Source organism: Taudactylus pleione, unplaced genomic scaffold (genome assembly GCF_031769625.1).
Source record: "Taudactylus pleione unplaced genomic scaffold, aTauple2 ptg000154l, whole genome shotgun sequence".
NCBI lineage: Eukaryota > Metazoa > Chordata > Amphibia > Anura > Myobatrachidae > Taudactylus > Taudactylus pleione.
The window spans coordinates 34367665-35521097 of NW_028284556.1; the positions used below are offsets into that span (position 1 = coordinate 34367665).

General features: G+C 42.6%; 3 protein-coding genes across 13 annotated transcripts; 2 read left to right on the forward strand and 1 right to left on the reverse strand.

Annotated features, from left to right (window-relative positions):
* The first annotated feature begins 229381 nt into the window (after positions 1–229381).
* On the forward strand, positions 229382–744047 carry LTBP1 (latent transforming growth factor beta binding protein 1). Of its 6 annotated transcripts, XM_088474432.1 has the most exons (35): positions 229382–230247; positions 284229–284299; positions 359856–360150; positions 438361–438539; positions 490313–490480; positions 533030–533077; positions 546053–546277; positions 548352–548620; positions 575055–575157; positions 583217–583288; positions 591883–592005; positions 620858–621025; positions 632892–633065; positions 633557–633579; positions 633877–633973; positions 639503–639601; positions 640802–640927; positions 643965–644090; positions 646012–646134; positions 649131–649250; positions 649963–650088; positions 651589–651711; positions 662450–662572; positions 668009–668131; positions 671210–671335; positions 678651–678773; positions 685677–685820; positions 708282–708449; positions 708728–708808; positions 709218–709346; positions 714354–714494; positions 726359–726529; positions 731018–731137; positions 739266–739418; positions 742575–744047. In XM_088474432.1, exons 1-35 carry the CDS (start codon positions 229838–229840, stop codon positions 742745–742747), a joined length of 5043 nt encoding a protein of 1680 aa, XP_088330558.1. In that variant the 5' UTR covers positions 229382–229837; the 3' UTR covers positions 742748–744047. The 6 variants fall into 6 exon arrangements, with proteins under 6 accessions (XP_088330558.1, XP_088330561.1, XP_088330560.1 ...); XM_088474435.1 differs by lacking the exon at positions 678651–678773; XM_088474434.1 differs by lacking the exon at positions 591883–592005.
* A 110035-nt stretch (positions 744048–854082) lies between these two features.
* RASGRP3 (RAS guanyl releasing protein 3) lies at positions 854083–953569 on the forward strand. Of its 6 annotated transcripts, none has more exons than XM_088474440.1 (17): positions 854083–854159; positions 897440–897614; positions 899866–899968; positions 902049–902111; positions 902939–903070; positions 910803–910950; positions 915038–915211; positions 917158–917274; positions 918354–918629; positions 931130–931207; positions 934569–934682; positions 939894–940009; positions 944403–944550; positions 947090–947126; positions 949557–949682; positions 949964–950331; positions 951313–953569. In XM_088474440.1, exons 2-17 carry the CDS (start codon positions 897545–897547, stop codon positions 951319–951321), a joined length of 2079 nt encoding a protein of 692 aa, XP_088330566.1. In that variant the 5' UTR covers positions 854083–854159; positions 897440–897544; the 3' UTR covers positions 951322–953569. The 6 variants fall into 6 exon arrangements, with proteins under 6 accessions (XP_088330566.1, XP_088330564.1, XP_088330569.1 ...); XM_088474438.1 differs by having other exon boundaries at positions 951318–953569; XM_088474439.1 differs by having other exon boundaries at positions 854108–854159; positions 897443–897614; positions 951318–953569.
* A 35319-nt stretch (positions 953570–988888) lies between these two features.
* TSLIG3A (tRNA splicing ligase complex subunit 3A) lies at positions 988889–1029770 on the reverse strand. The gene is made up of 8 exons (XM_088474444.1): positions 1029433–1029770; positions 1014286–1014434; positions 1012066–1012200; positions 1010739–1010923; positions 1002807–1002887; positions 995422–995538; positions 993146–993313; positions 988889–991448 (listed from the first exon to the last, which is right to left on the reverse strand). The coding sequence occupies exons 1-8, from the start codon at positions 1029483–1029485 to the stop codon at positions 990738–990740; spliced, it is 1599 nt and encodes a 532-aa protein (XP_088330570.1). The 5' UTR covers positions 1029486–1029770; the 3' UTR covers positions 988889–990737.
* Positions 1029771–1153433: the final 123663 nt, after the last annotated feature.

Here is a 1153433-nt window from a genome sequence, read left to right on the forward strand (position 1 = left end):
TGTTTTTTTTCATTTTTTTTAATGCGGTGCAGGGTTTTCAGCTCTGAAAACCCGCGACCACTTTCTTCTAATTGGATACCACGGGTATCGGGAGCGTGCATACCCGCGGTAATCCAAACTTGGCCACAAGGTTTTTTTCCACACTAAACCTTGCGCCAAATTGAATATGCCCCTATATGTTTGTAATGTGCTTAATATATCATATGCTGCTGGCATAAAACATTGCTCTATATATTATACTGCAGTACCACACTATAATGTCTGTCTATCTATCCAGACCATGCTAAAATAAGTTTCTTTCTGTTTTTAAGATGCCCTTTGTTAATGGTTTGTTAGGATAATACCTCACTAATTATACAGCTCCTAAAAAAGCAAATATCTTCTGAGAAAGCATTAGTAGACACTAAAATTATATTAATTCAGGGAATGGGTTTATTTAAATTCAAATAAAGGCCCTCATTCAGAGCCGCTCGTTAGCGGCAGTACGCTCGTTCCGAGCGATGTTTGCACATCTGCGCATGCGTACGGATTTTAGTACGCATGCGCGAACCAGTCAGTGCGGCCGAAAATCGTTGGTACGCAATATAGCGAGGGCCTGCTATTTTGAGTGACAGAATGAGGCGTATGTGGGTGGTAACAGGGGAAGGTGCTTGAAAACGGGGAGTGGAGATCCGAACGCAGGCGTGCTTAAAGGTCAAAACGGGCGTTTTAAGGGAGTGCATAATTAATACAGCAGCGTCATTGACCACGTCACTGGGTTATTTTATAGCCAGAACTGCTCGCAAATTTGTGGTAGCAAAAACCAACCACAAGAATAGCGAGCAGTTCATACGCTGGTCGATGTACTCGATTAATCTAATAAATAGCGGACATGACGTATGGTGCGAGCGGCCAGGGGGCGTTTTTAACAAATAAACGAGCGTATGTTTTGCTCGCTCGTTCAGACTTAGAGGTGTGAACAGACTGCAATGTGCGTACGGATCATTTGAATAGCCACCACTTGTTTTGGAACGAACGACCGCAAATAGCGAACGGCTCTGAATCAGGCCCAAAGTTCTCAATTCTATATAATAGATTATAATGTATCAAATAAAAATCTATCTGAATTACATAATATCAACTGAGCTCATTGCTTGTACTGATAATTGCACAAGCACAGGATTTCTCCTATCGAATGATACATATGTTAATAGTCGTTTGAATTGTATTCAAGATAAATGAAAATTTCACCAAAGTGTATAACACACATATCAATATAGTATTGCTCTCATGGTTAGTAATATATTAAACAATTCTTCATATAGTATCGATTGCAATGTATCAAATAAGGATCTATCTGAATTATATATTATCCACTGAGCTTAATGCTTGTAATGATAGTTGCACACTCACAGCATTTATTGAGTGATGCATTTGTATTTAATAGTTGGTTAAATTGTATCCAACATAAGTGAAAGTTTCACTAAGGTGTATAACAAAACACATCTCTCAGTTAGCTACAATGATTGAGCATGTTGATCCACATAAGCAGCATCTAACATTTGAAGTTCATGGGATAAATGTAATAGGGTGAGAGTTTACTGCTAATCTCTCACATTTTCTAAACTCTCACCCTATTACATTTGGCCCCAGGTCTCTTTTTTTCATGTTAAACTCTGCGTTTTAAAAACACACACTCATTGCATTTTTCATTTAAACACACATGTACAGTGTGAACAGCCAACACATGTTTCACAGATATGTTTTCCCAAGGCTAAAACTTTCTCTAATATTCACAGTAATAGGCATATTAATGTTATTAATAAAAGTTATATTTTATTGGTGTAAATGTACTCTCTGTGCATGTGCGCCACTGTAATGGCGGTTATCCACTAGACGATAAGTTGGACGATTTGAACGATAATGATATTGTTATCGTTCATCATCCGCAATATCGTTACGTGTGTATGCCGTCAATGACCAGTGATGCACGCTCCTGCTGGTCGTTGAAGACATCTTTCATTGCCCGTACTTGCAGGGCAACCTGACGATATTGTCAGAGTCTGCAAGTACGGGGATGAGGGAGGGTGACATCACTGAATGATATTGTTAATGATATCGTTCAGTGTGGATGCTCAATGTTGTTAACGACATTGAGCCCGGCACTGCAGGGCAAACACTAGATGATATTGCTCATGGAGCATATCGTCTAGTGGATACGCGCCTTAAAACTAATTCTTTCTTTTTGGAGTATATAGCAGTTGCAGTCCCCTGATGCTACTGGGTCATCGGTCAGCTCCTTGCAGTAATGTAATGATGTCACAATGCCTTAAGTGTTGGTAAGTGGAGACTGGAGAAGTCAATTTGAAGAAGCACACAGCACCACCGAATGTTAGGTAACTAGGGGTGACATTGCATGGAGGCGGGAGTGGACAATATTATGTCATGTTTAAAAAGATAGTGGGAGTCAGTGGCAGCTGCAGCACAGTACAAAATTCAAATAGGGGAGCTACACCAACTGTCCTTCCAAATGATGCCAAACATCGCCAGCCGCGCCTCACTGGCAGTTGGTGTGGCTCCACTTTTTGAATTTTGGACTGCGCAGCAACCCCACCTCTGGAGCTGCCACTGGTGGGAGTTGATTTTATTAGCGTGGGGGCCCTGTAGAAGCATTGTGCTGTTTTGTGGATTCTGGGCCTGATTCAGACCAGCTCGTGAGCGCTGAGCGCTCGCAAGCGGGTCGATGTTGGGCCAGTGCGCATGCGAACGACTGACCCAGCTCCATCGTGCGCATGCACGAGACCCGGATAGCGACGGGCCAGCCGTCGCTATGGGTCTCGCTACAAAGGGGGCGTGCTGTCGATGGTGAGTGACAGCACGCCCCCTTTGGTGGGCGTGCCAGGGGCGTGGCTGGCCAGACCGAGGCGTTCCCATGGGAACGCCTACCGTCTGGGGCCGGCCCCACTGACATCACAAGTGATGTCAGTGGGAGTGCTTTTGGCTCTGATAGAGCCAAAAGCACTCCAGGGCTTGCGGCAGACGAGACCCTACCACAAGGGTCTCGTCGCAAGCCCAATGGTCGTGATGGTCTTGACTATCGCGACCATCTTCCTGGGCCGCTCGCTATAGCTGTGGGTGGTCACCCACAGCTATACGAGTGGCCAGGAGGCCGCTCTAAAAATGAAGAGGGATGGCCCTGATTCAGAGCGAGCGCTCTGTCAGAGCGTCCGGCTCTGAATCAGGGCCTCTGCTCCGGAGATCAGAGAATAGTCATACACCTTCAAATAAATCAACCATTCAAGCAACACACCACAATCTCATAACCAAGATGTTTTGTTGTGTGCGTCAGAACATTCATAAAGGACTTCCAGTGTCAAGTAGTGATGATATAAACCAGACAGGCAACTGCACAGCTATGTAGCAAATGCAGTGCTCACATACACTAAGTGCACAGCAGTTTGAGCTACACGGTTACAGACAGCAGCCACAGATGATTTCTCCTAGTACAAGCCAGAAATAATAAGCATCTGAGACGCTGTAGCCTATTCTTATAATGTAGTAGACATGACATTTGTTAATGCTTCCTCCACTGTTATTGGCCGGACTCTCCAGTGGGCATGTCTGTATACCTATCTCTCACCACTTCTGGAAACAATCCTCCCAAATTATTTTATATTCATGTTGTGATTATTTGAATATAATGAATGCAATGTCAAGTAAAATATGTTAATGACCTGGATTTCTGTATAAATTGGTCATAAAATGTGATCTCAGGGCGTATCTATAATGGGTATTGGGTGTGCGGAGCACACGGGCCCCTGGGTCCAGGGGGGCCCACATTGCACACCCTGCACCCATATTTTTAATACTTACCTCTCCGGAGTCCCACATCGGTGGTATCAGCGCTGTAAAAATTGCCTAGAAAATGGTTGCCGACATTTTCCCAGCGTTTTGTGCATGCACAGTAGGAAAGTACGTGTCCTCCTATGAGCAACATTCTTGTTCAGTGTTTTGTGTATTGTACCCTTGTGAACAGATATGTTTGCATATTAGAGAGATTTCTGTAAATGTTTAGCTGACATTTTAGGATTATTTGTAACCTCTTTGAGCATTTTGCATTATGCTCTTGCAGTCATCTTTGCTGGATGGCAACTTATAGGGAGAGTGATAACAGTGCAGAACTTCCCCATTTACAGACAATTTGTCTAACTGTCTTAATAATGAATACCAAAGCTTTTATAGACACTTTTGTAACACTTTCCAGCTTTATGCAAGTCTGCAATTCTTGATCTTATGTCTTCTGAGATCTTATTTGAGACATGACTCACATCGGGCATGGCTTCCTGTGCATTGCAAACTCCAAATCTGTGTTATTTAATAGGGCAGGACAACCTTGTCTCATTAATTGGACTCCAGGTTAGCAAACTCCTGACGCCAATTAATTTTAGAGAAGCCATTAGGCTAGGAGTTCACACACTATTTCCCTTCTATACTTTGAAAAAGTTGTATTCAATTCGGCCAAAAAAAGTACTGTAATTTGTGTGTTGTTATTTTAAGCAGACTGGGTTTCCCTAAATAAGATCAGATCCCATTGCCAACATCTAACTTTACCCTAAATATTCTGTATTTTTGATGCTTAATCGTGTTAACAGCTGTGTAGTTAGATGTGTTTTATAAGGGTTGGGTACGGCATCCTGACAGTCATAATCTCGACATTCAAAAGTAAGTAAAATAACCCTAGCCCCTAACCGTCCCTCTAACACACATTTCCCACAGCCTAACCCTAACCCTCCCCCTAGTACCTAAACCTAATCCTTCCCCTAACTCTAACAGTTACTGTCGGGATGCTGGCGGTCGGGATTCTGACTGCTGTCGGGATTTTGGCACTGGTATTCTGTGCACTGGCATCTCGATTGCAGGGATGTCATCATCTCGTTTTATAATTTACACCAATTTCCTTTTGATGCATATTTGCGTCTCCATGAACACAAGAATAAGTGCACTTTGTCTATAATTTAGTCCATGTGGTGTGAAAGTCTGTAGGGTGAACACCCATTTCAGTTCCTCTTTGTTTAGTGTTTTTGCATGGTCTTATTCTTTATCAAGTTATTTTTGATTTTCTTGATTCCTATGAAAGATAAACATTTGGTACTGCTCTGGTGGTGTTCTGTAAAGTGTATGACAAAGTTGTGACTGTCTACTTTGTTTCTGATATTCCTCAGGTGCTCAGATATTCTTGTCTTCAGAGGTCTGATGGTCCTTCCTCCGTATTGATAATTGCATGGGCATTATAACAGGTAGACTACATAATTGGTATTGCAGGTGATGTGTTCTTTGATACAGATGTTTTGCCTGTTTGTGTCGATGTAAAAATGGCTGTAGGTTTTCTACTCCTCTTTTTCAGTGTGTGACAGTTGCTGCATGTTCCACAGTAGTGGAATCCATCACTGGGTGGGTGTGGTTCTAGGGTTGTCTGGGTAAGAGTAGGTGGTGGGATGTGGTTACAGACCAATTTGCTTCTGATGTTGGGGGCTTTCCTGTATATAATTTGCGGTTGTTGTGGTAGTATATCTGTCAATATGTCATCTTTATGGAGTAGGTTCTAGTGTTTATTTATGATTTTCTTAATTTGTGGTGCGCTTGCATTGTATTGTGTGATGAATGGTATTAGCTCTTTCTGGCGTTTGTCTTTATCTGTTTTGTATTCCAGTAATGGTTTTCTGTCTTCTTTTCCTATCTTGATAAATGTTTCATGTATTTTGGTACTTTTTCTCTATGAATAATTGTTCTAATTGTTTGCCTTGTTTGTTGTAATCTTCAAGTGTTGTGCAGTTTGCGTCTGTACAGTGTGAGTTGTCCTGTTGGGATGTTTTGAAGCCAGTTGGAGTGGCTGGCTTCAAAACAAAACAATGGGCTGGTAATATATTATCCAGCCCATTGCTGGATAATATATTACTGTTTACGTCGACTTGTTTATGAAAGGTTTTTGTGTTAATGTTCTGTTGATCAATGAAGATATGGAGGTCTAGGAAGTTGACGTTGGTCTGGCTGTGTTGTATGGTAAAGTGGAGGTTTCTGTCATTGCTGTTTATGTATTGGATGAAGTCAGTAAGTGTGTGTTCCAAATGCAGATGATGTCGTCAATGTATCTTTTCCAGAGGACCAGATTCACCTCCCAGTTATGCTTTGTCCATATGAGCTCATCCTCCCACCTGCTCATGAACAGGTTAGCATAACTGGGGGCAAATCTACTCCCCATCATGGTCCCTGTCTTCTGTCGGTAGTATTGTCCATCGAACCAGAAGTAGTTATGTTTGAGTATGTAGTCAATGCCGGTTAAAATGAAGGTCATCTGTAGTGGTCAAGCGTGGGGTTCTTGTCTAGGATGTATTTGATACTGTCAAGTCCTTGTATGTTATCCCTGATTGTGTACAATGATGTGACATCACTAGTCACCAGCTAGTAGTCATCACCCCAACTGACTCCTTTCACTACATTGAGTATGTGTGTGGTGTCTTATAAAATAGGAACATTGTTGTTTGACATATGGCTGTAGGAAGTGATCTATGTATTGTGAAAGGTTCATGGTCATGGAGTTAATGCCAGATATGATTGGCCTACCAGGCGGATTTGTGGTGCTTTTGTGTACTTTAGGGAGGTAGTAAAATACCAGAGTGACAGGGTGTGGGTTGTGAATAAAGTCATGTTCTTGTTTGTTTAGGATGCCGCTTTCTAGTCCATCTTTGAGTATTTTGCATAATGTTTGTTGGTATGTCTAAGTTGGGTCTTGTTTGAGTATTTCATATGTGTGGGGGTCCTGTAATAATCTTAATGATTCTGTGATGTACTAGGCCCCCACATTTGTCAGCCGGTTTGATTATAAGATTGTGATTGTGTTGTAGTCCTGAAATGGCTTTCCGTTCTTCATTTGTAAGGTTCTTGATGTGCTTGTCTTTTGGCATCTGTACTTTATTGATGTCTTCCATTATGAGTTGTTCGAATGTGTGAACTAGGTGGCCTTTCAGGTGACTGGGATAGATACTCGATGGTGGTCTGAGCGTGGAGTGTTTGTATTTGTTGCTATTGTAAACAATGGGTGTTGATGGAATCTTGTTTGTTATGAAGTATTTTTTAATGATGAGTTTCCTCTCAAACCTGTGGAGATCTAGATAGGTTTCAAATTTGTTGAGGATGTTGTGGGGGGCGAATTTCAGTCCCTTGTTGAGGACTGAAATGTCATGTTTTGACAGTTTGTGGTTGCTACCAATTTGAGTGGGTGTTCTGTCTGTTGTGGTAGTTCCTACTTTTATGCCTTGTCCACCTCTACATCCTTGTTTAGTTTCCTTTTTTGTCTGGGGTTCTTGTTTTGGGATTTTTCTTTTGACTTTTGGCAGGTGCGGTTGCCTGCCACCAAATCTAAAAAATGAAGTGCCCATTGGTCTTGTTAGTTTAGTGAGGTGTGGGTGTTGGTAGTGTTTGTGGGTCCACTGGGTTTCATCAGGATGGGTGTATCTTGTGTTGTGTTCACAGTGGTGTTGCCTCTTGCACTGTTGATCCAGCCTAGTTCAAGTGATTGCCTTGCCAGAGTTTCGTAGTGGTCAGTGAAAGGGTCTTCATCTATTTTGTGTATACTGAATGAAATGTCTAGGTCTGACTCCATATGAGTGGGTGAAGTTTGCATGTATCTGCCTGTTGGTGGATGTTCTGAAGTATTGCCAATCTTATGAATTTTTGACATATATTGTTGATATGTAAGCTGTAACTTTTTGTAGATGGGTATATTGTCGGTTGTGGCAGGTGATAGGATGGCTCTTGTTGCAGTTGTCTTAGAGTATTTGTCTCTGGATGTATGTTTGGGTACAATACTCTTCCTGTGGTGTGTCTTGTGAGTCCTATCTCGTATTATTTTGGCTTTTTTCTTTTCTATGATGGCTAGTTCTGCTTTATGTAATTTATTCCTAGTCAGTGAGACTATATTTTTAAATTCTGCCTCTCCTTTATAGGGTTCCAGTTATGTATCTAGTAGTGTGATGTTGGTCTCGAGTTTATGGAGTTCATCTTTGTGAGTGTCGATAATCAGTTCTATAAGGTGTTTGGAACATTCATGTAGGATGTTGTTCCACTTTGTCATAAAATCTGTGTTATCATTATTATGAGTTGATGTTTTCTGAATGGTGAGTCCCTTCGGTATTAAGTTGTTCTTATGATACCACTGTAGGATGTGTGTATCCCACCAGATTTTGGATTCTTTTGCTATCAGTTTCTCTAGTTTTAGGTATGTTTGGCAGAAGGTATTGTTGTTCTTTTCCCCGTGTACTTTATTGTCTAAGTCTCTAATTAGGTCCCGTGCCCTATCTAGTCTGGTTGTCCTGAAACTAGTAATATGTATAGGGTGGTGATCTGCGCTTACAGAAATGGTGAAGAATGGGGTTATGGGGTGTGTAGGACAAGAGGGGATAGGGGGGGGGGAGAGGGCAACTAATGCATTACTGTGAGGGTAGGGGTGTCCTGTCCCATGCAGGAGGCTATATATGAAAGGTATATCTCATGCGCTTAAGTCTGGTGTTTTGCAAGAAGGGGGAGGTTGGGGGGGTAAGAGGGAGAGGGGGTATTGCTAAGTATGTGTCATCATGGACAGATGTAACTATATAGTAATGGGTGGGCGTATTGCTGCAGAACAGATAAATCCTGTGTGTGTGAGATAGTAATGATTGGTATTGGTAGGCTGATTAAGGGTGCTAGGTTAAGACATTTGGATATAAAAGATGGAAAATTGTCTGTATATCTAAAAGAATCGGAATACAAATTTAGAATGTGTCAATGGGGGAGGTCTGACCACTCAGCGACCACCAGAAAGAGTGCACCAATACCGGGAAGAACAACCCTGTACACCGCACATCTGTACCCTGCAGCGTGACTGCGGGCCTGCCGGAGTGTCAGATCACCCTGCAACAGCCTAATCTACATGGCTACTATCACCCACTCCCCTCAAGCCTGTGGGTTGAGCCGACTACGGTAACACCACCAGTCACATAGCCTTGACCGTTATACCGCCTCACATCCAGCCCAAGAGTTACCACCACTTACAGAACCCACTGGATCACAGGGCACTGCTTCCTACAAGCCACTGCAAGTCCAGACCTGCCCAAGGTTCCACTACGGCACGGTGCATCAGCACGCAAAATTAAAACATCCAGGACCTAACCCACATGGGACTGTGTGGCCACCAACACCAAAAACTATACATCCAAAAAGAAAGCAAAGCCAACATGCTTCTACCAGTAGGTAAGCTATCCATCATCTAGTGCGGGACGCCGACTTAGGGGGGTGCCCCGGCACTATCGTGCAAAAACTCGGTATTCTCGACGGAGACACCCCAAAAAGAACTTTGAAAAAGTGGGTGAAAAATGTCAAAGTGGGGGTACAAATTCAAAACTAGTGAAATAGCCTTTGGGGGGGGGGAGGTTTATTTTTGATTGCAGGTGCTTGCTGAAGGTCCGTTTTTGGCGCTTTTTAATGCTTCACTTTAGCGATTTTTACATATGCTTGCACCCATTTTCATGTACCCCAAATTTGATGGGACTACTTATTTTGGTAAAAAAAAGTTGCTAAATGCTATTCTTCACCACTGTCCCAAAGACACTAAATAGCGCCTATTGAGACCATTTGAAAAACCCAAATACCTTTAGCAGGGTTATTCGGGGGTACCCATATTGAACCCCCATGTCAGAGCATCTTTAGGGGAGTGTCAGGACTTTTTGCCGATTTCATTTTCGCTGGGTCCCTTTTTTGCCAATTTGAAAAGGAATACGGGGATACGTGGGGACGCGCGCAATAAGTTTTCGCCACCAAAACCTCAGATGACGGCGAAAAGTCTGGCAATGGACTTTTCGCTCCAAATTGAATATGCCCCTAAATCGGAGAATGCTGGTTCTCGAGACTAGGTTAAGTCATGAGAACCAGCATTCTCTGACTTAACAGCACACTGAATGAAATAGCTCCCTGGGTTCCCCCTAGGGCTATTCAGCATCATGCTGGATTGAATCGCGCTATGGGGCATATTCAATTGGGTGCGAGAATAAAAAAACTCCTGCACCTGTGGGGTTTTCCTGCAGGTGCGGGATTTTTGCTATTCAATTAGGAGTGGGGTTTGATTTTTTGAGCGCCGTGAGTTTTTTTTTTGCGCACCTCCAGAGCACGACCAATTTTTCCTAAAATCCACAATTTTAGGAAAAAAGGTCAGGAAATGCTCGGGCCTCAACGGCACCCCTCCTAATGACTCATTAAGCAATTGGTAGTTTCCAATCAGCTTAATTAGCCTGTAATACTTGCCTTCCGAAGTGCTCTCTTCTGCATCCAGTGTTCGGGACCCAGTCTCCTGCAGCAGTGGTGAGTATGTCAGTGTGTGTGAGTGTTTATGAGTGAGTGAGTATGTGTGCATGAGTGTGTGTGTATGACCCCTGGTGTGTGTCCCTCCCCCAGTATGAGTATGCCCTCCATAATGGGTGCTGGGAGAACTACATCTCCCAGCAGCCCTTGTACCTCCCTGCCACCTCTGAAGCCTCCCAGCAGCCCCCGGGACTCCCAGCAGCCCCCTCCACAGTGAGAAGATGGAGGGGAGGCCACCGGGTGCCGCAGAGACCACCAGGTAAGTGTGTTTTTTTTCATTTTTTTTAATGCGGTGCAGGGTTTTCAGCTCTGAAAACCCGCGACCACTTTCTTCTAATTGGATACCACGGGTATCGGGAGCGTGCATACCCGCGGTAATCCAAACTTGGCCACAAGGTTTTTTTCCACACTAAACCTTGCGCCAAATTGAATATGCCCCTATATGTTTGTAATGTGCTTAATATATCATATGCTGCTGGCATAAAACATTGCTCTATATATTATACTGCAGTACCACACTATAATGTCTGTCTATCTATCCAGACCATGCTAAAATAAGTTTCTTTCTGTTTTTAAGATGCCCTTTGTTAATGGTTTGTTAGGATAATACCTCACTAATTATACAGCTCCTAAAAAAGCAAATATCTTCTGAGAAAGCATTAGTAGACACTAAAATTATATTAATTCAGGGAATGGGTTTATTTAAATTCAAATAAAGGCCCTCATTCAGAGCCGCTCGTTAGCGGCAGTACGCTCGTTCCGAGCGATGTTTGCACATCTGCGCATGCGTACGGATTTTAGTACGCATGCGCGAACCAGTCAGTGCGGCCGAAAATCGTTGGTACGCAATATAGCGAGGGCCTGCTATTTTGAGTGACAGAATGAGGCGTATGTGGGTGGTAACAGGGGAAGGTGCTTGAAAACGGGGAGTGGAGATCCGAACGCAGGCGTGCTTAAAGGTCAAAACGGGCGTTTTAAGGGAGTGCATAATTAATACAGCAGCGTCATTGACCACGTCACTGGGTTATTTTATAGCCAGAACTGCTCGCAAATTTGTGGTAGCAAAAACCAACCACAAGAATAGCGAGCAGTTCATACGCTGGTCGATGTACTCGATTAATCTAATAAATAGCGGACATGACGTATGGTGCGAGCGGCCAGGGGGCGTTTTTAACAAATAAACGAGCGTATGTTTTGCTCGCTCGTTCAGACTTAGAGGTGTGAACAGACTGCAATGTGCGTACGGATCATTTGAATAGCCACCACTTGTTTTGGAACGAACGACCGCAAATAGCGAACGGCTCTGAATCAGGCCCAAAGTTCTCAATTCTATATAATAGATTATAATGTATCAAATAAAAATCTATCTGAATTACATAATATCAACTGAGCTCATTGCTTGTACTGATAATTGCACAAGCACAGGATTTCTCCTATCGAATGATACATATGTTAATAGTCATTTGAATTGTATTCAAGATAAATGAAAATTTCACCAAAGTGTATAACACACATATCAATATAGTATTGCTCTCATGGTTAGTAATATATTAAACAATTCTTCATATAGTATCGATTGCAATGTATCAAATAAGGATCTATCTGAATTATATATTATCCACTGAGCTTAATGCTTGTAATGATAGTTGCACACTCACAGCATTTATTGAGTGATGCATTTGTATTTAATAGTTGGTTAAATTGTATCCAACATAAGTGAAAGTTTCACTAAGGTGTATAACAAAACACATCTCTCAGTTAGCTACAATGATTGAGCATGTTGATCCACATAAGCAGCATCTAACATTTGAAGTTCATGGGATAAATGTAATAGGGTGAGAGTTTACTGCTAATCTCTCACATTTTCTAAACTCTCACCCTATTACATTTGGCCCCAGGTCTCTTTTTTTCATGTTAAACTCTGCGTTTTAAAAACACACACTCATTGCATTTTTCATTTAAACACACATGTACAGTGTGAACAGCCAACACATGTTTCACAGATATGTTTTCCCAAGGCTAAAACTTTCTCTAATATTCACAGTAATAGGCATATTAATGTTATTAATAAAAGTTATATTTTATTGGTGTAAATGTACTCTCTGTGCATGTGCGCCACTGTAATGGCGGTTATCCACTAGACGATAAGTTGGACGATTTGAACGATAATGATATTGTTATCGTTCATCATCCGCAATATCGTTACGTGTGTATGCCGTCAATGACCAGTGATGCACGCTCCTGCTGGTCGTTGAAGACATCTTTCATTGCCCGTACTTGCAGGGCAACCTGACGATATTGTCAGAGTCTGCAAGTACGGGGATGAGGGAGGGTGACATCACTGAATGATATTGTTAATGATATCGTTCAGTGTGGATGCTCAATGTTGTTAACGACATTGAGCCCGGCACTGCAGGGCAAACACTAGATGATATTGCTCATGGAGCATATCGTCTAGTGGATACGCGCCTTAAAACTAATTCTTTCTTTTTGGAGTATATAGCAGTTGCAGTCCCCTGATGCTACTGGGTCATCGGTCAGCTCCTTGCAGTAATGTAATGATGTCACAATGCCTTAAGTGTTGGTAAGTGGAGACTGGAGAAGTCAATTTGAAGAAGCACACAGCACCACCGAATGTTAGGTAACTAGGGGTGACATTGCATGGAGGCGGGAGTGGACAATATTATGTCATGTTTAAAAAGATAGTGGGAGTCAGTGGCAGCTGCAGCACAGTACAAAATTCAAATAGGGGAGCTACACCAACTGTCCTTCCAAATGATGCCAAACATCGCCAGCCGCGCCTCACTGGCAGTTGGTGTGGCTCCACTTTTTGAATTTTGGACTGCGCAGCAACCCCACCTCTGGAGCTGCCACTGGTGGGAGTTGATTTTATTAGCGTGGGGGCCCTGTAGAAGCATTGTGCTGTTTTGTGGATTCTGGGCCTGATTCAGACCAGCTCGTGAGCGCTGAGCGCTCGCAAGCGGGTCGATGTTGGGCCAGTGCGCATGCGAACGACTGACCCGGCTCCGCCAGCCGTCGCTATGGGTCTTGCTACAAAGGGGGCGTGCTGTCGATGGTGAGTGACAGCACGCCCCCTTTGGTGGGCGTGCCAGGGGCGTGGCTGGCCAGACCGAGGCGTTCCCATGGGAACGCCTACCGTCTGGGGCCGGCCCCACTGACATCACAAGTGATGTCAGTGGGAGTGCTTTTGGCTCTGATAGAGCCAAAAGCACTCCAGGGCTTGCGGCAGACGAGACCCTACCACAAGGGTCTCGTCGCAAGCCCAATGGTCGTGATGGTCTTGACCATCGCGACCATCTTCCTGGGCCGCTCGCTATAGCTGTGGGTGGTCACCCACAGCTATACGAGTGGCCAGGAGGCCGCTCTAAAAATGAAGAGGGATGGCCCTGATTCAGAGCGAGCGCTCTGTCAGAGCGTCCGGCTCTGAATCAGGGCCTCTGCTCCGGAGATCAGAGAATAGTCATACACCTTCAAATAAATCAACCATTCAAGCAACACACCACAATCTCATAACCAAGATGTTTTGTTGTGTGCGTCAGAACATTCATAAAGGACTTCCAGTGTCAAGTAGTGATGATATAAACCAGACAGGCAACTGCACAGCTATGTAGCAAATGCAGTGCTCACATACACTAAGTGCACAGCAGTTTGAGCTACACGGTTACAGACAGCAGCCACAGATGATTTCTCCTAGTACAAGCCAGAAATAATAAGCATCTGAGACGCTGTAGCCTATTCTTATAATGTAGTAGACATGACATTTGTTAATGCTTCCTCCACTGTTATTGGCCGGACTCTCCAGTGGGCATGTCTGTATACCTATCTCTCACCACTTCTGGAAACAATCCTCCCAAATTATTTTATATTCATGTTGTGATTATTTGAATATAATGAATGCAATGTCAAGTAAAATATGTTAATGACCTGGATTTCTGTATAAATTGGTCATAAAATGTGATCTCAGGGCGTATCTATAATGGGTATTGGGTGTGCGGAGCACACGGGCCCCTGGGTCCAGGGGGGCCCACATTGCACACCCTGCACCCATATTTTTAATACTTACCTCTCCGGAGTCCCACATCGGTGGTATCAGCGCTGTAAAAATTGCCTAGAAAATGGTTGCCGACATTTTCCCAGCGTTTTGTGCATGCACAGTAGGAAAGTACGTGTCCTCCTATGAGCAACATTCTTGTTCAGTGTTTTGTGTATTGTACCCTTGTGAACAGATATGTTTGCATATTAGAGAGATTTCTGTAAATGTTTAGCTGACATTTTAGGATTATTTGTAACCTCTTTGAGCATTTTGCATTATGCTCTTGCAGTCATCTTTGCTGGATGGCAACTTATAGGGAGAGTGATAACAGTGCAGAACTTCCCCATTTACAGACAATTTGTCTAACTGTCTTAATAATGAATACCAAAGCTTTTATAGACACTTTTGTAACACTTTCCAGCTTTATGCAAGTCTGCAATTCTTGATCTTATGTCTTCTGAGATCTTATTTGAGACATGACTCACATCGGGCATGGCTTCCTGTGCATTGCAAACTCCAAATCTGTGTTATTTAATAGGGCAGGACAACCTTGTCTCATTAATTGGACTCCAGGTTAGCAAACTCCTGACGCCAATTAATTTTAGAGAAGCCATTAGGCTAGGAGTTCACACACTATTTCCCTTCTATACTTTGAAAAAGTTGTATTCAATTCGGCCAAAAAAAGTACTGTAATTTGTGTGTTGTTATTTTAAGCAGACTGGGTTTCCCTAAATAAGATCAGATCCCATTGCCAACATCTAACTTTACCCTAAATATTCTGTATTTTTGATGCTTAATCGTGTTAACAGCTGTGTAGTTAGATGTGTTTTATAAGGGTTGGGTACGGCATCCTGACAGTCATAATCTCGACATTCAAAAGTAAGTAAAATAACCCTAGCCCCTAACCGTCCCTCTAACACACATTTCCCACAGCCTAACCCTAACCCTCCCCCTAGTACCTAAACCTAATCCTTCCCCTAACTCTAACAGTTACTGTCGGGATGCTGGCGGTCGGGATTCTGACTGCTGTCGGGATTTTGGCACTGGTATTCTGTGCACTGGCATCTCGATTGCAGGGATGTCATCATCTCGTTTTATAATTTACACCAATTTCCTTTTGATGCATATTTGCGTCTCCATGAACACAAGAATAAGTGCACTTTGTCTATAATTTAGTCCATGTGGTGTGAACGTCTGTAGGGTGAACACCCATTTCAGTTCCTCTTTGTTTAGTGTTTTTGCATGGTCTTATTCTTTATCAAGTTATTTTTGATTTTCTTGATTCCTATGAAAGATAAACATTTGGTACTGCTCTGGTGGTGTTCTGTAAAGTGTATGACAAAGTTGTGACTGTCTACTTTGTTTCTGATATTCCTCAGGTGCTCAGATATTCTTGTCTTCAGAGGTCTGATGGTCCTTCCTCCGTATTGATAATTGCATGGGCATTATAACAGGTAGACTACATAATTGGTATTGCAGGTGATGTGTTCTTTGATACAGATGTTTTGCCTGTTTGTGTCGATGTAAAAATGGCTGTAGGTTTTCTACTCCTCTTTTTCAGTGTGTGACAGTTGCTGCATGTTCCACAGTAGTGGAATCCATCACTGGGTGGGTGTGGTTCTAGGGTTGTCTGGGTAAGAGTAGGTGGTGGGATGTGGTTACAGACCAATTTGCTTCTGATGTTGGGGGCTTTCCTGTATATAATTTGCGGTTGTTGTGGTAGTATATCTGTCAATATGTCATCTTTATGGAGTAGGTTCTAGTGTTTATTTATGATTTTCTTAATTTGTGGTGCGCTTGCATTGTATTGTGTGATGAATGGTATTAGCTCTTTCTGGCGTTTGTCTTTATCTGTTTTGTATTCCAGTAATGGTTTTCTGTCTTCTTTTCCTATCTTGATAAATGTTTCATGTATTTTGGTACTTTTTCTCTATGAATAATTGTTCTAATTGTTTGCCTTGTTTGTTGTAATCTTCAAGTGTTGTGCAGTTTGCGTCTGTACAGTGTGAGTTGTCCTGTTGGGATGTTTTGAAGCCAGTTGGAGTGGCTGGCTTCAAAACAAAACAATGGGCTGGTAATATATTATCCAGCCCATTGCTGGATAATATATTACTGTTTACGTCGACTTGTTTATGAAAGGTTTTTGTATTAATGTTCTGTTGGTCAATGAAGATATGGAGGTCTAGGAAGTTGACGTTGGTCTGGCTGTGTTGTATGGTAAAGTGGAGGTTTCTGTCATTGCTGTTTATGTATTGGATGAAGTCAGTAAGTGTGTGTTCCAAATGCAGATGATGTCGTCAATGTATCTTTTCCAGAGGACCAGATTCACCTCCCAGTTATGCTTTGTCCATATGAGCTCATCCTCCCACCTGCTCATGAACAGGTTAGCATAACTGGGGGCAAATCTACTCCCCATCATGGTCCCTGTCTTCTGTCGGTAGTATTGTCCATCGAACCAGAAGTAGTTATGTTTGAGTATGTAGTCAATGCCGGTTAAAATGAAGGTCATCTGTAGTGGTCAAGCGTGGGGTTCTTGTCTAGGATGTATTTGATACTGTCAAGTCCTTGTATGTTATCCCTGATTGTGTACAATGATGTGACATCACTAGTCACCAGCTAGTAGTCATCACCCCAACTGACTCCTTTCACTACATTGAGTATGTGTGTGGTGTCTTATAAAATAGGAACATTGTTGTTTGACATATGGCTGTAGGAAGTGATCTATGTATTGTGAAAGGTTCATGGTCATGGAGTTAATGCCAGATATGATTGGCCTACCAGGCGGATTTGTGGTGCTTTTGTGTACTTTAGGGAGGTAGTAAAATACCAGAGTGACAGGGTGTGGGTTGTGAATAAAGTCATGTTCTTGTTTGTTTAGGATGCCGCTTTCTAGTCCATCTTTGAGTATTTTGCATAATGTTTGTTGGTATGTCTAAGTTGGGTCTTGTTTGAGTATCTCATATGTGTGGGGGTCCTGTAATAATCTTAATGATTCTGTGATGTACTAGGCCCCCACATTTGTCAGCCGGTTTGATTATAAGATTGTGATTGTGTTGTAGTCCTGAAATGGCTTTCCGTTCTTCATTTGTAAGGTTCTTGATGTGCTTGTCTTTTGGCATCTGTACTTTATTGATGTCTTCCATTATGAGTTGTTCGAATGTGTGAACTAGGTGGCCTTTCAGGTGACTGGGATAGATACTCGATGGTGGTCTGAGCGTGGAGTGTTTGTATTTGTTGCTATTGTAAACAATGGGTGTTGATGGAATCTTGTTTGTTATGAAGTATTTTTTAATGATGAGTTTCCTCTCAAACCTGTGGAGATCTAGATAGGTTTCAAATTTGTTGAGGATGTTGTGGGGGGCGAATTTCAGTCCCTTGTTGAGGACTGAAATGTCATGTTTTGACAGTTTGTGGTTGCTACCAATTTGAGTGGGTGTTCTGTCTGTTGTGGTAGTTCCTACTTTTATGCCTTGTCCACCTCTACATCCTTGTTTAGTTTCCTTTTTTGTCTGGGGTTCTTGTTTTGGGATTTTTCTTTTGACTTTTGGCAGGTGCGGTTGCCTGCCACCAAATCTAAAAAATGAAGTGCCCATTGGTCTTGTTAGTTTAGTGAGGTGTGGGTGTTGGTAGTGTTTGTGGGTCCACTGGGTTTCATCAGGATGGGTGTATCTTGTGTTGTGTTCACAGTGGTGTTGCCTCTTGCACTGTTGATCCAGCCTAGTTCAAGTGATTGCCTTGCCAGAGTTTCGTAGTGGTCAGTGAAAGGGTCTTCATCTATTTTGTGTATACTGAATGAAATGTCTAGGTCTGACTCCATATGAGTGGGTGAAGTTTGCATGTATCTGCCTGTTGGTGGATGTTCTGAAGTATTGCCAATCTTATGAATTTTTGACATATATTGTTGATATGTAAGCTGTAACTTTTTGTAGATGGGTATATTGTCGGTTGTGGCAGGTGATAGGATGGCTCTTGTTGCAGTTGTCTTAGAGTATTTGTCTCTGGATGTATGTTTGGGTACAATACTCTTCCTGTGGTGTGTCTTGTGAGTCCTATCTCGTATTATTTTGGCTTTTTTCTTTTCTATGATGGCTAGTTCTGCTTTATGTAATTTATTCCTAGTCAGTGAGACTATATTTTTAAATTCTGCCTATCCTTTATAGGGTTCCAGTTATGTATCTAGTAGTGTGATGTTGGTCTCGAGTTTATGGAGTTCATCTTTGTGAGTGTCGATAATCAGTTCTATAAGGTGTTTGGAACATTCATGTAGGATGTTGTTCCACTTTGTCATAAAATCTGTGTTATCATTATTATGAGTTGATGTTTTCTGAATGGTGAGTCCCTTCGGTATTAAGTTGTTCTTATGATACCACTGTAGGATGTGTGTATCCCACCAGATTTTGGATTCTTTTGCTATCAGTTTCTCTAGTTTTAGGTATGTTTGGCAGAAGGTATTGTTGTTCTTTTCCCCGTGTACTTTATTGTCTAAGTCTCTAATTAGGTCCCGTGCCCTATCTAGTCTGGTTGTCCTGAAACTAGTAATATGTATAGGGTGGTGATCTGCGCTTACAGAAATGGTGAAGAATGGGGTTATGGGGTGTGTAGGACAAGAGGGGATAGGGGGGGGAGAGGGCAACTAATGCATTACTGTGAGGGTAGGGGTGTCCTGTCCCATGCAGGAGGCTATATATGAAAGGTATATCTCATGCGCTTAAGTCTGGTGTTTTGCAAGAAGGGGGAGGTTGGGGGGGTAAGAGGGAGAGGGGGTATTGCTAAGTATGTGTCATCATGGACAGATGTAACTATATAGTAATGGGTGGGCGTATTGCTGCAGAACAGATAAATCCTGTGTGTGTGAGATAGTAATGATTGGTATTGGTAGGCTGATTAAGGGTGCTAGGTTAAGACATTTGGATATAAAAGATGGAAAATTGTCTGTATATCTAAAAGAATCGGAATACAAATTTAGAATGTGTCAATGGGGGAGGTCTGACCACTCAGCGACCACCAGAAAGAGTGCACCAATACCGGGAAGAACAACCCTGTACACCGCACATCTGTACCCTGCAGCGTGACTGCGGGCCTGCCGGAGTGTCAGATCACCCTGCAACAGCCTAATCTACATGGCTACTATCACCCACTCCCCTCAAGCCTGTGGGTTGAGCCGACTACGGTAACACCACCAGTCACATAGCCTTGACCGTTATACCGCCTCACATCCAGCCCAAGAGTTACCACCACTTACAGAACCCACTGGATCACAGGGCACTGCTTCCTACAAGCCACTGCAAGTCCAGACCTGCCCAAGGTTCCACTACGGCACGGTGCATCAGCACGCAAAATTAAAACATCCAGGACCTAACCCACATGGGACTGTGTGGCCACCAACACCAAAAACTATACATCCAAAAAGAAAGCAAAGCCAACATGCTTCTACCAGTAGGTAAGCTATCCATCATCTAGTGCGGGACGCCGACTTAGGGGGGTGCCCCGGCACTATTGTGCAAAAACTCGGTATTCTCAAGTCTGTAGACCATAGGTCCAGCAGGAGATATGTGTGTATTGCATGGAAAGTAGCCCCCTAAAAGGGCTGACTTACTTCCCCACTGAGTCACAACACCATAAGACAGGACTTGAACTGTTTTTTAAGAACTTTTATCCCACATATATGGTCTATATATTTTTTAATAAACACATTGGACCCACATCCATTGTCTGTCCTCTGGCTCCGAATCAGGGACCGTCTTTTTTTTTTTTTTTTTAGAACGGCCTCCTGGCCGCTCGCATAGCTGTGGGTGAGACCATCGCGACCATCGGGCTTGCGACGAGACACTTGTGGTAGGGTCTCGTTGCCGCAAGCCCCAGAGAGATTTCAGCTCTAACAAAGCGTTAATCTCTCCACTGACATCACTTGTGATGTCAGTGGGGCCGGCCCCAAACGGTAGGCGTTCACATGGGAACGCCTCCGTTTGAGCAGCCACCCCCCCGGCCCGCCCACCAAAGGGGGTGTGCTGTCACTCAACATCGACAGCACGCTCCCTTTGTTGCGAGACCCGAAGCGACGGTTTGCCGTCGCTATACGGGTCTTGCACATGCGCACGACGGAGCCGGCTCCGTCATGCGCATGCGCTCTGGGCCACCATTGACACGGTTGCGAGCGCTCAGCTCTTGCGACCGGGTCTGAATCAGGCCCTCTGTCCCTACACTAATACCTGACCTAATACTTCCTGACACATTTGTATACACCCTTAAACACAGTGCTAGTACCAGATAGCATACTTAGCAATACACCCGAATCCCCTCTCCCCCTTTCCCCCCCCCAACCTCCCCCTTTTTGCAAAACACCAGACTTAAGTGCTTGTGATACACCCCCAGTAATAACATTTTTTTTAATTCACCTCATAGTGAATATACAGTAAACTTGTCTGCAAATAAATGATGCCAGTACTGTACACATCTGAATGTTCATATCCCGCCACACATATAATGTTGAAATATACTGCTTATTTGTTGTCTGTATTTAATAGACCAACTACTCATAACTTGAAGCCGTGCCAGAAGGTTTTTAGTTGGACAGGAACAAGGTGTGGACATACTGTAAAGATAAAAATGTGTATAGGAAGCTGACTATGACCATTATGCAATATGTAATTTCCGCATGTAGGGACTATTGTTATCCATCCATTTCAGCAAACCTGAATTTTTCTCTGTCGTGAATTTATATTTGATATATTCCAAACTATTGTGACAAATGATGTTGTTAAAATCTGTTACATGTACGGGTTAATGGAAAAGTTAACGCAATTATCTTCTCCTTAATTATCCCGAAAAATGCAAGGACAGAGGGAAATTTTCCCATCAGTCCCTCCAAGATCTTCAAACTCCGCCCCAGTCTCCTTCCCTGCAGTGTGGCCACTGGCGAGTGTAAGTCCAGCTCCAGCCTCCCAAAAGTGTCTAAAATGATTAAAATGTGTACATAGGCTTTATATTAGTCTGTATACATTTATATGTATGCGCTTTTATATATAAAATGTATATATAAAAGCACATAAATATAAATGTATACAATTACAGACTAATATAAAGCCTATGTACACATTTTAATCAATTTAGACACTTTTGGGAGGCTGGAGTTGGACTTACACTCGCCCATAGCCACACTGCAGGGCAGGAGACTATTCATATAGTTAAGTAAGTATATTACTGTGCATTCGCAGGGACAGTGTGTTACCGCAACCGCTGTCCCTACTAATTTTATTGCTGAACAGCAATAACAAAAATTATAAATTAAAAATGTAATTTAATGAAAAATTATCGTGTCGATGTTGCCCGAAAATATTCGGGACAACATCAGCATTAATTTTGAATAGAAAAAGGGCGCCCACTAAATAGCACTATTAGGAGGTATCGTCTACTTGCCTAGGGGTCCTCTAACACCATAAACCAAGATATGGACAAAGAATGATTGCGGATTGTAGTCTTTAGTTTACGTTTTATCGTTTAGGTAATTTGGCGCTGACTTTTTTCCTAAACAATAAAATATAAACTAAAAACTCCAATCCGCATTCATAAAACACCCAGTTTTATTAAACAATATATATATATATATATATATATATATATATATATAAAACTTGGGGCACAAACTATAAAACAACTATATTGTACAGTTAAATATTGCATCAAATAATAGCTGATTAACTGGAAAACTCTATATCAATCCAAAACAGTTTCATATAACACTGTATATACAAAAATGTACTTCCAGACACAATCAACAGTCCAATGGGAGTTACATTGCGCAGATATAACCAGCTGGAGGCAACCTTTTCTCTCGCCGGCTACATTTATCTACGTGCAGACACAGGGCCTGATTCAGCAAGGATCGCAAGTGCTAAGAACAGGGCTGGATTATAGGCAGGGCGACAGGGGCGGTCGTCCTGGGGCCCCCACACCTAGGAGGCCCCCACACCCTATCCCCTGCTACTACTACTAAGACTGGCGGAGTACAGCATTTAGCTGTCTCCTCTGCGGTCCTCCTCAGCAGGCAGGCAGCCGGGCAGCGCTGAGCACTTGGGCTCAGAGCGCAGGTCTGCTCCCGCCAGCAGGCAGGCTGTGCGGTGGGCTATACAGCAGTGCGGGCGTGACATCAGAGGTCATGCCGCGCAGTCCAATTCCAGCCCACCCCCTCAACAACAACCGCATCTGAATGAATCCTACCTTAAGCCTGCGGAGGTGAGCTGCTACTGTGTGATTGCCCTGACCCCCTGCAAACTGCAAGTTTTCAAGTAGGGTGAGTCAAATAATCTTGTTTTTTTTTTTTTAAGTGTGGTTCCGCTGGGCTGGTTGTGGGGGGCACACTATTGAATTCAATTATTTTTATATATATATATGTATATATATATATATATATATATACACATGCACACACAATATACCTGTGTGTGTATATATAATTGATCACTGATAGGGGCCCCCACAAGTTTGTTGCCCAGGGGCCCCCACAGACCTTAATCCGGCCCTGGCTAAGATGCATGCAGACAGCCGATTTTCGAGATCTGCGTATGCATATGCATCGCAGTGCACGCGCGCAAACTAGCCACTGCGATCGGGAATGAGATCGCAGTGTGTACACAGACCATCGCAGAGTGATTGACGGGAAGTACAGTTTGTGGGTGGTGACGGGGGTGGTTGAGCGAACACAGGCGTGTCAGTGCGTTTGAACGCAGTTACAGTGGCATGCATAATTAAGCCCCTGCAACAGCATATGCAGCCTGACCTCTAGATACCGACAGGAAGTTTAGCAGTTCCTGAGTGAGGTCTGACCTGCCTTAACTGTGTGTGAGGCTCCGATAGTACTCGATGGTACCGATGTTTTCACAGACTTGCATGGTATTACAGATGTGAGTTAAGGGAAGTGGGTGTCTTTATGTTGTGCTGCGGCAGCATTGCGATCGCAGTAATTTGCATAATTTTGCAGCAGAACTGCTGTACACACTTGCTGCCGCGATCCTTGCTGAATCAGGCCCACAGTGTACAGTACCTGGTGCCTGTTACATCGGTAAGCTACAAATGACGACTATTTCTAACCATCTCCTGCTTCATACTCACCAAAGTTTTATATCTATTGTTTATTATCGGTGTGTTCTATGAATGTGGATTGTTTTCTTATAGCTTATTGTTTAGGAGATTTGGCGCTGCCGATTAGCTAAATCTTGCCTAGGACACCAAATTGTTCTGTGCAGCCCTGCCTATGGGTAAGAGGGGAACATGTTGTAATGTGTATGCTGTACAATTCATTGGCACAATTATGCATATAATTCATTCTGGTTTTTTAATATCTCACTGTAAATGCATGAAGAAATAGTAATGATGGCAATAATTATAACAATATATGTATTGCTAACCAAGTAAAAGTAATAATGCTCTTTTCCTTGCTTCTGTACCAAAGGGTGTTTCCCATTGGCAAAATATCCATGGTGTGGCACAATATCCCAGTTTTATTATTGTAATAGCAGAACAACATGATTCAATGTATTCTTCTGCCAAACATCTTTATTTATATTTAAGAATATTATTAGATGTGTACAGTAATTTGTACTATGAATGCACTATTAATGAACGCATAAATCATATATGGATGCAACCATCCAATTGATTTCTATGACGATTGGTTAACTCTCTTATACTCAATTAGAAGTACAATTGGGCAGGGACGTAACTAGGTATTTGAAGGCCCCATAGCAGTAGTTGGTAAGGGCCCTTTGTACTATCCAATGGCGAAAAATGTTTGACACATGTATAGTAACTTTGACAAGGAAGATGGGCCCCCCATAAACTCTGGGCTCCATAGCAGCTGCACCCCTTGCACCTATGGTAGTTATGCCCATGCACTTGGGGGTATATTTACTAAATAGGGGTTTTTAGAAGTGGAGATGTTTCCCATAGCAACAAATCAGATTCTAGCTATTATCTTCTAGAACAGGGATGGGCAATAAGCGGCCCTCTAGCTGTTGTTGAACTACACATCCCAGCATACCTTGCAACAGTTTTAGCATGGCCAAATAGCAAAACTTTGGCAGCGCATGCTGGGATGTGTAGTTCTACAACATCAGGGAGACCGCTTATTGCCCACCCCTATTCTAGAAGGTGTTAAATAAATGATAAGTAGTATCTCATTGGTTGCTATGGGCAACGTCTCCACTTCTAAAAACCTGCAGTTTAGTAAAAAATATACAGTACCCCTTGGACATGTCCGGACTGCCCATCTGGCTCTTCGGGCAAATGCCAGAAGGGCCGATGGCAAGATGGGCTGGTCCGCTGCAAACCCCGTCTGCTCAGCCAGGACACTGACGGCAGCGAGGCCACGCCTGTGAGATGAGGCCACACACCCTTTGTGGAGAGGTTTACGCCTTTTTTGTGAATGCGTGCATTAGGTGGACTGCCAGGGCTTCTGAGCAGCCCCAGTCCGTCCCTGCCCTTGGAGGTCAGTTATGAGGGGCAAAATGGCTTTTTCTGTAGCATTGCATTGCTTTATGTACGATGTGAGACTAGATTTCAGATGCGGCACACAGGCTTCCCGAGCAAAATGTCAGGATTTGCAAAAGAGCAGTGGTTTGCAGAGGGGATGAGTTTGGCAGAGTGAAGGTTTTCCCACTGAAGTATCGATGATGTGCAGCGCCTAACTTTGCAGAGTGCAGAGATGAGATATAATTTTGGGAAAGGGATTATTATTATGAGATAAAGGGGTGTAGATGGTGAATTATCACAGGCTTTCCTTGTCATACATGGCAATTCCCACTCTGCAAATGCACCTGAATTCTGTACCGGCTCTGGGACAAGACATTTTCCCTATGCAGAGCACTGTGAAATACTAGTGTGCCAGTGTGCGGGGAGTTATAAATTACAGCATAAAGTAAGCAAGTAAATAGACTGGAACTCACATATAGAACTCACAGAAATCTCCAGCAGAGTTCTAATTAGCACTGTAGATCGCAGGACACCATTATCAATGGGGACTACAATCTGACCCCTATGTACTAAACTCCAAAAAACAAAGCTTTTCAGAGTTTGGTCCCGTTAGTTTACACTTTCTTCAGAAGGTCTAAACTGCTTTAAGCTTATGGAGGCTCACTTATGAGCAGGAGGGAGATATTCCGATCTCTTTCCTTCAGCCTCCGGTTGGCGGTGGAAGCTCACACTTTTGTAGAAGTTCTGAAAAAACAACATTAGCACAGGCTAATAAAGTTTCGTAGAAGTGAAAGACTTATACCAAATGCCATGGATATAACTCACAGGGACAGCAGTTACTGTACCTCCCCTGATGTCCCTGAAAGTTTCCCTTAGTACATAGTGAGAGTATTATCATTAAAAATGAAAATATCAGCCACGAAACGGATCCTTAATAATCATGGCAGTTCCGCAATTATACTACATAGGTTTTAACCACCTTAATAAATTCATAAGGATTGCTTGCATAATAAATGTATAAATGCATTGTGCCTTTTCATCTTCTGATAGGCCAGATAGGTTTCTTTAATTTTGTAGTAGTTTGACACTTTCTGAAACGCTGGATATCAACAGCGGTTCTACTTTTGAAGTCAAACAAACCTTTAGTGAATTTAGTAGTAGTGCACAAAATTAGCATTAGTGAATTGAGCCCTATGAGATTGCAGATTGCCTTAATATCTATTTTGCAATGTAATTCAAAGTGGTTCCCTTCACTACTGGAGAAAGATATACCCTCACAACACTATCATTATAGTCCAGATTTTAAGGATATCCATGGAGTCCAGGAGTCCAGATGGTTAAATCAAATTGACTGAGGTACTAATTAAGTCATCTATGCTCAAGCCTGGATATCCTTATAACGTGGTTTGTAATTTCAGAGTTTGGGAAACTCTGCCCTACTGTATTGTAAACACAAATTCTCTACAGAAGAGCTGTTGCTTGAACTCTCAAAAGTAGATAAATCATAGGTTCAGATGGTATATCTCATGATTAATAAAAGTAGTATTTGAAGCCTGACAAACAAAGTTTTTAAATAATTGCAGATATCAAACAATCTATTCAGTGGAGAAAAAAATATATATTTACAGTTTGTAATTAAAAGTGCCAAATGTAATAAATACACTAATGAGTTATTTAAGCCATAAAGACTGCTAAACTGAGCATTATGTTAAGATGATGAAAAAACTAGAAAAATGAAAAACAATTTATTTTAAGAGATATCATTAAAGGGATAAGAAGGTGGATTTTAATGTAACATATTCATACACACACTTTCAGTTAGCAGTGGTCGCTCCCAAGGAAGAAGAGGTGAAATGGAGGGGCGAAGATTACTGGCAGATTCTATGATGGTAACAGATGCCAATGGGGGCATTCTACAGAGACTCCTCCTGGGCAGCACGGGTAGAGCCGTTGCTAGACATTGTAGTACCCTAGGCGAAAGACAGTCCCGGCGCTCCTCCTCCATTTATACATATACTATATCTATGTATATAAAATATTTAATAGTTATATGTATACTCTATATATGCACACATATATACACAGGACTGATGGTAGCGCTCACCTTTCCTTCTCCGGACAAGTGTTTTTCCAGATGCCACAAACAATCTGAAATGGGATACATCAGAGAAAATATTTTTACCCCAGTCCTCAGCAGTCCAACCTCTGTACCTTTTGTAGAATATCAGTCTGTCCCTGATGTTTTTCCTGGAGAGAAGTGGCTTCTATGCTGTCCTTCTTGACACATGGCCATCCTCCAAAAGTATTTGTCCTGTGTCATGCCAACAGTAAAGCATCATTAATGTGTGGGGTTGCTTCTAAGCCAAGGGAGTGGGCTCACTCACAATTATCCCTAAGAACACAGCCATAAATAAAGATTGGTACCAAAACATCCTCCAAGAGCAACTTCTCCCAACCATCCAAGAACAGTTTGGTGATGAGCAATGTCTTTTCCAGCATGATGAAGCACCTTGCCATAAGGCAAAAGTGATAACTAAGTGGCTTGGTGAACAAAACATCGAAATTTTGAGTCCATGGCCAGCAAACTCCCCAGACCTTAATCCCATTGAAAACTTGTGATCAATCCTCAAGAGGTGGGTAGACAAACAAAAACCCACAAATTCTGACAAACTCCAAGCATTGATTAGGCAGGAATGGGCAGCCATCAGTCAATATGTGACCCAGAATTTGATTGACAGCATGCTAGGGCGAATTGCAGAGGTCTTGAAAAAGAACGGTCAACACTGCAAATGTTGACTTTTTGCATAAACTTAATGTGATTGTCAATAAAAGCCTTTGACACTTATGAAATGCTTGTAATTTTACTTTAGTATACCATAGTATCATCTGACAAAAAGGTCAAAAAACACTGAAGCAGCAAACTTTGTGAAAACCAATACTTGTGTCATTCTCAAAACCTTTGGCCATGGCTGTATATGAAACATAAATGAATTTAATTTATTTATACAAATTTTGTTTGAGCCTTAAAATATTGTATAAAAGTATATAAGGTTTATATAAAACATAAATACATTCTGTGTTTTAGATTGGGTCCCTTTCCCAAAATATTTTATAATGGTATTCAAATATTCCAAAATACGGAATATTCCAATATCCCAAATACCCCTGGTCCCAAGCATTTTGGATATGGGAGACTCAACCTGTACCAAATAAAATAATTTCAAGAGCTTATCTGAAATCCAGATATATATTGTCCTTATTAGATGATGTGGGATCTCGATTCCATCATCTGAAGAACCTTGGAGGGGCTCAGATAGGCTCATTAGAGGAGAAGGTATATATGGTATAGTACTTTTTGATAAAACTGTATGGATTTACTGTTTTGCCAGTGCCAGTGCTTGCATACAAAAGTTCCAATGGAACTTTGTTAGGGAACTTTCTTAATTTTCTCTATTTATGAGATATTCACACTTCAATTGGTGTGCTGTCTTATTTTTTCATCTATCATTCCAAATGTGTTGAGCATTACACATCAATGTACCTTTCAGAGCTGTAACTAGACTTTTTGGTGCCAGTATTAGCACCGGCACCTCCCCTCCCTATTTTCAAATAGGGCCATAAGATGTGCACCCGAAAAAGTGACGTGGCCTTATGGAGAAGGGCCACAACAAATCTGATTTGTCCTGTACGATGATGAAGGGGTACTGATCCCATTGTACCACTGTAATCCAGGGGTTGGGTACGTGATGCCGGCACTCAGGATTCCGGCGGTCAAAATCTCGACGCTGGCATCCCAACAGGGTTAGGATACCAACACCTATCGGTAGGTATCCTAACCCTTTCCCTACCCCTCTCTCCCTGCACCCTGAATCTAACCTCCCCCCTAAACCTCTCTGCCTAGTGTCTAACCCTATCCCTCCCCCCTAGTGCCTAACCCTAACCCCCCTAGTGTCAAACTGTAACCCTCCCTGTCCCCCCACTATTTACTTTTGGGATGCTGGAGATAGGGGCTGCCAGGTGATGCCAGGGATAAAAGAAGAGGAAACTATAAGAATGATTATAAACAGAAAATTGACAGGCCCAAGCAGCACCCCCTTTGCTGTGGTGCCCTGTGCCATGGCACATGTCACACCACCCTAGTTACAGCACCGGTACCCTTGTTGATATATAGTAACAGTCCCAGCACTCAGATTTTGTTTGATCATCAGACCCAGCCGTTGGTGCGTCCAGTGCATTGGCTATCTGGCTTTCTTGACCTGCAAGAAACAGATCATCTATATATACAACTATGATGAATAAACTTTTCTCTCTCCATTTGTAATATAAACAATGATAAGTCTTTGAACAAACAAAGTTCATTTCTAACAGTAAACTGTCTAGCTTGATGTACCAGCAGTGCCCACCCTGTGTTAGCCCATACTATGATTTCTTTAATAGACATACTTTGCTCACTGGGAATGTATCAACATTGTAATGGTCCAGTGGCTCCATGTAAATTTTTTCCGCTAGCTCACAGTTTAAGGGGTCAAACCAATTAGCCACAAAGGGTGCGAGTTGCCATTGTCATGGCATTAAAATATCGCATCGCACACCCCTCGCAGCCAGCTTTGAACCTGAATTCACACAACTTTGCTCAGAGCCCTATGGGGCTTCAAGCACTTTTGTACAAGTTTGGGCTGCCATAATGTGCGACTATTGGCGCGATGACTCGCACCAGCGAGATCATCGTGGCTAATTGGATCGAGCCGTAAGAAGGCTAAATCAAAGTCTAGCTAACATAGTAGCAAATCAGCAAGTCTAGCTAGTATAGTAGCAATGACCATACGTAACATACTGCACCTTGCAACAGATGAGAAGATCTTCCTACACTCAATGATGTATTTTTGAGTGTAACTCTTGGTAACAAGTTGGGCTTTGCCATAAGCTAGACTTTCGTCAGTGTTGCTGTGGCACATCGGGGTCTTAGCCCCACTTATCCTGTCTGGCACTGTCACATCATGGTTGCCCACACTTCTCCGGGCCATCCACATACCTCCTAAAGCACAGTCTCTTCATTGTACACTAACTGTCTGGCTGCATGGATGTGGCCAAATTGGATTCCTGTCATGTGAACTCTCCAGTCAAATCAGATCCAAAGTTCCAGTCACATGACCCACTAAGAGCACCCTACTTAAACCTGGTCTAGTGATCTATTAATTTCCAGAACAACTCACATCTATGGAAGAGGATTACTCCCTAGCTTCAGTTTCGAGTTACTCCTGCTCTGTAACTTTATCTCCTGCTCTGCTCTGTTACACTAAGTGCCTCATCTCCTGCAAATTCTCTGTTACTTAGTGCCTGTCTTCCAATGATTACTCTGCAAGTGCTTCACTCAGTGCCTGATGTCCAGCAAAAGTTTCTGCATTACCATCTGTGCCGGATCTCTGACAAGCTCTCTGCATCAGTATCTGATCTACAATAAATACTCTGCATTACTATCTGCACCTGTTCTCAGCCAGTATTCAGCTTTCTGTAAACACCTGCCTCTCTATCACAAGCCACAAGTATCGAGATCTCCTGCTAGCATACCAACAGATGCAGGTGTCTGGTCTCTAGTTCAGGGTATCTCGTAACTGGGGCAATTGCTGAGTTTGAGGTTCTAATTCCAGCTCTGCTGATCAGTGTGCAGGTTCCAGGTCTGTGCTCCTGTATTTAGTGTACAGCCCTGAGTTCCTTATTTCTGGTCCTGAGTCTTGAGTTCTTGACTTGTATGCTCCTGAGTTTACATTAGTGGGTTCCAGGTTCATGGGTTCAGATTCTGGGGTTGAGCTCTCCATGATTGTTTCCAGGCTTGTTCCAGGTTCACTTTGGATTCCGGTTTTGTACTACAGTCCAGTTCCTGGTCTAGTGACCAGTGCTACTCCAGTACTGCTGATTCTTAGATGAGGAAAAGTCTTATTAAAGCATCCAGTTACAGTTTCAAGCCAGCTTAAACTAGACTCAGCATTCCATTATGGATCAGCAAAAACATACATCCATGACAGACACGTCCTTGACTGACACTTGGCTTTTTCCTGGACCATGTCTCCAATGGTGTTTTAGTTTTGACAGCCACTGTAGGTGCTTGATTCTTGAGATATACTGCAGTTTGGACTACTTCTACCCAGAATCTCTTGTCCAGACCTGCATCATTTAGCACAGACCATGCTCTTTCAACAACTGTTCTATTTGCTCTTTCATTGATGCCGTTCTGTTCTGGTATGTAGGCAATTGTTGGTGTTGTATGCATTGCTCTTGAAGTAGACAGATAGATCTCTGTTTTCATATTCTCCACCATTATCAAACCTTAGCACTTTTATACTCATGCCCTTTTAAGTTTCTACTAGACTTTTGTACTTATAACTTTACTCTTGGTTTTCTGGAAATATATATGCCGCATCATTTATGAGCATTACAAATTAGCAGTTTTCACTTACTTCACCTCCATTGGTCCACACACACATATGTGTGCACTAGTTCTAATGAGGCTTTAGAACAGGCTTAGGAAAGGGGCATCATGTTTGCTTAACCTTCACATGTTTGTTTACCCTTCATCGTGTTTGATTATCCTTCACGTGTCTGTTCCTCCTTCTGGTCTTTCTAGATTGTTCATTAACATCCCTGTTGCCATTCCATCTAGAAGTTTCTGTACATTGTTGAACCCTAGGCGACCCAGCCTACTGGTGTGGCACTACTGGGTATATCCCATGAGATGCTGCTGTGGGGCCAGAGGAGCATGTGCTGATCTCTGATTGGGGGAGCCCATCACATGCTTCTCTGACCCATTGAGATCAGCAACAGCACAGCCTCAAGGGAGATTGACATTGAGAACAGAACAGCAACAGGTAAGTGGAGCTGGATGGGATGGGAAGAAGGGGGTATTTGGTATAATTGAGGAAAGTTTATAGTAAGTTGGGCATGGGTTTTATTATGAGAATGAGTTAAGATGAAGGGGTTAATGTTTTTTTTGAGGATTAATTAACATGAAGGGTTTTTTATTAGATAGATAGAGGGCGGTACAGTAATGAATACAGGACACAGAGTGAAGACAGCACAGAATGTTTCCAGTGCAGTGTGTCAGCACAGAAGCTAGTCAGTACACAAAAGCTGTATAAAACACAGAGTGAAAACAGCACAGAGTGTTTCTAGTGCATTTACAATGTGTCAGTATAGAGACTGATTAGTGTAAAGAAGCTGCATAGATACGATATGGCTGCAAGAAGCATGTACACAAGAGCTACCCCCCATGATGGTATTTATACAATTGAAAGATTCAGAAAATTATACAACCTGGAAGTTTCCTATGGAAGTGCAATTAAAGCATACAAATTTGTGGAAGGTCACAATAGACACAGGTGCAAATCCATCCCAAAAGATATAGAGAGAGTCATGGGAACCATAATTTGAATTGTACTGTAGAGCAACTCATGTACTCTATTATACATGGAAAGACATCAACAAATGGCATGTGGACAGCACTGCAGACAGTGTACAAAGATGGCAGTCTCATGATTAGATTTAACTTGAGACGAGTATTATACAGTACCAGGTTTTGTTAGTGCAGCAGTATGAGTGATTACATTGACAGAATGAGGTCTGTATCTCAGCAACTACAGTTGGAGTGAAAGTAGATGATGAAGAGTTTGCTACAGCAATGCTATAGAACTTAACTCCTGAGTTTGACTTACTACTGCAGTTTCGGGAAAAAAGACATGTACTGTAAGTCAAGTGCTGAGACTACTGCATTTCACAAAAAAAGCAAAACATGTTAAAAATTCAAGCAAAAGAGCGTGAATCCTATGCAAAGCAAGAAATTTTAATGGCAAAGATGAATCAGCCCTAAGTGTCACAGCTAGCCATGGGAATGATTGCTGGTATATCAATTCATGTGCAATAAGGCATTTCAGCTGCAATGAGGAGTGGTTCACCAAGTTAGTTACATCTGACCCTATCCTAATCATAGGGACTGGCAATCAGGTGCCTAGAACAGAGAGGTCACAGAGTTCACTTTGCTAAAGGAAAGTGCATTGTACAAAACAGAAAAGGGACAACAGAGTCATAGTTACTGAAACTTTGGCATAGAAGATTTGGTCACCTTGGATGTGATAGTGTTCAAAAGCTACAAGGGATGTTCACAAGAATGTCAGTGACTAACACAGAGAAACCCCAATGTGAGAGCTGAATAGCAGGAAAACATAAGTAAACTATAATATGAAAACTAAAAAATGAAGGTGTTGCGCTCAAATAGATATAAATAATAAATTTAATAACTAGACATGGCAAAAACCAGAATCAAGACACCAAATATAAATTGAGAAATAGTTCTTTATAAAATATCAATAGCAGCAATAAAATATAATACAATAATACACAAAATCAATAATAAGAACTAGTTCTTTGCTAGAAGTCTGTACAGAGTAATCTAACTGATAAAAAATACCTGGTACAATAAAAATAGGTTCCCTATTTAGGATCGATTTATATAGAACACTCTGTCCAAAGAACAGACGGTGTCATGGGTTTGATTCCCACCACAGCCCTAACTGTGTGGAGTTTGTATATGCTTGCGTGGGTTTCCTCCGGGTGTTCCGGTTTTGTCCCACACCATAAAAGTTTACTGGTAGGTTAATTGGCTACCATCAAAAATTAACCTTAGTGTGTGTGTGTATGTGTGTGAGCATGTGATCGGGAATATAGATTGTAAGCTCCACTGGGACAGGGATTGATGTGGATGACCAAATATTCTCTGTACAGCGCTGCGGAATATGTGTGCGCTATATAAATAACTGGTAATAAATAAATAAAGAACAGAATAATCTCACTGGACAATACAAATTCGTCTGATCCAACCTCTGGGTCTTAATGATATTAATATTTGTAATAGACTCTGAACTGTGAAATGGGGCCGTTAGATAAATTGTCCTCCAGATCTTGTGACAAACTTATACACTCGGGACTCCATAAAGAAGGCTGCTGGCACAAATGTCTCCCACTTGGAAGTATACGGCAGGTGACCTAGGAACAAGTAAGTCCAAGGCTATAATTAAGTCAACTTGTGACCAACCTCAACTCCTCCTGCAGCAGCCCAGGTGTAATGTATTCAAAAGGTGCGTGATGATAACCGCACTCCTGGATCAAAGGATCAGACTCCAATGGATAATAAAGTCCAGTAAATATGAAGCAAATAGTAGCAGTATTTACAAATCCCATGATTCCCTGACGCATTTTGCTTCCAATCAATAAAGCTTTATCAAAAGAAAACAAAAGTGTCAACCAAGTCAACAAACAGAGCTACACTACCACTTGAGATAGTACATTAAGATGTATGTGGTCCAGTGGAAGTAAAGTCAGTAAGTGGAAACAGATACATACTTCATGACATGCATAGATGATTTCACAAGAATGACACATGAATACTTTATCAGAGAGAAATCTAAAGTAGCAAAGAAAATTGCAGACTACAAAAGATTTAGAGAAAATCAAACCAGTCACAGACTGAAGACACTGAGCTGATAAAGGTGGAGAATACCTAAAGAAAGAAGTGGAATCTTTCCTAAGAAAATATTAAATAGAGCATCAGTTGCCCATTGCCTATACTATATAGCAAAATGGTGTGAATGAATGAGCAAACCATACACTAGTGGAGACAGCAAGAGAAACAGTTTTGGGTGAAAACCATGTCTACAGCAGGTTATCTCAAAAATTGTTCTCTCACAGTTGCCCTAAAGGACATAACATCTTTTGAGGCCTGAAAGAGAAAGCCAAGTATAGGACATCTCAGAACTTTTGGAATTACTACCTAGGTATATGTACCAAAAGAGAAGATGCAAGCTGGATTCAAAGCCAAAAAAGTGCATCATGCTTGACTATCACCATGAAAGCAAAGGCTACAGATTATGGAATCCAGCTACCAAAAAACTTGTCAAGTCCAGAGATTTTATATCAGAAGAAACAATACAATTTAGAGAAAAGCTGGAAGTTGATATGCAGAGCAAATATGTGTCATTGGAAATGCCAGAAGCTGGAGATGTACCTAAACCAGAGGCTACCAGTGTACCACAGAAAAGGTAGGTAAAAAAATATCGGCAGACCACCTAAGGAATAAGGAATTTGCAAATATTGCATTCAGTGAGTCTCTAGCTATTTGTGAAGCAAAGTGAAGATCCGATTGGTGTGAGTGGTAATCCAAGATAGGAACAGAGACTTTGCAAGATCTAATAGCCACAAATGTGAAAGACATAAAAAAATCGTGACAGTAGTCCTGAGTTTGTGAGTCAAGAGACTGTTATAGTCCATGCTGTCACTGAGGGGACTACTTGGTAATATATCTATCAAGAAGGCCAAACTAAAATTACATGATATGTTGATACCTTTGTATGTGTTTAACCCTGTTACCTTTTAAGGTTGCTACAGAAAAATTAAAATTCAATGTTTGTGTAACATGGAGAAGCTGGTAGGGAGGGAGGTTTTGATAAGGGAGTGGGGTACTGCACAGACTCCATTGTGTTCCTCTAGGATTCCCTGTTCCAAGGTGGCCACCAAGGTTAGTACTAGTAGTGATAAGGCATCCAATGGTGTGTACATAAATCTGTTATACCATCGCACCTGTACACACATATTTTCAACAGAGAGAAGATGTGTGGAGAAGTGCACATGCACAGTAGCGCACTTGGTTAGGTCAGAGATTGCACTGACAGTCCAGGGTCCTAGTGCCCGGCCAGTAAAGAGAAGAGGAAACAGCACGCAAAGTGTTCTTCTTCAACAAAGTTTGCTGAAGAGAAGAATTTGCCACATTTATTACATGCTTCCTTCCAGAGGCATCCTTCCACATCAGTGAGATGTATTTATGGCACGATCGATCTTTGTAATGTCTACATATCTTGGCTGCATATAGAGTAGTTAGATTGTGTTTAGGGTTTAGGGTCACCTCACAAAATACAGGGCCTGAGGCAAAATTTTAATCTGAAACTCTCCATAGTACTCGAAAACAACATGGTGCATAAATAAGTAAATACAAGAAATAGTGAAATGCATTTGTGAGCTTACACAGACTTTGTGATAATAATTGGCATTACAGGTACATATAGGTTTTTATACATTGAGAGCATATTCTTAAATTCATTTATTTGTTTAACTTAATTTTGGCAATCAATACACTGAAAATAGACCTAGTATCCAAGTTTTGTGACTTGATTTGCAAACAATGCATATATTTGCTCATCTCTATACAGATGTGTTCTGCTACATTTTTTCTCCATACGCCATGTAGCGAGCTGTGCTATTCGCACCCTGTCATGCCGCTGCTTGCCATTCTAAGTCACTTCATGCTGCAGTAAGTTGCAATGTAACGTACTGAGGTGCTAGAAAAGCTGGAGAGTGTAATACAACTTTCTGTCCACCAGATGTCGCTTTTCCTAAACTGCACTGCGCATGCATCAAATGGCCAATGAAGCTTCTGTAGTGTCACCTGCTGACAGAACCTGTCATTCTTTAGACTATACAGTAGTACTGAACTGCATTTTGTCATGAATCCAGAGATGCAGTTGACTGTGTAATAAAGGATTAAATTATTTGGTGTGTGAGTCCTGTGATTTATTCCAATACATATCTGCGTTGGTGTGAAGATGCATGCATAGCATTTCATAAAGCCGGATCAATTCTAGTTCAATATTCTTAAGGTACTCTGCCGTACTTAATACATTGCTCCGAACTTGCCACCAACTTTAATTTCTGTTATGCCACCTAGCTGCATTTTACTCTAAACTGCTATAAACATTGTATTGTACTCATTACGGACTGTCCGTACTGTATACTGTTGGTACATGGTGTAAAGATACCTGGACTAAAGATGCACGGCCAATTTTTCATCAAGAGAAATCATTTCTGGTTCAATACTCTTAAGGTACTCTGCTGAACTTTACATAATGCTTCTCACTTTCCTCATCCCTTCATCTCCATGTTATGCCACCCAGTTACATTGGACTCTAAACTGCTACTAACATTGTATTGTACATGTTACTTGGTGTAAAGATGCACGCATAACATAACATACACAATAGGTCTAACAGCTACTATGGCTGACTTGTGTGGGTGTGTGGGTAAGGTGAGCGCTTTCCATAAACGGCGTCTCGGGTTTGAGGGCAGGAAGAGATTTTTGTAAATCAGTATTTTTTATTTTTTTGTAATTTACAATACATGGTGTTAAGATGCCTGGACTAAAGACAGATGGGCAATTTTTTAGAGAGGGAGATTATTTCAGGTTCAATACTCTTAAAGTACTCTGCTCAACTTTATGTATTGCTCTGCACTTTCTTCATCCCTTCATCTCTATGTTATGCCACCCAGCTGCACACTTTCCTCATCCCTTCATCTCCATGTTATGCCACCCAGCTGCATTGGACTCTAAACCGCTACTGACATTGTATTGTACAAGTTACTTGGTGTAAGGATGCATAAAGTATTGTTACGGATTACTATGCATACTCAGTCCTGTCAATGGCGGTGAGGTATAGACCTTATTTAAAAGGGAAGCTGCTGATCCTCCTACGCTGGCAGAACAAGCCGCTCGCCTGCAATTTGGAAAAGCGGTGGGCATACATAAATGCCAGCCATAAAATTAGGGCCAAATATTGCTGGTCCTGGACAGTCCACTTCCTCCAAAGGTGAGCTGAGGGGGGCCCAACTTCCTTGTCAAAGATAGATGTTATATACATTTTTCATTGTTGGGTGGTACATAGGGGCCGTTACAAATTTTTTGCTATTATGACACTGTACCTACAGTATTGTATGTACACACCTGGCTAAAGGTTTCAAATATTTGCACTAATTTGGGAACTTGACAATGCTTGCTCTTCATACAGTGGGATGGTGCTGTAGAGGGTGTACTATAGATACTGTAGGCTTAATCATCCAGTGATGTAATAAGTGCAATTGAAATACACAGTGTCAGCTGAAACCTGTACTGTAGCTGTTAGTGTTGGGTGCAAATGACTGGTCTTCTGTAGTTTGTCTGAAAAAACAAGAACAGTTGATTGTAGTCCAGGGGCAGAGAGACCAAGGAGTATGTGTGGCAGGTATACAAGAGAAATACTGTACAGTAGATGATGAGAACAGGAGAAAGGAAGGCCCTGCTCATGGAGCTTACAGTCTAAAGCAGGGGTCTTCAACCTTGGCCCTCCAGCTGCTGGGAACCACTTGTGTATGTAGTAATCACATTACAGTACCCACCACAGTACAATATCTTTTTCTGTTGATGTGTAAAGTTAGACCATGAGCTCTGCATTATTCATCACATCACAGCAGTTTAAGGTCATGTGGATGCCACTGTTTGGTGTTTCACTGTTGGAAGCTGGCTGTCCTTTCACCACTGCCCATCTGATTACCATCCTCCATGGCTGTTTTCTGTCCATCCTTAGCAACCATTCAATGTGTCCTTTACTGTATCTTTGTTACTGAAATTCATCCTTTCCAATCCTGAATATTGCCCGGCATCTTGACAGGAAAGTTTTTTCAAATTGTTGGGGATCAGTGTTTTATGTCGGCTTACATCAAAATGGACACGCTTGGCCAAATTCTGGTACCTGGGATGCAATGTACAGACAGTACAGGGATATCAGGCAATGGTGTTCCAAATATGAAATATGAGTGGTGAAGGAGTGCTAAACATTGCAGGTTTTCCAGGTGAAATTATACTTGCATTGTTGTTGTATGTGTCTGAACCTTCAGCTGAAAGCTGGGATGAATCAAGTGGACAAAATGGCCAACAAGAGCTACGAGGCAGACGACCGCAATGGAGCATGGCAGCGACATGCATGTAAGATATAGTATGTGCCGCTGCTCTATATGTGGCTAGGGTAATGGCTATTGTAAAAAGATAATAATAATGCTACTGGTCATCACATTACATTTCTACAGTATGCGACTAAGTACATGGGCGTGCATTTAGGGACATGGCAGCTACAGTATAAGTGGAGCAATTTGCTATTTTTACATACAGTATTGTATGCAACTAAAGACATTGGCGTGCTTCTAACTAGCGATGGGACAAAAAGCCCACCGAGTGGTGAGACCTGCCTCGTGGGAGCCGACTGCCACAGTGCAAGCAGCGATGTGCATGTAAGATATGTACCACTGGCTCTATTTGTGTGACTAGGGACATGGCTGTTATAAAACTTACAATTGGTACTATGCTAGTAGCTGTTAGCTTACATATTCTATGGGATTCATTTCTATGTAATTGCATAGAAATCAAGGGTGTGGGAGATGCGGAGCCACAGTACTGTATGCAGTGAGCTCAGCAGCAGTGCCCTACCAAGATGAGACCTTGAGCTGACTGCTGCTTGGTTTATTTCATAGGCAGCCTCCATCCCCACCATCACCCAACACTCCCACTCTCACTCCTCTGGGAGACTTGTCATTTAGTTCACTGGTGACTGCACAGACTGGTGTACAGGTACTGCTTAAATGACTAACAAAACATGTCCTTTATTATGTTTATGGAAGGGTCATGCTTGCTTTGGGGAAGGGACCTAGAGGGCAAACCAATGTTTGTAATTTGACCATGCAGTCCGCTCCAGTGAATTCATACAGTAGCCAGCCCCTCAACCACCACAATTCATCTACTGTAAAAAGAATACTATTATATAATAAAAAATAATACGCACCATTAGAGTTGCCTCAAGTCATGTGATTTTCATGCTGAGACTTATAGTTCCACCTGGTTTTCAATTTAGGTGCAAAATAAAAATACAACAGTTCAATCACAGTATGTGTCTCCTTGCATCCATATGCACCATATGACATAGTAGCAAGCCACGTGCACGCATGCACACACACACACTGATAATTGACGCATTCCACTGGGTGTACTACGTGTCACATCTTTAAGATGCTGATCATTGACGCTATTCATCAGATGCCCTACATGTTGCATGGCACCATCAGTGTTGCCTCAAGTCATGTGCTTTTCTTGTTGAGACTTATAGTTCTACCTGGGTCTCACACACACACACACTGATCATTGACGCTATCCACTGGGTCAGTGATCTTAGTGGGATTGATTAGAAATGAGTGATGGTGGTTGGAGGTGCTAAAGCATGCAATGAGTTCCACACAGTACATGAACAATAGTGAACATAATTTGATATGCTTTAATTGAAAGCTTATAAGGTACACTAATATTGATTATTGGTTTAGTCTTGACAAAAAATGATAATTTCAAGCAGCGCCTCTGGAGGCCACTGAAATTGCAAGGACCATGATCATGGCACAAATTGAAGTGTGTGACACTATCATACTATAGACAGTTTCCCCGCCCCACTTCTCTGTGAGATTTGTAATGGATAACTCATGCTGGCTTAGGTTTGGGGAGAAGGGACCCATTCAGCAATACATTGTCTATAGCGGTTTAGAGTCTAATGAAGCTTGGTGCCATAACATAGAGATTAAGGGATGAGGAAAGTGCAGAGCAATACATAAAGTTGAGCAGAGTATTTTAAGAATATTGAACCTGAAATGATCTCTCTATGAAAAACGTCCCGTGCGTCTTTAGGCCAGGCGTCTTTACACCTTGTAGCGACAGTATATAGTATGGACGGCCTGTAATAAGTACAATATAAGGTCTGTAGACAGCCATTTAGTCTTGACACAAAGTGATCATTTAAAGCACCCTGAGGAGTGACTGTTTACACTGCCTGAAAGTGATTGGCCGGCCTCTCATGGATCACCATTCACTGCTACAGCATTGTATTCCGTACTGTAGTTTTTATTCGTGGAGCATTCACCACCCAGAGGTTAAACTGTGTATTGCATGGCGTGTGGTCTATCGTGGCATACAGTAAGCCATGCTATAATGCTTACTGACATGCCGTGGCAGGGAAGCCAGAATTCCACGCTGTGAGCAAAGATGTAGCAGGACACATCTGTATCTATAATATTCTAGTGACTTGGGCTGTTTTAGTGATGGTTGGGAGAAGAAAGGTAAGAAAACCCAGGATCAGATTTTGCTCTGGGGTGCAGGTACTTTAGCTACACCAATGGGCAGAAATTGGATAATTATGTATTGATTACATTTTGTTTTTACTTATCCACTATAAGGTTTCTGTGAATGGAATTACAAATGGCATTTAATATAGGATCTAAGTAATTCCATCTTACATATTATGCCACATTCTGCTGTGGTTTGCAGCCAACCAATCTATTTTCATAATTATACCACATGTTTTATTGAAGTATTGGAATTAACCACTGGATATATTACACACATGTAAATTGTACATAATGAGATGTAAAAATGTTCTGACATTGTTAACATACCATATGTTCAATGGGTTAGTTTAAAGTAGCACTAAAGACATTTTAGAACAAAAATCATGGCTAATTATGCAGATTTTAGTTGGAAATAGCATATAAAATATATTTATGTTAAAATCAATGTATTTAAAATGACAATGTTTTTCAATTATTTTAACAGAGTCTAATAAAACAATGTGACACAAACAAAAAAAGTAAAGAATAACATACATAACCATGTAGCTCTGACGCTAATTTGAGACCAAGAGACACATGATGCTGGCGGGACCTGCCATCTTTTCACCAGTGCTGCAAACACTAGCAAGTGACCCCCAGGCTCTACAATCAGTTTGCCAAAACAGAAACATGAATGTGACCAAAACTTTGCAGATATCATTTGCCTAATGTTGGTTTTATATAGCAAATGAAATATATGAAAAATTGTTATGTCACAGAGGTTTATGCAAATAAACGCAGACCAATCTGACAAGGGTGTGGTATGATATGCTGACAGTCATAATGTCAACAATTATCATGTGGACATGTACATTAAGGGTGAAAGACGTCAGAGGATTCCTGCTTTATATAAATTTTATATGCCCAGTTTCTCTACTCTACCCCTTGAGATTACGTCTGTGCCTCCGGCATTCACCAGCTATTGACTGCAGCGGGATTTCAGCCGACGTCATTCCCAGCAGCTTCAGGATTCCCTGCTGCCCTACATCTCGGGAACGGTAGAGGCTCAGTGACATCCACAGCTCCTGCAAGCATAGTAGTGCTCCACTGTGCATGTTGTCTATGCTCCTTGCTACTATTCATTCATTGGGGAGGGAGTTTAATTTGTTAGCGCGTGCATCGCTACTAACCTCCAAGCGGGAATTGCATTAAACTGTTGCTATTCAATTGTTTGCAATGTTTTAAAATTAGGTCGCCAAAACCGGCATTCTCGGGAATGAGTTAAGGTGGAGATTTCTCTTCCTGACCTAGCGACTGGGCAGAGAATTCTCTATCCGCCCTGAACGCGATATAGCAAAACAGGGATTTACTAAAGAAGCTTCCACAGCCATGGTCCTGTACAGGGCCATAGCTAGGGTAGTGCGGCCGGTGCCATCGCACAGGGCACCACAGGGCAGGGGGCGCTGTTTGGGCCTGTCAAATTTCTGTTTATTATCATTCTTGCTTGTAGCTTCCTCTTATTTCATCCCCAGCATCTCCTGGCCTCTCCTATCTCTTTCCTGGCCCTTCCCCATGAAGCCATGGCCCTTTTTTGGGTGCATTGTGATCCTTTGAAAAATTAGTGGGATGGCAATGCTCTTTATGGCACAGGGCACCAAAAAGTCTAGTTACGGCTCTGGTCCTTTACAGAGAAGTGCTTTGCCGAGTGTCTGGGGCAAATCCGAAGCATCAGACATATCCTTCTTCCTACTTTTGGTAAGTAATTGTTGTGTGGTGGGTTAATTTTTCCCCAAAATTTTTATAGGAGAAGGCTTGTTTCTTTAGCCATGTGTTTGCCTTTTATCACTGCTGCAATTGTCATGTACTTTAGTTATATGTAGACAACTGTTATGTTAGGCATTTTTGCCTTTTCCTGCTGCAATTGAAATGTATTTTAGTTAAATGTTATTTCATATCTATTTACAACTAGGTAATTTTTGTTTGTTTAGTTGACGTCAATAAAAACTGTCTAGTTTGTCACTTTTACCATGTTTTGTGCTGCTGCATTTAAATGTATACAGATGGCAAGCAAAACTCTTGCTTTTACAAATGTTGCACCTGCTTTTCTTGTGATGTGTGTGTGTGCTTTGAATGTGCTGCTGCATATATGTTGTCTGGTGGCAAGCGTAGTTACTTGGATCTTTTTTAGTGTCAATTTTGCACCTGGTTTAATGGAAGTGTGTGTGTGTGTGTGTGTGTGTGTGTGTGTGTTTATTTTTGTATGTGCTGCTGCAAGTACTGTACCTGTGCACAGATGACAAGCTTTTTTTTTTTGGTTACATGGAGCAATTCATTTATTTATTTATTTTTAAATACTTTTAAAGTTTTTTGATGGGTGAAATGTGTTATGCTTCTAACCTTTTTTTGTGGTTGGGGGGGGTTGGTATGTGCTTTGGTGTATTTTTGTTTGGTTTAATTCGATGAACAGAGAATTTGGCATTTTCTCCAAATTTAAGTTAGATTTGGATAAACCACTTGTTTGAGCTAACCAGGGGGTTACAGATACTTAGCATAGCAACTTTAAGTAATATGGGCCAATTTAGATTGGAATAAATATATATATTTTTTTAAATTCAATGGAGAGTTTCAACCTTCAAATGTTGGGAATTAGAATTGTCAGACAAACCGTCAAAGAATTTAATTGGTCTGGTCTGTTTAGAGTATAGGGAGAAAATTAAGTCGACAATAACCATAACTTCTCTGACTAATAATGAACATCACCGACTTAAAACACATATCGCCGAGAATTGAATTGTGGGAATATACATCTCCAATTACAAAAAACTGTAACATTACTATAATGGCAACATCGCTTTGAATTGAATTGCCCCCATTGTAGGAGTACCATATTATTATGCTGGAATACCACTGGTAAAAGGGACTCCATATACTGGTGCAGACTGCAGGTAAAATCATGTTGCAATACTGGATTTCCACAATATTTCTACATTTTTTCTTGGAACCATATCTAGCCTGGGTACTTCATGGCATATGAACAGAGTCTTGGGAGTATATTTACTAAAGTGCGGGTTTTTACAAGTGGAGATGTTGCCAATAGCAACCAATCAGATTCTGCATTCTTCAATCAACATCTCCACTTCTAAAAACCCACACTTTAGCAAATATACCCCTTAGCATCTATTGATCATTTTATATTTTTTAGTATTATATATGAGCGTTATCTTTGGTTGGTTTATTTTATTTTTTTTCATTGTGGGTTCTTAAATGTTTTACATTTACATAAGTGTCTTGATTGATATATTTCTGCCATATAGAAAACTGGGAAAAGGGGAAAAAGGGGGATGGTAATACACCGCACAGAGGAAACAATAATGGTCACACAAAAATAAACCCAGATTCCTGTAATAATACCTTAATGAGGGTGCACCCTGGGAGATGAAGCCTAAGGTAATAAACAAGAGAAAGAAAAGTACTCCTATAAATAGGGGCACACCTCTACAGATTGTCATAAAATATAACATTTAATATTATTTAATCTAAAATCAGGAATCTGAATGAAAGACATATGTGAAAACAACCATGAGCAAGCAAGGAAAATATTTAGCAAAATTATCTTAAAGTTTCATAAATAGGTATTTACAATATAACAACATAATTTACCAACATAAAAAGAGAAAAAACAATGAGCATGAAAACAGTAAAATTCATACAAAGTGCTAGTGAGTGGTAGAATTAACCACCAATGTGATTACCGGCAAAGATATATTGAGCATACATCAAAAAGGTGAACAACACACATAGATTAAAATTGCACCATGACGATCTAACATGCCCATATGTATCTCGGTATAAATAAAACTTAAATTGAAACATCCCTCAAATGACTGGGAATACCATAGAATGCTCAATATCTGGTATAGGTTCAACATGGACGGAGTTATTAATAAGAAATAAATGAAAAGAAAGGTACAGTGGACAACTGCGCACAAGGGGGCTGCAAAGAAGGATTGACCGTGGGGGGATCACCAACCCCCAAAAAGATTGGGCAACCCTAAAACTCTGCGCACTCCTTATAAAGTAGCACACACCATACAGCAAAGAAACCAGTACAATACTATGAATATAGTCTTACTGCCCAAAGGGAATGTTCAATGTGATGGATGCAGTTGTAGTTCTTCTTGTATGGAATCTTGCCGAAAATGAAAAAAGAGAATAAACAAGAAGAAAATAATATAGTGTTGTAATTCGTAAAAAGTCTCTCAAATAACACAAATAAGTGGTGATTTCTTCCTCTGAATATGAACAGAAAGGATGATCGTACCGCACTCACGTTCAAATACTATAACTTCCACATATAAAGGTATCTTTAATTCAGATGGCCTCGTCACCACTGTGCAGCATACCGATTGTGAAATTCACCCATGCAGATGGTGTGGTATAAAAAAGGCGGGCGTACCCCAACTCACACTGATCATAAATTCATAGGCCAATAAAGGTATCTTTGAGCTTCGACACTTCTATTCGTTGTGGTTGATAACTTATCCTCTTACTCCAAACGTATGAATATGGAATGGGATAAAGTGGAAACCAACCATCAAACGTCAGTTTAAAAAGTTTAATGGTTCATCATACAATACAAATTAAAAACGGGTAACCAAGTGGAAATAAAACAGATGGAAAATGAAAACAATGACCTGAGTGGATATAAGGTCCAGACTTTTTCACCACAGGTCACTGCTGCAGAAATCCACAGGGTCCCCTTGTATCCTGCTACCACCAACGCGTTTCAACAATAAGTCTTTCTCAAGGTGTGTAGTGCAGGATACACCAAACAGCTTTATATACCCCTGGGATGTCACTTCTCCCATAAAAAGGGGCAGGGTCTCAATTAATTATACTCCATGTTGCGCATAAATAGAAATAAAATAGACATATCCAACCATCACAAAAAAGGTTACCTTTCTAAGGAATCCCATACCTTATGATCAAAGTGGAACGGAGATGGTACAGGTTAACTTCTATATGGCGTTCCAATGCGTGGAACGCATGGTATACAGAGGTGAACAGCTGACAAACCCCGTGATCACCTGAACCAAACATCGCGGATCACGTGGGTAAGCGGCAGACCAAACCCTGCGTTCCAAATCAGTGGAGCGCATATTACCCAGAAATCCAGGAGGGGATGAACACGTGTTATACCACGTGATATGTACAACCCATTATCGCGAGTCACATTAATGACTTGGAATAGAAATACCACGCCTACCTGAGCGTGTTTCAGAGGTGGTATTATATAGCAAGAACTTTTAAGTCTCGTAGTGTGCGGATGGTCATAAATGTTACATCCCAAAAAATGCGTTCCAAACCTCTGTTTGAGGGATGCAATATAGCGTTCCAAATACCTGAAATTCAGAAGGTTTAAGATTCCTTATAAATATACATATACACAATATATTTAAAAATATGAAAATATTAAAAATATATTATATAACACCAACAAATGAATAACATATACCAATATGGATAAAAAAGTAGGAAAATAAATAATCTATAATTCCCTAAAAACAAGGTAAAAATCATCATAAAAATCATGATAAAAAGTCATTCTAAAAACCATTTGGTCTCAAAATCAAGGTTGAGACCTTTGGGAATTACAGTTCCCAAGGTAAAAATGTTTTTCATTTCTGTTTGTGCCAACTTTTCCTCTGCATTATTTTTTCTCCAATGATTAGGAATAAGTTGTATACCACAAAACAGAGTAAGTTCACTTGTGTTGCAGTTATGTTTCTCTTTAAAATGGAAAGACACCCCATGACTAATAAGACCTTTTCTAATATTGCGCAGATGTTCGACCATTCTCTCTTTTAGCTTCCGAGTAGTACGGCCCTCATTTTGTTTTTTACAACTACATTCCAACAAGTACACAATATTCCTACTGTGACAAGTAATAAAATCTTTGATTTCAAATGTTTTTAAATTACTTTGAGATTGATATGTTGTAATGACAGAGTCCTTACTCTTACAGTTTTTACACATAAGACAAGTGCCACAACGGTAGAATCCCTTCAACTTAATTGGTCTATCAACTTCTTTTGTTCTTATAGCACTTTTAACTATATGCTTCCTCAGATTGTCTGCCTTTCGATATATGAATTTGGGTTTTTTATCGAGATAGTTATTCAAGACCGGATCTTTCAGCAATATCCCCCAGTGCTTCTTCACAATTCCTTCAAATTTTCTATATTGGCTATTGTACTTTGTGATTAAGGAATTGTAGCGGTATTCCCATTTTCATTACATTGTTCTTGTTTCTTGACAAGAATCTCTTCTCTCTTACATGAGGCATAATTTTGGTAAGGTGCCTCGATACTATCCAGATTGTATCTTTTATTCACAAATTGTGTTCTCAATGACGAGCCTTGAGTTTGATAATCCTCCAATTTGGAGCAATTTTTTCTTATGCGATGGAACTGGATTCTGGGAACAGCATTTAACCAGTTCTTGTGGTGGTTGCTATCAGGTTGGATGAAGGAATTACAATCTGTAAGTTTTGTATAAGTTTTGGTATGTATTTTACCATCTTCAATAAAAATTGTTAAATCTAAGAAATTAACTGTAATAGCGCTACTGCAAAAAGAAAGTTGAATGTTTAAGGTTTAATGACGTACAAAATTCATCAAGTGATTGTTGGTCACCTTTCCAATAACTAAGATATCGTCGATATATCTTGTCCAGAACACCAGATTCGCAACCAAGTCATGGCCACTGAAAATATAAAAGGTCTCCCAATGGGCCATGAATAAATTAGCATAACTCGGTGCGAATCTGGTGCCCATGGCTGTCCCATGGAGTTGTATATAAAAAGAATCATCAAACCAAAAGAAATTGTTATTTAAAATAAATTCTATACTCTCCAAAACAAAATTTTTTAGATCCAAACTAAAATCTGTTTGGTCCAAAAAATACTTGGTAGCGGACAGACCATGTTTATGATCTATCGCTGTATATAGTGATGTCACATCAGCTGTGACTAAGATATATTCAGATTCCCACTCATACGTTTGGAGTAAGAGGATAAGTTATCAACCACAATGAATAGAAGTGTCGAAGCTCAAAGATACCTTTATTGGCCTATGAATTTATGATCAGTGTGAGTTGGGGTACACCCGCCTTTTTTATACCACACCATCTGCATGGGTGAATTTCACTATCGGTATGCTGCACAGTGGTGACGAGGCCATCTGAATTAAAGATACCTTTATATGTGGAAGTTATAGTATTTGAACATGAGTGTGGTACGATCATCCTTTCTGTTCATATTCAGAGGAAGAAATCACCACTTATTTGTGTTATTTGAGAGACTTTTTACGAATTACTACACTATATTATTTTATTCTTGTTTGTTCTCTTTTTTCATTTTTGGCAAGATTCCATACAAGAAGAACTACAACTGCATCCATCACATTGAACATTCCCTTTGGGCAGTAAGACTATATTCATAGTATTGTACTGGTTTCTTTGCTGTATGGTGTGTGCTACTTTATAAGGAGTGCACAGAGTTTTAGGGTTGCCCAATCTTTTTGGTTTGTGACTTATCTATTGGGGGTTGGTGATCCCCCCATGGTCAATCCTTCTTTGCAGCCCCCTTGTGCACAGTTGTCCACTGTACCATTCTTTTCATATAATCTCCTTGGTCATCTGTACGGAGGGACAACAGCTGCAATGTTTGCAGACAGAAGCATCAGAAAAGAAAAATTTGATGAATTATTTTCAGGGAGCCACGAGTCCACCATTATTATAGATGAAGATCTAGAAACTAGTATGATGAAATTAGAACAAACCCTCATTAAAGAAAACAAAGTATGGTGGGAACTCATTTCTTTAGAACGGTATCTGTCAGAGGACATTATACCAAGGGGATTAAGAATTAACAAATTGCCTTCATTTCCCAATAGATACCCAAGTTTGGAGAAGGAATGGCTCCATATTTTGGATACATGCTCATTAAATTTAATGAGACTTATTGTTAAGGAGAGACATATTGAATTAAAAAACTTAGAAACAGAACTAGAATATTTGAGGACTACGGTAGAAGCGTTCTCAGATTCACCTGAATTTAAAGAAATGGAACAAGAAGTAATTGAAAAAATAGCTCAGAATGAAAGAGAACTTATGCTTAAAAATAGAAAAAATATCTTAGGGATGTTGCTGACTTTAGAGAGGGGAAACAACACCTTATAACAAGAAAAGAACGGAATTTCTTTATTCCTAAAGAGAACGACTTTGTAGCAAACAAAGTACGGTTTAATAGAGAAAAGAAGATGAATAGTCCCCCAAGGTCCAATTGGGAGAATAAAAGGAAAAATAGAAGAATTTCTGTTCAAGATAGACCAATTTCACCTGATCATAGAAGATCTGATTATTACAGTTCTAGGCCCCGGGAAAGAAAAACCACATGGGAAGGGAGGAGATTTGACAATGGCTTTAGTAGATCACTACCATGGAGAAGACAGACAAGAAGAGAATCATATAGAAATAAATCACCTATACCGTCGAGATCCCACTTCCAATTTTGCAATAGGTTCAGTCCACTCGAGAATTGTGAAGATAGAGAGGAGGTTTTTTTAGGCCAGCGACGATACAGACAACTCACAAAATAAAAAATAGAAGAAGGGTAAGAGGGCATATCTCCACAAAAAAACATAGAAAGAAACAAAGAGATGAAAATATGTCTGCCAAAAATACTACCAAAATTTTAGAATTCACCAAAATCTATAACCTCAGTAGCCATGAATTAACCACAGAAGAGGAGAGTGTACTTAGAAAAGGTTTAAAATATGCCCCTTCCAGTAACTTGGATCGTTTTGAGACATATATCGATCTCCAACAATTCATAAGGAAACTTACCCTAAAAATTTTTTTTCATGATACCAGTCACGGAGAAGAATCAACTAACAATCCTATTAATCCTATTAATTCTCAGTTCCGACCTAAAAAGATATTCTTTCCGCTACACAAAAAAGGATGTTTTGTGGATACTTTTGAGACATTAGTAAAAGAAGAAATAGAGAATAAAGTGTTCAGAAAATCCAAGAATTTGAATCTTAATAAAAAAGAAAGAGAATCCCTAAAGAGTCTTAAGGATAACCAATCTATTATTATTAAGCCAGCCAATAAAGGGGGGGCGGTTGTCATTCAAAATATTGAAGATTATAAAAATGAAATAAAACGTCAACTTTAGGATAGCCTCACATACAAAAAATTAAGAGGGAATCCAATGGAGAACATCACAAAAAAATTGATAAATCATATAGAGAAATATGAAAAGAAAAAAGTGGTTACAGAATTGGAGAAAAAATACATTATAATATCAAAACCCTCCATTCCAGTTATTTACACCCTCCTGAAAATTCATAAAAATATGGAATGTCCCCCTGGTAGGCCCATTGTGGCTGGCACAGAATCCATCACCTTGAATTTGTCCCACTATATAGACCATGTGTTACAACCCTTGGTTATAACCACTAGATCTTATTTGAGAGATTCGACAGAGGTTATTAATAAATTAGATTGTATTCAGTGGGAATCTGAATATATCTTAGTCACAGCTGATGTGACATCACTATATACAGCGATAGATCATAAACATGGTCTGTCTGCTACCAAGTATTTTTTGGACCAAACAGATTTTAGTTTGGATCTAAAAAATTTTGTTTTGGAGAGTATAGAATTTATTTTAAATAACAATTTCTTTTGGTTTGATGATTCTTTTTTTCTACAACTCCATTGGACAGCCATGGGCACCAGATTCGCACGAGTTATGCTAATTTATTCATGGCCCATTGGGAGACCTTTTATATTTTTAGTGGCCATGACTTGGTTGCGAATCTGGTGCTCTGGATAAGATATATCGACGATATCTTATTTATTTGGAAAGGTGACCAACAATCACTTGATGAATTTTGTACGTCATTAAACCTTAACAACTTAAACATTCAACTTTCTTTTTGCAGTAGCCCTATTACAGTTAATTTCTTAGATTTAACAATTTTTATTGAAGACGGTAAGATACATACCAAAACTTATACAAAACTTACAGATTGTAATTCCTTCATCCAATTTGATAGCAACCACCACAAGAACTGGTTAAATTCTGTTCCCAGAAGCCAGTTCCATCGCATAAGAAAAAATTGCTCCAAATTGGAGGATTATCAAACTCAAGGCTCATCATTGAGAACACAATTTGTGAATAAAGGATACGATCTGGATAGTATCGAGGCACCTTACCAAAAATATGCCTCATGTAAGAGAGAAGAGATTCTTGTCAAGAAACAAGAACAACGTAATGAAAATGGGAATACCGCTACAATTCCCTTTATCACAAAGTACAATAGCCAATATAGAGAATTTGAAGAAATTGTGAAGAAGCACTGGGGGATATTGCTGAAAGATCCGGTCTTGAATAACTATCTCGATAAAAAACCCAAATTCATATATCGAAAGGCAGACAATCTGAGGAAGCATATAGTTAAAAGTGCTATAAGAATGAAAGAAGTTGATAGACCAATTAAGTCGAAGGGATTCTACCATTGTGGCACTTGTCTTATGTGTAAAAACTGTAAGAGTAAGGACTCTGTCATTACAACATATCAATCTCAGAGTAATTTAAAAACATTTGAAATCAAAGATTTTATTACTTGTCACAGTAAGAATATTGTGTACTTGTTGGAATGTAGTTGTAAAAAACAATATGAGGGCCGTACTACTCGGAAGCTAAAAGAGAGAATGGCCGAACATCTGCGCAATATTAGAAAAGGTCTTATTAGTCATGGGGTGTCTTCCAATTTTAAAGATAAACATAACTGCAACACAAGTGAACTTACTCTGTTTTGTGGTATACAACTTATTCCTAATCATTGGAGAAAAAATAATGCAGAGGAAAAGTTGGCACAAACAGAAATGAAAAACATTTTTACCTTGGGAACTGTAATTCCCAAAGGTCTCAACCTTGATTTTGAGACCAAATGGTTTTTAGAATGACTTTTTATCATGATTTTATGATGATTTTTACCATGTTTTTTAGGGAATTATAGACTATTTATTTTCCTACTTTTTTATCCATATTGGTATATGTTATTAATTTGTTGGTGTTATATAATATATTTTTAATATTTTCATATTTTTAAATATATTGTGTATATGTATATTTATAAGGAATCTTAAACCTTCTGAATTTCAGGTATTTGGAATGCTATATTGCGTCCCTCAAACAGAGGTTTGGAACGCATTTTTTGGGATGTAACATTTATGACCATCCGCACACTACAAGGCTTAAAAGTTCTTGCTATATAATACCACCTCTGAAACACGCTCAGGTAGGCGTGGTATTTCTATTCCAAGTCATTAATGTGACTCGCGATAATGGGTTGTACATATCACGTGGTATAACACATGTTCATCCCCTCCCGGATTTCCTGGTAATATGCGCTCCACTGATTTGGAATGCAAGGTTCGGTCTGCCGCTTACCCGCGTGATCCACGATGATTAGTTCGGGTGATCACGGGGTTTGTCAGCTGTTCACCTCTGTATACCATGCGTTCCACGCATTGGAACGCCATATAGAAGTTAACCTCTACCATCTCCGTTCCACTTTGATCATAAGGTATGGGATTCCTTAGAAAGGTAACCTTTTTTGTGATGGTTGGATATGTCTATTTTATTTCTATTTATGCGCAACATGGAGTATAATGAATTGAGACCCTGCCCCTTTTTATGGGAGGAGTGACATCCCAGGGGTATAAAGCTGTTTGGTGTATCCTGCACTACACACCTTGAGAAAGACTTATTGATGAAATGCGTTGGTGGTAGCAGGATACAAGGGGACCCTGTGGATTTCTGCAGCAGTGACCTGTGGTGAAAAAGTCCGGACCTTTTATCCACTCAGGTCATTGTTTTAATTTTCCATCTGTTTTATTTCCACTTGGTTACCCGTTTTTTAACTTGTATTGTATGATGAACCATTAAACTTTTTAAACTGACGTTTGATGGTTGGTTTCCACTTAATCCCATTCCATATTCATACGTTTGGAGTAAGAGAATAAGTTATCAACCACAACGAATAGAAGTGTCGAAGCTCAAAGATACCTTTATTGGCCTATGAATTTATGATCAGTGTGAGTTGGGGTACGCCCGCCTTTTTTATACCACACCATCTGCATGGGTGAATTTCACTATCGGTATGCTGCACAGTGGTGACGAGGCCATCTGAATTAAAGATACCTTTATATGTGGAAGTTATAGTATTTGAACGTGAGTGCGGTACGATCATCCTTTCTGTTCATATTCAGAGGAAGAAATCACCACTTATTTGTGTTATTTGAGAGACTTTTTACGAATTACTACACTATATTATTTTCTTCTTGTTTGTTCTCTTTTTTCATTTTTGGCAATATTCCATACAAGAAGAACTACAACTGCATCCATCACATTGAACATTCCCTTTGGGCAGTAAGACTATATTCATAGTATTGTACGGGTTTCTTTGCTGTATGGTGTGTGCTACTGTATAAGGAGTGCGCAGAGTTTTAGGGTTGCCGAATCTTTTTGGTTTGGGAGTTATTAATAAAGTAGATTAAAACAAAGTCTGTGTATTTACACGCACTGGGATCTGCCTTTCCCAGTCCTGCCAAGCATCAGACTGGGAATGAGAGTCCCGGGCAACAGCACAGTTGCACGGGACAATACTGTCTCTGCTGCCAGCACTTAGTCTCAAAGCTTAGCACTGTCGCTGCGCATTGCAGGGTGTCAGCCACAAACACGCCTGGTGAGAGAACAGTGGAAAAAGATAAAGAGAAATACCTGAAGGTAAAAAACAGTTAAATTCCCAGTGGGACAATGGTCTTCTGGTGCAGGGGTCCTCCGTACGCACAGGGGTACCCCTTGAGCGGTCCCGACTCGCGTTTCGGCGGGGGCTTTGTCAAGGAAGCTCAATTTCTGCCATGATACAGTTATTTTATATTCTATTAGTGTAGTATCATTGAGATACATAGAATTTCTGGTTGTGAGTGTCCACATACTCACATTGAGGCACTCCTGCTTTCAGATATATGGTAAATGTTTTAATTGGTTTAATTATATATTTTTCATTGTACCATCATTTTCACATGTTTAGGTACCTTTAATTATATTTGTGCCTGAAGGGTTTCTTGTATTTATTTGACAATGTCAACATTCATCATGTAGACTGTGATGAAATGTCACTATGTTAGAATATCAACATAATATCAACATATTGATATTTGTCACTTACCTTGCTCTCGATGGCTGCAGCGAGTCCAGGGTGGCTTCTGGGTTACTGCGGCTATGTGACTGTCACTTCCAGGTCAGACCTGTTATCCTCCGGCATTCCAGTGAGTATTTCTCCCTATCCTTAACCCGAATCCCTACCCATAACATTCCCTCTAGTGCCTAACCCTATCCTTCACAGCCTAAACCTAACCTACCTCCACAGTCTAACCCTCCTACCTACAGCTTAACCCTAATGACGACACTTCACCTGTCAACATTCTGAGAATTTCGACATGCCGCTTGTCGACACTTTAGCAATGTGGACGTAACTATTGACATTGTAGTGCATACAGACAGAAATCCGCACTTATTTCCGAGCACGGCGAGTGGACGTGAATGTGGCTGCTTTACATGCAACACTGAATCAGGACCTTTATGTTTGTAAATTAAACTGCATGTATGTAAATGAGCCACAATTATACTATTTTGCTTCAACAATATTTTGTATTCAGACTTTGAAAACAAAAATCAAAAACTTCAGTCTAACTTCTAAAACATTATTCACTTCACATACATTTACTTTTCTATATGCTTTAACTTAGGGACAGTATGGCTTTTTACTGCATCCATTACTATAATTTTTTCTGAAATACCAATGCATGCATGCAAAATATTTTACCTTAAAGGATTTTAATTTTTACAAACAGACTGTTGCTTCTGAATCAATACAAGATTGGGCTTGCAAGAGCTTTTCACTCATATTTATCAATATCAAATCAGCATTGTCAGTATGCATTTAATTTACTACAATAGGTTTCTTTATGGTATTGAATAATCACTTTCTAAATTATAATATATTATATTGCATTTTCTTTCGGGAGAACAATTATCAGAGGTGCATAGGGCCTGATTCAGAGCCGGATGCTCTTTAAGAGCGCTCGCTTTGAATCAGGGCATTTTTTTTTGTGGACTCCTGGCCGCTCGCTAAGCTGTGGGTGACCACCCACAGCTTTTGTGAGCGGTCAGGTGATGGTCGCTATGGTCGCGACCATCAGGGCTTGCGATGAGACCGTTGTGATAGGGTCTCGTCCGTCGCAAGCCCCAGAGAGCTTCCTGCTCTAACAGAGCAGGAAGCTCTCCACTGACATCACTGGTGATGTCAGTGGTGCCTCCCACAAATGGCAGGCGTTCCTTCGGGAATGCCTCCGTTTGTGTAGCCACCCCCCCTTCCCCGCCTACAAAACGGGGCGAGACATCGACAGCCTCCCCTTTTGTAGTGAGTCCCGGAGCGAGAGAATTTCTCTCTCGCTCCGGGGCTTGCTCGCCGTGTATGTGCAGTACCCCACCATCGACCCGCTTGCGAGCGCTATGCGCTCGCAAGCGGGTCTGAATCATGCCCTCAGTCTTTTTACCTTTTGTGTGGTGTGTCATTACACATCGAACAGGATTGTATGAGCCCTGTAAATATTGAGAGTATATACCAATACTAAGCTCAGTATCATTTATGTCTGTATTTTTTATATTTTCAAACTCTAATAGTATTATTATATATTTTTTGTACAGTGTTATTTTTTGATGTTTTATTAAACTGTGGAAACCTTATAGGTAGCGCTCTTTTCTTTGGTAGTTTGTGTTGAGGTATTGTTAGACAAGGCCCAGCCCCTTGTCCTTAAGTAGCTGCAACCCGTTTAGGTTTTCATTCCAATTTAAATTGATCTTATAATTATAGCTATATTCAACTGTGAGGATCTAGAGTTACACTAGCGCCACTGTGTGTGTTTTTTGTTTTTGTATCCATTACTGTATGGCTAATAATATTTGAGGGATATCCGTCACCTTAAATTATTCTTGTAACATCTTAAGCTGGTTACACACTATAAAATCTATTGTCCAATATATTTTCTCAACGGGGATCGGAATGATATATCATACACATTGTATAGAGTATATGCCCAATCCGTCATTCCAAACAGTCGTTCATCACATTGTCCCATCTGCTGTGCTGCACGCCAGATGTATCATGCGGTGCGGTTAGAAAAACGCAGGGGTGTTTGACCATATAAACGCCATTTCATGGGCATGTATAAATTAGCCATTATGATCTCCTTCACAGCATGTCAGGAGAGCTGCAGTGTTTGCAGCTGATCAGACTTGACTTACAAGCTGCGTGACTGCCCGATGTGCACTGATGTTACTGCTGCTTACGCTGTGTCACGTCGGGGCGGCTATAAGAAGGCAGCAGTGGGATTCTCTATGGTTGCTGTGCTTTGGAAGACATTAGGAAGTTTTAGCAGCTGCAATCCGTGAGAGAATGCAGTTGCTATTGCATTAGTGTACATCTTGGAATCAGGCCAATAGTGTACAAGAGAGATGATTAATTGGATACATTCCACTGACACGATATATTGTGCCGTTGTTAAGAAAGATTGCATAGTGTGTACGCTCTATGGGCCTGATTCAGGTCCCGACAGTGTTGCGAGTATTTTTGCGATCTCTCACACAGATCCCCTAAGCTGCAGCATTTTGACATATTGCGGTGTTTGAGGGGCAGAGCGTGTCGCCCATTTTCCTGGAGTGCTGAGGCCAGGGTCTGCATCTGTGGATGCAGATTTCATATGACACATTCAATACATAATCATACCTACAGTATCACTAAGTGTGATTATACACACTTGTATGCCTGACATACTTGTGGTGCAAAACCTGCTGATTTAGGGTTGGACATATTTTGAAATGTGTCCAGCTCAACATACACATATATGTTTTATTGTAACAGATTTGTTGCACCTATTGTTGCTGTGCAATGTGCCAGTGCCCTATAGTGTGGCATTGTGTATTGCCATCTGACACTCCACTGGACAGTTTATTTATTTGGTAGCATTTATTTATATAGCACTGGTGTATTCCATTACACTTTATAAATGGAAACACAATAATAATACAAGCCTGGGATTTAACAGCTTACAACAGTTCCAAAATCATTAATATTACTACAAGACTGATTTAGAAGGTCAGTTCAGTACACATTAAATTATTTGTGAAGAGATAACAAACAGGGGATGTGTGTGGTGTAATGAGTCAACATTCAGAAAGTTGGCAATCAGAATGTTGACACTGGCATAATGTCAACATTGACAAAATATCAACATTCACAATGTCGACAGTCAGCATGTCAACAATGCTCTTTTCATGTAACACAAACCCTAATTGCAGCCTAACTCTAACCCTAAAATCGTGTGTCAACATTCTAGTTGTCGACATTCACAATGTTGATATTTGGAATATCAATATTCTGACTGCATACCAACAGGGGGTTCTATAGGCTATTCATCTGTGCCAACTAGTAGAGATTGTATCTGGATTTAGTCAACAATCAATGACTCTTGTACCAAGTTAGCCCTTACTAGGCTATATTCCAGCCTGTTGCCTGTCCCCTGCACTATCCAGTGGCATTTCCCTCCTACTGCTGGCTAGACAGCAGTCCTTGTCCCGTTTTTGGCAGGCATACACTGCCACAAACTATCAATGAACATCGGCAAAGTTACTTTGGTGAATGTGCATGTCTCTTTTGCAGCACCTCAGAATTTGGAATTGCTTTATATTTGCCTAATGTGTAAGTCCTTAAATTTACATCTATATTTTAATAAAGTAAAGATTAATGCACCATCATCTGCATCCTGTCTTAGGGCCTGAATCAGACTTGGGAATAGAGTAAGACAGAGCAATGCAAGGGGTGCAAATACATAAAAAAAAATTGCATGCAGGGTAAATACTGGCTGCTTTTGCATGTACTGTAGCCCACACATTGCTGGACAGCTTTATTTTTACTCTGCAATTTAGATGCCAGTTTGGACACACCCCTCCCAAATCTAAATCTCTCTGCCAGGGGCGTAACTATACCTACAGGGGCCCCATAGCAAAAAATGTTATGGGCCCCCCTCTCAGCCCGCGGCCCCCAATCTCGTCCTGCTCTTGCCCCCCCGCACCCCGGCTTACCTGATCCATGGTCGCGCTGTGCAGGGCAGACCCACCTTCCCTCCCGGTCGGCTCCATCTCACTGACTGATGTTGGGAGGAGGTGGCCACACCTTCTCCCAGTATCAGCCAATGGGGAGAGCCGGAGGCGGAGCTGACTGGGAAGACGCGACCACGGAGCGGGGAGGCACGCAACCAAGGAGCAGGTAAGTGCAGTAGAGGGGAGTGACGAGACTGATAGGGGAGTGAGGAGGGTGCGGAGGGAAGGGCAGCGGACAGCGGCCTGGCACCGTAGGTGCAGGGGGAAGGCCGGCCCCGGGTTGGTCTGGGCCCCATAGCAGCCGCACCCCCTGCACCCACGGTAGTTACGCCACTGCTCTCTGCACATTTTACATCTGCCCCACCTGCAGTGCAGCATGGTTTTACCAAGATGATCAGTTACTTGCTCAATCTTACTCTATTCCCAAATCTGAATCAGGCCCTTAGTCCTTATATTCTTCTCTTGAACAACTGAAAGAATCCAGTGAACCAATACTCTGCCAAGCAGTATGGAAGGAGCTGAAAAGAAAAAATCTGAAGATCCGCTGCTTTTCCAAGCAGTTTCGCAAAGAGGAACTACAGGTAGCTCCAAGCAGAATCAACACAGAAAAAAACATCATTGAATCCATGCACTTCCTTCCCCATGAGTGCCTATGAACAGTATATGTAATATCCTATACCCCACATTTTCCTTTTTTCTCATGGGGGATCTGTTCACAAGTTATAAATTAAAAACCCATTTTAGGATTTTGGACATATTGGAATTTTAAATATATTCTCTTTGCAGACAGTGATTTATCGTTTTAAGGTTTTATGCTATACATAACACATAAATGTTAACAATGGCATTATTGGTAAGTATTTCTAATTGTGAGTGAAGCGATACCCACTTACTGTATATTTATAGGCTCCTTCAGTGTAAGGTGAAGCACTGTAGGGGAAAACCTGCTTTCTATAGGCACAGTCTTATAAGTTCTACAGGGCACAAGAAAGAAGGGACAATGTCAATGGCCCTAGCAGATAATATCTCTAGCTGTTGAGCTAGGAGCTGTCACCACTGGTTACATCTGTATTCAGATCTCCACAAAGTTCTTCCAACTGAGTCTATCTTCTGGTCTCTGGGCCTGATTCAGAGTAAGACGCTATTTGCGAACGGTCGTTCAGAAAAAGGGCCGGCTGTTTAAATTGAGCTCGCTCTTTGCGGTCTGTTGACGCCTCTATGTCTGAGCGAGCGAACGAAACATGCGCACGCTATTTTGTAAAGACGCCCCCTGGCCGTTTGCAACATATGTCATCTCCACTATTTATTAGATTAATCGACTACATCGAAAGGTGTCTGAACTGCTCGCAGTGCTTGTGGTAGATTTTACTTCCCGCAATCACTGCGAGCAGTTCAGGCTAAAAGACTACCAAGTGACGTGGTCGATGACGCTGCTTTGTTAATTATGCACACCCATTAAATGCCCGTTTTGACCGTTTGGCAAGCCTGTGTTCGGATCACCACTCCCCATTTTCAAGCACCTTCCCCTGTTACCACCCACAAATGCCTCATTCTGTCACTCATATTAGCAGGCACTCGCTGTTTTGCGAGCGCATGATTTCCGACCGCAATGACTGGTTGGCACATGTGCATTACGACCCATACGCATGCGCAGATGTGCGAACATCGCTCGGAGCGAGCAAGCGGCCGCTTACGAGCGGCTCTGAATCAGGCCCTCTGTTCACAACTTTTTATACTGACTTTGATTCCCATGCTTTTGGCTTCTGGGCACAGTGAGGAAGCTATGTCTGCTCAATACCAATAGAAAAGAAACAGGTGTTACAATCCACCAGTGCTAAAACATGTGCATCTTGTAGACTGAGAAAAAAAATCACATTCCTTATGAAGCAGTCAATGGTTAATCATAGTCCATCCTGTCCTCCAGAATTTAAATCCTTGTGTATTCTCCTTCTCACTGTATGTGTTTCAGCCTCCCAATGTTCTCACAATAGGTAATATGGGGGATAAAACACATGAAAAAGAATATCGTGTAATGCTGTTTAATGAAAGAATAAAACATACAAAAAACATTCCCTATATTTTATAAATGTGGCATATATTCCCCGGTTTCTTATGAATTAAAGGCTATTACCAGAAGAGCTTTCAGAACTGGATGGTATCAGTTCTGCAAAAGCATGAGATGAGAGTCCTTGGGAGTCCCGGGAACACTCCTCTGGATCAACAACATCTTTCTGCTGGAAGCAATCCTCCGAACCACCAGGGAACAAAACAACACTTGTTCCGACGCGTTTCCACCCTTACTAGTGTCTTTTCAAGGCAGAATGAATGAATGTTTGGAGATCTCTCTTCCTCCTTAAGTACCACTAATGGCCAATCAGCAATGTCCTTACTGCAACCTAACTATACAAAAACTACTACCTAATACTACACTCCCTCCTATCACAATGCAGAAGATGGGCCAATCGTGCACTACATAGATATAGATATAGACGTCATATTTCTCTCTTAGTACATCTGCTTGTCTGATCATGGGACACCCCGTGATCAACTGGTGCCATAGAAACTATTCAATATGGAAGTGTTCCTCCATGTAGCATATAGACAGGGTGATGAGCGTCTTCCAAGAACTCCGCTCACGTGTCCAGACCCTGTGATACCACATGATCCGCTGTTGCATGTCCAGATTTGGTTCCTGTCTCGATGAGGGTTTAAACATAAAAACATAGGATCCTCTCCATTTACCAAATGTATTATTAAGGGCTTTGGTGAGTGCAGGCAATCCTATATCTTCTTTATACAATGTGGTCAAAACCCTATTGAACTCCAGCTTTTTGTTCTTTACATTTGTGGTAGAGCACAGTACTTTATACTGTAATTGTTTTGGAGTCATTAAACAGGTAGTTGGAAACAGAGTGTACTTGGTATCTCTGGCTACTTAGTCTTTTTCTACTTTCAACATAATTCTTTAAGATGGCAGAGATTGGATCTCATGACTATACTTTCAATGGGACAAGCTTACTTCTAGACACACTGTGACTAATATAATGGCAACCTTGACTCATAACGATCAAGTGAACTAATAAGCAGTGACTTCTGGGTTAGCGTTGGATGACCCTGGACTTTAAAAAATGCATGGCCCAACTTGTCTGGAACTGAGGAGGAGAAAGTTTAGGGGGAATACTCACTCAAAGTTCAACAGAGAGTGACAGTTTATGAAAGAGAGGCAATTGAAGCACAGGACGAGTGGGAAAAGTTATGGTTTATGTGTCACGGCTTGGCGTGCGCTTGGACCCGGAGTGGAGTCGGATGAGGAATGAGGACTTGTTTGCTGGTACTTGAAGGCAGCCGGCCTTAGGGGAGTATGACTCATGAAGCAGTGGCACGCGACGGGATCAGAACTAGGCTGCGAGACACTGGCGGAACTTAGAGACCCGGGGTAGGCTGGGTATAGCAGGTAGACGGGATCAGGAGACAGGTAGTAACAGGAGCAAACTGCACTAAGGCTGAGAGGGGAGTCTGCAGAAACACACTGGTACTGACACTTTAAATGAGCAAAGGAGCACAGAGAACTAGCTCACAGCATACGCTGTGATAGACGTTGCACTGGCAACTAAAGAGCCTCTGGACAGCCCTTTAGTACCCTCAGGTAGTGCAGGATTGGTTGCTAGCCTCCCCAGCCCAGACTGAACCTGATTGGCCAGAAAAGACATGTGACCCAAATCCAAGATGGCCGCGCCCAGTGGTCACAGCATAGAAGCTCTGCCAGTCTCAGCCCCTCTCACCTGCCTCCAGATGGAAGCCCTTGGTCTGCGGAGACTCACAGCACCCAGCGCTATTCTCCAGGAACCTGCACCTCTGCTGGAAACACCATGCCACAGCGCCCGGAGCGGTAGGCGCCGCGATCTCAGCAGCCTGTCACCCCTGGTCGTGACGGTACCCCCTCCTTTAGGAGCGGCCTCTGGACACTTCTTTGGTTTACCAGGATTCTCAGAGTGAAACTTAAGCACTAGGCGAGGAGCGTAGACATCCTCAGCTTTCACCCAGCAACGTTCTTCGGGACCGTAACCTTTCCAACCCAGTAGATATTGGAGTTGCCCATAACGAAAACGAGAGTCCAGGACCTGTTTGATCTCGAACTCTACCCCCCGCTCAGTCAAGACTTTGGGGAAGCGTGGCAGAGTCTTGCGAAAGCGATTCAGGATGAGAGGTTTCAGCAGGGAAATATGAAAGGAATTTGGTATTTTGAGGTAGGATGGAAGTTTTAATTTATAGGCTACTGGATTGATCACTTCAACGATGGGAAAAGGACCGATGAAACGAGGAGCAAATTTCATAGATGGCACTTTAAGGCGAAGATTCCGAGTGGATAGCCATACTAAGTCACCTGTTTTTAGGTTGGGCACCGCTCTCCTTTTTTTGTCCGCTGTTAATTTATATCGAAGAGAGGCTTTTTGTAAGGAGGAATGGACCTGAGTCCAAATCTGAGACAATTTCTGTAGGGTGGAGGTCACTGCTGGTACATCGAAGACTGGCAATTCTTGAAACTCTGGTACTCTGGGATACAGTCCAAAAACTACAAAGAATGGGGTTTGCCCCATAGATGAATGATAGGAGCTGTTATGGGCAAATTCAGCCCAGGGTAAGGTGTCCGCCCAGTTGTCTTGTGATGAAGACATGTGAATTCTTAAGAAAGTCTCAAGGTCTTGATTGACCCTCTCTGTAGACCCGTTAGACTGAGGATGGTAAGCTGTTGAAAAATTCAGTTTGATTTGAAAGATAGAACATATAGCTCTCCAAAATCTGGCTACGAACTGTACCCCTCTATCAGAAACAATCTCAGTTGGAAGTCCATGGAGACGGAAGATGTTGTCGATGAATAACTGAGCCAACTCTGGAGCAGACGGCAACTTCTTGAGGGGAACAAAATGAACCATTTTGGAGAAACGATCCACTACTACCCAGATGGTGGTAAACCCATTAGAAACAGGTAGATCCGTTACAAAGTCCATGGAAAGGTGTGTCCAAGGATGGGTTGGTACTGACAGAGGTAGGAGTGTGCCGGCAGGAACCTGTCTGGATGTTTTATGTTGAGCACACTGTGGACAGGAGGCGATAAAAGCTTCAATTTCCGACTTCATAGCAGGCCACCAGTATGATCGTTGCAGGAATTCCAAGGTCTTGCGTATGCCCGGGTGTCCGGCAAAATGAGAGGTATGAGCCCACTTCAAAAGCTGCTTGCGCATATCTGAGGCCACAAATGTCTTCCCGGGAGGAGGTTGAATGCAAGTGGTAGTGAATACTCTGGAGTCTAGAACTGGAGTTTCCTTATGACTTTCGGAAGATGCGTCGGAGGAGAGTGATCGAGAGAGGGCATCTGCTTTTTGATTTAGTGAGCCTGGGCGAAAAGTTAAAGTAAAATTGAAACGAGAAAAAAATATTGACCATCGAGCCAGGCGGGAACTCAGGCACTGAATATTTTTTAGGTATAGGAGATTCCGATGATCTGTATAAATGGTGATGGGATACATCGCGCCCTCAAGAAGATAACACCACTCTTCAAAAACTAGTTTCACAGCCAATAATTCCTGCTCTCCAATGGGATAATTCTTTGAGAAGAAGCCACAGGGATGAAACTTGCTATCCTCGAGTTTCTGGGATAGTACTGCCCCTACCGCTTCAGAAGAGGCGTCTACCTCAAGAAAGAATGGGTAGTTAATGTTGGGTTGTCTCAGCATGGGGGCGGAAATGAAGGCTTGCTTTAAGAGTTGAAAGGCAGTTTCAGCCTCTGGAGGCCATCGGGATGGATTTGCCCCCTTGCAAGTTAGGGCGGAAATGGGTGCCATGAGAGTGGAAAATCCTTTGATAAACCTTCGATAATAATTTGCGAAGCCCAAAAATCTTTGTACTGCCTTCAAAGAATTCGGACGAGACCAATCCAATATTGCCTGAACTTTCTGGGGATCCATTTCAAGGCCGGCACCTGAAACGATGTAACCTAAAAAGGGAACTGAGGGAACTTCAAATACGCATTTTTCAGCTTTGCAGTACAGGTGGTTCTTTCGTAGGCGAGTTAACACCTCCTTGACTTGGGATCGATGTCTGACAATGTTGGAGGAGAATATCAGAATATCGTCAAGGTATACTACCACAGAGATATATAATAAGTCCCGAAAGATCTCATTCACAAAGTTTTGGAACACAGCAGGAGCGTTACAGAGACCAAAAGGCATTACCAGGTATTCAAAATGCCCGTCTCGAGTATTGAATGCTGTTTTCCATTCGTCCCCGGCTCGTATCCTAATGAGATTGTAGGCTCCTCTTAAATCCAGCTTGGTAAAAATAGTAGCACCTTTTACTCGATCGAAAAGTTCAGTAATGAGGGGTATCGGGTAGCGATTTTTGATGGTTATATCGTTTAAGCCCCTGTAATCGATGCAAGGACGCAGGCCTCCATCCTTCTTAGATACAAAAAAGAATCCTGCACCTGCTGGTGAGGAGGATGGTCGAATGAACCCCTTTTGCAGGTTCTCCTGGATGTATGCTGACATGGCTTCAGTCTCGGGTAGGGAGAGTGGGTAAGTACGACCTCGCGGAGGAGTTTTGCCAGGAATCAACTCAATAGGACAGTCCCACTCCCGATGAGGAGGCAGAATATCGGCTCTGGTCTTACAGAAGACATCAGAGAAGGAGCGATACTGGTAGGGAATTGGAGTAGTGGTTGCAATGTAACTACCTTTGACGGGTTTGATTTGAGGAAGGCAGGATACTTAACAAGTCTCTCCCCAGGACAAGATCTGCATGGTGCCCCAGTCAATATTGGGGGAGTGCTTGCGTAACCAGGGGTATCCAAGGATGACCTCATGGGAGGCTTTGGGAATTACTAGGAATCGGATAGTTTCAGTGTGGAGAGCTCCGATACGAATTGGCACAGGAAGGGTACGTTGAGAGACGATTCCGTTGGTAATCTGAGTGCCATCTACAGCAGATAGAGTGATGGTGTGGTCGAGAGAGGAGACAGGAAGCCGGAGCCTCTGGACAAGTTCAGCGGTGATAAAATTTTCAGCGGCCCCTGAATCGAGGAGAGAAAGAACAGTTTTAGAACCAGTGGAGATCTCAAAAGTAATGGAGAGGGTAGATTCATTTTTTGACGGAGACGGAGACATCACTCCTAACCTGGTGTCTCCGGCACAGATTAGGATCGGGAGTTTCCCGGATGACGTGGGCAGGCTGCAACCATATGACCGGTCTCCCCGCAGTACATGCATAGATTTTCTCGTCGGCGTCTTTGCCGTTCTTCTACCGTGAGGCGGGCCCGGTTAATCTGCATGGGTTCGTCACCCGCAGGTTCAGACGGAGGGAGGGTTGGAGTAGTGGTCGGCCGGAACCTAAAGCGATCTCCCCTAGTTTTTTCACTCTGGCGTTCTCTGTACCGCAAATCCACTTTATTGCAAAGGGAGATAAGCTCATTGAGGGTAGCCGGCGGATCACGAGTGGCGAGGTCATCTTTTATGCGATCTGTCAATCCATTCCAAAAGGTGGAAGTCAGGGCTTCTTCATTCCATTTTAGTTCCGAAGCCAGCGTTTGAAATTGAATGATATACTGACTGACTGGTCGGTTCCCTTGGCGAAGTCGCAGGATTTCCGTCGCCGCGGAGGTTGTTCTGCCGGGCTCGTCGAAAATCCTCCGGAAGGTATGAGGAATCCAGAGTAGTTGTCTAGTAACGGGTCGGACCTCTCCCAGAGAGGCGAAACCCAGTCCAGGGCAGAACCGGTCAGTAGAGACACTATATATGCCACTTTGGATTTTGGAGATGGAAAGTTCGCAGGCTGTAGTGTGAAGTGGACGTCACACTGGTTGAGAAACCCTCGGCACAACTTTGGGTTCCCGTCAAACTTATTGGGAGTCGGAAGGTGCAAATGAGATGGTGCAGGTGGAACAGGAACAGCTGGAGCTGCTGGCTGGTTGGTGGCGGCAGGCAAATTAACAGTAACCAGGGAAGCTTGCAGCGTATCCTGACGAAGAGACATTTCCTGCAGGAACTGAGCCATTTGGCGCTGAGACGCCTCTAGTCCCTCTAGGCGACTGGCGATACCCTGGAGCAAGTCGGCCCTCAGATCCTGTCCACTGGCCGAATCCATCGGGCCAGTGCAAACTGTCATGGCTTAGCGTGCGCTTGGACCCGGAGTGGAGTCGGATGAGGAATGAGGACTTGTTTGCTGGTACTTGAAGGCAGCCGGCCTTAGGGGAGTATGACTCATGAAGCAGTGGCACGCGACGGGATCAGAACCAGGCTGCGAGACACTGGCGGAACTTAGAGACCTGGGGTAGGCTGGGTATAGCAGGTAGACGGGATCAGGAGACAGGTAGTAACAGGAGCAAACTGCACCAAGGCTGAGAGGGGAGTCTGCAGAAACACACTGGTACTGACACTTTAAATGAGCAAAGGAGCACAGAGAACTAGCTCACAGCATACGCTGTGATAGACGTTGCACTGGCAACTAAAGAGCCTCTGGACAGCCCTTTAGTACCCTCAGGTAGTGCAGGATTGGTTGCTAGCCTCCCCAGCCCAGACTGAACCTGATTGGCCAGAAAAGACATGTGACCCAAATCCAAGATGGCCGCGCCCAGTGGTCACAGCATAGAAGCTCTGCCAGTCTCAGCCCCTCTCACCTGCCTCCAGATGGAAGCCCTTGGTCTGCGGAGACTCACAGCACCCAGCGCTATTCTCCAGGGACCTGCACCTCTGCTGGAAACACCATGCCACAGCGCCCGGGGGGGTAAGCGCCGCAATCTCAGCAGACTGTCACCCCTGGTCGTGACATTATGAGAACAGTTGCGTTGAGGTATAATTGAGTGCAGAGCCACTGGATACCTTTCAAAGGAGCACAGACTGAAGCCAGTCTAGAGTAGAGCAAGAGTCCAGCATAGAGGCAAATTCTATGTCATGTCAAACTCTGTAGATTCTTCAGTGTCCATATGTTTTGAGATCCGGAGTGTCCAGACGTTGTGTATCCAAGATCAGAAATGCCTCTGGTATCAGTAGCTGTCAGTGACTTGTGGAAATATAACAAACCTTCTAAGAGGACAGGTGAAGATGTTTCTCATAGCAACCAATGAGCTTCTATCTATCATTTTATAGAATGTTCTAGATAAATGACAGCTAGAAGCTCATTGATTCATATCGGCAATCTCTCATCTTGTCCTCTTTAGGCTTGTACAGTCTCTCTTTGTGGAGACTGTTGCTAATCAGCTGGAGGGTCAGAAAGAGAAGGGAGGCTAGCCTATTATACCCAGATACCTGGGAGTACTAGCCACCGTTGTACTTTTTAAAATCTAATAGGGAGTTACCCTCATGCCCACTTTACTGCACTCTTTTGACCATTACCTTTCATTGCTTGGTGTACTTCCCTCATCATTAGCCATGACAAATAAGATAGAAAATATAACTTATATTTTAAAGATGGCAAATCTAAATAACCCTCATGATGATCCTTCTGCATTAAATTATACTACATTAGCTGTGCATTTCTAAAGAAAGAGAATGGTAGACTTTTCAATTTATAAATAACAAAATTGAAACATGATCAGGAAACCATGTAAAACTCAAATGTAAAACAAAAGGTTAAAAAGCAGTCAGACTTAGGGCCATATTCAATTTGGTGCGAAAATTCCGTTATCGGCGATAATTTATCGCTGATGACGTCATTTTCAGCATTTTCGATTATCCCCATATTCAATTTCAAAGACTTTTCCCACTGCATAGGTGGCGAAAAACAGTGCAGAATTGGTGCAGGATTAAAAAAAATAGCCTGCAGCCTTTGGAATGTCCCCTTAATGTAATCTGTGTCAATTTTTTAAAAAAAATAAGCATAGGACACCCCAAAAAAAGTGGTTTCATTTTGGGGGTGAAAAAAAAATGTTGGGGGCAAACTTAAAAACTAGTGAAATTGACTCGGGGGGGGGGGTCCCCAAGTATGCAGCAGGTGTTTTCTAGAATGCAGGTGGTTGCGGCAGGTGGATTTTTGAAGAATTTTTAAAAATCACTTAAGGGGCTTAAAAATATGCTTGCACCCATTTTCATGTACCCCAAATTTGATGGGACTAGTTATTTTTTCCCCCAAAAAAACTGCTATTCTTCACTACTTCTTCAAAGCCGCATTAATGCACCTGGTGCGGCTGTTTAAAACCCCAGTTACCTTCAGCAGGCCAAATCGGGGGTACCCATAGTGATCCCCCATGTCAGACCATCTTTTGGGGGGGTGACAGGCTAATTTTTCCAAAAAGTGACAGGACTCTTAGATACTTACCTATCCGTCGGGTCCCGTTTTCGCCGATTCCTAATTGAATACGGGGATAAGTGGGCACGCACCCAACACTTTATCCCAGAAAAAAAATGGCGATGATGTCAGACTTGTCGCCTCAAATTGAATATGGCCCTTAGAGCATTTATCACCAGGCATGGAAGGTTTATGCAAATGCATGTTTTTTTTTTTTTTTACCAAGGTCACATTTGAGAATCTGCTTGGAACTATCTCTTTCAGGTCAAAACAAGCCAATATAATAGTTTCATTTGTATGTTGTTTTTCTTGTTTGCTCTTTTTTTTCATAACTTCCTATGCCAGCTTATCAATTTATGGGGAAAATGTATCAAGCCTTGGAGAGAGTCAAAGTGGAAAAAGATAACGTACCAACTAGTCAGCTTCTAACTGTCATTTTACAAGCTGTATTTAAAAAATGATAAAAGCTAATTGATTGGTTGGTACTTACTCAGAGCCGGCCCTAGGCAAAGACAAACTAGGCAAATGCCTAGAGCATTTGGAATGCCTAGAGACATGCATTCCAAGACTAGGGCTAGCTCAGCTTGACATCGGGCAATGGTGGGACCGGGACAGGCGGACGGCACCTCTGCTCTTACTGTCCTACCGCAATCGGAGCTCTCAGCTCAACTCTGATTGTACAACAGCTCATACAGCCGGCAGCAGGACCGGGAGCAGAGACAGTGGGGGCAGCAGGAATTAAATCGCTGCTTTGGGAGGGCTGCTTGGCATGCCCAGCCAGAGCAGCTCCTCCTCCCATGGACCTTTGTGGAGTCCAGCAGGCTGGGCCTGTCTGCAGGGAGGTGGGGGCCCCTGCTCTTGCTGGCACAGGGCACCAAAATGTCTAGTTACAGCTCTGTGGATGTATATTGCAATGGGTGAGGGGTGGTGGAAGTTGCTGCTGGTTGATTGGTGCTGTGCTGGAAGAAGGGTGCTGGGTCACAGGCGGAACTAGCGACGGTGCTAGGGGGCACCATCCAAAATCTTGCCTAGGGCATCAAACTGGTTAGGGCTGGTTCTGTACTTACTCTCTCCATTTTGTCTCTTTCCAAGGTTTGATACATCTCCTCCTTTTAAGAAATAAAACAAAGATGAAAAGTAATGCAGATAGGAAAAACGACATCTAGTTAGGCAAAATGGTAAGCCTGAGTGTCTGTCAACTCTATATGGTTGAAGCAGCCATATTGTGCCTTAATTATGTGAATTGGGGCTCTATTTATCACTATGCACTATTGCCTATTACTGATACAATAAAAAAAAAACCACGTCACTTCTTTTTATCAAGAAAATATCAGCTGCCTCTGCGATACTGGCCTACATCCATGGGCGTATTTATAATGGGGACCCACATCGTACACCCTGCACCCATACTTTTTAATACTTACCTCTCCGAAGTCCCACGTCAGCTGGAGCAGCGGTACACAAAACGCCTGTAAAATGGCCGCAGACTAGTGCCCGGAATCTACTGCTGCTGTCAATGCGGTGGCGGCCGCCGGGGATAGAGGAGGGGGACCCAGACAGGGAATGCACACGGGCTCCCATCTCTCTTAATACGCCCCTGCCCACAGCTGTAAGAGTGTGTTTGTGTGTTGGGGAGGTTGCAGACAAAAGGTCATCATATGTCGACAGTTATGATAAGAAGTGTCAACATTATCAGAATGTTGACATTAGGGTTAGGCTGCAGGTGGAGGTTAGGGTTAGGCTGCAGTGGGGAGGGAGGTTAGGTTGTGGTGGGAAGAATGGTTAGGGTTAGGCTGCAGTGAGGAGGGAGGTTAGGGTTAGGCTGCAGTGAGGAGGGAGGTTAGGCTGCAGGTGGAGGTTAGGGTTAGGCTGCAGTGGGGAGGGAGGTTAGGTTGTGGTGGGAAGAATGGTTAGGGTTAGGCTGCAGTGAGGAGGGAGGTTAGGGTTAGGCTGCAGTGAGGAGGGAGGTTAGGCTGCAGGTGGAGGTTAGGGTTAGGCTGCAGTGGGGAGGGAGGTTAGGTTGTGGTGGGAAGAATGGTTAGGGTTAGGCTGCAGTGAGGAGGGAGGTTAGGGTTAGGCTGCAGTGAGGAGGGAGGTTAGGGTTAGGCTGCAGTGAGGAGGGAGGTTAGGGTTAGGCTGCAGTGAGGAGGGAGGTTAGGGTTAGGCTGCAGTGGGGATTGAGGTTAGGGTTAGGTTGTGATGGGGAGAGAGGCTATAGTTAGGCAAAATGGATTGAAAGAGAATAGTTGGCGCTGCACAGGTAAAGGCTGCTGCCTGCCCTCGCTTAAAATGACCTTTCCCTTCTGGTCTGATATGATAACTATAAATGCAAAGAAAGAGAGGGTCTTGCTCTGTGGTATTGTAGGCAGCGCCAGACCCTCTCTATCTTTGCATTTTTAGCTAAAGGGAGAAATACTCACCGAAATGCTGCAGCATCAAATGTCTGACCCAGAAATGGTCACATGACTGCCTGGGCTTAAAAAGCCACACTGGACTACAACTGCCAGGAGCATGTAGGTAAACGCTGGGACACCAGTGTCGACATTTCATCACTATCTACATATTGAATGTTGTCATATCATACCACACCCAGGGGTTAGTTTACACAATTGCAGTTGAATTGAGCCCATATCTAGGATTTAAATAAAAATAATATTTGTTGAATATAAATAAATGTAAAGAAAAATTTTAAATATTTAAAAATGTTGCTCATTGAAATGTTTTTTCTTTTCAAAGAATAAAGCATTTCCTCATTGATTCTCTCCTGTTATCACGGTCCTGCGCTCAGCCTAGCCCTCCCCTTCCAGCCTCTCTCCTGTCCAGCTGCGTCCTCTCTTTGGTACCCCTGCCGGCTGCTGCTCCTATATGTAACAGTGATAGGCCGGGTGGGAGTGTGACTCCCAGCGCTAAGGAGTAACCTGAAGCGTGATGTGTGTGATTGTCACAGCACTGAGACAGCAGTACAAATCTAAACATACCAAGAGGAATATCAATAAAGAAAATTCACTGTAGGCTATTACTAATTTGAACAACCTGCAAATCATACTGTAGGGGGCTACTAATTATAGGCTGTAGACTGAAATTCCCTTTAAACGTAGATGGCTGTAAATTAATAAAAAGCGTGTTGTGTAAATCCTGCCAGACAAAGGAAAACCAGAAGGATTTTATGACTCATGAACACTGTGTTCCCAACAGGCTTCTTTGCTGTTCTCTTTGAGTCTTTTATTGTGATCCTTAAACATGTTAAGGTCATTTTATGTTACAATGTGAAGTCTTATTTTTTTCTATTACACCATTACATACAGCATACTGTGCAACTTAAAATTCTGGTCTTTAAATTGTTATTGTGCAAGTTACATTATTGTTGAATATCTGAACTGGTTGTGGACTATATGTAACTCTTTTTATACTGCTTCATTGTCAGCTCCTCATGATTGCCCCTTTCTCCAAGTCTTATCCCTCATGCTTTTGGGCTCCTGTGGTTTAATTCTCCGTCTGTAGCTCCAGGGTAGGAGACAAGGCTGTCAGGACACATTCACTGGAGAAGCTGCAGACGCCAGCTTAACATTGTGTATTAAATGAAGTGAAAAGAATATGTATGTAACACATTAATGGTCATTTTCAAAAGAGCACAAATGCTGACCTGCAGAGCATAGAGGTTTGAATGAGCTTCAAGAAACAGAGGAAGTACATTTGCAGGGGTGAGTGGGAGAACACAGAGCTTTTCTCCTAGTGAAAGAGCACATTATCTTTAAGGGAACTTGTAAGCTGCAGAAATTGGGCCTAGACTTTTATATCTTCCTGGCAGCCTTTATATGGAGAAACATACTTACAGACACAATACTATCAACTTAATAGAGACATTTAATAGTGACCCATGAAATAAAGAGCGGGTGGGAACCACAGCCATGTTGGGAATGTGGGGTGCGTGGCTCCGTCCGCAATAGTATCATTGCAGCACAAACCCCCATTGTTTAAACCCATGATTTGTAGCATTATTCAGTGGGGGGAGGACCATGGTAATGCAATTCGATGCGAACTGTGTATACTAACCGTGTACCACCCACTTCACTCAGAAAGTAGGCAGTATGTGGGAGTCTGGCCCACTGTCCCACTGTCTTGGGAGTCTTGGAGAGCCCTCTGAACTTTGTGACTCTAATGCATGTCTCAGGAGATTTGATAAGTATGAAACAATTCTTAAGGTGAATTCCACTTACAGATAGTGGAACGACAGTACGATTACAACATTGTAATCGTACAGTCGTTCCTCTTCCCCTGCAGTGCCTACACTGAATGATATGTCATTCAGGGCAGACACCCTCCCTCATCCCTGAACATGGTTAATCTGTCGTTATTGGCAGATGGACCAGCATGTTCAGGCGATGATTGATGTAAAAAACAAACAGCGGGAGCAGTATTGCTTGTTGTTTTTTAAATTTTCATGCCCGATTTGTGCACGATTAATGAACGATTGAACGATAACGATATCGTTATCATTCAATCACTCATTTTAATTGGCAAGTGGATACCCGCCTATACACCTGCTCAGAGGCTGATAACATTTTAGTAACTAGAAAATCTCTTTCTGAGCTTAGGCAACATTCTCAGTATAATGTGCAAACAAGACATTTTGGTCCTCAGTAGAAAGGTGTGTGGGGTGACAATACTGGGAATACTAGGCCCTCTATGTAGATGCTAAATGAGGCCTGGCTATACCTCTTTGGCAGACCTGGGCTCCATACTTTGTACACACGCTCATGCAGTGTCTGACTGGGGCATGAAGGGCCCACCAGAGAATGCAATGGTAGGGGCCCAAGCTTAAGGGGTGTGGCCATCCAAAACAGATGGACCTGGCAAACCATTAGAGAGGAAATGCAAGAACAGGGCCCCTTTATAAAAGAGGAGACTGGGGTGTGTCAGCACCACCCACTTTGATTGGCAGGAGGGCTAATCATAATGTAGTTTCCATAGAAACAAATCAAGCACCACAGTTCATCTATGACCCTGCTTCACCCCTAGAGGAGGGGGTGGGGACCTCAGGCAGTAGGGCCCACCGGGGATTTCCCCTGTACCCCTGTGGGCCAGTCCGACCCTGCACTCATGTCAATAATGCACCTGCTTAAACCACATGATAGAGCAGAGATATGTGTTAGTAAATGTTAAATTTGCATTATCATATATGTGAACAACATAATAAAGTAATGAAGAGTCATATACACATGGGAGAATAATGTCTTATAATAATACATGTGAAAATATTCCATGTAAAGTGTAATTACTATTTTTTGCTTATAAATGTTAAGCTTATTTTCTACAGTGGTCCAAATGGAAATGTCAACTACGTATTTCAAATACATGGCTGCAACTTGAATTGTATATTAAAAGAATAAAAATGATCAGAATACATTCTAAATGTGCACCAAAATATTTAATTCACATGACCAGTTTTCCTGTATAATTTAGATGTCTAGGAAGGTACTCTCCTGCCCGAAGTACTGCAATATCCTACTCTGTAGTCTTCCTTTAAGAAGCCTCTCTCTTAAATCTACAGTATCCTCAGTGCTGCTGCTTATCTCATCTTCCTATCTTGTTGCTCTGATTCAACCACTCCTGTCCATCAACTCCTAGACTGGCTCCACTCCCCCTACATACTCTCTACTAGCCTGCATTGAATGCGCCCAGAAAATGCCCCTCTCTATTAATGTATACTAGCTTTCCTTACACTTTTAACTCACACCCTCTGTCTTCCCTTTTCATTCTTCTTAGTTCACCCTTTTGATTCTCACCCTGCACTATCTCTAGTGCCAGGGAACTGGGCGACTGAGTGCTATTGGAAATAACTGTAACTCTCTTATGTGTCCTAATATCTCGCTGTTTGATTTTTCCTATGGTACTGTCTGTTTAATCATCTTTATATTGTACTGATTGTGTGTTTCATTGTAATTTTACCCTATACAGTGCTACATACACTTGGTGGCACCATATAAATAAAATATGATGATATAATAATAATTAATAATAATAATAATAATAATAATAATTAATAATAATAATATATGCGACCACTCCTGCTAGAATTTATATTAAGCTGTGCCAATAGGCCTTTAAGCTTGATCTTGATTCTGATGCCCAGATATTGTAATATAATTTGGCAGGAGGATTATTGGGAAATGCATCCATAGTATATGTGGCATTCATAGTGAAAACATGAATTCTGATTATAAAGAGGATGTGTATAAAAAATATTTAATCAAAAAGCAGAGTATATGCAGCCCCAGTGTACTGTCCAGGGTCACGAGTTGGAAGTAACAAAGTAGTTTACTTTAGAGATGAGCGGGAACATTGCAATTCCAAGTCGGATCCAAGACTGGCTCGGGTTTTCCCATCTGACTCAGATCTCAAAACGAGGCAAAACGTTATCCTCCCGCTGTCGGATTCTTGCGGGCTTTGGATTCTATAAAAGTCCCGGTGATCAACACCATTTTCACTCCGGGTGTGGATGGTGAACTGAACAGACATGTTGCTTGTCCTGTCGGGGTCTGGGGCTGAAGGCTGCTGCTGTGTTGTCCATAAAGGGGCAGGGGCTGCAGTATATAAAGGGGGGCTTCAGTGGGTGCTGCAGCTGCTGTGTCCCTTGTCCTATCAATCAAAGGGCTGCTGCTGTGTTGTTGTCCTGTCCATCAAGAGGCTAGGGGTGCAGTCCATAAAGGGGGTGCTGTGTGTCCAGGGTGGGGGGTGCTCTGTCAATCAGGAGTGCTCTTCCCCGTTGTAAAAAAAAATAGTGCCTTTTTTGTGTGTGTGTTAGCAACTTAGCTGCGTTATTATTGTTTAGTGACACTGCCGGCCAGACTGCAGTTTATCGTCCACGTATTTGTGACTCTGCACTGCAGGTGGTCTGTCCGCACTCGGCAGGGGTGCTTTGTTGTCCATAAAGAAGAGGTGCTGTCTATGTTGTTCATCAAGGGGCTGCTGCCTCATTCAGGGGTGCTCTTCCCCTGTGTAAAAAATATAAAAGTGCTTTTTTTGTGTGCGTGTGCATTAGCGAATTAATATTGTGCGAAAAAGAGGATGTACACACTGATGGGGATGATGATGACGATAACGACATCTGATCTTACCTATGTTGAAAAGCCAGTTTGTGTATGGGATCATTGCCTCCAATGTCCACTGCACATTGGCAGCGTGTTTTGTGGGGGCATAAACAAACCAATAATTTCAGCCACAAGTAGCAGTACCTGTCGCTGAACTGATTGGTTGATTAAACTGTGAATGTCCTGTTTCATATATACAACATAAGAGTGGGTGGGAAGGCCCAAGGACAATTCCATCTTGCACCTCTTTTCTTTGCATTATGCGCTGTTTGGGGCATTGCTGCCTGACATTTTTAATTTTATAGTTTCTGAATGTCCAGAAATTGTAATGGCCACAGACAACATCTCCTGCATGCCTCTTTCATTTAAAAAAATTCTGAAACACCAAGTTGATGGGGTGGGCAAATATGAGCAGCAGCACAGAGCATCTTCCTGCCAGGATGTGTGCAATAAAGTGCAAATACATATAATACAAAAATTAGTTGTGTATATTGGTCACATACATACATATTTACATGGTACATACAGTGCATAGTGCAGGCTGAGGTAACTCTGAAGCACGCCATCTGTTGTTGATAAATAACTTCCAGCAGGCCCAGCAAACATCACAGATGCTGGGAGTTCTAGTTCAGCTGGAGAACTACAGGCTGCTTTCCTCTTATGAAAATAGCAAGTCTTGGTACCATTATCCTTAACAACCTCCCTGAGTACAAAGTAAACGTCTGTTTACAGTATGTTCTAGCAGCACCTCCACAAGCAAGGCCACCTCATTTCTATTAGATGTATGAAAATAAAAAAAAATAAAAACCTCCTCCAGACCAAAGATGTCTTTTAGGAACTGAAGTTCCTAATTTGATCTTCCCTCATTATTTTTTTAAGAATCAAAACATTAAAATAAATAAATAAAAAATGAACCAATCCTTCCGTCCTTTCCCTGTCTTCAGTCTATAAACATATTCCAAATCCGTTGGGCCTCTGACCTAGTTAAGGATACATTCTTGGTTTTTAAACTGCCATCCTGTCTACCACTGCAGAGCCACTCTGTGCCATGTTGGAAGCTGAACTGCCATATGTTAGTGCCGCCCAATGCTGTTGCTTAGCTCAGTCAGCCAGCGAGCTGGATGCAACATTTTTGGCCTAAACTAGATTAAATCAATATTGTGAGCTGTGAGTAGAGATGTGCGCTGACCCTTGTGTTTTGGTTTTGGTTTTGGATCTGGATCTCCCCTGGTTTTGGATCTGAATTGGTTTTGCCAAAACCTCACCTCCGTGTTTTGTTTTTTGTTTTTGGTTTTGGATCTGGATTTTTTTCTTAAAATATCATAAAAACAGCTAAAATCACATAAAATGGGCCTGTTTTTCTTCCTACAATATTATTAACCTCAATAACATTTATTTACAGTAATTTCCAATCAATTTTGACCACCTCACAATATTATTTTTTTCATCTAGTTAAGGCCAAAAGGTTGCATCCAGCTAGCTGGCTGACTAAGCTAAGTGACACAGCGGCACTAACATGTGGCAGTTCAGCTTCCAAATTCCAACAAGGTTAAAGTGTGTTATACAGTGTGGATACACCAATAGTGCACTTACTGACAGCAGTGTTGGCAATCCAGGGTGCTGGCGATGTCCTCAATGCGAGAGTGTCCTTAGTGCAGGGTGCCGGTGGTGTCCTCAGTGCATGTGTGCTGACAGTGTCGGCAGTGCAGGGGTGCTGGTGGTGTCCTCAGTGTGGGGTCGCTGACGGTGTCCTCAGTACATGGGGCAGCAATGCAAGGGTGCCGGCAGTGTTCTCAGTGCAGGGTGCGGGCGTTGTCGGCAGAGCGGGGGTGCCAGTGGTGTCCTCAGTGTGGGTGTCCTGATGGTGTCAGCAGTGCATGGCTGCTGGTGGTGTCCTCAATGCAGGGTGCCAGTAGTGTCGGCAGCGGGGGTGTCGGCAGAGGAGGATTCTGCCAGTGGGGGTCAGCAGCAGGGGGTGCCGGCGATGTCAGGCAGCAGGGGGTGCCGGCGGTGTCAGGCAGCGAGGGATGGGCGGCATCTTCATGCTTCCTTTGCACATATTCAATGGGCTTAACATTGATTGGCTGAGAGCCGTGACAGACGGCTCTCTCAGCCAATCAGCGTTAAACCCGCTCAATACAAAACCTCAATACAAAAATCTGAGAGCGGGATCGCAAGGTTTTGCCTCGGGAGAGGAATCCGGGGCAGGCAGGGAGATCCGAGCTTGGCTGGGATCACCACGGATCCCCGAAATTCGAGTGGGTACGGTTTTCTGAGAACCGAATCCGCTCATCCCTAGCTGTGAGGTGGTCAAAATTGACTGTAAATGACTGTAAATAAATGTTATTGAGGTTAATAATACTGAAGGAACAAAAACAGGCCCAAATTATGTGATTTTAGCTGTTTTTATGATTTAAAAAAAAATACAGATCCATAAACCAAAACAAAACACGTAAGGGCGGTTTTGGCAAAACCAAATCCAGATCCAAAACACGAGGAGATACAGATCCAAAACCAAAACTAAAACACGGGAGTCGGCACACATCCCTAGTTTTCTTTTCCCTCTTCTCCTACAACAGCTAATTTCTCTTTCCTTTTTCTGAATCCAAGTAAAACGTACTGCTTTCTTACATAAAAAGTCCTGCATATATTTTAAATGTAATCCTTTAGTTAGAAAGAAAATGTAGGCAGCAAATCTATCCTTACAAGATATAATTTTTTATAAGCCCTTTATCTTGTCTAAGGAGCTTTGCAGTCAAACAGCAATCTGGGTTATTTACATAATCTAAAAACCTATTCATGCTTTTCGCTGTAATGAAATAAGAACATCAAAGATTGCTTTTCCGCTCCACGTTAGTGCATTTCATTTAAATTCTGTTTGCTCAGGGTATGGACAACTTTTTGAGACTCACAAAATAGCTTTGGGATTCTGCACATTCAAAACTTGGAAATAATTTAATAAACAATGTATCTATGTCTTTTATATATTATGTCATCCGAATTTATGACCAAATTCACATGCAACATCATCCTTCTATAGAAAATTACGCGGGGTTGTGTAAGATGCCAGACATATTGAGAGACATTTATTAAAACTGATGCACAGCAAAAACTGTCATAAATCAGCAACTGGCCATACCTTGTATTTCTCTTTCTAAACTGTGCTTGAGAAATGATAGTTTGGATATGATTGAGTACTATGGCTTCAAGTATCCTTTCTTGCACTGTTACCTGTGTATAATTTTTTATAAATATCCCTCATAAATATCAGTCATTGTGTGTTCAGTATACAGTACAGTAGCTCTGCATTGGCCAAAGTGGTATGTTAATTGTATTATTTCTTCAGTTATACATATTAGGCCTTATTCTGAGTTGGAAAATCTTTTAGCACAGATGCAAATAGAGAATTTTTGCATACGGGGTATGTGCAGATATGAATTTATGTATTTTTAGGCATAAATTCATATGCCCATCCTATTCTGAGTCGGACCATTTCTGTGCTCTGGTATTATAGTGCTGGATTTTATTTTTCTATGAATGACCCCATTATTTGCCAACTTTAGACCATTCACTTTCAGGCGCGCACGGAGGGGAGGTTTCTGAGTACACAGAACCCCCACCTGCCCGCCGATCACTAAGTGTAGTGTGGACCGCAGTGGATGTGGTCCGCACTACACACTAACAAACACACCGCCGCCGGCACTGGGTTGTATGCTCGTACTACCCGGCGGCAGTGTGTTTATTTTAGCAGTCAATGAGAGTCAGACAGACTCTCATTAGCTGCTGCGTCCACGGAGGGAGCTGGCTGGAGCTCACTCCTGAGCTCCGCCATCCCGCTCCCCCCTGCAGTGGGTGATGGGAGAGACGTCATTTTGTTTCTCCCACAGTGCAGAGTGGGCCAGGAGGAGCAGACAGTGGTGGTCGTGGCAGGAGCGGGGATTCAGGTTAGTATTTTTTTTTGTGTATATGTAAGGAGCACGGGAACTGACACTGGCACTGCATAGGGGGGCGCTACTGGGGGCACTGTATGGGGGGGCGCTATTGGGGGCACTGTATAGAGGGGGTGACTGCTACTGGGGGCACTGTATAGGGAGGTTGGGTGCTACTGGGGGCACTGCATAGGGGGGGTGGCCCGTTCTGGGGGCACTGAATAGGGGGACTACTACTTGGGACACTATATAAGGGGTACTACTGAGGGCACTGCATTGTGGGGACTACTACTGGGGGCACTATATCAGGGGCACTGCATAGGGGAGACTACTACTGGGGCATTGCAAAGTGGCGACCACTACTGGGAGTAGGGGGGTCTTTAATAAATCATGCTGGCTGTATTTATTTGCGTGCTGCATTCATGTTATTTTAGTGATAGAGGTGTGTGTGTGTGTGTTTGTCTGTATGTGTCTGTGTTAGTCAGTGTGTGTGTACCCCATTGTAGGCTGAGTGGTATATTTAACTGTAGTGGTCCTAAATCCTGTGTAAGCTGTTTCTAACTATCTATCTATCTATCTATCTATCTATCTATCTATCTATCTATCTATCTATCTATCTATCTATCTGTGGCTAGATGTTTTTTCATTGGTTCGGTAACCAAGGATTTGGAAACCCCCCTTTCAAAATCCTGCATTTGCTACTGACTTTTATTTAATATTTGAATGTGACTTTTAAGCTCATTTAGCACCCAAGGCAATCTTTGGATTGCATTTCTAGAGAGAGCCCTGTACCTACCCAGAAGAACATAGCAAGTCCTGTACCTGAAAAGAGGAGTAGCAGATTCTTACACCTACCCAGAAAAACAGAGGGAGTCCTGTACCTGCTCAGAAGAACAGAGGGAGTTTTGCACCTGCCTAGAGAAACAGAGGGAGTCCTGCATCGGCCCAGAGGAACAGAGGGAGTCTTGCATCTGCCCATGAGAACAGAAGGAATCCTATACCTGACCAGGGGAACAGGGAAAGACCTGCACCTGCCCAGAAGAAGAGATGAACAGGGAGTTCTGTACCTGAGAAGAGTAACTGAGGTAATCATGTAGCTGACCAGGGGAACAAAGGTAGCTCTATACCTGACAGAAGAACAGGGGTGAAGGGGTTTCAGGGTACAGCCCAGGGATCAGGGGACAGACTACATGTGTTCCAGTTGTATGCTGCCTGTCCTCTTTCTTTGCCATTGTTCCAGATTTCCAGTAATCCCAAGGGACTACTATAAGGATACTGGTTTTATGTCTATATATTTGACCACAAAACACTATTGAAGGAAGGCATATGTGCTGGCTGATAGTACCCAGTACCACTATACATTTGGAATAATTTAGACAAATGAATGGAAGAGTGCAAGTATAGTTTTTTTTACATTGTATGCAGTGGCGTAACTAGGGCAGGGCGAGCGGGGTTCGTGCCCTGGGCGCCGTTGGACCGGCTGGCTGGCGGCGATGCGTGTGTTAAACAGCAGCCAATGAGAGTCAGATAGACTCTCATTGACTGCTGCAGCACCCACTGCAAGAGCCGGACTTCCGTCCGGCTCCTGCAGTGGGTAATGGGACTGACGTCATGACGTCATGACGTCAGTCCCATAATGCTGAGCGCGCCAGCCCGGGCGGACTGGAGGGCGGGAGCGGCATCGGCATCGCGGACAGGAGCAGCGTGGAATCAGGTAAGTATATTTTTATATATATTTATTTATTTTTAAACCTTACCTATCTGCACAACGGGGGAGGGGTTGGCTACTACTGGGGGGGACATCTACTGGGGGGGGACATCTACTGGGGGTGCCATTGGGAGGACCTCTATTGGGGGGGGCTACTCTACTGGGGACTACTACTTGGGGGGGGACTACCACTGGGGGCATTCTAAAAGGGGCCTAGTATTACTAGAGGCACTGCACTCGGGGGACCACTAATGGGGGCAATAATAGGAAAGGCCACTACAGGGACCACTGGATAGGGGGGGGGTCACTACTGGGAGCCTGCATCAGGGGGACCACTACTGGGGGCACTGCATGGGAGGAGGGGACACTACTGCTGGGGGCACTATATAAGGGGCTTACTGCTAGGGGCACTGCGGGGACCACTACAGGGGGCACTAGATAGGGGGGATCACTATAGGGTGCCTGCATAAGGGGACCACTACTGGGAAAACTGCATGGGGGGGACTACTGCTGGGGGCACTAAATAAAAGGGCACTGCATAAGGGGATACCGCTACTGGGCGCACTGCATTGTGGGGACTGCTACTGGGGGCACTGCATAAGGGGGAACACTACATGGGGCACTGCATTTGGGGGGGCCACTACTGGGGGTACTGAGTAAGGGGAACTAATTGGGGGCTGTATAAGAGGGACCACTACTAGGGATACTGTATGAGGGGCACTACTATGGGCCTGCATGAGAGGGACCACAACTGCATACTGGGGGTACTACTGGGGTTAAGGTGCATATGGATAGGAATGTTCAGTTTGAAAATAAAGGGGTGTGTCATGTTGACACGCCCCATTTTTAAGTGAGCATGCCCATTTTTTGCCGCGCGCGCCTTAGGCACGCGCACATGGGGGGCTCCCTTTTCAAATTTGCCCTGGGCTCCAAATACCCTAGTTACGCCACTGATTGTATGTATTGTATATCTATATATAATATATGTAATATTAAAATACACAAGAAACAAGTAGCACAAATAACTAAAGCAAGGAGGCTTATCGCAGAGATTTCTAAACAACCCCCTACTCTGTAGAGTAGAGATGTGCGCCGATGCCCATGTTTTGATTTTGGATCTGGATCTCCCCTGGTTTTGGATCTGGATTGGTTTTGCCAAACCTCACCTCCGTGTTTTGTTTTTCGGTTTTGATTTTGGATCTGGATTTTATCTTAAAAAAATCATAAAAACAGCTAAAATCACATAAATGGGCCTGTTTTTGTTCCTATAGTATTATTAACCTCAATAACATTTGTTTCCACTCATTTCCAGTCAATTTTGACCAGCACACTATATTGTTTTCATCCAGTTTAGGCCCAAAATTTGCACCAAGTTAGCTGGCTGACTAAGCCATGCGGCAGCAGTGGGTGGCACAAAAACGTGGCAGTTCAACTGCCAACATGGCACATCAGGAAACAAATATTTTTATTATTCAAGAGAGGCCCGAGGGAGTTGGAGTATGTATGTAGTTGAAGGCAGGGACAGGAAGAGTTTGGTAGTAAATTTTATTTCATCTTTTTTTCGGAAGTAAATTTATGAGGGAGAAGGGGAGGGGAGGAGGCATTTACAAAAAAATATTTTACTAATTTACATCAGTCTTTGCCCAAGAAGAATCCTAGAGCACCATGCCTGCTGTGGGAGTGGATTTTCTAATCCCAGAAGGGGACCAGTAAGACTTCTAGTAGTGCATTCCACATGAAAAAGGATTTCCCAATCTGCACAGGGACATTAAAAAAACATGGTTAGTTAGTGGCCATTAGTGGACATTAAAAAAACATAGTTAGTTAGTGGCCTCCAAACTGCCACTTAACCAGCACAAAGATATTAAGGGGTAAATTTAATTTAATAACGTGAGAGTTTTTAGAAGTGAGTTTTAGAAGTGATGTTGCTTGCCCATAACAACCAATCAGATTCTATTTAACATCACTTTCTAGAAGATAATAGCTAGAATCTGATTATTTTCTATGGGCAAGCAACATCACTTCTAAAACTCACTTCTAAAAACTCTCAATTAAATTTACCCCTTAATATTTTTGTGCTGGTTAATTGGCTTAAGAGTGCTTTTCTAAAAACAATTGACTGTTAAATAATCCTTTGAAAACTTTCCAAATAATCATTTCCCAACCTGTACAGGGATATTAAAAAAAACATAGTTAGTTAGTGGCCTTCAGTTCAAACTGCCATTGTACCCACTGTCCACTTAACTGGGGTAGATATTGTGGACAAGCGGAACAGAGTAGCAAATGCAACATTTAAGATTTAAGGTTTAAGTCTTACGTTGTGTCTTGAGTGCCATGCCTGCTGCTGGGAGTGGATTTTCATCCCAGAAGGGATGAAGACAGTGTTTTTTCTTCCCAACGGATACAGGGCCTGATTCAGAGCCGGATGTAAATAACTACTGACAGGAAAAAGAGACAATTTGGAGGCCCTTACACAAAACTGCCTTTGCTTTACTTGAGTTGCCCAGATTCCAGTGTGTACTCAGAAGGAGTTTTCAGCACAGCGGGGAACCTTGTCAGTGATCGGCCTGAGACTACTTCCCCAAAATGTGGAAAAGATGATGCCCATCAAAATGAACTACAAATTCTACGAGAAAGACCTTTACCGTCAATTATGTGCAAAAATTACAGAGGCACCTGTAATGGTGGATTCCAGTGGGGACAATTTAATATTGTGTGATGATGTATACATCACCCCAGATTATACCATCACCCAAGCCTATATCGTCATCCCATCCTGTGTTGTGTATAAATTACAGCTGTGCTCCCTATTAGATTGGGGATTCATTGTCCACTTTAGTGGATGTGAGCTCCATTTTAGTCCATATCATCACCACACCCCCTACACATCTTCTGACCTGGGCTACAGGAGTAACAGCTGCACTCTGGAATACGGTTGCATGGAGTTGCCCCTCTGCCTCGCTGGAATTCAGGTAGAGGGGCCATAATCAGAGAACTCAGTTTTAGTTGCTTTATTCCATTTTTTAAACCATATCCTCTCATTTCACCTTTAAAAATGTTTATGCAAATCTCAGCAGAGGTGTTTTGTGATGCCATGGCTAATGCACACACAAACACACATACACAACAGATTGATTGATTGAATTAATGTTTGGGGGGCATTTCAGAGGGAGAGCACCTGAACGAGGCACCAGCCTTTTGATAAATGACACAAGCAGCACCCCTTACACACATACACAAAAAAGATTGATTGAATACATTTTTGGGGGGCACTTGGGAGAGAGAGCACCCAAATGAGGCAGCAGCCTCTTGATAAACAACACAGGCAGCACCCCCTGACACACACACACAAAAAAAGATTGATTGATTGAATTCATTTTTGGGGGGCACTTGGGAGGGAGAGCATGCGAATGAGGCAGCAGCCTCTTGATAAATGACACAGGCAGCACAGCACCCCTGCGCACCTATATTGCTGATAACTGTGGCTAACGTGCACATACAATTTTTTTTTTTTTTCACACTGGTGGTGTGGCAGGCTAACACGCACACAACAAAATATTGTTTTTATTTTCACACTGGTGGTATGGCTGATACGCACACACAAAAAAATGTTTTTATTTTTTCACTGGTGGTATGGCTAACATGCACACATAAAAAATTGTTTTTATTTTTTTTACACTGGGGGTGAAGAAGAGCACCCCTGATGGACAGAGCACCCCCTGGACAACACAGCAGAACAGCCAGCCCCTATGGACAACAGCCAGCCAGTCCCTATGGACTACAGCCAGCCAGCCCCTATGGACATGACAACAGTCAGCCAGCCCCTATATGGAGTAATATGGACAACATGTATACGCATGTGCAGTACGCAACAATTGGCCAATTTGGTGCGTATTAGCAACTGCGATCCTTGCTGAATCAGGCCCATAGTCATGTTTTCAGGACAGATCTAATGTAACTATTGCATAGACATATGTTCTTCTGTTTGTGTGGACTGATGTGGAGTGAGACATACACCAGTATAAAATGTGCAAACTTCCTCTCCTCATTCCCCAGAAAACCAGCCACAGACATGTGTGAATATGCAGAGTGATTGTTTCTCACACTTTTACCCACCTGCAACTTAAGAGGAGGTATGGGAGAAAGAATAGGTGCTGTATGCTGAGTATAATAATGGTGTCTGTTTGTGTAATTGCAGGCAGATGCATACTGGCCAGGCACATATATCACCTGTGATGGCTGATTGCAAATGCACCGATGACGGTTCGGTGCTTATAGTATGCCTAGAGTATGGTTTTTTGGTATGTGTTTTGGCAATTTTTGTTCTGTAGACCAGATGAATACTTTCTGTATTATAGAGGGCTTTTTAGGTTTTACTGATGCTTAATGAGATTCAAACGCATGGTCGACTGTTACATGTCAACATTCCTAATGTAGACACCGAACCATGTTGACAGGGAGAATGAAATGTCACCATGTGAAATGTTGACATTCTCAGAATGCTGATGTTAAGGCACCATCGGGAGGGTTAGGCTGGGGAAGGAGGTTACAGTTAGGCTGCTGGGGGGCGAAGTTAAGGTACTAGGGGGAGGGTTAGGGTAAGGGTTTGGGGTTAGAGATAGGGTTAAAATACTAACCTAAACCATCACTTCATCAGAAGTCTGCACTGGGGGATGTAGTGAGTGAGTATGCTGGCGGACGGGATGCTGGCCGAGAAAACCCCAATGTCAGAAGCCGGACCCGGGACCAAAGATAGGCGTTGAAATCCCGATGCCTATCTAAATACCGATGCCAGAATCTCGACAACAGATGCCATCCCTATCGATGGTACACCGGGGCATCTTAGCTGTTAGCAGCAAAGGGGGAGGGTTAGGTATAGGCACCATAGCGGGGTTAGGGTTGGGCTTTGGGGGGGGTTAGGATTATGCACTAAGGGGGGACAGTTAGGTTTAGGCACCAAGGGATACAGAGCATTGGGATCCCGCTGTCAGCAGTTTGAAAGTAGGAATCCCGACTGACGGTATTTCATACTAACCCTTGCACCTGAAGTGACGGTCACGTGACTGCCGGAACCCAGAAGCCACACTGGAGCAGCTGCAGCCATCAGGACCGGGTAAGTGACCACTGGTCACTAGGGACTTCAGGTTGACATTCAATTATGTCGACATGTTATCCGTATAGATGTGATGATTGTCGACATAGTCTCTGTCAATTTTCTGCATGCTGACATTTCGATCATGTCACATTCTCATGTCGACCTGATGCATGTTTATGTGACAACTGTCAACCTAACATACCATACGCATGCTCAATAACTAATCTGTATTTCTCAAGTAAAATAATTGGGTGTGCACATACACATCATGCATGCCTAACATAAAACGGTTGCACATCTGATTGGGGCAGGCATGTACACATCTTGCGAGAATTGCAACTTTGCAATTGCAACTTTTTTAATGAATACATTTTACGCCTGCGATTTGGGTCCATGGGCCTGATTCATTACTGATCACAACTGCCAGCCGATTATGGCGTTCTGTGCATGCATCGCAGTGCGTGTGCATGAACCGGCCACTGCAATTGGAATTGCGATTGCATAGACTACACAGACCCATCACAAAGTGATTGACAGGAAGTACCATTTGTGGGAGGTGATGGGGGGGGTTGGTCGGGGCATGAATAAATTATCCACTGCGATGCCGTACACTGCTTGAGTACTCATAGCGTGTTACAAAGTTAGCAATTCCTGAGTAAGGTCAGAGCTTGTGCAAGTCTGTGTGAGGCTGCAATGGTACTCAATAGTGCCAATGGTTTTGCAGTCTTGCTAAAGATTACAGATGTGAGTAATGTAAAGTGGGTTTCCTTATGGTATGCTACGACGACATAGCGGTCGCCAGAGCAGTAACTAGGCTTTCGGTGCCCTGTGCCAGAAAGAGCATTGGTGCCTCCCTCCCCCATTTTTCAAATTGGGACTTAAGATAGTGCACCCGAAAAAAGGCCAAGGCCCCATGGAGAAGGACCAGGGAAGAGATAGGGGAGGCCAAGAGATGCTGGGGATAAAAGAAGAGGCTACAAGTAAGAATGATAATAAACAGGAAAATTCACAGGCCCAAACAGCGCCGCCTGCTCCGCAGTGCCCTGTGCCATGGCACAGGTCGCATCACCCTGGTTACGGCCCTGGTGGTCGCAATGGATTAGCATACTACGCAGTGAAACTGCGTGCGTAATCGCTACTGCAATTGCAGCTGCGATCGGTAGTGAATCAGGCCCCAGCTCATCATTGGCTGCTGTACTGTATGTGCAGCTATTCCACGCCACCTGTCATTTGCTTTATTTCTACTTCTCTCTGTGAAGGCACTCCCAGTGACACTAGAATGATATTGCCAGATTTCCCTGGAAATAACATCTGTATTTGGAACCACAGTGTTTATTAGGAGTGCTATATTGTGAACATGTGCTTGGTAACAGAAACAAATGATTTCCAGACACAGTGCTAGAAAAACAGGTTACTACAAAGAGTGCCAGCAAAGGAAACTTACGTAGTGACCCTGCCATGTCCTCTCAGTGCATTGGCAATGCCCCCTCCAGAATGTGGGCCCAGGCACAGTGCTCTCTCACTTGCTGAGGGAACTTGTCTAAGTAGAGCTTTGGGACGTGCCTAGACATTTAAAAGTGAAGTGATGTTAAAAGTGTCCCTACAAATTGGCAAAGAAGAAATATAGGAATTCATGTATTCGTTTTTTTTTTGTTTTTTTTTAATTTATCAATGTGTATTGATTTTAAAATATGATTTCACCAGTGATGTTTTAATAATCACAGTGCATATGCTGGAAATCACATGGAATAAATGGAAAAATCTCCATGCATGAATACAAGGGTTTTCTTCTCCATCTGTCTCATCTCGCTGGTTATGAAGCTCTCCAGTGTCTCACATGAGTGAAAGCACAGATTCACTAAATAGATTCTTTATAGATTATTCTTTATAGATTATTTTGGAGCTTGTGGTACTACAAATGGCAGCATGCCCGGAAGCCACAGCCAATATATACAACAGCAAAAATACCAATTATTCATTTTGGATTATTATATTATTTAAATTGCAATAAAGACAACAATTGTATTAAGATCGACGCAAAAAAGGTCGACACAAAAATGGTCAACGTGATTTTTTTTTTACTTTTTAGACCTAATCTTCACCATAACCCTCCCTCCTGGTGCCTAACCCTAACCGTCGGGGTAAGTGCCTAACCCTAACTGTCGGTGTTAGTGCGTAACCCTAACCCTCTGGTAAGTGCCTAACCTTAACCCTAAACCTAACCCTTTCGACCATTTTTGTGTTGACCATTTTTGTGTTGACCTTTTGTACCTGTCGACCTTCTTACATGTCGACCTTTACTGTGTCGAACCTTTTTGCAAGCGGGTTGATGGTGGCCCGGTGTGCATGTGCACGACGGAGCCGGCTCCGTCGTGCGTATGCGCGAGACCCGGATAGCGACGGGCAAACCGTCGCTGTGGGTCTCGTACCAAAGGGGGTGTGCTGTTGATGTTGAGTTGTCAGTGGGGCCGGCCCCAGACGGTAGGCGTTCCCATGGGAACGACTCCGTTTGGGCAGCCACGCCCCCAGCCCGCCCACCAACGGGGGCGTGGCTGCCCAAACGGATGTCAGTGGGGCCGGCCCCAGACGGTAGGCGTTCCCATGGGAACGCCTCCGTTTGGGCAGCCACGCCCCCGGCCCGCCCACCAGGAGGCCGCTCTAAAAAAACAGAAGGCCGGCCCTGATTCAGAGCGAGCGCTCTGTCGCAGCGTCCGGCTCTGAATCAGGCCCTCTTTCTTTCTTTGTCTCTCTTTCTTTCTTTCTTTCCCCCTCTGTTCTTTATTGCCTTTCGCTTTACTTTCTTCCCTCCCTTTCCCTCCTCTCATTTTCTCATTATTAGTAATCTTTTCTTATAATGTGTACAATCCATGATAAGATCCTTACTTTTGTCTCTTATGCAACGTGATAATAAAACATCATAGAAGATTGGATGATGGCTATACCTACCCTTTTTCTTACATTTTTGCTGTTGAACAAACGTGGAATTTTTTTTTTTTAATTTGTCATGTCTTTTCCTGTCTCTATTGGAACATAACGTTATTAGACGTTTTGATGTGTTCATACTATGTTTCTCCAGAATAACCACAATATGAAGTGGTATCATTGTGTCATGATCCTGACTTATTTTTCCCATATTCTCCTATGTTTTACCACTGTGGTGTTTGTTCCAGCTAGCACTGAGGTCCGCTTGCGCTGTGACCGCACATCAATCCTGGATGATGCAGAGGTTCATCTTAGCTGCACATCACATCCAGCTGGCTATGAGGTCTGTCCACACTGTTCCTGCTTTCTACTCTCATTGTGTTTACTCAGCATGCTAGCACTCAGGCTGCACCCCAGAGTTCCCTCCAAAACTCAATCATGTTGGATTCAGTCACCTGACTCTCCTCTACCACTAAGAGTGCTGCTCCCAGACCAGCTGATTGCAGCATCCAATCCCTGGGGATCCACCCTTATAAATTCAATTTCCTGACTGGCCCACTTTGCCAGTAAAATGTTGCTTCTGCTGAGGTTACAACTCTGAGCTGAGCTCCCAGGTACTCTGGCCCTCATTCAGAGGCAATCACAAGAAGCGATCGCTCTCTCTGAATGAGGGTGGTCGCTTCATTTTTGAAGTGCGGCCTCCTGGTCGTTAGTTAAGCTGTGGGTTACCACCCACAGCTTAACGATCGACTAGGTTAATGGTTGCGATGGTGATCATCATCGCGACCATCGGGGCTTACGACGAGACCCTGAGGTTGGGTCTCGGCACTCGTAAGCCCCAGGGAGCTTCCTGCTCTGTTTGAGCGGGAAACTCCCCACTGACATCACTGATGATGTCAGTGCAGCCGCCCACAAAACGGTAGGCGTTCGTTAAGGAACGCCTCCGTTTTGCAAACCACCCCCCCCCCGGCCTGCCTACCAACATCGACAGCCGCCCCTTTGGTAACGAGATCCGGAGCGAGAGTTTCTCTCTCGCTCCGGGGCTTGCTCCGGGGCAGTGCTGCCGCTGCGCGTGCGCAGTAGTAACCATCGAGTTGGTAACGAGCGCATCGGCGCTTGCGACCGACTCTGAATGAGGTCCTCTGTATCTGAATGGTTCCAACCCGTATCATTTCAGTTCCAAGTCTGGTTATCAAGTCTCCAATTCTATCTAGTGCTCCAGTCTAGTTTTACCACAGATACTTGTGCATAACTACCTCCATCGGTCCCAGCCGATTTCTCCAGTCATCGGTCCCAGCCGATTTCTCCAGTCATCGGTCCCAGCCGATATCTCCAATCATTGGTCCCAGACGATATCTCAAATTATCAGTTCCAGCCTATATCTCCAAACGATCCAGTACTTCAATTCATCTTCATTGGTCTCAAACCGATCCAGTACTTCAATTCAACACCATCAGTCTCAAACCGATCCAGTACTTCAATTCATCATCAATGGTCTCAAACCGATCCAGTACTTCAATTCTTCATCATCGGTCTCAAACCAATCCAGTACTTCAATTCATCAACATCGGTCTCAAATAAATCCAGTTCTTCAATTCACTAACATCAGTTCCAACGTGATCAACTACTTGCTCCAAAACACTGGAAAACAGATTAAAATGGTCATTTAGACAAATTGGTTATATCAAATGCATTAACCAATTTGTCTAAATAACCGTTTTCATCCATTTTCCAGTGTCTGGGAACGAATGGACGATAGTTATTTGCTCCCATACAATGCCAGGTTTTTGTTCCAACCAGTCAACTGATTTAATGGTTGGAAACATAGGGCCTGATTCAGACCCACTCGCGAGCGGCTGTCCGCTCGCAAGTGGGTCGATGGTCTGCACTGAGCATGCGCACGACGGAGGGAGCTCCGTCGTGCGCATGCGCCAGACGCGACGAGCGAAGGAAAGTCCTTCGCTCGTTGTGTCTGATCAAAGGGGGCGTGCTGTCGATGTTGATTGACAGCACGCCCCCTTTGGTGGGCGTGCCTCCCTGACGGGGGCGTTCCCAAGGGAACGCCTACCGTCAGAAGCCGGCCCACTGACATCACTAGTGATGTCAGTGGGAGTGATTTTGGCTCTGATAGAGCCAAAATCACTCCGGGCCTTGCGGTTGAAAACCTCAACCGCAGGCTCTGGCTCGCAGTTTCGATGGTCGCGATGGTCACGACCATCGCAGCCATCAAACTGCACGCTCGTATAGGCTGTGGGTGGTGACCCACAGCTATACGAGCGTCTAGGAGGACGCTCCATTTTTATGGAAGGCGGCCCTCATTCAGAGCGTGCGCTCTGCTCAGAGCGTACGGCTCTGAATGAGGGCCATAATCTTTAGGTGTATGGCCATCTACATAGGAAATATAATACATTTTAGGTGGCACTTCCTAAATAAAGATGTTTCTAAAGTGCAAACAACTGACTCTGGGTCTCATTCAGACCCGCTCGCGAGCGCAGGACGCTCGCAAGCGGTTCGATGGTACCCAAATGCGCATGCGCATGACAGAGGGTGCTCCGTCGTGCGCATGTGCGAGACCCGGATAGCGACAGCCAAGCTGTCACTCCGGATCTCGAACCAAAGGGGGCGTGCTGTCGATGGTGATTGACAGCACGCCCCCTTTGGTGGGCGTGCTGGGGCGTGGCTGCCAGACGGAGGCGTTCCCATGGGAACGCCTACCGTCTGGGTCCGGCCCCACTGACATCACTAGTGATGTCAGTGGGAGTGATTTTGGCTCTGATAGAGCCAAAATCACTCCAGGGCTTGCGGCAGCGAGACCCTACCGCAGGGTCTCGTCGCAAGCCCAAGACCATCGCGACCATCATCATGGACGCTCGCATAAGCTGTGAGTGGTAACCCACAGCTATGCGAGCGTCCAAAAGGCCGCTCCAAATTTAAATAGGACGGCCCTGATTCAGAGCGAGCGCTCTGGTCAGAGCGTCCGGCTCTGAATCAGGGCCTCTGATCAGTGGCAGTAGCTAGCAATAAAAAGAAGTTCCCACTTTTCATTACAGTACATTGGGGGAAGGGGGTATATTCTTGACGGTTTATAACAATATTTAAAAAAAATTTAAAAATAAAGTATACAGTACATTTTGCTGGGCTGAATGGTTAATGACTTCCACTGTGAATAAAAAGCAGCCATGAGAAACTTATGTGCCTGCTATTTCTGCTCTCACTGGCAATGACAGTATCATACAGTATAGTGGACATTCTAAGGGTTAAGCTGGTAAATTCCGCAAAACTGTATAGAGATTAAACCTTTTCAGCCTCTCAGGCTCTGAGAGAGACCTTTACAATCCCAGATGCTATGTCTTTCTGTTAAGTACACTTGAGGCGCACTATGCGGGCAGTCTGGGATTATGTTGGAATGTGATGTGACTGATTGTGTATGTTATTGGGTATTCCTAAATAAGTATCTTATCTTAATAACACCCTTTTAAATAAACTTCCACATCAATGGATACCACGGGTGACCGAGTGGATTAACAATATAGTGCACTTAGATGCACTAAAGTAGGTGAGTATGTACAACATTTAATTAATTACAACTTGGTGTCTACTTGTAGTCAGAGATCACAAATAACTACTAAATGTGAGAGAAGTTTGTTAATATTACAGTCATTTTATGAGCGGAAAAATATCTTGCTCAGCTGGAGGAAACCAAGCTAATGGGGGGAATGTAATAGAGTGCGGGATTCCAGTGACGATAAAGTCACTGGAACACACAGTTCAAGGTAGTTCCCACACTCCAACCAAACAGCTCTGCCGTATTCATTCCTATGGAGAATGTCTGCGAGCGGGGTCCCGAAAGGGATAAGTTGCATCATCTTAAGTGAGGTTGCTTTTGCCACAACTCCATGGAATACCTACATGGAATGAAGAGGAGTATTCCATTTGGATTGATTAGTAAATGGGTAAATGAGAATGTGTAGGGGTGTGTTTTATTAATAAAATATGTTTTCTTCTTTATATGTGCACGGTCTTTCATTTCATATTTGTTTACAGATAGACTACAGCGGGTTCGTGATGCCTGGGAATGCTGGCACACTTGCTAGGGCCAGTAGTTTACCTTTTAAAAATCATTATATTATTTATTACATTCATTTTCTTACCCACTCACAGGGGTATGGAGAAGAGCCCTAGTACTATTGGGGCAAGAGTTAATTGTACCCAGGAGGTGGAATCATGGTGGGGTGACCCCCACGCTGTGGGTCTCCCCTCTATGGTTACACTAGACCTGGCTAGTCAAGCCTAGTGCTGGTAAAGGAAAAATCGGAGGAACTCCAGATTTGTTTTATTTAACTATTTCTCTTAACTGTATTTAATCATATGCAGCACATCAAGATTTCTACATTAGCAGCTATAGCTCGCTATCCTCTGTGCCGTCTGTTATTCAGCGAGTTTTACTTGCATGAATCTAGCTATTCTGCAACTCACACACTATTACATCCTGTGACTAGCATGTTTAACATCGGGAGGGTGGTTTATGATGCATTAAAAATGGTGGAGTCAAGATTCTGGCAAATTAGGCTGTACTAGCATTCCATTACATACGGCGACTGCAATCTCACCCGAAAATTGTGATTTTCTCAAAATCTGTTGTTTTATAAACATGCATATGCTTTGAGTCATGGCCCAAATGATTTAAATAATATTTTGGTTCCATAGAAGGACAATCAATTGTTTGAGAATATTTGTAAATTGTAAATTAGTTTTGTATTTTGTCTTCATTTCTCTTGTTTCCAATTACTGTATTTAATATTAAATATCTATTTTAATTATTATTTATTGCCAGTATGTACTATGACATTGACCAGACTGTGTCTGGTACCCACTATAATAAGAGAACCCTAAGTTGCAGATTGTATAGTGCAATATAGGCCAATTTGGTAGCGTTTCCCACTCTAGCAGGGATTTCCCATGCCTGGTTTTCCCCTGTTTTAGCACTGGTGCTGGTAAAGATCTTATCGGGAAGGAACTTGTTCTTTTTTTATATATACAGTATATATATATATATATATATATATTATTTTTTTTTTTCAGACAGCCCTTAGGAGATGTTGATGATGATGACTGCTGTATGTTTGCTCTAGACGGATCTATAAGCTACATTTTCACTAGGATGCATAAGAACACAAGTGCAACTCAAAATATAGATATAAAATGCAAATGTGTCTGGAGTATTATTGAGTTTAACTCTAAATGAGGCTCACAGTCATTTAGCCATTTTTTCCTATTGTATTCCTTGTGGATTGTCAAGAAACATGTTTCACCATTGGGCTATGGTAAGAAGGCTGTTGGTTTAGATTTTTTATATTTATAATAAAGTGGTTAATAAGGGCATAGGGGAAACTTTATTTTTTAAATCAGGTCCATTATACTGGGATCACTGAGGCGATAAAATTGCCACTGCAGGGTTCCTGACTTTCTACATTGCTTCTGGAACACAGAACCACAATATCTGCTCACATAATCAATTAGCCAACTACCTCTCATTGTTGGAGGGATGTGGTCTATGCAGACCCTCCAACTGAGAGTCTTCATTGATGTTAAATAAAGCATCCTTCTGATCAATTCTGATCTATTAAACAGCCCTTGTAATTGCAATAGTAAATGAAGTAGGAAGTTTTGTGCCTGGTGGTAGGAGGATCTACTTTGTAGTGTCAAATGTAACATATAGAACTATCTGCCAATCTGTCTTACCTGCTTGTTTTCCTGTGCTGACCTGTCTGGATTTCCCTGATTTTGACCCTGACTGTGACCTGGATTATGTTGAGCCTGACATCAGTTTATATCTTCACTACTCAATCTGTGTTGTTGACTTTGACATTTAATTCAAACAGAACCCAATTAATTATGCATCAGTGCAGATCCCTTTCTTAGCAACCCCCAGCCACTTCCCCAGACACTTCCATCTCCAAAAAAAACCATATGGGATTCTCGATTTATTTACATCTGTCCTTAATTATAGATTATTCATAAACAATTAGACATATCCTATGACCAGTGTAATTTCTGAAATTACATGTAGTAATATGCATACAGAACAAAGGGGTTCATAGGCCCTCATTCAGAGCCGTTCGCTATTTGCGTTCGTTCGTTCAAAAACAAGGGGTGGCAAATGATCCGTTCGCACATTGCAGTCTGTTCACACCTCTAAGTCTGAACGAGCGAGCAAAACATATGCTCTTTTATTTCTTAAAAACGCCCCCTGGCCGCTCGCACCATACGTCATGTCCGCTATTTATTAGATTAATCGAGTACATCGAACAGAATATGAACTGCTCGCTATTCTTGTGGTTGGTTTTTTCAACCGCTATTTTGCGAGCAGTTCTGAGTTTAAAAAAACCAAGTGACGTGGTCATTGACGCTGCTATATTAATTATGCACACCCATAAAACGCCCGTTTTGACCTTTAAGCACGCCTGCGATCGGATCTCCACTCCCCGTTTTCAAGCACCTTCCCCTGTTACCACCCACATACGCCTCATTCTGTCACTCAAAATAGCAGGCACTCGCTATATTGCGTACAAATGATTTTCGGCCGCACTGACTGGTTCGCGCATGCGTACTAAAAACCGTACGCATGCGCAGATGTGCGAACATCGCTCGGAACGAGCGTACTGCCGATAGCGAGTGGCTCTGAATGAGGGCCATAATCCTTAATTTACATTCCTAAATCATTGATATAGAATTTTACATAGATCTATAGTGGATGTTACGTTAAATTGAATGATGTGATCAATTTATACTTCATATTATTTTTTTTATAGATTTTAACAACTTCCCCCTTTAATCCCCTTTTGTAACGCCCTTGCGTTTAAGTAATGATTTACCTTTTATCCTGCATTGAGAACTTCATTATACTGTATCTTCCTAAATTTTTTTTTTTAGAATTTACCAGAATTATATTATTTTGTACGAGGGCTAAAGAATTTAGCAAAACAGAGTAAAACAAAGGTGGTTCTGTTAGACTATTCCATTCATCAAGAGGACCAGCTCTGGCTCTTATAAAGTTATGGTCTCTGGAAGCTGTTAATGGCTTAACTTGGAATAAGGAGCTTATTGTCACTTCTTTGTTACAGAGCCTAATAAAAAATCATTTTGTTACTGCCTTAGGCACTTGGAGCTGCATAGGCTAGGTGGCCTTCTTCCTAACCTATGTCATTAGTAGTTGCAGGTTTATTACTGTTATTGCATTTGCAGGAACAAAAAGCCAAACAGTAGTTCTGCTAGCAGTAATGGTAGCAGACTAATTACCTTTCACATTTATGGTTATATGACTGTGGTTGTAAACGTGTTATTAAATAGCAACGTGTTGTTAAATAGACTTTTTATTGCCGTAATGGTACACGAATTAGCCAAAATGACAAACTTAAAATCTGCATAGCATTTGAAAGACTACTTAAAATCTAAAGCATACTGGTTCGTATACAGGGCCTGACTCAGAGTTAGGAGCAAAGCAAAATAGGAGCAAAAAAGGAAAAAAAACAAGAGCAAAATGTGCAGAGAGATTTAAAGACTGGAAGTGGTGTGTACCATCTTAGGGTCTGATAGAGGTGAACAGATATGCAGTGTCGCAACTGCAAATTTATGCTAATTCCGCAGCTGATGGGCTGTCTACTGAGACGCCCACTGGCTGCAGCTCTAAAATATCTATGGTTGCTCAGAATGTCCAACAGAATTTGGCCGCTATTGTCAGTGGAACTGAGTCTTTCGACGCAGTCCTTGAAACCAACACGCCCGCCATCACAACCACTGACAGGCCCGCCAATGCCTCCAAATAGGCCCGTCGTCATGACAGGATGATGATAACCAACCACCCAGCTGGCCACATGGTAGGAAATAAATCATAAGTGTTAAAATTTTATTTTTATTCTCCCCACAAAATTATGCAATTTTTCAACTTCATCTTATTTTGTGAGACATTGGGGCTGAAAGTATAGGGGATAAACATGCCCACATGGCACTGGCCACACCCACACGGCACTAGTCACAACTCTCCTGCCTCTCACAATAGGCTGTAGATTATAGTTATGAAATATTTTTGGGGTTGGTCTGGGCACAAGTATTCACACGTTAAATCCCTGTGACAGTAGAAAATGTAATACCGGTGATTATTTGTCTACCTCGAAAAATATTTCTAGAGGCGATAAACAGTTTTATCTGTTGCCGGTGGTGCTCCCCTACAGTCAGTGAATTAATTTATATAGAAAAAAGAGAAAAGAAGACTCTTGTTTGGGGGCACACTATGTCATTTAAAACTTAACATTTATTGGATCTAATGTTGATTAAACATACTTACTCAACATAAACATATGGTACCTAGGTGTAACAGAACCTTTATTTCACACTGGCACCAGGACTGACACAATATTAAAAATATATTAAACTATATCTAGTGTCTGGTGATACCCAACTAGTTTTTTGACCATTCAAATAGCTGTATTAAATTATACAATAGATCTCTCTCCACATGCTTTCTGTATTGAGATAGCTACCCAGTCTTATATGTCAAGAAAGTAAACGTCTCTCTTAGGTTGCCGTTATTTAACCTTAAGGACGTCAAGATTAAGGCATTGTCACACCATATTGGCAGCAAAAATTACCAACAAAGTACCATATAAAATATTGATGACTGTGATACGACAAGATATCTTGTGATAGCTTATATACATGTAAAGTGACAGTTGTGCGGCGGCAGTGATGTATTAATAGACAGCAAGATTAACACAATAACAAATGAGAATTTTTAAAATACATGTGGTAACAGTTGCATGGCGGCAATATAATGGTATTTAACAGCAATATTGTTCAGAATTGTCCATATTGCAAAACATTTTTTTGAAAACTTAATTATTATAGTTCAGGATTATAACTTCTCTTGGAATAAATTAAACAAATATTTTCTTTGTGTCTATTGCTGATATAGGAACAGTCAATGAAAAGTGCCTGTATCTGATTGAGGGAGTGATCTGCTATTGACCATTTGCCCGTCGGCAGAGATGGTCAATGAGAGTCACTCACCTCAAAACATGCGTTCATAGATTCCCCTGCATATACTGTCAGCTCCCAGAGATGGAACTGATGAGATTACGGAAAGTAAATAGAAGTGGGAAAAAAAGAGAGAAGAGAGGTCGTAGTCAATTACACAACCATAAAATATCACCTATTGGTGTAGTATCACTCTTCTATAAAAATTTACAAAAATGATATCTGTGTCCAAAGCTGGTGAATTGATATTTAATATAATATGATGTTATTCACATGTATACTGCTAACATATAGGCAGTCTTAACAGTGTTAATACACTCATTATAAGCAGCTTCCATGAAATATTTAATCTGATGTATAATCAATTGTTTCTTAATATATATATTACATCAAAATTGAATAGTGTCATCATTCTGTTGTACTAAAAGAAAAAATAAAGGTAGAAATAGAAAGCCTCTGTTCTATTCAAATCTGGCAAAGCTGCATTGTGCATGTGCAAATTGCAGTGAATACTCAGCAGTCAGAGCCAGACGCACTACTTGGAGGCACAGAAGTACAAGACTTCAGATATGGGGGTATGATTCCCTTAGTGAGGATAACCTTCACTATCTGAAAGAATTGTACCTAAAGAAAATAGACAGAATGTCAGTGCCTTACGGACCTATGACGAAGCCTATAGGGCGCATCGGTCACATAAGGGGGTCATTCTGGAGTGTGCACACCAGGACCTCTCTCACCTTGCAGCAGATTCCCAGACTTCAGATATCGCTGTACTCACAGTAAGGTGCTGACATTCTGTACTGACCCTCATGTTCTTTTCTTAATAAGAAAAACATTATATTTCTTCATTCTGGCAGGTTTTCGGCCCCCCAAGGAACATAGGGCCTGATTCAGAGCCGGACGCTCTTTCAGAGCGCTCGCTCGGAATCAGTGCCCATCTATTGTATTTTTAGAGCGGCCTCCTGGCCGCTTGCATAGCTGTGGGTAACCAACCACAGCTAGTGCGAGTGGCCAGGATGATGGTCGCGATGGTCAAGACCATCGCGACCATCGGACTTGCGACGAGACCCTTGTGGTAGGGTCTCATTGCCACAAGTCCCAGTGGACTTCTTGCTCTTACAGAGCAAGAAGTCCACCCACTGAAATCACTTGTGATGTCAGTGGGGCCGGCCCTAGACGGTAGGCGTTCCCATGGGAATGCCTCCATCTGGGCAGCCACGCCCCCGGCACGCCCACCAAAGGGGGCATGCTGTCACTCAACATCAACAGCATGCCCCCTTTGTAGCGAGACCCAGAGCAAGGGCTTGCCCATCGCTATCCGGGTCTCGTGCATGCCCACGACGGAGCCACCTCCATCGTGCGCATGCGCACTGGGCCAACATCGACCCGCTTGCGAGCGCTCAGCTCTCGCGAGCGGGTCTGAATCAGGCCCGTAGGGTCTTAGGCAGCCATCTATGTTGCCTTGTGGAAAATCTGGCCCTGGGCTTCGCAGAATATATATCCATATCAAAAGCCCTGATTTGACACCAACTCAAAGGTGTCATAATTCTGTCATACACAATACATACTTTGATATGACCTTATTGACCAGTACATTGTGAGAAATTATATACATGTTGGCAGTGCTTTCATATAACACAGACCAGGGCGGCTCAAGGGCCGTTGAAGTGGAGAGGCCACACATGAGTACCACCCCAAAGTGAATGAAGTGCAGCAGCCACAGCTGAGACCGATGACTGGTGACAACCACCAGCCAATGTCAGTGCCAAATAAACTAACTTCCCTGCAGCACTGGGCTCATCTTCTGGGCAGGCTCAGACACGCCCAGGCCATGACGCAGTTGAGGTCATGCACAGTGCACTGCAGTGCAGAGTCTGCACACTTACTGACTCGCTTAGGGTACCGCTGAGGGTGAGGGAAAGAACCAGCCTCTACCGTAAGTTCTGTAACATCTTCCGTGGGTTGGGTATAGGATACAGATGGTCAGGATGCCGATGGCCAGAATACCAACAGTGGCATCCTGACAGATTTCTGTAAGTATTACCCTAACCCTCACCCTAACCCACCCCTCTCGCAGCCTAACCCTAACCCTTTTGTTCCACAGCCTAACCCTACCATCCTGCAGCCTACCCCTATCCCTCCTCTAGTGCCTAACCCTATCCCTCCCCCTAACCCTAATACCTACCTTCGTAAACTGACGGTATTCTGACAGTCAGAATGCTGCTGTCGGTATTGTGATCGTTGGCATTCTGATTTACACAGTTGGCTGATATGTTGTCTACTGTGCATGCCTCTGAATCGAACTGTGATGCGATGGTTTTGTGATGGTGGTTGTAGTGTGGATTATGCAGGGGCACGAAGAGTCAGGTAATGGATTACCTAGGCCCGGTGTTGCTGGAGAAGCCATGGTCTGCTGCTCCCCCCTCTTAGTCCTGTCAGCAGTAGCAGTGCCCAGCACACACTACTGCAGTGAGTACAGGGAGGCTGCTGCTGCTGTATGTAGGAGCAGCACTGGCATCACAAGGAGGGTGCGGGGGGTGCGGGCCGCACTCGGGTGTCACCAGCAGAGGGGTGACACCAAAGTGCTGGCTCCCCCTCAGTGACAGGAGCCGGGTGTTGCATTACGTGCAGCACTCAGCTCCTAGCACACTTCACACAGGCTGGTCCCCGAGGCCAGCTTGCACCTCCCGCACCCCCCGCACTCCCAGTGTGAATAAAAAAATGGATGTTTGGGGCAGACCACCAAGGTGAACACGCCCCCAACTGTGAGGCCACGCCCCCTAATTTGTCAGCGTGCGGACAAGCCTGCTGCAAAGGGTGCACAGACAGGTAGGGATGCCACTGAGGAGCAGTCTCCTCTGCCTGCACCTGATAGGAGGGGGGAGAGCGACCACACACTCCCCTTCCCTGGATCTTCCCAACGATGCCGCAGGTACAGTTTTTTATTTACTTTTTGTAAGGAGGCATGAACACACCTCTTTACATTAGGACACATCCCATTCCAGTACCCGGGCCCCACCAGCATCTCTACTGCCCAGAGATTAGGACGCAGAGTGAATGACAGACAGTGGGTGTTTGTGGGAGGTAATGAGGGGTGGGTGCAAAATGCAAGCATGTCGCAATTGTTTTGGGGGCGTGTTGCAGCCAGTGACCTTGGATCTCATATGCAGCTGTACTGTCCCTGATGGCTTAGTTGCGATGGACATTCTGACCAACCATTGGGTTGCACAGAGGTCCGATAGTGTGACTGATTTTCATCCAAGGCTGCGTCTTGGTACGCAAGCAGCGGATCTGAGAAGCTGATGGTGGGAGTCTCTGTATAAGAAATGGAAGCTGCCACATTTGTGTATTTTCTGAGATCCGCTGCGTACGGAGACACAGCAGCAATGCGATTAGTGTCCACCTCTGAATCAGGCCCAACGTGTGTTTTTCCTGTGGGTACAATGAGGGACTGATTCTAAGTCAGATGCAGCCTCGTCTGTATCTGCAGCTTTTGTCAGTCACCCATCTGCGACTTTATGCAAGTGCCACTACAAGGTGCTTCCCTGGTGTACATCCGTGTGTATAACTATGTAAGTACTGAGATGCCTGCTGTTAGCGACCGTAGACGATGAAATACCAACTGGTGTATCTTTAGATGCACCATTGGTTGTGCCTTAGAAACTTGCACCAGCCCTATGGCAAGTGCATTTTATTTATACTAAAAGGAAAAAACTGCGCTGGATAGAAACAGCCACCAATTGACACAGTATAATAATTTATTGTAACAATACAGATATTTTGCTACACAGTAAAAACAACTGACTTGTCACTGCAAAAATGTATCTGTGTTCAGTCTACAATATAGATATTCTAGATTGATATACTGTATATACAGTCTATATATATCATTGCTGCTGATCATACAATGAACTAGCTACTAGCATATAAAAATAATGACACATAAACCATACATACAACATAAAATATGAACCATATAAATAGACTGCTTAATGTCCATGTCTAACATATAAGAGTTACCTTTCTTGTATGTTGCACATGGACATTAAGCAGTCCATTGACATTTTACATGATCTTCCATTTTTCCTTATCCGGTCTATACTTATAGATTTAATCTGCCTCATTTATATATATCCAGCTGGACTTTTATTCACTACCATTTATATGGGTCATATGTTATGTTGTATGTATGGTTTATGTGTCATTATTTTTATATGTTAGTTCATTGTATGATCAGCAGCGCTGATTCTATGTATAGTCTAGACTGAACACAGATACATTTTTGCAGTGACTAGTCAGTTGTTTTTACTGTGTAGCTAAATATCTTTATTGTTGCAATAAATTATTATACTGGTGGCTGTTTCTATCCAGCACAGTTTTTTCTTTTTAATGTATATCTTTGTGGAGTTGGCAATTTTTCTCGTTCATTAACTGCAGCAGGTTGTTTCAGTACATTGGTAATTCAGGTACTGGAAAGATTTTTTTATTTACTATGTGCATTTTATCTGTCCGGGTATGGCCTCCTACTGTATGTGAGCGTTCCAGCGTCTGTGCACGCAACAGCTTTCAGCAACAACATGCCCCCGACACTCCCATAACACCATCTCCATGCATGCGCTAAGACAATTTCTTGCAAACACCCACGAATGTCCACTGCATTTAAAAACAGATCTCCCTACGTGCATCTGAAATCACAACTCTGTACAGACACAAGAATTGATTCAGAGAATTATTGTAAATCTTATTGTAAAATATTGAAAATCTTATTGTGAAATATATATGAATGTACGCTCCAAAATTTAGTACATAGGGTGCTAGTAGACCTGGGGCTGGCCCTGATGCCGTACTTTTCAGCTCTCCTCTGGGAGAAGCCTAGAAGAGTAATGCCAGATTACTGGAGGTGATGGCGGGCCCGGCACTACACATCATTAGTCCCCGCACCCTCACTGGGAATGCTGCTATACGCTGGTTGATTGTGAGGGGATGGGGCCAATGTGACATGATTTGCATAAAAACTCGTCATGTTGGCCCCTCCCCATTTACCCACAATTCGCAGCATTAACTCTCTATAGTGCCCACTTCGTTAGGAAGTAGGCACTGGATACGGGAGGACCATCTACTCTGCTGGGGTTGTGGGGGACTGCTCTCAAATTTGGGTGTCTCCCGGAGAGTAGGCAAGTATGTCTGACACAGACCCACAAGTGTAATGAGTGTGCAAAAACAACCAGCACAAATGGGAAAGTGGGTAACTGTGGATGAACTCATTGTGTAAAACTTAGAGGCATCTGGTGCAATAAAAGAAAGAAGCTTATTTTTCTTTACATTGGTGTTAAATTGCATTGTTGTTGCTAGCATTGGAAGACTTACCATAAATGTGCACTTTTCACCCTTTGAAATCCACTGTCTGTAAACAAAGTTAGAAATCTGTATTTGCAGGAGATTTGAGCGGGTTTGAAATTTTTGTTAAGTGTATTTGAAAAAATAGTTGACTGGGTTCCTATATTTTCCTCCATCCTCTATAAACTGGAGTATAATTGGAAAGCGTTTTTCTTTGAAGCAACTGTGCCAGAGCACTTTGCAAAATAGTTAACCCTTGGAGTTCCACTAAAGAATTTAAAATTATTATTATTATTACTATTATTATTGTTATTATTTTTATTATTATTATTTTGTTGTTTTGAGCTCTTTTTACAGAGGGGGTTAAAATGCTCATTTTAGATGAGTATAAATATATTTTTGGAGCTTTGTGTTCAGTGCCAACATATAATTTATTATTACATCCAGCAAGCTTGATACAGTGTCTGATTAATCCTCTCTCATGTCTGAAGACTGATATATAATTTCCATGATATCATTTTAACCCCTAAACCGTTGCTTCTCAAACTATTTCATTTACTGATTTTCTACATTAGTAAAAGCTGCCAGTTATTCATTTCAACACACATATTTAACCATAAAACAGTTTATATACATCTTTCAATATTTCACTCCATTAAACAAGAATATTTATACAGACAATTTTTTTACTTAAACATTCTCCCATTATTCTAACTCATAAAATGTACAGTACTCTTTCCCCCACCTGTGCATTCAACTATCCATTTTTTCCTATGATGCACTCAACTGTCCTATTGTCTTTTATCAACCACATTTAATAACCCATTCTTCCCCAAGCATCCATTGACTGTACTGTTTGTGTTGCGGCAAAGTTCTAACAATGATAAACAGATATGCAGCAAATAAGCAATGGAGCCACTCTGTCATCAGTGTAGTATTGTCACCTGCATATTGGGTAGACTATAGTGCTTTCCATCATGCCATGAGCCATCAACACCCATTGAAAAGCATTTTTCTAAAAAGCTTTGCACTACACTCAGGGTACTTATCAGTATCAGTACTTGTCAGTGTTACTGTAAGTATCTGCTCGATACTGATTCTCACAGCTGACATATATTAAAGAACATACACTAAATGATCATATTAGCCCGCAAATGGGCGTAAACTACTATTAAAAAAAATCCGATGTGCAGAGCTCAAGATGCTTTCCTGTGGGTAATGTTGCCATATGTGTCTGGCTTACACATCATAGACTCTTATGTCTCACTTGCATACATGTTGTAAATATGTGATACAAACAACTAATATAGCAGAAACAAATCCAAGTCTCACATAAGCACAATAAAAAAATGCTTAAATACACATTTGGGCAGCACAGACGGTGTAATGGTAGCATTACTCACAGCACTGAGGTCATGGGTTCAATTCCCACCACGGCCCTAACTGTGTGGAGTTTGTATATTCTCCCTGTGCTTGCGTGGGTTTCCTCCAGGTACTCCGGTTTCCTCCCACATTCCAAAAATATACTGGTAGGTTAATTTGCTCCCAACAAAAATTAACCCTAGTGTGTGTGTGTGCATGTGATAGGGAACATAGAGTGTAAGCTCCACTGGGGCAGGGACTGATGTGAATGGCCAACTATTCTCTGTAAAGCGCTGCGGAATATGTGTGCGCTATATAAATAACTGGTAATAAATAAATAAATAAATATAATCTGTACTCAAGTGACAAAGAAAATACTAATCAGTAGAGATAAATGGTACGGTTTTGCCGAAAACCGAACACCCATGAACTTGGGTGTTCCAAGTCAAACCGAGTCCCGACTTGGGCCTTCTCGCCAAGTTCGGAATATGGATCTAAAAACAAGCTCTGGTGTATTTTGAATTACACTTAAGTCCCTCCCTTGTGATTTCAGGTGTTGTGAGGTTGTCGAAATCGACTTTAAATGACTTGACATGAATGCTATTGATGTAAATAATACTATAGGAACAAGAACAGGTCCACATTACATGATTTTAGCTGTTTTTATAAATTTTTAAAGAAATCCACAAAGCAAAATAGAAACAAATCACTTGAGAGTGGTTTTGCCAAAATGAAAACATGACAATTATTTAGAATCTAAACCAAAATACGTGAGACTGAGCAAATCTCTACTAATCAGTGTCAGCGGAGATATCACAAACAGTGGTTCATTAATACTGGTGACTGTTATCATTATCATCTGTTGTTTGACCCTGCATCTGGCCTCAAATAATCAAGCTTACTCTAACATATACTGTATGCATCTTCACTGAGGTACTTGATGGCACAATTTGATTCAGCCTGGCCCACTGAAATTCCCTCCCACTTTAATTTAATCCTACTTGGCAACTATGGCATGATGAGATTCGGATGGTCCGTAGAGCCTACACTGCCGCAGTTCAGGGGACTACATTGCTGGAGCTAGGGCTACAATGGTGCAATCCTTAGAGTATAGTGTAATCACGCCTTAGCCCACTGCACCAGATAAGTAGCGACCTACAAATGGGTTGTACACTCTTGTACACTCCTGTGCAAACTGCGAGAATTCCCATCAAATTTTTGTTTCCTGGAAATTCCTGGGAATGTGGGCAAATATGATTTAATATCAGACATGTATTTGATGTAGCTATACATGGTTTCACAATTGTGACATTTAGGACTATAATTTAAAACAAGTCGAGATTAATTTAATTTACTATTGCTGTATAAATGTTTAAGTTTAAAATCTCTAATTAAAAACAAAACTCTTTGGATTCTATTTTTATGATTTCTTCATTACAAATCCTAAATAAAGTTATTAACCACTAGAAAAGATTCAGATGTTATTTTGAAACCTCTAATTTAAAAAAATAAAAGAGCATCATCCCTTGCATAACGTATTTTCTCCCACAGATTCCAGAGTTACTTAATTGCCACTTGCTAAAATCCAGATGCAAATAAAGAGTAAAACATCTTCAACCAAAATCACATTTTAATGTCTGCCTACTCATAACCTTTTACTTGTTCACCAATATCCAGACTATTTACCTCTTCCCCTCTGGATGTTCTCCACTCATGGTAAAAGCATTAAGCCATGATGGAGAAAGGCATGGGCAAACACACCTGTGTTAGGACATCTAAGCACAAAATCTATAGGCAAAGGCAGAATCAGGAGAAGCAAAGGTCAGGGCTGGCAGAGATCAATCAATGTGAGGGTTTAGGCAAGGTTTGTAAACTGATAAACAACATAATAGCACCCAGGCAAACACAACTTAAACCTATAGAAGGCAATGACTAGGAGCCAAATGTAATAACCTGCGAATTGCGACAAGTGCAGTTATTTCAGCAATTTACTTGCACAAATTAAAGCTGCAATTTTTTTTTACAGGGAAAACCAACCTGGCTTTGCTTTTAACAAATTGTGCTTTAAATCTCACTACAAAATCGCAATTCAACCCTCCAGCCCCCAATGAGGTGTAAACGTAATAGCCAAATAAGCATGCCTGGGTAGTTGTACAGATAGAAGCTTCACAAACATCTGTTGTATGCAATCACATTTTAAATTCACAGGTTAAAATAAATATTAACATTGAAACCAGCAGGTTTAACAAATGTTCTCATATAAAACCATTCTGAAGCAACCTTTTGTCACCATCACCAAATGTATATTCACAGGCTGTGCTACTATGCTATTCATATGCTATTCCTTTGGGAATTCACTTGAATTTCCTGTACTCTTATAATTTATGAAATCCAGTATTTAATAAGTTCGACCTATTGAGGAGCCTATAAATACCATAGTTGATATTTCTGCACACGTATATATACAGTCAGGTCCATAAATATTGGGACATTGACAGAATTTTCATATTTTATACTCTATTCACCACCACAATGACTTTTTAAGGGGCCAAAAGTAATGGGACAAACTAAGCAATCCTAAATCTAACTTTCACTTTTTAATACTTTGTTGCAAATCCTTTGCAGGCAATTACAGCCTGAAGTCTGGAACGCATAGACATCACCAGACGCTGGGTTTCATCCCTGGTGATGCTCTGCCAGGCCTCTACTGCAAATGTCTTCAGTTCCTGCTTGTTCTTGGGGCATTTTCCCTTCAGTTTTGTCTTCATCAAGTGAAATGCATGCTCAATCGGATTCAGGTCAGGGGATTGACTTGGCCATTGCATAACATTCCACTTTTTAGCCTTAAAAAACTCTTTGGTTGCTTTTGCAGTATGCTTCGGGTCATTGTCCATCTGCACTGTGAAGCGCCGTCCAATGAGTTCTGAAGCATTTGACTGAATATGAGCATATAATATTGCCCGAAACACTTCAGAATTCATTCTGCTGCTTTTGTCAGCAGTCACATCATCAATAAATACTAGGGAACCAGTTCCATTGGCAGCCATACATGCCCACGCCATGACAATACCACCACCATGCTTCACTGATGAGGTGGTATATTTTGGATCATGAGCAGTTCCTTTCCTTCTCTTCTCTTCCCATCACTCTGGTACAAGTTGATCTTTGTCTCATCTGTCAATAGGATGTTGTTCCAGAACTGTAATGGCTTTTTTAGATGTTGTTTGGCAAACTCTAATCTGGTCTTCCTGTTTTTGTGGCTTACCAATGGTTTGCATCTTGTGGTGAACCCTCTTGTGAAGTCTTCTCTTGATTGTTGACTTTGACACATATACATCTACCTCCTGGAGAGTGTTCTTGATTTGGCCAACTGTTGTGAAGGGGTTTTTCTTCACCAGGGAAATAATTCTTTTGTCATCCACCACAGTTGTTTTCCGTGGTCTTCCGGGTCTTTTGGTGTTGCTGAGCTCTCCGGTGCATTCTTTCTTTTTAAGAATGTTCGAAACAGTTGATTTGGCCACACCTAATGTTTTTTCTATCTCTCTGATGGGTTTGTTTTGATTTTTCAGCCTAATGATGGCTTGCTTCATTGATAGTGACAGCTCTTTGGATCTCATATTGAGAGTTTACAGCAACTGATTCCAAATGCAAATGTCACACCTAGAATCAACTCCAGACCTTTTACCTGCTTAATTGATAATGAAGTAATGAGGGAATAGCCCACACCTGTCCATGAAATAGCTTTTGAGTTGATAGTCCCATTACTTTTGGCCACTTAAAAAGTGGGAGGCACATATTGAAACTGTTGTAATTCCTACACTGTTCACCCGATTTGGATGTAATTACCCTCAAATTATATCTGAAAGTCTGCAGTTAAAGCACATCTAGTTTGTTTCATTTCAAAACCATTGTGGTGGTGAATAGAGGCGAAAATCTGAAAATTCTGTCAATGTCCCAATATTTATGGACCTGACTGTATATATATATATATATATATATATATATATATACTTCATATAAATATGAACCAAATAATTTTTAAAATCCCTTCCTCTGCTATAATTGTTCTGTGTAGTATTGGGCAAAATATGCTAGGTCAGTGTCTGTCTTGTGGCGAGTCCTTGTCTTGTGTGGTAGTGACATCAGTGGCTAAAACAAGACAGCTTACCCTGTAGATGACAAAGGTTGTAGGGTGGTACTGGTTAGTCATATGCCACTACTACTACAGTATGTCATCACAAGATTCTATGAACTTCAGAGTTATGGGTAAATCCAGTTAGGAGGTGCAATTTTACACCCTTTAGTGAATTTCCTCCTAAATGAATATTAATCAGTGGGAAGTGTTGAAGGAGCACAAAAATCAGTACAATGATAGTAACTAGACCAGTGTTGGCTAACCTTGACACTCCAGCTGTTATGGAACTACATAACCCAGCATGCACTGCTACAGTTTTGCTATTAGGGCATGATAAAACTGTGGCAGGGCATGCTGGGATATATAGTTCCACAACAGCTGGAGTGTCAAGGTTAGCCAACACTGAACTAGACTGTACTTCTAATAGTAGTTTATAACTGTGGACCTGATTCAGTGATGTACACTAATCCGATGGTTAATGTACATCTCCGATGTTTAGGGGTCTGTGCAGGCTCAGGACCCATTTTGTGCATGTGTAGAACATGTCCTGCAATCTCACTTGCAGTCCCCCCTAGCCGCAGCATGATTGACATGCTGCGATATTTGGGGGCAGATCGGGGAGGTGGCTGACCAACGTTCCCGGAAATAAGGACGTGCTGCTCCTGTTTTCCAGGAGGGACCAGGACAGGGTCTGGGTCGTGTACGCAGATTTCCTGGCCTCAAAAGTGTCAAAGTCAAATAATTGGATATGATCGATTGCAATTATTATCTGACGATCTAATCATCTATGGTCTGATGATGGGTTACCACGACGCTACTTTGTGTCGGTGCAATCTGATGCGCACAAATGCGAATCCACCACACACATACAGTATACACTGATGCACATAATGCACACACATAAACTTATATGCATACACAGAGACACTCGTATGTGTATCCACATGCGTACACATAGACACTCACATGCGTATTCACATACATATGAACACTTCCTATTTCAACACACAGACACACATATGCGGACGCATATGTGCAAAATGGTTCCCACACATTATAGTTAATAACCAGAGTTATTAGAGGTTTTATTTGTTAATAATTATGATGTAATATGTGCTTAAACGAGATCTAAGGTTTAGAATACAGTGGACATGTCATATTTGGTATCATACTTAATCCCTGTTTATTTGCAGACATCTGTTTCTATCGGCGAAGGATTCGCATCTTGCGTTCGCTATTTATGGATTATAGGGAGTTATTGGTTAGAATGCTATTCTCTGTATGCAGTGTTTTTAGCTAGTTTAAACTAGTTGTTCGGAGGGAAGTTACACAAAGAAGCTGTTGGAAAAATTAGACATACCTCTGATGACACCATATGAACTGATCAATGGCCAGATCATCCAGAAGCAAGAACCAATGGAAACTTGTCAACTAGTCCCTTTGTTAACTCTGAACTCTGTAAGGTGTATAGGCTGTGTCCCGAATCCCAGTGTTCAGTCATCCTCTTAGATGATCACAGGCTTCTGGATTGATGACTGTATGCTGGGACCAGTGCGCATGCGTATGTATCGGCTTGTACTTTATTATTGCTTTTTACCCTAATTGTTAAATCTTTCACTGTGTTACTTTTTCTTTACATAAATAACTTTTTGTGCTTTGGAACCACACGACTGGACTGGAAAGCAATTATTTCTTAAGCGACTTGCAGCGCTAAATAGCGACTAGCGACTATTAGGAATCAATAGATGGGGGCTCGGCCTTGAGGTCACGCTACTGTAAACTACTCAAAGCGACGAAGGATTTCGATTTCTCATCAAAGGGTGGATGCGTCACATATGGGTAAAAACGCAATGTGTTTTTAACCTGTTTTGTACTCAGTGTTGTGAAATCGAATATCCGTTCTTTGGGTGATCTAAGGAGTGCTGATTAGAATCCAGGAACAAGAGATAAAAAGTCTGTTTCTTTTATTGTCACATTTGCGTTGCAATATGCGATTTGCAAATAGCTTATGCGTCTTCCCTGTATTATAGCCGTATGTTTAAACAATCGTGTAATAGATAGTCTTGTATCACTTGTTAAAATCCTCTGAATAGGTATTGCCACTAGGGAAAGCATTTTTCTGCGCAGAAAACAAAGGTATATGAATGTGAACGTATGCTTGTGATGTGATAAAGGAAAAATGGAAAAGGTTTTTTGATTGGTGAACTGTTGGTAATAGACAGGGCCGGCTAAGGTGCCCAAGAGGCGGATAGGGCAAGCTGAAGCAATATACATAGCAGGTATAACTGAGCGAGAAAACAAAGGCATTTTTCTCGACCGAACCCCCAATAGTAATCGCAGAGTCCATTGATAAGTTGTAGTGTCTCTGGGCAATGTGATCGGACCACACGGTAGTGGAAACCGTGATTGTGACTTGGGGGTCATGGGAGGAAGTCACTGGCAAGGCTAAGTGGTGAAATACTACCAGTGGAAAGTAACTCAAAGTAGGAAGCGGTAGACGAAACTTGGTATAATTCGTCTGGAAAGCAGGAGTATAGTATAGGCTAGATTCTGTTTCCTCATTTGTGCAAAACTGACAAAACGCTTAGCGGTCGTTTGTGCACAGTGGGTAGAACTGCGTGGACGCAGCTTATTGTAATTCGTCCAACGATTGAAATCTCTAGCGAAAGTAGCCAAAGCATTGTCTCAGATGGGTGCTAAGCAGTCGCTAGGGATGGTCAATGAGATGCTGCTTATGAATGGGCCGACCGGTTCGGCAAGGTATATAATGAATGAGAAGTATGGCGAGTACGCTATTGCATACTGCGACATATGGGTCAAGATGACCAAAAGATGTGTGAAACCCTTTCCTAAAGTTGGCAGTTTCGATTCGGAGATACTAAGGGCCTGATTCAGAGCCGGACGCTATTTGCGCTCGCTCGTTCAGAAAAAGGGGCCGGCTATTTAAATTGAACGCTCGCTCTTTGCGGTCTGTTGACGCCTCTATGTCTGAGCGAGTGAACGAAACAAGCGCTCGCTATTTTGTAAAGACGCCCCCTGCCCGCTCGCATCCTACGTCATCTCCTCTATTTATTAGATTAATCGAATACATCGAAAGGCGTCTGAACTGCTCGCAGTGCTTGAGGTAGGATTTTCCTACCGCAATCATGCGAACAGTTCAGGCTAAGAGACAACCAAGTGACGTGGTCGATGACGCTGCTTTGTTAATTATGCACACCCTTAAAACGCCCGTTTTGACCGTTTGGCACGCCTGCATTCGGATCACCACTCCCCGTTTTCAAGCACCTTCCCCTATTACCACCCACAAACGCCTCATCCTGTCACTCAAATTAGCAGGCACTCGCTATTTTGCGAGCGCTCGATTTCCGTCCGCACTGACTGGTTGGCGCATGCGCATTATGACCCAAACGCATGCGCAGATGTGCGAACATCGCTCGGAGCGGCTCTGAATCAGGCCCTAAATACAGTTAGAGATAACATATGTTTAGTCAAATCTTTGAAGAAAAGAGAAAAGTATAATGATTGTTTAAAGTTATGACAGCACGAGGGGAACACTTGGCACGGTGGTGTATGTGAGTCGCAAAACAGCGTACTCACGCCGCAAAGCAAGACCAGCCCCGTAGCGTACCCATGCTGCAAGGTAGCATCACTGTGAATAAAGAAGATAGCGCATTGCGCACCTCTGCCGCCTTATGCGGTCACAGGTGGAAGTACAGCCAATGCCAAAAATAAAAAAAAATGTAACAAGTAACTTATATCCTGTTTTAAGGCATTTTTTTAAGGTAATGTTCCTGAAGAAAATAATGAACCCACTGTAAATTCAGCCATTGCCTGTGCTATTAACATGCAAGAAGTACCACGCAGGTAAGGAAGGGGAGTGGTCCTCCCAGCAGGGGCAGCAGCTGAAATTGGTGAGATGAGTGTAAAAAGTAATGGTTAACATTTTAGATATTTAAGTAATTTTAAGTGTGTGCAAGCCTTAGTCTTTGTACATTGTGGAAAGATCAGGTGTCCTTGTTTATAGTAAATATTGAGATTAGGATATGTTAATAACAACAGGCTTTTCTTTGGTCTACCTGGAGGGTTAGACAATAGATTAATTTGTTGTTGCAAGAGGTTCACTTTGATCAAGTCACACTTGGTAAAATAGATCTCTTAATAATGTCTTGGCTGCATTGCCATGAGGCCCCACCATCCCATTCAAAACAATACAAATCACCCAACACACACATGCACATACATGCACAAATAATTATTTTCTGTGATAGATTGCTCTCCACAATCTATCTCTAGACCAGTAGTTGGGCCGGAATTGCAGGTGAATAATTAATATTCCCTTAAAATATACATACAGTATATCATATATCCCCCCATACACACATGCGTGCACACTTTACACACATACAACCATGGTATATCATTTGTGAAACGTGTGAATTAAGGTCACATAATACCCATTGGCACATGAGAGAATTCGTAATTAATCGCAACAAACCCAAAAATTAATAATATTTTTTTTTCTTATAAATATTAATTATTTATATATATTTGAAGCAAATGAATGTAAAAATAGAAATTCATTTAGTGATGGTAAAATTATTTTTCCTATTGCAGGTGTTTTCCAATGTGTTGTGTTCTCAGAATGTCACAAACATTACAATTGGCAAATTTTATGATATTTGTTATGAATAATCATGATTCATACAGGAGCTAGACTTCAGCACAAATATGAATCATGATTTGCATTTATTACTCTCCGTTGTTCTCAAATGTCTGGTTGTGCACAAAGGGTGGGGTTTACACACAATCTCAGAAAACAGGGATCTGTGTACTGAACCCACACATGGTTGCAATACATAAGTTTTGAGGTATTTGTGCTGTAACATGATTTTGGTTTCCTGTGTAGAGTTTGTATGTACTTACCTGTGTGGAGTTTGTATGTATGTCTGAAAAATCCTTGCAATACAGCAGTTTATAGATTTACTTTGCGTTAAGAAATTCAATTCTTGTGACGAATATATATGTAATACTGGTGTGAAGCTTAGAATCAGATGATGTATTGCTAAGCAGGGTGTGATTAAATTGGATCATATAGCAGGTTTGCAATTAATCCTGTAATAATCATTATATATGTATTAGTAAGCAGAATGGTTGGAAATGACTGAATCGTAAGTTGGCGAATTCTGTAATAAAGGTAAACCGATAATGTGGTAAGTATATATAACTTCAGGAAATATGATTTTTAGGCAACAATATATACGTTACATTATAGATATTAAGAACAATGTGATATGCGTAACACTCAGAATGTTGGACATGGGATATTTCTTAGAAGTAAGGATATCATATGAAAAGCAGAAATAAGGAAATCTAGATTTATCATCACTGTAGTAAATAAAGAGACGTCCGTATGGTATTGTATACAGGTAAACTATAATTATTAGATATGTGTGCCGGAATAAAGGATTCAAAATCCCCTTGGTGGTAGAAAGTAAGTATCGCAACCTCTGACCTAGTGTTCATAAGAAATAGTTTTTATAGATCCCATGTGATTGTTAGTAACAGGCACAAACGTGATTTTTTTTTGTGTTTATAAATCCCTGTAAAATCTAGTTAAATTGTGATGTAGGTATTATGGATAACCAAATGGTGGAGGTTTCATTCACCAGAACAGGGGGATTGACATAGATCATAAAAATATGCATATGATTATACTGTTTGAAATTGTTGCAGTGACAATAACTCAGCAGAATGTACATTTTTCTCAAAAAGCACCTTGTAATTTTGCTGTTTTACCTCTTGTGGACAATAGGGGCACTCACAGGTTCTAGGAGGAGTAGTAGGTAAGGGAAATACATATCCATTTCCCAGCAGAGGTGGTAATGCCTGGAATTACTAAGGGTTTTCAATGAAAAATTACATTTAAGGTTGTTTTAAAATGGTCTTATATTTAAACAGGTTCCATAGGATGATTTTCTGTTATTACTAAATGAATTGGGTATATCTATTAACAGTTCTGTATGTTTAGAATATATAGGAATTAGTTACATATTGACATGCCTGTATTATGTATACTAACATTTCTTTCTATTCTCTCAGAACATCAGAATGTGGGTTAAAGTAGATCAAAGCGCCCAAGACTTCTCTGATTCTCCTCAACAATTAATACACAGATTATTGTCAGGAGAAAAGGGGGGGTGTTACATGGGTATTTGAAGGTTGGAAATTTTAGAATTTCCCAGTTTAGGGATATTTTCTTTTTTTGGAGATTCTCATCAAAAATGTTGTTTAACAGATCGTTGGGAAGGCCCTTGCCAGGGGTTGATGACCACTGCCACATCATTGAAGGTAGCGGAAAGAGATACCAGGGTCCATTCCACTGACTACAGAAATGTCAACCACCCGAAGGAGACACAAAGCGGAGTTGAGACAGATAACGTGGACCTGTCAATTGCGAGCCTGTTCTGGGAGAGCTAGAGACTGCAGTGAAACACCTGAGCCAGAGGCGTGTGCAGACCACTATTCCAGCAATAGAGTGGCAAGCTATTTTTGTGTCCTTACCTCCTTCCAGGGTTCTCCTCATCCTTATTTGTATCATGATTTCCTGTTTCTGTGATGGAGGACACATGACAGAGAGGGAGGTCGATAGTGATGTCGATAGAGTGTAGTTGGAGGAGAGAGCAATAAAACAATCAGGCCGGTATACGGTTAAGCTCAGTTTAGGAATTGTTAAGAGATCTGTTAGCCATGTAACTCGGAGACAGTGTGAGGGGTTATTGTCTGATGAATATTGTATTTGTGAGTACTGCGGGTCCCTAGTTGATGAGAAATGCATCCAACGATGCCAGTCCAAGAGTAATATGTATTTGGGTGAGCATCCTGTAGAGGATTACCATTCCTTAGTGGGTAAGGTCTTAAACCAGACTGAATGTTGGGTGCGTTTCCAAGTACCTCAATGACAGAGTAAATTGGGATTAGTGCCATACCCATTAAAGTTAGCAGAGGTACTTGAATTAAATGGGGGAAGACTGGTGGACTAGAAATTTAATATATCTAAACCCCCTAGTCTTAAGCTCCACCAGTACCAGGTAGATAGATCCCTGGTATGCTTAAATATCACAAATTTCAGACAACCAGGAAATTGGGAAGTGACCTGGAACAATCGGACAATGACTTATTCTCACTGAGCAGATAATGAGCCTATCGATTCTGAACTTGTACGCAGAATTGTTGCAACTGGGAGATACTTTCGGTATAGGTACACACATAGATATGATACAGTAATGGTTGGCAGAGTATCACTAGGGTACTGTGCAAATATTATACAAACAGAAACATGTACCAGTCAAATGGTGGAACTGGGGGCAGGATTTTTTGTAAGAATAATGTGTTCAATGATAATGATGCATTATGTTCCTTACATTCTCCTAGATAATGTGTATTTTATATGTGGAAGGAAAGCGTACAAGTGGCTCTCTCCGAGTTCTGAAGGTTTATGTTATCTTGGAAGGGTATTACCAGAAATCATGACCCTTACACATGATGAAATGATTGGTATACATAAAACCTCACCACCCCCATACATACACACACAGTATGAACATCGTGACAAAAGAAATATGATACCTGGTGAAGAACATATAGCCACACAGTTGATTAGTGAAAAAACTGGCTTCCAAATTTTGCAATTTAGCAGTAGATCCCACCAGGATCAATCGGGGAACTTTAAATTTTAGATACATCCAAGACCTGGCTAACTTAATAGACAACATCACTGAGATGTATGATGACACTTTCAAGTATGCGGGTAGAGAGCTACAGGCTTATAAAAAAAAGGAATTGGTACAATATAGGTTAATGTTAAACTACCTAACAGGTGTTACTGGTGGATATTGTGTGACTTTGGCCACCCAATTTGGTGTCAAGTGTTGCACGTACATCACCAATAATACTGATGACCCCAAAGAGGTGATAGATCGGAAAATGGATGAAATACTACAACTGAAGCGGGAATTTTGTAAGGACCATAATACTTCCTTGTATGAGACTGAGGTAAAGGTAGAGAAATGGTTCTCATGGTTAAACCCTGTGAAATGGTTCGCTGGTCTGGGAGAGTGGGTACAGGAGATGGTTGCTAGTGTAGGTAAGTTTCTTATTCTTATACTTTTTGTCATCTTAGTAATTGGTTTATGTGTCAGATGTGTTCTTACTGTGGTAAAATGTGGAAAATCTAACACTAAGGTAAATCGTGAAAATGAGATCATGATGGTGGTGAGTGGTGGTGGTATAGGTACTAAGGTTAATGAAGAACTGCATTACAATCCTGAAATTGAGTGTACCATCAGATAATAACATGTGAATAGGCTTGGTCATGTATAATAAAATGTATTGTAAAATGTTCTGTTAAACATCCTAGATAATGTAGTCTCAATCCCCCTCCAAACTTCCTTTGTAGGTTCGATGAGGTCACACATCCTACCAATGGTTCCCTATAGATCCGCAGATGGTGTAAAAGGGTTGTTTTACCCTTTTCCTGAAACGCATTATTAATGGATCAATTACCAAGTTGTGTCATACCATTTAGAACATTGAATACTCATTTATTATGTATGACTAAAAAGGTTCAATAGAATGTGATAGTTTTATGTTTTCTATCAAAGGGGAGACTGTAATAATAATTGTCAAATAATTGGATATGATCGCTTGCAATTATTATCTGACGATCTAATCATCCATGGTCTGAAGATGGGTTACCATGATGCTACTTTGTGTCGGCACAATATGATGCGCACAAATACAAATTCACCACACACATATACACTGATGCACATAATGCACACACATAAACTTATATGCATACACAGAGATGCTCGTATGTGTATCCACATGCATACACATAGACGCTCACATGCGTATTCACATACATACGAACACTTCCTATTTCAACACACAGACGCACATATGCAGACACATATGTGCAAGATGGTTCCCACACATTATAGTTAATAACCAGAGTTATTAGAGGTTTTATTTGTTAATAATTATGATGTAATATGTGCTTAAATGAGATCTAAGGTTTAGAATACAGTGGACATGTCATGCTTGGTATCATACTAAATCCCTGTTTATTTACAGACATCTGTTTCTATCGATGAAGGATTCGCATCTTGCGTTCGCTAGTTATGGATTATAGGGAGTTATTGGTTAGAATGCTATTCTCTGTATGCAGTGTTTTTAGCCAGTTTAAACTTGTTCTTTGGAGGGAAGTTACACAAAGAAGCTGTTGGAAAACTGAGACATACCTCTGATGACACCATATGAACTGACCAATGACCAGATCATCCAGAAGCAAAAACCAATGGAAAATTATCAACTAGTCCCTTTGTTAACTCTGAACTCTGTAAGGTATATAGGCTGTGTCCTGATCCCCATGTTCAGTCATCCTCTTTGATGATCACAGGCTTCTGGATTGATGACTGTATGCTGGGACCAGTGCGCATGCGTATGTATCGGCTTGTACTTTATTATTGCTTTTTACTCCAATTGTTATATCTTTCACTGTGTTACTTTTTCTTTAAATAAATAACTTTCTGTGCTTTGGTACCACACAATTGGACTGGAAAGCAATTCTTTCTTAAGCGACTTGCAGCGCTAAATAGCGACTATTAGGAATCAATACAAGTGACCAGGCAATGGCTAGGTTGAGGTAAGCTTCAGCTTACACAGCCTGGCCAATGGAGCAACCATTAAGACTATCGGTCGTGATGGTTGCGATGGTGAACCATGACCACGTCTACAGATGTAAATGCAGCAAGGAGGTGTCTATTTCATACAGACATCTGCTGCTGCATTTACCTTTTTTTTACAGTATTGCACAGCCGCAGCTATGCAATACCGCTCATCTCTGAATCAGGCCCTATTTGTGGAATAGAGTGCCAAGTTATAAATGTTGACATATATCCAAGTATTGCCAGCTGTTCAATTGCAGAAGAAATACAGAATTGAGTTAGCAGAGTCAGCTGTAAATTAAACCAAACTAGATTTTGTGCAGAACCCAAGAGAATAGGTATTAATCTATATTTAAACATATTAGAATATGGAAGCATAAGGTAGTGTGATCAACGTTTATTCTGTATGCCATTTAGTATATGTTCAGAATCAGCATCTAACCATACTTTGAATAGTACTTTAAATGTAGTGGAGTCCTTAGAGGACACCATAATGGGTATGCAAGGTTAAAACTACATTAATGAAATTATATATCAGACTTGATACAGCAGAAAGTATTTGATCGACATTTGGGCTGAATTGTTATCCAAAAGGGGCATGAATTACTGTAAAATAACAATAATAAAAAAGACCATGTAAAAATAGCATATTTACACCCATATGCAATGTCTTATACATCTTGAGATGTGCAAGCACATGCCCTATAGCAGGTTCAAAAGATGCACCTCAAGTTTGTATGTATTTGTTTCTTCAGGTCTTCATGAGCCACATTTGCATAAATATACTTTTACTCGATAATGGAAGCCTGCCACAGTAAGTGGAGCTAAAACACAAATATGCAAAGCATACATTTGGACTATAACTACTTGTAAACATTAGCATGAACAATTCAACATATGCTTTATTTGTTCAAATTAAGCAGAAATACTCCCCTGACTGCAAGTAAGACAAAACAGGTATTATATTATATAATATATATAATAATGACATCGTACAAGACAAAGAGCAACCTAGTGAGTGTCATACAATACACAGAGGAGTCTAGGTATTTATTTACAATGCAGAGAATAGCCTAGTGATCACCATGCAATGCAGGCTGCATCCTATTGCCATACAATACAGTGAGCATATTAGAGTACACTACATCCTAGTGACCACAATACATTAGACTACATCCACATGATAACCATACAATACAAAGAACATCCAAGGGCTTGTCATACATTACAAAGATTATCCTAATGATGTATTTAATACAAAGCATATCCTAGTGATTGTCATATAATACAGAGAGTTTCCAAGTGGCCAACACACAATACAGGGAGCACCCCAGTGACCAACATATCAAACAGGTTTGCATCCCAATTATTATCATACAATACATAGTGAATTCCAGTTATCACAATAAAATGTAGACAGAATCCCAGTGCCTACCATATAATACAGAGAGCAATAAAAGGATGCCCATACAATCAGAAGATCATGCAAATTATGGCCATATTATATGTCACTAAAGCAATCTAGTGATGGATATTCAACACAGAGAGCATCCCAGTTACCATCATACAATACAGTGGGCATCCTTTGTGTCCAACACATAATACATACATCAAAGCATCCTAGTTACCAACATACAATGCAGAGTATCCTATTAACCACCAAATATTACAGAAAACATCTAGTGAGTGCCATACAGATTTGTTCTCATACACTGTGTCTTCAATTGCACCAAACAGCCCTTCTCTGCATGTCAGGTCTCGGGCAACATGGCTACACCAAGCGTGTTTCTCACTCAAAATGTGCATCTAATTTACATAAATAAAACAAATGGAAGCAACAAAACTACTTTTCTTTTCAGCTGTGTGTGGGTTCTGCCATTGTGTTCTTATACTAATGACTGCATAATTGTATTAACAATTACATTGTTTGGAAATTATTGAACCTGAGAGGGCACTAATATGTACTCATTTAGAGGGAGCAAGTAAACAGTATACATGAGTATGTAATGATGTGACACAGTTCTACCACTACATATCAATTAAACGTTATGACCCTGCAATGCAATAAGGATTACACCTTGGATATATATTAACCCTAATAATGAGGTACTGGTTCACTAACTAATACCCTCATATCCAACAAACAGTGGATACATGTTGTTTGGTGCAAATGCATCTATTCATTTCAATATGTAGAATTTAATTGTGAATATCTGATACAATATTGTTTTTTTAAATTATTTATTTAGAAAGCTCACAGAAAAAAACCATAGAAAAACACAAATGTAATGAACAGTACAAATGAGACATTTTTATAGCGATAACTATATAAAGGTGGGGGGGTCGATAAAAGGGTTGGAAGGGCATTGGGGGGGGTGGGAACAGAACTACCAAAGGAAGCAGGAGATCATAGAGAGTACCAAATGCTAGATAAGGAGCATTATAAGGAAGAAAAATGTGTAATTTGGGGAACAGGAGAGTAGAGTATGCAGTTAGTTAATTAGGGGGGGTTGTCACAGAGGAGTCAGATTGGAAGGAGCAGATTCGGCCATCGCGCATGAGTCACATATGGGCAACGAGTGTAGGGAGCAGAGGTGGTGAAGTGTTATTGTAGGAGAGCCACGGGGCCCAAACCTGGGAAAACATATGCCCTCTACCGTGAAGATAGTAGGTAATGTTTTCCATTTCCGCTATATGTCGGATTTGTGATTTTAGGGCAGAGAGGGTTGGCGGAAGAGGGTTTTTCCAGTTATGAGCAATCAAACTTCTAGCAGCAACTAGAATGTGGGACAACAATTTAATGGAGAGTTTGCAGACACCTGGAGGGGGGTAACTTAAAAGGAAGATCCATGGGTCTTTCAGAATCGGGTCTCCAAGGACAGTGCTCAGAAGAGCATGAACCGAGGTCCAGAAGGGTTCAAGAGCTGGGCAGGTCCACCAGTTATGGGCTAGAGAACCTCAGAGGCCACAGTTCCTCCAACAAAGGGGTGAGGCAGAAGGGAACATATGGGAAAGCCGTACTGGGGTATAGTACCAGCGGTAATAAAGTTTATAGGAAGTTTCTTTAAGGCGGGTAGAGATAGAGGTTTCAGCAATTGCCAGTCTCATGCCGTCCCAAGCCTCTTCGTCAGGTGGAGGGCCAAGATCTATCTCCCAAGAAGATTCATGGGGGTTAGTAATAGGCAGAGCAGCATCAATAAGAATGCGATATATTTGAGAGATCATCCCTTTAGACATGGGGCAATATTTACAGAGTCATTCAAATGGGGTGAGGTCGCGGAGAAGTGGGGCCTGTGGTAGGGAACATAAAAATGTCGTATTTGGAAGTGTTCAAAGAGATTTAAGGATTGGGTTGGGCATTGCAGTTGTAGGTCTGGGAGGGAGAGCCAGAGCCCTTGTGAACAAAAATCAGCAGGAAATTTAAGGGATGCTGCTATCCATAATTTCGAGCAGACCACATTCAAACCTGGGGGGAAATTGGGGTTGCACCATATAGGGATAAGAGGAGAAATAGGGGTAGTAATATCAAATTTAAATGAATATAATACCCATATGTGTAGCAGAAATGTAAGTGTTGGAGGAAGGTTAGAGGGAGGAGGACGGTGTTTCTTTTGTTGATACAATCTTTAATTGTGAATATCTGATACAATCTTGGTTACAAAAAATATAAACCTTTTTTTTAATGTGTAACAGATTTACTACAGGTATACTTTATGTAATAACATTAAGACACCAGACACATTGTTGGTTATAGTGTTATTTAATGTTTATTGAACACACAGCAACAACAATCCTGCACACAGTGATGTTATTCACTATATCTGACTTTTGATACATTTGATCCATCTTTTACATTATCTCTCAGTTTTTAACATCCATATTTTAATAAGTGTAATAAAAGTTTTTTTTATTTATATTTTTTCTCTTTGTGCATCACACAATACAAATTATTTCCTATCCATTCTTTTTTGTACTTTTCTAAATTACATTGATCAATTTGATGTTCGAATGAGTCGGTATACCATATGCTTCAATGCAGCAGACTCTGCTTTTTCTTATGCTGTGCTTCTTGTACATGTTTAAAACTAATTCTTGTGTGGTTAAAGTCACAGCCCAGGATCTCTAGTACACTCTGAGTGTTGTTTCACAAAACTTAAAGAAATGGACGGTATGCTACACCTCAGTTGCACCGGTGTCTCACAACGTATGGCATATAGTTGGTAGGTGTTTGAGGACACATCTGTAGGTCACGTATGCAGTGAGTAAGTTGGAAGGAGAGTGATCCTTGCTGCATATATAGTAATTTGGATTATCATTCAGTAGGGGCCAGCTACCAGGAAACAGACTAATGTTGAAACTAGCCAGCCGAGGCTGCCACTAGTGAGCCAGTGCTGCACAGACTAGTGCACTCGCTCAATCAAAATATATGAATAAAACATAGTTTAAAAAAAAATGAATAAAGAGGCTCCATGACCCACCATCCTACTAGGAAAACTCCTAAATAAAAGCCTATAGCCAATTCGCCTCTGAATAGGTTGAACTTGATGGATTTTTGTATTTTCTTAATCTTGATAACTATGTTACTGTATATGTAACTTTTTATGGAGCAGAAAGATAACTTGTCCAAAAACATTTTAATTTTTTATCAAAAACTACAACTTTAAAAACTGTATTGTTCAGCTTCAACTTTGCATTGCGTTTTGCTGACTCCTTATCACTGAAATTCTGAGAATTATTATTATTATTATCATTTATTTATATGGCGCCATAAGTGTTCCGCATACAGTAGGTGCATATTTATCTTATGCATATATTTCTATTTCCTCAAATTTTGATACATTGTCATTGTATTTACTCAGGGCTCTGTCTTTGGCTGTGTCAGGTAGCAAGCATCAGGAGCCAAAATTAATTGAACAACAAAATAAAACTAATTTGATACAAAAGTTTAAATTAATGGTATTTACCTTGCTGGTAGATCTAATGTTAAAATAATAATGCTTGAATTGATTTGCATAATAAAGTATGTATCAGGTAAGCCAAGATATTAATGTGCAGGCCAAAGTATTAGGGGGCTTGATCACTCCTACATGATGTAAACACACATGCATTGGTGTGCGCAGTGGTGGTATGGTCGCGATATAGCATCAGGAGTGTGGTTATGACTTCACATCCCCTCTCCTCTCTTCACCCTTAAAGGGTAACATTTATATTATATCTCAGGCAGCAGAATGTTTAGATATCCCTCTGAATACACTATTAGTAGGCCCCTACAATAGATACGATTTTTCCACAGACCCAAGCATAATTGCAAACATTAACATTCTATAATATATAGAGGGGTATTCAATATGAAACGTTAACTTCACTGTCAAAGTTATCGTTTCATATTGGAGTTTTTACCTGCGTTAAAGTATCGGGCGCGCTCCCGCTTATCCCCGTATTCAATATAAAATTAATGAAAACGGGAAACTCCGAAGTTGGATTTGCGTAAAGTTACGAATTTTTCCTTTCAAAAGTTGTAAGACCCCCCTAAAGTTGTAAAAACATGGGGGAACACTATGGATATCCCCGTTTTAGCCTTTAAATGAAAGTCGGGGATTTAAATAGCCGCAACAGGTGTTTTTTTCCTGTGTTGCAGAAGAGCACTTAGGTTATTTTTTTTTCATTTTTTTAAGTGGTCCCATCAAATTTGGGGTACATGAAAATGGGTACTAGCATATTTTGATGTCCCTAAAGTAAGTTTTTAAAAATTCTGCATTTGTGCACCTGCCGCTATAAATCTATTCTAGAAAACACCTGCCGCATACTTGCAGAATAGCCCTGAACCTATTTCCCTATTGTTAATCATTTTTTTCCCATTTTTTTTTTTCACCCCAATTTTTAAATACATTTTTTGGAGTGTCCCTATTTTTTTTTTTTTTTTACTTTTTTTGACACAGTTCTTTTTTAAATGTCATTCCCAGGGGTGCAGGCTATTTTTTTTAAGCCAGCACCCCATAACCCCAATTCTGCACTTTTTTTCGATACCTATTCAATGGTGAAAAGTTATCACCGTTTTTTATCAAAGACTTTTCAAAACTGCGATAAGTCTTTGAAATTGAATATGGTGTAAAACTAAAACCTGCGATAATGAGGTCATAAGTGCGATATTAACGCAAAAACGATGTTATCGCTCCCATATTGAATACCCCTAATAGTATTAAAGAAAAAATATGGGCAGTTAAATGCTTATTTATATAAACAAAGTAATTTGGGGTCAAACATATGAGTGACCTCCACTTGTTCACCGAGATATTAAAGCTTCCATTCACTAGTTCTTTTACAAATGAATTTACCTACATAGTATGCTAAAAGGGTTAACTTAGTGCAACAGCATTAAAATTGCATCAAAGCCAGAATTCCCCAAAAACATCCAGTTTTCACAAATCCCCAGTGTTAAGTGATTATTTTTTTGTTGACTTTTACTCTCTGGTCATTCAGGTTAATGACTTACTAACCCTGTTCCCATCAGGGAGGCAAGGAGTGTCACAGAAGGTCAAGCATGTTGATATACTGGTTTAATTTTCGTTGAATTGTCAACTGGGTTTAAAATGTGGTTAACGCTTTTTTAGAGTCAAAGAATTATTTGGAAAGTTGGTAGTTGACAATAAAATACATAATATTTATTTTTAGCAAATCAATAACTTTATTTACAAAGCAGAAAAAAAAACACAGAGGCAGTATTATCACTGCAGGCTATCTTTGGAATAATAATTCTGGCATACAGTAGCATCTGAGTTGAAGACCAAAGCATTGTTTGCTGATTGTTAATTACATTCTTTGCCAGAACAATGCGGAACTAAAACAGCAGTTGTTTTCAGCCATTCTGCTACTTCTAGAGTCCTTTCCAGAGCAGCACGAAACTATCTGTATTACAATAGGTTCATTTGTAGTAATCAACAGAATAGTCACAGGGAAAAATGTCATGCAGATATATTATACAGTATGCATTTCATCAATATTTTTTCTTTATAAGGTGCTAGAAAATGCCACAATGGCAGTTGATAAAAAATAAACTAAAGCAAAAAACAAATGATAGAAACAGAACAAGGACAAATAAGGTTGATGGAAAAAGTAGAGAGGGCCCTGAATTTGAGAGTTTTTAATCTGAATGATGAACAATAGTATGCTATAATATATTGCAAAGAAGCAATATATCATGCCTGTTTATATAACTATGAATTTTGTGCCAAACATATGACTGTCATTTGTGTGCCTGGACCTTAATGCTGTCATCCACATTTTAATTAACAAATGGACTTACATATACTTAAATAATCTGCAAGCTGCTATGCCAGTGTCTTTTTCTTGATGACTGTGTCCTAAGTGCCGTCCAAATTTGTTGCATTATATATACGATTTTCTAGAGGGAAGGCACCGGGACATGTTGTATAGCTGACTGAGTGCCGAGCATTGGAGACTGTGAATCAGAGCCGGATTTACACCTCATGGGGCCCTAGGCAAGATACCAGTTTGGGGCCCCCCTACCTCAAACAATCCATAACACTTTATTTGCATCCCTGATTCATGCAAAGCATCCCTACCCTAATCCTGACCCTAACTCAACCTTAACCTCAAACCTGACCCTAACCATAACCTCTAACCCTAATACCCTAACTGCTAAACCCTACACCATCCCTAATACCCCAACTCAAACACCTAATCTGACCCTAATACCCTAACCCAAACTGATACACCAACCCTAATACCTTATCCCTAATGCCAAAATCCAAACTAAACCTAATACCCTAAGGTTATACTCCTCATTATCCATTGAATACATCACATAAGCCTGAGAAGTGCTAAGGATTAGAAGGTAGCTGCGAGGTGGCATCTGCAGCGGGGGTTGTGGTGTGGCTATGCCCCCGGTATTGTGTGTGACTGTGCTCAGCTGAGTACAATGATGGGGATGAGTCATCATTTTTTTTTAAAGTACACTATAGGATTTATTTTTGTAATGGTAGGTGGGGAGTGGACAGGACTGCAATATAGTATAGTATATTGCAAGTACCTAACATGAAAATAGCATCATCCTGGATTGATGTGCTAATAATACTAATAATGTCATGATCATCATAATGTATATTATTATATGCTTGTAATATAAGTCAGTCCTGTCCACTTTCCAGACCCCATCTACCATAAAAAATAAATCCTACATAATTCAATCTATATTAGAGTAGTTGAGAATAGCACAGTACTTGACCCTACCTGCCTGGCTGCTGTGATTCCCTGAGATCTGGATTCTCGGTCACTGTCTCACTCAGCCAGACTCTGCCTTGGCCTGTCCCTCTGCTCCTTGCTGGGTGCCACCGGTGCATGCTGCTGCAAGCCTGGCAGTCAGTGGCAGAGGCTACTGTGCTGGGGGTGGGCTGGAGCTGGATGGGGCTGGTTGGAGGACCCGGTGACCCTCGTCCTCCCTTTTATGCACAGTCACTCTGTGACAATGCAGACACTGGTGCTGCAGCGGGACCTTATAAGCGGGTCCTTGTGACATCTTGATCTCACGTGGTACTTGTACTGTACTCCTCTGGGAGCATTTTGACCGGACAGATTTCTTGGGGAAAAGGGACCCGTCTAGGGTCCCGCGAGTCAAAAGAGGCCCATCCACGGACCCCTTGGGATTCGTGGGGCCCTAGGCAAGCGCCTAGGTTGCCTTGTGGGAAATCCGGGCCTGCTGTGTATATATATATATATATATATATATATATATACAATCTCCCCCTAACCCTCCCTTCTTGTAGCCTAACCCTAACTCTCCCCGTTAGAGCCTAAACCTAAGTCTCCCCCCTTTGTGCCTAAACCTAACCCCTCCAGTGGTGCCTAATCCTCCCCGCTAGGGGTGCTTGACCCTAACTCCCCCCCACAAAACCTAACGTTAACCCTGCTATGTATCCTAACCCTCACCCCCCCACGGCTAACACTAAGGACGCCCCTGACTTACCTCGTTTGGGCAGCCGTCCTTCTGTGTTCCAGCGTCAGGATTAAGATAGGCGCCAGTATTTCTATGCCTATCTTAACTCCCTTGTCAGGATTCAGCCATCGTACACCCAGTCAAAATCCATATGACAATAGTCATGTTTCATTTAGTCATGTCTATACCTCCATTCTATTACAATGATAAAAATTAAGTGGTGTCCGAATACTACGCAAAAGCACTTATATGAGTCATCCTAACATATTTTCCCCCATTCTATTACGTGCATTCCACTTTCATAGTTAACTCATTCCAAACAAAATGTTCTAGATTTTAAACATTTGCACCCTATTTTTCAATATTGACCAAACACACAAGAAAAATTACTTATTTTCTCTATGTCAGATATCAGTTTTTATCATACTGTATGTCTTAAATATGTTACGCTATTATTGATGTTACTGGATTATTAAAAAGAGGTCTTTCAAAAATGCTAAACATATTTTATAATCAAATTCATTAAACTGAACTGACACAACCTGGGTATTGTTCAGATTAAGCCTACCAAGATAGTATTAATTTGTCACATGTTTAGATGCACTCAGGAGCAAAGTATCCTAGGCAACAATTATAATAACATGCCAGCATAGTATATATATATATATATATATATATATATATATATATATATATGTTATTTTGAGAAACAATGAGTTCATGAACGGTTTTTCAATTCCAATACACTGTAACTATGACAATGACATGAAAGCTGAGTTGATTTGTACTTTTATTATAACGCCCCAACTGAAGTTGGACTATAAAATTCCCATCACAATGGCTAAGATAAAAGGACTGTATTCAGCATTAACAGCTGCTGCATATATGTTGGACCATTGTGTGGTGTATAAACACGTGAAAGCACTTATTATTGCAGGGTCTTCACTACAACAGTAATGTTTGTTTTGTTATTTGAGAGTGGTGAGCTAAAGTGTCTTGGAGTTCATTTTAATCTTCTGTGGCTACTACTTCTGAAACAACACATGGCTGCCAATTTACGTTTTACTTTATGCTGTTCCAGCACAATCAGAAAGCCAAGAGCTTAGTAATGGAACGCCATCAAATCTTGTAGTTTATATATCTGTATTAAGGCTAATTATTCAGATGGTCTGATTCTGAGTTGATCAGGGAAGGTCTCTAAAAGATAATAGGAACAAATTTTATATCAAATGACTTTGACTGCTTGTTTAATAGCTTGATGGCTCGGGAAGAACCACTTCTTTATTTTCTTAAAAAATATATTCTGGAATGTAGCCACATCTTAATAGGACAATAATGGGTAAGACAAGTGACAAACATATTTTAGAAATTGCTTTGTACTGTAACTTACATTTGCCTTTTAAAATTAAATGAAACCATGTATTGTAATTGTAACACAATGCAAGAGACTAGTGTATCCTTCTCTATCCTAGAACAGTGATTCACAACTCCAGTCCTCAAGTATCCCAAACAGGTCATGTTTTGTGGATTTCTTTGATCATGTACAGGTGAGTTAATCTATTTTGCTGATCTCACCTGCTTCCAAAGACAGAAATCCTCAAAACATGACCCTCTTGGGTCAGGGGTATGGAGAGGGAACGAAAGCAAATACTAATTACCTGGGTCTGGCCCGGGCTTGTTAGAGAGGCCTGGAGGGGGATATTGTTCCCTGTGTGAATACCAGTGCTCACCTGTTTAGCGGTGAGAAAGAGGGGAAGTGAGAGCAGGGGGAGTGTGCTCTCCACATAGGTGCTGGCTGCTATGGGTGGGGCTATGTGATCTACAAGAGACACCTCCTGAGTGCACACTCTCCCCACTCTCATGTACCCTCCGCCCCGTCGTCCTTTTGATGCGACGTCACACATACTATTTGTTTGCTTTTTTAAGAGAGGCAGTGTCCATGCCTCCCCCGATTAGCCACACCCCCTCTCAGTACAAGGCTGCTATGTGTGGCTCTCATTGGAGGTTCTTGAGGACTGGAGTTGGGAACCACTGTCCTAAAACACATACATTTCTCTAAGCTCAAATCTTAAATTTAAGATTGACTATTTTGTTTTCCCTTCTGAAATGTTTTACAAAGTAAATACAGATGGAGTATGCTCCTTTTTAAAAGAACAATGCATTTTTTCGCCATGTCGTACAACGCATTGATCATTCGCAAGGTCATGTAGTGATGATGTAAACTTACACTTGCAGCTCCCTAAGGGCTCTATTTACTGAAATCTGCATTTAAAATGCGGTTGTAGTGGGGGATTTAAAGGGATTTATCAAAATTCCCTTTCAGGGAACGAGCTTGCGATAAACCCCTCCGCAGTCTTCTCCCTGTATTTTTCAGAAAAAATACAGGGAGACTGTATCTGCGCATGTGCCCACCACCGGATACCGCAACCCCCCCTCTCAGATTACACTTACTTCCGGTGACCGATGCTCCGGTGATGTCCTCTGGGGCTCTGGTCAGCTGGTCTCCCATCCTGCACTGTGACCCCGGTCAACTGTTCTATGCAGCAGCTGACAGGGGTCAGAGTGCAGGAGCCGGGAGACCAGCTGACTGGAGCCCCAGAGGACATCACCGGAGCACCGATCACCAGTCCCTGGATCGCGTGTATTCAGTGATCAGCTTGTGGTCTATTTAGACCAGATCACATTTCCCATTACAGTTATGGGAAATCTGATCTGCTTACTAAAAATATGTGGTAATTAGGATTTGGAGTAGAATTTTACAAATTCTACTCCAATTGTCCTTTATGTGAAACTAAAATAATGGGAAAAGGGTGTGTAAACTAAACACCCTTTTTCACTTTATTTTAGTAAATAGAGCCCTATGACTGGAAAGATGGTACAAAAGAGGAAAAGGCAAATTAGCATAGACGGAGCACAGTTATAGAGTGTTCATATGAATGTGATTGAAATGGTTTGGACGCAGGTGGAGGAATGTCTGTCAGGAGCCTTATCTCTTGCAGGAGCAATGAGACACAATGATGGTCAGCAGCACTAGCTAGACACTTCTGATTTTCTTCTTTCTAATTAATTCATCCAGCTAATAGTACTGAAATTGTTTGTGTGGGTGCTACATTATATAACAGCATATCCATTTATTACCATAATTTAATTAAGATTCCCATTGGATTAGAAAAAATAGATATATTTGTATATAATTCAATTAGTATTTTCTATTTCTATTTAATTAAATTTTATATAGTAAACTGTTCTATTGTATATGTTCTATTGCATATTTAATATTATTCATTACATTATTATACTGTGTACAAATAGGGTAATGCAATTATTGCACTTACTATTAACACTGTCAGGCAACATGGCTGTGTTTTCTCAAAGCTATTGTAAGTAGAAAGTATACACACTTCTTACTACTGACATTTAATTGGCGCAAATGTTAGTGATATTGGATATTTGTCTGGTTAAACATAAATGCGCTTTTTCATGTGCGCATATTTTTCTACATATTGTTGTGGTGAAAATGCGTTCACCTATACATAGGTCCCTTTGGTTGTCTTGTGATCCAAATATAGTGGCGGCTTTGTTCCTTGGGTGTATCTGCAATGGGTGCACAGGGCTCACACTGCACACCCTGCACCAGTGTCGTAACAGAGCTTTTTTGTGCCCTGTGCTGGCCATTTCCCCTGAGATCAGCATGTGCGCAGAAGATTACGGAACAATAGACATTGATACTGCACATTGGTCCCCTACTCTTTTAAACTGTCCCTGTCTTTCTCAACATTGCATAAGCAGTGCTTTCACTGAGACAGACACCAAAAAGGAAATAAGAAGCTGAGCAATGGCACAGTTTAAAGGTAGTAACTCACATCAAGATGATTGAACGATACTTAATTTAATAATACCCAAAAGAAACGCAAACCATGCTTTATCAACAGTTGGTAGATCTTGGTATGCACAGCTTAATGAAGCATGGATAGTCCAAGGAAAGTCCAGTTGATGACACTATACTCCAGCAAGTAACAGATCATGGCAGGGACTGGCTGGGGTAGTACATTTTTAGACATTCTGGCTGCCGGTCGTCACACAGACACACATCCGTCAGCCGGAGGCAGGAAGAGGAAGCTCTCTGGTTGTGTTATAGCATTCTCTGTTTGCCTCCCAGTCACCAGGCACGTCCTATCCATAATAATAATAATAATAATAATAATAATAATTTTATTTATATAGCGCTTTTCTCCTAAAGGACTCAAAGTGCCATGCAGCATGGCACACTGTATTTGTTACACATGACATGCTTCTGTCATACCTGGTAAATGGCTGCTAGCATGCCGATTAGAGGACAGCAATGACCATCACAGTCCTGGAAGTATCCAAACACTGACTGGTAGATGGCTAAAACTAGGATGCTGAGGAGACAGATGGGGTCTGCAGCAGGAGAAGCATTTGTTAAGGGATGTTCCCCATAGATCTGATGTCTGATTTTCAATGGATCTTTTATGGGGAAAGGGGCACTATTGTCAGATTTGGGCTATATTATTTATTGAGGGTGGAGTAGGGTTGTCAGTTTTGGAGTTGGGGTATGATTGTAACTGCGGGGGGAGAGGGGTCACCAGATCTTGGGTATTATTGTGATTGAGGGAGGAGTGGGGTTGTCAGATATTGGGTATGATTACATCTGAGGGAGGAGGGGTAGGGTGTCAGATCTGGGGTCTGAGTTTTAGCAAGGAAGGAGGGACAGTTGTCAGAGCTTGGCTTTTATTTTAATTGTGGGAAGAGGGGGATTGTCAGCTCTGGTGTGTGATTATAATTAAGAAAGGAGAAAGCTTATCAGAAGTGGGGTATGATTGTTATTAAGGGAGGGGATATGTCAGTAAAGGGTGCAGTGGCAGGACTCCCACCTGTCAGGGGGGCACAGATAAATCTTCCAATAACTTCTGCACTGCCTGCGCCCTGCTGATCACTGAAGCGGAGATCACTGAAGCGGCAAGTGGGTATAGCTGGATCTATCTGTGGGGTCTGGGCAGCCACTGTAGCCCAAAGGAGCAGTTGCCCAGAAAATATTTACCATATCTGTGTGTGGGCTGCAGGAAACTGGCTGGGGAGACAGAAGGCTGCTGGCTGGAGAGACAGAAGGGGGCTGGAGAGATAGAAGTGGGATTTAATTTTAATTAAGAGTGGAGGGATGAGGTGTTAGATCTACTTTTCATTTTTAACGAGGGAGGATTGTCAATGCTTTTATTTTTAAAGATGGAATTAACAACAGTTTACCTTTATAATTATTTATATAACAAACTTTGTAGAGTGTGGTTTATATTATTTAGGACAGTGGTTCCCAAACTTTCTTGAATCTCGGCACCACAGAATTTCCGCAATTTTTTCGCTGCACCCCAAGGTCAAAAATGTTTTATTGAGAAATTCAGCAAACATTAATAAGAGAAAGAGAAGGGTAGGGATAGGTACTCACCTTTCCTGTTGAGATCTTCTCCCTTCGGGCTGCCGACGGGACTTCATACCCATTTCCATCCTTAGGGTCAGTTATGTGATGGTCGACTGGGTTGAACTACTTTTTGTCCACCTATTTTATGATTGTCTGATTGGCTGCCATAAGCACTGGTTTTGCCTATTATATTGACCATAAATAATTGCACATGGCTCCCAGTTTGGGAACCACTAATTTAGGGTGTTATAACTGAATTCATTTATTTTACTTACTATTACTACAACATAACTACTGCAAATAGAACATTAGGGATAAAAATTATATTTTTAACTAGAATATTGAAAGTAATGAAACCAGTTGAACATCACATTTTATTTAAAATGACTAGCACTTTACTGGTCCATGTGTCTGTTTGTTTCTGTGATTATGATTAACAGGATTGAAGCAGTCTTATCTGGTGGGGTCTCTGCAGAGACAGCATATTAACGCAACCACTGTCCATGGTCAAATATTATGCAGCATAACAACATAAAATAAGTTAAAATTGAAAATAACTGCAACAATATTGGGCAACTATCGCATTTATTTGTAAATAACCCACATAGGGGTGACATTATATATATTGTTGCAAGATCAGACCATTTTCTGGGGTAAATGTCTGTACTCTGCAAGCAGCAGACAATAAGTATTACACCAAATCTCCAACACCCCTCGGTCTGGGGGTCACCATGGTGGTGGTGTTGGGTCTATCCCCTGGTTACTCAAACCAACTCATACCCTCAGAATCATCCCTTACATTCTCTACATTTGAAGTTCATGCTATATGCCTCTTCCAACTAGTACATCTACGAGTAGCTGTTATTTACCATTCCCCCGGCCCTCCCTTCAAGTTCCTTGACAACTTTACTTCCTGGCTCCCTCACTTTCTCTCCTCAGACTCTATTATCCTAGGTGTCTTCAATAATCCAATTGATATCCCCACAGAATCATCTGTCTCCAAACTCCTCACCCTCACATTTTAATTTGGCCTCTCCCAATGGACCTCCTTACCCTCCCATGTGAGTGGGCATTCGCTTGATCTGGTCTTCCCTCAATATTGTGATGTCTCTGATTTCTCCAATTCCCCATTCCCCCTCTCTGACCATCACCTTCTCTCTTTTAAACTATCCCTCTCTCCTTCCCCTCCACTACCTCCTAAGGCCACCATCAAAGCGTAACATTGAGGCTATCAACACCGCTTCCTTTTCTTCCCTGCTTGACTCACTTCTCTCTCCTGCCCTGTACAAACTGCTTACCTATGCAAAGCATCCCTTACTTCTGCTCTTGACTTTGTTGCTCTGGAGATCACTACTCACCCTCGCAGATCCACACCTCAACCCTGGCATTCCAAATGCACCAGATACCTGCAAACTTCTTGAGCATATTATTTACAACCACCTTTCTTTTCTCTCACTCCCTCCTTGACCCTTTTCAGTCTGGCTTCCGTTCTCTCCACTCCACTGAAACTACCCACACTAACCTCCTTGCTGTCATATCCAAGGGCCACTACTCTCTGCTCATTCTCCTTGACCTCTCTGCTGCTTTTGTGGACCACCTTCTCCTGCTGCAAATCCTTCTGTCCCTTGGTCTACATGACACTGCCCTCTCCTGGCTGTCTTCCTACCTCTCTGACCAATCCTTCTCTGTTTCCTCTCATGACTCCTCTTCTCTCTCACAGCCTTTTACAGTATGTGTCCCCCAAGGTTCTGTTTTTGGACCTCTCCTATTCTCCCTCTCTATGTCCTATCTAGGTGAACTCATCAGCTCTTTTCACCTCCATTATCATCTCTATGCTGATGATACTCAGTTCTACCTTTCCTCCCCTGATCTCTCCCCTCTCTACTCACTCGTGTCTCCAACTGTCTCTCTGCATCTCTTTCTGAATGTCCCAGCAATTTCTTAAACTTAACATGTCCAAAACTGAGCTGATCATCTTCCCACCCTCCCACATAACCTCACTTCCCACTATTTATTTATCAATTGATGGCCCAACTATCTCATCTAGCCCCATAGTGTGCTGTCTTGTAGTTATCCTGGACTCATCCCTCTCCTTCAAACCACATATCCAGAACCTCTTGCAGTCCTGTCATTTCCATCTCAAAAATATTTCCAAGATCAGACCCTATCTCACCCAGGATGCTACCAAAACCCTCATACACTCACACATCATCTCCAGATTGGACTACTGTAATCTCCTCCTGTCTGGCCTCCCCAAATCCCATCTCTCTCCTCTCCAGTCTCTCCTCAGTGCTGCTGCTCAGCTCATCTACCTCTCCATACACTATACATCTGTCTCTCCTCTCCTACAAGCCCACCACTGGCTCCCCTTCCCTTTCAGAACCCAATTCAAGGTTCTCACACTCGCTTACAAAGCCCTCACCCAATCTTCTCAGATTTACAATTGATCTCATCTTCCTTCAGTCTCCTTCACGCCACCTTTCATGCCAACTGATTACTTCCTCCCACTCCCGCCTCCAAGATTTTGGCCCGTGCTGCTCCCCTCCTTTGGAACTCTCTCCCTCTCCCCATCAGACTCTCCACCTCTCTACAATCATTCAAAAGGGCTCTCAAGACCCACTACTTCATTAAAGCCTTCCAGCTCTCATTCTAAATTGCTACTATATGTTCCTTCCTCCCTGTCTGCCCCATCTGTGTCACACCTGTTTGTCTGCCCCTCCCTTATAGAACGTAAGCTCTTATGAGCAGGGCCCTAAAAATAATAATATTGTATATATGTGTATATGTATTTGATGCTGGCAAGACTGCATGAGTGAAGGAGAGTTGGTGGAGGTGCAGGGACTGTTGGCAAAATATCTACCTGTATCCGCAGTAGTAGTGAGAATGAAGATTATTCTTTATATAACAACACTTTCAAATGGTTTGATTTAACGTAAGACTTTAAGTATTTAATTTACGTTTTTGTGGTTGCTGCAGAAAATGTTGAATGTACACAGCAGTGGTTTGCAGTGTACAATGCCACGTTCTAGCAGTCAGCCAATAACAGAGAAGATAATTGCTTTATATTTGCCGTGAACCCCATCCTACAAACAACTGTTTTATTTAAATAATTTTCAAACTTTCATTTCAACATGATTGAAGTTTTGCTTGCTAAATTGACCCTTATGTGTCATCCTTAATAAAGTGTACTTTGGTTTACTTTGCTATCCTAGTTTATCACCATCCTCATATGGGTATAAACACTTATGCATAAATAGTTGAAGTACCTGGCATTGCCTGAGTTTAAATCTTCAAGTTATTAAGTTTTAGTATGTGATGTCATCCAAATGCATCAAGTGGAAGCTCCAGAACAGGCTCCCTGGGTCAAAGTTCTGCCCGGCACTCTCTGCCGTAAGGTCTGACCTGTCCAACCACTCCATTAGGCATCCCAGGCCAATTACCACCCATTTGTGAAGTTTTCATTCAAATCTATCCACTGGAAGGCACAGAATAGGCTCCCCGGGTCAAAGTTCTGCCCAGCATACACCAATGGGAGGACCTCAACCCCCTAGTATGTCTTCTAGGACCCAGTGTTCCCACTCTGTGAAGCTTTCATCCGAATCCATCCTTTAGAAGGCTCTGAACAGGCTCCTCATGTCAAAGTTGTGCCCAGTGTACACCAACGGGAGGTCCAACCAGGACCCTAACCCCCTAAAACCTGGCCAGGATCCAACTGTACCAGTTCGCATTGGTTTCATCCCAATCGGCGCAGGGATGTATCTTCAAGTTATTATGTTTTCCACTTGTCTGGGCCAGGGGGTAGGCGGGCAAATAGCAGGTTGCTTAGGTTGTCAGCCAGACTTGACAACTTCCACTTCCCAGCAGCACATACCTTCTCTATAGTTAGAGCGGGATGTACTAAGCATCGCATCCGCGATTTGGTACATCCCTCTTCTCACCGGGTATATACCGCGGTTGATTACAGTGGTATGTACTTAGAAAATCACAAAGGACAGCTCTCCCAATAAGAGGTGTCCTTTACATTGCTCCCAGATAGAGGGACTTCCAGGTTTAACACCCAGAAGTCCCTCTACCATCCTTCTGCGCATGCGCAGATGGCTTTGGACAACGGGGGGAGATGGGATGGATCCGATTGGATCCCACTCAGGGAGAGCATCTCGATAAGGAGCCCATAGGCTTCTATTGGGTAACACCACCTGAAGATGCCATTACCCACTGGGACAATGCATTCCAGTGCTTTCTACATATGGGCAAATCAACCAACCCCCCAAAATGGCATTTTCAAGGGATTTACTGCATTTTGCACTTTAGTACATCCCTGATAGGGCATGGACTTGCTCACCCCGGCATTGGAGATGGCCATCCTGAAACCATGGTACTATACCACACTATGGGCCTGATTCTGAGTTGGATGCAGTGGCAATGTCAGATGCAGTGGAGAAATGATATTCGTTTGCACATGTAACCTGATTTTTCTCGTCTAGAGCAACAGTACGAATTTAGACGCACGGTAGCAGAAATGTATGGGGAATTCCTGGGAGGTAAGATGGAGGTGGCTAAATAGAAGAATGTAGTGTTTATGTTTTATGGGAGTGTCGCAGGTGGGTCACTGATAGTGGTTGCATTCATTGACACAGAATCGTTCACATAGTAGGCTAATATTCAGACGGATAATCAGCATCTGCCATAGTTCTGGTGCAAGTTTTGATGGTACATCTAAAGGCACAACAAGCGGTATTTAATCGTTTATGGATACTGAAAGTGTGCACCTCAGTCCTTGCACATCCACATGTATGTACACCAGGGAAGGTCTTTATAGTGCAATTTGCATACAGTACCAGAAACAACTGTTGCAAAAGACACAGACATGGATACGGCTGCCCCTGACTTGGACAGTTTAGACAGAATAGAAGTTTCCCTGCTAGGGCAATACTGTTACAGTTGAGGATGTGTGAGAAATTCATGTTCTTATCTGTGTATATTAATGTGGAGGTGTTTGATGGCATGATAGTGGTAGGCAGAGAAGTCTGACGGCATAATAGTTGCATGCGGAGGAGTCTGGTGGCAAAATACTGGCATGCAGAGAAGTCATTCCATGGTAACTCACGTTGCAGGGTGACATGGCGAGTGTGTGCATGGCTGTCAACAGCTAATTGGGAGTTTGTGTGAGGTTGGTTTTATTTGCTGAGAAAGTGAGACAGGTCATGCTTTGAAAGACTGCATACAGGAGTTGTTGATTGATTGTTATGTCAGTTTGTAACATGAGACCAATGAATGACCCCCAGGTGTCTGATGGCATAATAGTGGCTTGCGGATAAGAGTCTGATGGCATAATAGTGGCATGTGGAGGAGTCTATGTACTGTCTTTGCAGGGGTTCAGTCTACCGGGTGATTTTTGCAATTTATCACGGTGTCTGCGCCTACATTATTGTGGATTTCTTTTTGCCCTGTGTATTTGCCCTTTGTTGTTTCTGTTCATTCCTGTATGTAATTGCTTGAAAAAAAGTATCTTATGAAATATAGCTCTCATCAACTCCATGGTTAAACACATTTAAACTAAATATAATAATCCTAAAATATACGGATTCAAAACAGGATTAATACTCGTAGTTAGATTCTTTTCAGTAGTTCAATTAACATCATCCTCATAAAGTTAAAATCTGGATTGGCATATCTATAAACACATTTTTTTTATTAATGTCATTCTGTGGGGTCTATTTATTAATCAGGACAACCTTTTCTCTGGCTTATTGGAGGTCTAACGCTAGCTAACTCCTCCTTCATCTATTTGCACATATTAATGCCAAGCCTCTGTTCACTGGGTACACACACTTAGACAGATGGTTACACCCCTTTAGCGGGCCCTTACTATTGCAATCCCCTGTGGGCTCTTTATGCCCCTGTCCGACACTGCTCATATCATTTTAATCAGCGGAAGCTCCTAGTGTGTCCTATTCACATCTCTTTGCAAATAAGAAGTATTTAAAGGTAAAAGCACAAAAAGACACTCAGCGCTATCGAGTCACGTAACGGCATGGCGCGACTAGAAGGGCTGTTTAACGCTTGAGGAAGTAAGATGTATGTGGACATACCTGTATGTATCCCTCTATGGCAGGGATTCCCAACCATGGTCCTCAAGGCACACTAACAGTCCAGGTTTTAGGGATAGCCATACTTGAGCACAAGTGACTTAATTAGTACCTCAGTTATTTTGATTTAACCATCTGTGCACAAGCCTGGATATCACGAAAACCAGGACCGTTAGTGTGCCTTGAGGACTGAGGTTGGGAATCACTGCTCTATGGTCTTTTAAATATTTTTGCTCATGTAACCTTAACTATTAAATGGTTCTGGATTATTTCTGACAGTCTCTTGGCTGCATGCATGGGCTTGCCTTTAATCTTACTGCATACGTGGATATTAGCATTTGTCTTTGTCACTTTTAAGAAAACTTTGCCACCACCCTTCTGGTTTTGGAAATAATGAATTACATTGTATATATTTTATAGTAAAATTATTAGAATATTCCTATTTTGCTATCTGCAAAAGAGCCTAATTCTAATTTTCTTTAACAGGTACTATGATCTACTCACTGTCACTATTGGGCAGAATGTCCAGAAACCATCGATCACTATTGATGACTGTGATGACAGAGCTGGATGTTGTACTGATGCTGTGTCGACTGATGCCCTGGATGACCGTGATGATGAGTGCTATCATAGCATAGTACGTTCACATCCACTACATTGCCAACATGTGATAACAGAAACTTTATTGATCAGTAACATAATATATGGTATTAGATTTCATTGACACTATCGTTTTGCCATGGAACAGAACTTACACCATTAAAATAGGCCCAGTAATCTTCGCTGCTTTTTTAGCCTGGTCAGAGGGTGTTCTCAGCAGGCCAGGTGATGTCCATGTAGGGAGTTCTTCATCACACTTCAAGATATCATCAAAATGTGTTGCTCTTTCGTGTTGTGCAGACATACTTTTATGCCTTAAATAATGATACAACACACAGCAGGCCAGTGCCAACAAATCTATTTCATCAATGTGTAAATTGATGGCTCTATGGAAAATGCGAAACCTATTGTTCATGATCCCAAAAATAATTTTCAACCATACGTCTTGAGAGTCTGTAGATGTAAAGACGCTGCTCAGGATTTAGTGATCTTTGTGGATAGGGCTTCAAAAGGTATTGGTGCAAGGCAAAGGCCTCATCTGTAACAAAGACAAAATTTAAACTGTTTGGTTTCTCTGACAGATGACAGATTGAGAGAGCTACTGACCAATTTACTATGGAACTTTGGGCCTGATTCATTACGGATCGCAACTGCGAATGCAATAGCAATCGCTTATGCACACAGATTAACTACGATAGTATGCTAATCCACTGCGATCGCTATGCCGTCGCATCACTACACAAGGACGCCCACCTTACCTTACATACATCCATAATGTTTAGCAAGACTGCGAAACCTTAGGTACAATCGAGTACCATTGCAGCATCACACACACTTGCACAATCTCTGACCTTACTCAGAAATTGCTAACTTCATCGCACGCTATGATGCCTTAGGCTGCGTAGGGCATCGCAGTGGCTAAGTTTTGCACGCCCCTACAACGGCGTTCAAACGCACTGGAACGCCTGCGTTTCGCCAACCCCCCTGTCACCACCCACAAACGGCACTTCCTGTCAATCGCTCTGCGATAGGTGTGTGTAGTCTCTGCGATTGCAGTGCCGATCGCAGTGGCTGGCTCGCGCATGCGCACTGCGATGCATACGTATGCGCAGAACACAAGAATTGTCCCATTGCGTGCGTATTAGCAATTGTAACTCTTGCTGAATCAGGCCCTTTGTGTGTTCAAAAGAGCCTTCGCCAGACACTCTCCCAATTTTGCCAAAGTCCAGAAAAAGAAATTCATAGTTGCCATTTGCAACCACCATAAGCAGAGGTGTAACACTAACTAGGTTAGTTTGTAAGGGCCCCTATGTACCATTAAATGATAAAAAATGTATATCACATGTAACTTTGACAAGGAGGATGGGCTCCCCTCAGCTCTGGGGCCCATAGCAGCTGTACCCCTTGCACCTATGGTACCCATGTCCATAAGCACTATACTGAAAAAGCCTTTGTAATATGATCCGCTATTAGAGGGTGGCTTATGTTTCCCATGATTGCACCACCACAGTTTGGGAGATTCCACTGGTCCTGGGAGATTCCACTGGTCCCCAAATTTCTGGCCTATAGCTTGCCATTCTTTCTTAAAGGGAACTATAAAGGCAGGAATATGGTTATTTAGAATTGAATTTTAACACAGTTGAATACATAATTTGAATCATACATTTCTCATGTTTTCTTTAGGCCAAAACTTTTGGAATCTGTGCCTCAGTCACAGGCGGGTGACACTTGAGTCACCAGTGTCTAAACCCATGCTACACCAACACAGACAGCTGGGATGAGGAGATTTCTCCAAAGAAAGGTGCAAAAAAGAATATGGGATGCAGGAGAGGCCGATACACAATTGACCAAGAGATGAGGCGGATTGCTTTGGGGCCACTGTGACTTGGAAATTTAAAAATGTGCCAGAAGATGCACACACCCATGTTGAGAGACTCATATTTGAAACTGTCCATAAGGCATTAAGTGAGAGCAGCCACATTACAAACGGGGACAGGTCTATACATCCTGTGCCCAATATCAACAGCCATATGTTCATCAACGATTTATTCCAAACTATGGTCCTAGATCCTCTAGCCCACTTCCTGGTTGCAGTTATAGTAGCATGCTGAGCCACAGCTCACATACATCTACATCCCCAGACAACAGTAGCCTATATAGTTATGGTGTCACTTATTTGTAATGGTACATGTGTCGGTCTTAACTGTTTTAGTTTTTCAAATTTCTACTATTAAACATTTTTATTAAGGATATTTTAAAAGCCAAATGTGTCTACCTTTCTATATTCCTTCTGTGTACTTCTGGAATACTATTAAATAATTTAACACTAAAACAGTCTTTTATTGAGTTTTACTGCAATAAGAAAAAGGGGATAAGAGATCCAGAATGGGTGGACACATTGTACAAACACTGTTTTTTAAATGTACTTATGATTGTGTATATTACACGTTAGCTTTATAAAACAGTAATCAGTGATCCTGCTGAGCTAAATAATATGTGGGTCCTAAATGTCCATTTCTGGGTCATAATTTATGCTTTAGAGCTCCATAATCCTTCATGTAATATAACTTCGGCAGCAGCATCACTAACACCAGGCAAAGGAGAAGACACCAGGCCAGCAGCAGCAAGCGACAGGAGCAGATCACCCATAGATACACCTTCAGGTGTGTGCCCCACCACTGTTACACCCCAGGCATGTAGCACTGTAAAGTCATCGGTGTACACTGAATAGCCAGTGCCAGCAGCAACTCTTCACCCTGGCATAATAGTAACCAGTTGCCTGCGAGTCCTATTGTTCCACATACAGGGGGGAGCCCAGGCAATGTGCATGGAGCTGCCGGTAGTTTGCCCCTTTAATAATTGATACGGCGTGTTGTGAGAGCACAGTTGAAGGGTGGGGCGGTGGTAATCGGGGAAGCAGTCAGGAAGGCGATGGACGTAATCCAGACTGCCGGCTTCCTGGCTGTCTAATCCCGGTAAGGGTTAAATGACAGGCGTCGAAATTCCGGTGCCTGTCATTTTACCTATGCCGGGAGCCCGATACCCGGCTTACCAATCGAAGGTATGCCGGGCGCGGACAGCCGTGGGGGGGGGGATTAGGTTAGGGCATTCCTGGGGGGGACTTAGTGTTAGGCACCCCCCCATGGGAGGTTAAGGTTAGGCTAGGGGAAGGGGGGGGTTAGGGTTAGGCACCCTCCCCGGGAGACTTAGGTTTAGGCAGCGGGGAAGGGGGTGTTAGGTTTAGGCATTGGGGGGGTTAGGGTTAGGTACCCTTAAGGGAGGGTTAGGGTTAGGGGGGGTTAGGTTAGTTTATACTTATGCAGTCAGGATCTTCACCCATGTCGGGCTGTCGCTGTCAGGATTTGAAACGCCGGCCTTGCGGCCGGCGGTAAATCATACCTACCCCAGTAATCGTCCATCCAGTGATCCCAAGCTGCTGCTGCCGGGGAGGTTAACAGGCTGGGGGAGGAGGCTTAGGAGCTCAGCGCTGCAGCTGCTACTCATCTAAAGGGGATCACTGCATCAGAGGCCGCCCAGATGTGAAGTTCGCTGTCCAAACATGCTATGTCATGGGTTCTTTTAATCCCAATTATGAGCCTGTCACTGCGATGTGAGGGCGGGCAGGAAGGGAAGAAGCTGAAAAATCACTACTGGCTGCAGTGAGCACAGCCAAATCAAATTGGCAGGAACATTTTCCAAAACTGTGTCCCTTGTCACCTATAGCTCATAAAGGATGCTCTATAGTACGTAAGTGCAATCAATGATTAATACTAATACTGTACATTACACTTTTAAATGTCCTGTATTTACTTACCTTAAAATATTGTCCTTTAAGCACATGTATAATGGCTTTATACGTCTCCGGTATGATTTTACCTAGAGCTTGTGGCGATATTAGTGTGGTAAAGTGGCTACTAGCCTTTGAAGAATGGCTCTCTGTTGAAATGTGTCATCCCTCTCAATGTATGGGGTGACGTGATGAAGTAACTCCTGAAAAGTGAGGTCATATATACATAGAGAGTTTTGGAAATCAGCTGTGTGCTCTTTGGTAGGCCAGCCCATTATTTAATAGCAGAAATATTTGGCACAGTTCGACACGACGATCTGGCAATATGTGCAGAGTAATAATTGATTGGCCAATATCCTCTGAACAGACATATTATTCAGATAAGAACAATGGATATTTAGTGTGTATAAACAACATTGTTTGTGCTCAATTGTTAGTAAGACCAGTTGGTCAGTCGGTAGTTGCATTGGTCGAGGGTGTACCCAACATAAGGTGACAAGGAACAGTAAATACTGATTGAATTTGTCAATTAAATGATTTTGCATTTAACAAACACAAAAAAAAATACAAACATCAAATCAACAAAACAATAAAATGATCAGCTGTATAGCAAATCACATTTGACTCAGTTGATAGTGTTAGTGGTTTCTATATTTATAAATACAGATGGTGCACATATCAAACCAAATACATTTTGCTTTGATTGGGCTTTTTACAGTTAATTGTGCTTTACTACATTTAAGTATAGTGAAGTCGGCATGGTTTTTCAACATTATCCAGTGAAGCCTCCTTTGAAATGCATATGATGCTGAGTCACCCAATGAGACATTCTTTTACATGCTACTAGTGTCGTAGTGTCAACCTTTGAACTGCATAGTGCATACCCATGCTCATGCATTCAATCATTGACAATGAATGAAGTCCTGCTCAGTGCATGAAAAGGACATAAAAAGAGGGGAGAAAGGGAAAGGAAAGAGATTAACGTGAACCCAAAAATAGGCCAGAAAGCTGTAAATGTGCTGCCCTCCCAACATGTCATTTTTGCTCTGCCTCGTACAGCTAATCATGTTAAAAGCAAATCACTCACTCTACAACTATAGTAAATCCATTATTAAAATGTGACCCACTCTGAGAATAGACTTGTATACAATATATAGTATAGTATATAACAAGAACAAAATAATAGAACATTAATTACAAACCTCCAGGACAGTCTGCTGCCCGCACCACTCTGCCACCCACATCTCTATATGGTCATTCAACGATCTAGTCCTAAATATGTCCTTTGCAATGTATTTACCAATTATTATACATCTTTGTTGCTCTGTCTGTCTATAATACAATATAGGCCAGTGGTTCCCAAACTCAGTTCTCAAGGCACCCAACAGTCCATGTTTTCAGGATATCTATATTTAAGCAGAGGTGACTTAACTAGTACCTTAGTTAGTTTGATTATACTGTACCATCTGTGCACAAACATGGATATCCTTAAAATCTGGACTGATAGGGTGCCTTGAGGACCAATGGGTCTATTTACTAAGCCTTGGATGGAGATAAAGTCAACGGTGATAAGGTATCAGCCAATCAGCTCCTAGCTGTCATTTTTTAAACACAGCCTCTGACATGGCAGTTAGGAGCAGATTGGTTGGTACTTTATCTCCGTTCACTTTATCTCCACCCAAGGCTTAGTAAATAGACCCCCAAGTTTGGGAAACACTGGTACTGTATATGCATTTGTTGTTTTCTCTCAGTACTTGCCAAGTCTGTTTCCAGCATGAAAATAAATCACTATGTTGACAACATGAAGGGTCCTAATGACCAGACATTTTCCTCTTGGTATTGGGCCCCTATAATAATTGAATGGTCTGTTTGGTCTGTTATAACTATAATTATTGCTTTGCATACTACAGAATTGGAAAGGGAACACAGAACAAAACAAGTGATTTACCAGAAACTAGTTCATGTGATAAATCTTGCCATAATATGAAACATTCACACAATACAACTAACATCTTGATTATTATTATTAAGCTATTTTAAATTGTTATTATTCTAGTTTTGTGTATTTCACGGGGGTGGAGGTTTAAATTAATTAGCATAACAAAGCTCTGGGAGTACACATAAAATGTCCCCTATTTAAATGCAAACTTTGGAAATATAAAATTAGCAAAGTCAGTTTTAGTAGGTTTGTAACTCAGTGAGTCCATATTTCTACTTACCCAGTTTTATATTTTATAAAATGGAGAGATAAATATGAAAAGCCCAACTACTTTCTGTATTCATGTTATACTGATATTCAGACACATTTATCAAGCAGAGCCCGTCACTTATTCACATACTGTAGCTGTATTTGCTGAAACCACATGTGTTGGTGCATGCAAGCTTTCCTCCTCCAGATCCTATACTTTCTTAATGTATACACAGTACAATGCTTGTGTGGTCTGGAAGGAAATTAGCCAGCTCTGGAGAAACCTCCAGAAATACCTTCTAATATAATACAACTCTTCAATTGCATCAGCTGATGTCTGTGACCTCTTTTTGACTATATGGTGATGTTGTTTCAATTTTAGGAATGCCAAGCGAAAGCTCCTTTCATGAGGACAAACTGACAAAGAAATACCTTTAATGCTGTTAAAGCAAATCTTGTACTTTAAAAGGTTAACAACAAATGCAGAATGTACATTTTGAAGACCAGAACCGGATTAAAACGGCATGGGACCCTAGGCAAGATACCAGTCTGGTATGCCCCCCCCTTCCTCTGTTAGAATCATGGCAGCAACAGAAATCTTGGGGCCCAATACACTATTCCCCCCTCCCCCGGACTGGTATAGAAGGACAAAGCCCAGTACAAGTGTCTGTCTTGTACCCCTTGTCGCCATGCCTGGCGGCGGCAGGCAGGCACTTAGCTCTTAGGACCACCAGGCCTAGAGTCGGTAACCAAGACTGAAAAATGGCATAAAGGAATTTAATGCTGCAAACCATGAAATAGATGAAGGAAGAAACAAAAAATAATTACTAAAATACAAATGATAAAAAAACAACAACATGCAGCCCACATGTTTCCAACCCACACATCACATTCATCAACCTCCTGGTTTGAGCCTGTAAATTCATATGTACAAGAGGAATAAAGTTGATTACTGCACCAGTAATATTGTTGTCTTCACATTTTTTTGAGACATAAACCCCATGTAAATCCACAGTTGGTATATAGTATATACACTTATGATTTATTTAATAATGTAATCTTGGGGGTGCTGCCATTGACAACTTTACATGGGTAATATCAAAGCAGAGAGAGAAAGTGTTGTCTTAGATGGTACACTGATTAAAATATAGCTTTTATTATTCTACTATTAAAAATTGTTGATTATAAAAGTGAAATATAAGGACATACATATACACACATAAATTAGTGAAATGTATAAAAATAAAGACAATTGTGATTAAAAAACACAAGGAGTCTCACTGCGTATTTATTGATAAGTTAACAATCAAATTGGTCTGATATGTGTTTAGCAGGTGTATAAATACATTAAAGCATAATTTTATAGGTGAAATTTCCCATTTGGAGAGGCACTATAAGTATGATCCACTAATATGATTGGTTTATATTGTTAATAATAGTAATCCATACAAATCATGTATAGCTTAGTGGACACAGTATATATTGGTAAAGTACCTAAGGTTTGATTTATTCCAGATATTTCCATCTACATAAAGATATTGAATATATACCTGTATTAGCAGCTATAATGCATATTATTCATATAGCCTTTTGTACACCTAATAATAAATATCCAATATCATTTCCCTGTTATTGTTATTGTGTGTTTATTATTGTAACACTGTACAATTCTGTAAAGGCAGTACATGGATACTGTGTGAAATTGTCTACTCTTTAGATATATGCATTGAAATGCATTTAATATCGTACTTATATCAGAGTATAATTTTAAGAGTACGAATGAGTGTATAAATATAGTACTCTGATATTGTTCACTTGCACTCAGGTAAGGTTTGCTTAGATTTAATCACTATTTCCTTTTGTAGTGTTCACAAATCATCATCTGCCTATTATACTCCATAGTGATGTTATCTGCTTTAGTGAGCTGTTACATTAGTATCGATACCAGAATGCTTCACAATTGTATCCTGATGTAACTTGATGAGAAAGAATCATAAGTTGAAACTTTCCCTTGGTATAATAAGAGGTTCAACACACTACTAATATCCATTACGTATTGCATTCATGTCACAGTGTAACTCTGTGAATAAACAGTGTGGATCCTGTCAATAGAGTCTGTAATGAATGGCTATATATAGCTCTGCTATCTGCAGCTCTCCATTGAATGCAAGGCCGCTCTATCTACACACATAGACATACACATTTATAGGTCAATTATATTTTTCATGTCAGCAGTGAGACTGCTGCCGACGCGTGTTTCGCTGGTAAGTTGCTTTGTCAAGACTGACCAGATTGCCTCTTCCTGCCGCACTATATTCCATAAGCAAACCAATCCATGAAGCTGAACATTTCATATGGTTACTTTAGACAGTCGCAATTCAGGATCCGATTACCGGCCATCATTGCTATTCCCGGTTATTCTGCACCATATACGTGTTTTTTAAAATAGCCCTTGTATGCAAATAGCATGCAAATTGGTATACCACTATAGGTTGGTGTAATCGATTGACTAATATTACATTGTAAATGTACCGTTTCTTATTTTATATATAAATAACAATCGAAAATATAAATCACACCTTTAGTGTCATGTCTTATTATTATGTATTATTATTATAACTGGAGGGTCAATTCCGATTGAAATACATATGTGCATTTGGATGACCTGTCACATCGTATACACAAAACATATGTATAAAATACATATTAAGAGAGAGGTATGTATATGTACGAGTTCATACCCATGGTGGAAAAATCGATAAAAAATTATTTTAGTATAACTGTTGAATCCATAACCCAAACATAAATCAATTACTGTAATTCATTAAAAGTCAGTGTTTGTTAAAAATAATCTACAAATAATTTGATTGTTTGGTAAGAAATATATTATATCAAACAACCATAATATTAGAATCCATAAATATAAATTGATATATAATAATCTCCACAGGAGAATTAATTCTCAAGTGAGTTCTTCCGTGTGTCCTCATCCTCTGTTAATTAAATGTGATATGTGTGTTGTTTGGAAATATAACTACTACAATATGTGAGATATATATGTGTTATGAGAGACAAAAATGTGCTTAAATTGCGACTGAAAAAAGAAAACTTAAAAGGTGAAGAAAACTTGTGATAATCAATAGCAATAAAATGTGATAAAAAATAAGGGATTAGTTTATAGCTAAGATAAACATATACTATGCTAAATGGTGATCTGGGTAATACATGTGAGGTTTGAAGGTGAATAATTATTGTGTAATATAGGTTGGTGCATTATTTGTGCATTAATCTATTCTAACTCCTTATTCTAATTGAGGATTCCTTATAAATTTCCATAAAAAGAAAGTGGTGATGGTTGATATCTTCAGTAATTACCAAATAACACTGTATAGTGGTTGTTTAAAGGGTCAAAATTTAGAATAGTTTACCGGATAATTAACCTATCCCTTCATATAGAGGGTTCAGATTTGTTCAAATAAAGTCAATATGTTAAGAGTACATCCATTATTCAGAAAAATTATTAAACCACATCTGTGGTGGTAATATCCAAATTGTGTACCACGTCAGTAATGTTATTCAGGGATCATGATTTAAAATGCGTATGAGGGGTCAGGCTTATTCTTAGAGGAATGCAGTGTAATTATTACATTCATTCATTCCTCTGGGGGACATACAGTCCATAAGGAAGATCATTTTAGTTTCCCATTTAAGCAATTCTTGATCTAAATCTCCTCCTCTAATTCCAAGATTGATTTTTCTCATGCCAAATGCTTTCAAACCATGAGGATTGCCATTGTGGTGTTTGAGAAAATGTCTTGCCACAGTTGTTAATGGTTTAAATTTGATTATGTCTGATCTGGCATTTCTGATGGTACCTGCATGTTCCAAAATCCTGATCTTTATGGGTCTAATAGTTTTCCCTATATAACTTTTGCCACAAGGACATTCCAGATAGTAGATAACACCGGAGGTTTTGCAGTCGATATAATCGATTATTACCCATTTTTTACCATATTTATAAAAAAATACTCTTTTTGTATCATGTATTGACATGATTTACAATTACCACATTTGTGGGAACCTTTTTTGTTAAAGCGAGGATTCTTAGCTGTCGTTAGGTGACTTTGGACAAGTTGGTCCTTCAAGTTCCGTGATCTTCTCCAACTTGTTTGGACTTTTAGTGGTAATATTCTGGCCAAATCTTTATCTGTATGTAGGATCCCCCAGTGTTTTTGAAGAATCTGATTTATCTGTTTCCATTGACTATTGTATGTCCCAATAAACCTGACTGGTTCTAAACTTTGGTTCTTCACTTTGGGTATCAAGAGTGGGTATTTCTTAGTTTGTGTAACTGCTTGTTTGATTATTCTCCTACTGTAGCCTCTCCTTTCTAGTCTGTCACATATTTGTCTACTTCTTTGTTCATATGTGTCCTGTTGTGAACAATTCCGTTTGGCATGCAACAATTCCCCTTTTGGAATGGCTTTAACAGTTGCTGGTAAATGAGTGCTGCTACTATGTAGTATACTGTTTGTGGCAGTACTGTTTCTATAAATATCTGTAGATATCATTCCTTCTTCTACTACTTGTCAGGTCCAAGAAGTTGATTTCAGTCTGGCTCTTTTCCATGGTGAATTTTAAATTCAAATCATTCATATTCAAAAGATCAACGAGTTTCTCACAATGATGTTGTTCACCATCCTAGAGTATAAGGATATCTTCTATGTACCTTAGGTACAATAGAATATGTCAAGTAAATATATCATGGGACTCATTGAGCAATATCTCCCTCTCCCACCACCCCAGTAATAGGTTGGCGTATGTCGGGGCACAAGGTGTTCTCTTTCTGCTTTGATATTAGCCTGTAAATTCATACAGCATGCTCTGTATATAAATATATATGAACCAGCGCTTATTCACAAAAATATGAAATTACTAAAAACTGAGAAACAGATGTATCATTTCATAAAACAATAACTACATTTATTACATTAAAAATCATTATGTAAGAAGAAGCTTAATGTATGGACATTTGTTAACATCTCATAGAAACGATTTCTGATCCTCTGTGGGACAATCGTTATTATTATAAATTGCTCCCAAATGACTTAGTTCATGTGCAGCAAATATTTGCCAAGTGGCTCATTGCAGAAAAAACAGTCCTCTTAGTGTTAAGTCTGCAAGCTGTGGGGCTGAAGCAGGGATCCACATGTAGCTGTATAGCCTAAGTCCAAGCAGATCAACAAAGTCCAATGTCCACACATGCAGTTCACACAGCCAGGGGTCATATCCGAAATCCGATCAGAAATATTGTATGTACAGTTGCTTAACGTGTTTCGCTGGACAAGGAGCATCTAGCTTCATCAGAAGCATAAACTGAATACTCCATGGAAACCCCTTATATACCCCTCACATTAGGGGAATTAGAATCACCTGTGTGTCTCTTCAACAAAATAATCATCTGTTTCTCATATAAGTATAAATAAATTCTCTAAAGATAATCTTACCATATCATTTAGTTGGTTCAGGATTAAAAATAAAAATAGCAATATCACGTACCTGTGTAGTTAGCATTTTAGCCACAACCATAAATCCTCCTGATCACGTGACCTTCTGTCCAGGCACGTGACCATGAGTGATAAATCATAAGAAGTGTTTGCAGTGGTGCCCGGCAACCCGATCAAAGATTCTTCCGTGCACGTGATCATCCAGTCACGTGACCATGGATAACCAATCATAGACAATTACTAAGTTTTTGCGTATTTCGTTGCTCGGGTGACCTTTCCATTTAGAATTTTTTCTATATATGCATATGGGATTCATTCGGTCTCACTAGCAGATGTTTTATGTTTATATGATTGTCGCTACCCGGCAAAGCCACAAGCCCCAATATCATCAGCTTTTGTTTTATTAGATCCTCCATTAGTTATAGACAACATTGGCATATATTAAACAGACATTTACTTTGTGAAAATTGTTACAATAAAATTATAAGAATTATAAACTCTCCTAAATTAAATAATGCTAGTAATATTCAACCAAAGGGTTGAAATTGTGGGCATTTTTTATGCATAAATATTCCTTTAAAACATAGTAGGTTTCTCATGAAATATATAAGAATATGTATAAAGACAAATACATGGGTGTTACTCCTAATTCGTCTTCAGACAACTGAATATATATGCGAAATCCAATCAAAGATCCTTATTATGTAAAATGAACTCTTTCACTTATATAATCTTTCAAACTATGTAGCACACTTGGTAGAATCGAAATATATACAAATCTCTTAATACACAGTATATAATCTACGCTTGAATTCTTTAAAATTAATTATACAATGATGTTACACTAAATTCAGTATCGATTAGATTAGTATTAAATGTTTGATACAATGTGAGATAAATTATCAAATCATTAGTTTTATCATTGTAAAATCAAACCATATCATATCATATCCCTACAATCTGTGACCATAAGGAACCCATGATTTCAGATACATCACCACTATGATCAGGATAAATATATATATATATATATATATATATATATATAGAGAGAGAGAGAGAGAGAGAGAGAGAGAGAGAGAGAGAATATTGACTTAACCCTGACTATGTTGTACAAACCCAAAGGGCCAAAGGAAAAGTCTGGAAACCACAGTCTGTTCTATGTTTATCATAATATGGAATGTAATTCTATGGTCTCATTTAGACCTACTGAATGCATTGAATTAAATTGGAAAATCCAATATACTTCTGATGGCAAAGGATGTTATAACTGCCCCACCCTCAGTGTCCATGGTATGTTTCAATGCCTATAATAGAAAGACAGCTGGGATTTCCAATATGAACCTCATTATAACATTGTAGAATACTGTGATTAGAGTGAAAGTTTAATATATTTCTTCTATGTTCCATGAACTGTGTATGCAATGTTCTAGTTGTACAGCCTACATAATGTAAACCAAAACCACAAGTAAGTAAATATATGATAAACCGTGTGTCACAGTTCAGAAAACTTTTTAAGGAGTATTTCTCTTACTGTGTGGATAGAGGGATAATGGTAGTCCTTCTGTCCATGTGGGTATACATGTGACAACTGGACTTACCACATTTAAAAAAAAACAGGTGCTCTTTATATAAGCCAATCTGAGCTGTTTGCCTCCTTATTTGGTCCGCTTATTGTTTTTAAATGACTAGGTGCCAGCACTGTTTTCAAGGATCTATTTTTTCTATATATGATTTGTGGATTTGGGGGTAAGATGTCACTCAATCCATGATCTTGTTTAAGAATCTGATAGTTATGTTTTATGATATTCTTAATATCCATGGCTTGGTTATTATATTTACAAATAAAGGCTAGGTGTCTACTATCAGCACTTGTTGATTCATTGTTTGTAGATCTATTCATTTTAGGTTGGAGTAGTGTATCTCTCTCCATCATCAATACTTCAGAATAAGCCTGTGTTAAAATATTGTCAGGGTATCTGCATTTCCTGAAGGAGTCCAGCATATTCTTTGTTTGTAGCGAGAAAGTGTCAACATGAGTACAATTACATCTAAGATGCATTAGTTGGCCCTTTGAAATATTTTTCTTCCAAGAGCCATAATGTGCACTCTTAAAGTGTAAATATTGATATGTATGAGTAGATATACAACACATAATGGCCATAGACCAGAGACGCGTCCCATCTGCCCCCCCACATAGGCATCCTTGAACTCACCCACATATAGGTTAGCATAACTGGGCACAAATCTGGTCCCCATGGCCATCCCCATGACCTGTAAATAGTAAGGGCGGGATGCAGACTGATCTCGATCGTTTTTTTTAACTGGCTTTGCCTTGTATATGACTGCAACTTTAAAAAAACGATCGACATCAGTCTGCATCCCGCACCTTTGGCAGACTCGATCTCTGGGCCTGATTCAGAGCCGGACGCTATTTGCGCTCGCTCATTCAGAAAAAGGGGCCGGATATTTAAATAGAGCGCTCGCTCTTTGCGGTCTGTTGACGCCTCTATGTCTGAGCGAGCGAACTAAATATGCGCTCACTATTTTGTAAAGACGCCCCCTGGCCATTCACATCATACATCATCTCCTCTATTTATTAGATTAATCGAGTACATCGAAAGGCGTCTGACCTGCTCGCAGTGCTTGTGGTTGGATTTTCCTACCGCAATCATGCGAACAGTTCAGGCTAAGAGACAACCAAGTGACGTGGCCGATGACGCTGCTTTGTTAAATATGCACACCCTTAAAAACGCCCGTTTTGACCGTTTGGCATGCCTGCGTTCGGATCTCCACTCCCCGTTTTCAAGCACCTTCCCCTGTTACCACCCACAAATGCCTCATCCTGTCACTCAAATTAGCAGGCACTCGCTATTTTTCGAACACACGATTTCTGACCGCACTGACTGGTTGGCGCATGTGCATTATGACCCATATGCATGCGCAGATGTGCGAACATCGCTCAGAGCGAACGAGCGGCTGCTTACGAACGGCTCTGAATCAGGCCCTCTGTTACATCCCGCCTTAAGTGTCAGGGAAAAGGAAATAATTATGTGAAAGGATGAAGTAAATACAGTCAAGAAGAAAAAAATTATGTGCTTCACTGAGCTCTCTATCCTGAGTAAGCCGTCTAGAAATCACCTCACACCCCATGCGATGGGGAATGTGAGTGTATAGTGCAATCACGTCCAGAGTAAGGAAGGCATATGAATCCTTTCATACAATGGATTAGAAGTAAGGGAATTGATAACAGGAACAATAGGATGCCCCGAGGTTTAGGTAAATAATTTGTGAATCTTGGGTAGGCAGTAAAAAGTGGGAATAGTAGGAAAAGAAGGGAATAAAAACCTACGCTTCTCTCTGGATATGACCCCCTGGGAAATTGTTACATCCAAGATGTCCTTCAGAACTGACAGATACTCTGCAGTAGGTTTCCTGTCCAAAATTTTGTAATACCAGGTATCCTTTAATTGGCTATGCACCTCTGTTATATAATACTAGGGCACCCCACTTGTCAGCCTCATTAATGACAATGGAGGTGTTCTGGGTTAGTAATTTAAGGGCTCTTTTCTCCTCCCTAGATAGATTAGTATTATATTTTGTTTTACATTTTTGAACTCCTCTAATGTAATTCTATAGAAGGCCTCAATACAGGTACTCTTCGCACTTATCGGAAAAAATTCTGATTTCAATTTAAATTGGTCCAAATTTTTGTTTCTATTGAAAATGTTCTTATATTTATCATCCCTTTTAGGTGAGGAATATCAGGGAGTTATTCTCCTCCCACAATTCCTCCAAGGCACGCAACATAACATCATCTGCGCTGTCTAGAAGAATCATCACCTTGTTTTTTAGATATTTTATTTGCAAAGAATCATTTTCGGCATAATGTCCTGATGTATCTGTTTAACTCTACATAGAGATAAAAAATGTTAGGGTCACAAGTAGGTGAAAATTTGAGGCCCTTACTTAGAAGGGAGAGTTGGGCATCATCTAATTTTTTGGATGATAAACCCCTTACCAGCTGCTACGTGATAGCGCACTGGGTTTCCCTTTGCTTAAAATAGTCCTAGAGAAGTGGTGGAACTCACTGCCCCCTCAGTACTTTTTCAATAAAGGGACAGCGCGTGCCATAGGCGAGCATTGAAAAAGGGGTGTGGTCTCAAAAGAAAGGGGTGTAGTCGCACAATAGTATTTTCAATTTAAATAATGCCATGCAGTAGCACAATCTTGATTCACATTACACCACATAGTAGTGTCCCTTTTTCATGTATGACACACAGCAGTGCCCCTTTTACACAATGCCCACATTTGTGCACCTTATACACAATGCCCACATTAATAGATCCCCTTATGCAATGCCCACAGCAGTAGTGCCACTTACACATAATGCCCACTGTAGTGGTGCCCCTTATGCAATGCCCACTGTAGTGCTGCCTCTTATGCAGTGCAGCATAGTGGTAGTGCCTCTTATACAGTGCCCTCAATAGTGGTGCCCCCTATGCAGTGCCCCCAGTAGTGGTAGTGCTACTTATACAGTGCCCACAGTGGTAGTGCCCCTTATTCAGAGCCCACAGTAGTGGTGCCCCTTATGCAGTGCCCCCAGGAGTGGTGCCCCTTATACAGTGCCCCCTATGCAATGCCCCATTAGTAATCCCCCTGTGATATTTTGCCCCAATAGTAGTGCCCCTAGTTGTAATGCTCCTGTAGTAGTGCCCCCAGTAGTAGTGCTGCCTGAGTAATGCCCCCAATAGTAATGCCCCAGTAGTAGTGCCTCCTGAGTAATGCCCCCAATAGTAATGTCCCCTGAGTAATGCCCCCAGTAGTAGTGCCCCTGAGTAATGCTCCCAATAGTAATGTCCCCTGAGTAATGCCCCCAGTAGTAGTGCCCCCTGAGTAATGCCCCCTATAGTGAAGCTGCTAACACACAAAAAAACCCTAATACTTATTTTAAGCCCTGCTCCCGCATCCGCTGCCATCTGGTCCGCCCAGCTGCCCCTCTGAGCTATGGGACAGACGTCATGACGCCTCTCCCATAGTGCACTGCACACTGTGTGAGCCGGAAGCCGGAGCTCAGGAGTGAGCTCCAGCCGGATGCCCGCTGGTAACAAAATCTCAGTGGGCCCCCGGCAAATGGAGCCTCCCTGCGGTGCCGGGTTGAGGTGGGTCGGAGGAGGCGGAACTGGTTCTGTGTCCAAATAGAAGTGACAGAACATAGTTCCGCCCCATTCTGGCCCACCTTAACCCCTGTATATACCGCATGTTCTGTCTGGCAGTTTGAAATTGCCTATATTGGCCAAACGACATGCTAATAACAATGCAGAAATTTGTCTTTACCCTACATTGTGTAAGATCCTTGCATGCAGGCCCTTGTAGAACTCCATTCTTATATTAAATACTATGGCCTCAGTTTTTATAGTAAATATTACCCCCATTGTTATAATAATAAATAATAATATTACTATCTTAAAAAAAAGAATAATTTATCTCAAGTTTAAAATAAAACAATAAAGATTGCCTCTATAGCTAGCACATTTCTAAAATCTTACTTTTGTTTAATTCAACATACAGTACCTAGTAAGAATGGTGCTTACAGCAAGTGTGCTTTTTAACGTTTTCTGTTATATTAAATAATGACCAGATTTAAAAATATATAATAATGTTGCAAATTCTTAGTTTTGCAATGTCATGGTGGTCTCCCTTGATATATAGGGAGTTCGCACAATTAGTAACAGATGTTGCGGTGCTGTACAGTTTGGTAACACATTTCTAAGGTGGCATATCGATTACATCAGAGCCATCAGCTCACTCAGCGCTTATAAGCACAATTACAATAGGCTGATCTCTGCACACCCCCCCCATAAGCTGCAAACAGAAACAGCCTCTGATGACATATCATGCAGAGCCACCGTATAACTAAATTGGCCCCTGAGGAGATGGATCACATATTTAAGAGATAAAGAGGAGAAGTTGCCAATACCAACCATCAGCTTCTGTCATTTATCTAGCACAGTTTATAAATGACAGCTAGAAGCTAGTTGGTTGCTATGGGTAATTTCTCCACTTTATCTCTCTCCAAGGTTTGATACAGCTCTCCCTGAGAGACCTATTGTGATTTCTACATAAAAGTGCTGAAGTTAGTGTTTGACTTATATATAATATTTAGCTTGTTATTCTTGAGACATATGTTAAAATTAATCAGAATTTTATAAATAGCAAAGTCAATGATTGAGTTTACAAGGACAGAAGTATTTCAATTAATTAAATTTGCTAATACCAAACAATTAAATATGTACATATTGACAGGGCTCCGCTTTTTTTTGGTCCACATATTTTTTGATCGGCAGCAGCAAGCACTGGTTTTTGTGTATCACACTGACAAAAAATAATTTTATTTGTACTGGACCACCAACCCAAGGCACTACCCTGAGGCACCCAGTTTGGGAACCACTGCATTATGGGGTCAATATAAATAAATTCTCCAGGATTACATGAAACAGAAGGTAAGGATGGACTTGTCCAAATCTAAAAGGTGTGGAAAACAATTGGCACATGAGGTAGCGGAGTAAAACTTGGCACATGAGAGCAGAGTAACAATTGGCACATGAGGTAGCAGAGTAAAACTTGGCACATGAGAGCAGAGTAACAATTGGCACATGAGGTAGCAGAGTAAAATTGGAATATGAGGTAGCAGAGTAACAATTGGCACATGAAGTAGCAGAATAATAATTGGAACATGAGGTAGCAGAGTAACAATTGGCACATGAGGTAGCAAAGTAACAATTGGCATATGAGGTAGCAGAGTAAGAATTGGCACATGAAGTAGCAGAATAATAATTGGCACATGAGGTAGCAGAGTAATAATTGGCATATGAGGTAGCAGAGTAACACTTGGCACATGAGGTAGCAGAGTAATAATTGGCACATGAGGTAGCAGAGAAACAATTGGCACATGAGGTAGCAGAGTAACAATTGGAACATGAGGTAGCAGAGTAAGAATTGGCAGACGAGGTAGCAGAGTAATAATTGGCACATGAGGTAGGAGAGTAACAATTGGCACATGAGTTAGCAGAGTAAACATTGGCACATGAGGTAGCAGATTAACAATTGTAGCTGGTGTTGGTGATTATTAAAGAAGCCACTGGAGACTGGCATTACTGCATAGCTACTAGTGTACTGGTATGGATGGAATGAGAAGGGAAAGGAATGTGAAAGCATACAATTAAATACAGTATTGTACAAATCTTAAGACAATCAGTTCCTGGCAACCATGACTGTCCTTCACATTTACATTAAGCGCTTCTGGTTCTAGAGAAAGCTCTCACTTTTGTGCTCCATGGGCACTCTTGTATTATCCGCCAGCTTGGAGTATCCGTATACTCTGTAAATTTGTTTGGCACCATGTTCACTGCTATACACAGGACCAGCAGAATTGTTCTCCACATGTTTGCAGATGTTGCAATCAAGGAGATAGATAATGAAAGGAGATATACGGAAATGGTAACAACAACAGGATCAGCTTGTAAGAAATCTATTGTTATTTATAATAATGATGTCCTGTGACATTGTATACTTAATGCTATAATATATATATGTATGTATATTGGTTTAACTTTTTATATGCAAATTAGATTAATATGAGGTCAGTTATCCAGTTCTTGTCTTGGTTTTTGCAGAATCTAATAGACACTTTGCAACAAGCAGCTATTGTCAAGCACAACAAAATGTTAATAAATACACCTTGAATGCTTAGTTACCTCCTAATGTAATTCTTTATGACGCAGTTCTAGATATATTGCAATTTACAAACAACACGGCTTATCTTTGGCCCTGCAGAACAGTGCTGTTTCACACAGGGTAAAATATATGGAGATAGCATTCATCATAGAAGTAAATTATGAATCTTTCTGCAACTTTACAGTTGATTTTTTTAGTATTATATATCTGCATTTCTTTGTAAAACCCAAAAGTAGTATTGGTCAGAGGACCTCATATAATGATACAGTAGTTCAATTATCCCTGATTTAACTGTGTGCATTTAATTATGGCCTGAAATTACCCAGCCAGGTTATTTCACTGCCTTGTAAACAACATGTGAATGTGGCTTTATAATACTGTCCCTACATTCACCCTGATAGGCATAACTTTCTCTTACACTTCAAAAAAAGTGTTGGTAGTACATGAGGTGTTGGTGGTATATGAGGTGGTGGTGGTACAGTGGTCAGCACAGCAAACTTTAAACTAGTTATTTAACTTCATGTCCGGTCAACTTTATTTCAAATTACACAGCTGAGGGGATAGATGGGATCAAGTGCGACTTAATAAAGATCTCAGATATTGCAAACAATTCAATATAGCACAGGTCACAGGCTTTTCACTTTACTGAAAGGATTATACTGTTCATTAGTGGATTAGTCCCCAGCAGTAATTGAGAGACTAACAAGGCAAGGTATGGGAAATATAATACTGAGATTTACTAAAAACACATCTGGAGTTACTACCAATCAGGAAATCACAGCAGTGTGACGGTTCCCTAACGTACAGGTCTGGTTTGACACTACACGCTATGGAAGTGTGGAGTCTAATGTGATACATGTGTTCCCAAGAGACACTCACAAGAAGAGATGGACTAATGCCTTGCAGTTGTGGTTCCCTGTGTGACTACCAGACATGAAAGCTGGAAAGAACTGTTTTTATTGGGTCCAGACAGAATGAGGCAAGAAGAACAACCAGAGTAACAAGCACACCAGGCACCAGGATTAGGAGATGTAAAGCAGGGTTCTATGCACTAGCCACATGTTAAGGGTAAGCTGGATTCCAAACAAAGGGTTTTCCAATCATTAGAAACTACAGGAGCAATGCAAAGGTCCAAAAAGCAATGCAACTAAAGCTGGGTACACATTAAATGATATGGGTACCCAGCGAAGCAACTGGTGACCCCTCACCTGACAGGCCAACATTTTGGGTGGCTGGTACACATTAGACAGTCCGGTGCCCAATGGCCCGACATGTCGGCCCCTTTCTGCTTGCCCAGCTGATGGCAGTACCTGCCAGTACAAAGCGGTATCCCGTATATGAATGACGGTCATCCTCATCTGATCCCCAGTTGGCATCAGAGAAAGATTTCAATGCAGAATTTACACACTTTGAAAACTCTAACTTCAAGGAAGTTGAACTCTTTAAGTATTTTAGGATTCTTTTAACTTCAGTCCAGTGTTGTTTCCCAGGGTTAATGGCAAATTAGCTCACCTGGCTCACAGCATGTGTGATGTCTGTATGAGTCCCATACTTGCATACATTAAATTTATCAGCACTCTGATAATAAGGAACTTTCTTAATATCCTATACAGTATATCGCCATTTAAGAAAGCTGAGTCAAAGTCTAATTGGTACAGCAATAAATCATACATGGCATATATGGCAATGACTATACGTAATGTACTGTACCTTGCAACAGGCGAGAAGATTGTGGTCAATCCCAGAATTCTGTTTATATCCTTTAGCAACAAGACAGGCTTTGTAATGGGCAATAGTTCCATCTACATTTAGCTTTTTACAAAAGACCCACTTGTTCTTGACTATCCTGCGGTGACTCAGCCTGTTAACAACAGTCTATGTATGGTTGTCATCCAATATTGCCATTTCTTTTTCTAATCCAGACTTCCATTCCTTGCAGTCGCTACTTTTTGGATTTTCTGTGGTTCACAGAAAGCAATATTTGTGAACTCTTCATAATATCTCCAAGGGGCTTTCCATTATTATTTCTCACAGAACTCCTGCTCTGTGATTGGATGTGGACAATGGTAGTCTCTAACTCAGACACGCTTCCAGCTGTCGGCATATCCAGCAAAAAAAACTTGTGCTGCCACTCTTGTTCCTCCTTCACATTAGGTGGCGCTGTTTCTTTGAACACCATGTCCCTGGATTTTATAAGCTTTTTGTTTGTAATGTAGCCTTCATCCTTTACTTTCTTGGCAGTATCCAAGCCTAATACACTCCACTGATTTGGGATCCAGCTTACGTCTCTTCTCCTTAGAGTTATGTGCATATGTTCTGCACTGAAAGACTTGAAGATGATTGATGTTTAGCTTACTTCCAGATCACACCTCTAGCAGTATTTGCCTTTCACAGCTACTGTGGGTGCACAGTTCTTCAGATATACTGCGGTAGACTCTGCTTCTGCTCAAAAACTCTTTTATAGGCCCACGTCACTCAGCATAGTCTGTGCTCTCTCCACAATTGTTTGGTTGACCCACTCACTGCCACCATTCTGTTCTGGCATGTATGCAATGGTTCAGGGCCGTAGCTATGGTGGTGTGGCCAGAGTCACCACACAGAGTGCAACAGCCCTGAGGGCAGAACCGGGTACCCACCGCAATTTCTAACCGCCGGGCGCCCGCTGATGGTGTGGGGTGGAGCGCCTGGCTCTTCCACTCATGCACCCTAGTCTCCGCCTCCCTCCTGACACGGTCTCTTGGGAGCTGTTGGTGAGTTGCAGGAGTGCAGTATGATAGGTGTCGGCAGCAGCACGGTGTCCATCAGTATGCAGCAGGTCCTAAAGACAGTGACAGGTCCAGCGGCAGCAGCACCAGCAGGTGTGTGACAGGGTCAGTGGGGACAGTGTTTGATCTTCAGCAGTCAGAGTGACTCATCAGTGGCGCTGTTCTAGTGCTGCAGCTGTAGGCTAGTCACAGTGCATGCATATGATGGGGGATGAGGGGTGGATTATTAATCTCGAATTATGAATTAAATTTATGAGAATCCCCCTAGAGCACTACTACTGTGTGGCATAATGTGTATAAAGGGCTCTACTGTGTGGCGTAACTTGTATTAGACGTACTACTTTGTGGCGTAACGTGTATAAGGGGTTTGGAATGGATATACTACTTTGCGATGTAATGTGAATAACAAACTGTGCAGTGTAATGTGAATAATGGACACTACTGTCCAGTGTAATGAGAATTGGTACTTTTGTGTGGCCATGTCTCTTCCCTGTGAGACCATGCCCCTTTACTTTTGGCGCACGCCTTCGCCGTGCACTATACCTGTTTAAAATATGGGGCTGAGGCACCAATGCTCTTTCTGGCACAGGGCACCAAAATGCCTAGTTACGGCTCTGCAGTGGTTAACTGTTGCTCAATGCCATATTTCTTCAGGAAGATGGCTACATCTTTATTTTCATATTGCTCACCATAGTGAGATGTCCAGGTCTTCAATTTTCCAAGGCTAGCTGGGAACTCACTGATGTCTGCATCTTGCAGGCTTTTACATTTTCCCCGCTATATTTCCTTGTCTCTTGTGTAGTCAAATTTCAATAAGATGTAATATTTCACACTGGAATGTAGCACAGTAATTACTTTGATTAGTTTCAGTGAATAGAAATTATTAGTACTGTATGAGTAATATTGATTTTAGAATGAACTTAAAATTGTAAGTACTAATACAGTATGTTGACAACTTGACATTCATTAAATACAGTGCTTGAAGTGTGCCGGTATAGTATGAACTACTGATCTGGGTTTTTATTTCTGTAATACTCCACACAGGATGTCAATGAGTAAACCCACTTGTTTTGAGGAGCCCTTATAAATATGTTTTTTAATGTTACCATATAAGGCCGGTTACCCACGGTCATTGCATATTTATAAAGAAAACTGTGTACAAAAAGGATATGAAATTCCATATAAACTGTGTATTTGCACTGCTATTCAAAGTGTGACTCTCTAAAGAAGACAAGTGGAGAAGTTGCCCATAGCAGCTTCTAGCTATCATTTATCTAACACATTCTATTAAATGATTGCTAGTATCTGATTGGTTGAAACTTTTCACCATTCCTCTTTAGAATGTTTGATACATCTCCCCCTTGGTGAGCAGAACAAGTACAGTTCTGACTGTATTTTCTAATCAAAGCTTTCTCTATGCATGATGCATAGACAGCAGCAAATGTGTTGGGTATGTATAGCTGCTAGCAGATGGGTAACACTGATTTACATTTATGGTGGGGAGTTTCACCAAGAATTCAAGTCGATTCACAACTTAATATTTTTATTAATTTGAGTTCACTGTTAACATACTGTACTTGGGCATATGTACCAAAGCTTGATGTGATATAAAATTGTGAAATGTATATCACCAATCTTCTTCAAACTATCATTTCTTAAACACAGCCTGCAAAATGAAAGTTAGAAGCTGATTGGTTGGTGATATATATCTCACAATTTTATCTCACATCAAGCTTTGATAAATATGCCCCTAAGGGGCCTATTCATTAAACCTAAAAATTCTCTGGAGATAATTAGCTTTAGAACTCTCATGGAGTTCTAGCTAATTATAGGTGGAATTCATCATTCCACCTCTCCATAAGTATCTATTCCGAAAAGCTGTCATTTTTGCGATGACAGCTTTTCGGGAAATAGATACTTTTCCCTGCCTACACTACCTTATCGCATCTGGAAACAGTGCTGCGCATGCGCTGTTACATCTGTAAAACCAGCGCATGCGCAGCACTGCCTACAGATGCGTTAAGTTTGTGTACCCCCCCACCCCCTCCCGCTCACCTCCCCCCCCCGACTTACCTGTCCGCGCAGCAGCCTCCGGCTCCGTCCTCCTGGTCTGTCATGTGGTTTCCCAGCAGACCCCATGACAGATTAGAAAAAAAAAAAAACTTTTTTTTTTTTGGTCTAAACTTTCTTGTGCTCTGCTGGGGAGCACACATGTCCGACCAGCCTCCGGAGCCTGAGGACGGAGCAGAGCGCCGGAGGGACTCGGGGGACCTGCACACGCGGATACAGGTAAGTTTCACCTGCTATTCGCCACCTCACAGTGGCGAATAGTAACTGCATCAAATTCCGAAAATTGATAATTTTCGGAATTTGATGAATACCACAATTTCCACATCCCCATACTAATGTATGGGGAGTGTGGAAATTACCGCAGGAGAACTTAGCAAGGAGATATCTGTGATAGTGGCTACATGAATACCAAAATAACGTTATTTAAGGAAAATGTCCTTAAAAACGTTATTTTAGTGTTGATGAATAGGCCCCTAAGTCTGGTATTTTACTCATCTATGATTCGCCTCTCATACGATCCGCCAAGTTCTCAAAGCCTCCAACATTCAAGAGCTGCTCTTCCTTATTATAGTCTCACACGCCAGATTCATAAGTATTTCCCATTCTTCTACATTGAAGTCCTCGGGGGAGGTGAATGGGCAACACCACTGCTTCGCTGAATTGTACAGAAGAGAGAATGACGCATCAGCTGTAAATAAGAGACATTTGCTGATAGTATAATGAGCTTCATACACACTCATACAGTTCTTCTTTAAAGATAAATAGTATTTTTGAAGACGGTGTTGTCACTTTGCTAGGTGTCCCCCGTCGGCCCACCAGGAAGGCTCACAAGTACTTAAGTTGGGAGGATGCCCAGGATAGGAAGGAGTTCTGTACATTATTATATCTGGCAGCCTGCTAGCAAGATTTCCTTTCCGGAAGCAGCATGAACTGACATTCTTCTCATAAATGATTCCGTAAGCATTGTTCGTTTGTTTGGTACAAAACTGAAATTCTTTCCATTTTATTTCAGTTTAGCCAGCATGTAGAACCCCCAAGAGAAGCGTGGCCAGAGGAACAAATGCACAACAAGTATATTCTGACTAATGAGAAGCACAACATTATATTTTTGCAGTGTTCCAGACATCAGTCCAAATGTGATGGACTCATAACCTCAGGAAAGTTACAGAGGCTGCATTTGCACTTACACTATTCAGTAACGGGCCTGATTCAAAGCTTTATGGTAAAGGCACAGTCTTTGTACACAGCGACTGTGCTAAAATATGCAAAAGCTGCAGAAAGTGTCCACTGCTGGCTTCTGTGATCCAATGAATATTTGCCTATTCCCCTGGAATGGCTGGGAGGCTCCCCAAAATAGGATGGTGCTCCCGGCCACCCGGAAAAGTGGGCACACACCGCACAGCGAGGGGACAGATGACACAATTTGCGCTGAATCGTGTCATCATGACCTCGCCTCCTGCATCACAATGCCAGGAATCTCAGCATTGTGTAGCGGAGGCATGGCCATGATGACATGATCGTACGGTCACATCCCCCGATTCACCCCCAATGCTGAGTCAAGTCCCCGCCACACCATCCCACAACGCCACCCCACCATGCCGACCTGGTTGCCCCCTCCTAGAGGAGCAAGCTCTGAGTTTCTTTTGGAGCTAATTATGTATAAGCATCAATGTAATAAATACAATACAAATTTCTTGAAATACTGATTCTAATGTTACGGAAAGATGTTTTGAAGTACTGGATGAGTTATGTCCAGAAAGGCTGGCAAAGCTGTTAAAGGCATATCTTACAAAACTGTGGCTATTAATCATTAAAATAGTAATTTTCAGACTTAATGATCCAGATGCAATTCATAGCAAAAGAACCGTCAGGGATTTAGGGAGTCACTCTTAGTTCCCTATATCCCTGATTTCCAGTTCCCACTGAGAATTCAGGTACCTACACACTATAAGAATGTGCTCACAATGCGATATCTCCTGAACTCTCCCCGGCAGCCCCCCTGCACTCCAGGACACGATATGATGCTAAAAAGTGTCCAATCTGACCAACGATCTATTGTGTGTCCTTAACGTTTTCCAGTGCGTTGTGTACGTGATTGGCAGATCTTGCCTACTGTAGGCAAGATCTGAAGATACGACGTATGACCTGCAGGTACGAGCATCGGCATCATTATCGCGAGTGGACAATCATGACTCGGACATATTTTGCACAATTTGTCTTTCCAATTCATCGAAATCGGGTGAATCGTGCAAAATATCGTCTAGTGTGCACTCACTTTAAGATTAAATAAAACAATCTCATCCTCTGGGCTGCAAGGTTATCCAAATCACATAACATTTACTGCATGATGCAAGGCCTATAAATCGAGATCACAAGTGAACACACAAGCAGACAAATATGGTTAAACGTCAATTTATCATACAGTGAAAAATACTGGAATGTTACTTTTCTTAAAAGAGTTGTATAAATGTGTTGGCTAATACAAGTGGGGAAAAAACTTATAGTAACAGTTTTTGCCTAAAAGATTAGCATGAATAGTATAATTCACCAAAAGCTTACTAGAAAAATATCAACGAAACACAACACCTGGTAACGTTTGGTAATATTTGGGGATCCTGCTATTCTACAAACTCAACATCATCATCCTTCTGGGCAGTAAGCTCCAATTCCTCTACCAAACTCCTAAGATTAATTTATACAAAATAGCACAGATACCGATAATATCTCATTAGTGCATATATGATGACTCCTCCAAACCAGTCAAGGCATCTATACCTGGATGTTGGAGCACCAAAAGTGTGTGAACAATGACTATATTATATGCATGTTCTTGGTGGAAAGGATATCTACTGAAAAGTAAGGAATTAGAGCATGTCAGTGACATTGATAAGGATATTTAATTATTCCCTAAACCAGTGGTCTCCAACCTGTAGCTCGTGAGCTACCGGTAGCTTGCGGTCCTAATTTTGGTAGCTCACCTTGCTGCTGTACTGCCGAATCAACTAGGAGAAAGTGACCTCTGGTGTGTGCTCCCCGGTGGCATCGATGCCATGGGTGAAGCCATAGCGAAGCACATCAGGTGATTTCCGCAGCCTCTACAGCAGTCATCTGACATACTTCCCTGTGGTTTCACCCACGGCGTCTATGCTACGGCGGAGCAAGTAACTCCAGCCCTGCCAGAAAATCACACAATAGCCCTCCCTATATCTTTTGCTCCTCTACTGCACGTACCTCCTTGGAGCTGGTAATTAACAGTGAAATGTGCCTGTGCTTAAATGTTATTTACAAACTACAACAATATCACTGTAATAATGAAATGCATTTTTATTTTCTATGAAACATTTTTTTTTCTCATTTTCATTACCTTAAATTGTCTGGTTATTAGCCTGATTTAATTTTTTCTACAATTTTAGTAACTCTTCAGGAGGTTTCATTTCTCTAAAGTAGCTCACACCTCAATTAACATTGGAGACCACTGCCCTAAATAATTGACAAAAAAATAACCTTAGATGTATATGTGTGTACTGCAAATGTACTATAATAGTGAATATAGGGCCTGATTCAGAGCCGGACGCTATTTGCGCTCGCTCGTTCAGAAAAAGGGGCCGGCTATTTAAATTGAGCGCTCGCTCTTTGCGGTCTGTTGACGCCTCAATGTCTGAGCGAGCGAACGAAACATGCTCTCGCTATTTTGTAAAGATGCCCCCTGGCCGCTCGCATCCTACGTCATCTCCGCTATTTATTTGATTAATCGAGTACATCAAAAGGCATCTGAACTGCTCGCAGTGCTTGTGGTAAGATTTCCCTACCGCAATCATGCGAACAGTTCAGGCTAAGAAACAACCAAGTGACGTGGTCGATGACGCTGCTTTGTTAATTATGCACACCCTTAAAACGCCCGTTTTGACCGTTTGGCACGCCTGCGTTCGGATCACCACTCCCCGTTTTCAAGCACCTTTCCCTGTTACCACCCACAAACGCCTCATCCTGTCACTCAAATTAGCAGGCACTCGCTATTTTGCGAGCGCTCAATTTCCGACCGCAATGACTGGTTGGCGCATGCGCATTACGACCCATACGCATGCGCAGATGTGCGAACATCGCTCGGAGCGAACGAGCGGCCGCTTACGAGCAGCTCTGAATCAGGCCCATAGATTGTAAGCTTCACTTGTAACTAGGCCATTGGATTAGGAGGGATGCATGGCATATAGCTTGGGCATTGATGGAATGGATATGTTTTCTATACCGTCTGAAGCGACAAAAAGTCCTCATTTTGTTGTAATTGCTGCTTATCAGCACAGGAGATTTCTCAACCAATTACAGATGAATAAATTGGTTGAGACATGAGAGAAATGCCCACAGAACCCTCTTGAGTACTTGACTAAAAGTAGCCTGTGACATTGCTGCCATGAAATCCACTGTGGTCTGGAGAGACCCAGATTGACATATTTGTAATACAGACAACAATTTAGCCAGAAGTGATATTGCTGTGCAATACCGATCACTGGCTCTTGGTCAGTCTGCACAATCTGCATGATGACATGAGTGTCCATGATGACATGAGCAGGCAGGCGAAAATTATGTATTACCTCTGCATCTGGAATCCCAAAGAAGGTTACACATGACCTGTAGACAGGCTTCCTGGGTTAGCCATGTACTTTCTTATAGCTGCTGGCGTCAGAAGGAATGACTTCTTTGACCAGTAGTAATGGTTACATCAGCCATCAAGATCTGTATGTAAAATAAATATTAAATTAAACCTTATTGAAGTATATTTTAATTAGGTAAAATTCTATGTGTTGTGATAAACACATTACATGTTCAATAATAAGAACACTCCCCTGTGAAGTCTGATTATATGTGTTTGCAAATGGAGTAGGTGGAAAATGGTTGATGGTATGAGCTACAAAAAGTTAATCAGTAATATACATGAGACCAGGGGGTATATTTACTAAAGTGTGAGTTTTTAGAAGTGGAGATGTTGCCCATAGCAACCAATCAGATTCTAGCTATTATCTTCTAGAAGGTGTTACATAAATGTTAAGTAGAATCTAATTGGTTGCTATGGGCAACATTGCCACTTCTAAAAACCTGCACTTTAGTAAATATACCCCCAAGTGTAGCAAGACAAAATTAAATATATATTAAGTATTAATACAAATCAATCCTTACATCTATAGAATAAGTCTTTCTTTATTTCAGAATAGAGTTTTTCAGTTTCTTTCAAAATCCAATCTCTTATTACCGGGCTTCTGAGTAAGGACGTGAGGTCCAAAAAACTTTTAGCTGGTGACAAGTTGATGACCTTTGACCGGGGAACCGCTGCTGTAATTCAGAGAATCCCGAGACTCTGAAACCCAACACGATTTGATCTAGGAGGGTAACTCATTGATTATGGAGCGACTATACAGTATACCCCTGTCTATACCCTTGTGGTTATATGCTTTTAATTTTATATAACATGTGAGTGTGATGTCAAAATAAATGTTGTTTTATTGGCAATATTGCACTTTGTTCTCTCTTCTCTTTGCTTTTGAGTGATTAAGCATTACAATTGGAAATAAGAATTGGATTTTTCGTATTGTCTGAAGTACTCCTACCTAAACGGAGAAAGAACACGTGTAAAAGAAATTGAAAAACTCTATTCTGACATAAAGAAAGAATTAACCTTTAGATGTAAGGACTGATTTCTATTTATAAGTATTTGTGTGAAGGGGATACGTGGTGGGATCTTTTTTTGTTTATGTTTATTGTTGAAGATTTTGTGGAGAATCTTCTATTCTCTCATAGGCTGCATTACACTGGTTTGTGCATTCATTATTATATTGATTGTTACATTTTAAGTATTAATGTCTGTGGACAATCGATCGGCCTTAAACACATATTAACAAACCTAACCGAACATGCTGTCTACTCTAAATTGCCACACTGTGCTTAATGACAGACGTGTTGTCAGATGTACTGGTCATACGGCAATCACCCATGGCAGGGCCGGATTATAGGCGGGGCGTTAGGGGCGGTCGTCCAGGGGCCCCCACACATAGGGGGCCCCCACACTCAGTGATCGCAAATACGCGCTGTAGTGCGTATTTTAACCGAAAATGAGGACCAGGGACTCACTTTTGCGGAGTGAGTGGGTCCCTGGGGACGCTCTCTATCGCGGCCAATATCTTGGCTTCTGCTTAAATGATTGATGTCTCCCTGGCCAGCCAGGGAGGACTATACTTTAGCGCCTGTGCTGCATGCTACAGCGCCCGGCACTACAGAGAGGCCAGGCGGCCCCAGTACCCGGCGGGAGGACGGCCCGCCACTCTGCTTGAGGGTAGGTCTAGCTTCCAGACGGTAGGACTTCCCCGGCACCCGACGGGACAGCAGGTCCTGCCCCCAAGCGAGTGGACTTCCCCGGCATCTGGCAGGAGGGCAGGTCCGGCCTCCAGGTGGTAGAACTTACCCGGCACTCGGCGGGAGGGCAGGTCCAACACCCTCTTCTGTCACAAGGGCTTACAAGGCATTAACTACAGCTTCTGGAGGCACTGTCCACTGGAGCTGCATGACATCAGCTATCTGCAGTTGGGGCTACATTACAGAAAGGAATCAAGAGAATTCCATACCCGAGGTGCTTTGTGATCTGGGATGCTATGCAAAGAAACAGTGAGCATACAGACACATGGGGCTGTAAGTGGTAACATGGTGAGAGGGACTTGTAGTAATCATTAGTGTTTGGTTCAGTTGCTTGGGAGTGCTCTTCTTTTGCCCTGCCACAGCTTTAACATGCCCTAATAGCAAAACTGTGGCAGGGCATGCTGTGGGTTGTTTTGTCCATAGCAGCCGGAAGGCCGCATGTTGGATCCCCCTGCCATATAGGATAGGCTGATGATATTTAGTTGCAAACCAAGAGTACACATGGTGGGCAGACGCATTGCAAGATATGCGTAGCTCTGCATATTGGTGAATATAGGCATTATTTCCTGCCACTTGATGTGCCTTATGGGGCCCATGCATCTACTGACAGATTGCCCGTTCCCCCGATTGGATTGGAAACACTGATTCACCAATCGGAAATGCCAACTGGCGGTCATTGATGGTCACCGATTCATTGGGTGACCCTCACATCCTCCCTACCCCCAACACTGCCTACACCTTACCACCTCTTTGCCCCCCCCAGTACTGCCCCAGCTGCTATCTAGCCTTGCCCCCTGCCTACCCCCAGTACTGTCTACCCCTAACCCCCTCCTTGCCCCCCAGTACTGCACCAGATGCCATCATCTACCCTTACACCCTCCGTACCCCCAACACTGCCGGCTCCCATCCTCCTCCTTGCCCCAGCTGCTATCTACCCTTCCTACCTACCCCCAGCACTGCCTGTCCCTACCCACATCCTTGCCCCAATGCTGCGCCAGTTGATATCTACCCTTACCCCCTTCCTACCCCCAGCACTGCCTGCCCTTACTGCCGTCTACCCCCAGCTCTACCCCAACTTCTCCCTGCCTTACCCCCAGGGGCTGGCCGGCAACTTTTAGTCTGGGGGGCACATACAATCAAGTGGCCCGGGCGTTTCTACCCGCACATGGCAACTTACCACATCTTTTTACCATTCTATCCCATGGTAACATTCTGGATTACAAGTCTAAAGGCCCCCATACATGGCACGATATAGGTGCTATATCGTGCCATGTATGGGCACGATATCATACCTGATATCGTGCTGCGCGCTCCCGCGGGGTCGTACATTGCATCCCCAGGTCTTCCTACAGAACCATCTGATCTAAGATGCAATGTACGATCCCATTCAAATGGAGGAGGGGGGAGCCGGCATATCGTGCGGTCTGCGGGGACCGTACGATTGCCGGCAGTGACAGTACGATCCGTCTGCTGGCAGATCAGCAGTTGCACTACACGGTGCATCGCACCGTGTATGGCCACCTTAAAACTAGAGGCAGATTTACTCTATTGCACAGCCCAAAACAATCAGGATAAAATGAAGAAAAGTTTTTTAAAAAACAAATTACTTATGCTGGGCATACACTCTACAATTATCTGTCAGATATCTGTCAAATCTGTCTGGTGGGAAGGAAAATCTGGTCCGTTTTCTAGTGTTTGGGAGCAAATTTCTATTGTCATTTGCTCCCATACATTACCAGGTTTTCACTCCAACCAGCCAGATTGGACAGATATCTGACAGATAATTGTAGAGTGTATGCCCAGCATATGACTGCATCTTTATAATCACCCAGAGACATAAAAATGAAGTATGCACAGCACGGGATGTAGTCAGGAAGCCATCGGTCACATACATACAATTGCACACATACTGTACATACAGACACACTTATTCACAGTCACACACATTCATACAGTCACACACTAATACACACTTAGTCGCAAATTAATACACACACACACAGTCATAGATAGTCACATGCACACACATACACACAGATGGTGTAATGGTAGCATTACTGCCTCACAGCACTGAGGTCGTTGGTTCGATACCCACTACGGCCCTAACTGTGTGGAGTTTGTATATTCTCCCTGTGCTTGCGTGGGTTTCCTCCGGGTTCTCCGGTTTCCTCCCACACTCCAAAAATATACTGGTAGGTTAATTGGCTCCTAACAAAATTACCCCTATTGTGTGTATGTGCGTGTGCATGTGGTAGGGAATATAGATTGTAAGCTCCACTGGGGCAGGGACTGATGTGAATGGCCGAATATTCTCTGTAAAAGCGCTGCGGAATATGTGTGCGCTATATAAATAACTGGTAATAAATAAATACATAGTTACACACATACATACAGACACACTTATTCACAGTCACACACCAATACACACATACATAGTTACACAATAATACACACACATTCAGTCACACACTAATACACACATACATGGTTACAAATGAATATCACATACACACACATTCATAAATAGAGACAGACATACACACACTTATACAGACAGACATACACACACACATAAACACACATATATAAACACATACATACAGATACACATATATACACACAGATACATGCATACAGAGAGCATACATACACACATACACAAAAATACATACACAGTTACAGAACCCCCCTCCCCTTCCTCTCTATCACCTTACAGCCAAGCAGGGTACAGTATACTCACTTTACTGTCTCCTCCATCACCTCCTCTCTCCCTTCATGATGCTGGCCTGGCCTCTGACTGCCATGTAGCCCCGCCCCCTGCCCCGCCTCCCTGTTAGCCTTCTTCGAACTGCACTGCACTGTGACTGCAATTATCAATGGCCGGGGGATCCGCTGTGAGGGGGGGGCCCAGGGTGATGACGTGCACTCAGCACGGGGAACAGGAGGCGGAGCAAGAGGTAGGACATCCGATGGAGCAGAGGACCAGTCCCAACCGACGGCCTTCCACAGCCTGCTATGTATATGCAGAGCACGGCTGCGGGCGGCCCTGGACCACTCAAATTTTACCGGCCCGGGGGCACATGGCACCCTGCCCCCCAGCCCAGCCCGCCTCTGCTTACCCCCAGCTCTACCCCAACTGCTGCTTGCTCTTGAGCCCCTCTACCCCAACTGCTACCTGCCCCCAGCACTGTCTGAAATGATGCCTGTCCTCACCCCCCATAATATGTGATGGGACCCACAGTGTATATATATATATATATATATATATATATACACACACACACATGTACAGTATATATAGCTTGTGTGTATGTATATATATATATATATATATACATATATACATACTGTGTGCGTGTATGTATGTGTATAAATATATCTAACCATCCATCCACTTGGGGTTTGGACTATATATATATACATATATATATATATATATATATTAGGGGTGAGCGGGTTCGGATTTCTGAAATCCGAACCCCCCCGAACCACCCGATCCGAGGCCGATCTGAGTCAGGCTCGACTTTTCCCGCCTGACTCGGATCGAGGCAAAACGTCATCATCCCGCCTTCCGGGTCTCGCGGGTTTTGGATCCTATATAAGGTACCCGCGTCGGCGCCATTTTCTCACTCGGCTGTGGACAGTGAAGAGGGAGGGTGGGAGTTAGGGCTGGCTGGGCTGTGTAGTGTAGTGTAGTGTTGTAGTGTAGTGTAGTGCAGTGTAGTGTTGTGCTGTGCTGTGCTGTGCTGCTGTTGTCCATAGGGGCTGTGTCCACTACTTCAAAGTCCATAGGGGCTGGCTGGACTGTGTTGTGCAGTCAGTTGTCCATAGGGGCTGTGTCCACTCCAAAGTCCTGTGCAGTGTCCCAGTCCTAAAGGGGTGCTGTAGTGTTGTCCAGGGGGTGCTCTGTCCGTCAGGGGTGCTCCTCTCAAGTGCTAAAAAAAATAAATATTTTTTCTGTGTTTGTGAATTGTGTGCACTGTGGCTGCACGTGCATCAACAAAGGAGCAGTGCCAAGCGTGCGCCTGTGTCCCATAAGTAAAAGGCCGGCTGGCTTGTCCGTTAAAGGATGCTGTAACCCCCAAAGGGCACTCCAAACAAAATAAAAAAAAATATTTTTTTGTGTTTGTGAATTGTGTGCGCAGTAGCCGCACGTGCATCAACAAAGTAGTGCCAAGCGTGCGCCTGTGTCCCATAAATAAAGGGTCGGCTGGATTGACCGCTAAAGGGTGCTGTAACCCCCAAAGGGCACTCCAAACAAAATAAAAAAATATATTTTTTTGTGTTTGTGAATTGTGTGCGCAGTAGCCGCACGTGCATCAACAAAGTAGTGCCAAGCGTGCGCCTGTGTCCCATAAGTAAAAGGCCAGTTGGCTTGTCCGTTAAAGGGTGCTGTAACCCCCAAAGGGCACTCCAAACAAAATAAAAAAAAATGTTTTTTTGTTTGTGAATTGTGTGCGCAGTAGCCGCACGTGCATCAACAAAGTAGTGCCAAGCGTGCGCCTGTGTCATAAGTAAAGGGCCGGCTGGCTTTTCCGTTAAAGGGTGCTGTAACCCCCAAAGTACACTCCAAACAAAATAAAAAAATATATTTTTTTGTTTGTGAATTGTGTGCGCAGTAGCCGCACGTGCATCAACAAAGTAGTGCCAAGCGTGCGCCTGTGTCATAAGTAAAGGGCCGGCTGGCTTTTACGTTAAAGGGTGCTGTAACCCCCAAAGTACACTCCAAACAAAATAAAATAATATTTTCTGTGTTTGTGAATTGTGTGCGCAGTAGCCGCACGTGCATCAACAAAGTAGTGCCAAGCGTGCGCCTGTGTCCCATAAATAAAGGGCCGGCTGGATTGACCACTAAAGGGTGCTGTAACCCCCAAAGTACACTCCAAACAAAATAAAAAAATATTTTCTGTGTTTGTGAATTGTGTGCGCAGTAGCCGCACGTGCATCAACAAAGTAGTGCCAAGCGTGCGGCTGTGTCATAAGTAAAGGGCCGGCTGGCTTGTCCATTAAAGGGTGCTGTAACCCCCAAAGTACACTCCAAACAAAATAAAAAAATATTTTCTGTGTTTGTGAATTGTGTGCGCAGTAGCCGCACGTGCATCAACGAAGGAGCAGCGCCAAGCGTGCGCCTGTGTCCCATAAGTAAAAGGCCGGCTGGCTTGTCCGTTAAAGGGTGCTGTAACCCCCAAAGGGCACTCCAACCAAAATAAAAAAATATATTTTTCTGTGTTTGTGAATTGTGTGCACTGTGGCTGCACGTGCATCAATGAAGGAGTAGCGCCAAGCGTGCGCCTGTGTCCCTTAAGTAAAAGGCTGGCTGGCTTGTCCGTTAAAGGGTGCTGTAACCCCCAAAGTGCACTCCAAACAAAATAAAAAAATATATTTTTCTGTGTTTGTGAATTGTGTGCACTGTGGCTGCACGTGCATCAACGAAGGAGCAGCGCCAAGCGTGCGCCTGTGTCCCATAAGAAAAAGGCCGGCTGGCTTGTCCGTTAAAAGGTGCTGTAACCCCCAAAGGGCACTCCAAACAAAATAAAAAAATATATTTTTCTGTGTTTGTGAATTGTGTGCACTGTGGTTGCACATGCATCAACGAAGGAGCAGCGCCAAGCGTGCGCCTGTGTCCCATAAGTAAAAGGCCGGCTGGCTTGTCCGTTAAAGGGTGCTGTAACCCCCAAAGGGCACTCCAAACAAAATAAAAAAATATATTTTTCTGTGTTTGTGAATTGTGTGCACTGTGGCTGCACGTGCATCAACGAAGGAGCAGCGCCAAGCATGCGCCTGTGTCCCATAAGTAAAAGGCCGGCTGGCTTGTCCATTAAAGGGTGCTGTAACCCCCAAAGGGCACTCCAAACAAAATAAAAAAATATATTTTTCTGTGTTTGTGAATTATGTGCACTGTGGCTGCACGTGCATCAACGAAGGAGCAGCGCCAAGCGTGCGCCTGTGTCCCATAAGTAAAAGGCCGGCTGGCTTGTCCATTAAAGGGTGCTGTAACCCCCAAAGGGCACTCCAAACAAAATAAAAAATTTTTTTCTGTGTTTGTGAATTGTGTGCACTGTGGCTGCACATGCATCAACAAAGGAGCAGCGCCAAGCGTGCGCCTGTGTCCCATAAGTAAAGGGCCAGCTGGCTCATTTCTTAAAGGGTGGTGTAACCCACAAAGTGCACTAGTCTCCAACAAAAATAAAAAATTATTTTCTGTGTTTGTGTACGCCTTAGCCGCACGTATATATCAATATAACACAAATGGAGGACAAAACTTTCTCCGATAAAAATAAAATAGGGAAAGATCAAGAACCACTTCCTCCTAGTGCTGAAGCTGCTGCCACTAGTAATGACATAGACTATAACATGCCATCAACGTCGTCTGCCAAGGCCGATGCTCAATGTCATAGTAGAGGGCACATACAATCCCAAATGACAAAGTTCAGGAAAATGACCTTGAAAAAAACATTTAAATCATCTGAAGAGAAACGTAAACTTGCCAATATGCCATTTACGACACGGAGTGGCAAGGAATGGCTAAGGTCTTTCCCTATGTTCATTACTAGTGGTTCAGCTTCACATGACGATGGAAGCCCTCCTCCCACTAAAAAAATCAAATGAGTTAAGCTGGCAACAGCACAGCGAAGAACTGTGCTTTCTAAGAAGATGTCACAAATATCCAAGGAGAGTCCAAGTGTGGTGGTGGTTGCGATGCTTGACCTTCCCAGCACTGGACGGGAAGAGGTGGCTCTTTCCACCACTTGCATGCCCCCTGCAAGTGCTGCAAGGAGCACCCACAGTCCACTTGCTGATATGCAAATTGAAGATGTCACTGTTGAAGTACAACAGGATGAGGATACTGGTGTAGCTGGCGCTGAGGAGGAAGTTGGCGAGGAGGATTCTGATGGTGATGTGGTTTGTTTAAATCAGGCTCCGGGTGAGACAGTTGTTGTCCGTGGGATGAAAAAGCCCATCACGGTCATGCCTGGGCAGAAGACCAAACATTCCACCTCTTTGGTCTGGCAATATTTCTATCCAAATCCGGACAACAACTGTCTTGCCATATGTACCATATGTAAAGGTGGAATAAGTAGGGGTAGGGACGTTAACCACCTAGGAACATCCTCCCTTATACGGCACCTGCAGCGCGTTCATAAAAAGTTACTGTCAAGTTCAGAAACTTTGGCTAAGACCGTAAGCAGTCCAGGGACACCTAAATCCTGTTGTCCTGTTGTATCCAAGCGCCTGCAAACCACACCGTCAACTCCCTCCTCGTCAATTTCCTCCTTAGTCAGGATCGGAAGTAGTCCTGCAGGCCATGTCACTGGCATGACTGACTCTCCTATCCGGGATTCCTCCGGAGGATCCTGCATTGCTACGCCTCCTGCTGCCGCTGCTACTGTTGCTGCTGCTGGGAGTCGTTCATCATCCCAGAGAGGAAGTAGGAACACCACTACTTTTACTAAACAATTGACCCTCCAACAGTCCTTAGCGAGGAGGATGAAGTACGACAGCAGTCATCCTGAAGCAAAACGTATAACTGAGGCCTTGACTGCTATGTTGGTGTTAGACGTGCGTCCGGTATCCGCCATTAGTGCAGTGGGATTTAGACAATTGATGGAGGTAGTGTGTCCCCGGTTCCAAATCCCATCTAGATTCCACTTCACTAGGCAGGCGATACCGAGACTGTACAGAAACGTCAGAAAAAGTTCCTCAGTGTTCTGAAAAATGCCGTTGTACCCAATGTCCACTTAACCACGGACATGTGGACAAGTGGAACAGGGCAGACTAAGGACTATATGACTGTGACAGCCCACTGGCTAGATGTATCACCTTACACAGCAACAGCAGCAGCGTCACCAGTAGCAGCATCTCAGAAACGCCAGCTCGTTCCAAGGCAGGCTACGCTGTGTATCACTGGTTTCAGTAAGAGGCACACCGCCGACAACCTCTTAGATAAACTGAGGGAAATCATCGCCCAGTGGCTTACCCCACTTAGACTCTCCTGGGGATTTGTGATATCTGACAACGCCACCAATATTGTGCGGGCATTACATCTGGGCAAATTCCAGCACATCCCATGTTTTGCTCACACAATAAACTTGGTGGTGCAGAATTTTCTGAAAAGCGACAGGGGCGTGCAGGAGACGCTTTGGGTGGCCCGAAAAATTTCTGGCCACTTTCGCCATTCAGTGACTGCGTGCCGAAGACTGGAGAGCCAGCAAACACTCTTGAACCTGCCCCGCCATCACCTGAAGCAAGAGGTTGTGACGTGGTGGAACTCAACCCTCTACATGCTTCAGAGGATGGAGGAGCAGCAAAAGGCCATTCAAGCCTATATATCCACCTATGACATAGGCAAAGGAGGGGGTATGCACCTGACTCAAGTGCAGTGGAGAATGATTTCCGTGTTGTGCAAGGTTCTCCAGCACTTCGAACTTGCCACACGTGAAGTCAGTTCAGACACTGCCAGCTTGAGTCAGGTCATTCCCCTCATCAGGCTTTTGCAGAAGCAGCTGGAGAAAGTGAAGGAGGAGCTAAGACGGAGCGATTCCGCTCGGCATGTGGGACTTGTGGATGAAGCCCTTCATTTGCTTTGCCAGGATTCCAGGGTGGTCAATCTGTTGAAATCAGACCACTACATTTTGGCCACCGTGCTCGATCCTAGGTTTAAAGCCTATGTGGTGTCTCTCTTTCCAGCTGACACAAGCCTGCAGAGGTGCAAAGACCTGCTGGTGAACACACTGTCAGCTGAAGTGGAACGTGACACGTCAACAGCTCCTTCTTCATTTTCTCCCGCAACTGGGGCTGCCAGGAAAAAACTTAGGTATCCTAAGCAACCCGCTGGCGGTGATGCAGGGCAGGCAGGACCAAGTTTGGACATCTGGTCCGGACTGAAGGACCTGGCAACAATTTCTGACATGTCTACTGTCACTACATATGATACTGTCACCATTGACAGAATGGTGGAGGATTACATCGGTGACAGCATCCAAGTAGGCATGTCAGACAGTCCATACCTGTACTGGCAGGAAAAAGAGGCAATTTGGAGGCCCCTGTACAAACTGGCTCTATTTTACCTGAGTTGCCCCCCCTCCAGTGTGTACTCTGAAAGAGTGTTTAGTGCAGCCGGGAACCTTGTCAGGCGTAGGGCGTAGGAGGTTGCTTCCACAAAATGTGGAGAAGATGATGTTCATAAAAATAAATTATCAACTCTTCCAGGGAGACCAGCCTCCAGAACGTACAGAGGGACCTGTGGTGGTGGATTCCAGTGGGGACGAGTTAATACTCTGTGAGGATGAGGATGTACACAACACTGAAGAGGGTGAGGAATCGGTGGATGAGGAGGATGAGGACGACATCTTGCCTCCGTAGAGCCAGTTTGTGCAGGGACAGATTAATTGCCAGCTTGTTTTGTGGGGGCCCAAACGAACCAATAATTTCAGCCACAGTTGTGTGGCAGACCCTGGCGCTGAAATGATTGCTTTGTTAAAGTGTGCATGTCCTGTTTATACAACATAAGGGTGGGTGGGAGGGCCCAAGGACAATTCCATCTTGAACCTCTTTTTTTTCTTTGCATTATGTACAGTTTGGGGCCTAGTTTTTCAAACTGCCATCCTGTCTGCTACTGCAGTATCACTCCTAGATGGGTCACGTGTTTGTGCCGCCCACTCGTGTCGCTTAGCATAGTCATCCAGCTACCTCGGTGCAACCTTTTGGACATAAAAACACTATTGTGAGGTGTGAGGTGTTCAGAATAGACTGGAAATTAGTGGAAATTAAGGTTATTGAGGTTAATAATAGCATAGGAGCAGAAAAACCAACACATTCTGTGATTTTAGCTGTTTTTATGCTTTTAAAAAAAAAATACAGATCCAAAACACAAAACCCAGAACCCAAAACACGGAAGGGTGGTTTTGGCAAAACCAATCCAGATCCAAAACACGAAGAAAGATCCAGATCCAAAACCAAAACACAAAACACGAAAAGTGGCCGGTGCACACCCCTAATATATATATATATATATATAAATATATATATAAAATCAGTTTCATAGGGGCCGCACAAGCTTGTTGCCCAGGGCACCCACAGGCCTTAATCCGGCCCTGACCCATGGCATAAAGGAGGTCATGTTGTTATTCGTCATCAGCATTAGCTAGTGCATCTTGTACACCTCCTTTCGTGCATATATCCGCAACTGCTGGTTAGCAAAGGCTTCATGTATGTGCACACAACCCAACTGTACTTGGTCCCCATTAGAATGCCCCATCACAACCATGTTCTGGGCGTATGTTTCTAAAGACTGCTTATAATGGTTTTTGAGTGGATAGTAACACACTACAGGCACTTTTTTCACATAAAATCACAAATTGATTATTTCAATTGGTTCAAAACAACCAAAACTGAAAAGAAAAAAACAAAGCTAATGTTCTGTTTTAAATTAACATTTCTTGTTACATGTTAGCACAACATGTATTTCTGTTCCTATAGAAGGGTTTGCCTTTGTGCATTGTTATTTAATATATAGTTTATTTTTGTAAATCCCGTGTCAGTTTAACAAACGAGAAAGTGCAGTTGGCCGTGTAAAAAGGATTTTACATCTAACAACATTTACAGTATAAGGCAGTCTGATTTCATCAACCTCGTCATCATGGGTATATCACACTTGTCTATTATTCATGAGTATATCATACTTGTCTATTATTTTGAAGACTCCTGAATTGCGGGGAGTGCTCACTCATTACCAAGCAAAGAGAGAGTCAGGAGTCATTCACATTGAGATTAAAAAATAAATCAGCATTTTATTAATTAAAAGGAGGTACAACAATAAAATACTATGAAACTCTATCATCATTATATTAACCACAATAATCATTCCTAATCTACAGAAATAAGATGCTAAATGACTCCAGGAGGCTGGAATACAGAAGTGGGTGTGGCTACATCCCCTAATCACCAGGCAACCTGGCTGTAGAGTTCTGAGCTGGCAGAGTTAAGCACTGCACATGTTATTAAAAAATAAATGGCAGTGTCTGGCCATGGTGGGTCTCTTAGGCAGTCCAGGGCCCTTACTGCCACAATACAGAAACTAATCTCCAAAAGAAGCCAGTCTATACCATCAACACATGGGCTTACTTTGGAGATTAGGCCTAATGCATCAAATTACATTTGTGGCAAAGTGTGCACTTCCAAAAAGCACAGGAGAGCTAGGCACAACCTATGGACTTTAGTGGCTGAGGTTAGCCTCTAGGGTCTGCTTTTGTGACTAGTGGATATGCCAAAAGTACAAAGGGACAATACCTACTCCTTGCTGGGATAGGAAGCAATAGGGCTTTGAATGGTAACTATTTTAACTTAAACTATTGTCCTTACTGACAGGGTTTTTATTTTTCTGGTCCATCTTCTGCTGTCCTTTTCTGGCCAACAACATTTTCCTATCCTGTTGATCACATCGGTTCTTCTTTCTTAAGCCCGGCATCTATCTTCTTTCTGGCATCTTTCTTCTTCTGTTTGGCGCCATCGTTTTTCCTCTTTTCGGTGGTGCCTCTTTTCCTCTGAAGTGTAACCTCTACTGTCTTTTTCTTTGGGAAGTCAAACTTCCTCCCACTTTGCCTACAGACTGATTTCACAAGAGCTAATATAAGTTTGAGGGAGTGTGGCCATGTTACACAGTAAGCCTGCATTGGCTTGTTGTGGCACTAAAGTTCAAAAGTCTGTTTGACTCACGGTACTGCCTCTGATTGGGCAATGATAAATATTCAAAGTTCCACTATTTCCATTGGCAAAAGGCAGCAGCAACAGCTCATCAGCTAGCAATGCTGACATGGCAATTTTTTCCAGATAAAATTTTCTTCCCAGGGCAACTTCTTTGCGATGAAGGACTATGCTTCCAGGTGCAATACAATCCAGTAGTGACTCCCTCAAAAGGCTGAGAACACATTTGCACTTTAATAAATATGGATATTTACACGGTCATCAAGAGGGGATATATTCCCCAGGCACTGCCGGGAGGTGCGGTCACACCACTAAGGTGGCACTGCCAGCAGGATGTAAAGAGGGACCTGATATTCAGAATGGGGCAACCCCACAGACTTTGCATGTACCGCTAGTTCAGGGTCCTAAAAGATCTGGCACCTCAGGATATTTGCAATATAGTTTTTTGACGCTTATGTTAATCAATACATTATATATAACTAAGAAGTGGTTGTGTTAAATTAAGCAATTAATTTTCATCTTTCATATTAGATAATTGGGGATGTATTCATTTATTAAGTAATTGCAAAATTACATAAGTGGCAGATTGTGGATTGACATGGGACCTGATTCAGATGTGGAAACTAATGCAATCGCAGTTGTGATCTACCACGGATTGGAATTGAGAAATTACTAAACTCACCACCCAGGGCTTAGAGACGCCCACTAAAAGCATAGACATGCAGAGGGCTCTCCTGCTGCGAGCAAAAATGCAATAGCTAATATATGCACGCCCTGAAAACAGTGTTTAAACAGTCCGACACACCTTCATTTTTCTAATCACCCCCTCACCGTTACCTCCCTCACACACTGACTACCTGTCACTCACTTTGCAATTTAATCCTCTGTGCAAACGTAATTTCAATACAATCACTGCGCGCGTGAATTGCGGTGTACACACATGCGCAATGGCTAACAATCCCTCAATCTGATCTGAATCAGGCCCATAGAACTAAATAGCACATCCCCAATGCTGCTGCACTCATTCTTTAAAAACGGTACTTCTCATACTATCCACTTGACATTTTGCTTAAGATTCGATAAAGGCGTGTTTTATTCCACTAGCCGTGCCATTGTTCCTTTGGATGCAGCTGAAACATTTTAGTAGGAAAAAAAAAATTTAGAGAGTATTTAGGCTGTCGATAGAGCAATAAATTTCAATGGACCATGGACTATTTGGCAGTGTGAGCCATTTTCAATGTTTTGTTAATGTCTTATTAATGTTTGTAGAACTGAGGTAGAGATTGTTGCAGACATTTGCAGTAGGTGGTTAAGGCCCTTTGACAAAGATCCCTTTAGCAGTTCTCCTGTATATCCAGATGTCAAGATGAAAACATTTGAAATAAGTTTTATTGAAATGCAGCTGCTGTTTCACAGAATAATAGCACTAGGTGACATGCAGTTGCACTCTATATGTTGTCCAACTCCCAGCATGCTCTGTCTGGCATACTATGCTGCTAGCAGAGCATAATGGGAATTGTAATTCAAATTGACCAGACTTCATCATAGCATATGATAATGTCTCTTTTAATTGGTGGGTCTCACAGGATTTGTAATTGTTGCTGGTCCATTGTTATGAGGTAACCTACCTCTTTTTAAAATATCATTCAAATGTTCCTAACTTGGGCAGGGGTGAATTAAGGGCCACACGGGTCTGAAGCTAAAAATGTTAAAGAGCCAATAATGAGAAGTGGATGAAGTGTTAACAGTGCTGTGTGGGTGTGGCTAGATCGTATGGGTGTGTACACCCTTTACAATTTCAGCCCCAATGTCTCCCTAGATGCATAAAAAAATGCATAATTTTGTGAGAAAACTGGAAAAACAATTTTAGTACTTACTGTATTGATTTATGGCCGACTGTGTGGCCAGCTAGGCATGGCGATGGGCCTATTTTTATGTGGAGACATACAGCCAGGGGTGTATCTATAATGGGTGCAGGGTGTGTAGTGGGGTGTGTAGAGGGGCCCCGCACCCCCATATTATCTAAAACTCACCTGTCTGTGCTCCCGCGTCGTTTCAGTTCTGCACAGAACACCGAAAAAATGGCAGTTTTTCCGGCATTCTGCACATGCGCAGTAGACTCTAGGCACACTCTAGTGCCCAGAGTCTACGCCAGTCAGCTGCTGGCCGCCGGTGAGAGAGGAGGGGGCATGGCACGGGGAATGCACACGGGCCCCCTCCTCTCTTAAGATGCTCCTGCATACAGCTGTAGCTCCATCCAACCCATTGTTAATCTGGCCCTGGATTTAGGTCATTATTATTATATCCAGCTGAAACACTTTCTTATATCTACACCCAATGAAATTTGGAAATAGAATAGTGGGACTGCACTGGACACACTGTCCAGCAATTCCAGTGGAAGCTTTTCTACACTGCAATATATATGGTCAAGCCCTTGATCACCTTGCTTTTCATCAATGTGCAGTGGAAACTGGATATCTCATGTCTTATACAGCATGATGGCCCCTTGAAAACCATTAAAATCCTGGACATGCAAAAATAATATGGGACATTTAAGAACATATCCAAGCTACACCCAGAATTAACCCATAGATGGATCTCATCTTTCCACTCACATCTTCAATATGATTTGGCCACATCACTAGATCATGCCCCTTTTGCTATAGAAATCTGTATCTAATGAAGAGGTGGTACTGAAGCTCAGGGACTAAATTATGTGTGATTTGTTTAGATGTACCTGTACAGGAGCAAAGTGATCCTGGGTAGCATCTGCAGATGTGGGAAACTATGATGTAGGGGTGAGGAAAGAGCTACAAATTAACTCTTTAAAGTAGGGGACCTAAGCAAAAATAAATTACTTTTGTTTCTGCAAAATTATTATTATTATTACGTTTTATTTATAGGGCACCACAAGTGTTCTGCAGTGCCGTACAGAGCGCAAACAGTAAGACAATACAGGGTAAACAGTACAGTACAAATAGCACTACAAATCTCAAAGATGAATGTTTCAACAATGTGAAATAAAAGGAATGCAGTCATAAAGTTGACAATCACAATGTGCCGAGACAACCATTGAAGATGACATTTTGCCTTGTTCTGAGATCCAAACTTGGCGGGTAGATTAGAGCCAAAACCGGACCGCTCATCTCTAGTATAAATGGACGCACCAGGGAGTAATTGATAGATAAGAAGAAAAGGTAGTCGGCACCTTCTCCTTGACTAAGGAGGAGGCTGGCTTCGATCTCTCCCCACATACACACTCTGCACTCTCTCATCAATATTGTGGGGGTGACTGGTTACAAGACATCAGGGTTTAGCTCTCCATCCCATTTCTGAAAGTTGAAGTGCTCAACCTTGTTCATGCCAATTTCTATCCATCTGCCCTTTCTTCTACGTATAATGCATTGAAAAATGGCATGACAGCAGAAGCAAGGGGCATACTAAACAGTTTTAAAGGCCAGGTGTGCTCTGACAACAGGACTGACGATATGAGCAGCTTACTGGTGAGGTCACCACTAACCTCACAAATATTCTAATCAAAACAGCACATGAAGGTGTTAAACCAGCGAGTGCTCAATCATACGTGGTGCAATCCTCAGTGACTATATGGGTAATATAGCTAGACAACTATTGCATTTACCTGACTGTAAAAAAGTACTAATGCAACTGGTGGAACTGTTAGCCTAAAACACGTGACAGTGAACCATATAGTCTCAGAAGTGATTAAATATATGTTTATTAATTCACTGACAAAAGCAATTTGTATGGCACTACTGTGTGGTAGATACATAGGATTCAGGTCCACATAACGTGGCTGCCAAACTATCTTGGCACAGCTATTATAATATAATAAATAAAAAAGAGAATACTGACACAATAGGATAAGGGGTGGACATATGAAGGTAAAAACATAAATAAATACAGTGTCTTAAAATTGTAAAATTCCAAAAATAGAAAAATGAAACTAAAATGAAAGTAAAAAACTAAATAAAAATAAAAAATAATAATATAGAGCAATACAAATAAAAATAATTATAAAAATATATGTAAAAGGGTCTTCCAGTGTCCAAGTGTTAACTAATTGGTATTCGGTATGGATCTTGACACCGGTTTAAAATTGTCGATATTAATTGTAACTCAATTGTTCTGCTACTGCTACACAACACGGCTCTGCAGTAGCCGTGACTCGTACAGGGCCAGATTCACTGCTCACAGGAATGCCTCTACAGAGACCCCTGGGGTGGAGTGGGGGCCTTAACAGCCAGGAATGGGTAGCTGGGACTATGTGCTCCACCGATAGCGGCAGAATGGTGTGATCTCCAACTGCCTGCTTGCGGTCGCTGTACCAGAATCCACTCCCCTGTGCTGTACGTGGTGAGTCCAGTGGCTGGCTTCCACTACACTGTCGGGGCCGAGGGGACTCTTCCGCGATGGCAGTGTGTAGGAAGGGATCGCGGCACACGTTCACACAGGGAAGAGGTAAACTCACCGGCTGATGGGCTTGCTCAGACCGCCGCAAGGTGAGGTCTAATCAGATTCGTAGTGCGTCACAGGGTATAGGTGAGCTGGGCTTTCTGAATGTGTGTACTCGTGTCCCCAACGCGTTTCGGCCGGCACAAGCCGCCTTTTTCAAGGATGTTTGTTTGGTGATTTCCAGGTGCCTGTATATGTAGTGGATGAGGACCCTGATCCGATCTTCTATTGGATGTTAGTAAAGTTACGTGCCTCCTAGTGCTTGGCCATGATTGGTTCTTGGCAGATGTATACAAACAGATCAGTAGGTCTTGTCCCATGTTATTTGGTGAATACATGGGATGTATGAAGTGAAGTGAAATACAGTGAGGAATAAGGGGAGGACGGAGAAACGGTAAGGGTATTCTAAAAATAAAAAGAATAGCATGAAGTGAGTATACAGCACAAATTAAACTAGTGGTTAGGAATATTCTTGACCTTATATAAATATAAAGACTACTTATATTAATACTGACAGGGCAATCAATTGAAACATATGCATATGGTTGGATGGATTGCTATATGGTTGATAATCTAGCCTCTAATAGTCGGGCTTAGTTGCTATAGTAAACATGTGTATGATAGCAAATAATCATATCGTAAGTGGTATTACTAGGAATAGAGAACATGTTTTGCTTGATAATCATTAATATTCAGTTTCAATCAGAGCTATACCATTCCTAAATTAGGGCAGTCTATAGTCATGGGCCTATAAAATAGTCTGAATTTCCAAATTTATGTTCAGTCCATCTGGGGTTAATGTTTTTAAGTCAATAATCCACCTTATTTCCTCTCTACTAAGTATTTTATTATAGTCTCCACCTCTCCAGTTTGGTTTGACCAACTTTATACCTAGGAATGACAATTTGTTGGCGTCATGATTGTGTTCAGTTTTAAAGTGGTGTGAAATGCTATGTTCTTCAAATCCCTTTTTAATATTCCTCCTATGTTGATTAATTCTCTGTTTCAAGGGTCTAGTCATCTTCCCAATATACTGTTTGCCGCATGGATAGGCTAGACGGTAGATCACGCCTCTGGTGTCACAAGTAATCATTTCCTAGATTTTGTGGTTAGTACCCGTGATGTTTGATTTAAATGTTAAAGTGGGTGCAGTGGTTTGTCGGTTTGACGTTCTACAGTTCAAGCATCTACCGCAGAAGAAGCCCCTGTTCTTCCCCATTGTAATTGAGGCCTGTATAGTATTAAAAAAATGGTTACAGACAAGGGTAAATAGTTACAGACCAGTTTCTATTTGAAATCCGGTGCTTTCTTGTACACTACCCTGTGTTGTTTTGGTAGGACCGGTGCCAGGGTTTGGTCTTTAGTGAGAACATCCCAGTGTTTGCGTAGGACATGTTTAATAAATCTTGATGAAGAATTATACTCAGTAATGAAACATAAATTGAACTAGTCTTCAGAGTTTTTTTCTTTATTTTTGTAGGTCAATAGCTGTTATCTGTCCCCTTCTAGAATTGTCTGGAAAGTCTCATTCACAAGTTTCCCATTATAATTCTTTTGAAGGAATTGTTCCTTAAGTTAATTCCCTTGGGAGATGTAGCATTTTATATCGGTGCAGTTTCTTCGTAAATGGGTAAATTGGCCTTTTGGTATGTTGGCCAGCCATGCTGGGTAGTGCTCACTGTTGCAAATTATGAAGCTGTTGACAACAACTTTCTTCCTTTAGGTCTTTGTCTCCAGCTTCTTGTCCTTGGTAAATATTTCTAAATCTAGAAACACCACTTTTTCTTTGCTATATTCAGCAGTAAATTGAAGATTGAGTGGCTTTGTATTGATTTGTTTCAGGAACTTACTCAAGGACTCTTCTGGCCCCTCCCAGATGAAGAGTATGTAGTCTATGTAGCATTTCCATAGTACCAAGTTCGCTCCCACAGCTTTGTTGTTCCAAATTAAGTCTTCCTCCCAAATGTTCATGAAAAGATGCATAACTGGGAGCGAACTTGATACCCATCGCAGTCCCTTGTTGTTGAAGCAGAAACCACCCCCTGAACCAGAAATACAGTAATTATGATGTAGGATATATCTAATGCCTTCCAGAATGAAGCAGCTTTGAGGATATTATTCTTCCTAAGGACATTTTTTAGTCCCTGTGTATGGTTGATTGATATATCTAATGAGGTGACAACACAAGTAACCAGCCATCTGTCTTTGTTCCAGGTGATTTTCCTTAATTCTTATTCTGAATCACAATACCTCCTCCCTTGTCTGCTGGTTTAATGATGGTACTTTTGTTGTTTTGTTCCCTTTCCACTGGGTGATGTACAAAGTACTTCTTGAGGGTCAGTTTCCTTGTAAACTTGTGGACGTCTATATTTGCGCTAAATTCGTTGGGTGGTTAGTAGGTGCAGATTTTAATTCTTTGCTGAGTAATTTGACATGTTTAGTGGTTAACAGGAAGTTGCTTAGGTTGAAAATACCTGCTTCTTCTGGAGTTGTGTCCTTTTCTTTCTAATTTTGTTTGGGTTGTTGCCGTTGCTTCTTTCCCCCTCCTCTGCATCCTCTTCTCATTCTCTTGCCTTTCTTTTTTGCGGTTTCGGTGTCTACTGTTCTGGGGTGAAGATTGTCTGTTGGCACATTAGTAGTTGATTCTTCTCTTTCAGTGGGATGAGGCACGCTGTCAGGCCTGCTTCCAGTTCTTAAAAAATACTCTCCCCAGGTGTCCTGTTTTGTATTTGGGGTAGAGTGAGATGATCCTAGCATCAATTGGTTAATAGTACCTATCGTGGAACAGTTTCATGTCCTGGCTTTGACTGTTTTTGTATATTTCTTGTGTGAAAGCATCTAGCCAAGTGGTGTTGGATTCTGGATTCTGGATTGTTTTGTCCTGACCTTTCCACCAGATCTTGTTTATGTGTAGACGGAGATGTTCTTTTTGGATTATCTTGATTTTTTGGGGGCTTTTGGGGGTTGATTTCCCTCCCTTCTCCACTATGTTTTCATCTCCTCTCTCATGGGCATGATTGCCTTGTTTTCCCTCCTTCCAGGTTGACTTAACAATGTTATCCTTATTCACTAAGGTCATATATTGTTGATAGGTAATATCTAATTTCCTGTAAATTGGTGTGTATTTAATTGAATTCCCCTTTTTGGTTGCTTGGTCTAGTGCTCTTGTGGAGGGGGCAAGTAAGGTATGATTCCTCTTATGCATTCTTACTAGTTTGTTTGTGCTTGTGGGCTCTTGCATGCTGTACTTTGTATTACTTACTTCATCTTGATTGTCTGGTTTTTGATGCCTATGAATTTTTGTGATTTTGCATTTAATTATCTGGCTCAGAAGTGATTGAATATGTTTATTAATTCAGAAGTGATTAAATTTGGGCATACTAAAACTGGACTACATTTTCTTATTATCTATCAATTACAACCACACACACTTTTCAGAGTGCAAATATGGTCAACATTGTAGTGTAAATGTGTATATGAGAGAAGTACTACAAATCTGAACACTAAGCTCAGCAACATCTCTTTGTCATGAATGTGGCAAAGTTTGTGCTCCTGGACTGGAATCTGAGGTTGGAGTTACATTAGAAACTGGATGCTGGAAGCTGTATGGCCTGATGAAGTTTCTACTAATGTATGAGCATTGCAGAAACAATAGTAAGGGGGCAGTCTCTAGAAATAGGACAGGATATTGCTGGAATCCAGACTAGAACCAGAATTGATGTTAACCAGAATGGAACAGGAATTGCTGATAACCGGAATGGCACCAGAGTTGCTGGAATCTGGACTGGAACCAGAATTGCTGAAATCTGGGCTGGATCCAGAACTGCTGTATCTGGGCTGGATCTGGAATTACAGGATTCTGTCTGGGACCTAATTGGAATGGAACCAGAATTGCTGGAATCCGGGCTGTAACTGGAATTGCTGGATAGGCAGAATGCTAGAATTGCTGGATAGGCAGTAGAATGCTACCTATCCAAATAGACTCAGAGTATACATGCTGAAGAGCACAGAGTCTGTGGACACAACTTACACTGTGGACAACATTGCACTGGCAACTGCTGCTTCTCCAAGGAATCATTTTATAGCATAGGCCAGTTGAGGATTGGCTGTCAGCATCAGGTGAGTGAGTCCTGGCTTGCCATTAGTAGTGCAGCGGTCATCTAACTCAGAACAACATGGCTGCGCCCAGCCAATGGTGCTGGTGGGAGCTGTTGTACGTGGACGGGGAGAATGAGTGAATGACATGGCTGGGAACCCATGACAGGATGACGAGGAAACCCTCTATGCAGTCGGGACAATGTGCGGAGATGGAGAGGCAGGTAATGCAATCTGCAATTGTGAGGTTTGGTGCTTTTTGTGACACTCTTGACCAGGCTTAAAAATGAACTGCTATACAGTACTTGCCCTCTGAAAAAGCACTTAGAACCTTTTTTGATTTATGTACATAATCCCATCGATCATATACTATATGTCTTTCTTTTTTAACCTTTGAATAAGTGTTTTAGAAATTATCCCAAAAGTAAAACTTTATATAAATACCTTCTGGACAAATGGCGAAGAAAAGGTAGATAATAATAATGGTAAAAAATTTGGTAATACTATCACAAAATGTATTGTACTGCATATAGTAAAATTGCTTATAAATGATATGGTAAATTATATGTACCCAATAAAAACGTCTTTGGATATTTCTAAAAGTTTACAAATATACAGAAATATGTTAAGAAGCCTGCAATATTCATAGATATTTCAAACATAATACAAATTTATAGCATGTGTGTTTTTGGAAACTTGCCGAAATTAAACTCCCTCTATCGCTACAATAACCTCTGCCTAATTGCTCTCTGACAAAAACAGAACAAAGTTGATACAATTGCAAGGCATAGATTGAGACAAAGGAATGCAAAATGAAATTAATATGTTCATGTCCTTCGCTGACCCTTTATACAAACACATCCCTTTTTATCAGTTTATGGTATTCCACTTGTAGAAATATGTATAATACAAAATGTGCAGACTTGCTCTGTAGCAAAAGCAAAATAATCCTAAATCCTGAACACATGAGCAGAAAATATATAATATGTAATAAAATGTAACTGTCTACTAAGAAAGAGAAAATGTCTTGCATGTCAAGAAACATTGATTTGTATCTTACTAATATTACCATGAAATATAATAATAAAAAAGTCACAAAACTATCCACAGTTGATGAGTCATTAGATCTGGTCTTGACTATGCCTTCACTTATAGCAACTCTTGTTCCCATAGAAGATTATAGGGGAATTTATATATTTTATCACATAAATAACACCTAATATAAAAATCCTGATAGGGTTTAGAATTAGAAATGTGCCCACAATTGGCAGCTATAATCCAAATTTCTGCAGGAAATGGATGGCCATTTTAAATACAGTAATTGTGCAGTGGATTTAATGGTTTTAGTAGTGGAAGAAGCAGGCAGAGTTACAGATTACCCAGAATAAAATGACTGTATTTGAACAAGTGCACAAAAGAAAGCTGGAAAAGTTTGAATAAATTGGAGAATCAATGTGTTAATTACAAAAGAGAATTATTACATTTAAGAAAAAGAAATAACATATGGTGGGTGCAGATTATGAAGACAACAGGTGGTTACTTGGATGTGACAATTTTAGTTCTGGAAAGACCTCTGTGAAATATAGGAGACCTTGGCAACATAGAATAAATAAACACAAGGATGGGTAATTGACATCCAACAGTGATAGTGATTTCGTTGTTGGTGATTCTTATGATTCTTCCGGGAGTTCCTTGCTTCTCTTATGTGCCAACTAATAAACATGAAGATTTTGAATGGAAGCTGGATCTGCCCATGTTTTCAAGAAAATTAGGATTAAAAAAACATTACTAGTATGATTCGGCACAGGTTAAGAAATCTAGCTTAGATTAATTTTTGAAAACCTGTACTAACGCCACTGTTGACCCGATTTCCACTAACACCTCTATTAAGTTAATTACTTATCAGACTGAATAGTTATCAGGATGTTATTAGGCCTGCCAATAGAGGCTGTGCCATTGTTGTCCAGGACATCAGTGACTATCATGTGGAAATTGTCAGACAACTCTCAGATGGAGAATTTACATCAGGATCCAACTACTGTATAAAAGGCAGAATTATTAGACATCATAATGACAGCTAAGGACCAATGTAAAATCACTATAGAAATGTTTAAAACATTTCTGACTAAACACAATATCTTGTACACAATACCTAAACTGCAGAAGATAAGATCAAACCTCCAGGTAGACCTATCATATCTACCCGTTGTTCAATATACCAGCTGATCTCTCAATTATGGGATTGCATCTGACAACCATTGATTGGACAACAACATACGTATTTAAAGTTTGTTAAAATTGTTGGATTTAATTGAAGTTATACTGTCTAATACAGTACTGTGTTGTTTGGACGTGTCTAGCCTTTACACTTCTACAGTTCTCCATGATGTGTGAAAAAATCTATAAAAGAACTTGTCTCAGCACTTTTTGATCAGGACTTAATGATAAACCTTCTTGAACTTACCCTATGCAGAAATTATTATCTACATGATGGGGCATTTTATTTAAAAATCATGGGATGTGCAATGGGGTCAAATGTGGCCCCATCTTATGCAAATATCTACAAGTTTGAGCAGGAAAAGAACATGTTTTGAAATGATCCTGATATTAAGAAACACATCTTACTATACACACGTTACATTGACTATGTGTTTATGTTATGGGCTGGGGCATTGAGAAGTTTATTTTTCTGATCTATGACATTAATTACCTAAATACCTTGATCAAGTCAATGTTTGCATATAGCCATACTGGTTTTAACTCCTTGGACATTACTATCTAAGTACAAGACAAGAAATTGGTTACAGATGTGTCCCAAAGATGGAAATACATTGTTCATGACTTTGAATCATCACCCCATGGACCTAAAAAAAAAGAATTTCCACTATGACAAATGATGAGAATTGTAAGTATCATCAGTGATCAGATCTGACACACTTGGATGATTTGATTTTGAAATATTTGGACAGAGGATATGACAAAAAAATATTGATTCAACCAAAAAAGTAAGGTTCTGAATATGCCCAGAGAGGCATTATTGAATCCAAGAAAGAAGCAACAAAATTGTGTTATTCCTTGGAGTAGCAGACATACTTTAGGGAGTTTTATTATTCATAAAGCCACTCAAGCACTTTGGCCAATTGTCTCCTCTGGACAAGGAATTACCTGTGTTTAAACATTCTCACCCAGTTGCTGCCTTCAAAATAGGTAGAAATTTGTGGGACAGACTTATGCATACTGACATCACTGGTATTGGTACCCGACATGCACCTAACATATACAGAAAACCTGCTACAAATGTAACAGTTGTGTTACATATACTGTAGTTACACGGTGTCTTGTAAATAATTTGTACATGCACATAGTAGAAAGAGTTATGATATCAGAAATGTTCTGATCAGCAACACCATGCCTGTCTTTTATGTTAATGTAAGCCCGTGTGGGCTTCAGCATATGTCACAGACTACCTGCAAATTCAGAGAGCATATGGCATTACATTAGTCTGCGATTAAGATGGCTCATGAAGGCAGACACACCAATTAACCAACCAACCCATTAACCAACCATCCAACCGGTATCACATCATTTCAGAAAACCAGGCTACAGTTTGGCCACTTTAAGATATTATATGATTGACTATTGGTCTGAGTTTTTGCGTGGGGTAAGAGGGCCAGCAAATTACTGTTGAAGGAATCAAGGGCCTGATTCAGCACAGATCGCAACTGCAATCGCAGCTGCGTAATCGCACGCAATGAATTTGCAAAATGTTAATGTCTGCCACCGCTCAGCCAGCATAGAGATGCCCACTACTGCTTTCTCACATCCATAATACCTCACAGTCATGGGTATACATCGGTAAAATTGAAGCACCTCGGCCCTCAAGCACAATTACACAGCTCTGCAAGTCTCGTAGCACGCAGTGAGTACTCAAGCTGCGTAGGCAATCGCAGTGATTAATTTATGCACACCTATGCAATGGTGTTCCAACTGGCAGGCACTCCTGCATTTCTGCAACCACTCCCCCGTCACCACCCCCAAACGCTCACGGCCTATCACTCACTCTGTGATGGATTCCACAGTACGTCCATAATCAAAGTGCCATCACCGTGCACGCGCAGTGCGGTGCTTATGCATATGCAGTGCACAACAATCGGCCGATCTGCATACGATGTTGCAATTGTGATCCATCCTGAATCAGGCCCAAGAAATATTTTTAGATTAAACACCATTGCACTACGGGAATTAAATAACAAAACAGTCTAATCTGAATTGCCCTAGCCCTAGTGTTCAATATAATTAATTTTGTCTATTATAATGTATTTCTTTACTTGTCTTTCTCATATTGATGGTTTTTTAGGTGTTTCAATTAGTAATGTATATTTGGATATTCGTATACTGTTGTTCCGCTTATCACTCTGCTATTTTATCTAGAATACTTGCTCTACTATTGGGTTTTGTGGAACTCTGTATGTGTTTTTATGTGCACTAGGGTTTTGTTCTGTAGTTCCGCCAGTTCTTTGTATTAGATGTTATTATGCCTCGGTTTTTACTGTACTTAATGCAGACACACTCTGTATGATGAGCCGCATGTGAGGCCTCCCGTGGAACGCAAGGAACCCCACTACATTTGTAGTGGGGCTATTGCAATGAAATTTTTACCAAATGTCAGCAACAACCAATGAAATCCACACATGCAAAGAAATCAAACCATAGATGTCCATAAATTAAGGATGTCAACATGTGACATGTTAACATGTCAAATTCCGACGTTCTGCATGGACCGGCAGTGGAGGGTTAGGGTTAGGCTACTGGAGGGAAGGGTTATGGTTAGGCACTGGTGGGGAGTTAGGATAATCCATATGTACTGCCGGAAGTGCTGCAGGATCTACATGAGGACATCAGGATGCCACTGCCAGACCCAGAGCCGTAGTTTTGACTTTGGTGCATTATTAGGGACACTGGGATCAGGTTCATATACGCAAACCTTGTCACCATTTCATTTCAGAGGGGATGTAAATTACGTTTTAATGGCTGGCACATGTATGCTGCCCAGTCATGTCAGGATTCTCCTGTAGCTGTGGTCCGGTGCAGCAAACGTGCCACCATCTTGCTTGAAGTGAGTAGTTTCAGCCATTCACATCATCTCTACATTGCACATGACTTTCACATCCAATCCTGTGCTAAAGCTCCCTGCGGAAAATCTGTTATAAATGGCCCCTCACCCTGGGAGTGCAGTACAGCCATTGACTCATGCAATTGTCTGTCCTCTTTAACACTGCACCTGCTACTATCTGGGCTCGGAAGGGCTAGTAACTTTTACTTGAAGCTGTTTGTTACCGGTCTCTGAGGGCTACACTAGGAGACCTCTATTGTAGGATAACCAATAGAGGGTTTTCTGAAAGGGCTGGTCGCATCTCTGCTGTTCTGGCTGGAAGTGCTGGGTCTTGTACTGCTGTGATGCCTTCTGCCCTCCGATCCCCTTTACTGTGCAGAGAACAACTTGAGTGCAGGTTTTGACACTGCGGTACTCCACCTGCACCTCTATCTATCAGGGACTGCAAAGTGACAGCTTCCCCCTGCCTGGCCAGCACTTATGCCAACTGCATATGCTGTGAGATGCCATGGAGCGGCGGCCTTGTGATATTCTGTATCTCTGAGCAGCCACCTGCAATGACATCTTCGCTTTGAACAATAAGAAAAAGGACAGGTGCGCACAATGGTCTGTTTGAGAGCTAGATTTGTCAAATAAGCTGCTACACTGAGTGGGAACTGCAACCCACTAAAACAAAAGCTAATATAAATAAGGAAGGTAGCACTGATTGAAAAATAGAAACAATTTAATGTATCACAAGTTGGGGTGGGACAAATAAAACACAATATGTCAATTCAATAATATGACAATAAGGTATAAAAATATAAATGTACAAGCTGCAAATCTGATCAAGACAAATGTCTCCGTAATTGGTTATAGATGACCCTCTGAGGCAAGTCTTTCCAGGTAAAACGTAAACACAAATGAATAAACGGATCCCCTCAATTAGATGATTTTACCTAATTAGAGATGTTTAGGAAAGTCAAATCCAGTATCTGCAACAATACTTGGATGATTGTACCTCAATGGTGAGCTGCTCAAACAACAGACTGGAGCTGGTGCCGCTGGAGTTGAAGATAATTGAGGGGGCCGTGGAATAATATCTATCTGCTCCTACGGATCACCTCAGTCTTGGTCGGCTTCTAAATTACAACGTCTCCGCTGCAGACTCCCGGGCTGTATGAGCTGACGCCCGCGTCTGTGTCAGCGTGTAAATGATCAGCAGCCACTGTGCATCTGTGTCCAGGTAGATAGTGTGGAAAGCTCCCATCTAGCAGTTTAGCCGAGGCAATGTTGTGGGGATATAAATATTTTCCAGAGGGACAATGGTGATCATCAGGATAAGTCTGCCTGATAAAGCAGCAAAAAGCCCAAAAGGCTTAATGCGTTTCTCGGGGACTTGACCCCAGTTTCTTCAGAAGAGGGCATGAATCTTCGCTTTGAGCATACTATGGGGTCTATGTACTATGCCTTGGAGAGAGATAAAGTGGTCATAGATAAAGTACCAACCAATCAATGCCTAAATGCCATTTTTAAAACACAGCCTGTAAAGTGACAGGAGCTGATTGGTAGGTACTGTATCTCCATCCACTTTATCTCTCTCCAATGACTTAGTACATAGACCCTTTAGCACTTGAACCCTGTGCAGCAATCAGTACCAGTCCCTTGGACTGCTGTGGCTAGTCCTCCACTAATAATACTGACTAGTCCTCTTACTGAACTGACACATATCTTTTGACTGGAATGCTATCTGTGTTGCCCAGTAGTGGGCTTTTCATCCTTCCTGACTAGAGAGGGATATAGACAGCGTCCTGATAGTCACAATACTGACAACTGCACTCCAACTGTCAGAATACCAACAGATTGTGGAGGTAATTGTTAGGGTTATGGGGAGGCTTCAGGTTAGGGGGAGGGTTAGGCACTAGGGGGAAGGTTAAGGTTAGACTGCGGGAAAGGAGGGTTAGCGTTAGACTGCAGGATGGGAGGGTTAGGCTGCGGGAGGGGTGGATTAGGGTTAGGAGGAGGGTTAGAGTAAAGGTTACAATACTGGATCCTGACTGTCGGGATGCTGTTGTCAGTATTCTCACCATCTGCATCCTGTCGGAATTCCATAACCAACCCACCAGAGCAAGCGCATTCCACAGTACTAACGTGTGCCCCATGCCTCTCCTCATTCAGACATTCCCCACATGACAAACACACACAATGGGCACGATTCATTACGGATCACAACTGAAACCACATATGAAGATCAGTCGATGGTGTGTACAGCGCATGCATATGCATTGCAGTGTGCGTGCATGAGTTAGCATTGCGATCGCTCTGCGATCACTCACGAAGAAGGAAAGCCATCACAGAGTAAGTGACGGGAGGTCAGCGTTTGAGGGTGGTAATGAGGAAATGGTCGGAGAAATGCAGTCTTGCCTGTCCGTTTGAAAGCCGTTGCATGGGCATGCATAAATTATGTCAGACCTGCTGTAATTCTGCGTGAGGGGCCAATGTTAGTCGATGTTATCGATACGCAGGACTGCAAGGTATTACAGATGTGAGATAGTGGTAGTGGGCGTCTCTATGCTGATTGTGCGATGGCTTTGTTTGCGATTGCATTCATTAGCATATTTTCGCAGCAGACCTCTGTGCGTAATCGCAGTTGCGATCGCAATAGCAGTCCGTAGTGAATCAGGCTCAATATTTGCTAAATACAATAAAAATATTATTAAGAACTACACAGAAATTATTTATTCAAGGAATAAAGCTTTTTTTTTTCAAAATTGCCAGGTATGAATTCCTCTGAGACTTTCCCATACAAAGAATAACTGTCGGGGGTTATTGTTGCCAATAGCACTGTTATAGACGATGATAACCTTTTGAAAGTGAGAAACTGTCGAAAAGATTTGTTAAAAAAAAAATTAGGCTCCTTTGCCATATTTAGTTGAAGCATTGACAGAGCTTGCCACTGATTACAGCTGCACTGTGAGCAGGACTGCACTGTGAGGCTTCCAGATGTACAGTAGAAGAGGAGACTGAAAGGGAAGTGGAGTCGAAGCAGGAGTCTGGGGCTACACAATACTGTACAGTCAGTGCCAGCAGCATGGGAGAGAGGATGAACAGAGGAGGAGCTGCTACAGACAGTGTACCCTGTAGGGGGGGGCACTATATTGTCTGTCTGTATGTATGTGTGTCATGGTATGTATGTATATATGTGACTGTATGTATCTATGTGTATGTGTATAAGTGTGTGACTGTATATATGTGTGTCTGTATTTATCTGTCTGTGACTAGGTATGTATGTATGTGTATAAATGTGTGATGGTGTGTAAAAGGTTGTGATTGTATGTATGTGTATATTAGTGTGTGAATATGTGTTTATAAGTGTGCTATGTATGTATGTATGTGAATGTATATATGTGTGACTGTATGTATGTATGTGTATAAGTGTATCAACGTATTTGTGTCTGTGACTATATTTATGTATGTGTGCGACTATGGGCCTGATTCAGATCTGTATGCAAATGCTGATGTTTACACAGATTGAACCATTGCACATTTGCAAAAGCTGCACTGTGCATGCCCTGTGATTTATCTGCGATTACGCTCCCACAGAGGATTCACTCACAAAGTAAGTGACAGGTAATTAGAGTTTGGGGGAAGTAACTGAGGGTGGCTAGGCAAATGCAGGTGTAACAGGACAGTTTAAGCTCAGTTTCATGGGCATAAATTAGCCATTGTGATCTCCTTCACAGCATGAGAGCTATCAGTGTGTCAGGAGAGATGCAGTGTTAGAGACAGGTCAGACGTACTCAGACGCTTGCGTGGCTGCCCGATCTACATCGATGTTCCCGATGGTCGCTGTGTTGGACGTCGTCAGACGGATATGAGATGGCAGCAGTGTGCCAGTCTATGCTCGAGTACCGATGGAAATATTAGCATATTTTCACTATTGTGATCTGTGAGAGATCGCAACTGCCATGGCATTTGCGTACACATCTGAATCCGGCTCAATGTACTTATGTATGTACAGTATGTGTGCGTGTGTGTGTGTGTGAGACTGTATATTTGTATGAATGTATGTGTTTACTAACGGTGCAAACACACACAACGATTTTTTGAACGATTATCGGTAAACAATATCGTTTGAAAAAATCGTTCACATTCTGAGTCAAACAATGAACGATTATTGTTAATGCGCGTTCACGTTTGTAGTTCAGTCAGACTTGTCAACTCAACGATTTTCATTAAGTTAATATGCAAAAATCGTTTGTAGTTCATAAAAATCGTTCATTACATTTAAATGAACATAGTAAATGAACAACTTTAGTAAACGATTTTAGTTCATGTTTTCAAGGTAGAAAATTGTTTACTAAAATCGTTCATTAACTAAATCGTTGTGTGTGTATGCACCTTAAGACTCCACATATCGTGGAGTTAATTGCACTCCTGCTTCGCCTGCTACCGCTGCGACGCAGGAGCTGGCTAATGCAGCTGTTATTAAAAATAGACCAACCGAGGAGGGTGAGCGTTAAGTCACCCCCTTGGTGGTAACAGCTAAGACGCCTTTCCCCTAACAGCCCTGTATGACTCACCATCTCCGGCCAGCAGCAGCAGTGACTTTTTTTCCCAACAAACTTTATTTACAATCGGCCAACCTGACACAGCTCAGCTTCTCCAGTGAGGAGAAGTAGATATCGGTAGCTACAGGAGGTGGTATCAGCGATGGAGAAGACACCCGATGGTAAGTGACCTCTCACCTTGGTAATACCTGGGACATTTAGCACTGCCATAGCAAACCCTCCAACATGACTCATTCCATTAGGTGCAAAATGCTCTGCTCCTGGACTTCATTCTTAATTTATGATTGCAGCCACCTGTGCTGAAACACCCTTCTCATGAAATGACTAGCTCAACACAGGTGACTGCAATCATTGATTAGGTGGGAACTCCAGGAGCGGAGCATTTTGTACCCAATGGAACGGGTTATGTTGGAGGGTAGGCCATAGGCAAGGGCAGGGGCGCCGAGAGGGGGGGGGCAGGTACAGATTACCGGGGCCGGGGCTTCCTGAGGGGCCCGGCGGGAGCCTGGGTCCGGCGCCGCTCCCCCTCCCTCACAGCAGCCCAGCACACAGCGTGTGCTGAGCTGCAGTGGAAACTGCTCGTGGCTGCTGAGCAGCAGCCACAACAGTCTCCTATGCCTGTGGGGGGGAGAGATCACACTGATCACGCCCCCTCTGGCTTTGTGCATGGCTGAGGGGGCCCAGAGTGCCCCCCTCCCCAGCGCGCTCCGTGGCGCTGCAAATCTTTTTTTGGGGGGGGGAAGGGGGCGTGGCCACGCCTCCCACGATTAGGCCACCCCCCCTATTACCCGGGCCCGTCGCGCCTCTCAGCGGGCCTGGGCAAGGGCAGGCTGGGCAGGGTGCCATGTGCCAATTTTAGTGGTCCAGGGCCGCCCGCAGCCATGGTATGCATATACATAGCAGGCTGTGGAAAGCAGTCGTCTGGGGCTGGTCCTCTATGCTCCATCGGACATCCTACCTCTTGCTTTGTCTTCTGTTCTCCATGTTGAGTGAACGTCACCCACGGCCCCCCTCTCGCAGCGTGCTCCCCGTCCATTGAAAATTGCAGCTGCAGTCACAGTGCACTGCAGTGCAGTTCGAAGGAGGCTAACAGGTAGGCAGAGTCGGGACAGGGCCGGCTTGCAAATAATAAAAAAATCTTTATTGCTCAGCCGCAGTGGTAGAAGCGGGCCTACCTGTCACTGTATTGCATGGGGGTAGTAGCAGGCGGGCAGGTGGTAGGAGTGGACAGGGCCTCCTTCTATGTCTGAGTGTTCGGGACTCCAATCCCGGCAGGCCCCCCTGATGGCGGCCCTGCTTAAACAGTCTAGAACAAATGCATATTAGAGTACTTATGAGTACAAGATGGATCAGACCGTAACACATTAGGATGTGTGTGTCTGCAATGGCATTTAGAAGAACTTGTACAGTCAGCAGCAGCTCTGAACACATGTGGTGAATGAGATTGCATGCAGGAGGCTAGGAATGTCCTATGTGAAGTAAACTCCTGTGTCAGTTCAGTAAGAGGACGAGTCAGCATTACTAGTGGAGGACTAGCCACAGCAGTCCAAGGGACTGGCACAGATTGCTGCACAAGGCTCAAGTACCAAAGGGTCTTTGCACTAAGCCTTGGAGAGAGATAAAGTGGATGGAGATAAAGTACCAACCAATCAGCTCCTGTCACTTTACAGGCTGTAATTTAAAAATGGCAGTTTGGCGTTAATTGGTTGGTACTTAGACCCCATAGTATGCTCAAAGCGAAGGGACTGTCCAGATACAGAATACCACAAGGCTGTCGCTCCATGGCATTCACAGCATATGCAGTTGGCATAAGCGCTGGCCAAGCAGAGGGAAGCTGTCACTGGCAGTCCCCGATAGAAGTGCAGGTAGGGTACCGTAGTGTCAAAACCTGCACTCAGGTTGTTCTCTGCACAGTAAAGGGTAACGGAGGGCAGAAGGTAACACAGCAACACAAGACCCAACACATACAGAATCCCTGTATGGTTGTCCTACAATAGAGGTCTCCCAGTGTAGCCCTCAGAGATCAGTAACAAACAGCTTCAAGGAAAAGTTACTACCCGTTCCAAGCCCAGGTAGTAGCAGGTGCAGTCTAAAGAGATTTTAAAGAGGGCAGACAATTGCATGAGTCAATGGCTGTACTGCACTCCCAGGGTGAGGGGCCTTTTATAACAGATTTTCTGCAGTGGGAATAGTTGTACTATGTAAAATAGAAGAAGCTGCAAAGAGCTCGCCCCTTTTAAATGATCACACACCATATTCTAATCTGTTATTAGTATTTCATACATATACCCTACTTTGCACTTCAGGACTAGTCCTTTAAATTAATTCTTTACACCTTGCTTCTGCAAAAATCAACTGCTTGAGGCAGCTATTTCAGGTTCCCACATTAAAGTCAGACCTCTGTCATTGACTTTATGTTTTTATTTATAGAGTTGTCTCTGGCACATCTTTCTAGTGTAATTATTATGTGCATTGTCTACACTGATGAAGATATAAAATGTAAAGGTTCTACCAGATCTGCACTTGTCCTTTAGGTGTGCCTATGTTGTTGTGAATGAGTCACCAGAATTTACAAGCGTCCTGAGGGCACGGCTGGAATAATGAAATCCACACAATGTTTTCCTGATGTTGCTTTGCAATCATTATCCATGAAGCAGTGACTAAAGAAAAATTAATACATAGAAGCCAGTGACATCTGGATGATATTGTCATTCTCTTTGGATGATGGGACAATTGGCAAAACAAAGCCTAATTTGCTTTCATGTACTTGCAAGATAGATAGAGGAAATAGTCAATTTCATAACAAAATGTAAAACTTTATAGAGCACATGAGTTTAAACAAATCACAGACATCTTTACCATCTGTGATCATAGCACATCAAACGTGTGTTAAGTGAACTGTTCCCACTCCTGCATTAGATGCTGCAAATACTTATACCTTGGGGGGGGACAGTAGATAATTTAGATGCACTAACTTGATACTTACTTTGGGCTCTCTTGATTTGCTACAGTCTTATCCAATCCACTAGTTGAATATGAAAAACAGGAGTCCAAACTAAAACATATGTATTTTAGAGATAAAAACTAACTACAAGCCTTTAATTATAATCATCCTATCCTGAAGCAATTATACTATGCTCACAAAGCACATGGCCTGCATAGCAAGGCATTGAGGTCCATGGTGTAACAGTTGAATCCATAGAACCTCTCTCTACAGACTCTCTTTCATCATGGGGAGATTTATCAATCCTTCTGAAGAGGACAAGTGGAGATTTTTACCATAGCAACCAATCAAATTCTAGGGGGTATAATTACTAAAGTGAGAGTTTTTAGTAGTGGAGATGTTGCTCATAGTGACCAATCAGATTCTAGCTATTATCTTCTAGAAGGTGTTAGTTAAATGTTAAGTAGAATCTGATTGGTTGCTATGGGCAACATCTAAATTTCTAAAATCACTCATTATAGTAGATATACCCCCTAGCTATAATTTATCTAGTGCAGTGGTAGCCAACCCTGATCCTCAAGAGCTACCAACGGTGCATGTTTTGTAGGTCTCCTCACAGAATCACAAGTGATATAATTAGCTCCACCTGTGGATCTTTTCAAATGTGTTAGTTAGTAATGAATACACCTGTGCACCTGCTAGGTGGTCTGGAAAACGTGAACTGTTGGTAGCTCACGAGGACAGAGGTTGGCTACCCCTGATCTAGTGCATTCTATACGATAGCTAGAAGCTGATCCATTGGAACACCCAGTGCTTAAAGTGGTCCTAGAGAAATGGTGGAACCCCCCCCCCCAGCATTTGTTTAAAAAGATAAATAAAAAGGGACAGCACGCATACCGAAAATAGGTGCGTGCTCTTAAAAGAGAGGGCGTGGGACACACCATATTATTCCCATTTCAAATTACGCTACACAGTAGCACAATCTTGATTCACTCGATTTACGTTACACCGTAGTAGTGTCCCTTATTCATGTATGACACACAACAGTGCCCCTCTTACACAATGCTCACATGTGTGCCCCTTATACACAATGCCCACAGTAGTAGTGCCCCTAATACACATAAAGCCCACAGTAGCAGTGCCCCTTATACAATGCCCACAGCAGTAGTGCACCTTACACATAATGCCCACAGCAGTAGTGCCCCTTATGCACTGCCCATTGTAGTGGTGTCCCTTATGCAGTGCCCAGAGTAGTGGCAGTGCCCCTTATTTAGTGCCCACAGTATTGGTAGTGCCACTTATGCAGTTCCCCCAGTAGTGGTAGTACCCCTTATGCAGTGCCCACAGTGGTAATGTCCCTTATGCAGTGCCCCCAGTAGTAGTAGTGCCCCTTGTGCAGGGCCCACAGTAGTGGTAGCACCCCTTATGCAAGGACCCCAGTAGTGGTGCCCCTTATGCAGTGCCCCTAGTAGTGGTGCCCCTCATGCAGTTCCCCCAGTAATGATAGTGCCCCTTATGCAGCGTCATGACGTCTCTCTCATAGTGCCCATGGGGGCATCTGGAAGCCGGAGGTCAAGAATAAGCTCCTGTTTAAGGCTGGCACTGCGGGGAGGAAGCTGGGCACCCGCTGGTAACAAAATCTCAGTGGGCGCTCTGCAAATGGAGCCTCCCTGCAGCGCCGGGGTTAGGTGGGTCGGAGGATGCAAAACTGGTTCCGTCTCCAAATATAAGTGACTGATCTCAGTTCCGCCCCCTACTCTGTTCTACATTGCCTGGGCCATGTATTCAACCTGTCTTCTCTCCAGTGATATAATAGTTTTGAGTAATTTCCTACATTTTATTATTTTTTCATTTCTTCCAATAAAGTTAAAACTGTTATGGTAAGCTATTAACAATAATCATGGTCATTTAGATGCATCATGTGTCTTAATTAATAGGTTAATGAGTATCTCTGGTTAAATTAAAACATAAACAAAAACCTGTACACAGGTATGTGGACTTAGGTCCTGTGTGTAGACCCGAATTAGCACCATTCTAATCATCAAGGTAATTGAATCTTTTAGATCTTGTGCAGGGCCGGCAAGTTTGACAGGGCTACTGTACAGTCCTATGGTCAGCACATTTGTCCTAGGCACATAGTTAGGCTACAAGGCAGAGGGGGGCACTAATTCAGTGAGCATGGAGCAGCAGAGGGACACTGACTATCACAGCGACAATGACAGTCAGAGCACTTGTGAGACACTCCTCAAAGCACACCTCTGGGGCTGATACACCACTCAAACTTCATTCACTCTTTTGGAAGAACTGAGCTTCCATACCAAATATCTCCAAGCAACAGGAGTCACCTGGCACAGCATGACTAGACTGTTTAATTAGGAATACTACCCCCTGTCTTCCCTCCTGCTGAAATCCCCACCTCCATGGCCCCACACTGCAGAGGCAGCAGGTAGAGCACAATAACTAAAAGTGAGTAAGCTGATGATGATCCTATCCTAACCTAACCATTAACCCTGCACACAACACAAAATAACTAAATAACATGTAGGACAATTATAATCCATGTGACGCAGTAATCACTACTATCAATTTTGAATATCCTTTTTTTTAAAAATAGGTACTTCAATTCAATTAAATGTGATGTTGAATAGTGCTGGGAATAAGATCCCAGAGCTATTCAATTGGTCGCGCTGTTAACAAGGGACTAGAGGGTCTCTGCTCGCATCTTCCTTAGGAGCGAGCAGAAACCTGACTAAGCTAGTGCAGGGTGCAATGGGGTCAACTGAATAGCTCTGGGCACTCATTCCCATCATTAATCAACAGCGCATTTAATTGAATTGCTACCAAAGGGCCAACCTTTTATTGCTATATTATTGTATGATTTATATTTTTTATCACACTATTAACTATGTTTCAATTACATATTCCTAGCAAAACTGTAACATTTTGGTTTATAGTATTTAAATTTGAATTTAACCAAATACTAAGTAATGTTTAGTACTGTATATCCTTGAATTGATGGATTACATAAATGGTGACTTTAAAGAATCTTTCTCCCCGATTTTCATCTGCCACAGTAACTCGGCTAGGTAGGATTTGAGTCTTGCTGTACCTCTGTGCTTTTTGTTGAACCACTTGGCTGAGCCCCAACATCCTTTCTATGTACTATATGTGGGTGCCGCTGTTGGAGTCCACGAAAAAATGTACCTGTGATTTATCTGGAAGTGTTTGAAGCCTGATTCTTCTAGCTCCTTGGTCTAGTAACTGCACCAAAAATCTGAATAAATGATGGAGCTCTCCGCTATTTAGTCAGCGTTTATACTCTAGCAAACAGGGTTTCGGTGCTTCTGTCCGGCACCTCAACCAGGAAGATGTTACAGTTACACAGCTAAGGGGGGCAGAGCTAGCAACGGATCAAATGTCATTTTCTTGCCCCAGGAAAGCAACAGAGATCATAATCTGCGTTAACAAAAAGACTAATAACAGGTAGTCCCAAATAGTCCATTTAACAGCAAAGACAGTCCCTTTAACAGCTAAGTACCACAAAAATGCTGTATTTATATAATGTAATGTTTTAAAATTTTAATAGCAGATCATTTTTTTCTACATTACTATTGTTTTTGTTTTGTTTTTTACCAATAGAACCAAAAGTCTAAGCCAGAGCTTTCAGTGCCTCTGTGCAAAGTCGGGTCACAGACGTGCAGAACCATCAAAACTGGTCAGCTAAGCGGTAATGCTCCTCTTACTGCTGCAATTAATTTAATATTGGTCTGATTTGGGAGGGTGGATAAGTATATTAAATTTAGTTGTTATTAAGTTTCTGGCTGTTTGGAGAGGGAAGCATTGTGTTCATTTATTGCTCTGCTTTCAATAATACCTATTTCTTTCCCAAACAGGACCCCGACATTCCTGGATCAGTCTAAAAAGCAACTGAGCTTAAGACACCAGTGGCAGCACCAAAGAGTGAAGCAGTCTAATGATAGGAAACTCCCAAACCATAACATGTCCATGCTCCTACTGTGGCGGGGGGTGGAGGAGGGGTGAGAGGAGTCGCCTGGGTTTTTCTCACCCAGGGCACTAAAAAGGCCAGCAATGGCTCTGATGTTCTACAGCTCAGGTATGTCAATGCTCAAAGCAATTCAAGGTTTTTCTGCCTGGGTTTGAGGACGATCTTGTGTTTCCCAGAGGTGCTGGACACACCCTTGGGATGTGGCCACACCCATGGCGACGTGAATTTTTGGAGGATTTTGAATTGTTGGGAGGCATGCACTCTTGTTATTTCTTGTCTGTTATTCAGCTTAGTAATAGACAAACAAAAGATTCACTTGTTATTTAAGTAGATGATGTAATTAGAATAATTATATATTAGTTGGTACTGGTGATGCGATGAACTTTGGCAGACCTCGGGGTTTATGTACTAAGAGTCGGCTTTCTAAATCCGCCGCTTCCTGGGGTGTTTAAGCCCGACATTTAAAACACAATGCTTTTAAGAGCAAAACACGGCTATATTGCCCTTTTAAATTTCTGGCTCAAACGCGACAGGTTGCAAGCCCACTCTTATTATATGAACCCATTGGTATCAAAGGCCCTCATTCAGAGCCGTTCGCTATTTGCGGTCGTTCATTCAAAAACAAGGGGTGGCTATTCAAATGATCCGTACGCACATTGCAGTCTGTTCACACCTCTAAGTCTGAACGAGCGAGCAAAACATACACTCGTTTATTTGTTAAAAACGCCCCCTGGCCGCTCGCACCATACGTCATGTCCGCTATTTATTAGATTAATCGAGTACATCGACCAGCGTATGAACTGCTCGCTATTCTTGTGGTTGGTGTTTGCTACCACAAATTTGCGAGCAGTTCTGGCTATAAAATAACCCAGTGACGTGGTCAATGACGCTGCTGTATTAATTATGCACACCCATAATACGCCCGTTTTGACCTTTAAGCACGCCTGCGTTCGGATCTCCACTCCCCATTTTCAAGCACCTTCCCCTGTTACCACCCACATACGCCTCATTCTGTCACTCAAAATAGCAGGCACTCGCTATATAGCGTACAAACGATTTTTGGCCGCACTGACTGGTTCGCGCATGCGTACTAAAAACCGTACGCATGCGCAGATGTGCAAACATCGCTCGGAACGAGCGTACTGCCGCTAACGAGCGGCTCTGAATGAGGGCCAAATTCCCTTAGAACATTTCAACAAGAAAAGGAGAAAATTAGATTTTTTTGTGTTTTTATTTTTATCATCAAATGTGACACGAGTCCAAAATCTGTTATCAGGGAAGAGGGTACCTCAGATTGGCACAGCTGTTTTCCAGCTGTACTAGTGCAAGAATAAAAGAGAACTGACAATAATACATACATTTTATGCTAGGATGAAGTCCTCTCAAAAAGGGAATAATTATATTTGTACTAGTATGCTAAGTAGCAGAGCCTTAACTAGACTTTTTGGTGCCCTGTGCCAGAGAGAGCATTGGCGTCCCCCCCACCCCCATTTTTTAAATAGGGAGATTAAAATAGTGCACCTGAAAAAAGGCCATGGCCTCATGGGAAGGGCCAGGGAAGAGATAGGGGCAGTCAGGAGATGCTGGGGATAAAAGAAGAGAATGATAATAAACAGGAAAATTGACAGGCCCAAACAGCGCCCCTTGCCCTGTGGTGCCCTGTGCCATGGCTCTGGTCGTACCACCCTAGTTACCGCCCTGCTAAGTAGTATACAATACAGACATTAGTCAAACATTACCTACGATCTGTTATACATTTTAGATACTTGAAGTGTAAAAAAACACATAAATTACTCTGTAAATAAGTGTGTAAAAATAAATACACATGAGTCATTGAAACTTAGCAAGCACTACTCAGTAATCTATTCACTAAATCAAACAAGTTGTAGTACAAATTCCCACAGTGGAAATTGGTCCTCTGAGGCTTCTATAGTTAAGATATTACGCACTGCTTGCTAATGATATTCCAAAAGACGTAAGCACAATGCCAATAAGCTGGCTGTATTATACCAGCAATACAAATATCATGTTTTATTTTAATACAATTGGTTGGATAAAGGAACTTGATATTTTCCATTAAAATTAATAATTAAGCCATACAAGTATAAAAGACACAAAGTGAGGGCTGTTTATAAAAAAAAACATTTACAGTTAAAACTTTGGGAATGCAGGGCAAAATATTTTTTTTGACCAGGATTGTTAACGGTCAGCATTGTGTGCCATTACGAAAGTTATAATATGTTCAGTCAGTTTCAAAAGGTATAAGATAAATTAGAAATAAAAATCGGAAACCCCCCCCCTCCCCTGTTCTCACCACCATCTTGATATACATTAATACTCTGGGGGAGATATATCAGACCTTGGAGAGAGCTCAAGTGGAGAGAGATAAAGTACCAATCAATCAGCTTCTAACAGTCATTTTGCAGACTGTGCTTGAAAAATGACACATGCTGATCAGTTGGTACTTTGGACCTTATTCAGAGTCGGTCGCGAGCGCTGAGCGCTCGCAACCGACTCGATGTTGGTCCACAGGGCATGCGCACGACGGAGACTGCTCCGTCGTGCGCATGTGCGAGCCCCCGCTAACGATGGATCACCCGTCGTTAGCGGGCTCGAAGCAGACGGAGCGAGCTGTCGATGTTGATTGACAGCTCGCTCCGTTTGCTGGGCAGGCAGGGGGTGTGCCCGGCCAAACGGAGGCGTTCCTTTCGGAATGCTTGCCGTTTTGTGGGCGTTCCCACTGACATCATCAGTGATGTCAGTGGGGAGCTTCCTGCTCAAACAGAGCAGGAAGCTCCCTGGGGCTTAAGGTTGACGAGACCCTACCCTAGGGTCTCGTCGTAAGCCCCGATGGTCGCGATGGTCTTGACCATTGTGACCATCTCCCTTAGCAGTCATTAGAGCTGTGAGTGTTAGGCTGTGGGTTAACGACCAACATGGAGGCGGCCGTTCAGGATGCAAGTGGCCGCCCTGTTTCTGAGCGACCACTTGCATCCTACGACTGCCTCTGAATGAGGCCCTTTATCTCTTTTCACTTTAGCTCTCTCCACTGTTGATATTAAAATGATCCTCTATATACCCCTGCCTGTACCTTCTAAAATCCTTCCTATAAACCTCTAAGGATGACGCTAATTTGCGTATGCAGTCATATAATAAATAGAGACTCCAGACTCAGAACATGTGGTTCCGAAGCACAAAGTATTTTTCAAGTAAAAGTACAGTCAGTTACACGCTATGATCTGTGTACAATAAGCGCAAATAAATACAATGACAAATACAGAGAGAGAGACAGAGAGACAGAGAGAGACACAGAGAGAGAGAGAGAGGCACACAGAGAGAGAGAGAGAGGCACAGAGAGAGAGAGAGAGAGAGAGAGAGGCACACAGAGAGAGAGAGAGGCACACACAGAGAGAGAGAGAGGCACAACAGAGAGAGAGAGGCACACACAGAGAGAGAGAGGCACACACAGAGAGAGAGAGGCACACAGAGAGAGGGAGAGAGAGACACACACACAATTTAGGCGCAAAAGGAAATTATACAGACCCCAAGTACAGTATACATACGCAGGCGCTTCCGGACCCGGAGATAGGCATCGGCAAGAGACCCTTAGTCATACAGCGTTCAGCATGAAGACTGAAGACCAGCATTCGTGCACTCATATTTATACCCCCCCAGAATAAACAAGACAATAGGGAAGTCTGTTGCTGATATCATTGGTTCCCAGAGGAGAAGCATATGTTACAGCACATTTAACAGGCTGGTTCAAATAGACTCTCCCTGCCTCTAACAGCTGGGGATCTTTCTAATCACACCCTCTATAACATCCTAACAGTTGTTCATGAAATAAAACATTTTGTTGCTTGTAGGTTCTGTGATCCATAACTTGAGAATGCACGATGCGATCTCCACACCGATAGTACCGGAATTCTGTTGAAAGAGTACACATCTGTACGGACCCAAACACTGCTTTCTTATCATGTACAGAACCTAAGTTATCAAATATCTTTATTTTACAGCATTTAAACTAACTGAACCAACTTAAATCATATACTTTAAAGCTTATTAAACCTTATGTGTGAATATGTAATGTGTGAGTATTCGGGGTTTGATATAAAGACGTATTAATGTGTGTATGAAGATGGGTGCGCTTGACTCTAACATCTTAGCAGCGTGACATGCTGGGCCAGATAGTTCTACATGTCCTCTGCTTTCCTGTGTTCAAAGGAAAGAAAACTGTTTATTCTCCTGCTCTCTTGTGTGAAAATGCAAAATATCCCAGCTACAAGAGACAGACCTAAGGTGACACTCTAGCCTTTGAAATCATGTCATTGCAGGAAGCTTGCTAATGTATTCTAGCCAGACCACCCGCAGTGGGCAAACACTATGCAGGAAGCTTATCTACACAAGCCAGTTGTCACCTGGCCACTTGCGCTAATGCAATACTGGAAAGCCATTTCTGGAATATATCCTTTATAATACGTAAAGTAATGAAATAAGCTTTTAGTGAATCGCCGTAACCTATGGTGATGGTCACAGATGCATTCGCATGATGCTAATGGTATTATCGCCACATGTACTAAAATGTGAGTTTATCTAAAATGGCGCTTAGGCGGCCATTTCGCAAAATGGCGTCTTGCTGCCAGTTGCAAGATGGTGTCGCTGCGTTTCAATTTTAAACTGATCTTGTCTCAGCCAATAATCCAGCTTTGACACCACTTTGTCTCTCCAAGGTTTGCTAGATTTCCCTTATTCACAGCAGTGTGACATCGTCACGCCAATGATGTTGAGATACTGTAGATTGTACGTCCCTCCCTTGCTTACATTTCTAAACCCTGTTTTCCTCTAGTTGACACAGCTACTTTCAATTTTTTTGCAAAGTTCACTATAGCATAACAGTGTGTCAGTAAGTACCATAGGTGCCGGTAAATCTTTATAGAATTGCAGGTAAAAACATATTTTCAATGGAGTTCAGCAATATATGGGACTAAATTACTACTTTCAGATTAGAGAGAGCTGCAGGGATGTTACATTAGATAAGCAGTAGTCTTGATGTAACAGTGAGTCTAGTGATCAACAATGAAAAGCACATGTGCCTTATCTGGTCTTCATTAGAGGCAGGCGTGAGGAGCACAGAGGGGGGGGGGAGGAGCGGGTAGTAATTACCCGGACCTGGGCTTGCTGGAGGGGCCCTGTGAGGGCGCCGGACCAACACCGTTCCTACCTGTCTGCTTAGCAGCCTAGCACACACTGTTGTGTTCTGGGCTGCAAAAGGAGACTGCTTGCTGCTGCAGAGCAGTCTAATCTGCCTGTGAGGACGAGCGATCACCCTGATCGTGTCCCCCATGGATATGCGCTGGGCTGACGGGGCTCACAGCGCCCCCCCTCTCCAGTGCGTTTCTTTTTTTTCCTTAAGAGCTGCCCGCTATTAGGCCACACTCCTTGACAAGGGCCCGACACAGCTCTTGGCAGCCCTGGCAGGTGCAATTGTGTCATCAGTCTCTGTATAGAAGCCCTTGCTGGCCCCAGTGAGTTACAGGAGCCTAGCTATAATCATCTAATGCCGAGTTGTCTCTTTCAGTCTACATCTGATTTGGTGCCTCAGGTGGCCGAAGCATAAATGGATTTCCATAGTCACATGATTCAATTGAATTAAATTTATTTGTAATTATACATGAAGTTTCCTGTACAACAACGACATATCAAATATCAAAATATGTATAGTCACATATAATAAAAGAAACAATGGTACAGCTAGCATTTATCACGAGAATGGTGGCAGAAACTTTTTCTATATCTAGTTGACCATGTTTTAATACACCTATACCTCCTTTTTGATAGTAAACGATTGAATTGATCATGACAAGGGTGCTTACTAACTCCAAGAGGTATATTTACTAAAGTGCAGGTTTTTAGAAATGGAGATGTTGCCCATAGCAACCAATCAGATTATAATTAACATTTATCTAGCACCTTCTAGAAGATAATAGCTAGAATCTGACTGGTTGCTATGGGCAACATCTCACAAAACCCACACCTAAATAAAGTAAATTTACCCCTAATATTATCTACCTTGATTTTCAAATATTTCTTGTAAATCAAACCAGCCTGTAATACACTGGGCAAAACACTCTCTACCACCCACCTAGAAAAGTTCATCAAGGTATTGGTTGATAAATCTGCTTATCCAATTTGCAGAAAAAATACAGACACTAATGAAATATTAAAATTATGTGATAGGTCAGCCAAGATTTGCACAGGGATGTGCAGTCAGGGGAAGCAGAGCCTGAGATTTCATATAAAAATGATTAGAATAATACAAAGAAGATATTTATAAAGTATAAACATCTTCTTTGTTTACTGTAATCATATTTATAGTTAACACTCACCAGCTTTGTGGAGCTCCCTTGGACTGCAGGGAGATGAGAGATGAGGCAGCAACAGCTCAGCCTCACTTCAGTATAGTCAGACAATGCTTGCAGAGCTGGGGTCGGGGCCACACCACGGGCAGCTAATAGAGGCATGCCTCTGAATAGGGTGGGCCATGCATTTAGCACTGATGGACACCTTGGATGTGTCATGTGACCAGGAATTGCACTGCAGTGTTTAGAGATCAGAGCTCAGTCAGCAGAAGCAAGAGAAGACAGATTGATGCAGGTAGGCGGATCCATGGAAACTGAAGCTTAGTGTAGTGAGGGGAGAGTTACAGTGAGTAGGGGGTGAGACAGGCCCCCAGAGTCCCAGCACTCAGACCCATATCCATGTGTGCCTCCCCAGTCATTAACCTCACTGCACATGACTGGATTTGCACACCCTGTAATGTAAAATGGCTTACAATTTCTACCTGCATTTCATTTTTAATTAATTGCTTCAATTCAAACCTCCCACTTTTCCTAAAATCAGCACGACTTTTCCCATCTCCACTTGGTGAGATTGGTACCCAGACAATAATAAGAAGACTGTGAAGGGATAAGCCTAAAGAAGTTGTGCCAACTAATAATTTTCCCAGCTCAAAATGCATTTTGCATAAATGTGAATAGCGCCTCCACCAAGCTAAAAGCAAGCTTTTCCCAGGCTGGATTTTCTTTTCAAAAGGATGATAATATTTGTTTTTTTTGGGATATATATAACTTTTATATAATAGCTACTATTATATACCATCGACAGGCACCATAATAGGGAGCTGCTCCTGCCATCATTCCACAGCTAGTCCTAGGTGGCGCTGGCAGCCAAGTTAAGTTCAGGAGGGAGGAGTCAGACCATGCACTCCTCCCACTAGAACATTCCAGTGTGGAGTCTGTTATGAGTCCACAAGTGCCTGCCTTATCTCCTCCACTGGTTACTGGTCACAGCCTTTCAGGGGAAATTGGGGAAAAAATAGGGGCGGACATCGGTAGCCCGGCATCGATTGGTAGTTGGACTTCCAACGTCAAATCCAGCAATGCAATGGCCACTAGCCATCACAACGGAACCATTTGATGATATACAGTAACTATTGATGGTTTTAGTGTGCAAAACCTTTCAGAGCTTCACACATGCATGTGCACATTAGCTGAGCTGTGGTACTTTGATTGAATCAGTAACATCGATGGTTGCTAACCATCGTTTTCTGATGTCCATCCCTAGCAAAAGAATTGTCACCAAATTACAACTGACAGGAGAACACTAAGGAGTGGACATCAGGACAGGGGGTGTGGTATAAATGGATCGACAGTAATTAGATTGACAGTCAATAGGTCAATACAAAAAGGTTGACAAGCAATTGGTCTACAGGGATGAAAGGTCTACAGGGACAAAATGTTGACAGTGTTAAAAGGTTGATAGATTTAAATGATCAATACAAAAATGGTCGCCACATGTTTTTTATATTACCCTAAACCTCCCCCTAGTGCCTAACACAAACCCTACCCCTGATGCCTAACCCTAACTGTCCCCTCCAGCAGCCTAACCCTAACCCTCCCTCAAGTGCCTAACCCTAACCCTAATAATGTTGAAAAACCATAATAAAAAGTGTATCGACCATTGTTGTGTCGACCATTTGATCATATCGACCTTTTAAGCGTCCCTGTCGACCATCTGGTGTCGAGCTATTGACTGTCGCTATCTGGTGTTGAGCTATAGATTGTTGCTATCTGGTGTCGAGCAATTGACTGTCGATCTAATTACTGTTGATCTTCCATCTGGATACCAGGACAGGATAAGTGCATGTCACTGTCTGTCTTCAAACAAGTGCAAACCTCAAACTAAGGCTAGGGGCCATATTCAGAGGCGCTCGCTCTGAACCAGGGAGGCAGCTTTTTTTTTTTTGTCCGTCCTCCTGTCCGCTCGCTAAGCTGTGGGAAACCATCGCGACCATCGGGCTTGCGACGCGACCCTTGTGGTAGGGTCTCGTTCCCACAAGCCCCAGTGAGCTTCCGGCTCTAATAGATAAGAAGCCAGAAGCTCACTACTGACATCACGTGTGATGTCAGTAGAGCCGCCACCAAATGGCACGTGTTCCTTTGGGAACGCCTCCAATTGGCCAGCCACCCCCCCTCCCTGCCCACAAAAAGGGGCGAGCTGTCGATCAACACCAACAGCCGCCCCGTTTGTAGCGAGCCCAGGAGCGAGAGAATTTCTCTCTCGCTACGGGGCTTGCGCATGCGCAGTGCACCCAGCCTTCAACCCGCTTGCGACCGCAATGCACTCGCGAGCGTGTCTGAATCAGGCCCTAGGTACACACTTAGCGACCCGTCAATACAACGCCCGATGGTGTTGATGAACAATATATATCGAGTGGGCAGTACACACTGTATGATCTGGTGAATGACCACCGGATATATATTTCACAAGCACCATTGACCTTTTCGGCGTCAGCTGCTGGGTTGTTCCATCGGCTGTGCATGAAGGCCAACAGAACGTCCCTGACGAACGACCCTAGGCAGCGTGAATTATGGGTACACACAGGGCCAGTTCTAGACATTGTGGAGCTCAGGGCAAAAGTTCCCAGTTGCGCCCCCCCCCCCAAAAAAAAAACAACTTTTTTTAGATGGCGTTCCTCTGCGTGTGCTGAAAGTGCAAGCGCTTCCGGAAAGGGGGCATGTCCTTGCAGAACACCCCCAATTCATCAAACTGTGGGGCGTGCCCAGCACTTACGAAGGTGCTGGGCTTCCCCCAAACTCTCCCCTCGTGGCGAATAATTGCCATGTGCATTAATGCACCTTACACAGTAATGCCCTTTATAACACATTATGCCACATTAGTAATGCCCTGTATAACACATTATGCCACACGCAGTAATGCCCTTTGTAACACATTATGCTACACACAGTAATGCCATTTATAACACATTATGCCACACACAGTAATGGCCTTTATAACACATTACGCCACATGCAGTAATGCCCTGTATAACACATTATGCCACATTAGTAATGCCCTGTATAACACATTATGCCACACTCAGTAATGCCCTTTGTAACACATTATGCCACACACATTAATGCCCTTTATAACACATTATGCCACACACAGTAATGCCCTTTATAATACATTATACCACATTAGTAATGCCCTGTATAACACATTATGCCACACGCAGTAATGGCCTTTATAACACATTATACCACACACAGTAATGCCCTTTATAACACATGATGCCACACGCAGTAATGCCCTGTATAACACATTGGGCCTGATTCAGACCCACTCGCAAGCGGCTGTCCGCTCGCAAGTGGGTCGATGTTGTGCACTGCGCATGCGCACGACGGCGGAGCTCCGTCGTGCGCATGCGCCAGACGTGACGAGCGAAGGACTTTCCTTCGCTCGTTGTGTCTGATCAAAGGGGGCAGCATCGACATCGACAATCAACATCGACAGCACGCTCCCTTTGGTGGGCGTGCCGGGGGCGTGCCTCCCTGACGGGGGCGTTCCCAAGGGAACGCCTACCGTCAGAAGCCGGCCCACTGACATCACTAGTGATGTCAGTGGGAGTGATTTTGGCTCTGATAGAGCCAAAATCACTCCGGGCCTTGCAGTTGCAAAACTCAACCGCAGGCTCCGGCTCGCAGTGGCGATGGTCGCGATGGTCAAGACCATCGCGGCCATCAAACTGCACACTCGTATAGGCTGTGGGTGGTGACCCACAACTATACGAGCGTCCAGGAGGACGCTCCATAATTATGGAGGCCGGCCCTCATTCAGAGCGTGCGCTCTGCTCAGAGCGTACGGCTCTGAATGAGGGCCATTATGCCACACGCAGTAATAACCTGTATAACACATTATGCCACATGCAGTAATGTCCTGTATTATACATTGTGCCACACACAATAATTCCCTTTATAATACATTGTCCCCAATTCGAATTATGCCACACAGAAGTCCCTTATTCATGTTATGACACACAGTGGTGCCCCTTTTACACAATGCCCAAATTAGTGCCCCTTATACACAAGGCCCACAGTAGTAGTGCCCCTAATACAATGCCCACAGTAGTAGTGCCCCTTACACAATGACCCCAGTAGTGGTGCCCCCTTGCAGTGCCTTTATTAGTAGTGCCCGCAGTGGTAATGCCCCCATTGGTAATGTCCCCTATAGTAGTGCCCCCTTTATTATGTGCCTCCAGTAGTAATGCCCCCAGTAGTAATGTCCCCCTATAGCCATGCCCCCAGTAGTAATGCCCCCCTATAGCCATGCCCCCAGTAGTAATGCCCCCTTATAGCCAAGCCCCCAGTAGTAATGTCCCCTATAGCCATTTCTCTCAGTAATAATGCCCCCTATAGCCATGCCCCCAGTAGTAATGCCCCTTATAGCCATGCCCCAGTAGTAATGCCCCCCTATAGCATTGCCCCCAGTAGTAATGTCCCCCTATAGCATTGCCCCCAGTAGTAATGACTGTTATAGCCATGCCCCCCTATAGCCATGCCCCCAGTAGTAATGCCCCTTATAGCCATACCCCAGTAGTAATGCCCCTTATAGACATGCCCCCAGTAGTAATGCCCCTTATAGCCATGCCCCCCTATAGCCATGCCCCCAGTAGTAATGCCCCCCTATAGCCATGCCCCCAGTAGTAATGCCCCAATAGCAATGCGCCCAGCAGTAATGCCCGTAGTAGTAATGCCCCCTGTAGCCATGCCCCCAGTGCTGGTGCTTCTGAAAAAAAAAAAAAAAATTAAAATACAAACACAATACTTACCTTAAGCCCCGCTCCTGCGTCCGCTGCTGTCCGGTCCGACCGTGGCTCCACCACGTATCTATGGGAGAGACATCATTACGTCATGACGTCCCTCCCATAGTGCTCTCTGGCGGAAGCCGGAGCTCAGGAGTGAGCTCTGGCTTTCGGCTGCCACTGCAGGGAGGGAGCCGGGTGCCTGCTGATAACAAATATCAGCAGGCGCCCGGTAAATGCAGCCTCCCTGCGGCGGCTAGTGGGGGGGAAAGCGGCGCTGTTTATTTTTTTTTCAGAGCTTTTTTTTTTGCTCTTTCCTGGGGACTCTGTGGCGCCCTCTAGGGGACGGCGCTCCGGGCGACGGCCCTGTTAGCCCGCACCTAGAACTGCCACTGGGTACACACTAGACAATGTACACAATATGTTGGCCCTATCCTCGGGATCAGACAACATATCGTCTAGTGTGTACCCGGCAGGGCCGTAACTAGGGTAGTGCGACCAGTACCATGGCACAGGGCACCACAGGGCAGGGGGTGCTGTTTGGGTTTGTCAGTTTTCCTGTTTATTATCATTCTCAGTTATAGCTTCCTCTTCTTTTATCCCCAGCATCTCCTGGCCACGCCTATCTCTTCCCTGGCCCTTCCCCATGAAGGCGTCAATGCTCTCTCTGGCACAGGGCACCAAAAAAATCTAGTTACAGCTCTGGTACCCGGCTTAAGGGTTACAAAGCCCGGAGAGCTTATGTGCCCATTCCCAGATTCAAACATTTGCCCTTAACTTCATGAAATTCAATCTCATTTATAATAGGCTGAGCAAGTTGAAAACCCCCAAAATAATAATTTTTGGCAATAAAAAAGTGCTCTTTTCATTGCAATAAACAGGATTGTATTTTATAAATCCCTGAATCATACAGTTGAAAATGCTTCCACTGTATTCCACTGTGACTGTATCCCCTGTGTACTATATACAAAAGCATATATGACTGCTTTGTGTAAAGTGATTGCTGTGTCAACATTACAACCTCCAAAACGATGGTGTATATTTTTGTCACAGGACTGTTAAGTGTCTCAGCAGTATGAGTGTGCAAATCCCCCCACTGATTCCAATCAGATGTCCGGCAGGCAGTTTTAAATCGTATTATAGTTTACTGTATATAGTAATCTTATCTACACATACTAATGGTTTTATATTTGTTTCGACAGCATATAGTACAGTGTGCACTGTATAAAAAGAAGAATCTTTCAGCCATTAAAACTGTTTAAATGCATGTAATCTGTGAAATGCAAGTTACATTTAAGTGACATTTAAGTGACAGTCACTAATAATACTGGTTACAGTGTCAGTTGGACTGTGGTCAAAAAATATCCTCCGTCTAGAGATACACGTGTCATATCCTCAGCATTGCCAGTTGTTACAAATATAACATTATTTTTGATGCAGTTACAATATACTAATGTAGATGGCTTGACGCTATTTGTAGAGACATCCACTTTTATCATCCACACTGCTCATCACTCGTCGCCTATCAACACCAAGCGACATCTGATGACACAAATGGAATGGTAAAGTCAGTGTATGTTTTGCATATACAGTACACAGCAGAGACTGCACTTTCGTAGGCTGAATATGTTTCAGTCTGTCAATTCAAGAGACAAAAAAAAATGCCCCATGCCTTAGTGATGTCACTTGTACATTAAACGGCTGCATTATCACTAACATAATGATTGACCCTAAAAAATGGCTGCCTCTGTGCATAGGTTGTCATTGTGTATAGTCTATTCTCCTATTTGTAGAATTTATTTTGCTTTTAATAGTTTTTATTCTGTCATGCTTTCATTTTTACAGAAAATACTGGTCAGTAATGAAAATGGTCAGTGAAAACACATTGAACATTCACACTGAGGTGAAAATTGAAAATGAGTCTGAACCAGGCTGTTTGTAAAGTTCACACTAATTCTGAGGTGGTATTGATCATTCTGTTTTACTGTAGCTGATTATGTTACTGGTGTCGGCATTGTGTAATCCAGCCGAGAATGGTATGAGGTGAAAGGCATGTGTATAGTGGGAATGTCTCCTAGGAAATCCATTGCACAAACAAAGCTGTGATACAATGAAGGGTCTCATAAAACAGTTTTAAAGTGTACCATGGATTGCAGCTTGTGTAGAGAGAGTACTACACCTGAAAATATACACCATGCACATATCAAGCAGTACTCCCTCCCCTAAATGGCCCATGCACGTGGCACCCGACCACTGCTGCTCAGATGTGCGGAATGGTGGTGATCGGAATATACTTCCTAACATTCTGGCCAGGGGCATAACTAGAACTTTGTGGGCCCCATAGCAAAATTTTTAAGTGGCCCCCACCAACTCAGGTCTCAACCAGAGTGTATAAATATATAAATGTATATACGTGTATATATACAAATATATACAGTGATTGCGCAGAACAAAAATTTGTCAGTCCCCGGGGACCACTCACTTTAAAAAATTGGGGTCCTACTCCACTATTTCTGCGTACCATTGAATATTATGGGAGTTGAGGGCAGGCAGCAGTTCGATCAGTACTGGGGGCAGGTAGCAGTTGGGGTAGAGCTTGGGGGTAAAGGCAGGGAGAAGTTAGGGTAGAGCTGGGGTAGAGGGGAGTAAGACCAGGTAGAGCTAGGGATAGGGAGGGGGTAAGGGTACATACCAGCTGGTGCAGTACTGGGGACAAGAAGAGGGTTAGGGGCAGGCAGTGCTGGGGTTAGGGAGCAGGCAAGGGTAGATGGCAGCTGGGGCAGTACTGGGAGCAAGAAGTGGGTTAGGGCAGGCAGTGCTGGGTGTAGGGAAGGGGCATTGGTAAATAGCAGCTGGGGCAGTACTAGGGGGGCAAGGAGAAATTTAGGGGCAGGCAGTGCTGGGGCTATGAAGGAGGTAAGGGTAGATAGAAGGGCAGCTTAAAGTAGTAGTAGTAGGAGCTACCCACCCACACCCACCACAGCACCAAAAAGACAAATTTTCTTTTGTAATCCACCAGTGCCAGGGCCTACCTCCCGCCAGGTGCCGGGGCCATCCTTGTGCCGTGTGCTGTCTGGGTGCCGGGACCTACCTCCCGCCGGGGCCATCCTTGCGCCATGTTTCGGGGCCGTCCTGCAACAGCGATTCTAATGGGTGGTCCGGTGCACACTCGGACCACCCCGTAGTTTTGCCTATGGGTGCAGGGGGTTGCTTGCTGGACCGGCAGGCCCTCTAAGCCACCGGGCCCCTTAGCAAGCTCGCCCTTTGCACCCTCTATAGTTATGCCACTGAATTTGGCAATTGTAACAAAAGTTTTGTAAGGCACTACTGTGGGAGTACTGCTCATCATACAGTATGTATTCCAATCACACTTAAGGTGCGTACACATGGGATGATTTTTTGGACGACTGAACGATAACGACATCGTTATCGTTCAAAAAATCGTTCATTTTCAGGGCTAAAACGATGAACGGCAACTACCAATGTGCGCTCCCGTTTGTAGTTGGTAGTTGCCATTCATTGCCTGAACCTCCTGTCCAACCTGACGATAATGTCCGGTTGAACATGTTCGTGGATGAGGGAGGGAGCCCGGCATTGAATGAAATTGTTATTGATTTCGTTCTGTGTTGTGCTCAGTGTTGTTAACAACACTGAGCACACCCCTGCCAGAGACACACAGGATGATTTTCGTTCGGGGAGAAAATCGTCCCAGGTGTACGCACCTTTACCTACGTTTTTACTCCCCTGCAGCTGAAGATAGGGATGGGTGCTTCATTGTGATTCTTATAGAACTGTGTCATATATGCCCCGCCATTACCCATGGAATCGTGGTTCCTGCCCTTATGTCCCATGTCCTGCCCACATCACTAGGAAGCAGGCGGGATGTGGAGAGTCGGCTATTCTTCTGGAATGCCAAGTGGTAACTAGCCTTAACAAAACTTGTAATATTTAATATAATGCATCATTTCATAAGTGCAATAAGAGACTATAGAAAAACAGTGCACCATGTATGGAAATGTGGGGACTACTTATGAATCATTCTGCATTCTACACTGACCTCACCTCCGTTACTCTCTTCCTACATGGAGGGCAATTAAATAAAAGCAGTGCTTGGAAGTGGGCATAGGGCCTGATTCAGCACGGATTGCACGGCTGTATTCGCACGCACCCGCTAGCTGCGAAAATATGCTAATGAATGCAATCGCACGGCAACCACAGCACTATACCAAGACGCCCATCACTGTATAAAGCTGCCCACTAAGAGACTATAGAAAAACAGTGCACCATGTATGGAAATGTGGGGACTACTTATGATTCATTCTACATTCTACACTGACCTCACCTCCGTTACTCTCTTCCTACATGGAGGGCAATTAAATAAAAGCAGTGCTTGGAAGTGGGCATAGGGCCTGATTCAGCACGGATTGCACGGCTGTATTCGCACGCACCCGCTAGCTGCGAAAATATGCTAATGAATGCAATCGCACGGCAACCACAGCACTATACCAAGACGCCCATCACTGTATAAAGCTGCCCACTTCCCATGACATGCATCCGCAAGTCAGCGAAAATATCGGTAACATCGAGTAACATCGGAACCATTTGCACAGTTGTGGTTGACCTGACCCTACCTCACAAACTGCTAAACTTCCTGTTGCAATCTAGACCTCTGCCAGCGTATGCAATCGCAGGGGCTTAATTATGCATGCCCCTGTAACAGCGTTCAAATGCACAGGTATGCCTGCGTTCCGAAGACCACACCCCTCTCCACCCCCAGTCACTTCCTGTCAATCACTATGAGATGGGACTGTGTGCTTGCTGCGATTGCTTCCCGATCGCAGAGGCCAGTTCGTGCATGTGCACTGCGATACACACTCATGCGCAGAGCAGAAACATCGACCGTACTATCCAACCTGAATAAGGCCCATAGTGTGGATTGGGGGAAGAATCTTAGAGTAGAATCTTCACATTTCCATACACGACGTGCTGTTCTACTATAGTCTCTTCCAAATGAAGGAGTATAGAAAAACTTTTTTTTTCTTACCCAATGCACGAGGCTCTATATAGAAAATACATTTGTGACAGGTTCTCTTTAATATGTATACCAGTTACAGAAAAGATATGGCCAGCCATCCTCCCCCGGAAGTTCCAAATAGGTTTCTCACCTTTAAAAGCAAACATTTCCCACATTCCAAACAGCTGAAAACAGTCACTTGGAGATAATCTATAATAATATAATAAGAAAGTGGTGTCTCTGTCTGTTCCAAGTTGGTGCAAAAACTACTAAACTGATTTTCATGAAAACTGCATCATTTTGTAGTGGAAACTCCTAGAAATAACCTGCAGTTTGTTTCATCTCGATCCGTCATGGTAAAGCTGAGAAATAACAACAAAAGATGTATTGACATCATCAATGCAAGAGTGTGGCACCATGCGCGCGTGAGGTAAGGGGTGGGGGGGGAGGTGCTTTGGGCCTGCCTTCATTTTAGATAGGATAGGCTACACAGCAGTCTGCACAGGGCACACAGTGACATTGGTGTGAGTGGTGGGTGAATAGGATAGGTTACATAGCAGTCTGTGCACAGGGCACACAGTGACATTGGTGTGAGTGGTGGGTGAATAGGACAGGTTATATAGCAGTCTGTGCACAGGGCACACAGTGACATTGGTGTGAGTGGTGGTTGAATAGGATAGGTTACATAGCAATCTGTGCACAGGGCACACAGTGACATTGGTGTGAGTGGTGGGTGAATAGGATAGGTTACATAGCAATCTGTGCACAGGGCACACAGTGACACTGGTGTGAGTGGTGGGTGAATAGGATAGGTTATATAGCAGTCTGTGCACAGGGCACACAGTGACATTGGTGTGAATGGTGGGTGAATAGGATAGGTTACATAGCAGTCTGTGTACAGGGCACACGGTGACATTGGTGTGAGTGGTGGATGAATAGGATAGGTTACATATCAGTCTGTGCACAGGGCACACAGTGACATTGATGTGAGTGGTGGGTGAATAGGATAGGCTACATATCAGTCTGCACAGGGCACACAATGACATTGGTGTGAGTGGTGGGTGAATAGGACAGGTTATATAGCAGTCTGTGCACAGAGCACACAGTGACATTGGTGTGAGTGGTGGTTGAATAGGATAGGTTACATAGCAATCTGTGCACAGGGCACACAGTGACATTGGTGTGAGTGGTGGGTGAATAGGATAGGTTACATAGCAATCTGTGCACAGGGCACACAGTGACACTGGTGTGAGTGGTGGGTGAATAGGATAGGTTATATAGCAGTCTGTGCACAGGGCACACAGTGACATTGGTGTGAGTGGTGGGTGAATAGGATAGGTTACATAGCAGTCTGTGTACAGGGCACACGGTGACATTGGTGTGAGTGGTGGATGAATAGGATAGGTTACATATCAGTCTGTGCATAGGGCATACAGTGACATTGGTGTGAGTGGTGGGTGAATAGGATAGGTTACATAGCAATCTGTGCACAGGGCACACAGTGACACTGGTGTGAGTGGTGGGTTGGTGTGAGTGGTGGGTGAATAGGATAGGTTACATAGCAGTCTGTGCACAGGGCACACAGTGACATTGGTGTGAGTGGTGGGTGAATAGGATAGGCAACATAGCAGTCTGTGCACACGGTGACATTGGTGTTAGTGGTGGGTGTAAGTGCTGCTGCCACCAGTCATCATGTGGGACACTCTCACGATAGGGCCCCTATAAAAAGCAATATAACTGGAACACTTCAAATAAAACAATGTTGGCAAAAGTGATTTTATCGTGGGCGAAGCTGTTGGCAACAGCTAGTAAAGAATAAATTCAATGTACATGAATTAATTCATTATAATGTGGAACTGTGTAGACTGATATTTATAATGCATTAATTCTCTGAAAATGTACTACTAAAGCAGATTACATTTGTAGGGGTGGAAGGTAGTGGTACAAATTCAGGTAGGTATTTCTAAAGATTATCAGTGCATTCAACATTAAAGTTCAACAATGACTTTTATATCACACTTTTTTTATACCAATGCTAAATTTGTCATTTTTATTACTTTTTACTGCTCAGTTTTTGCAACTTTGTACAGGCGAAGCTGTAGTAGGAGCAGGTGGTGCGGCTGCTATGGGGAAATCGGTATGGGATTCCGGTAGTCGGGATCCCGGCTGTCAGAATCCCGACACCAGCATCCCGACAGGGCTAGTATATCGACACTTGTTGTTCGGTATGCTAACCCTTCCCCTTCCCCTCTCCCTACCCTAACCCTCCCTCTTTGGTGCCTAACACTAACCTCCAGGGCCGGATTAAGCCCTTGGGGGGCCCGGGGCATTTAATACAGAGGGGCCCTCCCCCTCTTCTCAGCACTGCCCCCTGGCTTTGCCTGCTGTGTGCCTCCTCCCCCAAACATTTTCATGAGGCAGCAGCGCAGGTGCTACCTGCACTGGGGGTAGACTTGGAAACCTCCTCCAGGCTCCATCACCAGCAGCGTGCCATTTTGTTGTGTTGCTGCTGGGAGAGCTGCTGCTGGCAGCTGAGGCTGGAAAGGAGTAGAATCGTCCGTGGACCTGTGGCAAACACAGGAAGGGGAGGGTTTATATATATATATATATATATATATATATATAGCGTATAAAGAAAGTGGTGCAGCACTCCAGGCGTCTTAGAAATGAAGAACTCTTATGCTGCATAAGAGTTCTTCATTTCTAAGACGCCTGGAGTGCTGCACCACTTTCTTTATACGCTGTGTATCTTACCTTGTGCGGGCACCCGACGCTGCTGTATGTCATAAGGGAGAGCCGGACCTTCCGCTGTATATATATATATATATATATAATATATATATACATACACACACACACATACATACACACTGTACATGAAAAGTCATGCGCACTGATTGCAGCTGAATACATTATCTTTTACCTTGTAGCCAATCAGGTCGGTTTCTATGATATTGGAGGTTCAGTAGCACATAATTCATTTAGCGACAGGAGAAGACTTATGGAACATATTGTAATTAGTGCATAATGCTACAGCCATTACCCTGGAGGGAAATCCGCCTCCCAGACAGACAGTGGAGCATGGTGCCCACACTACTCACCTCCTGAAGTCAAATGGCAATGGCAATGTGTAGTGTACTGTCTGCCACCGACACTAGCTGCTGACTTGCAGGGGCTCCTGCGTGCGAGTCACAGTCTCTGCAGGGTAGACACAGAGGAACTGGCATCCGCAGTGGGTTGATAGTAGAATCTATCCGACCTAACCATCAGCGGTGCTCAGGAGCTCGCTGTGATTGGGAGCTGAGCGGAAGGCAGAAAAGAAGCATCCGGCCTTGGATACATGATAAATTCAAGTCAGAGAGCTCTGCTCTGAGGAGCTGCCGTCTGCCACGCATGCGCAGCAGTGCCGATCAAGCACCGCAGGCAGCGCAGTGACAGTCCCCAACCAGTGTGAGAAGGAGTGTGTCCAGATCGGACAGCAGTGCAAGTACTCAGTCAAGGTGTCTCTGAGTATGGCTGGGAAGGGGGCCCCTTAAGAAAGGGGGGCCCGGGGGTACTAGCCTCCTATGCCCCCCCCTTAATCCGGCTCTGCTAACCTCCCCCTCTAGTGCCTGAACCTAACCTACCCCTCCCCGCACCCTTCATACATAACCCTCCCCTAGTGCCTAACCCTGCAAACTAACCCTCGCCCCCACCCCGATACTTGCCTTTGGTATTCCGGCGTTCGGGATGTTGGTGCCGGGATTGTGATAGACGCCGGGATACTGAATGTATCCCGCTATGGGGCCTGGGCTGCCTCTGAGGCCCGGACCTTCCCCTGCACCCTGTTACACTGCCAGTGAGCAGGCCTTCACCTTCGTGAACCCTGTGGGCAGCTTTTCATTTCTAACCAGTATGAAGCTTGCAAGGCAGCTCATCAGCTGATTCAACCTCCAAATGTACCAATGATTGGTAAGCAATATTTTTTTGATAAGACACTCTTGGGAGTGATCAGCAAAGAGCAGAAAACAGGAAATGTAAACAGGACAGTGCTCTCTCATCCTAAGGTATAAAAGGCTTAATAATGTATCTACATCATAGTATGTTTGTGCATCATAGTTATAGTAGGGATGTAATCAGCATCCCGGCAAACACAATGGCAGTGGTCATAATCCCAGCATCAGAACCCCCAACAGCAGTCAGAATCTTGGCTCCGGAATCCTGATGGCTTCGATCCCAATGGTGAGTATTAGGGTTAGGGGTTAGGGTTAGGCACTAGGGGAAGGGTTGGCTGGGGGAGGAGGGTTAGGTTGCAGGGGGGAGGCGTAGGGTTAGGTTGCCATAAAGGTGGGTTAGGGATAGGGTTGGGAGTAGGGTTACAATACTTACCTGCATGCGGCGGGATTTCTAACCTTTGGGATTACGCTGCTGTGATTCTAACCGCCGGCATTATCAGTTTACCCAGCCCTTATAGTACTTTATGTCGAGTTTAGTGCTCTGTGAAAACTTACTTACAATCAAACGAACACTCAGGTGGGTAAAGCAGAAATTACTACAAGAGTGAAGATGAACCTGTGTATTGTGTACAGGAGGGGCCCACATTTGAGCCCCCCTCATTTAAATTTAGACCTAAAGTGGATTTTGCAAAATAAGTCCCTGCAATGATGATTAGATACACTCTGTAGTACCATGTATCTAAAGGAACAGTTTGCCTATAGTGAATAAATCTAGTCCCCTGCATCTGACCTCCACTGCTGCTTCTCTGCTGATGTCTGTGGTTTTAAACATAAAAGGGTGAAATTTTTTTTAAAAATCCCAAGAATAGAAGTCCTGCAGAAAAAGGACGGCTTTTCATTGTCATTTCTCTCTTAGCTAATTGTTCCAGCCCAAAAAATATGGTGTAGCCCATTGTCACATAGTGTTTTCCTAAACCAGACTTTCAAAAACTAATGCATGGAATATATTTGTGGGGTAAATAAGGAGCAACAAGACTTACTATTTACCGCAAATGTTTGTATTTATTTTTAAGATTCATTCATCTCATTGTTGACAACCCATTAAAATATATTTTTTACTGACAATTTAAAAAAGAAAAGGTAATTCCTAACCATCAGTTTTACTGGCACATTATTTTAGTGTTATTAAGAGTAAAAATAGTAGGATTTAGAGAATATAGATCAGGAAACAGAAGTAGGAGACTCTCATCTCTATTCAGTCCATAACAAATAGTGTGGTGAATGCTATGTGCAATCCACTAATGCCAGAGGTTAGCGTTTGTTACTCCTGTAGAACACATGCCCATACCTTACATGGATTTCTTACAGTACATGCTCAGATATAGGGGTGATTTATAGTCGTACTCATTACGGCCTCATCTACACTTACTACTAGTCAGATAGAACTGTGGTGTTGTAATAGGGTGTTATCACATAGGTAATGTTCAGTGAGGATGTGTTCAAGAAAAGCGCAGGCTAATCAGACCTGTTTGGAGGCATATTCCTGGCACTTAGTACAGGGCAGATGGATGCCCATACTGATGGTGTGGTGCAGTGGTTATCTAACCATGAATGCAGATTTGGTCGCATCTCCAAAATATGCATTTTTTCCTGTGCAAGTTTCTTTTGAGTAAATCACACCCAACTACTGCAAACTCTAATCTGCAATTATTTTACAAAAACTCAATGTTTTCTTACAATTATTAAGCTTTTGAAGGTAAATTATTATATCAATGTCCCTAATGAGTTTTCCAAATCATTTCATTTTAAAAACAGTATTAACAGATGTTACTATCATTTTAAGATCATTAAGTCATCATTTGGACTTTGTTATTTTCAAAAGCCAAACAATCCTAAATATGTATTATACTATGCAGTCGCTTTGCCCATGATCTCCCAATTAGGATTTAATGTGTGACCTCATAATTCAAAGGGATTGGCTGCTGCACTCTGACAGGCAGCCCACACTCACAGTAAAGTTCTAAAGCCCATTTTAAGCTTAGCTTCCACTTTTTTTGTGTCTTCCTCACATACAGGCAGGCAGGCATAGAGCCCTACACCGGCAGCTCAGGCAACCTAAACATCTGCTCCTTATAGAAGCCACTTGAACTGGCCCCTCCACTCCTCCTACTCTCTCTCCCTTTCTCCTTTCTCTCTCTCACACACTTTTTTTTGGCTGCTGGTTTAAAACCAGCTCCTGTAGCACCAGATCCCTTTCCTATTCCCTATCCCAGGCATGTATGTTACTGTAGCTGGCTACAATTGAGCTGCTTCTGCTTCCATCGAGCCTGAACTTTCCCTGGGACAAGAGGAGTTTCTTTTCTTGGCTTAACAGCCTGAGAGAAGGAGGAGGAGGGGGCACAGAGTTTGAAAGAAGAAGAAGAGCCCGCAGAAGAAAGAAAGGCATACATACATTCTATCAGTGTGGGAGAACCAAGAGCCATTCTATCTATACATACAGCACCTATATATTGTATACTGAATACTTTCTCTATACATGGCTAATAACAGGTGGGGAGTATTACTATGCTCGTGTCTCTGCTTATGCACTGTCCTGGCTAATATAGAGAGAGTGAGGAAGATCACCTATGTAGTGCACCCAGGACCCCCGGGGATCTACCAGCAGCAGCAGCACTCTGTGGCTATGAGCAGGAGCAATGTGGTAGTCAGTGGCAGCCAGCAGCACAGCGGTGCCAGCCATGTGAGTACCCAGGAGCGAAGCCGCAGGATGAGCAGAGTCAGCTCCAACCCTTCCCTGGTGCAGAGACAGCAACCGGCCCAGGCTGCCAGCAGCACGCAGAGCCGCCACTTCTCCTTCTCCCGCAGCAGCAGCAGTATTCAGCAGGATACACAGAGAAGCCCCAGCAGCAGTACTATGCAGCAGCTGCAACAGCACAAGCTCCAGGGGTGAGAGACTGTCTGGGGCAGGGGGTGGGGAGTCAGCACTAGGGGCATGCTTAGACAGCGCTGCTTTGGTTATAGCCCAAAGATACAGTACATCGCAGCCACTAGTGGGGAGTAGCAGCAGCAGCAGTGCTGTATGCTGTGTGTACAGAGGGAGGCAGGTGGCTCAGCCTGTGGGAGATTTATGAATGGGGAAAAGTGACTGACAGATAGGATTATGTGAGTGAGAGAGAGAGAGAGAGGTGTGGTTGGTGTTATAAGAAGTGGTGAATAAAACTAGTGGGGAAGAGTGTGTACTTCTCTGTGAGTATACATGTCATGTGTGCTCTTCCTATGTGGGAATTATAATTATAATGACCACCCAACGTTAGATAATTAGATATAGGGTGGCATTAGGCATGTTGGCACTGAGCAGCCCCGACAAAATGTTAATATATAGGTTGAAAGCTGATGCTGAAGTTTTGTGCACTTACTGATTGGCTTTGCTGGTGTTTTATTAGACGTGTGCCTTTTAACAATGCACTAGATCGTAAGCTCTTTGGGACAGCTATGTCCAATCTGAAGTCATAATGCTAACAGCAGTGAAGGTCTCATATTCTAGATATTGAAATGTTATTCTTTCTTGTAACCCAGGATTACTACATTCCCATAAAGACAGAGATGCCTGGATGTCTATGACATCTTTGTATCATTCCCAGCATCCTGCAATCACAGATGTGGAGTCTTGACATATCTACAGTATCTATGTAGTTTAGGACTGGATGCTGTGTTGTATGCATTTTCCCTAAGGTCTCAGTACAGTTACTTTAATTTATGCCAAGGAGATGTCCCAATCTGGGAAAGTGCCATTTCTCACCTGAGGCACTGGCATCTGTAATTCCTTGACTCATAACACTTAATTTTCAGTAACATACAAGTAACATATCTTAAATGCTTACAATGCCCTCCTTATATTTGTTTTGATGTAAATCTGCCTAGGCATTCCAATGGTCAGGAAGAGACAATGCACATAAAACTGTTGATACAGTAATTTGAAATTGTATAACTCACTACCTAAAGTGTCATATAATCCTAAACAGTTTACACTGCCATGCTAGCAGAAATGAATGCATAATGCACATGTAAATGCCACATAACGCTGACATGATATTATTAGCAGAGTAATGTGTTTACTTTGAATTGCTGCAAAACATTTATCATTTTGACACTTTGCAAACTTGTTCCTGCAAGTTTTTGTTTCTAAGGATGTTATTTATTATTGTTTCATCACAAGATACCATACTTTTGTTTTGTAACTTCATCGTTATTATAAATTATTAGCAGTGGGTTCCTATTTTCTTGTAGTAAAATACAATAGCAATCAAGTCAGGTGATGATGCTTTATTTGTGAGTACAGTAGGGAATATTTTTGGTTGCTATGGGCAGCTTCTCCACTTTATCTCTCTCCAAGATTTGATAAATCTCCCCTAGTGTCCCATGCTGAATGCATGTGATTAGCAAAGAAACTAGTGCAGGGAAGAAATTAAGTAGTTTTTTTTGTTTTTTTGTTTAATTATTTTAAGTGATTTTCTTGCCTCTGTGACATTTATAGAAACATCTCTTATGTCTGTCACAATTTCCTGCCAAAAAGCCCCTAATATTTCCTCTGCTCCCGGCCTATTCTCAGGTTTATTAGGGATCTCAATAGCAAATGTTGGATAAATGTTGCATTTTTATACACCAATTGAAACAGCCACACCCATTTATTAATATGAATTGAATAATAGAGGCATGTATTAAAATAGAAATATATTGCATGCTTTATGTATGTTGTATATACCTAGTTTCTTATGCAATACCTTTAATGATTGACCCTCAAAATATTTCAGGAATTTTCATAGAGAATTTATTATGCACTATTTTTTTATTATTACAGAGTACAAACAAAATGCATCAACACAGCACTACACAGCATGTCTGTGAATGAGTGTAATAGTGTGTTTCTAGGAATTCTTGCATTTGACAATGTGAGTTGTTAGTTTATCTGCTAGTGCTGGTCTATTGGTTGTTAAGAATGATGGGATGGTGACACAGAAGGAGTTTATGGCACCAGTATTATTAGTCTCTCGGTGGGAGTGAATTGTTTTGCCTTTGCATATTTACTAAGGAATTGTGCAATGAATATGAATGAAAAAAAAGCTTAACGGGTCATGACCCAGATAATGAGTAGTGCATAAAATTCTTTATGATCTTGTGGTTTCCCACATTAAGTTTCACATTTCTCAAACAATGTGTACCAAATGTGATACGTACAAATAAATATAAATATATAGCTGCTAAGTTGAAATGAGACCCACCTTGCTTATAACACATAAGATTGATCTTTTTTTTTCTTTATTGCAGCCAAGAATAGGGCTGCCTAACTTTCGTTTTAACCTAATGTCCCTTCATTATATAGTCTCATTAGACAGAGCATGGTCAATTCTTGTAGCTGTCACAGATGCTATTGCTACTATAAAGTTTTTAGTTTACTGGTTATGAGATTTTTATAAGCATACATGTATCACCTACAGGCTACAGCAAGATATTACACGACTATAATATAAAACATTGAGCTAGGCATTGTGCATAATTGTTAAATGATTTATATCCATTGTCCTGTATTAAATAAGTGTCTAATATCCTTTTTAACTGGCCTTACAGCCATTGAACATCAAGTGACAATGACGTTTTGTCTTCATTATAGTACCTGTAAAGATAAGAAGGGTGAGACAAGTAGCTTTCCGTGGTACAGCCATCTTTTGCGGCATGCTTGTGTCAAGACAGGAATGCCAATCCAGTATACATTACATTTACTAATAGGATTTTAACACACTGATGCTTGTCAAATATTAGTTAGCGATTCATCAATCATCTAGACAGACATAAATGAAGAACTACAGCTTACTTTGCCCATTTAGGAAGAAGTACAGTATGTTCCAAAGTATTCAGTTACTGATGCCTTAAACATGCTGCAATAGTTTATTTATTATAATAATTAATTGTATAGTGCAATATATAATTTAAGGCGCGTACACACGGTACAATTTAAATGGACCATATGAACGATATCAATCATAACGTTATCGCTCATATCGTGCATTTTTCAGTGCCCAACGACCTGCTATGGGTGGGCACGTATGGACGATAGCGATATCGCCAATTGGCCGTGCATGCATGCATGCCAACCTGCTCGATATTGGGACCTGCGATCATTGATCGTGGGTTGCTATAGTCATCGGTAATTGGTGGTGTGCTAGATGATTGATATCGATCATCCAGCACTTACTATCTGTTTTTGAATGCCTTGGACACTGTGACAAGATGATCTGAAAGTGATATTTGAAACAAGTCTTTATGGTTTTATTTATAAAGTAGTTATAACTCCTTTCTATGACATTTTGTTATAAACGCTTCTCCCTATTTAATAAGCCCGAAACCATGGAGGAATCGGTATGTAGTTATGTGTGGCCGCAGGTCACAATCCAGACAGCAGAATGCAGGCTAGGGATATATGATAGGCATTGAGATATCGACACCTATCATAATCCCGACGTTGGAATCCAGGATGATGCGGGCCCGAATGAGGTGAGTCCGGGGCGCCCATCCTCTTAGCCGTGGGGGGGAGGGTTAGGTTTAGGGCACCCCGAGTGGACTTAGGGCTAGGCACCCCCCAGGGAGGGTTAGGGTTAGGCTAGGGGAAGGGGAGGTTAGGGTTAGATGCCACCGCGGTGAGGTTAGGGTTAGGCACCCCCCTGGGAGGGTTAAGTTTAGGGTACAGGGAGGGGGGTTAGGATTAGGCACCCCTGGGGGGAGGTTTCAGTTGGGCACTACGGGGATAGGTTAGAGTTAGGCACCCATAAGGGAGGGTTAGGCGGGGAGAGGGGAGAGTTAGGTTACTTACCTGCTGCTGTCGGGCAGGCGCCGCCGGGATTTGAACCATGTCGGAGGAATCACTGAATCACTCAATCCCATGCCGGAGGAATCACTGATTTCTCCGGCAGCCCTTCTATTTTTGCATGTTACTGCTGGTGGGCGTGTCAGGTCCCCCTCCCCTCGGCCTCTGCTCTAAGTGTATGGGCGGTTGTCTGACCGCCCGTATACACAGCATGATGCCCCAATATATCTGCAGATATATTGGGCATCGGCTGTGCAGCATAGCCGTCGCGATATGTCTGTGAACGTTGTCATTCACAGACGTATCGCTGGTACACACTGGCTGCTGCACACAAGATATATTGGCCGATCAATTGATCTGCCGAAATATATCTGTCAGTGTGTAACCAGCATTAGGCTGTTGGTAAGGAGGAGGAAAACACTGTTTAAGAGTGGGAGTTTTGACAGAGAGGCCCTGGATTGATAAATTTCTCAAAAACTACATTCTGTATCATTGCAATATACAGTCATACAGAGAGAAGCCCACTGGCCCAAAAGGGTACAGGGGAAATACCTGGTGGGCCCTACAGCTTGAGTGCCCACCCTCTTCTCTAAAGGTGCATACACACGGTACGATCTGTACCACCAACAACTTGAAAGATATCTGTCATGGATATCGTTCATAGATTGTTCAAAGATATCTTTCAGTGAGTCATCCTGCCACATCTCTGAACAGGCAAAGTTGATGATATCGTCCAGATTGGCCTGCATGTATGGACGATCATAGATATCGTTATCGTTAATGCGGGAACACGCATCATGGGTCACTCACTTAATAAAAAATGACAGATATGAACGATATATCATTGAATGATATCGTTATCATTCATACCGTAACGATATATCGTCCCGTGTGTATGCACCTTAAGAGTGTCAGTTACCTGGAGGAGCATTGATGCTTCGTTCACTTCGATATAAACTATACCAAGATTTGCTATCTTGCCCATCAAAGCGGGCATCATGACACACCCCTGTCCCCTCGTCTTGTTGGCTGTGGGCTTTAGCATAATGAACACACTTCCTGCAAGTGATTGGTGAGGCATTGTAGCTCTGCATTCAATCATTGACTTATAATGAAGTCATCCCAGTAGTAAGAGCTTAGATATTTTGTTTACAGTGGCATGTATTTTGCCTTTACTAATGCAATTCTTATTGTGAACTGACTGGTCAGTACCAGGGTTCCCCATCACATGTACAGTGCATTAATGTGGTATATATAGACAGGATTACCATCACGTGCTTAATTATTCTAAATATGTTACATTATACTGCTTTCTCGGTATTATTATGCATGCACTATCTGTATATATATATATATATAATCATATGGGTAACCCAATAATAACCAGAGATAACTCAACGGGTTGCGGAGATTAAGGCACTCTTCAGACTTGTTTATTCACAATAATACATAAGCTTTATTAGCATGCGTAGAAATAGTTGCCAATGTTTCGGTCCACATTAGAATCTTTATGAAGGCATAGTACAAAAAGAGATACATACTGTATAGTTGTAATATAAAAAGTTACAAACAAAAATCAGAAGACAAACAGGGTTACAGAAAAAACAGACATGCCTCCCAGGCCCTTAATCTGGTTGCTAATACTAAAAATCATCTCTACATGTTACAATATTAAAGATAGTAATATATATATATATATATATATATATATATATATATATATATATATGCAGGGGTGGACGTACAACTCATTAATCTCAAGAAGCAGGGTGTTGACAGTACTATGTTATCAATAATAGTACTATGTTATCAATAAAATTGCTAATCAACATAGAAATAAATAGGCTCATTATTGGTAAGAGGCTACATGTGCAAAGTGTACTGAATCATGGACATACACACTCTGCGTAGTAAATAAGCATTAGCAAATAAAGCAGCTACATGTGCAAAATGCACTAAAACATGGACTTGTACATGTTGAACAAACAGCATATAAAACAACTACATGTGCAGAGTATACTAAGGCATAAACCTATACTTTGTGCATAGTGGACAAACATTAGCATATAAAACAATTACATGTGCAGAGTGCACCAAGGAATAAGCAGTAAATAATGCAATAAATAATTAAAACAAAAGTACATCTTACCTAAAGACTCATAGTGGCTAGAGCAAACACATGCTGTTGTGTTTATGCTTAGGACATGTGCAGTATTTATGAGCAGTGACATGAAGTGACATAGGAAAATAAAGGAATCCAGACCATATACTCTAATGGCTAGCAAAGCCTCTGTGGTGGCTGATCACATCTCCTCTGGTGCCTGGCCTTACCCCTTAAGCATGGGCTCGTACCACTGCCTTTCCCCCAGTGGACCCTTTATGCCTCAGTCCGACACCGAACGCAGCCACTGTCCTACCAATGATAGTATGTTCCATTGCAATCAGTTAATTTAACCATGGGGCTGCTCCCTTGAAGTAGTCATTAGCCCAGGTTACCTTATCACTTACTGCTACTTAAAATGTTAAGCTGAGATCTCCACTATGGAAAGTATTAAGGTGAATCATTCAGTGGGAAGTCACTTGTAACTGGATTGCCAAATCAACGATGCCAAACAGCATTACACTTGATAAACTCTTATACATCCACAAGTTTCTGTTACAAGAACGGAAACTTGAATAGATTCTGTACATGTGTGTCTGTGCTTGATTATATTAGGTGTGCTAGAGAAGATGGTGGTGGGGTGATAGAGGCTCAGGGGTCTATTTACTAAGCAGTGTTAGGAGACAGAGTGAAAAGTGATAAGGTGCCAGCCAATCTAACACTGCTTAGCAAATAGACCCCTCAGTGTCTTACCCAGACATCAGACTACTACTATATCTCTGGCTAATCTTATTTGTAGTTAATGTTTCTTCTTTAACTTTACAGTAACATGATCTAAATAGTTTTCCAACAAAGTTAGGCAGAGTTAATTGTTCTTTTTAATGTTAAAGACCATGGATGGTACATATTCGGTATAAATAGAAAAGCTCACAATGAATCCATACATGACATTGGGGGAATATAAAAACGGTATGCAAGTAAACAGATGGACTTTGTAACACACACAAAACATACAGTACACAGCTACAGAAGCCAAATTGCATGAAAACTCACAGCAACATACCAGTCAAGCACTTTTGGAAGCCTATTGAAGAGTTTATATAATAAGACTTCAGTATTCATCCAGCCCATTGCTGCATCCACTGCAGTTGTCAGCATACCCAACAATAAATAATATTTATCAGTGACTTCCAATCTGTTGATGTTCGAGAGATGGTGGAGGGACAGATGTCTACATAGTTGCCAACATTTGAAAATAATTTCCATGCACACATTGCATGCATGCACATTACTTGTGGTACATAGTATGCAAAGTTTTGGGTTCTACAACCCCAATCACACATACTTTGGGAGACTACAAAGTGCTGGGGATGTCTCCCCGGGTCCTAAGCACTTCCTTAGCTATGAATGGCTCTATCATGGCACTACCCCTACTCCCCACCTGATGCCCTGGGGGTTATGATGACGTGAGTCACATTAATTTGCCACAACCAGTTAGGAGGTACCAAAAGTGGTCAAGTATGCCATCACGGCACGTTGGCAGATCTTAATTATAGTCTCATTTCTTTTAGATGGCATCTATAATAAACTTTAAATTGGGAGAAAATTGCTGGCCACATCATAATATTTATCAGCAGCATTGTGGCTTTACTGTACGAAAGTAGAATGTGAGACAATCAAGTAAGCTGACATGATCCTTTATATCTAGTAAACCTAGTAAAAAGAAAAAAAGGCGCTCTATACTGTTTTGTAAATACTCTATATGCTATACATGCCGCCATGTGCAATCAGTTGTAGTTGAGTTGATCTGTTGACTTAGCTGATTTTTCATGTCATTTGTAGAACAAGTTGTGCTGTATGAGGATGTTTTTGCAGGGTTGCATTATTACATTCATATTTTCTATTAATACGTTTCTTGTTGTTGCACACAGATCTGTCCATGCCTAACATTATATCTCTCAATTATGCCCAATGCTCACTTGTCTGGATAACGGACCTGTAAATACCAGCTACAGATGGCAGTTCCCTCCACTGTGCCCAGTTCTCTGACATGTTTCCAATGTTAAGGTCAAGTGGAGCGATGTGTTTATCATTTGCTGTCATACTTTCCTGTGATAATGTGTGGGCAAACCACACTTGTGGTACCATGTGTTGTTTTGTGACTGCTCACAGACAGCAGTTTGTCTCATTATACTGAACAAATTTAATTCTACCAACAATACAGGTTTTATACGTTTATTTGTGAAAGATGGAAATGTCCATTTTTTTCAATATTGTTTGCACAGTAAAATTTTTTGGTACATCCGTATCTTTGCGACCCCGCTACATAACTTACTTAGCCACTACGTAAGGTACTGTACTACTTATACTACTGACTCTTACTAATGTATTTTTCGGCGCCGACGCTGCACCCTACTGTATTTCAGCGCCGCCGACGTGCGCGATATATCTGTTTTGTCCCCCACTGTTTTGTTCTGTCCCCATTTCGTGCCAAACACTCGCCGCATATGACCAGCTGAACACACTCGCCACCCACATATGACGTATCTTCACTAGTCAGTGAAGATACGTAAGTAGCATAGCCAGCAGGGGGCCGCAAAGATACGAAAGTACCCATTTTTTTCCTGATGCAATTCTTACTATAATTTATGTGCTATACATGTTGCTATTTATTGAAGAGGAACATTTATTGCAAAAAAAAAATTGGATTAAATTAGTGCTCCATTGTCTATTGAGACAGTAGCAGCTAGGTATCCATAGGTTGTTTGCTCTGTGCTTGTACTCAGGGTTGGACTGGCCCACAGGGGAATAGGGGAAATCCCCGGTGGGCCCCACTGCCAGTGGGCCCACCCCTCCTTTAGGTGTCAGGTTCCAGACCTCAAATTATAGATTGTTACTCAATTAGATGGTCAGTTACCAGGAACACTGATCAGCATGGGGGCTTGGTTCTCTTCTATAGAAACTACACCAAGATTTGCCCATTGGTTAGCCAAGCATCTGTGGTGGCTGGCCACACCCCCTCTGGTGGATGACCGCACCCTTTTAAGCATGGGCCCCTACCACTGTATTCCCCCGATAGGCCCTTCATGTCCCAGTCCGACACTGCTTGTACTGTATGTCAGACATCCATAATAGAGAAACAATTGTCAACAACTACAACAAACTATGGCAGCAAAAAGCTGCACAGGGACAAACTAATTTGCAGCAAAACATAGAGACTGATTTATCAGTGGGTAAAATATCCAAGGCTCAATTATTGGCGAGATTCCAATGCGCGCTACCATATTGCAGCTTGTCTAGGTGGGATAACCTTGCTCATTTTTGCCAACACCCCATAGAGTTAAGGAAAAAGAAAAAAGAAAAATTGTAAATGTGAGATTCTTACAGAACCTAACTTTTATTTGACCTGCCCCTTAGTGACATTTTAACAGGCAATAGCAACTTTTTCATTTCACCCAATACTTAAAAGGAATACTGTTGTAGATATCATGCTATAACCAGCGCTATAGATCAACTCAACAAAATGCTTTATTTGGTGAATAAAACATTGTTAATGAATGAATGAATGAATGAAGGCTAACTATATTTTATTGTTTTTGCTAAAAACAATATTTACTAAAGTGCGAGTTTATAGATGTGGAGATGTTGCCCATAGCAACCAATCAGATTCTAGCTATTATCTTCTAAAAGGCCCTAGATAAATGATAAGTAGAATCTGATTGGTTGCTGTGGGCAACTTCTCCACTTCTATAAACCTGCACTTTAGTAAATATTCCCCTTATAGTTTAATGTTTTCTTTTAACCAAATTAGTGGACTTCCACTAACTCTGCGCTTGCACCTGCATAGATGGGCAAGGTGAACAGACCAGAATTGCATACATTCCAGTGATAAGTGACAGCAATAAAAATTACTGGAGTGTTGATAAATAGGCACAGTAGTGAACTACATTCAAATATTTTACATTGCCAAAGGTGGTCTTTTTTCGCCATGTATATAGTATATACTCAAGATGCAGATATGCCCAGCTACATCTTTGCCGTTTGCTTGGCAAATCGCACCACCCATGTCGCGAGTCGCACGCCCATGGACGGTTATGTGCACTGCGTTCGCACCCACGACCTCATAGAATTGCAAGGTGCGATCGCAGTGCGCGCCGTAGAGCGCCATAATGTATGCAGCCGTGGGTAATCGCATGGCGCGATGCGTGCTTATGTTTGTAGAGGCATCAGCAATGATGTAACTGAACGCACCTGTATGTATTGTGAGGAAACATCAAAATAATAATAATAATAATAATAATAATAAAAAAACATTTGATATCTTTGTAGCATATGTTGCCAGAGTAAATACTAAATAAATCTGTTTATTCATTACCCACATAAAGACAGCTGATTACATAGCCAAATCCTGGATCAAAGTTAGACCATTGAGATTTATTGGTAAAATCCCCTGACCTTACTAGAATTTGCAGTCTTTGCAATGACCTTACAAGGTGTTCTTTGAAGGTGTTGTGGAATGCTTATCTAATGCTTTAACAATATATGGTGTCAATGGTTATAGCTGAAGCTGCTCTCTAGAGATGGTTTGTTATTTTATGAAATTTGCCAGCCCCCTCTAGCTGTGAAAAGAGATTTATACAAAGAGTGCAGGTGTTAACATTGTAACTAATAGAGAGTACATTTACTAGTTAATCCCGGCCAATGAAACTTTATACTGCAGATATACTTAGCAGCAGCTGGAACGTAAACTTAAGTGTGATCCTGGATTTGAGATGACAACTAATGAATCAGTTTACAACTGTAATATAATGAGTTGTGTGTATTATTTACTATTCATTCCAAATAATTCAGTATGTTGGGTTGAAGATTTAAATTTTAATTAGTACAGTATAATACATTCAGGATCTTATTTAGAGTCGGACGTAAATGCAAGTTGAGGCTTTTTTCGGCCTCAACTTGATCTTTTGTTACTTGATGGTGTTTAAACCCTGATGTAGGTTGTGAACTGATGATGACTGTCGCAGGCTGCGTCTGATTGGCCGCAAACACAACCATTCATGAAGATTCAGTTAAACTACTGCACCTATAATTTAAAAACACAATCAAAGTGTATAGAATACTCGTTTTAAAGAAATAAAGTATGCTTCCTACTCTGGGAAGGGGAAGGCTGCCTATAGGTTTATGTTGTCTACAAAAAAGAATAAATGTTATATTTACTTCGTATTTTACATGCTCCAAGCGACTTGAGTACTTATTTACGGCACTATACAACCATTTACTGAAACTTATATGCATTGTGTGATCTTTTGTACTTACAATTAATTGGCTAATTGAAATGTGTGGAAACATGTTTTCTGAAACTATTTTATAAAGTGCACAAATATTAATCTAAACATTTACAGACTTCAGAATGTGAGCTATTTGGAAAAGGTGTGTTATTTATAGTGAGTAGTGTAAATGGAATTAATTTCCTTGAAACTCAGTGTTGACCTCTCAGAATAACGGTTTATGGGCCTGATTCAGAGCCGGACGCTCTGACAAGAGCGCTCGCTCTGAAGCAGGGCCCTCCTACCTAAAATTGGAGCAGCCACCTGGCTGCTCGCATAGCTGTGGGTGACCACCCACAGCTTATGCGAGCGGCCAAAAAGATGGTCACGATGGTCAAGACCATCGGGCTTGCGACGAGACCCTGCGGTAGGGTCTCGCTCCCGCAAGCCCAGGAGTGCTTTTGGCTCTATCAGAGCCAAAAGCACTCCCACTGACATCACTAGTGATGTCAGTGGGGCCGACCCCAGAAGTTAGGCGTTCCCATGGGAATGCCTCCGTCTGGGCAGCAACGCCCCCGGCACCATCGACAGCACGCCCCCTTTGGTGCGGGTCTCGCGCATGCGCACGACGGAGCTCACTCCGTCGTGTGCAAGCGCACTAGGGCACCATCGATCCGCTTGCGAGCGCTCAGTGCTCGTGAGCGGGTCTGAATCAGGCCCTATGTTTCTTATTGGAGGTAAAAAAACAAAGATTAAATCTAGTTAAATAGACAATTAGCGCATGGCAAGGTTTTCGCCTACATCGCATGTTTTGCATGTGGAAAAGTATCGGGTGTGCTCCCGCTATTCAATTAGAAAGAACGTGAAAACGGCACCTGGCAAAACTGAAACAGGCGAAAAGTCCTGTCAAAAATGGGGAATTCAGCCTGACACCCCCCAAAAGATGCACTAACATTGAGGATGACTATAGATGCCCCCGATTAGCCCTAATGAAGGTATTTGGGGCATTTAATTTGTGACAATACGTGCCAATTAGCACATTCACACAAGTGGTGAAGAATAGCATTAAGCAGTATTTTTTTGAGAAAATAACTACTCCGAGCAACTTTGGGGTACTTGAAAATGGGGGCTAGTATATTTTTAAGTTGCTAAAGTGAAGTTTTAAAACACTTAAAAAATACACCTGCCGCAAGTACCTGCAAACAAAAAAACACCTGCCCCATAGTTGGGGACCCCCAAGAAGTTTTTTTCGCTAGTTTTGAAGTTTGTCTCCCAACTTTGCACTTTTTCGCCCCCAAAATGAAAGTACTATTTTGGGGTGTTCCAAAGCCTTTTTTTTTTTTTGACACAGTTTATCTTTGGGGGACTGTCCCAAGGGTGCAGGGGTTTTTCCGAAGCTTGCACCCCAAAACCCCAATTCTCTCCTTTTTTCGGCCTGCTATTCATAGGCGAAACTTTTCCGCTGATTACATTGCATTGACTTTTCGCGTACACGAATACTTTTCCGCGGATTCGGACTTTTCGCTTCTAATTGAATACGGCCCTAGAATGGAAAATGGACTATTGTAGAATTCTAGCCTATCAGTTATCCATAACTACCTCTGTATCCTTGATGCATTTTCAAAGTAAATGATTCTACACTCGCTGTGGCTGGAGACGACATGCAGCGATGGCTCACAATCATGGTAGTGAGAAGAATAATTATTATATAGCTTGTTGTGCCACTCCCTCCTCTCCTCACTGTGTCTATATCCTCTGTTACCTGTATGGCCAGAAGAACACTGTAAGCCTAATATGTGCAGCAGGGGAATTCCATGCTCCTGGGTGCCCAATCAGCTCCACATTTTATTTTTTTATGGCTTCACGGCACATCCATGACTTCACACAGGTGGGGGCCAGAGAACCAGACCAGCTCTGGACAACTGCTTTAGTTGTGAGCAGAGGTCAATTATGTACATATGCATTATTACATATAGTGCAAAAACAGTACACTGGGGCTCTATGTACAGCTGGCAGGTGTGTTTGGTAGAAGTGAAGAAAAAGAGTAGGAGGTTTAAAGAAGTAGGTCACAGAGGCCGCCATACTGCATACTCGGAATTCAATTTGGATCTTTGGCTGAATTTAGAGTTGGTTGCATCTAGCAACTGCACCACCCCTATCTGTCTGCTTGTGAAAGCAGTTGTCATCACTGTACAAGAGATCCATCAGAAATGGACCAAGGGCGGATCCAAGGTGGGGAAGGGATCAGTGAGTTTATCCTGCCCAATTGACCATTCCATAACACTTCTCCTCTGCCCACTACTTCCAGCCGATCAGGGCTGGAGCTACCATTAGGCAGCTTTAGACAGCTGCCTATGGGCGCCGGCCACTAGAGGGCGCCACTGAATCAGCCTACCACTAGAATGAAGAATGTCTCTGATCGAGACATCCTCCATCTATCTAGAGTACATCATGCTGCTAGAAACTGCTCTCCCCTCCTCTCTGTCTCACTAGGCTAGGCTGGGGCTGGCTGCCAGGCTGCCAGGCTGCCTGTCACTCTTCACGCAGACAGCGGCCAGCGGCAGCCAGACATCATACAGCACAGCTCCTGTCCCCTGCAGTTTCCTCCCCTCCCCTTCCCTCACTACCAGGCAGAGTAGCTCTGCCCCCTAGAAGAGACAGAGGAGCCTGTGGTGGGATGAGAGCTGCAGTAGCTGAACAGTGACACCCTGGTGGTAAGTGTTCCTGTGTCAGAAATATAAACTGACACCTGCAATTTACTTTTATTTGCCATATTTTGCACTGTGCCATTCCCTCCCTGCAGCTGGCTATCTATCTATGTATCCCCTATCTGTCTGTCTGTCTCATGTCTCTCTCATGTGTATCTATTCCATGTTTGTCTGTCCCATCTCTGTCTGATGTCTGTCTGTCCTATGTCTCTCTCATGTCTATCTGTCTCATGTCTCTATCATGTCTGTTTGTCCCATGTCTCTCTCATGTCTGTCTGTCCCATGTCTCTCTCATTTCTGTCTGTCCCATGTCTGTCTCATGTCTGTCTGTCTGTCGTCTGTCTGTCATTTGTCCGTCCCACATCTGTCCATCCATCCATCCGTCTGATATCTTTCTATCTATCTATCTATCTATCTTTCTATCTCATATCTATCTATCTATCTATCTATCTATCTATCTATCTATCTATCTATTTCATATCTATCTATCTATCTATCTATCTATCTATCTATCTATCTATCTATCTATCTATCTATCTATCTCATATCTATCTTTCCCATATCTTTCTAGCAGGGGCGGCATAGTGAACCTTTGCCTAGGGCGCCTTAAACCCTTGCACTGTCCCTGCAGCGGATTGTATAGCAGTGCAGCATATATCATGCAGGGAGACAGAGGTGACTGTTGCAGCCTCCCTATAGTTTGTGCTGGGCTGGGGAGGGAAGCGTGCTTCCGCTGAGCAGCAACAGTCTCCTCTCTCCTTGCATTTTATGCTGCTGCACTGCTAAAAGGCAGCCAGTGATAGTGGGCAGGTGGGAAGTGCTAACCGAGGGGAGTGGGGGGGGGGGTAAAGTTTAAACTCTAAGGGCCATATTCAATTAGCGGCAAAAACTTATCTCCGTGTTCAATTGTTGTGACTTTTAGCCGGTGCGAAAACACAATGCAATGTTACTGGCAGAAAAGTTTCGCCTATGAATAGCTGGCGGAAACAAATGCAGAATTGCGGTTTTGGGGTGCCATGGTGAGGAAACCACCCTGCACTCTTAGGACAGGTCCCCAAAGGTGAACTGCTTCAAAAAAATCCAAAAAGAATTAAAGAACACCCCAAAAAATAACTTTGAAAAAGGGGGCGAAAAAAAAATCAACTTTGGGGTACAAACTTACAAACTAGTGAAATAGACTTTGTGGGGGGGGGGTCAGCAAGTATGGGAGAGGTTTTTTTCTATTGCAGCTGCCTGCTACAGGTGCATTTTTAATGCTTTTAAGACCTCACTTTAGCAATTTTTAACCATGCATGCACCCATTTTCATGTACCCCAAATTTGCTGGGACTAGTTATCTTTGCAACAAAACCCTGCAAAATGCTATTCTTCACCACTTGTGCAAAGACGCAAAATAGCACCAATTGAGAGCATTTAAGCACCCCAAATACCTCCAGCAGGGCTATTCGGGGGTATCCATAGTGATCCCCCATGTCAGTGCATATTTTGGGTGGTGTCAGGCTGATTTCCCCATATCTGCCAGCACTTTTTGCCTGGTTAAGTTTCGCCAGGACGCGTTTTCACGTCCTCTGGAATTGAATACGGCGATAAGCGGGGACGCACGCAATACTTTTTCGCATGCAAAACCAATGATGTCGGCGAAAAGTCCGGCATGCGAAAAGTACGGGACTTTTCGCTTCTAAATGAGTACGGCCCTAAAGCTGGAATGTGACATAAAAAACTATTTCACGTACACAGAAAAGTACATTTTATCTGATAAATATTAAGAATAGCTGTAGATTTGATAATATAGTGTAATATAGTACACAGATCAAGTAAAGTACAAATTGTTCAGACAATAACCGGTTCTGCCTTGCGGTAACAGTCATTATCCTTCATCATTTCAGACTGTTCACAACCATCTGGAACAGAACAGATTAAAATGTTACAATGTATTTTTAGGCATCTTCCAAAAACAAAATTGTTGCTACAGCTTGGTATGTGGGGATTAATAACATCATGCCAAAGCAGAATATTGTTTTTTAGGAGTTAAGCTCTTAGTACTAATAATAAAGCAAACGATATAGAGTTATCTGACTCCCTTCATTTATTTTAGTACAGCTGCAATTTATCTGTGTGTGCTGGAATGCACCTGTAATAGCACATAGCAAAGCTTCAAATAGTTAATAGAACCTTCTGAGAATTTGTTTACACATAACATAGGGATTGACAAGCTATCTTGTGAATGTAGATATTAGCAAGCACCAAGTCTGTATGTGCTGAAAAGTGTCCACTGGGGAATTGCATAAACTCTGTGTATATGTTCATGTTAAACACATACCAAAATTAAAGAGCCAACAAATGAAATCAGACGTTGGATTTGCTGCACCCTATCTTTATTGTCTCTATGTATATGAAAGATCTATTCTAAAAGTTGTAGGTGTCTTTTACTAACTCCTGGTTTTGGCCTCTGGAATTGTGTAACTTACAATAGTGATTTGCTCAGGTTCAGTTCCTAATGTCCATAGATTAGATCACAGAGATAAAGGGCCCCATTCAGAGTTAGGAGTAAATCCGGCTAGAAGGGGCACTTTAGCTGAGCAATGTTAAGGTGCAAATTTTAAATATGTTGACAGATTAAAGCTGGGAGGAGTTTGTTTCCTAGCTCAACTCTAAATCGCAGTGTTAAAACAAAGCTGCCACTATAAGCAGTATTTTCCCTGCATGCAGCAAATTAAATCAATTGCATTTGCACCCTTTGCATTGTAGCATGGCAAATGCAAGCCCTATGGCAAGATTTGGTCCAAAGGGATCTATGTATGCACTGCCGAGATTATAAATGTTGCAACTCACCAGGAATAATTACATTTTTAATAAAAATATCCCGGCTATGTACTACTGGGAACTCGTCTGGCATTTCGGAGATGTCTTTCCCTGAAGTGAAAGACTTCCCCGGGGGAAGCTGACGCTGCGCATGCACACAGCGTCAGCTTCCTGGACTGACCGGGGGCTGCAGTGGGAGAGATTGAAAGTTCTCTCTCCAGCCCCTGTAGCCCCCATAGACAAACAGTAGTTTCCACCAACTGACAATGGTGTAAACCACCGGGGCTAAACTCCGAAAAGCTTTGCTAATCACTGTACTTTTCTAGTTACAGTTATATATATTCCTGCAATGGCCTAACCAATATTATATTACTAACTGATTATTTCAGAAAGCCAGCGATGCTTATAGATTGGAGTGTCATACAAGAGCCTTCCCCTACATTAAAGGTACCTACACACTTACCAATATTTTATACGATATACCCGATTCCGACGCATTGTGATGACGAATCGATGTAAAATATGCCCAAATCATGAGTGTCCACTCACGATCACGATGCCGATGCGCGTCCCCGCAGGTCGTACATCGCATATTCACATCTGCCGTGCTGTAGGGCAGATCTGACAATCTCAATCATGATGCACTGGAATAGTTAGGAGGCACGAGATAGATCGTTTGTCACATTGGACAGTTTTTAACACCAAATCATGCCCACGACTGCCGGGGAGCTGCTGGGGAGAGTTCAAGGGGAAATCGGACACAATGTCGGATCGTGAACACATCGCCAAGTGTGTAGGCACCTTAAGGATGACTCCTACTTTCAGAACAAATAGTACCAGTGCCAGGATAGCCAAATCAACAGCATTGGATTGCAATAGCAGAGAGCTTTCAATCTAGAGTACTGGTTATCATGGACAGCAGCCAAGAGACCAGAAGCAGGCAGAAGCAATCTGACATGGAGAGATCAGATACTGGAACCAGGAGACCGTGCACTTCTGGTTCCAGCAGTGATTTACTGAAATAACTCATGGTAAATTCCCTCATCATCGCAGGGATTCTCCATCAGCTGAAAGGGGATTGAGTGAAGTTTCAGCACACTGAGCATACTCAGGGTGATTGACTGATTCTGTTCCAAAGGTCATTCTGAAAGTGATCATGCTCTTTCATGCATTTCCCCAGTATCTTTGAGCCAGTGTTTCCACTTTAAAATTTTCAGATTTCCTGGTCTCTACTTGTTTTATCCCTGATTTTCCTGGACAAATTACCTGTAAATTCTCTGTCAAAATTTGCACTTAAAATACTGTGGTAAATACATAACATGAAAACTAACAAAACACTAAGGTTAAAAAAAAAAAAAAAAGGTAAAAAGATAATGTTTTCAGATTTCAAGGCATTTCATTTTCATGAAACAAATGTGTCTGTAACCAGAAAATAACCCCAAACTGTAAATACAATTCCTTAAAATTATCACATGTTCCTGTAAACAAGAAACAAATCTGTGAGTGAAACACAGCTTTGAGGGCCAGTTTCACTACTTTTTAATTGGTGACTCCATAGTTTTGTTCAGCTTTCTGAAGATAATGTAAAAACAAAGCACAAGGGAACATCACCCTTTGGGGTCTATTCATCATAAATTTTTAAAAAAGCAGGTTAAGGTGGACATTTTCACCTGCAATTGTAAAAATGAAGTTATCGGGCCATTCATCAAGAAGGTAAAGCATAACTCCTGCTTACTTTCCTCTCGCGGAATAGCCCGTTGTCCCCATACACCAGTATGAGAATAGAATTCCTCAATCTCCGAAAATACAATATTTGTGCGGGAGCATTCGCAATCTTCAGATGGCAAGTGCTCTCGCTCCAGGCTCGCAACAAGCTCCTTCCCTATGGGAAGGAGTCCCAGGTTGCGAAGAGGGAGATGGACGTTGGGGCTCTTGTGCGCAGGCGTAACCTGTAGGTCATGCATGCGCACTAGTGTCCGAAAAGAGCAGTGAAACACTTTGAGGAGACAGATAATTTTCGGATCAGGTTGTAATGTCTGAGACATTTGCATAATTGCTGTAATATGAATCTTGTACTGCAGGTGTCAAACTATATCAGAATATTTAGTTTGGCTTGGAGAGGGAAGAAATATGTGCCGGGCATAGGGTATGTGAGGTGAGATGGTAATTTGTCAGCTTATCTTTAATGGATAGTCAGAAGAGCAGCTGAGAGATCAGTAGCTAGCTAACATTGGAGAATCAGAGGAGATGAGTCAATCGTTTTTTTAGGCGTGCTAATTATTGAGTGCCCAGTGCTGCAATTCAATTGTTCTGGGAGCTCACTAATAAACGCCCTCTTCGCCCCAGGTATAGCCATGTAAAACGGCTAAAGCTGTCTAAAGTTCTGGTTAGGGCGCGCTAACTGCAGGGTTTCTCACACATTTCTGCTCGCACCCTTCTGAGGGTGCAAGTAGAAAAGCCGGCATCGGCAGCTATTGCACCATGACAGAGCAAAGTCGCCGGCAAAACATTTGAATTGTCCCCACTGACTGGAACCAGGAAAGGAAGTACTTCTGGTTTAAATTCATGAAGCACAATAATATGGCAGCAATATCTACCAGGATTCATGTTAAACATCCTCTTGATTAGGGAATCACCAACAGCTGAGAGTGGGTACAGTAAAGGCCCCCATACATCAGCAATTGATTGCAGCAATTGTGCAATTTGCAATCGATTGTGTATAAAAACTTTCCCTTTTTCAATCGATTGTGGCAATTCTGCAATCTGCAATCGATTGAAAAAGGGAAAGATTTTTATACACAGTCGATTGCAAATTGCACGATTGCTGCAATCAATTGCTGATATATGGGGGCCTTTAGGTGCTCTAGCAATAGAAATGCTCAAGGTGAATGACTGATTTGCAGATCCTGACACATAATTTTAGCGACATTGTGATCACTACAGTACTTGCTCTAGGGTGCATTTACACTGTTTAAATTTGTAAGTGTTAGCTTTTTATTATATATTTAAATTTTAAAGTAGTACTTGTGTTCTAGTTTTGTGTGGTGGTGAATGTGACAATATAAAAAAACAACATAATATTGCTAAGTTCCTTAAGTTTGTTTCTGTGCACTGTGCGACTTGTTTTAGCTCCCAAATTCCTCTCCCCCAACCTTCACAGCAGAGACTGAGGTGTGCCACATGTCTACATAATGTCATGGGTTAACCCAGTGTGATTAATAATGAATGACAAATCTCCTGACTGCACATCACAAATATACTGTGCGCACCTCATTTCTTGCAGCACAGCACAACATGCCTTTCATAGGCAACCTATCAGATGTTAGAGACTCATCAATGCCTCTTCAAAAAATATAATATAACTACTGCAAACCTCTGTGAGGAGTAGCCAGGTTGGGGATGTGGTGCTGCAAAAGTTTACCTGACTGGGGGTGTAACGGTGCTCCTCTGCACTGATTACTGGTATTGTGAACGGAATCGGTATGAACCGGCGGTTCGATTCCTGGCAGCGCCTGGCCGACAACAGCAGAGTTCCCGGCAGCGGAAGCCCGACAGCGCTGGAAATCCCGTTCGTGGATAGGTAAGTACTAACTAACCTAACCTAACCCTCCTTAGGGGTGCCTAACCCTCCCCTCCCCCCCTGTGCCTAACCCTAAGTCCCCCCCGGGGGTGCCTAACCCTAACCCTCCCTCCCCCTAGCCTAACCCTCCCGGGGGGGTGCCTAACCCTAAGTCCCCCCAGGTTCCCTAAACCTAACCCTTCTCCCCCCCCCCCGCGGCTGTCCGCTCGCGGCGCCCGGCATCCCATCGATCGGGATGCTGGGCGCCGGTCTCCCGGCATCGGGGAAATGTCAGGAGTCTACATCTAGACGCCCGGCATTTCACCCTCGCCGGGATATGACAGTTGGGAAGCCGGCTGCCAGTATTAAGGCAGCCGGCTTCCCGATTATATACCTTGTGAACCAGGGCCACAAACATTCGATTCAGTGAGATTTGCGCCATCAGCCACCCACTTCAGTCGAGAAGTGGTCTATGACAGATGGCTGCAGGCAGCCTTTGGGAGTCTTGACTACTCTTCTGGGCGTCCGGGAGAGCCACCCAAGATTTGGTAGCCTCCCAGACGTTTAGGGAGAAAAGGCAAGTATGAATACTGTCATATATTCTTCAGCAACCGAGTTATCAATTACTTGTTGGCAGAAAAGGTCACTGTACACATTAACCTTTTATGATTCGGTTTGCAGTAAAAAAGAGGAGTCAGAGTTGAAGGTTTGCAACTCACAGAGGCACCGAGAGGGGAGGGGGAGCAGGTACAACCAGGGCCGCCAAGAGCCGCGCTGGGCCTGGGTGACAGGGGGCATAGCCTAATTGCGGGAGGCGTGGCCACGCACCCTTAGGGGAAAAAAACAGTAAAAAAAAAACATTTTAGCAGCACCGCTTTGCTGGGAATGCGGCGCTGTGAGCCCCTCAGCCCGGCGCACAGCCAATGGGGGTGCGATCAGCGTGATCGCTCCCCCCATAGGCATAGGAGACTGCTGGGCTGCTGTGATGTAGAAGGGGGGGTGGCAGTGCCGTACCCGGGCCCCCGCCAGGCCCCTTCAGCAAGCCGGGGCCCGGGTAATTTGTACCCGCTCCCCCCCCTCTCAGCGCCCCTGTGTACAACCTACCCAGACCCTGTGCTGAGCTACCACCAGCACCCGAGTCTGACAGCTCTTGATGCCCCTGCTGACTCCACAGCCCTGGAGCTTATACTAATGTTCTCCCCTGGAGTAAAGCAAGTACACATCCTACTACCACCTTTCTTTGGTGTGCATTTTACATTTGTTATTTAGATGCAAATTCCGTGGAAGTCAGCATGAGCTGTACAGTTTGAATTAATTTGTGCAAATTCCGTGGAAGTCAGCATGAGCTGTACAGTTTGAATTAATTTGTGCAAATTCCGTGGAAGTCAGCATGAGCTGTACAGTTTGAATTAATTTGTGCAAATTCCGTGGAAGTCAGCATGAGCTGTATAGTTTGAATTAATTTGTGCAAATTCCGTGGAAGTCAGCATGAGCTGTACAGTTTGAATTAATTTGTGCAAATTCCGTGGAAGTCAGCATGAGCTGTACAGTTTGAATTAATTTGTGCAAATTCCGTGGAATTCAGCATGAGCTGTACAGTTTGAATTAATTTGTGCAAATTCCGTGGAAGTCAGCATGAGCTGTATAGTTTGAATTAATTTATGCAAATTCCGTGGAAGTCAGCATGAGCTGTACAGTTTGAATTTTTTTTTTAATTTTCAAACTATTTTTCTTTATTGAAGCATAACAGATATATGACATAAAATCGAACATAAGCACATATATTTGTAAGTATGGTATTTTACAGAAAAATAACCATTGTCCGACATTCAAACATATTAAATTGCCAACACATTACACAATGGTAAACAAATAAAATGAAATAAAATAAACTAGTGTGAGCCCAGGTCCGCACCAGTTTCATATCCAAACCAGATAGCGTTAAGGGAGATCGGGGGGGTCTTGCTCACAAACACGTTTCTCATACCAAAGTGTATATCTGAAACATTTCCATATCTGGTCATTGAGTGGCTGAGACAATGTGTCTATGTAGCGTTACCAAGTTTTAAAAAACTTCTCTGTGAATTTTTCCTTCTGTAGCGAGGCTTCCAGCCATTCCATTCGGAAAATATTGAAAAGTTTTCCCAAAAATAAGGCGAGTGTAGGAGCCGTGGGTTGTAGCCATACATGCAACATACACTTTTTCGCTACTGCCAAAATAATGAGTAGTTTTTTAACCCCTTGTGCCATTCTCATACCTATAGGTGTAATACCAAATATTGCCCATTCCGGTATTAAGGGTAAACAATTCACAAAATGTCTGTTAACATAATTCCCTATCAATATCCAAAACCTCCGTTATATTGGGCATCCCCATAGACAATGCATTAATTGAGCCCCCTGTGCTCCACATCGAAGTAAGGATACTGGATTTCAACCTCTAAACGCACCTACCTATACCTTCTAAACCCTGCCTATAAACCTCTAAAATTGATGCTATATGCGTACGCAGTCATACAGTAAAATAAAGACTTTAGACCTTGAACATGTGTTCCAAAGCACTAAGTATTATTCAAGTAAAGTACAGTCAATTACACGCTGTGATCTAAGTACAATTTAGCGCAAAGAATTATACAGACCCAAGATACAGTCATACATACGCACGCGCTCTGGACCAGATACCGGAATCAGCAAGAAACCTCCCTCAATCAGCAATCAGCAAGAAGACTAGAAACCCAGGGTCAGAGCACACATATTTATACCCCCCCAGAAATAGACAACACAATAGAGGAGTTTGTTGCTGATCCCATTGGTTCCCAGTGCGGGTGCATTTGTTACAGGGCATTTAACAGGTTGATTCAAATGGCCACAGTCCAGCCTCCAACAGCTGGTTGCCTTCGTTTTCCCATCTCATGCAAATCTAGACTGTTGGTTTTACAAAGTACATTTTGGTTCTTTTATGTCTTTACGGTCCATAAGTTACGAACGCATGTTCCGATCTTCGCACCGATGACACCGGAAAGCTGTGGATAAAGTGCGGATCAGTATAATATCAAACACGGCTTACTTATCACGTATTAAACCTTAGATACCAAAATAGTCTTTATTTCACAGCGTTTGTAATAAATTAATAAAACTTGGATCTTTTACTTTATAGCTATGGAACCTTTTGTGTAAGTGTGCATTATGTAAGTATTAGGGATATGAGAAAAGACGCTAGTTAGGTTTATCTGATTTGGGGCAGATGTGCATGCATGTAGCTAATAAACAGCGTTTGCATGCAGGTTATTGTGCATTCTCTACTGAGCGTCATGTTAGCAGCGCAACTGTGCGTAATGTGCGGTGTTTATGCATGAGATTCTATCTATGATGGACTTAACATATATATATATATATATATATATACACATACACACACATATCTCATTCCTTACAGTTTCAAACTGCAATGCAAATGTGTTATGGGCAGTGAGCTTCACTTCTCAAACAAGGTAGAGACCCCCAGCTGTGAAGCTGGGGCCATTCTGTCTGGGAGTGAGGTGGCAATGCGCTCGCAACGCTAGTTTGTGTCGCTTGCACATTTTTAAGCCACGCATCCCTTTCATGCTGCCACAATTTTAAACATTCATAATATTTTACTTTTTTCTCTCTAGAACGCATCAGACTGATGTGATCCCGGACATTATCCAATACATCTTTATCAAAGCTACCAATCCTGGGAAACGGTCTAACACTCTTCATCGTTATTTTAAACCATACGTCACAATACCTTATTGCAAAAGCACCGTACTTAGGGCCTGATTCAGAGCCTCTCGCTCGTTCGTTCCGAGTGGAGATCAGAACGCAGGCGTGCTTAAAGGTCAAAACGGGCGTTTTATGGGTGTGCATAATTAATACAGGAGCTTCATTAACCACGTCACTGGGTTGATTTATAGTCAGAACTGCTCGCAAGATTGTGGTGGGAAAAACCAACCACAAGAATAGCGAGCAGTTCATACGCTGTTCAATGTACTCGATTAATCTATTAAGTAGCGGACATGACGTATGGTGTGAGTGGCCAGGGGGCGTCTTTTTCAAAATTACGAACGCAAGTTTTGTTTGCTCGGTCAGACATAGAGGCGTGAACAGACCGCAAAGTGCGAACGGTTCATATGAATAGCCACCCCTTTTTAATGAACAAGCGAGCGCAAATAGCGTCCGGCTCTGAATCAGGCCCTTAGTTTGCATAATACGACGGCCGATCCAAGCGGCGCCTCCATTAGCAGCACATCATTGTCTAACATCTCTATTGTTTGCGTGGCTTCCATCTTGGGACAACTCCTACGTTTTTCAATAAAAATTTAAACTGGTGAAAGACAATTAAGATACTTTCACTTACCTGCGAACGCCTTTGAAAAAGGGTGTATCCGCAAACCCTACGGAGGACTTCTAGACGCTTCCACTCACCTACGGAAGTAAAGGCCGCTTCCGCTCAGCAATCCCTTTTTGACTACCTTTCAACTGCTAGGGGGCAGCAAAGTACCCTTTGTGTTCCAGTTGATTTCGTCCACCCTCCCACCAGCTCACAAATAATCTAACCAAAATTATGCGGTTCAATTATAGTGTTCAAATAAGCCTAACAGATCACACACATTGATTACTGAATGCTATAATCACGCTGGGGGCCGAACCCTAACAAAAATAACAACCCATACACCTGCTTGGTGTAAAGTAAATGGTAAGCTGCTACCGAGTCACTAGGCCAACTCCTGCGCCTAGCACTTAAGGGTCCTACGATACCCTTAACATTTAGGTCCCGTGTTACACCCTAAACAAATACTCACTGATACACACTTTTTTCCTGTGCAGAAAAATACACATTAACCCAGATATTAGTAACAATTGATAATGTAAACTCAATGGCTTTGTTTAAACACGTGGCAGCACAACTGGAAATACGTATACGCTATTGTGCGACTAGTCGCATACACAATGATGTGACCACCACACAACCGTATGACGTACCCTTAGCTGCATACGCAAAAGTGCGTCCCTATTGCGTGCAAAAATGCGACTTAGCCGCATGCGCAATACTGCAACACCCCTTTTAAACACAAAATACTATCAACAAAGGAAAACAAACTTCTTCCTCTCTTGTGCCTGGATTCTAGTCAGAGTCTCTTGGTCACACGATAACAGGTAGCGATCTCACAGCATCGAATGGGTGCAGGTAAGACTGCTTGTGGCCACTATCCACCCTTTGCCGAGATATAGATATCCGTGTATATATCGTGTGATTAGGTATGTGACTTCACTATGAGCCCCCAACCAAGGATACTGGATTTCAACCTCTATACGCACCTACCTATACCTTCTAAACCCTGCCTATAAACCTCTAAAATTGACGCTATTTGCGTACGCAGTCATACAGTAAAATAAAGACTTTAGATCTTGAACATGTGTTCCAAAGCACAAAGTATTATTCAAGTAAAGTACAGTCAGTTACACGCTGTTATCTAAGTACAATTTAGCGCAAAGAATTATACAGACCCAAGATAGATTCAGGGGCTGGCTGGCAACTTTTAGCCTGGGGGGCAACTACAAGACAGTGGCCCTGGTTTACCGATAATCACTCCACTCCGTAAACATCGGTATTGGGCACAACTTTGAATCAGGCCAAGTGTATAGGAATACAAATGATGCAGAGCTGTGTGTGATTCAAGTCCATCTTCACGTATGGCTGAAGAGGTGTAACAGGGCTCTAACAGGGCACTCCCATATTGTCAAAGTTCAGGGAGGGTGGGTTGACGAGACTGAGGGTCACAGAATTGTTCGCAAGTGTAAATAGGCGCATCTTTTGTAACAAGTGTAGGCTGATGCACACTGAAGATTAGTAGCAAACTAAACATACAGATAGGGAACAGGCACGCCACATAGGCATGTGCAAAGCAAGTGTACAAGCTCCTGAATGCTGTCCAACTCAGCATCACCGGGAGGGAGGAACTGTCGTCTTACAAACATACAAAGGTGAGCGCTGGCATCGGTCGCAAACTAAGACAAATCATAAAAATGATGATCAATACATGCAGCTAGTAAAGTCACTCTCCATGTCTAAAAACAAATTTGAATATTATGGACTTCACATAAAAACATACATTTATGTAAACCTTAAACCGCTCACACTCTGAGCTGTTACTAGTGTATGACCTGTCCGGTGTCACTCAGTGCTGCTCTGTGAGTGTGGGAAAGGCCTCTAATGCTCAGTGCCGCTGTCTCTGACTCATGTAGGGCTGGATAACACCCAAACGCTATTACCTGGTGCGTAATGTTATTCGTGCTGCTGCTGTTCTGTTGTTTCCTAGTGATTGAGTTCAAATTTGGAATACTCCGGCCCTGCAGCCAGGTGCTGGTTCCTAAATTACGGGGGAACCCTACTTGTTTTTTCCGGAACCTGGACTAGCGGAGCAGCCCGGGGCTGGTTATGCTTTTGGGGGGCCCTACATCATTTTTTTTAAAAGATTTATCCCTTGTTTAAGAGGTAGACCACACAAGCAGCCTTCACATATCTCACTGATATGTGCAGGCTGCTAGCTCGGGAGAGTTTTGCAGAGAGAAAACACTGCAATCTCGGGTGAGTAATCTCATCTAAACTTGCTACTCGGGGGAGAAATCTCGATCTGCTTCAACATCGGCCAACTCACTTTCAGCTAAACTCACTTCTTAGTAAATTTGCAAGTTTAAGAAAAGAAAAATCACCCGAGTTTCGGCAATGCAAATCGAGTTTAAGAAAAGACAAACTCGATCGAACTCGATTCTTAGTAAATTTACCCCTTAGTGTGTACGATGCAAAACCGCTTGGTGTCTCTTTAGATGCCGCCATCATCTGCTAAGTGTAGATGATCCATCTAATGGTGCATACACACGATCAGATTTTTTCTTCAGATATGGACGATAACGATTTAAAAATCGTTCAGTCGTTCATATCTGAAGGAAAATCGTTCATATCTGACATGCCTGAACGATGGACGATCAACGATGCGCGTTCCCGTTTGTCAGATAACGATATCTAACATCTGATGGCTTTGCAGTCAGACTTGGACGATTCCATTCATTTTAATGCAGTCAAAAATCGTTCAATCGTTCAAATCGTTCAAAACTTTGGTCAAATCGTTCAAATCGTTTAGTCGTTCAGTCGTTCATCTGACAAATCTGACAAGTCTGACAAATCTGACCGTGTGTACGCTCCATAAGTGTGGCTTCCAATTAGGGGTGTGCACCGGCCACTTTTCGTGTTTTGTGTTTTGGTTTTGGATCTGGATCTTTCTTCGTGTTTTGGATCTGGATTGGTTTTGCCAAAACCACCCTTCCGTGTTTTGGGTTCTGGGTTTTGTGTTTTGGATCTGTATTTTTTTGAAAAAAAGCATAAAAACAGCTAAAATCACAGAATTTGTAGGTTTTTCTGCTCCTATGCTATTATTAACCTCAATAACCTTAATTTCCACTCATTTCCAGTCTATTCTGAACACCTCACACCTCACAATAGTGTTTTTATGTCCAAAAGGTTGCACCGAGGTAGCTGGATGACTATGCTAAGCGACACGAGTGGGCGGCACAAACACGTGACCCATCTAGGAGTGACACTGCAGTGGCAGACAGGATGGCAGTTAGAAAAACTAGGCCCCAAACTGTACATAATGCAAAGAAAAAAAGAGGTGCAAGATGGAATTGTCCTTGGGCCCTCCCACCCACCCTTATGTTGTATAAACAGGACATGCACACTTTAACAAATCAATCATTTCAGCGCCAGGGTCTGCCACACAACTGTGGCTGAAATGATTGGTTCGTTTGGGCCCCCACAAAACAAGCTGGCAATTAATGTGTCCCTGCACAAACTGGCTCTACGGAGGCAAGATGTCATCCTCATCCTCCTCATCCACCGATTCCTCACCCTCTTCAGTGTGTACATCCTCATCCTCACAAAGTATTAACTCGTCCCCACTTGAATCCACCACCACAGGTCCCTCTGTACGTTCTGGAGGCTGGTCTCCCTGGAAGAGCTGATAATTCATTTTGATGAACATCATCTTCTCCACATTCTGTGGAAGCAACCTCCTACGCCTTTCGCTGACAAGGTTCCCGGCTGCACTAAACACTCTTTCGGAGTACACACTGGAGGGGGGGCAACTCAGGTAAAATAGAGCCAGTTTGTACAGGGGCCTCCAAATTGCCTCTTTTTCCTGCCAGTACAGGTATGGACTGTCTGACATGCCTACTTGGATGCTGTCACCGATGTAATCCTCCACCATTCTGTCAATGGTGACAGTATCATATGCAGTGACAGTAGACATGTCAGAAATTGTTGCCAGGTCCTTCAGTCCGGACCAGATGTCCAAACTTGGTCCTGCCTGCCCTGCATCACCGCCAGCGGGTTGCTTAGGATACCTAAGTTTTTTCCTGGCAGCCCCAGTTGCGGGAGAAAATGAAGAAGGAGCCGTTGACGTGTCACGTTCCGCTTCAGCTGACAGTGTGTTCACCAGCAGGTCTTTGCACCTCTGCAGGCTTGTGTCGGCCGGAAAGAGAGACACCACATAGGCTTTAAACCTAGGATCGAGCACGGTGGCCAAAATGTAGTGGTCTGATTTCAACAGATTGACCACCCTGGAATCCTGGCAAAGCGAATGAAGGGCTTCATCCACAAGTCCCACATGCCGAGCGGAATCGCTCCGTCTTAGCTCCTCCTTCACTTTCTCCAGCTGCTTCTGCAAAAGCCTGATGAGGGGAATGACCTGACTCAAGCTGGCAGTGTCTGAACTGACTTCACGTGTGGCAAGTTCGAAGGGCTGAAGAACCTTGCACAACACGGAAATCATTCTCCACTGCGCTTGAGTCAGGTGCATACCCCCTCCTTTGCCTATGTCATAGGTGGATGTATAGGCTTGTATGGCCTTTTGCTGCTCCTCCATCCTCTGAAGCATATAGAGGGTTGAGTTCCACCGCGTCACAACCTCTTGCTTCAGGTGATGGCGGGGCAGGTTCAAGAGTGTTTGCTGGCGCTCCAGTCTTCGGCACGCAGTCGCTGAATGGCGAAAGTGGCCAGAAATTTTTCGGGCCACCCAAAGCGTCTCCTGCACGCCCCTGTCGCTTTTCAGAAAATTCTGCACCACCAAGTTTATTGTGTGAGCAAAACATGGGACGTGCTGGAATTTGCCCAGATGTAATGCCCGCACAATATTGGTGGCGTTGTCAGATATCACAAATCCCCAGGAGAGTCTAAGTGGGGTAAGCCACTGGGCGATGATTTCCCTCAGTTTCTCTAAGAGGTTGTCGGCGGTGTGCCTCTTACTGAAACCGGTGATACACAGCGTAGCCTGCCTTGTAACGAGCTGGCGTTTCTGAGATGCTGCTACTGGTGACGCTGCTGCTGTTGCTGCGTAAGGTGATACATCTACCCAGTGGGCTGTCACAGTCATATAGTCCTTAGTCTGCCCTGTTCCACTTGTCCACATGTCCGTGGTTAAGTGGACATTGTGTACAACGGCATTTTTCAGGACACTGAGGACACTTTTTCTGACGTTTCTGTACAGTCTCGGTATCGCCTGCCTAGTGAAGTGGAATCTAGACGGGATTTGGAACCGGGGACACACTACCTCCATCAATTGTCTAAATCCCACTGCACTAATGGCGGATACCGGACGCACGTCTAACACCAACATAGCAGTCAAGGCCTCAGTTATACGTTTTGCTTCAGGATGACTCGCTAAGGACTGTTGGAGGGTCAATTGTTTAGTAAAAGTAGTGGTGTTCCTACTTCCTCTCTGGGATGATGAACGACTCCCAGCAGCAGCAGCAACAGCAGCAGCGGCAGCAGTAGGCGTAGCAATGCAGGATCCTCCGGAGGAATCCCGGATAGGAGAGTCAGTCATGCCAGTGATATGGCCTGCAGGACTACTTCCGATCCTGACTAAGGAGGAAATTGACGAGGAGGGAGTTGACGGTGTGGTTTGCAGGCGCTTGGATACAACAGGACAACGGGATTTAGGTGTCCCTGGACTGCTTACGGTCTGAGCCAAAGTTTCTGAACTTGACAGTAACTTTTTATGAACGCGCTGCAGGTGCCGTATAAGGGAGGATGTTCCTAGGTGGTTGACGTCCCTACCCCTACTTATTTCACCTTTACATATGGTACATATGGCAAGACAGTTGTTGTCCGGATTTGGATAGAAATATTGCCAGACCAAAGAGGTGGAATGTTTGGTCTTCTGCCCAGGCATGACCGTGATGGGCTTTTTCATCCCACGGACAACAACTGTCTCCCCCGGAGCCTGATTTAAACAAACCACATCACCATCAGAATCCTCCTCGCCAACTTCCTCCTCAGCGCCAGCTACACCAGTATCCTCATCCTGTTGTACTTCAACAGTGACATCTTCAATTTGCATATCAGCAAGTGGACTGTGGGTGCTCCTTTCAGCACTTGCAGGGGGCGTGCAAATGGTGGAAAGAGCCACCTCTTCCCGTCCAGTGCTGGGAAGGTCAGGCATCGCAACCACCACCACACTTGGACTCTCCTTGGGGATTTGTGATATCTTCTTAGAAAGCACAGTTCTTCGCTGTGCTTTTGCCAGCTTAACTCTTTTGATTTTTTTAGTGGGAGGAGTGCTTCCATCGTCATGTGAAGCTGAACCACTAGTCATGAACATACTAGGGATCGACCTTAGCCGTTCCTTGCCACTCCGTGTCGTAAATGGCATATTGGCAAGTTTACGTTTCTCTTCAGCTGATTTAAATGTCTTTTTCAAGGTCATTTTCCTGAACTTTGCCATTTGGGATTGTATGTGCCCTCTACTATGACATTGGGCATCGGCCTTGGCAGACGACGTTGATGGCATGTTATCGTCTATGTCATGACTAGTGGCAGCAGCTTCAGCACTAGGAGGAAGTGGTTCTTGATCTTTCTCTATTTTATTTTTATCGGAGAAAGTTTGGTCCTCCATTTATGTTATATCGATTTGATATATACGTGCGGCTAAACACAGAAAATAATTTTTTTTTTGGTTTGGACTGGAGTGTACTTTGTGGGTTACAGCACCCTTTAACGGTCAAGCCAGCCGGCCCTTTACTTATGACACAGGCGCACTCTTGGCACTACTTTGTTGATGCACGTGCGGCTACTGCGCACACAATTCACAAACACAGAAAATAATTTTTTTTTGGTTTGGACTGGAGTGTACTTTGGGGGTTACAGCACCCTTTAACGGACAAGCCAGCCGGCCCTTTACTTATGACACAGGCGCACGCTTGGCACTACTTTGTTGATGCACGTGCGGCTACTGCGCACACAATTCACAAACACAGAAAATAATTTTTTTTTGGTTTGGACTGGAGTGTACTTTCGGGGGTTACAGCACCCTTAACGGTCAAGCCAGCCGGCCCTTTACTTATGACACAGGCGCACGCTTGGCACTACTTTGTTGATGCACGTGCGGCTACTGCGCACACAATTCACAAACACAGAAAATAATTTTTTTTTAGGTTTGGACTGGAGTGTACTTTCAGGGGTTACAGCACCCTTAACGGTCAAGCCAGCCGGCCCTTTACTTATGACACAGGCGCACGCTTGGCACTACTTTGTTGATGCACGTGCGGCTACTGCGCACACAATTCACAAACACAGAAAATAATTTTTTTTTGGTTTGGACTGGAGTGTACTTTCGGGGGTTACAGCACCCTTTAACGGTCAAGCCAGCTGGCCCTTTACTTATGACACAGGCGCACGCTTGGCACTACTTTGTTGATGCACGTGCGGCTACTGCGCACACAATTCACAAACACAGAAAATAATTTTTTTTTAGGTTTGGACTGGAGTGTACTTTCGGGGGTTACAGCACCCTTAACGGTCAAGCCAGCCGGCCCTTTACTTATGACACAGGCGCACGCTTGGCACTACTTTGTTGATGCACGTGCGGCTACTGCGCACACAATTCACAAACACAGAAAATATTTTTTTTTTTGGTTTGGACTGGAGTGTACTTTCGGGGGTTACAGCACCCTTAACGGTCAAGCCAGCCGGCCCTTTACTTATGACACAGGCGCACGCTTGGCACTACTTTGTTGATGCACGTGCGGCTACTGCGCACACAATTCACAAACACAGAAAATAATTTTTTTGGGGGTTTGGACTGGAGTGTACTTTCGGGGGTTACAGCACCCTTAACGGTCAAGCCAGCCGGCCCTTTACTTATGACACAGGCGCACGTTTGGCACTACTTTGTTGATGCACGTGCGGCTACTGCGCACACAATTCACAAACACAGAAAATAATTTTTTTTTTGGTTTGGACTGGAGTGTACTTTCGGGGGTTACAGCACCCTTAACGGTCAAGCCAGCCGGCCCTTTACTTATGACACAGGCGCACGTTTGGCATTACTTTGTTGATGCACGTGCGGCTACTGCGCACACAATTCACAAACACAGAAAATAATTTTTTTTTTGGTTTGGACTGGAGTGTACTTTCGGGGGTTACAGCACCCTTAACGATCAAGCCAGCCGGCCCTTTACTTATGACACAGGCGCACGCTTGGCACTACTTTGTTGATGCACGTGCGGCTACTGCGCACACAATTCACAAACACAGAAAATAATTTTTTTTTTGGTTTGGACTGGAGTGTACTTTCGGGGGTTACAGCACCCTTAACGGTCAAGCCAGCCGGCCCTTTACTTATGACACAGGCGCACGCTTGGCACTACTTTGTTGATGCACGTGCGGCTACTGCGCACACAATTCACAAACACAGAAAATAATTTTTTTTTGGTTTGGACTGGAGTGTACTTTCGGGGGTTACAGCACCTTTTAACGGTCAAGCCAGCCGGCCCTTTACTTATGACACAGGCGCACGCTTGGCACTACTTTGTTGATGCACGTGCGGCTACTGCGCACACAATTCACAAACACAGAAAATATATTATTTTTTTAGCACTTGGGGGGAGCACCCCTGATGGACAGAGCACCCCCTGGACAACACTACAGCACCCCTTTAGGACTGGGACACTGCACAGGACTTTGGAGTGGACACAGCCCCTATGGAGAACTGACTGCACAACACAGTCCAGCCAGCCCCTATGGACTTTGAAGTAGTGGACACAGCCCCTATTAACAACAGCAGCACAGCACAACACAGCCAGCCCCTATGGACTTTGAAGTAGTGGACAACAGCAGCACTACACTACACTACACTACACAGCACTAACTCCCACCCTCCCTCTTCACTGTCCACAGCCGAGTGAGAAAATGGCGCCGACGCGGGTACCTTATATAGGATCCAAAACCCGCGAGACTCGGAAGGCGGGATGATGACGTTTTGCCTCGATGTCAGATCCGAGTCAGGCGGGAAAAGTCGAGCCTGACTCGGATCGGACTCGGATCGGGGGGGCTCGGGGGGGTTCGGATTTCAGAAATCCGAACCCGCTCACCCCTACTTCCAATGTGAGCAATTCAGCGTCTCTGCATGCAACAACTTTCAGCAACAGTCCTGTGTCCCTCCAATGACAACCATACTACGCTACATCCGTGTCTGATTAGCCAATCCCCTGTAACCACACAGGAATTCCCAATGCATTTCTGCTGCATTTTTCCGTGTGTGTGTCTGATTCTCTACTGCACATACACCATTGTGATGTATGCACTGTGCAACTCAGACAAAAACAGGTCCAACATCACCCCTGCACCTGACTCACAATCAGGCCCTTAATGCTGGGGAATGCTGGTTACACTGCACTTTTCTTACTATGGCGGTGCCCTGGGACGGCTTAGCTGGGCCAGCTTGGGGGTGTCCTGCGCTCTAGATTTGAATCCTAGTATGTTAGGGACCTAACATAAGGTTACCTGGGTATGGTGGGTAGGCCCATAAACTTGGCCATGATTATGCTAAAAACCTCTATTGATTGCAAAATGTTATTGCATTTATATATTATTAATAATTTGGAGTTGTGCACCTGAGACCTGTCTGTTTTTGTGCCTGCAATTAGTCTCATCAGGTAGCACCTCCCATTATATATATTACAGGGTGTGCAGTCCAGAAAGCATTCCCATGCTGGTGAAGTCAAATGAGTGACTTTTCTGTGATAACTGTTTATTAATTGCTACATATATACACACACACAATGCACTAGTCCAGAAACCCAAATGATTAACAGCAGATGTGTCCATTGCCGCCACAATGAAAGATGCAGTTAGGGGCGCCACACCACTTTTAGATTCAGCGGGCCAAGACATAATTTAATTTTGGCACCCTAAATTACAGAATGTTGCCCCTTCAGGCGCAGCTGGAGTAACCTGCAGACGTAACACTGCGGTGCAGCTGCGGAAGTCACATCTCACTCTACATACACCAAATGCAGAAAGCTCTGCCTCGACATATGAATATTCACTTTAGTATGGGTGTACTGATGCTAATTTGCACTAATGCTGGATAAAATATTCGATTCTTTTTAAAAGGATGTGCTGGCTCATTTTTGCACATATAAAAAAAAATAAAATAAAATATATATATATATATATATATATATATATACATAGCAATCAGATGGGTAGCACTCCAGGCACGTGTATGTATGTGTATATATCTATTTATCCATCTATATACACACACACGCAGAATACATATAGTATATATATATATATATATACACTTGTCAGACAGACATTTTTTTTAAAATATAACAAAACAGTTTACTTACTTTCATAACATTCTGAACTTGCAGGCTGGTGCTGTTCCCAGCTGTCTGTGTGTGCACAGGGCGGCTGCTTGTTGAAGCAGCATGCACGTAGATTGTCCTCAGGCTGGCTGGAGGCGGAGCCGTCAGTAGTGACTGACAGGCTCCGCAAAGGCTTATGGGAGGAGCTGCTGCTGGGCATGCGTAGCAGTTCCCCTGGCGGCCATTTTTTTAATGTACAGTAAGCTGCTGCTGCAACGCTGCCCTCGCGGCAGCTGGGCCGACAGCAAAGCAGAGGGAGGGGTGAAGGAAGGGCGCGCCGGTCACTAAAGGCATCAAAGTGAACGGCTCAGCGGGAACCGTCCCGGCGGTCCAATCCGATTTACACTGATTCTGTCTCAGTCACTAAACCAGCTTCGACAGAAGACATGCAGAATCTTCTAATAGTCCCATAACTTGTCTGCGATGGGGAGATAGATATGTTCTATGTAGTATGTTCAGGAAAAGTTCTGTATATGATGTTGCTGGCACCAGTTTGATAGATAATTCAAATGATCGTAGTATTTTTTCTGTGGTTAGAGATGAAAAATAATCACTGCAGTGCGCCAGACCAACTTTCTGATTATCGTATTGTATAGGGGTGTGTAGAAATGAATAATGTATTAAAATTGCCTTATTGTGAGGATTTTCTCCCAGTAACAAATCGTCTAGTCGGTTATTATAGTCATCTGGAGAGAGTTTTCTAGAAAGATTGGCTACATAGTGTTGGGCCTGTAGGTACGCCAGAGGCGAAGAGCTAAGTATTGGATATTTTTCTACCGCGTGCACAAACGGTTTCTTTGAATTACAGTCTATCAATTGTCAGGCTGTAGTAAGTCACTGTCTGTGCCATACAGTAAAAGGTTGTTCTGCGGCCCCGTTTTGAAACTTTGGATTGCGCATGAGTGGGAGATGTAGGGATACATATGGGTTTAGTGAGTGTTTGTGGTGTAATATATGCCACGTTCTTCTAGTGGACATCAATAAGTGATTAGCTCGAATTGCCACAGGTATTTTATAATCATGTAAATGTAAAAAGGGAATAATACCAATGTTATCTAGGAAAGTTGTTTCCAACATAGTATTTGCGTATTGATATTTATTGTGTATCCAGTCTCTCAAGTAATGTAAGTGAGCAGCATGACTATATGCACTTATATTGGGTAGATTAATAAAACCGATGTTGCTGGAGTTTTACAAGTCCAATTCTTGCTCTCCTACCATTCCAAATAAATATGCGGATCATCCTCTCAATCTCCATTGTGCCTTTTTTAGTTAATAAAATGGGGAGTGATTGGAGAGGGTATAGAAGTCTTGGAAATAAGATCATTTTAACCAAGTTTTCTCGGCCTAGATATGAAAGATTAAAATGTCACCATTTTCAGTCAGGTGTATAAATATTGGGACATTGACAGAATTTTCATATTTTGGCCTCTATTTACCACCACAATGGCTTTGAAATGAAACAAACAAGATGTGTTTTAACTGCAGACTGTCAGATTTAATTTGAGGGTAATTACATCCAAATCAGGTGAACGGTGTAGGAATTACAATGGTTTCTATATGTGCCTCCCTCTTTTTAAGGGGCCAAAAGTAATGGGACTATCAACTCAAAAGCTATTTCATGGACAGGTGTGGGCTATTCCCTCGTTATTTCATTATCAATTAAGCAGGTAAAAGGTCTTGAGTTGATTCTAGATTTGACATTTGCATTTGGAATCAGTTGCTGTCGACTCTCAATATGAGATCCAAAGAGCTGTCACTATCAGTGAAGCTAGCCATCATTAGGCTGAAAAATCAAAAAACCCATCAGAGAGATAGCAAAACATTAGGTGTGGCCAAATCAACTGTTTAGAACATTCTTAAAAAGAAAGAACGCACCGGAGAGCTCAGCAACACCAAAAGACCCGGAAGACCACGGAAAACAACTGTGTTGGATGACAGAAGAATTATTTCCCTGGTGAAGAAAAACCCCTTCACAACAGTTGGCCACATCAAGAACACTCTCCAGGAGGTAGGTGTATATGTGTCAAAGTCAAAAATCAAGAGAAGACTTCACAAGAGTGAATATAGAGGGTTCACCACAAGATGTAAACCATTGGTGAGCCACAAAAACAGGAAGACCAGATTAGAGTTTGCCAAACAACATCTAAAAAAGCCATTACAGTTCTGGAACAACATCCTATGGACAGATGAGACAAAGATCAACTTGTACCAGAGTGATGGGAACAGTATGGAGAAGGAAAGGAACTGCTCATGATCCAGAACATACCACCTCATCAGTGAAGCATGGTGGTGGTAGTGTCATGGCATGGGCATGTATGGCTGCCAATGGAACTGGTTCCCTTGTATTTATTGATGATGTGACTGCTGACAAAAGCAGCAGAATGAATTTTGAAGTGTTTCGGACAATATTATATGCTCATATTCAGTCAAATGCTTCAGAACTCATTGGACGGCGCTTCACAGTGCAGATGGACAATAACCCGAAGCATACTGCAAAAGCATCCAAAGAGTTTTTTAAGGCTAAAAAGTAGAATGTTATGCAATGGCCAAGTCAATCCCCTGACCTGAATCCGATTGAGCATGCATTTCACTTGATGAAGACAAAACTGAAGGGAAAATGCCCCAAGAACAAGCAGGAACTGAAGACATTTGCAGTAGAGGCCTGGCAGAGCATCACCAGGGATGAAACCCAGCGTCTGGTGATGTCTATGCATTCCAGACTTCAGGCTGTAATTGCCTGCAAAGGATTTGCAACAAAGTATTAAAAAGTGAAAGTTAGATTTAGGATTGTTTAGTTTGTCCCATTACTTTTGGCCCCTTAAAAAGTGGGAGGCACATATAGAAACTGTTGTAATTCCTACACCGTTCACCTGATTTGGATATAATTACCCTCAAATTAAATCTGAAAGTCTGCAGTTAAAGCACATCTTGTTTGTTTCTTTTCAAAGCCATTGTGGTGGTGAATAGAGGCCAAAATATGAAAATTCTGTCAATGTCCCAATATTTATGCACCTGACTGTATCATTATCCTCCCTAATACTGCGTAAAATGCTTTTTATTTTAATAGTATATAGATTATCAATATATTTGGTTAATTGTATTCCTAAATATGAGATTGATTTAGTCGTCCACTCAATGGGGATTTCCCTAAACCAGGCCGGGCGTGTAAATCCTTTTTTCAAATACAGTGCTGTTGATTTCTCAAAATTGACTTCAAACCCTGATACTGATCCTATTTCTTTTATCCGCGTCATCATTGGCCCAAGAGTAATCCTCGGGTCCGATATGAATAAAAGAACATCTTATGCAAAGGCAGATATTTTTACAGTTTCTGCACCAATCCCAATTCCCTTAAACTGTGACCAATTTTGCAAGATCCTAAGCATGGGATCTAGTGTTAAGTTAAAGAGCAGAGGGGAGAGTGGACAACCCTGTCTTGTTCCCCTGGTTATTGTAAAACCCTCTCCTACAGTCCCATTGACCAATAATGAGGTAGTCAGGAGGGTATAAAAAAATTTGATTAGAGACTGGAAAGTTGATCCAAATCCCCATCTATCCAGTATCTCATAAAGATAGGGCCATAAAACCATGTCGAATGCCTTGGTGGCTTCTAGGCTTAAAAGCATGGTTGAGGAGTCAGGATGGAGATTAGCCGCCATTACAGCTGCAATGGCTGAGCAAATACCTTTTACTGAGTGTCTGCCTTTAGTGAAACCTAGCTGGTGGATTGTAAACAAGGAGGCAGAAAATGTCTGCAAGCGATCTGCTAATATTTTGGCCAATATTTTAAAATCAATATTCAGTAGAGTAATTGGGCGATACGATGAAGGAAGAGTCAAATCTTTATTTGGTTTGGAATTAGGGAGGTAAGTGCTTGATTAAAGCTAGGGTAGTGAGGAGTGTCTGTACGTATTTTACTGTAGAGAGCACAAAGTGTCGGTATTATGTCATGTTGTAGGATTTTATAGTATTCAATTGAATAGCCATCATGGCCTGGGGATTTATTAAGATGCATGGAGGTTATATCTTTGGAAATTTCTTCTTCGTTGATATTAACTTCCAGCATCTCCCGACGTAAATGAGTGTTGCCTTGTCCAATATTTTAGACCTTAAAGTGGGATCGCTTGGAGTGGCCGTATAGATTTGCATGAAATATTCCTGGAGTTTCTGAGCTATATCTGAAGTTCTGGTGAGCAAAATTTGTGTGTGAGAATCCTGCAGTGCAGTTATGTGGTGTCGTTTCTTGAAACTTTTTGTCATATTTGCAAGTAAGGTACCAGTTTTCTTGCCCCACCGAAAGTATTTTTGTTTAATGTAATCCAGCTTCAGCTGGGCCTGGGTTAATAAAAAACTGTTTAGCAGTTTCTCTGAGTCCATATGTATGACATGGTTCTCTACAGTAGTGTTTCTAATATACTTTACCAGGGCGGATTGCATAGTGTGTTGTAGGTCAGTATGTTGTGTCCTAATATGTTTATTTCTTTTAGCAATATATGAGAGAATGTGACCCTGCATAACTACTTTAGAAGTCTCCCAAAACAAGACAGGGTTGTCCCAATGTTCTAAATTGTCTTCCATAAATTCCGTCCATTTTAATGTAAGGAATTTTCTAAACTGTTCGGAATGGTAAAGATATGATGGGAAGCGTCAAAAAGAGGGGCGTGTATGAGTCGATTGGGATTGAAGGGTTACGGATACTGGAGCGTGGTCGTATACTAATATATCTCCTAGCGAGGTTGAGATAATTTCTGAGAGAAGTGTTGTGGAGAGAAGGATGTAATCTATACGAGAGAAGGACCCATGGACCACAGAATGGAACGTATAGTACCTGTCAGTGGTGTTAAGAAATCTCCAGGGGTCTGATAAAGAATGATCAGTCAATAATTGTGGAATATGGGTCCATTGGGAAGCTAAGGGGTTAGCTGGTATTGTACACTTATCTATATAAGGGTCTGCGACCGTGTTTAAATCACCACCTAGTATCAAATTGTAATTGATCCTACTATGGAAAAGCAGGGTTATAGACTGATAAAAAGCATGTAGATCAGTATTAGGTGCATATAAATTGAACAAGTTGGTCAAACTTATCTTCCATTAGTTTGAATTAATTTGTTAGTTCTAAGAGATCATAAAATGATTACTACGTGTCCAAATCCAAATTGGATGAAGTTGAATAATTGATAATAATGTTACCAGCCAGTGTGTGGGGATAGATTGAACACAGTTATAAATTTAGTGTTTAGGTGATTTGTGATGTAACACCACACATTAGTAATCCATGGGCATTTAAGCAATTTGAATCATAACCCATTGTACAATCTAATTAGAAAGTTCACCTGGCACATTTCCCAGGCTCTATCAAATTGAATCAAATTGATCCCACCATGTGTGTCAAACTACTCTCCAAACACTAGTGTCAAAGACTATATTTATATCTTATGTTTCAGAATGTTATATGGGGTTTTTGTGCTGGGAACTGACTGCCTTTATTTGTGTGTAGCATTATAGCAAGTATGATGAGAATTATTTTTGCAACATAGATATGTGTTTAACATTGTTTTATACATTACCTCCGGAAAAATGACCATAGTGGCTAATCATTGAGCATTGCTCTAAGTATTTCTTATGAATAATGAATATATATCGACGGTAGACTACTACTACTACTACTACTAAAGATTATCTGTCCAGCCACCCAAATTGATGGCTGGTTGGAACAAAAATCAGGTAATGCATGTGAGCAAATGACAATAGGCCGTTTGCTCCCAAACATAAGAAAATACATGAAAATGGTCATTCAGACAATTTGGTTAAATCCATTTGATTTACCCAACTTGTCTGAGTGATCGTTTTCTGCCATTTTCCAGTGTTCTGGAGCAAATGGCCAATTGGGGTTTGCTCTCGGACATTACCAGATTTTTATTCCAGCCAGCAAGCACTGGGTGCAGCATCAGGTCACAGAACCCGGCAGTGGGCGTCTTTTTACTTTTGCATATATTCAGAGATGCAGCGTGTGTGCTGCTACCTCCATCTCTGAATCAGGCCTATTGTGGCTAATTGAATCAGCCCTAGTTGAAGCAAATGCCATTTTATGACAGACGTTGTTTACATGTCTACTGCAGCTCAAAATGGCAGCATATATGGGGGAGGTTCCGGCTTCTGATGAAAGCATGAGGTGATCTGAGTATTTTTTGCTGTCTGCGACATAATGCAGGACAAAAAATATGCACAATCTAAGCACTAAGAACAAAACAATGATAAACTCTTCAATTAATATGGAGCCCATCCACCATATCAAGGTGAACCCCTTCAGATGGGCTCCTAACACTACTAACAGTGCAGATCCTAACACATACAAATGTCAGACCCTCCAACATAACCCCTTCCACCTGCTACAAAAAGCTCTGCTCCTAGATTTCTCTCTTAATTGATGATTGCAGCCACCTGTGCTGAAACACCTGTCTCTTTTAGCTAGCTCAATACAGGTGTCTGCAATCATTAATTAAGAGAGAAATCCAGGAGCAGAGCATTTTGTACCGAGTGGAAGGGGTCATGTTGGAGGGTAGACAAATGCAGAATTTGACTATTCAAATGAGATGCAGTGACTGTGATGAATGCATTTATAGGGGCCTTCCCTGTTTAGCAAGGGAATAGATACAGTACCTTTCTTTTATCGTGAAAAATACTTTTGTTCTCTATGCCCTTGGAGGTGGCAGACACCATGGGCCTGATTCAGAGATGCACGCAGTCAATGCCTTGGCTGCGTTTTTTTGTGGCAGTGACAATATGTAGTGCTAATGTCATCCTTCCCCGTGTGTACTAGTGTGTGGCAGAATGTGCGAGCCCTGAGATGTCCACTTTCAGCAGAGCCGTCCCTAGCCAAGTTGGTGCCCTAGGCAAAATTTTGGCTGGTGCCCCCTACTGCGTGTATATAGGGAGATTCCATGATGGTGGCACTCAGAATAAATACACAGGCAGGCTGGATTACCAGCGTTTCAATGCTTTATGTGTTGCATTTTCGTCCCTCCTATTGTTATATATATATGTATATATATATATAATATATATATTTATATATACACACACACATTTATTTATTGACATTATATATCATTATATATATATAATATATATATATATACACTTTTTTTTTTATATGCGCACACACACACAGCCCCACTGAGTCAGACTCAGCAGCACCTCTCTCTGCCCAGGACGTGCCCACCCCACCCCTCCTCCCCCCTCCTGTCTTCCAGCCTGAGCTGGATAAGTTACCTAGAGGCTGGACTCAGTGGGAGTCGCGGGGACCGACTGCAATCTGTGCGTGCTTGATGCTGCAGATGCTGGGTGGTCCGATGAAGGGCTCTGGGCGCGGCAGCAACTCACGGTGACTAATGTCAATATGTAGGCGGGGCGGAGCCGTGATCATCCCTCACAGTTCTACTCCGCAAAGGACCATGGGAGGAGTGGCCGTGGCTGGGCATGCGCAGTATTGCCCTCCCGCGGCCAGGGCCAGCAACAGAAATCTCGAGGGCCCGGCACACTTATGTTTTTGGGGCCCCCCTATCTCCTTCCAGTAGGTACACTACATGCAGGTTGGCCTCCCAGCCCCAAGCCCCTGTGCCTTACAGAGCCAGCCCCAGTGCCTCACAGCCCCAGTGTCTCACAGATCAAGCCCCAGCCTCTGTGTCTCATAGCTCCAGTGTTAGTGTATCACAACTCCAGCCCGTGTCTCACAGCCCCAGCACCTCTCCAGCTCTGTGCTTTCATCTCCATCCCACCTGCCAATTCATCTCCCGCTTCCCCTAACCACCGCCCGAACTGTGTCTCCACAACCACCACCAGTGGGCAGTGGTATGTGATGTGGGGGTTCTATACACACACGCCCGGACTTGTGTATCAATAGCTCCCACTGCGAGGGAGACGGTACGTAGAAGATTACCGCCGCCAGGAAAAAGGTAAGTATCGGTGGCGGGGTGGAGCAAAGGGGTGGGTGGCAAGACTGAGAAAAAAGTGGGGGGCACCTAGAAAGAGTGATGGGGGTCAGAACAGCAAAGAGGGGCAGGGCGTAGTAGATAATGAGGTGACCTGGCATATGCACATGAATATATATTTACATATGTAAATATATTAATGCAAACACATATATACACACACACACACACTACTATATATATATATATATATATATATTTGCAGCAATGCAGCACACACACATCTATCTTGATACTAGACCCGGAGTGCCATCCAGTTCTATTGGATATATATATATATATATATATATATACTTACACACACAGATTGCAATATATATATTACAAACCAATTATTAAAATCTTTCCTCAGTGGCAGTGCACTTACAGAGGGAGGCATTACACTGAGACTCCTGGACGTTGGGCTTGATGGTGAGGCCGGCGGCGCTTGTCTGACGTCAGCAGTGTGATGTCATGCGGCGCCAAGCAACTGTATGTGCATCGCATGCAGGCAGAGTTTGTGTGAAGCCTGAGAGAGCACCACTTTTACCTGCAGCATGCTGGCGGCTCGGACCCGGCTCCTCTGACCAAGCGGATGACGTCACGCGTGCTGCGCCGGGTCAAAGCAGACTGTATTGTTAGAGGCTGCCGGACTTCCTCTCCTCTGTCACTGTACCCTGCAAGGAGGACACATGAACTGCTATACTGAGATTCCTGTCGCTGGGCCTGCCCGCGGCCATCTTCCTGGTCTCCGACTCGAGTCCTCCTGTAGATGCAGAATGAGCTTCTATGCAGAAGCTCATTCTGAGTCTCTAACCTGCACTGTGTAGAGCCGTAGAATGCCCCTAGGCATTCCAGTCGCCCTAGGCATAAGCTTAGAATGCCTATGCCTAGGGCTAGCTTTGACTTTCAGTGCCCATGCACGCTGCAACACCACCGGTGGTTCTAGACACTCCACCATTGATGCACCATTACATGTACCATCGACACTTGACACTTGTATGGCAGGTGCAGCGTCTCCATCTGAACATTGTCTCTGTGGCTGCAGCTCTGAGAACACAGCAGCTTTCACTGACACGCGCACAACACTCCCATAACATGCCCATGTGACAGATCTATGTGCGTTCACTTCAGGCCATCTCCCAGTCACCACCAGTAACTCCCATGGTTTTTCCTCGCCATTTCTGATTCCAGCAGTCCTGTAGGCACCAGCACATTTGTACGTACACTTAGGGAAAGGCATGCGCCATTGGGGTTTTCAGAATATTTTGCACAGTAGCCAGTAATCCCTTAACTACATGAATCAGGCCCCATATCTCAGCCTAAACTTTTAACCTTCCAGTTGCTCTTTAAATGGGAAGCCATATTTCTAGACACGTTTTAAACAATGTAATTAATGTAGTCAAAAACATACAAAATTGACACGTAATTAAAGAGGGAATTCAATTCAACGGGAAATGCCACCAAGCACTGCCGTGATGCCCAGCTACACACACATTGGGCACTTACTTGCGATTCCCTATAAAGACAGTTGAATGTCACCTCACTGCATATTTGACTACTCTTTCATCATTTCTAGAAGACTTTCAAATTTTGGGGAGTTCTCCAGGATTGCTGGACAGTAGACAATCCACCCATATCCTGGCCTCTTCCTCAGTAAAGTGGCCAGTCCTAAGGGCATATGATTTATTTTGCGATGAATGACAACATCATGGTCCTCTCACTATGGTGTAATACAGTGAAGGGAGGGGCTGCAATTACTTGATTTTCTGTGCCACACCCCCTCCTACCTGGATTTCTCTCTCCTGGAGGACACCATTAAAAAGTAGGTAAGTATCCCTTACTGTCCTGCTTAATGTAACATTTAAATGAGGCTAAACTGTGGTGATTATTGGCTGTCTCTAAAACAGAACTCATAACATTGTAATGCAGCAAACAGATACTTTTACGCTAGTTCTCTCTCGCTATTTTTATTTTAGGTTCTGGTTACAAACAGAACAATACTTATTGTTCCCATGCAGGCTGCTTTTTGAAGTTTGATCTCTATCTCCTTTTATAGATAAAGGCCAGTGCTGAATACTTATTAAAGCAAAGCAAGCTTCATAATTCTAGAGCACATAATACAAAGGCATGTGGCAGTGACTTTATATGCTCATTTTTATTTTTGTTATTTAGCTTTCTATATTGAGAAAATCAGCATAAAAATTTTAGGCACACAGGACTCAGCAAGTATTATATTATAGGTTGTTTTAAGGCAGCAAAATCAAATGATCTAATTTCAAATATATGTTCAAATATTCTTTGGGGTAAATTTTGTAAGCGTTGGTTTTGTGTCGGTTTCAAAATCATCAGACACCGACGGGTATCGACAGCGTGTTTGTTTCTAACCATCTATTTTCAGTGTCAGTTGATAACTGACGGTGATGTAGGTCAGTTTTTGCTGGCGTCAAGTTTGTCGGGTTTGTTATTTCCAGTGGAATCCAACTGCACATAGAAATGAAAAACCAACTGAAAACCATTAAAAAACCGACAAACACTTCCTAGTGCTTTTCTATTGGCCAAAATATACCACATGCTGTTCTACATAACAAACCCCTTATTAAAACTCCCAAACTACCAAACTACCTAAGCACTTTGTGAGGGTCTATGTAGGGATAGGACATCAAAAGAAAACATTGGAAGTACCGATAATTTTTACATTGGTTACAAAAATTTCTTAGTCCTAAACATTGGTTCTGTAGGAGTGATGTTAACTGATGTTTAGATTTTTTTTTTAGTAAACTCTCAACTTAAACATATGATAAACTAATGAACTTTTAAAGTAATTCTTATACTATGTCTATCTACATGGAGGTTCACAGTATAATTGAATATCTTTTGTTGTCCACTCTCCCAGACTTTACTCTTTCATCCTAAGCCTTTTCTTTAATTAATTTTTTTCTCTCTCTTCTCCACTCTCAATAAGTTGCACTGCGCACACGCATCTATTGTTTTGCGATCACGCACGAACAGAGGATCCTTTTGCAAAGTGAGTGACAGGTAATCAGCATTTGGGGGAGGTAATGGGGGGTGGTTAAAAATAGCGTTTTAACATTGTTACATCAGCGTTCATAAATTAGGCTTTGTGATTTCCTACAAAGTGTGAAAGCTCTCTGCGTCTCAGGAGAGCCGCTGTATTGTAACAGGTCAGACCTCCCTTAAGGGCTCCCTGAGGAAGGCCTGAGGGGCTGATACATGTAGGAGCCACCAGTATATCGACACAGACACTGACATTTTAGACTATTGGAAACATCTAAGTTGAGTCCCTGGGTCCCATAGTCTCCAGGCCGCGAGATCTCGTGAGATTGTGGCACCGGAGTTCTCAGACAACTCGGAAGGCTCTGTGGAGACCACGGTGGTGTGCTTGCAGCCTGAGCACACTGGAATACAGTCCCTTCCTTGCAGGCTGTCTCTGGAGAAGAGAACATCAAGGAAGATATTGAGGATCATCAAGCGAGGCCTCACCGGGACTTTTATTATCTGACACTGAAAGCACTATCTACTTAGAGGTAGGCTGGTGGACGCTCTCCTCCCGATCACTGACTGCTGTTTTATTTTCCCTTCTGATCCTTATTCTCCCCATTTCTGCAAGCCTAATACACTAATTGAACATAACTTTGCAAACACTGTATGGAGAGTTCTCCAGGATTGCTGGAATTGAACCACATACAACATCCTAGTTTCTGGTTTTATTACTGTTTATTCCTCTCCTCAACACATAGTTTTCACATTACTGATCTATTTCGTTTCTCTCCATATCACCATTCAGTCATTTATCAGGCGCAGGCTTTCCCCCTTACCCTGCCACAAGGGCTGCATTGATGGTTGATGTTACTGATATTTATGCTACTACGCGATGTCAGATGCAGATGAGAAGGCAGCTGTGGGTGTCCCAAAGCCTGGGTAAACTTCGGAACTATTAACATATTTTCGCAGCTGCGATCGCATTAAAGTCCATCTCTGAATCTGGCCTTGTATCTCCACAAACAGGGCTTGTCACTTCATAGGCTGACACTCAGGCACCACTGAGTCTGTCATGCAGCGCATATGCAGTGAGTGCCTGACACTGTCATTCACTGCTTAATTACCAATAGCTGCAGCAGCCTGCCACCCCAGCAACCAGTGACTCAATGAGAGCAGCACCACTGGCAGTGAGCCAGTCCTATGTGTTGCTGCTGCTGATTGGCTGACCAGTTTCTCTTTCACTCTGTCAGCCGCCACCCCTAGCAGCAGCAGTAGCCTAGTCAGTGTGTTGTATTAGGGGTCTATTTACTAAGCAGTGTTAGGAGACACAGTGAAAAGTGATAAGAAAGTGATAAGGTGCCAGCCAATCAGCTCCCAACAGTCATTTTTCAAACACAGCCTGTGAGATGACAGTTGGGAGTTGATTGGTTGGCACCTTATCCCTTTCTTATCACTTTTAACTCTGTCTCCTAACACTGCTTAGTAAATAGACCCCACATGTCTCTTAAGTTGTGGTTGAATATAAAACAAGGAGAGAGCCACCTGGCAGCCCAAAGCAGTGAAAGCACCACACAGTTGGATCTATTCATTATCACTTAATTTCTATAAAAGCAGGTGAAAATGTTAATTTTCACCTGTTTTGTAGAAATTAAGTGTCCGGGCCATTCATCAAAAAGGTAAAACGGAGATATCACAGATATCTCCTGCTTACCTTTCACTTCCGATGTGGCCCGCTGTCCCCATACACTAGTCGACTCGGCAGTGCTAAGTTTCACTGCTCTGAAAGGAGCAGCGAAGCCGTTGTGGGGAGACAGCTGATTTTCGGATCAGACCCAGATGTGTGAAAAGGTTGTTAATAATGCTTTGTCTAAAAGAATGTGTTTTAGAACTTAAATGCGCCTATTATTTTGGCTGGTTGGCTGGCGGTTTTTGGTCGATTTGCAAACCAATGCTTAGTAAATCTGCGGTTTGTATACTTGTCTATGTACAATAATTGATAATTGGTCTGATGTCCTAAATTTGGTATTTTGGTCAGTTTACCAACGGTTTTGCCTTTAGTAAATGGTCAGACTACAAAACTGATGGAAAGGTAATAGAGAATGGCGGCAAAGAACGCAGGTGTGTCACGGCCATTTTGGGGGCGTGTCACACCCTGCAACTGCGATCCGTACACAACAAATATAGCTCTGGCCTCTCAATTCCCGTCAAATCTGCGGGACCATAGACTCACTCAGGACTGCAACAACTGAATGATCTACGACCTCTGCTGCCTCTTTGTAACCAGATGCTGTATTATTTCACACAGATGCGTGGATTTAAATAGCCGCAGGTGGGCATCTCAATACATCTTCCAGCGGCTGCGACATTTGCATAATATCACATAGCAGCTACGTACACAGACGCAGCGGTGGCGGCATTAGCATACAACTCTGATACTAAGTTCACTCATTTCATACACGCAGATACCAGAAGTTGTAGGTAGTGTTGCGTGTCCTGAAAAGCAAGAGAAGTAGTCCTTATTGATCAGTACCACAAAACGAGGAACATACAGTAAGGACAAAATATAAGACAACTTTTTAAAAAGAAAAAAAAAATAATGGACAGATATTTTCCTGGCTGTTAAAAAGAAAATGTTGAAATAAAAAAAAAAATACAAATTGTAATTTTATATTATTGTCAACATTATCCTACTTTCTATTAGAACTTTATGGTGAATCTAGTCTTTTGTGTTTGACCAAAAACAAGCCTGTTTCCTGATAATCATGCACTCAAAATCAGTATCTGTGTGTGTGGTTCTCTTCCACTTGCACTGACAGGCCTCCGTGATATCAGGCCATACCTTACGCACATGACTAATTGTATACTGACATCCAGAAAAGACAAGTGCCCCTAGGTTGCACACAAATTGCAGCCTAAAAACCTGACAATTTACAAGATATGCATACAGCCCTGAGCTCCCACACTCCCATGTCTCTGCCTCCCCCTTCTCCCCATAACAGTGTCATCAGCCCTCTGAACCCCCACTCCCCATATTGATCTGCCTCCCACTCCCCCATAGCAGTATCATAAGCTCCCTATGCCATTACTCCCCATATGTCTTTGTCTCCCCCTCCCATAGCATTGTCATCAGCCCCCTGAGCCCCCACTCCCCATATGTATCTGCCTCCCCCTCATCCAGTTCTTACCTTTATCCTAAATGGCTGGGTCAGGGTCCTACAGCTCCACGTGCATTGCCTGGCTTCCTTTGCAGCTGATCAGCATCAGGCAGAAAGTGAAAGTAAACACACTTTCTGCCTGTGTCAACTATCGAGATGGTTAGACTCGCGGGGCGAAAAGGAGGTGGGGACTATCTGAAATGGGACAGAGCCTCGTGACTCTATCCGTCCACGTCATTGAGGGGGCGTGCCCAGCATCCTCCGAGATGCTGGGCTGCCCCCAGGCCTACACCGAGAATAGGTGCTGTGGGCATGCACACAGCCTCTATTCTCCTGCTGCTCACCTGCTGCTCTATGCAGAGCAGCGGAGTGTGCTCCCCCCCACCACAACCAGCCATCGGATGGGCATCGGAATGCTGCATCCTGCATTCCTGGTATTCAATGGAAAAAGTACTTCCGTCGAATCAGAAACATCAATGTCCATCCCTACTGAGCATCGGCTCTGTGTTCTGCTGCTGCAGCCTCAGTCCTGATATCTCCTCCTGGCTGGCTCGGATCGCTGAGACAGTGATCAGTGCCAGAGCCAGCTGAAAGAAAAAAAAATCTACCACTTGGCCCCTAGGCATTCCAGTTGCTCCTAGGCATTTGCCTATTATGCCTATGCCTAGGGCTGGCTCTGTGATCACCAGTGCTATTATACTCATCCTCTGGATTCTTCACAGCACTACATAAATCTATTCCTGATGTTGAATCTAATCTTGAGATAGGGATGTGTTGCATAAACATAATATCATATAATCTGAGAATATCTACAGATCTATGGCTGCCTGTGATTTGAATGATTATACAGACAAATCCATGAAGCCAATTTAGCAATTTTCACAGTATTTGTTTGAATTTTAAGTACAATGTAAGGTGGTGATTATATAAAATGGATTGTTAGGGAGATCACCGTTTATTGCAACCACCTCATTTATTTCTAGATATTTTCTCTGCATAACATACATTTGTCACCATTTTTCTTACATATTACCCCCCCAAAAAGTAATATTTCCACATTTTCTTTTCTTTGTAAGACAGAAGTAGGGACGTGTGGTGAGGTCAATAGCTGGGGAGGCACAGGCCAGTATCAGAGCCAGATTTAACCACACATACAGTATATAGCGCAGATATTCACCACACACAGATCTCCTCGTTGCACAGATTCCCCCTCACACATGTCTCCCACTAGCACAGAAGATCCCCCCTAGCACAAAAGATGTCCCCCAGAAACACACACAGATCTCCCCCTAGTAGAAAAGATCCCCATCCCTTACACAGAAGGTGTCAGCCCCTGCATAGTGACAAGATGCCAGCAACTGGAGTCTGCAGGAAACCGTCTATCCTGTTACACATTTCCGGGGAATGCTGGGACAAAAGGTCGACACACTTAAGGTTGACATGTAAGACAGAACACCATGGCGGGAACCTACATCAAAATCTGGACACTGCTGCCAGCGCGGATGATACCAGTTGGAGAAACTACTTCTGATTCGGAATCAGTATGAAATCCCGGCACTTGGGATGGCAGCTGTCAATATACTGACAACGGCATGCTGAGTACTCAGGATGCCGACAAGGGTCCGGAAAGTATGTTCACCATCCCCCCTTGTCCCCCTAACCCTCCTTTTCTGTATCCTAACACTAACCCCCCCCAACCCCTTGGTGCCTAAACCTAACTCTCCTCCTTTAGTGCCTAACACTCCCAGTGGTGCCTAAACCTAACCATCCCCAGGGGCACCTAACCCTTACCTCCCTCTCCCCAAGCCTAACCCTCCCCGTGACACCTAAACCTAACCTTCCCCCCCGCGGCTAAGTCCTAACAAGCCCCGCTTTACTTACCATCAGCATCTCAGCTGTCGGGATTCCGGCATCGGGATGTCCACTACTGTCAGTATTCCGGCGCCGGTCTTCTGGCCGAGTAGCGGCATTCAGGCACCGGGATTACGTCAGCTGGGATGCCGGGTGTAGGTATGTTAACTACATATCTCTGATTCACCAAATTAGAAGCAGTTTGCAATCATGATCATTAGGGCCACTGGGTCACTCCTGTCTGCCTGGGCCCTATACAGGTGTACCACCTGTACTCCCCTGTTGTCAGCCGTGATTATCCAATTGCCTCCTCACCTTTCAGTGGGTTGAGCATGCGGTCAATCCACAAAGCATTTACAGTGTGCTTCATGTGCTATTATGTGAATGACCCATTAGTCTTACGGCTCCTACATACTAGATGATTTTATTAATGATTTGGCCAATTCCGACGCATCGGAACGACAAATCGTTAAAATTGTCCAGTGTGTATGCACTATATCGTGCATTGCGCGCTCCCACTTAGTCAGCTGCATCGCCTGATCTTTTGTACATGCAGTCAAATTAGGCGATACAGCTGATGATCCCATGCAGTGCTATGCGGTGGGGGTCGGCATATCGGGCAGCCAGGCACCGGATCGCCGCCCGGTGTGTACGGACCACTTGATATGTCGGCCCGTTGGCAAGGGGGTGGTGTGTCTTTTGTTCGATTGTTCATTTGTCTGTGGTTTCTCCCAACAGGTAGAGGTGCAGCCTGGCGGGAAGCAGTGCTCCTGGGTGGCCTATTATTAGCGCAGGAGTGCCTGGGTAGCATCTTGCCTTTGAGAGCGGGAAGTTGGTCACCGCCTAAAGGTCGGACCTGATCTCCATTCCAAGGGAGGGGCCAAGGCTGTGCCAATTAGGGGAGGTTGGTACTGTCCCAGGTCAGTCTGCGCAGGGCAGGGATCCGCCCCTATTATTTAGTATTAGTATCCATCGGGCTGTGGCCTTGGAGCACTGCTTTCTTCTTGCCACCTTTTCTAAAATTTCAATTTGATCAATAAATTCTGTCTGTGACCTCTTTTAATTCCATATACATGTGTCAGTGTGTTTATTTCTAGGTTTAGGCTTAAGTTAAGTTAACAAAAGGGAATAATAAAACAAATGGGTGACTTATCAGTACAGTACCACTAAATTTGGCAGGCAACTTTGTTTTTACTTTATTGCAACAATGTTGCAGAACTTTGCAAATCAGTCAACCCTAAAGGGGCCTATCCACTAGGCGACCTGAAAGACTGAACGACTAGCATTCAGACCTTCAGGTCGCCGAGGTGCGGTGCCCGCACTGAACGGCATTCACTGAACGTCATTCAGTGCAGGAGCCCAGCCTCCTATCTCTGAACATGCTGAACCTGACTATCGTAGTCAGGTTGGCCCGCATGTTCAGTAGATAGTCGGGGTCGGCAAGGACCCAGCGTGCATGCGCATTGCTGGTCCTTGCCGGCTATCCATTACACGACTTTCTGTACGATGCAAAAAGTCATGTAATGGATAGGCCCCTTTAGTGCTGCAGTCTTTTTGAAACTTGCATTTTTCTTTTTCAACTTTGAAATGATTGAAACTAAAAATGATGTTTGTTGATGGTCCTATTATAATTTTGGAAATTGGATTTAAATTAAAAAGAAAAAGAAGTAACTGGCAGTTTCTGTAAGGTTTTAGAATGACACAGAATGGAGAGTCTTGTTTTTCTTTCAGTGAATAGGCTTAATGAACATAAATGTCCTTTTATTATACAGAATAGGTCCCTTTGTACTTGCAGTCAGCTTAGCATATTTATATTACGTTTGTATAGTGTTACATACATAACAGTGACTTAACATTTTGTAGTATTGTTCTTTGTTATAGCTAAAAGTACATTATATAATAAAAGAGAATAAGCTGTCTGGTTTTATAAACCCACATTCTTTAGTCTGAGAGTCACATTGGGAAATTGTACTCATATTTAAGGGGTCGTCATAAAATGTCAACATGATTAGTACTACAAAATACATCTAGTATAGGAAAAAGGAACCTCTTTTGCAGTTATGCCGTACTTCCCAGTTCTATGGAAGTCACCATGAGGATAGAAGTGTTTGCCATGCCATGTAGGGTTCATCATGGCCATATCACAGCCAGAGGTTTAGGGTTCATCATGGCCAAGTCACAGCCAGAGGTGTAGGGTTCATCATGGCCACGTCACAGCCAAAGGTGTGCCATTCCCTTCTTCTGCAACACGTTTGGCTCCCTCACATCTGTAACACATTTTATACCATCACTGTAGTATTTCTATTCCACTGTATCTGCATCCTGCTGGCCGCAAAAACAGATCATATGATCTAAAGACTAGCAAAAATTGTACTACCTTATACTTGCCTGCTCAAAATTTCAGGATGCTCTCCTGCTCTTCCAGAAGTGTAGATCAGCCTCCCGATTTCTGTCCACTTCACCAGTAAAGTGGGCGTTTGGAGCTTGATGATGTGTTTCACTGCCTCCCCCCACCAGACTGAGGTAGTCAACCTGTGACACTCCAGCTGCTGTGGAACTACACATCCCAGCATAGCCATCCACAGTTTGACTGTTAGGGCATGCTAAAATTGTGTCAGAGCTTTCTGGGATATGTAGTTCAGCAGCTGGAGTGCCACAGGTTGCCTACCGGGCCAGCACTACACATTGCTAAAAATCGTGACATTGTACAGCAGGGATAAGGCATCAATTACGTGTTTGTCACCAATCCCCCTGCACGTCCCAACTGGACCTCTCCTTCTGGGATCTCCCAGATGGGACCACTGAAGAGTGGCAAGTGTGTACTAAATGGCAATACATTTATAATGCATTAGCAATAGTTGTAGTTGGATGTACACTATACATGATCATACTAAATGTTTATTTCTTTTTACAGGGTTAATGTCTGTGGAGGCAAGTGCTGTCATGGCTGGAGCAAATCATCTGGATCTGAAAGGTGTACAAAACGTAAGTGTGGAAAATCGACACATTTTTGTTATTTTTGGTATTTTACTAACTGCATAAAATGATGACATACAGCATCTAAACAGAAATAAATGCATGTCCTGGAAAAAGTGTAAAAGTCACTCTAAAGTTCTGGTTCGTAAAGTTCTGGTTCGTATCATTTTTGCAGCACCTCAAATGATTCCATGGTATTTTTTTTTATATTGTCTCTTAAAATACTCTGAGAATACTGAAATACTCCAGAAATACTCCTAATTTAAACCTCATTCATGTTTCAATTAAGTTATAGACGTAAAGAGAACTGTCTTCATTTAATGTGTCATGTTTAAATTTAGGAATGTTTTTGTTCAGGTACAGTTGTGCTCTTACATACATCCCTCATAAAACGCATCTGTATGGAGTTCCAGTCACTTCCTATTGAATGTTTAGGCTAACACAGAGGTTCCCAAACTCGGCCCTCAAGGATTTGGGATTCCCTGGGCCTAACAACAAGCAGGTCATTTTGTAACTGACAAGAAGCTCTGCAGGTATCAGCTAAGCAGGAAATACTGTAACCCCAACATTTTCATTTTCTTCCTGTTAAGTTCATGTAAATATCTTGTCTAACAACATAAAATCTTCTAATTTGCATATTTGTACATTAGGGTCCTGATCCTCTATTGGGCGCAGTTGCTTTCATATCTGCATCTTTTGCTGCAGTCACATCTGTGACTTTATGCTTCCTGGGGTACATCCATGCGTCCGAATGTGCAAGGACCGAGATGCCCATTTTGGGCATATTTAATGTGGCAAACATGCGCTATGCAACTTTAGTCGCACCATCGGATGCACATTGCAACTTGCACCAGTCCTATGGCAGGGGCAGATTATCCGTCTGAATATGATCTTCTATGTGAATGATCCTGCTTCTCTGTACATAACCATGTCCTCAACACCCCCATTAGGCGCTACATCTCAGCCCGTCTGATTAGCCAGCCTGTTACCTCCCAGTCACTGCCCAGGAACGCCCTGTACAAATCCAATACACTTCTGCTACCAGCGTCTAAATCTGTACTGGGACTCTGTATGAACAAAATCGTGACGCATGCACAGTGTGACTCAGACGCATGCATAGACAAAAAAATTGTTCCACTGCATCTGACATCGCGCTGCACTGACTTCTGACTCAGAATCAAGTCCCAGGTTCAATCCTGCACCTTACAACAGTTTAACTAGTGGCATCCTATTCATCCCACTCCTGATATATGAAGGAGATAATCTCTGCACACCCACAGCCGCTACCATTTAGACATATTGGGCTGGATGCATGACGCCGTCCTTCGCATGCATGCCGCCGTTGTCTTGGTAAGAGCGGCCCTTTGCGATGGAGGGATTTCCTTTCTCTCACAGCACTCTGTGGAGAGAAGCCCATAGGCTTCTATGGGTAACGCCATCAGGAAGATGGCATTACCCACCGCAACCAAGCACCGGAGTACATCGCATTGAGAGGCTTGGTGCATATGAGAAATGCGGTGAAATGCGCATTTTGGGGGATTGACCACATTTCTCAGGTTGCTGCATCCCACCCATTAATAGTTGGCGTTCAATTTTCACAAACAGGAAACAGGAACAGTTTTGTTGCGGACCTGCTTTCTTGCAACTTTACATAGGACTCTTAGTTCATTTTCCTCTTGTCTAGTACATGGCTCTAAAACTCCAGCTAAAGTTTGGGCACAGTCATACTTATACCTTAGGGTGCAAATCTTTTCATTCTGTATATAGAGCTTATATAATTAATGAAATTGTAAATTATGTAACATTGAACATCCAACCAAATGACTGATTTTAACAGTCTTGCGTAATCAAACAGATAAGAGTTCATATTTGATTAGTTGTTGTGGGATACAGCACTTGTGTTTTAAATTAGCTCCAAAACATGTACATAGATACAGTACCAACAAAAAATATTGTCAAATTAATCATTAGATCTACCAACAAGGCATAGACGCATAGGGAAGCCTACAAGCAGCTCTAAAAAAAATAAATAAAAAAAGCTGGTAAAGGTATATATCAAAAGCATTTGTACTTTAAATAATATTTTTACTAGTGTTCAGGACACTTAACGGACTGCACTTTCACAAATATTATTGCAACATACAAGCTTTGTGAGAGGCCAAAGAAGCCAGGCGGTTGGGTGGCAGCATGTTACAGGCAGGCATCTTTTTCATCTTGCAACATTTTTCTTTTTTCTTATATATATTTACCAACATAAAAAGTGTCAAAAAATATTTATTAATTCATTTTTGAATCCTTTTATTTAATTAATATAGATTGTTGGGTCTTGAGAGTAACAATGCAGCTCTGCTATGATAAAGAGATGAATAATTGAAAATAATAAATAGCTTATAGCCATAAGGTTAAAACCAGGTCTGGCAGCTGCTACAAGTTAACAGAAATTAAAAATACTAAGTATTTTCTATATTTGTTTTTTTTTTCTGCATATCATGCCAGATAATTTTAGTATTCCTGTTGCAATCTTAATTAGTAGGTAGAAAATACAATATTAATGTAAATTATATCAATCACAGTTCAAATGTGTACAGATAATAATAATAATAATAATAATAATATAATACTGAATTTGTTTTAATGCTTGTTTTTCCAGAAAGAAAATACAGTGACCTGTAGATGGCAGTGTTGTTTAGTTTTGTCTGCATAAATCAAATACAAAGTGCAGTTATTACTGTACACATAGAAGATCTGGCAGTGTGTTATATTATGAAGAATAGTTCCTGGGCTGTAAATATTACTCAATTAATAATTGTTTATCGCTACTTTCAATCTCCTTCAAGAAGTATTACAGAACACTCAAACACCACTTGAACATGGATTTTAACTCTGTAATAATAGAATACAGACCATAAGCGATTATGGAACCTGCTCTACAAAATAAATAACTTTCCTTTGTAGTGTGGAGATAAAGGCCCAGATTTATTGTCCTGAAGTTGCTGCTTGCAGTTTGAAAGCTTCCATTTTTTAATAGTCTTATGTTATAAAATAAAGCTTGGTACACTCTTGCAGATATATCGTTCACAGACATATCAGGTCGGCCCTGCAGCACAGCCAATACCGATATATCCATCTGCATGTGTGTATGAGTGATCCACTGACCACTGAGTGGCTGCACTTTGCTGGGCTAGAGCGGGTCCTACACAATACTAGTCATCTATCCCATGTTTTTTAGCACTTCAGTGTAGACAGACTAGTTTATTGTACAATAGTAATTTTGTAGGGTTTTATTCACCTTTACAGTCGCTGCTTGGAACAGTGCACTGCCTGCTTGCTAGCCAACTACTTTATCATTCTATGTCATTTTTCATATATCCGTTTTCCCAGTTCTCCAGTATTCCGTTTGATGTGAAAGCAGCAAAGTGATTGTCACGGCTAGATTCAGGAATAGCATTGCTGCATAGCCCTACATCCATTTATATTACATTTTATCTGCCATGTCTCTGCTACATTTTGTCTAAATATTTCTGTAGCAAGTTATTAATCTGATATCTGTTGTTACTCATAGCAATCTTAAAACCGTAACGTAATCAGTAAATACACAATGTATAGAACAGCTGAATACAATTAATAATGGTGAAGTTGGTCTGCAATGTGGGGTTGCACACATTTCCATATATATTGCGGTAGCCCAACATTAACAATTTTCTTGCAAACCTCTATGGGGACTAATGCAAATTGTTAATGTTTGTAGTCACAATATGCTGGAACGCACATCATGGCCATCAAGCAGAATTGAATCTCACCCTAGTAGTCTTCTAAATTAAAGAGAAGACCTAGAATTAATGATTATAAAGATAATTATTGTACAGTGGGTATAACTGAGATTTGATTGGGTGAAAGTCAGGGCAGGGCAGTGAATATGAATTGCTATAGCATGCTTAGGAAGCATTTTCCTCCATACATAACAATGTAACAATCTTCACAGGTATACTCCCACTGGGCAGGTCTTATACAGTCTTTCACATAAACACAATCCCTTATTACTTTTCATATCTCTGCTATCCTTCCTAAATATGTAATATTGGGCATGATTCAGCAAGGACTGGAGCCGCGAATTCGCACGCACCGGGTCGATGTTTTCGCACTACGCAAGCGTATGCATCGTACTGCGCAAGCTTATGCATCGCATTGCGCGTGCGCAAACTAGTCTGTGAGATCGGGTAGGGGTTCACAGGCCATACGCAGTGTGTACGCAGACCCTTCCGATATTGAGTGACAGGAAGTGCCATTTGTGGGTGGAGATGGGGGGGTGGTTGGACGACACAGGCGTGTCTGTGCATTTGGATGCCGTTACAGGGACGTGCATAATTAAGGTCGTGTGGTGGCATACGCAGCCAATGGTCTAGTTGCACACAGGAAGTTGGCCAAATCCTGCACTAGGTCTGGTCAACCAGTATTGTGCATATGGGTTCGATGGTTCTCGATGTTACCAATGCTTGCGCTATCTCCCTTACTATTTGAGCAGTGAGTCAAGGTAAGTGGGCGGCATTATATAGTGCTGGGCATCTGCATGTAGTGCTGCGGTTGCCGTGTGTATGGATTCATTAGCATATTTACGCAGTGGCCGGGAGCGTGCGTATGCAGACTTGCGTTTCTTGCTAAATTGGGCCCATTGTTCCAACCTCATGTCACCAGATGTACACAGAACAGGTAGTTTATAAAAATCATAAACCTGAAGATCCCTGCTTCATGTTTAGTTTATCTCTGGGAGTTTGTTTATTACCATAATCCTTGGTCCTCCACATTCCTCCCAACAATTGTCAACCCTATCCACCATATGCAGACCCTGAACACCAGGGAGACAGCAGAATGTATGGCATCCAGAGTTCCAGTATCAGATTACACCATACTTACGGGAGTTTTCCGAATGTCTTTAGAGTATATCAGCCTTACAGCCCCAATTCGATTTGTGTCACTGTGGCCCTTTCAACTACAAAGCCTTAATTGGCGAAATTGCACACTGAGGGACAGAGATGAAAGTTGTGTCACCAGACTCCTGGGACTTCCCACTTGGAAATAATGGAATGAAAGTAGAAGAAATCAAGAGGGCAAGGATTACCCTATTTGTGCTTTACTGCACTCCTATTCTCACTTTAACTGTTATTTGTTTGGGTGCTAGTTAAATAATGCTTCTCCTGAACTGTCATCTCCAATATCAACCAGTTTACCGTATTTCTGTAGTGCATCTCCACCTCCTATACAGTCCCAACCATGCTGATAAGGGACCACAGTATGGCTAGCTACTCATTTATGTCCGGAACCTTGTCTTCCAGATGTGCGGCTTGTTTATATCTTGTGCAATAGTATACACCCTTGGAATGATTGTTCATGCATACAGTATTTACAGGGCTGTATAGAGCCAGGCCGGGCATGGGGGAAGGGGGTGTGAACTAATCATTTGACGCATGGCCACGACTCCTTAGAAAAAAATTAAAAGAATAAGCCTATTCAGCAGCGAGCAGTCTCCCACTGCAGCCCAGCACACATAGACAGGTAAGAAGGAGAGAGGGGGTGGCGGCGTTGGACCCAGAACCGCATCGGGCCCCTCCAGCAATCCTCGGCCCAGGTCAATAGTACCCCCTCCCCCTTTCTTGGCACCCACTAGGCTATTTTAGCGGGGTGCCGCACCCTGTCTTATTTCTAAAGGGCAAAAAGCACCCCCCGCTGAAACAGCCTGCGTCACTGCAACCCGCGGGTGGGGAAAACTGCGTGGTAGCGGTCACCGCCGGTGAATGGATGCCGGGCGCATGCCCCCTTTTCCTTGGCCAATACCCCTGGCATACGCAGATGTGCCCATTCTCTAGGTCAGTAGAGTGAACACTATAACAATGTACATCAGGTGTAATTAATATTCATGGAATTTACTTAACCTATAGTATAGTACCGCAGAATATTAATATAGTAGTGTTAAAGTATGAAATACTGTACAACTACAAAGTAATATTGTAATACAGTATACAGATGTGTCCTTATATAGATATCCCTTTTGCACCATATAGTGTGGAGACGCTTTGTGCGATTCCTGTGCCAAGTATGTTTTCTTCAGATTTGCTACTTTTTCCTTCATTGTGCTACTTTTTTCTCAGTTTTATAGTGTACTAGGTGCTTAAGATTAGTATTTTTGTCACAAAATAGGTTTAAAGTTGCAGATGAAAGATAACAATGCATTATGCAGGTCACTCCTATCGAACTTGTCTTTTACCATCTTACTCAGAATACATACTTTTACCTAAAAATGTTGCTACTTTTTTTCCTCAATTTTGCATCTTTGCCTACAGTGGGTACACTGTAGTTTTTGTGGCAAAGGACAACAGAAGAAACATTGTTCAAGGAGGAACAAACAAGAACCTCTATGAGAGTTCACTCATGTAGAGTTTCTTGTTTGTTCCTCTTTGAACAATCTTTCTTCTATAGTACTTTGAATAACTCTGAGTAGCACCACCACCCATTCTAATTATGGTTATAACACATTAGATGGTACAGAGGCCCTGATTCAGAGCCGGACGCTCTTTCAGAGCACTCGCTCCGAATCAGGGCGGCATTTTTTTTTAACCGGCCTCCTGGCCACTCGCTAAGCTGTGGGTGACCACCCACAGCTTTTGTGAGCGGCCAGGTGATTGTCGCAATGGTCGCGACCATCGCGCCCATCGGGCTTGCGACGAGACCCTTATGGTAGGCTCTCGTCCATCGCAAGCCCCAGAGCCGGAAGCTCACCACTGTGGCCGCCCCTAAATGGCAGGCGTTCCTTCGGGAACTCCTCCGTTTGGCCAGCCACCCCCTCTGTCCGCCTCCAAAACGCTGTGCTCGCGAACAGGTCTGAATTAGGCCCAGAGGTAGCATCAGTAGTCGGTATCATATTCTCAATATATGAAGACAACGTACGTTGGACCTCATTCAGACCCACTCGCAAGGGCCTATGCGCTCACAAGCGGGTCAATGGTGGGGCACTGCAAATGCGCCGCGTGCGCACGGCACGTGCGCAAGCCCCGGAGCGAGAAAGAAACTCACTCGGGGGCTCACTGCAAAAGGGGCGGCTGTCGATGTTAATCGACAGCTTGCCCCGTTTTGCAGGCATGGTGGGGGGTGGCCAGACAAACGGAGGCGTTCCTGAAGGAACGCCTCCCATTTGTAGGCGGCCCTACTGATATCACCAGTGATGTCAGTAGGGTGCTTCCTGCTCTGTTAGAGCAGGAAACTGGCTGGGGCTTGCGGTAGACGAGACCCTACCGCAACGTTCTCGTTGCAAGCCCCGATGGTCGCGATGGTCTTGACCATCGCGACCATCACCTAGTCACTCGCTAAAGCTGTGGGTGGTAATCCACAGCTTAGCGAGTGGCCAGGAGGCCGACTTTCAAAAGAAAAGCGGCCGCCCTCATTCAGAGCGAGCGCTCGCATTTTGCGAGCAGCTCTGAATGAGGTCCATAGTCTTATTCAGTATAACCAGTGCGATGGATACTCCCTCTCCTTATTTTCCTGTTGTTGTCAATTTGTAGCAAAATAATTGGCATCAATTGTAGATTAAACAAAAGGATGCATGGTGCAGGTCACTCGTATCAGACATGTCTTTAACCTTGATTACCTGGATTGTGTACTTTTTCATTAACTGCGCTACTTTTATTCTCCGTTTTGTGTCTTAGTTCACTTAGAGTATACTAGGTTATTAGGATTAGTGGTTTGGCGATGCTAAGTTGCAAAGTCTGTAGCGTGCTAAATAGCGCTATTTGGTACCTTTTGAGAATAGGTGTATCTGGTAGGTTTCATAAAGTCAGCGGCATCACTTACTATGGTGACACTTAGTGCGGCTTGCACTGCCGAAGGTGCGCGCAAGGGGGTATGGCTTTGCGGAGCAAATCTTGGGGGCGTGACCACATGTCACACCCCCCATTCTCAGCACAACCACACAGGGCCGTCATCAGGGGGGGACTGCTGGAACTAGAGTCCCAGGCCCAGAACTTTAGCAGAGTTGGGCTGGCTTGTCAATCAGGTAGTAAGAGACTCAGAACGGCTTACTGGGTCAGAGCGGAACCCCCTTTCACTCAAGGGGGTAGCGGGTAGTAGGAGTGGGCATCTTCCGCTTAGCTCCAGGAGAGACCCTTAGATTGTCGCTGATCCATCCTGCCAGAGCCACTATTGCCGCTAGTACACTGCACCGCTACCCTGATACAGTCACCGGCTGGTGACCTGTATACTACGCTGAAGTTCCACTCCATGCATAAGAGTCTGTGTAAGCATAACTGTGAGTACAGCTGTACACCTCACATCACTGCTGAATAAACAACCCCACTGGTTAAGGACTGGGCTGTTAGTTGACTCAGAGCATCCGCTGGTGTGTACATACTCTCTGCCATACCACATCCACCTGTACACATATATTCCAACATGATGTCCTTGCATTAAACTAATCAGAAGAAAAGCACTTTTTAGACATTTGTCAGGAAAAAGAAAAACCTTGCACAGCTTTGGAACTTGCTTACTTAGGATGTAGCCTCAGTTATCTTGTTGTTAGAAAATGTATATATTAGTGTGCACTGCCACTGCTCCAATATAACTAATGCAGTGGATTAGTTTAGTTTGTGTGTGAATATATCAAGTATGCTGATAACAGATGGGAAAATTAAATATATAAAAGATGTCTAGGAGGCTATAAGTAGCTTTATGTAAATTAAAACATTGGACATATTTCTGTACTTTGTTTAGTGTCCCCACTAGTGGGGTTATGTTTGCACAATCACTAGAATAGCCGCTGCATGAATGCACCAGATGTCTGGAAGTGGACCAAAGAAGAATTCCAGGAATATCTAAATTGAGGTGTATTTAGGAAAACAAACTTTTCTTGGATATCAACTGATGCAGTATCACTTCAAAATGTCTTACTGTTCTTTCTGGGGCTGACAGAGTTGGGCACAAGCACATTTTTGGGGCAAATTGCATTTTTTATACTGCACATGCTCCCCAAAAATTCTTACTGATCTTTGCCCATGTACATTTGGATGCGCTTTCGCATATGCATCCTTACACTTAGGGCATTGTTGCCAAGTCTCCCTGATCGTCAAGGAGGCTCCCTGAGATAGTAGCAATCTCCCTAACTCTCTGAAGAGGGGGAGATGTTGTCCTTAGCAACCCAGTGTTCTCCTCAGGCTCTTTTCTGAAGGCGCATCGCCCGGCAGAAACAGCCTACTGCCTGGCACTTCCACCCACCCCAAAGGCCCCGAATTACCGGTCACCGTCAATGTGTCCTTGTTGCCATGTATACGAATGCCGGATGCAACGCCGAGCTGCGCCGACGTCACGTTCTTCACATTGGAGGCTACAAGCAATAAGGATATTAGTGAAGGTTCCAAGTGACGGGACACGGCGCATTGGGGCGGGGGGAGGTGCTGGGCAGGGGACGCGGCATTGGGGCAGGGGGAGGTGCCCTGCAGGAGACACGGCATTGGGTCAGAGGAGAGTGGCGAGCAGGGGATGTGGCATTGGGGTGGGGGGTAGTTGTCCATCACAGTGCAGGGGCAGTGTCAGGCTGAAGGGCAAAGATCCCTCATCCTGTATAAAACTTCAGGTGGGAACACCTGAACTGATTAAAGAGAGCCTGCAAGTGGGGCCAGTATCTGTAGAGCTGTATAAAAAATATATTCTGTGTAGCCTGCAAGTGGGGCCAGTATCTGTAGAGCTGTATAAAAAATATATTCTGTGTAGCCTGCAAGTGGGGACAGTATCTGGGCCTCTAAGATAATTAATATATAAATTGTAATTTGAAGATTAAATCATTATAAGGTCAGGATTTAAAACATTTTATTATTGCGAAGGCCCCCACCTGGCTACTTCTTGATGCCAACCGGCAGAAACATTTTCTGGGGAGAACACTGCAACCAATTAGATTCTACTTAACATTTAACATACACCTTCTAAAAGATAATAGCTAGAATCTGATTGGTTGCTATGGGCAACATCTCCACTTCTAAAAACTCTCACTTTAGTAAATATACCCCTCACAATCTCCCCGATTGCAACTTACTCCAATTATGAAGCTGTTATATAAAAGAAAAAACAGAGATATATACATTCCAATGGGATCATTAGTATTATTTCCCTGCATTTATTATAAGGCACAATGATCCCTATGGCTACATGCATTTTCTGAAAAGTATCAGTGTGTTTTCATCAACACATAGATCTTACTAACTGCTTTGGGGCTCATTTACATTTGGATGTAAGTCAGTTATATGACAGCCTCTCAGATGTAGCAGTACATGCCCACTTTACCGCTGCGCTCATAGATGCTGCTTTCACAAACTCCCTGAAATGCTTTTTCAAAAGTAGGCAAGTATGACTTAGGGCCTGATTCTGAGTTGGCAGTCAAGCAAAAAAAAAATCAAGTAACTTTGAACCTTGGTAAAACCATGCTGCACTGCAGGTAGGGCAGATGTAACATGTGCAGAGGGATTTACAAATAAAACATACTTGCCTACTCTCCCGGAATGGCCGGGAGGCTCCCAAAAATCATGTGGTGCTCCCAGACGCCTGGAAGAGTGGGCAAGTTTCCGTCAGCAACCCCACTGATGAGTGTTTTTTGCCACTTTGTAAATCACCAGTGGTTCTTAGCGGAATCGGTATGTATGACCGCCGGACGTGAGGCCGGCGGTTGAAATCCCGACGCCGGCAGCACGATGGGTGAAGATCCCGACAGCGGGGGTAAGTAGGCTCTACTTACCCCTTTCCCTCCCCTAAACCTAACCCTCCCTTAGGGGTGCCTAACCCTAACCTACCCACTCTAGTGCCTAACCCTAACCTCCCCCCAGGGGTGCCTAAACCTAACCCTCCCAGGGGGGGTGCCTAACTCTAACCTCCCCTGAGGGTGTCTAACCCTAACACCCCCTTCCCATAGCCTAACCCTCCTGGGGGGTGTCTGACCCTAAGTCCACCTGGGAGTCCCTAACCCCCCCTACCGCGCTAAGAGGTCCCGACGCCCGGCTTACCTTCATTCGGTATGCCGGGCGTCGGGATTTCGGCGGGTGGATAATGATAGGGATTTTGACGCCTATCATTAGTCCCATGCCGGGATTTGACATTCGGGAAGCCGACCGCCAGCTTCCTTACTACTGCTTCCTTACTACTGTAATACTGTTTTTAGCCCCAAATGACAGGATTTATGAGCTGGTGGTTTTAAGCCCCTAACCATAGGATTTACTATGCTACCATTTGGATTGTGGGAGCTGCCTCACCCCCAAATCATCTGCAGGTTAGAACATCATCACTGGCCAGTCGCCCACTGCAGAATGATGCCGCACCCCTTGCACTTTTGGACCTCCAAAAAGTAAACAAGTATGCTACAAACCCCTGAAAAAAATAATACTATACTAATAACAATGTCCAGGTGAAACATAAACGTAAATAACATAAAGCTATGTGCTGTGCTATTATTTTTCAATTTTGATCAATTTTTTTCTCTTTTTGCTCATGTCTATACCACAGAGACATTAATCATATGTCTGTAAGAATACAGCATTTCTGATAGTTTTAAGAACAACTGGGTCAGGGGTTCTGCAATGTGTGGGTGGTTTCTAAACAACGGAATGTTTCCTTTGCTGAGGCCAGAGATAAAGCTGTAGAAAAACCAAGCCAATTCCGCCATCCAGAAACACAAAAAGGTATCTTTCAACAAAAATTAAAGTATTTTATCTCTAAACCTTTTGCATGTTCTGTAGGCGATATATCTTACAATTTTAAGCTTGTTGCTCTCTCTACTGGCCGTGACTTAGTTTAGATGCCTAACTATGTGAAAAATGCAAATGTGTTTTTATCTACTGTGTGCAATGTACGTAAGTATGAAACTACTTCCAGAATACTACTTCCAGAGATATAGCAGCTATGGTGCTTTGACCTGGTGGCAGGTCTGTGGGTGCATGAACATACCCAATATATCTGCTGGCACAACCCCTAGCCATGTTAATACACAGCATTTTTCTGTCATGTGGGGGGTGAATAATGTCAGCACATCCTATGATTTTAAAGTAGATTTCTTGTACTCCAAACATGTGCAGGGTCTGGTGTATGCACAGATAAGGTCAAACGACATTGGAGGATGGACAGACCACCCGGGGCTTAATTGTGATGCCCAGTCTCTCTCATTCCAGTTTGTATTGCCTACTCCTCCAGACAGGGACGGACAGGGGCTGCTGATCAGCCCTGGCACGCTCGCAAAAGGGACATGACCTTGCCACAAAGGGGGCGTGGTTTTGCCGCGAGTCACGAGGACCTGGCCTTGCGGCACACCCTTGTATCCAGTATCCCGGCCGAGCAGAGCGCCAGGAGGCGGAGCTGCTGGGCCAGGGTTTAACACCGTACTGGCCCATCTGGCCATCGGCCCTTCTCGTATTTGCCAGAAGTGCCAGATGGGCAGTCCAGCCCTGCCTCCAGACAATGAGGGTGATTTCAAACTTGCAGAGACATGGGTAATGTTTTGCTCATTTTGGCTACAAAACATGGAGCCTCCTTCCCAAGTCACCATCGTTTGACTCCAAGGCACCCTTATCAACTGTATTCATAAAAGGTATACGTTCAGAATGTCTACATTCAGAATGTCAATGTCAGCATGTCGATATGGTCTGAAAGTTGAAATTCAGATTGTCGACATTGACAGACTGTCAACATTCAACATGTTGATATTCACAATATCGACAGTGACAGAATGTCAACATGACATATTGTTGGCATTGTAAATGACATCCGCTGATTTTTTTTATGATCTTAGGGACTTATTCAGATTGGATCGCAAGGCTGCGTTCACACGCAGCCGGGCGATATTTGTGCTCTGCTCATGCGTATGCATCGCAGTGCGCGTGTGTGAGCCGGCCGCTGCAATCTGGAAGCGATAACAGTGAGCCCGCAATCCCATCTCATAGTGATTGACAGGAAGTGACCATTTGGGGGTGGAGAGGGGGGGTGGTCGGCAGAACGCAGTTCTGTGCATTTGAATGCCATTACAGGGGCGTGCATAATTAAGCCCCTGCGTTTGTATACGCTGGCAGAGGTCTAGATGGTGACAGGAAGTTTAGCAGTTTGTGAGATAGGGTCAGGTCAACCACAACTGTGCGAATGGTTCCAATGTTACTCGATGTTACCGATGTTTTTGCTAACTTGCGGATGCATTTCATGGGATGTGGGCGGCTTTATACAGTGATGGGCATCTTGGTATAGTGCTGCAATTGCATTCATTCGCAGCGAGCGGGTGCGTGCGATTGCAGACTTGCGATCCACGCTGAATCAGGCCCTTAGATTTAAGGTTAGGCTGTGGTTAGGGGTAGGTTTAGGGTTAGCCACACTCACCTCGCCAATGGACATCCGCATGGTCGGCATGCTGATTGTGGACATTCACAATGTTGACATTTTGGCACTGTCGACATTTTACATGTCGACCTACCATCCTTGTCCACATTCGGAATGTTTTCAGAAACACTTTCTACCACATTCTTTCCAAAAGCATCTGCTGCACAAAGACTCCCTTTTACTATTAAAGCAAATTCCTTGGAGTTAGAACACAGCAACAGACCTTTATAATGATTTGTGCCCCCATGCCAAACCTTAAGCTGAAGTATTAATTTCAGCATACTCACACCATACTTGTGTTGCCACATCTAGAAAACACACCTTTCGACAACAGGCGGCAGATACTATTTTACAGTAGCTATTGAACAACAATATTTAAACTATTGATTACAAGCCAAGTTTATTTTGTACATTTATTCATTGAATTTGGTAATGGTACATTAACAACCTGTGCAAATAGTGTCTCAGTCTTTGTAAATAGGACAGTTAATTACTTAGATAAGATATGTTGTTAGACAAAAGCTTTTCCTATTTGCGCAGCTGAAGACAGCATCTGATCTTATTGACTGTGATTTATACTGGGTACACACTGGGCAATATATCATGGGCGTGTCGGCCAGTGTGTTCCAGCAATATGTCTTATGAATGACGTCGTTCACAGACATATCGCGTCAGCTGTGCAGTATCCCCACTGCCCAATATATCTGCGGATATATTGGTGCAACATGCTGTGTGTACGGGCGGTCAACTGGCCGCCCATACACATGCTGCAGAGGCTGCCGTTGATTGACAGCTGAACTGGGCGGGCACAGCGTGTTGCTGCCCGGTAAATAATTATTCAAAGTGTCCAGACATCCGCTATACTTGACTCAGCCTGCTGAGCATCTTATGTATTAATCAGCCGCATACACTTGGGGACTTCCATTGATGCCACTGGAGCTGGTGACCCCAATGGATACAAACAAGCTGTTGACAGACCGTGAATCAGGACGGCCTCCTTCCCGACAGCTGACAATTTGGGGACTTCCATTGATGTTGCTGGAGTTGGTGAGCCCAACTGATATAAACAAGCTGCTGATAGACTGCGATTCTGGGCGGCCTCCTTACCAATAGCCGGCAAAGCACCAAAAGAATCTTCATACTCTGAGAATAGCACGGTGCCTCAGCTATATAATACAGCAAAGTATTTATTATTATTAGGGATGTGCAGGCTCGGATAGGTTCGAGTTTGCACGTTGAGTTCGGATTTTTCCTTCCAAAAAAACGGAACTCAGAAAGAGGCAAAACGTCATCTTGCATGGACAAACATCATCATTCCTGCACAAAAGTCCAGGAATGATGATGTTTGTCCATGTAAGATGACGTTTTGCCTTTTTCTGAGTTCCGTTTTTTTGGAGGGAAAACCGAACTCAACGTGCAAACTCGAACCTATCCGAGTCTGCACATCCCTAATTATTATAGACATATATGTGTGCGTGTGTGTGTTCTCTGTATTTACTGATTATCTTTTCAAAACATACTTTGGTAAGGCTGACAGCTAGCCTGGCTTGTTCTCGCTAGCTTTTAAAATAGCCCCATGTTTCTAAAGAGTACATTGGGCCTGATTCAGAGCCGGACGCAATTAGCGCTCGCTCGTCCTGAAAATAGGGGTGGCTATTCAAATGAACCGTTCGCTGTTTGCGGTCAGTTGACGCCTCTAGGTCTGAACGAGCGTACAAAACTTGCGGTCGTTTATTGGGAAACTACGCCCCCTGGCCGCTCGCATCCTACGTCATGTTCGCTATTTATTAGATTAATCGAGTACATCGAACAGGGAATGAGCTGCTCGCTATTCTTGTGGTCGGTTTTTGCTACCACAATTTTGCGAGCAGTTCTGGCTTAAAAAAAACCCAGTGACGTGGTCAATGACGCTGCTGTTTTAATTATGCACACCCATAAAACGCCCGTTTTGACCTTTAAGCACGCCTGCGTTCTGATTTCCACTCCCCGTTTTCAAGCACCTTCCCCTGTTACCACCCACATACGCCTCATTCTGTCACTCAAATTGTCAGGCATTCGCTATTTTGCGAGCACATGAATTTCGACCGCACTGACTGGTTCGCGCATGTGTATAATGCGCAGTTGGCCAAACATCGCTCGGAGCGAACGAGCTGCCGCTTACGAGTGGCTCTGAATCAGGCCCATTATACTGAAGTGCCAAAAGTCATGGGATAGATGCCTAGTATCATATAGGACCCCCTCTAGCCTGGCGAAATGCAGCAACTCAACGTGGCATCAATTTCACAAGTGGACATCTCTGGAGAGATGTTGACCCAAGCCAGCTGAATAGCTTCCCACAGCTCCCTGATATTTGTACTAACAGGATCTTGGGTGTGAATGGACCAAGGACCTGATTAATACCCGTTCGCTAGATGCGACTGCTCGCTCCCAGCGTATGCAAATTCAGCTAAGTGACATCAAGGCAGGCGATCGCACGGCAAGGCATAAGAACGCCCACTATTTCTTGGCGAGCGATCACTTTGTGTTTATAGACGCCCACCAGCCTGTCTTTAGCCACCCACTAGCGTACCTCATCTCCAGGAACTATATACAACCATCGGTACATCGTGTTCCATCGGATTTGACCGGAGCGCTTGCGGTTGCCTTGCGGTTGTCAAGACCATCGCGGCCATCAAACTGCACGCTCGTATAGGCTGTGGGTGGTGACCCACAGCTATACGAGCGTCCAGGAGGACGCTCCATAGTTATGGAGGCCGGCCCTCATTCAGAGCGTGCGCTCTGCTCAGAGCATATGGCTCTGAATGAGGGCCAAAGTTCCTTATTTTCGGGCGCTCATGTAAATAAACCAATTTATATTTGCAGCAGTCACCTGTGATGTCTGGGCCTGATTCAGACCCGCTCGCAAGCGCTATGCGCTCGCAAGCGGGTCGTTGGTGGCCCAGTGCGCACACGTGGAATGCGCACTGCGCGTGCTTGAGCCCAGGAGCGAGCGCAAAAAGCACTCGCCCCGGGACTCACTACAAAAGGGGCGGCTGTCGATGTTGATCGACAGCTCGCCCCATTTTGTAGGTGTGGCGGGGGGGTGGCTTCACAAACGGAGGCGTTCCCATGCGAATGCCTGCCGTTTGTGGGCGGCCCTATTGACATCACTAGTGATGTCAGTAGGTGGACTTCCTGCTCTAATAGTGCAGGAAGTCCACTGGGGCTTGCGGAAACGAGACACTACCGCCAGGGTCTCGTCGCAAGCCCGATAGTCGCGATGGTCAAGACCATCATCATGGCCGCTCGCATAAGCTGTGGGTGGTAACCCACAGCTATGCGAGCGGTCAAGAGGCCGCAACAAAAAAAAAAGCACACGCCCTGATTCAGAGCGAGCGCTCGCTTTTTGCGAGCGGCTCTGAATCAGGCCCTCTGTGGAGACTTACTAGTGGAGAACAAACTATTCAGAAGAGAAAAATTGATACTGCGCTTATAAAAAGATTTTACTATGGCAGAAATTATTGACACTAAGACACAGGTATGTATATAAATAAGGAAACAATTTTATTCCATAGAAAAATATATTATATAAATCTAATGCATATATAAAAAAGATTGCACATGATTTTTTTTAATAATCAATTTCTATATTCAAAAAAGACAGTACAATACACATTTTTATATTCCACCTGGGCATTAATGAAAAAAGAGTTCCATCTAAGGAGCCACAATGTTGTAAACATAAATAGGAACTGTCCCTGCGTATAGAGGGCTCAGCCGTTAGTAAGTAAATGGTATTCACTAACAGGCTCTTTGATAAAGCCCCCATAATAGGAGTGAAACATGTCAGAGGAATAGGACTTCATTGCTTCTATTGTGTGGACTGATCTATATTTCTGTGGACACGCTAAAGATTTTACTACTCAATACCTGTATACTACGGCAGCGCTGACATCTCTCAGCCCATAAACAACAGACGGCTGGAGACCTCAGCTGAACACTGCCATTAGCTCCGGAGAGCCAGGTAACAGCGTGTGCCAATTTGCGGCCAGCCTGTTAGTGAATGCCATTTACTTACTAACGGCTGAGCCCTCTATACGCTGTGACAGTTCCTATTTATGTTCACAACTTTGTGGCTCCATAGAGAGTGGACTGTGGATATCATATTGTTTGTCCCAGGAGCACCTTTTTTACCACACTAAAGAGAAAATTTATATATTGAAATCCATTTATCACAGCTTATGGAGCATTGATACATAAAGGATTCTCCCTATTATACATCTTATGGAACTCTTTTTTCATTAATTCCCCAGTGGAATATAAAAATATGTATTGTACTGTCTTTTTTGAATATAGAAATAGATTATTAGAAAAATTCATGTGCAATCTTTTTTATATATGCATTAGATTTATATAATATATTTTTAGATGGGATAAAATTGTTCCCTTATACATACCTCTGTCTTGGTGTTGGTAATTTCTGCCATAGCAGAATCTTTTTATAAGCGCAGTACAAATTTTCTTTTCTGAATAGCATGATCATTAAGTAGCCGTGTACGTCTATTCATGGTGGGTGGTAATGCTTTCCATGAGGTATTTCCAGTACACACGTGACACCGTAGATCGAGGAATGTTGAATGTCCACACACCTTTGGAAATGGAATATCCAATCCGTCGGGCACCCACTATCATGCCCGATTCAAACTTAGATAATTCAAGTCTCCTTGCCATGAGTAGCCTAGCCAGTGTTCAAACTGACTCATGAGATGTCAGATTACAACTGATGCAGGTCTGGATATATTCAAAACACCACAGTACTGTGATGCCATCTACCATTTCCTTTACATACTGCTATCCCGTGACTTTTGGCACTTCAGTGTGTATGCCTCCTGTTACGTAAAAGTGCTGTTTTTGAAACAGAATATTATAATACAAGCTAAAATTCTAATAAATAATAATAAACTTTTTTGTAAAGCGGTGGGACAAACTAACTTTTTAGGTAAGCTCAATTACTACACATCATATTGCATTACATTTTTTGTAGCTAAGCCATATTAAGCACATTCATTAACGAAAGGATGTTTCTTGCCAACTTCAGCTAAATTAGAGGTAATTGACCCCAGTTCTTAGGTAATCTCTTGAGTAAAAGGTTGCCGTCTGACAATGTTTATAGCAATCATTATTATTTTGCCTTGGGATTTAGGTTACAGCCAAGATTCAATGAGTTAGAAATCTACATTAAATCTTAGCTAGACTTTTACTTAGCAATTTGCCAAAATTATACATTTGTGTATATTAGACATGCAGTTATTTCAAGACTCTTACTTACATGGATACAGACATACCAATATGTTTACGTGACATTTTTCCTTTTATTAACTACTGAATTGTAAAGTTATTTCCAAACTTTTATTTTAACACTAATTATGTTAGAGGTCATTCACACTTGAATATTATTGTGTTCAGGAAAGAGAACTGTCTGTACAATGTAGTTTTTATAGATTTTTGCTCACCTGCTCTGTCTTCAGTTCATTCAAATGTGCAAAACAGAATATAGGGCCTATACTGTAGTGTGTAGTGCACGCAGGCAGCTTTGCAATTGTGATCCTTGCTATTATGCACATGCAGCAGGAGGTGTAATGACACCCTCTGCTGCATTTGCGATCCAGAACTGTGACGGAGGTCACACGCTGGTATCACCATCGTGACCATTGGTGGTCGATGGTCGCGATGGTGGACGGTACTGGGTCTACAGCCAGCTGAGTCTGCGTTAATCAAAGCAGATCCTAGGTTGGCCAGTCCCGGAAAATGGGGCAGACACGCCCCCGTTCCTGGTAACGCTGGCCGACCCTCCCCTTAAATGCCAGTCAATTAAGCAGAGGCATTCAAAGTTCTGCGTGCGACTACACAGGACCCATTCTGCACATTTGCAGAATGGGACCTGAGCACGCGCAGATTCCCGATAATCGAATCAGGCCCACAGTTCATAAATGAAGATAATACACTACATTCCAAAAATATACACAGCTTGTTTTGCGCAGGTAAGATACTACAACAAATGAGGGTCTACTAAAATTAAGGAACCAAGTAGATACTTTTTGGAATCAATAAATGAATTTAGGTCAATATACCAGGGATGCAGTTAAGATGCCGGCGGTCGAAATCCCGGTGCCGGAATCTCGACCCGCGACCAGAATACTAGCACTGGAATCCTGACATCACTTGAGATGCCGACGACGGAATCCCGACAGCCAGCATCTCGAATGTAAGTATAGTGGGGTGGGTTAGGTTTAGGCCCTGGGGGGGGGATTATGTTTATGCACCACCAGGGGGGTCAGGGTTAGGCTGCAGGGAGGGGGGGTTAGGTTTAGGCACAACCAGCGGGGGGGGTTAGGGTTGGGCACTAAGGGGGAGGGTTAGGTTTAGGCACCATGGGGGGAAGGTTAGGTTTAGGCACTATCAGGGAGGGTTAGGAATAGGCTGCGTGGGGGGGAGTGGGTTAGGATGCAGGAAGGGAGAGTTAGGATTAGGGGGAGAAGGGGGGAGGGTTAGCATACATACCGAGCCCCTGTCTAGATTCTTACATCGGGATACCACTGTTGGTCTTCTGACTGCCTGCATCTGACTGCCGGTCTCTCATATGTATTCCATATAACAGAGTTCAGAGAGAATAGTTTGCTAGTACAGTTGGACAGCAGATATAAGAAAGAGTTGGGTGGCATAATAGATATTTTTCTGATGTCTGTTACATTTTAGAGGTAAAATAGAGAGATCATAGAAATTAATTACGTAAAGACTTTCAGGCACCACCTGGATAAAAACCTCAGTGTGGTCTATTGGGCCAAAAAGGAGAACACTTGAATGAGCCTAAGGAGTGCATTACCTTTACACATATGTTGATCAAGATAAGAAAACAAATATATAAAATAATAATAATAAACATTCTATGATATTCACATTGTATAGAGAGAAATACATTGACAATATTCAACCTCTATGGAAACTACATTCCTGCTGGTACATTATTATTAGCATAAATAGTAGTGATAGGCCTTTAGGAAGGTTCTTTTTTAGACAGCCTATTATATACCATATCAGGCCGGACTGCCCATCTGGCAGTTCTGGCAAATGTCGGAAGGGCCAATGTCTCCCTCGGCAGCACCGTTTTGGTGCACCAAAATCACCAGGGAACACAAGAATAGAGGCTGGTAGACGAACACAAGGGGGAGGCGAGATGCTCCCAGAGGGACACAGGGAGAGTTGCTGGTGGGGGTGGCATAATAGCCTAGGTAAGGGGTAATACTGTGTGTAGCGTTACTGTGGGGCATAATATGTTATAAGGGGCATTACTGTTTGTGGCATAATGTGTAAGGGGCATAATGTATAAGGGGTACTACTACTGTGGGGCATAATATATAAGGGCACTACTACTGCGTGGCATAATGTGTTATAAGGGGCACTACAACTGTGTGACATAATGTTTATAAGGAGTACAACTGTGGCATAACGTGAATGGGCTCTGTGTGGCATAAAATTAATGGGCTCTGTGTGGCGTAATGTGAATTAGGGGCACTACTGTGCAGTGTAATGTGAATAAGGGACACTACTGTGTGGTGTAATGGGAATTGGTATGTAATGCCGGCAGTCGGGATGCCCCCTGTCAAAATACAGACAGCGGCATCCCGCAGGTTGGTACCCCGACAGGGGTCGGGTAAGTATACTTACCATTCTTCCCCTAACCCTCCCTTCTTGTAGCCTAACCGTAACCCTCCCCACCCCGCAACCTAACCCTACCCGTTAGTTCTTAAACCCCTTCGTGCCTAAACCTAACCTCCCTATGGGTGCTCCCCCCTAAAACCTAATGCTAACCCCGCTATGCTGCCTAAGCCTGACACTCCTCCCCTCCCTCCCCCCGAGGCTAACGGCTAAGACACCCCTGGCTTACCTCGTTCAGGCTGGCATCTTGTCTATATTCCAGCATCGGGACTATGGTATTTTGACGCCTATCTTAAGTCTGTTATCTTAAGTCCTGTGTTGGGCTTCGGGTTTCAGACAGGCAGCATGCCGTCCGCCGGTCTGGTAACTACATCCCGTGTAATGTGAATAAGGGACACTACTGTCTGGTGTAATTCGATGAATGGACACTACTGTGCGGTGTAATGTGATGAAGGGGCACTACTGTGTGGCTTAATTGATTTTAAGGTACTATTGTGTGGCCCCTTCCTAGCGAGACCACATCTGATTTTTTTGTTGCGCACTATCCCTACTGCATTTGTTGTGTTGATGGTGGCACCAATGCTCTTTATGTACATAGGACTTCAAAATGTGTAGTTATGGCTCTGCTTTGTTGTGCACAGATGTGTTATCCTTTGTGTTCAGATGCTGACGTGCGGTGGGCCTGTGTGCTTTAAGTGCCAGGGCCTATTTTTAGTCCCAGTCCAGCCCTGTACCATATAGATGTCTTGATTTTCTCTGCTTCACAAATATGTGATCCTCGGTAAGTCAGATACAAAATACTACTTTGCAATAGCATTACTCTCTTCTCTGTAATTGACTGTTATAAAGGATTGCTGGTGATATTGCCAAAGGTATTGAGAAGCTTTAAGGGAATGTTTTTATATAGTGACATAGTAACAGGTTTTCTTTACCTTAATAACACTTGTTAATGGTATTTTAAAGCAATGTGTAGTGACTATTGCAGTAATTTAGTTCCTCATTCAGAGATGGATGCAATTGCTGTCGCTGCTGCAATCTTATATCCAGCGGCTGAATGAAAACATGCAAATGTTGCAGCTGCTGGAAGTTCTGTTTCGACGTATGTTTCGACCTAATCCCGACAGCCGGCTTCCCGACTGCTTAATCCCGGCGAGGGTTAAATGACAGGCGTCTAAATCTATCGAAGGGACGCCGGGCGCCGAGCTCGAATAGCTGTTTTAAATTTAGGGTTTCCAGGGAGGATTTAGGGTTAGCCACCCCCCCGGGAGGTTAGGTTTAGGCTAGGGGAAGGGGGGTTAGGGTTAGGCACCCCCGGGGGGGACTTAGGGTTAGGCACCCTCCCTGGGGAATTAGGTTTAGGCGGCGGGGAAGTGGGGATTAGGTTTAGGCACTGGGGGGAAGGTTAGGCTTAGGGGAGGGAATTAGGTTAGTCAATACTTACCTTAGGGACGATCAGGATTTTTACCCATGTCGGGCAGCCGCCGTCGGGATTCCAACCGCCGGACATGCGTAAGTCATACCGATTCCATTGAGACGCACAAAGGTGGCATTGCAGATCTGACTCTTGTGTAGAAGAACACACATTGGGTTATCATCAGACTTCTCAGTAACCCTCAGGTCATGCAGCATGAACATCAAAACTGTGACACAAGAACCTTTGCAAATGCGTACGGGATCGCAGTCACAGGCTGAGACATGCCCCAAAAAAGGTTGCGACATATCTGCCATTGGATCGCCACCCCCTGTTACCGCCCGCAAACAGTAACTGGCTGTCAGTCACTTTGCAAATAAATCTTTACTGCGACCACTGTCGCAGGACCATCACGGCACATGCGCAGTGTGACTTATAAACATGCGCAGTAGAAAATAAAATTGTCTATTTGCAACCATCTCTGAATCAGGCCCATAGTGTGGTATATAAGTATAGCTGTGCCATTTGTTTCATGATGTGGTGCAGAATGCGATAAAATACGGAACTTGTTCTTCTTTGCGATTTAGATGTTTACATACATCTGCTTGTTTTTGTTTATGTAGATTTATAGTTGTAAATGTAGTTAGAATGGAATGTGCAGAGTATTAGACAAGGCAGTAGAGCATTTGATCACTGTGTTAATATTATACATCTGTGCAACAGTGAAAATGTTTCCGATGTAAAATTAGTTACTTCTAATTGATTTCAGCATGCAAAGAATGAATATGACATTTATAACTCTCTGCTCTCGGTTCCGAGTTATAGCTAATTTATGATGATGTAGTGGTATTTTGTTAAATACTAGGGCGTCTAGAAGAGAATATATACTGTAAATTGGCTAATCTGAATACAGGAAAGCTGTGTCATTGTTGACCATGTTTTATTTATTGTTTGCATATACAGTCAGGGGCATAAATATTGGGAGATTGACAGAATGTTCATATTTTGGCCTCTATTCACCACCACAATGGCTTTGAAATGAAACAAACAAGATGTGCTTTAACTGCAGACTTTCAGATTTAATTTGAGGGTAATTACATCCAAATCAGGTGAACTGTGTAGGAATTACAACGGTTTCTATATGTGCCTCCCACTTTTTAAGGGGCCAAAAGTAATGGGACTATCAACTCAAAAGCTATTTCATGGACAGGTGTGGACTATTTCCTCGTTATTTCCTTATCAATTAAGCATGTAAAAGGTCTGGAGTTGATTCTAGGTGTGACATTTGCATTTGGAATCAGTTGCTGTCGACTCAATATGAGATCCATAGAGCTGTCACTATGAGTGAAGCAAGCATCATTAGGCTGAAAAATCAAAACAAACCCATCAGAGAGATAGCAAAAACATTAGGTGTGGCCAAATCAACTGTTTGGAACATTCTTAAACAGAAAGAATGCACCGGAGAGCTCAGCAACACCAAAAGACCCGGAAGACCACGGAAAACAACTGTGGTGGATGACAGAAGAATAATTTCCCTGGTGAAGAAAAATCCCTTCACAACAGTTGGCCAAATCAAGAACACTCTCCAGGAGGTAGGTGTATATGTGTCAAAGTCAACAATCAAGAGAAGACTTCACAAGAGTGAATATAGAGGGTTCAGCACAAGATGTAAACCATTGGTGAGCCTCAAAAACAGGAGGACCAGATTAGAGTTTGCCAAACAACATCTAAAAAAAGCCATTACAGTTCTGGAACAACATCCTATGGACAGATGAGACAAAGATCAACTTGTACCAGAGTGATGGGAAGAGAAGAGTATGGAGAAGGAAAGGAACTGCTCATGATCCAAAACATACCACCTCATCATTGAAGCATGGTGGTGGTAGTGTCATGGCGTGGGCATGTATGGCTGCCAATGGAACTGGTTCCCTTGTATTTATTGATGATGTGACTGCTGACAAAAGCAGCAGAATGAATTCTGAAGTGTTTCGGGCAATATTATATGTTCATATTCAGTCAAATGCTTCAGAACTCATTGAACGGCGCTTCACAGTGCAGATGGACAATGACCCGAAGCATACTGCAAAAGCAACCAAAGAGTTTTTTAAGACTAAAAAGTGTTATGCAATGGCCAAGTCAATCCCCAAGTCAATCCCCTGACCTGTATCCGATTGAGCATGCATTTCACTTGATGAAGACAAAACTGAAGTGAAAATGCCCCAAAATCAAGCAGGAACTGAAGACATTTGCAGTAGAGGCCTGGCAGAGCATCACCAGGGATGAAACCCAGCGTCTGGTGATGTCTATGCATTCCAGACTTCAGGCTGTAATTGCCTGCAAAGGATTTGCAACAAAGTATTAAAATGTGAAAGTTAGATTTAAAATTCTTTAGTTTGTCCCATTACTTTTGGCCCCTTAAAAAGTGGGAGGCACATATAGAAATCATTGTAATTCCTACACCGTTCATCTGCTTTGAATGCAATTACCCTCAAATTAAATCTGAAAGTCTGCAGTTCAAGCACATCTTGTTTGTTTCATTTCAAAGCCATTGTGGTGGTGAATAGAGGACAAAATATGAAAATCCTGTCAATGTCCCAATATGCACCTGACTGTAGTTTTCATCAAGTGACGGCTATCAGTGATGTTCCTTGCATTTGTTTTAGTTTTGTGGTTATAATTTACGTTAATAGCCAGGATTCCACGTAAACGTATTTTTCTGAGAGGAAAATTTTCACTTTTGAATGACGCTAAAGTTAAGGGAGGAATCTCTGTTGGTTCTGCAAATTCGTCAACTTTAAGGATAAAAACTTTGACCAAGTCTTCCAGGTTAATGAGAAAGCGGCTTGGGAAGCCTTCAAAGTTGTTGTGCATGGCTTTTTGGGTAACAGAAGAGCTGAGAACTATGCTGAAGATTGTGAACAACCTTCTAGATAAGTATCATCAATTAGGCAGCAATATGTCACTCAAAATCCAATTTCTCGGCTCTCATCTGGACTTGTTCCCTAAAAACTGCGGTGCAGTGAGTTACGAGTACAGTGAGCAACTCCACCAAAACATTTCAGCAATGGAAGGATGATACCAGGGTAGATGGAACACGTCTATGCTTGCTGACTAAAGTTGGACAATGACAAGAGATGCTCCAGAAGAGGAGTACAAGCGACAAGCAAAGGGAAAGTGACCACTATTTGAGACAATACTTTTGGTTGCTGTATGTTGTTTTGTTTTGTGTTCTTATTTGTGATTCATTGGATTGAAACAATTGTTATTTATGTTGTATCAAGAAAACAACAGGTTATTTTACAATTTCTTTTTACTATGACTTTAATACTGAAGTACATATAGCAAAAGGAGTGTAGCCCAAAAAACACTCTGAAATCATCATTTTTCTTGAACTCAAATAGTGAATTATGACTATTTTTAGAAAGGAAACAAATTAAAAGTATTTCTTTGCTGTACATTTTATACTTATTGCAGGGACTTTCAATGGAATGCTCAAATATACAGTATTTAGCATCATGTTAACTGTGTATTGTGCCTTAACAGCAACATAGTTTAATGAGGAAATAGCACACCTTTTCAGGACTATTTGAGCAGGACACATACAGTTCTATTTACTAACCTATGGACTTGACATACTGAGCTCTCGCTTGGAATTCTACTCACATGTTTAACATCAGACTTTTACACCACAGACAAAAATCTAAAACATTCCCTACCTCAGGAAGCAATCTGGTTTTACACTTCCTACCCTGCAACAAAAAGAGAAGAGTGTTCCTTTAGGGTACAGACAGCTGTTGAAAGGATGCAGAAATATAGAATACATACCGTATGTCATGTATGACCCATCTTCAAAGTAAAAAGATCCTGGATATGATTTCCCAGAGGGAAGTCTCTGCAAATTTCAAGAGACCAAGCAGCAGTTACTGTAACACCAGCTCCCTTGGCCATTAGCATACATTTTGTTGGTGACTTGAAAAATTATCATATTTGTAAGTCAAAAACCACATGGTGCTTTGGAATGACATATCCTTAATTAATGCCAAATTGCATCTTAGATTATTTACATGTACTGTACAAAAGAAATGTGAATCATTAATGTTAGAGTGGATCCATTACCTAAATACAATGGAGTCAGCAAGGTGACGAGTCCTATTTAAAAAATGGTTTTCTTTACCTAATACCAGTTGAAGCCAGGAGTGAGCTTTGTGTCTGCTCCACTCGCATAACCTTTTATACATCCGGGGACTGATCTGAGGCACAGATCACTGCAATTGCACCCCAAAATGTAGGCACAATTTACATTCACTAACAATGCTGTAATTGTGTGTGTACATGTGATGCTGCTACTTTCTCAAGATATGTGCAGGTTGGCACCAGTGTCATATGCATCCGGTTTATGCCAGGCACACATCACATACACTTCTGCCCATATTTATAGCCATTTGTTTTGTTTGTAACCTTCGTATTCACTATTAGCAGGGCCGAAACTAGGATATCCGTCACCCGGTGCATGACAGCAATTTTGCGCCCCCTCCCTTCCTGTACCTGGATTTTTTCCTTGCTCCTCCATAAGGCAGTGCACTACTCAGACGTCCCTGGTATAGTGACTTACATTATTCCACACACCATAATGCCCATTACACATTATGCCACACACTGTAATGCCTATTACCAAAGTGCCACTTACATATTTGCCCGACACCATTTTATATCCCACAGTAAGGCTTCTAATTACTTTAAAATTACCTGCTCGTTGCCAGGGGGTTTCATGCTCGTTGTCAGGGGATTTATGCTCATTGCCAGGGGTTACATGCTCGTTGACAGAGGGTTACATGCTCGTTGCCATGGGGTTACATGCTCGTTGCCATAGGGTTTTATGCTCATTGCCATAGGGTTTTATGCTCATTGCCAGGGGTTTTCATGCTCGTTGTCAGGGGATTTATACTCGTTACCAGGGATGCCATGCTCGTTGCCAGGGGTTTCATGCTCGCTGCCAGGGGTTACATGCTCGTTTCCAGGGGGGTTTATGCTCATTTCCAGGGGGGTTTATGCTTGTTTCCAGGGGGGTTTATGCTCGTTGCCAGGGGATTTCACGGGAGAAGATGCAGCTTTCAGCATCTTCTCCCGGCAACACCAGCTTTCCCGCCGGCACTTCCGGGAACGCTGTGTGCATTGCGGTCTGCTAACAGACACTAGAGGTCCAGTAGGACCTCTAGCATCTGTCTCTTCCTTGGCAGCGGACATTTTTGGATGGCCGTTTTCAGCATAGTCCATGCAGATGGGTAGTCCGCATGGAATCTCCTGAAAACGGCCATCCAAAAATGGGCGCCGCCAAGGAAGAGACAGACACTAGAGGTCCAGTAAGGACCTCTAGCATTTGTCTCCTCTTTGGCTGAGTCAGCTTTTTTCACCCTACCCCGCAATCCCCACCCGGTGCACATGCACCTCTAGCCCCCCCTAGTTGAGGCCCTGCTATTAGGCATCAATACAACTTCAAATATTTTTATAATCAAAAACAACTTCCTGCCTCACGTATGAGCGAAGAGAACAATAAAACACTTGCCTAATCACACCCATACAAAAGCAATGCATACTTGCCTACTCTCCTGGAATCTGCAGGAGGATTCCGATTCTTCAGGTAGCCCCCCTCACCCCTGTAAGAGTAGGCACTTCTCCCGCATCACGCCCACTTCCTAGTGAAGTGGGCAGAATGGGGAGAAACTTACCGGGAATCCGTGGCCCATCAGGAGGGGGCAGGGCTTCATGACGCAATTCTATGATAATTGTGTCATTCTATGATAATTGTGTACGTGATTCGTGGCATTTCGTCACAAGGAGGTCGGGTCTAAAGACGCAAATACCCTGGCCCTGCCCGCCCCCATGACTGCCCACCTGCATCTCCTCTGTGAGCTTCTCCCGGAGAGGACATTTCAAAAATACAGTAGGTAAGCATGCATCAGTGTCAGCGGTGTGTTTTCAGATATCCAATCACATTCACTAGTGCTGGTGACCAGCATTGTCATCATCATCATCATGCACTGTTTGCATTAGAGATGTGTTATTCAGTTCTCCAGAAATCTGAATCCACCCAAATTTTGTGGATCCGGACAGATCCGAGTCGTGCTTCTGATCTTCCCGCTGTTCGGAATTTGGATTTTAAATTCAAATTTCAGGTTTTGGAATGCAAAGATTACATGATTTTAGCTGTTTTTAAACACTTTTTATCATTTAAAAAAAAAAAAACCCCCAGATCCAAAATGAAAACACTTGAGGGTGGTTTTGCAAAGCCAAAACCAAAATAGGAAGATGAATCCAAAACCAAAACACGGGGGTCAGCGCACATCTCTAATTTCCACATACCACAATAATATGAGTTTCTCAGGCATATATGTGTCTGTGTCCCAGCCTACATGTGTTCTCTTTTGTGCATTAAGAGATATCTACAGTTGGGCAGATATAATATCTCAGGTCAGTTTAATCCTTAGCTTATTTGCATACCAAGGGCCTGATACAGAGATGGCAGGGAAGCTTCTGTGCAATACTGTCCAACTATTATTACCAGTTATTACCAGTTATTTATATAGCACACACATATTCCGCAGCGCTTTACAAAGAATATTTGGCCATTCACATCAGTCCCTGCCCCAGTCGAGCTTACAATTAGTATTCCCTGCCACATGCTCACACGCACACACACACTAGGGCTAGTTTTGTTGGGAGACAATTAACCTACCAGAGCACCCAGAGGAAACACATGCAAGCACAGGGAGAAAATACAAACTCCACACAGTTAGGGTCGTAGTGGGAAGCAAACCCACAACCTCAGTGCTGTGAGGCTGTAATGACAACAATTACATAATCTGTGCTGCCTAAAATGCAAATCTGTAGGAAAGGCACCTCTTGCATGCATCTGTGATCTGAGTTCAGTGTCTGTAGACACATCGGTCGTGATAGTTGTTGCATCGTCCAGGCTGAAACTTGTTGGCTGTCAGAACTGGACAGCTGGGTGCAGGAAGTCTGTGTCCAATGATGCAGATCCTTGGCTTAGCGCGCCCTTTTTTTGGAGAACGGCCCTTGTGTCTGCCCCCGCTCTGCCTCATGCTGCGGCTAAGGGTGGACTGTGAGCGATTATTCAGGACCCGCAGACCCCCAACAGTCGGAGATGTACGTAAACCATTGGGAATGCGTACATCTATTAATCAGGCACAACGTTTTTTATCCGTAGGATGTTTTTTGCAGATCCTTTGGCTTTAGCATACTTTGGGGGCACAGTTCAAGGAACTGTTGCTAACTGTGACTGACTCACGTCAGTGGTATCTAACAAACTAATTCCCAACAATTTTTATTTAATCATTTATCTGTTAAGGATACATTTAATTTTTTTCATACTTAAAAGGACTTATTTATCTACAATCAATTATTGTGAAAATGCTGATTTTAAGACCTTCATAGCTGGTTTAAATTTCATACCCCTTTAAGAGAAGACACAAAAAGGAGTGTCTTCCAAATAGTGCAGTGTCCACCCACTACTTGTAAATGTAATACTTTCTACTGCAAGGCAAAATTAGTTTTTTTGAGAATTAGGCGCATTCTCTTGTGCATACTGTATTACCAACCACGCATGGGTGCGGAATACCCAGGAGTGTTGGGATCTGGGTGAGGTAAGCATAAAGTACATGGTCTCTGGCCTCAGCATTAGGAGATTATTATGGTTCAAATGGGACTCCTGTCTGATTCACATTCAAGACTTCACAAATTCATACTTGCCAAACCTCCCTGAGTGTCACTGAGACTCCCTGGAATAGTAGCAATCTACATGACTCCCTGAAGAGTCTAGTATTCTCTCTGATTGCACCTAACCCCAGTGACGTGTGGTGAGGTCAATGGCTGGGGAGGCACACGTGGAGATGGGTCTGAGTGCTGGGAGCCTGTATCACCTCCTACTCATTTTAACTCTCCCCTCACTACACTAAGCTTCAGTGTCCATTGATTCTCCTACCTGCATCACTGTGTCTTCTCTTGCTGCTGCTGACTGAGCTCTGATCTATAAACACTACAGTGCACTTCCTGGACACATGACACATCCAAGGTGTCACATCAGTGCTCAAGGCACGCCCCCCATACTCAGAGGCATGCATCTATTAGCTCTCTTTCTGTGCAGCTTGCTGCCTGCGGTGTGGTCCCGCCCCCAGCTCTGCAAGTTGTGTGTCTGACTATATATAAGCGAGGCTGCTGTTGCTGCCTCATCTCTCATCTCTTTGCAGTCCCTGGGAGCTCCACAAAGCTGCTGTGTTAACTATAAAAATGATTACAATAAACAAAGAAGATGATTATAAGCCATAAATATCTTCTCTGTATTATTCTAATCATTTTTATATAAAATCTGACTGCCCTGACTACTTTAGCGCCACTTTCGCAATCTCCCTTACATGCTTTTTCAAAATAGGCAACTATGCACAAACTTGTCATTCATTTCTCTAGTTGCATGTGCAGCATCACCTTTTGCAGGAGCTCTAGGCCTGATTCAGCAAGGATCGCAAGTAAGAGATTGCACGTACCTGGTCGCCGCGAGAATATGCTAATGAATGTATATGCACGGCAATCGCAACACAAGATGCAAACACCCAGCACTACATAAAGCCAGCCCACCTCCCATTACTCTATGCTTGATCAGTACGCAGGCTTGCAAAAACCTGTAACATCGAGAACCATCGAACCCATACGCACAACTGTGGTAGCCCTGACCTGCCGCAGGATTATGGCAGCTTCCTGTGTACATCGATACATACGGCTGCATATGCCGCTGCACAAGCTTATTTATGCACGCCCCTGTAACACCATTAAAAATGCACAGGCACGCCTGCTTTCGCACAACCACCCCTGCCATCATCCACAAATGGCACTTCCTGTCAATCAACATCGGAGATCTCTCCGTGCTAACTGCGTATGCCGTGCAATCCCTTACTTGATCGCAATGACTGGTTCACGCATGCGCATTGAGATACACACGCATGAGCAGAGATGCAACATTGGCCAATTGCGAGCAAATTCTTACTTGCGATCCTTGCTGAATCAGGCCGTGTCCGTCATCGCGTGGTTACCCAAGGCAATAGGCACAGCTAGAAGGGGCCCAGAAAGTGTCAGGGCCCAATGTTTCTCTTGGGAGTCCTGAAAACACTCTTTTCCCAATACCAGCATTCATAATTTCATCAGTCTTTATTTAGTCATGCAAATACATCTGCAGAGCCATAAAATATACCACTGCAGTATTGTTTCAGTGCACTTCTGATGTCTAATACTAATAAAAGCAGAAAACATAGAGGTATATTTATAGGGGCCTATTCATTAATACTTAAATATCCTTGGAGATAATTAGGTTTAGAACTCGCATGGAGTTCTACCTAATTACCATAGGAATTCATCATTCCTCCTCTCCATAACTATCTATTCCTGAAAAGCTGTCATTTTTGCGATGACAGCTTTTCGGGAAGTAGATACTTTTCCCTCTCTACTCTAACTTACTGCAGCTGTAACCAGTGCTGCGCATGGGCTGTTCCGTTCACAGAAACGGCGCATGCGCAGCACTGAAAACAGCTGCCGTAATTGAACATAAAGAAATCTTTTGTCACCGCACCCCCCTCCCCCCACCCCTACCTGGCTGGCTGTTTAAACTTTACTATGTTCTCCCCTCCGCAATGCTGCTGCTCCGTTCCCCGGTGGCACTTGTAAGTGCAGTTAATTGAAGAAACACTTACAAGTGTCGCCAGGGAACAGAGGGGAGACGCTACCCGGCAACAGCAGCAGCATTGCGGCAGGGAGAAAACACAGCGCAGCAGCCAGAGCCTGAGAAGGGACCAGGGAGCAACGGAGGGAGCCGAAGGAGGACCTGCCCAGCTGAAAGCAGGTAAGTATATCACGCTGTACGCCACCCGAGAGAGAGTACAGTAACACCATCAAATACATCATTTTTGGAATTTAATGAATAGCCTAATATCTACATACCCATATGGAGTGCGGAAATTAAGGCAAACAGACTTAACCAGGAGATATCAGTGATATTTCCTATGTTAAGTGTGTTGTTAATGGTTACTAAAAAAACGGTAATTAAGGAAAAATGTCCTTAAAACCGTTATTTTAGTGTTGATGAATAGACCCCATAAAGTAAATAAGCTGGGAGAAGACAGTTATGCTCGGGATAGCTTACCATATCCAGCAAGCTCATCCACTCTGCCTCTACAGTCGTTCTAATAGTAAAACTCCCAGAAAGTATTGATGGACACTGAATTCACAACCTCAATGATGTGCTAGTAGAGACAAACACACGTACAGAATACATAGACCACTAAAGAGGTCAAAGTGAAATTTATATGGGAAAAGCACAGTGAAATGTACACCCAGAATAATAACACAAGGCAGACCAGTAAATAGGAGTGTGAATTGCTGAGGCCGTTACTTTTGCGTTTGGCAGACAGAGTGGTGTCAGGAGCCAAGTGGAAGTCACTGGCCACTTTATTATCTATGGTGTGAGATTTATTTCAAGAGGTTAAGGGGACTTTGTTGTGTGTTTTAAAAGTCTGCTTTTACCATGTGATCAATCTGGGAGAAAGGTCAGAGCTGATTATTTTTCCAGGCACCAGTGAATAGTGTAAAGGGAGCACTAATATTTTGTTTTTTTAAGTAAGAGGTCTTGCACACAACAATAACAACAAGGTGCTGATTAATGGGATGCGGGACTGTAAAGGTCATATATGTCTTCACTTACACCTAAGTGTGGAGAATTTTGTTTACTTTTTGTCTCATTATAATTATTTTGTTTATAAATAAACCTCTAAAAATGAGAATACCGTCTCTAGGCTTAAATGGAAGTTACCATCAGACAATTAATGTTTTATAGGTTAAGTAAATATGTATACTCAGACTTTGCAGTCTCTTTTATTAAAGTTCTCTTTTTGTTGTTGTTAAAGCATTCAGCATTTTTGGTGGTTTTCCTCCTGTACAAGCTGGTTTTTGGGGCGTGCGTTAGATTTTTTGCTGCTCTATGTGAATTGTATCCAGACTTGCCCCTTCAACTCGCCACATAGTGAAAAACTGTTTGCTCTATACCGTGCATAACACAATACAGAGAATGGTGAGCAAGTGAATATTTGGTTGTGATGACACAGTAAATATAGACATATCTAATATGGTAGATCAGCACATGAAATGAATGATGACCTGTGTCTTCTAGCAATAAGCAGTAGTAGTACAGTATGATGTGTTGAATCTTACCAGTAACACAGTGCACACCTGTATTACTAGAGTGACTCATTGGCTCCTTAACACAGTACTGCTCACCTAACTGCTACTGAAATGCAGCCTCATGTTACCACAAATACAGCCAAACCCAGTTCCGATAAAAAGAAGCATCTCATCTTACAGCTAACACAATCACATTTCACGTCTAATACAATGTAGCTTCATTTTATATATAACACAGGCCATTCCTGTTACTGCTAACACCATGTAGCTCAATCATACCTCACATACAATGCAGCCCATCTCACCACTAATACAATGTAGCCCCATTATATAGTAATGCAATTTTACCCCATCTTACCACTCATACAATGCTGCCTGATCTACAGTGTTACCCATCTTACATGTTTCTTTAAAAATGTTGCTTGACTTACCACTAATACCAGGGGCAAATGTAGGATTTGCAAGGAGAGTGATATCATATATGTGTATAGGAGGGGGGAGGAGCCAAAATAATGCGATATAAAGAATTGCATCATATTGGCCCTGTCCCTTCCCCAGATAGGAATGGGACATTGAAAGAAAACATCAGTAGTACCGTTATATTTAACATTGGTCATAAATAGTGCTAAACATTGATTCGGGAACATTAATGGTATCTGATTTTAACTGATTCATCAAGTTGTTTGGAGTGAACTAGCTGCTTAACAACACAGGATTTTGTACACGGGTCCATCCCACGTGCGACCCGGCTGAGACTCCTTTCAGACTGGTGGCCCGAACCTAGCTTATTTGCTGGGTCGATGATGTCACCATCATCACATGCCGAGCTGGCACTTGGAGATGGGATCATCTCACCTCCAAGCGCAGGCTCTTCCTATGCTGTGAATGGGTCCCAGGTTGCATCGACCCAGATTACCGTTCGCACTGCACCAGGAGCCGTGTTGAACCCGTGTTCAACCCTGCTTGTTACCTGGGTTTAAATGCCAGGTTGACATCACTAATACCTCTTTCACACCGCAAAGCTGGGTCGCAGCTCTTTCTATGCTGTGAACGGGTCCCAGGTTGCATCAACCCGGGTTACCCGTTCACACTGCACTGCAAGCCGGGTTGAACCCATGTTCAACCCTGCTCGTTTCCCGTGTTGAAATGCCGGGTTGCTCGACCCGGGTTATTTCAACTGGGCCCTTTCACACTGCACAGTAATCCGGGTTGCTGGGCGTTAACGTAAAATTACCCAGGTTATTGCTGGCAGTGTGAAAGGGGTATCAATCTATTTATGATATGTCATATGAGCAGACTCATCCTGACTGCACTTCACCTGTGAGGGGTTGATTCAGTTGCAGGGCACGATAAGCATATATTTCCCATATACAGTACTCCCTGACACCATGGCAAAATTGGTGATTTTTGTGTGCACCTCCATGGGTGCAAACAAATATCTGGAATGTAAGTGCAATGAGAAATCACACCATTATTGAATTGATCCTTGAATGTAAAGGTTCACGTTCTACCATACAGGGAAACAATTGATGCTCCATAGATTTAAATTAAGGCTCTAATTAAAGATGTTTTTTTTATTTTATTTTTCTGTCAATTGCAACCTAAAAGCTACCAGCGTACTTACATGGACTGTGTAATATGCAAATTAAGATATGGTGCAGATCCACCTTACTATGTATACATTGTCTCTCATTTTCCTGCTAATACAATACAGCCAATTCTCCCAGTACAATGTAGTCCAATCTTACCACTAATATAACATAGTCCTATTGAACGATTAGTGCTGTACAAATGCAATTTGTGTTATTACTTCTGCAATGTAGCCATGTCGAACACAATGTTACTCATCTTGTACCTAATATTATGCATCCCCATCTTACCTTTAATATAACGCATCAGTTACCAGGATATCATCTACTATTACATCTGTTGATTGAAGCCATAAAATATATCAAGATTTAGATCCCAGACAAACACCTTGTCTGGGACCAAAATGTTGATATATTTTATGGTTTCAATTAGAGATGAGCGGGTTCGGATTGACTCGGTTATACTCGGATTTACTTGGATCTCAAAACAGCATTTTATTGGCTATTGGCTATCACGTGTTTTGGATAGCCAATAAAATAATAAAATTAATCCAAACTAATCCAAGCTTGCGGTAAAATGGCGATAAGAACTGAGTAAATCCGAACCCGCACATCTCTAGTTTCAATGCTTGTTTAATTCTGGTGAGCACTTATTTCAAGCCTGTGTGCCTTGGGTTGATTGAGTCAAATGGGTAGGAACCCCAGTATTTTTTGATATTTGTTGTAAGTGTGGGCCTATTGGATTTATATGCCAGGACATGACTGCTTGCTGAACTTCACTGTCGATTCAACACTACAAAATGGCACAATGTGATTAAAGGGCACTACAATGTGGCATAATGTGATCTAAGGGCATACTTACCAACTCTCCCCAAATGCCAGGGAGACTCCATGAAATAGTAGCAATCTCCCTGACTTCCTGAAAAGTATAGCAATCTCACTGAATGCCCCGTACCCCCATTATGTAGCTTTTACATACATGGAAAAAAATAAATCAGATAAATAACCATTCATATGTGATCATCAGTGCCATTTCCCTGCACTGATTATACGGCACAATGAACCCTACGGCTACATTCATTTTCAAATAAGGTTTCTCTTGGTCACTGATATGCACCAAACTATGTAACTTATATGTGCCAAGCTATGTAACTTATATGTGCCAAGCTATGTAACTTATATGTGCCAAGCTATGTGACTTCTTTGTGGCCTTGTTTACATTTGGATGTAAGTAAATCAGTTTTATGACACATCTCTTAGGTGGCGGAGTACACATCCACTTTAACACCATTCACATAGGTGGGGCTTTCACAATCTCCCTGAATTGCTTTTTCAAAAGTAGTCAAATATGTCTGAGGGGAATTGCAATGTGGCATAATGTGATCTAAGGGGAACTACAAAATGGCATAATATGTACTAAGGGCCTAATTCAGAGCCGGACGCTCTGACAAGAGCACTCGCTTTGAATCAGGGCCCTCCTACCTAAAATTGGAGCGGCCTCCTGGCCCCTTGCATAGCTGTGGGTGACCACCCACAGCCTATGCGAGCAGCCAAAAAGATGGTCGCGATGGTCGAGACCATCGCGACCATCGGGTTTGCGACGAGACCCTGCGGTAGGGTCTCGCTGCCGCAAGCCCAGGAGTACTTTTGGCTCTGTCAGAGCCAAAAGTACTCCCACTGACATCACTAGTGATGTCAGTGGGGCCGGCCCCAGACGGTAGGCGTTCCCATGGGAACGCCTCCGTCTGGGCAGCAACGCCCCCGGCACGCCCACCAAAGGGGGCGTGCTGTCACTCACCATCGACAGCACTCCCTCCGTCGTGCGCATGAACACTAGGGCACCATCGACCCGCTTGCGAGCGCTCAGCGAGCGGGTCTGAATCAGGCCCTATGTACACTACAAAGTTGCATAATGAGAATTAAAGGCAATACAAAGTGGCATAATGAGATCTAAGGGCCCTGTAAAGATAAAATCTAAAGAAAAATGTATAGTCTGCCATGACAATTTTAGCATCTTGTTCAGGGCGCTGTGAGTTAAAAAAGGTTGAAAATCTCTGCAATAGAGACAAGCCTCATCTTATCATTAAGACATTACAGCCTCATCATATTATTAATACAATAGTAGATCCTCATCAACTAATATAGTTATGCCTCACCCTGGCACTAACAAAATGCTGCACCCATCTTACTCTTACCACTAACACAATGTTACTCATATTACTGACAACACAATGCAACTGATATTTCTCTAATAGATGGCAACCCCATCTTACCTCTAATAATATGCAGCCCTATGTTATCACTAATAAAATGTCACTCATATATTACTGCCAATACAATGAAGCCTGTATTTCCTCTTCATCCATCTTTACTGCAAGAAAAGGAATCCCCATCTTCTTACAGCTAACACAATGCAGCCCCTTCACTCCTGTAATACAGTCTGATTCATATTAGAAAGTTATTGTTATAACGAAATGCATTAGAAACCAGGATACCATTTACCATTATACAGGTTATTTGATCGATTTGAAAGAATGTGAGACTTTTTCATCATGGCCATGGATGTTTAAGATACAGTACACACAGAGCATTGTTGCTGGATATTAGCAGTATACAGTAAACATTCACACAAATATATTATATCCTTATGATTAATGTGATAATTATATCAGACTGTGCTGTTCCTGATTCATGTGTGCTTTGATCACCATTGGCATGTTTGAAATGATTTTAAAAAGCAATTTCAAGTTTTGTGGTTTGTATTTACTTTGTGAGACTAATTGTTCTGATTTTATAACAGAGAATTTAATTTGCAGGACTGTATATTCCACAAGATTGTGGATCTATCTTGTTCAGTATATGCTTTTTTATTGTCATGGTACAGTATTAGCTCCTATTAATCAAATCAACAGCTAACTAGACTACCATTATTACTGCACAGCCTCAACTTACCACTAATACAGTACAGACCCATCTTACCACTAATACAGTACAGCAGCCTCATCTTACCACTAATACAGTACAGCCTCATCTTACCACTAATACAGTACAGACCCATCTTACCACTAATACAGTACAGCCTCATCTTACCACTAATACAGTACAGACCCATCTTACCACTAATACAGTACAGCAGCCTCATCTTACCACTAATACAGTACAGCCTCATCTTACCACTAATACAGTACAACCTCATCTTACCACTGATAGAGTACAGCAGCCTCATCTTACCACTAATAGAGTACAGTCTCATCTTACCACTAATACAGTACAGCCTCATCTTACCACTAATACAGTACAGACCCATCTTACCACTAATACAGTACAGCCTCATCTTACCACTAATACAGTACAGACCCATCTTACCACTAATACAGTACAGCCTCATCTTGCCATTAAAACAGTACAGACCCATCTTACCACTAATACAGTACAGCCTCATCTTACCACTAATACAGTACAGCCTCATCTTACCACTAATACAGTACAGCCTCATCTTACCACTAATACAGTACAGACCCATCTTACCACTAATACAGTACAGCCTCATCTTACCACTAATACAGTACAGACCCATCTTACCACTAATACAGTACAGCCTCATCTTGCCATTAAAACAGTACAGACCCATCTTACCACTAATACAGTACAGCCTCATCTTACCACTGATAGAGTACAGCAGCCTCATCTTACCACTAATAGAGTACAGCAGCCTCATCTTACCACTAATAGAGTACAGCCTCATCTTACCACTAATACAGTACAGCCTCATCTTACCACTAATACAGTACAGACCCATCTTACCACTAATATAGTACAGCCTCATCTTGCCATTAAAACAGTACAGACCCATCTTACTACTAATACAGTACAGCCTCATCTTACCACTAATATAGTACAGCCTCATCTTACCACTAATACAGTACAGCCTCATCTTACCACTAATACAGTACAGACCCATCTTTCCACTAATACAGTACAGCCTCATCTTACCACTAATACAGTACAGCCTCATCTTACCACTAATACAGTACAGACCCATCTTACCACTAATACAGTACAGCCTCATCTTGCCATTAAAACAGTACAGACCCATCTTACCACTAATACAGTACAGCCTCATCTTACCACTAATACAGTACAGCCTCATCTTACCACTAATACAGTACAGACCCATCTTACCACTAATACAGTACAGACTCATCTTACCACTAATACAGTACACCATCATCTTACTTCTAATACAGTACAGACTCATCGTACAATTATTACTGTACAAGCTCAACTAATTGCTAATACAGTACAACCTCATCTTACCTCTAATGAAGTAGAGCTGTATCTTACTACTAATAGAGTACAGCCCCATTTTACATCTATCACAGTACAGCCCCATCTTACCATTATTACTGCACAGGTTCAATTAGCCGCTATTAGCCGGTCAACAATTAACTAGACCGTAACAAATCTGCAATTAATTTTTATAGATTGCAAACATCTATGTTTTATGTAGAATTGTTAATAGTAATTTTATAATTTTATAAACTATATATATATAATATATCTATCTGTCGTTAAGACCGGCACTCCTCCTGGATAGACAGCCACCCGGGTGCACATCCAGATGGGACAGGAATAGCCCATGAACATGTAGAAAAAAACAGCAGCACTCCAAAGGAATTGTCCAGCCAAGTGATCAAACAAATAGTGAATAAATCACTATTTGTTTGATCGCTTAGCTGGAAAATCCCTTTGGAGGGCTGCCGTTTTTATATATATATATATATATATATATATATTTATATACCTATACACATCACACTGCTATCTCCTATTTGTCTTGTATATTTCTGTTATGTGGTTATTATAGTCCTCTGTGACTAGCACATTACAGCCCTCTCTTACCACTAAAACAGTACAGACCCATCTTACCTCTAATACAGCACATAGACGCAACAGACTGATTTTACCATTATTACTGCACAGCTCAACTAACTGCTAATACAATGCAGCCTCATCTCACCACTAACACAGTACAGTAGCCTCATCTTACCACTAAAACAGTACACACCCATCTTATCACTAATAGAGTACAGCCTAATCTTACCACTAATAAAGTATAGCCCCATCTTACCATTAATAGTACAACCTCCTCTTACCACTAATTCAACACAACCCCATCCTAACACTAATACAGTACAACAACTTAGTATGTGTTATTGGAAGGAGCGCATGCCTCCATCCAGCACTATCCAGTTAGGAGTGAGCTGGCAGTCTCTAGGACCTGCCGGGACTAAGCAAAGGTAGGTCTGACCTTTGACATCTGCTACTGTGCATGTGCGGCATCTCAGCGCGTCTTTACTCCCCAACATCCATGAGGACGGGATGGACCAGGAGACTGTCACCACCAAAGAGCCCTACAGTACCATGCTGTATGCCCACAAGTACACAATACCACCACAGTTGTACACTAGACCATCAGTGCTACTATACGCCAGTATCAGAACTGCGATCATACCTGGTGCACTGTAATGCCCAGCAATACCCTAAGCTCCAGGCTGCCACAAACAGTGTATTCAGAGCCGGCCCTAGGCATAGGCATAATAAGCAAATGCCTAGGGGTGACTGGAATGCCTAGGGGGCATTCCAGGGCTCTGCAGCTACTGCACCTCGCCCCCCGCCTGCCACTGCCACTGCCCCCTTAGACACTTTTACAACCATCCACTCTGCCCACCTGCGGCAGCTGCCCCTCCCCGCCGCTATCGGAGCTCTGCTCCGATCGGGCAGTGCAGGCTGCGCAGCGGTCAGTTGGCTGTGAGCCAGGTCAGAAATGAGCTTCTTCACAGAAGACATCTCACGTCTCTCTGCCTGCAGTCCATAAGCCATAGTAGCCGCCCGGCCCAACGCCCAACATCGGGGACCAGCCTGTTAACATCCAGCCAGCATTAGCTGCAGGTACCAGCTGAGAGAGGGGCAGGCACTGACTGAGGGCAGATGTATATGTGTATATATATATATATATAGGTATATATATATTTATATATATATATATTTATCTAGATAAGGTACTAATAATGGCGCTACACCCCCACGTTGATTTCAATGATCCAGATATTATATGTAAAATGTTCTTTTTACAATACACCTCCCGTTGTAGCGGTGGCAGTCTCCAACTCTCCAATAGACCGTTGTTCAAAAAGTTGTAGATAATTATGAAAGACAAAAAGGTGAGAGAACAAGCGCCTTATGGTGTAGTAATTTGTAGGAACTTATTATATAGAAAGAGTAATCCAATATGCGTACCCCAAAATGGTGTATAAACAGTTACGTAGTCGGTATCTTTGTACGTATTTCCTTAGGTCACCATTCAATAGAGTCTTTGAACATTGAACTCTGCTCCACTGTCCTCTGTGCCCGGCTACTGCATCCTCCAACTCCTGGACTGGCTTCAGCACTTCCCTGTCCTGTGCCCGGCCGTTCCCTGGAAGCTGTATCCGATGCTGGAGAAGAGAACTGGACGATGAGGCAGTGCTGCCCCTCCGCTGCCGCGATCGGAGCTCTGCTCCGATCGGGCAGTGCAGGCTGCGCAGCGGTCAGTTGGCTGACCGTGAGCCAGGACAGAAATGAGCTTCTTCACAGAAGCTCATTCTGGCTAGGCTACAGGATGGCTGCGGTAGGGCATGCCATGCATGCCCAGCCGCGGCCACTCCTCCAATGGGCCTTTACGGAGCAGAGATGTGAGTGACAACTCACGTCTCTGTCTGCAGTCCACAAGCCATAGTAGCCGCCCGGCCCAACGCCCAACATCGGGGACCAGCCTGTTAACATCCAGCCAGCATTAGCTGCAGATACCAGCTGAGAGAGGGGCAGGCACTGACTGAGGGCATATGTATATGTATATTTATATATATTGTGATAGGATCACTGGTAAAGTGGTCTGTGGCAGGTACATTTGTCCCAGATTCCTGTCTAATGTGTTTTAAACCCCCAGGAGAAAGTCTGCAGTGTAGCAGGCTTGAGTTTCATTTTTTTGAAAAGCCGGTTTGGGACCTGGGGGTACTACAGGAGGTTTATACCCAACTTTGCCACCATGGCAGTCCCACTGACTGACCTGACCAAAGGCAAACAAAAAGTCATGGTAGAATGGAGTCCTGAGGCAGAGAAAGCTTTTCAGGAGTTGAAAGTAGCGTTGTGTTCCCAACCAGTCCTGATGACTCCTAATTTTGAAAGGGAATTCATAGTACAAACCGATGCATCAGAAGTAGGTATAGGAGCGGTCCTATCCCAGAGCAAGGAGGGTGAGGAACACCCTATTTTCTATCTAAGTAGAAAGTTGAATGTACATGAGAGAAACTATGCCACAGTGGAGAAGGAGGCGTTGGCCATAAAGTGGGCATTAGAGGCTCTCAGGTACTACTTGGTTGGAAGAAAGTTCAAATTGATCACTGACCATGCCCCTTTGAAGTGGATGTCCGAAAATAAGAACAGTAATGCGAGACTTACGAGATGGTTCTTGGCGTTACAAACTTTTAAATTTTCAGTGGAACACAGGCCAGGAAGCCAGCTGGCCAATGCTGACGCGTTGTCACGCGTTCATTGTTTGGGGGCTTCAGTTGTTCCGCCCCACAGGTCGAAACAAAGAGGGGGGATATGTGATAGGATCACTGGTAAAGTGGTCTGTGGCAGGTACATTTGTCCCAGATTCCTGTCTTATGTGTTTTAAACCCCCAGGAGAAAGTCTGCAGTGTAGCAGGCTTGAGTTTCGTTTTTTTGAAAAGCCGGTTTGGGACCTGGGAGTTGTGGGTGGGAGGAGAGGGAGGGCTCCACCCACGGCCACTCCAGGTTTTGGTTCTCGCAGCCTGGTAACAGGCTTGTTAGGGCTCCCACCTGAGAGTGGCCAATATAAGCCTAGTGTGTTTAGGGCTGAGTGTCTCACCTGGGAGAGCAGACAGGGAGTTTGCTCAGAGACACTGGGAAAACCTATCCTGTGAGTGTTGTGCTGTGTCTTTGTTGCTGGTGAGGGCATTAGCCTTGCCAGGTTCTGGTAGTGAGGGAACAACCACCTGTGAAGTTAGTGCCCCGACAGGGCTAGGATTTATGTTTATGTTTTCTTTATGTTATTTCTGACATTGTACAATAAAGACTGGCGCCGGCCAGCTTGTACCCGAATCCAGTCTGGCGTACTGTTTCCCGGCTGCCGTGTGTGTAAGGAAGGAGTCCCCTACCCAGGAGAGGGACCTCCTAACCTGACTGTGTCACAATATGGTGGAGAATGCGGGCATCCACACACACTGAAGTTGCAGCAAGAGGAAAACTTTCCGTTTAAAAATTAAAGGGACAGACACCCAATTTGTGAGTGTGGAAATAACGCTGTGTCCTTGGAGTCCCATAGAGTAGGCGTCAGCCAATGCTCAGAGAGGCAAGGTTCAGCTTCCAACCTACACCCCAGGACAAAATGGAGGACATTATTAAGGCCTTGCTCCAAGCTACAGCAGCTCAGCAGAAATCTACCAGAGCTCAGCAGGAGACGAACAAACTTCAGCAGGAATCTACCTGGGCTCAGCAGGAATCCACCAGGGTGCAACTGTTGGCCTTGGAGACAGCCCAGAGGCAACAACAGGCCGCCATCGAGGAAACCCGCCAGGCCTTAGCGGAAAACAGCCAGGCCTTAGCGGAAAACAGCCAGGCCATAAAAGAGGTGGTACAGCACCTGGTCGCCCGGCCCAGAGATGGTAATACTGGTCCTCCCACCACCACTCACTCCATACGAGCCAGTCACTTCCTCCAAAAGATGACTTCGGGCGATGATGCGGAGGCCTACCTCACCGCATTTGAAACAACGGCCGAAAGGGAGAGTTGGCCCAAGGAGCAGTGGGCAAGTCTGGTGGCACCTTTTCTGTCTGGGGAGCCACAAAAGGCCTATTTCGACTTATGCCTGGCTGATGCCAAGGACTATAGAAAACTAAAACAGGAGATCCTAACTCACTTGGGAGTCACCACCTTTGTTCGTGCCCAACGTGTCCACCGCTGGGAGTTCCATATGGACAAGCTTCCCCGTTCACAGATGCATGACCTCGTCCATCTGTCCTCAAAATGGCTACAGCCCGAGACGCTGACGGGACCACAGATCATGGAAAGGGTCGTGATGGACCGGTACCTGCGATCATTACCTGTGACTCTGCGCAAGTGGGTGAGCCATGCAGACCCTAAGTCCGCGGACCAGTTGGTCGAGCTGGTGGAGAGGTATGTGGCGGCTGAGGAGCTGATGAGTATGCCCCACCGAGCCCCGATGGCGCACCGGCGAACTCCCACAGACACTGGTAAGACTGTTCCAGGGGAGAAGGGTGCTGGGCGGTGGAATGTACCTAAGACTGAGGGTGTAGAACCTGGAGACAGGCCTGCCAGGCCGGGAAGGTTCTTGCCCCGTAAACAACTAGACATTAATATGACTCAGTGTTTCCGATGTGGTGGTTTCGGCCATATTGCCGCTAATTGTTCACTTACAACTGAACCTATGCAATGTGATACTGCTCAACTGCTCATGTCTACCGCAGGGGGTCTTTCTTTGCACAGATAGCCTGTATGGCTGACCGGCAGGCTGAGACTGATAAGCACATGTGTGTACTCACTGTAGATGGCAACCGAGTAGAGGCACTGTTAGACTCTGGTAGCTTGGTGACACTTATAAAAGCTGAGCTGGTGAACCCCTTGCGGCGTGAGGGGAAAACTGTTGGTGTGACCTGCATACATGGGGATACTCGATATTATGTTACTGCCGAGGTGAACATCGAGACACCATGTGGTTCCGCTATAGTTTCTGTGGGTTTGGTGCATGGTCTGATGTACGATGCAATATTGGGGAGAGACTTTGCTCACTTCTGGAAGTTGTGGGAAAGCCGTTTTGTTCCAGAGGTGAACAACCCCGATCCAGTTGAGAAGGTTGTCGATGTAGTGGAGGAGGGAGTTTCTTCTGAGTCAGAGTTATTCCCTTTTTCTACTATGATTGGCGAACTAGAGAATGCGGAGCGTGACGGTGGCCCGCCAACTGATGTGCCTCCCATTGAGGTGGGAAGTGTTGTTGAGCCAGGTGATCGTCTGCCTGATTTAGAGGTCAGAAGAGAGGTCTTTGCCGTGGAGCAGTTGAATGACCCTACTTTGGTAAAAGCCAGGGAGAATGTAAAAGTAGTTGATGGTAAACCCGTAGACCCTGATAGTCCTTTGTCCTATCCCCACATGGCAATGTGGCAGGTTTTGTTATATCAGGTGACTAAGAAGGGGGAAGATGTTGTGGAACAACTAATAGTTCCCAAAGCCTACAGAAGAACAGTGTTGGATCTGGCCCATGGTCATATAACGGCAGGCCATCTAGGGGTAGAGAAAACCACTGAGTGAATAATGCAGAGGTTTTTCTGGCCCGGGCTTCATAAAGAGGTATCTGACTTTTGCACATCCTGCCCTGAGTGTCAGTATCATGCTCCCAGGCCACATTTTAAGGGTCCACTAGTTCCATTGCCTATTATAGAGGTGCCGTTTGAAAGAATAGCGATGGATTTGGTTGGACCCTTAATGAAGTATGCCAGGGGACACCAGTATATTCTGGTCATAATGGATTATGCTACCAGGTACCCGGAAGCGATCCCGTTGCGCAATACGTCAACCAAGACCATTGCCAGAGAGCTAGTTCATGTCTTTAGCAGGCTGGGTATACCTAAGGAGATACTAACTGACCAGGGTACACCGTTTATGTCAAAAGTCATGAAAGAGTTATGCCGCCTGTTCAAAATCGAACAGTTAAGAACTTCGGTTTATCACCCCCAAACCGATGGGCTGGTCGAGAGGTTTAACAAGACGTTAAAACACATGCTTAGGAAAGTGGTCGACAAGGATGGTAGGGATTGGGATTACTTATTGCCGTATTTATTGTTGGCCATAAGAGAAGTTCCCCAGTCCTCCACCGGGTTTTCACCCTTCGACTTGTTGTATGGGAGACACCCAAGGGGGTTACTAGGCATTGCCAAAGAGACATGGGAGGGGCAGTCTAGTCCTTACAAAACGGTGATTGAGTGTGTTTCTCAAATGCAGGAGAGAATTGCTGCGGTAGTGCCGATAGTGAGAGAGCACCTGGAACAGGCTCAACAGGCACAGCAGAGGGTATACAACTGCAATGCTCGGTTACGCAGCTTTGCTCCTGGGGACAGAGTGTTAGTATTGGTTCCCACTGTGGAAAATAAACTTTTGGCTAAATGGCAAGGGCCCTTTGAAATCTTAGAAAGAGTGGGGCAGGTCAATTACAAAGTTTACCAGCCGGGGAAAAGAAAGCCGGAACAGATATACCATATAAATCTGTTAAAGCCCTGGAAAGATAGAACGGTACTGTCGGCCGTCCGAGCCCCTCCAGTAAATCCAGGGCCCTTAGTTCTCGAAGTGACAGTGGCAAAAACCCTGTCGGCAATTCAACAACAAGAGGTCAAGGAGTTTCTGATCAGAAATAGGGTGCTGTTCTCTGACATACCTGGGAAAACCTCGGTCATTAAACATGACATCATCACTGACCCAGGGGTTAAAGTTAATCTAAAGCCCTATAGGTTACCAGAAGCACAAAGAGAATCGGTGTCGAAAGAAATTAAAAATATGCTAGAGTTAGGGGTTATTGAAGAATCACATAGTGAATGGTCAAGTCCCATTGTGTTGATTCCAAAGCCCGACGAGAGTGTGCGTTTCTGCAATGACTTCCGAAAGTTGAACAGTGTTTCAAAATTCGATGCCTACCCGATGCCAAGAGTGGATGAACTGATTGAGAGACTAGGGACGGCAAGGTATTTAACCACTCTTGACCTAACCAAAGGGTATTGGCAAGTACCGTTAACCGAGAGCGCCAAACAAAAGACAGCTTTTTCAGCGCCAGAGGGCTTGTTTCAGTACAAGATGTTGCCCTTTGGGCTACATGGGGCACCTGCTACCTTCCAAAGAATGATGGACAGGATTCTAAGGCCCCATAGTCGGTATGCGGCTGCTTATCTGGATGACGTGGTCATTCATAGTCCTGATTGGCAGTCTCACTTACCCAAGGTACAAGCAGTGTTGGACTCCATCTATAAGGCAGGTTTGACAGCCAACCCAAAAAAGTGTTGTCTAGGCATGGAGGAAGTAAAATATCTGGGATACACCATTGGCAGAGGCCTGATAAAGCCTCAGCTCAATAAGGTTGATGCCATACAAAACTGGCCACGGCCTCTGAATAAGAAGCAGGTGAGAGCCTTCTTGGGAATTACGGGGTACTACAGGAGGTTTATACCCAACTTTGCCACCATGGCAGTCCCACTGACTGACCTGACCAAAGGCAAACAAAAAGTCATGGTAGAATGGAGTCCTGAGGCAGAGAAAGCTTTTCAGGAGTTGAAAGTAGCGTTGTGTTCCCAACCAGTCCTGATGACTCCTAATTTTGAAAGGGAATTCATAGTACAAACCGATGCATCAGAAGTAGGTATAGGAGCGGTCCTATCCCAGAGCAAGGAGGGTGAGGAACACCCTATTTTCTATCTAAGTAGAAAGTTGAATGTACATGAGAGAAACTATGCCACAGTGGAGAAGGAGGCGTTGGCCATAAAGTGGGCATTAGAGGCTCTCAGGTACTACTTGGTTGGAAGAAAGTTCAAATTGATCACTGACCATGCCCCTTTGAAGTGGATGTCCGAAAATAAGAACAGTAATGCGAGACTTACGAGATGGTTCTTGGCGTTACAAACTTTTAAATTTTCAGTGGAACACAGGCCAGGAAGCCAGCTGGCCAATGCTGACGCGTTGTCACGCGTTCATTGTTTGGGGGCTTCAGTTGTTCCGCCCCACAGGTCGAAACAAAGAGGGGGGATATGTGATAGGATCACTGGTAAAGTGGTCTGTGGCAGGTACATTTGTCCCAGATTCCTGTCTTATGTGTTTTAAACCCCCAGGAGAAAGTCTGCAGTGTAGCAGGCTTGAGTTTCGTTTTTTTGAAAAGCCGGTTTGGGACCTGGGAGTTGTGGGTGAGAGGAGAGGGAGGGCTCCACCCACGGCCACTCCAGGTTTTGGTTCTCGCAGCCTGGTAACAGGCTTGTTAGGGTTCCCACCTGAGAGTGGCCAATATAAGCCTAGTGTGTTTAGGGCAGAGTCTCACCTGGGAGAGCAGACAGGGAGTTTGCTCAGAGACACTGGGAAAACCTATCCTGTGAGTGTTGTGCTGTGTCTTTGTTGCTGGTGAGGGCATTAGGCCTTGCCAGGTTCTGGTAGTGAGGGAACCACCTGTGAAGTTAGTGCCCCGACAGGGCTAGGATTTATGTTTATGTTTTCTTTATGTTATTTCTGACATTGTACAATAAAGACTGGCGCCGACCAGCTTGTACCCGAATCCAGTCTGGCGTACTGTTTCCCGGCTGCCGTGTGTGTAAGGAAGGAGTACCCTACCCAGGAGAGGGACCTCCTAACCTGACTGTGTCACAATATATATATATATATATATTTATATATATATATATTTATAGTTATAGATATATGTGTGTATATATACAGTCAGGTGCATAAATATTGGGACATTGACAGAAATTTCATATTTTGGCCTCTATTCACCACCACAATGGCTTTGAAATGAAACAAAGATGTGCTTTAACTGCAGACTTTCAGATTTAATTTGAGGGTAATTACATCCAAATCAGGTGAACGGTGTAGGAATTACAATGGTTTCTATATGTGCCTCCCACTTTTTAAGGGGCCAAAAGTAATGGGACTATCAACTCAAAAGCTATTTCGTGGGCTATTCCCTCGTTATTTCATTATCAATTAAGCAGGTAAAAGGTCTGGAGTTGATTCTAGGTATGACATTTGCATTTGGAATCAGTTGCTGTCGACTCTCAATATGAGATCCAAAGAGCTGTCACTATCAGTGAAGCAAGCCATCATTAGGCTGAAAAATCAAAACAAACCCCTCAGAGAGATAGCAAAAACTTTAGGTGTGGCCAAATCAACTGATTGGAACATTCTAAAAAAGAAAGAATGCACCGGAGAGCTCACAACACCAAAAGACCAGGAAGACCACGGAAAACAACTGTGGTGGATGACAGAAGAATTATTTCCCTGGTGAAGAAAAACTCCTTCACAACAGTTGGCCAAATCAAGAACACTCTCCAGGAGGTAGGTGTATATTTGTCAAAGTCAACAATCAAGAGAAGACTTCACAAGAGTGAATATAGAGGGTTCACCACAAGATGTAAACCGTTGGTGAGCAGGAAGACCAGATTAGAGTTTGCCAAACAACATCTAAAAAAGCCATTACAGTTCTGGAACAACATCCTATTGACAGATGAGACAAATATCAACTTGTACCAGAGTGATGGGAAGAGAAGAGTATGGAGAAGGAAAGGAACTGCTCATGATCCAAAACATACCACCTCATCATTGAAGCATGGTGGTGGTAGTGTCATGGCGTGGGCATGTATGGCTGCCAATGGAACTGGTTCCCTTGTATTTATTGATGATGTGACTGCTGACAAAAGCAGCAGAATGAATTCTGAAGTGTTTCGGGCAATATTATATGCTCATATTCAGTCAAATGCTTCAGGACTCATTGGACGGAGCTTCACAGTGCAGATGGACAATGACCCGAAGCATACTGCAAAAGCAACCAAAGAGTTTTTTAAGGCTAAAAAGTGGAATGTTATGCAATGACCAAGTCAATCCCCTGACCTGAATCTGATTGAGCATGCATTTCACTTGATGAAGACAAAACTGAAGGGAAAATGCCCCAAGAACAGGAGCTGAAGACATTTACAGTAGAGGCCTGGCAGAGCATCACCAAAGATGAAACCCAGCGTCTGGTGATGTCTATGCAGTCCAGGCTTCAGGCTGTAATTGCATGCAAAAGGATTTGCAACAAAATATTAAAAAGTGAAAGTTAGATTTAGGATTGTTTAGTTTGTCCCTTTACTTTTGGCCCCTTAAAAAGTGGGAGGCACATATAGAAACCGTTGTAATTCCTACACCGTTCACCTGATTTGGATGTAATTACCCTCAAATTAAATCTGAAAGTCTGCAGTTAAAGCACATCTTGTTTGTTTCATTTCAAAGCCATTGTGGTGGTGAATAGAGGCCAAAATATGAAAATTCTGTCAATGTCCCAATATTTATGCACCTGACTGTATATATGCTTCCTATTTCAAGGACAAGATTGATAACATCCGAAATGAATGGTATGCTCTTCCTCAGCTAATGACCTGCTCAATTCCCTACCTGAACCCTCTGGGACATTCTCTTCATTTGACCCCACAAATGAAGATCAAGTATCTACACTCTTCTCATCCTCCTACTCTACTACCTCTCCTCTAGATCCTATACCCTCACAAATTAGTAAAGGTCTGTCTCCAGTGCACATCCCAACCCTAACTAAAATCTGTAATCTCTCTCTCTCTCTCTACTGGCATATTTCCTTCACTGTTCAAACATGCAATGATTACTCCCATTCTGAAAAAACAAAATTCTGACCCGAACACTCTCTCAAATTACCGTCGTATCTCCCAGCTCCCATGCCTCTCCAAGCTACTTGAGAGACTTGTCTACACCCACCTCACACACTTTCTTAACTCACACAACTTATTGGACCCACTTCAGTCTGGCTTTCATTCCCAACACTCCACAGAGACAGCACTGACTAAGGTCGTAAATGATCTGGTCACTGCCAAGGCTAAAGGTCATTACTCACTCCTAATTCTTCTAGATCTCTCTGCTGCTTTTGACACTGTTGACCACTCTCTTCTCAAACAAATACTACAATCCCTAGGTCTTTAGGACAAAGCTCTTTATTGGTTCTCTTCCTACCTGATCTGATTGCTCTTTTACTTTTCGTTTTTCTGATTCTGCCTCCTCTTCGCTACCTCTATCAGTTGGAGTACCGCAAGGCTCTGTCTGAGGTCCTCTGCTATTCTCAATCTATACCTCCTCTCTTGGTAAACTAATCCGCTCTTTTGGATTTCAGTACCATCTGTATGCGGATGATACTCAAATCTACTTATCCTCCCCAGATTTATCACCATCTGTATTGGTCCGTGTCACTGAATGTCTTTCTTCCATTTCATCTTGGATGTCATCTCGCCACCTGAATCTTAATATTTCTAAAACAGAATTAATTATATTTCCACCAGCCAATAACAGTTACCAACCTGATCTCTCAATCTCTGTTGACAACTCGACAATCCATCCTGCCCCACAAGCTCGCTGCCTAGGTGTCATACTTGACTCTGAACTGTCCTTTGTTTCCCACATTCAATCTGTCTCAAAATCATGTTACATACATCTAAAAAACATATCCAAAATTCGACCATATCTCACACAAGACACTGCTAAAACTCTAATCCATGCACTCATTATTTCCCGAATTGACTATTGCAATAGTCTCTGGCCTTCCCCAAAACAGGCTATCGTCATTACAATCCATTATGAATGCAGCTGCGAGACTTATCTTCCTTGCCAAATGTTCATTGTCTGCTGCACCACTCTGTCAGTCCCGCCATTGGCTGCCGGTTTTCTACCGTATTCAATATAAAATACTTTTACTTACACATAAGGCTATTAACCAAACCACACCAACATACATCTCTTCACTCATTTCAAAATATCTCCCAACCCAACCTCTCCGCTCAGCACAAGATCTACGTCTCTCATCCCCACGCATTACTTGCTCCCACTCACGGTTACAGGACTTTCTTCGGGCTGCACCCACTCTATGGAATGCCTTACCATGCACAATAAGACTTTCTTCTAGTCTCCAATCCTTCAAGCGTTTCCTGAAAACTCACCTCTTCAGGCAAGCTTATCAGATTCCAGAACCGCCCACATAACCTTCATAGCTTCCATATCTAATTACATCCCCTTTCACAGTCCACACATAACCTCACACATTGTCTTTCTTTCAAATCCTCCTGATGTTTGGCCAACATTCCTGTGTGACTGGATCATGCAGCCCACCAAGCAACTCTCCATTCTGGCTGGACCAAAATTGCAATATATAGCACCTATCCTTGTGTATCAATCCCTATTTCCCTATAGATTGAAAGCTTATGAGCAGGGCCTTCCTACCTATATATTTGTGTGTTACTACCCAGTTTTGTTCTATGTATGTTTCCAATTGTAAAGAGCAATGGAATTTGCTGCGCTATATAAGAAACTGTTCATAAATAAATATATATATATATATATACATACGTGTGTATCAGGGGCATTTCTAGAGAGGAGGGGGCCCGTGTGCAGTCTCTGACACGGGTCCCCTCCTCTCCGCCCGGCAGCGCACTGCGCAGCCAGCGCCGGAGTTATTGACTCTGGGCACTAGAGTGTGCCCAGAGACTATAGTGTATGCACAGATCACCGGGAAAATGGGTGCGACGGGCATTTTCCCTGTACTGCGCATGTGCGAACGACGGGAATATGGGCACCGTGGCCATTTTCCAGTCGTTTTACAGCGCCGGATGCCAGCGCCGACGTGGGACTCTGGAGAGGTAAGTAATATTATGGGTGCAGGGTGTGCGGTGCGGGGCCCACATGCTACAGTACCTGTTGTTCTAACTGATACATAATAAATCTAACAACTGGTTAAGCATGTGGACTAATGACCACCGGCACCAACTACTGTGTTATACATTTAATCAATATCTCTCACACTTTGGCCAGTTATATTATCTGAAGAACTACTACTCCCAGCTAATTCCGCATCTATCAGTTTACACTATATACCTGCTGACAGCACCATCTCTGCTAATATGTGTATGTATATATTATACACAGCTCACACTTTGCTAATAAGTGATTGTTCTTTACCAAGCAGTGACCTTTATAGCTAAATCACACCACAAAGGCTGTTAATGATGTGAGTCATTCCCGGGGGAAAGGGGGGGGGGAATTTAATTGTTTTTTGCGCACCAGAGGTGGCGAGCAGAAATCCGCGAAAAGTCAGTCTGTTGGGCACTTAAACGGCTGTTTGGGCACTCTTACCAGGACTTTGGATGGGTTTAGCCACTTTACGTGGCTAAACCCTGTACATTTGGGTGCAACAACCACAATAAATAATGAGCGCCTGTGGCATTTGCGCCAGATCGGAGCAGCAATTGAATTGCTCCGTCAGATGCTCATTACTAACGGATGTGCAGAAAAACAATTACATTCCTCCCCTCAGTGTCAAATTCAACCTAACAGCACTTCCACTCTGGATTGATGTACTTCCTTCTGGGGAAACAATGAATGCTCTATAAATACCTCCCAGAGACAACCAGCCCTGTGTGGAAAAGTGCTTGAGCTCTTCCTACTGTAACTAGCATTCACCAGGGTTATCATTTTATCACACTCAGAACAAATATACATGTTATATAGACAGTTCCTGTGTCCCTTCACTCTCGTAATTTATTTAATCCATAAATAAGGTGGAACCGACCAGTTCAGTGGCAAACGCAGGATTTTGAAAGGGGGGTTTCCAAATAATTGGTTACAGACCCAATGATAAAAACGTCTAACCAGAATAAGCCTGCAACATACACTTAATTGTGTACTTCAAGTGTTTTAATAGGAGGATACTATTTATTAGATTATGCCAGCTGTCTGCTATTCCCAGTGGTTGGGGGGATGGGAAAATAATATTTATTAGATTATGCCAGCTGTCTGCTATTCCCAGTGGGTGGGGGGATGGGAGGATAATATTTCTTAGATTATACAGAGCTGTCTGCTGTATGTTATTCCAGGGGTGTGGGGGGATGGGAGGATTCCCCACATTCCCCCACCCCCGGGGAATACTATACAGCAGACAGCTCTGCTTAATCTAATAAATATTATTCTCCCATCCCCCCACATCCCTGGAATAACATACAGCAGACAGCTCTGCTTAATCTAATAAATAGTATCCTCCCATCCCCCCACACCCCTTTCTAGGTACTTGGAACCCCCCCCCCCCCCCCCGCGTGCGCGAGTGCAGTGTTTCAGGACAGCAAAGAAAAATTTTCATCAATCGAGAAATGTGGTACTAATGCGATACAAGGTTTGGCGCTGACAAAATGTTTATAGTATACCTTCTAACATCTGGGTACAGTTTTTCTGAGATGGCATCTGCAAGTGCGCCCATACTGCTTGTATGGAAAGAAATCCTGATCTCCACATTTATGTCCTTGGCACAGTCGCTATACCTGATGCTAAAGATCAGTCTGAAATCAGAGGATCTCTAGATTAGCTCAAATTAACCTAGCCCAAAATTCTATTTACACGCCCACAAAACCCCTTTGGAATACTTGGCCTACATGCAAATGCCCTATTGCCACCCAGATACACCATGATCGTCTGTAGTTCTTCCTAGATACTGTACGTACACTTGCCCACAGGCATGTGTGGTTCTAAAGATCCACCCACAATATGATATTGCGTGAAACTATGAAACAGCAGCTATATCTCTTTATATAGTTGTTTTGCTTTGTATAATTGACTTACAAAGTATTCCCTTATTGAGTACTGTTTTGATATTACTGTATGAGCATTTTTCCAGAAATAATTTTTTTGCCTCTGTATTTATTTATTGTAATTAATCCCTACTTTTATTAAATTCCATTCTTATTACCCCAATCATTAGCATAATTATCATTTTTTAACACTCAGTAAAATGTCTCCTGAAGCCCTGATAAAGAGGAAGAGACCCGAATTAAAATGTTTTTTTTTGTTTGTATTTACTGTAACATATTAGTTTCCCTAATGACCTGACAACCATTGTTGCATCCAACAGGTGACTTGACAGCCAGGTAACAGCTGATCAACAGCTGAACTAATTGTGAGAATGACGGTGCAACCTAGCGATGCGGCGACCGATGTAACGAAACATCATGGGTGCCAATATATCGTTACATGCTACATGTAACAGCACCACGGTTCATTGTATTGTCACATTTGCCGTGCAGAACAGCAGATTGGTCAGTACAATGAACGATGGTCAGGAACGACTCTTTGGGCGTACACACTATACAATGTGTATGATATATCGTTCCGTTTTGCGTCGGAACATATAAAGTACGATACATCGTATAATGTGTACCCAACTCTGCTTCATTTGTAAAGGAGTTGAAGTGTCACTTGCAATGAAAGTAAACTACATTTTTTATTTTAAGAAATATATTTTTATCTCTCTATTTCTAAATATGACCTTGGAGGAAAATATGAAACTAATATGTTTGAGCAAGTTGTCTTGCAATAAGATTCACCTCCATATAAAGTTGACAACAGTGTTTTATCCCATTTTTTTCTCTGATAAATATCTTCACTGTTCAGTCAGATTTTCTATTGCTTTTGTGTTTGATGAATGTTCATTGTCAAATGGCGTATAATGTTCCCTCTGCTGTTTCTCTATACATTTCTCACACATCTTGATAACCGGTAAAGTTTTACTTAGGCAGGGACACATATTCACCTGAATCAAAGACTCTGTCACAGGGTTCATTTTTTTTATTGATTTTACATGCTTAACCTTTTGTGCAAGGAAACTACAATTGAAGAATGTTGCGTTTTGCATAATAGCTGAAATTGATTTCTCTATACAATAGTATAATTATGACATACATGCTTACCCTCCCGATTTTTCGGGTAACCCCCCGCACCCCCGGAAGGGTAGGCAGTTCAGCATTCTGCCCACTTCCTATTGAAGTAAGCAGAATGGGAAGACTTTTAAGGGCGATCGGCGTGTCCAGCATTGGGGTCGGGGCCTAATGGTGCGTTTCTGTGAGAATTGCGTCATTTAGCCCAGCCTCCTAATTAAAATATGTGTCGTCGCAGCTTAGTCCTGCGAAGGGGAGGGGCTTAATGACGCATTTCCAACCAGCCCCGCCCCCAAATCCGCCCACCTGCGTCTCCCCCCTATGCTTCTCCCGGGGAGGAGAAATACAAAGTTGGCAAGTATGAATTATGATAGCTCATTGTATTTATTTATTTTCTATTCCTAATATTTGCCATAGTGCTCGTATATGGGTCAGTTTACCTGTAGTGATGGCAGTGCGGATAGATGGTATGTAAGTCAGGCAATATCGAGCAGTCAAAAACTGTTGTCTCAATAGTTCAATCCACTGAAAACAGAACAGGTTTTATTTGCAGAGCTTTAACATCCGGAAGATTGATCTAATCTTGCGGACATACCAGGAGAGTAAGCAAGTAAGCTGTAAATGTGGACGGAATCTTGGAAGGTGGTCTACCCTCCTGGATCCCCTCCAATTCCCTAGTGAAATGTCCAGGACTGTGATGATGTAGTTCCCTGCAAATCTCATCATCATAGTTCCCTGCTGTCACAAAACTGGTACTTTGCACCCTGCTGAATAATTGCAAATGAGCTGTTAGCATAAGATTTTTGTAAATTTACTTCCTTTGCAACGGTTTATTATGTTGTATAACTAGTAAGTTTTGGATCTGTCTTATGCCAAGTCTGGCACCGCCTCCCAAACTATTTTTACTTACTCTATGTAATCCATTATGGTCTGTCCCACCACCACATATACATACATGTAAAGAAAAAGACAATATAAAAAAATGACTCATCCAAAATTAGACTGTGAAGATTATTCACTCAAATGTTTTTCTTCTTGTAGAGAGATCATCCAGAGATTCATGCAAAGGAAAATACTTGTACATCCAAAAAGAACAATATAGTTTGGTGTGCCAGATTAAGGAATATATGTTTTTCAGTTTTCATACAGGACTAGAAAGATGAGTTTTAAGACAAACAAATCAATTCAAATTGTGAAGGGAGGATGTAACCACCGCATTTGCCCTTCGCTTGGGCATATCTCAAAAAATTCAAATGTAGGTTTGCGTTAACCACCAGGGGGTAAATTTACTAAAGTTCGATTTGGTATTCGATTTTCTGAATCTATAAAATCAACTGAAATCGAATTTAAATCGAACTACAAAATCCCTTAACAAATCCCTCATTGACTAAAATTTGATTTTGCATTTGATTTTCAAATCAAATTCGATTTTGGTCGATTATAAGAAGGGATTTTGTGTTCAGTTTATGAATCCCTTCCAAAATCGAACCTCAAATCCCCATTAAAATCGAATGCAAAATAGAATGCATAATCGAACTCAACTTCCTCATTACTTCCTATTGGGCCAAATGTATCACATGCACACTAAATAACGGGAAAAAATGGAAACACTTGTGCACACTCTAGAAAAGTGAAAGTGATTTATAATTTCTTCATAAATATAATATGCTCATCTTAAATATATATATATATATATATATATATATATATACTGTATACATGTGTATATACATTTTTTTTAAAAACATTTTTTTTGTTTGCCTGGCTATGTTGGCTGAACCTCACCATGAAGGGGCTATGGGGCCCCCAAACAGGGAGTTACGCTCCTGATATTGCAGGTAGGTGCACAGCACAGCATAGCCTTGAGCATCCATTATTCCTACAGCCAGACTGCCCCACATGCTTTTGGGAACTTTTAAAGGCATCACAATCAACTTCAAGCCAAAAGAATGGTGTTTAGAAGCTCAAATCGACTGTCTCTCATTATTTTATTCATTTGGGGATTTGAAGTTCGATTTTGAGTTCGATTTACGTTCAATTTGCAAATCGAATGTTAGTAAATGAAGGGATCCTATATTTGACTATGGGAAAACATTGATGTTTTGCCTATATTCGATTTTGAGTGAAACTTTGTTTTCTGTTCGATTTGACATCCGATTTTGGCTTTAGTAAATATCCAGTATAAAAATCTAATGGAAATCAAACCAAAATCGAATTGCAAATTGAACAGAATCTAAAATTGATCTTTAGTAAATATACCGCCAGGTCACAATGCTCCCATATTCATATGGAAGTAATTATCTCAGTATAAAACCATTTCATTTATTAAACATCTAAATATGAGTAAGCTTATTTTGAGGGATCTGGTGGTCCTTCCAGTGTAATATTCCCCACAACTGCATTCTATGGTGTATACCAAGTTTTTGGAGTTACAAGTTATAAACTCCTTAATAGGCCAATTTTTTCTTGTTCCATTAATGTTAACTTAAGTGAGATTTTTTTCCTTCACCCTTCACAGTTTTGTACATTACACAAGAACCTCATCTATAAAAACCTTCCAATTTGATAGTACTGTTGATTGTAGGGAAAATAACACTTTTCAAACTTTGTAGGATTTTTTTAAGGTCTTAAACTATAATAATTTACATTTTAAATTAAGGTTTTAAATAACTTTTTAGATGTAAGCTTTTATATCATGGATGAAAATTTTACACAAAACTAACAGAGCCGGATTAAGGGCCACACAAGCCTTGGGCTAAAATATTCAGGCGCCTATACTGAGATGTGGAGGAAGTGTGACCAGTGCAGTGTGGGTGTGGCCAGTGCCATATGGGTGTGACCTATGGTATGTGGGCGTGTAAACTTCCTACATTATCAGCCCCAATGTCTCCCCAAATATATAAAAATAGAAAAGTTGCATCATTTTGTGAGAAATTACATATTTCAACTCAAAACACAAACAAATCAAAAACATAGAACATTGACCACTTCTAGAAAAAAAGATCCAATTCTAAATTTTCGATTCCAGACAAACCATCTTATATATATGTTAAGGCCCCAAATCTAAAAAGATTAATTTGTGAGCATTATTTCTTCCCCACCACCTAACAATAGTACGATTACATCAAAGGGCTTTTAGAATTAAAAAAAGGTTTGGATACACACGCCCTTTCCTCACACCTCAAATTTACCAATAAATGCGTCACTAAAAAAAATCTCTGGATGAACTATCTACAAGAAGATAAACACTTAATTAAATAACCTTTGCAGTTCAATGTTGGATGACTAAATTTTTTTATATTGTGTTTTTATTTATATGTCTGCATATGTGGCAACAGTTGCTATTGTGCATCCTTACTCCCACTCCCACTGCCCATGACAGACAGAACATAGCACACTATTATATAGATTTGGCCATATTGTGAAACTGTGGGAGTGTGCAGGGGATTCAATCGGGAAGCCGGCTGACGTAAGCCACGACAGCCGGCTTCCCGACTGCATTATCCTGGAGAGGGTTAAATGACAGGCGTCTAAATCTAGACGCCTGTCATTTTTCTGATGCCGGGAGACCGGCGCCCGGCATCCCGATCGAATGGATGCCGGGCGCCGCCAGCGGACAGCCGCAGGGGGGAGGGTTAGGTTTAGGGCTCCCGGGGGAGACTTAGGGTTAGGCACCCCCCGGGAGGGTTAGGGATAGGCTAGGGGGAGGGAGGGTTAGGGTTAGGCACCCCCGGGGGGAGGTTAGGGTTAGGCACCCCCACGGGGGACTTAGGGTTAGGCAGCGGGGAAGGGGGGGTTAGGGTTAGGCACTTAGAAGGGGGATTAAGGTTAGGCACAGGGGGGGAGGTTAGGGTTAGGCACCCCTAAGGAGGGTTAGGGGGGTAAGGTTAGTAGATACTTACTTAGATAATAAGGGCCCCATACGTCTGCCAGCTGTTTCCACAACTCCCCGATTGGACCCAAACTGCTGTTCCACCAGTCGGAAATACAGATCGTCGTCCATTGATGATCACTAAACCTTCAGGAAATTGTGAAATTCTTATGTTAAAAAAGCCCTGATTTACTGATTCCAATCATATTTTGGCATCTGGGGATCAGGGGAGGACAGTTCTCCTGGTAAGAGATACCCTTTGAGATAGAGGGACTCCCGTCGAAATAAAAGAAGAAAGGTATCGTCGAAAGCTGGAAGGTATCGTCAAAATAAAAGAAGCCCATAGACTTCTAAAGATGGCAGTACCCGACTGCATTATCCCGGCGAGGGTTAAATGACAGGCGTCTAAATCTAGACACCTGTCATTTTTCCGATGCCGGGAGACCGGCGTCCGGCATCCCGATCGAAGGGATGCCGGGCGCCGCCAGCGGACAGCCGCGGGGGGGGGAGTGTTAGGTTTAGGGCTCCGGGGGGGACTTAGGGCTAGGCACCCCCCTGGGAGGGTTAGGGTTAGGCTAGGGGGAGGGTTAGGGTTAGGCACCCACGGGGGGAGGTTAGGGGAGGACTTAGGGTTAGGCAGCGGGGAAGGGGGGATTAGGGTTAGGCACAGGGGGGGAGGTTAGGGTTAGGCACCCCTAAGGAGGGTTAGGGTTAGGCAGCGGGGAAGGGGGGGTTAGGGTTAGGCACTTAGAGGGGGGATTAGGGTTAGGCACAGAGGGGAAGGTTAGGGTTAGGCACCCCTAAGGAGGGTTAGGTTAGTAGATACTTACCTTAGGACGATCGGTATTTCCAGTGCTGTCGGGGTTCCGCTGCCTGGCTCTTCTGTTTAGTCAGGCTGGAGCTGCCGGGAATCGAATTCCCGGCCATGCGGCCGCCGGGATATCATACCGATTCCGTGTGCAGGGGGTAGTACATAATAAATATGGTTGGGCAGCATACTATAATACCCACTAACAGCAAATACCAGTGAGCATATAACATTCCTGTAATCACAGCCTAATAAAAATTTCTAACACAAAACATAAAGAGTAAAAAAGCATTCAGTTTCTAATATTTTAACAAGTATTTTATAATAAAACAATACAAAACAGAACAAATATGAGGATGTACTGTAATGAGTTAAAATAGATATCTTTTTTATTTTGCAAATTTTCTCTAAAAATGTAAGGAAACTCTTTTTTACATGGAAAAATGTTTGAAATGTAATGTTGTACTTGGACGCAAATTGTATCTATTAATAACAAAAAGCGTTCCAAAAACAAGAAAAGAGAGAGCTTTGACTTACCAACTCCACCCTGGAGCTAAACCAAGAAAACAAAAGGAGATACGTGCATTTTAAATGCAGTTGTTTCGATTAATGCCAGGTTGCTACAGGATCACCCATAGAGATTCCGAAACGAACTAAAAGGACATACAATAGTCTCAATGGGTTAATAAGAAATGTCCATATTTGCTGAATGGTGCCGATATCTGCAAAACCTGAGCTGTTATGTCATGGATAATGTACAACGGGAACATGACATACAGTAAAGCATACAATTTAAACAGCAATTAAAGCTGCTATCTGACAAATGAAGAAATAATTATATTTTACATTAATGATTACACAAACTATAGGGTTTCATTTCAAAATAAACTTAATTATCCAAAACCTTTGCACCGGTGACTTGAAAAACAGTAATAATTAACTTTAAAGCGTATTTACACCCCTTGTAATTGCGTGCTAAAATTTTCTCAGGTACAATACAGTACCTCCACCTGTGCTATAAATAAGTGGATCACTTGTTCTCACTTCTGCTGTAGATAATAAGGGCCCCATACGTCTGCCAGTTGTTTCCACAACTCCCCGATTGGACCCAAACTGCTGTTCCACCAGTTGGAAATACTGATCGTCGTCCATTGATGATCACTAAACCTTCAGGAAATTGTGAAATTCTTATGTTAAAAAATCCCTGATTTACTGATTCTAATCATATTTTGGCATCTGGGGCTCAGGGGAGGACAGTTCCCCTGGTAAGAGCTGCCCTTTGAGATAGAGGGACTCCCGTCAAAATAAAAGAAGGAAGGTATCATCAAAAGCTGGAAGGTATCGTCGAAATAAAAGAAGCCCATAGACTTCTAAAGATGGCAGTACCCACCGGGTCCAAGCTCCAGGAATGTATCGGATTCCGAAGTTTGGTACCACATTTTGACCATAGTACATCCTGCTCTGTGTCTGTGATTGAAGATATGTTTACAGTCTCCACAGGCATTCCAAAAAAATTGTCTTTAACCACTTGACTGGTAAGAACTCTGAGGGATATATTTACTAAAGTGAGCTTTTAGAAGTGGAGATGTTGCCTATAGCAACCAATCAGATTATAGCTATTATCTTCTAGAAGGTGCTAGTTAAATGTTAAGTAGAATCTGATTGGGTGCTATGGCCAACATCTACATTTCTAAAAACTCTCACTTTAGTAAATATACCCCTTAGTCTGATTTGTCTTCAGACTGTACAGCAAAAATGTCCCATTTGTCCTCAGCATTCTTGAAGAGCTGTTGGTAAGTAGAAAAGATACTTCACAAGTGCCCAAGGTAATTATTATTGATGGGGATGTTATCTGCAGGGGCGCCGAGAGGGGGGGGAGCGGGTACAGATTACCGGGGCCCGGGCTTCCTGAGGGGCCCGGCGGGGGCTCGGGTCCGGTGCCGCCTCCCTCACAGCAGCCCAGCACACAGCGTGTGCTGAGCTGCAGTGGAAACTGCTCGTGGCTGCTGAGCACCAGCCACAGCAGTCTCCTATGCCTGTGGGGGGGAGCAATCACACTGATCGCGCCCCCCCTGGCTTTGAGCAGGGCTGAGGGGGACCAGAGCGCCCCCCTCCCCAGCACACAGCATCGCTTCGCGGCGCTGCAAATCTTTTTTTTTTTTTTTCGGGAAGGGGGCGTGGCCACACAGCTCTCAGCGGGCCTGGTTATCTGCAAATGACAGTGTATTAAAGATACACTAAGTCTATAATCATGGAGAGCAACGTAAAGTGACAATCGTGAAAAAGAAATAAATTAAGTTATGAATATTCAAAAGTGACATTATGTGAAGATAATTACCATCAGGTAAGTATCGGCGAACATATAAGTGGAAAATGGAAAAATAATGTGAAAAACAGATTAAAACTGCACCAAGACCAAAAATACATAAGTGTTCAGATACATCAGTATAATCACATTTGCATGAGGCGTCCCTCAATTAATCAGTAATCTACATAGCAACTATATTTAGTACCAGGTATTTATTAATAAAGGTAGAACAATTGAAGGGAAAACTTAGTATCCGTGCATTTACATGCAGCTGGGATCTGCTTTCCCCAGTCGTGCAAGCATCTGACTGGGGATGAGAGTTCAGGTGAAACGGCACAATGAAGAAAATGAAAGACTGCTTCTGCTGCCGATGCTGGCTCAAGGCTTCCCCCTGATGCTAATGCAGCGCAGAGTGTCAGCACATAGTCGCGATCAGTGAGAGAGCAGTGAAATCAAAGATAAGATACCTATTGGATGATAGTAAGTTTGTTAGTGGATAATGGTCTGGTGGTCAGGGCTGCCAAGAGAAATCCTGGGCCCCGGTACAGTAACTCCCCAGGCCCCCCCCTCCTCCTGGGGGTGTAGAACACTATATACAGTATAGTGTTCACTCTAGCTCCAGCGGCAGGCAGGGCACCGGAGCTAGAGAGGGCACTTTAGCTCCCGAAAAGGGGGCGTGGCTATTGAAAAGGGGGCGTGTCTATAAGACATGTCACCTTTTCGTCACTCCTGGGGGCGTGCCCGGCACTTACTTCAGAAATAATTACATGCAGCTCTGGAAAAAGATGTCCCCTCAAATTTATATATATATATATATATATATATATATATATATATATATATATTGAAGCATAATGCACTGCAACATCACGCGGATACAACACTTGCATACAAAGACAGTAAAAGAAGTCAAAATAAGTTCAATGACATGTGAGTAATGACATTGGGAAGATATGTTAGATTTGCAAAGAACAGCGCTGCAACATTGGGAGACCACCTGACAGCAGCCGACACGTAGGAGAGGAAGGCGCAGCAACCACGCGGCATACCCTTGCCGGGAACACCGCCAATCCCGCTGCACCGACCACAGACCTCCGCTTCAGGTAGACGCCCAGTGGACCACCAGGACCAGGTGAGCCATTCGCTGTGTCCCTGGCGGGAAGCCTGATTGACTCCAGATGGCCAGAAGTCCCCACATACAAGATACTGTGCACTTGTGACTCAGATCACTAAGTGCTATCATCCATTGCATAAAAGACTTTCTTCTGAACAGGAAGCTACCAAGTAGGACCAATACAGGTTGGGACGCCACCTGTCAATCCCACATCAGTGTCTGAACTTCTCCAAGTATCTTTATTGCCTATACCGCACCATTTTTTCCATTGTGTGTATGAACCATCAATAACATTATATTGTGACAACCACATTGCAGCATTGTTGTGTTATTTTGACCAGCAGCCTCTGCTTTATGTATTTATATCTTCACATTAAATGCTTGCCATTTTTGTTCAACTAGCAAAGAACCTAATTTATTTAGTTTAGTACTAGCTATTATTATTACACCACAAGGGGTCATTTATTTAGTAAATCACAAGACATTATCAATACACCACAAGGGGAAGCGCATTAGATACCATTATCAATATTGTATTTACCCTTGAGAGGGATCGGCACCCTCTTATCTAAGTGCTGCATACCCCGGCCAATATACTCCAGTGCGCAGGAATACCCAGCTTTATAAAGAAAAATATGGGCTGCATAAACAACAAGAAATTATATGTGTGTGTGCCAGGGGGAATACATGTTGGGGGTGGAGAATGTGGGACAAATATTGGAACTTTCAGCATCAAAGTCATAAAATAATAAATAAAAGCATTTTGCAAGTTGCAAAATAATATTACATTTAGAACAATTTTATAAGTAAAAACAATAAGGCTTGTTAGCACGCTGCTGTTCATGCACTTTGCTGCCACCATTGAATGCCTAAAATATGCATATAAATAGGATTTGTTCTGGGCTCATTCCCATCATTGTGTTCTAAACTGTTAAAGCAGATTTTAAAATGTAGAATACAGCACACCCTATTTCTTACTCATTAGCCACTGCAGTAGAATATATTGGTACAACACATGAAAGCATATGAAGAACATGATAAAAATGCATAGTTAAAGTGTGTCTTTATTTTCTCTCTAATCGACTAGGGGACACTGGAAGCTTAGTACACTGGGGTATAGAAGCATGGATAGTTGGAGCTGGCACTTTAAATAATTTAATAAGTGTGAAGCTCCTCCCCCTCTATGCCCCACCAGCCCTCAGTTTACAAAAAAGTGTCAAGGGAACTGGTCACTACAAACTGTGCTCCTGCAATATGCTTTTAAAAAATGTTTTTATTATCATTTATTTATTACTAGATTAACTACTAATAGGGACCCTTCGCCACCTCTCTAAAGGTGTGTGTCCGGGTCCCTGGCACCCTGACTCAGAGTCAGGCAGAGTGCATAGGGCTTCTATTAAAAGCACCTGACAGCTCCTCACTGCCGCAGCAAAGAATGGAGTGTGTGTCTTTCTTGGAGAGTGCAGTGAGTATTAAACCGAGCTGCGCATCCTCCGTATCCCGTATTACCCCCCCCCTCCTCCTCCCCCTTTCCAGAGGCAGAGAGTGTGGCTCTCACTAGTCCCCACCTCCCGCTGGTTCAGACGGGGAAGGAGCGCTGACAGCGAGGCAGAGCGAGGCGGCTGTGACACAGGCTGAGGTCGGCAAGGGGGCCATCATGGCGCTGGGGAGGAAGGGGCGGAGCTTGACAGTGCGGGCTCTCTCCCTGCACGGCAACAGACGGCTGTATTACAGTGAACAAAATGGTAGTAACTCGCGACCAAAGACCGCTGCTGTGTCCTATCTTAGGCTCACTCAAACAACCAAATATACAACCTTTATACAACAGAAGATAGTATCAATAGCGCAGTCTTTCTATGTAGATTTCTAAGGCGGCCACCTCCATCTCAATACATAGTTTCACTGGAGTCTCACTTGTAGATATGAGATTTCCTTCCCTTTCACATATATTGGATAGAACTCACCATTTGAAAATAATTGGTGTTCACAAAAAGGTTTCTTTCATATTTCCTTGATCTTTAAGTATATCACACTTCTAGGGGTCTATAGACAAACACTCACCGTTTATCCCCCTTGGTTCATGCACATCTAGGTTTCTTTTGAGGCTCACTTCTCACGCAAAGTTTGAAACAGTGGAATTCTTCTTATAAAAAATAATTTTTATTCCAATGGAGACCATAAAAAACGAACAGCAAGGGGGATAAACGGTGAGTGTTTGTCTATAGACCCCTAGAAGTGTGATATACTTAAAGAAGGAGGAAATATGAAAAAAACCTTTTTTGTGAACGCCAATTATTTTGAAATGGTGAGTTCTATCCAGTATATGTGAAAGGGAAGGAAATCTCATATCTAGAAGTGAGACTCCGGTGAAACCATGTATTGAGATGGAGGTGGCCGCCTTGGAAATTTCCATAGAAAGACTGCCCTATTGATACTATCTTCTGTTGTATAAAGGCTGTATCACAGTGGTGCTGCTGATTCTCATAACACACACGTTCTGCCTGCTTCTCTCCTCCCTACAGGCTGAGTACAGGTGCAGTTTTACAGAAGGCATCTCCTGGCATCTGCCACCCCTTCTACAACAGGAGCCTTTCAAAGGGAATCGGTATGATTTACCACCGGACCTATGCCCGGCGGTTGGAATCCCGACAGCGGCATCCCGGCAGGGAAGGAAATCTCGATCGTCCTAAGGTAAGTATTGGCTAACCTAATTCTACCCCCTAACCTTAACCCTCCCTTAGGGGTGCCTAACCATAACCTTCCACCCAGTGCCTAACCCTAATCCCCCCTCTAAGTGCCTAAACCTAACCCCCCCTTCCCCGCCGCCTAAACCTAACCCTAAGTCCCCCCCGGGGGTGCCTAACCCTAACCCTCCCTTCCCCTAGCCTAAACCTAACCTCCCGGGGGGGGTGCCTAACCCTAAATCCCCCCAGGAACCCTAAACCTAATCCTCCCATGCGGCTATCCGCGCTCGGCGCCCGGCGTCCCTTCGATCAGGATGCCAGGCACCAGCCTCCCGGCGTTGGTTAAATGACAGGCGTCTAGATTTAGACGCCTGTCATTTAACCCTCGCCGGGATTAAGCAGTCAGGAAGCCGGCTGCCGGGATTAGGTCCACCGGCTTCCCGACTGCATACCTTTCAAAGGGCTGTGAGTACACTGGGGTGTTATAATTGGCTGGTGCTGCAGGGAATCTAGTAATTAGGGAAACGAGTGATGTGAATGATCCTACTGCATATATACTGATTCTGTGTGAGTGGGCTGTGTGTCTCTAATGGTGCATACACACGGTCAGATTTGTTGTCAGATATGAACGATAACGATTTTAAAAATAGTTCAATCGTTCATATCTGAAAGAAAATCTGACATGTGGGCCTGCAACGATGAACGATGCGCGTTCCCGCATGTCAGAGAATGATATCTGACATCGTCTGTGTTTGCAGTCAGATTTTGACGATTCCATTCATTTTAATACTGTCGGAAATCGTGCAATCGTTCAAATCGTTAGTAAAATCGTTCATTGTTCATCTGACCGTGTGTATGCACCATTACAGGACAGACAGGGCCACCAAAGCATCTCAGAAGATGTTTGTTTGTTCAAAGTGCCATAACAAACAAACACAGCCAAATGCTATCATTAAAGTGTGTCTTTATTTTCATACTTCTGAACTTATTTTTTTATTACATAAGTGTTAGTGAGCCCCAGTCTCATCAAATTCTCTGCAGTAATAAGGATTAAATATTTTGCAGAATTCAGAAACAACATTAGTCCTCATTGCCTGCCAGGTTTATTGTTTACTTCATAAAGGTAAGATGAAATCTTCATCACACAAGTACAGGATATAGGCTAGATCATCTTTACTATATGCTTATTTTTACAAAAGGCAAGCAAAAAAAGTGGACTAACATATATCAAACAAAATAAAGTATGTCATTCTTGTTAAAGAGAAATATGAATATCAAGTTTTCTCTTACTCTGGAGATTCCTGGTGTTATTGCCTAAACACTTTCTGGAGATATGCAGCTCCATACAGAGGTTGTGTGAAGTGCATGACCCAGCGATAACTGTCACAGACAATAATCATAGCTGTGAGATAAGCATGGGTATTGTGACACCATATGTGGCCTATTTATTAATAATTGCGGAACTGCTGCGATTACTAAGGTTCCATTTTTTCTGAAACTATCCCCGCTATGTACCAAGGCAGGGACAGTGGCTGCGGTTACCGCTGTCCCTGCGAGTTATATCTCCAGCATATTGTGAAAGACTTTTCTGGGAGTAGCCGACACGTGCATGTGCTCAGTGTTAGTTGGCGCTGCTGGAGAGATATCGGTAGATCTGTCGCCTGCTTGTAAGCCTCCATAGGCTTAAAGCTGTTTACACCATCTGAAGATGGTGTAAACTAACGGGCCAAACTCCAAATTGCTTTGCTTTTTGGAGTTTGATACATAGGGCTGAGATCATAGTCCCCATTGATGATAATGGGGACTGCGATCTGAAGTGCTAATTAGCACTTTGCCGGAGATTCCTGTGAAAACTCATGCATTGTGCCCTTAGTACATAGCAACAATTCATAAAATGATGTAGAAACTGCAGTTTCTTCATAATTTTATGAAAAAATAGCTTGATACATAGGCCCCCATGTGACAGGACTTAAAACTAATATTTAAATGTTCATCTACAGCTATATACTTGTGCATTGCATCAATTAAATGTAAAAAACAGGATCTGTAATAGTGTGTGTTACAGACACACACACACACACACACACACACACACACACACACACACACACACACACACACACACACACACACACACACACACACACACACACACACACATTATTACCTTAAAACAGTATATACTGTACCTTGAATTTGCTAAGCATTAGGATTAGTTCCAATGTAATTATTGTATTTCTACATGCCATAATCTCTTAAGTGAAGATTTTATACTTGTAAAATAATTGTTAGTAACATATGTTGCAGACCACACACTTTGTCCAACAGGAAATTATGGTTTTGTATCCTAGTGTGAGAAAACATTTCACACCAGTAAAGAGTACAGTTTTTCTCATGATGTTGTCTCTTGTTGCTCAGTATTATTCTTTAAAATAATTACAAAAAGAATCAGAGGGCTTTGTGTCTGTGTTTATGAGGCCAGCTCAATGGTTCTCCAGTGTAGTGGAACATTGTAATTCTGGGAAAGAGTACAGCAATAGGACACCTGCCATGTAGTGGAGGGCTGAGACTTGTGTTTCTAAACCAGACTCACTTACTGGCTTCCGATGGAAGTTAGGATTGCAAAATCACTGCTGTTTCTGCATATTACTGTGTAAAAGAGTCCCGAGATGAACCTGTCAATGACGTACATAACGTTGAATGATGCTGATCCAAGCACTTTTCATTTTAATGTCCACGTTTTCTAAATAAAAATTATGCTTTTGGAGTCTTTATATTGCAGCGATTCTGTTATTCGAATTTTTAAACTTTTGTTATTTTTACCCCTGGTGCTGGTACATTACCTGTAGGTTCAATAGCTACATTTGTTTTAATTAATCGCTAGTGCTGAAATATTGACATGAAATGTTTTTTTTTATTGATATGGTTATAAACAGTACAGTGATTGATGGCAACTAATCAGACAATTGCTTTAGATCAGTGGTTCTCAAACTCGGTCCTCAGGACCTCTCACAGTTCACGTTTTCCAGGTCACCCAGAAGGTGCACAGGTGTACTCATTACTCACTGACATGCACTGTTTAGCGTCCCGAGGACCGAGTTTGAGAACCTGTACTTTGGATAGTCTAACTCAGTGGTTCTTAAACTCAGTCCTCAGGACCCCACACAGGTTAGGTTTTCCAAGTCTCCTAGCAGGTGCACAGGTGTATTCATTCTCACTGACACATTTTAAAAGGTCCACAGGTGGAGCTAATTATGTCACTTGTAATTCTATGAGGAGACCTGGAAAAAATGCACTACTTGGGGTCTAGAGGACCGAGTTTGAGAACCTGTGGTCTAACGTGTCCTAGACCATTCATATTGGTTGCATTGGGTCACTGCATTATTCAAGTATGTGCCTATGTAAAGAATGAATCCCAAAATATTGCTAATAATGTTGATTGATGATGAACAAAAGTAAATCCCCTATATGAATACCACAAGAACATAATGTTTTGTAAGTGATTATGTCCTGCTGTACACTTGTATATGACAAGAACCATAAATTCTGATAAAATCATCCAAGGACTTTAAAAAGCATAGTCATAATTTTATCGTGATGGAGGTATCCAGCTTTCGTGGGACAATTCTCATATCTATCTCCAACCGGTCCTCTCTCTCTTCTCGTCTGCCTCCAGCAGGATTGTGTACTGTACAAAGCAGCTCCACACAAAGGGCCGGGTTCAATTAGCCGTGAAAAAGTGAAAACTTAACCTCGGAGAAGTTTTTGCACAATTCTCGTGTTTTTGGTGCCAAATTTTCCAGTGTTTTCTCTATGCGCGCTCCCGTTTTTTGCACTATTACAAAAGACGCAAAAACACATTCGTGCGAAAACTGCGCATGGTGAAACCAGTGAAAAATACAGCACATTTTGCGTAAATCAGCCTGTACCCCATAAAAAGCCTTACTGACATTGGAAATCAATATAGAAGTGTATTAGCGGACCTAATAAAAGTATTTTAGGATTTTAAATTGTGCCAAATGGCTGTTATATGCATTCTTGTATAAGTGTGAAAAATTATAAAAAGCAATATTTTTGGAGAAAATAAAAGCTGCAGTTAAATTGGAGGTACATTAAAAAGGGTGCAAGTATATTTTTGTGTCTTAAAAATGCACTTTAAAAAAATGTTAAAAATACACCTGCTGCAGCCACCTGCAATGTTTAAAACACAGCCACCCCAAATGTCTCACCCAGCACTTTAAACCCATTCTCAAACACTTTTTAAATTTTGACCACAAAAATGACGTCATTATTAGGGGGAATTACATTAAATATATATTTTTTGCCTATTTAGTCATTAGGTGGGGGGTGTCCAAAGGGTTCTGATCCAAGCCCCCACATTTTTAATCAAAAATAGGGATTTTGTACATTTTTTCAACTGCTGTGAGATGGGGAAAACGGTTTGCCGGTTTTTGTCTATGGAGTATTCGCACATGCAAAAACGTCGGCACTAGAATTGCACGATAAGCAGTTTTGTGCAAAAAGTTTGCACATGCGAACACTTATCGCCAAAACGCGGCTTTTCATGGCTAATTGAATCTGGCCCTTAGCTGTGTACTGAGCTGCTATTGGGTGGGTTATATTTTCAGTCCTGCTGGGGAGGATCCCAGGCTCCAGGTCATAAACAGATTGCAAACTAGCCCCATCTATCCTGTAACTATCACAAAAGAAAATATATGGTCAAATTTGTGTCATAGGGCTCTATTTACTACAATCCGCACTGGTAATGCAGATTGTAGTGTGATATTACCGAGTGAATTTGCATTGCGAATTCAGGCAATATCACAGGGATTTACTACAAATCCCTTGCAGGGACAGAGCTTGTAAGAAAGCTCTGTCCCTGCGAATTCCTTCCGCACACTAGTCACAGTATTTTTGCAAAAAAATACCGTGACAAGTGCCCCGCGCATGCGCCGACCTGCCGCCGATGCTACCCCCAGCGCTAAGCCATGCCCCCGTCGCCAAGCCCCACCCCCGTGATCGCGAACCCCCCGCGACCCCCCCTCCCTTAATTACACTTACCTGCATGATCCGGGCGCCGTTGATGACCTCCATATCTTCCGGTCAGCTGACATCCCATACTGCACTGGGACCCTGTCAGGTGACGACCGGGCCGCAGTGCAGCATGGGAGACCAGCTGACTGGAGAGAGGCCATCACCGGAGCCCCGATCACCGGTCCCTGGTCAGGTAAGTTTTTTTTTTTTTTACAGTGAATCAGCGTGTGGTCTGTTTAGACCACGCAGCTGATCACTGGGGCCAACCTGGGCTCTGCTCTCCCCGTCAGAGCGGAGCAGGAATCCGGTAACCGGGGGAGACCCTGGATAACGCCACCTCCAGGTGGCTTTATTATCACAGGGCTTTCCCCGGTATTTTTTCACAATTTATTTTTAGTAACTTTGGCCAGACCACATTTCCCATTACAATTATGGGAAATGCGATCTGCTTACTAAAAATAAGTGATAATTAGGGCTTGGAGTAGAATTTTACGAATTCTACTCCAATTGCCCTGTTGTAACTGTAGGTGATACTAAAATAATGTGAAAACACCCTTTTTCACTTTATTTTAGCAAAAATGATGTTAATAAATAGAGCCCATTGTCTTTCTGGAATAGTTTGTCAAAATGTCTCTAATATTTGCAATACATACTTAGATTGTAGATAGACTGAAAACTTGAGCTATTTTCAGGCAAGGAAGGTAAGCGGGTTCAGTCATGCTCAAAGTTATATGGGTATATTGTACACTATTTGTAATGGTTTTCCATGCAAACAGCAAACTCTAACACAGTAATGTTCATTGTTTGAATAAAAAAAAGTTTAAAACATTTTAAAATGTAACTTGAGCACATTGTTCATCGTTCATCGACAAACATGTCAGATATGTCAGATTTTCCTTCAGATATAAACGATTGAACGATTTTTAAAATCGTTATTGTTCAGATCTGAAGAAAAATCTGACCGTGTGTATGCACCAGTACTCTTCAGTACAGTACACATTCTTCAAATCTCAGACCAACTGGGAGGTCGGGGGTTGTATTGAATGCAGGTTGTACAAGTGTGTACCCAGCTTTACAGTGTCTGTAGGAGGAAACACTTGCCAACTATGACACTACTACTACTAATGCTGAGCATACACGGCAAGATAAAATGTCTGTCAGACCGACAGACATTTTATCTGGCCGGCTGCCAGCTGCAGATGACCGCGGCATACACTGAGAGAGAAATCTTACAGTGTATAGCCCGACATCTGCGCTCCGCCCCCGGGGGAGGAGACATTTCCCTGCAGGAAATGTCTATCTGTCGGCTGCACTGGGCATACACTGCCCGATGCGGCCGACAGTTACCGGGTTAAATATCACATCGGACAGGCATGCTGGACAATCCAGCATGCCCGACCGAGCAATATTTAACCCTCGGTCGCCCCCTCCCACGCTACAATTATCGCGGCGATCTGCCGATATCGGGCGGATCGTCCCGATAATTGCAGAGTGTATGGCCAGCATAAGCAACAGAAACAATTTCTTGTTTTTGATCTGGCATTTGCAACTATGGATAATGTGCTTCAGTATAAAATATTGCATAAATATTTATAATAAAATAACACTTTTCCGTAACTACATAGCCAGGAGCTTTTATGCACATCAACCATGGTGCAAATAGTACATTTAATGACATGATTGCTGCATATGATCATACAATAAAAGCCTATCATCTTATTTCTTAAATATTTCCTTACAATAAATAAAGATTTATACAGCTTTCTGAATCATGGTATATATGTTAATCATATACAGATGTACTATATATAAGAATTGATACTGTGCAGTTCATGTGTATATAAAAATTAGGGCATTAACCGTAATTTATGAAAATGATGACTAAATTTTTTTTATAAAAGTGCCTATTTTTGTCAGCCTCAGACCCCACTTCTCAGTTTTGGGGACCACATCTGGAAAAATCAATCTGTTCCTACATTAAATAATTATTTTTTTTTCCCCCTAGAATACTGCTTATTCCAGTCTCATTTATTTCTGACCTGGTGCGCCAAGAGGGATTATTCGCTGCGACTAAAGCCACTGTGTCTGAGGACACTTCTGTATATGTAAAAGTAGGCAGTATTCGTATATATGCAACAAAAAAGTTGCATTTTCATTCTTCACAACATGGGTTCCCCAGCAGCACCTGTTCCTTACTCTAAATAAGGACCAAAGTGTGCCTGGAAGATCCAAACAACAACCCATTGAAGGTATATACCAGAACTTGGTCTCCACCATCTCATAAGATAGGGAGAAAAAAATCCATATGTTTTATGGGCCAGATCAGAGCTGTACACAATGGCGATGTTTACGCATTTGAGTGATTATCAATAAACCGTGTATTGCATATTAAGTCGCACAGCACATGCTCCAAGGTACATTACAGTAGTTGCTCACAGCGACAATTAACTCACAGTGTGACTGACAGGGAGCATTTGGGGGGGTAACGGGGAAGGGGGTCTTTGTATGCAGATGCTGTGTCATTTTATGCAGATGCTTGGAATTGCAAAGCTGCGGGTGGGCGTCTCAATACTTCTCCAGGCAGCTGCGACATTGACATATATTCGCATAGCAGCTGCGTACGCAAATGCAGCAATGGCGGCATTAGTGTACAACCCTGAATTAGGCCCTATGTCCCCCCTGAAGGGAACTCACCATAAATGTGTCTTCTCCTACCTTAAGAATATGGTTAGATATTTATTATCAAATACCATATAAAATGTTTTACATTTTATGTGGCTATATTTTAAAACAATCTAGGGCAGCACAGATGTTGTAATGGATAGCATTACTGCCATACAGCCCTGAGTTCATGGGTTCGAGCACAGCCCTATCTGTACGGAGTTTGTACATTCTCCCTGTGCTTGCGTGGGTTTCCTCCGGGTACTCCGGTTTCCTCCCACACTCCAAAAATAAATATACTGGTAGGTTAATTGGCTCCCACCACAAATTAACCCTAGTGTGTATGTGTTTGAGCATGTGATAATATAGATTGTAAGCTCCACTGGGGCAAGGACTTATGTGAATGGCCAAATATTCTCTGTAAAGTGCTGCGGAATATGTGTGCACTATATAATTAACTGGTAATAAATAAATAAATAGGTTCTAAAAAAAATTATTTAAACTGGAATTACCATGTGCCATACCATTACAATCTCCTATAACAGAAATGAGCATCATCCCATGTGTTAGTCAATTATAGATGTATGCAGGTGCCAACTTCCTTCATTATACACAGTCACTTGTGTTTTATTGTGATAGGCTTCTGCTGCCGCTATGCTGCACTCTCCTATGAGACAGGAAGTTATCATCTCTGAGAATAGATCTCTTCTCCAAGTGCTCAGACAACTATCCAAGGAGGTTGTGCAAGATCATTTATTCTTTCCCAGGGACTGCCAAGGAGATCAATGTGCAGTCCACAGGCCACATAATGAGAACCACTGCTCTACAGTATGTTGTACTATAATGACACATTGATGAAAACATACTCTATACTATAACACATACATAAGCAATATGTGTAAAAAACTGCTGCCAGTAGAATTAAGTTAGATTTACAGTACAGGCAACACCCATCTCTATGCGTTAGCCACACTACTTTATCACACAAAATTCTGTGGCCACATTGATCCATCATAAAATTAGATATAGCTGCCTTACACCATTCAGATGTTAAATAATGATCCCTTGTTAGCCTAAACAGTTACAGATGATGTAGTGTAAATTAGTAGATCTACTGTTCAACTGAGAGTAAAAATATAATTTTTATTTAGTTTTGATTAAACACAGTAAGTAACTAATTCTTGTGTTTTCGTCAACAGCAAACTGTTCTCCGCCATGTCAGAATGGTGGAATGTGCCTACGTCCTCATCTGTGTGTATGCAAACCAGGAACCAAAGGTAAAGTTTGTGAAGAGAGTTCAACACAAGACTCATCTTCTACTGGCACAGGAGGTCAGGGGGCAGGGGCTCCTGCTCCTCCGTCCCGTCCAATTCCTCAACAAGCAGCTCCACAGTCCTTACCAAGGAAGGTACAAATGTCTCCGAAATCCAATCAAGGTGGACAGGTGACATTGGCGCTCAAGCAGAAACCACACATCATCGTATCTCAGCCTCAGTAAGTTTATAGAGTTTAGCCTTAAGGTCATTTATGACTTTTGTGTGTGTATAAATATATCTATCTATCTGTATATATATATATATATATATATATACAGTATATATATATGTATACTTGTGTATATATATATATATATATACTTGTGTGTATATACATATATATATATAGTGAACATGAAAACACACAGAAATATGACCTTCACCTAATGTGACAGTTTCATACCATATACGTTTTTTACTTAAAATTTACCCAACATTATTCTGCTAACAGCCCGAATATATTATGGTATACATTTAAGTAATTAACATAACTAAAAGCAGCATAGATCGCTTAGAGGCAGATGCACACACATGCTTGCAGGGTGCTCCAGTCATATATCAGTTGTTCTTGGGCTAGATGGCCTCATTTGCATACGTTTGACCATTTGAAACCGAGCGACAAATATTTTGGAGAGGGTGATTGTACTTTGGTGACAGTTAAGGAGAACGTCAGCTCTATAAAAAAAAAATTAAAGATCAAACATTTTTTCATGTTAGTTTATCATCTTAAAGCAACTATGCAGTATTATGTTTAGCATGGTACAAATTTTAAAGGGGATGTCCACATTCATATAACATTCATTTCTTGTATATGTCATCCTTCCACTTTTACTAAATACACTACATTTATCTTCTTCTTTTCTAGGTTTCTTCTACAAGCTTTTTTTAACCAGATATTTTCCCACCAGGAAGGGTTGTTCATTTTTGTTGGTCTTATACTAATAGTGACACAAAGTTGTTGTCTGAATAAAAGCGTATGCACTGCAGAGCTGTGTCCTGTACTAGGGTGATGAAAAGTAACACAAATTCTGGATTATATAATTTTAGAGGGGAGCCAAAAACCATAAAACATAAATATGTTAACATTTCAGAAAGATAAAGTTGGGTACAAGTCAATTAATTAAAGTAACTTGACTGTGGAAAATCACTTTAATGGCTTTGGCTTAAGTATGAATTCCCATGCTAAATCTACATGTCACAAAGTTACCACTTGCTGCTTTGCTTTACACACGAGATTGATTCGTTTGTGCAAAACTTCTATGAGGCTGTCTACAGAATTCATTTTGTTTACATAGCTCACAACGCAATGCAGCAATCCCACATAGAGGTTTCTTTAAATAGCAAGGTAATAAGCCAGAGGTTTTTAGGATAACATGCTTGGGCAAAGGTGACTTAATAAGTACCTTGGTCAATTTGATTTAACCATTTGTGCTGTACCATGGATATCCGTAAGACCTGCCTTGAGGACCAAGTTTGGGAACCTCTGTAATAAGCGTTTAAGCATGAATCTGATAATCACCATTCTCAGCTGTCATACAAGTCATTAGAAAACAAGAAAAAATGGTAAATATCTGCATGCTTCTTATGCCCTACCATTGGGTGTGCCACCAGTGCCGCCACACATAGCTCTGGACTCTGTGGACGGCACTGTCACTGCCCTACGGCCCTTGCTTCTTGCTAGGAGTGTTCCATGGAATGGCAGCCTGCAGCCTGTATCGCTGATTCTGTGCCACCCGGAGAGTCATTTGAACACTCCAAGCAGGCATCCTGTAGTCTGTGCAGCCGCTTGGAACATCTTCAGGAAGCTCCGGGTAGTGCTGCACTTCCCGGTTCTGGCGGCCCAAAGCCCCCTGTGTGTCATCATGATGTCATGTGCTTAGGGGGCAGCACAGGGTGCTTCGGAGCACAGCCACGCCACTGTCACTGAGAAAAAAAAAGAACACCTTTTTTATCATGGAATTGTTGCTGTAGGGAACAATTATATTATTATTAATTTTTACAGGGTGATTATGACTGAAATTGTTCTGACATTCCATTCTTTAAAGGGTGTGCGGTCATGAGGTCTGCACTCACTATGTGTGCAGTGAGTATGTAGAAATCACAATGACAGCGCCCGGATGCCGATATGGGTTTATTGATCTAGGGATGTGACTGTGTGGTTTGATTGCAAGGCCAGACACAGCAAAACAATTTAATATAATCGCAGCATTGTTTTATATCCCAGCAGTACACTGTCCTAAATAAGTGGGAGGAGCTTCATCCTTGGGGAGGGAAGCTGCAGTTGAATTTCATATTAATACCACTGCAATAATTGAAATGCATTACACAATAGTATTTCACACCTGCATTTACACAATAATGACATTTGATGTTGAGCATCTGTGGGCAGGTGTTACATGAAATAATGATAGCTGTTGGTCTTCTCAGTATATGTTATCAGCTGTAACTACAGACCTATAAATACACTTTCTCAGGACTTCTCTACAACTAGTCACATCACTTGTAAGGAAGAACCGAACATACTAACTCAACATAGTAATAATTAAATTTTAGGGGCTTTTACAATTGGCCACAGGAATTTTGCGACAAAAATTAATATGACTATCGCACCCAAGTTCAGATTAGCGCGGTTTTACGCGATCACGATTCTCGTGCTATACAATTGTCAAAAATTTGGGAACATTCATTTTTTCTGCAAAAACCTGCAGGAATTTTTGTTAAAAACGAGGAAATCAGTCTGTACTTTGAAAAGTAAATTATTATTGAATCGCATTATAGATATCTTTTACTGTCCAAAAGTAATATATTTGGTGATTTTAAATGGCTAATTTTTCCATTTTCCACCTGTCTCCCCTTCGCCACTTCCCTCCCGCTCCCTCCCTCTGAGTTACTACTAATAACGCCAGCGGGTAGATGGAGGGTGGGATTCTTCCAGAGCCGGACCCTGTTGCCCTTGTGCAGCCGCACTCATGGAACGTACTCGAGCCGGCCCTGCTGTTAACCCATTATTCTGCACTTTGCAATTTGTGTAACTTTTATTCTGCACTTTGCAATTTGTGTAACTTTTATTCTGCACTTTGCAATTTGTGTAACTTTTATTCTGCACTTTGCAATTTGTGTAACTTTTATTCTGCACTTTGCAGAATATCACCCTAAAAATGACATATAATTATTGGCCCAAATAAGCTACTTGAAAACTTCTAATTGGCTAATGGATCATTAGGGGAAGTATCCCAGGGGTTCTGAACCAAGTCCCATTTTTACCTTAAAATATTTTTTTTTCTTACTGCTCTATTAATACTGACTCCAAACTCCTATCTAAAATAATGGTAATCATTTGCAGAGAATCCTGCCAAACCTATTGACAGACCACCAATTAGGGTTCATGAGGGAGCGCCACTTAGTCCAGGGAATTTCGCCTGCCCTAGCAGTTGTGATTGCATCCACACAAGATTCTCGTACTCAAAACATGCTTGTGAGTAATGACATGCATAAATCATTTGACACTGTTCTTTGGTCTCGCTTGTTTGAGGTTGGGTATGGGAACGCGGGGGTCAGAATACCGACAGCGGCATCCCGACAGTCAGAATCCCAACACCTTTAGGTAAGTACCCTAATGCTAACCCTTACCCCTAACCCTTTCTCCTTGGTGCCAGAATCTAACCTTCCCGCACCCTAAACCTAACTCCTTCCTTAGTGACTAACCCTAACCCTCCCCCTAGTGCCTAACCCTATCCCCTAAACCTAACCTTCCCCCTAACCACTGATACTTACCTTCTGGATACCGGCGGTCAGAATTCTTGAGCCGGGAACCCGTCCGCAGTCGAGATTCTGGTGCCAGTATTTTGACCGCTTGCATCCTGTCTGCCGATGCTGACTATCTCTCCTTGTTTGAGATCCCGGATCATAGGGAATTTTCTCCTGACTTTATCAGACTTCTCTGCATTTTTATTTCAACCCTTAAGCCACACCATATTTTTGGTTCTTTGTATACCATGTACTATATGATCTTTGTGATATAGCTTTGTGCTCTTATAATTGATTTCATTAAGTGGATGTTAATGCTTACCTTATGCATTTCATTATCTCATTATTTCATTATTGCTTTTGCTGCTATATATATATATATATATATATTATATATATATATATATCCGCCGAATGGGTCCACACCCACATCATAGTCCATAGTGTGCTGGGGTGTCTGCTCAAATAGGACAAAATAGTCCTTCCAAAATAGAATACAGGGGTGCACTCACCAATCTTCATACAAAAAGATGTTTATTCCATGTCCAAATTAATACATAGCAGCATGTATTAATTTGGACATGGAATAAATATCTTCTTGTATGGAGACTGGTGAGTGTACCCATGGATTTGTTTTATAAATATATAATTATATATATAATGTGCCGCAGGAGAAAAAAAATAGTGTGCCAAATTGAATATGCCACTTAGGCCCGTATTCATTTGCAGGCGAAACGTCCCGGACCTTTCACCTCCCGGACTCTCCGCCTACATCGCATGTTTTTGGAGAAAACACTTTCCACGTGCGTGACCGCTTTTCGCCCTATTTAATCGAAAGGACGCGAAAATCGCACCTGGCGAAACTTGAACAGGCGGAAAGTCCACTCAAAAATGGGGAAATCAGCCTGACACCCCTCAAAAGATGCACTGACATGGGGGATCACTATGGGTACCCCTGAATTGCCCTGCTAAAGGTATTTGGGGTACTTAAATGGTCTCAATAGGTGCTGTTTAGCGTATTTGCATTAGGGGTGAAGAATTGCATTTAGAAGGGTTTTTTGTGAAAATAACTAGTCCCAGCAAAATTGGGGTACCTGAAAATAGGGAGTAGCATTTTTTAAAGTTGCTAAAGTAAAGTTTTAAAAATCATGAAAAATCCACCTGCAAACTTAAAAACACCTAGGGCAAACTTGGGGACTCCTCTGGTGTCTTTTTCGCTAGTTTTTAAGTTTGTTCCCCAACTTTTTAGTTTTTCGCCCCCAAAACGAAAGTACTTTTTTGGGGTGTTTTTAAGTGTTTTTGTTATTTATTTTTGATGCAGTTTACTTTTGGGTACTGTCTTAAGCCTGCACGGGGGTTTCCGCTACGTTGCACCCCAAAACCCCAATTCTGCACTTTTTTCCGCCTGCTTTCCGAGGCAAATCTTTTTCGGCTCTCCGAATGCATTGACTTTCTGCGTGCGCGAAAAGTCTTTGCAATTGAATTCAGCGGAAAGTTTCCGACAGGCGAAATTACATCATCGGCGAAAACTTTTCGCAGAGAGCGGCTTTTCGCCTGCAATTGAATAAGTCCCCTAGTGTTTATAAATACAGTCAGGTGCATAAATATTGGGACATTGACAGAATTTTCATATTTTGGCCTCTATTCACCACCACAATGGTTTTGAAATGAAACAAACAAGATGTGCTTTAACTGCAGACTTTCAGATTTAATTTGAGGGTAATTACATCCAAATTAGGTGAATGGTGTAGGAATTACAACGGTTTCTATATGTGCCTCCCACTTTTTAAGGGGCCAAAAGTAATGGGACTATCAACTCAAAGCTATTTCATGGACAGGTGTTGGCTATTCCCTCGTTATTTCATTAACAATTAAGCAGGTAAAAGGTCTAGAGTTGATTCTAGGGTGACATTTGCATTTGGAATCAGTTGCTGTCGACTCTCAATATGAGATCCAAAGAGCTGTCACTATCAGTGAAGCAAGCCATCATTAGGCTGAAAAATCAAAACAAACCCATCAGAGAGATAGCGAATACATTAGGTGTGGCCAAATCAACTGATTGGAACATTCTAAAAAAGAAAGAACGCATCGGAGAGCTCAGCAACACCAAAAGACCAGGAAGACCACGGAAAACAACTGTGGTGGATGACAGAAGAATTATTTCCCTGGTGAAGAAAAACCCCTTCATAACAGTTGGCCAAATCAAGAACTCTCTAGGAGGTAGGTGTATATGTGTCAAAGTCAACAATCAAGAGAATACTTCACAAGAGTGAATATAGAGGGTTCACCACAAGATGTAAACCTTTGGTGAGCAGGAAGACCAGATTAGAGTTTGCCAAACAACATCTAAAAAAGCCATTACAGTTCTGGAACAACATCCTATTGACAGATGAGACAAAGATCAACTTGTACCAGAGTGATGGGAAGAGAAGAGTATGGAGAAGGAAAGGAACTGCTCATGATCCAAAACATACCACCTCATCAGTGAAGCATGGTGGTGGTAGTGTGATGGCGTGGGCATGTATGGCTGCCAATGGAACTGGTTCCCTTGTATTTATTGATGATGTGACTGCTGACAAAAGCAGCAGAATGAATTCTGAAGTGTTGCAGGCAATATTATATGCTCATATTCAGTCAAATGCTTCAGATCATTGGACGGCGCTTCACATTGCAGATGGACAATGACCCGAAGCATACTGCAAAAGCAACGACGGAGTTTTTTAAGGCTAAAAAGTGGAATGTTATGCAATGGCCAAGTCAATCCCCTGACCTGAATCTGAAGGGAAAATGCCTGAAGAACAAGCAGTAACTGAAGACATTTACAGTAGAGGCCTGGCAGAGCATCACCAGGGATGAAACCCAGCGTCTGGTGATGTCTATGCGTTCCAGACTTCAGGCTGTAATTGCCTGCAAAGGATTTGCAACAAAGTATTAAAAAGTGAAAGTTAGATTTAGGATTGCTTAGCTATCCCATTACTTTTGGCCCCTTAAAAAGTGGGAGGCACATATAGAAACCGTTGTAATTCCTACATCGTTCACCTGATTTGGATGTAATTACCCTCAAATTAAATCTGAAAGTCTGCAGTTAAAACACATCTTGTTTGTTTCATTTCAAAGCCATTGTGGTGGTGAATAGAGGCCAAAATATGAAAATTCTGTCAATGTCCCAATATTTATGCACCTGACTATAAGTACATTAAGTAATTCTTAAACTACAGTAATGTGAGTTAGAACAGATGCTGCTATTATATATGTAACTGATACATTGTAGATATAGTTTCTGTATTCTATACATTGTAGCAATAAAGTGTAACTTTTTTTCTGCTCTTTAAAACATTTGTATAAACAATTCAATGCAAAAGTATTAAGCACAATATACAACCTGTTAGCCAATCTCTAAAGCAAAAATACAAATACCAGTATTATTAGCCAACTGCAGACAAGAATAATGTATCCAGTTTATAGGGGCAGGATATAAGAGCAGGAAAACCTCAATTGTTTTTACCTTCATCCCATGGTGGTGTGAGCAAAATGTTTTTTTACTCTAATATCTGAAAATGTGTGCAACTAATATAACTTGCCCATAGACATAATGGGGCAGATTCTGAGTTGGGAGCAAAGCAAAAAGAGAAAGTAACTTTGCACTTTGGTAAAACTATGCTGCACTGCAGGTGGGGCAGATGTAACATGTAGGAGGGGCATGTCCAAACACAAATCTAAATTGCAGTGTAATAATACAGCTATCCAGCATTTGTGGGATACATGCAAAAGCAGCTAGTATTTGCAAAATAATAAAAATAATAATAATTGTATTTGCACCCATTGCATTGTAACATGGTCAATGTGCAAAATTACTTGCTTTCTATTTTCTTTTATTTGCTTTCAACTCAGAATCAGCCCCAATAAGAGAGGTTCCTCTGTGCATTTGGTCTACATCTAAAGATAAATACTTTATAGGTAATTAATCTCAGAATATGTGCAGTACATTTAGTTTTGAAAAAAATGTGCTATTATGCTTTTACATTTCTTAATTATTTCACTTAATTTATTTATATTACCCCATGCTCCTGATAAACAAGGAAACTCTTCTTTACGTCCAAATAGGTAGTATTTAGAGCTTATTAGTGTATTCTATTTTACTAAAGTAATGTTAAAAAACACTATTAAGAAGAGATAATACAGGGGTAAATTTTTGTTTTGTATATTCGCTGTGCCACATAGCACCTCACTTTTTGTCATAGAGCACCTCACTTTCTGTCACAGAGCACCTCACTTTCTGTCCTAGAGCACCTCACTTTCTGTCACAGAGCTCCTCACTTTCTGTCCTAGAGCACCTCACTTTCTGTCCTAGAGCACCTCACTTTCTGTCATAGAGCACCTCACTTTCTGTCACAGAGCTCCTCACTTTCTGTCCTAGAGCACCTCACTTTCTGTCATAGAGCACCTTACTTTCTGTCACAGAGCTCTTCACTTTCTGTCCTAGAGCACCTCACTTTCTGTCACAGAGCACCTCACTTTCTGTCATAGAGCACCTCACTTTCTGTCACAGAGCTCCCCACTTTCTGTCCTAGAGCACCTTACTTTCTGTCACAGAGCACATCACTTTCTGTCATAGAGCACTTTCCTTTCTGTCACAGAGCACCTCACTTTCTGTCCTAGGGCACTTCACTTTCTGTCACAGAGCACCTCACTTTCTGTCCTAGGGCACCTCACTTTCTGTCACAGAGCACCTCACTTTCTGTCCTAGGGCACCTCACTTTCTGTCCAAGAGCACCTCACTTTCTGTCCTAGGGCACCTCACTTTCTGTCCAAGAGCACCTCACTTTCTCTCCTAGGGCACCTCACTTTCTGTCCTAGAGCACCTCACTTTATGTCCTAGGGCACCTCACTTTCTGTCACAGAGCACCTCACTTTCTGTACTAGGGCACCTCACTTTCTGTCACAGAGCATCTCACTTTCTGTACTAGGGCACCTCACTTTCTGTACTAGGGCACCTCACTTTATGTCCTAGAGCACCTCACTTTCTGTCACAGAGCACCTCACTTTCTGTACTAGGGCACCTCACTTTCTGTCACAGAGCACCTCACTTTCTGTACTAGGGCACCTCACTTTCTGTTACAGAGCACCTCACTTTCTGTACTAGCGCACCTCACTTTCTGTCCTAGGGCACCTCACTTTCTGTCACAGAACACCTCACTTTATGTCCTAGAGCACCTCAAAAGATTCAATCCTTCTCTCACAGCAATGTTTTTCTTTATCTTTAAACTGGCTTTGCAAAATCTACAAATGGTTTCAATAATACTTGTAACAGCATTTTGCATCTTATGTTGTTGCCTTGTGCTCTTTTGATTGGCTGATCTAGTTCAGGTAATCAAGGGAGCCTTTCACTGACCACCAGCACAGGGTGGTTATGATACAAATTGGCATGTTGATGTGGCTGTTGGGGTGTGACCATGTCATTTTCACAAGAAAAACACAATATTTATGCAGCACAAAATGGAAACACGGAACAGCTGGGCGCTTCTCTGAAATTAGGAATTATCCTGCCCAAATCAGGCGGTTATAAGGTATGGAGATATATTTACTCAGTAAGGACCTTTACAATATTTAGAATTTAGTTTCAAGGGCAATGAAAAATGGGAGATGAAAAACCCACTAGTGAAGAACACAGATAAATGACTCCAGAATTGACTGTTGCCTGTACTGTTTCGCCTGTGCTATCTCTTTGGACAGCAATGTAACACTCGAATGCACAAAAGCATGAATTATTGAAGCCTTCCCTTTATGTCTGTACAACATATTGCATTGCTGTCCCTCTGGACAGGACAAACGAGAGGTCGCATAGATCAACTGAACCCTGACCTGCACATGCCAATACTCTAGTCCATTTGGAGTGTGATGCAAGTGAATTGTTAGAAATCACTCATCTGGATGAGCCCTTACAACTTAAAACCATATTTTGTTTCTATTTTTGTCTGTTTTGCTCATCATTACTCAACTAATAAAAGTGTCACTAAGCATCCGTTTCATATCTTAATTGATGGGACTCACTGCTAAACACTTTTGTATTCAGAAAAGGTAAAGATAGGTTTAATTTGCTGTCATATTAACATATTAACTTGAAAATTCTGGGGAAAATACTGAAAATAAATGTGATAAAAAAAATAATTAAAATATTAACACTGATTATATTTATATTTTATAAAATAAATAAGGATGCACTTTCTAACCAAAAATAATAACAATAAATGTTATATGCGTTTTATGGTTTATTGCCTAAAGTTCACATCTCTATGACATTTATGTACTCCATAGTATTATTTGCATATAAGAGAGGTCTTGTTGTTTATACTACAGTATTATGTTTTTTGGGCAGTAGGTGGCAAACTTTAGTTTTGAATTGTATTATTTTGCTACTGAGTACAGCTATACTTTTTAGGACACTTGTAAATAGCATGTGCCATATGTGAGTTCCTTATACGGTGTCCTTCAGCTGGGATATTTGTGTCAATAACATTTAAAATCTTTTCATAGGTCTAAAGTTGGGGCATGTTTAAATTTAATTAAATGAACTTACATATAAACTGTGCAAATGCAAGGAACAGCTGTCTAATACAAACCATGTGCCTGGCAATATGGAAACTATATTTTTATCAGTTTAGGGAACATATAAGTATGTTTTGTCTTTTTCAATCCTTAAATATCCTAAACTGTAACATTTTTCAGGTGAAAACAATTATATTTTTGCGTATATCTGGTATCCGAGTTTATGAAAACATATCTAATTTCAGGTAGAGCAGATTGTGGGCTGATTAAAATTGTGAGTGCTTTTTAATTTTTTTATTTTTAATACACATTACATTGTTTTGTGCACACATCTTGCCAACAAAGAACATGAATGGCAGGATTTGTAATTAAGCTCAATAAGACAGTTATAGCATCATCAAAAAATGAACTCTTTTATCCTTCTAACTTAAAAAAAATAATAATTTGAGAATCAGTGTATTCACTTTATTGGAAGCTAGGTCTATTGATGTGGGCAAAGCTAGAGCTGACCTGAAGCACACTGGACTAAGGGGCATATTTATCATAGGTCAAATAGTCAAAAATTGGGTTTTGCCCTTACATGAAGAGGTCGCCATCAGTGATGGTGCTCAAGACCAGTAATATTCCCCAGGTTTCTCCGAATATACGCTCCCCTTACCACCACAATACTTGTTATCGCCATCTCGGTATGGCAATAATAGTAGAAAAAATAATTATAAAGTGCTCTATTCTGTGTTTTCAATGATCAATATTATTTTTTACTAAGTGGAACTGAAGTCCCAAGTGTATTTGTGTCATGAATGTAGCAATCCCCTCAGACTGGCTTTATGGAGCAGTAACTTAAGGCCCCCATACATCAGTAATTGATTGCAGCAATTCTGCAATTTGCAATCTATTGTGTATAAAAATCTTTCCCTTTTTCAATAGACTGCAGATTGCAGAATTACCACAATTGATTGAAAAAGGGAAAGATTTTTATACACAATCGATTGCAAATTGCAGAATTGCTGCAATCAATTGCTGATGGCCTTCAATCCTTACTGTTCTGGACCAATATTGTCACGGCATCTCAGCTGTCTTGGTGATATTTTCTATATTTCTTAAATAGGCCCCTTTAACAGATCTTGACTAACCTATAGGGCCTGATTCAGAGTTGTATGGTATTGCACAACCGCAGGGAAGCTGCTGTGCAATACTGTGCAACTCATTTACAAATGGAGCGTGAGGCGTCTTGTATAAATAGTTGTCTCCTGACTGCATCACAGATCCGAGTGCTGCGTGCTAAGATGCAGCATCAGATCTTCTGCGGGATCATCAGCAAGGTTCTCAGCTTGCCCCTCGCAGCTCCGTTGCCAAGGCCAGGAACCCTGTGTCTTGGCATCGGCAGTTCCAGAAAGGGGGGAGACCGGCCCTGTCCACTCCCTGCCCCCAAATGGCCACAGCCTGTCAGTCAGGCTGCAGCTTGGCAGAACAGCGGGAGACCTGCACAGAGCACCTTGCTTTCTGGTTTCAATAATACTTGCAATCGCATTTTGCATCTTAAGTTGTTACCTTGTATTTCTTTGATTGGCTGACCTAGTTCAGATAATCAATGGAGCGCTTTGTTGACTAATTACTAGTAGGCACCAGCACAGGGTGGTTATGATGGGTTGGGTATGGAAGACCTACAGTCGGGATGCCGGCCATCAAAACACAGACAGCGGCATCACAATACTCAGAATCCCGGCAGGGGCTCCATAAGTATACTAACCCTTCACCCCCTAACCTTCCCTTCCTGCATCCTAACCGTAACCCTCCTTGTTAGTGCCTATACCTAACCCTTCCCTGTTAGTGCCTAACCCTAACCCTACCTGTCTGCAGCAAACCCTAACCCTCCCACAGCCTAACCCTACCCCCCCCTCTGTGGTGCCTAAATTTAACCCTTTCCCCCACGGCTAAAAGCTAACCCAACCCATTATACTCATGTTCAGGTTATTGCCATCTCAACCGATGTCGGGATTCCAGTGCCGGTGTTCTGGCCACAGGTCAGGATACGGTGCCAGGATTTTGACAGCCAGCATCCTGTGCGTAGCCAATTCACTACATCCCAGTTACGATAGATACATTCCTCCAAAAAGAATACAAATTGGCATGATGGCGTGGCTGCGTCATGTTGGGGTGAGATGCCATTTTTACAAGAAAAATAAAATTTTGATGTAGCACACAGTGTAGACACAGAACAGCTGGGCACTTCTCTGAAATTGGGAATTATCCTACTGAAATCAGGAGGTTGGAAGGTATTCAGATATATACATTTAATCAAATTACACATTTCTGTTAAATGCCTTCTTTTCACTGCATGTATATTTGTATCTATTTTAAAATATAGTATTTACTTTATAGCTTTCTTACATAAGTAGGTTACATCCTATTCTAAGCAGACAACGTTAATTCCCAAACTGCTTGCAATATTCCTAAATGAAATGTTCTACAAAAATTGTCTACTGGTTATTTTGTTATTAACTAGCTTTACAGTACTTGAAATCCCATACAGAGCCCCTGTTTTTACAACTGGACTAACTTCTTATTGCTGTGATAAGCATTGATAAGAAATTATAATTATGGGGTCGAAAACCCGATAATAAATAAATATGCCCCTTGCTTTAAATAAATAGGGGTACTCAGGGCCGGCGCTACCATTAGGCAGCATTAGGCTGCTGCCTAAGGGCGCTGGCAACTTAAGGGCGGCACTCACTAAGTCTGCCCAAGAAAATATAGCCTGCTTTATTTCTCAGTGCCCCTGCTATCACCGAGTCAGGGATGAGACATCAGCAGCTCCCAGCACTTCTGTGCACATCGCACCCAGCCGCTTAAACCGCTGCTAAAGCGTCTGAGTGCGACATACAACCACCGGGAGGGGTACGGGGGATCGATGCACATTAAAAAAAAAACATGCTAAGGGGGGATAATAGCAAAATATGGTTGTTACTAAATGTTACTAAAAGGGAGGGGGTGTCTGGTAATTACTGATGGGAGTAATATGATATTGAATAGATGGGAAGGGGGCTATTACACAAAAAAATCAGAAGGAGGGGGATGACATGTCTGTCTGTGCCCCCTCCATGTCTGTTTGTGCCCTGTCTCTATATGCCCTCTCCATGTCTATATGTGACCCCTTCATGTCTATATATACCCCCATGTCTATATGTGCCCCCTCCATGTCTGTCTGTGCCCTGTCTCTATGTGCCCCTCCATGTCTGTCTGTGCCCTGTCTCTATGTGCCCCCTCCATGTCTGTCTGTGCCCTGTCTCTATGTGCCCCCTCCATGTCTGTCTGTGCCCTGTCTCTATGTGCCCCTCCATGTCTGTCTATGCCCTGTATCTATGTGCCCCCTTCATGTCTGTCTGAGCCCTGTCTCTATGTGCCCCTCCATGTCTGTCTGTGCCCTGTCTCTATGTGCCCCCACTATGTCTGTCTGTGCCCTGTCTCTATGTGCCCCCACTATGTCTGTCTGTGCCCTGTCTCTATGTGACCCCTCCATGTCTGTCTGTGCCCTGTCTCTATGTGCCCCTCCATGTCTGTCTGTGCCCTGTCTCTATGTGCCCCCACTATGTCTGTCTGTTACCTGTCTCTATGTGCCCCCACTATGTCTGTCTGTGCCCTTTCTCTATGTGCCCCCACTATGTCTGTCTGTGCCCTGTCTCTATGTGACCCCACTATGTCTGTCTGTGCCCTGTCTCTATGTGCCCCCACTATGTCTTTTGAATGTTTTTGAGGTATTATTCACCTAACCCCATCAGTAATTACTAATAAAATGCTCCAATCACCCCCCCTCTTCTGATTTTTTTTTTCTTGTATTCTCACAGTTATCAAGCTGCTACGGACTCTCAATAGATTAATTCTGTAGCTGGCAGCTGTACTGTGGTGGGGGATGGGGGGCACTAGGCTGAAGCTATGCCTAGGGTGGCGAGAAACCTTGCACTGGCCCTGGAGGTACTGCGTTGGGGTGCGTCTTATTATCATAAGAGGTACCCCAGCACAGAGTAAATCACCAAATTATAAATAACCATACAGGTCTTTTGTATATGTAGGCAGAACACTAGAATCCTAGAGCCATTTTTATCTAGGGGTGCCTAACCCCAATAACTATGAACACTTATGACTTTATTCAGCAATGAAATATTTACTCAATGCGGAAACGATTGTTTACACATTTTTAAAGTATTTTCACTATTCAGCAAAGGGTTAACTGAGACGATAACACAGTTATATTCTCTGTTACTACCTATCTTGCAGAGTATCGCACTGTAGGGAGCAAGCCATTGAGCTCTACAGCGCTGTAACGTTTTTCACTATTCAGCAAGCAAAAACTTAGTTCTGCAAGGAACTGAAACGTTGATCTAAAAACGCTACTTGTCATCTTTTGATTATTTTTCTGCCTTGAGTGCCGCACCCTTGAATCCTATATATATATATATATATATATATATATATATATATATATATATATATAAAATGTATATTGGATAGAACTGAATTGACTGGAAAACGACTAGTTTGCTAAGTTGCAAAGAAAGAGGGTGTGGCCTTAATGAACACTTTAGTTCATCTCAAATAGTATATCACTTTGAAGTATATGTACATAATCAGTGAATCAAATGGTATACATAAACCATACAAATAAAGTGTTAGTGCGAATAAATATATAAAAAGTTTCACAATTTATTCAGATACACCTGAGAATAAAAAACAGTATAAATAAATAATCATAATAACCGTTCAGCCTTTTTATAAATACATTAAAAAAGGTAAGAACATATGGATAGAATCCAGAGGAAATAAATACAGGTAACAAACTTCATTAATAAAAAAGAAGTAAAAAAAATAGCAGCTTATCTGAGTATATAGAAAGAAGTTTTTTTAAAGTTCATGAGGCAAGAGGTAACCACTCCCAAAGTGTTTCGTCCTGTGAAGGTCGAGTGAAGGTCTTGATGGACGCATTGTATGATACAGTTTTCACACAATGCGTCCATCAAGACCTTCACTCATTTACTTGAGGAGGAAGGATTACAGTCAACACAATGGCCCTCATTCAGAGCCACTCGCAAGCGGCAGTACGCTCGTTCCGAGCGATGTTCGCACATCTGCGCATGCGTACGGTTTTTAGTACGCATGCGCGAACCAGTCAGTGCGGCCGAAAATCGTTGGTACGCAATATAGCGAGGGCCTGCTATTTTGAGTGACAGAATGAGGCGTATGTGGGTGGTAACAGGGGAAGGTGCTTGAAAACGGGGAGTGGAGATCCGAACGCAGGCGTGCTTAAAGGTCAAAACGGGCGTTTTAAGGGAGTGCATATTTAATACAGCAGCGTCATTGACCACGTCACTTGTTTTTTTTTAACTCAGAACTGCAAAATAGCGGTTGAAAACACCAACCACAAGAATAGCGAGCAGTTCATACGCTGGTCGATGTACTCGATTAATCTAATAAATAGCGGACATGACGTATGGTGCGAGCGGCCAGGGGGCGTTTTTAACAAATAAACGAGCGTATGTTTTGCTCGCTCGTTCAGACTTAGAGGTGTGAACAGACTGCAATTTGCGAACGGATCATTTGAATAGCCACCCCTTGTTTTTGAACGAACGACCGCAAATAGCGAATGGCTCTGAATCAGGCCCAATGTCCATATTATCATCATAATTTAAATAAGGAAGAGCATAATGCTTTGAATTCCTTATCTGAAAGAAAGGACATTGTGATCCGGAGCGCTGACAAGGGGAGAGCAGTGGTGGTGCAAAATCTTACCCAATATAGAAATGAATGTTATCGCCAACTTAATGATTCCACTACAAACAAGTTATTGCCAAAAGATCCAACAAGTATTTACAAGCTGGAACTAGATGACATCTTAAACCAAGCATATCAGGAAGGTATGATTTCTGCAGGATTAAGAGATGCATTAACAGTGGAATATCCCATCATTTCATTGTTTTATACACTGCCGTAGTTACATAAAGATGCCTTTGTCCCCCCTGGATGTCCGATAATTTTGGCCCGGGAGTCACTATTACATCCTGTGGCAGTTTACCTAGATTCGGTTTAAATCCTTGTGTTCAACGTTTGCCTTCTTATTTGAAGGATACGAATGCTTTATTGGTGATTTTGAGAGGCTTACAGTTGTCTACTGATTAATTGATTTTGTGTACGGCGGATGTCACCAGCCTCTACACCTGCATCCCTCATGAGGGAGGTGTGGAGGCTGTTAGACAACTCATTGTGGGTGACCCTGAGTATGCAGGACCGCCAGTGGAATTTTTTATTAAATTGTTATGGTTGGTATTAACCAGAAATTATTTCTTTTTTGACGATGGGGTTCTCTGTGGCCCCATCGTATGCCAATGCTTTTATGTATTCAGTGGAATCATCCATGTTTTATGTCCATAAAGAGCTGAGACAGGAAGTTGCACTGTATTTAAGGTTTATTGATGACCTGTTAATATTCTGGTTAGGCTCGGAAAGTGATCTGATTAAACTATTGGAGAGACAGAATTCTTCTGATAGTGTGATTAAACGCCCAGATAGTGTGATTAGGAATATGTGTGCGCTATATAAATAACTGGTAATAACTGGTAATAATTAGCCCAGACAGCATACATTTTTTGGATGTGTGCATAACTTATAATGGCTATACATTTGACACATCTTTTTTTACCAAAATTGCAGACCGTAATACCATTTTGAGAAATGATAGTTTTCATCCCTATCCCTTAAGAAAGGGGTTGCCTTACTCCCAACTCCTAAGGGTGAGACGTAGTACCTCCAAACCATTCAGGCGTTGGATGATATGATAACTAAATTTGTAAACCGTGGGTACTAGCGACATGAATTAATGAAAATTAAAGAGAAGGCATTATCTATCCCAAGGGAGGTGCTTTTAGTCCCCGAGGGTAGATATAGTAATCAGATTAAGAAGAAAGGGATACCATGGGTTAACCAGTTCAGTGCTCGTAGCACACAGATTGTCAAACAGGCTAAACAGTGGTGGCTAATTATTGGTACCGATAGAGAATTACCAGGTTTACAAGGTACCGAATTATTACTTAGATTTACGAGAAATAGAAACATTAAAGATCGTTGTCAAACTGGATATTACTGAATTGAGCAGCCAAAAAAATCCACCAATTTTTTGAGCATCAAGGTGGGATGTTAATGCTGCTTAGGCTGTGTCACGTGTAGAACTTTATTGGTTAGTAATACCTTTTGTCATCTGCATACGGGTATAAGATATGCAATTAAATTTGCGTTGACATGTTTCATCACATATGTTATACATATGCACACTTGCCCTTGTGGCCTTTCGTATGTGGGTAAAACCCAGCGCCAATTTAAAGAGCGCATGGCATTGCATCATAGTGCCATACGACAGGCCATAGCGAGTGGAACAAGTGAGTAACCTTTTGCTCGATATTGTGTACAGATGAAACATGGGGTAGCGTCTTTAAGAGCTATCCTAATAGACCATGTCCCCCCTCTAATCAGGGGAGGTAATAGGAATACAATTTTGATGCAAAAGGAAAGTGGATTAACACTTTAAATATGATCTCACCGAAGGGGTTAAATGAGACATTAGGGCTTCAATGCTTTTTATAGGTACATCATGTGATCTGTTTCATTACTGTAATCATTATATGGTCAATATGTTGTTATATATACTGCTTGATTAAGTGTGTTGATATTGATATTTACATGTCCTCTTTATAGTGTTGATGGTGTATTTTAATTATGGGGATTCGAGTGGATGGTTTGTCGAGCACTAATTTTACTGATTTAATCTAGGGACCTTTGTGGGTTTACCATGGTTGATTAAAACTTTATAAGTGATATAGGGGTATATAACCATGGAGTGTTGATTTGTTAACCCTGTTTGGGAGTGCCACTACTTTACCATTTCTCAAATTGTACCCATTGTTTTTAGTAGTGTAGGGTTGTTGTGCTGTTTTTGTTGCCTAGCAACATGCATGGACTGACAGGGAGGCACAGTGTTATGACATCTGGAGAGTCGCAACGTTGTGCACGATCGTGCATCTCGGGATGTCGGACTTCTGGCGTCCTCCAGGTGAGTGTGATTGTAATCTTTGTTGTGGCTATATATGTTTGTTTTGTGTATAAGTATTTTTGTAAGTGCTGTCCCTGATGAAGGGGGGAACCCTGAAACATTGGATCTCATTAAAATGATTTGAAGTATCGATTGAAAGACTACTGAGTGCCGCCCAGTTTGAACATATTCAACTTTGAACAGATGCATGGGTGGATCTCACTAATACATCCATACATCTGTGTCTTATTGATATGATTTTTTCAGGTGCATGCCCAGCGCTAGTGAGCCCTCTGTCACCCGCTAATGCCCCTGTGCACTACCCCACACCCCCACTGCTGCCACTGCCCTGCACACCTGTAGCTCATCCCCGCAGCTGTCTCTCCCTCTGCACCCCCAAAACACTTCCTGTGTGCTGTCCCCTCCTCCACTCGCACTATTTTACCATTTTGTTGCCCTTCTCCACTGCAGGTGGCCCAGTTTGCTCCTCCAAACCCTGATGGTTAATAAATTATAAAAAATCTATGAAATCAATAGACAAAAAACCTTATGGTTTCACATGTCCCATTAACCCTGCGTCAGGCGCGCACCTCTGGGACTCCCATGTTCAGGTGCAGTGCGCCTGACAGGCGCCTGTTATAAAATCATCATCAGTACCTAATTAACTCAATTCTAACTCTCTTAAAGTGATCAGTGACCTTTATTAGGATGTACAAAGATAGAATATATGGAAATCTGATTCATAAAACCACATTTATTAACCTTAAAGCAAGTAAAAAAAAAATACAAAATTTTAAGAGGCGCAGTGTGCCTAAGAGGCCACCCTGGACAAACCTACATATTTCCGCAAAATATCCACAACCTTTGTAATTTTCATTCATAAAATGAGCAAAATACACAAAATTGTGAGAAAATAAAAAGAAATACGTACCTTCAAAAGTCGGACGAGTTCGGGTGCAATGAGCCTGAGAGGCCAGGAAGGTCACTATTGCACTCCACGCAGGCGGCGGGAAAACTGACTAGGGGGGTTTCATACAGCACCTAGAGACAGGAAGGTACTAGGAGGGGCAGGCCCCTGTGCCCCCTTGTGGTGGAGAGATGAGCGAGAACAGCTTTGTGGCGCCTGTCAGGCCAGCTGCGCCTGACGCAGGGTTAAGGCTTCTTAGACATGATCCTACTGAATTTCTGACACTCAAACTTAAAAAAGCGATGAAATTTTGATCATTAAGGCTGACGACTTAATGGACGTGTTCCTTGCGCAATACACATATGGTATGCCATCACACCCTGTGGTTAACTTGAGAGTGCTGTCACTCACAAAATGGCGGAGCTGCTAATTCACAGAATTGTGTGCTCATTGGAATACACACATGCAGTCTATGCAACTGAGGTCTGAGCAGAAGATAGAGCTGTGCAGATGGGATAAGAGTGTTGTGGATGGGTGAGACAGAAAGGCATGTAGAGGGGGTAAGATTAGCAGTACAGAGGGGGGAGCCAAAGTGATGCAGATGGGTGGAAAATAGTGGCATGGATGGGGGGTAGACAGAGTGGCACGGTTTGGGGGGACAGAGCAACATGCATGGGGAGTACAGAGTGGCATGGACACGGGAAGACAGAGCAGCGCAGATGGATAATGGAATGCAGACTAGCACAATGGGAAAATACACATCAGTAGTGATTGGAGAAGACAGATTGGTGCGGGTGAGGGGAGAGACAGAGTGGTGCGGTTTGGAGGGACAGAGTAGTGCAAATAGAGGAAGAAAGAGTGGCACAGAGGAGGGGAAGACAGAGTGGTGTGACTGTTGGGAGGCAGTGGTGCAGATGGAAGGAATTCACGAATTCAGAAAGACAGGACGGCGCGTATGGGGAAAGACAGGACGGCGCGTATGGGGAAAGACAGATTAGTGCGGATGAGGGAATAAAGAACTAGCACAGTTAGGAGACCACACAGCTGTAGGGATTGGGGAAGTTATAGCAGCATGGAGGTGAAGATAATGTATGTTAGTTTTAGCAATAAGGGAGCTGAATGTGTATTCTGAATAAGATGGATGTATGGAATGATAAGGATGTTGGAACCCAATGGGATTGTTGTGGTGACCGAATGGGAAGATTGTGGGCACTGAGTGGAATGTGGGTGCCACATAACTGCTCAGACCTCAGTTGTGTAGAATGCATGTGTGTATTCCAATGAGCACACAATTCTGTGAATTAGCAGTTCCACCATTTTGTGACAGGATTGCTGAATCTGCAGTTAACCACAGGGCGTGATGGCATACCATATGTGTATTGCGCAAGGACCAGGTCCATTAAGTCATCAGCCTTAATGATCAGAATTTCATTGCTTTTTTAAGTTTGAGTGTCAGAAATTCAGTAGGTTTTGTGAAATTTCAGATCATGTCTAAGAAGCCTTAATGGGACAAGTGAAACCGTAAGGTTTTTTTGTCTATGGAATACATTTATATGTATGTGGTTTTATATATCAGTTTTATAAATAAATGTTATATATAAAACCACACAAATAAAATGTACACAGACTAATATAAAGCCTTGGTACACATTTTAATCAATTTAGACACTTTTGGGAGGTTGGAGCTGGACATACACTGCCGGTTGCCACACTTCAGGGAAAGAGACAATTCGCAGTGTTAAGTAAGCGAATGACCGAGCACGCCTAGAGCAAGAAAAGGAAGGGTTTTTTTCCGGACTCCAGAAAACAATGCCTTCAGGAACTACGCAAGGACAGCTTGTTACCGCTATAGCTGTCCCTGGTACTTTATTGTTGAACAGCTGTGAAAAAGAAATTATAATATAAAAAATATCATGGCAATGTTGCCCGAAGATATTCAGGACAACAACACCACTAATGCTGAATAGAACCCTTAATGACATAAATTATCTTTACAGAGACAAGACATCCAAACTCTGGGTGTGAGTTTGAACTGCATGCAGGTCCGAATGGGGCCACACTCGGAATGCGGATGGATTACAAATGGAATGCTGACGCGACTATACATATGTCTTATTTTGTTTAAAACTTACTAATCTTAAGTAGGATATATGGGTAGGTGACTATTACAGGGAGGGGGAACAGAGGTCATTTATAGTTCTCAGAATAGTAAATGATGCAGCTGCCAGTTGCCTCTCTTTTGAACAGATAGGGGTATAGTTACTAATGTTGAATCCCACTCAAAATCAGACATAGGAAAAACATCGGTACTTTTACATAGACCAACATACAAATCCCACATATACTAAGTTCGATTTGAAGAGGAACACAAAATCGAACTTAAAATCCCTAAAATAATAGACCTGCTTCATGCTTTCGATTTAAGCATGAGCAGGTATGAATGACAAAGATGCATGCGTAGATCACTGAGATCCATGCATGCATCTGTGTGTAAAATGCGTGTAAAGTGTTAAATTAAAAAAAAAATGAGATGGGGGTCCCCCCTAAAAGCCCAACAAACCCTGGTGTGTGCTGGGTTGATTATGTAAAGTATGGTGTAAAAATAGAGTGTGATTTAATTGTCTTTAACAGCAGAACTACAGGTCCCAGCAAGCCTTCCCCGTATGCTGGTACTTGGAGAACCACAAGTACCAGCATGTGGGGCATTAAGGGCCCCGCTGGTACTGTACCTGTAGTTCACCTGTAAAGAAATGTTAAAATAAAGACAATACACACACACATCGTGAAAGTATAAGTTTATTACACCCATAGACACTCACACATACTCGCCTACAATATCTGGACAGGTCCTCTTCTCCAAGTAGGCATCCAGCATCTTCTTAAAACAAAAAATGAGGAGCCCCGACCCACGAGCTTAGGACCTCATTCAGAGCTGCTCGCAAAAAGCGAGCGCTCGCTCTGAATGAGGGCGGCCGCTTTTTTTTATTTAGCCGGCCTCCTTGCTGCTCGCTAAGCTGTGGGTGACCACTCACAGCTTTTGCGAGCGGCCAGGTGATGGTCGCGACCATCGGGCTTGCGACGAGACCCTTGTGGTAGGGTCTCGTCTGCCGCAAGCCCCAGTGAGCAGGAAGCTCACTACTGACATCACGAGTGATGTCAGTAGGGCCGCCCACAAACCGTTTGTCCAGCCACCCCCCTTCCCCGCCTACAAAACGGGGTGAGCTGACGATCAACAGCGAGCCCCGGAGCGAGTGAATTTCTCACTCGCTACGGGGCTTGCGCGCGGCACGTGCAGCGCATGCGCAGTGCTCCAACATGGATCCGTTTGCGAGCGCATAGCGCTTGCGAGTGGGTCTGAATGAGAGCCGGTCGCTATTTGCGGTCGTTCGTTCCAAAAAAGGGGTGGCTATTCAAATGAACCGTTCGCTCTTTGCGGTCTGTTCACGCCTCTATGTCTGAACGAGCGAACAAAACTTGCGGTCGTTTTATGGATAACTACGCACCCTGGCCGCTCGCATCCTACGTCATGTCCGCTATTTATTAGATTAATCGAGTACATCGACCAGCGTATGAACTGCTCGCTATTCTTGTGGTTGGTTTTTCCTACCACAAATTTGCGAGCAGTTCTGACTATAAAATAACCTAGTGACGTGGTCAGTGACGCTGCTGTATTAATTATGCACACCCATAAAACGCCCGTTTTGACCTTTAAGCACGCCTGCGTTCTGATCTCCACTCCCCGTTTTCAAGCACCTTCCCCTGTTACCACCCACATACGCCTCCTCCTGTCACTCATATTAGCAGGCATTCGCTATTTAGCGAACAAACGATTTTTGGCCGCACTGATTGGTTCGCGAATGCGTATTACGATGCGTACGCATGCGCAGTTGGGCAAACATCGCTCGGAACGAATGAGTGGCCGCTTACGAGGGGCTACAAATCAGGCACTTAGTACCGTCCTCTAAGGACAGTACTTACCGTATGACAGGCTCAGCCGTGGGATTTCTCTTAGAAATGCCGGGGCTGAGCGTTCATTGGCTGAGAGTGCTGAGCCCCCGACCTCTTTCAAGCAATAAACGGTTCCCACCATTGACTTCTTCAATGGTGAGAACCACTAGGTATCTAAAGGTTATCTAGCGGTTCTCACCATTGAAGTAGAGAATTAACAAATCAGTAGAGCAAAGTTACAACTGCTCTGTAATGTTCACATTTACATTGTATGCATTTGGTAATCAGTGAACTGTAATCATATGCTTCTTATACTACTAAAGGTGCGTACACACAACGATTTTTTGGACGATTTAACTATAACGACTTCATTATCGTTAAATCGTTTGTAAAATCGTTCATCTTTTTAAGCTGAACGATGAACGATAATCATTCATGCGCGTTCACGTTTGTAGTTTGTAGTTCATCGTCCATTCCGACTGTCCAACAAACGATTTTCATTCAGAAAATCGTTCACGTTGTGTAGAATGAACGATTAAAGATGAACGATTTCTATTCACTGTATGCATGATTAAAAAATCGTTCATAGTTCATCGTTTTTGAAAATCGTTAATTATTTTAGTAACCAACAAATTTTAGTGAACGATTTTCGATCACTTTTTCAAGGGAAAAAATGAACGAAAATCGTTCACTAAAATCGTTGGTTACTAAAATCGTTGTGTGTGTATGCAGCTTGAGTATTGAGCAGAGATCCTGAATATTTGTGAGGAAAATGGGCCTAGATTCAGAAATGTGAATAATGTACACTGAGTTTAACAAGTAAGTATCCACTGTTTCCATCCAATTTTTTATATAAAGTTATTAATCATACACAGCCACACATCCTTCTGCAATTGTACTTATTCTTATTTGTAGCTCAACACATTTCAGCTTTTGGATCTTATAATAAAAGTAATCACAGTATAGAAAAGCCAAACTTTTTGTGTGTTTCAGAACTGTCAGCAGCAGTACCCATTTTAAAATATACATTTTTCCAGAGGTAGGAAAAATAGTATATGCACATAATCTGCACGAAACTCAAGGTAATGACCTTCACTGAAACGCAAATCATGCCCTTGGCTTGGTACATCCTCTGGTGACTGGTTACTTCTCCTTTTTAACACCTCTTCTATGAAAGCACATATTTATACTTGTTTACACACACACACACACGCACGCACATACACTTATAAAACATGTATTTTAAATGATAAAGAACTAATAATACAAATACTAATAATATCATGCAGCCTCCCATTCACTTATTAGATTGCATGGGTCATTTGTTCCTTTATAAATTGAATAGATTACACATTTGTTTAACAGAAGGTCAAGTTTATTTTTGATGTGACAGACTCTCAGCTTCCGTGCTGTATCTCATTATGGATACTAATGAGCCTTTCATGCATTCTGTTACACACATGTTAGAACTTGATTACATTACTTGGAAAATATCTAGATATTATATCAAGTAGAGAAAGAAAAGTGGCTCCAATGGTGACATACTGTATGTTGTCAGGATACATTATTCATGCCAGATAAGCAATGAGCTTAGATTACTGGTTCATACACATGTTATGCTCCACTGACGTAACAATGAAAATCCAATATTAACTGTCGCTCACTTTGCTAAAATGACCTGTGTTACAGTATATTAAAGCTGTTTTGGCTACTGTCACAACACTTTATTTCTCAACTTTACATAAGTACTGTAAACTATTTGCCAGCATTTGCATAGGTAGATGTTCGTACATAAAATAAATATGTAATGAATTCAATTCATTGACCTCCATTTAGACTGCTTCCAATATACTTTAGGGCATTCACAAATGCAAGGTGCAGAATAATTGACACACAGCGCAAAAACAATTTTGGACCCATAGAGCTCCTTAAATTGTATAAGTGAATCTATATTTCCACCAAGGAGGTTGTGTTTGCGGAGAAGAAGTCGTCTGCACAGGCTGTTGGGAGGAAGGGAGTTATTTCTAAAGCAGTATTTTTGTGCATCCACTTTTGTGGAATAGAGCAGACACAATATATCATTTTGCAAAGTGGGAAATTATATGATGGGGTGTGCCATCCCTTGCTTTGGGAGTTTTCAAGTACCACAATCTAGAGTGCTGCTGGACATCTGGACGTCACCTGGGGACTGTTTTGTGATTATGTTGGCATTAACAACATAATATCAAAACAGCCTAACAGATGCTGTGATCAAATAGAAGATTTGTACCTTTCTTCTATGTCCAGTCTCCATTTATATACACCACTTCCACACCCAACATCACTTTAACCAACATTTCTCCCATTCTCCATGCAAAACATCTCCACATACCACTGCATCTTGTACCAACAAAAGTCACAGGCCCCCTTGACAATCTTATCTAGCACCGATGCACAACTTTACCCCAAATCATTAGACATTGTTACTGCAACCCTCTACATTCTCTGGATGAAAACCCTGTCTGCCCACTGACCCAGTCCACCTAATCATCTCCCCCCACCTGTGTTCAACTCACAGACACTCCTCAACCACCCCCACAGACACACCCTTACCCAATGCTCACCCACCATCACCACTGACCACCTCCAGCTCACACCCACCTATCCATCACATCTTAATACTTTACTCACCATCATCCACTCAAGAGACACACACAACCCCCCCCCCACTGCACACACACACACACACATACACCACCTTGACACACATCACTGGTGAGCGCTGGGTATTCCTCTTCTTTCAATCTGCAAGAAGACTTAAATTTAATGCCACAAACTCCCTGTGGGGCCACCCAATGTATTGTGTTTCTCAAAACTTCACAGCATTGGTGCAATAGAAGCCTAGCAAAACTCAAATAAATCCAGGTGTCATACTCCAATAATGTTACACCCGTGATTAACTTTTGAAAAGCAAAATGCATTGGGTGGCCTCCCACGGTGTATCTGGTGTTTGGAGAAATTTGCTTGGAAACAGCTGGATATCGTCTGAGACATTGATGAAGAGATTGTTGCGTCATCGGCCACCCCAGCTGCTGGGGTTTCTTAATCGCAGGGGGGCCCAGAGGGGTTGCCTGCCTTTCCAAGGGACCGGGAGCAGCAACCAATTTTCGGGAGGCTCCCGGCCGAATCGTAAGGGTAGGCAAGTATGATGCATGGTTTGCATTTTACTTGCACAGGGGTATCCAATCATTTTTGTCTACATGGTGTAGTTGTGTAGGGCACACTTAAGACTATTTGGAGTGACAAGCTCCGGAACCAAACTTAATGGTGGCAGAACCTGAGAATTAATTGTAAGTGTGTGAGAAACTGGAGAGTGTTATAATTTTTAGACAGACCAGGTGGTTGTTTTTATAATTCTGTGTCACACCCACGTCACACAGGCTCAAGTTAGTGCTGATTGTGACAAGTTATTGACAGTGTTTATGGAATCTTTTAGAACTGAGGACCTGATTCAGACATTGATGAAGAGATTGTTGATGTTATGGACGCCAATGGTGAATAACCAAGATGGTGAGCTGAGTGAGTCACCCTATCACGGATGTTAGTTCAGATTAGCTCAAATAGATTGTTTTCTTGTGAGCACATTTTATTTGGGAGTGCTTATTATCATATAAATCTGAATTGTATTATGGTATTGCACCAGTGTGTTTATACGTCAATTGAGGAAAATTTAGAAGGTGATTTCTCAGTTTGGAATTTCTAACTGTGAGGATTGAGAAAGTGTTCTCAGATAGGCCTTCACTATATTGAGTGAAAGAACGCATTTAATTGGCACCACTTTGTAATCCTAAGAGCTCTCCTGCTCTTAGAATTTGTGAACTGGAATGGACTGTAGGAGGAGTGGCTGCAAAATATATGATTGGACTGTTGTTTTAGTTTTAGTGAGCACTGAAATCCCAAAAATTAACATAAGTATAATATTGTATTATGCTAGCCTTTTGTTCCAACTAAAATAAATGTGTCCACATACATCTTACTTCCTTGTGCGTAACAGCCCTTCTAGTCGTGGCATGCAGGGGCGTGACTTGGTAGCGCAGAGTGTCTTTTCCTGCAACTTTTTCCCTTCAAATATGTCTTATTCGCAAAATGATGTGAATAGGACACACAAGCGGTTTCTGCTGATTAAAATGATATGTGGCATGCCTATATTCTGTGTGCGACTGCGGGTGTATCTGCTTGCGAAACGTTACAGAACGTTAAGGATATAAGCATGCCACATTAATTTTAATCATCAGAGGCTGCTTGTATAAATAAGATGCATTTGAATGTAAAAAGTTGCACAAAATGACGCTCGGCACTAGGGCTGTAACTAGGGTGTGCGACCAGTGCCATGGCTCAGGGCACTGCAGGGCAGGGGGCACTGTTTGGGCCTGTCAATTTTCTGTTTATTATTATTCTCACTCATAGCTTCCTCTTATTTCATCCCCAGCATCTCCTGACTTCCCCTATCTCTTCCCTGGTCCTTCCCCATGAGGCCATTCCTCTTTTTTGGGTGTGTTATGTCCCTATTTGAAAAATGGGGGGGGTGCCAAAGCGCTTTCTGGCACAGGGCACCAATAAGTCTAGTTACGGCTCTTCTCAGCACTACCGAGTCGCATGACCCACGTTATGTTTAACGCGACTTGTAGCACATGGAGGTAAGATGTATGTTGACACATCTGTAGTTATTTATATGTATTCCTTTGCCTACAGTGGTTGTGGCATTTGTGCAGACGATTTCAGATTTTTAACACTAAGCATGGTCCGTAGCTGAGTGTACGTGGCTATGAGCAACAGTGATTGATTCAGAGTCTTACGCAAGTCACTGGCCTCTTCGCTTGAGTCTACTGTAAATGGGCCTAACTGGGTGGCAACAGGGTATTCGACACGTACGCAAAGTTGAGTGAGGGCATGTCATTGGTGTGTAGGCTGAATTTTGGGCAGTGTATTCAGAAATCTGCCTGATGTTGGACTGATCTTTTGCTTCAGGTATAGCGCTGGTGCCAGTTGATAATAATGCATTCAATCCTACTCTCCCGGAAGTCTCAGGAGGCTCCCGATTTTTCGGGTAAACCCCCGCGCCCCCGGTAGAGTAGGCACTTCTCCCGAATTCCTGCCCACTTCCTAGTGAAGTTGACAGAATAGGGAGAATTTCAACGGTGCTAGCAGGGGGTGGGGCTTAATGACGTGATTTCACAAGACTCACGTCATTTGGCTGCGTCCCTATTTAAATATGCGCTAATCGCTGCAATTTACCATGTGGAGGTGACATATCAGGCCTCAACCCCATCGGCGCCCACCTGCTTCTCCTCCCCGGGCAAGTACGTAATAATGATGTATACTTCCACAGTCGAATATGGACAGTGCCATTGCACACATAAAGCCAACTGTGCATACTGCTGTATTTCTCAGTCCTTGCTTTAGGCAAATATTGCTACATGATATTCTTGCCTACTCCCCTGGAACAGCCGAAAGGCTCCCGAAAATCATGTGGCGCTCTTGGCCGCCCAAAAAAGGGTGCAGATCTGCCTGGCCTGCCACCACCCACCCACAGTGGGGTGCATCATCATGCCCCCCCTCCTGCTTCACAATGCTGGTAATCCCGGCATTGTGCAGCGGGGTCGGGGACATAATGACACGCCCCCAGCTCTGCCTAAAATGTCAGGCAATGTCCCCAGCCACGCCCCCATATGCCGCGTCATGCCACCTCGCTGTGCCGACCTGGCTGCACCTTCCCGGATGGGGCAACCAGAATGTTGGCAAGTATGCTACATGACCTTCCTTGGTGTACAGCTGTGTGTCTGAATGTGCAAGAAGTGAGACACACACTTTTGAGCATCTTTAGACGCAGAAATTCTGCTTGGTCGTACCATCGAAACTTGCACCAGATTATCCATCAGAGTATGGGCACCAATGTGAGTGATGAAGCATCTTGAGTTTTGCAACCACTTCAGTGACACACCTGTGGCAATCCAATAACACACCCATAAGACAGACCATATCCAGCCACCTCTCTCTTACCTCTCAGTCATCGACCATGGCCCAATACATTTTCAAGACATTTCTGAGACTGTGCCTCTCAATTGCAACTGCAACTCTGGGGCTGATTCATTCACTTTCACTTACGTGCAATGCTGAGCACAGATTCCCGATTATCGGAAATCTGCGCATGCGCACGACCCGTTCTGCAAATGTTCAGAACAGGTCCTGCATGATTGCACGCTGCCCCTGCTATGCCTCTGCCTGATTGACAGACAGAGGCATTTAAGGAGTAGTGCGTGGGCAGCCGACGTTCCTGGCCACGTTTTCCAGGAGTGGCAAGGACATGGGTTGCGTCCATGGACACAGGGCCTGATTCAGACCCACTCGCGAGCGCTATGCGCTCACAAGCGGGTCGATGGTGGCCCAGTGTGCATGCGCACGACGGAGCGCATGCGCAAGACCCGGATAGCGACGGGCAAACCATCGCTCCGGGTCTCGTACCAAAGGGGGCGTGCTGTCGATGTTGAATGACAGCACGCCCCCTTTGGTGGGCGGGTCAGGGGAGTGGCTGCACAAACAGAGGCGTTCCCATGTGAACGCCTCCGTTTGGGGGCAGCCCCACTGACATCACGAGTGATGTCAGTGGGAGAGATTTCTCTGTGAGAGCCCAAATCTCTCTGGGGCTTGCGGCAATGAGACCCTACCACAAGGGTCTCGTTGCAAGCCCGATGGTCGCGATGGTCTTGACCATCGCGACCATCTTCCTGGCCGTCCGGCTCTGAATCAGGCCCACAGTTTCCTGGCCTCGCAAGCCACCCAGCCTGCATAAGCTGAGGCTTACTCAGCTGGCCGGCAGCCTGTCGCCATCTACCATAGCGATGGTGATCCCAACCTAGGTCGCAGTGCTAGGATTGCAAATGCAGCAGGCGGTGTCGTACACCTCCTGCATGTGCATATTAGCAAGGTCGGAAATGCAAAGCTGCTTGCGTGCAGCTTTGAAATTTCATCCTAAGCTGAATCACCCTCTCTGTGCACACGGACTGTGGGTGCATGCACAGTGCAACTCTGGCCCGTATTCAATTTGAAGCAAAAAGACAGAGGCCGCACTTTTCGCAGTCATCGGAGGTTTTGCCAGCAAAACAGTATCATGCGCGTCCCACGTATCCCCGTATTCAATTGCAAATGTGCGACAACGGGACCTGGCGAAATCTAAATCGGTGAAAAGTTCTGTCAGCTTTGGGGAAATCAGCCTGACACCCCCCTAAAGATGCTCTGGTAAAGGTATTTGGGGTTTTTAAATGGTCTCAATAGGCGTTATTTAGCATCTTTCAGCAAGTGGTTAAGAATAGCATTTAGCTACTTTGTTGGGGGAAAATAAATACCGTATATACTCGAGTATAAGCCAAGTTTTTCAGCACATTTTTTGTGCTGAAAAAGTACCCCCTCGGCTTATACTCGAGTGAAGTGTGTAGCGCTGACCGGACGGAGTTCGGTCAGCGCTACACAGCACAAACACACAGCCGCCGGAGCCGGCAGCTGTGTGTTTGTTGTAATCAGCAGCCGCTGAGAGTCTGTCAGACTCTCATCGGCTGCTACTGCTCCCACTGTGGGAGCCATCTTCCGGCTCCCGCAGTGGGTAATGGGAGAGACGTCATGAGTAATGACGTCTCTCCCATGCAAAGCGGCCGGAGGATCTGTTAGCGGCGGGACCAGGAGCGGGGGTTTCAGGTAAGTGATTTTTTTTTTAATTCTTATTACGTCTCTCTCTACTGGGGGGGGATAACTGGGGGCACTACCAGGGGGCGATTACTACAGGGGGCATTACCGGGGGGGAATTACTACAGGGGGCACTAACAGGTGGGATTACCGCTGGGGGAACTACCAGGGGGGGATTACTACTGGGGGCAATAAAAGGGGGGGATTACCACTGGGGGCACTACCAGGGGGGATTACTACTGGGGGCACTGAAAGGGGGGATTACCAATGGATGTACTACCAGAGGGTGATTACTACAGGGGTCACTACCAGGGGGCGATTACTACAGGGGGCACTACCAGGGGGGGATTACTACAGGGGGCACTAAAAGGGGGGATTACCACTGGGGGAACTACCAGGGGGGATTACTACTGGGGGCACTAAAAGGGGGGGATTACCACTGGGGGCACTACCAGGGGGGGATTACTACTGGGGGCACTGAAAGGGCGGATTACCACTGGGGGCACTACCAGGGGGGATTACTACTGGGGGCACAACCAGGGGGTGTCCTTTGTGTATTTTTTTTACACAATTTGAGTCAAGGGGGGTGTATAAAGGGTACAGGGTGGTTTACGCACCTCTGCACCCCAAAACCCCAATTCTGCACTTTTTTCCGACGGGTATTTATAGGCAAAACTTTTTCGCCTTTTACAGTGCATTGCGTTTTCGCACCGGTGAAAAGTCGCTGAAATTGAATATGGGGATAAATTAAATCGGCGAAAATGATGGCATCAGCGAAAAAGTTTCGCCAAAAACGGCTTTTCGCTCCAAATTGAATACGGCCCTCAGTTGCATGTGCAGGTGAAGAAAATTGCTCAGCTGCATCTGACATCGGTGGTGCATCCAACTTAAAATGCACGCAATTCAAGTGCAATTCTGCAACTCTGTACTGGTCCCAGAATATATATTTGTTAAAACAGAATTTAAGAATTTGTCCTAAAATTCATAAAAATGGCCCAAATAATTATATATAATTGGATAAATAATGCATAAACTGGGTGCTCTTGATTTTTGCTTACTCTTGTGTACCTAGTGCCTGATTCAGTTTTTGAATAGAGGGCCTGATTCAGCTTCAGACGGAATTGCAAAGCTGCTCGCAAGTAGCTTTGCAACTCTGTCTGTGCAGATATGGTAATGCTGCAGGAGGCATAACACCTTCTGCTCAGGGGCGTATCTATAATGGGAGCAGGGTGTGCGGGGAACACGAGCCCCGCACCGCACCACACACCCTGCACCCATAATCTTACTTACCTCTCCGGAGTCCCACGTCGGCGCAGGTGTCCGGAGCTGTAAAACGACTGGAAAATGGCCTTGGCGGCCATTTTCCCGTTGTTTGCGCAAGCGCAGTACAGGGAGAATGGCCGCCGCGGCCATTTTCCCAGTGACCTGTGCATACACTATAGACTCTGGGCACACTCTAGTGCCCAGAGTCTATAACTCCGGCGTTGCCGCGCACAGCTCAGTGTGCTGCCGGGCGGAGAGGAGGGGCCAATGTCGGAGACTGTACACGGGCCCCCTGGTCTCTAGAAACGCCCCTGCTCCTGCTGAATTACGTATCCGAGCTGCATTGTCCAACACAGCATTGGATACTCTGCGGAACATCGGTCGGCTAAGGTAACCAATGGGATCACGCAGTTGGCCTCCGCAGTTGAGAGGAAGAAGCCATGAAATCTCCGTCAGCCGACATAGATCCTGGCTTCTTCCCTCCCCCCCAATGACAGCGACACGCCTCCATGTCAGGAAACGGAGAGCATTGCCGCCCCTCCACGCCCACAAATGGCAGCAGACTGTCAATCACTGACAGTTTGCTGCCAGTCTCTGTGAGGGATTGCAGATCCGTTCTGCACATGCGCAGAACGGGTCATGCGTCTGCGCAGCTTCCTGTGCACTGCTGAATACGGTCCAGAGAAAGAAAGAGCAGAAAGATTTAGATTTGGGAGGGGTGAGTCCAAACTGACATCTAAATTGCAGTATACGTTTAGGAAGCCAGTAGACGCAATGCCGACTGCCGGCTTCCAGACTGCTTAATCCCGGTGAGGGTTAAATGACAGACGTATAAATCTAGATGCCTGCGTGGACAGCCGCAGGGGAGGGGGAGAGTTAGGTTTAGGGCTCCCGGGGGGGGACTTAGGGTTAAGCACCCCCCCAGGAGGGTTAGGTTTAGGCTAGGGGGAGGGGGGGTTAGAGTTAGGCACCCCCGGGTGGAGGTTAGGGTTAGGCACCCCCCGAGGACTTTAGGCACAGGGGGTGTTAGGGTTAGGCACCCTAAAGCAGGGTTAGGGTTAGGGGGTAAAATTAGGTTAGTTTATACAGACGGTGTAATGGTTAGCGTTACTGCCTCACAGCACTGAGGTCATGGGTTCGATTCCCACCATGGCCCTACCTGTGTGGAGTTTGTATATTCTCCCTGTGCTTGCGTGGTTTTCCTCCGGGTGTATGTGTGTGCGTGTACATGTGGTAGGGAATATAGATTGTAAGCTCCACTAGGGCAGGGACTGATGTGAATGTCCAGATCTTCTCTGTAAAGCACTGTGGAATATGTGTGCGCTACATAAATAACTGGTAATAATAATAATAATAATAACACTTACCTTTTGGACGATCTGGATTTCCTCCTCTGTCGGGCTGCCGCCATGCGGCCGTCGGTAAATCATCATACTGAATGCCTAAATTGTTGTGTAAAAATAAAGCTGTCCAGCATCTGTGGGCTAGCTGCAAAGCAGCCAGTATTTACCCTGCAAGCAAAAACAATACATGTATTTGCACCCCTTGCATTGCAAGATGGTTTTTACCAGGTGCACAATTATTTGCTTTACCTTATTCTTTCCCAAATCTGAATCAGGCCCCTGGATACAAATTCCCAGCTTTTATGGGTTGAAAGAGAACATTTTAAAAGAGAAAACACCACCAGTTTCATGGAACAGACCCATCAATTCAGTCCTCCTGTTGGAATTGTCAATGTGGGAAATGCACAGGGGCTGTGGCATTAGGTGTTACTCATTACTGTACACTCGGCTATTCCCAGTGGTTTCTGATCCTTCTGTTGATTTGCAAAGTTTTCAGCGATATGTCTGTGAACTACGTCGTTCATAGACATATCACGTCGGCTCTGCTGCACAGCTGATGCCCAATATATCTGCCCATACACTTGCTGCAGAGCCCGCGGGGACGGGGGCGGGACCTGCAGCCAGAAGACAGATGATGGTTGTTCAGTGCATATGAACAACCATCATCTGCAGATATATCTGCAAATCACTCGATCTGCAGATATATCTGTTAAGTGCTTACCCAGCATAAGTGAGTGCATTGCAGACATTAGTCTGTTGTATAGCTAGTTTGCTACATACAGAATTCTGTACATGAACGCTGGGTAATATAAGAACCGGGATACTTTGAAATCTATATATATTGCAATGTTTTATATAAAACAGTTGTATAAATTTTGATTATACTTTATTATCATCGTGGATCACTGCAAAAGTATACAGCAGGCTTGCCAACATTCTGGCTGCCAGGTCAGACAAGCAGGAGGCCGTGGCATGGCAGAGGGGGCGTGGCCGGGGATACTACACTGCAATGGGGGCGGAGCGGGGGCGTGGATACAGAATCGTGTAATTTTGACCCCGCTCCCCGCTACACAATGCAGAGATATTGGGCATTGTGGAGCAGGGGGCGGGACCATGATGACTCGATTCAGGGCGAATCACGTCACCCCCTTGACGTGATTTTATTGTAACAGTGGGGGGGGGTCTGGGAGCGGCACCCACTTTTCGGGAGGCTCCTGGCCGAATCGGGAGGGTGGGCAAGTATGGTACACAGTGCACTGGTTTATATAAGAGTTTCAGAGGGTATGGGCAGCACCAAAGGGTACCGCGTACCTGAAGCCTAAAGAGATATAAGGGTCTCCCCAACCCTTAGGGTACTACAAATTGAAATACAAGAATCCTGACAACACATCAAAATAACTCTGGCACTTGTAGTTATTTAATTGGATTTAATGCATAAAACAAATTTAATTGAATAAGTCTATATAACATTCATAGCTGCAGAATCCTTTCATGAACTTGTGAATGCTCAACAAAAATTTTAAACAATAAAATCACACAGGTGGGCTCTGCGCTAATAGATATTGTGAAATAGCAGAAGAAAAAATCATAAATGTAATAAATCTTTTTATATACCTTTAATACGGCGTGACTATTATAACAATAATTCTATCTAAAAATATTCCACATAATAACACAGAAACAACGCTAAAATTCCAATATCTGTTCATCAATAAGCAGCAATTCAGTTAAAAATGAATATTTCACTTTGGTCAATTCGCTAAGGAAATAGAGTAAATTTGTAAACTGATGCCATCAGCTGATTTATACTGTGTAAAATCTACAAGTGGTGATAACTGTTGGATAACAAAGTTAATTGTATAGGCAGCCAAATATTTACCCCATCCAGTATAAGGTCTCTGTCCCAGGATATGCCGGGTTATATTTTGATGCTCATCCCATCAAATTTTTGTCTGTCCTGGAGGGGTTATGCCGCAGCTCAGCTGGAAGCTGCATTCGATTTGTGGGTAACAGCCGGCTGCCAATAGATTACACAGAGTGACTCACAACAGCGTGCCCGGAATCGTGATGATAAATGGATTAGTCCCCAGCCTGCTGGACGCTCGAACATCAGTGAATGAAAGTCACAACCACGGAGGTAGCAACTGGGGGATACTTTAGGTCCACCACGTGCAGTGATTACTGCAGACGCCCTTCTTGGCAAACTGTCCACAAGTTCCTGGACAACAGCAGGCGGTATATTTTGCCATTCCACCTTAAGTACAGTGAGCAACTGTGACACTGAAGACGGTCGAGTCGGCCTAGAACGTACCTGTCGCTCCAGTTCATCTCAGAGGTTCTCAATAGGGTTAAGTTCTGGACTCTGAGCTGGCCAGTCCATCCGGGTTGCCAAAATTCCTGTAAACCAGTCCAGTGTCACCCTGGAAACATGACAGGTGGCATTGTCATCCTGATAAAAACATTCATTGTTTCTGTAGAGCTGCAAGTATATGGGCCTCCCTACGAAGTGTGCAATGGTATGCATGGCATGCTTACTAACATTCTGGCTGCCCCCTCCGGGGAGGAGCAACCAGGTCGGCATAGCAGGGGGGCGTGGCCGGCATAGGGGGGCACGGCCAGACATATTTCCCGGCAATTGTTGGCGGAGATTACCGGCATTGTGAAGCAGGGGGCGGGGTCATGATGACGCAATTTCGCGTGAGTTGCGTCATCGGCCACCCCAGCTGCTGGGGTTTCTTAATCGCAGGGGGGCCCAGAGGGGTTGCCTGCCTTTCCAAGGGACCGGGAGCAGCAACCAATTTTCGGGAGGCTCCCGGCCGAATCGTAAGGGTAGGCAAGTATGATGCATGGTTTGCATTTTACTTGCACAGGGGTATCCAATCATTTTTGTCTACATGGTGTAGTTGTGTAGGGCACACTTAAGACTATTTGGAGTGACAAGCTCCGGAACCAAACTTAATGGTGGCAGAACCTGAGAATTAATTGTAAGTGTGTGAGAAACTGGGGAGTGTTATAATTTTTAGACAGACCAGGTGGTTGTTTTTATAATTCTGTGTCACACCCACGTCACACAGGCTCAAGTTAGTGCTGATTGTGACAAGTTATTGACAGTGTTTATGGAATCTTTTAGAACTGAGGACCTGATTCAGACATTGATGAAGAGATTGTTGATGTTATGGACGCCAATGGTGAATAACCAAGATGGTGAGCTGAGTGAGTCACCCTATCACGGATGTTAGTTCAGATTAGCTCAAATAGATTGTTTTCTTGTGAGCACATTTTATTTGGGAGTGCTTATTATCATATAAATCTGAATTGTATTATGGTATTGCACCAGTGTGTTTATACGTCAATTGAGGAAAATTTAGAAGGTGATTTCTCAGTTTGGAATTTCTAACTGTGAGGATTGAGAAAGTGTTCTCAGATAGGCCTTCACTATATTGAGTGAAAGAACGCATTTAATTGGCACCACTTTGTAATCCTAAGAGCTCTCCTGCTCTTAGAATTTGTGAACTGGAATGGACTGTAGGAGGAGTGGCTGCAAAATATATGATTGGATTGTTGTTTTAGTTTTAGTGAGCACTGAAATCCCAAAAATTAACATAAGTATAATATTGTATTATGCTAGCCTTTTGTTCCAACTAAAATAAATGTGTCCACATACATCTTACTTCCTTGTGCGTAACAGCCCTTCTAGTCGCGGCATTCAGGGGCGTGACTTGGTAGCGCAGAGTGTCTTTTCCTGCAACTTTTCCCTTCAAATATGTCTTATTCGCAAAATGATGTGAATAGGACACACAAGCGGTTTCTGCTGATTAAAATGATATGTGGCATGCCTATATTCTGTGTGCGACTGCGGGTGTATCTGCTTGCGAAACGTTACAGAACGTTAAGGATATAAGCATGCCACATTAATTTTAATCATCAGAGGCTGCTTGTATAAATAAGATGCATTTGAATGTAAAAAGTTGCACAAAATGACGCTCAGCACTAGGGCTGTAACTAGGGTGTGCGACCAGTGCCATGGCTCAGGGCACTGCAGGGCAGGGGGCACTGTTTGGGCCTGTCAATTTTCTGTTTATTATTATTCTCACTCATAGCTTCCTCTTATTTCATCCCCAGCATCTCCTGACTTCCCCTATCTCTTCCCTGGTCCTTCCCCATGAGGCCATTCCTCTTTTTTGGGTGTGTTATGTCCCTATTTGAAAAATGGGGGGGGTGCCAAAGCGCTTTCTGGCACAGGGCACCAATAAGTCTAGTTACGGCTCTTCTCAGCACTACCGAGTCGCATGACCCACGTTATGTTTAACGCGACTTGTAGCACATGGAGGTAAGATGTATGTTGACACATCTGTAGTTATTTATATGTATTCCTTTGCCTACAGTGGTTGTGGCATTTGTGCAGACGATTTCAGATTTTTAACACTAAGCATGGTCCGTAGCTGAGTGTACGTGGCTATGAGCAACAGTGATTGATTCAGAGTCTTACGCAAGTCACTGGCCTCTTCGCTTGAGTCTACTGTAAATGGGCCTAACTGGGTGGCAACAGGGTATTCGACACGTACGCAAAGTTGAGTGAGGGCATGTCATTGGTGTGTAGGCTGAATTTTGGGCAGTGTATTCAGAAATCTGCCTGATGTTGGACTGATCTTTTGCTTCAGGTATAGCGCTGGTGCCAGTTGATAATAATGCATTCAATCCTACTCTCCCGGAAGTCTCAGGAGGCTCCCGATTTTTCGGGTAAACCCCCGCGCCCCCGGTAGAGTAGGCACTTCTCCCGAATTCCTGCCCACTTCCTAGTGAAGTTGACAGAATAGGGAGAATTTCAACGGTGCTAGCAGGGGGTGGGGCTTAATGACGTGATTTCACAAGACTCACGTCATTTGGCTGCGTCCCTATTTAAATATGCGCTAATCGCTGCAATTTACCATGTGGAGGTGACATATCAGGCCTCAACCCCATCGGCGCCCACCTGCTTCTCCTCCCCGGGCAAGTACGTAATAATGATGTATACTTCCACAGTCGAATATGGACAGTGCCATTGCACACATAAAGCCAACTGTGCATACTGCTGTATTTCTCAGTCCTTGCTTTAGGCAAATATTGCTACATGATATTCTTGCCTACTCCCCTGGAACAGCCGAAAGGCTCCCGAAAATCATGTGGCGCTCTTGGCCGCCCAAAAAAGGGTGCAGATCTGCCTGGCCTGCCACCACCCACCCACAGTGGGGTGCATCATCATGCCCCCCCTCCTGCTTCACAATGCTGGTAATCCCGGCATTGTGCAGCGGGGTCGGGGACATAATGACACGCCCCCAGCTCTGCCTAAAATGTCAGGCAATGTCCCCAGCCACGCCCCCATATGCCGCGTCATGCCACCTCGCTGTGCCGACCTGGCTGCACCTTCCCGGATGGGGCAACCAGAATGTTGGCAAGTATGCTACATGACCTTCCTTGGTGTACAGCTGTGTGTCTGAATGTGCAAGAAGTGAGACACACACTTTTGAGCATCTTTAGACGCAGAAATTCTGCTTGGTTGTACCATCGAAACTTGCACCAGATTATCCATCAGAGTATGGGCACCAATGTGAGTGATGAAGCATCTTGAGTTTTGCAACCACTTCAGTGACACACCTGTGGCATTCCAATAACACACCCATAAGACAGACCATATCCAGCCACCTCTCTCTTACCTCTCAGTCATCGACCATGGCCCAATACATTTTCAAGACATTTCTGAGACTGTGCCTCTCAATTGCAACTGCAACTCTGGGGCTGATTCATTCACTTTCACTTACGTGCAATGCTGAGCACAGATTCCCGATTATCGGAAATCTGCGCGTGCGCACGACCCGTTCTGCAAATGTTCAGAACAGGTCCTGCATGATTGCACGCTGCCCCTGCTATGCCTCTGCCTGATTGACAGACAGAGGCATTTAAGGAGTAGTGCGTGGGCAGCCGACGTTCCTGGCCACGTTTTCCAGGAGTGGCAAGGACATGGGTTGCGTCCATGGACACAGGGCCTGATTCAGACCCACTCGCGAGCGCTATGCGCTCACAAGCGGGTCGATGGTGGCCCAGTGCGCATGCGCACGACGGAGCGCATGCGCAAGACCCGGATAGCGACGGGCAAACCATCGCTCCGGGTCTCGTACCAAAGGGGGCGTGCTGTCGATGTTGAATGACAGCACACCCCCTTTGGTGGGCGGGTCAGGGGAGTGGCTGCCCAAACAGAGGCGTTCCCATGTGAACGCCTCCGTTTGGGGGCAGCCCCACTGACATCACGAGTGATGTCAGTGGGAGAGATTTCTCTGTGAGAGCCCAAATCTCTCTGGGGCTTGCGGCAATGAGACCCTACCACAAGGGTCTCGTTGCAAGCCCGATGGTCGCGATGGTCTTGACCATCGCGACCATCTTCCTGGCCGTCCGGCTCTGAATCAGGCCCACAGTTTCCTGGCCTCGCAAGCCACCCAGCCTGCATAAGCTGAGGCTTACTCAGCTGGCCGGCAGCCTGTCGCCATCTACCATAGCGATGGTGATCCCAACCTAGGTCGCAGTGCTAGGATTGCAAATGCAGCAGGCGGTGTCGTACACCTCCTGCATGTGCATATTAGCAAGGTCGGAAATGCAAAGCTGCTTGCGTGCAGCTTTGAAATTTCATCCTAAGCTGAATCACCCTCTCTGTGCACACGGACTGTGGGTGCATGCACAGTGCAACTCTGGCCCGTATTCAATTTGAAGCAAAAAGACCGAGGCCGCACTTTTCGCAGTCATCGGAGGTTTTGCCAGCAAAACAGTATCATGCGCGTCCCACGTATCCCCGTATTCAATTGCAAATGTGCGACAACGGGACCTGGCGAAATCTAAATCGGTGAAAAGTTCTGTCAGCTTTGGGGAAATCAGCCTGACACCCCCCTAAAGATGCTCTGGTAAAGGTATTTGGGGTTTTTAAATGGTCTCAATAGGCGTTATTTAGCATCTTTCAGCAAGTGGTTAAGAATAGCATTTAGCTACTTTGTTGGGGAAAATAAATACCGTATATACTCGAGTATAAGCCGAGTTTTTCAGCACATTTTTTGTGCTGAAAAAGTACCCCCTCGGCTTATACTCGAGTGAAGTGTGTAGCGCTGACCGGACGGAGTTCGGTCAGCGCTACACAGCACAAACACACAGCCGCCGGAGCCGGCAGCTGTGTGTTTGTTGTAATCAGCAGCCGCTGAGAGTCTGTCAGACTCTCATCGGCTGCTACTGCTCCCACTGTGGGAGCCATCTTCCGGCTCCCGCAGTGGGTAATGGGAGAGACGTCATGAGTAATGACGTCTCTCCCATGCAAAGCGGCCGGAGGATCTGTTAGCGGCGGGACCAGGAGCGGGGGTTTCAGGTAAGTGATTTTTTTTTTAATTCTTATTACGTCTCTCTCTACTGGGGGGGGATAACTGGGGGCACTACCAGGGGGCGATTACTACAGGGGGCATTACCGGGGGGGAATTACTACAGGGGGCACTAACAGGTGGGATTACCGCTGGGGGAACTACCAGGGGGGGATTACTACTGGGGGCAATAAAAGGGGGGGATTACCACTGGGGGCACTACCAGGGGGGATTACTACTGGGGGCACTGAAAGGGGGGAATACCAATGGATGTACTACTAGAGGGTGATTACTACAGGGGTCACTACCAGGGGGCGATTACTACAGGGGGCACTACCAGGGGGGGATTACTACAGGGGGCACTAAAAGGGGGGATTACCACTGGGGGAACTACCAGGGGGGATTACTACTGGGGGCACTAAAAGGGGGGGATTACCACTGGGGGCACTACCAGGGGGGGATTACTACTGGGGGCACTGAAAGGGCGGATTACCACTGGGGGCACTACCAGGGGGGATTACTACTGGGGGCACAACCAGGGGGTGTCCTTTGTGTATTTTTTTTACACAATTTGAGTCAAGGGGGGTGTATAAAGGGTACAGGGTGGTTTACGCACCTCTGCACCCCAAAACCCCAATTCTGCACTTTTTTCCGACGGGTATTTATAGGCAAAACTTTTTCGCCTTTTACAGTGCATTGCGTTTTCGCACCGGTGAAAAGTCGCTGAAATTGAATATGGGGATAAATTAAATCGGCGAAAATGATGGCATCAGCGAAAAAGTTTCGCCAAAAACGGCTTTTCGCTCCAAATTGAATACGGCCCTCAGTTGCATGTGCAGGTGAAGAAAATTGCTCAGCTGCATCTGACATCGGTGGTGCATCCAACTTAAAATGCACGCAATTCAAGTGCAATTCTGCAACTCTGTACTGGTCCCAGAATATATATTTGTTAAAACAGAACTTAAGAATTTGTCCTAAAATTCATAAAAATGGCCCAAATAATTATATATAATTGGATAAATAATGCATAAACTGGGTGCTCTTGATTTTTGCTTACTCTTGTGTACCTAGTGCCTGATTCAGTTTTTGAATAGAGGGCCTGATTCAGCTTCAGACGGAATTGCAAAGCTGCTCGCAAGTAGCTTTGCAACTCTGTCTGTGCAGATATGGTAATGCTGCAGGAGGCATAACACCTTCTGCTCAGGGGCGTATCTATAATGGGAGCAGGGTGTGCGGGGAACACGAGCCCCGCACCGCACCACACACCCTGCACCCATAATCTTACTTACCTCTCCGGAGTCCCACGTCGGCGCAGGTGTCCGGAGCTGTAAAACGACTGGAAAATGGCCTTGGCGGCCATTTTCCCGTTGTTTGCGCAAGCGCAGTACAGGGAGAATGGCCGCCGCGGCCATTTTCCCAGTGACCTGTGCATACACTATAGACTCTGGGCACACTCTAGTGCCCAGAGTCTATAACTCCGGCGCTGCCGCGCACAGCTCAGTGTGCTGCCGGGCGGAGAGGAGGGGCCAATGTCGGAGACTGTACACGGGCCCCCTGGTCTCTAGAAACGCCCCTGCTCCTGCTGAATTACGTATCCGAGCTGCATTGTCCAACACAGCATTGGATACTCTGCGGAACATCGGTCGGCTAAGGTAACCAATGGGATCACGCAGTCGGCCTCCGCAGTTGAGAGGAAGAAGCCATGAAATCTCCGTCAGCCGACATAGATCCCGGCTTCTTCCCTCCCCCCCAATGACAGCAACACGCCTCCATGTCAGGAAACGGAGAGCATTGCCGCCCCTCCACGCCCACAAATGGCAGCAGACTGTCAATCACTGACAGTTTGCTGCCAGTCTCTGTGAGGGATTGCAGATCCGTTCTGCACATGCGCAGAACGGGTCATGCGTCTGCGCAGCTTCCTGTGCACTGCTGAATACGGTCCAGAGAAAGAAAGAGCAGAAAGATTTAGATTTGGGAGGGGTGAGTCCAAACTGACATCTAAATTGCAGTATACGTTTAGGAAGCCAGTAGACGCAATGCCGACTGCCGGCTTCCAGACTGCTTAATCCCGGTGAGGGTTAAATGACAGACGTATAAATCTAGATGCCTGCGTGGACAGCCGCAGGAGAGGGGGAGAGTTAGGTTTAGGGCTCCCGGGGTGGACTTAGGGTTAAGCACCCCCCCAGGAGGGTTAGGTTTAGGCTAGGGGGAGGGGGGGTTAGAGTTAGGCACCCCCGGGTGGAGGTTAGGGTTAGGCACCCCCCGAGGACTTTAGGCACAGGGGGGGTTAGGGTTAGGCACCCTAAAGCAGGGTTAGGGGGTAAAATTAGGTTAGTTTATACAGACGGTGTAATGGTTAGCGTTACTGCCTCACAGCACTGAGGTCATGGGTTCGATTCCCACCATGGCCCTACCTGTGTGGAGTTTGTATATTCTCCCTGTGCTTGCGTGGTTTTCCTCCGGGTACTCTGGTTTCCTCCCATACTCCAAAAATATACTGGTAGGTTAATTGGCTCCCAACACAAATTACCCCTAGTGTGTATGTGTGTGCGTGTACATGTGGTAGGGAATATAGATTGTAAACTCCACTAGGGCAGGGACTGATGTGAATGTCCAGATCTTCTCTGTAAAGCACTGTGGAATATGTGTGCGCTACATAAATAACTGGTAATAATAATAATAATAATAACACTTACCTTTTGGACGATCGGGATTTCCTCCTCTGTCGGGCTGCCGCCATGCGGCCGTCGGTAAATCATCATACTGAATGCCTAAATTGTTGTGTAAAAATAAAGCTGTCCAGCATCTGTGGGCTAGCTGCAAAGCAGCCAGTATTTACCCTGCATGCAAAACAATACATGTATTTGCACCCCTTGCATTGCAAGATGGTTTTTACCAGGTGCACAATTATTTGCTTTACCTTATTCTTTCCCAAATCTGAATCAGGCCCCTGGATACAAATTCCCAGCTTTTATGGGTTGAAAGAGAACATTTTAAAAGAGAAAACACCACCAGTTTCATGGAACAGACCCATCAATTCAGTCCTCCTGTTGGAATTGTCAATGTGGGAAATGCACAGGGGCTGTGGCATTAGGTGTTACTCATTACTGTACACTCGGCTATTCCCAGTGGTTTCTGATCCTTCTGTTGATTTGCAAAGTTTTCAGCGATATGTCTGTGAACTACGTCGTTCATAGACATATCACGTCGGCTCTGCTGCACAGCTGATGCCCAATATATCTGCCCATACACTTGCTGCAGAGCCCGCGGGGACGGGGGCGGGACCTGCAGCCAGAAGACAGATGATGGTTGTTCAGTGCATATGAACAACCATCATCTGCAGATATATCTGCAAATCACTCGATCTGCAGATATATCTGTTAAGTGCTTACCCAGCATAAGTGAGTGCATTGCAGACATTAGTCTGTTGTATAGCTAGTTTGCTACATACAGAATTCTGTACATGAACGCTGGGTAATATAAGAACCGGGATACTTTGAAATCTATATATATTGCAATGTTTTATATAAAACAGTTGTATAAATTTTGATTATACTTTATTATCATCGTGGATCACTGCAAAAGTATACAGCAGGCTTGCCAACATTCTGGCTGCCAGGTCAGACAAGCAGGAGGCCGTGGCATGGCAGAGGGGGCGTGGCCGGGGATACTACACTGCAATGGGGGCGGAGCGGGGGCGTGGATACAGAATCGTGTAATTTTGACCCCGCTCCCCGCTACACAATGCAGAGATATTGGGCATTGTGGAGCAGGGGGCGGGACCATGATGACTCGATTCAGGGCGAATCACGTCACCCCCTTGACGTGATTTTATTGTAACAGTGGGGGGGGGGCTGGGAGCGGCACCCACTTTTCGGGAGGCTCCTGGCCGAATCGGGAGGGTGGGCAAGTATGGTACACAGTGCACTGGTTTATATAAGAGTTTCAGAGGGTATGGGCAGCACCAAAGGGTACCGCGTACCTGAAGCCTAAAGAGATATAAGGGTCTCCCCAACCCTTAGGGTACTACAAATTGAAATACAAGAATCCTGACAACACATCAAAATAACTCTGGCACTTGTAGTTATTTAATTGGATTTAATGCATAAAACAAATTTAATTGAATAAGTCTATATAACATTCATAGCTGCAGAATCCTTTCATGAACTTGTGAATGCTCAACAAAAATTTTAAATAATAAAATCACACAGGTGGGCTCTGCGCTAATAGATATTGTGAAATGGCAGAAGAAAAAATCATAAATGTAATAAATCTTTTTATATACCTTTAATACGGCGTGACTATTATAACAATAATTCTATCTAAAAATATTCCACATAATAACACAGAAACAACGCTAAAATTCCAATATCTGTTCATCAATAAGCAGCAATTCAGTTAAAAATGAATATTTCACTTTGGTCAATTCGCTAAGGAAATAGAGTAAATTTGTAAACTGATGCCATCAGCTGATTTATACTGTGTAAAATCTACAAGTGGTGATAACTGTTGGATAACAAAGTTAATTGTATAGGCAGCCAAATATTTACCCCATCCAGTATAAGGTCTCTGTCCCAGGATATGCCGGGTTATATTTTGATGCTCATCCCATCAAATTTTTGTCTGTCCTGGAGGGGTTATGCCGCAGCTCAGCTGGAAGCTGCATTCGATTTGTGGGTAACAGCCGGCTGCCAATAGATTACACAGAGTGACTCACAACAGCGTGCCCGGAATCGTGATGATAAATGGATTAGTCCCCAGCCTGCTGGACGCTCGAACATCAGTGAATGAAAGTCACAACCACGGAGGTAGCAACTGGGGGATACTTTAGGTCCACCACGTGCAGTGATTACTGCAGACGCCCTTCTTGGCAAACTGTCCACAAGTTCCTGGACAACAGCAGGCGGTATATTTTGCCATTCCACCTTAAGTACAGTGAGCAACTGTGACACTGAAGACGGTCGAGTCGGCCTAGAACGTACCTGTCGCTCCAGTTCATCTCAGAGGTTCTCAATAGGGTTAAGATCTGGACTCTGAGCTGGCCAGTCCATCCGGGTTGCCGAAATTCCTGTAAACCAGTCCAGTGTCACCCTGGAAACATGACAGGTGGCATTGTCATCCTGATAAAAACATTCATTGTTTCTGTAGAGCTGCAAGTATATGGGTCTCCCTACGAAGTGTGCAATGGTATGCATGGCATGCTTACTAACATTCTGGCTGCCCCCTCCGGGGAGGAGCAACCAGGTCGGCATAGCAGGGGGGCGTGGCCGGCATAGGGGGGCACGGCCAGACATATTTCCCGGCAATTGTTGGCGGAGATTACCGGCATTGTGAAGCAGGGGGCGGGGTCATGAATACGCAATTTCGCGTGAGTTGCGTCATCGGCCACCCCAGCTGCTGGGGTTTCTTAATCGCAGGGGGGCCCAGAGGGGTTGCCTGCCTTTCCAAGGGACCGGGAGCAGCAACCAATTTTCGGGAGGCTCCCGGCCGAATCGTAAGGGTAGGCAAGTATGATGCATGGTTTGCAATTTACTTGCACAGGGGTATCCAATCATTTTTGTCTACATGGTGTAGTTGTGTAGGGCACACTTAAGACTATTTGGAGTGACAAGCTCCGGAACCAAACTTAATGGTGGCAGAACCTGAGAATTAATTGTAAGTGTGTGAGAAACTGGGGAGTGTTATAATTTTTAGACAGACCAGGTGGTTGTTTTTATAATTCTGTGTCACACCCACGTCACACAGGCTCAAGTTAGTGCTGATTGTGACAAGTTATTGACAGTGTTTATGGAATCTTTTAGAACTGAGGACCTGATTCAGACCCACTCGCTAGCAAGCAGCCGCTCGTTGCAGACGATGTTCGCTAATGTGCGCATGCGTGTAGTTTGCAGTGCATGTGCGCAATCTAGTACGAGCAATTGGTTGAATGAGTGACAGGAGAGTACGTTTGTGGGTGGTAACAGGGGCATGGCAGTAGTAACGGGCGAGTGGAGTTGCGGACGCAGGCGTGCCAGAGTGTTTTCACGCCGTTTCTATGGCGTGCATAATTAACAGGCAGTGTCATAGTGCACGTCACCTGGCTGAATAATACACTGAAGTGCTCGCAGTGCTTGCAGTAGGGTACAGTCAACCAAAAGCGATGCGGTCAGATCTGATAGAACCCGTGTACCGATGGTTGTATATACTTCCTGGAGATGACGTACGCTAGTGGGTAGCTAAAGATAGGCTAGTGGGCGTCTATAAACACAAAGTGACCGCTCACCAAGACATAGTGGGCGTGCTTATGCCTTGCCGAGGGAGAGGCTGCCTTGACGTCACTTTGCAAAATTTAAATACGCTGGGAGCGAGCGGCCGCAATTAGTGAGCGGGTCTGAATGAGCTCCTGAGTCCATTACAGCAAGTATTGGTTATTTCAAATGGAAAACAAGAAGGAAAAGCCTTATATTGTCCCTTTTGCAACACACTAAGGGCCTGATTCAAAGATGGATGCAGTGCTGACTTTTGCGCAGTTGAACGATTATTTGCTACTGCGAATACGCCAAACGTCCTGAAAACCCCCATGACGCATACAACACCCAAAATTGTTGTAGAATACTGGAGTGCTGGCATTAGGAATGACGAGGTAAAGCCATGGGCATTTCTGGTTGATGGCTGGAAGGTGGCTGGAAGTGAAGTGAACGTAAAAAAAGCCGTCTTATGTGAGTGTCACAGTGTGAGTGTCAAATGCACAGCCGCATTCTCAGAGGCCATGTTCAGTGGAACTGTAGAAGGAGATACTGGAGCTGCCATACGCTGGTGCAAGTATCGATAGTGCAGGCAATGGTGCGCCAATGGTGGAGTGTTTGGAACCACCGGCAGAGTTGCACCATCCACGGGCATTGAATTGAGTGTCTCAGAGCCCACACATTCCGACGCACACTGGTAGACAAGAAGGAGAATAAAACTAGTAGCATTTGCATATTGTTGCCGCTGCAACTCTGCTAAATAGTGGCAGTGGCATTAGTGTCCACCTGTGAATCAGGTCCTAAGTCTTGTGTTTAACATAAAAAGATGTAACGTCTGTTGATTTAATGTTTCTTCACATGGCTAATTTGTTTGCACAAATATATTTTGCCTGGATAAAGTACATATATCAAATGTTCTTTCTGGTCAAACCAGTGTGCCAAATAGCTTTACGTTAAGATGGTTCAGCACATAAAATGCTCTCTGTGCTGTATTTGTGATGTCTTGGTATGTTATAGCCCAGCTGTAAAAATCCCAAGTACTATTTTTTCTTCCTTCATCATCTGGCACATACAGCCACTGAAATCCTTATCACATTTCTACAATGTTCAGTTACACGTGTTCTGTCTGCTGTCAGAAGCTACCAATGTTCTTCATAAAGTAAATCAGCTTTATATTCATTTAAATGATTTAACTCTGTTGTGGGACTCTGCGACTTTCCAGCATGACCTATTTTATCCTATATAAAATGTTCTGTTTCAAAACATCCTATTTAATTTACTGTTTCAGTTACCTTTACTTGGAGGAGTTATTGTTAGCTAATGTCACCTAGCTGACAAGCTTGTGACTGGAAAGGTGGAACAGGGAAGGTAAGAGGTGTTCGTACAATAGTGGCAGGTTTGCTTAATTGCTGACAGATGTAGAGATGCATATCTATGTATACTAGGGTTGCTATATTTAAAAAAAAAAAATAAAAACAGGACACATTTGTGGGGATTCCGCGGATGCAATCAAACCGCACTGTACCCTAAACCCCATAATATGGCAATTACAATGCTGTGCAGATAAAATACTGTACATAGATTGTGGACATGGTTGGATATGGAAAGCACATTTAGGGGCATATTTACTAAAGTTTAGGGTTTTTAGAAGTGGAGATGTTGCCCATAGCAACCAATCAGATTCTAGCTATTATCTTCTAGAAGGTACTAGATAAATGATAAGTGGAATCTGATTGGTTGCTATGGGCAACAACTCCATTATAAAAACTCGCACTTTAGTAAATATACTCCTAAAAGTATACAATTTATCCTGACTGTATGCATGTTTATTAAAAAAATGTGTCCACAGAAAATATAAAAAAGTATTTTTAAATGCTCACACTACTATGATGTAGATGGTGTTCCTGGACCCTCACGTTCATTTTGTTTTTGAGAGTAGGAGTATTTGCATAAACTAAAGATTTGTTGCCAGACTTTTTGTTCTTAAGAATCTTGTGGTAAAACTGCAGGAAAGTTGTACAAAATGAGTCTTCACTACTAGGAATAAATTTACTAAGAATCAAGTCTGGTCGAGTTTTTGTTTTTTTCAAGTCGATTAGCATCGCCAAAACCCGGGTGATTTGAGGTTCCTGAAACTCACAAATTTACTAACCAGTGAGTTAACTGAGAGTGAAATGGGTGATGGTGAAGCAGATCGAGATTTCTCCCCCCAAGTAGCAAGTTTTGAAGGCGATTACTCACATGAGATTGCAGTGTCTTTTCTCTACCTAACTCTCCCGAACAAGCAGCCTACACATATCAGTGAGTTATGTGAAGGCTGCTTGTGTGGTCTACCTGTAAAAAAAAATTATGTAAGGTCCCCCCCAAAAGCATAACCAGCCCTGGGCTGCTCAGCCAGTCCTGGTTCCTAAAATTATGGGGAACCAAACATGTAGGGTTCCCCCATAATTTAGGAACCAGCACCTGGCTGCAGGACCAGTCCTGATTTTAAATATAGGGGGAAAAATACGCTGGGACCCCCTATGTTTAAAACCAGCATCGGACCCAAACCGACCTGGGTGTAATGCCACAGCCAGGAGACCCTATCACCGGGTCTCCAGGGCAAAAGCATTAACACCCCAAGCCATTCAGCCCAGGCCAAGGATCTCAGGGGAGGTGGGGACCCCCTGAAGAAGGGGTCCCCCCTCTCCCAAAACCCCAGGCTTAGGCTGAAGCCCGGGGCTCTTCCTCGCACCCCTGGGCTGTGGGTACGGGGATAATAATGTGTGAAATAGTTCAAAACTTTTGTATTTTACAGTGGAACTACAGGTGCCAGCATTCCTGCCCTTTGGCACTTGTGGAACTACAAGTGCCAGCAGGTAGACAGCACCCATACCCCCACTGTAAAATAAATAGTTAAACAAACACAGTACACACACACCGTCTAAAGTATAACTTTATTACATACCTATCTACCTCACACATACTTACCTGTGCCAGCTGGTTGGTCCCCTTCTCCTTGTAGAATCCACTGGGAGTACCTGGAATAAAGATCTCATACTCACCTCCATCCTGGTGCCGCTCTCTGTAGCATCCCCGTACTTGGCAAAATTAAAAAACGCCACCCGATCAAGATACTTACATTAGCGGTGTGTGTATGTGACCACATACACCGCTACCCAGCTCCTGACTGATCAGTGTGAACTGTCAGGAGCCGGCAGCTAGTCAGTGGCCGCTAATTGTTGAGGTGCTGCTGATTGGCTCTGGCTCACTGACCAACCCAGTTGAGGACTGTCAGGAGCCGGAGCCAAACAGCGGCCGCTCTACAGTTAGCACCCTGTAATTGGCTGCCGGCTCCTGACATTTTACACTGAGCAGTCACAAGGCAGTTAGCAGTGTATGTGGTCACACGCATACACCGCTAATGTAAGTATCCTGATCAGGTGGCATTTTTTTTTTTGCCAAGACCCCTGGATGCTACGGAGACCTGCGCCAGGAAGGAGGTGAGTATTGGTTGTTTTTTTAAGGTACTCCAAATGGGTTCTACTGGACAAGTGGATGTGACCATCTGGCACAGGTAAGTATGTGTGAGTGAGGTAGGTGAATGTAATAAAGTTGTACTGTATACGGTGTGAGTGTACTGTGTTTTTTTAACTATTCATTTTACAGTGGGGGTACGGGTACAATTTTACCCTTGTACCCACACACCAGGGGTACGGGGAAGAGCCTTGAGCTTCAGCCTAAGCCTGGGGTTTCGGTAGAGGGGGGACCCCTTCTTGGGGGGGTCCCCACCTCCCCTGAGATCCCTGGCTTGGGCTGCCTGACCTGGGGTGTTAATGCTATAGCCCTAAAGGCCCAGTGATCTAGCACCAAGAGCGGCTCCAGCCCTCTTGCATGAGAGGGGATGCTACTGCTGCTGGTCCGGCTGGCCGGGTTCCAGTGCCTTGCACAATGGATCTGGCAAGCACCAGGACTGGCACATGTGCACAAGAATACTGTTGTGTAAAATGTAAGCAACACACTCCATTCCATAAATGTTCCTTTTTAAATGTGATTTTAGTTTCACAAAACCATTGCCTTTTCCCCCATGGTTGACTACTCCAAAAGTTGGTGTTTGTATTGTCTGCAGATAATGCTATTATTTTATCTGTCAGCTTGAATTTGTTTAGAACTTCAATACTCAAACCTGAAACCAGAAGTTTCTCCCTAAAGATTAGTAAAATAACGTTCACTATGATACCTACCCTTGGCACATAGTAGCGAACAAGGATCGGGACTAACTTAATGTCCTTTTGACTGAAACTGTCTATCATAACATATACCAATTGTGCATCTTTCAGTTTACGAACAACTTCTTCTATTGTGAACGGTGCCAGTACATTCACTACAAGGTCTCTTGATTTTTGCAATGCACATGTACATTTCTTTTTTTCCAAAGAGGAGTTCCCTTATAATCATACTTGCCTTCCCTCCCGATTCGGCCGGGAGACTCACGAAAATTGTGTTCCGCTCCCGGCCCCCGGAAGGAAGTCAAACCTCCAGGCAGCTGCCGCCCCTCCGCGGTACTAAGAGAATCCCCGCAGCAGGGGGGGTGGTGACGTGATTGTCGCTGAATCGCGTCATTTTGTCCCCGACCTCCGCTTCACAAAACCGGTAATCTCGACATTGTGTAGCAGGGGCGGGGCCAAAATGATGTGATTGTGTGGCCACACCCCTGCTCTGCCCACAAATGCCGACCACGCCCCCTTGATTTGCCGATTTGTCTGCTCCCTCTTGGAAGGGGCAGCCAGAAAGTCGGCAACTCTGCTTATAATATCTGAGGTGCAGTTCATTGAATTGAAACTGTGATCATGCTTTACCATACGGAAAGCCATAGTTCCCTCACATGCTGCCAATTCATAGGACTCATTATTCGCTTTGGCAGGTGTAAAAAAAACTGGTCACCTTCCCAGAAGATGAAGAAACCTGAGATGCAAGTCTGTGTTTCCTTGTTTTAATATGGTCCATAATGTCAGACCTCCCACCAAGGGCAAGTGAATACACCGCACTACACATTGAGCATAACACAGTTTCATTGTCGTTCTCTTTAAATTTCTTAATATAAGGAAAGTCAGTATTCTATTTATCAGGTAACTAACATTTTCACTTTTTTGGTGGCTTTCTTTAATAATTACAAATTCAAACTATTATTTTAAACACAAAATATGATATAAAAGCACACAGGGTACTGGTTTAATAGTGCCCACATTCACATGGCACTGGATTAAGATTTGATTTTTTAACAGCACACACATGGCACTGGATTAAGATTTGATTTTTTTAACAGCACATACAGGGCACTGGATTAACATAAAACAACAGCAGCCTATAATAGTAACAGTGCACTTATTTAATAAACTGCAGAGCACTGTACGTAGTACTGTGACTCATACTCTCCTACTTTTGAAAAAGCATTTCAGGGAGATTGTGAAAGCAAAACGTATGAGCGTGCTATAAAGTGGGCGTGTACTGCTACATCTGAGGGGCGTGTCAGAAAAGATTTACATCCATATGTAAATGAGCCTCAAAGTAGTTAGTAAGATCTACGTGTTGATGAAAACACACTGATACTTTTCAGAAAATACATGTAGCCATAGGGAGCATTGTGCCTTATAACTAGGGATGAGCGGGTTCGGATTTCTGAAATCCGAACCCCACCTAGCCACCCCAATCCGAGTCGTATCCGAGTCAGGCTCGACTTTTCCTGCCTGACTCGGATCTGAAATCGAGGCAAAATGTCATCATCCCGCCTTCGCAGGTTTTGGATTCTATAAAAGGTCCCCGCGTCGGCGCCATTTCTCACTCCGGCTGTGGACAGTGAAGAGGGAGGGTGGAAGCTAGGGCTGGCCGGGCTGTGTTGTGCTGCTGTTGTCCATAGGGGTTGGCTGGGCTGTGTTGTGCTGCTGTCATAGGGGCTGGCTGGGCTGTGTTGTGCAGTCAGTTGTCCATAGGAGCTGTGTCCACTCCAAAGTCTATAGGGGCTGGCTGGACTGTGTTGTGCAGTGTCCCATAAAGGCTGTAGTCCTAGAGGGGTGTTGTAGTGTTCTACAGGGGGTGATCTGTGCATCAGGGGTGCTCCCCCAAAGTGCACTCCAAAAAATTTTTTTTTTTTTTATGTGTTTGTGAATTGTGTGCGCAGTAGCCGCACGTGCATCAACAAAGTAACGCCAAGCGCGCGCCTGTGTCATAAGTAAAGGGCCGGCTGGCTTGACCGTTAAAGGGTGCTGTAACCCCCAAAGTGCACTCCAAACAAAATAAAAAATTATTTTCTGTGTTTGTGAATTGTGTGCACTGTGGCTGCACATGCATCAACAAAGGAGCAGCGCCAAGGGTGCGCCTGTGTCCCATAAGTAAAGGGCCGGCTGGCTTGTCCATTAAAGGGTGCTGTAACCCCCAAAGTGCACTCCAACCAAAATAAAAAATTATTTTCTGTGTTTGTGAATTGTGTGCACTGTGGCCGCATGTGCATCAACAAAGTAGCGCCAAGCGTGCACCTGTGTCATAAGTAAATTACCGGCCGGCTCGTCTGTTAAAGGGTGGTGTAACCCCCAAAGTGCACTCCAAACAAAATAAAAAATTATTTTCTGTGTTTGTGAATTGTGTGCACTGTGGCCGCACGTGCATCAACAAAGTAGCGCCAAGCGTGCGCCTGTGTCATAAGTAAAGGGCCGGCTGGCTCGTCTGTTAAAGGGTGGTGTAACCCCCAAAGTGCACTCCAAACAAAATAAAAAATAATTTTCTGTGTTTGTGAATTGTGTGCACTGTGGCTGCACATGCATCAACAAAGGAGCAGCGCCAAGCGTGCGCCTGTGTCCCATAAGTCTGTTAAAGTGTGGTGTAACCCCCAAAGTGCACTCCACAAAAAATAAACAATTCTTTTTTTTCTGTGTTTGTGTGCAAAATGTATGTGCAGTAGCCGCACGTGCATCAACACAGCAGCAGCGCCAAGCATGCACCTGTGTCATAAGTCAAGGGACGGTTTGTACATCTGGTCCGGACTGAAGGATGTGCCAACAATTTCTGACATGTCTACTGTCACTGCATATAATACTGTCACCACTGACAGAATGGTGGAGGAATTATTTACTGTGTTTGTGAATTGTGTGCACTGTGGCTGCACGTGCATCAATAAAGGAGCAGCGCCAAGCGTGCGCCTGTGTCATATGTAAAGGGCCGGCTGGCTTGTCCGTTAAAGGGTGCTGTAACCCCCAAAGTGCACTCCCAAAAAAAATAAATTCTTTTTTTTCCTGTCTTTGTGAATTGTGTGGGCTGTAGCCGCATCTGCATCCTCAAAGCAGCAGCGACAAGCGTGCGTCTGTCTGTTAAAGGGTGGTGTAACTCCCAAAGTGCGCTCCACAAAAAATAAAATAATCTTTTTTTCTGTGTTTGTGTGTGAAATGTATGCGCAGTAGCCGCACCTGCATCCTCAAAGCAGCAGCGTCAAGCGTGCGTCTGTCTGTTAAAGGGTGGTGTAATCCCCAAAGTGCGCTCCACAAAAAATAACAAAAACTTTTTTTTTCTGTCTTTGTGAATTGTGTGGGCTGTAGCTGCACCTGCATCCTCAAAGCAGCAACGACAAGCGTGCATCTATCTGTTAAAGGGTGGTGTAACCCCCAAAGTGCACTCCAACAAAAATAAAACATTTTCTTCTGTGTTTGTGAATTGTGTGCACTGTATGTGCATCAACAAAGGAGCAGCACCAAGCGTGCGCATGTGTCCCATAAGTCTGTTAAAGGGTGGTGTAACCCCCAAAGTGTACTCCACAAAAAATAAACAATTCTTTTTTGTCTGTGTTTGTGTGTGAAATGTATGCGCAGTAGCCACACGTGCATCAACACAGCAGCAGCGTCAAGCGTGCACATGTGTCATAAGTCAAGGGCCGGTTAGGACATCTGGTCCGGACTGAAGGACGTGCCAACAATTTCTGACATGTCTACTGTCACTGCATATGATACTGTCACCATTGACAGAATGGTGGAGGATTACATCGGTGACAGCATCCAAGTAGGCATGTCAGACATATACTGGCAGGAAAAAGAGGCAATTTGGAGGCCCCTGTACAAACTGGCTCTATTTTACCTGAGTTGCCCCCCCCTCCAGTGTGTACTCCGAAAGAGTGTTTAGTGCAGCCGGGAACCTTGTCAGCGAAAGGCGTAGGAGGTTGCTTCCACAAAATGTGGAGAAGATGATGTTCATAAAAATGAATTATCTATTAGAGCAGGAAGTCCACTGGGGCTTGTGATGGACGAGACCCTACCACAAGGGTCTCGTCGCAAGCCCGATCGCGACCGCTCGCAAAAGCTGTGGGTGCTCTCTTCATATGATTTATTATTTTATTTGCACATGAGAAGGAGAATTCTACATACTGTATGAGAGTTTTATTTTATTCAAACCTAATGACGAATACATATTTAACTATCAAAACAAAAGTTTTAAGACATGGGTGTAAATGTATACAACATATGCATGACATACACCTGCAGCAGCTCTGCACACATCTTGTGACTATTGTAGCTTTGCATAGGTACAGTATGTAATTGCGTTTTCTGTCTGCAATTTTAGATGCAAATGCATTAAAACTCAGCATCAGGCCCTGCATATTAATGGAAGACTATTTCCAACTGACTTATCTAGTTTGTGTTTTATCTCTATAATTAATGGTTTATTTTCTGAATAGTCCTATCATGAAATTCCTTTATTGTGCAACTATATCTACTGTAAGCTAGTTCCTCACCCAGTTTTTTTCCAATAAAATATTATTACAATCTCACTTAACAATCTCCTCGTTTAACCAGGGTTGTCTTAACAGCAGTGTGGGCCCTGGGCAATTCACAGGACCCACTCATTCACGGGAAAAAAATGTAAATGGTCAATAAAATTAAACCCTCCTGCATGCCCATCAGACTTCCCAAATATGCTGAGAGACTCTGTCTGACTGAAGCCATCGGATGAAGTGATACTGGGACTGAGGTGAGTACTCATCACCAGGGAGGAGGATGGTGGGGGAGGTTGGATCAGAATACAGTGCTTATAATAAATCACAAATTTACCCACTGGCCGCAGCTGCAGGGGGACGGGTTGGCGGGCCCTTACAAGTTTCGGGCCATTGGGCAACTGCCCAACAAGCCCAATGGAAGAGATGGTCCTGCGTTAAACAACCGCTCGTACTCACGACCAGAGCTCCGACCAGCTGGAACCCATAGTACAATGACTAATATGTTATTCTGAATGTCTTTTTTTATAACTTTAATTGTACTGTACAGTATGTAAGAGTTATGCAAAGTAAAACACAATTACAGTATCAAGTTTCAGTTTCCTTTAGACCTTTTCTTTATTCAGAATAAATAAAAATGATTACCTGTATTAAGTATATATGGCTCCTCATTTAGTGACCAATTCGTTTAATGACCTAGTCGCAGGAACGGAACTCGGTCGTTAAGTGAGGAATGTCTGTATTTTGTAATGTTAATTCTTAACCTTCCAGCCACTAATTTGTTACAACATCCTCTTGTTCTTTCTTCCTGCCTATGGACACAAATGGGTGTGTATAGTCATACTCATATGGCAGGATAGGCTTACTTTCCTGCACTGTCTGAGGGAGGGGTTTTACAGATTTGTCTTGGGTTCTTCTTCGCCTGCCTTCCTTCACTGGCACTTGATCCTTTAAGGGCATTTGGAGCTGCTTTCTTCTGGTTAGTGTGTATAACTGCTGCAGCTCCTCTTTGCTGGTTACTATGGTTAGTGTTTCCTGACTACTTACTTTAATTCAGGATGACACAGTAGTGGTCAGAGTGTTTACTCAGGATGTTGGACTCAACACAGGATAGAGGCGTAGCTCTTATATGTGGGTCACAGGATTTCAGTGGTACTTGGTATTTTGCAGTAATAGTGAAGGATCCTTAGGAAGTGTAATGCTCATTGTTTAAAGTAACTCTTAAAAGAGTGGTTACACTCCTGTAAGGTGTAGTGATGATACACATAAAGCCAGATAGATACAGAATGCATACATTTTACATTACCCCTTGCCAACACAGATTGGCAAGGGGTAGTGTACCTCCATGTCACTTTAACCAGTCTATCACTTAACCAAAGCTCTGCTCTGACTTACCACTCTGCCTGATGAGGATCCAACATCCTTCCTCCTGCGGGCTGTAGTTTGAAATACTGCAAGTGCACCCTCTAGGAGCGGGGGCTCTGCTCTTTCTGAGTTTTCTAGTGGCGATCACCTGATTACTGCCAACAACAAGACACCAAATTCATATGAAGCCTGCCTATAAAAGCCTCATACTGAGAACCTAGTAGTTGCCAGAGTATTAGGTATCATATCCTAGCTCTGGCATTACTGCTGTGTTTACTCACTGAGTACCAGACAATGCTTGCCTTTGACTTCAGACCTTTGCCTGTGACCCTGGCCTTTACTAGTTTACCCGTTATTCATTTAAATCTGTGATCCTGACCTTGGCTTGTCAGCTTTGTCTGGCCACTGTAAAGATCACATACCTGTTCCACATTTGGATACCATCTGCTCTCTCCCAGCGACGTCACATAAGGGGCAGCTAGAGGGTTACAACCTGGATTCTCCTGGCAGCAAATCCCATACTGTATCTTGGAGCAGTTCTTGGTAAAGAACAGGTTGTCTGTTAGACTCTGCAACTTAACATTGCAGTAAAAAATAATGCAGGTATACCATCTCTATCTGTTACTCAGTCCAGGTTTGCTCTCTTTTTTTTTCACATCAACCACCTTCACTCCTTTAATTATGGACTCAATTGGAGGTGTGTTTCCTTTCTCCTGTTCACACACTGCCAAGGGGAGGGGAGACCCAGCCCCCCAGTACACCGGTGTTACTAAATCTGGGTAGTGAATTTTATCTTTAGATCTCTTCCCCAAATTACTTACAAGAAATGGGTTTCCAAATTCTAGTGTCCCCTCCCAGCCAAATAAGTCTTCAAGATGATAGGGTCCAGGCTGCTGCTGCTACTTGGAGTCTCTTGTAATGAATTTTTACAGCTCTGCTGGAAAGGGATTCAGAATTTCTGCTCTCCATTACCCACATGGGGAATTATGTTGCTGCAGCACAAAAGAAGGCCACTACTTTCACACAAGCTCCTGCAGGAGTCCTGTGGACCCAGCATAGAACCACACTTGGGAGTCGGGAAGGCAGCCAAACACTGCTGGGATCTGCTGGAGCTACACTGGATTGGTGTGATCCACCAAAACACCAGCACTCCAGTCCCTGCATACTGGAACAGGGGCAGCATAATGCTTCAAATGCATCCAAACTTGGAGGACCTCTACTGGGGGGGGCTATTACTGGGGGCACCATTATTGGGAGGACCTCTACTGGGGGGGCTATTACTGGGGGCACCATTATTGGGAGGACTTCTACTGGGGGGGGCTATTACTGGGGGCACTTAATCGGGAGGGGGAACCTCAACTGGGGACCACTACTTGGGGGGGACTACTACTGGGGGCATTATAAAAGGGGCCTACTACTAGGGGCACTGCACTGGGGGGACCACAACTGGCTGGGGGCAATAATAGGAAGGACCACTACTGGGGGCACAGGATAGGGGGATCACTACTGGGGGCCTGCATCAGGGGGACCACTACTGGGAGCACTGCATGGGAGGGGGGAGGAACTACTACTGGGGGCATTATAAAGGGGCCTACTACTAGGGGCACTGCACTGGGGGGACCATTACTTGGGGCAATAACAGGAAGGACCACTACAGGGACCACTGGATAGGGGGGGTCACTACTGGGGGCCTGCATCAGGGCCCCAGTAGTGACCCCCCACTACTGGGGGCACTGCATGGGAGGGGGGTACTACTGCTGGGGGCACTATATAAGGGGCTTACTGCTAGGGGCACTGCACTGGGGGGACCACTACAGGGGGCACTAGATAGGGGGGAATCACTACTGGGTGCCTGCATAAGGGGGACCACTACTGGGAAAACTGCAAGGGGGTGACTACTGCTGGGAGCACTATATAAAGGGCACTGCATAGGGGGGGACTACTACTGGGGGCACTATATAAAGGGCACTGCATAAGGGGATACCACTACTGGGCGCACTGCATTGTGGGGACTGCTACTGGGGGCACTGCATAAGGGGGAACACTACATAGGGCACTGCATTTGGGGGGACCACTACTGGGGGCACTGAGTAAGGGGAACTAATTGGGGGCTGTATAAGGGGGTCCACTACTGGGGATACTGTATAAGGGGCACTACTATGGGCCTGCATAAGAGGGACCACAACTGCATACTGGGGGTACTGTATAAGGGGTACTACTGGGGTTAAGGTGCATATGGATAGGAATGTTCAGCGTGAAAATAAAGGGGTGTGTCATGTTGACACGCCCCATTTTTAAGCGACCACGCCCATTTTTTCCCACGCGCGCCTAAGGCGCGCGCACATATCAGGGTGATGAGGAGGGGCTCCCTTTTCAAATTTGCCCTGGGCTTCAAATACCCTAGTTACACCACTGATGGCAGGAAATCTCAGACTGACCTATTTAGTCTGGTTATTTTCCTTGCAATTATTGGTTTATTTTCAGAATACAGTAGGCACATAATTAAATTCCTTTATTGTTTCCAGGGTACATAGTATTTGCTGGTCTGTATAGCAGACGCTATGCCTTTATGTCACCAAGCTATATACCTGTGTACCCATTACTAAATTGATTTTCCCAAGATTTATTTACACACTAACCAGACCAGAATCAGAATGAAAATGAATGGATTGTATCCTAACAAAGACAGCCAACAGGCTGATGCACCCAGGAAACCACGTGTGTGCCATCTTCACCCTAAATGTACTGTACATCAGGGGTGGCCAGACTTTTGGACTCTGTGATCTACTGGTATGTGAAGTAATGACGATTGTCATTTGCTCCCATACATTACCAGGTTTCATTCCAACCAGCCAGATATCTGACAGAAAATTGTATAGTGGATGTCCTGCTTTAGTTTCTGTTCACTTCAGAGACCAACTGCACATATATAGAGACCTGCTGTACATATATAGCTTATTGCAGTGGTTAGATGACAATCTATGCTATCTTGCACCACATGACAGTTTAGTTTGACTGAGAATAATGTGGGATAGATTAATTGGTTAATTGCAAAAAAAAACTTTTTCTGCCTTCTGTGTTCACTGTTATGATATCTGCTCCACTTAATGTAGGGATGATTGATGCAGCCCTGAAATCTTATAAATCATTGTGTAATTTGTACATCTGCTACAAAATTCTTCAAATCTTTCAATGAGATATGACAACAATAGTTGTAAAAACGACACAAGTACAGCATTTGTATCCTCTTTCTTCTTAACTAATCTACGTTGTCCAGAGACTGCTAGGCTGTAGGAGTTGAGGTAAGGAACTGTGGGTTACAGTAAATAGTTGGAATTTAAAAGCTGTCTTTTTAAGTCAGGCTGAGCTTATTTAGTCTAGACAGGCTCTTTCTATGCCAAGAATCGCTAGGCTCAGGCCGTCTGTCACAGCTGTTTGATAAAGGCAGGCAGGAATGTTTTCTTTCAAAGTGGATTCCTGGCACTTCTTCACAAGTGAGATGCAGATATGTCTTAGACTATACATGGAACACTTCAATCTTCTAAAACTGCTGGTGGTTGTTACCAAATTAAGTCAGATTTGGGCCAATGACAACATGGGTTAAATGATAAGAAGAGGGGACTTTTTGTTTGTCGATTGGATGAGACATAACCAAAAAGATTTTGTTAGAAGCTAGTGAATAAAAATGCAGAGTCTGTTTAATGTTGGTAACCATATTCTTAGCATAAAAAAATAATCATTATATGTTTATGAACTTTACTGTTCATTATGTATTCCAGTGAATGCCAAACTTTTACAGGTCCCCCTGTACACCTTATTCCAGTGCCCCCCACCCATTGAGACTCAACAAATTATTCAAAACTTAAATGATTAAAGCTTTAATGAATAACATACAATTGTAATATGATATACTATACTATACTGTTAATGATATTAATAATGATATTTACATTTTTATTTAGTTTTAAATATCTTGAAATATTCTATGGAACTTCAGGAAATGGATAATTTTCGTATTTGAAATACAAGCAGAAATGCACAAATAATATTACATTTGGTTCTTTAGAAAATGAACAGTATGTGAGAAGTATCAATAATGTGTCTTACTAACACCTTAGGCATATCATGGAATTAATTGTACAGTAGCTCATATTACCTTTCATGCATTATATGGTTGTGTGTGGTATATTAAATAGACATTCAAAATTTCGACATTTAGTAGTTGCATACATTATTCTTTTGTCAACTCAAAGTTTCCCTGTAGCCATATCTATCTTCACCTGTCTTCCAACATTGGGTTATTCTCCCTCTAATCTGTTTTTTGTATCCTCTATGTTACAAGATAGGCAGGAATGATTTAATGCGGTAAAGAAACAGCTGAGCCCCTCCCATAAACACCCCCTTTCTATCTTGATAGGTTAACAGTTAACCAATTAAGCTAGTACCCTAAAACTTCCTTTTACACTGACACTAGCCTAGGGATTTAAATTCCCTCAGTTCTATACAGATCCCTCTGTTGATCTAAATGATCTATGCCGTAGTCATATACTGAGAATACTGATTACAGTGTAGTGAAGTGGAACAGGCTCTATATAAGGTGAGAATATATATATATATAATGCTCATCACTAATGTGAAAAACTTTTATGGCAACTTTTTGTTTCTAACTGCTTTTGATACAGTAAGCATGAGGCTACTAAATTTCTCCCCTCTTACATATATCATCTATACTGCAGCTCATTTTATACTTATATTCCTCCATATTAAGTCACATTGATCCCAGTTTAATCTCCTCACTTTAAAGTTCAAAGCACTTCATCGCTCCTCTCCTTCCTTCATCTGTGACCTCATCTCAATCCACCCTCCCCCTCACTCTCTCTGTTCTTCTTCTGAATGTTTCTCTGCCTCTGCATTGGTTAGCTCCTACCACTCTCACCTCCAAGATTTCTCCCAAGCTGTTTCCCTCCTCTGGAACTCACTCTCTTGCCCTATCAGACTGCTTACCAGCCTGCACTGATTCAGTCCTTAAGACTAAAATGCACCTGTTCCTCAAAGTCTATCAGGTCTCTTCACCTTCTTAGCTCTCATCTCTCTGTGTTCCCTCCTCTTTCTTCCTAGTTCATCTCCCAGTTATAACTCATAATATTTTATATGTAATATGTAATGTATTATTAGTGATCTTAAAGTACACTTGAGACCATTTTTGACAATTCATTTTTTTTCACTAACTGTACAGCACAGCTTCCCTTGGTTTGATTACATTTTCATTATTAGTTTTTATCTTTGTACAAATACATTTTGTAAGCTCAGTACAATTTTAGTAGCTGTTCGTGTTCTGTGCTGATATATGTGCCTATGTTTGACATAGGAGTAAATATAGAAACAATGATTAGGGCTCAAATATCTTTAAAACAGTAAAATGTTCATTACTTATCTCTCTAGGCAGATTATTGATAATGTTCAATAACCCAAAACACAGTCCCTAATAATGATTAGCATGCTATATCCTGACATACCACCCAATTCCAATTTTTGGACTTGGGAGAAGAATGTAGACACCTCAAGACAATCTCCAGGTTGTCTCATTAGGAGACGTGACTGTGTGTCATGGGAATGTGACTACACTTTTTGTGCCCCTGAAATTCTAGTCCATACCCAATCCCCCTTTACTCCACTGTAAATTTTATGGTTATTTAAATTTGGCTGTCCCATAAAATTGGAAACCATGAAAGCTATATCCTGATTTTCTTCATGAAAAGGTTAAAACAAAATGTAATAAACCTATACTTTATCATGGTGCACTCTACACTACAATCATGATGGTGACAGTAATTGTGGTGACCATTGTATAGAGAATTTATATTGTCCTGTATTACATCCATGCCCCTAGAAACAAGTCTGGTTAGTGTACATGCATCAATGCCAAGATTAGACTGGGATGTGCCTTTTTTATATACAGTAGAGAAGCACTTGGGAATTATTTCCAATGTTGGAAACTGTGCTAAATGTGAAACATATTTAGATTTTTTTTAATTATTTCACTTTAATCTGATCAAATTATTTTTTTCCTTTTCATGTGCACTGTAGGGATAGCTATTTGGCCGGTCCACTTACCAGCTAAAGCACTGTTGCCCCATTGTGTTTGGCTTTAGAACAGACATACTACAGGATCTCTAGGGAGGTATAATAACATTAATTTGTCTTTTCTTATAGTATTCATTATTTTGCTTGTATATACTATCCATGGCAGGACATTGCTAAAGCATGACGACACTGTTAATGTAAGCAGAAACATTCAGTTCCAGAATGAATTCAGCCAATATAGTGATTTATTTCGTGCTTTGGAATAGATGCATTCATGGAGTTTCTTATTGGCTCGGAAAAAGACAACATTAATGCAATTATTATGACTGTCTAGAATCAAAATAATTATAGCAACATAAAGACAGTCCTTAGTCTTCCTCCAAGTTGTTAAAAGCAGAGACCCAGGTCTCAAGAGACAGCATTGTTAGCATCATAATCATTGTATTACTTCTCTCTAAACCAAATTATAATAAAAGGGACCTAGGACACCATAAAGATAACAGTTTCATTCCTTTCTGGGATGTTATTAAATATGTCTATTTCATTAATTTTTACTTAATAACATGAATATTATTTTTCCAGCCTTTATTTTTTAACCAGAATCTAGTGAAAATGTGTTATTGTTTTAACGCCAACTAAGTATCATATGGGGGTTGCGTGATTGGATCATTAGGTAACCGAATACCGTCAGAGATTAAATATGTTTACAGTAAAAATGTAAGCATATGAAAACACCCTAAAAATATTGAACATTCCATTTTATCTGTTTCAGACATTAGATCATACTTGTAAAATTTGACAGCAAAATTATTACTTTTTGTTTCAAAGAAAAGCTCAACTTTTCTTTAGGCTTTGCTGTCAAATCTTTAGTACAGTCTCTGTCTCTCTTCAGATGTGTTGTCTGCATTACTAATAAATTCCATATCACATCTATAGATGTTCACGTCCCAGTGAAAGCAATTCAGAATCCTAGCAGGACAGCTGGAGTCCTAACTAGTATAATGTCTGTAATGGAGGATCCTCAGAGGCATGACTCTGCTATTGCAGGCACAAGGCTAGTCAGGTCTCCAACTCACCTACTAACCATTTCATGTGGCTGCTGCCTGTAGCACAAACCTGGTATCATTCATTTCATAGGAAACGGGCTGGGTATGAAATACCAGCGACCCTGGAAGCCCGACTTCATAAAATCCTGATGCCGGCTGGTAAATATAGTTAACCCTCCCCCCTCGCCCCTCTAACCCTAACCCTCCCTTGGGGGTGCATAACCCTAAGACTCTGGGGTGGTGCCTAACCCTAAGCCCCCCCTCTAGTGCCTAACCCTAAACCACCTCCCCGCACCCTAAACCTAACCCTCCCAGGGGGGGTGCCTAATCCTAACCCTCCCAGGGGGGTGCCTAACCCTAACCTCCTCCCGGTGGTGCCTAACCCTAACCCCCCCTTTCCCTAGCCTAACCCTAACCCTCCTGGGGGAGTGCCTAACACTAAGCTCTCCCAGAGATGCCTAAACCTAACCCCCGCATGGCTAACAACAGCTTCCGATGGCCGGTTTACCTATGTTTGGTATGCAGGGCATTGGGATTGCGGCGTGGAGCTAATGATAGGCGTCTGTATTCTATGACACCTATCTTTAGTCCCATGCCGGGCTTTCAGTATTGGGATTCCGGCAGTCGGCATTCTGTCCGCCGGCATCCTGACTACATCCCATAGGAAACAATAATATTTAGAGTGGACTGGTGCTTCCGTACATTCTGAAGTATAGTATCCTTGCATTTATGCCCATTCACCTTTTGTGAAGTAGATTAGACTACTATTAAACTGTTTGGTCTGGCCAGGTAAAAATTTTGTAAATCTAAATCTTCATTGACTTCAATCTTTTAGACTTAGTTGTTTGGAGGGGAATCGGTATGTAATGCTGGCTGTCAGGATACCTCCTGTCACAATATTGACAGTGGCATCCCGATGGTATCCCGACAGGGGTCGGGTAAGTATACTTACCCTCCCCCTTCTCCCCCTAACCCTAACCTTCCCTTTTTGTAGCCTAAACCTAAATCTCCCCCTTCGTGCCTAAACCTAACCCCCCCCCAGTGGTGCCTAACAATAACCCTCTGCCCTATGGGTGCCTAACCCTAACCTCCCCCCAAAAAACCTAGCGCTAACCGCGCTACACTACCTAAACCTAACACTCCCCCCTGCGGCTAACATTAAGGGCGCCCCGGACTTACCTCGTTTGGGCAGTTGTCCTTCTGTGCTCTGGGGTTGGGATTAAGATAGGCGTTGGTATTTTGACGCCTACCTTAGGTCCCTTGTCGGGATTGAGTCTCATAACTACATCCCATTTGGAGGCACCTCTTAATAATATATATTAATCAAAAATTATAAAATTCATGATGGCAGATTGACAGGCAGCTGACCAGCGCTAACAACACTATATTTTTGTATGAATAGATACAAGCAGATACAACTGACATATACAAGCAGACAAAGTAGCAATTCCAACTCCTAGTTTATTTTTCTTCATGACGTTACCCTTATTAGCCTTTTGATCTGAGGGTCTCATTCAGACCCGCTCGTGAGCGCAGGACGCTCGCAAGCGGGTTGATGGTACCCAAATGTGTATGCGCATGACGGAGGGAACTCCGTCGTGCGCATGCGCGAGACCCGGATAGCGACAGCCAAGCTGTCGCTCCGGGTCTCGCACCAAAGGGGGCGTGCTGTCGATGGTGAGTGACAGCATGCCCCCTTTGGTGGGTGTGCCGGGGGCGTGGCTGCCAGACGGAGGAACGCCTACCGTCTGGGTCCGGCCCCACTGACATCACTAGTGATGTCAGTGGGAGTGATTTTGGCTCTGATAGAGCCAAAATCACTCCAGGGCTTGCGGCAGCGAGACCCTACCGCAGGGTCTCATGGCAAGCCTGATGGTCGCGATGGTCTTGACCATCGCGACCATCATCATGGACGCTTGCATAAGTTGTGGGTGGTAACCCAGAGCTATGCGAGCGTCCAAAAGGCCGCTCCAAATTTAACTAGGACGGCCCTGATTCAGAGCGAGCGAGTTTTTATTTTTTTGCCTAGGTTGTAAGTGGTCAATAGCTGTGGGTTTCAGTAATAGTATTGTATCCAGGTCTAAAAGCCTGCAGGTGATGGAAAATACTTTACAGAATAGTTGTAATCCCAGGTGACATGGCAAGCTGCAAAGGCATCCTGTCACCAGCATTTACTGCTATTTATTTATTTTATATATTAACAGTTTCTTATATAGCGCAGCATATTCCGTTGCGCTTTACAATTGGAAACATTAATAGAACAAAACTGGGCAATATATAGGTAGGAAGGCTGTAGACTATGCAGTTACAATACCAGAATTTTAGGCTAGCAGGTGCAAACATTAATGACATTGGATCTGATTCAGATGTGGATGCAAATAATCTCTCATGAAAAGAAATATGTTAATCACTCACTCTTCACAGCATCTCACACCGACCGCACACACATAAAACCAGAATCATTGGAAAAAGCAAACACAGATCAGACAGCCACAAGCCTTCTGAGTAAGTCTAAGCTGTCATAGACATAGCGGGTCTCCATACAGAGGGCTCTCCTGCTCTAATCAAGGATGCATTGACTAATTTATGGACACACAGAGAACAGTGTTTAAACGGTCCGACACGCCTGCGTTTTTCTAACTGCCCACTCCCCCAAATGCTGAGTACTGTACCTGTCACTCACTTTGTGAGTGGAACCTCTGTGTGAGCGTAATCACAAAAACAATCGCTGCTTACATGCATGCGCAATGGCAGAGGCATAACTAGGGTCTTTGGCGCCCAAGGAAAGATGAAGAACAGTGCCCCCCACACACACAATTTAAACTATGTGCCTTCAGCGCGCAGCAAAAAATGGGCGTGGCTACATACCGGAAGGGTATATCATATGCACCTTACCTATATGATGGTTTCTCACAATGGTGAACCTCTGAAGAAATGTATCCTCCCTGGGAAGCCACTGTCTTCAGTAGGTATTCACTATTCTAGTTGGTCACATCATCTGGAAGATGCCTGTTTGTGTAGGAATAATAAGGTCATCATCATATAACAGCAGTTCAACCAGACCCATGCCCCCTGTGAAATTTCCTGCCCCCTGCATCTCTCAGCCACACTATCATCTCCCCCCTGCATCTCTCAGCCACACCATCATCCCCCCCTTGTGTTGTCTCTCAGTACACCATCATTTCCTCCCTGTGGCTGCGTCTCTCAGCACACCATCATCTCCCAGCCCCACCATGTCATCTCTCAGCACACCATCATCTTCCCCCTTGCATCATATCCCCCTTCATTCTATGTCTCTCTGTCTCTCCCCACCTTCATTTTGTATCTGTGTGTCTCACCCCCCCTTTATTCTATGTCTCCCTGTGTGTCTCTCCTCCCCCCCTCACCTTCAGCCAGGAGCCGGCGGGGATTGTGAGGTGAGGCCAGGCAGCATGCTGAAGCTCAGGGAGCATGACAATGGCATCACGGTCACGTTCCCAGCAACAGCCCTAACAAAGTGGGAGCTACTGCTGCAGTAACACTGCCGAGCACACACAGGCCTTGCTCGGCGGTGCAATGGTAATGAGTGGCTGCAGCGCAATGGTGGCGGGCGTGCGGGCCTGCCATGGTGCCAGGGAGTGTGCCTCCTCTGCTGGGCCTGCCATGGCACCCATGCACATGCCCCGCTCGACCCCCCCTGGTTACGCCACTGCGCAATGACTAACAATCGCTCAATCTGTGCAAATATTGGCATTGTGTCCACATCTGAATCAGTTCCTTTGGTTAGAGGATGAGCTTCTGGAGAATTATGGAGGTCAAATGTTTTTATTCTTATATTTAGCGAGGGTGGCAAAACCGATGACATTTCTAATTTCGCTGGAGTTCTTTATAATTCATGTTACAGTATGTGATTAATTTAGGCTTTTGCAGTTTGAGCTTGTAGAATTACTGTCTTTGGCCCTCATTCAGAGCCGGACGCTCTGAGCAGAGCGCACGCTCTGAATGAGGGCCGTCCTCCATAATTATTGAGCGTCCTCCTGGACGCTCATATAGCTGTGGGTCACCACCCACAGCCTATACGAGCGTGCAGGTTGATGGTCGCGATGGTCTTGACCATCGCGACCATCGCCAGTGCGACCAGAAGCCTGCCGTTGAGTTTCTCAACCGCAAGGCCCGGAGTGATTTTGGCTCTATCAGAGCCAAAATCACTCCCACTGAAATCACTGGTGATGTCAGTGGGCCGGCTTCTGACGGTAGGCGTTCCCTTGGGAACGCCCCCATCTGGGAGGCACGCCCCCGGAACGCCCACCAAAGGGGGCGTGCTGTCAATCAACATCGACAGCACGCCCCCTTTGATCAGACACAACGAGCGAAGGAAAGTCCTTCGCTCGTCGCGTCTGGCGCATGCGCACGACGGAGCTCCCTCCGTCGTGCACATGCGCAGTGCACACCATCGACCCACTTGCGAGCGGACAGCCACTTGCGAGTGGGTCTGAATTAGGCCCTTTGTTTTTAAAAACTCAATAGTTATTTTGCATTTTAATTTTAATCCTAGTGAATAAAAATATCCTTTATATAATTTATTTTAAAATGATAATTCAAATAACAGTGTGAAAACTTGTAACATAGAGTTGTTGTTTTTTGTTTGTAACAGTGACAATTAATCTCTTGTGCTCAGTTTTTCAAACTAAGCTTGTAACCCAGAACAAGTCTCTTTATCATAAATTCCCCATCACTGCTCAATGCATGATAAATCGGCAGGTCACTAGCTATTGTATGCTGCCCATGCTGCCTGTGTACAAGAGACAACAAAGATCTTTTTTTCAATTACACAGTTTTTCAGCATGTCCTCTGAAAATAATGGATGATGTGCACTGAAATTCATTTGACCAGATGAAAAAAAAAATCTTAGATTCAGTGCTTTTATAGTCAGGCAATGACAAAAAACAAGGATTTGTCAATGACTGAGCCTCAACATTGGTTTGCTATAGTCAATCCTGTTAAACCCTATTGTGTTAAACAAAAAAAACCCCTAAAGATGAATGTATAAAACACTTTGCTGCACTTTCAAAGTAGCTTTTATGGACCACAAAACCTAAAGTTGACTTATATAGGAGAGCTACTAGTAACGTTTACATATAAATATATGTAAATATTTCAGGATCTTATCAGAAATGAAGAGATGTGTGATACAGCTGGATCTGTAGTGAGACATGTTCCAACACAAAGCAGACCTGCTGTTTCTTGTAGTTATTTCTTCCAAAGTTCAGTCCTTGGCAATAAATTGTAGCTATAAAATTGAATTATAAAAATATGAAATTCATTTTAGATTCTGGAGAGTGTAGATTGATAAAATATGGCTTTTCTGGATAGAGACTCTAGGATTTGTCATGATGCATTTTGCATATCACTTGCAAATGAGTCAGGGAAAAAAAATAAAAATGTATTATGAAACAAGCTATAAAAACTACTTAGTACAATGATATATTATCCTCAGTATACATATAAAACAAATCTAATATGAGCCTCAGACTTATGTGGAAAATATAGTTCAGGTTTCAAGCGGCTCTTATATTAGAATTATGTCCTACTTCTGCAGATTTAGTATATATTCTTTTGGCCAGCTTAACCCTGTATGTGCTTAGATTGTTGACTTATCTCCAGATTGGAACACACAAATGAGGTGATTCAGTGAAGTGTGAGTTGACTCCAGTGGCGGCTCCAGAGGAGCTGTAGCGCAGTCCAAAATTGAAATAAGGGATCCACACCAACTGTCATTTCAAACGCTGCCAAGCATCCAGGACTCACTGTCAATTAGTGTGGTTCCCCTATTTGAATACCTCTGGAGCCGCCACTGGTTGCCTCTCAAATTGTTTTCACACGATTAAAGTGCAAGACCAATTCAATTAATAGTCCCATGATGAGCATCTCGTATTGAATAGGTTAACATCACTCATTTTTGAATCACACCCATAGTCTCAATAAACTCTAATTCAATATATAGAAGACCCATTGCAATAGATAAGGTTCTTATGATTAGGACAGAACCCTTAAATCGGTACTGTCCTGTCTAAATCAGGACAGTTGGAAGGTATAATACAATAGGCAGTTTTTTAGTCATATTACAGCAAATATGGCCCAGGCGCTGACACGTTGATGAAGACTTAACAGGTTCAATGTGGTTGTGTGGGGTGGTCACTCCCACTATCAGAAAAAGCATATAGGGTAAAAAGCAACCACAGAATCTGAAAGTTGTAAATATGAGTCTTTCAAACCACTACAGGTGATTAGATTGATTAAAATAATTGTGTATTTATTGCAGTTAATAATCTAAAAGACATATTAATAAGTAGAACAATCAAATAACGTATGACAATTACAATAAGTTGTGAAAGAGGTCATATAGATAAAACAATCTTGGAAACTACTGGAAAGTCCCAAATTGAGAGCACTAGAAAGTCAACATCTAGTAATCATCCCCTTATGGAGCTCAATTCATCATCCGGAAAATTGGCATAAAGACCGGATTGCAGAGGGTTAATTGACACTTTATACAATGTTACTTTCCAGGTTGACAGGTCAAGCCAGCATTTTGTGGCAATAATCCAGTGGTAATGTAGGAGAAGTCGTGACCGCGGATGGCTGGCCTCTATACTCAACCCAGCTAGCATAGATCTTGTAAAGGGGAGTAGGTGGCCGCTCCAGGATTCCGCGTCCGGCAGAAAGGAGACGGAGGCTCCATACTGATGGTGGAGAATAGCAGCTCTAGCCTTTGAGCACGAGTGGCTGGCCATGAGTGCTCAACCCGACTAGTGGGGAGACTGCAGAATGAGGTAGCGTGGCCGGTCAAGGTTTCTGTGACAGGCAGATAATGTGAAAGTGCTCCTTGTTCTGTGATGATACAGAGAGGGAGACGTTGCAGGCGGTTTGTGACAGCGTGAAAGGCACATGATGATGCAGAGCGTCTGTTCTTAATAATGCAGAGAGGTTTCCAGAATTAGATTGGGGAACCAGTAGCAGGCACCAACGCGTTGCAGCGTCCTTCTGACGCCTTTAGTCATATTACAATGCATAACTCCAAATCACTATTGGCAGTACAACGCAGAAAACCTAAATATCAAGTGGTGATACTGAACAGTTGTGAGGTTTGTGAGTGGAGTGTCATCCAGTAGTGTGCAGGCACAGGTCAGACAATGTTCTACATTAAACCTTAAGTATTTTAGCAGAATACTTTGCAAGCTGGAAACTCTGCGGTTCATTCTGCAATATTAAGAAATGCTCAACTGAATTATCCAAAGAAATAGCTCTGGAGCCTTAATGTCATGGTGGTTAGAAGGAACTTCCATCCACGTAAATTGTGGCAATTATAAACTATATTTCATTATAACAATAGACCACATTGCTTACTAAAATATCATAAGTGTGTTTCGAAATGGGTTTAAAATAAAGCAAAAAATAACACATTCTTGTTTTATAAAGAAATAACTGTTCTGCAGCAGGAGTTTTTTCTCCGTAGAAGATATGTCCAACTGTAAGAGTATTATAATATTTATGGTCTATGTGACCTAGTTTAAACAATACAGAATCCAAACTGGAATCAGAGTCTGGAAACTTAGAACATTTAGAGAGCTTTATGTTATTATATTTGTGTACTGTGTAACTGTACCCATTATTATTTTTATTATTATAACTGTACCTATTATTATTATTATTATTATTATTACTGTACCTATTCTTCTTCTTCTTCTTCTTCTTCTTCTTCTTCTTCTTCTTCTTATTATTATTATTATTATAACAGTACCCATTATTACACGTTTCTAGGTTTTCATTCATTTGTTAATATGTTTCTAGGTGGAAAGCCATTGCTTCTGGGTTTGCAGACTTATAAAAGTGATACATGTTATTTTGTTATGTATCCCAATTTTTTGCTTATATTTATGAACATTACTGCCGGTATCAAGAAGTCAATAATACCACTTTCAGACCAAAATCCTGGGCCTGCCTCGGGTTTTTGAACACGGTTTCAAGCCTTCTTACAGCTGCTCAAACTCCTTTCACATCATACCTTGGACCCGGGTTATTCCCAGGTCGACCCTTTTCACACTGGACCTAGGTCTGCCCTGCCAGGTGTGTGAGTCATTAGAAGTGGCCAACAAAGATGACTCATCTCCCAGTTTTCCTTGGTTGCCAATGGAATCCTGTTACTGTAACCCGAGTTGAAAACCTTGGGTCGGTCCCTACTGGCGTCACAAGTGGTGTGCGGGGGGTGCGGGCCACACCGGGTGTCACCAGCTGAGGGGTGACACCAAAGTGCTGGCTCCCCCTTAGTGACAGGAGCTGGGTGCTGCATTACGTGCAGCACTCGGCTCCTAGCACAGTGAGGGAGCCGGCACTCAAACAGGCTGGTCTCCGGGGGCAGCCTGCACTTACAGTACCCCCGGTGTAACAAAAAACGTGGTTCGACCCGTGGGGCCACACCCCCTAATTTTCCGCAATGATGGGTACCTGTCCTCCCGGACCGCACCAAGTGCGATGTCAGGTAAGGACGCCACTGTCGGTCCCTATCACACCGCAGTCAACCCGGATCGGTTCCGGGAATAGCGGTCGAGATCTTGAGACACACAACTGGGGTCAACCCTTTCACATCAGTCAACTTGGGTTAGCCCGGCAATATCCTGTTTCCAAAGTGCTGTTTGAAAGGGGTATAAGTGAGCAGTAAAGGTATTATGGGGACTAGAAGAGTGGATAGTGTGACAATTGTAGGGTTCTCAGTAGAGATGTGCGCTGATCCCCGTGTTTTGGCTTCGGATCTAGATTCATCTTCGTGTTTTGGTTTTGGCTCTGGATTTTAAAAATAAAATGATACAGAGCTTTTAAAAACAGCTAAAATCATGTCATTTTTGTGAAATTCAGATTTAAAATCTGAATTCCGAACTGCAGGAAGAATAGAACCGCGAGATCAGAACTGTGGCTTCGGTTTGTCCTGATTCATAAAATTCGTGTGGATTCGGATTTCTGGAGAACCAAACCGTGCATCTCTTGTTCACAGTATCATTACAAGGTGCAGATAAATTTGACGGCATCCTAAATAGAATCTATGAAATCTCATGAAAGTCTGTGACCAGCCATCTGCAACTGCCAAATGTGTGACGCTAGCAATATGTACTACTAAGGTGCCTCATGTCTCTGTAGGTAGGATTTTCATGTCTGCTGAATGTGCATTTTATGATAATATATTTCAGTTAAGTAGGATGAACTGCAGAACGTTCAGGTTTAGTAGATACTGTGAGAGGCATAAAACTGAAAAGTCAACATTATTGCACTGCAATAAGAAAAAAACCTGCAATCTATTACCAATGGCTCTTTACAACAAAACCAGTCTTGGTAGTTGAAATATGCTTTTTACAACCCTCTAAATCTCCATGAAACTAGAGGATTCTCTACCAGATGTGTTAATCCCTTTCATTGCTGGGAGCCTGCAATACATTATAGTAAAGTAACCCTTCACAGAGAAATTCACTGCTGGGAATTAAACTGAGACTGTTCAGCTGAACATAAGTCACTCAAGAAATGGGGGAATCAAGACTTGAAGGAAGTTGCCACTACTTCAAGTGGGTGGTCCGTTCTTAACTATCGAGCCATAGTTGGCGCTAATCTTTCAGGCTCAAGGACAGAGCAGTCGTGATCTGGCACCTCCCTGACCAAAATAGCATAAAATTGACTACATCTGGTTATATGTGCTGGTTATATACAAGTTTCTCAGGACATTATAAGCAAAACTTAGCCATGTAAGTTATAATATAGCATTCTGCGTGTCTACCAAAAAATCTACACACAATAATAATTACATAAAAGCACAATAACCTTGCAATAGTAGTCTGCACCATGTACAGGATTTATTATAATGTACCTTGAAATATTAATAAAAGGCTAGTCTTATACATGTGTTTTAGAAGCATCATATTATCCCTGAAAAATTATACAAGTGATTTCATAAGTGTTTCTAATCTGCCAGGTAAAATGATGCACTTACAGTTTATGGGGTCAATTCAGTTATGAGTGAGAGAGACACATTTTCCATTACAATGTTGTAGAAATGTCTGCAACGGCAGCTGAACTTGCCCCCCTCGCGGCCTGATCTCACAGATTCCATACCACTAATATGAATTAAAAGAAGATATCTGTTACATTTTGCTGACAGATAAAAGGGGCAGCCCGGCACTTTATGACAGCAGAACATACCACTGTTGTGACACAGCCATGCCCATATTTAATTACATAATGGCCAGACCCCCTGTCACGATATATGGATTATAGGATGGTTTATTAATGTTCTATAAGAATACAGTTTAAAGACACTTCTTTCAAGGATACTGTAAGGAGCTGCCAACAGCGGCTCACAGGTGTGGCTGATCTCGGTCATTGCTAAGCGACTGAGACATCACACCACACCAGCCACAATGGTCGATGGTCTTGACGGTTGCTAGGCAACCAGGACTCTCTGCAGTCACACTGCCTGTAGGTCCTGGCTGTTACTAACAGCTGGGATGCTTTCTTTGTACCTGCAGCTACTCAGCTGCAGTGTAATTAATTGTAGGGGCCTGTCTCTGTATGTGCAGCTACTCAGCTGCAGTGTAATTAATTGTAGGGGCCTGTCTCTGTATGTGCAGCTACTCAGCTGCAGTGTAATTAATTGTATGGGGCCTGTCTCCATATGTGCAGCTACTCAGCACCAGTGTAATGAATTGCAAGGGGCCTGTCTCTGTTCTGGGGTTCTGATTGGCTCCCTGAATTGTTAAAGCACAGTCAGGGCCTTGGTGCATTGCCAGTTATAGCTTCTATCCTGCTGCAGTAGTCTAGTAGTTTTCTGCTAGTGTTTGACAGCCATTCTTGCACTTCTACTTACCCCTGCTTGTAGGAATCCCTACCTGCACTCTGTCTTTGCAAGTCCTGCATCTACCTGGTAATCTACCCTTTTCTGGACCTGGATTCTCTCCTGCTTTATTTCTGTTCCCATCTCAGGCCATTCCTTGTGCTGCCTGGTTTCCACATTGACTCTTTGTACCTGTGTAAATTCCTGGTGGCATCCTAGTACTGGGTGAACTTACTTCACCAGGGAAAGGCAACTGTTATAGGTGAAAACCATTATTAGTCTTCATATGTCTCAATACCTGGAGAGCTGCAGTGGAACTCCCGAAGGCCATGGAAGCATTGGCCTCTGGGCACCAGCTGTCAGGGCATCACATATAGATCCAGCTATAACCGCTGTCTGCACCCTGCTGATTACTTCAGTGTGGCAGGCAGTTGTTATAAAGTAAATGGATCTATCCTATCCACTACTGCAGGGGTGTCAAAACAATTTTATGTTGGGAGGGTAACATAAAATCGTTCCGGCAACCCCCTTCCTTTCTTCTCTCCTCACCCCTCCACTCCTCCCTCCCTCTCTCAACTCTTACCTGACAGAGCGGTGGCCGGCCGGCATGGACGGTCAGGGGCTGTGCTTTATAGCAATAGGCTGCACAGTCTCTGCACTGCACAAAGGAGGAGATGTAATGTGAGAAGTTTCAACTTAAAGACATTACTTAAAGACAGTACTAGTAGAATAATTGACTTCTAAGAAAGTGGACCCTAGTTTGTGTTTGAGGAATTTATAGTGCAAGCTGGAATACCCATATCAGAGAGTGATATAATTGATTATATATATATATATATATATATATGTACTGTATATATTAATAATGTTGGACAGTGAGTGACTATAGGAGCCACCAGATCCAACTGCATGCACTTGTGGATATGGGACATGCTTTCCTACTCTCCTGGAATGACCGTGAGGTTCCAGAATTTAGGAAGTGTATCCCACCAACGTTATCGCTCCATCGCTTGATAATCGCCCGCAAATCGGGCAATAAAAAGTTAAAAACGACCAGTGATGCGAGCGCCCGCTGGTTGTTTTTAACATCAATCATCGCCCGAACATAATGGTCAACCTGACGACCGCCGTCAGGTTGCCATGTTCGGGGATGATTGATCTGCATACACTGAACGTCTGAACGTTCAGTGTATACAGTTCACCCCACGGGAGACAACGGAGTCGTAATCGTGCCGTCGTCCCCTGCATCGTCTAGTGGATGGGCAGCTTTAGTGTGCCTTGAGGACCGAGTTTGGGAATCACTGCCCTAATGGTATAGTGCCACACCTCCTGCCCCTCCAATCTGGGCATCTCTACAGTAGATTTTCTGGAGGACACTAAAAAATATATAAGTATTGTGTGAGGTATGTATTGTATTGTGTCACAGGCTTGATTTTGGTAGTTTATTATGCATCTGTAATGCAGTTTTACTAGTTCCCCTGTATTGTATGTGTACTCTATGGATCTCTATGGGAGAAAGGAAAAGTACTTGCTGAAAATGAACACAGAACAGTAATGCTTTTGGGCTGCCAGTGGCTACTTGGGATTAGTCTGTTAATGTTATGTGTGATAGGCACTACCTTTCTAATACCGTTTCATCTTTACACAGTCATTGACATGGGGATTAGGCTGGCGGAGATTACTTAGGCATCTGTTTATGTAGCTCCCACGCCAGTGTTCTAGGTAGTAATTAACAATCCATGAGCCTATTTTGTGTTGACATCTGCATATATCACTTACATGGCTAACAAGCTTACCATTGACTGTTCATAGTTTCCTGGTTCCTGTTAAAAATGGGCTTCGTTAGAGGAACTTTGAAGGTGTACTTATAGAATTGCATTTTTACAGTACATTTATAGTATACACTTGGAACATTTATTGGCGCAGTCATAGAAAACTTATTTAGCTTTATAGGATGTTTCTAGGAATTATTTGTTATGTGTCTGCAATATTGCATTTTCAGGAAAAATATATGTTTTAGCCATAAACATTTTTTATATGAAATGGAACTAGATCACATCACTATTAATCACCTATAAAATGTGCAGTTTATATTTGTTTTGAGTTTGTCAGATTCCCCATTCAGTGCAGTTTGGGTAATTACAGATTGTATACTAGAAGAAATTCCTAGCATTATAGTTTCATAATATGCATGTGATTTATACAGTGCTTCTTTAAGATTAAATTATCCTTCTTGGGTCCTAATTTGCTACTTTACATTTTTAGGATCAACTAATGCTATCCAAGTTTATAATGTATAATATACATATTAACTAAAGTCTTCTTTGCAATTAATATTGTCTGAATAAAAGTTTAATTGTAATGTACAGTTACTAACACATGCCATTCTTGATTAAAAATACTAAGGGGGGGATTCAATTAGCCCCATTACGTTGATGGGTGCTAATAGCACACGGGCCCCTATTCAATTAGCCCTGCTTATTGGGGATTTCTTTTTGGGTCTCCTAAAACTCGAAAAGAATTCTGTGTTAACCCTGCAGTTATCGGGAGATAAAACACAAATCTGTGTACTTTACATGGATCCTGTGTGTTAACGCCTGACAACCAGTGTTAACGGCCTTTAACACGTTCATTTAACGGGCATTAACAGGACACAGCTATCAGGTGAAAAAGGGAGCCAAATAGAATAGCCTCTGGCTATAAAGCTTGAGGTTACTTCTCTTTTTCACCCCCGTAAACTTATTGGGGCTAATTGAATACCCCCTAAATCGGAGCCCCTCTCTTTCTGTTTTCTACTTCTTGACATATAGGCATGATTTAAATCACCATCTGGTGTGGGCTGACAATACTTTGACACCAATCTCATGCCAATTTTAAATGTGCCTATTCCTGGCATTACATGAAATGCTCTGGCTCTTATTAATACCTGCTTACATTTAAACCTGCCCAGATAATGGATAACTTGTAAAAGGTGTGTTTAGGAGAAACTGGACAGTTGTAATGCAGTGGAAATGTGCACAATGTTTAATTTGTTTTTTATTTCTAAATTGATGTCAGGCAATGGGTCTGCTTTAATACCCTACTTGGGATATAGTTATGTGACCGGCTCCCTCTACTTTGCCATTTCACTGTACTAAAATGTCATTAAGAAGACTCTGTTTGTCTTGAACAGAATGGTGCCACCACAGACGCTGACCATGAACCTCCAGCATGGACAGACACAGCAGTTCATGATTAAACCAAAGTATTTTACTAACGCCAAGAAAGTGCTCCTGGGTGAGCAATCCACAGAAGGGTCACTTCCACTCAGAGCAAATGGCCTGGATCAGCTGACATCACAATTCAATCATTGTAAGTATCTCAATTTTGCACATTTATTTATTTATTTATTTAAAATATATATAATTACTAACTTCTATGTACATATAAGTCAAAGCTTATTATAAAATTTGCATTATTTTGTTATGTTTTAAAATTAGTGAATGTGATCTGAGACCTGGTTAATGCTCCTCTACATTAAGGGGTATATTTAGTAAAGTGAGAGTTTTTATAAGTGGAGAAGTTGCCCATAGCTACCAATCAGATTCTAGCTATTATCTTCTAGAAGGTGTTTGATAAATTTTAAGTACAATCTGATTGGTTGCTAATTGCTATGGGCAAAATCTCCACTTCTAAAAAGTCTCACTTTAGTAAATATACCCCTAAGTGACTTATACCCATTCATCTGGGAGAGAAGCATGTTAATCAGCACATTATTGGGCAGGTTTCCTCAAGACCTCACAGCAGGTTAGCTGAAAGGTATAGAGGATGTCAGTCTGTAGTCTGGTAGCTTGAATTAATTAGAAGGGGAGTCAGACTGTGATCCCATTGTGTTTGGATTGTTTTTGCTAACTACATAGAGCCTGATTCAGACCAGCTCGCAGGTCTAATGGGCGTTTTGTTTTTTTTCACTAGCCCGCTCGCAAAGCTGTGGTTGACCACCCACAGCTTGTGCGAGCAGCCTGGAGATGGTCGCAATTATCGCGACCATCGGGCTTGCGACGAGACCCTGTGGTAGGGTCTCGGCTCTCGCAAGCCCAAGTGAACTTCCTGCTCTAATAGAGCAGGAAGTCCGCTACTGACATGACTAGTGATGTCAGTAGGGCCGCCAACAAACGCCAGACGTTCCTAAGGGAACGACTGCATTTGCCTAACCACCCTCCCCCCTTACAAAACGGGGCAAGCTGTCACTCACCATCGACAGCCGCTCCGTCTTTTACTGATCTTCAGTCGCTCACTGGGGCTCGCGCATGTGCACGCCGGAGGCGGCACATGCACGGGGGGCAAACATCGATCCGCTTGCGAGCGGATCTGAATCAGGCCCTTAGTCCACAATTCAGCATGCAGTAAAGCAATAAAATAACAGCAACAAATATTATACTTCTACAGGACACGTTTCCAGGAGCAGGTTGTTTGTACATTTTTTATCATTTATTTTTAAAACATTATTGCAAATATGTTGTTTTTTTCGTTTTCACTTAGTGTTTTGTCTTGTGGTCACAGCTACTATGTTTGTATGCCAAAGGAGGCAGAACTTTAAAAATTATACAGTACTTGATCCCTATGGTAATTCCAAGGACCACTTATCATCGCCATTCTGTAATGTTGGGAGACTGCTTCATGGAGAATAGAATGAACCAATACAGTGCAAGCTGTGTTTATATGCTGTGAAGCAGTTGCCCTCACTGGCCATGTGGACAGTCCCAGCAATCATCAGAAGGATCAAGGATCCATTTTTAAAGTTCCAGGTGTAGCTCGAGTGCAGGGGGTAAAACAGCATCCGCATTCTCCCTAAATCACCAGTTTTAAAAGTGTGTGTATACTGTATCTTTTGAGATTTCAAAGGAATTAGCATCAGGTGACTTAATTTATTTTTAACATTTTATTACTATTTTGGATTTTATTTATTTTAAGGCTCCCCTTCCATGTAGATAATTGGTGTAGGGGCTCAACACCCTAACCAGAGCCACATGAACTGCCTTATAAAGCTGGTTTTTAAGGCTTCTCTGGATGAAAATCAGTGTGGGGAGTTGTGGTTTTCAACTTGTGACTCGTCATCCTACTTTGAAAGGGTCTAAAGCTGGGTACACACTAGCCAATGAGTGCACTCAGCATCGGTAGATGCAATGGCAGAATATATTGGTCGGTCCGTACACACTGCCTGATCCGATGTTCTGCCACCCAATACACCTTTCACCTGCACCATCCACTTTCCGGGCGTCGGCAACTGAGTCACTCCATCTGCCATGCATGCACGGCCGATGGAACGACCCTGTTGTCGCCGTGCGGGAGCATGCATAGTGCATACACACTAGACGATCCAGACGATATGTTGGTCTAATTTACCATATTGTCCGAGAAATCATCTAGTGTGTACCCAATTTAACAGGTGCTACAAGCCCTCTGCTGAAAAGCACAGAAGATCTTCCCGATATCTCTTGGCCGTGGGGAGTTCATTTACAGGATTGAGGAGGAAATGTACTAAACTCTGGAAAGTGATAAATTAGGGAGTGATAAACTACCAGCCATTCAGCTCCTAACTGTTATGTTACAGGCGGCGTTTGAAAAATGACAGTTAGGAGCTGACTGGTTGATACTTTATCACTCTCTAATGTATCACTTTCCAGAGCTTAGTACATCTGTCTTTGAGACCCCTGAAGCACCAACTTTGCCAATATATTGCACATGGGTCCCTAAGATCTCTACCAATTACACCAAAATAATAAAAAAAATAAACGCATACACATTATTGTTTTCTCCTTTCTTAGCCATTGTTCATATGGGAATAAAAAAATATAACGAGAATATTTTGCAGAACAGTTTCGAACATTTTCCTTCACTCATGAACAAATTTACTAATATTCAAGTAAAAGAAATTAGTTCAGGCCTATTATCTACTTTAATAGCCTAGACCTATTATTTACTTTAATAAGGCAAACCTGCCTGGGGATACGTTCAGTATCCTGGTGCAGGAGATGCCGGAGCTTAGAATACAGACGCCGGGATGCTGACACCTGTCAGAATCCCATCACTGGTATCCCGTCCGCTGACATCCTGAAGGTCAGTAGCGGGGTTGGGATTAGGGTTAGGCACTGGGGGGGAGGGTTAGGTTTAGGGTGCAGGGAGGGGGAAGTTAGGTTTAGGCACTATGGGGGAGGTTAGGGTCAGGCACCCGGGGAGGGAGAGTTAGGGTTAGGGAAGGGAGAGGGTTAGGATACCGGAGGTATCGGTATCCTAACCTTGTCGTGATGTGGGCATCGGGATTTTGACTGACGGGATCCCAAGAGCTGGCATCCCGTACCCATCCCCCTGCATGGGATGTTATTGCTTTAAATCACATTTAGCTTTTAATCTAATGTGAATGATTTATATACATTCATACTTATATGGTTATATTAATGACAAATAGTAAACACTTTCAATGTTTGATATGATTTGTAACATAAAAATGCAATTTTTTAACAGTGCCTCAAAGTTTAAAGGTCTTTCTCTTTAAAGTTACAAGCACAAAGCAAGCGCAAAGCATGCAACCGTGTCTGATGATGATGATGATAAAATACATTCTTTATAATATGTCCACACGCATTTGCATTTATACTGTGTTCATTAACGTTGTGTAGAGGTTCATTATAGGCTTCCTCCATTTTTGTGTGTCCAGAGTAGGGATGTGCAGGCTCGGTTCTACTCGGTTCCGTTCGGTTCTTTTTACCGGATCTTATTGGGTTTCAGCTGTCACGAGTTTTGGATAGCCAATAAGATTCGGTAAAAAGAACCGAACGGAACCGAGTAGAACCGAGCCTGCACATCCCTAGTCCAGAGCATGTCACCATAGTTGAAATAATTATCAATTCATCTTTATGGGATTGCATTTGGTACATACCAATTAGTGAATAACAAGGGAAGTTACAAAATGTTATGCTGTTATCCCCATTAATGTCAATGAACCTTACATATCAACTGGGGGATTGTGCCCTATGTATGGAACATCCAAAAGGAACAGGCTATTGAGATGAATAATGGACCTGTGAAATGGCTTGGTATTCACAGAATTGATACTGTGTTTTTACTAGGGATGAGCGGTTCGGTTTTGCTGAAAACTGAACACACCTGAACTTTGGGGCTCTGAGTCGAACTGAGTACCGGCTTGGATCTTCTCGCCAAGTTCGTAACTCGGATCTAAAAAATGGATCTTGCGTATTTTGGAATACATTTAAGTCCCTCCCTCATGATTTCAGGTACTGCAAGGTGGTCAAAATGAAAGGAAATAAATGTTATTGATAATAATAATATATGGACAAATACAGGTCCAAGTTGCATGATTTTAGCTGTTTTTATAAATTTTTAAAGAAATCCAAAACCAAAACTGAACCAAAACATTTGAGGGTGGTTTTGGAAAAACCAAAACAGGACGATGATTTTGAACCAAAACCAAAACACGAGGGTCTGTTTACATCTCTAGTTTTTACCACATTAATAGAGATTCACATTCTCTCAAATCACTCCAAGTAATCAAGACAGGGAATTCCCTTACCATAGCCAATCATATCATTCTTATACCGCACTTCCACTACCCGACCCAGGGAAGACAGCATGATTACGACATCATAATCGCACTGTCATTCCCCATCCCCTGCAGTGCCTACACTGAACGATCAGTCATTCAGTGTAGGCACCGTCCATCATCCCCTAACATGATCAATCTGTCGTTATCGGCAGATTGATCAGCATGTTCGGGCGATGATTGATGTCGGAAACGACCAGCGGGAGCTCAAGATGCCAGATTATATAATTATTTATTTATGTATAGAATGTTCCTATTCATTGAAATGGTCAATTAATTTCAATGGGGTTTCTGATTGTAAAACATGTTGCAATGGAATGAATGGAAATAGCTCCATAATCTTTGCGCTTTATAGGTATTCCCAAACACATTCTTGGAAACCGCCTATAAACCTTGTATATTTTGCGTGTCCAACTGCATAACATTTATGTACAATTTCCCATGCAGTTTGCATTTGAGGCTGATGCAACACCGTTGGGTAATTGAGTATTTAAAAACCTTTTTACATTTTTCAAACTTCCTCAATTTATACTAATATATAGTATAATACAACAATATATATTATATGTGTCAGTTTACTTTTCCTATGGATTATAGAATATCTATGTCTTGACATTAACTACCTACTGTATACCATAACACAACATTAGCTGCAGACGTCTGACAGCTTGTAATGTAGATCCTTGTACAGCTTGGCAATTTATTTGGACTAAAGGGTTTCAAACATGTAAATGTATTTGATTTGCATAATTATTTTGCGTATTTGAAATAAACGCTGCTCTTTGCAAAATATCCCAAAGCAGCATTTAAAAACATGTTGTCAAATTTAAGATAAAGTTCTCTCGTCAGCATAATAGCCAGACATAGTCACCTAACAACAATCTCATTTTCTAAAACACTTGATTTATTCTGTGTTTTGCATAATGACTCCCATGAATATGGCAGCCTGAAGCTTGTATTTGTAAAGAAACATTGTATTGATGCCCAGCCTGTGGTGCTGGATGGCAGCCAATGGCGAGGCAGCTCACGGTCATCTCTGGATTACATGCTGGACAGCGTGATGAATTGTGGTTTCACTTGTAGCATTACACAGCGTCTGCTGATGTCAGCTTGTACAACGTTTCTTTTGGCAAAGTGGTAGTCTAGATTGAATTGATTTTCCGGGTTTATGGTTATAAGTGTCAGTGTCTACATGGAGTATTGTAGATAATATTTCAGTTTGTAAATGGCCACAATTCATCACTCACTTGTTTACAGCAAAAATACTTCCCATTCACACTTTCCGTACATTTCTTTAAAATAATACGTTAAATATGAGCAAATAAATGATAACCCTGTGAAGTTGACATTATACAGTCGAGTCCGGATGCACCGTAGGAGTTTGAGGTAAGAATTCAAACCACATAAATTCTAAAAATATACGGAAAACACAAACACATTTGTCTAAGTTGTAGAAGGTTATCATGTACTGTATGACACATTTGTTTAGCATGATGGACGCTTCCCATGGTTTCTAATATAACTGTTTATGGATTATGCTTTACTATATCTACTATTACTTTCCTCACTGTTCTGTGTACTGTGTATACTAAGTACAGCATACATTGTATTTTTTCCTGAGTGATGTTAGTATAACATCCTAGTATAAGGAGAGAACTTTTATTGCTGTTGCGGTTTGTATTGCTGCCACAAGTACACATCACACACTTGCCAGGAGCAGCTTACTGTGTACCTGAGAAGTTTATTTTTTTTGTCATAAAAATGTGAGAAGTTTTCTAAGTTAGGATAACAGCTATTGATGAACTCTCACGTGTTATATTAAATTAGATGACTTGGAGATTATAGCTCATAGGACAGCACCCACCAGAGGCTAATTTGCTAACTCTAAGGCAAAAAAGCAGGAGTGGGAAACTCATATAGGCTTTGGTTTAGAGAAAAATAAATAATAAAATAATTAAGAATAATGAATTGATTATTAGTGGAAATTCAAATGTGAAAATATAAAAAATGGAAAGAAAAATAAAATATTTTGGATGTACCCAATATTCATGAGACAGAACACAATGAAGTCACAACACGACCAATATTCATGAAACAGGACACAATGAAGTCACAACACGACCAATATTCATGAGACAGGACACAATGAAGTCACAACACGACCAATATTCATGAGACAGGACACAATGAAGTCACAACACGACCAATATTCATGAGACAGGACACAATGAAGTCACAACACGACCAATATTCATGATACAGGACACAATGAAGTCACAACATGACCAATATTCATGAGACAGGACACAATGAAGTCACAACAAGACCATGATTCATGAGACAGGACACAATGAAGTCACAACACAACCATGATTCATGAGACAGAACACAATGAAGTCACAACACGACCAATATTCATGAAACAGGACACAATGAAGTCACAACACGACCAATATTCATGAGACAGGACACAATGAAGTCACAACACGACCAATATTCATGAGACAGGACACAATGAAGTCACAACACGACCAATATTCATGAGACAGGACACAATGAAGTCACAACACGACCAATATTCATGAGACAGGACACAATGAAGTCACAACAAGACCATGATTCATGAGACAGGACACAATGAAGTCACAACACAACCATGATTCATGAGACAGAACACAATGAAGTCACAACACGACCAATATTCATGATACAGGACACAATGAAGTCACAGCACGACCAATATTCATGAGACAGGACACAATGAAGTTATAACACGACCAATATTCATGAGACAGGACACAATGAAGTCACAACACAACCAATATTCATGAGACAGGACACAATGAAGTCACAACACGACAAATATTCATGAGACAGGACACAATGAAGTCATAACACGACCAATATTCATGAGACAGGACACAATGAAGTCACAACACAACCAATATTCATGAGACAGGAAACAATGAAGTCACAACACGACAATATTCATGAGACAGGACACAATGAAGTCACAACACGACCAATATTCATGAGACAGGACACAATGAAGTCACAACATGACCAATATTCATGAGACAGGACACAATGAAGTCACAGCATGAAAAATATTCATGAGACAGGACACAATGAAGTCACAACATGACCAATATTCATGAGACAGGACACAATGAAGTCACAACACGACCAATATTCATGAGACAGGACACAATGAAGTCACAACACGACCAATATTCATGAGAAAGGACACAATGAAGTCGCAACACGACCAATATTCATGAGACAGGACACAATGAAGTCACAACATGACCAATATTCATGAGACAGGACACAATGAAGTCACAACACGACCAATATTCATGAGACAGGATACAATGAAGTCACAACACGACCAATATTCATGAGACAGGACACAATGAAGTCACAACAAGACCAATATTCATGAGACAGGACACAGTGAAGTCACAACAAGACCCTGATTCATGAGACAGGACACAAAGAAGTCACAGCACGACCAATATTCATGAGACAGGAAACAGTGAAGTCACAACACGACCAATATTCATGAAACAGGACACAATGAAGTCACAACACGACCAATATTCATGAGACAGGACACAATGAAGTCACAACACGACCAATATTCATGAGACAGGACACAATGAAGTCACAACACGACCAATATTCATGAGACAGGACACAATGAAGTCACAACACGACCAATATTCATGAGACAGGACACAATGAAGTCACAACAAGACCATGATTCATGAGACAGGACACAATGAAGTCACAACACAACCATGATTCATGAGACAGAACACAATGAAGTCACAACACGACCAATATTCATGATACAGGACACAATGAAGTCACAGCACGACCAATATTCATGAGACAGGACACAATGAAGTTATAAAACGACCAATATTCATGAGACAGGACACAATGAAGTCACAACACAACCAATATTCATGAGACAGGACACAATGAAGTCACAACACGACAAATATTCATGAGACAGGACACAATGAAGTCATAACACGACCAATATTCATGAGACAGGACACAATGAAGTCACAACACAACCAATATTCATGAGACAGGAAACAATGAAGTCACAACACGACAATATTCATGAGACAGGACACAATGAAGTCACAACACGACCAATATTCATGAGACAGGACACAATGAAGTCACAACATGACCAATATTCATGAGACAGGACACAATGAAGTCACAGCATGAAAAATATTCATGAGACAGGACACAATGAAGTCACAACATGACCAATATTCATGAGACAGGACACAATGAAGTCACAACACGACCAATATTCATGAGACAGGACACAATGAAGTCACAACACGACCAATATTCATGAGAAAGGACACAATGAAGTCGCAACACGACCAATATTCATGAGACAGGACACAATGAAGTCACAACACGACCAATATTCATGAGACAGGACACAATGAAGTCACAACACGACCAATATTCATGAGACAGGATACAATGAAGTCACAACACGACCAATATTCATGAGACAGGACACAATGAAGTCACAACAAGACCAATATTCATGAGACAGGACACAGTGAAGTCACAACAAGACCCTGATTCATGAGACAGGACACAAAGAAGTCACAGCACGACCCATATTCATGAGACAGGAAACAGTGAAGTCACAACAAGACCAATACTCATGAGACAGGAAACAGTGAAGTCACAACACAACCAATATTCATGAGACTCATTCCTACAGAATTCATTGGCTGCACTCTTATGACGCTTGTTGATAAATCCGTTTGTCTCTATTTGCCAGCTATTTATACAAGGGATTGAAGTCATCAAACACGACTCTGATCCATTAGAACTAAAAGCTAAAACAAATTAATCTACACCCTTGATTCACTAAGTCACCCCCAGTCTTTCGAACCATCCACTTTTTATCGAGCATGGTATGTCCTTTTTGATGTCAGAAAGTGGCGACTGTTTAGAGGTGTGCTTACAGTTTAGTCACAATATTGGGAGACAAGCATGTAGCAGATGAGAAGTAAATAGAAGAAATTCATTAGGTCAGTAGTTTTCTAGAACATTCTCAGTTAATAACTGCATATTGATATTGTTTATATATCCCAACTTTCTGAGTAGTATCATCCTTAGTGGTTACAGTTTTCACAGTGTTTAATTTTTTCTTTATGACAATTGATCATTTGTATTAAAAAATGTATATGCCTGAAGCCAGGGTTTACACTATAAGATATATCGTACGATAAATCGTTCTGATGCGGATCGGCACAATATATTGTGCGGATCGTATAGTGTGTACCCTCTATTGCGAGTGCATGCTGGTCATTCCTTGTGCCGTCCCATCTGCTATGCTGCACAGCAGATGGAACGATGCAATGAACAACGCCAAGCTGCTAAATGCAGCATGGAACAATATTTCACGCGGTCGTACACAGGACAGTATAGTGTGTACGGCATGCACAATATAACGTTCCATCATGCCGTGCCATCAGCTGGGTACACCTTGCATAGTGTGTACTCGGCTATACTGCAGATGTAGCTATAATTAAACAAATGAGGTATAAATGATATATATACTGTACACCATAGATGTTCTTCAATGATGTAAGTACATGTACAGTACAGTACTACTCTGTTCATGAACATAATCAGGTCTTTGCCCCATGTCTAAAATAGACATGCTGCCTTGAATTCACCAACATAATTGTAAGACATTAGTCATTTTACAACTACAAGCATATTTTAATTTAAATGTACACTATGTTTGGCAATGTCACCTCAAAGCTGAATGTGATGTGCCTGTCCTGGAATGACAACATTGATCTAATTTATCTTCATTATGCAGCTCAGGAACTTCCGCACCTTATTGTGGACACACTGGGGATCATTTATGACCAGATGTCGTATTGGAAAACAGTTGAAACATTGCATCTGTTTTTGCATACAACACACAATTAAGGGCCTTATTCAGAGACGGACGCTCTGAATCAGGGCATTTTTTGTTTTTTTATGGAGCGTCCTCCTGGCCACTCGCATAGCTGTGGGTGACCACCCACAGCTATAGCGAGTGGCCAGGTTGATGGTTGCGATGGTCAAGACCATCGCGACCATCGGGCTTGCGATGAGACCCTTGTGGTAGGGTCTCGTGGCTGCAAGCCCCAGAGAGCTTCTGGCTCTAATAAAGTCGGAAGCTCTCCCACTGACATCACTGGTGATGTCAGTGGGGCCGTCCACAAACGGCAGGCGTTTGTTTGTGAAGCCACCCCCCGGCCACGCCTACCAAACGGGGCGAGCTGTCAATCACCATAGACAGATTGCCCCCTTTGGTGCGAGACCCAGTTCGACGCAGCACCCGTCGCTAGCCGGGTCTCGCGCATGCGCACGACGAAGCCGGCTCCATCGTGCACATGCCCAGTGGGCAAACATCGACCTGGTTGCGAGCGCTCAGCGCTTGCGACCGGGTATGAATCAGGCCCTAAGTTCACTGAGCAGAACAAGATCAAACAGCTTTTGCACAATCAGTGTGAGTTGTTCACTGTGATTACACAACACAGTGTTATCTACTGTAAGAGCTTTAATGTGCCGTGGCACTGATTCACTCTACAAACTCAGTTATGATTTCACACATAACCGACACTGGCACATACATACATGTATAAACACGTTTGTGTTATAATACAGACACCTCATTAAATAACATTGTTGTCCCCACACATTTGAATGCTGGGAATGCAGACCAACGAGGATCAGGACTACCTCCAGGCGAAACTAGGTGATTGCCTGGGGTGCCAGGGTATAGGTGGCAACTAAAACACTGGATGAGTGCCATAGTGTCAGTCCGGCCACACTCTCAGGAATAGATTTACGAGTTAATGATCCCAAAATCTCAAGCATTTTAGTAGAAAATACATACAGTAGCTGCCAACATTTCAAAGACTCAAAGAAATGTCAGAACTCACACTCTGGCCCTGACACCAACAGTTCCCATCTTTCAAAATTTAGGCTCTCTACAAAAAAAGGGTTCATAGAAAGTATTTCAAATATTTATGCAGTTTCTACAAAATTGCTTCAGGTTTTCGGACCATTAAATCTTAAGCCAAAAGAAAATACAAAAAGAAAATATTGCTTGCACTATTTGCTCACACTATGGACCTCATTCAGAGCCGCTCGCAAAATGCTCTGTAATGAGCCAGCCTCCTGGCCGCTCGCTAAGCTGTAGGTGACCCCCCACAGCTTTAGCGAGTGGCCAGGTTGATGGTCACGATGGTCAAGACCATCGCGACCATTGGGGCTTGCGACGAGACCCTTGTGGTAGGGTCTCGTTTGCCGCAAGCCCCAGTGAGCTTTTGGCTCTAATAGAGCTGGAAGCTCACCAATGACATCACAAGACAACACTGACATCACTGACATTGGGAACGCCTCCGTTTGGCCAGCCACCCCCTCACCCCGCCTACAAAATGGTGCGAGCTATCGATCACCATTGACAGCTGCCCCTTTTGTAGTGAGCCCCGGAGCGAGAGAATTTCTCTCTCGCTCCGGGGTTTGCGCATGTGCAGAGCGGCCGCTGCGCGTGCAAAGGACCTCAACATCGACCTACTTGCGAGTGCTCAGCGCTTGCGAGCGGGTCTGAATGAGACCCTATAGCCTGTACCAGTTTTGTAATCGCTGCCATTGTGACCAGTACATAAGATTTGATTTGGGGATGAATGATTCCTAAACTACCAGCATTTTAACAGCACTTGCTTAACATACATGCAAATATTCCATCTGCAATGTGCCACAAAACAATGTGATAAATTGCTCCAAAAGTGCTTGTGTGAGTGAGCCCGTCTTGTAGCAATGTCAGACAGTTGACTTGAAGGACGGTTTAGGCTGTGGGGCTGTGGCTTTGTGAATGCATCTCCATCATTAAACACAGGAGTAATATACCTTCACATTAAAAGCCTGCAATTGTATGCGAAACTGGACGAGACGCAAGATCTGTACCCTTAGCATATACACCAAGTTTACATACACACGGTCAGGTACATTTACACTTAGGTATATTTTTTGTTTCTCATGTACAGATGTCCACATATTCTAAGCCTCAATACGCCATGTGGCGCAAGGTGTAGTGTAGCAACTTTTTCTGTACATTTGCGCCTTATTCGGACCACAGATGCAGCGAAACACCACTCAATCTGTACCAGAGACAACAGCCTGTGACTTTAACAGCACAATAATTACTTTTAAATATGTACAAAGCCGCAGATGAAGCTCAACGAAACTTGGCGTGGAAAAAAGCCGCGGTCGCTGCATCATAGCACTTATATTAAATCAGTGCAGTCTCGTTAAACATTTTTGTCAAATCTGATTGTTTAATTTGTGCAACTAAGACACATATTCAAGCTAAAAAGACGCTCAGAGCAAGCTGAGTTGCACAGGACCTGGTGTGCCAAGTAGGGCTGTTTGCCGTGACTCCAGCAATAGTATATGAGGACATATATGCATTGCTAAAAAGAAAAATAAATCTTGCTAAAGCACGTTTACAAAATCATATGATTTTGGGCCTGATTCAGCTTGGATCGCAGTTGCTAACTTGTATGCAATTCTGTAGGCAAGTCTTAGGCGAATACATGCAATTGCTGCATTCGCAATGCCGTCACACCGCTAACATACACACGCCCTCTGCCTACACTCACATTCATAACACAGGCCAAACATCAGACACATCGAAGGACATCGAACCCACACCTAGCATTGTTTCTGGTCAGACCTTACTCACAAATTGCTAACTTTCCAGGTCACATGGAAAGCTCAGGCTATTTTATGCACGCCTATACAACGGTGTTCAAATGCACAGGCACTCCTTCGCAGTACGCAACAATCGACCCATAGCGTACACATTGGCAAGGCGATCCAAGCTGAATCAGGCCCATAGGCATTATTAATGAAGAAAGCACCTATCAGCTTCAGTGGTGAATCTGCAACCAGCCAATTAGAAGTGGCTAACTAGTCCTGACGACTATCATCAGGATCAATGCGTTTTTGCACCCACCTTTAGGCACCTGCAGTTGGTACGGCTACTGACAAGCGTATATGCTTCTTTGTTCATAATTATGCTACCATCCCCTTAGTGTACCTGTGGCCGGAGGCCGACCACACGTGATTAAAATGGCTGCCACGGCACTGAAGAGATTAACCCTCATGCCGCGGTACCATTTTTAAAAGGACCTTTAGGCGCAGTGCGCCACATACTGCGAATGTATACGTAATGTGTTTGAACATGTCATATTAAATGTGCTGTGCGCAGTTGTGGAAATGTACTTTTTAAATGTTTAGCCTATGCACTTATAAGGAATGTATAAGTTGTTTTGTTTTAGAAGGCTGTAACATTTAAGTCAAATGGTTTGGAGACATTCTCACCTTCTAGTGATATGTTAATTATCCTGATGTAATGACCAAACTTTCGTTTAGAGCACTGTCATTGAAATGCAATGCAGAGGTCTCCAGTGTGTGTGTCTGTGTACAATACCCAGCAAGTTTGGGGAAAGCAAGTTGTTTGTGTTTAGGAAGCTTCTATTTTGTGTAAGAACTTAGAAGGTGTTAAGACTCAGAAAGCCATAACTGGTTTAGTCATAGACATGTGAAAAGACAAATGCAATAGAAATTTACATTATATTTACCTTTTCACAAACAGTATATGCTAACTCAGGCCCTGATTCAGAGCTGGACGCTCTGAATTAGGACGTTTTTTTTTTTGGAGCGGCACACAGCTATTGCGAGCGGCCAGGATGATGGTCGTGATGGTCAAGACCATCGCGACCATCGGGCTTGCGACGAGACCCTTGTGGTAGGGTCTCGTGCCCGCAAGCCCCAGAGAGCTTCTGGCTCTAATAGAGCCGGAAGCTCTCCCACTGACATCACTGGTGATGTCAGTGGGGCCGACGACAAACGGCAGGCGTTCGCATGGGAACGCCTCCGTTTGTGAAGCCACCCCCCACCACGCCTACAAAATGGGGTGAGCTGTTGATCAACATCGACAGCCGCCCCTTTTGTAGTGAGCCATGGAGCGAGTGCTTTTTGCGCTCACTCCGGGGCTCACGCACGCGCAGTGTGGACGCCGAGCGTGCACACTGGGCCACCATCGACCCGCTTGCGAGCGCTATGCGCTTGCGAGTGGGTCTGAATCAGGCCCTCAGTTTGTGCTTAGGAAAGCCAAATATTTTTGGGTGGTACCGAGGAAATTGATTTAATTTCTGTGAAATGTAAGACATATTTATTTATGTTTTGTGAGATAGCCTGATTGGCTAAGAGGAAGCCAGGGCGGACTTACCCCATGTGGTAATGTGTATTGGAGTAGCATAAAAGAAGCCTTCGTGTCTGGTAAAAATTGTACAACTCTGTAAATTCTTTGAGGAGAAGAACTGCTGATTGATAAGATTTCTGTATGCTAATGTACCCCTTCATTCAGAAGGTTGAGTCTTTTTTAAGACTTTGAGCAATACACATCTTGCCTGACTTCAAATACATCTCAATCCTGTGACCAACAGAATGGCGCCAAACGCCAAACGCTCCGGCTGTTCTGGGTAAGAGCTCAGCGTCTCCAAGTTCAAGCCCTCTGCCAGCTACCGTGCAGACCTGGTCCATTGCGAGGGATCAGGAGGAATTAGCCGACACCAATCAGGGGGTGTGTCCGCAGCTAGTCAAACGCATACGCAGCAGAAGCGGTTCTAGGTGCCGAGGTAGGAGCCTGGATGTTCGAAACCAGTTCCGAGTGCCGAGTGCGCCTGGATATTCGAAACCACAACCGAGTGCCGAGTGCGCTCGGTTGTGGCAGCATCATTACACACCCACATCGCAGTGGGCGGAGTCAGTGACAGGCGGTTACTGACGTTAAGCGGGAAAACCTGATACCCCAAGGTCTAGTGGGGATCGAAACCCCAACCTGTGATCGGGAGTCCGGGCTGGAAGCCATCCGGTCACAGTACCTAACCGCTACTTTCCACCATTCCACTTCTCCAGCCACAAGGAGGCTCATGGGTCATATCTAGGTGTGTCATATCTACATATTGGCATGTGCATATGGCTTATTTTGTGGGCATGTATAGTACAGATTTGTGAACATTACACTATGCGAACAGACGCAAGTCCAATTCTACATCAGTTCGCCATATAGGACTGATCAGAAACTAATAACAATTCAAGGGTAATTTATGAATAGCAGAACATGCAGTAGCAGCATTACACACCTCATTGTGTTGTCTTTCATAGGTAAGTAAATATGTGCTATAAAGCATTTTGAGTGAAAACATAATATTTATGTTGAAGTGAGCTTTAAATGTAAAAATCTTCACAAACACAGGCCCCCATTTATCACCGATGGTAAACACCAGCGCAATTGTTCGTTTAGTATCACTGTGATACAAATGAAAAATTTACCAATACTCATCCGGCAAGGTCCCACGAAGTCCTCCTCCTCTGCGAGGTCCTCCGCTGGGCTTCTGGCATGCGCATGTGCATGACATGGGGACCCGGCAGTGCCTGGAAGGCTTAACTGAAGCCGGAAAGGCACCGCCAGGTCTCCATTGCTGGCAATGAGGACCGCATAGCTCTTGCCATCTAAAAGGTAGCGAGAGCAATGCTTGACAAACAGCGGTAATATTAGATTACCGCTGTCTGTTAAATCAGAAAAGGTGGCATAGCCCCTGTAGCGAGCGCTAAAGCGGTTATTCTCCGTTGATAAATAGGGGCCGCAGTATTTTAAACAATTCCTGTCAGCGCCATGTTAAATGATGAATAACACATCTGTTTTACTCTTCTCAGGAACTTCTAGCTGTTGTCTATTTCTCTCACACGTGTCTATTTTGTGGCCTTTTATAACCTGCTTGTCATTCAAGTTTAGACAACTAAAGCAACTGAAAAATTAATGACTGCATTTCTTAGGCTCTACTGTATGTCTTATGCATATTTCTATTTAATGAGCTGCAACAAATTGTTTGCTACCAGGCACATAAGGAAGCAGCATATTGAGATAATCCAGACTGCCATGTGATGAGAATGTGGAACTAATCTGTAGTTACTGCAACAAAGTGAGAACAGACAGTAACACAGGTAGTAGTGAAGATGCACTTCATTATTTAGTAGAAGGGTAGAGTGTTGTGTTATATTAAGACAACATTCAGATTGTTGACATTCACAGTGTCGATATTGCCAATGCCGTCATTGTGAATGTCGACAGTTGGTATGTCAACAATGCGCCTTGCAATGTTGTTTTCATTTAACCCTATCCCTAAACGCCGAACTCTTAACTGGAATCTAACCACGGGCCTGAATCATATGTGGAGAAAATGGCGATATTCATTTATGCAGTTGAGCATTTTTCGACGAACTGCGCAGGCATCGCGGTCGTCCAGTGCGCGCACCAAGATATCTTAGCGGTGCCGTTGCTCACCCTCCCCTGTCGGGTCCCAGCGCCTGTGTAATAGATTGGACAGGCAACGGGACAGACGCATGCGCACTAGCGGCGGGTTACCGCACATGTCCATAACACCAGCTGCTAGGGCAGGGGGTTTTTAAGAGAGGAGGGAGCCAGTGTGCAGTCTCCGTTTGGGCCCCCTCCTCTCTGTCGGTGGCTCAGCGCGGCACTGAGCGCTGTAGATCCTGGCTTCATGCCAGAATCTACAGCACATGCGTGGGTCTCCGGGAAAATGGCGCCTGCGCCTACTTTCCCGGGGACATCTTTTTTGCGCATGCACAGATCACTGGGAAAATGGGCACCGCCATTTTCCCAGTGAGTGTTTGCTGCCCTGCATCGCCGGTCCGGCGCTGCGGAGCAGCACTTCGGGAATCGGCGGAGAGGTAAGTATGATTACCAGTGGGCGCTGGGTGTGCAGTGTGGGCCCCCCTGGACTCAGGGGCCCGCGTGCACTGCACACCTTGCACCCATTGTAAAGATGCCTATGTACTAGGGGCTGCATCGGCTGCAGCCTCTTGTAGCCAGGTAGGGCTGGCTGAAATGCAGAGAAGTGGCTTCCTACTAGAAGCCACTCTCTGCTGATAGCAGCCACAACTGGCAGTCCCAGGGGGAGGAGACACCTCACCCTGAGACTGCCTGTAGTATATGTGACTGGCAGGTAGAGCTTCCAATGGGAAACCACTGCCAGTCACAGTGTAGCCACTGCACTGACTACACTGAGGTGGTGGATTTTACTGGGGAGCTGCAGCCCTCCAGCCCCTAGGTAAAATCTGCCACTGATTGGCGTACATGCAGGCTAAACCTAATCTAAATATAACCGCAACCTAACCCTAAAATCGGCTGTTCGACATTCTGACAATGTCAACATTATTTCAGTGTTGACATTGTAAATGTCGACATGTTGAAGTCAACAGTCTCTCCACTTCAACATACTGACTGACTACACACCGTATAGAGCAGTGTATGTATTGTATCAAGCAGGGGAGTTCCCCATAAGTGCTCCCGGATGGTGCAGTCTTCTTACCGTGAATGTTCCGAAAGATGGCCCATGCACAGTAGAGAGAAAAGACTCTGGCATAGTGCATTTTTCTGTACTACATTGTTTATAGTTTGAAATGTTTTACTAACATTTTATACATTTTAAGTTACTATTTTATTATATTATGATAACTTTTTTTATAAACTTACATTAGCCAGCTAATGAAAATCTGTTTTTCATTTACTTTATATTTATAATGTTCAATAGTTTATTGGAAATACATAACAGTTTTACAATACTTAATTTAATCCTTATGGACCAGGATTATGCACTGAATTGTTTTACATTAAGTTAAGGAATAAACAGATAGAGATCATTGTTAGTTGTGTTCATTAAGTTACCATTGCACTTTTATTTCATAAACTAGAGAGTATGCCCTCTTTATCATTTGATAACCATTTATCGTCTTTACACATATACAAATATAGGTGTAGCGGTTGACATACTGCTTGCCTCAGCTGTTCAGGTACATTATATGTACAGTGTAACATTTCTTTTGGGCCTGTTGCGATCACTTTTCACGCAGCTTTGACAATAGTGTGGGAAAGTGATTACACAGATCAATAGGAAGCTATCTGAGTAGTCACGTGCACAAGTCTATGGCAAAGATAAGCCCAGGGCTTCATCTGACTCCACCATGATCCCTACTCCAAAGGAAGGAACGTTTCGGGTACTTTGAAAATTGCTGAAGCAAACAACGCAGTAGGTACTGTGAGTTATTTTGCACCTGTAACATCAGCATTTAAATTAATGTCACAGACTAGTGAAGAACTATAAAGCCGTTGGGTTGTAAGATAATACAACACAGCTTAGATACATTTTTGTCATGGATTTTCATAATGCTGCATCTGCCATTACATTATTGTACATGCAGTGCACGTTATCGGATAAAAGATAGGTTGTACCATGTTCTATAATTGTGCAAAGTTATCATATTTGAACACAATAGTGGGAACAAGCTTGCAAGAAGCTATTCATCCTACTTTTAATGCTCTTTTCAGGCATTAGTTAAATAGCACAGTACCCGCAGATAGGTGGGAATGAGTCAAGGAAATAATGATAATCTTTGACAAATAATAATGGTGAAATATCTGAGTGCAAATGTGTGTGTGTATAATTAAATGGTTATATATGCCTGAAACTTCATGTGTGATACAACCATCTACTTACATATATGTTTCAGTGTGTTTCCAGCCAGTTGAAGGTTTCAGGATTGAATTAAGATATACTAGATATTGAATGACGGCCAATGCAAACCTCATTTCCACCCTCTTGTACAATATAAATTCCACAAAATAGCTGTCTGGAGATTATAACTCAGGGGGTCATTCAGACCCGCTCGCGAGCAAAGGACGCTCGCAAGCGGGTCGATGTTGTGCGAATGCACATGCGCACGACGGAGGGAGCTCCATCGTGCGCATGCACGAGACCCGGCGAGCGATGAGGAATACGTCGCTTGGGGTCTCGCACCAAAGGGGGCGTGCTGTCGATGGTGAGTGACAGCATGCCCCCTTTGGTGGGCGTGCCAGGGGCATGGCTGCCAGACGGAGGCGTTCCCATGGTCAGTGGGAGTGATAATGATGTCAGTGGGAGTGATTTTGGCTCTGATAGAGCCAAAATCACTCCTGGGCTTGCGGCAGTGAGACCCTACCGCAGGGTCTCGTCGCAAGCCCGATGGTCGCGATGGTTTTGACCAGCGCGACCATCTTTTTGGCCGCTCGCATATGCTGTGGATGGTCACCCACAGCTATGCGAGCTGCCAGGAGGCCGCTCCATTTTCAGGTAGGAGGGCACTGATTCAGAGCGAGCGCTCTTTTCAGAGCGTTCGGCTCTGAATCAGGCCCTCAGTCTAATGTCCTAATTGTACTTTATTGCTCATTATCATTTCCATCAAACAGCTAGTGCCGTATTCGTGTCAAACTCATCACTTATTTCAACAAATAATATTCTAAATGGCCCGGTGTGATCATTTACATTTTTTCATGGTCTGATATTTTATTTTTATTTCAACCAGGGAACATGATTAATTATAAGGATTCCTGTGGACTTGTGAAAAAATATTGAAAAGGGAGTTACAGTACCTGAGTAAGAGGTTTAGTGAGCTGAGAGAATCCTGGTGCGAAAATTCTGATACAAAATACCCAAGATAAAAGCAGAGCTGAAACTAGGCTATCTGTCACCCGGTGCAAGGCAGTCATTTTGCGCCCCCTCCCTTCCAGTACCAGGATTTTGTCCTTGCTCCTCCATAAGGCAGTGCACTAGTCAGACCTCCCTGGTATAGTGACTTACATTATTCCACACATCATAATGCCCATTACACATTATGCCACACACTGTAATGCCTATTACCAAAGTGCCACCTACATATTTGCCTAACACCATTTTATGTCCCAAAGTAAGGCTTCTAATTACTTTTAAATTACCTGCTCATTGTCAGGGGTTTTATGCACATTACCAGGGGTTTCATGCTCGTTGCCAGGGGGTTTCATGCTTGTTGCCAGGGGGTTTCATGCTTGTTGCCATGGGGTTTCATGCTAGTTGCTAGGGGGTTTCATGCTCGTTGCCAGGGGGTTTATGCTCATTGCCATGTGGTTTATGCTCATTGCAAGGGGATTTCACGGGAGAAAATGCAGCTTTCCGCATCTTCTCAAGGCAGTGCCAGCGTTCCCGGAACTTCTGGGAACACTATGTGCATTGTTCTGGCCTAACAGACACTAGAGGTCCAGTAGGACCTCTAGCATCTGTCTTCTCCTTGGCGGTGGCCATTTTTGGATGGTCGTTTTCAGCAGAGCCCATGTGGATGGCTAGTCCACATGGAATCTGCAGCCCCCAAGTCAACGCACACTACAAGACTGCTTGGGGCTGGAGTCAGCCCTTTTTCACCCCCTGAGTTTCTCATGTTTATAGTGCCTAGTAAATGCGAGGATCCTATCACTTGTTATTTCTCAACAGCTGGAGAACCACAGGTTATACATATGTGTCCTTACACATCTTTGCTGCAGTTGTGCTAAAAAAAAACCCTCTCGGCGTACTAGGTCCCCTGAGACACTGCTAGCGCCAGGCGTCTTTTTGCATCTCTCTTTGCCAAAAACGCGTTTAAGTTGCAATACGATGAGACTAGGACACATCAGCAGACTGCTGATTAATTTCATATTTTACACTTGTATATCTGTGTGCACCTGTGTATACAAAGTGCTACCATGCAGCGGCTGCAGCTTTTTTCATTCTAAGGGGTCTATTTACTAAGCTGTGTTAGGAGATAAAGTGAATGGTGATAAGGTACCAGCCAATCAGCTCCTAACTGCCATGTCACAGGCTGTGTTTGAATAATGGCAGTTAGGAGCTGATTGGCTGTTTATTTTATCTCCTAGCACAGCTTAGTAAATAGACCCCTAAGTCACTTTTTGCTTCATCTACAGACAGGTGCATACAGATATACACTATGTAGACAAAAGTGATTGGACACTGACAGCAAATAGATCAATTAGATTTTATTGACGTCAGTACTTTGTAGTTCCACTACCCTTCTTGGCAAACTGTCCACAAGTTCCTGGACAACAGCAGGCGGTGCATGTTTTGCCATTCCGCCTTAAGTACAGTGACCAACTAGGTTGAGTCGTCCTATAACACTCCCGTCGCTCCAATTCATCTCAGAGGTTCTCAATGGAGTTAAGATCTGGACTCTGAGCTGGCCAGTCCATCCGGGTTACCAAATTTTCTGTACGTATATCAGTCCGGCATCACCCTGGAAACATGATAAGTGGCATTGTCATCCTGATAAAAACATTCATTGTTCCCGTAGAACTACAAGTGCATGGGCCTCCCTACGAAGTGTTCTTGTCGAAACCGCCACATTAGTGGCCATTTGGAACTCATGTGCAATAGTATGCATGGTATGTATTTTGCTTGTGCGGGGGTTTCCAATCACTTTTGTCTACATCGTGTATTTTGTCCTGCAACAGAAAAATCTCATTTGCATGATGGTGCAATGCCAAGGACTACCCATTTAAAAATGCACTGTTATATTGATAAACTTTACAGTCTTTTTTAAAGGAGAACATTGAACTACTTTTACCTTTTATACAGTTATTTATACTTGCTACATTGTAATTTATTTCACTAAAAAATACTTGTTTAGTAGCACATAGATGACATTTTGTGCTAATAATGTCAGTTTTTAATTGGGACACTACATTCACAAACATGAAGTAATTTTTAAGACCTACATATTACAAAAGCAAAACACCTCATATGCCACATTATTTAGTGGTGCTGCAGGCACATATTGCAATGCAACTCTCAAGACCAAATCCAGTGGAGCAGCATGCAATAATGATGGATTTTCCATATCTGCCTCTTTACAATTTATCAATAAAAATTTGACGTGGCAGTAGAGCGGTTTTGCCTGGTATTGGTAAGAGTACCCCTTACTATGCATGACCCGGCATTGCCGAGTAACACATACTGTAGGCAATCAATGGAAAGCCGGGGCATTAAAAAAAGAAAATGAAATTAAAAACAAAATGCTAAAGAATTGGAAAAAAACTTATTATTTTAATGACATCCCACTTGTAAAAGTAAATAATTAAAATATATCTATAAAAAAAATATAATGAATGAATAGTGACCTGATTTGCTCGATGAAATATGTATAACGCTAAGATGTTTTTGAAAGCTTCCAGTTTAACAGTTAAGATTTTAATGATCCACAATTAGATCTCGGGGTTGGAAAGATCTTGTGAATTCAGCTTAATGCTCATGTGGGAATTAAGGAAATCAGCGATTGCTTAAGCGTCAGATCAAACTTACACTCACGGTAATCTGTCCGGTGAGGGACCACACTTTCCATGAAATGGGAATTTCTGGGAGGTAACTGTGTAACGACCATGCAATCACAAGGGTCAGCCACATTTCATTAGCTTGTTATGGGTGGTTATCCAACTTCCAAGCATGATGGTAGCATTTGGATGGAGATAGGATGTCTGTTTATGACGGATCCTTTATACCAGCATGGTTCTGGTGCAAGCCCAGATACTAATGATGACAGTTGTGCTTGCAAACAGAAACTGAGTAGGCGGGATAGTCTTCCACTGTCATTCGCATAGATTTTCTGCACACTTCAGTGGATTTTTACATTTGCATATGAAAGCAATTAGAATGATATAGCCGTACGGCCTCATAATCAGGCCCATAGTTATCATTACATTTAGGGGCATATCCAATTGGCTGTGAGGACTTGCCTGCAAAAAATGTACAATTTTGGAATACGACGGGTATGCACGCTCCCGATACCCGAGGTATCCAATTAAAAACAATTGGTCACAATTGGTTTTTTTGAGGCAAAATCCTAGGGGCAGCCTGACTCTTAAATCTTCCAATGCTCACACACGATTGTGAGAGCCTACATCACAGTGCATTGCAGTGAATCAAGAGATTGGCAAAATCCCAATGTATACCAGACCTTCCATGGAAAAAGGTTTATAACAAAAGAAATCAAAAATCAAAAGAACAAAAATAGTGCATGCTCAGTAGCCTACTTCCTGATATTATTGTTAAATGTTCACATAGATATTGAACTCCATTAGTGCTTTGTTCACCACCTAGCTTGGATGGAAGCCGTTGGATACATATGCTAAAGGCCTAATGAAGTTGATGGTGTATGCCCATATATTATTGCACATTAGGCAGTTTGAATAAGTATTTAGAAAGTTCTTCCCAAAGACCGGGCTTCAGATTCAGAAAATCTACAAATTAGATTTTATAGTAGAACATTTATAATTGTATTTTCTAATATATTTACATAATCTTCCTCAATTTACTTTTGACATATTCTATTGCAAACAAGTAGACTATTCTCTATCAATAAAATATGGAAAGAGTTGTTATATGTTTGTTGGCTTTAAAATAGTTTAGTGAAAATCATTGAGCAAGAATTATATTTATAGTGGATAAATATGCGCAGACCACAAAAAAACAATAGTTTTAGGCAGGGCCGTAACTAGGATAGTGCAATCTGTGCCATGGCACAGGGCACCGCAGGGCAGGGGGTGCTGTTTAGGCCTGTCAATTTTCCTGTTTATTATCATTCTCACTTGTAGCTTCCTCTTATTTTATCCCCAGCATCTCCTGGCCACCCCAATCTCTTCCCAGTCCCTTCCCCATGAGGCCATGGCCCTTTTTCAGGTGCACTATCTTATGTCCCTATTTAAAAAAAAATGGGGGGAGGGGGCGCCAATGCTCTCTCTGGCACAGGGCACCAAAAAGTCTAGTTACGGCTCTGATTTTAGGATCTGAGCTTTTTCTGTCACCTCACACAACACAGATACATTGTGTGAAATATGTGTTGGGAACATCTGTACCAGCAGGATTCAATGAATAACCACTGTCAAGATTTTTATTTAATTTTATACAATGTGTTCATTTCCTTTGCAATCCTGAAAAAAAAGATATAACAGATATAAATAAGACCAAATTATTCCTGCTTTCTAGGAAAATAAGATTCATAGCTGTTAAAAAAACAAATTCAGGAAAAGTCATAGTTTACAGCACAGGTCCAAATAATAAGACAAGCACAGCAGGGCAAACATCTGTACAGAAACGTAATATTGTGGCAAATTCTGTCATTTCTCCAATAGGGCATTGCCAAATACTGATATTAAGGCCTATGGACTTGTGTCAAAAACTAAATTAAAAGTGAGAACTATTTGTGTACTTCTAGAGTAGTATGCATAGTTACCAAGTCAAGTTCCAATTTTTTATAGAATTTGCAGTTGTGCCTCGTTTATGATAATTCACAATAAGAAAAGACCCATCAGCTATGTATATTTCTGGATAATTTATTTATAGTTCATGGCTTCCAATTGCTAAAAAAGATAATTAGCATTGTTGTTGAAAACAAGATTTAAAATGATCAGCCGCATCTAAGCCGGCCATACTCTTGGCCGTTCAGCCCATCCAGTAGCTAGACGGTCAGATCTCTGTCAGGTTTGGCCACACACTATATTGATCACACATGCACCATTAGCATGATCGGACGATGGCAGCATACATGGCCAGATGATTAATTACTGTTTGTCCCAATCGTCTCTCGTTGTCTTCCCATCAGATGTATGGAGGAACTAGCATCCTTTTTGAGCCTATAAAGGTTGCAATATGTAGTCATTTGTTTGAGAGGGTCCAATAGGTAGTCAGAAAGTGTTAACAGTGATGCTACAATGTAAAAAACTTTGTGGTCTTGATATCCTAAAATTAGGCTTAATATTAATATTCAAATATTAAAAAGTAGGAACAATTAGAGAGAGCTCAGTGTTCTATTTAGCAATAAATTAAATTGATCAAAAACATATCAAAGATTTCAGACACAACTTTATACCACAGAAAAATCTAGAAGTGCCACCACTATTTTATAGGCCTGGGCTGCAATGATGGAACTATCTTGTCACCTTATTTATATCTTTCTAAGGTATCGCACCTTCATACGGTATTGCTCTTTGAGGGTTCCAGAGTTCATTAACTAAAAATGAAAACATTTCTAAGCTAATAGGCTTAGTAATGGTATAGAACAGTGGTTCCCAAACTGGGTGCTGTGGCACCCTGGGGTGTTTTAGGGCATTAACATGGGTGCCTCGGGTTGGTAGTCCAGTACCAAATAAAATAATTTTTAGTCAATGTGATAGGCAAAACGAGTACTAATGGCTGCTGCCTATCAATAAATATGTGCACAATAAGAAGCACAGCCCTGTCAACCACCACATAACTGAACCTAAGGGTGACCTATAAGCACAATTGATTTTATTTAAATTTTGCTGAATTTCTCAATAAGAAACTTTTGGCGCAGGGGTGCCGTGGAAAAGATGCTGATACTCTAGGGTGCCATAATTCGAAAAAGTTTGGGAACCACTGGTATAGAAGGTCAATACTGCAAGAACATTTACAGGGATCTATCTAATTGTCAGTGGGAAGAAACAGACTGGGGACAACTTCTAGTTTCATGTATATTAATTAATGGAAAGTGTAAGAGCGAGGCTATATCTGGAAGTTAGCTGTCCTTTCAAAAGCAATGGAATTGTGGCTTGCAGTACACACAGGGTAGGATGTATTATAGCGGCACAGATCATGCTCTTTACCGAGGCGAAGCAGGAAGCACTACCGATGAGATGAATGAACATCTCATCTGCTGGAGTGGGGGAGTGTTAACTCCCCCCTCCGGCGATCCATGCCTGAACATACAGCAAATCAGCCTAGTGCTAATGTACTGTGTCTCACCTACCAGCCGGCTCCACTGAGCATGCGCAGGCTTTCTATTTCTACCTTTGCTCTTTTAGTACAAACAGAATGATGACACTATTCAGTTTGATGTAATATTTATATAAAGAAACAATTGATTATTCATCAGATTAAAGATCTCATGGAAGTTTATGGGTTAAAGCTGCTTATAAAGAGTATATTAACACTGTAAAGACTGCCTATATGTTAGCAGTATATATCTGATTAATATAAGATTATAACAAATATTAATTCACCCGCTTTGAACACATATATCATTATTGTGAATTTTTATAGAAGAGCGATACCACACCAATAAGTGACCAAAAGGTGATATTTTATGAATGTGTAATTGACTATGATCTGTCCTCTTTCTCTTCCCCCCTTTATTTACTTTCTGTATTCTCATCAGTTCCATCTCTGGGAGCTGACAGCAGATGCAGGGGAATCTATGAACGTATGTTTTGAGGTGAGTGACTCTCATTGACCATCTCTGCTGACGGGCAAATGATCAAAAGTAGATCACTCCCTCAACCAGATACAGTCGCTTTTCATGTACTGTTCCTATATCAACAATAGACACTTACAAGATATATGGTTAATTTATTCCAGGAGAAGTTATAATCCCGATCTACAATTAATACATTTTCAAGAATTGCTTGCAATTTGAACACTTCTGAATAATTTTGCTGTTAATTACAATAATATTGCCGCCGTGCAACTGTAACCACATGTGTATAAAACCCTCATTGGTTATTGTGTTAATCTTGCTGTCAGTTAATACAATATTGCTGTCGTGTAACTGTTACTCTATATGTATAAAGCTTCCACTAGATATCTTGTTGAATCACAGCCGTTAACATTTTATATGGTACGTTGTTGGTAGTTTTTCCTGTCAAATATGGTGTTACAATGCTGAATCTTGTCGTCTTTAAGGTGAAATAACGGTAACTTAAGTGAGACGCTTACTGTCTTGACATAGAAGACTGGGAAGCTGTCTTAATACAGAAATACGCATGCGGAGAGAGATCTACTGTACAATTTAATACAGCCATTTAAATGGTCAAAACGATAAGTTTGGTATCACCAGACACTAGAATTTTATTTAATTTATTTTTAAATATTGTGCTAGTCCTGGTGCCAGTGTGAAACAAAGGCTCTGTCTCATTAAGGTATCAAATGTTTATGTTGAGCAAGTATGTTTGATCAACATTAGATCCAATAAAAGTTAAGTTTTAAACGACATAGTGTGCCCCCAAACAAGAGTCTTCTTTTCTCTTTTCTATAACTATGGGAGAGACGTCATGGCATTTCTCCCATCACCCCACTGCGGGTGCCGGAAGATGGAGCTCGTGAGTGAGCTCCAGCCCGGCTCCGGCAGTGGACGCAGCAGTCAATGAGAGTCTGTCTGACTCTTATTAGCTGCCAAAAAAACACACTGCGGGTAGTACGAATGTACTAGCCGTCGTCGGTGTTTGTTACTGTGTAGTGCGGACCGCACTCCATGCGGTCCGCATTACACTGACCAATGTCCTGGACCGCAGCCAGCAGCGCTTCCCGCGCTGCCGGTCCGATGGTGCCCAGGGCACGAGCCCTGCTCGACTACCCCTAGTTACGCCACTGGTGCTTTGTCTTGCAGGAACATTACCAAACCTGGTAACATCAAGAAAATAAAATCTCCAAAACGACAAGCTTGTCCCAGTGCAACCCTGCCTACCACAGAAAATATTGGGCAATTGTAACATATGTATAGGATTGGGGTTGTTTTAATGAAGAGGGAAAAAGGGCTACTAGCACACTTGCAAGCAATGGCATCTGCATTAAATAGGCTTTAAGATCTTCTGTCTCAGCCCCTTGTTGCCTTAGGAAGACAAGATTTGTTTTATTGAGAATCATTTGGAATCTTTTCTTTCAATTACAGAAAGATTTGCCCAAGTTCTAATTCTGTCAGAACACTGCTCTAGATTTAGCCCAATGTCTAATCCCATTCCAACCTTAAGATGAGCTCAAGCTCTAACACTAACCTAATACCTGAGAGATCTCAAATCTCAAATCCAGAAATTGTAATAAACCCTCACTAGTGGCAAACGGTGGATTTCTAGAGGGGGGGGGGGGTTCCAGCTTAATTTTAGAGTGAGTGTGGCAGTACATGAAGAGGGCATAATTAGCATTTATCCAGCTTTAATATTCATCATACAAAGTGTATTGTGTGTCATAATTCCAGCATATACAGGACCAGTGGTCACGATAAGCCATTAATGTGGCAGTAAGGCCATCCTGCCTGAGCTGAATGTTTTTATTTCACATGTGGGCACCATTCCAGAGCATTGAAGCAAGTCTGGGAGTCTGGGGGAGCAACAGAAGAACCTAGCCCTGCCCTGGACATACATGTACAAATTGGTCTACTTATGCACTAGATAGTGTAATATTATACAGTATTAATAATTAACCCTATTGATGGTCTATAGCAGTGCGCCCCTAACAGTGCATGTTTTACAGATCTCCTAGTTGCTGCACATGTGTATATATTACTGGCTGATACATGTTAATAGCAGTGGCGTCATGAGGGTGCGTGCCGCACCCAGGTGTCACCCTCAGGGGGAGGTGACACCAAAATGTCGGCTCCTCTGCAGTGACAGGAGACGGGTGCTGCAGTGTGACATTCTCCTGCAGCATCCGGTTCATGTCATAGAAGAGGAGCCGACAGAGCTGACAGCCCAGTCTCCGGGGGCAGCCCAGCATCAACGGTGATGCTAGCCTGCCCCCGGAGTGAAGTCATCGGGATCCCTCGTGAGGCCATTTCCTTTATTTTATGCCATACCCCCTTTTTGGGAAGATAGTCAAAGTGCGCACGAGCTGTCACACCGACTTCATTTGTACCAATTTTGCTCAGAAACTTGGTACATTCTGATTTTGGGATACCATTAAAGAGGATTGGTAGCCTACAAATGTGATCTTTGCCGTTGGCTGTTTGAAGTGCTCAAGCAGCCCTGCCTGTGTTTACTTGTAGCTAGCAGCATCATTGTACATACATTTAATTATTTCATGACACATGTACATCTTTAGTAAATTGGTAAAGTAAAAACAAATAGCAAAACAACATAAAAATAATTCTGTTTTCAGCAGCGAGATAAACACTGAAGAAGTTCACATTTTATCCAATGGTTCTCCTGTTTATAAAATGATCCCAAGACAAACAGGGCTTCAGCAGGTAATCATGCACTGAAGTTAATGATAATTAGAGATGAGTGGTTCAGCTTTGGCTCGGACCTTGCCGCCAAGTTCGGATCTCATAATGAGGCAAAATAACATATTTCCTGGACAAAACGTCATCTTTCGCACTGGGTTCAAATTGGGGGATCAATTTGTCGCATTGAAGTTTAACCTGCATTCCTTGCATTTCTTACCATCCCTCTAATGCTGCGTGTTTCTGTAAACTAATCCCATCTTCCATATCTGATGCCTTTCACTGAAAGAATAGTCTGTTTTGAAAGTTTGTTTTCCAACTGTGAGGCTGCATCTTCCCCCGACCGTTAATTAGCTTGTTGAACAAACTGCTCTAACATTCCCTCCCACTGTACCAGCTGACCTAGCCTCTCCTGCAAAAGGGGCTCATTTTAAAGCCAGCACACACAGGCTTGGCCTGCCACTGTAGCCTGTATCTTAAGTAGGGATGTGCGCCGGACCATTTTTGCCGGATTTGGATTTGGTTCTAATTCGTCGTCCGGCTTTGGATTTGGATTTGGATTTGCCAAACTGTGGTGACTGGCTTTGGATTTGGATTTGGATTTGGATTTTTTTACAAAAATTGACAAAAAAAGCTAAAATCACATAAATTGGTCTTTTTTTTCTTCCTAGAGTATTATTAACCTCAATAACATTAATTTCCAGTCAATTTAGACCATATCACAGCTTATAATATTGTTTTCAACATTATTGGCCAAAGGTTGCAGTGAGCTGACTGGTTACTAAGCGACAAAGCAGCGGCACAACGACACAGACACCACAGTATAAAGCACATCTATGACACATTGCCACACAGCAGTGGCAGAAATGAAAAGTAGGGCACCCACCCAGTGGGGTACGGCCAGCAGAGTCATAGTACTTGTTTACAAAGTGGGCTACGGCCCTAGGAGTCACAGTGCACAATCTTATTAGCATTACACCGCACATAGGGCCTGATTCACATTACACCATAAAGTAGTGTCTCTTATTTATGTTACGACACACAGTAGTGCCCCTTTTACACAATGCCCACAGTAGTGACCCTTTTACACAATGCCCACAGTAGCGGTGTCCCTTACACAATGTCCCCCAGCAGTGGTGCCCCCTATGCAGTCCCCTTAGTAGTAGGGTCCACTATGCAGTGCCCTCAGTAGAATGCCCCCCAGTAGTATGCCCCCCATTAGCAGCCCCCACCCCAGTAGTATGCCCCCCATTAGCAGGCCCCCCCAGTAGTATGCCCCCCATTAGCATGCCACCCAGTAGTATGCTCCCCCAGTAGTAGGCTGCCCCAGTAGCAGGCCCCCCCAGTAGTAGGCTGCCCCAGTAGTAGCCCCCCATGTAGTATGGGCCCCCCTGTAGTATGGCCCCCCCTGTAGTAGGCTGCCCCAGTAGCAGCCCCCCCCCAGTAGTAGTAAGCCCCCCCAGTAGTATGGCCCCCCCAGTAGCAGGCCCCTCAGTAGTATGGCCCCCCCAGTAGCAGACCCCCCCCAGTAGTATAGCCCCCCCAGTAGCAGGCCCCTCTGTAGTATGGCCCCCCCAGTAGTATAGCCCCGCCCAGTAGCAGACCCCCCCAGTAGTGCAGACCCCCCCAGTAGTATAGCCCCCCCAGTAGCAGGCCCCTCTGTAGTATGGCCCCCCAATAGTGCAGATCCCCCCCAGTAGTATGGCCCCCCCAGTAGCAGACCCCCCCCAGTAGTATAGCCCCCCCCAGTAGCAGGCCCCTCTGTAGTATGGCCCCCCCAGTAGTATTGCCCCCCCCAGTAGCAGACCCCCCCCAGTAGTGCAGACCCCCCCCCAGTAGTATAGCCCCCCCCCAGTAGCAGGCCCCTCTGTAGTATGGCCCCCCAAGTAGTATAGCCCCCCCCAGTAGCAGACCCCCCCCCAGTAGCGCCCCCGGACCTTTGACAAGTAAAAAAATTAAAAAAATAAAACTTACCTGACTCCCCGCTCCCACGCCGTCCGCTCTGTCACACGCTGAGGAGGGAGCCGGAAGACGGAGCTCATGTGTGAGCTCCAGCCGGCTCCCTCCGTGCAGCAGCCAATGAGAGTCTGTGTGACTCTCATTGGCTGCTGTGACAAACACACAGCTGCCGCTGGCGGCTGTGTGTCTGTGTCTGTGTAGGGCAAAGCGCTATCACTGCGCTCTGCCCTACACTTGAGGAGCCCTGATGTCGGATTCTCTAGTGAGAATCCGACATCAGGCGGCCGCCGTTCGGCCCCGAACGGGGATCCGAGTCAGGCGGTGAACACCCGAACAGGGTTCGGGTGGACTCGGATCCCCAATGTTCGGAGCGGTTCGGATTCCACAGAATCCGAACCGCTCATCTCTAATCTTAAGCATGCCATTTGAAGCATGGAGTTAGAACCGGAGTTCGAACTGGATTTGGACTTTTGACTACTTTCTAGCCAAAATGTAAACAATTTCATGAACACAAAGGAATGCTGCCACTCCATCTTCATTTACACTCCCCTGAGACTGGGCTCGGTTGCTGTCTCATGCTGCAGCCAAATCGAACTCCACAAACTGCCGGATGTGACAAACCCACACACTCTAGCGAAGGAGACGCTGTGGCTTTTTGCAGATCACTCTATCATTTTTTAATTTCTGATTAAGTTTAACATGGTTTTAACTTAAAATGCTGTTACCATTTGTTATTTTTTATTTTTTTCTCCACCTGGACGCTATACTTCCGATACTTGCACACCCTGCCAGATGTAACCTACACAGTGCGCCCCAGATGGCTGCCTCGGATGGTTCATTCTTGGGCAGGATGAACAAACACGTGGATCTATTAATTCAGTGCATTTCATATTTCAAATGTTTCAGTCACCCATAAATATCATGCCCAAACTGTAGCACTGTTTGCTGTATTTACTATTCCCTGTTTTGTAAAATGTACTTCTACCCCACGGTATGATATACTGGTGTGCTATACATCCACTGAAGTGCATCCTCCATGGGCAGGATGTACTTCATGTGGTTCTATTCACAAAGGGTATATCATACTGCCACACATGTGTCACTTTTCCCATATATTCCTTGGGTCCTTGTATGGTTTATCACCCTCAGTGCAAACTTTGTAGTGTGCCCACCATGGCTGCCTCACCTGGTACACTCATGGATGGGATGAAAAATACATGGACCTGACTATTATGTTGGGGCCCTACTCCTAGCATCAGGATGCTGCAACCACCCATTTTGTGTCATCTCTTCTAGGCATAACTTATTCCACCCAGGGTAATCCTACGTAGTGCGCCCAGGATGGTTGCCTCATTTGGTACCTTTGTGGGTGGAATATATAACCCATGGAAGTTATTTCCCAAAATGTCTGCACCAATCCTGCAATATGCTTATTGTGCTCTCTAGGTTTCGGTTGATTTTAATTATCTCGGTGTGGTTTTCTATTTTTTTTGCAACACCAAATCCTTGTACAATGTACCATGTTTTCTGATGTCTGTAAAGCGACTTTGAGTCCTATGGGAGAAAAACGCTATATAAATAAAATTATTATTATTATTATTATTATTATTATTATTTCGCAGACATCTGTGCCGAAAGTTTTGCCTTGTTCTGAGATCTGAATTTTGTGGGAAGATCCGAGCCAAAATCGAACCACTCATCTCTAATGATCATTACAGCAAAAGTATAATAATAATTTTGCAGCCTATAATAATAATAACAATGGTGGAAGCCTGTACAACACTGGTGGAATCCTGTATAACACTGGTGGAAGCCTGTATAACAATGGTGGAAGCGTGTATTACAATGGTGGAAGCCTGTATAAAACTGGTGGAAGCCTGTATAACAATGGTGGAAGCGTGTACAAAACTGGTGGAAGCCTGTATAACAATGGTAGAAGCCTGTATAACACTGGTGGAAGCCTGTATAACAATGGTGAAAGCCTGTATAACATTGGTGGAAGCCTGTATAACAATGGTGGAAGCCTGTATAACACAGGTGGAAGCCTGTATAACACTGGTGGGAGCCTGTATATCAATGGTGGAAGACTGTATAACAATGGTGGAAGCCTGTATAAAACTGGTGAAAGCCTGTATAACACTGTTGGAAGCCTGTATAACAATGGTGGAAGCCTGTATAACACTGGTGGAAGCCTGTATAACAATGGCGGAAGCCTGTATAACACTGGTGGAAGCCTGTATAACAATGGCTTCCACCAGTTTTATACAGGCTTCCACCAGTGTTATACAGGCTTCCACCAGTGTTATACAGGCATCCGCCATTGTTATACAGGCTTCCGCCATTGTTATACAGGCTTCCAACAGTGTTATACAGGCTTTCACCAGTTTTATACAGGCTTCCACCATTGTTATACAGTCTTCCACCATTGATATACAGGCTCCCACCAGTGTTATACAGGCTCCCACCAGTGTTATACAGGCTTCCACCATTGTTATACAGGCTTCCACCAATGTTATACAGGCTTTCACCATTGTTATACAGGCTTCCACCAGTGTTATACAGGCTTCCACCATTGTTATACAGGTTTCCAATAGTATGTTATACAGGCTTCCACCATTGTTATACAGGCTTCCACCAGATTTATACAGGCTTCCACCAGTGTTATACAGGCTTCCACCAGTTTTATACATGTTTCCACCATTGTTATACAGGCTTCCACCATTGTTATACAGGCTTCCACCAGTTTTATACAGGCTTCCACCAGTGTTAAACAGGCTTCCGCCAGTGTTAAACAGGCTTCCGCCAGTGTTAAACAGGCTTCCGCCAGTGTTATACAGGCTTCCGCCAGTGTTATACAGGCTTCCGCCAGTGTTATGCAGGCTTCCCCCAGTGTTATGCAGGCTTCCACCAGTGTTATGCAGGCTTCCACCAGTGTTATACAGGCTTCCACCAGTTTTATACATGTTTCCACCATTGTTATACAGGCTTCCACCATTGATATACAGGCTCCCACCAGTGTTATACAGGCTTCCACCTGTGTTATACATGCTTCCACCTGTGTTATACAGGCTTCCACCAGTGTTATACAGGCTTTCACCATTGTTATACAGGCTTCCACCAGTGTTATATAGGCTTCTACCATTGTTATACAGGCTTCCACCAGTTTTGTACATGCTTCCACCATTGTAATACAGGCTTCCACCAGTGTTATACAGACTTCCACCAGTGTTATACAGACTTCCGCCAGTTTTATACATTCTTCCATCAGTGTTATACAGGATTACACCAGTGTTGTACAGGATTCCATCAATTGTCTTTGGTACATACATATCACAGACAGTACAATGTAGACTGTACTCATATTTATTATTTAATGCTTTTTATTTAGAAAAATCAATCATGACTGTCTAACACGATCTCAAAGGATAAGACGTATCATATGTATTTTCATTTTCCTAATGTAATTAGTGACTCAACAGAATATTACACATAAAACTCTCGTTGAGTCATATAAAATGTCATGTAAAAATGACATCCAGATGGGGATTTGCAGCTCTGTATTAATATCATCACTACATATCTCACACGTTTTTAGAAAATTTAAGACTTTTTGAATGTGCTGCTTTACTGGCTGTAAGATGATTTTTTTGCCCTTAAACAGATTAGAGCAGTGACTTTTACGTCATGGGTGCAAAGGTGTGCAGTGCACATCGGCCCATGAACTAAGGGTGCCCTGCTCTTGCCTCTTGACTTATGGACTCACCCTGCACCTAAAGTACTACATTCCCACATTTTTTTTGTTGTATGCCTGTTTTTTCTCTTCTGGCATGGGAGTAGGGGCTCCTGAGCAGTGGCGGCTCCAGAGGTGGGGCACAATCCAAAATTCAAAATTCAAACTGCCCTTTCAAAAGCTGCCAAACATCTCCGGCCGGGATTCACTGGCAGTTGGTGTGGCTCCCCTATTTGAACTTTGGTCTGTGCTGCAGCCCCACCTCTGGAGCCACCACTGCTCCTGAGCCTGGTATGCCATGGCTTAACATGGCTGGTCCTGACCAATAGGATCACTTGGTGCATGTGCAGTTTGAATAATGAATGTGGTTTGTAAGGTTGGATTTAACAGTGAATCTTGCACAACTGAAAATCGCACATCAGCAAGGCACACTCTTCACCATCACACTTAGCCTACACTATCATGCATTTAAACTTTTGAGTTTTAACTCCATATATTACTTGTTTTGACCTGCCTTTTATTTATGTATTTTCATAATATACAGTATATATATATATGTATATGTATATATATATATATATATATATATATATACACACACTGGTGGCCAAAATTGCGGACACATTTTGAAATTTGAATGTTTTTCAACTTTGAATGCTTATAAAAACTGTTTCACTTCACGCAGTGCAATGATTCATATATCAAATGAAAGGAAATTTAATGCTGAATTCAACACAATAAACAGAGGTCAAATATTTGCATTACAACAAGGCAAGTTATGCTACTTTCAGTCAGACAAAGAAGCACAGATGCGTGAGATTCAAGAAGCGGATTGCAGTAACAGCTACTACCAGCCAATCGGAATCGTTGTTCTGAGGACCAATCAGTTGTCGTTTATGAGCAGGTGCGAGGTCATGTTCAAAGGTGGGAAAGGTCAGTTTGGCTGTTTCATTTTGCAGAATAAAGTTGGTTACTGAAGTACAATTATGGTTGGATGTTTGTGCGTATTGTTTAGTGCTATTGACGGTGTAAAAAATAAATACAACAATGTCATCCAGGCAAAGTGGTGACTGGTCACCCAGGAAGAGATTCAGGATTGTGGTGTTACGTGAAAATGGTCTTTCGTATGCAGCAATTGCGAGAGAAGTTGGTGGGAATGTGACAACACCAGGAATATGAAAGTTTTGTTTACGCTATCAGGAAGCACAATCTATACAAAACAAAGAAGGAAAAGGCCAGAAAAAGTGCACAACAGCTTTTGATGATAGGAGAATAAAACGAATTTGCGTCAGGGACAGTTGGATGTCATCTGCGGTCATTAGCAGTTACCTGAGTGCAACTGGTGTTTTTGTCAGTGCAAGAACGGTACGGAGAACACTAACGGAGGTTGGCCTAAAAGGTAGGATTCCCCGAAGAAAGCCATTGCTGAATAAAAAGCAGCGGCAGAAACGAATACAATGGGCAAAAGAACACATTGCATGGACAGAAGGTCAGTGGAAACAAGTGATATGGAGTGACGAAACTAAGATATCGATATTTGGTAGTGATGGGAGAAAATATGTGAGACGTCGCATCGGGAAAGAGGTACATCCAGATTGCATTCAAGCGATAATAAAGAATCCTACAAGTGTTATGATCTGGGCATGTATGACAGCAGATGCTGTAGGTGCCGTTATGTCATAGATGGCACACTGAACAGCAGAAAGTACATTGACACCATCCTACAACCAAAACTTCTACCTTCTATCAGGGATCTTTTCCCAGATAATGCCCCATTTTTTTTCCAGCAGGATTCAGCTCCCTGCCACACTGCACGGACATGCAAACAGTGGTTCACGGAGAATGACATACAGGTGCTGGGATGGCCAGGAAATAGCCCAGACCTGAACCCCATAGAACATTTGTGGTTTTGTTTGAAAAAACTGGTACATATGAGACATCCATCCAATAAAAGACAATTAATTGAGGCTACAATTGTCTCATGGCACCACATAATAAAGAAGGAACAGCTCCAAACATTGGTTGGCTCAATGCCACGTCGCTGTGCTGCTGTCTTGAAAAATAAAAGATACCCAACGAAATACTGACAGTAACATCATAAGTACACAGGGATTTTCACCCTAAGTGTTGTTTTCACTGCATAACTTCCCTTGTAATGCAAATATTCAGCATTAAATTTCCTTTTATTTGATATATGAATCATTGCACTGTGTGATGTATAACAGTTTTTATAAGCATTCGAAGTTGAAAAACATTCAAATTTCAAAAAGTGTCTGCAATTTTGGCCACCACTGTATGTGTGTGTGTGTGTGTGTATATATATATATATATATATATATATATATACACAGTATATATATATATATATGTGTGTGTGTAAATACACTGTGTTACATAAGCAAATCTATGTAGTGCTATGGGAAATCAGAAACTCCTTTATGCATCGATAATTTTAATATCTCTTTGCGTATCAATATGTTGTTTATGCGACTCTTTCTCATGACCAAGCCATCGAATGTACACGAACATTACTTTGCCCTGAATGGATCCATGCATAGTTTGCAAAGAAAAATGTAAACGGAGTGAAAATAGACTTTCGTGAATGCAAATCTAATTTTTGGCCAAGGGGTCACTCTGTAGAAGAAATAACTGTTTCAAAGTTCTGTATTAAGAATGATTTCATTCTGGATTGAGCAACTATATTGGTCAATATGTTCACTAACTGTAACTAAAACAAGCATTTTTTTTTCCTTGGATGACATTGGCGGAAAAATGGCTGAAGTCATGGAAGATGTTAAATGAAGAAATAAAGCGAGGAAGAGAATGCATCATCAAATTGCTTGTTATAATAGAAGGTCATTTGAGTTATATTCAGGTTTCCATGAAAAGATTCACCAGTAAGAATACTTGCCTATTTTATTTAGCAATTTGCGTCAACAAATCCCTGGCCCCCACTGTGCAATGACTCTCATCATTAGATAAGGTCTTCTAAAACAGTGTTGAGAAAGATAGCAAACATGTTCTAGCTATCCTATTGTAAGTCAGTCAATTTTCCGGAATGCAAAACTGTTGCCTTATACAGTTAGTTACTTTAGAGATCATATTAATTTCAATTAACAATTGTATCCTATAGAAAATAATTATTAGTGGGAGAAGAAGATTCTGCATGGGACTCTAACAACTAGATTTCAGCCTCTTTCAGTTACAACTTAAAACCAGAATCCCTAATTATAATCTTATATGTTTTGAACCAGGAGCATCATTGGGCTTCTTAGTAAAATGTGAATCCACTCCGGCCTCTTTTAAGCATTGGCTGTCTTAGAAGAGTCCTTTACTCTGCGCTTTTGAGACCAGAGCGGGACCCTTGAGGGAATTAAGAGAAAGCACAGCTTTGGGGGTGACACAACATTAGTAGCGCTCTCACTACCTGCAACCCTGCTGTTTTGTCACTGTTTAAAAAAAATGTAGGCAATGCTATTCAATAGGTTTATAATTACATACGTATTATTAAATATCAATAACAATGTGAGAAGTTTCTTTTGATATATTTACATTATTATTATTATTATTATTATATTTACCAGTATTTATTGTACTTCTGTGTTCTCACACTGCTTTTTTGAGTTTATTGGTATGTGTATAGACATATGTCTCCGCGTCTATTTAAAAAGAGGTAATTACTGTATGTGGACTTAGTTCCTGTCTACCATTAGAAATGAGACACATGGTTGACTGTGTCCACTTAACTTTCTCACAGATTTTTCCATGAGACTCTTTTTAACGTCACTATGCAGAATGTTTTATTTAATAGGTTTGATATGTATAATCTAAACATGACTTTAATGCCGTCTGTTAAAGCAGATTACAAGATCAATAGTATGTATGCCAGGAACACTGTATAGAAATCTACACATCACTTTGGACTGGAGCCATATAATTTGTATCACTGGAATTAAACTTCACGAATAATACACATACCAACAGAGATATCAGAGCTCCTACCATGAGTAACTACCTAGCAAATGGCTAAGTGGACATCTTTATAATGAAACTAGAGTACTTGTCTACAAAATAACATACTGCTTACAATGGAAATTATAAGTCTACTGAGGATAATTTATCCCAGGCTTAAAGGCTGTTTAACATGACAAATTAAGATGTCTACAAATCAGTGGCGTAACTAGCAGGACTTGCTCTACAACCCCATTATGTCATGGTTACTGAATTAGATACTACTTTACCTTTTAAAAATTACTTTTCATTAAATATAACTTAGACACTCTACAAAGTATGAAATGAGAGTTATAATAATAATAATTATTATTATTGATATTATTATTATTATTATTATTATTATTATTATTATTATTATTCTTTATCATGCACCAATATATTGCCTAGCACTGTACATTATGATGGTAAAATAAATTACAATGACATAAAAGAGAAGCTAAACTTTGCTCTAACATGCACAAAAAGAGGAATTTAATTACATATTTAGTCAACATTGAAGACCAGTGACATTGCTTGGGACAAATCTGTAACATTTGGGATATTGCCTGGGACTAGTCTTAAAAACTGGTTCAGTTCCTGGGAAATAAAGACAATTGGAAGTTGGCAAGTTCTTAAACTTTCTATGCATTAATTTTAATATGTAATATATAATCATGTAACATGTATTGTTTTAATTCTGAAGAGAGGCATATCTGCAGTATATGAAGTTATGCATTTGTAATGAAATGATGCTGGCAGGGGTTTGCTGAGTCCACAGTAATGTTATGAGGCAGCATAGCAACATTTACGCAAACATTAACCAGCACTCCATTAGAAATATATGACCAGTCTAACACTATTCATGTTGGAATTCTGTGCAGTAGGGTGTGATGTTCCTATTATTACTTAAACAGATCTTTCCCCAAATAGTAGCTCTAAAATTGCTAGGAGTGATGGAAAACCTTGACAATGCTAGGGCATCAGTACTACATTTGTGTGCAGTCCTAGCACTTCACACAGCTACACAACTGTTTGTGCTGCTTCTTCGAATGGCCCCAGACATTGATTTTGTATACTATACAAGACATGCATGAGCCCAGTTTTAATTGCTGACACGCCATTCTTATAAAGCATATCTGGCTCTTGTCACCATCTCAATGTGTTGGAGAGCTAGAGAGCTAACTGTACGAGTCACTGTTGGCATGTAAAATACTTGGATGTGTGATTGGTGAGAATTGGCTCTGATATAACAGTTACATTCCTCCTTACAGTTTGATGCAAGCTTTTCCAGATGAAAATGAGCGGAAAAATAAAATAAGAAAAAACTAAATTGAAAAAGCCACAAGTGCTGACTTGCTTTTTGTTTAATTAGTTATTATCCAGATTGGGTACTGGATCCCGGCGGTTAGGATGCCGGTGGTCACAATACTGACAGCGGCATCCCGACAGTCAAAATCCCGACCCAACTAGGTAAGTATACTATCATTAACTCCTAATCCTTCTACCCCGCAGCCTAACCCTAACCCTCCCCCTTGCATCCTAACCCTAACCTTCCCCCCCGCAGCCTAACCCTAACCGTCCACCCCCGCAGCTGAACTCTAACCCTCCCCCTAGTTCCTAACCCTAAACCTAACCCCAATACTTACAGTCGGGATGCTGGCGGTCGGGACACTAATGTGTCGAGAGTCTAACTGCTGTTGGGAATCTGGTGCTAGTAATTTGAGGGCCGGCATCCCAACCACCGGGATGCCACCTACATCCCTTATTATTCTTATCATGGCCCCATGTACCCCAGTTCTATCCTACTTTGCCAATCTGCTTTTCCATTCTCCTGCTTTTCCTTTTCATTGGTTGTGAGTTTGTGCTGTCACCATTTCACTAAGCGGGAGATATACTGTATAAAACTTTCAAGAAAGATAAACTGGATAAGTTACCCATAGCAACCAATCAGCGTATTACTGTCATTTTATAGACTGTGCTGGATAAATGATATCTTGGAGCCGATTGATTGCTGTGGATAACTTTTCTACTCTTTCCATTCTTTAGAAAACTTGATACATTTCCCTCTAATAGTGGTGACAACAAGACTCCCATTACCTGGCATCATAACCCATTATATAATCTGCTATAGGTCCAAGCATGTAGGAGTCAAGATTTCACATCTATAGTTAAACATCTGATTATTTTGTAACCCACTGTGCAATCTACATCTGGGTCCAAACCTTCAATGGTCAAGTTATGATCCCTATCCTTACACACCCAATTGGTTTTAATAATATTATTGGCTTCAATTTTGTAGCACATTGACTGGCAAGGCCGTTTAGTTTTATATACATGAAAAAATTTAGTTGCCTTAAAATATAAGTTTGCACCAAAATAAACCCAATTTACTTATTTTGTAGAGCAATGCGCCTTGTTTTGTAGAGCAGTGCGCCTTGTTTTGTAGAGCAATGCGCCTTGTTTTGTAGAGCAGTGCACCTTGTTTTGTAGAGCAATGCCCCTTGTTTTGTAGATCAATGCGCCTTGCTTTGTAGAGCAATGCGCCTTGTTTTGTAGAGCAATGTGCCTTGTTTTGTAGAGCAATGCGCCTTGTTTTGTAGAGCAATGCACATTGTTTTGTAGAGCAATGCACCCTGTTTTGTAGAGCAATGTGCCTTGTTTTGTAGAGCAATGCTCCTTGTTTTGTACAGCAATGTGCCTTGTTTTGTAGAGCAATGCGCCTTGTTTTGTAGAGCAATGCGCCTTGTTTTGTAGAGCAATGCACCCTGTTTTGTAGAGCAATGCGCCTTGTTTTGTAGAGCAATGCACCCTGTTTTACAGAGATGTCAACATTTACTGTAGGTTTAATTTTGAGCAGCTAGATTATTGCAATGTGGATTGAGAAGATGTCTTGGAGCTTTCCTTGCTGAAGCACATGTCCGTTTCCAATCCTCAAAAGGACTTGATTTGTGCATCAGCTCTGAGCTGGCAGAGATTGAGATTTTCCCTTTACTCTTAATGGGATGCATATTTTATTTTATAGTTGCACTTTGACATTTCACTTTGCATAATGTAATATAAAGCTTCAAATGTGCCAGATGTAAAACAGTACTGATGTCACTAACACTTATGATTTATTTTAGATATAAGGTATTTTACAAGACAAAACAAACAATTTAATGAAAGTGGTGGTTGTATACTCATAGCGTGACAATGATGTATCTTTAATGGATGCAGTTTATACAGCTCTGGGGGGCCCACCTTTCTGCACACCAAGCTGCACTCCTGTGCACTGGTTGGATCATATAGGCACAAAACTGTGTAAATAAGGTCCGTATATTTGAACCAGTCATGTATTGTTAATTCTAAACATGCATGTTTGATTTCTACCTCTCTTGAAGGCTCAGTATTAATAAAAGATTTTTGTAGATTTATAACACCCCAGATATAATTGAAAGAAAGCAATGAACACAACTTGTTATATTGTAATATATTGTGTAATATATGGTGTAAATTCAGTTATACTAGAGTAGACAGCCTATAACTTTCCAGGGCAAAGTCTCATCACACTTGATAGTTTTGTTCTTCAGTGGCTGCGCCTTACTACAGGATATACATTCTGGTATTCACCCACAGAATATTCCTCCTTGGATTCTTTAATTGTTTGGCACTCAGGGGAGGAAATGAGTGAATGGCTAAAATCGGGAGTCACTTTTTCCGTTTCTAAACATCTCATCACTTCCTCACATCTTACACCCTTTTGTGAAAGCTGAAACTAATGGCTGTGCTCCTTAACCTGTGGTAAGACCACACAAGGCTCAGGTCCCTCTTTCCATGGGCGGCTGGGTTGTCACGAATTGTCTTAATTGCATAGTTAACATGAGAGTCTCGCCTTTACAGATCACGGTCAAATGCTCTGTCATGCAGGTCATGTGTTAGTTACAAACAAGTAACTTTCACTGTATTAATCACACTGCAGAGGATGAGGTGTCCCATAACAGGGATGGGCTGCCTGATTTTCATGTGATACACAGTTCAGCAACAGCTAGAATGCAGAGATTGCCCATCCCTGTTCTATAATAAATGAATGAATAAGTCAATGTGTATTCTAAAATACTAAGTACTCGCCAAGATAAATAAATAATTTGCCTCCTTTCTGTAATGTTACAGAACTTTTATGTTTCTAAATACAGTATTTTATGTTATAGTACAGAAAAATACCAGTGTCCTATTAAATGTTTTTAAGAATTATTGAGGGCGTTCCCATAAGTTCACTAAAACATGCCTATAATTCATGATAGGTCTGGCAGTGCATGGCATGAAACACAAGAAAACCATTAAACTGACATGGGGACAGTATAAAGTGGTTTGAAACTAGCTGCAGCCATAATAATGCCCTATCCATCAGAACTTTAGCCCTCATCTGCACTAGTATAAACCAGTGGCAGTCACTGTCCTTTTTCACACTAATGGGTCTATTTACTATTGTGCAGCGATACAAGGATTTCTATGATTACTTATCGCAGTGATAGAAAAAATAGTTATTGCCACAACATGCTATTAAAATATGTCCAGAGCAGCTAAGTTGTACTCAGTTGCCTGGCTATAGGGGCTGGGAGCCGAATGAGTACATTTGCTTATTCGTCAGCTATAGAATTGATCCATCTGGCTTTGTACCTGGCTTTGCCAGATCACACATACCCTGTGGAACTGGACCCTGACTTCCGTTTCCACCAGTCAACAAAAATAACGAAAAGAATAAAATAAAAATGTAAGAATATTTTTAAACATAATTAACTTGACGGCCTTCCAACTAGAAAAAAATGCTTTACTTTAATATATAAAGCATTTTTTCGTCTTAATACCTTCTGCTATTATAAAGGACAATGTTGTTACTTGTGCCACAGTGACTCTTGCTGTTTGCCTGATATAGCACTGCGGTAGCCCTTGATAGATAGGAAGACGTTTTATCTATGGTAAAAAATCCCATTTTCGGCAAAGATAGTGCTTTTATCTTTAGTGAATAGACCTGTAAAAGACATGTCTATCTTGATAACAAGTTTGCAACCATTTTTCTGAATTTTAATTGTTATACAAACAAGCTACTCAATCTTGGTAAATATCATTAGTAGACTGCAATCAAACAATGTGGCCAGCTTAATGTGGGAAACAGTTGGCATTACAGAATATATGGATAAATAATTTCTCAGACATGACCATTACTCCGTAAAAAGAACCATACACATAGTTTATTTATAATTAGTTCTATTTAGTCTATTTAAGCTACCTAGAAAAGAGAAAATAACAAAAAAATGTTGATTTGCAATCTGTCTTTTAAATGTTTTTCTATCCTTTAAAGCAAAGTTTCCCAAACTTTGCCATTGCAGTCCAGATTTTAAAGATATCCATTCTTGAGTCCTTAAAACCTGAACTGAAATGGTGGAGTTTGGGAAACTATGCTTTAAAGAATAATTTCACCCCAGATTAAAAATTGTATTTTGTGTAGAATTAGGTGAGATAACTGAACATGACAATTCTCCTATTTGAAAGATTACAACCTCATCCAAGTTTACAAGGTAGGAGTTTTGGGGATCTCCTGATCAGGACCATTAGATGCTTGAAAATATATAATTGATTTGAGATGCTATCAGATATGGCCATAAACATGTTGGTGTCAGTTGGTGATACTGTCAAATCTGAATTTATAGTTCAAAATGTGTCCCTCTCATTTGCAAAGTTCTAAAATGTATCTATTTTAGTTCAAGCATGACCTAACAGACTTGAATACGTTTGAATGGCTCAAAGATATATTTTACTTGATATAAACTTTGAGCATCTCTTATTAAAGATAGAACTGTGTCAGAGGAGTAGCGCTAATATTTTTCAGTTTAACGTACAGTATATAAACCTACTGCAGTTTGACCTAAACTAAATTTTTAGTTTTGTGCAGAATCATCACTTTTCTGCTATCTTCTGATAAAAAAATGCTTTCCAATTCTACCTGTTTCATATATTTGCTAAAGTTAAGGGGTAGATGTATCAAACCTTTATTGAGAGATAAAGTGGGGAGAGATAAAGTACCAACCAATCAGCTCCTAACTAATTTTTCAAACACAGGGCCTGATTCAGCAAGGAACGCCTGCAAGTAGACGCACGCACCCGTCTGCTGCGAGAATATGCTAATCAATGCATACGCACGGAGACTGCAGCACAAGATGCAGATGCCTAGCCCCATATTAAGCCCCCCATGTCCCTTTACTCACAGCCTGATCAGCACGCAAGATAACGTAAACATCAGTAACATGGAGAACCATTGGACCCATTAGCATAATAGTGGTTAACCTGATCTGACACAGGAATGTGGCCGCTTCCTGTGTACAGCTTACGGTATGGCAGCGTATACCGCCGCACTTCCTTAATTATGCACTCTCCTATAACGGCGTTATAACGCCTGCATTCGGCTGACCACCCCCCGTCACCACCCACAAATGGCACTTCCTGTCAATCATTTTCGGAAAGGTCTGCGTACATACTGCGTGTAGTCTGCTTACCATAATCTAATCGCACTGGCAAGTTCGCGCACGCGCAGTGCTATGCATATGCATGCGCAGACCAAAAACATCGGCCAAGTGCGTGCGTTCTCTCCTGTGCGTTCCTTGCTGAATCAGGCCCACAGTCTGTAAAATGGCAGTAAGGAGCTGATTGGTTGGTACTTTATCTCTCTCCACGTTATCTCTCTCAAAGGCTAGATACATCTTCTCCTAAGTCTATTAGCTGTCATGTATCAGCTGGGTTTGACATAGTTGGCAGGTGTATCATCAATATTCAAGGACCAGGTCCTTATGTTTGAAGATGTAGTCTTGCATCAATGTTTTCAAAGATGCCAAGAAAAAAAAAAAGACCTTTCTAAGTGCATGAACAGACTTGGGGTGCTAGTGGTGAGTCCCATTAATTCAGGGTGAATTTCACTACGTACAGCACCTCAGGCAGTACATAGATACTTTTTAGGTTATGGTGGACAACCCCATTAAACAATTGGGAAGGCAGAAAAGGATAATTACTGACAAATAAAAATAAGGGCTGTCCAATGTCAAAATAAATTCAATAAATAATGAAATAATTTCAAACAATGAGCATTGGGTCAAATAATAGCGGTGAAGGCTTATTTACTATACTGAAGCTTCTTTGATGTATTATAGGAGGATAAACACACTTTATGATTATGCCCTAAAACTGAAAGACTAATACTGTAAGTGTACACATTGTAGTGCATAAATAAAAACACTTATTGAAATGCATATAGAGATTCAGAAATGGTCTGATGCAGAGATGGACGCAATTCCCGCTGCGACTGCGATTCCATACACAGTGGACCTTTGAAAATATGCTAATGATTTAGCTGATGTCGTGTGCATTGAGACGCCAACCTCCACTGCTCACATACAGGGGTGGGGACATTGGAAACAATGGTCCCACATTGAACTTTTGAGTAAAGCTGGGTACACACGGTACAATCTGCACAACCAACGATATCGCTGAACGATTTCCCGTGAACTTTCTGTAGTGCAGAACAAACGATATTGGGTGTACACAGTGAAAGATATTTATGATAGATATCTTTCCGTGAAGTCATCCTGCCACATCTCTTAATATACAAATCGTGATGAAATCGTCCAAGTTGGCCTGCATGTACGGGTTCCATAGATATTGTTATCATCCATGCATGAACGCACATCGTTCATATTGTTCATAAAAATCGTCCCGTGTGTACGCGCCTTTAGCCTACTCTGTCTCAGGTCCTGATTTAGAGATCTTGATGTTGGACGCAGTCGCAATTTTTTGCCACCGCATTTATCAAAGCCGCGCTGTGCATGTGCAATGATGGATTATCGAAGGACAGTCTCAGAGAGGAATTCTTTGCAAAGGGAGTAACAGGTAGTCATCATTTGGGATAGGTAATGGGAGATGGTTATAAAAACCGTAGGTTTGTCAGGACCATTTTCTGGACATGCTCTAGTGAGCCTCTGAGTATTCGTTCACAGCTGCAGAGGCCTGGGCATCTTAGAAGAGCCACTCTGTCTTTAGACGGCATAGGCTTACTCAGAGGTTCGATGTGCGACCAATGTTTCTAATGTGCCCGTTTTTGTATGTAAGCGGTGAATGTGAGCTTCTCAGTGCACAAGACATCAGCTAGGTCAGTAGCATATTTTTGCAGGTCCACTGCATAGGGAATCGCAGTCACGGCAGCATTTGTATCCATCTCTGAATCAGCTATGAATGAAATTCTCCTTTTGCACTGTGGATAAGAGCTTTCTAGGCACTTTCGAAACACTTCATAGCCACAAAATGCCACTTGTACTAAAGGTAATCCTGATGTCACCCCATTGTCATTTTCTTTTTATAATTTTATTTTAAAATCAAACATTACAAATGGTGCTAGACATTATGAAACCATGCGATCCGATTTAGGATAACTGGTATAAATTACTATATGGTGGGTGGTGATGTTTGTTAGTCACACCTGCCAACTATTCGGTCTTCCACTTTGGGAAATCATGATAGAGAGGTCCAAGTGCCAAGTGCAGGGGGTGTGAAGACCCCATTTGCATCATCATGGTCTCATCACCCCTCTCCCATGGAAGAATGCAGCAAAAAGGAAGGAAAAAAGGAAGCTGTTGGCCCAAGATCTAATACTCATATTTAGGGATGTAGTTATAATACCGACAATTAGAATCCCGGCACCAGAATCCCAACTTCCGGCATCCCAACGGTGAGTGGGGGGGTTAGGGGGAGGGTTAGGGGTTAGGATTAGGTACTAAGGGGTAAGTTAGGGTTAGGCACTAGGGGGGAGGGTTAGGTTTAGGCAACAGGTGTCTGTATCCTAACCCTGTCGGGATTCTGACCGTGTGGATCCCGAATGCTTGCATCCCATACCCAACCCCACACATGGTATAGATGAGGCTAAATTTAAGAGATTACATGAGTAGGTCTAAAATTTCATCTAATGGGTCAATGTAAGGTAATGGGAGGTTAGTTTATTGTAATAGTATAATATATTTCTGTAAATGTGTTGGTTTTGTTGTTAAATAAACAGATTTTTTTCCTATTGTTGTGAAGTGCTAAATCATAAGATTTTAATAATCTTTTTCCAGTGGCTGTCTACTAGGCATCTGGCCGCATTAAGAATTTGTCAGATAGATTATCAGTGTTTTTGTCCAGATCTTCATTAGTAAGACTTTTGGACACAGGTATTTATTTGAAAGTGGTGAGGAGGTTGGTAATGATATTTCAATATGTAGATATTTTGTGGTGGGTCAATTAAATATGGAAGATATAATTGTTTCTCCACAGCCCTTTCAGCATTCTTAAGCTGGCCACACACATAGCGATATTTTACCCGATGTTGCCGATTCCGACACATTGGAACAACAGATCGTGTAAAATATGGCCAAATTGAGAGTAAATTGTGAGTCCCCACTATTGATCACAATGCGATGCGCGTCCCCGCTGGTCGCACATCGCATCATCAGATCTGCAGTGCAGTAGGGCAGATCTGACAATCTGGGACACAATGCACTGGGAAAAAAAAATGTTAAGATGCAAGATAGATCTTAAGTCAGATTGGATGCTTTTTACTCCAAATCGTGTGTAGGAGCTGCCGGGGAGCTGCCAGGGGAAATCGCACACATCGTGGGATCGTGTGCAGATTGCTATGTGTTGTGGGCACCTTTAGAGTTTACTTTCCAGACAAACTGGATAACCTATCTGTACAACTGGGCTAAAGTTGCTTTTAGCATCTGTAAAGTCTGGAAATGGGAGAGTAACCAAGGCAAGTAGATTCATTTATTAGTACCACAACCAATATATGGACAGATTTTGCCAACTGACCTATACACTACTTGCCTAATTTTTTTCTCTACCCATCTGTGAGTTCCCGGAGAGGAGATACTGCACAGGTAGCAAGTGCAAACAGCCCTTCCCACATCACTAGGAAAGTGGACGGGAGTCAGGATTCTCCCAGGTCTGGACAGGTCCAATTTTATGGACTTGGGGATATAACAGAAAATTCTCTTTGTAGAGATTACTGTATCAATGAATCCTATATACCGCTAGGTATTTTATCATCTAGTTTTTTCTAGAGAAGTTGTAATTTCCCTTAGAAATTCATCAGTAGATGAGGGTATATGAGGAAGAGGAAGCTCCTCTGCTCTTTTGATTCATTTTAGTTATTAGTGTGGCTATAATAAGCTGTATTTTATGAGACTGCGAAACCATCAGTAACATTGCGTGCGCAATCACAGTTGCGATCGGTTATGAATCAGGCCCTCTGTATACATATTACTGATTTTATAATTTTTAAATACATGAATGGATAACTTTAATTATTGTTCTATTTTATTGTTATCATTTGTGATAATTTTTACTTATATGGGTCTTAAGCTGGGTGCACACTCTACGTTGTGTGTACCCAACGATGGAACAATGTAATGTAATGATGCATCACATGTGCCGTACAAATGACACGATCCAGTGTATGACGGCGCGATATATTATTACATGCTGCATGTAGCAGCATGGTGCCATCATTGCATCGTGCCATCTGCTGTGCAGAACAACAGAAGGGATGACATCATGAATGTTGTATCAGGCGTACACACTGCAGGATTCGTATAATATATTGTTCTGATCTGCGATGGAACGATATATATCGTGCAGCAGACTGTATAGTGTTACTCAGCTTAATGTATATAATAAGCAAGAAAGCGTGTCTGTTTGTCTGTCTTTTTGTCCTTTATGCACAGTCAGAGTTTTGGACCTAGCTCCACCATATTTGGCATGGTGGTGTAGTTTGACCAGGATTAAGTTTTTGCCCAGGTTTGAACTTCGTCAGGGCCACACACTGTCACACAAACGCCACTTACACTACACAGTAATGCCCCTAACACATTATACCACACAGTAATGCCCTTTACAGATTATGCCACATAGTAGTAGTGCCCCATTTATCACATTATTCCACACAATAGTAGTGCTCCTTACACATTATGTCTCCCCAGCAACTCACGTCCCCATGTCCCTCCAGCAGCCTCTCGCTTCCCCCTGTGTTCCATCAGAAACCAGCAGGTGTGGATTTGGGGCTGGGCCACCAGCTAATTACAGCTGATGCACCAGCGGGCAGTCACAGACATGGACATACAGCGCCGGCGCAGTTTGAATCTGATGCCGGATGCAAGCAAATCAGAGCTCGCGGACCGGCAGTCAATCAGGAGCTGCCACTGCTGATTGGCTGCCAGTCCGCGAGCTCTGATTGCCTTGCGACCTGCAGCGCTGTCTCTCCATGATTGCCTACCAGTGCGCCAGCTGTAATCAGCTGGTGGGCCGGCACCAAATCTATATTGCTGACACCTGGGCCCCCTGCGACGGCCGTGACTGGAGCAGCCCACCGTGTGTGCGTGATTGGATGCAGGGGAGGTGGCAGGCCACAGAGGTACCATAGCAGCTGCACCCCTTGCACCCCTTAGGCCACTGTTTGCAAGCATGTTAGTAAACAGTGGGGTCCTTTTCAGGATCAACGGAATGGGGTTATAGGCGAGAACAATGTAAGCAAATAAAGGCTGCAGGTGGACTTCAGGGTCCAGTCTTTAACCCGGCAACGCCGGGTATCCCAGCTAGTAGTCAATATGACCTGAAAAGAAAGATTCTCCTTTGCATCGGTAGAAAACATTTTTAGGGCAATGTATCAATAAAATATCGCAGGGCAGCTAAACTAGAGAGAGAAAAAGAGAGAGAGAAAGTGAAAAAAGGAAAGAGATATAAATTAGTAAAAATTAAGGGTTAAAATAGAGAAAAATGCTTCATTTAATATATATATATATATATATATATATATTTTTTTTTTTTTTTATTGCTCCCCACTATCACCATGCTGTTCTTGTAAAATGGGCGATAACAGGCTTTGGCTATAGCCACCGCTTGCAGTAGCTTTTGATGAATAACAAAAAGACCCCCCTATCTTCAGTGAAACCAGACATTTGTGTCAGAGATAGCGACTTTTGGCCCTTTATAAATAGACCCCTTAATACCTCAAATAAATGCCATTCCAGCCTTCATCCTGTACTAAAAGTGCAAAGACTTTGTAAATTGTAATCAAACTGACAAGGGAAATAAATGAGTCAGTATATGTCCAATAAGTTATTAGCTGTAGAGTTTTGCCTTTGAATAGATATAATGAATTAAACCTAAATCCAAAAGGAGAGTTTTTGCCAAGAGGTAGGGAAAATAAAATTTGGACCCAGGCAGCTGCGTCACACACAAGATTTGATCACTCCCGTCTAGGGTGCCAGGAGATTTGAGACAGATGTTGTCAGACACGCCGCATGCCTAAAACATTTCCAGGGGACGGGCTGCAGTGGGAGAGAGAGGGAAAGAGAGTGACTTAATAACGGCAGAAACAGCTGGATATGCGGTAGAGAACAGGAGCCTATTCTCCCCTAGGTGTACAGCCAGCCTCTTTGCATTACATCTGCCTGTCAGAGCTGGCTGTTTAAGCTGTCATGCAGTGTGCTGTACTTTTTTTTTTTTTTTTACACTTTCACTCTCCCTGTGAATAAAGTGCAGCATTGTGATTACTAATCCCACTCCGGTGACTTGACTTTAAATGTGGTCTTGGAATAGATCCCGGAGTTCTGTTTTCTAATCTTCCTACTCCTGTTTCAGAGACACCACTGGATACAGAGCAGAGATCACTGACAAGCTGCCTCACTTCTCTCTGATTTTTGTCTCTTTAATACAATTTTTTTCCATATTTGGCGAAGAAACCAATGGATACCAAGCTGATCTGTCTATTTCTCCTTTTCTCTGTGCCTCCCCTGGCAGTGGGAAACCAGACAGGGCGCATCAAGGTGGTCTTCACACCCAGCATTTGCAAAGTGACCTGTACCAAGGGCCGCTGTCATAACAACTGTGAGAAGGGAAATACAACCACGCTTATTAGTGAAAATGGTCACGCTGCTGACACGCTGACTTCCAGTAACTTCAGAGTAGGTAAGTACAGTAGTAGATGTCACTAGATATGTTTTTTTTTCTTATTCCTATGCAAATAGTAGAATACACAATGGTGGCTGTTTACTAACAAAGTGCAAATGTGCCCTATTCCATAGCAACCAGTCAAACTTTCCTGTTATTAGGTGTTACTATGAAAGTGTAAGTGTGCAGTAACTGATGGCAACTAATTAACAGTTACCTTTTATCAGTCAAGTGCAAGTTTGATAATGGAAGCAGTTGTCTAATTTGATACTTTAGGATATAGCTGATTGCACTTTGTTAGTAAATAACGTCACAGATAGCGCTCACATTAAAATAAGCAAAAGTGCATTTAATTTTTGCTGACTCACATTTTCTTCATTCATTTCTTTTAATGAAACTGTACTCCGTCAAAATAAAACAAACATACTGTGCCATTCATTCAGAAGTAGCACGCACTTGAAACATTGAAATATTTAAACATTAACATTACTTTTCAAGGCATTTATCACTGGATATTCTAAACACATTTCTTGCATTTGCAGGCCCATTCATTTTCCATGTAACCGAAGTGTGTTATATCACTAGAAGCTTCAAAGTGTGCACATTTCAGAAATTAAACAAAAGTTCATTTATAATGATGAGAAATAAAGGTGTTGGGTTGGGAGTGTTACATTAACTGATATTATTTTTTTTTGCTTATTCATTTTGCATTTAAGCTGCCGTCGCTGTTACATAGTACAGTTACAGCTCTTCTTACCATCTGCTTTCTACCATTTAGATAGAACAGACATGGCATATTTATATCTACTATAAATATGATCATGTACATGTCTAGCTGAATTATTGGTGTAATATATTTGCATATATCAATGAACTATACTGAAATCAACAGCCACAGGTGTGGGCACAGAGACTTACGCCAATGCCAAAACCATAAGGCTTTTTGCTACACAGCTATTCACTTTTCCATGATTCATGACCAGAATTGTTTTTACTTGTTTTATGGGTTCTCTGCTTTAGAAATGACTCAGTCTGTTTTACTTTATGTCCACTGTAGTGATGCTGTGGTTCAGCACATTAATTGTCCTTATGGCCTTGGTTGGCTACCTAAACTTATATCAAGAACAGCATTGCTGCAAAATGTCAGTAGCAGATGCAGTGGCAGATGGAGCCATAGCTATCCTGTCTAATTTAGTATATCTGATTGGTTCTTTTTGGCTATGGCACCTTTTATTTTTTGTACGTTTCCAAGGGTTTCTTTTTTTATTTTTACTGAAGTTAAATTTGTTTGCTGGAAATTAGATTCTTACTGCACAGGGTAAGTCAGAATAGGTTCCTATTTCATAAAGCTCTGCTGTAAGTATTCATGTACGAGATGCATACAATGCAGCTGATTCAGCGGCAGTGTCTGTATCTATTGGTGGACGCCCATCTGTGACTTTATGCAAATGCCGCTACAAGGTCCTTCCCTGGTGTACATCTATGCGTCAGAGTGTGCAGTACCTGAGATGCCCATTGTCAGCGTCCATACACACTGTAATACAGATTGTTATTATCAGACGTACCATTGGTTGCACCATTGAAACTTGCACCAGCCCTATGGCAGGTGCAGTTTCTCCACCCGTATATTGCCTCCTATGTAAATGGTTGAGCATCTGTGTGTACAACCATGTCCCCAGGGCCGTAGAGAGCGCCACCGGACCCCGGTAAGGAAGGGGCATGGCCTAATCCTGGGAGGCGTGGCCACGCTCCCTTTAAGTACAGGAGAAAAACCACAAACATGCTTTGCGGCGCTGCGCGCCGGGGAGGGTGTGCTGTGAGCCCCTCAGCCCGGTGCATAGCCAGAGGGGGGCGCTTTCAGTATGATCGATCCCCCCCCTCAGGCAGAGGAGATTGCTGTGGCTGCTGCATAGCAGCCGCTAGCAATCTCCCACGTGCAGGTGGGTCAGATTTAAAATTTGCAGAGGCAGCACAGATGGTGTAATGGTTAGCATTACTGCCTCACAGCACTGAGGTTGTGGGTTCAATTCCTACTATGGTCCTAACTGTGTGGAGTTTGTATATTCTCCTTGTGCTTGCGTGGGTTTCCTCCGGGTACTCCAGTTTCCTCCCATGCTCCAAAAATATACTGGTGGGTTAACTGACTCCCAACAAAATTAACCCTAGTATATATGTGTGTGTGCCTACGATAGGAAATATAAATTGTAAGCTCCACTGGGGTAGAGATTGATGTGAATGGCCAAATATTCTCTGTAAAGCACTGCGGAATATGTGTGCGCTATATAAATAACTGGTAATAATAGAGAGTAGGGGTGTGCCCAAACTGAAATCTAAATTGCAGTGTAAAAATAAAGCTCTGCAACTTTTGTGGGCTACATACAAAAGCAGAACGTATTTACCCCACTTTCAAACAAACTGTATATAATTGCACCCAGGGCCAGATTAACAATGGGGCGGATGGAGCTACAGCTCCAGGCCTCCACATAAAAATAGGCCCATTGTCATGACAATATGATGGTGACTGGCCATCTGCTCTCCACACGGTCAGCCATAAATCATAAGTAGTAAATTTGTATTTCTATTTACCTCACAAAATGAAGGTTTTTTTTCCTTTTACATATTTAGGGAGACATTGGAGCAGAGAGTATAGGAGGTACACGCCCACATGGCACTGGCCACACCCACAGCACTGGTCACGCCTCCTCTACTTCTCACAATAGACCCTTTGGTCATTTTCAGCTCCAGGCCCATGTGGCCATAAATCCGGCCCTGATTGCACCCCTTGCATTGCAACATAGCTTGTCCAGGTGCACAATTACTTGCTTTATCTTACTCTATTCCCAAACCTGAATTAGCCCACAGTGGGGATGTACGGTGTGGCTTAAGGCTCAGACACAGTGTTTCCCCTGCCATGCCGTGATCAATATTGTTAACGACATTGAGCATACACACTGAACGATAACGGTAACGATATCGTTCAGTGACGGCACCCTCCTTCATCCCTTCATCACCATATCGTCAGGTTGCCCTGCAAGTACGGGCGATGAAAGACATTGTTAACAATCCGTGGGAGCGCGCATCATTTGCGATGTCTTGCATACACACTGTACAATATTGAACGCGATGAACGATAACAATATCGTCTAGTGTGCATGTGGCATAAGACACATGTGCAGTAGCATATGCATCTGACATCGGCAGTGCGCCCACCTCTCAATTAGCCCCAATATGTGCATCTATGTCTATGCTTCACTTTATTAAAGCAATTTGGAAATATGTGTCCCGATAAAAGTGATCTCTTGGCCTTTTTTTCCCTTGAAAATTGATTTAATATATCCAAGGGGACATTTGTTTTAATTTACGTGCCATTCTTTTTTGTAAATTTATATAATTCATGTTTCTTCCTAGTTGGTCATTATTTAAAACTTATGGTGCATACACACGGTCAGATTTTCCTTCACATTTATACAATAACGATTTTAAAAATCGTTCATATCTGAAAGAAAATCTGACATGTGTCCCTGTAAGCGTTTCCCGTGTGTCAGATAACGATATCTGACATCTGATGTGTTTGCAGTCAGATTTTGACGATTTCAATCATTTTAATACTGTAAAAAATCGTTCGCAGTTCATGAAATTGTTGGTAAAATCGTTCAAATTGTTCGTCGTTTATAGTTCGTAGTTCATCGTTCATCGTTCGTTGTTTGTCTGACAGATCTGACCGTGTGTATGCACCAATAGTAATTAGCTCTGTGTTTTACGGTGTGAATAGTTATTTCTATCTCTGAATGGATTGGCAAGCTTGTCTCCTTTATTTCTTTGATTAGGGATAAGAAATCTCTGAGTGTAGTAGGAGAGAAGTCGCCTTATTAGGATTCAGATACTGAGTGGTGTCCTGGAGGAATCAGCTCATCTTTCTCCTAATTGTATTGTGTTTCTTTCCAATGTCTTTTTGCCTTTAAGCATTGCTGCTGGAAGATTTGCCCTGGACAGTAACTTCTGCAATTTGTTATTAATACCCCTTTTACACCGGAGCTAAAACCTGGGTTATTGCAGGGTTAACCCGGGCAGCTCCTTGGTGTAAAAGGGGTGAGGGTTGGATTGCCGGGTCAAGTGACCCGGCAATCCAACCCAGGTAAATAGCAGGGTTTAACACAGGCGTAGCCCGTGAAACCCTGCTGTGTGTACGGCGCACTCCGGGTCTTGATGACCTGCAGTGCGCCGCAAGCCGGCCGATTGGTCTGGCTTCAGTGGCGCTTGGAGATGATGTCATCTCCAAGCATCCACTTTCACGCCGGAAAAGCCGGGTCTATGCAGACCCGACTGCGGTGTGAGCGGAGCCGACTCGGGAATATCCCGAGTCGGCGCCGGCTAAATTCCGGGTCTGATCTGGATAATAACCCTGTTCCAACTCCGGGACAGACCCGGAATTTTGGTGGAAAAGGGGTATTAGTTAGTTACATTTTTAATAGCTAAAGCAGATCCGCTCAGTGCTTGCTGCAGTGTTTGCGGCTGGTCAGACATGACTTTGAGGCTGCATGACTGCCCGATGTGTGTCAATATTACCAATGTTTACGCTGTTGCACGTCGTCGGACGGATATAAGAAGACAGCAGGGGGCGTCCCTATGCTCGGGTTAGCTTTGGAAGGCAAAGCATATTTTAGCAGCTGCAATCCATAACAGATCACAGTTGCGATGCATTAGCGTACATCTCTCAATCAGGCGTTCTGTCTGCAGAAGGTGTTTGGGATCACCTGCAGTCCTCTCAATTGCCCGCCTCTCAATTAGTCCCAATATGTGCATCTATGTCTATGCTTCATTTTATTAAAGCAATTTGGAAATATGTGTCCCGATAAAAGTGATCTTTTGGCCTTTTTTTCCCTTAAAATTGATTTAATATATCCAAAGGGGACATTTGTTTTAATTTAAGTGCCATTCTTTTTTGTAAATTTATATAATTCATGTTTCTTCCTAGGTGGTCATTATTTAAATCTTATGGTGCATACACACGGTCAGATTTTCCTTCAGATTTGTACAATAACGATTTTAAAAATCGGTCAATCGTTCATATCTGAAAGAAAATCTGACATGTGTCTCTGCAACGATGAACAATGCGCATTCCCGTTTGTCAGATAATTGAGCTGTGGGCATGCAGTATAACTAGCTTCTACTTCAATGCTATCTGGGCATGATTCAGAGCCGGACGCTCATTCAGAGCACTCGCTCTGAACCAGGGCGGCATTTTTTTTTGTGAGCCTGTCTCCTGGCCGCTCGCTAAGCTGTGGGTGACCACCCACAGCTTTTTGCGAGCGGCCAGGTGATGGTCGGGCTTGCGACGAGACCCTTGTGGTAGAGTCTCGTCCATCGCAAGCCCCAGTGAGCTTCCTGCTGTAATAGAGCCGGAAGCTCACTACTGAAGCCACCCCCAAATGGCAGGCGTTCCTTCGGGAATGCCTCCGTTTGGCCAGCCACCCCCAAAATTGACAGCCAATGATAATCATTGTTGTATCATCACAAAACATAAATAATATGTAACCATAAGTTATAAAGGATATGCTTAGTAGATGGCTATCTTAATACTGATGTTACTCTGAAAGGTTATAGTTATGGTTATAGGACATGTTATTTATCACTGGGCCTGATTCAGAGATGAGAGATTCTGTATTCCTGCGCACTGGATTATATCTGACGGGGTATGCGGCACATAGATATGAGGGTGCCAATCCCTCTGGGGTTAAATACAATACACAATAATAATCTAATGCGCTCCCCCTGGTGCTGTACTGGTGTTGTCTACTGTTTTTTAAGGAGTATATGACTGATGATTCTCGAGTAATATGTACAACACAGTGGGCGTAATACCATGTGACGTAGTGATGTGTCATACACACTATGGACTAGAGATAGTGAAAGTACACAGCATTTAATGTAGTAAAACAATCACAACAAAATAAAATAGGTTATACTGTTTCTAGTCAAAGTCACAATGGGGGTAACTAAAATATGGGTACAGTAATATGGAAGGTGAATCCCATGCACGTGATAAGTAAACTGGTAACGTGGTTATGCTGTTATAGTAGAGGAAGTCAACAGGTGGCGTCCCAACCGGAGTTGATCCTTTTTAGTCACTTCTTCAACAAGTGAAGCGATGGGTATAAAGAGGATGATCGCACTGTGTGGGGTAACACAAGTGCGGGGGTACCTGTATGTTGGAGTCTCTGTTTCAGGCTGTCAGGAGTTCGCCGGGTTTGTCTCCAGGGACGCAACAAGCTTGGTCACACTTGGTCCTGGTGGTTCGCTTAGCGTCAACCTGGAGTGTAGCTCCGTGGTTGGTACAGCAGGTTTTGCAGTATTGCCGGTGGGGGGTGAGCCGCGTTACTGCTGTGCCTTCCTCTCCTTCTCTCGTCCTGAGTGGAACAGTCTCCTCTGCATTGCAGCGCTGATCGTCCGACTCCTATGTTCTTCCGGGTAGAGCGTGCTCTAGGGGCAGGTAGTGGTCACGTGATTCGGAATTCAGGGAAATTTCAGTATCATGCAGGAGATTGAGTGTGGGTTCAAACGCGTTTCGGCCCTTTAGGCCTTCCTCTGGGGGTATGTTAGCATATGTGCTGGTTCCTGCTTGTATTTATAGCAGAGTTACCTACCTTTAAAGATCTCTTCCCGGGAGAAGCCCGGGTAAGAGAAGCAGGAGGGAGGCAATGGGGGGCGGGGCCTGACGATTCGCATCATTAAGCCCCGCCCTCTCGCGGTAAATTGCCACGATTGGCTATAATTTGCATAGGGGCCGGGGCCAAATGACGTGATTCATGTAGAATCACGTTTTAAGCCCCGCCCCCTACACAGAGACCCGCGATCGGCGCGGGTATTCTCCTCATTCTGCCCTCTTCACTAGGAAGTGAGCAGAATGCGGGAGAAATGCCTACCCTTCCGGGGGTGTGGGGGGTTACCCGAAAAATCGTGAGCCTCCCGCGAAAACCGGGAGGGTAGGCATGTATGATTTATAGGGACAGGTAACCTTTGATTGGTTCTTGTTGTCATCTATCCAGCATTGTTGTTCCAAATGGTCTTTCAAAGTGGCCATTTTGTTGAAGATGTTCAGCATGGAACAGGTTAATCAGCCATTTTGGGTGGGATATTCTTGATGGAATTTTTTTTTTTTTAAGCAACATTTCTCATTGTCCTCATGTATTAAGTATTCAATAGTATTGATATTCAATAGTCTGCATACCTAATGATGGTCTTAATCTGTCTCTTGTATAGACAGGGATATTGTTCGAATTAAATGATGATATAGATGCAGTAGTGGGTGGAACATCACTAGATTAAAGTACATCATTAGATACAGTAGGCAACACCAGTACAGCACCAGGGGGAGCGCATTAGATTATTATTGTGTACTGATTCAGAGATGCTAGCTAATGCGATCGCAGCTGCAATTTCATACGCAACACAGCTGCGAAAATATGCTAATGTCTGCAAATATCACCTGAGCATAAATATGCGTACTGCTGCCTTCTTACCTGCGTGTAAGGACCCATACCTTTGTAAATATAGGTGCCATCGATGAACATCGGCGGCCATCTTGCCCTTGCAGCATGTCTGACCATCCTCAGACTCGGGAGCTCTCCTTTCATGCTGCGTAGACCCTCGCAGTGGCTAATTTATGCACGTCCATGTGACAGCTTTTAAACGTCAGGCTCATCTGCGTTTTTCTGACCACTGCGCCGTCACCAGCCCCAAACGCTGACAACCTGTCAAGTCACTGTTCAATGTATTCCGAAGTGCCTCCGTAAACGTCATTGCGTTCATCTCTAACTCATCCCCCCTATGTAGTAAGATTGGGCATTGGGTAATCATTTCTCTTCAGTTGTTGTTGTTGTACTACATGTCCCAGTTTTTCAATCAATATTGAATCCTTAGGATGTCCGTTAGTTGTCTGGAACTAAATTCACCTTACCTGTATGAGTTTTGCAGATTTTCAAATACTAATATAAAGAATGATGGGCGTTGGGCACAGTTGTACAAAGATTGGTGCGGCAAGTGGAATTCTATACAATAAGTAAGCCGTCATTGATTTATATAATTTTGGAAAGTGGAAAATTAAAGTCCTTATCGCACCCATCATGTTTACATTTATTTGTCTTTGGTCTTTCCCTGCATTGCTATTTCACTGCTCTTTGAAATATGTAGAGGATTTATCTAGCAGTGAAGGTATTTACCTGTCACAACTTGTAACCACTTTTTGTGTGCTGGAAGTGAACCAGATGCTCTTACCTGGGGCAACGCTATCATTTTAATAATGCTAGTATGACACAGAGATAACTTTGATGCAAACTTTTATTGTTTAGAATAGTGTGAATGTTGGGCTATACAGCATACAGTATGTTTCTATGAAGCTAATTTATGCAATTGACTTGAATTAGTAATATAATGAAAAGGCAGGAAAAGCACAGACTTCACTGACTCATGCTGTAAACTTTCATATATAAGTTACTACTGCATAGAACTGTGTGTGAAATGCATGTAACAGCTGTTGCATACCAGGCAAATGCCATTTTAAAGACGTTGGGCCTGTTTCTGGGTCGCACAAATCCGTGGCTGCTTTTCCATACGTCCATCGGGGGCTACTTACTTTTTATGCTGATGCAAGAATCCGCCTATGTATGCCAAAGATCCATCTGTCTGTATGTAGAAGCTTGTCCCGCTTAATGTTTTTACGTCTGCAGACGCAACCGCCATCATTAGTATATGTACCCATTCTGGGTGCAAAAGATCTGTCTGAAACAGGTGTCCGATTTCCGTCCTCATGCCGAAATTGAGCATGGAAGCCAGCTTACTTATCCACTACACATTGGCTTATCTATAATGGGTGCTTGGTATGCAGTGTACACGGACCCCTGTGTCCAGTGGGGCCCACAACGCACGCCGTGCACCCATAACTATACTGACCTCTCTGGAGTCCCACGTCATTCAGCAGAAATCACTGGGAAAATGGCGCAACTGCCATTTTCCCTGTGATTTGCTCATGCGCAATAGAGATGTCTCCAGGAATGAGGCACTGACACCAGTCTACTTTGCTGCCAGAGAGGAGGGGTCCCACATGGAGCTTGCACATGGGCCCTCTCTGCTCATAATCCACTTCTGACACTACACTTCATTGACGATCCCCGAGATGGAATAGTTACCGCTGCAAAAGTCCATTTTACAGAAAGCAGGGTTAGTGGTACAAACAGGACTGCCATTAGGGGGGAACTGCCGGGACTCTAGTACTGGGCCAGACACTCAGATAGAGAAGGGGGCCCGCCCGTTCCTAACCCCCGCCCGCTCTTTCTTCTGTTCCTACCATTCACTCACCAGCCACTGGTACCCCCGTGCAATTGCAGTGACAGCGGGCCTGCTGCCTTGTACTGCCACGGCCCATGGTCGCCACTGTGCAATAAAGTTTCTCTTTTTTTTGAGAGCCGGGCCAGCGCACGCGTGTCATGCCGCTGAAAGGGAGAGGAGGAGCCGCGGCCCGCGGCATGTGAGGAGCGTCCATAACAGCCAGAAGAGAAGGTAAGTGTCATGACACGCGGGGGCTGGCTGGCAGAGACATAAGGGGGACAGGCGGTAGAGATATTAGGGGGACAGGCTGACAGAGACATAAGGGGGGGCAGGCTGGCAGAGACTTAAGGGGGGCAGGCTGGCAGAGACATAAGGGGGGGCAGGCTGGCAGAGACATAAGGGGACAGGCTGGCAGAGACATAAGGGGGTTGGCTGGCAGAGGCATAAGGGAGGGGAAGGCTGGCAGAGGCATAAGGGGGCAGGCTGGCAGAGACATAAGGGGGGGCAGGCTGGCAGAGACATAAGGAGGCAGGCTGGCAGAGACATAAGGGGGGGCAGGCTGGCGGAGACAGAAGGGGGACTGGCTGGTACTGGAGAGATGCTGCGGGCTGGAGTTGCAGAAACATCGGGGAAGAGGGAGCCCTGACAGTTTTGTCAGCCCTGGCCCCCACAATTTCTGATGGCAGCCCTGGGTACAGATCAGCGAATTCAGATGCATTGAGGAGTCTGGATTTTGGCCCCTACCCACTTGAATCAAAATAGCATTTCTACTTCAGGGTCCATAGGGTATCCACAGGATACCTTGGGGTATAGGTGTGACGTCAGTCGCTGGGCACCATAGAGTTAAGCTTTTCAGCCTCCCAGGATGCACTAGGGTCCCCCTCCTATACCCCGCCCCCGAGCCAAGGCACCTCAGTTTAGTTTGGTGCCCGGCCGGCGTCGGGTGCACCTGTCGGAGTGGGGGGCTAGAAGAGCCCCTGAAGCTTTCTTCAGTGCAGCTGTGGCTGCACATCTGGATGTACAGCATGGACAGTCAGTCCTGACGTCCATGCTGTCTTCCCTACACCCCCGCCGGTACCAGAACGCCGGTACCGATCTGGGGATGCTGGTGAGCATCTGGGGTCACAGCTAGCGGTGACCCCAGATGTTCCGGACCATGGCCGGATCCAAGGGGGACAAAGGTAAGCAGCGGGGTCCCGCGGTGGGTCCCCGCTGGTCACATGGTCCTAAGTCCCCAGGCAGGGGGCTCCCTGGGGACTGGCTGCAGCGTGGAGCCAGGCGACCAACCTGCGCTTTCCACTACCCCTTGGGACAGCGGACCGCAGCAGAGCGGTAGCGCTGCGGCCTCCCAGGGGTTAAATGCATGCCAGGGGAGCGCGCCTTCCCTGTCTCACAGCCGGCGCCTCCCCCGCTGCACACAGCCCTCTCTGCATGCTGCCGACTGGTCCTGTGGCAGCGCTCCTCCCCCAGGCGGCCATCTTCTCCAGAACGCATGGTGAACGCTGCTGGAAGCGCTGGACGGAAGCATCGTGGTCTGGGTCCCCCCGCATACCTCTCCTCCGCTGTGGCTCAGGTCTGTGTATGCAGCGCTGTGTCCTACCAGGCCCTGTGTCTGTGTAGTTGAGTGATCAGCGCTGTTAGTGCAGGAATTGTTATTTCTCTGCATTGTATGTGACTGTGCTAGCGCTGCCTGTAACTTTTCTTCTCTAAACTGTCAGCTTTATTACTGTCCCTGTTCTTCTGCTAAAGCCCTTGCGGTGCGGTGCTGCAGGGTGGTCTCTCGCCTATTTAATACTTAATTGGTGAGAGAGGTCACATACGTGGTGCCATCATGTCTGAAAGTGATTTTCCCCTCCGGCTACAGTGTACCACGTGCAAAGTACCGTTAGCGGAGGGGGAGGGTAGCGCGGAGGGCCTTTGCCGGCAGTGTTTGTCCATGGCGCGGCCTATTACGGTTACAGCACCGGTACAGGAGCCGCCCTGGGCTTGTTTCGCTCAGGCGTTAACAGCTTTAGTGCGCCAGTTAGCTCCGCAGCCCGCGTTTACTCCGATGGGTTTGTCCCAGCAGTCTGTGGTGTCGTCACCCATGCAGGGGTTCCCACGACAATTGGTGGTACCCCACAGTCTCCCTATTTCCCCGCTCCCGGGTTCTCGGGAGCCAGCGTGGGTTAACTCCCTGACGAGTTCTGTACAGCACTTGTCGGATGTGTTGCAAGGGGAGTCTGTGATGCGGCCTCATAAAAGGCTGGTGGCGTCTCTGTCCGCTCCTTATGAGGATGACGAAGGGACGTCTGATGATGGGGAGATTCTGGATCCTTACGATCAGGAACCTCTCCATACTAAGGACGCTGATGCTAAGTCCAAAGTATATATTCCTGGACTTATTCGGGCGGTCCGCACAGCCTTGGTGATTGAGGACGAAGTTCCCCCAGCGGCTAAATCTAAGTATGCCTTTTTCAAAGATGTGAAGGGCGATGCCACAGTCTTTCCTCTTTCGGGTCAGTTGGTGGACCATTTAGAGGAGGCGTGGAAACAACCTGGCAAAAGATACCAGCCGCAGAGACGCCTGGCGGTGGCTTATCCGTTCGCGGATAATTATTTTGCTAAGTGGGAATCCCCTCCACAGGTGGATTCTCACGTGACCCGTCTTGTCCGTAGTGCCACATTGCCGATGCCATCCATGTCCTCCCTTAAGGATGCTACGGACCGCAAGGTAGAAATCTGCCTCAAGTCCGCTTATTCCCTTGCAGGGGGGGCAGCACGGCCGGCTATGGCCATTTGCTGGGTTGCCAGAGCGATGGAGCGCTGGGCGGATTCATTAGAGGCTTCTTTTGAATCCGACTGTCCGGCCGAACAGGCGGAGTTGATTGGCAATCTCCGTGATTCGGCCACCTACATCAACGAGGCGGCTCTAGACATTAGTACTCTGGTGTCTAGAATTTCTTCAGCAGCGGTAGCTGCTCGTCGCACCTTGTGGCTGCGATCCTGGAAGGCGGACGCAGATTCCAAGAAAGGTCTGGAAGCGTTGCCGTTTACCGGAGAAGTTCTCTTCGGTCCGGATCTGGATAAGATTGTGGCCACGCTGGCGGCAGCCAAATCTGCTTGTCTCCCGTCGGCCGCTGCTCCTTCTGGTTCGGGACCATCGTCCTTTCGGTCATCTAGGGCCCAGGGCAGGCCCAAACCACAGTCGTTTCCTCGACAGGCTGGCCCTAAGAAATCGGTCAAGCCCCGGAAGCAGGCATGGAGTACCAGACGTCCGGCCCCCAAGCCAGATGACAAGACTGCGGCCTGATGGTCCGGGCCTCCCTTTGGGGGATCCCAGGGTGGGAGGCCGCCTGCTACAGTTCGCCCAGTGTTGGTCGACCACTACGACAGACACTTGGGTTCTGGAGGTGGTTTCCCACGGATACGCCCTCTCCTTCCGGCACAGACCCCCGGCTCGCTTCTTCACCACGGGTCTCCCATCAGACCGGAACAAGGCTACGGAGCTGCGGAAGGTATTGCACACTATGCTCCAGGCTGGAGTTATAGTGCCTGTTCCATTCTCCCAGAGGGGCCAGGGTTTCTATTCAAATCTATTTTTTGTACAGAAACCCAATGGGTCATATCGTCCGATTCTCAACCTCAAAGCACTCGACAAGTCTTTGCGGGTCCCGAAGTTTCGGATGGAGACCCTACGGTCCATCATTCTGGCGCTGGAACCTGGGGACTACTTGGTGTCATTGGACATACAGGACGCTTACCTGCATGTCCCTATTCTTTTGCGCCATCAACAGTTCCTCAGGTTTGCAATCCGCAGCGACCACTTCCAGTTTCGGGCGTTACCTTTTGGCCTGGCAACAGCACCACGTGTTTTCACCAAGGTGATGGCGGTCATGGCGGCTTCTCTGCGGCTGCAGGGAGTCCGCATGTTGCCGTATTTGGACGACCTGTTATTGGTGGCAGGATCTCCAGAGCTCCTGTTATGCCACTTGGACCTGACCATTGCACTGCTGCAACGGCACGGCTGGCTAATCAACTGGCAGAAGTCCACTCTAATCCCGTCTCGGAGGATTCTGCATCTTGGAGCCTTATTGGACTCGGGACAGCAAAGGATCTTCGTGACGGAGGACAAGATCTCTGCTTTACAGTCAAGGGTGCGCAGTTGCCTGCACAGCCGCCGGGTGTCCTTACACTCGGCGATGAGGTTACTGGGCTCCATGGTGTCGGTGTTCGACATGGTGGAATACGCCCAGTTTCACTCCAGACCTCTGCAGCACCTGATCCTGTCCAAGTGGAACGGGCTGCCTCAGTCTCTGAAGTCCCAGACGATTGTGCTCACCCAGGAGGTTCGCCTGTCCCTTGCGTGGTGGTTACAGACGACCCACCTCAACAAGGGACGTCCGTTCTGGGTTCCAAATTGGGTCCTGTTGACAACGGACGCCAGTCTTCGGGGCTGGGGAGCAGTTTCAGGTCCACACTTGTTCCAGGGCAGGTGGACGCCGACAGAAGCGGAGCTTCCAATAAATATCTTGGAACTCCGTGCGGTCTTCAAGGCTCTCCAGCAGGCACAGCGGTTTCTCTGGGGTCGCCCGGTGCAGGTCCAGTCGGACAACGCTACCACCGTGGCCTACATAAACAGGCAAGGAGGAACTCGCAGTCGGGCGGCTCTCGTAGAGGTCTCTCGGATCCTGGTTTGGGCGGAGCGCAATCTTCCGGCCATATCAGCGGTCTTCATCCCGGGAGTGCTAAATTGGGAGGCGGACTTTCTAAGTCGCCAGGACGTTCATCCGGGGGAATGGTCCCTGCACCCGGACGTTTTTCAACTACTGGTGGACAGGTGGGGTCTTCCAGAAATCGACCTCATGGCGTCCCGGCACAACAACAAGTTGCCGGTGTACGGGTCTCGCACAAGAGACGAAGGGGCGTCTCTGGTGGATGCTCTGTCCGTCCGGTGGACGTTCCGGTTCGCATACCTGTTCCCTCCGGTCTCCCTTCTTCCATGGGTAATCCGGAAATTCAAACAGGAAGGAGGGACGCTCCTGTTGATAGCTCCCGCGTGGCCCAGACGGCACTGGTTCTCAGACCTTCAGGGTCTGTCCGTGGACAGTCCTCTGCGGTTGCCGCTACGACCGCACCTTCTGTATCAGGGTCCTTGCCTTCACCCGGACCTGACTCGGCTGTCTTTGACGGCGTGGCTGTTGAGACGGCCATGCTGAGGTCCCGGGGGTTTTCCAGCTCTGTGGTGCGTACCATGTTACGAGCTCGGAAACCGTCTTCCGCGAGGATATACCATCGCGTGTGGCATACGTTCTTCCAGTGGTGTCGACCGAGAGGTTATGCACCGCGGGAGTTTCGTCTGTCTCGGATTCTCGCCTTCCTGCAAGTGGGACTAGATCATGGGCTTCGCCTTGCTTCTTTGAAGGTACAGGTTTCGGCCCTATCTGTCTGGTTTCACCGTAGGATTGCTACAATCCCGGATGTGCGCACCTTTATGCAGGGTGTTCTCCGCATTCAGCCGCCCTTTGTTCCACCTGTGGCGCCTTGGGATTTGGCTGTGGTCCTGAGGGCTCTCCAAGGACCGCCGTTTGAACCACTGGGCTCAGTGGATCTTAAATGGCTAACAGCTAAGACTGTTTTCCTTCTGGCCATTGCTTCGGCCAGACGTGTTTCTGAGTTAGGGGCTCTTTCTTGTAGACCCCCTTTCTTGGTTTTTTATGGGAACAGGGCAGTGCTCCGCACTCGGCCCGAGTTTCTTCCCAAAGTTGTTTCCCAGTTTCATGTTAACGAGGAAATAGTTGTTCCGGCCTTTAACTCACCGGGTCTTTCCGTGGGTGAGGCCTCTTTGGATGTTGTGCGGGCCTTAAGGACTTATGTTGACCGCACTTCTTCGTTTAGGAAGTCGGACGCTTTGTTTGTCCTCTATGGCTTCCGTAAGAAGGGTTGGCCTGCTTCAAAGCAAACTTTGGCAGCCTGGATCCGTATGGCTATTTCTGAAGCTTATCTTCATGAAGGCCTACCGGTCCCTCCTTCTCTGAAGGCTCATTCCACTAGGTCTGTGGGTCCTTCGTGGGCAGCTCGACGTGGTGCCTCGGCAGTTCAGATCTGCAAGGCTGCTACGTGGTCCTCTGTCCATACCTTCGTGAGGTATTACAGGTTTGACACCTTCGCCTCTCAGGATGCTTCCTTCGGGCGGCGGATTCTCCTTTCTGCACAGGAGCGTCCCCACCCTTAAAGGATACTGCTTTGGGACATCCCCAAGGTATCCTGTGGATACCCTATGGACCCTGAAGTAGAAAATATGAGATATGGTAAGAACTTACCCTTGTTATCTCTATTTCTACGAAGTCCATAGGGTTCCACAGGACTCCCGCCCTGTCGCACCTGTGCTGCAGATGGGCTTTGCTCTGGTCACCGGTTTTCCGTCTCCCTCTGGTGAGAATGTGATTCTTGTATGTGTCCAGATCTTTTTTCTCTCTCTTCCTTCTCCTCCTCCGGCCTATGGCTTGATAACTAACTGAGGTGCCTTGGCTCGGGGGCGGGGTATAGGAGGGGGACCCTAGTGCATCCTGGGAGGCTGAAAAGCTTAACTCTATGGTGCCCAGCGACTGACGTCACACCTATACCCCAAGGTATCCTGTGGAACCCTATGGACTTCGTAGAAATAGAGATAACAAGGGTAAGTTCTTACCATATCTCATATTTTTTATTGGTAAGAAAGCAGTGTCCTCATACCAACTATCATTTGCATTCTCCATCTGCTTGCGCTCACCACTAAGTAATACAGGGTCTCTGAGAGAGTACCTGAGGCCAGGACTGGGGAAGTGTTCTGGGTTCTAAGGGGATCCACTGCATTAGTCCATTCTGCCCATCCATGGTCTCATCTGCATCAGATTAATTGTGGGGCGAAAACAGGGGGAGGTGGTAGGTGTTGTGTGGACCAATAGCTTCCTTACTGTGGTAACTCATTGCATTAAAAACAATTTTTATACATACATTATTGTTGAGCGGCTGTACTGTGTTTCTATGCACTATGGGGCTGATTCAGCTTTGGATGCATTTGTGAATCCTAACGCAGCTTCCCGAATTTGCGCAGGTGCAATAACCATTGTGTGCATATGCAGAAAAGGTCAGGCGATCATGCACGCAGACTGGCAGCAGAATGGTCAGTCTGCTGCCGTTTGTGGGTCAGGAGGGGGCAGCGACGGTCTCCGTTTCTCAAAACAGAGGTGTGACGCTGCCATTGGGGGGGGAGGGAAGAGGCTGATAGAGATTTCCTGGCATCTTTCTCTCATCTGCGGTGGCCGGCTTACGTGACCCCATGGGTCACAGCTGGCCGATGGTCATGGAGATTATCTGATGTTGCATTGTACAACGCAGCTCGGATTTGTAATGCATGCACGAGGCGTGACGCCTCCTATAGCTATACCATAATAGAGCTATCACAGCTGCTACCAGGTTAGCAGCTGCGATAGCTCTTACGACCAAAGCTGAATCAGCCCCTATATACACACTATTATGCCGGACCAAAAAACATGATGATCTATTCCCCTTAATTTAACATACACAAATACTTGACTAAGAAGACAAAAGGAAAATGGTTCTGTGAAGTTAATAGTGTAGATTGGACTGGTTGCCAATGGAAATACAACTATACATATAGAAGGCCAATCCAACATCAGCTATTTTTATGTAAGATGTGCACTTCCACAGACTGACTTCAAGTAGGTATTTTTGAATAAAAATTATAAGTTTATTGAACTGTTAAAGAAGGGCTACAGAACTAAATATAATTGTACTTAGCATGTTAGCTACAGCCATTGAATTGGCTGCGGTCCCACCTCCACACTCCATTCTCTCTTAATTATAGATGTACTAAGCCTTGGAAAGACATAAAGTACCAACTAATCAGCCCCTAACAGTCATTTTCCATGCTGTGTTTGAAAAATGGCAGTTAGGAGCTGATTGGTTGGTACTTTATCTCTCTTCACTTTCTGTCTCTTCAAGGCTTAGCACATCTACCCCCCAATGCTTGTTTTTTGTCACTGCCGCCCTCCCATGACCTTACATTTGGGTGCAAATTCTTAAAAACCGTCATTGATTATTTTTCACCTCTTTGGGGGAGATGTATCAAACTTTCTAAAGAGAAAAAGTGGAGAAGTTGCCCATAGCAAACAATCAGCTGCTACTGTACTGTAGCTATCATTTATAAAACACCTTCTATAAAATGACAGAAGCTAATTGTTTGCAATAGGCAACATTTTATATCTTTACAAGCTTGTATACATCCCCGCTATGTATCACTACTGTAACTGGTATGAAATACCGCCGGCCGCACCCCGACAGGAGCAGAGTGCGACGCAGCGGAAGCCCGACAGCGCTGGAAATCCCGATCGTGGATAGGTAAGTATTTACTAACCTAACCCCCCTAACCCTAACCCTCCTTAGGGGTGCCTAACCCTAACTTCCCCCCCAAGTGCCTAACCCTAATCCCCCCTCTAAGTGCCTAACCCTAACCACCCCCTTCCCCGCTGCCTGAACCTAAGTCCCCCGGGGGGGTGCCTAACCCTAAGTCCCCCCCGGGGGTGCCTAACCCTAACCCTCCCTCCCCCTAGCCTAACCCTAACCCTCCCGGGGGGGTGCCTAACCCTAAGTCCCCCTCAGGAGCCCTAAACCTAACCCTCCCCCCCGCGGCTGTCCGCTCGCGGCGCCCGGCATCCCTATGATCGGGATGCCGGGCGCCGGTCTCCCGGCGTCGGGGAAATGCGGGCGTCTACATCTAGACGCCCGGCATTTCACCCTTGCCGGGAAATGGCAGTCGGGAAGCCGGCTGACGGTATTTAGGCAGTCGGCTTCCCGATTGCCTCCCTCACTACTCCATCCTTACTTACTTAGTGCAAAATGACTAGCAGGTCATCTGGATCTATTTATCATTTTGTGAAAAGGGTTACATACTTTCTTCAAGGATAGAAAGAAATAAAAGACCTATAAAGAAGCACTTACTGATACATAATGTATAAAGCCACCATTCTCACCTAGTATGTGCTACTACGCAGGAAGAGGAAGCACGACTGGGGCAAAAAGTGCTGACATAGCAATTCAATTAGATATTTTATTTGGTTCACGCTACGGAGGTTTATGTATAATACCTTAAGGTGCTAAACACAGGAGAGGTATCCTAACTTATCCAGAAACTTAGTTCTATAGAAATGGGGTATAGAGCCAGTGCTATAAGATATTAATTTATGACTTTCACGTGTGATCTGAGTGATGGTCAATATTTTGTGGAATTAACGTATGATTTTCTTATATTATGATGTTTGTATTGTAGCAGTGTAGTCAGGGCCGGATTAAGGTTTGAGGGGGCCCTGGGCCAACAACTTTGTGGAGGCCCCTATCAAAATAATTGTATATATTTATATATACACATATACATGCACATACACCACACACATATATTTATATACTTACACACATACATACATTCACAAAGAAAAACACATATATACACCACACATGCATGTGTCACACATACATTACGCACAAACATACATACACACACAAGTCATACACACACAAGTCACACACACTTACCTTGCATCATCTGCACTGCATGTTGTGGATGGGGAGGGCGGAAGGGGATCTATCTCATTCCGGAGGGGACCTGGCAGGACGGCAACGTTATTAAGCTCCGCCCCCCTCGCGTCCAAATTCGCGGGTCAATCGGAAAAGGGCTTAGCCAAATTACACAATTGTAATGAAATGGAATCATGCTGGCTCCACCTCCAGCCGATTTACCCACGAATCGCAGCATTTTGCCATGAGGTGGGCGGGGCTTAACAATGGTGCCTGCTCTTGTGCAGCTGCTGTGTGGGGGCCCCTGAGGTGTGGGGGCCTCGGGACGACCACCCCTGTGGCCCCCCCTATAATCCGGCCATGAGTGTAGTCCTGGTGTACACCAGGACTACACTGCTACGATACAAACATCATAATATAAGGAGATCATACGTGATCACTCAGATCACACGTGAAAGTGATAAATTAATATCTTATAGTGCTGACACTATACCCCATGTCTGTAGCAATTCAATTGAATTCTGAGTCCATAACAACTTGTGAAATGATACAAAAGAGCATAGTACAACGAGCTTCAAACAAAGAGACATCACCACTAGAAAAATGAAGAAGAGAAACTCTTACAAAGCCAAATTCAAGGTTTTCCTGTCCTCTTTTTGGTTTTGTAAGGTTTTCCTTTTTACTATCCTGGTTCTCATCCTACTTCTCATCTTAATTCTCTGGATAAGCATCCTCTCCACATCCTCTTTCAGTTGGAGTACCACAAGGCTCAACCCTAGCTCCTCTGTTCTTCTCTATCTATTCCATTCTTTTGGATTTCAGTATCATCTCTATGTGGATAAAAGGCATATGTATCTATCCCTTCTGGATCTCAGTATCTGTGATTGCCCATGTTACTGACTGTCTTTCTGCCAACTTGGTTGTCCTTTTGCCATCTCAAACTCATAAATGGAGATAATATTCCATGAGCCAACTTATGGAATACTACCTGGATTCACTCAGTCGCACACAGAAATACAAGTGTTGCATATCAAATGAATCAGTTCAGTCTTGTGAAGTGGTTGTCACATCACATTGCGACTAGGATGCATTTCCGGGTGAAAAGACGCTACACCACTCGGCTCAGCTCACTCGCGCCATGTTTCTCATGCTACTTGACAGATTGAGGCTAGGAGTATGAGGACACATTTGTAGTATATAATAGAACTTGCCAAATCCTCAAGGACTGACTATTTTGGTAACTCACAAACAGAGTTACTTGAATGAAACATGAGTCTCAGAGCTGCTGGTTGTTTAGATTAAATGCTGGGTACAGGTACAGTAGGTAGCAAATGTCATTAACTTAAAAGATATTTAAATATTTATTTGAAGTGGACAGATAACTTGAGAAAGCCGTTTTCTGGTACGAACCAACATTTATGATAATGCAGCCTATGGATTCACCAGAAACTAGTGACATGAATAAAACATGTGGCACTGGGTGTAAGATAAAGGTAAAAGGTTAAGAGGCATATATCGCCGATATATGCCTCTTAGATGAAATGGGTACGGGATGCCGGTGTTCATGATCCTGGTGGTCAGAATCCCGACGCCAGCATCCTAACAAGGTTAGAATACCAACACTTTGTCAGTCTGTATGCTACCTCTTCCCATCTCATAACCCTAATCCTCTCTCCCCTGTGCCTAACCCTAACTTCCCCCCTAGTGCCTAACCTAACCTCCCCCTTCCCACTTCCTAAACCTAACACTCCCCCCTTACCCAAGTACTTACCTTCGGAATTCCGATGGTCGGGATTCTGAATCCCCTCCGTCGGTATTTTAACTGCATCCCATCGAAGATATCTGCTGGAAACCCTTCCATTTCCTTAAGGTTCCATGGGGACTGCTAAAATGTGAAAATTACCAAGCTCCGGAATACAAAGAATTCTGGAGCTTGGCCTCTGAAGCTAACACCATCTTCAGATGGTGTTAGCCTAAAATAATGCTGGGTTCATACCCGGAAGCAAAGTGTTAGCAGTAACTATTACTTTGCGTCTAGCCATTTGGCGAGATAGGGCTTTCTCAGAAGTTCTGTCTCGGCGCCTGTAGAATAGTAAATCCAAATGGTAATTCACATTACCACATTGCGAATAAGGGGCAATAAAGTGTGTTAATGAATACTAAAAAAAAACGGTAGTTAAGGAAAATGTCCTTAAAACTGTTATTTTAGTGCTGATGAATAGGCCCCAATATGATTTAACAAAGTTTACACTAAATTGCCCATTCGATAGCTTTCTTTGCTATATGTCTGCTTAGTCTGTGAATCTGGCTATCACTTTAAATTCTCTATAACTAACGATTACTCATTCATATCTGTTCATACTTTACGGTATGAGGAGATGAACAGGAAAATAATTCTCCTTCTTTTATCATAGTAATATGTCTTATCTTCTCACATTACAGGAATTTGGTTATCATCAGATTATTATCCCTTTACACGCACTGTGTGGCAAGGTTACAAAATCAGAGTGAGAGCATGTGCTAGTCATGATTACACAGCACACGCTCTCTCCCAGAGCTATGCCTTGGGGCCATGAAAAATGCTCATTCCATAGCTCTCTTACACTGAAGTGAAGAATGCTATGTACATTACTTCTACAAGGACTATGTAATACATAATAGAATAGTCTTTCTATTGAGTGTTTAGAGGCTAGTGGTCCAAAGATAAATAGGCAATATATATTTGTTCAAAATGAAATGACTTAAGTTACGTTACATATAAATTGTCCTATGGTTTTATTGCAGCATTTTAAAATATTATTGCTTTGAATTCTGGAAAAAATGTAGTTGATATTTGCCAAGTGTAATTTAAGGGCATATTAATCCTATGTTTACCTGCAACAAGTCATGCCCAAATCCACATATACCATTCCTAGTTCCACTTAAACAATGGGCACATCTGGCCAAGCCACATTATCACTCCCCTTTATGAGTACAGGATAGACCTGCAAAAGCATGCATTAAGTCTGCTTGTTTACCAGTCACTAAGGAATCATTTAAAATGTCTACATCCCAGAATACCTTTAACTTCCTCCTGACCGTTTTAGTTATGTATAAACTGGTTAAATTTTCCATCTCATCTGTGAGAGATCTGGGTTGGGAGGACCTACGGACAAGTGCAATAGGCATGATGACATCATTGTCCTGCTGCGCAATAAGCACACAGTGGGGGTGTAACCATGACGATGCGATTCACATTGCATCATTATGGCCCGCCCACTTCCCCAGTCTGTAAAAACTCCAGAAAATTTGTGAATTCCTGGACATTCCAGAAGAGTAGACAAGTATGATTGTATGTGATAACCTCACATCATTTTAGGAGTGATGTATAGTGTCAAGGGTAGGTCTAACATATTTTGGGCATATATAATCTTAAAATGATACAGAGCAAATAAGCGGTAGATAGAGCGCCTAAATTAGTTTTTATGGGTATATTTATCACAATCCGCATTATTAATGCACTTGTGATTAGAAATTATTGTGTAAATTTGCATAGCGACAGTTAATATTTTCACCAGAGTTTACCAATAACGTTCTCCGTAAAGAGCTGGAAGCAGTGCGATACCTATTACTTTGCTTCCAGGTGTGCACCCAGCCAGCCTAATGCTCATGGGTAAAGGAATAGAGGGGGTCATTCAGACCCGCTCGTGAGCGGCAGTACGCTCGCAAGCGGGTCGATGTCCCCCACTGGGCATGTGCACGACGGAGGGAGCTCCGTCGTGCGCATGCGCGAGACCCGGAGAGCAACGGGCTCTCCATCGCTCCGGGTCTCGCACCAAAGGGGGCGTGCTGTCGATGTTGATTGACAGCACGCCCCCTTTGGTGGGCGTGCCGGGGGCGTGCCCATGGGAACGCCTACCGTCTCAAGCCGGCCCCACTGACATCACTAGTGATGTCAGTGGGAGTGATTTTGGCTCTGATAGAGCCAAAATCACTCCAGGGCTTGCGGCAGCGAGACCCTACCGCAGGGTTTCCGTCGCAAGCCCGATGGTCGTGATGGTCAAGACCATCGCGACCATCATCATGGTAACCCACAGCTATGCGAGCGTCCATGAGGACGCTCCTAAAAAAGGTAGGAGGGCCCTGATTCAGAGCGAGCGCTCTGGTCAGAGCGTTCAGCTCTGAATCAGGCCCAGAGTCCGCACTAGTGGTAAAATAAATGGTAGTCAATGATGATTTATAAATATTATTGCGAATCAATTAGAAAACCAAAATAGAAGTCTATCACATATAAAGAATTCTGGATGACTTATTATTGGTGGTGCACCCAAAAGATTTGTGCAATACACATGAAAAAAGGGCAGTTTTAGCAAAGGGCAAACACTAAAGAAAAGACAAATAAGTCTTTTTTGGGGCACTCTTGAAACAAATGTAAACGATATTGTAGAAGTAACGTGAGTAAGATTAAAACTTGAATTTTATTGAATACATTGGCTAAAATAAGCTTCTATTCACAAAAATGAAGGGGGGGGGGTTGGGCAAATATGTAAAACAAATAAAGTGATAAACAAATACACACAATAGAAATGTGGTAATCAGGATTGCATTACCATTAGTAGTATGCACATAGGGTTAATTCACCTTGTTACACAAAATTTAAATGCATACATCAATATAATTTAGCTACTTAATTAGGTTAGAGATAAATTGATGGTATACCTAATTATAGATATCAGCAAAAAAATAATAGCTGATAGCTACTTAGGTTGACAAGGAAAAAGGTAGGCGAACATATGAAAATGTAAAGTGTCCTTTTTCTACTACCCACTTAATAAATTCCCCCGTGGGATAAGAAGAAAAAACACACAAAAACAGTAATGAGACCATTGTTCATACAATATATATTGGTATTATTATAGCAATATCAAATTAGAGAAAAATATGAGGTCACATTAGTTTTGTATATAACAATAAGACTGGTATTCATGCAGCATTTCCTGACAGATTAGTAAATTCGAATAATTAATCAATCAACATATACAAGCACATCTTATTTTTCTGGTCAAATAGGATAATTACTACTTGGGCAAGGAAAATTGATCTGTTCATAAATCAACATAGGGTCTCACACAATAATGACACCATTGTTTATGCAATATATATAAACACTCTCAAGTTGATAAAGATATGAGGTCACATTAGTGGTACACATGACAACCTTGTTTGTTCCTGCAGCAAATCCTGACATAATCAAATTTGGCGAAAGTCTCAATAATTAGTCAGTATATACCATCAAGCACATCTAATTATATGATAATTAGTGCAGGCAGGGAGAATTAATCAATTCATAAATTAACATAGGGTTTCAAACATCAGTGAAACCATTGTTCATGTAGCATATAACAGAAACAATGATCACACTAAATTAAATGCAAATATAAGGTCACAATGGTATTGTGTATAGTAAATAAAACTGTTGTTCACGCAGCATATGACAGATTCAAGATAATATCAATTGATGAAAATTGTACATATAAGGAATATATATGAGGATAACACAAGTCTGTGAAATTGCTGCTGAAGGAAGTAAGATCTGTGGTACTATGAACGCAGAACCACTTCTACTTTCCCCTGTCCAATTCTGACAGGGGATGAGAGAGTGAGACAGCGTGACACACAGAGGAAACAACAGATAAGCACTTCTGCTGTTTGAGGAGAAGCTGCTCCTCTCCCTTGTTACCTAATAGGCATTGCAGGGGGAGTCGCATGCAGGGAACTCAAATGAGAGAGTACAAGAAAAGGATAATGAAAAGTACCTAATGCTCATGCACAGAAGTCGGGCTGTGCATGAATCAGTACAGGACAGCGCTGAATAGCCCGTAAGCTTCTATGGGCTACCACCATCTAAAGACAGCGTTAGCTAGCAGGTTTAAGTCCCGGAATATAAAATAAATCTCACAATATAGCAGTCCCCATAGGAACCTATGGGTGCTGCTTTTACAATAAAAAATGTGGGACCCTCCCCCTAGATACATTCTAAATGTGGTTGAAATTTGTGAATATTCCCCTGAAATATATTTAGGTTTTTGGGGGATATCCTGCAAATGTCATTTGATAAATATGCATAAAAAATACCAAAGCATCTCCAGTCCTTACCCAAACCTACATCTCTCCTCCTAACGCTCCTGCCTCTGCAATATCCAACTCTGCTCCCCGTTACCTTTATGGCTAAAACGTATTGCTGCTTTAAATCTAGCAGTTACAGTATATTGCCTAAATTGCATCAGTCCCTGCAAAGGTTATGAGGTTGCAGGTTATTACAGATGACCTGTGTGTCTATCCATAGCCCCTCTAGAATGTAAGTTCATGCGAGCAGGACACTCTCTTCATCTGTATCTACATACAGGGCCAGATTAACAATGGGGTGGATGGAGCTACAGCTCCAGGCCTCCACATAAAAATAGGCCCATTGTCATGACAACATGATGTTGACTGGGCATCTGCTGTCCACACGGTCAGCCATAAATCATAAGTAGTAAAATTGTATTTCTCAAAATTAAGCATTTTTTTTCTTTTACATATTTAGGGAGTAATTGGGACTGAGAGTATAGGGGGTGTACACACCCACATGGCACTGGCCACACCCTCACAGCACTGGTCACACCTCCTCTCTTTTGATTATAGGCCCTTGGTCATTTTCAGCTCCAGGCCCATGTAGCCCTCAATCCGGCCCTGTCTACATAATTATGTAATCTGCAGATTATAATTATGTATAATTGAATGGTATGTTCCACCCACTGTGTGTGTCGGATCCTTTGTAGCGCCGTATAAATAAAATATTATAATGATAGCATCCGTAAAATAAAAATAAATTGAAATAGCTTTTATTCAGAGAGCGTAACCATTGTTTTAAAGTGCAGTGTTTTTGGATGACTAGCTCCATTGTTCAAGAACATATACAATATTTCCAAAGTCCTGGACAGTAGATTCCTGCTCACAATGTCACCAAATGTTTGTTTATTTTGCATATTACCTGTGTCAATTCTCTACTATTTATTAAACACCTCTTTTCCTGGACCCTATAACCAAGCAAGATTTTGTATAAAGTAGAGATGAGTGGTTCAGTTTTGGAGAAAACCAAAATACAACCAAACTTATGGGTTCCAAGTCAAGCCGAGTCCCAGTTTGGAATCCCTTTGGGAATCCGTTTAGAACCGAGTTCCGACAATTCGGAACACGGATTTTAAAACTGGATTTTGCATGTTTTTGAGTACATTTAAGTCCCTCTCTCGTGATTTCAGATATTGTGAGATGGTCAAAAACGATGTAAATGAAAATTATTGATGCTAATAATACTACAGGAACAAAAACAGGTCACAGTTACATGATTTAGCTGTTTTTATCAATTTTTAAACAAATAAAAAAAACAAATCCAAACCAAAATACTTGAGGGTGGTTTTGGCAATACCAAAACCTTTGAGGGTAGTCTTGGCAAAACCAAAACATGGGGGTCTGTGCACATCTTTAGTATAAAGTACTGCTATTTGGTATTAGTATATTTTGATTAGTCAAATGCACGTTGTTGTCCATTTTTGGTATTTGGTATCTCAGGGGTTATCAAACTATGCTGCTCTGGGACTCCGTCTTCAATTATCACAGGGCCCCAACAAGTTACCACAGAATGGCCACCACACATTCCTGGTCAGCAGACTGCACATGCACAGTAGCGCTGTGGAGGCACAATACAGATGTGACGTGAACGCTAATGCATACTTTTCTTATACATAACAGGGAGCCCCTGTAACTGCATGTTTTTTTTATGCATTCATGCAAATGTCAAGTTTATACCCCTTGTGAAGGCTTTAGGGTGTCTACAATATTTACCTGTACCTTCCCCAGTGAGGTTATATCATACTCTTAATCACATACATTTCCCTTGACATTAAGCATGACCCCCAAGCTTCAGTATTATGAAGCTATGAAGCAGAAATCATCAGTTACCATTATAGAAAAATGGGGTTTGTCACATAGGGGGAGATGTACTAAGCTCTGGAAAGTAATAAATTAGAAAGTGATAAACTACCAGCCACTCAGCTCCTAACTGTCATTTTACAGTCTGTGTTTGAAAAATGACAGGCGGTTGGTTGGTAGTTTATCACTCTCCAATTTATCACTTTCGAGAGCTTAGTACATCTGCCCCATAAAATGAAAACAATTTGGTTATGAAGGGGTTAAGATCAATGAGTGAAAATGGATCTTTGCAAATATAACGATGGTGCCCACACATAGGTTGATGTGGAAATGCAGAGCCCCCCCACCCCCCTCCGCTCACCTACCCCCCCCCGACTTACCTGTCCGCGCAGCAGCCGCCGGCTCCGTCCTGCTGGTCTGTCATGTGGTTTCCCAGCAGACCACATGACAGATTAGAAAAAAAAAAAAAAACTTTTTTTTTTTTGTCTAAACTTTCTTGTGCTCTGCTGGGGAGCACACATGTCCGACCAGCCTCCGGAGCCTCAGGACGGAGCAGAGAGCCGGAGGGACTCGTCGGGGGACCTGCACACGTGGATACAGACGATTCAGCTCTTCGCCACCTTACTGTGGCGAATAGTAACTGCATCAAATTCTGAAAATTTATAATTTTCGGAATTTGATGAATACCACAATTTCCACATCACCATACTAATGTATGGGGAGTGTGGAAATTAACGCAGGGGAACTTAGCAAGGAGATATCTGTGATATCTCCTGTGCTAAGTGGCTACATGAATACCAAAATAACGTTATTTAAGGAAAATGTCCTTAAAAACGTTATTTTAGTGTTGATGAATAGGCCCCATAGAAAGACACATGAGTCATGTGCATGGAGGGAGATGAAAAAAAAAGTGAATCAACAGCTGTTTAATCTGTTCAGTCTTCAAAATCCATTGTTTTTTAGTAGTTTACTTTTTGATGTTATGTAAGTTGGTTTGACACTCATTATTAGCTTTATTCAGAGGTAGGAGCAAATTAAAAAATAAGCAATTTGCTAAAATAGAAAATGCATTTATTTTTATTGCATACAGGGAAGATACTGGCTGCTATAACATTAACAATTACTGGCCAGCTTTGTTTTTACACTGAAAGACTTAGGCCTTGATTCACTATGGATCGCTATTCTGCTTATACGCACGGAATGCAGTCATTAATACCAGCGGGGAGATGCATATGTTTGCATTCGCAATGCGATCGCAGCCTAACATAAGGATTCCCACTTCCCCTTACTCACATCCGTATACTTTGTCAACATAGCAAAACAATCGTTAACATCGAGTAACATCAGACCCACACACACAGTTAAGGCAGGTCAGTCCTCACTCAGGAATTGCTTACTTCAGCGCACGCTATGAGGCCTCAGGCTGCGTATGGTTTTGCAGTGGCTAATTTATGCACGCCCCTGCAATGCCGTCCCAATGCACTGGCATGCCTGCGTTCACACAACTACCTCCCGTCACCACCCACATACGGCACTTCCTGTCAATCACTCTGCCATGGCAGTGGCAAATGCAGGATTTCCCTACCCTCCAACATGACCCCTTCCAACCGGTACAAAATGCTCTGCTCCTGGGCTTCCCACCTAATTAATGACTGCAGCCACCTGTGTTGAGCAAGTATATAGATGAGACAGGTGTTTTATCACAGGTGGCTGCAATCATCAATTAAGAGAGAAGTCCAGGAGCAGAGCATTTTGTACCGGGTGGAAGGGGTCATGTTGGAGGGTCTGGATTTCTAGTGGAGGGTTTCCAAATACTTGATTTTAGAGTGAGTGTGGCCAGTCCACGAAGAGGGTAGAATTAGCACTTAACCAGCTTTAATATGTTACATACAAAGTATATTGTGTGTCATAATTCCGGCATATACAGGACCAGCGATCACAGTAATCCATTAGATGCAGCAGTAGGGCCATCCTGTCTGAGCTGAATGTTTTCATTTTAGATGTGTGCACCATTCCAGAGCATGGGAGCAAGTCCGGGAGTCTGGGAGCTGCAGAAGAACCTAGCACTGCCCTGGACATATATGTACATATTTGGCGCTATAGCAGCACATCCCTAACTGTGCATGTTTTCCAGATCTCCTAGTTGGTGCACAGGTTATTTATTACTGACTGCTTAAAGATCTACAGCTGGTGCTAATTATTTTATTTGTGATCCTGAGAAGAACATGCAGCACTAGTAAAATTCTATTACACTACTATTTCTACTGTGGTTATGGTGTGGGCTGGGGAGGGGGGTTTCCAGGCAGACGGAACCCCCCCTGCATTTGCCTATGCATGGGTCTGCGTACACACTGCGATCTCATTCTCGAACGCAGTGGCTAGTTCGCGAATGCCCACCGCAATGCATATGCATGCGCAGTACGCAACAATCGTCCGATTGTGTGCGTCTTAGCACTTGCGATCCTTGCTGAATCAGGCCCTTAAGATATTACACGCCCCATCCCAACTATAAAATGTAAATTTACTAAAGGTCGATCTTTATTGCTTAAAAATCTATCTAAATCGATCAACATCGATGTTGTGGTAGTGAATCACACATTTACCAACAAACTGAATTTTATATTGATTGATTTTTAAGTGTTAGTAAATGTGCGACTTAGCCCCTGAAACACAACATCGATGTTTATTGATGTAGCCCTATTTTTAATTTATAAAAATCGACCTTTAGTAAATTTACACCTTAATCTCTCTGCCTTACCTGTAGTAGAACATGGTTTTACCAAGGTACAAATTGTTCCAATATATATTTCCTTCTAACTTTGGATCAGTCCCTATATGTGCAATATAGTATTACTTTAGTATTTTTTGAACTCTTATTGATGGATTAATGCTCAGGACATATGTTAAAGCACAAGGAAGTAAACATTCTCTTTAAACTAGAAGAATATTATTTCACAGTCTCCCTCCAGGCAAGCGCTGCTGTATTTATTTCCTCCACCTTTCTGAAATGTTTTAATAGGTCACATGATTCATTATAACACTCATCTGGATTCTTTTCACAAGGAAGAGTCACCTCTGTATATCACAATAGGGCTTTGTAATGCTAGGGGGTAAATTTACTAAGATTCGAGTTTTGTCGAGATTGCAATCTCGGGTGAGTATAGGCATGTTTTTCATCTCGCAAATTTACTAAAGACAAACTCGGGTGAGTTTTGGAGAGAGTTCTCTCTTCTCACTCGTAAAACTCGGGTGAGATTGCAAACTCGAATCAACTCACCATCAGGCAAACTCGGAAGTACTTTTCATGACAAAGATGCATCTTGCAAATTTACTAAGATTCGATATTACAATCTCGGGTGAGATTAGATCACAGAGAAATTGAAGTTTCAAACACTCAACCTCCTGAGCTGTGAGCTTGCCAGAAACATACACAGATCAGTGTGATTTGTGTATGTTTCTGCATGTGTACTTAATGTAAAGTGTTTATATTAAAAAAAAAAATTACGTTGGGTCCCCCCCAAAAGACATAACCAGCCCCGGACTTGTCAGCTGGTCCTGGTTCCAAATATTATGGGTAACAAAATGAGTAGGGTTCCATCGTAATTTAGGAACCAGCACTAGGCTGCAGGGCCAGTCCTGGTTTTTAATATAGGGGGAAAAATTGCAAAGGAGTTCCTCTACATTTAATACCAGCACCGGACCCAAAACGGCCAGGCTGTAATGCCAGAGCCCAGAGACCCTATTACAGGGGCTCTGTGGCCAAAGCATTATCAGCCCAAGCCGGTCAGGCCAAGCCCAATCTCAGGGGAAGTTGCCCCCCCCAAGAAGGGCCCCCCAAAACCCCAGGTTTGGTCTGAAGCCTGGAGCTCTCCGCTGCACCCCTGGGCTGTGGGTACGGGGTTAATAAAGTGATAAATATAAGTAAACTATTGTATTTTACAGTGGGACTTCAGGTGCCAGCATGCTTGCCCTTTGGCACTTTTGGAACTACAACTGCCAGCAGGCGGCCGGCACCCATACCCCCACTGTAAAATAAAAGTTAAATAAATACAAAACACACACACACCATGCCTAGTAAAACTTTATTTCATACACCTACCCATTCACACATACTTCTTCCAGATGTGTCTGTCCCCTTCTCAAGTAGAATCCATGTGCCTGGCCCTGCAAAAAAGAATCTATACTCACCTAGATCCTGGTGCTGCTCTCCGTAGCATCCAGGTTCTTGGTAAAACAATAAAATGACTTATCCGAACTAGGGCGGACATGTGTAAGTATATGCTGTTGCATATACTTACACCACGCGAAATGACAGATGGTCAAAGTCAGCTGTAATTTCTCATGGGCTCTACATGTAGCGGCTGTTCATTGGCTGGGACTCACGTGGGAGCAACCAATGAGCGGCTGTTTAACAGTCCCCACTTCCTCTGAGATCCCCGGCTTGGTCTGAACGGCTTGGGCTGATAATGCTTTGGCCACGCTGCCTGGTTCCCTTGGTGCGTCGTGTTCGTGGATGCTTGCGGAGTGCAGCGTATGCAGACGCTGTCGTGGTGATGTGCAGTCGCTTGCGGATCACTCCTCCACTCCGTCCGTTTGTGTTTTTCAATAGCTGCAAACATGATATGTAGACGCTGCTGCTGTAGTTCTTTCAATCACGGTGTCTATAAAAATTGCTCCTTATGCGTTTCAGGCAGTAAGCCCTTTATCAAGGATAGCTTAGGTTGTTTAGAGTTTCCTTATATAAAAAAATGGAAGTTCAATCAGAGCTTGCCTATTAAAAATGTGGGTACCATGTGTTTTTTTCCTTCAAGGTACTACACTTTAAATATACTAAAAAATAAGAATTTTATAAAAAGGGTTTTGCACATTAATAATAGGTGAATTATGTATAATAAATGCTTTAATAAATGTATGTATATGTGTAAAAATATAGTGCATGTGTGTTTTAAAATTGTATCTTTTCTTATGTAATGAAAATGATTAAAACACCTTGAAGGAAGTAAACACATGGTACCAGCTTTTTTAATAGGAAAGCTCTGATTGAACTTCCGTTGAGATGGAGTTAATCATTGTAGCCTATAGGCTACAACCGGCAGAGTTTACCAGGAGATGGATCCGTAGGATCCCTCCACGGCACTCTCCACTTGCACATGTGTGGGGACCCGAAAGTATGCACCTTGGCAATATATAAGATTACATTGGTCAAGAATCATATTCTTTATGGTTTCTAACAGTAACATGTTGCAAGGTGTTTCGCTCACAAACTCTTGTTTCAGTTGAATGTTCTTGGCCTGATCCCATGCAGATGCCTTGATCTCTGTTTCAGATGCCTGCCATCAAATGAATGTTGACTAATTGTTGGCATATAAACCAATGCCAGGGGAAACTGTGGAAACTAAACAGTTGACGTGCCTGGTTTTCCAGTAGTAAGGTGATGTGTAAAGTGAGTTAAACTGAAATCCTAGAAATCCCTGATTACAGTCCAAAGATGGCATTGTGGAAGGTTGGAACTAGTGACTGTAAGGGATGTAAGTGTGGTGTTTTACTAATTATTATGATTCCAACAATGATGTCTTTCTTATTGTACGTCAGAATCTCACCCAGAAGTTATAATTAAATGCAAGCAGTAAGTAAATCAACTTAAAATTAATAGTTACAGAATTTCTACATTATTCCATGTAAATCTGCATGTAGTGACAGGGCTAGGGGTTCTTCAAGTGCATTTATCATCTACACACAGTTCTGATGGCCATTTTGTGGCTGATCCAATATTCATGAGACTTCAGCTATCCAATTTACTAGGAACTAATGTCAGTACAGATATTTTAGTGTTGGTTCCTAGCGAATTGATTGGCTGAATTCAGATCACAAGATGGCAGCTGTCACTCTATATAGTAGATGGTAGGTGCACTTTATTGTAAGTGTAAAAATGCCAATTTGCTAGTTTTCTTACTACATAAAAGTATAAAGGCTCACACCGCAACAGACTTCTGGACACAATTAACCATATCTACTACATTATTACTTTACAAAGTGACAGACAGCATAAACATGATGAAAATTTTGTTCTTGAATTTAGGAAATATTCATATTTACAGTATATGGTATGTTAGAACATATTGTATTAAAGAGAATTCTAAATCCTGTGAAAATGTGAGCTTTCCAATGCTATTTGCGGTTATGCATTCAGACACCCCTGCACTGATTGGGATGAAACCAATGATTGGTGGATTCCTGGCAAGGTTTTAAGGTGGTTAGGGTCCCGGTCGGACCTCCCGTTGGTGTATGCTAGGCAGAACTTTGACCAGGGGAGCCAGTTCTGAGCCTTCCACTGGATGGATTTGAACGAAAACTTCACAGAGTGGTAACATTGGATCCCAGAAGACATACTAGGGCGTTGCGGTCTGACCTTCCGTTGGTGTACGCTAGGCAGAACTTTAACCCTGGGATGCTGGGCAGAACTTTGAATCCGGGGAGCCTGTTCTGGTCCTTCCACTGGATGGATTCGGATTAAACTTCACAGAGGGGTGGCAATTGGTCTTAGATGCCTAGTAGAGTGGTTGGAGTCCCAGTCGGACCTCATGGTAGAGTGCGCCAGGCAGAACTTCGACCCAAGGAGCCTGTTCTGGGCCTTCCACTGGATGGATTTGGATAACATCAAATAATTTGGATGAAACTTTCACAGAGTGGTAACATTGGATCCCAAAAGACATACTAGGGAGGTTGAGGTCCCGGTTGGACCTCCAGTCGGTGTACGCTGGGTAGAACTTTGATATGGGGAGCTTATTTTGGACCTTGGATGGATTTGGATGAAAACTTTACAGAGGGGTGGCAATTGGTCTGGGATGTCTAATGGAATGGCTGAGGTCCCAGTTGGACTTCACGGTGGAGTGCGCCGGCCAGAACTTTGACCCATGGAGCCTGTTCTGGGCCTTCCACTGGATGGATTTGGACGACATCACATAATAAAACTAAATAACTTGAAGACTTAAACCCGGGAAATGCCAGGTACTTCAGCTACTTTATAATTTTTGTCTAAATAGTCCCAAAAAAGATTTTCAAATTGGTGGCTATTTGATAGCATATGCCCCTAAAGCAATATACTATGTAGCAAGCAATATTTCAGCAGCAGCAAAGTGTTGCTTTAGAAATCTGTGCAACAGTAATGTAGTTATGTATCCATCATTTAATTTAGTGATAACCAAACTGGGTGCCATGGAATCCCCTGGGGCAGCAGGGCACTGGTTGGGGATCTAGTTCCAAATCAAATGATTTATGGACAATGTGATAGGCAAAACCAGTGCTAGTGGCTGTCAATCACAAAATATATAGACAAACAGAAGCACAACTGTGGCCACTACCACATAACTGAGCCTAAGTGTGGCGGGTAAGCGCAGTTTACTTACTTTAATAAGTTTTGCTGATTATCTTAATAAGTAACTTTTAGCCCAGGGGTGTCATGAACAAAATGCAGATACTCTAGGGCACTGTGATTAGAGAACGCTTTAGAACCACTGTCTTGCCTCAAAAAATTGGCTGAGATCCTAGAATCTCCACGCTTTTGATAGCATAACTTCAGTTATCTGAACATTCTTACTGTGTAATCATGTTGGTCATGATTGGATAATCCTCAAGATTTCTCTCTCATGTCAGCCAGTGGATACCTGAGTGTCTAGTGAGTATCTCCTGCCATTCCCTATTCCTCTTTGGTCTTGTGACTTTTTTCTGAGGAGTTCAGGGACCATGACAGCCCTGAAATTATTGGTCACCATTTCGATTAAGGATTCAGACTCACAAGGATCTGGCTTGGAACTACCAGGAACAAATGATTAATAAACTAGAAAACCAGAATACAATACAGTGGCAAACGCAGGATTTCTAGATGGGGGTTTCCAAATGCTTGATTTTAGAGTGTGGCCAGACCATGAAGAGGGCAAAATTAGCACTTATTCAGATTTAATATGCATCATATAATGTGTATTGTGTGTCATAATTCCAGCATATACAGGATCACAGTAAGTCATTTGACGCGGCAGTAAGCCATCCTGCCTTAGCTGGATGTTATCATTTTAGATGTGAGCACCATTCTAGAGCATTGGAGCAAATCCGGGAGCCTGGAGGAGCAGCAGAAGAACCTAGCACTTCCCTGGACATATATGTACATATTGGGCTCTATAGAAGTGCATCCCTAACAGTGCATGTTTTCCAGAACTCCTAGTTGGTGCACAGGTTATTTATTGGCTGATACATGTTAAAAGAGCCACAGGTGGTGCTATTATTTCATTTGTGATACTGGGAAGAACATGTAGCACTAGTAAAATTCTATAAAATTACTATTTCTACTGTGGTCATGGTATGTGCTGGGAAGGGGGGTTTCCAGGCAGACGGAAACCCCCACTGCATTTGTTTATGCAATAGGGCAGAGGTTCCCAAACACGGTCCTCAAGGCTCCCCAACAGTTCAGGTTTTAGAGATATCCATGGTTAAGCACAGGTGGTTAAATCAAATTGACTGAGTTACTAATTAAATTTGGTGAGGGCTTTGTAGGCGAGTGTAAGAACCTTGAATTGGCATCTGAAGGGGAAGGGGAGCCAGTGTAGGGCTTGAAGGAGAGGGGAAGCAGATGTAGAACGTCTGGAGAGGAAGATGAGCAGAGCAGCAGCATTGAGAACAGATTGTAGTGGAGAGAGGTGATAGACTGGGAGGCCAGCTAGGAGAAGGTTACAGTAGTCCAATCTGGAGATGACCAGTGAGTGGATGAGGGTTTTAGTGGCATCCTGGGTGAGGAAGGGTCTAATCCTGGAGATATTTTTACGTGGAAACGGCAGGACTGCGAGAGGTGCTGAATGTGTGGTTTAAAGGAGAGGGAGGAGTCTAGGATAACTCCAAGACAGCGCACTTTTGGGCTAGAGGAGATAGTTGTGCCATCAATAGATAATGAAATTGTTGGAAGTGATGTAGTGGCAGAGGGTGGGAAGATGATCAGCTCAGTCTTAGACATGTTAAGTTTAAGAAAGTGCTGGGACATCCATGAAGAGACAGCAGAGAGACAGTTGGAGATACGGGTAAGGAGCACAGGGGAGAGGTCAGGGGTGGAAAGGTAAATTTGAGTATCATCAGCATATAGATGATATTGGAGATCAAAGGAGTTTATGAGTTCACCTAAAGAGGATGTATATAGGGAGAGTTAAGTAACAGGGATTTTATCATTAACCTAATTTTTCCAATTTAGTACTAGGCAAAATTTCTTTTGACCTCAGCTGATCAAGTTACATAGCAGCTCCCTGTCTGTCACCTGCATTTAATATTGACAGCCATTTTGTGGACTATGGCCCTGATTCAGAGCCGGACGCTCTGACCAGAGCGCTCGCTCTGAATCAGGGCCCACCTCCATTAATATGGAGCGTCCTCCTGGACGCTCGTATAGCTGTGGGTCACCACCCACAGCATATACGAGCGTGCAGGATGATGGTCACGATGGTCTTGACCATCGCGACCATCGAAACTGCGAGCAACAGCCTGCGGTTGAGGTTTTCAACCGCAAGGCCAGGAGTGATTTTGGCTCTATCAGAGCCAAAATCACTCCCACTGACATCACTAGTGATGTCAGTGGGGCCGGCTTCAGACGGTAGGCGTTCCCTTGGGAACGCCTCCGTCTGGCAGGCACGCCCCCGGCACGCCCACCAAAGGGGGCGTGCTATTAGTCAACATCGACAGCACGCCCCCTTTGATGAGACACTCCGAGCGAAGGAAAGTCCTTCGCTCGCCGCGTCCCGCGCATGCGCACGACGGAGCTCCCTCCGTCGTGCGCATGCGCAGTGCAGACCATCGACCCACTTGCGAGCGGACAGCCGCTCGCGAGTGGGTCTGAATGAGGGCCTATGTCCACATGAGTGTATCAGTCCAGAGATACTGAAGAAGCAAACATTGCTGACTAAAGAGGACAGTATGACTGGATGTGAGTGCCAGTGTTTCCCAGTCAAAAATGTTAAATTATGTAGTAGACTAAACCCTTTAATTTATTTTTATGATTTTATTTTCTCACCTATGGTAGGATATCTTAAAATTACTTAAAAGTGGAATCTACCTTCTCTCCACACTGCTGACAGATCTGGGTGGTCAGATTGTACTGGATGCAACAAGCACTTTCCTTAAATGGTGAAATTTATTTTGTGTCACGTTGTGTAGATTAACAATCAAGTAATAAGGGGTTTCAAGATAATATGTAAGATAAAAATAAAATCCAAATAGTGTAGCACAATATCAATAATTTATTTCTATAGTGAAAACTTATTTCCATAGTAAAATTTCGATTTTAGTAAAAAAAACAGGAGTGGAGGCGTTAACGGAAAGATGTGTTTGAGGATCATGTAGTTGTTTAAGGAGGTCAAGGCTCCGGAACCTCGGGCTCAGCTCACCTTGCCACAGTGATTCAGCAACACTGGAACTCCCTTAACCATCAAACGTTAAGGTCCTCCTGTCATAGGCCAACGCAATGGCTCTTCCACAGGGGTGTCAAGATATCTTAAAATTACTTAAAAGAGGAATCTTCTCTCCATGCTGCTGACAGATCTGGGTAGTCAGTATGGATTGTATCGTGTGCAACAAGCTATATTAATATATTGCACAAAAAAACATATAGATGGGAGAAAGCCATTTGACTTTTGTCACTGGAACTTTTATCTACATATCTTTCCATGGATAATGGATCTAAATAGACTGAGATAACTTATCCAATTCATCCAATTCAGGATCAAAATATTATTGCCTATTATTTTATATGTTCTGATTTTATGCATCGATTTTTATGTTATTTTCTTTTATCATTAAATATTTTTATATTATCAACCATATTGGACTTTTGAATTGGACTTTTGAATAAGAGAGCCATCAGTATATTTATTAGTTATGAACATTATCTGACTGTTTATTTATATCTAGTATGACATATGCATAATTGTCTCAGTGATATTCATTACAGTACATTCATTTTGGTCTACAATTGGTATTAGCGCTGTTCAATCCTTTTCTCTTTTTAATATATTAATATATTGTATGCTGCAATTTCACATCTGTACTGTAACTTTTCTTTATATACCTCGTCTACAGGGAGGGATTTCAGGCTGCTGTGAATGCTCATGTATTTGTCATTGTATATACATTTATGAGTTTCCAGCTGCTGCACATAATATACTGTATATGTGCCTATTTATCATAATTTGGGTAAATGTCCCAAAAATTAATATTCCTTATCTCTGCATTAGGCAGAATTTAATATTGGGGTAATTTATCATTGAGCCGTCACCAGGACACAAGCTCCAATAATAGCACGTCCTGGTGATGAGCAATGAGACCATGCCGACAGTTGCGTGCTCATCAGACAGTTCATGTGCAAACCAAAGCAAATACGATGGGTATCGCGATCAACTCCTGCACACCGGAGAGGGATCGGATCACTCTCTGTATGGGTTGCCCCATGGATTATAGATGGCTAACATGATTCAGATGGGATTAGTTTATGCAGGCAAATTTAGAAAAGCTAAGCTCGTTGTACAGGTCTATAATGCTCCTGCAATCAATTTTATTCTGAAAGCAGGAGGTATCTCCAATATCTCCAACGTCAAAGCTTTAATAAATAGTCACAATCCTTTCCAAAAATCTTGCGGTACGGTATGCTGGTTTCTGGAATAAAATAGCTTAATAAATAGGCCCCATAGTTTGAAGAACCAGAAACATGAAGCTTTTCATTTTACACTGATTGAACAATACCTGTCTCTTAATTGGAAAAGTTTACATACTGTAGAAATTGCACAGACTCATAGTCAAACAAATGTAATTTTTTCCACTTCCACATACAGTTCATATACACGTTGTTTAAAAGAAAGCATTTATTTTATACTGAAAAGAAGAGCTCCTCTTCATACATTTTCATCTCCAGTTATTTCCCATTGCTTATGCCAGCTGCAATTATGGGATAATGCGACCATGAAAAATATATAAAAATCATACTTTCATTGAGAAAGCTTGGTACAGATTCCATGCCTACTAAATACATGCCTGTGTGCCTGTGTATAATAACTATGCCTTATTTTTTTACATATTTTTTTTTCATCTTTCTTTCCTGTCTCATTTCGTGTTATTTATTGGCTATCTCATAATTTCCAATGTGTTAATTTGGTCCTAGCGGGAAATAAATAGAAGCTTGTACTAATACAACTAACGTCACATTTTATGCATTACATTGCAGCTTGACCCTTCAGGCTTTAGAAATAATACAATATGTATCTTAGTCATGCTTCCATGCATATGTCGGGTGTAATAAGAGCATGGAGCATATATTATGATTTAGTATGTGTGTTTGTGCAAAAGTTCCTGACCTAAGGATATCATTCAGACATGGAAGTGGACTAATCATTCACTTTCTCCTTTCGCATATGTCTAAACTGATATGCTTGAAAGATTACCTACTTAGGCTATTGAGGATAAATGAGATTTCCATTCCTCAGGTTCTCTGTGTCATGTTTGAAGACTTCCTGTTCAGTATTCAAAGGATCTTATGGATCTTAATGAGTTTGAAGAATAGATACATGAAAATGATGCAGATCTGGTTTCTGGCTGTAAAGAATATATTCAAGCTTCACATGTCTAACCCCTAATCATTCATGAGTCTAGTAAGTTGTGTAATAGTGCTCCTGTGTGAGCCTGTCTTGTCTACTGACAAAGTGCAGAGAGAAAGGAGAAAAAACAATCTACTTTATAACTCCTCAACACTACTGTGTCTCCTAAGATTGTAGCGAGCCTGCAGTTGTATGAACATGTTGTTTCCGCTCACACAGTGCAAAAGTGAGAGATAGCTGAACAGAGAAAATTGATAAATGTTTCCTCCCAGCCATACTTGCACACTTTTTGGACTTCCCAGGGTCAAGTGTGGAGGGTGTGAAAATATGATTAGTGTCATCGCAGTAGGCAATGAGCTCAGAGTCAGGATTATGCAATTCACAACTTCGGGCCTCGCTTCATACAGCAGGGTCTGATGATTCAAATCAAGTCATCATGGTACCATCCACTACACAAGAAAGAGAAGCAGGATCTAGGAGGTGGCCTCTTGTCATGGGAGCACCACCTGCCGCATCCTGATTTGGGAGTCTGCAAGACATTCCTGGAGAGTAGGCAAGTATGTTCCCAGTCCTTTCAGTTTGCCTTTGTGTTTGGACAGACATTTGTCTCTCTTTGGCCAGAAGTCTTCTCAAGATCACTGTACCTTGTATCCTCCATGCCCTGATTCAGATGCACCCTCTCCACTATGGGTACTGACCCATATCAGCATTCAACAACTATGATTTTGTCTAGAGAACTTTTTTTTTTGGTGTAATCTTCTGTTGGTAACCAAGCTAAAATTGCTCTTAAGGCACAATTTGAATACTTTTCATGCTTTGTCCCATAAAGATGATGGTCTTTATTTATTCCTAATTGATTAATTTAGATATTTTATTATATAAAAGAGTTGCTTCAGTCTTACTATCTCTAGGGGATACATATATAAGAGCAAGCTGGTTGTTACGTGAGTTAGACATTACTTGGGAAAAAATGTGAGTTGGGTACAATGCACACAATCCCAGCGGTCAGAATCCCGGCACCGGAATGCCGAAGGTTGGTAATCAAAATGCATGCAGGTAAGTAAGTTATCCCTTCCCCTAGCCCTACTTAACCCACCTTTCCCGCAGCCTATATCCGCCCGGAAAAAGAAATCAGATTTTTCCAGATAGATGGACTGATGACTTCTTTTCACATGCAACAGATTTTATTCAGATGAAACAAGCATTGACTTCAAGGCCACCAGATGTCTGAAATCTGAGTGTGTGAAATGCATAAAGATATGTGAGGCACAAAGTTCTGGAGACGGCAACTTACCACTAAAGAGTGCATGCAGTAAGATGCTTTCCCAGCGAAGACTATACTCCATTGACAATTATTGCCACTTGCTGTATTCATGATTAGTTACAGCAATCACTTACAGGATGTAGTTATGTGACTTTTAGTGCTACCTGACTATCAGCAATGATAAAGGAATGGCTTATAGTGTTTGACATTCTTGTCTATGCATGCATTTATTGGTTTGATTATATTGGTGATTCCCAGAGTGGGTGGTACCACTCTCTGGGAAGCGCGGAATTGCTCAAGGTGGATGCTAAGAGCCAAGTGTGAATCTGGAGGGATAAGCAAACTGAGATAATACCATCCTCCCACCAGACAATTGGATCCGGCCCCTTGCTGTGACTTAGATTCAGCCCCTGTGCTGATACAGCTGCGGGTGTGGAGCAAAAATGAATTATACCTCCGGACAGCCCTAGTTGTTTGTTGCAAGACACAGAGAAACCCACAGAGCAGAACCAAATCCCGGGAAGTACGAGAAGAGAGTGGGGGGGAGTTGTGGGGTGTGTGAAGAGTTCCAGAGAGGGAATGCAGTGCATGTAAGATAGAAGTTGGAGAGGAGAGAGATCGAGTAGGCTGTGTGGGAGCGATGAAGGAGAAGGAGGATCACTGCTAGAGTTGGAATAGGGAAGCATATTGGAAGGGACAACACAGGAAATCAGAAGACAAGTGATAAGAGAGGTGTGACATTGAAAAAAGCAGATAAGTACTACTGATATACAGAAAGGCCCAAGAGCGGCAGACTCTTCCCCTGCATTGATTGTGGGAAAGGTTTTGACCAGCTATCAATTTTGTAAAAATGTGGGGATATTACAGTAAATGCCATAACTATTTTATTGATAGGCATAGTTAGTACAATATATTTTGAGTATTGGCCTCAAAGATTGGAGGGCACTGGAATAAATTTATGGGATCAAGGGGACAATGGCTAAAAATATTTTGAGAATCACTGCATTCATGCATTTGTACACATTGAGAAAACTTTCTCTGTGTTTAAATCTGTCCTGCTAGCATGAATGATAAGCATCGGGTAACACACAATCATGACATTAATCTGTTTTCTACATTATTGTTAATTATTATAAAGAAAAAACCCTAGGTTTTATATAAAGTGTTATTTTATTCTCTATAGTGCAATTATTGGTGGTCACAGCATAGCTCTGTTTGGAACCTACTTTATATAACCCATATATTTTTATTTATTTTTATATTTGTTATTTGATAATACTTGTGATTATTTTTATATTTAATGTTCTACGTACAATGTAACCAGATATCTGCTATGTACAACTGTCTATGTACTGATCTACTACTTGTCTTAGGGCGTGTATCCACTACACGAGAAAAATGAGCGATTGAACGATTACGACACCGGTATCGGTCAATCGCCCATTAATCGTGCAGTGAATATGCCGGCAACGATCAGCGATGTGCGCCCCCGGCATTTGTCATCGTCCGAACATGCAGGCCAACCTGTCGATAATGACAGGTTGTGCATGTTCGGGGATGATGGAGGGTGCCTGCACAGAATGACATATCGTTCAATGTGGGCACATTATCCCACTGCACAGGAAGATGAACGATTGAACGATTACAATGTTGTAATCGTACAGTTGTTCCACTCGCGTGTAGTGGATACGCACCTTTATATTGGAACACATGAAGTGTCTGCTCTAGGTGACTTTGCGTCTTATCTATTATATACATCAGATATGGTGCTGCAGCTTGTGATACTATAAACCTTCTCTCTGATTCCTTTTCTTAATTGTATGTTTGATCTCTACCTAAACCTACCCCTCTTTTCAGGTGCACATTCCAATTTCCCCCACCTCCGACCTGTTCCCTGCTCTCCAGGTACTGTTCTGCTTCCTTTTCCTTTTTTTACTCTAATGTGTTTACTGTATTTTACAGTCTTTTCACTTTCCAATCTAACAGACTCTAACCCGGTCATCTACATTTTGTGCATGCCGCTACCTAGCCTGTTTTATTTCTTACATAAAATCAAAACTTTTCCATTCATACTTGGAGTGCACCTTTAAATTCTGTACAGTTTTAGTTTTACTATCCCACAGGAGATCACCAAAAACTGCTTTTTTAATCAAAAGTAACAGCAGCTGTCTCACTTAGATAAGATGTTATTTACAGGGAAGCCAACCAGACAAGTAACACTGGACCAAAATATTGCTGCCCTGTGAATAGTCAAAATTCAAACAGTTAAATGGCAGGTTTTAGAGTTGTTGTTTTTTTCCAACTGCTTTATAGTAAAAGGTTATCCAAAATGGTATAAGGATGACAGGTCGACAGTAAAAAGGTCGACACTGAATGGTCGACATGCAGGGACAAAAGATTGACCAGTGCAAAAGGTTGACAGGTACAAAAGGTCAACAAGGACAACTGGTCGACACACCAATGGTCGACACAAATCTGGCTGCTGCATTTTGTTTTCAAAATTTTCAAGGCTAGGGTTAGGCTCTTGGGGAGGGTTAGGTTGCCGTATGGGATGGTTAGGGTTAGGCACTAGGGGAGTGTTAAGGCTCCCATAAATGGTGCGATATAGCAGCCAATTCGACAGATAGGAATGATAATGCTGCTACTGTATTTCGTTCCGTGTGTGGGTATGATATTGGCCAATGCGCGCTTCTGTGGGATCGTCCAGATCTTTCTGCATGTTCATTTGATCACGTGGAGTGATGAACGATCCCATGCAGCGCTATGCGGGTGGGGGATGCCGGCATATTGGGTGGTTGGCCACCCGATCGCTCCGTATGTGGGTACTGCCCGACATGTCTACCATTGGATCGGCCGTCGCAAAGCAAGGTGCATGGGGCCCTTAGGGATAGGTTTAATCACTTGGGGGAGGGTTTGGCGCCGGGGGGGGGGGTTAGGCACTAGGGGGAGGGTATTGTGCCTGTCAACCTTTTGCACTGCTGACCTTTCCTATCGAACATTTGGTGTTGACTTATACATTGTCCACCTAACACCTGTCGATCTCTTATACCACACTCCCTTTATTATAGAGACAATTTGAATGTGTATGTGCCCCATATGTTTTCTCACATAAAAGGAATATCAATGGCACATCCTAAAGTAGAATATGTCAGTCTCATATGCTGTGTGAGGACTCTCCAGCTTCGTGTCAGCCCTTGATAATACCTTAACGTAATCTATATCACTTATCTTCAATATAGATAGATGACGAAGATTCTATTTAGAGAAGACATATTTAAAGAAAAAAAGTTCCTGTTAATGCTAAAGCTGTTTGAGCACGAGGGGGCGTGGCCTGGAGCAACATGGCATAGGTTGCATTCTCCTGGCTCTCTCGTTAAAATCCTGTTTTCTAGCCTGCTAACTTGGATGCTCTTCCCCTGGAGTGACTATTTTGTTGGGACATCCTCTCCTGTCTCCTTGGAGTCTGGTGCTGGGCGGTGTAAGCCGTGTCTCCTTGCTATTTCTCGGATAAATGGTCTGGCCAGGTCCTCTGCCTCTCTAATCCCTGGTATCCCTGACTCCTTCCCTGGCTCCCGCGGCTGTGCGCTGAAGTCTCCGTACCTGCAAGATTTGTCCGGGCTGCTGGCTGTCTTCTATGGTGCCCTGGGAGTGAGCTTCGCTGTCTATCTCCTCTGTGGTTCCTGTTGCGAGATCCAGTGCCTGAGTGTGCGGTATGCTAGCCGCTGCTGCCTCGTCGCTGGGCTCCTTCTTGGGTGCTGCTGCTGACCTCATCCTTGGTGGGCTCATTCAACCCGTTAGTGCCTCTGCTCCTTCGTTACCTCATACAGGTCCCGCTGTTGCTTATTGCTGGTGGCGTCCCTCAGTCTCGGCGGCCATTTTGACTGGATAAAGTGCGGTGCATCCTGATTTCCTGGTTACTGGACATCCTTGTATATCCTCTGGCTGCTGCACGGTCTGGATGTGTGCCTGTTGTCTCTCCTGTTATTCTTTTACCGTGGTCTCAAGACACATGCACAGCCTTTTGTTCCAGTGAATTATTTGTCCCTGGCTGTCCACCTTCAGTATGAGTGCTCTGCAGCAGATTCTTCAAGCAATTACTGCCTCTGCCCGGAAGCTTTTTGATAACATTGGAAAGTTACAGGTGGATAATCCTCCTTCCTGTTATGTCCCTCAGAAGATTTACAAGGGGGTTGCTGTGGATGTGCCTCTGATTCCTGCTTACAAAGTCATCTCTTCTCCTGTACTAGTATCTTTGTCTCTTTCAGTGCCTCTAGTTGCAATGGAGACTGACTATTTTTTCATCTCCGGTCCCCAAGATTCTGCTTTGGCAACTCAAAAACTTTGCTTTCCAGTCCTTACATTTGCAATGATGTCTCAAGATGTGCCTTCTAAATATTTTACATGCTTTATGTACTTTTTTGTTTATTTCCATGCGAGTTTTGGTGTTTTTTTTTTATTTCTCTATGTCCCTGCAAGAGGTTGAGGCCTGGCCTGACTAGAATTTTGTAGTTTATAATTTGGAACTAATGTTTTGACATTTGGTAATTAGATTATAGATATGTCTCCTTAAAGCTGTCTATTTACATTTGGGTGGAACTCCATAATTTTTTTTTATTTGTACGGGGGAGCTGGGCTGAGCCATGTTCTTTGGTCACTTAGTTAGTAGCCCCAGTCAGTTATCCGATGTTTAGATCCTTTATTTGGGTTGGGGGGGGAGGGTATAGTTTTAGTTAGGGGGTAACTTAGAGTAGTATATTTTAGGGGGGGATCCAGGTATGCCTAAATTGAGGTCAGTTATACAGGGTGGGGGAATATGGGGAGGTTTGTTTTGGGTTAGGGAAGGGGGTTTGTCTTTTAATTGTGAGGTTTTTTTTTATTTTATGGCGGATATAGTTTTCTTTGTATATTTTAGTTTTTATATCCTGTTTTGTGACAACTTTAATTTATTTTTGGATGGATATATAGTGTGCAGATATGCAACCGGTTCTCTAGCAGTTTTATGGTGTGTGTACCCGAAAGGCGCCTTTGGGTATACACTAAAATATCCGTATTGTGGAATTGGTTGTATGTTTTCCTTTTTTTTTTTTTTTTTACATATATATTTTATTTCTCTATTTCTAGCCGTTGTACAGTAATAAGTATATTGTCTTCCAGTGATTTCTATGTCTGCCATGAATATTATGATGTACTCTTTATTTTTGCTGAGGTGTAGTTATAAAAACTTTCAATAAAAATCACTCAATTTAAAAAAAAAAAAGCTGTTTGAGCACTTTGTAAAAGATTGTAATAAGGTGCATTTGCTCTGTGCCCCAGCGGCTCCTTCATTCTTCTTACAAACTTCATTGCTACAATTTATCTGACAATGTGTACAGTACTCTGCTTACCGTCAAGGCTGCACACATTCCAAACACTGGTAAGGGGGAAAGGTCACATTAATAACATACTCATATTTTACCTAGTTTTTAGTGCTGATTTAAGAATATGGTGTGTATGGTACTATCCATAAATGAAGACGTATAGTCAGATGCTAAACTAAATATAGTCTGGATAGTTATTTTGTAAATTAAACATTTCATTTTCGGGTACATTTTGCCATAGTTCATGCTGTGGCTTTCCTCCCAACTGTCCCGATTTAGGCAGAAAAGTCACAGTTTTGGTTCTCTGGGCCTGATTCAGAGCCGCTCGTAAGCGGCCGCTCGTTCTCTCCGAGCGATGTTCGCACATCTGCGCATGCGTATGGGTCATAATGCGCATGCGCCAACCAGTCATTGCGGTCGGAAATCGAGCGCTCGCAAAATAGTGAGTGCCTGCTAATTTGAGTGACAGGATGAGGCGTTTGTAGGTGGTGACAGGGGAAGGTGCTTGAAAACGGGGAGTGGTGATCCGAGCGCAGGCGTGCCAAAAGGTCAAAACGGGCGTTTTAAGGGTGTGCATAATTAACAAAGCAGCGTCATCGACCACGTCACTTGGTTGTTTCTTAGCCTGAACTGTTCGCATGATTGCGGTAGGGAAATCCAACTACAAGCACTGCGAGCAGTTCAGACGCCTTTCGATGTACTTGATTAATCTAATAAATAGCGGAGATGACGTGAGATGCAAGCGGCCAGGGGGCGTCTTTACAAAATAGCGAGTGCATATTTCGTTCGCTCGCTCAGACATAGAGGCGTCAACAGACCGCAAAGAGCGAGCGCTCAATTTAAATAGCCGGCCCCTTTTTCTGAACAAGCGAGCGCAAATAGCGTCCGGCTCTGAATCAGGCCCTCTGTCAGCTTTGTCTGACTGAGCTGGAAGGTTGGCGGGTATATCCCATTCATTGCTGCTCTGAACAGCAGAGCATCAGTGGACAGTTGTCACAGGCACCAGCCATGGTGCAATCACTATTTAAAAGGTGCATTTTGCAGAGGAAAAAAGGACAAAGCTGTCCAGCGCTTTAGAAAAGTTGTGATGTATATGTATATATGGTACTTACTGAACTCAGGGCCTCATTCAGCAAGGAACGCAGTTGCCTTCTGTGTATGCATTGCATTCTGAGTATGCATTGAAGTGTGCGTGCGTGAATTAGCCACTGTGATCGGAACTGCGATCGCAGAGGATATACAAACCCACGGCAGAGTGATTGACAGGAAGTGCCATTTGTGGGTGGTCAGGCGAACGCAGGTGTACCAGTGCGTTGAACGGCGTTGCACGGGTGTGCATAAATTATCCACTGTGATACCATACGCAGCCTGAGGCCTCATAGCGTGCGCTGACCTAAGCAATTCCTGAGTAAGGTCTGAACTGTGCATATGGGTCCGATATTATTCAATGTTACTGATTATTTCGCTATGTGGGTCAAATATACGGATGTGAGTAAGTGGAAGTGGGCGTCCTTATGTTAGGCTGCAATCGCAATGCGAATGCAAACATTTACATATCACCGCTGATATTAGCAACTGCGTTGCTTGCGTATAAGCAGAATAGCGATCCGTAGTGAATTAAACCCTCAGACTGTTCTGCTTCCCTGGTGAACTAGAACTGACAGGTAATACACCCCAGTACTTTCTTCACTTTTAAGCCTGGTATTTGTGTGCATTCTATCAAGGATGTCAACTTGTGAAGTTTTGTGCAAACGGTACACAAGATATTAAGATGATGTAACAATAGTCTGTGTACAGACATATACATTTGTTCCACTGTTAACTTGATCATTAGTCATGTTTGGTAGGACAATGTCATGTTTAATTTTTTCCTATTTTGGAGACCGTTAAAGAATCACATTCACACATATATTACCACTGCCTTGTGTCAACTTCCTAGCAATTCAGCATGGGTGGGAAAATACACTAAAAATTATGTTTTATAGTTAGCTTGTAACAGTTTGTTTGGTACAGTCTAGTTTAGTATAGAATTACTTGTTACTCACTAGCATATTGTAAATGTGTGTTATCTATATAATGGCAAATTATTACAATACAGAATCTGTTGGTTACATATTGTCGCACACAGATGAAATACTTTCAGTACTCACAAGCCCAAGCTCCACCTGAAAAGTGAAAGCCCCCTATGCAAATGATACCAAACATCTGCATTTATGCAAATGCTCATGGCTTTTTTCACATGCATTTGTCAAGTGAGTGATTGTTTTGTAATGACTTCACATGTCTTTTTCCAAAACAAAATTCTTTAAATGAGGTAAGAGGGTTAAAATGGAAGATTTTGAGTTCCATCCTTTGTGGGAGAGATAGGGTTATTTTCTCCCTGCAAAAGCAGCTGATGTTTTTAGTATCTTCTTATTTTAGTCTGATGCATTTTATGCCTTCCGGTTGCATTTTAATGGAAGAGGGCTTTTCTACTTCATCAAATAATTCAAACACATAAAAGTGACAAATGTAATAAATACAGTATCCCAATGAATCAACGAGGATAAATAGAGCGGGAGGCAATCGGGAAGCCGACTGCCTAAATACCGGCAGCCGGCTTCCCGACTGTTTTATCCCGGCAAGGGTGAAATGCCGGGCGTCTAGATGTAGATGCCCGCATTTCCCCGACGCCGGGAGACCGGCGCCCGGCATCACGATCGTAGTGATGCCGGGCACCGTGAGCGGACAGCCGCGGGGGGGAGGGTTAGGTTTAGGGCTCCCGGGGGGGACTTAGGGTTAGGCAGTCCCCCGGAAGGGTTAGGGTTAGGCTAGGGGGAGGGAGGGTTAGGGTTAGGCTCCTCCGGGAGGGTTAGGTTTAGGCTAGGGGAAGGGGGGGTTAGGGTTAGGCACCCCCGGGGGGAGGTTAGGGTTAGGCACCCCCTGGGAGACTTAGGTGTAGGCTAGGGGAAGGGGGGTTTGGTTTAGGCACTTGGGGGGGGGTTAGGGTTAGGCACTCCTAAGGGCGGGTTAGGGTTAGAGGGTGGGTTAGGTTAGTTTATACTTACCTTTAGCACAGTCGGGAGCTTCACCTCTGCCGTGCTTCCGCTGTTGGGATGAGGGGTGATGGGTGCTATGCTGTAATCTGTGCTGGTTGAGGGGTGTTGTACTGGGAGGGTACCGGGGGGTTGCCTAACCCTAAGTCCCCCCCGGGGGACTTAGGTTTAGGCAGCGGGGAAGGGGGTGGTTAGGGTTAGGCACTGAGAGGGGGAATTAGGGTTAGGCACTTTGGGGGGAAGTTAGGGTTAGGCACCCCTAAGGAGGGTTAGGTTAGTGGATACTTACCTATCCACGATCCGGATTTAGAGCGCTGTCGGGCTTCCGCTGCGTCGCACTCTGCTCCTGTCGGGTTGCCGCTGACAGAAATCGAACCGCCGGCCGCAATTCCGGGTCAGTGGCCCTAAAGTGATGATAAGTACGTCTTGAACCGCACTTTGCTTTTTTTATTATTATTTAGATTAAACCCTCCAGTGTATTTAACCAGAATAGGTTAAATACACAGTCTAGAAGAGTGTATCTAACATTCCATTACACCTAATTGAGGAAAAAATGCTCCTGGCTGCTGCTTTAGGCCACTGCATTGGGATAAAGGGTATGCTGTCTATCCCCCCCACCACTAAGCCATTTTGTCGGCAAGAGTATCTACCCAATGACTTTGGATGAGTATGGTTTTTTATGTAAAATAAGATTATATTGGTGCCTCACTGCAGAATGCGTGGTTCCCACAATGGAAATTCAAAGGCATTAATGCCATCCGAGATATTTTTGACCCTGGTGACTGTATTTTAGAATTTCAACAATTACGAGAAAAATTTAATCTGCCCTCTAAGCACTTTTTTATGTACCTACAAGTACACCACTTCGCTATGAGTAAGTTTCCGTGCTGCATGCGGATGACACCACCAGATTTATTAGACTCATTATTAAATTTACGCATGATAGCTCCCTACCACATCAAGTATTTTATTTATATCCACATCTCCTACTGACAGACCCTATTAAAATGTGGTTGATTTTATAATGGTGGTCAGATGACCTTCCTGAAATCAAGGTCCTCTCCAAGGCCATTTTAAAGTCGCTTGGTCTGCTAGACTGCAAGAAGTCCACACCAAATTCATTCATAGAGCTTATGTTCACCCAAGTCCCTGGAAACATATGGTCACGGGTTATACAGGCCAACGTCCAAAATGTCATATGAGTAATGCATCTTATATACATGCGTTTTGGTCTTGTTCGAAAATTTTAATTTTGGCGTAAGGTGCTTTCTTTTATTAACCAAACTTTCATGCTTAAATTATCTTTGATTACAGTCCCATTATTGTTTGCTCATTTTGAGTCTTGGCAGGATTTAGCCAATGTTTATCATTTATTACATACTCATACTTATAGTTAGTTTAGCAAAGAAACGTTTTTGGCAGATGGATAAAAAGAAACGCACATTCTCTTAGGTCCCTATTAACTACAATCCGCAGTTCAAATGTGGATTGTAGGGATGTAGTCAGGATGCCGGCGGTTGAAATGCCGACACCTATCAATAGCCCCACGCCAAAATCCCAACTCCCGGCATACCGAACGTACGTTACCTGGGCGTTGCAAGCTGTTAGCCATGGGGGGGAGGGTTAGGTTTAGGAACTTGGAGTTAGGCAACCCCCCGGGAGGGTTAAGTTCAGGCTGGGGGAAGGGGGGTTAAGGGTTAGGCACCACGCGGGGGACTTGCGGTTAAGTACCACCCCCAGAGTCTTAGAGTTATGCATCCCCAAGGGAGGGTTAGGGGAGGGTTAAATATACTAACCAGCCGGCGTCAGGCTTTTGATGTGTCGGGCTTCCAGTGTCGGGATTTGAATCCGACGGCTTTTAATACCCATCCCGGATTGTAGTGTGATAATTTCACCTAAACTCGCATCGCAAATATCAACAATCTCCAACAGGGACAGAGCTTGCGAATCCCCACCGCACAATTCTCTGTATTTTTTAGAAAAAATATACAGTGAGAGTGCCTCTAGCGCATGCTCCGATGCCGGCCATCATTCCCCCCTCCCCTCACCGCGGATGCCACCCCTCTCCCGCCTCGGCAGGCACCGGTGTGAAAATACCCTTTTTCACATTATTTTAGTAAAAAAAGATTGAGAAATAGAGCTGTTAGTAAGTTACAATCCGCTGTACTGGAATACATCTACTTTTATAGACATAATGCTCTTTCTGATATTGAAAATTATGTGAAACGGTTGTATAAAAAATGGGAAATATATCTTCTAACCCTCCTCGTCTGATTGCCGACCACTATTAGTAAAGTCTTCGAAAATACGACTTGGCTCCTCCTACGGTCACGGACGCCGAGAGGGGGGGGACGGGTACTATTTTACGGGCCTAGGCCTGTTGTAGGGGCTCGGGTCCTACAGCCTGCCCCAGCCCCCACCCCCGCCGCTGTTAAATTTGGACAGGGAGAAAGAAGCCTGCCTGCTGATGTAGCAGCCTCTCTCCCCTCCCAGCACACTGCTGCTGTCTCGCTGTGTGCTGGGTTAAGGAGAGAGGCTGCTGCAGCCTCCCGTGCTCCCCTCGCCCCATCCCTTACTGCGCCCTCCACCAGAGCATAACATTATATCAGCAGTAGGTGGGTGGAGGGCAGGGAACTTCTGCAGCCGGACCCCAACGCCCCTGTGCTGCCGCACGCACGGAGTGTGCCTGTACCTTGGAAGAGTACAATGATCAGAGTTGGATTGCAATATTCCAGAATTATCTATCTATCTATCTATCTATCTATCTATCTATCTATCTATCTATCTATCTATCTATCTATCTATCTATCTATCTATCTATCTATCTATCTACTGTATCTATCTTCTTGATAAAGAACAAACAAAGCCACAATAGGACCTTAATATGTAGCAAATAAGTGTGTCTATATTATGTAGATCTCTCCCACTCCTCTGCATTAGGTTGCCATGTTAAGAAGGAGGTGCTTTTCTTACTAAGCAGGCAGTGAGGCAGTGTCTTAGTGACAGCTTTGCAGACTTGCTTTAGTAATGTACTGTGTAGATTGGTTGATTCAGCTTTGTCACAGCAACTCAAATAAACATTTTGAATTGAATCAGATCCAGTAAAAGCACTGGCCTAAGCTTGTGAGGGGAGCTTCAGCTGATGTATTGGGCTACAGAGAGGATACTTATTTTTAATTGAAATCATCAATAGTTTTTACTGAATTATATCAAATAAATGAGGCAGAGGGTACAGAAGGGAAAAAGGAGAGGATACCAGGGAAACATGACAACATGTGCAATTATTCTACAATACATAGAAAAGACACCAGGTTGCATCACTGACACCGTCAACAGTAGTGTGGCATAAAGTGGGGGATTTAGGGGACACTGTTACTCAGGGGATTCTTTAAGGGAGGAGAGGAATCCAAAGATCTGAGATCTAAGCACTCCTAGGCAACCAACCCCTCACCATCAGTGACTTACAGTACTCACTTAAACCACTTTGACAGGGGAGATGATGAAGAGGTTAAATACAGCAGACTTATATTCTCCATTTCAATGAAATTGTATTTTAAATGCTGTTCTGAATAGGAGATGGTGAAGAATTTTTCCAGGACAGCCCAATAGGACCAATCAAAATTTGTCCTAACAGGTACTGATCATATTTAGGAACAGCAGTGATGTTGAAATAGAGGAGGGCCAGAGCGGGATTAATAACAGGGCAGCTGGGGCAGACACCTGGGGGCCCCACACACTGAGGAAGGGGGGTAGCCACACATAGGTACATCACCAGCATGAGGACACTGTGGCATATGTGAACTGGGTTTTCTGTTTAGCATAATGTGAACTGCGGCTACTACAGTAGGCAGAATGTATCAACCGCAAAAATTGCATTTTCAGAGGTTGACAGCAATCCCTATATGCGCCAAGCTCTGGAAAGCTTGTATCCCATAGGCAACACCTTCTATAGATGGCATTGCCTAATAGAAGCCTATGGGCTTCTCTCTGCATTGTTCCCTGAGAGGGATCCAATCGGATCCCTCCCAATTTCCTCCCGACGGTTCGTGTATGCGCTGACCGACTGCCATGCATGTGCAGAAGCCCTTATGTCGCAAAGGACATCTCTTACATTCATACAGCGTTACTAAACTTGCAGTATGTTTAATACATTTGTGGTGCTGGGAGTATTTACACATTATACTTTGTTTACATCATCAACATATTTTGTTGACAATTTTAGGCCCCCACAAGTTAATTGCCCTGGTGCACTAACAAACCTTAATCCGGCCTTGCAGCAATCAGTGGGTTAAGCACAACAATACTGTAATGTCAGCTTAGCACAAAACATTATATAAGATTTTGAGGGGTATTCAATATGAAACGTTAACTTCACTGTCGAAGTTAACGTTTCATATCAGAGTTTTTTTCTGCGTTAAGGTATGGTGCGCGTTCCCGCTTATCCCCGTATTCAATATAAAATTAACGAAAACGTGAAACTCCGAAGTTGGATTTGCGTAAAGTTACGAATTTTTCCTTAAAATAATTGTAAGACCCCCCTAAAGTTGTAAAAACATGGGGGAACACTATGGGTACCCCCGTTTTAGCCTTTAATTGAAAGTTGGGGATTTAAATAGCCGCAGCAGGTGTTTTTTTCCCGACATTGAATAAGTGATGCAGAAGAGCACTTAGGTTATTTTTTTCATTTTTTTAAATGGTCCCATCAAATTTGGGGTACATGAAAATGGGTACTAGCATATTTTTAAGTCCCTAAAGTAATTTTTTAAAAATTCTGCATTTGTGCACCTGCCGCTATAATTCTATTCTAGAAAACATCTGCCGCATACTTGCAGAATAGCCCTGAACCTATTTCCCTATTGTTAAACAATTTTTTCCCATTTTTTTTTTTTACCCCAATTTTTAATAAAATTTTTTGGGGTGTCCCTATTTTTTTTTTTTTAACCTTTTTTGACACAGATCTTTTTTAAATGTCATTCCCAGGGGTGCAGGCTATTTTTTTTAAGCCTGCACCCCTTAACCCCAATTCTGCACTTTTTTTCGACACCTATTCAATGGTGAAAAGTTATCCCCGTTTTTTATCAAAGACTTTTCAAAACTGCAATAAGTCTTTGAAATTGAATACGGTGTAAAAGTAAAACCTGCGATAATGATGTCAAAAGTGCGATATTAACGCAAAAACTATGTTATCGCTCCCATATTGAATACCCCTGTTTGTCTCCATGGTTCATAATGAAAATTTTAACTTTGTTGTTCACTCATACTATAATTTGTGTCTGTAGTCTTCATGGGCATGCAGTAGACTGTGTGACCAGGATGTGGCCAGAAGTCTTTTTTTCTATTCTTAATAACAAAGTTTACAGACACTGATGAGTGGTAAGGTCCGTAGACACACAAGGTTCTAGCAGTAGTCATTTATAGACTGTTGTTACATTTATCTAAAGGTAGCTATAATGTGAACACAAAATGAGACATGTAGGCTGTTTTCATGGATAAATGGTTATAAGGCACAAATAATGTGTGGGGAAAATGTTAGTGCACATATCCTTTGATTTAATGAGAACTCCTCCACTCTATACTGAGAACTTGAAGTAGATTTTTGCAATTATTTTTGTATTACATTAGTTTGATTGTGGCCATGATAAGGCAATTCGCTTTGAATTGAGTCATTGTGTCCCACCTCCCACTGTAAAATGCAGCATATTGTTGCTCAGGACATGGTGATGCAATTCACAGCGCTACTCCTCCTGCAGGTGCCCATCAGATCTTTGCCTCTAGGATCTCCCAGAGGGGAGTCCCACAAAGTCAGCAACGTTGGTTAAGGCTTAAATGAACTGTTCTGCTGCTGTAGAGTATAAAACTATGGCCCAGATTGATCAACGAGTGATAATCTTATACGGTGCTCCAACCAATTAGCTCCTGTCATGTGTCATGTGACTGTTAGGAGCTGAGTGGTTGGAGCACCATTTAAGATTAGTAACGAGCGATAACAAGAATATCACTCATTGATAAATCTGAGTCTATGTTCAGATCAGTGGAAACATACAGATGCCACTAAATTAATTTACATACATCTCAGTTATCAAATTAATCATGTTAATTTAAAAGTGCCTTAATGTAAGCTCTTACGAGGGTGCTCTCCCCTCTTGTGCTTCTCCTTACTTTAGTTTCATCTACTTCTTACCCCCCACCAGGGCACCTAACACTTGGTTGCTTATGCTCTGTTGTATATCTAGGTGTTATGGTCACTTATGTAGCAATGTCCTATATTGTATTGTTCTGTAAGTCGCTTGTCAGATTATTTGTTTATGTACTTTGTAGGGCGCTGCGGAACATTTGTGGCGCCATATAAGTAAAGGATAATAATAACAATACTAATTATAATGATAATAATAATAATGGAGTTTCAAACCTTTGCTTTACTTAAGGCACTACAGCAAAACAATATATGCGATGGGCACTAAATGGAAGCATTGTATTTGTTGTTTCAGTGATTTGTCACCTTTCATGTATGAATGGAGGACAATGTGCTGCTCGAGACAAGTGCCAGTGTCCACCTAATTTCACTGGCAAACTCTGCCAGATACCAGTACAGAACGGCAACGTGCAGAATCAGTATCCACACCAGCAGCATTCATTGAAAGCAACAGGATCTCATGTCATCCATTCTACACACACCTTACCACTCACTGTCACAGGGCAACAAGGAATTAAAGGTAAGTGATGTTTTGTCTTGTGTAGTATCATTAGCTACTTACATAGTTGATAGTGGTGTATGCAGATAAACCTAAGGAAAAACACTACAAGTCAGTGATGTCATTTTTAGTCATGTTAAAGTGTGAAATGTAAATTTTACTTAACACCCTTCCTCAACCCAGCATTCGAACCTTGAGGGTGCTGAGCAGCTCTACGTAACCTGGTGATAAAAACAGGGGGCATTTTAAGTTTATACAGGACTGTGTAGCAGGGGAGAGGTCTCCTGAGCTGTGGGCAAGGGAGGGTCAGTGGATGTAGCACTAGCTTAGTGACTCCTATGGTTAGGGAGAGGTTATATTGGGCAAAAATTAGATATTAGCTGGAAATACATTGCAGTTGCAACTATGGCCCTGATTCAGAGCCGGACGCTCTGACAGAGTGCTCACTCTGAATCAGGACCGGTCTTTTTTTTTTAGAACGGCCTCCTGGCCGCTCGCATAGCTGTGGGTGAATTCGGAGCTTGATGAATTCTGTCCTCATACTAGTGTATGGGGACAGCGGGCCATTCCGGGAGAGAAAGGTAAGCTGCTTTACCTTCTTGATGAATGGCCCCAAAACTTAATTTCTACAATTGCAGGTGAAAATTTCCATTTTCTTTCACCTGCTTTTAAAGAAATTACGTGATGATGAGCACACTCCTTAGTAATCACAAAATTACCGGCACTCAGGACCTCATTCAGAGTCGGTCGTTGCGGCTGCACAGTCGTACGCCACCGATGTTCGCTAAACTGCGCATGCGTAAAATTCGCAATGCGCGTGCGCAAACTAGCTATTACGATCAGAATTTCTCTCTCCTTGGCCAGGTCGTTAGTTTGAGTGATAGGATGAGGCGTTTGTGGGTGGTAACAGGGGAAGGTGCTTGTGAACGGGGGAGTGGAGATCCGAACGCAGGCGTGCCTGACTATGCAAACGGCGTTTTATGGGAGTGCATAATTAACTAAGTAGTGTCATGGCACATGTGACATGGGAGGTTTTTACACTGACTTGATCGTAGTACTTAAGAGAGGGTATGGTCAACCTTAAGGTCTACGACCAGCTCCGATGGTTCCCGATGGTCTCGATTAATCCTTATATGCCCGGAGATGACGTGTAATGCGAACGAGAAGGGGGCGTATTTTTAGTCTTACGGCCGCATCCTCCCCTCGCTCGTCCAGCTAACGATCCCATCTTAACGACGCAACTTGCGAGCTCTTCATTTGCATATCCGGACCCTTTTACCTTACGACCGTGCGGCCGCAACGACCGACTCTGAATGAGGTCCTCAATCCTTCAGAAAAATAATCTTGCCAATGTGCCTTTCAAACAAATGCATAAAATATTCAAATCCAAACTGACGGCACTCAAAATGTAAGCAACAAGCAGCGCCGGAGGCAGTAAGTAGTATCCAACGTTTCAGTTCTTTCATCCAAACTTTCCTCAGGAATATTAGTTACTGCCTCCTACGCTGGTTGTTGTGTTGCAGTTTATTACCAAATATTTATATATCGCACACATATTCTGTAGCGTTTTACAGAGAATAGTATAGAATAGCCATTCACATCAGTTCCTGTCCCAGTGGAGCTTACAGTCTGTGTTGTCTACCACATGCATACACACAGACACATTAGGGTTATTTTCTTTTTGGGAGCCAATTAACCTACCAGTATATTTTTGGATTATGGGAGGAAAACGGAGTACCTGGGGGAAACCCACGCAAGCGCAGGGAGAATCAAACCCTAGACCTCCGTGCTGTAATTCCGTAATGCTAACTATACCATCCATGATGCATATATATTTACAGTAGCCTTTGTAATGTTATTCAGATGTATTATAGTGGCAGATAATGATTTTTATCATATGTGTGTGTGTGTATATATATATATATATATATATATATATATATATATATATATATATATATGTGTGTGTTCTGTCAATAATATGCATTCTGTCAATAATAACAGTAGCATTTAATATAATATTTATCTTTCTAGTAGGTACTTTAGAAGAATATGCCATATACTGTATGCATTTAACATTTCTTTTCAATTATAGTTAATTTCCCTCCGAATATGGTTAACATTCATGTGAAACACCCGCCTGAGGCTTCAGTACAGTTCCATCAAGTGTCCCGTGTTGAAAGTTCTTCATCCACTCAGAAAAAAGAAAATCCAATAGGACAAGCTCATGTCTCTTACCATGGTGTCCAGAAGCATCAAATGCCCCACACTGGGTACCCATACCAGCAGACTGTATCACATGTATACCCAGTCTCAGCAAAATCCCAACTTGGTCGCTGTTTCCAAGAAACCACAGGCACACAGGTAAGAATTGTTAAATTGCTTCCTTGTAGATATTTATCTCTTATTGGGGCCTAGTCATCATCACTTATTTTTTACAAAAGCAGGTGAAAATGCACATTTTCACCTGCAATTGTAAAAATTAAGTTATCGGGCCATGCATCACGAAGGTAAAGCAGGAGATATCACAGATATCTCCTACTTACCTTCCTCTTGCAGAATGGCCCGCTGTCCCTATACACTAGTATGGGGACAGAATTCATCAAGTTCCAAAAATATAATATTTTCGGAGCTTGAGTGCTGGAGCATTCGCCATCTTCAGATGGCGAATGCTCGAGATACCCGTTCCTTCTCTATGGGAAGGAGTCCTGGGTTGCGAAGAGGGATCCCTTCGGATCCCTTCACCCCTGTCCGGCACCTTCCTCCGGATGTCGGGGCTCTTGTGCGCATGTGTGACCTGTAGGTCGTGTATGCGCACTTCTGTCACTGCTCACATCAGCTGTCACCATGCCGGAGCAATGATGAATTGCTCCAGAATCCGCGGCAAGTTAGAATGTTAATTATCGACCCCAATAATTAGCATCATGAATAGGCCCCATAGAGCTAATATTGTTTATGGTAATAAATGAACTACTTCATTTAATTCTAAATTCTAATTCTATAAGTAGATATCATAGGTAATGTTCTGTAGTGTGTGTGTATGTATATATATATATATATATATATATATATATATATGTCTTATGTAAAAGGTAAAGCAGTGTACTTAGAATGTTGTTGCTTTAGCCTGGACATTTTAGTAATGTGAGATGCATTTATGCTCAGATTTCTATGACAACATACACTTATTATGTAGTGGATTGCTTGTTCCTAGTAGAATGTTTATAACACGGTTATCGGTGAAGAAATATCACAAAATAGAGTATGCATAACCAGATTTAAGTCATATAAACAAACAGCAGTTTATTATTAAATAACAAAGCAGCGGTAGAAATACAGTATATTGGTGCAGCAATACTCAACTTATATGAGCTCAGATATGTCCTTCATATCATCATTCATGGGAGGTCTGCTTCATATCGATAATGGATGGTCACTCTTACAGACATCTAAGCACAGGTGCATGTCGGTCACACTGCTGATGGATTCTTTTCATTTTACCTCCCTTAAGTTCAGACAACTTCCATCAAATACTCTTTTTCTTGCTGACCACACTATTCTGTGCAGGGGAGCCGAGAGGGGGGGGAGCGGGTACAGATTACCCCCCCCCTTACAGCAGCCCAGCTGCAGTTGGAGACTGCTCGTGGCTGCTGAGCAGCAGCCACAGCAGTCTCCTATGCCTGTGTGGGGGAGCGATCACACTGATCGCGCCCCCCCTGGCTTTGCGCTGGGCTGAGGGGGCTCAGAGCGCCCCCCTCCCCGCGCGCAGTGCTGCTTCGCGGCGCTACAAATCTTTTTTTTTCCTGTCACCAAGGGGGCGTGCCACGCCTCCCGCGATTAGGCCACGCCCCCTATTACCGGGGCCCGACACAGCTCTTGGCGGGCCTGATTCTGTGTCCCTCTCACACTGACCATTCTTGGCATGTGGTTTGCTCACACATCACACACTCTATAAGGTACTTCTATTACCAACTGTTTCTTTTGAGCTCACTATTGTACCTAGGTCCCTTAATGTCCTATTCGTCTTAACATTTAGTCATTCTCTACAAATAAACATGACTGCATGGACCATTTGCTGCTTGAAATTTGTAGAAATGAACTTATTCAACCTATGATTACAATTGCTGTACGTCTGGTATTTATGGCAAAATGGTGTCTATCACTAAGAAGCAGCTTATTGGATTTGGGCTTCCTGTGTGTAGTGCAAGATTCTTTTCATTGCATCACATTTCTCACCGTAACATCCCATTGCAGAAAAACATCTGAACAAGTGGACAGTTTACATGCTTTTTGGGGTATGAACCTGACTTTAGTCCTGTGTAAAAAAAAAAAAGCAGATACAACATCTGAAACCAGGGCATGTAAATTCATCTGCCAGTCATACATTATGTAATTCCTACAGAGCTACAGAAAAGGATGTATAGATCTTAGCATTGCACATAGCATCTTGATGCTGAGTAAATGGCACGTACATGTAATTATATATAGTGGCAATGCCTATTAAATTCAATAGATGCCATTTCATTTTCATGTGGACAAATAGAAGCAACGATGTCAGTGGGAATCTTGGAATTTCCCTGAATTGTGTTTGTTCTGCGTCATATAAATTATTCTGATTGTGAGGTACTATCTATTCCAGGAGAAAATCTACAATCTACAATGGCCTTTATTTACTACAATCCGCATTTAAAATGCGGTTGTAGTGTGGTATTTTCGAGAAAATTCACATTGCGTATTTGGGAAATATCACATGGATGTACTAACAGCCGTATGCAGGGACAGATCTTGCGATAAAGCCCTGTCCCTGCGAATCCCCTCCGCACACTTCTCTTTGTATTTTTGGGAAACAATACAGGGAGTATGTGTCTGTGCATGCGCCGCAGCCGGCTACCGCTGCTTCCCCCCCCCCCACGCTTGTGGTCACACAGCTGATCACAGGGACCGGCTCCCGGCTCTGCTCCAGTAGCGCCATCTCCAGGTAGCATTATTATCACAGGGCTTCCCCCAGTATTTGTTCACAATATATATTTATTTTCTATTTAAAGTATGGGAAATGCGATCTGTTTACTTAAAATATGTGAATTGAAGGGTTTGGAGTAATTTTTCATGAAAACTACTCCAATTGCCCTTTAATAAATGTACTGTATGTGATACTAATATAATGTGAAATGGTGATAACAGCCGTTTTCAAATTAACAAAATAATGTTAATAAATATGCCCAATCAGGTGAATAGTTTGAAACTGTGTTTTGATCAGACATTAATTCTCCTTTTACAGTTCCCAACTTGTCATCTGCTTGAATAGCAGCATGTGTTTTATTCATCCAGGAGTTACACATGAGCTGAAACTGGTATTGTGTGTTATTTCATTTGAGAAACTGAGAAGTAGCATTGTGGGTATTTCTGGGATTTGAACCACCGTGGTGTTTACCATGGCAATTGTTTCATAGAGCCTGGAGTCAGAGCAAAGTAGTATGAGTACTGTATTACATACCTCCCAACTGTCCCGCATTCAGCGGGACAGTCCCGTTTTTCTGGGACTGCCCCACTGTCCCGCCCGCGGGCCGCAGTGTCCTGCGGTGGGGCCCCAGTGCAGAATGGGAGATCACCTGATCACCTGATCGGGAAGCCCGGAGAAGATCACCGGAGGCCAGGAGGATGCAGGTAAGTGTAATGAAGGGAGGGGGGGTCGCGGGGGTCCGCAATCACGGGGGGCGGGGCTTAGCGTCGGTGGGGGGTAGCAGCGACGGTGGGTCGGCGCATGTGCGGGCTCTTAGTCGCCGTATTTTTTCCGAAAATACCGCGACTAGAGTGCGGATGGGATCCGCAGGGACAGAGCTTTATCGCAAGCTCTGTCCCTGCAAGGGATTTATAGTAAATTCCTGTGATATTGCCTGAATTCGCAATGTGAATTCACTCGGTAATATCACACTACAATCCGCATTCAATATGCGGATTGTAGTAAATAGAGCCGAAAATGTTCTACTATAGTTCTAAGAAAATTGAAAGTTTATTTGAGCACTTTGTGATGCTGCATCTATTGTATATTGTAAACTGAACAACTGAACAAATGTGTGTGTGTGTTTGTTCCTTTATATTCCACTTCTTCTTTTGTAATGCAATTACGTAGAATTTAGATTATGAGAATGATGACTTAAAATATTTACCATCAGTCATAATATTAACTTCCAACTGACCTCACGTAGACATGACATGACAGTCCCAATTTGCGTCCTCTGTCATACTGTCCCAACTATGTACAGCTGTGTCCTGCACTGTGAAAATTGGGAGACAAGGTCCATTCACTTTTACTATTGCATAGCAACCGCCATTGGTGTGTGCGGTTTTGAAGATGTGTTTTCAGGGAAGTTGGAGGCGGCCCCTCTTCTTGGAAGTTCTGCGCAGACCCCTGTGGTACCTGGCATGCCTCAAAATAAGTGGCCAAGCTTCTTCCTCATCCATGGTGGAGCGTACATGTGATCCTGATTTTGCAACTTCAAAGTTGGCAGGTATATTATTTTTGAAAAGCCATAGGCATATTTATAATGGGTATACCCGCACCGCACACCTTGCACTCGTAGGCCGATATTCAATTAGCCCTGAACATTATTCAGGCGCTAATGGATCCCCCGGCGCTATCCCGTGGCAAGCGAAACAAAACCCCTGAAAACAGCCCCGTTTTATGTTGGCGATCATGAAAACACACAGGTTTTCTCCCAAAAACAAGTCATTTTTCTCACAAAAAAAAGGACTCTAATTGGATAGCTTGATAATGACCATCGGGCAAAAAATCGCAATAATAGCCCATTTTTTTTCATGAGAAAAATGATCGGGGCTAATTGGATACTAACCTTGTGCTGGCAAGCAGGTCCCTCATCCTCTGCATCCCCTTCTTCCCAGTGATATCTTTGAGAATATGTCACTGCGCAGTGGATGCAAAGACTCTGGCACAGAAGATGACACCACTGAAGAGGAGGGACTTGCTTGCCGAAACAAGATAAGATGCGGTGCTTGTGAGTGCCCGCTGCTCAGATGAGGAAGCCCGCTGCACACGGGCCCCTTTGGTTGTTAATACGCCCTGTGTATAGCCATCAGTAATATAAAATGTTGCAGACATCAGTTGACAGTAAACTATAGTGCGGATTTCTAGAAGTGGAGATGTTGCCCATAGCAACCAATCAGTTTCTAGCTATTATCATCTAGAACAGGGATAGGCAACCTCCTGCTCGGGGGCCTTAAAAGGCCCTCGGGATCATTTGGTCTGGCCCTCTGAGCTGTTTTCTGCTAGCTTCATTTGTCTAGCAGGGTGCCTAGAATGGCACACTGCAGCCAGAATCTATACAGCAGTGCCACCTGGAGCATCCTTAGGATGCTTCAGACGGTCACACTGCTGCCCTTACAGCTCCCAGGAGCATCCTCAAGATGCTCCGGGCACTGCTATAATCACCGGCGACTGTGGCCACGCCCCCGTGTGACATCATGCTTCAGGCCCACAAATAATGAACCAGACCCGCAAATAATGTTATATATATCAAAATGGCCCTCGGCAGAAAAAAGGTTCCCCACCCCTGATCTAGAAGGTGCTAGATGAATGTTAAGTAGAATCTGATTGGTTGCTATGGGCAAAATCTCCACTTCTAAAAACCCGCACTTTATTAAATATACCCCTAAGAGATAATATTCTAATTTTCAGTCTGCACAGTGAATTCAACCTTTACTTGTTAACCGTAGACAGTCTGAGATGTAATGTTTGTTACATTATTAGTAAAAAGAAGAAAAATCTTAATATAGGCAAACAAATGATTTCCCCAGGGGCTCTATTCATTGAACTTTTTGGCACAGCCCTGCATGTCTTTCTCCAGTTTCTCTAGGCTACCCTAGCACCTTGTGACAAGCATTCATTTGCATGGAAATAAATCAGGTTTTGGAATGGATGCAATATAAACCTGCATATTTCTTAAAGTGTTTTCCTGCTTGGAGGAAGGCAAACCCGGGAAATCGTTAGGTTTGCATAATTAATACAGCCAAGAGGCCTTCCTGGCTAAAATGTTCCAGAAAATACTAATGCGTTCAGCATCTGCCTCGCTTTTGTCAGGGAAGTTATAAAAAAAAAAAGAGAAAAAAATATATTTTTGGTAAATTTTAGGCCTTCTTTCAAATGCCCCTATTTTGTTAGTCTGGGTACCAGTATCACTGGCTAAGGGGCATACAGTACTATTTATTAAGTGGAGTAAAGCCCTTTTTACTGAAGATAGTGGGCCTAATTCAGAGGTGCAGCCAGTTTTCAGGCTGCGCATGCATCCGAGTTGCACTGTGCATACTTCCTGATGATTACTGCCGAAAAGCTCATGATTTCTACGCAGAGAGAGGCAATTTCACTGGGCATTTCTGTGTGGTAATAGGGGGGTGGCTAGTCAGCCGTGGGCTTGACGTGGTCGCGTCACGATCAGTGACTTAATCTTTTGCCACATTTGCACTGACACCGGTGGCCATGTTCAGATGGAGATTTTGCACCTCCATAGGGCTTCCGCGATCTCCAATGGTGCATCTTAGTAGCACAGCGGCGGATTAGCATAAAGATGATGTCGTGCTGCGGCAAAAGAAGGAGTCGTGGCTGCGATAGCGGGCACCTCTGAATCAGGCCCAGTGTTTCCTCCTATTTAATAAAGGCTATATCTAGTTGTTGCAGTCACTGGGTCTCTCCGGCCTACCTAACTAAGGATAGATAGGTTGGCAATAACAATGCTGGGGCCAAAGAAAAACTGCTTTATTAGGTAAATAAAACTTAATTTTTTTTATGAAAGTTGAACTGGAAGCCTCAGTCAAGCTTCCCGTTGCACTGTGCCTGTGTGAACCAGCAATGTGGGCTCACACATGCAGAGAATACTGTTTCTGCTTCCAGCCAGTATGGTAAATAGGGGTCACACTACATTTTTTTTATTACTGCAGTAGGTAAATCTACGATATAACCCCAGCTTAATAAAAAGAGCCTGTAATAACTTAGAATTGGGGTGTCTTTAGCAGACAACAATTAGAAGAGTCAAAGTTCAGCCTAAGGGCCAGATTCAGAGATGTATGCTATTCAGATAATTACACACGATTATCGGTCAACTGTACATGTGTCACGGTCGCACTGCGCACGTGCCATGTACCAGTGCGTGATGCTGCTCGCAGTGAGTGAGGTTTAGTTCTCAAAGTGATTGATAGTAAGGGACTATTTGGGAGAGGTAACGGGGAGTGGCGGCAAAAACACAGGCGTATCCTATCCGTTTTTGGGGTGTCATAGCTGGTGTCTGTGATCCCATACTCAGGTAAAGTGGTTCCGACATCTCAATTCAGGCGCCCATTCTGCTTGACCACAGGGTTACGCAGATGGCCGATTATCGAATGACCTGTGGCAGCGGCTACGTAATTGCAGTTGCTTTGTTTTGCGATGGTACCGGTGGGCATCTTAATACATATGCCGACGGCTGAAGCATTAGCAGATTTTCGTACAGAAGCTACATTATGGGATTGCAGCTGTGATTGCACTATCTTACATATTTGAATCAGGCCCCAAATCTGTTGCCTGGATAGTGCTAATAATTCCTTACAATTCTGGCTTTATTTCTAATGATGCTCTAAAGATAATACATGGTGGAATCTTCTCCTTTTCAATATTGCTGAATCCACCAATACTCCAGCTCTTGTCCTCTTTTTTTCCAAGCTGAATAAGATTTAAACTGAATATACTGATGGTAACTCTTCTAGGGGGCTTGGACTACATACCTAATTTTAAACATAATAAGAGATGCTACCATGTTCAGACTTGTAGTACAATGCAGCAAAGAAAAAATGCAGGTGCACACTAAGTACTAAGAACAATAATAGTCAAACTAATCCTGATAAACTCTACAATTAACATGAAGTATAAGTGAGGTACTTAGTACTTGTTTGACCAAAAATGTTTGACAATTCACCATGTTAAGGTAGTGGATGAGGACACATTTCTGGCCATACCTCCGTGCACTACAAGTCGCTTTAAACATAACGCGTGAGCGTCGCCTCCATAATTATGCCACAAAGGGCCCCATTTTATGCCACACAGATCCCCATTATTATGCCACAGAGTGCCTCATTAGGCCCATCTCTTTTGTGGCAGGCTCCAACCTCCTGATGATCTCCTGATGACATACATCCTACTGTAGGACGGTGCAGGTAATGGCAGCGCAGTCTTCGGTTCCCTTAAGTGAAGTCTCACTTAAGAGTCTTGGAAGCTGGGAGGTGGAGCTCCTGCACTCTGCTTCTGGAGGTAACAGAAGCTCTTGCACTCTACGTAAGTGAACAGGTACCATTGGGCACTTATTCTCGGAAAGTGTTGGTCACCGGGGCTATCACATTTCCCCATCCTTCCATTAATCCTGAACTGTCCTACATTGACTGGCGCCACGTAAATGTTTCGGGGGGAGGGGTCCCTTGCCTTTCCCATTCCTGCACCTATGTCTATGATGAACAAAATCCAATTCTTCCTTGAAGTCTTTAATAAAATAATGGTGTATCCTGTCAATGGTCTCCCTCCTAGCTTTCACTCTGAAACTATATCATGTTGTGACATTTGAAATATTCGAAATTAGTGTTTTAAACTTGTCGTAAACATTTCTAGTTTTGAATTTCACATTTCAGTAATCTATAGTCTGTGAACTGGGATCATGGTGGTCAATTCATTCTGCTGTGTGGCACGTTTGAAGTAGGACTGGTAACACAATTCATACTTGCCTACACTCCCGAATTTCATTCAGACTATTGGGAAACTATGCCACTCTTCCAGATCCTGCACACCCTCCCAGTGAAGTGGTGGGATGCATTACATAATGATTAAGCTTGAAGCATTTTGCAGGGAGGGAGGACCTTGTTGAAGCATATCATATTGCCATGCCCACTTTCCCTACTCACTCCAACACCTTGGCCAGTAGCTCAAAATGTAGGTAAGTACTGTATGACACAATTTCACCGTAGAATTGTTACATTACATAACCAAATGCAGAAAAAATATCTGATTACGTACAGGTCATCATAGTAACAGAGGGCCTGATTCAGAGCCGGACGCTCTGACCAGAGCACTCGCTCTGAATCAGGGCCCTCCTACCTAAACTTGGAGCGGCCTCCTGGCCACAGCATATGCGAGCGGCCAAAAAGATGGTCGCAATGGTCAAGACCATCGCGACCATCGGGCTTGCGACGAGACCCTGCGGTAGGGTCTCGGTGACCGCAAGCCCTGGAGTGATTTTGGCTCTATCAGAGCCAAAATCACTCCCACTGACATCACTAGTGATGTCAGTGGGGCCGGACCCAGACGGTAGGCGTTCCCATGGGAACGCCTCCGTCTGGCAGCCACGCCCCCGGCACGCCCACCAAAGGGGGTGTGCTGTCAATCAACATCGACAGCACGCCCCCTTTGGTGCGAGACCCAGAGCGACAGCTTCCCCGTCGCTAGCCAGGTCTCGCGCATGCGCATGACGGAGCAGCTTCCGTCGTGTGCATGCGCACTAGGGCACCATTGACCCGCTTGCGAGCGCTCAGCGCTCGCGAACGGGTATGAATCAGGCCCAGAGGTGCACAGATGTCACTTGCACGACCTCCGACCCAATACGCTACTGCGCAAGTGCAACATTACCAAGTGTCTTCCTCACCATCACCAGACTGATTGTCTCCTGAGGGAGACTGTGCCAGAGACATAGTGGTGCCAGACATATGTACAGGTGTAAGAGCCGCATTATGTATTCCACTGCCATCTGCATTAACCCACTCCTGGCTGGATCTGTTCATACCTTATGTTCCTGCATTGTGCTGACTCACACCCTGCGTTCTACCTGGTTAATAAACCAATCCCTGGTTAAGCTATTCATCGTATGGGCTGATCTCCATCACACACTGCTGACATCTATCAACAATAGGTTCTGCTAATACATGGAATAATGTGTACATCTGTTACACAGTTATCAGCTATCCCTTAATACAAGTGATCATGTCAGTTTATGATAATTTGTCCCTTAATGTCCATTATTTATCAGACTGATTGGTTGTATCAGGGGCATAAGTTCATGCCAAACGCCCAGAGGCAAATTAGATGGTGGTGCCCCGCCTCCCTCCAGTGGCTCCAGCTTGCATATCCCTCTAGCTCCAGTCAGTCCCCTTCTGTCTCTCCAGCCAGTTTCCAGTGTTACCTAAACCATCACTGCCAGTGTCTCTCTAGCCAGTAACCCCAGTGTCTCCCCAGCCAGCTCCCCTGTCACTCCAACCAGCACCCCACTGTCTCTTCAGCCAGCCCCCACTGTCTGTTCTGCCAGTCCTCATGTTTCTTCAGCCAGACCTCCTCTGTCTCTCCAGTCAGCCCCCTCTGTCTTTCCAGTCAGCTCCCACTTTCTCTTCTGCCAGGCCCCACTGTTTCTTCTGCCAGCCCTCCTCTGTCTCTTCAGCCAGCACCCCTCTGTCTCTCCAACCAACACCCTTCTGTCTTTCCAGTCAGCACCCCACTGTCTTTTCAGTCAGCCCCCAATGCCTCTCCTGCCAGCCCCCCTCTGTCTCTCCTGCCAGCCCCCCTCTGTCTCTACAGCCAGGCTCCCACTGTCTCTCCTGCCAATCCCCTACTGCCTCTCCTGCCAACCCCCCTCTGTCTCTACTGCCAGCCCCAATTGTCTCTCCTGCCAGTCCCCCTGTCTCTCCTGCTAGTTCCCACTGTTTCTGCTGTCAGTGCCCCTTTGTCTTTCCAGTCAGGCCCCACTATATCTCCAGCCAGCTACCCTCTGTCTTTCCAGTCAGCACCCACTCTCTCCAGTCAACTGCCACTGTCTCTCCTGCCAGCCCACACTGTCTCTCCTGCCAGCCTTCCTCTGCCTCTCCTGCCAGCCCTCCTCTGCCTTTCCTGCCAGTCCTCCTCTGCCTCTCCAGCCAGCCCCCACTGTCTCTCCTGCCAAGCCCCCTATATCTCCTACCAGCCCCCACTGTTTCTTAGGCCAGCCCTCCTCTGTTTCTTCAGCCAGCACCCCTCTGTCTCTCCAAACAACACCCTTCTGTATCTCCAGCCAGCACCCCACTGTCTTTTCAGTCAGCCCCCAATGACTTTCCTGCCAGCCCCCTCTGTTTCTCCTGCCAGTCCCCACTGTCTCTCCTGCTAGTTCCCACTCTTTCTGCTGTCAGTGCCCCTCCGTCTTTCCAGCCAGCCCCACTATATCTTCAGCCAGCTACCCTCTGTCTCTCTTGTCAGCACACATTATCTCCAGTCAGCTGCCACTGTCTCTCCTGCCAGCCTTCCTCTGCCTCTCCTGCCAGCCCTCCTCTTCCTTTCCTGCCAACCTTCCTCTGCCTCTCCTGCCAGCCTTCCTCTGCCTCTCCTGCTAGCCCTCGTCTGCCGCTACAGCCAGCCCCGACTGTCTTTCCAGCCAGCCCCCCTCTGTCTCTTCAGTAAGCTCCCACTGTCTCTCCTGACAGCCCCCACTGTCCCTCCTGCCAGCATTGCAGTGACTCTCCAGCTCCTGCCCCCGCATCCCTCTGGCTCCACTTACCTTCTCCTTGGTCTTCTGGCTGCACCTTCTTGCTCTTCTACATGCAGTGGCTCCTCTGACTGCCATGTTGCATATGTTCAGGCACCGCTGGCAGTTAGTGCAATAAATTATTTTTTGTTTATTGTGACTCACAATAAATTAAACCGGAGGTGCATGAAGTCTAAACTGCACAAATAAATCCATCTATAACTGCCATCTGTGCTGCTGGCAGCGGTTATAGATGGATTTAGCTGTGTGTCCCTGGTGCACCCAGAGGCCAGTGATTCCACTACCTCTGGGAGTTCCACCTCTGGGTTGTATACTAATAGGCATATTTTCAAATAATATTTGCAGCATATACACTGAATACACCCATCTTTGGGTAGTACTCATAAATATTACGGATCCCCCGAGTGTAAGAAGGAAGGACTGCAAAAGATATCTTTATTGGTTTCTATAGGGCTGCAAAGCTGACAGATTTACCAAGCTCCGAAATGTGAATCATTCTGGAGTTTGGCCCCAGCAGCTAACACCATCTTCAGATGGCATTAGATGGATTAGCCATGGTAGCCTAAGGGCTACATTCTGTAGAAATTATCGGGAGAGGGATCTGGCAATGATCGCTGGACATGCGTGGGCAATAGACCGGCTCCCAGAGGAGAAGTGAAATGATGGATTTTGCAATCACATTCACTTCTTACATATCGCAGGGACGTCTCCTTTCAGAGCCCCTGTCCCTGCATATGAATAATAGCACATCCGGATGATCTATAATTTCTCATTGCTGCGAATAATGTCAATAAGAAATTGCCAGGATAATCCAGAAAGCAAAGACCGTTTTCCTGTAAATAAAAAAAGAAAACAATTTGTTGCTTTTTTAAACACAGAGTACCTTTGTCTATATCTCCTCCTTCATTTAAGCATTTATCATATCTGTCCACGAGCCTTGTTGTACTTGGCTGCCTTGAGTCCATTGAACCAGTTGTTGACTACAAGCTTCAACTCATCATCACTACTAAAAACATTTTCCATCCAAAAACTTTTTGAGCTCACTGGTCTGGACTATAGGGTGGATGATCAATACCCTCCCACCCAAACTATGACAAGTGATGGGTGCTCAGGTCGATCTTTGTCATGCATGTTTGTTCATCCATTATTGAATATTTTATACCACTTTCTCACATCACCATACACCTGCTTTAATTGACAAGAAATTTCTGCAGGTCTCACTTTCTGCACATTCAAGAATAGAATAATCCTCCACCGTTGACAGTTGGAGGGATTTCGTATCATAGGGTTCATTTTCACAATGCACAACTTCACTAAAAACAACCATAACAGCACGCCACTGACAGAGCATTTAGGAAACAGGTTAGGTAGACCACGAATTGGGGACAGTGGATGACCTGCACGGCGGGAATGTGTAAATTTTCTTCACTTTCTGGATTAGCCACATATAATTATTGGGTCTAAAACCCGATAATTAGTAAATATGCCCCAATTCTCTTGCTCCGCATGTCTGATATTAGCAGGTATATAAGTATATTAAGCCATTGGTGTGACATGCGGAAGGAGCAGTTACAGAATTACTTGGCACGTGCTGAGGCTGAGGTCATTCTAGCATGATGCTGAAAACTGTTAAGCCAATTTTTATGTGTTAAAAATTATAATAATTCTCTCAGGAGAGCGACATAATATTGTATATCGTTTAGCACTGCTCAATTTCCACAGGATTCAGAATGCAAAAAAAAATTATCCAGAAGTTCCATCTGTGGAATCTCATTCTTCTAAGAAATCCAAATTGACCCTTCTCCACCAATAAACATCCTATTAACTTACTTACAATGTTTTAGAACTTATGGAATGTTCTATTTCTTTACAATACAATAATTTTTTATATGGCTTATTAGTGAGAACATACTGTAGTGTTTTTTGTGCAGCGTTCTACAAATGCCAAGAACTGATTACCAAGGCAGTTTGCTCTTTGACAAATCTTTTGTTGAGACCTCTGTATAAAAAAATTAAGAATAATAGGTGAACTGAAATAGCATTACATGTTCCATTTGCATCACTGGTGCATCAGGTCTTAAGCTGGCTACACATTAGATGATATATCGTCCAATATTTAATTTTGACGCAGATTGGAATGACATATCGGGCACGTGGTCTAATGTGTACCCGTGATTGCGCGCTCCCGCAGATGTGACAGATGTGACAATCCGCCGGCCAACAGCATACTCCTGGATGTGGCCACTGAATCATATATAGCTATATCATTCTGTGCATACAGGAGATCGATGTATCGGTCGGCCCATCGACCGTGATCCAGGATCGTCTAATGTGTACCCAGCATTAGACTGATTATTAGATACTTTGAATGTCAGTAACTGACTTTATCAAAGACAGAAAGACATAAAATCCTACTGTAAAATTCCCTCTCCCCAGGATTTAGGGCTTCTAACTATTTATCAAAATTCCACTGCTGGTGAAGAACAAAACTGGGTGTTGCAGACGATGGCAATTAACTTATGTGACAACGAAACTAGGTTTCATTTATATTTTTATTATCAATATTATACATTTCAATAGTTGCAATGATCAGCAATAGACAATCTAAGGTGGAAGCATAACACCTAATTACAGTGGTTTGATTTGTCTAGTGCTAATGAAGCTACAGAATACAAAGTCTGATTGGTTTCTGCAGCGTCTAGTGAGTGAGATACTGTATGTCACCCTTTCAAGAAATATTCCAAATCTACATTTAGATAAAAAATGCACCAAACTGTAAAGCAAAGACCTTTTTAAAGACAAGGTTTACTTCTATTGAAAATATTATACATATCTCTTTGTGGGTAACATCTAGCAACTCACCTCATAGACTGATGTACTATATGGCTAGTACATTTATTAAATGGCATGCTATATTCATTCGTAGTAATAGATGTTAGATATTTTTATTTAAAAGCATTAGTCTACAACACTATGCCAGACTAGCCTCAGATACAAATGTGCGGTGCTGCTGATCCACTTAAAAAAACAAATAATAATAATTTTTCTTAAAAGTTTTTATTTTTTTCCAAAGAAGATTGAACAAAATCCATTCTGAGCAACTGGCATCACTTGCAAATGAACCATCAAATTCTGAACTTCCACACTGTCAGAAAAATGTAAACTGAAATCAGGTGTCTGACATTTTTCATCACACATTCCCTCTGTTCACCATGTTATGCAGGCAGAAGTCCCAGAAGAGAAAATACCCTCGCCAGCAAATAGTGAAACGGGCTGGAAAGACTTAAATCTCATGGTTTGGATTGATACAAACCAAAAATAAATATACTGTCGTGAATCAGCACGGATCCATTTACTGTACACATGCTTTATCCCCTAAAGATCCTGGATAAGATCAAAACCATCAACTTTCATAGGATTACAAGTTAAATGCAGATATAGTTACTCTAATATAAGAAACCTGGTTGGTTTTTTTGTACCGTGAAGAATTCCATGCATGAGCCAATACAAATTTTGTTTCTTAACAGTTCTCTTCAGAAAATCTAAATCATTTAAACATCTCTACTCAAACTTAGGAGCTGTGTTATGTCTGTCCCACAAAGGGAACATGCCCATTTGTTAGGTCCTGACTGCTGTAACTGCTGGGTGTTGTGTCCTGCACACCCGGTTCTACTGAACATACGCCTTCCGCTCATGCATGTGTAAACACAGGAGTGGATTTAGGATATGGGAATTACATTGAGAGCAAGCTAGCATTACTGAAGTGCTAGACTCGTCACCTTAAGGTGCCTATCCACTAGACGATTAATTTGAGCAATTGAACGATAACGATATCGTTATCGATCAATCGTTCTATTATTGTTTGAAAATCATTTGCAGATTGTTTAAAAATATCTAAATTGACCAGCGATCCCACTGGTCGTTTAGACATCTATCATCGTACAAATATGTTGTACAACCTGACAATATCGTCAGGTTCAGCATGTTTGCAGATGATTGATGAGCCTGCACTGAACGACTGCTTGTTCAGTGCAGGCTCGTCACAGACAAACGACTGCACGATTACAATGTCGTAATCGTGCAGTCTTTTGCCTGTCGGCTAGTGGATGGGCACCTTTAGTGTGATGTGACAACACCCCATAGCCCTCTTCTGATTCCCAAACTTTTAATTTTGCTGTAGTTGCGCTGGAGTTGAAAAAACACTCACCCAATGCATTGCCATTTTAACCATTGTTTTTACTAAAAACCCATTTTCCTGTATTTCTCATTAGCGCTATTAGATTTATAGATGTAGAAAAACAAGCAAACCAATGTATTTGGTGAAACATTTGTATTTAAATACACTTGTATTTGGTAAAACACGCTGATTCAAAGTTGTATGCAGGTTAGCTGCAATTACATTCCAACTGCATGCTAATACGTATGCAGTCGGCCGTTTGTTGCATTCTGCGCATTCGTATGCATCACAGTGCACGTGCACAAACTACCTATTGCAATTGGGACTGTGATCGCAGAGGCTATGCAGACCCCTCGCAGAGTGATTGACAGGAAGCACCGTTTGTGGGTTGTGACAGGGGTGTGATCGGGGAAGCACAGGCGTGCCAGTGCCGTTGCATGGGCGTGCATAAATTATCTACTACGATACCATACACAGTGTGAGGTCTCATAGCGTGCATGGAAGTTAGCAATTTCTGAGTAAGGTCAAGGCTTGTGCAAGGGTGCATGAGTGCCTATGTGTGAATGTTTGCAGTCTCGTAGGGCCGTGTACACAAATCCATGAGTTCGGGGTGAGATCCGGCTTTGAGAGGGCGCGTACAACTTCCGTTGCCGGTGTTTCTATGTTGTTGCAATGGCAACTCACCTCCCTCGTTACTGGTTAAGTACACATCTTCATTCTTTTAACATTGATAATTAAAGAAAAGGAATAGATGTAACACAGTTTCCTTTTGGTGTTACCTAGATCGCAACAGTGAATAGTTAGTAATAAGTGTACAGTGTATCCACTGATGTGTGGATGTCATACTGACAAATTTAACTCTTTAGGTAGAGATTTAAGAACTGATGAAAGTAATAGAAATTGCTCAGTCACACATTTTAACCACTTGCCTGGCATGGTGTCATTTTTCCGACCACACCAGGGAGTGCGTTATCTGGTCTGGTTGCAATGTTTTGACCAGTCAGATAAACATGAGGGTGGCTGCAGGAAGAGAATCTTCCCGCAACTGCTGCTCTCAGAGAGACTTTCCTGTCCTTCTGCTTCCCTGCACCCTCCCCAGTGTCTGCCGTGCTGCCGATCACTGCCGATCAGTCAGCACACCAGGACCCCCCACACAGCAGGACCCCAACCCCCACAGAGACTAGCAGCCGCTGGGAAAAAGTAAATTAACCCCCCCCCTCACCCCCTAAAGTGTACCTGGTGCCTGAAGCCACTGTGAAAAGGGAAGTCGTGATCGTCGCAATGTTTTCAATGTTCCGATGGTGGTGATCCGATGTTCCAATATTTGAAAAAATTATTATTATTTTTTTTACAAATATTAAAAAAGATTATTATTTTTTTAATGAAACCAATCTGAAATGGTTGTTCTTCACCTAATTCACTCATAAAAACCCTGACAATTTCTGAGCAGTTTTTAGAAAAAAGAAATTGGCAGTTAAGTGGTTAAACTACATTTAGACATTGTGCCGTTCTGGTGCAACGATAAAGGTATTTATGTTCCTATGCAACAGCCTGCGCAAACATTTCAGCCTGCCATCATTTCGTCTGACCATACATTGCCAGCAACCATGAAGCGTACTGCTGGCTGATGTATTAGGTCTGTGACAGGGAAAGAGTGGGCTAATAGTACTGGCTGATGTGACAGGAGAGAGGGGCAATAGTGTTGGCTGGAATGATGAACAAGTGAAAGGAGGAGAGTGGCCCCATAGTGCTGAGAGATTCTAACTAGACTTCAGGAGGAGGTAAGATGGACTCAATGTGCAGGGTTAAAGTTAGTCTCTTTCTCTTTATTTTCTCTGTATTAATTTACTGCCAACACCATAGATAACCATGACAAATAAACGGCAGGTACTGTAACTATGTTATGATATTAAAGGGTAAGGGGGTATGTCTATTCCCTCTATGGCACTGGCTGTGCCCACATCATGTCACTGGTCATGTCCACACAGGAATTTCTTACACCCCCTCCGCTTCTCACAAAAGGCCCTTGATAATTTTCAGCTCAGTTCCATGTTGCCCTTAGCTTGGCCCTATTCTTTTTCCTGATAGGGAACTAATAATTATTAGTACTTACTGCTTAAAACTTAAAACTATATTGCTGTCCTAGTTTTCCAACGTATAAGATTTTAAAATGTTCCCCTTTGTTGATTATTGATCTATTCAGTTTACATTGTCAGTAAATTAATTCTGAGCTGCCTGTCAAGGTAAATATTGTCTCCCTGTCTTTATACTGTACATGGAAGTGATTTGCTGTCTTTAACAATAACTGTTTGAGCCGAGCCCCCATAGTATTTAATGAAGATTGACTATTCCCACCCAAATGCCAACACACGTTTCGCTGTCTCTGCTTTTACAAATAATTGACAGAAAATCCAGACATGAAGACTATATGAATATCACTGATTGGCAGGTAGCATTTTAAAAACAGAAATATTTCTGCTATCCACAAATTTTGAGTTGAATTCATCCGAATCATAGTTAATAGAGAATTGACTGTAAAACAAAACATGTTAACATTAGTCTTACAAAATAAATAATTATGGAAAAGCTAAGTGTTTATGTAGTTTTATGTATGTAGTTATATGTTTTCATAGTATACTACCTACCTGAATATAAAATGAGATTTCATATTGCTGCTTACATTTTTTTATTATTCAAATGTTACATGTTCAGTCAAAGTTCAGGGAGATGGTAATCTGTTTGTGATCCTGCAGTTATTCCGATAAAGCTGGTCTTGTTTTGGATTCCTAACCCATCTCAGCTATTCATGTCCAGGTGTGGAATGACATAAATAGTGCGAGACCTGCATGTGACTTCAAATACCAGACATTTGATCTACATTTCATAATATTAATGATTCTGTCTACTGATAAAATGCAGTGAAAAGCCCCTTTTGCAGTGTAAATTAACCCAGTATGGACAACCTGCCATCATCATAACTATGACCTTTCTTACCTATTAATGGTTTGGTCAATTGCTTAAATCTAAAAAAAACACAAAAGGCACCACAATTTTTTGTTTTTATTATATAGAAGAATAACATGTTTTACTAGCTATTGTGGTTCTTTTTTTGTGTTGCCTTATGATGGGAATAAAACACTTGCTATTAATGCTTCCAGTCATGTGCAGTTATCACCTTCTTCAAGTAAAAATACACTGTCCTTTCCTTACTTCTAGTTCTGATTCATTCTTCATAACATCACAACATACAGTAAGGGCATGGGCGTAACTACTGGTGGAGTAGCCAAATCTGGACAAAATACAATAAATCACACTTGGCTACTTTTGAAAAAGCGTTTCAGGGAGACTGTGAAAGCAACACCCATGAGCGCAGCCAGTGGCGTCCCTCCCCGCGGTGTCACCCGGTGCGGGGATGGAAGCTGTGGGTGGGCAGGGGTGCTTAGCCTTGCAGCTGAACCCCTGTGGTCTGTCACCATGCTGCTTATCACTGGGAGGCGGGAGGGGGGGTACCGGGGGTGCGGCCCATCACCATGCTGCTTATCACTGGGAGGTGGGAGGGGGGGTACCGGGGGTGCGGCCCATCACCATGCTGCTTATCACTGGGAGGCGGCAGGGGGTGTACCGGGGGTGCGGCCCATCACCATGCTACTTATCACTGGGAGGCAGGGGGGGCGGAGAGGCAGACTGTGCAGTGCCGGATGGCTCCCTCACAGTGTTAGGAGCCGAGTGCAGCACCCGGCTCCTGTCAGTGAGGGGGAGTCTACACCTTGGAGACACCCGGGAGCGGCCCGCACCCCCCTTGTGACGCCACTGAGTGCAAAGTTACAGTAGTGTACTGCTACACCTGAGAAGCGTGTCATAAAATAGACTTAAATCCAAATGTAAACAAGCCCCAAAGCAGTTAGTAACATTCATTTGTTAATGAAAACACACTGATACTTTTACATGTAGTCATAGGGATCATTGGGCCTGATTCACTACCGATTGCAACTGCGATTAATCACGCAATCGACTGATTGTTGCGTTCTGCACATGCATATGCATCACAGGGCCGTAGACTCCACAGCGATCGTGGCTGTGATTACAGCGACTACTCAGAGTCATCACAGAGTGATTGACAAGAAGTACCATTTGGGGGTGGTGATGGGGGTGGTCGGTGAAACGCAGGCATGCCAGTGCATATGAACCATACTTACCTACCTTTATAAATCTCTTCCCGGGAGAAGCCCGGGTAAGAGAAGCAGCAGGGGGCCGTTGGGGGTGGGGCCTAACGATTCGCGTCATTAAGCCCCGCCCCCACGGGGGCCAAATGCTGTGATTCATGCATAATCACATCTTAAGCCCCGCCCCCTTCACGGAGACCCGCGATCGCCGCGGGTATTCTCATTCTGCCCATTTCACTAGGAAGTGGGCAGAATGCGGGAGAAATGCCTACCCTTCCGGGGGTGCGGGGGGTTACCCGAAAAATCGGCAGCCTCCCGCGAAAACCGGGAGGGTAGGCATGTATGATATGAACGCTGTTACAAGGGCTTGCATAAATTAGCCACTGCGATGCCAGGCACATCTTGGGCTTTCACTGCGTGCAATGAAGTTAGCAATTTCTGAGTAAGGTCAGAGCTTATGCAAGTGTGTGTGAGGCTGCGATGGTACTCGATTGTACCAATGGTTTACCAGTCTTGCTAAGTATCACGGATGTGTGTAAGTTAAAGAGGGCGTCCTTATGTTAGGCTGCGACGGCATTGCGATTGCAACCATTAGCATATCTTCGCAGGGAGACTGCGCATGTAATCGCTATTGCGATCGCAAAATCAATCCTTACTGAATCAGGCCCATTGTACCTTATAACCAATGCATGGAAATGATACTAATGATCCCATTTGAATGTACATCTATCTGTATTTTCTTTTATATAACAGCTACATAATGGGGTAAGGTGCAATTAGGGAGATTGCTAGACTCTTCAGGGATTCAGGGAGATTGCTACTATTTCAGGGAGTCTCCCTGACAATCAGAAAGGGTTGGCAAGCATGCAATAAATACTATGCCTTTATTCCTCCCCATTTGTCATTTGTCTCACACAGCAGAAAAATACCCCCCAGTGGCTGCTGCCTATGAGATTGCTGGGCTCCAGTGATACACACCCTGGCGTCGCAGCCTCACTTTTGTGGGTACGAGGTGACTCTTAGGGCACCATCTCTGTGCTGGTGGCAGCTGGGATGCAGCGTCAGGTGGGGGTCATGTTGCGTGATATGGCAGGGACAGAGGAGATCTCACTACAAAGTCACTTCCGGGCCCAGGAGCTCCTGTCACCATGACAACAGAAAGTGAGAGCACCAAGATGGTGCCTGCTGCAGCTGACCTGGGTCCCTCCAGAAAATCTGGGCATGGGTAATCAGTACCCGCTGCCCCCCCTTTCAGCATTCCAGAATGTAAGTCATACTTGCCTACTCTCCCAGAATGGCCAGGAAGCTCCCAAAAAAATCGGGCGGCACTCCAGGCTGCCCAGAGCCACCCCCCAGCATTCCCCCACAGCTGCCCACATAACGAGCAAAAGTTGGCAGTCTGTGGGGGAAGGCGTAGGCGATGATGCGATTTATTCAGACTCGCGCATTTGTAGCCCTGCTTTACAATGTCTGTGATCTCTGCACTGTATAGCAGGGGGCGGTGTCACAATGATTCTATTGCATTGTCATGCTACCAGCACCACCCACCTATGCTAATGCCACACCCCCTGCTGTGCAAGTATGATGTATGTACTGGTGATGATGACTAGTAGCAAACCAGACACACATACAGACTCTTTATACTTGTGAATATATGCATGTTTTCCACATACACTTCTTTTAAGCAACACTTTCTTCTAATTCTGCATCAGACTAAAAGGGTATAGTCTTTACATCCTCTGATGAGAAGCGCTTGGCTGATTGTAGGATAGACGCACTCAGGTGCCTCCCATTGCTCCTAAATGCAAAAAACAGATTTCACTTTGCGAGACAGAACCTTTACCTGAACCTCAGTGTACAAAGAATTAGCGTTAGGGGTGGAGGGTTCTGGTGTAGTTGGTGACTGCAGGTGCTCTTTTTTGTCTTTTTAAGAGTGCTCTGAAGGTGCCAATACCCATGAGATCTCCTTTACTTCTACTTCAGCACTTATAGCACATGTTAGGTGCACACATATCCATTACTTTCATTACATTCAGTGGCGCTACTCAGGTCAGCTTTGAATCTAACAAGAGGAGGTGGACGTGTGCTGCACCTGCCAGGGGCCGTTCTAGAATAACTCCCTCCTATCTCTGGCCACTTTAAGTAACAATAGAAGTGGTAAGGGGGAAGACAGAGATTGCTGCATTTATTTATATAAATTAGACGTGGAGATTGGGAGGAAGATTAAAACAATAGGAACACAATTAAGGCAGAGATGAAACAGTACAGTGCTGTGCAGTGAATAACCCTATGTGCTTAAATACTGTACGTCTGGTAACATATATTCTGTATGTGTTTTGAAAAAAAGTAAAACACTATCTCACTAATAAATATATTCTTGTTCTATGCCTTATGCTGGGCATACACAGCCAGATAAAATGTCTGTCAGACCGACAGACATTTTATCTGGCCGGCTGCCAGCCGCAGATGTCGCCGGCATACACTGTGAGAGAAATCTCACAGTATATAGCCCGACATCCGCGCTCCGCCCCCGGGGGAGGAGACATTTCCCTGTTCCTTCCGTAGGTAGGAACACAGGAAATGTCTGTCTGTCGGCCGCGCTGGGCATACACTGCCCGATGCGGCCGACAGTTACCGGGTAAATATCGCATCGGACGGGCATGCTGGACAATCCTGCATGCCCGACCGAGCAATATTTAACCCTCGGTCGCCCACACACACGCTACAATTATCGGGGCAATCCGCCGATATCAGGCAGATCGCCCCGATAATTGTAGCGTGTATGGCCAGCATTACCTTTATATAGGCCTGAAATCGACACAATGTTATAGTTAGTAGTCAAACACTCAATACACTGACATGCAGGCTAAACTTTTAGTGGCACTAACAAATGGTTATTCTTCCATTCACACAATTGAAGCCTGTAAAGTATTGCTGGAATGTCATTCTGTGTGACCAAAATGTGGATTTGGTATTGGTTTTCAAGTCTCTCCCAGAAATTGTTTAATATGTGATTTATTTCCTGTGTACAGTCTGCTTGGCATAGTGCTACCCAGCTGCACAAACTCATTGTTCAGTTACCTCAGGCCTCCTTGCACCACAAAAATGAATTTTCTGGAATGTTCTCAGAGCTACTTGTAATCGAATGAGAAAAGTAATTATAAGATCCCCTGTGGATCAGGCTAAAGCTGAGATTTGCATAGAAGGCAATTAAATCCTACAGTATGACACTTTCCTCTGATTCTATGTACTATACATACACTGAAGTGCCAAAAGTCATGGGATTTGCAGTATGTTAAGGTAATGGTAGGTGGCATCACTTTGTAAATGGCCAGACCTGCATCAGTTGTAATCCTACATCTTGTGAGTCAGTTTGAACACTGGCTAGGCTACTTGTGGCACTGTGATGTGAATTAATGGAGTATGAATGGGGGAATGATAGTGGGTGCCCGACGATTGAGACATTCTATTAGCAAAGTTGTGCGGACATTCAACATTCATCGACCTACGGTGTCATGTGTGTCGGGAATAACTCATCAACAGCGTCTGAGGCCGACCACATGTGCTTAATAATCATGACCAGTGGCATCTAGTCAGATTTCTCCGTGATAACAGACAAGCGACACTAGCTCAAATTACATCCACATTCAATGCAGGAGGAACCAGATGCATATCCAGCAGGTAAGTGAAGAGTTCTTTAGCATCCATGGGATATGGGAGCAGAAGACCTACCAGAGTGCCCCTGTTAACACTGTGACACCGGACACAGAGCCTCACCTGAGGTTGTGACATCGCTAATTGGACTGTGGAAGACTGGCAAAATGTGGTTTGGTCCAATGAGTCATGGTTCCAGTTGTTTCGGGCAAATGCAAGTTATGGTTCGGGTGTGGTGCAGACCCCATGAGGACATGGATCCCAGTTGTCAACAAGGCACCATGCAGGTTGGTGGTGGTTCCATAATGGTGCAGGGTGTGTTCATGTGGCACAGGTTGGGTCCGCTGCTCCGCCTGATCACTTCATTGACCAGTACTACTATGTTGCATTGCTTGAAGATCATTTGCGGCCCTTCATGGACTTCATGTACCCCCACAACAATGGAATATTCCAGCAGGATAATGCACCTAGTCACTGGTCCCAAGTTGTCCCGAATTGTTCGAGGAGCATTCTAGAGAGTTCGGACGAATGGTGTGGCCACCACGTTTGCCCGACATGAACCCAATCGAACATTTATGGGACGTGGTGGAGTGGTCCATTTGCACCCAAGATCCTGCACCTACAAATATCAAGGAACTGTGGTAAGCTATCCAGATGGCATGGGTCAACATCTCTCAGAAGGTCTTCTGTCCACTTGAGGAACTGATGCCACACCGAGTTGCTGCACTTCAATAGGCTAGAGGGGGTCCTACACTATAGTAGGCATCTATTCTATCCCATGACTTTTGGCACGTCAGTGTATATTGCGCACACACAAATACTTAAAACAGATAATTTTTTTGCATTGAGCACTTCACCTGAAGAGTGATTTCCTAAAATAATGGCTACCATCTGTCTTCAAGACCTGATACTATCCCATCCCTATACCATCTGTCTTCAGGGCCTGATACTATTCCATCCCTATACCATCGGACTTCAGGGCCTGATACTATCCCATCCCTATATCATCTATCTTCAGGGCCTGATACTATCCCATCCCTATTCCACCTATCTTCAGAGCCTGATACTATCCCATCCCTATACCATCTGTCTTCAGGGCCTGATACTATCCCATCCCTATACCATCTATCTTCAGGGCCTGATACTATCCCATCCCTTTACCATCTGTCTTCAGGGCCTGATACTATCCCATCCCTATACCATCTATCTTCAGGGCCTGATACTATCCCTTGCCTATACCATCTATCTTCAGGACCTAGATACTCAGTCAGTAGTAATTCAATGGTTCTGACACTCTGGTTTTGGAAAGTTACAGAACAGTGTAAAATCCAGGCACTATAGTAAATGTAATTACGTTAGTTTTGTTTAACTTGCTTTCATAAAGTGCATAAAAAAATGACACAAACATAATATAACATTTGAATAAGTTGCAAGTGCTGAACACAAGGGATCCAGCTGAAATCAAATGGCAATAAATATAATTAAAGGGCTTAATTTATGTTTGGATGTTGGATATCATACTGTACATGTGTACCAAAATGTGTCCATATTTAGATTTGAGTGTATATTAGACTTTCAGACCATTATTTCTGGGGAGACTGAACAACAACAGGCAAGCATAAGTCGATTACAGTAAGAGTAAGTGCTCATAATGTAAGATGCCTGTATCTCCAAATACACCTACTAAGAGGCATACAGTTTGTGTGTGCCGAGGCCTAGTCTAAAGGTGATGATGATAATGACAGCAGCATAACTACTTAGCTGCTTCTCATTGGCTGTTTGTATATTGATCCCAGAGTTCATAGTATTTCATTCGTTAGCGTTACATCTATATTATGTCACATCACATGTGTCTGTTTGGAATTTATATTTGTCATACACATTTTTACTACTATTACAGCAAAGAACGTACCCATTGCATATATAAAGTGGTCAACAACAGATGTGGGATGTCTGTTTTTAATTATATTTCATAGGAAAACATATTTTGCATTTATTACTTACACTTCCAAGTTACTTTTCCATACCACCAACCATTTTGATTTGCTGCAGTCCCAAGGTTGGAAGGAATTACCTGGGGACAAGAGTTTGTGGCAATAATATCTAATTTTTATGCTAAGAATGCTGACCACAAGCATGATAATGACCACCGGGGAACGTGGTGGCTGCCACTATAAGTCGGTAAAGTCTGCCCGCCCCATATCCTGATTCTTAGCAAAAGACTTCTCCGATGTGGAATATAGGTACTGTACATATTTTCTATTAAAATTAACAAGTTTGTTGCATTATTTAATACATTCTTGCAAAGTACAAAGAGCAATTTCAGATGGTTAGTTTGGCCAGTTATGACCAGATAACCTTTGCAATTGTGGCCTAGTTGAAAGCAGAATATGGTTTTACATGGGCTTGAATAGAATCTTTGTGTGACTGCTAATAGGATATTAGCATTAAATAATAAATAATTATGTTTGAGATTGGTTGTTCTTACCATAAACTCAGTTAAACTAAACTGAAATATTTTTCTTTTGTGCCTGATGAAGCATAATTAGGAAGGGATTTAATAAAGCTTGGAGAGGGATAAAATTGTGAGAAATAAAGCACCAGCCAATTAGCTGCTAACTGTAATTTTTAAAACACAGCCTGTAATGTGACAGTTAGGAGCTGATTGGTTGGTGCTTTAACTCTCACAATTTTATCTCTCTCCAAGTTTTATTAAATCCCCCCCTTTAGATTTACAGTATATAGCATTTTGAGGTATTTTCTGTTTGAACGATGAATATCACTATATTGTGAGTTCACCAATCACATGGAAAATGATTAAATTTAACAAACTGAAACCAGTTAAATCCAATTCCAATTAGCTCAAATATTTCCATATCCAAAACACTTCAGCCAGGGGCGTTTTAAGTGAGGAGGGGAATGTGTGCAGCTTCCATTTGGGTCCCCTCCTCAGCGCAGTAGATTCTCGCTACATGCCAGAATCTACTGTGCATGCACAGGTCTCTGGGAAAATGGCACCCGCGCCTTTTTCCCGGGGACATCTTTACTGCGCATGTCCGACGGTCCGACGCTGCAGAGCAGGACACCGGAATCTGAGGAAAGGTAAGTATAATTAAATATGGGTGCAGGGTGTGTGGTGTGGGCCCCCCTGTGTGCACTGCACACCCTGCACCCATTATAAATACGCCCCTGACTTCAGCTTGATAGCAAAATATGTCATGTTGAGTCAAAGCACAATGATAGTAACCTTATTGCTTGTTATCTTCTTTTCCTAGTGTGGAAAGCCACTTCCAGGACTTTCAAAACAAGAAGATTGCTGTGGAACAGTGGGCACTTCCTGGGGTTACAGCAAATGCATGAAATGTCCAAAGAAAGCCAGTAAGTAGTCTCCAACTTTGTAAGTTGTATTTATGTTCAGGGGCAAACGCAGGATTTCTAGAGGGGGGTTTCCAATTGCTTGGTTTTAAAGCAAGTGTGACCAGTCCATGAAGAGAACATAATCAGTACTTAGCTATAATATATGTCATATGAAGTATATGTAATAATTCTCACATAGGACCAATGATCACAGTATGCCATTATATGCGGGAGGAGGGCCATCCTGTCTGAGCTGAATGTTTTTATGTCAGATGTGGGACACATCAAAAAAAAATTTCACCTGAATGGTCAAAAAATAAATACTTTGAGGTTCTTGGCTCAGCAATAATCCACCAAACAGGCAAAAAACACAGGTATCTATGCAGAGGTCTTCGCTTGGAAATGATAATGTATTTTTGTTGTGCTAGTTTTCGTTATCTTAAACAAAATGCATTTACTGTATCATATTTTACCACTTAACTGACGATTGGTCAGAAATTGCCTGGGCCACATGAGAGTCCGGGGAGTCAGAGGAGATCCATTCTGTACATGTGTTAAGTGGTTAAGAGCAGAGGCGTCACCGGGGGACAGCCAGTGCACAACTCACTGACCTCTCGCGCATGCCTAAGGAGCACGTGCGAAAGGGGTCGTGGCCTTGTGCGCCCTCGTGTGTGCCATTTTGAGGGTGTGTCTGTGCACCACTCCCCATATTCATCACACTGGGGGCTTGCTCAGCTCTACGTGAGCTGCTGGGAAGTCCCAGCCTTTCCAGACACAGGAGTGCTGCAGCGCTGCCCGGTGACACCATTCAAGGAGGAGGCATCAAAACAGCAGTACAGCTCTGCTATTTTTGTGTCACCCCCTTGGATGGTTTCACCTGTTGTGGCCAGTCCCCCCCTCTCCCGCAGCCCCTAGTGATGCCACTGTTTAGGAATAATGTGGTAGCAAGCTGGGTACAAACTATAAGTTATATTGTACGATATATCGTTCTGACGCAGATCACATGTAGATTGCATGTTTACGCAGGTCATATATCGCATGATCCCATATGCTGTTCTGCAGTGAACGATGCCATGCTGTAGCATGCAGCATGGAATGATAGATTGCGCAGTCGTACATCGGATCATGCAGTATGTATAGCTGGTGCGATGTATTGTTACTTTGCGTCATTCCGTCAGATGGGTACACATCGTATAGCATGTACCTAGCTTAACAGTGCATGACAATTTTTAAACTTGAAAACCCACCACTTTAAATAAGGCAAACCCTGTTTTTATTTGACACAAGAAGGGAGAGATCTGGGCATTAGATCCCCCCGTCTGACAAATGACATTTTTTGTTTTCTGTTCTAGTCATCATAATCAACAGACAATAACTACTAAGGGGACACATCGTCTGAAAGAAGGGTCCCCCTTATTATTTCAAATGAGCAGGGGCGAAGCGCGGGTGGAGCCGGTGAAGAAGGCGCTCCAGGCGCTGCCCGCTGATTGGAGCGCCATAACGAAGCTAATTACATTTGGAAGTTATAGACAGCAGTTTGTTACTTCAGGGACGTGGGAAATTTTGGCATAGAAATAGCCTCATTGCTAATAACACAAGGGGCGCAGCTCTTCCTATGCACATGCTGCGCCCCCTAACCTCACCTATGCTGCTCCACTTTACCTCCGCATCCCTTAACATGGAGATAAACTCAGCGTCAGCCTTTCCCCAGTGAGCCCTTCATGCCTCGGGTTGACAATTCCCTTTTTATCACTTGAACTTACTCAAAATGCTGGCCATACCCCCTTCCCATGCGCACTTCAGTAGCAGTGAGTGGGGGGGGTGCTGTAACATGTGTGTTAGGGTCAGTATAGAGTAGATTCAGTACCCTATCCCATCTACAGAAAACATAATTTTCCCGAAATGCAGGATGATATTGAGAACAGCTACCAGGGGCCTTAGCATTCCGAAGATGGGTACATTTTGCATAATCACAGAAGCGAAGTGCACCATTGGGAACACTTGTGCAGTCATATAATAATCCACTACGTAATAAGGAACTGATTACAAAGTTAGAGGAGATGATGTTGACTGATGAACGCTGATTCATTTATTATTATAAAAACCCTGAGGACCTGACTCATCATGAGTGTTTTCACCGTGGGCAAGCTGTATGAATAATGTCCAGGATTAACAGTCTGACATTAAAGTGCAACCATGTGCCTCTCACAATGAATCATATCCAATCTCTCAGTGTATTCTCAAAATTATTTCAGGTTTCCAATGTAAGTGAAGAGAAAATAATACAATTATGAATCCCAGCACAGCATTTGTTATTTCTGCACATTCCCTGCAGGTTACCATTTTGTACGTTTCCAGTCAGGACACAGCTAGTGCTTAGCAATAATCTACTAGCAGAGCAAGCCTCCACAGGGTACATGTCTTTTCAGATCGGAGGGCTTGGCATCAGAGCATGTAAAGTGTATTTGACAGTCTTGAAGTGTGCTGGAAAAATCTATTCAGGCTAGTTTATAATGAAAAAGGAAACTTACTGTACATGCCTACCAGACTCTGCAAGTAATGAGATTTTCTGCTTATTGTTACATAAAAGTTAATCGAATAAACTTTCCTTTTTATTTTTAATAGCATTGCACCTGGAGAAAAGTTGATTTCATGCTCAGCATTTTACTATTTACTACTTGACAATTATGTAAGATCTTTTTAGCTAGCCTATAGCAATGACAAAGGAGTGATTTTCTGCAATTACTTTTGAGAAATATTAATATTATAAGTGACATACAATTATTTATGCATTAAGTTATTTAGCACACTTATTATGCAGTGCATTACGGATCACAGCTGCGATTACGCACACAGACCCGCTGCGAAAATATGCTAATGTTTGTAATATCTATGCAGGCGCAGCACAACATAAGGACGCTCACTACCCCTTACTCACATCCGTAATACTTTCAAAGTCTGCAAACCGTAGGTAACATCGAGTACCATCGGAGCCTCACGCACAATTACAACAGGTCTGAAATTGCTAACCTCATCGCATGCATCTCAAGCTGCATATGCCTTCGCAGTGCCTAATTTATGTACAGCCCTGTAACTGCATTCAAACGCACTAACACGCCTGCGCTTCGCGACCACCCCCCCGTCACCACTCCCAAGCGCTCACTTCCTGTCAATCACTCTGCGATAGGTCTGCATAGTCTCTGCTATCGCAGTGATGCCTTTGCGCATGCACACTGCGATGCAAATGCATGTGTGGTATGCAACAATTGCCCATCTGCGTGTGTAATCTCAGTTGTGATCCATAATGAATCAGACCCTATGTATTATACCTTGGAGAGATATAAAGTAGACGGAGATAAATTACCAACCAATCAGCTCCTTTCACTTGACAGGCTGTGTTTGAAAAATGACAGGAGCTGATTGGTTGGTATCTGTCCACTTAACTCTCTCCAAGGCTTAGTACATACTGTAGACCAGTTATTGCCTATCACATGGATACACATACACATGTAATCTCATATTGAGTATAAGATAAATATTCTGCTTTAGAGCTCCAAGCAGAAAACACACTACAGCAGATTCACATAATCAATGTTCATTAAATTGTCAGTTTGAATAGTTTTATTTTGTAATAGCTTTAAAGACAGTGACAATGTATCAGTTTGGAGCTTACATTTGGAATGTGGTAACCCTACTGCCCCTCTAAAAGTGGAGGGCCAAGACAAATACTCACTGTGCCCTTAAACCAGACCTGGCAGTTGGTAAGATTGAGGATATGGAATTTAAGGAGTTCCATTATTTTTCATAGAAAGATCAACTCTGTGTTTGCAGAAAATGTAATGCAGAATTATGAAAGTATGCCCCAATGGACACTGATGAGAATGTGTTTGGGAGTGTAAATGATTTAAGGTAACATTGTGTGGAACTAAGCTGTTTCCATAACAATCAGCTCTCATCAGATCCAACTATTGTTAAAAAAGTGACTTGTATCATGTGGGTCTACTTTTGAAAATGTAATTAAGGTTCTACAAATTAACATGCTATGTGGCAAAGATTTGGAATTCTTTTGGGGCAGTTTATCAAGTGGCAGATGCTGGAACATGATCTTGATAAGAATCTGACCCAGTGATACTTAGTGATAAAGTGATAGCTAATGCTTTCACGTTGCTCCTGGGGTCAGACCTGGCTGTGCAACCGCATGCCATCCATATGCAAAACAAAATACCTGCAATGTACAGTACTTTGGGAAGAGCTCCAGTCCACTGGGAAGGTATTGGAAGTTCCCTCTCCAGACGGGTTCTCATCATAGAGGTAAGCAGGCTAATGTCATCTTCAGTTAAGCTTTTCGGAGCTTGTTAAATAGCCCCAGTATGCTATCCCATAGAAAAATATGGGAATGACTGTTGGGAGCACTGTAGTATGGAGAGCTGGAGACATCCGTGTACTGTGATATCTCCTGCTTTATACCTTCATAAATAGCTGATACTTATTACTGTATAAAACATGCAGAAACAGCCATTTCTGCCTGGTTTAAGTACAGAATTATTTTGACAAATCAGCTCCCTAATTTTGAAGTAATATTCAAGCAATTGTACTGATTGTATCAGTGTCATTAACACTCTCAGATCACATGTTACATCACCACTGTCACATCAAAAGAGAAACTGACATTGATCAGTTTACTTAGGTCAAGAAAATATCCAATGCATTTCTTTGGGAGCCATACACTGTAAAATAGTTGTAGAAATAATGTTGTTGATCTAGGAGCATAGATCTAGAAGCATGGATTTAGGAGCATGGATCTAGGAGCATGGATCTAGGAGCATAGATCTAGGAGCATAGATCTAGGAACATTGATCTAGATGAAGCATGGATCTAGGAGCATAGATCAAGGTGCATGGATCTAGGATCATGGATCTAGGAGCATGGATGTAGGATCATAGATCTAGGAGTATGGATCTAGGAGTATCGATCTAGGAGCATGGATCTAGGATCATAGATCTAGGATCATAGATCTAGGATCATGGATCTAGGAGCATGCATCTAGGTGGCATGGATCTAGGATCATAGATCTAGGATCATAGATCTAGGAGTATGGATCTAGGAGCATGGATCTAGGAGCATGGATCTAGGAGCATAGATCTAGAAGCATGGATTTAGGAGCATGGATCTAGGAGCATGGATATAGGAGCATAGATCTAGGAGCATAGATCTAGGAGCATGGATCTAGGAGCATGGATCTAGATGAAGCATGGATCTAGGAGCATGGATCTAGGAGCATAGATCAAGGCGCATGGATCTAGGATCATGGATCTAGGAGCATGCATCTAGGAGCATGGATCTAGGATCATAGATCTAGGAGTATGGATCTAGGAGTATGGATCTAGGATCATAGATCTAGGATCAGGGATCTAGGAGCATGGATCTAGGATCATAGATCTAGGATCATTGATCTAGGAGCCTGCATTAAGGAGCATGGATCTAGGATCATAGATCTAGGATCATGGATCTAGGAGCATGGATCTAGAAGCATGGATCTAGGAGCATGGATTCTAGAAGAAGAAAAATCTCAGTACAAAATATTCTTACAAAAAGAAATGGCAGAAAATATAGCAATGAGTCAGTTATGAATGTTGATACTGGATTCAGTTAATTTCTAAAGAAAAAAAGGTGTGTATGTTGACTATATGTCTAAGTTAGATTTGTTTTTCTTTTAAATGTAAATTGTTATATTACTTAATAAGGTAAGGTCACTTAGAAACCACAAAATATTCAAGTGCAGATTAAAGAACTAACCTGACCAGAGCACAGTATATTTGTGAAGAAAATTAAAATGTACAGTGCTATACTGAGAGTTATACTGTAGTTGGAGAAGTGGAAACCAATTGAGTGTGGACTGGGAAGGCAACTAGTAAAAAAAAGAGTGTACAGAAAGCCAATTATTAATGGAGAATACCCAAATATATATCAGGACATTGAATTTCATATCTAAAAAACATTTGATTTCCTCCCCCATGTAACAGCTTAGATGAAAATACTAGGACTAGGGGAAAAACTGGTCACAGGTAATGATAGAATGCAGTGCAGAGTTTTGCTATACATGTAATGCAGTGGTTCACAAGCTCGGTCCTCAGGACCCCACACAGTTCACTTTTTGCAGGTCACCCAGCAGGTGCACAGGTGTATTCATTAGTCACTGACACATTTTAAAAGATCCACAGGTGCAGCTATCAGTTTCACTAGTAATTATGTGAGGAGACCTGCAAAACATGCACTGTTTGGGGTCCTGAGGACCAAGTTTGAGAACCTGTGATGTAATGTATTTAGTCTGGGCTACAGTTATTAATGGTGTACCACAAAGAACAGTATTGGGCTTTATCTTTTTTTAATATGTATGGTGGTCTGCTTGATGCTCTCTGTATTGTACAGCGGTCACTTGAATATGCTCTGTATTGCATAGCAGTCTGTATAATGCACTCTACATTGTACAAAAGTAACTAAAATGTATTATGTTGTGGTCACTGGAATAGTCTCTGTATTGTATGGCAGTCAGTGAGGTGCTCTCTTTGTATTGTGGTCTCTACAATGCTCTTTTTATTGTATGGAGGTTCCTAGAATGCTTGGTGGTACCTAGGTACCTAAAATATTCTCTGTATTGTATGGCAGTCTCTAGCATACTCTCTATATTGTATAGCAGTCACTAATTTGGAGAGCACTCTCTAAAGTGATAGGTACAGCATTTATATAATGGGCCTGCCCACTCTGGTGGCCTAGCATGGAAACTCTTCTCTAGAAATTGGTGGTGGTGGTGGTGGGCGCTATGAGTGTATAAGCCTAGGGCGGTCAGAACCCTTCATCAGGCACTGTTAATTTTGTTCCTTTTATCCTTTTATGCCATCAGGCAAAGTTATTTATTTTGCTGCACAGCTCTGCTCGATGGTATTATCCAAATAGCAGCTTTATATCTTTATTCCACGTAATAGGGACAATACAGAAACCAATATACTAAATCCATAAGTAAGTGGAAAGCTCCAGTCACCCAATTAAAAAACTTTATTCTTTTCTCCATATTTCTGCCAGTAGCTCTCCTATAGAACTGAAGGCTCTGCAAATGTCCATGAGCAGTGTTGATTACAGGCAGTCTATCTTTTCTATTCTGTGGTGAAATGTTGTTTCAGAGCAACTGCTCATTGTTAGTAGTAATATCAGGGAGCAGGAGCATACGCAACTTCTCCATATAGATGCTCCACACACCTGTGTCATCTCATCGGTATGGCTCTGAAACCTGAAAGAAAGGAATTTTGTGCTTTTAGCAATATTAGTACATTTTATTACAGATCTGGTTCAATCATGTGTTGGGGAAATACCAACTTGAACTGAAGCTACTATTTAACAAAATTATAGCTCACGATCAGTTTATGCCTAACATAACTGAATTAGTTATACCATGCTAAATGTTCCAATATGCTCTCTTTCACACTTTGCAGCCAGTTGTCATGTTAGAAAAATAAACAGCGAATGACAGACATGCAGGCTTGCTCAACCTAAATGTTGTATATACATTGTTAAATTGCTACACAGGAGAAGGTCTCAGCTTTTTGACCTGCCTTTGATTCCATTGGAACTAAAAATAAGGTTGAGGCATGAGCTATCTTGTAGGGGAAATACTTTTCTTTTTAACAAGGTTGCAGTAGAATGTGACAGTAACAGTGAAGAATGTACTTTGGTTGTATTGTTAAGATCTGAAAATGAAATGTTATGGTTTTGGGTTTAACTAATTTTCGTTTTAAGCATTTTTACGGAAGTCTCTCTGTCGCCAATAGAGTTATACTCTTAAATGTTGTCCAGGCCTAAACTGAATCTATTTAAATATACCAGCTAGATCAATAATTTGCTTTCTAATCTGTCGCTTCTCGGACCAATTTCTGTCAAATTAGCAGCTGGCATTTAAGACAGAGAAGAAAAAAGCCTGTCAGTTTTACATTTAAAGCCACTATATAGTGCATAATAATGATTTATACTTGCTACAAAACAGTCATATATAAAATTATAATGAGGGTCAACTTTTTTTTCTTCACAGCCCATCCATCATATGCTCAGTATGTGGAATGTCCTCAAGGTTACAAGCGTATCAATGCCACGTTCTGCCAGGGTAAGTAATGGAAGCTGAACAATTATTGGTATATTATGTCTGGTCCTACAAATTACAAAATCATAAGTAATCTTTACTTTTTATGTTTTTTATTATTATTATTTACTTCTTTTTTAAGTTGTTAATATTGCATATTTGAAGCTGAATTCAGAGTTTACACTGGCTCTCCCATATCCCCTCTTTGTCACCCTGAATATACTTAAAGGCAAAAGAGAAATCTTACCAATCTATTACTGAGTCACTCGGTATAGCAGAGCAGCAGCATCAGTTGAGTGACAGAGGAAGGTGTGTGTGTCGATGAAATGGTGATTGTAGGGGGTATAATGGGGCGAGCTGGCACTTTTTAGCATGAGGCAGACACTGAGGGATGTGGCCACGTTCCTCCTAAATACTGACACACCCCACTCCATTATGTGATAAGTATCCGCATATACATAGTGTATGATTTTAAGCAGAGGTTCATTCATTTGGAATGTTGACATAATTGATCCATTTAGGACCTAATGAGGAGATCTTGCATATTTTTGCTGTTTGGGGCCTTAAGCTGGGTACTCACTGGAGCGATGGGCATTTGTTCTGACATAGGAATAAATGCCCTTACACGGGGATTACCTGCACACACTTTAACGTAAGGGTGTATTTATAATGGGTGCACACCCTGGCCCCAGATGTTGTTTATACTTACCTTTCCGCCGTCTTCAGAGTGCTGCTCTGCAGTGCCGGGCTGGAGCTGCAGAGCAGCAAAAATCAAAGGGAAAATGGCGGCGGCCATTTTCCCTGTGACCCGCGCATGCGCAGAAAAGAGGTCTCTGGGAATAAGGTGCGGGCACCATTTTCCCGGAGACCCACTCATGTGCAGTAGATTCTGAAATTAAGCCAGAATCTACTGTGCTCAGTGTTCTGTCGTAGAGGAAAGGGCCCAAACGGAGGCTGCACATGGGCCCTCTCCTCTCTTAAAATGCCCCTGCTGGAAAGACTTAATGAACGACGAAACGATCACTGTCCCGTCCTTCATTAACTTACTACAGGTCGCTAGCGATATCGCTAGGTTTTTATGTTCAACAAATAAAACCTATTGACTGTTGCTAGTGACCACGGGAGTACGCAATCGCCAGTACACACTGAGCGATGTAGGGGATTTGTCGTTATGAAACACTAAATCAGCCCGACATTGCTCCATTGTGTACCCAGCTTAAGAAGTTGTGAATTGCCCAGAAAGAGCATAATGCAATATTCACTAGACCAGGACAACACGCCCCCATTTCCAAGAACAGTGGCCACCCACCACAAACGGCTTGGGGGGGTCTGCGCGCAAGATTGCAGGACCCATTCTGCACATGCGCAGAACTGGTCCTGCGCATACACAGTCCCTAAGCCATTGGGTTAACGTACATCTCAGAATCAGGCCCATAGAACCATGACTTAATCTCCAAAAACTGGGGAAAAGGAAGTCAGAATTGACAAGGAGAGAGTGGGAGGATGGGTTGAGTGTGGAGAGGAGGTGGCCTAATGGGAATGGAGAGGGTAGGGCAAGGAGGGCCTGGTGGGAGGTGATGTCCTGATAGATGGATTCAATTTTGGATGTGAAATTGGTGGTAAACTCAAAGGTGGAGAGTGAGGAGAGTAGGTGAGGAGGTTGGGTCAGAGAAGGGAGTTTAAGGTAGCAGAGATACCATGTTGGAGGAGAGATAAGAGTTTCGAAACAAGACTGGAGAGTGAAAGGGCAGCACTGTAGGAGTATTTATATATTATTAGTAATAATGATATTTATTAGTTGTGTAGACTGACAGAAGCATAGAGTGCTACCGTAATAACAAGTTATTCTTAGCATTCTCTTATTTAATCATAACTCATTAGCGGCACATTTATCAATTATTGGGTTTTAGAAATGACAATAGAAATTTCTTATAGTCGCTATTTGTTGCAATAAAAAATTATTTACCACCGGAATGTATCAAAAATCACATGCAGGGACAGGCATCCTTGTGTTTTGTTAAGCTGGTTACAAACTATACGGTGTGTGACCCAGCGACAGTGTGATGCAACAATATATCTCGCACACTGTACACACTGCACATTGCGGCGTTCGACAGTGTGATTTGTCATTACATGCTGCATGTAACAGCACCACATTGCTCATTGCATCGTCCCTTCGGCTGTGCAGAACAGCAGATGGGATGATGCAATGACTGACCATCGTGAATGACGGATCATATGTACACACTATACGATGTGTACAATATATTGTTCCGATCACCATTGGGACCCCTGGCACGATACTGTCTATGCGTGGTCCCCTAACCCTCTGCCGGTAAATTTTGCGAAGTGTAGCCCATAGGCTACATCGGCTAACACTATCTTCAGATGACATTAGCTGCCGGGGCCAAACTCCTGGATGCTTTGCATTCCGGAGCTTGGTAAATCTGAAGCTATGGGGACTGCGGCTGCTGTTGGAAATGGTGGAACCACAACAGGAATGGATATAACTACTGCAGTCAATTCTTCATACATACAGTGGATACATAATATTTTCAGGTGTTTCCCGGGGATATGCTGCAAATATTATTTGATAACTAGGCCCCTAATAGATACATACTGCAGTTCTCAACTGTTCTCATTAGGGGCGGGATGTACTAACCGTGCAGTGTACATCCCGCCAGTCACCGCATCCCTACTGATCGCATATGTACTAACATATGCGATCAGTACCGCAAAGGACAGCTCTTCCACTGCTCCCTGGACTTCCGGGTTTATGACCTAGGAGTCCATCTGCGCAGTCGCAGAGTGATACTGCGGCCGCGGGGCATGCTGGGAGGGATCCGATCATGTGTGTGGGTGTGCATTTTAATGAAGGATGGAATGAGGTATTGTTCCATCGTCATTAAATTGTGTAGTGTGTACAGCCAATCTGTGATGGTCTGGGGCGAAGGGAAATCGCCCCTGCCATCTGAATGATTGGCCGTCATATTAATTTGTACCCAGCCTTAATCTCTTTCTGCATCAGTAAAGCTGATTTAATGCTATTATATCTAAGTTGTTCTGTTTGTAGAGTTATACAGTAAACTCTTTCTATTATGCAGGAGAAACAAGTCTATATGTCTCATATGAAAGCTGCAGTATGCAGTCTTTGATGAATGTTTCCAATATCTTCCTAATAATACTGTTCCTCACAATGCTGTTTTATGAACTGCTAATGATGCAACGGTGTTCAGTTCTAACAAGTATTATCTATGGGCCTGATTCAGAGCCGGACGCTATTTGTGCTTGCTCGTTCATTAAAAAGGGGTGGCTATTCAAATGAACTGTTCGCACTTTGCGGTCTGTTCATGCCTCTATGTCTGAACGAGCTAACAAAACTTGCGCTCGCACCATACGTCATGTCCGCTATTTAATAGATTAATCGAGTACATCGAACAGCGTATGAATTCGCTATTCTTGTGGTTGTTTTTTCCTACCACAATCATGCGAGCAGTTCTGACTATAAATCAACCAAGTGACGTGGTTAATGAAGCTCCTGTATTAATTATGCACACCCATAAAACGCCTGTTTTGACCTTTAAGCACGCCTGCGTTCTGATTTCCACTCCCAGTTTTCAAGCACCTTCCCCTGTTACCACCCACATACGCCTCCTCCTGTCACTCAAAATAGCAGGCATTCGCTATTTAGCGAACAAACGATTTTCGGCTGCACTGACTGGTTCGCGCATGCGTATTAAAATCCGTACGCATGCGCAGTTGTGCGAACATCGGTCGGAACGAACGAGCGGCCGCTTACGAGCGGCTTTGAATCAGGCCCTATGTGTTCTGGCACTTGTAAATACTGTACTAAATCATTGAGTCATGCTCTCATGGCTACATGTTATTACACGTTTACTGTGCGATTATTTTATTCACTGCAACTTGCATATTGACACAGCTAGTAGTAGATGTGCATGTAATAAAGTGGAAATTATATTTTACAGAATCAGGAAGCTATTCAGTCATATATACCATTATGTCACAATTGGCACATAAAATATAATTACTTGGGCTTTTTGCTTGCATTATTTTATAAATAGACATGAGTGAAATAGTTAATCGATGAGAAGAATAATGTACAGTACTGTATTTATCACCTAGAAGCCTTGCAGTTACTACAGTATGTGGATAGTGTAATTATAATTAAAGTACAGTGCTCCATGTGTGAGCAAATAAAATACACCTAAAATGGAAGTACAGTGCTCCATGTGTGAGCAAATAAAATACACCTAAAATAAAATGGAAGTACAGTGCTCCATGTGTGAGCAAATAAAATACACCTAAAGTGGAAGTACAATGCTCCATGTGTGAGCAAATAAATACACCTAAAATGGAAGTACAGTGCTCCATGTGTGAGCAAATAAAATACACCTAAAATGGAAGTACAATGCTCCATGTGTGAGCAAATGGAAGTACAGTGCTCCATGTGTGAGCAAATAAAATACACCTAAAATAAAATGGAAGTACAGTGCTCCATGTGTGAGCAAATAAAATACACCTAAAGTGGAAGTACAATGCTCCATGTGTGAGCAAATAAATACACCTAAAATGGAAGTACAGTGCTCCATGTGTGAGCAAATAAAATACACCTAAAATGGAAGTACAATGCTCCATGTGTGAGCAAATAAAATACACCTAAAGTGGAAGTACAATGCTCCATGTGTGAGCAAATAAAATACACCTAAAATGGAAGTACAGTGCTCCATGTGTGAGCAAATAAAATACACCTTAAGTGGAAGCAATTAAAACTCACAGTGAGATGTTATCGGTCTCACATAGGTGTTTATATCTGTTATTTATTACATATTTTTCTTTTTGAATTGCATAGGTAATGTGCATTGGCTGACTAAAAAATGTGAGAATTATATTTTCACCTGGCAGCGAACATGAACCATACAAATGCATTGTGACTTTATACTGTATGGTACACCAAGGGGTGTAAAGTACAGTACTGCATGCCCAGTATAGGTTCTTATTCTTGTCATATGTACGTATTATATTTCCACAGGAAAGAAAACGTGACCACCTATTTACTAATGGGTTTTAATTTTACTTTATTTATATGAGGCTTATTTAATTTTAATATATGAACTTTGCTTTAATTAAATGTTTGTTTGTGCTCCCCTCCAAACATCTGTTCATTGCCACATACAAGGCAGCAGTGAATGGCAAATTTCCGACTTTCCCACTAAAGGGACAGTGTCACGGTGGCACAGTGGCCCTGATTCAGAGACGGACGCTCTGACAGAGCACTCGCTCTGAATCAGGGCCGTCCCTGCTCCTTTTTGGAGCGGCCTCCTGGCCGCTCCTATAGCGAGCGGCCAAAATGATGGTCGCGATGGTCAAGACCAGTGTTGGCTAACCTTGACACTCTAGCTGTTGTGGAACTATATATCCCAGCATGCCCTGTCACAGTTTTAGCACGCCCTAATAGCAAAACTGTAGCAGTGCATGCTGGGTTATGTAGTTCCATAACAGCTGGAGTGTCAAGGTTAGCCAACACTGGTCAAGACCATCGCGACCATCGGGCTTGCGACGAGACTCTGCGGTAGGGTCTCGCTTCCGCCAGCCCAGGAATGCTTTTGGATCTATCAGAGCCAAAAGCACTCCCACTGACATCACTAGTGATGTCAGTGGGGCCGGACCCAGACGGTAGGCGTTCCCATGGGAACGCCTCCGTCTGGGCAGCCACGCCCCCGGCACGCCCACCAAAGGGGGCGTGCTGTCAATCACCATCGACAGCACGCCCCCTTTGGTGCTAGACCCTTATTCGGGTCTCGCGCATGCGCACTTGGGCACCATCGACCCGCCTGCGACTGCTCAGCGCTCGCGAGTGGGTCTGAAACAGGCCCAGTGCCCTCAACAACCAATCAATCAATTTGATTATCCTTGCTCTGTTTAGGAAATGACAGCATACGTTTGACTGGTTGCTTTGATTTTCATCACATCAGTGCACTTTGTGCTGTGCTATTAGCTATGCCACTTTCTTAGTCCAAGTTATGTAGGAATGATTATATAGGATTTCCGGCAAATGACTATTTCCTGTTCTAAATATATTTGCAGTACATAATCACCACAGGCACATTCATTGAAGTTTTATGTACTATCCACGTCATGTAACGCTCTAGATCATTTCTAGTGCTATGAGTCAGTCAGGACGAAGTTTCATCTTTCATAAATACACTGCTGAGCTAATCCAGGAATTTCCTCTTTTTTCAACTCGATCTCTCTGACCTGTACCTCTGAGTCCCACAGATGTCTGCTTTAGAGTCAATTTGGCAGCCGCCATCAAGCCTTGGCTTGTTCTTTCAGAATTCCTAGTACCTTTTTTTTTTAAATTCAGATTGTGCCAAGCTGTGTGGTTATATAGATTAAAGTAATGCTTGGCTTGGTCAATGTTTTGCTTTGCTGCCCATTCAAATGAATGTTCACGTCAAGTTTGTTCTGTCTGTGTCCCTGAGTAGCCATTTATATTTGAAGATTACAGTTATGCTGGCCATACACTAGTACGACCAGCATAAGATAAAGATTCATCTTACGATTTCCCTTGAACTCCCCGGCAGCTCCCTGGCAGTCCCAAACGCACTTTGGACACACGATGTACATACAATCTCACATTACGATCGATCGTGTGTCTGCTGAAAAACTGATCATGACAGCGGTCGGACGCACGATGCATCGCATGGTGAAAAATATGACACAATCAGCATACGAATACGACGGATCATATGGGCTGCACATCTGATCATATGATACATTTTAGGAGCTGCGGGAGCGTGCATCGGATCGTATCCTCCTTAAACAATACACAATTTGTACACGATTCATCATACGACGCGTCGAAAGTCGGGCAATCGGCCCGAAATCTTGCTAGTGTATGGTCAGCATTAGTGTAGGAAGTGAGTACAATAATGTATATATGTTAACATAGCAAATAAACAAAGTATTAATTGAGGCACTAATCACAAAACCAGAATGTATGTATGAAAGTACAACAGTTCTATATATTTGCAAGGTATAATATATATAAAGCAGTCAAATCATGTGAGTATGTAATAACAGTTAGTATGACCTCTGACTCCTCCCATCAGTGTCAGTAATTTTTATTTCCCTACTTTGTTTTGCCTGTCCAGGCATAAGGAGTGATAATCACAAATTAAAATCTGTAAATGTGTACGTTTATTGCGCATAACGGAAATGTACTGTATATTTTATGTTAAAAGACGTACATCCAACTTTACATGAGCCTTGTTGTGTTTTACAGTTGGGCAAAATGAAATAAATAGTTTAAATTTTTAGGCTTTGCCTGTAATAGAGTCATTTCATTAGCTCAGGTAGTTACAATGTGTTAGTGTGCAACATGTTTATTTTTAATAATTTATCGTTTACATTGAACACTTTATGGTGTATATATATTATATATGCCACTGTAAATGATAGCATAAAACCCGTAGGCACTAATGTATTGATAAGTATCAAAACTTTTTCTCTTACACTGACTGGAGAACATAAGGTAATACATACACAAGGTGTTCTTGTTTTCCTTAATATGTACCCGTGCCCAGAACATGTTCTTCTTTTCCAGGATATATCCTTTTTTTGTTCTGTTAAGAATGTGTTCTGCAGGAATTTGAATAGGAAGCAATCACTGCAGCATTCATTATTAGTTGTTATATCTACAGTTAGACAATCTGTGAGACTATTGGTAATTATTGAATTAGGCTATTTGTAAGTGCTAAGGTCTTTATTTAGCCTATATTATTCTTTAAATTTATTATGAGATTGAGTGAACGTCAGGACTGTGCTTTCTAAATACAACATCTTCCTGTGTATGTGAAGATTTGTTTTACATTAGCCAAGTACACCTAGAAATGTAGGTGCTTAAATTAAATTGTAAAGTGCAAAATGTATATTAATGGAATAGTAAAACACCCAACCAAAGCTAACTCATTGTTGCTACAACATGCACAGTAATGGAGCGTACACACGGTCAGATTTGTCAGACTTGTCAGATTTGTCAGATGAACGACTGAACGATTAAACGATGTGAACGATTTGAACGATTTGACCAAAGTTTTGAACGATTTGAACGATTTGAACGATTGAACGATTTTTGACTGCATTAAAATGAATGGAATCGTCCAAGTCTGACTGCAAACCCATCAGATGTCAGATATCGTTATCTGACAAACGGGAACGCGCATCGTTGATCGTCCATCGTTCAGGCATGTCAGATATGAACGATTTTCCTTCAGATATGAACGACTGAACGATTTTTAAATCGTTATCGTCCATATCTGAAGAAAAAATCTGATCGTGTGTATGCACCATAAGTCAACCCACTTTCTTCATCCATTGTTACAAATTGTCCTTCCACAAATGCTGCCACCTAGACATTATTAATGCATAAAGCATTACTCATGGTAGATCCAGTATCTAATAGAAACTTCTTTATGTGATAAGTGCAGATTTCCTCCACGTTAATTAGGATAGTTTTCATTTTAGAAACCTTTTTCTACAACACATGTATGTTTAATTTGTTATTTATAATTTATGTATTTTATTTGTTGTTGCAGATATTAATGAATGCTACATGCAAGGCGTATGTCCAAATGGGGAATGCTTAAATACAATTGGTAGTTATAGGTGCACATGCAAACAGGGGTTCATTCCAGATCCTACATATTCTTCTTGTGTGGGTAAGTTAGGACAATATTATTTACTTTTAGCATTTCTTTCTGTTTATACCAGTGATGTGTAATCCATTATACTACAAGAGCCCTTCAACCTTCAAAAGGGCTGCATATTACCCTTAATTTTACCAATGTAAAAACAGCCCCAAAATTAAGTTATCACACCCACATCACTCATTTCAAAATGCCCCCACGTGCCCATTATTTGCTCCACAATGTCCCCACATGCCCCTCACTTGCTTCAAAATTACAGCACATGCCACTCAGATCCCCACCTGCCATGAAATGCCCTAACATGCCCTCAGACCCCCACAAGCCCTTGGATCCCACATATACACCAAAACTCCCTCACATGCCACTTAGACCTCCTCATATGACCCCACATGCCACCTTAGACCATATCGTACACATTCTCCAAATGCTGCTCAGGACTCCACACTTGCCCTCGGCCCTCCTCAGTGTACAGAGTTACAGAATACGACTGCTCCCGTTCAGGCTTATTCTCTGCGGTATAACAAAGCAGAGACTGCCATATTTACAGAGCACAGATCTATGGGGACCACAGGTGAAGTTTCGATGAGATGCTACCAGCCTGCTAGCAACTTGTTGCCCACCACCGTATATATTTACTTTAGTATGGAAAAAAACTGTTGCTGACGGCTCTTTGTGACAGACCTCATACTGTAAATCTCCTGTTCTTCAGTGATGTTCCATGGCAGTGTTTAAAAAAGTTTTGCAGGTTACTTTGGGCCTGATTCTGAATCACACACAATCCCGTTGACAGAGTTGAGCAATTCTTTTTCTACCGCTAAAAACTCGTATGGCACATGACTCACACTGTAGCAATTGAGATACACTGTGTGTGAAATGAATAGGAAATGTATTGGGCATTCCTGGGAGGTGGCTATTCAGATGCACAGAGATGCGCTGACTTATAGGGCTTGTTATGGGAGTGTCACTGGGCTTGTTGTATATCTTGATTTGAACTCGGGGCCTGCTTCAGCTTAGGACGGAATTGCAAATCTGCATGCAAGCAGTTTTGCAATTCCGTCCTTGCAATTATGCTAATGCAACAGGTGGCATCACGCCTCCTGCATGCATTACTTACCCGAGCTGTGTTGTACAACGCAACATCGGATAATTTGTGTACACGGCTGAATCAGGCCCTCAGACACTAAATTGCTCGCAGAGGAGGGCATAATCTGATGGAGAATCTGCACTTTGCATGGGGCTGGTGCAAGTTTTGATGGTGCAGCCGATGACTACATCTAAAGACGCACCAAGCAGAGTTATTTCATCTATAGAAGTACACATCTCATCCTTTGCACATTCGGACGCACGCTTGTACACCAGGGGAAGGGCTGATAATAGCATTAGAGTCGACTACTGCAAAAGATACTAATGCAGTCACAGCAGCATGCATAATATACTCACAGACGCGACTATGGCAAAATACTCTAATGCAGTCACAGCAGCGTTTATATACTCACAGGCGCAACTATGACAAAATACACTAATGCAGTCACAGCAGCGTGCATATACTCACAGACGCAACTATAACAAAATACACTAATGCAGTCACAGCAGCGTGCATATACTCACAGACGCAACTACGGCAAAATACACTAAAGCAGTGACAACAGCATCCATATACTCACAGACGCGACTACAGCAAACTGCACCAATGCAGTCACAGCAGCATGCATATACTCACAGACGTGACTACGGCAAAATACACTAATGCAGTCACAGCAGCATGCATAATATACTCACAGACGCAACTATGGCAAAATGCACCAATGCAGTCACAGCAGCGTGCATATACTCACAGACGCGACTATGGCAAAATGCACTAATGCAGTCACAGCAGAGTGCATATACTCACAGACGCGACTATGGCAAAATACACTAATGCAGTCACAGCAGCATCCATATACTCACAGACGCAACTATGGCAAAATGCACTAATGCAGTCACAGGAGAGTGCATATACTCACAGACGCGACTATGGCAAAATACACTAATGCAGTCACAGCAGCATCCATATACTCACAGACGCAACTATGGCAAAATGCACTAATGCAGTCACAGCAGAGTGCATATACTCACAGACGCGACTATGGCAAAATACACTAATGCAGTCACAGCAGCGTGCATATACTCACAGACGCTACTACGGCAAAATACTCTAATACAGTCACAGCAGCGTGCATATAGTCACAGACGCAACTATGACAAAATGCACTAATGCAGTGACAGCAGCGTGCATATACTCACAGACGCAACTATGACAAAATACACTAATGCAGTCACAGCAGCGTGCATATACTCACAGACGGAACTATGACAAAATACACTAATGCAGTCACAGTAGCGTGCATATACTCACAGACGCGACTACGGCAAAATACTCTAATGCAGTCACAGCAGCGTGCATATACTCACAGACGCAACTATGACAAAATGCACTAATGCAGTGACAGCAGCGTGCATATAGTCACAGACGCAACTATGACAAAATGCACTAATGCAGTGACAGCAGCGTGCATATACTCACAGACGCAACTATGACAAAATGCACTAATGCAGTCACAGCAGCGTGCATATACTCACAGACGTGACTACGGCAAAATACACTAATGCAGTGACAGCAGCGGGCATATACTCACAGACGCAACTACGGCAAAATACACTAATGCAGTCTACGGCAAAATACTCTAATGCAGTCACAGCAGCGGGCATATACTCACAGACGCAACTACGGCAAAATACACTAATGCAGTCACAGCAGTGTGCATATACTCACAGATGGAACTATGGCAAAATACACTAATGCAGTCACAGCAGTGTGCATATACTCACAGATGGAACTATGGCAAAATACACTAATGCAGTCACAGCAGAGTGCATATACTCACAGACGCGACTGCGGCAAAATACACTAATGCAGTGACAGCAGCATCCATATACTCACAGACGCAACTACGGCAAAATACTCTAATGCAGTCACAGCAGCGGGCATATACTCACAGACGGAACTATGGCAAAATACACTAATGCAGTCACAGCAGAGTGCATATACTCACAGATGCAACTACGGCAAAAAGCACTAATACAGTCACAGCAGAGTGCATATACTCACAGACGCGACTATGGCAAAATGCACTAATGCAGTCACAGCAGCGTGCATATACTCACAGACGCGACTACGGCAAAATACACTAATGCAGTCACAGCAGCAGGCATATACTCACAGACGCAACTATGGCAAAATGCACTAATGCAGTCACAGCAGCGTGCATATACTCACAGACGCGACTATGGCAAAATGCACTAATGCAGTCACAGCAGCGTGCATATAGTCACAGACGCGACTACGGCAAAATACACTAATGCAGTCACAGCAGCGGGCATATACTCACAGACGCAACTATGGCAAAATACACTAATGCAGTCACAGCAGCATGCATAATATACTCACAGACGCGACTATGGCAAAATACTCGAATGCAGTCACAGCAGCGTGCATATACTCACAGACGCAACTATGACAAAATACACTAATGCAGTCACAGCAGCGTGCATATACTCACAGACGCGACTACGGCAAAAAGCACCAATGCAGTCACAGCAGCATGCATATACTCACAGACGGAACTATGGCAAAATACACTAATGCAGTCACAGCAGAGTGCATATACTCACAGACGCGACTACGGCAAAATACACTAATGCAGTCACAGCAGCGTGCATATACTCACAGACGCAACTACGGCAAAAAGCACTAATGCAGTCACAGCAGCTTGCATATACTCACAGACGCGACTACGGCAAAAAGCACTAATGCAGTGACAGCAGCGTGCATATACTCACAGACGCAACTACGGCAAAATACTGTAATGCAGTCACAGCAGCGTGCATATACTCACAGACGCGACTACGGCAAAATACACTAATGAAGTCACAGCAGCTTTTATATACTCACAGACGCGACTACGACAAAAAGCACTAATGCAGTGACAGCAGCGTGCATATACTCACAGACGCAACTACGGCAAAATACTGTAATGCAGTGACAGCAGAGTGCATATACTCACAGACGCTACTACGGCAAAATATACTAATGCAGTCACAGCAGCTTGCATATACTCACAGACGCGACTACGGCAAAAAGCACTAATGCAGTGACAGCAGCGTGCATATACTCACAGACGCAACTACTGCAAAATACTGTAATGCAGTCACAGCAGCGTGCATATACTCACAGACGCGACTACGGCAAAATACACTAATGCAGTCACAGCAGCGTGCATATACTCACAGACGCGACTATGGCAAAAAGCACTAATGCAGTGACAGTAGCGTGCATATACTCAAAGACGCGACTACGGCAAAATACACTAATGCAGTGACAGCAGCATCCATATACTCACAGACGCAACTACGGCAAAATACTCTAATGCAGTCACAGCAGCGGGCATATACTCACAGACGCAACTACGGCAAAATACACTAATGCAGTCACAGCAGCGTGCATATACTCACAGACCCGACTACAGCAAAATACACTAATGCAGTCACAGCAGCGGGCATATACTCACAGACGGAACTATGACAAAATACACTAATGCAGTCACAGCAGAGTGCATATACTCACAGACGCGACTACGGCAAAATACACTAATGCAGTGACAGCAGCATCCATATACTCACAGACGCAACTACGGCAAAAAGCACTAATGCAGTCACAGCAGAGTGCATATACTCACAGACGCGACTATGGCAAAATACACTAATGCAGTCACAGCAGCGGGCATATACTCACAGACGCAACTATGGCAAAATGCACTAATGCAGTCACAGCAGAGTGCATATACTCACAGACGCAACTACGGCAAAATACTCTAATGCAGTCACAGCAGCATGCATATACTCACAGACGCGACTATGGCAAAATGCACTAATGCAGTCACAGCAGCGTGCATATACTCACAGACGCGACTATGGCAAAATGCACTAATGCAGTCACAGCAGCGTGCATATAGTCACAGACGCGACTACGGCAAAATACACTAATGCAGTCACAGCAGCGGGCATATACTCACAGACGCAACTATGGCAAACTACACTAATGCAGTCACAGCAGCATGCATAATATACTCAGAGACGCGACTATGGCAAAATACTCTAATGCAGTCACAGCAGCGTGCATATACTCACAGACGCAACTATGACAAAATACACTAATGCCGTCACAGGAGCGTGCATATACTCACAGACGCGACTACGGCAAAATACACTAATGCAGTGACAACAGCATCCATATACTCACAGACGCGACTACAGCAAAATGCTCCAATGCAGTCACAGCAGCATGCATATACTCACAGACGGAACTATGCCAAAATACACTAATGCAGTCACAGCAGAGTGCATATACTCACAGACGCAACTTAGGCAAAATACTGTAATGCAGTCACAGCAGCGTGCATATACTCACAGAAGCAAATATTGCAAAATACACTAATGCAGTCACAGCAGCGTGCATATACTCACAGACGCGACTACGGCAAAATACATTAATGCAGTCACAGCAGCGTGCATATACTCACAGACGCGACTATGGCAGAAAGCACTAATGTAGTGACAGCAGCGTGCATATACTCACAGACGCGACTACGGCAAAATACACTAATGCAGTGACAGCAGCATCCATATACTCACAGACGCAACTACGGCAAAATACTCTAATGCAGTCACAGCAGCGGGCATATACTCACAGATGCAGCTACGGCAAAATACACTAATGCAGTCACAGCAGCGTGCATATACTCACAGACGCGACTACAGCAAAATACACTAATGCAGTCACAGCAGCAGGCATATACTCACAGACTGAACTATGACAAAATACACTAATGCAGTCACAGCAGCATGCATATACTCACATACGGAACTATGACAAAATACACTAATGCAGTCACAGCAGAGTGAATATACTCAAAGACGCGACTACGGCAAAATACACTAATGCAGTGACAGCAGCATCCATATACTCACAGACGCAACTACGGCAAAAAGCACTAATGCAGTCACAGCAGAGTGCATATACTCACAGACGCGACTATGGCAAAATGCACTAATGCAGTCACAGCAGCGTGCATATACTCACAGAAGCGACTACGGCAAAATAAACTAATGCAGTCACAGCAGCGGGCATATACTCACAGACGCAACTATGGCAAAATGCACTAATGCAGTCAAAGCAGAGTGCATATACTCACAGACGAAACTACGGCAAAATACACTAATGCAGTCACAGCAGCTTGTATATACTCACAGACGCGACTACGACAAAAAGCACTAATGCAGTGACAGCAGCGTGCATATACTCACAGACGCAACTACGGCAAAATACTGTAATGCAGTGACAGCAGAGTGCATATACTCACAGACGCTACTACGGCAAAATACACTAATGCAGTCACTGCAGCTTGCATATACTCACAGACGCGACTACGGCAAAAATCACTAATGCAGTGACAGCAGCGTGCATATACTCACAGACGCAACTACGGCAAAATACTGTAATGCAGTCACAGCAGCGTGCATATACTCACAGACGCGACTACGGCAAAATACACTAATGCAGTCACAGCAGCGTGCATATACTCACAGACGCGACTATGGCAAAAAGCACTAATGCAGTGACAGTAGCGTGCATATACTCAAAGACGCGACTACGGCAAAATACACTAATGCAGTGACAGCAGCATCCATATACTCACAGACGCAACTACGGCAAAATACTCTAATGCAGTCACAGCAGCGGGCATATACTCACAGACGCAACTACGGCAAAATACACTAATGCAGTCACAGCAGCGTGCATATACTCACAGACCCGACTACAGCAAAATACACTAATGCAGTCACAGCAGCGGGCATTTACTCACAGACGGAACTATGACAAAATACACTAATGCAGTCACAGCAGCATGCATATACTCACAGACGGAACTATGACAAAATACACTAATGCAGTCACAGCAGAGTGCATATACTCACAGACGCGACTACGGCAAAATACACTAATGCAGTGACAGCAGCATCCATATACTCACAGACGCAACTACGGCAAAAAGCACTAATGCAGTCACAGCAGAGTGCATATACTCACAGACGCGACTATGGCAAAATGCACTAATGCAGTCACAGCAGAGTGCATATACACACAGACGCGACTATGGCAAAATACACTAATGCAGTCACAGCAGCGGGCATATACTCACAGACGCAACTATGGCAAAATGCACTAATGCAGTCACAGCAGCGTGCATATACTCACAGACGCAACTATGGCAAAATACACTAATGCAGTCACAGCAGCATGCATATACTCACAGACGCGACTATGGCAAAATGCACTAATGCAGTCACAGCAGCGTGCATATAGTCACAGACGCGACTACGGCAAAATACACTAATGCAGTCACAGCAGCGGGCATATACTCACAGACGCAACTATGGCAAAATACACTAATGCAGTCACAGCAGCATGCATAATATACTCAGAGACGCAACTATGGCAAAATGCACTAATGCAGTCACAGCAGCGTGCATATACTCACAGACGCGACTATGGCAAAATGCACTAATGCAGTCACAGCAGAGTGCATATACACACAGACGCGACTATGGCAAAATACACTAATGCAGTGACAACAGCATCCATATACTCACAGACGCGACTACAGCAAAATGCTCCAATGCAGTCTCAGCAGCATGCATATACTCACAGACGGAACTATGCCAAAATACACTAATGCAGTCACAGCAGAGTGCATATACTCACAGACGCAACTATGGCAAAATGCACTAATGCAGTCACAGGAGAGTGCATATACTCACAGACGTGACTTCGGCAAAAAGCACTAATGCAGTGACAGCAGCGTGCATATACTCACAGACGCAACTTAGGCAAAATACTGTAATGCAGTCACAGCAGCGTGCATATACTCACAGAAGCAAATATTGCAAAATACACTAATGCAGTCACAGCAGCGTGCATATACTCACAGACGCGACTACGGCAAAATACATTAATGCTGTCACAGCAGCGTGCATATACTCACAGACGCGACTATGGCAGAAAGCACTAATGTAGTGACAGCAGCGTGCATATACTCACAGACGCGACTACGGCAAAATACACTAATGCAGTGACAGCAGCATCCATATACTCACAGACGCAACTACGCCAAAATACTCTAATGCAGTCACAGCAGCGGGCATATACTCACAGACGCAGCTACGGCAAAATACACTAATGCAGTCACAGCATCGTGCATATACTCACAGACGCGACTACAGCAAAATACACTAATGCAGTCACAGCAGCAGGCATATACTCACAGACGGAACTATGACAAAATACACTAATTCAGTCACAGCAGCATGCATATACTCACAGACGGAACTATGACAAAATACACTAATGCAGTCACAGCAGCATGCATATACTCACATACGGAACTATGACAAAATACACTAATGCAGTCACAGCAGAGTGCATATACTCAAAGACACGACTACGGCAAAATACACTAATGCAGTGACAGCAGCATCCATATACTCACAGACGCAACTACGGGAAAAAGCACTAATGCAGTCACAGCAGAGTGCATATACTCACAGACGCGACTATGGCAAAATGCACTAATGCAGTCACAGCAGCGTGCATATACTCACAGAAGCGACTACGGCAAAATACACTAATGCAGTCACAGCAGCGGGCATATACTCACAGACGCAACTATGGCAAAATGCACTAATGCAGTCAAAGCAGAGTGCATATACTCACAGACGCAACTACGGCAAAATACTCTAATGCAGTCACAGCAGCATGCATATACTCACAGACGCGACTATGGCAAAATGCACTAATGCAGTCACAGCAGCGTGCATCTACTCACAGACGCGACTATGGCAAAATGCACTAATGCAGTCACAGCAGCGTGCATATACTCACAGACGCGACTATGGCAAAATGCACTAATGCAGTCACAGCAGCGTGCATATACTCACAGACGCGACTATGGCAAAATACACTAATGCAGTCACAGCATCGGGCATATACTCACAGATGCGACTACGGCAAAATACACTAATGCAGTCATAGCAGCGTGCATATACTCACAGACGCAACTACGGCAAAATACACTAATGCAGTCACAGCAGCGTGCATATACTCACAGACGGAACTATGGCAAAATACATTAATGCAGTCACAGCAGAGTGCATATACTCACAGACGCGACTATGGCAAAATGCACTAATGCAGTCACAGCATCGTGCATATACTCACAGACGCGACTATGGCAAAATGCACTAATGCAGTCACAGCAGTGTGCATCTCCTCACAGACGCGACTACGGCAAAATGCACTAATGCAGTCACAGCAGTGTGCATATACTCACAGATGCGACTTTGGCAAAATACACTAATGCAGTCACAGCAGTGTGCATATACTCACAGAGGCAACTGTGTGAAAACGCACTAATGCAGTCGCAGCAGCGTTATACTTGCCTACTTTTGAAAAGTAGGTTCAGGGAGATTATATATGGTTGTACAATGCGGAATGCTTAGTGTGGCGCGCTGTTGAGGGGGCATTACCAGCACCAGCCGAAAGGCTTGTCTAGCTCCACCTATTGGCATATCTATTGCCAATTGTGTGTGTTCTGGACCAAATTGAATAACAATGACTCATACTTGCCGACATTCAGCTCCCTCCTTCCGGGAAAATTGGTGTCAGTACATTTCCATATGAAGATAGGGGCATAAGGGAGCCTCGCAAAAGGAAATGTGGACAAAGTAAGAATATGCTCCTGCACAACCATTCTAATTAAAATGCTTTAACCTTCAATTTATGATGCAATATATAGATGACCACTTCAGATGACATTTGCTGTGATCACACTCACAGACACAGGCACAAATGATCATATAATAACACTTCTTACTATACACTGACACCCCAGCTCCCCCACTGACATTAATATATCTCTGCCCTGCCACATTGACATTAATACTAAATCTCCCCCTGGCACATTCACATTAATAGATCCCTCCCACATTCACATTAATAGAACCCCTCCACCACCACATACACACACCCACACCACCCTACACACACCCCCACACCCTCCCCACACACACACACATGCGTGCACACGCACACACCCATTCACATTAATAGAACCCCCCACCCTCTCCTCTCCTGTGGCACTGACATAAATAGATATCGCTGGATCTACAGTGAGCTCTGAAACACTCACACACAGCTCCGCAGTCCGTTCGGCGTTGGCTCCTCCTCCATCCGTCCCCAGTTATGGCTGGCCAGGGAATGCTGGCAGCATCAGTCTCTCCCAGCAGTCTGCGTTTGGCTGGTGCGTCAGCTGGGTGCAGGTATAGGCAGGCCTGGGCAGCGTCACTGGGCCCTGTAGCAAACGGACTCCATGCGTCTCCAAGAAATTAAAGCCCGGGCCCCGCCCCCGCCCCCATCATATCCAGACTTGCTCATGCACAGTCCGTATTTTCAGCGGGGCAGTGGGGTAAGCAGGGGATTCCGTTTACTTTGTAGGGTAGTGGGAGCTCCCACCTTAATTCAGGAGGCTCCCTCCGAATGAAGGAGGATAAGTAAGCATGAGAAGCGTGCATATACTTGCAGAGGCGACTACAGCAAAAGACTCTAATGAGGTCACAGCAGAGCTAGAGAGCCTGGCTGGTCCCTGGTAATGGTAATGGGGTGTGACCTAATTTAAGGAGGCGTTGCCATGTCTACTTACAAAAGAATCGAAACAGTATATGTGGCGAAGGGGCAAGCAGAGGAGCCTTCCTGTTCTCAGTGCGCTTTTGCTCGGGCCCCTATAGTAAGCCCAGGTGATCAGTACCACTCCCCCCCTTCTCGGCGCCCCTGGGTCACAGCAGCGTGTATCTCTGAATCAGTCCCTTGGTGATGATACATATTTATATTGTCCTCTGAAATGTTTAATGTGGTCACATGAGCTTGTCACCCCAATCTGGCCTGAGATTTTTCTAATTTGCACATGTATATCCCAAAAGCCATTATTCTCATTGAAGACATGGGGGGTCTATGTACTAAGCAGTGATAAGTGACAGAGTGAAAAGTGATAAGTCTGTGATAAATGCCAGCCAATCAGCTTCCATCTGTCATCTCACAGGCTGTGTTTGAAAAATTACAGTTGGGAGCTGATTGGCTGGCACTTATCACAGACTTATCACTTTTCACTCTGGGCCTGATTCAGACCCGCTTGCGAGCGCTGTGCGCTCGCAAGCGGGTCGATGTTGCCCAAGTGCGCATACGCACGACGGAGGCGGCTCCTTCGTGCGCATGCGCAAGACCCGAATAACGACGGCCAAGCCGTCGTTATGGGTCTCGCACCAAAGGGGGCATGCTGTCAATCACTTGTCGATGGTGATTGACAGCACGCCCCCTTTGGTGGGCGTGCCAGGGTCGTGGCTGCTCAGACAGAGGCGTTCCCATGGGAACGCCTACCATCTGGGGCCGGCCCCACTGACATCACTAGTGATGTCAGTGGGAGTGCTTTTGACTCCGATAGAGCCAAAAGCACTCCAGGGCTTGCGGCAGCGAGACCCTACCGCAAGGGTCTTGTCGCAAGCCCGATGGTCGCGATGGTCTTGACCATCATTTTGGCCGCTCGCTATAGCTGTGGGTGGTCACCCACAGCTATGCGAGCGGCCAGGAGGCCACTCCAAAAGGTAGGAGGGACGGCCCTGATTCAGAGCGAGCGCTCTGTCAGAGCATCCGGCTCTGAATCAGGGCCTCTGTCACTTATCACTACTTAGTACATAGACCCCATGATCTGTACTTTGTGCTCTGACAGCTACTTCCTATGAATCTGTCAACATCTGCAAAAGGTTTATTTGAGTTTCTTCAGTTTAACTACAAAATGCTGCACGAGGGTTGTGCCAGATTTATTGAGAGTACTGTACACATAAGTTCTATGTTTTGGAATAGGTAACGTTTGCATTCTTGAGAGTTAGTGGTAATTCATTTGTGGAAAGTGACCAGTTGGCATATTAAGGCTAGGTACACACAATAGTCTGTTATCACAGGTACAGGGACAAAGCTGGCTGCTCCGGGCTACATGCTCTTGTTGTAGCCAGCGTATCAGAGGTTTAGGCAAGGGCTGCTGTGGCCAATTGCTATTATGGGGAGCATCCACTAGACGATTTTAGCAGGCGATTGAAAGATAACGATATTGTTCAATCGTTTAAAAATTGTTTACAAATCGTTTGCAAATCGTGCAGAAATAGTTTCTAACGATGTACGATGCGCGCTCCCGCTGATCGTTTGATCGTCTCCTCCATCGAGTGAACATGCTGGTCATTTTCACTTGATCGCTTCTATATCGCTTGCAGATCACTTACAAATCGTTTACACATCGTTTACACATCGTTCAGGCTGAACGATCTAATGATGAACCACTCCCTGACACTCCCACACCTCCATTTTGTTTATTCTGCCCTGATGAAGCGTCTGACAAGAGGCAGCATTTTCAGGACCACGCAGATCAGAAATTAAAGATCGGTAAGTATTTATTTGTAAACCACTGTCCACCAATGTAGCACTCCCTGGGGACTGGCACTGGGAAGGGGTACAAGAGGGGGCACACAAGCGGGGTGTGGCACTTGGAGAGTGCTGCATAGAGGGACTTGGGGGTGTGCTGTATAAAGGGCATACTGTGGGGGGGATGCTGCATAAAGGGCATGGGGGGCTGCATAAAGGGACTTGGGGGGGAGACTGCCTAAAGGGCATGGGGGGTGCTGCATAAAGGGCATGGGGGGGTGCTGCATAAAGGGCATGGGGGGTGCTGCATAAAGGGCATAGGGGGGGTGCTGCATAAAGGGCATGGGGGGGTGCTGCATAAAGGGCATGGGGGGTGCTGCATAAAGGGCATGGGGGGGTGCTGCATAAAGGGCATGGGGGGGTGCTGCATAAAGGGCATGGGGGGTGCTGCATAAAGGGCATGGGGGGGTGCTACATAAAGGGCATAGGGGGGGTGCTGCATAAAGGGCATGGGGGGCTGCATAAAGTTCATGGGGGTGCTGCATGAAGGGTCTAGGGGGGGGTGCTGCATATAGTAGAGGAGCAGCATATGATGTGTGAGAGATTAGGGCAGACTGCGGGGACCTGCAAGTGTATACTAGGAGTCCTGCACATACAAACATTTCTGAGGGGAGAGGGGGGGAATAGTGGGGTCCTGGATCACTTAATAAATGAACAGTATAAAATGTGATTACCTTAAAATACTCAGCCTTCAAAACCATAAATATGGCTCGACAGGTCTCCGGAATTATGCGACCTAAAGTTTGTGCAGAGATGAGGGTGCCAAACTTTAAGTCAGCAAGGGATCTGCCAGTCGCCAGGAACCGCAGGGTAGCAATCAGCCTCTCCTCAGGGGGTATGGCCCTTCCCCTCCTTGTATCCTGCCTCTCGATATAGGGCGTCACCAAGCGCAATAACTCCCGGAAGGTGACGTCATCCATCCATAGATAGTTTCGGAAGTCATCAGGGTTGTTCTTACGAAGTCCCATCAGCAGTGGCATGTGCCACAGAGTATCCCTCTGCAGCAACCACTCCCTGGTCCTGCATGAGTGCACCCTTCTCCGTCTCTCAGACCTCTCCCTATCAGCTAATAGCACGACTCCAGCATATGCTGTCATCACACGATAGCGATAAGAGGGATCCATGAGGAAGAGAAATAAGTACAGTTGGTTTAAAGACAAGCCAAAAACAAACCACAGCAAATGAGCAATGCAACAGCGTTCAGCAGGTATAAACCAAACCAAACTAGCCACAGAGCATAAATGCAATGAGTAAAATGGCCGCCACCTATTTATTCCCTCATTATAGCCACGCCCACCCCTCTAAAATATTATCTGCCCACTATAGCTGAAAGCTGTCAATCACAGTTTGAAACGACATTGTTTATCCTTAGATCGTTTGCAAATCGTTCAGAGTGGAAGATCAAATTTCAAGGGAAAATCGTTTAGAGGTTGGACAGGGCTAAAATCGTCTAGTGGATGTGCCCCATTAGTATTGTTTGGTCTGCCTTCATACTCCAGCTATTCTCCCTCTCATGTCCTTGTTATCCCATGCTTTTCTAGCATTTAATCTTCTATACAAACCTGTACTATTGTACATTGTATTTGTACCTGTAAGTCATAATGTTACTACTGTATATTCAATTCACCAACATGTAAACAAGAAGAGTATGGAGTGAAGAACGTTCCTTTCAGTCCGGCTGCTGGTAGCATGTCTTTTCCACCTTGCAGACATGTGGTGCATTGTCAACATCGGCGGTATTGTGTGGTAGCCAGCTTTAGAGTCGAGCAGATAATCAACAATAAAAATATAAATACGCAGGGTTGGGCTGGCCCACAGAGGTACAGGGGAAATCTCCGGTGGGCCCCACTGATTGAGGGCCCACCCCCTCCTCTAGGGCTCATGTTCCAGACTGTGCACTTGAATTGTACATTGTTACACTATTAGAATGTCAATTAATTGAAGGTGCAGGACCACAGATGAACATGGGTGCTTGATTCGCTTCTATAGAAACTACACCAAGATTCCCCCTCCTGCCAATCAAAGTGGGTTGTCACAACATAATCCTATCCTCTTCTCTTGTTGGCTATACTGCATTCCCGGGACTATGGTATATTCAGGGCAGACTCTAGGCATAGGCATTTTAGGCAAATTCCTAGGGGCACCTGGAATGCCATGGGGCATCCCAAGCCTAGGGCCAGCGGTATAATTTTTTTCTTTGAGCTGGCTCGGGTGCTAATTGCTATGTCCAGTGAGCTGAGCCAGCCAGGAGGAGAGGTCAGGAGACTGCAGCAGCTGAACACAGAGCCGGAGCTCAGTCTCAGACAGACAGGGTGTTTACTTTCACTTTCTAGCTGAGCTGAGGCTGAGCACACTGAGCAGCTGCAGAGGAAGCCATACAACACATGCGGAGCTGCAGGACCATGCCCCGGCCACACAGATTAAAGGTAAGAGCTGGATGAGGGGAGGCAGATACATATGGGGAGTGGGAGCTGATGACACTGCTGTGGGAGGGGGAGACAAAGACATATCGGGAGTGGGGGCTAAGGGAGCTAATGATACTGCTATGGGGGGAGGGGAAGGCAGACATATACGAGGAGTGGGGGCTCAGGGAGCTGATAACACTTATGGGGGAGGGGAGGCAGAGACAAGGGGGTGTGGGAGCTCATGGCTGATGACACTGCTATTGGGGGAGGATAGGAGGCAGAGACATATGGCAGAGGCAGAGACATATGGCTAGTGGGGGCAGTGTATTTATGACACTGCTATGGGGGGAGAGGCGGAGACATATTGGGAGTGAGGGCCCAGGGGGCATGGACATGGGTGGACTCCCATCATTAACATTGCTAACAAGGAACCCAGTGTGTAGACTAGTGATGATTATGGTCACCAAGATAGAAGGAGTTAGGGGGTAACAACAAGATGCAATCATCAGCTACCATTCTACTGATGTGCTACAACAGCCTACATGGGTTCCCTGCAAAATGATATGCAGCGGGTGTGGTGTGGGGGTCAGTCTGTACTGTGAGTGATGGGTGCTGACTGTGCTGTGAGAGGGGTGCTGTGCTGGCGGGAAGCAGTCGGGAAACCGACAGACGGAATCCCGACCGCCGGCTTCCCGACTGTCTAATCCCAGCAAGGGTTAAATGACAGGCATCGAGATCCCGACGCCTGTCATTTTACCTACGCCGGGAGACCGAAACCCGGCTTAACGATCGAAGGGTGGGGGGAGGGTTAGGTTAGGGGCTCCTCCGGGGGACTTAGGGTTAGGTTTAGGCTAGGGGAAGGGGGGTTAGGGTTAGGCACCCCCGGGGGGAGGTTTAGGCTAGGGGAAGGGGGGGGTTATGGTTAGGTTTAGGCTAGGGGAAGGGGGGGTTAGGGTTAGGCACCCACGGGGGGAGGTTAGGGTTAGGCACCCCCCTGGGAGACTTAGGTGTAGGCTAGGGGAAGGGGGGTTAGGTTTAGGCACTTGGGGGGGGGGGTTAGGGTTAGGCACCCCTAAGGGAGGGTTAGGGTTAGAGGGTGGGTTAGGTTAGTTTATACTTACCTTTAGCGCAGTCGGGAGCTTCACCTCTGCCGTGCTTCTGCTGTTGGGATGAGGGGTGATGGGTGCTATGCTGTAATCTGTGCTGGTTGAGGGGTGCTGTGCTGGTTCAGGGGTGTTGTACTGGGAGAGGGTTGCTGTGCTGAGAGGGGGTATTGGGTGAGGGGTGATGGATGTTGTGATCTGTGCTGTGCTGGGAGAGTGGTGCTATACTGGGTGAGGAGTGCTGTGCTGTAATCTGTGCTGTGAGGGGTGCTGTGCTGGGAGAGAGGTGTTGTGCTGTAATCTGTACTGTGAGGGGTACTGAGCTGGCTGACGGGTGCTGGGTGAGGGGTGCTGTAATCTGTACTGTGATGGGTACTATGCTAGCTGACGGGTGCTGTGCTGCAATCTGAACTGTGAGGGGTACTGTGCTGGGTGAGAGGTGCGGTGCTGTGCTGTGAGAGGGGTGCTGGGTGAGGGTTGCTCTGCTGTAATCTGTGCTGTTAGAGGTACTGTGTTGGAAGATGGGTGCTGTGCAGTGAGGGAAGAGGAGTTCTGTGAAGGGAGAATGTGCCCTATAGAATGCCTTCTGAGGTGGGGGTATAAGGAAATTTCTCCTAACACCAGTACCTTTTTTCTTTAGTTCTAGCAGTGTGCGGGGAGAGGGGTGCTGTGAGGGGAGAGCCTGGGATTATCTGATGGGGGGCACCAGCCAAAATCTTGCCTAGGGTACCTAATTGGTTAGGGCCGGCTCTGGGTATATTCACTACAGCGCATTGCTGGTATCAATCTGGTACATTATCATGCATGCAACTGTATATATTTATAAAGTGGCAAAGACCATTCACTCTCTACAGCAGTGATTTTCAACCTTTGTCAACTTGCGCACACCAAATAAGATTTTAAAATTGCTAAGGCACACCATCAGTCCCTCACGGGAAAAAAGCACACACATTGGCCCCCATGGGAAAAAGAACAGACATTTCCCCACATAGAAAAACAAACAAACATTGCATCCCAAAGAACATAAACAAACACATTGGTCCCCACAGACAAAAATTCTAAAACACAACTGCCCCACAGAAAAAAATATAAAACAAAATGGTCCCCTCAGAAAGAAAACAAATATACACATTGGCCCCCACAGAAAAACAAAAACAATCACATTTCTCTCCACAGAAAATAAATAAATAAAATAACCAGCCGAGATGGCTCACTGTAGTCCCTGTCCTGTCCCTCATCAGCTGGGGTAGCTCAGTCACACTCAGTGACTGAGCACACAGTGCAGAGCTGGGAGCAGTGTGCTGACGGGTGCGCAACACGACATGCGTGACCTATGTCACTCCGCCGCGTCTCCAAAGGTCACGACCTGGGTGCATCTGAGCCTCCCTGAAGAGCCCAACACTGCCTGAGCCAGCAGTCCAAGTAAAGCACTAATTGCACTGACCTCGCGGCACACTTGACAACTGCTCGCGGCACACTAGTGTGCCACGGCACAGTGGTTGAAAAACGCTGCTCTACCGGTTAGGTGAACCTCTGTGGTGGATGGCCACACACCCTCTAGTGGATGATCACACCCCTTAAGCATGGTCCCCAACCACAGCATTACTCCTGTGGGCCTTTCCTGCCCCAGTCCGACACTGTAAATACATTTACACCTTTATGGTAAAGGAAATAATACATGCCTCCCATTTAAAGTATCATTTTGATTGCAAGCACTGTGTATCATTCACATTTATTTATAGCTATGATGTACTGCTCTCTATGTAATTGCTGAAATCAGCCTTCTAAGAAATGATCTGTATTCCACTGCAGGAGATCTAAATTCAGGCAGTGTGTAGGAGTAGCATTCTCTGCCCACTTTAGGCATTATTTTGCATCACATGCATAACACATTGCTATAAATAATAGTCTCTGTAGAGGGTAATTTGTAGTCATCATTGCTGTTTACTTTGGCTTGCTAAGAGGTTTTCTTCATTGCTACAGCAGATAAAATATCAAAGCACCACTGTGCTGGTCTCCTCCTAGGAGATACAGTTTTGCTTTACATACCTCAGTTTTGGTGATACACGCTGGCTACTAAACTAAGAACATTTTTCTAGGAAGAGCTGACTTTTGATTGATAGTTTGAGGAGAGGGAATTCAGGTGGGGTATCTCATAAACACATAAGAGAATGTTTCAACATCTGTTATCCTTAAATAAAGCTGGTGCACATACTAGCCCAAGGTTGTAAACTTGTTTAAGATGTTAGATAATTAACAGTTTAAATAGATATAGAGCAGACAACTTTATCTTTGTCTTTTATCTTATGCTGAGTACACACTTAGGAGCTCATTCAGACCCGCTCGCTAAGGTGCGATCGCTCACTCTGAGCGATTTTCACCTATCTGTGCATGCGTATAATTCACAGTGCGCGTACGCAAGCCATTCGTTGCGATCTGATTTTGGTTGCTCGTAAGCCACTATCAGGTCACTACTTTGAGTGACAGATAGTGCCGTTTGTGGGAGGTAACAGGGGAAGGTGCTTGTGAACGGGGGAGTGGATGTGCAAACGCAGGCGTGTCAGGCCGCCAAAACGCTGTTTAAAGGGCGAGCATAATTGGCAATTTAGCGTCATTGTACACGTCACCTGCATGTATTTCAGCCAGCACTGATCGCAGTGCTTGCGGCAGGCTAAGGCAACCCCAAGGGCTGCAAGCAGCTTCAATGCCTCACGATGGTCCCGATTAATCTTCCATTTCCCGGAGATGAGGTGTGTTGCGAGTGGCAAGGTGGCGTCTTTAGACACTTGCGAGCGCGCTTTGCCGTAGCTCGCTAAAACAGAGTAGGCGTCCATACGCGACGCAGTGCGAGCACTTCATTTACATTTCTGGCCCCTTTTTGCAAGCGAGCGACCACAACTTGCGAGCAGGTCTGAATGAGCTCCTTAGTGAGATATTGCTCATTCTATCAATGCTTCATATGTCGTGAGTGCATCAGTGAGTGTGTACACCTATATGTCTGTGACCGACATATCAGGTCGGCCATGCAGCACTGACGATGCTGTGTGTATAAGCGATCTGCCAACTGCCCATACACTGGCTGCAGAGACCCACTGACACTGACATCTCAACTGGCGGGCAAATTTAAATGCCCTCCCATTTGTGAAGTCAGCCCAGAGACAATGGGGGTGCTTCAAGAAATGTGTGCACAGTCTGTTTTTTTTTGGGCGCCCTAATGGTGGTTTGGGAGCCCTAAACACTTCCTTATATTGGTTTAACCATTTTGCATGGCTAATCGCTGTGCTTTTAGCCGCGTTAAGTACTAATGGCCCTCAAATGGGGAAACAATTGAATTGCTCCATTGGGTGCCTATTTGTATAGACACTCAGTAGGGGGCACTAAAACATTTGAATCATAGCCATAGAGTGTATAGCTTATCACTAGGACGGCGGATCGGTCTGCTGACTGATCCGTCGTCCTACTGTGTACCTACCTTTAGAGTAACTTAAGACAGTCTCTTGTAGAATAGAACAATATCATAGGTTGAGTGATACATTTGCTTGCTACTTTCTTTCAAATAGAATTGAAAATAAGAAACGAACCCATAATGTACAAGAGAAGGCTACTGCAGTGTAGCAACGTGGGGCTAGGGGGGCACGTGCCCCAGGCGCCGGATTTGAGGGGAGCAGAGGTGATCGGAAATGTCATGTGAACAGTGACGTCTTCTCACTCCTACCGCAGCTCCAAGGTGTGTCTATGGCAGCGCTCCCCTCTCTCCTGTCTCCTTCTCACTGACAGCGCACAGGCATGAGAGTCCTAGGCTGCCATAGCAACCACTGTCAGTCCCCCTATCTGACGCCTCCCCCAGGCAGGGACTGCTGATGGCACTCTCGGACGCAGTGGCCTCATGTGAAATGTAGTTTCCGGAGGAAGGCACTTAGGGCCTGATTCCACAACGACCGTACATATGCAGACGCATGCACCCAGCCGCTGTGAGAATATGCTAATGAATGCATATACGCACGGCACTCGCAGCAGAATAAGCAGACGCCCAGCACTACATAATACCACCCACTTCCCTTTACTTGCATCCTCTATACCTGGCAAGACAGCCGAAACATAGGTAACATCGAGAACCATCGGACCCATACGCACAATACTGGTTGATCTGACCCTCCCGCAGACATAGCGAGACTTCCTGTATGCAACTAGACTTCAGGCTGCATCTGTCGCCGCAAGGGCTTAATTATGCACGCCCCTGAAATGCCATTCAAATGCACAGGAACTCCTGCGTTTGCCAGACCACTCCCCCATCACCACTCACAAACGGCACTTCCTATCAATCATTTGTCCCTGGGGTTGCAGACTCCCTGTGTACGCATACTCCATTGCACTGGCCGTTTCGCGCACGTGCACTATGATGAACACGCATGTACAGAGCAAAACCATCGACTGATTGCGTGCGTCTGCATCCGTGCATTCCTTGCTGAATCAGGCCCTGAGTTACTGCTGTGCCGGAGCTGGATGTTTACCTGTTGTGAGGCTGCGCTCAGGTGTGGGACCCAGGAGCGGCAGGCGGTCACCCCCTATGTATATAACTGCAGGCAGAGCCAAATTAAGGGGGATATGGGGCAAGTTCGTGTGTGTGTATGCGTGTGTCATACATGTCTACCGTCCCGGAATTTGCTGGAGGCTCCAGATTTTTTGGGTAACCCCCCACACCCCTGGAAGGGTAGGCATTTCTCCCCACTTCCTAGTGAAGTGGGCAGAATGGGGAGAATTTCCATGGCGTTCGCAGGTCTCAGCGTAGGGGGTGGGGCTTAATGATGCAATTCTTTATGAATTGCATCATTTGGCCCCACCCCCTATTTAAATTTGTGTCAATTGCGGCACTTTACTGTGAGGGGGAGGGGCTTAATGTGCGAATAGTCAGGCCCCACCCCCTGTCGCCACACTCCTGCTCCTCTTACCCGGACTTCTCCCGGGTAGAGAAAAGAAAAATTAGGCAAGTATTGTGTGTGTATATATATATATATATATATATTAGGGATGAGCGGGTTCGCTGCTAAGCGTTCATTGGCTGAGAGAGGTCATCTCCCGTCTCTCAGCCAATGAACGGCTCCCTCCATTGTAGTCAATGGTGGGAGCCGCAAGGTTATTAAAGTTTACCCTGCGGCTCCCACCTTTGACTACAATGGAGGGAGCCGTTCATTGGCTGAGAGACGGGAGATGACCTCTCTCAGCCAATGAACGCTTAGCAGCGGGGTTTCCATGGTGATACCCCGCCGCTAAGCTCTCATTCGGGAAGTACCGTTCTATAGAACGATACTAAGTTCGTGGATCGCGTTTTCGTTTTTTTTTTTTTGCCAAGTCCGGGGATGCCTACTTTGGAACGAAGAGGACAGAACCTCGCATAGGAGATGGTGAGTATGTTTTTTTTCACAGGTCCCCTATGGATACTTTACCGGACAAGTGGACCGATGCTACAGGTTACATAGGTGAGTATGTGTGTGTGTGTGTGTGTATGTATGTTTAATAAACTTATACTGTCACGGTGTGTGTGTCCTGTGTTTTTTTTAAACATTTTTTTTACAGGTGAGCTACAGGTACTAGTGGGCCCTTAATGCCCTGCATGCTGGTACTTGTGGTTCTCCAAGTACCAGCATGCGTGGTAGGCTAGCTGGGACTTGCAGTTCTACTTGTAAAGACAATGTTTGATATTCTTTATTTACACCACACCACACAATCAACCATCGGCTATCAGCCTGGGCCTGGGGTGCCCTGGAGAGGGTGACCCCTTTATTGGGGGGGTCCCCAGCTCTCCAGGGATCCCCGGCCTGGGCTGACTAGCGGTCAGGGCTGATGCTGTGGCTGGGGGGCCCGGTGAAAGGGCTCCCCTGGCTGTGGCATCAGCCCCTCGCTAGAAAAAGTCCAGTGCTGGTTCTGGAACATACAGGGGAACCCTACTAATTTTTTTCCCCTGTATTTCCAGAACCAGGACCGGATCAGAGCCCAGAGCTGGTTGCGCAGAATACGGGGGACCCCTACGTCGTTTGTCCCCCGTATTTTGGCAACCAGCGCTGGTTCTGACTAGCCCGGTGCTGGTTGTGCTTAAGTACAGGGGACCCCTACGTCGTTTGTCCCCTGTATTTAAGCACACCCAGCACTGGGTTACTAATGCCCAGGGCTGGTTGCTCTTTTTTGGGGGGGTGCACGCCATTTTTTTCTTTTTTTACACAGGTTTTTTTTTTTTTTTTTTACCACAGCAGCACAGACGGGTCTCACGGACCTGTCATTGCTCTGTGCCAATCACACAGTTGCATGTAGCACGGATCTCCCAGGTTCGTGCTACATGCAAATGGGCACCATAACGCTGATTGGCTTCCTGTCTGCCACTGCAGTGCCACTCCTAGATGGGCCACGTGTTTGTGCCGCCCACTTGTGTCGCTTAGCATAGTCATCCAGCTACCTCGGTGCAACCTTTTGGCCTAAAAACAATATTGTGAGGTGTGAGGTGTTCAGAATAGAGTGGAAATGAGTGGAAATTAATGTTATTGGGGTTATTAATAGCGTAGGAACAAAAAAAGGCCCATTTTATGTGATTTTAGCGTTTTTTTTTATTTTTTAAGAAAAAATCCAGATCCAAAACACAAAACCCAGAACCCAAAACACGGAAGGGTGGTTTTGGCAAAACCAATCCAGATCCAAAACACGAAGAAAGATCCAGATCCAAAACCAAAACACAAAACACGAAAAGTGGCCAGTGCACACCCCTAATATATATATATATATATACATATAGGTCAGGAGAATGCCTAGTGCGGCCGGAGCACACGGAGGATGATGCCCATTTAGTGATCCGGGCAGCAGCTGCTGAAGGGTGGGTAAGTAATCATTGGAGTCACTATTTATGGTTTGTTAATGTACTTCATATACATTGTTTGTCCTGAGGAAGGGGTGACGCTCCCCGAAACGTCGACCGACTTTATTAATAAACACCCTTGATATGGGGTCACTTGTTTAAGATTGGAGTCTCTGAGTGCCGCCCATTGTCTTTGCTGTCTATATATACATATACAGCAGATAAAATAAGTTTTGAACACATCTCAGTAAATATATTTGTAATGGGGCTATTGTAATGAAATGTTCTCCAAATGTCAGCAACAACCCATGCAATCCACACATGCACAGAAACCAAACCATAGCTGTCCATATTACAAGTCTATAGTTACTGGGGGGGGGGACGACGACAAAAATCCTAGCTTCGGCCCTGGCTACTGCAAACATAAAGCCTATCCAGGGCTGTAACTAGGTAGTGCAACCAGTGCCATGGCGCATGGCAGGGGGCGCTGTTTGGGCCTGTCAATTTTCCTGTTTATGATCATTCTCACTTGTAGCTTTCTCTTCCCTTTATCTCCTGGCCTCCCCTATCTCTTAGCTGGCCCTTCCCCATGAGGCCATGGCCCCTTTTTCAGGTGCACTATCTTATGTCCCTATTTAAAAAATGGGGGGGGGGGCAATGCTCTCTCTGGCACAGAGCACCCAAAAGTCTAGTTACGACATTTGTATCTATCTATCTATCTATCTATCTATCTATCTATCTATCTATCTATCTATCTATCTATCTATCTAAAATACGTGTATGCCTGGTATGTGGTGTCTCTAAATAAAATGATTTTAAAGAGTATCATTCCATTTATGTGGGGCATACTGATTGCCCATGGCCAAAGGTGGTATGACCTCCAAGGTTGGGACACTTGTTAATGTGGAATAGCTGGTAGATTAATGGCATGACCAGCAGTTTGGGGGGGGGGAGGGGGTTATACAGTCCTGACCACTTTGGGGGTGTGGCCTATGGGCCTGATTCAGAGCCGGACGCTATTTGCGCCCGCTCGTTCAGAAAAACGGGTGGCTATTTAAATGAACCATTCGCTCTTTGCGGTCTGTTCACGCCTCTATGTCCGAACGAGCGAACAAAACATGCGAACGTAATTTTGAAAAAAACGCCCCCTGGCCGCTCGCATCATACGTCATGTCCGCTATTTATTAGATTAATCGAGTACATCGAAAGGCGTCTGAACTGCTCGCTATTCTTGTGGTTGGTTTTTCCTACCACAATCATGCGAGCAGTTCTGACTATAAAACAACCAAGTGACGTGGTCAATGACGCTGCGTTGTTAATTATGCACACCCTTAAAACGCCCGTTTTGACCTTTAAGCACGCCTGCGTTCGGATTTCCACTCCCCGTTTTCAAGCACCTTCCCCTGTTACCACCCACAAACGCCTCATTCTGTCACTCAAAATAGCAGGCATTCGCTATTTAGCGAGCACACGATTTTCAGACGCACTGACTGGTTCGCGCATGTGTATTAAAATCCGTACGCATGCGCAGTTGTGCGAACATCGGTAGGAACGAACGAGCGGCCGCTTACGAGCGGCTCTGAATCAGGCCCTATGTTACAACCTCTTTCTTTATTCATTTAGAAAATTGCTAGGTACACTACTGTATGATATCTCCATGCTGCCTTGCCCAGATATACCCTTCCTCATTAAACTGTTTACCAGAGCTCCTCTCAGAGTCTGTGGGAGGGGATGCTGATGCTGAATGATCTGAATGATGCTCTCAGAGTCTGTTGGAGGGGATGCTGAATGATCTGAATGATGCTCTTAGAGTCTGTGGGAGGGTATTCTGAATGATGCTCTCAGAGTCTGTGGGAGGGTATGCTGAATGATCTGAATGGCTCTCAGGGTCTGTGGGAGATGATCCTGAATGATGCTCTCAGAGTCTGTGGCAGAGGATGCTGAATGATGCTCTCAGAGTCTGTGGGAGAGGATGCTGAATGATCTGAATGATGCTCTCAGAATCTGTGGGAGGGGATGCCGAATGATCTGAATGATGCTGTCAGAGTCTGTGGGAGGGGATGCTGAATGATGTTCTCAGAGTCTGTGGGAGGGGATGCTGAATGATCTGAATGTTGCTCCCAGAGTCCGTGGGAGGGGATGCTGAATGATCTGAATGATGTTCTCAGAATCTGTGGGAGGGGATGCTGAATGATCTGAATGATGCTCCCAGAGTCTGTGGGAGGGGATGCTGAATGATCTGAATGATGCTCTCAGACTCTGTGGGAGCGGATGCTGAATGATCTGAATGATGCTTTCAAAGTCTGTGGGAGGGGATGCTGAATGATCTGAATGATGCTCTCAGAGTCTGTGGGAGGTAATGCTGAATGATCTGAATGATGTTCTCAGAGTCTGTGGGAGGGGATGCTGAATGATCTGAATGAATCTCCCAGAGTCTGTGGGAGGGGATGCTGAAGGATGCTTTCAGAGTCTGTGGGAGGGGATGCTGAAAGATTTGAATGATGCTCTCAGAGTCTGTGGGAGGGGATGCTGAATGATCTGAATGATGCTCTCAGAGTCTGTGGGAGGGGATGCTGAATGATCTGAATGATGCTCTCAGAGTCTGTAGGAGGGGATGCTGAATGATCTGAATGATGCTCTCAGAGTCTGTGGGAGGGGAGGCTGAGTGATCTGAATGATGCTCTCAGAGTCTGTGGGAGGGGATACTGAATGATCTGAATGATGCTCTCAGAGTCTGTGGGAGGGGATTCTGAATGATGCTCTCAGAGTCTGTGGGAGGGGATGCTGAATGATCTGAATGATGCTCTCAGAGTCTGTGGGAGGGGATGCTGAGTGATCTGAATGATGCTCTCAGAGTCTGTGGGAGGGGATACTGAATGATCTGAATGATGCTCCCAGAGTCCGTGGGAGGGGATGCTGAATGATCTGAATGATGTTCTCAGAATCTGTGGGAGGGGATGCTGAATGATCTGAATGATGCTCCCAGAGTCTGTGGGAGGGGATACTGAATGATCTGAATGATGCTCTCAGAGTCTGTGGGAGGGGATGCTGAATGATCCTACCTGTGTGCATGCCATGTTTATCAACCGGCAGCAATTAATTAGTTTATCTATTTAATGAATTTCTGTATGCCAGGTCCATAGATAAAAAAATCCTATATTTAGTTGAAACACCTCAAGTAAATAACAAAAAATCAGTAAACCCCTGTAATATTTCTGTATTCTAAACAACAATTATTTGGTACTCATTACCATATTCTCTTTGTCCAAATGATTTGGTTGCAGTGCTGTTTGTTCATGGTGTCTGTTCTGTGAGTGTGGTAGATGTAGACTGGGGATATTCAACATGCGCCCTTCCATCTGCTGTGGAAGTACACTTCCCAGCATGCCCTGCCACAGTTTTAGCATGCCCTAATAGCTAAACTGTAGCAGGGCATGGGATGTGTACAGTAGTAATACAGCAGCTGGAGTGTGATGTAGACGGTTATATGGTGACAATAAAATCGTTGTGTAAAAAATAACACGAAAGTGATCATTTTATTATTCCAAAAATAAGCATTAAATAGTATTTTATAGGTACACTAAAATCTTATACATGTAATGATTATTTATTCATTTTTATTTCCAAAAGAAGTTGGAATAGAAAGCTGTAGTAATATTGTAATAAGGCCAGACAGGACTTGGTCGCACTTTGCCGTCTTATGAAGTGAGACTGGCATCATGCCTTTGCCCTCACTTCTGTATCCTCTTGCCAGGCTGTTCATACACTGACCATATTCTGTGATCAAAGTAAGTGCTATATGCAATATCTTGTTTTCCTAGACTTCAAGAACTCTGTGAGATATTAAATGACCTGGCAGAGGGTATGTAAAGTAAAATATTAGTACTTAACAAACAGTTAATATCATGCCAATAAATAAGTGAAGAAGTTAAGAGAATTATTTCCCAGGTATAAACAATTATAGAGCAGAATTATATACTGCATGTAAATAATTATACAGTAGAAAATTCAGATATACCCCTTTCATGTACAAGATCTGGGAATTGCTGGATCTATCAACCTAGCAAATTCCCGGGTCTTAGCCAAAACCTGGAAAAGAGCAGGTCCTGGGGCAACCTATTGCTACAGTATAATGCACAGCCCCTGACCGCCCGCGGCCGCTTTTCCACTGGCACCTCTCAAATGCCCACCTTGCCCCTCCTGTTCTGACGCCTATGCAAAGTAACAACCAATCAGCTCCTCACTGTCTTTTTGCAAACACAGCCTATAAAATTACAGAATCTGATTGATTAGTAGTACTTAATCTCTCTCCAAGCTTTGATAAATATCCCCCTAAGCTCATACCCACAGAGACCAGTTTAGTGCAAGCCTGGCCAACCTGTGGCTCTCGAGCTGTTGTGAAACTACAAGTTCCAGCATGCCTTACAACCGTTTTAGCATTCCCTAATAGCAAAACTGTAGCAGGGCATGCTGGGACTTGTAGTTTCACAACAGCTGGAGACCTACAGGTTCGCCAGGCCTGGTTTAGTGCATTGCACTAGCATTGTTACTCATATTTGGGAGCATTGCAACAATGTTACATTTTTCTGACTGGTACCTGTTCATGTTACTTGGGTTTACCGGAAAAGAACTCTATTACGTATCTTTGACAACTTCCAAAGGCTGCCTGAATTTACTCAATGTGAGTAAATTTAACCCCATCTCAAACACTTTTGCGTTACCTGATAAAATATTTTTTTAAGGGCTTAGCAAAGAAGGTACAAATATATTGTATCCATGGATCTATCCGTCCCAGGTAATTACATTTCATATTTATACTGGCATGTCTAGAGTTGTGTTTTGCTGTAAATTTATGCAAAAAACGAAAATAGATAAAACTTATCTTCCATAATGCTTTTAATCTGATTGTGGTTCCTACTATTTACAGTATTGTGGTATACAGCAAATGTCTGTGCTGAATAGCTTGTGGAATTTGGAAAGAAATACATCTAATTTGAACATTTAATATATTATATTAAACACAACAGTGAATTGTTCAAATTGTTAACATATTTCTACAAATAAGAAAATATTTGTAATTGTTCTGTATGGAGTTGTGGACACAAATTATATTTTTGGTGGTTCAAGTTGTCTGGAAAGTTGAACAGACAAGAAATACAGTACTGTCTGGGACATTAGGAGAAGTGGAAACACAGCTGCTGCATTGCTGCAGGTGACAAAGCAAAGCTCTCCAATCCTTCACTTACCTCAATGGCACACTGTGGCTTGTAGATTATTTCAAGGGCATGCTTCCATCAATCCAACAATGGTGACGGTGTGTGCCCTTTTTGTTTGTGTGCCTAGTATACATTTATGGAAAATATAATGTCTCTGTTTATAATTTGTCTGAAATTAAGGGTGTTGAAATCACACAACCGAATGCCGCATGATTCTAAACATGGCAGGACTTTGGCACCATGGTCAGCGCCGTAGAAGGGCGTCCTGTCCAGGCTCCGCACCCTAAACCCATTAAGTAATAATGTCATGCCTAGAGGGGTGGGACCACCGGTTCTAGGATGTGGAGAACTGCCCGGAGCATTCTAATAATTCTCCTGCCGGCTCTGCAGTAGCGCTAGTGGCTGCAGGGTGCTATACCAGGCACCCTGCAAGCCACATGCAGGAGCCGTGAGGCAGCAACGGTGCCACCTCCCGGGCCCTGAAACCTGTGCGATGGCACTGTTCATGCACCCCTGGTTATAATCATTACTGTCATTTTCATTTGATTAAACTGCTGAATAATGAAGCATTTATTTTAATATAAGCTGCAATGAACATTCACCTTTTTTGATTCCTACAGCAGATAATCCCTTTGTGTCTGAGGAGAAAGGTCCATGTTACCGTCTTGTCAGTACTGGAAAGCAGTGCATGCACCCTCTGTCTGTCCAGCTCAGCAAACAGCTCTGCTGTTGTAGTGTGGGCAAAGCCTGGGGGCCCCACTGTGAAAAGTGTCCCATACTTGGAACAGGTGAGTACATCTAAGACTGGCCATTTGGTTATAGAGAATACAGCTTGTGATTATTAGCTGTGCCTTCCAATTCCTAACTAATATGTGTTTTGCAGAGTATAATCACAATTATAGTTCTATATTGTAGAGCCCAGTAAGTTATTAATCCTAATATTGTGGATGAGAAATAAAGTAGTTCTGTTTTATTATCATTAGAGGTTTGATAATATAGTAGATAATATAGTAGTATCATTGTGATGAATATAGTTTTAATTACAGTAAGTTCCCTTAATTGATTTACAGTAAACTCTGAAAGAACTGTTCATTTCCTCTGGCAGTCAGAACTCAAGTGTCACTGGCATTGGAGGACCTTAATGACCACTTAAGGGGAGATAAAGTGGAGTGAGATAATGTACCAACCAATCAGCATCTAATCATCCTTTTTTCAAACAGAGCCTGTACAATGGCAGTTAGTAGTTGATTGGTTGTTACTTTATGTCTCTCCAAGGTTTGACACATCTCCCCCTTACTTGTTATGGCCAGAGCTGCTGCAGGGCTTTAGTTATCTAACATCACAATACTGGGCTCCACATCTTTGAACCAATGATGAAGTAGCTTATAAATATACCTCATACCTCATTCACAAATAAAGATTGTGAAAAGCAGTTAAAATGCATTCCACTTAGCCCATGCTATAGTTTTTCCAAGCACTTTTCAATGATTAAGCTTTTACCAGTACAATCTTTGATAAGCAATGCAGATAGTTGTAACATACTCAAATCTAGTGTCGTAATATGTTACAATCAGTAATCCTACTGATACAGAGATATGTTTTGCCTAAAGACAGAAAAAGTGAACAACCAGTATAAAAAGGACTCAGATTATGCTGCAGATTTTTATGGATACTAAATTTGAAATAAATTAGATACGGGAGAAGTATTAATCATTATTATTTATGGTATTTACTTACATAGGCAGCAGTCATCACTATCATCTGCATTTGTACAGACTCTCTGCTGGGTGCAGTAGATACAGTATACACACTGCATACACATGACTCAGGGGTCCATTCATCATCGATAAATGGCCAGTTACATATGCGCATAATTAAGGTAACAGGCCATTCATCATCAGGGGGTCCTGATATTCAGCAAACTCTGATAACTTAACGTTTTTGGAGTTTGCCTGCGAGAACAAACGCTAGCTTTAGGTGGCGCTTGTTGTTGGAGCCCCGCTCCCTCCAATGCCCGCCTCCTCACTGCTTGCCCAGTGGATTTGCGCTTGCGTGACCTTAAGTCACACATGGGCAGAAGCCGGTGACGGGACAGGTAAGTAACGCTACTACAGAAGTAGCAGTGTTACTGATCGCAAAGACAGCTGCTTTACGGAGAAGTTGTCCCCCACCGGAGCAATGCGGAATTACTCCGGTGATAAGTATCCCCTGCGGCAAGGTGGATACTTCATCACCCCGATGATGAATTGACCCTCAGAGTCCTGAGAAGCACAAGCCCAAGGAGCTGGTTCTCTTCCGTACATGTGCCCAATTGCCACCCAGAAGCACCCATGTCACCTACATCAAGAAACAGCAGCAATCCATCCTACTGCCCTGTGCATACACGGAGATACTTATACATGCTGCATACACAGGTGCTGTCTGCAAAACAATCCCTCCACCCATCCGCATTTGGAGCTATTTGCAACTCTTAATCAGACCCAAAGTGTGATGTGTGGTATATACTTCTAAGCATTTTGTATGGGTGTGTGCACAGTCAGTGTCAGTACATATTACTGCTGTGTCACACATAATTAGGCAAAATAATGATTACTGTACACTTGTAGAATCACATTATACATTCACAAAGTAAAATGTGCATCATATTTTCATAATAGATTTAACTTAATATAAACTAAATATCTGAACTTACTTAACATAATAAAGGATGTCAAGCTTAATAAGCTATGCTGATCCATGGAAGAACATTATAATTTCCACTTCATATAGTTACCTCTGATTATGTTACAGTGAGATGATTTAGTTTCCTGTCCTATGATCTAAGTAAAAGTTAAACTGTCTGAAAGGTTAAAAACTTGAATATTCGATTACTAAAAGGCAATTATGTTGTCAGATTTAGAAGTGCACAGTGGAACATTAGATCGGATGTGCAGAACACTTAGCCTGGTATAATTTACTTAGAGGAGAAATGTAGGATTTTAATGTGATATTCACCTGTTTATCCATTAACCACTTGTCGTCTCAGCACCACCAGTACTGTGCATGAAATAATTGTAATTCTTCACAGATGAGAGTAAAATAATTAGAACATTACATTATCATTTCAAACGTTCTACATGTCGGCTTGCAGAGCTTGATTACTTGCACATAGGTATTGCAATACAACGCACATAATCAGTTCTGAAATGCCTTTTCATGCATTAATAAAGAAAACCTGCCCAGAGAGATGCACATAACAGAATAGCAGCGTAACATGAAAGAATGTGAATGCACCTGCTGCAGTAACCTGTATGTGTATTATCTCACAGGGATCATCACACTATACTAGTTCTGCATCTCCGTGCACCACAAGTACAAACTACAAAGCAGGAATCCTTCCATAGCCTTCATGTCTAAGAGACATTATTTACAACGTTAGTCATCGTTAGAGCCCAGCCAATTAGGGCCTACCTTTGCACCTATAGTTCTATTAGGTTCATGTCAGTTCGTTTGGATTCAGTACTCCCTACTGTCCTGATTAGACCCCCTCTGTCAGAACTTTGTGTCTGATCCTTAAATATGAATCAAGAAAATAAGATGCCTGTCTTTATTTAAAATATCATACTTGTGGAGTACAGACCCAATACTTGCTGCAGAACAGATATGTCTTAATGCAGGCCACGCACATCTAGGATGATTGTAAAAATGGCACCCCATTGAATATAGTGATTTAGGAGCCTATTCTCTATTACTAATGGCATGTTACACATGCAGAAACACTAGTTGGGCAACATCACTTCTTAATAGAACTCCCATCTTAGTAAATTTACCCCCGGGTCTCTCACTGTGTCACTCTCACAGTAAAGACAAGATGGCCCCGCACATGCTCAGTAGTAACTTTGATGGCCATCTTGGAACAGGGAATGAAGCCTCCGTGCAGGAACAAAATGGAGTCTGCGCAGTAGCACACTCCCTTATCAACTGTTTTAAGTAACAGGCCCATTCATTATTCGTAGAGATGTGCGCCGACCCTCCTGTTTTGGTTTTGGATCTGGATCCCCCCCTGGATTGGTTTTGCCAAAACCTCACCTCCGTGTTTTGTTTTCGTGTTTTGGATCTGGATTTTTTTCTTAAGAAATCATAAAAACAGCTAAAATCACAGCTAAAATCACATAAAATGGGCCTGTTTTTGTTCCTACAGTATATTTAACCTCAATAACATTTATTTCCAGTAATTTCCAATCAATTTTGACCACGTCACAATATTATTTGCTTCATCTAGTAAAAGCCAAAAGGTTGCATCCAGCTAGCTGGCTGACTAAGCTAAGTGACACAGTAGGCGGCACTAACATGTGGCAGTTCAGCTTCTAATTTCCAACATGGATACATTGTGTTATACAGTGTGGGTTGGATACACCAGTAGTGCACTTACTGTGACAGCAGTGTCGGCAGAGCGGGGTTGCTGACGGTGTCCTCAGTACATGGAATGGCAGTGCTGCGGTGCTGCCAGTGTCCTCAGTGAAGGGTACCGGTGATGTCGGCAGTGCGGGTGTGCCAGCGGTGTCTTTAGTGCAGTTTTGCTGGCTGTGTCGGCAGTGCGGGGGTCCCAGCGGTGTCTTCAGTGCAGGTTTGCTGACTATGTCGGCAGTGCAGGGGTGTTCTCAACGCAGGGTGCCGGCGTTGTCGGCAGTGCGGGGATGCCAGCGGTGTCCTCAGTGCAGGTTTGCTGACTGTCGGCAGTGCAGGGGTCTTCTCAATGCAGGGTGCCTGCGGTGTCAGCAGAGCAGGGGGTGCCAGTGGTGTCCTCAGTGCATGTGTGCTGATAGTGTCGGCAGTGCAGGGGTGCTGGTGGTGTCCTCAGTGTGGGAGTGTCGGCAGTGTTGGGGTTGCTGACGGTGGCCTCAGTACAGGGGTGCCGGCAGCGGTGGTGTCGGCAGCAGGAGATGTTGCTAGTGGGGGTTCCGGCTGTGTCGGCAGCGGGGGGTGCCGGCGGTGTCAGTCGGCGGGGGATGGAGGGCGCCATCTTCTTTTTCTTCTGCATTTTCAATTAGCTTAACGCTGATTGGCTGAGACAGACAGACGGCTCTCTCAGCCAATCAGCGTTAAGCCCGCTCAATACAAAACCTCGCGACCGCGGGGTCGCGAGGTTTTGCCTCAGGTAAGGGATCCGGGGCAGGCAGGGAGATCCGAGCTGTGCTCGGATCACCCCGGATCCTTCGAAGTTCAGGTGGGTTTGGATCTCTGAGATCTGAACCCGCTCATCTCTAATTATTAGGGTCTTTGATTATGCCACCTAATATTCAGCAAACTCTGAAAACAGAAAGTTTTTGGAGTTTGCTTGCGAAACAAACTCCATCTTCAGATGGTGATTAGAAACCAGCGCTAAATGGTGTTGTTAATATTGGACAGTTGAATCAGAGCTCAGAAACGGATGAAAAAAATTAATTAAAACACATTTATTACATATCATCTGAATCTTATATAAATAAAACAATGATGATCTGTTTGTCAAAATCAATATGGTGCTGCCAATTGAATATTAGTGTAGGATTTCCGCTGCTAGGGGGACACATATATCCATGGTTTTGTATTAGATAGACACTAGCTGTGTGAACCAAGAAGTACTAGGATTGGCACAGCAAATATTTACCAAGTGAAATGTTCTTGTGTCACAGTCCTGTTAGCGAGGATCGCAGATGGGTAGACTGGTTGTGGTGAGTGGTGAGAAGCACAAACCCTGTATACAGTGATAGGAAAAAAGGAAGTAATAGCTGCAATGCAACTAATACAGAGTGAGCAAAGCTCTGTTTGCCAAATAGGTATTGCAGGGTCACTTACTCACACATGTAATATATAGTCACTACGTGCGCTTGGAAAGGGAGAGAGTAGAAGGTACCTGGGTGCTCACGCATTTAGCCGGCATCAGATGGAAAAAATCGGCCATGTGGAGAGCCTGCTGTGTGCTGCTGATAAGGATCCCGCCTGTACACAGTGGGATTCACGGGTCTGAGACGCGCGTTTCACTGCTGCTTCTTCAGTCAGATCGACTTGTTGTAATAGTTCTCTCAGCTTTCTATACTTTTTTCTGTTTTTCATTTGTTGATACCCCCTATCCATGACCCACACCGCATGGGTTCACTTTGGCGGGTATGGACTTTTTAATGTATTTTTAATGTATATTTAATAAAGGTTAATTATTAATTTAACGTACATATTTTGTACTAGAGTGCCCCCAAAAAGAGAGTTTTCTCTTTTTTCTCCCCAAACTACGTTTATATACCTATACACTCAAGGGGAGCACCTCCACGCCTGATATTTATGATAGCCGCATTAGGGTTCAACTATGATAACTGTGGGCTGACCTACTCCAATATTCTTTAATATCATTCTTCAATCCTGTGCTCAAATTATATTCCTCCATTCCCCCTTCCCTGGTTTATGCATTTGCATATCAGCAAGGGCGAAATTGCAAAGCTTTCTGTGTGCATCTTTGCAATTCCATCCAAAGCTGACTCACCCCCACTGCTACTTCGGTAGCAGTGTTATTGGTCATGAGGGTACAGCTGCTGACCCTGCATCGGAGCAATACTGAATTGCTCCGGTAATTATACACCGCCTTCCGGCCCTGATGATGAATAGGCCTCTTATAGCGCTGCATGCTGCCTTTTCTGTTATCGGGGGTGATTTCCCATTGCACATGCTTCCAAGAATCACTGTGCATGCGTCCTGATGGTTACCATCACAGATGGAAATTGCTCCATGCAGTTATGATGGGCGATTCTGGGTGGTAATTAGGTGGGCGGGTAGCTAACAGTCAGAGGCGTGTCTGTATCAGTGATTTCGTCTACTGACATGGGGTCTGATTCAAAGCTGAACGCTCTGACCAGAGCGCTCGCTCTGAATCAGGGCCCTCCTCCATGAAAATGGAGCGGCCTCCTGGCCGCTCGTATAGCTGTGGGTGACCACCCACAGCATATGCGAGTGGCCAAAAAGATGGTCGCGATGGTCTTGACCATCGCAACCATCGGACTTGCGACGGAGACCCTGCGGTAGGGTCTCCCTGCCACAAGCCCTGGAGTGATTTTGGCTCTATCAGAGCCAAAATCACTCCCACTGACATCACTAGTGATGTCAGTGGGGCCGGCTTCAGACGGTAGGCGTTCCCATGGGAACGCCTCCGTCTGGCAGGCACGCCCACCAAAGGGGGCGTGCTGTCAATCAACATCGACAGCACGCCCCCTTTGGTGCGGGACCCGGAGCGATGGAAAGCCCGTCGCTCCCCGGGTCTCGCGCATGCGCACGACGGAGCTCCCTCCGTCATGCGCATGCGCATTGGGGAGCGGGTCTGAATGACCCCCATAGTTCCACTGACACCAGCAGCTATGGTCTATCAGACTTTCTGCGCCTGCCATAGACTAAAGTCTCAACTGCTACTGCACCTACATTCACCTCTGAATCACTAGGACATTTGTGGAGTGCAGTTTGTCTTTGTCTAGTATAAATGCTCCCTGAAAGCAATGTTTTTCTTCTCACTAATGAGTTAAAACAAATCTCCTTCTCTCTGTACATTTCATCACGCTATGAATGGTTTAAGAAACATTGCCAATGTCTTGTTTATACTGCAGAAATGTTTTTCTAAAGTTTATAAGAACATGTATCATAAAGTCAAATAAAAATTCATAATTGTTGCAAATTACTGTAATTCATCAAAAACATTTTAGTTACTGTAATTAGACTATGCAAAATATCATATTGTTTTGTTAGGTTAGTGACTGTAAAATTTCCACTTGGATTGGAAGCAAAACTAAGACATCGACTAGTTCTTTATGTGATGCCTTTATTGGCTAACTGAGAAAGCAAAATAAGCTACACACACTAATATAGGGAGTAAACAGGGAAGAAATTGTGTCCTGTTCAAAGACTAAACTTTTATTTGTAAACATTGAAATCTAGACCTACTGTATTTAGAAAATTCATCTTGCATTAATATCTATCTAGACTTGACCTTGGTCTTAAAATACCATATTCTGACATACAGAAAATGTTAATTAATTTGTAAAATGTCATTTAAACAATACAAATTCTTTCAGTGGCATCACTATGTGTGGTGACACCTGGTGTGGCATGTTGAAGACTTCCTGCGTGCTGGATGGGGTGTGGCCTTGTGCCCGTAAAGCCACCCACTATGTTTATGATGTTTTGGGGGCATGATCGTGAGTCATGCTGGGGGCTTAGCTAGCGATACGGGAACTGCTGGGCAGCCCCATGCCTCTCCCTGCACGCATGCATGCGTACCTCTATCTCAAGGAGTTCTAAGAGATAAAAATACGTTGGCACGAAAACCATATATTGTTCATGTACAAAGGAGCACTGTCTGTGTCTCCTGTAGCATAAAACAGAGTAGCACATTGCACAGGATGTAGCCTGGAACCCGACGGTCTAAATGCCGACCGCCGGCTTCCAGACTGCTTTATCCCGACTAGGGACGAATGACAGGTGTCTAAATATAGACGTCTGTCATTTTCCCAACGTCTGGAGACCGGCGCCAGGCATCCCGATCAAGCGGATGCCGGGCACCGCAGCGGATAGCCACGGGGGCGGAGGGTTAGGTGTAGGGCTCCCGGGGGGGACTTAGGGTTAGGCACCCCCCCGGGAGGTTAGGGTTAGGCTAGGGGGACGGAGGATTATGGTTAGGCATCCCCGGGGGGTCTTAGGGTTAGGCACCCCCCGGGGGGACTTAGGGTTAGGCACCCCCGGGGGGACTTAGGGTCAGGCCCCCCCCCCGGGGGACTTATGGATAGGCAGTAGGGAAGGGGTGGTTAGGTTTAGGCACGGGGGGGAGGTTAGGGTTAGGCACCCCTAAGGGGGTGTTAGGGTTAGGGGGGTTAGGTAAGGTTAGACAATACTTACCTTTAGGACGATCGGGATTTCCTCCTTTGTCGGGCAGCCACTGTTGGGAATTGTCGGGTAATACATATCACACCCTGCGCGTGTACATGTATAGCCTTGGGGTTAGAATCACATATACAGGCCTTCATGTAACTACTTTGCAAGCTACCTAGCAACAGCGCCCATCCAACACTCCCAACAGTTGTAAAGTAACTGTTTCTTACTGTTAGTTGCTTTTCTAAGACATTTAGGGGGAGATTTATCAATGCTTGGAGAGAAATAAAGTTCTAACCGAACAGCTCTGTCATTTTACAGACTGTGGGGTCTATTTACTAAGCCTTGGATTGGTAACAACCAATCAGCTCCTAACTGTTATTTTTCAAACATAGCCTGTGACATGGCAGTTAGGAGCTGATTGGTTGGGACTTTATCTCCGTTCACTTTATCTCCATCCAAGGCTTAGTAAATAGACCCCTCTGTTTGAAAAATGACAGATAGGAGCTGATTAGTTGACATTTTATCTCTCTCCACTTTATCTTTCTCCAAGCTTTGCTAAATCTCCCACTTAAGGGGAGCTTTATCATGCCTGTAAAATGGTAGTAAGAAGCTGAGTGGTTGGTACTTTATCTCTCTCCACTTTGTCTCTTTTTAAGGCTTGATACATTTCCTCTTTAGTCTATTATCACATAGGCTCCAAGAGATCTAAAAACTGAGAAGACTCAATATTCTCTGTTATTTTACTTTTAAATCAAAGGTTTTTCTACATAGTCACTTACCATGCTTATCAATTCCTGCAAAACAAAACAATACAGAAGGGAAAGACAGTTCAAACATAGGGGTCCATTCATCATCACATCATTTCTACAAAAACAGGTGATAATCAACATTTTTACCTACTTTTGTAGAAATGAAGAATCAGGGCTATTCATTACAAAGGTAATGCAGGAGATATCTCCTGCTTACCTTTCAGCCCCTACTCTGTCCCGCTGCCCCCATACACTCAAGTAACCTGTCCACTGTATCTGCTAGCACACTATCGGTGACAGGTTACTGGTTTCTATATTATGGATGTGTCTGGTAGCTGGGGCTAGCACTGAGTCTAAGGTTCTGTTTCCAGTTCTGTGTATCAGTGTGTAGGTTCCGAGCCTGCATCTGTAGTCCTGAGTTTCTCATTCCCGCTCTGAGTTACCATTGGCCATACCTCTCTGAGTTCCCAGTAGTGGGTTCCAGCTTCAAGTTTCTGGACTCAGGTTCATGGTTGAGATCTCCATGATCAGTTCCAGATTATTATTGTTGCAGTGCTATACTCTGGTCCAGTTCCTAATCTTTAGATTCCTTCTCTCTTTCCCATGCTACTCTGGTTCTGGTACTTCATAGATGAGCAGAGGTCTTATCAGAGCTTCAGCTAGACCCAAGGGTCCAGATACAGATCAACAAAAACAGATATATGTGACACTGCATAGCAAAAGACTGCCCATGCTGATCCCTGTGCACCTCCAAAAGCACCAACAATGAGCACATGAGCATTAGGTCTCCACCATAGTGAAGTTGAAGAAGATGACCTGGTCAAATTAATTACTTTTTCTTTTACATCATGTGGACAGCTAGATGCGTGTATGTTATTTACCTGGGGTAGAGATGACATCAGGATGCACTATGGGAAGAAGACAAACCAGTGGAGGCAGTGTGATGCTCTGGGCAATGTTCTGCTGTGGATCCTTGGGTATTGGCATTCAAGTGGATGTTACTTTGACATGTACCACCTATCTAAACATTGTAACAGACCAAGTACACCCCTTCATGGCAACAGCATTCCATGATGGCAGAAGGTCTCTTTCAGCAGTATAATGCGCCCTGCTACATTGCAAAATCTATTCAGGAAAGGTTTGAGGAGCATGACAAAGAGTTCAAGGTGTTGACTTGGCCTCCAAAATCCCCAGATCTCAATCCAACTGAGCATTTGTGGGATGTGATGAAAACCAAATCTGAGCAACTCACAGACTTAAAGGATCTGCTGTTAACGTCTTTGTGCCAGATACCACAGGACACGGTCAGAGATCATCATGTGGAGTCCATGCCTCGATGGGTTAAAACTGTTTTGGTTGCAACAAGGGGACCTATACAGTATTAGACAGGTGGATTGAATGTTATGGCTGATTTTTGTAAATTCCTGAAAACTATAATATCTGTACCAATGAGTGAATAGCAACCGGAAACGACAGGAAATTAGAAGCAAAAACAGAGGGCTATGATGGGGTCGTAGAAGCAATCTTATAATTTAATTTAGTTGTACCAGCTAACCTTTAGAGATAGAAAGGGCACACATATATTTGTATCACCTGTAAAGGCTTAATAATACAATTGGGAGGAAGTGATTTAGTCTGTTTAATCTGTGGCATTTCAGCCAGGGTCGGTCTTGTATGTTAATTCTTATATGATATATTATCTGCTTGGCATTTATTTGGCTTGAATTAATATTTTATAATAAAGTTTACTTAATAAGTAAGGATATTATTTCAGGTTCTGTACATAGCTAACTATTACTAACTAGTCATATATGATGTATGAAGTGTCCTTGGAAGTTACAGTATATTTCAATGTTTAGAAATAAGCTCATGTAGGGCATTGGACTAGATACTTACCATTATGAAGTCCTTTACCAGCTGCAATGCTCAGTCATTTCCTGCCAAATATTTGGCTATATAATAAATAAGTGTCTAAGGGTCGTCTGCTATATCACTCTGGCTTTAACACTGCTGGCTAAGGAACTGCAGGGATTCTGTTTTCAATAAAATAATGTTGACTTGCTTTTTTTCTGTACACTTTTTACCAGATGAAATTTATCACTGTAGTTTTTTAGGGGAGAGTGACATGTTTAGAACTTTTGTTGGCTTGTATTTAGTATTGGAAGATTGAGATGTGTTTACTTCAGCTATACATTTAGCTTGATATGAAATATAAATGTTGTTTCCTATGTTTGTCAGAATCAGAGTCACGCAGACTACCATGAGACATTACGTGATATTTATGTTCACATAGCTTGTGCTTGATGAACCAATTGTACATTTTACTTGTGTCGCTTGTGAAAAATTGTTGCTTTTCAGGGATGTGCTGTACATTTTAGCAAATAGCCGCACGTGTTGCTGCTTTTCAGGGATGTGCTGTACATTTTAGCAAATAGCCGCACGTGTTGCTGCTTTTCAGGGATGTGCTGTACATTTTAGCAAATAGCCGCACGTGTTGCTGCTTTTCAGGGATGTGCTGTACATTTTAGCAAATAGCCGCACGTGTTGCTGCTTTTCAGGCACAGTTTCACTGCCCAGATGTCTTCAATTCCAGTTTTTGGAACAAATGCTGTAAAGAGACTTCACAGAAGATCTAATAGCTGACTCTGCGATTGAATTCAAGGTTACCAGCAATTGTTTTTCGGTTTCAAATGCTTAACAGATACACACATCTATCCATCAATAAATAATAATAAGTAATGAAAGAAGTGTCCTCAATAGTTTTCTACAATGAATACAGTATGTAGCGGTTTATGGCATTACTCCATGCTATGATCATGGGTACTACCACAAGTCAGATCTAGCTAAGTCATTGTGCGTTCTCATACACCTATAAGTATATTGCATAGGGACTGTGAGTATAGTGATTGGTGTTTTTGTGTAGTTCATTGCAGCAGTTTACAAAGGAGCACCGGTCCAATCATTGTATAATAAAGATTATTACATCCAGCCACATAAAGTTTGAGTTATTAGATGTTCTTTCTCTTTATTCTTATGAAAGCTGCTTTCAAGGAAATATGTCCTGGTGGAATGGGCTATACAGTCCCAGTACTTCGGAAGCTATCTCCTCCTAGGACCTACACTGTGCAACCACCAATCAGAACAACACTGCAGCCGCTGATAACAAAAGAAGAACCCATTGAAGCCCTATCAGTATCACAAAGAAATGATCCAGGTATGAATGGAAGTGATGGGATTTGGACAAATGTAGGATTACTTCTTAGTCTGGTAATGCTGTTTTATCGTAGTATTCAGTAGTTATTTAACATTTTAATAAAATGCGTGTGGAATTATAATCTCCCTTTGTGATATATAGAATGTATAGATACTATATACTATATGTAAACATTTCTTTCTTCCCTTTTAAATTCCAAGAAGCCAAAAGCTGATCCATTGAATTACACTGATGAATAACTGATGTAATATAACAACAATGTGGCAATATGTACATTTTTATAGGCTACATTTCCTGTAACTTTATGTAGATTCCTTGAGAATGTAAAATGCTTGAACCTGTCGTGTTTAGATATGATATTTGTTTGCTTTCTTAAATTTCTTAATACCCAAAGTGTTTCTTATTTGTTGATTCAAGTCATTTGTATTTTTGTTATTGTTGCATGGAGAGTGTATATTATTAACTTTTCTTTACCCTTTTTTCTGTTACAGATGCATCTAGAACTTCAGATCAGGTAAAGACTTCATACAGATACAGTATGTTATCTATTTCAGTAAAATGTATACATTTCTCTTTTTATTCTCTGTAGGGATGTTTTTGAATTCATTAGTATGATATTAAAACTGTTAAAAGGTTATAGCTGCTTTTTTTCTCATATATCTCTGTCTGTTTTTACAAAGGCAGACAGATGTACTAGTTTTCAGCTGATCTTATCATCAGGATATAAAGCAGAGTCTCACCATTTATTGACAATATCAATAATCCTCTGTGTAACTTTTATTGTTAATGTCTCCAATCATACTTGTTTCAGGACCTTGTAACAGGTGAAGAGAAACATCAAGTGGAGCGGGGTCAGCCTCAACTATCGCCTGGAATCTCAACAATAAATCTAGATTCTCAGTATCCAGGTAAAAATGATCTGTTATAAACTTCCGACTTATTAGTATTGAAAAGATTACAACACATATTTAACTAGTACTCTTGTAGAGGAAATATTAAGCTATTTACAGAAAACACTTATTCAACCTTTCTATAAACAACGCTAACCTCTGGTTTGGATCTGTAATAGGGCATCATACTATGCAGCCAGCATTGGCAGATCCAGTGTTTTGATGGGCAGGTTGAATGGATGAGGCACATGATACTTGTCAGTTGATGACTGTGCTTGTAAGTGGGTGTGGACTGTTTGGTTAGATTAATAAATTCAGAGGTTCCCAAACCTCGCCATTACAGTCCAGGTTTTAAGGATAGCCATGCTTGAGTCCAGGTGGTTAAATCAAATTGACTGAGGTACAGTACTAACAAAGTCATCTGTTTTAAGCTTGGATATCCCTAAAATGTGGACCTTAATCAGTACTGTCTTAATGTATGGGCACATTGGGCAACTCAACAGGGCCCCACAATTTTAGGGGCCTTCAAGCAGGGGAGGCTGTGCCAGGGGAAGGAGGGAGGCATCTGCCTTCTGGGCTGGTTTCTCCAGGGCTTCTTAGGAGACAGGTAGAGAATGCTGCCTGGCTTGTCTGATTGTAATCTGTGCATAGGGCAGCCTGCTGAGAGGGAGGAAGAGAAATCTGCTCCCCAGCCACTCTGAATGTGGATTATACACCATTGGAGGGGCCAGGCAGCTTTCTCTACCTGCCTCCCAGCCTGCAGCCAGACAGTGAATGGCAAGTTATGATTATTATTATTTTTTATTTGGTGTCTGATTTTTTTTTTCATTTGTGTGGGGGTTGGGGTGGATTGTGAAATCTGGGATCTGCTTTTATTAATTAGTGGTGTGGCATTTGGACGTCTGATCTGGGGTCTGATTTTATTAATTGGTAAGAAGGGGCAGTGGGTACCTGTTGTGGGGTATGATTTTATTAATGAAGGAATTAGTGGGTGTCCAATCTGGGGTCTGATTTTATTAATGGGGATGAGGGGCCAGTGGGTGTCCGATCATAGGGGCCCCAGTGCACTGTTTTGCCTAGAGTCTACAATTCTGATAAGACGGTCTTGGCTGTAATGGTGGAGTATGGGAACTTTTGGATTAATTGATTTTTATTGTATCGTATATACCTGTAGGTCAGTTGTTTGAGGCTTTAATGTGCAAATCTTATGCCATTTTGGTGGAAATTGTTTTTGTTTTATAAAATCTCTCCCTCTAACTACTAAAAACATGTGGTCCTAGGGGAAGAATAAAAAATAGAGACTAGTTATAAAACTTAGATGTTTATATATTCAGATTGGGCCAGAATTAGCTCACATTCTGACTATATTACACAGATGTGTCCTGCTACATCTTTGCTGCGTATGCAGTAAATCGTGTCACGCATGGCGCCAGGCATGTGCCCGCGAGCGGATATGCACACTGCGTTTGCACTTGTGCCGCCATAGAAATGCATGGTGCGATCGCAGTGCGCTCCTTAGCACAGTGTAGCGTATGCTGCTGTGGGTAATCGCATGGCACGATGCGTGCGCATGTTTGTATCACGATTGGCAAAGATGTAGCAGGACACACCTGTATCTTATCTGTTATCTATTATTGAACTGTTCTTTCTATGGAGTTAATTAGGTTTTTTTTTCAAAATTACCTGAACTGTGGATGGATATTAATCAGTTAGAATGGGAACTAATTAATGCTCCATCAATATATTGAACATGCACTTCGGTTATTTTTGAGCAAGTGTTATTTAGATAGGTACGATAGACAAGAGGAGGTGTGAGCACTCTGAGTCTAGAAATGTGGGTAGGGTAGTTTTGATTAATGACACAAATCTAGCTAATGGGTGTATATGGGAATCTAAATAGGAGAGGGAGGAGGGGGGGAAGGGAAAAGTATAGGGAATGTGGAATACAAGTCCTGGTGTGAACCACCGTGAATACTGTGGGTAGGGTGTTCACTTGGAAACAGTTCAGTCAATAAATGATCTTAAGACACCGGGTCGGCAATAACTTGTGGTCGTATGTTCTCATAGGGTCGTCAGCTGATTCTTTAAATAACAGTTAATGGTGCAAAAAAAGAAATGAAGATCTCCCTTTGTCCACTGGTATATGGTTCGGTGTCCCAGCTCTCATCCTCAACGTGTCCCTTATGCAAAAAGAGGAGACCCGAGCATCAGGTGCAGGTAGGCAAGAATGGTGTAAAGTATGTGGTGAGTACTTACCCAGATCCTGCCGAAAGCCCGCTGGTTCACCTGCAGTCTTTGCTCGACGGTCCAATTAGTATGGGTGTCGGAGAGGTAGTCCGGTAAACCATATAAACACTATTACATGGACTCAAGGGGAGATTAAAAATGTGTTTTATTGCCTGTCCACATGCAAGTAGTGCTCCTGGTGGTATAGGTAACGAAGGGTTAAACGTAAAGCAACAGGGGAAACTACAATCTTAATATGAAAGTTCAGGGTAAAAAGGTAGGTTGCTGTAATGTTCCCAACGCGTTTCGTCCCCTGTAGGGACTTTTTCAAGGGTAGGTGGTCTGGGGGGCAAGGTGACAGGCTTTAAATACCTTTGATGAAGCTCCGTATGTGGTGTACTCCTGTTATTTCCGGGTTCGCGCTCTCCACTGCGCGCCGGTCATGTGACAGGGGTAAGTCTGGTCACATGTATAGCCTGCTAACTGCGCATGTTCCATGTGTTGAGAGCAGACAGTGCGCCTCCTATGGTAATACTGGGAATGTTCCGTTGTTCTCGCCTATGTGTATGGGGCTACATTGGTCTCCTCTGTCCCTCTCCTGTAGGCGGCCATTTTAGGTGAGATTCTACACAATGGAAGCCTTATGTAAAAAGACGTGTTCCTATTAAGGGAACACTATGCACTGGCAGAATGATCGTAGTAATGTAAATGTTAAGCCAATCTGTAAGGATCTCACTTACACTAGCTTAACAGTCTTTAGTAAGAGCGCTGAGTGTAGGCAAAGGTGTTCTGCTTTGTGTCACTCAATATGGTCCTCCGATTGGTCCCAGCATCCTAAACAGGGGTGATTGGATCATAATAGGTACAAATGTATAAACCTACTCGGAAACCCCAGTGCTTTTTTAGAATATTTTTCACTTTAAATGTTGCTCCCGTATAGTTAGTGATGAAATATATTTTACACCGTATTAGGTCATTCATGTTACGTGGCGACACAATATGCATATTATGCACGTTATACCTGCATTAACATCATGCTGTCGTTATCATATCACATATGGTCTCAACTACTATTAATTAAGGACCAACACATTTAAAAAAGGGTAGTACCATTATCTTGTGTCATACTTTCTTAAGTTGACCCCATAAGATTAAGAGTAGGTTTATACATTTGTACCTATTATGATCCAATCACCCCTGTTTAGGATGCTGGGACCAATCGGAGGACCATATTGAGTGACACAAAGCAGAACACCTTTGCCTACACTCAGCGCTCTTACTAAAGACTGTTAAGCTAGTGTAAGTGAGATCCTTACAGATGGGCTTAACATTTACATTACTACGATCATTCTGCCAGTGCATAGTGTTCCCTTAATATGAACACGTCTTTTTACATAAGGCTTCCATTGTGTAGAATCTCACCCAAAATGGCCGCCTACAGGAGAGGGACAGAGGAGACCAATGTAGCCCCATACACATAGGGGAGAACAATGGAACATTCCCAGTATTACCATAGGAGGCGCACTGTCTGCTCTCAACACATGGAGCATGCGCAGTTAGCAGGCTATACATGTGACCAGACTTACCCCTGTCACATAACCGGCGCGCAGTGGAGAGCGCGAACCCGGAAATAACAGGAGTACACCACATACGGAGCTTCATCAAAGGTATTTAAAGCCTGTCACCTTGCCCCCCAGACCACCTACCCTTGAAAAAGTCCCTACAGGGGACGTTGGGGACATTACAGCGACCTACCTTTTTACCCTGAACTTTCATATTAAGATTGTAGTTTCCCCTTTTGCTTTACGTTTAACCCTTCGTTACCTGTACCACCAGGAGCACTACTTGCATGTGGACAGGCAATAAAACACATTTTTAATCTCCCCTTGAGTCCATGTAATAGTGTTTATATGGTTTACCGGACTACCTCTCCCACACCCATACTAATTGGACCATCGAGCAAAGACTGCAGGTGAACCAGCGGGCTTTCGGCAGGATCTGGGTAAGTACTCACCACATACTTTACACCATTCTTGCCTACCTGCACCTGATGCTCGGGTCTCCTCTTTTTGCATATGGGACACATTGAGGATGAGAGCTGGGACACCGAACCATATACCAGTGGACAAAGGGAGATCTTCATTTCTTTTTTTGCACCATTAACTGTTATTTAAAGAATCAGCTGACGACCCTATAAGAACATAGTGCCACAAGTTATTGCCGACCCGGTGTCTTAAGATCATTTATTGACTGAACTGTTTCCAAGTGAACACCCTACCCACAGTATTCCCGGTGGTTCACACCAGGACTTGTATTCCACATTCCCTATACTTTTCCCTTCCCCCCCTCCTCCCTCTCTTATTTAGATTCCCATATACACCCATTAGCTAGATTTGTGTAATTAATCAAAACTACCCTACCCACATTTCTAGACTCAGAGCGCTCACACCTCCTCTTGTCTATCGTATTGCTTATGAGGTCGGAATACCTCTTTGATTGTGTGTAGCAACTAGATTTAGAAGTATACTCCTGTAGCGCGGACCATTATCTAGCTCATTTATTTAGATAGGTGACTGATTTTGTTACATTTTGATCAGTTCCCCACATAATACTTTCACACGCTCAACCATTATCACTTAGAAATCATGCCAATCTGACATAAACCATACACTGGTTATACAGGGTTTATCAGATTTCTTAAAATGAATCATATTAAAAATAATAGTATAACATGAGATTAAGGTAAGAGCATAGAAGCTTGAACACTCTATTTTATAGCAGATATACTGTTTGTTCACTGGCATAGCCAGACCCTAAGATAGATTTGAGGACCTCACATTGTTTGTATCATAGCCCCTATCATATTGATCCAGACAGAAGGGGAGATATATCAAGTCTTCTAAAGACAATATGCTGAGAAGTTGCCCATAGCAACTAATAAGCTTCTGCAGTAGCTATCATTTATTAAATACATTGTATAAACTGATAGGTAGAAGCTGCTTGTTTTCCATGGAAAACTTATCTACCAGTACTCCTTAGAAGGTTTGATACATCTCCCTACCATAGAAATCTGGGAATGATGCCTGCTGTGTGCCTGAGTGTTCATCATAAGTAGAATCAGCATTACTTCTTATTTTTCTAACCAGTACAGGCATTTATGGTGCTAGTGTTGAAGGGCACATGTTTTCCACATCAGTACTTATATATTGCACATCACCATTGTGGAATGAGTGTTGACAAACCCAGGCAATCCTCCAGCGCTCTTTTGAAATGCCAACATAGACGCTGGGTTTACAGAAATGTTTCTTTTTGGCATTACAGTTGTTGTTGAAAAATCATCCCCACCTGTTCCTGTGGAAATAGCCCCAGATGTCTCAAAGTCAAGTGCAAGCCAAGGAATTGCTCCAACTCAAGTTACAGGTAAGTGATGACTAAGCATTATATTTACCAAATCCCATCATTTATCATATCCATAGTGAAATGTTTCAATCTGTGCCTAAAGAAATGTTTTTACCAAGTAACAACTAAAGATATGTAATATAGGAGTGACATTGTCATCTATTGGGAAATGCATGTAGACTATTACAGCTTATCAGTATATTTTGCTCATGCTTCTATTGAGTTGGAGTGGTTACAGCTGAACCTACTGTAAAAACACTTCTTCTTGTACACTGCTTATAATGTGAAAGCCAAACCATTCCTGATGCAAGGATAGATGCCACTACTCTTGTAACTGGACCTGTACAGTATGCTGCAGGACAGCAGACCTTCTCTGGGAAGAGGAAACATATTGTCAGAAATGAGGCACCAATGCCTATGATCCTCATGTAAAGTATTCCTGACATCCATTCAAAACACTGAATGGGTATATTAACCTTTTTCAGATCTCTGAACACCTTTTTTGTTCCTGTTTGGCTGCACTGTAGCCTAAGAAGGTGCAGATAAATATATTGAACAAAATGGCAGCTCTGTGCTTCTATGCTCATTATCCCCCAAGCAGGTTCATTCTCAGTTGGAATTGAGCCACCTTTGGGGCATTAGACACCACCCTGGTACTTCTTGCATTTTTAGGTAAGAAGTACCGGAACAGCATCTTATGCTCTTTACAGTTTGATTGTGGCCCTTGGCAGTGACATTATAGCCAAGGGCCACACTCCCAGTGTACTGTATTACTGACTAGGAGAAGCATCCTCCTTCATGTTAGCAGGTGCTGTTGGGGTTTTATAAAAAAAAAAAAAAGACATATGTACTGTAACTCATTCAGTGTTTTAGATTGCCCAGGTTTATGTAATAATAGCGCAATCCCTAATTGTTTGTAGGCATCTATCTATTAAAAACTACATTTAACAGGACACTATGTTGAAAAACGAACATACAGAACATTTTGTTTGGGTTTGCAAAAAATGCTTATATTAAGGTGGCGGCAGATGGGTGAAGGTCTAATGCTGGAATACATGTCACTGTGGTCTAATAGTAGACTGTAGAATTAATTTCTTTCAGCTGATTTGCAAACTGGATTCACGAGCATTATGGAGCTATCATCACTAAAGGGAGGAGACATAAAAAAGTATTGTGAATAATAGGCTGTTTTTGTCCTTTCTTGGTTGTTCAATTCATTAGAAGTCAATGAATGTATAGTGGATCCTGATATCTGTGGACAAGGGTCCTGCGTCAACCTACCTATTGGATACCTGTGTATCTGCCATGAAGGCTACAAGCGGAATGACAACCAGACCAAATGTGTGGGTAAGGCCCTCTTGCATTGACTACATTCTTAAATGAAAAGTGAATGCTCTCTGCATAAGTCAACTCAATGTCAAATGTATAATTATTTCGCACAGTGGTTCCCGAACTTTTTTGAATCACGGCGCCCTAGAGTATCAGCATTGTTTTCACGGCGCCCCTAAGCAAAAAGTTTGTTGTTGAAAAATTCAGAAAAAATGTAGTAAAGTGAAGTAAATTGTGCTTACCTGTCATCCTTAGGTTCTCATATGTGGTGGTTCACAGGTTTGCGCTTCTGTTTGTCCACATATTTACATTACATTGACCATATAATATATGATTTGGTGCTGCATCTCCAACCTGAGGCACCCCTGCAAGTGTTCCGAGGCACTCCAGGGTGCCACGGCGCACAGTTTGGGAACCACTGATTTAGCAGAAACAAATGTAAGGCGTCTTGACCTCCTACTATTGTGATGGTCATTCATTAATAGCTACTTGGACAAAAAAATAAAATAAAATATAAACCAAAATATTGTTTCATTATTGTTCCCCTTTGCTCTCATGGGGCCGAATTCAATTCATTGCGAAGCTGAATAGCCGCGGGAGGGAGTTCCCGCAGCTATTCAATACCCTGCGCTGTTTGGGCGTCTAAAGGATTTCTTCTCGCACCCCCCTGGGGATGCAAGTAGAAATCCGACAAAACTACAGGCGCAATGCTGTTTTCTGCCCTTAGCGCCGCGTAAACCGCATCGCGTCAAGCAGTTTAGTCAGAGAATGCCCGTTCTCGCGACTAAACACCATGTTTAAGATGCAAGGGGTGCGATTACGGGCTTTCCCCGACAAAACAGCGCTCTGAATTGAATATCTCCGGGAGCTCCTTCCTGGCGCTATTCAATTTGCATTGAATTGAATTCGGCCCAAGGTGTGCATGATATAGCACATAATATTAAGCCTGGAGAACCCAGGAAGCCCACCAAATGGATAAATAAGCAGCTGCACCCACCTTCCTCCCATCCACATCACGACCATTGCTAAAAACAGAACATATTGATCTTTATCTTTTCATAAAATTGGTGTTGAAAGATTTATATTGTAAAGTATAGCAAACTTAGATTGTTTAGAAAGCTTTTATCTAAGATAATAAGTAAACATTTTCAAAATACACTTATCACAAGTATATTTCAAATGTCTCACCCAGTAAATCTATAGGGGCCTATTTATCAAATAGGTCAAATAATAAAGATTTTCTATCACCACTCATATCAGCAATAGGAAATCTTTTATGGGCCAATTTATCACTAAAACCTTGTTTGGACAGCTGAGTGATGAATATTAATGAAAACATTTGTAAAAAAGATAAAATATATTTTGGCAATAAAAAATAATTTTATGCTTTATCATTCTTCTTAGGATGGAGATAGTGATCGGAGGACAGGTTCAGTACTTGCACCGCCACTGGCTTTGTTAATATCCAATAGTTACCTTTCCCATACAAAGCATGGTAAAGCTATGACAGGACATGGCTACCACTGATAGTTCTCAATGATAGCTTCTGCCGGTGGTACTCAATGATAGCTTCCGCTGGTGGTACTCAATGATAGCTGACGCTGGTGGTACTCAATGATATCTTCTGGTGGTAGTCAATAGCTTCCACTGGTGGTAATCAATGATAGCTTCCACTGGTGGTACTCAATGATAGCTTCAGCTAGTGGTACTCAATGATAGCTTCCATTGCTGGTAATCAATGATAGCTTCCGCTGATGGTACTCAATGATAGCTTCCGCTGGTGGTACTCAATAATAACTTCTACTGGTGGCACTCAATGATAGCTTCCACTGGTAGTAGACCTTGATAATGCCATAATGCTGTTTTTCACAGAGTTAGGGCTGTCCAGGGGTTTAATATATAGTCCCTTAAATCACATGTGGAAAAAGGGTAAACACCAACAAATACATTCTAACATAATAATTACTTCCAGCAACAGAATAAGTGGTACTGTGAAGTTAATTTATACTGTGCAGTTGGTCAAATAAAAATAAATCTGAGACAGTTTCAGGAAATGAGACACAATTGATTTTTGGGGATTTTGTTTTAAAAACATGGATATACAGGGGCAACTGCAGGATTTCCAGAGGGGGGGTTTCCAAATGCTTGATTTTAAAGCAAGTGTGACCAGTCCACGACGTATAATGTATGTAATAATTCTGACATGTAGAGGACCAGAGATCACAGTATGACATTATATGTGAAAGTAGGACCATCCTGCCTGAGATGAATGATTTTATTTCAAATGTGGGCTCCATTCCAGATCACTTGAGCATGTTTGGGAATCTAGGCGAGCAGCAAAAGAACCTTGCACTGCCCTGGACATATATGTAAAGATTGGTCTCCTTATGCATTGGATAGTGATTAATATACAGTATTAGTAATTGACCCTATAGATCAGGGGTAGCCAACCTCGGTCCTCGAGAGCTACTAACAGTTCACGTTTTCCAGACCACCTAGCTGGTGCACAGGTGTATTCATTACTTAGAAATACATTTGAAATGATCAACAGGTGGAGTTAATTATTACACTTGTGATTCTGTGAGAAGACCTGGAAAACATGCACTGTTGGTAGCTCTTGAGGACCAGGGTTGGCTACCCCTGCTACAGATGGTCTATATCAGTGCACCCTTAACAGTGCATGTTTACCAGATCTCCTAGTTGGTGCACAGGTATATTCATTACTGGCTGACACATTTTAAAAGATCAATAGGTGGTGCTAATTATTTAATTTGTGATACTGAGGGGATCTTAAAAACACGCAATTTTAGGAATATATTCTATTTATATTGTGGTCATTATGGTATGGGCTAGGGAGGGGATTTCCAGGCAACTGGAAGCCCCCCACCAGGCATTTGCCTATGATATATGTAATAAAATATTAGAAATTTAATTGCTTTTTCAAAATCTGAATAATAAAAATTGAAAAATTCCATCAAGTCTGTTTTTTGTTTAAAGTTTTTAAAATATTGATTAATGTACTGTATTTAATGAATATCAATACAACTTTCAATAGATATCAATGAATGTGCTCAGGATCGCAATCTCTGCTCACGTGGCCGTTGTGAAAATACAGATGGAAGTTTCCTGTGTATTTGTCCAGCAGGATATATGGCCAATGAACAAGGAGAAAACTGTGTCGGTAAGTAATATTGACTGAGAGATGACAGATGTGAAAGGAAGGAGTCCCCATATAATGGGTTTGGTTACTTAATTTAAAAAAATGTCAGTAAGTGTGATAATATGCATTTTTACTACATGCAGATTATGCGTCTCATGTAAAGTGGGGCATAGTGTGTATATTTATTATTGTAAATTCTGTATTTCTGGACTGTGTCATGTGTATCAAAAATGAGTATGAATGCATTCCTATGCATATCTGGTTACACTTCTGATGTCTGGAGGGGTGGTATGGGGAAGCAATGGGTAAGCCAGCATATGCAGAATACTGTATAGTAAGTGCTCATGTGTCTGTGGCTGGGGTACAGTAGACCTGTATGCAGATGCATATATAATGTAGCTACCAGGAGGAATATCTGTGTCTGTGCGGTTGGGGTGGTGCAATAAGACACAATAATGGTAATGACCTTCCAGCACTATTCATTAGCCTGGCTGCTATATTATATGAAGTTGTGAGCATCTATTTCCCAGTCTTCATAGGTCACATATGTGCCATCAAAGCCATATTGTACTTTGCACCATACAGGTGTGTACCCGCTCCTTCTCGCGACCCACCTTTTCAATCCTAAGAGGTGGTTATAAGCACAAGATACGATTGACTGTTCATATGAAAAATGCATTTTATATGCAGCAAAACGCTCTTTGGGGTCAATCCAATTGGGTGTGATTTACGAGTTTGTTTCATGAAACTCTCAGACTTTGCACAAATGTGCGCACCCGAGAATTCTCCAAATCATTCTATTCGCTGTACTCGCAGTGGGGGTTTGCAAATTGTCAGTCAAATGCGATGTGAGAGAAGTGCATGAAAAAGTGGGGAGACCATCCTGGACTCCAAAAATATGACAATTTGATTGCAGAATCATACAGAAGGCTGTTAGTGGGCATAAGGAAAGTACTGGAAGTATTCTAACAGTGTTAAATGGCCGATTTGTACATTTAAAAAAAAAAAAAAAACTAAAACCGTTATAAAAAGCAAACTCTTTTCGTTTAACTTTCATCCAAAAAATATCCAGAAATGAAAAATAAAGTAGGAAAACAGCTGCATTTGTGGTACATTGAGGTGACTTAAATTTTTGTTTATAATATAAAAGAAAATAAATAAATACTTAAATATTTGAATTTGGGGTGCATAAAGCAATTAAATAGTTTTCAGATTTTTAGGGTAACTTTTTACTTTTTTTAGGCCATTTTTCTACACCCCAAAAATGATATGTTATTATTGGACTAATTAAGATAATTGGAAACTTCCAATTGCCTAATTAGTCATTGGGGATTGGGGGAGGGCCAAGTTGTTCTGCATGGTGTCCTGACATTTTAACCTTCAAATAAAGATTTTCCCTACTATCTCTCACCCTCAGTGAGGTGCGAATGGAGAAATGTGAGCTTACTCTGCCTGGTTCAGTGCGAGTTGCTAATTGAATTACAAAATTAATTAGCTATGGGAATTTGCAGAGAAAATGGCAACTCGCCGCTCGCATCTGGCAACTCGCACCTAACTGGATTGAGCCCTTTAAGTCTAATACAACGTGACCTCATCATGTAATCATATCATGTAAATCTCTATTTCATGCATGCTCTCATTCAGAGTGTAAGTGTGCCCATCTCTACATGAACATGTATTACTATGTATTCCCACTATTATTTTGTTTTGTTATTTCTGTCTGTCTGTACTTTCTAATGCCATTTCCAGTCCTTGCAGAGGTTAAAGGAGACAGCCCATTCAAAGGAGCAATTTGTTATACAATAGTCAATATTTCCTTACATTTTCTAGATCTTATTTTTAGATGATGCACTAGAAGTAAAAGTAGCTTTATAGTTAGTGTATCACTCTATCTGAGAAATCACGTGTATCCTATGTATAATGTTGTTTTGTTCACCTTTAGATGTGGATGAGTGCCTGAGACTAGATGTGTGTCAGGGTGGGCACTGCATTAACACAGCCGGCTCCTTTCATTGCAAATACTGTGACATTGGCTTCCGGATGGGCAGATCAGGTCAATGTGAAGGTAAGCAGGAAGTGTATAAAGTATTCATTGTTTCTTCCTCTAGTTTTAATTGTGTTATACATGTACTTTTTGGTAGCACTGTTGCTATATGTATCTACAATCTCTTTGTACAGTCAGGACAACAGATATATATTTTTTGTAAATAAAGAACCACACAATAAAATAACCCATACTGCATATTAGGTTAGGGCAGCTGTATCTATTATTTCTGATATATGTAATGGAATATTTTGACTCCTAAATTTCTCCTTACATTTTGGCTTATCAGATTTCAGCTTGAAGTTTATGATACAGGAGCAAAGCCTGTAAGATTGTTTTTGAAAAGTGTGACTATTCCAGTTTTACTCCATTTTCCATTATGGTCCATTTTATGCCTGCCATTGTTATGTATGCCTATGAAGAACAAACCTTGGTCATTTGGTCTTCCATTGATCCGTGTTACATTAGTATATGCCAGGTGTTGAAGATGAGTTGAATTTACCATTTGAAATACAGGTTCTTCTGGCTTTGTGATGACTATATTCTTGAAAAGACTTGTTGGAAACAGATGAATTTCTATGTCACATTCTTGTGATCTCCCAATTGGCAAATGTCACAGTGACTGAACTCCTCATTTCATGTTTCACTGCTTATTTACCATTCATAGATCTACATCTAACACTGTCAGAATTCTGCAGATAAATATCAAATACTGTAACATTTTCAGGCTTTATGGAAATATATATTATTGTGCTTTAAAGTCCATTTATACATTTTAAAATGTAACACACTGTATCAAAATAAAATAACAAAATCAATGATAAAGTGTCAGTACATTAGGTGAGTGGGGTTTAGTTTATACATAACTTTGTAAGGTACTGCAGAACACTTGTGGCGCCATATCAATGGGATGCAGTCAGGAAGCCGGCAGTCGCAATGCCGACCGCCGACTTCCCGACTGGCTAATCCCGGCAAGGTACAAATGACAGGCGTTGAAATCCCGACGCCTATCATTAGACCTACGCCGGGAGCCCGACACCCGGCTTACCAATCAAAGGTAAGCCGGGCGCGGACAGCCGTGCGGTGAGGGAGAGTTAGGTTAGGGGCTCCCTGGGGGGACTTAGGGTTAGGCACCCCGCTGGGAGGTTAGGGTTAGACTAGGGGAAGGGGGGGTTAGGGTTAGGCACCCCCGGGGGGAGGTTAGGGTCAAACGGATAAAAATAATACAAAATAGACTGTGCACAATTCTTTTTGTTTCTTTTGAGAGACTTTTAGTATTTAAAAAATGCTTAGATTATATTTAGTATTTTCATTTAAAGGGAAACCTCGAAGTTTCTTTAATATATTTTATATTTGTTTTCCCCCCTATACCTAAATAGTAATGAAGTCAGTTGTTCCCCTTAACATAAATCTTCCATAGAAATAAACATAAATGACTAATAAATTATTAATAGTTTCATATGAAACTCAAAGGGGTACAAATGTGTCCACACACTTCTAGCCTCCTTGCGCGTTAAACAGCCCTTCTGGTTTTGCCATGCTGTGGCATGACCCAGTAGCACCAAGCATCTTTTTGTGTGACATGTTACCTTCAGATGCATCTTATTTGCAGAGCACTGTGGATAGGAAGCATAAGCAGCTCCTGCTGATTAAAATGATATGCAACATGTCTATATTCTGTGTGTGACTGTTTGTGTATTTGCATGCAAAATGCTAAGTTACAGTGTCACAGTCGCTAGGAGCGCAGCCCAATATTCAAATAGGGGAACCACACCAACTGTCACCCCAACTGCTGCCCAACATCACTGGCAATTGTCAAAAGTTTAATCTGGTAATACCACTAGGCTATATCCAGAACTGATTGCAAGGAGCTGATGTTGTGATCTGATTTTGTTGCCGAAACAATATGGCAAGCTAATTTGTTTTGATGTTTGGTGGCCAAAAGGATGTTCAGTGGCTGGAGGATTAATCTGAGAGAGAAAGGAACTTCTAGATTCAATAGGTCAGTTTAGGACAGTGCCACCAAATGTGGCTGAACGAGCATGTTTCAGCACAGCTTTTACAGCATACATATACAGTGTTGGGGGATAATGTATGTAGTTGAGATGGAACAAAGACCCAACATAATTGAAGCTTTTAAGCATTTTCTTTTATCTTCACTTAACTAGAACTAGAAGCTGTGTTTTGCCTAATTTCCTTCCAATCCTTAGGGGTCTATTTACTAAGCGTTAGGAGACAGAGTGAAAAGTGATAAGATGCCAGCCAATCAGCTCCCAACTGTCATTTTTCAAACACAGCCTGTGAGATGGCAGTTAGGAGATAATTGGCTGGCACTTTGTCACTTTTCACTCTGCCTCCTAACACTGTTTAGTAAATAGACCCCTATGTGTCCAAAGTCTTCTCCGAGTCACTTTCCCAATGGCCCCCTCATGAGAATCTCTGACTGCATAGCAAGTTAGGTTAAGTTCCTAACACCAGGCCTTTAGTGGATGATTGTCTAGGCACAGGGATTCAAAAGTGGTGATATGTCTTTTTGGGTAACATAGCCCCCTCCCTGCACTGAGAGATGGAGGATATGGAGCATGATACTAGGCTTTCTATTTTTCCATATGTACAGAATACATTTTATTAAATACTGCCATGTATTATACAGTCATATATTTAAGAATAACATGGCACTTCTTTTCCCATTTTACTTATTTGCCCATGCTGTGTGTATGTAGTTCCATTGTTTATCTATGAGAGCCAATCACAGATGCTTGGTATATACTGTAGCAAACAAGGAAGTTATGGATAGGGGAAATATACTTTGGTCAATGTGGGGTGTAAGCGAACAAGAAATACAGTATGATTTAGGGAACTAGTGTCTAACACTATTACTTTGCATCTATACACTTTTAGTAATATGTCGCTTTTTAAGCTCTTCCGCTGTTGTGCTACTGTGATATTAACTGCTGCTAAGATTTACTTGTCAGAAATGGTAGATCAATATGTCAAAGACTTTTTTATTCTGACAGATATCGATGAGTGCCTGATCCAATCCACTTGTCCGTATGACAGATGTGTCAATAACCATGGCTCATATGCATGTATACCTTGTCCTGAAGGATATAGAGGTTTTAATGGTAAATGCTATGGTAAGTTCATTAGCACATTATCCTGAAGCCCTGCTGGTCTTATTTCATAGTCACTTATTAAATGTGTGAATTATGTGAAATGGAGCACGACTGGCCTTCGCCATCATAGAGCAGATGAAGGATTTTGGTGCACAGAGGAGGCAAGAGAGAGGCATACACACATGTCAGATGATCAGTCTCATTGCCATGACTCTTCCTTGAGTACCAGCTATAAAAGTGGAGGCAAATATAGTGGGAATGCATTGCTTCCTACTCCATATTTTCCTTAGTACATAGACGAGAGGAGGCAGATGTGAAGGAAAGAGTGGGAATACGTTGCACTTTCCTCCATATTTGTCTTAATACATCAACCTCATTATCTCTTAGTTAATTACCCAACTGTTAAATCGCTGATGGAATAAGCAATTAATCATAAGAGTCATAGGTATCTCATTTGCTTTCGCAAAAAAGTATTACTGCTATTAAACTCTTCTGTATTAATAATATTGTTTTTAAACTCTTACTTTTTGCAAGCTTGCAACAAAGCCATCATTAACTTGATGAGTCTTTCATAAAAATATGAAAATTGAAAGCAGATTATATACATATATAGACTGAAAATAAATGAATTGGCATTGTGCTGGACTGTGTAATGAAAATGTCATTCCTACATGTCTGCATATTTGTACCTTATTTTTTTATTATTAACCTTCATTTTTTGTTTTACTTGTAGACATCAACGAGTGCCAAGAAGACACATCGCTTTGTGCCAATGGTAACTGCTTCAATCTAGAGGGATCTTACAAATGCACGTGTCGAACAGGATATGAATCAACCTCTGACAGCAAACAGTGCATTGGTAATTAAGTGTTCCAATTTAGCCTTGCGTTTGTTTTCATTTATTTAATTGTGTGATTGTTTTTTCTAAAGCTGGATAAAGATTTAGTACTGGACAGAAACTGGAACTGGGGATTGCAGTCACTCCAGAAATAGGCCCATGTAATTCAGAGTCTATATGTCTCAGACTGCTGTACTCGTTCTGATGTCCAACTGTGATAACAGATTGTTCTTCTTTCACAATTAGATCAAAGATTTCCTAGCACAGGATCTTGCCTATCTTTCAAAAAGACAGACTTGCTCAGAACTATTAAATATGGAACATGCTGTAGTGCCAGATTACAAAAAGAATGAACTGGCACTTACATGATCTGTCTTTATTTCTAGTTTTTTTTTCTCCTTCTGGGTACACAATAAGTGATATATATATATAGTTTGTACAGCTGACAAATGTTATATCGATAAATACATTGGCTCGTGTGTACAGCCGATATATCTGTGAACAACGTCATTCACAGACATATCACGTTGGTCTTGCAGCAGGCAGATGCCGATATATCTTACAGAAACATCTGTACATCTGCCTGTATGTACCAGCGACCCACTGACCGACCGGTACACTGGCCACAGGAGCCACCGATAATGACATCACTGCCGGTTCATGTGGCCATGCGATAGGACCTGCAGATTGGTAAGTGTGTATGCACAATTCGTTTGTACAGAACACTTACCAAATTGTTGGATTTGTTGGGTGATCGGCTGATCCATCGTTCAGCCTTAGCATGCTGAGCATTTATGTTGCTGATGGGAGGAAAGTGATATTTCTTACATAGAGTAATTGATGCTATTGCATTATAGTTCTCAAGTACAGTTGTCTACTGTATTGCAGGGGTTGGGTACGGGATCCCGAGTGCCTGTTGGTCGGTGTACTAACCCCCCTCTCTCCCTACACTAACCCTAACCCTCACTCCCCGATGCCTGTACTTAACCTCCCCTTCTAGTGCATAAACCTAACCTCTCCCTCCCCGCACCCTAAACCTAACCCTCCCCCCTTAGTCCCTAAACCCTAACCCTCCCCCTAGCCCCACTACTTACCTTCTGGACTCCGGCGATCAGGATGCTGGCGCCGGGATTCTGACAGGTGTCGGGATTCCGGTGCTGGCATTCTGAGCAACAGAATCTCCGTGGTCGCGATTATGACCGCATCCCCTATTGCAGTCAGTGTTTAAAAACTCAACGGCAAACCAGTCCAAATAAGATTTTATCATACCGATAATAATATTAGTTTATGTTCACTAACAGTATTTTATATTTGTTTCTAAGAAATTTGTTTCTAATAAATAAATAGCAATTATTACAGCAATTATTACTGCAGTAATTATCCATCATTTAGTCTGCTCTTGAAAAGAGACATTAGCAAGAGTTCTTGTCTTTATCAGTGGTTTTCACTGGCTGCTGTTTGATGCATTGCCATAGAACATGTATACTAATAGAAATTGTTTTGCACCATATGTTTTTGTAGATATAGATGAATGCCAGCTTGGTAATTTATGCTTGAATGGGAAGTGTCAAAACATAGAGGGATCCTTCACGTGCTCCTGCAACCAGGGATATCAGCTGAGCCCGGCTAGGGATAAGTGTGATGGTATGTATAATGTGATGGCATATATTTCCCACCATCTGTATGTTATATATGTGACAGCAGACTTAATAGTGTAATTACACAGATCCTGTAATCCTCCAGAAGAGCTACTTGATCATATAATGGTACAAGGCAGCATTCCAGGTGCTTTAATAGGGGATACAAACTTCCAATCCGCAAGGGCACAGTGGCCAGTCATGCACTGTTCTGCCCCTGTGTAGTTAATGACAACTGTTAATAGTAAATAGTTAAGAGATAACATTATAGACGTGTACTTTTATACTGTAGCTTCAGTCGCGCCAAATAGTCCCTCTCGGTGTGCCAGGTCCCGTGCAACTTAGCTGTGCCAAGCTCCTTTCACTCAAAATGTGCATCTTATTTTCCTAATAAAACAACTGAATGTGAGAAAACTGCATTACTAGCTTACACTGAGCAGTGGGGTTTGTGACATTTGTACATCTCAGTGCGGTTGAGTCTGAATCTGTGTAAAAGAGCTCTGATGTGATTGGCTACAGATTTTCTTCATGCTAAGTACCATTGTGCTTCATCTGCAACTAGGTACTTGTGTTAAACCAATTCCTGTGCAGTTAAAGTCATAGTCTAGCGTCTCGTGTACATTGTGAGCAGCTTTTCGCTGTGTCTGCGCTGTGACTAAGATGCAAGATAGGTACGCTATTCCTCTCTTAGCGCCTCAGCCGCACTGGGTGACTCATGTCATATGGCTTAAAGACGCTCAGTGCATGAGGACACATTTGTACATTTATTATTCTTCATAAATATGTACTTTACTAATAGGCATCCTGTTATTAAATTGATAATATAGCAGGCAACACTGCCATCTTTGCTTATATAAGTAATTTCTACTTCAGGGTCCATAGGGGGTCCACAGGGTTGACCTTGGGGTATAGGTTGGGAACCAAATCCGGGCACCACGCAGTTAAAGCTTTTAGCTCCCAGGATGCACTGGGTCCACTCTCCCTATAACCCCACCCCCAAGCCAGAGGCACCTCAGTTTCAGTTGGTGCCCGGCCGGAGTCGGGTCACCGTTAGCGCAGGGGGAGCTGATTAGCAGCCCCTAAGCTTATTTTATTTTTTTAGGGACAAAGTTTTTTCCATGGACTTTGGACTCTTCAGAGCGGCAGCGTCGGACTGTCCATAGGACGTCTAAGCTGCCGCTCCGTCACCCCGCTGGTGCTGAGACGCCAGTACAGATCTGGGGATCTCAGCGGGACCCCAGAGTCTGTACTAGCCGGACTCTGTGGGCGCCCAGGACTGCTGCCGGATCCACGGGGAGCAGGTAAGGTCGCGGATCACCATCCGCGCATTTCAAATGCAGTCCTGTGCCTCCGGTCTCAGGGGACAGACCGGAGGCGCCGGCAGTGGCGGCGGGCCCCCCATACCCCGTGTGTCCACTAGACCACCAGGGACTTAACGATCGGTGCAGGGAGCCGGCGTCCCGGGGGTTAATAGCCGGCCAGGGGAGGCAGCCTTCCCTGTTACAGCGGCTCCTCCCCTCAGCTCAGCGCGCCTTTCAGTATCCATAGTCTGGCGTCGCTGAGCTGCTTCCTCCGCGGGCCACGCTTCCTCTGAGGTCTCCAGCGGCCATTTTATCTCTGTGGTGCAGCAGAAATCTCTCAGGATGGCAGTTGGTCCAGTCCCCCTGCGTACCTCACCATCAGGTCAGTGTACACAGCGCTGTAGCCTTCCCAGACACTGGATCTGGGCAGTTGAATGCAGTGTAATAGTGCAGTATATTATATGACATGTTTATGTATATATGTATATATCTGCATTGTATGTGACTTATGCTAGTGCTGACTGTCTGTACTTTATTCTCTCACCTGTCAGTGTATATCTATCCCTTTTCTTTATCTGCCCTAATACAGCTGTACTTAGGGTGGTTCTGAGACCTCACATTTATATACTGGTTAATATTTGTGTGGTTTGTCACATACTGTTGCGTGCTGCAAGTTGCCATATTTTAGATGGAACTGTGTGTTGCATATGCTGAAAATGGGTCCCTGCAGCTAATTTTTGGCATCAGTCAGGACCAGTATAGTGCTGCTTAATATTTCCGCCAAGAGGGTTGGTCAGATATGTCTGACCAGGAGATAGAGCGTTATACTGCACCCATTTTTACTATCCTGCAAGTCATGTGCTGCAGGTGTTAGTGCGGAGGATTTGACTCATAAAGGGTTCTGTATGTGGCGTCATCTGGTGCTGGCCTCTTTCACGACCCCCTTGGGCGGTTTGTTTTCTCGGGATCCTCTCAATTGCGGATCGCCGGGCGGGCCCCATTGTTGTACCTCACTTGGGGTTACTTCACCATACTGCCCTTTTCATCTCAGGGTATCTCGCAGCTTCTTGCACTCTTCCCCTGTGACACAGACTACCGCTCCCTGCAGGGGTTTTTCGCAGTATATGAATTCCCCCTGGTGCCACAATAGTCTGTCATTCCCCTTGCAGGGATTACCACAACAGCCACCCTGGGTGGATGTCGTTTTCTACGAAACGCTAATTGGCGTGGTTGACGCCCTGTGGTTACTTCCCAGTTGGCTCTGCCGTGAACTGGATACTGTTTGGGGCTCTATCCCTCTTACACGGGGGGAAGCCTATTTCAGGTATTATTATCCCTGCTTTAGGGCTGGTAGCAGGTCCATTCTGGTTAGAGTGAATGTTGACCTGCACCTGTATCATACACCCTCAGTATTGCGTGCCTTCGGGTTCCCTGTTGCTGACTAGCGGGTGGATCGCATAGCGGGACTCTGGCTGTTGCCAGATAGGAGGTGTTACAACAGTGTTTGGCCTCCTGTCCCAAATTCCCTGAGGGTCATCACGAGCCCCTCCTGGGGTGGATGGGCGTGTTACTCGTCTGATTACAGACGTTACTACGCCTCCCATTCCTGCGTGGTCGGATTCTTCGGATCCGTAGGTGGTAACTCTGCCTGAAATCAGTATACTTGCTTTCAGGAGTTGTTACCCATCCTACCATGGCTATAGCATGGTTGGTTACTACTATTGCATATTGGGTTGATGCATTTGTAACGTTTTTTCCCCTCCAACACGTCGGGGGTTCAAATGTATTTGGTCGCTCACGTAATATATGCAGTTGTCATAGGTGGAAATGCCTATATTGGATACCAGTCTCCTAACTTTCAGAGTTCCGGCTGCAACTGTATCCTCCGTAATACCCTATGGCTGCGCTCTGGGAATGCAGAGGTGCAGATACCATCTTTAGGGTTGATATTGTTTGGTCCTGACCTTGACAAGATTGTAGTAACATTGGCAGTATTACTAACGACAAGTTTACCGCTTTCAGCTATGCCCACTACAAGGCCTCAGACTAAGTCTGTTAAGTCTTTTTGTCCTCTGGGTCAGCCTAAAGGTCTGTTTCTTCGTAGACTGTCGGCATCTACAAGGGCCGACATATCCAGTACCGAGCAGGCCTGGACTGCCAGCCGATCCTGCTTCTGAACCTACGGATATCTCTTCAGCCTGACGGGCTAGGCCTACAACTGGGAGATACCGATTTTCTCAGTTCGCCCGGTACTAGTGTCAAGTTGCCGCGGCTACGTGGGTAGGAGGGTACGCCCTCTTTGCTCAGGCGGCCTCTTTACAAGGGCCTTACAGATCCAGAAAGCTATGCAGTTGTTGCGGTAAGCGGAGCTAATTAGGCCATCCCCACTATCTCAGTGAGGGACTGGTTGTTCTGCTTTCTTTCTGGTGCGGTGGCTGAATGGTCCTCTTTGGCCTATTCTCTGTCTCAATTCCCTGAACCAGTTCCTAAAGCTACCTGGGCTCAGGAGGAAATCCCTATGCTCCCTCATACGATGTTTGGAACCTGGGGACTTTATGGTATCACTGGATATACAGGACGCGTGCCTACGGGTACTTACAGAGACCTTTCCTCAGCATGGGCTGAGGTTTGCTGTATCACAGCAACACTTACAATTTTTCGTCTCTGCCTGTTGGGACTGTCCTCAGCCCCACAGGGGTTTACCAGCGTTTTGGATTTTCTGACAGTTCTTCTGTTCAGTATATCCCAATGCTCCTGTACCTGGACGGCCTCCTGCTCTTAGCGGGATCACCGGGGTACTTTACAGCCAGGTCAGGATGACTGTGGCTTCTTCAGGGTGCAGACGTTTAATCAACGGGGAAAAAGTCCTCCCTGCATCCCTCTCTGGGTATTCTTCATCTAGGATCCCTGCTGGATTCTCAGAATCTGAGAATTCTTCTGGCGTAAGACGGAATCTCCACTCTTCCATTAGGAGTACATGGTTGTCTGCGCAGTCGACAGATGTCTTTACACTCTGGGATGCATGGTGGAATGGGCTCAGTTCCATTCCAGGCCTTTCCATAATTGGCTCATCTCCAGATGGAACGAGTTTTTTCTGTCGGATAACTGTTCAAACGATGATGCTCTCTCCGGAGGCAAGTCGGTCCCTGTCCGGGTGGCTATGGCCATCTCGTCCAGGGTTTTCTTTGCTATGGACAGTGTCTGGATCGAATCCTTTTCAGTGCAGTTGGACGTCTGTCGATTCCACCCTGTCAATTAACTTACTCTGGCATAACTCTTGTTTCCCGGTGAACCTGAAAAGGTTCAGTCCGACAGGGTCAGGACAGTGGCTTCCTTTTTAGCAACACTGTTCGTTGGGTGGCAATGACAGGTATGTCACATATTCGGACATAGTCCGAGGGTCTCCTCCCGACCATCTCTGCAGCGTTCATTTCAGGAGCTCTCCATTGGGAAGCGGGAGTCCTCAGCCGTCACGACGTGCATCCCGGGGACTAGTCTCTTCCCCAAGAGAGGTTTCATCTCCTGGTGAGCAGGGGGGGCCCCCCTGAGGTGACCCTCATGGCCTTCTGACTTTATCACACTATGGTGTTACAGTCCAGCTCTGGGGATTCTGAAGCAACCTTCAGCGACTCTTTGTCGGTGAAGTGGTCCTTCCACTTTGTGTACCTGTGTTCTCCGGTCTCCCTTCTTCCTCGAGGTCTTTGGAAGTGTTTTCAATCGAGACGGAGATGCTTTGCTGCTGGTGGCTCCTGATTGCCCCAGATGTCAGGGGTACTTGGATCTTCGGAGTCTTTACATCGATACTCCATCCCTGATGCTTCACTGCCCGGACCTGTTGTCTCAGGGTCCTTGGTTTTGCCTTGGACCTGGGTCGTTTGTCTTTGACTGTGTCCTTACAGTGGTCTTACGGCTTCCCTGGCTTTGTAATCGTTGGAATGATTAGAGCACATGGATCAGCTTTTGCTGGGACCTACCACAAACTGTGGCAGCCATAAATCTTATGGTATTGTACCTGTCGATACAATCCTCTGGTGTCCAGGATTTCCAGATATTCTGGCATTCCTTCCGGCTGGCTTGGGTTTCACACTTGGCCTGGTCTTCCTGACAGTGCGGATCTCTACACTGTCAGTATGGTTAAGATATGGAATTGCTCCACTCTGGTATCCAGTTCATCCTTTGGAGTGTTTTCTTGATTATGCCTCCATTTGTCCTCCCTAGGGACTCCTTGGGAGTAAGTAGTGGTTCTTCGTTACCTCCGGGGACAGTCAATGGAACCGCTGGTTGTGATAGCCATTACATGGTCTATTGCTTAGGCTCTCTCTTTCTCTCAGGGTGTTTATATCAACCAGGAGAGTGTCTGAATTGGGAGCGTTCTCATGTGGCTCCCTCTTCTGGAGGGCATCATGTCAGGGTGTGAGTTGCTCTCGCCCTGTGTTTCTTCTTAGTGGTTTTCAGGTTCCATATTATTCTGGAACTTATGATACGGCCATTCTGTCCCCAGTCCTCTCGGCTGGTGTGGCCTCATTGACTGTGGTCTGGCCTCTTTGGATTTATGTGATCCGTTCAGGTTCCTTACGGAAATCGGACTCCTTATTGGTGGTCTGAGATTTCTGGTTTTCACAGGAAAGGATGGCCGGCCTATAACCAAATGTTGGCTGGATGGCCTCGTAGGTCTTCCTCAGGGGCCTACCCATGGGTAGGCCTTCCTGCTTGTTTTTTCTCGGGCCATGTGACCCTCGTATGCGGCTCGCTGTGGCGCCTCGGCTGTTTTGCCTTACTAGGTGGCCACGTGGTCTTCTGTCCACACCTTTTTAAGGTTCTAGGCATTGGTTTCCTTTGCCTCTCAGGATGCTTCCTTTTTGGCGACGGATTCTCCTCTCAGCACAGGAGCGTCCCCACCCTTGGTTGAACTGCTTTGGGACATCCCCACGGTCAACCCTGTGGACCCCCTATGGACCCTGAAGTAGAAAACAAGAGATATGGTAAGAACTTACCTTTGTTATCTCTGTTTCTACGAAGTCCATAGGGTCCACAGGGCGCCCGCCCTGACGCACCTGGCTTCATATGGGCTGTGTGGCTGGTCACCGGTTTTCCGTCTCCCATTTCTGTGAGTATGGTTATTGAGTGTTCCAGTTTTCTCTCTCTTTTTCTCTCCTCCTCCGGCCTTTGGCTACTTACAAACTGAGGTGCCTCTGGCTTGGGGGTGGGGTTATAGGGAGAGTGGACCCAGTGCATCCTGGGAGCTAAAAGCTTTAACTGCGTGGTGCCCGGATTTGGTTCCCAACCTATACCCCAAGGTCAACCCTGTGGACCCTATGGACTTCGTAGAAACAGAGATAACAAAGGTAAGTTCTTACCATATCTCTTGTTTTATATCAAATTATGGTTACAAAATGCAGAAAAGTAGGCGCCATATCGGCAAAAATAAAAAATGCACGGTCGGCCTGACCCAGAATTGTGCACTATTTTCACAGTCGAGCGATTATCGGCCATCTGCGCATGTATCTGCGTCACATTGCGCATGCATCAAGGTACATTACCATAGTTGCTCGCACGGAGTATTTCTTCACAGTGTGATTGATAGTCAGGGAGCGTATGGGGATGGTTACGGGGAGAGCCAGCTAAAATACAGGCGTGTCGCAAACGTTTCAGGACATGTCACAGCCTGCGTCTGCGATCTCGTATGGTTCCAGTGTAGATACTTGGATTTCTAAAGACGTCCGGAGGGGATCTCAATACATATCCCAGTGACTGCGACATTTGCATATTTTGGCATAGCAGCTGTGTATGGCATCGCACCTGCCGTGGCAATATCATGAAACTATGAATGTTATTTTCTTCACAGTTTTTAATATTTCCCTGTATTTTCCTGTGAGTCTTCCTGTAAATGTGCAGTTGTGTAATAATGTTCTAGATTTTTAGAGTATTTACAAACTGCAGGTACTGTATGTATTTAGATTGAATTAACCAGTGGCAAAACCTGTTATCATGGGTGTATGTGACTATTTAAAGGGGGGTATCCACTTAGCGATTTAGCCAAGCGATTGCAGGATAACAACATCGTTATCGTGCAATTGCTTGCAAATCGCGCATGCATCGTGCATGCATCGGGCATGTTTTGGTCAGAAGCAACCAGCGATGCGCGTGGCCGCTGGTCGCTTCTGACATCTGACATCGCCCGTACAGGCTGGTCAACCTGACGATCTTGTCAGGTTCAGCATGTGCGGGGATGAGGGATGTGCCGGGACTGAACGAGTGAACGTTCAGTGTAGGCACATCACTAGCTATACAAACGAGAGCACGATTGAAATGTCGTAATCGTGCTCTCGTTTGTACATCTACAAGTGGATACCCCCCATTAGTGTAGTGACATAAAGTGTTATACTCTGTTTTGATGCTAAAACCCATCAATATAGGTAACAAACTAAAATGTATATGTTATAAATCTGAAGTGTAGTAGTGTAGCACAGTGTGCATGAGGAACCCTCTAATGTTTCATTGAGCTTATGACCATTCTTGTCTTGTACAGTATTTTATTTTCGGTGCAGGTAGTTATAACAATGGATCATTCAGTCATGTCTGTGGAGATATCCTGAGGGTATTAAAATGTCAAATACAATATTCACAGTTTCTTTACAGGCTGATGTGTCCGACATTATAATGGGAAAACTAGAATAACTGTTTTAAGGTTTTGCCTAATAAAAATGCATGAGCCTGAGATGTTGGACATTTTTCGGTAATCTATTTCAATAGACCATTAACAATATACTGTACATGGGCTGGTGCACCCCCTACTGTACATATAACAATATACTGTAAGAAGTTAATAAAGTAAGCTGTGACCATATACTGTAATGGCAATTTTAACCAAGACAGCATTACCAATGTACAATTGTTTCTTATAATATACAAATGTGTCCACATACTGTACATCTACCCTCCGTGCGCTACAAGTTGCATTACACATAAGGCGTGAGCGCCATGCGTCTAGGTAGCGCAGAGCATCTTTTTGTGCAGCTTTTTCCTTAAAATTTATTTAATTTGCAACGCAAATCGAATAGGAAGCACAAGCAGGTTATGCTGATATGCGGCAAGCCGATATCTGCATGCGAAATGCTACATTACTATGTCAGCAGCTGTGACACTGTAACATAGCATTTTGCATGCAGATACAGTCGCAGTCGCACAAGAATACAGTATAGGCATACTGCATATCATTTTATTCAGCAGAAGCTGCTTGTGTGTCCTATTCGCATCAAGCTGTGAATAAAACACATTTTAAAGGAATAAGTCACATGAAAACACCCTCAAAGCTACCAAATCGCAGCACGTGTCAGCAGATAACAATCCCACTGCCATCCATTTTTAGAGCTAAAGATCTCAGAATATGTTTGATCCTTAGCTTTTTACATAATTAGGTTAGCATTATGGTTATCTCAGCAATATTTACATTCCCCTATGGTGTCAGGCTCTACCACTCTGTTGCAAAGCTAGCCTACATACTGTATCTGGGACCCCTTTTAGTGAAGTCATTCTTCCTCAAACTTTCATTTACCTCCTGTTTTAGCGTATGTCCTCTTGATTTGATGCTGTTCTCCAATAGAATTCTTTCCTCATGAGCCTCGTTAAAATCCTCCAGTATATGTACTAAAGTAAGACACCCCACTCATTCATAATACACTAGGTCATTTTTAAGTAATTCATTGGGGGTCATCTGTATCAGCCAGCACAAAAGCAGAAGTTGTATGACTTAATCTGTGCTCTTGTATTTCTGTATTTACATCATGTGACTCAAAACTTTTATAATGTGAAACCGCTGAGAGCCAATGACAAAGCCAGTGACTTAATGATCCTTAAAACCTTAAATCAGATTGGTTCAACCATACGTAAAACAAGTGTGGATTATTTTGTCAACATGAGAATGTCAATATAAGGTAGACATAATGTAGACATGCAGCATGTCGACAGTGACCCCATCGACATTCATCATGTTGCCACTGATGAAATGTCAACATGATTATAATGTTGACAAAACGTCCCTGGTGCTCTAGTGGTGAGTTACCTGGTAAGGTGAGTCTGGCGGTTAGGTGATGTCTTCAGGCAGATCCAGCAGCGCTTCCGATTATGAGTACGTCTCTAATCATAACCCCTTACCCTAATCCTCCTCTAGTGCCTAACCCTAACCTCCCCTCCTGTAGTTAAACCCTAATACTCCCCCTTATGCCTAACCTTGACCCTCCTCTCCCGTAACCTAACCCTAACCCTCCGCTGCTGGTCTACACAGTTCGTCGACATTTCAGATGTTGAGAACATGTCTACATTCTGCACATGCCGACTTGTTCAATGCAAACATTTTACCAATGTCGATTATAACTACATCCCACGTAAAACATTCTTTATTTGAACAATAAAACAAGAGCCAAACAATAAAAACTCTGATTGTGGGCACATAATCCACAGTTAATAAAGTCACTGACAAGGAATGCATGAAAACGTTGGAAAAAATTGTACAAATGAGGAAAAAAATACTATTTAAAAATTAAATGGAAGTTGGACATGGGCTCCTAACTAAGGTCTCCGTAATAAATGCATAATATTACTAAAATGTAGTACTCACATGTAGGGGGCTCACGTGAAGGCAATCACTGTGTATGAAAGGAGTCACAGAGCGGCAGAAACAGACTAAACTTTGTACGCTTCTCCAGGTGTATAGGAAGGCTGGATTGTGGATATTTCTCACCAATACACATATGTTGTAATGCTCACAGACGTATGCACTGAACAGGAATAAAACACTCATACTCAGGGTACAGCAAAGATAAACTACTAAAGGTAGACATGGCTTTACTCCTGGATAACAGAAGTTCTGCACATTCAGCAGGCAAATGAGAGCACAATGTCATCCAACATGGGGCCTGATTCAGCTTTGGTAATAGAGTAAGATATAACAAGTAACTGGCAACCTGGACAAACCATGTTGCAATGCAAGGGGTGCAAATACAAACTTGTTTTTGCATGTAGGGTAAATATTGGCTGATTTTGCATGTAGCCCACATATACTGCACATTTTTATTTTACACTGAAATTTAGATGTCAGTTTGGAAACACTCCAACCAAATATAAATCTGTCTGCACATTTAATTAATAGTTACTGTACTTGCTTTTTCTTACTCTATTCCCAAAGCTGAATCAGGCTCTTGGTTAGTTACCATGGGCAAGTTTATGTACATTGTAGGTGCTTAATATGGAGTTTTACATAAAGTCTACCAGTTGTTATTTCTTTTTGGATTATAACTACGCACTTCATCAGACATCGCAGCATAGTTAGGTACTGTTACTGATATGGAAAAAGGACATAAAATGATGGTGAAGAAAATTAAATATATTTAAACTAAAAAAAAAAAGCTTTCTTCATTGTCTTCTAATTAATTTATCTTTGAATAGATATTGATGAATGCCAAGATACAAGTCTGTGTGGTCATGGTCAGTGCAGAAACACGCGGGGATCTTTCACATGTGTATGCAATGAAGCCTACAAACTGTCTGCTTCTGGGGACCAATGTGAAGGTAAGACATGTACACCAGCACATACTGTATGGTTGATAACATCACATATAGAGCTATGTAATTACATATAAGAATTATATGTTGATTTTTAAAGTTCTCAATTTATCTGTCATATTCCTTTGTAAAGGCACTAGTTTTTAATATTGATTGGTTGGTAAATGTACTTATTGATAAACTTTATAAGTTATTTATTAAAGAGGAATATTTGCTAACTTTTGCATTTCCCCCTCCGGGAAACCATGAGAGTTCACAGTTGGGATATGTAACTAATGAGTGGTGGATTTTACCTGGGGGTTGCAGGGTAAAATCCACCACCTCAGTGAGCCGGTTTCAGTTCTTGACATACAGGACAGACAGTCCCAGGGGGAGGTGTTTTCTCCCCCTGGAACTGCCAGTCTGGGCTGCGATTAAGAGCGAGAGTGCTTTCAAAGGGGTAGCTACTCCTCTGCCTTTCTGGCAGACCTACCCGGCTTCTAGGGGCTGCAACCAATGTATTCCTTATAAGCTGGTGTTTTGCGCATACTCAATCCCACCTGCCAGATCCATCGAGCAGATGCCAGGACCGAGCTGCCAGGGACTTCTGTCTCCTCCTCTCGTCCTGCAGTGCAAATAGTGGCAGCATGGGCAGCAGCAGACTGCTCATCCAAGAGGGTAGGAGCCGATGTTGCGACTGACTGTGGGAAGAGTGGCTGGGGCAAGTCTCGTCATTCGGGTCCCGCCACCAGGCAGCATAATGCTGCTAATCATGGGTCCTTGAAGAGGGGACAGAGCCAAGATTTCCTGCACATTTCACATACTGTACATTTAGGAGAATGGGCAAGTGTGATTTAAAATAGAATAGTATTTGGATCATACCCAGGGGGCATGCCATGTCGATTAGGTGTTTTGGCCTATGTCGGCATATAGTATAACAGAATAGTATTAGTATCATTTCCAGTGGCCATGTTATGGTGAGAAGTTGTAGTGGCCTTTGTCTATATCCAGTGTAATAATTGCATTGTGATTATGTCCAGTGGGCATGTTGTCATGACTTGTCTGGTGTAGTGTCCTAGTTTTGTAGAGGGCTGTATTAAGGGCCACATGGGCATGAAGCTGAAAATGATACAGGTCCTATAGGGAGAAGTGAAGGAGCAGGGGTATATTTAAAGAGGAGAGGGTCTGTGTTCACTCACCGTCCGGGGCCTCCTCCTCTCTCCGGTGGCCGCGGCGCACTGACAGGTTCGATAGACTCCGGGCACTAGTCTGTGCCCGGTGTCTACTGCGCATGTGCAGGACACCAGAAAATGGAGCAGGACTTCATTGAGGTAAGTATTAGAAAGTATGGGTGCAGGGTGTGCACCACACACCTTGCACCCATTATAAATACGCCCCTGTGAAGGAGGTTTGACCAGTGCTGTGTTGGTGTGGCCAATGCCATGTGGGTGTGTACATCCCCTTCACTATCAGCCCGAATGTCTCCCTAAATATGTAGAAGTAGAAACACTGCAGCATTTTGTAAGGAAAACAGAAATACAATTGCAATACTTTATGGCCAACCTTGTGGCCAGCTGGGCAACTGGTTATGCTCATACTGTCAATATGTTGGGCCTATTTTTATGTTGAGGCCTGGAACTGTAGTCCATTTACCCCTTTGTTAATCTGGCCCTGGTGTAGTATTGAATGTAATAGAATTGTATTATGACTATATCCAGTGGTCAGGTTATTTTGGGCATAGTGTTCTTTTTCTGTGCATTTTGCAATACTCTTATTCTGTAATCTGCTGAAGTTTAGATGTCAGATCATGACGGCTACTGTAGGTATAGTACAAAATTGCCTAATTTCCTGGGATGTCCAGGAAACTCCCAAATTCTGAAGAGCTCTCCTGGACTCCTAAGAGAGTAGATCACCCTTACAGATCCCATCTACTTCCCCAGTGACATTGGCGATCCAGGGGCTTAGTGACAGGATTTGCAGTGAATTATGTCTTTGTGGTCCCACCCCCATTGCTCAATAAACACAGATATCGGAATGAAACACCGGAGAGTTGATTTGCGATAGTGTAATACACCAGGATGTCTTCTCTGTATATTTATGGAAGGGACAATAAAACTGTTAGTCCGTATGGTATAGTGTCCAAGTCTAAATGCAAGTTTTTAATAATGGATTATGATTTCAATAACTGCTCTATTCATTTTGAGTTGCTGTGTTGTCCTGTGTCAGCATAAAATGTATACATACACTACCACCCTCCTCCATTGGACATACACCAACTGCCCTTTCCCCCACTGAGCTAAACACTACATGCCCGAGACTGGCAATCACTGCTGTTGTCTCCTCCTCACTATTGTTTTTGAAGGAGCAGCCTCTTTTTCAATCCAAGATGTCCTATGTAAAAACTGCTCTATTCGGTTGCCGCAGCTATACATAAGTCATCTTGGATCAAATAAAAGCTGCTTCTTCCCTGGGAGCATTGCAACAGTGGAGAGAAGACACTTTAGGTAGGGTGTGAACCATACACCCAGGTATACTTCTAAAGCATGCACTTACACTATTATTGTATGTTTGCCTAGCTGTAATCCTTGAGGAAAAAACAGTATACGGAAAATTATTTCTTAGTAAATTAATGTAGTTCATATTGGCTCTTAGATAAGGCAATTGCAAACCAAATAATGTATAGTGATGTTTGATATCAGGGGCTTACATCTGATTTGCCCAAATGAAAGACCACAACCACAGACATTACTATAAAAAATAACAAAATCACATATTTACAATGGAAATTTTCACAGCTTATTTAATTGGTGCCAGTCAGCTAAAGTAGTTCTTGTCCTGCCATGCTGGGTCCTGTAATTCCACAAAGCTGATGAGCCACAGCCGTCTGTCTCTGAGCTACAAGAAACATAACTAACATGATCTTAAGGTCCATTCAGAGTAATTAAAAGTGTAACAAAAATGTCTCTTTGTAGCTATCACGATCTCTCTACATGTTTGAAAATATAGTTTGTGTAATATTGTTTAATGAACCATCTATTCTAGTCTCATGAAACCACCCATCTTTATTCTGAGCACTTTGAAAATCTGAAAACATATGGCAGGTTTACGTTAACAAATGGATCAAAAGTAACAAAAAAGCCCAGAATGTCTCCCAGCAATTAGCTTAACACTAGGCAGATATACACTATAGTACATACGATGCCTAATCATAACAGACAGAAACATATTATAAACATCTGCTTGTGGGGCATTGATGGCTCTCCCTTATTCATTTCCCATGTGTTTTCCACTTCAAATTGAAAAATGACAAATGTATTATGTAAAGCTAACATTTTAGAGGAAGCCTATGTACTGTAGCTGCTTTATTTATAAGCTTGATGACTAACTCTGTAGGAATCGAGGGGAAATAATATGAATGCATTGCTGATTGATTCATTGAATGCGGTCTGCTATCTTATCACTGCTAGCGGCTGCGGAGTGGCTTTTTTTTCTTTCTTTGATTTCTGAATTTAAAAAAAAGTATTATACTTTAATATCTCCTGGCTAGGATTATCTGTATACATTTATAGGACTAATAATGAAGTTAAAGCGAAACCCCAAAGAAAATGTTTTGGTTACTGGTACGGTCTCAAAACATATCAAGTAAGGAAAAGTCACTTATTACTGTAGACATATTCAGGCCCACAACACTAATGCAGCTTTTCTTGTTATGCGTTATTTTGGCACAGTTGTGACCAAGATACTTGTTGAATCTCATATAGCATCAATGATATGGCTGGTTAACTCTGGAGTAAGGAGTAGTACATACTCGTACAACTGGACTCAACAGGAGAGAACAGTTGTACAGTATATCAGTCCTGTAACAGGAGGATTGTCCATCCTGTGTCAACCACTTCCCTTGAACATGTGACCTCATGACATGGAGGGGGTGGAGCCGCTGGAACCAGGAAAAAGAGCAGAGCCTAGGGCAACTTTACAGGCTGCACGGCGCATGCCCAAAGTAGTGTTTCAGGCATTCTGCAAGCCAAATACAGGTACCATGGGGCAGCGATGGTGCTGCACCCTAGACCCTGTACCCTGGGCAGCAGCACTGCTTACACACCCCTACTTACAGCCCTGAGTATATGTACTTGGTTTACGTCAGGAGATTTGGCTTCACAATGATAGTAGTAAATTCTAAAATTACAGTGTAAAATTCATTCACAATATAGTAAGTTTGGTCAGTGTTATTAATATATAAATAGTAAAGTCACATTTACTGTACCATGTAAAAGTCAATTAAAACCAGATGCAAATACAAAAATAAAGTACTAATTAAGTTCAAATCAATACAAATGTTGCCTACCCCTTTAAAAGATCAAATAGAAATCTGCAGTCCCGCTGCGGACCAATAGCAAATATCAATGTAATATTGCAAATATATCACAGCAGCCATATTACATTATTAATAGAGCCAATGTGAGGGTTTTGGATGCCCTCAGCCATTCAGAAGCGGACAAAAATCCTCACAATCATCAGTTCAAATTGTATACGGTATGCAGAGCTCCCCATTTCTCTTCTAGTGTATTCTTTTCTAAACCCCACATTCCTCTCTCAGGGAACTCCTGTCAATCTAATTGAGGTGCTATAGTCCTCTCACAATACAATATTCTGGGAGCATGTCCTAGAGGCAGTGGATATGTGTGAAATAATTAGGGGGTGGGTATAATGCCTTTAGTAGAGTGGCCGTAAGTGCCTGGGACATGAGCCTACCAGTGGAATGCAGTGGTAGGGGCATAGGCTTAAGGGGCGTGGTCTTCCACTACAGATTCTTGGCTAACCATTAGGCAAATCTTGGTGTAGTTGTTATAGAAGGGACCCAAGCCCCCATACTGATCAATGGTCCTGCTCCACCAGGTAAATGACCGTCTAATAGAGTAACAATCTATAATTTGATGTCTGGAACCTGACACCTAGAGGAGGGGGTGGGGATTTCCCCTGTACCCCTGTGGGCAGTCCAACCCTGGTGCCCATGTACACAGAAAGCAGGCATAGAGGTGACTGATACAACTCACGATATTTGTACTGTATGTAGCATATACAGACCCTCTATACTAAGTTGGGCACAACTTCTTTTGCAAATCTGAATGATGTAAATGTCCCTTGTCTCCCGTCTGTACTGACAGAGAATGTGTTTTCTGTTCCAAAAATTATAATTGCATTTGCATGGAAGTTTCTACCAGGGTCTGTTCACATATTTTAGGTCTGGAGTTCTGTCGGCAGCCAAGTAAATCTGTGCTTCAAGTATACTCAGAAGGTTGCTAGAAATATCCTTATAATAATACACACTTTAATGTGTCTTTTTCATTCTGATAAAACAAAGCAATTACACTGTGTCAAGCTACAGACTAAGATCGTCTAAAAATGACGGCCCACCCAATGATGAGATAATTACTTTGTTTCCCCCAAATACGTTGATTGCAGACATAGACGAATGCCAGGAGTTTGACGCCTGCCAAGGAGGAGGAAACTGCTACAATACGGATGGGTCGTATGTATGTACTTGTCCAGATGGCTTCCTGCTCATAGATGGAAGGAGGTGTGAAGGTATAGTAAAGCTATAGAAAGCAGAATTCCTGCAGATTTGCCGAGAGGAATTGTGTAAAATAAATAGTGTTCACAATGGTCATATAAATAGATATTTAAAAGAAGAGTATTACCTAAAATTTAAAAGACTTGTCTACCTTCCTTAACACATGTGCAGCATTTACTATATAATAATTAAAATGTAATTTATTTTATGCTCCAATTATCTGTATAAGATTGACTTTATATTGCATTTCCAAAGCTTATAATGAGCACAACAGTACAGAGATGTCCTAATACACTATTGCTGTAGTTGCGCCAAACAGCCATTCTCAGCGCTCCATGACCCAAGCGACTCGGCTTGCGCCAAGTGTTTTTTTCCGCTGAAACGTGCATCATAAGGTGCATACACACACAACGATTTTTTTGAACGATTATCGTTTAACGATATCGTTTAACGATAATCATTTGAAAATATCGTTCACTTTCTGAGTCAAACGATGAACGATTATTGTTCATGCGTGTTCACGTTTGTAGTTTGTAGTTCAGTCAGACTTGTCAACTCAACGATTTTCATTAAGTTAATATGCAAAAATCGTTTGTAGTTCATAAAAATCGTTCATTACATTTAAATAAACATAGTTAATGAACAACTTTAGTAAACAATTTTAGTTCATTTTTTCAAGGTAGAAAATCGTTTACTAAAATCGTTCATTAACTCAATCGTTGTGTGTGTATGCAGCTTTAGTCACACAAGTGAAACAATTGGATGCAACAAAACTGCTTAACGCGATTGCACTGATTCATTTTGTATGCAACATTTGTACATCTGTACTTAACGCGATTGCACTGATTCATTTTATATGCAACATTTGTACATCTGTACTTAACGCGATTGCACTGATTCATTTTATATGCGACATTTGTACATCTGTGCTTAACGCGATTGCACTGATTCATTTTATATGCGACATTTGTACATCTGTGCTTAACGCGATTGCACTGATTCATTTTATATGCAACATTTGTACATCTGTGTGCGAATGAGTGAATCTCTATACGAAGTACTACGATGCAGCGGCCATGTCTTTTTCTCACGGTACCTTCCCTTGTGCTTCATCTGTGACTTTATACATATTTGAAGCTAACTTGGTTAAAGTCGCAGCCCGCAGTCTCTGGTACAGACTGAATGGTGTTTCACTGCGTCTGTGAATTAGACGCAAATTTTTTTAAAAGTCGGTACGCTACACCCCTCGGTGTGGCTCATTTACGGCGGGCATCTCGCACAGCATGGCTTATTGCTGCTTTGTGCATGAGGACACATTGGTAAATGCTAAATTTATAGTACAGTAACTATTGTGGTGTGAAGTATGTTAAGAGAGATTGTCTATTACTAATGTACTGAGCATTTTTAACTAAATTCAACTTGAATCTCTGTTCTTCTGTACCTTTACCATGATTTGTCACTTTGTTACTAGGACATGGTGAGTATGCAGGTATATATATTGCTTATTCCACTTATAATATACTTGTAATATTGTTTTCCAAACGCAAGCTTAATCTAACTGGTTGTCACAAGTCACAAGTCTTTAAAATGCCAAATGCAGCTGATTAAGAAACCAGATTTATCATTAAAGTTTCCATTATAAAAAATTCATAGGAAGTGTGAAAATAAGCTTTACTTGTTCATTGTACAATCAAGCTGTGCAGAGTTGTACTTGATTTTTAGTAATAGTCTTTTTAGCTGACTTGAAGAGTTTGTATTACTGTATTATATTTGTTTTATTCTATTATACTTTACAATATAGTGCATGAACTCTGAGCATCTCCTATCATTTCAAATGTCAAACTTTTGTCAGCATATTCCTGGCGCAGATCCGTTCAGCCCCTGCCCATGGCAACCATGCACCATTTCTCCAAGTTCACTCCTGAGTCCAATAGACCATGCGCCTGTTGAAATCCAAAACTTGGGACTGTACAGCTGAGAGTCAGTGGGTCCAGGACACATACTTTGTGGCTATACTTCTACCATGTTATCTGCCTCCCAACTTTAGTTTATATCAATTGTATATGTTTTTATGGGTTTTCCTAAACCTTATATAGAACTGATCAAATATTCTAACATATTTCATTGAGGCTTATTTTGTAAAATGGAGCGAGGAGCAATGATATGGTGTAACTCATAGCAACCAATAAAAATCAACATTTAACAATCTAACTAAAGAAAACTGACATCTGATAACATGTTAGATACAGTAGGATAACATTACATTTCAGAGGGATACATTATTTTTGTGTTGTTGAGAATAATTATCATGCAGTTCCAGAGAAAATTACATCCAAGACACAAAATGAGAACGATAAATATTTGATACTTGGGGCCTCATTCAGAGGCGGTCGGAGGATGCAAGCGGTCGCTCAGAAACTGGGCGGCCACTTGCATCCTGACCGCCCGCCTCTGTTGCGGTCGTTAGGCTGTGGGTTAACACCCACGGCTCTAACGACCGCTCCGGTGATGGTCGCGATGGTCAGAGACCATCGCGACCATCGGGGCTTACGACGAGACCCTAGGGTAGGGTCTCCCTTGTCGTAAGCCCCGGAGAGCTTCTGGCTCTGTCTGAGCCGGAAGCTCTCCACTGACATCACTAGTGATGTCAGTGGGGCCTCCCCAAAAAGGCAGGCGTTCCCATAGGAACGCCTCCGTTTGGGCTGCCACCCCCCCGGCCCGCCTTCCAAACGGGGCGAGCTGTCACTCAACATCGACAGCTCGCCCCCTTTGGATCGAGACCCGCTACGACCGGCGCTGTCGGTCGTAGCGGGTCTCACGCATGCGCACGACGGCGCCGGTGCCGTCGTGCGCATGCTCTGTGGGGGGCCATCGACCCGGTCCGAGCGCATCGGCGCTAACGACCGGGTCTGAATGACCCCCTTGATTCTAAAGAAAATAGCCGACATATGGCAAATACTACGGTTTCTCAACTTATAGACGTTATGAAGGATATTTTTAGCCTGGTTTAGTTTTATGAAAAAGCTATTAAAATGTGCGCTGTGTATAGTTAATTTGCTCATAATATTAATGTTTGCCTTTTTATTTTTCAGATATCAATGAGTGCGAAGATCCTGAACTATGTTCTCAAAATGGAGAATGTCTCAACACTGCTGGTTCATTCCACTGTATCTGTGAGCAAGGGTTTACTACCACTATGGAAGGAAGATCATGTGAAGGTACCTTTATTTGGCTTCTATTAACAACTTTTTTTTTTAAATTGTTGTAGGTAATTTTTACTGTCCTTCAGTAATCATTGCTGATGGACTATTTTAGATGTCTGGTGAAACATAAACAGTTTTGTCATTACTAGGCGTACTTGCCTACCCTCCCACTTCTGACGGGAGCCTCCCGAAAATCAGGTGCCACTCCCAGCCCCTCGGAAAGGCAGGCAAGCCTCCCGACGGCTGCGACCCCTCTGCGGGGGAGGGGGGCGATGACGTGATTCACGCTGAATCCCGTAATTTCTGACCCCGCCCCAAGATTCACAATGCCTGTAATCTCTGCATTGTGTAGCGGGGTGGGGCCAAAATGTCGCAATTGAGTGGCCACACCCTCCTGGAAGGGGCTAAACTTAGGCGTCGAAATCCCAACGCCTGTCTAGATCCCGACACCGGAATCTCGACAGATTCCCGAATGAAGGTAAGCTGGTCCGTCTCAGCTCTTAGCCACGGGGGGGGGGGGAGAGTTAGGCTTAGGTACCTCTGGGGGGACATGGGGTTAGGTACTCCCCGGGGAGGGTTAGGGTTAGGCTGAGGGGAGCTAGGGTTAGGCACCACCAGGGTGGAGGATAGGGTAAGGCACCCCTTGGGGAGGGTTAGGTAGAGGTTGTGGAGAGGGTGGTTAGGGTTAGGCACCAAGGGGAGAGTTAGGGTTAGGCACCCCCCAGGGAGGTTAGGGTTAGGCACCACCAAGGGAGGGTTAGTGGGGGTAGAGGATGAGGATTAGGGTACTTACCGTCCATAGTTGGGATCCTGAAGAGTCAGGCTTCCGGTGTCGGTATTTCACCCGGCGGCTATTCAGGCGCCGGGATATCATACCCAACTCCTCCTACACATTTGGCAGGAATTAGAAATGACTAGTATGTGTTGGTAATATTTAGATGCTCTGAATAACTTCATGTTAGCGTAGCTAACATCTTTCCACTCATGTTGGTCCATGTTTAGCTATTTTTAAATAATGGATACAATAGGAAGGTTGATACTAGAAGAGTAATGCAGCCAGGTCTGTAAGCACCATCACTACAATGGAACATGCAGGGGACCTGTGTGTAAGATTACAGAATGGCGACTTACAGAAGCAACATAAAGCTTAATGAAAATGATTCATTATTAGCCAGCATACCAGAGTGCTAACAATATCTTTCTTAAGTTAGATGTCAAATGTACTATAGGACCCCATTTAGAGATGTTCTCTATGCCGATGTTTTCACAGTTGAACGATTATCAGCCATCTGTGCAATGCATCTGACTCGCACACTGCATGCGTCAAGGAACATCACTGTAGTCGCTCCCAGAAACCGTTTATTCACGGTGTGATTGACAGTCAGGGAGAGTGTGGTAACGGGGAGTTTTGATTAAAAATGCAGTTGTTTGTTCGTGACCATATCGGGGTGTCACACCTATCGTCTGTGATCCCATACACAGTAAACATGCATCTCAGACCCTACGGCCATTGTGTGTGACCATACAGTCACTCAGCCTGCTAACATTGAATAATCTGTGGCTGAAGCTGCGTCTTTGTACGCAGATGCTTAGATTTGCATAAACACCAGTTTATGTTTCCACTCCTGCCATCTGCGACATTTGCGTATTTTCATACAGCAGCTGCATACAGGATGGCAATTGTATACATCTCTCAATTAGGCCCTGAGTTTTAAAGGTAGTCCCCAACTTACTTAAGTGGAACAGAAATCTAGTCTTCCACAAATGCATAGAATATGCACTTTTAAGCAAGTAAAGGAAGGACATGGGGAACAAAGGAAGCCTATATTTGAAATGGACCAACACAACTGTGACCTGCTGCCAATAATAAGTCTATGGCAGCAAGAGGATGACAAGTTTTAAAAATAGATTATCATTTTACAGCAGAATTTTGAAAATCAAGCGCATGTGGTTATTTTACAGTCAGGTCATAAACAAAGGTCCGTAATGAATTTTATTTCTGTCTAAATTACATCCAGACCGCAAATGTGTAGTGTGGAATATTAAACAGTAACCACAAACGCTATGAATGTGGGTGTCCATATATCCGTTGATGTAAATGTGTGGATGTCTGTGAAAGGTTTGCTGAACAAATTTACTGATCAGTAGTTTCCCACCAATGTACTGTAAGATGAAATTCTCACACAACACACGCCAGTTTTATTCTAAATGTTTACACCAAAGAAGACCGACATCTTTTCCCAGAAAATTGTACAAATTGTAACAGAATACCAATTTAGTAAAGCCAGGTGTTAAAGTGAGGCTAGTCAATTCCAAGGGAACACCCTCAGTGTCAGCCCAAAGTCAATAACAGACAGCATAAAAGTTCTAGACACGTTATAAAGAATGGGCAAAACTAAAGCTGCTCTCTAATAGGTTTTTTAAATAACTTGCCATTCAAAAGAAACAATTAATGTTGAAAATTTGAAATTCTTACGCATGTAGCTATAGCTTTGAAAAGTACAGTACAAGCAGTTTACATTTTATGTTTTTCAACTGTAACCTTTATTAAAGGTCTTCAAATGTCTGACACTAATGGTGCCCGAGGTGGCCAGTACTGTCATCTTCTTAATAATAATGTATTATTTTTTTAATTGTATTTAAGATTAAGGGGTTTATTCATGATGTTAATTATCGGGGTGCCAGATAATTAACAATCTAACTCGCTGCAGATGCTGGAGCAATTCATCATTGCTCCGGTGCGGAGACAGCTAATCTGAGAATCATCTGTCACTGCGAGCAGCTGCCCTGCTCTGAAAGGAGCAGTGAATCTTCTCACTGCTCCGAGCAGTGACCTTAGTGTGTATGCGTGACCTACAGGTCACACATGCGCACAAGAGCCCCGACATCCGGCGGAAGGTGCCGGACAGGGGTGGAGGGCTGCATTCTTGAGCTTGGACCCGGTAGGCAATGTTATCTGTAGATGGCACTACCTAAAAGAAGCCTGTGGGCTTCTTTTCACGTTCTACTATGAGAAGGATCCAATCGAATCCCTCCCAGTGTCCCCTGCAGAGCGTGCATCATCTGACACATGCGCAGAAGGACTCTCGGGTCATAAACCTGGAAGTCCTTGTATCACAAAGGACAGCTCTTATTGGGAAAGCTGTCCTTTGTGCATTTCATAACGGCACTCTTAACGCCAGTATGTACCCAATAAATGGTGGGATGTATCGCATCCAAAATGCGATGCATAGTGCGTCCCCAGCCCCTGTACTGTAAGTAACTAACATTTTTAGAATCTTCCTTAAACATCCATGACATGAAACACTTACAATATCCTTAGAATTTGCAATATGAGGTACATTATTCCATATATATTTTATTTCTGATATGTAGGTGAGGTTATGATAGCTGTCGCATTGCAGTTCTATTGTATACTTAGGGCCGTATTCAATTTGGAGCGAAAAGCCGTTTTCAGCTAAACTGTTTCGCCGATGATGTCATTTTCGACAATTTCACTTAACCCCGTTTTCAATTTTAGCGTCTTCGCCGGTGCAAAAACGCAATGCAATGTAATAGGCAATAAAGTTTTGCCTATGATTACCGGAAAAAAGTGCAGATTTGAGGTTTTGGGGTGCATAGGCACAGAAACCACTCTGCACCCTTTGTACACCCCCCTTGACACTAACTGCGTCAAGAAAACGCAAAAAAAAAACAAAGGACACACCAAAAAAGTACTTTTAAAAAGTGGGCAAAAAATTTCAAAGTGGGGGTACAACTTCAAAAACTAGAGAAATAGCCTTTGGGGGGGGGGGCTGCAAGTATGGGAGAGGTTCTTTTTAATTGCAAGTGCTTGCTGAAGGTGCGTTTTTGGCGCTTTATAATGCTTCACTTTAGCGATTTTTACATATGCTTGCACCCATTTTCATGTACCCCAAATTTGATGGGACTACTTATTTTGGCCAAAAAAAGTTGCTAAATGCTATTCTTCACCACTCTCCCAAAGACACTAAATAGCTCCTATTGAGACCATTCAAAGACCCCAGATACCTTTTGCAGGGCTTTTTGGGGATACCCATAGTGAACCCCCATTACAGAGCATCTTTAGGGGGGTGTCAGGTTGATTTCCCCCAAACTACAGGACTTTTTGCTGATTTCGTTTTTGCCTGGTCCCGTTTTCGCCAATTTGGAGTTGAATATGGGGATATTTGGGGACACGCGCGATAAGTTTTCAACGGCAAAACCTCCGATGACGGCGAAAAGTCCGGCAATGGACTTTTCACTCCAAATTGAATATGGCCCTTAGTGTTTATGAATTTAGCACAAGACAATAAAACTACATATTCAATTTGCGGCTATGAGTTACTGCACATTTAACATCTGTTACTAAATTGCCCCTGATGTTTATTTTACACATTAAGGGTACATTTAGATATAACCATGCATACTTTATGTGAATGACTTTTGTGAGCCGTCTTTCTCATAATGTGCTCGAGACTTTACTTATAAACACCAAACTGGAGTTCTGACAGGTTACTGACAAGTATTACAGTGTTGGTTGCAGTGCCGTCTACTGTATATTAAATAACTCTCTAGCACAAGAGGCTTTCCATTTTTTCAATGAAATTCTGGCAGCTTCTGCAAGCAGCATTCAACTGAGTTGACCAGAGAGCTCCTGTTCAATATTTATCTATTCTGGCTGGTATTTCAAGAACTGCTGTGAAGTGGTTTTGACTCTGGACTCACTAGAGAGTTGTTGGAAACTAAATGCTTAGACTTATTGTTGATCTTGTTACCATCTGGTAGATACATTTCTGCTTTTAAAAGGCCCTTACCACAAGCCTGCTATCTGAATTACACAATATATCTAATGCTCCTGTAGACTCCTGTCTTACGCCTTAAGTCCATCTGTGTAGAAGAAGTAAAATAATGCAGGTCTTGTGGAACAGATATCTTATGGAAGCAAAGTTCTCTGGCTACTGGGACAGCAATGAAGAAGTGTAACTTATTAACAGCTACTGGAGTGGTAAAGCAGCCAATTTTTCCAGTGGATTTTGTGGGAACCTTTGTATTGTTATGACCTTGAACTGGAGAGTGAATTATGAGCATATCATAGAAAAATGGTATATTTGGAATCATGCCATTAAAACTTACTTTAGAGTTGAAACGTGGTATATACACTTATTTTATATATTTACACATATAGTCGATGCTCAGAACAGACACAGAATAGCCTAATCAGCTGTTTTTAGATCTAAACCATTCTCATAAGCTAAGCTGTTTGAATAGAGGTAGGAGCCAGCTCCGTGAGTTTACTGGATTCTTGAGCTCCCCCCAATATTTCTGCTGCCACAACCACTGTCTATGGCCTTTACAGTTATATGAGTGTAGGTGGAGGGGGGTGGAAGGGTAACAGGAACACCACAGTCACTTTAAAAAGTTGCCTCCTATCGGTAGGAGTGAAGACAGTCTACACAGTTGAGTCCATGGACAATACAGTGTTATATGAATTACTTTAAACAGTAAACTATTGTAGGAAACTTATATATTAAGAATAGAACATAATAATAAGCAAATTAAATTAATGTAAGTAAGGAGTGAGTGAAAAGTGAAATGCTCTAATTCAGTGATGGTATTCAGTAGCTCCAGAATCCTATAGAAGTTCTGTTAGAGGAGGCTGTTTCCAAGGATGCTTGCTGTTGAGTCCTAATTTCATGAAAGTTACAAATCTGATTTTGTATTAAAACTTAATTCACTTATTATTAGAAAATACAGTAATATCTGACACACATATACATTTCATTAGCACATATATATAGACAGAGCAGTTACCCCCACTCATATCCACATCACTGTCATAGAGAATACGTAATTGTTTTTACAATAATAAAACAAGTGCCTTTAAAAATAATATTCATGTTTTACACCAATACAGTTTCAATTAAAATAATAGCTAGTGGAAAATGCTCTTCAATTTCTAGTCCAGCATACAGTAGTTCTCCAATTTGTGCAATCATTATTTTATTTATAAACTGTAGTTAGCATAAACTTTCCCTTTCATTATCAGAGCAGACGATACATATCCTGGTATTGGCTGATTTCTAGACCAGATAACCGTTATAAACAAAATAATTTTGAGTCAATTTACATTTAAACACCAACTGTTTTGCATTAGTCCATTTTATACTCAGCTATAATGAAAGCTTAAATAAAACTTTGAATTTAAATCCATGCTTAATATGTCAGCAATACATTTAAAAGATAATAACATATGATATTTTTTCCATCTGAAATCATGATAAACAAAAAAATCACATGCAGTATACAAACACACCTTAGTTATTGTAGTTAAAAAAAACAAATATCCACAAATATACAGTAGATGTAAAAGTTATTTGACCTTATCAGAAGTAATATGATACGGTTCGTATTATAGGGTTAGATTCACAGGCAACCTCTTGTGGTCAGAAAAGAAAATAACAGCCCTGCAAAAATACTACCTACAAATAAATAAATAAACTTTAATCTCTTCTGTCAGTAATTGGGAGCTTTTACTTATTTTTCTTGTGTAACAATATAATCAGCTCTTTTGTATAAAGCAAGTTGCATTTAATGCATAGTAATCGAGTGCACGTTGCATAATATGACCCAGTTTGAAATAACACTTTGTATTTGCTTTTTTGTTTGCGTTATTTATATTTCTTGTGCATGCTACTTTGTTGCCTGTTGTAGCAGGATAATATTTGTTCATATAACTCTGTTGCATTTGCTTTTTTATGTTGTTTTGACACATCCCCACATAGTTAATTTAGGGGTCAATCCTAGTAGCCGCGATAATCTCACCGGTGCGAGTCATTGCGGCCGTGGCCGAACTTTACGGCAGCCCGAATTTGCCAAATTTTGCTCGCAGCACCATATGGCAGCGAGTAAAGTTTAGCAAATTCAGGGTCGAGTCGGGCTGCGAAGGGTGCGATGTGCCGTTCCGTTGCTAGCGTTTTAACGCCGTTGCAACGGCACATCGCACCCTTCGAATGGAATGGAATTGACCCCATAGTTGGTCAGAAATAATGAAATCACTCTATTATTCTAATTATTATTATTTACAGTTTCCTATATACTGTAGAGCAGCATATTCCGTTGCGCTTTACAGTTACAATGCTTAGAGGGCCACCGTACAAACAATGTTTTTGGTTTTAATGATCTGTGGTACCGATCCTCGTATTTTTTTAAGCAGCTCTAATATTAGTGTAGGATAGTTGTAAGATACACATTTTATGCAGATCAGGCTACAGTACATGTCTTGTGGCACCTGGGCTAAGTCTGTTTGCTTTGTTACACATCTTATCCGCAGATGTTGATGAATGTACTAACAGCACGCAGTGCAGTCAAGGGTTTTGTGAAAATACCAGAGGTTCATACCGCTGCCTCTGTTACCAAGGGTACCAGGACTCAATGGATGGACAAGGCTGCGTGGGTAAGTTATTGATGAATAATACCTATATGTCGATTTTTAAAATAACTGCATGACATTTTCTAACATTAATGCATATTATTCCTATTTTTATTATTATCCTTGGTATAATGACAAAGGAGGACAAAATATGTCTACCTTTAGTAACAGTAGTGGAATATATTGTGAAACGGAAGGAGAGAAGTCCCTGTTCATTTGACTTTACAATGTTAAAGGGGTTCACTATTTGTTGTATTTTTCTTTTAAGTTACTGTCCTCTTAGTTGTAGTCAGCAGCTTTACAGCTGTCTCCCTTGGGGCTCCCGTTCTCATGGTAGGGGTTTATTAAAGGAAAAGGATCTAAAAAAAACATTCTTACTGAAGAGGAGTATAGGTTGTTTTTAATTATTTTGTTTTAAAAACAAGTTCAAATTGTAGAGATGAGCGCTTTGGGTTTTACTTGGTTATGTTCGGATCTCAAAAATGGCATTATATTGGCTATCAGGCTGTCATGTGTTTTGGTTTGCCAATAAGATAAATCTGAACCTTTCAAACTTGTGCTAATTTAGTGAAAATAACTGAGTCAAAACCGAACCATTCATCTCTAGTTCAAATATTAAGATATTTCAGATTGGACTGAATTACTGCATATGTGTATAGACTACCCTAAATCTACATGACCTGCAGTTTCAATATGCATTGCCGTAACAACCCAAATCAACAGGACCGGAACTATTAGCTCATCAAACGTCTCATTCTCCCAGAATTCTATTTTGAAATGGGTTGGATACGATATCCCGGCATTGACCATCCTGACGGTCACAATAGCGGCAGTGGAATCCCAACGAATTTTAATGAGTATTCTAACCCTAACCCACTCCCCCTGCAGCCTAATCCTAACTGTCCGCTACGGTAGCCTAGCCCTAACTGTCCCCTTCAGCAACCAAACCCTAACTGTCCCCTACTACAGCCTAATCCTAACCTTCCCACTAGTGCCCTACCATAAACCTAACCCTAATATTCACTGCCAGGCTTCATCTGTATTTTGACCGTCGTAATTCTGCTACTGGTATTGTGACCATTGGGATGGTCACCTGCCGGCATCCTGACTACATCCATTTGAAACAATATTCTTTTCTTTAAACTTAAAGTATCAATAAACTGTACCGCAAGTTGGCATACTGTATAATTAATACTAGAACTACATATAATATATGAAAATATTTATATTTAGATGTTTCAGAATATTATCAGATTGTACAATATTTTTGTGGTTATCGTGGGAGTATATATTTTTCTGCACACATCAGACTTCCCGTTAGTAACGCAATTGAAGAGCACAGGACACAGTAGACAATAAGGGGTAAATTTACTAAAATAGATAGCAACCAATCAGATTCTACTTAACATTTAACTAGCACCTTCTAGAACATAATAGCTAGAATCTGATTGGTTGCTATGGGCAACATCTCCACTTCTAAAAAATATATTCCTAAAACTCTTTTGAAAACATTTGCAGTAGATTGCTAATGGCAGCGAGTAATATTTTGCATAGCAAATTAAAATTGAATGTTACACATCTGCCAACAATCCTGATTTTCCTGGGATGTAAACAATCTTCATCAGTCCAAAGGAGAGTAGCCTTCCAGAAGAACAACTTAAATGGGTGAAGTTTGGACTTGATGGCGATATGGCTTTAGTAAATCAGAGGTGAAGCCAATTATTTCCTGATTTTCAATATGGGAATATTGTGAGCTCAGAGTGATGTGTAAAGACAAAAAAATAATGTGTCTATATATTAATAATCTCGGTACTGCCACGATTATTAAGGTTCCATTTTGCTGTTGAAATTTATAATTGGTGTAGGGTGTGCGGTGCACATGGGACCCTGGGTCCAGGGGGGCCGCACCGCACACCCTGCACCCATATTATACTTACCACTCCAGAGTCCCACTGAGTAGCGCTACAGAACACGCCTGAAAAATGGCCACTGCACCCATTTTCCCGGTGTTTTGTGCATGCGTAGTAGGAAATCACAGGGTTAATGTGCGCCATTTTCCTGGTGACCTGTGCATATGCAGTAGACTCCACGCACACTCTAGTGCCCGGAGCTTACTGCTGCTGTCAGTTTGCTGATGGCAGCTGGGGAGAGAGGAGAGGGCCCCGGATGGGGAGTGAACACGGACGGGCCCCCTCCTCTCTTAATATGCTGGTCACGGTCTTCCCTTCTGGTCAGTCCCTACACTGACTCTCAAAAATATGAGCATTGCTCTGCATTATTTGACTCCAGGTATCACACAGATTTTATTAACAAATTATCCTTCTTCAATGGGTTTAGGTACTGGCTTACTGGCTTAAAGAGACAGAACCGCACACAAGCATATCAATCAATGAGCACCTGGGGAATAAGCTGACAATATTTGACTTACCTATAGTATGGGAATTTAGGGAAAGTGTGACACAAGAGAAAGTGTGACCACAAAAAAATGTACATAAACAATGTACTATGGGAAACTTGCAGGGACAGCACTTGCGAATTACATCCTCTGTAATATGTATAAGTCTTTCATGATTGTGATAAACTTCTCCGGGGGAAGCTGACATGGCATGTGTACAGTGTCAGTTTCCGCTGCCGGCCAGAGGCTGTGGGAGAGAGATCATAAGCTCTCCTGCTTGTAAGCCTCCATAGGCTTAAAGCAGTTTACTGCATCTGAAGATGGTGTAAACTACTGGGGCCATACTCAGAAAAGCTTAGCTCTTTGGAGTTTGGTACATAGAGCTGAGATCGTAGTCCCCATTGATAATAATGTGGACTGCGATTTGCAGTGCTAATTAGCACTCTGCCTGAGATTTGTGTGAAATCTCCTGCATTGTGCTAGAAGTACATAGCAACAATTAAAAAATTATGCAGAAACTGCAGTTGTACGTAATTGTATGGAGAAAAAGCTTGATACATAGGCCACTAAATGACTTTGTCAGTCATTTATTGTTTTTCTTGGTATATATCCCATTCATGATGGTGCATTACATTTTCAAGACCCGGATTGCCGGACACTTTTTACATACTAATATAAAGTATACTGTATATATACAGCATATGTAGCTCAATTGTGTATATATTGTTGTTGTTCCTTTAATAAGTTCACTTTAGTGGCCCTTCAAATGAGAGTTTTAGTGAAAATACATTGCAGTATATTTCTTTGGACATGTATGTAGCTTTGAGTACATCTGATAATTTGTTTCTATTTTTGACCTATTACTATGTTGCTATTCGTATATAGCAATCCTAGTAACAAACTAAGGCCCTAATTCAGAGCCGTACGCTCTGAGCAGAGCGCACACTCTGAATGAGGGCCGGGCTCCATTTTCATGGAGCGTCCTCCTGGACGCTCGTATAGCTGTGGGTCACCACCCACAGGCTATACGAGCGTGCATTGTGATGGCCGCGATGGTCGAGACCATTGCGACCATCGAATTTGCGAGCCGGAGCCTGCGGTTGAGGTTTTCAACCGCAAGCTCCGGAGTGATTTTGGCTCTATCAGAGCCAAAATCACTCCCACTGACATCACTAGTGATGTCAGTGGGCCGGCTTCTGACGGGAGGCGTTCCCGTTGGAACGCCCCCGTCAGGGAGGCACGCCCCCGGCACGCCCACCAAAGGGGGCGTGCTGTCAATCAACATTGACAGCACGCCCCCTTTGATCGGACACAACGAGCGAAGGACTTTCCTTCGCTCGTCGCGTCTGGCGCATGCGCACGACGGAGCTCCCTCCGTCGTGCGCATGCTCAGTCCATAACATCGACCCACTTGCGAGCGGACAGCCGCTCGCGAGTGGGTCTGAATCAGGCCCTAAATCTTTTCATGGACAGAGTAGTTCTAGTCACAGCAACTTATTATAATATAAGAATTGTAATAGAGACGTGTGATTCAGCAAAGGACTAACACTTCATGGAGAAATGTATACAAAAACCAACGTATTCTGTGCATAGCTTGGGGAAAAGATTCCATATTTTTAAAATATCAGGATTGTCTAATAACAAAACTGACTAAAACTACTATTTTTGAATGAATTAAATTTCTATTCAATTGTGTTTTTACAAAATATATTAAAATGTTCTAAATTAAGGAATGTTACGAGCTTATCAGTATAAAGCTACATGTGTGCATTCATAAGCGTAAGTCATTGCACATAAAGTAGTGATCACTTTTCCATTCATCATTTTATAAGAATTGTCTGTCTTATTTCAACATCTGCTGTTTCTATTCAATCTCTGAAATAACTGTTACTATACGTAGTCTTCAGAGAGACATAACTTAGCCTAATGTTTTTTGTATGTTACCTTTCTTGTGAAAGAAGATCATTGTACTGGGCTTTTGAACAAATAGCATATTCTTGTAAATAAATATAATTGTTATCACACCAGGACATCGGCAAAGGAAACCTACCTCATTTTACTTGACAAATGTCTGCGGGAACATTAAGCATCAGTATATTGTATTATTTGCATTTATTTTTATCTGTATATTTTTAATCATTATCTTGTCATTTATTTATATTAAGTATGCATTCAGAATATTTTACCTATATATGTGTGTGTGTGTGTACGTGTTCATATATATATATATATATATATATATATATATATATACATTTTTTATTTTTTTTTAGTATTGCATAATGGAGAATAAGTGCAAACACAAAATCGGAGTGGAGAATCTGATAGTATAGTTCACACACTAAGAGGGCAATTCAGTTCCAGGTGATGCTACATCACCTAAGTTTCACCTCTACTTCACCCCCGACTTCACATATTTTCCTGTGTAACCCTATGGGGGTGCGAAGTGAAGTTGAAGTGAAGTCAGTGTGAGGTCATGGTTAAGAAGAGGTGAAGGTGAGGTGAAATCAAAGTGATGTAATGTCACCTGGCATCGAATTGCCGCCTAAGGTTCATAATGTCACTAATAAAAAATCAACTTATGAATATGCAGAAATCTGTTCCACTAGGAATCTGTGTCATCGCTTAAGAGCAGTGAGTTCATAGGCTGTATTTTCATGAATATTTGTTCATCCCACAAAATGGATGACTGTGTGTGTATATGACATTTAAATCATTTGTGGGCCTATGTTTTAATATAGAACTGTATCTCAATGGTAAAATATATCTCATTGTTTTAAGAATTAAACAGCCTGTGCTAATTATAGTGGGTTTGCTCAATTCTAGATATAGAATAACATTTAAAAGAATGAATGAGCCAATAAATGATGGCTATAAAGTATATATAGTGTGCGATCAAAGTCCTGTAAAAAGTGCACCTAGCTCAAAATGCCAGTCCGCCATTGTCTGGCATCACATCACTTCTGCCAAAGGATGCAAGTGACTGCATACAAGAATGCTGGATCTGGGCAAGGGATTCATCACCACAACATCCTAGAGGCACCCGAAAAACAGACAGGGAGAGACTGGTAGGGTAAGCTAGGCTGCAGAGAGCACCATTGTTCCTTATTTTTCCAGAAGTTACCTCACCACAAACTTTCTTCCTAATTGTTCCTAAAAAGAACCTTATTTTAGTTTATCTTTAGTTTATATTTATTCATGTGTATGATTGTTTTTTATTTATAGCAAGTCACAGTCACTATGGGGGAGATGTACTAAGCTTTGGAAAGTGATAAATTAGAAAGTAATAAACTACCAGCCACTCAGCTCATGTCATCTTACAGGCTGTGTTTGTAAAATGACAGTTAGGAGCTGATTGGCTGGTAGTTTATCACTTTCCAATTGATTACTTTCCAGAGCTTAGTACATCTGCTCCTATGTAATTTATTTGCACATTATACAGTATGTGCTCTATGGGTCTGATTCAGACCCGGACGCTAAGCTGCGCTCGCTCGCATCAAAAGGGGCCGGGTATTCTAATAGCACGATTCTGCGACAAGGCATAAGGACGGCCTCTATGTCTTTGCGAGTGGCTGCTGTGCGATCGCAGAATAGTGTAATGCCGCCCCCTTGCCGCCCGCAGCTAACGTCATGTCCAGGAAGTGTTTAAAACCATCGGGAACATCGAGAGCCATCGGAAGCACTCACAGTGCTTGTGGGAGCTCTACCCTACTGCAAGCAATGCGAGTGCTTCAAGTAAAATTACACCTGCTGCCTCGTCATATGATGCACCCATGACGCACCTTTGCTAATTATGGACGCCCATTAATTGAGGTTTTGGCGGTGAGACACACCTGCGTTCGCAGTACCACTCCCCCGTTCACAAGCACCTTCCCCTGTTACCACCCACAAATGGCGCTGTCAAAGTAGCGTCCAGTCTGTGTACTACGAGCGCTCGATTCTAGATCGCAGTGACTGACTTGAGCACGCGCGTTGCGAACCATATGCAGGTGTGCAATTATCGGCAAGAGCGTGCGAGCGCAGCTTAGCGTCTGGATCTGAATCAGGCCCTATAGTCGTCATTTATGCACTCATTCATTGTTTTAACTGTTATAGCTCATTATTCTATAGAAACTCAGCCCAGTACATAAGAAGCTCTGCACCAATCTTCCACTCTAGAGAGAAACGTCCTCAAACTAGAGGTCCACCTAGATTTACAGGGAAATCTGAAGTAGCCCACTGTGCAAAAGTGTCATCTTCATATCAGAATTCCAATCCCTGTCATTAAATAATACTTTTTTCCAGCTACAATATTTTTCGGTCTGGCCTCATTTATGGCTTCATTTATTTATGAAAGCCTTTCTGTACATCTGTAGGATCAGCAGTCGGAGAACTATTTTATTTATTTTATTCATTTCAGCAGCTCTAGGTTTTAATTGTGCACTAGGGGTGCTTGGCTGTTCCAACAGACTTTGCTGGCACTGGACGAATGGTTAACTGAAGAGCTGTCAGTAACAAGGAATGTATCTGAATAACCATTCTCCATTTTCCAGATGTAAATGAATGTGAAATGCTGCATGGGGTTTGTGGTGAGGCCCGGTGTGAAAATGTGGAAGGTTCATTCCTCTGCCTGTGTGCTGACGATAACCAGGAATATGACCCGATGACTGGGCATTGCAGATACCGCAACATGCCAGGTAAGAGAGATTTTCCATATACTTGCCTAGAAGTAAAGTACAGTAGCACTTGAAATACCATTTTACATATGTCCTGTAGTTACATTGCATTCACCTGCAGTTCACTATCTACACCTTTTAGAACTGGTCAAACAAATTTTCCAATGTTAGGTGAAGTGCCTCAGAAGAAATCATAATTCTTATGTTTCACAGTACAGAGTAGGGAAGCCAATCCCGGAATCGGGTTCAGTGGGACCTGGGATTTGAATCCTGGGATGGGTACCTCCAGTTCTGGGATTTTCAGGATTAAGCTGCGGCAGGCTGCGCATCCTTCTTCAACCCGGGTAGCGCTGAGCACTAGTTCTGTTGGCTCAGACGCTGCCCCCGGGCTTCCTATGGCTGTGCGACTGCATGTGACATCATAGGGGTCATGCTGGGCAGCCGCACTGTGACATCATAGGGGTCATGCTGGGCAGCCACACTACAGCTCGCCCCTTATACAGCTGCACCCGCCCGCACTGTGGAATCTGCCGGCTAATACTAGGCGGAGGCTGACTCACTGTTGAGCGGTGCCTGTGACCTGAGGAGGAGGACTAGCTCCTGTGGGTGAACCACGGTAGGAGCTGGGAGTTGGGACTTGTGATGGACGTGAGTCGGTGCCTGCTGCTGCCTGCCAAATAAAAGCAAGTCATTTTCACACTTTTATTTGTACACTCTTTTTATTTTAGAAAAAGTACAGAATATTTTCATTGATGAACTCAATCCCGGCAATCTCTGGGATTGAGTTTTTTCATTCCGAATCCGGGATTGAAAAAATTAGGTGGGATTGGATTCCCTCATACAGAGTGCATGTCATACATTTATGTTATACCCAGGGCCGGATTAAGGGGGGGCACTCATCCCCGGGCCCCCCTCTCAGAGAGGGCCCCCGGCCACCCACCACTGATCAGACTGGTTCCCGCGATCCACAGCGCATTCGCAGCCAATGCTGTAGCAGCCACTGTCTAAGACATCCATAACAGTCCCCGCCGGCACTGGAGAGCAGTGCTTGGTTGCCGGGCCGGCGGTGGACCAATGAGATGACAAGTTGCAGCCTGCGGCTCTCAGTGACTACATGGCGCAGAGGCTGCAGGGAAGAGGCCGGGACATGGAAGGAGGGGGCGGGCGCCAGGCACGCCACACACACAGCCGCATATGGAGACAGAGAAGGTGGAACATGCCGCGGTGCAGCTGAGGGCGGCTGTGTCTGAAGCATTGAGTCACAGCATCGTAAAAGAAAAAAGTAAGATGGTGGCCAAAATTGCGGACACATTTTGAAATTTGAATGTTTATCAACTTCGAATGCTTATAAAAACGGTTTCACTTTACGCAGTGCAATGATTCATATATCAAATGAAAGGGAATGTAATGCTGAATTCAACACAATAAACGGAGGTCAAATGTTTGCATTACAAGGGAAGTTATGCCGTGAAAACAACACTTAGAGGGGTATTCAATATGGGTGTTTTTTGCATTAATATCGCACTTTTTATCGTTTTTGCATTAATATCACTTGTTTTAGTTTTACACTGTATTCAATTTCAAAGACTTATCGCAGTTTTGAAAAGTCTTTGATAAAAAACGGTGATAACTTTTCACCATTGAATAGGTGGCGAAAAAAAGTGCAGAATTGGGGTTTAGGGTTGCAGGCTTAAAAAAAATAGCCTGCACCCCTGAGATTGACATTTAAAAAAGAACTGTGTCAAAAAAAAGTTTTTTAAAAAAATAGGGACACCCCAAAAAATTGATTTAAAAATTGGGGTGCAAAAAAAAAATGGGAAAAAATTGTTAAACAATAGGGAAATAGGTTCAGGGCTATTCTGCAAGTATGCGGCAGGTGTTTTCTAGAATAGAATTATAGCGGCAGGTGCACAAATGCAGAATTTTTAAAAACTTACTTTAGGGACACCAAAATATGCTAGTACCCATTTTCATGTACCCCAAATTTGATGGGACCACTTAAAAAAATGAAAAAAATAACCTAAGTGCTCTTCTGCATCACTTCTTCAATGTCGGGAAAAGCACCTGCTGCGGCTATTTAAATCCCAGACTTTCAATTAAAGGCTAAAACGGGGGTACCCATAGTGATCCCCCATGTTTTTACAACTTTAGGGGGGTCTTACAATTATTTTAAGGAAAAATTCGTAACTTTACGCAAATCCAACTTCGGAGTTTCCCGTTTTTTTAATTTTATATTGAATACGGGGATAAGCGGGAGTGCGCACCAGACTTAACGCAGAAAAAAAACTCCGATATGAAACGTTAACTTCGGCAGTGAAGTTAATGTTTCATATTGAATACCCCTCTTAGGGTGAAAATCCCTGTGTACTTATGATGTTACTGTCCTATCAGTATTTCGTTGGGTATCCTTTATTTTTCAAGACCGCAGCATAGTGACGTGATCCAGGATTGTGGTGTTAAGTGAAAATGGTCTTTCGTGTGCAGCAATTGCAAGAGAAATTGGTGGGAATGTGACAACATCAGAAGTAGGAAAGTTTTGTTTACGCTATCAGGAAACACAATCTACACAAAACAAAGAAGGTAAAGGACGGAAAAAATGCACAACAGCTGTTGATGATAGGAGAATAAAACGAATTTGCGTCAGGGACAGATGGATGTCATCTGCAGCCATTAGCAATAAACTGAGTGCAACTGGTGTTTTTGTCAGTGCAAGAACGGAACGGAGAAGACTAACGGAGGTTAGCCTAAAAGGTAGGAGTCACCGAAAAAAGCCATTGCTGAATAAAAAGCAGCAGCAGAAACGAATACAGTGGGCAAAAGAACACATTGCATGGACAGAAGGTCAGTGGAAACAAGTGATATGGAGTGACGAAACTAAGATATCGATATTTGGTAGTGATGGGAGAAAATGTGTGAGACGTCGCATCGGGGAAGAGGTTCATACAGATTTTATTCAAGCGACAACAAAGAATCCTACAAGTGTTATGATCGGGGCATGTATGACAGCAGATGCTGTAGGCCGCTTTTTTGTCATAGATGGCACACTGAACAGCAGAAAGTACATTGACACCATCTTACAACCAAAACTTCTACCTTCTATCAGGGATCTTTTCCCAGATAATGCCCCATTTTTTTTCCAGCAGGATTCAGCTCCCTACCACACTGCACGGACATACAAAAAGGAGTTCACGGAGAATGACATACAGGTGCTGGGATGGCCAGGAAACAGCCCAGACCTGAACCCCATAGAACATCTGTGGTTCTGTTTGAAAAAACTGGTACATCTGAGGCGTCCATCCAATAAAAGACAATTAATTGAGGCTATAATTGTCTCATGGCACCACATAAAAAAGAAGGAAGAGCTCCAAACATTGGTTGGCTCAATGACACATCGCTGTGCTGCTGTCCTGAAAAATAAAGGATACCCAACGAAATACTGATAGGACAGTAACATCATAAGTACACAGGGATTTTCACCCTAAGTGTTGATTTCACTGCATAACTTCCCTTTTAATGCAAATATTTGACCTCTGTTTATTGTGTTGAATTCAGCATTACATTTCCTTTCATTTGATATATGAATCATTGCACTGCGTGAAGTGTAACAGTTTTTATAAGCATTCGAAGTTGAAAAACATTCAAATTTCAAAAAGTGTCCGCAATTTTGGCCACCACTGAATATATATATATATATATATAAAATATATATACATACATACAGTATATGTACATGTGTGCGTGTGTGTATATATATATATATATATATATATTCTATATATACAGTATATAATATATCTGGTATTGCTAGAAGTGATATGCTTGTACTTTAACACAATAATTGGAAATGGGGTTGTGTGTCCCTATGGCCAAGTCCCTATTTTATTTTACCCCCTGGATGAGATAGTCTGAGATATCTGCCTGGATTATACAGGTTTTTGGAGCACTTATCCCTGCTTCTTTACCGAGATTGTGTATTTATCATGTTGCATAGCAACTCTCTTTTGAAGCGCCCATTGGTTAACACACACTGGTCACGTGCGCAGAGGTATGCATGCCGGCGCCGCGGGTGGAACGCATCGCTGTTCAGCACGCAACAACCACGCTGTGTTATACAATGCCTATGATGTGACAAAAGTGACATGGCTTCAGTTGGCTAAATGAGTTGGAGGTGTCGGTTATCGGCAAGTCACGTTTTTTTTTTACACGTGAAGCTTGGCACTCTGGAAAAGAAACAGTATGCCGGGGTGCACTCCTACTTTAGTAGAAGCAAATAGGTACAGTATCCTGTAGAAAGAAAGAAGCATCACTCCACATACTTTTAAATTAGTGTAAATATTTACTCTGAGGAAAAGACTCACAGAGGTCTTGAAATATCGGTAACTATTTAAACAGATTTGAACTATTTTAAAAGTCTGTGGAGTGCAGCTTTTTGCTTTCTACAGGATACCTAAATGCTATATATAGTATTAATATTTACCACCGAATTGTACCATAATTCTCTCTAGTGATTGATGACGAACGATTTTAATTTTAGACTTTAGGGCCCCCCTGTCTTAAGTGCCCCGGGCCCTCCAAAGCCTTAATCCAGCTCTGGTTATACCACAGTGCATGTTATGCTCTAGCTCACTTAGGGGTCTATTTACTAAGCAGTCTTAATAGACAGAGTGATAAGTGATAAGACAGTGATAAGGTGCCAGCCAATCAGCTCCCAACTGTCATCTCACAGGCTTTGTTTGAAAAATGACAGTTGGGAGCTGATTGGCTGGCACCTTATCACTTTCTTGTCACTTTTCACTTTGTCTCCTAACACTGCTTAGTAACTAGACCCCTTACATTTCTCTAGAAGTCATTTACACTTCATCACTGAGGGTGGGAGATAGAGACATTGTAAGTCTGAGTCAAGTGCTGACATACTGTACTGTATGCGAATGTCTGCGGCTACCAGATTTACACTATGCTAATGCAAGTATCAGCCCATCTATGCGAGTGTCTTTTCAGCTTCATATGCATGCATCGCTCCATCCATTGTTTTTCCGGTCGTATTTATTAGCATTAGTATTGGCACTTGAAACAAGTACCTCATCTCCATTCATGCGGAATCTGGGCTATACGTCAATGACTCTCCCACAGGATGGATCTGTTCCATGCGTTCGCATGGTGGCCGCCATGGCTCAGAGATGCACTTTTCACAGATGGAGAGAGGCGGCCACACATGGAGCAAATCGTCCAGTCTCTAATTGAGCTTAAGGGCCTGATTTACAGCTGCACGCAATGCGGGGGCACGTGCTCAGAAACAAATGCCAATACCCACTTGTATTCAGAGATGGCTGTATCTATGCTGCTGCACCCAGGGCCGTAACTAGGGTAGTGCGACCTGTGCCATGGCAAAGGGCACCGCAGAGCAGGGGACGCTGTTTGGGCCTGTCAATATTCTGTTTATTTTCATTTTCACTTGTAGCTTCCTCTTATTTTATCCCCAGCAGCTCCTGGCCTCCCCTATCTCTTCCCTGGCCCTTCCCCATGAGGCCATGCCCTTTTCCAGATGCGTTTCTTATGTCCCCATTTGAAAAATAATGGGGGGGGGGTGCCAATGCTCTTTCTGGCACAGGGCACCAAAAAGTCTAGTTACGGCTCTGACTGCACCACCCCCATTAATGGACTCCGGAGAACAGTTGTCATCATTATTAGCACCCATTTGCACCAGTCATAAAAGATCTGTCTAAAATGACCTGGATCTCTGTGTACTCTCATCTCACAATTCCGTCTCCACTCCCACAGCATACTTATCCTGCCCCTTTTCACGCCCAGGCACACCCTTGTAGCTGAAAGTGGAGGTGTGACTGAGAAGTGTAAAACTCAGTATCGCCCATTGTTGCTCTAAGTTGCATATACTGCTTTGATGTAATGGCATACTAAAACTGTGGCAGGGCATCCTGGGATCTGTAGTTCCACAGCAGCTGGGGGGCCAAAGGTTGAAAACCCATGCTGTACAGGCTCTGATGCATGCACAGTTTCTAGACATTGTCAGGTCTTTCTGCCAAGCAGAGTTGTGTACAATCCAGAATCAGACCCTGCCATACTTGCCGAATACATAAACCTCCTCCCTGGGAGAAGCCCAGAAAGGAGATTCTGCTGACATCACTGTAGAAGTCATTAGGCCACGCCCTAACACAGAAAAAGGCAGCGTGGATAGGGCTGTGCTAAATGACACGATTCTTGTCATTTTAGCCATGTCCCCTCCCTACGGACCCGCAAATTCTCCATAAAATTTCCACATCCCGCCCACTTCACTAGGAAATGGGCGGGGTGGGAGAGATCTGCCTACACTCTCGGGGATGCAAGGGGCTACCCATAAAATCGTGAACTTTTGGGAGAGTAGACAAGTATGCCCTAAGTGTTTATGATGTTAAATTACTCATACACTACATAAAAAAGGGAGTAGAACGCCGCCCCTGCAACTTTGGGCCTATGTGTATTTTCAGCGTGTTGACGAGATCTAAAATGAGTTTATATGCTAGTGGTATATAAACGTATTTAATTCCGGGGTGTTTCTAGTGATCTCAAACAGCAAGCATTAAGGGCATCACAAAGGAGGGAAATGAGAAAGTGTATATTTGTGCTAATTTCATTGTTGGCAGATATAATAATGCTTCAAATACTTTGATGATTTCAAAATACGTTTTTTTTGCACAGAGGTCATATACAATTGTTTGTAGTTTCTGGAAGTTGGAGAAGACAAAACTGAGGGAGTATAACGTAGAGAAAAACTGTACTACCTATAAGCAGGCACAATGCTTAATGATGAGTTTTACCCCATTAAAGTTATTTACAAAGTTGCAAAACTTTGGGCCCATGGTGAAAATGAAGTTACGGTGAAGTCTGTGCCCTATTTTCTTTTTTCTACATAGACCCTAGTTACATAATTTACACGCTCACATTTTGTGTTTCATAAATGATCATAACTGATTTAAAACCCTATTTTAGCTGCTTATAAGTAAAAAAGCTTGATCCAAAATTGCAAGCACCTTATCGGTTTGTTTTAAGCAGAAAAGTAGCTAAATTGGTTGAGCTCACAGTACTCCTTTTCTGTCTGCCAGGAAATAGCACAATGGGCACCTATTCAGCCTTATTAAGGTAACTCTGTCTATGTAATTTTATGGCTCACAGTCTAATTAGATGTTGTGCAATTCTTCCTTTGAATCTGTTGCCAGTATGTATTTATTTCAAAATTCTCAATGATTAGGCTTGGATTGTTCAAGTGGAAAGAAGAATTAAGCATTTAAGTGAACAAGCACAATAGAGCCATAGTCATTTATGCCCATGTCGGAATATTGGGTTCGTTTTTTATGTATCAATGGATGTTTAACTATAGTAATCATCTGTCCATTAAATTGTGTCATATAGTAGGATATTTATGCATATTATTTAAAAGGCCAGTGTGGCTAGTAACTAGCGTGGTTTGGCTACAATACTTATAGAAGCCATGCTGTTTTTTACATGTATAGTGTATGGGATGGTGTGTGTGTGTATGCATGTGTGATTATGTGGGCATAAGTGTGTGGGGCAAGCAGTCAAATAGTGAGCAAGAAATGGTGAGTGGAGCATATCAATTACACAGAATTTTGGGTTATAAACCAATGAAACAGTGCATCACTGCTACCAAATTATAACTTGTCAGAATAGGAGATTCACTTTATTACTTGACATCAATTTACTAAGTAGCACACCAAGTATATCACAGACTTTGGACCATTTCTTAGACTTGGCACCACTCTTGTTTAAAAAATTAGCAAATATTAGCACAGTATGACAGCGTGCATACATTATGTGTGTGTGTGTAACTGTCAGCCATACATTTCCCTCTGTACCCTCCAATGCCCCTATGTATATAAATCCTGAGGCCACTCGGTGCATTCCTGCCGAGTTGTTTCTCTGTGTCTGTTGTGTTATAAAAGCACCTTCCTCTTAGAGTGGCAGCCAGTGACAGAGGAGTGGATAAGAGAATGAGGGACTGCATTTAGTTAAGTCTGAACACAGCAGTCATTTTATATATTACATTATTCCATTTAGAAATACCCAACTTTCCCATGGTTGCTATAGACTTAAAAATAATTCCCAGGGAGACTTTGTTCCTGAGCAGGTGAATGTGGTCCTGTCACACACAGTTCAGTATCGTGGGAACTCGGTACACTACAATCACCACCATGACCTGTCTATTAGCTCTCATTATAATGGGACTTTGCAGCATTTTAAATACTCCTCTATAGTACTGATTAATGTATAGATTTTATGGTGTGCAGGGCCGTAGCTAGGGTAGTGCGGCCAGTGCCATCACACAGGGCACCACAGGTCAGGGGGCGCTGTTTGGGCCTATCAAATTGCTGTTTATTATCATTCACCAACATCTCCTGGCCTCTCCTATCTCTTCCCTGGCCCTTCCCCATGAAGCCATGGCCCTTTTTTGGGTACATTATGTCCCTTTGAAAAATGAGGGGGGTGCCAATGCTCTTTCTGGCACAGGGCACCAAAAAGTCTAGTTACGGCTCTGACGGTGTGTATAGATAGTATTGCTTCCAGTATACAAAGTAACATTTAGTTTGTTGTAGAGTTGGTCAGTATTGTAATATTTCTAAGCACAAAACTTCCATGGACAGATCTTTAAAACTGGGGACTAATGACAGAAATTAGGGACAGTTGGCAAAAAAAATATATATCCGTGACAACCTTTTGGGAAACATGCTGTTATGAATGAGAGAATATTACCTTAACCAGTAGCTGGATATATGCTTGCATATGTATTACATTACATATATTAAGAGGGGTATTTATCAATGCTCAGAGAGAGATAATATTGTGAGAGATAAAGTACCAACCAATCAGCCCCTAACTGTCATTTTACAAACACAGCCTGTAAAATGTAAGTTAGGAGCTGATTGTTTGGTACTTTATCTCTCACATTTGTATCTCTTAGAGCATTGATAAATAATGTATGTCTCTAAATGTTTTGTCCTTTGTTGATATGTGGCCCATTTTGAAGGGGTTTCTAATAATCATCATTACTGTGAGCTCTAAAGATCAACATCTAACAGCTAGAGACTAGAGTGCACTGAATGACACCCCTGATTAGACAATTGCAGCCGCTTTCTGTGCTTGGAAATAAATGTGAATATCCACTTGGACTCAGAGCTGGCCACACCTGTACGACTGCATTGCCCCCAACCATCTGCTTGTGAGAGCAGCCACCATCACTGTCTACACGCATTTGCACCAGCCCTATCCATGATGCAAGAGATCTGTCTGAATTCAGCCAATTGTCTGGCTGTCTGATTTACAGGCAATCCTCACCTCTGAATTGCCTGTAATTCGGGCAGGTCTGTAGAGAGCAGATGCAGGCCCAGTACAGGAGGGGGCGTGGCCAAATAGTGGCAGCGTGACCATGCATCCTATAAAACTGTGTGTGGCGCTGTGCGTACACAGGGTGGTGCTAAGCGCCCCTTAACCAGGGGCAGATCCAGGAGGAAAGGGGGATTACAGGGGGGGGCAGACTTGGTCCCCTCCAACAAGCATAGGTAATCAGTCGCTGCTCCCCATCCCTCTCGGCACCCCTGAATTTGGGCTATGCCACGCCCAACATTCGTATGCCCATTTGCTGCCAAGTTACTATGCATTTCTCCAGCATGTACTGACACTAAATAAAACAGCAATAGACAATAGTAATATTGCTATCAGGGATCTGTGAACAGAAAGCTGAAGACAAGCTGTTGTCATAGTTCCAAGATAATAATTGCTCAGCCATAATTTCTTGCTTACAGACCAGCATATAGTATTCTGCACCCAGCTGTATAGTAATGAAAATAAGTTAGATTGTTGCATTTTTGTGAGTTTCCTGTCTTATATTAAAAATTGGTTTACAGTAAAAGGATTATCTGATTACCTCATTTTTTATATATAACGTTCCTTTAGCATTTTTAAATAATTTATGAGGGAGTTAGTAAAAGTACATGATTTGTAGATTGTCATGGTTATGACATTAATATGACATTAATTATCCAGAAAGATTAATGTGTTTAAGTGTAGTTTGGGAGAACCCAGCTGCCTTTTGAACTTACAAACTCAGAGCACGTGCCATTGGAGACAATTACTGATTTCTATAGATAGAATGTGGACATTTAATGAAAATTGCATGTTCACTTTGGCGTCCTCCAGCTCCTCTATCCATTGCCAGTTTGTACTATAGTCTGGTCTGTTCATCATCTTTTCTTCAGGGTTTACACATGAATATTTGATACATTTTGTGCACTTTCCTAACCTGACAATTGTTTTATTTATTTCCACATTGAATGAACACGTGCAGCTTGGATCATCTGAGACAGCCATGAGCCAATTTATAACTAGGCACAAAGATTTGCGTATAAGCTCTATTTATCAATAGTATCAACATTGTCCCAAATATTTTTAGGCAAGATCGATGCAATCTTTTTTTCTATTTTTTTCCCCTGATACTCAGCATTACATTTTGCAGGGACAGCGGTTGCATTATAAATAAAGGGCCTAATTCAGAGATGTACAGTACGCTAACCCGATGGTTAGCACGCATCTTCGATGTTTTATTTTCTGCACGTGTGCAGAACGGGTCCTGCGATACTGCTTGGAGTTCCACCAAGCCTTTGCCTGATTGACAGGCAGAAGTGTTTGAGGGTGGCGCGTGGTTCAGGACAGCCTGTGTTCCCAGATACCGGGGTGTGTTGCCCTGTTTTCTGGGTGTGCTGAGGATAGGGTCTGCATCCATGGTCGCAGACTTCCTGACCTTGCAAGCCACCAGGACCTGATCAGGCTGTGGTAAGCTTCAGCTATTGCAACCTGGCCAAAGGAAAACAATCGCGACCATCGCTGGGAACACGTAGATGCAGCAATGAGGTGTCTGTTTCCTAAAGGCACCTCCTGCTGCATTTGCATTTGAGAAGGACTGAATTGCACAGCCACGTTTGTGCAGCTCTGCAATTCCATCCATCTCTGAATCAGGCCCGAAGTCTCCTTCCGTGTTCCGTGCAGTGTGGCCAATGGCAAGTATGGACAGCTCCCGTCTCCCAAACGTGTGTGAATTGATTAAACCTGAATGTGTGCATAGGTTTAATATTTGTCAATATACATTTATATTTATGTGGTTATCTGTCTATCTATCTATCTATCTATCTATCTATCTATCTATCTATCTATCTATCTATCTATCTATCTATCTATCTATCTATCTATCTATCCATCCATCCATCACATAAATATAGACTAATATAAAGCCTATGTACACATTCAGTTTTAATCAGTTCAGACACTTTTGGGAGGCTGGAGCTGGACGTACACTTGCCGTTGGCCACACTGCAATGAAGGAGACTGGGGCAGAGGGCCTGATTCAGAGCCGCTCGTTCGCTCCGAGCGATTTTTGCACATCTGCGCATGCATATGGGTCGTAATGCGCATGCGCCAACCAGTCATTGCGGTCGGTAATCGAGTGCTCGCAAAATAGCGAGTGCCTGATATTTTGAGTGACAGGATGAGGCGTTTGTAGGTGGTAACAGGGGAAGGTGCTTGAAAACGGGGAGTGGAGATCCGAACGCAGGCGTGCCAAACGGTCAAAACGGGCGTTTTAAGGGTGTGCATAATTAACAAAGCAGCGTCATCGACCACGTCACTTGGTTGTTTCTTAGCCTGAACTGTTCGCATGATTGTGGTAGGAAAATCCAACCACAAGCACTGCGAGCAGTTCAGACGCCTTTCGATGTACTCGATTAATCAAATAAATAGCGGAGATGACGTAGGATGCGAGCGGCCAAAGGGCGTCTTTACAAAATAGCGAGCGCATGTTTCGTTTGCTCGCTCAGACATAGAGGCGTCAACAGACCGCAAAGAGCGAGCGCTCAATTTAAATAGCCGGCCCCTTTTTCTGAACGAGCGAGCGCAGATAGCGTCCGGCTCTGAATCAGGCCCAGAGTTTCAAAATCCTGCAGGGACTGATGGGAATATTTCCATCTGTCCCTGCAGTTTTTGTGAAACATAATGATTGTTTCATATAACGTCATTCTGAGATGGCATTATATAAAGTAAACTTTTATGGGGTATTGTAATGTTTTTATGTTTGCTGAATATAAAAATATTAAAGAGCTGTAGAGAGCAATAGCTTGCTTTCTACAGTGCGATGCTCTGAGACATGGGTGTTAACGGAGAAGATAATTGATCTATCTTCTCCATTTATCCAAATACTTTTTAAAAATGTGTAACGCTAGTTTCAGAATTATTTAAGTACAAATGTAATTGCTGAATAGAGCCCTAAAGCTGGCCATACACGGTGTGATGGCACCGTGCGACGCAATGGGGGATCCGTCGTCCGACATATTGGGCGGACCCCACACGACCGCCCGATATGCCGGCTCCCCCACCTGCATAGCGCTGCATGGGATCGCACTTCGCATCCCCTGATCGACTGAACCTGCAGTAAGATCTGGGGTGCGATGTAAGACCCCACTTGTGCGCGCTATGTCCGATATCATGCTCATACACGGTACAATAGAGCAGCCAAATCGTACCAATCCGTCGGATCGGCTGCTTATGCAGTTTAGCGCCACACTCTCCATCAGAAAGCCTCTCCATTTAAAGATAAAAGGAAATATTATGCTTATTACTCCACCTATATTATTCAGTCACACACCCATGATAAAGCTAGTCATTGAGGGTGGAGCAAGTATCTATAATGAACACTGAAGATAATATTACATTTCTTTTTAGTTGCCTACAGTCATACTTACCTGCTTTTTTTTTAATCTCTCCTCCGGTCCAAGGGGTAAGCACAGGAAATGGTGGACTGGGCCTGATGATGCAATTCGCATAAATCCGACTATGTCCCCTGCTGTGCATTGGTGCCATTTGATGGTGCATCAACAAAGCCTTCCCACTTCAGAAGTAGGAGAACCTGGATCTGGGATGGCCTACACCTCCAGAATTCCGGGAAGACTTCTAGAAATTAGGGAGTCTGTCAGACTTTCTTTGAGAGTAGGGAAATATGTCCTTATTGCCATATAATCATAAATACAACTGTAAGGAATAAGTATTTTGCTATTGCTTCCTTCATTAAGCATTGCTTTCTGTCCCTTGGCAAAACGTACACACTGAAATCAGGGATGGCTTTGCCTCTCTGTTCTTTGTGATGTAACCACATTTTGTTCAAATGAGTACTTTGTAATTAAAGTTAGTCATGAAGTTACTAGTTATTACTGGTAAGAGGTTTTCTTAGAAACTAGAGATGTGCGGGTTCAGTTTTAATTGGTTCTTTTCCCCAAATTACCGCAAATTCGGATTAGTTCGAATTGATCATATAGGCTATCCAAAACACGTGAGAGCTGGACAGCCAATACGATGCCATTTCTGAGAACCGAACATAACCGAGTTAAACCGAATAAAACTGATCCCGCACATCTCCATTAAAAACAAGCACTAGGTTTCTGTAAGCTGAAAACAGTTTCAAATAAATATGTCATTAATGATTTCAAGCAGAAATACAAAATATGATAAGATGGGGCAGGGAGTATGGTGATGCCTGACCATACCACTGAGGCCCCCTTCTTCTGTAATGCCCATTTGAGACTTCACTGCACATATCCTGGCCTATCCCAGGATGTTCTTCCCTCACCCCGGGGGCTCAGAGGGGCCGCAACCCTCTGCAGTGGTGGTCGTTCAGCCAATGCCTCTGTGGCAGTTTTTTTTTATAGGGAAGACCGTAAAGAGAATACAGAAAGGGCATAGTTCCTGACATTTCATTCCCTCTAGGAAATACTGTAGGAAAGGCACAGCTCTGGCCCTTGCTGCTCAATGTTGTGATTTGGAGCAGCGGGCACTATCCACAATGATGTTTTGCTCTAATAATCTCATAATCAAGTTCCCAGGCTGTCCTTCACTGGGGTAGGCAATGTATCGGGGAGTCTGAATTACTCTGTCTGGTGCTTGGTAGAGTTTCCCAGTATTCAAGAATCTCCCGAACAATCCGGGAGAGGAGACAAGTATGGACAAGGATTAACGTACATATGTTGACTATACCAAAGTGTGGGCTGGTCCAACAGTTTACCCTAACACATAATATAAATAACCAGTGTATTTGTTCCATGCGTTCTTCACATCAAAGAAAGAAACAGGGATCTATTTGTATTATATAAAAAAGAAAAACAATTTTATGTTGTTAAATACAATGGACCTGTCATGTCAAAATGGACAGCAAACGTCTAAAGAGGATTTAGCTATATTTCATTGAAATATTACTGCTACAGTATTTTACCTATGTAACAATATCTTCTGAGTACAGTTGTTTTAGTCTATAACTAATGGAAAGTTGTGGAATTTCATTTGTAAATATTATTTCTACAATATTTAAATGGAATAGAGGGCTGACAAGTTAGTCAGGGGTATATCGTCACTCCCTCCATGTTTATAATAACAGACAATTGAGACAGGAGTTCAGCACTCATGCACAGTGCCGCGCCAGGATAATAATTTGCCTATTTCCTTTGAATACACCAGAAAATAATATAACCACAAGTTAAGTATTAGTAAGTCTGGGATTTTGCTCAAGACAGAATGACCAATAAATCAAATAGGGAGAGAGGTGTTTGTGTTCCTTGTCTCTCACTCATATACCAAGCATTTTAGAACCTAAATTATGTTGTGTGAAGGCTCACCTCTGTCATGTTGATTGATAATCCAAAATGTAACATTATAACATGAACACCACTGCTTTACTTTTTAAGCTGTAAAAATCACATAGTCAGCAAATTACTTTGGAGACTAGATTCCACTGAGATTGTTTGGCTTAAATACCATATACTGTCTTGTGGTATTTGGTATTTCTGAGCTTATTTTGATATAGAAATAAAATTCACACTAAATAGCCTTCACAATTTGTCTATAACTCTCACATACAGTTTTTCATACAGATGTGTATGTCATTATTGTTCTTACAGTATATTGTAAGTTCTTACATTTCTGTGGTGTAAATCTGGCCTTTCCAGATGTATTAAATTCCTCTAAACTACTTTGGCCACATCGCTAGCTATCCCAAATATACATTCACTCATTGTCCTTCCACAAAGAGTTGTAAGCTGAGTTTATCAGTTTTAGAACTTTTGATACTGTAGATTTTTTTCTATCCTATGAAGAATTCCTGCTAGCAGATTGAATATCAATTTCACTTTAATGAACATATTTCACACCTAATTGCTTAGGAGCATATTTATTAATTTTTGGGTTGCAGAACCGATTATTATTGTCACAAATCTGGAATCTTGTTGGCTCGGGTCAGGAACCTTAGGGTTGGCGGATGAAGCTGGGCGGTTTTAGGAGACACTTCCTCATGCAGACCTGCTACTAGAAGAATAGACGTGGAAGGTATGCGGAGCAAGGATGAGAAGCCAACTAAGAGACGTGGTGGTAAATGTCCCTAACAGGCTGTAGTGGGCAACTGGAGACAGGTGGTGTCCTTTTAGGCTAAAGTGGACAGCTGGTGATAGGTGCCCTTGCAGACTGAAGCAGACAGCTGGAGACAGATAGCACCTTTGCAGACTGAAATGGACAACCGAAGACAGGTGCTGGAACAAATGCAGCAGCAACCGGAGCCAGGGAGATGATCTCTGTGAAGAGTAGTTGTTTTGGCACGGTGTGAGTGCAAGTCCAGGTTTAAGTAGAGTGCTCTTAGAGCTAATAAGCTGGTTTAAGTATAGTGCTCTTAGTGCTAATAAGCTATGTGTGAACGCCATCTGGGCAGCCGGAATCTGATTGGTTGGAGACTTACGCCAAGATAGTGGCGCCCATGCACCATAGAAGCTGGAACCACAAGGAGGAGGAGGCTGACACAGAAACAACAGAGCAGCCACCTCTTACAGAATGCCATACTCAGCCTGGAAGGACCCCGACAGCACCCAGGAGACAGCGACGGTTCGGGTAATGGGGACTAAGCCCCCAATGTGTGACAATTATAATTTCTTATCGCTGCTTATCACAACAATGAGAAATTAAAGATTGTCTGAATATATTAAAACACATGCATGGATGGTCTTCTACCATAGCCCCTGTACCTGAATGTGTTCTTAACACATTCAGGAGCTCATCCCTGTGATATCTTAGAAGTAAAGTGGTTGCTATGCAATGACTTCACTTCTGATTCGGAACTCCGGCATGTTACTATACATACTCTGTCTGCTGACCACGCATGTGTGACTGGAAAGTTACAGGGACAGTACCAGGAAAATAGGCTATAATGGCTGATGCCATCCACAGATGGTGTTAGCTACCAGGGCCAAGCTTGGTCAATTCTGCAAATAGGCAGCCTCCACAGAAACATATATGGGCTGGTTTTGTGGTCTTCTGTTGATTCTTAATATCTGTGGGTATCCCCCAAATATTTGTTGATAAATATGTCCCTTAGTGATCAGTTTAGATTTTATTATTTCACAACAAAGCAAAGGTATGTAAATTTTTAGTTATTAAAGCTTAATATTTAGCAGGTCCATAAGGAAGGTGGTGGGCCATTGCCGCCCCACATGGTGGGGTGCCCTGGGATCTGTATTGCCGCTCAGGTCGTCTGTAGGAGAAGACAGATTCGCCCACCCATCCAATGGGTGCTCAGTTATGACGGCTTGAGCACTGCTCAGGGGAGCGGGTGCAGCACAGGGTGCAGGGGCACCCTGTTACGGTACTGATATATAGAGCTCAGTGGTTCGGTTTTAGCTAGGATCTTCCCGAAAAGTTCAGATCTCAGAACTTCTTCACGGAAATCTCATTTTGCCTCATCTCTATTAATATATGACATTCTGATGTTAGAACCTATTTAGCTGATAAAGGTGTTATCCCACCACATTGTATAATTATTATATGCTGCAGATAACTGCATTTTGAAGCATAGCACATGGCACAGGTAGCCAGATAATACATTTGAGATGCAAGTGTCCAAATCCATTATGCTGTACTTCACAGAAGTGAAGTGCAGGTACATACGGGGATCATATCTGGTATGCCATGTAGCGACTTATTCAGTGCGTAATAGGGCAGCTACAGTAGGTGAGGCTGGGGGCCACACTTAAAGCTATAATAGAAAAAATCTGATGTGGATGTCCTCCACAAATCCAAAATTAAATGCCTGAAAATGTAAAATATACAATCTTCATATGTAAAGATTTTGAGTGAGGGAGAAAATTTGTAAAATCAGTTTCAATGGACTGTTCTATTTTAGGAAGTCACACAAACATATAGACTTGTATTGGAAAAGTCTAAATATGTCAAGAATATATAGGTTGTTGTTGCATTGTTCTGTAAGTGTAGATTCTATGTAGGTTGTTGTTGCATTGTTTTGTAAGCGTAAATCAGGGATTCCCAACTGTGGTCCTCAAGGCACACTTACAGTCCAGGTTTTAAGGAGAGCCATACTTGAGCACAGGTGACTTAATTAGTACCTAAGTTATTTTGATTTAACTGCCTGTGCTCAAGTATGGATATCACTAAAACCAGAACTGTTAGTGTGCCTTGAGGACCAAGGTTGGGAATCACTGGTGTAGATTCTATACAGTAGAATAGACTGAAGAAAAATAACTTAGCTGTATGCATAGCAAGAGCAAATAGCAATAGTATTACTTGGCTGGAGCTCTATCACATGGAAGATGACATGGAATCGGGAAGGAGAATCAAATTATTATACCACCTCTCATATTGATTAGCAAACTTCTTCCCCTACCTTTCCATTATTACATACACTTTACCAATTATCCTCCAGCTATTGCATTAATAACTACAAGTTTAGATCCAGATACTAAAACTGGTACATTTTAGTATACAAGATGCTCGTATACTATCTGACATATAAAATAAAATATTTGATAACTGTTCATAATAAAGAAGCATATGAATCCTGGGAATAGAGCACAATTCAGTGCTAAATAAATAATCCTCACAGGACATTTTTATGCCAAAGCTGAACTAAACCATTAACCGTTTTGTTTCATTAATATCACTTAGCCAACAAAATGAGTATTTCTGTGCTGCCATCTGTGTTTGCTGGCTCGCACAGCACACTCCTCTCTGTGGACATTTTAAGAATGAAAAATAATCTTTTAGCTAAAAGTTCAGTGATATTAACTTGGCCATTAATTCCTAAAAAGCTAGTCTTTGGGAGTTGTTCAAGAAACAATGTTTTTTTTTTTTTTTTTTTGTGCCCGTATTACGTTGAAGTTTGGCCTTGTGTCTTATAAAATATTTAACATATTAAGTCTTCAAATTAAAATAACATTTTAAAAAAGTTCTTACGATACATAAGGGATTAAGCTAGTTTACACGTTACATATAGAAAAGAAAATTATATATATAAACAACGGCATGAAAATAAACTCAGTGAAGTAAAATCTATACAAATAAGGATGATTAAGATTAATTTGGCCATTGTTACATGCATCAGTGCTACATGCATCTGTGTCTTTGACACAGAAGCACAGACGGGATCAGTGAGACCCGTCTGTGCTGCTGTGTATTTCAAAGACACAGATGCACGCACGGACCAGGGAGATCCGTGCTACAGTACATGCATCTGTGTCATTGACACAGAAGCACGGACGGAGTTCAGTGAGACCCGTCTGTGCTGCTGTGTATTTCAATGACACAGATACACGCACGGACAAGGAAGATCCGTGCTACATGCATCTGTGTCATTGACACAGGAGCACGGACAGGATTAGTGAGACCTGCTTGTGCTGCTGTGGTTAAAAAAAAAAAGATTCCTTTTTAAAAAAAGGAAAAAAAAGTTGTGGCGCCTTCCCCCCAAAGAGCAATCAGCTTTTAGTGACCCAGTGCTTATTGTGCAAAATACAGGGGACAAACGACGTAGGGGTCTCCTGTATTTAAGCACAACCAGCACTGGGCTGGGATTTTTTCTAGCGGGGGGCTAATGCCACAGCCAGGGGAGCCCTTTCACCGTGTCCCCCAGCCGACGTATTTACCCTGACTGCTAGTCAGCCCAGGCCAGTTCCCCTCTCCAGGGCACCCCAGGCCTAGGTTGATAGCCCGGGTCTATTGCACCAAGGAGGCAGTGGATTCCGGGTTGAGAGTGTAGCGTAGTGCATTTGATAGAAGTAAAAATATTGTCTTTTGCTGTGGAACTACAGGTCCCAGCAAGCCTCCCCCGCATGCTGGTACTTGGAGAACCACAAGTACCAGCATGTGGGGCATTACCGGCGCGCTGGTACCTGTAGTTCCACAGCAAAAGCAATATTAAAAAAACCACAGAAGACACACACTGTAAAAAGTAAAATTTTATTAAAACATATGTACACACACATGTACACACACATGTACACACTCATGTACACAAACTATCTCACATAACTCACCTACCGTGTTTCCCCAATAAGACACTGTCTTATTTTTTTTATTGGTCAAAAAAACTCCATAGGGCTTATTTTCGGGGTAGGGCTTATTTTAATTAACATTGACAGCAATTTCAATAATTCAATACAATTCTTTACCTTTATTTTTTTTCCTCTTTTTCTCTCCTCTCCTCTGCGGCGCTGCTGTAAATGACGCTGCCACGCACGCCAGCTGCCGTGCGATCACTGTGAGAGAGTGAGATGCTGCAGCTGTGATTGGATGCCACTGTTTTTAAATCTTTAACAGCGGCATCCATTTCATGCGGGGGGCAGCGCAGGGGGCATTTTAGTGTAGTGCAGGTAGGGACCGGACAAAATGGGGATTTTGTTAGGGCTTATTTTCGGAGTAGGGCTTATTTTGGACCATTTTTCAAAAGTAAGGGTAGGGCTTATTTTCCGGGTAGGTCTTATTATCGGGGAAACATGGTATGTGTCCCTGAAGCCCATCGCTCCTCTTCTCCATGTAGAATCCATAGGGTACCTGTTAAAAAAAAAAAATACTAAACTCACCTGCTCCTATTCGTGGATCATGTCCTCTTCGGTCCAAAGTAGGCAATCCAGGGTCTTGACTGAAATAAATAGTTAAAAATAGATGCATAATAACAAAGCATTTTTTCATTTTTTTTTCTGGTATTGCCATCCTCTTTTCTTCCAAATTGTCAGTTTTTGGGTCCTCTGACTACTGGGTCCATTTTTAGGTTAAATTCAACTGGCTCCTAAAAGTGGCTGCTTAGCTCTTAATTTTACAAGCATCTGTCCAGGTATACTTTTAAATTGCAACAAAACAAGATTTTGTACCACAATAAACAGCAACCAATTGTAAACAACTAACTGTATTCCCTACACAGATGGAAACAGATGAACAAGAGCAACAGTTATATTTATGATATAGAAATAAAGAGAGAAAAAAGAGAGAGAAAAACCCCCAATGCTCTGTGTGCGCGTGCATTGGACTGATAGTCAAAGTACAGTCATTGTAAAACAAATCTCTCTTGGGCTATTGAAATATTAAGTGGTATTAAACTTCAATAATCTAGATGACATCAGCTATTATAATGTTAGTCATTGCATAAAATAAACACATAAAATCCAATATGCAGAAAAGGCATATTGCCTACGAACAATCATTCTGTTATAAAAAAAAAGTGCAATAGCAATGTGACCTTCTAATACATTTTACCTTATCTTCCAGCTTTATAAAAGTAACAGGTGTATAATTGGCTATGGCGTGCTGACTGTATTTAGCAAAATAAACAGTTTTCTATCAGAGCGCTGATCACTACAGCTTAGCCTGTATTCACTGTGAAGTATGAACAAAAAGGCGAGCCAAGTAAATAAAATGAGCTGATTTGCATTGTGTAAGTTGGTAGCTTTCCAGTGCTTCTGGTTCCATGAATAAAACTAATTAAGCAGCCTTTCACCACTCAGCTTGTCAGTATAACACATGCAGCAAGGACATTGCCAACTCCTGAACTGAGGGTAGGGCAGCTTCAGGTGACTTTTTTAAAAGTATTTGAAACCCTTAAAAATGTATTAATTGCATCGATTTTAAGATAAATATGTAATAATAAACACATCTACAGATGTGTCCTTGCTATTCTATCCTAAAATCATGCAAGATAGTGCAGGCTCCCTCCTCTCTGGCAGCGCAGGAGATTCTGGCTTGGTGCCAGAACCTACCGTGCATCATCTAGTCTCCAGGAAAATGGCGCCAGCACCTTATTCCTGGGGACATCTCTACTGCACATGTGCAAGTCACAGGAAAAATGGGCGCCGACATTTTCTCTGTGATTTTTGCTGCTCTGCAGTATCAGCTGCTGAGCGGCATCCATTATGCCATTGAATGCACAAGTATCCTGAACACTATTTACTGCTTTGTATACAGCAGCGGATTCTAACCGGAGGAAAAAGGCAAAATATTGAGGGCTAATATAATTTTCACATGATTAACTGTTTTGTTATGTCTAAACATCCGCAAAACACACAAAACCCAACCTTTTGTGACCGTTGGTACCTGCAAATAAAACTCTGCTAAAAATGCTGTGAAATGTTTTAAGGACAATCATGTTTAATTGCTGGGGGACATGTAACAACAGACATTAAATATGCAGAAAGTTATATCACTTAATCAGATATTTGTTTTTGTTGTCTTACTGTATTATGCAGATTAGTCTAAGCGGGTTGGGTACGGGATGCCGGCGTTCGCGATCCCGGCAGTCAGAATCCCGATGCTGGCATCTCGACAGGTTTAGGATACCGACCCGTTGGTCAGTATACTAACCCTAGCCCTAACCCTCCCTCACTGGTGCCTAAACCTAACCTCCACCCTAGTGCCTAAATCTAATCTCCTCCCTGAACCTAACCCTTAGTGCCTAACCCTCCCCCTAGTTGCTAACCCTAACATTAACCCTCCCCCTAACTCCATTACTTACTGTCGTGATGCCGCTGCCGGGATTCTGGCAGGTGTCGGGATTCCGCGCCACCATTCAATTGCCGGCATCCCGTCTGTCTGTATTTTGACCATAGTCTATCTAAGCTAATTGCTGTTTTTATATTATGGGTTATGGCACAATGCACTGGTGTACTCTGTCAGTAAGCACCCACACTTTCTTTGTAAATGCCATTCCTCAAAATGCTGTTTACCTAAAATCTGGTATGTCAACAGATATCAATAATTACTTTTGTAGCAATGATAGTAATTGAGGATCTCTTAGTTAAGTGTATGCAGTTACCAGTTACACAATACAAATGTTGACACATTATGCTTGAAGTTGTAAAGCCGACCCTGTTAAATTGCTTTAAATCACATCATTAACAGGTTGGCATTATGGGTTTGACCTCACACTGTGCCAGTTTTGATTGTCGAACACTCATACTCAACTCCTCCAAGTGATACCAGACACTATTGTGAATGGCAAAGGGGCTGTAGGAGAGCCACAGCAGCATTATCATACATGTTTTACAGGAGTAAATAATGTTTTTAAGGACAGAATAACAGTCAAAATTATTTTAGTTTAATTAAACCTTTTTCTTTTGGTAGAAGAGCAATATGATGATGAAGAGAAGCAATGCTACTACAACCTCAATAATGTAAACTTCTGTGAGAACGTCCTGACTGTCAATGTGAGCAAGCAGGAATGTTGCTGTACTTTGGGCGCTGCCTGGGGAGACACCTGTGAGATGTTCCCATGTCCTGTTTTAGGATCTGGTATGTATGATCGTAGTCTATGGCTATTATGCTGCCTGGAATTTACAGTAGATGCACATTTTTTTTTTGCAGATATCACTTTACATTCAATCACATGTGTTTCATGTATTGCAAAGCACAGCAGCATCACTAAATCATGTTCTAGATAAGTAAATACTGTTCTACAGTATAACATAGACAATATCACAAAGAAACACTGGACCAGACTGCTACACAAAGAAGGTCATGTAGCTATTAAACTAGATAACAGTTGAATTTGTATTTTGATTTTCTTTTAGATGAATATGCATTGTTATGCCCTGAAGGAAGAGGCTACATCCCAACCAAGGATTCCCTCTATGAGGGCCTAACATACCAAGGTACAGTAACACTTAACTGCTATTCTTAGTTATTGCATATACTGTATATTATCTTTGATTTTCTTTAAAACAATCTTTACTGAGCAGAATAAGGGGTACCTCTATCAAGTTTGTTTCTTTTTGGCATGTTTTTAAAATATTGGAAAATGGGGATTAATAGTAATAAACATTGCTTTCATGCTGTATAACTATTTTCTTGTTTGACTGGTGTCAGGCAGCTGCATAGTTACACTGAGTGATCCAGCATTAGTCTTTGGAGATTTTGGCAATAATGTTAATCATCATCATCATTAATGTTCATTTATAAGATGCCACAGATTCCGCAGTGCCAGACAGTCCCAATGTTACATGTGTACTGTAAGTTTCATTATGTACCTTTTCATTCCCTGCTTATGTGTCTCCCTCACAGATGCTGATGAGTGCATGTTGTTTGGAAAAGAAATATGCAAAAATGGCTTCTGCTTAAACACAGATGCAAGCTTTGAGTGCTACTGTAAACAAGGGACATACTATGATCCTGTGAAGCTACAGTGTTTTGGTAAGTCAATTGTATTTCCAGGAACCATCGATACATTGAAAGTCTGGAGTACAGTTGCTGATCTACATCTCCCACCATTATTACATGTTATTTATAGTAGTCCACAGCGCCGTACAGAGGCCAAAACAATAAGACAGTACAGGGTAAAGCAGTACAGTACAATACAGTAGACAAGTAACAAATAACACTACAACTCTCAACACAGCCACTGGCGCAAGAGGTGCAATGGAAATATTCAGCACAAGCTCAAACCTGTACCTATTAGTGTGGGCACAGATAACGGGTCTAGGTCGTCTAAGAACAGAGCCCTGCTCTTGGAGCTTAGCAAGTAAGGCAAACCTTGGAGGTCTACAGTATGTTGCAGTTACTAGACTACTGTACATCTTCTAGGATGCCCTGCCAGCCAAAAGCAAAGCATCATAGAAGACGTATTTTAGCAACAGCCAGAGGTCTGATGAGTGCCAGTTCCTGCTATAGTGCAAATTGCACTAGTTTTTAAATTCCCCTTTCATTTCAAATATGTCTGTTGTTTGTAAATGTTGCTATGCATGTCAGCATGTTTGCAAGTTGGAAATAGCCAGGACTACAATGATACATTTTCAGTGTGTTTCAGAAATAATAGCTGTACAGTCTGCCATCTAGACATAGAGAAATAAGAAGGGTCAATATTTTACAAGATATTTCTGTGCATTACCTCCCTGTGCCCAACTGACATCTGCCTAACCTCAGTTTGCAGAACTGAAATCTAATGTCACTTATTTAGCATTTTGTATGCTACAATAACTGGTGCAAATATTTTGTTAATATTGGGAAATAGTCATATTGTACTCTTAAGGGGCCTATCCATTATGTGACCTGAAAAACTGAACTCTAGCGTTTAGTCCTTCAGGTCGCCAGGTGCAGTGCTCGCACTGAACGGCGTTCACTGAATGTCATTCAGTGCAGGAGACCGACCTCCCTATCTGCCAACATGTGGAACCTGACAATCGTCATCAGGTTGACCAGCATGTTTGGCAGATAGTTGGGGTCGGCAAGGACCCAGCGTGCACGCGCATTGCTGGTCCTTGCCGGCTATCCATTAGATGACTTTCTGAACGATGCGACCAAAACCTCCTGGTTTTGGTCGGATCGTTTAAAAAGTCGTCTAATGGATAGGCCCCTTTACTATATCATACCGGACTCTACAAGATTATTTGTCCACAGGAAGTGATGGTACAGTACACCCTCTGAGGTTTGAACCCCAAAACAGGGCTGCATTGGACATTCAGTAATAATAAAGGACCCTGGCCTTTATCATTGTAGTTACATAATAAAATTACAGTTGTAATTCTAATATAAAATGTTCCTCAAAATTTCATGTGTTTACTTTCATTCAAAAATTGTATATATTTAATTACATGTACTTTGTGGCTGGTGTTGGAGTTGAATGTATTTGACATAAAAAACGTAGACACATGGGGCTGATGCAGAACGTGTAGTACACCAGTTTGCATAGCTTTTCTTGTATGAATTCGTACTGCAAATGCTTGGAAAACAAAGAAAGGCAAATGTGGCTATGCAGACCTGCACACATCCTGCACAAATCTGACCTTACAGCATAACGTGGGGGGGAATGGGCGTTCTCACGTAAACAGCGCATCCCATGCAGAACCAACTGCAGAAAGGCGCATATTATCTGTTAGGAGACATATCTGCTATCATTTTCATATGTGCAGAAATATGCTATTTTTGCATGCACTTTTCTTTGTAGTCTACACCCACTGCGCTGACAACTGCGTCAATCCCATAATGCATCTTAAAAAAAACCAAAATGCAATTCTATGTGTATACTGAGCTGGAAACATCTCAAAATGCATTCAGCTCTGCAACACTAGCATATGTGCCAAGTTTACACCAGGAGGAAATAGTAACATACTATAAGTGGTTTATGTCAGGAGTAACATCTACATGTACTGTACATAAGATAGAATAGTATCTGGAAAGTGTTTTTCAGTGCTTCTTTTAGGATTGTATTCAATGTCATATTTTTTGTATCGTTTTGAATTTTTAAAACTAGTTCCAAAAATAGGACTAATTCTGTGAAATATTCAGAAATTAATAAAGTATGAGACTGCAGACTTGTCCAGAGTATGGAATTTACTATAACATTTGTATCAAAAACAGCATGGGAATTATTAATAAATGCAAAGGTAAAAGTTTAAATTAGATTCAATTAAATACATGCATCCTTTGTCTTCCTCTTTAACTGAAATGAGAGTAATCTTAATTACCAAGGTCCAAATGCAAATACAGTATAAACAAGTAATGCAAATAGATGGCTGTGATGTCCTATAATATTGCAGCCATACTAAAGAAGGAAGGGGGGGACTAGACTATGGGGTCAATCCTATTCTGTGCGATGATCTCGCCAGTGCGAGTCATCGCGGCAGCGACTCCACTTTACGGCAGCCCTGATTTGCCAAATTTGGCGAATTCAGGGTCGAGTCGGGCTGCAAAGGGTGCGATGTGCCGGACCATTGCCTGCGTTTTAACGCCGTTGCAACAGCACATCGCACCCTTCGCACGGAATAATACTGACCCCTATCATCATCATCATCATCAGTTCATATTTTACACTAGGGGGCAAGCAGCCAGAAGAGATGTTCCTCCTTACAGGAGAATACAGTATGTGTCTGTACTTACAATTGATTAGGTTCGGTCAGTGTGCTCTGGTAAGGAAACTTTCTGTGCGGTAGCTGCTCAAATTCGGAGGTAACCAATCTCCTAGCTGACATGGAAATAAAGAGGTTGAATATGGATCGCCCACCTGAATAATGACAGTGTCAGTCCCTGAATTGGTGTGGTACTGTAGCATTCTGATTGGACAGCAATGGCCCGTGATGCTCGTAATAGGTCATGAGAGCGGACGAAATGCGCACCACATCTTCGACAATGAGTTCTCAAGTCTGGGGATTGCAGATCGCTGTACTACATCATCATAACTGATGCCGTAATATATTTCATTGAGGTGTCTGTGCGTTCCTGGACAGTGACTAAATAGATGCACGGAGATGGCGTGTTGCTTAAGTATTTGCATACACAGATGCTCAATCATTCGCTTTGCAGGCCATACTCAGATGGAATATCTACATCTGCCAGAGGGCTGGTGCAAATTTTGATGGTGCGATCAAAGGTGATGTTTAAAGATGTACCAGGCAGTAGTACAGCATCTATAGATGCTCACATATATACATATATATTACCTCCTGGAACCCCCCACCCTCTCACGTAAACCATCATTTGATCGCATATTTGAGTGCAGCTATTATTATTATTATTATTAATATTATTATAAGATTTTTACTATTTTAACCATATAGGGGCTGATTCTGAGTTGGATGTATTGGCGGCTGCTAGTACCTTCTGCTTACTACCGTACATTATGGTAATGCGAGAATCTGCCCGTGTATACTATAAATCTGTGCGACTGCATGTTGAAGTCCATCCCGCCACTGTTCTTATGTCCGCAGTCATCATCTCTAGTATCTGGACTTACACGAGCCCCATGCTTAGTGCTATGAACAAATACTGAAGTTCACCGGATTAATCAGTATGCACTAGTGAACTCCAGCCATGTGCTTAAGTCTGGTTTGGCGCATGCTGAGTCACTGATTTCTTTCTTTGGCACGTGCGCAGTATGCTGACTTCTGAGAGAAACGTCTGCATTGCCACTTGTGCTTGAGTCTCAATCAGACCCTTATTGCCTGGTAAGACAAATAAAACCTGTTTTTCCCCTACACTTCCGTATTAAGTTATTATTTGTGACTGTCACTTTTATATTGATTAATTCTACAGTGTGTAATTTCTACTTTCAATAAGGATCTAATTTACAGTCTTGATTATTACATATCATTGCGATACAATCAAACAAGTGCCGTACAAGCTCATGAGCTGACACTTCCATTCAGGGGCATTGGAACGATTTTATGGGGGGTAATATTTAATTTTTCCCCTGCTCCCGCACATTACACCTCCTCCTCTGTGCAATGCAGGGGCTGTGCTGCCTATTGGTGCCTTTCAAATGTTTGGGGGGGCAAGCCGCCCCCTTGTCCCTCCCCCCCGTTCCGTTGCCTATACTTCCATTACTGAGTGGAGTGCTCCAAATTCAACCTCTTTTTTTCTATGAAGGTGTGTCTGTGTCCAGGTCTAGCTTGATCTCATTTACGTGAGCATGCCTCACTGTATTTGGCCTATACTTACCTGCTCCTTCCCACCTACGTTTCGCCTTTCTTGGCATAAGGAGTCATAAGTATAAGATGCGAATCAGTCTACATATGGACAGAAGCAGAAGTCTTTTTTTTTTTTGTGAGCAAGTGCTGTAGAGAAATATGTATTTTATGAAAAGCGAAGACACATACAGTACATCTTACATGAGTCCCTTTGTGAGCGCAGGATCCTCTCTGGTGTACAGTTCATTTATTGATACATAGATCCATAAATCAGTGATTGCCTTCTACATGCTGTATAAGCTGTTTTAATAATAATAATGATAATAATAATACAGGATTGGTGCCACTAAGGTTTTGTTGGAATTCTTTTTTTTTTGGGGGGGGGGGGGGGGGGGGGACGGGTGATTATACAGCTAAAATCACCTTCTTCTCTCTTTAAGTTTATACCACTTGCAAATACCACTGTAGCTCTTACACAGAGTTCTGGTGGGTAAGCAGAGGACACATAGGCCTAGCACAGTATCACAGAGGATGAAATACTATTTAAAGCCACAACAAAGGAATCCTTTGGCTTATTCTTTCCTCCGTAACTGTATTAGGTTTCATGGCCTCATCTTATTATTTACGAAGTGTTCAAGTAAAGTTACAGTACGCAGCTGGTTTACTTCTGATGATTTACTGCGGACTCCCGTCTTGCGACTGGAATTCGCAACCAGGAAAAGGTCCCATTAAGGGTAACTGGAGCTCATGTGGATCAGTAATAATGACGGTTTGCTTTGTGATTTCTATTATCCTTTAGATAACAATGAATGTGATGACCCAAACAGTTGTATTGACGGTGAATGTATAAACACGGATGGATCGTACAGCTGTTTCTGCACACGCCCTATGGTTCTGGATTCCACAGGGAAGAAGTGCATTAGGCCACTGGACTCGGCTGGTGAGTTACTGGATTTTACAGAATAATTTTGTTACTGTTACAGAATAATTTTGTTACTGTTACAGAATAATTTTGTTACTGTTACAGAATAATTTTGTTACTGTTACAGAATAATTTTGCACATATGCTTTATTAAATATTTCAAGCATTAAGAAACATTTTTTCCCCTCATGTACTGTATATAGTCCATATACAAATCAGTATTCTGTTTAGAATTAAATATATTTTTTCACTTAAACAGCAGAGATTACCCAACTAAATATTATACAATATGTTGTCATTAGTATATATGCCATAGTTTACCTGCAATAATAATAACTATATATATATAATCCTTTACGTGTTCAGGAAAAATGATCTTTAATTTCCACCTTTTATGAAGCCCCTGCATCTTTAATGCTCGGTGCACACTATGGACCTCATTCAGAGCCGCTCGCAAAATGTGAGCGCTCGCTCTGAATGAGGGCGGCCACTTCTCTTTAATGAGCCAGCTTTAGCGAGCGGCCAGGTTGATGGTCGCGATGGTCAAGGCCATAGCGACCATCGGGGCTTGCGACGAGACCCTTGTGGTAGGGTCTCATCTGCCGCAAGCCCCAGTGAGCTTTTGGTTCTAACAAATAGTTGGATTGGTTTGCCCCTGAGCCGCCCAATCCATCTCTCACTTGTGTACCCAGCATATGACATTGTTCTAATGGGATTTGATAAAGGTCACAAAGTTTAAACTGCAGTCATTTGTGCTCCATTGATGTGACTAGTCCTGCTGGCAGATTACATTGTGGAGAGAGGACCTCTTTCGCAGGTGCTATTGCAGCCTTTGACATGCCCTAGCAGATTACATTGTGGAGAGAGGATCTTTTTCACAGTTACTATTGCAGTCTTTGACATGCTCTAGCAGATTGCATTATGGAGAGATGACCTCTTTCGTAGGTGCTATTGCAGCCTTTCACATGCTCTAGCAGATTGCATTGTGGAGAGAGGATCTCTTTCGCAGGTGCTATTGCAGCCTTTGACATGCTCTAGCAGATTGCATTGTGGAGAGAGGACCTCTTTCACAGGTGCTATTGCAGCCTTTGATATGCTCTAGCAGATTACATTGTGGAGAGAAGACCTCCTTCGCAGGTGCTATTGCAGCCTTTGACATGCCCTAGCAGATTATATTGTGGAGAGAGGACTTCTTTCACAGGTGCTATTGCAGCCTTTGACATGCTCTAGCAGATTACATTGTGGAGAGAGGACCTCTTTCGCAGGTGCTATTGCAGTCTTTGACATGCCCTAGCAGATTGCATTATGGAGAAAGGACCTTTTTCGCAGGTGCTATTGCAGGCTCTAGCAGATTACATTGTGGAAAGAGGACCCCTTTCGCAGGTGCTATTGCAGCCTTTGACATGCCCTAGCAGATTACATTGTGGAGAGAGGATCTTTTTCACAGGTACTATTGCAGTCTTTGACATGCTCTAGCAGATAGCATTATGGAGAGAGGACCTCTTTCGCAGGTGCTATTGCAGTCTTTGACATGCCCTAGCAGATTGCATTATGGAGAGAGGACCTCTTTCGCAGGTACTATTGCAGGCTCTAGCAGATTACATTGTGGAAAGAGGACCCCTTTCGCAAGTGCTATTGCAGCCTTTGACATGCCCTAGCAGATTACATTGCGGAGAGAGGATCTTTTTCACAGGTACTATTGCAGTCTTTGACATGCTCTAGCAGATTGCATTATGGAGAGAGGACCTCTTTCGCAGGTGCTATTGCAGCCTTTCACATGCTCTAGCAGATTGCATTGTGGAGAGAGGATCTCTTTCGCAGGTGCTATTGCAGCCTTTGACATGCTCTAGCAGATTGCATTGTGGAGAGAGGACCTCTTTCACAGGTGCTATTGCAGCCTTTGATATGCTCTAGCAGATTACATTGTGGAGAGAAGACCTCTTTCACAGGTGCTATTGCAGCCTTTGACATGCTCTAGCAGATTACATTGTGGAGAGAGGACCTCTTTCGCAGGTGCTATTGCAGTCTTTGACATGCTCTAGCAGATTGCATTGTGGAGAGAGGACCTCTTTCACAGGTGCTATTGCAGCCTTTGACATGCTCTAGCAGATTGCATTATGGAGAGAGGACCTCTTTCACAGGTGCTATTGCAGCCTTTGACATGCTCTAGCAGATTACAGTGTGGAGAGAGGACCTCTTTCGCAGGTGCTATTGCAGTCTTTGACATGCTCTAGCAGATTGCATTGTGGAGAGAGGACCTCTTTCACAGGTGCTATTGCAGCCTTTGACATGCTCTAGCAGATTACATTGTGGAGAGAGGATCTTTTTCACAGGTACTATTGCAGTCTTTGACATGCCCTAGCAGATTGCATTATGGAGAGAGGACCTCTTTCGCAGGTGCTATTGCAGCCTTTGACATGCTCTAGCAGATTATATTGTGGAGAGAGGACCTCTTTCGCAGGTGCTATTGCAGCCTTTGACATGCTCTAGCAGATTACATTGTGGAGAGAGGACCTCTTTCGCAGGTGCTATTGCAGCCTTTGACATGCTCTAGCAGATTATATTGTGGAGAGAGGACCTCTTTCGCAGGTGCTATTGCAGCCTTTGACATGCTCTAGCAGATTACATTGTGGAGAGAGGACCTCTTTCGCAGGTGCTATTGCAGCCTTTGACATGCTCTAGCAGATTACATTGTGGAGAGAGGACCTCTTTCGCAGGTGCTATTGCAGCCTTTGACATGCTCTAGCAGATTACATTGTGGAGAGAGGACCTCTTTCGCAGGTGCTATTGCAGCCTTTGACATGCTCTAGCAGATTATATTGTGGAGAGAGGACCTCTTTCGCAGGTGCTATTGCAGTCTTTGACATGCTCTAGCAGATTACATTGTGGAGAGGGGACCTCTTTCGCAGGTGCTATTGCAGCCTTTGACATGCTCTAGCAGATTACATTGTGGAGAGAGGACCTCTTTCGCAGGTGCTATTGCAGCCTTTGACATGCTCTAGCAGATAACATTGTGGAGAGAGGACCTCTTTCGCAGGTGCTATTGCAGCCTTTGACATGCTCTAGCAGATTATATTGTGGAGAGAGGACCTCTTTCTCAGGTGCTATTGCAGCCTTTGATATGCTCTAGCAGGTTATATTGTGGAGAGAGGACCTCTTTCGCAGGTGCTATTGCAGTCTTTGACATGCTCTAGCAGATTACATTGTGGAGAGAGGACCTCTTTCGCAGGTGCTATTGCAGCCTTTGACATGCTCTAGCAGATTGCATTGTGGAGAGAGGACCTCTTTCGCAGGTGTTATTGCAGTCTTTGACATGCTCTAGCAGATTGCATTGTGGAGAGAGGATCTCTTTCGCAGGTGCTATTGCAGTCTTTGACATGCTCTAGCAGATTGCATTGTGGAGAGAGGACCTCTTTCACAGGTGCTATTGCAGCCTTTATTATGCCCTAGCAGATTACATTGTGGAGAGAGGATCTTTTTCACAGGTGCTATTGCAGCCTTTGATATGCTCTAGCAGATTACATTGTGGAGAGAGGATCTTTTTCACAGGTACTATTGCAGTCTTTGACATGCTCTAGCAGATTGCATTATGGAGAGAGGACCTCTTTCGCAGGTGCTATTGCAGTCTTTGACATGCTCTAGCAGATTACATTGTGGAAAGAGGACCTCTTTCACAGGTGCTATTGCAGCCTTTGACATGCTCTAGCAGACTACATTGTGGAGAGAGGATCTCTTTCACAGGTGCTATTGCAGCCTTTGACATGCTCTAGCAGATTACATGGTGGAAATAGGACCTCTTTCGCAGGTGCTATTGCACCCTTTGACATGCTCTAGCAGATTACATTGTGGAAAGAGGACCTCTTTCGCAGGTGCTATTGCAGCTTTTGACATGCTCTAGCAGATTACATTGTGGAGAGAGGACCTCTTTTGCAGGTTCTATTGCAGCCTTTGACATGCTCTAGCAGATTACATTGTGGAGAGAGGACCTCTTTCACAGGTGCTACTGCAGCCTTTGACATGCCCTAGCAGATTACATTGTGGAAAGAGGACCTCTTTCGCAGGTGCTATTGCAGCCTTTGACATGCTCTAGCAGATTACATTGTGGAGAGAGGACCTCTTTCACAGGTGCTACTGCAGCCTTTGACATGCCCTAGCAGATTACATTGTGGAAAGAGGACCTCTTTCGCAGGTGCTATTGCAGCCTTTGACATGCTCTAGCAGATTACATTGTGGAGAGAGGACCTCTTTTGCAGGTGCTATTGCAGCCTTTGACATGCTCTAGCAGATTACATTGTGGAGAGAGGACCTCTTTCACAGGTGCTATAGTAGCCTTTGACATGCCCTACCAGATTACATTGTGGAGTGAGGACCTCTTTCACAGGTGCTATTGTAGCCTTTGACATGCCCTACCAGATTACATTGTGGAAAGAGGACCTCTTTCGCAGGTGCTATTGCAGCCTTTGACATGCTCTTGCAGATTACATTGTGGAGAGAGGACCTCTTTCACAGGTGCTATTGCAGCCTTTGACATGCTCTAGCAGATTACATTGTGGAGAGAGGACCTCTTTCACAGGTGCTATTGCAGCCTTTGACATGCTCTAGCATATTACATTGTGGAGAGAGGACCTCTTTCGCAGGTGCTATTGCAGCCTTTGACATGCTTTATCAGATTACATTGTGGAGAGAGGACCTCTTTCACAGGTGCTATTGCAGTCTTTGACATGCTCTAGCAGATTATATTGTGGAGAGTAGACCTCTTTCACAGGTGCTATTGCAGCCTTTGACATGCTTTATCAGATTACATTGTGGAGAGAGGACCTCTTTCACAGGTGCTATTGCAGCCTTTGACATGCTCTAGCAGATTACATTGTGGAGAGAGGACCTCTTTTGCAGGTGCTATTGCAGCCTTTGACATGCTCTAGCAGATTACATTGTGGAGAGAGGACCTCTTTCACAGGTGCTATAGTAGCCTTTGACATGCTCTAGCAGATTGCATTATGGAGAGAGGACCTCTTTCGCAGGTGCTATTGCAGCCTTTCACATGCTCTAGCAGATTGCATTGTGGAGAGAGGATTTCTTTCGCATGTGCTATTGCAGCCTTTGACATGCTCTAGCAGATTGCATTGTGGAGAGAGGACCTCTTTCACAGGTGCTATTGCAGCCTTTGATATGCTCTAGCAGATTACATTGTGGAGAGAGGACCTCTTTCGCAGGTGCTATTGCAGTCTTTGACATGCTCTAGCAGATTATATTGTGGAGAGAGGACCTCTTTCACAGGTGCTATTGCAGCCTTTGACATGCTCTAGCAGATTGCATTATGGAGAGAGGACCTCTTTCACAGGTGCTATTGCAGCCTTTGAAATGCTCTAGCAGATTACATTGTGGAGAGAGGACCTCTTTCGCAGGTGCTATTGCAGTCTTTGACATGCTCTAGAAGATTGCATTGTGGAGAGAGGACCTCTATCACAGGTGCTATTGCAGCCTTTGACATGCTCTAGCAGATTACATTGTGGAGAGAGGATCTTTTTCACAGGTGCTATTGCAGTCTTTGACATGCCCTAGCAGATTGCATTATGGAGAGAGGACCTCTTTCGCAGGTGCTATTGCAGCCTTTGACATGCTCTAGCAGATTATATTGTGGAGAGAGGACCTCTTTCGCAGGTGCTATTGCAGCCTTTGACATGCTCTAGCAGATTACATTGTGGAGAGAGGACCTCTTTCGCAGGTGCTATTGCAGCCTTTGACATGCTCTAGCAGATTATATTGTGGAGAGAGGACCTCTTTCGCAGGTGCTATTGCAGCCTTTGACATGCTCTAGCAGGTTATATTGTGGAGAGAGGACGTCTTTCGCAGGTGCTATTGCAGTCTTTGACATGCTCTAGCAGATTACATTGTGGAGAGAGGACCTCTTTCGCAGGTGCTATTGCAGCCTTTGACATGCTCTAGCAGATTGCATTGTGGAGAGAGGACCTCTTTCGCAGGTGTTATTGCAGTCTTTGACATGCTCTAGCAGATTGCATTGTGGAGAGAGGATCTCTTTCGCAGGTGCTATTGCAGTCTTTGACATGCTCTAGCAGATTGCATTGTGGAGAGAGGACCTCTTTCACAGGTGCTATTGCAGCCTTTATTATGCCCTAGCAGATTACATTGTGGAGAGAGGATCTTTTTCACAGGTGCTATTGCAGCCTTTGATATGCTCTAGCAGATTACATTGTGGAGAGAGGATCTTTTGCACAGGTACTATTGCAGTCTTTGACATGCTCTAGCAGATTGCATTGTGGAGAGAGGACCTCTTTCGCAGGTGCTATTGCAGTCTTTGACATGCTCTAGCAGATTACATTGTGGAAAGAGGACCTCTTTCACAGGTGCTATTGCAGCCTTTGACATGCTCTAGCAGACTACATTGTGGAGAGAGGATCTCTTTCACAGGTGCTATTGCAGCCTTTGACATGCTCTAGCAGATTACATGGTGGAAATAGGACCTCTTTCGCAGGTGCTATTGCACCCTTTGACATGCTCTAGCAGATTACATTGTGGAAAGAGGACCTCTTTCGCAGGTGCTATTGCAGCTTTTGACATGCTCTAGCAGATTACATTGTGGAGAGAGGACCACTTTTGCAGGTTCTATTGCTGCCTTTGACATGCTCTAGCAGATTACATTGTGGAGAGAGGACCTCTTTCACAGGTGCTACTGCAGCCTTTGACATGCCCTAGCAGATTACATTGTGGAAAGAGGACCTCTTTCGCAGGTGCTATTGCAGCCTTTGACATGCTCTAGCAGATTACATTGTGGAGAGAGGTCCTCTTTTGCAGGTTCTATTGCAGCCTTTGACATGCTCTAGCAGATGACATTGTGGAGAGAGGACCTCTTTCACAGGTGCTACTGCAGCCTTTGACATGCCCTAGCAGATTACATTGTGGAAAGAGGACCTCTTTCGCAGGTGCTATTGCAGCCTTTGACATGCTCTAGCAGATTACATTGTGGAGAGAGGACCTCTTTTGCAGGTGCTATTGCAGCCTTTGACATGCTCTAGCAGATTACATTGTGGAGAGAGGACCTCTTTCACAGGTGCTATAGTAGCCTTTGACATGCCCTACCAGATTACATTGTGGAGAGAGGACCTCTTTCACAGGTGCTATTGTAGCCTTTGACATGCCCTACCAGATTACATTGTGGAAAGAGGACCTCTTTCGCAGGTGTTATTGCAGCCTTTGACATGCTCTTGCAGATTACATTGTGGAGAGAGGACCTCTTTCACAGGTGCTATTGCAGCCTTTGACATGCTCTAGCAGATTACATTGTGGAGAGAGAACCTCTTTCACAGGTGCTATTGCAGCCTTTGACATGCTCTAGCATATTACATTGTGGAGAGAGGACCTCTTTCGCAGGTGCTATTGCAGCCTTTGACATGCTTTATCAGATTACATTGTGGAGAGAGGACCTCTTTCAAAGGTGCTATTGCAGTCTTTGACATGGTCTAGCAGATTATATTGTGGAGAGTAGACCTCTTTCACAGGTGCTATTGCAGCCTTTGACATGCTTTATCAGATTACATTGTGGAGAGAGGACCTCTTTCACAGGTGCTATTGCAGCCTTTGACATGCCCTAGCAGATTACATTGTGGAGAGAGGACCTCTTTCGCAGGTGCTATTGCAGCCTTTGACATGCTCTAGCAGATTACATTGTGGAGAGAGGACCTCTTTCGCAGGTGCTATTGCAGCCTTTGACATGCCTTAGCAGATTATATTGTGGAGAGAGGACCTCTTTCACAGGTGCTATTGCAGTCTTTGACATGCTCTAGCAGATTACATTGTGGAGAGAGGACCTCTTTCACAGGTTCTATTGCAGCCTTTGACATGCCCTAGCAGATTACTTTGTGGAGAGAGGACCTCTTTCACAGGTGCTATTGTAGCCTTTGACATGCCCTAGCAGATTACATTGTGGAGAGAGGACCTCTTTCACAGGTGCTATTGTAGCCTTTGACATGCCCTACCAGATTACATTGTGGAAAGAGGACCTCTTTCGCAGGTGCTATTGCAGCCTTTGACATGCTCTTGCAGATTACATTGTGGAGAGAGGACCTCTTTCACAGGTGCTATTGCAGCCTTTGACATGCTCTAGCAGATTACATTGTGGAGAGAGGACCTCTTTCGCAGGTGCTATTGCAGCCTTTGACATGCTTTATCACATTACATTGTGGAGAGAGGACCTCTTTCACAGGTGCTATTGCAGCCTTTGACATGCCCTAGCAGATTACATTGTGGAGAGAAGACCTCTTTCGCAGGTGCTATTGCAGTCTTTGACATTCTCTAGCAGATTACATTGTGGAGAGAGGACCTCTTTCACAGGTGCTATTGCAGCCTTTGACATGCTCTAGCAGATTACATTGTGGAGAGAGGACCTCTTTCACAGGTGCTATTGCAGCCTTTGACATGCTCTAGCAGATTACATTGTGGAGAGAAGACCTCTTTCGCAGGTGCTATTGCAGTCTTTGACATGCTCTAGCAGATTACATTGTGGAGAGAGGACCTCTTTCACAGGTGCTATTGTAGCCTTTGACATTCCCTAGCAGATTACATTGTGGAGAGAGGACCTCTTTCACAGGTGCTATTGTAGCCTTTGACATGCCCTACCAGATTACATTGTGGAAAGAGGACCTCTTTCGCAGGTGCTATTGCAGCCTTTGACATGCTCTTGCAGATTACATTGTGGAGAGAGGACCTCTTTCACAGGTGCTATTGCAGCCTTTGACATGCTCTAGCAGATTACATTGTGGAGAGAGGACCTCTTTCGCAGGTGCTATTGCAGCCTTTGACATGCTTTATCACATTACATTGTGGAGAGAGGACCTCTTTCACAGGTGCTATTGCAGCCTTTGACATGCCCTAGCAGATTACATTGTGGAGAGAGGACCTCTTTCGCAGGTGCTATTGCAGTCTTTGACATTCTCTAGCAGATTACATTGTGGAGAGAGGACCTCTTTCACAGGTGCTATTGCAGCCTTTGACATGCTCTAGCAGATTACATTGTGGAGAGAGGACCTCTTTCACAGGTGCTATTGCAGCCTTTGACATGCTCTAGCAGATTACATTGTTTAGAGAAGACCTCTTTCGCAGGTGCTATTGCAGTCTTTGACCTGCTCTAGCAGATTACATTGTGGAGAGAGGACCTCTTTCACAGGTGCTATTTCAGCCTTTGACATGCTCTAGCAGATTACATTGTGGAGAGAGGACATCTTTCACAGGTGCTATTGCAGCCTTTGACATGCCCTAGCAGATTACACTGTGGAGAGAAGACCTCTTTCGCAGGTGCTATTGCAGCCTTTGACATGCTCTTGCAGATTACATTGTGGAAAGAGGACCTCTTTCACAGGTGCTATTGCAGCCTTTGACATGCTCTAGCAGATTACATTGTGGAGAGAGGACCTCTTTCGCAGGTGCTATTGCAGCCTTTGACATGCTTTATCACATTACATTGTGGAGAGAGGACCTCTTTCACAGGTGCTATTGCAGCCTTTGACATGCCCTAGCAGATTACATTGTGGAGAGAGGACCTCTTTCGCAGGTGCTATTGCAGTCTTTGACATTCTCTAGCAGATTACATTGTGGAGAGAGGACCTCTTTCACAGGTGCTATTGCAGCCTTTGACATGCTCTAGCAGATTACATTGTGGAGAGAGGACCTCTTTCACAGGTGCTATTGCAGCCTTTGACATGCTCTAGCAGATTACATTGTGGAGAGAAGACCTCTTTCGCAGGTGCTATTGCAGTCTTTGACATGCTCTAGCAGATTACATTGTGGAGAGAGGACCTCTTTCACAGGTGCTATTGTAGCCTTTGACATTCCCTAGCAGATTACATTGTGGAGAGAGGACCTCTTTCACAGGTGCTATTGTAGCCTTTGACATGCCCTACCAGATTACATTGTGGAAAGAGGACCTCTTTCGCAGCTGCTATTGCAGCCTTTGACATGCTCTTGCAGATTACATTGTGGAGAGAGGACCTCTTTCACAGGTGCTATTGCAGCCTTTGACATGCTCTAGCAGATTACATTGTGGAGAGAGGACCTCTTTCGCAGGTGCTATTGCAGTCTTTGACATTCTCTAGCAGATTACATTGTGGAGAGAGGACCTCTTTCACAGGTGCTATTGCAGCCTTTGACATGCTCTAGCAGATTACATTGTGGAGAGAGGACCTCTTTCACAGGTGCTATTGCAGCCTTTGACATGCTCTAGCAGATTACATTGTGAAGAGAAGACCTCTTTCGCAGGTGCTATTGCAGTCTTTGACATGCTCTAGCAGATTACATTGTGGAGAGAGGACCTCTTTCACAGGTGCTATTGCAGCCTTTGACATGCTCTAGCAGATTACATTGTGGAGAGAGGACATCTTTCACAGGTGCTATTGCAGCCTTTGACATGCCCTAGCAGATTACACTGTGGAGAGAAGACCTCTTTCGCAGGTGCTATTGCAGCCTTTGACATGCTCTTGCAGATTACATTGTGGAGAGAGGACTTCTTTCACAGGTGCTATTGCAGCCTTTGACATGCTCTAGCAGATTACATTGTGGAGAGAGGACCTCTTTCGCAGGTGCTATTGCAGCCTTTGACATGCTTTATCACATTACATTGTGGAGAGAGGACCTCTTTCACAGGTGCTATTGCAGCCTTTGACATGCCCTAGCAGATTACATTGTGGAGAGAGGACCTCTTTCGCAGGTGCTATTGCAGTCTTTGACATTCTCTAGCAGATTACATTGTGGAGAGAGGACCTCTTTCACAGGTGCTATTGGAGCCTTTGACATGCTCTAGCAGATTACATTGTGGAGAGAGGACCTCTTTCACAGGTGCTATTGCAGCCTTTGACATGCTCTAGCAGATTACATTGTGGAGAGAAGACCTCTTTCGCAGGTGCTATTGCAGTCTTTGACATGCTCTAGCAGATTACATTGTGGAGAGAGGACCTCTTTCACAGGTGCTATTGTAGCCTTTGACATTCCCTAGCAGATTACATTGTGGATAGAGGACCTCTTTCACAGGTGCTATTGTAGCCTTTGACATGCCCTACCAGATTACATTGTGGAAAGAGGACCTCTTTCGCAGGTGTTATTGCAGCCTTTGACATGCTCTTGCAGATTACATTGTGGAGAGAGGACCTCTTTCACAGGTGCTATTGCAGCCTTTGACATGCTCTAGCAGATTACATTGTGGAGAGAGGACCTCTTTCGCAGGTGCTATTGCAGCCTTTCACATGCTTTATCACATTACATTGTGGAGAGAGGACCTCTTTCACAGGTGCTATTGCAGCCTTTGACATGCCCTAGCAGATTACATTGTGGAGAGAGGACCTCTTTCGCAGGTGCTATTGCAGTCTTTGACATTCTCTAGCAGATTACATTGTGGAGAGAGGACCTCTTTCACAGGTGCTATTGCAGCCTTTGACATGCTCTAGCAGATTACATTGTGGAGAGAAGACCTCTTTCGCAGGTGCTATTGCAGTCTTTGACATGCTCTAGCAAATTACATTGTGGAGAGAGGACCTCTTTCACAGGTGCTATTGCAGCCTTTGACATGCTCTAGCAGATTACATTGTGGAGAGAGGACATCTTTCACAGGTGCTATTGCAGCCTTTGACATGCCCTAGCAGATTACACTGTGGAGAGAAGACCTCTTTCGCAGGTGCTATTGCAGCCTTTGACATGCTCTAGCAGATTATTTTGTGGAGAGAAGACCTCTTTCGCAGGTGCTATTGCAGCCTTTGCCTCCTCACTAGAGTTTGGTAAACTGTTACAGTGGCTATGTAGTCTTCACACCATTTTACTTTCAATTAATCTGTGGAATGCTACTTTCTTAGTATATGACATATAATCTGATTATTTTACAGAACCTACAGAGGAAACCGATGTATTCCAAGATGTGTGTTGGCAAGAGCTCAGTGATGACTACATGTGCCGTCGGCCTTTGGAAGGGAGGCAGACTACTTATACAGAATGCTGCTGTTTATATGGAGAAGCATGGGGCATGCAGTGTGCTCTATGCCCAATGAAAGACTCAGGTGAAGCAACAGTAGTAATAGTATATATTTCATTGATAGTACATTCATTAGTAGTATGAAATGGTCCCAGTGTAAAACATATGCAGCTAATGTACTGTTTGCAGTGCGCCAAGAACATACACAGAAGCTTGTGTGCGTAGTCAGTGATTGTACCCATGGGACTGATCTATATATACACAATCATCATACTGGTCTGTCATAGCTTTTTGTGATTTTTATGGATGCAGCACTGCTGGTCTTGACCAATATCATAGACTAATAATGCCATTTCTTGTTTTTAAATGGACATAAAGTTCAAAAAAGAATACAAAGTAAATTAGCATTACTCCAGGTAGCCCATAATTAGTTTTTGGAAGTGAACAAAACTACTTCCCCATTCACCAAGTGGTGATTCTGACATTAATCTAACTTACAGTATATGCTTATCTAGCAATTATCACAGCTACAAGTTTCCTACTGACCTGGGGTGTTTATAAGGTCAAAGTGATATGTAATATCCATATAATGTACTATGGGCCCTGATTCAGAGTGTTGCGCTATTCTGATATTTATGGAGTTGAGCGATTATCATTAAACTGCGCATGTGTCTAAGTCGCAATACGCATGCGACTAGTGCCCTGATTCAGAGCCGCTCGCGAGCGCTGTGTGCTTGCAAGCGGCCTGATGTTTCTGCACTGCGCATTGGTGTGATTGTTACTGTGTAGTAAGGACCGCTCTCACTGCTGTCAGCACTACACTTAAATACTGTGGGCCTGGGGGACACTGGCAATGTGTGCAGCGGCGCTGTTGCATGCAGGCGGCTATGGGCCCCTGCACCACAGCGGGCCCCGGTGCTGCACCGCCGCTAGTTCCGCCACTGCAAGGATTTTCTCGGCAACTTCTCATATGCTGTAGAGTGTATTTTGTTTCATTTAAATGTCTTATTTCCTGAAGCATGTGTCGTCTCTAGTAATAGCATTGTTTTATCAGTCACCAGATGTATGAACTACAAAGTTCTATAATGGATACATTTTCTATATATGGTGGAATAAGTGGTTGCATTGGCTTTCAAACTAGCTTTTACACCTTGAAGCCACAGGATCATACAGTATATCCTGGAGTTTTTCCAGCACTTGATAGCCATCAGTAATATTTACTGTTTCCATAATACCTAATCATGGTTTCTAGTTGAGAGATTTATATCATACATTTGAGACAAGAGCGTAATGTCTCCGCAGTAGAAGATAAATTGTCTTCCTGAAAAGTGTAGATAAAACCATGAAAGTGTTTGCAGAGCGCACAGTAGTTATTGCGAAATAGAAAACCTGAGGTTTCTTGAAATAGTCAGACTCCCCCTAACCGGATCATTTCCTAAGAGCTAGCTGATGCAGCTCCCAGACATAAGGAAGGATGTGTGGCTGTCTGATCAAAGTTGCAACCATCTGGAAAGCAGGCTATAAATTGTCCTTCTCAGAGATGTTGCCTTAAAAATAACTCAGTTGTAAATTCTCATCTTGACTTTACACTTAAATTATTGTCCACCACTAAGAAGCGTTAGTCTGGTTTCTCATTTAATTCAGATTTTGAAGACACATACTGTATGCAGGAACCAAATGCATGTATTGGAAAGCAGAATCTCTGTATTTCATTGATAAAACAGAGGCAACTAGTGGGAGGCAAACTGTGTGCCTGTGTAACCACACATTACTACATGATGCAGAGCTTCATACTGTAGTATGACCACCTACTGTGACAGAGCCGCTTTTTGCCCTCACCCAGTTGAATATGAGATTGAGTTGTACATTTAGATTTTTGCTGTTTATTTTCTACTAAATCAGTACAATAATGGATGTAAGTGTAAAGAATAAACACCTTTGCAAAAATCACAAGATTATGGGGTCAATTTATTAAAGGTCAGTTTCGGTTCTAAACCAAAATCGACCAAAATTGAACGACAGCAACGTCGTTTTGATGTCTAAAAAATCTATTTACTAACCGTTGGGTTTCAGCTTCAATTGAAACCTGACGGCGATGTCAGTAATTTTTTTGCTGCTCTAAATGCCCATGGTTTTTGGTATTTCAGCAATAGCATTTAGAATTACAAACAAAATGACAAACCCATCCAAACAGAAGCACATACTGATCTGTGCAGGCTTCGTTAGGGTAAAATGTAAAGAAAGGGTTAAAAAAAAATAAAAAAACGCGTCCCCTTCAAATTCATAACCAGCCCCAGACCTTTCAGCCTACAAAATTGAGTGACAAAATTGAAAAATAGGGGGGAAATGGTATGGGGTTCCCCTTATTTTTCAATAACCAGCACCAGGCTGAACCATCTGAGGTGGGGGGGTAATGCCATAGCGGGAGGACATAAAGCGTGGGATTCCTGTGCCGTCACATTAGCCAGATTGTTGGTAATGGCAGACAGGAATATTGTTTGGGTGGATTTGTCATAGTTTTGCTGTTGGTTTTTTTGATCATTTTTAAAACAGACCTTTAGTAAATCTGCAAATCTTTTTGTTTTCTAAGTAAAAGTATTCATTGCTGAGTCAATGTTCTAAAGTATTCTAAAGTCAGATTTTTGTTTACTTTTCTGTCTGTTTTGACTTTAGTAAATGGAAAGTTTTGGTTGGTTTGCAAAAGCGACGGAAAATCAACCAAAAACACAATTAGTAAATTTACCCCTATGTGTCATATATTCAAACAAGCATTAGTACAATAGTAGAAGGCTAGAGCAAGGTCTGGGAAGCCTAACTTCATCAGCTAATCAGACAGGCTAACCATTAGAGAGTATGTGGTCAGAGAGTAGTGCATGCATGACAATGTACCAGATTGATAACAGCAATGCACTGTAAGGAATACACCATAGTCCTGGGAATGCAGTATAATGTAAAAGTAAAATACTTAAGGACTTGATTGTGATCCTGTCTACATTTACCACATTAGTGCACTGTACATGTCATAGGGGACCCCAGTACTGACCAGCCAGTGTCTAAAACTCAATGAAAACTGCATTAGGTCCAGTAAAGGTAAAATACAAGTTATTGTAAAAAAAATATCTAAGCTCTTATCACTGGGATGATTTTATTGTATGTCAGTGATTGAATGCAGCGCTACAGTCAGAGCCGACCCTAACCAGTTTGATGCCATTGGCAAGATTTTGGGTGGGGCCCCCTAGCACCGTCACTAGTTCCTCCTCTGATCCAGCACCCAGGTCATCGGTCTGCAGCTGTTGTAATTGTGTACCATCAATAGTGGCAGATGAACTGTGTGCATGGGGAGAGTGGAGGAAGTCCTCACATACCACTATGTGCCTCCACTGTGCATGTCCTAGACGGAAAGGTTAGCGCATTATATAATAGATTATATTATATTCTCCCTCCCCCACCCCCATTTTTTGCTGATATTACTTGTCAAAAGATTTTGAAAATAAAAAGTCTGACTCAACTCGTTTAAGACCTTGCAGATATTTGGGACGCAAATTCTTATTCCACAAACTTAGAATTCTTCTTTGCATTCCCCAGACAGTACTTGTGTTAAAACTGATTAATCTCTTTGAAGGCATAAATAAAATAAAATTTTGTCAGAAGTGTTGCAGTCATATTTGTAATGACTTAGCTGCTCTGCTGGCACAGACAGCCTGAAGGTATGTCATATTTCATATAGGATTTCAGTGCACAGAAACAAAAGGAGAGACAGGCTTTTCTAGTTTCATGAAATGAGACACTGTTACAGACAGAGACTCATTTTAAGTTCTCAGTCTTAGTAGTTTGCTGTTTATAGTGCACTGTACTTTTCAGTAGGATGTAGTGAGTATGCCGGGGGACGGGATGGTGGACATCGAAATGCAGACGGCGGAAGGCCGACCCGGGACTAAAGATAGGTGTCGAAATCCCGATGCCTATCTAAATCCCAATGTTGGAATCTCGACAGCTGCCATCCCGATCGAAGGTACATCGGGGCGAACTTAACTGTTAGCCATGGTGGAGAGTGTTAGGTTTAGGCACAACATCGGGGTAAGATTTTGGGGGGAGGGGTTTAGGGTTAGAAACCACTGGGGGGATAGGGTTAGGCGCCACTGGACGAGGTTAAGGTTAGTCACTAAGGGGGGACAGTTAGGTTTAGGCTCCAAGGGGGGGAAGGTTTGGTTTAGGCACTAACACGGAAGGTTAGGGTTAGGGTGCAAGAAGGGAGGATTAGGGTTAGGGGGAGAAGAGGGGAGAATTAGTATACTTACCCACCCCCTGTTGGGATACCGAGCATCGGGATGTCGCTGTCGGCATTTTGACAGTAGGCATCCCGACTGCTGAGATTTCTTACCCAACCCTTCACAAATCACAATGTATCGTAAAGACCGTAGAGGTCCTGTAAAAAGTTGATGTAGAAAATAACAGTAAATTCATGGTTAAGCTTAAGATGATAAATATATAATATATATATATATATATATGTATATATATATATATATATATATATATATAAAATTATGTTTTTATCTTTTTATATATGCAGAGGACTATGCTGATCTATGCAACCTTCGAGTGCCAAGATTCAGGCAGCCCTATGGAGAAGATGCCCTTCATTTTTCAGAAGACTATGTTCCACAGCCTGATCCCTACAACCTTCCAGATCGTAAGTTAAATAAAGTCTCTATTTCCTTGTCTATGTGTAGACAATCCTCTACCAGCTCTATCTGCCATCTCAATAATATATCTTTAATAATCTATGTGTCTCATTTAGATACTTAAATGCAAGACTGTTGACAACATTTATATCATTTTAATGCAAATGCAGAAGGATGTGTCAGACACCTTCTTGCTGCATTTGCGAGCATGACAGCAACAACCGCGACTGATGGTCGTGATGGTTGCTCTTTTGGTGATGCTGCGGGAACTGAAGCTTTCCGTAACCTGATCGGGTGCTAATAACTTCAGAGGCTAGGAATCTACATCTGCTGATGCAGACCCTGGCTTTGTCCCTCCTGGAAGCTGGGGTGACACGCCTCCGTTTCTGGGAACGGTGACCTGCAATGACCCCACTCCACCCCCCCAAACACAGCATCATGTAAATCATGCTGCGTCTTGTGTGGGTCTGTGAGCGTAATCGCAGGACTCATTCTGTGCAGGTGCATCCCCTACCCATCGGAGATGTATGTTCATCGTCAGATGAACGTACATCTCTGAATCAGGCCCTTAGTTCTTTATTACACACTAACTCACACACACTCCCACTACATACTTACCCATAATCCATGGCACCGGTTGGTCCTCTTTACCCTGATCCCACATACAGAACGCTATATGTACACCTGTATGCTGTAATAGAAAGCCGCCACTGATTGACTAAGAGCTGTATGTACAGTATGTACATACAGCGTTTCTGTATCCATGGGATTGGGTATTTGTTTTTTTGTGTTGCCAAGCCCCCTGGATGCCTACTGGAGAAGAAGACCGACCAGCGCCATGGAGTAGGGCTAAGTATGTATTGAGAGTGTGAGTGTGCGTGAGTGAGTGAATGTAAAATAAAGGACTAAATCATACGCTGTGTGTCTTGTTTTTTTTCTTTTTTCTTCAAAGTGGGGGTACTGGTGCCAGCGGCTTGCGGGCACTTGTGGTTCTACAAGTGCTACAAGTATATTTGAGTTGGCCAGTTATATCTCAGTGCCCACACAGGTGCACTAACCTTGAAAAGATATTCCACAGTTGCTTTGTTTTTAAGATCAGGATCCTGATCTTAAAAACACAGCAACTATGGAAATATTGCAACCGTTGAGGCTTTTTTAAATGACATATTTGTTGCTATACTAGCAGGATTCCTTTATTTTTGAGCCATTGTCAGGAATGAAAAATTATTGCCAGGTATTATCCTGAATATCTTTTCCTCAGAGGAGAGAAAAGAAGTAAATGGGATTACTGCAGCAAAATATTTGCTTAAATTGTCTGCATAAAATCATATGTATGTATATATGTCCTATACCACAATTTTTATTTTTATATATAAATATAATTAAAAGTTAAGTTTTAGACAATATTGTCATATAGAAGAGTGCACCACAATAGCAATTTTTTTTTCCTGTTGAACCATTTTTAGATGATTTTACACCCACCTTATGACTATCAGCATCCTCTCATTACAGTATAAATGTATGTCCCCTGTTTGTGCCTTTCCTGTGCCAGGTGGTGACCCACTGTAGTGTAGGAAAGCCCTACAAATACATACAGTAACATTTCTTGTTCTTTAATGTGGATTAAGAATACATATAAAACACATTTAAGAAACATCAGTGGTTATGAACCCGTTAGTAAGCACATTTGGTGGCAGTTCTCAAAGAGGGTACCCAGTGTTCAAAGTGCCTGTGAAGCTGTATGAATAAAATGCTTGGTTCATGGGTTTTCAAAGCACCGGTCTTTAGGCTAATGCAAAAATTACATATTTGCTAATGTTACCACATACTGGGAGTTGTAATAACTGCTGAAGAGGTCACCGAACTTCATACAGGCTTACAGAGCCCTCCGGAAGTGAATGGTCCTAAAGTAACATCTTGAAACCACCATAAAGGCTAACAGAGCCCACTGGGAGTGAGTGACTCTAACATCTTGAAGACATCATAAAGGCTTAAAGAACTTTCTGGGAGTGAGTAGTCCTTCAGGAGCATCTTGAAACCACCATAAAAGGCTTACAGAACCCACTGGAGAGTGAGTGGTCCTTCAGTAACATATTGAAGACACCATAAAGGCTTACAGAGCCCTCTGGAAGTGATAGGTCCTTCAGTACCATCTTAAAACTACCATAAAGGCTTACAGAGCCCTCTGGGAGTGAGTGGTCCTTCAGGACCATCTTGAAACCACCATAAGATCTTACAGAGCCCTCTGGGAGTGAGTGGTCCCTCAGTAACATCTTGAAGACACCATAAAGGCTTACAGAGCCCTCTGGGAGTGAGTGGTCCCTCAGTAACATCTTGAAGACACCAAAAAGGCTTACAGAACCCTCTAGGAGTGATTGGTCTTTCAGTAACATTTGGAAAGTCACAGGTGCAACAAAATAACTGCAGCTCAAGCTATTTAATCTGTCAAATCACATGAAGACCCCATAAAGTACTGTTATGTATCATAAATGATATGTGTTCTTTATGGAGCAAAACAGTCTAATATAAACCCAGAAAAACATATTTAATATAGCACATTCCTGGCCAGACCTTTTTCTATATTTCAGCAAAGCAGCATTTGCATCCCTTATGAATTGTTAATCCTTACTTATTATTTACAGCGAAAGAAAACATTATGTAGAGCTGTGTCGGCCAGTAATCGAAACAGGAAGATATGCATGGGATTCATCCAGCATCACATGGGGTGTGTATTTTGCTGGCAGTTTAACAAGAGCACAGTCCCCAATGTGATGTGTGGAATTGCAGATTAATAAATCATAGCTATAAAGTATGCAAATAGTTCTGCAGTGCTTCTTGCTCAACACACAGTAACACACAACAGAATATGTTTCTGGTATGTGATGAATGTTGTGCTGTCTTATAGTGGGACAGATTAGTTTCACCAAGCTTTATTTATCTACTTTTCATAACCCGGGGACAAAAATAATTGTAAAAAGGCATATGTGCCTGTGAAAGGCCATAACCTCAAACATGTTGTTAGTTTGATATACTCTAATAAACAGGATTCAGCTGGCTTCATAGATGCCAGCATTTCAATGTAATTTCCAGGCACTGTAAGCAGACTGATACCATACCGCCCCAATGTGACAGGACTGTTGGAAAGGATCATAATCCTATTTCATTTTCGCATTATTAAAAAAATAAACATGCACAACAAGATTAAATAACTAGAAATAATCATTGCCAGGGGCAAATCAAAACAAGCTGAGAGTGTTACATACAAATTATTATATTAGTCCATGTATATTTTTACATGGAAATAGAAGCGTGAAGGCAACAAGTCACACAATGTGCAAGGTTAATTTATTACATGTATTATAGATTAGATATGTTTAGCCCTGGAAGATTTGTCGATGACGTACAGTAGAACTTGCTGCACATTAAAGGCGATTGCTTTCATTTTCTGAACTGAAAAATAAAGGTTAGTTGGATGCTTTGGCTTACAACTAGTGGCGACACTGACACTTCCAGTGACTGACCGGCAGCGTTGTAGCATCATTACATCACATCCGCGACAGTGTCGGAAACTGCTGGGACCAGCCCCCCTGGCTACGCCACTGCTTACAACACCATTTTTGCACAGTTGTACACTGTTTTGAAATAGATGACTCTATAAGCAATGTCAATATATATATATATATATATATATATACACATATATATATATATATATATATACATACACATATAAACAGGAAAAGGATGCTCAAAGTTGAATAATTTTTACAATCTCTATAGAACACACAAGATATTATAGTTTGATTTGTATAAAAAGTTCTTCCGACCAAGCTTTAGGGGGTATACACGGGCCAGTTGAAACCAGAATCTCTTTTTGTGTGATCTTCCTGTAGTATTGTTTGATTTATATAGCCATGGAAGAAGTCTTTAAAGAGGAATCCTGAAGATAATCTTTAGAGATATAAAACAATCCAACGGGCTCCTGAAAATACACCCTCACACCAGCAGAATACACCCAAATAACGGCCAAATGGCCAAGCGTTATGTGAAGTTTAAAAATCGGTTTATTAAAACATAAAACCAACAGAACATAGTGGAATATGCTTACATAAATGTATTTAGCAAGGTGCTGTTTTTGTTTGCCGAACAACTGGCAGATGACACCAAAACACCTCTGCCTCACCTAAAAGGGTGCAAGCTCGTGGCAGTGGACTGAAATAGTTCGGCCTTAAACAGACTCCTTCAACCCGACGCGTTTCATCCTTTGACAGGACTTCATCAGGGGTCATTCTTAATGCACAATACAAGATAAAAATTACTATTGCAGAAAACTTAAAGTTATTTTTTCAGCAGGTCCCACAGGGAAAAGTCTTCAACTGTTCTAGGTTTGGGCAGTGTTCAACCACAGTCAGACAGTCCATCAGTGTCTCTTCCTGGGTTTAATCTCATTAACTATTTGGGTCCGCTGCCATGAGCTCGCACCCTTTTGTGTGAGGCAGAGATGTTTTGGTGTCATCTACAAATTATTCGGCAATCAAAAACAGCACCTTGCTAAATACATTTATGTAAGCATATTCCATTATGTTCTGTTGGTTTTATGTTTTAATAAACCGATCTTTAAACTTCAGATAATGCTTGGCCATTTGGCCGTTATTAGGGTGTATTCTGCTGGTGTGAGGGTGTATTTTCAGGAGCCCGCTGGATTGTTTTATATCTCTAAAGATTATCATCAGGATTCCTCTTTAAAGACTTCTTCCATGGCTATATAAATCAAACAATACTACAGGAAAATCACACAAAAAGAGATTCTGGGGATTTTCAACTGGCCCATGTATACCTCCTAAAGATTGGTTGGAAGAACTTTTTGTACAAATTGTAAAAATTCAATTTTGAGTGCCCTTTTCCCGTTTCTATGTGTATGTCTGTATTGTGATCCCACTAACAGGGGATCTGGTGTAAAGGTGCAGCCATCAAATTTTCTATATAACTGATACTGAGTGAGCGCAGGATAAAGGCAAATTTGAGTTATATATATATATATATTATTATTATTATTACCAGTTATTTATATAGCGTACACATATTCCGCAACGCTGTACAGAGAATAGTTGGCCATTCACATCAGTCCCTGCCCCAGTGGAGCTTACAATCTATGTTCCCTATCACATGCTCACACACATACACACTAGGGTTAATTTTATGTTTGGAGCCAATTAACCTATCAGTATATTTTTGGAGTGTGGGAGGAAACCGGAGTACCCGGAGGAAACCCACGCAAGCACAGGGAGAATATACAAACTCCACACAGTTAGGGCCGTGGTGGGAATCGAACCCACGACCTCAGTGCTGTGAGGCAGTAACGCTAACCATTACACCGTCTGTGCTGCCCATATATATATATATATATATATATATATACATGTGTGTATAGATATATGTATATATATATACTGTATATATATATATATATATATATGTATATATATATATATATATATATATATATACAGGTTGAGTCTCCCATATCTAAAATGCTTGGGAACAGGGTATTTTGGATAACAGAATATTCCGTATTTTGGAATATTTGTATACCATAATGAAATATCTTGGGAATGGGACCCCACTATACACACAGAATGCATGTATGTGTTATTTACACCTTATACACACAGCCTGCAGGTAATTTTATACAATATTTTCAATAATTTTGTGGCTCAAGCAAAGTTTGTGTACAGAAATTCAATTCATTTATGTTTCATATACACCTTATACACACAGCCTGAAGGTAATTTTATACAATATTGTTAATAATTTGTGCCTTAGACAAAATTTGTGTACATTGAACCATCAAAAATCAAAAGGTTTCTTTATCTCAGTCATGCTAAAAAAATTCCATATTTCGGAATATTCCTTATTTTGGAATATTTGGATATGGGAGACTCAACCTGTATATAATTTTCTTTGGAAAGCTATATGTGTTATTGTTACAGTATGTATTGTTTGTGGCTGTTATTACAACTTTTATATAAAGGTACTATAATATATTTACTTATCTTCTCTTAAATATATTACCGCGAAAGTAGTTTTGGATCAAATCACCTTCAGGTGTTAATTAATGCTCAGGTGTGAACCAAGGATGACTATTGGTCAACTGTTACATAAATATGGAGCCTGGACCACATAGACCACTTATTGTCTGATTCCTTTGAAGCAACCGCTACCACATAAGGCAGAGAAACGCGTAAGGAAGACCCGTTATTTGCTGTACTGATGCTTATCTTTGGAAGCTTCATCTTAGATTATCACCTGCATGTACTCCCTCCCCACGGCATTAGTGTCCAATAACCTTGCCCCACCACTGTGTAACTACTAATATGGAGACACGCAATCTCCCAGGAGGACTTGTTCTCCCCTTTTGTCGCTGAGCTGGGTGCCGATCAGCAGTAAGGACTACACCTCAAGGGGCTGCGAGACACGGGGGAGGTTGAGGTAAAATCTTTTCTATTGACTTGATATTATATCAGCAACTCATTGGATGACTTTAAATTGCATTATTATCAAAGAACTTTTTCAGTTTTGCAGCACTTCAGAGTCCATCAATAATTGGGCAATTTAGTTTTTTTATTTACGTGCCAAGATTAATCACTTGCAATGCTGTATGGAGTCCAATTGCAAAAGCATAATAGAGACTGCTACTTTGTGTAATAAGTTTTAAGACTCTTAGCATGCTTTAAAAAATCACTGGAATTATATATATATATATATATATATATATATGCATTAATCCTTTTTATTGTTCGGTTTATTTTAATAAAATATTGTTATTTTGTATATATAATAATGCGCTCTTTGAGGAAATGTATTCTCTATTGTTGTATATTTATTGAGTACTAATCAGATGTACTATTTAGGAGCAGCAAGTAATTAACTTTTATTCGAGGTGATATATTTTAACATATTTAAATAATTGTTATATTAGTGCCAGAAATCTTTCTTGTGTGTGTATATATTTATATGGGGTGTTCTTAAATCAATGAATTAGATGCTTGCAAAGTACTCTGTAATATACTCTTCAGTACATGTTGTTCAATAAGTAGTCATTGTTCAGTGTGGAGTAATGCTGCCCTCTGCTGGCTCATAGACAATTTACATTTGGCCATTGACACATTTATACTGTGGTCTGGCATAAATGCAGAACTGTAATGAGGGTGAGAAAATGAACATTAACCATACCGCCCAAGTGACACACTAATTTATTATTATGGGGTCTACTGTATGTACCAAGGCTTGAAAAGAGATAAATTAGATGGAGATAAGGTACCAACCACTTAGCTCCTAACTCATTTTTCAAATAAAACCTGTAAAGTGACAGTTAGGACCTGATTGGTTGGTACTTTATCTCCGCCCACTTTATTTCTCTGCAAGGCTTTGTATATAGACCCTATGAATGTAGGTGAAAAATGCATACTTGCCATAAAAGTACTTACTTGCACATTGGGTTTTAAGTGTAATGCATCTCTAAATACGGGTAATTGTATTTAAATTGCAGATTCAAGTTTATAAAACCACAAGGAACTCTATATCATTCCTATTATTTGCTGTTAAGATATTTTCTGTAAAAGAATATACTACATACAGTGACATACAAAATATATGCATCAATATTGAACGTTTTCATATTTTCATGTTTAAACAAAACATTAGGGCTCAGATACAATTAGCTACAGAGGGTGTGAGCTGAAATAAGCATTGACGGCTGTCCTGGGATTGCTTATAGGTTGATTGTAGTTCTGTAATTGATATACCCCAGCCAATTTACCCAGGAGAACAAGACCACACGACTCAACCCATGGCTAACTAAATGTGCCCCTTAGTGGCTATACCTACAATATAGAGTTAGACTTTTATATCAAGCACTTGATTGCATATAATTCAGTATCTGGCTGCACTTCATCCAGCATTGTTGAACTACAACTGCCAGCTTGCACTGATAGCAGTAAGCTGTATTTTGTAAGCAATTTGTAAGATCTGTAAAGCTGCAGGTTGTCTGTATCTAGCCGAGACTATTGATCTTGGTGTGAAGACCAGATACATAACCCACCATTTCTAAGTTTTGATCATGTTTTATTGTTGCAGGTCATGGAGGTGAGAAGTATGAGGAGCTGCAAGCAGAAGAATGTGGCATCTTGAACGGATGTGAAAATGGTAGATGTGTACGAGTACAGGAAGGATACACATGCGATTGCTTTGATGGGTATCACCTGGATATGATGAAAATGACTTGTGTTGGTAAGAAAAAACATACATTTTTAACATTTCATGACCCCCATGGACACTTATTCTGTGTCACCAGGGGATGCAGTCAGGAAGCCGATGGTTGAAATGCCGACTGCCGGCTTCCTCACTGTCTAATCCCAGCAGGGGTCTAATGACAGGGGGTGCTTAGAGGAAGGGGGGGTTAGGTTTAGGAAATTGGGGAGGTTAGGGTTAGGGAGGGGGTTAGGTTAGTGAATAGGTAAAATACCTGTCGGGATCTTCACTGCCAGTCTTCCAGCGTCGGGTATTTCATACCGATCCCGTCACCAGATAGGCCTGTATTTTGGTAGTGCTCTGCAGTTCCAGCCCTCTTTACAACCATTCTTTATAGCTAAATATATGGCAAACATTACAATTCCATCATTACAGCTCTCCCCTAACCAGACTTTCCCCCTACTAACTAATTTATATTCAGTGGCTAGACTGATTTTCTTTTAAAATAATGTTCTACTGGTGCACTGCTCTGTCAGTTCCTACATTTGTTGCCTCTCCAAAACTGCAACAACACAGTGATGTCACTGGGATTGGTGACACCCGGTGTACAAAACAGACCCCTCTGCGCACCAAAAAGAAATTATGTGGCCTTATGGTGAAGTGGTGTGATCTGACATCTCGCTAGTTTTCATAGGGTCGTGTGCAGCACTCCTGAAGATGCTGTGCTGTCCCCAGAAACTCTCCCCGCACTGTGAACTCCTCAGTGACCGAGAGACAGGGGCTTCACAGTAAAGTCCCAGTGCATTGCCCGAATCTCGGCCACTGAAGTGGACCCTGCATTTTGGCGTCACCTCCTCGGATGGTGGCACTTGATGTGGAGCACACCCTCCTAGTGATACCACTGCACCACCATACATGTCTTCACTTATCTAAACATTTTTTGTAACTTTAACCCTCCACACTATGAAAGATGTATGTCTCTCATCCACACTCATAACCTGCATTACAGTATTTATCTGGGCTACATAATCATGTGGAATTTAATCCCTCACCCAACAAGATTTCCCTCCTGCCTCCAAACCTGCAAGCATTCTTTAAAAACACAACTTTTCTGGCAAGCTTGTTAAATTCCAGAACTACCCTCTTAACATTACAAGGCTATACTACTCTGCTAGCTCACGTCTACATGGTTCACACAAAGCATTTACAGTATGTATTCTTTGCTATATTCAAACAACCTTCTGACCCCAACATTGCAGCGTGACTCGATCATTTACCCCTTTAAGCACTTTTTAAATTGCAATCTGGCTGGACCAATATGCAATATGTGACAAATAACATCATATGTCTAACTCCAATTGTCATGTAGGTGGTAAGCTCATGAGCTGGGAATACCTACCTCTCTGTTTGTCTGTTAGTGCCCAGTCTTGTTTTACTACTGTGTTTGCTCCCAATTGTAAAGTGCTATGGACTATACTGGCACTTTACAATTAAATGCTAATAATAATAATAATAATAATAATAATAATAATAATAATACATATAAATGACTCAGCCCTAAGTAAGTCTCGATTTATAAATATTTTGCATATCTAAAAATGCATTACGTTATAGGCTGGAGCCTGTGTTGCATAGTCCTTATTATCTGTGCCAAAGAGGAATTGGATTCTGTAGAAATATTGTTTAATTGTTACATAACACATAATATAGTTGGTGCTATTTCCTTTCATCATTACATTTTTACAGTCCATTGCACTTACAAGCTTGAAGCCAGGGTTAGAAAACAGTATGAGACCTTCTCACCCCCTCCCCAAAATTCAGCTTGGTAAAGAAAGATGCCAGTCAAATATAAGACTTTATAACTAATAATAAAAATGTTATCTCAACTCAGGGGTCTATTCAGCAAGCAAATTTCTTCTTAGGTCACGTGGAAATGAGCATTTCTGCTTAATTTAAGTATTCCCACTATTTAGCAAAGAAGATAATGCAATTATCTTCTCTGTTAATACCCTGCTCCTACAATAATGCACTGTAGAGAGCAAGCCATTCCTCTTTGCAGCACCTTTTCTGCTAAACAGTGAAGAATACAGAAAGAAGCCCATCTATAGGTGGCATTGCCTACTGGGTACAAGCTCTGGAAAGTTTAGCTTTCTGGAGCTTTGTACATATGGGCAATGTGGTCTAAGCTCAGAAAACGGTAGTTTAGTACATTCCGCCCTATATCTTACTCTACTTACTCACCATCCATCCACCAGCTGTCTACTGCTATTATGCACCTAACTTTCTCAGTGTCTCATCCTTTACTCCATGGCATTACTATTTCATTTCTCTGTGATTTACATACAAGTATAGTCAGAGGTATTCTTAAGTGATATTGTAGGATGCTATTGGCAGTCATCTCTGAAGCCAATTGCTAATTTGTTCATACAGTATGTGACATTAGAGCACAGGTTATCAAACTCGGTCCTCAGGACCCCAAACAGTGCATGTTTTCCAGGTCTCCTCACAGAACCACAAGTGAAATAATCACTTCCATCTGTGGATCATTTAAAATGTGTCAGTGAGTAATGAATATACCTGTGCACCTGCTGGGTGACCTGTAAAACATGACATGTGTGGGGTCCTGAGGACCGACTTTGAGAACCACTGCATTAGAGTAAGAAGATTCAAGAACCTGGAATTCTTTTGGTACTATAATGACTGGGTCTGTTAATTTATTATTTTACCCCGTTGTACTCTATATACTTATTGAGTCATAGTTTATGTGGAGCCTTTAAGATTTATGATGAGTGGAACGCTAGCAGTCCATGTTATGTATGCAGTGCATCAAGGTCTTCATTTGTGACCTCCGGCTTTTCCAAGATCCCCCATGTTGGTTTTAGTCTGTAAATTACATGTAAATGGATAATACAGGAAATTTAATATTTACCATGGTAAAAAAATACTTATTGGAACTGAAGACAAAAACTAACTAGATTGCTGCACAATCTTGAACCTGCAAAGATCAACCATGAACTTAGTCCCAGTGTCATACAATGATACATCATTATAGCACTAATGTTCTACAAGGATAAATCCCAATGTTATATTAGGGATGTTTAATGCATTTGCGACAAGGGCTAGTTGCAATAAGCCTTTGTGGAAGGAAGGAAAAGCCCTACGTAACTAATAGCTCTACCTGTTATTTTCCTCTAGATGTCAACGAGTGCAATGAGCTGAACAGCAGGATGTCTCTGTGCAAGAATGCCAAATGCATTAATACAGAGGGCTCATACAAGTGTGTGTGTCTGCCTGGCTATAGACCATCAGATAAACCCAACTACTGCACAGCAATAAACTCAGAGAGAGATGACAGTGAACTGGAGTAGAACGGAACTGGCTCCAATTTCTCAGCCCATATACTCTGCACTGTATAAAGAAAAGGAAGATGTGTATGTTACTTGAGATGAAGGTGGAACATAACCTCTAAAGATGGTTTTGTTGGAAACGACACTAACTCTTGTATCTGGAAGTGGAATGTGATGTTTGACTTACTCTTTTTACAGACCAAACGGACACATTTTCTCTAATGGAAGAAACCACCCAAGTATATAGTCTGATCTTGCATAAATTCGTTGGAAAATAGACAGAAGCAATGTTATTTTAAGCTGGTTATTATTATTTTGTACTATTGCTTTATTAACTTGGCATTTTATTAGAGGTGGGAGCATTTTATAACACTTTTTGACGATGCAGCACGTTGGATACTGTATCATTTCAGAACTATTGAGATGAGAACTTTCTTGTTTTATTTTGGTGCAAATATCTTGTAGGGCAATTTTCTATGGACTCTTTTAACATTTTTATGCTCTTCTTTGTCTGGAAATATTGTTTAGTGACTTTTAATAACTTTCGTCTGTCCTGTGGAGCAGACATCCTTTTGTTTTTATTCTTAAATTTTGTATGTCTTGGCTGGAAAATCATATTGATTTTTTTTTTTTATACTCTTTGTCTTTTACTGCACTTACATTCTCTAGAACTTTTCTTGCCAAGTTTCAAAGCTGCTGGACAACCATTGCATCCCTTCATGTACATTAAATTAGATACATACGTTTCCATGTCCAAAACTTTAATTTGTAAATTGATTTTGATAAAAAAAAACATCTTGTTTCAGTTTCTTAACATATTAAAGCTGTATATTAAACCTCAATAATAAAAACACTTTATTTTTATTTTTGTATGACATTCATATATCCACAGATTTATATAAGGATAGATCATACTGTAGGTCAGGTTACAAATGTATTCTTTATAAAAGCAGGGTACGTTTAGGTTCATTTTATTCAGTTTAAAATTCATTTTATTAGAATTTACTTTTTTCTATACAGAACATATTTCTATTTTAATACTGTAGGGGGTATATTTACTAAAGGTTGATTTTAAATGATTTTGATCTATTCTTTAGTAAATATACCCCCCCGTCTAGATGAAGAATTCTGTCAATCCGCTCTAAGAACCAGTTTCCTACAAGGTAGGAACAAATCATGTTTTATTCACAAAGCTTAGACAGAGAGGGCACATCTGGTAATGGACAGCCCTATTAAATTATGTACCCAGCAATTAAATTGACTGTGAATACTGGAGAAAGTATTGGGGGAATACTCAATAAGTGTATGTAACCAATAGAAGTAAGACATGTCTTCAATTATTTGATTAATGAAAATAAATATCTTATTGTTTGCCATGTGTTATAAAGATTCAGTTTGCATGAACAACCTAAGGTCACAAGCAAGTGACACTACAATGTCACACAACACCATGATTGACAAGCTATGGTAAACAAACGCTTGTACTGTACATATGTTTAAAAAATTGAATAGAGTACACTCAATTGACTTACGTGTGTTTTACCTGCATTGAGTGGAAATAAGGGAGCATATACTCAGGGCCGGATTAAGGTCTGTGGGGGCCCCTGGGCAACAAACATGTGGGGGCCCCTATTAAATGTGACAAACTGGGGGTATGCGCAATGGGGACCTTATGCAGAGCCCCCAGTAGTGTCAGTGCCCACTGTGGTATAGCTCTGTATGCAGTGCACCCAGTAGTAGTGCCCCTTATGCAGTGCCCCCTATACATTGCTCCCATTAGTAGTGTCCCCTGTAGTAATGCCCTCTGTATAAATGGCCCCCAGTAGTAATACCCTTGTAGTTGTGCCCCAAATAGTAATGCACCCCAGTAGTAATGCCCCCTGCATGTGCCCAATAGTAATGCCTCCTGTATAAATTCTCCAGTAGTAATACCCCTGTAGTTGTGCCCCCCAATAGTAATGCCCCCAGTAGTTATGCCCCCTGTATTAGAGCCCCCAGTAGTAATGCCCCCAATACTAATGCTCCCTCTGTAGTAGAGCTCCCAATAGTAATGGCCCCTGATTAATGCCCCCAGTAGTAATGCCTCCCCCTCCGAGTAATGCCCCCTCCCCAGCAATAATGCCCCCCCACTAATGCACCCAGTAGTAATGCCTCCCCCGTCCAAAGAGTAATGCCCCAGTAGTAATGCCCCCCCTCCGAGTAGTGCCCCCTGTAGTAATGCCTCCCCCCCACGAATAATGCCCCAGTAGTAATGTCTCCCCCCGAGTAATGCTCCCTGTAGTAATGCCTCCCCCCACAAATAATGCCCCTGTAGTAATGTGCCCCCCCCGAGTGATGCCCCCAGTAAGCCGCTTGCACTAAAAAAAAAAATATAAAGCTCATACTTACCTTAAGATAAGCCCTGCGTCCGCTGCAATCCGCTCGGCTGCTCCTCTGCACTATGCGAGAGACATCATGACGTCTCTCCCATAGTGCACTGCGTGAGCCGGAAGTCGGAACTCAGGAGTGAGCTCCATCCTCCGACTCCAGCTGTCGCTGCGGGGAGGGTGCCAGGCGCCCGCTGGTTACAAGTAACCAGTGGGCGTCTGGCAAATGAAGCCTCCCTGCGGCGCCGGGGTTAGGTTGGCCAGAGGAGGCAGAACTGGTTCCGTCTCCTCCAATCCACTTTAACCCCAATAGGTGTAGGGGCCCTTAACGTGTGGGGGCCCAGGGTCGATCGCCCCTGTTGCACCCCCCCACCCTCGTTAATCCGGCCCTGCATATACAGTACTATGAAAAGGTTTTAGGCTGGTGTGGAAAAAATTCTGCAAAATAAGAATGCTTTCAAAAATAGAAGTGGTAACAGTTTATTTATTATTAATTAACAAGATGCAAAGTGAATGAACAGAAGAGAAATCTAAATCAAATCAATATTTGGTGTGACCACCCTTTGCCTGCAAAACAGCATCAATTCTTCTTTGTACACTTGCACACAATTTTTAGAGGAGCTCAGCAGGGAGATTGTTCCAAACATCTTGGAGAACTAACCGCAAATCTTCTGTGGATGAAGGCTTGCTCAGATCCTTCTGTCTCTTCATGTAATCCCAGACAGACTCGATGATGTTGAGATCAGGGCTCTGTGTGGGCCATATCATCACTTTCAGGACTCCTTGTTTTTCTTTTATTTGGTGTGACTACCCTTTGCCTTCAAAATAGCATCAATTCTTCTAGGTACACTTGCACAAGGTCAGGGATTTTGTAGGACTATAGACAGGTGTATGATTTACCAACCATACCCCACAGGTGATAATGATCATCATTTTCATATTTAGATTGAAACAGTCATTAACTGAAAAATAAACAGCTGTGTAGGAGTCTTAAAATTGGATGAGGAATAGAAAAACTCTGCTGCAAAAGTGAGGTTGTGGAAGACAGTTTCATGTCACAGGTCATACACTATGGCAAGAATGAACACAGCAACAAGGCACAAGGTAGTTATACTGCATCAACAAGGTCTCTCCCAGACACAGATTTCAAAGCAGACAGGGGTTTCAAGATGTCCTGTTCAAGCTAATTTGAAGAGATACAAAAGAACGGGCAATGTTGAGGACCTATACAGAAATTTATTAGGGACCTGCGCTTCACTCGGCTGCTGCTATGAAGTGATAGAATGGAGGGCCTGATTCAGAGCCGGACGCTCTGACCAGAGCGCTCGCTCTGAATCAGGGCCGGCCTACCTAAAATTGGAGCGGCCTCCTGGCCGCTCGCATAGCTGTGGGTGACCACCCACAGCTTATGCGAGTGGCCAAAAAGATGGTCGCGATGGTCAAGACCATCGCGACCATCGGGCTTGCGACGAGACCCTTGTGGTAGAGTCTCGTCTGCTGCAAGCCCGGAGTGCTTTTGGCTCTATCAGAGCCAAAATCACTTCCACTGACATCACTAGTGATGTCAGTGGGGCCGGACCCAGACGGTAGGCGTTCCCATGGGAACACCTCCGTCTGGGCAGCCACGCCCCCGGCACGCCCTCCAAAGGGGGCGTGCTGTCAATCACCATCGACAGCACGCCCCCTTTGGTGCGTGACCCCGAGTGACGGCTTCCCTGTCGCTCGCCGGGTCTCACGCATTTGGGTAAAATCGACCCGCTTGCGAGCGTACAGCGCTCGCGAGCGGGTCTGAATGAGACCCGGAGTCCCTAGAGAACCCCTACATAGATATAACAACAAGGGTATATCACTAAGCGCTACCACATAAGTAAGAGAAACAAAATATTAGATAGGTATCACATATAGCAATACACAAGAATGCAATGATGAGGACTGTAGTCACAGTGGTCGGCCAAATAAACTTAGGGCATCAGATGAAAGACACATCATGCTTGCTTCCCTTCAAAATCGGAAGATGTCCAGCAGTGCCATCAGCTCAGAACAGGCAGAAACCAGTGAGACCCAGGTACACCCATCTACTGTTCGGAGAAGTCTGTTCAGAAGTGGTCTTCATGGAAGAATTGGGGCCAAAAAGCCATACCTTCGATGTAGAACAAGGCCAAGCGACTCAACTATGCATGAAAACATAGGAACTGGGGTGCAGAAAAATGACAGCAGGTGCTCTGGACTGATGAGTCAAAATTTGAAATATTTGGCTGTAGCAGAAGTCAGTTTGTTCACCAAAGGGCTGGAGAGCGGTACAATAATGAGTGTCTACAGGCAACAGTGAAGCATGATGGAGGTTCCTTGCAAGTTTGGGGCTGTATTTCAGCAAATGGAATTGGGATTAATGGTGTCCTCAATGCTGAGAAATACCGGCATGTACTTATCCATCATGCAATACCATCAGGGAGGCGTCTGATTGACTTCTAATTTATTCTGCAGCAGGACAATGACCCCATACATACTTCAAATGTTATTAAGAACTATCTTCACCATACAGAAGAACAAGGAGTCAACATCATCTAGTCTGTCTTGGATTACATGAAGAGACAGAAGGATTTGAGAAAGCTTACATCCACAGAAGATCTGTGGTTAGTTCACCAAGATGCAAACAGAAAATAGACAGCGCTAAATGACAAGAATAATTTAATAATAATCTTGTTTTAAAACGAATTAAAATTTTTCTTCTTTCAATGCACCGGCCTGTGTGACCACTAAAATAACACAATTAATAATCCAACAAATCTATAAATATATTATATAGTAGTAAATAGCAGACTTAAGCTTGTATTATTTTTCATTGATCTGGATTATAAGTATTCAATAAGTCTTTCCCATATTTGTATGGACATTTATAAATCCGTACCCTATGGTTATTATTTTTAGCAGCATATAACCATCAAAGCATAAAAACAATCAGCTAAGGTTAATATTAAAGGTGAAGCATTATTATGGCAAGCAAAGGAAAGCACTTAAATATTTAGCAGCATGTAACCATTAAATAATGTTCATATGGCAGTCAGCTGAGGTTAGTACCGAGAGTAATGAGAAAAGCTGATAGTCTTTTAGCAAGCAAAAAAATGGCAGCTGCTCAATCAATCTAGCAGCGCTAATCAGGTGCATGAAAGGGAGGGGTCATACTAAGTAGAAAAAGGAGGGGGGTTTAACCCCCTATTGTTCCTCAGCACACTGAATAGTACCTGCAACAATATATGAAGACTATATGGTCATAGAAATCAGAGATATTAGTTGCATGCATTTGCAAATACATGGGAAGCTGCTAGGCCACGTCACGGCTTCTCTGTCTCTAGCAGTCCCTAACACTAAGGGGTACACATCCGGGGCGCAGTGCACCCCGAAAAACGTCCAGCCCTGGACCCCCCCACGGCATCACACGAAAAATGGAAAAAGAGTGACAGTGCAGTGTAAAGTATAGGTGTGTAAGACTAATTAATGAGTGTTGGAAAAAGGGGTTAAAATATATGTGAATTATTACATGAAAAAAACACAAACATAATATGTGATGTAAAAAGCAACTATGTGTATTAAGTGGTGATGCCATGAGGGGGCCCAGCCAGACCAGCCCCGGGGGTCTTACGCCCGAACGCTCACCCCAAATGTAAATTATACCAATTATAAGGCCTCATGATAAAGGCACATATAAATTTTGTCAAATGTAAGGCCTCCTGATAAAGGCACATACATAAATGCATCCACATCTAGCAAGCAAAGAAAGCAGTTCGTTTAGCAGGGAAAGAGATATTTTTAATTCTTGGTTAGTGAGTGTAGATAGCTATGCAGAGAGCTTCTACCATTTGTTTGATATCATTATCATGAATGTATATTTAGATGGCAAATATATCTTCAGCAATCATAAACTCCAAGAGTCCTTCCTCCCAAATCGCAGACTGAGAACAATCCACGGTCTTTAGCAGAGCTTGTTACTTACAACTCTCCCCGGGGGTAAAAAAAGTTATATATACCAGCTGGTATCTTTAAACTCACAGCACTTTACGGTTTCTCCGCCTATGTGAACCATCAGCGGCTTCATCAAAAGTGTGATGATTCACACAGGTGGAGAAATGCGTAAAGTACTGTGAGTTTAAAGATTTTTTCATCTCTTAATTTTAACCTCAGCTATTGTAATTGTTTTTATGATTTGATGGTTATATGCTGCTAAAAACTGACTTATAATAACTATAGGGTACGAAATTATAAATGTCCATTCAAATATGGGAAAGACTTTTTGAATTCTTATGATCCAGATCTATGAAAAATAATACTTAATAAAGCTTAAGTCTGCTATTTACTACTATATATGTATAGATTTGCTGGATTATTAATTGTATTATTTTAGTGGTCACACTGGCCTATGCATTGAATTTAATTATTTTTTATTTGTTTTAAAAGAAGATTATTATTAAATTATTCTTGTCATTTAGCGCTGTCTATTTTCTGTTTGCATGTTTGTTGTATGTATAGGGTTGAGCACATACATATCCTTGACAGCAGCTGCTGATAAGAATATGACTTAAAGCTGTATACATTGATTTCTTTTTATAATATATATTGTTTAAGTGAAGAGCGCTTGATCTTCCTTTTTCACTGTCTTAGTTCTCCAAGATGTTTGGAACAACCTTCCTATCAAGTTCCTTCAAAAACTGTGTGCAAGTACAGTATATCTAGAAGAATTGCTGCTGTTTTGAAAGCAAAGGGAGGTCACACCAAATATTGATTTGATTTAGATTTCTCTTCTGTTCATTCACTTTGCATTTTGTTAATTGATAAAAATAAAATATTAACACTTCTATTTTTGAAAGCATTCTTACTTTGCAGCATTTTCTCAACACCTATCTACAACGTTTGCACAGTACTGTGTGTGTATATATATATTGTGACAAGAATCACATAGACTGGAGTAAAATCCAACAGAAGTTTCTTTTCTCACCACAGGCAGATATACAGGGCATTGCAGTGTTCACAGGCAAGATGTTACAGCAGGTACACAGAATCTTCCATATACAGTAGCAACACAGTTCTTTTAGTGGACCCTCAGGTCCGAGATCCCTAAATATAGTCAACCTGGATGACTAATTCACCATCAGGATCATTGTGGGTTTGCACTGACACAACTTTAAAGACAGATAATAGGTGCTGCTAATTAGCATTGCTTGTGGTTTACAACTGATCCCAGGAAACTCTGGAATGGATCTCATTACCATGCTGTTTATTGCTCCATCTCTGCACAAATCTGCTGCTTCACATTAACCTCATGTGAAAGCATGCTGTCCCTGTCACACTCCTTCCCCCTTAGCTTCAACCACACTGGTGAAGCTAAAACTTTTTCAGGCAAGCTCTAAGCCTCTACCACCTCTATTAGCGTCATCTGTCCGGGAACACAATCCTCTACCAATTTTCAGAGCTCGCCTTGCACCCCCTCTTCCTCCCCTAGCTTCACTAAACAGTTGCTTGGAGGTTCGGGACCCACAAACCTTCTGCAAAGGGCATCAGCATTGAGGTGCTGTTTCCCTGGTCAATGCTTTACCTCAAATTTGAATGGCTGTAAAGCCAAAAACCAACAGGTCACCCAGGCATTCACATCTTTGTTTGTGTGCATCCGCTGTAAGGGAGCATGATCTGTGACTAGCCGGAATTCTCACCCCAACAGATAATATTTTAGCGACTCTACTGCCCACTAATTGCCAAGCACTCCTGTTCCACAGTTGAGTACTTGTGTTCTCTGGGCAGCAATTTCCGGCTAAAATAGAGTATAGGTTTCTACTCCCCATCTACCTCCTGGCAAAAGACTGCTCCTAAGCCTGTCCCAGGGGCATCAGTTTGCAACACTAACTGCTTCTTAAAGTCAGGAGCTTGCAAAACAGGTTCTATACACATGGCTCATCTTAAATCCTGGTAAGTAGTCTAGACCATATTATCTGGTCTGGGGATTGTTTCTTAAGGCACTCAGTCAGTGGAGCCACCCTAGTGGCAAAATCATGTATGAATTTGTGGTAGTAACCAACCAGACCAAGGAATGTTCTGAGTTGTGATTTACATTTGGGTTTTGGCCAGGTTAGGACTGCTTCCACTTTGCTGGGCTGAGGTTTAACCTGCCCTCTGCCTACAACATATCCCAAGTATTTCGCCTCCACCATTCCAATGGCACATTTCTCAGGGTTAGTGGTAAACCATTGTGCTCTTAAAGACTGTAACACTGCTTCTACCCTTGGAAGTTATGACTCCCAGTCTGATCTAAAGATGATGTTGTCTAAATATGCACCTGCATACTTCCGGTGGGGCCGAAGCAACTTATTCATATCCCTCTGGAAAGTTGCTGGAGCTCCATGCAAACCAAAAGGCAGGATTTTGTACTGGAAAAGGCCCTCTGGGATACAGAAGGCTGTTTTTGCTTTAGCAGCTTCAGTCAAAAGAATCTGCCAATACCCTTTTGTCAAATCAAGAGTGGTGAGATACTGGCTTTTTGCTAGATTCTCCACCAGCTCCTCAACCCGGGGCATAGGGTAGGAGTCAAACTGGGAGACTTTATTTAACTTGCGAAAGTCATTGCAGAATTTTAAAGCCCCTGAAGGCTTAGCCACTAGGACAATGGGGTTATTCCATTCACTGTTTGACTCCTCTATGACTCCAAAGTGCAGCATCTCTTCCACCTCTTGTTTTACTGCTGCCCGTTTTGACTCAGGTATGCGATAGGGTCTCTGCTTTATTATCACCCTGTGAGGAGTAACAATATCATGCTGTATGATTTGGAACAGCAGAGAATACATCTTGGTTTTGTCCTACTAAGCTCACCACTTCCTGTTTTTGGCTAGGACTGAGGGAGACCTCAATGGGTACCTGACAGTCTGGGGTTTTCTTTGCCACTAAAGAGGGCTGATTGGCACTTTCTTTCCAATATTTTAATATATTTACATGATAAATTTGTGCCTCCTTTCTTCTACCCTCCTGCCGTACACTGTAGTTTACAGGTCCCATCACCTCCATGATCTCATAAGGGCCTTGCCACTGAGCATAAAATTTGCTTTCAGTAGTAGGCACAAGTACCTTGTTTCCCAGTTTGAAAGACCAGTTGATTGTGGTAATGTCATAATTGCGTTTGTGATGCTGTTGAGCTCTGTCCATATGTTCGCTCAGTAGTGGCGCAATCTGCCTTAACCGGCCATACAATTATGACACAAACTGAATGATATTAGGATCTTGGCATGACTGTTGCTCCCACCCTTCCTTTAACACATCTAAAATCCCTCTAGGTTGCCTCCCATAGAGTAGTTTGAAGTGACTGAACCCTGTGGAGTATTGGGGCACCTCTCGAACTGCAAACATCAAATAAGGCAGGAGTAAATCCCAATCTCGCTTTTCTTGTGACACCGCCCTCTTTACCATCTGTTTAAGGGTCTGGTTAAAGTGTTCTACTAGGCCATCTATTTGCGGGTGAAAAACTGAGGTGGTAAACCTATCTGCCCTTAACTGTCGGCACAAATCTTTCATTAATTTAGATACAAAAGGGGTGCCTTGATCTGTCAGGACCTCTTTTGGTATTCCCAGATGGGTAAAAAAGCATCAATAACTCCTGGGCAATAGTGCTAGATTTCATACTATGTAGCGGTATGGCCTCTGGGTACCTTGTGGCATAATCTACTACCACTAATATGTGTTGATGTCCACAAGCAGAATTTTCCACCAGCCATATCAGATCCAAACCAATTCTATCAAAAGGTACAGAAATGACAGGGAGGGGAATGAAGGGTGCTCAAAACCCTGGCCAGGGTGCTGTCTTCTGACACACTGGACATTCTTGACAATATTTTTTTACTGCTGCATGAATGCCTGGCCAAAAGAATCTTAACTAAATATGCTGGAGTGTTTTCTCCTCCCCTAAATGGCCACCACACAGGTGTGTAAGAGCTGCCCTCAACACCAACTGCTCATGTTTCCATGGATCCAACATGTGGTCTACTTTCGACTTATGTTACATGCAAAGTATGGTACACCTTCTGTTGGTAAAGCCGTGATTACTTTACCATTTACTTCTACAACATTTTCAAATGCGTTTATCAAGTTCCCTTCATTATATTAGTTTTGGCCAAAGTCCTGTAAAGACACTTCCTTGCCAATGGGAATCCACTGTGCCTCAGTCTCAGTGCCCTCCTGCTGCTCATTGGCCAAGGAGGGTGTTACAGCCACCAAACTTTGGGATACTGCAGAGCTTGGCTCTTAGGACACCTCTGACGTGGTCCATCTGCTGTCATCATGCCAAGTAACCACCTCTTGTAGTAATGGAAAGTCCCAACTTAGGATCAATGCGTAGGGTGGTCTGGTGGCTACTGCAACTGCCACCGTCAGAGATCGCCCCTTTTATCACTATCGAGAGGCGCACTCAGGGGAATTCTTCTACATCCCCATGTACACATATAATCTTTACCAGGGTAGCACTTAATCAGCTCCGGATGGAACCAAGTTGGCAGAGTTGATGGTTAATTCGCTGCCAGTATACACTGAGGCCCAGACCTTCCGGCCTTCCACTCAAACCATCAAACAAAACAAAGTGGTTTCTGTCGGAGAAGTACTTCCAGCAGCCAAGCTGACCACTAGCCAAGTTGTTTTTCCAGGTTTGCAGTCCATTGGATCGCCCTGCTTTGGGCTGTCTCGGCGCACATGGCTGGGCTCACCGCAGTCAAAACACTCAGCTGGAGATGGTTTGTTCACTTTAAGAACTGAAATGGGTTCTTGGCTTAGGTACTGGCTGGAACCCCTGTATGGCCTTACTCAATTTCCCAAGAATCAGTTACCATTCAATCACCACTGCTAACTCTTCAAACATTTGAGGATCAGCATGTAGGGCCCACTGTTGTACCACACGGTCTAATACTCGTACAGCATGATTCAAAGCCACCATCTCTACTATATGTGGAGCCGAGTTTTTCTCCGGCTGCAACCAAGCCTTACTCAGCCAGGCTAATTTTGCCAGCTGGACCCTTGGAGGCTCAGACAAGTTCAGCCACCATTCCTGAAACTCCTGAGCTTTGCTGGGGCCTGTCACTCCAACCCTGCTGAGTATGGCCTTTTTCAGGTGAGGATAGGAGTTTGCCTCAGAGTCAAATCGACATATGCTCTCTGGGGTTCCCTGTGAGACAGGGAGCAAGTCTGGCAGCCCACTCCTCCTCAGGCCATTTTAAATGTCCAGCAGTATGCACAAAGGTGCACAGAAAAGCTTCAATGTCATCAGATGGGGTAAGCTTCTGTAACACCTCTCATACACACCCACCTTTCCTCATTTCAGTTAATTCTGCATGTAATAATTGAATTTTAGTCTGTTGACCCTGAATCAAAGTTTGCTGTCCTTGCACCTGGACTTGCTGCCCTGCTGCAAGTTCATCAAAATGTTTCAAAAGCTCTTCCATTTCACACTGCTTTATCCCTTTATGGACAAATGTAGAAGGCTTAATTAACTCTCTCTTGCAAGCAAGATTCCCAGCACTCTATATCAGCTGGTTTCCCTTAAAACTGCACTACATTCCCCGGGCTCCCAGCCCCATACACAGGAATTAAGCAGTTTTATATTGTGCACAATTTGCATTTACACATGGACAGATTATCACTGTGAACTACTGCTGTTTAATGGCTGGCCTACCACACTCACCTACCCAGCTGCTAGTAATGCAACTCAGACTCCCCAAGTCACTGCACAGTGGCTAGCATCCTGCAATGTGTCTCATTGCCATTGTGGGTGGATCTGGTCACTGTATCTGGGCACTTGCTGCGTAGTAGTATCCAGCAAGGTCCCTGTTTGAGTGCCAATTGTGACAGGAATCGCAGACCAGAGTAAAAACCCGCAGAGATTTATTGTCTCGCCACAGTCAGATATACATGTCAGTGCAGTGTTCACAGGCAAGATGTTACAGCAGGTACACAGAATCTTCCATGCAGCAACACAGTTCTTTCAGTGGACCCCAGGTCCAGGATCCCTAACACTAGTCACCCCTGGGCCTATAACCTGGGCGACTAATTTACCGTCAGGATCATTGTGGATTTGCACTGACACAACTTTAAAGACAGATAACAGGTGCTGCTAATTATTCTTGCTTGTAGAAAAAAAGGCACTCTCCATTTTTTTTCAGTTTTTGTTAATTATTATTATTATGCCAATAAGTGCTTATAGGAATGGTTTGATTCTTATAGAATCGTTGTCAAGGCATTAATAACTGCATTACAGCTTACTATGATTAAACAAAATACAGCTCGTTCAGAAAAAGGGGCTGGCTATTTAAATTTAGCGCTCGCTCTTTGCGGTCTGTTGACGCCTCTATGTCTGTGCGAGCGAACGAAACATGCGCTCGCTATTTTGTAAAGACCCCCCTTGGCCGCTGGCATCATACATCATCTCCGCTATTTATTAGATTAATCGAGTACATCGAAATGCGTCTGAACTGCTCGTAGTGCTTGTGGTTGGATTTTCCTACCGCAATCATGCGAACAGTTCAGGCTAAGAAACAACCAAGTGACGTGGTCGATGACGCTGCTTTGATAATTATTCACACCCTTAAAATGCCCGTTTTGACCGTTTGGCACACCTGCGTTCGGATCCCCACTCCCCGTTTTCAAGCACCTTCCCCTGTTACCACCCACAAACGCCTCATCCTGTCACTCAAATTAGCAGGCACTCGCTATTTTGCGAACACACGTTTTCCGACCGCACTGACTGTTTGGCGCATGCGTATTACGACCCATACGCATGCGCAAATGTGCGAACATCGCTCGGAGCGAACGAGCGGCCGCTTACGAGCGGCTCTGAATCAGGCCAAGTGTCTATCAGGTCTCTCCCAGATGGGACACTCAAAATGCTAATAGTGTATTCATAGATATGCAAACTTAACCACTTAACTGACAAATTCTTTTTCCAAAAACCGCTCCAAAATTGTCGGTTTCTTTTATGATTGAATTAGGTCACGAACATAATTTTAAACTTATCCATCACTATTTTATTTAAAAAAAATATTTTTTTAAAACACAGTATACCATAAAAATAAAATTTTTTATATTATACTGTAGTGATGGCCATTGACGGCTGTACCATCGATGGTTCAACCATCGTTAGAAGCCATCAATTGTTTTGCGATTGGTCGAGGAGATCTGTGTACACCACAACTGCTGATGCTTCATAAACATCGATTGAGGGTTGCCATCGATGGTGCAACATTGATGGTCACCAGCAATGGCAAACCACTTGTTTTCAGTCAGACCATCGATGGTTTGCAACCCATCGATGGTCAGTTGCCATCCCTAATCAGAACATTATATATATATATATACATATAGACATATACATATATATATATATATATATATATATATATACACACACACGTATATACATACACATACATATATATATATATACATACGTATATATATATATATATATATATATACATACGTATATTATTATATACACATATATATACCTATATATATACGTATATACATACATATATACATATATATGTATATACGTATATATATATACGTGTATATATATATATATATAAAGACATATATATATATACATATATATATACGTGTATATATATATGTGTGTATAGATATATATATATATATATGTGTATATATACATCTATACACACATATATATACATACGTATATATATATATATACATATATAATATATATATATATATATACATAAACTGGAGTCCTGCACTCCATCTGAATATATCAAACGCTGCGGTGCACTCCTTAGGATGACCACATCCAAACATAGAAAAGCAAAAAGGTGGCACTCTGCAGACTGTTCAATTGCATGAAAAAAGTGAAGTCTTTGCCTCCAGCGGATCCGGCGCGATGACGTCATCAGGCGGGGACATCCAGGAGCTCCGTCACAGGGCATGTTTCTTGGTTGCTAAGTAACCTCCGTATCTGTCACAGACAAATGATACACATAAAATACTTCTAATTATCAAAAACATATACATTTAAAGACAAAAGACACATACATTTTTGAAACAAGATGAACCTGAGGATCCACTAATGCTGCTTTACGTTCCAAATTCCTTATTTATAGCAAACTTCATTTAATCCCTTCGGATTTATAGTATTAAGATGGTAAATCCATTTACTCTCTTTCTGCAAAAGGATTTTATCCCTATTGCCCCCTCTTTTATTGAAGGGTACATGATCAATGATAATTGATCGTACACTGGCCACACTGTGTTTCGCTATTGCACAGTGCCTAGCCACCGGTTGCTCACTAGATCCAATTTCCAGTGCTTGCCTAATGGCGCTCCTGTGCAGCGCCATTCGTTCCTTGAATTGTCTCTGGGTCTTTCCCACATAGGCCAGACCACAGGGACAACTCAACATATAGATCACGTGTGGTCGTGCAGGTAACAGGAAAATTGATTTTAAAACGTTTGCCTGTGTGGGGATGACCAAATGTATCTCCTGTCAATAGAGATCTACATGTAACACATCCCAAACACCGATAACATCCTGCTCTACAGGACAAAAAATTGGTTTTCATAGTTTTGCCAAAACCAGTTATATCCAGTTTCACTACCTGATCCCTAATATTAGAATTCCTGGTATAGCTGGGCAAGAGCTGAGTGTCCCGTAAAGACATCAGGTCCGGGTCACTGGTTACCATTGGCCACCATTTTTTGGCCATACAATTAACCTGCTGGCTATTAGGGCCAAATCTATTAACCCATGGGATCCTTTGCTTAACTGCATTTATATTTTTCTTGGATTTGAAAGTCTCTTCCCTAGGGGTATTGACCACTTTTTGTTTTAGCCGTAAAAGATGCTAACGCTTATACCCTCTCTCGACAAACTTTTCCAACATATCATCCAGTGCTTGATTCACCAAGGCTGGATCTGAGGTAATTCTTTTTACCCTCAAAAACTGCGAGTAGGGCAACCCCTTTCGCAGGGGCAATGGGTGGAAACTTCCATGACGCAACAATGTGTTTCTATCGGTCTCCTTACTATATAATGAGGTACTAAGATGTTGACCCTGACGATATATATTGACATCCAAATATTGAATAGATTCCCTGCTCATCTTAAAAGTGAGCTTAACTGGACTGTTTGAAGAATTTTGAGACTCTAATAGGGAAACTAATTCAACTTCTGGACCACTCCACAAAATCAAAAGATCGTCAATAAATCTTAAATACAATAGGACATGCGGGTTCAAGATCCCTTCTGGGTATAATAATTGCTGTTCCACACTATGCATATATGCGTTGGCATATGCCGGAGCCACTGCCGACCCCATGGCACAGCCTGCCCTCTGGATATAGTATCCTCCGTCATGGTAGAAATAATTTCTGGTCAGAACCAATGTTAGTAATGCCAGAAAAAATTCCACCGACGGTCCAATATAATTGGGATTATCCGTGATTAACCTCTTTACAGCTTCAATCCCATCCTTATGAGGTATGCATGTACACAAGCTTGTCACGTCTGCACTGCACAATACTACATTCTCAGGCAATTATTTCAATTCCTGTAGTCGCAACAATAAATCAGTAGAGTCTCTCAAGTATGACTGTAACCCTTGTATACAGGGATTCAACAAGGTATCTAAATATGTCGCCACTGGTTGGAATAAAGATCCCCTGGCCGAAATGATCGGTCTACCAGTGGGATCAATTACACTTTTATGGATCTTAGGTATTGTATAGTACAAAGGGACAACGGGGAATTCAACCTGCAATGCCAAACACAGCTCTTGATTAATTATCTTATCATGTAATGCATTAGATAACAGAGAAAATAATTCAGATTGAAACATTGAAGTGGGATCTGATGTTAACGATTCATAAGTATCGACATCATTGAGCTGACGTAAACATTCTCTCCGATATGCCTCTAGGTCTTGCACAACTACACTACCACCCTTATCAGCACCCCTTATGATGATATCTGTCCTTTTTGACAGAGATTTTAAGGCCACCTTCTCATCCCTATTCAAATTATGGTGATGAAATGACTCCTGCTGTAAATCTAGGCCCTGTTTGTCCAACAACCTCGTGAATGTTTTAATAGACGCGTTCTGCGAGGAGGGATCAAAATTAGATCTTGACATCATCTTTTTCAAATGGGGTGGCACTGCTGACATTGATGAGGATTGTGTGTTGTCCCTATTCTTGCCAAAAAATTCTTTCAGGCGGAGAGTTCTATTAAATTTATAAGTGTCTATCTTCCATTGAAAAGGGTCCACTTTAGATGTAGGTATAAATGAAAGTCATTTAGAGAGTACTGACAGTTCAGCCTGTGTCAAGGGGGAGGCTGACAAATTGAACACTAGGTCCTTGGTCGGTGTGGTGGTTTTCTTCCGCTGCCTCTCATTCTGTCCCGACCTCCTCATCTGCCTCGTCCTCCTATGTACGGAGTGTAAAACGTGGACTGAGTCTGCAGGCCTAAAGGGAGAGCCTGATCCATAGGAGTATCCATTTGGCCTTCCGCCTCGCTAGCTGAGGTGCTTGACCCTTGTGTAGCACCTAAATTTGTTCTATATCGTCTAAATTTTGGATTACTGACTCTGGCTCCTCTGGAACCCGTGTTGTTAATCCAGGAGTAAACTCGGCGCTGTTCATAATCTTGTTGGACTTTTACTAACTTTTCCTTTTTAAAGATGATTAAGTCCCTTTTGTACTGCGCCATCTGAGAAGTAAGCTTCTCCATCCATTTATTATCATAGTCTTCCAGCAAGCTGTTTTTGTGAATACTCTCAAATTCTTGTATCTTCTCCCAAATTAACTGTAGCTCTCTTGTGGACTCTTCTATAACCAATAATAACAGGTCCATAGAACACTTATTTAATATTGAAATCCACTTGTGACAAAATGCCACATTGTATCTCCCAATGGTGGGCATATTCCTGACCCTAAAACCACGTGGGATCTGTTTGCTCTTATAGTAATCGGAAAGACTTATCCCATGATATAAATAATCACATTCCTTTTGTTTGAGCTTTAACCATTGCTTGTAAAGTACATCTGGTGTGCTCATTACAGGGTCGTCTTCCAATGCTTGTTTGTATAGTATAGTACCAACTTCTTCATCAGAATAGCTGAACATGCCTCTAGCATCCATCTGAGCAAACTCCATTGCCTGATCCATGTCCATGATCAATAATAGGCCAAACAGCAACTTTTCAAATGCTCCTGTGTCCTCAGGTTCTCATGCATAAACTTTAAAAATCATGCAGACCCATACATATATACACATATATACCCATACACATATATATATATTATAATTGTTCAATTGTTTATTGACGGGGAGGCGGAGCTGGGGCCGGAAAGGAGTGGGCGGGAGCGCCGGGGGAACCTGGCAGCAGCCGCGGCTACCTGAGCCGCTGCTGCTGCTCCTACAGTGATTTTACTGATCACTGTTCCGGAGCAGCAGTGGGAGGGTGTCCCGCTAGCGTCCCCGGAAACATATCATCGGCGGCGGCTACCAGAGCCACTGCTGCTGCTGCTCCTACAGTGATCACCTAGTGATCACTGTAGTGCCAGAGCCGCAGTGGGAGCATCTCCCGCTGGCGGCCCGGATACAGAGCAGCGGTGGTGGCTACCAGAGCCGCTGCTGCTCCTCCTACAGTGATTTTACTGATCACTGTTCCGGAGCCGCAGTGGGAGGGTGTCCCGCTAGCGGCCCGGAAACATATCAGCGGCGGCGGCTACCAGAGCCGCTGCTGCTGCTCCTACACAGTGATCACCTAGTGATCACTGTAGTGCCGGAGCCGCAGTGGGAGCGTCTCCCGCTGGCGGCCCGGATACAGAGCAGCGGTGGTGGCTACCAGAGCCGCTGCTCCTTCACACACAGTGATCACTATGTGATCACTGTAGTTCCGGAGCCACAGCGGGAGCGTCTCCCGCTGGCGACCCATATACAGAGCAGCGGCGGCAGCTACCAGAGCCGCCGCTGCTGCTCCTTCACACACAGTGATCACTATGTGATCACTGTAGATCCAGAGCCGCAGCGGGAAGGTGTCCCGCTGGCGGCCCAGATGGATAGCAGCGGCGGCTACCAGAGCTGCCGCTGTTGTTCGTTCGCTACACTTCCCACAGTCGCCTAGTGGGCATTTCTGACTGGTCATATCAGATACGACCATGTCAGGGAAAGCCCAGCCTGGTGCGGTCATATCTGATACGACCGTACCAGGCAAGTGGTTAATAATGGGTGACATATCACATCAATCATAATGGATTATTGCTATCATAATCGATAATGTCATCATATAAGAGCATATATATATAAACAATATTCATGGCACACAAACTAGTTCAATCATGATGGATTATTGCTATCATGATCTAATAGATATATTACCAGTAGCAGTAAATAGCATCAGCTTCATTCAGATGAACCGATAACATGTCATCATATATGGGCATATATATATAAACAATATTTATGGCTCACAAACTAGGTTTAATACATACAGTACAAATTTTGTAAGAAATCATGTTACATATTTGTATGTTCAATGGGCATCATAATAATATTTATATGTCAAATATGAGTATGCCATAAAGGGAAATTATTTATCTTTATATTTTAAACAAATGACTACACAACATATTCAAAATACAATGGTGATGGAAAATTGGATCTTCCCCAAGTCATTCTCACATACAACTGACATTTAGCCGACATTCCTGTGTGACTGGATGCAGCCCACCAAGAAACTCTGCATTCTGGCTGGACCAAATTGCAATATAGAGCACCTATCCTTGTGTATCAATGCATATTTCCCTATAGATTGTAAGCTTGTGAGCAGGGCCTTCCTACCTATATATCTGTCTGTTATTACCCTGTTTTGTAATATAAATGTTTCCAATTGTAAAGCGCAACGGAATATGTTGCGCTATATAAGAAACTGTTAATAAATAAATAAGTCATTAGGTACTAGAGATCCTTCTAATGCATATATGTGTGGACTAGGCTTACCTGAGTGTCAATGGTTAGTATCACAGGCACAAAGTGTACAGTGCTAACAGATCTCGGTGTCTGGCTTTAAATAGCTGAAAACCGGTAGTGTGCCACCGGCAGTGTGCCTGCGACCGGAAGTGGCCACGCTACCCGTGAAGCTTCTATTGGGGCTTCATTAGACATTAATTCTAATGTTGCTTGTTCATCATAGTAGGTCAAGTGATAGGGGGCCTTATATATGGAACAAATTTACACCACAAAATAGTAGCATCCCGGTCCAGAAGTGACCTCATAGGGACCAGAAAAGGGGCATATGGGAGCACATGGCGCTATATGACGGTGTAAACATGAGGCCATATATATATATCTTCCATGTTACCAACAGCTCTAGAGCTGTATTGGTGTTTGTGTATACAGAGAAACATTGTATAACTGGAAAGAGACTTGTCTATAAATTACAATAATTTACTGCTATTAGCATCGATGCCATTATGTTTTTATGAAAAAAAATTGTTATCTCAAGTTCAAATTTGTTAAATGACTGGGGGGTCCACATAGACATTTGAGCAAAAATAGCCTACCACCAACATGTAGGAGGTTATACATGGATTGATATTGCTTATTTCAAAGTACAAATAGAGGTAGGGGAGACAACCACAGTTATAATGGCCAAGGGGATATTGTCCATCAGGGTATAAGTTTGGACGGGGGTGGTGGTAATTCCATACATTGATGTTTCACAGAAAGATACTAAGTGAATTGTTTTCATTAAGTCCTCGAGGGAAGACTGTGTAAAGTTTATGAATCCACCAGCTTTCACATTGCTTTAATTGGAGCTGTCTATTGCCACCTCGGTCTGGGGGCGGTATCCAGTCAACCAATTTACATTTTAGACTGGCTACCTGATGGCCCATTTTGGCAAAATGTCTTGCAACTGGCTTATCAGATACTCCTGTCTGGATTGCAGCTCTTATGGATGCCCTGTGGTTAGCCATTCTTTCCCTAAAAATTCTTCTAGTCAATCCTACGTAGTATAGGCTATAGGGACACGTAAAGACATATACGACATGGTCCAACTTGCAGCGTAGTCTCTACCTGATTTTTATAAATCTACCTGTGTGTGGATGAACTATTGAGGGGCCACGGACCATGGAACTGCACATAATACAACTGCCACATCTGTAGCTTCTCGGATTCATTTTTGTGATTTCAGTAGGTGATTTGTTCTGATTTAGGAAAATAGTTGGATGGAGGAGTAGTTGTTTTAAGCTTGCGCCTCTTTTATAGACCATCATGGGTTGTGTATCCAAAAACGGTAGCAGTTGGTCAAAATTTATGATTGGCCACCTTCGTTTGACAGACTTCACAAAAGGTTTACTTACATTATTATATTCAGTCACAAAGATCAGACGCTCTTTATTTGTCTCTTTATTCAGCAATGTTTTTGAGTATCCACGTTCCATTAGTCTCTGTGTAATTTCTAACACTTGTTCCTTTTGTTTGTTTATGTCTATATTGTTCCTGAGTACTCTCAGGTACTGTGAGATGGGTAGACTATCCTATAATGCTGGATGGTGGTGGCTGGACGCCTCAAGAAATAGATTACTGTCTGTTAATTTTCGGAAACAGTGTAGTTCTTCATTTATTAAATTCAAAACAAATTTGAACTTGAGATAACACATTTTTTCATAAAAACATAATGGCACTGATACTAGTATCAGTAAATTATTGTAATTTATAGACACGTCTCTTTCCAGTTATACAATGTTTCTCTGTATACAAATACACCAATACAGCTCTAGAGCTGTTGGTAACATGGAAGGTATATATATGGCCTCATGTTTACACCATCGTATAGTGCCATATGCCCCACTCCCGGTCCCTATGAGGTCACCTCCGGACCGAGATGCTACTATTTCGTGGTGTAAATGAGTTCTATATAAAATAAGGCCCCCTATTACTGGACCTACTATGATGGACTAGCAAAATTAGAATTAATGTCTAATGAAGCCCTAATAGCAGCTTCACGAACAGCGCAGCCACTTCCAGTCACGGGCACACTGCCGATGTACCGGCTATTTAAAGCCAGACACTGGCATCTGTTAACACAGTACACTTTGTGCCTGTGATATAGTTAGCTGACGTTTAGGTAAGCCTAGTTCACACATATATGCATTAGAAGGATCTCTAGATCACTGTTTGTTCATAATACTGTATTTTGTTTAATCATAGTAAGCTGTGATGCAATTGTTAATGCCTTGACAAAGATTCTAAAAGAATCAAAACATTGGCATAAGCACTTATTGGCATACAAATTGTGAATAAAATAATAATTTCCAAAAACTGGAAAAAAGTCTGGAGAGTGCCTTTTATTCCCTGATTCCCTGAGTAGTGAGTTTGTTTCTTGAAACTCACACATTTCGCAGTGAAGCGCACTCCCGAGAATTCTCTAATCCAATTAAAAAAGCCTATTCACACTACTCGCAGCAGAGGGGTGTGAAATGACTGCCAAATGAGATTTGCAAGAAATGCATGAAAATGTGGGGGGACCATCCTGGACCCCCCAAAATGGATAACTTCAATAGCAGGACCATATAGAAGGCTGTTTGTGTGCATTAGGAAGGTACTGTAGGTTTTAAATGGTGTCAAATGGCTGACTTGTGGGGTTTTTTTAAATGCAAGAAAATTATAAAAAACAAACTTGTTTCGTTTAATCTCAAATGAATTAAACAAAATGAAACGAAAAATGCAAAAAAAAAAATAGGAAAAATGGTGATTTGGGGATACTTTGAGGGCACCTTGAAAAATAAAATAAAAATTCTAAAAACAATTATTTTTCAACTAAAAAAAGGATTGTAATTTACTTTGGGGTGCCTATACTAACGAAAAAGTTAATTTATTAGGTAATTTGAGGACATTTTTTTTTACCCCAAAAAATTACATGTAAAAATTCGACTAATTAAGCTAATTGAAAACTTAGTTATTGGGGGGGGGGTATCCAAGGGGTTCAGCATGATGTCCCCACATTTTAACCTTACAATAAAGATTTTTCTTTCCATCTCTCACCCTCAGGAAGGTGTCAGTGGAAAGTTGCGTATTCAGTCTGGCTGATTCAGTGCAAGTTGCTAATTGGATTGCAAAATTAATTCGCTACGCAAATTCGAAGTAAACATAGCAATTTGCACCTCGCCATTCGCACCTGACCCCATAGATGGATTTGGATGACATCACATAATAAAACTTAATAACTTGAAGATTGAAATTCAAGCAATGCCTGGTACTTCAGCTAGTATATATATAAATATATATATGTGATGTTGTCCATATCCATCTAGTGGAAGGCCCAGAACAGGCTCCTGGGTTCAAAGTTCTGCCCAGTGCACTCCACCGTGTGGTTTCGATCGGGACCCCAAACCCCACGTATGTCTTCTGGGAACCAATGTTACCATTCTATGGAGTTTTCATCCAAATTATGTGATGTCATCCAAATACATTCAGTGGAAGGCTCAGAACAGGATCCCTGGGTCAAAGTCCTGCTTGGCTCACTACACTATGAGATCTGACCTGGACCCCAACCACTCCATTAGGCATCCCAGACCAATCGCCACTCCTCTGTGAAGTTTTCATCTAAATCCATCTATTAGAAGGCCCAGAACAGGGTCCCAGGGTCCAAGTTCTGCCCAGCATCCCAGGGTGAACTGTTGTACCCCAACAGGAGGTCCGACCAAGACCTTAACCCCCTAGTATGTCTCCTGGGATCCAATGTTACCACTCTGTGAAGTTTTCATCCAAATCCATCTAGTGGAAGGCCAAGACCAAGCTCCCGGGTTCAAAGTTCTGCCCGGAGCACTGCACCATGAGGTTTGATAGGGACCCCAATCCCCTAGAATGTCTTCTGGGAACCAATGTTACCATTCCATGGAGTTTTCATCCAATTTATGTGATGTCATCCAAATCCATTCAGTAGCAGGCCCAGAACAGGATCTCTGGGTCAGTCCTGCTTGGATCACTACGCTATGAGATCTGACCCATACTCCAACCACTCCATTAGGCATCCCAGACCAATCACCACCCCTCTGTGAAGTTTTCATCCAAATCCATCCAGTGGAAGACCCAGAACAGGGTCCCAGGGTCAAAGTTCTGCCCAGCATACACCAATGGGAGGTCTGACCTGGACCCTAACCCCCCTAAAACCTGGCCAGAATCTAGCTGGACCACCACGCATTGGTTTCATCCCAATTGGTGCAGCAGTGTCCAAATGCATAATCGGACAGTCAGACAAACAAACAAACAGACCAATTAATTTTATATAGAAGATAATTGCGGGATATGCCCTGAAAACATAAATTTTCAGGGGTAGTGGCAAATATTAAGGATCCTGGTATTTAAAAAGGAGTGACCACAGAAGATATCAGACATACATATCCGACCATAAGCAGCCCATCGGCAATGAACTAATAAAGATCACCTTTGCACTGATTAGGCAATGTACAAAAGCAGTTTTTTTCTTTGGAGAGGCATATCTGTTGACATTTCAAACTCTAAATACACAGAAAGTACATAAACAAGAAAGAAAAAGTATACTTAACTTAAATGAAAAAAGGAAGTTCTGATTTATTTTTTTATTGCTTTGTTCATGTCCTCAATGATTTCGTGTTAGGCAATTAGACATAAAAGAAATAAAGAGGATATCACAATTATTTGATATATGACAAGGCATATTAAAAAGGTATATCAGGTCCAACTGATATAATAGGCTCCTGGCCAAATATACTTATAGAAATCTTTCCATTCTCTGAATAGTGAGTGGGGTTATGCTCTAGCTACCTATTATATCAATTGGACCTATATTTTGAATATGTCTTGTAAAATATCTGGTTCACACATTGTTATATCTTCTTTCTATGCCTAATTGCCTAACACAAAATCATTGAGGACACGTACAACACAATTAAAAAAAATTAGAACTATCTTTTTTCTTTTAAGTTAAGTATACTTTTTAATTCTTTTTATCTAAACAAGTATCTCTGGGATAGATCCTCAGGTGTTGGTAAGGGGCAGCAATTATCTCCAGTGAAGCGCCAAAATCCCCTTAATTTTTCTTTTAGAGATAGCATAATATGCACAAAGTGCTGTACTAGTGTGTTTTTGCAGTACGAAAATCTTTGCCGTGCATTCTCAGCAATACCTCTGCAGCTCTTACCCTCTCCTGAGCAGTGACTTGCAGTGAGGTAAATGGCTGGGGAGGCACTGGCTAGTTTACAGATTTACAGATACATATATGAACCCGAGGGTTCATGTGGGCATTATACAAAGGGGCAGCAGCATATAGTGCTGGAAATTTGGTGTGTTTTGATTAGAGATGTGCGGAAATGGTAGACAGGGGAGGCAGTGCTTCACCTGCCATACACGTTTAACTCCAGAGTTTTGACTATAATAATGGGTAGAATAATACAAAGAAGTTATTTATAATATTTTGTTGAATTTTTTCATATAATCTTTATAGTCAAAACTTTGGAGTATACCTAAGTATGACAGGAAAGGCTCTGCCTCACCTGACCGCACATCACTGCTCCTAAGTGCTGCATGATAGCGACCTCACTGGGCTGTTCACACTACAAATTTCTGGCTGCAGATTCTCACATCCCTCAGTCTTTCTCTTTGATCTCTCTCCACACCTCTCTCGTAGTCTCTCTCTCCTTAGATGGGCAGCATGGCCCCACCCTTCTCCCCTGCCGGGGGAGCACAGGAGCTCCCTCCCTGCTCCCCAGCTATAAGATGTCTCATCTGAAGGCAGGAAAACCCTTTAAAGGCTAAGGTTCCATTCCGCCTTTAATGTTGTTTCCTGATTGGCTACGACCCTTCTTTGGTCCCGTAATTTGGCCACTCTCCTTCTTTTCCATAAAACCTTGGGCATTGGCACAACTATAATGGGTGGAGTGTGTGTGGTGTAGGGGGGCCCAAACCACACACCCTGCACCCACAATTACGTTTCTGGAGTCCTGTCTCAGTTGACACTGCAATCCAGCAGTAGCGAAGTATCTGTGAACATGGCAAAGGCGAAAAGTTTCCGGAGACTTGTGCATGTGCTGTAGCCAGAGTCTACTGCACTGCCAGAGAGGAAGGGGGCCTGCACAGAGCCTGCACACTGGCCCTCTCCCATCTTAAACGGGCATGCAGCATCTGCAATAGACAGCAGCATTTAACACTGAGGAGTGGTGTTATTTATTAACATCCTCTAAAGGTTGTTACATTATTCACCTGTGGCAGCACCCTTGAACAGTAGCCAGGGCTGGATTAAAGGGAGGGTGAGGCAAGGTGTTCGCCCCTTGGCCCACACACACATGGGCCGCCCACACAGTGTCTGTCTGCTGACAGCAAGTTCCCAGCCACAGTATCTGTTCCCAGATGTCACAATGCTGCTGTGCTGCTGTTTCTAAGTGAATAGTCCCTACAAAGTGTTGCTCTGTATGTACTATGCATGCAGAAGCAGCAACACGACACCTGTCTGTCCCCACTTGCTATTACCCTACCCCCTTGCTTCCTTCCTCTGGGGTTAATTCAGCCATGCTACCAACATTGATGTCTTGATGGCTCATCCCCCCAAGAAGATGACAGGGCTGGAGGCCTGAAGCACAGCTTCCTAACAAGTACTGTAGGAATGCCAGGAGGACTGAGCCGAATCCAGCCCACCTCAGTAAGCAGAGTTGAGTAAAACTATAAAGATATGGAGAGAGAAAATCATTAAATATATTATATAAGGGGTTGTACAGTAGTGAGGGTGGAAAAACAAATTAAATCTCTCTCTATATAAAATAAAGTCCCCAGTTTAGGGGTCTATCAGTTTGTTCAGGCTAATCTCTTGAACCACTGGATGGATTGTGATGGGGTTTTCACTATTCTATACAGCATTTCTCGAGGAAGGTTTCGGTGTATGAACGATTCATCTGTGACAAAAGGAAGCTGAGCAGTGACAATTTTAGTTAAGCAAGTCACAGGAAAAAATCTTACACTATGTTGCTGTGTATAGGAGCTGACCAGGGTGCTGAAATAGAACATCTGAAACTGAGGCTTGGAATTAAGCAAGTTACAGAACAAACTGTTGTGATGTGTGAGTGACTGTCTTCTGCTGCAGGGCCTAGGGCTGCACTCTTATTGGCTCTCTGAGACAAAGAAAGCCAATCAAAGATAGCAATGTGCCCTGTTACTTAGCAGCAGCATAAGGGAAGGAGTAAGGGACTGAGCAGGGTCATGTCTGAGGCAGACAAAGAGTGATAAACAGCCTCCAACAAACCCATGAAGATGCCCTGATGCAGACAAAGTAGCCAGGAAGGAACCACGGGAGGCATAGCTATCAGGAATAAAAAAAAACACCAATCAGAACTACATCAAATGATTTTTATTTGATGGTAGCAAACATTGGACCACCACCATCAAATGATAAAAACACTGCCATCGGAACAAAAACATTAATGGTTAGTAACCATCAGATTTCGATGTCCATCTCTACGCAAAACCTGCAGAAGAACTCTGGCCACCACTCCTCCACCGTGAAGTTCTCCCTCTGCAGCATGATGTTCCTGCTCAGTCAAATGCCCTCGTTAACAGGTGGCATGTCCCATGGAAGTCAACACAGTTCTCGAGCAGGGGTATCACAGTGAAGAAGCACAACAGGAAGCCCAGGAAATACAGGGTACATTGTGCAAAGAGGACATTGCTCATCTCCATCTTTGGCAGCTGGGAAGGGGTGCGCATGGAGCCTGCAGAAATATGCACAGGTGCCCCAGCCACTGGGACATGCTGCTGATAAAGTTTACGATAGCTGCAATACAAATCTTTCATCCATGATCCTCCTCCCTTCCCAGCACAACCCAGTGAGTGGGCCCCAGCCAGCTGTAGCATTTGTGGTGACACTGGTGAGATGCAGGGAGCAGGAGTGAGAAGCAGGGGGTTGTGGTGAGATGCAGGGGATGTGGTGACATGGCATAGGTTGTCATGAGATGCAGGGGGCTGTGGCGAGATAAAATTGCTCCAGTGTGAAGCTGGGGTAAGTCACTAGTATATTATATAAGAGTAGGGGGTGAGGAGGGAGAGAATGGGGACATTGTGTGGCATACTGCAGTGGTGGGCATTGTGTGGCACTTGGGGTAGCATTGTTGGACATATTAATACTGGGGACACTGTGGGCATAATCTCCATATTGGGGGCATTGTGTTGCATAGTGGGGTGCACAATATTAATACAGGTGGCATTGTGTGGCATACTGGAGGCATAGTGTGCCATAAAACTAATACTTGTGGCAATGCGTGGCATATTGTGGACACTGTGGTATACTGGGGGGCACTGTATGACATACTTTGTGTACTGTGTGGCACACTGTTTATACTTTGGGTACTGTGGCATAATGTACATAATGGGGGCAGTGTGTGGCATAATGTCATTTTTTTGGTAGGGTCCTGGGGCCCCCACAAATCTTTATCTGGCCCTGACAGCAGCATATATACAGGTGACTTGATCATAGTGCAAAGTGAGCTCTCCAACCCTGATACTAAGTGCAAATGTAAATTGCCCATGGGGAAAACAAAGATACCAACTCTGCATAGTAGCAACTGCACCTCCCTTCCCTGCAAGTAACAGGAGCAGATGTGCCAGCAATATGACAGGAGGTATGGTTTCACTGTAAGTACAAAAGTTGCTCAAATAAACAATATGCGATTTACACACAGTAAATGGACAAAAAGTAAGGTAAGTAAGTACACTTGGAGCCTGTTAAATGCAAATTGAACAAGATGCGAATATGAAATTTAAACTTTTTAAAATCCCACACTAACATACTTATCTGCTGCCATCTCCTTCCCAAGCAGAGTAGAAAACATGATTTATTTTTTAAGAAGTGTTCAGTACATTTTAATCCTGAAACAGTTTGCATAACAGGGTATGTCAGACATGGACCATAGCCATCGTCATCATTAGTTCACTACTTGAGCCAAGGTTTCACTACTCGCAAGTCATGTCCTTCCAACTGGCACATCTGCCTTATTGGATGCATTTTGCATCAACATGTCATTAATGTACATTGGTCAGGCCTACAACCCTCACCTGTCTCACTTGGGAGCAGTAAGTGCTAAATGTAGGTGAGTTGTTGGAGCAAAGAATACGCATTGTGAAAAGATGTACATGTGAAATTAAAAGAAGTGCAAATTGAAAAAGCAGCAATTAACATAGTAATGGGGTGTGTTTTACTGTAGCATTTCTTCAGGACTGAATTTTCCAAGAAGACAAAGTGTGCCCATCATTTAGCAGCAGAAATAACCACTACTGTACAAGAAATTTTGATGCTTACCTATCATTGATACCCCTGCTAGCCTTCCCATAATAGCAATGACATATATTAATAAATCTTGCTATACTATCGGCAAATGCTGGCTATACACTTGCACGATTTCGGCCCGATTGCCCGATTTTCGACGAGTCTTATGATGCATCGTGTAGAAATCGTGTATTTTTGGAGTAGGATACGATCCGATGCGCGCTCCCGCAGCTCCTAAAACGGATCCTATGATCAGATGTGCAGCCCATCGTATTGTGTGCAGATCGTACCATTTATTTTGTGCATGCGATGCATCGTGCGTCCATTCATATAATTTCAATGACTTTTCCCTGATCAGCGCATGAGGCACACGATCGATCATATGACAGATCGTGTGCAATGAAAAACAACAAATCGTGCCACTGTGACTGCCAGGGAGCTCAAGGGAATTGTATGTGAATCTTATCTTAAGTTGGTCGTGCAGGTGTATGGCCAGCATTAAAGTGTCCCATGTGCCAGCCATCCACTGTTTGTAACAAATTATATATATCATATATCTAATAAGTGACAATTCTTGTAGCAAACTATAGTACCACATTAGGCCAGATATTTACAATAAGAAATTGTTGAAAATATATCAAAGAAAAAAGTTGCAGGTGTAGAACATTGCCACATTGTGTTTGTGCAATTCCAGATGTTTGCCACAAGATGTCCTTCTGCACAAAAAAAGGAAAATTAACTAAAGGTCAAAAGAAACATTAAGGGTTGAATCACATATGTGCTGGAAAGATGGGTAAAAACTCATGAAAACGAATGAGCTATCTAAATGGATTTTAGCGATTTGTTTTTACCGCATTTTTCGTGTACTTTTTTGTTGTTGCACTTTTAGCAGTAGAATTTCTTGTATTGGTAATGTGCTCTAATGTATGAGCAACAGTGAGAGATGCATTCTAAAAATGTAAATACAACACATGCAATAGTGACAACAAGCTCATGATAAACCATTCATTCTCTTTTTACACATTTCTAAGTGGCATAAAAGTGCTTTAACATATCATAGCTGTTACTACAATGAATTACTGGATCTGATATCTGGAGAACTCTGAGGAGTGAAAGAAAGCATTTTTAGGGGAAACAGCAAACATTTTTCAATGCAGTGTTGTTGAACATGGACAAAGGTGCGATACAGGTCATTGTGTCTGGGTCCCCTGCCCTTGCTAGACTCCCATGTTCTGCCATAGCAGGACTTTAATGCACCCTGTGCTGCCCCCCCCCCCCCCACCATTTGAACATGACATAGGAAGTGCACTGAGACAGTGCACGTATAGTCCAGAAAACGCTCCGTGCAGCTACATAGTACATGGTAGGGTGTCTGCCTGTAGCATCCAAAATAAGGGCCATGGGGTATTGACATTGCCACCCACAGAGCCTTGTGGTCTGTGCGGCAGCACCAGTTGCACACACCTAGTTACAGCCCTGATATGATATTACATATTGTAATGCTATAAGTCATGTAACAAATTTTATATAGTATATGGGGAAAGGGGATCTGGAAAAACTTCTGCACCAGTGGGTAAATTCTTATTCATTTATCAGATAAGCCCCAGAATAGAATGTCTCAAATTTCATTATTTGTAAAGTAAGTGCTGGTGCTGCCGAGGACAATATTAGATCATTGTTATGACAGGAAAGAGAAAAAGAAATGTCCTCTTTGTTGGCGCACTATTAGAAAATATAAAATTTAACCTTTATTTGTTAAATTTAAATTATAAGTATATTCTTGAAGTGAAATATAAAATTACAAATCATAATAAAATTAAAAAAGTATTAAATCAATAATGTCTTTGTCTTGTGTCTCAATTTATTCTTTTATTTATACATTAATTGATTGATTAACCTAAATCCACCTAATGCCGATTATCTAATTGATATTATACTCCTAAAGGGAGAGTGAACCAATAAATAGATCAGTGTGGTATTTAAAGACAGGGAAACTGGTTATAGTAGTATCTGTTTAGTAAAAGTTCCCTGAATAATGTAACGAATGTGATTGTAGCGAGTGTTTCAATATAAATATACAAACACCACTAGATGTCACTGTAGTTTGGTTTATCAGTTTCACTCATAGACGTACCTGGAATATAAATTTGCACAATCATTGCAATCCATATATTTGTGAAGCAATCTGTAAATTAATTGAAAGGTACATTCAGGGGTATAAGTAATTGATGTATTTATACCATATCCATTAATCTCTAAATAGAGTATGATATGTATAGCATGCAACACTGTAACGATCTAAAAGTTCGATGATTAGTCTAATCTTGTAGGTATATCGGTGCCTTCATGTATTTTTAAACAATGAGTATTACATCAGCTCAGAATTAATTGGAATGACAGTCTAACAATGCTTTGAATACAGCTAACAAATTGGATCTTGTAGACTATAACAATGTAAATGCCCTCTGCACTAACAGAAACTTTTTGGATCTAACCATCAAAATCACTGATGATGGGTATATCATCACTGATATATTTACAAAACCAACCGTGACCAATAGCATCTTGCATTTCAAAAGCTCTCACTTGCCAGCAAATTTGAAAGGTATACCCAAAGGTGAGATGTTGAGAATGAAAGTAAATTGTTCTGAAAGATATATTTATCAGGAAAGAGAAAACCAACTGTGCACTAGATTAACCCAGAGGGGGTACAGTAATACATTGATTAAACGAGCCCGTCCCAATGTCAAATCTTATCATAGGGAATCTCTACTGATCCCAAAAGTTAAAATCAAGAAGGTTGAACCAGTAAGATTCATAGGTATATTCAACAGCAAATGGCGGGACATCAATGCTATCCTACAGAAGTATTGGTCGATTCTCTTAACAGATCATGATTTAGCCTCCATTCTCCCAAATAAGGTTCAAACTAGCTGGAAACAATCCAAGAATCTTAAAGATCTTCTAGTCAACAGTCATTTAACATCTCCCAGGAAATCAATATACCCCATTAAAGGATCTTTCAGTTGTAGAGGTTGTAAAGCCTGTCAATATATCACTCCAACCAAATTCTATCATGAGAATTCAGGGAAGAAATGGAATATCAACACCTACACTAATTGCAATTCCGCTGGAGTGGTTTATCTTTTGAAACGTCCATGCGACAAGAAATATGTCGGTAAACCGAGTAGACCATTGAAAGCTAGGATACTAGAGCATGTCAATAGTATTAAAAATGCCAGAAAAGACAAATCCAAATTCAAAACTCTCACCTCTGTGGCCAATCATTTCTTACGATTCCACGAGGGGAATCCAAACGGTTTACGAGCATTTGGCATGAAACAGATTCAACTCGGTGTGAGGGGTGGGGACCTCGATAGGGAACTGTTGCAATATGAAAGCCAGATGATCTTCTTGATGAAGAGCTTACATCCAAATGGTCTTAATGAATTCAACAGTTTTCTACCATTTCTGTAACAACTGAATAAGAATGGTAATAAAGTTCCTGTGAATACCAATGGATATGATATAATCCATCAATTTATGCAAGGGATGACCCAGAAAGGAAGCCTGCCCATTCTTAACATACCTGTAGAGGCTAAAAGGACCACTACTGATGCCTGGATCCATAAATTACATCAGGTAGAATTCTCAGGTCACCTAGAATGTTGGCTTGAGAGATGTGATTTAATTGGCAACTAACTCACTTGAATGAATAAAGATATTAGTCTTCTTCTCTGGGAACCTGTGGAGATGTTGATTATAGACATAGATTATGGGGCAAGTCGTGATTAAGAACAACCGACTCATAACATATCCCAACTGTGTGTATATTAGAATTTTGGAGTACATATTTATATTTATTTATACTTCTATGTCGATTTCATCTACATAAAATAGTTCAGCATAGCTATATTACATATCTATTCCCATCATATACAGATCCAATTTTATTTTATTCATTTTATTAACACATTTCCTCACAGCTATCAAATTTCAATAGGATGATTTATATTTACATTTCTATGAATTACACATAAATTTCACAGCACATCATGTCTATATTTATATCTAATATTCTTTAATATACTGATCACAACCTAATATCATCACACACACCTCACAACACCTATCTTTTATTTATGTAGTTTAGATAGGCACTTCTCACACATTCATGTTTTTTATTAAGTATTTATCCATTTTTTTTCACTTCATATCATGTCACTAAAGATGATATCATCTCTAAACACTGGAGACTGTTTTAGTATCCAACCTAGTTAAATATGTTGCCTGCTTACACTATAAATAAATAAATAAATTATATAATTTACCCCCTCTTTTATTATATACAAATGTTTCCTGTCTCATTCTAATAATAAAGAATGTACCGATATTATCCAGTATAATATAATATATATAGGGATAATTAGAATATCTTTAACTAAATATTAATTAATGCACTGTACAATGTAATCACAAACCATTTAATAGGAATAGATAATGTAGTTTGAACTAATGTGTTCCATATATAAAATTTCTGGCTACAAGAAAGAGCGTACCATTTTGGAGTGCACTTTTTGTATTTTTACAGAATGTTTAAGGTATATGCACTGTACATGTCTGGATATTACATATAAAATGTCTCCAATAAATTAATGAAGTACAATTCTGTAGATTGTGATATTCACCATCTTCAGTAAGTATTTGACAGGTATTTACAACATAGATTGTTATTCTAATCTCTCTTTTCCTATCCTCTCTAATTAAATAATACGATTGGCCAGAATGTATACATGTGATAGTAACAATGAGTAAGGATTGGTTAATAAATAGAGACCCCTTTATTGGTCAGTTGGACCATATGACCCTGAAGAACCACTATGATTGGTTCTTCATTCTCCATATCAAACTGCTCCACAGCAAACTCGGGTTGCCTTGAAAAAACTTGTGTAGTGAAACGTACGTCGGTGGTGGGAGTAGTTTAACTACTCCGTCATGTGTCTCTTTAATATGAATATTCAGTGATAGAATTGACGTACCTATCTCCACCATTATAACAAAATATCGCTATTCAGATTTAACTGCACAAGGTGTATGTATTGTTGCAACACGCTATATGCTTGTTAGTCATACAAGCAATCAATTAACCCAGCTAACCCATGATCTAAATGGTGCTCTCTAGGCTGCAAGATCTAAAGTGCTAGCTCTATTTAAAAAACATTGTTGGATTGTCATACTAAAGATCCTGAGCTGATGTAATGCTCATTATTTAGAGATCTATGTAGATCTATGTATATCTATGTAGATACAGTATTACTCCCCTGAGTAAATAGCTTCTGAGCTGATGCAATGCTCATTATTTAAGAGATCCATGCAGATATAGTATCACTATCCAGAGCTAATAGCTCCTGAGCTGATGTAATGCTCATTATTTAGAGACCTATGCAGATACAGTATCACTATTCTGAGTAAATAGCATAAGGTGTTTGTACAGTTGTAACACTACCTGCTTGTTAGTTATACAAGCAATTAATTAACCAAGTTCACCAACGTTACAAGCGGTGCTCTAAGGGCTGTTACACACTAAGATTTTGAGCAGATGCTGGGCTCAATATTCTGATTACACAGTGGGTGCTCACACAAATAATCAATCATTATAAGTTAATTTACGATCTTAACAGCACTCCCTTGGCTACTGCATATCAGCATTCTGGGCCGACGCTGGGTGCAGTATTTTACCAATACAGAGGGCATTTACACAGGCAATTAAATAACATAATTTGCCTACGATCTCCACAGTGCCTTCTGGGCCACTGCAAACCATTAATCTAGGCAGATGCTGGGTATAGTTTTCTGTTAGTGCAGAGGGCATTTACATTGATATAGTCTGCAAGATCCATTCTGTTAGCTGTATTCAAAAGCATTGTTAAGCTGCCCACACACATTGCGATCTGCAAACGATGAGCCGATGTGTATAATTTCCCTTCGAAACTCTCCCCGGCAGCTCTGCACATGATCTCCACATGATCTGCACACGATTTGGTGTCCAATCTTCAAACGATCTCTCCTGCATCCAGACTTTCACAGTGCATCGTGTCCAAGATTGTCAGATCTGCCCTACTGCACGGCAGATCTGAAGATGCGATGTGCAACCATGGGAGACGCGCATCGCATTGTGATCGTGAGTGGGGACTCACGATTTACTCTCAATTTAGGCATATTTTACACGATCTGTCATTCCAATGTGTCGGAATTGGCCAGATTGGGTAAAATATCGCTATATGTGTGGCCAGCATTAGGCTGTCATACCAATGCATTCTGAGCTGATGTAATACTCATTGTTTAAAAATACATGAAGGCACCGATATACCTACAAGATTAGACTAATCATCAATCTTTTAGATCGTTACAGTGTTGCATGCAATACATATCATACTCTATTTAGAGATTAATGGATATGGTATAAATGCACCAATTACTTATACCCCTGAATGTAGACAATATGCCGGCGGATGGGATGCCAGACTTCAATAAACTGACGCCGGAATCCCACCGCCTGATAAAATGCAGACACCGATATCCCGAATGGGATCAGGATACCGGCGTCAGCATCACAACAGCAGGAATCCCAAATGAGGATCCGGGTAACTACAGTATGAGTGGTTAGCCCAGGGAGAGGGGGTTAGGTAAAGGGCACCCCGGGGGGGAAATTAAGGATAGGCACCCCCCGGGGAGGGTTAGGCTGCAGGGAGATGGGGTAGGATTAGGCACGGGGGGGGGGATTAGGGTTAGACACCCCGCTGGGTTAGGTTTAGGCTGCAGAAAGGGGGGATTAGGGTTAGGTACCACTGGGGGCAGGTTAGGGTTAGGCACCCTCCTGGGATGTTAGGGTTAGGGGTGGGGAGGGGTAGGGATAGTATACTTACCGCTGCGGTCAGCATTCTGCATGTTTGAGCTTTCAGTGTCTGTATTTCATACCCAAACCAGTTAAGACACCTATAAAATTATCAACTGTTGTGTTCCTAATTGAAATAATGTCGGCTTTGTTACCCATTATAATGTCAAAAGGGATGTCACAGATTAAAGTGTGGCCTACTGTCACCCACCGTCACACTCATAATGATATAATCAGTGCTGTTATCATTGCAACAAAATCAGTTGTGTTACATTTTTTGATGACAACTGTGAGGTCACTCATCAGATGTCATTCATTGTGAGCTCATTCATTTTGATTTCACTGATTGAAGACATATTATCAGTTATTTGACTTGAGATGTTCACTTATAATTTCATCAGGCAATTCACTCATATTATCATTGATGGCACCCATTATGATGTCATCAGTGATGTTGTCTGTCATAGTCAACAATATGTATTATGCCCCTAAGTACTTATTCAGTAGTCATGCCACTTAGTTTGTCAAACTTTCTGCAAGACATGACTCTCAGAGATTCAAGAGTATTGCATGCTGCTAGCTCCTGGCATGGTGTAAAAATATCTGCAGATATTCTGGCAACTCACCTGTTGTCTTCTAACACCTATAGTGATCTCACCTAGCAATCACTGCTAGGCGATTGCATTATGAACCGGCTCTTGTGCACAACCCAAAACCATATGAATGAAACATTTGCTTTTGACCTCTGACTTTCATTTTGACTACTCCACTGGCTGCTTTTGCATCGTAATTCTCTTGTCTGTTTACTAACAATTTCTGTGTACTGAATAATTTATCTTATCTTTGGACCACATTTCTGTTTTACCACTGCTTGTTGCTATTGCCTTGCCATCTGACTCACTTCCACAAAGCTCTGTAGTTTTTCTGTGGGTTTTAAGACCTGGAGTTCCACCACCTGTCTGGTGCATCTGTGTGTGCACTCTGGGCCTGATTCAGACCCGGTCGCAAACGCTGAGCGCTCGCAACCGGGTCGCGGTTTGCCCACTGGGCATGTGCACGACGGAGCCGGCACCCATAGCTATGCAAGCGGCCAGGAGACCACACAAAAAAAACAAAAAAAGCCCAGATTCAGAGCGAGTGCTCTTTCAGAGCGTCCGTCTCTGAATCAGGGCCTCAGGCCCATCGTCCAGGAAGAGTGAGCACCGGTTCTGTGGATTTGCATATATATATATATATATATATATATATATATATGTCAAATTTTAATAAAGGAATATTTCAATTTACATTTTTAGTCTTTTATTAATGTTGGCCTTGGACCTATTTTTTGGGTGTTTCTTGGTAAGAGGGTATCTTTTCTAGAACCTCAAGGAAGATTTAGAGAAAGCTCTACTTTAATCTATGGACTAATTTGATCAGAATTGAAAACAAGCAGGAAAAACTGTGAAATTGCCTCTCTAAAAAGAAAAGAATCAGGACCTATAAGCCTCTGGAGGGACTATTTTGTATTGTATGATAAATATATGTAAAATTGTGTTTCATCAAAGCGCCCCATCAGTAATCAATTTGTTTATTTCTTAGGTAAGTCCTACTAACAGAGGACTTCCTGAAGGGTGCTGCTGTATCTGTCATTATTAGCGCAAACTAGGATATTTTGTGAGATATATATATATATATATATATATATATATATATATATATATACAGTATATATATATTACATTATTGTAAATTGTTTGCTACAATTTTGATAATAATCAAAATTTTTGCTTTACTCGAGGGACATTAAAGGAATACTTTAGTAAATATTATCCTCAAGTGGAAATTTGTGGAGTGCAATAGATTTTGTGCAGAAAGTATGCCATATGGACCAAGATAATAAATGACTCTTTTCCTTAATGAGGAACACAGAACTACAACTTTCCTGATAATTTCTTCTCAGATCTTTTTCACCGGATATCAACAAACTGTTGGAAATGTTTTAGTACAACAGGAAGTGCTGCTAATTTGAAAGAAAAAATGAACAACCTGACAAAAGACAAAACATTCTTTATCTTAACCTCTCTGCCAGAAGGGCTGGCTCAATGTGGAACTTTAGATAGCTAAAATTAGACTAAATGAGCTCAGGATGCATTGTCATCTGTAAGGCTAATAAGGTAGTCTTTAACAATACCTAGCCCGGAAGTTCTAGTTGCATATTCTGCCTTGATATGGATATAAATGACTTGGGCATTCAGGATTCTGTTTCCTGCAATATACTAAAGAACTCTACTATCGTATTTAGATGATGAGGTAGAGTATGTGCCTTCAAAGCAACTTCTTACTCACCATTACTTTATTACGGGAATCTCATAGAGCAGCCAGCTAGCTGATGTTGTTATAATAGTACACATAAATACAGATATCAGATTCTTCCTATCATTTTATCAGACAAATCAGATTATTCCTGTCATTTTATAAGCTGCACTTGATAAATGCTGATTGGTTGCCATGTTCATTTCAGTACAGGTGAAGCATGCACATGTCAGTGTAACACTCCACCAGGGAAGTTCTGATGATGAAGACTGCATCAATAGGTGTCTAATTTACAGTTATCATTTGATAATTAACAATAAATAAATAGCATCAGTGCTATTACACGAGCTGCATTCCACTAAAAGGGGGGGGGGGTTAGAGCATGGGGTTTCTCTGCATATTAGCAACATCAGACTTTAGCAAGTTCTGCACATGCACCATTTTTGCACATATCACTGGGAATATGCGCTGTAGAGGGGGGACCCGCTTGCCGGAGAGGTGTAATGTGCAGGGGCCCGCTGCTCACATGGAGGGTGCACCACTGCATTTGGGTCCACTCTGCAGTTAATGCACCTCTGGATGGTAGATAGTTTAGCAATAAAAAATAGAGAATTGAATACTAACCATACTTGCCAATTGCTCCTCATTGTCAGGGGGACTCCCTGAAATAGTAACAATCTCCCTGTCTCTCTGAAGAGTCTAGTAATCTCCCTGATTGCACCTTGTCCCCATTATGTAGCTGTTATATTAAAAAAAAACCCAGAGATATATACATTCAAATGGGATCATTAGTATAATTTCCCTGCATTGGTTATAATAAGGCACAATGGCCCTCATTCAGAGCCGCTCGTTAGCGGCAGTACGCTCGTTCCGAGCGATGTTTGCACATCTGCGCATGCGTACGGTTTTTAGTACGCATGCGCGAACCAGTCAGTGCGGCCGAAAATCGTTGGTACGCAATATAGCGAGGGCCTGCTATTTTGAGTGACAGAATGAGGCGTATGTGGGTGGTAACAGGGGAAGGTGCTTGAAAATGGGGAGTGGAGATCCGAACGCAGGCGTGCTTAAAGGTCAAAACGGGCGTTTTATGGGTGTGCATATTTAAAACAGCAGCGTCATTGACCACGTCACTGGGTTATTTTATAGCCAGAACTGCTCGCAAATTTGTGGTAGCAAACACCAACCACAAGAATAGCGAGCAGTTCATACGCTGGTCGATGTACTCGATTAATCTAATAAATAGCGGACATGACGTAGGATGCGAGCGGCCAGGGGGCGTTTTTAACAAATAAACGAGCGTATGTTTTGCTCGCTCGTTCAGACTTAGAGGTGTGAACAGACTGCAATGTGCGTACGGATCATTTGAATAGCCACCCCTTGTTTTTAAACGAGCGACCACAAATAGCGAACGGCTCTGAATGAGGGCCAATGATCCCTATGGCTACATGTATTTTCTGAAAAGTTTTGAGTGTATTTTCATCAACAAGTAGATCTTACTAACAGCTTTGGCTCTCGTTTACATTTGCATGTAAATCAATGTTATGACACGCCTCTCAGATGTAGCAGTACACGCCCACTTTACCGCGCGCTCATAGGTGTTGTTTTCACAATCTACCTGAAATGCTTTTTCAAAAGTAGGCAAGTACGATACTAAGGGCCTGATTCAGGTTGGTTCGCAAGGCTGCGTTTGCACGCAGCCAGGCAATGTTTGTATTCTGTGCATGTGTATAAGACGCAGTGCATGCGAGCGAACCGGCCACAGCGATCAAGATGCGATCGCAGTGAGCATGCAGAGTCTTCACACAGTGATTGACAGGAAGTGACCATTTGAGGGTGGTGACGGGGGGTGGTCAGAGAAACACAGGCGTGCCTGAGCGTTTAAACGCCGTTACATGGGCGTGCATAATTAAGTCCCTGTGATAGCATACGCTGGCAGAAGTCTAGATGGCGACAGGAAGTTTAGCAGTTTCTATGGTAGGGTCAGGTCAATCACAACTTCCGATGTTGCTCGAAGGTACCGATGTTTTCGCTGACTTGCGGATGCATGTTATGGGAAGTGGGCAGGCTTTATACAGTGATGGGCGTCTTGGTATAGTGCTGTGGTTGCCGTGCAATTGCATTCTTTAGCATATTTTCGCAGCGAGCGGGGTGCGTGCAAATGCAGCCATGCGAACCAACGTGGGTCAGGCCCTAAGTCAACAGCATCTAACAGTTTGGTCCTTCCAGCATTTAGCTCTACAAGCAGCAGCATGCTCATTATTATTATTTTTAATTTTTATAAAACAACAACATATTAAACAAGTCTCTACATTGATGGGAATCATTATAAATACAAATGTCGTACAATGACATAAATGAAATAAATATAAAGATGGCATTACCCAAACATGCTTATAACCTAAGTGGGATGGGGATCACTTAATATAAGGGAGGGTAGCGGAATAATAACTGTCGCTGCTGGGGAATGGGAAATACCTGGTCATAGATACAGGCAATTTCATCATTCCTGGCCCCAGCAGACACAGCAAAACATTGCACCTAACTTTAAGTCAACAAATGAAGATTTTAATACTCATTATTAGTATATAAATCAATATACAGCAAACATTCAAGACTAATGAATGTGTAGACAAATAGTTTTGTAAATATAATTTCTTAATATTTAAAGAATTATTAAAATAAATGTTAAAACAAAATAAATAAAGCAAATACCAGCTAAAGCATGTATGGTAACACATGTAACATGTTTATAGTTAAGATGTTTTTATCCAGGATAATAATAATAATAATAATAATATATAATATACACAGGAGCATATTTAGAGAGGTTGGGGCTCATGTTCACTCACCATCCGGGATCCCCTCCTCTCTCTCCGATGGCCACGGCGTACTGACAGGTTTAGTAGACTTCGGGCACTGGTCTGTGCCAGGAGCCTATTGCGCATGCGCAGTACAATGAGAAAATTACACGGCAGCCATTTTCCTGGCGATTTCCCTACTGCGCATGCGAGGAATGGCAGTAAAGTGGTCGCTGCTGCCACTTTCCAGGCGTTCTGTTTAGCGCCTCTCCAGCCAATGTTGGAGTTCAGAGAGGTAAGTATTAGGAAGTATGGGTGCAGGGTGTGCGGTGTGGGCCCCCTGGACCCAGGGGCCTGTGTGCTCCGCACACCCTGCACCCATACTTCCTAATACTTACCGCCCCTGAATATACAGGAAAATAAAGCAAATGAAATTACAGCAGTTAGCAAGAAGTCAGGAGAGGTAAAGCATAGGAAGCAGAATGGAAGTTAGTAAAACTAATACATTTATCCATTGTTAGGAACAGTAGATAGCTGTGTTGAGTTTGGAACATATCAGGCTGTGTGAGATTGCTTTTCGCCACTAGCAATTCTATCCTGTATAACTGTGTGCCCTGGATGCTCTTCATACGCTCTCTTCTCACCTGAAGGCCAGTCACATTCTTTGTGCATATTAGCACTAGCTGCTATAAATAGGAACCTTCAGAGGAAGAGCTGCACGTGTTACAACATTTCACATTTGTTCACGCGCTTATCATGCTGCTGCTGTGCTTCTGCTCTGACCTCTGTTTATTATCCTGACTCTGGTAGGACCAACAGTTGTTTGTTACCCCGATTCTGCTATTGAATTCCACCTGGGCCGACATCTACTTGTGACCATGACTTTTTCATTGTTTATAACGTTTTTACTTGTTGCATTGCTTCTGCACTGCCTTAGGACCTGATTCAGGGATGGATACAATGTCAGTGTTGTACGCAGGAGTGATTTTTTTTTGTCACTCAGCACATGCAGCAATGATTAGTGACAGTGGTTGCAGAGGGGATTGCTTTGTAAAGTGATGGGCAGGTAGTCAGTGTTTGGGGTAGGTAACGGGGTGTGGCTAGCAAAACACAGAGTTGTCAGGACCGGTTTCTGGGCATGCTCTAGTGAGGCTGTGCAAATTAGCATCCCAGCTGCAGAGACCCCGGCATCTTAGAGAACCGCTCTGTCTGAGACAACGTAGGCTTAAAGTGCTTCTAAGTTGCTGCAGCTGTCTTTTCCATAATGGACAGTTCAATCACTCTGTCCTACAACACTGGATATCTCAAAATCAGAGGAATGAAAATTAGCAACGCTGCCTTGACAGAGACCCTATTCAGGGTGGAAACGCATTGGCAACAGGTGGAAGCGGACACTAGCAGCTAGAGGGAGTGCTTTGAATCCGACAGGAGCAGTGATAAAAGACAACAGTGCTTGTACTCTGGGAGTCACTAGAAGGACATAGGAAGGCCAGCGTTCTCAGCCGAGCGGAGGTCCTGGGAGAATACTCATAGGCATGGGAATACCGCAAAGTATATATGGCTTCCTTGAAGGTCCGGTGAGCTCATTTTGATATTTTTCCAGGTAATATACCACTGGCTGATGTAAGGAACACAAGCACCCCCTTTTATGGAACTGTTTAATAAAGTCTGAAGAATTTTAAACATATATCTGACTATTTGGATTGTAAAATAAAATAAACTGACTTTCCGATATGTCCCATAGTACTATGTGGAATGATGGAGTTTTTAAGTGAATTCTGTCAGGTTCCATTGGATATGGGGAGGTGCACTGTATGCCTTCTTGAATTGTGTGTTCCGGACATGTATACTTTTTAGGTTGGTGATCTATGGAATACAGTATTTACAGCATTTGTGAAAGAGAATAAAGTTTGTATTTAAGACTAATATATCCAAGTCATTTTTATGTGCAGGACAGTCATTCTGAATATTATGGCGTGTTAAATAGCAGCACACCAAGAGTTAAAACTCTGAAGGTTCCATCTTAGGTGTGGAAATTGCTTATAAAGAGGAATCTGAACAGGGGTGGCAGCGCTGCTAATTTCCATTCCTCTTATTTTGAGTTACTCAGAAGTTTGATGTGCGACTTATGTGTGACCGATGTCTTCAATGTTCCTGCTTTTGTGCGTGAACAGCACATGCCAGATGCCAGAGGTAGGCGTCTTAGTGCACAAGATGGTGACAGAAACATTAGCATATTTTCACAAGTCCGCTGCATCCGGAATAGCAGTGCAAACGGAATTTGCATCCACCCTTGAATTAGGCCCTCTGTCATCCCACTACAGCTCTATCTGCTGGGTAATACTTATGGGATGTAGTCAAGTTACCAACAATTGTGAGAACGAAACTGTGAATACCGTCTATGATATACCGAAATACAAAAGACCAAACAGTTATGTTTACCGACAAATTAATAAACGATAGTCCCAATGTACAGAAGTTTACATTGCCGACATTTACATATTCCAGACGACCTAAATACCGACAACCACATAAACTAAACAGCAACAATTTACCTACAATTAAAAAACCGATAACACATAAAACAGAATAGATCACTACACATAACACATGGAATACCGACCTTAATTATTTACATCCCTTGACGGAAACCCGAACACACTATTACCGACAAATAAAATTCCCGACAGCACTCCGACATATGTTAAAGCCGACATTTAAAAACCTGACAATAAATATTACCGACCTCAATAATACCTACAAATAAATATACCGACTGTACCCCCGACATCTGTTAAAACCGACATTTAAAAAACCGACAATAAATAATACCGACCTCTATAATACCTACAAATAAATATACCTACTGTACCCCCGACATATGTTAAAACCGACATTTAAAAAAACGACAATAAATAATACCTACTTAACATTAAATTTGACAATACCGATTAACATAATACCGACAAGTGAACAAACAACAAGTGACATCAGTCAGAGGAGTCGCTAAGTCCAGTTAAAACTGTCCAGACCGGCAATGTAGACGGCTAACCCTAGGCTGATACGCGAGTCTGCCTTCACACCCCGTCTTTTAATGAAAATAGCCGTCCCTTATTAGACGGAAGGTTAGATGCCCAAACTTCTGAAAATAGCCGTCCATTATTAGACGGAAAGTTAGACGACCAAAATTAAGATAATGTCCGGCCGTCAACTCCTAGTCCACCGTCCCATGTACAATGGCCATACCTGTCCCTTATTAGAGGGCAAGTTAGACGGATAGCATTCTCTATTTGGTTTATCGCTATATTAACAAAATCCCTTCTTCACATGCATCTGTGTTTGCTGGTTTGCAATGGCACATTGCTCGCAGCTGCTAAGCAGCAGCTGGAGCAGTCTCCTATGCCTATGGGGTGAGCGATCACGCTTATCGTGCCCCCCCATTGACTGTGCGCTGGGCTGAGGGGTCCACCCAACGAGGTGCGCTATTTTATTTTTAATTTTTTATTTTTATCTTACGTAGCTGGTAGGGATGGACATCGTTGTTCGATGTTTGTCGACCATTGATGTTTTCCCGATGTTAGTGTTTTTAATATTAGGTGGCAGCATTCCGATGTTTGCTGCCATCGAATAGTTATAATTCAATGTGTTTCGATGTTGGCTTATTTTCTTTAAAAACTAAAAGCTCTGTCTCCCCTGCCTGCTGTGTGCTGTGTCTCTGCCTCTGATTACATTTTTGGCTCATGCTGCTGGGATCGTTTGAGGCTATCTCTCAATGCCCTCAGACCTGGCCCTCCCACCTCTCTCTGCTAGCTCTGATTGCCTCTCACTGTCTCAGACAGCCAATCAGTGTGCAGCCCTGGCCCTGCAGCAGCTGTCACTCACAGACACAGAGTGACTAACAACGTTTTGATAGCAGAGGAGAGTGATGTCTCTGCTGGTGCTGTAAGAGGTTTGTTTTCTGTGTGTTATTATAAGTATATTTAATAATGTCTTTAGACTTCACTTTTTTGTTGCTTTAAGTGCAGACAGCAGCAGAATGGCAGTGACAGTGTTTCCCACTCTCCTCCTCATCCAGCTCTGCCTGCCTTCCCTCGTTTTTTTTTTTTTTTACTTTTTGTCTGATTCCCTCCCCTAACCCCGCCCCTTTACTATTCATATGAATAGTTTTCACCATTAAATGCTTTTGATGCGATGGTTAGTTACCATTGCATCAAAAGATTCAATGGAGGAAGCACTGCCATCATATGATGGTGGGCTTCCGATGTCCATCCCTACTAGCTGGTGGCGTGTTCATGCCTCCACCTATTAGGATACGCCCCTTTTCACCCGTATTAAGACACGCTCCCTGTCACCCGTGCCCGGCTCAGTTCTTGGCGGATCTGCCTACAAGGGGAGTGTCTAAACCAAATTCCCCCCTTAGCCTAGCTTAATTTTAAACTTCCTGTGGAGACCCAAAACTAAGCTACTAGTTTAGGCTCAATTCGGTCTGTAATCAGTTTCTTGTGTTTCTGTCGTCTAGATCTAGACGAGTTTTTAAATATGGACATCTGTCTTTAGTCCTGCCTCTAGCTTTCCTAGTAAAAATGATGTATTCCTGCTTTTCTGCTGTTGGCTACACACATAACGGATTCAAATGTAGCAAATTTGGAAGCCGACACTGATCCCCAAAAAAATGTAACACCAGGTAAATTAAAATTTACTACAACTACAAAAAATAGTTTGAAAAAGAAAGGTTCACTTAATACACACTTCAGCTCCTCTATTTGTCACTCCAGCCCCCTACCTTGCCATTACAAACCTTCAGCTCACAGGCTGACCCCCCCACTCACTGTAAATCAACAGTGCCCCCCCTGTAGTTGTGTCCTTTATGCAGTGCCCCCTGTAGTTGTGTCCCTTATGCAGTGTCCCCTGTAGTTGTGTCCCTTATGCAGTGCCCCCTGTAGTTGTGGCCCTTATGCAGTGCCATTTATGCATTGTCCCCTGGTGGATTTTTGCTATATAGTAGTGCCCCATATGCAGTGTTCCCAGCCTACTTAGTATTACTTACCTGACCACCTTCCTTTGTCTTCTCCAGACTCTGAGCACCACTACAGCTTCTACCGCCTTGTGCCTCTGACTTAATGTAATTTTATCCAGCAGGTGCGCAGGGTAAGCTCTGCACCACTCGTGTAACGTAATGATTTAACCCTTGTAGTGCATTATTGTGAACGCTGCTGTTCTCTGAAGTGGATGGTTCTTTAGCCTCCGGTGGCTGTCAGTTCTTGTCAGCAGGGATCATGGTGGAGCGCACCATGCGTTGCACAGTTTGTCAACATTTGTGTATGTACAAACACACGCATTTAATTTTAAATGTCAAGTTGAACTTACATATATAGATCAAAATACAATTTAAACTCAAAAAAAAAATTTCAAGTCATATTTTTATTATTCACAAAGCAAATAAACAAACTGTAACAATTATAATTTTACAACCATAAAAAAATATACATTATTTATTTTGTTTGCAATTAAAAAAATAAAACTTTGATTAACACATTAAAAATAATAAAATAATTTTTTTTGTGTGTCTTGTTATTCTATTTGTATAAATGTTTAGTATTTATTGACTTTTTTTTCAATAAATTTTCAATAGTTCAAATTCCTTTGTTAGCTGTGAATAAAAAATAATGATTAAAATACAAACATACTACAATATTTTATTTTAAATAATAGCACACAGTCCTAAATTATTGTAACATTTCTTATTAGCATAAGAAATATTTAGCTTACTATTTTCTATAGCCTTGTGTATGAAAATCTGATGGTTGGTAAGTATCTCACAAAATACCAACTTTGCAATCACGAACTCTGAAGGTCCTGACTGTGCATGGTAAGTACACTAACGCTTGCCTTTTCCACCACCACTAGAACCCTCCCTTAGTGGTGCATAACTCCCCCCTGTGGTGCCTAATCCTAACCTCCCCCACTGTGGTGTCTAAATCCCCAAAAATAAAAGCAGTGTAACAGGTAACATTAAAAAGTTGGTCGTGGGGGAATCCCCAGAGAATATATTGCACTTACCGTCCGACCACGTCCTTTACAGTTCTATGCCAGTCTCGTTGGTTTCTCCCCGTCTAGTGGCAGGCTGGTCCCTTCATGCCGTCCCGCTTCTCCTGGACACTGAAAGGTGGAGGAAAAAACAAACATGTGCAATGAAACATTCCATCTTTTCCACAAAGAAAATACACCCAGCACCTGGTCCCCAAGTCCTTCTCTCTGCCCGCTCTCCTCTTGTGTTCAACACAGGGTCCTGCACACCAAAGTAGGACATAGACCCCTTACGCCCAGTGTAAGTTAAAAAAAAAAATTACCCCCAAAAAACATCTCTTCTCCCCCCAAAAAATAAAAGCAGTGTAACAGATAACATTTAAAAGTTGGTCATGGGGGAATCCCCAGAGAATATATTGCACTTACCGTCCGACCACAAACTTTACAGCTCTATGCCAGCCTCGTTGGTTCCTCCCCGTCTAGTGGCAGGCTGGCCCGCTTCTCCTGGACACTGAAAGGCGGAGGAAAAAACAAACGTGCATTGAAACATTCCATCTTTTCCACAAACAAAATACACCCAGCACCTGGTCCCCAAGTCCTTCTCTCTGCCCGCTCTCCTCTTGTGTTCAACACAGGGTCCTGCGCACCAAAGTAGGACATAGACCCCTTACGCCCAGTGTAAGTTAAAAAAAAAAATTACCCCCAAAAAACATCTCTTCTCCCCCCAAAAAATAAAAGCAGTGTAACAGGTAACATTTAAAAGTTAGTCGTGGGAGAATCCTCAGAGAATATATTGCACTTACCGTCCGACCACGTCCTTTACAGCTCTATGCCAGCCTTGTTGGTTCCCCCCCATCTAGTAGCAGGCTGGTCCCTTCATGCCGTCCAGCTTCTCCTGGACACTGAAAGGCTGAGGAAAAAACAAACGTGCAATGACACATTCCATATTTTCCACAAAGAAAATACACCCAGCACCTGGTCCCCAAGTCCTTCTCTCTGCCCTCTCTCCTCTTGTGTTCAACACAGGGTCCTGTGTCCTACCAAAGTAGGACACAGACCCCTTACGCCCAGTGTAAGTTACAAAAAAAAAAAATACCCCAAAAAAACATCTTTTCTCCCCCCCCAAAAAATTATTCTTTAAATTTATAGGGTTCCATTAATAACTACATTTTACCTTTAACAATTATGGTTGATCAGTCCTTGGTTCTGGGTCCTGTTCTTCCTGCCTTGAGAATTGCATCTGTTCCATTTCCATCCTCATCCGAATCTCTCTGTTTTCTTTATATAGTCGCTGGACTCCACTGTAAGTTGCTGGCGTTGTAACCTGTGCAGATTGTAGTTGTGGATCTACTTCTGAGTATCTTCTTTGGATATCTTCTGTCAACAGCTGCAGTTGGTTGGCAATCAATCTTGTGTTTGTGTTGCCTTGATGCTGCCACACTACCATATGGTTAAGGCGACTGTCCATCTGTTGGAGATTACTAAAAAGCACATCAATCGTTGAAGTCATTTGACCAAAGTACTGGCCTACCGTTTCCCAACTGCATTAGTGACTTTGCTGTATATTTCAAATCTGGTTCATGCTCTGCGCCAGGCTGTTAAAATTTTGTTCCATCCATTCACGATCTTCTGCCTTTCGTTCTTCTATCCATTCCCGATCTTCTCTTCTCCTTTGTTCCAACCATTCCTGATCTTCTCTTCTCCTTTGTTCAAACCATTGGTGCTCTTCTCTTATTTTCTGTTCCATCCATTCACGATGATCTATTATTGGATTATTAATATATAAAAATGTCAAAATATGTAAATAAACTTAAATATATAAAAATATATATTTTTAAAAAAATTATTTTTTTTAATAATTTTTTGGCTCCTTAGTAATAATCTCTCTTTGATATGCATTTTGTTCATTTGATGGAAAGTTTGTTGAGGTCCTCCAGCTTCAGTATCTACATTACTGTCTACTGTACTTTGTCCTCCTGAAATTCTAAAAAACAATTATATATATATTTAAAACCATTTTTACATTTTTTAATTGAATTTAAAATAAAATTGTATTTTATAATATATATATAATTAAATAACATTACATTATAACAATGGTATGTAGTTATTATGTTGATGTGCAACAGTACAATGAATTAAACTTTTATTGTCTTTTATTATTTGAAAACAGACATACCTGTGTCAAGAAAACCTTGAACTGTGGTCATAGTCCTGGCTGCACTTTCATCTCTGGTTTCTTCCTGGTCATAAGGAATTGTTCTTTCTGTGTTTTCTGCTTTAAGATTCCAAAATATAAATTTTTAGCCAATGTCAAAAAATCATATTTTGTTATGAGTATTGATAATTATTAAATGTCTCTACTAAGTAAATATATTGTACATTTTGGTTAAACATGTATACCTGTCTCCAACATGGTTATAGTCTCGTCCACTGTCCTTGCTTCACTTTCGCTGTCATGTTCTCCCTCAACAAACGAAACTCTTCTTTTTCTCTCTTTTCCAGTGTCTATATATATATATATATATATATATATATATATACACAGGTTGAGTCTCCCATATCCAAAATGCTTGGGACCAGGGGTATTTTGGATATCGGTATATTCCGTATTTTGGAATAATTGCATACCATATTAAAATGTCTTAGGTATAGGGCCCAAATCTAAACACAGAATGTATTTATGAGTTATATACACCTTATACACACAGCCTGAGGTAATGTTATACAATATTTTCAATAATTTTGTACCTCAAACAAAGTTTGTGTACATACATGAAATTTATTTATGTGTCATATACACCTTATACATACAGCCTATAGGTCAATTTATACTTTATTTTTAATAATTGTGTGCCTTAAACAAAGTTTGTGTGCATTGAACCATCAAAAATCAAAGTTTTCAGTATCTCAGTCATGCTAAAAATATTCTGTATTTCAGAATATTCCGTATTTCGGAATATTTGGATATGGGATACTCAACCTGTATATATATATATATATATAGTCACTGGAAAAGAGAGAAAAAGAAGAGTATATATATATATATATAAAATTATTTATATGTTAACAACAATATTATTTACCTTCCGTTTCTAATGGCGTTGTTGCATGTTTCTTTCTTGTGATTGTTTCCGTCTTTCTTGATTGGTTTCTATACAATAACCACAATAAAAGTTGGACATTTAGTTCTGACAATTCAAAGTCTTAAACCTCCGTATTGTAAATATAAAAAAATATATAATTATAAATTACATACATACATACCTTGTGAGCTAGTGCCTGGAACATCTTCCTCCCGTACCATATTGAAGTGTGTCTGTAACTTCTTTTCCCATTCTGTCTCCAGGTCAAATCCATCATGAAAAATAAATGCAATATCAAACATTAAATATGTCTAACAAGCTACAATTATTATTATTTTTTTATATTAATATAAAGTTGATCTTATAACGTTGTTTACTACATTAACTACTTAATTTATTTATACTGGTCATGTTTTAAGGATATCCATGGTTTAACTACCTGTCTAAGTAAAACATTATTTATTAAATTCTTCATTATGTATTTTCTTTAAACTAGCACTATTACATTTGTTTGATGATTGAGGGCTTCCTTTAAACAGACAGCACCACCTTGGCCTTTAGTATTACAACTACATTACATTTCAAATATAGACATTTGTCCAATTATACATGTAGATCTCTCACATGTTACCAGGCATGCTTCTGTGCAGTATTAAGATTCTTTTTGTACAAAAATATACTAATTTTATTGTACATTTATTATAAGAAAAAATATATATATATTTATTTCTCTATAGCATATTTTTGGATACATGCTTTTAATTATCTATAAACAAACACACACAAACACACACACACAATAATCTATAATCCCAGAAACAAAATAAACAAATAATATTAATTTAGATATTATATTGACCAATGATTCTCAAACTGGGTCACCACCTTATACAGTTTCTATCTCACATCAGGTGCACATATATGTTCATTACATTGACTAACACATTTGAAATGATCCATATGTATAGTTAATTATGGGATCTATTTACTAAGCAGCCAATAACGTAGCAGCCAATCAGCTCCTAACAGGCATCTCACAGGCTATTTGAAAATGACAGTTGGTAGCTGATTGGCTGGCACTTTCTCACTTTCTTATAACTTTTCACCTGTCTCCTAACACAGCTTAGTAAATAGACCCCTATCTTATGAAACCTAGAAAATAGGCACAGTATGGGGTGCTAATTCCATAGTATAACCTTTCAATGAACTAACATATCGGGTATGTATTAAATATACCGCTGGAATAAACGGCAACATTAGATTTAATGACGCCTAAATTCTAGACTAGCAAGATTAGGCATCAAAATACCGACGCCTTAAAACCGACCCTGAAATGCTGAAGGACGCTAGAGCGAAAGCAGCATCCGGCGTCTATCTTTATGGCACCGCGTGGGAGGGGGGGTTTGATTTACTGTGGGTGTGGGTTAGGCACCACTAAAGGATGGTTAGTGTTGGGGGGACAGGGGATACATGTAGCATTTATAAAAGTATTTAACTACCTTTCCCAAATAAATAGATTATTAACAGTAAATACTTACGTTTAGGAAAAAAAATAACAGGTGCAGTATGGTATTCGCTATCTCGATCAGTTAGTCGCCAGTTATCGCCAATTAAAGAGCTGATTTTAACAACGCTGTTAACAAGAGTTTCAGTGCTAAGAAAATGGCAACTATGCTAGGGCGTGTCAAAGCTTTTATAGTAAATACAAAGTGCGCAAAAATATGAACAATCCCCTTGTTCAAATATAGACGTTGTTATTGGTTATCTCACAGGCTACAGAATACGTCACTTAATTCATCCCCTTGGAACAGCAAAAATTATTGATAGAGGAAATATATGTTCTGATATGTTTGGTTTGCAGGCGGCCATTTTACCAGTGCTGTGAATAATATTTAACAATCTTTGCTTCAATACTAGTTATGTAATAGCTAAATAATTCATACACCACAACAGCTAAGAGCTACGAAGGCGGATGATTAAATTACGGGAAAGTGGTTTCACAAACTATTTTTCATCTGTGGTGATGCTAAGGGGTGAGTGGTTATGGACACTTGATGCTACCATGGGGAGAGTTAGGGTTGGGGGGGGTTAAGCTTAGGGTGTCGGTATTTCAATTCATATAAGTTGATTTGCTGGCGTACGTGTATCTGTACGTCTAATTACCAACTACTACTACATCTACTACCAAAGATAGATGCACAAACCTAGACCGTTGTGTACCTAGATGGGGCGTCAGATGCCGATGTCTAAATCGAGACGCCCGGCATCCCTAACCCTGCTTCAACGGATTAGTATAATTTAACGGTGACGTAATTAATATACCATCATACTAAATTCTATCTTTAGATTTACTCATGCATACATTTATGAGATAATAAAGATAGACGTAGAAATACGGACGCTATCTTAAGACCGATTTTACAAGGCATAAAGACGCTAGACCGAACGAGGTCAGTCCGGCATAATTATGATGTATACGCAGGTGGGAGGGGTATGTTAGATGTAGGCACTCCACTGTGAATTAGCGTTAGGAAACCCCTCCTGGAGTTTTAATGTTTAAGGTGCGTGGGGGGAGTTTAGGTTTATTCAACCCAGGAGGGGAGGAATTTGGGTCAGACACTACCCCTGCAGTTTAGGGTTAGGCACCCTATGGGATGGTTAGAGTTAGGGGGGTCAGGCCTGCCAAGAGCCGAGGCATGCCCGGGTTATAGGAGGCGTGGCCTAATCGCGCGAGGCATGCCCCCTCCGGAGGAAAGAAGATAAACTAAAATGCGCTGGCAAGGGTGGTGCCATGAGCCCCCTCAGTCCAGTTCAAATCCAGGGGGGGAGCGATCAGTGTGATCGCTCACCCGAGCAGGCATAGGAGACTGCTGTGGCTGCTCAGTATCCACGAGCAGTCTCCCACTGCAGCTCAGCAGATGCTGTGTGATGGGCGGCTGTGAGCGAGGGGGGGGCGGCACCGGACACGGGTCCCTCAGGAAGCCTAGGCAGCATTAATCTCTACTCGCTCCCCCCCTCTCAGCACCCCTGAGGGGTGTGGAGGGTTAGGGTACGTAACAACAGCCGGCATCGGGATCTCCTCTTGTCTTGATTTGAACCGGCGGCTCCACAGCCGTCGACCGTAGTGGGGCGAGCACGGTGTAGGAAACCAGGGCGGGAGGAAGGTTAGGATCAAAATAATTGTGACTAACCCTGCATGTAGATGTTCTAGGGTTATCCATCTAGAATACGCAGGATATGCATGATGTAGAGACTGGAATATGACAGCTATAGTTAGCCGTCTAAAACATGTTGGATATTTAGACGCCTATCTGAAGTACTCAATGGTGATTTAGGTGCTGGAATATAGACCCCCGCAGGTTCTCGGGTGCAGGTTTATTATCTACATTCCACTCATACACAGACTTGTGTGTACTGTAGGTGCAAAACAGGGAACATAAGTCTGGTGTTTTGTAATTAAACACAAACAAATTATACATACAAATTGATACTGATTTACCTATAATTTGTCCACAAACCTTGCATTACTTATTTATTCAAAGAAAAAGATGTTTACTACGGTAATAAAATATAATGTTGCTTTTTTTTAAAAACAAACCAATAACAAATTGGAGTATGATTTACAAATAAAATATAACACTAATAAATCTGTAAGTATTAAAATATAAATATATATTTTAAAGTAAGTGTTCATTTTGAAAAAAATACAAAAACAATAGCAAAATCAAAAGTTATTTATTTTGTATTTATAACTTATGCAATATTCAGTAAAGTGCTACTTCCTTAATATTAATATTTTAAATTGAACAGATTATCTTATAATCACATTATGATCGAAAATCTAAAAACTAAGAACTGAAGCATAACACAGATAAACTTTTACTTAACATAGTTCTAAAACTACGGCAGATTTATGCTATATTTTAACCTTAAAATAAATATTCAAGGTTTCAAATTGTGTGCAATGCCTTTTACAAAGGTCATTGTGTCCACTGTATCTCTATTGCGAATGCAATTCTGCAATGCTCTTTCTTTGGTGACATTTTCTTTACTTGGGGGGTTTTGGACACATTGGCTACAACTCTTTCGCATTGAATTATTGGTATTGCGCTGTTCCTTGATTAGATGTGTAATAAGATTATAAATGCCCAATTGTTTGTGTCCGAGAATAGTGTTCCAGCAGCGATGCCAACCTTCTAATTTATTTTGCGTTCTGGGTATACCCAGGTCATTGTTTACTGCTACCGACCAAATTGAGGGGGGTAAGGTTGGAGGTATTCTTGCAGAGTTGCTCCTCGTTCCTGTTCGTGTTTTGCCAAGTACATAATTTTCCTCAAAGTATTGAACTACTGGTTGAGCATTAGCAGGCATCTGAGTTTTTAATTCTATGAAGGCAGATGGGATTTCACTTTCTGTCAAGAAAGCAAGTGCTTGTAAATGTCTAATTTTTAAAGAAAATTCAGGGTCTGACCCATATTGTTCTGCTAGTCCAGCGCCCTGTATGTTTTTCCGAATATTTTGGGACAAGTGGAAAAGACAGAATTTGTGTACACTGCTCCCAAACTCATTCCTAGCTGCATGAATGGCACCCATTTCGAAGTCAGTCATCATATACTGTGGCGCCAGTTGGATTTAATTTTCAACAGCAAAATCCTGCAAATCTGAAAAAAATTGCTTGTAGCATTCCAGGGATTTGCTGGAGAGTAAACCATACACCAAAGGTAGGAATCTTTGGGAGGACTCATCTGTCCCAACCATGGCATGAATAGTGTATAATTGACGGAAAAGGGTGGGGCAGGTTTTAAAAGTCCCGTCCATAATCCAATATGGCGCCTCTTGAAGTTTCATTAAGTTCTCTACTGTACAAAACAATAAGATTCTGTTACCAGAAAAGCTTGTATCCTTTGCCAGGAAAATAGCGCCATCAATTTCTCTTAAATTAAGGGGAACATTTATATCTGTCAAATACTGGGCTTCTGTAGGTAAATCCTGTCTTCTGGCCCTTTTTATAACTTGTATTCAAAAGATCTCGATTAGGCATGGCAATAGCACTGGTAGTTGGCATTTCTGTGGTGACATTCTGAATTATTTGTGTGGGAGTTTCAGTTGTACATCTTGCCCTTTGATTCAGAGCAGCTCTGGCGATTAATAGATCAGTCTGCACAGCACGAGGAGGATGATTGTGCTCTCCATGTGAACGCACTGCAGGTTCTCCAAAATCAATGGTTCTGGCATATGACGAACAGTAGCCACTTCTTTTCTCAACACAATTCCAATAAGAAGTGTCACCTCTCATCTTGTTTTTAGCAAACAAATATCCATGTATGTTCAACAACATACCGCCCTTTTGTGAAGGAACAACCTTGTAGGAGGGTTGCTGTTGTTGTTCTTGTTCCATTTTTAGGTCCTTAAAATCTTTAAACAACTCCAAAGCAAAAATTTCTCATTTGGACTATTTGTGGTGAAAGGCGTGGTATTTATACCTAGGCTGTAACTGATATAATTATTCATAATCACATGCTCTATAATGTAAATTCCATTGGATTTTAGTTAAGTCCCTCCCTCAGGGATCATGCAAAATCTAAAAAAAAAAAGGTAGATGGGCTGGACAGGATATTTTGGGCAGTATATTAGCTAAAACCATGCCATGCATAAAAAAAAAAATCCTTCTATTGTATAACCCTACACCTAATACTGCTACGTACGCCACCATCCCGTTTAAGGTCCTTTAAATAAATTAAAAAATCTATACTTAATACTTGGTATATTTCAATTGATTAACGAATATTAAACAATAAAGTTATTTATATAGATATACTCCTAGTGGGATGTAACTAATACAACAGCGGCAAATAATCACTATATCCTTACGCCTAAAACAGCAACGTTATGGGTCTAAATTCCGACGACTATCTTTAACTAGACGCCAAAATCCAGACTACCAGCATCCTTAACAAATTAAAAATTTAGATAGGAACCCCCCTTGTAGGATTAGGATTAGGATACGTATCCCTTATATACAGTATGTGTGTAGTATATACGTTTAGGAAGCTTCCCAAATCCTCTATCCCAGCTAGGGTTAAATGACAGGCGTCTAAAATCTAGACGCCTGTCATTTTCCAGATGCCGGGCGCCGTGAGTGGACAGCTGTGGGGGGAGGGGAAGGTTAGGTTTAGGGCACCCGGGGGGGAATTAGGTTTAGACAGCGGGGAAGGGGGGGTTAGGGCTAGGCATTTAGAGGGAGAGGTTAGGGTTAGGCACTTGGGGGGGAGGTTAGGGTTAGGCACCCCTAAGGAGGGTTAGGGTTAGGGGGGTTAGTATAGTTTATACTTACCTTAGGGACGATCGGGATTTCCAGTTCTGTCGGGCTTCTGCTGCTGAGCTCTGCTGTTTTGTCGGGCTGCCACAGCCGGCTTTTCATACCGAGTGCTACTAACCTTATTCAACCCATCTAACTCACCCCCCCTTCACCTAGCCTAACCCTCCCGGGAGCACTGACACCTAACCGGCCACCCCCACCCCTCCCCTCCAGGGAAGGTGGCAGATGGAATTTAGACCGTTGGCTTCATGACTACATCCCCTTTGCAGGTATTAAAAAGTTTGGTCGTCTAACTTCCTGTCTAATAATGGACGGCTATTTCCGAAGTTTGGGCATCTAACCTTCCGTCTAATAAGGGACGGCTATTTTCATTAAAAGATGGGGTGTGAAAGCGGGCTTGTGTATCAGCTTAGGGTTAGCCGTCTACATTGCCGGGCTGGACAGTTTTAACTGGACTTAGCGACTCCTCTGACTGATGTCACTTGTTGGTTGTTCACTTGTCGGTATTATGTTAATCGGTATTGTCAAATTTAATGTTGAGTAGGTATTATTTATTGTCGGTTTTTTAAATGTCGGTTTTAACATATGTCGGGGGTACAGTCGGTATATATATTTGTAGGTATTATAGAGGTCGGTATTATTTGTTGTTGGTTTTTTAAATGTCGGTTTTAACATATGTCGGGGGTACAGTCGGTATATTTATTTGTAGGTATTATAGAGGTCAGTATTATTTATTGTCGGGTTTTTAAATGTCGGCTTTAACATATTTCGGAGTGCTGTCGGGAATATTATTTGTCGGTAATAGTGTGTTCGGTTTCCTTATTTTTTGGTCATTGAAGCTGTCAGATTTCTTGCAGTTTCGGCCTTTCAGCTTTGTAAGCATAATGAATTGTAGTTATTTCATTCATATCAAATTTATAACCCGTCTGAGTTTTGACGTTCAGGATAACAACATATACATATAATGATACTGTCTGCCTTTTACATTTCGGTATAATGATTGTTGGTCTACAGTATGTTGTCTGTCTTCGTTATGGAGTGCGGTATTTTAACACAATCGGGTTTCCATTGTCGCGAGGATTAATGACGGTATTAGTTTTGTCGGGGAATAGTATCACACCCATACTTATTGTAATCATCAGTACCTTGGACTGGAACAAACAGATTAGACAGTATACGCTAGGTTTGCATCATCTGTGAAACTGCGCTTGATAACCTATAAGTTCCACAAGTTTTAGTCTGGGGTAATCAGGACAACTAAGTACCGGTGAACACATTCCATAGGAAAGGGGTTCGCTATAGGTGGAGGCTTCGCAAGATTGTTTCTGATGATTTATCAAGAGCACAAGTTTTATAACATTCACATTCTGGTTCTGAGCTCTAGCAGTTGGTTTCAGTATGCTGTGCTGTTTTGTCTAGACACCAGTTGACATTGTATGAGCAGCATTCTTATTCATGGTTTCTTGTTGTTGTGCAAATTGGGTGTATCTGTCACTGTCTGTGTGATTGAATTTTTCAACACGCGTCTGCCAGTCTGTAACCTTCCTCTCCTAGTGGTTTGATGTCCCCTATTGTGCCCTGGTTCAAGTTACAATAGGCTGCGTGGGGAAGCAGTCGGGAAACCGACAGATGAAATCCTGACCGCTGGCTTCTTGACTGTCTAATCCTGGCAAGTGTCTAATGACAGGCGTTGAAATCCCGACGCCTGTCATTAGACCTACGCCGGGAGCCCGACACCCAGATCAGTTTATTTTGTACTTTTCTACTGGAGTATGGCTGTATTAAGTATGTTTTTTTATATAAATATTTACCTATATCTTCACAGGCTTATTATATAAAAGGTCTGATGTGGCTAGTACAATAAAGAATCCTTTACAGTGTACCACCACAAGTCTGGTGGTACAATTTAAATTTTTTGTTAAATCTTCAAATATAATTAATTCAACTTAAAATGTGAATTGTAGAGGGGCTGGCTGTGTTGATATGTAACTTTAACTGATAAAAAAAATCCTGGAGGAAACAAAAACAGATGCTGAGAAGTCACTCACTTGATCTGGACCTCTGTCACTTATCACATAGAGAGATAAGACCATCTATGATGTGTCTGATGGCACTTCCTCTAGCTTCTATTTCCTCTATGTAATCTGCATTCCAAATTGCACCCTTGTTACTGTTACATATAATAGATAAAGCACCCAGATAGGTTTTACAGTGTAACTATTATATTTTTCTAGCAGTGTTTTTTCTGCTGCCTCTTCATTATTAATCTTCATTTTCAGAAGTGCTGTATCGCTGAATGAACATCTATCACTGAAGGATGGATGTTTCCCTGCTCTCCGGGTATCTTGCCATTGCTGCATTGCCATTCTCTATAGCAACCTGGTGATCCACACTTTTAGCCAGAAACCATTTTATACGGTTGCTGTACTGCTTATTACAGCACCTACTATACCATTCAAACTGGTGCTTTATGTGCGGATAATAGGTGCTGACAGGGCTGCCATCAGAAATTGTGGGGCCCAGTACTGACAAAATAGACAGGTCCCCCCTGGGGGGAGATGGGTCAGAGGTGGGCGGTGCTACACAAGAGGGTGGGGCATCAATTTGTACGCAAACCAGTTTAAAAATAAGGAGGGCTGGCTGGACTGGGGTTTGAGGACAAGGATGGCAGTCTGGACTCAGGGGGAGACGCAACAGGGCAGGGAGGGCTGGCTGGACTGGGGGGCAGGATAGGGATGGCTGGCTGGACTAGGGAGGAGAGCACAGGGCAGGGAAGGCTGGTTGGAACAGGGGGGAGATGCACAGGGCAGCAAGGGCTGGCTGGACTGGGGGGCAGAACAGGGATGGCTGGCTGGACTAGGGGGAGACACACAGGGCAGGAGGGCTGGCTGGACAGGGGAGAGGGAAGCACAGGGCAAGGTCAGGGATTGTTAGGGAATGTAGTACCTGGTTTGGATTTCCTCAGTTGGCCGTGCTGGCACAGCCAGCCGGAATCAGTGTCAACGGCATGTCAAAAATTAAATATGGACAGATGTAGGGGGGCCCGGGTGGCACTGGAAGCACTGTGCTGCACCCACTGATATTTCAAATATGGTGCCGGCCACGAGCAATCAAAGCTCGTGGACCTGCAGCCAATCAGGAGTGGCCGCTCCTGATTGGCTGCCGGTCTGCGAGCTCTGGGTGGCTCTTGGCCGGCACCATATACAGCAGGCATTGTATTAATACTCCATGGCTTCCAGTGCAGCACCACTGCCACCCAGGCCCCCCTCTGTATTTGCTCTCTCCAGGCCCGAAATTCGAGACCAGGTGGTCCCCCCTGATGGCGGCCCTGGGTGCTGATGATATGTGCTTTACTAATGATGCAATACACATCAGCAGAGACAACCGAATCAAAGCTATTCTGTCAGCCTGCTCTTATAGCAGCAGATAGACTGGATCTAGTAATGATCTACTTATCAGTTATTGTTATATACAGGAGTTATTGCAGGTGTGAAGCCAGGCTTTCTGTCAACCAGGACAAAGACACAGGTTAGTGCACCCCCCCACCCCCCCTCCTTCCCAGTAGATAGTAGTCACCCTCTACCTACAGTATATGACCAACATATAATGCAGAGAATATCACAGTGGACCCCACACAATGCATAGAACATTACAGTGACCACAATATAATGCAGAGAACATTGCAGTGACTGCCATATCATAAAAAGAGCATCACAGTGATCACCATTTATTACAGAGAGCATCAATGACCACCATATTATACAGAAAGCATCAGTGACCACCAAAAAATGAAAAAATGAAAAGAACATTACAGTAACCGCCATATAATACAAAAAGCATTGCAGTAATTGCCATATACAGTAATACATAGAGCAACACAGTGACTTCCATATAATACAGAGTGCATCAGTGACTTATATATAATACAGAATATCACAGTGACCACCATATATTGCAGAGAACATCACAGTGATTGACATATAATACATAGCGATATCCATGACCATGTTGTAATGCAGATAAATTCTGATTACACCATATATTACAGAGAGCATTGTAGTGACTGCCATATAACATGGAAAGCATCACAGTGACTACCATATAAGACAGAGATCATCAGTGAAAGCCATATAGAACATTACAGTGACCACCATATAACACAGGGAACATCAAAGTGACCACCATATTATACAGAGAACATAACAATGACTGCCTTATAATACAGAGACCACCATACTGTATATTGCAGAGAACATTACAGTTATATCTATTTAATATTGAAAGTATCCATGACCACCATATGTACTGTACAAAGAACATTACAGTGACCATCATTAAATATACAGAGCATCACAGTGACTGCTTTATATAATACAGAGAGTATCCGTGACCAACATATAATACACGAAGCATCATAGTGACTGCCATATAATTCAGAAAACAGTGACCGCCATATAGTACAGAGATTATAAGTGACCAATATATAATACAACCTTTTTACATGTTGACCTTCTTACATGTCGACCTTTTGTGTGTCGATCTTTTGTCCCTGTTGAACTTTTGTCATTGTCAAACTTTTGTCTATCTAACATTTGGTGTCTACCTAGACATTGTCTATCTAATTACTGTTTATCTACAGTCCGGAACCCATGGAAATTAGAGGAGAAAAGTGGTGTGGCACCCTCTAGGTGGGGCACAGGGGGGAAATGTATCCAGCTTTGAGAGAGATAAAGTGGAAAAATTGCCCAAACCAAACTTCTGCCGTAGTCCCTCCATTTCTGACCATAAATGCAGCTCCCGTAGGTGTCTATAGGAACTGCTATGCAGTTGGATTTACCAAGATTTCTAACGCCATCTGCAGATTTTACTGGAGTGGGATCCTCCAAATCTCTCCCTTTGTACCCCATATGGCTGCATGGGACTCGAAGCAGGAAGCAGAGTGATACAGCTCTTCGCCGTGACGAGCTCTTATCAGAGCCCATCTTCCAACAAGCGACACTTGGAAAATTCACATGAAAATATACATTTTCACAATGCTAATTTAGGTGGAAAAAATCTATCACATCCATGTTGAAAATTCAGATTGTGATAAATATGCCCCCAAGGCTTGATACATCTCCCCAATAGTGTTGGCTGCGCAGAGACATGGGAAGGTAGATATTCTTCAAGTTGCAACATTTGTGACAACTGTAGTTAATTCTTTTATTCTACTAACGTACACAGTTTATCCTTCAGTATTTTGGGGATTATGAAAAGTACAGCAGATGTGATCTGTTGTGATTGTTCTTCTCCCTGTAATCACTGTAGAAACCTTGGTTACAGAGTACAGTAGTATTCATTTTCATTTTACTAAACATTCTATAGCTCTGTATTTGGCTCACTGTTTTTTTTTAATTACTTAATAAAAGACATGTTTGGAGGAGAACCAACTTTTTAAATTTTCCTTTGCTACAGTTTACAGTAGTGGTAGGGGATCTGTGCTGTACAATACTGTCACATTTACAACATCGCTGACTCAGCTGGGATACATAGCCATCTAGAAAAATCATGTTGAGATTTCATTACCAGAACCGTTTCCAAAATAACAGGGGTGGGTGGGGGCAATGTGATCTCATAGCTCGCATAGTGCTACATATTTCCAACTGAATTGTTTAAAATAGGTTTTGGAATGATGTGAGTCAGCTCTCATAGACATAATGTTTTTTTTTTTTTTTTAAAAATGCAAGATTTGCAACTATAAAAATCCCCACTTAAGATGCATTGCAAAATAACAAAAAATCTCTATATAGATCTAATAAGGGTCATGTAGAGTAGGTAAATAATTTGCACAACTTTGTTGATGTTAACACAAATAACCTACAATTTATTAGAACAAATAAATGAAGCACTCTTAAAAAAGAATATTCTATGTAATCAAAAAGCTGGTAAATCAGGGCCTGATTCAGCAAAGAACGCATGTGGTAGATCGCACAGACCAGCCGCTGCCAGTATATGCTAATCAATGTATACGCACGGCAACCACAGCACAAGGATCAGGGGCACCGTGAGGGGGGGGAGTGGGTACAGATTACCCGGGCCCAGGCTTCCTAAGGGGCCCGGCGGGGGCCCGGGTCAAGTGCCGCAATACAGCAACCCGGCACATAGCGTGTGCTGAGCTGCAGTGGGAGACTGCTCGTGGCTGCTGAGCAGCAGCCACACCGGTCTCCTATGCCTGTGGGGGGCAGCGATCACACTGATCACGCCCCTCCTGGCTTTTAGGCCACGCCCCCTGTTACCAGGGCCCGCTGCGGCTCTTGGCGGGCCTGACAAGGATGCAGACTCCCAGCAATACATAGTGCCGCCCATCTCCATTTACTCAATGCTCAATCAGATGCAGGATAGAGCAAACATCGGTAACATCAAGAACCATCGGAGCCACACGCACAATATAGGATGACCTGAACTGGCGCAGGATTTTGGCTGCTTCTGTTGTGTATCGAGACGTACGGCTGCATATGCCGCTGCACTGCCTTAATTATGCACGCCCCTATAACCGTGTCCCAACGCACAGGCACGTCTGATTTCACCCGACCACCCCCCGTCACCACCAACAAAAGGCACTTCTTGTCAGTCATTATCGGAAACGTCTGCATATACACTGCGTGTAGCCTGCATACCCTTACCAGCTTGCACTGGCTAGTTCGTGCACGCGCACTGCGATGCATACACATGCGCAGCGCGAAAACATCGGCCGGGTGCGTGCAAATTCTCATCCGCGTTCCTTACTGAATCAGCCCCTCAGTTCCTCTATAAAAAAAATAACTCAAATACAAACAGCCAAACAAAATACAAACAGAAGATCACAAAGCAAAAATTTCAGTTATCTATAAAGTATAACTTAATGCCAAGTCGTATTCCAGAATTACTCCCCAGTTAAAAAAATGTGTTGAGAGTTTTGTGTCTGGAGTTCCTTCCAAGATTCAGAATGGAGAAGGATATACATCCTGGATATCCCAATATGCAGTGCATCACAGGATAGCCCGATCTCCACTGCTAGAGATAAATGATGTGTACGCTTTATCTGGTAGGCTTTAAAGCAGGAGCTCCCAACCTGGGGTGCCCGCACCCCCAGGGGGTATAAGATGGCATTTTAGGGAGTGCAACAATACATCTCATCAGTAGTGCTTCCTGCTCCGGCTTGCTAAAGAGGAGAAGAGGAAGAATTACAGAAGCATGATACATGCCGCTATAATATGTCTACACCTAATTAGATATCAACAAAATAATGTTCTATCCTTTTAATACTTTCTTCTTTAATGTGTATGTATTCTCTCCTATTTGTTTGTAGGTTAAGTGATATTTGATTTAAGTAAAAGTAGGAGACATACAGTATTTGCAGGCATTCTACTATTATTGATATAAAAAATAATCCCTGACACTGTAGCTGTGGGAAGATGTATGAAAAGCCAATTACAACAGTTCTGTCCTGATTTATAACACATAGTTATCCAATGACATGGTGAGTTTCTTTTAAAATATTAATATGGTTTATGGTGAGATGTCCTCTTTAAGCCATGTCTCTGTCTCCTCCGTCACATTGTATAATTCACTATGGCCCTCATTCAGAGCCGTACGCTCTGAGCAGAGCGCACGCTCTGAATGAGGGCCGGGCTCCATTTTCATGGAGCGTCCTCCTGGACGCTCGTATAGCTGTGGGTCACCACCCACAGGCTATAAGAGCGTGCATTGTGATGGCCGCGATGGTCGTGACCATCGCGACCATCGAAATTGCGAGCCGGAGCCTGCGGTTGAGGTTTTCAACCGCAAGCTCCGGAGTGATTTTGGCTCTATCAGAGCCAAAATCACTCCCACTGACATCACTAGTGATGTCAGTGGGCCGGCTTTTGACGGGAGGCGTTCCTGTGGGAACGCCCCCGTCAGGGAAGCACGCCCCCGGCACGCCCACCAATGGGGGCGTGCTGTCAATCAACATTGACAGCACGCCCCCTTTGATCGGACACAACGAGCGAAGGACTTTCCTTCGCTCGTCGCGTCTGGCGCATGCGCACGACGGAGCTCCCTCCGTCGTGCGCATGCTCAGTCCATAACATCGACCCACTTGCGAGCGGACAGCTGCTCACGAGTGGGTCTGAATCAGGCCCTATGTCAGAAGTTAGTCATGTTCGCACTGATCTCCTCCTTCTGCTTTGGGGCGTATTAAGAGAGGCGGGGGTCCATGTGCATTCCCAATCCAGGGCTCCCTCCTGTCTCCCCGGCGTCCGGCAGTGGACTGACCGCAACAGTAGACTCTGGGCACTAGTCTGTGCCCAGAGTCTACTGCGCATTCGCAGGTCACCGGGAAAATGGCGTGGCAGCCTTTTTTCAGCAATTTGCGCATTCATAGTGGGGATATCGTTCCAGCGTTTTGCGCATGTGTAGTGGGGGAATTGCAATTCCCCACTTTCCATGGGCAAAACGCTGGAAAAATGGCTATGGCGGCCATTCTCCAGGCGTTTTATGCAGGGCTGTGACAGCCAACGGGGGACTTCATGGCGGTGAGTATTAAAAATTATTGGTGCACACCCTGCACTCATTATAGATACGCCCCTGCTATCTACTGAATGCAATATGGAAACAAATGATCCCTATGGTGCCCACAAGTAAAAGTCATTTTTCCTTTCCATTGACTCCTGAAAAATTTGTCCCCATGCTTCTAAGTCCAAATGTGCGTGTAGCTATACCCATACCTCCCAACAGTGGTGGATTCAAGGCGGGGGCACCCAGTCACGTGCCCCCCCCTGTTGTTTAGGAGGGGTTTTTTTACTTGTATTGCAGCTGCACTGCCGCCACGAGCCCCGGCCCGTGCATCTGCTCTGATTAATGAAGAGGATGTGCGCATCTGCCGGCGTACAATAAAGTTTTGTTTTTTTCTCCAAGACCCGGCACGTGTGACGTACCGACATAACGCGCGCTGCTGAAGAGAGGAGAGGACAGAGGAGCCGCAGCTGCTTGCCTTGAGCAACAAGGTAAGTTGGGTGCACAGAAGGGAGGCCTGCTGGGAGAAGGGACACAGAAGGGGGTCCTGCTGGGTAGTAGGGACACAGAAGGGGGGGCCTGCTGGGCAGTAGGGACACAGAAGGGGTGCCTGCTGGGGAGTGGGGACACAGAAGGGGGCCTGTCGGGAAGTGGGGACACAGAAGGGGGCCTGTCGGGGAGTGGGGGTCCAGAAGGGGGGCTTGCTGAGGAGTAGGGACACAGAAGGGGGGCCTGCTGGGCAGTAGGGACAAAGAAGGGGGCCTGTTGGAGAGTGGGGACACAGAAGGGGGGCCTGCAAGGGAATGGGGGCACAGAAGGGGGCCTGCTGGGGAGCGGGGACACAGAAGGGGGTCTGCTGGGGAGCGGAGACACAGAAGGGGCTCCTTCAGAGGGAGTGGGGTCACAGAAGGGGGCCTGTTGGGGAGTGGGGACACAGAAGGGAGCCTGCTGGGGAGTGGGGACACAGAAGGGGGCCTATTGGGGAGTGGGGACATAGAAGGGGGCCTACTGGGGAGTGGGGACACAGAAGGAGGCATGCTGGGAAGCGGGGACACAGAGGGAGGCGTGCTGGGGAGCAGAGACACAGAAAGGGGGGCCTGCTGGGGAGTGAAGACACAGAAGGGGGGCCAACAGGGGAGTGGGGACACAGAAGGGGGGCCTGCTGGCAAGTGGGGACACAGAAGGGGGCCCTGCAGGGGAGTGGGGACACAGAAGGGGGCACTGCAGGGGAGTGGGGACACTGAAGGGGGTCCTGCACGGGAGTGGGGACACAGAAGGGGGGCCAACAAGGAAGTGGGGACACAGAAAGGGGGCCTGCTGGGGAGTGGGGACACAGAAGGGGGCCTGCTGGAAAGTGGGGACATAAACAGGGATGGATGGGGAGTAGGGGCAAAGAAATAGGGCTGCTCAGGAGTGGGGACATAAAAGGCTGAGCCTGTCTGCTGAGGGAAGACATAGAAGCGGGCTGCTTGGGAAGTTGGGACATAGAAGGGGCTGGCTGGGGAATGGGGACACAGAAGGGGGCCTGCTTCGGAGTGGGGACAAAGAAGGGGGCCTTCTGGGGAGAGGGGACAAAGAAAGGGGCCTGCTGGGGAGTGGGGACACAGAATTGGGCTGCTGAGGAGTGGGGCTATAAAAGGCCTGGCCTGCTGGGGAGTGAGGACATAGAATGAGGCCTGCTGGGGAGTGGGGATACAGAAGGAGGCATGCTGGGGAGTGGGGACACAGAAGGAGGTGTGCTGGGGAGCAGAGACACAGAAGGGGGGCCTGCTGGGGAGTGGGGACACAGAAGGGGGGCCAACAGGGGAATGGGGACACAGAAGGGGGCCCTGCAGGGGAGTGGGGACACAGAAGGGGGCCTGCTGGGGAGTTAGGGCACAGAAGGGGGCCTGTTGGGGAGTGGGGACACAGAAGGGGGCATAGTGGGGACACAGAAGGGGGCCTGCTGGGGATTGGGGACACAGAAGGGGGCCTGCTGGGGAGCGACACACAGAAGGGGGCCTGCTGGGGAGCGGGGACACAGAAGGGGGCCTGCTGGGGAGCGGAGACACAGAAGGGGGCCTGCTGGGGAGTGGGGACAAAGAAAGGGGCCTGCTGGGGAGTGGGGACACAGAAGGCGGCTGCTGAGGAGTGGGGCCATAAAAGACCTGGTCTGCTGGGGAGTGAGGACATAGAAGGGGGCCTGCTGGGGAGTTAGGGCACAGAAGGGGGCCTGCTGGGGAGTGGGGACACAGAAGGGGGCATAGTGGGGACACAGAAGGGGGCCTGCTGGGGAGTGAGGACATAGAAGTGGGCCTGCTGGGGAGTGAGGACATAGAAGGGGGCCTGCTGGGGATTGGGGACACAGAAGGGGGCCTGCTGGGGAGCGGAGACACAGAAGGGGGCCTGCTGGGGAGCAGGGACACAGAAGGGGGCCTGCTGGGGAGCGGAGACACAGAAGGGGGCCTGCTGGGGAGTGGGGTCACAGAAGGGGGCCTGCTGGGGAGTGGGGACACAGAAGGGGGCCTGCTGGGGAGTGGGGACACAGAAGGGGGGCCAACAGGGGAATGGGGACACAGAAGGGGGCCCTGCAGGGGAGTGGGGACACAGAAGGGGGCCTGCTGGGGAGTGGGGACACAGAAGGGGGCCTGCTGGAAAGTGGGGACATAAATGGGGATGGATGGGGAGTAGGGGCATAGAAATAGGCCTGCTTCGGAGTGGGGACAAAGAAGGGGGCCTTTTTGGGAGTGGGGACAAAGAAAGGGGACTGCTGGGGAGTGGGGACACAGAAGGGGGCTGCTGAGGAGTGGGGCCATAAAAGACCTGGTCTGCTGGGGAGTGAGGACATAGAAGGGGGCCTGCTGGGGAGTTAGGGCACAGAAGGGGGCCTGCTGGGGAGTGGGGACACAGAAGGGGGCATAGTGGGGACACAGAAGGGGGCCTGCTGGGGAGTGAGGACATAGAAGGGGGCCTGCTGGGGATTGGGGACACAGAAGGGGGCCTGCTGGGGAGCGGAGACACAGAAGGGGGCCTGCTGGGGAGTGGGGACAAAGAAAGGGGCCTGCTGGGGAGTGGGGACACAGAAGGGGGCTGCTGAGGAGTGGGGCCATAAAAGACCTGGTCTGCTTGGGAGTGAAGACATAGAAGGGGCCTGCTGGGGAGCGGGGACACAGAAGGGGGCCTGCTGGGGAGCGGAGACACAGAAGGGGGCCTGCTGGGGAGTAGGGTCACAGAACGGGGCCTGCTGGGGAGTGGGGACACAGAAGGGGGCCTGCTGGGGAGTGGGGACACAGAAGGAGGCGTGCTGGGGAGTGGGGACACAGAAGGGGCCCCTGCTGGGGAGTAGGGACACAGAAGGGCGCCCTGCAGGGGAGTGGGGACACAGAAGGGGGGCCCTGCAGGGGAGTGGGGACACAGAAGGGGGCCCTGCAGGGGAGTGGGGACACAGAAGGTGGGCCAACAGGGGAGTGGGGACACAGAAGGGGGCCTGCTGGGGAGTGGGGACACAGAAGGGGGACTGATGGAAAGTGGGGACATAAACGGAGATGGATGGGGAGTAGGGGCATAGAAAGAGGGCTGCTCAGGAGTGGGTACATAAAAGGCTGGGCCTGTCTGCTGAGTGAAGACATAGAAGCGGGCTGGCTGGTGGGTTGGGACATAGAAGGGGGCTGGCTGGGGAGTGGGGACACAGAAGGGGGCCTGCTGGGGAGTGGGGACACAGAAGGGGGCCTGCAGGGGAGTGGGGACACAGAAGGGGGCCTGCAGGGGAGTGGGGACACAGAAGGGGGCCTGCTGGGGAGTGGGGACACAGAAGGGGGCCTTCTGGGGAGTGGGGACAAAGAAAGGGGCCTGCTGGGGAGTGGGGACACAGAAGGGGGCTGCTGAGGAGTGGGGCCATAAAAGGCCTGGTTTGCTGGGGAGTGAGGACATAGAAGGAGGCTTGCTGGGGAGTGGGGACACAGAAGGGGGCTTGATGGGGAGTGGGGACACAAAAGGGGGCCTTGTGGGGGAAGGGCCATAGGGACATAGAAAGAGGGCTGCTCAGGAGTGGTGACATAATAGACTGGGGAGTGAAGACATAGAAGGGGGCCTTCTGGGGAGTTAGGGCACAGAAGGGGGCCTGCTGGGGAGTGGGGACACAGAAGGGGGCCTGCTTTAGACACAGAAGGGGGCATAGTGGGTACACAGAAGGGGGCTTGCTGGGGAGTGAGGACATAGAAGTGGGCCTGCTGGGGAGTAAGGACATAGAAGGGGGCCTGCTGGGGAGTGGGGACACAGAAGGGGGCCTGCTCGGGAGTGGGGACACAGAAGGGGGCCTCCTGGGGAGTGTGGACATAAACATGGCAGGCTGGGGAGTAGGGACATAGAAAGAGGGCTGCTCAGGAGTGGGGACATAAAAGACTGGGGAGTGAGGACATAGAAGGGGGCCTGCTGGGGAGTGAGGACCTAGAAGGGGGCCTGCTGGGGAGTGAGGACATAGAAGGGGGCCTGCTGGGGAGTGAGGAAATAGAAGGAGGTTGCTGGGGAATGGGGCCATAAAAGGCTGGGCCTGCTGGGGAGTGAGGACATAGAATGGGAGCTGCTGTGGCTGGGGACACAGAAGGGTGGCTGCTGGAGCTTTAAAGTGGGGCTGCTGGAGCTGGCTGGGGACATAGAAGGGGTTCGGCTGAGGAAACTGAAGCGGGGCTGGCTGGACATATAGAAGGAAGGGAGGCTGCTGGGGCTGGCTGTGGACACAGAAGTGGGGCTGCTGGGTCTGGCTTTGGACACAAGTGGGGCTGCTGGAGCTGGGGACATAGAAATGGGGCTGCTGGACCTGGCTATGGACTTAAAAGCGGTGCTGCTGGGGACACAGAAGTGGGGTGGCTGGGACACAGAAAGGGGATGGCTGGGGACACCGAAAGGGGACCTATTGGTGCTGCCTGGGGACACAGAAAGGGGGCCTACTAGGACTGCATGGGGACACAGAAAGGGGCCTACTGGGACTGCCTGGGGACACAGAAAGGGGGCCTACTGGGACTCCCTGGGGACACAGAATGGGGGCTTATTGGGACTGCCTGGGGACACAGAAAGGGGGCCTACTGGGACTGCCTGGGGACACAGAAAGGGGGCCTACTGGAACTGCCTGGGGACACAGAAAGGGGGCCTACTGGGACTGGGGACACAGTAGGGGGACCGCTGGGGATGGGGACACAGAAAGGGGGCAGGAGGCTGGCTGGGAACACAGAAAGGGGCTGTTAGTGCTGGCTCTGGACACAGAAGGGGGCTGCTGGGTGTAATAATATAAGGGTGCTGCTGGAGCTGAGGACACAGAAGGGGGCTGCCAGGGGACACAGAAGGGGGACTACTAGTGATAGGGATACAGTAGGGGAACTGCTGGTGATGGAGACACAGAAGTAGGGCTGCTGGAGCTGGGTACAGAGAAGGGGGCTGGCTGCAGGAATGGACTTGCAGAAACACTGAGGGGGGGGAGTCTGCCATGCATGTATTACACTTATAACACCTCCACCGCCGTTAGCTCCCCTCTTCCCCAGCAGTGTCACATCAGGGCAGGCTGCTGTGGGTGATACTGAGGGGCATTAGTTTGAAGGTAAGCAGCTTGCTGGTGCTGCCCGTAGTGATGTGAGATGAATATTGAGGGAATAATTATGGTGCCGTGATGTGGTTAATAATGAAGGAAGGTGGGGGTGTGCTGTGATATGATGAAGGGGGAGAGTGCATTGAAGTGGGGAAGTGCTGTGAGAGGGGAACATTGAAGGGGAAGGAAAGGGGTGCGGTGTCCAGACCTGCCTACTGACTTTTGCCCTGTCACCCTCACCCTATCACCTACCAGACCTGTCCTCGCATACTTACCCTGTCACCTACCAGACCTGTTCCTGCACACTCACCCTGTTGCTTACCATACCCATCTCCGCATACACCAGACCTGTGCCGTCCACGGCTTCTGCTACTGACATGTTAGGTCAGTCGTCTGTGAGGGGGCTGGGGTGTATTATTTTTTTTCCTGTGTGTTTTATTCCTGTGGGGGAATTTTATTTTTTCCTGTGAGGAGCAACGTTTTTTTTTTCCCTGTAGAAGCCAATATTGTGTGTTTTTTAATATTAAAAATAGTAAAAGTATTAAATTATGGATATAGTTGGATGGAGGCACTCAAAAATGTCTCACACAGGGTGCTAGTGAGCATGGAGTGCTGTGATGTGGGCACTAGATCGGCCGAGGGAGTGCTGTGAGGTGTTTGCTAAAGAGGCTAGGGGTGCTGTGTGGTGGGGAGGGGGAGGGCTGTGAGGTGGCAGTGAAGAGGGGTGCTGCAATGAAAGGGACTGTGAGTGCTCTGAGGTGGACACTGGGTGCTATTAGGGGGGCAGTAAGGGAATCAATGAGTGAACTGTGAGGGGTCAGTGTTATATGGAAGGAACTGCCAGTGAGACAGCTATGATAGGGGCAATCAGGGAGATACGCAAGGGTAATGAGACAACAATGGAGGGGGCAATCAGAGCAATATGGAGGGAGGGGGCGATGAGACAGCAATGGAGAGGGCAGTAATATAGATATGGGCAGGGAGAGAGCAATAAGATAGATCCATGCACTCTAAATTATGTTGGCTGACAGTTGCAGATTCAGGTAGAGGAATCTAAATTATTTGACACTTTTAAATGCAGGTATTTATTCCCTCTCTTTTCCAGACAGGTCTGAAACTTTCCAAGATTTAGACAACTACCAATGGAGCTTAGACCACCAGCTGGCAGGTAGGACATAAATTGTCTTGGCCTTGGTTATTGTATGTATTCCATGCCTTCATCGTGATGAAATCGAGGACGTGGCTCGTGGGTATGGCATTCCCTGTGAGGCAACGCCCAATGCTTTGAGGGCACACCCACTTCTCCAGGAAAAAACACCCGCCCCACACCTTCCTCTAATGTAGTATCCCCCCTGGTAGTTTGTTCTGGATCTGCCCCTGCCTCCCAACATTCTTCAATTTAGAATTAGGACCCCCACATGCCAAAGGAGTGCACACCTGTAAAGGGGGCATTGCCTCACGGAACATCCCCGTTTTCATTACTGTTGGTGCAAGACCAGCACTTCTGGAGAAGCTGGTCTGCTCCCAGGCTCTCCCTACACAGTGCAGAAGAGATGCTGAGCACATGCTGTGAGAGTGATCTCCCCCAATTACCTCCCACCATGGGACACTGAGGCCTGCAGGTGGGACAGCAGGACAGTCCCTGAATAGTGGGACTGTCCTGCCAAAAGAGGTACAAGTGGGAGGTATGGCTATGTCACATAATGGCCTCAGGCCTTTAGGGCTTGTTCCCATTTTTAGTTTTTTTTCATAATATTGTATTACATCCATTCTTTTTTGAGTGTTAGGGGTATATTTACTATTGTGCAGGTTTTTAGAAGTGAAGATGTTGACCATAGCAACCAATCAGTATCTAGCTATTATCTTCTATAAGGTGCTAGATACATATTAAGTAGAATCTGATTGGTTGCTATGGGCAACATCTCCAGTTCTAAAAAACAGCACTTTAGTAAATAAACCCCTAAGACTATATGATGTGCAGCAGCATACTGCATAAACACAATGGGATCTGTTGAACAATTTATTATATACAGGCTCTTTCAAGAAAATATTACACTTATTTAGGGTATATTTTGTATAAGAAAACACTTTTTTTAATAACAAATAGATCACACTGCAAACATACTTTTCTTGACATGTAAAATGTGATTTTAGCAACACCTGTGTGCCTGTGTTTTCCTGATTTATTATAGTAGAAGATATAGACATTTGCAATATGCATTGATAATATACAAAACCAATGATACCTTGTCTATTGCACACTTCCTGCCTGGGCTGCGGCCCTGAGCTGAGCAGTGCTTGTCAGAACTATTTATAGTCAAATTAAGAAGGAGAAAAAAACACGACTGGAAGCAGGAAAATGAAGTTAAGAAAGAATAGAAGGAAATGTGCTGGCTGCTCAGTCATCTCCAATTTTACCACACAGACCTCTATCCCACCTTTTTGTGTAGAGCTACTGGTGAGGAGTAGGACACTGTCCAAGGCTGAACTAAATACTAACATAAACGCTAAGGAGGGTCTCAGAGAGTACGTGTACCCTGGTATGGAGGAAAGAAGTGAGCCCAGAACAAGGTCAGAACTAATGCAACTGTTATGGATTTTATTTTATAGGTACAGTTATAGTATCATTAGTATTGTATGACCACATGCTGTACTCAGATCAGATAATTCACTTAGTAAAACACTATAAATATATGTATAAAATAAATACATAGGTATGTGCAGAAGCCGGCACAGGGGGTGCAGAGGAGGTCCTGCTGCGGCCCCTCTTATGCCGATTTCTGCACACACCTATACATATATATATATATATATATATATATATATATACAGGATGAGTCTCCCATATCCAAATATTCCGAAATACGGAACTTTTTTGGCTTGCCTGAGATCATGAAGCCTTTGATTTTTGATGGTTCAATGTACATAAACTTTGTCTAAGGCACAAATTATTAAAACTATTGTATAAAATTACCTTCAGGCTGTGTGTATAAGGTGTATATAATACATGTATGCATTCTGTGTGTATATTGGGGTCCCATTCCCAAGATATTTCATTATGGTATGCAAATATTCCAAAATACGGAATATTCCATTATCCAAAATACCCCTGGTCCCAAGCATTTTGGATATCAGAGACTCAGTATATATTATATATAGACACCAAATACACCAAAATACTCCAAACAAACTTGCTGACAGCTAATGCAAGCTATTTATATAGCTGTTTATTAATCAGTGCGATTGATAGTTCTCATCTGAATTTTATCTAAAAGTTTTGTGTGTTTTAGGATAACTTTGTTTTAACTAATTGATAGCTTTTTACTGTTATATGGAGAATTTGTGTTACATTACTTAAAAACGTAGCTTGTTATTACATTTGGGCTATTGAATCTGCAGAAAGAAATGTATACGTATGCTCCTGGCTGAAGTTTACATCTACTGCTTGGCTTTGTTATATTCCATTTTGTGTTTGATTTTGTTTACTTTTGATATCTTTAACTTGGGTGGTTTCATATTGATTAATTCAGTTTTTGGAGTGCAAAACATAAGGAAAGCAATGTGTCGCTTAATAACTATGTACATTTCTCATTACAATGAAGATGTGTACAGTATTTACATGTTTGCAATATATTATTATATTATATGCTATAAAATATACTAATAAAGTAGGTATAACTTATAAAAATGATTTACGATTGTGTCACATTTTTAAACCTTTCTGAGGCTGATGAAGAGTTGGACAGACAGTTGGACAGTGTGTGGTACCACATTGTTTATATGTATAAATAATGCGTTTATTTGCCAGAGATGTATACATCTTTTGGTACGCCGCCCCCTATCCATATGTATGCTTTCCTAGCGGACATTATCACCGATGTGCACTTGGTGCAAAAGATACATCTATAAACAGGGATATTTATGCTTATGTCCAACTTTGTATATCCAGCAGTTCTGTCAACACAGCCCCAGGTAACGTTATTAATGTGTGAATGTCCAGTTACAGCCAGGTTATGCCTCTTCAGTCATAAGTATAGCGATCAAATGCTAATCAATCATCCATACCTACATGCGTACAGTTCCATATTATATGCAGTGCTTAAACATGCAAGACACGCTTCGCAAACAACAGCAGGTACTACTCAGCACCACATCTGTCAGATTTATAATGATCTACAAATGATGAGCCCGGCGCAGGTTGGTCTGTATTATTATAGTAAAATATGCATTTTCTTAAACTTGTGGCTCCATATGATGATGATTTAATTTATTTAATTTTTATACAGTATATTACACAACTGGTCCCAAAGAGCCTTTAGCAGCCACAAACTGCTTGGGAATGCTGGTGCTTGTAGAACTGCAGCACTAGCATACCCATGGTTCCTCAGGCTTAGGGGTCTATGTACTAAGCAGTGATAAGAGACAGAGTGAAAAGTGATAAGTCTGTGATAAGGTGCCAGCCAGTCAGCTCCCAACTGTCATTTTTCAAACACAGCCTGTGAGATGGCAGTTGGGAGCTGATTGGCTGGCACCTTATCACTTACTTATCACTTTCACTCTGTCTCTTATCACTGCTTAGTACATAGACCCCTTAGTGGGCATGAGGTGGGATGCAAAAGTGTGTGATTTATGCCTACTGTAAACCCAGCACATACCCTACTGTTGCTAATTGGCACACATCTACTTTACAAATAGCCTCAATTGTGTCATTTTTCATTAGCGCAAATTGCACCTGAGATTTGGGGCCCCATTACTCAGCTGAAATAGGAATAATTTCTATCTACGATTGACCTGTGCGGAATATATTTCCTCTATCCTTTTATGCTCAGCTGAAATTAAACCTGTTAGTGTAATTCTATAAAAATTGTGAAAGGGGAAGTACTATAAATTGTCTTAAAAAGGATGATAAATAAATTGATCATATAATCTATTAAAGTAATACTTTTCTCTGCAGTTTTGAGCAAAATAATGAGGGCAAGCTGCAGGAGAAAGTGTTTACATTGTTTTCATAGAATATGAGTTATTAGATGACCATTTTTTACACAATTAACCATTATTTTCTGATTGCACCAGTTTCTTAAAAAAAAACTACCCAGTGAGTGACCAACATTCTAAAAATGTATTACAATAATTCCGGCTTTGATTGGATTGGATGCCCGATTCTAGTTGTAATTTCCCCTATGTTCCTTTACTTTCTGAGGATCCTGTCTTTGTGTTGTTTTTTCCTCTCCTTTGAATAATTTTCAAAATGTTTTGCCGTTTTGGATGCACAGCTCCATGTTGATTGTTCAATTGTGGTTTTCAAAAGGAGCAGAGACTCCAAAGTGAAATTCTGTTTTTCTAAATGTAATCTCTGAAATGTATGGCTCTATTGTGTTAATGCTGTAGCATAGAAACATCAAAGATGAATTTTCTTGCTCAATTAAATTTGAATTTAAACTGTATTAAAATGCAACTTACTTTTTAAGAAAACTTAAACAACATGATTTAAAATTGCGTTTTCAGATCTTTATAGATGTAAGGATTCAGATCTGTTCATTGTCAATGTACTGGAAGACTGGACTTCCTGTCTGCTGTAATGCACTTCCTGTACTCTACATCCTCTTCTTTAGTCATTCCCTGGATAAAAACAGTCACTACAATCGTGGCTTCATGCTGACAGCAGGATCATCAGAAGGAAATATATCCTTATACTATATAGCTCCTCAAGTACAAAGTACAGATAATTTAAGTTATTACCAAATGTCCAATTGTTCAAAAGACTGATGTATTGTACATTAGTCTATGAGAAACAGTTAGAAGGAAATTAGCACACATTAGCAGACTTTTTGATACATACTACCATAAAACCATAAAAGACAGATTTATATACACATATACTATACCACAAAACACTACATCCAATAACAACCCTCATAGAGGATACTATGATATTACATTTATGAACCAAAAGGCCTGAATCATTACGGATCACAACTGTGATTGCAACAGCGATTACGCACACAGTCTCATTGCGATAGTATGCTAATCCATTGCGATAGCTATGCCGTCGCAGCACAACATAAGGATGCCCACTTTAGCTTACACACATCCATAATCCTTAGCAAGAACCATTGGTAACATGAAAGCCTCACGCAGAATTGCACAAGCTCTGACCTTACCCAGGAATTGCCAACCTTGTCGCACACTATGAGTACTCAAGCTGTGTAAGGCATCACAGTGGATAATTTCTGCACGCCCATGCAACGGCGTACAAACGCACTGGCACACCTGCGTTTCGCCGACCAGCCCCCCGTCACCTCCCACAATGATACTTCCTATCAATCACTTTGCGATGGGTCTGCGCAGTCCTGATCACAGTGGCTGGTTCAGGAATGAGGAGTACTGTGATGCGACACATGCGCAGACCACAACAATCGGCCAATTACAGGTAACCGCAGTTGCGATTGGTAATGAATCAGACCCAAAGTCAGGTATTTGAATGTACAGTAAAGTAGGGGGTTTATTTGCCCACATCTATAAAGTAGTGGTATTGTTTATTGTGTTTAGTCAGTTATTGAAAGCTGAAGAAACTTTGCAGAGAAAAAGTTTTTTCACCAATGTTATTTCCCAGTGGTACGTTTCCTACTGAGGTCAGGCTGTGCTCCTCTGCCCTAAGGGAGGCTGAGCCAGGTCGCTGCGAGCAACCACTGTGAATAACAGACTTTGCAAAGTCATGTTTTGACCATACATTTGTATACGGCAAATAAAAGCTAGCTTTGTTTTAGTGAGAAAGATGGATGGAAATTTTTACAGTGCTTCTAAAAAAGTGCTGCTGTCATGTGTTTTATATATATATATATATATATATATATATTTAGATCTCTATATATTGACCTCTATAGTAGGTTTTCCTATATTCTTTCCTGGTTTACTTGTTATCCTCACTTTGTATATTTTTTTCAGTTTTGTAAGGCACTGCATGGCTTACATGGCTTACATTACTGTTACATGGCTTAGTGAGGTACTGCAAAACAATCCCAATAAACATTCAGAAACATATAATGCAACTTCGTAGGAAAAAGAGTTTAGGATGTTGTCTGTTAAGCTTGTTGTTAGAAGATAGAGGAGGACAGCTGACCACTGGCTTATGCCAAGTCTGTTGTGGAGTAGTTGCCCTTAGTAACTAGTAAAACAGCATATATTTTTGTTGTATAGATTACATTTAGGAAGAAAAGTTATAGTTACTTTGTTTTTGCACTATGTATCAGTTTAATGTAAGGATTTTATCCCTAATAATAATAAGTGGTTGCTGCACAGTTTGGGTTGAATGCTGTGATCTTCTTTTGAAAAAGTATTACCATTTTATTAAAATATTGAATTTCTTAAGACTTATATTTTAATAACTGTCACTGGCAACAATTTAAAGCTACCTTTTTTCTCCTGATGACCGCAATTCTGTAAACACATTGTTAGATATGGCAATAGACAATAAAAAACTACACTGATAGAGGTATTAAGAGATATTGCTGACCTGTCTTGAATGACACAAAAATATTCAGTCTGTCCAGGGTCAAACACAGCTAGCAGTTATCATTAGACACAGATTAGCAAAGTGAATTTCAGTAGCAAGTTCAGAGGTCTGGTACACGGGAAGGCAATAGTAGCAGACATAAGTGAAGGAGCAAGCAGAGAAGTAGTCAAAAAACAAGCTGACTAGTCTGAAATGTCTCATTTAAATTTTGCAAGATGTGCACAAGTGCAGGTTCACAGATCAATCACCTAGCACTGAATGCTAGGTGTTACCTCATTGAATGGGCTAAGGGGTGGAGATCTGATAACAGACATATTAGGTGGTGGGACATGCACAAACATTAAATGAACACTTAGATATTGCAATGCAATTAAGGTAATTATGCAATTATAGTATTATTAAATATTAAAATCACATTGATCTGTTTGAAGGAGCCTCCAATACTGTAAAATCATTATAAATTCCATTATTCTGATAAAATGTTAGATTTAGAATCTTTATAACTTCTGATATGGTTCAACAGAAATAAATCTAACACTTAATTTTAAGATATTAAGATTAGATGTCCAAATTTAGAATCAAAGTGATATGTGGGGTGGTATTTTACATCAAGTCAAGCAATTAGGTTTGATTCCAGTTACATTGTAAGTGCTAAACCACCTCCTGATGCAGTAACTGCATTCAATTAAAAATAATGATTCCTGACACATAGAACCAAGAAATAAATTAACACATTGCTAAGTCAGGCTCTCTGCTGTCAAGGGGGCGGGGGGGGGGGGGGGATATTTCTTAAATTCAAGGTATAACTGAATAGAAAGGCAAAATATAAAAACCAGGATAGAGGCTACAATTTGGTAAGAGAATAATGTACCACCAATAATCCAGCCAAAATAAAATAAAATAATGTGCAATAATGTACAAGTTTACTGTTTATATATATATATATATATATATATATATATATATATTATATATACATATACATATATGCTGCAATGTATATAAACCTTGTCCCTTTCCTGCATTGTACTCTACTGTAAGTCACAGGTGTCTTGTTCCCTTGTTTATCTACTTTGTAAGGTGCTGCAAAATAAAGGGTAATAATAATAATAATAATAAAAATAATAATAATAATAATTTAAAAAAGTATAAATGTGATTTGAAATAAGTATAAAATGGTATGCATTCTTGAGGTTTTCCTGAATAAGTAGAGCAGCAATATAGCAACAAAAATGAAAAAGTAGCACTGACTATAAGGATAAAGATTACAATTTATTATACATTAAGGGGCCTCATCAAAGCTTGATGAGAGAGAAAATTGTGAGCTATAAATCACCAACCAATCAGCTTCTAACTTACATTTTATAGACTGTGTTTGAAAAGTTACAGTTAGGAGCTGATTGGCTAATACTTTTTCTCTCTCACAATTTTATCTCTTATCAAGCTTAGATACATAGGCCCCTATATCTTAAGAAGCAGGAACACTAAAAATCATATATATGAATGCATATTGGAAAGTACTATAGTTATATACACACATCAGCCATAACATTAAAACCACTTACAGATGAAGTGAATAATAATAATTCTCGTTACAATGACACCTGACAAGAGGTGGGATATATTAGGCAGCAAGTGAACAATCAGTTCTTAAATTTGATGTGTTGGACGCAGGAAAAATGGACAAGTGTCAGAATCTGAGTAACTTTGACAAGGGCCAAATTGTGATGGCTAGACGACTGGGCCGAGCATCTCCAAATTGGCAGCTCTTATGGGGTGTTCCCAGTATGCAGTGGTTAGTACCTACCAAGAGTGGTCCAAGGAAGGACAAACTGGATCGACGACAGGGTCATGGGTACCCCAGCCTTATTGATGTAATCCCACAGAAGAGCTACTGTTGCACAAATTGCTGAACAAGTTAATGCTGGCTATGATAGAAAGGTGACAGAACACACAGTGCATCGCAGCTTGCTGTGTATGGGGCTGTGTAGCCGCAGACCGGTCAGAATCTCCATGCTGACTCCTGCCCAAACGATCACATTACCTACAGTGGGTAAGTGAGCATCAGAACTGCACCATGGAGCAATGGAAGAAGGTGGCCTGGTCTGATCATGAATCATGTTTTCTTTTATTTCATGTTGATGGATGGGTGCATAATTTATCTGAGGAAAAGATAGCACCAGGGTGCACTATGGGAAGAAGGCAATCCGGCGAAGGCAGTGTGATGTTCTGGGCAATGTTCTGCTGGGAAACTTTGGGTCCTGTCTATCATGTGGATCTTACTTTGACATGTACCACCACCTAAAATAATGTTGAAGACCAAGGACCTGATTCACTTCAGATCACTATTGCGATCGCAGCTGCGATTACGCACACAGTTCTGCTGCAAAAAACTACTCATCCGGAATAGAGACGCCCACTATCACTTTCCCACATCCGTGATACCTCACAATTCTGCTTATACAATGTAACATTAAGTAAAATCAAACCCTCATGCAGAATTACAATAGGTCTGACCTGTCTCACAAAGTGAAACTCTCGATGCATGCAGTGAGTACTCAAGCTGCGAATGCTGTCGCAGTGTCTAATTTTTGCATGCCCAGGAAATGCTATTCAAACAGCCAGGCATGCCTGCGTTTCTCCAACCACTCCCCCATAACCACCCCCAAATGCTGACACTCACTCTGCGATGGCTTTTTATCTGCGTACGTGATCTCAGTGCGATCATGCACACCGCAGCACAACATAAAGATGCCCACTTCCCTTTACTCACATCCGCAAGTCTGCGAAAACATTGGTACCATCGAGTAGCATCGGAGCCTCACGCACAATAAAGGCAGGTCAGACCTCACTCACAAACTGCTAAACTTCCTGTCGGTGTCTAGAGCTCAGGCTGCAGATGCCGTCACAGCGGTTTACTTATGCATGCTCCTGTAATGACGTTGAAATGCACTGGCACGCCTGCGTTTCACCGACCAACCCCTTCACCACCCCCAAACAGTACTTCCTGTCAATCACTCTGCGATGGGTCTGTGTATTCACTGTGATTGCAGTTCCGATCGCAGTGACTGTTTTGTACATGTGTACTGCAATGCATACGCATGCGCAGAACGCCACAGTCGTCCGGGGTGTGCGCATTTTTGCACTTGCAATCCTTGCTGAATCAGGTCCTGAGTTATAATTATTTATAACACAAAAAACCCTCAAAACTTAGGGGTCAATTCAGTTAGGTGCGAGTTGGGTCCTGAAAGTTGTTCTCACAACGAAATAGCACATTTTCTATTCAATTACGAACTGGCATTGCTTTTTCTACGGAAATTCACTTTTTTAGGCACACCTCACTGAGCAGGTGGATAAGTATGGAAAATCTCTTTTTTAAAGTTAAAAATGTTGGGACAAAGGGCCTGTCTCAGCAAGGAATGCACAGGAGAGAACGCCCTCACTTGGCCAATGTTTCTGTACTGTGCAAGTGTATGCATTGTACTGCGCGTGCGCGAACTAACCGGTGTGAGCTGGTAAGCATACGCAGACTACACGCAGCATGTACGCAGACCCCTTCCGATGTTGAGTGACAGGAAGTGCCATTTGTGGGTGGTGACAAGGGGTGGTCGTGCGAACGCAGGCGTGCCTGTGCGTTGGAACGCCATTTTAGATGCATCCATAATAAAGCCAGTGCGGCGACGGACACAGTGTTGAGACTCCATGCACACAGGAAGTTGCCAAGATCCTGCGAGAGGTCTGGTCAACCACTATTATGCAAATGTGGTTGATGGTTCTCGATGTTACCGATGTTTATGCTATCTTGTGTACTGATCAGGCTTTGAATAAAGGGAGATGGGCGGTTTAATATGGGGCTGGGCGTCTGCATCTTGTGCTGCGGTCTCCGTGACTATGCATTGATTAGCATATTCTCGCAGCGGCTGGGTGTGTGCGTCTGCTAGCGTGCCCAAAGTGCAGAACCTCTGGTACAACCCAAATGAATAATCGCATTTTTCAACTTGCAGATGAGAGGTAGAAGTGTTTATTTCAACTTTTTGAAAACTTTCATAAAATCACTGAAAAATTACTAAACATACATTTTTATGTATCCCAAATTCCTGAAAAGACTTTAATTTGCTGAAATGCACTTACCTGCTATAATTTTTCTTTATGGTCCTGCTACTGTATCTCAGTTGTCATTTTTTTGGGATCCAGGATGGTTTCCCCACTTTTTCATGCACTTCTCCCAGGTCTCCTTTTGTAGAAAAGTTGCATAACCTGGCAGCGAGTACCGCAAACTGACATTTGTAATTGGGTTTCTCAGGTTCGCGCATTCGTGTGATGCATGCGAGTTGCAAATTGAATTGACCCCTTAGAAGTCTACAGTATTTATCTGTTCTTACTAATTCATGATGCATCTATGGTTTATCTGTAGAAGTCTAGAACTTGCTTTTCCCTTGTAAATGCTCAGCAGTGAGGGGTTACCTCGATACTTGCCTATTTCTTTCATCTCCTCTCTGGGAGAGAAGATGCAGCTAGTTACTTCAGGGGTGTGGCCAGAGTCTCATGTCATTAGGCCCCCACCCCATACTTTAAAATTCATTTTAGCTCTGCCCCCTCGATACGGACCACGATTCCCATTTATTTCTCCCCCATTCTGCTCACTTCACTAGGAAGTGGACAGGGTACAGAGATCAGGACACTATTCTAGAGGTGCTGGGGACTACCTGAAAAATCGGAGCCTCCCGCAACTTCCGGGAGAGTAGGTAAGTATGGGTACCTCTTAAAATAATTACTTCATACTGCAGCAAAAACTGTACCAAAAAAATGTTTATCTGTCATTTCAAATTAATATATATAATTTATATAACTTGAGTCATTGTATCGTGCATATTAATATAACAATTTTAATTTCAATTACTTTAGTTTAAATTTTTTAATAAACATAATGTCACTCCGATCTAACCAATCAGTAATGCATATACTGTTGCTAGATTAAAATATTCAACGTTACATTTTGTGGATGTCTCATACGTTGTGCTGTCTCTGGGAATTGTGCACACGGGCCATGCAAAGCATATAATACGTTACTAATTAAGTGTAATGGAAACAAATCTATGTTTTATGTGAAACCAACGGTCTGTGCTCTAAGCTCTTATCCAAAAATATAGTGGTAATAAAACTGTATGTCATATGCTTTAGATGTGCAGTGCTATTTATAAATCATCATGCTATAAATATGTAGCTGGTTATTTGTACACTTCACGAAGAACAAATAGCAAAGTCAAGGTCAATGTTAATGTTTAAAAATAAATGAATATATTAATACATTAAAATAGTTATCCGCTTACACATGATTTTTGGAAATTTTATTGATTTATATCAGTTTCACAATGTCAGCTTTTCCAGAAATGAAGTAAAACTGAGGTTCTCTTTCAACATAAGCAATATTACTGTATTATGCTCAGAATTAAAAAAAAAATAATGATAATTTAAATATTTGCATTCATTGTCTATATTGACCATATGTAAAGAGGAAATGCATGGGAAGTTAAACAATCTGTTGTAGCACGCTTTGCTGATATGCTTCAATATGCTCCTGGCAGGGCGAGGTATGTATACCTGAATAACAGGGTCATTTGTGTATTGGGTTGATCTGATGATTGATAATGTGCACAGATACATGGCTTAACTGGCTTTCATGTTTGAGTTTTGTCTTCTAAACTAACATTGATGTCCTTAATTGGTGGGCAATATGGTAGTTACTGTGGATTGTTATCGTCATGTTATACTTAGGGCGGGATTCAGAGATGGACAATGCTTGTGTCGGAGATGCACTCGCATGTGCCTCGATGGTCTTGCGATGGCGATCGCAGAGAGGATTTATTTGCAAAGTGATTGACAGTCAGAGACTGTTTGTGGGCAGTAATGGAAGTGAGTGGTGGTGGCTCAAACACAGGTGCGTTGAGGCTGTTTTCGGGGACATCACTGTCTGTGAGTGCGACCCCATACATAGTTGTTAAGGCTCTGGCGTCTTAGTTCTAGCCATTCTGCGCAACCATACACAGACGTTTGATGATCGATGTATGTATGTCTAATGGTTGCAACCTTATACAAAAGAAACTTGCAGTTCCCCCTAACCATCTGTGTCTCCAACCTCGTATGCCACATACAAACATAGAGGTGGACATGTATCAAGCATTAGAACAAGATAAAGTGCTTGCCAAAAGAAACCAATCAGCTCCCAAATCAACCAATTAGGAACTAATTGGTTGATTTGGGAAACTACTCCACCTTAACTCTTCAGGACTATATACATATTCCCCACAGACATAGATACAGACATAGACAGGCATAGAATGCGCCTATCAGTAAAGTAGCAGCCTGTGGCTTAAAAGTAGACTTCATGTTTGTTAATTTGGATGAGGGGCAGTCGCTAATGCTGGGCCTATATTAGACAATTATCTTGGCAATCCACCTGGTATCGGCAGATCGCCCAAATAATTGTATTGCATGACCAAACACAAAATATCAATTGATCAGACCTACGGCATCAACCAGCATGTTTGTACAATGCAATATTGTTGGAGTTGCAACTCAGCTGCATCAGGCACTGCCATGGCCGACCAACGGAAATTTCCCTTATTCATTCACCAACCTTTCTTACTTTTTCATCTCCTCGCTGGGAGAAACCTGAAGAGGAGATGCAGCTTGCTACATTGGGGGCAGGTCCGGGCTCTTACATCATTAGGCCCCGTGGTTTTGCGCAATTTTAGCTCTGCAACCCCTCCATACGGACCGGCGATTTCCGTTTTTATCATCCCCATTCTAGGAAGTGGGCCAGATGCGTGTGTTCCGACCACTCTTTCTGGGATGAGGGGGACTACACGAAAAATCGGGAGCCTCCAGCAACTTCTGGGATAGTAGGCAAGTATGTCTTTCACAGGGGAGGAAGCCAGATATTTTGTGGTTGTACACTGTAAAATATCTCAAAGTGTATGGCCGCAATATCTGATTGGTGTCAGGCTTACAGATATAAATCACTACCGCTGTCTGTCATGTTGCAACATTGTTAACATTCAGAAACATAATATGTGTAACAAAATGACAACTAAGAAACTGTAGCAGGTAGTGAATAATTTCACAGTGCTACTTTGTAAGCTATCACAACAAGCAGCAAGTCACACAGCTTAATTATTAAATCCCCTTTTGGAGAATAAATCTATTTCCAGATAGCAAGCTGTGGTAGTGAGTTTTATATATATATATAAGTCAGAAATCCACTACACTCGCCACTCCTAGATTTGGGGTGCAGACCTGCACTCGCCTTGGCCTGTGACCACATTGCTTAAATAAATAAATAAAAACAGAAAACCCAGCACTCACCATGTTTAAACACCCACAATGATGTATAAATAAGTAAATAAATAATGGGGATTTGGTTCATGGATTGATCAATGCATTTAAGCCCGCAGCCCACATCACGGGACCCCACTTTCTGCAGGTCTTACACTATCCGTCACACTGATGGAAACCTGGTAGCTGCTATCACATAGTTTAGACTGAAAAAATGTTACCTGGTTTAAAGCTCACCTGCCAGCTAATGGCTTTTAAAGGTAAGGCAGTCACCTGACATAGCTTCTATCACACTACCAAAAAGACAGCTGACACAGGTTAATATAAACGAGTTTGCACATGGGGTGCATGAGAAAGCATAAACAAAGTCAGAAATCCACTGCACTCGCCACTCCTAGATTTGGGGTGCAGACCTGCACTCGCCTTTTCCAGGACTGGGGTGCAAGTGGCCTGTGAACACATTGCTTAAATACTTATTTATACATCATTGTGGGTGTTTAAACATGGTGAGTGCTGGGTTTTCTGTTTTTATATATATATATATATATATATATATATATATTCCAAAGGGATCCGGCACTCACTGAAAAAATATATAAAACTGCACCTCGTTGCCTGCACATGTGCATCCGGACTCCATACCCACAACAATAGAAGTAAGGAAAGTGCGGCACTCAGAGGATTTAGTATGCAAAAAAGGATTTAACTCCTGTGGTCAACGTTTCAATGAGTTAACATTAACGAAAATGATAACTCATTGAAACGTTGACCACAGGAGTTAAATCCTTTTTTGCATACTAAATCCTCTGAGTGCCACACTTTCCTTACATATATATATATATATATATATATATATATATGTATATATATATATAATGCTGCAGTTAGCTGGCACTCCTTTGCTACTAACAAGCGGCTGCGTCCGGTGCCCTCCAATTTACCTCACCCTTGAAGGGATGAGAATATATACACAGCACAGGGCGGCACTCACGATGACTTCAAAAAACAGACAAATGTCCCTTTGTAGATATCAATGTTTCAGGGTCTTTAATGGCCCTTTCGTCAGGATAACAAGAAGATAAAAATTCAAGCATCTTACCTTAAATACATATACACCAAGAGTGAGCAGACGCCGAGAGCCTGCCGCAGACGTGGCATACCTCTGACGTCACAGACATGTGATCACCCCATCACCAAAGAATTTTGACATACAACAGCACAATACTACGGAAGCCTAAAGAGGACAAATATAAACAGTACGTGAAAGCTGAAAGCAAACAGGCTACAGCAGAAAACAGGTACAAAACTAAGGTTACATGCTCAAAAAGTCATAGTAATCATTATACCAACAGACAGTAATTATAGCATAGAACTAAAAACTCTATATCAGATTTTGCAACGAGCTAGATCCATTGACAAAAATGCTATGCAGTAAATCACTCAAATAAAATTAAAGAAAACATTGCAATCCTAACTGCTCATTTAAGCCCTTTGGAGAGAGGGTATCTAATTGAAAGATCCATTTGGATTCTAGCTTTAATAATTGGTGTGAATGATCCCCACCTCGTACGTTACGCAGTACATGATCAATAATCCTGTATCTAATAGATGCCAGTGTGTGTCTGACTTCTAAAAAATGTTTTGCCACCGGTTGGTCGCTGTGACCCCTTTCCAAAGCTAATCTGATGGCACTTCTATGAAGAGCCATCCCCTCTGTAAACATTCTATAGGTTTTGCCGACGTAATTCTTACTACAGGGACATGTAATAATATAAATGCATATCTGGTGGTTCAAGCCAGAAAATGTCTGATGGAGAAAACTTTGCCTGTTAAGGGGTGAAAATTCAAACCACTAGTCATATATCTACAGGAGATACAAGTCACACATTTAAAACAACCTTGCTTTTTCATACCCAGAAATGTGCCTGAAGTATTTATTTCAGCTCCTGTGACATCTGTTTTGACTAGCATGTCTCTCAAGTTTTTACCCCTTGTATAGCATGGCATTATTCTTTTATTATTTAAGCTAGGTAGACTTTTATCACTAGATATTATGGGCCACAAATGTGCAGTGTGAAAAAAACGCCCATTTTGATCAATCAGATACGAGTTGGAAAATGGAAAAAATCAGGACCAAATCAAATCTTAGTAAATTTACCCCTTTAAGTCTTAAACTAGACAAGAATGAGGACCCCCAATAATCCAGACTACTATTCTTTCTCTCTTTCTGGGACTTGTATGAGGTATCATATACATATATATATATATATATATATATATACATATATATATATATATATATGTGTGTGTGTGTGTGTATATATATATATATATATATATATATATATACAGTATGTCCACTAATATAGAGGCTAATTCATGGACATTATAGACTCATACTAGTGTAGCCATATATCAATATTTGTCCCTATGGTAAAGAGATACATTTCACTATATATGAATCCCATTAGTGATTAATATATGTCCCAATGTTTTTTTCAAACTTGATCTCTGATGGATTGTTAAATATTCCCTCTATTTTAGATTGATCAATAATTAGTAGGACAAACCTAGGCTATTACTATACCAACAAAGGTCGAATAAGATATATTAACTAATACAACACAAGTGAATAGAGACACACAGCGGGATAATCAATTTTACTCCACAATTTTTCTATCTATTACATTGTTTATGCTTATTCTGATATTTTCTATATATATTTTTAACATATTTCGCTGGTTTAGTCCATAGACTTCTCTATGTTTTTATGAAGGATACTAAATAAAAGTTTCGAAAATTGTTTAATTGATTGCGCCATCCCTGGTATAACATTTCTTCTTCCCATTAACATATGCTAATTTTGCTAAACTAGACACATCTTGAGATTCGTCCAACTCTGCAAGCTGCTTCTTTTTTGACTGTACATTACACCTGTATGTCTTACGTAACTCTACATAAGCCGCTTAGGGCCCGATTCAGCTTGGATTGCAGTTGGTAATACGCATGCAATTGGCAGATTGTTGCGTTCTGTGCATGCGTATGTATCACAGTGCATTTGCGCGAAATAGCTATTGCGATTGCGACAGCGATTGCAGAGGCTACGCAGACCCATCGCAGAGTGACTGACAGGAAGTGCCATTTGTTGGTGGTGATGGGGGCGGGTGGTTGGCCAAATGCAGGTGTGCCAGTGCATTCGCACGCCATTTTAGGGGCGTACATAAATGATCCACTGTGAAGCCACAGGCAGATTGAGGTCTCATAGCGTGCATTGCTGTTAGCAATTTCTGAGTAAGGTTTGTAAGGTTTAATAGAGCTTGTGCAAGTGTGCGTATGGGTCTGACGGTACTCGATTGTACCGATGGTTTAACTATTCTGCTAGGTATTATGGATGTGTGTATGGTAAAGTGGGCGTCCTTATGTGGTGCTGAGATTGCATTGCAAGGGCAGTTGTTTGGCTTACTATCACAGTTGAACAGTTTGACGATCTGTAGTGAATCAAGCCCTTAGTAACTCTGAATTACTAAAAAAAAATTAATGTATAAGGTTATGGTCTGGCAGTACAGGCCAAGAACCAATTGGGTGAATAATTCAGACTTGGCCACACAGGCATTTGTGAATCTGATTCCTAGATCAGTTTGCGTTTCGCAAGCTTATTAGGTTTTAGTTACATTCCTTTAATGAAATGAAAGTGGAAATCTTTTAATTCTGTGTCAAGGTATACCAAAAGCTAAAGTTTATAGCTGATCATCAAAGGTAACACTTAAGAAAAAGAATTATGCCATAGCTATAACATTTTATCTGCATATTTCTGTCTCCAGAAAGCCAAGTAACTTCATACTAATTTTTATGTAATTAATGTCAAATAAAATAATACTAAACAATAGAGATCCCCACCGACTTTAACTTACAGTTTATTATCGGGGTTGGAACCTGTGTCTATAGCAATTCTTTCATATTGGTAGTGATTCCTACCATTAACATTAACAGTATAAAGTTACAAGTGTCACTAATAAAAATATTATTTCTGTTTATTACAGTTATAATGGGGCTAAAGTAATGAAATAATTTAAGGATATTAAATAAGTTACAATAAATGAAGTAATAAATAGGAAAATAAAAGAAAAAGTAGTGGGGCACTGCACTTCTTAGCTTGCACATACAGTACCACATATTGGGATATTGGGGGAATTAGCCACAGGACTATCACAGGCTATTAGCTCTTGAGTTAAGAGCTATTTAATTACTGTCTACAGAAAGCCATGATGGTGCACTTAATGCAGATCTCTGATAGCGGCTCAGGAGGTGTACACTCTGGGCTTACTATAGGCTTACTGTAAGCTGTAATTGTATAGCTCCTGCCACTTATCCCCAGATTCTATGCGATACCGAGCATTAGCTGTAGGCTTATCGTGGGCTTTCTATGTGCAATAATTGTATCGCTCTCGCCACCTACCCCCATACATTATGCCTTACATTAGCTAAGACTAATGCTTAGACTTTAGCTGCGGAGCTTACCGTGGGATATAATAGAATAGCTCCGGACGCTTAACTTGGGAGTTAAAAGCCAGCGGTAACTCCTACAGCTTATTGAATCCCCCCCATGTTGTTCGTTAGCAGTGAACTGGGCATATATAAGGGTCAGATTAAAAATTCTAAAAATTAAAAGTGGGGTTGTTGCCCATAGTAACCAGTTTCTAGCTATCATTTCTCTAATGCATCTTAGAAAATGATAAACAGAATCTGACTGGTTGCAACACCACCACTTTTCATTGTAAGAAGCTTTAGTAAGTCTACCTCGTAACCTTCAAAATTTTACTCTCGTATTCATTTGCATGATGGTTTGTATTGCTGTACTTGGGGAAGTAAGAAAGAGTACTGTCAGCTGCTGAATCTTGCAGCAATTGCATGGGCCATACTTGCCTACTCTCCTACTCTCTTGGAACGGACAGGAGGCTCCCAGAAATCAGGTGGTGCTCCAGGCCGTCTGGAAGAGTCACCCAGAGGCAGCAGCAGAATATCAGGCACAGGGAAATAGTAAAACAGGAAGAGGTGTATTCCATTGTATAACTAATAATCAAAAAAAACAGAGGCGGGGTAAAGAAAGAATTGGGAAAAGGGAAGACAAGAAAGGTCATGGGGAATGTGCAAATACACACAAATGTGTCCTCATACACTGTTACGCTGTTTCTCAAGTTGGGCCAAATAGCCCCTCTCCGCACCCCAGGTCCTGGGCGACTTAATCAGGCTGAGGAGCTTTTCTCTAAAACGTATGCACAAATAAAACTCCTGGAAGAGACAAAACTGGTTTGCTAGTGTACACAGACCACTGTTATGTGCAACATTTGTACAACTGTGTGTGACTGATTCTGAATCTATGCAAAAAGGGCTCCAATGCATATAGCAGGAATGCAAATGTAACTATAAAATAAATGCAATTTTATTTATAAAAGTATCAGAGTAATGGTTTGTAACCCAAAGTATGAATGTAAAAAAAAGGGGGGGGGGAATCTTATGGGGAGAGGGGCGGCTGACAGATTTGGGTATGTACAGTATGTGCTCATACTGTACACCGGACAGACATGTAACTCTAACACAAACACATATAATGGTGAGAGTGTCTGGGTGGAAGTGTGTGGGACACAGAACAAATGTGCATCAGTGAAGAGATTGGAAGGGAGGGGGGGAAAGGGGCATGCCAGTCTTTGATGAATTACTGTAGGTAGAAGGGCAAAGCTACGAATGTCCATGGTCTGTTCAGTGCAGAGTCTTGCTTGTATATAATCTTTACCGGTGTATGTGGCTCCCTGTTGGTGCCGTGCAATGTTATTATCAATATTTGTAAAATTTCTCAAAATATATTGTTAGATATAAAAATATCTTGCAACAAGCATTTAAGCCCATAGGTGGAGCTAGACACGCCCTTTGGGTGGAGCATGACACGCTCTCTGTTACAGTCACAGCCTAGTGTCTCTAGTACATTGTTTGTGGATTTTTGCTGATTCTGTGATGCATATACAGATGGGTCCACATACATTTAGCCTCCTTGCATGCTAAAAAGCCCATCTAGGCACGCCATGCCGTGGCGTGACTTGGTAGAGCCGAGCATCTTTTTTGTGACTTTTTACCTCCTAATGCATCTTATTTGCATAATGATGCAAAGAGTTAGCACAAGCAGTTTCTGCTGATTAAAATGATATGCAGCATGCCTGTATTCTGTGAGCGACTGCAGGTGTAACTGCATCTGAAATGCTACATTACAGTGTAAAGGCTAAAAAAAGACGCTCGGTACTATTGAGTCTTACAGAACTACCGCGTTATGTGTTGCGCGACTTGTAGCGCACACAGGCTAGATGTATGTGGACACATCTGTAATATGCAAAACTTAAAGAAATATACAGTACACTAATCTCAGTGCATCTCAGTCTTGCATCATTTGGTGCATAGATGCTAAGTGTAAGAGGACACATCTTTACTAGCATCAATTTAATATAAATAGTTATTGTAATATCATAATTTCTAGAGCGAAGAACTCAATGTGCAGCTTGAGTTTGAAGGGTGCCATCTCCTAGGGTAAATGGTTACACTTATCATGTAACAGTCAAGGAGTAGTACAAGTCCAGGGCCTTAGTATTAGTACATGCAGCTAGTTGTATTAGCAGCACAAAAATAAACAAAACATAAAAGTAAATCCTGGCCTGTCCAGTTCTAACTAAACAAAATTATTCTCTCACTTAGAGTGGAGGGTCCTAACGTCCCTCTCATAAAACAGAAGCTTTGGTAGAGCACTTACATCAAGTAATTACAGTGTCTCTCAACAGGCCTCTGACCTGTTCCCCAGGCAGTGAGAGACTGCAATCAGATACTGATACAACCTTTATCAACCTCTCAGAGGTGGTGTGGCAATCAAGGCTACTAATCAGCTTCTGTCTACCAGACAAAAGCTAAATACATGGGGCATATATATCTCCCTTTGACAACCTTTCCAGTATTTTTGTCACACTGTTAATTTAGGAATAGGAATAACAAAATTATTAAAGTTGCAAAGGTCTAAAGAAGTAAAGCTATTATCTAACACACACACTTTTTTAGCATTGTGCATTGCATCAAGAGGCAACTGAGATTCACCACAGCAATCTATGTATCAAGTCTTCAGTTTAGAAATTGACATACTGTACTGTAAATATTTGCTACTAACACCAGGCTTTGCATCTATGAGGGGTTCAGCTGACCTGATGAATGTTATGGGCATAGAGCTCTTCTGTCAGACACTGGAACAGGACAATAATGTACACTTTATTCTCTTTTTGCCTGCAGTAACAGACATTAATGTTTAACCCATTCTTCATGTCCTATTCTATATATTTACTGCCATGGGGCACACATCCAAATTCTAATTTCAGATGAATTGCTTGAATTATATTTGAATGTTGCCGTTTTGTTTTCTTCCTCTTCGGTCCTTAGTGACCTACATGTGATCACTAATAGTATTTCAATATACGTCAACTGGTTTAAACATGGTCAGTTTTTCCATGATCCTAAGTAACACTGTTTACTCATGATAACAATTTAATGGAGAGCAACATTTTTCTCATTCCATACAAGAACCTGATATGCCTAGAAATCTAAGAACGCAAAGTCCGTTGTTCAAGTCCATTCCTATGCCTCCATGTCTCATCTTTTCTATCATTACATCCTGTCTATTGCATTTTTATCAATAAAAAGCAACCCCTGCGTTAGGGCAATGTATTAGCATATTCTGACAATCATAAGATGTAAGGTATTGTCTTGGTAAGTGTGTAATATACATAGGCCACTATTGAACAATAATAATGTAGAGGTACATTTGCTGATAGAGAGATACTTCAAGAGACTTAGGGGGGAGATGTATGAAACCATCTTCAGAGGAGAGGTAGAGAATGTTCTCAGCAAAAAATCAGCTTCCAGCTATTATTCTATAGAATGTATTTTATAAATCGTAGTGAGAAGCTGATTGGTTTGGATACATCAACCCCTAAAGCTGTTACAATAAACAGGATATACTGCATATCTCATATTTATTAACATCCTAAAAACAAATAGCTGTAAGGGTTCTGATCCCAGTAACATAGCTGGCATTGAGGTAATTTAGTAAAGGTGCCAGTTTCACCCCTACTTTGAGAATCGGTGTTGCGATCCAAGAGCCAATCAGTTTTAAAAATTAAAAAAATTAAATTGTTTACATTTTTGCCTACCCTAATAGCACAATTACCAGTAATGTTTGGGAATACTTATTAGGATTTTGGGTTGGTTATTGGTATTTATTTTGACAACTTGTAATTACATGAGATATAATTGTTATAGACTGAGGTAGGTAAAATACTTCCAAACTGTGGTGGTACATCCTCATGAGTTATGCTCTAGACTACAGTATTATATACTTTGGATAAGTAGTCAAAATTTTAAATTCTAGTTTGTTACATGGCTGCTCTGTGTACATTAGAAACTTATGCAATATGTATCTCAAAGCCCTATTTACACTTACAGAAAAGCCTTGTACATGTGTGCCTCTATGTGTAATACAGCTCTGGCCTCATTTAGAGGTTGTTACATGCTGCACCCCAAACATATGCTGTAAAACGATGACCTTACGTGTATATGTTGAGATGCACATATCTCAAGATAAAGTATGTCCAACTGAAAACACATCAGTATTTCTATGTTGGGTGTACAAATTAATATTCTTGTGCACAATGAGAGTGTAGAGATGCGGCATGACAGTGGAAGCTATAAATGGAAAAATTCATATTACTGTATTCATATGCAATATAATGTATTAAATTGAAATATACATTAAAAGAGAATAGAGTTATGACAGTGTTTTAATAATTAGCAAAGTATTATCAGCTGGAGGAGTAAATACACAACAGCCAAACAGAAGTGGCCATGGGTCATAATAATCTCAGCTTTACACCAGTCCTCCAGTAATGGCAAAAACTATGTCACCTAAGAAGCATATCTGGTGTTGTGCCCAAGTATTATATGTTGAAAATTATGTGTGTGCAGGTGTTGATATTGCAGAATTATGGAGGTACACATCAGCAGATGTACAGCCCAATTACTTAACCAGTGATGTTGGTTTATTGAGAGATAAGTCCAGCCGTACTCACTGTTACATGCATGCTAGTAATGGAGCAGAGCGGGGTTCTATACATATGCTATATGACTGTATGCTGCAAATGGGTAGCAGTGCAGGGTGATGGAACATGCAGGTATTAACCATGTTCCATTTAGTAGCTACAGTAAGTATGAGATTTCTGTCTTCCACCATGTCTCTCTTTCACAGCACTCTTGTAAAGACAAGATGGTCCCTGCACATGCTGAGTATTGACCTTGGCCTCCATCTTAGAACAGGGTTTCTCCATGTTACACAAACCTTTCATTTCAACTTTTCTGTAGTGACCTGTAAAATAAATTGGGTTAAACACATGAAAAGGCATCAACATATCATGTGACTTTAGCTTGGCGTTGGTTTTGTGTTGCATGTGTCACATCTGAGGGTTTGGTAGGGGTAGGAACAGATGTGGGAGGCTGAAGGGGAGATCAGAGATGTGTAAAGGAACTTGCGTGGCTTGAGCCAGGACTACCTCGAGTAATGATATGAGGAGATAGAGATACGGCAGTGGATGATGAGCTCAAAGGCGAGGACAGAAATAGAATGTCTTTATTGAACAGCAGGTTGGAATGGGATATATAATACTGAAGGAATTGGCTAATCGGATTGGGACCAATGATGCTGGATTGAGAGCTGGGTTGGTTTGAGACTGATGTTGATGAATTAAAGAACTTGATGTATTTGATTCCGATGTTGATGAATTGATGAACTTAATCAGTTTGGACCAATGTTGATGAATTGAAGAACTTAATTGATAAGAATCCAATGTTGATGATTTGATGAACTTAATTGGTTGAGGCCAATTTTGATGAATTAAAGAACTTAATTGATAAGAGTCCAATGTTGGAAGCATCAGATGAGACCAATGGTACAAGGTATCGGCTAGAACCGATGGTGGCTGTAAGAACAAGTCTCAGTGATAAATCAGACTGGTGTGTAAGATGGTATAGGAGACTTGTTTGCCAGATTCTAGAACAGGATATAACAGACCGGGACAGAGTACTTGGGAGCTCAGCACTGAGCTGTAACTTCAGTAAGAAGCGACGTTGTACTGGCAACAGACGCCAGTCTGGAAATAGAATTTATAGGTCAGGATCCCCAGGGATTGGATGCTGCGATCAGCTTTTCAGGGAGCAAAGCTCTGTGGAGGAAGAGCGTCAGGTGACAGAGTCCAACATGGCTGCATCCATACCTTTGTTTAGGAGGGAACTCTGCTATGCAGCCTGTGTGCCATCATGTTGGGAAGACACACTGTAAGCAAGGGGCTGCAGAAAGCCATCTCCATGCTCAGTAACAGGACACTGAGCGGACGGGGCAGGAGCAGCACAGACAGCCCTCAGCACCAGCTGGAAGAGATGTGCAGTGTGATCGGACCTCTGTGATATCTTGGAGTGATGCACAGCACGAGCGGACCTCAGCGCTAGCCTGGACAGGCACCGGAGAGGTAAGAAAGTAGTTTTAATAGTCCGAAGCATGAAAGCATGGACCTGAATGGCGCCTTCAGGTACTTGCCTCTTTTTTCTTATGTAATATGGGTTTTATATGGATGATTGATTTTCATATCATGATAGCTATCATTTAGCCACGTCCACTGGTTTGTTACAACTTTTTAAATTTATTATTGGCTCTGTATTTGTTTCTATCCTCTTGCTATATTGGACTTTGGGTTGTTCATCCCTAGTTATTCCAATCTGTGACGGTGGTTTATATCATTACCTGTCATTACACATGTACAGTATGCCATGCAACTTGTCTGTTTTGTTATTTTACTTTGTTTGAGTGTAAACCTTCAATAAATAAACGCTTTTTTTTAAAAAAAAGGACATAACATAAAAAATGTATTTGCTAAATGCTACAGTGGTATGCAGAGAAGTTACTGTACAAAGATAAAATTGATAGCCATCAACTGCATACGTTTAGAAAAACCATTATAGAAGATAGATAAAGTCTGGGAAATAAAATATTATTTCTTGGTCAAGTTTAAATATTTACAAATAGAAAAAAAATAAAGGAAAATAAAAATTTAGTTACTGTGCCTTTAATGTAAGTAATTAATAACTTACCAAGTCTTCGCTTCAGTATATCCAATGCTTGTATATATATTTTTTTTCTGTATCTATTTAATACTTTCAAACAATGGAAGAAATGTTGCACGTTGCACATTACATGTTGTCCTTCTTGCCAGCGATAGGCAACTTTTATGAGGAGTCACCAATCTGCTGTTAACTGCCAAATAGGAAATACATCCGTCCTTCAGGAGTATTACACCAATGCTGATCAAGGTTATACTTATTTACTATTATCTAGAAACCAGTAATAGTAAAGCTTTACAGCAGTTATATGTATGGATAACTATACTGCATGTCCCAACAAAATCTTTAAACCTGTACTAGTATTTTTTTGTATACTCCATCATACACACAGTCAGAATATGTTTACTGTAGTACAGCATACCACTTACCAGGGGCACTGCTATGGGTCACCACTACAATGCTCCAAGTGTTGTTAATGGGTTCAGCAATATAGCGGTGCCTCTTAGCAGTGCCCCTGGTAAATACATGTGTAAATTCTGTCTCCGCACCAGAGCAATATTGAATTGCACTGGTGCTCCCAGTGAATTAGAAACTTGTGCCCCCCCCCCCGTAATTAACATAATGAATAGGCCACAATGTATCACAGTCTGCATCTATTTATGTATCACAGCTCTGCATTTCATTATTTATCACTGTTCTCACTCAGGTAGTGATGCATCAAATCTTGGACAGTGATAAAGTAGAGAGAGATAAAATACCAAACAATCAGCTTCTAAAGCTGGGTACACACTGTACGATATGTTGTCCGATCCGGTGGATCAGACGACATGTCGGGCACATCGGCCCGTGTGTATACGCTATGTCGCTGATATCATCAGTGGGTGCCATGCTGACGAATACAGCATGATCTCCGCCGTTGCTCCATCGCTGCCAGCATAGGGTCCCATCGCTTGCGATATAGTGCTGGGTACACATTGGCCCTCATTCAGAGCCGTACGCTCTGAGCAGAGCGCACGCTCTGAATGAGGGCCGCCCTCCATAAAAATGGAGCGTCCTCCTGGACGCTCGTATAGCTGTGGGTCACCACCCACAGCCTATACGAGCGTGCAGTTTGATGGCCGCGATGGTCGTGACCATCGCGACCATCGAAACTGCGAGCCGGAGCCTGCGGTTGAGGTTTTCAACCGCAAGCCCCGGAGTGATTTTGGCTCTATCAGAGCCAAAATCACTCCCACTGACATCACTAGTGATGTCAGTGGGCCGGCTTCTGACGAGAGGCGTTCCCGTGGGAACACCCCCGTCAGGGAGGCACGCCCCCGGCACGCCCACCAAAGGGGGCGTGCTGTCAATCAACATCGACAGCACGCCCCCTTTGATCAGACACAACGAGCGAAGGACTTTCCTTCGCTCGTCGCGTCTGGCGCATGCGCACGACGGAGCTCCCTCCGTCGTGCGCATGCTCAGTGCAGACCATCGACCCACTTGCGAGCGGACAGCCGCTTGCGAGTGGGTCTGAATCAGGGCCATAGTTTATTGTATACCAAGCTTAACTGTCATTTTACAGGCTGTGTTTGAAAAATGACAGATAGGAGCTGATTGGTTGGTACTTTATCCCTCTCCACTTTATCTCTCTTCAAGCTTTGATACATCTCCCCATCAGCCTAACAGGTAAAAATTCTAACTTCCTTGTGCATATATTTTATACAGTGTGAACTATTCTATTTATACTAATATTAGTGCCTAAAAAGTGCAATATTATGGGGTATGTGATATGTATATATGTACTAGTAAAAGTATATAATGTAGATAAAAGGGCAATAAAAGATAAGTGAACAATTATATTTATACACCACATACAGGGGTTGATTCAATAAGCTGTGAGCAGCCTCCGGAATGGCTTTCAGTGGCTTTGTGGGATATGTATCTTGCTGATTTTCTTCTCACAGCCTGTGGAGGTACGAGCAGAAATCAGCTACTGTAATTGCCCATTATTCACACATCTAAATTAATCTGCCCAAAGTGGTGAACAGTATACAATATCCTTATACGGTTATGCCCACAATGTTTATTAATATCTCTTAATACTGTAGGTAAAATAATTCCATTTTTTTTCTAAAGCCTATTTGTTTAACCAAGGCCAGGCAGCAGGAATAATAATAATCAGGAAAGGTACACACCAGAACACTATATTGTGACTGTATTATAATATTATATGGTAACTTTATTTGGTCCTTTTATTAGAATGTAGATATATCCTACAGTGTTACTGTTTTATTTTTGTACATAATATTTAAAGATACTATGCATTGGTGTTTACTCTGTAAAGATAAATATTTATCACATTTGGGTACACTCATACACTCATGGCTGCATTTACATTGTATGCATTTTCTTGTGATTGAACCTTATGTAGTTTATTAAATACCTATAGAGGAGAATGGTTCGGGCCTGGTACTAGACTTTGGGCCTTATTCAGAGATGCATACAGTGCCAATGCCGCACACTCAGGGCTGGTGCAAGGTTTCTGATCGCCCTAGGCAACATTTCACCCACCACCTGTGCTCCCTCAAATTCTTAATATGCCACAAATTAGTGACCCCAATTTATAATATGTCACACATTAGTGACCCCAATTTATAATATGTCACACATCAGTTACCCCAATTTATAATATGCCACACAGCAGTGTCCTAAATTCATAATATACTATATAGAAATATCCCAACTAATATTCCACACAGCAGAGCCCCAAAATCACACTGTGCTGTATAACATTGCCCCCAATTGATAATACCACCACTGTTGCTGACTCTACTACGCTAACAAGTTAGAGTGCAGTGCTGGGGGTTGGGGAAGACCTTGTGTCAGCTCTGGTCAACAATAGTCACGGCCAGAACTAAAAGAGACATATTTATTTTACTTTGTGGACTCAGCGGCCCCCTCCAGTGATTGGCACCCCTAGGCAGCCGCCTAAAGCTGCTTAATGGTAGCAGGGCGCGCACACTAGCGGCTGATGTTTTCAGTCTGCGCATGCCTCTGAGTCACATTGCGCATGTCTACCGATGGTTACCACACAGAGTGAGGAAATTTAATTGGGCATTTCAGGGTGGTAACGGGGGGGGGGGTGTCTTTGTACAAATCCCACCAGCAGCGGCATTAGCATAATGTTACAATAATGTGCACTTCTGAATCAGGCACTATGGATATGCGGCCACGCCATATTGGGGGAGCACCCTTCCGTGTTAGATCTTCCCCCCTTCCCTCCCGGACTTGTTTGTAGCAGCAGGGCTACATAGGGGATATTGCAGTAGTCACAGACGCAACATAATAAGTGTTTAATGTTATAGGATGTTTGGGTGGTGAAGCACACAACTGACTCCATAGCAAGCAGGCGCAACAGTTCTGCGTAATTCATAAGTCTGAAAAATAATCTGACCTGACACATCTTCTCCATTAATTTCAATTGGAGTTCCAGTTATCTGTGAGTTTCATTCACACGTCAGGAAGGAACTGCAGGAATAAATGCATCATGGGAACAAGCAGCAAGCTGAAAATGTTGCATGTGTTTCTAATATGCGACTTTTGATAATATAATGTAACGCAACTATGATGCGACAACAAAGATGGTCAGTGTCGCTGAAAACTATAACTGTTCTCATAATATCTCCCATTGTATAATAGCATTCTGCATTCCCAGACATACAATAAGCAATAAAAAAATATTTAATCACATTTTAGCCTTGACATAGAACAGCTAGAATAATGCCTTTATTCCTAAGATGATTTTCTTACTCATGGAAAATCTCTACAATGCTTAGTGAATATTTGTCTTTCTAAATTTGGGCAAAGTATTTAATCATACTACAGATTTACTATGCCTATAGTCCAAAAGACTGTAAAAAGCTACAATGTGTCAGTACAGATTCTAATAATATCCTTACGGGAATTAACAATGACTTTTACGTGGACTTAAATCTGCAATTTGTAGGTCTTTTGGAGAGCAAGAATGAAACACGAGCAATGCTATATTTAGCATATGGTTGACAATAACCAAGAGGCAATGAATCCTGCTAATATTTTATAATTACAACTTTGCAAACAATAGTAGGAAATGTCACATGCACTATGGATATAGTAATCAAGAAAGTATTGTTACTATATATTTTGTTCTTCATATAAATGCATTTATGCGGCAACTCTTTGATTACCAGACCCTGAAACTTCTGTTTGTTTTTTCTCTCGTTAAATGTGTTATCTCTGTCACTTTTGTGATCTCTTTCCTTCCACTATATTTACATGAGAGAAACACCTGGTGTGCTATGACTTATCAGCAACAGGACAGCAGAGAGCACGGCTGAAATCTACACTAGAACCTGGAAGATACTGCCTTTAACTCTACTAAAATCAATCAAGAGAGGCTGCATAGTGCACTTTGTAAAAGGCTGTGAATGCACACAAGCCATTCTGTGGGTAAAAGATAAGCCACAAGGCTGGAGGAAAGCAAATCTTTTAAATTAATGAGTTTCTCACTTACGATTTATTTTCACAATAGGTTTCGTCACTGAGAAGTGTGCCTAACATACAAATGTTAATAAAACAAAATATATATAGAAACACATGTTGACTTAAATAAATCATTGTAAAGGCGCATATACACTGGACGATGTGTCCAGTGAGCGACATCGGCATCACCGGGCCCGGCGGGGGTGCCAGCATCGCCAAGTGCATACACTCTTGCCGATGCCAGCAGCGATGAACGACGGCAGGGGGCATGCTGCATCCGGCAGCATGGCATCGCTAAAGATATCCCCAAATTGAGCTGCATGTTCAGACGACTGTGGATATCGGTAACGACACGTGGGAGCGTGCATTGTCCATCGTTTACTGCATTCACACTGAACAATATGAACGATATATCGTTCAATGATATCGTTATTGTTTATATCATTCACAATTGTCATCCAGTGAGTATGCGGTTTTACCTATATAAAATATTTCACAAATATCACCAATGCCAAATACCAATACATACAGTAATACCCATCAGGGGCAAAGCTAGGATTTCTTTCGCCAGGGGCAATATCTGAACTCAGTGTCTATCGCTCTACATAAACCTACCTAAATATGTTTGTTCTTAAAGGGTATAATGTGCACTCCAGTAGTCACATCATGGGAAAAATGTTTTATATATTTTTTTTAAATAAACTGGATTTAAAACCATCTCTAGTCAAAAACTCTATACCATCACACTCACCACATGTCATTAGACATCCCCACATATACTTCGCATCTACATATATACAATGAGACTACATGACATGCCATCAGTACTCTTTATTGACTTATTTATTATCAGTTATTTAAATAGCGCACACATATTCTGCAGTGCTTTACAGAGATAATATTTGCCCATTTACATCAGACCCTGGCTCAGTGGAGCTTACAATCTATATTCCCTACTACTGTACATGTACACACATACACACTAGGATTAATATTTGCTTGGAGCCAATTGACCTACCAGTATATTTATGGAGTGTGGGAGGAAACCGGAGCATCCAGAGGAAACCCACGCAAGCACAGGGAGACTATACAAATTCCACACAGTTAGGGTCATAGTGGTAATTGAACCCACGACTTCAGTGCTGTGAGGCAGTAATGCTAACTATTACTCCATCTGTGCTACCCTTTCATGCTAAACAGGCCCCCATACCCCCACACACATGACTTTCAAACCTCTCCACATGCCCTCACATGCCATCATACCTGCCCAAATGCCCCTTACATGCCATCAGACCTTTCAACATGCCCCTTACATGCAATCAGAGCACCTCAGATACCTCATACAAGTCCATTAGACACCCACATGCCATTACACTTTCACATGAGCCCATCCGAACCACACATAGGCCATCAGACCTCCCCACATACCCTTACATGCTATCAGACCTCTTCCATTGCATGACATCAGGACCCCCCACATGCCCCTTACATGTCCATCAGACTCCTCACATGCCATCAGTCCTGCATACTTGCCCATCAGTTCCACTCACATGCCCTCAGACTTCCCTCATGTTTTTAAATGCCATCACACCTCTGGTACATGTCACTTACATGTCATCAGGTTTCCTCACATGCCACTTACATGCCTATCAGATCCCTTGCATGCTATCAGACCTACACAATTGTCCATCAGATCCACCAACATGCCATCAGACCTCCCCACAGGTCCTTGCAAACCATTAGACCTCCTCACGTGTCCCTTACATGCCAGCAGACCCCTTCCCAAGCTATCAGACCCCACATATGTCATCAAACATACCCTTTGCATGTGTTACAGCTGATGCTAAGTACTGCTGACAGCAAAAAAACATCAGACACACAGCCTGCATCTTTCCAGCTGCCCCAGGTTACTAGTAGTGTACAGTGAGATGTCAAGCACTTATGGCTGAGAGGTGCAATGGGGAGCTATATGGCATTCTAACATAGGCCAATCCTATTAAAGACGTGCTCACACATATATCACAAATTCTGACTTGCAGCTTTGCATATTTATGACAATGTGAGGACAAAAACTGTAGCAACACTGAGTGAGGTCTCCTGAACTGCATGGGACTTCCAAAGTTCTGCTAGTTGGAGTGAGGGGAGTGTAAGTAAAAAATGTTGTATTTATGTAGAGTTAAAGCTAATAAAATCAGACAACTCATTTCCAGAAAGTGATAATATTCTGTCACTGTGATAATATTATGTAACTGTTTCCACCCACTTATTTTATAAATGCAGAATCATTTTGTGCCTGAAGTAATGGTGCTCAACTTATATTTAGTATCATTTGCCTAATTCAGTCTTTTTAGTAGCAATACATTTGTTTCACTTTACCAGTTTAACTTAATTTAAAAACCTGAAATGAATAAAATAATTGATGCAAAGAATATAACTTTAACACCATTTAATTAATTCAGCCTAGAAAATTGCAATTGGAAAAAAAATAAGCACAGAAGGTAGGAACTAATATTACCATACTGTGAAAATGAATTATGTTAGCATGCCTCGATAGGCTATGTTCCTGAAACAGTAGTTGAAGCACAATGGAATATGTTGGTGTTGGTGCTTTATAAATAGCTGTTTATTAATAAATACTGTTATCTATCTATTAGGGGCATATATATATATATATATATATATATATATATATATATATTATCAAAGCAATTTAGTGGGAAATCCCCCCAAAACTGGCAAATCTGTTCTGGTTTTTTTTATTGCAAAGCTTCCCCCATAAGTCTCTCTGCGGGCTGCTACATTGTGAAATTTACCAAGCTCTGAAATGCAAAGTGCTCTGGATCTTGGCCCCACTAGCAAACGCCATCTTCAGATGGTATTAGACAATAGTAGCCTATGGCTATTGTATCGCAGCTACTGATCCTTCAGATCTCTGCCAGCCTGCTCATACTAGCTGGCCCAATAGCTGTGCATTGGCATTCGGCTCACCTAGTCTATACCTGGAAGTAATATTATAACAGCAGCTGTCACTTTGTTTCCAACTCTTCGCCATCTTGCAAGCCCTGTGCCTGATTCAGAGCCGGACGCTCTGACCAGAGCGCTCGCTCTGAATCAGGGCCCTCCTACCTCAACTTGGCGCGGCCTTATGGACGCTCGCATAGCTGTGGGTTACCACCCACAGCTTATGCGAGCGTCCATGATGATGGTCGCGATGGTCAAGACCATCGCGACCATCAGGCTTGCGATGGAGACCCTGCGGTAGGGTCTCGCTGCCGCAAGCCCTGGAGTGATTTTGGCTCTATCAGAGCCAAAATCACTCCCACTGACATCACTAGTGATGTCAGTGGGACCGGCCCCAGACGGTAGACGTTCCCATGGGAACGCCTCCGTCTGGCAGCCACGCCCCCGGCACACCCACCAAAGGGGGTGTGCTGTCAATTAACATCGACAGCAGGCCCCCTTTGGTGCGAGACCCGGAGCGACGGCTACCCCGTCGCTAGCCGGGTCTCGCGCATGCGCACGACGGAGCTCCCTCCGTCGTGCGCATGCGCATTTGGGTACCATCCACCCGCTTGCGAGCGTCCTGCGCTCACGAGCGGGTCTGAATGAGACCCTCTGTCCCACAACTTCAATGTCAACATATGCAAGCAAAAATATTCATTTTCACATTGCGAGTTCCTGCAAAATGATCACATCACAACTGTATTAAAAATGCAGATTATGAAAAATGTGCCACAAAATACTTTCAGCCTTTGTCTTTCCACAAATAAAAGCAAGTTACAACATAGTTCCACCCATGTTTTTTTTAAATCATCCTAAAACCACTTCCCAAAAATCTGGTGACCATTATTCACATGATCTGGCAGGTCCCCTGATGTCTTAAACGTGTGTTCCTCTGCTAAGATCGCTCCAGCATGCTCTCGCTGCCTGAAATATTTCTGATTTGGAGTGACAAGAGGGCAGCAGACATCATGTTACTAGATCATCAACTTATCCCTTTAATAAGAAATAGACACAGTTTATACAGATAATGTGACTGGCAGTCCCAATGTGCTAGCCACAGAACCTGTGTAAACCATAAGGGAACCATACGTCAACACTACTGTTGGCCTGGCCTTTTTTGTAAGTGTTGTTCTACAGGAGTTTCACCAGGGATTTGTACAAGTGAGATTAACTGAGTCACTCATATGCAAGATGTAGAATCCATTCTGAATGAGACATAAAGGCATGGTGGATGTGGTATTCTGGGGGAGCATGGCTGCATCATATTAGACGTGACCATACAACCAGAAGCCTCCCCTAGCCTCCCTTCTCCTAAAACACCCTTGACATACCAGAGGAACTTGTTAATTGTGGACATAGCTACCAGCTTTCTGTGACTTAAAATAGATAGTCTGTCCCAATTAAATTGATACAGTTACATGATATGGGGTCCCTATGGAATGCTGACCACCAGTAATATTTCAGCGAAAACAAAATATTATGTTTTGGGCAGAATTATCTTTTAGACTATGTTCACACAGGTGTATGCATTTATATGAGTTTAATATGCATTTTATATTCATTTATTGTAGATGTGATTTCAAATCTATTCTATTTTTTAAATATGTGTTTTTTTTAAAAAAAGGAAGTTGTCAGCTAGTTTAACCACATCTTGTTGCTTTTACAGTGCTCTCCCTTGTAGATGGGTGTATATATATTTGTTGGTGTACAGAAGACACACTGAAATAGAAGCATTTAAAAAGATGAACAGCAGAGCAACAGAAGTTAATTGCATGTAAAGATACATATATGTACAGTATAGTCTTATTTGATACATTCATTTTCCTTTTCTCAGCCTTTTACATGGGAATGCAGTTTATATGCTAGTTGACGGGATGCCGGCAGTCGGAATACCAACGTCGGAATCCTGCCGCCCGGCATAATACCGACGCGAAGGATATTAAGATACCAATGTTCGCATCCCGACCGTCTAGACGGCTTTAAGTATGCGCTGTTACCCTTGGATGGTTAGGATTATCCACCTTTGGGGGGAGATTAAGGTTATGCACCCCCCTGGGAGGGTTAGGGTTAGGCTACGGGAAGGGAGGGTTGGGGGAGGTTAGGGTTAGGCACCCCCCAGGAGGATTGCGTTTAGGGTGTGGGAAGAGGTGGTTAGTGTTAGGCACCCCGGGGGGGAGATTAGGGTTAGGCACCCCACAGGGAGGTTAGGGATAGGCACCACTAAGGGAGGGTTTCGGTTAGTGGGGGGAGCGGGGAGGGTTAGGGTACTTACCTGCCCCTGGTGGGATTCTGCACCATTCGAGCTTCCAGCGTCGGTATTCAGCCACCAGCATCTCGTACCGATTCCTTTACATGTACTTCACTTGCACTAGAAATGCATGTTAATGTTAACCACTGAACTTTAATGCCAGTGTGGATGTATCCTTATGGAGAGGGAGCCACTGTTGTTTTTTTACTTAATAATTTATATGGTTCAGTTACATTCCCTTTGACATAAATGTACAGTCTGTCTTTTTTTAAATCATCTATTATATATTTCTGACAGACATTTGTGTAGCAATAAAGAGCTGCATGAAGACAATGCCTCCCCCCTACCCCTCCCTCCCCTCAGAGCTCTCACTGGCTGCCCAGACACCACAGCTTTTCCTCTCCACCCCCCCACCCTCTCCCCATGAATCGTCACCTCCCACAACAACCCCTCTTCTCTACCAGAGGTCCTTCAACTCTTAGCCTCCTACCCTCTTGTCATGAAAATCAGCACCACAGCTCCCAAACAAGTGACGTCATGCAAGGAGTCGGGGCTGCTGGCAGTAAAAGTGTAGAGCTGCCTGGATGCTCAAGGCTGCTCATACTGCCGGGTGCGTGAGCACAGTGACCTTTGGATGCTCCGAGCAGCACTGTAACTGGCTGCAGGGTGCAGTTCCAGGCACCTTGCTAGCCAGATTCTGGGTACAGAGGAGCAGCAACGGTGCCACCCCAGGGCCCTGTGCTCTACATAACGGTACAGCTCACACACCACTCCATATGGCCCTGCCTCCAGAAATCTGAGGTTACTGTAGCACATTGCCAGAGTTTGCTGCGTATGTGCGGTTCTCTCGGAAAATGGTGCTGGGGCCATTTTAATAGTGATTATTCTACTGCACATGAACAGATCTTTAGTAAAATGCTGCCTGCGCCAAATGTTCCCATTGATTACAGTGGCATTGGCGGAGAGGTAAACTCAAGCTCAAGCGGTGTGTAGTGTCGCCCACCGTGTACCTGGTAAAGATATGTCCATGCCTCCTGGGGGAACAGAGGGAGAGAGTAAGGGAAGAGAAAGAAAAAAATATCATCACAATAGTCAGACCAGTGAGCGATGGGTCCAAGATACTAGTATATACTGTAGATCTTAAATAAATGATGACATTATAGTAACACTGAATAATATGACATTTTGTTATGACTACAGTAACTTCCAATTTAAAATGTTGTTATTAATTTATCACACTAGCACATTATTGTATTGAATCCTTATTTGCAATTTATGTACAATACTTAATGCTACATTGCAACCATGGATACCCCCCAAACAGTACTGTTATATTTGTGGGCAAAGGGAGTGTGGCAGATTGTGGACATACACACACAGATTGGTGTATGGTCATCGGTGTCATGTTTTATTACCTGGGGATTTGAAAGGTAGGAGGGCCTAACTGTGCTTTTTTTGGATTAGTGCTCAAAGCATCCACTGATATGATTTCACCAGTCCAAAATCTAACTAAAATAAAAGAGTGCAGGGTTGTCTGGATCATGTCTCCCATGCACTCTTTTACGAAAAGGGCCAGCATAACATTGAAGCAGTAGTGGGTAAAATGCACCAATAATATCGCAAACAAATGTAATATCAACAACAATTGAAAATGACATACTGTAAAAAAAAATACTGAACTAGATCAGAATAAAATCCTAAAAAATAGATAGTACTACAAAAATGCCATAGTGTTCTAAATTATACTTCAAAGTTAAGTTTAGGCCATATAAATAAATGGGCTGGGTATGAAATACCAGCAGCATCCTGATGGATGAAGATCCCCCCATAACCATAACCCCCCCTTCCTGCACCCTAAACCCTAACCTCCCCCTGGTGGTGCCTAACCCTAACCTCCCACCGGTGGTGCCTAAACCCACCCTCCCTGCAGCCTAACCCTAAAGGGGGGTTTCCATTAGACGATTAAATTGAGCGATTGAGCGATAACGATCGTTCGTTCAATCGTTTGCAAATCATTTGCAAAAGTGTCTAAAACGACTAGAGATGCACGTGCCCGCTGGTCGTTTAGACATCTATCATCTTTCAAACATGCTGGTCAACCTGACGATATCGTCAGGTTCAGCATGTTTCCAGATGATTGATGACCCTGCACTGAACGTCTGCTCGTTCAGTGCAGGCTCATCACTTGACTGACAAACGACCGAACGATTACAATGTCGTAATCGTGCAGTCATTTTCAGATCTTGTAGTGGATACCCGCCTTAACTCTCTCCGGTGGTACCTAACCCTAATCTCCCCCTGGGTGTCCCGAAACCTAATCCTCCCCCCCTGTGGCTAACACCTAACATGCCCCGCTTACCTTTGTTTGGCATGGTGGCTGTTTGGATTTCAACGTCAAGTTAAAGATAGACGTCAGGATTTCGATGCATATCTTTAAACCTCAGTCTGACTTTTGATTTCGGGATTCCGACGGCCGGCATCCCGGCCACCAGTAAATTAACAACATTTCAAATAAATAACTGATAATAAATAAATATAGTAATAGATAGACTGGAAATCATCAGTTGGCTGTTCCTTCATGAACAGATGTAATTGGTGTGTATAAGTAAGTACTCTCATTAATAGAGTCTCACTTAAGTTGGTTAGTTTAAAAACACAGCAATATGAGACATATATTGTTTGTATACCAACTGTAATCCATACTCCATCCAATGTGGTAGTAAACGCATGCATCAAACTGTGTAAACTTGGTTAGTAGTATGGGTTAATCCTTTGCATTAGAACAGAACTGTCCAATGTGGCAAGTACAAAAAGAACAAACAGGCACTTATTGTTGGAATATTCACAATTCTCCACACATATAGATGTTAGACATACCTGCTAAACATGCAAAGAGGTGTGTGCAATCACAGTCAATGTTAGTATATACAAAAACATTTAGTCTCTATGTCTATATAGTAAGAGAGAAATTGTGTGTGTATGTCTGTCCTTTATGCACAGCCAGAGTTTTGTAGCTAGCTCCATGGTGGTGTAGTTTGACCAGCATTGGTTTTTTGGCTATGTTTGAAGTTTGTCAGGGCCATGGAGGTTTACATGGTGCCCACCAGGTAGCCCGTGGAGTCTCTGATTGAAATTTTTTTTTAAGCAAGTTTGCTCAGGATGTCTTCCAGTGCCAGCACTGCACTGATCTGAAGACACAGGCTGATATGTACCAGTGAGGGGCAGGCAGAGCTCTAACAGAAGAGCAGTGAGTCAGGGGATCAACTGTCACACTGCACCTGCATTGACAGTTACTGTACTTATTTCCTCCAAGCACATTTTCATATGCCCATGCTCTCCAATGTCGGTCTGCAGATATTTTTGCTCGCCACTGAATTCTGTTCTGCTACTCCTGCCTGCACTGTCGTTTAATCCTTAATTGCATTGCTATCCATGTGTAAATTACTTCTGTGTTCCTTGTCAAAGCTTTCCCCCTTTAATATACCACATCATGGGCCTGATTCAGAGATGGACAGATTTGCACAACCGCATACAAGTGGCTGTGCAAATCCATCCATCTCTGATGCAAATCCTTCCATCTCTGATGCAAATGCAGAAGGAAGTGCCTCACAGAATAGACAACTAGTTGGTAGTAGGAGAGTAGTACCGGCTGTTGGGGTAGCCACTCTTAGTAGAATTTCTCATTGGCCTTCATCCATAATGTGCACCCAGCCTCTGCATGGCTGTTGCAGACCAGCGGTGCCCGGTGGCTAGAATGTGCACGTAGCCGCTGCACAGCTCTTGCAGAGCAACGAGGTCCAGCAGCTAAAGTAAACTTACCATGCTGTGTCCTGCCAAACACTGGATAACTACCACTCCCGGCTGATATAATCACCATGGAGGAAACGCTGGGTGCAGGAGAGTCCACACGGGTCACTGAGGTATCGGACCTGGTGGGAGGCGGAGCTCCCTGACGCATTTCTAAGTCCAATAGCAAAACATCCTACCTGTACTACATATAAAAGTATTAATTTGGAGCAGTCCAGGATTATAAATTACAATTTATGCATCACAAAAATGTGAAAACTGATTTGGTCTCTTCGGTCAAGAAAAGGTCAAATATTTAGGACTTGACAAAATTACATTGCTTGACAGCTCCATTGGCCAAATTTATTATTGTCATTAGCAGGGTACAGATATGTCAATATCTAGCCTTAATTTGAGAATTGCGTGATATGTCTGGCACGACTGAGGCGCTACAAAATTTTACATGTCATTCGCATCGTAGATGCAGCAAAACACTGAACGTATACTAGAGTCTCTGGGCTGCAACTTTAACAGCACAGCAATAGGTTTTACACCCGTATGAAGGTGCAGATGTTGCTCAGTGGAATTTGGATGACAATGGGAGAAAAAAGCAGTCACTGCATCGTAGCACTTTGTATACAGATTTAGACTCATTCACACAAATGTCGTACTTACATCAACTTGATCAGTGCAATCTAGCAAAGTGGTTTTGTTGCTTCAAGTAGTTGTATTTATACTAAAATATTGAGCAAAACAGACACTTGGCAGGGCCGAGTCACCCCATGTGCACCAATAGATGCAGTTTAGCATACTGTATATATAGACCCATGTGTTTTGGTTTTTGGCAAAAACCACCCTCAAATGTTATGGGTTATGGCTTTGGCAAATCCACCCTCAATTTTAGTTTAGGATTTAACATGTTTACATGGAATCCAAAACCGAGATTCATAAATCTGAGTAACGAATTTATAGCAAACCCCAGCAGGGACTCCGTTCTACTCGGAACCCCAAAAGTGATCCGAGCTATGTCTTGATTACACTTAGAACCCTTAAGTTTGGGTGTGTTATTTCTCTCTCTCTCTCTCCATTTATTTTTCACTTTACAGTCATATTCTTAAGTAGTATAGCAAAGCATAAAAAACAGTAGTATATCTACTAGAAGTTGATATGTAGAAAATCTGTTTCACCTGAGACCGCTGTTCTTAAGAATGCAAAATTTCCATCCTGTTTCTTCCAACATTTTCTTTTAATCTGAATAAATAATTTTGTGAATATGATGTAACCTGCGTAATTGCAACATGAATATGCATAAAAGAAAAAAAAAGTTACATTATGCTTTAAAGCTACAGTCACATGTGCAGTATACATCAGCTACTCTTGTAGGGATATGCAGTTGTAACATGCTCAGGTATTTTGTGGTTTAATTTGGAACTGTGCCACAGGTCATGCCATAACCAGCTCATCTAAAAATAAAATAATCTATAGGGAAAAAAAATCACAAAATGTTGACCTCCTGGCAAAGTCTGCTGCTTGATTTATCAGAGGAGGGGCATGTGACTTGGTAAGACACAGCACAAGCTCAAAGGAAGCAGCTGCTCATTTCATGCATTAGCACTTGGCAACAAGAAGCGTGGATGTTTGTGGAATACCTCTGCACAGAGAATTACAGTAAGTAACGCAGGCATTTTCCTGTTGTTCTGTCTTATTTTACGATGATACAGTCTCCAAACTGTTTTTTGTAAGGTGGTTATTACTGTATGTACTGAAATTATCTAAGTTTTAATAGTGATAATTGTATTACTGTTCAAACATCACTGCTGTAATACAGACTTATAAATCACAGTTGCTATAAGTGATTACTGTACATACCTGTATAAATGTTTGGTAGTTTGAAAAGAGATCCTTTTTTTTCTTTTTGCGAACGACCTATTTTTAGCTGACATTGGGTCTAAATTTAGATCCAGGACAGTTTGACAACTTTGTTCTAAAACCATTAACTTTTCCTAGAGTGTACTTTAATAGGCAGTGATTGTAAACTTGCTTAATGATTGCTTATTTTAATTCTTCATTTCATCAGGAAACAAGCAACTCTGCCATTGTTATTTGTGAAGTATGCTTAAGCAGGCTCACAATGCTTCTGGGCTGCTTACAACACTGTGTACATTCTTAACAAGTCATATGAGTATTTTGTTAGCTAATCATGCTGAATACCAATAGCTTGCGGCTGTCTCATGATTGTGCTTACAAAACATTGCCATACAATGCATTGTCCACAGAAATAGCCTCATCAGTTTGGATTTTTATTTTACCAATTTTTCCACTTTTTTTTTCTTCGCTAAAAATAATGGAATGACTTTAGATATGTTTGGAATAGGTTAACATTTATATGAAACCTTTCACATGTATATAATATTGTATCAGTGGCAGTTTCTAAACTGCTCTGAAATGCCAACAGCAATATTGTCCATTTGTATAGAGTTTTAGGCAGTTATGTAATATTAGTACATTTACATGGAAGTATTCTAAATTCAATTTAGAGAACTGTAGTCCTATTTTTTTTTTACACTATTATTTTTTTTAACAAAGTAAAAGTCTATATAAGAGTAATTTTGATTAATTGTGGTAGATTATTAATTTAGCCACATGTTTAATGTTAATTTAATGTTATAAAAAAAGTGTCATAAGAACATAAGACCCGGAGGAAACCCACGCAAGCACAGGGAGAATATACAAACTCCACACAGTTAGGGCCGTAGTGGGTATCGAACCCACGACCTCAGTGCTGTGAGGCAGTAATGTTAACCATTACACCGTCAATAGTATATTAATCGCCTTACATTATTATTTATTACTAGTTATTTATATAGCGCACAAATATTCTGCTTCGCTTTACAGAGAATATCTTATCATCCACATCTGTCCCTGTCCCAGTGGAGCTTACAATCTATGGCCCTCATTCAGAGCCGCTCGTTAGCGGCAGTACGCTCGTTCCGAGCGATGTTTGCACATCTGCGCATGCGTACGGTTTTTAGTACGCATGCGCGAACCAGTCAGTGCGGCCGAAAATCATTGGTACGCAATATAGCGAGTGCCTGCTATTTTGAATGACAGAATGAGGCGTATGTGGGTGGTAACAGGGGAAGGTGCTTGAAAATGGGGAGTGGAGATCCGAACGCAGGCGTGCTTAAAGGTCAAAACGGGCGTTTTATGGGTGTGGATATTTAAAACAGCAGCGTCATTGTTCACGTCACTGGGTTATTTTATAGCCAGAACTGCTCGCAAATTTGTGGTAGCAAACACCAACCACAAGAATAGCGAGCAGTTCATACGCTGGTCGATGTACTCAATTAATCTAATAAATAGCGGACATGACGTAGGATGCGAGCGGCCAGGGGGCGTTTTTAAGAAATAAACGAGCGTATGTTTTGCTCGCTCGTTCAGACTTAGAGGTGTGAACAGACTGCAATGTGCGTACGGATCATTTGAATAGCCACCCCTTGTTTTTAAACGAACGACCGCAAATAGCGAACGGCTCTGAATGAGGGCCTATATTCCCCACCACATGCTCACACACACTATGGTCAATTTTGTGGGAAGCCAATTAACCTACCAGTATATTTTTGGAGTGTGGGAAGAAACCAGAGTACCTGGTGGAAACCCACGCAAGCACAGGGAGAATATATAAATTCCACATAGTTAGGGCCGTAGTGGGAATCGAGCCCATGACCTCCGTGCTGTGAGGCAGTAATGCTAACCATTATACTGTCTGTGCTTGCATACGTAATACTATTAATAGATCACTAGTTGATTTTTTTTCTTGGTAACTGAAAATGACCAAAGGTTTAAATGTATAACCCCTGTAAAAGTAAATCATTGTTTATGGACAAAACTATTTTGTACTATATCGGTTTTGATTGACATTTTAAAAGACATTTATTAAATAGAACACCTAATAATTAGTACGTTTTATAGATCAGGATACCCTTCTATGGAGGGACATATTAATGCCTGAGGAGGCCCGTGTGCAGCAGATACCCTCATTTGAGGAGCAGCCCCCTCCCCAACCAGGCATCTTACCTCGCTCCGACAAGCAGGTCTCTCCTCCTCTGTGGCGACATCTTCCCAGTGATATTCAAAAAAAAAGGTGCTTGCGCATTAGAGAGCAAAGACTCTGGCACTGCACTCACTGCGCAGCGCCATCTTCCCGAAGATGTCACTGGGGAGATGGACCTGCTTACCGAAGTTAAGTAAGTATACTGTGGGAGCAGGGTGTTTGGGGTGGGGCCCCCCTGGACCCAGAACCCTGTGTGCACCGCATACCCTGCAAGAACTTTGGATATGTACTGTACACTCTCCTCCTCTGTATATCGATAGAGAGGTTCCTTCCTTGGGAACCTATTGCTTTACATGACACTGTGGAGGGTGGGTTTGGCATTATGCTCCAATACAGGAAGCTCTAGAACTCACTAAGGTGTACTATACATTATAAAGCTATTCAACAGCCGCAGATAGAACACTATTGTATGAATGCATTAGTGATACTATGATAACTGCTACGCCTCTGCTACTGTAAGAAATATAATTATCTGTAACATTAGCTGTAACATGGTAACACACTATAGTAAAAGTGACTTGTCACTGTCTACTTTTTTACTTTTGCTCTTTCAGTCTGCAACCCCAATTTTAACTTAAATAGTCTTTTGTCCAGAAATGACATGCAGGAAGCAGACAACAATTATTCTGTCTGATTGCTATCTGGGTTTATAATGGAAGGGAATGTTTACAAAAGTTAATATTACTTTAATTAAAGAATACCTTTAAAGATCCCAAAATACATATTACTGTACTTGTTGTCTGGGGAAGTCTTTGGTGCATTGTATTATGGATTCATGTAGTCCAATTCAATCTTAAATAAATATTACTGCAGCCTCAAAAACCACTATGGCAGTTGTTCCCAAACTTTTTTGAATCACGGCGCCCTAGAGTATCAGCATTGTTTTCACGGTACCCCTAAGCCAAATGTTTGTTATTGAGAAATTCAGAGAAAAATGTAGTAAATTGTGCTTACCTGTCATCCTTAGGGTCAGTTATGTGGTGGTGGACAGGTTTGCGCTTCTGTTTGTCCACATATTTACATTACATTAACCATGAATAATTTTATTTTGTGCTAGACCACCAACCTGAGGCACCCCTGCAAGTGTCCCGAGGCATCCAGTTTGGGAACCACTACACTATGGCAAATAATATAATAATAATATAATATACAATTTGTGATAAATAAATTGGGGTAACTGTAGTGCAGACTCCATGTTGTTCTAATAGCTGCTTAGTACTTTACTGTTTTGTTTATGTGTTTTGTTTATCAATATCCAATATGCACAGTTTGATTGAGGTACCTGCGATACCTAAACCACATAAAACAATGAAATGTACTATACTGTACATATACTGACTTTTTATGAAATATTGTTTATACACTGACAACCTTGATTTCCCATGAATCTCATACTAAGACGTGACATGACATTAAGGACCATGATGAGTGGGTAGAATAGGACAGAGACGCAGCTAGGGCTTGATTCAGAGACGGACATAGTGCTGATATTTATGCAGTTGATCCATGTTTTGCTAGTTCACAGGTGCAAAAAGTCGCAATTGCGTTTGGCGTCGCTAACACTTGAGAAGGGGTTTGTGATCCCTGGGCATCTCAGGGTGGAGACTGGGAGGTGACCTAAAGTGTTCGCAAAAAGGGACAGTTTCATGGGCGTGTTATGGGAGTGTCACGAGCGTGTCTGGGAACTCTGCTGCATTGCCAATTGCAAATCCACTGCGTCAGAGGCCATGTTTAGCCGGATTTGAGCAGAGTAGCTAGAGTAGTCCCTAATGTCGATGGTGAGACTGATGTTGCGTCGTTGTTGGTGTGTTTACAGTCTCCTTCGCAAATGCACAGACCACACAGCCTGACAGTGGGCGTCTTACCACTTGTACACTCCATTGCGCAGTGGAGCAAAAAGGCTGAGATTAGCATTTGCGTTTTCCCATAATCGTTATTGCAATAGCGGCTGCAAGTGCGCTGGCATTCGCAATCAGGCGGTGACATAGTAAATTTGCATCCAGTTTTTAAATGAATCCATGTTAAAACATTATTATTACTAACCATATTGCAAAATGATACAGTATACAATCAGTTAGGGTGTTTGATGCATTTATTTGATCAATTTGTTACATTCTTAAGAGATAATTAAGCTCACAAGAAAGGAAGGAGTAGTCTGCTGGAGGCCCTCAAACACCAGTATTACATGCCTGCTCTAACTTACAGTACTATGACCACACAGACAATGCACGTCTTCAATTTTGTCTTGAATGATATAATGTATAATGGGCAATTGGACATAAAAAACATTTGGCATAACTTTATTCTGGCCACACATTATGTGATTCATGGTTACCGGGGCAGCCATGTCTTTCCAACATATACAAAGTTTTCAGTGATGGCATTTCAGGGATCACAATAGATAAAAGCTGGCTCTGGGGATCAATTATAAAGAATTGCTTTGAGCTAGTTAACATGCTGCTCAGCCAGGTTTTACATATTCTCAGACTTTTAGAGGAACTCCGCAGAACTCCAGAAAATCTTTTCCCTTTTTTTAAAATCAGTTTAAATAAGGTTATTATTTAGATTATATAGTTCCTCTTAATAACTGGCAAAACAACTACTGGACCCATTCCAGGGCTTTCCCAGGCTTGTGACACAGAGCATTACTTTGCTGAAAAAGCCCATTCACTGCTGCCATGAAGGGATGCATCTGATTAACATCATAGTTCCGATACCATGCAGGATTCATAGATCACTGTCCTCATTTCAGTAGTCCCAATAGGCTTCATGCAGAGTTGCACGAAAGTCCATTTTGCAGAAGGCTCTTTGTTATTTTTCGCATTGCTCATGTATCTGAGCTAAACATATGCAACTATGATCAACTATGGGTGATTGAGAGGCATTCCGTCACCAATTTCATCAATGGACTGCTTTTGATCACAAAACCTCCAGTGATATAATTTGTTGGAATTCATGATATACTGCTGTCTATGTTCCTGATGATCAATACCATACCAGTTTTCATAATTGCTTGCCTCACCCAATCACCCGGTAATATGCATGTTCTCCAGCTGTCAATGCATCTGCATTTACAGTACAGCTACCTGCTTAACATTTCTGATATTTATGTATTAAGATATACTATAGAGCAAGTTTTAAAGGATACTTGCCAACACTGTCTGATTTGTCAGTAGCAATCTCCCTGACTCCCTGTTGAGACTAGCAAAGTCCCTGATTGCACCTTACCCCCATTATAAAGCTGTTATATATAAAACACAGAGATGTATACATTCAAAAGGGATCATTAGCATTATTTTCCTGCATTGATTATATAAGGCACGATCATCCCTATGGCTACATGCATTTTCTGAAAAGTATCAGTGAGTTTTCATCAACAAATAGATCTTACTAAGGGTGGGTACACACCTGAACAACCAGCAATCGTGCCGATGTTCAGGGCAATTTGCCTTCACCCTGAACATCGCATGATTGCCGGTATACACTGCATGATTTAATGAACGACGGAACGATCACTTGTTCCGTCCTTCATTAATATGTATGGAGCTGCACGGCCAATCACACAATATCACATGCGACTGCGGGAGCGGGAAAGTTGGGCATACACACTGCACAATATGCCCGATTTGTCATTCCGATTTGGCTAAATTGACCAAATCGGGCCGATATCGAGCAGGTGTTTACCCAGCCTAACTACTTTGGGGATGGTTTATATTTGGAAGCAAGTCAATTTATAGCAAGCCTCTCCGAGGTAGCAGTAGACGTCCACTTTACCACCGTGCTCATACAGTAGGTGTGCTTCACAATCTCCCTGACATGCTTTTTCAAAAGTAGGCAAGTATGTTTTAAGGAGATTTTTTAGCTCACTATGGCGGGAATTCAATTAGACGTGCTACTTTACTGCTGGCTAATTGATTCCCCAGGCTAATTCAATCAGCACCAAAGCCTCAGGACTTATCAGGGGCATGGCTTAACCACAGGAGGCATAACTACACCCACCGTAGTGGAAAAAAAATAGCCGCTCTATGAGCCCCTCAGCTTGGGGCAGACCCAGGGGGGCTGTGATCAGTGTAATCGCACCCCTCCAGAGGAGAAGAGACTCTGCTCAGCTGTAGAAGTATGCCTCGTCCCACTGCAGGCCAGCACAAAGCAGCGTGCGCTGGGCTGCTGACAGGAAGCCGGCACCATCGGGTTTTTTCACCTGCCCGAAGGCAGGAGAAACAAAACCCCCAATAAGTGCTGTTTTTTCACGGCTTCAATCGCAAAAACACATGGATCTGGGAACTTAGCCCGGATCCTCTGTGTTTTGACCCAAAACAGGGGAACTTTTCGTGCAGTAAAAATGGGGGTTAATTGAATTGCCTGAAAAAAAAAATATTGCCGTAAAGTCCCGTTTTTACCGCATGAAAAATTATTGTGGGCAATTGAATTCCCTCCTATATTGTCCTCCTTTTTGAAATGGTAAGTAAATCAATGGAGTGTGCAGTAAAATATAATTGATATTTCAGTAACTTCCAACTGGGATAATACTTGTCTAAAAATAAATGTAATCTGCATAATGCTGTAAAAACAGGAAATCACTAACTTGGAAGTAGGTTTGGCTGGGAGAAAAACAAAACACAGCACATCAACTTACGTATTAACAAGAGTCAATGCACACGGAAAGCCAAGGCAACCAGCCAAATCCTTTTTAATGATATGAGTCAAATACAGTATTATAAGTTATTGTATGGTAGCTGAAGTGGGTGCGCGCTTTCTAACAGCATGATAGTGACACAGGTGTTACACTGTGTAAAATGAAATCTGAAGAGAAAGCACATGCTTATAATTTTTTCTTTATTTTTTGGGGAAATCACTGTGCTTAGAAATAGTATTGAAAAGAGAAAAGGGAAATAAGTGATTTCACTACTATCATGTCTTCTAGTCTATCTGCCTCTTCCTATAAGATTGATCTAATAGCATCTTACAAAACCCAATCTTTGATATGCAAACTTCAGAAATATGCTCCATGCATTGCAGCTTTCAGTACAGGCAGCATCAGAATGATATTTAGAAGTGACGCTGCCCTAATTGATGTGAGTAAATAAATTGTGCACTTTGTCCTACATCCCATTCGCCACTAATTATACTAAATATAGCCAGCATAAAATCATTTGTATGCTGCCCTCTCACCGTACACATGTGGATAGTTTGCTTATATAGTAGACAACTGTTGGTTTTGCCTATGACTCCTTGAACCTGGCTATGTTGCAGTTCACATATCTCCAGATATTTAGACCTAGAGAATTCAGATTTCTGGGACCTTAATTTTTTCTGTATAATTTTGCAATTCATTTTAAATATAGCCAAAATATCTTAATATACCAGTAAATATATCCAAACAACCAGACCATCCGTCTGTCTAGTAATTTTAAAATGTGATTATTTTGTAATGTAAACCTAGTTAGAGCACTAAGGGACCTATGTATCAAGCTGTTTTTGACATAAATGTGTGCAGAAACTACAGTTTCTGCATAATTTAAGTATTATTCCTATGTACTAATGGCACAAGGCAGGAGATTTCACAGAAACCTCCGGTAAAGTGCTAATTAGCACTTCAGATCGCAGTCCCCATTATTATCAATGGGGACTACGATCTGACCCCTATGTACTAAATTCCAAAAAGCAAATCTTTTAGGAGTTTATCCCTGGTAGTTTACACCATCATCAGACGGTGTAAACTACTGTAATGGGGCATACACACTAGACGATAAAAGTGAATGATATGAACAATAACGATATCGTTCGATATATCATTCATATTGTCTAGTGTGTATGCACCAAACGACCAATGATGCGCTCTCTCGTGGGTCGGTAATGTTGTTTGCTGTGGTACAAACATGCAGGTCAATCTGACAATATTGTCAGAAAGTGCCTGTTCAGTGATGTCGCAGGATGATGTCACTGAACAATATCGTTAACAATATTGTTCAGTGTGTACACCTAATGTCTTTCACCAATATCTTTTAGCACATCGTCTAGTGTGTATGCCCCTTAAGCCCATGGAGGCTCCAGGTGCAGGAGAGAGATCTTTCGATCTCTTCCCCGCAGCCTCCGGCCGACTCCTGAAGCTGATACTATGCGCATGCGCAGTGACAGGTTCCCCTGGAGAAGTCTTTCAGTTCTGTGAAATTTGCCGGGGATATAACTTACAGAGACAGCGGTTATTAGTAGTAGAGGAACCAACTTAATAATTTAGATAAATAGTATTTGCAAGGATAATGCATTCATTGGTTTCTGGGTTGGTTGGGAGGGTGTGGCATATTTTGTTGACATTCATCATGTAGACGTTCATAATGTCAACATGCAGTATGTCGATCTGCTCGCAATGTCGACATTAATGTCGACACAGATAAAATGTTGAAATAAAATGTTGAAATTAATATAATGTCGATAAAACATCCCTTGTGGTCTAGTGTTCACTAACCTGGTATGGTGGGACCGGTGGCTCCAGCAGTGTCATCTGGGTTTGGCAGCTGCAGCAGCACTTGCATCATACTTGCCTACTCTCCAGGAATGACTGGGAGGCTTCTGATATAATGTGGCACTCCCGGCTGCCCAGAAGAATGGGTAAGTCTTCCGGAGAGGCGGCCATAAAATAAATAAGGATTATATATTATGTATACCATTTTCAGATACAAAATTATATATATACTGTTTATATACACAACAGTTATTTATAGGGAATGACTTACTCCTCTAATAATGTGTTGCATTGATAACCCACAGGACAGATCCACCAACAGATGATATAGCTGATAAAGCTAATGGTAAAGGTCCTGTAAACAAAAAAAGCAACTACATTATTTGCTATATGTAATAATGGGCACCAAAATAGGCAGCAAGCAAAAACCAACTAAGATAGACCATCCACAGGTTAGGAGAAAAAATTATGCTAGTAGGGTACCATTAAATTAGTTATTATTCAAATTTATATTCACTGGGTTGTAAACAATAAATTAATTTATGAATTTGTTAAATTACAAAATATGTATTGAAAGAGAAGCAGAATAATGTACAGTACAAAAGGTATTATTAACAATTACAAATATTTACAATATTTACAAATATACACTATAAATCTCCTTATTTAATCCAAGAATGTAGGTAGCTTGCAATTTAGAAGTACACCATTTTGCTTTATAACAATGTATGAGTGATTTCGCCGGCGCACACTAAGCCGGCGTTCAGAATCCTGGCGCCAGAATCCCGACAGCAGTCAGAATGCTGGCTCCAGAATCCCGACGGTGACTATTAGGGTTAGGGAAGAGGTGAGAGGTCTGACACCAGCGCTCAAAGTATCCACTCTCCACAACAGGTGCAGCTGGTCACACGAGGTGTCCAGACTCGTAAGTACAGAATTATGTAGAAACAGGGGGTATGTGTACAGCGCTCACCTTTTAGTATCTGCTCATGTGTGAGACAAATAAATATATGTTGGTGATTGTGTATCTCAATGTAGTAGATAATCTGTGTCAGGATACAGATGAGAAGTATATATGCATAGAGACATAAAATATGAAATATATTGATTTATTAGTTGGTTAGTACTAGGGGTGAGCGGGTTCGGATTTCTGAAATCCGAACCCCCCCGAGCCCCCCCGATCCGAGGCCGATCCGAGTCAGGCTCGACTTTTCCCGCCTGACTCGGATTTGGATTCTATATAAGGTACCCGCGTCGGGTCCATTTTCTCACTCGGCTGTGGACAGTGAAAAGGGAGGGTGGGAGTTAGGGCTGGCTGGGCAGTGTAGTGTAGTGTAGTGCAGTGTAGTGTTGTGCTGTGCTGTGCTGCGCTATGCTGCTGTTGTCCATAGGGGCTGTGTCTACTCCTCCAAAGTCCATAGGGGCTGGCTGTGTTGTGCTGTGCTGCTGTTGTCCATAGGGGCTGTGTCCACACCTCCAAAGTCCTTAGGGGCTGGCTGTGTTGTGCTGTGCTGCTGTTGTCCATAGGGGCTGTGTCCACTCCTCCAAAGTCCATAGGGGTTGGCTGTGTTGTGCTGCTGTTGTCCATAGGGGCTGTGTCCACTCCTCCAAAGTCCATAGGGGCTGGCTGCACTGTGTTGTGCAGTCAGTTGTCCATAGGGGCTGTGTCCACTCCAAAGTCCTGTGCAGTATCCCAGTCCTAAAGGGGTGCTGTAGTGTTGTCCAGGGGGTGCTCTGTCCATCAGGGGTCCTCCCCCAGAGTGCAAAAAAATAAATATTTTTTCTGTGTTTGTGAATTGTGTGCGCAGTAGCCGCACGTGCATCAACAAAGTAGCGCCAAGCGTGCGCCTGTGTCATAAGTAAAGGGCCGGCTGGCTTGACCGTTAAAGGGTGCTGTAACCCCCAAAGTGCACTCCAAACCAAATAAAAAAATATTTTCTGTGTTTGTGAATTGTGTGCACTGTGGCTGCATGTGCATCAACAAAGGAGCAGCGCCAAGCGTGCGCCTGTGTCCCATAAGTAAAGGGCCGGCTGGCTTGTCCATTAAAGGGTGCTGTAACTCCCAAAGTGCACTCCCAAAAAAAAATAATATATATTTTGTTGTTTTTGTGAATTGTGTGCGCAGTAGCCACACGTGCATCAACAAAGTAGCGCCAAGCGTGCGCCTGTGTCATAAGTAAAGGGCGCTGTAGCCCCCAAAGTGCACTCCAAACCAAATTAAAAAACATTTTCTGTGTTTGTGAATTGTGTGCACTGTGGCTGCACATGCATCAACAAAGGAGCAGCGCCAAGCGTGCGCCTGTGTCCCATAAGTAAAGGGCTGGCTTGTCCGTTAAAGGGTGGTGTAACCCTCAAAGTGCGCTCCGCAAAAAATAAAAAATTCTCCTTTTTTTTCTCTTTGTGAATTGTGTGGGCTGTAGCTGCACCTGCATCCTCAAAGCAGCAGTGACAAGCGTGCGTCTGTCTGTTAAAGGGTGGTGTAACCCCCAAAGTGCACTCCAACAAAAATAAAAAATTTTCTTCTGTGTTTGTGAATTGTCTGCACTGTACGTGCATCCTCAAAGCAGCAGCGCCAAGCGTGCGTCTGTCTGTTAAAGGGTGGTGTAACCCAAAAAGTGCACTCCAACAAAAATAAAATATTTTCTTCTGTGTTTGTGAATTGTCTGCACCGTACGTGCATTCTCAAAGCAGCAGCGCCAAGCGTGCTTCTGTCTGTTAAAGGGTGGTGTAACCCTCAAAGTGCGCTCCACAAAAAATAAAAAATTCTTCTTTTTTTTTCTGTCTTTGTGAATTGTGTGGGCTGTAGCCGCACCTGCATCCTCAAAGCAGCAGCGACAAGAGTGCGTCTGTCTGTTAAAGGGTGGTGTAACCCTCAAAGTGCGCTCCCCAAAAAAAAAAAATTCTTCTTTTTTTTTTCTGTCTTTGTGAATTGTGTGGGCTGTAACCACACCTGCATCCTCAAAGCAGCAGCAAAAAGCGTGTGTCTGTCTGTTAAAGGGTGGTGTAACCCTCAAAGTGCGCTCCACAAAAAATAAAAAAATTATTTTTTTTCTGTCTTTGTAGCCGCACCTGCATCCTCAAAGCAGCAGCGACAAGCGTGCGTCTGTCTGTTAAAGGATTACATCGGTGACAGCATCCAAGTAGGCATGTCAGACAGTCCGTACCTGTACTGGCAGGAAAAAGAGGCAATTTGGAGGCCCCTGTACAAACTGTCTCTATTTTACCTGAGTTTCCCCCCCTCCAGTGTGTACTCCGAAAGAGTGTTTAGTGCAGCCGGGAACCTTGTCAGCGAAAAGCGTAGGAGGTTGCTTCCACAAAATGTGGAGAAGATGAAGTTCATAAAAATTAATTATCAACTCTTCCAGGGAGACCAGCCTCCAGAACGTACAGAGGGACCTGTGGTGGTGGATTCCAGCAGGGACGAATTAATACTCTGTGAGGATGAGGATGTACACAACACTGAAGAGGGTGAGGAATCGGTGGATGAGGAGGATGAGGACGACATCTTGCCTCCATAGAGCCAGTTTGTGCAGGGCCAGATTAATTGCCAGCTTGTTTTGTGGGGGCCCAAACGAACCAATCATTTCAGCCACAGTCGTGTGGCAGACCCTGGCGCTGAAATGATTGGTTTGTTAAAGTGTGCATGTCCTGTTTATACAACATAAGGGTGGGTGGGAGGGCCCAAGGACAATTCCATCTTGCACCTCTTTGTTTTCTTTGCATTATGTACTGTTTAGGGCCTAGTTTTTCAAACTGCCATCCTGTCTGCCACTGCAGTGTCACTCCTAGATGGGCCACGTGTTTGTGCCGCCCACTCGTGTCGCTTAGCATAGTCATCCAGCTACCTCGGTGCAACCTTTTGGACATAAAAACACTATTGTGAGGTGTGAGGTGTTCAGAATAGACTGGAAATGAGTGGAAATTAAGGTTATGGAGGTTAATAATAGCATAGGAGAAGAAAAACCCACAAATTCTGTGATTTTAGCTGTTTTTATGCTTTTTAAAAAAAAAATACAGATCCAAAACACAAAACCCAGAACCCAAAACACGGAAGGGTGGTTTTGGCAAAACCAATCCAGATCCAAAACACGAAGAAAGATCCAGATCCAAAACCAAAACACAAAACACGAAAAGTGGCCGGTGCACACCCCTAGTTAGTACTATTATCAGGAGACACCGGAGTTGATTCAGACCCGCTCACTAGGATGCGTTCGCTCGTAGCTGGCCGATCTTCGCAATCTGTGCATGCGTATGCATCGCAGTGTGCGTGCGAGAGATCGTGAAACGTTCGCTCGCTGCGTATAGATTGCCCAGCAGAGTGAGTGACAGGAGAAGCCGTTTGTGGGTGGTGACAGGGGCTGGCCATTAAAAACGGGTGAGTGGAGGTGCGAACGCAGGCATGCCTGAGCATCTTAACGCCGTTTCAGAGGCGTGCATAATTAACAGGCAGCGTCATTGTACATGTAACCTGGTTGTATTTCACACTGAAGTGATTTCAGTGCTTGCGGCAGGGCATAGTCAACCTCAAACGCTGCGTTCGCATCCGATGGTCCTCGATGTACCAATGGTTTCACACACTTTCTGGAGATGACGTGCGCAAGTAGGAGTCTTATAACAGGCTGGTGGGCGTCTGCATACTCAAAGTGATCGCACACCAAGACATAATGGGCGTGTTTATGCCTTGCCGTGTGATCGTCTGCCTTGCTGGGTGTGTGCCAGATTTGCATACGCTGGGTGCGAGCGAATGCATCTAGTGAGCGGGTCTGAATGAGCTCCACAATGCTCCAGTACAATGTTAGAGCTATTGCTTCTAATTAGATTAGGCTGTGGCTCATATAACTGCTGAGGTTATATAGGATTCCTCAAAAGGAATGTATGTAAGTCCAGTCGTATCAAAGTCACAGTACTTTCTCCAGGATAAATTGTGCAATTCCAGGGTTAGGGTTAGGTTTAGGGTTGGGCACTATGAAGATTGTTAGGGTTAGGCTGCGGAAGGGGGGGGTTAAGGCCAGGCTGCAGCGGAAGTTATGGTTAGGCTGCGGAAGGGGATGGTGGTAAGGCTGCGGTAAAGGTGGGATAGGGTTAGAGGTAGGGTTAGGGGAAGGGTTGCAATACAGTACCTGCATGCGTAGGGATTTCCACTGTTGGGATTACGCTGCTGGTATTCAGACCCCCAACATTATCAGCGCTGGGATCGCGTACCCAACCCCTGCACATCGTTCATCACCTCCTTTACATTACTGAGCAACCTATTTATTTTATGAATGCTTCTGATAATCAACTCACTTATCGCTGCAATTTTTTCAAGGATATATCGCCATGTATTCTGAGTGTTACTCAGCTGTCACACTGATACTGACCTAGAATGGATACTGACTCAGGTGGCACATGCAAAGTGGAACTGAAAGCCCAGATTTAGGCTTGTGTTTCCATAACTGCTAGCATTTAAACAGGGAGGATGCACAGGGACAATGTCTTGGGTTGTTTTTATGTATGCTACAATATCCAGAAATTACTATTCAGATTGCAATGTAAATTGTTAAAGCTAACAAACAGTGATGGAAGGGCAAGGTCTTGCAGCTGCATTGCATTTTTATATTAATATAATACTTGTACATTTGCATTTAAGCTGTATAAAAGATATATCTCAATATTGTCTATTATATACACATTAAGGACCGTATTCAGAGTCGGTCGCGAGCACCGATGCCCTCATAACCGACTCGATGGTTAGGCCTGCGCACGCGCAGCAGCCACACTGTGCGTGCGCAAGCCCCAGAGCGACAGAGAAACTCTGTCGCTCCGGAGCTCGCTGCCAAAGGGGCGGCCGTCGATGTTGATCGACAGCTGCCCCCGTTTGGTAGGCGGGCCAGGGGGGGTGGTTTCCAAAATGGAGGCGTTCTTTTAAGAATGCCTACCATTTTGTGGGCGGCCACACTGACATCATAACTGATGTCAGAGGGGAGCTTCCTGCTCCATCAGAGCAGAAAGCCCCCTGGGGCTTACGAGTGCCCAGACCCAACCTTAGGGTCTGGTTGTAAACCCCGATGGTCGCGATGGTGATCACCATCGCGACCATCAACCTGGTCGGTCATTAAGCTGCGGGTGGTAACCCACAGCTTTACGATCGACAAGGAGGCGGCCGTTCAGGATGCAAGTGGCCGCCCTGATTCAGTGCGACCGCTTGCATCCAACGACCGCCTCTGAATGAGGGCCTAAGTTCTGTATTTACGTTGCATCGTTAGTATACTAATATTTTTTAAACACAATTTCTTGTAACAAACAAACTTTCGAGAACTTTTTATCACGTAAAATTTACCTAAGTAACTCATCCAAATAGAAGCAATAAAGTAGTAATTAGATATGTTTCCTAATTCCTAATAGGTGGTTTCCACACTTTCCAACTTCCATAATTTTATGCTGTTAAATAAATAACACATACATTTAACAGAAACCGCTTGTTTTACCTTCTGTCTACATTTGATAAGGACAAACAATGGTAAATGCAGGATTTCTAGATGGGTTTTTCAGATGCTTGATTTTGGAACAAAGCAATGATATAGCACTTGCTGCAATAATAATAGTAAAATAGTAAAATGTCTAAATATGGTAAAAAAAAAAGTATTTTAAATTAAAAAAATGAAAGAGTCATAAGGTAAGCTGTTTATTAATGTAAAACACTCACAATAATATTAACCTCCTTTAAATAATTCCATCTATCAAATCTATAAGAAATATATGCATATATTTGGCCCTAGGCTTTTGGAAATATTTAATGGGCTATAATTATGAAAATTCCTTCTCCCAATCTATCTGAATCCATAATTATTGTACTTTTGAAACCAGGGAAGGACCCCAGATACCCCGAATCCAATTGACCTATATCCTTAATTACCTCAGGTGCTAAAATACTGGCTAAGATTCTATTAGATTGAACAAGGTTATCACTACAATCATACATCAGGATCAATCAGGGTTTATTCCAGGCATGTCAACATCAATTAATATTAGAAGGTTATATACCCATATACAGACCACTCATGAGGAAGAGTTTGTTTAGAACAAGCGCTAAGTGTAGCATAAACAGACATAAAAGCAATTAAAACTTTAAAAGAATAATTAAATGATAAAAGAAGCAATAACCATAAAGATAATGTTTCAGCTCTTTTGGTAGTTGTCTACCGAGTCTGCACAACGTAGTGGAGTGAAGAGGAGTCCACCCGCCAGGTACCCAAGTGGTGTCTGACATCATTGATCAGCACCACGGCCACACACGCTGGTTCACGGCCGGAGAGGCAACAGCACCATCGCTGCCTCCAACGGAGAGAAGCTCAAGCCAGCGCAGATAGGGTACGTTAGGGAAAGTGGCAGTACCAGATTATAGTGCGGATCACACAGGACTATACCACGATATCTCCCTTTACCCATTCTCAAAAGAGCTGAATCATTACCATTATGGTTATTGCTTTTTTATCATTTAATTATTCTTTTAAAAGTTTTAATTGCTTTTATGTCTGTTTATGCTACACTTAGCGCTTGTTCTAAACAAACTCATTGGGACATATTTTATACAAGCTGCTTTTAACATATATACAATCAGCATGGATATACCTTTTTTAAGTATATGTACTCATGAAGAAGAATCTTCATCTGTTATTGTATCTCTTGATGCTGCAAAAGCATTTTACTCAGTAGAGTAGTCCTTCCTGTGGGAGGTTATATGTAGCTTTGGGTTTGGCCCAGTATATCCAAAATGGGTACATTTATTATATGCCAATCCTACAGCTTGGGTCTTAGTGAATGGAGTTATCTCCTCATCGTTCCCCATGTCTCAGGGTACAAGACTGGGGTGTCCCCTGTACCTGACTCTTTTTGTTTGCATTGGCTATAGAACCGCTGACTTTTATTATACAATCACACCCTGATATTACAGGATTACGCTTGGGTTAACTGATTGGATAAAAGAGCTCTATATGCGGATGATATACTATTATTTTTATCTAATTATGTGACAGATATGCCCTTAGTTCTTAAGGTAATAGAACAATTTGGTGAATTTTCTGGTCTAAAAATCAACTGGGACAAATCATGTATACTGCCCCTTAGAGGAGAATGTCTGAATACAGTAGTTCTATTATTAATCTTCCACTACAATGGGTTAACCAATTTAAGTATTTAGGTATTCAGATAACAAACTCCCCAAAAGAATATATAAATGTGAATATGGAACCGTTGTTCGGGTATGTAAAAGATAAAATTCGGACCTGGGGTAGGCTTCCTCTTACAGTTACGAGCAGAGTTAATTTAATTAAAATGGTGGTACAACAAAAAGTTCTGTATATTTTGCAACATTCTCCAGTTTTTATTCCAGATGCATGGTTTAGGCAATTTGAATAGCCTTCTGTCATCCTTGGTTTGGGTGAATAGTTGCCCAAAAATACAGCTAGGTAAGCAAACTAGATCAAGGTCTATGGGAGGACTGGTCCTTCCTAATTTTAGACTATATTATTATGCAGCACATGATGCATTTAAAAATATGGCTTCAAGATGAATCCCCAAATGCCCTACATGCCTTGTTGGTTTCTCAGGTTTTTCCCAATTTATTACCTACAGAGGCCCGGCTTGCAGGGAGCTTTAAATGAAAGAATCCCCATTTGTTAGTCCAAGCTATAAAAATATGGATATCGGTTTCTAATATACAGTATTAAAAGTTACGGGATTGGATCCAGATACATCGTTGCGTAGCTACAAGCTACTATATCTATAAAACCAGGGGCGATATGGGGATCTAGAGGTGTAAATACTTTGAAGGATTTAAAATCAGACTTATCATACAACTGTCCCAGACAGCTCAGGGAGGTTTATCATCTACCTAACGCATATTTCTATAGGTATTTACAATTACGACATGCTTTAGAAACTCAATTTTCAAATGGCCCCCCTCTAATTCAAGTATCTCCTTTAAAGTAATTTCTATTAGCTCTGGGTCCTCGTAAATCCCTATCGCACTTACAGTATACTCCTTTATATCGTCATTTTATTATTGTGTTGGTTAGCACATCTTAGGTCCTATATGAGAGACAGAATAGAATAAAGTAATGGCAGTTCTAAGTATCTCTATAAATCCAATTAAATATCAGCAGGTTCATTTCTATATATGTACTGCATTATAGCTATATAACACCAGAACTTTTGAGGAAATTAGGGGGTAGAACATCAGATATGTGTCCCAAATGTAAAATAAATAAAGGTACTTTTTGGCATGCCTGGTGGTAAGCAACTTTTTGGGTAAAGTGATTAGAGCTTTGGTAAATACAGAAATTTCCCCTACTATAGAGTAGCTACACCAATAATGTGCTGTTTAGGCATAATTGATGGTGTAATAGTAGATACGTAAATATAAGAGGCAGTATATCATTAATATATGCACATTAGCTAAGGTATGTGTGGTGAGGTCGTGGATGGCCTCTATGGGACCAAATTATAATGAGTGGCTTTTTTGGTCGAAATACGGTTAAGTATGTGTACATTTGCCGTAAAGCAGAGACAAAATTTGATCGAATATGGGGTGGGTGGCTTGAGTCTACATATGTATGTGAAGTTAATGAAAGAAAAGAAATTGCTGTTTATTTATTACGATGGATTAGTAAGGTAGATAGGTAGAGTATAACTAATAAGTATAAGAAATGGATATGTAATAGTAATATTTGGAAGAAATTGATTGTATATAAATACATTGGTTAATGTTAGATTAGCAGGAGTAAAATGAGGCAGAAAGAAATTGTTAAAGAGGTGTTTTTTTTTCACATGGTTGATGGAAAATAATAGATATGAGCATATTAATTATTGGCAAGTAAACAGTCGATACATTCAAAATTAGTGTGTACGTAGTCACTAAGATAATGGTTATGGAACAGTAGGTATAAGAGGGGAATAGAGGTTTGAATTTATTATGTATAAAATTAAAGGCACTAATAAGTAATAATGTAGATGGCACAAATAAAGCTGTATTAAAAGTTTATGGAATATAAATGGAAGATGTTATTTCACTAAAATTAGTAAAGGTTTGGTTGTCACGATGAGATGCACATATAATTTAAAGTAGGAGTATATAATTGAAGATAAGATTGTAGTGATAAATGCAAAATGTAACATAAAAGGAAAATACATGAAGCACTTTGTAATGAACTAAATGTTGGATATGGTGGATATGTATTTATGGCCAAAAGCTCAGAAATGCAATGATGTATTATGAGATATGTACAGTATGCTCAAATTTTGTAGAACCTTTTTATTTTTTTTGTATATATGTATGTATGTCTTTTTTATATATGTATTCAAAAAACAATGAATAAAAGATTAGTCAATTAAAAATGAAAAAAAAAGGGGTATACTTCTAGGAATTGTATTCAATGTTAGGAGCCATTGGGGTCAATCCAATTAGGTGCGAATTGCAAGTTGCTGTTTTCTTTTCAAATTTGCATAGCAAATTAATTCTGCAATCCAATTAGCAACTCGCAATGAACCAGTCAAAGTGAAATCGCATTTTTCCATTTGCACCACCCTGAGGGTGAGAGATGGAAAGGAAAAATCTTTATTTTAAGGTTAAAATGTCGGGACACCATTCTGAACCCTTTGGACACCCCCTAATGATTAATTAGGCAATTGGAAGTTTCTAATTAGCTTAATTAGTCCAATAATTACATGTCAATTTTGGGGGTTAAAATTGCCTCAAATTACCCCAACATCAAATTTTTCATTATTTTAGGCACCCCAAATTTAATTAAATAATGTTTTTATTGGAAAATAATTGATTTTTATGAATTTTTTTTAAAATTTTTCAAAGTGCCCTCAAAGTACCCCAAAATCTGAATTTTTTCCTATTTGCATTTTTTAGTTTAATTCGTTTGTGATTAAACTAAAAAATGCACAAATCAGTCATTAAACAACATTCAAAACCTTCAGTACTTTATTATGCCCACAAACATTCTATATGGTCCTGCTAACGTAATTAAAAATTTTTTGGGGGGTCTAGGAGGTTCTTCCCACTTTTTCATGCACATCTTTCACATCGCATTTGGCAGTCATTTCGCAAACCTCCACTGCAAGTACAGCGATTAGGCATTTTTATTTGGAGTGGAGAAATCTCGGGTGCGCGCATTCGTGTGAAGTCATCGAGTTTCATGAAACAAACCTGCTACTCACAATTCGCACCTAATTGTATTGACCTCATTGTGTGGAACCTACACTACCTATACTACAGTTAAGCAGAATAGAGTAATTATATATCAATGAGTATGTATTGTATGCAATTGCATTGTGGTTCTCAAAGTTTCTCGGTTCACTGTGTACTTAGGGGTAGATGTATTAAACCTTGAAGGGAGAGAAAGTTAAGGGAGGTAAAGTAAGAATCAATCAGCTCCTAACTGACAGAAACTGATTGGTTGGTACTTTATCTTTCTACACTTTATCTCTTTCCAAGGCTTAGTACATCTCCTTGGTGTCTCAGGAATTTTCTCACAGCACTGCTGGGACAAAGGGGAGATTCAATTAGTGGATGCACCCTGGGTTATCTGGCAGAAAAGTCTTGGTCATTCTTGCTCGTACCCCATATTGTTGCAACTTAAAATGACTTGTGTTTTAACTGCCATAATAACCTTCTATGTGTGCAGCCACACTTGCAATATTAAATATCCCCCAAAAGTTCCTACAAAGGTATCTGCCATACCAAGGTTCACTTAGGTTTATCCACGTTGCTTATGATCGGTAGCCACAAGTACAGTACTGTTTTTTTGCCTATCACATCGAGGGGAAGTAGAGAAAGCAAAGGCATCAAGAGGGGAGAAGATTTACAATCTAAAAGAGATAATAGAAATGAAATATAAGAAACTCATTGTTTGTACAATGGTTCAGCCATATATGCTTCAACGCAGTGGCGTCCCTCCACTGGGTGACACCCAGTGAGGTGAGTAGTTTAGTGCGCCTGGCGCACCTTGTTACCGTGAAAAGGGGTGTGACCTCGCAGTAAGGCGGCGTGGCCACGAGACCCAAACCCGCCAATTTTAGTCTCTCTGGTGCAGCACCTGGCTCCAGTCACTGAGGGGGAGTTGGCACTTTGATGTCACCTCTCGGCAGGTGAAACACAGGTGTGGTCCGCACCCCCCTTGTGACACCACTGCTTCAGTGCACAGTTTGAGATCCATTGGGTTTGCAGATTTAAAATATTATTGGCCTTTTTGTACTGGTGCAAGGGCTGGCTTGTGAGCCACATTCAAATAGGCCTTTAATAGCCTTGATTAGAGGCAGCCATGATAACTTTAGGCCAAAGTTTGAAACAAAACAGAAAAGAAATATGCCTGTACTCAGTGTTACCCATATTGTACATGGTTCCACCTGTGTGGCAGTATTAGTGCCTTGTCTAGATGGTACCCTCTGTACTTGAGAGGTGAGTGCATTTAACTGCAATTTAATGTTGTTTTGGACATATATGCTAGTATAGGAACTTGCAGAGAATTGAGATCCCTTGATGACAGGTTGCAAGTTTCAATGTTTTAATCAAAATGTGAACAAAATCTGAATGCTTTTATTTTGTAGACAAACATAGCTACATAACCAGTTTTAGACTGGTCTGTATGGGTTTTGGAGCTGGTTGCAACAAATGATGCCTTGACCGGCGACACTGTCAGCGTGGGTGAAAGTAGCTGAGTTGGAGGGGTAAAGAGTAGGAACAAGAAACTCACAAGCTGTACTAATGGCATGGCCATGGCATAAGAAACACTCCTCCAAACATCCTGCTGGGCTGGGGAAAAGAGCGGCATCTGCTTCCCGGGCCGCTACAATTTTATAGTTAGGAGGCCACTGGTTGGCTGCAGTCGCACGCTGCACAACATGCCCAGTGGCCGAGAGACAGATAGAAGAAGTTCGCTGGCCACTTCAATTGTGTTATAAATACTGGGCAGCATCTTCCATCTGTCTCCGGGCTGCCTGTCACATACCTGTCTAGCAGCGTCCGGCTGTGTTTGGTTAAATGCTGATTGGTGGATGGTTCTGGCCACCGTCAGTCACAGTTGTGAGATGTCTCCCACCACTGATTGGTGGATGGCAAGAGCTCAAGTCTGGGCATTATTTGGAATGAGAGAGGGAAGAAATAGATTTAGGCTATAACTATTAATTCAGATATGGGGTAAGATTTTCATTGAGGGTGAAGGGAGACAGGTTTAGGTAGTTTTTGTTATAAGAGGTATCTGTGGTGTTGTTTTTAATTAAGGAGGTGATTGCGTGCGTGTGTGTGTGTGTGATGGGGGTGAGGGACTGATTTAGTGATTTATTTTTAATGAGGGAATTGTCGGTGGGGTGAGGGACAAATCTGGGTTTATTTTTTTCATGAGTAAGCTGGAAGGATCAAATATGAGTTATAGCTTTCCATCAAGTGTGTGTGTGTGTGGGGGGGGGACGACACATTTGGGGTATGATATGTATTAAGGGAGGTTTGGGTCGGTGAAATCTGGGATCTGATTTTAAACAAAGGGGGGGGGTAGATCTGGCATATGATTTTCAATAAGCAAGTAGGGGAGGTCGTATTTGGAGTCTGATTTTAAGGTGTCTATTTACTAAGCAGTGTTAGGAGACAGAGTGAAAAGTGATGAGAAAGTGATAAGGTGCCAGCCAATCAGCTCCCAACTGTCATCTCACAGGCTGTGTTTGAAAAATGACAGTTGGGAGCTGATTGGCTGGAACCTTATCACTTTCTTATCACTTTTCACTCTGTCTCCTAACACTTCTTAGTAAATAGACCCCTAAATGTTTATTGTTTAGATGTCATTGTAATGTTCTCTATATGAAAAAGATGACCCTAGAATATTCTTTGCTTTGTCAGTTGGAGCTAGTATGTGTTTTGTATTCATTTATAGCTCTTTGAGATAAGATTTTTGTATCTATTTATATGACTGCATAAATCACACCCACACTAGATGAACCACAATCACATTAGCTAAACCACACCCACACTAGATAAACCACACCTGCGCTAAATAAACCACACTCTCATTAGGTAAACCACACCAAACTAGATAAACCACACCCACACTTACATTAGACAAACCACACCCACACTCACATTAGACAAACCACACCCACACTCACATTAGACAAACCACACCCACACTCACATTAGACAAACTACACCCACACTAAAAAAAAGAAACACTCCTGAAATATTTTTGTTACAATAATTTCTCACAGTTTGCTGGTAGAAAAGTTGGGACCACATGCTTGTGTCTGCCCCCAGGTTGAAAGTTGCCAGCCAGCCCCTTCAGGGGAGGTAAACCTTACTACACCTGGTAGTTACACATGAATACCAGTCATCAATGGCTGCTTTAGTATTGTTTTCTGGTAATGATTCTGTCTCACAGTAGCCACACACGTTTTCCACATGAACAGCTTAAATTATTAGTTAACTACCTTATATGTATCAATTGGTAACCACAGCTTGTAGCAGGTTGAATGCTCATTTGCATTAGGCCATCTTACCTGCTATTTCATGTCTTTGCATGTTATTTATTTTTATCATGATTTATTTTTCATTTATTTATTACCAGTTATCTATATAGTGCACACATATTACGCAGCGCTTTACAGAAAACATTTGTCCATTCACATCAGTCCCTGCCCCAGTGGAGCTTACAATCTATGGCCCTCATTCAGAGCCACTCGTTAACAGCAGTACGCTCGTTGCGTTCCGATGTTGAATAACCGCGCATGCGTCGGTGTAACACTGCGCATGTGCGTACTGCAGATTGCGAGTTTTTTTGGACACGTTCCTAAAATAGCGTACAGGAAGTGACATGTCAAATGTGATTGACAGAACAGGGCGTTTTAGGGTGTTGACGAGGGTGGAGATGGAAAAACGCAGGCGTGGCGAGGCGTTTTTGGGGCGTACATACATTAGCAGATGCGAGCGTAAAATGTGTACGGACCGACTCCTACGTCACGGGATGATCCTCTTTCCCTTCCAAATGCTCGCACAGCTTAGGGTCTGGATTACTCGACCACATTGGCGATGGCCTTCTCCTCCGTCCCTGGACTCCACGATGTTGTTGCGATTAATCGCGGGCGGGCAGAAAAGCAATTAGTGTTGGATTGAGAACCGGCTTGGTATGTGTTTTGAAATCAGTTTTTTGGGATAGCACAAAACGTACGCAGGTGGAACTCAGAGCTGCTAATGTCAGGATGACACAGTCAATTTGCGTACATTTGGGGGGGTTTATTTGGGCAGCAATTTGGTGGTTAGGGCCTATTGTAACAATAATTTCATCATGTTTTCAGTTTCGCACCATTTTATTTGTGCCTCTTGAATTTGCCGAATTATATGAATTTTTAAACGTTCCTTAAAGAGCCCTTTTTTTTTTTTTTTTTTGGCCGAGTTTTTGCCTTTTGGCCCAGGATTAAATGTAACCCATTTGTACAATAATTTCACAATCCAATGTCATTGTTTAATTTCCAATTTATTGCTCAAACCAAAAAACCTATTTTAAAAATTTTGGGGACATCTTTTTTGCCCAAAGATATGTTCCCAAATCAAACAAATTGGCCCAACATAACTGTTGACATAAACATACATCAAAAAAATAAAAACATTTCACAAGAAAGGAGAGGGAAGTTTTGACCCGAAAGGAATATGAGCCAAGCACCCGTTTGGATGGGGGAGGGAGGGCGCCAGACCGGGTCCGGGATGTCATCGGGCTGGCCTGTCCAGAGGCAGATGTTGTGGCCTCTGGACTAGGCACAGGGCTAGGCACATTTGGAGGATTGGCTGATGTTGTGCCAGAGGTGGAGGATCCTGATGTTCCGGCAGGAAGGGAGGTCGGCTCCACCATGTGCTGGCGAACGAGCTGCTCCAGGGCATTGGCGATGCGGATGTTGGCCCTGGTATTTTCCGCCAGGGCCTGACCAATGGTCTCGTTGGCCGCAGCATTTTGCTCCAGGGCCTCAGCCACCCGTAGCAGACTGGCGTCCATCCTCTGCAGAATCTCCGTATGGGAATCCGATTTGAAATTGAGTTCTGTGAGGAGGGCCACTGCCTGCGAGGGGGATTGTCCTGGACTGGCTTCTGCAGGGTCCTCAGCCGGATGTACTGGTTCCTCCCCTGCAGAGCCAGCAGAAATTCGGCGGCCAAGGCTCCCCTCTGGAGCAGACTCATCCGCCTGTGTCTCTGTTAGGAAAAAAGAGAAAAGCCTCACATTACAATCTACATATTGGCACAATAACATTTCAGAGTTGATGACATCCAAAGATTTACCTGGGACAACATGAGGAGCCGCAAAGTCTGGCATGTCCGTATCCATGTTGGACACGCCAAACACCTCCACAGGCTGCACACACCCCTGTGCCAGCTCTTCTAAATCCGTCAACTCCAATGACACAGGGGTGGGACCCCCACCTGTCCCCCTTGCATGCCTAGCCCTGTCCGCGAGTTTTTGTTTTAAGCGATATTTGAAGTCACCCCATCTGTGGGAAAAAATGGAAGCCATTATCCTTTGGTTTAAAATGGGGTTTGTTTTTAGGGGGGGCAAGGGTTTACTTACCGCCATTTGACATCCCGGGCTAGACGGACATAATCACCCACCCTATTGACAGCAACGGCTACCTCTTCCCACATTCTCCACTTCTGGCTTAGACTCATATTCCTGTCTGCCTGTGGCAGGATGTCCACACACTTCTGGATCAAAACCTCCATCTCCTTTCTTGTGAAATGTGGCTGCCTTTTTTTTTTGGCCGCTTTGGCCGGAATACTGGGCCCAGCAGCCTCTTCCATGTCATTCTCCTCACCTATTTGTGTAAATTTACAAAATTCACAAAATCACAACTTGCCTAATCTTATGTTTCAAATTAATCATTGATACAAAATGCATGAAAGACTTACCGCCTGACTCTTGGGCATTTTTTCCCTGGTCTGTCGCCATGTCTGAGGTCCAAACAAGAAATACACCAGAATTTGAATGTGTTTTCGTGACGTATTTATACATGCGTCCTTATTTTGCGGCCGCATCATTGATTGTGCGGCCCTATGATCCCTCCTTAATTTGTGCGGGAAACGAAACACTATTTATGGCTTGGTGTGTCTCAAGTCGAGGTGGCGTTTTTGGATTGTTGGAGGTTATCTTGGCTGGAGTTTATTGATTGCGTAGAAAGGAGTTGGCGGTTGGAGATTCGTTTGTTGGTTAGATTTGCGTTTTTTTTTTCCGTTATCTTTGTTGGTTTATATTTTTGGGACCTCGTTTCTTGATTTGGTAAGTTTTGTGAAGTCTAACTTTTGTTCAATTGTTGTTTCATTGTGTTTCTTATTTTTTGTAAATTTTGGATCCATAATTTCTTCTATTTTAGATTTTGTTTATTTTCGACCCAAAAGACCTTTTGATTTTGACTCTTATATATTTGCTCTTGGTAAGTCCATTTTTTATCTTGTATTTGCAAACTAATTAGCGCATTTTTAGTAGTTACTCTTGTGACTTGTATTAGCGAACTAATTAGCGCATTTTTAGTAGTTACTCTTGTGACTTGTATTAGCGAACTAATTAGCGCATTTTTAGTAGTTACTCTTGTGACTTGTATTAGCGAACTAATTAGCGCATTTTTAGTAGTTACTCTTGTGACTTGTATTAGCGAACTAATTAGCGCATTTTTAGTAGTTACTCTTGTGACTTGTATTAGCGAACTAATTAGCGCATTTTTAACAGCTTAATAATCATTCTAACTTTTTGGTGGTTTCTCTTTCGCTTTTTGTGCCAACATTTCGACCCATTTTGATGACCTGTGTTAAATGTCGCTTTGCTGTTTTGCTAAATGGGTGTTTGGCATATTTTAACTTTGGTCTAGCACAAAATTTGTAAACAAAAATGCACAGAGTGAAATGTGTCAAGTAATTTTGGTGTTTATTTTCAGTTTGGACGTATCATGACAATACCCCGGCATGTAAGCAGCAATGGATGGTATCATCAAGCTAAGTTGTTTTAATATAGTTTTGGGGTGGGTCAAAAGCCTTACTTTAAAATCTTTGAATTTCAGGTTGATCTGGGGCGGATTGTTCTGGCCATGCTCCCGGAAGCCGACCAACCTCAATCTCGCCCCAGGCGTAGGCATCGTAGGCATGCAAGGCCCCAGATATTTCGAACACGTGTCACCCTTTTTGGAATGCCCGATGATGAGGTTTTAAGACGCTACCGTCTACCTCCCAAAATCATCATAGACACTCTCTCATTAATAGAAAGTGATCTTGAGCGGCAAATTGACAGTCCAACAGCAATACCACCACTTACGCAATTTATGGCAGTGTTACATTTCTGTGCCTCAGGATCGTTTCAAACAACGGTGGGAATAGTGGCGGGCATCTCCCAATCCTCCTTTTCCCGGATCCTGAGGGCAGTGATGGAGGCACTTTTCAAGCACCTCCATCATTTTATTCAAATTCCTTTGGATATGGGTGCCCTTAGTGTGGCCAAGGCCAATTTTTACCAAATAGCTGCCTTCCCACACATCATAGGGGTTGTGGATGGTACTCACATACCACTTCAGCCTCCAGCCCGGCTGGAGGCCATATTTAGAAACAGGAAACACTATCACTCCCTGAATGTAATGGTGGTATGTGATGCCTCCCTCCAGATCCTGTCCCTGAATGCTAAATTACCCGGAAGTGCACATGACTCCTTCGTCATCCGGCAATCAGGGATATGGCACAAATTAACCAACCTACAAGCTGGTGATGCGTGGCTTCTGGGTAAGTGGAGACCTTTAGTACATAACAATGTTAAGCTTGATACACAGTGTTCCTGATGTTGTCAATTCTTTTCCATAGGAGACAGTGGATATCCTTGCATGTCCTGGCTGCTCACTCCTTATTTGGCTCCCACACCAGGCCCACAAAGTGCATTTAATTCCGCACTTACAGCCACCAGGCAAGTGGTGGAGCGCTGTATCGACCTTTTAAAAGGCCGATTCAGATGCCTCCACCGCTCTGGTGGCGAGCTCATGTATTTGCCGGATATGGTGTCGAAAATTGTGGTCCTGTGTGGGATATTTCACAACATCGCCATAAGGAGTGGTGTCCCAATGCAGCCAGAGGATGCCTTACCTGAGGATGGCCCCCCCGAGGTTGGTCGGAGGTCAGTATGTGGGGGGCCATACGCGATGATGTGGTGGCCAGATTTTTTAGGTAAGTTTGAACAAAACAGTGTTTTAACCTAATGTGTTTGTGTTTGTTTGCGAACATCTAATTTTGTTTTCTTTTTTTCAACATCTTCGGTTTGTTCACATAATCTTTGGCACTACAACGCTCACTACTTCATGCTACCCTTACCAAACCTGGATCTGCTCATTTTGGGAATATATTCTGGAACCCATATCGCAACGCCATGTTTGTGGAATCATTTTGGCATGGTCCTTCCTCAACCAGTTCTTGATTTGTTTTTTTTTTGTTTTTTTTTATTGGGTATGTGTTGTATTTGAGATTCTCACTGTGTGCTTTTTTTGTGAGTGACCACTTTGATTTCTCAGTTATGTTGTGAATAAATGTTTGGAGAGTTAAATGTTCTTCCTTTTTTTGGACGTTACCAGCAAGTTTAACCAGGTTAACACACCTTACATTTGACTAAGGGGTAATCCAGTACTGACGCCAGTTGAGCAAAAATGAAATATGTTTTCAGGTTCCCAACCCACACCAAAAGGAAGCCTGTCCAATCATTTGGCTTTGTAAGATTCGCCTAAGCAGCTTGCCCACCAACTAGGAACCTGTAAAATGTAGAAATATCTAATTGCCACTACACACAAAAAGGGAAATGACATTGTTACTGTTATGTGTTTCTTGAGGGTGTTTTACATACAAATACAAAACCCAATCTAATTTTTAAAAAATGCAAAACCTTGCAGGAACAGTCTACTTATGTCAGGGTTAACTATCTTTGGTTTTGAAAAAACGAATGAGGCAGAACGTATATTAGAAATAAACAATTTATTTTGAAAAAGATAAAAACAAAAAAAAACTACTGCCGAAGGATGCCAGACAGCCGGTCAAGGGCCACAAGCACCCCAATTACATTTTGGCGCATGTGTGCCACACAATCTTCGACCTCTTGCCGACGCCTCTGTTCCTCTGTGGGTGAGAAAAGTGTGTGGATTAATCAAACAATAGGGAATCCACATTAAAAAAACAAAAACACAACGAAATCACTCCAAAACCAAAATTTAAAAAAAAAGGGGTGCTGCAAAAATTACAAGGCCTATGTAGAAATACCCACAGGTGTGATATGTGTATGTTGAAATCAGCAGGAAGAGGTAAAGGCAAACTGCTAAATCACCCAAAAAACCCCCCAAAATCACGAATAAAGGAACGACACATGATTACATACAAACAGTTTGTGGTTAAAAAAAACGCAAAAGAAAAACATACCGGTAGCCAAAACGGCAGATCCCGAAGTCCCTCCATCTTCATCCTCGGAGGAGCCTTCATTCCCCAAAGAACGGGGCGGGGTTATCACGGACTTCGGGGAGGGGGTAATTGGAAGAGGGGTGGTTGGAGGAGAGGGGGAAGGGGGACGGAGGGGAAGGAGGCCCGACAGTTCCGGGAGAGGGTCTTGGAAGGCTTGGGAGGAGGGGGGAATAGGGGAATTATTTGGGGTGGAGTGTTGGCTGGGGGTGGGTGAGAGTGGGCGGGACCGCCGTCTGGCCGGACGGTGACGGCGTAGTCTTGCCTGTCCCCCTAAAAGATGTCAAACAAATTGTGGTTAGTTTCTGGCCAAATCCTGCCCAAATAACATTTTAAAATCACCCACCATCAACAAAAAACATGCAAATATGAGTAGAATGAATATATCAGAAATAGAGGGAAAACATGGTCATGCAGATATGATGAGAATGAAAAAATAGGACAGACATGAAAACATGCACACGCAGTTTGCCCCACAAAGACAAACATGAAAACCACAATACATAACACTTACTTTCCACTATCTGCATGCGAAAGCATGCCAGCAAGCGGGGCGTTCGCCGTTGCAGGTCAGACCACCTGCGCTCCAGCTGGCCGATGTTGCGGCGTGAGCCGAAGGAGCGCAGGCGGGCCCGTGCCTCCGCATACGCGGAACGCTTCTGCCGGTTGGTGATGGGTGGAGGCTGGCTGGTGATACGCCGATCCATCACCTCCGTTAGCACCAGCAGCTCGCGCCTGGTGAATGCGGAGGCTCTCATGATGGCAATGGTGTTTTTCTTAAAATTAATTTTTGATAAAGTGTGGCAAAAATTTCTGATTGGCTAATGTAGCTTGGAAATTAACAGGAGCAATTTGATTGGTTAGTGTATGAGTCATGTGTTCGACAGGGCCAGAAATCTCTGGAGAGTTATGATAGGCTTGATGCAGTGACATGCGTAAGCAAATTTAAATAAAGAAATGAACCCCGGAAAATATGCGGGGATCCACAGCAATAGAACAATTGTCTCATTGTGGCTAACATGTTTTTTGAGCAATAAAAGCGAATGTTTAAGCCGTACGTATTCTGCGGGTAAACACAAACACGGACAAGAGTAAAGTTTCTTGCATTGTGTTGAAAAAAAAAAAACATTAAGCTAATTGATACATTGATTGGCATGATACGATTGATGGAGGTAGGCAGAATAAAGGAGCAGGTAATCGACATCTGACATGGCCACTTCCGGTTTATACTTGTGCGTGCGTTCCCTTCAAGCCATTTCGGGGATGTACGCTCGCTATTTCGCACGCTCGTTAGTTAGAGGAGGGGTCGTCTGAGTTTGGGGAGGATTTTTAGATGCGATCGAAAATACGAGCGAGCCCTTGAATTTAAATATTTTTGTACGTACGCCTAACGTACGTGCGCCCGCTTGCGAGTGGCTCTGAATGAGGGCCTATATTCCCTATTACATGCACACACACATGCAGCTCTGCATATATGTTTGTGCTGTATGAAAAAAGGATAATAGTAAGTTATCAGTATATATACGTACAATAAAGGGACCAAGCAATACAAACTTTATTATGTTTTATTATTCACATAGTAAATCTGATTGACCTGTCAATATGTCGGTATACACTGAGTGGCCAAATTATTATGACCACTTGGATTAGTATTGTGGGCCACATTCAGGGATGTACGCAAACCTGATGGTTTATGTACATCTCTGATGTCTGAAGATCAGCGCATGTGCAAGATCTGTACTGCGTTTGTGCTGGTTTTCTACTGTGAAATCCTTTGCAGTTAACAGTTTAGGAGCAGGAAGTGGGTGAGCTAGCCTGCATTCCCAGAAACTAGGGTGTATCTTCTGGAAGTTCTGAGGCCAGGGTCTGCATCGGAAGATGCAGATTTACTGGCCTTAAATACGCAGATAGGATGGCTATTCTCGGTAGCCTGAATATTCTGAGTAGCCTTTGGCTTTCTCAGATGGCCAATGGCTGCGACCATTGTGACTAGTGGTGGATTTTACCAAGGGGCTGTAGGGGTGTAGCCCTCCAGTAAAATCCGCCACCTCAGTGAGCCAGTTGCAGTCCGTGCCTGCACTGAACTGGCTACACTGTGACTGGCAGTGGCTTCCCATTGGAAGCACTACCTGCCAGTCACGCACCGGCCAGGCAACCCCAGGGGGAGATGCTTTCTCCCCCTGGGACAGTCAGCCCAGGCTGCGATTAGCAGAGAGTGACTTCCAGTGTAAACCCCTGCCCTACCATTTGGGCAGCCCAACACGGCTTCTAAGGGCTGCAGCTGATGCAGTCCCTAGAAGCTGGCTCCACCACTGCTTGTGCACATGTGCTGGTCCTGACACCTGTCAGATCTGGACCCAGTACCTGCCAGCCGGACCAGCAGCAGCGACAGCCCCCCTCATGCAAGAGGGTAGGACTTTCTGCTGAACGCGACCATCGATGTGATGCTGCATCTTTGGACCTAGCAATCAGATCTGTGATGCTGTCAGGAGGAGTCTTATGTCTTCAGACACCTCCTGCTGAATTAGCATATATTCACATCACTGCTGCATCCAAAGACGCAGCAGCAGTGTGATCTGCGTCCATTTCTGAATGATGCCCTTTACTGGCCCCCTGTCAGGATCGGACTCATGGGGTCTTCTGCTGAAGGGCAGGAAGTCAGGGTACTAGGATGTGGAGAGAGCAGTAATCGAGGGGTTTGTATGTAAGTCTTCCTCACAGGGGCGTCTTAAGAGAGGAGGGGGCCCGTGTGCACTCCCATGCGGGGCCCCCTCCTCTCTCCCCAGTGGCCAGCAGCCAACTGATGCAGCTGGCCAGCCACCAGAGCATTATTAGACTCCGCGGTGGCCATTATCCATCGTTCTGTGCATGCGTAGTAGACTCTTGGCACTAGAGTGTGCCCGGAGTCTACTGCGCATGTGCAGAACACCGGAAAAATCGCAGCGGCGGCCATTTTTCAGTGTTCTGAGCAGCTCTGACACCCGACGCAGGACCACGGACAGGTGATTTAAAATAATGAGTGCAGGGTGTGCGGTGCGGGGCCCCCTTTGACCCGAGGGCTCGTGTGCCCCGCACACACTGCACCCATTATAGATACACCACTGCATGCTCATCAGCTAGATCCGGATGTTGGTGCGACCTGACAAAAAGCGTGAAGTCTAACTTATAGGGAGGTCTTCGCCAGTGACCCCTCCAATTGGGATTTGGGCTTCTGCTGCACCCAGTAAGCAGGTCGTGGCCCCTTGGTCAGGTATCCTGAACTAGCAAGAAGACTGGAGTATGCTCGGGAGAATTCAGATGCAGGGAGTACTGTAGACTGGTACACAGACTGTGCACTGAGGTGCAGCTGAAGTATACAGATGCAGAGTAAGTGCTGGAGTGAAATACTGCAGACTGGCACACGGGCTGTGTACTGAAGTGTAGCTTAAGTATCCAGAAGCAGGATAGCATCAGCCTATAATACTCCAGACTGGTACATGGGCTGTGTACTGAGGTGTAGTTGAAGTATCCAGACACAGGGTAGCATCAGACTATAATACTGCAGACTGGCACACGGGCTGTGTACTGAGGTGTAGTTGAAGTATCCAAATGCAGGGTAGCGTCAGAGTATATTACAGAAGACTAGCAGAAAGGCTGTGTACTGAGGTGTAGCTGAAGTATCTAGATGCAGGGTAGCGTAGGAGTAACACTAGAGAAACTAGTTAGGAGAAGACAAGGGAGTAAACACTAGTGAATATCGCTGGGAACAATCACTGGTAGATACAGCGTGGAGCCTGGGGCCTGATTCAGACCCGCTCACTAGGATGAGTTTGCAAGCCAGCCAATTGTTTGCATACTGTGCATGCGTACGCATCGCAGTGGGCGTGCGTGAACAAGTGCAAGCGATGGGAAGTGTTCGCTCGCTGCGCATAGACAGCTCGGCTGATTGAGTGACAGGAAAAGCCGCTTGCGGGTGGTGACAGGGGCTGGCCGCTAAAAACGAGGGAGTGGAGGTGCAAACGCAGGCATGCCTGAGCATCTTAGCGCCGTTTCATAGGCGTGCACAATTAAGAGGCAGCGACATAGTACACGTCACTTGGCTGAAATTTACACTGAAGCGCTCCCAGTGCTTGCGGAAGGGTATGGTCAACCACAAGTGCTGCAATCGCATCCGATGGTACTCGATGTTACCGATAGTTGCATACACTTCCTGGAGATGACATGCGCAAGTGGGCGTCTTAAGACAGGTTGGTGGGTGTCTGCATATACAATGCGATCGCACACTAACACATAGTGGACATGCTAATGCCTTGCCGTGCGATCGCCTGCCTTGCCGAATTTGCATACGCATCTAGCGAGCAGGTCTGAATCGAGCCCCTGGAATGATGTCACTGCAAACTGTCACTGGAAGTAGCGAAGTTGTTCCTGTTTCTGGAATCCGGCTATATACCCATAGGTAGATGTCCATTAGAGGAGAGAGTCAGCTGAGCTGCCAAGGCTACCATTAGATGAAAGACTGTTCAGGTGATACAAACAACATGGCTGCGCCAATGACCGCTGCCACAGGAACTCTGATGAGGAGAATTGTGTGGAAGTCACCTGGGCCCTGGGGAGAATACTCAGCGTGTCACCTGTCGCTGCATCAGGTGTCTGACCACACTGCTAGTCAGGGTAAGCGCGGTGCCGCAGTGAGTAACAGCCGATCCCAGGCTGAACCCTGATGCCACCTTTTGCCCTTGATACGGCTTGAATTCTTCTAGGCATGGATTCTACTAACTGTCTACACAAATCAAAGGTACCAGACACACCCATGATAACATGCCCAATACCAGCGGCATAACCTCGTCCCAGGTGCCCGGAGGCAAGATAAATGTTGGTGAAAAATTAAAGTTTCCCACCACCCCCCCAGCCCCAGCTGCCGCCGCCCCCCTGTGCAGTTCCTTTTATACAATGCCCCCATAGTGGTCCCCCTATGCAGTGCCCTCAGTAGAAATCCCCCTATGCAGAGCCTGCCTATGCAGTGCCCCCCAGTAATAGTCCCCCTATGCAGTGCCTGCAGTAGTGGTCCCCCTATGCAGTGCCCCCAGTAGTAAGGCCCCTGTAGTGCCCCCAATAGTAAGGCCCCCTGTAGTGCCCCCAATAGTAAGGCCCCCTGTAGTGCCCCCATATGATGCCTCCAGTAGCAAGGCCCCTGTAATGCCCCCTGTAGTGCCCCCATATGATGCGCCAGTAGTAGGCCCCCTGTAATAAGCCCCCTGTAGTGCCCCTAGTAGTAAGCCCCCTGTAATGCCCTCAGTAGGGCCCCCAATATTAAGCCCCTTGTAGTGTCCCCAGTATTAAGCCCCTTGTAGTGCCCCCAGTATTAAGCCCCCAGTAGTAAGCCCCCTGTAATGCCCCCAGTATTAAGCCCCCTGTAGTGCCCCCAGTAGTAAACCCCCTGCAGTGCCCCCAGTAGTAAGCCCCCAGTAGTGAGCCCCCTGTAGTGCCCCCAGTATTAAGCCCCCTGCAGTGCCCCCAGTAGTAAGACCCTATAGTGCCCCCAGTATTAAGCTCCCTGTAATGCACCCAGTAGTAAGCCCCCTGTAATGTGCCCTCTGTAGTGCCCGCACGCACGCACGCACACACACACACACAAAACTTACCTTAAACCCCGCTCCAGTGCCTGCTGCCTTCCGTCCCCGGCGCCCGCTCCTCGGAACTATGGGAGTGACATCACTAACATAGTGCACTACGGGACCCGGAGCTCAGGAGTGAGCTCCAGCTGCCGTTAGCGCTGGGGGGGAGAAGGAGTGGGCGCCTGATGGTAACACACTCAGCGGGCGCCCAGCAAATGGTGGGTGCAGGGGGTGCGACCGCACCCCCTGCATCCTCCGTAGTTACGCCACTGGAGGTGGAGCACCGATCAGCAGCGCTCCTTCTCCATGCAGCTCCCTCTCAGCAGTGGCCGGCCCGGTTGACAATGGAGCCAGGTGCCCGCTTCAGGGCTGGCGCCCGGCGGCAAATGACTCCATTGTCTCCGGGAGTTTACTGTCTAATTCCTGTGTTCCTGTGCAAACTGAAGGCATTTCACCCTGATTGCAGCAGATAGGAATGATGTATTGTACAGACAGGCCTTCTGCTTCCGTAGCCCATATTATGTAATGGACGGAGTACTGTTTGCTGAGAAGCCATTTGAATTAGTTCCTGATTTAGATTATCTGTAATTTTAAGCACTGTTGCTGGTTTGTGGAACTAAACAAATCTGCCACTCTTCATTCCGGTTTGGTTGTAGCTGTTTGCAACTACAGGCCTTGTACTCACATCCAATTTTTTTGGTCTGCTGGTCCACTCTGAACACTTCAGCAACTGTTGCCCTCAAACAATTCACCAGTGCAGCTGTTTTGCTTATGCTCACACTCCTACTGCGAGTACCAACAATCATTCCACATTCTAAGTCCACCAAATTGTGTTTACCTATTATTTCACAAGTCCCTGCATACCTTTAACTTTCTGTTCTTATACAAATTCAAACATCCTACATCAGCATTATCCGCATAATAGCTACTTTGCTTAACATTGCTTGGTGGTCATAATAATTTGGCCACTCAGTGTATGAATGTATGTAGTTATCTAATACAAATTTTGTATGAGATCATTGGATAATGGATATTCTACCTTGGCCATGAAGAGAGAGATCTCATACAGTTTGGCAATCTACTTTATAACCATTCGATCAACTGATCAATTAAATAGGACTGGTGCTATCATCAAGCAAACTAATGCAGTTGCATAGTATGTCAATCATTATGGGATACCATATTATCTAGATGAGTGACATGGTTGGTGGGGATGCAACACTTCCTGTCTTGTATTAGCCCTGTTTTGGAATGAGCAAATCAATATGAGTGGTCACTCATGGAATCATTATGGAGCTCTGAAAGATCTTGAGCAACATTGTCATTTTGTCTGCCAAGTAAATGTTGATTTGTTTTGTGAACACAAATAACTAACAGCAGTAATATAACAAATGTAGTACAGTAGTGTCAACATTCTGAAGACATAAAGGCCGATTCTGAGGTGGGAGCAAAGTAACTGTGCACCTTGATAAAACCATGCTGCACTGCAGGTGGGGCAGATTTAAAATGTTCAGAGAGATTTAGATTTGAGAGGGGCGTGTTCAAGCTCAAATCTAAATTGCAGTGTAAATATAAAGCTATCCAGCATATGCAGGCTGCAGGCAAAAAATAATTTTGAACGTATCTGCACCCCTTAGGCCTGATTAGAGTTGTATGAAATGGCGATAGTTACAGAGTTGAGCAATTATCGGTAAAGTCACACCATACACGTGTCAAGGTACAGTACATTACCGATGTCGTTCGCAGTGAGGATTTATTCTGTGATTGACAGTCCGGGTGCATTTGGGGGAGGTAACGGGAGCTGGAGGCAAAATTGCAGGTGTGACATGACCAGGGCTGCCGACAGCTCTGCCGGGCCCAGGTAAAGGGAGGGGGAGTGGTCAATTGGGGAGGTGTGGCCAGACCCACTCCTTCTAAAAAAAAAAAAAATTACTGTGTTTGCGGCCGCATAGGGGGCGCATGTGTCAGGGGGTGGGGGCGCAATCGCTCCCCCGAGAGGCATATAATGCAGGGAGAGAGGTCATACTGCTGCTGCAGCAGCCTCTCTCCCTAGCCCGGCACACAGCGTGACAGCAGCGTGTGCAGAAGCAGTCAGTCCTCACTCCCTGCTGCTCGAACTTGACAGCGGTGGCTGGTGGGGGGCGGGCTGCAGGACCCGGGCACCCGCCGGGCCCCTTCAACAGGCCCGGGCCCGGGTAAATAGTACCCACTCTCCCTCCTCTCAGCGCCCCTGGTCATGACCATATGGCAGGGCATGTTACAGGCTACGCCTGTGATCCCATATGCAGCAAACATGGCTCCGGCGTCTAAGAATACGTGGCCATCAGTGGCAAACGCAGGATTTCTAGAGGAGGGTGTCCAAATGCTTGATTTTAGAGTGAGTGTGGCCAGTCCATGAAGAGGACATAATTAGCACTTATCCAGCTTTAATATGCGTCATACAAAGTGTATTGTGTGTCATAATTCCAGCACATAGAGGACCAGCGATCACAGTAAGCCATTATATGCGGCAGTAGGACCATCCTGCCTGAGCTGAATGTTTGTATTTTAGATGTGGGCACCATTCCAGAGCATTAGAGCAAGTCAGGGAGCAGCAGAATAACCTAGAACTGCCCTGGACATATATGTACATATTGGGCTCTACAGCAGCACATCCCTCTACACCTTTCACATCCACAGTGCATGGTTTCCAGATCTCCTAGTTATAAAATACCAACTGGTACAAAAAATATGTGAGTTGGCTTGTATGTATAGAAGAGAAGAGATTCACCCCTGCAGTAGGTGTCTCTTACATACAGTGAATACAATATTTATATAGCCATATATGCTCCAGCTCCACACAGCGCTAATCAAGTAATGGTAACAGATAATATATCTTTCCTCTCATATAGGACAAAGCATTAATACATTCCAGTCACAGGAATGGAATGTATTAATGCTTTGTCCTATATGAGAGGAAAGATATATTATCTGTTACCATTATGTATGTAAGAGACACCTACTGCAGGGGTGAATCTCTTCTCTTCTATTCATACAAGCCAACTTACATATTTTTTTTACCAGTTGGTATTTTATAAAAAAATAATACAATTTTTTTTGTGTGTGTCTATATATTTATCTATTTATCCTTTTTATTTTTTCATTATGTGTCAGATTTATTGAAATTTTTTTTAACTGTGTTAATAAATTGCTATATTCTTTTTACTAGTGCTCTTTGTCTGATAAATTGATAATAACCATTAATAACACTGATTACTAGTGCTATGAGCTGTATATTAATTGATGTCATACTCAGATTATTTATATATCCTGTGTAACCATAGGTTTACTCAGGAGCCCGATTATCAAAGGATCTGCATCTTTGTATGCAGCCGCTTGGATCTGTTAAGCCGTCTGTGGGGGTCTCAATGAATCTGCAAAATGTGCATAATTTTGCGCAGTAACTGTGTACAAATTCTCAGCTGTGGTGGCATTAGCGTACATTAGCGTACATCTCTGAATCGTGCCAATGGTTTGTTCCAGATATAAAGTTTCTTGATTGTTTTGCTTTTCTCCCAACTCAGAATCAACACCATAGAGTTAATATTTCATGATTGAGCTTACTGTATATTTATTATAGTAGTGCACTGATATAAGTTGATATGTGTGTTATGTTGACAAATACTAAGTTGAATTTAGATCTTCAGTTAAGCCTTTATAACAACATGTGAACCTCTTTTCTTGGAATACTGAAGAACATTGTGTTCCATACATATGAATAGAAGCACCTTTTCTTCAAAAACATACATTTTGATAATCCCTTTAAAAAAAACAAAAAACAAACAATCTCTATTCAAGGGTACAATTGTATAAAGCTGGTATAATTATATTACAGCTCTATTATAACAAATATATGCTTCTTCTCTGCATGCAACCCAAGTAAAAACATGTTACAGCAATACACTCTATTTAATTTTACTAAGTAGCTATTATTAATAATTGTGAAAGCAACTTGAAAACATTTTTTTTGTGCTGACATATTGAGAAGTAGTTAGGAAAAGAGTTTGAATTGAAAAATTGTGACTGTGAACAATGCCGACTAACCACAGCAATTAACTTATTTGACTAACCAAATAACAAAATATGCAAATTTATTACAGAGCATTTGGGCAAAACGGGATGCAGTTGATTTACCGGCGTCCGGAATGCCGGACGTCGGAACCCCGATGCTGGAAGCCCGACTCTGTACTAAAGATGGGTGTCTAAATACCGACGCCTATCTTTAGCCAGACGCCGAAATCCTGCACACTGAACAAAGATAAGTGGGGACTGTTAGCTGTTAGCCACGGGAGGGGGGGTTAGTTTTAGGCACCCCTGGGGGGACTTAGGGTTAGGCACCCCCCCAGGGGAGGGCTAGGGGAAGGAGGGGTTAGGGTTAGGCATCACTGGGGGGAGGTTAGGGTTAGGCACCAACGGGGGGAGGTTAGGGTTAGGCACCACTAAGGGATGGTTAGGGCAGGGTGAGGGGAGGGTTATGGTACTTATCAGCTCCAGTCGGGATCCTGGTGGTTCGGGCTTCCAGCGACAGTGTTTAGTCCACTGGCATTTCATCTGGTGGCATTACATTACATACCGATTCCGGGAGAAACAATGTACTGTACAGTAAGTTCGCTGTCAACATAAATTAAGAATTTGTTATCTAAAGTGCATGAAAACCACTATACATAGTTGTTTAATACTATTCGTAGCAACATTTTTTAATTTCCCTTGTTTTATATCACCTTTCCCATCCTATGGCTTTTATAGCCAGGTGCCAAATGCATCTACATGCAAATAGAACAGGTGCACAGATTCAACAGGTATTTAATAATTCAAAATAACTGTAACCCATTTCTTTCAATTTACTAGTGTAAAAAGTAATGTAGGAAACTGTTCTCAGGACTTTACATAGCTTCTGTGAATGTGTTACTATTTTAACTTGTCTTGCACAGGTCAGTAGAACCGATATTGTTTGTCCCACTTCCCCACAGTTATTTGATATATGCTCAGAGAGCATGATTCAGAGTTCATCTTTTTGCAAAGCCGTGGCAGTGATAATATGAAAATACTAGTTTCAGCCCTCCATCTTGTGTACTAACACGCACTTAAATGTACCAGGCCTTAAATGCCCACTCTCAGCATTGCCACTGACATGCTGGCAACACTCCTATAACACGCCCACGCAATAGTTATTGTTTTGTATTCAGTTCAGGCAAACTCCCAGTAATGCCCATGGTTTTCTCTCACAATCTCTGATACCAGTGATCCAATATGCAGCAGAGCAAGGTAGCACATGCACCGTAGGGATTTCCAGAATATTTTGCATATGCTGACAGTGCCACAAGTGTGCAAAATATTAGGTGCCTCCATCAATAAAAAAACATTATTAATGTATTATTATTAATTTTAGGCCCTTAATAAATAATTATTACATATATTGTCCATTTAATTTTTTTTGTTATTATTTAGCATTACATTGTCCTATTTGTGAATTCGTTCATTCATTGGTTGGTCCCCTTAATTATTGCCATTTTAGTTCATGATGTTGATCATGGGGGTCTATTTACTAAGCTTTGTTAGGAGATAAAGTGAACGTTGATAAGGTACCAGCCAATCAGCTCCTAACTGCCATTTTTCAAACACAGCCTGTGACATGGCAGTTTAGAGCTGATTGGCTGGTACCTTATCTCATTTCACTTTGTCTCCTAACAAAGCCTAGTAAATAGACCCCTAAGGATGTGAGAGCGGTATCATCGCACAGGGTGCAGGACCATGGGGGTGGCACCATTGCTGCCCCACAACACCTGCTTGTGCTTTGCTTCTAGGCACCCTGCAGCCAGTTGCACTGGTGCAAAGCCACCCAGAGCATCCAATGTATGCTCTGGGCAGGGACTCTGCAGCTTGTGGATCTGCCTGGAGTGTTCTAAGGATGCTCCTGGTAGTATTCTATTTACTAGAGCCAGTGGCCACACCCTCTAGGCATGATGTAACAGGTTTAGGGAGTGGGGTCAGCACAGAATGGCATAGGGGCCTGTTCCGGCCCTGATGTTGCTTAGATTGCATGCCGACTGCGAGCAGCCTTGCCAACCAGAAAGTGGAAATACCTCTATTTTTTTTCTGCTGATTGTATTCAGTGGACTTGGTGATGGTTTGTGAAACTGTTGGTTAATACATACCACAATTTGCATTCAGAACGGTCAAAAATTCAAACGAGAAGCTGATTTGTGGTGAGTTGTGCTTGAGAATCATGATTTTTATGCACTTTCTGGTGATTATATTTTAGGAAAACAATAAAAACAAATAAATATAATGTGATTTTATGTAAATTAAATTCAATGGGATTACCAATAGCTAATGATAATACATGCGACTATTAATTATAAAGGAAAAGTGCATTGTATTTTGACATCTCCACCACTTAGGGTTGGATAAGGGATGCCAGCACTCAAGATCCCAGCGGTCAGAATCTCACTGCCAGCATCCCGCCACCAACACTTATTGGTCAGTATCCTAACCTTCCGCCTCTCCCTACCCTAACCCTAACCCTTCCTCCCCAGTGCCTGAACCTAAACTCCCTCTCCCCGCACACTAAACCTAACCCTCCCCCTTAGTGCCCAACCCTAACCCTCCCCCTAGTGCCTAACCTTAAAACCTAACCTTCCCCCTAACTGCAGTACTTACCATCAGAATGCTGGCACCACTGATTAGTGTCAGGATTCTGGCATCGGTATTCTGACTGCTGGAATCCTAGCGGTCGGGATATTGACCGCATCCCTATTAGTGTCGGGAGAGGTCGATAGTTTTTCCTGTTATCAATAGTGTTGTACCGTTGTTTGTTTACACTCTATATCCTGGTTCCTGCTGTGATTGACCAGCCTCTATGAAAAGACAGATCAATATTAAGTGGTCAATGTCCACTGGTTTCTACCAAAGGTGATTAGAGGGCCATGGTTTCCCACCATCATGTTTCAGTGCTTTCCCACAGCTCTGTGTGATTTATTCTGTCAGTGAACAGGCAGACATAGTGATACAGCTCTTCTAATTTGTTGTTTGACAATGAGGAGAGGGGCATAGTGGTACAGCTCTCTTGATTATTAATTTCAAAGGAAGACATCACAGCTGAAGACCAGGATGAGGTCCTGACTCCCCCTGTGTTTAGAGTGGGTGCATGGCATCTGCCACAAGGGCACAAGATGAAGTGAGAAAGAGTTGCCTCAATTGTGTTTGAGAAGGGAACTCTGCTCTTGCTAAGTATGGTTCCTACTGAGTGAAGTGAAGAGGAGGGGTGTGAGTTTCCCTATAAACAAGTAGGAGCACAATATTAAAAGAAAGAGGTAGTCCCCATGCAAAAGCCCCAGTGACAAATTGACTTTGAGGTACCATTTTGCCATAAAACACTGCTGAAAGAAGTATTGAGAGCTAAGACAAGTAAAAGAGGACCCGATGTGAGTGGGCGAGAGCCAGTGTACTGTTAAGATAAGTGGAAAGGAGCCTTGAGACATGATGGGTAACTGCAACTCTTACTGGGTAAAGGCCAATTACACACTGTAATCGGTGCATTGCTAGTACCAAAATGAGATGCCAGCATAGAGAGGCAGATATTTGAATGTAAATTGCTAGTCCCAAATGAAAAGGGGAATGAGAGCATGTGCAGTATATCGCTAGCCCAGTGAATCATATGGGATTAAAGTATAGCAAAACATCTGTATGTTGCCTCCTGGAAAGGGGGGAAGGAAGAGGCTGATTGCATGAAGGCCCATAAGGAGAATGTGTGAGGAGATATAAATATATATATATATATATATTATATTTTTTAGTATTATTTATTCTTTTACTCATTTTTGTAACACAAGTACTGCTTAATTGTGGAGAACTAGCTATGTCCATATTTCCAATATAATTTTGCAACCAAGTAAAGACTGGAGGAGTCATGTAGATGGCAGTACTATTGTGCAGCATATCATCATCAAGTAACAACACCAGTGTCCACACCTGTAAGACTCACTGTAAAACCAGAATGTGCAGGGATCCCTTGACCACTAATCATACACATACTGTACACACGAGCTATTCAGGACAGAAGAAAGTTTTACAGGAGCGGTGCAACTTTCAGCTTGTGTGCTTTTCATAATATAAGAATTTTGAAATTTGAAAAAATATACATTCATCTCTATTATACATTTATTCTGGTGTTTATATCAATATTTTTTGTATTGTTATATATGAGAAATTATTTATTCTACACATTAACTATGAATAAATGTTTTCTCTTCTTTATGTTAGCAGGACCTTTTAAGTTTGATTAAGAAAACCTCAAGAAGATTAAAAAAAACGCCATCTGAAATATGGTATTTTGGAGAAGTATGAATCATTGATGACTTAACAATAATGGGATCCAGTACATTCCGAAAGGCAGCTACTTTGGATGAACTATTGTATACATGCATTGAGATGTTTGGTATGTTTGGTAAAGCTCTATCTTTAGCTATTCTGATAACTTCTAAGTGCCATTGATAAGATATTTTTTTCTGAAATGCATACTTCAAATTAAAGTGCCAAGACCAGTTACAAAGCACAATGAGCACAATGACCTCAGTTTAGAAGAACAAAATCAAAGAGATTCTTTATTTGATCTCATTTTGAGGTGTATTTTGAAAAAGTCAAAAAGTTATTTTTCTGTTTACACAAATAAACCATGTCCATTTGTACGTACATCAGTCATATAAAGATCAAATCACATGTCTAGATGAGGGGCATGATATATAACTATTTGCTACAAAGACAACTAATATTGTTACAATAATTATTTCAAAAATATTTATTGAATAAAGTAAACCTGAAATCAAGACCAATTAGAAGTACTTTGAGAAGAATATTGTATGGTTACCACCCTTCAGGGATTACTCAAGAAAGTGCAGAAATCAGGACATCTGTCCGGAGTCCGGACTGTCAGTAATTCTGAACGGGCAGTGTACCCTGTCTGGGAATCACAATATAAAAGGGTGGTAACCATAGAAGATTGTTACACATTGATCTAGAAGTTCTATGGTGCCGCATAATATCACTATAGTAACAAAAACAATTACATATTAAACCCATTAAAAGAACCTACAGCACTGCTGTCTATTTTGTCTTAAGTAAAACTACTTGCTGATAGGACATCATACCATATAAAGTACTTTGTCTTGATGATTGCATTTGTTTTCTTTTAGTTTATAGAACAATTACTGAAAAGACCTACTGTACTGTAGAATAATTTAATAAATAAAATAAAAATTACAGAAAACCTGTCAGATATAGTACCAATAGCAAATTTGTATTAAAATGCAATATCACATAAAAAACTAACCGGGTAGAAACAGTAGCATGCAAGCACCACATATATAATCAGTGCACATATAAAATACATCTACATATGAATGTATGTATGCTTTGTAATTGCACAGATCATTCTCTACAATAGTTTACAAGATGAATAAACATCCAGCTGGGGAAGTCATACTCTGTAACTCATTGCATCAATGTTATGACCTGCTAATATGGCACATAATGTAGTTAGGGCCCGACATCAGTAATTTTCCAGAGCAGAAATGTTATTTACTGCTGGAATTCTTCAAAGGCAAGTGCTTAATTCTATAGAATTCACACTCTTGCCAAATGTAAACAGAATTATAGACATTACAGTAGGTTCTCACAATGTTTTAGGAGTCTAATTACTAAGCAGTGTTAGGAGACAGAGTGAAAAGTGATAAGGTGCCAGCCAATCAGCTCCCACCTGTCATTTTTCAAACATAGCCTGTGAGATGGCAGTTAGGAGTGGATTAGCTGGCACCTTATCACTTTTTACTCTGTCTCCTAACACTGCTTAGTAAATAGACCACTTAGCGAATTCAGTACTGAAAAAATAATCTTAATTACTGAAATTTAGATTTGCAAATTATTAGAGCCATTCATCTAATCTAACTTGTATTTTTTCCGCTGATAACCTCATACTCTTCTTTGTTTTTTCATATTTACAGTGGAATGCATCAAGCCCAAAACTGCAGTTTTTGGAGGTTTGGCCGCATCTCCCATAGGCACCAAGCACCGGACAGCAAAACTTTACAGAGCTTGTACCCCACAAGCAACGTCATCTATAGATTGCGTTGCCTAATAATAGTCTATGGACTTCTTACCGCATAATTCCCAGAGAGGGGTCCTATAGGATTCCTCCACGGTCACCACGGCTTGCGCATGGGTGGAAGGACTCCTGGATTATAAACCCGGAAGTCCGCACACCGCAAAGGACAGCTTTTATCGGAAGCATGTCATGCAGTACAGTATACTGCATGTAGTTTGGTGAAGTTGCTGTAGCACAGAAGAGAATCTGGGTCACATTCACTTTAGAAGAATTTATCACATAATAATAATGTGATATAGAATCTACAAATAGTATTAATTAGAACTTGTGCTTCACACCGAAGCTGCTGAGCAGAGCAGTGTGTTATGTCTATATCATTCACAGCTCTATTTTAGTTGGTGAGATGGTATACTTTGGGCCATAACCCCTTGTAGCCAATTAACTACAATACAGTATATTAAATTTTCAAAACAGGCATTAGTTTTAAAGCATTAAAGAGGGCAAAATATCATGGAATAGTCATACAAGTGATCGACAATTACTATATATCTATGACATCTATGTGATTACTTTATATTTATTTTCACAGATGAAAAAGGTAATCTGAACAACCATTTGTTGCCAAGAACTGTCTTGTTAATGCATCGGTGGTATTTGTCCTCCGCTGAACTCGCTGGCAAACTTCTATCAATATATCCTTTTCAGTACAAATTAGCACAAACAATAGCAACAGTGTTCATTGGTTTACAATGTTTTGTTCCATTTTTTTTTTACTCATTAATGATCGTTCCACATTGTGTTTATAGCAGTAACACACTCCAAATATACAGCAAATCAATCAGTGACAGCTCTTGGTTACAGTGATTATTCTAGGAGTTGTAGTTTACCCAACATTCGGTGACACGCTCTTTTTTTGTATTACCAAACAAATGTAGCACTCTAATGGTAAAACCAGCATCTTCACATTTTTTTTTTGTTTCATTAGTTGAAACTATTGTTGCTGTTATAGATGGAGGCCACATGGTGGCCATAAGACTCTTATATTGGGGAATGTGTGGCCCTTTTGAAGGTATTAGGAAGCCTATCACTGTGAAAGAACATTATGGAGCAGGAAGACTGAGTTGGACATGAAGCAAAGGCAAGAAGCTGTCCAACAGCTAGAATAGCTGCATGTATAGGTACTGTATTTGCCATGAGTTTGAATCCTGACACATATAAACAGAACACTTCCATTCTAAGTGCTATTTTATCCAAAATCTTTGACAAGCTTTGGCTGTAGAGGGGGATGCAAAGAGTAGCTATAAACTGGAGCACTAGCATGGTCATAATTAGCTGGGACTGAAATAGAGGGGTGAAAATTACATGGTAATTATCTTGGATATTGGTTACCTATTATATTGTCCACAAGGAGCAACATAGTCTGTGTGGGTCAAATTATCTGATTGTCTCTAACTAGAATTAGGAGTTTCAATTGCAACTACTATATGTGGAGAGAACAGGAAATCAATATTTTATACTTGGAAATTCATTTGTTCAGCCATCCAAAAAAAGGGACAGGTCAGTCCAGTTGATCCATCCACATGTAGAAAAAGATCACTCAGTGATGTTGCAGCATTTGTCGGCAACTTAAACTATATATTTTCAGAAAATTACATCTAGAAAGGATATCAAATCATAAAACTTAAAATAGATAACATTTTCCAGTTAATGTTTTTGAATGTAGTCCCTTTGTCTCATTTAATGCAATTCATTAGTGTTCCCTGGCTTTTTATAGTTGTCTTTAATGTATACAGTACCATGGGAAATGGATGTGTTTTACGTGACTTGCATAGGCAAGCGATAAATGTGCTTTTTGTCTCGTAAAACAAACAAAGAAGTTAGGTTTGGAAATGCAGTCCAAGTTTCTATGGGGATAAAGCAGAAAGTTGGTCCATGCTGTCCTGTTGTTCATATTGTAGATGTCCACTTTGCAGCTAGGATCAGTACTGGTCTTGTGTAGAAACATCTCAAAAGCACAGGAGGAATTTTCGAATCAGATTTATTTGAATAACAACATCATAAGTATCCACTTACAGATAAAATATGCAAAGTGCCGCTTATCAAGAACTCAGTTTCTTAAAACAAGAGTTCTGAATGGAGCTAGTGTGTTCCTTTCAACCTTTTCCCTTTATCTGTAAGTGAATACTTATGATATTATTCAAATAAATGTTAATCTATTTTAACGTCTGATGTCCTCCTTTGTTTTTGAGACGTTTTTATGGGGATGACCAGGGATTAGCCAATAATGAAGCAACGTGAGGTAGCTGCAAGATTTGGAGGCAGTAAATTAAGGTTATTATTTTAAAAATGACAATTGTCTTGATAGAAATGTATAAATGTTAGGTATTTCTTTTTGATAGTCCTAATAGGGTTGAAAATTACATTACCTATATTTTTATAATACTTATAACTTCAGGCAACAGAGTCGCTACAAATCTACATAGGGATGATGGAAATTGGAATGGTGTAAGAGAAATATACATAATTACATTTATACTTTGAAAGTGCAAAGAGACAGACAAAAAACTTATTATGGATAATGTACATCAGTGCAAAAATTAAAAAGTGTGTGTGCGTGTGCGACAGCGTGTATGCCCACCTTCCTTTTTTGGTAACTGCCTTAGAATATATGACAACATAAATTGGTACTCCGCAATTCAACAGTAAAATGTTGGCAAAACAAGTCATTGAAAGTTTTTGAAGTTTGCAAAACATTTTCTTTAACCTGTGCACTTATCGAAATGCCAGTGGTGATAACTGCAATGACTTGCGCTTGAAGACATGCCACTTTATGCGGTATGTTGATATGCAGAGAGGTCTCAACTCTTGGATTACTTCATATTGCAGATCGGAAAATGAACCAGATCATAAAAAAAAAAAAAATTTAGTTGGTGGAAAAAATAGTTGCAGGCCAAATATAAATAGCAAAATTCGAGCACATTTTCATTCCCACCCTAGCACATAACTTAAGCTTAAGGGTATTAACTTGTTTTTATTTTAATGGTTTGCAAGATTAGCTTCAATTTGCAAGTCTGTTGTCCTCCAATAACTATGCTTTTAATTGGGTAGCCTAATTAAAATAATGGGTAGCCTTATTAAAATAATAATTTAATTATTGCTGTTACGCTATTCCATTGATATTTTGAATCAACACGACAAGATACTGTAATGTGTATATCCATTTTTATTTGTGGTAATCATTATGTGATAAATGTGAATGGTGGTCATTACAGTGTGCTCCCAACAAATAAAAATTGGCAAAAATGATTGCATAAATAAATGTTAGAATTGTCTTTCATTTTACAGCTCAGTTTAAGAGAACATAATAAAATCTATATTCTGTTAGAAAATGTCCTCTATCAAATTTCCATTGTTTAGCTGTACATTCTTTTGATATTTTTTGGATCATTGACCACTAAAATATATAAATAGATCAAATTTAAGTCTAAAGTTAGTCATTTTTTTATAGAAAGTCATTTTTTATTTATTTTTACTTTCAAATCTGGTAATTATGTCTATTAGGAATGTTTGATCAACGGTCAGTTATTCAATTAAAAATTATCATCAAAGATTTGTCTTTGTGTGAAGACAGAAAGTCATGATGACCCTTATGCTTGTTTCAGATACTGGATTCTGGAATTTCCTGCAGAGTTTAATTTGGATTTGGGACTGATACAGCTGACTGAGGAATTCAGAGAACTGGCAAGCCAGCTGGGTTTTGAAGAACATATTAATCTTATAGACATATCCAGCATGTAAGTATGTTGGTTGTGGTTTTTTTTTTTAGAAACAAAATTGTAAAATTTTTCTTAAACAAGTAGCAATTCTGTACCTTTTAATACAATAATTTTATCCCTTTTATTTGACAATAGACCACCAACCCCATCTGTGTCACTCCTGTTTGTCTGCCCCCCCCTTAAAGAATGTAAGCTTTTCGAGCAGGGCCCTCTACCCTCGTGTTTCTCCCTGCTGTAATTTAATTTCTCTTACTCTCCACTAGGGCAACTAACATTTGGCTGCTTATGTGGGTGTAAAGGTCGCTAATATAACAATGTTTATTATACATGTCCGTGTCCTGCTTTGTATTGTAAGTCACTGGTTACTTTTTGTCTATGTACTTTGTAAGGTGCTGCAGAACACTTGTAGCGCCATATAAATAAATAATAATAATAATAATAATAATAATAATAAATTAAAGGTGGTGTTTTTTCATTTTGATGGAAACAAAATATTGAATATTTAGTTGTCTGAAAATTATAACAACAGTACAGATATCATGGTAGAATTTAGGGTTACATTAATGATAGTATTGACATTAAGTTTTATTTTTGTATTTTTTACTTACTTTCTCCATAATTGTATTGAAATGTTGTAAGCATCAGATATAGACAGCTGCTTCCTTCAACAATGTGGCTATACTCTTTACAGTATAATTACAGGACAGTCATACTCTTTGTTTTTGCCAAGCATTTTCTAATGTATTTATCACATATATACATTTTATTTTTAGTTTTATGAATACTAAGTGAAACTAATCTTGCAATTATTTTCAGTACACAGTTACAAATAAATAACTGGTAGTGCTATGGGATCAAATGTTGTACTAGAAGTGCAAGTCTCTGTAAAACACATTGAAAGTAATAAATTAATATGGCACAAACTTACAGTACAAGTGCTATATACACATCCCAAAAATTGATGGGTAATGTTTGTAACATCTGTTTGTAGTAAAAATAAAACTGGTTGCTTTTCTAACAGCTTGGAGTTATTCAAACTACATAATTTGTTATAAGCCTCCACTTACTGTAGGTGCTAGAGTTGTTGAAAATAGTCCCATTAGTTCTTAATGACATAACCAGTGGTCTTAAAATTAATTTATATATATATTTTTTGACAAAGTGCAAGGATAAAAACATTGCAGGAAAATTGCACACTTAAATAAACATGTTACAATTGTGAAAATATGCCTAAAATAAGATCAACAGCAAATTAAGAAAACACTTCCACAAAAAGTGGCAGGACTGAAGAATAAGTAATCACCAATCAGCTTATATAGACATTTGGGGTGAATGTAAAAGGGTGAGAGTTTAGAAAATGTGAGAGTTTAGCAGTAAAATTCTCACACTAATACATTGATTGAGTTGTATTTTCAATACAGGAAACACTTGGATTAAAGTGTTTAATTCTTGAGAGTTTATTGAGTCTGAAAAACATGCAAGTTTGCATGTTTTGTGACATTATTACGTTGGCTGAGTTTAAATATATGAGAGTTTTCTCTCACATTTTCTAAACTCTCACTCTATTACATTTGGCCCAAAATATTAATATATAGATTGTTCATAAAGCTAAACAAAATACTCCGTAAGATCACAAAAACATGAATAGAACCTACAATTTATGAATTATCAATGTGAAAACTTCTTAGCAGTTAGAAGTAAATAGGAATATGGATGTTTCAATAAAAGTGTGACAAACATTTTTGCAACATTAATCTTTATTAAAAAAAAATAAATCAAATAAAAAGGTAACTACCTATAAATGTCTTTCAGTATAAGACAACATTATATTTTTGGAGGCAACACAATACCTACATTACATCACATTGAGTTTAGGATACCTGTATTAAATATTCATGCAGCCCAGAAGGTAGGTTAATCAGTAGTTGGCTAGTTATGCGAGTGAAAAGCTACTAATCTTCAGTTATACTATCGATTAGTCTGGTACATACACTGTGTGAGTGAAATGTGCTAAATCTATGATGACAGGACCACTAGGAAGAAACATGGTAGAGAGGGACACATTTCGGTGTTTCTTTATCAAGCTTGAAACCATGCAGAAAAGGTTGTTTTCATATGGTTTACTCAAATTTTATTAATGGGGATATTTAATAAACGCCTAATGCAGGAAATATAAGAGCCATGCTGACATAAGTTTTTTGATAATTCCAAATATTTTATTTTGTACTGTGATACGTGGTGATAGGAAATTATACTTTCCAACCGTGTTATCTTTTTAAATGCTTGTACTCATCAGTTGTAATAACTTTTTATAGTTCCCCTTGTCACTTATTATTAAGTATGATCATTTTGTAATACAAAATTAAGTAAAACAGTCCAAAGGATGTAAGTTTCATAGGAGGTTACACATACTGTCTTAAAATTCAATAGAAAGATGAATAAACATCCATCCCAACCACAATTAACAATTTACCAAAAAATATTATTCCCTCCTATAAATAATATCAAAATTACAATAATAACATCATAATTTTATTCACAACAAAAAAAATGCAGAAAGGCATACTTCATCCGGAATAAGCAATACACCCAGATTTATTGCTAGTGGCTGTTTTGTATTGCTGTTGTCTACCCTCAGCTTCAACGCTTTGTACCCCAATTGGTAGAGCTACCCCTGACTAAGGGCTCTATTTATTATCATTATTTTTGCTAAAATAAAGTGAAAAAGGGTGTTTTCACACCCTTTTCACATTATGTTAGTATCACCTAAAGTTACTGCAGGGTAATTGAAGTAGAATTCATAAAATTCTACTCCAACCCCTAAGTATCACTTATTTTTAGTAATCAGATCGCATTTCCCATAATTGTAATGGGAAATGCGATCTGTCTGCAAGTTACTAAAAATAAATTGTGAAAAAAATACCTGGGGAGGCCCTGTGATAATAACGCCACCTGGAGGTGGTGTTATCCAGGGTCTCCTCCAGTTACCGGACTCTTGCTCTGCTCTAACGTGCAGAGCAGAGCCCGGAGCCGGCCCCAGTGATCAGCTGTGTGGTCTAAACAGACCACATGCTGATACACTGCAAAAAAAAAAAAACAGTAAAAAAAAATTAACTTACCTGAGTCCAAAAACCGGAATTCGGGGCTCTGGTGATGTCCTCTCACCGGTCAGCTGGGCTCCCATAGTGCACTGTGGCCCGGTCATCAGGTGACAGGGTCCCAGTGCAGTATGGGATCTCAGCTGACCGGAGGCATGGAGGACATCACTGGATCATGCAGGCAAGTGCAATTAAGGGAGGGTGGGTCACCGGGGGGTGGAGCTTAGCACCGGGGGCGGGGCTTAGTGCTGGGGGGAGTAGCAGCAGCGGCCGGTCGGTGCGTGCACATGCACTTGTCACGGTATTTTTTGCGAAAATACCGTGATAAGGCTGTGGAGGGGATTCGCAGGGACAGATCTTAATCGCAAGCTCTGTCCCTGCAAGGGATTTGTAGTAAATCCCTGTGATATTGCCTGAATTCGCAATGCAAATTCAGTCAGTAATATCACACTACAATCTGCATTCCCAATGCGGATTGTAGTAAATAGAGCCCTAAGAACCTCTGTTTTACAGAGACAAGAGCCAATGGGCCATAAATAAACCACTTAGAGCTGCATACAAAATTACGTTCATAGGGGCAGATATATGAAGCTCAGGGAAGTGATAAAGTGGAGAGTGATAAATGACCAGCCACTCCGCTCCTAACTGTCATGTTACAGGCTGTGTTTGAAAAATGACAGTTGAGAACTGATTGGTTGGGAGTTTATCACTCTCCACTTTATCACTTCCCTGAGCTTCATACATCTGTACCACAGTGACTAGCAAGCAGACAGATATAGATTCCATGTCTTTCTGTCTGTGTATATATATTAATATTGTATCTTTCTTTTTATGTGCACTACTTTGCCTATCTCATATGCATTTGTCTTTCTACCTCTTTTTTTGTATGTACTGTATGTCTACATACCTGTTATGATTTAGTCATCAAATGCCAGATTAGTCTTCAGTGCTATGGTGTTTTGCATATTTGTCACAAGCATGAACCATGACAAATCAGGAATGAGTTACTTTCTAGATTTTCCTCTGGTCACAATACTGGATATATTATTTCTGGAAACAGCTTTCCACTATCTCTAAAATTCACTTTTACTGAACAATGTAAATGTTTGCCATGAACTGCATCAGTATGTGACTCTGTTCATGACTTGCACACACATTTCCTGCTGACACACATTGATCTATATTTAGAAACCCATTAATGAGGTGGAAACTGGATATTTAACTCCATAAACCATATGTCTAATGTACAGTACTTGTCAATGTACAGCACCTACTATACATTATTTAATAAATATATTTATTTTATGTTAACTTATCACATGTGAGAGTTTTACACAAATGGACATAATATGGGTGAGACGTATCAAAGCTTAGAGAGAGATAAAGTGGACAGCGTTAAAGTACCAATTAATCAGCTCCTGTCATTTTTCAACCACAGCCTGTAAAATGGCAGCTAGATGCTGATTTGTTGGTACTTTCTCTGCACTTTATCTCTCGCCAAGGTTTGATACATCTCCTGTATTTACGTAAATGTAAACAATAGTGATAAACAGAGAAAACAGATCTTCTTGGTAAGAATCAGTCAGTGGTTCTATTCATTTGGAAGCAAAGTTCAACATCCAATAGACTTAAGTATGTAACCAATTTATTAGTAAGTAACCAATTTATTATTAAAAATCATACAACACTCAGGTATTACAACTTAAATGCTTGATGTACTGATATACTGTATAGCATGTATAGCATAATATAGTGATGCTAAGGTCTGTGAGAAAGGTTGGGGGTGTGCCTAGCATTTATTGTCATTTTCCTTGCTGAGTTCCAGCACAGCAAACGTCCTGCTCATAAGATAATGCTTTTAAATCAGGACTTTCTTAAGAGCCACAAGTGAGATAATAACCTAAACACAAATGACTTGGCATACTGAGTTGTGGCCTAACGTAGGCTGGTAATTTCCACTTTTGGCCTTTCCTGATGGTGACTGTTAGGAGGGGAAGTTTGCTCCAGGGAGTGTGTTGCTATATGGCCTATGAGCCGTGAGCATGTTTTGGAACTGAAGGGGAGATGTAGCTATAGAGATAGATAAAGTGGAGACATTGCCCAAAGCAACCAATTGTCTCCTGTCATTTATCTAGCACAGTCTATGAAAATGACAGTTAGAAACTGATTGGTTGCTATGGCAATGGCATAACTATAAATTTTGCTCCTCACTGCCAACAATGTTGCTGACGCCCCCCATGGCATTTTGGTAAAATAATTACAGGGCCATTTATACGCAGTTTGGCTCCCAGTGCAGTAATGCAGTAATGCCCCTTACACATTATGCCACACACCATAATGCCCCTTACACATTATGCCACACACTGCAATGCTTATTACCAAAGTGCCACTTACATATTTGCCCTCTGACACAATTTTCTGCCTCACAGTAAGGCTTCTAATTACTTTTAAATTGCCTGCTCATTGTCAGGGGTCTCATGCTCATTGTCAGGGGATTTATGCTCATTACCAGGGGTTTCATGCTAGATGACCGGGGTATCTGGGTTTCATGCTTGTTGTCAGGTGTTCCATACCCATACCTCCCAACATGACCCTTGCCAGGAGGGACACAATGCTCTGGTCCTGGATTTCCCTGGTAATTTATGATTGGTGGAGGCTCCAGAGGTGGGGCTGCAGTACAGTCCAAAATTCAAATAGGGGAGTCACACCAACTGCCAGTGAGTCCCAGCTAGTGATGTTTGGCAGTGTGTGAAATTACAGTTGGTGAGGCTCCCCTATTTGAATTTTGAACTGCGCTGCAGCCCCACCTCTTACCAGGGAAATCCAGGACCAGAGCATTGTGTCCCTCCTGGAGAGGGTCATGTTGGGAGGTATGCACACTCGTTGGCAGGGGCTGCATGCTCATTTCAGGGGCTCCATGCTCGTTGCCAGGGGTTTTACGCTCATTGCCAGGGGTATAATATATATATATACTTGAGAGTGTATGTAAATGGGGGCGCTGGTGCTACTTTGAATTCACAGAGCATCCCTGCTAGTCACAGAGCACCGCTCCTAGTCACAGGGCATCGCTCCTAGTCACAGGGCATCCCTTCTAGTCACAGGGTATCCCTTCTAATTCACAGCACATCCCTGCTAGTCACAGGGTATCCCTCCCAGTCGTATAAAGCATCCTATACCGCCAGCATTCCTCACACTGCATTTATATGTACAGTACACCATGTATCACAGAGCATCAATCATCATCACCATAACGAGCATCCTGCACAGATCATCCCTCCCATACACAGACCGAGCACAAAAGCAGAGCATTGCGCCAGTACACAGAGACAGAGCATTGCAGCCTGCACACAGCAGCATCTAGAACACATCCAGCATCCTGAGTGGCCTGGGTGCGGGATTTGGGTGTGTGGGGCGTCAGGTTGTGGCCACTGCAGACCCATTGGTTCCTCCCACCGGTGTGTGACAGCCCCGAGGAAGAGGAGAGAGAGAGAGCCAGTGTGAGTTCCTGTCAGACAGGAGGAAGTGGCTGTACTCCTCCGTCTCCTCGGCACAGTATAGCATGCGTGGGAGCCCCTGGGTGACTAACAGATGCTAGAGGACCAGTAGGACCTCTAGCATATGTCACCTTCCAGGCGGTGGCCATTTTTGGAGGGCCATTTTTCAGCATATTTCAAGTGAATGGCTAGTCCGCATGGAATCTGAAGCCCCCCCACCACCACGCCCCACAAGCCTCCACGCCCCCAAGCCACCACGGGGTCTGCGGGGGCGGTAGTTATGCCACTGTGCTATGGGCAACTTCTACATTTTATCTCAAAGGTTTGATACATCTCCCCCTGAAAAGTCAGCAGCTTTCCAGAATATCCAAATATTCAAAAAACATACCATTGGTTAAGGCATTATGAACTCTAGTGAAATCAAGATGATTCCTCACAAGTTTAATTAAACAATCTAAAATATCATAAAGATGCTGGGTCATTTATAACAAGAACAATGAACCCCGGCTGCTCGCTGTGAGTAGAGATGTGTGGTCTGGTTTTCCTGAAAGATGAACACACCCGAATTTTGGTCGCATCGAATAGAGTCCCGGCAAGGATCACTTTTGGGGTTCCGAGTAGATCTGAGTCTCATCTCAGGTCTGCTATATATTTGGAACTCCGATTTAAAAAATTAATCTCAGTTTTGGATTGCATGTGAAATTACATGATTTTGGCTGTTTTTAGCAATTTTAAAGCAATCCAAAACCAAGGCCGATCCGAACCAAAACAGTTGAGGGTGGTTTTGCCAAAACAAATACCAAAACACGGGGATCTCTAATAAAAAGTTGCATCAGTTTCTTTCCTGAGAAAGGTTGTAACAAAATTATTTAATACAGTCATAAGGAACCACATGTTGACTAAGGCAACTCCCAAGCCAGACAGGAGTGTGTACAACAATATAACTATTATTGATGACCATATTAAACCAGTAACTTGAATTTAAAAAAAAAGTAAATTATACTACAATAATATATAAGATGTACAATAAGACCATCACGTATGGAAAGTAAGGTGATGAGAGTAGAAAAAATACATGTAGAAGCACCACAATAGAAGCCCTGTTTATTGTTTGCTGTATTTTGTGGTGACAGTTTGTGTTGTCGCTTTTGTTTGCAGCCCATCTTATGACTGGATGCGAAGAGTCACACAGAGAAAAAAAACATTGAAGAAGGGGAAGGTTTGCCTTCTGTTTGACCATCTGGAGCCCGTGGAGCTGGCAGAACACCTAACATTTCTGGAGTATAAAGCCTTCCGAAGGATATCTGTAAGTATAAATGTTATTATTCCAATAGGATAATAATTTTTTATTTTGTAAAGATTACAAATGCACAGTATGTTAAAGGCTTCAAGACTTGAGAGTTGTTTGGATCTTATTATAATATTTACTTTGGGTAATTGTACATGAGTTGAGGTCACAGAAATCCACAGATCTAAAAAAACCTAATCATGCAAAGTCTGAAAAAGTAAGTTAAATTATGCAGAGGCAGCTGCACACATATATATATATATATATATATATTATACAAGCCAATGATAACGTAGCATCTTTACACCATAAAGACAAACAGCTGCACATATGATTATACAAGCCAATGATAATGTAGCATCTATACCCCCTGTAGAAAGACAGTTGCACATATGATTATACAAGCCAATGATAATGTAGCATTTATAACCCATGTAGACAGACAGCTGCACATATGATTATACAAGCCAATGATAATATAGAATCTATACACCATGTAGAAAGACAGTTGCACATACAAGCCAATGATAATGTAGCATTTATACCCCATGTAGAAAGAGAGTTGCACATGTGATTATACAAGCCAATGATAATGTAGCATCTATACCCCATGTAGAAAGAGAGTTGCACATGTGATTATACAAGCCAATGATAATGTAGCATCTATACCCCCTGTAGAAAGACAGTTGCACATATGATTATACAAGCCAATGATAATGTAGCATTTATAACCCATGTAGACAGACAGTTGCACATATGATTATACAAGCCAATGATAATGTAGCATTTATAACCCATGTAGACAGACAGTTGCACATATGATTATACAAGCCAATGATAATATAGAATCTATACACCATGTAGAAAGACAGTTGCACATACAAGCCAATGATAATGTAGCATTTATACCCCATGTAGAAAGAGAGTTGCACATGTGATTATACAAGCCAATGATAATGTAGCATCTATACCCCATGTAGAAAGAGAGTTGCACATGTGATTATACAAGCCAATGATAATGTAGCATCTATACCCCCTGTAGAAAGACAGTTGCACATATGATTATACAAGCCAATGATAATGTAGCATTTATAACCCATGTAGACAGACAGTTGCACATATGATTATACAAGCCAATGATAATATAGAATCTATACACCATGTAGAAAGACAGTTGCACATACAAGCCAATGATAATGTAGCATTTATACCCCATGTAGAAAGAGAGTTGCACATGTGATTATACAAGCCAATGATAATGTAGCATCTATACCCCATGTAGAAAGAGAGTTGCACATGTGATTATACAAGCCAATGATAATGTAGCATCTATACCCCCTGTAGAAAGACAGTTGCACATATGATTATACAAGCCAATGATAATGTAGCATTTATAACCCATGTAGACAGACAGTTGCACATATGATTATACAAGCCAATGATAATGTAGCATTTATAACCCATGTAGACAGACAGTTGCACATATGATTATACAAGCCAATGATAATATAGAATCTATACACCATGTAGAAAGACAGTTGCACATACAAGCCAATGATAATGTAGCATTTATACCCCATGTAGAAAGAGATTTGCACATGTGATTATACAAGCCAATGATAATGTAGCATCTATACCCCATGTAGAAAGAGAGTTGCACATGTGATTATACAAGCCAATGATAATGTAGCATCTATACCCCCTGTAGAAAGACAGTTGCACATATGATTATACAAGCCAATGATAATGTAGCATTTATAACCCATGTAGACAGACAGTTGCACATATGATTATACAAGCCAATGATAATGTAGCATTTATAACCTATGTAGACAGACAGTTGCACATATGATTATACAAGCCAATGATAATATAGAATCTATACACCATGTAGAAAGACAGTTGCACATACAAGCCAATGATAATGTAGCATTTATACCCCATGTAGAAAGAGAGTTGCACATGTGATTATACAAGCCAATGATAATGTAGCATCTATACCCCATGTAGAAAGAGTTGCACATGTGATTATACAAGCCAATGATTATGTAGCATCTATACCCCCTGTAGAAAGACAGTTGCACATATGATTACACAAGCCAATGATAATGTAGCATTTATAACCCATGTATAATTCCTGGATGCATCATTGTCTGGTGCTATGGAGAACCTCTGATGTGCAGGACACTATGCAATAGGGTCGGTTTATAACAGTTTGTAGCTTGCAAATAGAAGGAATGCCCAGGTCTTAATCAATCAATTTTAAGAACAAATTTAATAAGTTCTAATGTTTAGCAATGGGGTGACTCAGGGCCTGATTCAGAGATGTACACTTACCCGGGTTAGCACACATCTCCAATGGTGGGAGGACTGCGCATATACCGGATGTGTACTGCGCATGTGCAGTCCTCCATCTGCGGGTTTCCCGGGGGATCAATTAGCTTGTGGTAATATACCACGGTTAATTGAATTCCCCCATTATATGTGACTGATTTAGAGGGGTACTTTGCAGTCCACAATTATTATTGTTATTAAATTATTATAGTTTATTTATATCGCACCAAAAGGATCCATGGTGATGTACTGGCTAATTACAGTAGGACACACAATTAATACAATATATTAAAACAGGCAGAACAGGGAAATTAACAGCCATTGAGATTTCTATACAACTAAATGACAACTAGTAAGAGTAACAGTCAGTGAGCCAGTGCCCTGGGACAGCAAGCAGACAGAACCAAAGCTGCTTATTGACTGACTGGGGGGGCACTGGAGATATGGAAAGTGTACAGTGAGTATAAGAGGTTGAAGGTCCTTGCCCATAGGAGCTTACAGTCTAAGGGGATGAGAGAACCTGGAAGGTAAACTGGGAAGAGATAAGGAGGTAGGACAGAGGGCATTGAGTAATGTAAAGCTGGGTATACACTAGGTCGACTGGTCGGCCGTTCAGCCGACCTGCCAATCTATCTGATGATTGGTAAGTGTATACACACTTACCAATCATCTGCCCGATGTGCCGCGGCTTGACATCTTAACTGAGAGGGCATTTAAATTTACCTGCCCAGTTGAGCTGTCAATCACCGCCTGAGCCCTACAGCATGTGTACAAGCAATCAGCGGGTCACCCATACCCACGAGCAGATGACTGATATATCTATCAGCCATATGCTGTGCTGCACAGCAGATCGGATATGTATGTGAACGACATAGTTCACAGACATGTCCGCTGTACACACCTGGCAATGCACTATAGATATATCGCCTATTCAATCAATGTGTACTCAGCTTTAGTGAGGAGGGCTTGTAGATTTGATATACATGTGCATTTTCAGAGCACCGTTTGAAGATCTGCAGGCTGGCAGAGAGTTTTACAGGGTGGGGGAGTGAGCTCCAGAGGAGGAGATTGGTGGATATGAGCTTCTCCACCTACAGATCTTACGTTGAGTTTTTGCACATGCTGGGATTGGCAAAAATGTCTTCATGTTTTCAGGTTCCTAGACACTACTCCATGCCTCACAAAAAATAATATTTATATCCTTGGCTTTGCAAGCGACCCAGCTACAACCCAAATAGGGAAGGTCACGAAGACTTTTGTAAGCTGTACTATCATAAGTAATTAATACTTCAATTCCTCATGAATTGGAATAGGCTGTTTTATTTGCTTGATATTTAACAACAATAATATGCCAACTGCAATAACATTCCATACCCCATTTATTTTAATAACACTCTTAAATGTGACATAGTTTAAATAATAAAAATACGCAGGTGTGCACAACACTAGCCGTGATCAGTTACATATTCCTCTATGTGAAGGTGGTACACATTGTGGTTGTCAATCGATATCCAATGATAATATATCTCATATCAAAATTATAGCAAAATACCGTGTAATGCATGTTTATTTGGGTATATATTTAACAGCTGTAATGTGAGGTGACTATGTTAGTGCACTAAACTTTTAAGAAGTTCAAACTTGAGAAATAAGGAACAAAAAACATTAACCTGTTACCAGCCAGTTGTAGTCATTTTCAGCTACTAAAGAATATATTTGTTACATGATCTCTATTTACTATATTACACATAATAGAATTGGTTTCTCCCAGTTTACAGATTACCAAAGCTATGTAATCCATGGGTATTTAGTCGACAATCCAACCTTGGAGAGGTCCATAGCTTTGTTCAATGGAATCTCTAAGTGGGTTCAGCTTATGGTTCTTAGCAAGCCAACTCCACAACAAAGAGCTGAAGTTATTACAAAGTATATCAATGTTGCTGAGGTAAAATTGAATTTCTACTTTGTTAATGTTTTTTAACTTCATTTATACATGTGTTTTCCCAATTCACCTCCACCATGCTTGGCGCAAGAAATACGACTGAAATAGTTGTCTCCTCGACATACACATGACTATGGTGTAACTCTGGCTACACACCCAGTGTATTCAACTGTTCTCTCATGTGTGTGCATGCTCATTTGCCACCCAGTTGACACAGTAACACTCATTTTAAGGACATAGAGAAATGGTCAATGTGTGTCCAACTCAGAATCACTCAGAGATATGCAAATATGCATATGTTTGCTACAGCCCATGCGCAGTCTGCAAAAAAATTGGTAGATGCCACCACATTCGGTTTCATGTAGAACTCTGGACCTAAGCATTTTATTGACTATGGTGCAGGGAAACTTTGAGTGGTGTGGTGTATTCTAATGAGGGGTGCAATGAGATTCAGACAACAAACTTTTATTACATATGACATTTGACTGCCAACATGTTTAATATATATAACCTTATCCTCCAACTTCAACAACTAAAAGGACAATGAAAGACTTAATAAGACAACTAAAGCGTTATTGAACTATTATAGATGACCTGTGTTGGCGCACCTTAAGATCCCCAATCCATAGAATTTTTCGAACCTGGCCTGGCAAAGTACTTAACTTCGGGTAGCAGCCTATACTAAAGAGTTGTATTGAATGTATTGAATATTATTGAATATGTTTAGTAAAATGTTACTATTTTTAGCACATTTAGTTATTGTGCGTGTATATATATATATATATATGCCCCCCTGTGGGTGTGCTTAGCACACAAACCCAATTTTATTGCTGCATGCACTGGAGGCAATACTGTCCAACTTCCTGCAAATCACAAAGAATGTGTCAATCATGAGACTGTAAACAGTCCCCTCAAATAAAACCTGCCTAAGTCATGAGGTTTTGAAGTATGATTTACATTTACATCATTTACATTCAATTGCGGAAAATGTCCTTTTATACAGTATTTATGTTGCTAATAATTTGGTTATACTTGGAAGAGCAGCTAATGCATACCACACAGCACCTTAGTTTTGCACTGCTACACCAGGATTATCTGCCGGTGAGACACCACAACATAGAAGTGTGCCTAGGTGTGGGGCAGTTTCTGTTTTTCCGCTAAAATACTGCTCAGCTTAGCCTCATTTATGGCCTAAATTATGAAGACTTTATTACATGTGACATTGGTGTGTGTGAGTATTTCTTTTTATAATTCCTTGAGTGCACTTGCTTAGGTGCAACATGAAGGATCCCATTAAATGTATAGGACGTGGCTCAAAGACCACCAGCTTTGAGCTGGTGTAAACCTAAAGTCACATTACAAAGTGGAAGTGACCATGCCGGTTAACAACCACTACAATAATAATCTTTCCCCACATTATGAAATCTCATTTCTGCACTGCACCGCAACATATATTAAACTGTACTTCATTAGGAAGTCCCTGCACTACATCCAACTGGCTCCCTCTGGCTGTGCAAACTCCTGTACCTCTGCAAACACTGTTATCTTGCTATGATAACCCTTGTGTCCTGGTGGTAATCTAATCACAGTTGCCCAAATAAAGATAACAATTCAGAGATGGTACATTTTTGCTCTCAGTTGCATTGCATTAGGTTATGTATAAATGCTAATCAGACACTTAACATTTGTTAATTAAATTAAATTAAATATTGTTTACTATACCTGGCTTATTATAATTATGATGTATTATATATGGTTTATTATAACTATGATTTACTATATATGGTTTATTATAAATATGACTTATTATATGGTTTATTATAAATATGGCTTATTATATATGGTTTATTATAAATATAGTTAATTACATATGATTTATTATAAATATGGTTTTAAGTATATGGTTTATTATATAAGGTTTATTATAAATATGGTTTATTTCACTGTAGAAACTACTGGACTTCCAAAATTTTAATACACTGATGTCTGTGGTTGGAGGACTGAGCCATAGCTCTATCTCTCGCCTTAAAGACACTCATGCACATCTCAGTACTGATGTTACAAAGGTACGTGGAATTAAAAATTTTAAAATTTGAGAAATACACATGAATCCCCCAGAACTCCTATCAGTTGGTGGCACTGTGATAACCACCACTGTCATTCGGGTGGATACACATGGGTACTAACTTTTTGCCGGTGGCATGTTCCTTACAAGCTATAGTGACTACAGCTTGGGTGGTTAGTGAAAAAAGATAACTGATCGCATTAGCAAATGGGATTAACATCACATACTGAGCATTTTGTGAATGCTTTATGGACCATGAAGGCTAACTTAATAATAAAAATCAGTTAAAAATATTTATGTCCTCCGAACTAATCCTTGAGCATCATCATGGTGTTGCACTCTCTGAGTGACTGTGACAAACTTTGTATGGACATCATATGTCCCAAATTTGCTGGCCCGGTCTTTCCTTACTGTGATCACATAAATATTATTAATGTTCCAGGCAAGTTACAGTTATCATAGATTGCATAAAGAATACTTATTTGCTATATGTGTTATTAGGAGAAGAAAACAATTACATTTCATAAAGCGTTTCTGGGGCTGTTTTGATTGAAATAGCTAGGGGAACAAACAAAGAAAAAATATGTGTTCCCATATTGCCTGGTTCCCTATATACTGTACAGATCATGAATAAAAACATATGTACAGTACTCAATTATCCTACAAAAAGAAAGCTTAGCCCTGTCCCCGTTCCCCCTGCCCCCACCCAAAAAAAAAACCCCATTATAACTTTCACCGGGGTATATTATGAAATAAAGTGGGTTATTTCTGATAAAATATGAAATTAGTCATTAAGTTATCATAATAAAATATTCCCCATCATGAAAGGTTTAGTAGTATTTTGGTGTCATCACATATATCTAAAGGAATCTTGTTCGCAACGATCAGAATCCAGTTCTGCTGTGTCCCTTTGAGATAGTGATTACAAGTTAAATAGAGTGATTAATTCACTGTAAAACACACTGCATGCTTCTATCTCTATCTATTCACTTCCAGATTCTTGAAACGAGTAACCAGAAACATTACAGGATAGATTATTCTAATATACCTATAGAATGTTTCTTTCCCCTTGCCTTGCAGGTGTGGGATGAAATGACCGAGCTGGTCTCGTCTAATGGAAACTACTGTAATTATCGTAAAGCTTTTGCGGAGTGTGAAGGCTTCAAAATTCCTATTCTTGGTGTTCATTTGAAAGACTTAATAGCTGTACATGTTGTTTTTCCTGACTGGGCAGATGACAATAAAGTAAATACTGTTAAAATGCAACAGTTATATGTCACCCTCAATGAGCTGGTTTCACTGCAGAGTTCCTCACATCACCTAGAAACAAGTATGGATTTAGTTAATCTCTTAACGGTACGTATTTTATTTTGTGATATTATAAATATATGTTACAAATCCTGTGCTTTTATGAATTGCTCAAAAGTTTAATAAATGACCCATATTTAAAATGTAAATATCTTAAACAATTAAAAGAAGTTTTAAAATAAAATAAACTGCTTATAAGAATGGTATAGTTTATATTTGGTCTTAGTATGTACCTGTATTTCAAATTATACAAAATTGTGAAAGTTGGAATTTACTATTTGTAAGTTGGGCTTACCATACTGATTGTATGGTAGCCAGATTGGCTAAGTACACATGGAAATTAGAAGACCAAGGATTTACTTTTCGTATTACCCTGATAGAGGGCTACCTTTGTTTCAATCACTAGGAAGATCTCTACAAACATTACACAGCTTTTAAATTGGCTTCTCATGCAGTAATGGGAAGGTTCAGTTGCCTCTTCATATATCTCATCCTGTCCTCACAATGTGTGACCATTCATCTCCCTCTCTCTCAATTTTACTAAAGTATCATCGGGTGCTTGAATGTTTTGGGCAAAGTTTCAATCACCTCTGATGGTTTCTTATAAAGGCCTCTCTCAAGGTTGATAAATTTCTTGTATGATATTCCATTAAAAACAATATAATATACTATTAACTTTAAAAACAAGGGACTACTAAGATTGCTACTACATAAATACCTACATAATAGTAAAAGCAACATAAAAAATTTCTATACAGCAAGTAATAAATATGTGGACTTATGCTAAATTCTGACTTCCATTGTGATCTTTTGATTTTTGTCAGGGACATTTTTATTCTATTCTTTGTTGGTACATTTTTTGCCCTTAAAATGGCTTGAATTCTTTTAGGCATGGATTCTACTAACTGTCCACATGAATCAAAGGGCTAAGAAACTCCCCATACCATAATGTTGCCTCCCCCAGCCTGAAGAGTTGTGACAATGCAAGATGGATCCATGCTTTGATGCTGTTGTCTCCATATCCTCACCCTACCATCTGAATGGTGTAGTGGAAAATGTGTATGAGAAAAGAAACAATGCAATAAAAAATCCTCGCGTCGACACTTTTCCAATGAATTGTTCGAATAATTTCAATGAAGAAAAAAACTTGGAAATAACCAAATCTTCTTATCAATGCGTATGTTGAAGTCCCATTAGTACATGCAAATAAAACACATAAAATTAGGTGTTAACGATAATTCAAATAAATTGCTGATAGATTACACCTCTGAACGGAAACCATATAGGAAGCCCCTCAAACCAATATCCTTGGGTGTCAGATGGAAAAAAAATTTTCACCTCATAAAATGTGAGAATATATAGATGTGAATGCTCACATTAATGTTACCAGAAGTCCGATACCGGAAGTCACTGTGCGCGACTTATACAGGGAGCCTAAATAGATGAAATACTAGCCTGATGTTCGGGCATAATTTACCTTACATACGCGACCGCGGCCAACCAAGGTGCATCGCTCCGTGTAACACCAAGGCGGCCAGAACCACAACAAAAACCACAGACGCGATGTGAGCGGCCTGCAGTGTTCAATAAAGTTAGTTGAAATCACGTGATCTAAATCACGTGATGGCTGATCATGTGATCGGAGAGGGAAAAACCGGTTGCTATGACCACCTATCAACGAACAGTAGCAATACCCAGGCTCCTTTACATAAAAAAAGAAGAACATATGTGTATATACGATATTTACCATATTTATAAAGCATATATAAATAACATGATAAAACTAACAAAAAATGCCTAACAGCTAACAAAAAAATACTTATAAAAACCATTTGATTTCGAAATCAGAATTTAAGCCAGCTGGTTTCAATGTGTTTAGATCATAAATGCATCTCATCTCTTTTTGTGCCAATCGTAAATCTTTATTGTTGGACCTCCAATTATCTTTTACTGTGGAGATACCACAAAAACGTGAGATCCCTGAGAGTGAACTATTATGTTTATTTTTAAATTGTAGAGAAAATGGATGGCTTTCCAATCCCTTCACAATATTGCGACCATGTTCTGCCCATCTGATTTTTAATGCTCTCTTGGTTTTTCCCACACATACCATTTTACAACTACATTCTATGGCATATACAGCATAACGTGTGTGGCATGTAATAAAATCCATAATCCTATGATTCCTGCCTTGTGTTTGAAATTCTGTTATTTTTGAGACACTACTGGAACAGGCTTTACATAATTTGCACTCGCCACATCTGTAAAAGCCCTTATTTCTTGGAAGGAATCTTTTTCCATCCATAGGTAACGTACTGGTTACTAAGGTATCTTTAAAGGTAGGTGCGCGCCTATAGATGAATTTGGGTCTAACAGGTAGGATTTTCTTCAAACTTTCATCTTTAAGGAGGATATTCCAATTATTTTTAATAATGCCTTCTATGCTTTTATGCTGTTTGTTGAAAGTAGTACAAAATGACATGGTAAAATTGTTATTAGTCTGGAGATTTTTGTTCTTAACTTTGAGTAACGTCTCCCTATCCATATCTGCAACTTCTTTGATCGTCTTATCAAGCAAATCCTTTTTATAACCCTTTTGTTTGAATTTATTGGTCATTTCTAAAGCTTGTTTATGAAATACCTTGGAATCTGAACAATTGCGACGTAAACGCATTAGTTGTCCTTTTGGTATTCCATCCAACCATTTTGGTAGATGGTTGCTGCTCCTATCTATATAATTATTGGAATCAGTAGGTTTATTGAAATTATGTGTGCTAATCTTCCCATCTATGATCTCAATAGTAAGATCTAAAAAATTGACCCTAATATTGCTGATGTCATAAGAGAGCCTAATGTTAAGACTATTTGAATTGAGGTATTCACAAAAACTATCTAGGTCAGATCTATCTCCCTTCCAGATAAACAAAATGTCGTCAATATATCTCCACCAATGTACCAGGTTCGCGCTCCAGCCATGTCCTTCCCAAACATGGGACTCCTCCCACCTTGCCATAAACAAATTAGCATAGCTGGGCGCGAACCTGGTACCCATGGCTGTTCCGACACTTTGCAAAAAGAAATTGCCATCAAAATTAAAATAATTGTTGTGCAATATAAACGTGATACCTTCTACTATAAATCTACACAATAATCCATCTAAATTGGTAGATTTGAGAGTGTTTTCAATAGCTTCTATACCATCAGTATGGGAAATGATGGTATATAGTGAAGATACATCCGCCGTAATAAAAAACATGTTATCTTCCCAACATACTTCTGTTAATTTGTTAAGAATGTCTGTTGTATCTTTTAAATGGGATTTTTCTTTACAGACCAACGGTTGTAGATAGTGGTCAATATAGGCGGATAGATTGGCAGTAATAGCATTAGTACCTGACACTATGGGGGCGTCCTGGTGGATGGGTGCTATTTTTATGGATTTTAGGGAGTAAATATAGCACCGGGACAGAATATTGATCATTAATAAGGAATTCTGAAACATCTTTTGAAATGCTTCCTAGATTCAAATATTGAGAAACCAAAATTTTCAGGGCGGATAAAATGTTTTGTGAGGGATCATTTTTCAACGCTTTATATGTCACCCCATCTCGGAGTTGTCTATACCCCTCTTCTATATAGTCCAATTTGTTAAGAATGACAACCCCCTCCCCTTTATCTGCCTGTTTAATTATAATATTTTGGTTATTTTGCATAGATTTTAAAGCCAATTTTTCATCTTTGGTGATATTATTCCCAAATTTTTGGCGAGGATTGTTTTTAATTTTCTCCATATCCTGAATAACACTTTTATAGAAAGATTCAACAAAACAACCCTTCGCAAATGAAGGGTTGAAAACTGTTTTTTTCTTAAAACTGGAGCTAGAAAGTGTTTCATTGATCTCTTCATTAGCAAAAAACTTTTTTAATGCTAGCTTCCTAACAAATTTTTGTATATCTATATAAAGATCGAAAAAATTTATATTATTCGACGGGGAAAATTTTAAACCTTTCGATAGCACTGCATTTTCAATGTCGTTTAATACATAAGTGCTGAGATTGAAAATCTTAATGGTGCCATTCCTATCTGTATTATTATTAGAATATTCAGATTCATTTTTATCCTTATTATTTTTGACGCAATTAGATCGTTTTTTGGATCTGGGTTTCCCTCCTCTTTTGCTCCTTTTAGTTTTAGATCTGATAGACTCATCTATACGGGCCATTTTCTCTGGAAACCTCTCTCTAAAAAATTCTGATTTCTTGAATCATAACGAGTAGTTCGTTTATTATCTTTTGAAAAATTTCTCCAATTATCATATTTTTGTTTCAGAGAATCTAGATTGATAGGGTCAAACTTATTAAATGTAGGAATGTTCCATCCATCCCTTTGATAGTTTCTATTCCATCTATTCGATTTAGATTTTTTAGGATATTGAAAAGTATTCCTCTTTTCTATCTTTGGCCCCTTTTTATCCCTAAACAAATGTGGTGTCACAGGGTTAAATTGCTTAATTGTAGGTGATTTATAATGATAGTTTGCCATTTTATCTCCATTAACTGCAAAATTTCTGGTGGAACTACCTTGAAAAACTTTAGAAATAATATTATTTTTATTGGTTTGAATGTCACAGGATTTATTTAATGCCAAATCTCTATCCCGCTGGAACTTCTTTTTCTTTTTCAAGATAATTTCTCTCTCACTTTTTTTAATTCTAGAGATAATATGTTCTTCTAATATTTTATAATCTTCCATATCCACAAAATGACAAGTTAATATTTCCAGATTGGCAATTTCTTCTTCCAATGTTTTTAACACATTTCTCCTCTCTTGAATAATTAGTTCCATGAGGGAGAATGAGCAATTGGAAATAATCTGATCCCATTTATTTTTAAATATATCGGAAGAGGACTCAAAGGAGGTACTCTTTTCGATTTTCAAACCCTTTGGTATTAGTTGTGCTGCTATATATTGTTCTAAGGAAACGATTTCCCACCAAGTTCTATTTTCTTTTAAGAGGGTGTATTCTAATTTATTCATAATCCCCTCAAGAGTTTCGTCCTCCAAAACGATAGTACCTTCCCCTTCTGAAGAATTGAAAGTATCTTGAATCAACAAAGATCTATTTACTCTGTGTTGGAACATGGTTGCTGCTAAATAGTGGCAAAGGTGATGATAGATATAATAGAAAAGAAAAAACCACACCAAAGCGCAACTGTGCTGGCAGCAAGGAAATATTGTAAGAACAAGTCACCCTAACTTGCAAAATACATATGAGAAAAGAAAAAATACAATAAAAAATCCTCGCACCGACACTTTTCCAATGAATTGTTCGAATAATTTCAATGAAGAAAAAAACTTGGAAATAACCAAATCTTCTTATCAATGCGTATCCCCAATGGGATTTCAACATACGCATTTATAAGAAGATTTGGTTATTTCCAGAATTTTTTAGAGAGAGGTTTCCAGAGAAAATGGCCCGTATAGATGAGTCTATCAGATCTAAAACTAAAAGGGGCAAAAGAGGAGGGAAACCCAGATCCAAAAAACGATCTAATTGCGTCAAAAATAATAAGGATAAAAATGAATCTGAATATTCTAATAATAATACAGATAGGAATGGCACCATTAAGATTTTCAATCTCAGCACTTATGTATTAAACGACATTGAAAATGCAGTGCTATCGAAAGGTTTAAAATTTTCCCCGTCGAATAATATAAATTTTTTCAATCTTTATATAGATATACAAAAATTTGTTAGGAAGCTAGCATTAAAAAAGTTTTTTGCTAATGAAGAGATCAATGAAACACTTTCTAGCTCCAGTTTTAAGAAAAAAACAGTTTTCAACCCTTCATTTGCGAAGGGTTGTTTTGTTGAATCTTTCTATAAAAGTGTTATTCAGGATATGGAGAAAATTAAAAACAATCCTCGCCAAAAATTTGGGAATAATATCACTAAAGATGAAAAATTGGCTTTAAAATCTATGCAAAATAACCAAAATATTATAATTAAACAGGCAGATAAAGGGGGGGAGTTGTCATTCTTAACAAATTGGACTATATAGAAGAGGGGTATAGACAGCTCCGAGATGGGGTGACATATAAAGCGTTGAAAAATGATCCCTCACAAAACATCTTATCCGCCATGAAAATTTTGGTTTCTCAATATTTAAATCTAGGAAGCATTTCAAAAGATGTTTCAGAATTCCTTATTAATGATCAATATTCTGTCCCGGTGCTATATTTACTCCCTAAAATCCATAAAAATAGCACCCATCCACCAGGACGCCCCATAGTGTCAGGTACTAATGCTATTACTGCCAATCTATCCGCCTATATTGACCACTATCTACAACCGTTGGTCTGTAAAGAAAAATCCCATTTAAAAGATACAACAGACATTCTTAACAAATTAACAGAGGTATGTTGGGAAGATAACATGTTTTTTATTACGGCGGATGTATCTTCACTATATACCATCATTTCCCATACTGATGGTATAGAAGCTATTGAAAACACTCTCAAATCTACCAATTTAGATGGATTATTGTGTAGATTTATAGTAGAAGGTATCACGTTTATATTGCACAACAATTATTTTAATTTTGATGGCAATTTCTTTTTGCAAAGTGTCGGAACAGCCATGGGTACCAGGTTCGCGCCCAGCTATGCTAATTTGTTTATGGCAAGGTGGGAGGAGTCCCATGTTTGGGAAGGACATGGCTGGAGCGCGAACCTGGTACATTGGTGGAGATATATTGACGACATTTTGTTTATCTGGAAGGGAGATAGATCTGACCTAGATAGTTTTTGTGAATACCTCAATTCAAATAGTCTTAACATTAAGCTCTCTTATGACATCAGCAATATTAGGGTCAATTTTTTAGATCTTACTATTGAGATCATAGATGGGAAGATTAGCACACATAATTTCAATAAACCTACTGATTCCAATAATTATATAGATAGGAGCAGCAACCACCTACGAAAATGGTTGGATGGAATACCAAAAGGACAACTAATGCATTTACGTCGCAATTGTTCAGATTCCAAGGTATTTCATAAACAAGCTTTAGAAATGACCAATAAATTCAAACAAAAGGGTTATAAAAAGGATTTGCTTGATAAGACGATCAAAGAAGTTGCAGATATAGATAGGGAGACGTTACTCAAAGTTAAGAACAAAAATCTCCAGGCTAATAACAATTTTACCATGTCATTTTGTACTACTTTCAACAAACAGCATAAAAGCATAGAAGGCATTATTAAAAATAATTGGAATATCCTCCTTAAAGATGAAAGTTTGAAGAAAATCCTACCTGTTAGACCCAAATTCATCTATAGGCGCCTTTAAAGGTACCTTTAAAGATACCTTAGTAACCAGTGCGTTACCTATGGATGGAAAAAGATTCCTTCCAAGAAATAAGGGCTTTTACAGATGTGGCGAGTGCAAATTATGTAAAGCCTGTTCCAGTAGTGTCTCAAAAATAACAGAATTTCAAACACAAGGCAGGAATCATAGGATTATGGATTTTATTACATGCCACACACGTTATGCTGTATATGCCATAGAATGTAGTTGTAAAATGGTATATGTGGGAAAAACCAAGAGAGCATTAAAAATTAGATGGGCAGAACATGGTCGCAATATTGTGAAGGGATTGGAAAGCCATCCATTTTCTCTACAATTTAAAAATAAACATAATAGTTCACTCTCAGGGATCTCACGTTTTTGTGGTATCTCCACAGTAAAAGATAATTGGAGGTCCAACAATAAAGATTTACGATTGGCACAAAAAGAGATGAGATGCATTTATGATCTAAACACATTGAAACCAGCAGGCTTAAATTCTGATTTCGAAATCAAATGGTTTTTATAAGTATTTTTTTGTTAGCTTTTAGGCATTTTTTGTTAGTTTTATCATGTTATTTATATATGCTTTATAAATATGGTAAATATCGTATATACACATATGTTCTTCTTTTTTTTATGTAAAGGAGCCTGGGTATTGCTACTGTTCGTTGATAGGTGGTCATAGCAACCGGTTTTTCCCTCTCCGATCACATGATCAGCCATCACGTGATTTAGATCACGTGATTTCAACTAACTTTATTGAACACTGCAGGCCGCCCACATCGCGTCTGTGGTTTTTGTTGTGGTTCTGGCCGCCTTGGTGTTACATGGAGCGATGCACCTTGGTTGGCCGCGGTCGCGTATGTAAGGTAAATTATGCCCGAACATCAGGCTAGTATTTCATCTATTTAGGCTCCCTGTATAAGTCGCGCACAGTGACTTCTGGTATCGGACTTCCGGTACATGGGTATTTAAAGTCCGTTTTTAATTCACCACTGCACTTTGAAAAAGACACCCGCAGGTGTCGAAACATGTTAGGAGGAGTGGCAGTGGAGGTTCACCTGAGTACCTAAGGCTGGTCAATTCTGTGCACCTTCAGCAGTTGAATACCCGGGTTCCAGCTATCCTGCGATATTGGGCATACTTTGTGAACGCTGTATATCATCCATCTGGTACGAGGGCTGACCCCCACTTTTTTATTGTGATATTTGTTATTAAAATCATTTTTATTTGGACTTACTGCACCATATGTAGTTTCTTTTTTTTCCATGTGGGCATTTCTCACGGTTGAAAGAGGGAGAAAGAAACCTTTATAGGCTTATCATACATTTGCCTCAAGTAAGCTTCCATGTAAGCACTTTACCTGGTCCAATCTATGCATATGTGTTAAAGAAACGTTGAAGGGATTTACTCATATTTCTTTTAGGTAACATTAATGTGAGCATTCACATCTATATATTCTCACATTTTATGAGGTGAAATTTTTTTTTCCATCTGACACCCAAGGATATTGGTTTGAGGGGCTTCCTATATGGTTTCCGTTCAGAGGTGTCATCTATCAGCAATTTATTTGAATTATCGTTAACACCTAATTTTATGTGTTTTATTTGCATGTACTAATGGGATTTCAACATACGCATTGATAAGATTTGGTTATTTCCAAGTTTTTTTCTTCATTGAAATTATTCGAACAATTCATTGGAAAAGTGTCGGCGCGAGGATTTTTTATTGTACTGTTTCTTTTCTCATATGTATTTTGCAAGTTAGGGTGACTTGTTCTTACAATATTTCCTTGCTGCCAGGACAGTTGCGCTTTGGTGTGATTTTTTCTTTTCTAGTGGAAAATGTGATTCAGACAACATGACCTCTGTTTCCATCATTTATTGTCCATTCCTGTGTTCCTGAGAAAACTGAAGGCATGTCAACCTGTATGCAGCAGATAGCTATGGCGTATGAACAGACCTTCTGCTGCTGTAGCCCATACAATGTAATGTGTGGCATACTGCTCATTGATAGGCCATCTGAATTGGTCCCTGATTCAGATTATATGTAATTTGATGCACTGTTGCCTGTCTGTGGGACTGAACAAGTCTGCCAACTCTCTGTTCCGCTTGACCATCCAGTAGCTATTTACGACCTTGTGCTCAGACCAATAATTATTCCCTTGTTCAAAGTCCATAAAATTCAGTTGTTTACCAATTATTTCATGAGTGATACACTTCATTAGTATCTGCATACCTTTGCCTTTCTATCTTATACAGATTCATTATATATATTTATGTCTAGTGGTGATAACAGGATGTGGTGCTATTTGCAATGTAGGATCCTCCACCAAGTAATTGAAAAGATGTGATTAGACACCTGCAAGCCATGAAAGATGCCAGTGTGTATGTCCTGTAAGTGTCTGAAAAGATAGGAGCCCATTAGGGCTGCTTAGCAGAGGGCCTAGTGAATCCATTATGGACCTTATTCAGAGTCGGTCGCAAGCGCCGATGCGCTCGTAACCGACTCGATGGTTTGTCCTGCGCATGTGCAGCGGCCCCGGAGAGACAGAGAAACTCTGTCGCTCCGGAGATCGCTACCAAAGGGGCGGCTGTCGATGTTGATCGACAGCTTGCCCCGTTTGGTAGGCAGGCCGGGGGGGTGGTTTCCAAAACGGAGGCGTTCCTTAACGAACGCCTACCGTTTTGTGGGCGGCCGCACTGACATCATCAGTGATGTCAGTGGGGAGCTCCTGCTCCATCAGAGCAGAAAGCTCCCTGGGGCTTACGAGTGCCCAGACCCAACCTTAGGGTCTGGTCATAAGCCCTGATGGTCGAGATGGTGATCACCATTGCGACCATTCAGTGCGACCGCTTGCAACTAAAGACCGCCTCTGAATGAGGTCCTATATGTCTGCAGAGCAATGGAGATGCTGCAACGAGAAAAAGTGCAGTCAGTGAAAAACTGGAAAGAGAGCTGGTAGACCACTTGATGGAGAGAAGTAAATGGCGAAGCAGTGTCCTGAATGGAGGTTAGGCATGTGTCATCTTTCTAGGCATGTGTTATCTTCAAATATATTCTTAACAAAAGTTAATTTACATTCATAAAGTCTGAGCTTGTTGCCTAGAGGCTAACTATTGCTCTGTAAACACTGCACCATAGATACAGATGTGTCAACAAATACCTAATCTCAAATTGCTCCAAATAGCCCCGTTTGGCATGCCATGGACTTTGCGATTTAGCTGCATCATGCGTCAATCTTTTTCACAAAATATGCAACTAAATTGCACACTAATGTTAAAAAAGTACAATGCACAGTACCCTGAATACTGACGCTGCATTTGAAGTAGCTTCTGTGTGCAACTCAGTCACTAATCTGGGTAAAAAAAAGCAAAAGACAGAGTTCCGATATGAGTGTCCTGCGCCACGTATTGTTATGCTTAATCTGTGACTATATACCAATTCCTCTGCAACAAAAGTACTAATCTAGTGTGGCTGGTTGTGACTTCGTATGAGGCTGCGATGTGAATAAGATGCAAGTTAAAAGTATGAACGTATGGGAATCTCTACCCGTGGCAGACCATCTAAGTATCGCTAAGTGTCTTGCAAAATATGGCACAAAAATGTTAGGTGAAAGAGGACACATCTGTATATATATTGCATAGTATTGTACAGTCAATTTATAGTTTGTAACAGGTGTTTTAATGAGAGTGGTTAGATTAAAGAAAGCACAGAGGACCTCATTCAGAGTCGGTCGTTGCGGCCGCACGGTCGTACGCCACCGATGTTCGCTAAACTGCGCATGCGTAAAGTTCGCAATGCGCGTGCACAAACTAGCTGCTACGATCAGAAATTTCTCTCTCCTTGAACACAGCCAGGTCGGTAGTTTGAGTGACAGAATGAGGCGTTTGTGGGTGGTAACAGGGGAAGGTGCTTGAAAACGGGGGAGTGGAGATCTGAACGCAGGCGTGCCTAATTATGCGAACAGTGTTTTATGGGAGTGCATAATTAACAAAGTAGTGTCATGGCACACGTGACATGGGTGGTTTGTACACTGACCTGATCGTAGTGCTTAAGAGAGGGTATGGTCAACCTTAAGCTCTACGACCAGTTCCGATGGTTACCGATGGTCTCGATTAATCCTTATATGGCCGGAGATGACGTGTAATGCGTACGAGAAGGGGGCGTATTTTTTGTCTTACAGCCGCATTCTCCCCTTGGTCGGACAGCTAACGATCCGATCTTAAGGACGCAACTTGCGAGTGCATCATTTGCATATCCGGCCCCTTTTCCCTTACGACCGTGCGGCCGCAACGACCGACTCTGAATGAGGTCCAGAATCCCCAGCACAAAGCTATAGGAAGTCAAGTTAAACCAGTTGTTAAAACAATAATAAGCCTTCCAGAACTAATGTTTTCTATGTTTTTTCGTATCTAAAAAAAGCCACACTACTTAAAGGACAGGAGTCACCTTAAATATTCATTAGGAACTAGTTCCAGGTGAACTGATTGGTTACATCTGATTAGTTCAACTCACCCAATGTCTGCCATTATTCTATGCCAGAGGTTCTCAAACTCGGTCCTCAGGACCCCACACAGGTCATGTTTTGCAGGTAACCCAGCAGGTGCACAGGCGTACTCATTACTCACTGGCACATTTGAAAAGATCCACAGGTGGAGATAATTATTTCACCTGTGATTCTGTGAGGAGACCTGGAAACCGTGCACTGTTTGGGGTCCTGAGGACTGAGTTTGAGAAACTGTGCGCTTTGCAATCAACAGTTGCCCTTTAATATTTTGAATATGACTGTATAATAAGACTTTTTATTACTATACTGTCTCTTTCTCACAAGGCTATCATGGTTCATTAAAGTGCTGTATTTTTAACACTATATAAATTAAATGTATGTATCCATATTTTGGTGTTGGAATGTAAAACTTGATGTAACTGAATTATCTAAACTGTTGCAGATCTTTGTTAATCTCTATTAAAATAATGTAAATAATATTAATAATATAAATGTGGTTTTGATATTTTTTATTGCAAAATGAACAATTACTTCTGATTTCAATGATTTAGAAATTTAAATTTTGAATTTCCATTAGTAGTTTTTTTTTCTTTAATGAAACCTCAGTGACTTTGGTCTGCTAATATAATTTGGTTTAATAATTGGACTTTGTTCATTATTTAACATCATATTAATTTACTTTACAGCTATCTCTTGATTTATACCACACAGAAGATGATATTTATAAACTTTCACTGGTGCTTGAGCCTAGGAACCCTAAATCGGTAGGAAACAGCTCTAGATATACAGTATCATACATTTTGTTATAGATTTTTTATGTTATTGGTGTCATTTCACATATGCTATGATAGTACAGCAAAGCAAGATTTTAGATAATTTAATGCATATTAGTATATGTTTGCATTCGTGGAATACATTTATCCAAATGTTAGTAATTAGTCTACTTAAAATACTGTCCTATTGCAATAGGTTTGACAGGAAAGAGACAGATTCTATAGATTAAACGGTTGATAGAAAATATCAAGGTTATATTTTTTCACACAGATAACTCTGAATATCAATATCTAATGTTTTAAAGGATGATGAAAAGTCAAGTACAAACTTGCTTTTATAAAAGAGCTATTAATAACCATTAAGAATATATGTAAACATTTCATGAGCTAACCAAAATTAGAGATATTTGATATAAAATTAAAGATATTTGAGATAAAGTTAATTGTGGAAGATTTTATTTTGTCATGCAAATCCTAATTTTTCTCTGTACGTCTATTGAAGGACACAGACAGCGGGCCTCTCTCAGTCAGATATGGCTGATAACAGAGAACAATAGCTTGCACTCCGCTGCATAGAAAATGTTAATACAATGACACACATCTCACTTTCTGTCAAGGTATGGGAATGTTTACCTATATATTTGTGAATATTACAAGTAGCTCTTTTATAGAAAGCAATTTTGCATTTACATTTAGCACTAAGGTGGGTTTATATGGTAATAAAAACTTATAATGTCACAGAAAGGACTTTTTATAAACACATAATTTGTAGAAATTGTACTTTAGAAATCAGAGGGCATTTTTCGGTGTCCAAGTTATGGTTAATATTCTAAACTAAGGGTATATTTATAAAACAGAAACAAGATCAGATTAGATATAATTTCCTTGGCTAGAATAAAATTAACTGTCACTGCAGTAGTGATAGTTCTAACCTAATGGTCTGCATCCACTGCCTATTTCCTCCTGTTATATTAATTCTTTACATTCTTCTACCAAATCAACAAATGACATCACACCAGATAAATATATTAATCTACACAACTCCATACTGACCACACAAAACCAGCTCTAAGTGGGACATTAAACTCTAAGCAATGACTATGAAGTAATTCTGGAACAGTTGGGCAAAGGCACTTGTGCAGGAAAATTATCGAAGTTACGGTGACTGTAGTTTCTACGGCCACAATAACAGTAGCTGTTCATATATCAATGTGAAGAATATTTGATGACCTTTAATGACCTTTTAGAAAAAACTGCACTAAAGCTGGGAACACTGGAAAGATATTTATCTATTATTCATTTACTACCAGTTATTTATTTAGCGCACACATATTCCGGAGCGCTTTACAGAGAATATTTGGCCATAGGCATCAGTCCCTGCCCCAGAAGAGCTTACAATCTATATTCCCTATCACATGCACACACACATACGCACTAGGGTAAATTTTGTAGTGAGCCAATTAACCTACCAGTATATTTTTGGAATGTGGGAGGAAACCGGAGCACCCGGAGGAAACCCACGCAAGCACAGGGAGAATATACAAACTCCACACAGTTAGAGCCAGTGGTGGAAATCGAACCCACGACTCCAGTGCTGTGATGCAGTAATGCTAACCATTACACCATCTGTGTTGCCCCAGATCGATTAATCTGCAGATATATCAGAAGATGATGGTTGTTCATACACACTGAACTACCATCACTGCCTCGGGCCGCGAGTCCCGCTGGCCGGGGGGAACCTCACGACCCCCTCCATGCTGGTCTCAGTAGTAAGTTTATGGGGGGTATGCTGACCGCCCACAAACACATCACGAAGAGCAGATATATCTGCCATCGGCTGTGCTGCACAGCCGACGCAATATGTCTGGGAATTACATAGTTCACAGAAATATCATCAATACACACTGGCCTACTTGCACATAATATATTGGCCGTTCAAATGAACACCTAGGGGAGATGTATTATGCTCTGGAAAGTGATAAATTGGAAAGTGATAACTACCAGCCACTCAGCTCCTGTCATGTTACAAGCTGTGTTTGAAAAATGACAGTTAGGAGATGATTGGCTGGTAGTTTATAACTCTCCAGTTTATCACTTTCCAGAGCTCAGTACATCTGCCCCTAATATGTTGGACAGTGTGTACCCAGCATAAGGTTGAGGTGGTTATATGTAGTACACTTTCAAACCGCATTTTGTCAACATACCCGATAATAACCTAATCTATTACCACTGTTTCTTTTAGCCACAGACACTGTGTTATTAGGCCGATCTTCTACAATCAGGACATGTAGATAAAATAGTTTATGAGCCCTACATCTACAGTGCAAAATAATGGTCCACAGGTGCTAGCAAAAGATAAAGGCATTTTAAGAGATTGAGAAAATTTGAGTAAAATGCAGTAAAATATAAAAAGAGAAATAAGTCTAAAAACAACATATATAGAGTATACTGCTGACACAAAGGGATCTTTCCTTAAAGAATTATATATGTACAGTAAAATAAAATGTGAACTTTAGAAAAAATTAAACATATCCTTTTCCGAGCAGACATATCCAATCTACATATGATGAAGATGATCATCATCATCAAGGATTAGCTCCACAAATTCGGCAGCAGTGCACAGGCAAGGAACAAATAAATTAAACAAAATACATACCAAATAAATAGCATGTTATGGTTTTTTAATAACTAAAACATAATTTAGAATACTCCATGGAACACTTACACACTAAAAAAATATTGACACTACAAAGAAATACTATGTTTGGGAACATAACTGAGGTGTCAAATACTAGAAAAAGTAGTATATTACCAGGGCAGTGAGCCCACCAAAATAGATTTGGGAAAAAGAGCACAATAAAAACAGTATGTATTCTTGATAACACTTACAAATGTTGTGTAAAATACACACTTGACTGTATTAAGGAAATGTTCTATAATAATGTAGTGTTTATAATATTTATGTTAGAGCTCTGTATTATTATGTATTACTTTTTGAAAATTTAATAATAACTCAAGTATTAAAGTTCTAAAAAGTTCTAAAAACTGATTTAAGCAGTGAAAGCTAAATGAGTGCCCTTTATTTCAATTTAACAAGTCAATTTGTACGGAAAACAAGGTGATGGACAAGCACAGCTGTGTAGTTCGGTCAGTTTTTAGATAACTAAAGTTGAAAATGTTCTTCTATAGATGTTTGTACAACAAATATTATATACATAATAAAACTACCTGTAACTATTAAGACCATCCATTCAACTGAAATAAAAAATATCATTTATAAGTTATCTGTACAAACACTAAACATAACATTACAAACACTAAATACCACATTAAATTATCTATTTATACACAGCCAACATCACCTACAACTCCTAATAAGACAGATGCCCCACTTGACTGGGCTTCCGGAGTGACTACAAAGCCTGACCCTACAATTATTAATAAGCATATACGGAAATTGGTTGAGGTAAGATGACTATATTCTCTTTGTATTTACTTTTATTCAAAACAAATTTATGCTTCAATTAGAACAGCAATATGTTATTAGTTAATATATTCTTTTATATTATTGATATTATTATATTTCTAACTCTGAACCACTTGCTAGCCTTTAGTGTTACAAATGTTAAATTATACTTTCTAATGTGCAAATGCAAACTGCTGTAATGCATCCACACTTTAACATACATTTATATTTCCACAGTAAGTTTGTTTTAGCACTATTTATTTATCCTTTACTAAGAGAGTGTGGCATTTCACGCTGCAGCAAATATCACAAGAAATGATGCCTTCACTGGATCAGTTTACTGAAGTAGAATAAAATGCTCTAAATAATAATTTCTATATTTTTAAACATAGCAGCATCACTAATATGTGCTGTAATCATTATTTTCCAGGCATGTTTATTAAGCAGCAACGACCTAACAATTACAAGAAAACATTATTTAAGAACTTGACATATTAGCTGTTGAGTTATTCTTTACATTCAATAGGGGACAAATTATGAGGCTAATAAAGTTGGCAGGTTAATTAAAAATAAAATCAGATGGGTATATACCTTAAATCACACAAGATAATAGGTCTACCATTGCAGTGCAGAAAGGCACTGTCAGCTTCTGCAACACTTTATTAGGCACTTGCTATAAAGGGATACGTTCGGCATCCCGGCAGTCGGGGGGGAGGGTTAGGCACTAAGAGGGGAGGGTTAGGTTTAGGGTGAGGGGAGGGAGAGGTTAGGTTTAGGCACTAGGGGGGGAAGTTAGGTCGGGCACTAGGGAGGGAGGGTTAGGGTTAGGGTAGGGAGAGTAGGAGGACCAACAAGTGTCGGTATGCTAACCCTGCCGGAATGCCGGCATCAGGATTCTGACCGCTGGGATACTGAAGGTAAGTAGCGGGGTTGGGAGGAGGGTTAGGTTTACGGGTTGGGGTTAGGCACTAGGGGGAGGGTTAGGCACTAAGGGGGGAGGGTTAAGTTTAGGGTACGGGGAGGGGGAGGTTAGGTTTAAGCAATCAACTTACCCAATGATTAATTAAGGACTTCATATTACTTATTATGGTGTGAAAACATCACAGGGGCATAAAACCTTTTATATTTTGTCTCAATAGGATTATATAAATACTAGTTGCTTACTATTTCCAGTCCACATATATTGGTATATTACCTTTTTTACCTTTTTTATTATTTTTTATGTCATATGTTAGGTGTATTATATGTTGTAATTGTGATTCATTATTTGATTGTCATTTGTAAGTATTTGCACTTCCATTTTTGACCACATTTTAGAGTATTTCTATACAATTTTTTAATATAATATTTTCCAATAAAGCCTGAGGATACCTCCTTATTTCCCCCCCCCCCCGATAATTTGTCAGGGCTGATTAGTATTACAAGCCTCTAGTTACACTTTTTTAAAAGGTTGCAAAGAACCTGTTTATTGGCAAATATGCATCTACAAAATGCTTAATAAACACATTTTGATACCATTTAGTTTTAGTTAAATAATTATAGTTATTCACAATTTTTTTTCTGCTTTCATAATTATCTGGTTTATACATAAATGTTTTAAAAATCACAAAAAATAGTCTTATATAATACAGTGAAAACCAGTATTCAGCTGTAATATTAAAGCCATTCTTTTGATTACATATGATGTAGTTTATACATAAGCTGCGAAGGTCTATGGTGTTTCTGTATTTGGAAGCAGTTTGAGACTGCATTATTCGTCATTTGAATTCAGTGGGCAGCAAAATTCAAAAAGTAGAGATAATTTACTAAGAGCAAAATGGCAATACCACAATACAAAACCATCTTTGGACCTGCCGTGGGGCTCGATTTGAGCAAGTGTTACAGATTTCTGCCAGAGCACTTATGTCTAAAGAGCAACATGGGTACACTAGCGGAGATGCTGCAATGTGTAAGGCTGGGTGGAAGAGTTAAGGCATGCCTAACAAAAGTATAGAGTAGGCTCACCAATGAGCCTCCTTTTGTGGGGCAGTGCAGAAACAGTTTTTATGTTACAGAAAAATATGATTGAAATTACCTAAATGATTGGAGAGGGCACATATATAAGAATTTACTCCATACCTGGGCATCTCTACTCTGAAAAGGGGCTTACATTCTACATTCATAAGTAACCACCAATGAAGTGTTACCTTAATCAAAATACAATTTACTTCTGTTTGTTATATACAGTAAATTCATAGGGATTTACTGTATATACAGTACTGTGCAGAACATTTCTTTCCTGCACTGAAAATTCCAAACGAAGATGAAACAGACAGTGTATACACTAATATTCTGTGTCAGCAAATGCCTGTTGACTCAAATAGCTGCCTTAAAATTGCATTACCCAGAGGTCTATGCTACTCAATAGGAGGCACTTTTCCGTATGACCCTGGCAAACTACTTGCTGGCTTATGCTAATGCGAGAGTCTGATCATGTATGCCGAACATCCATACGTCTGCATGTGCACTATTGTTATGTCAGCAGCCATTATCATTACTATAGGGACTTGCACCTACCCCACGCAGGGTGCAAACAGACCTCCCATATAGGTCTGCACACTGCTTCAGAGCATGGAAGTTGGATTGCATGCCCATGACACTCCCATGATATGGCTCAGCTCTCTTTGCCCACATGCTCGCCATCCAATTACTGCTAACTTCACTGAAAGAGTGCTCCGTCGACAGATCAATCTGTACGTACTTGCACACTCTGTGTGCGTATGCCTCATGGGCAGTCAGCAGTTCTTTTCTATGGCGCACGTGCAGTATGAAGTTGTCCATGAGTTCCATCCACATTTCTACTTGTGTCCCACTCAAAATCAGGCCTATTGCCTCTAGAGAGTGTAACTCCATTACTTGGTGTTATAGTTAGTGTTTGTCTAAAACACATATTGTTTTCAATTGCATGTGTTTTACATTCATGACATTTGTAGTATTTAATTTTAGGATTACAGGTAAGTAGAACAATGTATACTGCACCCTCATATCATCATGTATGGGCCATTAAACCTCAACATTAATCCACTTGAGATCAAGCATTAGCTCCCATACTGCGACATAGCTTCTCTTTGCAACTATCTTTAGAGCCGTATTCTATATGGGAGCGAAAAGTCCTTGCTGGACTTTTCGCTCCACATTGGAGATTTTCCTGGGATACAGTATCTGGCGCGTGCCCGCTTTATTCCCATATTCAATTTAAAATCAACGAAAACTGGACCTGGCGAATTGGGAGCTACGAAAAAAAACGTGAATTTTCGGGAATTAATTGTATGAGCCCCCTAAAGATGTCCAGACATGGGGGATAACTATGGATGCCCCTGTTTTTGCCTGCAAAAGAAAGTCTGGGTTTTAAATAGCCGTGGCAGGTGTTTTTTCCCCGACATTGAAGAAGTGATGCAGAAGAGCACTTAGGTTTTATTTTCATTTTTATAAGTGGTCCCATCAAATTTGGGGTACATGAAAATGGGTACTAGCATATTTTTAAGTCCCTAAAGTAATTTTTTTTAAATTCTGCAAAAATGCACCTGCCGCTAATAGCATATTCTAGAAAACACCTACCGCATATTTGCAGAACACCCCTGAACCTATTTCCCTATTTTTAAACACTGTTTTCACTTTTTTTTTTCACCCCAAATTTTCATTCATTTTTTTGGGGTGTCCCTATTTTTTTTTATACTTTTTTTGACACAGTTTATTTTTAAATGACATTCCCAGGGGTGCAGGCTATTTTTTTTAAACCTGCACCCCTAAACCCCAATTCTGCACTTTTTTTCGCCATGTAAACCATGGTAAAAACTTATACCCGTTTTTTTTCAAAGACTTTTCGAACCTGCGAAAAGTCTTTGAAATTGAATACGGGGATTTTTGAAACATGCGAAAATAATGTCATCTGCGATAATTTATCGCCGATTTTGACTTTTCGCAGCCTAATTGAATACCCCCCTCAGTGTCTAAAGCTGTATACACATGTAAAGATTTTCTGTACAACCATCCAACTAGTTGATTGGTTCGAATGAAAATCTGGTAAGGTATGAAAGCAAATGACAATCAGCAATTTGCTCCCAAACACCAGAAAATGGACAAAAACTGTTGTTTTAACAAATTGATCAAACATTTAACAAACTTGTCTGACGACCATTTTCAGCTGTTTTCCGGCATTTAGGAGCAAATTGCTGATCATCAGTTACTCCCATACGTTACCAGATTTTCATTCCAACCAATCAACTAGTTGGATTGTTGGACAGAAAATCTTTACGTGTGTACCCAGCCTTACAAGATTAAATCAAACAAATTTACTTATTGGTTACTTTAGTTTACTGCACATTTAGAGCAAAATGAAAGAATATTCAGTCTTCTAATTTTTTAAAATTTGTTTTATTTAATAAAAAATTGCCAAAAGTATTTATAACATATTTCTTTTAGGCTATTTTCTTTGGGCTTACAAGGCAGGAATGTTCATCATTATGAATCCACAGTAAATGCATTTACCTTTTCTGTTTTATGATTATTACCGTTACATATATTTTATTAATTTTTTTTTTCAAGTCTGAATTGTATGTACCTCTTTTAATATAAAACAGAATTGTTGTTTTGTTGGTTTTAGTGTTTGTTCCATAACTAGAATAGCAAGTGTTACAATGTTAGAATTCTAGTACAGGTTGAGTCTCCGATATCCAAAATGCTTGGGACCAGGGGTATTTTGGATATCGGATTATTCCTTATTTTGGAATATTTGCATACCATAATGAGATATCTTGGGAATGGGACCCAAATATACACACAGAATGCATTTATGTGTTATATACACCTTATGCACACAGCCTGCAGGTCATTTTATACAATATTTTCAATAATTTTGTGGCTCAAACAAAGTTTGTGTACATACATGAAATTAATTTATGCTTCATATACACCTTATACACACAGCCTGAAAGTAATTGTATACCATATTTGTAATAATTTGTGCCTTAGACAAAGTTTGTGTACAGTGAACCATCAAAAATCAAAGATTTCATTATCTCAGTCATGCCAAAAATATTCTGTATTTCGGAATATTTGGATATGGGAGACTCAACCTGTATAGGTAGAATGTTATTTCTTTAGGTGTACAGTATTACTCCTAAATGAAAATTTGCACTTGATCCCAGTTAAAACTTGTCATGTACTTTTAAGTCTGTTTTTAGAAATTATGACCATGATCACGATGGGTATATTTCTCAAGAGGACTTTGAGAGCATTGCTGCAAACTTCCCGTTTCTGGACTCCTTCTGTGTTTTAGACAAGGATCAGTAAGTTGGCTCACCCTTGTGATTGTTAGTGTTATGATCTCATTGTTGGCATGGGAACTTTACATGATACTGTTTGGCATGAGAAAGTGAAAAAATATGGGAAACGTTTTGTTTCCTGTAAAATATACTACTAGACAATACACGTGTATTTAGTGTGAAATAAACTATTTTCTAAATTTCTAATTGAGGCACTAAATGGAACAAAGTTACTTTAACTGCTTATTGGTTACTTTAGATTACGCATGTTTATGGCAAAATGAAAGACTATTTACTCTTATATTTTTTTAGCTATGTTTTATTTGATTTCTTTATTAACAAATTGCTATAGAAGTTGTTCTCCACCCCGCTGTCAAGATTTATGAAAGCAATACAAAGACAATAACTTAAAAAATTAAGTAGTTTATAATTAATGTTTATTACATAATATGCTGTAATGTTAATTACACAATATGCTAGAAGAATTTCACAAAAAAAATGAAGTTCTCCTTTACAATACTATATAAATGTCAAGTTTGAAAAACTTTACAGTATGCACAAATATACACTGTAGTGTATGTGTATCATTCTATACGTCTCCTATATACTATGAGGAACAGGAAAGAACACAATGTTCTTGCATGCAACTGCTATCGTTGACAGAGGCCTCCCTGCTATACTGTGTCACCGTCTGGATATTTTGTGGAACAATTACAATGAAAGTCTTTAATGTTAAGTTGCATTAAAATTTGATATACTGTTGCAAACTGTCTAAATTTTCTTTAACTATTTAATGCCTGGGACCGGACTATATACATGCCCATTGTAGAATAGCAGTCCTTGTTCAGAGACATACGCAAACCTGATGGTTTATAAAGATGGTGTGAGATCTGCGCAGGTGTCGGGGACTGGGCAGCGACAGACAGCATTCTCATAAATGAGGTTGTGTCAGACCCCTTTTCAAGGCATGCCGAGGCCAGTGTCTGCCTCTTCTGATGCAGCTACATTGGCCAAGACAGCATGAAAACACCTGCCATCCTGAGTAACCTGAGGTTACTCAGATGACCGATGTTCACGCAAAGCGATCCAATGCTGCATTTTTGGATGGAACCCCCGGATCTGTGATGCCGGCAGAAGGTGTTTTTTTACTCTAGACACCTCATGCCGCATTAGCATATTGTTGCACAGCCACTGAGCACAACATCGCAGTGGCTGTGACATAGCTCTCAATTATGCACAGTGTTTTTTTTGGTTTAGCCACGGTATTGGGCTGGGTAAGTTTGTTAAGACATAGGGGGCGCTGCTTCTCAGTGGGTTGGAGCTGAAAATGTAAAACAGAGAAGTGGCGAATTACAAAAGCTGCCGCTTCATAAGTATAGCCCAGGGATCCTTGGAAAAAATATATAAGCAAGTAGCTGAAACTCTGCCATAGATTATACATGGTAATGTATCCTTCTATGCCAAACTATACTGACATTAAGTGTATCAAAAACAAGTGCATAGTAGTTATTGTGCCTGTGATTTTTTTCCTCTCTCTTTCCTTACCTTCCCATCTCTCTGCCCCATCTTCTTTTCTTTCTCCCATCTTTCTCTATTCCCTTTTCATTCCATCTCTCTTTCCTCCATCTCCTCCTCTTTCTCCTCTCTCTCTCTCTTCCCCTCTTCCTTCCATCTCTCTTTCTCATTCTCCCCTCTTTCTGATCTCTCCACAGCTTCCTTCCATACCTCTCCCTCACCTCTGTCCTCCTCTTCCTTCCATCTCATTCCCCATCTTCCCCTCTTTCTGACATATTTCTCTCCACATCTCCTCCTCTTTTTCCCACCTCTGTCCCTCCTCTTCCTTCCATTCCTCTCTATCCCTTTTTATCCCATCTCTCTGTCTCCCTCTCTTCCTCCCAAATATCTCTCCGTCTTCCTTTTTTCTCTCATCAGTCTACCCCCTCTTCCTCCTAAGGATATTGAATTAGAACCTCTATACACTCCTCTCTATACCTTCTAATATCCTGCCTATAAACCTCTAAGGATGACGCTATTTTGCAGTCATATAGTAAATAAAGACTCCAGACCTTGAACCTGTGGTTCCAAAGCACAAAGTGATATTTCAAGTAAAAGTACAGTCAGATACACGCTATGATCTAAGTACAATTTAGCGCAAAGAATTATACAGACCCAAGTATAATTATACATATGCAGCGCTCTGGACCAGATGTAGGCATCAGCAAGAAACCCCCGTCAATCAGCATTCAGCACAAAGACTAGAAACCCAGGGTCAGAGCTCACATATTTATACCCCCCCAGAAATAGACAACAAAATAGAGAAGTTTGTTGCTAATACCATTGGTCCTAAAGGAGAGGGCATACGTTACAAGGCATCTAACAGGTTAGTTCAAATAGACACAGTCCAGCCTCTAACAACTGGTGGTCTCTGGTTTCCCGCCTCATGCAAATCCTAACAGTTGGTCATATAATGTACATTTTGTTGCTTGAAGTCTCTGCTGTCCATAAGTTGAGAATGCATGTTGCGATCTCTACATCGATGTTACCGGAATACTGTTGAAAGAGTACGCATCAGTACAATACCAAACATGGCTTACTTATCACCTATAAAACCTTAGTTACCAAATAATCTTTATTTTACAGCAATTATAATAAATGAGCATACTTGAATCTTATACCTTAAATCTTATGGAACCTTGTATGTGAATATGTAATGTGTGAGTATGTGGGGTTTGATGTAAAGACGCTAGTTAACTTAGGGCAGATGCGTGTGCATGAAGCTAATATTCAGCGTTTTCATACAGGATCTTATGCATTCGCTAATATGTGACTAGTTAACAGCGCAATTGTGCGTATTAAAGTGTGTATGAGAAATGGTGAAAGCTGCAGTCGCATGATGCTAATAGTAATATTGCCACATGTACTTAAGTGTGAGTTTATCTAAAATGTCGCTTGGGCGGCCATTCGCAAAATGGCATCTTGCGAGTTCGTTTCCAAGATGGCGTCTTGCGGCCAGTCGCAAGATGGCGTCGCTGTGATTCAATTTTAAACTGATCTTGTCTCAGCCAATTATCCAGCTTCGACACTCCCATCTCTCTCTCCCCCATGTCCTGCTCTTTCTCACATATTTCTGTCTCTCCCTCCTCATCCTATTCCTCTCACCCCTCCATTTCCCTGGCTTTATCCCATCTCTCCCTCTTTCTGACATTTGTCTTTTTCATCCATTACTCCTCCCAACTCTCTGAATAGTGGGTGAAAGAGACTATTGAATGTGGTCGTAATAGGGCTTAACAGTACCTTGTGTCGCACATAGTGGGCAGGGCTGCCAGCACCCGGAAATGCAGTAGTGCATGCTCCAGGCAACTGTACACAAGGCAGGGTGCCTGTCTGTAGCATCCAAAGGACAGGTGGCACTACCACAGTGATACTGACTGCATGGGTGCCATTCCAGGCACCCTGTTAGCCAGAAACAAGGGTCATTGGGCAGCTATGGTGCCGCCCACAGAACCCTGCACTCTGTGCAGCGGCAATGGTCACACACTCCTGCTTACACCCCTAATAGCAACTGCCACCCACATCAGTATAGTAGTTGGAGCTGATTGAGAGTTTGATGTAAGACTACTTGCAGAGCATATCTTGCGTATTTTCACACTGTGCATGCTCTAGAACGAATGCAGCTTTAGATGTGTCATTCACATCTCATTTCCACTTTGATAGAAGGAGCAAAAACTGGGACTTCTCACATAGGTTAGGTTCAACTCAGCATACAGGCAAATACATATACAGTATTTAGTTCCGTGCACAGCATGTGGCAACAATTATGGCTGACTTGCATTCAATTCTACATTAGTCCCAGTGTGCAAAAAAACAATATTCAGATCACTTATATTGTCTGCACACATTAAACTGCACAAATGCTCTTAAAAGTTCACACAAATTGTAAACCATAAGGCAGGGTGCACACTTAAATGATGGTTTGGTCAGCTATACACACTTACCAATTGGTAGCTTGATATGTCTGGCCTGACATCACAACTGGGCCGACATTTCAATTTGCCCGTCCAGTTGTGATGTCAGTGTTGGCAGTCCCTGCAACGAGCGTACAGACAGTCGGTGGGTCATCTATACTCACAGTGATAAATCTGCAAGATATATTGGCATCGGGTGTTTTGCAGGGCCGACTTGATATGTCTGTGAATGACGTAGTTTACAGACGTATCGGGTGTACACACCTGCCATCCACTCATGATATATTTTTCGTCGATCAACCGAACGATATATCGACAAGTGTGTACCCAGCTCAAGTGATAAATATTGTAAATCCATTTACTGAGGAATTTTACACATATGAAATAGTAGAACTAATAGTAGAACTGTTTATTGCTAATTTGCTATTGTTATTTCTTTGCTCTTTCCACAGAGACGGTCTAATCAGCAAAGATGAAATGATGGCTTATTTTCTGAGGGCCAAGTCTCAGTTTCACTGTAAAATGGGTCCTGGGTTTGTTCATAACTTCCAGGAGATGACATATCTAAAACCAACCTTCTGTGAGCACTGTGCAGGATTTGTACGTTTATTTTATTGCATTGTAAATAAGTTTTATAGCCAGGATTGTTGTAGGCTATGACATCACATTGTATGGAAGTCTCCTATACAACTATAGATGTAACATATGTGTATTGTATGAAAAGAAGCAGCAAAAGTATTCCCATTGCAGAATAAAATGTCATCAACACTTAATGGCAATCATTACACTGCCCAGGAAAAATAGCTGTCAGTAAAAACACTGATAATAGCAATATGCAAATATATTATCACAGACTTAATATATTGCACACACCTATAACATGCAATAAACAAAGATTTCCTTCCTAAAGTTGTTCAGAAAAGCGTTTTGACCAACAACAGTGAACTACTAGTGATCAAATATTAGGTTATGACAAAATCTCTGAAATGCCGCAATAATTTACTTTTTTTGTACCATACTTAGGAAAGCTCTTAGTAACGCTTTTCACAGTGAGAAGTTGCATACACATTCCAAGATGGAACACTTGGTATGATGGCGCCCTCGTCGTTTGCTGCATCAGTCATACTGTTTTAATTTACACATACACACATAGATTAATGTACACAGATCTCTTTCTCTCTTGTTGATCACTGAAAGGAGCAATAAAATATCCATAGAGTGTTAAAACCAACATTATAAATCCATAAAAAGTATTATTAGGTAGACAAATGTATCAAAAATCAGTCCACCTTTTTGGACTTTTTTAATTTTAATAACATTTAATAGACCCCAAAGTATTATTATTATTTTTTTTTAAATGTTACTTGGATCTGAAGACTTTCCTTTCAGTATCATCTGTATCATCTGCCTGACAGTGGTAGACACCTGTAGCATGAACAGCTCTTGTTTTTAAAAATCACTGAGGTTAACCGATTACTTGGTGGTAGGGATGACCATTGACCACTGATCAATTTATACCAATGATTGATGGTTTTGTCATCGATAGTGGAGCTCTGATGGTGACACAGCAATGTTCTTTTCATTACCCTTAGTGTCACTCTCCCTTTACACATCCTAAAGCCCAACCCTCCTCCTATTGGCTTTGCTGTATCACATGTCTTCGCTAGTGACACCCTCAATAGTATGAACTATTGATGGTTATCCATTTTTAAATTCCCATTCTCGATGGATGGTAGCAATGGTGCCATTGCTGGATACCTTTCGATGGACAACACTACTTGGTGGTGGAGCCAAGTTGGGTTGTCACATGATGTAAGCAAAGGACTGCAGAAGATACCTTTTTTATTAAAGCTACACTACCACTAATGTAATAAATCTTTATAAGGTGACCAACCCCAGGGGTCTGCTGCATGCAGCTGTTTTTTTTTCATATAATACAGCAAATTAAAATGTTGTTATATATGACCCGACATATAGAGCAGCTGATTGCTAAATGTGTATAACTTACCTAATCATCCACTCAGTTAGCGCAACGGCTGGTCAACTGCATTGTCTTTCAAGTGTACACCCAACTTAAGTATATTATGTACACAGACGCACACTCTAAATAAATGTGTATATTATGTTCATAGGTGCACACTCTAAATAAATGTGTATATTATGTTACTCAATTATAAAAATAAATAGATTACTGTGTAACAGATATGCTTTGGCTTGTGTTCGTACATATAAAATCCATGGTGGGTTTTCAGAATACAAATTACTGCAAGCGCAAATTATATGCAGTGCATAGCTAAAATCACCACACAAAGCAGTAAAAGTTTAGGAACCAGATACATATTTTACTATAGCACTATACATGAAGCTATATACATTACATATCTTCCAACATTTGTTAGCTCAGAATTGGGACAGGGGCATGTTTGTTTCATAGTGAGCGTGGCCAGTGATCTGTGTTTTTAGCAAGGAAAAAATTAATTGTAGGGGTGTACATCCCAACAGCTCCCACAGAAATCATGATGAATGTCACTAGACAGCGGGACATTGCCTTCAAAGTGGGACAATTTGGATGTAATCATTATAACCTAAAGAGGGAAATTTAGGAAGGGTAAGGATGGAAATAGGAATTACAGTAAACATTTGGAGCTGCTGTATGCAAACCTGCAACTATTGCACAAGTCAACCAATAAATGTACAAATGGAATTACCTGTAGTGAACAATGCACCACGGCACAAAAAGATTTTTTGTACTTACTCGTAAGTAACTAGCTACAATAAACTATACTGTGATCTGTCACAAAGCAGCACATAGTACTTAAACTGTGTATTAGCATCACTTTGATTATAATAAAACCAGCTTGACATGACCTGGGTGTGTTAAGGAAGATGGACCTCTGATTGTTTACTTTGTAGTTACATACTTGCACCTTTTATATTTTGGAAATACTGTATGCACGAAGTAAGAAGCTTGGAAAGACTTCAGTAAGAATCTACATGCATTGGAGCACTCCAAAGCAGGAAGGGTGTTGGTGTATCCTGTTTATGTTAGTTTAGGAGTTGCTACTTCCTACTGTATGACCTGGTTTTCCTTCTTGAATCCCTTACATCTTTCATTAACCTGCTTTGTCTTTCATTTCAGCTCTGGGGTATAATCAAACAAGGATATAAGTGCAAAGGTAAATTTCAAGTACCTTGTTTCCAGTGTGTGCATTATTGATGTAAAATATCAACAGGCCACCCGTGAGAATAAACAAATATATACTGATTTTTTATAATTCATCAGTATATAGCATTCCAGCTGGATTTGTTATTTTTTTGCCTTAGTAGGATTTAATTTGTAATGCACTCATTGGGGGTGATTCTACGTTGGGAGCAAAGCATAAAAAAAACAATCAAACAAACAAAAAATGAGTTCCTAAAACAAACAATGTTGCAATACAAGGGAGGCAAAAACATTTATTTCTTTTTTACCTGCAGGGTAATACTGGTAGCTTTTGCATGCAGTATGCAGCCTAAAAATGTTGGTCAACTTATTTTTTACACTGCAATTTATATATGATTTTGGAAACACTACTTTTAATATTTAATTCTCTGCACACGTTAAATCTGCCCCACCTGCAGTGCAACATGGTTTTACCTAGGTGCTAAGTACCATCCTCTTTTTTGCTTTGCTCCCAACTCAAAATCAGCCCTTTATGTGCAGAGCAAGATTTGCCTACTCTAGATGTGCATCTAGATCTGGAGAAGGGCAAACATGTGAAATGGTGTTCGTTACAAAAGTGTATAGTACCAACTCCATATGCTTGAGAACCAAATGATTCATCAATTTTAAAACATTTACTTTTTTTCCTTAAATTAGCTTCTGCCCATCCGCAAATACTGCCATCTGCAGACAAGGTGTCTTTGCCAAAATTAAGGCATGGATTACCAGCAAAGGAGATACAGTATCTGCATCACTAAAGTTTTTGTTCCATACGTAAAACTCACGGCATCTAATAAAACACCAATAATGGCTTACAGTGCAAAGTGCACTTTTTGGAGCAGTTTAAATAACTATTTACATCATCAGCCATAAATTGTGTTCAATGCACATTGTCCAAGTAAGAGACACAAGCAACAGCAGCATCCTGATGGAATGATTTATAGGACTATAATCAGGGGGACAGAAGTTATATGGCTACTATGAAGATGCAATGCAATATAGTTGATATTTAAATGCATGACATGTACGTGTAAAGTTGGAACAGGGCTATCTTCTGTGAACCTCTTGATAGCCACCTTAATGCAATGGGACTGATGCAATGTTAGAAGTAAATGGAGCTCATAAGAAATGTGCACAAAAAAATTGTGTATATTCTGCCACATAAAGAGTTGTACTAGTCTCAAGATGCGTGCGTGCCTAGTTTGCTACTAGCCATCATCGTCATACACTAGCATCGCTCCAAACAGGTCTATTTTTGTTTACATCCAGGTCGGCATAGCCTACATTTGTGTGCACATGACCACACTCAACATTGCCTATGCAAGAATTCCCCATTACAACCCAGTTCCAGCTCATCGCTTATAAGTGTAGGTCCGTTCAGAATCATGGCTTGTTGGAGGGGCACGGTGGGGGCCCGGGTCCAAAGCTGCCCCCCCTCTCTCTTACCTGTTAGCAGCCCAGCACATGCTGTCCTTACTAAGCTTCCACAACAGCTAACTCTCCTGTAACCTTGACCTCACTTGTCTCATGCAGTCCACACTTACTTCCCATCTGGCCCATCCAACTGTTAGTCCAGCCTGCCCCCAGTCATCTGGCCCACCCTCACTCCTTCTCATGCAACCCACCTCTTCTAGTCTTCTAGCTCATCCCCTCTCCTCATCCTCTCATTGTGCTATGCGGTTTGTAGCAGGCAGGGACAACCTGTAAATGTGGGATTGTGGCGGGATCCCCTGAGAGAGGCCTCTGCTGCAATGCTACTGTACTTGCCCTGCTGGAATATCCATGCCTCTTCCCAGCTGGCTCTGTTTTGAGAGAGCCTGTGTAGTGCAGCATGCATGACTGGCTGCAGGAGGAGCAGCGGGCTCTGGAGACAGCCCGGGCCCCATAGCAGCCACACCCCCTGCAACATCGATAGTTACACCTATGCCGCTATTGGCATGTGCTGAGATGCCATTGGGGGCTTCCACTGCTGGGTATAGAAAGAATGGGACCACAGGAAAGAGAAGCTGCAATGGGTGTATTAGGATGGTGGAGTGAGGGGAGGGGAGAGACCCCTCAATCCTGCATTTCGACAGCACCAATATACTCCAATATACTAGTCTGTATATAATTAAAATTGCACAGGTCACTTATTATTGTATAGTTATATAGCACAGCACTGTACAATAACAGTATGTTTATAGATTGCCAGGTTCTAAACCCAGTGGAGCTTACTATCCCCACCAGCCCCACCACTGCTGCTCTCACAAAGAACCATTTAGGCAGATGCCAATTTACCAATCTTACAAATGATAGTAAAAGTTTGAAAATTGTTTTTGAAACCAGAAGGTAATATAATTTCAAATCTAAATATTAGCTACAATATGACTTTATTTATTCAAGCCTTCATTATTATTTTTTTCAGATTGTGGTGCCAATTGCCATAAGCAGTGTAAAGACCTACTTGTCTTAGCATGCAGAAAACTTTCTAGAGGAGCATCTATGGGCAGTAGCCATGGTTCCCTACCCAGCAGTCCATCACTGGCTCCAGGTATTGTGTGATAACATAAATTGTTCTGATTTACAATACCACATCATTAGGTAATGTTGGCTGTATAGGAAACAAAGAGGAAATGCCTGCAAGCTGAAACTTTGCAGTATTAAAAGCATTGTTAAAAATATTTGCAGCTATCTCTCAAAATTAGTTAATATATCTTTTGAAAATCAACATAAGGGGCAAATAGTTTACAGAACAAGTAATAGAAATTTTACGTGCAGAAAAGTAAAAAAAAAAAATTGCATTAAACCTAATTCATCTAATTTTTCCTCTAGCACAAGATGAAGTCTTTGAATTTCCCTCTTCTGTAAGAGAAAGTCGAGATCTGGAGGGACAGGCAATAACTCTGGTAACAGGCTCTTCTAGGAAGATTTCAGTGCGATTGCAGCGATCAACGACCAGCCAGGCAACACAAACAGATCCGGTGTGGCCAGACTCTGGCTGGAGTGACACTGGGTCTCATACTTTTCCTAAGATGAAATGCAAGTTTTATGGCAAATCAAATAAGAACAAAGGTTTTGCTAAATGGGAGAATGAAAAGCCTAACCTACATGCAAACATGGACATTATGGAAGTACAGATTATGGAACACCTTCAAGATCACAATGGGACAGAAAGCCAGGAGAACCTAAACAGCACAGAGGTACAGTAACATATATAATGTAAATTTAAATTATACATTTTTCAAAATTATCAATACGTGCATTCAAGCCAAAGGATTTCCTTATGTGCTTTATGTCTGTTCTAGGTTTCTGTGGTAGATTATACAGTAATAGGGCTGTTTGCAGCAGACGATTGTCTAAAGCTGGCCACACACTAGACCAACTTACATCCAACCAGCCAACTTGTTGATTGGTTGGAATGAAAATCTGGTAATGTATGGGAGTAATTAATGATCAGCAATTTGCTCCTAAATGCCAGAAAATAGATGAAAATGGTAATTCAAACAAGTTTGTTAAATGTTTGATCTAAACTATTTGTTCAAACAACAGTTTTGGTCCATTTTCCAGTGTTTGGGAGCAAATTGCTGATTGTATTCCTTACCACATTTTCATTCCAACCAATCAACAAGTTGGCTGGTTGGACAGATAATCTTTAGATGTGTGGCCAGCTTTAGGCTATAAATTGGCCAACCCACAAACCAAGCACAAAATATGAGCTTTAGTGAAGGGATTGAGTATATAATCATAATGACTTTTTCTTCTTTATTGCAAAGAAGTATATAACAGTATATCTGATGAGAAAGACTTGCTGTGTCCTAATGAATGTGAAAACTCATAAGTGGGCCTCAGTGGATATTAAGAAAATACACATATTTCAGTGGGTGAAAAAAGATGTACACTATGGTCCTATGGCGTGAGCAATACCCAGGATTGCTGATGGTTTTAATCTTTTATTGGTTAGGTTTATTTATAAAGTTTTGAAACACACAATTTCACTTGCTGCTAAATATTTGTTGACAAAAAATTGTTTTATAAACTACTGCGTTTATATTGCTATTTGTATCTTTAGATTTGTCAAAAGTTTATTGAAAATCTGGGTATATTGTTAGAAGGCTATAAAAAGTACATTCATTTTTACTAATCAATCCTATGTGTCCATTTTCAACTATATCTGTTCATAGGACAGTTGATTATCTGATCGCCTGCTGTAAAGTGAGGAGAACGCCAACAATGGCATTGGATGGAAAACCCCTCTCAGTAGCAAAGGAGAGCAGAAACATAGATGCACTTCCTGCCAATATATAAAAATATCAAAGATATATAAATGGTAAAATACACTATTTATTCTTTTGAGCTATTGATGGACTTTTAGCAACGAAACACAAACTGCTCCAAAAGGTGATAAGCTTGGAAAGAAGACAGCACTAATGGATTCCAATATCAGTTCTCTTGTCTCGAGTGTTCTGTTCCACTACATTCCGACTTTTGTTTTGTATATACATAATTGCTTTAGTTTTATTGTGATCTAATATAAAGATGTGATTGGTATTTATTTTTAGTGAACATGCATGAAATATTATTTAATACCCCTCCCCTATTTTAAAGAAGAGATATTTATGGCAATTTAGTCTTACAAAACATTGAAATGCCCAAAATGCTGTTTTGGCATCGATTTTAAAGGCCTTTCCTCAACAAGACTAGATAAGTGGAGCTTGCTGTTAGAAGACATGTTATTTAAACATTTTTTGGTGATTATATAACATTTTTTGGAAAGGCTTTCAACACAACCTTATACAGCACATACTAATGTGCACTCAACCCGTAGTCTATGTGTCACTTGGCTTTGCACTACAAAAATGGGGGGGGGACGGTTCAATTCAGCGTGATGTGAAAAGCGTCGAGATGGAGGTCCCGGAACTATTCAACTGACTGTCCGGCTGAAACCACTTAAGTCGTAGAATGCCGGTTACCACGCCTAAAGTGGTGTTTGGCCGTGCTAACTAGCATTCTCAGACTAAAGTGCCAGCCACGAAGCTATTAGCACCATGCTAAGCCGGAAAACAGCATCGAGGCCGGCACTTAAGTCAGATTTTTGCTAACACCTCAGGAGGGTGCGAGAAGAAATCCTATAGTCGGACTTAACAGCGTGGTTAATTGATTAGCTCTGGGAACTCCTTACTGGGGCTATCCAACATTGCGCTCAATTGAATCACCCTAATCGAGTGCATTGTTCCCTCCAAGAAGTAATGGCATTAACAAATGCAATTCAGGCTGGGGAATGCATTAAATAAACATTTTAATGATTTTATTTCCAGGGTGCACAGTAAATCAGTGCAATTCTAACTGGATCTTACAATACAGGTGAAACTTCAAGTAACAATATATTAATTCATTATTGGTGATATCAGCTAGTGAAGACCAAGAGGAGTATAGACAGCATTGTATACTGCATCTACAATAGGTGACATATCCAGACCATGTTTTATCCTCCATTATTACAGACAGTTCTCATGAAAGATTGTGTAGTCAGCAAGACACTTACATAAATAATCCAAGTGGAGCAAATACAGAATGCTCAATGTAATTAGGAATGCTTAGACTGTATAGATTTATATATTTAGTGGGAGGAGAGCAAAATGGAAAAAAATATATATATTTTAAAGTTACATTTACATTTTTTTTTTATTGCAGACGACTATATCAGTGGTTTCTGCTTTGTGCAGAATGACTTCAATGACAATCTTACTTTTAGAACCTTTTTATAGGATGGAATTACCTACTTGCAGGACCAGTTTATTTTTTCTGTTCTGTGGGGACCATTGATAAAATCAGAAATTCACATAAGATAATCCAATTTGTAGAGGAAGACCAGCTGAGCATTATGTTGGAAAGCCCATCCATACAATTTCCTGTCATTATGCCACATTAGTTAGCTGACATGACATGATCACAGCATAACTATTACTGGTTCTAACACATATGCATGTGGGTGAGATGAAGTTGCATAAGTACATGCTTTGGCACAGGAGGATGGGCAAGGACAGCCTGCTCTGCAGATTGGGTCTTCCTTTGATGAGAACCCATTTTATCAAGGGCCTTCCTTACAGCAGAAGTCCCAGGGAATTACTTAAGTTGAATTGTCCATTATGCTTACTTCTGGTTCTCCTTACAGGTACAAAATGCTGTCAACGTATTACAAATAAATTACAGTATATCCTAAAGGATACATAGAAACCTAAAGCGGCTACAACATGCAAAATAGTTAAATAATGTTCACACTACTACTACTATTTATTTACAGATGTCCTTAAATCACTGGATACATGCATTGCATTGTGTTTGTTCCTTAATGTTATTTAAGAAAAATAGTAAAATACGTTTTTTTGCATTTTTGTCTTTTATGTTATACTACCAAATGTCATGTAGCCATTGCCAGATTAGAAGCATAAAAGTATTGAATAAAACTTTGAAAAGTTCAAGTAGATGACTGTGATTTGGGTGCTTGTATAAAAAAGTAGCCATGTACTGATGGGGACAAAAGCAGGTGGCTTGGGGTAAAAAAGATATACAGAGAACAGGGGGTGCAGAAGGGGGTGGGAGGCACAGATAAAAAAATAAGCCTCACATTTATATACGCAGTCTGCTTCTCAGTCACATACATTCACAGACCCTCAATAATGTTGGAAATATATGTGTAGAGCAGTGGTTCTCAAACTCGGTCCTCAGGCCCCCACACAGGTCACATTTTCCAAGTCACCCAGCAGGTATCCAGGTGTAGGTGTAGTCATTACTCACTCACACATTTTAAAAGATCCACAGGTGGAGCTAATTATTTCACTTGTGATTCTTTGAGGAGTCCTGGAAAGCAAGCACTGTTTGGCGTCCTGAGGACCGAGTTTGAAAACCTGTGGTGTAGAGGTTTGTATGTGTAGTAGAGTTCCAGTATGCACCAGCGAATGTCCTGAGACAACGAACAGCTTCATTGCTTAACCAGCGGAGTGGTTTTATTGGTGTTATATGAGATACAGCCATACTCATTGTTTTACACTGGTTTGATGGAACAGAGCAGGGTGATATACAGCTCACTAGCTGAAGAGTGTATCTGGTGTATCTGGTAACCGGGTAGCGATACAGGAAGGCGTAGTGGGTGGTGTAATACTGTCGCCTCTCTGAATCTAAGTGGGAGTCTACTATCTCTCACTGTGACACTCAATACAATGACAAGATGGGGCCACGCATGCACAGTAGCTACATCTGGTGGCCATCTTGGAACAGGGAATGAAACCTCCCTGGAGGAAGAAAATGGCACTCTCCACTTTCAACACTCCCCCTCACTACAAGCTGCTCAATGTTACACAAAGGTTCAATCAAAGCTCTTCTGTAGTGACCTGTAATATAGAGAAAGTTAAGCACATAAGTAAACATCAACATATCACATGACTCTGATCCAATCTTCTTGGTAGATACATCAGCAAGAGTCCCCTCACTGACAGCATGGGCCGCAAAAGCAGTCTATTGACCTACAAATTCAGAACTGCTTTTACTCTCACGATTGTTGATGTCTTCCTAACTTGTGATCTTTAAAACTTGCAAAGTCTTTTTCCTGCCTTGGATTTGCATTTACACCAATCAGACTTTAAATTTGGCATCTGGATGTCTTGAGGCTTACTGAATGCAATATTTGCAAACTCCTCATCATACCTCATAGGTGGCTTGCAGATATTTGACCTTACAGAAGATCTTTTTTGCGGTTGAACTTGATCTGCATATCAACTTCCAACTTTTTTTATAACTCGTGCTGTTTTTTTAATATAACATTTCTCGACTTGACAAGCTTTCTGGTACTTGGATTCCATAATATGTAGCCCCTACTTTCATTGCAATAGCCAAGCATGATGCACTTTACTGAATTTGAATGCAGCCTGCATCATCTTTCTGTTGATATATGTACGTAGGCTGTACTTCCAAAAGTTCTGAGATGCTTTACACTTGGTTTTCTCTTTGACCACGCTTCAATAGATGTCATGTCCCTTAGGGCATCTGTAGGAGAACAGTTTTTGAAATAAACTCCTGTGGATATGGCTTCTGTCCAAAACTGTTTCTCTAGGCCTGTGTCCATTAGCATGAACCTTGCTTTCTCCAATAGTGTATGGTGTGCTTGTTCACTTACACCATTTTGCTCAGGAGTATAAACCATAGTCAATTGATGCTCTATTCCATATTTTCTCAAGACTAATTCCACCTCTCTGTTTAGATATGCTCCACCATTATCAGATCTCAGTGTCTTGAGTCTGTGACCTGTTTAAATCATAAGAAGCGCTGGCTCAAACTATATATATAAATGTATGCAATTATAAAATATTGTGAAGAATGTGAAATAAGACTCTAATATACCATATTTTGTGTATCAAATGGATCTGCAAAACCATTCAAATGTAAAAAACAGAATAAGGGGGAAGGGAATCAAACAAAATTGAACTGAAATGAATTAAATAAATAAAAAATAAAATACAAATAATAATAATATAAAGTAAAAATAAAATGGATAAACAAATAGACCACAGTGATGTTTATGCTCTTCAGGGGTTGGATGGGTGCCCGCTGCTGTACTGCAGTGCTGCGGGTTACTGTCCCTACCTTTCCCTGAGACACGGGGTTTAGCTTTCTGCACACGCCTCCAAAGCCGGTGGTAACTTCGGCGCTCAGTGTTGGAGGGACACGTGCACTTTGTCCCATTCTTGCTGTGGTGTTGGCCGCTTGCCACTTGCTCTGGCTTGCTGCTGATCCGCTCTATTCTTCAGTCCCCTTGCTGGCTAGCTGGCCAGAGTGGGGAAATGCCGATGATGTATTTGTGGTGAAAAAAAAGCTCCAACGCGTTTTGTCCACGTGACGGACTTTATCAAGGAAGCCGGACTGCCAGTCATTGCTCCCATTAGTACTCTGGGATTTCTGATGATTGGCTAATAGATGCTGTTGCACCAGTGTTGATTAATTACCTCATTAGGGTTCTACACTTTATTAGTAAGAAACTTTAAAATACTTTAAAATCACCTAGTGCAAGTCATACATGCTGCTTGGGGTTTAACACATTAAATACTGTGTGATCATGTTACATTAATAAATAAGCAGAAAAATAAATAAATAAGTGAAATTAAATAAAAAGAAATAAATAAAAATGAATATAAATAAATCATAAAAATAAAAATAGAAATATATAAATAAATAAATTAGTAAAATAAGATGGAGTGCATTGTAATAAATAAATAACTCCTGTGGTGTTGCATGTTAAATTCAGTTTCACCGTATATTCTTTATTGGTGACCTGAGAATTTTCCATTTCCACATAAAACATAATAATGACCCAAAAGGATTAAAATTCATGGCAATACAAAAAGTGGACCAAGACTGGAGAGGAGGAAACTATCTACATCGCATGTCAAAAAAAGAAACCCAGTGGATCTATGAGCTCAAAACCCTGTACCCAGGGGGCCTTAATATAGATTTTGAACTGAGTTCATTTTTGACGGACAGATAATTTTTATATTGAGACCATACTCATAGTTCATTTAATAACGTCTGCAAACCATTATTTTATTATTTTAATTTTCACTCCATCTAATTTTACTAATTTATTTATTTATTTATATATTTCTATTTTTATTTTTATGATTTATTTATTTATATTTATTTTTATTTATTTATTTTTATTTAATTTCACTTATTTATATATTTTTCTGCTTATTTATTAATGTAACATGATCACACAGTATTTAATGTGTTAAACCCCAAGCAGCATGTATGACTTGCACTAGGTGATTTTAAAGTATTTTAAAGTTTCTTACTAATAAAGTGTAGAACCCTAATGAGGTAATTAATAAACAGTGGTGCAATAGCACCTATTAGCCAATCATCTGAAATCCCAGAGTACTAATGGGAGCAATGACTGGCATTCCGGCTTCCTTGATAAAGTCCGTCACGTGGACGAAACGCGTTGGAGCTTTTTTCACCACAAATACATCATCGGCATTTCCCCACTCTGGCCAGCTAGCCAGCAAGGGGACTGAAGAATAGAGCGGATCAGCAGCGAGCCAGAGCAAGCGGCCAACACCGCATCCAGAACGGGACAAAGTGCACGTGTTCCTCCAACACTGAGCGCCAAAGTTACAACCGGCTTTGGAGGCGTGTGCAGAAAGCTAAACCCTGTGTCTCAGGGAAAGGTAGGGACAGTAACCCGCAGCACTGCAGTACAGTAGCGGGCACCCATCCAACCCCTAAAGAGCATAAACATCACTGTGGTCTATTTGTTTATCCATTTTATTTTTACTTTATATTATTATTACTATTTTTATTTTATTTTTTATTTAATTCATTTCAGTTCAATTTTGTTTGATTCCCTTCCCCCCTTATTCTGTTTTTTTTTCGTTTGAATGGTTTTGCAGATCCATTTGATACACAAAATATGGTATATTAGTCTTATTTCACATTCTTTACAATATTTTATAATTGCATACATTTATATATATAGTTTGAGTCAGCGCTTCTAATGATTTAAACTGTTCTTTCTCATTGTAAAATAGAGAATATAGAAGCTGCTATAGGATTCCAGGTGCGCTATTTTTATTACTCTCTGAGTCTGTGACCTGTTTGATTTTCTTCAAGTCTCTTGTAATTTTCAATCTTCTTGGCTACTTCAGATTTCTCTCTCATGAAGTACATGTGTGTCATTCTTGTGAAGTCATCTTGTCACAAAGTATCTATATTCACTTACTGACTTTGCTTCCATTCGACCAACACATCTGTATGTATTATGTCAAGGGGTGCTGTAGCTCTGCTTGTGGACATGGGAAATAGCTGATGACTTTTTTTTTCTAATATACAGTTCTCACATGTGGGTTATCTTGGTCACTTGCTGACATTCCTGTGACCATCCAGTTCAGTAGTTTTTGAATAATGTCATTTACAAAGTGACCAATTCTTCTGTGCCGGAGTTCCAGTGACTATGACTCAGTTATCAACATTGTATAATAGTGCTGTGCATTTAGTACGTATAATTGCTTACACCTTGTGTCTGTAGCTATGATGGTCCCTCTTCTGTTTAACAATATATACTTTCCTTTAGCAAAGTGAACTGTGTGGCCTCTCTGCTGGATGACACTGGATGACTATTTGTTCCCATTTCTGGTACATAAAGCACGTCCTGGATCACTGTGACTTTAATTCTAGTCCCAACTTTCAGATGGGTTTTAGGTGTCCCTACTTTTGTAGCTGTAAGCATTTGATTAAATGAATGTACCAACAATCTTTTCTGCTGTTATCTGTAACACCCAGGGCTGATCTGTGTTTGCCACTGCATTTCTTCTCTTCTGCTTGCTTGCACTCAAATGCTTTGTGACCTACTGTATGACAATTGTAGCACTTGAACTTGATTTTTCTACATTTTGCACTTTTTGATTGTAATGCAGTACTCTCAGCACTTGATTCACATGACTTACATTCTTGGAAATGTAATAACTTTATTCTGTATCTGTGGTTAACTTTTCTGTATTTGCCTCCAACGCCACAATTAGGAAGTCAAATTCAGTAGGTAAGTTCTGTAGCATTGCCGAAGCAATCTCTTTATCATTTACTTTCACTCCAACAGACATGTAATCACTCATATTGCTGCATTCACGTAACTTGGTATTGTATAATACACTTATTAATGTCATTCTTTTCAGGATACCTCCATCTTAGTATGCTACCTGCAGTGTTGTCCACATGTCCTTCCCATGTACAGTATAATAGCATACAAGTGTTGCTTTACACTTATGCCTATGTTACCCATGGCTCTTTCTATATTGTCTGGACTTGGATCTGTACCTGGGTTTACTGTGACCATCCACAATCTTTGACACTTTAATTGTATTTTCATAACAAACTTCCAGGTTGTATACAGTAGTTCTCTGCACCTTTTAGCTTGATAACACCCATTATGGGTGTGTAGCTCCTTTGTGTATGTTCCACATAGACATATCTATGCAGCTTCTGTGCATTAATCAGCTTCTGTGCTCTCACACTGCACTGGAAACACTCTGTGCTGCCTTCACTTTGTGTCTTGTAGAAGTCTGTGTCTTGCATGTGCCCAAGATGGCACCTGTGTGCTACTGTGGGCGTTCTAGTAGTTTGTAGCCTGTATATTTAATACTTGTGTGACTGGGCCCATAACCTTTTGGAAATATGTGTGTACAGGTTTGTAGGTGTAGCAGAGTTCCAGGACACACCAGTGGATGCCCTAAGACAACGAACAGCCCAACTGCTTAACAGTGGAGTGGTTTTATTGGTGAAATATGAGATACAGTCGTACTCACTGTTTTACACTGGTTTGCTGGAGCAGAGATTGAGCTGAGCAGGGTGATTTACAACTCACCAGCCGGTTACTGTATCTGGTTACTGGGTAGTGGTACAGCGATGCAGGAAGGCATTGGGTGTGGCAACAATACTGAGGTCTTTCTGGAGCTAAGTGGGAGACTACTGTTTCCACTGTGACACTCACACAGTGATTAGATAGTGCCACTCATGTGCAGTAGCTAAGTTTGGTGGCAACACATTTTCAATTTTTAAATTGAGCATGTAGCAGTGCACCTGACCCTGCACTAACAATGCATATCAGATACAAGATTATCTACAAAAACTGTGTGACAGCCATGCCAAGTAACTTGTATGTCCTGAGCTTACTGTTGCACTGATATGTTCATTATTGGGCTATGTACAGTATATCTATGCTCTGAGTGAAGGGGGCATTCATCATAACTATAGTACATGGGCTCATCAGTTACACCCACATACAAAAGCAACACAGGAAGGGGTTTTTAAATGAGATTTAATTTATGGCAAAGGTTCATTTATAGGAGTGTTCCCTGGTTGCTGGGCACACATAGGGGGTCATTCAGACCCACTCGCGAGCGGCAGTACGCTCGCAAGTGGGTCGATGTTCCCCACTGCGCATGCACACGACGGAGGGAGGCGAGCGAAGGACTTTCCATCGCTCCGGGTCTCGCACCAAAGGGGCGTGCTGTCGATGTTGATTGACAGCACGGCCCCTTTGATGGGCGTTCCGGGGGCGTGCCTGCCAGACGGAGGCGTTCCTATGGGAACGCCTACCATCTGAAGCCGGCCCCACTGACATCACTAGTGATGTCAGTGGGAGTGATTTTGGCTCTGATAGAGCCAAAATCACTCCTGGCCTTGCGGTTGAGAAACCCGACCACAGGGTTTCACTCGCAAGTCCAATGGTCGCGATGGTCAAGACCATCGTGACCATCTTGTTGGACGCTCGTATATGCTGTGGGTGGTGACCCACAGCTATACGAGCATCCAGGAGGACGCTCCATTTTAATGGAGGTGGGCCCTGATTCAGAGCGAGCGCTCTGGTCAGAGCGTCCGGCTTTGAATCAGGGCCATAGTGCACAGGGGATCATGGATAAAAAGCTATGGCTTCTAGTTGCATTTGGACAACACAGTATATGATTATAATAGGGGTGTATGAGGTGACCAGTTGGGACTGAGAGTAGTAGGGTGGTCCACAGCTCCAGTCTCATCCATCAAAGAAGCTCTCATACACTAATTTGGCCCATTAGTTGAGGGAATTAAAATTTGGCTTTTGCACTTGAGTCTCTTCTTCATTGTTGCCAGGCTAGATGGCAGATAAGGAGAGCCATGTTACTGGCTCTTTTACCAAGTGTAGCTGGTCTACTGTATTCCTGAGCAGACATAGTGCACTTAGGTTATAATTTTTCCACTATGCTAAATCCCTTCAAGCTACTTCTCCTGGCCCATCACATATGCCAAGGCACAGTAAGCTAAATTTAGATTTTAGTGAGTGATGAGGGCATGGAGAGAGCTTTAGGAATATTTTATCCAAAGGGGGAAAGGGTGCGGTGGGTCAGCCCCGTATGCTGGTGACACCATCATTCCTACAATGGTGAATGCACAAAAGATAGAAAATACTCTGGCACAGTGCTGGAAATGTTACCCACCTGCACCCCAGTAATACCACTTTAACATTGAAATGCCGGGTTGCACCCGGGATTTTGTTTATGCATCCATCTTAGGTGTGACTCAGTTGAGACGGGACCCAGGTCGCATCAACCCAGGTTACCTGTTCACATTGCATCATGAGCCGGGTTGAACCAGTGTTCAACCCTGCTCATTACCAGCTCATTACCATTACCAGCTTATTTCAACCTGGCCCTTTCATACTGCACAGTAATCCGGGCTGGTGCGCATTCACGTGCACAACCCTGGTTATTGCAGTAACTGTGAAAGGGGTGTAAGTCTCACATGGGTGCAGACTTAAATACACCACTTTATTTAACCATAGTGGCTCATATATATATATATATATATATATATATATATATATATAATTACAGTGACAGGAGCATAGCTGACTGATATGTAATGGTTTATGCACCGGATTTATATAAGTATGTGGCCACTTTAAACTAGTATATAATCATGTAGCCCCTAAAGTGATTGATATATTAATCTGCTCCTACTAATAAGCAATCAGACCAGCGAAAATAAGGTGAGGCTAAAAGTGCAAAGTACATTTTCCTCTGGAATAATACCACCTCCTGTGGATTACAATTAGCCTTCCTCAACCTTCTATAAATAGACAACAATTAAACCTATTGTATAAATGAGAAAACTAGAACAGTGCTGCATTCAAAAATCTACTTGTAAGAATGCTAGGATGCTGCATGTTTGAAAAATGTAACAATTTTTAATAATATCACAAAATACACAAAAAATTTGAAATATAAATAATAAATGCATACATGAAACTTTATATAGATAAAATCAGAAATGCAAATGGTGCAGAGCTCCTGGCAGGGAATAATGTAAAGTTTAAGCCGCAATGTGTACTGTACAATCACCAAGAGGTTTGCTTGTAAAGTGCAGGTGGTACAGTACTCCCTGCAAGTAGTGTGAGGTGGATGGTAGTGGTTGGCATCCCAGCCACAACTGATACTCAAGCTCTTTATGGCACAGTGGCAACCAGCTACTTTGTCACACAAAGAATGGCCGACTTGCATCTCAATCACTGTGATATCACGATCTCCCTATTTGCATTAAGGTCCAAACAATGGTGGATAGCAGGGCTGGGTGTAAACACCTACAATTAGCTCAGCCTACTGTGTGGAGCAGTGACTACTGGTTCTCCCTGTGAATTGAGCAATATGGATAGTAGCGATTTGCGTCCCGACTGCACCTGTACACACTGAGCGTAGGTGGCTTATGCCTTAATTGCCCTCAGGGCCGTAACGAGGAGTGTACAAACTGTGTCGGAGTAGACAGGTCCAGGGAGGCTGGAGCAGAGTAGCCTCTCATGGGCCTTTGTGGAGTCCAGCAGGCTAGCTTGCACTAAGTCCCTGCAGCCTGCCAGCACCACCCCTACAAAGCCACCTCCACACAGCACAGTGAGGAGGATTCATCAGGAGCTGCAAAACAGCAGGGCCGTATGCACAGGCAGTCAGCCATTTTAAAAAGTAAGTGACTTAGGGGTCTGTGGGCCTGATTCAGACCCTGTCGCAAGCGCTGTGTTATGCCAGTGCACATGCGCACGACGGGCAATCCGTTGCTCCGGATCTCGTACCAAAGGGGACATGCTGTTGATGTTGAGTGACAGCACGCCCCCTTTGGTGGGCGGGCCGGGGGCGTGGTTGCCCAGACGGAGGCGTTCCCATGGGAATGCCTACCGTCTGGGGCCGGCCCCACTGACATCACAAGTGATGTCAGTGGGAGAGTTTTCGGCTCTGTTAGAGCTGAAAGCTCTCTGGGGCTTGCGGAAACGAGACCCTACCACAAGGGTCTCGTCGCAAGCCCGATGGTCGCGATGGTCTTGACCATCGCAACCATCTTCCTGGCCGCTCTAAAAAACAAGGCCGGCCCTGATTCAGAGCGAGCGCTCTGTCAAAGCGTCCGGCTCTGAATCAGGGCCTATGTACCAAGCCTTGGAGAGAAAATAAAGTGGATGAAGATAAAGTACCAGCCAATCAGCTCCTAACTGTCATGTCACAGGCTCTGTTTGAAAAATGACAGGAGCTGGTTGGTTAGTACGTTATCTCTGTTCATTTTATCTCCATCCGAAGCTTAGTAAATAGACCCCTGTGTTATGAGAATGTTTTGATTAAAGTCAGCTCAGCATGTAGTTAGGGGTGCTGAGCTGACTGCTGTGAGGGATGCTGGTGCTGTGTGCTGGCCACGTGAGAGGCGATTTGTGCTGCTGGGTGAGTGGTGCTGTGATTGGAGAGGGCATAGGGGTTCTGTATGAGGGATGCTGTGCTAGGTGTGGGGTGCTGGATGTAACCCTTGTTTCTGGGTTATGTTAAGGTTGTCAATTAGTGCCTCCATCCAAGCTGAATTAACTGGTAATATTCTTAGATTGGCTTACTTGGGTAAGCCGATAAACTATACTGTTCCTGTTCCTTTTATATACAGTGTAATGGTATATTACTGGGGTTTGTGATGTAATTTAGTTCTATTACGTGTATGATCACAAAAACTTTGTTACTTATACCAACTTCTCTTTGTTCACGGGTCCAGTCAGCTCTGGATCCCTACCGACACTCCTCCTGGTAAATAAACTTCACAAATACATAGATATGTTTTCCTCTCTTTATCCTAAGCAAATGTAGTTAGTTCTCATATATTACACATAAAGGTCACTCAATACAATGCATTACACAATACACTTTAATACATACAATTGTTATTAACTAGTAGATGGAACCTATACTTTTATACTTTATCCTATATTGCCATCAAATAGACTTATGTCCTTAGAGTGAAAAGTCCAAGTAAGTCCCTAGGTCTTCTGGGTTTGAGAAAAGTTTGTTAGTTGAAGTTTAATAGTAGCTATCTTGACCTACGGTTAATATGCAAATAGAGATATAAGTTCCTTTAAATTGTATCTCTTGGCCTGAAGATTGTTGTTCATATAAATTATAGTGGACTTTGACTTATCTGTTGTTTCAAAGCTGTAGGGGTTAATACTTTACTGCTAGTTCATAAGGCAGAAGCCAGAGCAGGACGTTATGTATATGGACTTAGTTACTATTTCCCAACACCAGCCTTATGATATTACAGGTCTCATTGGCTGCTGAGACTAATAGGGGAATTCAATATGGAGTGAAAACTCAGTTTTTGCGTTAATATCGCACCTATGACGTCATTATCGCAGGTTTTAGTTTTACACTATATTCAATTTCAAAGACTTTTTGCAGGTTCGAAAAGTTTTGAAAAAAAACGGGGATATCTTTTCACCACTGAATAGGTGGCGGAAAAAAGTGCAGAATTGGGGTTTAGGGGTGCAGGCTTAAAAAAAATAGCCTGCACCCCTGGGAATGACATTTTAAAAATAACGGTGTCAAAAAATTTTTTTCAAAAAAATAGGGACACCCCAAAAAATTAATTTAAAAATTGGGGTGAAAAAAAAAATGGGAAAAAAGTGTTTAAAAATAGGGAAATAGGTTCAACGCTATTCTGCAAGTATGCGGCAGGTGTTTTCTAGAATAGGCTATTAGCGGCAGGTGCATAATTGCAGAATTTTTAAAAACTTACTTTAGGGACATAAAAATATGCTAGTACCCATTTTCATGTACCCCAAATTTGATGGGACCACTTAAAAAACGAAAAAAATAACCTAAGTGCTCTTCTGCAACACTTCTTCAATGTCGGGAAAAAAACACCTGCTGCGGCTATTTATTTGCAGGCTAAAACGGGGGTACCCATAGTGATCCCCCATGTTTTTACAACTTTAGGGGGGTCCTACAATTTTTTCCTGTAAAATTTCGTTTTCTTACGCAAATCCCACTTTGCACCTTCCCGTTTTCGTAGATTTGATATTGAATACGGGGATAAAGCGGGCGCGCGCCCGATACTTTATCCCGGAAAAATCTCCGATATGAAACTAAAACTTCGACAGCAAAGTTTACATTTCATATTGAATACCTCTCTTATACTGCAGCTGATGCACTTTCACTTGTGTTTGGCTTATAGGTATATAAAGGCAGTCCAGGGTGTTATGTTGCCTGTACTCTACACCTTTCAAATCCTTCCTTTTATTAGTTGACAATATTGCTCCCCCGACTTCCGCCTTAGCACTATGCTGAATAGAAGGGTATATTGTTTAGACTCCCTTTATAGTAGTGTATCTGTCCAGTATCTAAGAGGTAAACTCCCCTCTTTGGCTTACAGCTAGTTAATGTGGAGAGCTATAGTAACTGCTTAATAATTAGCCCTCAGTGTGTTGGTGCAGGAGTTAAGTGACTCACAGCTGCCAGATAACATTGTCTTGCAGGGAGGTGGACAGGGTCATCAATCACCTGTCAGTATTCAGTGTCAGCTCCAGCCAGACACCGCTGGGGCAGGCTCTGTGTGCACACAGACGCTTAGGGGCCTATTTATCAAGCAGTGAAAAGAGTGGAGAAGAGAACCAGTGGAGAAGTTCCCAAAGCAACCAATCAGCTCCTACCTATTATTTTAGACTGTACTTGATCAAAGCTGATTGGTTGCTATGGGCAACTTCTCCACTGGTTCAATTCTAAAACAGTTTTCACTGCTTGATAAATAGACACCATAGCCTGTTACCAGGGGAATGACAGCCTTAAGCCACAGCCGTGTAGCTGCAGCTCTCTCTCTCCCTCACTCTGCCTGTCACTTGGATGGGAGCCAGGACTTCCGGATCAGCCTACCTCTGATGCTGCTTCCTCTGCTGGGACTCAGTGACAGCAACACGGAATCTCCGACCAGTGCTGCTCACTGCCACTTCCCATAGGTACAGCCCACCCTGGCCTCAATCATCCAGGGCTCCCAGCTACTGCCGCTACTGCTCTAATGGTGCCCACACACATACAGATGTGATCTCAATCACACGATATGTACGATTTCCCCTTGAACTCTCCCCGGGAGCCCCCTGGCAGTCCTGCACACGATTTGGTCTGCAAATGCTGCCAATTGGAGACACGATCTATCGTGCCTCCTACCTACGCCAGTGCATCCTGACTTGAGATTGTCAGATCTGCCCTACAGCACGGCAGATCTGAAGATGCGATGTGCGACCTGCGGGGACGCTCATCGCATCGTGATGGTGAGTGGGGACTCACGATTTGGCCGTATTTTACACGATCAGTCGTTCCAATGCGTCGGAATCGTCCAGATCGGGTAAAATATCGCTATGTGTGTGGGCACCTTAAGACTAGGCAGTGCTGGCAAGTCCCTAGTGTTAACTCTCGTGGGGGAACAGCAGTCTGCTGATATTGCCAGAGCTCCCTCCTTATATAGCCCTTCCTGAGAGGCCACACCCTCTCCTTCCCACTCTGAGCACGAGCCCCTGCTCACCTGTCACCATTGGCTGGCTTCCAAACCTACTCAACCCCATATCTTGTATGCTTCTAAGTCCTGCCATGGCTTCTGCTTAGTCTATAAACACTATGCCTGTATTACATACAAATTAAATACATTTATTTAATAAAGTTTACCTCATAAAATGAATAAATAACACTTTACATAGTACATAGTATTAAACAATGCACATAAATAACTAAATAAACAATTACTACATCCTCCTATACTCTTAAGCAGTGTGAATGATCATTAGGTAGATAACTATATATATATATATATATATATCCCTCTTTATTAGCCATACAATATACATGGCTACATGGATGAGGATTGCTGTGTGGGAGAGGGGTGATGAGTGTTGTTGGCTGCCTCTGTGATCTATGGTGATGGGTGCTATGCTGTGAGAGAGGGAGAGGGGTGCTGGGTCAGAGGCGGAACTAGCGGTGGTGCAGCTGGTAAATTACACCAACCTGGACCCGCCATTATGAAGGGGATGCACAGCAGGCAGCAGTATTATGAGTTTGACTGACTCATTTGATGGCGTTCACCTCTGCGCCGCGGGCCATAACAAAGGATAATGTTGTTTATTTTGTGCATTTAGCATGTGTTTCTTTAACAATAAAAACTAAGCCATAAACCAATGTGTTATTTTTGGTGTCCATGTATAAACACTTGACACTAGCATATAATCCTGCTTGATGGCAGGATTATATGCTAGGGGGCACCAACAAAAATCTCACCTGGCTCTCTATATTGGACACTCAGCAACATAGCGGGTACACCCTGGCCCATGTGCCCGATATGTCATTTGATCCGCCAGATCGGACGACATATTGGGGCAGATGTATGAAGCTCTGGGAAGTGATAAAATGCAGAGTGATAAACGACAATCAGCTCCCAACTGTCAATATTCAAACACAGCCTGTAAATGACAGTTAGAAGCTGATTGGTTGGTCGTTTATCACTCTTGACTTTATCACTTTCCAGAGCTTCATACATCTGCCCCATTGTCTAGTGTGTAGTTGGCATAACTGTCAGCTGCTGCTGACAGCTATTATATCCCTCTCTCAAACTGGGCCCTCTTTCCCTGACCGGAAGCAAATCACTCCCAACTATATCACTCCACCCTTTCTTCTAGCATCCCATACACATCCTCATCAAAGAAAGAAGTACCATATAAACTGCTATGTAAATACATGAAACATACTGTATATACTTTTTACCTCATAAATTGTACATACATATACTTTACTTCAGACTATTTCTTAAAGAAATAATAAATTAGGCATGTTTTACCTCAACATATGAATATACATATATGCATTTGTCAACCCATGTACATATTTTACCTCAGCATATGTATTTTTGTTAATACTGTATTTACTTTAACTCTTAACCAGGGTTACACTAGAATGGTCCCTGTATTGAATACCAGTCACTAGAATAGTTCCTGTATTATATACTCATTACTAGAATTGTGCCTGTTTTATACATTGGTCCGCTGTTGTTAGGATCCACGGCTGCCTCGAGTTCACCTGTCTGCCGTGTTGTTCCAGTCATACCTCGGCCCTCAATGCTGCTCCGTCTTGGTCCTGTCGCACCTTGGCCCTCAAGGCAGCTCCGTCATGTTCCAATCGCACCTCAGCCCTCTAGGCCGCACCTCATCCCTCAAGGCCGCATCGTGTTGTTCCAGTCGCACATTGGCCCTCAAGGCAGCTCCATCTTATTTATGTCACACCTTGGCCCTCAAGGCCGTACCGTCTTGTTCCTGTCACCTCCGTCCTGTTCCAATCGCACATCTGCCCTCAAGGCCGCATCATGTTGTTCCAGTCACACCATGGCCCTCAACATAACTCCCAACATGACCCTCTCCAGGAGGGACACAATGCTCTGGTCCTGGACCTCCCTGGTAAGAGGCGGGGCTGCAGCACAGTTCAAAATTCAAATAGGAGCCACACCAACTTTCATTTCACACGCTGCCAAACATCACTGGCTGGGACTCACTGGCAGTTGGTGTGACTCCCCTATTTGAATTTTTGGACCGTACTGCAGCCCCACCTCTGGAGCCGCCACCAATCATACATTACCAGGGAAGTCCAGGACCAGAGCATTGTATCCCTCCTGGAGAGGGTCATGTTGGGAGGTATGCCTTAAGGCCACTCCATCTTGTTCCTGTCACACCTTGGCCCTCAAGGCCGCATCATGTTGCTCCAGTCGCACCGCGGCCCTCAAAGCCGCTCTGTCCTATTCCTGTTGCACCTTGGCCCTCAATGCCGCATTGTGTATTTCTAGTCGCACCTTGGCCCTCAAGGCTGCTCCGTCCTGTTCCTGTTGCACCTCGGCCCTCAAATGCAAAGCTTAGGGGGTGCCCATCTCTCTAATCAACAGTCACGGGAATGGTTTCTGTATTGTATATTGGTCACAAGAATGGTCCTGCTATTTTATACTAGTCATGAGAATGGTCCCTGTGTACTGAATACTTGTCACTAGAAGGGTCCCTGCATTGTATATCCATCACTAGAGTGCTGTATACATGTTGTAGGGATCACTAGAATGGTCTCTGTTTTATCAGATGGGGCTTGTAGGTGTATTTGTTTATAGCTATTTGCCAATTTTAATACATATTATTGGCTATTTAAAGCACACCCACATTAGACAAACTCCATCTACTGTACAGAGGTCTGAAGATGGTGTAAACTACTGGTGCTAAACTCCGGAAAGCTTTGCTTTTTGGAGTTTAGTACACAGTTGTCAGATCGTAGTCCCCGTTGATAATAATGGGGACTGCGATCTGTGAAATCTCCTGCATTGTGTCATTAGTACATAGGATCGATACATAAAATTATGCAGAAACTGCAGTTTCTGAATAATTTTATGTAAAAAATGGCTTGATACATAGACCCCTAAAAGTTGCCATAAAAGTTTACCAGTGATTAGTTTGATGTAAGGAAAACTTTATTAAATTACACATTTGATTCATGCTCAATAAGATTTACTGCAGAAAGCACAGACAAGTTATTATTATAAACAATTGACCTTGAAGTACAAATGCAAAGCCGTCCAGATAAAAGGCACAAGGGATATGCTAAATTAGCAAAACTCTCTTGAGTTCCACCTGTGGCAAGTGAACTCATTTTCAGCACTTTTCTCAATATTGTTTCCCAGAGCCAGTTGTTTAGAATACAGGATTTTCAGTGTGAGAAGAGTTCTGCTCAGGATAAGACTCCTTTGCTTACTTTTATCAATATAATAAGAAGATTTCTATTAATATAGTTACAAATTTCCTGTTATAGAAATAGTTTCCTGTGTGTTTTTATCAACTTCCCTGCAGCAGAATGATATTTTTTTTACCCCCACTCAACATTGAGACTGGTACAAGCCCCACATCTGGACTTCTGTCAGTAATCATTAAAGCTTGCTCACTATGATACATACTGTACACATTTAAATTCTATGTTTTGGATGCACTGCTAGTAAGTAGGTTAAATGCATGTGACCGGATGTAAAAATAGAAATAATTGTAAAAAGCGCATTAGACCACATTTTCATTTATTGCATGTATTTATTTATATTTCAGTGCATTGTATTGGACACTCTAATTTGAGTGTGTTGTATGCATATCAATACAGTTGAAAACTTACTATTATACCAATGGGAGAACAAATGAAATTTACAATCTCACCTTTTAAACCTACAGTACAATACAGAATGTTTTTTTTAATTAATTAATTTATTTTTAACTTAAGTCTCCATGACAGGCTATAAGAAGAATGTTGGTAATTACAAAATTATTTTCTTTTTTTCTTTCTGCAGGCATTAATTAATTATTGATAATTCTTTACAGTGTCAAGGACTACCATGGCAACCACAGTGATATGGCACATGATTTACTGAGCAGATAGATTTGGAGGTCCATCTGGGTTCTATCTACAGTGTGACATTTTTCCCCTTCTTCTCACCCCTCTGTCATCACAGGAACTGGGAGCAAGGGTGCCAAGTGGTCTTGGGTGGGGTTGTGCAGGTCCAGATTACCCAATCTCGGGCTTGTTGAAGGGGCCTGATGGGGGCCTGGGTCAGCTGCTGAGGGGGGCATTGCTCCCATTTGCTGTGCAGGGCTGCGTATAGTATGTTTTAAAATATTTTATGGAGGGGGCGTGTTCACGCCTTTCATATTTGGCCACACCCCCCACAACCTGGGCTCTTTTAGTTCTCAGCAACTCTGGCTTGGAGACTTTGTACAGTAGAGTGACTTTGGCTGGCAACCAAGTGCATTAAAACCTCTAGAGAGAGTATTAGATAATTAGTAGAAGGACAAGAAGCGAAAAAAAAATTATGCATGCTTGAAAGTTATTTAAATTGCGATTTAAAGAAATAAAAATTTTCTGTTTGGGATCACTGCTTCAAGTGATTACATATGTGTTTTAAAAAGTTCAGATAGAAAGTATTTGTGAACACATGCTAATGCATATTAAAAACAAACATAAAATCAATGCAGAAAATTAGCATTTTTACTTCCATTTTAAGATACATCAGGTGTGTAATTCATTTTAATATAAAACAGGGGTAGGCAACATGTGCCACGGATCCCTCTCTACAGCGCCCCCCACAAGTGCATATTTACAAGCTGTCCCACTCCCTGCTTGCATGTGGAGTTAAAATTTATGGGAAGGATGTTTTGAATTCTTCTGGGCCCTCACATGAATATTTTCAGGTGGTCGACTTTCTGTCTAGTGACTTATCTGGCTGGGTATCAAAAATTATAGGAGGGGCGGGGGCTACATAATGTATATCAGACTACAGAGGCAGAATGGCAGTAGATTCATAGGATTTAAACTCACCTAGCTCAAGTAGTCAGTAGGTATTGGATTTGGACAATCTTACACCATTGCCTTGGGTGGTTGCGGCAACAAAGTTGAGTGAAGTCTTGTTCCCCGTTGTACTTCTCCATAATCCAAGCATACAAAAAATGGGAATCAGACAAATAGTGTAATTTGGTCTCTCAGAAAAAGAAGATAATATTACGCTCACTTTTTCCAAGAATCAATAATGCTTTGGAAATGTATTTGTATCCCCAATGTCCATCAGTGATGTCAAGATGTCTCTTAGGATCACACTGGACCCCTGATCTGGAACATTTATTATTGAGAAAATATACAGGGGGAATGGGAAGGGGTTGGGGGGAGACCAGCAGATTCCTGCCTTGGGGTATTGGTCTTTTTGGTGGTTCCACTGTCAAAGTACCAGTATGAGCTGTACCCACTGTCCACCAAATTGTACAACAAAATGAATCAGCAGGATTGGTGCACTCCAGAATCCAGCAACTTCAGTGGCAGCACTTTCCAGCGAGCGGCCCTAACAAGAATCATATTAGTACAGAACTGGTCAGTCTTTTTTTTAAAGTCTCCTTATCAATACCACTCCATACACTGACATATGGTTAATTTGTTACCATTGTCCTGTTTTATTATAATGTCAGTGAATTTGCATATTGTTTTATTCTGTCTAAATAAAACTGTATTAAGCTATATGAATTTCTCCTCCCTATATGAATATTGGCATTTACAAATACATATTAGGCCACTAAGATTGGTTTGAAAGGCATAAACAATACAAAACTGCAATCTCCACAGTAGTGGCTTCATATTGGTCTGTACAGCCTCACCCTCCTCCAGGGCATCAGACTGTCCTTGGCTTTTCTGAAAGGGCTGAGAACAAATGATGGAACCCAAGTAGGCCCAGGAAAAATGAATGCATGGAGCAGTCTATGAGGCTCAGTGAGGGAAGTGGTGGGTTAGGTTATTGGTTTCTCCACCATACCTAGAAATGATGCTTTAAAACCTCACAATATGTTCATGTTATGGCTTGCCCTGTCCTCCACCACATTCGGCATGCTAATGCAACTGTACCTACATCTGTATGCATAAAATGCGAGAGAGCACCCACCATCATTAATATCAGCAATTACACCTATCTGTGTAATAGGCCCCTAACAGTCGTGTTTCGGTACGAGTGTGCTTGTCGTACCTGTCGCCACAGAAGCTGAAGGGACATCAGAGGGTATATGGTCTTACTGTGGGAGAACTGGGACCCTCCTCAACATATTTTTTACCTTTCAAGACAAGGGCCCTTCCCCATGTTGTATAATTAGCTTTGAAAATACAGTTTTATGTCACTGTCAAATGGTCCAGATCCCAACAATAGAGATGACCTTATGGCTATAGCACACTCTCTTCTAGGCATTAGGTAGACATAGGATTGTGCCAGCATTATAATACAATTCCCTTTCTGACTGCTAAAACAAAGACAAAAGAAAAGTGGTGTTCTAAGATTTATTTAAGTTGTCATGGCTTACAACTAATAAAAGATCTATATCCTTTAGCAGTATTGTAAACTTCGTAGCTTGCTTGAGTGCCCAGAGAAATAGTGTAGGACAGAAATCCTATCCACAAAGTGCCATTATTTCTGCAAATGCTTTTTAGCTGTTCCATAAACCTTTAGGGATTTCAGCATGAGTAACCATCATATCATCCAGATAGAAAGCAGGCAATGTGTGAGGGGGACTACTGTACTTATCAGTTTCAGATTTGTGACCTTGGCCAGCTTTAAGCTTGCTGAAGTACTGTAGATCATTTGCTAATGAAATACTTGTACGGATTTGTTTAATAAACATTGTTTTAACTTCTGTAATTGCAGCAACTTTTTCATACTTGACACTGAAGATATTTTTAAGAAAAAAAGAATCTTACTTTTCTGCATTGCATAAAGTTGTATGCATGAATGGTACCAATACATACCCAACGAAGACATTTTGTTTTGTTTGTAATATGTTCCAATAAATACTTATTAGAGACATCTCAGACTTTTTTCAACTTTGTAAATTTTTAAAATGCGGTACTTGAAGCAGTGCTCGAAGTGGGAATTTAGAGGTGGGGGTATGGAGACTGCTTCCATATCACCCCACTGTACATCTCTCACCCCACCCCCACACTTCTCCCTGCCTGCTCCCCTCTCTCACAGCCTGCCCTTCTAACTGAATCCCTCTCTTCCCTCACCCCTTACAATACTAACTGCCTGCCTCCCTCTGTCTGCCCCTCTCTCTATTCCCTCTCTCACATCCTCCCCTCTCTCTAATTCCCTCTTACCTGTGGTCCTGTGCTGCTGGAACGGAGCTGCCAGGAGCACCGAGTCTTCGTTGCTGCTGCAGTAGTGCGAGCCAATGAGAAGCTGCCGCTTGGCAGCTTCTCATTGGCTGGCGGCCACGACCCCCGTGATTGGCTGGCAGCCGCGAACCCCGTGACTGGCTGGTGGCCACAGGCCCTGCAATTGGCTGGCGGACGCAAGCCCCATGATTGGCTGGCAGCCAGAGTGCGCTGCTTACAATGCAGCCGGGACCAGATGACTGCTTTGTCCCGGCTACATGCCAGCCGCTGATCGAGATGTGTCCCCTGCGGGACACATCTCTACACATTGCCGCCGCTGCTCCAGCGCTGGGATGTCATACTGCATCCCAGCGCTGGTGCATTCTCTTCTGTGGCTAAAATGAAGTGGGGCCGGGAAGTGGCGGTATGTCATACCGCCGTATACCGCCCCACTTCGACCACTGACTTGAAGGGAAAAAACAGCAGTTCACAGTCACATTAAAACTAGAGATGTACGCAGACCACCATGTTTTGGTTTTGGCTGTAAATCATCTTCATGTTTTGGTTGTGTTTTGTATTTCTTTAAAAATTGCAAAAAAAAAACAACATGTAAGTTGGAACTGTTTGGTACTATAGTATTATTAACATCATAACATTAATTTCCAGTCAATTTTGACCACTGCACAGCACTTGAAATCCTGAGGGATGGACTTAAATACAATCTAAAATATGTAAGATGCTGTTTTTAGATGCATAGTTCTGAACTTGCGAGAAGACCCGAGCCAGGACTCTGCTCAACTTGCAACCCCAAAGTTCAGGTGTGTTTGGTTTTCAGCAAAATCGAACCGTTCTCTAATTAAAATTGTACATGCAGTGAGATAGAGACTGATGTGAATGACTACATATTCTCAAACGCATTGGAGTTTATACTATGAATTCTCTACCTCACAAACATTACATTCAAATGGGCATGACTTGGAACTCTGATCAGCTTTCTGGCCTAGCTCCTTAGCCTGAAGATTGACCAAAGACTAAAGAGGGTACATTTACGAAGCAGGACTTCTTGATGCTAAATCAGCTTTTGAAGTTTGGGTATCAACTCCAAGCTAGTCACTTGAGAGGGAAATAGTGTCTACCGCTGTGTCCTCATATACCTACCCTTCTTTGTGCCATATTGTGCGACTTAGACACCCCACCATGTATAGCGAGTACCAGACTTTTCCTATTTTCCCCTAAAGTAAGCATCTTATTCAGTCATACGTCACTTATAGTGTACTAGGCATTTAGGATTAGCATTTTTATTCCAAAGGAATTGGTATAAAGTTGCAGATAAAGTACAATGATAAGTGGCGTTCAGGGGCAGTTTAAGAGAGTGGAGGGCCTGTGTGCAGCCTCCTTATAGCCCTCTCCCCTCTTGCAGCGCAGTAGACTTTGGTTTGATTCTAGAGTCTACTATGCATGCGTGGGTCTCTGGGAAAATGGTGCCCGCACCTTATTTCCGGGGATATCTCTAGTGGCAATGTGCAAATCACTGGGAAAATGGTCGCTGCACCATTTTACTTGTGACTTTTTTCTGCTCTGCAGCTCCCAGATTCCAACAGCCACAGGACTCTGGAAAGGTTAGTATAATTATATAAGGGTGCAGGGTGTGCGCTCCTCTAGACCCAGGGGCCCGTATGCACTGCACACCCTGTACCCATTATAGAAATGCTATTGACAGCATGGCTCGCCCATATCAGTCCCCCATCTTCTGAACTATTTTATGTTGGGGGAACAACATAAAATCATTCCTCCCCTCCCTCCCTACCTGTTGCCCTTGATCTCCTTGGGCATGAAACCCTGCCATGTCCATGGAACCGCACTTCTGCCCTCACTTGACGTGATGCCTGGGTCAGGACTGGAGCAGTGGTTGCAGACGGTCAGGGGCTGTGCTCCCCTGCTCGCACGGAGGTGTAATATTCGGTCTTTTAACTTAAAGGCTGTACACATTACACCTCCTTCTTGCAATGCAGGGGCTGTACAGCCTATTGCTTAAAATATAGCCCCTGACAGTGCACGGCTGGCGCCTTTCAAATGTTTAAGGGGGGAGGCAAGACACCCTCTTGCTCCCCCCTTTCTGACACTTATGTCTGTACGTATATTGAGAACCTTTTCCTTTTGAGGCCAAGCCCTTTATACTATCTGTATCTGTTCAGCTCTCAAGACTACAATACTGGAATCTGTACTCACTATTACTAATTCTGAGAGCGACATTTCCAGTGTCTTTAGCCTCAGGTTTGCATCAGATGGGAAAATTATTAGTGGCTATTGACAGGCTAATATGATTCAAAGAAGCCAACTGAAGACTGTACATATGCCATCTTGCACAGGGAACTAACCGTATAATGGAAGAAAACATTTAAATAACTCTTTATTTTTGTCCAAAGATGGATCTGTACTTGATGATCCATTATTTGTACTCCCAAAAATTGTGTTTGCTGTGGGAGAGTTCACTATTTGCCTTGTTCTCAATCCAGCCATGTTTCTGCAATTACAGTAGATTGTTGACTACACTGTGTTTGCATTTACTGTACAGCATATTCCTACCCTCCACTCTCCAGTAGATTTGTTTACATGTCATCTGATGCCTAAACACCCAATGGTCTTTGATAGAATGCACCCACAGGTCTGCATACTGTGGAATTTCACTCACTATAGGTCAGGGGTACCCAACCAGTCCTCAGACACACTACGGTCCAGGTCTTTAAGATAGCAGTACTTGAGCACAGGTGTCTTAATTACTACCTCAGTTATTTTGATTTAACCATCTGTGCGCAAGCATGGGTATAATTAAAACCTGGACTGTTGGTGTGCCTTGAGTACCAAGGTTGGGAAACACTGTTATAGGTATTAGAGGGGACTAATTTAGCTAACAGTCATTGTTTTGTTAATTGATTTTGCTTTCACACTTACTGTAATCCTGAATGCTTGAAAGAGCTGTGTAGTGGTAGAAGAAACATTCTGCCTATTGTATTGCTTCCCTGGTCTATAGGTGCTCTCTGAGTTGCTGACATGAAGGAGGCTAAAGAAAAAAAGTTGGACCTTCGCCCTTGTGGCAATCTGATAAATTTCCCTCCAGAAGATTTCATAATCATGGATTCCAAATTGGCTCTTCTGACCACAACTGTTAATGCCATAGAGCTTGCTGAAGAAATTCAATTGCTTTTTGTATTATGCCCACACTTCTCAATAGGTATTTCCTATTTACCTACTCCTTGAGATCCATATCAAGTTTAGTCACCCAGAATCTTAAAGCACTATCCACAGAGGCTATGGCAATACCAGTTTTCAAAGTGTTTTCCATCTGTTGATTCATGGGTTCTAGTAGACAAGCTACCTACGGCTGCATGGATCTTGACTCTTCAATATCTCTTCCTCATCAAAAGGATACGCTCTAGTCTCCGCATTAGCCTGATTTTTCTACTTGTTCTCTTCTTTATAGATTACTGTAAATCCTTCACCACTTGATATCCTGGGAAAGGTTTATTGTTGTGATTATGGTCCTCAGAGAAATGTTTGTGCTGATGGGGATGTTACTCGGTTATCCCATCATTTTTATAGCAAAGTTTATACATCATCCAAATTAGGTGTATCTTCAATTTCACAAGATTCATTACTAGAGTAATCTTACTCTAAGGATTCACTTTCAGAATGAGGAAACCTCTTCTTTAGATACTCTTCTCTACCATACAGCTTCTTTCTTACATACAATGGCTGCTAACTTGTTCTGGAGGCCGATTTCTTTCCATAGTCTAGCTAATAAAGTCTTTCTGACCTAAACAAAGAATTTAATCAGACAGCACAGATCTTCTAATGTATGACTTGCTCCCATTTTTATCCCAATCTGTTCTGCAAAGGCACTGAAGAAAATATACTAATCACTAACTTTTCAGATATTGAGCATACCCCTAACTTACAGTAATTGAAAGACATCTTCTCAAACATCTGTTTGGGATCAGGCTCTGGCAACATCTTGATTTCAAACACTTTCTCCTCCATTGTCTTTTACAGCCTGCACAGCACATTCTGTGTGGCATGCTGTACCTCAGTCAGGCCATCCACAGCTTGCAGCATCATATGGTGCATCACTGGATCAAAAAAAGAAGTTATGCCCCTGCAAAGAGACAAACACATTGAACCTGACCTACCTAGTTTAGAAATAGGAATGGACACAGGGGACTAAAATAAGCTCAGAAACAGACAAAATCTCAGGTGCACAACTCCAAATTACTGATAATATAGAAATGCAATAAAATTTTGCAATCAATAGACTAAAATAAGCTGCATTATACAGCATCCTGGGATGCAGTTCTAGATACCGGTCTCTTCCTAACTTAGAAGAGATTAAACCCATTGTAAATGTTGTCATGGAGTACTAAAAAAGGAAAATATTTAACTATCTAGTTAATACATTCTTTATAGTGTTCTGGAGATTGCACTTGACTAACTTACTTAAGGATTACATCGAAGCACTAGTATGGATAGAATCCCTAAGTAATTTCTTATCAAGGTCCTTCAAACACAGTAGTGCATCTTACTGATATCTTTTCTACAGGATCAATAAGAATACTAGAAATTGGAAGCAGAAAGAACCTCATGAATGGTTACTTTACAAAAAAAAAATCCCTTAAAGGGGGCTTACCTAGAATGGGTGTCATAAGACCCCCCCCCCACACACAGATTGATAATGCGGCCGCTCCGACGAATTGGAACGATATTGCCACTATATCATTCCATGTGTGTGTCTGATATCGTCCAGTGCGCGCTCCCGTGAGGTCATCCATCGCTCCTCCAGATCTTTCATACTGCACAAGAGATCTGGAGAAGCGATATACGATCTCATGCAGCACTATGCAGGGTGGGGGGGTGCTGGCATACCGGGCGGTCGGCACCGGATCATTCAGTGGGGACCACCCAGTATTCCGGCCGTCGGCGTGCCCGTCGCATCGCCGGCTACACATCATACCAGCTTAAGGCTTCTTGGTTGCCAACAGAATGTCCAGCTGATCATTCAAGTGTACTGATATGTCCTTATAATGTCAGCTGTACATGCCACACTGTCTCCAGTAGGACTAAATAAATATTGCCCGAGTCCTACAATAACAATGCCCTCTATTTACCTTATGCCCCCTTTCTGTATATGTATTGCACCCAACATGTTACATGAACATTTCATACCTATTACTTACTCTATACACCAGGAAGGGAGGATTAGGGTAGGGAGAGGAAGAGGGTTAGCATACTGACCAAGTGTCGGTATGTTAACCCTGTCGGGATCCCGGGATTCGGCAACCCATCTCAGGGATGTCTCTGGCGTCCAGCAGGAGCACTGATGGCCATAAGGTGGCACTGGTGAGTCAGGTTACCTGGATGTGTGACACACACCCTCTATACAGTCCGCACATAACTTTACATACTTAAACTTTCTTCACTTACACATCCCGCTGACCAACATTTTTGTGACTGGATCGCACAGCCCACCCAGAACCTCTGCAATCTGTCTGGACCAATATGCAATATGTGGAATGTATGCTTGTGTATCAATACCTATTTCCCTATAGCGTGTAAGGTTGCAATGGTCCTCTTACCTCTTCGTCTGCCTGTTATTACCTACTCTTGTTTAATTAGTTTATTCCCAATTGTAAGGTGCAAAAGAATAATGTTGGCGCTATATAAGTAACGGTTAATAAATAAAATCCTTGTCGAAACTCACAATTTTGTTTATGGTGGAAGCACTTTTCCCCCTGCTTCCGTGGCAACATTTGGGAGCAAAATAATACAGTGTTGTGCTTTCTTTGGGGGGGGGGGGGTGGGAGATGGACGGACGCGGGATTGGGACATATGAACAGTATAATTTCACTTAATATGCAGTGGTTTGCACCTTATTCAAAGATGTACATTCATCCGATGATGATGATGATTACGGGTCTGTGTCTGCGGACCACCCGTACACACTTGCCGAAGCATATCTGTCCATCGGCTGTGCAGCAGTGCCAATGCGACATGTCTGTGAACGTCGTCGTTCACAGACGTATCTTGGGTACACACTGGCCGACGGTATGCAGATATATTGGAACAAGATAGGAGACTATAAAACAGAGTTTGGACTTGCATGCAGTAATCCCTAGTACTGTATGCTGACCAACAACAGTACAAGTAAAAAGACAGTTTGAGAAATAACTTCTTATTGCATAATTATTGCTTTGTGGCTATAATGACAAGAGGGAGGCAGAAACTGGCAACAATTATTGCTCTTTTAATAGGAACCCTGATACAGTGCATAAAGGTATCTTAGCTAGAGTCTGGGGTGGGCTACACATGTTCTGAGTACCTGTTCTCCACCTATCAACTGTTATGGCAAAATATTTGTTCACTGCACTGATGTTACCCCATACATAATGATTTTGGGTAGACAAAACAAAGAGGACAAAATGACCTAAGTTTCGAGTGCATATAGACTTTGCAATTGATTTGAAACCAGCTGTGGAATATGGTGGTTAAACATCCAAGCACATTGCATTGTGCATTATCAGCAAAATAAATACTACTTTGTGCTGCATATTTTTAAATCTGAAACCATCATTTGTCATACCCAAATCTTTTATTTACAAAAATACACAGCCCTGATAACCTATTCTCAGTAATGACTTCAGTCCACTTAAAGTACTGAAAAATGAAGTATTACGCACTTTTTTTTATAAAGTCTGTTTCAATAGCCTTGTACTTACTTGCTCCTTCAGCCATATTGCTGTTAGCAAGTTTTCTTACACAATTTCAAAGCAGAGAAAGTATTCTCCCATGTGTATTTCTGTCACGATCCATTAGAAACAGAGCATCTCACAAATAAAATATTTTAAAACTGTGGACACCAGGGACTGTATATCATAGTTGATGAAAATGGAAAGTACCCAGTTTACTTTAAAACTAGACATTTTTTTCCTGGTTTCAACATCTGAAAGAAACAGTTTTCAAACAAATATCAAGTATAAGGGACCCATGAAAGCACACTGTATGATATGAAGGGGTGTGTAAATAATCGGGTAACCTGAAGCAACAGATTTTGAAAGGAGCAAAATGTAAAGGATGCTAATTTTTACCCCAAAATAAAATGTGGTCATCGCCTTGCATAGAAACGCGTGACCTGACTGGCAACCGACATAGACAGGCTTTCTACTCCTCAGCTAATCTACGTAGAGACCTGGAATATCTCAGCCGTGAACTCTAAAAGAATGAGGATCTTGAAAACCGAGAACGTCGCAACAACCTGCGAGTCCATAATAACCCAGGAGATGCACTTCAAAAAGAGAGACCATCCCTCGCTAATCACTCGTTTTTCAACAGTTTTCTACTCAAATCATAGATCAAAGCGCGGCGGGGTGGCGATTTTAATTCGTAATTCTGTACCTTTTACACTACTTGACACACGCTCGGATGAGAACGGCTGATAACTTTTTCTAAAAGGTCAGCTTAGTGGAAAATATGTATATGCACCTAACTCAGGCCAGTCTTTTTTTCCATTTTTTAGAACTTCATAATTTCTATCACGGGGAAGATATATTAGGGGGAGACTTTAATACAATACTTTCACAGGACCAAGACCATTCTGGTAGATCTCCTCATCTTTCTTGTTCCTCTAGTTCCAAGACCGTGTGGTGTGGGAGGATCACAAGGCAGTAATCAGAGGGGAGATTATTCGATATGCCACCCATCGTAAGAAAAAACAATTTGCTGCAGTGTTGTCTCTGACTGCTCAAATTAGGCAGCTTGAAATAGATCATAAACGCACTCACTCGGCATCAACACTGAAGCAACTCGATAAGGCTAGAAGTGAACTACATAATATCCTGGCTGAAAAAAAATCTTCGATGTCTTGGATGCCTTGTTAGCTTCTAAATTGATGGCTAAACGCGCAGCTCATGCTATAGTCTCCATGAAAGATGGCCACGGCCCTAGAGTTATCAACCAAACATTTAAAGTCTATTATGAAGCATTGTATAATCTTTCTACATCCTCTGACCCCTCTAATGCGGCTATGCAGAGAATATCTATAGTCCTGAGATCTTCAAACTATCAGCACCCATACTGCACTTAGTTTAAGTAGGGATATTTCGTTAGAAGAAGTCACTCTGGCTCTTAAATCTCAGAAGCCATTGAAAGCCTCGGGCCCAGATGGATTTCTTATGATTTACTATAAATCTTTTGCATTCCATTTAATTCCCTATCTCACCAAAATAATTTAACCCCATATTATAAAGGATCCTATTTTCATCCTGACTCTACCAGGTCTAACATTATTGTCATCCCTAAACTTGATCATAAAAGGAAAGAGTAATATAATGTAAAGAGATTGAAGTGATAGAGAAAACGCCGATTCCCTGCAAAGGGGATGTGAGCCACTTGAGAATCAGCTAGCAGAGTGATAGCAGCACAGCACGGCAACTCTATCGTGTGGCAGCATAGGAATCTTTGCATATATCATTTTTATTGAACACTGCACTAGAAACAGTCCCTAGATGATTGCTATTATCTTGAAGTGAAATAATATACTTGCATTGTGAAAAGAAGTTTATAGTGCCGTCATAAATAAATTCACACTTGTGCTGTGACAACATATACATATACAGTAGGTGGTTATTTGAATCCTGACCAAACATGATATTAATAAAATAAATAAATCAACATTTTTCATCTATTACTTTGGTGTACTTGCAATAGTTGTGTTCTGCTGGTAACAGTAATCAATACTACATTGCTATCATGTTATTAATTAATAGCCATTTTGGAAACACCTACAAATTCAGTGCAGCAATATGAATTACATACTGCATTGTACTGTGATTGGTATAACGACTCCAATTCTATGAACACTATGGCCCGTATTCAATTGCCGGCGAAAGGTCCCGGACTTTTCGCATGGCGTACTTTCAGCCGTCATCACTAGTTTTGCCTCTGGAAAAGTATCGCACTCGTTACTGCTATTCGCCCCATTCAATTCCGAAGGACGCGAAAACGCGTCACGGCGAAACTCAAACAGGCGAAAAGTGCTGTCAGATTTGGGGAAATCAGCCTGACACCCCCCTAAAGATGAAGACACGGGGGATCACTATGGATACCCCCAAATAGCCCTGTTGAAGGTATTTGGGGTGCTTAAATGTTCTCAATTGGTGCCATTTAGCGTCTTTGCACAAGTGGTGAAGAATATTTTTAGCAAAAAATAATGCTAAATGCAAAAGTAGTGCCAGCAAATTTGGAGTACATGAAAATGGTTGCAAGCGGTTTAAATTCGTTAAAGTAATGTTTTAAAAAAACGTAAAAAAAATGCACCTTCAGCAAACACCTGCAGTAATAAAACCACCTGGGGCATAGTTGGGGGACCCCCCTGATTCTATTTAGCAAGGTTTTTTTTTAAGTTTGTCCCCCAATTTTGAACTTTTTCGTCCAAAAAACTAAAGTACTTTTTTGGGGTGTTCTAAAGTATTTTTCCAACTGTTTTAGATGCAGTTTACTGTTGGGGGACTGTCCCAAGGCTGCATGGGTGTTGCCGTAACTTTGCACCCTAAGCCCCCAATTCTGCCTCCTTTCAGAGGCAAATTTTTCCTGCTGTATACCAGGCGCAGACTTTTCGCACCGGCAAAAAGTCTTTGGTATTGAATATGGGGAAAAGTTCTCGCCTGGTGACATGCTGTCACCGGCGAGAACTTTTCGCCAGCAATTGAATACGGCCCTATGTGTTAATGTGACAGAGCAAGTACAGATTCCCTGTATATTGATGAAGGTCATGATCCTGATTTCGCAATAAACAAGAGATTTCCAATGGGACACTACCTCTTCAGTCAATGGTTATTTTTTTTATTACCAGTTATTGATATAGCGCAGGGGTGGCCAACCAGTCAGAGACAAAAAATATCTGTGGTCAAGTTGAAGAGCCGATCGCATGCGTGCGCCAAAGGCGCGTGTGCAAAATCGGGGGGGGAACTAGCTGTCAAGGTCGTGCCACATTTTTGTGCACACGCCTTTGGTATGACATTCGCAGGAGCATGACATTGTGTCACACCCCCATTTCTAGTCACGCTGGCGGCGAGCCCAGCACATTGAAAAAATTGTATTGGGAACAATATGTAATTGTGTATTTTCACTGTTGAAGTCAAAGAAAAAGCCAGAGCAATATAGAAAACACTGAAATAGCCACGTTCACATAAAATACACAGAAATAAGCCAGGTCCACATAAAATACACATCCAAATAAAATATATATTGAAATCCAGAACCACATAAAATACATTGAGAAAGCCAGTGCCCATTATGCTGTGCCCAGTGTAGTTGTGGCTCTTATGCAAAACCCCCTGTAGCTGTGCACATTATGCAATGTCCCCAGTAGTTGTGCCCCTTCTGCAATGCTCCCTGTAGTCGTGCCCCCTAAGTTGGTGCCCCCAGTACTATCTCCCCCTCCCTATGAAGAAACTTACCTGTCTTCATGCTGGCACCGATCAACGCTGTCATGGTTCCCGAATCCCACCGTCGCTGGTGCCTGCTGGATCTAACTGAATCCAGTAGGCGCGCGGGCTCCTCACAACGCAGATGACGTCATGACGGCACCTGCGCACTGTATTACTGGGAACGCTGGCCTCTGAAGAGATCAGAGGCTTCTTTAGTCTCTGATTGCTTCAGAGACCAGCATTTCCTGTACTAGTGGGGGTCTCCTGAGCTGGGAGCCGCATCGGAAACTCAAAAGAGCAACGTGCGGCTCAAGAGCCGCGGGTTGGCCACCCCTGATATAGCGCATACATATTCCGCAGCGCTTTACAGATTTGTCAATTCACATCAGTCCCTGCCCTAGTGGAGCTTACAATCTAAATTCCTTACCACATGCACGGTTAGAATTTGATTTATTCCAAGGATTCATATTTCACTGTATAGTTCCCACAGATTGGCATAATTTTAGTCTAATACCAATAAAGGTTACATTTTATTATACTTTATATTCTCCTTATGTGCCCATCGCATACAACCTCTGGCTCTCTCTCTCTTTACATTACATCCCTAAACTGGACAAGGATCATACATTATGCTCAGTTTAGGTCCATTTCTCTTTTGAATACTGACATCAAATTGTTTGCAAATATTTTGGCGAATAGACAATGTGCTTTTACCCACTCTGATTGATCCAGATCAGGTAGGTTTTGTCCCACATCGCCAAGTGCTGGACAATACACGTAGAACCATCAATCTGATCCACTGAAGTAATCATTCCAAATTACCTTCGGTGGTAATAGCGCTCGATGCTTAGAAGGCATTCGACCGGGTCTCCTGGTCCTTCCGGTTCTCCACCCATGAAGAGTTTGGTTTTTGTGACCGATTTTTGCATGCTGTCCGATCGATTTATCAAAATCCTTCCTCCATGATCACTTCTAATGGTATTTGTTCCGAGATGTTCAGGTTGGGTAATGGGACTCGGCAGGGATGCCCAGTCTCATCCCTGCTTTTCGCATTATGTATTGAGCCATTAGCTGCACGCATTAGAGCGAATACTGACATTTCTGTACCCTTAGGAAGTCACCAGTATAAAGTATCACTATTTGCGGACGACATACTTCTTCTTTTGACCAATCTGACTGTGTCTCTCCCATCCTTGTTTCAGGAATTGGGACAATTCGGTGTGCTTTCTGATTACAAGGTTAACAATTGCAAATCACAGGCACTCTCCCTGCATATACTATAAGGATAAGGGAGGAATCCACATACAAATTTCAATGCCATCCTATGCAGATTCATTAATTAGGGGATTATATCACCAAACAATATTCCCATTTGTACTATGCAAATTATACCACCCCTTCTTCGAAGGTTACAGCAGGACATATCGGCCTGGTCCTCACAGTATATCTCCTGGATAGGTAGACTGAACGCCATAAAAATGAGCGCACTTCCTAAAATTTTGTATCTTTTTCTAACACTTCCCGTTCGGGTCCCGGCATGTTTTGCAATCCTTGCAATCTCTATTTGATAAATTCATTTGGTGGGGTAAAATCCACGATTAAGCCATCTGACCTTGTCCAAACATAGTTAATGGTGGTCTGGGTCTCCCCCTATTACAGAATTACTATTATGCCACACAATGGAGTTATGTTATCTCATGGATCTCCTCCTGGCATACAGAAATGGGTTGATATGCTCTATCCCCCTAGGAGTAGATTTTCTCCCTTGGTATTCACAGACCAGCCTCGGCCTATGCCCACTGGTCTCACGTACGTCAACAGATTGCTAAAGCATCCCCCAGTGTCAACATCAGGGAAACATTTTACAAAGTATATACTCGATGTACATGACCCCTGATAAGGTACACCATTTGTACCCAAATTCTTCTAACCAGTGTTGGCAAAACTGCAATATTGTGGGCTTTTCTTCCATATCTGGTGAGAATGCAATGCGGTGATCCAGCAGTTTTGGACGCTGGCAGTTAATCCAATGTCACCGGTCACCTCCTGCACTGCTCCTAAGGATCAGCTAGTGCTTCTCCTGCAGGGGCCCTTGCGTTCAGTGTCTAAATAGGACAACAAATTGATTACACATGTAACGCTTTTAAACTCCTAATAGTCAAACAATGGAAATCCCCTCACCCTCCCACTTACTCTGTCCTTGTTAACCAGTTATGGTACATTTTATCTATGGAGATTATAGCCTCCCTTTTAAATCATATTCTTCTACATACAGTATCAGATATAGTGCCCTTGGTTTACTTTCCATACATCAACTACTGTATGCTGGGAGTCCATCCTTGATAACTTTCTTCTGTCTTACTATTGTTCTTTCCTGATTCGAATACCCTTACTCTGTGGTATGTTTATGGATGCATTACTTTAACTTTTATTACAGAGATTTTTGCTGTTTGTAGTATTGTAGGACAATGTTAAAATCACTGTACTTTGTAACGAAGTCCATAATGTGGTTTTGATCGATTCTTATGCATCGTCCTCCTTTGTAACTTTTTTTTTTGTTATTCTCATTGATGTTATGCAGGGTCCTTAAAATAAAGTTTACCAAAAAAAAAAACCTCCTAAAATGACACTGCTGAAGTCCACACAAATGTGTATAGCAGTTTATAGAAAGGACAAAGGGCAGCAGTTATTGCCCAGGCAGCAGGTTAGGTAAGAACATCCTTGATCCAGAAATATAATGAGTCTTCAATTTCTGCATCACATAGTAGCTGCAATACATATTAGAACATGTTATATCTATGAAACAGATTTTTGTAAAAACTGTTACAGTACTACACACTTATTTGTAAGAAAAATATGTATATACAGGTTGAGTCTCCCATATCCGAAATGCTCGGGACCGGGAGCATTTCGGATAATTTTGGTTAATAGAATACCTTGCAGGGGGGTCCAGGAGATGTCATAGGAGGCCTGGCTTGTGCAGCGGAGGGGTCCGGCAGGTGTCACAGGCCTGGTGTGTGCTGCTGGGGTGTCCGGTGGATGTCGTGAGTGATCCGGCGGGTGTCGGGCGAAGTCCAGCAGGTGTCACGTGAGGCCCGGCATGTGCGGCGGGGGTAGGTCCTGCAATAGGGTACATCAGGTGCTGCGGGGGAGTCCAGCGGGTGTCACGAAATGCCTGGCTTACGCTGCAGTGGGGGGAGCGCGACATATAGACCATGCCCACGCCGCTAATGATTGGTCATTGATCTGTGACGTCATGACACCAGGTCACGTCATGACGTCACGGCTGCCCAAAAAAACATCGGTTTTTGGAATATTTCGGTTAATAGAATTACGGATATGGGAGACTCAACCTGTATCTGATGTGGCAAAAAAACTCAAATTACTAAAGCTCACTAAAGTGGCAGAAGAAGCAGAAATATATTTTCAATTGATGGTACAGTATGCGAGACACCTCATATTTTCCTGACCTGCAAACACTGTCATTAAGCTTCATTTATATATATTACCTACAAGGCCTCCACATTTGGACTACATATCACATTACAAATACTGCCTCAAACTGTACCTCTAAACCTGTATCCCACTGCAATGATTGAATATGTCTGCCCTCTCCTTGTTAACTGTAGGAATTGGGTATGTCAACATTCATCAGGTAGAATGAGAAAATGTTAGAAAGTAAACATGTCGACCAAGGTGGCCAAGCACTGACTTACCTGCTCCAGGCAGCTGCAGCAATATCTTCCGGGTCCTGGCTTTTGCCGACATCATGTATGCCACTATTTATGCTTCAGCCCACCTCCCCTACAGACTCCAACTCTAACGCAACATTCAGCTACCACGTCTTTTCCCAGCTTTAGCATTAATCACATTTAGGGGTCAACCAAATTAGGTGTGAATTGTGAGTTTGTTTCATGAAACTCACCGACTTCACACCTGAGAATTCTCCAATCCAATTAAATGTGCCTATTTGTGGTACTCGCAGCAGAGGTTTGCAAATTGACTGCCAAATGCGTTGCAAGAGAAGTGCATGAGAAAGTGGTGAGACCATCCTAGGTCCCCCAAAATTGATAATTTCATTAGCAGGATTATATTAGAAGACTGTTTGTGGGCATTAGGAATGTACTGAAGTTTTTTTAATAGTATCAAATGGCTGATGTGCTTTTAAAGCAAAAACAAATATAAAATAAATAAAAAAAAAACTAAGATTTTTTTGAGGTACTTTGAAAAAAATTGTAAAAAAAAAAAAAACAAAAAAAATTATTTTTTAATAAAAAAAATAAAATAAATTTGAGTGGACTAAACGAACGAAAAAGTTGATTTTGGGGTAATTTGAGGCCATTTTTAACCCCAAAAAATAACATGTAATTTGTGGACTAATTAAGCTAATTGGAAACTTCCAGTTGCCTAGTCATTAGGGGGGTGTCTAAGAGGTTCAACACTGTGTCCCGACATTTTAACCTTAAAATAAAGCTTTTCCTTTCCATCTCTGCAAATTCACTTGGACTGACAGTGCGATTTGCTAATTGGATTGCAAAATGAATTCGCTAGGCAAAATAGGAGAAAACAGCAACTCGCACCTAATTGGATTTACCCCTTAGCCTTAACATAATTCCCACCATAGCCTTCAATCTAGCAAAGACCCTGCAGCCCTAAGTATCCAACAGACTCAGAAAATCAAATGTTTCTATTGGATTAATAAATGCCAACATATTTCTACGTGGAAATAAAAAAAGTGAATAGAAACCAGTAAATAAGACAGTAATCATTCAGCAACTTTATTTCACCTTTCATACTAACAGCATACCTTCAACTGGCTTCTTTCACAGCTTAACAATGTTTATGTACAAAGTAAATCCAACAAAAATCATTGTGTGGCTCTTATTAAAGGCTTAATAAACAACACAAACCCACACAGGCTTGGTTTTCTGCAGCATACGTAAAGAATATTTTTGAGCATAGACCTCCTTTGCCCAAGAAGTAGTGCATGTCTTTATTGGGGAAAAAAAAATCCAATCAGCTTGACTGTGTGGTATGAGACTGCAACAGCTTAAAAAGGAAGAAAGTCTACTAAGCTATTTTCAAGTAATTTTAGACCACATTATCAGAAAATATTGTTATTGGTGTGTAAATTAAAGTTTAGTGTGTGGTAACTGCACTTAAAGTTTAAAGTCGTAAACTGATGATCACAGATATGACCTCTATGGCTGAACATAGTACGTTTTTAAGACAAACTAAACTGTCTTACAGACTACAGTAGAGCTCATGTAATAATATTTACCCCATCAGGAAAGTAATGAGTGCATTGAAAAAAAAACTAAAAATCAACTTATTTGATTCTACAGGCAATAGAAAGATGAGAAAAGAAAACACTATATTAACACATACTTTCTATAAGCCGTGTCTATTCTGTATTATAGAGAGGACTAAAACTCCCATAACGCTATTATAGCCAGACACTGCTAGAGAACTAAGTTCAGTAACAACGGGATATTTTTTTCATTTAATGTGGAATTTAGAAATTCTACTTGCATGAAAACAGTGTTCTGTTCATTTAAAAAAAACAAAAAAAAAAAACTATAGTAACCTAGTAGGGCAAACAGATTCCAGTAGTAACTTCCTTATTTTCAATATAACCTTTAGTTAAAAATAAATCACTTAAAAAATTAGCTTAGGCAGCATTATTAATGGACTGTTTTAATTGCAATAATACTGCAAACATATATTTTTAGATATAAAAGGAAAAAATCATCATCAAGACAACACTTAACATGATATGAATGTTTAATTTTACTTCATTGGGGGGAGGGTATATTATTTTGACTATTCTTAACTCTGATGACCATACAATTCAAATTCCAGTCATCCAGAGCAACTGCAAAGTTAAAGTTTACCAAAACAAAAAAGGATCATCATCAACAGCAAGTAATATAGGTTTGTAATGAAGTAAAATAAAACATTAAATACCTACAGTATATATCTTGATATTTTTCCTTTAAGCCAATGCAGTATAATGTAGAAGCACACTTCTACTGCTCCTATCCACCTCTGCTAGAGCACTACTAGTTGTCATTAATTGTTAACAGCCATACTGTGGGGCAGCAGCTATGAGAATACAGCAAATCACTGGGGTACAAGTCCACTTTTATTACAGAACAGACCAATGAAACTCTGTCCCACATAGTATCCTACCTCTGATGTTGCAAAGAGTTTGTTAGCTACTTAGGGTATTGCAGGTATGCAAGACTTCCTGCTTATAAGTGAGTAAAATGGCTAGATTACCACAATCATCAGTTGAGCAGTAGACAAATTCCATTATTAAAACAGTGCATTTCTACTACCCTTGTCACTGATGAAACCAGACAGAAAGCTGCATTGTATGAAAGGTGTGTATATAGAATAAAAGGTTACCACAGCAAATAGCATTTCTGAAGAAAAGCAATTGTGGGAATACATTTTTATTGCTCAAGTCCACACATGCATCAGGCTAGGTTTTAGCACTCAAAGATGTGGGGGTAAAAAAAGAAAGAAGAAAAACTATTTTTCTGATTAGGTTGTCATTTGTATTGCCTGAGCTCTACTGAAACTGCTGCTGAAATAATCTCAACTGGTGTAGTGTCTCCCTTGTCCAAAACCAGACTGATTATATTGATACCCTCCATGTTGAAAATGCTGCTCAAATTGACCACCTTGGTTATAGCTCTGTGCTCCACGGCCGCCCCAACCACCTTGTCCTCCTCTTCCACCACGGCCACCTCGACCTCCTCTACTGCCTCCACGGCTACCTCCTCGGTCATTCTGATGGCCACCATCTTGGTATCTGTTGTCTTGTTGGTAGCCTCCACCCTGGTATCCACTTCCAGAGTAGGATGAACCTTGGTAGCCACCATAGCCCCCACCTTGGTATCCACCACCACCTTGGTATCCACTACCACCACCCTGGTATCCACCACCTCCTTGATATCCACCACCTTGATAGCCCCCAGTTTGAACTCCAGAATCTCTATAACCACCATCTTGATAGTGTCCACCAGAACTGCTGCCACCACCATCTGTCCAGCCTCCTTGAATTTTGCTTCCTCTGCCACCTCTGCTGCCTTGATCATAGTTCCCACGGCCACCTCCTCGACCACCACCACCTTGTTCATATCCACCTCGACCACTGTATGACTGTTCATATCCACCCCGTCCTCCGCCTCTACCACCACCTTGTGGTGGGCCATCTTGTCTCTTCTGCCAAGGAGGCATCTCTGGTGGAGGAGGTTCTATTTCATTGGGTCTGCCACCTCTGTCAGGAACTCTACCCATTAACACCTGCAATAAAAAGATATATTGCTTATATAAATTGTACAGCCTTCTTAGAGAACAATAGAAAAGCAGACCTGACAGACTGTACAACTGAATAGAATTACATAATAGTCTACTTAATCATCACAGAATAGATTTTGCAAAAAGGCAAATGTAAGAAACATATAAAGCTCAGGTTATCTGTTAGATGATATCTATTCAATAAAATGCCTATATACACCTACAGAGAGCATTAGCAATGTCTAGCCATAAAAGAATCAAAAGATTATCAAATTATCTTTGAGATAGGGTAATAGTCATCGCTCGTCTACTCAGCCTAGTGTTATTACAGTTTTTACTCAACTGTAAACCTCTGCATAGTACTGTGCCACTAAATATGTATCTATTAGAAACCATTAAGTCATACTGCCATTACTTCTAAAAAAAAAAATTTTCAGCCAACTTATGTCAGTTCCTGGTCAGCAAATACAGAGTAAACATATTAAAATTAGTTTAAAAAGTCAAATAGGTGCATAGTGAGTGAAGTTTTCATGAGTGCCAATAAAATAAAATAAAATATCTTGATATTCCAGAGCCCAACACATTCTAGAAGAGGATATATGAAACGGACATAACTATATTCTTTTAGGCACCACCTCTACAAACACAGGAAACAATTTCACAATAGGAAGAGCGTTTCTTAGATCTTAATTAAAATGTCTAAGTTAGCAGCTGGGAATTTCATTATTTCATAGAAAAATCAATTCACACGTTAAATGCCAGCCTGCAGGATGTCTGGGGAAACCGTAATAATAAAAGCAATGTTTTGGTTGCCATTTCATATTTGATTAGTGCGGAAAATGTTTCCATTTATTCTTGAGAGTGAAAGGCGGAGTAATAATGGCCATAGAGCAAATTACAAACTTACTCTAAAGGGTAAAAGAGCAGGGAATTAAAGTAATAAAACCTTACATATTCCCACACCATAGAATAAAAATGTATTCAGATATAAAAATGAACAAACATTCCACCAAATATAATTCTGAAAGACAACTAAATACACTTTGCCATGTACAGTACATTTAGGGGCCATTTAATTTCATTGGGACCTCACGCAAGCTGAAACAAGGACGTTTCCCTGGCCATAAACCCCGCAATGCAATAGCACACAAGGCTGTGCCGGAACTTTACTGGTAATTTAATCAGACCCTTGGTGTAGATCTTGCCTTTAGGCATCCTTTCCTCTGACCTTTGGGAAACCCTGTTAAAACTAGGATGCCACAAAAGGGAATAAGAACTGCAAAATAGGACGCAACAATGGTGGATAGAGGTTTGGGGGAGATCAGATCTTACTATCTGGAGGCAGTATTTCTTCAGGGCTACTAATAGCACAGAGAGAATCCCAGAATATAGGGGCACAAAAGTGAAAAGTAGTTTATTCTAAAAACAATAAAATGAAATTGATATGTCCTTAAAATATAAATCTCTCCAACAGGATCATGAACTGACCCTGTTTATTTTAGAACATAATAGTAAATTAGATGAAAGTTCAGATATTTATCTGGAACTTTATTGCAATATAAAGTCCCAATCTAAATTATGCAGTGAAGATTTAAATAAAAAAAAATAAATAAAAAATCTTCAGAAATTCACCACTGAAAATTAAATTATTGATCCTTGATGACTTAACTCCAAATGCTTTGATTGCTGTATGCACTACTTACCTTATTAATGGCACAAGCAGTTTTCTCCCGGATTGAACCACTGCTAGTCCGCAAGATTTTGGACAGATCGTGACGGGCTGCCAATAGGTGTGCAACACAAATGGAACCTTTACCCGCTAAGGCCGCACGTTTTGGCTGGTAAACTTTACCCAGTTTGTCAGACTGATTCTGTTTAAAATTGAATCAGAAACACATTAAATAATGCAAACAAAGAATGATTTATCATCAGAACTGTTACATACTTTTAGACTCCTCATATTCAAACTTATTTATGTGTGTGTGATGCATTGTCCTCGGAAGCAAAAACAAAATATAACAAACTAAAAATGTTTTACTTTGGGCTGTGTATTTTACATTCACTACTGCCCTCTATTGGCAAGAAAGTGTTTTGTGAATAGTCATTAACTATCTCCGCAGTGTAACTGAATGACTGCAAAACGACAATGCTAGACATTTACTTTAGCATTAGTGCATGAAACAGTCAGTGAGTCTGTGGCAAACATATCGCAAAATATAGCTGCTTAAGTATGAAAATAATGCTCTGCTGTAGTTTAAAGTAAATCTAATAAAAACTACTAATTTGAGTTTACTAATATGTCAATTTATCTTGGCAAACGGTAATTCCACAAGCCTATATATATTAACCTAAAACAGAGGTACTTGTCTTATGGAGGTAACCCCGAAAATATGCCCATTTTAATTTTTTTTTACTTTTACATACTGTAGTAATTCAACGGCAATGACAAATGAAATAACGAACATTGGTTTGTAAAACCAATTCATTTAATAAGGGTCCTAGATGAGCTTTTAATTTTACTTTGACACAGATAACATAGGGAAATTTACATTGTAGATCCCTAGCATAGACTATTAACAAGCACACACTTCAAAAGTGTTGATCACAAGGGTTGGGTACGGGATGCCGGCGCTTGGGATCCAGGCGATCAGAATGCAGACGCCGGCATCCCGACAGGGTTATGATACCAACACCTGTCGGTCAGTATCCTGACCCTACCCCTCACTACCCACAACCCTTTCTCCCTGCTTTTTAAACCTAACCCCCCCCCACGTGCCTAAACCTAACCTCCACCCCCCCCCCCCCCTGTCCGCACCCTAAATCTAACCCTCTCCCCTTAGTGTAAAGCTGGCCACACACTAGACCAACTTGCATCCAACCAGCCAACTAGTTGATTTGTTGGAATGAAAATCTGGTAAGGTATGGGAGTAACTGATGATCAGCAATTTGCTCCTAAATGCCAGAAAACAGATGAAAATGGTTGTCAGACAAGTTTGTTAAATGTTTGATCTAAACAATTTGTTCAAACAACAGTTTTTGTCCATTTTCCGGCGTTTGGGAGCAAATTGCTGATTGTCATTTGCTTTCATTCCTTACCAGATTTTCATTCCAACCAATCAACAAGTTGGCTGGTTGGACAGATAATCTGTAGATGTGTGGCCGGCTTTAGTATTCTAAGTGCTGGCATCCATATTGTCGGTACTACGACTTTATTCCGATCACAACACATTAAAGCTGTTAAGTGACCATAAAAATATGTGGCTTAGTAGCATCCGAAACAATAACCTTATCAGGATGCATTGCTAACGTTACACCGTTTTCCCGGTAGACTGGGATATTGTGTTTTTTGAGGTTGGGACCAGTTTAATTTTAAATGAGTTCTATGCGATCACCAACTCACTTTATTGTAGGAGCAGAATTTCAGATTTCAATTTGTTACCCAACACATGCAAACTATTTACATTTTGGAGGGCCATGTCCTAGCTGAACTCTAAACATAAAGTGCAAACATAAAGCTGCCCAGGATTTGTGGGCTACATGCAAAATTAATCAGTATTTACCCTGCATGCAAAAAGAATAAAACCAGATGTATCTGCACCCCTTGCATTGCATCATGGCTTGTTCAGGTGCAAAGCTGCTTCTAAATTTCTTTTTATTTTTTTTGCTTTGATGCCAACTTTGAATTATTTTAGCCTTTCTCCTTAAATCAAATAGGACAGTAAGATGATGGCACAAACTTACAATAATGCTACCAGTAGCTCTTTTAGTCTAAACAATGTGGAGTTATACATAAGGGGTTGAACTGTATCACCCAGATTACAGGCACCCACAATTCTGCACTGTAAAATGCATTTCATGCCGCTTCTCATGGTAATCAACCCCAGAAAAACCATGAATTAGCAGTAAAGTCCTTTCTTTAAATGAGGAAGTGAACTGCCCATTAGAAACTGTAGTATACATATTGCAAACTGTGCTTTACCTTTGCTCGGTCTGACCAACCAAATGATTGTACAGTCACATCCAGACGTTTAATTAACATTTTTCTACGGACTTCATATTCATTAGTTATGGCTTGATTGATTGCTTCAATTTTCTCCTGAGTGAAAAAAATAAATATTTTTTAAATTTTATTTAACTGTAATCAATTTATGGAAACCGCAACTAGAACAGAAATTAGGAATTTCTCATTGAAGCTAAAGGAATATTGCACTAACCGTTCAGGGAACATGAAGGATTTACACAACACCTACAGAAGGGGCTTGAAGAGAGTCAATGAGGAGGGACAAAACAATAAAGGTAAATTAGTGTTCAAGGGGCAGTGTGAAATGCAGCCATTTCCCTTTGCTGTGAAATGCTATCTCTCTGATGGGTTTGTTTTGATTTTTCAGCCTAATGATGGCTTGCTTCACTGATAGTGACAGCTCTTTGGATCTCATATTGAGTCGACAGCAACTGATTCCAAATGCAAATGTCACACCTAGAATCAACTCCAGACCTTTTACCTGCTTAATTGATAATGAAATAACGAGGGAATAGAACACACTTGTCCATGAAATAGCTTTTGAGTTGATAGTCCCATTACTTTTGGCCCCTTAAAAAGTGGGACGCACATATAGAAACCGTTGTAATTCCTACACCGTTCACCCGATTTGGATGTAATTACCCTCAAATTAAATCTGAAAGTCTGCAGTTAAAGCACATCTTGTTTGTTTCATTTCAAAACCATTGTGGTGGTGAATAGAGGCCAAAATATGAAAATTCTGTCAATGTCCCAATATTTATCCATCTGACTGTATGTTAACAGAGTTATGGACTTAATATACTTTGGACATAACTTTAAATGGCAATATTATATGGAATGGCTATACAATACATTTCCCTATTTTACGGAACATTTACTTTTCTCACTTGAAGAATTACCTTAGATTATGTAAATTATATCAGGGACCCATAAGTATAATATGGTTTTTATTGGATATTGACAACTCTTCTAGTTCGTTTTCTTTAGGTGATAATTTATTTCATTATCCAGTGTAGCAGTTTTCTGTAATTCAAGGCCTCTCGCTTGAAATCCTTAAAATATACACTATAGTATTTGGTGAATGTGTGGAGTTAACCCCAATGCCGCTTTACCCAGCTGATCAGCATCGCACACTGGTCTTAACACTTCTGGCCATTGACTATGGATGTACTTTTTTTTATTTTTTTTTACATTTCTAACCACCACCAATAAATGCCTTGATTTCTGCTTCAGCATTAATCATCAGCTCCAAAACAAACGAACGGAGTTTACACTTATGTTTTCAGAATAAGATGGCAGTATTTTAATTTTTTTTTAACTAAATAAATGAAATGCGGAAAAGGTGTAAGGATAATATGATAGTTCTACAGAGCATACCATTGTATATTTTCTGCTGTGCAGGGTGTTATTGGTGATAAAACAATAGGTACTAAGGAGACAACACTGTTTAAAGAGGGGACTACAGTCTGTCAAATGAGGGTGCCAATGATTTTCTTGGAGGGAGTGATGTAACAGGTTTCGAAACAAAGGAACACACAGGATTTTGACAAGTGTGACGCTACATATAAAGCGGCAGTTTTAAATTCTTTGCAACAGATTGGCGCTTTAAATTTAGCCGCAAACTCGTTGAAATACGGTTCTGTGATATCAGACCCTATAACATTACCCCCAGAATGGGTGTTCCAAAACCCTGCATAAATCCTAATCTGTGGTGTAGAGGGTATTTCCTGGTAATTTATGTATTTATTACCAGTTATTTATATAGCTCACATATTCAGCAGCGCTTTACAGAGAATATTTGGCCATACACATCAGTCCCTGGCCCAGAGGAGCTTATAATCGGATCCAATTAACCTACCAGTATATTTTTGGAGTGTGGGAGGAAACCAGAGTACCCGGAGGAATCCCATGCAAGCACAGGAAGAATATACAAACTCCACACAGTTAAGATGCCCACACACATACCGATGTACTCACGATCAGACTGTGTGTCCAATTACCCTTTAAACTCTCCACGGCAGCTCTGAACACGATATGCATACGATATGCTGTCCAATCTTAATCCGATCTCCTGAAGCCAGAGTTTTTAACAGTGCATTTGTGTCTAGATCGTCAGATCTGCCGTACTGCATGGCAGATCTGAAGATGCGATGTTCGACCTGCAGGGACGCGCATCGCATCGTGAGTGGGGTCTCACGATTTGGGCATTTTTCACCCGATCTGTTGTTCCAACGTGTCGGAATCGTCCAGATCGGGAAAAAAAAAAAAATCGCTGTGTGTGGGGGCACCTTTAGGGCCGTAGTGGGAATTGAACTCACGACCTCAGTGCTGTAAGGCAGTAGTTCTAACCATTAAACCATCTGTGCTGCCCTAATTACATATGATCACCTAAAAGTAGTAAATAAGGGCCACATCGTTTGAAAGCAGATTGCAGTGATAGGGAGATTTTAGTATTCTCTCCATTACTTTGTCTATACAATGGTCTACAGTGCAACGTGATTCCATTGAGATGATGTTATCATCCACAACTGGCTAAAGTTTAGAACATATTTGTAAAATTGTATTCAAATATTAAAACAAAAATGCCCTGTGACAATAGGCAACTATTGTGATATTACGTCCCACACCATAGTGTCAATAGATCTCTCAGAAGATCCCCAGTAGCATTACCCCAAGTGATAAATCCCCAGTGGCACAACAGCCCACAGACCCACCTAAGGCCAATAAACTTTTTGTGGGGCACTGCCGTCCACCCCAGTGTCAATAGACCACCCCACCACCAGTGGCATTACCCCCTCCCCCCCTTCTTGTGGCATTACTCCATCTCGCAGAGCGCAGTAGAGAATGTCGAATGAGAGACGACCATCTCAGTAAAAGTCCAGCTGGCTACAGTCGCATCCTATGCAATTGTGCAAGTTTAGTGGTCAAGCCCCACCACACTTTTAGAACAGCTTTTCTCCTTTTTGATAATCTACAGTTCTGAGGACGAGTCCCACTTATTGTTACCACGTTTGAGGTCTGACTTGTCGTTTGCACTGAAGGAGTTAAACTGTTTGAAAGATTGAACACAAATTACATTACATCAATTCAGCTTGAAAAAGGGGGGCGAAATGCATTGCTGCTGCTCCCTGCATATGTGACCTCTCTGCCATAATGATTTCACTCCAGGTATTTCCAGACTACTACACTCCCTGCTTAACACAACTAAATCCAAGGTAACTCTGTAATCAGCTGGTTGTCTATGATTTCCAGCACAGAACTAACTAACAGCAATTCCAAATATCACACAGCAGGGATAGCCTCACTACTGTGTGATATCTGGAATTGCTGCTGGCAGCTTCTATGCTGGAAATCAAAGACAACCAGGATTAAACAAAGGACAGCACGGCTTGAACTGCAAACCAATTCAGGTGTCACTATATATATATATTGAGGTGATCCAGAGAAAATGTATGGGACTATATGTTGTGATGGTATGCAACAGACTTTGATGAGATGCTGATCGGCTGAGGATTTCTCCAAGTGTGGCTGGAATGAGATCTGGAGCCTTGTAAGTAGGTTTATTCACCATACACTCACATCACAACACTGGAGTTTTTCAGAAACTCTGTCTGATAAGGTACCGTATGATATTAACGAGTTAAGATCCAGAGAAACTTTTTATTTATATATGGGCTGTAATCGGCATCCTGGCGTGTGGGATGCCTATGGTCTGAATACCGCCACCGAAATCTTGACAGGTCGGGGATCCCGGCACCAGTATCCCGAAGGTAAGTAACGGGGTGTTACGGTGCGTTGTTAGAGTTAGACATTAGGGGGAGGGTTAGGCACCGGATAGGGAGTGTTAATATTAGGGTGTGGGGAGGTTAGGTTTAGGCTTTGGCACCGAGGAGGGTGGGTTAGGGTAGGAGTTAGAAAAATACTTACCGTGACTTCCTACGGGTGTCGGTATTCTGACCAGCGGCATCCCGACAGCCAGGATTTCATACCCAATCCATATTTTTTTTTTTTAGAATATAACTTCTTTATTTCTTACATTACATCAATGTGTCATGATTCATTTAAATAGCATCCAATCCCAAGCTTTCGAGTTTAAGGGGGGGAATCAATTAGTCATGGTAATTGATCCCCTGGGGTTTTCAATTAGCCCTGAAGGCAGCCCACAGGCTGCAGTTAACATGGATTTTATTTTGAGCCGGCTCGAGAAGAAATCCCTGATAAATTGACAGGGTTGCAGCACCCAAAAACTGACAACACATTTCCGTGAATTTATCTCGGATTCTACGTTAACGCATTAATTTATACAGGCGTTAAAAAGGGTCTCGGGTGAAGAAGGGTCTGGAATGGATTAGCCGTAGTTGTTAAAGCCCGAAACGACCACCCTTTTTCACCCAGTTAATTAATGGAACTAACTGAATTCAAACTAAGATGGTTGAATGTATTAGATTCTTGGTTACAGGATAGAATACATTGGGTGAGATATATGAAGGAGCATTATGTGGTTTAGTTGTATCATTCACCTTGGTAAAGAGGTGAACCAGAATAGCTATAGAGGCACAATCCATGCCACTATAATAAATCTCCCCAGTTATATTAAATGGAGTGCACTACTAGTTGAGTATCCCAGGGATCTATATTTGGACCAGTGCTTTTTAATATCTTTATTGGTGACATGGCAAATGGTATTGAAGGGAAAGTAAGTCTTTTTGCCGATGTCACAAAAGGTATGCAAAAGGGTAGACCACCAAGAGGGGTAAATCAAATGATTGATGATCTAGGTAGACTAGCGGAAAGGTCAAGAGTGTGGCAACTACAGATTAATGGCAAAATATGCTAAATCATGCACTTGGGTCTCAAAAACCAAAAGGCGAATTATAGTATTAACTGCACTAAAATGGAACTACTGAGGAGGAAAGGGATCTAGGAGTCATTATTTCAGGTGAGTTAAAAAGGTAAGTAAGTAATGTAACAAAGCAATGAGAAAGGCAAATTAAATGCTTGGTTGCATAGGGAGAGGAATCAGTAGCAAAAAGAAGTACAAATGACAGTGGTATAGCCTCATCTAGAATACTGTGTGCAGTTCTGGAACCCATATCTCCAGAAGGATGTAAATACATTAGATACTATACAAAGACAGGCAACTGAAATGGTGTATGGCCTATATCACAAAACTTGAAAGACTAAAACATCTTAATATGTATAACTTGGAGCAGCGAATGGAAGTGGGAGACATGACAACCTTTGAAATATATGAAGGGTTTTCACAAGGTACAGGAGGGAAGTAGGTTCAAAGGAAATTTGAAGAAAAATGACTTCACAGAAAGTAGAGAATAATTGGAATAGCTCCCATCAGGTGGTGATAGAGGCTAATACAGTAGAGCAATTTAAACATGCTTTGGGATAGGCATAAGGATACAGTTACAAAGAACTAGGGATAAAATGGGGTTGAGGTTGTTATATGGGTAAAAAGTGGTTCTTATCTACCGTCAAATTCTATGTTTACAAAATATATTAATGACAAAATCTTAGGTAGTTTGTTAAGATACAGAAATATTTCATCATGACGTCTTTGCCCTGGCTTCATGTCTAAAGAAAAATCTATCCAAGCTTGGTTATGTAACCAAGAATACACAAGTTACATCATAATATAAAACTACTGTAAGCTGGAGCCATGCAGACAATTTATTTAGGGACATTTATTTAGAAGAGAGAACAAGAAGTCTGTAAATTCATGCATTTAACATAGTCAAATATTGTTTTAATATAATAAAAATTTAAGCTGTTTGGTACATTACACCTTATATTACATATCCCTGATTACAGGTATTTAACATAAGATGTACACGGTCTCAATTTATTGTACAATTACTGTTGGGCATTTATAAACAGAAACAATGACAAATAAAAAAAACTAGTTCAAGAAACCCAAGGCTAGAACTGTGCAATACAAATTCACCTTGACAAGTTGCTAGTGGGAAGAGAAATCATCTCTTATATAATTTAAATCCTTAACAATAACTCACAGACATTACTATTCATGCTGCAGATGAAGCATGAAAAGAAATCTGGAATAGACCACACTTAAAGGCATGTACTGACTATTGCAGAGAATGACACTATGCAAATATACAGGACTTGCAGATTTTCCAGAGGAAAGTTTGCTGAAACTTCTCATTTGCATTAACCTTTAAAATCAAAAACATGAAATACGATCTGCTGGAAAGCAGGAAGTAATGACAAGTAAATGTGCTTTTCCATTTGCCATTCAAATCACCATTAGCCTCCTCTGTACAACTGAGCAGATAAGTCTCTAAGTAAACTACTCAATAAGGTCTCTCAAAAGGTCTATTTACTGGGTTTTTTGGTGGTCACAGTAGGTCGGAATGAGCTGGAAGTGTCTCCTCAGCTGTGAGGTAGTGACTGCTGGATTTGCTAAACATTTACTAATATAATATAATTTTATAACGCTAGGTACGGTGTGTGTGTATACACCTACTTAAAAATAAAATAACCTATATCCAGAAGTGGGATTTGTTTTTATTTTAAATCAAGGTTTCACTGAAGATAAAAAATGTCAGTCCCAAAACCCTCGTTATATATATATATATATATATATTACATTTCTGACTCCTCCACTAGCTCATGCCATATTAATTACCCTCATATGAGTCCTCTATCTACGGTTTGCTCCATATGATGTTTACAAACCAGAGGTCACTGGGTTTCAAAATATCAACTTGATAATAACTATTAGGGAGCTATGATAGAGCATATAATCACGTACTCGAAGTGTACTGGGGCAGATCTTCTTCCATGCAGGAAATCTATCAGCAGAGGTTTAATTCTGGCCACCAATACATTACAGCATATGCGGATAGTTATCTTTATGAGCCCCAAATAAGTGTGAGTGGCATTTGGCTATAAAGAGAACTTTCAAACATTACTCACATGGGGAGCTGCACTTAACATGGATTTTTGCTCACACCTTCCTGAGCTGTGCGAGCAGAAATCCACCTATAGTATGGCTTTGGGACTGGGTAGGAGTGTCGAGCATGGCACGAGAGAAGCCACTATACGTGGCTAATCCTGTCCACTTAGGTGCGAGTATGCGGCCATCGCAACCAGGGCTGGTCACGCAAACAAGTGAACAGCTCACGGTCACTTTAGACGGGAGCCCAAAACAATTGAATCCCACCAATCATGTCTGTCTTCACAACCCACTGACATTCTAAAATGTGACCAACAGTGGGTGAACAAGACTATTTTCCCCATATTTACCCTATTTTTGCCTGCAGCACTACTTTTCATTTATGTAGAATGTGAGCATAAAAGATTGAACTTACCCAATGAGATGGCCCCAAAGTTTTGCTCAGGAGAGGTTTTCCTAGGTGATTAGGTGGCACTTTTGCTAAAGTTTCCTTTAACTAGACAAAAAAAAAAAATAATATATATATATTAATATCAATAAATGCAACAAGTATATTATATAAAATATATTGTGTTTTTTCACTTATTTGTATTCCCCACAATTGTTTGTTTTCCTGTTAGGGTTACGCTGTATGTACGTTAATGTTGTCTCTAAGCAATATTTTACAAATAGCCCTCTGACACCCCTATAGGGTGATATGCCTGGGACCTTTGAGATTCAGCCAATATGCTTCAATATAAAACTCAATTCTCAGTGGTGGAACATATTTGAATAATATTTTATAAATAAATAGGATATTTGAAAGTAATTTGTACAATGTTCGACTACTGGGGGAAGGATTATTTGGAAGAAGTTGCTCTTAGCATGAGATCTGTTTTTAAAAGGAGGATGTGCAAATTCCACTCAAGTTTTCCTACCATTTTGTTTTTTTTAGAAAAGGTATATTGGGATTGCTTATTTTATTGTAACTTTCACTTTGGTAAAATAAAAAAACCTATCAGATTAGAGGCAACCAACCTAACTAATGCTGTCCATACACGCTACAATTATCGGGGCGATCCGCCTGATATCGGCGGATCGCCCCGATAATTGTAGCGTCTGTGCGGGCGACCGAGGGTTAAATATTGCTCGGTCGGGCATGCAGGATTGTCCGGCATGCCCGTCCGATGTGATATTTACCCGGTAACTGTCGGCCGCATCAGGCAGTGTATGCCCAGCGCGGCCGACAGACAGAGACATTTCCTGTGTTCCTTCCTAGGGAAGGAACAGGGAAATGTCTCCTCCCCCGGGGGCGGAGCGCGGATGTCGGGCTATACACTGTGAGATTTCTCTCACAGTGTATGCCGGCGACATCTGCGGCTGCCAGCCGGCCAGATAAAATGTCTGTCGGTCTGAGACATTTTATCTGGCTGTGTATGCCCAGCATAATTCATCCAAGATTGAGGAAAGTTTACAGTTATACAATGCTACAATTTTGTGCCACCTATAAGAATAGAAACCCTATTTATAATTAAATTTATATTAAACAGTTTTCTTCCCAGAGAATGTCAGCCAAGTGGCATTAAGTAGTAGCCAGGTGGTGGCAATGTAAGATGGTTGGAGACAGATATTGGCCACTTGCATGATGAACACAGATATAATTGTGTCCAAAAATGCACATAGAGATACAGTAGATGTATGCAGACTATCTACACTCTCTACAATGTTCTTGCTATCCAAACCTAAACCTGCCTCTTATTGACGGGGGTGGGATCTGTGTTACTGACCCTGTCATAGTAATGTTAACTACAGTAGAGCGTGACTCTGATGTTGGCCATCATACCCCTGGAGCAGGATAATGACAGGTTGCATGTAAAACAAGCTGTGTGGAGCACCCGTGAAATTGATCTTTTGGAGAACACACACACGGACACATTTTGTTTTGCAAGAAATCACTTTACATCTCTACTGTATTAGATGTATAATTCAAACAATTGCCATTTTAAAGGGCTCCGCATATTGTCCTCGATTTACAGAGTGCAATGTGATGGGGTGCCGAATTATGCTATCTGTACAATAAGTATTTACTCTCTTTGTAAAACTTGACCGAGAATGAAACACTGGGTTGCCCATTATTACAGGAACATGCGGTTTGGCCACAGAAGGAGCAAAGGCTTGCAGAGCTGGACATAAGCTGCCATAGAAATAAAACTGGCTCGGAGAGGAGGTGTATATTAATTGCAGTGTATACTATTTCCATTATTCTTTATTTATTATCAGTTACTTATATAGCGCCAGCATATTCTGTTGCGCTTTACAATTGGGAACAAACAGGAATAGAACAAGACTGGGTAATAGCAGACAGAGGTAAAAGGCCTGCTCACAAGCGTACATTCTATAGATGCCACATTCACTATATATCTACTGCCCATAGACGATATAAATTATCTTATGTTGTAGTCATTTATACAAGAGCAATTTATGTATTATATATAAAATTATGTATTATGTTTTATTTGAAAGAAATTAACTGAAAATGTGGTATGAAAGATTACAAATTTTGTCATCTAGGTTTTGATAACATTGGGAAGGATATGACTATTTGCAAAGTGAAAAGAACTGAGCGACACAAATTAGTAGACTAGAAGCTTAAGTTGGCGGGCTAAAGGAACGAATTCCATCAGCCCATCGGTACCTGAATGCAGATTATTGCGCAATCAAGGCAGTGATCAGTCAACAAAATTTCACACCGTTAAATTCAAAATAATTTGAACAACAAAACCGGTTTATATGAGACTGCATTGATTAATTTGATATGCGATAATTGTATACCTGCATGTGACAGACTGAACAAAGTGCTCCCATGCGGTGCCGCAGCTTTTTTTCACACCAAGTTCCATTGTGTTTCGTATATAAACTCCTGTACAAGTGTTGCATATCAAATGAATCAATGTAGTTTTGTGAAACAGTTTTGTCGCATTGTGTTCTACGATGCATAAATCGAATGAAAATAAGAGTTATGGTATAACATACCTTAGTTAAGTCTTTTTCTTCGAGGTCCATAGTGTCCACAGGATCTTCCTTGATGGTATGTAGTTGGAGTGATCCACTGCACCAAACAGCTTACAAGCTCCCAGCATGCATAGGGCCTCCTCCCTATATACCCCGCCCCCCCAGCCACAGGCATTCAGTTTGTAACCAAGCCTAACGGCAAGAGACGGAAAGTGGAGTAGGAAGTACAATGTACACAAGAAAACACTCATAAAAGACAGAATCAGTAATACAAAAAGAAAGGAACAGATCCCAACTGAGGCTAGGTGCGTCAGGGTGGGTGCCCTGTGGACCCAATGGACCTTGAAGAAAGAGTTAACTAAGGTATGTTATACCATAACTCTTATTTTCTTATTTAGGATCCATAGGAACTACCTTGGTGACGTCCTAAAGAGGTTCCCTTAAGGGTGGGGACGCTACTTGAGCAGAGAGGAGAATTCGCTGCCCAAAGGAAGCATCCTGGGAGGCAAAAGTATCGAATGCATAGAATTTGATAAAGGTATGAACAGAAGACCAAGTGGCTACCTTGCACAGCTGTTCAGCTGAGGCGCCATGTCTAACCGCCCACGATGGTCCCACAGACCGAGTAGAATGTGCTGCGTGGACAGGGAGATCAGTCTATGTATAGACCTGAAAAAGAGAGTCATATGCAGCCAACGAGCTAAAGTCTGTTTGTTATTTGGCCAATCTTGTTTATGAAACCCATATAAACACAAAGAGTGCATCTGATTTCCTGACTGAGTTGGTACGATCTACGCTGATCTCGAACCACATCCAAGGAAACTTCACCCTTAGAAAAGTCTGAAGACTGAAAGGCCAGGACTACAATTTCCTGATTCATATGTAAATGGGATACCACCTTTGGAAGGTAACCAGCTGTAGTATGGAGGACAGCTCTATTTTGATGAAAAATCAAATATGGTGAGCGATATGGCAGTGCTGCCAAATCAGAAACTGCGAGCTGAGGAAATAGCGAGGAGAAAAAGCGTCTTCACTGTCAAGCATCCAAGGTCCACCTTATCTAAGGGTTCAAAGGGAGAAGCTTGCAACGCCCTGAGAACCAAAATATAAATCCCACGGAGGGACAAACGGCAGTTGCAGGTGGAGAAACCCCTGAATAAATGTTCTAGCATCTGGCAGAGTGGTAATTCTGCGTTGGAACCAAACTGACAATGCAGAAACTAGTCTGACTTGAAGAAAGGAAAGAACTCGGGAGACCCTGAAAACCTTAGGGTCATATTTTCTGTGGGAACACCGCTGAAAAAAAAGAATGCCAAATCCTGTGATAGATGCGGATGGAGACAGGCTTCCTTGCCCTAAGCATCGTCTGGATCACAGAAGTAGACAAACCTTTGGCCCTTAAGACAGAAGACTCAAGAGCCATGCCGTCAAAGCCAGCCAAGGTAGATCCGGATACAGGCAGGGACCCTGCACTAGTAAATCTGGTCGTAGAGGCAGTGGAAGTGGACTGGCTATGAATAGACAAGTCAGATCGGTGAACCAATGTCTCCTAGGCCAGGCAGGAGCTATTAGTATCCTGCTGCCTTCCTGCTTGAACTTTCTGATGACCCTTGGGAGGAGGGAGATTGGTGGAAACAGATATGCCAACCTGAAGTCCCACCTCACTGCCAGAGCATCCACGAAGGCGGCTAAGGGGTCCCTTGTTCTGGACCTGTACCTGGGGACCTTGTGGTTGAGACGTGACGCCATGAGGTCTACGTCCGGTAGTCTCCACTTGTCCATCAGAGTTGAAAGACGTCTGTATGAAGAGCCCATTCTCCGGCGTGCAAGTCCTAACGACTTAGGATGTCCACTTCCCAGTTGAGGACTCCTGGGATAAATATTACAGATTGCTGGAAGATGGCATTCTGCCAACTGCAGAATGTTCGCCAGTTCCTTCATGGCTGCTGGACTGTGTGTGCCTCCCTGATTTTTGATTTAGGCCACTGCGTTCGAGTTGTCGGACTGAATCTGGACAGGCCTGCCTTGTAGGAGGTCCTGCGCCAGAACAAGCGCTTTGTGCACTGCACGAAGCTCCAAAATATTTATCGGTAGGTGACTTTCCTGAGCCGTCCACATTCCCTGACAGGTGTGATGACCTGTCACCGCCCCCCATCCTCGCAGACTTGCATCCGTGGTGAGGAGTACCAAATCTGGGACCCATAATGGGCAACCCCTATCTAAATGAGTCTGCAGCCACCATCCGAGGGAGAGACTAACCTTTGGCGAGATGCGGATCATCAAAGACCTTATCGGATGATACTGACCTTACCGATTAGATAGAATCCATTGTTGCAGGGACCTGAAATGGAACTGGGCATAAACCACCATGTCACAGGTGGATACCATGGAGCCTAGTACCTGCATCGCTACGTGAACTGACACTTTCTGCTTGGTCTGGTCTTCTTGGTCAGCGGTTTCCTGCGGGAATTATCCTGTCTAGAGGAAGACTGTCCTGTTGCCCTTCCCTGCAGGTGAAAGGACCGAACCGATGACAGCCTATTCTTAGTAGTAGTCGTAGATGGCAACCCAGCAGATTTAGATGTTGCCAGAGAAGCCACTATGTCATCCAGTTCTGGTCCAAACAGTACTTTCCCAATAAGAGGCAAATATTCCAGAGCCTTCTTGGACCCTGTATCTGCCTTCCAGGTTATTAGCCAAAGGGTTTTCCGAGCTGCATCTGAAGTTGCTGACACCCTAGAAGCCAAGATACATGCATCAATAACCGCTTCCCCAACATACACAGCTGCCTCTCGCATCTGACAGATAGCATGCCTGATGCTACCAGACAACAGCTGTCCTATCTTCCAGAGAGGTCGTCCATTCTTCCATAGCCTTGGCTACCCAGGCCACAGCCATAGCTGGTCTGGTAATAGCTCCAGATAACGAAAACACCGATTTCAAATAATTATCAAGTTTTCTATCTGTAACTTCATTTAGTGAGGATGCGGAAGGAATGGGTAATGTAGAGCTCCTGATCAATCTAGTTACATGAGCATCTACTGTTGGAGGAACTTCCCATTTGTTACATTCACCAAGTAAAAATGGGTACCTAGAGGTCAAATTCCTTGTAGCATGGTAAAATTTTTGGCGTACCCCTTGCTTCAGACATGAGATTCGTCAGTTGTTCAGACTGAGGGAAATAATCTTTAGCCACTTTGACGCCTAAAGACCGGAGTCTTATGGTGCATACACACGGTCAGATTTGTCAGAACATCAATTTCGTTGAACAATAACGATGAACAATTTCATCAACGATTTAGTGAACGATTGAATGATTTCTGACAGTATTAAAATGAAATCGTCCAAGTCTTACTGTAAACAGTCGATGTCAGATATAGTTGGTCGATGCATGCCCAACATGTCAAAGATATGAACGATTTTTACAATAGTTATCGTTCAGATCTTTAACAAAATCTGATCGTGTGTATGCAGCATTAGATTTTGGTGGAGCCTCCTCTTCCTCTATACTCAGGACAGATCTAACCTCTCTCACCAGAGAGGGGACATCCACAGAGGATTGATGGTCTTCCTCAACAAAATAAGAACCAGAACTCTGAGTATCAGAGCGCGATGAGGAGGCAGAGTCAGAATCCTGAGGCAACGTCTGAAGGGAACCACTCTTATGTCCCTGCTTTACCGCCACTGGTCTATTTGCCTGCTGAGGGGGTACAGACGGCAGCATACTCTGACTAGAGTGAGCAAAATAATTAAACCAAAAGGGATTCATGGGGGACATATACATAGTAGGATGCAAATGCTGGGGATACCCCATAGTAGGCAGCAGTACCATAGCAGGAGCTCGTTACGCTGCAGCTCTGTCCACTAAATGTGACAAAACCTGAGACCAAGAGGCCACCCAGGTGTACCCGATAGGAAAGGTGGCTGTTTAGAACAGACACTACACAAGCCATCTTGCTCTGACAGGCCTGCCAAACAGGATTTACATGACATCAGCGCTGTAGGCTCATCCTTCTCCCCTTTACCTTTAGAAATAGCAATGTATACCAGGTATAAGGTATAAATGCAGTGTGACCCTCTTCACATTTATGAAAAGCCAATGAACCTCCCCCAACCCACACACACACACACACACACACACACACACACACACACACACACACACACACCTGTTCAGGTTGAGGAGAAACATAGTGATAGATATTTCTGACAGTTTGTAAAACAAAGGCAGTATAAACACAGCAGCCAGCATTAAAGTCACATACAAAGCATATATATTAAAATGCAATTGGTATCTAAATCAACTAAATCAGCCCCACAGGGGTATTGGTAGGATACAGAGTGCAATAAACCTGACCCAGGGGAGAGGTATATAGGGAGACAGACCAAACCTCTGAGACAAGCAGCTTTCATCTTTGCACCCAAAGCGGACTGTGAGCGTCTCACACACAAGGTGGTCAGAAGTAGCAAACCAACGCGGGAATCCTCACCGGAAGTTGCGTCTGGGTTGGAGGAGCGCCTATCTCCCCATAACTGCAATTTTGATGACACAGGTACGCTGGCCTCACAGTAGCAGTCGCATACTAGTGCGCACTACTGTGTCTACTACCCGTCCCCGGCGACAGACAATATGGCCCCAGTCATCTAAGTGAGGACACGCAGACGAGTCAGTCACCCGCAGCAGCAGCCGATGCATCTCCTACACCAGAAACCTGGACTGCAGCGCACAATTCCGCGCAACGAGGAATCGCCTTACCTTACCATCTCCATGAATTCAATCACAGTCTGGACCCCAGCGAAGCCGATAGCTAAGCCACGCTGTGGTCCGCCGAGATCCCCAGGGCATATAGCAATACTGGCGTTTTGGCATCGGCGGAGGTAGAAGGAGTCGTAGTATATGCATCATATTCTGCGCCTAGTACCGCTAAACTCATGTTTCCAAAACAAAGGTAAATAAAAATAATAAAACCTGGGACTGCCTAAGCAGTCCCGCTGTTATACCGATGCGTTTGGATACTTGTCACGCACCAAACAAAAAAAACTGAATATGCCTGTGGCTAGGGGCGGGGTATATAGGGAGGAGGCCATATCCATGCTGGGAGCTTGAAAGCTATAAGCTGTTTGGTGCAATGGATCACTCAAACTACATAAACCCAAGGTAGTTCCTGTGGACCCTATGGACCCTGAAGAAGAAAAGGATGCTACACTGCTTGGCGCAGCACTCTCGTACTGCATGGCGCACTGAGGCTAGGTGTATGAGGACAAAGCTCTAGCATTTCCATTTTTAAAAAAAATAAAAAAAATGCTCTCCAAACTAACAAAAAAAACCAAGCAACAACAACAACACACCACTAACCTTTTTCTCAATTCCACTAAAAAACTGGAACATAGTTATATTAGCTGGTGGCTTGGACATTCCTAAAGTCATGCATACGGCCTTCAGTTCCTTAAACACCTCGCTGCCGCCACCATCTTCTTCCTTCTTTGCAGGTATATTTACACATAGCATTCTTGCAGCTTCAAGTTCAGATATTAAATATGCTGGGAAGAGTGAAAGAGCACATGGTCTACTAACTTTAACAAATCATGTAGCTCTAAAAATGTTAATAGTACGAATATAAGAATCATTGTTTCTTTCCTTTCTCTAGAACCTCAATACTAAATACATGAGGAAGTACAGTTTTTGAACAACATGGTGCAATGTGCGCAAATCTGTTGTACCCAGTTATCTTTCATCTTCCCTTTTTCATTTGGACAAAAGTCAGAGTGGTTTGCAAAAGTAATACAGACGAATCTGCTGACTTTTTAGGGGGTTGAATATGTTTGTAAGTCACTGTAACTATACACAGTGTTTAATACAACACAAGAAGTGCCTGGTTTAATTTATCTAATGAGTCATATTTACTATCAGAGTGTACTATTGTATAACTAAAGCTGGGTAGACACCTATACAATTATCGGGCCAATCTTGCGATTCCCGACCTGTTTTTCAGATACTGTAAGAGTGTTTAAGCTCCTACGATCAGGTTTAAACTGGTCACGTCTGAAGATCTGATTTTATGCTCTCCCTAAAATAGTCAGATGCGATGATCTTATGTCACAGAAATCAGGAAGTGTGTGTGTACACTACCAACTGTTGTGTCAGATGCTTTGGCAGCAGCAGAGCCTGATATCTGTAGAGCAGCGGCATTCAGTATGCTGCCTTCCGGCTGTTGTGGAACTATATATCCCAGGGCATGCCCTAACACAGTTAGCACATCCTAATAGCAAAACTTAGGCAGGGCATGCTGGGATGTGTAGTTCCACAATAGCTGGAGGGTCGTATGTTGAATACCCCTGCTGTAACGTGTACGGAGTCACAATCTTTTCAGCAGATGGTTTTGTAAGATCAGGATTACGGCTCGCAAAGTACATTATAAAGGTGTGTACGAATGAATCTGAATGCTAATCGGGACTTTTCAAACACTTCAGGAATTATCAATACCATCGCATGTGAAGCAAGATTGTATAGACTGTGCCCTGCTTAACACTTTGGCAGTATATGGTTTAATGTTGTTATCGATCAGAAGATATTTAGGAATGGCTAATTCTGCAACACACACATAGCTAATAAACCAGGGATTGTGATGTATGTATTTTGCCCATAAACTCATATCAAAAGCATACAGATGTGCAGCACTTACATAACAGCAGTAGACAGTTCTTCTTGTCAAGAAGGCGTTTAGAGATGTCTCCAGATGTCAAAGATGTGTATGGGCAGGTCATCTCCATCAATAGACCACTCATTTCTAACTGAAACCCTTCTGCCTCACTAGGGCCTATAAAATGAAGACACTTTGGTTACACAGGGAATGTCTGCTACATAGCTTGTATAACTCTGCTAGAATTATTCAGTAAATCAGAAATCCTGTGCAGTCAATTGTGTTTGCATATTTCAAAGAAAGCCTTTATATTGATACATACTATACAAAATACACACATAGATTCCAACAGAACAACAATTTAATAGAATAAACACAATGCATTTAAAAAGTGTCTCAAACGGAATCTTATATCGAAGATTCCACCACCATCCTACCTGCATAATACATCCCTGCCCCTCTAGCTCCATAGCACCAGGAATCCAATCTTCATTTGGACACGTGACCAGAATAAAAGAATAGCAACAAGTGAGAACATGAAAAGTTCTAAAAAGTACTTTAAGTACTCATCCCATGCTCATCATTAATGAATCTTACTCCACATACTGTTTTTTTGCAGGAACCTGTAAAGCACAGGTAACAAGGGCTGCTGCTTATTACCCATGTGAGGAACCCACCAAAGTACTGTTTTTGGAGAAAAAAAAAGGGTCATTAAAATTCATATTTAAAGCAGTATCCTATGAAAAATTGTACTAAAAAATGCTAATAATGAATCATAATCCTCCACACTTATTACTGTGGCAACAGGTCACATGATGTAGTGAGAAGAGACTTTAGAACTCCTCTCTGAGCTCAGTCTGCAATGCTACAACCGCTCTCAGTCTCCTCTTTTGCCATGAAATGGCATGAGAGCTGCAAGACTATCTGTCAGCATTGCTTGTTTTCCCTCCAGAAATATTTGGAAAATTAGGTGATTTTAAGAAGTACTAAGAAAATTAACTTGTTATTTCACAGGGGTAAAAAAAAAAAAAAAATCTATGCATGATTGAGGCTTTAATTGGAGAACACCTTTAAACATAATCTGTCTAAAAACATAACCCAAAACAAGGTCTTTATTTATAACCAGACCCAATAAAATTATGTGAAGTGTTAAATGCTAAGGATATAACATCTTCCTGCTTTAGACCAAGAGAAACTGTCCTATGTACTGCACTGCCTCTGTTTAATGGGGTTGGTATATTTGTTTGACATTCATCATGTCGACACTGGTGAAATGTTGACAAAATGTTCCGGATGGTCTGGCAGTGACTTACCTGGTTTGGCGGGTAAGCGGCTACTACAATGTCTCCTGACATGGTGGTAGGCTGATGTTGACTTCTAGCAGTTCCTGCAGCAGTCCCGACAGTGTGAATTGCCAACTCCTGTACTCTAACCTCCCATAACATTATTCTAATCCTCCGCTGCTGCAGCCTAAGCCTAGCCCCTAAGGTCCGTGCAATATGTCGACATTATGCAGATGTGAACATTTTCCTTGACTTAATTTCAATAATGTGGACACAAAACAAAAATTACACATAAACAGACAACTTTCACACATTTAAAGGGAAATGTACATATACACACTCATCACACATGTAAAACAACTGGAAACATGCTTGCACACAAATGCAATCTGTAGATTGAGACAATGTGTCATAAGTTGTAATGCTACTTGCATACCAAGCAGAACGGCCAATTAACACAAGCACAGCATACCAAGTTTCTTAGTTTACCAGTATCTGGAAAGCTTGGATTTTGTCGAGAAGGGGATTTTATACAATTTAGGCGGGATGTAGTATACCGCCACACGGGATGCCGGCGGTCAAAATCCCGACAGCTGGCATACTGAACATTAGTATAGCGGGTAGGGTTAGCTTGTAGCCGCAGGAAAAGCAAAGTAAGTTTGGATCTAGAACAAACCATATTGCAATACAAGGGGTTCAAATGCATTTTCATTTATTTGCATGCAGGATAAATACTGACTGCTTTTGCATGTAGCCCACAAATGCTGGACAGCATTATTTTTATAATTGAATTTAGGTTTGAGTTTGGAAAAGGCCCTCTCATATCAAAATCTCTGCACATTTTAAATCTGCCCTACCTGCACTGCAACATGGTTTTTCTATGGTGCAAAGTTACCTGCTGTGGTTTGCTTTATCCCCAGCTTAGAATCATCCTTATTATATACAGTATAGATAATTATAGAACAAAAAAATTACTTACTATTTGTGGCTTCTACATTTTCTTCCAGTTTGCAAAACAATCTTAGCTCGGTCACCAACCATGCACAGAGCTTGGTGTATTCTGGAGAAAGGGCTCCTTGACCGGCAGCTTCAATCAAGGATCCCTCGTCCATTAGGGACCCTTTGTACCTGAAGGAAAAGACAGTTATGCGATTCACATAAAGACAGCTAATGAGAATAGGCAGTGGACAGTTCAGTCAGTATGGTAGCCTGTAGCTATTGTACTCAAACGGTCGTTGAACTACAAATCAACAGTACAATAGCCTGAGAACCACAAAAATAACTACTCATGAGATAAAAAAAATAGTCAATATATACATGGGAGGAAAAGTATAGGTAAGCTATATTATAAACACACAAATAGATTATGTAGGTTTTTTTCTTCAACAATAATATCAAATACCTTCCACATGGAATGTATTTTACACCTAAACATCACACTACCATTCAAATAAAATTGAAAAATCATATTTAGTCTGGAAACTCCAAATATTGCCAAAATAATATTCTGCATAACAAATGTTACAGGCCTAAAAATGGATGCATCTCAATGCTCCACCATCTGTACTGTATATTCAATATGCAGATTAATTGTAAGTCTTTTCTACGGGTTATAGCTTCCCCACTCTCCAGGAATTGCACACTGTTACTTATAAAAATGTACAACATTGCCTTATTATTCAAGTGTCAAAATAAAACGCCTTTAAATTCTAATTTTAATAAATTTCTGACTATAAGTAGCCAATTTGCAGATACAAAACAAATATTATAAGGGCTGAATCGGGAAAAAAAGACGAAGGAGAATTCCAGAGAGGGGGGGCATGGTGTTTAAGGGGCTACAACTCAAAAGCTATTGGCGGTACCAATCTGAAATTTGGCATGGACGGGTAGAACTGTCGCTGGTGCTGCATGCCAAAAATAAAAAATATGAGTATTTGGGAACAATCTAAAGTTCCAACTGTCAGTTTTTTCGGACACTCAGTTAGGACCACTTTTCTGTAGTCTATGGGGGATTTTTGGGAAGGCATAACTCAGGGTAGAGGGAGTATTTATACTTAGGGTTTGTTTTATTAGGTAGCATTTTTATTCCAGAGTAGGGCCTTTTGGGGTTCAGGTAATTGAGGAAGTTACATATTACCTCACAAATGCCCCATTGTAGAGATAAGGAGCTTCAACTTGCTGCGCAGCCTCAGTAGGTGCCTCCAGCAGGGGGGTGTACTCACTGTGGCTTCACTTGGGTGCACAAAGATGGCTGCCCTTTGCAGGCGGTAGCAGAGGTGGAACCCGGGGGAAGGAAGCGGGCGTTAGCTGCAGCCGGGACCCGGGAGAGGTAGCGGGCGTTAGCTGCAGCTGGGACCCGGGGAAGGTAGTGAGAGTTAGCTGCAGCTGGGACCCTTTGGTGGAGCGGGCCCCGGTGGCAGTGCGGGCTGCGGGACCAGTCAGCAGTCAGATCCGAGAGGATCCAGTCCCTGCCAGCCATTCTGCAGAGTTCGGCAGTGGTGCCCATTCCAAAAATGGTGCTGAGGCGCCATTTTTGAAATTATCACAAGATCTATCATGCAGACAGATGCAGGCTTGGATACTGGGACATCCGTGATACCTGCACCGATGTATAAATAAACACAGAAGCACAGATGGATTAGTGAGATACATCTGTGCTTCTGTGTTTAAAAATATAAAACCTGTGTGAAAAAAAAACAAAAACAAAAAAAAACGTGGAGCGGTGGGTGCAGAGTTGATTATGTAGTGTGGTGCATTTGATAATAGTAAAAATATTGTCTTTTGCTGTGGAACTACAGGTCCCAGCAAGCCTCCCTCGCATGCTGGTACTTGGAGAACCACAAGTACCAGCATGCGGGGCATTACGGGCCCGATGTTACCTGTAGTTCCTGAGCAGAAAGGAGAACACCCAAAGGAAGCATCCTGAGAGGCAAAAGTATCAAAGGCATAGAACCTAAGAAAAGTGTGGACAGAAGATCACGTGGCTGCCTTGCACAATTGTTCTGCAGAGGTACCGCGACTAAATGCCCACGATAGCCCTACAGACAGTAGAATGTGCTGTCACCGTGCTTGGGACAGGGAGATCAGCCTGTGTGTACACCTGAGAGATAGTCATGCGTAGCCATCTTGCCATAGTCTGCTTATTAGCTGGCCATCCTCGTTTTTTGTGAAAACCATATAATACAAACAGAGCATCTGATTTTCTAACAGAGTTTGTACGCTCCACATAGATACGGACAATATGAACTACATCCAGGGAGGCTTCACCTACAGAAAGATCTGGAGCTTGCAAAGCTGGAACAACAATTTCTTAATTCACATGAAAACGGAACACTATCTTAGGAAGGTAACCCTCCCTTGCACGAAGAACAGCTTTATCTTGGTGAAAAATAAAAAATGGGGAGCGACAAGATCATGCTGCCAAATCAGAAACTCTGCAAGCAGAAGAGATAGCGAGAAGAAAAAGTGTCTTCACTGTCAACCACTTAAAATCTACAGAATGTAGAGGTTCAAATTGGGGAGCTTGAAGTCATTTAAGAACAAAAGACAATCTCACGGTGTTACCGGTGGAACAAAAAGGAGGCTGAACTCGCAGAACTACTCGGAAAAAAATTCTAACATCTGGTAATGAAGCATTCGTCTGGGCCAGCATGACAGTGCAGGTTTCCGTGCCCTAAGCATTGTTTGAATTACAGAACTGGAAAAACCTTTTGCTCTTAGGATGGAAGATTCAAGAGCCACGCGTCAAAGCCAGAGGTGGTAAATCCAAATGTCGGTAGGGACCCTGCGTTAGCAGATCCTGCCATAAAGTGGATACGGACTGTCTACGGACAGATTCTGTATGTCGGTGAACCAATGACGTCTGGGCCAAGCTGGAGCCACTAGTATTACTGTTCTGCTTTCCTGCTTGAAAATCCTGAGAACTCTTGGGATGAGTGAAATTGGAGGAAAGAGAAACGCCAGCTTGAAGTCCCATCTTACTGCCAGTGCATCCACGAGGGCAAACGATGGGTCTCTGGACCTGAACTCGTACCTGGGGACCTTGTGGTTGTGGCGTGATGCCATGAGATCTCTCTCTGGTAGACCCAATTTGTTTACCAGGAGCTGAAACACTCCCAGATGGAGAGACCACTCTCTGGTGTGTATGTCCTGGCGACTTAGGAAGTCCGCTTCCCAATTGAGTACTCCCAGTATGAATATTGCCAAGATGGCCAGAAGAGGACGTTCTGCTCAAACCAGAACCTTTGTCACTTCTTACATGGCTACATAACTTTTCGTGCCTCCCTGAAGATTGAGGTAGGCCACTGTAGTCACGTTGTCGGACTGGATCTGGACCGGCCTGCCTGGAGCAGGCCCTGTGCCATGACAAGTGCTTTGTATAATGCTCGTAGTTCCAGAATGTTTATTGGCAGATTACTTTCCTGATTTGTCCATCTTCCCTGAAAGGTGCAACGACCTGTCACTGGCCCCCATCTGCGAAGGCTGGCGTCCGTGGTCAAACACCCAATTTGGTATCCAGAATGGGCGCCCCTTTGTTTAATGATCCTTTCTCAGCCTCCACAGTAGTGAATAACAAACCTTTGGAGTGAGAAGGATCCTCCGAGACCTTATCACATGATGCTGTCCGTGTAGGAGACCTGGAATGGAACAGAGCATACCCCACCATGTTGAAGATGAATACCAATGATCCCAGGACCTGCATTGCTAACAGAATGGATACCCTTTGCTTGCATAGCAGGTTGCATATTCGCAATGATAGATCCACAATCTTGTCCTCTGGCAGAAACACCCTTTGTGCCCGAAATCCAGAAACGCTCCCAGATGTACCATCTGCTATGTTGGAGAAAATGATGATTTCTTCCAATTGATTATCCAGCGTGCCTTTGTACGCAGGCTATGGTCATTTGAAGATGGTAACAAACAGAGTCTGCATCAACATCAGAAGGTCGTCCAGATAAGGCAGAATTCTGACTCCCTGACGCCTGAGATAGGCCATCATGACTGCCATTATTTTGGTAAATACCCGAGGAGCCGTAGGTAGACCAAAGGGTAGAGCCTGAATTCGGTAAATGTTGCTGAAGGACAGCAAACCATAAGAATTGTTGGTGGGATGGTATACAGTCAGGTGCATAAATATTGGGACAGTGACAGAATTATCATAGTTTGGCCTCTATTCACCACCACAATGGCTTTGAAATGAAACAAGATGTGCTTTAACTGCAAACTTTCAGATTTAATTTGAGGGTAATTACATCCAAATCAGGTGAACGGTGTAGGAATTACAAAAGTTTCTATATGTGCCTCCCACTTTTTAAGGGGCCAAAAGTAATGGGACAAACTAAACAATCCTAAATCTGACTTTCACTTTTTAATACTCTGTTGCAAATCCTTTGCAGGCAATTACAGCCTGAAGTCTGGAACGCATAGACATCACCAGACGCTGGGTTTCATCCCTGGTGATGCTTTGCCAGGCCTCTACGGCAAATGTCTTCAGTTCCTGCTTGTTCTTAGGGCATTTTCCCTTCAGTTTTGTCTTCATCTTTTTTTTTTTTTTAAATGTACCTATTGATTTTTTTTCTAAGATGCAAGCCACACGGATCGCACTAATCCGTGCGTGCTTCTCTGAATCATTTATTTTACTCAGATGCCTGCATCACAGATCTTAATGATCCGTACATGCAGTCAGCTATCCTTAGATCTTGCACGAAAGTTCGTGTGTGTCCTGGAGTGTCGGGGAGTGTTCAAGGGAAATCGGTCACAATATTGCATCGTGAGAACATTGTTCCAGGTGTAAGGGACTTTAGAAGCAGTTCAGGGCTGCTCCCGTTCCTGATGGTTAATAAATTATATACAAAAAACCCTTACGATTTCACATGTCTCATTAAGGCTTCTTAGACATGATCTGAATATTCACAAAACCTAATGAATTTCTGCCACTCAAACTCAAAAAAGCAATGAAATTCTGATTAAGGCCGATGCCTTAAAGGGTGTGTTCCTTGCGCAAAAGACTCTGAGTGCTGAATCTGCAGTTGACCACAGATTGTGATGGCATACCATATAGCTGTATTGCACAAGGAACATGTCCATTAAGGCTTCAGTCTTAATGATCAGAACTTCATTGCTTTTTTGAGTTTGAGTGGCAGAAATTCAGTAGGTTTTGTGATTATTCAGATCATGTCTAAGAAGCCTTAATGAGACATGTGAAACCGTAAGGTTTTTTTGTCTATGGAATGAATCAACAATTAAATAGACTCACAGTAACTGTTCTCTTGATTGCTGGCACTAAAGTAGTAATTGGACATACTTAGGCAAACCTGGATAAGGCCTGCAAATTGTAGAATTAGAATATACTCAATAATCTTTGATGCTATGAGATGGTTGGTTGTTCTAGGTCATCTACTTATAACTCAAGTGTAGAGTAAAGTACCTAACTTTACATGTACATTTTTTGTTTTATTAGCAGCTTGAAAGCAAATTAAAAAAATGACATTCACAAAAAGATTTTTTTTGGTACTTAATATTGAATATCTTTCTCAAAGTCCATCTGGGGGACATTGCTTGACCACAATAAGGGGTTCAGGAGCTATCACTTACCTGGTTCTAGCACACAAGTGCCTCTTCTCCAACCTTGTCCTGAGTTTAAACTTAAAAAGCCCGAAGGCTAGGTTGAAGAAGAATAAGGACACACAATAAAGGTAGGGATCTAAAGCTGCATACACACACAACGATTTTTTGAACGATTATCGTTAAACGATATCGTTTGAAAAAATCGTTCACTTTCTGAGTCAAATGATGAACGATTATCGTTCATGCGCGTTCACGTTTGTAGTTTGTAGTTCAGTCAGACTTGTCAACTGAACGATTTTCATTAAGGGAAAATGCAAAAATCGTTTGTAGTAAATAAAAATCGTTCATTACACTTTAAAAAATCTGAAAGATAATCTGACAGAAAATCGTTCATAAAATCGTTGGTAACAAAATCGTTGTGTGTGTATGCAGCTTTAGTCTCTCCCATATGGACTTTGAGAAAAGATTTACGGTACTTAACAGTAAATTTCTACTTTCTCCATCTGGGTGATACTGCTTAACCATAGGAACATACTGATGGTGCTCCCAGGACAGGGTATTCTTACAGTAGTCGTGGTTGAACGCAATATTTTGGGGGCAATGTTGAATAGCGCTATGCTGAGCTATTCCATTGACTTCGCTGTTAACCCTGACTAGAGAATTTCTGCTTGCACCTTCTTGGGGAGCGAGCAGAAATCCCACTAAACTAGTGTAGTGATGCCGTTTTCAGGCTTAGCACGTGCAGCTTGGATTAAAGTCGGAGAATGCAAGTTATCACGACTACACACCCGGCTTAAGGTGCTGTAACCTGCATCTCCCGACTTAGGTGCAGGGCACGATGGGGAATATTGACTAGCTCCAGAAATTAATTCCTGGCACTATTCAAATCGCACGGAATTTAATTGCCGCCTATCTGTCCAAAAGAAGCACCCATGGATGCAAACTCATGGAATCTATAGAAATTGGTGAATGTATGGACTTAGGGCCTGATTCAGCACGGATCGCAAGTCTGCATTTGCACACCGGGCAGCTGTGAAAATATGCTAATGAATGTATGTATACGCACTGCCACCGCAGCACAAGGTGCAGACGCCCAGCACCTCATAAAGACGTCCCCTAACCTTCACTCACATCCATAATAATGTGCAAGATTGCAAAAACTTTAGTATAATCGAGAACCATCGGACCAAAACACAGAATAGTGGTTGACCAGACCAACCTGAAGGAATTGCTAAACTTCCTGCATGCTGTGAGTACTCAGACTGCGTCTGGGTTCGCTGTGTATAATTTATGTAAGCCTCTGCACAACCACCCCCCGTCACCAACCACAAACGGCACTTCCCGTCAATCACTGGGTAATGGGTCTGCGTACTTCCTGCGATTGCATTCCCAATCACAGCGCCTGGTTCACATGCATGCATGCGTCTTAGCAAATGCGATCCGTGCCGAACCAGGCCCTTAATCTATTAAGGATACTGGATCCTCAAAATCTAAATCTTCCTAATGATCCTTGTCATCAGACTTCGAAGAGCCAGACAAATTAATCTGCTCCTTACTGCTGCTTGCACATTTGTGGCCCAGCAGAAGACAATCTCTCTAAAAAGAATGATGTTTTCTCAAGACCTAATGCAGTACGCTCCATTACTCTTGTCCAAGATAGAACTTTTGGGGGCCCCGCAGACCCTAAACCAGATGACCCAGGAAAAAGGACCTCTGTCTGCGTCTCACTCTGGTCCATTATCTGGCCTTGTTACTCTATTAATCTGATTGGATACAAAACTAGACAATACACATAGAGCCAACGACCTAGCCCAAGCAGTGTCCCAACAGAGCCTGACGGAGCTTCTGCAACCGGTCTCAAATCACGGATCTCTTCACAGGCAGTACAGCAAGCATGTGGGTGCCCACTAGGTAATCTAGCCTGACCTGTACAAAAATAGTTTTTCCTCCTCCAGGCTTACTCTTTGATCTACTCCCTTTTCTGACATTTTTACAAAATGTAAAAAGGAATTACTCCACTAAACACAAATATTATACTGAGCACTAAACAGCATACATACATATATGTATAGGAATATCCAGCCACTGCCTTTCTGTAGGCAGGGTGGCCTGGTTTGGAAGTACTTCCTCCTGCCAGCCAACATCATCTATAATGGCTGGCAGCCCAAGGTGCATAGAGAGCGTCCAGTCACTGCCGGAGCTGCATGTGTCTGCCATAGCATGCATTGAATGGTCTAACTAGACCATGACCAGCTCCTGCACCCACCTCTCCTCTCCAACAGCAACTAGCAATTGTGTCTTGCTCCGGCCATCCAACCTGCTTAGAGACCGCCTACTGCCGCCTATTTCTTATCTCGCTTGTTGCGCCCAAATGTACAAGGTTTAGACAAGTAGAGCGGCTAAACCCGACTAAAGTCCAGGCCCATCAGACATACTTTTTGTGGTTTCTGCTCACCACCTCAGGAGGGTGCGTGCAGAAATCTGGACGTCTGCGGCACTCGTGTCTGATCATAGCAACAACGGAATAGCTCCATCGGGAGCCCATTACTAACTGGCTCCCAAAAAATGTAATACCCCTCCCCCTCCTGCCAAGTGAAAATGCAGACATTAGATTCACTATAAATCTGTTCCTGTGATATTGCAGCAGATTAAGCCCATATATTATAGTGATCATTCTAGGTCCGGCACCAGACCGTAGAAAGGACATTTTAGCAACTCTGAAAAGGGGGCATGGCCACGAGAAAGGGGAGCGTGTCTTTAAGACACGCCTCCTTTTCCTAACTCTTGAGGGCGTGCCCAGCACTTACAGACATGCTGGGCTGCCTCCAAGCTCTCCCCTCTCTGATTACTCTGAATAGATGACGGCGGTTATCGATGCACCACAATCTTTCCCACCCGTAAGTGGGGACAGCGCCTGGCATGTTGTTTTAGCGGGGTGCAGCCATAAGGGCAGGTCGCATTCTGCCCTTTTGAAATCGGGCAGGGCGTGGTACCCCACTAAAACACTATATTAGAACTTTTCACACAGGTGTAGTACCAACATTCATACCAGCTGCAGCTCATGAGAGAAAAGATCACTAATTTTCCAAAAACCTCTTCATGAATGCATATGGTATTGAGAAACTCGCAGTTTAAGATAAAACATCTGGATTTTACTAGTAAATCACAGAACAAATCTATCATCTTAACGCTGTCAGAAATGCGATTACGTGGAGACAGCTGGAGAAAATACAATGGGGGAGATTCAATTAAGTGCAAGCTGGAGGGTGTAAGCAAAAATGAGGTAAGAAAAATAAAAAGGGATTTAAGTCCTATTCCAGAGGAACAGAAATTAAAATAGAAGGTCTACTTTCCAATATCAAAGTAAATTGGTAAAACCATTAGGAGGGGGGGGGGAGGGTTATAGGAACCTTTTACCTTTTTTGTTTATACCAAACTCTTTACTACAGGATCACTACATAAAACTTAAGTGTGCTATCAAATAAGCATTGTAAGAAGCTGAGCCACCGATAGACTTTAACCCACAAATGCATGCAATGGCTCAGAATAGAAGCTGTTTTATGGTCTTTAAGCAGCACATGGTAACCAGCACACATTTATAGCATGCAACCTCCATCTTGCAGGAGCCATACAGTAAAGCACAGAAATCATGTAGTAGCTAATTGATGTTACACACAAGCTGCCACTGATATCAGATTCAAAATGGAGTATGACAATGAAATAACACTGTGGGGTTCATGTATCAAGCAGTGAAAAGAGTGAAATGGACCAGTGGAGAAGTTCCCCATAGCAACCAATCACCTTTGAAGTAGCATTTTCAAGTACAGTCTTTAAAATAATAGGTAGTAGCTGATTGGTTGCTATGAGCAACTTCTCCACGCTTTTCACTGCTTGATACATAAACCCCTGTATTCTTTTCCTGACAACTCCCAAGCATCTTGCATCTAGTCTTTTCCCAGGCATTTGTAGCATACAATGTTAAGGTGCATACACACACAACAACATTTTCGGCAGCAAAAAACTTTTTTCGCTGATGTTCGGGTATTTTTTACTGATTTTTTTTATCGTGCCATCCAATTAAACCCTGTTTATTACAACCGAAAATGTTCTGTTTTTCTCACGAAAATACATAGGATACATGAAAAGTCTCGGACCTATGTATTTTCTCTGCAGCGATCGGGAGCAAAACAGGCTAAACAAAATCCCTGATAAGTGCAGACTTCGGGGCTAATTGGATAGCCCTGGGCGAGGTAATTAACCACGGTAATTTACAGCGGCTAATTGGATACCCCCCCTAAGACTTCTAAAGTGTGTCAGCCGTTGGTTGAGTAAATGAGGTACACAGTTAAAAATAATATTCAAAGCTTACTCTTTATTGATAGTATAAATTCTGCTTGAAGAGTTCTGCAAATATGTCAGAAACAGCCTTGATCTTTTCAATACTAGCCAAATTTAATATAAAAAGTTTACACAAGACAAATGTTTATGGAGACTTCAACTGTGCTGACTTATAGAAAGTATTGTGCTAACCTGTGTCACGGTTTGAAAACTAGAGGTAATGCAAGCAATACACCAAGTGCCCGATTCCCACAATTTCTGATGATCGGCAAAATCCTCAAGGATTTCCAAAATGTTGGATTTTCCCGATTTTTTTTTTTTACAAAATCATTGGAAAAACGCAGAATTGGGCCAATTGACTGTACATGTATGGGCCCTGGAACTACCCAAATAATTTACTTGGTCTTAGCAGCACAGAAAAAAAGAACACCGCTTTTATGATCAAGGGCACAAAACAATTTTACAATTACATTACATTGTGTTCAACCAGGGATCACAAAATACGTGCTATAGGTTGTTGGGGACCAGATTTTTAAAACTAAGTGGGTTCCGCAGGACGCACTGTGTGCAGCCAATCATCGCCGGCGTTGTCCTCACAACCAATAGCTGCCGGCAGCATTTCCTCATCTAGTCCTCGCCCCTCACCCTATCTCCAGGCAGCTCCTCCCAGCCAGACAACAGGACTGCCAGGCTCCGCCCACTTCCCAGAAGCAGCGCCTCCAGCCAAATCACTCGCTACCTGTTTCCCCAGCCAATCACTGGCTTAGTCTCTTCAGCCAATCGCAGCCTGCAGTGTCTTCCTCCTAATCTCTCAGCCCGCCAGCGCAGCACGTCGGTCTGCTGGTCTCTTTCCTCTAGCTCAGGTCAGTCTCCAGCGGTGTCTCTGCATCCTCTACAGTGTGCACTGACCCCGGTAGCCGCCACCAGCAGCATTTACCTATGCCGTAGAGACTGGCCCAACTCACCCAGTGCAGTGCAGCCACACTCCTCCTCCGCAAAGGTAAGCGCTGCTCTCTGTTACTGCCCCATGATGTGCTCTATGTATGAGCAGCAAACCACCAGGACACCCCATGCCTGTCTACACTCCATTGCCTTGCATCTGTGCCCAGAGAGGTTAGGCTTATGGCTGTGACCCTGTATGGTAGGGATGTGTAGATGTGTGTCTCCACTGCAGTAGTGTGTGTCCCCTGTGCCTGCAGTGCCTTAGAGCCTACCCCCAGTACTGCCTTTCCCTAAGCACTTGCTTGCCCCAGCTACTATCTATTCTTACCCTCCCCGCCAGTACTGCCCTAGCTGCTATCTACCATTACCCATTCCCTACTACTAACCTAACCCTATCCTTGCCCCCCAGTCCTGCCCAGCTGCTATCTACCCTTACCCCCAGTACTGCCTGCCCCTAACACCATCCTTGGCCCCCAGTACTGTCCTAGCTGCCATATACCTCCTCCCTACCCCCACAGCACTGTCCCCAGTACTGCCTGCCCCTAACCCCCTCCTTGATCCAATGCTGTCCCAGATGATTTGTACCCTTACCCCCCACCCAGCACGGTCTGCCCCTAGCTCCATCCTTGCCCCCCAGCACTTTCCCAACTGCTGTCTGCACTTACCTCCTCCCTGTCCCAGCACTGCCCTTACCCCCCACTTCTCCCTGGCTCTATCTCCAGCTCTACCCCAAATACTGCTTACCCTTAACCCCCTATACCCCAACATTGTACCATAATATCTGATGGGACCCAGAAAAAGAGGAATAGGACACCAATCTGATAAAGTGAGGGGTCCCTGGGACCCACTAATTTTTTTGCTCAGCGCGGTCACTGTCAACTGAGTTAATACAAGATATCAGCAAGCTTATGGTGGGATGTTTTAAGGCAACAATCAGACTCCCCAAAGCTTCTAACAGGTTCTCATAACTCACTTGTTTATTAAAGCCCACTGCTCTATGCTGCTCACACACTATCACTCCCATTTGCACCAGCAGTCTGCCCTTCCCCTTAAGATTGTAAGTTTTCATGGGCAGGGCCCTCTTCCCTCATCTACTTTTCCCTTTCTCACTTATTCTGCACAGGAGTGCAAATTCAAATCAATTACATTTATTCATACCATGTTGTCTCAAATAAAAAAAAATAAATAAAATTACATACATACACACACTACCAGTCAAAAGTTTGGACACCTTCTCATTCAATGATTTTTGTTTATTTAAATAATTTTCAACATAGATTAATACTGAAAACCTCAAAACTAAGAACGAACACATATGGAATTATGTTGTACACAAAAAAAAAAAAAAAAGTGTTAAGCAAATCAAAATGTGTTTTATATTTTAGATTCTTCACAGTAGCCCCCTTTTTCTTGGATGACAGCTTTGCACACTCTTGGCATTCTCTCAAAAAGCTTCATGAGTTAAGGCCCCCATACATCAGCAACTGATTGCAGCAATCGTGCAATTTGCAATTGATTGTGTATAAAAATCTTTCCCTTTTTCAATAGATTGCAGAGATGCCACAATCTATTGAAAAAGGGAAAGATTTTTTTTATACACAATCGATTGCAAATTGCACGATTGCTGCAATCAATTGCTGATGCATGGGGGCCTGTAGTCTCCTGGAATAGTTTTGATTTAACAGGTGTGCCTAGTCAAGAGTCAATCTGTGGAATTAATTGCCTTCTTAATGTGTTTGAGACCATCAGTTGTGTTGTGCAGAGGTAGGGTTACTACACAGTGGACACCACTATTTGACTACTGTTGTAATCCATATTATGGCACCAACCACTCATACTCAGTAAAGAGAAACGACAGTCCATCATTACTTTAAGACATGAAGGTCAGTCGATAAAGAAAATTTCAAGAACTTTGAATGTATACTCAAGTGCAGTTACAAAAACCATCAAACACTATTATGAAACTGGCTCTCATGAGGACCGCCCCAGGAAAGGAAGACCAAGAGTTACCTCTGCTGCAGAGGATAAGTTCATTAGAGTTACCAGCTCAGAAACCGCTACTTAACATCACCTGAGATTAGAGACCACATAAAGTCTTCACAGAGTTCAAGTAGCACACAAATCTCAACATCAACTGTTCAGAGGAGACTGCGTGAATCAGGCCTTCATGGTCTTATTACTGCGAAGAAGCCACTACTGTGGATGAACAACAAGAAGACAATTGTTTGGGCCAAGAAACACAAGGAATGGACATTAGACCAGTGGAAATCTGTACTTCAGTCTGATGAGTCCAAATTTGAGATTTTTTGGTTCAAACCGCCGTGTCTTTGTGAAACGCAGATAAGGTGAGCGGATGGTTTCTGCATGTGTAGTTCCCACTGTGAAGCATGGAGGACGAGGTGTGATTGTGCTTTGCTGGTGACACTGTTGGTGATTTATTCAAAATTCAAGGCACACCAGCATGGCTACCACAGCATTCTGCAGTGCCATGCCATCCCATCTGGTTTGCGCTTACTGGGACCATCATTTGTTTTTCAACAAGACAATGACCCCATACACACCTCCAGGCTATGTAAGGGCTACTTGACCAAAAAGGAAAGTGATTGAGTTCTACGTCAGATGACCTGGCCTCCACAATCACCCGACCTAAACCCAATTGAGCTGGTTTGGTATGGAGTTGGACCGCAGAGTGAAGGAAAACCAGCCAACAAGTACTCAGCACCTCTGGGAACTCCTTCAAGACGGTTGGAAAACCATTCCAGGAGACTACCTCATGAAGCTGATTGAGAGAATGCCAAGAGTGTGCAAAGCTGTCATCCAAGCAAAAGGGGGCTACTGTGAAGAATCTAAAATATAAAACATTTTGATTTGTTTAACGCTTTTTGTGAGCCCCAGAATGCCTTGCGATCAGCATTCTGGGGCTGTTCTCTGGCACCCTGTAAGAGGACATACTTTCCTCTTCCTGAAGGGGCCTGTCGCCGGGGTGTTATGTGACCGCCAACATCATATGCCTTTTGTGCGCCACAGATTATGATTGGCATTCTGGGGTAGTTATTCAGGAGGCAGGCTGGAGATTGAACGGAAGATCTGGTCACCGATCTCTGAAAAGAATAGAGGGGCTGATGCGTGATTATCAGCCCCTCTGCTTCTTCCTGCTTAGAGGGGACTGATCAGTCCCCCTCTGAGTGCATGCTACACGTTTTGCAATAAGGTGTGGGGGCAGGGCTACCTATGGAACAGGGGAAGAGAAGTAAAAGGGATCAGGTGGGGATGTCATCATTTAGCACTGGGGTGGGTAGGGAGGTGGGTTATGCTGCACAAGTTTTTTTGGCTGTGGGTTTGAGAAATATATATATATATATATAAAATACTATATATTTCACACATAAGGAGGGGGACACAAACAGTGGAGGCCCATTAATACAGAGGGTGGGGGTTCTGCCACTAATCATCAGCACCGGAATCGGTATGATTCACCGCTGGACGCTTGTCCAGCTGTTTAAATCCCAACAGTGGCTGAAAATCCCGATCGTCCCCAGGTAAGTATCCATTAACCTTCCCCCCTAATCCTAACCTTCCCCCCAGTGCCTAACCCTAATCCCCCCTTCCCCGCTGCCTAAACCTAAGTCCCCCAGGGGGGGGTCCCTAAATCCCCCTCGGGGGTGCCTAACTCCAAGTCCCCCCCAGAAGCCCTAAACCTAACCGCACGCACCTGTCCACGCTCAACATCACTTCGATCGAGATGCTGGGTGCCCGTCTCCTGGCATCAGTAAAATGACAGGCGTCGAGTTTTTGACGCCTGTCATTTAACCCTTGCTGGGATAAAGCAGTCAGGAAGCCGGCTGTCGGGATTAAGTCCGCCGGCTTCCCGACTGCATACCTCACCACCCCTCATCCCACTAGGGGATTGAGGGATGTTAAAGCTGATGATCTTTCGACACTGGAGGAGGGCTATTACTTATGGAGGGTTGGGAGGTAATTATACAATGGGGGCATATGGATATGGGGTGGGTGAAAAACTGAAGTGTAACTAAAACATTTAAATATATTTTTAAAGATGCATTCCAAAGTTTATTTAAAATAAACAAAAACGCAATTTCTGACCGGTTTTTGGAGAAACAAAAAAAGTCAGTTAAGTGAATAAATGCACAGATAAGTGAACCTTTGCCAGCACACCAATACGACATTACACTGTATTACAGGGCAAGGGTTATTAGTCCACTAATCATGCACCAAGGTGCAGAGGCACTGTGGCACTCCCCGCATAGAACAGCCATACCCCAAGTCTTCCAGGGCCTCCAGAATGTCATTCTCCATGATGTCACACTCCATGAAGTCTGCAGAAGCACCGCTGCGCCTGCGGGCGTCCAGGCTGACAGCTGCTGTACGATGACGACACGCCGGGACAGCTGCTGCTGGTCTATACGGGCGGTCAGGGAGGCTGTGGTGACTGACTGCTGGGGGAGGCCGGGACCTGCCTCTGTATCACCGTCCGCCTCTCCTGCAGCCTCCCTTAGTTTCCGCAGCAGCAGCAACTGACAGCCTGAGCCAGGAGAGAGCGACTGCCGGGCTGGCAGAGGCAAGGACCCCTCCGCTCGCTTTTCCGTCCATATGCCGTCATTGGAACGTCCACTCAGCTGCCTTTTTATCGACTTTAAACATTATAGAAACAAAACCTTCTACCTTGAAAATAAACATTGTCAGAAAAGTATGGTGACTGTATATATATTTTTTTTCATCTATTTAATGATGTCGATATTAATAAAAGTGACTAATACTAAGCACATGGAAACAGGCAATATCCGGGGCAGTCCTGAAATGGCAAGCTGCCAGTCCCCGTGTGGAGCACGTGGAGAGGAAGTAGAGGTCAGTCACGTGGGAGTTGGAGGAGGTGGAGTCGGCTGCTGCTGGACTGGAGATCATGTAGTTATGTGCAGCTAATGTGCACGCAGGACATAACTCATCAGCATCGTGTTAGCGGCGATCACACAGCAATGGAGTTTTAGCTGTTAGCGTGTTATGAACGTACAGTAATTGCCAACTTTTAGGGGCCTATTCAATATTTTACCTCTATGACCCCTCGCTAATTGTACTGTGGTGGTGGCTACATATGTACCAGAGCAATTCAATATTACTTATTGCTTCCGTTTGTGACATCTGCATCGAAAAGGGGTTGGCAGGGTCACACGGGCCCCTCCTTGCACCCATAGCATACTTACCTCTCTGGAGTCCCACGTCAGAGCGGGGGCCCGGCGCTCACAAAACGACTGGAAAATGGCCTCCACGGCCGCCATTTTTCGGTTGTTTGTGCATGCGCAGTACAGGGAAAATGGCCGCCATGGCCATTTTCCCGGTGACTTGTGCATACTCTATAGACCAGTGATTTTCAACTCGAGGCACACTGCACAAGATTTTAAAATTGCCAAGGCACACTATCCGGCTATGCGGTGTGCGTGACCAATGAAAAAACAAACATTGGCTCCCGCATAAAAATATAGACACATATTGGCCTCCACAGGATGAAAACACACTACATTGGCCTCCACAGAAATAAAACACACTACATTGGCCTCCACAGAAGTAAAACAGTACGTTGGCCTCAGGAATAAAACATTACAGTGCAAGTGCACTGAGCTGACTGCCGTGGCACACTTGACAACGGCTCGCGGCACACTAGTATGCCACGGCACAGTGGTTGAAAAACACTGCTATAGACTCTGGGCGCACTCTAGTGCCCAGAGTCTATAACTCCGGCGCTGGCAGCGCACAACTCAGTGCGCTACTGGACAGAGCGGAGACTGCACACAGGCCCCCTCCTCTCTAGAAATGGGGTGGGTAATAGCTGGAAACATAGTAATTGGATTGTAAAAGCTAGAAACCATGAAAAAGCAGGAAATCTTATTAAATATATAGAAAATCCAGAAATTATATTAAATGCGTTGAAAAAGCCGGAAACCACAGTAAATGTATTGAAAAAGCCGGAAATCATGTTACATATATTGAAAAAGCCAGAAACTATAGTAAATGTATTGAAAAAGCTGGAAACAATAGTTAACTTATTGAAGTCTTTACTATGGTTTCCACTTTTTTCAATGAATTTAAAATGATTTCCGGCTTTTTCAATAAGTTTACCATGGTTTCCCACTTTTTTTACTTTTACTATGGTTTCCAGCTTTTCAAAGCATGTAATATGATTTCCGGCTTTCTCAATGCATTTATTATGGTTTTTCAATGAACTTGCCATGGTTTCGGCTTTTTCAATATATTTACTATGTACATGTTGAGTCTCCCATATCCAAATATTCTGAAAATACAGATTTTTTATTAGCATAAATAGTGACAACTTTGCTTTCTGATGGTTCAATGTACACAAACTTTGTTTACGGCATAAAATGATTATATAAAATTATCCTCAAAGACTGTGTATACTGTGTATATGAAACATAAAAGAATTTTCACAAACTTTGATGCACAAAATTATTACAAATATTGTATACAATTACCTGCAGTGTATAAGATGTATATGAAACATAAATGCTTGCTGCATTTATACTTGGGTCCCATTCCCAAAATATCTCATTATTGTATGCAAATATTCCAAATTACGGAAAAATCCGATATCCAAAATACTTCTGGTCCCAAGCAATTTGGATATGGAAGACTCAACCTGTAATATGATTTCCGCCTTTTTCCATGCATTTACTAAGGTTTCTAGCTTTTTCAATGCAAGTAATATGATTTCCGGCTTTTTCAATGCATTTGCTATCATTTCCGGCATTTTCAATAGAATTAAAATTTCTGGCTTTTTCAAAACACTTTACATGGTTTCCGGCCTTTTCAATGAATTTACTGTGTACGGCTTATTCAATACAAGTAATATGATTTCCGTCTTTTTCAATAAACTACATTGTTTCCGGCTTTTTTGATACATTAACTATGTTTTACGGCTTTTACCCTCTTCCATTGAACACAGTAGCTCTCCTGCTATCCCTAAGACCACCACTTTCACTAATTAGAAGCAGCAGAAGTTTACACTGACAGGCGGTGAAAGGGTAGTGGATAGATCCCCTTCAGTACATGTACCCTGACATCATCAGTTACTATCTACGTAGACATAGAGGGGGAATATAAACCTGTGGTGAGCGAAGCGTGTCACCGTGCCCGAAGCGTGGCAAGGGTACAAATTTCTTCATTTGGTGGCCTTTATGGGCATGGAACTGCACATCCGCCTCACTCTACGTCACTTTCTGGTACATCTACTGAAGGGGAAAATACGCTGCTGAGGTGTAAGTGCTCATTAGTGAACTTGGTTCATGCATGAGCACAGAGAGGCCCGATGGAAGCAGAGGGGCTGCAAAAAACTTTCCACCTTGGAACTCCAATGATGAATGGGCCAATTAAACCATGTGGAAATTACTGTTTTAACATGTAAAGATATATTGTCCTTAATAAATAGCGCTCTTAAACACATCCCAATGGCAGTTGATGGAGGTCAAACATACATATATAGGGCCTGATTCAGAGACTGATGCAATGGCGTTTTTTACGCAGATTGAGTGATGGTTTTCTAATGTGCATGCGCAAACTGTGGTCTGTGTACACGCAGCAATTGCCATTACAAATGCATGGAGGACCCACTCACAAAGTGAGTGGCAGGTAGTCAGCATTTGGGGCGGTAACCAGGGGAGTGTGGTTTTTAGAAAAACAGGACTGACCATTTAAACGCCAGTTCGTGGGTGTACATAAATTAGTAATTGCGTTTCCTGTGCAGCATGAGACCTCTGCATGTCAGGAGAGCTGCAGTGTTTGCAGCTGGTCGGACTTGACTTACATACTGCGTGGCTATCTGCTGTGCTACAATGTCATCGATGTTTACGCTCTTACACATCGTAGTGCGGATGCTTTGCTTTGCGTCGTGAATAAGATGCACATTCAAGCCAAAAAAATGCTACACTGCTCGGCGCACTCGCACCAGGTGTCTTGCGCCACATGGCGTACGTAGTGAGCCTTGGTGTATGAGGACATATCTGTACTTCGGTTGTATAAGCTCTCATTTAATGGGGCAAAATGTTATGTATTTCACACGTTGAATTAATTTTGTAAAGAACTTCTAGTGACCGTGTTTAAACTCATCGGACAGTCTTGAAAAGTTAGGAACTGCTGGCTGCTAGAAATTAATATATTACACGCAGCAGTGCAATTTACCGTAACTGCTAAATTACTGTATTTAGATGTTTTCAAATATTGTCACACAATTCTTTTTGACATGACAAACATAGCTGAGAAAAATGCACTGCTTTAAGAATACAATATATTCTATTTATACGTCCGCTTGTAACACAAACCATAGCTGGTACTAATGTATGAATGGCATAGTGTAATAAGTAGATATTGATATAGCATTATTAGGAAAATATAATGGTTGGAAGCAATGGTGGCTGTATAAAAACCTGTAATAAAAAGGAAGAATATTGCATAGAATGTGCTTCTATCATTTAGAAGAATGGTGCAATTAAGAGCTTCACCCCTCTACAGTGTGACAAACCGTTTTCCTTGCATTGATGTTGTACTTTTTGTTTGAGGCCACCTAAGCATAAATTCTACATTGCATTGGCCCTCTCTCCAGTACTCTTTTTAACTTACAACTTACACAGGGATTTCCCAGAGTCGGACAAAGAGACATCACAACCAATCAAGGCAGAAAATGATAAAACAAGGTACATTACATATAAACGCATGTGTAATCATAATTACGTGTTTAATGGCTTAGTTATGTGAGCTTAAGAAAAAGGGATGAAACAAGGAGGATGAGCTATATTATGATAGCTTACATATTAAAGGGGAGGGGATGAGTGGGAGTTCTGGTTATGTACAGGGTGGGGGAGTAAGGAGTACTAAGGTGGGACAGGATCAGACAGAGGTCCGGTAGGCTACATTGGTGACATTTGGGGAAGCATTTGAGGCAATGGAGTACCAACAGTAGTACCAGGACAGCAACTATCTTGTCTCTCCCCTCCAATACTCTGCTGTTTCATAAATTGTGTTGCTCTTAAGCACCAATGTATCTTTATTATGATCCAGAGCTGTGATATCCTCTAAAACCAGCAGAGAGCAGCAAAGGACCATAAATAATTCTCTTAACTGACGTATTATTTTGCTGTTTACAACAAAATTATAAAAAGGACATCGGCAACTGATGTCTGCAACAACGTTTTAAAAATCCATCTATAACCTTTGCAATTGCATCATGCTTTCTGTTTGCTAAACAATCCCTTAATGGCGGATCAAGTCAACATCCTTTAGATTTTGTGAAATGCTGATCTTTACGTTTATTATACCACTTTCAGACAGGAAAAAGCCGAAATCCCAGCTTTTACCTGGCATTTGCGTGCCGGGGTGTTTTGCCAGTCCCTGTCTATACCCCCCTTTAGACAAAAGCGCAAATTACATGGTAAGAATGCACATTTAATGTAACTGTAACATCCTATGTTGAATAGTTCATACATATACAGTAAATAGGGTTAGGTTGTAAATATGCATATCTGCATCAAACCTGGATGATGATAATTTAAGCATGATATAATACTGGTATATGTGATAAATTAAAGTGTTAGGAGTTACAGGATACAGATTCAAAATGCAGTTTTATGAGACAATATATATGTTATATCTTATGTTTAAAAGTGAAGGCAATTCCTCCATATAGACACCTATGAGATTACATGAGGGTAGAGGTACAGTCAGGTGCATAAATATTGGGACATTGACAGAATTTTCATATTTTGACCTCTATTCGCCACCACAATGGCTTTGAAATGAAACAAACAAGATGTGCTTTAACTGCAGACTTTCAGATTTAATTTGGGGGTAATTACATCCAAATCAGGTGAATGGTGTAGGAATTACAACGGTTTCTATATGTGCATCCCACTTTTTAAGGGACCAAAAGCAATCGGACAAACTAAACAATCCTAAATCTAACTTTCACTTTTTAATACTTTGTTGCAAATCCTTTGCAAGCAATTACAGCCTGAAGTCTGGAACGCATAGACATCACCAGACGCTGGGTTTCATCCCTGGTGATGCTCTGCCAGGCCTCTACTGCAAATGTCTTCAGTTCCTGCTTGTTCCTGGGGCATTTTCCCTTCAGTTTTGTCTTCATCAAGTGAAATGCATGCTCAATCGGATTCAGGTAAGGGGATTGACTTGGCCATTGCATAACATTCCACTTTTTAGCCTTAAAAAACTCTTTAGTTGCTTTTGCAGTATGCTTCGGGTCATTGTCCATCTGCATTGTGAAGCGCCGTCTATGAGTTCTGAAGCATTTGACTGAATATGAGCATATAATATTGCCCGAAACACTTCAGAATTAATTCTGCTGCTTTTGTCAGCAGTCACATCATCAATAAATACAAGGGAACCAGTTCCATTGGCAGCCATACATGCCCACGCCATGACACTACCACCACCATGCTTCACTGATGAGGTGGTATGTTTTGGATTATGAGCAGTTCCTTTCCTTCTCCATACTCTTCTCTTCCCATCACTCTGGTACAAGTTGATCTTTGTCTCATCTGTCCATAGGATGTTGTTCCAGAACTGTAATGGCTTTTTTAGATGTTGTTTGGCAAACTCTAATCTGGTCTTCCTGTTTTTGAGGCTCACCAATGGTTTACATCTTCTGGTGAACCCTCTATATTCACTCTTGTGAAGTCTTCTCTTGCTTGTTGACTTTGACACATATACACCTACCTCCTGGAGAGTGTTCTTGATTTGGCCAACTGTTGTGAAGGGGTCTTTCTTCACCAGGGAAATAATTCGTCTGTCATCCACCACAGTTGTTTTCCGTGGTCTTCCGGGTCTTTTGGTGTTGTTGAGCTCTCCGGTGCGTTATTTCTTTTTAAGAATGTTCCAAACAGTTGATTTGGCCACACCTAATGTTTTTGCTATGAAATAATGAGGGAATAGCCCACACCTGTCCATGAAATAGCTTTTGAGTTGATAGTCCCATTACTTTTGGCCCCTTAAAATGTGGGAGGCACATATAGAAACCGTTGTAATTCCTACACCGTTCACCTGATTTGGATGTAATTACCCTCAAATTAAATCTGAAAGTCTGCAGTTAAAGCACATTTTGTTTGTTTCATTTCAAAGCCATTGTGGTGGTGAATAGAGGCCAAAATATGAAAATTCTGTCAATGTCCCAATATTTATGCACCTGACTGTATATAGGGCTGCGGCAGTGGTAAGGAGCCTGAGGCAATTAGATGTTCATGGAAGGCTATAAAGCACATACTATTTAGAGGGAGTTGTGATGAAGTAAAAGCTCACGCAGCTGGCGGGAAGGAGGAGAGGAGGCTCATGGACCTGAGGGAGGGTATATAAAGGGGAGAACCAGCTCAAGTGGGCAGATACTAAAAATCTTATTTTCTCCTTCCTCCATCTGGGGCACACTCTTGCCAGTGGGGATGTACACAAGTGGCCCATAGGGAAGGGTATTTCCAGCCTTGTCTTGGATGCAAAGTCTGGTGAATGTATGAATCAAGGAGGACCATGTAGCTGCTCTACATAATTTTTGTGGAAGTTCCATGCTGCGCCACCAAGGAAGTTCCAAAAAAGCAAATGGAGTGAGCTAACATACTAGCTGGGATAGGTCATTCAGCCTTCTCATATGTCTGCTGAATTTTGGCCCTAATCTGTCTGGCTGTAGTCTACCTGGATGATGGACAATTTCTTTCTTTGCATTCAACTTGCTAATGAAATAGCTATTAAAAATATAACTTCCAAGTTACCAACTTCAGGTACACCTCCTGCAAAGGTCTGCAAAGGTTCACAGAGTGAACAGAACTGAAGCGCTGATAGCACAAGATCAGAGCCAATAGATAGGGCTGATACCTGTACCTTAAGAAAACCTAACTGAAGACTCAACTTGAGGCCTACTGAAAATAGAAAGAGATAATCCTTAACATGGAAACCAGAGGACTAAAAAACTATATTCTTTTTACACCATGCAATATAATGCTTCCAGACTCTATGATTATTGTATGAGGGCACTTCTTTCTCGCTATACTCATAGGGGCTAATTCAGCATTTCACGCATGTGCAATGCTGAACTCAGGTTCCCGATTATCGGGAGTCTGTGCGATAATCGGCATCTTTCATGGACAAACATCATCTTCCATGGACAAAAAGTCCATGGAAGATGATGTTTGTCCATGAAAGATGATTTTTTGCCTCTTTCTGAGACCCGATATTTGGCGGGAAAAATCCGAACTTGGCGGGAAAATTCACACCTATCCGAGCCTGCACATCCCTAATTTAAAGTGGCTGCTCCTACTTTGAGCTGCTCTGCGATAGATGAACCTGAAAGTTTAGAACTGTCCTCTTGATACCCTGTATCAAAAAAGCAAACTTTAACATTTTCTTGGCTACCCAAACAATATTAGGCTTAAAAGGAGAAAAAGAATACAGAGAGAAAGAGCAGAGAGATTGAAATCAATTAAAATACATTTGTTATTCCAAGTTACATATAAAATTCAGGGAAAAATAGTAAAAATTTCCTGGTACCACTGTAAAGACAGAATCACATATGCAAATAAAATTGTGCATTCATTTATGTAATAAAAAATTGTTATTAAATCCTAAAACAAAAGTTGAATAAATTCTGTAAATTCTAAGTAGTAGCGCATGTATCCAAAGAGAGAACACAGTTCTTCTTGAAATTGCAATATTGTATCTATGTTACAACTGAAATGGTGCATACACACGGTCAAATTTCCCTGGTCGATTTGAATGATAATGATATCGATATATTGTTATCGTTCAAATCCACCAGTTTCTGGCCACTTTAAACATCCAACACATGTAGGACGATCAGATAACAATCATTATCATTATATGATCGTCTCCAAGTCTGACCATGTGTACCCTTCATAACATCTTATGTTTAAATAAACATGTTTGTAACAGTTCTTACTTCTCTGTGAATCCTTTCTCATGTAGTCTATTTTCAGTGTAATATACTGGTTGCCAGCCTCTCCTCAAATTAAATTTCTCTTATAGATAACTTTTACAAGAAATTCCACTATTTAGACCCTTATATGGATAAAGTTTGTATTTGGTGCCAATTAGCAAATTGAGATAAAGCTAAATGTCTGTGTTAACATAGGGCCTGATTCATTATGGATCGCAACTACGATCACGGCTGCCATTACGCACACAGTCACACTGCGATAATATGCTAATCCATTGCGATTGCTATGCCATCGCAGCACAACATAAGAATGCCCACCTTACTTTACACACTTCCATAATGTTTAGCAAGACTGCAAAACCATCTGTAACATCGAGTGCAATCTGAGACTCACGCACACTTGCACAAGCTCTGACCTTACTCGGGAATAGCTAACCTCGTCGCACGCACTGAGCACTTGAGCTGCGTATGGCATCACAGTGGATAATTTATGCACGCCCCTGCAACAGCGTTCAAACGCACTGGCACGCCAGATTTTCGCCGACCACCCCCATCACTTCCAACAAATGGCACTTCCTATCAATCACTCTGTGATGGGTCTGCGTAGTCACTGAGGTCGCAGTCCCGATAGCAGTGACTGGTTCGCGCATTGCGATGCATACGTATGCACAGAATGCAACAATTGTCCGATTGCATAAGTAATTGCAGTTGCGATCCATAATGAATCAGGCCCATAGATTTCAATTATAGATCTCACAAAGGGCTACTGGCAGGTCAAGATACTGTAGCCACAGAGATAATGCACAAAACCCCTCCCCCTTTTGGCTATATCAAATCAAAATGATGCCCTTTGGACTATATATTGCTTCCAGTGGCATATTGCAAGGTACTATGGGCCTGATTCACAGGCCCATAGTACCTTGACATCAGGTACCATTGCGACTGCGACTTTTTACGCAGCTGCTATACGAAAATATGCAAATGTTGTGACGCCCACCTGTGGCTTTGCAAATTCAAGCATCTGTGTAAAATGTTGCTGCATTGGTCACAGATTAGTTAATTATCAGCCTTCTGAGCAACCCCATGGCTTCTCAGAATGGACAACTGAACTAAGATACCGGCACCAGTGAAGCTGTGTACAAAGACGCAGTGGCTGTATCTGACACTCCTATAAAATGTTTCACCCACAAATGGGCGATAAATGTCAATCACTCTGCATCTGAATCCTCTCTGCGTGTGACATAGCAGAGGCACTTGGACGCATGTGCCGTGTGACTTAGACGCATGCACCGTTATGAAAACATTTTGGCCAACTGTGTAAATATCGGCATAGCATACAGCTCAGGCCCTATGTCCCCAAATGTATGTTGCAGCATACCTAGATGACATAATTGTGTCTAGTGTCCATTGGCAGGCCGGCCTAAATAGGCTACTTGCATCATCCAGGCCCTTCGCATATGAAGAAATATTCCCTGGTGAACCATGACATCAGGTACCCGAGTACTGTACATTCTGGGAAATAGCTTTTTTGAGCAATTAAAGAAGTCCAGGCTTTGAAAAACAGATGTGTCAAACAATATGGAAGGGGTGTGCTCATTCCTGTGCCAGATCTTATAAGAAGTTTATGCCTCGTTTTTAATGCCTTGTTTCCCTGCTAACAGATATGTTAAAAATCTTCTCACTCTGTAGCCCTCAGGGCCTAATCAGAGGTGGTTCCAGTGTTGATGTTTGCACAGTTGAGTGATTTTTTGCTATTGTGCATGTGCAAGAAACCCCTACGGCACATGTGTACGCAGAGATCGCTGTGGCATATGCGATTGCTCTAATTTGAGATGGTGGCAGACAGACTAGCATTTACATGTTATCGCAGCTGCAAAATCTAAAAATGTTGCTGCGCAGACATTAGCCTCTGAATCAGACCCTCAATGAGTGCAATTTGTAAGATCAGACAAATACTTGTTGGGGCACTGGGTCTGATTCAGAGCCGGACGCTCTGAAAGAGCGCTCGCTCTGAATCAGGGCGTTTTTTTTTGGAGCGGCCTCCTGGGCCACTCGCATAGCTGTGGGTAACCACCTACAGCTATTACAAGCGGCCAGGATGATGGCCGCGATGGTCAAGACCATCGCGACCATCGGGCTTGCGACGAGACCCTTGTGGTAGGGTCTCGTGGCCGCAAGCCCCAGAGAGCTTCCGGCTCTAATAGAGCCAGAAGCTCTCCCACTGACATCACTGGTGATGTCAGTGGGGCAGGCCACAAACGGCAGGCGTTCGCTTGGGAACGTCTCCGTTTGTGAAGCCACCCCCCTGCCACACCTACAAAACGGGGCGAGCTGTCGATCAACATCGACAGCCGCTCCTTTTGTAGTGAGCCACGGAGTGAGTGCCTTTTGCTCTCGCTTCGGGGCTCGCGCACGCACAGTGTGCGCACTGGGCCACCATCGATAGCGCTCGCAAGCGGGTCTGAATCAGGCCCACTCTCTTTTGATCCTGAAATTTCCGACTCTTTCTTTTCTCCTAGTGGTGCTTCTGATGTGGGGTTTTGGGCTTTTCTGCATCAGGACTTTGAGAGAGTACAGTTTATTTAAACTGGATGTGCTATCGTGAAGGGGCCAGGGTACTTTAATTGTGGAATTTGGCAAGATAGTGTACTTAGAACTGGTCCATTTATTTTTAGGTTTGTTACGATCCAGGATGCCTGACCTCAATGCAGAACTGAGACCACTAACAGGATAGGCACATGGCAGGGTGATAGTCTGCCACATATGAGGAATGGGTTAACTTCTCCAGAAGCAATGCTTATCTCTGCGCCTTCCAACATTGAACTAGCCTATGACCTTCATAAGGTACAACATACCCTGTATAGAGTAGATTACTATGATTATTCTGCTAATATGAAAACTGTGGGTTAGATGCTGAGTTTATACTTGCTGAGTTTAAATCTTCGGCCTTTGGGAGGCTTCCTGGAGGTAAGCTGGAGCTGGCCACTGTTGGGGAAGGGCAGGCAAATTGCATCATTTGACACCAATCCCTGTGATTCAGTGGCACGAATAGCAGAATGTAGTATAGGTGGAGAGGTTATGATAACATGACTTAGGGGCCCATTTATCAATATTCACATTCTCAATGTGATCTGGGCAAGATATTAGCACCCAAAATCACATTGCAGTATGTTATAATGCCACCAGCATGTATCAAAAACCTCATACAGGGACAGGGGCTCTGTAAGGATGGTTTGGAGTGTGGTGATCGCATCAGTTGTCTCTTCACTTATTCATAATACAATACTGTCCCCTGCTGCTAACACAAGTAATAGTTCCCAGTTTATACGTGACTATTAATCCAATTTTTAGCTAGCCATTATGCATGCCCAGGAATGATAAGATAACTAATGAAGAAGCTATATAAATGCTTGACACGCCTAATAAAGCTTAGAGTACTGTCGAACACCATTGCTGTGTGTGTCTACTTGCTCTCCGGCTGTGATAAACCCTTTCCATTCCGGATAGCCTGGTTACCTGACAACTTGCCTTTATCAAGAGTAAACTTTTGTTATACAGTATACAGTAAATGCACTATCTTGTCATAATAGTCCAGGCAGTTAATAATAAGCTGATCAATAACCAATCAAATGACAAAAGTTAGTAGGCAAATAAGGCAGGGCTTCAAATAGAGGATAACCATTACATTGCATGTAACTACCATACATATTTGTTAAGCAGGAATTAAAAATGTATTTAAAAAGTATATCTTAAAAATTAAAGAACCATAAACATTGTATTACTAAATAAGTAATAAATCTTGAGCATTTAGTGCTTCAATCAAGAAATTAGTGTTTGGGACTCATACAAGTTATGTCCATATATTGTATATAAAGAAAAGCACATGGTAGTGCAATGAAGTGTTACATTATATTATTGTACAAAAAAGGATTTCGTCACAAATTATTTAATATAATAATCTAAAAAGATACCAAGAGCCATGGAGGATTATAATTGGCCTCTACAAGAAAGCAACACCAATATGCAATTAATACACGAAGACAAGTGATTATTAATCTTAATAGGATGTAGTCATATTGTCAACATTCATACTGTCGACACCGCAATGTCGACATGGTGAAATGTCTACATTGAATATGTCGGCATCTGCAGAATTTCAACATGTAAAATGTCAGCATTCTGCATGTACCGACAGAGGAGGGTTATGCTATGGGACAGTAAGGGTAAGGGACTATGGGGAGGATTAGGGTTAGGCTGCATGATTGGAGGTTAGGGTAAGGCACTATGGGAGGATTAGGGTTAGGCTGCAGGATTGGAGATTAGGGTCGGGCACTAGGGGGAGGTTTAGGCTTAGCCTGCAGGATTGGAGGTTAGGGTCGGGCACTAGGGGGACAATTATGCTTAGGATGCAGGATTGAAAGTTAGGGTAAGGCACTAGGGGGAGGACTAGGCTTGGGCTGTAGGATTAGAGGTTAGAGTTAGACACTAGTGGGAGCATTAAGAGTTAGGTTCAGAGGTTATACTGGAATCGGTATGTAATGCCGGCTGTCGGGAATGCCTACTGTCACAATACCGATGGTTGGAATCCTGACAGGGGTTGCATAAGTATACTTACCCTCTCCCCTTCTCCCCCTAAGCCTAACCCTCCCTTCTGGTAGCCTAACACTAACCCACCCCGCACACTAACCCTCCCCATTAGTGCCTAAACCTAACCCCCCCTTCATGCCTAACCCTCCCCCTTAGTGCCTAACCCTAACCCCCCCACAGTGGTGTTTGACCCTAACCCTCCCCTCCTGATTTTCAGGATTAGGATGAGAGTTAGGCTTAGGCACTTGGTGGAGGGTTATGGTTAAGCTGCTGAAGGGAACGGTTAGGGTCAGGCACCAGGGGAAGGGTTAGGGCTAAAATAACAATTATAGTGTCAACCTTTTTTGTGTAGACCACTTGTGTGTAAACTTTTTGACAATCAACCATTTGACTTTGTAGACCTTAGTCCATGTCGACATTTTAACTAACAAAAGATGACCCTGGTGTCATCTGGTGTCAACCTATTGACTGTCTATCTAGACACTATCAATCTTTTATACCACACCCATCTCATCAGAGCGTACCCCATTTTCTTCTAAAGGTTGATTAAGCAATTCCAAACCTCATTTACCAGCTTGATCTAAAAGTATTATACTAGCACTGTCTGCCTGATTCTTAAGGAATTTAGAGGCAAAGTACCTCTTTCTATAGAGTCCATATGTAGTGATTTAATTCAACAAATATGGTGAAAGTCGATTGGTCATTCCTTTGGTGTTTTGTAAATTACCCTAACAATGAAATATAACTTTCTGCCACCACCAAGGGACTATTTTAGAAACAAACTCCTCCCACAGCGACCCTTTGGTTGCGCTCACAGTACAGTATATACGCTTTCAAAATCAGTAGCATATGCCACACAAGGCCATAGATCTACGAACACAGAGTATCAGAACTAGAAATTAAGTTTTAATATCAAGAATAACTTCAAATCTTATAGGTGCAAAAAAGAATTACAAAGACTACTATGATTATTTAAAGTACACACAGATTACAGACATTTTCAAAGAAAATAAAAAGGATAAAACAAAGTTCAGATATCACCTTCGGAACTGAACAATCCCCAGAGTAAGGTCTTTCCTGATGCTGGAACATCCTAGCCATGTGACTAACTTAAGAGAATGAACACTTGGGGGTATATTTACTAAAGTGCAAGTTTTTAGAATTGAGATATTGCCCATAGCAACCAATAACATTCTAATTAACATATATATAACACCGTCTAGAAGATAATAGCTAGAATCTGATTGGTTGGTATGGGCAACATCTCCACTTCTAAAAACTTCTAAAAACCCTCACTTTAGTAAATATACCACTAGCTGTACATTTTACTTGGTTAGTATATCTGTTCTGTCATGCTTCCTATCTCACAGAAATGGATTCTTCCTCTTCATAACACATGGGAGAGGGAGACAAAAAGTCTATGATTTAATTCCTTCCCTGGTACCAGGTATGATTGCCTGAACCTTTTTTGCAGAACAGAGTTCCTGTCCAGTAAATAGAGATAACACTGTGGGCAGCGTGAAATAGGACATGATCAAGGGATCTCATCTTATCCTTCCTGCTCTTGCATTCTGAGGTTTCAGACAACAAACAATTGTATATTCCTATTTCCCATTCGGCCCCTTGTGCTAATTACACAATTTATACAATACACTGGTTCGTTCTTTTGGCATGCAAACTGCACACAGGACATTTGGTACTGCTCTACTGGAAATGACAGTTAATTAGTTATTGCATAAATGTAAACATTCCAGCCTGCTAGGAATTTTTTATAGCGAAACATACATTTGGTTATTTTATTTAAACATATATACAGTGAATCATAAATCTACATATCATAACACATACTGTTACAAATACCATTGTTAATATTCCCATTCCAATATGAAATGGGTTTTGTCGTTACAGACACCTTGTTCAGGTGACTGACTTCATTGCATTAACTATTCAAGACAAAATATTATAGATACCTCGTAATTTTTAGTTGTGGTCTGTGATTTTTTTTCTCTTTCCACGATCCATGACATCCTCTGCATCCTCTAGATTTGGAACTCCTCTTCATTTGAGTGTCTCCAAGTATAAAGAATTGCATCCATTTCTCTGGGGAATTTGAAAAGGGGTCCCCCATATCTAAATCCTTGTAAAAAGTAAACTTGTTGTGGCTATAAATGACACTGGTCATCTACAGTATATACTTGGAGTCTTGCTTTGGTTTCACATCCTATGAATTTCTACACTATCCGGTCTTCCTTACCAGGCTCTACTCTCTGGACATCACGTTAAGTATCTGTATACAGTATATTATGTATCTGCTAAATTTATAGTTTTTACCTTCAACTAGTTCCCTCTCATACAGCTGTATTTTTTTATTCAGAGCAAAATCTCTAGATGTATGAAAGAGGATCGATTAAGCTTAAAAGATGTTTTTTATTTATTTAATTGATTTCTTTAAAAAGCTAGTTCACCTGAGTGCTCCTGTATTTAATCAGGAGATCCATCATGGAATAGAAGCACTCATTCAGGATATTCTCCCATTTTTCCTTTAATAAGACATCCTCACAAAAAGTTAAGTACAGTATGGTGGATTTTTTATTATTTTTGTAAGGTAGACATGTCCCAAAAGTAGCAGATGTCTGCTTAAAGCAGATCTTCAAACTTAAGAAAAAGTTTGTTTAATTCTGTGCTCCTGTTCTCTGTAGGTAATTGGGTTATACCAACAACTAAATTAATATCTAATGCAAATTATTATAGGTTGGCTATACCAGCTGAAACAACTTGTTGATAATCACCACTGGTATTTAAAATCCAATCTCCAGAACGGTTGCTCCAAGATGAAATGACAAGACAGGTGATGAAACGCTTAAATCTCATGGATTAAATTACACTAAAGGCACGTGAATGCTCTTTGTTTGCTAATTGTTTCAGAACCCAATGAACATAGGTTTTTGCCCTGTATGTGCCAGTTTCTCTGACTTTTCCCTGTCTTCACCAATCTCTCTGTACTTGCCCTGTCTATGTCTTCTCCTGTCTACTTGCACCTTTATTCCATTCTCCTGTCCATGTCAGCCTCTATGTCCATCTTCTTTTGGTACATAGCTTCTTCGTACCAGCCTCTCTACTCTTGCCCTGCCTATGCCCACCTTTCTGCATTGCCCAATATGTGCCAAGCTATTTGCCCTTCTCCCATCTATGCCAGACTCTCTGCTTTCACCTGTATGTGAAAGTCTCTTGGCACTTCCTATCTCTGTACTAGACTCTGTACCCCTACCCTATCTATGCCATCATTTCTGCCTTGCCTTGTGTTTGCCAATTTTTGGCCCCTGCCATGTCTGCACCAGCCTCTGTCTATCTCCTGTCCATCTGTCTAACTAACCTCTCTGCCCTTTTCTTTTGTGTGTGCCAGTCTTTCATCTCTTCAGCTTTCTGCTTTAGCCTTTCTCTGCCCTTGTCCTGTATTTTCAAGCCTTTCTGCACTTCTGTCTCTGCAAGCCACAATGCCCATCCCATTTTCACCAGCCCTTCTGTTCCCATCCTTTTCCAGTCAGTGCCAGCCTCTCTGTCCTTCTTCCTTCTATGCAAACCTATCTGCCATTCTCCTCTCTGCAACATCCTCTCTGCTCTTCTCCTCGCTACACCTGCAGCTCTACCCTTGTCCTACCTGTAACATACTCTGCCCTTGATTTATGTGTGCCAACCTCTCTGCCCTTGTACTGCCTGCACTAGCCTCTTTGCCCTTTCCCATTTGTGCCATCCTCTCTCCTTTTACTGCCTGCATCATACTCTCTGCATCCCCGTCTATACTAGTTTTTCTCTTCCCCTGTCTGTGCCAGTTTCGGTTCATAAATAAGGTTCATTCTTTGTATGCATTTCTTTGTGTGTATTACTGGTAATGAGAAATACTTTATTAAAGTGTTCTTATTTTCACAAGAACTGCTGTTTACATACATTTACAATAGATGGCAGTTTATCACTGTTCAGTGTAGTTTGATTGCCATTTTTCAATGAACATCTTATTTTCTAATAGAATAATATTTGTTTTCAAAACTTGACATTTCTAAAATGTGAATATGCTGCACTGTCTTGTTGAAATTGCATAAACATGCCTAGAATAGGAAAGCAAGTTATTGATTTTACAACTTGGAATTTCAATCTTCTCTGGTAGATGTCTATAGTAAAATATGTACAATGCAGTTTCTAGCAGTAAGAGAAATACAAACAAAGAGAAATAAAAATGCAAGAATATGAGCCCAAAATTTCACATGATCATTTATGAATGGCTAAAGAATGACTTGAATTCCACAAGGCTGTAATCCATCTTGAGTACCAGCCCCATCTCTAATTGTCGCATGTTCCATAACACTCAGAGGGTTATTTATAAATAAGTACTGTAGCTCTAGTAGGGTATCTATAATGGGTGTCAAGGGGGGGGCCACACTGCTCACCCTGCACTCATTGACTAGACTTACTTAACCTTTCTGCTACCACTATAGAAATGACTTGGAAAATGCCACCAGCACCATTTTCCCAGGAATATACGCATGCGCAGTAGACTCTGGCACTAGCAGAGGACCTGCACGGAGACTACACATGAGCTCCCTCAGATAAGACACATACAGTATGTGTAGCTCTTAGGAGCACAAAAGCTTTGCTATGTTTTATTGTCGTACGTCTCTCTTGTACCATGATTTAAAAGGGTGGGGACCTTTTTTCTGCCAAGGGCCATTTGGATTTTTAAAAAATCATTTGTGGGCCATACAAAATTATCAACTTAAACATTACCCTGCTATATTTGGTTCCAAATTTAATTAACTCACCCTTATTATTATTATAATTTATTTATATGGCGCCACAAGTGTTCCGGTGTGCTTTACAATGTACATAACCAAAAAAGTTACTAACAGTACAATACAAATACAATGGAGGACAAGGACAGGTATAATATACATTGCTACATTGGTGACCATAACACCCAAATAAGCAACAGAGCATAAGCAACCAAGTGTTAGGTGCCCTAGTGGGGAGTAAGAAGTAGATGAAAATAAGGTAAGGAGAAGCACAAGAGGGTAGAGGGCCCTGCTCGCAAGAACTTACATTCTAAAGGGGAGGTGCAGGCAAACAGGTGTGACACAGATGGGGTAGACAGGGAGGAGGGAGCATGGAGTAGCGGGTTAGGATGAGAGCTGGAAAGCTATGATGAAGTAGTGGGTCTTGGGAGCCTGTTTGAAGGATTATAGAGAGGTGGAGAGTCTGATGGGGAGAGGGAGAGAGTTCCAAAGGTGGGGAGCAGCACGGGCAAAATCTTGGAGGCAGGAGTGGGAGGAAGTAATCAGTTGGCATGAGAGGCGGCGTGCATTTGTTGAACGAAGAGGGCGGACAGGAGAGTGAAGCGAGATGAGGTCGGAGATGTAAGCAATTGTGAGAACCTTGAATTGAGTTCTGAAGGGGAAGGGGTGCCAGTGGAGAGCTTGTAGGAGAGGGGAGGCAGATGTAGAGCATTTAGATAGAGTCGAGCGGCAGCATAGAAGACAGACTGGAGAGGAGAGAGATGGGAGTTGGGTAGGCCAGAAAGGAGGAGGTTACAGTAGTCCAATCTGGAGATGACCAGTGAGTGTATTAGGGTCTTAGTAGCATCCTGGGTGAGAAAGGGTCTGATCCTGGAAATATTTTTGAGATGGAAACGACAGGACTGTGAGAGGTTCTGGATATGTGGTTTGAAGGAGAGGGAGGAGTCCAGGATAACTCCAAGACAGCGCACTTTGGGGCTAGTGGAGATAGTTGTGCAAACAATTGATAGAGAAATAGTGGGAAGCGAGGTTATGTGGGAGGGTGGGAAGATGATCATCTCAGTCTAAGACATATTTAGTTTAAGAAATCGCTGGGACATCCAGGAAGGTATAGCAGAGAGACAGTTGGAGATACGAGTGAGGAGAGAGGGGGAGAGGTCTGGGGAGGAAAGGTAGATCTGAGTATCATCAGCATAGAGATGATAATGGAGGTCGAAAGAGCTGATGAGTTCACCTAGAGAGGACGTATAGAGGGAGAATAGGAGTGGTCCAAGAAAAGAACTTGGGGAACACCTACTGTAAGAGGATGAGGGCGGGAAGAGGAGTCATGAGACGAGACAGAGCAGAATCGGTCAGAGAGGTAGGAGGACAGCCAGGAGAGGACAATGCCGCATAGACCAAGGGAGTGAAGGATTTGCAGCAGGAGAGGGTGGTCAGCAGTGTCAAAAGCAGCAGAGAGGTCAAGGAGAATGAGCAGAGAGTAGTGGCCTCTGGATTTGGCAGCAAGGAGGTCGTTGCTGACTTTTGTGAGGGCAGTTTCAGTGGAGTGGAGAGAACAGAAGCCAGACTGAAAAGGGTCAAGGAAGGAGTTGGGGGAAGGAAAGGTGGTAAGGCAGTTGTAAACAATACGCTCAAGGAGTTTGGAGGCAAAAGGGAGGAGAGAGATGGGCCAGTAGTTGGCGAGAGTGTATGGATCAAGGGTAGGTTTTTTTAAGAATTGGGGATACAAGGGCATGTTTGAATGCAGAAGGGACAGTGCCAGATGAGAGGGAGAGATTGAGGAGGTGGGCAAGATGGGAACAGGCACAAGGAAAGAGGTAGCGGAGGAGATGTGAAGGGATAGGGTCAAGGGGGGAGGATTGGATGAGGGCCATAACTTCCTCTCCAGATACAGGGGAGAAAGATGTCAGAGTAGGTAAAATGGAAGGGGAGGGATGATCCGGGAAAGGAGGAGGTGTAGTGCTGGGGGGCTGGTGGGATATGATGTCATTACGTATGGTGTCAAATTTAGATGTAAAGTAGCTAGCAAAGTCAAGGGCAGAGAGCAAGGATGGAAGGCGAGGAGGGGGTGGGCAGAGGAGTGAGTTCAAGGTGGTGAAGAGACGCTGGAGATTTGAGGATTGGGAGGAGATGAGGTGCTTGAAATATGATTCTTTAGAGAAAGAAAGGGCAGCATTGTAGGATGAGAGCATAAATTTGAAATGGAGAAAATCTGCCTTTGAACGTGATCTTTTCCACTGTTGCTCGGCGGTTCGTATACACTTTTGCATCTGGAATGCCAAGGTTGAGGTGTGTATCTTCGAGGGTGAGTAGTGATTGCCAGAGCTACAGAGTCAAGAGTAAAAGTAAGAGAGGCATTGTATAGGGAAGCAACTTGTTCAGGACAGGTGAGAGAGAGGATAGGGGAGAGAACTGAGTCAAGCAAGGAAGAAAAAAGTCGATAGCCTCAATGTTACGCTTAGTGATGGTGGCCTTAGGAGGCAGAGAAGGGGAAGGAGAGAGGGATAAGTTAAAAGAGAGAAGGTGATGGTCAGAGAGGGGGAATGGGGAGTTGGAGTAATCAGAAATATCACAACAGTGAGTAAAGACCAGATCAAGCGAATGCCCAATGGACCTCCTCACATAGGATGGTGACGAGGTCCATTGGGAGAGACCAAATGAAGATGTGAGGGTAAGGAGTTTGGAAGCAGAGGATTCAGTGGGATCAATTGGAATATTGAAGTCTCCTAGGATAATGCAGGGAAGGTCTGAGGAGAGAAAGTGAGGGAGCCAGGAAGCAAAGTTGTCAAGGAATGTGGAGGGAGGGTCAGGGGGACGGTAAATGATAGCTACACGCAGGTGTATAGGTTGGAATAGGCATATAGCATGCACCTCAAATGTAGAGAATGTAAGGGATGGTTCAGAGGGTATGATTTGGCAGGAGTAACCAGGGGATCGAATGACCCCAACACCTTCACCATGGCGACCCCCAGACTGAGGGCTGTGAGAGAAGGTGAGGCCCCAAGAGAAGAGAGCTGCAGGAGAAGTGGTGTCAGAGGATTAAATCCAGGTTTCAGTAATGGCTAGGAGGTGCAAGTTGTTGGAGATAAAAAGGTCATAGCTGGGAACCAGTTTATTACAGACTGATCTAGCATTCCAAAGGGCACAGGAGAAAGGGATAGTGTTTGTGGTAGAGATGTTAATGAGATTATCAGGATTGCTGTAATGAGTATGTGATATTAATTTTGGGAACCGAGATGAATTGAGTGGAGAAATTGTGCGGGCACCAGTGCTGGGAAGGGAAACTTTAGGTGGATGGTTAGGGAGGGTCTTTAATGAGATGTGGATGGAGGTGGGATGAGGTGACATGGATAGAAGTGTTGGAGGAGGGATCAGCAGTCGGGTAGTAGGACCATGGTGGGGTAGTGGGGCCAGTATAATGCCAAAATTCTGTTTAAAATGCACTTTTAAATTTTGCACTTCTATATTTAGCACTACAGCCCGGCTCTTAATAGCCTTAATACGATGGCTGGAACTGCTTCTCTTTGGTGAGGCGTGTGATGTTAGCTGGTATTGCTGATGTTGCTACTTGCAACTGATTTTCCAGGTTTGCATTGGTCAGTCTGGAGCGCAGTCGACTCTTTGCAATGGTAAGTTTTGAAAAGAACTGTTCGCAGTACGTTGTTCTGAACAGAGATGCATATTTCAATGCATGTCTCCTCAAAGTGGGAAATTCAGCATTGAATATGTAATGTTTATAGAACTCACGTTGTGGGAGGTTGTTGTACCTAGCTTTCTACTCATCATCGCTTTGTAGCTGAATGATTTAGTGTTGGAGGTTATCAGGCACATCAGCTGGTTCCACATTGAATGGTATAGCAAAGATGTTCAACTCCATTTGTTTACTTTTCACGTCCTTGAATCTTTCATCAAATGCCTCAACTAGTTTTGCACATTTACCAGCATATTCAAGTGTCGTAGAAGGCTTTTGTCCTTCCAGAGTGGGAAAATGCACCATGTTTTTCCTTTCTAGTTGCACTTTCCACAGCCTTAATTTAGCTTCAAATGATTTCAAGTTTGAAAGCAGGGAGCTGGTTGGGGCCCTGTAGCTTGACGTTCAGCTCTGAGAGGTACTTGGTAATGTCCACCATGAATGCTAGATCACACAGCCACTTGCTATCACTGAGTTCCCTGACAGGTTTTCCCTTCATCTCCATGAACTGCTTGACTTCATCCCGCAGTTTGTAAAACCTCATGAGCATGTTTCCGCTACTCAACCACCGCACTTCACAGAGATAAACAAGATCACCGTATTCAGAGTCAAGATCATTCAGTAACTCCTTAAACTGGTGGCTGTTAAGCACTCTGCTTTTGATAAATTTGATACATGACACTACTGTTGACGTCACATTGTTGCGCTTCAATGACTCTAGCACAGAGACTTTCTTGGTGTATGATGCAGTGGCATATAATTAAATCACTTGGATCAAGACTGAGACGATTCAATTCTTTCTTGAGAAATGCAATTAGCCCTTTTAGTGAGCCAACCGTGGCTGAAGCTCCATATGTAGTAAGGCCACTTAACTTTTCAAATGTTAGCTCAAGCTTTTTCATTGCCAAAACAAGTCTGTCAAACAAGTCCTCACCTCTTGTGGTGCCATACATGACTTCCAGTGACAGCAGATCCTCTCGTGTGTCAAACTCTGCAGTTATCCCAGGAACAAAAACGGCCAGTTGGGCAGTATTTGTTATGTCCGTTGTCTCATCACAAGCCAGAGAGAAAAATTGGAATTCTCCTTCATAATCATTCAGTGTTTTTTCAATATCTTGTGCTTAGTCAGCAATCCAATCTGAGATGGTTCTCTGAGACAAACTAACACTTTTATTTTGGTGCTAACAGCAGCAGCCACCATCCACTCTTTCACAAACTCTTCCTCTACATGAGGTCACAGCTTCTTTGTGATTAGCTCGCTCACTACAAAACTCATATGAATAACATTGTCTCTGTCACAACGAGGCCTAGTGAAAGCGGCTTGTTGTGATTCCAAACTCTGCTGAAGAGCTTTGATTTTATCCAGACGCATTTGGCCTCTCAGGTCATTGAGTTTAACATGTTTTGAAGCTCCAGATTGACTTTTTTCATTACTGCTGCTAACGCATCGCCACAAACTAGGCACACAGTCTGCCTTTGACTTTAATAAAAACATAATCATTTGTCCAATTATCTTGGAAAGATCGACACTCAACTCTTCTTTTTTTTGTAGTCACCACTTGTAGGATGTCACACCACTTAATAACTGTTATTATTCAGTCACTGGATTCCAGTGTGTGATAACACTTTTTGCAATAAATATGCTCCCAGCCTGCCTGGCACTGACTGTACTCTGTATCACACAACACATACATTGAATACACAGGCAAATGGGTCACCATCACACTTACAATACTTCTTTATGGGCTCCGGTAGCCAAGAGGAAGGGGGGGGGGCTGTCTGTATGTCGCCAGGAAGAGTTTGGAGGGGCAGTCCCTATGGTGACAGGCAGATTGATAAGTCAGCCCTAGGGTCCTCTCAGTCCAAACCAGCCTGATGACAGCCCTGTCAGTGCATATACACAGCCAACCAGCCCGATGACAGCCCTGCCTGCACACCCCCTCCCCCGCTGTACTGCCTGCCACCACCGAGAGGGAGAGAGCCCCGCACGCCGCTGTGTAAACTAGCCCGATGATAGCCTGCCTGTACACCCTTCCCCGCTGCGCTGCCTGCCACTGCTGAGAAGGAGAGAGCACTGCACACTACTGCGCTTACTCTGCTGCACCGCTGGGGAGAGAGTCACAGCCAGATTAAATCATTTTATATGGCCTGCAGGCTGGAGGTTCCCCATCCCTGATTTAAACCATTGCATATGAGATGAATGGCAAGATGGCAGGTTATGCATACATTTAAGTTATTACTGAATTCCTCAAACAGGGACTGATTCTGAGTTGTACATAATGTGAAGGCATCTCCGCCTGCCCAATGCAAATGGAATGTAAATGAATTGCAAATGGAATGCTACTGCAACTATACGCACATCCTAAATCGTACGCATCTATGTGTTCGCGGTCATCATCATTATTATCAGCACTTACAGCTATTTTTTGGATCCATATATTATCCTTTTTATACAGGTGTGTCCTCATACACCTTTCCTTATTGCTCTATATGGCAGGAGAAACATAGTGTGAGTTAAACGCTCCGCCTTGGGTATCAATTCCTGTACATTTGTACTTTTTTCTGAATTTGGCATTCTATTTGCATCATAGCTGCATTCAAAATTTCATATAGTATCCTAGATACTTAGGATTAGTACTTTTGTCACAAAGGAAGTGGTATAAAGTCGCAGATTAAGCATAATGATGCATGACATTAAACATGTACTCATACTCCGCTGCAACCCGCGCCTTGTTCTGCCTCACGGGTCCTGCACTGTGAGGGGGAGAGACATTATGTCTTCTCATATGAGCTTTTGCTTGGAGCCTCTCTAGGATACTCCATGTACAGTAGCAGGCTAGTGTCCAGAGAAGGTGATTCAACCTTCCCTCCCACTAGGGCACTATGATGTCTTGAGCGCCACTAAGGGGACAGGTGCAGCACAGGGCACAGCGGCATCCTGGTACAAGACAGTTCTTTTGCCAGCAGTCATTGATAGGCTAAGAGTGGTCTGACTCAATCATGGCTAAGGTGCAGAAACCCACTTGGGTTCTGTCAGTCTGCTGGGGAAGCAGTGTATATATGCAATGTATATACACTGCTTCTGTGTAGAGATGAGCGGGTTCGGTTCCCTGAGAACTGAAACCACCCGAATTACGGGGATCCGAGGCAGATACAAGCCGGCTCTGGTTTTCCCGCCTGTCTCGGATCTGAAAATGGGGCAAAATATCATCATCCTGCTGTCGGATTCTTGTGGGTTTTGGATTCTATAAAGGTCCCGCAATTCACTGCCATTTTTCATTCCGGCTGTGGAGAGTGAAGAGGGAGGGAGCTGTGAGCTGTGCTGTGCTGTTGTGTTGTGTTAGGGGATGGCTACTGTTGCCCATAAGGGCTGGCTGTTGTCTTCTATAGAGGGGCTGGCTGGCTGTTGTCATGTCCATAGGGGCTGACTGGCTGTCATTGTCCTGTCCATAGGGGCTGTTGTACTTGTCCTGTCCATAGGGGCTGGCTGGCTGTAGTGCTGTGTTGTCCAGGGGGTGCTCTGTCTTTCAGGTGTGCTCTTCACCCACCTCCAGTGTAAAATTAAAAAAAAAAATTAGTGTTAGCCACACCTGTCATTAGTGCAGGGGTGCTGTGCTGCTGTCTGTTAAGGGGCTGCTGCCTCTTTTCAGGGGTTCACCACAGTGTTAAAAAAATAAAATAAACAATTTTTTTGTGTGGCGTGTTAGCCACACCTGTCATCGGCGTAGGTGTGCAGGGGTGCTGTGCTGCTGTCTGTCAAGGGGCTGCTGGCCAAAAAAAAAAAAAAAAAACATTTTTTTGTGTGTGCGTGTCACAGTGTCAGCCAGACCTGGCTGTCACTGTCATCAGCGTAGCTGCACAGGGGTGCTGTGCTCCTGTCTGTCGAGGGGCTGCTGCCCAAAATAATAAATAAACAATAGTTTTTGTGTGCGTGTCAGCCACACCTGGCTGTCACTGTCATCGGCGTAGCTGTGCTCCTGTCTGTCGAGGGGCTGCTGCCCAAAATAATAAACAATTTTTTTGTGTGTGTGTCAGCCACACCTGGCTGTCACTGTCATCGGCGTAGCTGCGCAGGGGTGCTGTTCTCCTGTCTGTCAAAGGGCTGCTGCCCAAAGAAGAAACAATAGTTTTTGTGTGCTTGTTAGCCACACCTGTCATCGGTATAGCTATGCAGGGGTGCTGTGCTGCTGTCTGTCAAGGGGCTGTATGAATATTGCAATGAAAACTTTTTTTTAAGTTATTTTTTGAATATGTTTTTTTTTAATCTTAAACATAGCAGAAATTTTATCCTAACAGCTTATAAAGTTATATGCTCTATAAAACTAAAGCCTATATTTATTTACAAACCTATATAGAGTGGACATCCTAAATTCTAAAACTGTTCTATTCAAAAATGTAAACAAAAGCAGAGATTATAAGTCTAGTTTGTTAGTATGATGTTAGAATGTAGAAGGCCAAATATTGGGTGGGCCACACATGGCTGATTGATCAACCATGGCGACTGGATTAGTGTCATAAGGAAGAGGAGGCTGCAAACTGGGTGTCATGTTATGAGTTGACCATATGGGGTATGTTGCTGTTAAGGGATCAGGTTGGTTCCTTATCAGTGGACACATTATTATTATAGTTGTTATTTTGGGTTGCCATCTCCTGAAGGGTGTTTACCAACAGACAGAGACTACCTATCAGATCAGGCATAGACACTTCCTGAGGAACAGAGCTCTGTTCTCTGGAGGGAAGCCAAATAGATGGGAGCCCGTGTTCCAACATCTGAAGCTCTTCTCTCTCCACATCATCTATTAGAGATGAAAAAAAATGTCATCGGGGACATCTAGCTCCTCTTTCTGTACCCTGCTCACCCTTTTTGGACAGGAATCCAGGATGGATGGTTTGGAAGAAGAAGGCCTAGCAACAGATGGGGATGGTCATTATCAAGACCTGGTCCTCCCAGTGGGTGTAGTATTTGTTGACATGCAGGCAGCGGAATAACAAAGGCCTCCATGTTGTCTGTGCTCACTATTCCGTATTTCAGTTTGCGATTCAGGTAGGAATAAAGTCAGCTACAGAACACAGAATCACTGGATGTCTTCGTGCATTCAGGCCAGATACGATCCATGAATTCACAGACAGATTCCAGACAGATGAATCCTTTGCTTGTGATAATCTTTGGTAACCCCTGGCAAAGGTGGGTGTTATAGCCAGACATTTTGAATTCTGTAACTTTGAACTGCTTGATAGAAAACATGTCAATGAAACCTTTCCACACTGTAGAACATGATGGCGAAAGCCCTTGAAGTTCAGCACCTAGAGCATATTTTTTCATGTTCTCTGAGACCTCTCCTGACTGTGAAGAAAGATTCTCCACACTGTAGTCTTTAATTGTGACTTTTTAATGGTGATTTCAATGTTGTCCACTGGCTGAGATCCATCACATCTGAGGTTTGGGTTTTCCCCATGCAAAGGAGACAATTCACATCCAGAAGGTGGCTCTTATGTTTAGCCATGGTGTCAGTCTCTCTTTTGGTGACAATCTTGCACAATCTTGGTCTTGGGGACACCATGATGAATCATACAGATCCTCCAGGGTAAACATCTGATCTGGTGTTGTATATATTTCTATTAAACCTATGTGTGGAAGTTTAGTCATCTGCTGCTTGTGGTTGAGCTCTTTTTAGGCTTTCTAAATTATCTCTAGACACAACGTAAAACTTAAACTGAAATGTCGCATTTAATTCTCTGTCCCGCTTGTTCATATATCTAAGAAGTGGACAGTGGCAATTTGAAGGCCACTAACTCTGTTTTTTTTTAATGTCCCTGTACAGGTTGGGAAATTCCTTTACAGAACAGAAGGTTTGCAAAGGATTATTTAAGGCAATTGTTTATCTATTTTTGGAAAGCACACTTCCTGTTCCTGGTCCCCTTCTGGGATGAAAAAAATCCACTCCCAGCAAGCAGGCATGGGGCTCAAGAAAGAATTACCAAGAAAGACACCAAGTAAGACTTAAACCTTAAATCTAAAATGTTGCATTTAATGCTCTGTTCCTATTGTTGACATATCTGATATGGTTAAGTGGACAGTGGGAACAACGGCAGTTTGAAGGCCACTAACTAAATCTGTTTTTTTGTAATATCCCTGTACAGGTTGGAAAATGCCTTTACAGAAGGTTTGCAAAGGATTATTTAAGTAAATTGTATTTTGGAAGCACTCTTTATGGTCCCCTTCTGGGATGAAAATCCACTCCTAGCCGCAGAAGCAGGCGCAGGATTCTCAAGAAAGACACAATGTAAGGTTTTAAATCAGGGGTAGCCAACCTCGGTCCTCGAGAACTCACATTTTCCAGACAACCTAGCTAGTGCACAGGTGTATTCATTACTCACCAAAACATTTACAAAGATCCACAGGTGGAGTTAATTATTATAGTTGTCATGCTGTTTTTATGATTTTTTAAGGAAAAATCCAGATCCAAAACCAAACCCGAAAAACAAAACACGGAGGTGAGGTTTTGGCAAAACCAATCCAGATCCAAAACTAGGGGAGATCCAGATCCAAAACCAAAACACGAGGGTCAGTGCACATCTCTACTTCTGTGTCTGCTAGGATCTGGTAAGCACTTTATTTTTTTGACAAGATCCAGGATGACAACATGGAGAATAGGACCAACCAGTACCAGGGAGTAGGGAAGTTTGTAGTGAGAGTGCAGGTGAGTGAGTGACTGTGTAATGAAAGACTACAACATGAGAGTACAGTATGTGTGTCATGTCATTTTTTTATATTTTCTTCACAAAGGGGATACAGGTGCCAGTGGCCTGCTGGCACTAGTGGTTCTACAAGTGCCTCAGGGCAGGCTGGTGGGACCTGTAGTCCCACAGTGAAGAACAATGTTAGTACTATATTTAGCCCATTACCCCTGCACCCACTGCCACCAGGGATGCAGGGAAAAGCCCTGGGGAACTTTCAGCCAAGTGCTGGTTGTTCCTCGGGAGGGGGGACCCTATTATTTGGGGGCATCCCACTTTTTGAGGATTGCTAGCCCTGATATAACCAGTTTGGGGCTGGAGAATACTTTGGCAGGGTGACCCCATGCTGTGTGTCCTCCTGCTGTGGCATTACCACCCTGGCTGTTTCAGCCTGGTGCTGGTAATAAGAAAATAGGGGGAACCCCATGTTGGTTTTCCCCCCAATTTTCCTGTCCCAGAACGGCTCAGAGGTCCAAGGCTGGGTTTACTTTTGGGGCGGGGGGATGCATGTCATTTTCAATTTTTTTTTTAACCCTTACTACCTATAACAAAAGCCTGCACAGATCACACTGATCTGTGCAGTGTTTCTGCTAAGAATGCTGCTCACAGGCAGGTCTTTTTTTTTATTTCAGTCCAAATATGACTGAACTAATACACTTGATTCAGTCAAACTATTCTTAATAAATGTATGCGTTTGAGTAAAACTCAACCATGTCCCTGCGATGCATTCTGTTGACAACTTGGAAAGACAAGTTTCTTAATAAATATACCCCTAAGAGTGTACATTTGTTAACTGTCCACTAATTAAGTGTGTTACTACCAGAGACTTCCTTCTGTATAAAAGAACCTCTTGACAATGATTGCATCCCTCTCTGATGAAACCTAAAGAAGTACGTAAAAAATGCATTAAGGCATTGTTAAAACATTGTGGATGACTTTGTAGCATATACCAGGACTCCTCTTATTCAGCCTGCCAGCACGCTGACTCTGGTGTTCCTCATTTCCATGCCAATGTGAATGTTCCTTGATGCCTTACACATGTCAGCATTGGCAGTTTGCTCTTCTGCAGCCCCTTTAATACTGGAGTTACAGAGTCATCTAGGATCCATAATATTTACTACCAATCTAATGACTGTACAATGTCTCTTATCATATTTACTGGGTTTGCTACAGTATTAATCATTAGTCTGCCCTGTGTGTTGAAAGAAGTGCCATCCTAAGCATTTTTCCTAAGACTGCAGAAACTCCTTTTTTAATTTAGATTTTTATTGTTTTCTTTTTTTTTGCATTATATTTTTTTTTGAAGACCATAACAAAAATACAAACACTAATTCTTTCACATATGCAAATATCAATTGAAAACCTGACAACGGAATCAGCATTTGACATATCCATATAATTGAAATTGTTACACAATATGGTCGTATTTTCCAAATAAATCTTTATCAAACACAGTTGCATCAGAATAAATGAAATAAAAAAATAATAAAAAAATGAAATGAAAAATAAAAGATACACAAAGGAAGAAGAAAAGGAAAGAAGCCTCTTACCATATCGTAAGACTACTAGGTCTGATCCTCTATTTTAATGCGTTATTAAATATATCCCCTGAGCCTGTTGTGCGCTTCTTTAATTAAGACTAAGCATTTTATAATGGTCTGATTCCTTATACTTCAACCAGGGATGCCAAGTCACAGTAAAATTATTACTCCTGTCTGAGTGGGCTAAAATCAAATCATCCATAGTCATATAGTGATTAAGACGTGTACACTACTCCGACATGGAGGGGGCCAGCCTGGATCTCCAATGAACAGGGATCACAGCTTTGGACGCATTTAATATATAACAGAGTAGCGACATTTTAAAATATGCATAGGGCTTCCGAACAAGGGCCCTCATTCAGAGCCGCTCGCTAGCGGCAGTACGCTCGTTCCGAGCGATGTTCGCACATCTGCGCATGCGTACGGTTTTTAGTACGCATGCGCGAACCAGTCAGTGCGGCCGAAAATCGTTTGTACGCTATATAGCGAGTGCCTGCTATTTTGAGTGACAGAATGAGGCGTATGTGGGTGGTAACAGGGGAAGGTGCTTGAAAACGGGGGAGTGGAATTCGAACGCAGGCGTGCTTAAATGTCAAAACGGGCGTTTTAAGGGAGTGCATAATTAATACAGCAGCGTCATTGACCACGTCACTTGGTTTTTTTTAGCTCAGAACTGCTCGCAAAATAGCGGTTGAAAAAACCAACCACAAGAATAGCGAGCAGTTCATACGCTGTACGATGTACTCGATTAATCTAATAAATAGCGGACATGACGTATGGTGCGAGCGGCCAGGGGGCGTTTTTATCAAATAAACGAGCTTATGTTTTACTCGCTCGTTCAGACTTAGAGGTGTGAACAGACTGCAATGTGCGAACGGATCATTTGAATAGCCACCCCTTGTTTTTGAACGAACGACCGCAAATAGCGAACGGCTCTGAATGAGGGCCAAGGTTCAAAAGCCAACAGTTAGGGCACAAAGGCAAATCCTCATGGAGAATAAGATTTGCCATTTCAATTACTTTGTCCCAAAAGGGTCTAATAGAAGAGCATTCCCACCAGATGTATAAAGGTGTTCCTAGTTCTGTCTCACACCTCCAACAAATGCTAGGAACTCCTGGATACATCTTAGAGAGCTGGCTAGGGCAAAAGGATCTTATAATGTGTCTCCATAGTTAACGCATTTGCGGATGCAGCAAAAGTATTTCTAAAAATCTCCGCCCAATCATCCTCCCCTATTAATCCCCCTAAATCCAATTCCCAATCAGAAATAAATTTTGGTTTACCAGAAAAAAGCCTTTCAATTAACAGAGTATAAATATGGGACAGCAGGTGCGCTGGGGATCCCTGAACTACACACATATTCTCGAACGGAGTATTACCCCTCCCATAAGTTTTAAGGGGTCCTAGAGTCGAGAGGAAATGTTTTATCTGCAAATATTTCCAAATCTCGCTGTTAGATAAAGCCCATCTAGCTTGAATAGAGGGAAAACTCATGATTTCCGAACCTTCAAATAGTTGGTTGATTTTGAGAATCCCCTGTGACTTCCACAATCTAAATAAGTTTGCTGGGATCCCCGGCGGAAAAGCCGGATTACCAAATAGAGGTGTTAAAGGGGAAGGGGTGGGGCAAAGAAGGGGATGTGAATGAAGCCGACCCCAACAGGAGATGACCGGGCTCAGGAGAGGATGATTGGTCCGGGGCAGATTCGCAGGCCAGGGAAAACCTGAATCAAAAGAATAACAGGACGCTACCTCAATATCAGTCCAGTATTTCCTATTATTTGACCTGCTCAATTCCATCACCCTCATAAGTAGGACTGCATGATGATAGGTAAGAAAATGTGGCAATTGTAGGCCTCCCTGGTGTTTTTTCCTAAATAGTATATTGTGTTTGAAGCGGGGTTTGCGGGCTGACCAGACAAAATCCTGAATAATTCTATGAAGTGTGGTAAAAAGGTACGTGGAATTGTAATTGGGAGGGTTTGCAAAAAGATACAGGACTCTGGGGAAAATATTCATCTTTATAACTCCTATCCTACCCGTCCATGAGATCTTCTTGAGACGCCAAGATAAAAGGTCTGTTCGCAGCTTAGAATGGAGAGGGAGAAAATTAGAGGGGAATATTTGAGAAAGATCTTTATGAAGGATAACTCCTAAATATTTTATATGTGTGGGATGCCAGGAGAAGTGACAAAAAGATTGGATATCCTTCATACATATCTGATCAACTGTAAGATTAAGAGCACTTGATTTGGATAAGTTTACTTTAAAGTTTGAAAGAGCTCCAAAACAATCAAATTCATGCAGGATGTTAGGGATGGAAGTCCGTGGGTTTGTAATTACCGCCAAAAGGTCATCCGCAAAAAGGGCTAACTTGTATTCTCTCCCTCCCACAGTCAGCCCCGTTACATTAGTATTGAGACGAATGGCCCTTGCAAGAGCCTCCATGCATAAAATAAATACTAGTGGTGAAAGAGGACAGCCCTGTCGAGTGCCATTAGTAATCAAAACTGGCTCGGACAGATCTCCATTAACTTTCACACGTACGGAAGGAGTTGAGTAAAGCGCTTGAATTCTCTGAATGCCCATCGGACCCATGCCCATATGCTCCAGCACCCCTATTAAGAAGTCCCAGTCTACCCTGTCAAATGCCTTTTCAGCATCTGTAGACAAGAGTATAGTTGGGATCTTCCGAGAAACGGCCTTGTGGATCAGGTCTAAGACCTTAGTAGTATTGTCCCTAGCCTCATGACCAGGGACAAATCCCACCTGGTCTGAATGGATCAGATTGGGGAGAAATAATTTGAGACGGTTTCACATTAGCTTAGCAAAAAGCTTTAGATCAACATTTAACAGGGAGATGGGTCTGTAACTGGAACAATAGGCCGGATCCTTCCCCTCTTTAGATATCACTGAAATATGTGCAAGTAATGATTGGGATGAGAAACAGGAAAGGTCCGAGACCTCATTATAAGCACGAAGCATCAGGGGGGAAAGTACCTCTCTAAACATTTTGTAGTAGGCGATAGTAAACCCGTCAGGACCTGGACTTTTGCCATTAGGTGTAGATTTGATCACTGCTTCTAATTCCTCTGAGGTAAATGGCTCTTCGAATGACTCCATGTCCTCCTTTGATAAAGTAGGAAAACCAATTTCCTCCAAGTAGGCCTTAATGGAGGCCCTCCGTGAGGACTTGTCAATCCCCTCCCCAGCATCTCTTAAATTGTACAATTTTGAATAATAAAATTGAAATGCTTCTGCAATATCCTTTGTGGTGTTACATGTGGAGCCAGAATGCGATTTTACCTTTGCAATAAATGTAGCTGCTCGTTGGTCACGAAGTGCTTTAGCCAGGAGTCTACCCGGCCTGTTCCCCCAGAGAAAGTACCTACTGTGACATTTGCGAATGTCTGATTTAATTTTATCAGACATAAGCATATTAAGGTCCTGCTGTGCATCTAAGAGTGCTTGGAATGTCTCAGGGGAGAGGGAAGATTTATGTGTGAGTTCTAAGGTTTGGATTTTTTGTATTAGAGCATCTCTTGCTCCTGAACATTACTTTTTTAAATATGATCCCAGCTGGATTAGTTTCCCCCTTAAGACACACTTATGTGCTACCCAGATTGTTAATTTGGACATGTCAGGGAGATCATTAGTGGTTATATAGTCTTCCAAGGTCGACCGAATTTGTTGTTGACAATAGGAGTCTTGAAGCAATGATTCGTTCAGCTTCCAATTAAAACAAGCCGGGCGAGAAGATGGGATTGTGAGATTCATTTAAACGTGGGCATGGTCTGACCAGGAGATATGACCAATCTTTGTTTCCGTTATTAAATGAAGAAATCTATGTGAGATAAAAAGATAGTCTAATCTGGTATACAGTTTGTGGGGGTGGGAGAAAAAAGAATAATCTCGTGTATTAGGATGTTGTATACGCCAGATGTCTACTAATTGGTGTGTATGAAGGGTTTTCTTGACCTTCTGATGAAATTTGTCCGAGTACCTAGGTGATTGTTTAGAAGAGTCTAGATGTGGGTCTAAAGACCAGTTAAGGTCTCCTCCAAAGACCAATATACCTTCAGCGTGTTCCTGAACCAGGTTCAATGCTCTTTCAAAAAAGGCCGGTTGTACTTTGTTAGGCGTGTATATATTAGCAAAGGTAAATATTTGGGTAAACACCTTACATTTTATTATTAAGACCCTACCTGCAATCAGCGGTACACAAGTGATATCAGTGATAGGAATATGTTTAGCAAATAAAATTGCAACCCCCAGAGACCTGCCCTCAGAATTACTGGAAAAGAACCCATTAGGAAAATCTCTATTCCTGAGATGTGGTGCAGCACCTTCTTTGAAGTGTGTCTCTTGGAGAAACGCCACCTCGGCGCGTTCTGCTTTCAGTTCTCTTAATACTCGAGATCTCTTCTCAGGGATGTTAAGACCCCTCACATTGATAGTGACAATCTTTAAATTAGCCATAATAAATGATAGATATAGTCATTGAAACAGGAGTAAAATTAGAGTGTTCAAAAACATTGTCATGAGCAGAAAATTTAGAGGCAGTCAGACACACTAATCTAGTATTACTACATATCACTGGTATAAGAGGCAAACAGAAAAAAAGAAGAGAAAAATAAGAAGAGCACATAAAAAACAAATTATAATATAGAAGGCAGAAATCACTTATCACAGTGAAAAAAAGAAACAAACAAGTAACACCACACCCGGACAACATAGTGGCAAAAACCAGTTCCACCACTAGGACCAGGATCTGTCTATGCGGTGTCGGAGGCAACAGGGGACGGACAGGTAGGTAAACCACTTAGCTCTCTTAAATAATATCATTGAATAATGAATCTATTAGAAAAAATCATACTTAAAATTACAATTAGAATCAGTCACATAAGGCGAAGGTAATAGTTGTAGTGTCTAAATAACAGCACAGCCGGGAGTATAATGACTCAATGTGCAGTGAGTGTAATATATTGTCTTTAATCTAGACACAATGTGACAAGAAATAGAATATAAAGTATAAAATATAAAATAAAGTAAAATGAAATACAATCACATAATATCACAAACTAAAATGCTGGTGGGTGTTACAGTCTCCGGTGTGCAAAGGGTAAATCCTTGATGGATCGCAAATATGTTGTGCACATCAACAGCTCGTCAGCTGGGGAGATGGTTTTTGTAGCTAAAAAAAGTTACAAGGAAGTTCTGAGTCCTTGTTTTGCAACTCCTGTCTTGAATACAAAGTGTCAGATGGGTACAGGTGAATAGCGTTTTCCTACCTTGTTTCCAAACAGTTCTTCTGCTGTCTTAGGTAAATACTCACCACACTGTCGTGTGGCTGTAGTGCTGTGAATGCCGCCCGATCTCCTGGCTTCTCGTCCTGTCCTCCGCTAGCGTCTCTAGGATGTGCTGTCTTGCTTGGCGGGTGTTTGCCGGCGGTGAGCGTGCACGCTGATCCTCGCCGGAAAGCTGGAGACGGGAGTCCGTGAACCAAGTTGAGAGGGGGGGGGTGGCCAACGCATTTCACCCGCTTGTGTTAGTGCGGGCTTCGTCAGGGCTGTCTTAGTATTTACCTAAGACAGCAGAAGAACTGTTTGGAAACAAGGTAGGAAAACGCTATCCACCTGTACCCATCTGACACTTTGTACTCAAGACAGGAGTTGCAAAACAAGGACTCAGAACTTCCTTGTAACCTTTTTTTGCTACAAACACCATCTCCCCAGCTGACAAGCTGTTGATGTGCACAACATATTTGCGATCCATCAAGGATTTACCCTTTGCACACCGGAGACTGTAACACCCACCAGCATTTTAATATGTGATATTATGTGATTGTATTTCATTTTATTTTATTTTATATTTTATACTTTATATTCTATTTCTTGTCACATTGTGTCTAGATTAAAGACAATATATTACACTCACTGCACATTGAGTCATTATACTCCCGGCTGCGCTGTTATTTAGACACTACAACTATTACCATATATCTCCAATTTCCAGTGACAAAGGGAACTGTCACCTGTGTCTATAGCTGCAACAGGGAACGTCTACACTATTATTAAAAAAATCCCCAGGAGCGCACAACATCACCATACCAAAACCCAATGATCACATAAGGCGAAGGCACAATCTTCATTCAACAAAAATATCCGGCTAGATTTTAGATATCTAAGTAAAATAAAAGGGTATGTAGGCAAACATACTAATATAGGTATAAAGTGTACAGAGAACAGTCTCATATACGTCTTAAAGTATTAAATGCTGTTGAACTATACATATCCTTCAGGTATAAAAAAAAACAAAAACCTAGATCAAATTGAACTTTAGCTCACGTAACTCTGGTCACTCTATACTTACGTGACCTCCTTGCAAGGGATTTAAGGGCTGAACACGAATCATTAAACTGGGACTCTGGTAATGACATATCTCTCACAACTAGATAAGTCAATCAAAGCTCATAAAGGAGAGTCCTAGAATAACTATAGCAGAAGTCCCATAGAAAGTAGTATCAAGGTCCACAGCTTCATGAACCGACAGCCTGGGACGTTCCAGAGATCGGTGAGGTAGAATGAGGTCTTCTATGAGCACTGGGGGAGGACCTCACAGTTTGAAAGGGCAACATCTTAGGAGGTCCCGGAGGCGGAAAGAGATTATTACGTGATGAAGTCCAATCTGGAACTTGAACTGGATCAATATCCAGAGCAGAAAGGACCAATGTCATCTGATAGGCGTAGAGTCACCGTCTTCCCTCCATTAGAAGCTGTGAGACTAAAGGGGAAGCCCCACCTGTATCTAATATTGTAGGAACGTAAAGCATCTGTTAGGGGTTTAAGGTGACGTCTCAGCTGTAGGGTTTGCCAGGAGAGGTTTTGGAACACTTGTATTGAATGGTCGTCAAACTTTAAGTTGTCTAAGTCCCGTATTTTCTGCAAGATGTCGTCTTTTTGTGTGAAATAATGTAATCGGCAGATCACATCCCTTGACCGCTCTGACTGCAAACCTCTAGGACATAAGGCTCTATGCGCCCTATCAAAGACAACAGAATCATTCAGATCACGACCTAGGATTTCATTGAACAATTTTGTCAATATATCCTGTAATCATTGGTGGGGAATATCTTCCGGAATACCTCGGACCTTTAAATTATTACGGCGACCTCTGTTGTCAAGGTCATCTAGATGATCTTTCATGTTTTGTATTTCCATTGCTTGAGCTTTGACAGTGTCAACAAGAGCCTGTTGGAATTTATCCATAGTCTCTCCATGTTCCTCCAGAGTCACTATCCGTGAACCTAGATGTGATAACTCCGTTTTGAGTGATGCAACCTCCGAATGTACCACTTCCTGCAATTTATTTTCCAAAGAGGCAAAGTCAGCTTTAGAAGGAATATCAGTTTTAGTGGGTAAGGTTTTAAGGAGTTGTAGGACCTTCTGGAAATCCTGGCACTCGCCCTGGCCAGACAAGTTTAAGAAGTCAGACAAATCTCAGGTGCACAACTCCAAATGATTAATAATATATATAAATGCAATAAAATTTTGCAATCAATAGAGGTTTTTAGCATAATCATGGCCAAGCTTATGGGCCTACCCACCATATCCAGGTAACCTCTCTCAGGTAGGTCCCTAACATACTAGGGTTCTAATCCAGAGCACAGGACCCTCCAAAACTGGCCCAGCCAAGCCGCCCCAGGGCACCACCATAGTAAGAAAAGTGCAGTGTAAAGAGATAGTTAGGAGCAGCTGCAGCTGCATATAAAGAATGAAAATAAAAAAGTGAAGTACATATATATTAAACACACACAGTGAAGGGTTAAAATGTGTTATAAAGGAAAATGTGTTATAATGCGGTGCCCTGAGACAGATTAACCAACGCAATCCAAGGGGACCCACACCCCAAAAATTAACCAAAGTTGCACTACAGTAAATAACTTGTAGGACTTACCTAGAATTTGTGCCTAATACAGTGTGCATATACATTACCATACTCCATGCTTTGAATCCAATAACGAAGGGTGCTAGTCCAGAATGAGGGCATATCCTTTCCCTCAGAAGTGCAATAAAGCACATTAAATGGAGTATATGGGAACGATTTATGAACTGCACAACCTGACTATATATATAATGGCAGTTGCTACCTGATGAGACTAATTGCAGGCACAGAAACAGACAAATCTCAGGTGCACAACTCCAAATTATTAATAATATATATAAATGCAATAAAATTTTGTAATCAATAGAGGTTTTTAGCATAATCATGGCCAAGGTTATGGGCCTACCCACCATATCCAGGTAACCTCTTTCAGGTAGGTCCCTAACATACTAGGGTTCAAATCCAGAGCACAGGACCCCCCAAAACTGTCCCAGGCAAGCCGCCCCAGGGCACCATCATAGTAAGAAAAGTGCAGTGTAAAGAGATAGTTAGGAGCAGCTGCAGCTGCATATAAAGAATGAAAATAAAAAAGTGAAGTACATATATATTAAACACACACAGTGAAGGGTTAAAATGTGTTATAAAGGAAAATGTGTTATAATGCGGTGCCCTGACACAGATTAACCAACGCAATCCAGGGGGACCCACACCCCAAAAATGAACCAAAGTTGCACTACAGTATATAACTAGTAGGACTTACCTAGAATTCTGCCTAATACAGTGTGCATATACATTACCATACTCCATGCTTTGAAACCAATAAGGAAGGGTGCTAGTCCAGAATGAGGGCGTCTCCTTTCCCTCAGAAGTGCAATAAAGCACATTAAATGGAGTATATGGGAAAGATTTCTGGACTGCACAGCCTGACTATATATATAATAGACTAATTGCTATAAACTAATTGCAGGCACAGAAACAGCCTGACTATATATATAATAGACTATACTATAGACTAATTGCAGGCACAGAAACAGACAAATCTCAGGTGCATAACTCCAAATTATTAATAATATATATAAATGCAATAAAATTTTGCAATCAATAGAGGTTTTTAGCATAATCATGGCCAAGGTTATGGGCCTACCCACCATATCCAGGTAACCTCTTTCAGGTAGGTCCCTAACATACTAGGGTTCAAATCCAGAGCGCAGGACCCCCCAAAACTGGCCCAGCCAAGCCGCCCCAGGGCACCAGCATAGTAAGAAAAGTGCAGTGTAAAGAGATAGTTAGGAGCAGCTGCAGCTGCTTATAAAGAATGAAAATAAAAAAGTGAAGTGCATATATATTAAACACACACAGTGAAGGGTTAAAATGTGTTATAAAGGAAAATGTGTTATAATGCGGTGCCCTGAGACAGATTAACCAACGCAATCCAAGGGGACCCACACCCCAAAAATGAACCAAAGTTGTACTACAGTATATAACTTGTAGGACTTACCTAGAATTGTGCCTAATACAGTGTGCATATACATTACCATACTCCATGCTTTGAAACCAATAAGGAAGGGTGCTAGTCCAGAATGAGGGCGACTCCTTTCCCTCAGAAGTGCAATAAAGCACATAAAATGGAGTATATGGGAAAGATTTCTGGACTGCACAACCTGACTATATATATAATGGGAGGTGCTACCTGATGAGACTAATTGCAGGCACAGAAACAGACAAATCTCAGGTGTTCAACTCGAAATTATTAATAATATATATAAATGCAATAACATTTTGCAATCAATAGAGGTTTATAGCATAATCATGGCCAAGGTTATGGGCCTACCCACCATATCCAGGTAACCTCTTTCAGGTAGGTCCCTAACATACTAGGGTTCAAATCCAGAGCGCAGGACCCCCCCAAACTGGCCCAGCTAAGCCGCCCCAGGGCACCACCATAGTAAGAAAAGCGCAGTGTAAAGAGATAGTTAGGAGCAGCTGCAGCTGCATATAAAGAATGAAAATAAAAAAGTGAAGTACATATATATTAAACACACACAGTGAAGGGTAAAATGTGTTATAAAGGAAAATGTGTTATAATGCGGTGCTCTGAGACAGATTAACCAACGCAAACCAGGGGGACCCACACCCCAAAAATGAACCAAAGTTGCACTACAGTATATAACTTGTAGGACTTACCTAGAATTGTGCCTAATACAGTGTGCATATACATTACCCTACTCCATGCTTTGAAACCAATAAGGAAGGGTGCTAGTCCATAATGAGGGCGTCTCCTTTCCCTCAGAAGTGCAATAAAGCACATTATATGCAGTATATGGGAAAGATTTCTGGACTGCACAACCTGACTATATATATAATGGGAGGTGCTACCTGATGAGACTAATTGCAGGCACAGAAACAGACAAATCTCAGGTGCACAACTCCAAATTATTAATAATATATATAAATGCAATAAAATTTTGCAATCAATAGAGGTTTTTAGCATAATCATGGCCAAGGTTATGGGCCTACCCACCATGTCCAGTTAACCTCTTTCAGGTAGGTCCCTAACATACTAGGGTTCAAATCCAGAGCGCAGGACCCCCCAAAACTGGCCCAGCCAAGCTGCCCCAGGGCACCACCATAGTAAGAAAAGTGCAGTGTAAAGAGATAGTTAGGAGCAGCTGCAGCTGCATATAAAGAATGAAAATAAAAAAGTCAAGTACATATATATTAAACACACACAGTGAAGGGTTAAAATATGTTATAAAGGAAAATGTGTTATAATGCGGTGCCCTGAGACAGATTAACCAATGCAATCCAGGGGGACCCACACCCCAAAAATTAACCAAAGTTGCACTACAGTATATAACTTGTAGGACTTACCTAGAATTACGTCTTAAAGTATTAAATGCTGTTGAACTATACATATCCTTCAGGTATAAAAAAAAAAAAAAAACCTAGATCAAATTGAACTTTAGCTCACGTATCTCTGGTCACTCTATACTTACGTGACGTCCTTGCAATGGATTTAATGGCTGAACACGAATCATTAGACTGGGACTCTGGTAATGACATATCTCTCAAAACTAGATAAGTCAATCAGAGCTCATAAAGGAGAGTCCTAGAGTAACTATAGCAGAAGTCCCATAGAATGTAGTATCAAGGTCCACAGCTTCATGAACCGACAGCCTGGGACGTTTCCAGAGATGGGTGAGGTAGAATGAGGTCTTCTACGAGCACTAGGGGAGGACCTCACAGTTTGAAAGGACAACAGAGGAGGCGGAGGTGGAAAGAGATTATTACGCGAAGAAGTCCAATCTGGAACTTGAACTGGATCAATATCCAGAGCAGAGCAGAAAGGACCAATGTCATCTGATAGGCGTAGAGTCACTGTCTTCCCTCCATTAGAAGCTGTGAGACTAAAGGGGAAGCCCCACCTGTATCTAATATTGTAGGAACGTAAAGCATCTGTTAGGGGTTTAAGGTGACGTCTCAGCTGTAGGGTTTGCCAGGAGAGGTCTTGGAGCACTTCTATTGGATGGTCATCAAACTTTAAGTTGTCTAAGTCCCGTATTTTCTGCAAGATGTCGTCTTTTTGTGTGAAATAATGTAATCGGCACATCACATCCCTTGGCTGCTCTGACTGCAAACCTCTAGGACGTAAGGCTCTATGCACCCTATCAAAGACAATAGAATCATTCGGATCACGACCTAGGATTTCATTGAACAATTTTGTTAATATGTCCTGTAATCCTTGGTGGGGAATATCTTCCGGAATACCTCGGACCCTTAAATTATTACGGTGACCTCTGTTGTCAAGGTCATCTAGATGATCTTTCATGTTTTGTATTTCCATTGCTTGTGCTTTGACAGTGTCAACAAGAGCCTGTTGGAATTTATCCATAGTCTCTCCATGATCCTCCAGAGTCACTATTCGTGAACCTAGATGTGATAACTCCGTTTTGAGCGATGCAACCTCCGAATGTACCACCTCCCGCAATTTATTTTCCAAAGAGGCAAAGTCAGCTTTAGAAGGAATATCAGTTTTAGTGGGTAAGGTTTTAAGGAGTTGTAGGACCTTCTGGAAATCCTGGCGCTCGCCCTGGACAGACATGTTTAAGAAGTCCTCAGTCCCAGATGGAGTATCGGAAGCCGCAGAGTTGGCTGGTGATGTGGGGCACGGGGAGGCGCACATTGAGGAGTCTTTTTGAGAGTGGAGGAAGCGATGGAGATCAGTTCTGGAGGAATCTTTGGAAGGCTTGGGCGTACTTTTTGACCCCCGGTCTTTTCGTCGACTCATGAAAACCCTTCTTGAATATCGAAAGATGGGTGTGTAGGGTGTTAACAGTAGCTCAATCCCAAGTGGAGTCGGAATGGAAGGTGAGACAGTCAGCGTAGCAGGTTAATTATCTCTGGAGACATGCGTGTTTAGAGAAGATGATATATCTTCGCCCCTCACAGGCCAGTAGTATGTATTTGATTCATCAGAAAAATTGCAGTAACATCAGTGAGCATGAGTAGCAGCTATCCCCACCTGCCAAACACCATGGAGGTATCAGGCAGCCATCAGAGAGATCTACTTTCTTGGCAAATGACTATATAGCACAATTGAGTCTGAATGCTTACGTTGACAGCATCAGACCATAGGGTGGAGATATTCACTCGTTTATGGATTCACATAAAGTTCACAAACAGAATTCCTGCATAGATGTAGTTTTGAGTAGAGCAGATGTGGTAATCAAAATAAACTCTTTGTGATGTTTCCAATATGGCCTAAAAGTGGCTCAGCTCTCCTGTTGTAATAAAATGTAGGCTGTACATGTTTATACTGCATTAGATATAGATATAAGAGGACATAGTGAGAAGATCCAGAGAAATTTTTCAGCTTAATGGGTGGTCCTGGGCAGTGAAGCTGGGGGATATTTACAGCTTACAAAAATCCCCAAAATGATGGCTGGCTGGGAGAGATGTAGCAGCCTGAGGCTCTGCAATAGCAGTGTGCAGCAAAATCTTTATGGGCCAAGCAATGGTGGATGTTGCTCACCTTGGGTCCTGTGAGGTAGACAGCCACGTCCAGCAGCTGGTGAGGAGGCGCCCGCCAGTTGTTAATGGTGCACCTACTAAGAAGCAGGCCTCTCCTTGGCCCTGGACAATCGGCGGCGGTCGCCGGAGCCGCGAGGTCCGCGGATCCGTTACCCGGCACAGGAGAGAGGCAGCAGGCGAGATGTTGGGCGGTCCGGCCACAGCACAGTCCTCCGCGATGTTTATTGTTTTCATCCTTGCTTTAATTTTTTGTTTGTTTTTTCTTACTTAAAATTTTGCATATTTATACTGACTGTGAGCTTTCAATCCCCTGCTATACAATGTGCTCCCATTCTTTTTTTTTATGTGGATGAGAAAAACTGGTATTTTTTACTCTGGCCCACAGGAGCATTTGTTCAGTTGATAAGCTAGTCACTGTCACGATCACTTTCAGTACCACCAGTGGCATGGCTCTCTCCAGTGGTGCTAGTCTGCAATGTTCCAACCAGTCTTGTCTTGTCCCATATTCTGTTTGGTAATCCTGCAAGCCTGTGTTAAGTATCTGATACAACAACTATGGGCTGTACCTGTGACTGTCCTATTTAAACCTGCTTCACAGTTCCAGTTGGGTCAGATCATTGTGTCAGATTCTAGTGCTATATGGAAAATCTGCTCCAGTATAGCTTCACAGCATTTTGTCCCAGTGCTATCTGAAAAACCTGCACCTTTGTTCCTACACTGAACACCCTGCCGATGTTCTTTATCTTTAATCTATCCTGTTTTTTTACTGCTTAATATTTTATATACTGCCCTATACACTGTGTGTCAATAAACATCATTGTTTCACCTATTAGTTCAGTAATGCTTGTCTCATTCCTTGCAAGCACACAGACAGGTGAATTCCCAGTGACCTAACAGTCACATTTATATGATTACCTGTGTTCCTCAATTGCTAGAACAATATTTTTTCAAAAACAAAATATTAAACTAAGCTGTAAGGTTTGTGAGTAATACAAGAGTCAAGTAAAATGTTATGTGTGTTGCAATTACAGAGGTTCTTACCTACTAAAACCATGTTTGTGTATTTATGTGGTAGAATAGGTATGATCTGCCCCAATACTTATAGGGATTTTTGGATGCTATCAGTACACAAAGGATGGTGTAAATTCAGAGAAGAGGTGTGGATTCTAACATATTGGTGGCCTTCACCAAGAACCCCTGCAAGGATAAAAAATACAAAGGAAAGGAAAAGTAATCTCAATTAGTAAAAACATGTCTCTTAATATAAAAATATGTTATACTTTATACAAAGGATGGCTCCTGCAATTTCAAATATTTTGGATAGCATAAATGGTATAATCATTTAATAAGGATGTCCCGATAAAAATAGATGCCGGATTTACAATTTCAATAAATGTGATAAATCACATAGGCTTGCTAGACAGGAGTGAATTGTACTGCAGTATTTAATTTATGTGAGGTCCAAAATATTTGTGGTGGAATAAGAATGAAAAAAAATAGAAACAGTCTCACCGTTGATTTAAATGTCCACCAGGGAAAATCAGAAGGACGCTTGGATATGGAAAACCAATTAAGAACTAAAGGTTTTAGAAGGGAGTCATGAAAGAAGCTGGACACCTTGAGTGTGGATGGATCATTCAACCTGAACACCACTGGATTAATAACCTGTAAGATTTGAAATGGCGCCAATGAATTTAGGAGCAAATTTCATGGTGAGAACTTTCACACGTTGGTGTTTTGTTGAAAACCAGACCCTGTCTCCTGGTTTTAACAAGGGTACCTTCCTTAAAGAAGTTGTAGACAGAAGAAACTTTATGTAAATTATTTTTTATTTTATTCCAAATCTGGATAAAATGTTTAACAGTGTCACAAACTGCCAGAAGAGGTGCTGACTGACAGAAAGATAATTCTGGTAAATTAGGGTGGAAACCATTCTGGATGTAAAGGGGAGAAAAGCCTGAGGCCTTAAGGAAGAGGTTATTATGAGCGAATTGAGCCCATGGCAGTAGAGAAACTCAATCATCCTAATTGGCAGATACCTAGATTCTGATACATATTTCCAGGTCTTGATTCACCCATTTTGTTTACCCATTACTCTTAGGATGATAAACTGAGAAAAAGCTTATTTAACATTAAAGCACTTACTAGGAGCTCTCCTGAATTTGGAAGTAAACTGTACTCCCTGATCTGAAACAATGTTTTTAGGGAATTCATGCAGCTTGAAGATTTCTTTGATGAATATATCAGCTAACTTTGGAACCGAATGCAATCCTTCTAAAGGAATAAAATAGGTTGCCTTAGATAATCTATCCCCCACTACCCAGATGCTATTGAATCCTTAGCAGGAAGTTAGTTTTGTAATAAACTCCAATTACATAAGTGTTCATGGATGGTTTAGAATCGGTAGAGGATGTAAAGTACCTACAGTATGTGTGTGCTGAGCATATGTAGAACAGGCTGCCACAAAATTATTTACATCCAGATGTACAGACAGCCACCAGAAACTTTTGATGATCAAATCCAAGCTTTTCTTCAACTCCATATGACCAGTGAAACGAGAAGTATGTGCCTACTGGAGTAATTTTGAACATAGTTCTGATGACACACATAACTTTACAGAAGGAACTCTCACTGTCTTAGCCTCGGAAATTAAATAAGTAGGATCCAAGATAGCTTTCTTCTCAAAAGGGACTTCTTTGTTAGCAGTACAAAATGAGTGGGACAATACATTGGCATTATGATTCTTATTACCAGGTCCTTATGTAATATTCAGGATAAAATGGTTGAAGAACAACGAACCCCTGGCCTGACAGTAATTCAAACACAGCACTATCTGGAAGTAAAGCAGATGTTTGTGGTATGTGAAAACCATAACAGGGAATTTCACCCATTCCAATAAGTGCTGCCATTTATGCAGAGCAAAGTTGGATTGCTACCGTACCTTGTCTCCAACTACATAGTTCTTTTCAGAGACTGAGAACCTATGGGAGAAGAAACTACAGGAGTACCAATTTCTGTGAAGGACAGCCCCAAATTCAATATGAGAAGTATCCACTTCTAAGAAAGGTAAGTTAGGACCTGGTTGCTTTGTGATTGGTGTGACATGAAGAGTTGTTTTAGATAAAGAAAGTGTAATCAGCTTCAAACGGCAGTTTTTGGCATTTTGAGACTTCCTGGTGAGAGGTATGATATGGGCCACTACTGAAGAGTAATTTCTGATGAACTGTTTGTAGAAATTAGAAAACCATAAGAAGTGCTGAATAGCTTTTAATCTCGTAGGGCAATACCAGTTGATGGCTGAGAGCTTCGCAGGATCCATTTGAAGGCTGGAGCCTGAAATAATGAAATTTCCTCCCGCTCAAAAATAAATTTTCTACCTTGCAACATAGTTGATTAGCACAGAGACAGGTCAAGACTTTACATACATGCTTGTGATGGGTAGCTAAATCTTAGGAAAAGATCAGAATGTTGTTCAGGTATGCCACAATGTACTAATACAAAACATTGGGCCTGATTCAGACCCACTCGCAAGCGGCTGTCCGCTCGCAAGTGGGTCGATGTTGTGCACTGCGCATGCGCACGACGGCGGGAGCTCCGTTGTGCGCATGCGCCAGACGCGATGAGCGAAGGACTTTCCTTCGCTCGTTGTGTCTGATCAAAGGGGGCGTGCTGTCGAAGTTGATTGACAACACGCCCCCTTTGGTGGGCGTGCCGGGGGCGTGCCTCCCTGACGGGGGCATTCCCAAGGGAACGCCTACCGTCAGAAGCCGGCCCACTGACATCACTAGTAATGTCAGTGGGAGTGATTTTGGCTCTGATAGAGCCAAAATCACTCCGGGCCTTGCGGTTGAAAAACTCAACCGCAGGCTCTGGCTCGCAGTGGCGATGGTCGCGATGGTCAAGACCATCGCGGCCATCAAACTGCACGCTCGTATAGGCTGTGGGTGGTGACCCACAGCTATACGAGCGTCCAGGAGGATGCTCCATAATTATGGAGGACGGCCCTCATTCAGAGCGTGCGCTCTGCTCAGAGCGTACGGCTCTGAATGAGGGCCATTATTCACACATTTTTAGAAAACAGCAGTTGCATTACTTAACCCAAAAGGCATAATCAGGTATTCATAATAACCATCATGGCTGTTAATCATCATTTTCCACTCATCTCCAAGCCAAATCCTTATTAGAATATAAGCCCCTCATAGGTTTAAGTTAGTAAAGTCTCTGGCACCTTTTATTTGATCAAAATATGATGAAAATAAACTATTAACACTTGTATTTTTTAAAGCATTCTTACTTTGCAGCATTTTTTCCATGCCTAAAACTTTTGCACAGTACTGTACGTGATGAAATTCCCAAGCACCCCGGAATCCAAGAAAACCATAAGGGACTTGGGTCCTGATTCAGAGATGTACACTAATACCACGGCAGCTGCAAATTTGTATGCAGTGGCTGTGCAAAAATATGCAAATATTGCAGCCACCTGGGTTTGTATTGAGAAGCCTACCACAGCTTTGCAAATCAAAGCTTCTGTACTAACCCAATGGTTATGCAGAATGATGGCGGGAACTGACACGCGGGAGCTATTTTTACTGCATATGTTTTCGCCGTTGCAGGCTGAGCTACTCCCCAGAAACAGTTAAGACACAGCTGCGTTTGAGTTGCCACCCTTTTTTGCTGCCTAAAAATGGTTCTGTAGGTTGTGACAGGTATACGCTGGAGTACAGGTGTGAGCCTAATACTCTGGCAGTGATACACACTGCCAGAGCAGTTTAAATAAGCTGGGTCATTCGAATTTGGTACCGGCACAATGTTAATGTGATGTTAGTGTGACAAACTCGGCAAAGAGCACCTGCAGCATGGCGGGAAGACCCAGAGGATGGCACACTATGGAGGTAGGTGCCAACAGAAGGAACCCGGCATCCAGATGCATGTGCCAGAGCCGCCAGATCCGGTAAGGAGAAGCTGGGATCTGGCGTTCCATGACATGGTCTGTATTGGTTGTGTTTATATGGTGCTGGCCTGGTGTGTTTTAGAAAATGCACAGAAAAGATGAATAGCAAAATAGACTAGATACATACTTGTCTACTCTCCCTAAGGGGTAAATTTACTGAAGGTCAATTTTAATCTATTAAAAATCAATCTAAATTGATCAACATTCATGTTGTGTTTTAGGGACTAAATCACACATTTCCTAACAGATGATATTTTGATAGATCTTATACTCCTGTGTGAAACACTGATAAAAAGTCAACAGTACTGCATCAGACATTGGGTGTGGGTGTTTCAATAATTCAAAATACACCTCCAATGTAAAGCTTCACCACATTCCTTTCTTGTCACCACTCATTAACGAGATCCACATAAAATTATAAGAACAAGGTAAAATCTTCAAACATATTTATTCATACAATAACATAAAATAGCACAGATAAAAAGTGTCCGTGTACCGCAGTTAGCCTTTTAAGAAAGGCACATGGTGAAAACAGCCCGGGAAACCTTCACCTTCTCCTGATTGCACCCTGCTCCCTTCAAGGTTCCTGCAGCAAAACAGCCTCCTTTCCAGACCACCACCGTGTTTCAACAGTTGTCTTTCTCAAGGTTTACCTGTGTGTCTCCTCCACAGGGTTTATATAGCTCTAATACTAACCACTCCCCCTTACCTCACTTAATGGGTGGGGGAGATTGTCAGCCCTAGTTTGGCCTTGTTGGTTTTTTTACACTTCTGTAAAGTGGGTGGTGCCGTGATGCTGTAATTTGCGCCGTTGTTTGTATTCAGAGGGAAAACTATTAGTCTTTTTACTCCGTGTAAAACATCAGAAAAAAATACTCTGTGGTTCTTGTTTCGCCAATAATCCAACTTTCCAAAATGAGGGCCAACTTTTTTATTTGACGCAATATGTGGAATATATGGGTTTTGGATGCCCCCATCTTTGGAAAGTTTAGTTTTTTGTTTCCTATCTTAGTTATTGTCTAGTGCAGTGGTTCCCAAACTGGGTGCCGTGGTACCCTGGGGTGTGTCAGGGCACTTGCAGGGATGCCTCGGGTTGGTGGTCCAGTATCAAATAAAATTATTCTTAGTCAGTGTGATAGGCAAAACCAGTGCTGGCTGCTGCCAATCAAAAAATAAGTGGACAAAAAGAAGCACAGCCCTGTCAACCACCACATAACTAAACCTAAGGGTGACATATAATTTACTTCAGTTAATTTTTGCTGAATTTATCAATAAGAATCTTTTGCCCCAGGGACGCCGTGGAAAAAATGCTGATACTCTATGACGCCATGATTAGAAAAAGTTTGGGAACCACTGGTCTAGTGATCAGATCACCAGACAATAACTACTAAGGGGGCACTTCATTTGAAAGAGGAGACAGAGGGCCTGGTTCAGAAACGCATACAATGGCGATGTTTGCATAGTTGGCCGATGTTTTCTGTATTGTGCATGCATCTGAGTCGCACTGCATATGTGTTGCAATGGTTTACTGACAGTGGCCAAAGTGAGTACTGTATTTGTGCATGTGTTGCAAAGGTTTACTGACAGTGAGCGAAGTGAGTATATAGAAAACATACATTTTCCATAGCACAGAGGAACATTGGGGTTAATGAGATGGGGTTAATGAGATGTGCGCTAACTCGAGGTTAGTGCACATCTCCGATTGTGCTGTTCTGCTCTGCACGCATGAAGAGCAGCAGCAGACTGTCAGTGATTGAGAGTCTGCTTTCGTTTCTTGGCGGGGAGGGTTTGGTGACGGCCTCCGTTTCCCCAAACAGAGGTGTGTCGCTGCCTTTGGGGGTGAGGGAAGAGGCCAGAAACTTCCTCGGCTGACGGATAATTCCTGGTCTCTTTTCAGCAACTGCTACCCATGGGTCTCTCAGCCGGCAGAAAATCACGCAGAAGGGTAATGCATGCAGGAGGCAAAATGCTTCCTGCTGCATTACCATAATAGTGCTATTGCAGATGTTACCATGGTACCACCTTGAATCACCCCCATTGTCATGTGTGCCCTCAACTTTCTGTTACACTTTCTATTTTTTCCTTTACATTATTGTGCCATCAACGCATATCTATGTGCTGACGGCACTTCCAAGACCTCCCTGCCAGATGTCTGCATGTGACCACTGGACATCTGGACCAGTGAGTAAGGTAACAAAAACATTTTTAGTTTTTAGTGTACATACGGACGACGAGTGGGGCTCGTCCTCCGCAGCAAAGGTGTTAAGCCCCCCAAAAAGTAGATGTATAAAAAAGGCTATAATGGTTTAAAGAGACTTTGTAATGAATATTAATATTCTCATGCTTGGAAGTTATTTATTGCTCATTTTAACCACTGAACACTAGTTTGGGAATAGTGTGGTATACTAATTCACTTATTTTGAAATGATAAAATACAGAGGTGGTCCATCATAATCTGAAATATAATACAAACAGTGAGTGTTTGCAAATCACAAGTTCACATGATATTTGTTTTCTGCTTTATTAACATATTTTCTTTTGAGGAATAAATCCCTGTGCGATTGAGAAGAGTGATGTATGATCATATGTGAGGTTGTCTGAATATCTGCAGCTACTGACCCTCATCCTTTAGCTGTTGGCAGAATTATTATTGGACCAGCACACTATTTTCTTTTATCATGCATTTGGTATAGTACCTCACATGTCAAACTAGGGTATGGTATGCTATGTCGACATTCAGAATGCTGACACCAGAATGTCAACATTTCCTGAATGTCTAAAATCAGAATGTCACCATGGATATTATGTTCATAATGTTCATATAGAAATGTCGACATGAACATAATGCATGTCAACAGTCAAAATGTTGACCTGACATTTTTCACAATTTTAGCCTAAACCTAACCCTATACTTAAATATAGCACAACATGCAAAATATCAACATAATGAACGTCAGCAATATGTTGACAAATCGCGTTCGCGAATTCACGCTGAACGCAGCCGTGAAAAATGGTAATGTTTCCAAAGCTTACGTGAACATAGGGAAGCCCACTGCTACCTGCTCATATCCATACATCGGTAACAGTAGACACAGATGGAGCAGCCATGCAGCATATGCGGCAAGTCTGACCTGTCTCAAACACTATGGGGCATATTTATGAAAGTTTGATTTTACATTCGATTTAGCTCACCTCAAATTGAATAAAATCGAATGTATAAATCCCTCATCAAATCCCACATTTACTAAAATTCAATTTCAGAAGCCTTTTCTAAATAGAATTCAATTTGGTTTGATTTTGAACAGTGATTTGATACATAAATGCCTACCCTCCCGATTTTTCGGGTAACCCCCTGCACCCCTGGAAGGGTAGGCACTTCTCCCGCATTCTACCTACTTCCTAATGAAGTGGGCAGAATGGGGAGAATTTCCGCAGCGATTGCGGGTCCCCGTGTAGGTTCCTTGACGCGATTGTCAAGGAATCGTTGCATTTAGCCCCACCCCTATTTAAAAAATATATAAAAAAAGCATTGGTCCATCTTGCTCTGTGATCCGATCCTCAAGAACAGTACCACCATCTATGAATAAAACTTCAGAAAACTGGCTCAGTATTCAAAGTAGGTGTGAGCGGGTTTGGATTTCTGAAATCCGAGCCCCCCCGATCCGAGTCAGGCTCGACTTTTCCCGCCTGACTCGGATCTGAAATCGAGGCAAAACGTCATCATCCCGCCTTCCGGGTCTCAGGGATTTTGGATTCTATATAAGGTACCCGCGTCTGTGCCATTTTCTCACTTGGCTGTGGACAGTAAAGAGGGAGGGTGGGAGTTAGGGCTGGCTGGGCTGTGTAGTGTAGTGTAGTGCAGTGTAGTATTGTGCTGTGCTGTGGTGCTATTGTCCATAGGGGCTGTGTCCACTCCTCCAAAGTCCATAGGGGCTGGCTGGACTGTGTTGTGCAGTCAGTTGTCCATATGGGCTGTGTCCACTCCAAAGTCCTGTGCAGTGTCCCAGTCCTAAAGGGGTGCTGTAGAGCTGTCCAGGGGGTGCTCTGTCCATCAGGGGTGCTCCCCCCAAGTGCAAAAAAATAAATATTTTTTCTGTGTTTGTGAATTGTGTGCGCAGTAGCCGCACGTGCATCAACAAAGTTGCGCCAAGCGTGCGCCTGTGTCATAAGTAAAGGGCCCGCTGGCTTGACCGTTAAAGGGTGCTGTAACCCCCAAAGTGCAATCCAAACCAAATAAAAAAATATTTTCTGTGTTTGTGAATTGTGTGCACTGTGGCTGCACGTGCATCAACAAATGAGCAGCGCCAAGCGTGCGCCTGTGTCCCATAAGTAAAGGGCCAGCTGGCTTGTCCATTAAAGGGTGCTGTAACCCCCAAAGTGCACTCCAAAAAAAATAAAAAAAAATATTTTTTTGTGTTTGTGAATTGTGTGCGCAGTAGCCGCACGTGCATCAACAAAGTACCGCCAAGCGTGCGCCTGTGTCATAAGTAAAGGGCCGGCTGGCTTGACCGTTAAAGGGTGCTGTAACCCCCAAAGTGCACTCCAAATCAAATAAAAAAATATTTTCTGTGTTTGTGAATTGTGTGCACTGTGGCTGCACGTGCATCAACAAAGGAGCAGCGCCAAGCGTGCGCCTGTGTCCCATAAGTAAAGGGCCAGCTGGCTTGTCTGTTAAAGGGTGGTGTAACCCTCAAAGTGCCCTCCACAAAAAATAAAAAATTCTCCTTTTGTTTTCTGTCTTTGTGAATTGTGTGGGCTGTAACTGCACCTGCATCCTCAAAGCAGCAGCGCCAAGTGTGTGTCTGTTTGTTAAAGGGTGGTGTAACCCTCAAAGTGCGCTCCACAAAGAATAAAAAATTATTTTTTTTCTGTCTTTGTGAATTGTGTGCACTGTAGCTGCACGTGCATCAACAAAGGAGCAGCGCCAAGCGTGCGCCTGTGTCCCATAAGTAAAGGGCCAGCTGGCTTGTCTGTTAAAGGGTGGTGTAACCCTCAAAGTGCCCTCCACAAAAAATAAAAAATTCTCCTTTTGTTTTCTGTCTTTGTGAATTGTGTGGGCTGTAACTGCACCTGCATCCTCAAAGCAGCAGCGCCAAGTGTGTGTCTGTTTGTTAAAGGGTGGTGTAACCCTCAAAGTGCGCTCCACAAAGAATAAAAAATTATTTTTTTTCTGTCTTTGTGAATTGTGTGCACTGTAGCTGCACGTGCATCAACAAAGGAGCAGCGCCAAGCGTGCGCCTGTGTCCCATAAGTAAAGGGCCAGCTGGCTTGTCTGTTAAAGGGTGGTGTAACCCTCAAAGTGCCCTCCACAAAAAATAAAAAATTCTCCTTTTGTTTTCTGTCTTTGTGAATTGTGTGGGCTGTAACTACACCTGCATCCTCAAAGCAGCAGCGCCAAGTGTGTGTCTGTTTGTTAAAGGGTGGTGTAACCCTCAAAGTGCGCTCCACAAAGAATATATATATATTTTTTTCTGTCTTTGTGAATTGTGTGCACTGTAGCTGCACGTGCATCAACAAAGGAGCAGCGCCAAGCGTGCACCTGTGTCCCATAAGTAAAGAACTGGCTGGCTCATTTCTTAAAGGGTGGTGTAACCCACAAAGTGCACTAGTCTCCAACAAAAATAAAAAAATATTTTCTGTGTTTGTGTGTGAAATGTATGCGCAGTAGCCGCATCTGCATCCTCAAAGCAGCAGCGACAAGCTTACGTCTGTCAGTTAAAGGGTGGTGTAACCCTCAAAGTGCCCTCCACAAAAAATAAAAAATTATTTTTTTTTCTGTCTTTGTGAATTGTGTGGGCTATAGCCACACCTGCATCCTCAAAGCAGCAGCGACAAGCGTGTGTCTGTCTGTTAAAGGGTGGTGTAACCCTCAAAGTGCACTCCACAAAAATAAAAAAATATTTTTTTTCTGTCTTTGTGAATTGTGTGCACTGTGGCTGCACGTGTATCAACAAAGGAGCAGCGCCAAGCGTGCGCCTGTGTCCCATAAGTAAAGAGCCGGCTGGCTCATTTCTTAAAGGGTGGTGTAACCCACAAAGTGCACTAGTCTCCAACAAAAATAAAAAATGATTTTCTGTGTTTGTGTGCGCCTTAGCCACACGTATATATCAATATAACATAAATGGAGGACCAAACTTTCTCAGATAAAAATAAAATAGGGAAAGATCAAGAACCACTTCCTCCTAGTGCTGAAGCTGCTGCCACTAGTCATGACATAGACGATAACATGCCATCAACATCGTCTGACAAGGCCGATGCCCAATGTCATAGTAGAGGGCACATACAATACCAAATGACAAAGTTCAGGAAAATGACCTTAAAAAAAACATTTAAGTCATCTAAGGAGAAACGTAAACTTGCCAATATGCCATTTACGACACGGAGTGGCAAGGACCGGCTAAGGTCTTTCCCTATGTTCATAACTAGTGGTTCAACTTCACATGACGATGAAAGCCCTCCTCCCGCTAAAAAAAAATCAAACGAGTTAAGCTGGCAAAAGCACAGCGAAGAACTGTGCGTTCTAAGAAGATATCACAAATCCCCAAGGAGAGTCCAAGTGTGGTGGCGGTTGCGATGCTTGACCTTCCCAGCATTGGACAGGAAGAGGTCGGTCTTTCCAACATTTGCATGCCCCCTGCAAGTGCTGAAAGGAGCACCCACAGTCCACTTGCTGATATGCAAATTGAAGATGTCACTGTTGAAGTACAACAGGATGAGAATACTGGTGTAGCTGGCGCTGAGGAGGAAGTTGGCATGGAGGATTCTGATGGTGATGTGGTTTGTTTAAATCAGGCTCCGAGGGAGACAGTTGTTGTCTGTGGGATGAAAAAGCCCATCACAGTCATGCCTGGGCAGAAGACCAAACATTCCCAAACATTCCACCTCTTTGGTTTGGCAATATTTCTATCCAAATCCGGACAACAACTGTCTTGCCATATGTACCATATGTAAAGGTAAGTAGGGGTAGGGACGTTAACCACCTAGGAACATCCTCTCTTATATGGTACCTGCAGCACGTTCATAAAAAGTTACTGTCAAGTTCAGAAACTTTGGCTAAGACCGTAAGCAGTCCAGGGACATCTAAATCCCGTTGTCCTGTTGTATCCAAGCGCCTGCAAACCAAACTGTCAACTCCCTCCTCATCAATTTGCTCCTTAGTCAGGATCGGAAGTAGTCCTGCAGGCCATGTCACTGGCATGACTGACTCTCCTATCCGGTATTCCTCCGGAGGATCCTGCATTGCTATGCCTACTGCTGCTGCTGCTGCTATTGCTGCTGCTGGGAGTCGTTCATCATCCCAGAGAGGAAGTAGGAACACCACTACTTTTACTAAACAATTGACCCTCCAACAGTCCTTAGCGAGGAGGATGAAGTACGACAGCAGTCATCCTGAAGCAAAACGTATAACTGAGGCCTTGACTGCTATGTTGGTGTTAGACGTGCGTCCGGTATCCGCTATTAGTGCAGTGGGATTTAGACAATTGATGGAGGTAGTGTGTCCCCGGTTCCAAATCCCGTCTAGATTCCACTTCACTAGGCAGGTGATACTGAGACTGTACAGAAACGTCAGAAAAAGTGTCCTCGGTGTCCTGAAAAATGCGGTTGTACCCAATGTCCACTTAACCACGGACATGTGGACAAGTGGAACAGGGCAAACTAAGGACTATATGACTGTGACAGCCCACTGGGTAGCTGTATCACCTTACGCAGCAACAACAGCAGCGTCACCAGTAGCAGCATCTCAGAAACGCCAGCTCGTTCCAAGGCAGGCTATGCTGTGTAGCACCGGTTTCAGTAAGAGGCACACTGCCGACAACCTCTTAGAGAAACTGAGGGAAATCATCGCCCAGTGGCTTACCCCACTTAGACTCTCCTGGGGATTTGTGATATCTGACAACGCCACCAATATTGTGCGGGCATTACATCTGGGCAAATTCCAGCACGTACCATGTTTTGCTCACACAATAAACTTGGTGGTGCAGAATTTTCTGAAAAGGGACAGGGGCATGCAGGAGACGCTTTGGGTGGCCCGAAAAATTTCTGTCCACTTTCGCCATTCAGCGACTGCGTGCCGAAGACTGGAGCACCAGCAAACACTCTTGAACCTGCCCCGCCATCACCTGAAGCAAGAGGTTGTGACGCGGTGGAACTCAATCCTCTATATGCTTCAGAGGATGGAGGAGCAGCAAAAGGCCATTCAAGCCTATACATCCACCTATTACATAGGCAAAGGAGGAGGTATGCACCTCACTCAAGCGCAGTGGAGAATGATTTCCGTGTTGTGCAAGGTTCTCCAGCCCTTCGAACTTGCCACACGTGAAGTCAGTTCAGACACTGCCAGCTTGAGTCAGGTCATTCCCCTCATCAGGCTTTTGCAGAAGCAGCTGGAGAAAGTGAAGGAGGAGCTAAGATGGAGCGATTCCGCTTGGCATGTGGGACTTGTGGATGAAGCCCTTCATTCGCTTTGCCAAGATTCCAGGGTGGTCAATCAGACCACTACATTTTGGCCACCGTGCTCGATCCTAGGTTTAAAGCCTATGTGGTGTCTCTCTTTCCGGTCGACACAAGCCTGCAGAGGTGCAAAGACCTGCTGGTGAAAACACTGTCAGCCGAAGCGGAACGTGACACGTCAACAGCTCCTTCTTCGTTTTCTCCCGCAACTGGGGCTGCCAGGAAAAAACTTAGGTATCCTAAGCAACCCACTGGCGATGATGCAGGGCAGGCAGGACCAAGTTTGGACATCTGGTCCGAACTGAAGGACCTGGCAACAATTTCTGACATGTCTGCTGTCCCTGTATATGCATATGCATTGACAGAATGGTGGAGGATTACATTGGTGACAGCATCCAAGTAGGCATGTCAGACAGTCCATACCTGTACTGGCTGGAAAAAGAGGCAATTTGGAGGCCCCTGTACAAACTGGCTCTATTTTACCTGAGTTGCCCCCCTTCCAGTGTGTACTCCGAAAGAGTGTTTAGTGCAGCCGGGAACCTTGCCAGCGAAAGGCATAGGAGGTTGCTTCCACAAAATGTGGAGATGATGTTCATAAAAATTAATTATCAACTCTTCCAGGGAGACCAGCCTCCAGAATGTACAGAGGGACCTGTGGTGGTGGATTCCAGCGGGGACTAATTAATACTCTGTGAGGATGAGGATGTACACAACACTGAAGAGGGTGAGGAATCGGTGGATGAGGAGGATGAGGATGACATCTTGGCTCCGTAGAGCCAGTTTGTGTAGGGACAGATTAATTGCCAGCTTGTTTTGTGGGGGCCCAAACGAACCAATCATTTCAGCCACAGTCGTGTGGCAGACCCTGGCGCTGAAATGATTGGTTTGCTAAAGTGTGCATGTCCTGTTTATACAACATAAGGGTGGGTGGGAGGGCCCAAGGACAATTCCATCTTGCACCTCTTTTTTTTCTTTGCATTATGTACTGTTTGGGGCCTAGTTTTTCAAACTGTTATCCTGTCTCCCACTGCAGTGTCACTCCTAGATGGGCCACGTGTTTGTGCCGCCCACTCGTGTCGCTTAGTATAGTCATCCAGCTACCTCGGTGCAACCTTTTGGACATAAAAACACTATTGTGAGGTGTGAGGTGTTCAGAATAGACTGGAAATGAGTGGAAATTAAGGTTATTGAGGTTAATAATAGCATAGGAGCAGAAAAACCCACACATTCTGTGATTTTAGCTGTTTTTATGCTTTTTAAAAAAAAAAATACAGATCCAAAACACAAAACCCAGAACCCAAAACACCGAAGGGTGGTTTTGGCAAAACCAATCCAGATCCAAAAGACGAAGAAAGATCCAGATCCAAAACCAAAACACAAAACACGAAAAGTGGCCGGTGCACACCCCTAATTCAAAGTAAAGGTTTCTTTCCGTGCATCTCCTGCACCGCATGCAAATATGGACTTAAGGCTAATAACTTAATTTGCAATGGGGCATATTCAATTGTGTGCGAGAATAGCTAAAAACCCGCACCCGCAAGGTTTTTCCTGCAGGTGCGTGTTTTTTGCTATTCTATTAGGTGCATGGTTTTTTAAAAAACACGCACCGGGAGGTTTTTTTTCACACACCTCCTGAGAAAGCGTGATTTTTTCTAAAATCGATGATTTAATTAAAAATCACCTGGACTTGCTCAGACACCCCCGCTGAGGACTAAATAAGCAATTGGAAGTATCCAAGTAGCTTCATTAGTCCTTAATTACTCACCTTCCTCAGCGCTGTCTTCTGCATCTTCTTCTGCATCCAGCATCGGGAGCCGGCTCTTCTGCAGCAGGGTAAGTATGTCAGTGTGTATTGTGTATGTAAGTGTGTATGAGTGTGTGTGTGTGTGTGACCCCCGGAGCGGTGTGTGTGGCCCCCCCGGATTGGGCGCTGGGAGAACTACATCTCCCAGCAGCCCTTGCTCCTCCCATCAGCTCCCGGGACTCCCGGGACTCCCAGCAGACCCCACTCCAGTAAGAAGAGAGAGGGGAAGCCACTGGGAGCAGCAGAGACCCCCTGCCAGGTAAACTTGCACAAAAAGAAACATTGCAGTTACCAAATTAAGACCCTGTCTCCCCTTGGATTAAACATAGACATTGATCTGGCAGCTTTTCTTTCATCTTCTTGGTCACAGCTCATAGACTTTCCCAGTAATCAGCATCTACAGTATATATGAATTTTAACATGTCAAATGTATGAACTCTGAACTTTCTTTTCTTCCAGCTTGCTGCTATCTATATGTGGTATATTGGAAATTATTGACTGAGATCTCTTTTATATCATCATCAGCAAATGTATTTGATTTTCCCTGCCTTGACATGTCTCAATTGAGAGCTTATGTATCTGTCTTTAAGCACATTCTCCAAGATTGATTATTAGATTTTGTCAGCAGTTTTATCCCCTGTCAGCACTACTGCACTTTTGAGCATTTGCACTTTTCCTACATTACTCACACAATCTACCACATACATTTACATTACCATATAAAAACACATTCTTTATATACTTTTTTTTTTAAATTTTACATTAGATCATCAGCCACTTTTTTCACACTTTTCTCCATTTTAATGCACTTTTCACATTCTCCCTGAACATCTGCACACTTTACACTACACTCACTTAATCACACTTTCATCCAACCACCCACACATTCTACTTCCGTTTCCACGTTATTATTATCCATATCGACACGCTAGTGACACATTCTTTTATGTCCAATTGCATCACATCATTCCTGATCCGCATATCAGCCCAGTTCAAAGCATCTCCCTGACCCGGTCTCTGCTCCGCAATGAGCATCACGGGTCTCCTAGGCAACCTATCCTCACCATATGACCTTTCAGTGGAGTTCAGCTGTTCGTCACGATGAGGTAAACTCAGCGTCACTCGGATTTCATCCCCTTAGTGACTAGCTCCTGATGACAGCTCTGCAGCAGCATTAAACATCGGCGTCGCACAAATTACTTACCAATGAGCTGTTCATTTTAAGAACTCAGAACTCAGATTGGATATCATTATATCCACATCTCCATCCTCTAAACCACGTCCGGAGTCGACTCCTCCCATTTTGACTCTTCTCACTTTTTTTTTGTTTATTTACACATATTATCCTCATTTTATTTCTAGGAGTCATGCCATTATTAGATGTGCAGTGACAATGAACGTCATCATTCCAACATTATAACAATAGTATTTGTGTTTTTTTTTTCTCAATTATTCAATTAAGATCACCCTGTCTATCATCATTAGCATCCTTGACGTTCCCTATTTAAAGGCCAGGTTGTTTATTCCTCTACTACCAGCCTGAGGAAGCAGACAGAGGCTCTGTGAAACGCATTGCTAGGTAACCATTCATGGTTCTCTTCACTCCTTTATTAATTCTTTTAGTATATTTTATTTCTTTTTAAAAAAATGTTTTTGAAATTATTATTTTTTTGATTATATATTTTTTTTATCGTGTATCTTATGTCCTTTTAGATTATTGATGTAAATTAAGTTACACCAATTATGGTCCAATAAAAGTATTTTTTATAAAAAAATACAGCAATTTGATTTTTTCATTTGGATCCAAGGACCATAAATCCCATATAACCGACGGACATCGGTTGTTAAAAATAAATGTCCAAGGCTTATATCTTACCCCACAGAAGGTGAGTACATTACAGAATTTTGTAGGACTTCTTTTGGGTTTACTGATTTGCACTATGGAGGCATGTTACGTTTGTTTCTCCCTAATGACTGACACCGTTCCTGAGTGATCCAAGAACACATCAAATCAACGTTGTATCTCGCAACCACCGTATGACCACGGTGGAAACTGGTCCAACACTCATATACCACCTACAAGTGCTGAGTGCATTTTCAATTTAATTGAATATAACATATTCCATTTAACAGTATCACACTATATTAGTTTTATATTTTGTCACATATTTCGGAATATATCGGGAACAAGATCAAATCTATCTACAACACAGATCTCAAGATAGCGCTGGAACTATTCCATTTCTTCACAATTACTCTTTGGGGGCACTGTTGAAAGGTCCCTGTTGTTCCTAGCTGCACGTCTGGATCTATTGTATCTTACAGGGAATTTGGCGCTAGTCATACACATCTCTAACATAATGAACATGTCAGCCAGGAGTGTATCTATAATGGGTGCAGGGTGTGCGGGGAACACGGGCCCCTGGGGGCCCTGCAGCGCACACCCTGCACCCATAATATTACTTACCTCTCCAGAGTCCCACGTCGGCACGGGGGTCCGGCGCTGTAAAATGACTGGAAAATGGCCGCGGTGGCCACTTTCCCATCATTTGCGCATACGCAGTACAGGGAAAATTGCCGCCGCAGCCATTTTCCCGATGACCTGTGCATACACTATAGACTCTGGGCACACTCTAGTGCCCAGAGTCTATAACTCCGGTGCTGGCCGTGCACAGCTCAGTGCGCTGCCGGCCGCCGGGTGGAGAGGAGGGGGGTCAGTGTCGGAGACTGCACATGGGCCCCCTCCTCTCTAGAAACACCCCTGATGTCAGTAATATGTTGACAAATTGCATCTGTGAATTCACCCTGAACGCAGCCGTGAAAAAATGGTAATGTTTCCAAAGCTTACGTGAGCATAGGGAAGCCCACTGCTGCCTTCTCATATCCATACTACAACGTGCAACAGCGTAAACATCAGTAACATTAGACACAGACGGAGCAGCCATGCAGTATATGCGGCAAGTCTGACCTGTCTCAAAAACTATGGGGCATATTTATGAAAGTTCGATTTTACATTAGATTAAGCTCACTTCAAATTGAATAAAAAATTGAATGTACAAATCCCTCATCAAATCCCACATTTGCGAAAATTCGATTTCAGAAGCCTTTTCCAAATAGAATTCGATTTGGTTAGATTTTGAACAGTGATTTGATACATACATGCCTACCCCACCGGTTTTTGTGGGAGGCTCCCGATTTTTTGGGTAACCCCCTGCACCCCCGGAAAGGTAGGCACTTCTCCCACATTCTGACCACTTCCAGTGGGCAGAAGAGGGAGAATTTCCGCAGCGATCGTGGTTCCCCGTGTAGGGGGTGGGGCTTAATGACACGATTGCAAATAATGGGTTAGAACTGCGCTCTGCTGTATGGGCAAATGGGATGTGAGATGTATTGTTTGCGTCGGGGTGCTGCACCTTCCTAAAAGCAGGAGTACCGGGTCCTGTGTAACGATAGAATGGGGTAGAGGGTGCGGAGGGTGCGCTCGCCCTATGGGTGTAATGCTGGAGTAATAGTATGTCGTGGTCTTTTGTGTTCGATGTTGTGTGTGGAGTGATGGGGTGTAGGGAAGGAAGGGGGTCTAATGGACTGGAGGTGGTGGGTGAGGAAATGAAGACAGAGGCAGAAATGGGGGCCAAAAGGTTTATTGGAAAAAACAGTACTAATCCTGTTCGGTCCCAGGCACCCAGGTGGGGTGAGTGATCCACTTGGGGGTGTGTGTGGGTGGAGACTGGGGAGGTGTGGACCCTTTTAGGGGGCTCCTTTCCGTGCAGTTCAATAGACCGGCACGTTACCCCTGCTGGACCTTTGGTCAACAGTCTTAGGATGTCTCGGGGGGAGGGGAGTGATGGGTTGGCAGTGGGTCTGGCAGTTGTGGATGTACACCCTGGCAGCATCCCGCGCAGGGGTATAAATCTCGGAGTCACTTACCTACCGGTAGGATTTGTTGGTGAAAAAGGCTTGGGCTGCTGGTAGCTGGTGTTAGAGTTTCCTTTTGCAGATGTGGTGTTGGATGGCTGCTGCGGTGTCAGCGGTTGGAGGAAGCTCTATGTGTGGTAGTAGCTTGCTGGTGCACTGTGGGGTTTGGTGCTTGGTGCACCACATTGCTGGCATTCTGTTCCCGCTGCCTGGTGGGTGCCTAGTGTTCACTCTAGCTCCGGCACCAGGCAGGCAGGGTGCTTTTTGCCCTCCAAAAGGAGGGCAGGGTGTGCAGCGCTCCGCTTAAACAGCCTAGTGGGAATGCTAGGTGCCTGTTGGTGTGGATCGCTTAGGGATTGCTGCTGGATGAACAGCTGTGAGTGGAGCTGGTGTTGGTTGCTCCCAGGGGGCGGTGCGTGATTGCCTGGGTCTAGCAGGCAGAGTGGTGATCAAGAGGGGTGCGCAGGGCTTTGCTAAGTGTGATGCCCAGCGTGGCCCTGCGGGTGGTGGGTAGAGAGGGTTCTGGAGGCAGCAAGGCTTGACCGAGTTCTCCGCGGGAATGAAGAGCTCTGGTGTAAACTGGCTGTGGTGTCAGAATGACGTGTTTCGGCAGGGGCTCTGCCTTCTTCAAAGAGGTAAGAAGTGTGGCTATGCATGTGTGAGGTTTAAATGTGGAACTTGCAGGTTCTGTGTTTGTCAGGTGGTGGAGATGACCAATCAGGGCTAAGAGTGGGTGTGGCCCATGTATCTGATAGGTCGTGGGTGATTGTGCGAGGCTAAGCCTGTGGTTGGGTGATAACGTCACATGGTTTGGGCAGCCAATGGTGTGCTGCACTGCTGTGGGTGTGTTAGCTGGGGCTCGTGTCTGGGTGCATATGTGGCTGCTATTGGAATTGTGACTGGCTGTGGATGGTCAGCGGCGGTCATGTGGTGTCAGCAGCCAATCGTGTGCTCTGCTGGTGTGGGTGTGTATGCTGGGGCTGGTGTGCTTTAATGCATTATGCGGCTGCTATGGGGATCGAGACCGGGTGCGGTTGGTTGGAGGTGGTCACGTGGTGCTGGCAGCCAATCTTGTGCTGTGTAGGGTTTCTGTATGTTTACATGGGTTGAAGTGATAGCTGGCTCTGGCATGCGTTTGGCGGAGGAGGTATGCGGAAAGGTGACTGAGTGTTTTGTGCTGTGTGGAGGATTTAATGAGCGGGCAGGGGCATGTGGCGAGTAGTGTGGGGGTCAGGGGCACCGGGGTGTGTAAGGCAATTATTGTGGAGGTGGGGATGTGAAACCGCATTGTCGTGGTAGTTTAGTCCCGTGGTGCGGGCGGCCCAACATGCGCTGTGATAGGCTGGGTGTGTGTGTGGGTGATTATGAGGGTGGCTCGGGTGACCGAAGGGGTCCGGGGAGGTGTGGATGGGCATCTCTCCGGGGATGGTGGCTAGGTGATCGGGCAGGGGGAGATGGAATAAGACTGGTGCGTGTGGCATGTGTCAAGCTGGCAGTGCTGTAGTGGACATTCCTGTTATGTGTATAATGGTGTCTAGATGATGGCCGCGTGTGGTGGGAGGGTAGGGTGTAGTGGTTAGTATCGCTAACCTGTATGATGTGTGGATTGCCAGGGTTGTGTAAGTATATATGTGGTGTGGCCAAGTGGTTAAATCGACTGACACGGGGAAGAGTGTGTTAACGTGTGGCGAGGAGGAGTAAAGTTGGTGTGTTGATTAATAGGTTCTTAGTGTGTGGAATGTGTTTGGTGCAGTAGTGTGTAAATGGTCATGTTGTGGAGAGGGGGGGGAAGGGGTGCCGTCTTGGGGTGGTGTGGTCACTATAGAGGCAGTCAGGAATGTGTGTGGGGGCTGGGATAAAGTGTAGCGTGAGGGGGGGGTGTGTGTTCATGTTACGGACCGGTGATGTGTGTCAGACAAGAGCCATAGCAACATAGAGAAGCGGTGGGTGGGGTGTGTCCTAAATGTGTGTGGTAGTGGGGTGTAATGGGTGCTTCATGTGCTGGGCGATGAGGTGAGGGGGATGGGGGTGGCTCGGATGAGGTCGTGGCTAGGTGTATAAGTGTGAGGGCGGCTGTCTGTTGTGTCGGGGGGAGTCTGTTTGGGATGTGGGTGGGGGTGTTGGAATGGGTGGTGCGGTCGATATAAGGGGTATGGGGGTGGTGGTGATCAAGGTGTCAGGGTGTGTATGTGTTAGGGCAGGGTTGGTTGGGGAAGGGGATGTCAAGGTAACGGTGATGTGGGGGTTGAATGGGGATCACTGATTCTGGGTGTCAGCATTTGAAGGTAGGTATGGCTTGATGGGGGTGGTAGGGGGAGGTGGTAGATGAGGGGGGTGGGTGGGTAATGGAGGGGGGGTTGGATGGTCAGAGGGTGGAAGGTCGGATTGTCTTGACAATTGAAGAGGTTAAGTACGCGGGGTTGCATGGGGATCGGTGTTGTTAATGTGTCAAGTATATGGTGGCCGTGTTCATTTGTAGATGACTGATTTAATCTCGTTATCGATGTTTAGTCCTTTGGGTGCTAGTGTTTTGAGGGTGAAGATCCACCGGAGTTCCTCCTTGTTTAGGATCTTGGTGTGGTCCCCTCCCCGCCAGTTTTTCTTGATGTGTTTAATGCCTGTGAATCTGATGCCTGTCGTGTTGCTATGGTGGTGTTCTTGGAAGTGTATCGGTATGCTGTGGTTGTCTGTCTGTTTCGTGATGTTTCTGAGGTGTTCTTGGATCCTGGTTTTAAGTGGTCTGGTGGTTCTGCCGATGTATTGTTGGTTGCAGGGGCATTGTATAAGATATATGACGTTCGTGGTGTTGCATGTTATGTGTTCCTGTATTTTGTATGTTTCTCCTGTCTGTGTTGATGTGAATGATGTGGTGGGTCTGGTGCTGCGATATTTCAAGGTGGTACAGTTGGTGCACGTACCGCAGTGGAAAAAACCTTGTGTGGGTCTAGAGTTGTCCAGGGTAGTTTGTGAATGTTGCAGGGGTGGGATGTGATTGCGTGCCAGTAGGTTCTGTATGTTGGGGGCTTTCCTGTAGATGACTTTTGGTTTGCTGGGTAAGATGTCGATGAGTTGTTCGTCTTGTAGTAGTAGGTGCCAGTGTTTGTTCACGATGCGTTTTATGCTGTTTGCGTGTGTGTTGTATTGCGTGATAAATGGGATGTTGTTCTGTATATCTTATGGTTTTTGTTTGTAGTCAAGAAGTGGCTGTCTGTCTTCTTTACCTATTTGTATGAGGGTGCATTCTAACTTGTCTGGTTTGTATGCTTTGTCCAAAAATAGTTTTTTGAGGGTGTTGGCTTGTTCCTTGTAGTCTGTGAGTCTTGTGCAGTTGCGTCTAATGCGTCTGAATTGTCCTGTGGGGATATTGTCAAGCCAGGTGGGGTGGTGACCACTGGTGGATAGGATGTAGTTGTTGACATCCACTGGTTTTTGGTAGGTTCTGATATGTATCTGTTGGTTTTCGATGAAGACTTCCAAGTCGAGGAAGTTGACTGATGTCTGGCTGTAGTGTGTCGTGAAATGGAGGTTTCTATTGTTGTCATTGATGTACTTGATGAAGTCAAGTAATGTGTTGAGGGGGCCTTTCCAGATGCAGAGGACGTCGTCGATGTACCTCGTCCATAGGACCAAGTTCGCGTCCCAGCCATGGCCCGTCCATATGTGGGAGTCTTCCCAGCTACTCATGAACAGGTTCGCATAGCTTGGCGCGAACTTCGTCCCCATGGCAGTGCCCGTCTTCTGCAGGAAAAACTCCCCATTGAACCAGAAATAGTTATGTGAAAGGATGTAGTCAATGCCTTGTAGAATGAAGGATAATTGGTCTGGTTTGAGTGAATCGTCGTGTTTGAGGTGTTCGTTGATGCTGTCGAGTCCTTGAGTGTGATTGATTACAGTGTAGAGTGATGTAACATCGCTGGTGACCAGCCAGTGGTCATCACCCCATGTTATGTTGTCGAGGATTTTGAGTACATGGGTGGTGTCCTGGAGGTGTGATCATTGGCGTTTGACGTGTGGTTGCAGGAAATGGTCGATGTATTGTGAGAGGTTGCTTGATATGGAATTGATGCCGGATATGATTGGTCTGCCTATTGGATTGGTGATGCTTTTGTGTATTTTCGGGAGATAGTAGAAAACTGGAATGATGGGGTTGGGGTTGTATATGAAGTTGTATTCGTGTTTGTTCAAAATACCTTTGTCTAGTCCGTTTTGGAGTATGTGTTTGAGTGTCATGTTAAAGTTATGTGTGGGATCTGTCCTGAGGGTCTCGTATGTGTTTGTGTCTTGTAGTATGCGTAGGAATTCTGTGATGTAATTGGTTTTGTTCAAGAGTACTATTCCCCCTCCCTTATCAGCTGGTTTAATTATGAGGTTGGTGTCAGTTTTGAGTTCTTTGAGTGCGCTGCGTTCCCCTGCCGTGAGGTTAGGGTTGCGGTGTTTGATTCGGGTGTCAAGTTTGTTCATGTCTTCCGTTACCATGTGTTCGAAGGTGTTGATGAAATGTCCTTTAAGATGGCTGGGGAAGAATTTGGAAGGTGGTCTTAGTGTTGTGTGCTTGAATTTGTCAGGGTTGGTGTTGGGGGGTCTGTGGGTGTTTGGATCTGGTCTGGTGTCTGCCTCTGCATCCACGTCTCGTTGGTCTAGTTTTCTCTTTATGCTGTATGGGTGCTTCATTAGTGATGGTGTGATGGTGATAGGCAGGTGCGGCTGCCTGCCTCCGAATCTAAAAAATGATTGGACCATTGTTCTTCTGTGTTTGTGGGTGTACATCTTGCTGGTGGTGAGGTGGTGGATCGGTGTGTTAATAGTGTGTGTTTTGGATTGTCCTGTGTGGTGATGAGTGCATAGGTGTCTCTGAGAGTGTTGACCCACCCTTGTCTCAGGGAGTTTCTGGCTAGGTCTTCGTATTGTTCAGAGTCTGATGGGTCTTCTATCTTGTGTATGCTGAAGGATGTGTCTATGTCGGAATCTAGTTCCTAGTATTACCACGACAATGCGGTTTCACATCTCCACCTCCACAATAATTGCCTTACACACCCCGGTGCCCCTGACCCCCACACTACTCGCCACATGCCCCTGCCCGCTCATTAAATCCTCCACACAGCACAAAACACTCAGTCACCTTTCCGCATACCTCCTCCGCCCAACGCACGCCAGAGCCAGCTATCACCTCAACCCATGTAAACATACGGAAACCCTACACAGCACAAGATTGGCTGCCAGCACCACGTGACCACCTCCAACCAACCGCACCTGGTCTCGATCCCCATAGCAGCCGCATAATGCATTAAAGCACACCAGCCCCAGAATACACACCCACACCAGCAGAGCACACGATTGGCTGCCGACTCCACATGACCGCCGCTGATCATCCACAGCCAGTCACAATCCCAATAGCAGCCACATATGCACCCAGACACGAGCCCCAGCTAACACACCCACAGCAGTGCAGCACACCATTGGCTGCCCAAACCACGTGATGTTATCACCCAACCACAGGCTAAGCCTCGCACAATCACCCACAACCTATCAGATACATTGGCCACACCCACTCTTAGCCCTGATTGGTCATCTCCACCACCTGACAAACACAGAACCTGCAAGTTCCACATTTAAACCTCACACATGCATAGCCACACTTCTTATGTCCTTGAAGAAGGCAGAGCTCCTGCCGAAATGCGTTGGGTACCCCCTACATTCTGACACCACAGCCAGCTTACACCAGAGCTCTTCATTCCTGCGGAGAACTCGGTCGAGCCTTGCTGCCTCCAGAACCCTCTCTACCCACCACCCGCAGGGCCGCGCTGGGCATCACACTTAGCAAAGCCCTACGCACCCCTCTTGATCACCACTTCGCTTGCTAGACCCAGGCAATCACGCACCGCCCCCTGGGAGCAACCAACACCAGCTCCACTCACAGCTGTTCGTCCAGCAGCAATCCCTAAGCGATCCACAACAACAGGCACCCACCAGGCAGCTGGAACAGAATGCCAGCAACGCAGTGCACCAAACCCCACAGTGCACCAGCAAGCTACTACCACACATAGAGCTTCCGCCAACCGCTGACACCGCAGCAGCCATCCAACACCGCATCTGCAAAAGGAAACTTTAACACCAGCTACCAGCAGCCCAAGCCTTTTACACCAACAAATCCTACCGGCAGGTAAGTGACTCCGAGACTTATACCCCTGTGTGGGACGCCACCAGGGTGTACATCCACAACTGCCAGACCCGCTGCAGCCCACCACTCCCCTCCCCCCGAGACATCCTAAGACTGTTGACCAAAGGTCCAGCAGGGGTAACGTGCCGGTCTATTGAACTGCACGGAAAGGAGCCCCCTAAAAGGGTCCCCTCACCTCCCCAGTCTTCACCCACACACACCCCCAAGTGGATCGCTCACCCCACCTGGGTGCCTGGGACCGAACAGGATTAGTACTGTTTTTTTCCAATAAACCTTTTGGCCCCCATTTCTGCCTCTGTCTTCATTTCCTCACCCACCACCTCCAGTCCATTAGACCCCCTTCCCTCCCTACACCCCATCACTCCACACACAACATCGAACACAAAAGACCACGACATGCTAGTACTCCAGCATTACACCCATAGGGCGAGCGCACCCTCCGCACCCTCTACCCCATTCTTAATGACACGATTGTCAGGGAATCGTTGCATTTAGCCCCACCCCTATTTAAATGTAAGCCAATCGTGGCAATTTGCCGTGAAGGGGAGGGGCTTAATGACGCGACATGGCAGGCCCTGCCCCCCCATTACAACCCACCTGCTTCTCCTACCAAAGCTTCTCTCAGCTCACTGGATCTATGCCTTTCGCCTGCATCTCGGGCTTTGTCAGGTGAGGTAAGGGACATCCAGAGACGTGGTTCACACGTTCTCCACCCTTACAAGTTTGCCGGCAAACTACCTCAACCTCTACAGACATCCCTGACATACAAGGCATTGGGCAATTAGCCCCTGATTAAGGTACCCCTTTATATACAGACATTGACTTCTCTTTTACAATAAGACATTGGAGCAATACACCCTGGAGGGTGTCACACACTATCTAAGAGGCCAAGAGTTAAACGCTGTAAGCGTACCTCCTCATTGCCGACCCACTTAAGGGCTGCAACTCATAATTTATGTTTTATGTGGTTGTCTACTAGTAGTAGCTGTGTTTTATATATTTACTTATAACCTTTGAATGCCATTTTACCTAATTGTGAAATAAATTTCATATATATTATTTACTCATGTTCATTGATTCCTTTTATAAACCCTCATACTGAAGCGCCAGGGATAATTCTATTTTATGACTATTGGTCAGGCATAAAATTTTGGCCAGGAGAGTCATTGAAAAGGATCTCCTGGCTGTGGCATTACACCACTGCTAGGAAGAGTCTGGTGCTGGTAATGGCAAATACAGGAGACCCCTACTAATTTTTTCCCCTGTATTTCCAAAAGCAGGACCGGCTCTCTGAGCCCAGTGCTGGTTGTGCAAAATACAGGGGACCCCTATGTCTTTTGTCCCCTGTATTTTCACAACCAGGACTGGCTCTGAAAAGTCTGGGGCTGGTTGTGCTTTTAGGGGGAACCACACGTCAATTTTTTTTTCATGTCACACTATACAAGCATTTTACACACAGATGCATGCATGGATCTCACTGACCTGTGCATGCATCTGTGTCATTCATACCTCCTCATGCTAAAATCGAAGGCATGAAGCAGGTCTATTTATTTGGGGATTTTAAGTTCAATTTGGTGTTCGATTTCAAATCAATTATTAGTAAATAAGGGATCTGTGTGCTTGTCTGCTTAAAAGGTCCAATGTTTTTCTGATGTTCGATTTTGAGTGGGATTTGAGTGAAATTCGGTTTTATGTTAGATATGACATTCACATCAAATCACACTAAAATCAAATCGAACATTAGTAAATATACCCCTATGTCTCTCCTAGAGAGCTCTCATGCTGAGAAGGAGATTGCAATGGCTAATTTATGCACGCCCATGAAACTGTGTTTAAATGGTCAGACACGCCTGCTTTTCCCTAGCCATCCCCCATTCCCTCCCCCAAATGCTGACTACCTGTCACTCACTTTGTGAATGGATCCCCTGTGCGGGCATAATCGCAAAACAATTGCTGCACGTGCACAATGCTGTTTACACACATGCGCAATGGCAAACAATCGCTCGATCTGCATAAAAATTGCCATTGCGTACATCTCTGAATCAGGCCCTGCGACTGAATGGTGGAGGAATTTAATGGCATTGATTTGCACAATAATGGCCACTAATATCAAAATGACTGATGTGCTGGTCCGGTTCTCAGAGATCCGACAACAACCGAATTTAGGAGTTCCGAGTCGAACCGAGTCTGAATTTGGAATAATTTTTGGATACCGAGTCGAACCGAGTCCCGGTTCAAATCTTCTCGCTGTTCGGAACTCGGATTTAAAAACCGAACTCGAGTTTTGGATTGTATGCTAACAGGTCAAAATTATGTCATTTTAGCTGTGTAAAATACAGATCCAAAACCAAAACACATGAACCCGGATCCAACACCGAAACATGGGGGTTGGCGCACATCTCTAATCAAAATATAGTTAGAACTATTTAAAATCAGCTAATGTGAAAAACATATTTGTTTGCTATACTGTTTATGAATGCTTGTGATTACTAAACTCATATTTAAATTAACTGCCCCTACATGGCAGCATCATGTGCAGGAGTCTATCTGTCCCAATGCTTATTACACAGCAGGGGAAGGGGACATCATTTTAATTTCTGGAGATCCCCTTTGTTACCGATGTTATCAGCTATTACGTCGCTAAGAAAAATTATAATTTTTATCCTTTTCCCTTTAGAGACGGTAAATAGTCATGTGTTGAGCATTATAATATGTAGTCGTTATCAATATTGTGTAACACACTGCGCATAAGTCAAATTTGTACTGTTCAGAAGTGAGCATGGCCTTTGATAAACAATGGATAGAATGTTGGTTGAGAATAAATGATAAGCATCTTGCAGTTTCCAATGTAATAAAAGTAATTTGTCCAAAATATGAAAGTGATATATAATCCTACCCCAAAATAAATACAGGTTGAGTCTCCCATATCAAAATATTCCAAAATACGGAATATTTTGAGCACGACTGAGATAGCGACACCTTTGCTTTCTGATATCTCAATTAACGCAAATTTTGTTTAAGGCACACAATTATTAAAAATATTGTACAAAATGATCTTCAGGCTCTGTTTACAAGGTGTATATGAAGCATAAATGAATTTCATGTATGTACACAAACTTATTAAAAATATTCTATAAAATTACCTTCAGGATATTTATATAAGTTGTATATGAAGCATAAATGCATTCTGTGTTTTGACTTGGGTAACATTCCCAAGATATCTCATTATGGTAAGCAAATACTGTATTCCAAAATATGAAAATCCGATATCCAAAATACTTCTGGTCCCAAACATTGTGGATATGAGAGACTCAACCTGTATTATACACATTTCTCATATACATAACAGTTTTTCTCAACCTCCATGTTATATGATGAGAGTAAGTGCTCAATAATTTTTTATAAAGCATTTTAAAATATCTAATTTTTTATAAAGCATTTTAAAATATTTCACAAGTAAGTGAAAAGCTGGAAACAGTTTGTAATGCATTTTTTTTATATAATTATAGTCTGACTTGTAAACCTTTATATTTGTATGATGTATTAACAAGATTATCACAGAAGAAGGCAGTTGATATTAGCATGGCTTATTTCTATTTCCTATTATCACAGTATGTTATTTCTTCTTCTGCATCTCTGAAAGTAATTGCAATGGACGGTGTGAGAACCAAATACAAAATACCAGATGCAGTGATGTGTCTCATTGTGAAACCATCCTGGCTCATCCACTTTTCGATCAATAACTATGCCAGCATGCATAGTACATAGTTTCATTATTCTAGTGTGTACACAGTAACATACAATTAGTTCTGAACTATAATTATAGTGTGTAAGCCTGTAACAGTTCTGATATACATTGTAATAATTTTTGCCAGAAAGCTTTCAACTTCATATAAAAGAAAAGAAAAAAAAATAATGAAAATAACAGAATAGTCAGCTGTCACTCACACTATGTTCACTGTATTTAAACTCTTAACTAATACAATATATACAGATGTCCAAAGATGGGAACTGTTGATGAATGCAAATGTTAAATGCAATGCTATCTGCTAGCAATACATATTTAATTGCATGAGTATCATTATCATGTAGTGCCAGCATACTCTTCAGAGCTTTACAATTACAAACACAATCAAGACTGTAACCAGTAATGTTCCTTAATTATTAAAGTGTGGAACTTTAGTGCATAGATTGGAGTTGGCTAACAACAAAGAACTGAACCACAGGTGACCACAGCATACTCACACTCAGGGCTATTTTTCAGCTGGAATGCACTGGAATGCAATTCCTAAAAATCTTTTGATAAATTACATTATCAGGAATGGCGCCCTGGAATTGCTTGTCACTGTTGCTGTTATGGACCTGCCACCCTGCATCTAGCACACTGTGCTGACAACGCTGCGGTCACTTAAAGCAGCAGCTGATCTGAGTGACTGCTCTTGATGATCACAGCCTTCCTGAGTCATACTTTGAGCCCTTGTGACTTCCTCTATGTCACCATGGGGAGGAGCTTCACAGGTCTGAAGTGGAGCTACACGGGATGCTGCTGGAAGGGATGCTATAGCTGTGCCTGCTTTGGTGTTGGAATGTGTGTGGTAAGAACTGCTGTAACTTATGTAACTTATGCTTCTTAGTCACAGGCAGATGTCTGCCCACATTAAGAAAGCCAACCTGATTCCAGACACTGAAGCAAGTGGCAGGGGCTCTCTGGAATATCAGACTGAATATTCTGCTGTCACATATACCAAGCTAAGTATATTGTACTCATTGAACAATTTTTAAAAAAAACAAAACTTCTTGTGTGTCTCATTAACACCTGTGTATCCAAAGAACCAGGTTCCACTGGGAACATCAGGTAAAGGGGGGACACATCAGGCTCATGATATTCATTGGGGGAGAAGGGGGGATTGTTTGGTAGTGGGAAAGGGGACATCTGGCACATAATATTGAGGCAGAAAGGGGGATTGTTAGGTATGGAAGGGGGACATCTGGCACATAATATTTAGACAGAAGGGGGAGTTGACAGGTATGGGGGGGTCACTTCTGGGACATGATATTAATTTAAGTAGAAAGGGGGTTGTCAGGTATAAGAGGAAGGCAGTTGTGAAGGATTATTTTTATTGAGGGAGAAAAGGGGTTGTCTGGTGGGGGGGGCAGTTCTAGGATATGGTTTTGATTGAGGGAGAAAGGGGGTTGTCAGGAATGGGGGCATTATTTGACAGGATTTTAATTGAGGGAGAAGGGGAATTGTTAGGTCTGGGGTGGACTGTTCTGGGACATGATTGTAATTCAGGGAGAAGGAGGGGGTTGTTAGGTGTAGGAGGGTTGTTCTGGGACATGATTTTAATTGTTGTAATAGAGAGGTTGTCAGGTTTAGCGGTACATTTATGGGACATGATTCTAATTGATGTAAAATGGGGGTTGTCAGGTCTAGGGGTACAGTTATGGGACATGATTTTAATTTATGTAAAATGGGGGTTGTCAGGTCTAGGGGGACAGTTATGGGACATGATTTTAATTGACGGAGTTGTCAGATTTGAGACTGTTTATACAGTAGCTAAGGAAGGATGGGCAGATTTTCAGATCTGGGGTATGTTTCCAATTGAGGGAAAGGGTGTTGTCAAGTTTGATTTCTGATTATATTTGAGGAGGGGTTATCAGGTCTGGGGTATGATCATAACTGAGGGAGGTTGTCAGATATGGTGTCCAATTTTAAACTAGTGAGGAAGAGCATATTAGATCTGGGAATTTTTTTTTAATAAGGAGGGGTCGGGGGACGGGCATGTGTCAGAACTGCAGTTTTCTTGTTAATGTAATAAAACATGAAAATGTATTATTTATTTTCCCAATATAAAGCATTCATATTTTGTTTACATTGTTGGTGTATATTTAGCATATTGTTTGTTTTAATGGTTAATTAAATGTATGCTTTATGCCAAGTCAGTAATATCCTTATTTGTTTTTACCTATAGGGGTTTCATGGTGCTTATCATACAAAGTGCTGATTAAAGAGAGTTGCATTGCTATATTGAAGACTTTTACTAACCATTGTCATATATTTTCTCTCCCTCACTCCTTTTTTTAATTTGAATTGTATTGAGCTGTTATATGTATTTTTAGTGCTGATTTACTGAGAACGATTTTTTGCTATATTGTTGAGTTTTAGGTGTTAGGTGACAATCCATTATTCTGGTTGCATAGGCTGCTGTCAGATTGCAGGTGAAAGGGTTTTTTGTTGTGCACTTGTAGCTAGCCTTGGCCACTTGCTTGTGTTTTCCATCAGGCTAAAAGTTGCCAGCCAGCCCCTGGAGTTTGAATCAGAAATTTAGCAAAACATACAAGATGTTTACATCAAAATTATATCGTGCATAAAAATAAGGACAATGTGTGTGATATAATGTCTATTGTCCCAATGATCATTTCCCTTAAAACAAAAGGGAAATAAATTAAATAGATTCTTGGGAGGTTTTCTCTCCAGTATAGTTTTCTTCCAGTGTTGTTTAAACTGTGGTGTTCAGTTTCCTTGACAGCAGCACACCCATACCTGCATTTACATCTATAGTGTTTCCAGCACTCTCTTTGGGGAATTCGGGTGTATTTAAGCAAGCACAGTGATTTTCATGATGTATGTATGTGGACGCAGATATTTGAATTAATAAAAAAACTGTATATTTTTTAAAAGTAAATAGATTATATCAGTATACCATAAGGGTAGAAACATGTGTACTGTAAAGTTATTATTCACCATATATATATATATATATATATATATTTATAAAAGGAGGGAGAGAGAGGGCGCTTATAGACACATATTGAACACAGAAATTTATAAAACCAAATGTAATACATTAGAAATAAATAAAAAATAGAAAATAGCAGTCTAAGTGCTCAAATGAACAGTCCTAGATGGAGAAGAAGATGGTAGCTTCTTTTTCTCTCAAGGATATCCTTATCAATGAGTCTTTGTAGATCTTTTTAAGGTTCAGAGTGACATTTGAAGATAATGGATACACCGTTCTTAAGGCATATGATCATTCTTTGCAATCCCACTGAAAGATACCCTTACACCAGAATACACCCAGACAGAAAGGGCCGATACGGTCACTATCAGTAATAAATAAGAAACTTTCTCAGAAATATAATAAATAAATACATATTTTATTCCATAAAAGCAATTTTTGTAGGAGGTAGCTTACATCAAGTGTTAATGCATAAAATGGATGGAAACCAACACGTTTTGTCCCTAAGCGGAACTTCACCAGGGGCACATCCAGGGTCGGACTGGCCCACAGGGGTACAGGGGAAACACCCGGTGGGCCCCACTGCCTGAGGGCCCACCACTTCCTCTAGGGATCAGGTTCCAGACTGTGCACTTGAATTATGCTGCATAGTAATATTGTGTATTTTCTTCAATGCACTGCTGCTATTAATCTGGCACATTATCATGCATTCATTAGCAGTATTCACTATTTATATATATTTAAAGGAACCTTGGAGGCTGACAACACCCCTAAGTATGGGCCCCTATAACTGCATTCCCACAGTGGGCCCTTCATGCCCCAGTCCAACACTGGGCACATCATCATAACACTGAACTAACAGTCTTTAACTTTAACCAGAAAGGGTTACAGCACAGTTCATAAAGAAAGGCCAAGGCCTTATCCTTTTCTTGCCACTTCGTGTAGTGAATGGCATAGTGCCAATTTTTTGTTTATCTAAAGGCAAATATCCTTTAATTTTTTTTTTAACTTTAGTAAAACTTGCTTTACCATATTGATGGCGTGACTTAAGCCCTGGGGCATGGGCCTTCATAGAGGACGAGGAAGTTGATGGCCTTGCACTGCTGGTGGCAGCTACAACATGTGGTTCTTGGCCTTGCACCCCTGTCATGTGACAGCCCTCCATATTTTCTGTGGTCTTCAAAGCAGTGTCACAAGCACCAGTAGTGTAGCCAAGTAGAGTCGGGCAGCACTAGGTTGCAACTTGCGTTGCTGGCTGGATCTTGTGCAGTTAAGCCTAACATGCATGTACGCACACACACAGACAGTAATAGATAAAGAAAAAGACAATTGATTTAAAATTTTTATATGCTCAAGAACTTGGGCCCAGAGCAGTAATTGATCATGACTGGAGTCAGGCAGCACTAGGTTGCAAGTTGCGATGCTGGCTGGATACACGCACACACACAGACAGTTATAGTTACAGATAAAAAAAAAAGACAATTTATTTTTTTTATGCTCCAGAACTTGGGCCCAGAGCACCGATTGATCACGACTGGACTCGGGCAGCACTAGGTTGCAACTTGCGTTGCTGGCTGGATCTTGTGTGGTTAAGCGTAACACGCACACACACACACACAAAAATATTACACTAAAAGACACTTTTATTTTTATTTACAATATATATATTTTTTTGGGGGAGTCCAGAACTTGGGCCCAGATGGACGCAGCACCAGCCCAGATGTATTCTGCACCAGCCCAGATGGACACAGCAGACAGCAGAGCACCAGTCCAGAATGGATCAGCACTGCAGCACCCTAGGACACAGCAGACATCAGAGCACCAGCCCAGAATGGATCAGCACCAGCCCAGAATGGATCAGCAGTGCACCAGCCCAGGACACACACAGCAGACAGCACAGCACCACTCTGCCAGCCCTACACTACCCACCCTCCCTGTTCAGTCTCCACAGCCGGAGTGAAATGGCGTCCGTCGCGTGGTCCCTATATACTACATTGATCATAGAGACGAAAGTTCGTGAACTGCAAGATTTCTGACTCTATGGTTTTGAGTCTCGAGATCTGAGTCAGGCAGGAAACTGCGAGCCTGCTTGGATCCGACTCGAATCTGCAAAATTCGGGTGGGCTCTGAGAACCGAACCCGCTCATCCGTAATATATATATATATTAGGGGTGAGCGGGTTCGGATTTCTGAAATCCGAACCCCCCCGAGCCCCCCCGATCCGAGTCCGATCCGAGTCAGGCTCGACTTTTCCCGCCTGACTCGGATCTGACATCGAGGCAAAACGTCATCATCCCGCCTTCCGAGTCTCGCGGGTTTTGGATCCTATATAAGGTACCCGCGTCGGCGCCATTTTCTCACTCGGCTGTGGACAGTGAAGAGGGAGGGTGGGAGTTAGTGCTGTGTAGTGTAGTGTAGTGTAGTGCTGCTGTTGTCCACTACTTCAAAGTCCATAGGGGCTGGCTGTGTTGTGCTGTGCTGCTGTTGTTAATAGGGGCTGTGTCCACTACTTCAAAGTCCATAGGGGCTGGCTGGACTGTGTTGTGCAGTCAGTTCTCCATAGGGGCTGTGTCCACTCCAAAGTCCTGTGCAGTGTCCCAGTCCTAAAGGGGTGCTGTAGTGTTGTCCAGGGGGTGCTCTGTCCATCAGGGGTGCTCCCCCCAAGTGCTAAAAAAATAATATATTTTCTGTGTTTGTGAATTGTGTGCGCAGTAGCCGCACGTGCATCAACAAAGTAGTGCCAAGCGTGCGCCTGTGTCATAAGTAAAGGGCCGGCTGGCTTGACCGTTAAAGGGTGCTGTAACCCCCGAAAGTACACTCCAGTCCAAACCAAAAAAAAATTATTTTCTGTGTTTGTGAATTGTGTGCGCAGTAGCCGCACGTGCATCAACAAAGTAGTGCCAAGCGTGCGCCTGTGTCATAAGTAAAGGGCCGGCTGGCTTGATCGTTAAGGGTGCTGTAACCCCCGAAAGTACACTCCAGTCCAAACCAAAAAAAAAATTATTTTCTGTGTTTGTGAATTGTGTGCGCAGTAGCCGCACGTGCATCAACAAAGTAGTGCCAAACGTGCGCCTGTGTCATAAGTAAAGGGCCGGCTGGCTTGACCGTTAAGGGTGCTGTAACCCCCGAAAGTACACTCCAGTCCAAACCAAAAAAAAAATTATTTTCTGTGTTTGTGAATTGTGTGCGCAGTAGCCGCACGTGCATCAACAAAGTAGTGCCAAACGTGCGCCTGTGTCATAAGTAAAGGGCCGGCTGGCTTGACCGTTAAGGGTGCTGTAACCCCCGAAAGTACACTCCAGTCCAAACCCCCCAAAAAATTATTTTCTGTGTTTGTGAATTGTGTGCGCAGTAGCCGCACGTGCATCAACAAAGTAGTGCCAAGCGTGCGCCTGTGTCATAAGTAAAGGGCCGGCTGGCTTGACCGTTAAAGGTGCTGTAACCCCCGAAAGTACACTCCAGTCCAAACCAAAAAAAAAATTATTTTCTGTGTTTGTGAATTGTGTGCGCAGTAGCCGCACGTGCATCAACAAAGTAGTGCCAAGCGTGCGCCTGTGTCATAAGTAAAGGGCCGGCTGGCTTGACCGTTAAGGGTGCTGTAACCCCCGAAAGTACACTCCAGTCCAAACCTAAAAAAAAATTATTTTCTGTGTTTGTGAATTGTGTGCGCAGTAGCCGCATGTGCATCAACAAAGTAGTGCCAAGCGTGCGCCTGTGTCATAAGTAAAGGGCCAGCTGGCTTGACCGTTAAAGGGTGCTGTAACCCCCGAAAGTACACTCCAGTCCAAACCAAAAAAAAATTATTTTCTGTGTTTGTGAATTGTGTGCGCAGTAGCCGCACGTGCATCAACAAAGTAGTGCCAAGCGTGCGCCTGTGTCATAAGTAAAGGGCCGGCTGGCTTGACCGTTAAGGGTGCTGTAACCCCCGAAAGTACACTCCAGTCCAAACCAAAAAAAAAATTATTTTCTGTGTTTGTGAATTGTGTGCGCAGTAGCCGCACGTGCATCAACAAAGTAGTGCCAAGCGTGCGCCTGTGTCATAAGTAAAGGGCCGGCTGGCTTGACCGTTAAGGGTGCTGTAACCCCCGAAAGTACACTCCAGTCCAAACCTAAAAAAAAATTATTTTCTGTGTTTGTGAATTGTGTGCGCAGTAGCCGCACGTGCATCAACAAAGTAGTGCCAAGCGTGCGCCTGTGTCATAAGTAAAGGGCCGGCTGGCTTGACCGTTAAAGGGTGCTGTAACCTCCGAAAGTACACTCCAGTCCAAACCAAAAAAAAATTATTTTCTGTGTTTGTGAATTGTGTGCGCAGTAGCCGCACGTGCATCAACAAAGTAGTGCCAAGCGTGCGCCTGTGTCATAAGTAAAGGGCCGGCTGGCTTGACCGTTAAGGGTGCTGTAACCCCCGAAAGTACACTCCAGTCCAAACCTAAAAAAAAATTATTTTCTGTGTTTGTGAATTGTGTGCGCAGTAGCCGCACGTGCATCAACAAAGTAGTGCCAAGAGTGCGCCTGTGTCATAAGTAAAGGGCCGGCTGGCTTGACCGTTAAAGGGTGCTGTAACCCCCGAAAGTACACTCCAGTCCAAACCAAAAAAAAATTATTTTCTGTGTTTGTGAATTGTGTGCGCAGTAGCCGCACGTGCATCAACAAAGTAGTGCCAAGCGTGCGCCTGTGTCATAAGTAAAGGGCCGGCTGGCTTGACCGTTAAAGGGTGCTGTAACCCCCGAAAGTACACTCCAGTCCAAACCAAAAAAAAATTATTTTCTGTGTTTGTGAATTGTGTGCGCAGTAGCCGCACGTGCATCAACAAAGTAGTGCCAAGCGTGCGCCTGTGTCATAAGTAAAGGGCCGGCTGGCTTGATCGTTAAGGGTGCTGTAACCCCCGAAAGTACACTCCAGTCCAAACCAAAAAAAAAATTATTTTCTGTGTTTGTGAATTGTGTGCGCAGTAGCCGCACGTGCATCAACAAAGTAGTGCCAAACGTGCGCCTGTGTCATAAGTAAAGGGCCGGCTGGCTTGACCGTTAAGGGTGCTGTAACCCCCGAAAGTACACTCCAGTCCAAACCAAAAAAAAAATTATTTTCTGTGTTTGTGAATTGTGTGCGCAGTAGCCGCACGTGCATCAACAAAGTAGTGCCAAACGTGCGCCTGTGTCATAAGTAAAGGGCCGGCTGGCTTGACCGTTAAGGGTGCTGTAACCCCCGAAAGTACACTCCAGTCCAAACCCAAAAAAAAATTATTTTCTGTGTTTGTGAATTGTGTGCGCAGTAGCCGCACGTGCATCAACAAAGTAGTGCCAAGCGTGCGCCTGTGTCATAAGTAAAGGGCCGGCTGGCTTGACCGTTAAGGGTGCTGTAACCCCCGAAAGTACACTCCAGTCCAAACCAAAAAAAAAATTATTTTCTGTGTTTGTGAATTGTGTGCGCAGTAGCCACACGTGCATCAACAAAGTAGTGCCAAGCGTGCGCCTGTGTCATAAGTAAAGGGCCGGCTGGCTTGACCGTTAAGGGTGCTGTAACCCCCGAAAGTACACTCCAGTCCAAACCTAAAAAAAAATTATTTTCTGTGTTTGTGAATTGTGTGCGCAGTAGCCGCATGTGCATCAACAAAGTAGTGCCAAGCGTGCGCCTGTGTCATAAGTAAAGGGCCAGCTGGCTTGACCGTTAAAGGGTGCTGTAACCCCCGAAAGTACACTCCAGTCCAAACCAAAAAAAAATTATTTTCTGTGTTTGTGAATTGTGTGCGCAGTAGCCGCACGTGCATCAACAAAGTAGTGCCAAGCGTGCGCCTGTGTCATAAGTAAAGGGCCGGCTGGCTTGACCGTTAAGGGTGCTGTAACCCCCGAAAGTACACTCCAGTCCAAACCAAAAAAAAAATTATTTTCTGTGTTTGTGAATTGTGTGCGCAGTAGCCGCACGTGCATCAACAAAGTAGTGCCAAGCGTGCGCCTGTGTCATAAGTAAAGGGCCGGCTGGCTTGACCGTTAAGGGTGCTGTAACCCCCGAAAGTACACTCCAGTCCAAACCTAAAAAAAAATTATTTTCTGTGTTTGTGAATTGTGTGCGCAGTAGCCGCACGTGCATCAACAAAGTAGTGCCAAGCGTGCGCCTGTGTCATAAGTAAAGGGCCGGCTGGCTTGACCGTTAAAGGGTGCTGTAACCTCCGAAAGTACACTCCAGTCCAAACCAAAAAAAAATTATTTTCTGTGTTTGTGAATTGTGTGCGCAGTAGCCGCATGTGCATCAACAAAGTAGTGCCAAGCGTGCGCCTGTGTCATAAGTAAAGGGCCGGCTGGCTTGACCGTTAAGGGTGCTGTAACCCCCGAAAGTACACTCCAGTCCAAACCTAAAAAAAAATTATTTTCTGTGTTTGTGAATTGTGTGCGCAGTAGCCGCACGTGCATCAACAAAGTAGTGCCAAGAGTGCGCCTGTGTCATAAGTAAAGGGCCGGCTGGCTTGACCGTTAAAGGGTGCTGTAACCCCCGAAAGTACACTCCAGTCCAAACCAAAAAAAAATTATTTTCTGTGTTTGTGAATTGTGTGCGCAGTAGCCGCACGTGCATCAACAAAGTAGTGCCAAGCGTGCGCCTGTGTCATAAGTAAAGGGCCGGCTGGCTTGACCGTTAAAGGGTGCTGTAACCCCCGAAAGTACACTCCAGTCCAAACCAAAAAAAAATTATTTTCTGTGTTTGTGAATTGTGTGCGCAGTAGCCGCACGTGCATCAACAAAGTAGTGCCAAGCGTGCGCCTGTGTCATAAGTAAAGGGCCGGCTGGCTTGATCGTTAAGGGTGCTGTAACCCCCGAAAGTACACTCCAGTCCAAACCAAAAAAAAAATTATTTTCTGTGTTTGTGAATTGTGTGCGCAGTAGCCGCACGTGCATCAACAAAGTAGTGCCAAACGTGCGCCTGTGTCATAAGTAAAGGGCCGGCTGGCTTGACCGTTAAGGGTGCTGTAACCCCCGAAAGTACACTCCAGTCCAAACCAAAAAAAAAATTATTTTCTGTGTTTGTGAATTGTGTGCGCAGTAGCCGCACGTGCATCAACAAAGTAGTGCCAAACGTGCGCCTGTGTCATAAGTAAAGGGCCGGCTGGCTTGACCGTTAAGGGTGCTGTAACCCCCGAAAGTACACTCCAGTCCAAACCCCAAAAAAAATTATTTTCTGTGTTTGTGAATTGTGTGCGCAGTAGCCGCACGTGCATCAACAAAGTAGTGCCAAGCGTGCGCCTGTGTCATAAGTAAAGGGCCGGCTGGCTTGACCGTTAAGGGTGCTGTAACCCCCGAAAGTACACTCCAGTCCAAACCAAAAAAAAAATTATTTTCTGTGTTTGTGAATTGTGTGCGCAGTAGCCGCACGTGCATCAACAAAGTAGTGCCAAGCGTGCGCCTGTGTCATAAGTAAAGGGCCGGCTGGCTTGACCGTTAAAGGGTGCTGTAACCCCCAAAGTACACTCCAGTCCAAACCAAAAAAAAATTATTTTCTGTGTTTGTGAATTGTGTGCGCAGTAGCCGCACGTGCATCAACAAAGTAGTGCCAAGCGTGCGCCTGTGTCATAAGTAAAGGGCCGGCTGGCTTGACCGTTAAAGGGTGCTGTAACCCACAAAGTACACTCCAGTCCAAACCAAAAAAAAAATTATTTTCTGTGTTTAGCCGCACGTATATATCAAATCGATATAACATAAATGGAGGACCAAACTTTCTCCGATAAAAATAAAATAGAGAAAGATCAAGAACCACTTCCTCCTAGTGCTGAAGCTGCTGCCACTAGTCATGACATAGACGATAACATGCCATCAACGTCGTCTGCCAAGGCCGATGCCCAATGTCATAGTAGAGGGCACATACAATCCCAAATGGCAAAGTTCAGGAAAATGACCTTGAAAAAGACATTTAAATCAGCTGAAGAGAAACGTAAACTTGCCAATATGCCATTTACGACACGGAGTGGCAAGGAACGGCTAAGGTCGATCCCTAGTATGTTCATGACGAGTGGTTCAGCTTCACATGACGATGGAAGCACTCCTCCCACTAAAAAAATCAAAAGAGTTAAGCTGGCAAAAGCACAGCGAAGAACTGTGCTTTCTAAGAAGATATCACAAATCCCCAAGGAGAGTCCAAGTGTGGTGGTGGTTGCGATGCCTGACCTTCCCAGCACTGGACGGGAAGAGGTGGCTCTTTCCACCATTTGCACGCCCCCTGCAAGTGCTGAAAGGAGCACCCACAGTCCACTTGCTGATATGCAAATTGAAGATGTCACTGTTGAAGTACAACAGGATGAGGATACTGGTGTAGCTGGCGCTGAGGAGGAAGTTGGCGAGGAGGATTCTGATGGTGATGTGGTTTGTTTAAATCAGGCTCCGGGGGAGACAGTTGTTGTCCGTGGGATGAAAAAGCCCATCACGGTCATGCCTGGGCAGAAGACCAAACATTCCACCTCTTTGGTCTGGCAATATTTCTATCCAAATCCGGACAACAACTGTCTTGCCATATGTACCATATGTAAAGGTGAAATAAGTAGGGGTAGGGACGTCAACCACCTAGGAACATCCTCCCTTATACGGCACCTGCAGCGCGTTCATAAAAAGTTACTGTCAAGTTCAGAAACTTTGGCTCAGACCGTAAGCAGTCCAGGGACACCTAAATCCCGTTGTCCTGTTGTATCCAAGCGCCTGCAAACCACACCGTCAACTCCCTCCTCGTCAATTTCCTCCTTAGTCAGGATCGGAAGTAGTCCTGCAGGCCATATCACTGGCATGACTGACTCTCCTATCCGGGATTCCTCCGGAGGATCCTGCATTGCTACGCCTACTGCTGCCGCTGCTGCTGTTGCTGCTGCTGCTGGGAGTCGTTCATCATCCCAGAGAGGAAGTAGGAACACCACTACTTTTACTAAACAATTGACCCTCCAACAGTCCTTAGCGAGGAGGATGAAGTACGACAGCAGTCATCCTGAAGCAAAACGTATAACTGAGGCCTTGACTGCTATGTTGGTGTTAGACGTGCGTCCGGTATCCGCCATTAGTGCAGTGGGATTTAGACAATTGATGGAGGTAGTGTGTCCCCGGTTCCAAATCCCGTCTAGATTCCACTTCACTAGGCAGGCGATACCGAGACTGTACAGAAACGTCAGAAAAAGTGTCCTCAGTGTCCTGAAAAATGCCGTTGTACACAATGTCCACTTAACCACGGACATGTGGACAAGTGGAACAGGGCAGACTAAGGACTATATGACTGTGACAGCCCACTGGGTAGATGTATCACCTTACGCAGCAACAGCAGCAGCGTCACCAGTAGCAGCATCTCAGAAACGCCAGCTCGTTACAAGGCAGGCTACGCTGTGTATCACCGGTTTCAGTAAGAGGCACACCGCCGACAACCTCTTAGAGAAACTGAGGGAAATCATCACCCAGTGGCTTACCCCACTTAGACTCTCCTGGGGATTTGTGATATCTGACAACGCCACCAATATTGTGCGGGCATTACATCTGGGCAAATTCCAGCACGTCCCATGTTTTGCTCACACAATAAACTTGGTGGTGCAGAATTTTCTGAAAAGCGACAGGGGCGTGCAGGAGACGCTTTGGGTGGCCCGAAAAATTTCTGGCCACTTTCGCCATTCAGCGACTGCGTGCCGAAGACTGGAGCGCCAGCAAACACTCTTGAACCTGCCCCGCCATCACCTGAAGCAAGAGGTTGTGACGCGGTGGAACTCAACCCTCTATATGCTTCAGAGGATGGAGGAGCAGCAAAAGGCCATACAAGCCTATACATCCACCTATGACATAGGCAAAGGAGGGGGTATGCACCTGACTCAAGCGCAGTGGAGAATGATTTCCGTGTTGTGCAAGGTTCTTCAGCCCTTCGAACTTGCCACACGTGAAGTCAGTTCAGACACTGCCAGCTTGAGTCAGGTCATTCCCCTCATCAGGCTTTTGCAGAAGCAGCTGGAGAAAGTGAAGGAGGAGCTAAGACGGAGCGATTCCGCTCGGCATGTGGGACTTGTGGATGAAGCCCTTCATTCGCTTTGCCAGGATTCCAGGGTGGTCAATCTGTTGAAATCAGACCACTACATTTTGGCCACCGTGCTCGATCCTAGGTTTAAAGCCTATGTGGTGTCTCTCTTTCCGGCCGACACAAGCCTGCAGAGGTGCAAAGACCTGCTGGTGAACACACTGTCAGCTGAAGCGGAACGTGACACGTCAACGGCTCCTTCTTCATTTTCTCCCGCAACTGGGGCTGCCAGGAAAAAACTTAGGTATCCTAAGCAACCCGCTGGCGGTGATGCAGGGCAGGCAGGACCAAGTTTGGACATCTGGTCCGGACTGAAGGACCTGGCAACAATTTCTGACATGTCTACTGTCACTGCATATGATACTGTCACCATTGACAGAATGGTGGAGGATTACATCGGTGACAGCATCCAAGTAGGCATGTCAGACAGTCCATACCTGTACTGGCAGGAAAAAGAGGCAATTTGGAGGCCCCTGTACAAACTGGCTCTATTTTACCTGAGTTGCCCCCCCTCCAGTGTGTACTCCGAAAGAGTGTTTAGTGCAGCCGGGAACCTTGTCAGCGAAAGGCGTAGGAGGTTGCTTCCACAGAATGTGGAGAAGATGATGTTCATCAAAATGAATTATCAGCTCTTCCAGGGAGACCAGCCTCCAGAACGTACAGAGGGACCTGTGGTGGTGGATTCAAGTGGGGACGAGTTAATACTTTGTGAGGATGAGGATGTACACACTGAAGAGGGTGAGGAATCGGTGGATGAGGAGGATGAGGATGACATCTTGCCTCCGTAGAGCCAGTTTGTGCAGGGACACATTAATTGCCAGCTTGTTTTGTGGGGGCCCAAACGAACCAATCATTTCAGCCACAGTTGTGTGGCAGACCCTGGCGCTGAAATGATTGATTTGTTAAAGTGTGCATGTCCTGTTTATACAACATAAGGGTGGGTGGGAGGGCCCAAGGACAATTCCATCTTGCACCTCTTTTTTTCTTTGCATTATGTACAGTTTGGGGCCTAGTTTTTCTAACTGCCATCCTGTCTGCCACTGCAGTGTCACTCCTAGATGGGTCACGTGTTTGTGCCGCCCACTCGTGTCGCTTAGCATAGTCATCCAGCTACCTCGGTGCAACCTTTTGGACATAAAAACACTATTGTGAGGTGTGAGGTGTTCAGAATAGACTGGAAATGAGTGGAAATTAAGGTTATTGAGGTTAATAATAGCATAGGAGCAGAAAAACCTACAAATTCTGTGATTTTAGCTGTTTTTATGCTTTTTTTCAAAAAAATACAGATCCAAAACACAAAACCCAGAACCCAAAACACGGAAGGGTGGTTTTGGCAAAACCAATCCAGATCCAAAACACGAAGAAAGATCCAGATCCAAAACCAAAACACAAAACACGAAAAGTGGCCGGTGCACACCCCTAATATATATATATATATATTGGACCATGTGTATGCTATTTTTCAAACTACATAAAGTATATGAGGAAAGGGGGAACATGGTGTAGCCACATGTAAAAACATACCATTCTGTATAGCAGTAGAAGTGTATTAATAAAGTGATCATTCACAATATACGGTATCTATCCTCTATATTGTTCCACATATTTTGCTACTTTTCATACTACATATATGAGGAAAGGGGGACATGGTGTAGCCACATGTAAAAAGATACAATTTTTTATAGCATAGGTTAGTTAGTGACAAATAATAAATGTATAATACATTTATTTCATGACAAATACAGTGGTGTTTAATGAAAAAAGAGTGATAATTTACAATACCATGGGTGATTCATGTAGTGATGAAGACGAGACATATAGATGTATAGATGTAACAAGGCAACACCCACAGAGGCGGCGCTGCTGGTCGTGTCTAATTGCAAGAACAGCCAGAGAATCGATCGAACGTGCTTGCATACTGCACTTTTGATACGATATCGCTCCATCTACTCTGCTGAATATTAAACTGTACATGAGATGCAAGCGTCCGAGGTCAAACTTTGCTGAGCATTTTAAGCTGCTTATCGGGTGCATCAGGACAGCATTCAACGTTCATTCGACATCAAGAGAATGGCCCGACAATTGTATAGGTGTGTATCTAGCTTTACTTGTATGGTGGGAACCAACTACACTGGTCCTCACTGAGAAAAGTCCATATCCTCTTGCAGGGATCCTGGTATAGTCCTGTGGTAGTCTTAGACTCTGCACCAGGGTATTTGATTGCACCAATTAAACATGTTTGCATTTATAATCAGTGTGGGTGTGTGTACTATACTACACTTGCTGTCTGTCTTGATCTCCAGGGTTATTGCAATATACTCCATGTATCTCACTGTATGCTATGCGCTGTTCCCACAGTGCCAACACATCCGTGCCTCTCATTGCACACTACACGCTGTCCAAACAGTACAATCACCACCATATACTCTATTGCACACTACTTGCTGTTCACACAGTGCCAACACTTCCTTTTATCTTATTGCATGCTACGTGCTGTACAAACCATACCCACAGATCTGTATACCTTGTTCAATATACAGTAGGTTAGTGAGTAAAATATAAAACACTTAAGGGTGCACAAAATATAATCATAAATACATACTTTTATTAAAAAGAAAAACATACAATTAGAACATATACCAGATATAAAATTAACATTTATACATATTTATATAATCTACCCAGACACTGATAAAATATTATATACCACCAGCAATAGATGATATGCCCACATTTCAGTTTAACCAGATTGAGACTCCAAGCAAAATGTGTCCTTGATCGCAATAAACTGGTCTGGTAGCTTGATAAGGGTCTCTGGCCCTCATTCAGAGCCGCTCGTTAGCGGCAGTACGCTCGTTCCGAGCGATGTTTGCACATCTGCGCATGCGTACGCTTTTTAGTACGCATGCGCGAACCAGTCAGTGCGGCCGAAAATCCTTTGTACGCTATATAGCGAGTGCCTGCTATTTTGAGTGACAGAATGAGGCGTATGTGGGTGGTAACAGGGGAAGGTGCTTGAAAATGGGGAGTGGAGATCCGAACGCAGGCGTGCTTAAAGGTCAAAACGGGCGTTTTATGGGTGTGTATATTTAAAACAGCAGCGTCATTGACCACGTTACTGGGTTATTTTATAGCCAGAACTGCACGCAAATTTGTGGTAGCAAACACCAACCACAAGAATAGCGAGCAGTTCATACGCTGGTCGATGTACTCGATTAATCTAATAAATAGCGGACATGACGTAGGATGCGTGCGGCCAGGGGGCGTTTTTAACAAATAAACGAGCGTATGTTTTGCTCGTTCGTTCAGACTTAGAGGTGTGAACACACTGCAATGTGCGTACGGATCATTTACATAGCCACCCCTTGATTTTAAACGAACGACCGCAAATAGCGTGCGGCTCTGAATGAGGGCCTCTGTATCTTGTGAGTACATTGTAGCAATGACAAATAGAGATTTCAATCAAATTGTATCCTTAATTGCAGCAAGCTGGTCTGATCGTTTAATGAGGATCTTTGTGTCTTATGAGCAATATATAGCAAAAGGGCATGCAGTAAATAGTATCAAAGTCAAAGAGTGGCAAGTTATAGCTGTTAAACACACCAGTGTAGGTATAAAAGTTATGGTCCCGGCATAATTACCCAGCTTTACACTTTCCACGTGAATGCTTGGGAGTTAAGCTGGTCTGGAGGCAGCCACCCGCTGACAGACGTCTCTTAGATGATTGAAGCAATGCAGTCCAGCTCCCTGTTCAACTGTAGATGAGAACAGAGGAGCTCTAAAGAAAAGTGTCACACACTTTAGAATGATAACCGCCTTGCCGTGATGCATGAAATGGATCACACTCAATCCAGCTGGAGATGATGTAGTAGTCAAAACTGTGGATGGGTAGTAAATAAGAGTCACTGGCGCGTTTCTCTGTCGTGTGACAGTTTTATCAAAGGGTTGGTATACCTTGTTGCATGCTGCCAAAATCCCACACCTCGTGTACTCAGCTGTACCTTAGGCACTTGTGCCTACAGTGTTAAATACCTCAGGGTATTCTGTAGCTACCAACTCTCGGAGTATTGCAGCTATATCTCTTTCTGTGTGTTCCCCCGTAGAAGCAAAATCACAAGGCTTCACAGCATCATGATTCCTGCCCTGATTTATTAACTTTTAATGCAACAGAATTTGTGGAAATAAATTATAGAGGATGGAAACAGCCTAAATTTGAAATGAGAGAAATATTCTGGATCTAGACTAGACTAGTTACAGTGTTATTCCCTTTGCATTAAATGAAAGTTGTGAAATTGTAGTCTGATAAATCTGGTTATTTGATAACAATAGTAATTAAAATGTTTTAATATATCTGCTTAAAAGGTGTATCATGTTTATATATATATATAGCCCATGGATGAAGTCCCCAATGACGAAACATGTTTAGGAATGGCCTAGCACAGTGTTTCCCAAACTTTCTTGAATCACCGCGCGCTAGAATATCAGCATTTTTCCACGGCACCCCTAGGCGAAAAGTTTTTATTGAGAAATTTAGTAAAAATCATTCATTTACATATATTGTGTTTACCTGTTACAACAGTTATGTTGTGGTGGACAGGATTGTTCTCTGTTTGTTCACATATTTTATGATTGGCTGCCATCAGCACTGACCATACATATTTTGATTTGATTCTGGACCGCCAACCCGAAGCTCCTTTGCAAGTATCCCAAGGCACCCAGTTTGAGAACCACTGGCCTAGCACACACAAACTATAACCAAGGACTTTCTGGTATCGTATGTTGTCTGCAGCTTATTGAATGTAGCCGATGACTGCTATTGATTGATATGCTTTATATCCATCATCTTTTGTTATGCGTATTTAGGCTACATATATTCTGCAAATTAATTGTGAAACCTTTTAATGCACTATGCTGCTTCCTAAATCCCCACTCGATACCAAGGAATGGTGTGTCTGCACTTCTGACGTGTACATTTCGAATGAATACTTTATATTAAATGGGCTAATGCAAACATGTGTTACAGTAGTTACCATAATGCTTCATAGAGATACACTGTAACTAAGTGGATACAATGTTTCCAGACTGTTAAAATATTGTTTTGCAGTGGTTCCCAAACTTTCTTAGTTCGAGGCACCCTTGGAGTTTCCATAATTCTTTCAAGGCACCCCTAAGCCTTACCGAGCAAAATAATGTAATAAGTATTTAGGTCAGGACATAAATGCTTATTATACTTTTTAAGCTGTTTGCAAAAATAATACACCTAAATCCAATGAAAAAGAATATTTTATATCCATGTCTCTCCATTTGCCCCTCTCAATGTCTCTCCCTTTGACCCGCTCCATATCTCTTCTCTTGTCCCTCTCCAAGTCTCTCATGGCTGTTCTCTCTATGTCTCTCCCTTTGCCCCTCTCCATATCTCTTCCTCTGTCCCTCTCCATGTCTCTCATGGCTGTCCTCTCTATGTCTTTCCCTTTGCCCCTCTCCATATCTCTTCCTCTGTCCCTCTCCATGTCTCTCATGGCTGTCCTCTATGTCTCTCCCTTTGCCCCTCTCAATATCGCTTCCTTTGTCCCTCTCCGTGTCTCTCATGGCAGTCCTCTCTATGTCTCTCCCTTTGCCCCCCTCCATGTCTCTCCCTTTGCCCCTCCCCATGTCTCTCCCTTTGCCCCTCTCCACATCTCTCATTACAGCCCCCTCTATATCTCTCCCTTTTGCCCCTGTCCATGTCTCTCCCTTTGCCCCCCCCTTGCTTATCTTTAGTTGCGATCGCCAGTGCCGTTCTGCAGCATCGCTCCTCAAATCACAGGAAGTGGGATCAGACACGCATTGCCCTGTGGAACTTCATTCAGCAGCAGGCAGCCTTGCTATTGCTTTCCACTGACAACAGCTCCCACTGCCCATCTCCTCACCCCCTGGTCCGCACAACTCATCTCCCCAACCCCTTCCCGTGCAGAAAAAAAAATTAGAATTGAAAAAATATATATACTGGGTGACCTCATTAGGCCACCAGTCACCAAGGCACCCCAGTGAGAATGTTGTGGCACCCCAGGGTGCTGTGACTCACATTTTGGGAACCACTGGTGTATTGGCTTCAAGCCAGCAGTAAAGACAACTGCAGGACTCAACAGCTGCATAGAGAATATAATTACCTTTATATGATACCTGTATACTACTAAATGTGAATTTATATACAGTAATTAAAGTGAGCAATCTGTTTATAACGTATGCATTAATGTAGGACTTTAATTACTGTTTTATTTATATATCTCAATATACCAACATAAGAATCTAACAGCTGAGACATTCTAATTAAGCACATCTGCGCATTTGATACTAACAAGTGGACCAGGGGGATTCTACCATTGTAATATAACCAGAGATTAGTTGCATTCTCCATAAATATTGATTTTATATATTATGCGGAGCAGTACACCATTGAGAACAATAGGAGACTTCACCAAGTAATGTAATTCAATTTTGATACGAACATTACAACTAGATCCTCCACATTATTAAGGGAACTCTTCTGTTTGGGGAGTAAAGAAATAATATTCAACCTTATTTGTAGGCTGTAATGTATTAGTTACATATTCGACAATGACCTAGTCCTTATTTGCTACCAACAATTGTATAAATACAAAGCAGACATTTTGGCTGCGGATAATCTTTTAATTCACATGTTATTTCTTCACTTTAAAGTCGCACTTCTATAATGTGTTTATAACAAATACTTCACTATCTTACAACTTTTAAACTATACAAATAGATGTTATGTTTTAATTTACTTTAGAGGGTAACAAATCAACACATTACACAACACCTAGATAAACCTGTATTTCTGGGAATAGAATTCAGTCTATTTTCCCCTAGTGTGCTATATATACTTTTCTTGTCCTTCCTAGTTTCTTGAATATTTGCAATTGACCCACAGTAAAAAAAGAAACAGATATCCATTTTATTCTTATAAAGGGGGGGTGACAGATATTGTATTGATTTGAGCTTAAATATTACTTTTATTTTGTCTTTGCAACTGTTTGTAGTTGCCTTTTATTTCAGTCATGTCGAGTTTATCAATTACACTGTACAAATATTACTATATAGCAGCAATAAAAAGGAGCTAATTTAAAGTCAGCTGCCAACATTTAATAGCCTCTGATTTAGCAAAAACTGCAAATTTTAAATACCATATACAGGTTGAGTCTCCCATATCCAAATATTCCGAAATACGGAATATTCCGAAATACGGAATTATTTTGGAATGACTGAAATAATGAAACCTTTGAATTTTGATGGTTCAATGTACACAAACTTTGTCTAAGGCACAAATTATTAAAACTATTGTATAAAATTACCTTCAGGCTTTGTGTATAAGGTGTATATGAAACATAAATGAATTTCATTTCTGTACACAAACTTTGCTTGAGCCACAAAATGATTGAAAATATTGTATAAAATGACCTGGAGACTGTGTATATAAGGTGTATATAACACATAAATGCATTCTGTGTGTACATTGGGGTCCCATTCCCAAGGTATTTCATTATGATATGCAATTATTCCAAAATACGGAATATTCCATTATCCAAAATACCCCTGGTCCCAAGCATTTTGGATATGGGAGACTCAACCTGTATTACCAAAAAACAGCCATATTCATACATGAGTCACCACGAGCCACCGTTCCCATTTCTTCAAAGTTCTGAAAACAAATCACTGGATATAATAAGAATAGTTTTCACATGTTGCTGAAAAGACGCTGGAAAAACTTGATAAGATACAGAGATACACAAGATATTTCTCGTCAACCATGCTTACACTAAAAAATATAAAAAAATGCCTAGCCACCCCTCTCCAAAGTGTCACCCACACCAGCACTCAAAGTCTATTTTGATAGCTTCAAAATCAGGGGACAAACAGCATAGCATCCACCTGGCAGAGCTATTACCAGCACTCTATAGCAGGGCAGGGCTGCCATCAGTATGGGACTGCCGAGACTGGAGTCCCGGGCCCGGACACTCGGCAGAAAGGGGGCCCGCCTACTCCTACTGTCTTCCTCGCTACCCCTTTGAGTGAAATGGGGACCATTGCTACCATTGGCTGACCCGTACTGCCCACTTGAGTGAAAGGAGGGCCCGCTCCAACCGGCACGCTGCTCTGACTACCTGAGGCTGCTGATTGAATTACAGAATCACCCGCCCTGCCCATCCCCTCCCGCCCCCTTTAGCCTCCTTCCGCCCTTTAGTATAAAAATTTTTTTTTTTGGAGTCGATGCACATGACGTCATGCTGTGCTGCTGGAAGGGAAAGGTCAGAGGAGACATGGCTTGTGAGGAGCAGCGCCAGCCAGCCAGACTAGGAGAAGAAGCCAGAAGGAATCTTTTTCAAGAGTTAAAGTATGTGTAAGAGGGGGAGGGGGGGCCTGTGTCTATTTTGTCAGTCCTGGGCCCCACAATTTCTGATGGCAGCCCTGTAGCAAGGTGTTCAAATACATTGTGATGTCAGTGGTGAGCTTCCAGCTCTATTCGAGCCGGAAGCTCACTGGGGCTTTTGGCAGACGAGACCCCACCACAAGGGTCTCGTCGCAAGCCCTGATGATCGCGACCATCGTGACCATCACCTGGCCGCTCGCTAAAGCTGTGGGTGGTCACCCACAGCTTAACGAGCAGCCAGAAGGCCGGTCCAAAAAAATATATATTGCCCTTCAGACCTGCGAGCGGGTCAGAATCAGGGCCTAGGTGAGCTACAATATAAAGAGAAAATGATGGAGTGTCTGGAGGGATTTTTATGTCAGTAAAATATTTTTCAACAGTGTGTTATTTAGTGTTTTATTTTTAAAGGTGGACTACAGGTGGATGCCAGGCCATGCTGGCCAACAGGCCCTGGCAGCAATAGGTATGTTGGTGCTTGTAGTTCTACAAGCACTAGCATGCCCATATACTATAGGCATGGCAGGGCCTGCTGTGAGCTGTAGTTGTCCAACAAAAACACATTTTGACCATTTTTATTACTACACACGCATCACTCAAGAGCGTGGGAAGAGCCCTACTACTGTCATTACAAGGCTGCTGTTTCTTAAGGGAGGCACATTTTTTTTTGCGGGATCAACTTTCCTGGGGAACTCTTCCCCATACTGAACAGGCTACAGCTGGAGGACATTATGGCATGGGTACCCCATGCTGTGTGTATCCCATGCTGTGTGTACACCATTATAGTGTTACTAACCCTGAATTTGAAAGCCTAGTGCTGGCACAGTATTTTGTTGCTTTGGGTTGAACCCCTGAGTTTGTTATTGCTAGCCGTTGACCAGTATTGCTCGATGGTTCTTTAACCTGCTGCACTTCTCCAGCATGTTGGTTTCTTACACTGTGTCATCCCCTACTTGGAGAAACTACTTTAAAAAAAATTGTAAGTAAGCATTTGTCATTGACTGTATAGTGACCATGATCTCCAAAGTGCTTATCTCTACAAAACAATTGTTTTTTTTGTTTTTTTTTAAATCAAACTCAAATATTAGTAGATGAAGACACTTTCACCATGTTTAATTATAGAATAAATGACTATACTGTAGCAAGAGATTTAGGCCCTCATTCAGAGCCGTACGCTCTGAGCAGAGCGCACGCTCTGAATGAGGGCCGGCCTCCATGAAAATGGAGCGTCCTTCTGGACGCTCGTATAGCTGTGGGTCACCACCCACAGGCTATACGAGCGTGCATTTTGATGGCCGCGATGGTCGAGACCATCGCGACCATCGAAATTGCGAGTCGGAGCCTGCGGTTGAGGTTTTCAACCGCAAGCTCCGGAGTGATTTTGGCTCTATCAGAGCCAAAATCACTCCCACTGACATCACTAGTGATGTCAGCGGGCCGGCTTTTGACGGGAGACGTTCCCGTGGGAACGCCCCCGTCAGGGAGGCATGCCCCCGGCACGCCTACCAAAGGGGGCGTGCTGTCAATCAACATTGACAGCACGCCCCCTTTGATCGGACACAACGAGCTAAGGACTTTCCTTCGCTCGTCGCGTCTGGCGCATGCGCACGACGGAGCTCCCTCCGTTGTGCGCATGCTCAGTCCAGAACATCGACCCACTTGCGAGCGGACAGCCGCTCGCGAGTGGGTCTGAATCAGGCCCTTAAACCTCATATGGCAGAATTAATTGTGACTTCTAAAGTAAATACTTTTTAGTTTTTTCTATGTGTTTATATTTTTTATATAGTTTAATCTCCAATTATTTTTCTTTGAAAATGATTGCTCAACTATAATTACATGTATACAGAAATAACGTGAAAAGCAATGTAATAGGCTCCTCTTTTTTTCTGACAGAAAGTAAAATGATTGCTGCAGATTGAAATTATGTGACAAATCTTTTACCTTTGTACTGTTTAATACAAGTATTGAATTGTTAAACCGGTCCCTTTCATCGTGTCAAATCTTGTGCTTAGGTATTGTTAGAAACTGGCAGAGAATTGATCACAAAATGAGATCTATACCATAATAGTTAGTACATGTATAAATGCACAAAACTGTTATCCCATTCTATTCAACCTATAATCACACACCCATCTGTATGCCAATTACATAACTGTATTTTTATGTGACATATAGAAAAAGAGAAAATATTACATTTTAAAATGAAGGCAACTATTTTATAATATTTTGACTTATAATATCTTTCAATTTTCAGCCTGTTACACACATTCAACTGCTCAACTAAACACATTCATGTTTTTATTTTATATGAGTAGGTCAACATTTAAGAATGTTGACTGTATACGGTAAACTGCGAAACCCCAGTTCAAAACCCAGTGAGGCTCATGTAAGAACTGCAAATTAATAGACTTGTACTGCCTTTTATTAGTCCAGCAAACACATTTTAAGCTGAAAGCCAACTTTCCAGTTCTTGGCTCTTTCCTTGTAAAAAGGGAATGCACCTATTATTGTGGGTCCTGTGTGATGGGGAAATATATTTTAATCCAATTATAAATGTCCATAAAAGTAGTTCAAGTGCAAAAAGAAACATTCTATTTTATGCAAAAACAGTGTATACATAAGAGTAGCCGTTCCCGTACAGACTACCACCCAAGCTTTTATACCATAAATAATGTACTGTACATAGCACATGATTATATTCTTAACAACATATAAGTAAATCATACATCTAACAGTTCTTCAGTGCTTTATGCCAGATACTTTCTTAATATTTCCAGTAAAAGACAAAATGGCAGATTGTGTGTAGCACTAATTAGTAAGCTTCTTGGATATTATTGCTAAATGGTACATTTGAAGTGATATTTCCTCTGTAAGCTCAATTTCTGGTAAGCTACAGTACTGTATATTACATATAGTTTCTGCGGCTGGTTAGACCTGTTGTAAATGCTACGTGATGGGCCAATGTGCATTGATGGTACCTATGTATACTCAGAAATGCGAGGTAGGATGTATATGAGAAAGCAGAAATGGGCGTCTTTATGCCGGCTGAGCATTGGCAAACATTAGCATATTTTGATAGCTGCGATCCGTAGACGATTGTAGTTTCAATCATATTTGCGATTGGTACTGAATCAGGCCCGAAGTTAGAAACTGGGATAGGGATTTAAAAGTACACACCTGCTGTGCAGAACTAAAGGGTTCCCTACTGGTCAGTCATGACCATCTCTAACAAGGGGCCTGACTTTTATATGGAGGAGATCAGGTGAGGGAGATGCTTCTAGAACCACTCTCACAATCCTGCATTCTTCTGACCTCTTTACCTTTCTTGTTTCTTTTTTTTTAAGGGGCATGTTGCAAGCCTGCTACACTTACACATGCATGAGCATATCTTCAGACCACACAAACCTAATAGGTAGAATATTGTACCTATCACTGCTATATAGAGAACTGTGTGGATAATGTGTGAGAATCATCCTGAAATCCCAGAAAACCAGTTAATTAGATTTAGCCAGGAAAACCATGAAACCCAAGAATCATTATCCTGCTGTGGGGTTATCAGTAGGTGCAGTTCATTTATACTCTTTATCTTTGAAGTTTTACATTATTACATTTATCTTACATACTGTAATTCATTAGCTATGTGCATGTCTGGGTTTTCTGTCTTGTTGGTGATGTATGTTACACCATAATACCATAATGGGCCTGTATAGTGTAGCAATTACCCTCCTGTCTGTGCTCTTAGGAGGTTTAAAACCAGCATTTGCTGTATGAGTTCAGGTTTGAAAGCCTGGAACTCTTTTGGGACATTTGGCATTAATCATTTTACTCTTCTAAGCTTTCATCCCTCAACTCTCCCTCACTGAGGGGTGTGGAGGATGCATCTCATGCATTTCTTCCAGGGATGTTCTAACCATTTCCTAACAGGTGCATTCATGCATCATGGGGAGAAGTCTAACAAGGTAAAAAATATCCTTTCATCCCAGAAGTAGCCATTTGTATGCCTTCTTCCCACAGATATAATACACATCTTCTGGAAGCATATATGGTTGGTCATGATCCAGTGCACATTGCTCTGTTGTAAGTGTAGAACCTTAGGTACCATTGCATTGTGTGTTAATGGGGCAATTTTAAAACTGACCAAAACCCCACAGTAATATGACAGCAAACTCACCCAAACAATAGACCTGCTTGAGGCTGGTGAGTTTGGGAGATGCAATGCACAGATCACTATGATCTGTGCAGGCTTCATTAGGTGTAAAAGCATAGAAATAGTTATAAATAATTTAAGAAACATGCATTGGGGTCTCTCCCCAAAATTCATAACCAGCCACTAGTATTGGAAAATTAGGGGGAAAAAAATGACATAGGGTTTTTCAGAATTTGTAGAAACCAGCACTCCCTGCTATAACCAATCAGGGGGTTAATGCTATAGCAGGGAGACACACAGTGTGGTGTCCCCCTGCCATAACATTAACCAGCTCCAAACTGCTCAGGTGAGGGATGGAATTCCTCAGAAAGTCAGGACCCCAAAGGTCCCCCCTCCCAAGGAACAACCAGCCCTGGAATGGAAGCAGGGTTAATGGTAAAATAATAGATAATAAAAACAGACTCTCCTTATCTGTTGATGGTAGGGAGTGACTGGACCCAGTTCATGAAGGAATGGGTGGTCAGAGGAAGGGGGCCCCATCTACATCTCAATGGTACCATTCCTTATTTTCTGTAAGGGAGAAGAAGAATCCACTGCATGATAGACTGTAAAGATAACCTGATACGCCTGTTTAATAACATCAAATTGTGAGTGCTACAGTACGGGGCATCCCCAACAATTTCCATATTAGGTGGTGAATTTTACATATTATTCCAGACTTGTGGTTTTTACCTACAGTGTGTGGATTTTAAGGACAATTTGATTGTGACTGTACTACACAAGAAATTTGTGTGTTTCTTTATATTTTTATGTACCCTATCTATTGAGAGTGGATAAAGGAAGACACCTTCTATCTTTAGTCCTGAAGAGAAGTAATATTCCATTATTTATATTTAATATATTTATATTTAATATCTGAGCGCAATTGTAAGCAATAGATATTATGTATATGAATATTTTGCAGCTTATCCATTATGATTCTAATGTTTGCACTGCCTGCTTAGTTCACATACATGATTAAATTAATGGTGCATAGCATATAGTAAGTATTGTAAACAAAAAAAATATTTTAAAAAATATATATATATTCTCTTTAATCCTAATTGTGTATGATAATATAATGTGGTATTTAAAAAAGTTCTGATTCACTAGTAAATAAGTTGAGTAGTATGTTGTAGTCAGTCATTTAGCTGACTGTATGTGTCGGCTGGCCGAAAATTGCCCTCGTTCAGGGAGGGACAGGGGAGGAGAGATGGCACCACAGGCAGGTGGGACAGAGCAGATGAGGCTGGTGGCTAGTGTCTTAGAATTAATTTTGAAAAAGGAAATGAGTGCAACCCAGACAATACCCCTGGCTTGAAGCACAGGCTATGCTCCTGCCAGCAACTCACTTTGCCAGAGAGAGGAATTAAATACCAGATGCACAGGTGCAGCTAATCAGGCAGAGCTAACTCCTTTCAGACAAATTATCTTCAACCTAGAAAGCTGAGACCATACAGCAACCCCTGGTGGTGAACCGCAGAACTGCACCAACCCAGAAAAATAAGACATTGCCTAACATCATGCCCTCCTCGGAAGGTTGGCAGCAGTCATTGGACTCTGGAGCTGGGCATCAGTTATTGGACTCTGAAACTGGTGAAATGAGACTGAAACCACTGGACTGGTGACAGACAAGACTAGAACCACTAAACTGGCATCAGACAAGACTGAAACTAACAGACTGGCAGCAGAAAAGATTGGAACCACCAGACTGGTGGCAGATAAGACTGGAACCACAGGGCTGGTGGTACATACTTGAAGCACTGGACTGGAGGCAGATATCCCTTGGACATTGGACTGGAAAACAGTCATCCCTGGGACACCAGACTGGGCAGCAGCCATCCTTGGGACACTGGACTGAGCAGCAGTCATCCTTGGGACACTGGACCTGATTCAGAGCCACTCGCGAGCTCATAGCGCTTGCTAGCGGCTCGATGTTTGGGGACTGCACATGCGCCAAGCGACTGAACTTCAGTCGCTGCTGGGCTCACTACAAGACGGGGTGGCTGTCGATGGTGAGTGACAGCTTGCTCCATTTTGTAGGCGAGTAGGGGGGGTGGCTGCACAAACACAGGCGTTCCCTTAGGAACACCTGGCATTTGTGGGAGGACCTACTGACATCACTAGTGATGTCAGTAGTGGACTTCCTGCTCTATTAGAGCAGGGAGTTAACTTGGACTTGTGGCAGCCAAGACCCTACCCCAGGGTCTCGTCGCAAGCCCGATGGTCTCGATAATCATGACGTCTCCAGCCCACTTGCACAAGCTGTGGGTGGACACCCACAGCTTTGCGAGCAGCCTGGAGACAAAATAAAAAAAATATATATGCCCACAGACCCTGCGAGCTGCCTGCGGCAGCGAGCGTGTCTGAATCAGGGCTCCTGTGTCATACTCCAGCCCTTAAAATCCACTTTCTTACCTCTCCAGTGCCTGTCCAGGGTAGCACTGAGGTCCGCAAGCACTGTGCATCACTCCAAAATAGAACAGAGATCCACTCATGCTGCATCTCACTGGCACTGATGGCTCTACGCACCACCTTGCTCACAGTGGGCCTGATTCAGAGCCGGACGCTATTTGCGCTCGCTCGTTCAGAAAAATGGGACAGATATTTTAATAGAGCGCTCGCTCTTTGCGGTCTGTTGACGCCTCTATGTCTGAGCGAGCGAACGAAATATGCGCTCGCTATTTTGTAAAGACGCCCCCTGGCCGTTCGCATCATACATCATCTCCGCTATTTATTAGATTATTTGAGTACATCGAAAGGTGTCTGAACTGCTCGCAGTGCTTGTGGTTGGATTTTCCTAACGCAATCATGCGAACAGTTCAGGCTAAGAGACAACCAAGTGACGTGGTCGTTGACAGTGCTTTGTTAATTATGCACACCCTTAAAACGCCCGTTTTGACCGTTTGGCACGCCTGCATTCGGATCTCCACTCCCTGTTTTCGAGCACCTTCCCAGGTTACCACCCACAAATGCCTCATTCTGTCACTCAAATTAGCAGGCACTCGCTATTTTGCGAGCACACGATTTCCGACCGCAATGACTGGTTGGCGCATGCGAATTACGACCCATATGCATGCGCAGATGTGCGAACATCGCTCGAAGCGAACGAGCGTCCGCTTACGAGCGGCTCTGAATCAGGCCCTGTGTGTCTTCCCAGCATGATGGCACACAAGCTGCAGCCCAGAGTTCCCTCCTATTCCACAGTATGGACGCTCTTCCTCCACTCAGAGTGCTGCTCCCAGACTAGCTGATCACAACATCCAATCTCTGGGGATCCTCCCCTATAAATTCCATTTCCTGACCGGCCTCTGTTGCCAGTACAACATCACTTCTTGCTGAAGTTATTGCTCTGTGCTGAGCTCCCTTGTACTCTGTATCTGAATGGTCCCAGTCCATTATAGCCAGTTCCTAAATCTGGTAAGCAAGTCTCCTTTCACACCAGTCTGGTTTTACCTCTGAGACTCTTTCTTACAGCCTCCATCGGTTCCAGCCAATACCTAAAACCATCGGTCCCATCTGATGCTTCAATCATCGGACTCTTATCAATTCAGATCTTCAATTCATCAACATTGGTCCCAACCGATCAAGTTCATCAATTCATCAACATCGGTCTCAATTTATCAAGTTCATCAATTCATTAACATTGGACTCATATCAATCAAGTTCTTCAACTCATCAACATTGGTCCCAACCGATCAAGTTCATGAATTCATCAACATTGGACTCTTATCAGTAAGTTCTTCAATTCATCAACATCAGTCCGAACTGATCAAGTTCATCAACATCGGACTCATATCAATTAAGTTCTTCAATTCTTCAACATCGGTTCCAACCCAATCAAGTTCATCAATTCATCAACATCAGATCCAAATACATCAAGTTCTTCAATTCATCAACATCTCATCTGAAATCGATCCATCGGTCCCAATCTGATTCTGCCCATTCCTTCAGTATTATATATCCAGTTCCAATTCCAACCTACTTTCAATAAAGGCATTCTATTCCTGTCCTCCCCTTCGGGCCCATCATCCACTGCCGTATCTCTACCTCCTCACATCAACACATGAGGAAGTCCTGGCTCAAGCCACCTAAGTTCCTGCACACCTTTCAAATCTCCTTTTTTTCAGCCTTCCATGCCTGTTCCACCCCAAACCAACCTACATGCGTGACACACTGGACTGGAAACACAATGGCAGGAAGCCCGTGTCACGGCTTGGCGTGCGCTTGGACCCGGAGTGGAGTCGGATGAGGAATGAGGACTTGTTTGCTGGTACTTGAAGGCAGCCGGCCTTAGGGGAGTATGACTCATGAAGCAGTGGCACGCGACGGGATCAGAACCAGGCTGCGAGACACTGGCGGAACTTAGAGACCCGGGGTAGGCTGGGTATAGCAGATAGACGGGATCAGGAGACAGGTAGTAACAGGAGCAAACTGCACCAAGGCTGAGAGGGGAGTCTGCAGAAACACACTGGTACTGACACTTTAAATGAGCAAAGGAGCACAGAGAACTAGCTCACAGCATACGCTGTGATAGACGTTGCACTGGCAACTAAAGAGCCTCTGGACAGCCCATTAGTACCCTCAGGTAGTGCAGGATTGGTTGCTAGCCTCCCCAGCCCAGACTGAACCTGATTGGCCAGAAAAGACATGTGACCCAAATCCAAGATGGCCGCGCCCAGTGGTCACAGCATGGAAGCTCTGCTAGTCTCAGCCCCTCTCACCTGCCTCCAGGTGGAAGTCCTGGGTCTGCGGAGACTCACAGCACCCAGCGCTATTCTCCAGGAACCTGCACCTCTGCTGGAAACACCATGCCACAGCGCCCGGAGCGGTAAGCACCGCGATCTCAGCAGCCTGTCACCCCTGGTCATGACAGCCCGGATTGGACACACAACTCAGGCAAAATTCTATATTGGGCACACAAGTGGACAGGAAGCCCTGTTTGGGCACATGACTCGGCAGGAAGCCTGGATCAGGCAAACAAATCAGCAGGAATCCGGATCTCTGAATGAGGCAAAATATAATCTTTCACATTTGCCTCGTTCTGAGGTCTGAACTTGGCAGGAAGATCCAAGCCAACACCAAACCATTCATCTCTATAACAATACATATATATATATATATATATATATATATAGACAGGCGGAATCAGCAGCACTTGGAGACTGAAATAAAGTTATTTAATGTGTACCAAACACATGTCACCAACGTTTCGGGGCAACATGCCCCTTTGTCTCCACTTACCTTGACAAAGGGGTGTGTTGCCCCGAAACGTTGGTGACATGTGTTGGGTACACATTAATTAACTTTATTTCAGTCCCCAAGTGCCGCTGATTCCGCCTGTCTACACATATATTGCAGCAGGCACTGGAGCGCTTTGCAGTCTGTACAGCAGAGTGCCGGTCATTGGGCCTGATTCAGACCCACTCGCGAGCGGCTGTCCGCTCGCAAGTGGGTCGATGTTCTGGACTGAGCATGCGCACGACGGAGGGAGCTCCGTCGTGCGCATGCGCCAGATGCGGCGAGCGAAGGAAAGTCCTTCGCTCGTTGTGTCTGATCAAAGGGGGCGTGCTGTCGATGTTGATTGACAGCACGCCCCCTTTGGTAGGCGTGCCGGGGGCATGCCTCCCTGACGGGGGTGTTCCCACGGGAACGCCTCCCGTCAGAAGCCGGCCCACTGACATCACTAGTGATGTCAGTGGGAGTGATTTTGGCTCTGATAGAGCCAAAATCACTCCGGAGCTTGCGGTTGAAAACCTCAACCGCAGGCTCCGGCTCGCAGTTTCGATGGTCGCGATGGTCAAGACCATCGCGGCCATCAAACTGCACGCTCGTATAGCCTGTGGGTGGTGACCCACAGCTATACGAGCGTCCAGGAGGACGCTCCATTTTCATGGAGGCCGGCCCTCATTCAGAGCGTGCGCTCTGCTCAGAGCGTACGGCTCTGAATGAGGGCCATTACCTTTTCCTTTTCACATTATTGTTTTCTACAAGTACACTTGGAGAAAACAATAAAAGTGCCACTCCAATAACAGTGTCATTCTGAGACATTCCTACTATTACATTAGAATCACAACCTTAATTAATTTAAGCTTTTACATTTTTTGAAGAAAAATTTGACTCTTTAGTCTCACTTATATCTTAATCAGAAAAATGAGGGCACATCTGGGATGTCAATATTATTGTCTCACTACTGTTTGTTTGAATTTTCTTTGTTTTTTGAACTACAGTATGCCTAAAATTATGCCTTTCTATAAAAGCAGAATAACAGATGCAGAGTGCATTCCCTTGAAAATATAACAAAAGGTCCATTTTCCACCACCTTCAAGGGCAGTTAGTTAGAGATCCTGCTTCTATCGTGCACCACTATGAAAAGTAATTGAAAAAGTTTGAAAAAACAGGCCCACAAAGCCCAAAAATACTGTTTTATGATATTTCCTAAAATATGTCTGTTTAAATAGGAACCACATGAAGTAATGAATCAATATGGTGGTCTCTAATTAGGGGTGCTGGATGAGTTCCCAACAGTGGAATGAGGATGTGCACTTATGTACTGTATGCTCTAGGAAGACAACTGGACATGGCAATGTTTTTTGGGGGAAGGGTTGTAAATTAACTCAATACTTCCCTCCGTCTCCTACTTAGTTGCTGTGTCATGTGTATACTATAAACACTGGGATGAAACATCCTGTTGGATAGCTCAATATAGTTATCCTTAACTATCAGGGAAAATCAAACAAAGGTAAAGCCATGGAAGAATTGGTGGAGTGTGACTCGTATAGTGTTTTTATTTTATCTGTAGAATGCTGACACTGAGCTTAAACACCTTTTATTTCCACATTGGTTGACAGTAGGAGGTGTCTATTTATTTATATTTAATTTGAGAGTACCAGGGCCTACTTTCCATCCTGTAACTTTGCTTGTAGCTTCCTGCTGTCACAGCGTGGTGGTTTGCGGTCCTTACTGGTGAGGGCGCTGTGGCGCAGTCCTTCTGGCAGGGGAGCTGGTGTGTGGAGATTGGCATTGCGTGTACGCAGAGGTCTGCCAGCATTGGGCCATCCTGACAGGGGTAAGATTAGTGGCGTCTCCGCGTCACGGCTGTCTGGGTGCCACCATGTTGTCTTTGGCCATGTGACATAGCAGGCCAATCGTCTGTGGGTCACCTGCTCTCTCTGGCCTATCATGTTCTATTGCTGGGTATGTAAGGGTGTTGGAGCGCCCTGTAGTTGCCAGTGCAACATGTTTCACAGCGTCAGCTGTGAGAGAGTTCCTGCATTCCTGACCCTGAGACCTGTGCTCCGGTGTTTGCCCTAGCTCCTTTTTACCCACTTTGGTTTCACCCTGACGTATTGTTCTGGGGCTCTCAACCTGAAGGCTGAGACCTTGTCATGGTCACTGTCCACTGAGAATGGTCCAGAGACACTGCGGAGTACTCCCATTCTGGAGTAAAAGGTTTTTACCACTATACAACTACAACCACCTTTTGGGAAGACATTTGTGGCCCCAGAGTTGAGAAAACAGTTGCTGACTTGGGCTCACTCGTCTCGTTTTGCCGGTGACTCAGGCATTCACAAGTCCTTGGAGTTCCTGAAAAGATCCTATTGGTGGCCATCAATGAACACCGAGGTAACCGAGTTTATCTCGTCCTGTACCCTGTGTGCTCAGCATGAATCTCCTCAACAGTCTCCAGCCAGTGAATTGGTGCCCATTCCTGTGCCATCTCAACCGTGGACACATCTGTCCATGGATTTTGTGATGGATCTGCCAAGTTCTAAAAGGATATACCACCATCTGGGTGGTAGTAGATCTTTTCTCTAAGATGGTCCACTACATTCCGTTAAAAAAGTGACCATTGGCACCTGATTTGGCTCATTGATTTGTACACCATATATTTCGTCTACATGGACTTCCTTCAGAAATCATCTCAGATTGGGGGGTCCAATTCATGGCAAAATTCTGGAGAGCCCTCTGTTCTGTCCTACAAGTGAAACTGAACTTGGGAACACCTCCGTCTGGCAGCCACGCCCCCGGCACGCCCACCATGCTGTCAGTCACCATCGACAGCACGCCCCCTATGGTGCAAGATCCGGAGCGACAGCTTGGCTGTCGCTATCCGGGTCTCGCGCATGCGCACGACGGAGCTTCCTCCATCGTGCGCATGCGCATTTGGGTACCATCGACCCGCTTGCGAGTGTCCTGCACTTGCGAGCGGGTCTGAATGAGACCCTCAGTTCTACTCGGAACCTCAAAGAGATCCGAACCAGGACTCGATTTGACATGGAACTCCAAAGTTCAGGTGTGTTTAGTTTGCAGCAAAACCAAACTGCTTGTCACAGCGCAGCCGAACCCGGCACCCACTTACCGTGTCTGGCAGCACTGGGGTCCTGGTCGGTGTAGGGCAGCAGACGAGGAGTCTCCAGTGCCGCTGCTAGGGACTGGTACGGACCCGGCTTTTTCTCTTATCCTTCCCCGGGCGGCTCCACATGCGGGTTACCACAGGTCCCCACAGGGGTGCTTACGCCAAATTGCAAGAAAATGTAAACGGACAGATGCGCCAAACATGATGTCACATTTGTGGTGAAGAATTTAACTCCTCCTTATAAAGAGAGTCTCTTGGCACTAGGCAGGCACCAGAGTATAGGCTCCTAAACCATACTCCAGCGTTTCCAGTGACTGCTGCTGATTGTCCCTGACCTTGGCTTCGTTCGTTACCTGATTCCGTCTCCTCCCTGGTTCTGCGCTTGTATTCCGGTTTTGTCCTTGGCTATCCCTGTGACCTGTTTTCATCTGCTCCCTGGTACCATCTTGTTTGTTTGGTTCTGACCTGGCTTGTTGACTACGTGGTATGCCTGCTATCCAAATAACACCAGCACCTGTACAAGGAAACCAAGTCTGAGGACAGTGACCTGCGTGTCGGATGCAGCTAAGTCCAAACCTCCTTGTGGGGGTCTCTGGTGAATACTGACGGCACGTTAAACTCATCAATCGCAAAGTACAGGCTAGCATCAACTATCCAAAGTACAGGTTAGCATCAACTATCCAAAGTACAGGCTAGCATCAACTATCCAAAGTACAGGCTAGCATTAACTATCCAAAGTACAGGCTAGCATCAACTATCCATCCATGAGTTGCAACATCGCTCATCTCTAGTAATTAGCAGTGAAAGGGTACTAGAGATTCCTAAATAAGCTGATGCCTTTAAATGTGTAATTTAAAACCACTTAGTCTTACCTGCAAGCTTGTGATGCTAGTGTTTCAGCTGCTATATTTTGAATTAATATTTCTTAGTTTCTATAGTGCAAAGTAGTGTAGCACTTTCTGATAGAACAATGGATTAACACATAAACCTTTTAGAAGTTTGCACAACACAATTATTTGTGATATATTTTATACTGTACTTGTCCTGTTGAAATTTTACAAATTCCCTCTGACAGTTTTGTAGGGATAAAACAAATTGTATATAAAATGCATGGTGTTATTACAAAATAAATCAGATTGGTTTAGTTTTCACTGCCTAAGGTTTTAAAATCATCATTATAAAATATGTGCTCTATTGTTTTGTTTATCTGCTTCAAATGACCTTCAAAATCAAAAGTATAGAAAAATGGGTAATTGGCTTCCGTTGGCCAAGCTCTTCTAATTCAGCTTCTTATTTTATAACTTAAAATTTTATTTTATCTCTTAGTAAAATTGACTTTTTAGAGAGGAAGCTATTCATTCACGTTTTATTGTTGTGACATAATCCAGATAACATTCAAGAACTGCACAATGTTACAATTCATTGAATTAATGTTTTCTGGTCTTCGCATTGAAATGTAGGCATATTAAAAATGTCTTAGCAATGGACTATAACCACTTGGTGCATTTCTGAGCGTGATTCATTGAGCGATAAATATTATCTGTAAACTTTCCATACATTATTCATTTTGCTTATTTTGAATCACTTTCAGCTTCCATTAGTCTATGCATTGTAAAACTGGTCGAAAAACAAATCTTAATGGCTGTTTTCACAGAAACTTCATCAATTATAAACTTTCTTGAAAAGTTTTGTTCTTGTACGAGTTTATCTAGTAAAATGTACAAAGTTTCCATTGTTTTGGGCACATTAGGTTTCATATAAGTGACAGTTCACATACATATATTGAATATAATACACCATTACATCATATATTTTTTTTATTATTGAAATTGGATAAAACAGGTCCATAAGCAATCAATGAACTATATGAGGACTGTCCGCTATCTTCAAATTAACATAACAAACTGTGAGTCAGTGTTATTTGCAAATTCAGGCCCTCATTCAGAGGCGCTCGCAAGAAGCGAGCGCTCGTTCTGAATGAGGGCGGCCGCTTCCTTTTGTTTAGTGCGGCCTCCTGGTCGCTAGCTAGCGACCGACCAGGTTGATGGTTGCGATGGTGAACACCATCGCAACCATCGGGGCTTGTGACGAGACCCTAAGGTTGGGTCTCGGCAACCGCAAGCCCCAGGGAGCTTCCTGTTCTGATCGAGCAGGAAACTCCCCACTGACATCACTGATGATGTCAGTGCGGCTGCCCAAAAAACAGTAGGCGTTCCTTAAGGAACGCCTCCATTTTGGAAACCACCCCCCCCGGCCTGCCTACAAAACGGGGCGAGCTGTCGATCAACATCGTCAGCCGCCCCTTTTGTAGAGAGCTCCGGAGCGAGAGAGTTTCTCTCTCGCTCCGGGGCTTGCGCATGTGCAGTGCGGCCGCTGCGCGTGCGCAGGACCAAAACATTGAGTCGGTTGCGAGCGCTCAGCGCTTGCGACCGACTCTGAATGAGGTCCTCAGTCTTTGGAAGAACTGGTGAAATTGATGAGAAGTAGAAGGCTTGTAATGTGGAGCAAAATAAACCTTAAAGTAATCTAAAAGGTTAAGGGGCCTATTCATGATGTTAATTATCGGGATCCGAGCGGAGACCTTTTCGGAGCAGTGAATCTTTTCACTGCTGATGTAGGAGCAGTGATGGCGGTGCGCATGCGTGACCTACAGTTCACGCATGCGCTCATGAGCCCTGTCGTCCGGCGGAAGGAGCCAGACAGGGGCGAAGGGATCCGAAAGGATCCCTTTTCGCAACCCGGACCCTCTTCCCATAGGGAAGAGCGGGTAGCGATCCACAAGCGGGGGTATTCGCCAACTGAAGATGGCGAATGCTCCCACAGTCAAGCTCTGAAAATACAGTATAATATTTTCGGAGCTTGATGAAATTTGTCCCCATACTAGTGTATGGGGACAGCAGGCCATTCCGCAAACAGAAGGTAAGTAGGAGATATTTGTGATATCTCCTGCTTTACCTTCTTAATGAATGGCCCGAATACTTAATTTTCACAATTGCAGATGAAAATGTGCTTTTTCACCTGTTTTTGTGAATATTAAGTGATGATGAATAGGCCCCTTTGTGTCCTATTATAAATAACCCTAGAATGAGAACACAGATCTTCACCTCTAATAGCATCCTTTCCCTTAAAGCTATTTGTACTTACCAGAATTACAATCCTGCCAGAACTTCAGAGTAGGTAATAGGGATTTATCACAGATTACTGAGAAAGTAATCAAGACACCAATCAGGTCTATAATACACTAAATGTAAGCATAACATCCCCAATGAACACCTACCTGCACAGGAGTTTACAGCTGGACAATAAGTGATGAGGTCATGTGATTGCCGCTAGTCCATGAGGGCATGTCAATATAATCTTGGTGAAACCCTGATCTTTCCACCAGATTAATAAACTAGAGAACATATTGGGATAACAGAACAGACAACAAAATAAGGGCAAGAGAGGGGAGGTGTTTGGAGGAAAATTAGTTTGATTATAGGGACCCGCTCGCTAAGATGCATACTCTCGCTGCTGACGATGGTATGCAGTGTGTATGCATTGCAGTGTGTATGTGCATACCTTAGCAAAAGTTCACAATGCATTCACTCGCTGCACATAGACAGCCCAGCAGAGTAAATAACAGGGGATGCCGTTTGTAGGTGGTAACAGGGGCTGGCCATTAATAACGGGGCAGTGGAGGTGCAAACATAGGCATGCCTGAGCATCTCAGTGGCGTCTTAGAGGTGTGCATATTTAAAAGACAGCATCATAGTACACGTCACATGGCTTGTTTTACACTTAAGTGCTCGCAGTGCTTGCGGCAGGGTGTGGTCAACCTCAAGCTCTGCGATAGCATCCGATGTACTCATACACTTCCTGGACATGACGTGCACAAGTGGGCATCTTAAAACAGGCTAGTGGGTGTCTGCATACACTATGTGATCGGTCTTTAAGAAATACTAGGCGTCCTAATGCATTGCTGTGCAAATTTGCATACACATCGTGTGAGTGGCTCTGAATCAAGCCCATAGACAACAAGAGAATGTGAGATGATAGGGTTACCTCTAGAGAAGGAAGGGTGTGCTCTTTGTGGCAGTCCAAGATGATTGTGTGGATCAGCAACCCTTCAGGTCTACATCGAGGACAGGACTATTGTTTAATTAGAAACCAATCCAATAAGGTGTGAATTGCGAGGTGTAAGTTGCTTTTTTCTCTTCGAATTCGCATAGCGAATTCGTTTTGCACAATAAGCAACTCGCACTTATTGCATGTCATTTTTGGGGGTTAAAAATGACCTCAAATTACCCCCAAATCAACTTTTTTGTTAGTTTAGACACCCCAAATTTAATTACAGTATTTTTTAATTGAAAATAATTTTTTGATATTATTTTTTTAATTTTTTGAAGTGCCCTCAAAATACCCCAAAATCACCTTGTTTCCGACTTTAAAAAAAAAGCACAAATGAGCCATTTGACACCATTAAACAACCTCCAGTACTTTCCTAATGTCCACAAACAGCCTTCTATACGGTCCTGCTAACGAAATTATCAATTTGGGGGGTCCAGGATGGTCTCCCCACTTTTTAATGCACTTCTTTCACATTGCATTTGGCAGTCAATTCTCGAACCTCCGCTGCGAGTACTGCGAATTGCCATTTTTAATTTGATTGGAGAATTCTCAGGTACGCACATTTGTGCAATGTCGTTGAGTTTGATGAAACAAACTCACAATTAGCACCTGATTGGATTGACCCCTATGTGTCAATTGAGCTGCCCTATAAAGTCCCAAATTTGCATCCTCAGGTTCATCACAATACCATGGCCAGTCTACATGCACCTAGCTGAGGAAGATGATGAAGTATGTAGTAATTGACTTTCCCTAGCAAAAAAAAGTTCAATAATGCTCTTGTATTTACCGCAATTCTCAGTTCCATGCTCTACAGCATCATCCTGAACAACAACAAGCAGCAGATGAAATGCAGGAAGATGCGTACTTAAGTCATTTCTTTGGATTGTAAGCTCCTACAAGCAAGGCCCTCTTCCCTCTTGTGCATATCCTTCCCTCATTTATACCATCATCTCTCCACTGCCAGCATTGGCACCCAGTACCAGATTAATGTCCACATGGTACTGGAGCTGAAATATATGAAGCTCCTTGATGAACTATTATTAAGTATAAGTTTGTGTTTATTTTATATACAGGATTTATTGTATGAGGGGTAAATTTACTAAGAATCAGGAATGGTCGAGTTTAGTTTTTTTTCATCTCGGTTTGCATCGCTGAATCTCGGGTGATTTTCCCATTTTTCATCTCGCAAATTTGCTAAGAAGTGAGATAGCCGATGGTGAAGCAGATCGAGGCATCTCCCCCAAGTTGCAAGTGAAGATGAGATTACTCACCTGAGATTGCAGTGTTTTCTCTCTGTAAATCTCTCCCGTGCTAGGAGCCTGCACGTAAAAAAAAACAAAAACACACACCGTGAATAGTAAATATTTATTACACACATCCATCTATCACACATACTTACCTTCTACCAGATGTTTCTGTCCTCTTCTCCAATGTATAATCCGTGTGGAATACCCTGCAAAAAAGATCCTATACTCACCTCCATCCTGGCGCTGGTCTCCATAGCATCCAGGGTCTTTGCAAAATAAAAAAACGACTTACCTGAACCAGAGCGGACATGTGTAAGTATATGCTGTTGCATATACTTACACTAGGCTAACTGACAGATGATTGGAATCATCTATTTTTTTAACACGGCCTGCTGGCCCCACGTGAGTCTCAGCCAATGAGCGGCCGCTAATGTTAAGCCGCTGCTGATTGGCTCGTGGCCCGGTACTAATGACAGATCATTTCCATACTGAAGCGTGTTGTTACAGTATGTCCGTGGCCCTTATTGGATTTCTGTGGAGAAGATTGTGGGGCAAAAGGTGAGTATTGTATCTTTTTTTCAGGTACTTCCATAGGATACTTTACGGTGACAAGGGGACGTGAACCTTTTGGGAGCAGGTGAGTATGTGTGATTGTGTATGTAGGTAATAAAACTTTATTTTCACGGTGTGTGTTACTTGTGTTTCTTTACACATTTCTTTACAGGTGAACTACACGTACCAGCGGGCCCTTCATGCCCCGCATGCTGGTACTTGTGGTTCGACAAGTACCAGCATGCGGGGAGGTTTGCTGGGATCTGCAGTTCTACTGTAAGGACAATGTTGTTAATTCAATTTTTAACACTACACATACACTATCAACCCGCCACCCACCGCCCAGGGGTGGCGAGGACAGCCAAGGGCTACTAGCCTGGGCCAGTGGTGCCCTGGAGAAAGGCACCCCTTTATTGGGGCCTGGGATGACTAGCAGTCAGGGCTGCTGCTGCGGCTGGGGGGCCCAGTGAAAGGGCTCCCCTGGCTGTGGCATCAGTCCCCTGCTAGAATGGGTCCAGAGCTGGTTTTAAATATAGGGGGAACCGCACACCATTTTTTTTCTCCCTATACTTAAAACCAGCTCTGTCCCTGCTGCATGGTGCTGGTTCTTAAATTACAGTGGAACCCTACACATTTTTTTCCCTGTAATTTTAAGAGCCAGGACTGACTGGCAAGTCCGGGGCTGGTTAGTCTTTTGGGGGGGAGGGAACCTCACATCATTTTTTTTAAATAATTAACCCTATTTAAACAAGTTAAAAAAAGAAACATACACAAATCACAATGATTTGTGTATTTTTCAGCCAAACTCGCAGCTCTGGAGGTGAGTGTTTAAAACGTCAATTTGGCACAGAGTTTGCAGGTATCTCACCGGAGATTGTCATCTCGATTCTTGGTAAATTTGCGAGCTGTATCTTTTAGGTGAAAAGTGCTTCCAAGTTTGCCAGATGGTGATAAGATTCTACTTTGCTAGCTCACCCGAGTTTTGCGAGTGAGATGAGAGAAATCTCTCTGTAACTCACCTGACTATGCCTTTAGTAAATTTATGAGATGAAAAACATGCCTTAGCTCACCCGAGATTGCAATTTCGCACAAACTCGATTCTTAGTAAATTTACCCCTTAATGTGAAATTGCTGATTGTATGCTTCATATCTTAAGGCAGAGCATCCCTAACTCTTTCCTTACAGTCCAGGTTTTAAGGATATCCTGCTTGAGCACAGGTGACTTAATTAGTACCTCCGTAAATTGGTACATGCATGGATATCCTTAAAACCTGGACTGTAATGGCAGAATTTGGGAACCTCTGTCTTAAGGTTAAATATATTATATATGTGAAGAAGGAACAGCAACAGCATGCAGCTAACGGAACAGGACTTACGTAGCTGAGACAAATATGGGTATTCAATATGGGTGCGATAACATCGTTTTTTGAGTTAATATCGCACTTTTTAACGTTTTTGCGTTAATATCACTTGTTTTAGTTTTACACCGTATTCAATTTCAAAGACTTATCGCAGTTTTGAATAGTCTTTGATAAAAAACGGTGATAACTTTTCACCATTGAATAGGTGTCGAAAAAAACTGCAGAATTGGGGTTTAGGGGTGCAGGCTTAAAAAAAATAGCTTGCACCCCTGAGATTGACATTTAAAAAAGAACTGTGTCAAAAAAAGTTAAAAAAAAAAATAGGGACATCCCAAAAAATTAATTTAAAAATTGGGGTGCAAAAAAAAAAAATGTGAAAAAATTGTTAAACAATAGGGAAATAGGTTCAGGGCTATTCTGCAAGTATGCGTCAGGTGTTTTGTAGAATAGAATTATAGCGGCAGGTGCACAAATGCAGAATTTAAAAAAAAATACTTTAGGGACACCAAAATATACTAGTACCCATTTTCATGTACCCCAAATTTGATGGGACCACTTAAAAAAATGAAAAAAATAACCTAAGTGCTCTTCTGCATCACTTCTTCAATGTCGGAAAACACCTGCTGCGGCTATTTAAATCCCCGACTTTCAATTAAAGGCTAAAACGGGGGTACCCATAGTGATCCCCCATGTTTTTACAACTTTAGCGGGGTCTTACAATTATTTTAAGGAAAATTCGTAACTTTACGCAAATCCAACTTCGGAGTTTCCCGTTTTCGTTAATTTTATTTTGAATACGGGGATAAGCGGGAGCGCGCACCAGACTTATCGCAGAAAAAAACTCTGATATGAAACGTTAACTTCGCCAGGGAAGTTAACCTTTCATATTGAATACCCCTCAAAGAGGCTTAGGGGTTTATATATGAAGCATTGGGTTGCTAAAACCCGGCACTTTTTCAGGAGCAATGCTTTTACTAGCAAGACACGGCTAGTAAAAGCATTGCCCGTTTAAATATTGGGCTATAAACTTAATCAGAAGTGCCAGATTTTACAACCCGATGTTTTGTAAACAATCCCCTTAGACTGCTCAGAAGGAGGAACTTCAATAATGAGTGTTAAGCTCAAAACAGAGGGCCTGATTCAGACCCGTTCATGAGCGCTGAGAGCTCGCAAGTGGGTCGATGTTGGCCCAGTGCACATGCGCACAATGGACCTGGCTCCGTCGTGCGTATGCGCAAGACCCGGATAGCGATGGGCAAGCCATCGCTATAGGTCTCGCTACAAAGGGGGTGTGCTATCGATGGTGAGTGACAGCACGCCCCCTTTGGTGGGCGTGCCAGGGGCGTGGCTGGCCAGATGGAGGCGTTCCCTTGGGAATGCCTACCGTCTGGGGCCGGCCCCACTGACATCTCAAGTGATGTCAGTGGGAGTGCTTTTGGGCTTGCGGCAATGAGACCTTACCACAAGGGTCTCATCGCAAGTGGTCTTGACCATTGCGACCATCTTCCTAGCCGCTCGCTATAGCTGTGGGTGGTCACCCATAGCTATACGAGCGGCCAGGAGGCCCCTCTAAAAATTCAGAAGGACGGCCCTGATTCAGAGCGAGCGCTCTGTCAGAGCGTCCAGCTCTGAATCAGGGCCAGAGCCCAGTGGCGTAACTAGGGCAGGGCGAGTGGGGTGCGTGCCCTGGGCGCCGTTGGACCGGCGGCGCGGGGGGACTCCGCCGGCCACGGTACCGGCCTGCCCGCCCTAGTTAGCCAGTGTAGCGCCGACCGCAATGAGTGCGGTCAGCGCTACACATTTACACAGGACCGGCGCTAGGCTTCCAGCGCCGGTCCTGTGCTCCACGCCTGAGCCTGTTCCCTCCCCCTGAGCGCTTGCCCAATAGTGCCAGGAGGCGGGCTCAGGCTGTGCATAACACACGCATCGCCGCTCACGCTGGCAGCGATGCGTGTGTTAAACAGCAGCCAATTAGAGTCAGATAGACTCTCATTGACCGCTGCAGCACCCACTGCAAGAGCCGGACTTCCGTCTGGCTCCTGCAGTGGGTAATGGGACTGACGTCATGACGTCTGTCCCATAATGCTGAGCGCGCCAGCCCGGGCGGGAGCGGCGTCGCGAGCAGGACCAGGAGCAGAAATTCAGGTAAGTATATTTTTATATATATATATATATATATTTTTCTTTTAAACCAATCTGCACAACGGGGGAGGGGGGTGGCTACTACTGGGGGGACCTCTACTGGGGGAGGGGTGGCTACTACTGGGGGGACCTCTACTGGGAGAGGGGTGGCTTCTACTGGGGGGACCTCTACTGGGGGAGGGGTGGCTACTACTGGGGGCGCCATTGGGAGGACCTACTCTACTGGGGACTACTACTTGGGGGGGAACTACCACTGGGGGTATTATAAAAGGGGCCTACTACAAGAGGCACTGCACTCGGGGGACCACTACTGGGGGCAATAATAGGAAGGGCCACTACAGGGGGCACTGGATAGGGGGGATCACTACAGGGTGCCTGCATAAGGGGACCACTACTGGGAAAACTGAATGGGGGGGGACTACTGCTGGGGGCACTATATAAAGGGCACTGCATAGGGGGGGGCTACTACTGGGGGCACCATATAAAGGGCACTGCATAAGGGGATACCGCTACTGGGCGCACTGCATTGTGGGGACTGCTTCCGGCGGGCACTGCATAAGGGGGAACACTACGTGGGGCACTGCATTTGGGGGGGCCACTACTGGGGTACTGAGTAAGGGGAACTTATTGGGGGCTGTATAAGGGGGACCACTACTGGGGATACTGTATAAGGGGCACTACTATGGGCCTGCATAAGAGGGACCACAACTGCATACTGGGGGTACTGTATAAGGGGTACTACTGGGGTTAAGGTGCATATGGATAGGAATGTTCAGCGTGAAAATAAAGGGGTGTGTCATGTTGACACACCCCATTTTTAAGTGACCACACCCAGCTCGGGATGTTGGGGGAGGGGGAGGCTCCCTTTTCAAATTTGCCCGGGCTCCAAATACCCTAGTTACGCCACTGCCAGAGCCCCAACCTGTTTACCACTAGAATTGGATGCCGTGCATACTAAAGCCCTCTTCACGACTAATAACACCTACAAATAGATACAGTATAAGGAGGTAGCACAATAAAGGTGTACATTATACAGACCTCTCCATTATAGACATAAGGAGGAAGCACAAGACACATGCATACTCAGCAGACCTCCTTATTATGTACTGGACTCAACTATAACAGAGTCACAGTTTATTGCAATACCATACAGTATGTGTCTAATATAGTTTACAAAAATATATATTGTATTCCTTTAGACTGCTACTAAGTGTAAATGCTGTCAACAGACAGTTTTTATATATTTATATACCTGATTTTTAGTATCAATTTTATTTGATCCAAAAAATAGTCATATACTGTAAATACACACACGCCACATTGACCAGCACTCAAAATAAATAAAATACTTGCCCAGATGTCCTCCACACACATTCGTGAAAGATACAGATCCAAAGCTTGGCTGTACTCATAGGACTAGTTGTAAATCAAAGCATTACACTGGTCACATCAGCGGGATTCCGACGTTTTAGATCCTATTACTCTTTTAAGTATACGGCAAAAAAACAATAAAAAACATCTTACATCAGGGGCCAGTGCCCTGAGCTACTGACTGTTTGCACACCCTTAGTAATGGCCCTGTACTGATGAGCCCCATATAGCCTTCAAACATCTCCTTTTCTTTCAGATCTCTCAGCATCCCTTCAAATTCATGACAATGACCAATATAACTATGCAGAACAACTATTTTTGTGTGGGTGTATATATATATATATATATATATTAGGGGTGAGCGGGTTCGGATTTCTGAAATCCGAACCCCCCCGAGCCCCCCCGATCCGAGGCCAATCCGAGTCAGGCTCGACTTTTCCCGCCTCACTCGGATCTGAAATCGAGGCAAAACGTCATCATCCCGCCTTCCGTGTCTCGCGGGTTTTGGATCCTATATAAGGTACCCGCGTCAGCGCCATTTTCTCACTCGGCTGTGGACAGTGAAGAGGGAGGGTGGGAGTTAGGGCTGGCTGGGCTGTGTAGTGTAGTGTTGTAGTGTAGTGCAGTGTAGTGTTGTGCTGTGCTGCACTGTGCTGCTGTTGTCCATAGGGGCTGTGTCCACTACTTCAAAGTCCATAGGGGCTGGCTGGACTGTGTTGTGCAGTCAGTTGTCCATAGGCGCTGTGTCCACTCCAAAGTCCTGTGCAGTGTCCCAGTCCTAAAGGGGTGCTGTAGTGTTGTCCAGGGGGTGCTCTGTCCGTCAGGGGTGCTCCCCTCAAGTGCTAAAAAAATAAATATTTTTTCTGTGTTTGTGAATTGTGTGCACTGTGGCTGCACGTGCATCAACAAAGGAGCAGCGCCAAGCGTGCGCCTGTGTCCCATAAGTAAAAGGCCAGCTGGCTTGTCCGTTAAAGGGTGCTGTAACCCCCAAAGGGCACTCCAAACAAAATAAAAAAATATATTTTTTTGTGTTTGTGAATTGTGTGCTCAGTAGCCGCACGTGCATCAACAAAGTAGTGCCAAGCGTGCGCCTGTGTCCCATAAATAAAGAGCTGGCTGGATTGACCGCTAAAGGGTGCTGTAACCCCCAAAGGGCACTCCAAACAAAATAAAAAAATATATTTTTTTGTGTTTGTGAATTGTGTGCGCAGTAGCCGCATGTGCATCAACAAAGTAGTGCCAAGCGTGCGCCTGTGTCCCATAAGTAAAAGGCCGGCTGGCTTGTCCATTAAAGGGTGCTGTAACCCCCAAAGGGCACTCCAAACAAAATAAAAAAATATATTTTTTTGTTTGTGAATTGTGTGCGCAGTAGCCGCACGTGCATCAACAAAGTAGTGCCAAGCGTGCGCCTGTGTCATAAGTAAAGGGCCAGCTGGCTTGTCCATTAAAGGGTGCTGTAACCCCCAAAGTACACTCCAAACAAAATAAAAAAATATTTTCTGTGTTTGTGAATTGTGTGCGCAGTAGCCGCACATGCATCAAAAAAGTAGTGCCAAACGTGCGCCTGTGTCATAAGTAAAGGGCCGGCTGGCTTGTGGTTAAAGGGTGCTGTAACCCCCAAAGTACACTCCAAACAAAATAAAAAAATATTTTCTGTGTTTGTGAATTGTGTGCGTAGTAGCCGCACGTACATCAACAAAGTAGTGCCAAGCGTGCGCCTGTGTCCCATAAATAAAGGGCCGGATGGATTGACCGCTAATGGGTGCTGTAACCCCCAAAGTACACTCCAAACAAAATAAAAAAATATTTTCTGTGTTTGTGAATTGTGTGCGCAGTAGCCGCACGTGCATCAACAAAGTAGTGCCAAGCGTGCGCCTGTGTCATAAGTAAAGGGCCGGCTGGCTTGTCCGATAAAGGGTGCTGTAACCCCCAAAGTACACTCCAAACAAAATAAAAAAATATTTTCTGTGTTTGTGAATTGTGTGCGCAGAAGCCGCACGTGCATCAACAAAGTAGTGCCAAGCATGCGCCTGTGTCATAAGTAAAGGGCCGGTTGGCTTGTCCATTAAAGGGTGCTGTAACCCCCAAAGTACACTCCAAACAAAATAAAAAAATATTTTCTGTGTTTGTGAATTGTGTGCGCAGTAGCCGCACGTACATCAACAAAGTAGTGCCAAGCGTGCGCCTGTGTCCCATAAATAAAGGGCCAGATGGATTGACCGCTAAAGGGTGCTGTAACCCCCAAAGTACACTCCAAACAAAATAAAAAATTTTTTTCTGTGTTTGTGAATTGTGTGCGCAGTAGCCGCACGTGCATCAACAAAGTAGTTCCAAGAGTGCGCCTGTGTCATAAGTAAAGGGCCTGCTGGCTTGTCCGTTAAAGGGTGCTGTAACCCCCAAAGTACACTCCACACAAAATAAAAAAATATTTTCTGTGTTTGTGAATTGTGTGCGCAGTAGCCGCACGTGCATCAACAAAGTAGTGCCAAGCGTGCGCCTGTGTCATAAGTAAAGGGCCGGCTGGCTTGTCCGTTAAAGGGTGCTGTAACCCCCAAAGTACAGTCCAAACAAAATAAAAAAATATTTTCTGTGTTTGTGAATTGTGTGCGCAGTAGCCGCACGTGCATCAACAAAGTAGTGCCAAGCGTGCGCCTGTGTCCCATAAATAAAGGGCCGGCTGGATTGACCGCTAAAGGGTGCTGTAAACCCCAAAGTACACTCCAAACAAAATAAAAAAATATTTTCTGTGTTTGTGAATTGTGTGCGCAGTAGCCGCACGTGCATCAACAAAGTAGTGCCAAGCGTGCGCCTGTGTCCCATAAGTAAAAGGCCGGCTGGATTGACCGCTAAAGGGTGCTGTAACCCCCAAAGGGCACTCCAAACAAAATAAAAAAATATATTTTTCTGTGTTTGTGAATTGTGTGCACTGTGGTTGCACGTGCATCAACGAAGGAGCAGCGCCAAGCGTCCGCCTGTGTCCCTTAAGTAAAAGGCCGGCTGGCTTGTCTGTTAAAGGGTGCTGTAACCCCCAAAGGGCACTCCAAACAAAATAAAAATATATATTTTTCTGTGTTTGTGAATTGTGTGCACTATGGCTGCACGTGCATCAACGAAGGAGCAGCGCCAAGCGTGTGCCTGTGTCCCATAAGTAAAAGGCCGGCTGGCTTGTCCGTTAAAGGGTGCTGTAACCCCCAAAGGGCACTCCAAACAAAATAAAAAATATATTTTTCTGTGATTGTGAATTGTGTGCACTGTGGCTGCACGTGCATCAACGAAGGAGCAGCACCAAGCGTGCGCCTGTGTCCCATAAGTAAAAGGCTGGCTGTCTTGTCCGTTAAAGGGTGCTGTAACCCCCTGAGGGCACTCCAAACAAAATAAAAAAATATATTTTTTTGTGTTTGTGAATTGTGTGCGCAGTAGCCGCACGTGCATCAACAAAGTAGTGCCAAGCGTGCGCCTGTGTCCCATAAGTAAAAGGCCGGCTGGATTGACCGCTAAAGGGTGCTGTAACCCCCAAAGGGCAGTCCAAACAAAATAAAAAAATATTTTCTGTGTTTGTGTGCGCCTTAGCCGCACGTATATATCAATATAATAAATGTAGGACCAAACTTTCTCCGATAAAAATAAAATAGGTAAAGATCAACAACCACTTCCTCCTAGTGCTGAAGCTGCTGCCACTAGTCATGACATAGACGATAACATGCCATCAACGTCGTCTGCCAAGGCCGATGCCCAATGTCATAGTAGAGGGCACATACAATCCCAAATGACAAAGTTCAGGAAAATGACCTTGAAAAAAACATTTAAATCATCTGAAGAGAAACGTAAACTTGCCAATATGCCATTTACGACACGGAGTGGCAAGGAATGGCTAATGTCTTTCCCTATGTTCATGACTAGTGGTTCAGCTTCACATGACGATGGAAGCCCTCCTCCCACTAAAAAAATCCTCCCACTAAAAAAATCAAACGAGTTAAGCTGGCAAAAGCACAGCGAAGAACTGTGCGTTCTAAGAAGATATCACAAATCCCCAAGGAGAGTCCAAGTGTGGTGATGGTTGCGATGCCTGACCTTCCCAGCACTGGACGGGAAGAGGTGGCTCTTTCCACCATTTGCACGCCCCCTGCAAGTGCAGAAAGGAGCACCCACAGTCCACTTGCTGATATGCAAATTGAAGATGTCACTGTTGAAGTACAAAAGGATGAGGATACTGGTGTAGCTGGCGCTGAGGAGGAAGTTGGCGAGGAGGATTCTGATGGTGATGTGGTTTGTTTAAATCAGGCTCCGGGGGAGACAGTTGTTGTCCGTGGGATGAAAAAGCCCACCACGGTCATACCTGGGCAGAAGACCAAACATTCCACCTCTTTGGTCTGGCAATATTTCTATCCAAATCCGGACAACAACTGTCTTGCCATATGTACCATATGTAAAGGTGGAATAAGTAGGGGTAGGGACGTTAACCACCTAGGAACATCCTCCCTTATACGGCACCTGCAGCGCATTCATAAAAAGTTACTGTCAAGTTCAGAAACTTTGGCTAAGACCGTAAGCAGTCCAGGGACACCTAAATCCCGTTGTCCTGTTGTATCCAAGCGCCTGCAAACTACACCGTCAACTCCCTCCTCGTCAATTTCCTCCTTAGTCAGGATCGGAAGTAGTCCTGCAGGCCATGTCACTGGCATGACTGACTCTCCTATCCGGGATTCCTCCGGAGGATTATGCATTGCTACGCCTCCTGCTGCCGCTGCTGCTGTTGCTGCTGCTGGGAGTCGTTCATCATCCCATAGAGGAAGTAGGAACAACACTACTTTTACTAAACAATTGACCCTCCAACAGTCCTTAGCGAGGAGGATGAAGTACGACAGCAGTCATCCTGAAGCAAAACGTATAACTGAGGCCTTGACTGCTATGTTGGTGTTAGACGTGCGTCCGGTATCCGCCATTGGTGCAGTGGGATTTAGACAATTGATGGAGGTAGTGTGTCCCCGGTTCCAAATCCCATCTAGATTCCACTTCACTAGGCAGGCGATACCGAGACATGCAGGTGTACCCAATGTCCACTTAACCACGGACATGTGGACAAGTGGAACAGGGCAGACTAAAGACTATATGACTGTGACAGCCCACTGGGTAGATGTATCACCTTACGCAGCAACAGCAGCAGCATCACCAGTAGCAGCATCTCAGAAACGCCAGCTCGTTCCAAGGCAGGCTACGCTGTGTATCACCGGTTTCAGTAAGAGGCACACCGCCGACAACCTCTTAGAGAAACTGAGGGAAATCATCACCCAGTGGCTTACCCCACTTAGACTCTCCTGGGGATTTGTGATATCTGACAATGCCACCAATATTGTGCGGGCATTACATCTGGGCAAATTCCAGCACATCCCATGTTTTGCTCACACAATAAACTTGGTGGTGCAGAATTTTCTGAAAAGCGACAGGGGCGTGCAGGAGACGCTTTGGGTGGCCCGAAAAATTTCTGGCCACTTTCGCCATTCAGCGACTGCGTGCCGAAGACTGGAGCGCCAGCAAACACTCTTGAACCTGCCCCGCCATCACCTGAAGCAAGAGGTTGTGACGCGGTGGAACTCAACCCTTTATATGCTTCAGAGGATGGAGGAGCAGCAAAAGGCCATTCAAGCCTATACATCCACCTATGACATAGGCAAAGGAGGGGGTATGCACCTGACTCAAGCGCAGTGGAGAATGATTTCCATGTTGTGCAAGGTTCTCCAGCCCTTCGAACTTGCCACACGTGAAGTCAGTTCAGACACTGCCAGCTTGAGTCAGGTCATTCCCCTCATCAGGCTTTTGCAGAAGCAGCTGGAGAAAGTGAAGGCGGAGCTAAGATGGAGCGATTCCGCTCGGCATGTGGGACTTGTGGATGAAGCCCTTCATTCGCTTTGCCAGGATTCCAGGGTGGTCAATGTGTTGAAATCAGACCACTACATTTTGGCCACCGTGCTCGATCCTAGGTTTAAAGCCTATGTGCTGTCTCTCTTTCTGGCCGACACAAGCCTGCAGAGGTGCAAAGACCTGCTGGTGAACACACTGTTAGCTGAAGCGGAACGTGACACGTCAACAGCTCCTTCTTCATTTTCTCCCGCAACTGGGGCTGCCAGGAGAAAACTTAGGTATCCTAAGCAACCCGCTGGCGGTGATGCAGGGAAGGCAGGACCAAGTTTGGACATCTGGTCCGGACTGAAGGACCTGGCAACAATTTCTGACATGTCTACTGTCACTACATATGATACTGTCTCCATTGACAGAATGGTGGAGGATTACATCGGTGACAGCATCCAAGTAGGCATGTCAGACAGTCCATACCTGTACTGGCAGGAAAAAGAAGCAATTTGGAGGCCCCTGTACAAACTGGCTCTATTTTACCTGAGTTGCCCCCCCTCCAGTGTGTGAAAGATTGTTTAGTGCAGCCGGGAACCTTGTCAGCGAACGGCGTAGGAGGTTGCTTCCACAAAATGTGGAGAAGATGATGTTCATAAAAATGAATTATCAACTCTTCCAGGGAGACCAGCCTCCAGAACATACAGAGGGACCTGTGGTGGTGGATTCCAGTGGGGACGAGTTAATACTCTGTGAGGATGAGGATGTACACAACACTGAAGAGGGTGAGGAATCGGTGGATGAGGAGGATGAGGACGACATCTTGCATCCGTAGAGCCAGTTTGTGCAGGGACAGATTAATTGCCAGCTTGTTTTGTGGGGGCCCAAATGAACCAATCATTTCAGCCACAGTTGTGTGGCAGACCCTGGCGCTGAAATGATTGCTTTGTTAAAGTGTGCATGTCCTGTTTATACAACATAAGGGTGGGTGGGAGGTCCCAAGGACAATTCCATCTTGCTCCTCTTTTTTTTCTTTGCATTATGTACAGTTTGGGGCCTAGTTTTTCAAACTGCCATCCTGTCTGCCACTGCAGTATCACTCCTAGATGGGTCACGTGTTTGTGCCGCCCACTCTAGTCGCTTAACATAGTCATCCTGCTACCTCGGTGCAGCCTTTTGGACATAAAAACACTATTGTGAGGTGTGAGGTGTTCAGAATAGACTGGAAATTAGTGGAAATTAAGGTTATTGAGGTTAATAATAGCATAGGAGCAGAAAAACCAACACATTCTGTGATTTTAGCAGTTTTTATGCTTTTTTAAAAAAAAATACAGATCCAAAACACAAAACCCAGAACCCAAAATACGGAAGGGTGGTTTTGGCTAAACCAATCCAGA

What these genes read in the sequence shown, in the direction of transcription:
- LTBP1 (XM_088474432.1), top strand. Translation starts at nt 229,838, where the DNA reads ATGGCTAATAACAGGTGGGGAGTATTACTATGCTCGTGTCTCTGCTTA. An exon ending in AGGGCAACAAGGAATTAAAG is followed by an intron (nt 546,278 to 548,351) that starts GTAAGTGATGTT and finishes TTTCAATTATAG; the next exon opens with TTAATTTCCCTCCGAATATG. An exon ending in TTCTGGGGACCAATGTGAAG is followed by an intron (nt 662,573 to 668,008) that starts GTAAGACATGTA and finishes CGTTGATTGCAG; the next exon opens with ACATAGACGAATGCCAGGAG.
- RASGRP3 (XM_088474438.1), top strand. Translation starts at nt 897,545, where the DNA reads ATGGGATCCAGTACATTCCGAAAGGCAGCTACTTTGGATGAACTATTG. An exon ending in TCAGTACTGATGTTACAAAG is followed by an intron (nt 917,275 to 918,353) that starts GTACGTGGAATT and finishes CTTGCCTTGCAG; the next exon opens with GTGTGGGATGAAATGACCGA. An exon ending in TGTGTTTTAGACAAGGATCA is followed by an intron (nt 940,010 to 944,402) that starts GTAAGTTGGCTC and finishes CTCTTTCCACAG; the next exon opens with AGACGGTCTAATCAGCAAAG.
- TSLIG3A (XM_088474444.1), bottom strand. Translation starts at nt 1,029,485, where the DNA reads ATGGAGTGTGACATCATGGAGAATGACATTCTGGAGGCCCTGGAAGAC. An exon ending in GAGGCCCTGGAAGACTTGGG is followed by an intron (nt 1,014,435 to 1,029,432) that starts GTATGGCTGTTC and finishes CTTTTCCTTCAG; the next exon opens with GTACAAAGGGTCCCTAATGG. An exon ending in CTGCTTGTGCCATTAATAAG is followed by an intron (nt 991,449 to 993,145) that starts GTAAGTAGTGCA and finishes TTTTTATTGCAG; the next exon opens with GTGTTAATGGGTAGAGTTCC.